This window comes from Blennius ocellaris (assembly GCF_963422515.1).
Source record: "Blennius ocellaris genome assembly, chromosome: 23".
NCBI lineage: Eukaryota > Metazoa > Chordata > Actinopteri > Blenniiformes > Blenniidae > Blennius > Blennius ocellaris.
The window spans coordinates 6,074,333-7,227,765 of record NC_137672.1 but is presented as its reverse complement, the minus strand read 5'-3'; the positions used below and the strand labels follow the sequence as shown (position 1 = coordinate 7,227,765).

Genomic DNA, 1,153,433 nt, shown 5'->3' with positions numbered 1-1,153,433 from the left:
GAGAGAGAGAGAGAGCGCTTGAAAATGACAAGTTTAACTAAGATGTTTGTCTTTAGACTGAGGGAAGAAGAAATACCTTGAGATAGTACCAACAGAAAGTGTCACATGTAGGGCCAACAACCTGTTGAGCTTGTTAATTTCTTTCATTCAATTAAAAACAAACAATACAATACAATACGATACAGAAGAGAAGTTTTCAAATTCCTGAATGGAAAGGAGAAGGAAGACTAATCTTATATATTCTGTCCCTTTATCTCAAATATTGATTTTCCATTTGAAAATTAAAAGCTAATAGCAAATACAAACAACCAAAATGAGGTTAAAGTACGAGAGGCTGACATGGCCACTCACTTATATAAGCATTTCATTATAACAACTAAAAAACTTTGATTGTCTTATGTCGTTTCTTTGTATTTCAATAATAGCCTGATTTTAATCCCTTTTCTAAATCGAGCATGTGTTTTTTTTAATCCTATGACTCTTTGTTCCATAACTGGACACTTTTGACAAAACTATCATGGACATTTCTAGCTAAAAATCTTCATTTTAACTCAAACAATGGGTTTGTTGGATCTTAGAATTTTCTTCAACTGATTATTGGTATGGGCTCAGCCCAGAATTAAACCAGGGTTTTCTTGCTCTGCGATGGAAGGATTGACTACTTTTCCATCTATCTTCTACACTTGATGGAGTTCAGGGTCGTACCAAAGGGCAACCGCAGAGAGGCAGACCATCACAGACACTCACATTCACACCAACAAGCAATCACATTCACATGTATGTTTTTGGACAGTTTGAGGAAACCAGAGGCCCGACAAACATGGGAATCGCACAACATTATCGATATGACCTGAGGTGAGAGTGATAACCACTGCACCTAAAGGGATGGGCTCTTTCATCACACAACTCTGGTTTGGAGAAAAAAAGGTTCTTCAACATAGATGGACGGGATCCAATCATATGATTGACGACCCTAAAATCTTCTGTTAGAATAATTGGTGACCCCCAACAGGTGATTGATCTGGAAGTGAGTCTTTTGGACGTCCGTGGTGACTCTGTGATGTGCCACTGGCGAAGCCTTTCCTCGAAGGAGGAACTGCAGTTACGATGGTGCAGCGGCAAACAGACACAAGTGTCATCCTGCCTCCTGGTGAACGGATGTGAAAGGCCAGCCAGGACCTGAGGCACCCACGGTGGTGGAGGTCACACGTCTGAGTGGTTCCTGAAGGACACGGGAAAGTGATCCCACCTTTAAAAACCCTGATGACAACACATTAGCTGGTGTCCAGGGAGCAGCAGTCTCTCTCTCGCTCTCTCTCTCTCACACACACACACACACACACACACACAAACACACATGCACATACACACACAGTGAACCACATGAGAGAATCCTGTTTCACCATTTAACATGTGATGTGATTTGTGGGAAATCCTCTCAAATTGCACACATGATCCATGTTCCTCTTGGATTATAGCCTATAAGTGAAGATGGCCATTTTACAGCCTGAAAAGTGGCTGTGACTTTGTGTTGGAGATAATATTTTGAGCACAGCAGTGTGGCCGCGTGGTTTGTTGTTTAAATAGCAGAAAGAAATCAACAAACAGGAACACCACAGTTGGTAATTCCCATTTTTTGTACATGTGCCATCCCCTGATCCTCTTTTTTTTTTTTTTCCCCCAAAAGTACACAACAAAATGTGGCCCAGAGTAAGTGTAAACAAGAATTATTCACATACATGTGGCGGCATTGCACAACCAACACTTCAGATGCATTCAGCTTGATGAAAGCCAGTCCGCCTGATGGCTTCAGCCTTTTTACTTTTTTTTTTTTGAAGCCTACGCTTTGAGATAAGTGCTGAGCAATTTTGTGAACAAGTTGGTCCTTGTATTCAAAGATGAGTGAAAGAGACTTTTAGCTTTAAAAAGGAAGACAAGGCAACAACAGTGGATGATTGGGCTGATTGAGCTGATAAACTGGATGAAATAGCAGCCACTGTTGCATCGATACATGCTTATAGCGAGGGTGCAATTTGAACAAGTAAGGTATGTTTTTTTGTTCCCAGGATGCCTTTCTTAAGAGGTATTGAAAAAACGTGCATTTTAGTATATGTATATAATCACAGGAGTGCCAAAATTAAAAGGAAGTAAATGTGGAAATATAAAGAAAATCAATAATAAAAAAAAAATCATTCTTTTTCTATCTTGTGATCGTGTGATCAGGTATCGACTCGTCACCCTGAACAGGAAGCCCCGCCCACAGCCCTTGCTGATTTGCACTGTATTGTTTTTGTCTTTTCCAGACGGCTTGACTCATCGAGTAAATGCAATGACAAAAAGCAAATGGAAAAAGACAAAACAGGAGAAGTATTGACAAAATGGAATAAGCAAAGACAAGATAAAAAATATACAAAGGCAGTCATATTCTTTTTCTGTGTTATCGATTCTCTTTCTATCTCTTTATAGTTCCACATTTATTTCCTTTTAATTTTGGCACTCCTGTGATTCCATAATCTAGCAGCATCACGACTGCAAGATGGTGGACTCATACATACACATTTCAGTTGTCTAAACATTACCATCACAAATTAAATCAATCCAGAGATAAAGATTTCTGTCAGAGGCTGGAAGCTTCTGTAAAGACACCAGAGAATTTTACAGCGCAGACAGTTTGTTGTTATTACACTGGACATGCTGTAGGCAATATAAGGGCTACAGACCCAAACATGGTATAAAGTTCACTTGGGAGCATATGTGTAATGCAAATTTCTTATAATGTAGCTTTCAGGAAGTGAAAATCAGCATAGACGTCTTCTTAGGCAGCCTAAAATATACAGTTTTTGTGAAGTATTCTCAAAGTTTCAGAGCCAGGAGGTATGCCAAATACCATATTAAACACAGTAATCCATCTGAAATATTCTATAATACGTTTCCTTCAAACTGTTGGCAGCTACAGTGTTCACCCTGTGTGGTGACCACAAGAGTTCTTGTTGCCTCCTGAGTGCAATTGGAGATGGAGTTAAAGTGGCTTTAGATGTGATGCTCCAGGAATATTTGGATTTGAGTGAGAACGCGAAATTGAATGCTAACTTTTCACACAATATATAAATACCAGAAAAACAAACACAACCTAAATGTGCAAAATCCGAAGTATGATAAAAATGTAACCAACCAAAAAAACAACAAAAAAACAAGGAAATGAAGTGGAAAGTAAGAACTGTGAGGAGGAGACAATGCAAAACTTAAATTGCTGTACAGATCCAGAAGGTCCTCACAGTAATGTCATTTGGGCAGGTGGAGGCCTGGTCAGGGAAAGTGGAAACAGCAGAATTGATCCCTGTGGCAGCAGTGCATGCCACCGCGAGGTTCACCCACAGAGTCATGGAGTCAGAACTTTCCAAAACCATTACTTGTTATTAAATAAACCAAAACTCAAAAACAGACACACAGCCTCTCCCAGGCTCTCTGTGTCTCCGGGCGGCTCCTCGTTTATGGGCAGAAAGGTGAGGCAGCACACCTGATTCACATCAAGGGCTTAATCGCCTCACCTGCCACAATCTCCAACTCTAAATCATCAGCGTCAATCTTGTGCATTGCTTGTTCCACGTCCCTGCAACTTGTACAAAGCTTGCCCCTCTGTATCACCTGTTGCATACTTTTCTTTGAAAACAGGAAACGGTAGAGGACATAGACATCTTCCATTTTTGAGAATAATTTTTTTCTTTTCATGTGGCCTGAGGGATATGTCCGCTTCATTGTTTCACTGTGTTTGAGAAAAAAGGACTCCACGTTGATGCAGGGAAGTAGTGGGGCCCCATGAGTGAGGTTCTCGACGTGTCATTGTAACGTGTCCGGGGGTTTCATGTTGCGTCGCCGATATCTGCCATCTGTTGGAGCCCCCTACGAGCATCTCGCCAGAGACTACTCTGAAAGGGCCCCATCTCCAAACCCCCGGACATCATTCACGCTCTCAGCGTACCTGTGGGTCACGTTGTGACCTCATGTACTAATCACCAAGTTGGGGAGCTTTCATGAGTACGAGTACTTCGTGGAGAATTGGATCCGATCTCTACTATTAAGCATCAGAATCGGATGAAAATAAGATCAAGGACTAACAATTGTGACACTTCAAATACTTTTGAAAATCAAACCAAGGGCACTGGATCAGGCTGTAGATGTTTTGACTGTTTGACTTTAAGTGCAGAACATTTTGATAGTGATTGAATTTGTTATGCATTATATGCATGTCTGGAACTTAATCAGGAATTTGCTGCTGATCATGACCCATTCATATAAAAGAAACATTTCATCAAAAGAAAGTATTTTTATTTTTAATTATTTGTAGTATGAGCTCTCTTCCCTCCTCTGAGTCTGGATGAGACAGTAAAAAGGAGAAACTCTCTTTTAACAGAGAGAAACATGCAGAACCACTTGCTGGTTTTTCTTTATAAAAGTGTGTTGAAATGATTGTGTTGTATTCTGGGCTACAGAAACAAAATTATTTTAATTTCAATTATAGTCACCGAAGGAGAAAAGTGCAAGACATTTAGTACTGCATAGAATTAAGTGCGCGCTGTATAGTTGCCAGGTAGATTTATACCTTACAAGCAAGCTCTAACCTGACATCATAAATTGTGATGCACTGCATGGGGGGGGGGGAGAAAATCCTGTGACCTCTGAATCGGTACAGCTGGGACAATACATGTACAGTATATGGTAATTCGACATTTAAGTTAGGATGTTTAGATATTCTGCTTAACAATAGAACATCCCAGAACATAGTGGGCACTTTTCATTTCTGAAGCAAGTGCTTCACACCTACTCCATTGTAAGTAGATTCTGTACCGTTAAGGGAATGTGTTTACATAATGTTCAGAGGGGTATACAAGTGACCATTTTGGTAAAAATGCTGCCCACACTTGGACTTAGCAGCTCATACTGTTGAGTGCTTACTACTCACCAGTAATTACACATGCTTGCCCTTGGCAGAACAGGAGACTAAAGTATAATTAAAACAAGAATTCTGTCCGCAGTGAGAACAGGAAGAGTCTAAATGTAGTTGGAACAGGCAAAAAGCCAAACTACTGGATGTGCAATGTAGAAACTTGGCTATTGTGAGCATCTCGAGACTGAGGACCCAAACACTCAGGATTTAAAGAAATGGTCATATTTATTGAAGAAAATAATCCAAAGTGCAACGGAAGTTATTTAAAATAGTGTAAAAGATCTGGATTGCCAACAGGCAAAAAGGGGCAGGAACAGGGAACTGCTGTTCTCAGAACAGGCGACTGACTTCACCTTCAGTTCAGGTGTGTCAAACATAAGGCAAGTGGGCCAAAAAAGGCCTGCAAGCAGCTCTAATCTGGCCAAACCAGCAATATAAATCTGTAGATAAAGACAAACATTTGTGTGCCAAATAATTGTGATTTTAAAACAAAGCGTACTTTATTTATACTTCATGATATCCTTGGAACTGGAATTACCATCCATGGACCTGCACCCAGCCAAATAACACACAACGCACAGTTCTTCTTCTCATTCCAGTTGATATGTTATGGCGTCACAGTGATCCCATATGTACATAGGGGTTATTCGTCTCCACAGGCTTCCTTCTGATCTTCACCGATGTGGCTTTGAGTCACACTGGAAACCTTGAGCCTGAATGTATTTGACAGTACAAATACCGTACAAGCGAAGCACGACTCAGCAATTATTGTTTTATTTTTACACTGCTGGAAAGCGTGTGGAGTCATCCTCTAACACACAGAAGTTAGAACTTTATTTGGTGAAGGGCTGATGTCTTAACTCAGCCCCAAAGAGCTGCACGGGCCTCCAACGCTCATGTACTATTCATGCTATATATTCTTCTTTCACATAATCTCTGTTGGATCAGCCTGCAGCTTGGGTGTTTTTTTTTTTTCTTCTTCTTTCGTTTTATACCCCAATAGCAGTAAGTGCACGTAGTAGAATGACTTGCAATTTGCAGACAAAGCCCTTTGATAGTGAAAGGCCTCGACGGTAACAAAAAGGAATAAAGAGGAGAAATAAGACGTGAAATGCTTCTCTCACTGTGTGGCTCCAACCAAGCTGAGACACGTCACGGTTTTTTCAAGTGTCTTTCGAGCAAGCGATTTTTTCAACTGCAAAAACCTTTCCCTGTTCTTCTCCTGGGTCTAAATATAGAGATAGACAGGGGGAAAAAAAGAAACACAGGAGATGTGGATGTAGGAGTGAGAAAGCGAAACGTCTCATGCTGGCATTTTGTCAGATGATCTCTTTTTTTTTGGGGGGGGGGGGTGTTGATTTTTCCAATTATGTCTGAGTGACACGTAGTGTAGCAAATCGCGAGGTTGTTGGCGCTCATTTCACCATAAGACAGCAGTTAATGAGCTTCTTATCATCTATTTATGGGATTTTTGTGAGAGCGCAGATGAAAGTAAAGATATCTCGTAGGAAATGCTTCCCGGACACCTCTAATTGCAATGAAATGAAATACAAGTTTTTAAACACCTGCTCGGCTTTGATCTCATTGTCTTTGTGCCTCCTTCTTTTTTTTTTTTTTTGGTCTTTTATAGAACCACTCAATGTGCATAATCTGTCACTTTAGAATCTCCTTTGTAAAATATGAGCCCGGCCTGCTGCCATAATCGTGTACAGTCATATGCATCAATCAGCCATACGCTAAAATCCACTGACAGGTGAAGTAAATAACAATAATTATCTTGTAACAGTGGCATCTGTCATCGGGTGGAATGTATTAAGGGGCAACTGAACGGTCCGTTCTGGAAGTTGATGCGTTGAAAGAATAGAAAATGAGCAAGCCGAAAGGAAAAACTGTGACAAGGGTTGAATTGTGTTGACTAGTTAGCTGGAGCACATCATTCCCTTTGTTGAGTTCATTTCTACAAAAGAAGCCAATTTAGCCTTAAAATGATCTTAATAGTACAGGGAAGTAAATTAGTTATATTATACATTGTAATTTTTGTCCATTGGGTGGCAGTAATGAGAGGGCAAACACATTTTAACTTTCCATCTTGTGGTACAAAATTATATTCAGGAGATCCATCATTGGTGAAGAAGATCACAACAAACAATAACACATAAATAGCAGTTGGATATTTGCTCCAGATGCACGTTTTTGTATTGTGTTAGGAAACCTGGAGACAAATACAGCAGATAGCCCCTCATATGTACTCGTGATGAGCTCAAGTGTTTTTGAGTTGTTCATCCAAATGAACCGGGTGTCTGAATCATGAGTAATTCGAGTCAGTTGCGCATTCGCACCTTTTCCACTCTCTCAGAAAGCATGGAGAGCGTCATGTGTCAATAAGAAGATGCTGAAACACTTCTGAGGAAAATAAACAATAAGTACACACTAGCTTTTACTGGGCTGTTTTTATTCTACAGTATTTGTGGGTTTTTTTTTTTAGGTTTATATGAACCAGGAAGTTAAATAAATCATTAAAAGTAAATACCACGTATCCAGAATGGCAAATATACCATTTACATTTGTACATATACGATTTTAAAGTAAAAAATGTTTCCTCCAAAATTCCGATTTTCTTCGTACAAATTTTTAAAAAAGAAGCTTTTACTAGTATTACTAAATAACATGACGTTCAAATGGCGATGTGTAAATGCACCTGTATGGATGGTTCTGGTTTCCAACCTGTTCTAGCTGCGGATCCTTCATCTAAAGTGTTATTGTCAAAGATGCTACTTGGGATGTTGCTTATAGTATTTCGCCAAAGAGAGACATTTCAAATCCAGCCTACATTGGAAAGGATTTTGAATTTATTGGATAGCTTATTTATAATTATGGCAAATTATCTGCTGAGATGCATTCTTAGGAGTCTGGATCTTTGTATAATTGATTCCTTTGCCACCGTAACGAAGTCCATTCACACACACACAAAAACAAACTTCACACCCTCAGGCAAAACTTTGGAATTTTTTTTTAAAAAGTCCAGAAGACACGTCAAAGTTCGATGAAAACAACACTTAAACACTGTTTATTATTACATTTCACACTGTGCACTGCCAGGTTAATTTCTTAGCTCAGTTTGACTGATGAAGTTTTCAAATTTTGTTTGTATAGTACTTTCCAACGACACCAAGGAAGTGCTTCACAGAAAGATACAACAGGTTTTGACAGTTTTCTGTGCCTCGTAGAGAATAAACACTCACAAGATAGTTCATTGATTGAGTCTTCATCACCATTCTTAGACTTCAGTTATATCTGAGATCTTTTGTATTTTTCAAGTGTAACTTTTTGTCTTAATATCTGAATTTGGTGAAGACGAATGACAAACTAAGTTAAGTGGCAGAGAAGTGCAGGGGAGCATCAGGATCAAGTTAGCGGTTTAGCTGTCCAAAACAAAAACTAAAATAAAGAGCTTGTCCACAGCTGCAAAGGAAGTGCCTTGATAATAAATGGAGCACTATTTTCTACGTTTGCTTTTAATCTGATGACCAGCCGGCTCGTTGACAGGGAACAGCTGATCACTCTCAGGCCAGGGATACTAATGTGGAAATAGATTTTTACTCTCGAGCTCCTCTGTGTATATATTATATCACCATTTGATATTTAAATATTAATGTTCCCTTTACATATTAATATCTACTTATTCAATGTTTTATTCTTATTTGATACTTTAATATCCTGCTTTATGTGGAGCAACTGTGAGGTTAATAAACTGTGGAGCAGTGGTTTGTGCTCTCACCCCACAGTCATACCATAAACCTCACTGCGCCTCATTCTTTACAACGTTGGGAGAAAGCAGAGCAACTGTAGAAGCAAAACTACACGAACTGAACTGAATCAAACTAAACTAAGTCACATGAGCTAGTCTAAAAGTTTCTTAATGATGATGGGAAAAAGGGATAGAGTAAACCTGCATTTGAAGGCCTCAGTTCTGCTAATCAGTGTCTTCATCAACGATATCACACCACCGACTACTCGACCGACTGAGCGTAAAAATGCAGCAAAGTGAGATCTCTTTGGCACTTCAAACTTGTGAGGTAGTCTTCAATCGTGATCTTGTCAAGTACATGGTTCTCTATCAGCAAGTGGGTCTTCACATGCCCTGGAGAAAGCGTTTTGCCCCGTCTGCATCTTTGATTCCATCCCAGAGTTTCTAAAACAGACGCAGATTGGCTGAATTGAAACAATCTGGATCTTAACTCTATCCTCATACCGTACGGATCCATCTACCGTTACAGATGAAGGTGCGGAATACATTTGGAAGCACATGTGCTGGTATGGATGATTCTGGATTCAATCCTGTTCCAGCTGCAGGTCCTTCATCTAACAGTCGTTGTGAAAGATGTCGCTAAGATTATTCCCTGAAGTAGAGACAGATTTCAAATCCAGCCTATGTTGGAAAGGATTTTCAACTCATTGGACTTTGGCTTGTTTCTTATTATGGAAATCTGCTGAGATACTTCATTAGGAATCTGGATCTTTCTATAAATGCTTCATTTGGAGTCAGTGCCTCACCAGCCATTAACCTCACTGGACGTCACTGTAACGTAGCCCATTCACACAAAAAAACCTCAATAACATCACACTCACTGTCAACACTTTGAAGAAAATGTTTAAATAAAGAAAGAAACAGTCCAGAAGACATCAAAGTTTGATGAAAACAACACTTAAACCCCATTTATTATTACATTTCACACTGTGCACTGCCAAAATAATTTCTTGACTCAATGCGACTTGTGAAGTTTTGACAGTTTTCTGTGCCTAGTAGAGAATAAAGACTCTCAAGATAGTTCATTGATTGAGTCTTCATCACCATTCTTTGACTTTAGTTAGGGCTGAGATCTATTTTATTTTTCAAGTGTAACATCTGAATTTGGTGAAGACAGATGACAAACTAATTGAGCTGGCCAGCTATTGCTACTGATCTCGGCTGTATATCATACACACACACACACAAAAGCTAAGTGATGGCAGATAATAGTGTTGTCTGGCAGAGAAGTGCCAGAGAGCATCAGGATGGAGTTAGCTGTTCAGTCACTGGTCCAAAATAAAGACTGCAAGGTCGGCACGAAATTTCCTCGCTTTGCCTTGCCAGCAGCTGTCTCCAGGTGGAAACCCAAGTTACTTCCTGTTTCGTCTCTACCACTAAAAGCTGTAGTCGCTTGCCAAGAGCGTATGGAGCTGGTGATAATGATCATTGCAAAGAGCTTCAGCATCATTGCCTTGTTTATAGACTCATCAAAGGACGGTCATTATTAGTAATGAGGGGGTCTGCACTTGCTGATTCATCGTTTCTAATGTCGTTATAGGAAAAAAAACTGGATCATGTGATTATGCCATCACATGGTATTAAGTAGTGTAACCAGAGAGGACATTCTTGTTCTTGTATTTTTAGATAGGGGTGTCAAAAAGGAGGTTGGTGGGCCGAAACCATCCCACCAGCGGTGCTTTAAGTGGACCGGTATGCACCGGTATATGCTGTACTTGCACTTTTAAATGTTACCCCTCAGTGTACCGGGACTATTTTTTCTTGCCCACCGGAACTTTCTGTAATTTCCGGACAACAAGACGTTACTTTTCAACAATGACACCGATTTATGGATTGTTACGGTAAATGAGCTTAATGCCTACGTTACACGGGTGATGTGTTCAGGTGCATCCCGTAACTCCAGGTTGCAGCGCTCCATAACTGAGTAACGTCCTCCTCAGAGGAAATGCTCCTCTCCTCAGAATCACAATCAGCCAATACTTTATAAACGGGGATAAAACCCTCAGGGTTTGTGTGTTTTTGTAGCACTTGCCCTCTCCCTCCCTTTCCCTTCAGTTAAATCATGCAAATACGTCATTTTACTGTACAGGCAGAACAAAAATTTAAATTAAATTATTTTCAGGAAACTGCACCATGATGACTGTCGTGCAGATTTGTAAAAATTCCCAAAAGAAATTAAGGAAAAAATATGACAAATTTTTTTGCCCACTTCAAGCTCTGCCCACCAGAGTGTAAAATTTACAATGAAAACCCTTTTTTTAAAAAATTATTATTCTGGTTTACTCTAGTTTGAAGAGCAGCTCTCTTGATTTAATTCATTCACTTATTTCATGCTAATACAAACAGGGCAAAGCATCGTACCAGCATATATTGAAATATGAAGTTAACTGGAATATGCCTGGTAAAAGTTGCCTCAGAAAACTAATTAAACTTTGAAATTTAAGACAATTTGATGTGTAATTTTTCATTCCGTTCTAATCTGTTGATTTAACTGGTGCAAGCAATGCTGACCAATCCAGACCAACGACTTGCTGTTGATGGGGAGAATCAATCACTGCATTAGTGGACAGTTCGGATGAGGCATCATCTCTCAAAAGGACAGCAGTGAATGTCCTCTACCCTCTTATCCTCCCTCACGCCTTTCCTCATCTTTACCCCCTGAGGAAGTGCACACAGACCAGACAGACAGACAGACAGACAGACATACATACACACATACACACACACACACATATTAGGCCTCAATGATTAAGAGTCCAGATCAAGTGACCATGAGTGTCAGCTCCGACAACACAAACACTTTCCAGCCGCTCTGGTCTGGTAGAGTGTGAACCCTCCCCACCTGGCTCGGTCAGAGGCGGGGACGGGGGAGGCATACAGCCCGTCATCCACCGCTGATGGATGGGGGACATTACGGCTCTTGGGGACAGGTGCCACTGACGATTAAAGGCCTCAGCCACTGGCTTGGAAAGAATGGAAGTGGAAAGAGGGGAGAGGAAGGAAAGGGAAACTGTTGCCGCAGAACGAGTAAACACAAACACTGCGGGGAAAGCAGATGTGAAACGAGTGGCGAGGTGGAGGGGAGGGTGGGGGCACTGCAGGTAGTGAAGAGACAGATGGCGGGAGCAGCTTTTTTTCTCTCGCAGCTTTTGGATTTTAAGTGTGATGCAATATGACTGCCCGCGTACCAAAATAGTGATCACACAAGCTAACATGACTGGTAACAGGTGCAGAAACACTTTGCTGGGTCTTTTTCAGACACTCTTTTCATTGACGCAGCCTTTTCGCAGCAGACACTCACCTTTTCTGTCTGGCTGCCAGAATCCGGCAGCTGCCCGACTGCTCCCCTCTGCTTTTGCTGATGACATTTGTTTCCTAACCCTGTCATGGAGCTATGGGGACAAGGATTACCTCCCTTGCGTCAGGGGCAATTCACCTGTCCATCATGGCTACTCCGGCGCCTCCCTGTCTCGTTGCAGCGTCAATGTTGTGCTACCTGGTAATTGGTCCCCTGCCTAGGTTGGGACTCAATCATTTCAAGCATCCATGTCCTCCACAGTGAGAATCAGTAAACAATCCTAAGTTAATACATCACAAGTAAAACTCCTGTTTTGTAAAGGTTAGACCGATATGGAGAATAAAAGTGAGCTACAACTTGCTGAAAATTATTCAACGTTTGAATCAAAGTGAAAGTAGTAATTAATTGCTTGCTTCATTTTATTTTATAACTGACCAGTCCAAATGGGCTCACTGATAGCATAAGCATAAAACACCAAATACTTCCACCAATGTCTGAAGCTCAGTTCAGTGGATCACGGGCCATTTCCAGGTAAACCAACAAATATTATAATCAGATGATCAACCCACATCAAACAGCTTCTCTTGATTCTGAATAGCACTATAGTTTTTTTCTGAAGCCATTGAATGACTCATCGTTAAGTCAATACTTGGCTTAGCTTCTTCTTCACAACAACAACCTGGTAAAGTAAATGTATGACTGTCACCAAATGTGTTTGCTGATTTTATGATCCTCTTTCCCACTATTCTAGCATAGATAAATGTACATTATCGCGGTTTTAATATATTGTTTTATGCTTGAGTTTAAAAAAATGCATGCTTTTCCGAATCCTTGGTATATTCAGGTAGTTCATTTAGTTTTTTTGGTTTGCTTGTAGTTGTGCATCAGTGTTAATACGCTGCAATAAGCACAAGCTTACACTTGTATTAATTTCAGTTGAATCAACGGTTCATGAATATTTGTTTTGAATGGGGTTCAAACTGTAGTTTTCTTTTAATTCTAATCTCCTTGATCAGTTCAAATACAATAACTGCACCTTTTTTTTTTATCTGATATGTGGTGAGTGAGTATCAAATTAAGCTGTGGCTGTCATGTTAATTCACCCAAGGGACTCTCTGTTCTTACATAATGATCGCGGAACAAAATTTTTTAACCCCCTGCGAAGGTAAAACGTGACAAAAATAATCTGTGCGCGACTAATTTCCATTATCTTTTTCGATCATTGAGAGTGAAAGCGAAGAGGCTCTGCTGAGAGGACGACATGCGAGTGGAAGACAGAAGATAGGGAGGAGAAAGCGACGGGTCCACGGGGAATGGGCCACTCTTTGTTGATCCCAGGTTCAACAGACTGATTGTGGAATTGAATCTCTGCAACACCGAGGCGAAGAATAATGGGGCCCGGCTGAGAGAATGGAGCTATACTTTAGGCCTCAACTGCAGAGTGAAATGTACTGCCATCAGCAGAAAAAAAAAAAAAAAAAAAGGGACACGAGTAGAGACCAATGTCTGTCTCCATAACACCAGTGATTATCTGAAAATTGCCTTGACATTCAGCTATAATTTGCTTTGCAATGACTAGAAATAGCCAGGGATGAGTCTTCCCGGATTGCTATGTTTTCAAAAATCGCTGCCGTGAAAAACAACGTTTTCACATTTGCAAACAGCAGGGGGAACCACTTCATCAACCCCCCCCCCCCCCCCATCCTCATACAGTTTCAGCTGCAGCTGCTCTTTGGATCTCTTGGGGGTTTGCCTTTTTTTTTTCCTCCCCAAGACCCGATTCGTCAGTGTTTACTGTTAAAATGTTTAATGTTTGCTCATCTCCTTACCCATAATCCCTCAGCACACATCCCTTCTCCTCCTTGGCCTCTATATTAAAGCTCTGTCGTCATTGACGGATTAACTCCTCTGAACTCGCCGAGAATGATGCAGGGCTGAAACATAGTACAAGCTATGTCAGCCTGTCATAGCCAAGACAATGTGTCTTTGGAGTGTGTGTTCACATTTTGCATGTTTGTATGTGTATTCCTTGCATAGCCCCAAGGGAATTCTACATCAGATGTTCTCTGTGATAAAGAAAGAGCTTTGAACCTGAATTTGAAACACTTTCTAATAACAACTATAATGCTATAATGAGTTAAAACGTGCTGGTTGAAACAATTGTGTTCACCGAAGGACCGAAGAACTTCCAAAATTGCTGAATTGTAAGAAAGTCAGAGTATTCAAAAGACCTTCCATTAGAAATATTAATTTTAATTTCAATATAGAATTGAAGATTGACACAAATCTAATAAACTCATGCATAACATGCATAGAATAGAATTTGCCAACAAAACACACCCCTTGTAAATGTAACAAACACCCCAAATATATAACACCATCTGACATTTATCACAGGTTATCTTTGGCTGCAAGACCATGACCGCAGCTGTCTTTAAACTGGTCTCACAGTGCGACGTACGACCACCAACTAGAGACTGAAGAATTTGCCGTGATTCGCCCACGGTTGCCAGCTTTCATCGAAGATGCCCGAAACTTGCAGTGTGTGGCGGCCTTTCGACAGGCTGATGCTCGCCTCTATTACATTGGTTTCTAACCTGTTTTCATGGTTGCTGGAGCCAATCTCCGTTGACACTGGATGAGGGCTTGACATGCCTGGAAAGGTCGCCGGTTCATCACAGAAAAAAAAAAGAGAAACAGGCAACCACACAAACTCACTTTGACACCGAGGGGTAATTTGGGATCTCCAATTACCTCTATTGGTACCATGAAGCCATATTTTATGTAAACCTCTTGGACTTTGGACTTGGACTTGTTTTTCTCCTGAGCCTGTACCATTTTTACTCCCCACATACTGCAGACAGGATGTTCATGCTGAAACCACCCATGTCTGCCAATATATATTTTTTTCAAACAAATTAATAAATGAATCTAAGAATTGAACATTGTAGTTCTTTAACACACTGCATATGATTAAAAGGCAAACTCATCTATCCACTCAAATCAAGAGTTCTTGTTGGCTCTCAGTGAATCTTTGGACTCCCCCTTGTGGGGGTTGGACATATATTGATCACGATTGACTATCTCTACCAGTCCTGCGTTTGGGATCTGACCACTCAAAAACAACAATTTTTAACCAGGAAAACAGAGTTGTCTTCATGATCAGGCTCATTGGCTCATTTCATCATAAAACCCAACTTGCATCCAAAAATTGCACCATTAAAAAAAGTTGCTGGGGTTAAATCATTAGATTATGAAGTAAAACAAGTTGGGCAACCAACAATCCACTTAAAGCCCGAGTCCACCAACTGCTTCTAGCCTTTTAAAGTTGTTCCAAACAAAACAGAGCACAGACCAAAACTTTTTTTATTTAATGGCTATTCTCTTAGAACCTGGGCATCCCCCCTAATTATAATGAAAATAATGTTCCTTCTCAGTTATCCTACGTCTGATAGGTTGTCATGCGGGTTTCTGCCTCCTCTTGAAAGTGTCCCTTTATCAGTGAATCCACACAGATACTGTTCGGAGCCTCTTGCCAGCTTATCTCTGGTAGACCGTTAATTAGTACCAAGTGCAGCAATTACGCTCAAATATCCTGAGCAACAAAGACACAAAGGAAGCCTCCCCCCACCCGCCACACCTACCCCCACCCCACTTCACCCCGGCCTTAAAAACTAGACCAACTCCCACAAATGATGGGGAGAAGAGAGGCAGTGGTGGTGGTGGTGGTGGTGGGGGAGCTGCGAATGAGGAAGTGAGATTTTTGAGCACCACAAAGACAGAACTTGGATAAGACTGCGCTGTCGTTTTTAATTGGTTTGTCTCTCCTGAGAGGAGCCCCAAATCTGGAAGGTTTCAGATGTTGAGCCTTTCCCCTGTATGTAGCTGTGAGTTTGCAAGCCTGCGCATATACATGAGTGTAATTACACATAGAACCAATTGGAATGAGAGGGTTGGCACAATTTTCTCTGCAAAGAACCTATCTTAATGGCCACATGGCTGCTGAATAAAACATTTTCACCTATTCTTCCTTTAAGAACATTTAAAAATTAACCTTTAGGAGAAATTCTGGGAAAGTCACACATAAGTTCACTCATGTTATTGCATTAGTTTCCCTCATGAAGGCAAGACTTTTATTGTCTTATCCCATTCTCCATGTATAAGCCAGTGATAACTCCACATATTAGGTATTGGCAAACTGTCCAAGTTAATTGTCTGCTTGAATCAGAGCAGCCTTGTTCGCTGCATTGGAGAAACACTGCAAAAAAATTCACTTTTGTCAAGACCGTTATTCGGCATCAGATATGAGAGACCACAGACACAGGATTCCTCAGCATGACTCAAGTTCAAAAGGTTTTCCTATTGCAGTCTGAAGTAGTTCATATGAGAGGAGAATGACAGTGTGACAGGAAGTGACTCATTAAAAAGCATCTATGAGCTTTCAGTGTCGACCTGTGCACAAGGTGGGATGTATACATGTGTGCATCGCTTGTAAATGTGGAAATCTGACTTTTTCAACAAACTTTTCAGGATGAAATTCAGTTCAACTTGTTGCTCAACACAACATATTTACATTGGATTGGCCATTATAGATATGACTGCTGACAGGCCTACATTCTCTTTCCATATAAGATTACAACCAAAATGATTAAAAAGATTAATGTCAGTATTGACTTCAACAATAGCAATCTTGAGAACTCTTTAATTTTTATATTAAATCTCCTGTAGTGAATTCTCTCCTAGTGCCAAACTGCTCTGCATTGCTACAATTAAAGTGTAGAAAAGACTTGGAGGAAATTTAACTTCTGCGAGATACCAGATCCTGAAATTGTTCAACTAGTAGCAATTCTACATCTCCATCCACATCCACATACCCCTTCAGAGTAGGGTTTAACAGATGACTTCTAGAACTTGGGAGTGGACTGCCAGCAGTCACCTCAATCAATACTTATGGGTCAGGCCTTGGCATGTTGTGGTGTGAGGGCGACTAACGCATCCATGTCAACATCCCATGTCGGTAAAAGAACAAGATCCAACCCACAGCAGCACATGAGCAGGCTGTAAATGGAGAAGAAGTGTGAGGCTGTTGTCGCCGTGTGTTTTTTTAATACATGCCACTTTGATCAAAGTTTCAAGTTTGGACCACAACGTCTTGAAAATGATTGCTGTACACACATATACGCCAGAAACTGTATCAACAGTAGTTTGCATGCGAGTTTTCAAATGTTGTTTTTTTATGCATGTAGAGAATAATACAGTATAAACATTCAATCTAATTCAGATTTTACTTTGTTGATCGTATAGGTTCTCTCGGTATGTGGTGTATATAAAGATGTTTCCACATATGATCCAGATTATGTAGTAAATTGAAAAGAGTAACTCGAGTACTGTAGAGTCATCCGTTGTTCCCTTCGCCAGTGAACATTGGGACGAAGGTTATGTTTTTGTCCTCGTGTATTTATTAGTTTATATGTATTTTATCAACTTTTTGCAACTGACCCGAATCGCATGAAAACTACAGGAATGATTTGTCATCATACAAGGACCAATCTATTCGATTTTCGGACCGACCATCTCCTGGAGAGATATTCTCTCCATTGTGAACAGGGTGGAGGTCCGTTAGCCGGCTGCTAGCACACTGCTAACTCCGCTCCGTAGCTCGAAGTTAATATCTCGGTTCGGCACATATCCAGAAACATCGCAGCCAAAACCAATGACATTTTGCCATCTTCAATCATCGAATCAACCACAAGAAAGAAATATTAACGGCAACGAAAAGCTGTTTCGCAAACCACATACTTGACCATGCTGCTCATCCCACAAAAACACAGTCTTCCATTCACCTCTCAAATACATAAAAACTACTTCATCCAGCCAAGTTCCAAATGGTATGAAGATGAACCAGCTGAGGTACTTGCACCATGTAGAGATTCAGAGCAAAGTTTAGACTCACTGTAGGCAATTAAGACCTTCACAATAGAAATATAGAAGGACACACTGTACGAGCCGCGCTCCGTTGCATCTGTCAGTATTTGAGAGGCCTCAGGTGTTAGCTTCTTCTTCCTACGTGCTGCTCTGTGAACAGCTGACTACACAGCAACCAGAAAACTGGCAACCATCTGGCGCCTCTAGGGATTCGCGTACCCTCCCAATTGCCCACCCACCCCTCTCTGTAGCAGTCATCATCAACAGCTCCACTCCAGAGGGAAGGAGAAGCAGAAATTAGGATGTAGAGCACAATCTTACAGGTTCTTATACGGCGTGAGAAGTTGCTTTTTTAATTCGGGAGGGAGTTCATTTACACTAAACGACATTTTTGGCAGAGGGTTGTGTGAAGGGGTTCATTAGCTCGCAAGACATTTAGGAGGCAGTCATGAAAAACAGTTTTTTTTTCTTCTTCTTTTTTTGCATCTTATGGTAACAGCTGAACTCCAGCAAAACATCTGGCATGAGTGAAAATCTCTGTTGGAATGGTAATTCTGTGTCTTTTGCATTTCAGCCCACCGGCCCTTTGGGGGTTCTTTTATCCGATATTATCACTGTGGCTGTGTGTAACATCAGCAGAGGAGCTCTGAGTGTTGGTTTAATGTTTCTGGATTTTTGCTCCCCAGCATGGAGCCCCCCCCCTCCTACCGAGAAGAAAGACGCCAAGGTGTGAGGAGAACTGTTAAGGAGCTCAGAGTTGTGTGAGGTTGTAGTAAACTTACAAAAGGTAAAGCAAGGTCAGTCCACTGCCACTGCCTTTGCGTATGATGGTGAAAAATTGAGTTTTCTCTCAGTAAATGGCACGCTAATGCTTACTGTTGGCTCATTGTCACATCTTATCACCTTTTTGAGTGAGAAGATTTCGGGAAGAGGTACTTCACACTACCACAGACAACAGAAATGATCATTTTATGGTTTCATATATGGGTTACTTGGAGTTTCTTTAAATAAGAAGAAATGTTTGTTGTGGTTTTGTGGCAGACTTTCCGTGACAAGACTCAAAACATCCATATGAACCAATATTGAATTAGTGGCTGCCACTCAGTTGTAAAAATACTATGGTCTCTGCACCAGTAATTGCTGCCTTTCAACCAGTATGTGGAAGAGTTTAATGTGTTTTTTAGGGCTACACCAACAAGGATTGATTCTGAAACCACCCTGAAATTAAAGTCTGAGCAAAGCTAATTCTAATCTTTCCTCATGAAGACATTATTGATTGGTCTGTTTTGTTGCTTCCTTTTAGAAGGGTTGCCACAACAAGTCATTGTAACTTGCACCATAGCATTGGCAAGTTTTTATGCTGGATGCCCTTCGTGCCAGACAGGGATTTAAACTCTGGTCCCCAATAACTCCAGGTTAATGCCACCTGGAGGTACCAAACAGAAAACAATGTATAAATCACCTAAAGCTTGATTGCGTGATCTAAATGCCAAAAATGACCGAAGCGTTGGATCTTTGAGGATTAAATGCACAATCTCTGACATCCCTTCACTACAATGTGAAAACTATGTGGGGTGAAACTCATCAAAAAATATTATAAGTGAAACTGTATGGACTCATTTAGCAAAGTCTTCATACAAAATCTACAAAATCAAGATCTCAAATAATGAATGAATATGAATCAATTCTGAACCATAAAAATAAACCCATATGCAAACAAAATGCCATTAATACCCCCACTGAGTTGAGTTGTGTTCCTTTAAAAAAACAAGGTTTTTTTTGTTTTCTTAGCAATAGCGGCATATTAGACTATTGCATTTGGTGAAAGTCTTTGCATAATATTTGCTCATCGTTATATGATTTCAGCAGAATTTATAATTTAGTAATGTCTGAATCTTAATTACCCGCCCTATTCTGCTTCTGATTGGCTCTATTGGTGTGTGAATGTGACTAACAATGTAAAGCACTCTGGGACTGCGCAAGCTGTTAAATAATGCTACATGAGTCAAATCCATTCGTCATTTTCCATTTCACATTTTTGTTGAGGCTTTATGGTGTGTTGTAGACTTCGTGGTTGCATTGTGGCGTTGGCCCCTCTGGGCCACTGTACCTTTCTTTTCATTACTTCATCATTACATCACACCTGGAAAAATGACAAAAAACAAAAAGTCTGAAATACTGCTTGTGGGAATATCAGACACGCATGACGGAAAGAAAAATGAAAATGAAACATGCTGTAGGTAAATTTGGGTAAATTTTACAGGATTTCAAAATTGAAAGGGAAGTTCGTTTTGTGCTTTCATAAAATTGTATGATAATGAATATAAATAAGTGATGACGGTATTTTTTTAAAATGTTGAGCATATGTACTCCTCAATTCAGATGAATTTCCATCTTGAACTTTGTAAAATCATAACTGATGCAAAATTTCAGCTTTTTTCTCAAGAAAGAGTTATTTATACTTTTATGTAAAGTGAGGTAGGCCCATCAAACATTACAAATACACTAGTACAATATTTGTTATTGTGTTGGAAACCACTTCACTAAAGATTTAGCAATCTTATTCACCTCATGCTATAAAAGTTGTGAAAGGAGGAAAAAAGGTGTAGACTGTAAAGCCACCACTAGAGGTACAACTCCATGCATAAAGAGACAAATCACTTTTATTTGGAATAAAAAAAAAATCCCAAAGAACAACAATGTCAACATCATAGTGTTTATTTCTCAAGAGTCTTATGAGCGAAATATTCAAGATTATCACATACAGCATGTGTTAGTAGTATCTCGCAATAATACTTTGGTGTTAAAGTTAATCTATTCTCAGCCAACTCTGCAGAGTGGTCTTCTGTTGCTCGTTTTGTGTGACTTTTATGCCGAGTGTCCTGTCTTGAACTCTGTGCCATGTACAGCGTTAAAAAAAATAATAATAAAAAATCTCCATTTGGACCGAGTGGACAATCATTGGTTTCCAGGTGAAAGCACACTCAGCAGAAGGGTAAAGGGAAGAAATGGAATTCAGCAGTGGAAAAAAAACACAACAAAAAACACCGACTTGACCCTGTGTTGCATACATAGCGAACACTTACAGTTCTCCTGCAGGAGCCTGCGTGAGTTGACTCTACACTGATAAGCAGCATCTATCAAAGGCATGGCGTCCTGTCAGCACCAGCCACGCATGCCTTTAAACTCACGGCTTTAAAAGGAACCCTGAAAACAATGCTTCATCACCCTGTCATTTCTGTTGAATGTTGAATATAATAAAACCTTATGCATGAAAACAGGAAGCTAACCAAACTCATAGACTGCCTTTATGAAGCAGTTCATTCCCTCTCAGAGATGTGTTTCTTTACCCCCCAAAAAAGGCAATGATTTAATTCATTTCCCTTCAGTCTGGCATGTTTCCTTAACGACTGCAATCATGACCTTTAGTGGATCAGCTCAAGCTCTCCGGCTGCTCTCCATCCTCTTGTCTACATGTTAATTTGCTCTTATGAGAATCAAACCTTATTATACCTGAAGGTCACTGCGTTATGTGCCACATCCGGAATCCGGAATATTCACATCGTGCAGCAATTTCTTAAAAGAGAAGATGTGACGCTGCCATCTCAGCCGCTGCTGGAACGCGACTGAGGCTCACATTGCTACATTGCTGTAGGTTAAAGATTGAAAATAGGTCCTCACAGCGGTGGCCCTGGGAGATATCCAGCGTATTTCGGGGGAATGCCACAACTGTGAAAGAGGGGTGGGGGTGTCTTGTGATGGGGGGGTGGGGGTGGTGGTGGGGGGGTGGGGTCGGGACAAGAGTGTCACATCTATTTGTAACTCCCGCTGTGATGTCAGGATGCTAGCGGGGGTTCGCCAACTGTGCTCAGTGACAGTGATGGATGCAGGTGAGTGCGCAACCATTCTCTCACAATTCCCCCCCACCCAAAATACTCACCTGTGCAGATCTGTCTGCTTTTTATTTCTTTTATAAACTGGTATCTGGCAGTTGGAGACAGCTGAAATAGATGAGAAATCAGACAAGTGGGTTGGATGAATGAGTGTGACAAAGATAAGAATGGAGGTGAGAGTGATGTGAAAGTCTTTTATGGAGGAACCGGAGGAGACGGAGTGGCGTGACCAATGCTGAGCAAGTCACACAGGGAAAGTGAGGAGTACATTATAAAGTTACTGCTTCCTTTTTGCCTGGTTTTGAACTTTTTCCCCCCTCGATTCTCTTTAAATATTAAAGGCTTGTAATTAAAAGGTGACGAAGTGGTGCGCCACAGGGGGGTTCTGGCATTATTGACCGAGGAGTAACAAAGCATTGGCTGCTACAGTATGCATCCTGCGTCGGGAGAGGGTGGTTGGGGGCCGGGTGGGGGTGGGACGGGGGTGGGGGGGGGGGGGGGGGGGTTCTGCTGGCTCTGGGATCTTGAGGCAATCGCGTCCGGATGCCGAGATGCTTTCATCTGTTATGTCCCAGCAAGCGCTCCACCGGCCTCCCGGGGAGCTCGGACAAATTTGGAGCAAAGAGCCCCGCCACGGCAGATATGTATTTCCGAGCGTTTATGTATTGCTTAATTTGTTTTTCTTCCCTCAAATGGGATGGAGCCCGTGCTGAGAGATGACTGGCAGACAAGCAGGAGGAAGAGGAGGAGGTGGGGTGAAAGTCAGTTTTCAGCATTTTACATTAGCATGTAGTGCAGAGCAGCGGCTCCCCATCACTACCGCCACTGTGAATGAAGGGAATTACTCTCTGTATGTTAGTCTTAGTGCTGCAGTGCTTTGTTGATTCTTAAGCAGTTTGGTGCAGACATACAAGGAAAGCTTGCACAATAGTGTATTGATGCAAAACCATCACAAAATTTGGATTTTTGAATTCAAAATGATGTCATTTCTTCAAAAAAAAAACTGATATAAACTCCAGGTTGATCACAATATGAAGATATGAAGATTTGTGTGTTATTGTTATTGATTAAGTGTTATTGTGGTTGACTGGATTCACTTCCAGCACACACACAAATCTGAATTGGAGAGATGTGTTAATGTGGATGTATGGATGTTCTCAGATGAAAACACCATAAAATCCAGGGAATGGATAATGTGACATTTCACAAGATCAAAGATACTGAAAACTCTGCCTTCTGCATACATGACAAGGAGGAAGAGAGGAAGGAGAGCTTAAAATGTCTTGGTGTCCACACATCAGCTGACCTCACCTGGACTCCGAGGATCCCCCATTAGGTGAAGGACGCCCTGCCGAGACCGAACTTCTTCAGGAAGCTGAAACAAGCTTGCCTCTTTCATCCCCTGCTGGTTCATTTCTATCAGTCAGCCACAGAGACTCTCTGACCCACTGCTGCACTGTGTGCTTCTCCACCTCTTCAGTGAAGAAACAGGAAGGACCTACAGCAGGTGGTGGGACCAGTGCACTACAAAAGACGGCCAGTTGTATTTCAAAGGACCCTACCGATGCTGGGTATTAAATGTTCCCCCTGCTGCTCTCTGGGACGAGATACAGAGCCTTCAAAATGGCTTCAAACCCTGAGCAGCAGCAAAATCTCACACACATTGTACACAACCCCTCAACACAAAACTTATGGTGTTAAATCCGCCGACACTATGTAATGTCCAAGACTTGTTAAGTCTGCTAGACATTTTCTCACTGATTAGACTACACTACAGCAAAACCATATCCTGGATTCAATGAAAAAGTGGCATGAATCTAACTGCCGTCAGGCCACCAGAGCGAGCCACTCCAAATCAACATACGGGCCAAATACCAAGAAGAAGAACAGAGTTCTACTTTGGAGATTACAATTAAAAGGTCAACAATAACATGAAGTAGCCCTGATGTTTCCATTCGGTAGGAGGCAGTGTAGCAGGTGCTCTGTGAAGGTGTCACATCAAGAACCCCCCCCCATGGCTATTGGTGGTGCTGTTACTTAGTGAGGGACGCAAACATAGAAGTCAATGCACAGAATGTATCGTGAAGTGCTGTGACACTGCACTTAGTCACTCTGCAGACTGAACTCTTGCTCTCTGGCTTTTCTTTCACAACTTCCACAGCGTCATGACTCTAAACACAGCTCAGGATATTGAATTCAGAGGCAACCAGCACACGCGCTTCGCCAACCTCCAAACCAAAAGTGTTGACACGGTGATCACACACCGACACCGACTGATCCGGCGTCGCTCCCGATCAAAGGCAGCCAATGAACATTGAAGTGCTTCACGGTGAGGCAAAGTATTGTGTGTTTCTCACCTCGTGGAAAAGCTGTGAAGTTGTGAAACAGGCACAGATATTGTATTGAATCCTTACCTTCATTAATCATACATGCCTTTGAGTAAATTCACAGCTCAACAGATTTAATAAGAGACGCAGTTGGCCCAGGCAGTCCATGTGCTCCATATATACCGGTGTAGGAGAGATCATTATGGAAATTCTCGAAGGGAGGTGAACTTTAATAACTGCTCAAAATAAATCAAGAGGCGATATGAAAATTGACAGGCGTTTCTCCCCCTCCAGACTTCAGGTGGAGTGCGGGATTGAAACAACACTAAGCGTCGGAATCTCTCAAGTAATATCGCTCCTTCCGAGAGAGATTCTGATTATGCGGGTTAGAATATTATGTGCCACTGCTTTGGGTAATCATGTAGTCCTGCAGCCGTGCTACTATTGCAATAAATCACAGTTTATGATAATGACTCAGGAGGAAATCATTGACACCTAGGCATCCGGAACACGATGTGCAATGTTCATGCATATTCAGCACCGGCGCACTTTGTTCCACTCTTTGCTTTATAAGAGTTTTCCGGCGCGACATATGTGATTATGTGAGAGGACGGCAAATCTGAGGGGAATGACAAAACAGGGATGACCTTTACCCGGTAAGATTTCAGGATGACCTCAGCACGTGAATGTTAATGCGAGCAACTGACACACTCGGTAGAGTGCGCTATCCTTGCAGCACTGCGTTGCTAAGGTGCACGCCTCGGGGGCCTATTACCATAGTGGATTATAAAGTTAATGAGTCCCACATGACAAATGACACACGTCCTCTTGTTTTTTTTTTTTCTTTCATACAAAATTAGATTTATATGAATGATTCCTCAGGTGGAAGGTAACTAATTACACACACTTTCATGGTGTGTGTGTGACTACAGTATTCACAGGATTTTTTTAATTTTTATGAACAAAAACTGTATCTTCTACTTTTTTTACATTCTAAAAACAGGTAAGCTTATTCTAACACTATTTATGGATACTGTGATGGATCCCACAGTGAGAATGGTTGCAATGTACATACAGTTTAGCATGCACACAAATGCAGGCGCATTGAAAACTTTGGAAACACCTTCTAATTCAAGGTTTTTTCTTAATTTTATAAAAATGTATACATTGTAGATTATTAATACTTAAGGGATTCAACCTGAAGGAACATTTATAGAATTATGTGTCACACACAAGCCAAATTGTATTATATTACAGATTGGGCAAAGTAGCCACATTTTGCTTTGATCTAATTACAATTTTACATAATCTTTTTATTCTTTCATTAAACTTCGTGAGTCATCAAATGAATGCCAGTTAATTATTAGGGGACATTTATCCAGCATGGCTATTACATTGTTCTGGAGCAACATGCTGTCCCATTTGGTTTGTGCTACGTGCAGCCATCATTGGCGTTTCAATAGAGCAATCAAACCCAGGTGGTTTGACCAAGAAAGATGGAGAGCTACATTAAATGACCTGACCTCGAAAATCTCCTGACTTCAACCCAACTGAGAAAGTTTGTGGGCGAGTTGGACTCTGAAGAGTGAAGACAAAGCAGCCAACAAGTGCTCAGCACCTCTGGGAACTCAAACGAAGGTGATTGAGAAAATGGCACGAGGATACAAAGCTGCCATCAAAGGAAAATGTGACTTCTTTTAAATAAGCTGGAACATTTTATCGTAAAAAAAACCAAACAGTTGGACAACCTGCCAAACCCATATAATTGTTGCTCATCCCCAAAATACATGTTATTTATAAATATGGCATCCTTTATAATTCAATTTCTATACCTGAAACACAATGAAAGGGTTGCGTTTTCACTTAAAAACACCTCCAGGGTGAGACCTCCTGTTGGTCCAGTTGCGGTGAAGGGATAGAAGGAGAGAAAAGGAGGACAGGCAGACCAATTGTAGGGAGGGACTCTATTTCAACAAACATAAACACATAAATAATCCAAACACAGATTCTTACTTTTGAGCATAGTTTATATATCAGCTAAGCAGCACGGGTTACTTTTCAGGCATCAAACAATAAGGATTTTCGATCTATCCGAGAAATCCCTGTGAGCATACACAAAGTGATGGACAAAAGGCTGTAAAGATAGAGGAATCTATCTTGAAGGGCTATGAAACAGGTATTTAAAAAAAAATCTGGGGCAGTGTGAGTCGTAAAGGAGGTATAGATCTGCTGGGTCACCCTTCTCTCTGTAGTGGAGACACCAGCCCACTTGTTAGCGATGGCCCCCCGTTAGCTTCTCCCCAGCACCTGTTCAGAACCCTGCTAGACTCTCTGTGAGAGTTTCCTCAGCGATGTAAAGGGGGAAAGCCCTCACTTCGACTTTCTCACCATGACTGCTGTCCGCCTGCGTCAGCTTCTCAGTGATGGGCACAGTCAGGCACCTGAAGCGCAGCGACTTCTCACTCTGCTCTCGCTCACACGTTCATCTGAAAACAGAGAACGGATGAGAGGAAGTGCTCTTAATTTGATGTACCGACCTTTACCTTTGTCTTTGTCTCTTCTTTTTAGAGTTTGACTCGTTTGACAGCACATTTGGAAACGAAAGGCTGTGTAAAGATTTGTAGTGAGATTAATCTCAAAGCCTTGAAACCCGAGACAATTGCTGTGAATTATTAGCGCCTAACCTTTGTTGAATATACACCCTGTTTGTATATATATTCTTAACGCATTCACATTAACGACACTCGAGCTGCTAAAAGTGTCTGGTGAGAAGATGAGTCATGTTTGGATCTCAGAGTTTTTGTCGTCCAAAGCCGCTCTTCATCATGCTCCTCGTTTGTTGGATCCGGAGAACCTTTACGATATTTCTCCACACATTTGCTGAAGGCACATTTGTCGACAGCAAGCTTCCACCTGCAAAGGCCGAGTCAAAAAAATACCAAAGTAAGCCTGGTAAATCAAGCTGCTTCCTACAGCATCGTGTAAACAAACCACTCAACTGAAGGCCAGGTATCTTTATTTGTTTGTCTACCTGCTACCTGTATTTTATCCATAATCATTGGGAGATTCCAGGCTGCAATTTCTGTTGCAAGCTCAGGTTTTTTTTTTTTTTTTTTTACATGGAGGTTATTTATCGGAGGAAATTATAATAAAAAAAAGAATACTCACTTTATGAAAACACTAAGTCAATGTGATAGCCGGAATGCAGATAAAATTAAAGCGATGAATAGCTTATAAATATAGAGCCATGATGATTATAGGAGCAATGGTTCCTGGCTGTTCGAGCAAACTCGCCACGACTTTCACATTCAAAGGGAAAATGAACGAAATAACACGCGTTATTAATTTAGTGCATTGGTCTTCACGACTTTGGACCATCAGGTGTATTAGTGGTGCAAAACACATTAAATACTTTAAATGCTGATAATTTACATGCTCAAAGGCATTTAGACCATTTCTGCTGGACGCTGCCTTTCTGTCGATAAGTATGAGTCAGTTTCACCATCATGAGCATTAATATTCAGCAGAAGGGCTTAGGTGTGTGTGTGCATGTGTGTGTGTGGTCCAGGAGTAGCACAGACCGTCCAGTTGAAGGCGATCTTTCCCCTGACCTCACCCGCAGAGACAAACTAGCACGAGGTTGCAATGAAAGCTGAAACTCCATTTATATTAAAGTCACATTTAGTTTCATCACATACTTGTTACAAACTATTGATTTCCCCCCGCTGAAAGAATGCCGGCAGTGATTCAATCAATCACGCCGACAATGTCATCGGAGTGTCACTTTTTAAAATAAATCTTTATTCATCACTCTTCAACAAGAAAGTACAGTTGATAAAAAAGCTTCCTGACCTGTCGCGCTCTCTTATCGTCACTGGCTTACAAAAGGGTTTAAATAGGAATGGAAGAAATATAGTTTTAAGTCTTGTGACTGCTGAGCCCTGCGGCTGATTTGATGGAGGAGCTGACAAGAGGTGACAAAACTTGGAAGGACCGTCCCTGAAGGTGCTGGTGGAAAAGGGGTGGAGGAGGATGAGGAGGAAGAGAAAGGAGTGGGGGTTGGCATTAAGCAGGCAAGCCCTTATTTTAGTCTCTGGGAGCTGATAAGAGCCGGGATTCTGAATCACACATTTATTAAAAAGCAGGGGTCAGTTCACTCAGACAAGCTCTTCCAAGATGGAGACGGGGAGCGCTTGAAGAGAAAAAGTGAATTAAGAAAAGCACGTCTTTGTATCCGCCGAGTTAGAATTTCAAGGTCTTTCAGAGTCCGTCCAATTCAAAGAACAGACTCTTAATAAAAAAGGAAAAAAAAAAAATCAGCTGTGCTGTTATGTACTTACATACTCGTGTTTAACATTCGAAAAGAGGAAGAAAGTCTTGATTTAGTGTGGCAATCTGCTTCTTTTCTTATTGCTCACTGGTGCCTCTCTTCTTTCTGCTCGGCAAAATATGGCGGCTGTAAAGTAACAGTTTTCGATGCAATACCCCGAAGGAGAGGAAGCTCGTGCTGGTGCAGAGCTGCGGAAATCAATCAAAAAGCAAGCCCCGAGAAATGTGGAGGGATAATGGCCCACACCCTGTCCTATTCTGAAAGCCTGACTTGGAAAAAACAAAGAAAATTACTTATGCTGATTCCTCAACCCTTAAGTCTATTGTTTCTGTTTACACTTGACATTCTGAATTGCAGCAGTGCTCATTTTAGTGGGAAAATATTTCACATTCACTCGAGCTAATTAATGCACTTTGTCCAAAAAGACCACTTAGAGTGTCTACTGCCTAAATTATTTGCACGCACAAACTCTGGCCTTTTGTGTGGCCTAGCTTGATCGCACAATGACTTTTTGAGTGAGTTGTGAACCAGAAATGAAAAAGCAATTATTTAAATGAGCATGTCATTGCATGTGGTACTTTGAGGCTTAATTTTTTACTTGTGGAAAATGAGGCAAAGAAAGAAGCTTTGTGGAGACGACTCAGACTCTACAGGACGGCACATCTCTCTCTCTCATTATGAGTTATCTCGACTGTTGTCCAACTCCAGGAAGTCTGTTTGCTCACTTAACAGTGAACAGCTCTTTGAGCAAATTATTAGCATAAATAAACAACCATGGTGCTTTTCAGGAGCCACAAAGCATGAAAGCTTGGTCTTTGAGACAACCTCATTGATTAGTCAAATCATGATGACAAAGCACAGGAAGAATTGACAAATGCAAAGGTAGAATGTACAAACTGGACACAGTGAGGCGTGAGACTGAGCCGTGCATCTCTTTGAGAGAATGTAATGTGTCTTTAGCTTCATAAATCCTGTTTGTTGAGGTCAGAGGTCTGTCGCCTGCGGCTCTGGAGCCACATGTGGCTCTTTGGCCCTTCTGTAGTGGCTCCCTGAAGCTTTCAGAATATTATTCCCATTTTAAAAAGGACCTTGCTAAAAAGGACTTAAAAACGGGGGGGGGGGGGGGGGGGGGGGGATATATGCTAAAACAGCTTTAGGATAAAAAAACTTAAAAATGAATAGGATTTGTAAAAGAAAAAAAAGGTTACAATTTAAGAATAAAAACTCACAAACCTGCTTTAAAAAAAAAAAAAAAAAAAAATTATATATATATGCTGGAAAAAGGACAAAAATCTGGTAGAAAAAACAAAACAAAAAAAAAAAAACTGAAGATCTGAAAATCTAAAGGTCATACTGCCATGTGAATGCTCGATCCTGTCAGCTCTGGGAAGCTCAGTGAGGTGAGGCCTGGTCAGTAACGGGATAGGGGAACCATGAGGGAACACCAGGAAGCCTGAATGCAGTGTGAGAGTGGGTGGTTGGTGGTGGTTGGAGGGGCTGATGATGCAGACTGGCAGCTTTGCCTCCGTCAGTCTGCCTAAGGGCAGCTGCGACTACATACATAGTTTACCACCATCCAGTATGGAATGAATGAATAATGTAATATAAAACGATTTGAGTCTCCTAGAAAAAAAAACACCATCTAAAACCTATAGATTCTTATGTTAAATTATATTGAAACTTCATAAATACAACACAAGACAGTGTTTGTGTTCATACTGCAAAACTATATATGGAACTTTGACTGCTGAGTCGCCTCATTTTAGAGGCTATATGTGTTTTGTGGCTCAGAAGCATGGAAACCATGAAGACAACCATTTATATTTTTCCCAAATCAAATCAATATTTGCAACATTATGATTATCACTCATGCACACGTCTCTCTGACATCACCTGCAAACTGTTTAAAGTTGACATGCATCCGTCAGTGACTTAATGTTGTTTCTATGCATTGTGATGTGGCGCTACTCAGGAGGTGGAGGCGACACAGTCACTCCGGCACGTTGACACTTGTGGCGTTGTAATCAACTCTATTTCAGAAGCATTGTGGCTTCTACCTGCCAGCTGGATGAGGAATGTGGAGGCATTTCATGTTTGCAATAGACTGCGGGTGGAATGGGTCTGACCCAATGAGCATGGACCTGAACAGAAGGCCTGCAGGCGGGTCTGCTTGAAAATGAGTGCACTGGCAGTAGCGTTAATGCAAGTAGTCATATGTTTCTAAAGGAGTTTCATATCAGCGGTGCATTTCTTGCATCATTGAGGAATGACTTAAACTGCAAAATACCATTTAATGCTACAAAGAGATGTCACAGGGTTGTGGATATGCCGGTCTTTAAGGGCATTCTTCCAAATTTTCAATATGTTTTTGAGCCTATTGAACCCTTTTACCAGCAACTGGTCATATGTAATATCCTAACCAGTTTTACAATTATACCACATATTTTATCATCAACAGTTGGTGTAATTATATAGCGTTGAGGCACAATTGACCCTTGAACCACTCCTGTAAACCTCGTTTAAGTACGTTAAAGGGTAAACTGTCAAACTTTTAACAATCTTCACATTCTATAATTTGTTTTTACATTTGCCCTAATGAGTGTAAAAAGTGATTCTCAACCTGGGTTGCAGAATGTTAGGAAGGTGGTGGCCCCGGGGGTGTTTAAATATGCTTGTTAAAATCATAATAAGACGTCTTCTCGAATCTATAACAGGATTGGGAACACACCGATTGCTTTTGTTTTGAGGAATCCTAGGTTGAGAAAACGTCCATGTCATCTGGTAATTGTCTTCACTGCTGTGGAAAAGCTAAAGGGAAAACAAGGAGGTATAGTTGATTTATATAATAACTGTTTTGGGAAGTTTCAAGGTATGCAAAACCCACTACAGGTTAGGGACTACAGATGCAAATTAGCTTAAAGCTACAATCTGGTATAGTGCATCAAATGGCAACATTTATGTTTTAACTGTACATTGTCCCTTTTAAATAAATTAAAATTGAAATTGACTACAGCCACTAAAAGTGACTGCATTGGAATTTTAAAGTTGACCCTTGTGGACTTTGTGTCTGAACTTCACTTATTCATCTATATCATGACTAATTTTAAACATTATTTTCTCACGGTATGACTCATGTTTGTGCTCTATATGCAGCTCGCCTAAGACAAAAAAAAAAAGTAATAATAAATGGTTGAGCGGTACAAACAAGGCGCTGTGGTCATAAGGTGATTGTTAATATAAAGCTTAAGGTGAACAGACTCCTATGCAGAGCTGGAATGCGGCAGCCACCTTTCTCAAAGGCCCGGAGAGTACATAATAATTTTCTCACTTCAAGCCTTGAACCGAGCTGCAAGATGAATTATGAGTTTATGAAATTCAAGGAAATACATCACAGAGAAAACACACAAAGGTACGCTACGGTTGCTGCTGCTGCATGACACTTAAAGGAGTGAATCAGCAATCAGAAGTTGCTTTGTGTCTTTGCTTCATTAAAAAAATATATACTTTAGCCCCCTTCCCATCATCGTGAGAAGTTCTGCCAGACTGAATCTCAACCTGGAGCGTGGGGAACGACTTGGTGTGCCCACTGTGATGTTTTTGCAAATCAAATACTGGAGATGAAGTCCACAGCCTTATTTAGAGGCAATCTGTCTGGCTCCAATGTAAAATAAAAAAGAGCTTGACCATGACCTTGGAGCCATTTTTCCTTCTATTTTATTAATATCAGAAATCAATGGAGGTGGCGGCACTCATCCTGACTATCCGGGCCTCATTCTCTTAAATCAAAGAGTTCCACTCGCACACTGTATTTATTTGTCCAGACACATACTAGAGGTACTCAAGGTCAGAGAAAGTATCATCTTGCTGATGCAAGAAATCCCCCCCCCCCCCTTCCTTTCTGATAAGAGCAAATACCAAAGCTGGAGAGACCTGAGACATTAACCACAACTCCAGAGTGAGAGAGAAACCTTGGTGAACTTTCCCCACGCTGAACCAGCCTGTGATTGATTTTCTACACAGATCTCTAAACGGGTGTTACTCTCCTATCTGTAACAGTAATGAATTTCATTATAAGGCCCTGGAACACAGAACGGTGGAGAGGGATGGAGATGCTGGCCGATGTCAGGAGAAGGAGAGTGAATGGGAAGATGGAGGGAGGGCTGTGTGTGTGTGTGTGTGTGTGTGTGTGTGTGTGTGTGTGTGTGTGTGTGTGTGTGTGTGTGTGTGTGTGTGTGTGTGTGTGTGTGTGTGTGTGCGCTGTCATCCAGGGTCTGTCTGTCAATACTGACAGCGCATCCCCCCGCCGGCAAGATACTGAAATAACAGCCAACCGTGGAGCAATTATAAATGCTGCCTACTGCTTTTAGGGCAACCTACATATTCCCCAGCATGCTTCAGCTGCAGTGTCTCACTCCGGTGGGAGTGTGTGCGTTGCAACATACATGTAAATATATAGACTCATGAGCTTCCACTCCACTGCCTCCTTCATGTGGCGTGTCGTAACCCTCGTGGCCCCAAACCACGGTGACCGAAGACGTCCCCCAGGCTGCGGGATGTATCCAGGCCTCACTGACTCAGGGACGCATGATTGGATGACTCACTGCTTTCTCGGGGCTAAAAAAGCCCTTTCATCATTATCTCTCACTCTCTTTCTCTCTAATTCCGTGTCTTTCTCCCTCTCCCTTTCCCTCTCTCTCTCTCTCGCCCACCCACTCAGCTCCTCGTTTGGCACTTATCTGTACTCCAGCCTTACCCAGGTAAATAAACGCCATTTGGTTTTCTCACAGACTCTCCCCCAGGGGGAAGAAGGGGGGTGGAGGTGGAGGTGGAGGGGTGGGGTGCGGCGTCGTCTGACACCACAGAGAGGTGTCGGGCCATTCTGTTGACTTGCCGGTTGCCTTATTTTCATATCTGCTCTACCCTTCTGCTCGGTGGCTGAGGAGGCGACTTGCCTCCCTATCGCTGTGTGGTCATTATTATTCATGGAGGGGTCCCAGGTCGGGTACCCCCGGAGTGATTGGCGCTCGTGAACAAGCCAAATGCCACCGAAGAGTTTGAATGAAAATTGTTCCTTCATATTTTCTCTGTTCAAGATTTCAATCTCAAGTGGACGGCTGCAGTTATTAGAAAGGTTACACCACTCATTTATTTTTTCTTTATCATTATGGAAAAGTCTTTTCATTATTTTGTACCAAGATGCTCTATCATTGTTTATTTGCCTCCATTTTCCCTTCCCGAACAAAATTGACTTGACGCCATTTTCATCATGTTGGACCCCAACATGATTTCCCCAATGAGACATAATGTCATCGGAAAAAAAAAAGACATTTTGAGAGTGAAAACAGACCAGAGGAGTTTTATTTCTAAATACCTGTGTGATGAATTGGCTCGCTGGGATATGACTAAATCAAATCTTGTCACTCATAATGATTTGCCGGAGGAGAAATCTTAATTGGTCCCTGGAAACGATTCTTTCGTGCTGCTTTAAAATATTTCCGGTGAATATTTACATCTGATTCAACAATAATATAAAATATTGTAAATAGTTCTAAGTGAAGACAAATATAGGAAACTTAATACTCCATGACAGAGGGAATCCAGGGAAAATATGTTGGAACCACTCTGGTTGATGTTACCATGAAACTACTAGTGATCAACACGTGAAAACACATTGTTTTTGCGATTTGTTACATTATAGATTTTTTTACATTTTGGATTTTTATTACTCTTTTTTTTTTTTCTTCCAATAACAATTCTGGCTGTTGTTACATTTCAGGTCATTTCCACTGGCTACAAGGAGACAAAGCCCCAGCATTTTCAGCTATTTTCAAAAAGCTCGATTTTTGAGCTGCACCGAGCACAGCTGTCGTGCAAATGGACACCCACAATGCAACACAAGTTCTGAGTTTATACCTGGATAAAGTTTTGTTTACGGAGTTTTGGGCATCACTGTAGTAGAGAATCATTTGCAAGACAAACCTTCCATCAGACCAACATGAAAAACATGTTGGAATCAATTGGGTAATCATCAAAACCAGTAAATGACAACAGGAGTACTTTGACATTGGTGCTGAATATCTCCAACAGCCATTTATAGTATTGTGCTCATCATTGTTCCCTTACAGTCCACCGCTTCTTTCTCGGAGGGTCTGATCTGCTCCAGGGAGAAAGAAAAGTTAGAAGTTGCTGTGGTAGCACAATGTGTATAAAAGAACCCAGGGGAGGTAGACTACTATACCACTGCTGTGCAATTCCCACTCACATATATAAAGCAACTTATATTTTATTTGTTCAGCGTAGTGTTTACTTTAGGATGCTTTATTAGTATTTCTAAATTTACTCTGCTCATGCTTAAAAAAAGGTCATGCCTTTACGTAGCAGGCCCCTTCAAGTCCTCATGTAATTTCTCTGGTAATTTGAACTAAGCTGATGCAAATTCTGGAGTGGTAAACTCTTCTTATGTGGATCCACTTCCAACTGCTATATTTAAATTTTTGATGATGGAATCCCTTTCGAACAATCAGCATGTATCAGTGAGATGTGTGAGTCATGCTCAATATATTCTGCAGGATGATAGAGCCCAGAACAACATCATGGACTCGTTCTAGGATTAATACATGGATTAATTTGCAGTCAGCTTTTTGTCCATCATGATAGAAGCCTTCATGCATCATTTCAGTGGAAACTCAACATAACGACTTGACTTTTCATGGGAATATGTAGCTTTTTAAGTTGCATTTCTTTTGAATGGGAAATGGCAAAATTGGAATGGCAAATTGGAGGATTTGACAAATTAAAACACTGTAAACTTTGGGTTCAAAACTCACGTTTCAATGACAGGGACCAATATGTTCCTGCTCTCACTTTGTCAAAAGTGAAACTTGACCAGTATAAGAGACTTTGGAGAATCTACTGAAGGTCTGAAAAACTGCCAATACTCTATTGTTGAAGCTTCTACTTTCGTGTTTTAGTCTGAGTGTCTCTAGAGGACTTGTCAACACTCAGACTTAAATTTTCAAATTCACAAGAGTACTTTTAACTCATGTTTATTTTCTCTTTTTGCAAATCAATCCTAACATTGACTAGTAAAGATTGTTTCTGTGCTTTATATATAATTTGTCATGAACAGTTTTAACCTATTACCCATACCATCACTCCTCATGATTTCTGTCATTTTATTTTATAGTAAAAGCAAAAATAAAAAAGGGTTAAAATTTTGTGTCAAAACACTGGAAAGCCTGTCCTAAATAAATGCACATCGTTAAATGAAGCAATTAATTTTGAAGCATATGAACCTCCACTAATAATACATTTCTGCTTGTGTTTTGGTGAGCTACTCTATGCTTTAAACGGATTTTGAATCATACTTGTACACTGCAAATCATAGTATCAAAATGACAACCTGTGATTATATGCAGATGACACATTGGTTCACTTAAAAAAAACATGTTTTTTTTCTTCTCTTCCTGCTATTTCTGAGCCTGTATAAGCCAATTGGAGTAAAACATGGTTCCAACATGTGTCCCTTATCCCCTGATATGTGAAAGCAGTATTACTCTCTCAGGCTGGCAATGAGGCTCCTTCAAATTCTGCTATTGGTCAGTGACTCATGTTCCCTCTTCAACCATAACAAATCCCATCCCTTTGTCCTACTGTTTCTTAATCCATCTACTCCACCGCCATCCCTATCTCCGGCTCTCACTTAGTCTCTAATCCCTTTGCTTGGGCCCGTGTCTTTTTAGCTTTTCAAGAGCACATTCCATTTTTTCTGCAGCACTTGTTCATTTTTGTCTGGTCTTTTGACCTCCTTCTCTGCATTCCTCTCATTTCCCCATTTCCTTCCTTTGTAGAACTATGTCCTTTACACTTTGCTTCTCTGTCTCTGTGTTTTGTCTCTTAGCGATGACTTTTCTGCCTTGTGAGGCAACGCTCCCCTACTTATCCAGCTCCTTCCTGTGGTCCACTTCAATCATGACCTTTTCTCTTCTCACCCCAGGCTGCTGCTCTCGCCTCACCGTCAGCTACATGCAAATGTACTGCATGTACATATGAATACACTGCGCATAATTTTGTCTACCTCTCCCACACAACATGTTTAATCACCTGGCTTTAACTTTAAATTTACAGCCAACATGTATATTAAAGCAGGAAAGCTTTGGCAGGACAAACTCATCCGGTAATATAAAATGAGACAAACCAACATCCACACATGCTGTCCGTTTCCCCTCTCTTTTTCTCCCTTTCATGCATACACCCATGCACACGTTGATGGCTTGTCGCCTCGGTGACGGGCCCGCGCAGAGGTGACACCGCGTCTGTCATCCTGACAGCTGGCATTTCACCGCGATCCACTAACTACAACACGGGCGGGAGAGAGATAGGGACGAGATGGAGCGGGGCACGCGAGGGGATGGGGAGAGGTTGTGCAAAGCAAAGATCAGCAAAACAATAAAATAAAAGAGTGCGGCAGATGGACAGTTTAGCTAAATATTTCTGCCATTATCCTACCCTTGTCTGTGAAGATAAAGGTGATGCTCATTCTGCCGGGTAACAGTCAGGGGAGGGCACGCTGTGCTGGATGAGGGGATGACGTTTAAAGCAAATGCTAATTGGCTAGCTCTGTTAATAAAACCATATGGTCACTTAGAAGTCTCCGTCTGTAATTGAAATAGCAATTGACTAGTAATTTACCAGCACTTTGATAAGGTCATTGGTCTGCACCAATTAATGAATGAGATCATAAAGCAAAATGTTTAGTCTCGACTTTAATTTTGCAAGACAAAAGTGAATCAAAGGTAAAGTGAGCGAAAGCCTTTTGTGTAAAGGCGACGGGTTATTAGCATCTCGAGCTCGTCGCCAATGAAGCCACTGACTCGGAGCCAGCATGCAGCATTGGACAGAAAAGACGGGTCAGACCAGCTGGATGCTCCTGACACAGGAAGAAAAACGTTTTTGGACCGTTATCATGTTGAGGAAACCTGTGTGTGAGCCGGGCTTACTGTAAGAGGATCGCACAGTGCTGAAGAGACGTCTGTAGAGGGTTGGCCTCGACTGTGACTGTCTGCCGTTCCCCTGCTTAGTGCCAGTGGATACACAGAACTGTGGGGCTTTGTTACAGTATGCACCCCACCCCCTCTGTTTCTCAAAGCACCTTTAGCCATGTTACATAACGCGTGAATGTAAATCACACGATCATGCAGCGTCAAGAAAATATAAAGTCCCTTTATCATTTCCGTAAATGACCTTCAACTATATACCATGGTTACTTGGCAACCCAGGATCTGAAGGCGAGGGGTGTTGGGATGCGAATGGGTTTCAGTCAGAACTGAAATGTGGGGTCTTTTTGCACTTCGAGAATTCAATCTAAAACATAATGGAGTAAATGCATAAGAAGGTGAGAGCAAAGGTGGAAGTGTATGAAGAAATTGTGTGAAAGGAATGAAGACTAAATTACCAGCTCACAAACAAATGAAGTCCCGACCTGGTGCAGGTGAGAGAGAGACGCACAAATCAACTCACCAGACTCTTAAACTGCGAGATCAATTGACATTTAGTGCTTTTTCGGTCGATCCGGTACAAACTAACCAACATTAAAAAAAAGAAAAATAGCAAATTGAAAAGAAAGATGTAAAACAAAGTAAAGCATTAATGAGAAACTCCAGGAAGTAACATTATCAGCTGGGGGGTTAACAGAAGTGCTCCAGGTGTTCAAAGATTTATGTAAAGTTCATGAAAGATAAAGGAAATTTGGTTTGAAAAAAACAAGGGAGAATGACTGAAACTTAAGGAGTTCTTACTGTTTCACCAGTGTGCTCTTTAATACTGACGTGACACTGGGGAATAATTCCTCATCATTGAAAAGCAACTAATTCTAACCACGCAGCAGGCATGGCATCTCGGGGTGTTTAGATTTTCCAGTCCCAAAAAAAAACAGCAGTGCGATAGACCTGATACATGTAGGAGGAAAATGTCATTTCTGTTCTGCACCAAACTCCCAAAATGACCCAGTTTCAAGAGCAAATGTGCAAATGTCATGTGCCAAACAACACTGGTACCTACCAAAGCATGACTTTGCACCCTGCCAAGATACCAATTGTCCCCTGCAGCATTCCCACCGACAATAGAGGTAATCATTGGGGCATCGAAGTGGCTGGTTGATCGGAGAGGCAGTGAAAAACGAGACCTCCTTCCAAGCAGCAAAGACAAATATTCTCCACCGGCTTTCTCTGAGCCTACCGGAGAAGCCAATTTTAAAAGGTGAGACAAATGCGAACCAGTAATTACGCTAAATTGTGACTTTAACTTCATTAGTCATTTTGACACTGCCTTCATGGTGGTGGTTCTCTTTCTGAGAGGGTTATAATTTGCCCTAATATATCAGGGGCTCCTGACCTTCAGTGAGACCTGCTCATTCTGCTGGCGTCAATGAAAGCTAGCTATTAGCGGTTGTAAAACGCTGTTACAGTTTGTCTTGTTTGATTCTGTCAGCCTCCCCGCCAACCCCGCCATCCATCCCCCACCCCCCCGCAGCTCAAATATTCATAACCTCACCCACAAATCTTCTACGGGCTCGGTTGTTTTCTCAACAGGGTTAAGAGCTGTCAGCAAGGATCAGATGTATTTGGAAAGCCACAGGGAAAATCTAAGCTGTGGGCAGCAATTAGGAGGCCTGGAAACAGGTTGGATGGTAGTGACAGAAGAATTGTCACTCTGTACGGAGCCCTTTCACTAAACAAGATGCATCTGTACCTGTCAGGAGGTGCGCTGATGTGGAAAGTGAAATGTTCCAGCAGTAAGCTGTACAGGTGATGACGGAAGATATGTTTGGGCAATAACATGAACAAATCTAAGTGCTGGTTTCAGGAGGAGTTAAAAAAAGAAGAAGCTATAAAACAAATACAAAGCTCTCAAGAAGAATACCAGAACAGAAAAAAACCCATTAAAACATAAGCTAGAAATGAGTCAAATGCCACCATGCATATATATAGGCAGTACCAATACAGGAACTACATGTATGATGTAGGTCCAAAAGCTTCAGCACAAACCTGAGAAAAAAATAATTAACCTGCAACCCAGATGTAAAAACTGCTACATTAAAACAAAAGACACGCCTTGAATGCAAAAACCACAACACAAATAAATAAGATACAAAACCCCTGCAAAACCCTTATGCAAATACAAAAGTCAATGTATCACTGCAAAAGCTCCAACACTATTGCAAAAATCCAAACCAAACAACTACAATAGGTGGCAGGAAGCAAAAGCTGCTACACAGAAATAGGACTGTTCATGTTAGTGTGGAAGCTGAACACAATTTCCAAAACCCTCAGCAAAAACAAAAACAAGTAACATGGATCCACAATTCTCATCACAGAAATAAAAGCCCCAAAATGAATCCAAAGGCCACAACGCAAATGAATACAAGAATCAAATCTAAAAGTCAAATTATACATACTAAAGCTGCAAAAATAAAACACTACAATGGGGATGCAAAACCAGAAAATCGGAACACAAACGAAAGAACCCAAAAGAAGACATGAAATGAAAGTAACATCATGAATGAAAAAGCTGTGGCGAAAAAATAAAGTACAAAAGCCACAATGTAAGTGCAAAAACTGCAACACAAAAAAAAACCCTAACAAATTGATAAATAAAAAGGTAGAACATTTACTCACAATTTGCTACACAGACAACAAAAGCTCCAAAATAAAAGCAAAAGCCACAGTATAAATAAATAAGCTGCAACGCCAATGCTAAGGACACAAATACAAGAGCTTAAAAGCTCTGTACAAGTGAAAAGGCTGCAACGCAGACATACCATGGGTATACAAAATAAAAAACAAAAAACAAAAAACAAGTCCTCCCAAGCTTTAACACCGAAACATTCATTCAGAAAACCCAGCAACACTGTTGCTCACTGACTTTTGCTTTGGTTCATGTATTGATGTTGTCTTGGAACCGAGCTAACTCTGTGCAGCCACACGCTCCAGCTCGCCGTTAATGGTCATACTTTAATCATGTTTAGCATGTCATATTCCTGGTGAGTGATCCTGAGACTCTTTCTAGCATGTAGCATGTAGCACGGGTCGGACTAAAATCCTTTCGCAGGAGTTAAGCTAATGAGTGATATTGGGGTAACTCTGGTTTGCTGGTGTTGTACAAAGTATCTCAATTGAATTGCTTTTGCCATCGTTAGAAATGTTTAAATGATCTTCAAATACGTCCCCCTACAACTCGCCAGGGTGTATTTTGGAGCTTTTCCCCTTCAAGACATAAGTGCTTTCACCGACAATGTAGCAGCAATAAAATTGAGCAAAATTAAGGTTAGTCCAAAATAAGGGAATAAATAACGTGAAAAATAAAAAGCAACATAATAAACAGGAATGGTTGAAAAATAATAGGTGGATAAAAAGTTATAAGTCAACAAAAGTGATGAATAGATAAAAGCTAAATGAAAGTCAATGCCACACTCAAAAGATAAGTGATAAAATAATATATGCATCAACACCGGCACGGCAGGCTTGTTAAAGTGTGTTGATTTACGGAATCTGAGGGCATTACGTCCTCAGGCAGGTCATTTTTACTTTAAGGTTCTCTAATGTCGTGTACAGATTTAACTTTACCTCGGAAGCAGCCGCCTGAAGACGTGAGACCGTGAATGGGCTCAGATAGAGTCATCATTTCTGCAATATAGGACAGAGCCAGACCCAGGCGTGCTCTAAAAGTGATTAGTAAAATCTTAAAATTAACTACCAGGGAGCCAGCGGAGAGAAGCAAAGTAGGAAGAGATATAATGCTGCTTGTTAAAGTCTGTGGGAAGTTTAAGCTTTTTCATTTCGCTATCTTATAAACAATCTGTGCCATCAAATCATTGGCAAGCTTTACTGGTGTTCTTTTTTTTCTTTATTTTTACTGGTGTTCATTTTAATATTTAGCAAAAATGTCACATCAGGTTAACTTCTTGTACATGTATTGCCAAACAAACTCACTCTATAGGACTAATGTGGCATTACATCACAGCACAAAGAAGGAACAGCAACAGTTGTCACCATGGTAATAACCTCCACAATGCTGCGTTTAAACAGGTATATTAATGACTTTTATTGACACTTTTAAACCTTGTATTCAGCGGAATTTATTATTTTTAATATATAACAAAATCAGTTTCTGAATTCGCAAGTCCTACAACTGTGGCATTATAAAACAAAACAAAAAATTAAAACAGCAAAACAACAGCGTTTGAGTGATTAAATCAATGTTTTTATACATTTTCAACATTTAATTAATGAAATACAGATTCAATGAATACCACAGCTATTTGATCATGCATTGAAGGATTGTTCTTAAGTTAGGAAATGTGATGAAATAATAAAGTTGCCAACTATGGTAAAATGCCCAATAAAGGGTTAATCAAACACATTTTGTAAATATGCACAAATGAATTATTGCTTTTTTTTTTTTTGGGGGGGGGGGGGGACATAACAGCGAATGATTCACTCATTATGTAAATGGGAGGAAGATGCTCTATAGTCTGGGAGTTTGTGCCTTTTGAAACAATGAATTTTATGAACTAATGCAAATTAGAAGCAGCAGCAACACAACGGTTGGATACAGGCTAATGCCAATGTTTACACGTTTTGACAACAATGTCCGTTTATATGGAAACAACAAATGGTGAAAACAATGTAGTTTTCAAGTTGGGCCACCAGTGTCTGCTGTTTGTTTTTATAATAAAATCACAACAAATGAACATCAGTAATGATGAGTGCGTTTTCTATTCTGAAGATTAAATCTCATGAGCAGAAAAGGTTGTATGTTTGAAATTCCCTGGCATTGACTGTATGTGGTGCAGGAACCGATGGGACTTGAGGTGTATTTCAGCATTAGCAGGCAGAACAGACGATGGAATGAGTCAGATAAAATAGTCAGGCGACACCCAACTTATTTCTATGATGCACTGAGTTTTGAAATCGAGGGCAGCAGGTGTGCTGGAGGGTGATCCGGGCAGTTTCCTTCAGGGGTTAACAGTGACGCTGAAATCTGCTTGATGAAAGTAAGAACACAGACAGGTGCAGCACCGATTCTGGCACTCGGAAATGAGGCCAGTATGAGCAACAATAAACTTGAAGGGTCGGTCTCTTGCGGGTTGTTTGCACACCAACAAGGCTGTGAAGTGAACTTTCAAGTGAGATGAGCAGCCCTGTGGTTTAACTTCGTTACGACCCGGCTCTGCTAGGAGAAGGATGTAGATGTAGGTAGTGGCAAGCACTGGGTGAGTTTAGGTGATGAGAGGGTTTTATTAGTTGGTTTTTGTGTTTACATTAATCAAACAGAGATCCAAGACACAATAAACATACAACAAAGGAGAACCAAACAGCTAATGGCCAATAACTATACGAGGGTTGATTAAATATGGTATAACAAAAAAAAAAAAAAGACAGCTTCTTCACTAGAAGGCTGTTAACTAAAAGGCTCAAACAACACATATTTGCTATACACATGTGGCAAAATGGAAACAAACCAAGCACATAATTAACTCAAAACAAAACAGCTGGTACCTTCACCAAACTGTCGGACTAAGGTTAAATTTGACTAAAGTTTAATTAAACTTCACACCCTCCAAGAGGGGAGTGAAGCCGAGTTCAAAAGATCCCGTTAACTCCTCCAAACACACCAACGTTTCTCTGGGCAGACTGAACAGACACTTTCTGCATCAGCCGACATGAGGAGTCTGCTGGAGCTGTTAAATGGCCTCAGCTGGTGGGCGGAGCTGAGCCAATCAGCAGTCATCCTCCAATCAGAGGGCTCCACATCAGGACAGGAGGAGGAGGGTGTCGGTGAGGTGACCTCCTGTCAAACAGCACATGGTAATAAACACACACACATACACACAGAGGTCGAAGTAAGGCCACGCAGCCTGTGGGCTGGAGGAGTCCAGCAAAGAAACCGATAAATAGCTGCATACTGATTCATGTTGTCATATTTAACTTGTTGCACCAATGATGAATGAGAAAGTGCGCGTGAACATGTAGATAGGTACATTCAATAACTTACTCAGATTAGTCAGTTTAGCCTTGGAAGGAAAAAAAAATGTAAACGTGTGTATTGTGGGTCAAAGTTTGTTAGAGGTAAAGTATTAAAAGCTATTTAATAGAATAACAGAAACATTAACATTAACATTAACATTAACGTTAACCAGCTACTGAAAAACTAATCTTGTAGTACGACGTTGTGCCACGAGATGGTGTGAGTGATTGTATGTATCGCATGCTACCACTTCCTGAATAAAGGCAACATCAACAGCAAGTTCTGGCCTCAAACTGAATGAATGGACACTATTTTGAGAAGTGAAATTCTTGGCAATTAAAGTCAACTATTGTTAGAATGAATGACTCACTGCTTCCATCAGGTGGCATCACTTTAATTCAAATGCAACGGTTGGCTACGACTTGGAGATTTGTTCAGCAGATTCAGGTACAATCTATGAAATGTGGCTTTGCTATTTTAACTCAAAAATCCCATCTAAACCCTGAGGATCTTTGTTGCCCGAGCTTTGCCAAGACGTGACGTGTCACTTAAGTCATGTCATCCATTGACGCATCATTTATACGTCTTTATTCAACTCAAGGCTGCAGGGTGCTGGAGCCAATCCCAGTGTATTAAGAGTGAAGGCACACACTCACATTCAAACTTAGTCACAGTTTGGGATCAGCAGTTATACTCAGATTCATGTTTTTGGACTGTGCAAGGAGAAAGGCAGATTATTCCACATGGAAAAGAAACCAACCCAAACGCAGACACAAACCAGAGACCTTCTCGGTATGAGGTGAGAGAGCTAATGGCTGCACCTCTGTGCTCTGGTCATGTGTGGTCAGCAAGTGCATTTATATTAACATTTTCTCGGGTGTCGACAGGCCACGGTGCTGGTTCAGGCTGATTTAAACCCTACATGCACCGCAGGGCAATTTCAGCTCATGAAATGCTAATTCTTACAAATTTGGCATCAATGTCAATTTCACAAACCAACATTGATCATTCTAGTCCAGGACTCCCAAAAATATGTAGAGTTTTTTAGTGGTTCAATCCCAGAGTCAACACTCTTGAAATTCAACAGGGAGCTGACTGAACAGATTATTTTCTGACTGAAATAAAATGTTCTGTGTCGATTAATCCACAGAAGCTGCATTTCTGTGTTAAGTATGCACTGACTGCATTTAGTATAAAGTAACAGTTATTGCTGCTGTGAGCAGACCTACAAGATATTTTGATAAACATGCATTGAAGTGAAAGTAAGACTTCTATTTCATTCACAGAGACTGTCGTGATGACAGTTTTCTTTCCTTTCCTTCCTCAAGCAAGACAAGTTACCTGTGGCTGTTTCATGTGAAGATTTAGTTTGATATAATCTCACAGACAAGTAAAAAACTTTTTGTCTTGATACCTTCTACCAAATTCCTCTAAGACCAATAAAGTCTTTATCTTTATCTCTAGCTGTCGAATCTCTCATCCCACAAGGTTACCTCCTCTCCACCATATAACACAATGGATGAATTATTTGTATTTTCAAGTGTTGTCTGAGCATCCTGCCTCCACCATGTCTGCAGCGAGCGGATTTATGTCTGTTTGCCTGTTGCGCTCTGTCTCTGTCTTATCCTTTTCTCTGCTTTATCCTCGAACCACAACCGGAAAGGAAGAAAATCTCAATCTCCAAGTCTGGTTGTACAGAAAAGTCTCCACCTCTGAGTCTGGTTCGCCAGGTTTTTACCTTTCCACAGTCTCTTCTGCTTACTTATGTGAAATTGTTGTTTTTTCTTTGTAAAAGTGCCTTGAAATGTCTTGTGTTTGGTGTAAATTGAATTGAATTGTGTACTTCTTCCATTCTCCTTCCCAGGTTTGCTCATACCAGCAGTTCTCAAAGTGTGTAGTGGGTAAGGCGAGCAAGTGCGTAAAAGGGATGCCACACCAAGTAATTGCTGGTCATTTTGAAGCTGAGCTGCTAAAGAAAACCATGAAGTCACTAAATATAGCAACAAAGAGCCTAAAGACTCTCTCTTGTTCTGCATACATGAACCATACAGACAAGTGCTCATTTCACAGTGTAAATGTAACTTCTTTTTATTTCCATGCCACACTTTGGAACGAGTATCTGGCATTCAATGCACCAGAAAGCTCCACTCCAAATAAAGACTTTCATAATTCAAACAAATAAATGGATAGACAGAAGAAGTCAAATTTAAGATGGCAACATTCCCCTCTATTAGTCTCCCTATATAAAATGTAAAGAAAATATATCCTTTAAGCAAAACCTACAGGTCGTTCAAACCTTATCGTTGCCGTGTTTTTTGTTTGTTTATCTCCAACGCGCTCTTACCCTGCAAGATACAACGCCACCGAGCAAGGAGGCTGCTTCCAGACGGGCTCACCTGACATGCAAAATAACATGAGAGTGTATTGTTATCTGTGCCGGGGCTTCCACGCAACACGCCCGTCTGCAGAGAGCCGGGAAGCCTTATCAGAACTTCAGCAGACGCCTGACGTTTTTCTTCATTTATTTTCACCAGATTGCAAGATCAAGACTGGCATTTCCATCAGGTGCTGCTGGTTGTATGGAGGCGTGCGTGCGCCTGTGGCTTCATTTCTGTCAGTGTTTGCGTGAATGATTATTTTATGGTAATCCAGGTGCACGCTGATGTTGAGGACGGGGTCGGCTTGGGCATCATAATGTGTTATTTTTTAAATACCACTTGACTTCTCGTTAATTTCACATCACATGCTGGCATTTGTTCCGTCGAGGAACATCTCTCCAGGACTCAGCCCTGGAGATGGCACAGTTGTGTGTTAAGTGTGTGTGTGTGCTTTTCTTTCTAAAACGCCTCAATCTCTCTGCTTCACTGCTTCCACTTTTCTAATTTCCACTACCTCTCCCCTTGCTCCTTCCTCCACTCATTCTCTAATTACCTCTTCTTTACCATCATTTCCCTATTTAGCATATGAATTGGACCCAGAGCGTCTGTGTGTAGTTCACTTATTATGTTTGCACGTATGTGGATGAAAGACTGTGGCTCTTGTAATGAAATGCACTGGGAAATGCATTATATTCAATTACCGCTGTGACTGCGACGCAAGTTCAAAGTTGGTAAATACGTCTTTTGTTTATGCGCTGTTATGTATATGACCTTAAATCATAATTAGATAGCGCAGGACGATGTTGGCTGAAGCGAATGGAAGCCGTGTTCTTTTCATCACAGCCTCTGTGCGTATTCTCTCGTCCGTGTTATCGGCGGCGCTCCCCCTTTCTTCATCTCGTGTGTTTGATGGCATGCACAGTAAGCGGAAACACTGTTTGTTCACTTCAATATTAAATATGTATTAATGGTATGTATTTCTGGATCTGAAAGAAAGAAAACACTGCGCCGTTGAGACTGGAATGTCAGCATGATAGCGATGCTTTACAGGGCGAAGTCCCCGACACTGTTATTGATACAGTATTATTGACTATGATATGACAAACAGTCCTTGAAGTCAAAGAATTGCACCACACTGCTTTAAATTGTAAAGAAAAGCAGAAGCGAAGCTCCATTTCATACTAAATATAAGATATGTTGATTAAGTTTTGCTATGTTTTACCTGTTGATGAGCTGAATTGTCTGAGCAAAGGTTAAAGTTACAAAAAGTTTTGCGTTTAGAGCGCAACATCTTGAATGTTGACAATGATGTCGTTTTCATGGCGGGCCACTAGTTGGTGCTGCTGTTTGCTTTTGGATTGAAACCACACACACATGCACGCAGACAGCAATACGCTATAAACATTATTCACGGCGAGTACAACGACATTCAGAAGGACAGTAATTGCTGTTACATGTGAGACTCAACTATAACCCCAAGGCCCAGGAGAAAATAGACGGTGAGTCATGACACTTGTTATTGTCCATCTACTCGTGCAGAAGGACTATTCACCAGAGCCATGCTGCAGATGTGTAGCAGCATTTTTGCCATTTCCATGGAGATGGAGCATTTTCAAAAAGTTTAGCATTTTCATTTGAAAACTTTTGTCATGTACAGTATCAGAGTTTTCTTTCCTTAAAGCAAGAAGGTCGAGGTTCAATGAAACTCAGAAGCACAACCTTACTGGGTTGCAACAACTTAGAAATAATTTTAAATATGATTTGACAAAATGGATAGTTCCACAAGAACTTGCACTTGGACTCACATTGAATTTGTGGATTATATGTTGATCACATTGAAAAATGCTCACAATGTTTGTCAAAAATCATCTGGAGTTTGCAAGCATGTTGCACAACAGTTGAGAACTCTCCAGCATATACATTTATGGTCTCTGATATTATACTTTTCAAAATGTATTTATGTACTTGTTCTTTAAATGTAATGAAACAGATGGAAACGTACTATTATGCTGCTTTCTTGATCAGTTTGGATGGGGTTTCTTTTCTTTCAGTATTTGCATTTATCCAGCACCAGTACAATTTATGCTGTTTGTTGCTTTGAAATCAGACGTTTATCTATTTGGTTGATGTCTTTTTCAGGATATACCAGTTTTTACACTGGGTGTCCTTCCTGCCATAAACGCTATTCCAACTCGGGTGCTTACCAAACTCAAGGTCTGCACCCGTGAAAATACTGATTAAAAGTGATCGACCCGACAAACAGTACAATCATGTATATTTAACCCTCCAAAAAAATGTTGTACATGTTACTTATTAACTTCAATTTAATGAATAGTTGTCAGGTCATTATGCTCTGTTAGACTGTCTACCTACTGTAGGGTAAACTCTATAGGGGATTTAAATGCTCTGTGAATATTCCAAGTAGTGTGGGCTGTAAATATTTCAAGCGATGGAATCTTAAACAAAGAATATGTAAATGTGTTGCTGTTGGGGATGTTGTGTGGCCGTGGCTTGACAGGAAGCGTCATCATGTCGGGATGAAAAGAACATTGTGCGTGCTTGCAGTAATCTAAGGGATTTATATGGCATAGGCGTTTACATGGACTGACAGGATCGAGCCAGAGAGAGGGAAAGAGGTTGGGGTTTGAAGCCGAGATATTATGTCGTATACTCTCTCAGATTACGTTCTTCTCACATAGCATGTCTCACTCATTTCCTAATGAGCTTAATGGACTGCAAGCAGAGTCTCACCTCTTTAAACCTGATGAGGTTGGGCAGAAAACTGATCTGCCTGTAGGGCTGATATGTGCTCCTGCAAAATTAGATAGATGGTATGCACTTCCATTCACCCCAGTCATTTTACTGGGTGGTTGTGTTGTTGACACCATGAAAAGAATTTTCTGTTTTGCAGCTGCAGAATACATTAATCAGCCTCAACATGAAAACCATTTTGCTCACATTTTGTTTGTCCCAGTGAGGCTGTGTTGACCCAGTGTTGTGTGATATGAGGCACTGATGTGTGCTGCAGATCCTTGAAGTTCTAGGAACTATAAAGTAGGGCCCGCAAAGATAAGGACTACTTTTTGAGCTTGACAGCCTAAAGATTCTCAATTGGATCAAACTCTGGGGAGGAAAAAAAAAAAAACGGAGGCCCTTTTAGTACATTGTGTCGTTTCTGTACAATAAAAACTCCAAAGTGAGAGTGACTCGAATGCTACATAATGACTTTGACCCCACACAGGATCCCAACTCCCCAAAAGCTTTGTTATGTGGTAGCTCACCCCTAAATGTGAGGAGATAATCCATTCAAATCATGGTAATTGTGGCATATCTTAAGTATAACGCAATATTTTTGTTCAGGGAGGTTCACAGCACAGAGATACGGGCACAGCTTTGGTTTTACCTTTCATTAAACAAACAAACTTGCCTTTTCAGGATGCCGAAGTCCCTCTACTCCTGAGGAATCTTCGTTTAGACTCCCAGCCACTACGGGAGAGACTTGATTACTCTGATGGGCTACCTGTACCTCTGCTCAGACCCATCCTCCCTGCCACTATTAGATCAGGAACTATATTTGCAAGGTATTGATTGGTGTTGGTATCAAGAGATATCTCCATCACTGTTTATGTGAACACCCACGTAAATAGCAGAACACATGGTTTCCCATCGAAACGTTGCCCAAAACAATACATGGATGGTCATTCTGTTATACTGCCTCTTTCTCCCAGGTCAAATATGCACACATAATGAGTTTTTCATAGGATGCAAAAGGAATTTTTGACTTAATAGACCATGTTGCATTCTTTATGACCTCCTTTGGATCTTCAACCAACTATGTCTGAGAGGATAGAGATTAATTCTGGTACTTTGTTTTAGCTGGAGCTAAAGCTTTATAGTAATTTATGTTACAGGAACTCCTTTTCAACATAAACTCATGCAAGGAAGAACAATCTGTCCACAAGCTTATACTATATATACTATATATATAGTGAAAGTGAAGAAAAACTTGTGCTGTACGATGTGTATGTATGCATGACTATGACAAACTTATCATCATCGCACTATACACATTGCAAAAGACCTACAGAACTGCAACCAGTTATGTTTCCATTCACAATGCAGTGACGCTCTGCATTAGGGCTGTAAAAAATATTGCAAATGTATTGTAATCATGACACAAACATGTGTAATACACATGTGCTGTAATTTTTGTTATTTGGAAGAACCCAAATACATTAACATCATCAATGCAAGTGTACGTTTTTGCAAGTCATACTGTGATTGCAATACTCAACAACATGTTCACATGACACCATGAAGTCAAACTTGCATTATCTCCTTTTGTGTAAGCCAGCTGTTGAAATGGCGAAGAGTGGCCATTAATCGCCCAGGGTCGGCTGTGATCGGATTGAGCAGCGTCCAACCACAACTTGGGTAAAGTGTGTATAGAGAATGGATGGACTGACAGCATGCAGTGTAATATACAATCCATTCACCTGAGAATGGATTCCCTCATTCCCCTGGGTAGTGTGTGCTTTCAGATAAAAGAAAATAGCTTCTGATGGTGGTCAACCATGAGGGTCATGTTAGTGCCTTTTATCATATCTTAGTTCCGCTACTAATCAATACCATGTTTCATTCTCTGTCTGATGAAATGATTGTTCCAGCGAAAGGTCAACAGACAAGAACAAAGCTGTGGGCTTTGTCCTGGCCATGCTCAGTCTCTTAAAGAAAGGTGTTTGGCCTGGGCTTTGGGTTTCAAGATCAAACCAAAGTGATGTCCTATGTGAAATAAGAATTTTGTCAGTAAATGAAATGGCGGATGTCAATCAATGGTAAAAAGCAATGGTTGACAGTACACTGCAACAAGTTCTGTTTAGGCACATCTGAACACTTGACATTAGCTTTGTTGAAGAGCTCTCTTCTTAAATGGAGATTTTCTTTGTCTGTAGCTATACCTTTGAATGTCAAGTGTGAAAACACAACTGCCTCTCCACAGAAGACTGCTGGCAATCAGACATAAAGAACGAGGGAGTGAGGCAGATTAGAGATGTGAAGCCGGGAGTTCAGACACATTTGGGGGTCCTGTGTGATCAGTGCCTCCTCTGAGTCTCTGAGGGTGTGACTCAAGGGGAGATATAGATCACAGAGGTAGGATTTCACTCTAGACTTGACTCACTATTCCAAGCGGATAGAAAGCTTCACTCAACAAATACAGCTCCTGCCACTTGCTTTTTGATATATCTGTTTTATGCGTCACTCACTCTCCTCCCGAACCGCAAACCCAAGGCATCGCAGCGGAACATGCGCCATAATAAAAGGAAGAAAGTGAATTAAAACGACAGATAAAGTGGGCATCTCTGGCTAAATGGTGAACGTCAGTCACAGGCAGAGAAGGGGAAGTGTGGTATTGGACAGAAACCTGCTTCCTGTTTCCCTCCTTGATGTTATGACACCTCTCAAACCGACAGTCAGTGAGGCACGCTGTGTGTGTGAATGTGTGTGAGTGTGTGTGTGTGTGTGTGTGTGCGTGCTCATGTGAGACAATCCGTCCATCAAGTTTTTTTCCTTTCTCCCCTCCCCACACTTGGATGTCAGCAGGATGGCTGCCATCTTTGCTGACACTTATGCATCGCGGGCCTGGGAGGCAAAATTGCTCCGAGGACACAAACAAGTATACGCTTGTTTGTTCAATAACTATGTCAAGCTCTTTCCAAATCCGCCCCTTTTCTTTCCCCAGCATGTCGGAGGAGCGCTGATTAAAGCTTTTGGCTCAACGAGGAAAGATCCATCAGTTTTTGTACACGAGCTATCAGAAAAACCTCAAAGCCGCATCTTGCTCACTGCTTTGTCTTCCAATGAGAAGCAAGGCAGCACATCAAACGAGCTGACAAAAACCTGGGTGGAAAAAAATGAATTTGTTATTCACGCGATAGCTGTCATTGGGAGGCAGGAGGGGATAACTTATATCCTGAACCCTGAACTCTGTGTGCTTTCTATTCAATCATAAGGATGGGTGGGGGGCTGTGGGGGTTAATGAAGAAACCGTATCAGAGGTGACATTTGACATGAGTTGGGACACAAAAGGTGATTATATTCACAATAGCAGGAAGGTTTTCGACCGTTCAGATAACTTTTTTCATGTTTTTGATTGGCGACACTTCATACAACAGAATAATTTTGCAGTTAACAGCTGAGGGGCTTCTGTGGCTGTCTCATATAGTGGACGTCTCGCAACAGGAATACTCCAGGTTCGACTCTCTGACGGCATGCCAACGTGTCTTTAAGCAAGACACTGAGCCCCAAAATTGCTCCGACCGGATGCCTTGCATGTCAGCCACTTCCATTGGTGTCTGTATGTGTGTGTGTGTGTGAATAAGTGAATATGCCTCACAGTGTAAAGCGCTTTGGGACTGCTCGAGCAGTGGAAAATGCTATACAACTAAAATCCATTAAAAATTTTATCAACTTTAACTTAACTTGAACAATCTAACCCTAGAGTTGTATTAAAGGGCTGCCCAAAAACGTATCCACAACCTCTCATTAGTGTTTCCCCTCCCTTTCCCAATGGACCAGCCCCACAACCTACCTGACCCCGTCTCCTGTTTCTGATTCACCAAAACATTATAGTGAAGCCAAAACACCCGCAGTCATACAACTTAAAAGAGCTTTCTTAATGAAAGCAGTTTTCTATCATAAAACACCCCCTGAAAGGTTTACCAGTCCATCACTTTATGACATGTGTCTTAAGAAAAAAATCCTTTTCAGTTTGAGGATCTTATTGGTTCAAAGCTAGTTTCTCTGTCTAAAACTGATATTTCATGTACATCACTTCCTGATCACTCCAAGCTGCCTTTTCTAAGTCTCACTGGCAGATATCAAATCAGCACATCTGCCAATCACAGAGTTGCTTTAAATGGAATATGCCTTCTTTGGTTTTATTCACTGACTGAGTATTTACTCCATTATTTGTACAGTTTTTTATTTTCAGCAAGCCTCCCAGTCTATTTCAAAGCCAGCAGATTTCCCCCAAACCCTTATCACAACAAATAATATCTTATTACACAATTGACTGCATACAAAGGCAGAATGGATCAGACATGCTGCATTTACAGTCACTGGATACTTGCAGCAGCATTGACTCTTGATTCTGGTTAACTGATATAAAGTGGCAACACAAGGCTCAGCAGCAAGTCAGCAAGTCTGGAAATTGAGACTATTTTCCCTTCACACACGAACCGATAATGCAAAGAAACGAGGTTAATGTTTCTACACAGTAGGACAATCTGTAGGACCAATTTGTAAGTATACCCAATGAAAACAGGCCTTTTGTTGTAATCCGCAGAGGAATATAGAGGTTTGTTACCTTTTCTCTCAACATGGTTGGCACTCGTGTTTCATAATGAACAGTCAGGTCGTTCTTTGTTAGCTTAATATAATATTACACTTGCTTTACATTAGAAAAGTAAGGCTGTTGGAGTTTGAATGCCTTCAAATTATTATTATTTATACATTAGGGTCAAAATGATCATGGTGTCTCTATATAAACATGATACAAACATTTAGTTGAAATCACTGAAACCAAGTGGTGACAAAATCGGGGGGTGGCAAATACACTTTCAAGATATAGCCTGTATTGCAGTTTGTGTTTAAGCTACAATAGATTATGTTTTCTTCACCCAAAATATGCAAATTGTAACTCTTTGTAAAATAACATACACACAAGTAATCATGCTCCATTAGAAATGATATGTTGACAACAAATAAGGCGACATTTTGCTAGGATAGTTGTTAGTGAGACTTCCAGTTGGATTAAGGATAGAGGGATGAATAATCATCTTATTTAGCTTTTAAAATGTTAAGTTTTGCGAGCGAGGGTATGATCCCTGCAACAGACTTGAAACTGTGGCTGATGACAAAAGTGAGAATATGAGTGGACAGAGAGGTGGGTAGATGTTCTCTTAGATTTATTATGCTTCATTGATCACCTTGGGTACATTATTTCTCTTCGTTTACCAGTTCTATTGATAGTTATTTTATATATTCATACTGGCTGCTGTGGAGAGTTGGTGGTTGAGGGTATTGCTTAGGAAACCACAGTGGCAAATGGGATTTCAGCCATTAAAGGTCCAGCCACAAGCTGACTTTGCTTACCTAGAAATAACCACTGCCCCCTCAGATGGAAGGTGAAGTAAGTCTAGTTCAGGTGAAGATTCCAATTCCTGATCAAAGAGCCACTTTTGTGCTGATATATTTCTTACTTGATAATAAAAGTTGATGTTTTCTCACAGGACTTGGACCCCAGTCTCGTGGATGTTGATTTTCTTCTTCTTTTCTACTGGCACTAAATACAATCATTACACCGTCCCAATCCTATTTTAAACACAGACTTCCTTTCTTCTCATCAAATTGCATGGCATTATCTTTGTGTTCTTCCTTTGTAATCATCTTGAAAAGGTGCAGTATATGCAACGCATACCTTAAATGTAGTGGGTGTCATGGACAAAGCTGACCAAACAGGTAAACAAAAGCGAGAACTTAGTGAGTGGCATCAAAAACACATCGACTCATTTAAACAGGCGCATGCAAAGCAGATCAAAGAGGGGCAGTCAGTCACAGAATGAAAAATAAATTACCGGCTGCCAGGAATGTATAGACTGACATGACACAATGAGGTAATTCATAAAAGGAACCAGAAACGGCAGAAACACAAAAGAAATAATACAGAAGCGGAGTATAAGAGGAATTCAATAACAAATGTTATAGCAGTGGTGGAATGCAAGGTCTCAAAATCAAGCGTAAATCTTTGGGATCACCTGCCATTGTGCCTGGTAGATTTTTTTAAATTCCAGAGTTTAATCATACATGGTTCTTCATGGTTTGTCATGGAAATGTAAAGAACAGTATATAAAACAAACAATGCAATAGAGTATGTCTTATATTGGGGACTTGGGATTGCAAAACATGTATATAACTTATTTTATATATATAAAACCTTTGCTTATAGAGCACCTCTGAAAACAGAACTGGAAAACACTAAGACATACTCAGAGGATTTGCCACTGGTGGTCCTGAGGGCCATGGAGTCTGGAAGGGCCAACCTCTTCCTTCATTGAGAATATTGTGGAAGCTGAGAGACAAAGGTCATATCAAAGACATGAATATGAATCAAACCAAGAAGATGCTTGAACTTGATGGTGCCCTGAATGAATGGCACATCAGATGAAAACCGTCACCATTTACTGGACGAACCCAGTGGCTGTGTTCTGAATGAAGGTCAGCCCGATCCCCAGGATATACTCAATGATGATGCCGTTCCATACGATGATGGAAATTCTGACATGCCCAACCTGGCAACAGAATCACTGCGCTATATAACTCAGTTGACACTAGACACTGACGTGTCCATGCTTGGTTCATTCAACAGGGTTTCTAAACTTTTTCAGGACTTTGCTTCACTTTTTCTTCCTCAAATCTTCAGCAGAGAATCTTTGGCTGAAAGCCTGCAGCTGGAACAGCAACAGTGTCATTGGTATCACAAGGCTTTATGAATCCACTGGATGTGCGAGTGGTCTTTCACTGAGACTGAATGAGTTATTTGGAAGAAATAGCCAGTGGGTGGACTATGGACACTTCCAAATCAAGAAAAATGTTTTGGAAGACATACTACATTACTGCATGTTTTGCAGCTTGACATAAAGAATGAATGAAAAAGAAAGAAAGAAAGAAACTATGTAAATGATGTGGATGTAAAGAGAGGTCTAAAGACAGAAAGGAGGAACCGTTGTTCTTTGTATCTTGTTCAATCACTTTATTTTTGTAATCCTGTAAATATTCCAAATCTTTTTGTCAATAGGCAATATGATGTTAATTGTGGACACATTCTCAATTAAAATGATTAAAAAAATTCTAATTAAAATAGTGCTACATGATGTTCTGATAGTATGATGAATTAAAGCATTGATTTTGATGGTGTATTACACAATGGCAAAAATTAATTGTTGCAATATGTAACAAGTTATTACAAAATGTGGCAATTATTACAAAATGCAGTGTTATTACACAATGAGGTTAAAAATGCATTATATTATTACACGTTGCACCATTATTACAAAATGTGGCGCTACAAGCCTTCCCATTTCGTCTTTGCAGGAAAGTATGATCTATTTAAATCTCATGCAATCCCATTCCCTTTGAACCAAACCTGTGTCACTATATCTGTAGTTTATTGGGTTTCTTTTAGCGCTGACACCATGTCTTCCTGATCTGAGCGAGCTCAACTCCTCCTCTTAGACAGCGCCTCTGCCAAAAAAGAAGAAAGCCAAAAGTTTGAGCTGCAGGCTCCTGCGAGATAAAAGCTACCTTTATCGGCCATTAGCCGGAGAGCAGACACAGCTTCAGTCAAGCAGCATTCATAACTGAGCCATGTATTACATCAAAAGAGGGGAAGAAGTGCGTCCAGGCATGTGTATGTGGGCATGTCTGCATTGTTTTTGTACAAATGGCTGACTCTGATCACTCAGGTAATCTCTGGATTTCAAAGGCAGGTGGAAACCTGTCTATATGAGCGCAGGTCTTTTTTTTTTTTTTTTTTTTTGTCTGTCTGATATGCCAAGTATCTACTATCTCATCTCAGATGCCTGTATCTCATTTTTTTTTTTTTTTACCCCTTTGAGCTGTGATTGACAGTCAGATGGGGCGAGAAAGAGACAAGAGGTTGTTGCTGAGCCAGAGGTGATTTCTATGTGAATGTTAGAGAGAGAGAGAGAGAGAGAGAGAGAGAGAGAGAGAGAGAGAGAGAGAGAGAGAGAGAGAGAGAGAGAGCGTAACCGCACACACGTGTAAGAGGGATTTATGAGTCAGGGACAAATGCGAGCATGCCACACTGACAGTGTCCATCACAGAGGCCTGATGTGAAGGGACAGGTCGCGTCAGAACACCGAAGCAGTTTCATCACCCAAAGGCCTGATGGGAAGTCAGAAAAAAGTAGACAAAGACGGTAGAGGGCCAGTTCCTCTCAGGCTGCCAGTGTTTTTGCACCAATTGGCAGTGTGGTGAGGGCAGGACACAGGTAATCCCACACTCTTGGACAAACACAAAGAAAGAAAAGGAAATTTACATCAGTCAGTCATTCAGACTGAAAAATGGCCGACAGAAATGGCTGCCTCAGAGCAATGTCACCCCGGTCGTCACAACAAGAGGTTTTTCTTTCCTCTCCTCCAAAGGCAAACACGTCCACATGATGCGCTTGGCTGAGCAGAGAAGTTTGACTTCCTGCCGTGTGTGTGTGCGTCTGTGTGTGTGTGTCTGTGTGTGTGTGTGTGTTTTTCAATGAATACAGTAAGGCCAGTTACCGACAATGTCATCAAATTGAACAAAGGAGAATTGAGTCATGTCAAAGTCTTCCAGATCTTTTCTTTTTCAGAAAAAGGCTAAATTATCACTCAGCATGGGAGAAAATAGGTGAGACAATATATACTCTAATCATCATCGTTACCCTTGCATTTGTAAAGGTAAATCACCCTTGCAAATGCATTGCCAGACACTCATTTTTAAGTGGTTACTTTTAATGATGCACACCATTATGATTTGAAAATTACATTTTTAACCACGTTGTACATTCCCATTTACAATCACTCTAAAGATGCAATATATAATATATTTTCTAAAAAAGCAATCGAGAAAAGGCAGCAGCCAATCATCTACATCTGTTTATTGTGTTGCATCTGCACAAGTTCTAAAGTTCACCTCGTCAGCCCTGTTATATGATAACACTTGATGATTTGCTCTTGTGTCCAGTCTATACAACAAAGCAAAACGCAGCAAACTGGATCATCGGCCAATCAAATGGTGAAGCAATAACTGTTAAACAGAACACATGAGAGATCCATGAAGAAGAAAAAAACACAGAATGAAATGTACCGGTATGTTAGCAGAGAGAAAAATTGCCAAATAGTAAGTTATTTGCATTATAGATCACAAGTCGCACCCCACACCTCAGAGACAAAGAGAAATAAAACTAATACTTCAAAGTACACCTCACCTATGTTTTTGTTTCGGAGAAGTTACCCGATTATACAGCAATGTTTTCAAAACAATGTCCAAAAACGTTTTTTAGTGAACCTCCAAACACGTAAATAGCCAGCAATACGCAACAAACATTAGCAGTAGCAAGAACATGGACATTCATGTAGACAGATGATGAAGTTTGATTTTTTTTTCCAGGTGACCGTCAACTATGAAACTATCAAGTCCCAGGAGAAGATGGACCGGGAGTCATGACACCCAAACATTGTCCAACATTGTTATTGTCCATCTACCAAGGTATGTGCAGAAGAACTATTTACTAATGGATGTTTTTTTTAAGCTGTGTGGAAATTCAGCATCAGTTCTATTCAAACAATGTCTTCTGATTATGATTGACTGAAACGTTCTGGCTGTTTTACTGTGCGACATTTACTTTACCTTCTTTTTCGCTGTCATCGTGCAACTACAGATCTTCAAAGAAGAGAAATGCTTTCAAGTTAAATAGTTAAATGCTCGTCTCAGTGGAATGGCAAGGCAGAGTTTTGAGGGAAGGCTTCTTTTTAAACCTTAGATATCAAGCTAAAGTCTAAAAGGATTTAGTCCTTTAGCTGTTATTGGACTTAACACACTACTGAGAGAGATAGACAGAGATAAGTGTACTTGACTTATATTACACATTTTTCACTGATTCAGTGGTCTCAGTGCGCTTTACACTGTTAGTCACATTCACCCACGGCATTCTCTGTCTATAGAGAATACAGCAGAATCTACAAAAAGTGGAAAAACGACACCTTGTACAATCTGTTTAGAAACGGGATGTGCGTCAACTGAGGCAGTACAAATGTGTGTTATTGTTCAATACTATTTGACTCCAATATAAATGGGAGGACCATGATTTTACTTTTCCGGAGCATTCACCTTCAGCCATAGTTTTAATGCCGCGAGTCGTCCAGCTGCCATTTGGACGGTCAATTTTCAGAAAAGACGGCCGCAAAAAATAGCAGACGTGTTCCTCAAAGCCGTCTAAAATATGTGTATAATGGCCATCAGTATTTGTCACCGTCTAATTTTGCCTGAATTCAGATTTCTTTTGTGGAAATATAGTGAATTATCGGTTCGTGTACACAACGCACAACTGACTTACGGTTCTGAATTATTCCCAATAACGAGCAACGTGATTGGTCAATTGATACCATTTGGTATATAACTTTTGAAAGGTGGCCTCTGATTGGTTTGTAATTCTCTGACTCATCCTGGTGCGTTCAAATACTGAAGGAGAGAGGCGGATTTTCTTTTTCAAGATGCTGATGAATCATATCTGTAGAATTCACACAGGTGGTATCAATGATATGGACCTATGATGTATCTAATTTTTCCTTTCCTAAATGAAATGAAATGAGAAAAGTAAATACTGTATATTACTCTCAAGAACACCCAAAACACCAATTTCTGCCTAAAACCATGCCTTCAGCAAAGAGGGAAACTGTAATAGTTTCATATATAGAGAGAGAGTTTGTGAATAAGTGTCTGGTTATTACCCCTCACTGCTCTGCAAAGTGACCTATGACCTTTGAGGATAAAAGAAAATAACCTGAATGTTGACCTGAAATGGCCAACTCTCAGAGAGACCAGACGAGTCAACAGTGACTCACCAGCCTTGCATTCAGCCACGAACAAGGAATGTTCGCTGGGATTTGATCATTGCTTGATAGGTTATTTCTAGAGATGCCACTTTTATTAAAAAGATGACAAGTATGAGTACTAACATTTAGATACTGATACGAATACTCATTGAATGCAATTACGCTGTACTTTACGAGTTGGGTACAACTCCAGTTATTTTCACTGTATCGATGTTGTGTTGTTGCTATTGTTTTTAATTGAGGCACAACAGTGCTTGAATTTCCCAACCTGATCCTTTAAAGTTGAAGCAGCCAAATGGCTAGAAGAATGTGGGTTAAATGCCTTTTTTTTCCTTCCTTTTTCTCCAGGATATCTCAAAATGTTGCTATTTTCGTCGCGTACAACATTCATCGGTCATGTTCCCTGCCCAAATATCTGAACTAACAACTTTCTGACCTGTTTTCTTGACATTTGGCGCAGCTGTCCCCCTGAGCTTTTCGATGTGGAGCATTTGAGCTTTTGATGCCAATCCTCCGTTGAATAAGGAAGAGGGGAATAAAAAGAGAGAGGAGGAAAAAAAAAAGCCGAGCCAGAAGTGGCTGACATGGCTCGTGGTGGTGCCAGTTAAGGTAACCAGGAATACTTCTTGAATTCATTTTAAAACAAACATGTACGTCAGTATTTATTGAGTTTACACATGCTTGCAGGAGGAGGCTCGTGGGCTTGTATTACAAAATGAAGGCATTGTACTGAGTTTTGGAAAGCAGCCTTCACCATGTGGTTATTAATATGTGCTTGTTGTGCCTGCTCCTTTCTTGTTAGCAATGCCAGCCCAATACCTCCAGCTTATTAATCACGCTGCCAAAAATAATGCGCATCGCAAATGAGGCTGTCTAGTTTTTGTATCTGTGGTGAATAGCCTCCCGCTGAGAATTGAAACATATGTGGTGCCTGTTTCATGAGAAGTGATAGTAAAAGATGTAATTGATTGTTACGCCTTATGAAGGGAGTTGCTGTGCCAAACGCTGCATGCTTAATTCAGCCATTAACGCTGGCATACAAGGAAAACTGATATTCTCCAGAGGACTTCACATCATGTTTGTTAACTCTAAAAAGAAAACAACACTAATCAGTACACACAGGTACTCTAATTATATATTGGAGATGGCTTTTTAAATGTGGCTCAAATGCAGGAACTTGCAATTTCTTTTTTGCACCGGGTGCATGATTTATATAACAAACTCCTCTCCCTTTAGACAGTGCTAACCTTTCTCACAGTGTAAAGAAACCCCGGGTGTTTTTTTGTTTGTTTTTTTTTTAGTTGAGATATATGCAATGAGGCCTTTTGGGACAACCGGACCAGCCCAGATGCAATCAACACATTTACTGGAAGAAAAGAAGTGCCTTCATCTGCTCTCAGTGCAGCTAATTATGATGTGCTGATGCTAAGCACATTAATAATAGAGTGGTTGTATGTGTCTGGCAGAGGAAGGGGGCAGCAGACAATGGATTCGCAAACACATCAGAGGCACTTCATCGCTCACATCATATCATTGGTTCACTGAAATTTTATGTACACCCAGTTTAAGGGGCAAATATATGCTTATAACAGCATTTCCACTTAATTACAAAAACTCTGGTGAAGCATCACTTCATATTTGTTCCAACACAGTTATATGGATAACCTGAAATGATTAATAGTCAAACTGAGCCTTCACATTTCTCTTCAAGAAATTACTTATTTTATAACCACGTCTTAGTCAAAGCATTCTCCCTTTCAAGGCTTCGACCAAGCAGTTTTATTACATGTATCATGTACCAAAATTTGCACTTAATTTTTGACTTGACCTCATGTGGGTCAATGTGGCAAAACAAAACATCCAGTTCAGCTCTACAAGCGCTGTTTGATAAAGTTCTGTGGTAAAATATTGTTAAACGTGTAACTCCAAGTGTATTTCAGACACTTATGTCCCAATTTGTGGAGTCTGAAGCAGATCTTTATGGTGAAGGAGATCAGACAGCAGGTGAAAATGAGTGAGAAGCTCATAGTTTCTGAGGCTGAAACAGTTCTCACTGCTCACCAGCTGGGAGTGAAGGCACATCTTCCAGTGAGTTTCCGCCGGCTGGACTTGCTAAAGGGGAGTAGAAACTGCATCAGAAACAATTCATCAATATCTCTTAAACTGAACAACATTTAATCAATCAGCAATTGGTAACCTCTAAGAGAGTGAAGTTAAAGATTATCAGCTTGCATCGAGACGATACTGACACTGATCAACATGTGATGAATTGGCCTTAAATATCCATTATTAAGCCTTCTATACTAATTTAGCCAACATCACATGGTGCTGGAGCCAAAGCCAGCTGAGTATCATAAGGCAAATACAGGGAGACAACTATACAAACTCTGCTTGGGTGGGCTTTCTTCAGATTTTCTGGTTTCCTTGTACGATCAAAAACTATGGACGAACATGCAAACTCCACACGAAGAGAGACCACAGGCTCTAAGCAGGTAGAGTAGAACAGGAAATAGATATGTAAAAATATAATAAATTAATACAACACCAGTTTACAGTTCAATAAAAATGGCGTAGAAATGTGCAACACACATCCAATGCTGAGTTCACAAATGCTGAAATTACACAAAATCCCCATAAGTACTTGTCGTTTCAGGCTAAGATAACTGGAGTTTAATGTTTCGATAATTATTCAACTCAGCACGTTCAACATCCTTCAAGACTCTGTAATATCTCTGTAATATCTTATTTGAAGTTTCAGAGCCTTAAAAAGTCAGGTGAGCTTTTTAAGATCAGGTCTGTCAGAAAATGTTTCTATTGATCCAGTTTTTATTTAGAATTCGACAGTAAATACTAACCAAGGCATAATAATTACATGGATAGTTTCATGGGTCTTCTCATGGTACTCTGGTGTCCTCCCAGACTGGAAATATGCATTTGAGACTCATCTGTCAATGTAAATTGCTCAAACATGTTTATGAATGTGTGTGTGTGATTGTCTCTGTGTGTTTGTCCTGTGACAGACTGGCGACCTCTCCAGGGGAACGCACTGCTTTCACCCGTTGTCAGCCGGCACCGGTCCTATAAAACGGTATAGAAAATGATTAGATGCTTTTCACAAGATATGTCAAATATCCCATTAACTTCTCTTTGCAGTCAATAAAACTTCAAATGTATTGGATTGGGTCACTGCCAAAGAACTTTTAGATGATCAAATTAAAAGAAAAAAAATCCCCAGACTAGATTGCTTTAATCTTTGAACTAAATGGACAGTGTCAGTGCTGAGCGGTGAGCCAGAGGCTTTGCCATTAGGTGCCACCGTTCTCTGAAAACACTGGATCTTTTTTTTTTTTAATTTCTTGGGACTCGTCCAGCCCTGTCTGGTGTGCACTTTGCCTCTAGTAGGGGCGTACACATCCCGTCTCTCCGCATCAGCGAGATGAGAGCATCCCTCCCTTCTGCCACCATCGTTCTTCATTTCCATCAGCTCCCCTCCCGGAACTGTAAACACTCCCTCACCTCCCGTCTGTCTGCGATCTCTAACCCCGGTGGCCTATGGGAGCTGTAGTGCTACTGAGGCGTCCGTGACCCAGTCACCTCCCCCGATGCTTTCTGGCTGAGTGGGCGTCCTCGGGTGACTGAGCCCGACCAGGCTCAGGTCACTCGCCTGGGGAAGGGTTCAGTCGCAAAACACTCTGGTGGGAAAGCTCAGCTGACTGCTGGCCATTTGCTCCGCACATTTATCAGCTGTTTGCAGCAGACAGCATGTCGGCCCCAATGCAGGGCAGAGACAAAACGCTATTGTCAAGAAAGTGAATATCCCCGACATGAGGCAGGATACCAGAACCCAGCTGAGTAAACCGAAGTAATCTCGTGGATAGATAGGGGTTTACTGTTAATGTTTTTTTTGCAATACTGTAGTTTCCTATAGTGCCTATACCAACTGTATTTCCCAATTAAACAACCACTAAATCTGAAGCACTTGCAGTCTGTCAGGACATTATAGTGCTAAAGCTGCTACTGAAGCCACTTCTCAAAAACCTTCGCCATTTGTTAATGTCAAAATTGCTCCCAGAGATGCCAATGGTACTGCTCTGTTGTGTGTAAACCTCCAAAACACAGAAAGATATTGATCAAATCAGATCAGGTTATCTGACTTCAAGCCTAAATGAACATTTTGTTGCATCACTGAGTAAGAGTTTCAGATACAAAATGCAAAACTGACAGGCACAAATTCAAATTTTACAATTTCAATCATTGAGGGCGGACAGATTACTTTGGGTTTGGTAATGAAGAAACAGAATATTGCCATGTTGGGAAGGCTTGGATCTCAGTAACTTCTTTACTGAGTTCTGAACCCTCTTTACATGCTGCCATACTATTTGTATGTAACACTACATTGCCTGCAGACGCATCTTTGAGGCGCCGTTTACACTGAAGACTTGTGTTGTTGTTTTTTTTTTATAGCAGTTGTGGATCAAGAGGTGATTTTTATGTCACAATGAAGCCGATGATGTCATGATGTAGACAACATTGTAATAGTCATCTGACCTTCAGCGTTTGGTTGATAACTTGGACTTTTCCTTAATATCAGCTGAGACTGTTTCCATACGACGCGACCATTACTGAAATGAAGCGGATATAGAAGATAAATGAATGAATGTCTTACTGTCACCCAATAGTAGCCATTGTTGAAGAAAATATATAAAAAGTAATGAGCATTATGGTTTCTTTTTGTGGAGCTCAACACCGCTCATCATCTTCAGTTGATTGCACATATTAAACAGTCTTTGGTGGTGACTCAGCACCTCTTCGCATTACTGAAAGAACACTTGAAATCAAGTCATGATCACAGACATTAGAGAGATTGTTCACAAGAGCATCATGCCGAGGAGGGAATGAGATCAATTTTAAGAACATACAATGGTCTATTATTTCACTCCTTTAGTTTCTGTCACCCAAATGAAGTATTCAGGCATCTTTTCTTCCCAAAACGTTCATCTAAAGCCTGCGTTTCTCAGCAAAGAAGTTGAAATTTGAGTTGTTTGAATCCTCACTGCCACTTCTGACCCATATAAGAATTGCTAGGCGACAAAGATCCCCTTTAATATCGCTTTCAAATCTGATCGCTGGTGTTTTGCCACCACGCAGAAAGCCCACCCCCCCTCCTTCCCCGTCTGAGTGCTGGTCGGAACGTCAGATCTCACCCCGTCTCCGTCAATCCACTGGTGCAATTACACTGCAGCCAGCGCCTGAGGTTAGAGAGAGTTCAGTGCTCTGAAGCCTGGCCCCTCGGTCCCTAAAGGACATTGATTCCTCTGACCTATGTGTGACTGCTCTTCCTCCGACCGGGGTTCACCAAGCTACTTGCGGCATGCTTCGACGGGCAGCTAATTTCCCAAGGCTCGCTACACCAGGCTATTAGTGCTGGGGCTAAAAAACTAGCTGCCACGAGGCACGGCATCTGTGAGATCTATAACCAGGCTGGAAGAGAGACCAACAGACCTCCGACATGCTGAAAGCTTTCACTGGTTACTCATGCATGTAGTTGTCTCCTCCTGAACCTGAGTGTCATCCTAATAGGAAACCTTCTGGAAGCTTGATTTTGTGCAGTGAAGGGATGCAGTTGCTGTCTCAGGAATGAAAAGATGTGTGTTTTTACCATTTGGGCTACAGTAGTATACTTGATTTCAATATGGCACCATGAATACATACATATTTAAAACAACAGGGAGGGCTGAAATAAGATGCAATTCTTATGAACCCATTCACTCCAATTGTGTTGAAATATTATTTTTCTACTTTTCGTCTTGGTCATTTTATAGTCGAGAGTCGCCCGTAATAGCAATCCAACTTTGTCAATCCAAATGTCCATGTATTCACCGTTGTTCATAGTGTATTGTTTATGTGCATATATTTATGCGACATGGTAACTACATCCATAGCATTTTCATGCTATTTCCGTGTAAACAGTTTTCAAAACATTGCCATGTAAATGCATAACTTTTCTGAACCGAAAACACAGAAATAATGTGTTTACACTTGAAATGTATTCCAGTAAACGGGTCCCCAATCAAGCCACCCCAGCCTGAAAATGGCGAGCTTGCACAGAGGTCATTCTGCATAGGTTGCTTCGCGAATGCTTGGGTTGATGTGGTTCAGCATACTCCTATCAAGATCATTTTTTGGGCCCTGAAATATCCTACATGCTACCTGTATTTATTTTCTAAATGAAGATAATAAGTTGAGAATTCCTCTTGCTGTCGTCTTCCAGTGCAAAGGGATTCAGGCTGGCCTCGCAAATGTTCCTCTTTGCTACCACTTCTCCAGTCTACAGTGAAACATTTAGAAAATAACAGCAGTCAAAATATTTGAGACAGGGCCATATTTTCAGCATTGTGCCTACATTTTTGGAAAATGCATTGTAGTCATTCAGAGGTAAAATTTGACACGAATCCACTGAATAAAATCTTTTTTTTTCTTGTAATCCAATGTTGCAGTATAACTAATATCTGAGTGACACTGATAATACATTCTCAGTTGAAGCTCTCCATGCCGCTGGTCTATTGCTGTAAATTGCAGGTGTTGGACGGGACTGATTATTCACAATGAGAGAAGTCTGAACATATTTAACTCGTTGTGGATGATTGTGTGAAAACTGTTATTCCCTGTCAAACCTGGGATAGTTATTTCTAGTTTGTGGTGTCCCTGTATAGTGAACAAACAGGTTTGACACCCTCAGTATGTTCTGAAGAACATCGCAAACCAAGTCTCACAAGTTTCACCGATTTAACACAGCACGCGTTTATAATATCACAATTAGCGTAATTTGCGCATGTTCAAAAGTACTTGTCATCACACCACCCTCAATGGCACAGGAGATGTATGATTTGTGGATTGGGATTGGCCTGGGATTTATGTATTATGAGGTTTGAGACTTTAAAGGAAATTGACTTATTCTTTGTTATTCTCCCTAAGCCTTAGTCGTTCATATTCTACAATTGAACCTCAAAATGAAGGACAGAACTAGATATATAGATAGAAACATAGAAACATAGATAGATAGATAGATAGATAGATAGATAGATAGATAGATAGATAGATAGATAGATAGATAGATAGATAGATAGATAGATAGATAAAACGTATTCGTTAAAGTTGTTAAAGTTATTCATTATTATGTCAAATATGATATATTTAGAACAATTTGGGGAAAAAACCATAATGATATAACAAAGTTTAATTTTCCCAAATCTGACCATTCCTTCATTGAAGAAGAAAACCAGAGATTAGAGAGAATCTGCAGGATTTCTCGGAAGCAAAACTGTTGGAAATGATTGCAGTTGTTTTGTAATGAGAGAGAACTTGGGCTGCGCTCTAGAACTGGTGGAATTATTGTGTTTTAGCAGTTTACCAGCTGACAAGCTCAAAATTGCCTCTGAAATGTACAAAAGGAGGCAAAACAGCAGCCCGAGGCTCTGTTTTACAAATAAAAAACCGATGTGGTGGAAATTGTATCATTGTGCAGAAGCTTAATATTTGTAACATTACTCTCTAAGATACTGTCTTACAGGCAAAGTGTTGGGAATGCCAGCCTCGGATCTATTTTCTATGGAATTAGATAGAAAATCTGTGGTTTTCCACACCAGTTGTAGATTGTGTGTTCTCTATAAAGCTCAGTTCTGCGTAGAACTGAAGAAAGAATGCCTCAGAAGCAACAAATAACTAATAAACGAGGAGTATTCGGGAGGTTTGAGTTTACAGAGATGCTAATAAATTGGAAAATGGAGCCGTTTTTATGGTTGATGGTTGTTGATTATTGGTTAACGAGCGTGTAAAGTCCCCAAAGCCAGAAATGTTCCGCTCTAAGACGTAACTCAGTTTGGTTTGGCTCAAACATCCACTTCACAGAAACGATTTAAGTGTACCGTTGGGCGTGATTACAGTTTAACTAATCGATACCTCAGAATCAAAGAGACATTGCGTGGGTACTTCCTGTGACTGGATCCTGAGTGACGCCGTGCGAGGAGAGACACGGCAGGACCAGCACAGCTTCCAAACAAATCACCCATATGCGATCGCCATGGAAACATTGACCCTGACCAGACCCCCGCCTTCACCCTGAGGCCGTGAACACAACAGCAATGATAAGCAGCTTTTCAAGCTAACTCTCTCCACCGAGGGTCCTCGGGGTCCTTCCAGCCCCTCCAGTTATGAGGCCTGTTGCCAGAGGCCAGCGTGAATCTCATATAGAGCCCGCTGCTATCAGTCGTCCCATAGGGCGGGCCGGCTCGCGCTCACAGCAGAGATAGCCGCCACTGTGAGCTCATTTTGCTGGCGCTCTCCCGCTACATAGTGTGGCAGAATAATCACACCAATAATACTCTCCTGCTCGGTTTCAGTGCAGGAGCTCCAAGGAAGGAAATTAAAGAAACCGGGACCGGAGAGGCTCCAGGTCTCACATCATAGCTGTTTTTTAGGTTGCTATTTTATTTTATTTTTTTTAAACTTCACACTCTGCCAAGAGAGGACATCCAAGGCAATAAGGCTCCCAGCCTGCTGAGGGAATTGTTTTGCCAAAAATATTTGTTGTTTTCAATAATGTGGCTGTTTGTATTGCACAGAGGAGAAATTTGTGGTTCACATATACACTCTTGTTGTGACCTAAATTCACCTGAGATGCCTTGTTACTGCTCTTCCCCTAAAGAAATAAACGAGAAAAGGGTAGATTAGTAGATCTATAGGCTTTTTCTCATGCTGCAATTGTCAGCCTCCTTCAGAGATTATCTTAGATTTACAGGCTTTAAATGTTGCCATTTAATTGTGATTGCACGATTGCTATGATTTGTTTGTCTTATCATAATTCAGACACTCGTACCAGGGATTGTTAGCACTTTACAGATACAGTAAAACCTTTGATGTACGGACGCCCTAAACTCCAAGGGCATGTGTCCCCTGAAGGCAGGTGTCCTCTCTTCAGAGGGACGGGTCATGAGGACAAATTGTAGGACCAGTTGATATCGAATGAACCAAACACCAAATATGTTCTGGTTATTTAAAAGTACATGACTGAATCAATACAAGATGTATGCAATATAAATACAAGATGATTATTAAATAAGATTTAATTTTCTTCAGGGACCACATACAGTCCAGTTTCATCCTGAGTGGACCAGACTGGTAAAATATTGCTATAATTACCTTTCAATTCACACTTCAAAGTTTTTCTTTGTTGTGGTCACAGTGTATGGAATGGAATTGTCTCTATTTTTGCAAGATCAAACAGTTAGAACTGAACAACTGTAATGCCACTACAAAGTGTGTTATTTTTAGTTTTTACCATTGTTAGCAAACTGGAAATTTTAGCTTGGATATGTCATTTTAAGGTTGATACTTGTCTTTCTTTGAAAACTGATTCCATTACTGTGGTAATAATTAAACTATTGATCATCATAAGAGACTGTTGGTGTTTTAAATACACACACACACACACACATTCATTTGTTTTTCTTGTTAACTAAGAAAAAACAAATTAATATGGTGTATGGATTTCCCTTATATAGCGCTGAATGGTATTTTGCATGATAAGAATGAATCATTTCTTTCACTGTCATCCCCCCAAACCCACGTCTTTTTAAGTACAATTGTTTTTTTTGTTGTTGTTGTCTTTTTTTTGAGAGGGGGTAATCTACATATAGCCTGTTAAAAATGTTTGCTTTGCTTTGTAAGCCACTGGCTGTACTGATTTTATGATTGATTTGACTGCATTCCTGGCTTGTGTGTTAGCTTAAAACGCATAGTTTGGGGTTCTTTGTTGTTGTCTTGACCACAATTGTAGACTCCAATCAGATAGACTTAAGCATATTGATCATGTATGTTAGGTAAGGTAAGTTGTGTTTATATACTGCAATGATTAGAACACTGGAAATATTTGCTGAGCTGGAGTTACCATTGCACCCACTTAAATGTAGCAATATTCTTACATTTAATCTGTTGAATATTGTGAATATTGTAGTGCTGTGCTGTGCTCTGTGTTTGATAAAAGTATAAAGGTATTTTTCTGACATGTACACTATTATTTTTTTGTATTGTCCAGACATTAACTGAAGTGTGTAGCTTCTACTGGTCCCAGTTAAACAGAGTGATTCCTCCGGAGGCTCTCGTCACTCTGGCACTGACGTGCTCACCCTTCGCTAATCCCCTGGAAAGGTGCCGCAATCCCCCGAGGGGAACGCTGGCCAAAGAGCCAGCCAACATCCCCTCTTCCTCCCCAGAGCTTTGAACAGGTGCCCCAGGGCTCTTCACCACTGGCCTCAAAGACAGCCCCCCCCCCCCCCCCCCCCCCAATCCCTCCGTGATCCCCAGGATGAGCCAGAGAAACGCTGCTCCCGGAGGATCGTCCAACGAAATGCTGACCGGTGGCAGCCAGTCGAACAGGCGACAACTGAGCATCAGCAGTTTCTTAGAGATGGAGAGCAGAGTGTTGGAGGCAGCAGCTTGGACTCCAAGCACCGCTAGTAAAAAAAAAAAAACAACAACAACAAAAAAAAGAAAAAACGCAGAGACATCCAGAAACTCAAATAACCATCGCCCGTCCAGTGCGCTAACTTTCACTTACTTAGGGCTAACATTTGGCACGGGGATATTGACGGTCGCTGCGAGTGGTGTTACGCAGACACTCAAGTGTGTACGTGCATGTGTGCTTGTTTGTGAGCGAGCGAAGAATCCCTTTCATCTTGCCTCTGCTACCAATCTCGCAGTTCTCTCCCTCCACCACCACCAACACTACCACCACCACCACCCACTCTCCAGCCTTCTCTCTTCCCCTTACAGTGGCTGCTGTGAAAGCACCATCGCTCTTTATGCGATTGTTCCTTCTAATGTGATGACAGAGCAAGAGCTGGGGCCATACTTCCTAATTTGTGGGAGCCACGGTGGAGGAAAAATGACGGAGTGTAGTCGCACAGTTCTAACTGGGTAGAGAATAAAGGGAATAAAAGGCTATAACGTCATTAAGAACATGAGAACAATGTACTTTTCAACTTTTCTCTTCAATGCAACAGAAATTGGACTGTTAATCTGTATTGAAAAAAATAAATGAGTCGATTTCATTTCATTTACTGAATATTAAATCTGATTATTATGATTAGATTTTTAATGAATTTGAATTGATAGAAATGTGCAATGCAGTGTTTAAAGCCCAAACCAGGCTGTAAAATTAGTTTGAAAACTACTGTTGAATCACTGATCACTAATCAGAAAATGTACTTCTTGAAACAATGATCCTTGATTTGATTGAAGGCACAATATAGAAAATACAAATACTGTTGTGCATTAGCTGGCACTAGTGTGGCAATACAATTTGGTATCTGATCAACAATTACAAAGCACTCCGGCATCTGTTCTGTTTACTACTCAACCTGCTGTTTTCAAATTGGACTGAGGAGACAAGGGCCCTGTTTACACAACGTTGTCAAGTGAAGACCTTAAACTTTCATTGACTGGTGCCTGTCTTAAAAGTGTTCCAAGTAACCAATGAATCGTCTCTACATTTAAAACAGTATACCACCTAAATCGCATGCCTGCACATTTTATGAGTGAAATTTTGCTGATTTCACATCAAGCAAATTTACCTGGAGTCACACTACATGTTTAGAATTCAGAATGAATCATAGAATTTTACATTGTGTATAGTTTTGTTATTTTAAACGACATTGAAGCTGATTTTTATACCAGAACTGTAGCCATTTTACTGTTGAAACACTGATCCATTTGAGCAGTTCCAGGTGCTGTCGCCATTGTACTCAGTTTTAATTTTTATCCGTTGAAGTAGCTTCAGCATTAATCTCAATAATGTTAGCTGTTACAGCCATTTGAACAACATTGGCCATGATAGCCAATTTAGTCGTTGCACCCACTGTAGCAATTCTAGCTGTTTTAACAATTTTAGCCATTATAGTCATTTTAACAACATTGGCCATGATAGCCATTTTAGTCGTTGCACCCACTGTAGCAATTCTAGCTGTTTTAACAATTTTAGCCATTATAGTCATTTTAACAACATTGGCCATGATAGCCATTTTAACTATTTTAACCGTTACAAACATTTGAGCAATTTTTTGCCATTTACACTGTAAAGACAGTTTTAGTCTTTACAGCCATTTTACAAATCTTAGCTGTTGTGACATTTTACATTACAAATTTAGCCAATGTGGCTATTTTGGCTTTTTTTTTTAAGAATCAGCTTAAAAAAATGTTAATTATACATACTTATGCAAAGAGCCACTTAACAGGGGCTTCATGGCCGTGGGTTACAGACCTCTGGGCTAGGTTAAAGCACTGAGTTCCTATAAACTATTGACGTATGACTAAGCTTTTGTCAATCAGCTATTATGAGAACAGCATGCCTCGTTCAAAGAAAACTGCTGAAAGAAGACAAGCCAAATGACCTTGAAATTACAGTTTATTCCACAAGGTTTGCGACTTCTGAACTGCTTGAATGGCAACCAGTGTGAGAGGCTATTATCCGGTATCAACTTTGAGTGCATGCATTCATCATCTGAGACCGTGTCTGCACAGGAGGCATCGCATGAGCGGCACATTAGCCAAGCAGCAGCTGCTTTGGTACCCGGTGTGAGCGACTGAACCGCTCAACCTCCTCTCTTCTTTTGGACACACATGCACAGAGCAGCATTCTCCATTAAAGCGACAAACAAATGGAACACGGGGGTGGTTTTGGATAACGAACGCAGCACAACACGAGGGAGGAAAAGTGTCAGTGCTTTGCCGCATTCATTACCACTTCTAATTAACATAATTAGTAGTTATGCAACCCTGTTATGGGGAACCTGTCGAAGGAAGGTTAGCTCTTTAACTGCTGAGAGGGGGAGTCACACACTCGCGGTTACGGTAAACACACTCGCTGCATTTGCTCGACCTTGCCACAAACACAGCGGTTTGCTCGGTCAACAATCAACACAAACATTCGTTGTCACACATATGCGACTAAAATCGTTTTGGTTCAGGCTCTGCAGACATGGAACATCACTCAGGAGGTGATTGTGCAAGTTCAGAAATGGTATATAATTCATTAAGCCTCAAACTGGTTAGAGTTATTCATTTGTAAAGTGTTTCTTTGTGCATATTAATTAGAAGTAGCTACTCACAGATGATTCCTGATCTGACTGGAAATATAAGGTCTGGGCAATTTTAACATATTTCATCAAAAAGGAGATCCGACCATTCTTCAGATGAGCTGAATTGTCTTCTTATGACAGGAGGATGCTAGGTAACAAAAATCCTTAGTAGCGTTTCCAATATCGTGGCTAAAATGTCTTGTTTTAAAGTAAGACGTGATAAAAGTTTTGAAACCTTGAGAATCAGAGCTTGTTTTAAAACAAACAATTCAGACAGCTGGAAAAGTAAACATGCAGCCGAGTACTATGGATTCGATGTTTAAAGCTTAAAAGTGTGCAACACCGACGCAACAAACTGAACCACAGAAGATCAAAATCCTTGAGAGAGAGAAATAGCAGGAAAGAAAAACCTTAAAAAAAACAGGAGTTAAGTTTGTTGCTTTGGACAAGCAGCTAATCTCAATCCAATTATAGTTCTATAGCACCAAATACCAACACAGTCAGCTAAATGCACTTTTATGGAGAATAACCCACCGAGCATTTGACATGTCAGAAAAGAAAAACTCCTGTTTAACAGCAAGACACCTGCAGAACCAGACTTAGGGTAGGTTTACACTATATTCCCAGCAGCCACGGAACCCCCGTTTGCTGGAAATGTAGTGCGCCGTGGGATTTGGGGGAATTCTGAGGAAGGTCTGGCACATTGTTCATGTTCTGTCAAGGCTTTCTTCGGATGAAATATGGAGGGCGGGCCATTGTGAAGCATGTTTATGCCCCGAAGGGCCACCAAAAGGTAGAAGATAATCATTGTATCCTGAGACTTTATTGATGGTTTTTTTTGGTGGCATAGCTTGTAGAAGGTGTTCTGTCGTTGATTGCTCAGACTCAAGTGAAACTCCCCTACCGGGCCCAGGTCCTCCCAGACCGTGCGCGTCGTGGCAGACCGGAGTAGAACGCAACGCGTCGGGTCCACAAACCACCACATGGCGGGACGAGACGGGATTGAATATGATGACAGCTACCATACACCGTAGATTGCAGTCAGAACCATGACGAAGTGCGGCTAGGCGTGATCGAACTTTAATAGAATGTGCACGAAATATCAATTCCTGTTTAGCTTCCCATCCCATTAGGGACCGCCTCCAAATTCTATTACATGCTGCCACGTTTAATGAGAGTGCCACGTGTATCTAAGATACACCATTCGGTGTAGCTTAGGTTTCAAATGTGTCATTTTTTCATAGCAACACTGCTCCGAGTGGAGTTGTGATTTATCTCTATGGCTGAATAAAGTAAAAAAAAAAAAAACTGTTACACTATGAATGGAGCTATTAGATGTAGACATCTTATCTTTGATTTGTTTCCATAGTGCCAATAACACAATAGTCAATTCAAAACGCTTTCACGAAGAAAAACTCAATTGTTCCACGAGCGAGAGTTTCCTGAAGTTATTAAAAACAAAAACAAACAACATAAAAACAGCAACGGGCCAGTTCACAAAGCAGTAAAATCTGATGCTATTGATATCCACTGGACCAGAAAACCTGGGCAATAGAAGATTAGAAAAAAAAACCTTGAAGGTCTGCTTTTCTGCTGCCACATTCAGAATTTAGTGTGAAAGGATGGATCCATCCTGCTTGGTGTCAGAATCTTTCACACTGCTGCTATAATGGGGTGGGAGAGATTTTCTTGGCACAGTTTGCACTACTTAGTATCAATAGAGCATCATCACCAGATGGCAGTCTATTAGAGCTCCTTTAGGTGATGGTGGAATGGAAAAGTCACATCATGGATGGACAAAAAGAAAAGTTTTTCGCTGAATTTATGCCACCAAAATTGCAGTTCTGGAGGCAAAGAGGAATCTAACCCAACATGGTGTACTCGATCAATTTTCCAGTAGGTGTACGTACAGTTTTTTGCTGTGGACTCTCAGTACCTTCAGAAGTAATGAGCAATAGGAATGTGTATTTTTTATTTGTCCCATATTTGTCTCAGTCCAAGTTGACCAAAGTCACCCAGCTGATGGGGGGCTGGGAGTTTTACCTCAGGGACCCATGGTTCTTGATTTCTGAACTTTGGGAAGAACCTCATGGAGAGAAAGAAGCAAACTCCAAACAGAAACTGCGGTATTTGAACCCACAACCTTTTCGTTGTGAGAACCTGCTTATTCGACGATGTTTCAAGCAAAAATGCACCATTTATGCGTTTCATAAAAGTGTCATGTTTACATGGCAATGTCCCGAAGATGTTGTCGGTTTACACCATGTTTGGGCTCAACAATACGCTACAAACATTAACTATGGTGAGTACACAGGAATTTGACACCCAGTGTGGTTTTCTGCTGGACTTTCAGCTTCAAGCTTTGCTTGGAAAAGTTCTGTGAAAATATGAAGAATCTCGAAATGCCCAAATGAACCACCTTGCCAAGTTCAAAGTCAACAAAATCATCTTTTTTCATCAATATCATTTGAACTTCGCCAGCTTATCTTCACCACGTTTCCATGACTAAATACATTAAATGTCTACCAAGCAGTTAAACAGGTGTAGCCAATAGAGTGGTCAATGAGCTGGAAAGGGGATTGATTTAAAAAAAGAATCATCCACAGTTTTGACTTTGCATATTGTTTTGGCAGAAGTCCAGCTTGTCAGCATGCTTCATTCCATTTGGAATAAAACCTACATCGTCGGCACTAAGATTCCCAAGCAGGGACCTGATGTATCGGACTCAAAATTACATATTAGAAAATAAGCGTGGATCTATATCTAGTGTCAGTTGGAGAGAAGGACAGTCTATTACAGATTTAATTTGCAATTTTAGCTGAGAAGACAGTTGTATTTTTACATAATAAAACTCAACAAGTATATCTTGAAGACGTGGTGCCTGGAATTTAAAGCAGCTGTAGCCACACACGCACGCACGCACGCACGCACGCACGCACACACACACACACACACACATTCTCTCTTTGAGACCGATCTACAGACCTCTCATATCTCCCAGTAGACGGTGGTCTTGTCTCACTTATGGAGGAGTAACAGGGTCAAAGTAGCAACCAGACTGGGAAAAAAAAATGCAAACACACACTCCACTAACCTGTTTTCTTTCTTTTTGTTTTCTCCCATTAGAGTCAAAGAGCATGAAATGCATGTGCCTCCCTTGTGATGCCACAGTGAAACCACTGTCTGTATGGGGCTTATTAGAAAGCCTCCGGAACAACGCTTTAAAGCAGAGGGGAGGAAAAGAGGGAGGAGGAGGGAGGAGGGAGGATGAGGGAGCGCAGGGAAAAGAAAGCTGCAAACAATATGTCAGAAATCATTTAGATCTTTTCTTTTTAACGCCAACAGAAAAAAAATAAATCAGCCGTTCAACACCATCTTTGTAGAAATTCAAACATAAGAAGTCTCACAATACTGCTCAGGGTTATAGCAAAGCACTTCTTATTGTCTTTCTTTTAATAATTTACTACACTGTATTAACAAACACCAGAAAAAAGACAGCTACTTGATATATTTTTAATTCATATAATGTGAGTCTAGGACAGATCCGTGACAGTTCTTTACATTCAGTTACAATCTCAGATGTCTTGTCAAATGCTATCTTGAAATTGAGAAAGTTTAGTATCAAACACAAGGACGGAAATTATAAAAGCGTCCTGAGACTTGCAATTTGGTGGACTTGGATTTGAGTAGACGAGCAGCAATTTGGTGAATCTTATCCGGTTCCTGATTCAAGAATTCTGCCCTCATCTTCAATATTTGTGTTTTATTCATGTACAAAGCACTTCACTGTCGTGCACCAATGAGCCACTAGTCAGTGCTGCGGCCATCTGCCTTCTTACAGTAGTACTCCACTGCGAAAATGTAAATGAAACTTTTAATACAGCACTGTGGGAATCGAAGAGGTGTTGTGTCAACGGATTGTCCGACATAAAAACAAAGTAGCATGTAGTCTGGTGTAAAAAACAGTGTTCAACCACATTCAGCTCCAGCAATTTATATGAACCGGCCCTGAAATTTATCTGTGGTACTACTAGTGGTCCTAGCGACCGACCCTTAAGCTATATGTATATGTATATATACCACAATGACCCAGCAAGTTCTGATACTTTGAAAGTCGAAAGCTTCAGGAGGTTACTGGGGGAAATAAAGGAAACAAGAAGGAAAAAAGAAACAAAGGAAAAAAAGAAATGAGTTACAGGAAGATACTGAACCTGAATACATGGTGTTGGGTCATTAAATCGTAACGTCCAGAGCACCGCACTTTGCAAAGTCTTCGTACCTCAACCACATTTAAAATTCAACATGATCATGACAGATTGTGTATCAAGAGTATTTTGAAACCTTTTATTCGCGACGTATGAAATGGTTTATTATAAAATGTTTATTTCCCTTTTTTTTCTTAGTTGATGAAGAAATCAGTCACAATAACCAACAATACTTTCTAGATGGGGCTGGTTTGTACATTGGTGAAAGTGAATGTTTGTCTTCTCTGGACTGTTTTGACGAATCAGATCAGTGGGAAGTGGGCCCAGCCTTTCTCAAAAGCAATCAGAGGTTCCAAGGGAAAAGGTTTGGGAACGACTGGTCTGTATGACTATCCATAACAGGCGATATGATCTTTCCTCTGGTCTGTGCAGGAACAATGTCGTTCTGCATTCTCACACACATTATTTGTTTATTTCCCATCATTCACTGTTGTTATTTTAGTGCTTGGCATAATCTTAATAAGATTTCTGTGATGTAAATGCAAATGATCCGAGGTTACCGGTATGATGTTTCAGCACAAGTAATGAACATAATATTGCACATTCAATTGTTTTGCTATTGTGGAGAAGCATGTCAGGATTTAGAATAAGTAATCAAATGGGAAAATAAGATAATAGTGATACAAAAAAATCTGAGAAAAGTTTCAGGTACACATCGAGAAAACTATTTTCATGGTGATACAAAAAAGAAAAAGCCTGTTATGACTCAAGTTAGAGAAGATCCTCAGAATGGAGGCATACGGTTTCTTTGTCAGCAAACGAGACCATGTTTGGAATTTCTGATTATTCACGAAGCTGTGATTTCTTTCTTTCTTTCTTTTTTTTTACAAACTTGAAATTTAGAAAAAGACCAAGTTCAAGGTGCAAAAAAAACAAAAACCAAAAAAACCATACAAAATAAGAAGTGTTTGTGCAGTGAAATTAAAACTTCATCACTGTGATGATACAAAAAGTCCATCAGAAAAGATGGAAAGAGCAAAGTGCGGCCTCGTCGTCGGTCTCAGCTGCACCTCATCTGTCAAACATGGTGAGGCCTCTGTTACGGCCCCTGGCATGTATGGCTGCCAATGGAGCGGGCACGCCGCCATTTATTGACCATTTTGCTGCTGACAGAAGCAGCGGGGTGAAATGCGGAGGGAGCACCGTGCTCACATTTTAGACAAATGCATCAAAACCCATGAGATGACAGATCGGCAATGAGCGGGCCAACGATCCTCGACGCGGGGCCGAAACGACTAAAGAGCTTTTTGCGGTGAAGAGGTGGAAAACGCTCTACTGGCGGAGTCAGATAACCGGTTTCAGTTCAAGCTGCCGATGATTAAATACAACGGATTCAACATGAAGCGGTAGCCACGGGTTTAAATCTGCACTGGTGGGTCTAATGCCAAGTAATGAAGGAAGTCTGTCGGTCCGAGCTTTCAAGCAGTTATTATTTCCACGAGTTTCTACCAAGAGTCAAATTTGATCTTTTTTTTTGTTGTTTTTTTTAAACTCTTACCCAGTAAACAAATTGGGAGAGTGTTAAAAGGTCTGCATCTCCCACACGATTCTTTGTCTATCGATGTTAACCTACTCAAATTGAAGCTGAGAGCACTTTAATGCTTCGTTCAGTTTTTTTTATTTCATTTTAAATGGAATGCATGGAAGCACAAAGACTGAAGAACGAGTGAAAAAGCTTATTGTTGCACAGCCGGGGTGAAATTTGGTTCATTGCACTGTCTCCATCCTCTTAATGCACCTTCACAAGCAGACTCGACCAAACATTAAAACATTTTAATGGAAAGAAGCGGAACTCAGTTCAAAAAGCATTAAAGTCAGTTAATTGCTCTACTTGCAAATATGATTGCAAGTAGAGCAATCATATTTGACATTAAATATGTTTTTACATATGTCAGTGACATGCAGTGAGATTTCCAGCTGGGCAAACCCTCACCCTCAAATTCATGTGTTTTTAGACTGTGGGAGGAAACCAGAGCACCTGGAGGAAAACCACACAGACAAGGGGAGAACATGCAAACTCCTTACAGAAAGGTCCAACCAGTATTTGAACCTATGACCTTTGCACTGTGAGGTGACAGTGCCAACGATTGCTCCTATTTATCTCAGAGGGAAATTCTTCACTTTTTTTCACCCCCCACACAAATTAAGAAAGGATATTTGAATATATAATAATAAGAGGAATGAAATGTAAAACATATATACGCTCCAACTCCGTTTTGCAACTGAGCCAACAATGTTTGCCTCCAGAGTGTCATGTTTCACAGTCCATTTTCTCCTGGGACTTGGTAGTTTTATAGTTAAGAGTCACCGTAATAGTCAACTCATACCAAAGTCTTTGTACGCCTGTTGTTAATGTTGATAGCGTGTTGTTCCTGCTGCATGAGGCATGAGAACAGATTATGCTCAAATGTGTCAATGACCACTGATGCCGGTAGTATATTATTTAGAACTGTGTTACTCTCATATAACCTTTTTTTCAGTAATCAAATGAATTGCTATTTCCAAACTAGCAATCAGATTACAGTTACTTCGCCAAATCACTGTCTATTACTATTGTAGGGTCCCGTAGGACGCTGGAAAGGAAGACGAGGTTCTTGTCTGTAAAGACGAGTCATGGCCGAACAGAACTGGGCAATCAGTAATCGGATTACTTTTTCAAGGTGACTGTGGCCACACTGTCAATGTCACTCTCAATGTATGAGGTTTGGCAGGTCTGAAATATATCAACCTCCAAATAAGAAGGTCCAGACTTGGTAGCAATGAAGCTCAGTTGTGAGAAACTGGACGTCTGCTGTCATCATATCAAGGTCTGGAAAGCTCTGCAAGGCCTTCAGATGAAAATGATACGCAGTTGGAGCGGATTACAAACAACGGTCACTCTGTCTAAAAATGACTCACCCATCAAAATCTGCTCGGGAGCAGATTGTTGCTCTGAAAAGAAGCCCAAAGTTATATCACAAGATCCGTAGGTACATCTTTTGGCATGGGAGTGCAGGGAGGGAGCATGAATTCAACCTGCAAGGGAGGAGGGTCAGCATGAAAGCATTTACTGTCAAAGAATGATGTCAAACCTTGGTTTTCAACTGAGTAGATGTACACAGGAGATGTCAAAACTGTCAGAAAACTTTAGAACTTCCTTTGCCTGAGAAGTGGCAAAAATACCCAATTTCTGTACTTTGGCGAAAGTACAGGTAATTATGTAAAAGTTAATGCTGTCAAAGTTAACGTGTTGCGGCGATTAATATGAATCATTTAACTCGTTGAGAAATAAATTAACGGAATGAACGCAGTTTTGTTTACTACCAGGTTCCAGTTACTTCCAGTGGTGGAGGTGCACCCGAACATATAAGTCTGGGTTTTATTATATTATCTCTGTTTGTGGATATAAGAAAGATCTTTTTGTTTTATTTCCGCTAAACTTGGAGAGAAACAGCGTTCACCCAAAGCTGAATGAAAGTAATAAAAGTGGTCTTACAATTTGAATATACTTGTATACAAGTATACTAGATATTAAATATACTTATACGCGTGTTGAATCTACATTAATTCGATGTTTTACCATTAACAAAAACTAGGATTAATCACAATTAATTACAGTAAATGGTAAAATGAATTTGTCATTTTTCTTAATCGATTGACAGCCCGAGTAAAATTAAATAAAAATAAAATGTTAGCAATTTTTTAAAAACCCATTGATTCAATCTCATCATTAAAGTAGAAAAGCATTTGTTCTGTATTTTGCAGTATTTTCTATCTACCGCTGCCTGAGGATTTATCCTGCCAATGACGGAATCAGGTTTTGTTCCATAAAAGGAACACGAAAGCAGAAATCAAGGCGATATCATTTGTTTCAGTGTGATTGTGAATCTGCGAAGAGGAAGAAGCCTTCATGAAAAAAACGGCTTTCAGCATGTGAATCACACATTCCTCTGAGTCATTGTCACCAATCTCACGCTTCCTCGATGTGGTTTGTCGTGTCTGTCGCAGGTTTTGAAAGTTTGCAAAAAAAACCAACAAAAAAACATTTCACTCAGGGTGAGAAGACTTTTTTCCCAACCAAAACTTGGTTAAAGCAGGAGAGCTGCAGGAGGGAAAGGTGAGCTCAAAGCTCACATGCAAACACAAGTAGGCCAGGGGCTCGAAGACGTCTCTCCTCTTGAAGCCGAAAGCTCAGGGGGGTTTCGACACCGACTGTGTCCTGCTGACCGGGCAGACCGAAACGCTCTCCAAAAAGCTGCTATTCTCCTATGTGCACATGCTCTACATATATTTTGATATCCTCTCCAGATGAAAGGACGGACCCATTACACTTAATAGGGGAGCCCCCCTATTAACATTTTCCTTTCTTTTCCAAGAGAACTGGCAAAGAGGGCGAAAAAAAAGGACGTTACAAGGGAAAAAATTACCAGGGGTTGTTTCTCAGCTTTCCTCACTCATCTTGTGCAAACTAAAATGGCACGCTGTAACTCCAAAATGTAAATAAGTGTTTTCAGTGGAAGCCTTGTTGCTGAGGCGTTTCAGACCTGTCCACGAAATCTCTTTAAAGTGCGGAGACGAGCACAGAGATTTCTGCAGAGCTCACCCGTCGCATTATTTATTTCCAATGCATCAAAACAAGGCTACAAAATAAGAGGGGGAACTGAATTAAACATTACTTCGGGTGGAGGCTAAATAGTACGCTCGCTGGAGTGCCTGTAAAAGTTCCCCAGTGTTTGTGACAGCGTTTTTTGACTCCGTGTGAGACATACTGTACCTATAGGCATATCGCCCGCTCTCGAACTTTCTCAATTCCACCCTGTGACACAATGAGACATTTAAAAAGTAACAAAAAAACAGTATCAACCCCCATCCCCCCGCATCAACTTCCTCTGGCTCCGTCTTTCCGTTTCATGCAGTACCTCAAACCAGCTGCAATAAATACAAAAAATGAATAAATAAATAAATAAAACCCTTCTTGGCTCTGTTCCCTCACCTCCATCTATGCCTCTCGGAAAATGCTGGCTGGTACTTAACAGACAATTACAGCACATTTCTTGTTTTGCAGGAGCACAGGAGAAGAGAGAGCAGAGAAACTGTCACCAAAGATGCTCGAGGCTCAAACATCACCAAGAACTGAATGCAGCCGCAGCAAAAACCAGCATCAATGTGACACTTTTATGTTGGTCTCATTAAAAAAAATGGCAATCTATCTGTAATGTACCATCCATGGGAACACCACTACTTTTAGCAGTAACATGATAGAGCTGTTGTCTCTCGCTGGGTTGTTCATTTTAATGACAAAACAGTTTTCAATCCGGTTTGCTCAGTTCTTTGAAACTTGTGTCTCCAATGAAGAGCAGTCACTTTACTGTTCGACAAAACTCCCGCTCACCAGAAGAGGAGCCCGTTAATAGATAAGTGAAATTGCGTTCATATGGCAACGTTTTGAAATCTTTGTCTCTTTACATGGAAACTGCAGAAATGCTGAAAAACAATGTCGTTTACATGTTGGGCCAGTAGTGGGTGCTTTGTTCGTTTTTGTAATGGACCCACACATATATGCAGCAGAGAAGAAAGAGAAAGAGAAACTGTTGTACAATTTACTTGGTTGGCTATTTAAGAACAAAAATAATAACCTTGGTTGGGAACCATTTTGAAGATGGTCGCCCACTTCCTGATCTCCATGGCCTCCTTAATCCATCGTTTGAGCTTGTTTTCCTCTGATGATCTTTAAGAATACTGGATGCAGAGTTTTGTTTTTTTTTTTCCCAAAATGGATTCTTCATGGAATAATGTGACAGTCTTGCAAGGAAGAAAGACTTCAAAATGATCATAGTTATAATTCTAACTTCATGAAGTTGCACCCCGCCATGCTGGAAATCAAGCACCAACATCTGAATGCAGCAAAAACACATGATGTAGGCCAGGTAACTATTCTGACTTCAAAAGCCATACCAACCACAGGCCATGACTTTTAAGAATTAAAGACAAAGACATTTGAAATGTCTATGCGGCATTACATTTGGAGAGGGCAGCCATGCACAAAGGCTCCCATTATGTTTGGCCCATAGAAACATCTGTAGGCGCGAGCAGGTTGTGCCGGATGGGGAAAGTGCAAGTGTCCGTGAAGGTTTGTCATTTGAAAGTCGTTCACAGGTACAACTCTCTTGCAACCTGCTATTACGACATCTCAGAGCTTGCCTTGTGCGAAGCCAAAATATTCCCAAATGAGTCCATCGACAATCTCACAAAATGACGATGCAACAATCTGATTAAGAGCGAGACCTAATTCAATTCAATTATATTTTTATGGCGTGGAATACAACACAGTCACTTCAAGGCACTTTTATAGGGAAGAAAAACAGCAATTCCACATCAGCAAGCAGAGGAGAGTGTGGAATGGATAAAAACTGTCTTTTAACAGGAACAAACCTGCAGAACCACAGTCAGAGGAGGAGATTTTCTGCTGTTCCAGTTGAGATTATAGGATAGAAGAGGAAAAACAAAGACTAATGGATTGCTGGGAGTGATTCAACACCCAACTCTAGTTTATTTTTAGCTGCATTCATTTCTTCATTCAATGCAGAGTTAAAGGTCTGTGACCCTACTGAAAGCAGGCTTGTGACCCACAATGGTTTCAATGAAATCGCCAACAAACTTAAGCTATGGCTGCATTTATGTTTTTATGTAAAGCCTGTGCTCAAACACACAAGATGTGTAAAAGGCATGCCATGTAAGGTAATCAATGCTCCTTTCTAAAAAGTAATACTTTATAAGCTGGCTGCTATTGGCAGCCATAAAAGCCATAAGGTCAAAGGCCAAATCATCGCCGATCTGTGATCGACAAGCTTAGAAAAGTGACATTCATCCGGAGCCTTTTATAGTCATCATACGCGACTGGATATGCCAATCACATGCTACCAACTGAATACGTAACATATAGTCTATGGGAAAATACATTTAAATTGGAAAACAGATTGAAAGGAGAGTGAGATGTCACATGACCTGGATGCAGTCACACCATGCATGAGCCACCATTACTTGCTATATAGTTAATTGCTTTACAGCCGTGTAATTTCAGCAAACGTGGAAAAAAATATGCAGAAAATCTGCTTTTGTTCTATGGGAGGAAACTAAAGGTCAGATTCTGCCTGATAAATGCAGTGCGAGAGCTTCTTAAGCCTATAATTCTGAAAACCACAAACATTTCATTGGCTGTAAAAGTGGTATTTATTTTTGCATGGTAATCACATTGTTATACCGCACTGCAACCAAGCAATGCAGCGCCTGGTTAAGTGGAAAATTTCACATGTTGTCAACCATTTCAGCACATTTCACATCTCATTTACTATCGGCCGCTTTGTAATTATCTGAAAGGGTATTTTTGCTGTCTGCTTATATTCCAGTTGTAGTTATAATATATTTAATAATAGCAAAATCAACCGCAGAGGAGAACTCAGTAAGTTGTGCTATTTTGTGGGAAAATACACATATACTTTTAAATTACACGTAGAAACACAGTTATCTGGGAGTTTCTGGATCTGGGTAAGGGAAACATTAATACAGAATGATTGATAAATGTCAGTAGAGGGGGATAAAAGAGGTTTGACACCAGATTCTAACATAAACTTGAAGTTTCTGATAAGAAAAGCTGGTATCAGATTCTGTCATATCTACACGGGAAACTTCTCAACATGATAAGACAAATCATCTGCATCTCTTCAGTCATCAAAGACTGAGAGGAAATATATTTCTAGCTCACCAGTTCTTTTATAGTATTTAGGTTGAATTATCCCTTGGTGATTACGCTACCTGTAATTAAGTCGTAACCAATTCTGGGCTCTAATGAGCTTGGTTTATTAAGATCCTATCTCTGCCCCATTTCTGGTGTTCAATATTTAAGAAGTATATTAGCTCCAGACAGCTGGAGATGAAATGGGTTTAATTATATCCCTTTCTCCATCCATTTGGGAAAAGGAAACATGCATTTTCACAACACTAAACGTTCGGATATCATTTGCTTGTTTCAGATTTTTTTTTTTTTTTTTTATACAAAGATTAGGGGAGTATTATTGACACAGGTGAGAGTCATCTTTCAGACTATAAACAAGACAAAACAGCACTAATCATCTAAATATAGTGATTTTAAACACAAAATTAAACAGGAAGCCATCCAAGAGAGGAATATATGAGCAATTCAAACAAACTCCAAACCAAGACTGCACAATTATATATACAAATTAATAGCAAATCTGCAAAAACATTAGCTATTCAAACTATTTCAACTGATCAACAGCATTAAGGGCTTTACACTGTACCTGTTCGCCATTAAGCAGAAGTCAGGAGCACAAAAACAAAACAGCCAAAAATGGCCAAAAAAATCGAATGGAGCACTTAGCTTCTGAAATGTAAACGTTAGTAACACCAAATACTTAAGTAACTGCATTCATTACAAATAAGATTGTTCTTATACCACCTGGCAAAATTATTGGAGTCTTCCGAGAAATTCAAGGTCATCATTTTAAATTTTCATGTATTAATTTTTTTGAATGGGACGGTGCATATTGATGAGGAGACACCCAGTGCTGGAAATATGCCAGATTTAGCTTAGAGCTAATTCCAATCTGCAGTCCCACCCAGGCCCCGTTTGCACAAAAAGGATTTCCAGTGAAAGCTTTTGTAGCATTTCGGGTTGTTTACATGGCAATGATGCTCAGAGACACTGATAACTTTTCGAGAACAGCTCCCAAGGTGGAACTTTTCAGCTGTGGTTACTTTTAAAGTCTTATTGACAGGAAGTTGACCTGAGTTTACGTTGACAGTGGGAGGAAGTCATCTCAACCCAATTCACAAAGGAGATGTGTGAAACAAGAACAAAATGAGGAAATTAATACAAACTGAACATTGATTCTACTCACTAGTCCAAGTGCAAATCAAAGCTTGAATTTTTATCATAGTCAGAATAAATAAATCAAACAATATCTCTATCCACCCCGGAAGATGATAGAGTATAACAACATGATCCCCTTACATCTAAAATATCAATAAAAAAAAATATATGTTCCACATATGGTTATTATTCAAGAAAATTCAAAGCAATCTCCACATTATTATTGTTGTTGTTGTTGTTGTTGTTGTTGTTGTTGTGGTTGTAAAAGTCTTTCAACTTATTTGGATCATCAGACGGCAAACTCAAGTTGTTTTATGACATTACTATCTTCTGAATGTCTTGTGTGTTCTTTCCATAACCTATACCATACGTCACCTGCTTCTCATGGGCTGAAAACACACCATTTGCATTCATGTGTCCTCCTTTTTTATGTCAAACTGGAGCCACACTCGATAGATCAGCTGCAGTTACACAGTGACTCTATCCACACACTGTCACGCTCATCCTCCATCGTAAATGGCTTTCCTGTGGGGTACAGCAGCAAAACCCCGCAAACTAGAAGTTAATTCATCTTTCTGTACTTTGATCCAGGCCTGTCCTGCTTGCAGATAGTGGAGTCATTTAGGGGAAAGAGACACTCATTTCCCTCCAAGAAAGTCACATGGAGCATTGAGCGTTCCCTTATTTAATGGTTCAATAGCGATACCTACTCCCTCCTGTTTGAGAGTATTGTTTCCCTATGGTTATTGCGCCATCAGTTACCCCTGCGGATGCCTGGCTGACATAAATGCATACTTCCCATGCCAGCCAAGCAAATTAAACTGAATTGAAGGTGGAGAGGGAAAGAATGGGAGATTAAGTGAGAGATGGCCCAGAGAAAGAAATAGAAAAGAGAAAGGGAGAGAAAGATCAAGCAGGCGATTGAAGGAGAGGCTGGCAATCTGAGATAAAAGAGGCCAACTTGGTTGCTTTTTGAAAATGCACAGATACGTGTAACTTTGCTCGCCTTTCTTTGAAAGCCTATTTGTTGTTAAGACCAATGTTAATGGGAAATATGTGGAGGTCCACTTTACTACTACTACTAGTCAAAAAAACATTGACACAGTTGAGTCCAGATGCGCATGACGGCACCTTTTTTGATCTGGCAATCCAGCAAAGCCTCATGAGGGCCAACACACTTCCTGTTGACACCAATACTCCATATCCCACTAATTTTAGTATTCCTGAAGAGTTGTGGTGGGTAGCCAGTGTCACAATATTGGGTGTACCTTCCCAGCTCATTTTAACCTCCTTTTCCATATGCACATATTCTCATTTTAAATAAGTTCCAATACCCAAGCTATCGGGCTGGATTTATGAAAAAGAAGACGTGTTGTTTTTTGTTCAAGTAAATTCACACATTATGCTCTGTGGCTTTAGTACTTCTATTGTTGCTTCCTAATAGGTCGATTTACATGATATTTAAGCCATAAGAAATGTTTGTGTATCTCTAAACAAAGAGTTGACTTTCGCATGAAGTGACTTATACTTCATTCAGGTATTAAATATGATTTTGGAGAAGTTTTTTTATTTATTCAATATAAACACAGACTATGAAGCAGTCACATAAAATTTAACTTGTTTCAATGTATAGACAACGATACAATTCATATTACCTACACTTGTACATACAACTACATTCTCCCAAGCTATGTGTGAAGTCACCCACTAACTCCAACCATGTTTGTTTGCCCAGCCTGCCATACAGGACAAGGGCAAAAAAAAAAAAAAAAAAATACTGTAAATATCTATAAAAATCATTATTTGGTCAATTAAATTCCTGTTCAAATGATTTAAAAATTTGCCCTTTAAGAATGTATGCTACATATAATAATCCAATGCATTTCTCAAATCCTGCAGCCACAGTGCACGATATAAAGTCTGGGTTTTTGGTTATTTTTGTAGCTCTACTGACAGGCCGGGATTTGTCTAATTTCTTTTGTATTGTTGACCACATTTTCATTGTTTCTGTAATCACTTCATTTCCAATTTGAAGATTCTTTTGCATTGATCTCGTAGTAAATGGTAGTGATTTCAATGGCACCTGAGGGCAGGCCCCTCGCTCCATTTCCACCAATATAGTATCTTTATCTTTATCCATAATATCAAAGCTCTAAGTTGGGCTGCCCTATAATAGTTCTTGTAATTTGTTAAATTTAGTCCTCCCTTATTTTTAGGGGCTTGCAGCGCCTTGTATTTAATTCTTGCTTTTTTATTTTGCCATAGAAATTCAGCACTGGTTTTTATGCAGCCTTTTAAATGTGGAGGCAGGGATCTTAAGTGGAAGTGACTGGAAAATAAACAACAGCCTTGGCCGGATGTTCAGTCTGATGGTTTCCACCCAAATACGCTTTATTACCGACTCCATTCTTTCACTGATATTCAATTCAACTTTATTTATGTCGCACCAAATACATATACAACTGATAATAGCCATCTTCTTGAAGTAGGTCAATAATCAAATAGCCTAACATTTACAAGAAACATGTTTTCTCAACTGGTCCCGTTGCCTATAGCATGGTGACAATCCATATACAGCCTAAGAATCACTGGGTGTTTAATCTTCATTTGATCATTCTTGATTAGGCTTGGAAGTGAGAGAAGAGGAAAAAGAGCTGTTTCTGACCTGCAGATATCTCTCAGAGCCCCATCAGATCTTCTCCATCACCTCTACATACATATACTGTGTTTTGCTACCCTATGGGGCTCAGAAGGTGCTTTTAATGAAGTGGCAGGTGAGTGCATACTGGGACTGCAGACACTCGCAGACTCAAATGTGAGCATAATGGCACTTTGTGCTGCTGCAGTCAGACATTTCCCAGCAGGTTTAGTGAGAACATAGACTCAGTGTGGGAGAAATGTACATTGCCACGGTTTACTAACAGGGTTGATGTGAGAATGGAAAGAAGAAAATGAAAATGAAGCAATCGGTTACACAACTATTTTGTCCTCAAAGCTGATGTATGGGGGTGGGGGGTGGGGGGGTGGGGGGGGGGGGGGGGGGGGGGGGGAGTAAGCAATTATAGGATTAGCAAAGGACTGAGTTTGAGAATTTATACAGCAGCTCTTGAAGGGTGTCAAACGTGGTCCAAGTCAGGGGAATCATTAAATCAAAGACAGGGAAAATACTCTGATCTCAGACAAACTCCACCTCACAACATCTTGGCCTTACAGGATCTGCAGATTACATGCAGAGCAGACCCTCAGAGGTCTAGTAGAGTCCGCCTCTATTGGATCAGAGCTTCTTCAGCAGCAAAAAGAGGAATCTCGGCTGCAGTGTTGGTCTGATTTTCTGATTGCTGTATTTGTTGAATCAATGAATCAGTCTGAATGTGCAACGCCAATGTGTTTCAAGCATCCGTCCATTATGTTAAGGCTCATTTAGGATCTATGTAGGCATGGAGAGCAGATTTGTGAGCTCAAATAGTGTCAGCGTCACTGCCTTTTGTAACTCAATACGATGGATTTCGATATTCAGACTGAATACCAAAAATACTTTTTAGGATTTGTTCCAATAGTGATGTTGCTGATCACTAAAATAGTGCATTACCCTTGAATTTAACAATATGTCCATCCTAAACCACAGCTGCGGGCCTTAAAGTAATACTCCAGAAGATTAGTAAATTCATCTCAAAGGTGTACATGTTAAAACTGACTCTGATGCACAAACAAACCTTCACAGAAATGCCTTGTGGAGCTCTGTGGTGGGTTTCTCAGTTTTCACAAACACAGCATTGTTCACCAGAGGCTGGCGCTCTCTGTCTCAGGGGGCGATAAAGGAGAGGGGGAATAATTGCTTACCCTCACACCATGTGTGTCGACTCTTCGCAGTCAGGCATGAAAATGGTAAAAGCTGCGTTTCCCGCCTGCACCACCACCATGTCTCGTTCCCCTCGGCTTCCAGCAGCAGCAGTCACTGCAGGGGCCCCTTCTGGAGAAAAGGACACCCTGATGTAGATCTAAGCATACACTGCCAAAGCTGAGAAACTTGCGAGTGCAACACATTCAGGTTCATCTCAGCTGCTGTTCCTACAACGAACCATCCTTTGTTCCCGTTTTACCTCCCGCCAGTAAACAGAAGTACTGACGTGCGCCTCAAACATTCACCTCCTCTGCCTCTTCTGTGCAAGAACCGCTATCTGTAAATATGCTGATGTTGTCAGTTGCGCTCACACAGAGACCATGTCCAGAGGGCTCTGTAGGGTAAATATGTTTGGAGCCATCACGGCTGATCATCTAATCATGACGAGGCCTTTGGGGAGCGAAGCACGCCTGCTTTGTCCCTACACTGTACATGCTGATCGCACAATTCTCCCACAATGCCCTTCAACACTCCTGATTCATATCACAGGAGCGGTTCAGACTGAACAAAAGCTCATCGGATGGAGCGCCGCTTTGACAATTGTCTTTTTTCCTTTGAAGTGGATAATTGGCGTATCCTTCCGTTACCGCTATTTTTCTTCTTCTTGACAAACACGTACCAGGAAATGAAACATTGTTTTTATTTACATTTCCCCATGTTAAACTTGTATTGCCCATCCAGCAGATATTACTGGTATTGTTTCCCAGTCAGCTGTAGCACAATGGCTTCTTTCATAAATGAGATTCCAATAAAGAGGTAACAGACTCCTAACATATGGAACTCTAAAGCAAAGCAGTGGGAATTCAACTTGGTAGTCTTATGAAACACAGTTTCTGTATGACAGGCTCCTAATTTAATTTCATTACAGCTTTCATCTTGTGACAGATCATGTCTCATATAGCTTTGACTCTTCTCTCCTTTGCAGATTTATTCAATGTGTGCTCCAATAACTTTTCCATAAATAACTTCCTCCACCAACATATCAGACTCTGACGCTAGCGGACGAACACTGACGTTATACAGTTCCCAGTAGATTGTTCTCATGTAACCAGGACTTAATGCAAAACCCTCAGATTGCCGACAACGCACTCAGACCGAATGCACAACCTGTGTATACACATGAGGGTTCTGTATACTTAGAAAGTCAGGTTCTTAGGAGGCCATTCAGTTATGATTATTTGCCAATTGTCCAAGTTAGGATTGTGGGAGCTGGAGTTTGTATTGATCAAGGATCCATCGCAGCACGTACAACAGGAGACACACAATCACTCTTAAGGCCAATTAAGCAACTATTTCTTGAGAGAGTTGGATACAATTCTTCTTGCTTGGAAGCAACAGTGCTCACCACTTTCATATCAATCATCCATTATCCAGTTCATCACAAAACATTCTATTATATTTCATTTGGGCTGGAATAATTACGCCCAACGCCAATATATAGTCATTAATTACCAAAACAAAGAAGCATGTGGAATGTGCAAAAAACCCTGGTCTGGATTAGAGCCTGGAGCTATTTGATGGGAGGAAACGGTGATGAATGCTGCACCATCAATTATTTAGTTCATCAGAAAGCTTGCAGGGGTTTGTGTTTCTTTTTTTTTTTTTTTTAATCATCTCCACACATATGTTCCAATATTAGACTATAATAGTCCTGAACACTGCACTTCCTGAGGGTGTAAATCACAGGAGGGGACTTGAAAGAGCTAGATCTTTGTTTTGTCTCTAAACTACATCATTTGTGGAGAGCTCCCTTGACGAATATCTCAACATTTCCTTTCTTTGTCCATAAAGTCACCATTTTAATCTCTTTATGATACATGAGCAACTTTCAATGTGATTAATAATAATATACATTCAATCACTTCTTTTCACATATAAATTAGTCCAGCATGGTAGCTGAAGATGCAGCATTGCAGGTCAGGTCACTAAAGTGAAAAGGTTGATTTGATCTTCTTCGCACTATAAACCCACTGCAGGGGCACTCATGTGTTAATCTCATGTGTTTTGTTGTGCTTAAGAGATGGAGTAAAAGTAATCTCATCTTCATTCAACAAGGTGCCATTACAACCAATTATCATGGACTTCACTCAGCTTACTTAAGTGTGTGATGATGATTGTTAAATTAATCTACCACTTTACTTCCATTCGTATTGGTTATCGACCACCTTGAGAAAGGAAAAGAGTTCCAATAACGATGCCAAGCATTTGAAATCAACTGTTTGTAATTCAACATAAATGTTCCTTCTGCTGTCAAAACATTACGTAAACCAACTCCATTAAATCGTGTGAACATGTAATGACTATTAAAATGTTGCACTGAAACCTGTCCAATTGTAACAGCATTTAGTGATTTTGTAATCTGTTACAAATGTATGACTACAAAAATTCATTTCATGATGCATTATAATACAATGTTTGTTTTACTGTTGTTGTGGCCACTGGCTCATGCTAAAACTAACAGGAGAGGCAATATATCTGCAATACATTATCGATTCTTTTTTTGGGACGAGTGAAACAGGACTGTTTTTAAGCATCAAGTACGTACTCACACAGTGTCCGTATCCCAAATGGTTCACAGACAAAGGAAGACAACAAGTAGAGAATAAAGAAAAGAAGAAAGAAAAAGAAAACACAACGGAAAAATCAGATAAGAACAAAAACATGATCACCATCCCATTCATCCAAGTGATAAGAGAACCCAAACAGCGAAGATTGAAAAAAACACAACATCAGCACAGCAGTAAAACCACACACAAAACTCAGACAGCTACTAGTACACCCAAAAGATGAAATAGACCCGGACAACAAATGATATATTAATTCCCATGCAACTCGACAAGACATGCATTAGGGAAATGGGCAGATCTTTTAATACAAGAAAGAAACAACATCAAACAGCTTCATAAAGAAACACTAGGATGACTCACAAGATCATATATAGAGAAAAAGATACAAGCAGCAGACACAAGCAGTAGATAAAGGAAGCGGACGACCATCAACCGGGACGAAGGTGCCGATTCCCTCTCGCACACCTGTGATCCTCCAGAGACCATTGTCAGGTCTGTCACAATCTGTCAGGCCAGTCACCTGATGAAGGCCAATACGTCATCACACGTCAGATGACGCTCGGAGGAAGGCTGCAGATGCTGCCGAAACATGTTAGCAAGGTAAAAACATCCCTGCCCCATGAGTCGTTAAAAAAAAGAATCTATATTATGCAATTGAGAATGACAAAATGAACAGAATTCAGCAACTTTACAATCCTTTTCCTCAGTCTCAGTCTCATCCTTCACTCTGCCTTCATTCCTAACTGCTGGCATCACACTTTGTTCACATCATGCTGAAATTGTTGCATTTGTGAATAAAAACATCCTCTCACAGTTTCCAGCTTCTGTGCAAAAATCACTTCAAGCCAAGGAAGCCACTTGTTGTTGTTTTTTTTTTTTTTTATGGGAACGACAACCAGAGCTACATCTGAACCAAACAAATGTAGTCATGTTCAAACAACTTTCCCCTTGTGCTTCATGCCAACTTATTCTCTGTGAATCTGATGAGAAATGTGATAATGTGCTAACAACAAACAAGGGAGATGACTTCTTTGGTGTACTGACTTTTTTTTCCTCCCCCTTCCTTCCATGTCTGATTACACAGCACACTTGATTTGTCTCATTTCAGGGATGAGCAGGACCGAGATGGTCGCACCGCGATTCAGGGGCTCAGTACCATCAATTCAATTCAATTACTTTTAATTAGTGCAATGGAGAGAAAGAATGGGGGGGGGGCACAACAACCTCACAGGGTCCTCCAACAATGAAATGAATTACTCATGAGTGAAAGCTTATCAAATCAAGCAGCTTTATATGTGGAGAATATCAAATCCAGGCACTGGAAGACATATGACTGCAATGCAATGAGTTATACTGATATTTAAAAGGCATGAAATCTCGATTGCATTCAAATCCGATCACGATAACACTCTGGCGGTTATTTGATGCTGTTTGGTGTGTCATACACTCAGTCGACATCTGTTGGCTGTGAGATGTTTTCATTTATTTTCCCATGTCACCTGTGAGTGGGAATACTTGCATTGTTTCAAATAAAAGTGACTCTCATTTGATTGATGGTAACTTCAGAGAGCGGCAGGTTTGTTCCAGGCGGGTCTCTGAAGTCAACACTGAAGCCCGCATCTGAGAGAGTTTTCATATCCAAATCATCAATGTGTCAGGTGACGTTTTGAATTTGCAAGAGGGGCTTCTTTATGAAGGAAGCACACACTTGGGCAATTTTTGTGACTGATTTTGGTATGTCGGCTTGTGAGCTTGTATCACAACGGGATATAACCAATTTCATTACGCTCTAACTTAGCAATACGTCGGCAACCAATGAGCAAATGATTAACTACAACCCCAGATCTACCACGAACTGCAGTTGGTAGATGGTGAACAATGCAATTAAAACAGGTATAATGAACACTAGAAACATTACTGAGATACATCAGATATTTAAATGTTTAGAGACAAAAGCAGAGATAATTGTAAAGTACATTCACCACTTGGTTGTAGCCATCCACCATTTAATGAATGCACATTTGGTGTTGTATTTATTTGTTGTCTCAAGTTCCGTCAGAGATGCTGCTGTTATTGGGATGAGAGATAGGTTCTCTTGTGGCTCTCCAAGACTTTTATTTGTGGATTTTTGCCATGTTATCTGCTCCAATGCTCCAATACGTTTAATAACTTCCTCCACCTACATGCTAAACACTACATTCTGATCTTTTATAGCTAAACACTCCATCCAGTCACTTCATGGATGCAAGGAAACAATTGTTTTCCAGCAGATTGTTCTCACATAAACAGGATCTAATCCAGACAAACCCGTAACTTGAATACTCATATTGACATTTGATGAACTCAACTTTAACGTCCTTACATAAAAATGCAATTTTGCTCACTTTATGCACATTGTTATAAAACCAGGATCAGCGTTGGGAACCATTGTATTGCTAACTGAGTCAATTGTTAACTTTAGCATTAACCACTATTTAACACAGTGATAATGAGTCCTTATTAATTTGACTGTTATTCATAACACCATATCAATAACACAGTGCACACATCCACTGTTGCTCATTGGTTTTAATGTATGATAACAATCATAAAGCTGTACAGCTGCTATCTTTTTTCACATCTGCTTTCAGATGCCTCTTAAATTTTGTCTGTTACTTACTCAATGATGTGTTAATCCAAAGTCACAATCTTTTACTGAGTAACGCATTAAAATTATTTTCTCAGAACTTCTGTTACTTCCTGTAATGCACATTAAGTCGACTGTTGAAAATGTTTGGAAACAAAGTGTCAGGGTATTGTCACAGCTGTTGCAGATAAGTGACTAGGTACTGCAAAAAAAAAATAGTTTCTGGGGCTGCTGTCTCTCTGTCCTGCAAACAAAATTAGCTTCAGCATTAGTTGGGAGGCATACATATCACCCACTTCCTTATCTCATGGTTATCCCAATTTCCTTCCTTCTTCGCATCCAAGAAAGTTAATAATTCACTATCCATTATTTGTAACAACCAGCAGGAATTCCTCCAGTACCGTCTCGGCTGTCCGACACCAGAGGAGCTGGGCTCCAAAGCTTCTGCTAATCCTGATTATTGAAGCTTACTGTGGGATGACTGCCAGTTGTTTTTGTCCGTTCAGTTATGACTGGCAGGTCTAAACCAACGACCAGACTTCCTGCTTTGTTATATTTTCAAATTAGAAACAAGCATTTGCTAATTAGCTAACTAAGCCTTGTTGACTAAATGGTTAGATTTATACTACAAGCTGATCTAGAATCAATTTCTAAGGACAGAGAATCAGATTGAACAAATTAATGAATCACGTTATCAGAAAGTACTCATCCCTTTTGAACGTCTTTTTAAAAAACATTGAATTTAAAGTAACACGGCATTGCTTCACTGGCCCCCAACTGTTTTCACTCTGATATTCAGGACTGAGAAATTAATTCTGAGAGGTGCCAATACTCTCTTGACAAGCTTCATTCTCTCACCACACTGCTCAATAAGCCTGTGATTGATGCGCCCCCCCCCCCCCCACATCCCCCGAGCTTCATTGACTGGGACTGTCGACACACACTGCTCGCCTCTGAGGCGGTCGGACCTTTGAGGCAGAGCGTGCTGATGTGCGGATTGATGGAAGGGACTGGGAAAAGTACTCCAAAGACACCTCATCGACCGGCCCCGACTGCACATGTGCTCAGTCGTTCACAGCTGGTTTCGGATTGAACACCTGCTATGACACAACGGCCACTTCAACATTCCAGTAAACTCTTCTTTTCTTCCATGCATGCCTGATTTTAAATGTCAGGTTTTTTTTATTATTATTAAAGTATTCTGAAAACAAAAGTAATAGAACATAGACATGAAATAAGGCAGATGTGCAAAAACAATACCTACAACAAGCAGTATTTATAAATGTATAAATTCATGTTTATGGCATTTGTTTTCTCTTTCAAAAACACGAAAAAGGATGTTTTTTTTCACATGAAACATCTTGCAAACAGGGCCTGAGTTCTCACTTTCCATTACTCACAATTATCGACAGAAAGTAGTTGTTTTCCAAAGCCATCAACAATGGCCTCTGACTATGAAGTACATTAGAACACACAAGCATGTCTGCATTGAGCTCAGGATTACTACTTGATGAGAAACATACGCATGTCTGGCTTATAGCTATGGATTGTGCTTGATCCTTGTATTCATTTCCACAGCTGGATTTGTGGTGACTTCACTATTTTTGCTGGCAGGGCCTGTGTATGAAATTATAATCCACTTTATTTAATGTTTTACATGCCTAATTACTGGTAGCATGCTGTTTCTAGCCAAATTATGTTAAGGCTGATGAAGATAAACAGATGCAAAGTGCGATAATGCCACAATTTCTCACTTGTCAATCAATCAGTGTTCCAGGTGGGGGCTGGGGGTGGAGTGTAGGGGTGAGGGGGCACTGAGGCTGGGGTGGATGGAGTAAGGTGTAGTGGAGGGATGCTGGGTGGTGGAGGGTAGGCAGCAGGGTGGAGAGTGTTAACCCCCAGGGTTCTGCTGCTTGCCAACATGCATGTTTCAAATAGAGGCAGCAAAGGGAGGAGATTCCAATTATCAGCCTACTTTTCTCAAAAGCTAATAAATGTAGTCACGCAGCAACCACAAAAAAAAGAAAAAAAAAACAAAAACCTAGGTTTCTTGAAAATGCTGAATGAATGTACCTCAAAATGAAAAAAGTTTGAATTGTATACATAAACTGAATGGATCCTACCCACGGCAATAAGACTTAGTAACTCTTCTACCTCCGTCAGAGCCTCAATCATCACCTGGACTAAATTACATTGATACTTATATTATAACATATCATATATTTCATATGGCATATTGCATGTACATATACATATATTTATACATGTGCAAGTACACTATTACCATTGGTATTATTATTATTATAAGTATACTATTACTATTGGTATTATTATTATTATTATTATTACTGATATATATATAAATAGTTATTTTATTGCTACCATATTGTTATTGTTATATTATTGCTACCATTATTAGTAGTACTATACACGAGTATTATACACTATTACACATTGTTATTATCTGTATTATTGTTATTATTATTATATAATGCCTACTTCTAATGGCTCTGCCACTGCACCTTACTATCTATTTATTTATCTTGCTTTTATTTCCTGCTTATTTCTAAGTGCCCATGTTCCGTTCTGTGTTTTACTCTATGTCTTATACCCAGATATTTTTATTTTTTACTTTTATTTCTTTTCTATTGTATTTTATAATATTCGTATGTACCAGATTGCTGCAACAAAACAATTTCCCTTCGGGGATGAATAAAGTAATTGTCTATCTGTCTATCTATCTATCTATCTATCTATCTATCTATCTATCTATCTATCTATCTATCTATGAAAATAAATTGTACATCTGTCGCTAGAAAAATCCAAATGAAGGTAAGTGCTATATTCATCTTTATATTAATGCACCATTTGATATTATTATTGAGATTATTTCACAGTTTAATCCCATACATTCCTTCTGGGTTACAAAGTACAATAGACAACGGGAAATTAAACTATTAACCAAAGCTTTTGAGCTACAAACTATGCAACATATTTATTTACTGCATAAAAGCAGAACATGAGCTTCATGAGTTTCTATTTTACTAAGCCATACACTTTAACAGATGTGATTTACAATTTAAAATAAATCAAATCAATTTTCACTCACTGTACCCTAAAACACATATGTCTCCATGCGAATGAAACAAAGTGGTGATCTTCGGAATACACACGTCTCCGGCCAATGAACAAATATATCAACTAAATGAGCATAACGGGCCGAAATGAAGACTTAAGCTGTGACAATTCATTGACATGATGTGGGACATGACGGGCAGACCCAGCTGCTCTCTTGCCAAGGAACGATAGAGCCACAGTGTACAGTGAGGCCGCGGACGTCTGGTAATGAGCAGCTCTGTCAGCCCCACTGTCTGCCATAATGAGCGGAAGGAAGGAAAAGGAAACTGAGAGCAGACAGGAAAAAATGCAGCCGCTGCTTCAAATGGGCTTCCTCACTCAAATGACCCTTGTTCTCCGCCCATATAAAGCACTCCCACTCGTGCAGGTGACACCTATAGGTCCTGCCCGAAAGCAATGGAGAGAAGCAACACAGGGCAGCACATACAGACCGCTTCTTTAGCCACAAAAAAATCCCTGCAGCAATGAGTTTATTTTGTTGAAGATCATACAGATTTTTATTGGAGCTGTTGATTGTGGAAGATGTATAAAAAAGTCAGCTGTGCATTCAAAAAAAATCTAAGATTTCCTTCCAGCTGGGATAGAGAGGAACAACAAGAAATTGTGAGGATGTTCAGATGATCTCAGCAACCTGTTGAAACTTTACATAAACCATCAGCTCTGCTTGGAAATGCATCTGATTTGTGTTAATGTGATCTTACAGAGTATAAATACACTTAATTTTCTCATCATTAGTATAGGAGGAGGAGGAGCTCGGCCAGGATTTTCCCCACACAGCCCAGTCCTTCCCAGCAGTACAGCCTCCATATCCCTGCAGTGTAGGGAGAAGCTGTAGAAAAAGCCAAAAGGTGGCTGTGGATTAAGAGGGCAAAGCCATGAGAAAATGCTGCTGGGACACAGGCCGGGGTCTGATCACCCTTCGCCAGGACACCTGGGCAAGGCTGTCTGATGTTGGAAGACTGAAAACACCCAATGGTCTCAGGTTACATCACTGACGTGTCCCAGTGGATCTCGGAGACGTATCATTCACCACGTGCTTCCAATGTCAAAACTTAAATATATATATAAAAAAAGTTTTTTTACAAACACACACACACACACACACACACACACACACACACACACACACACACACACACACACACACACACACACACACACACACACACACACACACAAAGCATTTGAGTCATTTAATTAACTTCCATTCATTTCCTTCAGACTTCAGGTGACTTTTAAAGTTTATTCTGTTTCATAAATATGTATGTTTCCTTGTTTAATATTCAATTGTAATGTAGTTTTACTCTATTCTCTATTGTAAAGCAGTTTTGTATCTACATTTCATGTATGAAAGGTCACAAAAATGTTTCTTACATATTATATTATTACATATTATCATTACAATCTACCTAACCTCTGCTTCTATATGTAAAGTACAATATTGCGCACTAATGCAAATAGATTGCGCTTCAGTTTGCATGCGGTCAAGTAAGAATAACTCCAGGAGTCAAGTCATGCAAAAACATTTGAATAAGACATGTGACAAATGAAAAGACCAAAGAAGATATTCAAGTAAATATTGCAAAAAAGAAACGGTGGTAGAATTCAGAAAATAGGTTACAATAAAGCCAGCTCAGAAAACCGCCTCACCATGATAGTGTTAAAACAGATATGATAATCAGTCGTGTGTTATAAACCACCATGTCTATCGATTTATTAACATACAGTGTATATCATCCAGTATCCAGTATATTGCAAATATACTGTATCTAATCAATTAAAACATACTTGTGTTTTAATGCAATCTATTTGTAGATAAGGCGGCTTATCTGTAAAAACGAAATTTAATTTAATTAACTGATGAACAGTCACAGTCACAGAAGTTTAAATGAGGTTGTCACAAATTAAAACAGACATCAGTCATTTTCTGTTTGTCTTAGTGAGCAACTGTTTGCCTTATAACTATTGTTTTAAATTGTTTTATTTCCATTAACTGATACTGAACTTGCGCAAGGTGGTCCTGAAGAGAAGAAATACAGCTGGCATGTGGAGCGTGGAGTTCAGGAGCTCGTGCTGTCCATGGTGCTGAAACTCCACTCATTCAGAGGGTGGAGGAGAGGAGCTGTCCGCGGTTCTGAAAGGCCTCACTGCCTCAGAAAGAAGAGAGGAGGCCAAGGAGATAAGCTGTCCAAGGTTCTGAATCTCATTGGTCAAAAAGAGGAGCTGTCACAGGTAACAAAGCCACTTTTATCTCGTCAGCACATCTATGTGTTAAATTCTACCTCTCATGTTATACCAACAGCCAAGAATTAAAAAGAAAATATTCCTGCTAATGCACAGAATGGATCCATGCGATTGATATATAGCCACTAATTTGTAACGCCAGGAACAGAAATCAATAGAAACTAAAACAAAAGAATTGATTCTAATAATACAATATAGGAACGTTGACACATTATAAGGCCAGGCATCGATGTAATTGCCACTATTTTGGGCATTATTGCCTCAGTGATTGATTACCATGAAGATATGAAGTGGAAGAGCTACAGAGCTGCTGACCCTCCATGTCATACTCACAGTGCAGAGCTTTCTTACATGGAGAGGTTTTGTTTGGGATGACTACTCGAGCCAGCAGCTGTTGTTTCATTGGCTCACAGATCATTCACTTCCTTGTGATTAACCAGTGACAATACTGAGTGGGATTTGGACACCGTGAGTCAATTCTATTGGCTTTGACTGTTCAGTATAAGTGTCAATCACCAGGCCAATCTGCTGCTGAGATGTTGCCCTGCCGATCTCTGTCAGCACAAAGAGCTTTACTCATGCACACAGACCACACATAGTGTATAGAGATTGGGTAGATTTAAAGATGAAAAAACCCCAAACTGATGTATTTGAATTGAATTGACTCCAGTAGTCACATACGTGTAAAACATATTGTTTGGTACATGAGATTCCATCTGACCAGTCTGAACCAAAACCTCTTGAATGTTGCTCTGCTTCACTCTATCAGAATCAAACTTGGCAGAGGTTGTATTTATTTATTTATTTGTTTGTTTATTTATTTATTTATTTATAAATAAGACACACTCACACTGTTCAATTTGGGTCTATCATTTTTCAAGCAGAGGACCAAAAAGTGGCTTGCGTCAATGGGCCACATCTTTATATCTCTCTCCATCCATCCATCCATCCATCCATCCATCCATCCATCCACCCATCTATTTAGTGTGATTAATTTGTTTATTCGTCTATTTGCTCGATACTGTAAATAAATGGAGCATAAACTACTTTAGTGGATCTCATATATTCACTCACAAAACGATTGAGCGTTTTATTAATATTTTTGAGTTCCCTGAGAATATGCCCATATTCTTTTTGTTGTCTTAACAAATTCAATTGTCTGCATACATTTGTCTTATTGTGCTTACAACCTGCGCTAATATTCTCTCATTTTTATCTGTATGATATTGTTTATTCACCTATTTGAAACGTCATGCATCTTTTATGAGGAGGGCACATAAATGAACTTGCTAATCCGTGGAAGAAAATGCAATGTTGTTTGTATTCCTTTCATGAGGATGATCAAATGGAGCTGGTGGACCCGCTGTTTGGTTTTACATAATACACTGCAGAGCTGTTTTAGGAGGTGGGCCGACAATTTTGAAAGGAGAAAGACAGATTTCTGCAGTTGTTTGCATTCTCAAACAGCCAATGATATACCAGAATGCCTGGTTTCATACCTATTATACCTTAAAGTATTTTAAAGTCAAGCCATTGAAAAGAAAATTGAGTGGTAAGATTTGTAGGAAGAAGTGGCTAAAGTACTTGCTTCTCAATTAAAGACAGATACTTCTTTCAAAAAAGCAATCCTATAGTATCTATTAATGTGCCGGGCCTGATCCCTTAAATGTTTGTGATTCTAAAAATGGGTGAAAGCATTATATTGTGAACACAAATTTATATACTATGCACAGAAGGGCAAATTAACAATCTTGAACATTTACGCAACATTGTTGAAAGTGAAATGCGTCATTTTTGCAGTTTTGTGTTTATGGAAGGTGCAGAAATGCTGAAAAATTATGAGGAATGCTGAATTGTAGTTTTAATGTGTGAAAACATTGTGTGAACAGGGCCTTTGTCCGCTTGCCTTCATGAATACTGAATAGTCGTCGTATTTCCCAGATTGCATAAGGAGTTAATGCAGTTTTCTTCATTGCCTTTTTGAAAGTTGCTGTAACTTTATAATATGTTTAAAAACTTCTTCCACCAACACAACTAACTTCATGGTGTCACATTTCATTGTGTGCTGGTTAGGGGGTGCAGCACTCCATCCAATTACTACATTGTGAATGCAAGCAAACAAACATTGAATTGAGTGTTGAATTCCCGGCAGATCGTTCTTGTGTAAACACCGCCTAATGTCAGAGAAACTCCTTTTTGAATATTCCTATTTGCATGTGATGTCATGTAATTATTCTGAGTTTATCTCCCACGATCTATTTGTGAGTGCACACTAATTAGCACCGTTTTTTAATACAGTATCTGGCAAATCAGGTCATTTGACTCCAGTAAGATAAAGAATTTACAGCAAAATACAAAAACATACAAATTACAAAAATATTGGTTAATATTTACAGTGAAAACATTCATTTGAATGTTCAACTAGTGAGGTAAAAAAAAAAAAAAAAAACAACATAAGGTATTTGAAGATGTTGCCTTATGAACAAAAGATGTTATTGGGAAGTTAGGAACCAGGAAAACATTATCTGGAAGAATATTTCTCAGCATGCTTTCCAAAATGTAATTGTTGAAGAAATCATAAGTCAAGGCAAGACCTTTGTTTTTTATAGAGCACCAATCACACACAGGGCAATTCAAAGTGCTTTACAAAGAAATTATGATAATGAATCAACCATGAGAGAAAGTCCAACTATTGTCTATGTTCCATAGAACATGCTGGAGTAGAGTGTTTTAGATCAGTTGTAATATAAGTGTCAATTCTCCCTTTCCCTCTGTTCGTCCATGAAATCTGTCTTTTCCTTTGTCTCCTTCTCGTCTCTGTGCATTCGGGACGTTTGTCTGCATCTGCTGTTCATGTGCGTCGCACCTCACCCTTCCAATTATCCCTCCTTTGTGTGTCAATTACCCTGATGTGATTCACCTGTGTCTCCTCCCTTCCCACGAGTACAAGGCCACATTTACAGGTACCTGGGTATTTGAAAAAAAACATTTTTCTCTGTGTTTGGGCCTTGCATTTACACATAAACCAGCTTCGACTCACCACAAATGATCATTCTTGAAAACTCCGGCCACAGTGGACATCTGTATAAACTCTGTGTTTCTGTTTGCATTTAAAGAAGGGGAGGCGGATATTTATGTCACAATTCAGGACGTGGCGTTTTTTTTCCAGGATTCTGATTGGCTATCACGGTGTCATGCTTCTTGCCACACTGCCCCCTACAGGTTTGGCTGCTGCTAGCCACTCTGAACCGGTTATATATATGGTTCAGTGTAAATGAATATTTTTTTTTTTAAAGGTAGAAGGGGAAATGACTTGTAATTGTGGCCTAATGCTACTGTACGTTCACACTGCAGGTCTTGATGATCAATTCCAATTTTTTGCTGAGATCTGATTTTTTTTTTGGGTGTAATCGACAATTTCAAGCCTCAGAGCGCATGTGCAGAAGATGAAGTGATATCCCACCAAGCACACAATTTACACATGGAACAAAGAACACACCACAAACACACATATGCACTAAATGAACAAGTTAAAAGGTGACAGAATTTGGCTCCCAATTGGGGGATACGTGTCATATCTGGCAACCCTGGTCAGCCCGTATAGATTCATATTCAAGTGGTCATTAAATACGATCAACATGAGGAGGGAAAGAATAAGGACAATGAACAAAAGAACACAGATTTTGACATTTTGGCGGAGCCGCTTTCTCCTGTTTATCCATGACGTTAGTCACGTGTCAATGACAATGAATGAAGCATCTAGAAAAATATCTGAATTAGTACCACATAGGAACAAGGCCTGGGTTTGGTGTGAAAAAAGAATCGGAATTGTCGCTTTCACACGGCCACTAAACAGGTCAGATATGGGTCACTTGAGAGCAGAATATCAGAATTGCGTTGCTTTTCCCTGCAGTGTCTCTAAGTTGTCCTTCCCTCACGTGTGCACCGCCAGATCGTTTATCTTGCTCGCAAGCAGACGTCCAGCCAATCCTTGTGTGATTTCCTAGTGTTCCTTGTGTCTTTAGTGTTTTTGCGCTCTCTCGTGCCGAGCCTTTTTTGGCTCCCGTTGCTTCTGCCTTGATAATAAACCTTATTTGAACTCAACCTTGGTGTCAGTCTGCTTTTGTTCGTGACAATCAGTTACAATAGGGAAAAGGGAAACACTATAAAAGAAATGATGATGGAAAACTGTAAATGTAACAAGGCAAACCCTTCTTTATTGTATATTTTAAGTGGTATAATGTAGGGGTATATGTACATATTAATTCATTTTGGCCACAAAAAGAGTGCACCAACAGAGTTACATAGAATATGACTTCATTGACATGATGTAGAAAATTAGAGCTGAATTCATCTTTTGCAGTTATAATCTGGCAAATGAAATTTAAAAAATGCTGAAGCAGCACCAGACCACTAAACACCCAGAGATGGTGAGTAAACCCAAAGGGTTTATCCTTGGGGAAAAAGAACTTACCGTTACAAAATATAGCAGAGGAATTGTATTTCAAATATAGTGTTTTCTGAGGTTCCTTACATTTTATATTCATATTTGTAATGTATGGGTTGTGGTGGGAGGGTCGCTTGACTTTACAATAGTAACCGTTTGGGTCCAAGAAGAATGTTGTGAGCCACTGTTGAATTTTTCTGATCGAATTGGGATGATCTTTAAACTCCAAGACTTGGAGCAGTACACCACGACAGTCCTGGGATCCATCAAGTTTTTCACAGACATCACCATGTTGGATTCATGCTCCAACTGCTCGCCTCAGGCAGGCGGTAGAGGACCTGAAAGGCCAGGACAAACAGACTCAGAAACAGCTTCTACCCCACGGCTGTAATCAGACTAAACATCTCATTACAGCTGAAATGAAAAGTCCAATAGCCGATTGTTCTCTTTTGAATTTCCACCTCTTATATATTCAGAATGTGGTACAAGTTATTTATAAACAATGACAATTTTATTCTGATGAAGCTGGTCAAGGTCACAAATCCCAAAGTGCAAAGCATTGTGGGATTGACCCACTGATTGAATGGGACTGTATTCTTATAAACCTGCATATCAATGAGGTTTTAATGGGACAATGTCAATCTCATTCTCAGTCAGGAAAAAAAAAATCAGTAGTAGAGGATTAAACAAATAATGATTTATTAGGTGAATCACAATCAAAGCTCAGAACAGGGTTTTGTGGTGAAGTATTTATGTCAGGAACGATTGAGTTTGCTTAAGAAACTTAAGTGAAAAACTTCAAACACACTAAAAACTTGTCATACAACATGCTACTTCCCAACTCTACTCTCAGGTTTGCAGAGTGTCTTGTTATAGTTTTCTTTAGAGATGCAGCGATACCAATCCTGGTGAGTACTATGTGACAGCATCCGTCAATAACGTTGCAGGTGCACAAGAGAGCATTCATTTTAATGAGAATGACAACAGTCGTCACACTGTGATTTATGTTCGGCAGAAATATGACGAAGAGGTGAAAGACAGCTCGTACAAACACCAGCGACTTGGAAACAGCAGAGTCAGCCTGATGTCATTAGTTGAATGCAGTTCGTCGCATCTATCTCAGTAATGCCCTTCGTGTACTGCAGGTGGTCAGGCTGGTGGAGGTGTGTGTAGCGTGAACACAGAGGTTATGTTGAGGTGGTTCACAGCAATGCATAGCCTTCAAATATTGTTTTCTTATGGAGTATGATTTACATTTTATGGCATTTATTCCAGGCTCGTATTGGTATTCAGTATCAGTAAGTAGCTCACGGCCTTCAAAAAAACAGTATAAGTGCATCCCTTGTTTTTTTGTTTTTTTTGGGGGGGGGGTTCAAAATTTATGTTGAGACGATCAGATCAGATGCAGATACATAACTTGTATTGATGAGTTTGCATTGTGAAATTCAGGAAGCTTTGTTTTATTAGAGCAGGGGTTGTTCAGAGGTTAGAGAAGTGGACTTGGGATCAGGAGTTCACAACCCACAGCTGACTGGTTCCCTCAGCGTGACCGTTGACTCCTCACCAGCTCCCTGGAGTGCCGTACTGTGGCTGCACACACACAAACAAGGAATTATAGTACGATTCATTTAGTTTGCCAGTGTGATGGACTCTCAAACTGGTCCTGGACACCTCTGCTTCAGTGCAGACTGCCAATGGCTGCACGGTGGAGAAGTGGTTAGCTCGCTCTGTGCGTGTGTCCAAAATCATGCCAGTGAGGTTAATTGGTGGCTCTAAATCATCTGAGGTGTGAATGTGACTGTGTGTGATTGTCTGTCTTTCCGTTTGTCCTGTGATGGACTGGCAACCAGTCCAGGGTGAATCCTGTTTTTGCCCATTGTAAACTGGGATCGGCTCCAACATGCCACAACCCTGCACAGGATTAAACTGAACAAAAGATGGAGGATGGAAATTTCAATCAAAGCTCTGTTTAATCTTCTAAATTACTCTTCAATATGATATTTTCTGCAAGAAATTAATCAGAGATGATTTGTTTATTTTTTTACCACAAAAAAAGGGGAAATTCCAAGTCAGTGCTGGAAGAGAGAGGGGAGGGGGGTGCACTAAAAATAATTCTAGGAGAAATAAATCCTAGAAAGTGTTTTTTGACGTGGTGTGGACGAGGTCTATGTGTTTTCGCAGTTTGCTCCGGTCTCCATCCTGCGGGGTGAAGTATCCTCCTGCAGCCGGAGCGGGGCGTGCCTCTGTGGGCGGCTTCTCGTCCTCCTGCTGCTGCCGATGCTGCTGCCGCCGCCGCCGTGTCTCCTCATCCTCTGGATGCAGGTGGAGGTCCGTCAAAGCGCGCGAGAACATCCCCCCCGTCAAAGCGCGTGACGCTCTCTTCACAATAAAACAACCGTCCTTTGCGCGCCGGCTGTTGGGGTTTTAATATGAAAAGAAAATCCTGAAGTAGCATTTCCTTGTTTTCTGTGCGCTTGACAGCGGGGGATGCAGGTGGAGCGACACGGCCAGGACCGTTCACATCTGTCTTGAAGGAGAGAGAGAGGTGGGGAGAAAGAAAACCTGCGTTCGGGTCCGCTTTGGATAAAAAAAAAAGAAGAAGAAGCGCGGAACTACATCCACGCTTCACACAGGGATATTTACAAACCCCCTCAAGTCTGCAGGATTATATCGATAGGATTGTCGCAAAATACAAGTAAGGACTTTTTTCACCCCCTTCTATGCTGTGTTGACCGCACGCTCCTGTGTGTGTGTGTGTGTGTGAGAGAGAGAGAGCGCGCGCGTTTCCCCCCGCTGTGAGGATTTATGCCTCTTTACAAAGGCTCTCCAAATGGTGACAGGTGATATGGGATGCAGAAAAAAATGTTAGAAAAGGATACAGTTTAATATCTCAACAGTACATGCTTTGTTCTGTTGAGGAGGGGAAGCAGATGATGCGTAATGGGTCAATATTTGGATCTTTTCTTTTCTTTTTCTTTTTTGTAGGAGCGAGTGATGTCTCGTTGTTTTGTTTTTTCTGCGTCTGACACGCTGAATTGAATGAAAAAATAAAGAAATAAAGAAATGTACATGTATGTTTGGAAAGCCACGCGTGACAGCAAAGTGTATGGGAATCTAGAATGTGATGTAGGGAGAAATAAAGCGTGCGCAAGGCGGACGGGAAAGTCAGTTTGTGTGTTCCGATGAGGCTGGAGATGTTTATGCAACGTCCAGACGACTCGAGGAAGGTTTATTCTCACAGGTTCCGACACTCGTTAAGCCCCGTGGTATGGTTTCAGGATGAATGCTTGGATTAAAGGGAGAAGAGAGACGCGCTGTGTGATCTGTTAATAATGAATGTCGACTGCTTTCTTCAACACTTCACCTTCACTCCGAGGAGGAGATTTGTTTGAATTGTATCACAAGGGAACCGATTCTTCTAACTAAACCTGTCATTATTTCATAGAGCATATTCCTCTTTTAGAACCTTTAAAAGACGAGAGATAACGCCACCGGAGGCTATAGTTTCTTTACTGAACATCTGCATTAGATTTTGCGCTCGCCGATGCGCCTTAAGGGCCATTTCAGAGTCTCCCTAAGCAGATGGTTATTTGTTAGGAAATGTACACTTGGAAAAAGAAAACGTGCGTAGATATTAAGGGATTAAAGTCTTGGGAGTTTTTTTTTCTTTTGTTTTTAACACTGCGACTGCTTACGACTCCTGCGCCACCGTGTCGCCAAACGCCCACTGGGGTGCGTAACGGCGTCTCTCCACCAAATCCCCACATTTGAAACATATTTAAATAAGTCCTATGAATAGGAAAACCGCTTTTATGATATGATATGAGGTCGTTTTTAGTTGATGTGCCCAGCGCAAGTGTTTGATCGTAGCCATCAGGGCGCGTGGAGAGAGGATGGAGTGTGTTTTTAGAATGAAGCACTTTCACTGAAGCACCCCATACAAAATATATACCTCTGTGTGTGTGTGTGTGTCTGTGTGTGTGTGTGTGTGTGTGTGTGTGTGTGTGTGTGTGTGTGTGTGTGTGTGTGTACGTGCGCGCGCGCTGATCAGTCGTTCCAAACCAAGTCTCCTGTTTCCTCATGTCGCAGTGTGTGTGTGGCAATAGTGTATAAGACAAGATGTACTCGATATTTATGACCTTGTGGAATATCCTACACATGGAGGATGTTCGCTGTAATCAAACTAATCTAAGTTTGAAGAATAGAAGGGGGGTGGGGGGGTATCAAACAGGCCCTGACTGACCTGATTCCATTCAAGTGTGCGTGTGTGCGTGTGCGCGCGTGCGTGCACGTGTGGTTTTCTGGCTGAATCACACCGAAGAAGGTGGTGTTGCTCATTCAAACACACGCCGTCAATTATTTATAAAAAAGAAGCTGAGATCAACCTAAAGGACGTGACTCAGCTCTGATGTCTCCAAAAGCAGGAGTGATGAATCTCACTGCTGGTTCTTCACTGAAGATGCGATAAGGCAGACGACTTTAGCACTTTAGGGATACATGTAGTAATGCTTTTTAAATGCTGTACTGTCTGTTTGGTAATGTGGTATGCTTCCTCGTGCATTATGTCATATATGTATTTTAATATGGTGTGGTTTTTACTGTGTGGTATGTTTTTTATGTATCATAGTAACTGTATAGGTTTGTGTTTGGTGGTATGGTTTTACCTCATGGGACTGCAGATGGAAATTAGCTCTGAGCAAAACCTCGCATATTTGCAGCGCTGTGTGTCTGTTCATCAATATACACTGTCTCATTCAAATAAATTAATAAATGAAATGAAGAAAGGAGTCAACATAATTCATCATCCTTTTGCATTTTTAATCATTATACAGTAACAAGAATTTCTCTTCCCCTGTTACTACCTATTTACAGTTGATGTAAAGCTATTTTTACTCATCATTATTGTTCGGAGTAGCATTTCTGATGAAAAGTTACTACAATTCTTTGCCCAATTCTAAAATTGAGCCTTCTTGACCACAAATGATCATAAATATCATAGCTATCCCACCAATGAGAAAGTCAGACAGTATTTTAACCATAGATACTCACATGGTGGATCACACACACCGACACACACTGGATGTTATTCAGATTGGTATTCTTAAAAAACAATAAATAAATAAATAAATGAAAAGTTGCAGAATCAAATGCATCTAGTTTATTTCTGCTGTTTTTAAATTGGTTGAAGGAGATCAATCAACCAATCCCGAAGAACACCGGAAATAGTAGTGTGGTGTCGAGTTTCCTGGTATCTAAGTGCACTAACTTAATATTTTTGCAGTTTTTAAATCATAATAGCAGTTCACATGACTTAATTGCTTTAATTGCTTTGAGTGCTTCAGTTTAAAAGTGTTTTTAAAAGAACTCCAGCAACACTTGACTACAGGGTCAAATATAAGTTGTTTTTTCTTAATTGCTGCATTTTTATTTTCTCGACATCATTTTTCATTTTTAAATCTGAACTGGCAAAAAAGAAAGGGGGAAATGAAGCTCTTATAAACGAACCCGCCCTCAGCTTACTTTAATGACTTTAGCTTTGGAAATACCTGAATCGCTTCTTCTCCCTTTTATAACAATACACAGAGTGCAGACACCTCTGGCAGGAAATGGCTCCATATATAGTTCCACTTTTGTTCTCCGAGCTTTCAGTGCACTTCATGAAGGGTGCTTAACATTGCCTTTGTGGGTTGAGATGACTTATAATAATTGCAAATTCCTGTGCAATTTGAATAATTTCTCCAGACCTTTTTTACTGTTTGTTATTCAGCGAGGGCAAAAAGAAAAAAAGAAAAAAGTGGATCCGAGGTCTCGCGCCTCCCTTTGTTTTGCGCTCGTCTCTCTGACATGAGGTTCCGCGCAACTTTCAGCCAATGCAAATCTCTGGCTTTTCAACTCAAATGCCACCGTTCGGAGTCGGCACACAATCGCAGAGCCATTTGACTATCATGGCGAAAAGACAGGCTTGTTAAAAACACTGTCGCTTATTGTGAGAGAGTGTTTTATGTAGGTGTGCTCTGCAGAGACTTGGTTGTAGGAGTTTATGTCTGGGGGGAACGTTTGATGAGGGAGCTGCTAAAATATTCAGTCTCTCATCTTTTGTTACAGTACTTAAGTGTTTTCTGGGTGTATCTCGACTTCCCTTGAGTTTTGTACTTTTAAATTGCAAAATTTTCAAATAAAGTACCCAAATTATTATTTTATGTAGATGTTAAGCAACGTATCAGTTCTTTTACTGAAGTATGGCTTTCAGCAACACTTTCCAGCACAATATTTTGGTCCTGTCCACACAAGCCAAAACAATCTTTTTTTTCTCCTCATCATTCCTCAAAGGTTTCCCATGATGCAGTACATATGCCAGGCTGATAGGAGGGGCTGTAGCGCCGCCATGGAAATACAAACAGACAAATCTTACATCTCGACTTATGAAACCAAATAGCATTAGGAGCTTCTGCAGCTCGCCCTGGAGCGTGTCGTCCACCATTGTTGTTGGTCGGTGACATCGTGGAAAGGGTCACTTGGTTGTCGGTTGAGAGCTAGAGCGATGACATCATCATTTCCAGCAAATGTGCGTCTTGCCCGTACACACCTCAAAGCTGAATCGGCATTTTATTGCTCCTGAAACGCCGTGCCGTGTGGATGATCGGCCAAAACGAACGCCGTTACATGAAACGGTGGCGTCGTGTGGACAGGGCCTGAGTCGGAATGAAGCAGCTGTCAGATTGCAGCCATCAGTCAGGGGTCCCAACCCTTCACAGGTCAATATTTGGAGCAGCTGTCACTTTTTTTTTCTCCCTGCCCTAAAAAGTGCTCCATCCCAAACCACCCCCACCCTAACGCCCATTCCGCCTTTCCCACCCCTTCCACTTTACGACTGAAGAGACACGGAGGGAGAGTGAAATTGGAAGAGAAGAGAATCGGAATGGGTAATCTCCCTGTAATCCCTCGCACGTTGGCGAAGAGAGCAATCTGCTCATTAACTTACTCCTCTGCCGCGCGGTCCTCATCCATCTTCCTGTCCGTTCGTCCATCACACGCCGCTCCAAGAGTCGGCAAGAAAAGTGGTTAACCCTTTACATCGCTCATTCAAATGGACGGATGCCAGCTTAAACCCTATGCGCTGGCTGGAGAATATTTCAAGTAATAAAAACTGTTTCTCAAAAAAACATGTCCTCATCAATGATTCCTTAAAAAGATATGACAATCTTCTTTTTTTACTTCATATACACTGTTGAGTACAGGCATTGAGGGCGGCACAATGAGTGCAAATTTATCGATATTGTGATACAAACACCAAAAACGTACGTATATCTTGCACAATACTAAAGGAAATGGAGTCAATTATGTTTCCAGCCGATGTGCATTCAGACTCAGAAAAAAATCTAAATGATCGAAATTTTATTATGAACGCAAAATAAGGTGTGATGAATTCCCAAAAGATGTACAATTCATTCATGAAAAATTGAGCACGACAATAACATCTAATGCACAAAGACAATAACATCATCTACTTACGCAACTATATTTATAATTATCACAATTCTTTACGACATTATCACATGTTCATTTCATATCATGGATGCTCAAAATCTGACAAATCTTCTGTTTGTAAGAAAAGAAATGCCGTAAATATAAAGTCCTACACAAAAAGTGACTATTTCAATATGTATCAAAATACACTCTTCTGCCATGTATTAATTGAGTTTCATTAATAGTTATGCATTATTTTCAGATGGGAAGAAATATGAAAAAAAAAAAAAACTTTCTAAGTTACCAAATTGGGCGGCTTGCTCAAAAACAGGGAGTTTGGGGGGGGGGGGGGGGGGGGGGGGGAGAAATTAATGGGAAATTCCTTTTATTCATGTTTTACCATTCAAACAGGCTCAATGTGGTTCATTCAGAATGACAATGGTGAGTTCAGGGCGCTTTCAGGGAAGAACCATAATTTCTAAGATGCTTTGTTGAGTGGACACTGGCTGGATGTTGCGCAGTGGTGTAGTGGATGGTTGGTTTGGTTCTGATTGTGAGCCTTCCTGTGCAGAATTTGCGTGTTTTGTTCACACCATGCTCTGGTCCGACCACAAGGTTTTTTTTTTTACATCCGATGAACTGTGGACTTGTCCAGAGTAAATCTTGCCTTTAAACATAGGATGGATGCGACTCTGGATGGGATGGATTCACACACGTTGACACACATCAAATACGGAAAACAAAATGCAACGTACTAACATACTGCTGGGAGAAACTTTTCCTGTTTTGAACCTTTGGATCCAAACTGGAACCCACTCTACCAACTGAACCATTACCATTGAGAGAAGAAAGAATAGCCGGAGGACATGCAACCGTTGTTTTTAGCCTTGTAACCCATGATTAAACAGGGCATTCATAGCTTACCTTTTTTTTTTTTAAAGAGGTAAGATGAGCCTCTCTTGTGTTTTCATGAATGGAGTTGCAAGAGAATAAAAAATGTCTCACAAAGGAAAAAGAAAGGCTAGAACAAGGCCTATTGATTGTATCGCGTTACACTCTTCCCCTGCTGTGTGGCCTGTTAGGAGACCCGTGACGAGACTGGGACTAACATTAGTGGCTCTGGCAGTACATTCATTACAAACTACTTTAAAGTCAATGCATCTCTCGCCATACGGCGGGAGCAAACATGTCATCTAACTCTACTGGTTGATTGAAAAAAAAGCTTTGTTGGGGTTGAGAAATCGGTACGAGTACCTGGGATCATTTACCATTTTCTTTTACGGTTCTCCTCAAAAATCAGTTTGTTTGTTTTTTAAACTCGTATATCCCTTCAGTGTCTCTCATAGTCTTGAAAGTATTGTAATCCTGGCCTTTTTTTCCTATGTGAGTAACCCTCTAAAAAGCAGGCTCTGCAAATGAATAAATGAAGATGCTCTTTGTCGCTGCCAGTAAGAGCTTGATTTGCATATCGCCAGATTTCAACGTGCTGAGGAAAGAACCTTGGTGCTATAGTTTAGGTAGAATTTATTTAAGAGAAACAAAAACAATCAATAATAAACAAAGCTGAACTATAAAAAAAAAGACATTTGTAGGTCTTTCTCATGTTCTTCAGCACCCCCCCCAGGGATCATCCAGCAAAGGCCAGTGAGGCCTCCCTTTTTCTCGGAGTCCTTCTGGACCAATTCACGTTGCTGCTGCGTCTCTTTAGCACCTGCCAGCGAGGTGGTTAACCTAAATTACTCCTGAGCAAAGGCAGCCGCTGCGTCTCAGGTTTAAAAATATCCCACCTATCTCTCTCCCCCCCTTACGCATTCGGAAGGACGTGTTCCGGACAAAACCCGCTGACGTACTCTCACCGTCGCTCGTGATTCATCGCCTGCGACTTGACAACGGTTCTTCCACCTCTCAGACTCTGTACGTAACTCCGGTGGCCTTGTGCGGACCAAAGTCAAACCTCGTTTTTAACTCTTTCTATCCTCCACTCACCCCATTCTGTAGTAGCGTGTGCGAGCTGGTTTGGCCGTGAAGGGATGCAATTTCAAAGTGGAGCAGGTTGCGTAACAGGGATATGGGACACACACACACACACACACACACACACACACACACACACACACACACACACACACACACACAAACACACACACACACACACACACACACAAACACACACACACACACACACACACACACACACACACACACACACACACACACACAAAAACCCTGATAGGAGTTTTATGCTCATAATTGAAGAGTGGGTGTTAGTAACTAATCCTCGTGCAGTGGGATATCAGTCATCCGCACTATTTCCAGTTTTGCATAATCGTGCAATTTGTTTGCGTAAGGCTCGCACATCTAACTACACAATAACTTTTACATTCGGAGACAAACGCTGGACGTCGCCATCGATCACTCAAACTGAGCCTCATGCGATGACATGCAAGTTAATGAGTGAGGGGCCATTTGTTCATTTCTCCACTTGGAGAATTCAGTCCATCCGCTGCTCATCAGAGCGTATTGAGCCTCTTTTGTTCCTTTGCAGTAGAAGGTCCTGATTTGAAGGTCCAAAGTCCTGCCTGGTGTTTCTACTTTCACACACGCTATTGTCATGAGTGGCTCATCATTAAGCTTCAAGCTAAGCCTCAATAATTTCACCGAGGTGTGTTGGAGTATTAAATCATTGAGAGTGAAACCTACAGACCAGACAGAATGAAAACATAAAGATGAGTCATTATCATGCTGACATGAAAGCCTCAACACTTTTATACTTGGTTTGAAGTTGTTTTACACAGAGCAAAATATCCTGCAAATGTCATACAAAGAGAACTATTAGTTTTGCTGCTTTGGTTAAACTCCACGCCAACTGGAAATTACACATTTCCATCACTTCTGCATAATCGGCTTTTTAATAGATTCTGCACAATTTAGTTTGGTTTTTTTTATGCATTGAGCTAAACATTTTGACACAATATCAATACAGCATTAAATCTGAGTTTTGCTCCAGTTGTGGTGTGGTGTGTTGTGTTCACACTCGCTACACTTAGTCCAAAATGCAACTTTATTCAAATATAAGGTGCAGAAGCACCTCTGCAGTAGGTGAAAAAACAAGTAAGGAGCCAATTTTAGTCAGAGGTGTTAAAAGTGCAGATAGCTGTGTAAAAATACAATGTACAGACATATCCTGTAAAGTAGAATCTTAAAGTAATTTAATGAGTTCAACTGGGAAACGTTTCAGTCCTTATCCACCTGGTTTCAGGACCAGATTGAATTGCTTTGACTTCCTATCTGGTCAAATGAGAATATGCATAGACATATTTCGGAACATTTTAGAAAGTACATCCTCAAAATGGTACGATAGCTTGTACATTTGCAGATCGCTGTATCAATTTGTGAATGATGAAGCCACCTGGAAGAGATATGACCCAGTTGGTTTACTTGGCTCAGTTGTTGTGAGATAAATGACAAATACTTGAAGCTGCCACTCAATGACAGTAATGAAGCATGTATACTTTGTTCAATGACAGTATTCTTCTTCTTGGTGTGTACCGGGGTTGAGCCTCCTCAGATATGTTCCGGGCGATCACTGGCGCATCTCTGTTTATGTTTTGAACCCCTCCTCCCACCTCCTCCAGCAAATCTCACCGGAGCAACTTGAAAAACTGTAAGCACTGCTCTACGCCAAGTACTCTTAAGAGAATTGCCGCACTCCGGCACAGTTTTATGCCTCTCACGCAAATCCATGAGGCTTTTTTTTACGTCCTGTCAGAAATGAATACATTTTCAGACAACCGCCCCTGCCGTTGAATCAGTACTAGATATCCGAAGGTGAGCTGCTCAGGCTAAGAATTCCCAAGCTTTACAACCTCACCTGCAGCTCTATTCTGAAGCGTAGCTATTTTTACCCCCGGAACGTTCCCTTTCGTTCTTTTCACAGCCTGAAATGAGGTCTGGATTGTTCCATACTTGTAGGATTGAATGAAGTGGGCGTCGGGGGGGCGCTCAGTGGGCTGATAGGGGTCATGATATTGAGATACTGTCTGCAAAAAGAGGGCTACACTCACACAGGGCAATGGAGAGGGTTGGCTATTCTGCAAACCACAATGGCCACTCCACTGCAGATGGAGAGAGAGTTCCTGGCAGGGCGCAATGACTCCTTTTAGAGAGGTTATGCTGCCGGTTCCGCTGCTTACGTTAGTGCTTGCTTTTGGGGGGGGGGGGGGTTTGTGACGCCGGTGCGCCGTTATCAGCCCTCTCTGATCACCGATACGATGGCCCTCGGCTTGTGTGGGACCGCCGGGTGCAGAACGAAGGGAGCGGCCACCATTTATCCCACACAGTTCTCGCGTGGAGCGCTCTCAGCAGCCAGGAACGCAGGTTGAGCAGACGGGGTCAAACAATTATCCCGCGCTATTCTCTCAGTTGTAATGAGCTGGGAATAGACAGGCACTGCCGAGTGATGACTGCTGACACCGTTTTGTGATTGAAAGAAGAAACACGGGGATGAAACAGGCGCTGAAGTTCAATTACATTCTGCTTTGCTTCATTTTTATAGTCAAGATGTGTTTCGTTTTTAAGTGATTGATGTATTTCTTTCATGTTTTTTCTGTCTTTCAAAGTGGAAATCGGAATGTTTGAAGTCTTCATTTTACAAACATACTGCATTTTATGACATTTTTTTAGTAGAAATGCTTAATGGTTGACACTTTTTAGAGTACTCGTACTCGAAAAAAGCTCCTCAATACAACACAGTGAGTACAGTGTGATGTCATACATCGTTTGCATATGAAGTTTGAATTAGGCTTCATGGCATTTGATAAGTACTCATATCAGGACTCAGCAAGTAGCTACAGGTTCATACTTGTACTTATACTCGCCCTTTAAAAATGTGGTATCAGTGCATCCCTATATATCCATTTTTATTAGGTTTTTTCTTGTTTGCCCAATCTGTCACCTCTGCTGCCGGAAGGGGCGAAGCAGAGGGGCGAAGGCTGAAGGCATCAGAGTGACGGTGAGGGGAAAAGAGAGGGAGGAGGGAGTCGAAAAGTGGGAGAGCAGAGTCAGAGATCATTCATCCTTCCCTCCATCTCAGTCCAGCTGTTTCAGTGCAGCCATCCATCCAGGCGGCTTTCAGTGAGACCCACTGAGTGACTGTTCTGCAGTGCAGCCTTTTCTTTTGGACTATGGACATTTGTATCTGGCTGGAGAGCTGCTCTCGTGTGCGTTTCTGCTCTGTTGCGTTTTGATTATTAGCCAGAGAGCTATTTAAAATGCATCCTACTTATTCGCCACCTAATATAAGAGTCCAATTCACTGCGGGATGTATTTTAAACATTACAAATAATGAAGCTGTTTCAAAGGAATGCCTTGGCCCAGTTTGATAAACTCCATCACAAATATAAGGCAGTAATAATGCACTGTGATTTTAATGTTCTCCTCTGCTAGATAAAAAGTAATTGCACATTTCCACCTGCAGTCATTTGTTTTACTAGAGTAACTAGTGAGTTAGGATTAAACATAATAGCTTTAAAGCCACTTACAGCATATAATAAAAGAAAATAGAGAGGGTGGAAACACTTTGGAAAAGGAAACTTCAGCAGAAAAGTCAGTGGTTTTTCAGATTGTTAGTCACAATAATGTGAGAATATGAATCGTGTGTCGCCTCCACATCACACCTCAGTGCACGACATTGTTTACGGTGAGTCACCATTTACAAAAAGAGTCAGAATATCAGACCCTTGGAGAAAAAAACCCCAATGAGTAATAATCTAGTAAAAACAAACAGCCCAGAAAGCCTACAGACTTGCTTTGCCCAATGAACTACAGTACAAACCAAAGTACCAAAACGTGACGTTTAAGCTTTAAATAAGATGAAGAAGTCGTGAACAACAAAACACTAGTTCCTTTCCTGAAAAATCCGTGGCCTATCTTGTGAACTCCCCAATGGTGAAAACCAAAGTTCCATCTGTCATCTTTACAGTGCACATGGAGGTCAGATACTGTTTACCATTATCATTAATACATGGGTAATACACATGACTCTACATTCAATTGTAATCAGAATTGGATCAACAGACTCAAGACAGTTAATAAAAATGAAAAAACAAAAACTGTTTAGTTATAAAAATTGGAGTGGGAAACTCTAGTTCTTCTGCTTTGCATCCTCCACAGTGCAAAGCACAAATCATCTAAAAGACCTTCCCGTCTCTGCTGCCTGATCAGTCTGCTTCCCCTTCAACAGTAAAACAAGTTCAAAACATCATCACAACAATCAGTATGAAACCTGTGAAGTGGGTCATCTGTTAGACACTCCCCATTGTGCAAACAAAGTCTGCATTTCAGAGATTTTCTGGGCCGTGGTGTCACGGCAGTTAGAGAAATTGATGTTCACAAGTTCAAATCCCAAAGCTGAGAGGTTACAGCTGATATGTTTGTGTAGTTAAGGTAAACTATGAATCATTTAAGTCTAGTTTGTAAGTGTGGAAGTCGGAAACAGTGATGCCCGTTATGAGGTTCTCTCATATGACCACTTTTTTGTCAGTAATGAGTAATTCTTTTGACTGCATGTGGCAAGGCACGAAGATTACTATTCCTAGGACCATGTTGTTGTTTTTTTAACTAATGTTATTAATTAATCCTGCAGTACTTGCATTGTCTTGGTGCTGATTTGTAGTCTGATCTTTGCTCAAGATGGGTTAAATGCAGAGAAGGAAATTCCTCAAGTGGATTAATAAAGTATGCTTTCTTTCTTCTTTTGCATTTCTGCTTTGTTCCTATAGGAAAAAAAAACCCAGGTACAATTCAACATTATTTGATGCAATACTCCCTACAGTGCTCCCAATGCCAGACACCCCCACAGTGCTGGGAAAGACCATAAAACATATCCACGTCTTCATGTCAACCTGCTTCACTCTAGTGACTAACAAAAATGAAAGAAAAGCAAGAAAAAAATGAGAATACTGCAGCCAACCAGAAATAAATTAAGTCCCACACACACACACACACACACACACACACACACACACACACACACACACACACACACACACACACACACACACACACACACACACACACACACACACACACACACAAACCCCTATCTCGAAAAAAAAAGAAATTAAAACAAGAGGCTGTGTGCACTGTGACTCTTTATTGTTGGGACAAGTGTCCAAAAACTAAATACGAGTATTTTCTGGTCATCCCCATTTATCACTGTTAAATTTACTGTGAGAGTCCCAGCCAATGCTGCGGCCAACCCGGTTTCCTCCCCCCACTTTGCACCTTCTGCACATCAGCTGTGGGTCGATGGCTCCTCATATCGAAGTGGCATATTGAAGTGAATGTCAATGAAAACCAACCAACAGGCAGGAGAGGCCGCTGCAACACCTCGGAGATAAGGGTTGGATCGTGGGCAGAGTAAATCCTGAACATACCCATGATAACATGTATGAGTCACAGCTGCGGCTGTCATGTCCTTACAACACCTCAAGCATTATTACAGCCAATGCTCGCTGCTGGGAATTGATAATAGCGTTTAAAAAAAAAAAGCTTTTCATCGCCTGAAGATATCTAAAGCCGCAGCCTCTCCAAAGATGGCCCAGACATGAATAAAAATTCCAGATTTGATTGTTTTGAGATCAGAGCCACTGCACCCATCAATGGTGCTAATTGTGAAGGTTTAGCACCTCTCAGGTCTCCAAACCCCCCCCCCCCCCCCCCCCCCCGCTTTGTTTGTATGTCTCTCTCCTTGTTCCAAACCAAACCGTCCAGGATCCGTGGTTGCTTTCCATCTCCTCCAAGCTGGTGTGACACACCATTTGGCCCTCGCGATAGCGGACTGGCATGTACGGTGACATGTGCCTGCCACTTCCCCCAGCGAGTCCCTGGAATAACTGTGTTGATTTGACATTGGCCTACGGTGTACAGCAAGCTGTGGATTGTGGGAGACAGGAAGTGTGCTTTGCGTGTCACAGATGGTGTGAGCAGCAGAGATACTTGCGCCTGTTTTGACAGAGCAGATCTCCGGGTACGGTGCAAGGATTTTCACCTCGCGTCGCAGCACGGCGGTCTGTCAGCTTCTTTCATTTGGGAAAAATGGGAAAGACACTCCAATGTTTTCTTGTGCGAGTCGATGACGCACAAATCCGTGTCACGACAAGTGAATCATCAAAAATCGCTGCCTGACTTTTTACATTACGGTGTGTGAGCGTTCCATCCAGGGTATATTGTACAAGTCAAGTGTGGTGATCACAGTTTTATGAGGTGAAACACAAACGAGAAAGTTACTGTAGGTTATCTAAATTATCAGTTTATCACTATAGGTTATTTTAGATTATCATGCCAATGACAAATTACTTTCATAGAGGAAAGAGTACAGCACAGTTGAAGATATCAATACTTTGTTGGTGCAAAAGTAAGTAATAAAACCATTGTTCTCATTAGAAAATATCTGAAATTGGGTGAAATTTGCCCTGAAAGAAAGATAAAAAATTAACTACTATTTTTTAACTGTACTAAAGGAATGGATTGTAAGTAAAGTCTTTCCAAAATGATTCTGACATGGAGCTGCTTCTTTTTAATTCATTTTCCGGTATATTCACTGTTTTTGTCTCCCCACATTTTATTTTTTCGTTTCTAGACTATGCACAGTTGCACACAGTACCCCCCCCCCCCCCCTCCAAAAAAACACCCCCAAAAAAACACACACACACACACACACACACACACACACTTTTGTAAGCCAACCCTCTGAAAACTGGTATTATTGGTATCAGGCTAACACATTTAAAAACAATGTTACCATTGTGTAGAAATAAGAAAGTACCTCTAAATCACAACATTTTCCTCATTTTCATGTGAACTCTCACTTTCTGTGTGCTGAAATGTAGAAGCGGAGTCTTACAGTAAGAAGAAAGCCCGGTATCATCACAGGGAATAGCTTCCAGGCTGACAGAGAATCAGAGTAAAATACTTTCACGGAAAACGAGACGAGAGCGAGAGCAAAGACAGACAGAGGCAGATCACAGGAACCTCCAGACCTCTTTAGGATTTTTCCAAAACACTAGACGCTGCGTTGAGAAGTCGGCCCCCCCCCGAAGCCCCATCAAACTTCTTCAGAGCGCTATCGATCCGAGGCAAACTCTACTGCCAAGTCGTTTTCTCTGAGGATGCTGGTATCTGCAAGCCGCGCACTTTGCTCCAGTTACCCACTACTCCGCTGGCTCGCCCCGCTCTGCCGTCAGCTCCGGATCTATAAGACTTAGTCACACCTGTGTGGCCCGGGGGCCAACGTCAGCGAGGGATGAGGGAGCGTGTTGTTTTCTGCTTTAACGTCTCCATTCTCCTCTCTGCTTCACTCTTTCCAAACAGAGAGTCAGACTTGAGGTCTGTGCTGGTAGTTTTGTGTTTGTGAAACGACAGTGTCAGCGCTTTCTAAATCACCACTATTAATTATTAACCGACTCTCTCCCGTTGATGATTTCTCTGTGCATTAGTATTAATGAGAGATTGTGTCGGGTTCAGCTTGGATGTGTCTTCATAGTTTGAGGATGTAAATTGGAAAATGTAGTTACTAAAGAGGCCGTGGTGACTGGGGAAGCTGGCAATGAGCTGTAGAGCTTAATGGATGGCGGCGAGGTAAAGTGTAGAAGCTGGAAGTGGGGCCGCATCACTTTCTTTACATCGCGGAGCTGAGCAGCGTGCGTTGATAAATGACCGGCTGCTAAACTGCACTGCTGGCTTTGGATGAACTGAAGGCAAAAGCAAGAATTATAGGGAACGGATAAAAGGCCGTGTTATTTAAGGTCTCGCTGTGTACAGGGTGCATTTGTCAGTGAAGACAGTGGTTCCAAACATCTGGTCTGGGGCCTCTTTTTAGTCACAACGGAGACTACTGCAGGTCCAAAGCTTTGTGTGGTCTGAAACTGGTCAAATTAGATTTGTACAAGAATAAGACAAGATGAGTTTGCTTTCAACCATCCAAAATCGTCCAAAATGATGGAGAGATTAAATAGATAGATTAGTTTGAACCCAGATTCATCCTTTTGGTAACTATGGCTTTTTTCCGAGTAGAAAATTATGAAAAGGCTCACACAGTTCAGCCAACAGTGCAAAAACCTTTATACTGATTTAGAAACCGCTGAACAAATGCATGGCCCAACACACAAGAGCTACAATGCTAAAATAAAGGGTAGTCCAAACACAAGGTTTGACGATTAGATTTGAGAATAATATTAACTAACTTAAATTAAAGTAAATTTACTTGAAATGAAATCTTGAAATATGATTTTTAAAACTAGGTTTAAGATCATACTGTAAAATTAAGCACTGAAAAAAAGTACGTTTTTAAACAAGCCAAATGATCGAGTCAAAAATCATGCTGGAAAAAAGTTGACCCCATAATTTGACCTCACTGAATAGTTTCTATACGCAACAAAACAGGTTGCTTTTGTTCCAAATCTTGCAATAATTCAGCCTTTACTCTAAACTAATGTTGTAAAACTTACAACAATGAAACTATAAAGTCTCTGACAGTTTCCTCCAAAGACAGGAATAGATTTGGGGGTTTCTGTCTTTCCAGAGCGCTTTTCAAATAATCGTCTCGCTGCTCGATTGTTTTCCTTGGTTCAGTCCCTCCTCCTCGCTGCCTGCAGTCAAATCCGGAGCCTGGAGCTCGGAGTACTTCACTGACCTTCCTTGATGTCATTAAGTGCTCGTGGCACTTTCCGCACTGCATCACCACCTCCCGCCTCCCCGCTTTAACGGCACAACCCAACCAGAAACTGAACGAGCGCAAGATGCACCGTGGGAGAGGTCGCGGAGGACTTGATCACGGCCGTCGGGGGTGAGCGTACTGGTGTGCGCGCGCTCTGCTGGCGCCCTTCGGCGGTGCTCGCTCCGCCGCTGAGCTGCACCGCTGCGTCCAGGGAAGCGGATTCAGCAGCTCTCCTGCCACCTTTTCTCCTCTCCCACACTGGCTGCTGAGTTAGTCAGCCAACCTTGAGTTCAGCACCAACTTCCCTGCTGCATTAAGGTGTCTTGATTCTTCTGCCGCCTTGTAGCTCATCTGTTCCACTCAGGATTAAAACATTATTCCTGTGGCAAAACAGTCGATGCGTTATACATTTCTCTCTCTCTCTCACTCTCTCGCTCTTCAGCTGTAAAACACAGCGTCTAACAAATAGGAGGCAGAAGCTGGCTGAGCGTAGATATCAATAATGGATTAAATTTAGACTATTAATTGTGCTACAACACTCCCCAACATCGATTGGTCCAGTGTAAACTGTTGCACTCATATTTCATCATTGCAACTCGGTAGAACATGAAACCAACTTTTTAAATAGAAATCTTTTTGCGGAATCAATACTGGGGTGCAGTATTAATGGAAAGTAAAGCACGTCTACTTGTGTCCCGATAACGCCTTGCACCGACAGTTTTTGTAAACCTGCGCACTTTTACTCTTGCGCACTTTTACTGCAACAGAGGTTAAGCTAACGCAATTGAGCGGTTCCTTTTTTTCCACAACATTCTTATTCCTGGTCACTTCATCACTTCAGTTTTATTTGACGTCGTTGTTTGACACGTTCATTTGAAATCCTTGCCGTGGGAACGAAGTCGCTGTCATTACCATTTGCAGGTTTATGAACAAAGGGAGAATAAAAATGAATCAAGTATTAATATTTCACCTTGAAACCAACATCAAACATATTATGTCTTCTGTGAGTGTATACTTTTATGTATCGTAAAAGAAAAGAAGAAAATCTGACTGCACTAAAGTTTCCAAACATTGCATTATTTACATCAAGTGTCTGAGCGTTGTTGTATAGCAATATCTTGTGCCACAGAGGTTTTCAGCTGTTAACACAGAGGATTTGGACTGAGGACTTTGTACGCCCTTTTTACCTTGATGACAGAGTTAAGGTGTTCAAAAGATCAAGGTGTCATTTGTCACATTTTACATTCTGTAATTTTTTGGGCACATTTGGGGGCAGGTCACAGAAAAAACAGAAGCTCTCCCTGCAGAGTCATGCTGCAAACTCCATGTGTGCAAAACTGTCTGAAAAAATAAACCTGGAAATATTAGCACAAATAATCCAAGTCATACACCCCTGTGACATCCCCGACACTGAATGTTCAACTGTAATCATGCAACAAACACAGCGATTAGAAATCATTCTAAATTTCAAGCTTGATCTTTGTAATTATTAAAAACATACTATTTCACATGCTAATGCTGCCCAACAAGTCCAGTTTGAAGGATATGTTGAACACATGGACATAAGGGGTGACATGTAAATACGTAGCTCCGGGTAACTCTGGCATTAGTTAAAATGGTCTTCTGGGGTGAACTACAAATATGGAGTCATCTGTTCAGAAAGGAAAGCTCACATTTATCTGAACATACATAATAGGCTGTGGTCATGCAAGCTAATGCTAATGTTGCTTACAGCAGGAAAACTTTTTTGTTGCTGTCAGAGGACTGATTTATTCTTGACTTAATGAGGCACTCCCAATCTTGTAAAAAGAACTTGAGAAAAATTGTAACCAAACAGGAGACAATAACCTTGGGCAGTGTGCGAGACATGAAGTATGAGCAGTTTTGCAGTAATTTAACAATTCAAAAATTCTTTCCTAACAGTTACACCGAAATATAATGTGTTTGTTTTTGACAATGCAGATATATTCTGCTTTTACAATCAATATTTTTCATTCACAAAATGTTTATATAGTGATGCGCATACAGTATATCTGATGGGCCCTTCAGTGCATTAGCAGGAATATTTAGTTTTATTTTGTAGCTGAAGGTCTGGCGTGAGAGGTAGAAAGAAAGGCTGTTTTGGAGAAAATTGAAGCAGTTATCTCGGACATCTCTCCTCGGTGAGAGCGAGATATGTTTCAGATCCTTGGACAGCTTCTCTCGGCGGCCTTCCTTTGTGAAGGAGCGAGACGGTTTTCAGAACCTCGGACAGCTCTACTCCTCAATTCCCTCTGTTTTCTCAGGGCACAAATGGGGTTTCAGCACCAGGGAGAGCTCCTCGACTCAGCCTCCACACCTCAGCCCCCTCGCGCTGCTTCCAGAGGGAGTGTTTGTTTCAGCACCAGGGACAGCTCCAGCACCCGAACTCCTTGCTCCACGTTCTCTCTGCTGTTCCTCTGCTGTTCCCCCCCTTCTCTTCAGCACCACCTTGCACAAACTTTTCTAGCAGAGTTGTCTCTGCGTGTGAGAAAAGAAGTGTGTCTGTGTGTGTTTGAGCCACGATGTGCAGTCTTTGTGCAGCTTGTTGTTGCTGCAGCTCCCTGGGCAGCTCCTTACAGGAGGACTGCTGCTCTGGCTTTTTATGATGGATTAGAGGTGCATCTGTGTTGCCTCTGTGGGTGTGTTGAACTTTCTCCCTCTCTGCATTCTTCCCCCATTTCCTCCTTTCTCTTAAATTCAGCCTGGATCAGCCCTGATGTTGTTTACTGACTGGATAGCACTTTTACATACTACAAAAATTATTGCTAAATCTTGTAAAAACCACAAAAAAAAAAGAAGATGAAAACGACCCAGATAGACTGCTTTCTAAACACAATATAATTTGTGTGTGTATGCTTGTGATCCTCTTGCATAAGCTGCTGTTTTTATTAATTATTGATGCTCGTGAAGCTAGTGGGAAGGGCTTGCAGCTCTTGTGGGATGCTGTGATTATGTCTGATTTACAGCCTTCAGACCTCCTACTGATGACTGAGCAGGGTTTCCTCTTTTCTTCCTCACCCCAGTCTATCCTTGCGTCTCGCACTGTTTTTAATTTTCTATTTTTTTAATCAGGCCAGACTTGATAATCTAGGCTTAGGGCAGGAAATGCTGACTGGAGTCCTTTGATGTTTGAGCAACTGGCCTTTTTTTTTTTTTCTCCTTTATTTGGCATCAGGTCATGGTGTATATGTAGTGATGAGGTCATGAGATGTTAAGCTCGAGCCTCTTAGTGCACTTAAGGTAGCTGCAGAATATCTTTGTAAGCTCTTTTGAAGTGCATAAATTTGTTCCGATGGCGTGTGCAACGTCGGAAGTTTCCCCTGTGAAAGAAATGCGGGGCTGATTTATGAGGTAATAGAAGTATAGTGCAGTGGTACGCGCATGTGAGCGTGACCACGCAAAAATGCAAGTAAATTTGATTATATCAGATTGCAGAATGCCATCTGAAGTGTACATTATGCAGACTTAAAGCTTAACTTTTCAGAGTTGGAGCTTTCAGAGTCATTCCACACGTGCCTTTTGCAGAAAGTCCGCATGCATGGTTTATGACAAAGTCTATGTACATTTTGTGGGGGCGCTGCCCCGGCGGATGTCTCCAGACGCCACCCGTGACCTGAAGGGAGAGGTAATGTCACCCGATGCTGATGTGGTTGCAGATGGTCCTGATGGGCCGCGGCTCGGGCACACAGAGACAGCTGCAGAGTGTCACGGCGACAGGAAGGGGAAGCAGGAGCAGAGAGGGCGTGAAGGAGGTGAGGGCAATGTGCAGTCTGTCTCCTCCCTCCCATCGCCTCTTCCTTTCAGTCACACTCTGCCAACATTAACATCGTGATGTGAAGCGAGAGCAATTAAAGTGATGATTATGCTCCAGACGTTCTGCGTCGTTCTGGTGAAGTGGGAAGCCAAACTAACTCCAGTGTTTCACTCTTTTGTGAGGCGTCAGTCACCTTGAAGTTGCAGGATGTCAATTTCTTCTGATGATAAAGAAGAGGAACTTATTCTCTAAAAGCATAAGTAGCCGGGTATATTTCTCTCTTCCCACGCATGGGTTTTTCAAGCGACTCCTCTCATAGTAGACTCATTTCTTTTTCTGTTTTATTTCATGTGAATCACATTACACCAAAGGCAGCTCATAATTAATAATGTTAATAATGTAAAGGTAACTTCGGTTAGTACTACTGTGGACCCTCTTTTATTCCAGAGAAGCTGGTGTCAAATTATGAGGACATACTATTATGATACTTGTAAGTCTTTGGAGTTTGTGTATGATATTTTACATGTTGCAGTTATTTTGCTGCTGTCAAATTACAAACACTTGATGTTGCACACCTGCAGGCTCTTTACAAACCTACTATTGGAAGCTACTATTGAACGTGTGTGCCGCTTCCTCCTTTCTGTTTTATTCCAAACTAACAAAGATGAGTTCATGATATTTCCCAGAGGACTTGAACAACACTTTTAAAACATTAAAAGTGTTGCTGCTTCTGTAAGATTTTAAGAATTTGTGTGAAACATTTGAAAACATGGATTTTTGAGCTTCATTTGTCCTATATCATTATATAGGACTATATATCCTACATATATCATTATATAGGACAGATGAATCACTACAAATTATGCTTTTTTGAACCTTTGTCTTCAAAAATCCTCTTGTATTCCCTAAAAGGCCACCTATATTTAAGTCTTGGAAAAATTAAAATTAAATCTGGTAAAAAGTAGAGAATAAAATATGATGCCATGTTTAATCCTCTTTAAGTTATCAACAATATTTGGAAATACAGCATTTTAACACTTGGTGGTTTTAAAATTATTTTTTCAACAGCTTCTGATGACTTTTTTTACAGTCTTTCTTAAAAAGACAATAAATGATAAAAAATCTGTGGGAAAGTGTAAAACTGAACAAAATGGCACTGTTTCACAACTGATCTGTAAGTGTGATGAACATATGGTAGTTAGTTCTGACCATACATGATTACTTGACCCACAAAGGGTTAATCAGCAGCCATCAACCAAATGACAATAGATACATTGAGGATATACTTCATAGCTTTTTTTTTTTTTCATCAAACAAATTGCATTGTCGGTGAGCAGAATTCACAAAACAATATGTTCCACTTGCACACAGTTTTAAACTAAAAATTGTTACTTCAGTGTGATTTTGGACACTTTTCTCAACAATTGCAAGTTAAATAATAGTCAAATACCAGTGTTACTTTTGAATCTTGAGAAAGTTCTTCAAAATAAGAAAAAAATATTTTCCTTGTGAGTATTTGAGTGTCATGGAAATGGTTTTAAACATGCATCGTTGACTTCTTTTAGTGAATAAGTGTATTTTAAAAACGAAGAATATAATAGTTCAACACCTGTTTTACTATGCTACATGACCCCATCTCTCTGCGTGTCGAACAAAATGACCAATGAAAAGCTCCACACAGAAAGTGCAGCCGGTCAGTTTCAGCCCGCAGTGCCGGTGAGACATCAAATCACTGTGGGATGAGTTGAGAGGGTGGAGGAATGAGGTGAAGGTGAAAAACAATGTGATAATAATTATGAAATGAAATTTGTGAGGAACGGTCGAGGTAATGGAAATGACTTGAGGGTGGAGGTGATGATTTGGTGGGGGGGAAAAAGAAGAGAAGGGAGGCAGAGGAATAAAAAAATGTGTTTAACTGAACACAGTGAGATGCCGCCAGACGGAATATAAAAACAGACAAGAGGGAGAGTGGAAATGAGGTTTTAGCGAGGGTGCGGAGTGCAACCTGTGGTTTGACATTGGCTCACCTTGTCTGTCAGTCAGGAGCGAGGAGGGGTGATCCGACTCCCCTCGGTCCACTCCCTGCTGCTTTAATGAATTTACCCAGGCCTTGGGAATGGCTAATGCGCTTGTTTACGGAGCTAAGAAAAGGAGATGTTGGAAAAATTGCCCCACCAGCAGTTCTTTCCTGGAGGGAACCAAATAGACCTCCAAACTGGGGTTTCGGTGCAATTAGGTTAGCGCAACATCGGGTAGGTTTGAGTCCACGTCAGTGACCGTGACCTTTAGAGAGCATCTACCGAGCGGTTTTGTTTGATTGTTTGACCTATAAGGGTCCAGATAAGGTTGACCTCAATTTTTGTGCAATTGTAGAAAGTCCAGCTTGAAATTGCAAGAAGAAGTTCACTCAGCTTTATGCAGTTTTCCATTTGAATTTCACTTCGGGAATCTGAGCTGTTTTAAGTGCTGTTGAATTGTTGAGTAAAATAAAAACAGAATTTGGGATTTTTGAGTTGAAAGGAAGGGTGTACACAGGTTGATCCATAATGTCCCTCCATGAATGTAGACTGATTAAACTTATCATTTATTTTGAAAATGCAGGGACCTTGATGTGGGAATGTTGCAGTTTGGGGTACAAATATTTTCTATTTTTATGATCAGTTGGATCACTGCAAATAATGGGTGGACCCAGTAGTTCAACCTACATCCCATACTACATTCAAAAGGCAGAGGAACTGTTTACAAGCATATTCAAGTGAAAACAACAAACTTGTGCTAAAATGGATTGCCTATGATGACAAATTGAAACCAAGTGGACATGGACAGTGGATGGAAGTGTAACAATTGTTAAAAAGGGGGGAAATAAACACCTTTCAAACATTTTAAATCATCTTGTGACTGAGGACTTCTTTGCATACCTTCGGTTTAGGGATTATTACATCATATGTATCCCCATAAAACAATTTTTATGGGCTTACAGCAGTGACATCCCCAAACATCAACTCTGAATGTTAAAATGAAATGGGAACCAGAACCGAGGGAAGAAATCCCAGAAAAACGTGTGGAATTATATCTGGAAAACCAATAAAACTACAACAAACTTTTTGGTGTTTATGCTGGCACATGGAACCAAACCACACACACAGATTCTGGTCCTGTGCAGAAATACAACCTTTCTGGGAGAGTACACACTCAGCTCTTTGTGAAATATTTGAGATACCCCAAAGCTGCCTAGTTTTATATCTGGGACACATGAAAGGGACCAGGTGGAGGACCAATGCCTGTTTAATGCTGTCTTGGCAGCAGCCAAGAAAGACATCGCAAAGAACTGGCTCACGACCACAAATTATAAAAACTGGGTGACAATAATAGAGGACATTTTCATAATGGAGAAAGTCACATACAAGTTTAGAATACACGCATCCATCTTAATAAGAAACTAGGACAATTTGCTCATTAACATGGAACAAACAGCAAGAAAGAAAAGGGACTTGATTACAACTTAAGATAAACATGACCTAACGTCCCCAGATTTCCCAACTTTTGTTGAATAATGTTTGTTTTTTTTGTTAGGTGTTATTTTATTTAATGTACTCCAAATGTAATGTATTCCAAATGAAAAGAAAAAGACAAAAAATAATTCTTTTTTTTAACAAACAGTTTCTTATGTGAAACCTTTGTTGAAGAAATGCAGTAGCCAGCTTTTTACAAAGTATATTTACTTGATGGATAGATAGATAGATAGATAGATAGATAGATAGATAGATAGATAGATAGATAGATAGATAGATAGATAGATAGATAGATAGATAGATAGATAGATAGATAGAAAGATAGATAGATAGATAAATACTTTATTCATCCCCGTGGGGAAATTCACAGTCTCAGCAGCAACCACAACACAGCAAACAACGGCATCAGCAGAGGACACCATCATCTGCATGATTATATTACATTAATACAGGATTAGCCCTAACCCTGTATCATGAAGAAAAAAAGAAAGAGCTGGAGTTCTCATATGGAACTGTTGCATGAGCAGGTGTATGAAGAAAAAAAAATCTGTGGAAAGTGTAATGAGTTGGGAAGAAGGACGTGGACAGATATTACGCCACGAAAAGGGACAGAAATGCAAGAAGGAACTCACATAATCTGCTTCCTGCTCAAGGGGGCGAGGGGCTAAAAAAAGCAACAAGGGAAGGAGGGATGGAAACGAAACAAGGAACGAACTCCTGAGACAGAGACCTTTTCCTCCCGTGCGGCGTCAAAATGCTAAAATTGTTATTGCTCACTGCAGAGCGTGGCTTTTTCAACCCTTTGGGCCTTTTACTCGCTTCAGACTCCAGAGAGGAGAAGGAATGGGATTGGGGGGGTGGGGGGGGGGCACTGGGTTTAAAGCTCGCTGTAGGCTGCTTGCCTGCCTGAAATTAAGAGATCCATCTCCCCCCTCCCCTTGCCACCTCACCCTGGTAAACATAGTTCAGCTGGAATAGAAGCGTGGTCTGATTTGAGTTTTCCTCCCAGACATTTTGTTACATAAATATAATATATCATTTGATATGCACGGGTTCAAAGAGTCTGATGAAATTAGCAGGATGCGCTGACAGCGTGGCACTGCCCGAGGACGTATGAGAATAGACTGGAGATGCAGAGTCATTGACAGATTTCTCGGTGTTGCTACAAAGTTTTTCCATAAACTCTGAAATATACAAAGACAATGTAAAATAGATGGATGGATGGATGCAAAGAATGATTGGATGGATGAACAAGTGAGATGCGACTTTGTTCTTCAGCTGAATTCAGTTCCTCCTCGGAGGTTCGGAGTCAATTTGAAAGCCACAGCAGCACGTTCCGCGCCTCAGACCTTCCAGCTTCACTGAGGTGGCTCATCAGTGACGTAATGACCGGACATCCTGAATAAAACATGCCTGACGGTGCCGAATAAAAAGGTCAATCATCTCTGGCTGCACGCGTCATTGGCTTCCTCCCTGGACTCGCGGTCATATTACTCAGGTGTGTGTGTTTCTATGTGTGCATCCTTCATTGCTCCCGCTGGGATTATTTGCAGCATTGTAGTAGCTGTTCTCATTTTTTTAACTGCGTGCTAGTAAAAGTGTTTGCTTATGAGCAAGAGCAGATATCAGGGAGTATTCATGACATGTAGCCTGGAGGCAGGAAGCACAATATTTTCTTGTTCATGGGGAAAAGGATGTCTCAGAGAAGTGGATGCTTTTCGCAGAGCAGCTGCCTGTTGGTTTGTGAAGGCTTTATAATTGAATTAGCGCAGGCCTTTTGGCCCAATGTCGGCAGACACGCTGACTTCTAACGCGACTGCACTCACTCGTAATTTGTGGAAGGAGGTCAGAGAAAACCGTGTGTATTTGCTTCAGATGAGACACGCACGAGAGCAATTGTGAATGTTCCGTTTCAAACGCCGGCCTTGGGGGCTTGCATGACGGCAAGACGACTTCCCTTTGACTTCCAGACAGGCTAAAATAAAGCAAAGGCAATGAGCAACTGTATTCCTCATGTGTAATTTGAAAGGGGGGATACTTTTGCGAACACCACATTTGTCACCATGGAAACAATGGATTACAAGGTTATTTGATCCACCACACTACTCCTTTCAGCACTTTCATGGTTGTTTGAATTGTTTCATGCTGTTACAATTTTATGGTTAAATGATGTTGTTCTTTTATTTCCCATTGTTTTGTGTTACGTGAACGCACCATGAGAGTGAGTTGGCATGTGATTGGCTGAGAGTGGAGAAGGGGGGGGACGGGGAGCAGAGTTAGCAGAGTGCTAGCATACAGCTAACAGCAGCTTCAGCCCAGACGAACGGCTCATAGCCGAGCTCCACCGTGTCTACAATAAAATAAATACCCACCTTACCTCCCCATGGTCTGGTCGCTCTCAAAATCGAATAGATTGGTCCTTGGATGATGACAAATCATCCCTGACCTATTCATGTAATTCAGGTTCCTAGTTTTTGCAAAAAGTTGGTAAAATACATAAAAACCAGTAAATGAATAAATAGATACCAAAACATAACATTCAAACAATGAAATCTAGTTATGGGGTTTAAGTTATAGCTGGAAGCTATGGATTAACATTTTGTATTTGGTATTCACCAATCAGCTAATGAGCACATCTAATGTAGACGTGTTCAATTTGTAACAATAATAATAAAAACAAGCAAATCTCCAAAACAATGCCCTCAATCAAGAGATCTGTATGAAAAGCTGTGATTGATCAAATCAAATACCCAGTTGGGGGCAATGATGAATCCCTTGTGATAAGCTACACTTGGTTTTAAAGCTTTTGCCAGAACAATCACACATTTGATGAAATAACAAAAAAAAAAAAAATGTGTTAAAAGCTGGAATTTGCTGAATAGGCAATACTAATTGATTGGGTAGGGGGTTCAAACTTTGATTTGGGGGAATTTGGGCAGTTTGATTGAACTTACAATCAATTAAACTTAATCATTCACAAAGGAATTGAGACTATTACACAAGAAAATACTTGTAGGGGGGATACAGGTGCAACAGACACAGGAGATAAACACAGATGTCCCATATGTCCTTCAACGTTTTCATCAGTAATCACTTCTCTGGCAGAGACGGAGCATCTAGGAAGTACAGGGAGTGTAGAAACAACAACAACCGGATGTTTGGCGTGCAACCAAAATGTTCCATTCGGCTTGAGGAAACAGGTGCAACCTGAGAGTGAGAGACTTTCGTGGGCAACCTCAGGTTCCGCAAAAATGCCTTTTCCTGACTGAAGGCTCAAATTAGGATATAAAACTTCTAAAACATAAATTAATGAGAATCATGGCAGCTAATTTAAAGTAACTGATTAATTGTAAGTCTCAAATTTAAGCAAAATGCACACATTTGACATTTTCTACATAGAAGAACTACTATGCTTCAAATGTGCTTGAATTTAACCAATAGTAATGGAGATTGGGAAATATTGAGACATTGAGGCTTGCATGTGGCCATTTTCTCGTATCCGTGGACATGCATAAAGCGGGTGAGACAACTGCAAACCTTTGTTTGGTGCCATACGTCTGGGTTAAACTGACAATTTGCCGACACAGGTGAATGTGCATGGATCTACCGTCATGCTTACAGACGTATAGATAAACATACATATCTTTACTAGTAAACCTGCTAATTGTCATCATTTTAACCCCCCCCCCCAAAAAAAAAATGCAGTGTGCACAGCAGTTCCCCACACCGGCTAAAAAACGCTGTGTTCATTTATTTCAATCGGCTTTCTGCCCGTTTAGCGTAGTTTAGCATAGCCACCTGAGGATTGAAGAAAAATGTATGCAGATTTTCCATTACTCAGAGATATCAGCATTTTACCCTCTTTGATCAACTGTGTTTGCTGCATTACATCACTCTGAGATTATACGGCGCAGCACATCCATCAACTCACTGTGCCCCGCTGCATTTTCTCTCCTCATAGGCATCTTTTCTGCTCTCCGGGTGAGTAAAGGAAAGCTGTGCAATCGCGTGTCTCTGCATATGCTCCCTCGCCTGTGTCTGCCTCGCAACCTTGCGGCAGATCGCGCCAAATGCGCTTAAGAGACATTCCTGCCCCACACAATGCGGTCGCCGTAATACCTTCACTTGTAATGGCCTCCGATTTGGTTTGGTAGACCGCGGTTTGAGACTGTGTTACTGTGGAGGTTGTCGGCATGGATAATGAGGATTAAATCATATATGGGTCGGGAGCATTTGTGAGCACAGCGTCGAGACGCCGCCGTGGTTTTGCGTTTCAGAGTGCACACACTTCCATGCCGAGGCCAAGCGTTTAAATGCCTCCGGGCATGGTAGACAAACGCATGTGTAAGATGTCACTGTGCATAATTTAGCATGGATAGATGGTTTTGTTGGTCGCGCATTTATCCGTGCGAATTGCTTGCCTGAGATCGTTATCAAGCGAGAGCGCAGTCATATGGAAGAGACGTGCATGAGTGGGCTAATAGAACCTGTGGATTGCAAATGAGAGCGTTGTATGTCATCTGTAAAACATCCAGGACCATTAAACATGGAGGAGATAAAATAAGACAAGATCAAATCAGACTGTATTAATCCCAAATGAGGACATTTGGTCAAAATTGTGAAGCGTGCTAAAATAAATGTTTTGGTGAATGAATTAGTAATATGACTTCCAGTTTGATTCAAAGACAATACATTGAAAACATTGAAGATTTTTGTAGAATTGTTAAATTTTTTTCCTAGATCCCATTTCTTTTCTTCCGTTGAGATATCGTACTGAACCAACTTATAATGTACCATGTCATTGTAGGTGCGTTCTCACTGTGATGCCAGTTTTAATGACATTTAATCTTGTAGCTCAAAGAGCTAAATGTTAGCTTGATTGGAAGCTGTTGCTTCAAGTTAACGCTACGTTCTTATATCTTTTGGTAGGATCCCGCAAGAACTTCGGATTTTGGACCTGCACTCAGACTTAGGTTAGCAAAAATAATTAAAACTAAAAATTAATTCATACATAGCAAACATAAGAGAGAAACAATTTCATGCAACGTTAAAATTACGTTATGAAAACAGTCTTTGAATTTAAATTTAGTCTCTGTGTGTTGAGTCAACATTAATTCTGTGGGTTTTCCCTGAATAAATATCCATTACAAGCTTCAGTCTTCAGGAGAAAAATAATGCAATTAATTGCAATTAATTACAGAAACTTGTTCAATTAAAATAATGTTTTAATCAATTGACAGAACTAATTATTTATATTATTGAAGAGCCTGTTTGTATGCAGTTTGTTCATGTTTCTCCACGAAGTTTCTTTTTCAATGAAATAACCAGTAATGTTACTTCACTCCATGCAAAGAAAGTTTATCTGTGACTTGTCCAGAGATGGAGACGGGGGGAGCAGGGGATGAGCAAATGGACAGAAGGGGGAAAACAACATTTCATGAGACAGAATGTCGGAAGTCATTGTGAGCGGAGCCATGTGAAGTCTGGCCTGCATTCACAGCGGTGGCTGTGGATTTCAACAAAAGTGCTCTGTGCGAGCGAGTCCTGCAGGAGATGGGCAGAGAAAATTGCTATCATTTGATATTCAAATAGTATTCAAAAAAAAAAAAAAGAAAAGAAAAAAAGCTTGTGCTTTCCGGTCCCTCTGGCTTCCTCTCAACAACCGACCCCCTCCCTCCTCACGTCCCGTCATCTCCCTCCTCTGGTCTGCCTCACTGTTGTCTCTCCTCTCCCACAGAGCCAGTGTGTAACACTGTCTTGTGTTTTCGTGGCGAAATCAGCTTGAACGGCTACTTTGACTGCCGCGCGGTTCAGTTTACCCTGCCGACTGTTGCCAGAGCATCTAAATGTTACTGAATAAAATAGAAATAAATTGCACATAACAATAAACATCTGTTCCGTTTATTTATTTGTGTGTGTGTGTGTGTGTGTGTGTGTGTGTGTGTGTGTGTGTGTGTGTGTGTGTGTGTGTGTGTGTGTGTGTGTGTGTGTGTGTGTGTGTGTGTGTGTGTGTGTGTGTGTGTGTGTGTGTGTGTGAGTGAGTGTTAATGATGGAACACAAATGCATTGCAGCCACTTTGCAGTGACTCAATAATACCTGTATGTGCCTTAGATTCACGGTTCTAAAGAAAAATAAATGAAATGTATAATGCTAATGCTGAAATAATGCGTGTAAGTAAACTGAATAAGCAGTAAGCACAGGCTGTCCTTCCCCCTCTTCTGGGTTGTCTCCCACAGTTTGGCACTTGTTTGCTTTGGCCAGTGACTGATCTGTTTGTATGATCCGCGGCAAATCATTATGGCCGCCTGCCGCCCGGGGCGACGTGTCCCTCCCTGTATGTCAGTCCCGGGGACATTCATCAAACGCCTAATGGCCAACAACACGCGCCAGGCCACACTCTCCTCGAGACTCGCGGCTTTTTGGCCGACGCATTTCCGTCTGCAGATGGGAGGAAGATGGAGCAGCCATTACAATCCAATAAGTCCTATTTGTGTCCTTGGCGAGCACCCTTCACAGCCGGATTTACATGCGACTGTGGAAATGAGAAAACCTCTCACAATATTTACACATATTTTCATGGTTCCTGAAAGCATTAGAGGAAAACCTGACTTCTGAAATGCTACTTTTAACTGATTTGTTGTCATTCCAAGGTTTTAGCGAGAACAGCAAAGTGACTGCAATGCCTGAAATGAGATTTATTTATTCTTTTGCGAAAACAAAATATGGAAATGTCACACCTGCTGTAACATTTGTGTGGAGGGACACTTGACTATTAATGTGCGCATTCAATGTAATTATAATCATAATCTTGTGAACTTCAAGTCACTGTAAATTGGTGATGGTTTAAAATTGCTTGCTATTTTAAAGGTGTGGGGTTGCTTTACTAGTTACTGCACATCAAGAGTAACTAGTTGTGTTGCTCCTGTGAAATATTAGCACAGCTGTCAGCACGGTGCAGTTCCATTAAATTCCCAGTGAAAATTAAATCAGTTTGTGGGAGAAAGATGCTCTATAATCTGGGTTTTGGTTCAACCTCTACCAGAAGAAGTAGCAGCAGTAGCAGAGGTTAGAGTAGAGCTAGTTCTAACATAGAGTGTCAGGTAAACAGTAGTTCAGTATGATAGTAACATGAACAGTCGCTACTTTAGACAGTGTCTTCAAATGACGTTGTGTTAAAATCTGGGAAAATCGTTTCTTAAATATTTCAACAACAAAAAAAATCCCTTTTCAATCAATATAAATACCTGTTGTTTCTATTTAATTCACTGTGGAGCAGACTGTTCAGTCAACAGCAACACAATTACTGAGAGAAAAGCAGAGAGATCAGTGATGAAACATCATTACTATCAAAGATCAATTCTTACATCAGATTTGCCAAATTCGAGCCACTTTTAGATGTTGTTTTTAGATGCAACAGATTTTTTATTTCTTTTCTCTGTTGGTTCATTTGTTGATTGATTTCTTTCCATTTTCTTTTTGGTTCACTGCTTTTGGTTCTGAAAAGATCAAATGTAGATAATTTGCCATAGCTCTAAAATATACTGAATTGTGGAGTTATTGTTATTCAGTGTGTATTAAATGATTTATCTGGCGTCGTTTTATGCAGTCGAGATCAAATTGGTTTGTATTTGACCAACCAGCTAACATGAGTTTGATACATGGAAAACATAAACCTGAGGGCAGGTTGATAGTGTTTTCAAGATTCTTTAAGAAAAGCATCTGGAACTTTCTTTGGCATTAACAGGCTGCCAGTTTTTGACAGGAAATGATACTAAAGCATTATTTTTTTAGGTTAGCTTGGCATTATCCATCAAATCACTCACATGGATAGGACTGACGTGATGAAGTTATAGCAGTAGTTTACAAACGGCAACCACAGTAACAAAATCACCACATCTGCACAATGCTCCACACTGAGCCTGAACATGAGTGGCAGTTCAATTTTAATCACCCCCTCATCAGCAGCGATCATCTCGGTAAACAGTGCGGAGGGACGGGATGATTAATCATCAGTCCCCGGTTCTCAATTAGCCGACTATTGGCGAAGTGGAAGGGAATATTCCAATCACCAAGCTGCGATAAAGGCGGCATGTTGATGACACATCACAGTTAAAGACTTCCACCATTCCCTGGATCTAATAGGCAACATCTTGTTAGAGGTCCCTTGGTGGCTGGTTTAGAAGGGCCGAGAGCCGAGGAAAGGAAACAGACAGCAGGAGAGACGGCGGCGAGAATATTTGCATCGTATCAATTGATGTCCCCCCCCCCCCCCACCCGTCAGTTAACGCACGTGGGCGTGAGTTCAAGTTGCTGTTTTGTCAAAAGCGAATGGATGAATCAATGTGTTCTGGAAGCTGTGAGGGAGCGACCGCACCGCATCAGCATTTTCACACTGCAAACTGTGGCAGCACTCTCCACAAATCAATCAATCCGTGAATCAATCATACAGAGGTGCTACGGCAAAGACCAAAGCCGTTTAACGGAGGTAACCTTTCAATCAGCTTAATGAGCTGTGCGTGGCGCTACAGGCACCGAGGGAACGGCGGGATAGTTACTGCGGTTCACGCTGATGTTATCTGATTTACCAAGAACTGAACTGGAATACTCAGAAACTCCCATCTTTAATTATTTATACTCCGGCAGGCATTGGACCATAGTCTTTCAATCACAATGGGCGTTTGAGTCATTAATTATAAGCCAATAAGGTTTTAAGCCTGTTTTTATCCCCAAGACTTGGTAATGTCACCCTCTTCCAAGAAGTCGTTTTCCATCAATAACAAGAATTGAGCGGTGAAGACACTTGTCTGGAAATTACCCTTCAGTTAGTTGAGATTGTCCAAGAATCAGATGGCAGGTTGAGAATGAAATGCCATCTGTCAGGTGCACCATTACCGAAAATTACTACTTCATCACAGTTATTATTTACTAAGGTAATGGAGCTGCCGGAGTTAAAGAACGGTTCACTTATTGATTAAAGCAAAAGTTATATAAGGTATTTAGAGGGAAGTGTGTTGAAATCCAAGATGCTTGTGCATCACGTTTATCACACACATTGCTGATTACCAGGCAGTAATCTGTGTGTGTACATAAACCACATTTTATCAATGAAAATTTGTACAGTTCATTCAGACATTGTGACTACAATAAGCCACAATGTAATTATAGAAAAGAAAAAAAAAAACGACCAAGAGAGACAGCAGCTCTGCAACTCAACAGTTTTTTTTTTCCATACAACAAAGTAAAAAACTGATTAATTGATGGAATAACTATTTTCCTTATAGTAGCTAAGTTATTAGCACCAAAGTAGAGCCATTGCAGTGCAATATTACCTCATACCTTTTTTTTTTTTTTTTAGTGGTCTCAGACTTTCCCTTAGAGGGTGAAGATAAAAGGTGTAAAAGGGAGAGTTAAAACTAAAAGAGCCTTTGACGTACAGCAGCTGTCAGATTAGCGCTAAATTGTGTGTGTGTGTGTGTGTGTGTGTGGGGGGGGGGGTGATGTGAAGACTGAACTTTTCCCCGCTTCCTCCCTCCTGAGTTGGCACCGTTGCCACTTCTTCAAAAGGCATTAGCTGTCACTCTGCGTGAACTTGAGCATGGCCGCCCTCCCACTGTCCGCTCTCAGCGCCATTCCCCTGCGATGCTGGTTAGCAGTCAGCTGGCAGCGACGCAACAAAAGACGGCGGCCAGGGCAGGCGACGCGGGCTACACCTGCTCGCCTGCCATCGGAACCATCGGTTCCTCCTGTGGGGTTTCCTCAGGTGAATCCAGCACTGAGAAGCTTCCCTCCCTCCCAGGGTGATGAGATCGTCCCTGCCGCTGGTATGTGGTGTTGTTCAGCCTGCTTTGTTTAGATTCCCCATTGGAACGTGGTGCAGATTGAGGAAAACTGTGTTTCCAGCCTTGCCAGGTTCCTTCAAAAGTGCCTAACATTAATATTACATTCACAGAATAAACACTGGGAATGGAGTGTGCAGGCATTTGTTGTGTTTGTCATTGTAGTTTTACATATTTCACCAAAACAAATCTGATCCAGGAGTTTTTTTTTTTTTTTTTTTAGATGTCTAATGGTTCAGACTATTACACATTGTTGCATTTACAGTTTTGTGCTGCGAATAAGAGGTTTTATTGCCAGTTATGATTAACAGCCCAAAAAATCTGTTTATTTCCAAAATGTGACGCTGGTATTATTGTATCGGGCACATTTTATTCCTCACAGTGTAGCTGCTTGCGCTGAATTCCTTGGTGTTTCTGAGCCGCAACCCGAGGCACATTTTTCTGCCATCAAGACAATTTTGGTTCCTTCTGTTTACTGTGTATAACGCGCTATGAGTGCTTCTAAAAGGCAGGTGACCTATGTCCAACACAGTCCCTAAACGCCTCCTGAGAACACGCAGGCCTGCTGCTGCTCTGCTCTTTACATTTAAAATCCACTGTGTTCGTAGAAATACTCCCATAACTACAAATCATCTTAGAAAAAAAACTGAGTTCCACTTTATTTCTCTTGAGGAATAAATAATTTTTTATCTATCTATGATGCACACATTTTTAACACTAATCATGCAGATTATTAATGGTTAATTGTAACTCTTGGCATGAAATTCACGAGCATTTTTGGAAACTGGGATCATTGCATGTTCTTAAATGTAACGCAGTGTAAAGCCTTTGTTTTATCTCAGTGTGTGTGCTTTTCCACATGATGTATGTATAAGAACAATGTACTATAGTGGTAGTCTAATACTTACTAACAACAGTAACGACCTCCACCCATGTAGGAATGTGAGAATAAGTTAGCAGCTGTGACTTCGTTTGTTCGTCTTCAAATGTGTCCAGTGACTGATTGGTCGGTTGGTTGGTTGGTTGAATTGTTGACTCAAATTATTTTTTCGTACCCTTTGTCCATCTATAAGCTCATTTTGTCCTTTTTGTTCTTTTGTTTGGTCATTTGTTGGTTTCTTTTATCTTTGTTGGTTCATTTATTGATTCAATCCGTTTGTTCATTGATTTTCATTGTCGTCCCTTCATTATTTCACTTGTTGGATTGTTTTTTTGGGTTCATTTATTAGGTTTTTTTTCATTGGTCTATTTGTTGATCAGTTCATTGGTCTGTTTGTTGGCTCATTTGTTCAGGATTTCGCACGGCGTGTAAGTTGGTTTAAACTATGGTCTGAACATTGGCCCATATGTTGGATTATTTATTTACATGCTGGTTTGCTTGTTGACCTAAAACAAGTTTTCTTTTAGAATGTATTATTTGTTTTCTATCAATTAGGCACATTGGCTGAGATTATTCATGTTGGAATTTGTTTCTGCGCTCACTAGAATATTATTTCTGTGAGGTAGTCACATTAATTCCAACATCACCATTACCATATTCATGTCACCAGTGTTGTACATATGTCAGATTTCCTGTCAGAATTACTGAAAAGACTGTCATTGCTGGATGACATGATGTATTAATGCTCGCTAAAACCTTTTAGGGTTCATGAATATTTACTTAAGGGTTACTGAGGCTTTATAGTGAAAAGTGGTGAGCAAAGAGATCAAATATTGTCACACCACAAAACGGTTTTATTATTTCGAAGCAGCAGAGCTGTCAGACTGAGAAGCCAAAATTGAGCACCTGTTCTGCAGAAAACGACCAAAGAAAAGTTATTTATATCTCATAAAGGAACATATGATTAATAGACTGGTTGATCGAAACAAGTATGCAAAGTTATGGAGGAGTAACAATTGTCATTTGAAAGGTAAAGGCCAAATGTTTTCTTTTATTTTCCAAATATTATCCAATTGGAAACATGATACATTTCAATATTTAAAAGCTGTAATTATATTCAACTCAATTTCAACTTTATTTATATAGCGCCGAATAGAACAAAGTCATTTCAGTGCACTTTTACGGAGAAAATCCAACACATCCACATGGAAAAACCCATGTTTTTATAGGAAGAAGCCTTTTCAGAACCAGGCTCAGAGGTGGCGGCTTAATGCTATTCTGGATGGGGTGAGAGGATAGAGGAGAGGAAAGGAGAGGACAGACAAACAACAACAAGACAGAGATCTACTCAGTGAAGATGGATCCGTGCAAGAAGCTTCAGACCACTATTAGTCAAACATTTTCACCAAACCTTCTCATATCAAACACATTGTTTATGTTTTCTATTGGAAGTCTTAACTAGCAAAACAGTGGTCTAATTGGTAATAAGTAAGTAGTTACAGGTTCATGGACAGAAAAAAGAGAGCTTGACACAGAAACATTTTTCTGGCATGAAAAATAAATAAATACAGAAAATGTGATTTAAAACAAAAATTGAATCTAGGCTTCCTACAAAGCTGGCCCGCTGAGTCTGCAATTTTTGAAAACCACCCCAGTGCATCGTGACAGTGGGGGAAACTCTGTTGGTGTAGCACAGAGTGGAGTTATGCAGTCGGTCTCCTGTGGCTGGAATGGTTCCAGCTCCACTGGAAACGGTTCAATCAGTTGCTTAAAGAAGCAAAAGGGATGAAGACCAAGAGGCCAGGGAGATAGGATCTTATTCATAATCCCCTCATTTGATGAGTATGATCTGCGAAATGATGATGGCATTATAATTTTGTTGGATCTCAGCCTAGGTTGACACTCAATAACAAACACAATGTTTTATTAATGTGTCCTCATGCAAGTGTGTGTGTGTGTGTACTCTCCCAGGAAAAACAAAAACAAACCTGTAAACATCTATGGGTTCACTTTTTTTTGCAACTTTAGTTTACTTATTATATGTTTCATAACAACCAAAGCAACCTGTTTCCACTGCAGTCACTGAGAAGGTTGAGAATTCAGAAAAAAGATGTAAGTCTTGAGAGACAATTTCTAAATAACTCCACACTTATCAGGATTGTCCCTGCTCTCACGAACAATGCCAGACTATCAATAACTGCTGTTCTTTCATCTGGACATCTACCTTTGGAGCGATTGGTTAAAGTGGAATTGAAGGACATTCCTAATGCTTGACTTGACAAGAAAAATCATCAAACTGTTAGAACATCATCATGCTCAGTCTGTTACAAACAAGATGTCTGGTTCTCAATAATCCAGCAAGGATAATCATTCTAAATTTGCTATTAGTCATATTTATTATGTATGCAAAGGAATACCCAGATTGCTGTGTTGCATGTACGAAGGAGCTCAAAACCTCCGCTGATGCTCAAATCCATGTCAAAGAAAAAAAAAAGAATGTGAAAAACCTTTACAGCTGAATTTGGTGCCATAAGGAAACATTTATACATTTGGAATAGTTACCAATACAGAGAAATCAAATATATCAACATGTATGTTTACATTCATGCATTTACAAATGATCTATTTTTTTTTTTAATACTTTATCATGCGAGTTGACACAATTCAAGGTGCTTTACACGGCGATAAAACAATAGGACACATGAAAAGCATAAACAAACATTGACGTATTAATTGAGAGTGATCGTCAAACACTGTGGGAAATAAAAGTAAATCACTTTATACATTGGATTAACTTTTCGGGGGAAAAAAGTTGTGAAAAAGAAGAAATGAATTAAAATAGCAAATAAACTAGGATAAAATGTTTTTTTTTTTAAATACACAAAATTATATTCATTTCAAAACAACATTTAACCCTGAAAACACTGCCAAGCATTAGATTTATTAGCAGTCAATCCTTTTTCACCCCAAAGCAAGTAATGATAACATTTATTCAAAGTGAATCATCCTCTTTTTTCGTCCCTTGTTCCTGTTTACCTTGCACCTTTGTGTCGGGGCTGTTTGGAAGGCTGGCAGCCTGAGCTGTTGTCAGAGGCTTTGCTCTCAGATACCGGTCTAAGGTTTCATTCAATCAGCCATTCTCTGAATGTCTCAGCATGCTTCTGCATCGATGTTGGTTTTGGAGCCCTTCTCCCACAGTGAGCTGCTGAAGTTGATGTAGCCTCGGGGCAGAATAAGCCGCCGTCCAGCTGTGGATTGATGGAGGAGAAAGGCACATGTGTACATAACACACTCACACACACAAGCGGTCTGCAGGCCGGCTATTGATCTCATCTTCTTATTGCTGACTCCGATGTAGTCTGCTCATGTCAAAAGGGCGGTGGAATGCCATTCAGCTGTGCAGGGTCTTTTCAATCGAACCAGCAGAGTGAAGAAACACTGTTTGGACTACTGTAAGCAACACAGCCACAATACTTTGCTGACCTGAAAGGTTTTGACGCGCTGGCTGAGCTGAACATGTGTGTGTTGGGTTTGCAGAAGCTGGAGGGAATCAATCAGCGGTACTACGCTCATCTGACCGATATCACGGTACTTTCACCACAATCTGAAGAGACATTTTCTAATTCAGTGTCAATAAACGTGATTCTTCATATGGATATAAAAGAGCATGCCAGTTACAAAATCTAGGACTCAACTGAGATCAAGTCACAATTTCTGGTGACCAGATTGAAGCCAAGTTGGATGGAAAGCAGTAAGATATGCTTTCCATGGGAGTTTTAATGTTTGATGAACCAAATGTCTAACTTGGATTTAGTATCCTTCAGAAGCTGTGACTGTCAACTTCTTTAAAATGTAATTTTGACTTCTTGGTGTTTCTCCATCTCACCCATCCTCTGCCTCCTCTTCTGTTCATTCTGCATTGACTCCATATGGACTAATAGTTGAGAACAGATATTTGGGTTGCAAAGCTCAAATGTGTATTTTGATTGTTTCAGATCACCGTCAACTGCTTTCAACATCAATTTACCACAAAGTAATGTCGGGTTAATACTTTGTGAATTATGACTTTAAAACGTGAGATAGTGTCTACAAATGTATTTTAGACCTTTGTGGTTAAATCTGTCAACTACCGATGGGCTGATCTGCACCAATCAGCTGCAATCCACTACACAGGTGGTCTTGCAGTTTTGGGTTTCGCCTGAGATTTATAGGATGAGAACGTCTGAGTTTGTTCTGTCTGCACTGAATAAACACAGCGTGTCTTCACAGAAACAGTGGCTGAGATTCTGTCAGAGCAATCAGCTGCGTTCTGCCGGCAGTTTTCAGCCGAGATATATTTCCTCTCTTTTTGAAAACCAAGGTAACACAAGACAGGAGCAAGAAAGGGTGTTTATTTGTAATTCCGGCTTGCTGCCGCGAACACTTAAGCATTGTGAGGACGCTTTCACACTGTATGACAATATGAATGCTTCTCTCGGTTTGTTTGGTTGTGAAGATAAGGATGTCCCATTCAGGAATTCCTGATTGAAGGAACACTCTGCTCTGCTCAGCTGAAAGGGAAGCGTACGCCACTGTGGGAAGTCATAAAAGACCAGCGGTTCATTACCAGGCTAATGAACAAAGAGAAAAATCCGATAACCTAGTCAGAGAGGAGCTTTGTCTTTACGAGTCCTCCACTGACCAACACCTTCTTTGACACGACGTGCACAGACGCTCTACCGTTTCTACCCACCTGCTACGTTTTTCCTTGAAGTTTCACTTTAACAGGAATTCAGGGACATGCATGGGGTTGATGTGGTTCGTCAGCTGTTTGTTTTTTCAATCCCGAGGTGGACGGTTCAATCCCCAATCTCCTCCTGTCCATCTGTTGGTATGTCCTCGGGCAAGAAGCTGAATCTGAAAATCCAGCAAATGGAGAATGAGTGACAGCAGTTGTCGTTGGTTTCAGGGCCGTAGCTCCCATTGAGGATTTTCTCGATGTGTAATTAAAAATTGTTAAAACAATGCTTTGCAACTGGGTGGTTTTATTAGTGGATTCACACACATATGCACAACATATACTGAAATCATTTGTTTTAGATGTTTCAATTTTAATTGAATTTTGGTCTTCATTATGCTCGTTACTTAATAATAATATACAGTATATTTCTCAAATTCTGGCTATAGTCGTGATTGGTGTTGGAAGGTGTTTCAGCGTACAGAGTGGATTTGAAGGCAGTATATAAGGTCAGGTGAGTATCACTTTTAGGTCATATTGAATGTACCGTTTTGAGAAGTTGTGTCTAATCCTGGTCCTGGAAGGCCACTGTCCTGCATGTTTTCGGTCTCTCTTTGATGCAACTCACCCGTTTGCAATGTTGGGCTTCTCATTGGGCTTTTTTACTTAAGCTTGATGATTCAGGTGTGCTAATGCATGGAGATGTCTGAAACATGCGGAGAGAGAGACCCTCCAGGACACTCGTGGCTGAGAGCTATTTGGGGTGTGACATTCAACTCACAGGATAATATTGAAAATGTTTAAAGTCATTTCAAAAAAAGTAGTAGTTTGTCCAAATAAATGACCTATAGGTGTTGCACTGTTTAACTGAAGAGCAAAAGGAAACTCCAGTCATATAAAAGATCCTGTTTGCATGATGTTTCATATGGAAATGCATAATTTTTGCTTTTTTGTTTCAGAAAAGTTTACAAATCGACGGGTGAATTTGTTATTTATGAATTGTCACCAATGTGGGGTGTTTCCTTGCATCCAGTTATGAATTTTATCCTAAACGGATGCACGCACATCCGTGATTGTGGCGTCCCTGTCTGTGAGTGCAATGGATCCTGCTCAGGTTTCCCCTCATCGTTGCACACATGTACACATGAGCAGGGACTGCACTGGCGGGGAGTGACAGGGGGGGGGCTAGGAGACAGTAAGGGAGAGTGAAAGCTGCAGACGGATGGAAAGATAAGCACTTGTAAGTACTCCACTTTCTATTATCCCGCTAAAGGAGTCTTTGTTATCACTTTCGCACATGCTCTATTGGGGCAAGACAGTTTTATGTTTCACCCTGCAGGGTGTGGGCTGAGTGTGTTTGTGTAGACGAACAACAGAGAGAAAGACTTTGTTTTGGGATTTGAAGCGTGCACTATTATTTGGTAAGGCTGGTGGCATTTTCATTGTGTCATTTCAGTGATGCTGTAACTGCAGCAGGCAGATGGCGTGAATGGCGTGTTGTTGTCTGCAACTAATGGTATAGATTTAAGTTCCATCACTGGATAGAGAAAAGTTGAACCTAACTCTTTTCTCACTGACGCAGCGGCACACATTTCATTTACTTGATTTACAATAAATGGAAAGATATTATAATGGGATCCGTCTCCTCTATACTCCCACCGAGGGCGCCGGCAGGGATCATCTCAGGACATTACCTATGCAGAGTAATAAGACCCCTGGACTGATCCCTGCCCTCCTAAACCAGGGGGATCTTTGGCCAGACACTCAGGTTACATGGCTGACTTTATCTTCAGTCCACCCCCCCACCCCCCCACCACCCACCCCCACCCACACACACACATCTCTTGCCACATCCCGTGCTTCATTCACCTGCTAATCCTTCTGCTCCAACAAAGAGAGATTTGTACGAATGACTAAAGCAGCTGTATAGCCCACATAGATTAAATTTTTTTATTAGACTGGATTAAAATCTAGTCTAGAATCATAAAACACAATGTTACTCACAGCTTTCCACTTGGCAGTGCACGATTAAATCATGTACTGGATTGCTCATGTTAAAAGATGTTACGTAACACTTCAGCAGTACCACCTTTGGCCTTCGGAGGGCAGTGATGAGAATGTCTAGCATCTGTCAGAAAGGCACTGCGAAATACCACTAAAACCCTCTTGACTTTCAAACCCGTTACGTCTTCATTTCATTAGCCTGGGGACAAACTCGAAGCGAGAGTGACTGATAGCGCCCCCGTGTGGCACAATATCACATTTCAGGCAGAGTTACATGGCTATGTCACTGATGTCAGAGGATACATGCGCTCTTGGACACTTTTCGCACATGCTGTGCATCATTGACTTTTCTTTCAATGGCTCCCTGGCACTCTTGTAATATGTCTCCGACATACTGTAAAGGGGGGGTTGCAAGGGAAAAGGTTGGGACCCACTGCACTCCAGCAATACAGACACTCCAGCAAGCAGAAGTGACTGTTGTGTGGTTGATGGTGTGTGACAAGACTCAAAACAACTTCTGTCCATCAGGATAGCAGTAAACCCTTTCAGTGCAAACGACCTGAATTGTATCTCTGAGGTTAGAAAGCTCTTGTAGTTACAGATAAGTGTAAAAGGGGAATTACTGACCAGCAGTGTAAAATCCGACAGAAACCTACAGAGTAGTCCATGCAGCACCAGCCCTGGTACTGGTATCATTATTGGTGCATCCCTTGTAATAACCATCATCATAATCCCCTCATAATATTAAGAAATACAATTTTGGAGGCTGGATTGCAGAGAGAATTGTCTCCTGTAGGTGTTCCAGAACACCTCCAACACATATTTCATCATTGTCAGCTGCAATAAAACAATACACTTTTATGTGATAAAGCAGTGAGGCCGGAAAATAAATCTTCCCCCCCTCTTTATACCCGATACCAAATAATAAAAATGAGTTTATCTGAGATGATGAAATCGCCCGACACGTTATACTTGCAACAGTTGGAGACAGCGGCGTGTGTTTGCAGGCTGCTGTGCCCAGTGGGGAACCATTAGACACTATAACAAAGCTTAATGTTAGTGAAGAGTTGATGAGATGGACGCCGCTGTGAAGCATTTTGTGGTTTTGCTTAGCTGGTACAATTGTTGGTGATTACTCTGTGTGTAACAAATGCAGGCCTGCAGCATGCGATTGACTGTAAAGTGGGTTAAAACTTTGAGAGAGAGATGATACCTGTCCCAGAGTCAACTGAGACGGCTCCAGCCCTCTGCCTTCCCTCTTCAGATCAAAGTGGGTACAGAGACTACATGAATGGTTGTACACTGCATATGTAGGCATGCTGCACAACGTGCTGCCAGTGTAGCAGTCTGTTTTATGTCCTGCACTTTGTACTTTGGCCTTTCCCTGTGTGGAGAGTAGTACTGATCTCACCTCATGTTTCACTGATACCAATTCCAGAATTGGGTCCAATACTCTCACAGAGTACTCGTAAAACTCCCAGATACAACCCGGTGGGTATTACATGGCATCTATATATCTATAGATCAAGATAGATAGCATGACATTATCTTGATGTCTAAATAGGATGACATGTCATCCTATTTAGTTTAGATTTCCATTAGTGGCATTCTTTCATAGTTGGTAATCTCCCAAAGATCCTCCTCACGAATTACCAACGGCCATCCGATCTCGAGGATGGAACACAGGCATCGGTTAACAAACACCTGGACCCCGCCTGTGAGGTTTTGGGTTACCATTCAGGTCGAAGCACTCCTGATCTTGCTTCATCTTAAAAGAAGTTGGTGTATGTCTTTGAATACAGCCATTAAAAACACACCAAGGACCCTGGATAAGCTTGGCGCTTTACCTTTGAAGGGATATGGACTGAAAAAAAAAAAAAAAAAACTTTTGTCCCAGCTTCCCATGGTAAAACAGCCCATTCCTGTAAATGATTGTTTAATTTCGATATCAAATATTCAAGACTTAATGACTCCTTGATTATTTAACTTCTCCAAGATTAAGAGTTTGCTGTATTATTTCAATGCTGATGAGTGTGGCTGTTTTTGAGGCTCGAAAAAAAAAAAGCACCATTTGTAAGTCACGAGACCAGGCCAAACATTTTGTGTTCATCCCCAAAGGGTGAAAAGCAGGACCCAAATCCAGCGGCAGTCTCCCAGAATATACGAGAACAAATGTTTTGTGGAGAAGAAACAAACAAACCACCCAAAAAAAAAAAAAAGCATCATGTTGAATTATTCATAGTTCTTCATGGGCATGTTTTCTTCATCACATTTTACCTTCCCACTATCATATTCAGTGTAGTGTGACAAATGATTCAGGCCCACAAAACACACTGCAGGGGGAGAAACAATGATGAAAAAAAGAGAGAAGAACAAAAACAGTCCAGATACAATGAGTGGTTGAACCCTCGGGGGAAGTACGATGAGGCGACTTGATCCTTCCTGTAGCTGGAGAAGCTCGGGCTGGTCTCACTGGTTGAAGTTTTTTCATCATTTTAAAGGAGGTAGGATATTCTGAGAAATGCATTTGTTTCTATATTCTCTTAAGTCTGTGATTGCCAATCTCCTTGGTGGTGAGTGCCAGAGAAGACAGCAAGGCCCGAGGCTTTGACTGCTCCGAGGTTGTCGAAATTAGATTTGCTCGTGTCAAAGAAAACCATAACAAACCCTTTTTTGAGAATTTTCCACGTGTGTGGAAAATCTGAGATTTTATAGAAAAGGTTTTCTTCGAGGAGACTCCAGGAGACTCAGCACTGTGCAAATAATTATTTAATGGGAAAGAAATTGATGGGTTTTTAACCTGTCGTTGCCCTAAAAACAGATAGTGCCCTTATCAGTTTGGAGTTAAAAATATGTTTTGAAAGGGGTGACTTTCTCTCACTTTGTGCCATTCTCTTGAGTAAAAACTATCACCAAAACAAAAGCGTGGCTCAGACTGAATACAAAGTAAGGGGCAATCTTGAGCGTATATTACTTGCAAAATAGGCCTGGATCCAACATAAACTGAGCAATATGTTGCTGTAGCCTCTTTAATATGGAGGGACAGCATGATAGGTTCTTATCAAAGAGTTCCATTTTATTTATAATGCTGCTATTTCAAAAACACTACTTGTATTCACTCATTTAAGACATATTGCTCTGGGACAGTGGTAGAACTTGACTTTTAAGTGAGGGGAGGCCAGAAGATGAAAATCCCTTTGTCCAGAAAAATAAAGTCAATTATTGGAACTACATGTCTCCATTCATTATAGCAAACAAGTGGCATAGGTGTTGTGGTAATTTATTAGCATTCCCACCAGTATATAGAAAAAACAAGGACGACATTGCATCAAATATTCAAAATGTTCTATGTTTAGAGAACCAAGTTGATGCTGCTGCTACCACAAAACATATCGTTATAATCAGTGGGTTTTTTTATTATTAAAACATAGGCAAGGATTCCATTATTAATCACTGTTTTAAGTAAGTTCTTTCAATTATCTTGCACTGGAAGAAAATATGAAAAAAGAAACTTTAATTAATGCATCAAAAAGCCACACAATACATCTCAAACATCCACATCAAAGTTTTAGGGACATGGGTAAACAGCAGCATATGTTGACCACAAAAAAACAGGACAAAAAATACGAGTTCAATATGAAGTCAGGACAAAGAACAAAAAGCATTGATCCTGTTTGAGTGACTGTAATAAGCCGATTTCACTTATGGCAGATGATTTGAGACAATGGGGCTTTTCCGGTGTGCCAGTGAGGACGCTGTGGAGTGCCAACTGTGCCACTCGCGCCTGAGCGTGCCTTCCATTGTTGTGCAGCGTCCATGTGACTCCCCAGTGCTGTGTAGGGATAAATAATCAAGAGAAAGGGGAAAATTTGCCTCCATGAGGATTCCAAAACTATTGATTTGGTGTAGTCCCGGTAGTCAGTGTGGATGGATGGATAACTTCCTGCTGCATTCCATTTGGGATATAAGTATTATCTCAGACCACCTGCTTGTCTTTGTGCACAAAAAGAAAAAAAGATTTCGTAGTTTCTCACCTGAGATGGCCCAACATGTGTCTCACCGTCTTTCAGTGTTGGACAGTGGAAGACATGCTGTCAACAATGCTGTCACATCTCAAAGTTTTTCCACTTGAGACACGTCATGATGCTCTGCACTCAAATTTTAATTTGTAATTATTTTCCTTTATATCTGACTATATTCGTGGTGTCTTGCTCGTGAGTGCATTTGTTTGAGGTCCATAGCAGGCTGAGCTCCGGGAACAAACTGTACGCCCTCGTCCACTCGTCCCAGTGAGCAGAGGAAAACAAGGGATGGGAGGAGAGTGTGATGGTTACGGCCTCTCAATAATTTATTTCCATCTGCCAATATAAAAGTTCTCCATTCCACTTGAAATAATACATGAAACGTCTGCCATGGAGACACCTCTGTCAATTATTAATGGTCGCTTCCTTTTCCAGTGACCACATCAAATCAATCATTGTCCCAATCTTCCCAAAAAAAAAACAACAAAAAAAAAAACATTTTCTTTTTATTGCTTTAATCCTCCAATTTTGACCTTTGTAAGTTATTCACAGATTTCATGGCTGGCTTTTTCATTTTTTTTCCTCTGAATGCTTTCCATGGTCTACCTTGAAGGGCTGTGCAGGGACATTTTCGTCACAGTGACATGGTATTCCAAGTCTCCACAATGACATTTGTCCCTTTTATTTGTATTTTTTTAATTTTTTTTTTCTCCCCATCTTTCTTCTCCTGCTGAAATATGTATCATGTTGCAAGAGATCCCTGAGTGCCTTCTCCTGTCAGGGACTTGAAAGTGCCTTCTATTTTTTTTTTTTTTTTTCTTGTATGTGCCAGTTCCAATTCGCCTTCCTACCCAGCAGCGTATTAATACATGCACTACAGAATTGGTTACGCTCAGCTGTCCGTGCACTGTCTGCTCTGGATGTATGTTTGTGTGCAGCCCGTGCAGGAACAATTGGCTTTCCTCGACTGACAACTTTGTGTTTCCATGACTGTTTTTATGCATCTTTGATTGTGTCTGTGTGTGTGAATGTAACTGTCAGGGAGTCTCTCTATCGCCCTGCAGCTTCTGTCTGCTGCATATTCTGGCTGGTCACCACACACCGTTGCTGACAGGTGTTGTCTCTGTTGCTTCACCTCGCCTTTCAGACCTGGGACTCACACATGCAGCCTGAGCAGAGCTGTCAGGACAAAGATGGATTCATTTCCTTCGTTCTTTTCATTTGCTTTTAGCACATTATTTAATTTTGATGATCGAAAAGCAGACAAACCCTTTTCCGCTCCTTGCTGGAAGACATTGCTCAGTCCGTAACATGAGTTGTTTTCTTTTTTTCCTCATATGAAAACATCAGTAGCTGTTTAGCTAATCAATTCAATAACAGCTGCTGACATCACTCAATACACCTAAATATAGCCACACCTGCTATGTGATGCACTTGTTGGTATTCAACAAATCCTCCAACTATTTGAGAAAAAAATGTCTATTGGAGATTCTGGGAATGGTATGAAAAAGACAAAATATCCAGTGAGCAGCAGGTGAAGATGCCATTTTGATGTACTGCACAAGAGCAAATCTTAATTCACCTTGAAGCAGTGCACTGCAGCTGCAGAAGATCAGAGCAGGTGTCAGTTCCTGTTAGCTAAAAACAGGATCTGCGGCTGCCTGTTTACCACAATGTCAGAAAGTTTCATTCATCTCAAACTGTTTCCTTGGACACGACGACCCGTTCACTGGATTGTGACAGCCTCCACAGTCGCCAGATCTCTCCAACTGAGCACCTTTGGGTTGTGGTGGAAGATTTGCCTCAGTTATTAAGTGCAGCTGGTTAAAGCTGTAGAAAGCCTTCGCTGCTATCCTTTTATTCTTTACTGGTTAGTTTATTCAGTTCAATTACTGACCTTTCTTTGGGCCTAACAGATCCTTTACTAAATGTGTTAAATTGTATGCTCACACAAATAGTTTAGCACTTTTGGAAGGTCGCTCATGTTCAAGTGGCAGGATTCCAATTATTGTCCAACTCAGTCCCCAAAAGCACAACATAAAATGTGATATCACGTCGTTGGACATGTTTGTTTAATATGGAACACACACCTCATTTTGTATATTCATGAAGATAAATACACTGAGGGCTCATTTACACTATGTTTCAATTGTTTTCGCATCAGGAACGATTCCTATTTACACGTCAATGCATAAAACATTATCTCAGTTTTCATGGAAACAGCAGAAAAACACAAATACATCTTCCCCCGCTTCTACGGAGACAGAGTCAGAACATTTTCAAAAAGTTGCATTTTCAGTGGTTGTGTACATTTGGCCTCAGTGCGTGTGAAATGCTGGTCTCGGGTGAAAATCTCAGTGCATGCCATTTGTAGATCAGCTTCCCCGTGTGTACACACAATATCCAGTTGCCATGAACCTTTCGTCATGAGCCCTCCAGCCTTGACAAGCGCACGACTTTTTTCTCAGGTGTACTTCCACTTGGAAGTTGTTCCATTTTTCTCATAGAAGATTGCAGGTTTGCACAATTGCAGGTCTCGTTATCCCAGACTGTCACGACTTGGTGTAATACGATGTTGTTTTTAAGGACTCCAACTTCATGGTTTGGGTCATTTATCCAAATTTACATGACATTTCTGCACTGGAAAACCATCCTTCCATCCATTTTTTTGTTATGTCTGCTGTCTCAAATTTTGCGCCACACGGCTGGGAAAACCTAAAAATCCCATTAAATCCCTTATTAAAAGTTGTGAAATGATGTCAGGTAGTAGGAGATGAAGTGGAAGCAGCTGAGTGACTTTATCCGCAGCTGCTCTTAGAACACGCTGTAAGGCTAGTTGCCTATCCGTAACTGTGGCCTCGTTTCTTTCATCTGTGCTCCGGCTTGAATAAAGGTAGCATTGCCCATCACAGAGCACTGCTATAATTGAAACTCAATCTCTTTTGGGTGTCACAAAGCGCAGACTTTGCAGGTGGGTGTCAGTTTCAGGAGAGGCATGTAAAAGGCGAGTAACTTGTGAGAAAGGTCCTCGGCTTACATCTTTCGGGGTCTCCTGCTGCAGCTACTTAATCCTCGACACCTCAGGCCAACCTGATTAGGCCACCTCTGCCTTGTTTTCATCCACTTCCTCTTTATTAGCTAATAGGCTTAGCTCTCTCAGGGGGGACCGTGGACATATTGAATCAGCACACCAACCTGTGCTCTGTCTATCTCTGCCTCACTTTCTCACCTTGCTCTCTCGTTTTTTTTATTAATTGTCTAGAGAAGAGTATTTAAAAAAAAAAAAAAAGCGAATACATGAAGCTTTTTCTTTAAATGTCCTTGCGTATCCATGCACAGGCAGAAAAACATACTGTACTTAAAGTGAATCCATTATTCATGTGGGTTTTTTTTATGCATTTAGGGACTCGTTCTTTCTGTATTTGTGCGTTTTCCCATGAGGCAGAAATGCACTCTCAAGACGGGCCGAGTTTTACTACTAATACTGCTGCTGAGCTGATGCTGGGTGTGCAGTCATAAAAAGCAGACATCGTCCCTGACTTATCACTGGCAATATATGCATAATAACTCCACTGGGATTATGCATTACACTGTAATTGACCCTTCCTCATCTGCAAAATCGAGCCTATCATTTCCATTTTCATGTGTGGCAAGTCTTTAGGCCGGGTGACTAATAAAATTAATGTGTGGACTACTTTGATGCTGTCAATGTGCATCTACCTTGAAGGTGATTGTACCATCAAAGAAAAGGAAAATAGGCTGCTATGAGGGAGATGTGAATACATCTGTGTCTGAGGTTTGCATTATGACACATTTTGAGCAGATATATCACAAGTCTACATCGACACTTTGGGGATGTGAAGATAATCCTGAAAGACTCATTGATCTGAATGGAATCATTGCTGTCGGTTTTGTTTCATCATATATGTTTATATAAAGAATTGTGAGAGTGGCCGTCTCTCAATCGGAAGGTTGCCGGTTTGATTCCCATCTCCACCTGTCCACATGCTGAAGTATCACTGAGGAAGACACTGAACCCCAAATTGCTCCTAATGCTATCGCCAGTGCCTTGCATGGCGGCAGCCGTGTGTGAATGTGTGTGTAAATGGGTGAATGTGATTAATGATATAAAGCGCTTTGGGATGTCTCACGCAGTTGAAAAGCATGACATAAGTGAGGTCCATTTGTAAAAAATAGAAGTACATATGGCAGTATGAACCCACCAAAAACACGAGAAAAATACAAAATAGTAATGTTCAGGTTGGCAGCTCCACCTTTTTGAGACGTCCTGTTGCCTCACAGTGGAGGGGCTCCTGGTTAGAAAGCTGGTTTTGTCTGATGGAATCTTTCTATGTGGAAGCGTTCTCCCAGTTCCTGTGGGAGTTTCCTTAAGACACTTCCTTCTGCAATGCAAATTGGGACAAAGATCGCAGGGAGACTCTGTCTTTTTTAAGTAAGTCAGACTCTTTTTTTTTCTTTTAAGAATCCACAAATAACCTAAAACACAGCCCAATGTTTCTTGATGATTGATGATCCCAGCTTTTGTATGTCTGTCTGTGTCCGCAAGTGTTTTGTTTCACTTTAACATATTGCCAAGCAGAGAACCAGTGTGGGAGTTTGCGACCGTTCTTATTGATGATGCACCGATCCTGATACAATTATCTAGTCCAATACAGCATGGAGTACTCATACTCATAAAAGATCCCGATAAAACCTGGCAAGTATTATGTGACGTCATTTGTCAGCATTGTCAGGAGTAGGTAGAAAAGACCCGCAATCACAAGCAATGTCAAGCGGTTTTGAGAATCAAATAACAAACGTAAGACAAACTTTAAATTAGGTTCCGACAAAATATCAAGATTAGGTCAAAGATTAGGTCACCAGAGATATTTGGACCAGCAGAGTGAGCCCGATGTCTCTCATAAGTTTATCTGCTCAGCAACGAACTGTGCTACTAACCCTAACCCTAACAGCAATGCTACATGCTAAATATGACAGTATGACTCTGTAACATCGAGCTTGGCCCCTCCGTCTATAATCTGAATAGTTTCTCTATCGTCAGTGGGCAGTGTGTAGATAGATGCTACGCACTGCGCTATGTGTGCTGTCGACATTGCAGCTCTTCACCTATCATTTACGTATCAAGTATGAATTAGGCTTAGTGCCATTTAATAACTACTTGTGTCGTTACTCGGTATCAGCAAGTAGCTAAAAAGTTTAGCAGTTGATGTCATACTTTAAAAAGTGGTACCGTTGCATCCCCAGTTCTTATAGTTGAAGAGGATGAGGGGTACGCAGGAAACAAAAGCTGAAGGACAGCTAAGGTATATAAGCATTTTTTGTTGCATTTTAACTGCATGTAGAATTGAAAAAAAAACATCACATCAGATTGTCTGCTGTGATGAGAAAACTGTGACCTTCCACAAATTAATATATCAAGTAAGTGTAAATGCCTTGTGCCTGGTATGTTGTTTTTTTTTGGTTTGTTTTTTTTCCCACTCCGGAGGCCTGACTGGTGACTTTTTCTTACATCATCTTTTAGCACCTTCTTATTTTGCCGTGGATTAGCAGCAACCAACTGGAGACTTAAGACAACTTGTTTATGTCAAAGAACAAAAAGAACAAGCATTTGCATAATGGAGAGAGAAGAAGGTTTTTCAGTGATTTCAGTTTCTTTCAACTTGCTTTATTTCCCGTTCTTGTGACAGCTCTGTGGCTCATGCTGTCTTAGCGTCCACTATTTACTTTCTTCAAATGTTGAAAAAGCCAGGATTTAGAACACTGTATGCCTCAAACAGCCGGAGCCTCATACTTTTGATACTTTATAGGTGGTTTCTCAGTCTGGCAAGAAGAAACTACTTGGATTGACCTTTATAGACTGCTGCAGATGGACATGGCTGTTTCAGCTAATTCACTGTGGCGCAAGTGAAGCAAATTATTTGAATAATAGTCAACATTTGTCAATCTTCTATATTCAAAAGTTATTGTGGTGGGGTGAGTGAGTCGCAGAACACAGAGAGACTTAGAGTCAAACTTATGGTTCGATCTAATTTTAAATGATTAATTAGCAACAAATGCTGAATGTTTGTTGAATGTGGAAAGCAACCGGTTTACCTGGAGAAAACCACCGCATGCTCATGGATAAGATGCAAACTATGGAAAGGACTCAAACCCATGACTTTTTCACAACCCACTTCACCACCATGTGGCCAGTTACAGAAACCATACAGATGCGGCAGAGAACAAAATGCTATTAACATTAAGAATGGAAGCAAACAGACATTTGTGTTGAACAAGGGTTCATGGTTACAGGTGGAGATAAATTAATTAAAAACACGTCTTGGGCTGTACTCTTCTGTAAACCACTTCAGATTGTTTTTCTTACAGGATTTCTAAAAATGCGGCAAAGATTGCATTTTCTTAACACAGCAGTCAGAGTTGAGCAAGGTCAAAAAGGTCACCATATTTGTGGATTTTACATTATTATGAGTCTGGGACTGTGGACATTGTAATTACAACTTATTTCTTGTCTCCCAGACACACAAAACGTCTATGTTTGAGATGACAAAAGAAGAAATGTTGCTGCTGCGACAGCCTCGCTGTACATAAAGGTCATACACCCAGTGCCACGGAGCCTCATGGACATAATTAAGTTCCGCTGCATTGCGAAGCCTTTTGGGTCATAACGTTGGGTGGGCAGCGTGCTTCTCACAGTCAGGAGCCATTCAGGGAACCATAGGGGACCCATTAGCATAACGAGGAAATGTGTGTGTATCTATATAACGATTTCTCTCCGAAGACTCCTCACTGGGTTTAGCTGTAATACACAGTTTAGCCTTGTGTGCTTCCATCAATCTTTTGCATTTTTTGATTGATCCTGTAGTGCAGCATGAGCAGTTCACGTCGTTAATGAGCTTATAAATCTTGTGTGTGCCGATAGCTAGTAAAGATAGCTATGTACTGGAGTCACATCTGCTGTGAAGGTCATGAGGAATTTTACTTTAATGTAAAGATTTAGACGGACCGACGCCACCAGTGGTTATTGACTTTTAGCTGAAAACCTTGAGGGAAAAGTGTAATTTTAGGTCCTGCCCCATCATGCCTGTGATCAATTATAGATGAACCAATTAGGAAAAGCTTTTACTGCACAAACGTGTATTGTCCTATATGTGACAGAGGTTTTCAACACAAATGCATCTCAGGCACAGGCAGGAGTGTGCTCACTGACTTTTTTTGTGTGTGTTTTGTTGTTATTGCAGCAGCATTCCAGCATTACATCATGCAGAATCCCATTAGCCCAACGCCAAATTGCTCTACAGTATGTCGTCATTTATTATTCATGCATGAGATTTCGCTCCTGGTCCTAATAAATTCTGACTTGTCTGTCTAGTATTTGCTGGAGTTGTGTTGGAAGCCGTCCTCGTGTCATCCCTGGTGGATGAACTTCCCAGATGCTGTTGGCTTGTGTAACTGTTGGCGAGTTGTGCCGGTGTGCCGCAGATATGTTAAACCACGCAGAACACCCTATCCTTGACTTTTTGGACGCATGTGAATAAGTTTGGGGATGGGTTTGTTTTGTTTGTCTTAATTTTGACTTTCTCCGCACTGGATAAATCGTCTAAACCGCTAGCATATGCCCACACACTCACCCGTTAGTCTTTGTGTCCTTGTGCTTGGCAGCGTTTTCATTTCAGCAGCTCTCGCAGGCTCCCTCTAGCCCTTTTCCTGTTGCCTGCTATCAGGCCATGCAGCTGGGGCCGGGGTTGTGACAGAGCTCCCGCCTCCCTCCCTTTGGCTATAAAGGCAAACATGCAAGAGGAGAACAAATTAAATGGAGGATGGTGAGCTGATAGTGCACTATTATCCCGATGCTGTGAGAGAGGAAATGCTAATGCACCATTAACGACGCCCACACCCCGTTTCTCAGCCTCGCTACCTGGATGCTGACTCCGACTGCCGAACTTGCTACCGAGAGGAAATGACTGTACTCGTGCTCTGAACACATTCATAGCATTAACATAATTAAGCTTTTTGCTAATTACATTTCCCATATTCAATAACTATATATAAATAATAAAGTTTTTTACCTCACGGTGAGTAACAACAGCTTGCCTCAGAAATAATAGCCACTAATTTGAATTATTGATATCAACACTGTCAGATGGTAAATGAAAGTGAATGTCAATCAATGTAAAAAGAAAAAAAAAATAATACAAATAAAGTCGGTGTGGCTGCTACTGAGGTGCACATTACAAATTTGCGTGTTCTAATTAATGTAATTGTTTCACAGTGAATTCAATATACCTGTGATGTAGGTTGCACTGACATTTTCTTGAACTGTGATTAACATGCATACCTCCTTTTGAAGTCGCATGTGCTGCTGAGGATATGTGCATATCTTGTGTGTGCAACACGTGTGACTCCATGAATAAAAACGACTACCACGTAAGTCGCGATATTCTTCAGGAATACTTTGCAGGGAATTCAATTCATTAAGTCTATTCATCTTTTATACTGCTTTGACATGTGCAGGGTTGCAGGGTCACTTCATTATAGTTGATTAAAATATAATTTCAATACACTTCAAGAAATTTGTGGCTACTTTGGTGCAAGAAAACCCTGTAATACTCTGGTACTGTAAAATTCCTTTTTTTTAATTGATTCTGAGAATTTATGGTTTGTACAGTATAAATTAAATCCAAAAGTAACATTTCTAAAATTGTAAACAAACACAAAAGGATGAACAGAATTTGTACGAGTCACAACTTTCTTAAGAAAAGCCTTTCAGTAAATTCTATTAATGCTTTTGAAAAAAAAAAAAATGATATGACCTACTATTTAGATGCCATTGTATTGCATCATGTGGTGCTCCTGACAAACTAGTAATGTAGGACAAACAGTTCGGTTGAGCCACATTTTATTATGCGAACAAACATTTACAGAAAATGTCAACTACTATGAGGGAGCTCTTTCTTGAGAGAGTCATTGCGTTGATTTTTATTGCTGATATATATGACACCGGTGAGCAAAAGGGACAATTTCCTTGTTTATTAGCTAAAGAAACTGGTCTTAGAGAGTTAGCATCTTCATAACTTATTAATCCAACACAAGTAATTTTTTTGAAGATAATCCCATTGTGTTATGTATAACACAACACACATCTTTGCAGTTAGCTAAATAAAATAAAGGTATCTGGAGTTCAGTGTATACCTGCTATTATAGTGTATATATTATAGTACGTCAGCCTGACTCCTCACAGTATTTCTGATACAAGATATTCTGATCTTGGCTGCGCCAGTCGACCAGCGTGTTTGAAAAAGAAGAGCAATGCTTATAGTGTCAGGGATGGATGCACATTTGGTTTATGTAATGTTCAGATTAAAGGAATCTCCAGGGACAATGTCGGACTGTGGTGACCAAAGGTTGAAGGCCTGCCCACTATCAACAGCGGGGCTGTGGATGTTTCTAGATATAACAGAGATGATTTCCGGATGCTCTCAGCGGCGCTGAGCCTGGTATGCAGATTTGGATGCATGACGGAGTGCTGTTTTGACTTAGTAGCTCGGTGCTGCAGCTAATTAAAGCAAGTGCAGACTTCTCAGTGTGTCTCTGGTAGTTTGTTGCATGACATCGATGTATGAAGTTCAGGGTTCAGATCAAGAGTGAGAGATGGAGAGAAAGAGAGAGAGAGGGATGGAAGGAATGGAGAAAAAAAAGGAGAGCTCATTGGGAGAAAATGTCAGGAGACTTGTGGTCCTCTCGCCTTCTGAGAGCCGTTGATCATAGAGTGCGTGGCTGTTGTGGGATCAAAGGCTTTGTCAGTCAAAGCCCCCTTGACTACGACTCTGCAGAGCCGGCTGCAGGTACTGAGGGAGCCGTGGACGTGGAATAATTCATGCCCGGCGAGGGCTAACCCTCAGATGCTCTCCCAGCCTGGAATGAGAGTGCGCACTCGGGGTCACAGGTCCCGGCGCCTCCCCGTTATCAGCCCCTCGGCATTCAGCGGGGGAACAGCTGCTGTGTTTGGCTTCTGTTCCTCTTCTGTATTATCTGTTGGAACACACATGCGGCACAGTGGCGCGCTTGGCGCAAACACAGTCATGCTGTGATGTGTTTGTGTGGCACAAATGGCACGTTTTGCATGTATATGGGTGGGCAGGTGGGTGGATGCTTGGCACGAGATGTTTTGTCTCCCTGGTTTTTCTTTGTGTTTTTGTGTGTGTGCATGCGAGTCTGTGAAGAAATATTTTCAGTTTTTCCACACATGGCTGAGCTACAGCTTTACTTAACCAAACACATGAACTACATTCAACGAGTATCGAGGTTTGAGCAGTTAACATGAGTCGTTTGAACATGTTTGAACAATGCTTGGAATCAACTAAGATTTCTATTTGTTGACGATATGACATGCGTACAATGGTGGCACAGTGGAATCGTGATTTGCTCACGACTTAGATCTGTCAGTTTACGTCAAGAAGAAGGGGTTTGCATCAAGAAGTGAGTTTAGTTGTGGTCTTGGTTGCATTTTACCCCAATGCCTGAGTAGTGTTTCTGCAGGTATCACACCAAGCACATCATTTATTAATTGCCTTCAGGCACAATTGATCGTGCATTGGATTTGACCAGCAACCCATCGAAGGTTGTACTCAGGCTTGTGTGCAATACGAGACTTCAGCCTGTTGCTCCTCGTTCAATAAAGCAGTTGTCCAAAAATGCATGGAAGAAAGGCTTCAATATAGAAGTGACACATCACTCCTCTTTTAAAATTCCAAAGTGTATGCTTTCAGTATAGGGTTTAAAAACATCACAGAATAAACAGTGTTGTTCTTGCTGTACAATCACCTGGCATTATGTCACACCTTGTTTGGCACCCGACAATAAGTCTTTTCCTTTAAAGCCATTGTGCTCATAAATCTGCATATATAGACCATACAATGACTTGTAGAAGAGCCCTTTGTGTCGAGTTTCATGGCTAGCAGAAGATTTAATAGACAGCACGAGTAATTACTTTGCATATGCTTTCTCCTGCACACTCAACCTTTTATGAAAAGTTTTCCAGGAATCTTATTTCCAATAGCTGAATACAAACAGGATGCTTACTGTTTGCAGAATGCTTGCAGAGCCTGTGTAAGTCCTTGATCTGTTGGCTGTGTACTCCATCATTGTTGTTAATGGAAAATTTTGGAAAAATCTATACTGTGACCACATATTTAATAATTTGGTCTTTGTAAATGTATCTAGAGTTAATATATAGATTTGTTAATGTGCACACAAAGCATTGCATAAGTTGTAATTAAGGGCAATGAAGCACTTTGTATTAGAAGATTGAAGCAGTCAAAACTATAGAGAAGTTTTAAATCATGGAATAATTTATGTGTTTAGTTTTTGAACAAAATGTTGATTTTAATATCGTAAAAAGTAAAAACAAACAAAAGTGATCTGATGAAGCAATCTATAACTCCTCCATCTGCAGTCCGTACATCAACAAGAACTGAGCTGATTTGTCGGTCACCAAGGATTCATAATCTCTCGGTGCCTAATGCACCTTCACTGCAGTTACGCACACAAAAAATAAAGAGAAAGACTTAAGTAAAAGCCTGTTGGGGTCTTGTTTGTGTTCCTAACTCAGATGTAAGTGGTTCCTCTGCCTGTGCAGACAGCTGGATTGATTAAAACAGAAGTGCATCCACTCCATCACACTTGTGAGGCGGATGAGTGAAAAACGCAGCTGTAACACCTTCTGTGCCGACCTGTCATTATCAGTCAAAATCCTCCAACTCGTGAAATGATTTTGTCATGTATCCACCAGCAGTTTGAACTCTATCAAAATCAGCCACTTGCTGCCGATCAACACCTGGTCAATCAGGGTTTGTAACGGCACAGCGCTGTTCTGAGCTTCTTTAATGTCAACTGGGATGTCAAGGTAACCTGACGAGTCACTGATTTATTGTTACACACTCAACATCTTTTTTTGTGATCACAGAAACAAAACAGTGGGCCATTTTCAGCCGTCCCAGACATAAAACAACTATCATGAGGAAATTGTGGCGATATCTTTGGTCTTGACTCTAAATCAGTGGTCCGACACCTCATTGGTTTAAGGATGGCCATTGTTGTCTGGACAATAAGACACAATTCACTCCTGACAGCGTCAGAAATTCAGGGTGATCATCACTGCTACTGCGATATGCACGACATGCATCATCAGCATGACACTGGCACTAAAACCAAATAAATGCATTGCAGCTATAATGGCAGAATGAGTAAAAAGAAATTGTGTGTCAGACATAAACAAAAAGTTTGGGGCGTGTCAGACTAACATAGAGGTCATCCACACGAGGAACACCGATGAAGCCCAGGCTTTTATAGGCAGGAAGATAAGCTGAGTGGAGTCAGGTGTGCCTCGTCTGCTGCTGGAGAAACCAACCACACCCCCAGCCATTCATCCACCTGCAGGAGAGTAGAGCAGAGAGGGGAGGGGGAGAAGAAAAAGGAAGAAACAGCCAAAGAAAACCCCCTACAACAAAACGAAAACAAGCAAAATCATCACAATCAAACTGGCACAGTCAACCACCACTCCCACGACAACCAGCAAGTGACCAGGAGCAGAGCAGGATCTGACCAGCCAAAGACAAACGTTATTCTTTTCAGAAGTAAAGTTGACCGGCGGGGTTTAAGTAGCAGGTGCAGGTCTGAACAGAAAGCGTTTTTCAATCATAATTAAAACCAAAATGGGATCATAGAAATGAAGTGCTGAAAATAATTGTGAGGACAGATGGCAGACTGACAAGAAGACGACCAGGTGGATTCATTGGTGAGGAAACCAGAAGGAGCACAGAGGGGGGGAAACCACACTCATTGACAAGGACACGAGGTCAGACACAATCTCTTGGTACAATAATGAGGAGCTGGGAATTAGAAAATGTCCCACTTTCAAAGAGGGAACACTCACTTCACTCTTGTCAAATTAGGAACATTCTACTAGGAAGGGGTGGCCCCAAAATTTGAAGTTACATTTTGCTTTTTCTCTGAGAAGGTTCATGATAAAAACCGTCTTCCTTTGCACAGATTGAATACAGTTCTGTTTGCTGCCCCTTTGAAAATTAAATGTTGCATTCTTAACAACAGGTCTCGGCACTCTATTATTATCTGAATACGTGACTAATTCACACAGTTGCTATAATGAAATGTTTTTATTCTTTAATTTATTTGCACAAACAAACTGTTTTAATCATATAGTGATCAAGGGTTACGTGATGATTAGGACTCATGTAAACATATTTTAATTAGATGCCCAATGCGAGCAATTAATGAGGAATTAAAGGCATGTGCAATGTGTTGGGTGAAAGGTAGAATGAGCTTAACTTTCTGGGTTGGAACAACTGCTTTGTAATAGGTATTTGGAAAAGTTGACTTTTTATGGGGGTTTTTTTGTAATTATATGGGCTTTATGACAGCGATATAGCAAAACACAGACTTGTTTCATGACTAATATAAAATAACATGCTCCTGTTAGGTTGCTACATTTGGAATTAAGGCTTTAGCCACTGATTAATATGACTGCACAATAAATGTGGAGTGGAAAAGTCTGAAATTAAACAAGATTCAATTATGTTTCTCTTGAAAACTCATTATTACAACAGACCAGAATTAAAAAAAAGAAAACAAAAGAAATTCAAAAATCATAGAAATAGAATTTAACTTGACTTAAAACAACAAAATCATTAATGCTGCATGTGGTCAGAAAAGAAAGATTATAACAAATTAAGCCATTGTGAAAGTCCGATCAAGATAAGAAAGAGCACTGCAATATGAATAAAACAAAACTCAGAAATAAACGTCACAAGCTGTGTATTCACATTGACAAGTCATTTCGGGATTTCATCCGAGATCTGTTGTAGCCGTCAGGACAATTTCTTCAGTCGATGTTGCAGAGCTGCTGTCTCTTCCTGCCCCGCACAAAGTCCAGCTGTTGGCTTCTGTATTTGCATTTCATTTGCATTAACTACACATTTACCGTGCTAAATGGGGAATCCTTCAGCATGCCTGAACCTTTCTCTTGTATGTTACAGCAGGCTTAAAATGCCATTAGCCTCTCTTCCTCTGAGCTGTGTGCTGCCAGCTCAGCTGTTTTACTACCACTTTATCCTGAGGCCATTAGGTTCTAAATTTTATCTTTTGAAGAACAGCTAAAACAAATGATAAAGTACGCTCCTTCCACAAGCTGATGTGCTCTCGCAACACTCCAATATTACTTATATGGAAATCTTGATCAGGCCAAGTTTATACGATGGTTTTCAAGTGAAAACGCATAGTTTTTGCATTTTTGTTTCAGAAAAAAGTTTCTCGTTTGTGCAGAAATGGCAGGAATGCTGAAAAGGATTTAACAATGGGGAGTACACAGTCATTCGTATGGACAGACGTTAAAGCTGTAATAGTTATTCTGGGTGACTCAACTATAAAACTAACAAGTCCCAGGAGAATCTGGACTGGGAGTCATGACACTCTGGAAGCTGCCATTGTTTTTACTGTCCATCTACACTTGCGTGTGTGAAGGAAAACCTATTTACTACAACCACAGTACGCATGTGGAATAGCAGCATTTCCTCCCTCTATACGGAGACGGAATCAAGGCATTTTTAAAAAGTGGTGTTTTTCCCCATTTACACTGTTTATTTTCCAAAAGTTCCACTTTGGTAGCACCAAGGACCATTGACATGTAAATGGAAACCCTAAACGCAACAAGAAATGTGTGTTTTCACGTCAAGCCCAAGACAGATTTAAAGTAAGTAAACCACCTGCTTTATATTTAAAGAAAATAAAGTGTAATCCATCACTGATTGATGTGCACAACAGTGCCGAGTTGTGCCTTCTGTGAAAAATCAGCCTGTCTGCTTTTTTTGACATTTTCCCCCGACTGTTAGCTGCAGTTTACTTCACAGGCCGACTGTGATTGGACAAAAACAAGCTCCTGCTCCAAAGTGACTATTTTCAGGTTGCATCCGGCTGATTAGAGCTCATTAGTGCTCGCTGGGCAGCGACGCCACCACAGTAGATGAATGTGAAACTTGCTTCCTGTTCTTTCCTCTCTTCTCTTTAATGCCTCTGCGGTAACATTGAGTTTGAGATTTGTGAGCAGTTTGTATGTACTTGTAGTTTGGCGAAAAAAGTTTTGTTTTGTTTGCTTTTATATACTACACATTATTGGATTGAATTCCAAGCGCCACTGTCTTGTGCCAAGTAACTTTGAGAGACATAACTTTGTTGGCATAGCAATTGACGACACAAAAAAGAGAGCTGTTCTCTCATGTTTCCCTACTAGCTTACAACCAGAAGACAAAACCCGGTGGATGAAAGCAGTGGTGTTAATGTGCAGACTGACCGAGGGGTGAGGTAGTGCTATTCTGGGCATGACACCAACTTTTTTTTTTTTTTTTTCTCCCTCCAGTCTCCACTTTCCTCTTTCCACTCAATAGTTAAGCACTTGTTTCACCAGAACCAGACATCTCTCCAAGAGAAGTCTCACTTTACATTCACGGCTACCTTTACCACCCTCCCGATAATTAATAGTCCATCCAATCACCATGTCTCCTCTCCAGCTTGGGGTTTTTCCTTCCTTTGCTCCTTGAAAGTCCTCAGCTGTAATTACATTGCAGTTGTTTTTTAATGTCTTGAAGCAAAACTCAGCATGCAGCACTATTGGTTTTCAATCTTAGAGCTAAAGACCTGTCTGCTGTCGGAGGTACTTCACTGGACAGGGAGAGTACCAGATCAGAAAAGAAATACCGATAATAAGTCACAGGATCATTATTGTATACACAAGAGGCCTCCTCTCAAACTTGATTCTTGCTAAGCTGTTGAATGAAAATGATGACTTCCTGAACTCTGGGGCCTCCGTCTTGGCGAACCTGGTCAGCTGTCCGGCGAAAGATTACAGGGTTATGCAGTCATTTGTATGGCAGCAGTGAAGAACTACTGCTACCTTTTAGTGGAACATTCTCTCATCCAGCCACTGTTGTTTTTCAGGAGAAGAAATCTGGATTCTTTGGGAGTCTCACAAAGTGGGTCAGTGTGAATATGCATTGGGGAGCGTGTGGGAGGGACAGAGAGCAAGGGCGGAGGAGAGAGGGCACAAACTCTTGAGGCAATAATTAAGTAGAATATGAAGAGGCCTCAAGGGGACATTGGTATCAGCACTTTACATTTCGATGCAATGCGAGACAGCATGGAAGCCATTTTATTAATGAGTTTATTTATGTGTGGGTGGATAGCATTCGCCCTGACTCGGCGACACGCTCGGCCGGACTCTTCCTCATACTTGCAAATTGCTGGCAGGGGGGCGAAGAGAGGTGACTCAGGGTCACAGCCACTCAGTGTACTACAAGCTGTGGAGACCAAGCATGTAATGATGGAAGTATTTACATAATGTGCCCTCAATGCAACTAATCATATGGATTAGTAGGGGCTCCTTGATGGCAGAACAATATGGATTTGGGAAGCTAACGTAAAAAAGTTGGAGGTCTTAGATCTGGACTTGCCAAGTGCTTGGACCTCCCATTAATTAATTATGTAAAAGGTGTGATTCACGGAAAGAAAATTGCAGGGTGCACAAAATATGGTTAGGAAAAGGTGTACATAACACACTGCTTGAAACCGGAAGCCCTGAACACAGGCACCGTACCAGACTTACAGATGCACAAAAACACATGGAAATGAGGCACTGAAGGAACAATCAAAGGTGGCGTTAATCACAACAAGGCTGGAGCACAAAATCACAAGAGATTGAACCACGTCTGACAAGAGGTCACAATCAGCTGTCGAGTGAATTTGGATGGGGGGGGGGGGGGGCGGGGTTGTGCACAGAAACATAAAACTTAGGCAAAAAAGAAAACCAAAAAAGAAGGGAAGAAGAGTACTGGGAAGACAAATAAAACAAAGCAAAGCAAAGCAAACAAAAATTATACAGTGTCTAAAAGCATCAGTGCAAACTTGCACCAGCATTATTTTACACCAATTAACCAAGGTCAATCTGAGTGATCTTGCAGTTTTGCATAGATGCAGAGAGAAAATATATCTGCTGCTGTTGATCTGTTCTGCAAAAACTGAATCTGCATAAATACCACTGTCCTGGAACTGCTGAATACTTTAAATATCACTGCTGCTATGTGTATTGGCCCCTATTTATCTAAATATCTACTTCTGTATACCTAGACCATTCTCTTGTGTACCACCATCCCAACTGTCTTGAAATAATTGTGCTATGTGGAGCTGCTGCAATGACTGCATTTTCCCATGTGGGGCTAATAAAATCAGATGTAATTTACATTTTCTGTGCTGCTCCTGTTGGTGCCACCAGTCATGCGACGGTCATACAACATGTACTAAATGCATTGGACATCCAGTGATGGATAGGTATTATAAAAACAGTGCATGCAACAGCATTTGTGTTTATTTAAAACATTTCTCACAACAGGAGTGAAACTATTCAAGAGTGTGGCCTTTAGTGCTCTTAGCCCAGAGGGCAGCAACTCAAGCAATTGGTTGCAAGAATAAGTGCTGTCATTGATGTTGGTTGAGGCTATCAATTTGAGACTGTTATTATTTCTCTGTTGCAATTTATTTTATGTAATCTGTGTGGTCCATCCCTGTGACGTTGGGCTTTTATCAACCAGAATGGTATTGAATATGAGCAATAGCACACATTTAATACAGTCTCTGTGTCAAAGAATTGAATTAGCAGTAATTTAGATCAGAGGAAACCAGTGACGCGCTTAACAATACATCTGTAACTATCACTGCACATCAGCAAAAAGGGTTTTCAGATATATACATTAGAAAGAAAATGTCTATAAAAGTCATCTCTTTATTGCCATATTGTTGCGGTCTCCAGAAAACCCTATTGGAAAACTCATTCCATAAAAATCGAATTTCAAATTTTATAAGGACGGTCCTCTGCCTCCTCTTCCTTTCAAGTTCAGGGGTTTGGACACTTCTTAATAAAAGCTGCGTCCGAGGCACCAGCAAGCCTCCCCCGAGAAATGTATTTGTGGGGAAGTTTATGGGGACACCACTCATAAAGATTTAAGACAGGGCTTTTAAGGCCATTCACAACATAAGCGCATGTATTGAATAGGGTGTGGTGGGGGGGTTATTGAGCAGTGCATCAATATGGATTGGGCATGCTAGCCTTCCTCACTTGCTGTCTTCTTACTGCTTGTCATCTTGTCAAGCATTTCCCATTAATAATCTGTCGTATCCCCCCCCTCCCCCATCATTGCAGTCATAAACCACATGTTGGTGGTGAGCTGTTGGAGCTTGTGGAGGTATTGCTGGTGGTGGAGCTGACCTGAGTGCTTTGTGTTTGCTCAGCTGGACACACACACACACACACACACACACACACACACACACACACACACACACACACACACACACACACACACACACACACACACACACACACACACACACAACAAATCAGCCACTTCATCCTGCAGCATGATCATGTGTGAAATGGTTTACCGCACTTGGGAATGAATTGACCGACACTGCATGCAAATACCCGCAAGGGATTTGGCATTTGATTGGCCTGTGGCTCACCACCTGTCCCCAGATGAATATTCATTGGCCTAATCTCAACCGACAACCAACATGACCAAACAAATAAATGCAATTCGATTGGGAAACCTGTGTTGCAAAGGACGTCTTAGAATTAACTTTGTTATGCTTGGAGAGATTTCTGACTCCATTATAAAGGTAATTTTACAGATCTTACCATTGGAGACAAGGGATGAGGTTTTAGTCCTTATTGAGTAGCTATTAAGGATTTTGTGTTTGACTAATTGACAATCAACATGAAGGAAACGTTGAAAGGACTTCAGGTTTGACAACTCACAAGTGTTCTTTAATAGCCACTCTGTTAGGTTTTCAATTGACAGTTGGCCTGATCTCCTCAGGTTTTGTTGCATATAAGACAGATTTGATTATATCCACTTGGTGCCTTTGTCGTCTGGAAAATGGTTTAGTCAATGGCAAAATAAATAGATAATTAATTGAACTGTTTTTATGTTGGATCAAAATAAAGTCTTGCTTATATTAATTTCTCTTTGAATCAATGTCTTCATACCTAAAGGTACGGATGTCTTACGCATGGGGTTTACCTTGTGGGGAAAAAAAAGATCGGAAGTGGATGAATGTTCTACAATGATGCCGCGGCTGATGTATTTGTTTTGAAAGTGAATTACTTTTAGGATCTATTAAGGCTTGGTCCTAAAGAGACAGTTTTCCGGTGAGTGTGTGATGTGGAAAGGGCGTCCATCCATATCCCAGCACCTGCAGCTTTGATGTAGTGTTTTTAAAATAGGGTTAGACCATGTACATTCATATTTGCCAAACCCCGTCACATGCTAATGACTTTCTTCCAAAGTGGTGATTATTTTTGCCTGGTGTTTGTCCACCAGGAAGATAACCTTTACATTTATTGGCCTGTGGCCTCGATGCCTCCGCCGTCCTTCCTGGTTTTTAATTAAAGCTGTAATTGTGCAGACAGACTCTCCTCTCATTATATCTAATCTTTTCTTTCAACCTGCTCACTGTCCCCGGCTCAATTAACTCAGCTGCCTGTTGTGGAGGCGGAGTTGGTAAAGCGAGCTGTGAGAAGAAAGTAAATGAAGTTTGACGTGCGAGTTTGACCATTTTTTGCTATGACCTCATTGACCTTTTATGTCTTCCAATGCCATGTCAGGCATGAAAATTTATCATTTTTTATTTCAATTAGGGCTGTGTGCTGAAAGGAAAAATTGTTTGGAGAGAACAATGTAATGTCTTTAATTGTGGATAAAAAGATATTCCTTCAGGCATCATCTTCCCTCGAGCTGTTTCTGTAAAAATGTGGCAGAAGAAATAAACTAACAATATAATATGAATGATAAAAGCTTAACTGTATTATTTTAGTTGTAGTACTCATCACATGATTTCTGCAAGTACAAAAATATGTGGAAAAACTCTGCGCCGTGTCCTTCTATTTTGCTATAATACTCAGAGAGAATATATGAACAGAGGCTGCCGTATTCTCTGAAAGATAACGAAACAAGCTCTTCCGCTGTGTGTATGTAGACTTTGTCAAGGTCAATCTTTGTCTGCTGTGCGGAATTCTTCGCTGTGGACAGTGTGCAGACCACATGCTGTTGGCAGCCTGGATCCTGCTGCTTTCAAAGTGCCGCTGTTTAGCATACTCCAGACATAGCTGCCGTTCCATGTTCCTTCCTCTTGTGAACTGTAGTCTCCATTTCAGTCAGACGGGACCTTTGCCATTTCTTAGATAGTGCTTAACCGTTCCAATAAACATTGCCTTTATCTTGCTGGGAGTGAATCAGGAAAGAGTCTTCAAAGGTTAGACGGATGTTAAATGATGAGATAAAGAGATGTGCATCTTCTTATTATGAGGTTATTATATGCATTTTCAGTATTGGTCAAATAATATAGACTCTTTGGAAACTTAAAGTCAGTATTTGCAATATGAATCCTCATTCCACTCTTATAACACCAATTGTTACAGTGACGTCAAGTTCCTGATGTACAAATGTAGACAGAAATCTAACACATCTCTGATGAAACTTATTAACAACTAGTGAGAAACCTCCAGTAGAATCCACATGATTACATTACTGAATGAACCCTAAACCTACAGCAACATAATCGTGAAAATGCTTCAAGGCAATCGAGCTATAAGTGTGATAAAATAGAAATGTTTGGAGGCTGGAACCTGAAAGTGAGACCTGTGTTTGCTTCACTAACAGTAACTGGAAACTAATCCCACACTCTTGAACTTCTAATGGAGCCACATATAAATGTCATTACTACATGCTGGGCTGGGAGTGAATTATGTTTTTTTTTTAGATAAGTAGATCTGCAATAGCAGTTGTGATATAAATGATAATATTTACCAGAGGAAATATGTATAAAGTTTAAAGTGAGTCAACACCGTCCCCTGTGGAACTCCATTTTTGAATAATAAAGTAACCATCAAGAATCATCACAGATTGTCCACATAAAAGTAAAGCAGTGTCTTCATCACATTTATATGAAGTGGTGAATGACTTACATGTTGTTAATACATTATCGTGCAAAACACACACACACACACACACACACACACACACACACACACACACACACACACACACACACACACACACACACACACACACAAAATGAGGGATAACTACACCCTATTTCACAATCTTTTGTGTTGTCAAGTATTGTGCAAGTAAGTGCCGAAAACAAGGTGAAAATGCCTTAATTAGGTTCTTTTGACACCTCTGAGCCATTAAAGCCAAACACAAACCACTTTTTGTTGTTCAGCAATTACAAGGATTCTGCACTCAGACTCCCTTTGTGTTGCCTTGTGTCCATATTTGAGAACGGCCTCCTTTCATGTGTTTTAGACATGACCAGAAATAGGAATGGATATCAAAAGACAAGAGATTGCCCAAAAAAAAAGAAAAAAGAAAGCAGTTTAGTCAAGACAGGCATGCAGAGCAATACAGATAAAAGATTATTGAATACTGTACTGTTGTTACGGAGGACATCACAGCATGTGGGCATAATCCAGTTGTGGAAGGAGAGGACATGCAGTGTCATGCCAACGGATACTGAGAGCAGAACAGTGGATTATTGCTGCATTTAATAGTACTCAGATCAGAAAGAAACAACTTTATATGCAAGATAATGATGAGTCTTTATGTAACTACTTGTTTTTTATTCAGTGAGGCTTTGTATGGATCAAGAATACCTTGAATAGCTTGTGAAGAAAAAGTAAAACATGTGCACATTCCTGGATATCACTTCTCCCCCTGCAGGATATTTAAGATCAGCCCTGCCCTTGAATAATGTGCTTGCACTGTAACTGGCCCGCTCCAAGGTCAAAGGTTAATGAAACATTTGCCGGTACAAGCACTAACCCCAATGTCCAAAGGTGCCGATCGGTGCACTCAAGAGCTGCATATTGTTAGTTTTAGTATACATTATTCTTCTGTGTAGACAGGCTATACATAGCTTTATGGCCCCGGTTTATAGCCTCGAGTCAAGGCACTTTACCTCGTTAAAAGATCCTGTTTAATAATTAATCAAGTCCATCAGCTTCAAAGGCAATGATCAGTCGATTGAGCAACTCCGTCTCCCCCTCCGATTTCTGAGGAAGCCACAGCTTCCATGAAAACGTGTTTCCCTCCTGCCGTAATGATTTGCTCGATGTGCTTCTTACCAAACATGCTAAGACTAAGAAGTCAAGCGGTAATTAGGCTGGAATGTGATGTCTACCCTCATATCGCCCTTGATCATCCTAATTCAAAGGAATAGACGTTACACTGTTTTTTTTTTCTTCCTTTTTTATTAATGGAATCTCATTTGCACACATCTATCGAAGACAAATGGAGGTATGCTACAAATGCCTGTGTGCTGCTCTTGAAAGGTCATCCAGGAGTTACTCTGCAGCAGAGGAAGACCCCTAAGGGCCGGTACCTCACTGTCAGAGTCTATCCCCCGCCTGGGGGTCAACATCAGCAACATATATCTCTGCCTCTGGGTTTTCTCGGCAATGCAAACTGGACAGCACCTGCGCTTTTTCATCCCGCTGAAGCTTGGCGTCGTTAATCATCCGCATCTTCTGTCCCTCCCCATGCCCTGGGCTTCTCTTCCATCCCCTTCCAGTCCCTCACCTCGATGTCTGCCCTTCGTGTCCTCCTCCAACTGTGGACAAACTTTTATTTCATATGAAATGCCCCATATAGCAGTGCAAACTGTATTCAGTTTATATTAAAGTAGGTCACATTACAAACTGAAATACAATGTCTGACAGCTTTGTGGCAGTTTGATGTTTAATCATTTATAACAGTGAAAACAATTCAGCCAAAAAGACAAATGACATATTGGCATTTCTAGTAGGTTGATACTTTTATAGCTGCTGTCACTGCAAATACCAATTTCATTATTTTGCTTGTGGAGCTAGTCACTCTCATTGTGTCTTTGCCCAGGCAGAATGCGTCCTGTCTTCAATCAAACTCACCAAAACACAAAGGCAGGGCTTGTGTTGACAAGTTCAAACCGACCCATCCATCTTCAACGCGCACTTTATTGAAGTCATGGTTTCACAGGGTGGTTGCTTTTCAAACTATCATTGGACGAGAGAGGATGCCAGTTCATCACAATTTACACAAACACAATTCAATTTCAGGTTTTGCCGTGAAAACTGAGGAGATTGCCTCAGAGAAAAGGGTGCGGATCCCCTCTTTGTACTTTTCTACACTTCCAAATGGCAGGATCGCTTGAGAATTTAGAAAGTGTCTCACCTCAGAGAGTCCGGTGCCACAGGACGGAAGGCATAGATTTAGAATGGGGGATTTAGAGTCATCAGTTCACGTTACAGGCATGTGTTTTTGACGCTGTGATATGACACATGCTGCCATGAAGTGTATCAAACTGCCTCAAAGCCATGATGAGTATGTGAAACCATGCATAATGGAATAGCTAAAGGACAAGATCTTTGGATATTTAAGTCATTATCAATATAATTAGATTCATGTTGAAATTTTAGTCATTTCCAGAAGTAATTGTTAGATCTTTTTGGTAAAATATCAGCATTTTAATCACGTATCCTCTCCACCACAACCAAAAAAAACTTTTATATTTAATGGTTATTATAGCTTTCTTTTAGCAGTCGGGCCCGCTAAAGATGCATTTTGGCTGAATTTGACCCTTGAAGTAAAACAACAAAATCATCATAATATCATACATGTATTATTTTATGGATTAAGCTTGAGGGTCAAATTTCTACAACGTGTTATCGTTCTCTTTAGATTTCCTGCGAGTTGACATAATTACTTGTTTCTTTCACGTGATTAGTGATGCTAATATGACTATAAATGGGCCCACACGCTGGAAGTCAAGCTTGTTTTGTCAGAGGCGGAGATATGATCAGACGATGACTGAACAGCCAAGATAAAGAATATGAAAAATCGCTGTGCTGTCTTTATCTTGAAACATAAGCTCACTCATTAGGCTTGTATCGGTATCGTGTCGGTTTTACGTGGTATCTGATCCGAAAGGAGATCAGTGGTATCAAAGATCCCCACTAACCATCTGGTTTACTAATTACCAACAGTGACCATCTTCAATCGGTGGTATTGCCTATTGCCTGCTGTGAGACACTAGATCAGGGTTGCCAATCAAAACCGGCCCACAAGAGGCTCCAAACCAGAGATGCTGCCATGAAAAACAGCAAACTGACATTTGCCACAATTCACAGTTAAAATCGTTTAAACCTCATTGTCTAAAATTCTGAGTAGCTTCCAAGAATCCTCAAGAAGGTTATCAATTCTGCTGCAGAAAGAAAAAAAACACCTAATGCAATTGTCACTTAGAGGTAGAGTCTTAAATGGAAGTAGAAAATACCACAGCATTATAGGAACTGCTAAAAGGTTGAACTCTCGATAAAGTGAGGCCTAATGTGTTGAAACAAAGCTCCACAAAGTCTGTCTTTTCCAGAATTGTGCTTTATTGGTGATCATCTGGCTCATTGAATTCAATGGGCCTTGGTAATTGAGAGAATTAAAGGGTTCATCTGCAATGGGGCCAAATCTAATTAAAATATATGCTTTTCAGTACGAGTAAAGGTTCCCTGTTACTGCTGGGTAGTACTTATATGCAAGTTGATCTCAGAGGACTGGATCAAGTCAACTGCAGATCAAGCATTTACCCGACATTGGCCAGGTGACAGAAGTGCTTGTGTTGTTGCTAATTCAGCTCAAATATATGATCAATATACCTATAAATGTTCTTGCTGCTGTGCGGTAAGCTGTCAATAAGCTAGATTACAGTTTAGATATGCTTTCTTTTGAATTGTTTTATGTTCATTAGAACAGTTGTCAGAGTGAAATGAGTAACTGGAAATTTGTCATCATGCTGGATTGTGTTGATGGTTGTTTGTTTGTTACTTAACTGCAGCATATACATATAGAAACAATGTATTGCCACCAAGAGGAAAACACTATGTAAATTATGATTATATATTTTTATATAGTGTCATATGTCGTATGTTATCATATCAGACAATGTGGTATATCATGTACCACTTAATTTCATGACATGCTGTTCAAATGATATCACACCACTTTGTATTCTATTCCATCATAACCCATTGTGTGTTTATGGTTTTCATATTGTGTAACGTATTGTATCAAATTGTAAAGTATCGTATCTAATCGTATCGCACCCCACCCCACCATATCATATGGAGTTATGTTGTGTCAAGTCTTATCGTATTGTATATCTCGTGTGGTATTGTATTGAATGATATCAGGTCGTATCATATCTTGGTATCGTATCGTATCGTTTTGTAAAGCACCATATCGTATCATATTATTTCGTGTCATATCAGGTCGTCTCATATCTTAATGTATCATTTCACGCTGTGTGGTATTGTGTCGTTTCGTACTGCACCTCAGATCATATCATATCGTGTCATGTGGTATCGTAATGTATCCTGTCGTATCATTTTCCATTGTATTGTATTGTATTGTTTTGTTTTGCATTCATTTGATGTTGTTGACCTAATTGTTTTGTATCCAAACATATGACATATCGTTTCAACAAGAATAAATTATGCATGCTATGTTCATTCATTGTGGTTCTCTCTATAATAGTTCAGAGCTGATGGTCCTCTTCTTTTAAACCTGACTGCTGCTGGCTCTTTGCGATGTCCTACAGGTGTCATTGGACCCATTACTGAAGACACACTTGATCAGCTATGCAAGACACCCCGTGCCATTAGAGGCCAGGCAACTAGTGAGATTCCCTTTTATTTCTCAGCTTCCCTCATTTGCACATTGGCCACAGTTCTCTGATCTGACAGTTTGAAAGTGAGAGACAATTTTAAAGAGATGACTTTCTAATCTAATCTTGCACATTAACGAGCAGTGAAATGTTTGTTTTGTTTTGTTTTTTTGACGTTTCACAGCCCGTGATCACAAATCAGAAATGTATATTGAGGTTAAGCCACATTTTCCCTTTGTTTTTCACTTTTACATTCAATAATAGTCCAAAGGTTTTGTTTCGCAGAACTTTAGCTTTTAGTGTGTGTGAGGATTAACACATGCACACAAGAGATGCATTTAATGTAATTGCTAGAATCCATGTTGATACTGATGAGCAAGCTTTGGACGCCTTCCGTCTTTGCAGAATCTGCCCCGCACAGCCGATAGGTGAAGCCTCCGCTGACCTCAGCTAATTTCTGTTGTCCTTAAGCCTCTTGTACTTGCAGTCTTGGTACAATGGATCAATTTTCAATCATTTCCAGTGAGAGTGTGCACTCATATAACCTCAAATACAGAGTAGCATGAGGAAGATGGCTAATGTTGGTTAGTTTTTGGTAGCGGAGAGATAAACATGTGATATTACTGACATTTGAATTTTCAGCTTGCAAGTATTACTGCCTTCAGTGGAAGAAAAGCTCTTCACTCGTCACTATGTGTTTGATTTTTGTTGGGAACGATGGAGATTCTGGCGAGCGCATAACAAATAAGATACAACATATTTGTCTGTGTGAGAGCTGTGAGTGTCCGTCGTACCCAGCATGCTGACTTTGTCCTAGAAATACTTTTTCAATGGAACTTCTTTGACATCCTCATGATTTCAACTAATGGGTTCCCCCTGATGATCTAAATGACTGGATAGTTAGCTCCAAGAACTGTGTATAACTGTAATTCATTGGCAACCTCTGCATGTTTACTAATGTCAGCCACATTTCAAAGGATGCAACAGTGATCTAAAGTCATAAACCCTCAAGATTGTCAAGCTTGTTTTCACTTTCTGCATATCTTGTTTTGAGGGGAATCTGCCTTGAAATGGAGCAACTGATTTATATACATGATAAATAAAGAGCTGGAAATCATTCCATTGAACGTTGTGCCACATATTCGCCATTACTTCCTTATTTTCCTCCCCAAACTGCTAAGAAATTGACAGTGTCATGCACTTTTAATCAATGTAATTTAAAAAAGATTTTGCTGCCTCTGCTCTCATTACTTTATGAAGCATTGATGATTTATTGATTGAAGCTTTATAGGCTTTTTGGGGGGAAACATGAAAAGTAATTGGAGCAGAGGTTTCCTTCTACTCTTTTTATCCTTGAATGTTAGTTTGGGCTTTCCGGGCATTAACAGGGCATTTGAGGTTATGTTAATATTTACTGAAGAATGAATGGGAATAAATCACCAGTGATTTGACTTACTTCAAGTACTGCAGTTAATGTCACAGCTTCAGAAGGCCACAACAAAGAGGGTGCCTGTGCAGAGATCTAATGTGTGCCACTAGGCCCGTCATTATCACCTCGTAACATTGCGTGTCTAAGCACAGGTGACTTGTAGCAGTGGTCTCCTCGTGCAATTAAAAAGCCTCCGGGTGTATATCCCAGTCATCAGCCGTCTATAATCCGCCTTCGCCCCTTTGTTTTCTGCTTTCTGGAAGCGCTTTGTCATCATTCTGCAGAGGATAGTTTCCTTTTTGTCAAGGTCGCGGAGGAAACGGTCCCAAAGGAATGTTGTCACCTGTCATCTCGGGTTTTTTTTTTTTTTTTTTCTTCTTCTTACTGTCAGTTTCCTCTGTGATGTACTGATTGAGGTGATAACAGGTTCACAGAAGGAAGGGTTTTTGCTCTTACTTGGTGTCAAGTCATGTTGTTGCAAGGTCAGTATGGATTCAAGTATCATGTATGAATTTGCAAATATCACATTTCCTCATGGTGCTTTTCATGGTGTTGCGTTCAAACAGACCCAGTGGATCCCATTTAAACTTCCATCATTCATAACAGGAATTTAAATCATTGTCAATATTTTCACACATGTACTCGTTATTCATCAGTGGTAACTCTCTGCTCTCCTTTCGGCTCTGTTCCTCTCCCTCCTCCGCTCCGTCCCACATGTTTGATGAGGTGACAGATGACGAGTGAGGGCTTCCATTGTTACGTCAGCGGGACAACGCGTTGAATTTTTAATCCACTCTGACACTATTCTGTCTGTCTGTCTCTCTGCCGACGCCTCTCCCCTGTTTTCTTTGTCTTTCGTTGTTGCGGCCAATGCTTGATTTATGCCCAGCCAAGAGGCGTCACACCTGGGACCGCAGACCTCGGTGCTCTTCCTGCGCCTGGTGCCGGTGTCGAGCTGGGCATGTGCATGAGTGTGTAACTCCAGTGTGCATGTGTGTCCATTGTAAAATCCCTGCACTCCCAGGGCTGTGCAGCCTGGTTCAAGTGTCCTGAAGGTCAAAGGTTGAAATCTGTTGACCTTCAGCTTTCACCAAGAGACTTCTCTTGTTTCCTCTCATATAGAAACTGAGGTTCCTCCATGCAAACAATGATTCATGCAGCTAATTGCAACTTCCACACAGTCCTTTGGTCACCAGCTGACATCGGTCTCTGGTGTGAGCAGATCAATGATTTTTGTCAATACGACAACCGGTGGATATTTAGTTGTTTTGTTGTCGGGGAAAATGAGGAGGAAACTGAATGCATCCAGATGACTTTCTTTCGATTTTCTCATCACAACAGAAAATTATCTTGATTGACAAATTGGCAAAGCATGTTGATGAGGTTTATAATTACTTTGAAACCACGCTTGGTTGTTTATTTGGGAGGAAAAAAGCTTGTTGTGTGAATGATGCCTGAAGACTATGTAAAAATAAAAAAAGTAAAAAGTAAAAAAAAAATCTCTAATAATGAGGAACAGCAGATTAGTTTCCAAATTTTCATTAGGGTTGCATGAAGGTATTTCCCACTCAACATTCCAGCATTTCTCAGAATGTGAGAGGAAGATGCCCCTAAGACCCCACTCGCACTGCACGCATTGCATCATGCCAAGTGCTTATTTTTATCAAAATGAGAATTTCTATTGTTTTTCCCAATAAAATGTGTGATTTCTAACAACTCTGGATTATAACTCTTACTATTAAGATACATTTTACTTGAAATATGATCTTTCTTAATAGTATTCAACTCTTGTGACATTTATTCATGCTGAAATATACTTTTTGGGGGGGGTCACTTCTACTTTGTTTATATTTTTGCTTACAACAAGAGAAAAAAAAGTATTACCCAAAAAATGTGCTGGAAGAAAATTGTCAAAACGAGACACCTATAACTTAATTACTAGATGAATTTCTTCAATCATATTTTCAATAAGAAAGAGAAAATCCTTTGTATTCAATTTGTAAGAGGATGAAGATTTACCGCACTATTGTTAAAACCATCCTCTTCATCAGCACAAATAGACTTCTTTATTTATAAGAATAAATTCTCAGTTTCTGAGTCCAGTTGTGAATACAGAAGACTGAAAAATATAGGCGGGACAAGTTTGAGATAACTGCACCTGATAAAGTAGCATCTCTAAGTGAAAGCCATTAATAAGCTCCATTTGATGTATTATTCATTATTAATGACAAAGAAATTGTGAAAACACACAAAATTCGAAAACAGCACGGAAAAGTAAAACTCTCGTTGTGTTTTGGGTGTCCGTTTAAACAACTCCTGAAACTTGTTAGTTTTAATCATTGAGAGTCACTGTAATAACAATCCAACATGGTCATTTGCCCTAAAGAATGCTGATGTACTCACCATTGTTAATGTTCATAGAGTGTGTTACGCCTATAAGCTATCAACTGTCAGTCTCTGGACCAATCAGGCGGTCTCATTTCTTCTAATGACTGAATCCAATCAGAAAGCACTTCCAGCCAGGTGCTCCAGCAAAGGCCAACAAAAGAGGAGGCATTCATATGCCCGTTTTTTTAAATGAATAAAAGCCTTAAATGTTACCCAAGAAAGAGGGGGAAATGTGGTGTGCAAATAATGACAAGGACAACAATTTGTTATGGGTGCTTTTATAATAGAAATAAAAGGCTATTGTTGATCTCTATGATTTGCAACGTTACCTGGATAGACTGGTGACCTAGCCAGGGTGTATCTGCCCTCGAGCATAGTGCGCTGGGATCGGCCCCGTGGCCCTGAAGAGGAACAATCGGTGTAGAAGACATATGGACTTGCAACATCAACTTTATTCAGATAATCCGATGTCACAGTAGAAGAGTTGCATCCAAATGTCGAGTGACTGATAACTTTTGGAAACCAATGAGACAAAGACGCTGGTGAGCAAAAACAAAAGTGTTGAACCCTGGCAATCACCGAAAATTACTGCCGATGTGCAGCCGGTGAAGTCCCAACAAATCTACACCCGACAAGCCTATTGCACTGTCAGTAAACAAGCCTGCTTTTAGCCCCCGTCCCTGCACTGCGCATCCAGTCATTTATTTATTTATAATGTTGATCACTTAATGTGTGAGCAGATTTATGAATGCAATAACATGCCTCTGGTCCTCGCATATGTAGGGACACATAATGGAAGCCATCACTCTCCTGGGCAGCGCTCCGTTCTAACGGGACATTAGTATGCTCTTAGTGGCGATGTTGGTATTGAACACTCTCTATCCTACAGAGAAGAATAACTGCTGCTCACTTCATGTCACCTCTTTGCCGTGTTGGGCTCCCCTCCTTCCCCCCCCTGCTGTTTTCCCTCCTCGCGCTGGAAGACGGTGAATTAGCTCCAGCCTTCAACAGGGATCTGCCCGTAATGAAGCCTTTGTGTTTGTACTCTGAGCCGGCACCGTTTCCAAATTGAATTGGATGTTCTCTCTGCGCTCTGTTCCTCTTAGCTTCCTGCTCCCAACACGGTTCGGGCTCTCTCCATTATCTCCTCCGTTTCTTCGTTACAATGCCTTGCATTGTGTGGCACGTTTTTGTTTGTTTTTTTTGTTTGGTTTTGTTTGGTTTTGTTTGGTTTTGGGTTTTTTTTCTGAAAACATTCCCGGGCTCACATCCAAGTCCCTCACACCTGGTTACATTAAATGGAGCACTCACGTACCGTCGCTGGCGCTAACTCCGAGTCTACATTGAGGTGACAATTCCAAGGCTTTTCAAGGCATGAAATCGTCTTGTTGAAAATAATAAACATTTCTGGTTTAAAAGAAAGATGAATAGATAAAATAAAGTGAAATATTAGAATTATAAAATTCGACAAGATATGATAAGAGGTTGTCTCAAATGGAGAAATTCAGTTTTGACAGCAGCTTTGATAGGTAAGCTCCACAGAACGATGAAAAATGTCAAAGTTTCTAAAATTAACAAATACTTGTCTATCGATCCTTTTTTCCCCCTAAATAACTATTTAGCAGCCCTAGCATATGATGCTACATTCTTATAAGTACAATTATCAAAAATAAATAAATTTTAAATCACACACAACCACAGATGTGTGGCTCACCAGTCTTTACTGGAAGTGCTTATATGTATGTATCTTTAAATTAATCCCTTTATTTTAGGTACTGTATGCGGCTAAATTATTGACTTGCGCCACCTGGCAAAGTTCCGATTGTCATTAAATTTGCCTTCAGTCCAAAACTATGCTTTTACATTGGTGATGGGCAGCCGTGGCCTGGAGTTGAGAGATGTGGACTCGGGATCAGAAGCTCACCGTTGAGGGTTATTATGAGTCAGATGGGTTAAATACAGAGAATGAATATCCCCTTAAGGATTTTTAAAATATACTTTCTTTCTTGATGGGGCAAAAAAGAAGGGGTTCGACATGACTGTCTTCTCCAAACCGAAGACCTTATTGTGTTCAGGCTTCTATAAAGTCCCATCAGTCCTATGAGTCAATAACCTGATACACTGTATGCATCCCCAACTTTAGCCTTGGATGGCCATGAAGCCCCCAACCCCTCCATACTTGACGGCAGTGTTACGAGGTGTACACTGGAGCTATACACGAGCTCAGACACATTGTCATTCAGCAGACGGCCCCTGCCGTCATGTCCTCGGCCCAGCAACGCTCCACTCTGGAACCCAGAGATCTCGGCACGCTTGCACTCGGCAGCCTCTCCAGAGGACTTCCCTCTATTCTTCCCCCGCGCTGCCGCTGTCATCACCGCTTATCCGTCAAGCTGGGTTATTGTTGCTGTGACTCCCTGTTTTAAGTCTTCCCGACCTCGCCTCATTCTTCACACTTGGCCTCCTCCTGCCATCTGGGAAGCCATCAGCGTCGACGTGCAGGCACCGAATCCCGTCGGCGTCGCAGGGTGCCTCTATTTCATGATTGTTGTGTGTCCCTTCATCACACTAACTCTCCCACTACTTCACTCTCATTTGCTTCCTTTCCATTTGCTCCCACCTTTTTTTAGCTAACCCCCCCCCCCCTTCCGTTTCCCCGCCTCTGTTCTCCTGGTAACGGTTGAGGATGAAAGCGAGAGCTTGTTTCATTTCACCGATGCCCCAGTTGGCTCTTTTTTCCTCTGCTCCTGCTGTTGTTGGAACTTAGCAGTCGTTAGCTGTTGAGCTAGAGAAGGAGAACCCGCTCGGAGGGCATGGCAGAGTGCAAAGGGGCTGTGGTGCATTTAGGCAGATTTAGCGAGCGATATGTGATGGAGTCCTTTCATTCACGGAAATAGAAGATACACTGAGGACTACTAACAGTTGTAATTTGACACTTCAAAACTTGACACAGTGGCTCTTTACACCAGCCTCTGGCTGAGAGCTTTCACAGCTTTTGATTCAAATTCCTAATTTTCCATCTGCCCCTTACATCTTTTATTCCAGCTTCATCTAACTTAGTGCTGGAGTGTATCCCAGCACACTACAGAGTGTGCAGGTTGCTCGGTCAGCACTTGGCTAGAAATAAGCAAAGCAAAATAACGCAAACAAAAATTCAAAATTCAACTCGGGAAGCCTCTGAACCCGAATTTCCACGAGGCCCGTATCCCTTCATCATTGTTTTGTCTGACTGAGTCTTTCTCAGTCAACAAGTCACAAATCCCCCAAATACCTCCTGGAAATTTCTCAGAGAGACTCTTCATGTGAGGAATACAGAGGATTCAAACATGACATGTGTACTCCCTGTTTGAGCTCCAACACTGAACCATCGTCACGCAGTCAAGGCAGTTCAGCATTAGTTGTAAAGTCTCCAAAGAAAGAAGATTATCAGAGCACTGCCACGGAGTACCTTGAGGGGAGATGAAGAGAATAAAACGGAAACTATGAAGGTGTTTTTTTGACTGTTACTTTTCAGCTGTATAGTGTAAATCCAGTTATGATGAATTAAAACCAGTTTGCTCTGACTTGGAGTTCTATAGGCATTTTGCTCCTCTGGGTACTCCAGTTTCCTCCCACTGTCCCAAAACATGCATGACTTTAACTGGTGACCCTAAACTTCTCCTCCTAGGTGTGATTGTGACTGTGTGTGGTTGTCTGTCTCTGGGTGTTTGTCCCGTAATGCACAACGTATGTTATCCTGGAGGTTGTTGCTTCCATATAAACTGAGGAAAGACCAGAAAGACAGTTAGTTACAGTTCTACTCAGAACTGCCGCCTTGCTCTCAGCCTGAGTGAACCTCTTGTGTGCTGTAAAAACAAAATTCAACAACAATATTTAATAAACATGAAAAAAATAAGAACATATAATACATGGAAATGTATGTACCTTGACAAACAAATAAATATAATTTATACTCTCACAAAACATTAAGGATAAATATTCAATCCTACTTATTACAATTGGAGCCTGAAGTTAAAAAAGAAACACCTCTGATGAGTTGTTTTGTGTTACATGTTTGAAATATAATATCAGAATCAGAATCAGTTTTATTGGCCAGATATGTTTAACATATGTGGAATTCGACTTTGGTAGGAAGAAACTGTGTACTCTCAGTACAAATTTAAACCTTAAATAAGAACAATAAACAAATATGATTTCGTCTGTCATGAATCTAAAGTCGAAGTTCCACTTTTTGAATTATTGCAGAAGTAAACTTTTTCCTTGTCAAATGTATGACAATTCTTGTTTTTTTATATTACTTATTAATTTTATTCAACATTTCCATTTATTTGTTAAAGCTCATATTAAATGATTTTTTCATTTATCCATGTATTCTACATACACACACACACACACACACACACACACACATATATATATATATATATATATATATATATATATATATATATAATAAAACATTTTAAAACTTTGAATGGATTTTATGAATGATCGAATGGATGAATCAGTAAATTACTTCACCCAGGAGGTTTATAATGCCTACTCGCAAAATGTAATCCACTGAGTGATCATTACCTGTGTGGCAAAATTGACTCATTTTTTATTTTTATTCACTTCCCTTTCTGCGCACATCATTACACGGTTTAATCTCGGCACCAGTAACTGCCTCCACTACATCTAGTTTTCCTTGCAATGATGCATCGACTAATCAGCCTTTGCTGACGTATCGGGTGATATGAGGACAAGCAGGCACATCTCATGCATGCTGCACAAATGCGCATTTATTACCAATACACTGCACATAACTCCAGCGTCTGCAGTGCATTTATTACCAATGCACTGCACATAACTCCAGCTCCTGCGTTCACGTCGAATCAATAGGTGAACGTATTGAACCCATGTCGTAGTAACGTGATCATCAACATCTTGTGACAACATCTTCCTCGTCCGCACGGGCAGATCTTTTACAAGGGCACGGTGGGTGCGTTTTGTATTGATCAGCTAAACCACTGTCTTTTAGCTTTTCCACTCGGTTTCAATTGTAAATCCTCGAGCACTGAGTAGTTTCAATTGGCCTCCAAGGCAGCCGGTGCAATATTATTTTATTCCAGGGGTCATAATTTATCCTGTCTGTAATATCCCCACAGAGGCTGTTGGGAGGAGGATGCAGTTTATCTTGTGAGTTCAGGTTGGATGCTCAAAAAAAAAAAAAAAAAAAGTCCTCCCTCTTATTTCTGTGCTTTTTTTTTATTTCAAAGTTTCCTGTGAGGGAATGAGCATTATCTTACATAATCTGATCCTTTATTCTCAACTCCCCCACCTCTAAAAAAAAAAAAAAAAAAGCCCCTGTGTCTCCTCTCCTCTGTCGTCTGCCTAACCTACTTTCGCCCAGAGACTTGTGAATACATATTCCTTTTTTTCCCCCTCACAGCTCCCCGTGTGTGTGTCCATGTGCGTGTGTACTCGCCAAGCTGCGTGTCACCTCGTATCTTCTCAAAACCAAATTCTTGCCACTTTTTTTTTTTTTTTTTGTTCTGAGTCACAAAGCGGCACCGCATGCCAGTGCATGTTCCCGCTCCCTCAGATTTAGAGCTGAACCAAAGGGGACCTGAATCGATGTTTTCAGAGTGGCGTCAGCTCCATTTTTCATCGGTTATTCTTAGATACTTCCTTTATAGCATCTCAAAAGAGAACAGAGAGCTGGGCCGAGGAAGGTTTGATACTATAAGGGCCGCATACAAGAGGAGCGAGAGGCAGGAGGTCCTTTGTAATGACACAGCTTTCAACCATATTGCCTGGATCAATATGCCACCATAGGAAGTGCACTGAGTGAATTGAGAGGCCAATAATGAGCTCGGCGAGTCTACATGGGCTGTGAAATTAAACACATTGCTCACCTGCTACAGATACCGGTGGGCCTTGACTCTTAGTAATCATATCGGCACTTTAAAATCTGTGGAAATTGCTAACCTCGAATGCTTGAGTAGAACATCCAGGCCCTCCCGGTTTATTGCTTGCGTCGGTCCCAGAGGTCCCCGCCGTGCCTGAATTGTCTTTTGATTTCTCTGATTTGTTTTCAACAATGCAGCCCCTTTGTCAGCCTCAGCCAGGATATTGAAATGTCTATTTCATTTTAAAACCTTGGATTTTTGCCTTCAGAACGTCTCAGATTCTGTCTTCCACCTGTTGATTGATTGAGCTATGAGATCACAAGGCCAATAAGTGAATAAGAGAAGTGGAAGTAATTGCTGTTATCTTTCAAGTAAGGTTTATTAGGCAGGTTTGAAATGCTCCTGATGATGAGCTCCAACCCTGCAAACCTGTCTGATCATAGCAATCTACATCCTTTGAAGGCTTGTTCATAATTAAGCAATCAGACAAGCAAACATCATTGATGACTTGGGTTTTACCTCTTTCGCAATTAACTTTGGCACCATTTGATTTAACTCAGGACAGACTGAAGATGTTGAAGCTGAAGGATTGTCATCAGAACTACTTTTTTCAAACCCAGTATTGTAAATTCTGGAGTACTTAATCCTGCATGTTGGGAATCCAGCTTTTTCCACTTCAGGGTAGTGGGGAACTGGAGCTGATGGATGGAGGTAGAGAACACCCAGGGCAGGTTGACAGTCCATCAACGAATGACCAGGGAACTATAATTTGATTTTGGGTGGTTCTGGACAAAAGTTGATCATTTGCAACAATATTGGTCTTGAATAGTGGTCTTGTTTCAACAAGAGAGATTCATAGATACCATATGTACTCTTAGGACACATAATGACATACAATATTAGTCGAACAATGTCAAAAATTCAGGATGATTGTCAAATCAAACCATAGAATACGACTGCCATCACAATACCACTGCAGACACTCAACATTGGATTCCCACGAATGTAAAAAAAACCTTTTCAGTTTCAGGGGCTGAACCACTAAAATCTCACCACAGTATCCTTCAAATAAACACAGCTTTTGCTCTATTATACCATAAGAATATATAATAAAGTTGTTTTCACAGAACCTGAACTCATTGAAGTTTCCAAAGAAAATGAAGTGATGATGAGATTAAATTTCACACAGATCCACAAATCTGTTGAAAAATCTTCTGCCATGTTTCACTCCAGACTTATGTTGGAAATGTAAGTAATTATGAACTTAAATCCTCACTGTACGTCAGTATTTTATGCAAATGTTTTGGAGAGAAGTTTGCACGCGTTCACGGCTGCATCACCATTGTTTTAGCTCGAGTCTCATCATTGTGTCATGATTAACTCAAGTAAGTTGATTAAATGATACAAATCAGAAACTTTGCATCTAAAGCCTCTGGGAGCTGGTTTTAGCCCATGGCAATTATTTTTATGTCCCACAACTTTACTGTCTCGATATCTGTCATAGAGGTAGTTGCTACCGACTCAATGGAGTTTGATTGGACTTCGTACAAAAGCTAATGAGGTGCAGCATCGTAAGGATTTTAAAAATCTCACAGTCTGTAGGGGAACTTTAACAGGATTGTTCCAGGGCCTATTTTGTCAGTGCTTTAATTTGACTTTCTTAAAGCATCACCCAGCTCAATTCACGACTTTCAATATAAAAACCGCTTCACAGGTGTCTTATGGGCAGCTTTGAACTTATGAAGGTCGGAAGGTTGGGTTCTTAAAATATAGGCCAGACTTCCTAATAAGGTGCAAATATCAGGCCTGTGGCATGAGCGAAGCAAATTGCTTTCTGACAGTATATTTAAGATGGTAATCGACTGTCATTTACCACCAGCCAATTCTCTGTGAATTGCTACGGGAGCCTCAGTGTCCCTCCCTCGCCCGGCTCCATCTCACGCCTTCTATCTGCTGTCCCTCTCATTCGTCCTGTCTTATTCATCCATAATTCATCTGTGAATTATGGAATACACCACCCAACCCCCTCTTTTCCTCACTGCCCCGTCAAATAATAGATGGAATTCAATATTATATTCATAAATCCAGCACTTGCTCTGGGCTTAAGGAGAATGTTATGTGGCAGAGTGGTGGCTTCTGTACTTCAGTTTTCTCCAGAGCAAACATGAACAGACAGTGACATGTGTAAAGATATACAGCAACCCTAACTGGGTCCAGCCATCTGGGAAATTTAAAAATACATTTTAAATCCCTGTTTTCAACATATACCCAGTGTACTCATAGTTCTCTGCAATTTTAATGCACACCAACTTTTATTCACTGTGCATTTGGTTTTGGTGCTTCTTGAGTAGATAAAACGCTCGTGGTTATTTTTGGTTAATTAAAACACAGCACTGGCTTTTAATTATGTCTATTTCTCGTGGTGGCAATATTGATAACATGGAATTTCAGTAACTTCACTGTGTTTGATCATTTCGGGGGGGTTTTCTCCACTGTAGGTAAAAGTTTTAAAAATATAGATAATCTCTTCAGTTTTTGCAATGTTATCATACTTAATAAGGAAAACAGAACTAACTCAGTCCTCCTGAAATATGGGCAGCTGTTGGTAATATCCTTCTTTGCCTTTATCCAAAGCATAAGCAGCATGACAAAATTGGTCCACAACAGACACCAATCCGGAGAAATCATCAAGCAAATTGAAAAATAAAAAAAGGGAAACGTTGATTTTCCTCAACAGATTTCTCAAGAGGAGTGGACATAAAACAACCCTGAGATCTGAGCTGAGATATTGGTGATGCTACCTCGTTGCTAGCAAACTAGCCTCAAAGCCATGCTGTCAGGGTGAGTTTGTAAAAATATGCAGAGTACAACAGCTGTTGGAAACATTTTTTGGATATTTCACTTTATTTTGTACCAGAAGGTTTAATTAAGAATTAGCTTTATGTTGACATTGTGGTCATACTGTAGCCAATTGTTTGGTTTTGTGAAAAATATGGACATTTTCATCAGGAATACTCTGTACCACAACAAAGAAAAGCTTTAAAGTTTCAGTTGAAAGGTTATTATGACTACTTCTCAGTTGGAGAATTGAGTAAAGTACGCATTATATTTTGAAGATAAAGTAAGCAACAGCACTTTGATACATCATAATCACATTTAAGGAATGTGCAATGTCAAGTAAAGCAGATCAAGTCCCCCCAATACCCTTTCTACACAGACACACACATTTGCACACACACACAAGATTGCCGGAGTTCAAAAGGTTCACAGTGCTGTGGTCGTACCACCCCGGGCAGGCAGCCATTTGTCGACCTGCTGTCCTAAAACTTCACAGCTAACTTTTCTTCACCGATGCACCAGTTACAACCGACCCCAGTGACCAATTCTGGAAGGCTGCTGCCTCATTTGTGCTTGAGTACAGCAGCTACATTCTGGATTTATGCTCCAAATTATACAGCTCCAACTCTCAATTGTAAAAGCTGTAAATTTCATTTTGGTTAGACTTCAACGGTGGATAGTCTCTGCAGCCTTTCGAAAAAATAATGCAAATCTATCGTTCATACTGAATAAAGCAACTTGATTAATAAATGTTCAAATAAACCAATCTGGATATTGCCTTAGAACACTTTACACAATGGTCAATTGAAGGAATTTGATTGGGAGTTAAACAATGGACTTTATTATTAACTTTTATCTCTTCATTGGTCCTCTATCCGTACTTTACTCACATAACTGGAGCAGGTGCAATATTCTCCATGCAAATTGCAGTTTGTCCATAATGTGACTACCAGATAAACAGCTGCATATATACTTACCGGTACATACACACACACCTACATGCAATTTAGAGTCACCATTCAACCTAACATCATGACTTTGGACTGTCGGAGGACACTGGAGTGTTGATGATAACCCAAAGCATTACGTCTGTCTTTACTGTGTGGGGCAAGAATTGGAGGGTTGAAAAAAAATGGCCAGCAAATAACAAGATGGCAACAACAGGGCTCATTCAGCAAGATGCCCAATGTGTCCTTGAAGTCTCAAGAGGTTTTAAATTGTGTGGTTGATATTGGCGGTGGAGCAAATCCCAGCCCCCTTTTAGCCACGACACAGCAACAGCAAGGGGGATTCACAACATATTGTTGTCGATAGGGGTTTCATGATATTGTCATTAACTTGGAGCAACATCAGCCCTCCCTGGAGACTCCCTTAAGCCACCTTAAGGCCCGATGCAATTTCCTACCCCGACTTGTCCCATTGCATCACTTTTACTGTTGTGTAACTTTTTCAATTTAACCCAGAATGCTCATCACGATGAGTAGTTTTAATCTTGTTTGTTGAAGCAATTATTTAACAGTTACTGTCTCACGTTCATAAATAAAATTCACCTCTTTTGCTATACGTGCAATAAAAGTCATCCTTACTTTATCAAATGTTTGACATTTCACCAAGGGACTTGTCATTACAATGAGAAGCAGCGTATAATAAGCGGTTGCTGCCGAAATAATGTTTCTTCTCGCCTTCCTCTTGTCGCCAGCAACTATTGAAATGCCCTGTCGACTGTATCGACAGTGCAGTGTTTTCCTACTGAAACAGACACAATACCGTGTCAGCCTGAGTGCCACCTTCCTTATGCACTGAGCCGCCACAGCAGGCAGGATTTAGTTTCCAGCCAAGATGCAGGGAGAAGATAAAGGAAGGATGAAATAAGTGATTGTCTGAGTGTGACTGTGAAGGAGTTGAAAGGCGGCTAGCGAGCAGGCAGCTAGCAAAGACAAGCTGTCCGTCCCTTTTTATCGTCCCTTTCTGAGCCCAGCCCTCTGTCTTCCCCCGTGCTGTCGCGGCGCATCCCCCCCTCGTCTCTTCCTCTCTTTCTCTCTCTCAGCCATCTCTTTTTTTCCCTTATTTTCTCCAAGATAAGGCCGGCAGAGCTGCAGGCTGCTGGGCTGGTTAATTGGAACGAAAGAGTCTTGAGGCCTGGCCAGTGAGCCCTCGTACCAAAAACATCTGCAGGCACCAAGACAGTTACACGCATGCTGCTGGGCACACACACACACACACACACACACACACACACACACACACACACACACACACACACACACACACACACACACACACACACACACACACACACACACACACACACACACACACACACACGCTCTCTCATACTCAAACACCCCCAGCAAACATTTCACATTTCACACATGCAAAGAAACTTATGGTGGGTGAACTCGGAGCAGTTCAAGGATACAGCACTTAAAGATGTCCACCCATGTAAACTTCAAACGTGATGTAACTCTTGATAAACAAGCACTCAAAGCGTCACCCGTGCAGTTTTAAAGTGCCACTTTATACATGAAGACGTTAGTACTCCATGTCATAATGTCCTTCCCAAAGTTTGTAAAATGTCTTAATAGAAGAGCCCCGGCTGCTTGAATGCACACGTAACCTCATATTGACTATATGTAATACAAATGAGTCCCACAAGGGTCCTTTTTGGGGTCCATTATTTTTTGCTGTATACATCAGCAGCGCAACAAAGCAATTCAAAGTTCCATCTTTCTCTTCTTACCGCAGTTTGTTTCAAACTTGGAAACCAAACTTTTTAGTGTGCTGCACAACATTGAATAGGAGAATTGTGAATGCTACTTTTTCCAAGATAACTTCAGCTTCCAATATCTGGCAGTTCTCTGGCAGTATTACTGTGAGGCTTTGAGAAGGTCAAATTATGAATGTGTGACATTCTCTTGTCTGTAACAGGAAGGTCATACTGCTTCATCTTTACGTGGTCACAAAGCTTTATTACTCTGCTCTGTCTTAGTTTTTGAATTTTCTCGACATCATAAACAGTCGAGAAGTTATGATTTAAGAAAATAGCCAAGCAGGGATTTGTTACTGGCAACAGGATAAGAATATAAGAAGTTTGAAAAACTCAAGATTTTAAGAGTCTCGGTTATCCTCAAACTACTTTTTCACATGATCATGTTTGATGTCTCAATAAAAGGGTTGTGTATTTAGAGTATGTATGTGGAAATCTGTTGGTTTCTTTGTTGAGTATATGTATAACGATTGTGTTGTGTTGCTGTTGTCGGCGTCTTGGCAATTCTGAGTTCCACTGAATGGAATAAAGCCTAATAGTATTTCAATGCTTCCAAGCATTTAAAGTACCTTTGCTTGCTCTCTATTCTCCAGCAGTTGCATACCATCTCTCCTACACAAACAGTGATAACATGACGAAGTAACCCAGGGGCGCAAACAAACCTCCAATTCATCCTGCCTCAGAATGCACTTAAGTCAGATTCATTTGAATTTTCTCTTCCAGCACTGGACACACCTGCATTTTACAAGCTCTCCTGTGCCTGAGAGCTGGTGGAAGTAGGTAGAACCGGCGTGTAATGGTGACAAATGGGCGGGCAAAGCGAGAGAGGGAGGGCGGGCCACGGTGGGGCAGTAAAAAGCTTCACGGAGAGACGCAGGGACAAGTGAAAGAGGTATTTAGAGCCAGCATGAGCACTCAGCCGTGTCATAATTTCACAGTACATGTGCAAAAAAACGGTCTCTCTGTCTCCCTTCGTTTCCCCGATTGGTACATTACGCAGTCGGTGTGATGAACCTGGCAGACGGCATGCAGATCTAATGGCGCCGGCGCGTGAGTGGATGTCAGTGTGATTGCGTCTCAGCCGGCGCGGCAGGCTGAGTGTCAGGAGTGACGTCCACTTTCTGGTTTTCTTTTTTCCTTTCCTTCATGTCATCATGCTCAGTCTGTCCCCCCCGCTCCCTCTCTGCTCTCTCCCTCTGTCGGCCATTTTGTTAACTTGATTATGGACGTAATGATGCCTCTGAGTGACTCGCTAATGCTGAGAGGTCTGCTTCCTCGGGCCTCTGCTGTCACTGGCTGTCTCCATGCAATGTTTCCCGCTGAGGCAATGTCGTTAATTGATATCTGACTAGTTGAAAATAGCCTCAGTTATCGACTCACTTCATTAAGGAGACACTTAGAGGATCTGTCAGTTTCAACAAAAGAACATGAAGATTATTCAGATAAAACATAATACAATTATATTGAAATGATTATATTGACTCACTGATAAAACATTTGATATATAGAACAAGAAATTCAGAAAAAGAGAATCTTTTTTTAATATTAATCTTAATAGCTTTAGTCACTGGTTGCAGAAATAAATATTTTCACACATGAAGTTTTTTTTATGTTACCTTCATATTTTTATTCCTCTCTGACCCATTATTTGCATCTTTACAACAAGCATTTCATCTGAGAAGCCTATTTTTTTAGTAAATAGGCAGCAACAAAGAAAAAATAAATCTCAATTAAATAGATAAAAGTCAACATATGAATAACAGCAAAAACAATGAATAGATGTTGACAACCTTTTATCTCACTCACTTTCTTGTATGGCCACAAAAAAACCTAAATAAACAAAACAAAGACTTCTAAAAAAATTTGATTGACTGTTTTTTTTATATCTGCTGAAAAATCTCTGAGTGTCAGGTTTGTAATTTGATATATTACAAAATATGACATCATAATATTCAAAGTATTTACGAAAATATCCTCAGAATTGTTCTGCAGTTGTTCTGACCCTCTGCCACATCAATAACAGCAGCCATCATAAGCCCAGAACTCAAAAATGCTAAATAAATGTGTTCCAAACCCAGTCTGAAGGCAAACAAATGTGCAGCATCGTTGTCATATATGATTTCAAGCAAAAATGAAAAACTTGAATTTTACAAAACAGCAGTGTTTGTAGTTTTCTAGTTGACGTCACTATAATTACACTCCAACTTTAGTCGTCTGTGCATATAAGAGTCCGTATTCTTGCCACCGTTAATGTTTATCGCGTTTTGTTGTCTGCGTGCATGTGTGTGTGTGTGGTTTCAATATAAATACAGACAGCAGCACTCGCTTGTGGCCCTACATGAGAACGACATCGTTTTCATTGTTTCTGCCATTTTTGTGTAAACAGACATTGTTGTCAAAACGTTGTTGTGTAAAGGCAAAACGTTTATGAAACAAAAAATGCAAAACCAATGCATTCTCACTTGAAAACTTAGTGTAAACGGGGCCTAATTCTACATATCAACTGTTTCACTGATGACGACGTACCTATTACTGCAAAAACTGTATCGGAATATTGCATGCAGGTTTTACAGTTTGGCATTATGCGTAGTCATCTGTTGTTATATCACGGAACTCATGACTGCATGCACTGTAAATCCTTGAACAGTAAATTCATTTACTGGCCGTGATTCACCCTGTCAAGGTGTCACGCAGCAAAAGCAGCGGCGAGGAGTCCCACTAAAGTCATTCTTAATCTGCCTGTTACGGAGCTAACAGCAAGGCTAAAGCCCTTGATCTGTTTCATTAGCATCTCCTCATCAGGGCTAAATGCAGTTAGCACTAACAGCCAGAGCCAGTCACTCGCGGCTTACAGCTGACGTGGCTGATCAAAGGCAGTAATCTGATGCCGAATATACAGGCCTGCTTCACGTCTGTGTTCGCTCGCACCGTCCACATGACTGGAAGACGGCGTTGAGCATCGCCGCCATCACAATGCTGAATCCCCGTCCTCCTCCTCCCGTCAGCTTCCAGGTGTTCACTCTCCTTCACTTCTTCTCTGAAATGGAGGCTTGATCTTTTTTTTTTTCTTTCTTTCTTTTCCCCCCGTCACGTTATTTCTTAGCCTTTGTAATTCCTGTTTCCCTCAATCCCTGAGTCATAAATCTTTCTGTTAATCCTACGGCTACGTTCCAGTGATGCCAGTCAAGCAAATGTAGGTTTTTGGGAGAAGCGGCGCCACGGCCCTCGGGATTTGAACGCATCCTTGTCACTGCTAATTATCCCCCATTTAAAAGAGAAAAACAGTGTAATTGTTTGCAAACACAATTGTTAATAATGTACTAATATTTTTGGCGGCTGATAAGCTAGCTGCACCTCGGGACACAGTGGGAATAGTTTCTCCTTTCTTGCATTGCTATGAGCAAGAATTAAGCACACATTATATATACAGCTTTCTTATAAATAAGTTTACTTCTTTTGTGGAACAAAATAAGTAAAGAAGCATTGAGTGCATGTAACTGTGTTTTTTTTTTTGCTTTTTCATCCATCTAATCCCTTTTTTTCCCCCTTGTTTTTGTTTTTTTTGTTTTCCATCTTGACCAGGGATATTAAAAGTGTCTCAGCGTGCCTCTTTGGTTAATTAGAGCACAGCGGAGGTATCAGCAGCCTCACGCTGATGGAGGCTACACTGCTGAGCCTTCTCACAGACCAGGATTAATGGCTCCTCAACATGCTGCGCACGTGTCTGCGTGTGTCCACTTGTTTGCATCTGTTCGTGGGTAAAATACGCAGACGTATTAGCGCGGAGCAAAACTGTTTCCACCTGTAAATATTTGCACGGACTGTATTATCTTTGGTCTCGATTATTGCGCTGCATAAATATTTCATACGCTTCAGCCGTTTTCAGGCCGCATGAAAACTGTTTCATTGTCATATTTACAATTCTAAAGTGTCACCCCTCAGGAGGCGGAAAATGAAAAATGCACAACGGTGAACTCGGTGTAAAGCAGTTGGTGGGCAGCGACGGATTCAGAGCGGGCCTCGCCTGATTGTCTGGGAGCTGAGTGTTTTCAGCGGGGGGAGGATGAAAGCCTGGCTCAGCTCCACACAACAGGTGTAGTCCGGTCTGCGGGGAATCTGAAGACCCGGGGCTGACCAACAACTCTGCGAGGGATGGATTAAGCACTGGAAAAAACCCCACACATTTATGCCATAAATCAGTGCACAGGAGCACATGCACACCAAACAATTAGCAATAAAATATTCATGCAAAATGACAAACATGGGTGCTTCTATGTATATTTACATAAATATTTTTATTGAAACTGAAAGGCCTCCATGCATAGTTCTGTATTGTTGGGCAAATGATGGGATGGTGGCTATAAGTATTAGATTTTGCCATAGACTTTTAAATCATACATTTCTCTCAGAAAATATAATTTTGTTTAATTTATTGTTGACTCTCATAAGACCACAGCTTTTAAGCCATGACAAGAGAAGATGTCATTACCTTGTATGTATGTATGTATGTATGTATGTATGTATGTAACCAACATTTTGCAAAAACTATCGACCCAAATGAAAAAGCATGTAATGTCGCTACTGTATGAGCCCCGCAGCACCTGAACACGTCACTCAAAGCCGTCATATATGAAGAAATACATTTCTGAGGAATGTGGACAAGTTGTTCGTGGACAAGTTGTCCGTTCACCTTGACAAATGATGGAATGAGCGGTGTGGTGGATCAGATAGCTTTGTAACCCATTGGTTTCCATGGTGACAAATATGGCATTGGGGAAGGTATGCGCTCTACCGTGTGCCCATTCTAGTTTCTCTGTTGTTTTCCCATCTACATTGATCTGATACATACCCGTATCTAATCTTAACAAAATGTTTGTTGTCTCAATACATTTTTTCCAAGTCAAACCCAACAATCCCAGATGAGATGATCCCAGGTCTTTAGAAGCTTTATGAAATTAATCTCCGCAACAAACCACATTTGTTACGATAATCCACATCATTTTTGCCAGCTGATGCACATTTGGCGCGTTGAAGTGGGAACTTTTCCAAAATTACGAGCAACAAATGCATGAGAACCGCTACTCTTATTTTCTGTGTTTACAATAAAGCTCCATCAAATACGATCCACTTTGAACCTTCTCTATATTTGCAGTCTGTGACTTTTCACTTTGACTGCCAGCTCACTGGATTGGACGTGTCGTGCGTGGACATTCTTTGATTTTTCCGACATCATCAGCCCAACTTGCACAATACTTGCGTGATTACAGGCAATCACAGTGGAAACACAAGAAATAGGAATGTTGTCAGTGCCTCAAAAAGTACTGAAGGTCCCCAGTTCATTATTTAATCTGCTCGTTTTCTTAAACACCAGTAACCACCAGTCAGCTTGTTTTTCTTGGCTCAGTGCTGTAATGTTTGCCTGACACAAATCAGCTTGAAAATGACTCATTTGGTCTCAATTCATTGTTGACCATAAACCTACTGTCATGGCAATGCTTGGGTATTATTTCCATCTGGATTCTGCATTTGAAAAAATAATTGTGTCCTCCGTTGTTTTCGTCGATTGTAAAACATCCAATCGTTGTCTCAAGTGGGGAAGTTAAAAAAAAAATTTAAAATGGGACACTATCCACTGCATTGTAGATGAAGCCAACCACTCTTAAAGAGTTGGAGCAGAGTTTCCTGTCAGGGCCGAGCCAGCCTCCCCCTGTGGGAATATGTGAGAGGGAAATGGGTCGGCGGTGGCTCACATGACCAGGCAGTTATCCTCCCGAAGGGCTGCAGAGTCTCGCTTTGGACAAAGAGTCGGGGCAGGGTGTTTTCAGGCTGTTTACAGATTGCTCTTTCAGTCAAGTTGCCCGGCGCTGCTGCCGCTCAGCCAATGCTCTGAGAACCAACAAACTGTCGGGGGTTTGTTTCATCAAGAATGAATCGAGGCAGATGGATATCATGCTTGCGGTTGAAGGGGGGGGGGGGGTTGGATTGACCGAAGCGAGAGTGTCATCTAGTCAAACAATAGTCTGGCCAAACGTAATGTGGTGCACTCTAACTGTGACCCAAAAAAAAAAGAGCATAGAACATAATCCCCATTGTAGGTGTAAATATAGACACTTGCATCCACATGAACACTGCACTGTCACACAAGGACAGCCGCTGTGCTGGATGCGGACAGCTGCACATGCAACTAAAATCAATCACAACCTCCTTCACAGCACAATCCTCTGTGCTCGGGTTATCTCTCGAGGCTTGTTATGTTTCCTCGGTGTCCTTGGGATTTAATAGCAACATCAGGCAAACCCTGCAATATCCCCTAATAACTAGCAACACAATGCATAGAAAACACATTGGAACTCAGCACAACTTCTGTGAACGCAGCAGGGTGATGAGTGCAGCTCGAGATCAGTCAGGCCTCCTTTACCTATCAAGGCACTTAGAAATTGGTTATCAAAACAAGCTTATTAATTTGTTCTGAAAATGAGGTCTCGGGATAAAATAGAATGGAATCCCATAATAAAACAATACCGAAATCATTTTAGAGTGATTATTTATTTATTGTCATTCGCCATTTGCATAAAGGAGGTTATGCAATATAAGTCACTGCCACATACTATTTATAGCATTCATAGCCAAAGCTAATTTGCAATGCCCGTCCCTAGCTGGGACTTAAGATAGAGGGGACACAGCAAAAACATAAATAGAAATAGAACAAACAAGTAACAGTGCAAAATACAAACAATGCACAAAAACACAAGCCAGTAAAGAGAGACATATATTGAAATCATTCAACGGGAAGCACGAAGAACTCATAATTGTAGTGCGAGTTAAAAGGATCGAACTCAAGATTTACCCTGATCCTCTCCAACGTTAACTCTGAATCTGCAGCCTTCATACGTTTCAAGGTCATTTTCCGATGGATTGTCATGTATAACCGTTCCACCACATTGTTCATATCTGAAATCACGTTTTTATCACTTTATTCAGAAACACCGACTGGGTAATTCTGGCTTGAGAAAATGTTAAACCTCCTACGCATTCAGATTTGAGAGAATATATTAGATATCTTTCTTGGAGCTGATTATTGCACCCAGAGTCGGTCCTGGTAATCCGTAGCGGTGGACTTTCTATGGAGAAGATTGTAGATGTACATGTTTCATTTTCAGTGCTGCTCATTAACATATATGTTGTGGTTTCTATCTTAATGAAATCTTCGACATGTATATTTATACTTCTGACCTGGATATTTCTCCCTGCCTGTTCATATGTTTGAATCGGCTGGTGTCATTGTTTTCGGCGCTAATAAAGGAGCTCTCACATAATTCTAACATTGAGTTTTTGTTGAGTACTTTCAGTGCACATGTCAGCACGTGCATTTGACCGAACACTTAATTGCCACTAATGAATATGTGGATAATGTCGCGCGTGTGCAAACGAGACGGCATCATGTTTAAAGATGGGCTCAGTAAGCAGTGAGACCAAAATAAACCAGCTTAGTTTTTATTGTTTCTAGAGGCATTTTGCAGCCGGCTCGTATGAGAAGACATTTCATCTGGCTGTTTGTTGCCTTTACAGTTTGATATGCACAAGCTACATTTTCACGGTTTCATGTTTGCGCGTAAGATCGTGTGTTACACAAAGGATTTCAGCCTTCCTGTCACTGTCAGACACTCGGTAAATCACATCTTCGCTGGAAATTTGGAAAATTAATATTGCAATTTACAGACTAATTTGAAGGCTTGCATTGCTTTCAAGCCAAAACTAATCAAAACCGTGTGAAAACATGAAGCACATTGGATTGTTTAAATGCTGAGGAGAAAGTGAATGAATGTTTGTGATGAATTGCCAAACAGTGGCTGTCTCCTTTTTCTTGTTTACTTGAAATGACCTTCATTGATCTCTTACCTGTTCAGTCCACATGGTATTGTGATCGCAATGTCAAGAGCAAAGATGCCTCGGAATACCTTGAATAAATGCAACTTTCCACCAAAAAATATAAGAACTGAATTTTGATTTTACTCGCACACTACTGGATAAATGTGTATAATGCAAACTGTTGATGTAGCACATTAGCATTGGTGTTAATGGGATGTCTTTCTACTTGCATAGAATACTTGGAAGACACTCCAAAGATATGTGTACATTTATTAGGTTAATTCTGATTCGCTGTTGGAGAGATTTTATTTTATCTAAATATATGTGTTAAAGTCTCAGCCTACTTTGGATTTGCAACCTGTTCAAGGAGTTTATTACCAATTACTAATCATGACAGGTTGGAATGTAGCTCTTCAACACACAAATCTTAAAAAGATAAAGGTGTATGAATCTCAGATTCTGATGGAAGATGACTCAGAAAAATTATTAGATGACAACTTAGACACCATTTGCATATTGTTTCAAGTGAAAATGCATCATTCTTGCATTTTTTGGGGGGAAACGTGTCCTTTCTACGCAACATATATAAATTGATATCTGTTTATTGAGCATTTCTGCCACTGCCACACACACACACATACATACAATATGCATTAACAATGGGAGGACATGGATATTCGCATGGACAGACAAAGAAGCTGGAATGCTATTTCAAGCTATTTTTTAGTAGCCACCACTGATGCCTAAACAAGCACACAAAAAGCAATGAAAGTTTTGCATTTTCATTTAAAAACGTAGCGTAAACAGCCCCTCAGACTGACTCCTGAACTCAAGGACCAGAGAAACTTCTCCAACATAATAGAAGAGAAACAGTACATCAAAGTCTTTGTAACATCTTGTGTCTGTATTGCACTAACAGATTAGGCAGTGAGTAAATTTGCCAGAATGGCTTTGCTTTAGAACTCGTTTTTCGAGGCGCTGCGCACCACTTAAAAAGAGGAAGGTACTACAAGCGTGTTGACATTTGTTCCATAGTTGTTGTTTTTTTTAAAAAATGTCAATGGGCAGACGCATACTCTTATATTTGGGGACTGATGCGTTTCCTCCCAACCTGAGACACTTAAATGCCAAGCCGGGTCTGTGCAGTGGTACCCATGTTGAACAGATAACCTCTTGAGATTCCCGTGAAAGGCGGCATTATTTCTCTTGCTCACCAATGTGAACATCGCCTCAAGAAAAATGGCCTCAATATCATTTGTTTTTCCTCCCTTTTTCTGTTTCTCTCAGCTGCCAGCGCCCGCTGTCCTCCCTAATCTTTCTCCATCGATGTTAAGCTTTGCCCCTCTGAGATCATGAATATGCTGCCTCCGTCTTGCTCTAGTCTTCCTCGATATTTTCTCTCTTCCGTCCCTGCTATCCCCTCTTGTATGCCAGTGCCGTTGCTGTTGTCACTTTGAAGCCGGGCAGTATAGCACAGGGGAGTACGAGCAAGGGTGAACCTTACTTTAATTGTAGATTCTCTGTGATGGAAATTAAATCTCACTCAAGAATTAATGGCGAGGGATTAGGTCAAGCCCCCCAGGTCATGGCTTGCTATTCAGAATGCTGTTGACTCTGAAGCGCTCCACTCTCAATCATATTTGATTTAATAACGTGTGTGTTTGCATAACAGTGTCCTTAATGTGTAGAAGACTGTGCTTGTACAAATACAGTATTTCCTGCCAAAACAAAGATGTGAAACATGTTCATGTTTGTTATGTTGCTTTGCTCAGAGCAAGCAGATGAAATAAGACATTTATTTTGCTGAGGTTCTTTTGGGATGTTCAGATCAATGAAAACTCATGGTTTTTCTTATTGCTTCAATCCAAATATCTTTTTTTGTTGAGTGTCAGCTTTGAACTACAGAAAGTATTTTTGTATAAAGCACATTATGAAAATAGTACAGAATGTCCTAAAGTGCAGGAAAAGCAACACAAAGGCAATGTGGATCTCGAGAGAGTAAGAGTAATTGTGCATTAGCTTAATCATCTTGAGGTGATTCTTCTCTGATATTTGTCGTTGATAGCCTCTTTTTGGTTGTTTCTTCCAGATTCGACACCTGCAGCCATCATCATGGAGACAATACCTGCGTGAGTCTCACGTGCCGCGGGTTTAAGGAGGAGAATGGGTCCATGGTGAAAATGATTAACGCGTTCAATGCTCAAGCAGACACCAGCAGGCTCTGATACCCTTCCACGCCACACCGCCCTCCCTCTCTTGCTCATTTTTCTCTGCTTGCACTCCTCTTGAAGAAAGATCACAATCTTTCCCCCAAGCTTTTGGCAGCAGCTCAAATTTCCTGGAAATTGCAACAAGATCTGGATTCTGGAGACGAAGGTTCTATTTTCAGTCCAGGATAGACCAAGAGGCTTTTGAGAGAACGGCTGTGTTGAAATTATCATATTCCTCTTTTTTTTTTTACTCTCCGCTATTCCTCAGTCCCGGAGGCACCAACTGATGGAGAGACGAAGGAGAGAGTCAGGATAAGGACAAACATAAGCGCATCAGAGAGAAGAGGATAAACTGCTTGTTGGCCAGGGAAATTGGTATAAGGTTCCTGTGAGGATTATTCATTTTCCAATTCATTGGTATATACTGATAGTTGTTTACATTCAAATCATTTACCCACAGTGAAGCAAGGCCTCAGCTCTGTGGTCAAATAAACCTTGAAGGAATCAAACGGAGCAGGGAACAGTTTAGCATGACGAGAGGGTTAAGATTTCTGTGTTGGCCCCTGTGGCCCCTGACCCTCCTCAGCCTGCTCACCACAGTGAAGATGCTGGAATTTGGCGGTGCCCCCGGCCAGTGGGCGCGCTACGTGCGCTGGGAGGCCGGATCAGTAGGAGAGCTGAGTTTCAGTCTCAAAGCCAACATCAGCAAAGCCTTGGTGCTCTACCTTGACGACGGCGGCAACTGTGACTTCCTGGAGCTTTTGATCGCCGGCGGACGTCTCCAGCTGCGCTTTGCCATCCACTGCGCCGAGCCGGCCACTTTGCACATGGAGACGCGGGTGAACGACGACCGCTGGCACATGGTGTTGCTCACTCGCAACTTCCGGGAGACCTTGCTCATGGTGGACGGGGAGACGAAAGTCGCTGAAGTGAAGTCGAAGAGGAAGGAGATGGCGGTTGTCAGTGACCTGTTCGTTGGTGGGATCCCGCCGGACGTGCGCCTCTCAGCACTGACGTCGAGCACGGTGAAGTACGAGCCGCCCTTCCAGGGATTGATCTCCAATCTGAAGGTGGGGGAGATACCTCCCACACTGTTAAACAGCCAGGGCATTCAGAGCAACCTGGAGTACATCTGCACCAAACAGAACCCATGCTTCAACGGAGGGTTTTGCTCTATTCAGTCTGGAGAAGTTCATTGTGACTGCACCCACACTCGCTTCAAGGGAAAATACTGCAAAGAAGGTAAGGAACACCACACTGTTTTCCCCTCATTTTTCATGCAATGTTTTTGAGTTGTGTCTGTGGGAGTTGCTCCTTAGTTTCATAACTGCTGAGATGAGATATTTCGCTTTTTTGTTATTTAAAGCACTCAGTCTATTTAACGGCGAAGGATGACTGGCGGGACCTCATTTATTGCGGTCATTAAGAAGTGTAATGGGTAACCGGCTCCAACCTGGGCAATGCTTGACAATATGAAAGTACATTTTTTTATTGCAACAGAGGGAGAAAGCTTGTAAGTTAGACCATCAGGAAAACAACAATAATGGCAATATTGCAAATCCGCACACAACAGACTCCGTTTTCTCGGTGGCAGGTTGGAACATTACTGCTATGTTGTCTATGAAGCAAAAACTAACATGTTTTATATAACGTATCCAAATATGCCAGTGCTTTCATGGTTTTCACACAATTGCAAATAATTTAATCAAAAGAACTATTTCAAAAAAAAAAAATCATGATTTGTGTTTTGGCTGCTTGCCAGCCAATACAGAGAATCTGTAGTAGTAGCAACAGATGCATTTTCGAAAAGATTGAAGGTTTGAAATTTAAATATTGGAAAACAATAAATAAAGTCAGCAAATGAATGTTGTGGGGGCCAGCCGAGGAAACATCACGAACCACAACACCAGCAGGATCTCTGCTAGACTTGGCTTGATTTGTACCTCCAGATAATGAAGAAGCAAATGGTTTCAGGTATTGTCAGACAAAATCGTACATTAATCTGTCATCACAACTTGTCCGAGGACTTTGTATGATGTAGAACACACAATGAGTAGTCTATATTCATGAAGACAATTCTTTTCTTTTTTTCTATGGCTGTCAGACGTAATTGTTAGTGCATCCCATTAGTAATATGACGTCCCCCCCCTTTATTAAAAAACAAAAACATTTTTACTCGGACAGACCCGTACATTTCAGGGAATATGCTTTTTTTTCCGGATTGGGTCTATTTTAGCTCTGAATGTTTTCATAGAGAAGTCAGCTTACATACCGTCTCACACACAAGACATGATGTTATGTAAATGAGGTCTTGGTCATCAGGGGACGAATATTTGTCCTGTATATTCAGTGTTTGAGGTCATTCAAGGTTCTCAGAAGTGAATGAGTTACATGTTATTTTCACTTGCACATTTCTGTGTATTTTTAACCTTTTCTCAGTCTGCAGCGGAAAGGTCAGAGATCTTCCTGGCTGGAGCCGAGCGGAGGGTGCTCTGTGTTCTGGTAATGTTTAATAGAGGAGGTGCTGACCTGGTGAGGGCTCAGAAGAATCGTCTGAGGGTCTTTGTGAGGAGGCTGCTTGAGGCAGACATTTAGTTTCAGTATTCTATCCTTAAAAAAAAAAAACTCCCCCCAAAAAAAACGTTTTGAATAAGTTTCTTTGCCTGAACAATCGAATTGTTGAGAAAGACACTTCTGAGGGATTACGTGAGTCATGCGAGAGTCGCAGACGTGGTGCAGGTGCTTCTTTGAATGTGGCTAGGATTTATTTGAAAACAATATTTAACATCAAAGCTGGTGAATATTTCAAACATGCGATCACAGTGTGGGCCTGCTTTCCTTCATTTTTTCACCCCCTTCTGTTTTCTTATTCCTTTTTTTTTTTTTTTTTTATTCCTTCTATCTGTGTTCTGTCTTTCGGAGCCTATTGTCTCTGGCGTGCACCCGGCTCTCGATGGGTTTGCTCTTGGGATACGCTCCTGCGCTGTCAGCTCACGTCAAACTCGGTTCTGTTCCAAAACCTGCGGCTCCCTCCTTCACTGACACATCCCATTTCCATATCTATGGGGTTTTTTTTTTTTTCCTCCTTACCTCTTCACGTTCATCCATCTCCCCTGTTCCTCCTCGTCTCGCCTCCTACCCTTCCTTTTCTCAAGGCTATCTGAGTCTTTCCACCTCTCTTCACTACCCCCTGTCTGTTCCAAGCTAGCTCCCCTACTCCACTTATCTTTCACCTTTACCCGCCGTCAGCACTTCCTACGCCGGCAACTCCTCCTGCGTTTATTTCCGTGTTTCTTTCATCTGTCTGCATCGCAGCACCCCGTCCACGAGTTCTCTTATTCCTCCCATGCAGCCATCAAAAATGGCTTTCTCTGTCTTGATCATATAAAACAGGAGGGGCAGCGGGGGGAAGAGACTAAGAAAGCCCGGCTTTCATCCTCTATTACCCGCCGCACCCTGTTGTTAATATTAAATTGCGACTTTTGGAATAATCAATAGGCTCGGGAGATTGCCAGCTCTGCCCCGTGTGATGAAATGACTTGTAATTACACGGCGCTCAAAAGGTAGATAATTATTTTGCCAGGAGTCATGTCAATTGTTTGAAGTTGTGCATTATTGCGGCACTTAGATAAGCTTTGACAGTTGTGGGAGAACAAAAAAAAAAAAAGAGGACCCGAGTCAAACAAAAATATTTAGCTCGTATTTTTGGTTGGCGTATTGCTTTTGATAGATCTGAGGCGATAAGAAGAAAAAAAAGCTGTGGGAGTCTTTTCTGATGTAGAAAGTTTAGAGCAGTCTTAAGCTGCTGCTTTATGCTTTTCACCACGACAAAAACAGGGTGCTTCTTCAATTCTTTCGATTGAGGGGATATTTGGAGGTCTGATAACAGAACGGGTGAAGCCACTTTTACTTGGACAGCCACATACGTCTGCCTTCCTCTTTCTCCCCTTCTGTCTCTGTCTCATATTTCACAGTTCGTTTAATTCTTCGAGCCTTTTTCTCCCCTTCTATCTCGGCCCGCTCTGTGTCAGATTGCTGTGTGGTTGCTGGAAGCAGATACTGCTGCCTGGCTTTCGGCTAAATTGAGAGCAGAATACCAATGCGGTGCTACAGTGACTGCAGGAAACATTTGTCCTTTTGAAATGGAGAAAGAGGGAGAGAGTAAGATAGAGAGGGAGAGAATGTTGATGGAGGTAAAGAGGAGAGAGACACAATGAGGGAATCGAGGAAAGAGTGATGGCGTTGAAGGAGAGCAAGAACGAGACAGGCAACATGAAGATATTCATTTACTCAGTGTTAATTTATTTCCAGAGCTGTTCTTTGGTTTGAGGACTGCAAATTGGGTCATTATGGTCGCCTGCCAGAGCAGCGGTGTATTTATTCGTTTTATCTAACTGGGTGGGAATGTTAAGGTCTTTCGTTCTACCTTTCAGTCGGTTTTAAGGTACTTTAAATGTCTCCACTAACAAAATGGTGTTCTTGTCTCGTGTGTTAGCTCCGTCATGAAGGGCCTGTGTTGGAGGAAAGCTCTGCTGCCTGCTCACTGCAGTGGGGGAGTGTCTTTTAATGATGAAACCATTTTGGATGATGTATTTATGACGAGTTATAGATGATCATTGATTAGCTGTCCTTCGCAACGTTTTACAAATCAGGAGCATAACAATGTAGGGTTAAAATTAGGTTAAAAGGGTCAAGCGCAATACTTTTTTTCTGAAATAGTCTGGTGGAATGAATGTTATCCATCCATCACTCGCAAGGACTGTTGTGGGCTTAAGCCTATTCACATTTAATAGTTCATTCTACAAGCATGCCTTTGGACAGGGAAAGGGGCAAACATTCCTTGAGGAAACCCTCGCAGGCTCAGGGGGAACGTGCAGAATGCCACATACACAGTGGGATTTAGGCCCACAAATGGTGGAAATGTAGAAGTTTTTTGAACCAACAGCATTAAATACTGCAGCAGTCAAGTTCAGTAATAAAATAGTGATCACACATTAAATCAAATATGATAGCCTCGCCTACAAAAATGTATGTCATGAATACATACGCCAAAGACAACTCACACTCACAATCAAATGAACTTGCAAATATAATTGCAAAATGCATGTAGCCTACACAACTGATCAAAAAGTCAACTGATTATGAGAATGTAATATTGTGTAATTCTTAATGAGAGGCCTTACTAAATTTGTTTTCAAAGAATCATTGAGGTGAGGCTGGTCTCAAATGTCTCTTAAATCAGAAACATATCGCTGTATTTATTTACTTTTTCTCTTGGATTTATTGAACTTTCTACATGGCTTAGCTGGTTTTAGAGCAGAGAATTGTACTGTATTGCTTTTCTTCATGCCATAAATCCCTTAACCTCTGAGGGGCCCTGACAGTTAGCCTCCATTAGCTAATAGAAGTGAGAACAATGGCATGACGGTCTATTTTGCTTCAAACTGGCACAAACATAGGTAAACATGTAGACTTTTATCCCTCAGAGACATCTGGAAGTGCATCACCAGTCAGTGAGCACAGTAATGATAGAAAAAACATTTTGAATGTATGCCATACTTCATTCTCAAGTCCTCAGAAGACAGGCTTCATTATCAGATATGTTATTTCCGGTGTTTTTCAGACCAAAATCAATATCTACCCATCTTTATCGGCTAGATAAAACTACAGAGGCAGCATAAAAAGAAAGACACTCCAGAAATTATGCCAGTAACAAAACAAATGGACCAAAAACCAGGACTGACTGAAATCAGTTGCAGATATAAATTATTCTGTTGAATTTGTCATTGTGAGCGAAAAGATGGCTTCTTTTTTAGAAATAGTTTCTTCTGATGTTTATCTGAAATTGATCAGTTTTCACCTCCGGCTGCCACTCAGAGTGGCGTGTCATGATCACCCAAAAAAAAAAAAAAAAGTTTTATGTGGCGATGAGCCAAAAACAGCCTGTTGCCATGAAGGTAGAAGAAGCAGCAATGGGAATATGAGTCACCCAAAGCAACAGCTGGTGGGCTTTTACAGGACAAAAAAAAAAAAAAAAAAGGAGCTCCTACATGAGTACAAAAGATGTGCTTCATGGACAACGGATAGTTACACAAACCGAAAAGACATTGAAGGATATCCACCCTTCGAAAGAGCCAAATAAGAGTGCCTTTGAGCGAATAAAGCTAGAAGATAAATGGTAATTTTTAAATGAGGGTTTCAGTTATTCCTCAAATAAGAACCCCAGTGGCCCATCTCAGGTCAGGATTTTCCCTTTCTGGATATCTGTATAAAACACTGAAACATCTGATGCACTTGGAAATAAAACAAGACCTATCATGCGGAGTGTGGTAATGAACCCCAACTTCAGCTATCTGTCCTGCCCTAACTTGTCTTTCATGAATTCAATGCAACACTTAGTTTGTTCTTCTCTTTGTAAATCTGCATCACAATATCTTAACACCACAAAATAATCTGCTCGAGGTGAGTTTCTTGATATTGAAGATGAGCAATGAGATCAGTGACAAGCACACACCCGGAGGTCAAATACCCTAGAACACGGGTGTCAAACACGTACAGCGCAATTTGGTCATGAATGGGCCATACGGGCAAAATAGTGCCAAAAAAACCTTGAAATTTAAAGCTTTAAGTTTTTCTTTGTTATGGCACAGAGTATATAGCACGTGATGAAAATGTAAAAGTAATAAATAAATAAGAATAAAATGAAAATCTAAAAATAAAGCCAATTTTAATGACTTTAATAATATGAATGCTGAAGGGTCCACGGTTGTTGGACATTTCAAGCGGTTAAGTTTTGGTAATAATTAAATATAAATGCCTCATGAGGATTTTTGCACCAAAAAAAAAAGTGAAATAATTTGAGCCGTCCTAAAAAGTATGTGCAAAAGCTGGAAAGCTACCATTTTACTTGGGCTGTATGCATGTCGTTTGGAGGTTTATGGATGGAGTTTCCGTTCTCTACCTATGTGTGAATGGGTTTAACTAACTTAGCAAATGAAAAGCATTAATAGATTGAATAGTCTAGTACAGTAGTCAGCAACCTTCAACAGTCAAAGATCCATTTGGACCCGTTTGCCACTGAACACAACACATTGGGACCCTCGTCTGCATCGTTCCTCCGCATATCTGCTGATTGGTTGTTACCAACAAGCTTACAATATTCAAATAAATGCTGTAAACCCTCTGTTATTGTTTACATATGCCGCTTTGCGCACACTAGTTGTTTTGTTGATTGCGTTTATTGGAATGTGGGCGCTCCACAGCACCGGAGTCTCCCGACGAGGTGCTGATGCTGCTCTCTGGAGCAGGAGAGGAGGAGATTGAGCAGGAGCTGGACGCTGCTGTTTGGAATGAGAGCGTTTTCCAAGATGTGCCACCGAGAACGGAGGCTCACGGATTCAAACTGCCATTGAGATGCTGCCACTTCCGCGTTCTTTACGCAACAGTTACATTGCTGTGTCGTGACGTTACATACCTGTGTCGTTACGTGGTGTTCAACGCTTTGAAAAATGTTTATTTAGATTCCTGGAAAAAGTGGTTTGCATGTGAAAACCGTTATTCACCGGTATTTGTAGATTATTATACTCTCATCATACACATTGTACAGTGGTTAGCTCATACATGTGGACTCGGGTTCAAATCCAGGCCATATCCTGTATAATGAGAAGTTTCTACCTGAGCTTGCATGTACTTCATCGTGCAATCACAAATCTTGTGTGTTTGGATCATTTCCTGTTTCTTCCTGCTGGTCAGCAGGAGATGGATGACCTGTCGAAAGTATTCCCTACATACTTCTCCATCCAGTGCAAGCTGGGAAAGGCTCCACAATTGTGAGTGGCATGGCTGCGCAGTGGTTAGCACGTGCACACAGGTTAAATACCATTTGATTTGTGGTCACCACCTCTCATAGTGAAGTTTACATGTTCTCCCTGTGGTTGCGTGCGTTTTCTATCGTCACTTCCTTGTCTGCTGCAAAGCCATGCTTGTTTGGTTGATTGATGACTCTACAGTGAGATGGATGCGGGCATTGAGACCTGTCCAGCTTGTACTTTGCCCAAAAAACTGAACTGGGATGAGCTCCAGCTTCCTCCTTCCTGTATGAGTTCGAAATAAGGATGAATTTATGACTTGATGACGTGTAGCATTAAAACGTGTTCTTGTTTAGAAATGAGAATTTCAAATTAAGATGCGATATTCAAGATATTATTGTTTCCTTTAAGTGTTGGATGGTGTACAAAGTAGTCCTGAAGGTTTGATCTTCCCTTGCCCTTTTGTCTCTCAGTAAACATTTGAACTCGAGTTTGAATGGTTTGATTCACCAATAATAATTTTATCGGATAAATCGTCTCATTTATTGATATCATTGTGGATAGCATTCCACATTTTGTTCAAAAAGCCACACAATGACGATTATGAACTAAATGCATAGGCATCGGAACCTTGGAGGGACGTGTTCCCCCTCAATATTGGAGACATGAGCATCTATCCCACCCAATAATCACACAACCGCGGAGGAGAAAACTATTCGACGTTGAAATTTGTAAGTGGTTCTTTTATTTTGACGGTGCAGCACAGCATCCTGTCAGAGCTCCGCCCCCTCCCTCGGCGGCTCTGACTGTTACAGGAGGGGGCAGCAGCTGTGGACTGTTGGGCTAATTATCTACAATACATCTTTTGAACGAGGTAAACTATCACACGTATTGCTAAATTATAATGTCATGTTGTTCGTTTAAATTCATATTTCGGGAAAAAAACAATCTGTGGAATTAATTCTTAATCCTGGGATGGTCATTGGTCCTTTAACAAGCTTCTAACTTTGTCAGTGTTCGAGTGTCATCAACACTGGACACAGTAGTTTGTCATCTTATTTCAATACAACACAGAAGAAAAGGCTGAAACTTTTTTTTTTAAGAATAATGTCAGTGTTAGAGATGTTATACTACACAAGGAGAACACCTCATCACTCCAACATGTATGACTTCATATTAGAGAGTATGTGTAAAATGTTTGGGTGATGGAACTTCAGGGCCTGAGGTAAACTTAAAAAAAATAGATCCAGAAAGGAGAACAGGCCAGGACTGATGTCAAGATACATTTTCAGTAATTATTTCACAGTACTATAAGTCTTTGGGTTAGGATTTGATCACGTGATCAGCAGCAATACTCCACTAGTATTCTGCATATTTATATATGGTGAGATACTCCATCATGACCATTGGGTGATTTTTCTTCCCAGTTTAGTGTTACAATGGTTCACATTTATGCAGTCTTTACGGAGACATTCTGTGTGTTTAGGAGCAGGAAGGAGGAGGAGGAGGAGGAGGAGATGATGGTGCATGACTGGAGGTGAGGTCTTAAAATAAAGTCGGGAAATATTTTACTGTAAAGGTTAAGTTATGCTGTAAACAGTGTTAACATTGTATGAGCATACATACATCTGCATATCAGTTGTTAAGGTTTTTTTTTATACATAATAAAGACTTTTAACACTGACTTTTTTTTTTAGCTTTGGTAAGTCAAATGCCATTACTGTACATTAAGATATGCAATGTTGTTTATTGTAAATACATGAATGCCATGCAGGGACATCCAGGGCTGGAGGCAGTGAATCAAAGTGAGGGAGGGACAGGAGCAGAGCGACAGGTAAGAGAGAATAACTAACAGCAGATTTTATAAAAGCTAAAAAAATAAATAATTGTTGCTTGCTCGTAGTAAGTTCAAACTTATTGGACTTTATTGGAGCCGTACTTGACCAGATGTCAATATGTGAGCAGTTTGTGACTGCAAATGACGGGAGGAAAACACATTTAGTCTCTTTGGCTCAGGCCAGAGTTTTTCCAGCCTTTTATGTGTCGGTTCACGTTTGACACTGAAGAAACCCTCTGACATGCAGATTATTGGGTGTAAACTGCAGGACACTGACGGTCAGTGAGACACTAAGCTCGTCGATTAGACGTGAGAGGTCTCACTTTTATTCATTTTTTATGGCCAGACTTTTGCACTGAACGATTGGACAACGAAAATAAAGCCTAATAAATAAGCAAGATTTGTTCTTTTCCAAATTTGCTGTATTGAGTTTGCAAACTGACTCGGTTTATTTTACTGTCGATTGTTTTACTTAAGGTTTTAGTAAGAGGCATAACATTAAGAATTATAATTATCTAATGTTGAAATTTATCATTTTTGCATTTCAATCATGTGATATTCAAAAGTAAATAATCTTTGCCACATTATACGTCTTGTCAGAAAGTTGTTACTGAAAGAACCAGTTCAACTGCCAGACAACCAGTAAATGCATTTTTTTTTTTTTTTACCACAATCGAATGGATTTTGACCAATATAAACACATTAAAATGAACCCTAACCCTGTCTTTGTTCTACTGAAATATTTAGCTTGCTCGTGAGCGTGCAGTTCTGTGATGACAGAATCATTATGTGTTGTTTAAAACTCGAGCCATTTTGTTGTGGAGATAGAGGGGGCAGCGGTGGTTTGCGATGGAGTTAATTTTTGAAATTTCTGGTTTAAAATATTTATGGTCAAGTTTCAGTCAAGTCAAGTTTCCAATACCCCCCCCCCCCCATGTTAAACTCATTCCGACGCCCTTGACTACAGTTATTTCTTTTATTTAAACAAAATAAATACATTAAAATTGCTTTTTCATCAAAAGCAGTCAACACACCTCAATATTATTTATTGTGCGTGACTGATGCTGGCAGTACCGTGCACTAATAAAGATATAATAAAAAATAAATAAGTAAATGCTTGATTTTTAAAGGCAGGGAATAAAGAAATATAGATCATGTCAATAAGCGACATGAACAGATCACACTCGTCTGAAAGATTATTAGTTTTTCCTTCCATCGTCTTTACTGATAGCTGCTGCAGGCTTGTGAAACCAAGTCTTCAGAGGCGGCACACTTTGATGTACACATTAGAGTGAACCGCAGAGCGGCTGAAGTTTGACACATGAAAACGGCGGCTCTCAGATCTGCTCGCTGCGGAGATGGAACGGAAAAAAAAAGAGTTGAAGCTTCAACCGTGTGATCTGAACCGCATTGTTCTCCGAAGATCCACATTCGACATCCATTCACTGACAGCTCCTAATGCAGTTTGCGACAGATGATTAAAATAGAAGCTATTAGCTACCAAGGCCCAATTCACTACAAAAAAAAATATTGCAGAAAATCGTTAGTAATGATGAATGTCAGCCCTTAAGTGGAATCGGTGCAATGTGAAAATTGAATATGACGGCTGAAGTTTTTGTCATTTAAGGAGGTTGTGCCATTTCATCTCCCTTAAGTACAGTTTTGTTTTCTCACTACACTGCACGGTAGAGTCTCCACTTTCACAATGTTTTTCCTCAAGTCTTAGCTACATCAGTCCACGAATACACCGTAGTATTTTTACTCGGTTACGTCGCTGGCATTCAGCTTGAATTGGAAGTCGTTCGGAAAAGTCAAAAATCAAATGGCAACATCACCTCATGGCTCATTCGGTTGACCAAAAAGCTCGGAGAACTCTTTGCTTCACTTAAAAGCTTCATCACAGCACTGGAATTATTTATATGCTTTATGAATGCATGTAAGTGCGTCTTCCACAGCGTAATTGTCTATTAGGTTGCATTCAGTAATAGATATGGCCATGCCTCTTTACCATTAGCTGCTTGTAATTAAAGCGGCTACGTGCCTCTGCAGGCCATTGTTTTTGTAATTGATCCTGACCCTGTGTTTGTTCTTGTGTTGACCTCCACACAGCAATGCAGGGCGAGGCAGCTATGAGCACTGCAGTCGGGGTAATTAGAGGTTAAATTGCTTTGTGAAAAGACCTGCTGTGATATTAATACATTCATGGACCCAACAAATTGTAAGCAGTCTTTGAAGTTGCCATGGGATTCGATGTTCATCTCAGTTTGGAGAAATGTGTCATTTAATTTCTTTTTCTTTTCTTTTTTTCATTGTGAGCAATTTCATGTTTTGAAACTTACTATATTTAGTCTTTGCATGATAATTAATTCGCTGCTTTAAAAAAAAAAAATAGAAACACATTCAATTCACTGTATTCAATAAATGGTCAATCTTAAAATGTTACTTACAAAAATACAATGTTAAGACACGTTTCAGTATAACATCCTTATCACATAGTATGTTGGCTGTTTAAAATTACAGAAACATTCTCTTTCATTTCTAAGGCCCCATTTACGCCACAACATTTCAAATTTACCTTGTCATGTTCAGCCTCTAGTGGGTGCTGTTGGCTGCCTACAGAGAACAATATAAACATTTATAATGGCGAGTGCACAGACTATCAACTTATAGCACGTTTTCTCTTGAGAGCGTTGCGTAAACGGAACATAAAGTGACTAAAGGAGAACTCGCACTGATCAGTTCTACTAACAAAGCAGACAGCTTTCTGAACGTGTCCAAAAAGCTGTTCTTGTACATCCTGAAAACAGTACTTCATAAGCTTCATAGCCCCCCTTCTAAAAAAAACTTCTAAGCTTCTATACTGAAAAAAGCAGTGAGTCTTGTGTTGTTTGCATGGTTATCAGATACATTGAATTCAGTCCAGTCCTTTTTACATGAAGGGCTTCTTTTGCCGGATGTATTAACTAGATCAAAGGATCATTGAAACATAACTATTACCACAAGACGTTAAAGAAAAATCAGTTGGCCAGCGCCTGCCCAGCAGCACGGAGGAAAAGATGTATCAAAATGGTTTTAAAACATCCAGTAATGAGTCCTGAGTCACATCCAACTGCTCAACCTTTTGAAGAGAACTGAAATCTGAAGAAATAACCTCCGCAAACTTTACACACATTTTTTTTTTTTTTAAAGGTAGAGCTGTGGAAAAGCAGATCAGTGTATGAATGTTGGATGTGGATATCACAGACATGTAGAGGATACCATTGCGTTGTAAGGGCAGGTTTCCCATGATAATTTAATGCTTTTCTTGCTTTTAGTTTTACATGCAAACAGAGCGAGAAATAACAAAAACCGATTATATCTGAAAACTGTTTTTACTTCTTCATGCAGACACTCGGGGTGACTGTTTAACATCAGAATATACGACAGAATCTGCATCATATCTGTGCGACATACATGTTTCTCCTTTTGTGTAACGCTTTTAGATTGCATTTACAATCAGAAATGCTCTGTTATGTGGAGGAGCAGAGGATTTATGCCTCTCATTACACTGCCGCCTATAGGTTTGGCATGCTTGGAGCAGTTCTTGCCAGGATTTTATGCGAGTTCCTGTAAATTTAGATTTTTTTTTTTTTTTATGTGATCTGGTGTGAGTAATGGTGAGAGAGACCTTGGAAATTAATCTATATCAGTTGTTATACATAAACATAGAAACACACATATAACACATATTTAGTTGAATCTGCTGGAATTGGAAAAAGTACAACAACATTCAGGTCATGAATAATTTTCCAAAAATATGTGTAAAACATATCAGAAAATTTTTTTCGGGAAGTGTAAAACTGATTACCAGAAATTACACAGATCACAGTTCATCATTTAAATAATCTAGGGACAAAAACATCTTTGGATATCATAAAAAAAATTAGCTGTCAAACGTGCAATTAACCTGCGAGTATCCTGCAAAAAGAGATTAAAATAATTCTGAAAATGATAATGATTACTACATGCTTGTCATCCGATTATAACAGTTTTATCAAAACAAAAAAAAAAGAAGTCAGAAAATGACCATGCACCCAAAAAAGATATAAAACTGTGGCAAGCTCGTGTGAAAAGACAGAAATCCTTCCAGCTACGTTCCTCAGTCTTACCATTTGCCTGAAACTACTTCCAGCTCAGGCCAGGTAGCGGCTCTCATTTCACTCATGCCATATGCATGATGCACCTGCATCCTGAAACCTTTTAAAGGTAGCCTCTCGTTCACGTGTGCAGCTGCACTGCTCGTATCGGGCTCGGAGCGCTGCCAAAACGCCCGCGACCTACATAAACGGTGGCTGTGCCTGAACACGTCCCGCGAAGACAGTGGCCAAGGAACTCAGGTTAATGCTGCCTCACTGCTGCTGCTGCTGCTGCCTTGGGTAAACATACGTGTAGTACCCAGAGGCTTGACAAATGGGCTTTTTAATTCACCTGAAACAAAAGGAGTGGGAAGTTTATAGATGCGGAAGTAAATAAATAGCGACGCCAACGTTTTTGAGAGATAAGCAGCAGTCGCGTCAGGTAACGTATGCCCATGGTTTGCACGGGATATCATTTACCAGTGTTTTTTTTTTAAGCTGGTGACAGCAATGATATCCAGGAGTGTCACAGAAAATTAAGCGTTATCCGTTTTTTTGGCAGCGGCGTGCATGCAGTACATCACCGTTTATGAGGAAGAAAGGTTGATGCAGCAGTGCTTTTCCACTTGGCAGCCCCAAACGAAACCGCGTTCAAAAACAGCTGCTTAGCTCATTACTACTCACTACACCCTAATTCACTTTCATTATCACCCCCCCCCACCCCTCCGATTCTCATTATATATATTGGAATGAAGCAGAAAACCAAAGTCCCAGAGGCGTCCTGCGGTCAACTGAAAATGACCCGCCTCAGGCGAGCGAATACTGGGAGGGCAGTTCAGGGAGTCGGGGCGTCGGCGTCAAACCTCATGCGTTTATATCCTATAGAGGCGTTTTAGCGTGAACAGATGTTGTTTCCCACCAACATGCCTGCTTAATCTGTTTCATTGTGGCCCACAAGGGAACAACACCTTCCTTTCCGCGATACAACACAGATGATCAACACTATTCAAGAGTTGCGTCGTTCAAAGGTCGATGATCTGTTGGTCGTGGTGCGTGTGGTTCTCACACCTTGACGGCTCCTCTAAATGCAGCCGTTAATAGTGTCTTACATTTTTTTACACATACCACAGATGATCCAGCAGGTGTGTGTCCTCGGCAACTTCACAGATCCCCTAATTGATACCGCTAAATTAACATAACATATGACTTACGCCACGTTTTCACTTTGCCGGGTGTTTACAAAATTTTATGTTTCACCTTCTACGTTTTCAAAAATAACCAGATCCTTTCAAGAAATCATTTCATTTACACCAAACTGCATATAAACCTCGTTAAGAGCTCTTATGAATATGCCAAACCTGTAGGCGGCAGTGGAGCATAAAGCCATTCTGGCCAAGCAGAATCCTGGAAAAAACACAATAATGAATGTCACAACTTGCTTCCTGTTTCTTCAATAGTGATGGCAAGATTGCGCGGCGTGTGATTGTAAACAAGCCAGAAGCCTTTGCACAAAGGTTAAGAACAAGTTCTGCCAAACTGTAAACACAAGTCACACACGTGATGCTCTTATTCTGTGATGTTAAACTCTCCTTCCGTCTACATGCAAACATAGACAGTTTTTTTTACAAATCTTCACTTTGGCCAGAGTTTTCATATATAAAAATAGAATAATAGAATAAATATATTTTTGGTGACATGTCGCTTCTTTTCTGTGCAAAAACAAGGCTCAAAGCATTGAAATATCATCGCAAAGGCACTTCTTAAACAGCATGTGGAAAAAGATAAGAAACATTATTATGTGTTTTCAACTCCCATCAAATTACAAATAAACACAATCGAAGTAATAGAAGTTCGGTGGTGCTAAGTTGCTTCTAAGAGTCACCGAAAAATATATTCAACAAAGTGCTTTTAATATTCTTAACTCTGGATGGACAACAATTTTCAATATTCATTGGTAAGGGGCAGTGGTGTCGAGAGACAGATTTGGGATTCAAAGTTTGCGGGTTCTAATTCCACAGTGAGCACAGATTTAGTGGAGCGCAAGACCCTTGACCCCCCCCCCCCCCCCCCCCCCCACCACCACCACCACCACCACCACCAGGTCTCTGGGCATCACATTGTAGAATCCCCCTGCTCCTAACATGTGTAATTAAGTTTATCTATGAATGAAAAGAAAATGAACAATATAGATGTATTCTATGCTATGATATTTAAATGTTGCACTAAACAAGCAAAATAAAACAAACACAAAAAACCACAAAAACAACAATCACAAATCAAAAACATAATCGTATTTAATTACCTTTTCTATTTTGCCAGGGAGAGCTGTACTGATACTGGGGTTGCTCAGCAACCAGCCCATAGCTTCTCATGTAAGACCTGAAATGCCCCATCAAATATATATATATATATATCCATTTTTTTTTTTTTTTAGCTTCACTCTGAATACAACGCAGCCTCTGAAGGCCGAGAAGTGCATCTCTGCTGAATCGAGACAGCCGTTCTTTGCTGCAGCTGCATTGGTCATTAGCTTCTCCGTTCGCCCCGTGTCTACAAGTTGTATCTACTTCTAAACTGATTTATGGTCCATTTCCTTCTCTGTCCTTGCAATTCCAGCAGATTTTGACCTCATGGCGTGAAATGCAGATTACAGAAGTGTCTGAAATCATGCTTAACGAGATGCGTCTCGTCGACGGCAGCAATTTAAATGTCAGGAACATGCGAGCTGAGCCCCGTGTGACTTGAACTCCGGTGGACGGACTGTGACGGAGCTCCGCCCGGGCAAAGAGCAGATCATACCAAAGGGAGCCATACATCACGGTGATAATTGCTCTATCTCTGCAATGGCAACCAGGAAGGGAGGAGAAGTGACTTGGGGCAGAGTGTGTGTATGGGAAGCGGAGAGAGGAAGGAGGGTGGAGTTTCAACCCCCCCCTGGTAATTGAACTACCTATTAACTTGTCCTGTATACATAAATAAGTATTGAGCTAAAGAGAGGGTTGTACCCCACAAGGCTGCCGGAGGAGGTTTCCCAGATAATGATACCAGCAATGGATGCAGCTGTAATGATGCAGGCTAACTAAATACAAACCGTGTTTTTCTTTCTTTTTTTAATAGACCAATCAACCGCACTGATAAAGGCTAATGATTCATTCAATGATTTAGATGAATTAGAAAGTCAAATGAGCGATAAAAAACATTAACAATGGCAAGTACATGGACATTTGTATGGAAAGACAACAAAGTTGAATTGTTATTACAGGTGACCCTCAACTATAAAACTTCCCAGGAAAATATGGACTCTGAGTTTACTATTTACTGCGGTTGTGGTGCGCACACATCAGCATGTATCAGCATTAATTAAACATTTTAAATTAGTGTTTTCCCCGTGTACATGAGGTTCCACAAGATCCATATTGGGAGTTTTATACTACTGTAGTTAACAATAATAACCATACCATGCACAAGAATAAGAATCAACTTCTTCCAATGATGACAGAAATTAATAATGTTTCATACCAAATTTACCTCAAGTGACAATGTCTATGCTTGAACAATTTTAATCACAATGACCTTAATATGATCCTCCTCAGTTTCTGAAATAGCAAAAGAAACATACTATACATACAAGGCCATCACTGAACTTCATCAGTCCAGCCAGTGACATTGTGCCCACCTTGTCAGTGCATGCTCTCATCTCCATCCATGCGCTTCCACTCATCTGCTGTGTTAAAGAAAACATGCATTTATTATTGATAACAAAATTATTTGATTGTCGAATGAAACCCCAGAAGGATTGTCTGACTCACTGTGGAAGATATAGAGCAATGTGTAGTGGAACATTCTATTAAAGAGAAAACAAAATGAGGAAAGATGTTTTCACAATCTCTACTGCCACTTTCTAGTCATCTTACTCTCTTCATGCATTCCCACCCCTTTAACTCATCTTTTTTTTTGCTCTTTTCTCACTCTGCACCCACTCCAGTTTTCTCCACCCTCCAGGCTGTGTAGCACCATTTTGCTGGCTGAGCAATCCCAAGTTCAAAGGACACATGCTCCTGGGCCTCCATTCTTTGCTTGATAGATTCCCGGCTTCCTTGAACAGACAGCAAAGCACAATCTCACCATTTAGGCATGGCTTCCCAATATTTCTCTGCTCCTTCTGCTTTGAAGGATGCCGCTTATCTCGGTCGCTCTGTTTTTATTACGTCTCGCTCCCATGGTTTGTCTCTGTGCTTTTTGGTTTTTGAGAAAAAGAGGAAACCAGGAATTCACATCCATTGGAATTAACCAAATGGTCTTCTGTGTGCTACCACAAAAACGGGTACGGTTTAGATGTCTAAACCTCTAATCTTCTAGTTCTTTCCATGTTTTGCCCTATATTAAAACTTTCAATTGAGATTTGCCCTCATTGTGCGCTCCTTTAAATGTGATGTCACTTTGAATTACTGTAGTTCTCATTTTAGTTTGGGCCTGTGTGTTGCACTGATGTAAGTGAGGTGAATGAGTATTGGGTAGACTGTCAATGGTGTTTCTAGCACTCTTCACTCTTTTTGTCGGGAGTCTTCAGCTGGTGTGAAGGTCCTGCCAGTCGGGTCGGCCATCACGTGCAATTAAATCCAGCTTACCGCCCCGTGTTGGCACTGCATGAGTGGACGTTTGAGTGATAGTCCTGGCGAGGGCAGCACCATCACCTGTCACCGACTATCCATTCTCATTATCACTGAGCTGGAAGAGGATCGTCCATTTTTCTTCTATACCTGGGAAGGGCTGGAGCAACTCCCAGTTGACATTGGGCAAGGTGCAGGATACACCCTGGGCATAGAGAAAGAGAGAGAGAGAAAGACCGAGCAAGAGAGAGATAGAGAATCATATCTCTGGAGTCACCAATTGGGATAGATGTGAAAGAAAACAGAAGGGAAGTTTGCCGGTTGCTATATTATGGCAGCTCACTTCTCCTAACTTCCAGTTGATGGATCAAATGCAAAGGAAAAAAAACGATGAAATAACTGAATTTAATTACCAAACAAACATGTCTCCCTGTTAGTGCCGGAGAAAACTTCACACACTTCAGGGATCACGTGGATATGTCAACCAGAAATGTTTTGGAGTTCAATCAGATCCTGGTGCTGTGAGGTAAATGTGCCTACCACCACTCTAACATGCAGTTGGCCCAAAAATGTAATCTCTTGCAAAATCTTTGCAACATTCTTTTTTTTGTTTTGTTTTGTTTTTAATTATTGCCTTGGGTGCTTCACGTGCTGCTGTGCCACAACCTGCTGTCACTTACACGTGTGGACGAGTTGCAACGGCGTGATTGAAAAGATGTTTTTTGGAGGGAAATCGACACGCAACCTCTTCACTGCACACAGGCTTTGTAACCCGCTGCTGGAGTCCGAGTGCATTAGACACATTTTCTAATGCGACAACAAAGCAAATCAATCGCCTGTTCTACTGCGTCGACTGTCCAGCGTTGTTAACCTAATGTCCTCACATCAGTGGCGTTAAATTTCATATGCATGGATTTCTGAGTACTTGGTGGAAAGTCTTTATGTAATTAGGCTTGATTTCTCGTCACTTTTTTCAAGCTTTCGGGTCTTCGGATGATTTGTGTACAGTGTTAATTGACAGGCAAGCAGCTTTTTCCAGATCTTCAGTCACTGGAAATCATCTGTTACATCTTGTCATTTTCGAGCTGGCGAAGACCTTTTCTTCTCTGGTAAAGGTTTAAAACAATAAACATTTAGTTCCCAAATTGTAGGCATAAAGTCTTTTTTCATTAAAAAAGTTTATTTTATTCATTTCATCTTAATAATAGTTTTCCTCAAGTAGCACATTTCTGAGCAAAGCTCAACAAACATGGACAGTAATGGTCTGTCAACGAGGAGTCATTTGTTCAAGACACCAGTTTATTAAATTCTCTACTTTCATACATTTTTATAAGACCATAGGAATTGATTGAGCCTTGGGGCTGGAAAAGGTTACTGCCGTGTAGTGCTGCTATAATAATGAGCCTTTAAAATGTAAAAATTTACAAGCATAAAGCAATGACTTGTTAACAACCCATAAAATCTTCAAGGCTGTCCAGAGTGCAGGCACAGAGAGAGGACAGTGTAACGCATTGGTCCACTAGGATTCTCCTCATTATAACCGGGGGGGAAAAAAAAAACTCCACACATGCTGGAGAGCGAGCAAGAATCAGCGATCATACTTAGAACAAGCTTTCTAAATTGCTTGTTGGCACAGAAGTATGTTGCTTGGCGGTGACGGATCCCCCAGCCATTGTATTAATGTGTGAGCAGCCGCTTCCTGACAATGTAATAACTTCCACAACACTGGATGTAGTCATTCTATCAGCTTCACAAGCCAGGTTTAAATTGGCAGGTCTGATCTACTCATGGTTTGCACATAAAAACAGCTGAGAACTCGTAGAAGCTGCAGCAGCTGATCTGCAGGGACAGTTTGATTTCCTCAGACAAACAAGTAAAAAAAAAAAAACACACACACACACACCCTCGGTGCATTTTCTGTCACACATTTGTTATATTGTAGTCTGTAGTTTGGATTGCACAGAATACTGAAAAGAGTTTATGCCAATAGTTTATTGTATTAGAATGCAAAGCTACAATATTCTACAGTTACAGGACGAAGAGGGTCAAAGACACAATCACAAGGGAGTTGCTAAGGAATAAAAGTAGTGCATGGTTGTGCATGAAAGTTTGGCAAACTGACACATTATTTATTTTTATCAACTTCAATACACAGCACCGTATAAGGATTGAACTTTACACAGCCAGTCCATCTCTATCGAATACTTCCCAGTCACCACTGGGAATCAATATGTTGGCATCAGCATTGTTATGTAATGGCTTACATAGAATATTGATGGCTTATTGTTGCTGCACCGTGTTTTGTTTTTTTAATTATAGTGCTCAGCTTTTTAATGCTGCATTTGCAACTTTACAGTTGGATTATTACTGACTTTACTGACTAGATTGACCCCAATCACTCAATCCTTATTTACCTCTTACATGGGGAGTTTAAAGTACTGATTGGTGACAAATTACGACAACAACTCTTATTTTAGCAGAAAGACCCTTGTGACTTATTGCTGTTGTGAGCTTTACTTTTGTAATACATGAAAACTGCAATCAAGTCAAGCAAAATGTTCTATTTTCTCCTTCCTTGATGTAGCAATGATGTTCTCTAGATGGGCGTCAAGCTTTGCTCCTTCGTTGTGGTCAACTGCTGTCTGAATGTTGACTCAATTTGGGTTTCACGGTTTGCTCAAAGCCACTTTAACACACTTTAAAAGATGGATGTGACAAATTCAGGGAATCGTACAAGAAACTGATTCATTAGTGTGTTTCTGATGATTGATGCCAGTTTTAAACAAATGTGAGCTGGAAGATCTTGTTTCATGGCAATTTAACTAAATGTTCAATTTAAATTTAAATGTTTCATTTAACTGTTTCTTCACCCTTAATATTCGTCAGTCAAACCAATAGATTTGACTGGTTCAAAGGAATCTCTCTGACATCACTATAAAGCTATATAATACAACCAAATGATTTGTTATTACAGTCCGTAAAAGGTCTGAGAGGTTTTTAGAGACCATTGCCAAGGTTTTTCTCTTCGGCCCCATTTACACGACGACATTTCAAGTGAAAACGGATTATTTTTGCATTTTAGTTTCATTAAATGTTTTTCTTTTACAAAGGAACATTTTGAAAATGATGATTGTTTATATGGTAATGGCATAAAGACTTGAAATCATGTAGTTTGTTGTAGCAAAGACAGAAAAAATGATTTTAGATCTTTAGAGCAGTTGATTGTAAATTAAATGTAGTAAGCCATCTTGAAAAGATGAGTCTTTAGAATAGAAGAAAAAGCTTGAGTTTCCACTCTGCTTTCAAAAAGCAGATGGAGTAGGTTTGAGCAAAAGGAGCACGAGAGTGAAAACCAGCTTTGGATGCATGACTGTAAATGTTCTCACCTCAGAAGGCATCGCTGTCACCGCCGACTGTTGAGCTCCACCATCCCTCCGTGTACCTCCCTGCACCTCCTCCATGGAATTCCACTTCAATCACACACCTGGCAGCTGAGCTTCAAAAGAGCACTGTAATCTCCCTCCTTTTCTCCGGCAAAGGCCTCCTCTACTGTAATATGACAATAGTGATATACAGTGCAGTGAAGGTTTTGATATTCCACTGACTGAGCGTACAACTGTAAATACAGGCGCTAAGGACACTGCACTGAACCATACATTTGCCTTGATCTTAACACGTGGGACACAAATTGGTCTTTCGAGGGGATCTAAAAGTACAAAGGTGCCGTCCAAGCCGATTCCTGAGCAAACAGAGTGGCATTCATTATTACTTTATGGTTCTCCTGTGCACCAGGCTGCTTCTATGACATTTAGTTATTAAATTAGCCTTCCAAACAGACGGGACCACCTATGGAGTTAATACAGCGCCGGCAACACCAAATTACTCGGAAATGAGGTCTGATTGCTGATGTGCCTGCTGCTGTAATGCCGTCACTCAAGTCCCAAGCTGTTTGTGCTTGTGGCTCATCAGCGCCGAGTGTGACTTCGCAAAGCCGGGGGTGAAACTTTTGCTTTATTCATTGTATTTTACACTACATGCACTTTTAGTTTAGCGCGGTATGATTGTGTTAACGAGGTCCAAATGGAGAACTGTGATGAGAAAGTCTCTGGTTCTGTAGAAACTGAGAATCTCTGTAAATGCCACACAATGTCATTTTGTCATCACCTTCCAAACTTTAGTGATGAGACAGCGAATTTGTAAACACACTTTTGCGAGCAGCACTACTCCACGAATGACCTTTCTCTGGTTGCTAATTAACAGTTTTTCCATTAAAAATGTGTTCTGCTTTTGGATAACTTACGCAAGGGTCACCGACATTAGACCCAAGGTCTATTTGTCTTTTTGACAGAACTGTAAAAATAACAGTAGGGTGAAATCCTGGTACTGGCGGAGCACTCCATCCAGCCCCTTCATGAGAAATACATTAATTCAATTGGATTTCTCCAACGCTAAATACACACAGTCAATTCAAGGTGCGCTTGGAGAGAAAAACCAGCAATTCCACATGAGCAAGCATAAGCAATAGTGGAAATTAAAAATCCCCTTTTAGCAGGAAGAAACCAACAAAAATAGACTAAATCCATACTTTGGCACACCAGGGCCTTGCCAGAAAAAAATGATCATTTTCTTTGGCCAGCTGCTTCTGGCTGAAGACATTTTGTGTGGCCGGGCTGAAGTCTCTGAGTGCAACACTCTCAAAACTTAGGCAGCGTGGTCAGCAAATTCTTGTGTGATTGGGCAGATTTTGCTTGTTGCATTCCACCACAAGTCCATGACGGCGAATGTGCATTTTGTATTTACACTCTGCCATTTGCCGTGCTGCAGCTCACTCATGACTATCAGCTATATTTGAATCATGTTTAGCATGTAGCCTTGCTACTGTGTGAGCCCCAAAGCTCTTTAGCATCTAGCACGTAGCAAGGGTCGGAGTTTACGGGATGCCCCTGAACGCATCACTCAAAACGGTCAGCTCCTGTCGTTAAAACCAGACCAACATTGTACCAACATTGCAGCCCAAACACAAATGTTCTCTTTTATTAGTGAAACAGTTCAGCAAAATGTATTTCTGAGAATATTTGAAGCGAGATATAAGTTGTGCAGTTGAAAGGTTTGCTACAGTGAGGGGGCGTGGCCTGGGAGTTCGGCTGCTTTAAGAAGTGGATACTTTTGTGGGGAGGATTCATAGCTCAACTCAAAAATGTCTTTTAAATATTCCTGTTTCATTAAAATGCACCTGTGGTGACATGACATGCAGAGTGCAATTTGCCCAGGATCATTGTAAATCAGGAAAGATGTGTCTTAAACCAAACTATTGCCTTAGAATTGATGTGGCAGTTTTCACGAGTGCGCCCTTCTTCAAGGTTATATTGCATCTCTGTGCAGCACATCTCATGTCAGGCATCAAAGGCTACTCCATCAGTTTTGCGAAACATCCATTACAAGGGTATAACAATAGTTTGGCTGATCGTTAATTGTAAGAAGGAGCTCTAGTGTCAGTTAGATTGCCTTGGATAATGTTTGCTGAGGAAAATGGGATGGAGCTTGAGGGAGAGATCCTGTGATACAGTGCTGGTAGGGGAATGTTTTGACATGGCAGCCTGTGCATGGCGAGTTGTCAGGAATGCGGAAAACCCCCCCCCAAAAAAACCAAACCTGTGGAGTGATGTCACTGGTCAGGCCTTCACCATTTCTCTCAGCCAGCTTGACATATGGTGTACGAATACGAGCAAAGTACCACACAGGAAAGATTGTCAAAATAGCTAATCTGGGCCCTTGATGACAGCTTTCGGTTTCAACAGCGTCAATGAGATGATGTGATAATGCAATGCGAGAAAGCAGTCTCGCTTCTCCCATTCTTAAATGATCATAATAATTATTCAGTCTTCCCATTTCTGGAGCAGTCATCGCACTGCATTTATTCACAGCTATCTCTCTCCGTGAAAAAGGGACTTAATCACACATTTCCATAAACACACAAACACATTGACACACATCCTCTGGCTTCAGCGCTCACCAGCCAAGCATGGGAAGGTAAATATTGACTCATGGTCTTCTCATTAGAGGGCTTTTTTGCCTATCTGTTATGGGAAAGGACTCAGACACCCATGGCTGGGGAAGGTTGCTTTGATAGTCACCTTTTATAATATACATTTCACTCTCAAAAGTATCATTTGTGTGATTTTTGGACTTTAAGTGAAATACAAATGCCCCGGAAGAAGAATTTGGGGCAAAAATACATATTTAGGGTTTATGAGGAAGGCAAAGACCCTTGATGATGGGTACCTCACCTCGTGTAATTGAGGTTTGTGTTGGTGAAATTCTCATTAGAAGCAGTTTTCATGTTTTCAGTTATCTGAGTGTCGCTGAAGTTTAATTGTATTACAAAAATCCTAACCTACTATTGTGTTCTCACTGTTATGTTGTTATTTAAATTGTGCTTTAAGATTGTTACTTGATGTTTGTGTTGCCTGTCCAACATGGGGTTTGTGTCAGACAATCAATCTGCCTCATTCCATTGTTCAGACCAATCCATCCATCCATCAATCAACCTGTGGTCAACTGATTGCATCACAGTGGAACTCCAATGGTGGCTTATAAAAGTGATTATGATGACCTCTATCTTCCTCACCCTCCCATGTGTGGGCTTAGAGCCAAGGGAAAACCAAAGTGTTGGCCCAGACAAGAGGTCACCCCGGATGTCAGGAATTACAACGCCTTCACTGTAAAGGCAGAAAACGCAGTTCGTGTGAAAGTAGGGTTAATCTTGTTATGCTAGGGATTCATGCCAACTTTGTACAATGAGCACAGCTTCTAGTCCCATTTTCTCTGCCAGCTGTTGTCCCCATATTCCACTAAGCCGTGCAGTTTTTCTTTCCTTTTTTTCTTTTCTTTTGGAGGATGGTGGTGGTGGGGGGAGGGGGGGGGGGGGGGTTATCTTTACAGCTCACAATAAACATAATGCTTTTCTTCCTAATGCTTGTTTTTTTCGCCTCAGCTTTAATCTGGGTCCACCGTGGCAACAAAGTCGAGCAAAGTCACCGATACCGATTGTGAGAGACTGTAAAAAGGAGACATTGACTCACAAATGAGAACAAGAGCAGAAAGTGAATATTCTGCTGTCTGATCAAGCATTAAAAACGCTATTCGCTCATTGTGACTGGATCTGTTCCCTGTGGTTTAAACTGAATGGGATGGGTGGACCTTTTTCAAAACTTTACCACGTTGGGCCTATTACGCACCGGCAGTTCACCTCACCAATCGCTTTCTTTCATTGTGATGAAAAACCTGAGTTGACCTTCATGTTATTCCACTTCCCTCTTCAGCTGATGGAGAATCCATAGATAGAAGACCTGACAGTAGACAGAACAAACTCGTGGTCCATCAGGTGAAGTGACTGAGTGGATTAGCTTCCCATAATGGACTTTTAGCCACATTATGTGGAATTGCCACACAATGCTTCCACCAAATATGCGACACTCCGTGTTTTTCTCTTTTCTGCGGCTCCATTCATTCAGCGGGCCTCATGCTTTTTAAACAAGGATTTCCTGTTCCTTTCTCTCGGCTTTTCATCCACACTCGAGGTGGAGATCAGCCTGACTCCCTCTGGAGTTTGCCATCCATGTAACCACTTCTTTTTCAGCTCAGTTCTTTTGGCGTCATTTTTTCATCTTTTCTATCATTTAGAGGTGAGACCCTACAAAGTCACCATCTGCATTATTTCTAAGAATAAAATATTCCCAATGACGCTGGCATCTCAAAACGGCTTCCTTGGTAAGATTGCGAAGTGAAGGGGCAGATGGGGGTGAGGATTAATTCCATGCTTTATTTATGCCGTTAATGACTAAGAGTCTGTTTTAGCCCTGGAGGTGTCGGGGGGGAGGAGCACACTCCAAGTGAGCAGGCAGGCAATAGTTGGACCCAAAAACACTTATTTCCCCATGAGACGCCCAACAATAGTCACACCACATTGCTTGTAATGAACAATCAACCCCACATTATCCTTTTATCCTCCCCCACCGGGGCGATAACGTTGAGCTCCAGCCAGTTTAGTGGGACACATTCCTTCTAGAAATCGAAATCGAGGCTCGTATTTTATTTGCATGCACACAGGCACAGATGCACCTGCTTACCTGACCTGATGAGCCAGAGATGGATGTGTTTTCTCCGTCTGTCTTCAGCCAAGCGACCGCTGCGATATGGCCTGCTTTTTGCTGGGATCTGTGTGTGCGCGTGTGTGCACGTGTGTCATCACATCACACAGGTGGTGGCGGGCAGCAGGGATGGGAGCAGTCCAGTGAGCAGGTAGAATACCACTGAGGTGGAAAGAACAGTCCAGACTCTGCTTTTGCCGCTTTCCCAATTGCTGGCGTGAAATGCTGAAGGTAGTGCTGACCGCACACTGTTGCTCCCACCACGCTGAGCAAAAAAAAAACAAAAAAACTGGTACAGGTGTAACCACACAGATCTGTGTTTCTGGCAGGCACACATGCAGGCACCGGCAAAATGAGTCACACAAGTGAACAGAGGCTTGAGGAGCCTACAGTTGTGTACAGCAGTGGGTATCAGAATGTTTACATTTTTTTGAAGAAGCATACATCTGGTATTTGTAGCCAGTCAAAACATGTGATTACCTCACAAACGTGTGTTTTATGCTGTCATTAAAATACTTATGCATTGATCATTTCAACCCCAAGCTGTCAAGGAAGGATATTTCATTGTTTTTTTTGTTTTTTTACTTGTGGGTATTTAATGACTAAATATGAAAGATGGTGCTGTTTATCATTTACACATACGCAATCACAAATTGCATAGTGTGATAAACACTCTTGGAAAGTATCAAACTGATTAAAATCTGACCTCGTTTCCATTAACAACTCTAAATATGTTTCTAAATTAGATGCATTTGTCGCTGGATTTCTGCAAGTCGTCTTATACTGGGGTTCTCCATCATGGTGATGTAGTGATTAGCTCTCTCCCCTCATAGTGGGGAGAGAGCTGGTTCCGAGTTGTCTTTTAGCACTCTGACAATTCAAACTTAAATGCAATTTAAGGTCACCGATAACCTGAAACATGTTTTTTGACTGGGGGAGGAAATCACAGTGTACTCAAGATTAGTGATAAAGAGATATTTGATGAGTCCCATTGTTATCCATGAAATCCTTTTGAGTTTTTGATAGCAATTAAATCAACCAAAGTTGAATTGATAAACACCCCCACCTTTGTTTAATCTACAGTTTGCAAGGGTCGACAACTAATACATACATAGGCCAACAGACAATCACCTTCGTAAAACAAATTCCAAACACATGAAAACACCATTCTAATCATTTCAGTTTGAGGTGCAAGGCAGAGAGTATGACTGCCCTGCAATTAGTTACTGCACAGGTTAAAAATGGGACGAGATTTGATGTTTGGATGATGTGTCATCATGCTTTCACCTGTTGCCACCGACCAGAGCCGTTGCGAGGAGCCCAGCGGAGCCCCAGCTGTTGTTTCTCTTACACAGGTGCCATTGCCAAAGGAAATCATAAACTTGTAACTGTTCGGAATTTCCAGCCGGGCAGCAGTCTCAAACTGTGACTTCACCTGACACTGTCAGCAGAGATTAACAAAAAAAAAAAAAAAAAAAAGTCAGCAGGTTTGAGAAAATCTAAAAACACCTTCCAGCCGGTGGCAATAGTTAGTTCTAGCACCGCCAGTGAAGGGCTTGCTGTCCTCAGAATGGACTGTATGCTGTATGAGACTCCCTACTGTTCCATCTCTCCCAAAGTCCTTGTTTTGTTCTTCAGGTCTGGCAGTGCACGTCTCGTCTAGTCAAGATTCACTGCAGTGATTTGTCTCCAACACATCAGGTGCTCTCAAGGCTGCTCAATGCTCTCGCCTTGGAGAGTTTAGTCAGGGAGAATCTGGGGGTGTGATTAAATGCCGGCGCTGTCGTCCGTTCACGCCATCACAGGGATTGTTCAGGAGCAGATAAAATCAATTGAGTACAGCTAGTGAGTCATCCCCATGGACCTTTCTGGAGATCATGAATAAAGCATGCCTGAGCGCAGCGTCATGAAAACAGTTTGTTTTTTGTTTACAGACGTTTAGTCTGCGAACAAAACAAGAATAACAGAAGTAAAGAACATCCTGCGTAATGAAGTAATGAATATCACCACTCGGCGGGTGACAGTGACCGTCTGGAGACAGGGTCAGAGACTAATGTAGGTATAAACGCTGACAATGAGCTGGATTCCTGCATTGGACATCACTGGCCAAAACTCGATCACTTCAATTCACATTTGGTTGATTCTGCAATTTTTCGGTTGCCATTTTCTCCAAGCTTCGATTCTGTTGGGCAAACACAATATACTTTCCAACTACATAAATACACAGCAGGCATGTAGTGTTCAGGACTGCTTCACTGTGTAATGACTTTGCAGCATACTCTGAGTGGTGTCTGATGTCAGCAGAGCAAACATTAGTTTGAGGTTTGTCGTGTCTGTGCCTGTAGTTCTTTTGTATCACAGTTTTTGAATTGTGGTAGCTCAAGGTGTTCGGCAATTCGTCACATTCCAACACGGGTTTGAAGGAATAGCAGATCTTGAGAGGCATCAATAGAGTACAATAGGCTGAATTGAAGGATTTAAAATGCAAAGGTTGATGGGTACGAACCGACTGTGGATAGCATGCAATACTTCAGATTCCCCGTCTCTTGAAAGCCCTGCAAAATCAGATTTGGATCTGAAGCGTTCCTAAAGCTTAATTCCACGTTGACTCACCAACCAGCAACACGTGCAAAAAGCGTTAACCTAGATGACAATAGCGCACATTATTACTCGCCTGGTTATGTGTTTATGCATTTGTGCTTTGTCTTGATTATGAAAGCATGAGAATTGTTTTCCAGGAGTGTTGCACACGCAGAGTTATTATTACCTGACTCCCTTTGCAACAAACATGAATTATGGCATGCAAAATGGCTCTGGAAGCTGCTTGGGGTAATTTACATCAGCATTGAAAAACAATAGACTTTGTAATAGCTTTCCAGTTAAGATCTATCTTTTCTCCTCAACATCTATCTTCCCAGGAATATTGGATTTTCAACTTGGCGAGAGCTAAAAACTGTGGCCCAAAGCAGCAGCCATCACCCGCCTCAGCCCCCAACCTCGAGTACCCTTATTTTTCTGACATTAAAAGCAATAATATAATGGACCCCTTGCTAGCACAGCACAGACTACTGAAGCCCAAGGCCATTCACTGGGCCATGTAATCATTTTTATTGAAATAATTCAGTGTAAGAGTAAATCTGGGAGAAAGGAAAGGGGCCAGTTATAACAGGAAGTCATTTTAATAGGTGGGGAAAAAAACCCTCTTTGTTATGTCTCGTCTTTTTGGGCAACCGAATAGTCGACTGCTAATAATACACATTTTTACTACACTGTGCATTTGTTTTTTTATCTACAGTTGCACATCTATTCAAATCCACATTGCATGAATGAGCCAGGCAGTATGTACTTTCACCTTTTAGCTCATTACCTCTCAAAAATATTAAATATTTTTATTCCATTTTGAGTAAACATGCATACATAAAGCAGACATGACGAGGCCCTTTCTCATGTCATTGTTTTATTATTAGGTAAATGTAAAACTTTGTAATTTCATTGCAATGATACATTATCCGTGAGAGACAGATAGATAGATTGATAGATAGATAGATAGATTTACTTCAGTGACCCCGGAGGGAAATTAAAATGCCAGGTAGCTGGGTAAAGAACACATATACAAATATAATACTATAAAAGCACATTAGAAACTACAGGGAGAAAGAAATATAAAACATTTTAAGAAGTTAAAAGTGAGATACAAGTATGAACACATCATATAATGACATCAAGAAACAGCTTGCAAGTAATGTGCAGATAAATGACATCTGTTTTATGCACGCAGACTATGTTTCATGCAAACAAACAGGTTCTATGATTCTTATAGTTTTTTTTCTTTAATAACTCACAATCTGCATACAAGCTTATTATGTTAGCGTTTAAAGGCTAACAGCTTGTTTTATTACAAATATCACCAGAAAGAAAAGCTGATTCTGTTGTACAAATGCTTTAGGCAGGTATGCAATAAGTTACAAAGTAAATAACCAAAGGCAAAGTGGATGAACTGTAGTAGAAATAAGTAACTTGTACAACCATAGTTTGCAATAAAAGCAATATCAGTTTTCTTCTTTTTGAAGCAACTGCAGGGAGGGTGTCGAATTCAACACATATCTTTGATCAATGCAGACTGGCTCACATCTATCGGTTTTCTGCAGGGTTAATAATGCATTCTGCAGGTCCACATGTTGAAGTGTCCTTGAGCAAATTGCTGAAACCCAAACAGCTCCCAATAGATGGACTAGGCGCCTGACATGATGGCCGCCTCCATTGGTGTGTGAACAGGTGAATGTGATTAATAATGTAAAGCAACTTGTGGACTGCTGAAGTGGTGGAAAAACACTGGATCTGAATCTATCCACCGTTCGCACTTCAATGGACACTATGGACGGGTCTTATGTACTATTGGGAGCAACTTGGGGTTCAGTTCACATTGATGTTTGGTCAGGGGTTGGCAACCTTCAGCACTGAAAGAGCCATTGGGATTCACTGAACAGAACACCCTGGCAGCTGCAAAATCATACAAAATTAAGAGAACATTGGAAATCCTTATATGCAATATTGATTTTAACCGCTATGCTACGTATAAAAAAGATGAGCGAGAGAGAGAGAGAGAGAGAGAGAGAGAGAGAGAGACATGACTCCCAGTCCATATTCTCTTGGGACTAGATTTTCTAATTAAATTACCTGCCACTATCAAGCCAACTTGGGACCAATCCAACATTTTTTTTGTGATTATTGATGATTTTCAAAGCACTTTTTCAAAAGAAAAACACAAAAACAATACTTTTTCACTTCAAACATTGTTGTGTAAACTCTCATAGCCAGAAAAACAGGGTTGTTTCACTTTTTCTCCACACCTAACATCTGAGCTTTTCTACCTCAAAGTTCCTCATTAATGTACTTCAAGACACAATCGGCTCTACAGTAGGAGAGGATAACAAGACGCAGCTGGGATGATAGAGGGTAGGGCCAGTCCACACCAGGGATGAGCACATCAAGCAGCATGGGCCACGGGAAACGGAGGGCATCAAAACAGAGGTGTGACACAAGGTGATAAGACAGTCAGGCAAACTGAATTGAGAAGTACTTCTTCAAAAGGAACGGGAAGTTCACAGAAGCGCGCCAGGGCACAAAATGAAACAGGAGAGACAGTGGCGGGGGGGGGGGGGGGGGTGGGGGGGGGGTGCAAGGAAGCACACACTTGGACCAGGGAACTGGTGGGGACACAGACACTGGGAACACAAAGGACAGAAAAAGAAAGGCCCAAAAAAAACCATAGAAGAAAAACATGAATTTCACTCGACTCATAAACAACATTTACATTCAGTTCATCTCATCAAAGCCTTGCCAGTTCACAAGAACACCTTTACCCCAACTCCGCCTCGCCTGGCGGACTGGAACGTACACATTCCTTCTGACATCCATCACTTCCTGGCTGTGGGGAGCTGAGCCACTGTGGGCTCACCACCATCAATAGCTCTCGCCTCAGAGTGGTGGCATTTTTGGAGATCTATGAGGGTGTTTATGAGCAGCTTGAAAAGGGCATTTTGCAGATTTATGGACGACAACCGTAAATGATCTATGGAAAACAGGGAGGAGGAGGGAAAGGGCTGCTGATGTTGATTGGGAGGGGGAAAAAAAAAAAAAAAGTCTTTGAATGCATTTTGTTTCAAGCCCTCCTCCCACTCTCAGCCACGGTATCACAAATCCTCCACGGTTCAATTTGACAGGGACAGGATGAGGAGGGACACGGGTAGGGGGGGTGGGAATGTGTTTGGAGGGGGGGGTTTAAATGAATAAGTAAAAAGGTCACATCAAGCCATTTTCATAAAAGCTCATTAACTTTTATTTGCTGAAAAAGATGTCTGTGTAATTATAATAACAGTGATCGAGCTAATGAAATTACAACAAACAGTGGTGGTGTGGAACCAAAAAATAATAACGCAGAGCTCACGCATGTCTCACACTTAATTGCACATTATTGGCAGGTGACCTTTTGGAGGAGATTGATAGGTCGATCCCCAAATGTGTTTTGGGTGAGCTGCAAGTTGTTTTTTTGCGTTTACAGTATGCAGTGCTACTACTACACTGTGTACGTGTGTGTGAGAGAGAGGGAGAGAGAGAGAGAGAGGGTGATACAGTAACTGAGTGGTGTTTTTACTGCTGCTCCGACCTTCATTTATTGGACCCATTATTGCTCGCCGGCGTAGAAGTGCAACAATATATTTTCAGCAAATGGCAAGTTATCGAACTGGCTCCCTCAACACTTTTGTTCAATAAAAATGAGCAATCAGCTGCTCACGTTTGTCGTTTATTAGCACATTTAATAGCGCAGGCTGGCCACACTCAAAACACCCGTTCTGCACAGCATACAGGGAAAGACACTCCTTCTCCATTTCCCCAACGAGAGAAGATGAATGACGTGGCCTCCGCCTCACAAATGTACAAGTCGCTGAAATGTGCTCAATGTAGTGCTCACCGGTGGGCTCTCACTCCAAGTACTATATGATCAGACTTTGTGACTTTCCTCACCTCCCCACCTGAACCAGGGTTTGGATTTCACCCAACAAGGTCGGTCTGTCCTCTCCTTTTGTCACCTATACCCAAACCCCAACCGGAGCGTCCTGTTGGTTTCTTCCTGTTAAACGGGAGATTGCGCTCTGCTTCTTCCTGTGCAACTGTTAGGATTGTTTCTGTAAAAGTGCTTTGAAATTACTTTTGTATTTAGTGGTGTAGAAATATAATAAGATTGAATTGGAATGAAAAAGGCTCACGTTCAGGGTGAATATCATCCTAATGAATTGATCCACTGGATCAGAATAGAGTGAATTAACAATTAATTCAACATGGATTATTCATGTTATGTCAAACATCTTTAATAAGTCTTTTAAAATTACACTTTATAGTACATATCCAGGGTTCTTGTGTCTTTGTACGACACCTGTGCTCAACCTAAAGCAGACAGTCTAGTTTAAAGCAGTTTGCAGTTTTCCTCCTCTAGATTTAAGGTAGTGGGTTTTGACATGAAAATCTAATTTAGATAACCATGTGTGCTCAGGAACTGCTTCTTAGTCTGGGAACACTTTTCTTTAAAAGGGGTGAAAACAGCAGACCTGCACATCTTAAGGCCGGAGGGTCTTATGTGGCTCTTTAGCTCTGCTGGAACGCTGGGAAATCATGAAGCAAAAGAACATTACTGTTATTATTGGCTAAAAATCTAAAATGGCCATTAGTGCATTATTGGTTGGGTCAAGCACCTCGGCTGGCAGAGCTAGCATGGTAACACTCTGAGAAGACATGACCCAGAGGAACGGGACCTCATAAGAATCATGTAAGAAACAGTTTTATGTTGAGTTATAATTCATATTCCATAAAAAAATTCCTTCTACTGTCTCTCGATAAGAGTGCTAATTTTTCATATGGTCGTTTGGCTTGGTCGAGAAAGTGGCAGACACATGTCAATAAGTGGTCAGCTAATTTCCCCAGAGTTCAGTCTGTAGCCTTTCTGAGATGCAGTCTGTGACAGAAAATGTGAGGAACCATGAGTTTAATTCTCTCTTTGGCTTTTCATTTCATAGACAGTGAAATTTAAAGCTTTAAAACCAGTGTGCAATCCTACAATCCCTCCAAGTTTGTATTTAATTGTCGATCTCTGGTGCGTAGAACTTGACACTGGTACTCAACTGCCATTTATTATTGAAGCCTGACAAGTACACCTTTCAGTGTGTATCATTAGCAAGAGCAGATCATAAATAATGAACAGTATCTAATGTCAGTATTGTAAGAAAGGAAGACACCGCAGGGTCAGTTTAATCACTTTGCTGGTCCGTTTGATGCATATTGCATGAAATTCAGCAATTGCGTGTGAGATTTTTCCTCCAAAGTCACAACAACACCAACGCACAGTTCTACCGCCTCTGCCTCTAACCTGCGTGAAAGCTGGCCCGATTCCACCGATATGAGGGAGATTTGTCAGCCTCCCTGTTTGTTCGCCGTGTGCGCTGATAGCCTGGCAGCATGTTTGTTTGTTTATTCCCTGTCGAGGTCAAAGCAGATGCCCTCGCTCTCCCACTGCACCTTTTCCACTCCCCCTCTCTCTCTCTCTCTCTTCCCAATCCTGTGAATTGGACTCTCTGATTCGGGAGTCTCTGAACTCGCGCGGACCCTGTTGTGCTGACCTTTTCAGGGAGCTATATGTGCTGTAAGGTAATGTCACAACATTCAGTTCTCAGATCCAGTGCAGCGTCTGGTGAAGGTGAGGGCTGTCTCTGGTGCCAGACGGAGGGAATCGGATGTTCTTTTGAAAAGCAGTTGGGGGTGAATAGGTTCCGCGCTTTGGATCGGAATTAAAATGGAATCAAAGTTTGTTTGGTTGCAGGTGCAGTACAATTTCCCCCCGAACAGATTTATCTGCAAGTTACAAATAGTCGGGAGGTTGTGGGTAAAAGGTTATGAAGAAAACTGACTTAATAAACCTGACTTTTATTAAAGCCCAACTCTGGAAATGTTGGGACCTTATGCAAACCCTCTTTTTTCCACCCAGCAGAGACAACGTAAGAGCTGTTTTACCATAAATGCTCTCCTGAAAGCTGCACTGTGTTGTGGTGGTTTGTACTCTCATACTCCTGTTTTCTCCAACAGACTAAAAAAAACAGGAATTTTAACTTATTTCATAACTCTTGATGAGTTTGTGTGATTGTCAGTTAAAGTCTCTAGGTTGTATCCTGCTTTTGCCCATTGTCAGCTTGACTTAAATCAACAACGGTGCCTCTTGAACTGTTTAGACGACAACTTTTCAAGTGAAAATGCATGATTTTGGCGTTTTTGTGACAGAACTGTTTCTTGCTTACAGGTCAACATTTTGAAAACAATGCTTGTTTAAACGGAAATGGCAAAAAACACTTACAAAATAGCTTAAAAACTTAAAACTACAGTTTTCAAACACCATATTTTTAATGAATTCTGTGTGATCTATGTGCTTTTGTGAATACAATAGACAAGTACAGATTACTTGTTTTGTATCCATCAAAACTATTGTGGTATGCACCAATACCACGTTTGTTTTTAAAAGGACCAGTCCTATTCTTTAGCTACATACAGATACCAAGTACCGATATGAGTGCTTGTTAAATTCCATTAAGTTGAATTTATACTCCATATACCAACGATATGCAAAGGGTCTCTTTTTAATATTTAGGCGTATTCTTTTGGGATTTATTCTTTAGTATGTGCTTTCTTTTCTTTAGCTTAGGGTTCTTGTTTTGCATTGGGATGGTTTTAACTTTAACAAGCTAAAGTTACATTTTAACACCCATGACGTTTTTATGGTTTTATCCAGTTGAGCAGAATGTATTTAGGAAAAAAAAGAAGTGGATCTTCTTTTGATGCTCACTATTCCAGCTGCTGGTTTTCAATAACCCAATTCCACCCAATGGACTTGGGGAACAATCTCTGTCTTAGGGGTTTAAGACAGTGATCCCATCCCCTCTCCTCTGAACAGAGTAGTTTGTGTCATTGAATTGCCGAGTTGTATGAAGAAATAGAACGAGACACGATTTAGGGATACAGTTTCTACTGCGGCTGATGTGTTTCCACATAAGAGAACAGCGTTATTACCCGGCTACTCGATCTGCACAAGAGAACGAGCTCCTGCTGCGACACACTTCTCCAAAATAGATCCATCCATTTTCAGAAGGGAACCGTCACGTGGGGCTGTGACAGTGTGCGGAGCGACACACACTCCAACGCAAGCCGACACTTCCACTGGCACCGAGATAATGTAGGTCAGCACATCCTCACATGCACTGTACACACTGACACACAAACACTCGTGGAGCGTTGATTTACTGCCGTCACCTTGAAGAGAGGGCAGGTGTGCCATTCCCCCCCCCCACCAAAAAAAAAAATGTCATGTTACCTAGATTGTCTTGCTTTTTTGCATTCCCATTTTCTCAAAGAGGGCATCAGTGGCTTTGGCGCACAGTGGCTCTTAGGGAAGCAGTTGACAAGGTGTTGAAATTGTGAGGCAATTGTTGTGACAATCTTGTGTGTTTTTTTTTTTTTTCCTCCTTTATTCAACTCCTATTTTGCCGTTTGGTGGGTGTGGGTGAGATGATAATGGGTTCAAAGTCAGCATGCTGGTACTTTATTCAACTTTTTTTTTCCTCCCACCTACTTGGGACTGACAAGGCCAAAAAGCTCTTAAAAAATCTGATACAGGAATATTTTCAAAGGTCTACTTCAAACTTTAACGAATCCTTTAATTATGTACAATAAAGGAGCTCATCAGCTTTATCAGCAGGGACGCTGCCGGCGTTTTGGCCAGCTTGATCACCAGCAGAGATTCAAACATCCTTTCTGCTTTTACACATGATTTGGCTTGGATGCTTTAAATAAGCGGCGAATTGATGTGACATTTTAAACATTTGAGGTTAGGTGATGTATCCTGACTGGCTTCAGTAGTATTCATAAATTCACCTAGATCTCCTTTGTTGTGCTCAGTTATTGTGTGTGGATGGTCAGGTTTGTATGAGGTTTTTATTAGATTTACAGTCATCCTGCAGCGTTGTTGCTCTAATGTTGGCTCCCACAAATTCCATTGCACATTTGTGAGAGACTATGAAGTGAATGCTGGTGTTATCTGTATGCTATATGCATGCATCCAGGATCAGCACATGATTTTGGACTCGTGTCTGTGGTCACCGGAGCTTTGTGCAGACTGTTCTCAAGCTGTCATACTTTACCTTTATTTTACTTGTTTTGATTGGTCTGTCAGAGAAGTAGCTTTATTCACAACAAATCGCATATATACAGTCAGGAATTCTATGCTGAACTGAGATGGGGGGGAAAAAAAAAATCTCCTTCGGGTAATAATGAGGTTTCTTCTTGTACCTTTTTACATACAGGAACGACACAGTCAATGTTAACCTAAGCCAGAGAAGCCAATATATCATGAGGCTTCATTGTTTGGTGTGTCTGGTGAAAAAGATGAATTGAAGAAGATGCAATGCATAATACATAAAACAAAGGATACAAGTTGGATTTCATTTACAAGTTCAAAATTTACAAGTTTGCCCATTCAGGCTTCCCCATAGCCCAATATCTCCGCTGTGACTTCATGTTGCAAAATAGTTTCATCATGCAAAAATGTACTTTTTTTTTTTTATTGTTCTGCTATATTTTCCCCAAGTCCAAAAAGCAAACTTTTCTGGGAAACCGTCACTTGCAGTCTATATATTGCATCCCTACATTTGCGTATCTATGCATGACTGTTCTGTGTTTATTGGTCAGTGCTCAATCCTGTTAAGTAGAGGCATTAGATAAATACTTAAGTACTTCAAAGAATAAATACTTCTTTGTCGTGTGCAAGTACAAGTTGTAATGCACCAAGGACACATTGAGTATGAACTGTAATCTCAATGATCAGAACATCTTCAGAAGATGTGACAGACACTCGAAATACATGTACAACATGTATTACTGCAAACTAACTGCACCAGTGAGTATTACTGTGGTCTCACACGAGTACAAACTACATTTTAACGTTGCATATTTACATCTGGCATCCTATCATAAACAGACGATAGACTGCAATGCAGATGCTTTAGGGTGTTGCTGCTGCATATTCAGCACAGCAGCCTGTATGCCAATGTATAGGGTGCATTCAATGACAGGGTGAATCTTGGTCACATTCATTTTAGTTGCCAGTATGAAACATAATGATGATACTTGCTTGTGTACATAAAAATAAGAACATTTTGTTTTTGTTGCTTAAATTTGCAGAAGCATCCACTCAGATATTCACAGTGCCGCTATTTCCTGTCATTTGCAGAGAAGTTTGATTCAGAGCTTTTAAATATCACACTCAGTTTGACTGGGGAAATCTGCTTCCCACCTCTCTTGGATCTATTACATCTCTCTGCTCCTCCAGGACTTCCGGAACTGGCCTACATTTCTAATTAAGAAGTGTTTTCCCCCCACTGCTGATGTATAAATCTCTTACTATTGCTCAGCTACTACTCTGGTTGTACTTTCTGTAGAGTTGCGTTATTGGTGGTTGTACTTTCTGTAGAGTTGCGTTGTTGGTGGTGAGATTTGGGCCCAGGTTAACAATTCAAACCATTCAAGTGAAAATGCATTGTTTTTGTATTATTTCAGAAAACTGTTACGTTTACACATCAACTTCATGAAAACATTGTACCTTTACACTGGAAAGAAATTCAGAAATGATGGAAATATCAATGCAATAAAATGCACATTTTCAAGAAATGGGTGGAAATGGACAAAGTGAACAAACCTGAGTGATATCCTAATGTCGAATGAAAAAAAAAAAAAAAAATATATATATATATATATATATAAATAAATTCCCCTCTCGCCCTCCGCGGGCGGTCACCTGTTTTTTCTACTCCAAGCTCGGGTCCTCTACCAGAGGCCTGGGAGCTTGAGGGTCCTGCGCAGTATCTTTGCTGTTCCAAGTACTGCACTTTTCTGGACTGAGATGTCCGAGGTTGTTCCAGGGATATATATATATATATATATATATATATATATATATATATATATATATATTCAGTTCAACATTAATCAATGAATTTCAATATTGTGTGGACTGGTGGTCAGTTTACTGAAAGTAAAGTGTGTTCAGAAAGGTGCTATTTGTAGCAAAATCTATAGCAGAGTGATGAAAACCATTAACTTTCTGTCTTCCAGGCTCATCTATAAACGGTGTGATCACAATCATACATGGTATGATTATCATGTTAAACAAAGTGAGTCTGGCAGAGACTGTGAAAGCCAAATATAGATTTGACTTTAGACTGGCATTCAAATACGTGTGTTACCAAGGCAGCACTGGGCTTTTACCCAGGCAGTCTATCAGGTAGTTGCAATGGTAAAAAGGTTCAAATCTGGGCGAGGCCTTGCTGTACATGTTCTTTCCATGTATGCGTGGGCTTTCTCCAGTCACTCTACTTTCCTCTAACAATCTTAAAAACATACATATGAGGTCAATTGGTGACCCAAAATGTCTTATAGGTGTGAATTCGTGATTGCCTAATTGGTTGGATTCTACCGATCCTTCAATTCCTCGCTTCCCATCTATTGTGTACATGAAACATACTGTGCTGCACCTTTCGAGCTGTAGAGCTGCCTCCATTTTATTTCATAATGTTGAATCCAGCCACATTTATGCAAATGAGACATAGGGAACTGAGCTTCGATGACGAAGCCTTTGTAAAAAGGTCTAAACCAGCGGTTGTAGAACCAAAACCAGGACAGATTCAGCAACTGCACAATGTATTTCTCGCCTGAAATGTTTTCAGAAAAACTTTTCAAGGAACTGTTTCAGCAATAAAATTTAAAAAAAAAAGAGTTGTGACTGAGCTGCCATCATGATCTGGGAGCAGAAATGACAGTCACGTAACTCAAAGTCCTGCTACATGCCGAAGAGTTCTGGGAATGCTCACAATGCTAAATGCTACACTGATTAAAATATGACTGAACGCTCATTAACAGTGAGCTGGGATGTGTGCGTCTGTGTGTAGATGGATGCTGTCCTGTATAAACTTTTTATAGACAATGGCAAGTGGGCGATTTTCAGATGCGACGCTTTATCATGCAGTGAAAAATAAATGTGCAGAATAATGGTTTGCTCTGCGATGTAGTGGTGACCTGTCCAGGAAGTATCCTGCCCACGCCCATACTTACCTGAGATTGGATCCAGTGCCCCTAGACACTAAACAGGATAACGTGGGATGGAGGAATATTTAAATATGCATACTGTGAAAAATAGCCTGTAGTGCTTTTCTGACTTGCAATTCATTTTTGTTTCTCGCTGAGTGGGATTGAAGTTGTTTTCCCACTTTATCAGTTATACTTTATCAAAGAAGTTCGGGTAACTCTCAGGCCTGTCTTAAAAATGTTTTAAACCAAACACCAGATAATAGAAGCACTAGCAATTTTATGTATTTTCTTACTTCATTTTATTGGTTTGCCATTGAAAATGAGAAAATCCTCTCTGAAGCTTGAGGAAAATGATAGGTGTGCTCTCTGCGTCGCACTATAGCTTAGGAGAGACGGATCAATACTCCTTTTTTGATACAGAAATTGCGGGGGGGGGGCGAAATTGCAGCTCACCACTTTTCATAAAGGTTTACTCTTTCTTAAGCTTTTACAAATAAACAATAACAACAAAGAAGTCTGGTTTCCTTTGACTTGGCTTTTAATACACGCTGTGTACCTGCTATTTCAGAACTCTTTGGTCCATGTAATCTGAGGGGCATGCAGCTCTGCACCTCGGGGCCACGCTAGCCCGTTCCAGACAAAGTCACATTAGCTTCTCTTGACCTCCCAGCTGTAATCGGCTCTTGTGCGGAGGAGGAGGGGGGGGGGATGCAGGTGGTCGGTGTTTTGCAAGAGCCGTTATTAGTTTACCGTGCGCAGGGCCGAGAGTGAAGAGCAGCGGTACAACGGCTTACCGGCAGATTACAACATCAGCAGTTCACTTACAATGCAATCCCTGTGGGATCCTGCTCCCATTACCCTACACACGCATTACCTCACTCCACAACACTTTTTTTTTTTTTTTTTTTTTTTTTTTTAATCATGGGGGATTGGAGGGACTTGGATGGACAGCTAGTAAGTCAGTGGCCATGGCCAAGGCTCTCCAACCACACCAAGAACACAGACTGATTGGACTGGACAGGGTCAGGCTTGGTTATCTTAATCAGTCCTCACCCAATCAAGTAGCAGCAACAATTGTCATTAAATCAGCTCATTCAACTACCAAACACACGACCTGTCCAAACAACAAACGATTTGTTAAGCAATTACGTGGCGGGAACTCGATAACCAAAACAAAGAATCTTAAAATCCATGTAAAACACGATAATTGGAACATGTTGAGTAGCATTTTCTCTGGTTTGAATGCTTTCTTCCAAGTTGTGTGTGTCTGCGGGCACATGACAGAACTATATCCGTTCTCAGTCCCCCCACTATTTGATTGCAGTGTCTCCTGAGCGACGCCACCGCCCCCATACTCTCGTACTTCATAAGTGGTTTAGGTGAAAAGGGAATGGTTGATGTAATGGGGCTGGCGAGCAAGCTCACGCCGAACCAAATAAATGAGCAGTAACAGCATCTCCCTCACTTTGGAGCCACTGCAGGATCTCGTTGCCATTACCCAACACACATTACTTGTCTATTTAAAATCCTGTTTATTAGTGGTACAATGGAGGATTGGCGCGGTTTGATTTGACAGCTATTGGAAAGGCAATGACCCAGACTATGGTTCTCCATCTATGACCCTTGGATCCTCAAGAACCTCAAACAAATTAAGACACACATTAGGCAGTTGCCATTGGATAACATGTACTGATGATGCATTTTCTGTCTGGTTTGTCACATCTTCCATCTTTCGACACATGACAGAACCCTCTCGATGCCACGTCAGTCCAGACTTAATTAGATGGTCTCCGAAGTGAACCGATTCCCTCTGTATTGTGCATTATCTAAAAGTGGACTTCAGATATGGAAGAGGCAAAATGGGAATTGTCACCACTTGGTTTTCTGATTCTTTCGACAACAGACATGTTTGTCGGGTGGGGCGGCAGGGGGGTCTGGCTCGCCAGCTCGATCCTAAGTCAATCGGGGATCATCAACAATTGTCACTAAATCAGCCCCTTTAGTCTTTAGCTTCTCTCTCAATTCATTATAAGTGAATGGGCTTTTATTGGCGTGACCATTTTAACAGGGACTCGGGGAGTGTGTGGAAAGCTCGTAAGGCTGGATCGACACAGGCAATTTACGAGGGGATCGACGGTCGACTCGAGGCCAAAAACCGGCACAAAACAAACAGAGCCGGAGAGAGAGTGCAAGCGAGAGATTAAGAGATTTGTCATCCCCCTCATCCCCACCCTCAACCCTCCTTTTTTATTGTCCTTCCATTTTTCTTCTTACTCCTCAGCTTGTTTGTTTTGCCCGTCTCGCCTCGGTCTTGGAAGCTGTTGGTGTTCCAGACTGCTTTTATTCCCCCCACTCTTTTAAAATGCATGCCTTTTTTCTTTTCTTTTTCCTCTTTAGCCTTTACATTTTCACTGGCAATCTTCCCAACACATTCTAACATGTCCTCCGCTGAGACTGATATTCAGACTAGATTATCTCATCTGGTGCCTTCGTTTTCACTTCAAAGGGTCTGACAGACAGTATATGTTTAAAATGTAAAGCAGCACTACATAAAAGCATCTCTGAGAGCCGGCTTCCCATTTTTTTTTTTTTTCCCAAAGAACCTTGTATCCTGTGGTGCGTACGTTTTGGTTTTCAAAAACACCAAAACCCAAATTCCTGGCAAAACATTCTTTTACAGCACTTCCTTTCAACCATTTGTTGGTTTTTTTTGATTGGATTGCCTGAAATATTTTGGATGATTATGTTAGTAGAGTTAACTGTCATTTGACATGCACTAAATGTTCCACAATTGTTGGGAGTGAATTTCTGTTTTGCAACAAAGTGTAACAGAAATACAAAACTAACAATAGCAAAAACCAATGAAGACACACAGTTAAACTGGTTTGGATGTACTGTCGAGTACAGGACTCAATAGATTGGCAGTGTCAAACATAAGGCCCGTGCCTCGCAAGAGGCTCCAATCTAGTCAAACCAAGCAAATAGAAAACTTCGTGTTGTGTTGTGTCCCAAGATATTTGTGTAAAAACAATCTGAGACCCGAGCTGAGATATAAGTGATGCTGCCACGAAAGATCACTGCCTCGGTGCTATTAAAGTAGTCTCAAAGCGATGTTCAGGATGAGTTCATATAAACATGCATAATGCAACAACTATAGGAGACTTTTTTTCTTTTTTTTTTGATATTTCACTGTATTTTGCAACAGACGGTTTCATTAAAATTGCCTTCATGTTGAGATGGTAGTCATTTTCATTCGTAATTGTTTTTGGTTTTGTGAAAATCGACTTTTTTCCGTGCAACAACAAATCAAATGTTCAAATTAAACGTTACTAATTTTACTGCTCTGATTTAAATCAAGCTGTATGTGGCCCTTGAAATACAAGGTATTTGACACTGTTTGGATGCATGCATGAGTGTGTGTGTGTGTGTGTGTGTGCACGGATACACGTTATTCATTCCTCTTGTGGTGGCCGACTTGTCCTTGTGAGAGCAAAGTCAAGCCCCCTGAGGAAGACCAAAACATCTTCATGTCATGACATCTGTCAAGGAGACAGTCAGGTTAAGGCAGAGGTTTGCGGTCACGGCAGAACTGAAGGGGGACAGTGTGGTCGAACGGGAATTCTAGGGATTCACCTGATTTACCCTCCGTGTTCGCCACTTGCGTGCCTGCACTGTGGAAACTCCTGGGTTAAGGTCATTATGGTGATTCAGCAACTCGTTTCGAAAAAAAAGAAATGGTCAGTTCATTCTGTTCAGAAGATAATGATCCGTCAACGCATGTGTGGGTACTGTCATGCTTTTTCTGGTTTTGTGGTTTCCATGAACTGCGAGCGCACTGACTTGTGATGCTTGACCTTTCTAAGCAGGTTGTTTTTGAATTGAGCACACAATTGGATTATTTACTGTTATGCATAATTAATGAAACCGTGGATGGCGGTTTGTTTTATACTGAATTATATATAAGTAATTGAGTACAGATTTGAGTGGACTGAACTGGATGAGGTGTGATTTAGGTCATGGATATCGCTTTCAAAATGTTGCCGTAAAAACGTGTGAAACGAAAAGGCACAAACTCCACTTGAAGACCATATACTTGTGTATATGGGTCCGAAATTGAGGTAATCTTTTTACTGCTTCGAATGAAAGTATTGGCCCAAACAACAAACATTAACACATTAAACTATACTATTCATGCTCTAAATGTAATATCTGCATTGGTTTTTCATAAAGAATATAATGACACATTTGAGGTAACATTATGGTCTGCATGCACTTTCAATACAATCTCTCAGCTTACATCAAATAAAGCCAGTAGCATTATAATAAATCATATAAAAAAGCCTATTCCCAGAGTGAACATGAGGTTTTTGTTCGGTTTGAAAATAAAATTCCAAGAACATTGGAGAGTGATGCCGCTGGTCAGCACACAGTGCAGGCTAACAAGACGACCGCCTGTCTTCACAAGGTTAAGGTAAAGAATGACCCAAGAGAGGTAATGATGAGTGAAAGACGTGAGACCATCAGTTCCGCCCTGAAACGAGTAACTAAAGTGGAAAGTTGTAGCACTGTGTCAGAAATACTTGTTTTTATAGCAGCATCCGATCCCCATCTTTTCCTGCCCCACCCTTAAACAACAGCCCTCAGTCTCATCCCGCTTCTTATTTCTCATGCGCGATAAGCCGTCTGCCAGGGCCCCTTACATCTCATATCTCCCTCACCGCCCCCCCACCACTCAACATCTCTTCTCCCACTACCCTCTTTTCCCATTATCTCCCCTTCGCTCCCATCTCCTCTGTCTTCCCAGCTTTGCAAAAGATAAGATTTGCACTCCCCGGTGAGTTCTTGTTGTCGATACTAATGTGCTGCTATCATCGATGAACTGTCAGACCACCTCTTCCCGTTCTGCGCCGCTCCTCTCCTGACCTTCCTCCCTGCACCAATCATTGCAAAAATAATGTTTCGTGACACAGAAAAGTCCTGAATTGCACACGACTCAGACAATGACTTCATTGTCATTTTTCAGCACGTTTGGTGCAGATTTCCAATCAAAAGTACACTATTAGTAATTATATACAGCCTATTGAGGATTTAACCCAGATTCCAAGAGGGGATGATAGTTCCTGGATAATGGAATGCATTACATTTGCTTAAATGCCAACAGACAAGAATTTCTGGAGGATGATTGCAGACGACTGTGCGCGCAATCAAAACCAACACTACCAAACTCTGGAATATAAAACAGGATACCGCTGATTCTGTGTTGATGTGCTGTGTGGCTTAGGTGTCTGTCTTTATCAACTGCTTTGTTTCTGCTTCTGCTTGTTGTTCCTTCATCTTTTTTCTTTTTTTTAATTTCCTTTATAGAAATGTAGAAATGTTTACTGATATGGAGGATTTCATACCAGCCCGTTGTGCTTCTTTCCTCTCTTGCAGTTTAGTTTCATCTTGTAAATGTTTAGTATATTCTTATTATGTGCTCATAAAGAAAATAAATTACACAATGAAGTGTTGGACATGAGACTCATTAGGTTTTGGTGAGAGTTTAAGAAATAGTATAACAATACAGTATCTCAACAATGGCTTGCATTGCACATTTGCCGGCAAAACAACTCCTTCATAATGATTTTTAATTTTACTGAAATATCGTCCTTTGTTAAGTTATTACCAGGAATGGCTTCATTGTGGTGAGTTTGAACCGCATGAGCTACATTGGACATGATCACAAAGCAATACCAGACCAAGACAATCAGTCATCTCGAGCTTTAAGAAACGGCTCAATAAGACGATTCAGTCAAGCGTTTATGAAAGTGGTGCTAACATCATGTTAAATCATGACTTTCTCCACCAAAGCAGTGGTTTGTCAAAGTGTTGGGTGGGCATCCACCCGTGGAGCTTCAGCAGGGTCCAGCAGCACACGTGTCTGAGTTATATAGGGATGCATTCCCGTGAAAAGTTCAAATGAATTTATGAACCACTTCATTAAGGGGTTTTGAATTTTTAATTTGTGTAGTATAGATAATTAAAATCATAATATGCAAATTAAGATTATATGTAAAGATTCAACGGATATTTGAAATTTAAAGCCTTTAACTAGCATGCGAAGAGTCATGATTTGAATTTCTGATGGATCTCAACAGCCATCAATCATTAATGTGACATCTGCACACACTTATAGAATCACTGGCGAATACAAGATGGTTTACCGGAGTACGAGACTCTACCCAAATACCTCTGAGGAGGTTACAGACACACATCCAGCTTTGCTAATGAGATGCCGTTTGTTCGAACGACATAGCAGATGGGTTTGTGCGATGCTGAATGTGCATCGTAAAATATCCTACAAGTGTTTCGCACTCAACTTTATTATTATTTAGCCTTTTTGTTTTGATGCCAAATAAAGGAGAGAAAGTATGTGAAAGACGTTAATCACACAGAAGAGAGTTTTAGCCGGACATGCCAGATTCATTTCACATATGTTTGATAGTACTGGATGTTCCCAACCTGAACAAAGTAAGACCCCACAGTCCTGACCTGACACAGACCTGCAATTGTCACATCTCAGTGAAGTAGCACTCGTGAAAGGAGACATAAAAAGCTGTCCTCTGCTCTCTTTAAAAAGTCAGACTGTAATCCATTCACTAAGATCAGAATTGACAATAATTAAGTCATTTCCCAGCATGTTGCCAAGGACTACACATGATTTAATACAGAATGCCAGACTTGTATACAAGTATTCTCGAGTACTCTCTATCTATATTGAGATCCAACAGTTCCAATGGCTTATAGTGTCCGTACTGATCAAAACTGATGTAGTTTTCTCAAATCATGACAGAAATGTATCATTACATCACAAACAAACACATAGTAGGAGTTATGAGGGTAACTATGATCAGTCAATGGTACAATACACTGATGCAACAAACTTTTTTCTCATTTTGTGTTCCCGTGCATCTTGCATTCAAGCGGCTACTAGCTGGGAGCAGTGGTGGCAGCTTTCAGAGCGCAGATGAGCAAATGGCCCAATTGGCTAACCGGCAAGTCTCCATGACATTTGAGAGAATTGTGTGAGAAGAGTGGTTGATATGTGTATTAAAGCAATCTGAAATGAGCATTTAGTTATATTTTGAATTGAGGTTGGATTCAAAGTTATGAACGTCCCTGAATGAAAGCACTGTTTGACTTGTGGAAGTCTGCAGATAATGAAATCTCCCACTGGTGTGTTTGAATTCATCATGAAGGCCAGGTGTTCAAACAAAGTACGTATATGACAATATGAAATGGAAGTTCATTTACAATCTTTTTATCCTGACAGTCTGGGTTGATTAAGATAAACAAAACCAGAGGGATTGCTTCAATAAGAGGACTGGAGTCTGTATTGGAGTGCCAAGTCTCAGTAATGATCTCAAAAAAGCAGTGCAGGTGGTTTGGCGTGTTGAACTCATTCCATAAATATGATTTATTAATCAGGGATCTGACATTTAAAAGGCCAAAATTAACAAGATTTACTTTAACAGTATGTAGTGCAACAAGATTCATTGGCAACAAAATGGAGTTTTTGTGGGTTGGTCCAGATGGATGTGACAGTCAGCGACTAATTAAATATCTGTGAACAGGACATCCCTGTGAAGAATGACTGCCACTTATCATTTGTTAAACATTCACTATTTCCATGTAGTTCCAAGTTAACAATGGGGAGTCTGGGGAAGTTGTGGAGAGTTAGAGGCAGAGGGGCTACGAGGTACACAAGGTAGGCAATTGACTAAAGCTCCAAGCCAGAAAGAAACCCCCGAGGCCTGACATTGGTTCATATCAACAACAACAAGCTGGACTGGATGTAAAAACTCATTTTACACACAAAATATGTAACTTCTTTCAGGAGAATTAGGTTAGGTAGGTCTTGTTTCATAAAACTGTGGAGAAATCCCGTGTTTTCAGGTGCAATACAGACGAAGTCACGGTTATAATCCGCTCTGTCGTTCTTCAATAAATCTTGACTAAAATTACAAAATTTGTATTTTCTTCATTTATTTTCAGACAATGAAGTTTTACAGTCCTTTTATCAATATAACTGCTACATCTAGTGGCCAAATATTTCTTTGTGCAGGGGGCGCAGTGGAGTAGTTATCATGCATTTATCGTTACCCAGGTGAACTGCTCAATAGACCGTGGTATTGATTTGAGGCCACGTCGCCCAGCCCTGCCTCACAGTCTCACCAGTATGCATATTCCTAGCGTCAGGAACCTCCTTGGGATGTGAATCTTCATCAGCAGAGCCATTACCTTCTTTCCGCGTCTTTAGAATTGCACACCGTCACCACAGAGCGTGATGTGCCATCGGGGTTGAGTCCAGAGATGCCAAGCCTTGAGGGCGACATGTCACTGCGCTACTTTGACGTCAAGTGATAGCCCTTTGACTTTCTCTGCAGCGGGCCTGCAGTCTGAGTGTGGATGATGATAGGTCAAATTCCAAAACGGGGGTGGCTACACATGCAGCTGATGTCTAATCACTTCTTAATGCTTTGGAAAGAGGCTTTAATAAGAACTTCACAAAAAAAGAATAACAACACTAGAAAACTGTCTATGATAGCCAATGAGGTCTTTTGTTATTGTGGTTTCTTTTAGGCCAATTGAGTCACAAATATCTGTTGAACTGTAAACTCCCAATTAGAGTAGCAGCCTCTGTTTCATTGTGACTCACATTTGTGCGTCATGGTAATGTCAAAAAGCCTTACATTATCATAGATTCTATTTGAGGTTGAATATGAGATCTTAGATTGTGATTTTTTTAAATTTCAGTTTTCTCTATGCCATGGACATGAAAGGGGAAGCGCAAAATATCCTTAATACCTATGCACCCTCAGATCTTGGCCTTTTTGGATTGTTATTCATCAAAACTAATGAGTTCTGTGTTCGGTTTATGAGGAGGAGATGTGGATAATTGCATCAGCAAAGAGAAGCGGATGAACAGCAGGAGGCCACTGCAGAGAACATGCTGTACCTTCACTGTAAAATGAGACTGAAGTCGTAAAAAAATGCTGAAAACGTAAATATGTGTGTGTATGTCAGCCAATAGGAACGCAACCTTTTGCGTTTGTACTTTTGGATAATCACGTAACCCTCGTTCTCGTCCTTTTGACGAAATAATCCGACAGAGGATTTGATGGCAGGAGGACAAAGAAACACGAGCTCCGACATGTTATATGATGAGTTTGCGATCATGTAGATTTCAGAAGCGATTGAAGCAAATCTCTTTGAGGTCACCTTGAAAAAGGATTCGAGCAAAAGAAGTCACTTATTAATATACGCAATCAAATTCAGATTTGTCTGTTGTTCAGCTTGAAAGAAAATGCTTTAGTTTCCACAAGTACATGCACACATGTAGATATATGTAGAGAGTACATTATGTTCATTCAAAGTATTTAGGTACTCCTTGCTTGCGGTAGGTTGTTCCATCCTGATATCAGCCTTACGTTTCATGAAAGCTGCAGATTTATTGGCTTCATGAAAACAATGCGATGGTCTTGTTCCACCGCGTCCCAAAAGCGCCGTGTTGGGCTGTGGAGATTATGTCCACTGAACTCACAGTCAGTTCAAGACGACTGAAGCTTTGTTATCGTGCTGAAGGTCGCCTTTGAAAGATGGTACACTCCAGGTAGGTGGGATGTGGAGTTAAAACTGAGGAGCCCAAAGCTCTTGCAGACCTTGGTTGAAGTCACTCATTATTTAGGTTAGGCTTTTTCTTTTCTGCCATCTTCAACTCGTCTGACCATTCTCTGAGCTGCTGCTCCCTCATTTGACGTTTTTTTCATACCATTGTCGGGAGAAGACAGAACCGGCTGCGTGTGGAAATCCCAGTAGTTTGGTAGGTTTAGCCAGAGCAACAACCATGAACTGAAACGACCCTCGTCATTCTTTTGCACAATTTGAACACCTTGACCATGTGCTCATTATGAGCTCATCAGGTGATTGTGTTCAAAAGCAGTGGCACAGGTGTATAGTAACGCATTTGTCTACTATCCCAAAAAAAGTAAATCCAGCTTACATAAAGTGACACAGGGATTCTTCCAGGATAGATACTCAATAGAGAAAGAAAATATCAGTCATCTTACCAACGAGAGAGTGTCAGATTTGGCTTTCAGCCACTTTGTAATCAAAGAGCAATAACTTGCGAGCACTTACTGTAGCTGCCATCTTGAATCATCACTGAGCAGGCACACAAAGGAGAAACACATTGTTGTCTGGGAGAGGCAGAACTGTCACACCGACAGCAGCCTTAATGGATCCCAATTGCCAGGCATCCACAAGACATGTCGTGTTCGGATGTCGTTGCAAGGCGCTTGCTTTTTTCCTTCACTGGACCAGACTTAATATGCTCAACTGCCGTTGCTCTCACCTACGCGTACAACCTGCCACACTGCCGGGGAGTTGTCAGGAGACATTGTGAGAAGTGCAAGCAGATCACAAACTGATGTAGGACATTGGAGTGAACAAGTCGAGCTGTGTGTATTTAATCAGGGCTTTCCATCCTGGGACAGTCTCGGGCTCTTTTGTATATGATAAGCTATGCACAGGCCATAGAACAGACGTGTCAAACACATTTTAGTTACACGCCTAATTTCATCTTCAGTGGGCCGGACTGGGAAAATAGTGCCAGAATAACTTACATTTTTCTTTATTCTGGCACAGAGTATACTTGATGAAAATGTCTATTTTCGCAAAACCTGGTAATTACTACCAAAAATTGCTACAATGTAAATATAAAGCCACTTTTAATGAAACCTTCTGGTGCCAAATACAGTGAAATTTCCCCCAAAAAACTTCAAGAAATGTTGCATTATGGAGGTGTTTAAAAACTCACATCCCAGCTGTTGTGTTGTATTTGCTTATTTTAAGAAATGTGTTCAAAATAATATATTCTTTGTAATTTATTACCATTTGCTTAGTGGTGTGGCGACTGAATTGGAGCCTCCCGTGGGTCAGTTGTGGCCCACGGGCCTTATGGTTCACACCACTGTCATTTTTTTTAAGGGTCCTGCTCCCACTGGGGGTGTCCAAGAACAAAAGGTTGTGTATCACTGCTATTCAATGTCAATCAAACCTAAAAGCTTGCTGCCTCGAGGTATTTTCTGATATTTAAAAAGACATGAGTGGAATATGCAACCACTGCTTTGTCCTCGACTGAACCTTCAGCTTGATTTAGTCAGAAGTGGCAGTTTAATAATGACTGACAACCCTTTGAGTGGTAATAATATTTATACTCCCAGTTCATCCCTTGGTCATCAGTAACAGCAGAGAAGACAGGCCCTCCGCCCCTGCCATGGCAAATCTGCAGCATAGAAACACAAGAGAGCTTGTCCACTGCTCCAGAATGAATCTTGTAGTTAAGTGAGCTCGAGTCATTATTCCAGGATTTAATTGCAGTGACACGTGAAAGATATTAATGCAAATTTCAATGGAGTTTAAAATCGAGGTTAAATGTAGTGAAAAATGAACCGTATTGAAAAATCAAATGTTATTAAGTCTGCTGGGCTGGACGGGCCCCTAATGGAAGGGGAGCCAGCGAAGACAGCCCAAAGCGTGATTGGTGAAAGATAGACTTCCCTGTTCGACTGAGCCACTCACTCACTCAAGACATCTGAATTATGGAGCACCTGCCCTTTCTAGATTTAAACTATTCATAATGTATATTTTTTGTATGCGTCTGGGTACAGTTTGTCATTTTTGAAGAATAAAGTCACTGTCAGCACTCTGTTTTCCACCTTTCCTCTTTAGATTTCCCCAAAAAAGCCCGTAAAGCCTTGTTTCCACTGCACAGTTCAGGTCAGTGCGGTAAAGGCGAAATGTACCCAGACCTAAATCTGTTGCATGGTTCCACTGTAGATAGTCTGGTTAAAATGTAGGCACCATTGTAACGGCACACATGTGACGTCATAACATGACATTTGTGCGGCACTGTATAGGCAAATCTCAAGAAAAATCATAGATGTGAACATTTAGTTTCCTTTTTTGTTGTTTTCTTGAGTATATCCCATCTTCTTAGTAGAGCCTCTACGCTCTCACCTGGATTTGAGAGTGTTGCCTAATTCTACCTGGCAGATTCTATCAGGCTCCATCAGACTGAAAATGAAGCATCTGTGAATTGCCATCTTCAAGTTGCTCCTCAGATGTTGGTCCGGCTTTAATCCAGGCTTTTGCTGGGCCACGCGAAGGACTGTCAGAGGTTCTTCTGAATCCACCTCTGCATCATCTCGGCTTTGGGTCATTGTGCAGAGAATACTTTGTCCAAAGTGGTTGACAGTGCAAGTGTGTTATCTTCCTGAGAGAGAAGTTCAGTGTATATCAGAAGGTACATCTTCACATAGAATCGGCAGATGTTGAAGAAATCTTTGTCATGTTATGATAAAGAAACTACAGCAGCTTCGGTGTTCAATCTATATGTATAAAGAAGCTACAGATTCAAGGCTATTACTGGAAATATGTTGAAGGAATGTTGTAGCTGTCTTTCATGAGTTTCATGAGTCTAATTAGCTGTAGATTGATTTACTCTGACAACTGTGCTTCACTCGTGCCTCATGCTGGAGCTGTGATTCGTGATGGCTGCTGCCTCCATCAATACAAGTCTCCTTTGAGAAAGAAATGTTTGTACTAATGGAATTTACTTGTAAAATCAAGGTGAAACGGTTGTAAATAAAACATATGACACCTCATGTACTTATGGCAAACCTCACATTGAATTGCCCCATCTGACTGACTTTTGCTTTAGAGCAGCGCTTCTGGCCGCTCATTTGATTTATTCAGTGGTGATGTTAAAATAGAATGAAAAAAAAACAACCAAAAAAAACCCGTTATTCATCCCATAAATAAATAAATGTTGGGACTGATGATTGTGCCAAACAAAACTATAAGCACAGTAAAACCAGGCCATACTATCCCTGACCTAAACCAAACAAAAAAATGTAAACAAGATCCTAACTGACTTATCTACAAACAGTTCTTCAATCAAAATGAAATGCAGTGGTGGCACCAACCCAATAACCCAGTGTTATTTAACCAGGGAATACTGACGTGAATGAAAAATGTACAGGGTACCCCAAAGTGAGTCGTCATATTTTTTTTATTAGCCTACAATTTTAATACTAAACATAAAATCAAAGTGAAACGCAATTGTAGCATATATGCCTTTCCATTCTGAATGATGGTTTTATATAAAATTTTTAGCTGCTTCCAAGGTGCCTTTCTCTTACTGGATTGCACCTAAATGAAATTCAGATTTTACCTATTTATTGTTTCTACCCTTGTGATCTGAAGTTAAATGTTAAGTCAGTGGAGTAGATCATTCAAAATTATGCAGTAACTTTCCACCAGCCGTGTCTCTCTCTCTTCTGCAATGCTGGTAATTTTACGGCAAAATTACTTTTCGGTCTGTTGGCATAGTTAGTCGAGGTATCGGGGCTCCATCGATGGGAGGCTTTTTATTGTGGTTATGCATGCGCCTATCTCGAGGTTGACATACTGAAAGTTAATTGAACTAATTCAGATCAGTTGTTCTGGAACGGGAAACTCAGCGTTTCACATCTCAGCACGATTCGACTCAGATTTCAGAGAGACTCAAAGGTGTTGAACTTTCTGCCCCCCCCCACCCACTCCAAGCTCCACACTCTTAACACATCAGACCAGAATCCCATGATGACAAGCCTCTCCTCTCTGCTCTGCAGGTCAGGAGCTTTCCTTTTATAAGGAGGACTGTTGGCTGTGATTGGTCAGTTTGGAAGTCACAACAGGAGCCACAGGTGCAGGCGATAAAGACGACCACACCTGAGGGCAGGGAGGGGAGGAGGAGGGAGAGGAAAGTGCAGGAGGGGGAAATAAACACACCTACAAACCAAGCTTAACCATATCCCATGCCTGGCATGTAACAATGATGATACCACCACCATGCTTTGCAATAAGTACTTCCAGACACTCCAACATGTTGCCTGGCATTCTTTTGACTGATTTTCTTTGCTGTCAAAAATAATGTTAATTTAATTAATTGATGTGACACATTTAACTCGTTTAAACAATTAAAAAAAGTGTATGCAGTTTTATTTACGTCCATTTAAAAAAACTATTTTTAAACTCCCTTACCAGATCAGCAGCATGTGTAGCCTCTCTGGGTGCAGCACCGTGACGGCAGAGCAGCATAATACCGAGCGGGATAATATAATTTTAAGGGTACAATCTTTTTTTTTTCTTGAACTTATAGGCCAATTCTAGGAAGAATGGTTGTGAACTTTTTTTTTTTTTCTACTACAATAACAGCATGCACTGTGCTCGTGGAGACTTTTAGAGTATATTAATTCAACGTAGCTTATTTCTACCTCACAGCAATTTCATCAGAGATGCCCACAGAGAGTGTTTTTCTAGACTTACATTGTAGAACTATGAAAATAAACCATTTGGGGACCTTTCAAAGCTGTTTTCAGTCACTTCCATTTGTCACAGGTTAATCAATTAAGTACGAGATTCATCCAAAGGACTGCTCCAGCAGCCAGAATGAAAGTGACCGCAGTCTAGCAGCAACGGCAAAGTGTTATTTGCCAAAGAAAAGGTTCCATTTGTTGCCATTTGCTATCAGCAGTCCTTGAACACTGTGTAAGACAACAGAGTGGCAGAAAATCCATTGCGGCAAACATTCAGCTTTTGTTACGACCAAACTGAGTAATTCTCCCACAGTATTTTAAACTTTGTCGAGTGTTTTCAGATGAGAGCTGTTGGTCCTCCGAATTACCCAATACCTCTTTGGTTTTGTGATGAGTCAGTCTGCTTTTGGGGAAAACAAAAAAAAAAAACACTCTACAAACTCCTTATTGCTGATTGAAAAAAACAAATTTGAAAGTGTAATATCGGTTTATTATTACTATCCTATTCTCCTAAAAATCTTTTTTTTACGAACCACCAAAACTTGGAACTGTCGTTGCGTCTCTTAAACAAGTTGTGTCAAGACTACAATCGCTGCAGCAATGTTTTAAAGGCCTGTTGTCAAAAACGTTTGGTTTACAAGTAGGAGGGTTGCAGTGATGATTTTTTTTGTACATGGAGTTAAAGTTACAGTATGAAAGGATTATTTAATGCCACGTTTGGCTCCAATGTGGCAGCACTGAGCCACTGCTTTGAAGGCCCCATTTCCAGGTTTCCAGGGAAAATTGATTGTTTTGGGATTTTTGTTTCAGAAAGGTATTTATGGCGTCAATTCATAGCCAAAATCTACTTTTTAACTGCACAGCTTATTTCTTGCTTCCAATGTTTTCAGAAATACATTTCTCTGAACCGTTTCAATAATAAAAGAGAGTTTTTGTTTGAGTGATGCATTCAGGTGCATCACGTAAGTCCGACATGCTATTGAGTTGCGGGGCTTGTACAGTAGCGATGTTGCATGCTAAACATGATTAAAATATGCGGGGACATGTGTGGCACACAGCAGTGCCGAAGTTTCGGCAGTGCCGTGTAAATTTCTTCAGCCAGAAGGCACAAAAGTGTTTTTGCTCAATAAGTTAGTCAATTTGTACATTATTCCCCTCCTTTAGGTTTAATCTTCATTAGAAAGCAAAGTGTTTGGTTGGATGCGGGGCATTTTGTGCTGTCGAGATTGCTTATGAAATCCCTTCGGATCTTTGGGGATTAGGTTGTCAGTCAGAGAGAAAGTTTCTGACAATGTGGGTGTTCATGTGATTAAACCAAATCATAATAACAGGTATACTGAATGTATTTGTTGTCTCGTTCTCAAATCGTGTTGTTTTTTTCTACTCTGTGCCTATCTGACGTCGTGTGAAATAACCTTGGCTTAAAACCCTTTTCTTTTCCCTCGTGCCTTTAAAATCTCAGCTTTGCGATTTAAAGCTGAGACATATCTATGGTTTTGAAAAGGATGCATTGATATGTGTAGGGAAAGACTGAAGCCATGTCCAAGCAATAGAAGCCCTTGAAAAAAAACATCTTGGGTTTGATTAGACTCACTAATATCTTCGTCCCTATTGGTTTTACACATTAGCTTTTCTTTCATTGGCGAATGGAGGAATTTAACTTTAATAATCCTGGCCAATTACAAAAGTTATTAAAATCAACTGTAAACATATATTTATTTAAAACTTCATGCATTCTCCCTTTGAAGACCTTGTCAAGGTTGTTGTATTCTTAATACTAATTCTCAATAGTTTTGACCTTTTCCTCTTCGTCTGTTCAGAGTAAGTTCTATTTAGACATGCAACAAGTAATTGTCGTCGTCCCTTTGTGATCTGGGGACCAGATATCTCCTTCAAGACTACAGCAATCTGTGTGTGCACACACAGAGTGACAAAAGCAGTGAGAAAAAGCACCAAAAGACCTTGGGTTCTATAGCAACAAGGAGATGGAGCCTGCAGCTCCCTCGCCTTATGCAAAACAATCTGCATCTGAGTCTTGTCGTGTTTGTGTTTGGCTAAATCTAACTTGAACCCCAAAGGGTGAATACGTCAGGGACGGCTCCAGTCGGCAGACTTTGAACGGCACTCAGCGTGGCTGATCGCTGTTTCATTTCTGCAGGTCTGTGTTGACATTTTTTTTTTTCTTTCAATACACTGCCTGTGCATCCCATCCGAAGTCTCTCGATATTTTTAATTTTTTTTCCCCCCAAAAGTGAATATTTTCCCACTTTTATATAAGTCGAAGAACTGGATACTTTTTAAACAAATACATATTTCTGGCCTTTTAAAGCTGTTTCATACACAATGAATATTTAAGCATTTTGACTTCTAATATAGTGAATTAAATGTAAACCAACTTGTAGGTATTCAAGGATTCGATGGTTAGATGCATTTGACGACATGGGAAGCATCCAGGTGAATAGTGGTCCCAGTATTGGGCTTTGTGGCACACCTTTGCTCGTACGCTCTTTTGTCCTTCTTGAAGGTCATTTGTAACTGAAGGCACGTTGAGTCGCATCAAAAGTCTTGCAGAAATAAATATATAGAGCCATGCTTGCAAACTTCGGCAATGTCATTCATTGAGCTTGGCTTTTGTGAGCATATTTTCCCATATAGCATATTTATATTATTTTGTGCTTTAAAAAGGTCTTAAAAAAATGTCTTCAAGTTGTTGGGCAACTGATGAACCTTTGAGCACATGTCAGAGTTCAGTCAGTAATTATAAACAGTTGGGCCTTTTTTTTCCCACCATCTATCAATGGTGTTGTTTGAGGTTTCATCATATTATTTTAACACACAGTTCAACTTTTCTTTTGCTGTCTTGGTAAGTTTTCAGCATCTCTGGTAGCATTTGCAGGGCTGTCGCGTACGATAGCTACTCTCACCTCCGGTACAGCCTGAATCAAGTTCGCACAGAGTTTAATTGTCTAGTTTTGCAAGAGCAATTGATAACTTGGTAATTGCAACATTGAGAAACAATAATACTTCATTCGCGACCGTTAATGTAGTGCAGTCTTTGACTCTTGTTTTGTTAGAGAAAGAATCACCTTGGCGCTTCTGATGTCAAGTTTGTTCTCCCTCTGTGATGACACGTCGCTTTAACTTTTTTTTTTTCTTCCTCTGCCGAGAATATTATTCTGATAATTAAAGATAATTAATTAAAAAATTAAGTCAACAACCACAATAGATGTGTTATTTTCTGCAGGCTGCACACTGTCGCATTGCTAAAGTCATGTTTCCCATCAACTGGCTAAATGAAAGATAGGCAAGTGCCCCATGATTTAATTTAATTCATGTGCTTGGTGCTTTTAAATAGAGACTTAACATGGAGTATAATATTTTTGAAGTTATGCTGATGAACTTGTATCAATGATTTGGTTTTGCGCTGCCATTCTGTGTGAATAAAACCTGAAGCGCTGTAGCTTGCAGTGCTGCTCCGTGCCCGTATCCATCCAGCAGTTAATTGTGCAGCTTCCCTCATGTGCAAAGGGAAGGGGAGAATGGTGATAGAGAGAAGGTTGTTTTTCAATGCGTGCATGCTTTCCCCCCCCCCTCAGTAAATCCTTTAGTTAGCTTGCTGAGGATTAGGTCTGAAAAGTCTCTCATTTGCCTCCAAAGCCCCGGGGGATTCATTGGTGAAGACATTCAGCTTCTCCACAGCTTCCATCTTAATTTTACTTTGGTATTTTTATATTTTTTACTGCAGCCCATGACTTATTTCTTCTCTTTTGTATTCTCTGACTGTGTTTTTGATTCATTTACACTTTTTATTATTTTTTTTAACTTCATGCTGGAGGTGCTGAACACTAATTTAAAGATATAGGATAGACATATCACATTTGAATAACTGTCAGTTATGCCAAACTTACACACACACTTTAACTCTCAATAGGTTTCAGACTTGTCTTTTATGTGTTAGGCTAAAGAGCTGTACTTCTTTTATTATTATTATTTTTAATCGTGTGCCTAAGCAATGGATTTCAATCTTGCACATGGGCAAACTGTGCATATATACAGGGCAGAGACAGGGAAAAGACTTAATTCCCAGTGGACCTGAAAGCCTGAGGCGATCTGGGATACACCCTAATGGATAACAGCTCTTGGATAAAGGTAATTGACGGTAAAGACTACAGGATCTATCAACGGGATGAAAAAGACAGGGCCAGAAAGGTGGAGTATATCCCACCAACGGAAATTGAAAGTGCATTTTCCTCCCCAAGGCTTAATGCTGCAACCATGCATTGTGAAGCAAGTTGGTTATTCGAGGCGAGCGCTCCAGATCTAATAAAAGGCTGTGGATTTTCTCTCAGAAAGAAATGCGAATGTTTATATGTCATAACTTTGGTTTTCATCCACAACATGAATTATTCCATACCATGCTCTTTTGAAGTCAAATTAATCGTGTGTGTGTGTGTTTGTGTGTGTGTGTGTGTGTGTTAAATTACATGTTTGATTTAATTAAATAAATTGTTAGTGTTATTGTTTGCTGCCAAACCAATATTCTGACTAAACTGTTGCAGTCTGATACTCAACTTGTGTACTCCTAAATTTCTAGGTTTTATGTGATCAAAAAATGTAATATAGGTGAAACATTTGATTTGGTATGGAACATGAATTTGTGGGTTCATGTTTGGGTCATATGCAAGGCGTCTCACTGGAAAATCAGTCTTCCTTCATGAAAAATGTTGGACTATGTGCTGAAGCCAAGCTACCTACAGATGTTTTATAAACTAGAATTCAATGTGTAGGAAATACTAGAGACCTTTTAAATGAGCTACATTTCCCAACTAAATGAATGTTGGTTCATCAAGTGTTGGCATTTTCTGAAGGAAGTCTCGTACAAAGCCCTGTATTATTTGTAGTGTTTAGGGATGGCATGAAAAAAGGTTTATCTCACCACCAGTGGATTCCTCTGAGGTTGAACTGGAACTGTATGAAGCCCAGTTTTGATACGACTATGGTGGGAGATGTGTGGAGAGGAAAGGCAGAGTCATGGCCGGTGATGATATAAACAACCTCTAATGTACATCAAACATCCTTTGCTTGTGCGTAGAAGTGAAAAGAAAGAGAGAGAGAGAGAGCATGTGAGGGTGTGCAATGAAAGAAAGGATGATGGGCTGTGATCAGGGATGAGAGAAAGGCAGGAAAGGCAGAGTCATGGCCGGTGATTATATAAACAACTGCTCGCTCGCATCAGACCAACACAGTCCCTTTGCTTCCTCTTGGCAGGTACTCTGTCATTCACAAAGTGCTTTCCATCAGTGTGCCGGTGTCCGTCCTGCCGTCTGAATGCATCCCAACACTTAAAGAGAGGTTTAATCCTGGAGTTTGACGGTCAATGAATTTTAATAGTGGAATGGCAGTGCTGTTGTGACAATTGCCTTGACCCATTGGATGTATTTCAGGTCAGCGCAGTCAAGTGGAACATATAGTGGAGCCGTACTCCAGTTTTAAAAGCCCGGCGTCTTGCTTGTCCTTGAGCGTTACCTTTGAATGGCCGGAACAATATGGGCGAAGAAACAATATGGAGGTAGTTGTCCATGTAATTCCAATATTGTTGTTGTAAATCAAGAGTGGTCTTTGGATGGTAAGACATTGTATAGACGTATCCAAAAGCACAATTATCCAAAAGTCAAATAGAACATATGCAATATGAAAGAAAAAAAAGCCAGTACTCAACGAGAGAAACCGTTGCTGTAAACCCCTCAGCAGCTTGACGCTACAACAGTCCTCATTCATGCGGCAGCATTTTGCATGTGTAGTTTGGCTTTTGGATTGAGGTAATCCTTCTGAGGCACTGTTGTCATGTGTGCTTTCGAGATAATCTATTTTCAGGAGGTGTACTAACATTGGAAAGTGGAAAGCTGCTACACTTGGGGCCTGTCGGGTCCCCAGTGGCCTGTTTCATATGTTTATATGGCGAGTGCCATCATCAAATGTTAATGCTAAAAGCAGCTTGAACTTTGGCTTTTCACAACACGGGGGGGGGGGGGGGGGGGGGGGGGGTCATATATTAAAAATACATTTGTGTGTTAAATCAGAATCTGTGTGCATTTTTTTCAGACTTTTAACTGAATTGGACACCCCTTGTGCCTCTGACAAAAACAGTGTGCCAGACAAACACATTGAACCAGTGCTGTGAGTCACAATAAAATATTATTGACCGTGTCATAGTCTAATACAGCTGCAGTGTATAAAGACCCGGGTCCAGCAGCCGCAGCAGCATATCAAAATATGAGCCTCTCCACAAAAACTGCACCCGAGGCTGTTTCGCATATCTCGGGCAACGCCTCATCTTCCACTGTGGGTTTTCTCGAATGGCAGGCGACTGTGGTTTTATTCCCCGGCATTGCAGATTGGCCTCCGCTGCTCAAAGGTAGCTCTTTTCAAGTACAGCACCCTGAAAGTGCCTGAACCCCGTGACTCCCTCTCATGGTGTCATTAAGCCGGGGAAGAAGTGTGCAGGAGTCGCTGTCTCTCGGTTGGGGGTTTGGTCTGAATCGAGCTTTCAGTGAGCTGCGAGGAGGGTGGTTGCGAGTTCTCCACCCCCACGGTTTGACATGTCTTTGATGAAGCAATGTGTGCATTTATGGAGTTATTATTAAACGTCAACATTAAAGATGTCCGATTACATATGTAAACGAGGCAGATTTGCGTGGTTTATTTCCATGAAGCTTTAAGATTTCCAACGTTGTTGCCTATTTTGATCTTGTGATTATTTTTTTTTTGAGGTAATGTTTGAAAATAGGTCTTGTCAAAGACATCTAAGTGAATTCTTTCCCTGTCTTTTCTCTCCCTTTCTCATGCTTTCCCATCGGACCATGAAGCTGAAGAGTATGCTGTTGAAGGTAAGACTGATGCTTTCTCCTCTGGCCCTCTGATGGCTTCCCTCAATGCTGTCATGGATGCCGATGCTGGTCGCTTGTTAATACCATGTGCCCTCCTTCTGGGGAGGGGCATTGTCAGCTTGGACTGCGGTTAAAAGTGACTTCCCAGGGGGCCTAAATTACCGTTTCCAACGATGATCAGGGCGTTGGATGTTCAACCAAAATTATCCCTGTTTTATCTTTTGTTTATTTGATCTCTTCTCCTTTCAGTTACGCTTTATTTTGATGGTGTTTTTTTGTTGTTGTTTTTTTTTTTTTCCTCCTGTTGGTACAAGATAACGGTTGTGTATTTCACACGGGAGCATTTTTATGCACTTACAAGGTGCTTGGCAACCTTGAGTCAATTTACCGGCTCATAAGGTTTTGTTAACAATGGTGATTTCCAGATGCTGTCTTCCTTCTTTGCTTCTTGTCCCTTCTTATCTCCAAAAAGTGAACAATGGCTGGTAGTTAGGGGTCCCGAAGGATCGCATTGGGCCATAAGGAGTAATGCATACACTTTATGAATAGATCTGTCCTATTTTATCTGTTTTTATCATTGGATCAACCCTTCGAATCAACAGCTCTAAGCCTGAGTGGCAAACTGCTGTCTATATGTCCTTGTTGTATGTCTCAGAGTTGCTTTTCCTCCACACTGAGTTTCGGAGGTTGAGGTGATGGATCACATATCACATAGCCTCACCCAGCAGGGGAAATCACTGTGACAAACACCCTCTTGCCCCAGGTTTTCTTGAAGTTGAGAAATATTATACTTCTGGTGTTGTTGGGTTTTCTTTCTTTCTATCGTCTATCTTTTTGTTTTGTTTTTAACTCTGTACCAAACACGAGTTGTTTATATTGTGGTGTCTGCAAAGTCTTCAAACTTGTGTCTTATGACAATCAAACCTGGCCTGTGCCCGACGCGTAAAATGCGTGCAACTTGTTGACATTTTTCTCCACTTGTTCCTCTTCTTGTAAAATAGTGTGTATGTGTGTCTGTGAGGCGAGGTCGTGCAGCCACGTCTCATGTCAGTCGTAGTGAAGCCCGTGATGGGTAAATGTCAGGAGGGAGGTTGGGAAGAGCAGTAAGTGGCCCGAGCTGAGCTGACAGACTGACGTGGACCGTTGCGAGGGAGGGACGATTACATATGGTGACATTGATGAGAGTAGTCCACATATGTTTGAGTTTGAAACAGCGTAGCCAGATTTCAAAATGAGGCTTTAGTCTATTTTTTAACACAGTGGGGTTTTTTTTGTTGACACATTGTTGTCGATCAATCTACTGAGTTTATGTTCATGAAATGATCCACCATTATTTGTCTAGGATAAAGAACTTAGACATATATATATATATGTATGTATATATATATATATATATATACATGGAGAGGTAAAATCAAATGTTTTGCTCATGCACATTAAGAAGAGAATCTCGTGCTAGTAATTCCACAGGTATGAGTTTCTCTTTGCAGGCAGGTTTGTGTAATTCTCACTTATCCATCACACCATTATAGCGTCAAGGTCAACAAACGTACTGTGGTACTGGCCTATATAAAATCTAGTCTGCAAATTACAAGATGCTGGTTTTCCAGAATGCACAGGAAGGAATCCGGTCAATATTTGCAGTGACATCAGGTTAGGGTTAACATGAATGTCAAATAAAACATGTCAAGGGAGTTTGTGTTTGTTCCCATGAAATATACAGTAACAGTTGTATATACTGTAATCTGTAATCTGAAGGCTTTATCAGTTCGTAAAAATTGAAATGACGGAATAGTTCATCTAATGATGTCTTCCTTTGACCCTCAAAAGGTTGAACATGTAAAGTTCAGTAAGTTTAAATATTCTCTGCTATCTATCTCAGTTGCAAAGTCACGTTATCTTTCTTAGCACTGGGCAAGGGTATGCATTGTCATTTAAGCATTGTATTAATTATATGGGCTTCCAGCAATTGTGGAGGGGACACAGCTCACCTTGTGCAGAGGTCTAGGTGTTTTCTATGGCAGCAATATTGTAAAAAGTCCCTCGAGTTTTTATTTGGACCCGCAAACCCACTTGAGGACCAGAATTCATTGTTTCACTCAGAGACTTACTAAAAGTGGAAAAAGTCCAGACCACCTCAATTAATTGCTGTTCTCCAAAGTCACACAGTTTAATTAAAAACACGGAGTTGTGTTCCCATTTCCCGGTATGCTATGTGTAACCGGAGAGCTGGATAGATTCTCTCCCAACACCAGAGGATTCTTGCATTTTGCTTTCCTGTTCTATTTTTAGGGTTTTCCCTGTGACCACATTTGGTCTAATTAGTGTTGGTGACCGTGTGTTCAAAGGTTGGTCAAGATTGATGATGCAAAGAGATGTCCAAAGCCCCGGGGAGGTCAGTGCCCCCGCGAGGTGGCTGGTGGCCCTCGCTCTTTAGCGTGTAGGCCCTCGATTGATGATGCTCCGGCGACACTGACCTGTTTTCACTGGCGAGCCAGCCGCGCTCTGCCATCTGTGCACTGATAGCCACGCATGTCCTCTCCCCGGAGGACTGCAGGTGTGATGTATAGTTTCATTATGTAAGCACAGATTTACCCTATCGCCTGGTAGCAGCGTCGCTCCTGCGGGGGCTCGTGAAGAAATCAAAACAAAGCTAAAGGCGGTAGTAGTGTATAATTTAGATTAACAGGCTTATGACTTATGGGGAGCATTATGACCACCTGGATCTATTGGGAGAATGCCAACGAGGTGCTCATTGAACTCCTTAATGAAAAACATTGTGTTGACGTGTTGAGAATGGCTGATGAATACAAGCTGCTGAAGTACAGTTAAGTGATTTTTTATTTTTTATTTTAAGGGTTTTAATGTAGAAAATTGAAACTGAATTTCTGAAAAACGGTCTGTGCATGGATGGCCATTATTATTATTTTTTTTTAGAAATGATCATTAGTCTGCATATACTTTCTACAATAACCCAAAGACATGTTTCTTTGCTTTATACAGTAACTGCACATTTTAAGGAGGTCTATCACAATTCTATCACTTCAGCAGTCTCCAAGAGCTTCATCTATTAAGACACACAATTACACACATGGTCACAGTGGCATTCGCACAAGAAAAGTGCTTTTTTTCAGGTTCATTGCATTGCCAAAGAACACTTTGACACATGGGCAGGTTGAGCCCAAAATCAGCCACCACATATGAGCTTCGAGAATGGGACAGTCAACCAAGTGAACCACAGCTTGAGCGTCTTTGTCTTCGCACTGTGATGGACTGGTAACTTGTCCAGGGTGTGCGTTCCTCTTTGCAGTGTTAGCCGGGCGAGGCTCCAGCTCTCAGCATGCCTTGTACAGATTCAAAGATGTGAAGATAGATGCACTGCGGTTTTGCCCACCACTCCAGACAAATGGTGGTTTTTGTTGTTGTTGTTGTTGTTGTTGTTTTTTGAACTGGTACCAGTAATTGTGTATCTTTTTACTTTAGGTCGGTGATAGGCACTTGTCAAGGCTGTATCTTGCCCTTCACCGAGTGTTGTAGTTTGGAGAGACTTGGACAAAGTGTGCATAAAAGATGGATGTTCACATAAGAGACCATGTCCATGACCGTGAACATGGTTAAGAGTGGGAACAAATGCCATATATAAACTCGTAGTTGGACATCACATCTGACCAATGACCTCAGAGACCAGCCACTTGATCCGGGGACCAGTTAAGTTGTTTGGGTGAACGATGTCCCGGGCGGCCCGCTGTGATCCTAATCAATCTGATCAAGGCTAATGATATTTTCTCTGTGAGTCACACAGACCTCAAACTTAATCTCCCCCTCGGGGAGGGGGAAGGGAATAACTATGTTTTTTTTCTCCCTGGCATAACAAATGGAGCTTGATGTTGAGATACGGGATTATAGATTTGAGTGGGGCCTGTAGTTATGGGAGATTACTTTGGATCATCCAAACCAGATTATGGATTTCCTTTTTATTTGATCAGAAGTAATAAGACAAAAATAATAGAACAAAAACTTTAATGTCTCCTGTGTGTGTGTGTGTGTGTGTGTGTGTGTGTGTGTGTGTGTGTGTGTGTGTGTGTGTGTGTGTGTGTGTGTGTGTGTGTGTGTGTGTGTGTGTGTGTGTGTGTGTGTGTGTGTGGGTGCGTGTGCGCTCTTTGCCGTAACGGAATGAAACGAGAGTAAAGCAAATGTAGGGATGTCATTGAGGTATTAACCTAGATTTGGTTTGTTTGCTGGAACAAATGATGCCTCTCCATGATGCATATTCAAATTCCAAGTGCTGTTGTTAAATTTGAAGATTTAAAGGAAGAAGAAAAAAAAAAACAATAACAAGTGGATGATAATGAAAGACAATCCATGTTTTTCTGCATGCCATTGTGTCGTCTCCACACAGTCGCATTCATCCTTTAAAGAGTAAGGCCAGAATTTGTGTAATTTTACAAGCCTCCCCTTGAAGTGTTATGAACAAAAAGAAGCAAGGATTTTAATTACATATAGTCCAAACTCGTAGTTTCACAACACGAAAGACGTTGCCTCCTCTAACAGCATAGCGTAACAATAATATTTGTCCATCCTGAGCGATCAATAAAGCTGAACTGTGCATTTTTCATCGAACGCATGGGAGATTTGCAGTGTTCAAAGAACGCCATCGACTTTTGAAGATTGCTGTTTGGCTTTTTGCTCACAGTGAATGGGCCGCCGGTAAACAAAAATACACACACAGACTCACGGGAAGCTCGCAGGAAAATGGAATTAAATGGCATCCCTCAGTCTCATGCTCCCCAGTTCAGAAGGCGCTCAAGAGTCTTTGGACCTTAAGACGCCTCGGTGTTTCGTCTGCTTGGCCAGACTCTGCCAGATGTTGCAGTGAGATTAAGCCTCCTCCAGTCCTGGAGGAGATCGAGTCCGGCCATGCCTGTTCTCACAAGATGTTAATTTCACCCCACACACACAGCTGCCAATTCGTTTTCTTCCTCCCTCATCCTATCTTTCAGCTTTGTGATAACAAAGTCTGAAGGGATGAAGTGGACGTCCCATCGTGAGCAAGTTCGGATGCTTCAGTGTCATGGCGCATGGCCTCGGGCCGTCTTGTTTGGTCAGATGGAGACGAAATACATTGGGAAATGCATGGCCTGGAGCGCTGGTGTTCAATTGTTTTAGTGTGTTTGAATGTGTTTCAGATGCTCTGCTCTGAATGACGGCTGTTTTGTACAATTGTACAGCACCATTAAAACATTTTTTTTTCAAATTTCACATAATTTACCATAACACCAGTATGATTAATCATGATTATACAAATCAATACTTGGGAGACTTTACTTACAGTATTTTAGGGCTTCATATCGTTACACAGCTAAAATGTGTGAAATTGTGAGTCACGTCGAGCATATGGCTGATCTGTAATATCAAATAATTTGAATATGTTTTGTTAGGGAGCAGGGTTTTTTTTAGCAGCTGCAACTGCATCATCTGAGAGGCATATCGGAAACGTCCAGATGTGCTCATTAACTGTACATACTGGAGTGTTGTAGAGGACAGATTTAAGCTTTAAAGACATTTGGGCCCGATTTACACAACATTTCAACTGAAAACGCATCATTTTGTTTGTTTGTTTTTTCTGTTAAGTGTTGCATTTACATGGCAACATTTTGGAAATGATGTCCATTTCCACGGATGCACCAGGAATGCTGAACATTGTGTTTTTTTTTCATCTTTAGCCACTAATGGGTGCTTTTGAATGTTTTGGAATTTTCAAAATATTATGCCTTCAGTGGCTTTCAGCACGGTTGTCGTGTAAACAGACCCTCAAACCTCAACAAGTGTTTTGTGATTTTACTTGAAAACACTGTCGTGTAAACAGGAGTCATAGTGTTTGACAGGACAACAAGAGAAATATGGTTCCCGATATCAGACTGTACTTGTATAATTTCCCATATCAAGCATCGGACCATAGATTTGTTGATGTCATGATCACACTATTGTGACTTTCAGGGATGACACACTAAAGCAGTATTAATGCTTTAATCAGAGTCAGCTGTGAAAACACAACACAAATTCGGCATTCTTTTCAAAATTGCAAGTGTTTTTATGTCAAATTCTCAGGAGTCATTTTGCAAGAGGAGCTCATTTTGTGGCAGCAGTTGAAGAGGCATTCAAGGGCAGTTTGGAGAGTTGGTCATTGGTGATTTTGATTATTCTGAGAGTCTCTACATTGTTTTATTCTTTTTTTTTTTTAGAATGAGCACTGCTCGAGAGCTTGTTTATAAAAAGATCATTTTCATACTACAATATTGGTGACACTTTTAAGTAAAATTTAAACTGTATCTGTGATCTGTGGTTTTAATGGCTTTGGTGAAATGTCAATATCTCGTTCCTCGTGTCGGTGATTAGGGTTGGAGAAGAAAAAATGTTGCTTGACATGGCAAGAAGTAAATCTATAATACATAATGTTTTGTCCAAAACTTAATCTCACGTTGAGTTGGGAGGATACACTCTCATCTCGTCTCATATTCTCAAAAATGAGGTTGACAGAATTTACTGAGAAACAGGAAGAAAATAGAACTTGTTGACTGATTTTTCAGTCCTGGTGATTTTCAGTAGTACTTCCAACATGTTTTTGCAAGTTAAATCCCTTTGACTGATTTGCTATTTTGAATGATTCCAATTGGGAGTAGCTAAAAAGCTCCGGCAGCCGTTTTCCCACTCCGAGCTGGCAGACCAACACCGTTTTTAGCATATCGCAATCCTCCTAACGTTCACAATGATACGCCACAATCAGCTTTGGGAGACGTTTCAACGCTTTCTTCAAAGTCCTCGTTTCCTCTGTGTGCTAAAATGAGAATTTGTTGTGTACCTCTTTGCCTGTGTTGCTTTTGAAATATAGGAAAATAAAGAACAGGGAGGCTTTTTAAGCGTTTCCCTGAGGACTTTGAGGTTATGGGGTATTTGGAGTTTCTATTGCTTCATGTACTTCATTTGGTCGTCTCCACACACAAATTTATGCCCGGTCAGGGCGCCAGTCAGAGTAATCCTCCTCTCCTTTTGATCTCTCTACATCTATCAGTTGGATTTTTAGCTCTTTTCTTATCTTTACACCTACCTTTAGCTTCAGCTGAGTGCCATCAGTCTCCTGCTTTGTTTTGTCCTCTCGCTACCTGTCTGTACTCTTGGCATCTCTCTCTTTTTAGCCCTTGCACCAGCCTGCCTGCACTCCCTGCATTATGGCCTCCCCCTCTTTACCTTGATTATCTCTTTCCCTCTTCTGGGAGATAAACTTATAGGCTGTAAGTAAGAGGAGTATTGGCAAGATGCCGCTGTGCAAAGCTGTGAAATGCAGCTTTACTGGCTTATTGAAGGCTATATAGAGCGGACTGAGGGAAAGAACTTAAAGAAATAAGAGTTGGACTTAGGTTTATTGGGTAGAACTCTCAATGTGCGCTTTGTCGCCTGGATTCTAAACTATAGGGTGAACTTAACTTATGAGAATACATTCAGACAACATGAGACAACCCAGCCTTACTTCCATTGTAATCCTGTAATTAACCTTTGTACTTGTTCTTTTGAAAGCCCACTAATGTCTAACACTGTCATCAGAGATCACAGTGAAGTCAAACAAGGTGATTAACCTACACGATCTATACTACTGTCAACGTGCAGCTTAAGCTCTAATGGGAACAGGTTAATAGACTAAGGTGGGCAATGTAATTATGATATGACAGTAAAAGCTAAAGGATCAGACCAGGACCGCTTTAATTAGTCATTTATAGCTAGGTATCCCAAAGCACAAAGTTCCCGCTGTGCCTTTCTGCCTTTTTGAATTCAATAAAGCCATGAAATGTCACAAAAGCTCCATTCTGGCCAGGTGGCACCAGGAGATTGCATTTGGGCCAAGCACCGGCGAAAAGTCTCACCTCACACCCATCCCCCCATCTGACAGCTCATGCACGGACAAACAACAAACCACTGAGAGGTTGAGGAATATGGTTTACAGTACGTCACATTTTGTTTTGGTTCTCCTCCATTTGCAAGTTTCGATGCTTTTCATATGATACAATTCTGTGTTTATGTGTGGTTTTCATCCTATTCGAAGCTTGTTGAAGTCCCATATCTTCCCATTGTACGTCTGGGTTCTTCCTATTGTCTCATTCGGGACATCTTATCGGCGTTGTCCGGCGCCCTGGCCTTTATTTGTTGTCTGGCATTAATTTAGCAGGCCCACAATCATGAATGAAAGGCCATGGAGGGGATGGACGGGGGGCATTGAAGAGAATATAACAGTCCGGCAAATTGAGATCAATAGCCTGTTAAGATGAATGAGAGTGACCAATAAAGAAGGGAAACGGGGAATAGAGCTATTCCTCCCTCATCTCTCTCCCTCACTTTCATAATGGGAAAATGGTAACACTTGAGCGGTCTTGTTTTGCCACCGAGTATTTCCCTTGACGAGAATGTGAAATGATATTCCTTTGGGATTGATGGAGGTGGAGAATCATTTTTTTCTTGTGCTTCTTCCCCTCATTTTTAGTTTCTTTTATTTCCTCGGCAATGCCGTGATTGTTTGCTTTGTTGTCGGTCCCTCGGTTTCAAAGGGTATCAAAGCTCTTTCTCCATCCGGTAATATTCCACACATATTTTAATTGTTAAGTTTGCCAGGGTGTATCGATGCTAAGACTTAATGAAGGGTTGGGTGCGTCTACGCTGCAGAGCAACGCAATATCGCTCAAAGAGAAAGTCAACATTTCAATGTCAATATTTATTTTTCAACTTTTTTTTTCGTTGATTTTAACAATAGAGTACAGTATTAAAATAATACATAGAAATAGTGAATTGTATTTTGGATATGACAAAATAATAACTAACAATATACAGCACCGTGCTGCCCTTGGAGGTTACCACACCTCCTTTATGAATTACATAATATATATTGTACTTCATTTGAGTATGTCATTTTTAGTTAGCTTGAACAGCCGCTGTCTGATGGTGGGATAAAAAATGCCCTTGCACGTTGACATGATGCATCCGTTGGTTTGCCGTAGACTCATGTCTATGAACATTTGAAAATTCTTAGGGCAACTCCAAATAAAATCAGAGAGTGTTCCTTTTCTCTTGGCATGTCAGGATTACATGTGTTAAGTTTTTCTCCTCTGATATAAACTGTCATTAGCCAGTTGTATTGTGGAGGACTTGTCAGTGTCAACATTTAACCCATCAAGCACGTCTTCGTCTTTTTAAAACGTAATCAAAACATAGGAGGGGGGCTTGGGTTTGGGTGACATGGGAGCTGGAGTCTTTCCAAGCTCTGAAAGGTTCATATACACCATGAACGGGTCAGTCATTTAAATTACAGATACAAACAAGTGATTTTGGAAAACATCCAAACTTCACACAGACCCATATTGTTTATGTTTTATTTATTTTTTTATAACACCATGCTGCATCATATTAATGTTTGGCTCTTCCATTGACCGTCTTTACCCAGTTTATAGAATTGAGTTTCACCAGAGCTGAACAGTGTCCCAGGTGAGTGGCAATGTAACCCCTGGAAATTGATCATTGCCAGGACAATGTATAACAGTAGAACGCTCTCTCTGGCAAACCGAAGGCCAACTTATTCACTACTTTAATGACGTTAGCGTACCACAGAGCAACATACTGACCTTGGGGACGAACTCTGCTTTTCCAGCTGTGAAATACCACCTAATGCATTCAGTCGGATTTAAAGACAGTCATAACATAAACAAGTATCACACTGGCGAGATGGCTCAACTCGGGGTGGTTCTGTTTCTTGTATGAAGTTACAGTCTCATTTATGATCACCAAACAGACACCTCAAAGAGAAACGCAGAGTCGAACTGTCCCTTTTTACAACATCCCTGCAGACAGGCTCCCCAGCTGCTTCCCTCTCCACTGTCACTGTGGCCTAACCACTATGATAAGTTGTTATCAGAAGCGCCATAAATTTGTTCAGCAGCTGCCACAAAGCCTCGCCGCCTGCAGCTCGTATTTATTTATCTGTCGCCTCCGCGGTTCTCTGGGGGTCGGAGAGGAGGAGGTTTGATGCCCCCGCACCCTTGCTGCTTAAGCCTGACCAGCTTGATTTTTTATTTATTCCTTTATTTATGTGTGTGTGTGTGTCTTGTAAAACAGAAGGGCGTAAAGTTGATACTCAAAATGTAAAACTAACACACAGCAGTTTGGACGCAGCGGGGAAAGGACCGAAGAGAGGGATATACAACGGTGGACAAGTGACACTGGACAACCTGAGGAAGGCGATTTGGACGAGGGGACTCTTGAGAGCCGAGGCGTGTTGGAGTGGAAGGAACCGCGGTCCAGATCCTTCACTGGGATCCTCCGTTAATGAATATGCAGCCAGGCCAGAGAGTCATTTAGTCAAATAGCGTAGAGTCACACATAACGTGTTGTTTGTACATCATGTGATCTCTCAGCCACGCTGCATGTACGGCTGAGAGCACCAGAAGCCTGCTGTTGAATGAAATCCACACATTAACCAGTGTTGTCTGCAGTCAGGCTGCCATACGTCTGGGGCTCGGGAAGGATGTAGTTTTAAAAACTGCCTTTGAAGGTATAATACCTGTTCTTGTGTTCCTTTGCTTATATTGGATAACTTAACATTTAGTTTGAAAAAGATTGTTTGAATGTTGCGAACAGGAGTTTTATATTCTGTGCCCCAGCAACGATGCAGGGTTTAGAGAGTGTCGGCTCCAGCTGGAGGACAAATGGAGCGTTTGTTTTAAAATTATTTTCTTTTACACGGAATCGGTAGAAACACAAGAAACAATGTAGTTTTCATGTTGGATCACTTGGGGGTCCAATATTTCTGTAATGAAACCACACACACATGCATGCAGAGAACAATATGCTATAAACATTAACAATGGCGAGTAGTAATTTGTATGGACAATGAAGTTTATCGCTATTAAATGTCACTCTCAACTACAAAACCAACAAGTTACAGGAGAATTTGGACAGAGAGTCGTGACACCCTGGAAGCCTCCCTTTTTTGTTCTATTCATCTGTTTGCGAATGTGCAGATGAACCATTCCAGTAAATGGCAGCGCATTAGCAGCCTTCTCACTGTTTACACGGGACACACAGCATTTTCCAAAAGTTGCATTTCCATTTCAATGGAGTCCAAAGTGTTTTCGAACCTTTGTATTTTCACTTCCGAGTCGGAGTGTTTTCAGAAAGTTCCACCTTGGTAGCCGTTTTTTCAAAAGCTTTCACTTTCAGTAGCTCCAAGCAGCATTGTCGTGTAAATTTTCACTTTAAAACACTGTCTGGTAAATGGTGTCTAAAAATAAAAGCAGTTTTTCACAATAATGAAAGTTGTAATTTGAATATGTTTAAAAATACTTGTTAATCACAAAATAAAAGGCTTAATGAATAAAAGAATAAGACAAAACGCTTCTCACCCAATGGCTCCCCGTGTTGAGAAAGCAAGAGTGGGGGTCCAGGTTGAACCGAGGGCTTCTTTCTGTGTGCAGTTTGCATGTATTATGGTTTCCTCCCACACTCTAAAGACACGGTTGCTTTAAATCGAGGTGTCAATGCGATTTGGTGCCTCTTTGTTTTTGCCCTATAATTGACTGGCGACCTGTCCAAGGTGGACTCAACCTTCGCCCATTCAGACGGCAGCAGCCCAGTGACTCAGTTGGACGAAGCGATATAGATGATGGATGAAAAGATGGCGTGCCAGAACCTTGCTTGGCATTCATCATTACTGTCTGAATGTGTGTGTGCAAGTGGGTGAATGTGACTCATCATGTGGAGCATAATAGGAGAGTCCTGAAGCGGTGAAATGCATTTGGTAGCTAAGTAAGCCCTTTAAAGGCCCTCATATAACAAAAACATGCTAGTGTCATCCACTGAGTGTGATTTGAAGTGTAAATAATCCACTTATGTGCCATTTATATATGATAAAATGTATCAAAAATAATTAGAAACACAAATCAACTCTTGCATTATATTTACATTCAAAATCATCCAAATTGGACAAATCTCTTTTCTCCTCACTCGTGGATAATACTATCCTGTTATCTAATATGTTCATTCAACTTCATAATTGGTTCTGTATGAAGGACATGCAGATGTTACCCAGTGTGGTCACTCGCCCAATAAATAGCTAACAGAACAAATGAACATCTTGACTTTTTCCAGAAAGCCAACTGACACCAAAGGATCCGTTTTCCCAAATCACTAACAAGGATTTTTTACATTTAAAAATCAACTGGGGAAACAAAGTCAACAAAGTGAAGCTAAAATTGGAGTGATGTGTTGCCTTTTATTTCAATTTGTGAGCATTCAAATAAAAGCATGCTGATAAACTGTCTTATATCAAACATAGTCAGCAATGTAATCCCACTGGTTCGCACCATTAATACAAGCTAGGATATCATGGACATCTGCAGCTCCTCAGATGTCGCAGAACTCAAAGGCTTCTGTTTGGTATGACTGCTATTTGATTATGCGTTTTCTGTCATTTAATTCTCCATTTGAATCTCAGACTATGAGTCATTGAATCAACAGGGCTAGTGATCTGAGTTTTGCGATTTGAGTCATCGCTGGATGGAAATGTCGTCTGCAAGAAAGCAGTGTAGCAGTCCTATTACCTAAAGTGGTCAGTAAGTCTTTAAATCAGCAGTTTCATTTCTCCAGCAAAGTTTCTCCGGGAAACTGAAAGAAATGCAACCGTTTGTTTTCCTGCCTTGACAGTCGCCAATGAATGAAAAAGGATTCAATTCCCAGAACCTTTTCATTCCTTCTTTTTAGCTGACTCCAGACAAATACTCACCTTTGAAGGATCTGCACTGTGTCTGTTATTGTAGCTGTAGTGTGTGTGTGTGTGTGTGAGTGTGTGTGAGTGAAGGACAGTGTGAGCATGTGCAGGACCCAGATTGAGCTGTCAAACAGGCAGTGAGTGGTCCCGGACAGGCTGATCAATGTGGGGGCAGCTTGCAGATAATAAAGTGGTTAGGTCTCCCCCGATGCCTTTAATTGAACAAGTGTCACTGCCTCGGCCCATCTGGCCCAGGAGCAACCCGGGAATCGTGCGTTTTCATGTCTGTCACGGCAACATTGAAGCCACGTGAATAAATGAATAACTAATGAGGCGACTGTGTAGTGACCAAACTTGGAGTTTGAATTTTCTGTTCTATCTTACTGAAGGTAATCTCTGACCCAGTTTTATTTTGTTGCATGTTTGCCTCAGATTGTCAGTTTCTTGTATATAACTTTACGTGAAAGTAGACTGAAAGCATCCAAAAAAGGTTATTTCAGAAAGAGCAACACGCTAAACTATTTTTAATGTGAGTGGCTACAGCTGAAATTGCATCCTACTCAATCTCAAAAAGAATAAATAAATATGACATGTTGATAACGAGAAACTTTCAATGTCTACATTATCAGATAGTCGACTGCTGCGGAGAGTTTGTGTACAGTCAGATGACCGCCTGGCTTTCTTTGATTGGACACATGACGTCATGTGACAGAACTGTAGACTCAAGTCTATTTTTAATATATTTCTGTCAAAAGTAAAAGTAGCAAGAGGCATTAGACCCAGAGTAACTGGGTAAAGGTTGTTGATTTTTTTCTCAGAATTGTACTCAAGTAAAAGTAAAATGTTTGTGTCATAATACTGCTCTCTATTACTATATGCAACTATTATACGAGTGTTATACATCAAAAGCAATAGCAATAATATAATATGAAACTGTCAAGATCCCACGATATAGTTTACATGACAATGTTTGCAAGTGAAAAGCAAAAACTTTAATTGTGTTTTGGTTGTCAGGTTATCCAACAATTTTTCTCAGTGCCAGTGTAAACACAACTTTTTGTAAATGGCTTCCAATGTGGACATTTTCCAAAATGCTATGACAACATTTCCGTGGTAACGAGGAGAAAACGTTACTTTTTTGCAAACACTGCAACACCTTGTAAATAGAATGAAACATAACTTTTCAGAAACACTGCTACTGCACATATGCACCATGGTCGTAGTAAATAGTATCCATCACTGTAAGGTTGTGACACCTTAGGCACTATGTTCACATCTGAGGTTTAAAATGGACAAATTACTCAAAAGGAGGTGGAGAGTACTCCCACCGGAACGCTGTATTATCTGAATTAAATGAGGCTAAACCTCACTAAAACAGAGATTTAACCTCATTTCTTGCATTTTAGAGCGAGCAAAGCATGAATGAAAGTGTAAAAGCATATCTATTTACATCCTGGAGAACCAAAGGCAAAAACCACAAACTGCCTCGGGTAGCCCTTCCACATGCAGGGGAAATTCATCCCAATCCAGTAAATTCTCCTCCGCGTTTGTCAGCGAACGAGAGAGTACTTGTTTTACCGGTTCGTTCTTTACCGTTGCCGAAGGTCCGACTGTGAAATTTGCAGGCTTTCAGAGGTTGCAAGCTGAACAATTCAGTGCTTTAAGCGAGTGGCTCGGCTGAATAAGATAAGGTCAGAACTCCACTCCCGATTTGGAGGATACGGAGCAGCTCCCATCTGGACGCTGACAGGAGCAGCCTCCCTCTTCTCTCTCAGCTAAGTCAATGAAGAGACCTTCTTACCTGTCTTGTTCGCTGTTGCTCTTCTCCGTCAGCCACAGCCCCTATACACTATTCATAAACTTTGGCAGAGGGTTGTCTGACCTTTCCGCTGAAATGTTAGGGCAAATTAGTTGTCGGACTAGTGGACGTGGCGGCCATGCTAAAACCCCAGCTCCCCACTTTGTGTTGTCTTTTCCACAGGATAGCAGCTCTTCAACCTTTAGCCGCCACCACGGACCGATTTATGCCTCAGTTACGTCGGCACACTCTCCGCTATTCAGAGTCAGACTATTCACAATAGTCACGCAAATAAATGCAATCTACGCACGCACGTCTGAGAAAATTGGCCTTTGAAAGCATATCAAATGCAATCCACAAACTAGGCACGCGCCGTCCATTTCTGCTGAAAGCTTTCCTCCCAGGTAAACCACGGGTCAGTCCTCTCAATCAAAACCAAATTTGAAAATCTCGACGGTGCTCTAGCAGCGCATCCTTTGTGAATCGCCGCCCTGATTCATTCCATACATCACCAATCCTTGAATTACTATCACCCACTTTTTTACCCTGAATACAGAGTAGCCTGTAATGAATCCAAATGTAAGCAGCACCCTTTTAAAGCAGAGTAAACACTGAGCTCGCTGCGCCGCTGGCCCCCAGAGTCTACGCATATTCATTACCCTATGTAATGGCTTTTTAAAATAAACACCACTGAAATCAGCAAGCGCTGGTTATTTTTGCATAGTAATTAGCTACTTGAGACAATGTCGGGATTTTTTTTGTCGTCACTGTAATGCACTTTTGTTAAGACTGAATGAGAGCACCGCTTTAGTGATGACTCCCAGAGGAGAACACTGTGACTCAAACTAAGAATCAAAACATGTATACAACTTCATATGGCAGGTTTTTTTTCATTTTTTAACTCTTCAGTTCTGATTTTTTTCCCCCCGATAATAGAATGTCGAACATGGATGTGTTTAGCTGTTGCTAACTGTGCACACATAGTAACAAATCAATTGTTATCCAGTTAAAAAGTTCAGGCTTTGCTAAGCTTTTATACAACATAGTGAACAATTATTCTGCACATGCACAAGTTGATTGATAAAAACATGGTAGTATAACTGGTAGACTTTGTATTTTCGTACAAAAACATCCAACAGCGCCATTTCATGGCTTGGCATGCTATCTACATCATTTTTACCATTTCTGCCATTTATGTGTGAACAGATGTTATTTTCACAATGTGAACACAAAACTTTTTCTGTTGGAATGGTTAAAAATGTCAGTGTCGCAATCAATATAAAATGTCACACATGTAGATAATTTGTATTTAATGAAGACCTTTTCAGTTATTTGATAGTAAAATTGAGGGAAGACAAATGACGAGCTTAGTAGGAATACACAGAAGTAAAAACATGCATACATACATGTGCAAAAAAAAATAAAACAAGTACAATTGAGCAGCTGCACATCAATCAAAAGCCTGTCTGAGAAAAATATTTTCATCATCCTGAAAGTTCAACTTGTACAGCCACCTGAAGTTGAAATTGTCCACACCCTCAGACCACCATAGGACCCGGGGGCCATGTGTAGCCATTTAATTCTGCTTGAGTGGCCCTCAGCATGTCACTCTGTAATCCTGAATCAAATAAAAGTTACTTTTTATTATTGTCTTTATTACATCTAAAATGGTCACATTTTTCACTTTATTGGCCATTATTGGATTTTCAGGTGGATCCAACATCTTGGCTTAGCAGAGCTAGAAATTGTAACCTCGCGGAATTGGTGTCTCAAAGTGAAAAAAAGAAGATCCATTAATCTTCTTTCCCGTTTAGCCCGTTTGGGCTTGTGGTGGTAGTATCGAGAGCAGAGAAGTCCAGGAATCCCTGTACCCCGCAACTTCCTTCAGCTCCTTTTGGGGGGACCCCGAGACGCTCCCAGGCCAAGCCAGAGATATAATCTCTCCAGCGAGTCCTGGGCCGACCAAAGGGCCTCCTCACAGTTGAACGTGCCTGGTAGACCTCTAAAGGGAGGCCACCAGGTGGCGTCCAAATCAGATGAAGCACGTCAGCTGGCTCCTCTCAAGGTGGAGGAGCAGCAGCTCGACTTTGAGTCTCTCCAGTTGGCTGTGCTCCTCACTCTATCACTAAGAGTGACACCCTCCACCCTGTAGAGAAAACATGTTTTGGCCGCTTGTATCCGCGATCTCATTCTTTAGGTCATGACCCAAACTTCATGACCGCCGGTAAGGGTGGGGATGTAGACCGACCGGTAAACCGAGAGCTTTGCTTTACAGCTCAGTTCACAGAAGTCCATGGACTGAGATTTGGACGTGCTGATCCGCATCCCAACCACTCAACACTCAGCAGCGACCCGTTTCAGTGAATGCTGGAGGCTCTCATGCCTCGCGGCAAGAAGGGCGACATCATCGGCAAAGAGCATCACCCTCCAGCTTGACAAACCTGTTCATAGGGGGGAAAAAAAGATGGTTCATGAAAAATTATTTTTCATGTTTCTATTCTATTTCTCTTTACTTGTTGACTGAACTCAAACTTCAGATCAATTGAATGAAAATGTCCAGAAACACACTGGGAATGAAAAATCATCACAGGGCAACAGTAGCGCCTGAAAATAAATATTTTTTTAAATAGCCTTTGTATTAAGGTATACTTTGTATTGAGCAAACCTCAAGTCAACATATGTCTTGGACCTCCATACGAGTGCTAATTTTTCATGTGGCCCTTTGAGAAAATTAGTTAAGATCATTACAAACGTTCCAGTTAGTTTTGCAAAAACAAATCCAAAATATCCATAATTTCACCTTTCTCCACCTATGTACTTTTCTGTCCACTGAACTGAATCGTATCTTTGTGGATCAGAGCTAAAGTTGATCCACATTCCCTCTCAGCCTTTTGATTCTACTTCCTGCCCTCAGCCTGATCAGCCTGACACTGATCCAGGCTTTTGAAGAGGAGTGAAGATCAAGTGCAAATCAAAGGGTCAATGTCAGAGGTGGTGCAGTTTCTCTGGCTCCTTCCTTATTGTCCACACTGTGTTTGTGCTCGGAGGCCTGCACGCTAAAACCTGTGCAGTTATTGGGCGTGTGCCTGTTTGCAGCCGGCTCCAGCTCATCGCTCAGCTTGAGAGGAAATCCATGGCGGGGTGATAAACATATTGCTAAGTAAGGGGATTGCGGGCGTGTGAGTGTCATTGCATGAGCCCTGTGTACACAGGGCGACGGCGATGCATGTGGACAACTGTCATCAGAGGTCAGCTTTTTTCACAGAATTCTCACAGAATTACACATACTCAAAAACTAGAATACTTGAGCTTCTGTGTGTAAAAACTGCCTCAAAAGGCTTTTTTTCCCAGAGTGAAACATTTGATGATCACTGAAAAAGTGAAGTCAAGTGAAGGGGTTTGACCCCTGTTGGCCTGAAGACTACCTTGTGGTGTAGATTTACATACATTCAAACCACATGCACATTACAGTAGTGTCAAGTATCTTGAGGGACATTAACAATTTAGCTTGTGGCTGCTGCAATTTCAGTTCAGAGCTCAGTTTGGGTGAACTTTTACAGATCATACCCTGTCCTGACGCAACCCTCCACTGTTCTCAAAAAGTAAAACAAGTAATGGAGTGAGACACTTTAATGGAGCATCAGCACCATTGAGTTTCCCGGAACAGATTTAAAACCCGCCTGAGGAAATTCACATAACAGTATATACAGTTCACACCCATGTTGGTATTATCACCATCACCATTTCAATATTGACATGGTGATGGAATAAGGAATAATTTTCAGATGCTTATCAATGTACCGTCCCTTGACAGCTATATTTTTGTATTGTATGTTGACAATAAAGCTATTCTATTCTATTCTATTCTATAAGAACATAGGATAGATCAAATAGAACTTAAAATATCAAAAAGACAGACTGAATGAGAATGAAATTAACAGAAAAACAAAGCAAATGCTGTTTACAAAGAAGATTTATAGTCTTATGACCACAGGAATGAAGGATCTGCTGTGACTCTTTTGAGCACTTTGGTGGCATAAGTCTCTTGCTGTCGGTGTTCCTGTTCATCCACCACCAACTCTGCTCTTCGTCACATTGGTGACTGATGTCATCTTATGATGCTCATGCAGATATTCAGTGGAGCTTCAAGTCTCACGGGAATTCTTCATAAAAGCTCTGGAGTTATCTGCAGCCTAATAAAAAAATAAATGAATAGATAAATAAGTAAACTCAGTGATCTGGCATCGTCTATTCAGGATGACCCTGTTTTAATCACCTGCAGAAGAATATAACTATTCAGTGACATTGCGTAGAAGCACATCTTCCACATCTTGCTGGTCTGCCTGTCTGAATATGCACTCAATTGGTTATAGGAGCAACCTGTAGATTCAGCCTTGACTTGTTTTTACTTCATATGTTCTGTTTTGGTGAAACGTCGGGGCACGAAACCCCCGACAAAACAGCAAAACTCTAAAACCGCCGAGTGTGAGCAACGCCATGTCAGACTCAAAGGCATTTTACTCTTCTGAAGGCCTCAGGAATCTCTTTGAATCTTGACTTTAAGATAGCTCTTACTTATCTCACAAACAGAATAGCAATAAGTGAAGTTTAAAGGGTGGAATAAGATGGATTTCAAGTTGTAATCATTTGGAGCCGATCTTTACCTTCTAATTGTATGTTAATGCATTTCAAAGCGTATTAACCATGGAAGGAAACTCATCCTCTTGGTCAAATGATAATTAGAGTGATATTTTTTTGCATTGTGTATTCATAATGGATATAAAACATACAAGCACTGTGTTTCCACACTCCAACCATACTTGACAGTCCATACCTGCACTGCTCATGCCGAAACGGCACTTATCCTCATCTTCTCACACCCAGCAGGCAAAGCAGCCGCTGTTTACATACCGACCAAGCAGTTACAGTCTGCCATATCACATCGCAGCCTGCCCTTGCTATTTACCGAAGGCCATGATTAAGTACCATGATGGAAAGTATCAACATCCATTTCATCCATATTTGATGAGCGAATGTCTCCCTCCCATTACACACAACGGGGGGAAGCTGTAATCAACATTCACACACACTGTGAATAATTATTTACCCAGATAATAGCTGTGTTTATGCAAGCACAGAAAAAAAAAAATAGGTTGATTTTTTTTTTCTTTTTTTTTTCATTTGCGCACTTTGTATGATAAAGAGAACTCTGATTAGGTAATAGCATGACTGATTTCCTGTCGTTTGTATTATTTGGCTTGTTCAGTCTGCCTCCTGATCCGTCAACTCGTGTTATTAGCCCCCTTCACAGCAAAAACCTTTGTCATCTCCGGAACAACAGAAGCACAATAAAGTTATCAGGGAAGAACCTGGCACACCGTCATTTATACTGCGCAAATGATGTGGTATAATAACTGATGAAGTGTCAATTGTGCACTCTGCTCACACATAAGACCCAGCAGCAGGCTCAAATAATAGCTGCATTAAAGCTGTGTTATGTTTGCTTTCATCATCCTCAAACCTTAAACTTTTCTTCTTCTTCTTCTTTTTTTTTTAACACGCCAGACCCTGTTTCTGCAAGGTAGCACCACATTACAGAGACCATGAATCAGCAAATGAGGTCAGCAGAAAGGGGCAGATATATTAAGGGCAAAAAAATCATAGCGTCTCACTCCTACATATTACCAGCCGCATGTAAAGATTAGCATATAGACACTCAGGATGACTATTAAATATTAAATGAGGACGGGGTCATGTTGATACCGGAGCGTGCACTCACATTGCAGGTTATTAGGGACACCGGGCTAAAGTTAATGGAGACTGCTGTAGCAGCTCTGCAATAAATCCTTCGTGAAGGTTGACAAACTGTCAGTGACATTCAAGTCTGCAGCCGTTTTCTGAGGTATTCACTTGTGTTTCAGTCTCGGACCAGAGCGCTGCTGCCTGGCTCAGTGCAATTACCTTTCACCATTAGAGATGAAACGATTGCCTGTTTAACGGTAAACAGGAGTCGAATTAATGCTGGTTAGCATTTCAATGTTTAACACTCACAGCAACGCAAATGACTGAAAATTAGGTCTCCAGTTCCTCAGGAAATAATGTTTCCTCTCTGAAACGGGAGAAGCGTTCTTCTAAACAATGCACTAATAAGCCACACGACATGGCTGTGTTCTCAGTGAAAATAACACAGCACTTAGATGCAACACTACCACATGTATGAGTATGAGTACTAACCATGACTTTCTAACTATCACCAAGTACTTATACAAGTATCGGTTAAATGCAATTAAAATCACAATTATTGTCATTGGTGCACTTTCAGTCATATCTGAATGTTCTAATGTAATACATGTTAACTACAACATTAAGTAAGAGACTTATTAGAATACATGTCATGATGTTTTTTTAAATAATGAAAGCTACATCTGTCCACCCAGCATGCATTGCAGCCTCCTCTCCTCCTCTCGGCTCTTGCGCTGCTTGATGGCCTTTATGACTGATGGAGGTCCACCAACCCATGACAAGCAGACACATGTCCACTCTGGGCCTCTCGCCCTTCAGGCCCTCATCTCACCAACCTCTTTTCATTTCCAGCAGCCCAAGACCAGGTAGATAAAATAAATGATTGCGGTTAGGCTTCTTTTTTTTTTATTATTCCTTTCTCAACGTTTCGACTGTTGTGTGCTGAGAAATGCGCTCCCTTTGATGGCCCTTGATCCCCGGCGCCGGTAGATGCATGCCATTCGCCGACATTTCTTTCAAATGGGAGACAAGAGGACTGATGCCTGCAGACGAATCAGGAAGCCGGGTCGTGCGTCTCCATGCTGCGGTGTGTGAGCGAACAGTATTTTGGTGTTTGGATCAGACGTACTAATGTCTGAGCTCACAAAAAAAAACAAAACCCAAACAAACAAAAAAACATTTGATTGCAGGAGAACAAACAATGAAGTTGAGAGGGGATTTTTGAGATCACCAAGATCACCTTGTTCATTCTCATTCAAGATTGAAAGACAACTTAAACAGCATGGTAATCATTAAAGATGCAGCCAGAACATTATGACATTAAAGGTCAGGTGTTATACCAACACATTAGCAATGGATCCCTTACGTCAAGGGTATCGAACACATTTTAGTTCAGGGGGAACATACAGCACAATTTTCAAATTTAAACTCATTTCTTTGTTGTGGCAGAATTGTTTGTTTTTCACTAAACCAAACAATTATGTTGTAAAATTACTACAATCTCAATGTAAAGCTAATTGTATTGAAACCTTGAGGTGCAAAATACAGTGAAATGTCCCAACAAACTTCTCCTATAGCTGTTGTATTATATATGTTTTTTTTTTTTAAAAAGCTTTAATGGTAGCATCACCGATATCTCAATTCGAGTTCTCAATATTGTGTCACAACTCATTAGAAATTTAACAAACAAAAAAAAAAAGTTTTCTTTGAAATGTTTTACAATTAGCTTGGTAGTTTGGCGGGTCACACTGGAAATCCTTGTGGGCTGGTTGTAGCACCCCTGCTTTAAGGCATCAGAGGATTCGTCCAATATAGCTCAATGTTGTTTCATTGAACTAAGTTTAGGGAAATTTAGAGTTCAAGTCACCTCAAACTACTAATTCCATCAGGGAATCTTGTTTCCATGAGGCTCTACATCAGGTGTGTGGTTTATGTCCAAGTAATATCCATGTGGACGGCAAGATCCAAGGTCTCCCAGCAGAATATTACATGAAGCGTTAATGGTTTCCCTGTTGCCATGGTGTACCTTCCTGCTATGTGTTCCCCTGGTCATCCATATATCCAATATCAAAACATGATTGTATATGTACATTATATAAAATATAATGTAATAAACCCGTAAATGTATTAACTGGTCAATGATGTAACAAAGGGCCTGAATGTGAAATGTAATTGATAAAATGTAACAAAACCCCAAATTTAATAAATAAATCATGTAAAAAGATTTGACAAGCATTTAAATGTGATCTTAACATGTTTGTACATTATGCTGTACTGATGATTGGATAAATCGATTATAGAGAACAGAAGTCTATAAATGACTTGGGCAACACCAATCGCACATAAATACCATACACTGTATATAGATCTATGTATAAAGAAATAGTCCAAACTTTTAAAATTCATTCTGAACCCTAACCATTCTAGGGTTATTCTAATTGAAGCAGTTTAAATTCATGTCCAAACCATGGAATCATTTATTCAATTAATGATGTCATAAAATTATTGCAATATTGGAGGAAAATATGTTGCCTGCTCCACAATGTACGTTTTGTGCTCAGTGTCTTGTTACATTATTGACTAGTTATTACATTTTGGGTTTGATGACATTATATTTTAAAAGAATTTGTGCCATTATTCCATATGGGGCTCTAACATGGCATCGACAAAATATCTCTAAACTCTGACAAGTGGTGTTTAACTCTGAACTTGAGATGATTATACATGCTTTTATCTTTTGTCATTTAGATTACTGTAATAGTATTTTTAGTTGTTTAAACAAATCAGCTTTGAACCGTCTTCAGACCAAGCTGCATCAAAAGAAGGTCTCTCATTACTCCACTCTTCACGTCTCTTCAATGGTTGATTTTAGAAACAATTTCAACAAGTTCTCAGGTAAACAAGCCAGAAGTCCTCCTCACTAAAGGTGCCATGATGGAGAGAATCAGTGTTCTTCAATGGCCACTGGTGCAGATTTGCTGCCTTCTGTTAAAATACAGTGAGTCTGTCTTTGTCCTGAAGGAGAGAAGCAGAACAAGTGGGTATGAATGAGCAAATAAGCAAAAAGGACAAACTGTTTTCTTTATGTTTCTCAAGCTGCATGGTATCATTCTCTCCCTGCATGGTGTACCATCACCGGTATCAGGGGGGTTGTGGGGGCAATTGTTGCTTTAAAGAATTAGTGTGAATACGGCGGCCGCAAATCCTGCTTTCTCAGGACCGAGGCTATTATTTAGCCAAACTGGTATTGATCCTTTGTTCCTTGCAGCATTGATCCCAGTTTGAAATGGAACAGGAAGGACTTTTTGCACTCTACTTAAAAGTGGCAGGCTGTTTTTGTCGTCGTTGCACACCGCTATCTTTCAAACATTGCCTGGTGATAGAATTCCATTGCTCATTGTCCTTTTAACATTAGTCAGTGTGGAGGTTATAAAAAGTCTGTCCATGCTGATATTTGGAAAAATCCCTCAAGCCATCGATCTTTGAGTCTGACTTTATCCAAGTCATTTAACCTGAGAGATTAGCACTTCCTCAAAAGTGAAAAGATATTTTCACAAACCAAATCAATAATGAAATACATCTTTTGAGTATGATAACAAGTCAGACTATCTCAACATAAATAACTTCACAACTCACAGGTTGAACATACAAACTCTGGCCCAATTCCAGAGTCAGGCAGCTGTGAGGCTAACCAATACAAAACCCTTTCGCCACAATCCATCATTCTTCTAAACCACTTTATATAAACGTCATGTTTTTGATCTGTCGTGCGAAACCAGAAAAAAAAAAAAGCCCACACAAGAGCAGGCAAACTCTCATTCCAGACTCAAACTGGGAATAATGTCGCTGCGATGCGACACCGCTAACCGCTAGCCCAGCTTGTGTTCCTGTGGCTCCTCGTCCAAGACACCATATCTCTTCTACTTACCCAAATGTATTGGAGAGCAGCATATAGCCACTCTAACCATTAGCTTCCCAGCTAATCCCAACGACCCTGAGGAGTCCAATTTACCTGCTATTTACAGCCTTCGCTATCTCTAAAGGGGGACAGAGGACACCCAGAATGCCATAACTTCTCACTGCTATTTCTCTGCGTAATTAATGTCAGTGTTTGACCCCTGGCGGGGGGATCCTCCGTACTGTTCTACTCTGAATTCCCTCTCCGGACTCGATCCTATTAGTGGTCATTACTGTTTCCCCACAGTGAACTGTTAACGTCATAACCGCCGGTGTAGCACCACCAATCAAGGCCGATTTCTCCGGGCGGAGGTTAGCTAATCCCAAGGAGCCAGATCTGCTGTTTATCTCGTGCATAAAGCAGCAGAAAGCAACTGGCTTATTAGCAAGACTGTGTTGAATCCAAGTGAAGCTGGTGTTTTTATGTTTGTCTTTGTGGGACAAACGAGTCGTGTGGACAGCTGTATGGTTTTCTCTTCCAGCTCCGGTTGTGTTCAGCCAATGTCGACGAACTCATTCACGAAAGGACGTTGTTTGTTAGTTTTTTTTTTTCTTTTTTGGAGTCGTTCAACTCTGTGTTCTGACCTTGGAGACGGCCCATTAAATTCAAACCTGCTGTTGTATGAATCTGTCTGCTGCAGCCACGAAGAAGTGAAGTCTGTTCTGAATGACGAACCAGGTGCGTGTGTGAGTCCGTCGAAACTACTTGGTTCCGTTTTAATTTCCCTCGTGTTAAAATGAACACACAAACAACAACAACACACGCGATGCGGCCTCACACTGACGCTTCTGTGTGGCAGCTCTTGTTTATGTATAGCTGCTTAAATCCATACCCAGATTAGCTAAACCACACAGTCTCGTATAGCAGAGTAATTATATGTTTGTGATTATTATTGATGGTCTCCTCCCGTGGTGGATAACAGATTAGCTGGAGGAGAGATGGAAATCAGTCTCATTACTCTGCTGCGCTCAGTCTTGGACCTCTCGGCTGTCTGTGTGGATTCACATGCACTCCATGTCCACGCTCGGCTTTACACCCACATAAAACTTTCATTTCAACATATGAATTATGTACTGGGCTTGTATCACTTGAATAAATGTAAGGAGGTTAATAAGATAAGAAGTAAAATAATACATTTGCTGGTTGTTGTACGTACTGTACATCCTATTACCTTCTATTTAGAGGCGAAAAACCATGTAAAGAGATCAAATCAATATTGAACGGAATCAATGAAAAGCTCACTAGGGCTGGCTTCTTTCCATTGTGATTGGTTCCTTTAAACATTGATGGTCATGAATATTCATGTTATTTTACATATGAGGAATGTTTTAATCTGGTGAGCTGTATGCTGGCAGTCGATCTGTTTTAAGATTGTATGTGCACACCTGTCAGCCAGTCAGAACTCGAGAAGTAGTGATGTGAAGGAGTTATGATATATAATATAATGTATAAGATAATTGGGAAATGATGCATTTATTGAAAATAAGGCAAACTAATGCAAGCAATGTGGACACAAGAGCATAGCAGTTTCACCAAACTTTAATCTTCAAAGTCTTCCCAGTAGACTATTCATTTTTGGTACAAATTATCTGATTTTGTTAAAGTATGGACTTTTTCTAAATGTACACTCAGTGCCACAACGAATAGTTATATGCCTGACACCCCTGGTTTAAGACAATTCCATATACAACACAACAAACTTGGATATCAACACAAATGGATATGTTAAACTGATACTTGATGATTGATCACATATAAAGAGCTGTGACAAGCTTCTTCTCCGCAAATAACAGAAATGTTGGGAAAGTTTGGAATCTATTTGGGTCTTTGTTTTGGTGTTACTTGTATAGTTTCAATTGAAGTATTGTCCAATAATCACTTCCTCATGAAACTTCACACTTAGGAATCTTTTAGTACCATAATGGTGTCACCAGCATCAATGTGTTGAATTTGTTTTAACTGAAAAACTAAAGGAATTGGATCTGAACAACAGTAAAAAAAATAATAATTAAAATCACATCATATATGGATTTTCTTTGAAATCTAATTGAAGTTTTGACAACCACACCAGGCAAAGCCCAACATAAAGGTGTAACCAACCTCAAATGCAACCCAAAGCAGCTCCGAGACCCCGAGTTAGAAACATCAATAGATAATGTCCGTAACAAAATATATACCAATATGGGCCGAAGATGAATATTTTTCAAGAGCATCACATTTGAATTTAAGGTTTGCTTGATATGTCGTCCCAGATGTTGAAAAATACCATTAGAACCAAGCTACTGTTTGTTCGTGGAAACTCGAGGCACACAGAATGTTTTTGAAATGATACAGTCTGGGCAGATGCATCAGAGAGAACGCAGTTTGAATAATTCTGGGGGAAACTTGTTCAGTGCAGACGGAAGGTAGCCTTTCGGCTGAGGAAGCTCCCGCCAGCTGTGAAGCATGTTAGACGTCGCTTCCTCGGGGACCGGGCAGGTTGCGGTCATTAATTCAGCCATAAATTCCAAGAGTACTTGAAGATAATGTGAGGACATCTGTCCCAAAACTCGAAGCTGGAGGAGGAGTAGACCTTTTTCGACAGGATAATGACGATAAGCGCGCAGGCAAACTCGCCGAGGAAAGGATGAAGAAGGTTTGGATCAGAACGAAAAACAAACCAAAGGAAATGTTGTGGAGGAGATTGGAAAACCCAGAGCAAACAATAGACTTGGCAGACAGCGGTCAAAACTTTCGGAGTGCAAATATTTGAGGCCAGTTGATCATTTGTCAAAGTGCTGCAGACAAGCCATGCTACCCTGAGACCTTTAGTCCCCGTTTACACTTTCGAGTGGAAACTGAAAACTTTCATTGTGTTTTGGATTGTCTGATAACATGAAATACAACGGCTCACAGGGTGGCACTATTAGAAAAAACAAAAAAAACACCTCGTGTTTATGTATATGAGGGGAAATCTACCTTTTTACAGTGGAGATTCACCCGTAAGAACAATGTAACGTTGGCTGTGTGCATAAACAACCAACAGCACCCACTAGTGGCCCGACGTGAAAACTACATCATTGCCTGCGTCATCTGGATGCTTCGATAGCCAGTAAGCATGAAAAACATTAAACTGATTCACATTGTTCAAGTGTTTATGGCCCAATCATTTCAAGGCATTTTTCAAACCCATAACTGAAGCAACAGACTGAAACAAGAAGAAGGGATGATACATGATGAATAACGGTCAGATCTTACTCTCAAGGTCTTCGATCATTTCCATATATTAAATCTTTTTTCGTCACTTTTGTGAGAGAAGTTTAAAAAATGCAGCTCGGTTGACCCACATGAAGAGGAAACAATGTTTCACAACACAAGAGCAGCAATGAAGTTGGCGAGAAAACCACATTTACACACTCCACACACCCTGAAGCAGGATTTCTCTGCGCGGCGTCTCGTACGCGCTCCCATGTTTACCCCGGCAGCCCGGCAGCCCCAAACCCCCCCAAGCGCCTTAAAGTCGTGGAGGAGGTTGACGTCAGAGCGGAGGAGAGCGAGGGAGGGAGGGAGAAGCCGTGTGAAGATGAGAGGTGTTTGAGGATGAAGAAGGAGAAAGAAATCACAAGTCGGCTTCCCTGCTCGTTCATGCGGAGCTCGGTGTGGAAAACCCCCGTCGGTGCTTTTTAATAAAAAGACGCATCACTCAGAACTACATGCTGACACATTCTACCTGGATATTTATTTTTAAATTTCTCCCTTACTTCAACTTATTCCCTTTGTCTGCTTGCATTTCGACACTCCTTCTGTGTGTGTGTGTGTGTGTGTGTGTGTGTGTGTGTGTGTGTGTGTGTGTGTGTGTGTGTGTGTGTGTGTGTGTGTGTGTGTGTGTGTGTGTGTGTGTGTGTGTGTGTGTGTGTGTGTGTGTGTGTGTGTGTGTGTGTGTGTGTGTGCAAGCGAGGCGGAAGTGACATCAGACGCCTCATGCATATTTCATGGCGCTTCTTTGCCCCTGCGCAAATAATAGATGCTGTAAAAACCATAAATATGTCTGTGCTCATCCTGGAGCGCTGCGTATTCCCCACCATCCTCCGACACCAGCGCTGCCTCCACCTCTCCTGTCCCATTTCTTTTATCACATTCCCAGCTGGATGGCCCCGGGCTCCACGCATTGGCACGCACTTTGCAGGATGCGTATTGTTTCACACACTAATATATGACGCATAGTAGAAATACGGCGATAAGGCCTCGCGCTGTTGTGGGAACAGTTTCAAGAATGCGTGCCCCGGAGGTTTTATTTACTATTATTACCGCTGTTCCTGTTAATAAGTCTTGGTGTGACCCAAATATTCCACATAGATGACGATTCCGAGTCTATATGCAATGTCTGCCAGGCTCACCCACCAACCCAGCTTGAAATAGTGTTTTTATTGATCGCCACACCTTGCAGCACACTGCATAAGCACTCAGTTTGCACTCTATTTAATTTTCAATATGTTGCATTGCCTCCATCCTGAAGCCATTTTTCCATCACTTCTTGTTTTTGTTTTTTTTTCCTTTTTCCCTTTTTCAATGAAAATCACAGCAGCTGAGCTCCATCTCAAGAATAAATGTCAATTTACTTGCCTTTGACTTTTATCTCCAATTGAAAGGAATCATCTTGACTCGTTTCTTTCATGTGTAGGTGTTTTGCCACAGCCGTCCTGCTCATCAAATATCCTGGAAATTGGGCCTGGGATGTGAGTCATCAGAAAAATGAAGCATCCAGGGGTTTTAGTCCCTAAATTAACTCGGCCTTTATTCAAGGGTGACGCTGGCCAGCTTGAAGTTTTCCTTCTCCCTTTGTTCCCCTCCATCTCCTGGAAGGCAAAGCAGAGATGCACATGATTATTATAAATGACTTAGCAAGATCCTTATTTAAACATGCTTTTTATCTTTTGCTTCTTTGGCGTGACGGCGTCTCTCTTTGAACGTGCCGTCCTGTTGTTTTCTCCTGCTAGGAAGAAGTACTTTCTCACTTTCTGTCTCCCCGCCTGTACGGACCGAGATAGCAACTCCAAGCTCAGGAGTCGCTATAGGACAGTAAGAGCTTTTGGAATGTTTATGCTTCTTAAATCTGATTCTTTCAAGAAACAGCCAACATCCAGATTATAGAGCATCTCCCTCCCACTAACTGATGTAACTATAGTTTATATCCAGATTATAGAGCATTGCTGAGTCTCTAATACATGCAGTTGGTGTTGATGAGTTGATCAATGTACTTGCAGTTTACTGCAACATACAAAGCCGTTCTTTGTCTAAATGCAGAGTGCAGACATCCTCACCGATGTTGAATTAATTCATTAAGGTTTCTTGTAAAACACATGTGGAGAAAAAATCATCCAGACAACCATTGTGTACTCTGTGGAATGTTGTTGGTTTTTTTTTTTTGCTTTTGCCCACTGTCTCTTTAGATTAAGAATATAGATGTAATTGAAGTGATGTAAACAAATTAACTTCCCTCAAGGCTGTATTTATTTTTTATTCATATGCAATCTTAAGTATAAGAAAAACTGTCATGCATATATGTAATCGGACGACGAGAGAAATGAGGTCTGTGGCCTCCAGCAGAACCGACGTCAGACTCAGCCCCCTCTGCACTTCAGCGATGACTAAGAAATCCATCCCACAATAGCATAAAAAAAAAAAAAAAACAAGTCATTCCGCCGCTTCACTGCATCAATGGAAATACAGTGATTGCAAGCAAAATACCCCCCCCCCCCCCCCCCCCCCCACACACACACACACACACACACACACACACACACACACACACACTCTCTCTCTCACTCAGGCTGCTCAGAACAGGAGAGGTTTCTGTAGGTGATGAAAATGTGCCACTGAAATGGAGCATCTGTGCTTCAATCCATCCCATATGAAAGCTTCGTTCAAGTCTAGGTGGCAGAGGAAAATGACATCGTTTTCAGTGTTGCTGCCATTTCCGTGTAAACGGACATCATTTTCAAAATATTGCTGCGTAAATGGGAAATGTCTGTAAACCAAAAAATGTCAAAACTGCGTTTTCACTTGAGATGTTGCCATGTGAACAGGGTATTATCCAGTAAGTGGGAACGCTTACTACCAAACCGCTGCGTCAGTTGTAGTTTTCTATAATATAACAAAAAAAAAAAAAAATTTCATTGGCTGTTCAGAGTGCATGGTTAAGCTTTAACATGAGGAAAACACAGCTTACAAAGCAGCGATGAAGAATAAAGATATCTAAAGTTTCATTAAAGAGGCATCTTAACAGGAGTCGGAACATGAAGCATGATTTAGAAATTTCAGCTGTTTCATCTTTTTGCCCATTTTGAGTAGAATTTTGTATTTTTGTTATTTTCGTTTACATTTTTTTAAATAATGGAACACATTTTTCAGTTTGAGTAGTCATATTTCAGATACCTAGTGTTACTTTACTTGATTTGAAACGTTTAACTCGTTGAAAAAGTGTTTACATAATTGACGCAGTTTCGTTTATTTCCAGGATTTTTTTAAATTTCTTTTTTTAGCTCCCTTCCCGGAGCAGCCATGCGCAGCGTGTCTTGAACCGCGACTACAGAGCAGCACAATACCAAGTGGAATGATATTAAGGCACAAAGTTTCACTTCCCTGACGGGTGATTGGGAAAGTGAAAGTCATTACTTTGAAAAGCTGAATTTAATGACAACAGAAGTAATTCTACAGTAAAACAGCAGGTTGCCATGTTGGCTGACCAGGAGTCACCAAACTTCTAAAGCTGGAGGAAATGATTTCTTCTTTGCCTTTTTTTTGTCATTTAAGTTGTGTTCCACATACGATCTGCTGAAAATATCCCAGCTGTTTCATCTTTTTAAGCCATTTTGGGCTATTTTAGGCATTTAACCTTCGTCAGCTCTTTGTAGATAAGTATCCATTTTAAAATGAATCTGTGGTGCAAATAATAGTGACATCACATTTCGTCAAAGCTTCAGGGAACCACTCCAGATCCCCTCGACATATCTTAAACATTCACAAGCTACCGAAAAGAAATAAATGTCCAGACACATATTCCAGAACAGTGTCAGTAATTAGAATGATCCAATCACAGGTCAGCTTCAACAGGATGTCACATATGAAAGCTGTAATGATAGCAGACAAAGGAGCATCATTCAGCTATTTCACATTTTGAAAGAATACCAGGAGAAATGTAGGGGTCTTTGTCATAAGAAGGTTAAAATAAGCATGTGGACAACCTCTGCAAAGAGAAATACCAGAGGTTCGCACCACATGAAGAGGTTTCCCTGCATGATGTCATCTCTTTTCAACAATTCTGTTTGTTTTGTTCCTTTAAGAAAATCAGCTCGCCATCTTCTTAGTGTATACATATCAAAGGCTCCTGTCTCTCTTTGCAGTGAACTGAATAGCTTTGAAGGTGTGAATATAAAAGAAAAAAAAAATAAGAATATTACCTTTGAGAGAAACTTTTCGAAGAAATACGCACTTGAAGACTATTACTGCGTTTTATTCCAAGTGTCTCACTATTTCCTCTTCTCACACTAGCAAATCAATAGCTAATGGACACTAATACAACCAGCAGAACAAATCTCACACGCCATGAGTGCCCAATCAGCCAGTACTTTTCAAATCAAATCCACTTCAGCCGTTGCTGATGTAGCCCGTGGCCTGATTAGGGCAACTGTTGGGCCGAACATACACCGTTCACTCCCTTTCCCATGGGCTGCCTGAAGATAAGCATCAGGTATACAATCTTGACCCCCTTAACTCCAAGTGGGATTAAAATGCTGATCATGACCAATCAGCTCTGCACGGAGCCACAAGGACCGGATTGTAACTTGCTGGCCAAGTGAAGAAGTACTTTCACTTTCCTGTGCTCGGATCCCACACCCTCCGTTTTATTTAACATTGTTATTTTGTTACACAGGAATATTAACTAACTTCAATAAACTTATTAATGAATAAATGCGAATTTATTCAAATTAATACTTTTTCATAACTTTTTTTTTATATAATTTATTCACTTTAAGTAATTAATCGATTACTTTAGGAGTTGTTAATGAGTAAATGACAGTTTACGTCCATTAATAATTAGAATCTTTCATAAATTGCTTCCAGTGATTTATTACTGTCAGTAATCTATTACTTATAGTAATGTAATGCTAATAACCAACCATAAATGCCAACGCAATTATTGCCCCCCGTGCCAGCACACGTGGCCTCAGACGCCCTCGCGGGGTCACGGTGTGCCGTTCAAAGTCAATTGTACTGCCAAGACCTAAAGGTCAGGATCAGATTGTAGTCGGTGTGATAAACCCACGTTGGTATTAGGAATGCGATCATTTAGTGCAACAAGCCGCCTCCACGCACTCTGAGGCTGGAGAAATCAACGAGTTTGCAAATGGCAAAAAGAAATGTATTCTCCATTGTGTCTTTAAAGAATTTATTGCTCAAGTGGCTTCTGCTAATGTTTTCCAAGTCGGCGAGAGTACGAGACACCCACGGCGTCGGCGCCACTTCTGATTGACTCCTGTTTTCAAAAGTGACACACACGCAGCGCCGGATCCTTTTGATTGCGACGCGCACGCCGAAAGTCATCCATATTCGCACGGTTATTCAACAGCTTTCCACTGTGAATACATTTACATCTATTTCTTTTTTTTTTTCTTCCAATTTATACAATGAGACCAGACTTTTTCCTCGACGCTCCCACACATTGCAGCTTTGACTTTTAACCCGATTTTCTCCCTTCTGCGCTGGAAAATCTTGTGGCGTTGAAAAATAAAGTAGCGGGCAGAGCTCTCGCACGATCGGAAGGTCACGGATAGCGACGAGCCCTTCGAGGACTTGGTATTGGGGTTGCGTGGATGATGGTAATGACACCCCACTCTTTCTCTCACGCTGACACAGATAGAAAACCAATGTGGCACTCTGACACATCGCGCACGCCGTTCAGCCCTCGCTGCAGGATTCACTCTGCCTTTTGCCGTATAAACACTTCCTTATCTGACTGCCGCCCTGCAGGTTGCAGCCCTGCCCCGACAGCGTGCAGCTACAGAGGAGCCATCGTTAGGGAAAACTGCGCCGCGTTCCCAAAGTTTCTTGCTGCTGATTTTGTTTTCCTCCCCCCCCACCCGTGTGTCGGCATAGCGATGATATCTTGGGGAGTCTGTCTGAAGAGCAAACAGCGTGATCACAAGGACGTTGGCCGCACTACAAAACAAATAACAAAGGCAGGAGTGCTGTGCACCTCTTGATGGCAAATAGTCTATCTGTAGTGTGTGACCAAGTCGTTTTATCCTTCTCAAACTTTCAGTGAAATGGATGTGTTGTCAAGCACGGTCCAATGAAACAAGAGGAGTCATCGTCAGACATGTATGACCCTCTATTGGCCCCCGCTGCTGCGCCATAATCACTGCAACAGTGCTTGGTAGCATCAAGTGCATTTGACTGTAGCACTGGGGAGTTAAATGGCAGTATGTAATGATGAGTGGTAATGTTATAATGTTGGCCTTATTCAGCGTTAACGCTATTCCTTACACGCATATAGTTCTCAGTATGTATCTTTATCGAAGTCACAACCAGATCAACACAACACTCGATTGGCAAAGTGACAGGATCTCACTGAGCCTCTGTCCGTTTCTCTTCCAATGGAGAAAAGTCATGCTTACTGGTATAACTGATGACCCCACATTGGGTTTCGGTGGAGTTGAGTGTGTGAACAACTGTGTGTGAGCCCTGTCATTGAATGGAGACCATCACCAGAGTCTCCCCCGCCTTTCACAAGATAATAATCCTTAGAGAAATAAGCATTTTATTCAAAAAGGGAAACTTTAATTGACCTGCCTGAAAACATTTCAACCAGTGTTTATAATAGAATACCTGCTGTCTAGCAGATTTTGGCCAGTCAAGACATAAAATAACGATATTAAACACTCACCACTCTGTTTGTCTATCCCAGCTCACTTTGGGTAAAGGACAAACTATACACCTTGGACAGGTGACCGGTCCATGGCAGAGTAACAACACAACAATAACACAGAGAGCAGGAGTACTTGTAAAAATCCAGGACGAGGAAGAACATGAAAAGTTTTAGACCACTAGAAAATCAAGGATTTGTGTAAGACTTTGCTTCAGTTGTGGAAGGAGTGTTTTTTTTTTTTTTTTACTTTTCTGCAGATTCAGAAAGGAGAATCCAAATTCCCAGTCGAGTGCTGAATATGTGTGCAGAATGCTGCATTGAAGGCCCAAATGCACAAATAGTTGGAAAAGTTTGATGATATATTCCTCTTTCTCCTGCATGGAATAGCTTCAATCTGAAACTGCAAGAGAAATGACTGACTTTCTTCTTAACCTGCTTCCATTCTGAGGTTCTTGGGTTCTATCCTCAACCACATAAGTTTAATTGCTAAACATTGATAGAAATAGATAATTATTCAACTTCTATCACAGTTTTGAGTCAGAAACTTCACTTACTGAAGGGATTTTCAATCAAAGAGATAGCCAAGAATTAATCTTTTTTTTTCCCATTCAACAGCATCTGGAGCGTCATCAGCTGTTTTTCACTGAAATAAGAAAGAAGGCTGAGAGATGTTGAGATATGAATAAATCCAATATTGCACATTTCCTTACATGGAGAACAGACCCAGAAACCACTAAACATTTCCATTTCAGATATTTTCAAAAGGGTGCACAGCCTTCCTCAGAGGTCGAGGCCAGTGATTCCCAAGCGTTTTCTTGAGGGACCCAAATGCTTGTTAAGTAATTCATGAATTCAAAGACAATCCCCAAAGAAACCAGAGCCCAAAGAACACCCATCACGAGGTAAATATAACTTTGGATAACGACAACACCTGCTATCTGAGAATCCACTTCAGGTCCGATTGATAAATATCCCAAAACTTTAAGGACGGATAATTTTAGGATCCAGTAATTAAATCACCGCAGTGTGACGGAACACTGTGACCCGAGGAGCCAGCTGCAGGAAACAGAACAGAAGACGCAGCTGTAACTCCATCCTATCAGCGTTCGCACGGCGTGATTGCATGTACACGCTCGCACGGCGGTCCGCGTTCAAGGCGGGCTGAGATAAGGACAATCAGCCCCAGTGTGTTGTTGCTTAAAAAAAAAATATTGCGCAGTGAAATTACAAGATAACCATCCGTGCTACCACTCTGTATTATCTTTGCTGTGATGCGCTTCAAGCGCTCCCAAAACACCCCGGGCAGGAAAACAGTTTGCAGAGGTTTTTTTGCCACACGTACCTGCGAGAGAGCGTTTTGCTACTGCTTATTAAAGGCCTTTTCCGTGCGAACAGATGGTGGGTCGCTCTCGCACGTGCCCACATGCATGCATCACGGGCCGGGAGGGGGCTATAATGGACCTGTCCATCCAGTCAAATCAGTGGAAATCGCAAAACATTTCACACTGTTCCAGCAGACGGAGCGCTTTTAAGAAAGCAAGCACAGTCGTGAACGCAGAATATGTTTCACAAATAACAGAGTTCTGCAGGGAATCTTCTCCATGCTCCAAACAGCAAATATAACAGTCATTCCTCTCTGTATTTTACCTCCAACCCCCCCTGTTATGGTGAGAAAAGCACCGCTGTGATTCTATTCTGCCAATAGAAGTGTGTTATTGTTCACAAATATTTTTTTTTTCAATATGCTAAATCTTGTAGTATTTTGCCAGATCTGCTGACATTGCGACTTCACACTCATGTCGGCCTAACAGTGTGATTTTAATAACATGACGCATGATATTTGTCTAAATGTAGATGTAATCCAAGTTTGTGAAAAGGAAAAAAAAATGTTTGCGAGGCATTTGAGGGCAGCTCGGACTTTCCGTCATCTGTGATTTTGGGAGATTTCTTTAAAGTTTTTCAAGGATAATTTCATTTGTCACTGATCCATGATATTGTTTTTCGAGGACTGTCCAAGGGTAGTTCTGAGAATCGGTTTTCTGTATTTTAAAACAACAGTTTTTCGGTTACATGAGTAACAATGTGCTCCAAGCAAAAGTATTTTGTCCTGTAAAACATTCAGAGTAGAGACAATAACTACAAACGGTGATGATCTAAAAGAGATGATCTAAAAAGACACTTTAATTAAAGAAAATGACTTTATTCCTTACTAATTACATAAAATGTGTAATATGTGAATATTTCTATACAAGGTTAAAATGTCCTTTGGATAGATTGTAATTTAGCAGCAGCAAGTGCACCGGCTGAGAGGCATTCAAGGACATCTCGTTGTTTTACTGAGCTTTTGGAGAGGCATTCAGGGATAGCCATGATCGTGAGTCAATGTTTAGAAAAGCTCATAGCCTGGTGCACAATGATGGTGGTTATGTATGTGAAACTGAGAAAAATGGTCTCCAAAAAAAGAAAAATGCTTCTGGTTAACTTATCTTTCCTTTTCAGAAACAAAGAAATTGAAAAATTAAAGCACAGGAGCACCAAATCTACAAACGCCATTTGTTTGCAGCGTCCAATGACATTGCTTACTTTCACTCCCTTCATCTTCACCTTTCCACCTGCCTCCCTCTCCTTCACACGCATATCTTTTGTCTGGTCTCTTTTGACATTCATTTATTCTCTCTACAATCTCTCCGGGTTATTTTCCACCAGCTATCTACTGTCAGATTACAATGTCGTCTGCAAACAACCTGATCTGTCATCCTGTCCACCAACTTTGCACACAAGAAGGGACGAAAACTATCAGTCGTTTTTCCAAAAGGATGATTCAGTTAAGCTATGATGAAAAACTAATGGACATTATTACGCAAGACATGCCTTGGAAGCTTCATCTATGAGTACGTCACAATTCCATTTGCTGAAAACCAAAAAATTCATAGATACAATATATTCCCACATTTTTTATTTTACTTTCATGTTTTTGCATCTTCTTCGTCAACCGTTACGTTATAGATTCTGCATTTACACAACGTTCTCCCAGATCTGGGATGTGTAAGTGTGTGTTCAGTCTTTAGCCATGTACTCGAGGTGTAGAAGCAGAAAAAAAATGGGGTGATAAATCAGTTTCTGTGTGCAGGCATATGTTTGTGTTTTCCGTTCCTTCTCGGCATGTTATGAGAGGCTGCTGATCCTGACAGTGGGAATGGATGGGACTCATTATTTATGACGCCGTCCACACATCACCGTGTGTTGTCTCGGCGCGAGCTGTCAGCTGCTGCGAGATGGTAATCGCGCAAATACCATTTGGCTAGCACCTGCTCAACGGATATCAGAGGTAAATAAAAGTACGGCGGCGTGCTGTGCCCCCTGTGTATGTGTCTCACAGGCGCGGAGACATTAAAGAGATAGCACGTGGATGGAGTCCTCTCCGATTGATCACATATCTACCAGATTGGATTTCCGCTTTAAATCTGAGGGGGTTTTTAGCCTGAGGGTAACAGTCGGCAGATTGTGCTCCTGTCTCTCTTGTACCAGTTTCTAACTTGCTAATTACGGCTAACAGGCGGCGCCATGGGGACAGGGAGCAGTTGGTTTACCTGCAATACTATACACTGGTTGTTAGAAAACGCATGCTTTCATATCGTCGCAACACTGCTGGGTCGAGCACATCACACTGTAACGCTGATGACCGTAGCTTCTCATGCTAAACGCTAAAGTGTCAATGAACATGGATGCACCGATACTTTTTTAAAATCACGAGTACGAGTACGAGTACTAACCTTTAGCTAATATAAATCAAATTCAGTTGTCTTTAGTGTTTCACATGTTTGAGGGGGGAAAAAAAAATCTATATTTTTTGTTCAAACATGAATTGAATTGAATTAATTTGTGTGGATTGCAAAGAATATGAGTAATTAGAAGAAAAGTGATTTTTTTTTATATTGTTTTAAAAGAAATAGGAGTTTTGGAGGATTTTTTTGGGGAAAAAAGGTACTTTATTTGAAGGTCAGATGGATCAGTTAATATAATAGTAAAACAAATTTGGCTCTGTTTCTTACAATCAATCATGTAAATTTCTGTATTAAACATATGTTTTACTTCAAATCAGGGATTTGCAGAAACAAAGTTTGTTTTACTTATTTTTTGAAAAATGGAAGTTCCACATGGTGGAGTTGGTTTTATTTTTGAGTTACAAAGTCAGATTTAGTGGGAAAAGCCCATGCTTTATCAACAACTAAATATTTAACAGGATACATTTTGATTTAAATACAAAATAAACAACACAAATTGATCTCAAAACTGTTTTTGGTTCTGTTAAAAACACTTTGGCTTTGATTTTCTCATAGTATTTTTTATATTTAGCGGAAAAAGAGAACGTTCCTTTGATTACTTGCACCAGAGCTGTCATACATGAGGTACGTAGGCCAAAACGAGGAAAACAAGGAAAACAAATTTATTAATGTGTTTAAGTTGTGGACACAACGAAACACTGAGGCCAGAAGGTTTTATTCAAATTTGCTTCACATTAAGGTTATTTGCATTTTAAAAATGTCCAAAAGTTGACATAAATGCAAAATAAGACTGAGTTAGTGTATATATGGCAAAACCATTGAAACAAGATATTTTGCTGACCTGAGCTCTAAAATTAAATCTAAAGATAATGAGAAAACAATACAAAGACAAACACATATTGACTCTGCCTTTATATTTAATTGTGGCATTTTTTTGAATGTTAATTACCTTTGCTTGTCTGAAAGGCTGATGTTACTGCATTGTTAATCAATTACAGTTCAAATGAAATAATGTACTCAGTCAACCAATAATTAAGCTGTGGTACAAGATTGAGGCATATTTAATTAAAAATCTCTTTAATTCACAACAACAAAGCTCTTTTCTTTTCTCTCACGTGAATATGGCGCGCATTTGTTTAAGTACTAAAAGTTCCCGGGACACATTTCAGTGACGGCTCCATCCTTCCTGTGTCGTATTATTTCGGGAATACCAGTGTGGCGACACCAGCAAATCTCAGCGTATAAAACATTCAGGTGGCAGCCTCCTGCTCAGCGTCGGCACAGATTAGTGCTCCTGCCAATTAAAATGATGGACATTAGATCATATAAGCTGTCAGTGGATAATGTTCATTTCATAACTCACTGTCCCTGTGCTCTGGCAGACGGTTTTTCTACCTCTAACAGAGATGTTTCCTCCAGTAAACACGACCACTTTTCATTATCTACCGCTTTCACACGCCGAAGGCACTTCGCGAGCTGCTCGCCCACCATTCCGAGGAAGGCGCAGTTCAGTTTCTTGCTTCAGGACTCTTGTGGACAAGGCAGGATCGGATTCAAGTTGTAAGAATGCCCACGCCACCATTTAAGCCTTAGCCCACCATAAAACAAGACAGAAGGTGCAAGAGTTGATCAACTTTTCATTGAGAATAGCTTACATTCATAGCAGACACACCAGTGAGAAACCCTGCAATGGGAACAAGTTAAACTAAAACTAATCATACTTTATTAATCCCCCTTTTTTATGCACTGACCAATTACAGTGCCATATTATGGCGACGGGGCCGAAGCTCAGAGTCCCACGGTGTCCGCTCATGAATTACAGTCCCAGGTCCATTTCTATAGCCTCTTGCCTACCATTGCCCCAACACCTTATCCAACAGAGTTACCCCAGGAGATTTCGTGTGGGGATAAATGACAGTGAGATGGAATCAGCTATCCTTTGGATTGGAAGACAACCCGGTTGACCCGAAGTGGACTCCAATTGTCAGCAACCTTCAGTAAAACTTGGTTATAAAAGCTCATAATGTCATTGTCAGGGATAGGAGGTGGTGTGTGGATGGACCCAAGAGCAGACTCAAAGAGTTCCTTAAAAAAACAGGTTTATTGCAGTCCAGGGAACACGAGGAAACGCAGGAGACGCAAGGGCGACGAGAGGATCAACAAGTAGACAAGTTGACGAGACGAACCGACAAACACAACTGAGGGACAGGGGCTTGAGTACACAAGTAAGGGGTGGACACTCTGCTCTTTGCATACTGTCAAAGCAGTAGCTTACTGAGGCATTAAGCTCTAAATTTCACTGATTGTAGCTATTTGGTGGGTTTTAACGTCTGTTCCTCGTGTAGTCATTCTTCGCATGCCTCGTGTGTCAGTTTAGATCGTTTCACTTTTACTTGTTTAACTTAGTTGACAGCAAAATCAGCTGTCTCTTTCACTTTTTTGCCATTTTATGTAGATTAATCTATTACTGTTTTTAGATGTCGTCTCCATTCCAAACAGTTTAATCCACTGTAGGTGTTTAAATGTGTTATTTTATACAATATTAGCTGCTGATGCTATCTTGCTAGTTTTGACTTGTTTCGAAGTTTTGACCTCATGACCAGTTTTTGGCCGTTTTTTTCCCCTTGTGGATTTTTAGCCTTTTTTCACCGAGTTTTATGGCAACGCCTCTAACTTTTTAAGCCATTTTTAACCAGGCGATACAAGTCTTTATGTAAATGGCTCCACTGAGCAAATGAAATTGGATAAAATAGCTTTCCAGAAGCTACTCGCTCCAAGAACCGCAGGCTGAAAACCTTTGGTATAGACTCCACTGACGCCTCCCTCCTCCGTTCAGTGTCACAGAGAACATTATCAACACACTGAAATCTGAAATACACAGAATCTTCTTAAAGCTTTCAGTAGAAAACACAGATACACATGCGCTTTTATAAGATGGAGCTGATATTGAACTCTAGGCCTTAGATTCAAGTTGTGTTGGTCCTTTTCCCTCAACTGGCAGATCTCAACTGTCTCTTAATTTTGTTCTTGCCATTTTGCTCCAAGGCTTGTTTCAGTTTGTGTTAAAAGATCGATCCATGTGGGGATGTCTTCCAGGTTACAAGTTTGAGAAGATGTGCATCAGACAAGCGAAGCTGAACCGCTAAACCTCCACTTCTGGAGGAATAAAAACGAACGAAGCACATGATGTTTTTAGAGAAGGAATGTTCAGTCTTTTCATAGTTGATTCCTTTTATATGAGCTCAACTTTTTCGAATACTTGCAGTTTCCTGATGCTGAACATTTCAAGCTCATAGCCCAGCACTAAATCTCATTCACAGGCCCACATTGTTTTAAATTGTAGCTGAAATGCCCTTTGTCAGCATTTTTCCGTTTCTTTGTTCTTTCTAAAAGGTTGAATTCAATTCAGGTTAAAACAAAAAGGTGCGCCCACTGCTCCTGTGAAAGTCCTTTCTCTTTGCCTTGTTCTGTCTTTCTTTTTGGTAAAAAGAAAAAAAAATAATGATTATTTTCTTTTTTCTTTTAAGAAGTGAATGTCATAAATAGATCACTGATTATAATTGAAGCAGTTGAAGGATGTCGATGGAAGAATAGTTTTCTTCTGAAGTGATGGTCTCTTTACACCCCTGTTTACATAACATTTTCAAGTGAAAACATGAAACCTTACTTGCATTTTGTGTGCTTTGAGCCACTGAAATAAGTAATAGCATCCAACGTCTGTCCGTACAAATGATACTTGTGTGGCGTCATTAAAAACTCAAAAAACAAAACAAGCAACAGCACTCACATGTGGCCCAACATGGAAACTACTTCATTTTCAGCGTTTCTACCGTTTCCATGTAAACGGCCATTGTTTTCAAAAGTGTTGATGTATTTTCAGTTGAAATGTTGTGGAAACACGGCCTCAGTGTTTCCAGAGTCAGAACAAACAAGTTTGAAGCAGCTTTTTGCTCCGACGCTCATCATCTGGAACAAACTTAATGACACACACTTCTTTTAAATCAGGACTTCAAACACAATTATTTGTTCAGTCTTTCCATTCCATCTTTTACACATCATACGTATTACCTTTATCCGGTATCTGTTCTGCTTTTCATGTCTTTCCTAATCACTTCATTTCAATGTATTTCCTATATTCCTCCGTAAAGCACTGTGAATTGCTTTGTGTCTGAATGGTGCCTTGTCAAAACTAAATTTTTCCCTCCCTCAGATTAATTTATTAGTTGTTTTTTTTTTGTTTTTTTTTGGATAAGTATGCTTCCTCATACTTATCCAAATCTTTCCACACTGGATTGTACACTATTTAAAGTATTTCCGGAACACAAGGAACTTAATTGCTGCACAATATTCTTCGACCTTGCTTCTGTCACTTTGAAGAGTTTTGGAGTATTTTGGCTTTCGAGAAACTTCGGGAGTTACAGTTTCAATGAGAGCCCGACAGTAAACAACCCTCTCTCATTACGATGGCACCACATTGGATTCAAAACGCTTTTTGCATGTGTTTGATGCCGACAAGAGATTTGCACATTGTGTGTGTGTGTGTGTGTGTGTGTGTGTGTGTGTGTGTGTGTGTGTGTGTGTGTGTGTGTGTGTGTGTGTGTGTGTGTGTGTGTGTGTGTGTGTGTGCGTGCGTGCGTGCGTGCGTGCGTGCGTGCGTGCGGTAGCAGCAGGGATGAGGTGTAACAGAGGAGGTAAGTGAATCCCACTGAGGTAACAGGATGATTAGTTGAGCTTCAAACCTGGACCACTTGCGTCTGTCTCTCTCTCTCGCTCTCCCTCTCTTTCTTTCTTTCTTTCTTTCTATATTTCTCCCTCTTTGTCTCTCACCCCCCCCCCCCCCATGGTGACATTTTGCGAATCCACATGTCGCCATGAATGACAACGAGGGGCTCTTTGGAGTGCATGTCGGCAGAGTGGCCTGGCAGAAGGAGATAAGAAGGAGGAGGCCGCACACACACACACACACGCGCTCTCTCACACACACATTCCACCACACGCATGCATATTGTCTATGGGTCTTTTTGTTTTTTGTTTTTTAAGAAAAAAGAAGGGGACAGTGTCCTCCATAACCAGAACCCGAGGGAAGTCTTGGCATCCTTCTACAAACGTCTTTGTAATGTGTGGAACGTGTAGAGAGACATGCTTTGTGGACGCACAGCGTCCGTCCGAGTGACACAAAGTGATGTGCACACTCTGATTCACCGCTAAAATGAACTTGCATCCATTTTTCAGCCTTCACTCCTCACTGCCGCTTTATTGATTTCGCACTATAATGACCTTGATGCTTGGATCGTAACATTACTTTTCAAATGTGTCTTTCTATAATTAACTTGCACAATAACATTTTAATCATACATATAAATTATATTGAACGTAGATCGTCACTCCAGGTCACGTCATGTTATCCCACTCGTTATTCTTTTATATTATCAGACTTCTCATACATGAAATTACTTGCACAGACACACATTGCATTATAGATTTTTCCACTCCCCATCTACATTTATTTATTTATTTATTTATTTTTTAACCAAAAATAATTCCCAGCCACATAAGGATCATTTTCTCACACACACGCACGCACACACACACACACACACACACACACACACACACACGCATGCACACACGAAAATATCGACTGGGAGTCATGACAGTCGGGAGAAAAACATTGTGATTATTGTCCATCTCCTCGCACATGTGCAGAAGAACGACTCACTATGACCATGGTGCACAGTTGCAGTAGCCACGCTTTCAAAATAGTGCATTTACCTCCATTTACAGAGTTGTGACGTTTTCAACAACTTGCGTTTTCAGTGGCTCTGAGCACCATTATCGTGTAAATGGACACCCAAAACGCAATGAAAGTTTAACGTTTTCACTTGAAAATGATGTGTAAACAGGGATTTTGTATGATACCATGAGTTATATCACAAATAAGAGTATTCAGATGAGGGTTTTGTCTGCGCTATTGTTTGGTTTCACCATGGAAAGATGAAATGAGCCCCGACAGACAGAAAATTAAATGTGATCCCATTTTAAATTTGATATGTTGGAGGACATTCTCCAAAAATATTAAAGTGTTACAGGAAATAAATCAAAAAAAAAAAAAAGAAAGAAAGAATCAAAGCCTAATGTGGGAGTTATTTATTCAAAAAGTTCACTTGTGGGAAACAAAAGAATCAGAAAAGATTTCAAGGGCTACAATCTAGAAAATGTCTTATCATAAAGTCCAAAAATAAAAGGAAACAAAATCAAGTAGATCAGGTACTGACAAGCTGTTGATCGCTGTGCTTATAAAAGGTTGTATTCTATATTTGTATAAGTGTTGAACTGCGCTTTTGGTTCAACTCACTGACAGTCAATTCTTTATCGTGTTCAATTGCAGGTTGGAATTTGAGCACAGGGTGCAGCGCACATACACACACCTGTTGGGTTGTGTGAAACCACTAAAAGCTTTTCAACATACGAGCTCCCCCATAAGCCACAGATGCTCATTAACATGTCTAGCCATACCCGGGAAACCCGGGGCAATGTGCTCACACACGTGTATATGTACACACACTCGCACTCCACAGCACCGGCTCAGACGCCCAGCTTGCCGGCCCGCCTCGGGGACGGCGGCGGCAGATGGCGCCCGCTCTGAAGTGCCGAGTACCCAGATTTGTTGGTGGGAGCCCCGCGAGGCGCCGTTGATCATAGAAATGAAGTGGAGATGACACTGATCGCTCTTCGCCTCGTCCCAGAGCTCCGGCGCTTTCAGTGAGCGCAGCCGAGCCGAGATGATACTTTAGGTGCAGCGGACGGGGAGACGGAGAACAGACACGTCGTGGGAGATGAATACAAAGCCGGGGAGAATCATTTCAGGGTGGTGGAACCTTGGCGCAGGAATTTGGATGCAGACAAGGCCGCACGACCATCTTGTTAACTTGAAACAACACAGTGGAACGGGCTGAATTGTCAGTGAGCCTCGGCAAAAGAAGGGAAAAAAAAACCCCTCTTGATTGATTTTGGTATTTCTCAGGCAGCTCTGATTATATGCTTTTGTTACTGACACTGATGAAATACTCAAACAGTTATTGATTTGGGGGCCTGACTCTTTTTCCAAAGCAGATCCATTCTACTACAGCTGGTATCAATCTTTATCCTCATTTCAGGTGCCTTCTTCAGCTGAGCAATTAGTTTTAATTACAGGAGGGGATATGGAAATTGATGGGTAACTGTAATATGAGCTTTTTCAAACACACTGTATCCATATTAATTAATCAAAGGTCAACACATCAGTCATATTGTGTCTTCTAAGATGGTAATTTGACCTTGGAATCTTGCTATTGGAAACGCAACCCCTGGTTTTAGACACCTAGCATGAGTAGCACTGATGTTCCAGTTCAGGCCAGAGTGTTGATGAGGTGGTGTTTGGGGAATTCTGAAATGTGTTGAAGGACCGTCGTTCTATTATCACTTTCTTGGAAAGAAAATTGATTTGATACTGAAAAAAATTAAAGCTACTTTGAATCATAAAACAATCCATTCTCTATATTCACCAGATTAGGAGAAAACTATTTCTCCTAAAATTGCCTTTGAGCCCCCTCTTCAATCTCCAATTTGCCATTTTACATTAAGAAGAAGCCAAACACTGATCATTCCACACAAAACTCCAGTTACCTCGTCTTCCCAGTCTCTGATGGCCCCACAAAGGAATCCCTGACATAGGTCAGGAACAACTGCACTCACTCATATGTGTGAGACCTTCTGAAAAGTTAATATTAAATGAATCTAAAGAAAAAAAATTAGATCACAAGAATAAATTCATTTGTAAACTTGGGGTCAAATACCATGTCCCTTGAGAATATTCCTGAATAATGTTAGCAAGCCTTCACGAGAGGTCTACTATGGCCTTTTTGATTGAGTACCAAATTCTGTTAAACTCTATCTCACAGGAACTTCCTTTTGGAATTAAGATACATTCAACACACATTTTTCCAATATACTCCAGGATGGAGGGGTATATTTTGGTGATCAGTGCTCCCTGGCAAGAACATCTCTGTTCTCGAGAGAACCAGACATTGCAGTCATTACAGAGCAGACCGAAGAACCTTGATTTTTGACTGGTGATATTGATTACTCATATTAGTTGTGTCATCAATGTCATCAGAGGGAGAGTGCTCCAGGAAAAAGTAACTTTGAATCGAAGTGGTTCTTTGTCTAATTTCTTAATAAAATGTATGTATGTACGAAAGGTCAATGTAGAAAATGTCCTTCTATCCTGATCAGAGGAAGTTATTTGTTTGTTTTTTAATCACACTCTGGGAAATTGTATATATTTTTGGCTTTGATCAAACAAATCTGTGGTCGGTTGGTCAGAGTTGACCGGTGAGATTACTGTGGAGCCAGGCAGTGTTTTAAAAAAGGCAAGATGATGGAGACAAGTCTTGTCAGCCTGATCTCCAGTGACCTCATGTGAGGTGCCACGCAGCAGTTATTCGCTAGTCCTGACACAGCGGAGCACATGCTCCGACTAGAAAGGCACGCTCATGATATCACTCCCGTGGATCAGCAGAATCAATTTTTCATGCTGTCACAAAGAATTCTAATAAGTGCATGGAAGCATTGGCGGCCCGCCGGGGATTGGAGCTCTTTGATTCAGCACATTAGCATTCACAGAGTAATCCTGGGAAAGCTTGTTTCCTTTACATTGATATATCATTGACGGTAACCCAATCACCGTGTTGGTCCATCTCACACAGCTTGGCAACAACTGCATTCTCTTACGTTGTAACCTATCAACGTATCACTGATCTATCTCGTCAAGCTAGTGTTTCAGTTGTTCATCCTGAACATCTGACACTTCTGGCGCAATCTACCGATTGTACAAAGACTTTGGGTAATGGCAAACTGAGTTATGTTGGTATGTCCGGGTGCAGATTTCTCACTTTGTAAACTAGATTAATATACAGTGTAATCCCAAAGTCTGCAGTGGGACGACTGATTAACAGCAACCTCTAAACACTTTAAAGTGGCTTATGCGCCCTCTGGCACATGTAAACTGTTGACCAAGCAGTGACCCACTGCTACTAAGGACAAAAGCAACACGATCAGAGAGCTCTCTTTATCCCTCATGTGCTTTCTTAGCTGCTAATCCAGTTTCTTTTGTGCTCCCCGGGGATGAGGTGATCAAGCAAGGACTGGTATTCAGTTGCTGACACACTGTTGGGAAACGTCTGGCAGGAGTTGGATAAGAGACCACCAGTGCCAAGTAACCAGTGACTCAGGCAGAACCAGAGCCCTCTGATCTACCGCCACATCCATCGGGGGGGGTTGGCACTAGCCATGTATGGTGTCGACGGGTGGTCATCCAGGTCGGCTTGCCCAACCCCCCTGAAATCCAAAATATGAAAACATTCTTCTGCGTTTAGCAACCACTCCTCGGTGCTTCTTTGTCTGCATTTCAGAGCAAAGAGAGAAAGAGACAAACGTAAAGGATGCAAAAAATAGCCCAGAGAACAGATTGAGTGGTTTTCTTAAAGAGCTGTCATGGGGCTAGGAACAGCACGGCGGATCCGAGGATGAAGTCGCGACAGATGGGATCAGTGGAGCCTGGCATAACAGCCCTATCTGATTAAGCAGTCCTACACTTTGTGTGTGCTAGCCAAAATGACGGTGGCTGTGCTGGTTTTGGAATTTTGTCTTGGTGCTGATGACAATATTTATTCGAATTCCCCAGGGCGCTGGGGAAAAAAAAAATACACTTTACACACATCGGATATGGCTGTGTGGCAATGTGTGCCTCCAGCACCTGAGGCCTGACTTGGTCCCGGAGGGCTCCTTTGGGTAACTGGCTGCTCCACTCTGTGGGGCTTGTTAGTCGATATAGCCAGGTGCCACGGAAACAGATATGATTCATGCATTCCCTCACATTTGTGACACCCTGCTTGGTGAATGCAGTCATCTCCAGTAAAGTGGTTTTTCTTTATTTTTTCATTACTTTGTACAGTGTACATCAATAATGGTTGAAAAATCCAAGGTTATTGAGAGAAATTAAAAGTTTCGATTCTTCAAACTTGCCAGCATCTACCACGGTAATGGCTTTGTACAGTCTAGCCAAGCTAGTCAGGAAGGATGATTGCTGACAAATGCATCTTGTCAAAGACTAAATAGAAGAATGATCCTCTGGTATTTATTATTTTTAAACCCTGATTCAATACCTCGAGCCAGCGTTTGCATACCAGACAGAAACATGGAACAAAGTAGACTTGACACCTGAGTTATTCAAGAAATATCAAGAAGTTGGAGTGAAGTGGAGCAAAACTCCACTGAAACTGTTGTTTCATCACAAGCGCCATACAAACTGAATATCAAGTGTTGCTGCTGCTCCTGATAGATTCACAAAAACTCCAGCTTTTACATTTTAAAACATCAGTCAGTCATGCCCACGAGGCAATAAAGGATCGAAACCCCCGTCTGTTTGTGGCAAGAAAAACTAGTCATGCTGCGCAGTTGTCGATTTCCTCTGTTGCCATTTCAGTAACATGAGTTTATTAGTTGCTTCGTCAGGCGACTCTTTGACCTCAGGTGACAAACCTTCCACCACCATAGCTTTTAAAACATGGCTGCCATTTCCTGCAGTAGCACGCAATCCAATCGCAAAGGTTTGAGACACCCTTTCCACTTAAAGCTCCAATAGACTGTACGATTTTAGCAATCTTATCAGAATAATGTCTTATCTGGGGGTAGAAGTGGCCTCGTGGGGAAAGGAGCAGACTTTGAATGTGGGCGTGTGCAAATTTGCTGGTTCAAGCTGCGCAGTGTAGAGATCACTGCTGTGGCTCCCTGCGTAAGACCCTTATCCCCCATCAAGTCCCCGGAGCGCCATAATGTGGCCGCCCACAGTAATCGGGTTAATGTGGGGGGGAAAAAAGGATTTTCTCAAGGGAGGATGATGCTAATTATTTTTATTATGTCACACCCATTGGATGTAATTTGCAAAACTTGTTTTATGCATTTAACTAATCCCTATGTAGCAGCTGCTGTACAGCGCAAAGGCCTTGCTCAAGGAGCCACAGCGCTAACCTGTTCAGGTTGTGGGATTCAAACCTACCAACCTCTGCTCTACCCGCCAGGACACTCCACTGAATGTTGTTTAGTGTGTGTGTCTCTGTAGGTGGAAGCTGTGTGGTGTATTGTGTTGAATTTCTGACACTGTCAGATTATAGGACGCTGTCGGTTGTCACATGACCGTGACGGTGGTATTCCACAAACGCACAGATTCAGAGGCACGACAACACATATCATCATAATTGCTCATTTTCCTTTTATCGCTTGGCTACTTTTAGATGGTGGATGTTTCAGGTGACCTGACCTGCTATAGTTCTGAATGAGGGTCACAGAGGCGAAGAAAAAGAAGAGAGAACAAGATCTTCACGTATGTGAGAACTCCTTACAAACCGTGTGAGAACGATTTAAGGTCACGACCTTGCCAGGCCACTTCAGAAAGTAATAAGAAACCTATCTAAAATGTACAACCCCTTGATCAAAGTCCTCATTTTTCATATAATGGCTCTGTTTTAATTTAAAAAAAAATCACCTCAATGACAGGTGTATTGTATTGAAGCAGTGTGAAATGTCCACTGTTTAAATATAAAGGTATTGTAATGCAGACTTATATCTGCATGCTCCTGGAAAAGAGTCAATCCCAGAAGTGGTGCAGTGGGAAGATTTATGAAAAGGTGAGGTTTGTCTCACAGGGCTGTACCTGAGCTCACCGTCATGGACACTGATAAGACTGAATCTTTTGGTGAATAGTTCAGCAGATTTGACTTCAGTCATCACCTAATAGCTTCACATTGCTTAATTCTCTGATTTAGTCATATAAGCTCTTCAAATGAAACCCCTGATGACCTCTCAGAGTTATATATTTGGGGCAGATAATGTACGGAAGGACACAACGGTTGAGTGGAATTACTTTGAAAGAAACGTTTCAGAAGAGAACTTAGAGCAATCAAAGAAAGTCGAGCTGAAGAAGACAGGGGGATGGAGAATTAATCAAAAAGTGTGAATCAATTAATGACTTAAATTTGTGCTTTAGTACTGTTCCCTGGAGATTGACTGGACAGAGAGGAGAGATCTTGCTATAATACCATGTTCATGTGTCAAATAAAGGTATTTCTTTCCCTTTTTCTAAAGCGGAAGGACTGGATGTAAGCGTGATTATCGCCGTCGTCAAAGTGATGAATGACTTTTAACAGAATCAAACTTGGGAAGTCAAAAAGAAAAAAAAAACTTTTTGAGGGGAGAAAGAAAGTGATTGTCGTCTATCTTTTGTCTCCCCCCCCCCCCCCCCCCCCTTCTTGAGAAAACTACAGTAGCTTCATATATTTAAGGGAAAGCGCAGCTGACACTTCAAGGTGGAACGGTACACGACCGAGAAGGAAAAGTAATAAATGAAGGCAAAGCCGGGCGTTGGTGCTTTGGATCTGGCAGGAAATGTTACTCCCTCATGGAAACACGCCTGTGTGTCCTTTTTCTTTTTTTTTTTTTTATGTTGAAACCTTTTGTGCCAGCACGGTTTTATCGATAATCCTTCATAAATACACACACAGTCAAGGATTTACACGTTCCCTTATAGCGTTTCTTTTTTTTTGCTTGAGTTTCTCTCCGCGTCCGTCATACGTGAAAACCCCATTCCCAAACAGAGCCGGGCTATTTCACACCACAGCGGCACCAGACATCTCCTACATTGTGTTTAACATTGTTGAAATATTTGTTTACAAGGTTCAGTGCCGTTTAATTTTCTTGTGATCAGCTCCCTCTCTTTTCTCCCTCTCCCGCTCCCTCCTTTTCCTTTTTTCTTCCTTGTGCTCTTTCTGCCTGCTCAAACTCAGGAGCCTGCACTGCTATTTGTTCAGTTTGCCTAATTAGAGTTTGGCGAGATGAAAGCAAGCAGCAGGGCTTTTTGCTCGGCAGCTGAAACTAAACGAGATACTGTTGTGTCTCCCGGAAAAAAAAACGCCAACGAGAGATTTCTCATTGCGCTCATTCATGGGTGGGTTCTGTCACGATACAGCACGCAGCTCTGGAGCTACATGTGGCTCCTCTGTAGTGGCACCCTGAAGGTTTCACAAGATTATATGTAAACAGTGTTATTGTATTTTTATTTTCATTTGCACACAAGACTCATTTACAAAAGTACTGTTATATCCCCTGGCTTAAAGGGGCTAAAAAAATACAAGTTGAAACAGTTAGTTTAATAAACATAAAATGACAACAATGAATAAAACATCAACATTGCAAAGCCCAAATATAAGATATATACACTAAATTTAAGAAGAACATTACTTAAAACTCATGAAGTCATCTGTCCATGCAGCAAGTCAATTTTACTTAAAATATTATTCTTAAATCTAGTTTTAATATTATGCCATAAAAGAGATCTATCTACTGCGGATCTATACTGTCTAAAAAATAAGATTTTAAGTCTTGGCAATTGCCAAATAATTAGAGGTGTAAAATAATAGCTAAAGTACCTAAAAAGTCAACTTGGCTAGAGCAATAGGAATGGTTAAATGGTACATGGAATGTGACAATGTGAAATCACATTCACCCATTCTCACACCGATCTGAGGTTCAGTGTCTTGCTCAGAACCAGAGGGAGATGAACCTGCAACCTTCTGATCGAGATGACCACTCCACCAACTGATCCACAAGCCAATTTGAAGCGACCAAGATGGATGTAGAAAGGCTACACCTGCTGTTTCAATGGTTCAAATAGCTAAAACATCCATAAAACACAAAGAGGTAAAAATGGCTAAAAGTGACGAGATGATGTAAAAGAAAAGAAGAAATCCTGAATTTATTTTATAAATGTTTAACTGCTAAGTTGGCTGATCCATCATCGCTCAGTCGGAAGGTTGCAGGTTCAATTTGTAATTTCCCCTCGTCCAGATGTTAAAGTGTCCTTGAGCAAGACACTCAACCCCAAATAGCTTCTGATGGATGGAGTACCTCGCAGACCAGCCGCCTCCATTGGTGTGTGAATAAACAGTGTGAAACGCTTTCACCATTGAAAGAGTGGAAAAGTGTGACATAAGTTAAATCACTTTACCATTTAAAAAAATATTGCAAAACCTAAAACCACTGAGAATTTTTCAAGAATTAAACGGCAAAAAATAAATGGTTGCAATAACTAGAAGAGTTAATTGTATATCAAACCGTTGTAAATTGGATACAGCAATCTGTATAGGCTTCAACTTTATGTGGTTTGTTGTCTTTAGTTTAAAGGTTAAACCTGTTTTGCTGCACAGGGCAAATTTTATTAGGAGAGTGAACAAAAAAAATGTCTCTTTTGGTCATAAAGGTTGCAGATCTATTACAGCGTCACAACTTATAAAAACACAAGGCTGGACCAATGACTGTCAGCATGTCAGTGGGTGTGCTGTTGGTATTTTTTTTATTTTGTTGTCACATTACCACTGAAGGCCACTGCTTTCATCTTTTCATATTTACCATGTGATAAACACACACACAGGCACACACACACACACACACACACACACACACACACACACACACACAGTGTTGCAGAGCTCCAAAGGCGCATTCCAGGTAGAGTGCCACCTTGTCACATCTCCGCTATTGCTTCGCTTCAACCTCAAGGACCCATCCCAACATTATTATGCAGTAGTTCTTCACAAGATGTGCTCGCGATGCATCAGGCACATCTTCAAAATACTCTGGACCGTGTGCACACGTGCAAGTGTACGTTTTCAAAAGTGCACAATGTAAGAACTTCATTACATCCCTCATCTTTTGATGTTCGACATAATTACTTCCACATTCAAGGAACTGGAGGACAAGTTTCATGTGCCCCGGGAGCATTGAGAGCAAGAAGAGAGGAGCTGATGACGACATCCAGGCACTCATTTGTAAAGCATTCAGGCATCGGCGTTGCTATAAACCAGTACGGTGGTCTATTTCACGAACAACCCGGACTAAGCTGAGAATCTTTTGGTCGAGTGTGCAAGCGGTGCCATTGCACAGAGTAGTTTGAAGCAGAAATTCCAGGTCTTTATCCTCAAGAGGCTGAGGAGCACACAAATGTTGGAAGAGAGAAGGCTTCGGTGGCAAAAGATACCACTAAAAATAGGGTTGGGTGGCGAGCGCGTATTGGAAGACCGACTGTACGAGAAAAAGATTCTTTCATGAATTCACCCCTCAATGCATCCATTCTTACAATGAATCGGCAAAGTCTTTTTTTTTTTCTCTTTGACCGATTCATCTTTTATAATGTAGCACTGACATGCGCAAACAGGAAGGATGGACCCAAATGTATTGCTGAAAAACTGGACTTTATATTCACACACACAAAAACACTCAGCACAGAGGGATGTGCTCATCTGCAGCCTTCCCTCAACACAGAATGCGACTAAACAAACTGACACAGACATAAAATGATAAACAATGAAAGCCAACACCATAACTGAAATACCGAACGGCAGCACATTACCTTGACAACGGCCAGACAAAGTCACAGGACACATTTCCCACAATCCCCTGCCCCACCTCCTCAGTCCACTGCAGTCGCTACAATACTTTAAAATAAATGATACACGTTTAATGTAAACGCTTCAAGTGAGTAGTTGTATGACAAATGAATAAATGCTGACTCACCTATTTTAAAGGCATAAAATCAAGAGGGCTTCACGACCCTCCACGAATCCTTGTCCACCACCGCCTGACGGACAAGGTAAACAACAAGCAAACCGTTCCGTTTAAGAGCATCTTCCCCCGAATGACTTCTGCTGAACTTAATGGGTCCATCATTAGACGAGCCCACACAGTGCTGACGGCTCAGATAATCTGTCATAGCTGAAATATTTGTGTTATCATTAGAGAAAGCCTAAGTCCGACAAAAAAAAAAAAAAAAATACCATTTCAAAGTTCCAAGAAAAAAAAGCTTAACTGCATTCAAGTTCTGATCGTCTGTATTTTACACAAGACTGACTCCCAAACCCATCCGTGGAATTGAAGGTCAATCATGCTTTGAAGAAGAAGAAGATACCAATCTGCAGGTTTACGTAGAGAGCAGGGCGGACTCTGCACGGGGGAGAAAACTTCCTACCAGATCACTGCAAAGAGAAACCCCTCAGAGAGAGAGAACGAGAGAGAGAGAGAGAGAGAGAGAGAACATGCTTTTCACTCAAGTTGTTTGATGTGTGTTTTGTCTGTGAGGGTGCAGAGGTATAATTGTACATAGAAGCTGGATTACCAACTGAAATAGTCGTCTGGTGGCAGGTTTCTAGTGGTGTTCTGCATCTGCCGAGGCAGATTAATTTAGAAATATATTAAGACAATCAGCTGGAAACCGATTCATGGCTTCAAGGACAATTAGTAGTGATTAAAAGAAACATTAAATCTGATTACGAGACTTAACTTTTTAACACTCATTTGTGCACGATTGGACTGGCAGAGGAGCCGCTTCCTCAGAACCCCTCGACACACTCCGGCGCAGCGTTATTGTGTTGCGCGTGCAGAGGATGCGCCAGTTGGGACCATACAATCGCAGTTAAATCACGCCGCTTATCGTTTCCTCGCCGAGCACATTCCAGCCCCACAAAGCAGCCACTTGAATTATGAATACATTTGTTCCACAAATTTCCATTAATTTTCCCATAATTACCCGGCTCTCTCAAATGACTGAACTTCCAGGAGCGCCGCGGATTCCATGGTCTAATGGTGTTTACCCGGCCCAACAAGTTAAATGAAGTCGGCGCGTCGTCTCAGTCGGAAGACATTAATTTTCCATTATGGGATGTTGTTGTAGTTACCTGCTGAGACCCGGCACCGGCGCAAGACAGGAAGTCGCCCCGTCGAAACCTCACAGGGAGCCGTATTTTCCAAGGAAAGTCATTACGATTTCATTTGATGTCTGTTTTTTCTTTTTTTCCCGTCGAGTTCTACAGCACACAGTTTGGCGCTGTTAGTGGAGAGAAACTCCTTTGAGCTCTTTAAACACAGGCGGAGAGGAAAACATTGTCAGAATGAAACATTAAACATCAACAAATGCTCAAGGCAAGGTGCTGTTCTGCACTAATGTCCCTGTAGATCACTGTGTCGGAGTCAAGCTTCCCCAGCTTCCAGGACCAGGAGATTTGTTGTTGGTTTAGCTTTATTTCGCAAATGTGTGTTTGCTTTTGCAATAGGAATGCGGGGGGGACGCCTACAACATGCAGATCGGTTTACATCGTTTGTTAGTCAGCCGTCCTCCTGCTGCTAATGGTGTTTGCAAGTTCTCCAATGAAATGCTTCGTCGCTAAATCACTAAATTGTTTGCTGTTTTTTGAAATATGACAGAGAACTCGTGTCATTTTTTTTTTTTCTGAAGCTCACATGTTATGCATCATAAGGCGGTTTAGCTCTGCGTGACCAGTGACAGCACTTCAGGCTGTCACTGGGAAATCCTCAAGCAAATAAATTAACTATTATTGACATTATTACATATAATGGTCGACATTTTAACTTTATCGGCCATTATTAAATTGTTGGTTGGATCTAGCAGAGCGAGCAATATTTACCTCACAAAATAGGTGTTTCGCAGTGGAAAAAAAAAAAAGGTCAATAAAAAACTTCATTCATTTATTTACTGAAATCAATATTTTGAAAAATGGCATCATGGTTTCCAGGGCAAGACTTAGAAAAAAGTGACAGAGCAACTTTGACACGTAGAAATCCATTTAAAAACTGATTTTCATGAAGAGATCATTCTTTTTCTAAAACGATTCTAAAACTGTAGTTGGCTTATGTCTTTGGCCTCAAAAGTAGCAGTCGTAATTTTTCTTGTGGGTCTTTGGGAAAATGACGTTTCTCACATCTGTTACAGATGCGATGTCTGGTCACAGATGAGAAAAGAAGGTTACCTGCAGTTCGCTTCCACCTGTGGCTCTGTAGCTACATCCAACCCTGTCACAAAATGTTATGTAAATAAACAAATAATGTCTTTAAAATCTGTATGCATCCCTATGAAAAATGGCAAATAAAAAAATATATAGAAATTGCTAAGATTGCTAAAATAAGTTGATAGGCTCGAGAAGGTAAAAAGGAAGAACAAAACAGATTATGGCTAAAATAAGATAAAAATTATAAAATAAAATGTCTCCAAAAGCATTTTTTTTTTTTTACTGTTCTACATTGTTGATATGAAACTTCATTAATAATAAAATAGATTTTTTGTACATAGAAAAACTATCTATACAACTATATCTCTTCTCATTAGTTTTATGGGCCTAGATTCATTTTATTTGCTCAAAACGTTATAATAATAATAACAGTTTATTATTATTATTATTTTTATGATTGTTAATAGTAGAGGGAAGAAAGACGCAGTTGCTTCTGCAGACCTTCAGAAATTGCATCTACGTAATTCACACAAAAGCTATTTGTTCTCACCTTGGTGAGATCAATTCAATAATGAGGCTTGTAAATACGACTCTTCACCGGAGCAATTGAAAATGGGTATTTTTGGTCACTTGGTAATTAGTTATTGAAAAAAGAAACTTTTCCTGCTCATTAAAAGCAGCTTTCTCCATTTTTGTTCACACCAACGGCTATGAGGACTCTGGTATTGAGTGAACATGATTCTCGAATAGTTCTGGTTGTCTTGATTTAAATGTCAGACTGTATTACAGCATTACAAAGGCGCTGGAAGGTTATGAAAGCCCCTAGTTTCAGGAAGGTGCTTTGGTGGTTTTCTGCTTAAGAAAAAGCTGTACATGCTAATCATGCACTCAAGGACTGACTTCCTTCCTCTCATCAATGTTACCGGTTTGTCCATCACATCTGACATTGCAATTATAGCCTCCAACATCCTAGAGAGGGAATATTTTATATATTTTTTAATAAAATCGCAGTAAAGGATGGGAGGCATTTTTTTTTTTTTGCTCCCCGTCTTTCAGCTTCTCTAATGAGTAGAGTCCAGAAGTAGCAATCAGAGGCATTCATCCCATGAAATTGGCTGTTGAAAGACAGCGGATGGACCGGGAAACGGTTGTGGTGTGCATCTGCGGCGCTGGCAGTGGAAGATTAGGACGAGGAGAGGGGGGGACAGATGGAGGCTCGGAGAGAGGACGCGAGATCTCCGTGGCGACTACTGATGAGTTTTGACCTCATAAATGAAAGGAAAATGGAGGTCAGATTGAGAATTTATTGTTTTTTTTTTTTTGTTTTGTTTTTTTTAACGAGATAAACCTAGCGTGGATCGCCCATGCCAAAAACTCCAAACATTTGGTCATTGAGGGGAAAACTACAGCCGGACAGACGGATGATTGTTGCTTTTTTGAATCTTAAATACACTCCATGGCATACAGTACATTCAGTGTCAGTAAATCCTCACCTACACTTTGATCTGTGTCAACTGAGCCGTTTTATTAAGGCTCTAATCAAAGTCTGCTGCTCCTCCGAGAATCTTTAGTCCGTCTTGTACAAATTAGCATAAATGAAGAAATCATCAACATCCCTGCTGTGTGATTGCGTTGATGGCGAATGCAAGAAATTACTGTGTGATATCTCCAGCTCTGACATATGGAGGTCCAATTTATTTATGAACCATCTAATTAAGACGGAACGGCAACTTTAAGATCTCTAGCCTCTCTCCAAGACAGTCTGATTTATTCCTTTAAACACATTCCATGACATAATGGCTGAGGTTTTAATGAAGAGAGCAGAAAGTGGGAGTCAAGTGAATCACAACGTGCTGAGGAATTGATTAGGAGATAAGGAGGAGTGCAATATTTTTAGATGAGAGACTTCCCTTTGTTATTCTTTATGATCTCCCCGCTTACAGAGCAGCACTCAGTTCTAATAACACGGTTGAGCTAATACAGAGTGAAAACACATGTTGCGCTGGCAGTGTTTGGAGAAATCGGAGAAAAGCTCATGTATTGTTTGAGGACTTGAAACGGCCCCTCCGGAAGACCGACTGTCATTCTGCAACCTGTCTTTTTTTCCTCAGACGCCGTAGCTATGTGCTCTTGCTCTGTTTGATTGTGACCGGGAATAGTAAATCACATCATTTGACAGGCTTCCAAACAACTTAGTGCACCGCTCCCGACAGATGACGGCGGCTGCTGCGTAAAGCAGAAAGTGACCATAAAGATTTAATGCTTCACTCGCTTAACTTAAGTGCCTCGCCTGAGGTCAACAGTTCCCTGCGGTATTTCTGAGGAAGTCAAATGTATGCGCACACATTCGTATATGCAGGGACACACACACACACACACACACACACACACACACGCAAGAATTCTTCACCCCTGTAAAAATAGAAACATATTGTATGTAAATATACAGAGAATCTGGGGCTTACATCCAGAATTCCAATGTCAAGCCAATAAATATACATGTGTTTATTATATTTTTTTTTTCTGGGTTATTCAGCGCATTCAAAACAATGGGAGAAATGTTATGCATAAAGCATAGCACTCCTCTTTCTGCTATTTTTAAGATATGTGTGGTTGTAATTTTTACAGTAGCAACTGTGTTGACAGCCTTTGGAGAACTCATCGGCATATTGTTGATCGGAGTGGGAATCGAGGTCGGAGAGTTGATTCATAACTGATTCCTATTCATGCGTTGTATAGATTTCTCAATCAATCCCACCTATTTATCAGGACTCTTGAGATTGTGCGACATGTCAACTGCTGAAACTCCACATCAAGCATCAAAAAGCATCATGGAGTGAACAAAAAAAAAAGGGTTTTGATAGCCCTAACCCTACAGAGCTCACATTTCGGTTCAAAGATTTACATTCTCTTTACATTCAGCACAAGTGGTGTGGTTCTTTAGAGAAATACAGTATGTTTTCAATGTGGTTCGAGGTTTCTTCTGTCATTATGTCACTAACCACATCTACTTACACAGGCACAACATAATAATCAGTATTATAATAACCTGATTGAGAAGCTGAATCAAATTCCCACTACTAATTGTGCATACCAAATATAGCGGCGGCAGCTTGGTAGTTATTGCTTTGGATAAGCAGTCCAAAGGTTTTGCAAAAACTATTTATGAAGCCAAAGGTGTGTTTGCTGCTCACAGGTCTTTAAATGCTTAATACATAAATACAGGTGGGGTCCACACTGGAGCGCTATGCTCTGTGCTCAATGGTTACGTCATTATTTATGCCCTGCACTGGTGACCAGCCCCACCCCCGGGAACCATTATCCATTCACACACATAATGACCTTTTATGTTCAGTTTAAAGTTACCAATTATAGACCTCCAACAACACATCTAAGAAGGACGACAGACATGGCTCACGGGAAGAAAGCCTTTGGTGTAATCACAGGCCTTTGCGTGTTACATTCTGTTGTAGCTTTGACATGGACGTCACAGGCACAGAAAAGTAAGGCCTATTAAGTCTTTTTCTTCTCTTACTACATAAAGGATCCATACCTCATTAGCTCAAATATGTTTGCCAAAATGCTCTCTCTTCATAGAGAACAGGTTGCTGTGGATCCGTGTGAATTGAGAAAGTCCAGTATTGTGCAGTGTTCAGTGATGAAGGGCAGTAAAAAGTCGTTGCTTGTTCTTCCCTCCTGTTGAGATATTCTCATGTGTCTCGTTGGTTTATTCGAGTAATTGTGTCAGAAAGGATTACAAAAGAGAGCATTGCTTGGTGTTTGCTTGACTGACTTGACAGCTTCTCAACCCCAGACATGGAGATTACTGCATGATTCTGAAACCCCACCCAGGCGACTCCATAGTTTGCATTTTTTTGGCTTCCATTAGACAGTGACATGTAGCAAGCTTGAGTCAAATCTACTAAAACTTGCAGGTTAGGTCAATTTTGGCATTATTTTGTATGCACTGTATTGTATTGTAATCCCTTATGTAAGCTTGATGATTAAAGGTAGGTCAACCCAGCCATGTATTTGTGGATCTAAATAGTATTGCATATTATTTCTGCATCCAGAAAAAAAAAGATTTGTGAAAAAGAACATGAAATATTTCAGGGTGAACTGATACGTTTTTCTTAAATGAATAATCTATGAAGCTCAAATGAGTATATAATGAGAGTTCAATTTCTGTGTGGTTGTGTGTTCTCCCAGCAGCCCTCCCGACATCCTCAGTTGAATACAGAAGTATAGTAGTATACAACAGTCCATAATATTCATATTTCGACCAACTACAACCAGGACAGTGGGATCAACATGCAGTTAAGTCTTCATCTCTGTCACATGACCTCCATCGGAAAACAATATACCATGAGCTAAGAGTGCGTGAGTAAGTTCTTCTCAGGAAGAGGTCAGACAACAACTCTCATTTGGAAGATTTTCCCAGGCAGATGTGTGAAACTTCCTCAAATTCGAAAGTTCCTGTTTATTGTAAGTAGCCCCTGGCTGTCTCTGTGGGGGGAGTCACATGCGTCAAAGAAAAGTCCCCCTTTGGGAGCCGGTATGATGTTGGCAGCGGGGTCACGGTGTCTTCATAGGGGCTGTACAGAATACACGCCTACATGCATACGAGGTGATTATACAGTTTTGTACAGGTGGGTGTAGACCTTGAAGGAACTTCAACCCAATGTCTGGACTGACAAACGCTTAACATATTGACTAGTGTAGGGCGGATGGATCAAAGTCTTTGTGGTGTTCTTGTAGCCGTCTGACTGAGGGTCAGGTAATCGACAAGTCTTCATCTCTGCACGCCTCGCTATCCTCTTTTTTTCCACATCCATCTGCCATCAATGACTGCGTGCCGTCAGCGGGCGAGCGTCTCATTGATGTTACAACACACAGCGTTAGCACAATTCCCCTCCCTTTGAAACAGCACAAGCTCCATGTTAATAATTCAAAGCGCTGGGAGATTGTTAAGGTGTTCCCAGCCCCCTTTACCTCCTACTATCTTTATCCTTGCGTCTCGCTCATTGAATAGATATCCACAATGAATTATTGAGGCACTTTAAATTCACCCACAGTTTCCATATTACTTAAGCTGCTCAAAGACCACTGCATTATAGATCAGACCACTCCGATAGATATTGTTTCGTATTCAATCCACAGCCAATTTGGAGACATCTTTTTAAACAGATGATTTTACAAATCGCCCCGGTTTGTTTCCGAGCGCTCGGCACCCGTCGTGGCACTTTGGGAGTGAGAGATGTGTGGCAATGATCACACAGTGAAACTTTATCTCAGCCAAGGCCTAATAAAAAGGCCATTGATTTGTGGATGTGTCAAATGTTTTGGATAGTGTGCAGTTTTATATCTGGTGCCAAGGGTGTACCAAGCAATGAGCAGCACATAAAAGGATTTATTGTTCTTCTTTTATTTTTCATGACTTTTATACACTAGGACAGTACTTGCCTTGTTGCGCGTTCTCACAAGCGTCTTTCAGGACGGAGCTCTGCTGCGGGTTCCGCTGGGCTTGTGTCGGTATGCAATGTGCTGTCAAGGCGGAGCATAAACCGCGGTGGCCATATGCCGGCGAGAGTCCTTGGAGGGTGATGCTATTTAACATGCCATCTCCGGTGCCACAGGGGGGCCCGAGAGGCGGGCCCATTCCTCCTTCTGACTTACTCTCCGTGTCCGTCTGATGAACGAGGGACAGAGGAAGCAAGGAGGGGAAGAGGAAATGAGGGTAGCGCTCATTTTTCTCCGCCCCTCTCCAATTGGGCGCCGTTACCGCTGCCCCAACGCATCTGCTTCTGTGTGCGTTGAGTACAGTGATGTTGATGAGGCTCATTATCCTGAAATATTTGCGAAAAGTTTTTGATGACTTCCTGCCCGACAAGGTCATCCAAGAGTCGGAGACAATCGCCACTTGCGCGTCTAAATTTGTAACAATTACAGATCTGTCCTCCTTCATTAAAATTAGCATGAGCTATTATTCCCAAGAGAAAGTCAACCCGAGGTCCAAGACTCAACTTTTCACATCCAGCCAAATCTTTCACAAATACCCAGTCCTGTGATTCACCTTGATACATTTTGCTGCCATTGATTGCTGTTTCGGAAAGTTCCTCTGAAGTTTTCAATTCTAGATTTCTTGTTTTACTTTTAGTAATTTAGATTGGGAATGCGCGTGGCCTGACAATTAATGGTTGCCTCACTGGCAAGCACGAGACATTCTTAGATTTATTATGGAAAAGGTGCTGCTCAACCATCCACCTCTGGTAGGAGCTACACAGTCAGAAACAAGTCCACATCACTGTTGCAAATGATTGTAACTAGAAAATAAACAGATTTGTCTTGCTAGACTTGCACACAACCACATGAAAAAAAAAAAAAGGGTAACCTGCAGCAAATAACAATGCTGGCTATTGTCACTTTAGCGATTATATCAGATCTGAATGCACATTGCACTTTGTGCAATGGGATTTAGTATTTTGTATGCCTGTAATGTGTATCGAGGATTAACATTATTTTAACTTCCTCAAACCGTGAAAACTTCAATTGAGTCGAAACAGATTGTTTGAGGTCATTGGGATTAAATGTATTTTTTAGAATACTTTGTTATTAATCACAAGCCATAAACTGCTGGTGAGTGGATTGCTGCGTGACAGCACTGTAGCTCCGACTACAGGCCGGTGTGAGCATGACAGTTTAGTTGAACCATTTAGATGAAATGGTTACTCACCTTTGAGATGTCAAGGAAATGGACAGCTGGTGACCAGTTAACTCAAATAAGAAATAAGAATTGAATGAGCTAATACACAGCCATTTATTGGTTAGTCCTTGTCATGCGGTGCTTTTGTGTTCACCTCATCGATCACTGGCTTTCCAAGTAGTTTGTCGTGTTCATCGGGCCTGAGAGCACAGCAGAAGACGGTAGCAGACGAAGAAGAGGGGAGCAGACGAAGAAGAGGGGAGCAGGAGGCTGCTGCAGCTGGCTAATGGAGGCCCGGGTGTGGAAAACAGGAGTAAGAAAAGGTGGGAGAGGAAAGAAGGGGAGAAGCAGGAGTAGCATGTTTCATCCTAATGACGGAATTATAACCCCGCTCCATCTGCCACTCAATCACCACCAGCCAATCAGCGACGGCCTTCGATCGGCGCCGGCCCGCTCAGGCACTCCCATCTGTATCAAATGCTCGGATGTCCAGGAGATGAGAAGAAAGTCATAGTTTGGCCTCAGATTCTGTCACGTTTCACTCTGTGTGTGTGTGTGTGTGTGTGTGTGTGTGTGTGTGTGTGTGTGTGTGTGTGTGTGTGTGTGTGTGTGTGTGTGTGTGTGTGTGTGTGTGTGTGTGTGTGTGTGTGTGTGTGTGTGTGTGTGTGTGTGTGTGTGTGTGTGTGTGTGTGTGTGTGTGTGTGTGCCCCCGTGGTATTTCCATTCCTAATATTGATACAGGGTGTCAGGAGAGCTTTTCCTCCACGTCTGTTGCATTGAGATGTCTGGTCGTGATCAGTAATTTACATTTTCTGTCATGCGGCCTGTTTCTTCTCAAACTGCTCGCTACTGAACACCATCACACCCTGATCAAGATCTGGCGTGTTGGGAGCAGATATCGGATGCTCGTGCCATTGCTCTATAATGTGTCTGTGTTTTCTTTTTTTTGCAGCGTTTTATGTCTGCGTGAGAAGAAAAGCAGAATCACACCCTTATAATCTTCTCTTTCACCCACTGATACGAAACCTGGGAATGAATGGCTCCTTTTGAATTATTTTTGGCTTTCGCTTGTCACCTGCACACCTGTCTATGAATGCACAGTTAACACAGGCTGCCATGTGACAACTCGCTGCCATCCCTCTGTCTTTTCACGTCTCTTGTTCTCTGCCAGGCTTTTCTTACCTCTTCTTCTCACTTTTCTTGCCTCTTTCTTGTCGTCTTTTCTCCACAAAATTGTGCCTTCCCCCCCCCCGTCTGAGCTACACGAGGCCGAAGCGGGAGGCGGCAGGGTGTGTTTGAATGATTTTGTATGCAGCGGCAGCGCCATTCTGTTTCATTGCAGGAGCCTTCGCCTTATCTCCTTAATGGATTATGAGCAAGGGAACAAAAACAGAAGGAGGCAGAGTGAGAATGATTGGACTCCCTGCAAAGGGCCGGCAGGAAATGGACTGCAGGGGGATAAATAAAACCCTCAGCCTGTATATGTCTTTTAGTCCTGAATCACAGATGTTATTAAAGGAAGCACAATGAGAACAGCTTGTCGTGAAGAGTCATTTAAGCCTCTTTTGTCTTTTTGCATTCTGGATGTAAAGCCTCCCGGGCAAAAGATGGTGAGTGCATGGTACAGGCTCACGGCTAACTAACAGTCACATGCGAAATTATGTTTTGTATATTTTTCTTGGTTGCCAAGGGACTATAAATACATTTCTTTTAATATTAAGACTATTTCGCATTGATGTTAACCTCTGGTATTGTATAAAAAGTGCTGGTCCCAGGTTATTTTCATTCATTTTGGAGGCTAATGGTTTGCAAGCTGATAGCAAAGTGCTGTGTGTTTAAACTACATACTAACATTGAGCTGTCACATGTACACATTTATATTTTTCAGGCATTCTTTTTGTTTTAAAGCACAAATAAACATTGTGTTGTAGTTACCAATGTATTGTTATTTGTTATTTTCTTTTTTTGGGTGGCTAATAGTTAGCTGGCAGTTGCCGTACTTTAGTGTTCTTGTTTGCAAGCATAAAAAAAACAGACCAACATTGAGGAAATTGAACTGTGGTGGACTTAATGGTGTAAGTCTTTTGTGTGGTGGCCTAGCATTGCATATTCTTGGTGAACATTTAAGCACAAAAAGCATGTCGGCACTTCATATTATGGAAAGCTGAGCTGCAAAGCACACCGGTTTCTGAATCATTGGTCCTAATGTCACTTGTGGTAGCATTGTATTTGGTTTTCGTATTACATACAAATGGTTGGCTGCCAGATAAGTTGTTGTGGTTTAACCATTGTGGTTTATGTTGCTGGAAAGGGGACTTAAGCTAGAATATTGGAGACTAAAAGAAAAGACGCTTTCAGATGTGTTCATATTTTTGAGATCTTTTGAGATTTTTTTTTCTTCTTATTTGCAATCATTTAGTCATTTATTCAGTCTTTGGTCTGTATGTTGCTGCACAGACTCAGTCACCGACATGTTTACTGCACATGGAAGCTCGAGGGTCAGCATTGATTTCTGTTGCTTTCGAGATGGTTTCATCTTTTGACTCCTCTTGAAGCTGTAAAATCTGTATTTCATCACAGCCTTCACTCAGGAGGACGAGTGAGATTCTGTATTGACTCAACAATACTGTGCTGAATTTCATCTTCTTTAACAAACCTGTTGATTTGATCACCATCGCTGCTTGAAGCAGTCCTTGGACGACAAGAATCCCTTCAGAAAAGGTCATGGTTTGTCAAGATTAGTGTTGTACCAAAGTACAGGTCTGTTAGTTCAATTATCCACAAAAGCGTACACACTGAACGTCTAATTAGTGTGCTTATTATCCATTTAGAGGCACTTTCCAAGCCTGAAAGGTCTTCAGAGGAATGAACACCTTTATCTTTCAGAATATTAAGACGCCGGTTGGTTAAATGATTATATTCTGAAGAGAAGTGAAGCAAACCCAGACAGATATATCGTGCGTCCCTTGATACTGAATGCTTATTTCGATTGAGCGGTTTGCCGTGAGTGCCAAGAGTCTTGTGTTTGAACTGTATTGATCAAGAAAAGACAGGTCGGTATGAACAGGTTTGACCTTTTTGGGTCTTTTAGTCCGACAGACGTAAATGTTGTTTATATTCTGCGCTGCCTGGGGTTGAATCCAATTTGCTTCACCGATTCAGTTTACTTGGGAATAAACTCTGTTTGAGGCCACAGAGCTTTCATTTATTTCTCTCTCTCACTTGCCGTCTCTTTCTCTGCTTTGCTTCCAAAAATTGTATTCGCGAGTCATGATGTGTGTGTGCAAATCAGGAAGAAGTGGATCTTTTTTTTTTTCTGTTTTCTGTCATGATCCTTCATATGAGATATTCCTGGAACTACAGGAGCTACTGAATTTCATTCCAAACTTTTTGAGCATCCATGGGTTTTTTTTTTTGCCAAGTTAGCCTTTTTTCACAATAACACAATAGAAACACTCTTCTCGAAGCATATCTTTCATCCATTTGGTTTAATCTCTCTGGGTTTTTATGTGACTGGTGGTTTATTGGAATGGTAGTATGGAGGAGGATATTTGTGCTTTTGGCTGTGTTTACGCTGGTTCCCTGGTCAGATATATACAGATACCATCTTTTAAGCCTTTATGATGTAAATGAAGAAACACATATTATAGAACTTACACAACAAAGCAGTGGCTAATGTTAAACGCAGTCAGATAATTGCTGCGGTTTTATTTTTAGCTAATAACTTGTCTCTTCTTTGGTCTTTTCCAACACTTTAAAACAAATAAGAATATATCTGTGAAGTCTTTGCTCATTGGCTGTAACTGTTAAGCGTTGACTTCGAGCACTGCTCTGTGGTGAGCTGACACCCAAACCATCATTCCAATGCACCGGAACCATAGAATCATTAATTGATTATTTATATGTCATGAATTCTTTAAATATATCTTGATGAGGAAAAGGCTCCCTGGTACCGCTGATCTTGAGGAACTCCACTAAGATAAGATTTACTCTGCACTTTGAAACCTGCATGTTAAATTGAACCGCACTGTAGTTTGCTTAGAATACTTGTTTGTTCCTCTCCTTGGTGTGCGCCAGCGTGAACACAGCCCTTGTGTGTGAGGTAGTTTGGTGAAATTGGGTCTTTGTTGGGTGCTATTTTACCAGAACATGCTACCTCCCCCAAAAAAAGTAGCTTTCTTATGAATTCCAGCCTATAAATTGAGACGGTCTCTTGCTTCCACGGTTGGCCGAGCAGCCAAGATGATTTTCTTTGTACTGCAGACTGACTCAGAAGTTCCTCAGTGTTGGTTGATCGATCTGCGCTTTTGACCAGATGTGCACACTGGAGCCTAGAGCTAGCTGAAACAGAAAGTCTGTTTTAAAGCGGCTGTTGTGTTGCAGATGATGCTTGCTGCTTTTTTTGCTGGGATCCCTGAACTCCTCTGTGTGAGACCTTGCAGGGCTCTGGTTCTTCTGTTTGTTTTTTGTTTGTTTTTTTTTGTGTGTGATTTGAGTACAGTAGGAGAAATCCAGCTCAAGCCTTTTTTTCTGCCAAACAGTTCTCTGTGTGTTCCATAAGTACTCCAGAGGAAAAAAAAGCATTTGTGAGAGCAATAGCCTTCGGGGGTTGCGCCAAATGAAAATGCTTTTTTTTCTACAATCCCCTCCGCCCCTCACACCTCACTCAAGAAGTGTTTGCTTGTTTTCCGTTACTATTCTCTCTCTCTCTTTCTCTTCGTCTCTCTCTGTTCTCTCTTTCTCTCTCTCTCTCTCTCTCTTTTTTTTTTACCTTTGATTTGAACTCTGACATCCAAGTCTGCCCCAGGATGTCTGTCACAAACTGCAGTCCAACGTTGTGACAATGCTTTTTTTCTTCCCTGTGCCTTTTATGACCTTCTTTTCTTCCTCTTTCTGTTCTTTTTTTCTGTTTTTTCCTTCTCAAGGTCTGGCGCACCTGACGTTAAACGACCAAGGTATGGGTTCATTCCTTTTTTATTTTGGTTCTGGTTATTTTTCCCCACCGTTTTTTATTTTTTTTCAAGAGGAAGTGACTCAGCCTCTTTGCCCCAAAGCCCTTCGAAAGTACCTCTTACCCTCCTGTCCACACACAATTAGTTTCTCCTCTGGTTTATTTGTTTATTTATTTTTTATTTTTTTTACCTTCCCCTCTATGCCATATCCCACCATTTCCTCCAAAAAAAACACCTCCCTTGCCTTTTAACCCAACATCCTTGCCCTTCTTTGGTTGTACTTCCTCCTGCATCACCTCCACCTCCTCCTCCCTCCTCTCTTCCGTCCTCCCATATCCTCGTGCTTCTCTGTGACCTCCACCAACCAAATGTGTGTCCCACCCTTACTGTCCTGTCCTATGGCTCACGTCCTGGACCTTCACCTCTGACCACCTTTGACCCCGACGACCTGACCCCGGGGCTGAAGGTAACACTTTTCTGCTATATCCCTTCTGCTTGGGTTTTGATGAGGATTAAAACAAGGGAAAAAAATACAATAAAATTCTGATTCCATTGGAAAATGTGTTTCCTGGTCAAAGTTACCAAAGCCAAAAGTGTCCTGACTTTTCATTCACGAACACTTCAAGGTGAAAGTGTTGTCGAATGTGCAGAGTTTCTCTTCACCACTCTGCTGACATTCCCATTGTTTGGCATTCAGATCTCTTAAAGGCAACGGTTGCATTTATTTATATGTGCTGCTATTTTTTTTTTTCTACTTGAAAATGTATCTGCAAATGTTTTATGTTGCTGTGACCACTGAATGATGTTGTTCTTGCTATTCTGTTGCTATTTACAACACAAGCACCACTCTTCAAGGAAAAAGGTTTCAAAATGGTGATGTCATTTTGTGTCTGTGTGCGTTTGATACCAAAGCGACTTCCACTTCTTCAACAGTTGCTTTGTCCTCATCCAGTGACCTTTTTTTTTCTGCCCGTGGCTTCCCACGAGGACTCTTTACAGAGAACGCGTTAAAGTTCCTCAGATAAAGTGAGTGTGTTAAGTGTATGCTCTGACCTTTGGAGACAGAAAAGAAGAAGCCATCGACGCAACCGTTAACTTTTACAGAAGCAGCTCTGCTACTCATTGGAGTAGATATAAGAAAAATATCATGGAATTAAAAAAAAAAAAAAAGAATTGTAGTAAAAAGTAAATTGTGCCTTACTGTCCCTAGGTAAATTGACTCTAAACTCATCCAATGCTTAATAACATACAATTTAGCATTTTTAAAGACTATATGAATTGAATTAATCCATCACAGTCATTTAAATACATTCTCTGTAAATGCATTATACATACTAGGAAAGCAAGAAGCTAATTTCAGACGGCACTGAGCATGTTACATCCTGGGAGTCACAGAGCTAATATCAAGAAACGTCTACAGTACTCTCATGATTACTGACCATGTGGTGCAGTGACACAAATGTTGGAAAACTGCCAACGACTCAAATCAACTGAATGACAGTGTACTGCAGTTTGGACCTGACAGTTCAGAAAATCAACTACAGTGTCCGCAATATGGTGGAATCCATATATTCTGCACCAGCAGTCTAAACAAGCAGCTTTTTCATGGTGTGAATTGGCTGTCAGTTTCCAGCACTCGCTCCATCTTACAGTGTGAAAAAACAATGCTTTTGCCCAGGCAAGGCCCAAGACTCCTCTGAAACACATTTAAACGTGAAAACAGAAACATTTTGCTTGGATTAAGGTTAGGGTTAAGGTTAGACAACTGTGCTCTTACAACGGTGCTCTTAGCCACTGGAAATGAAGTTGGCTCCCATGGTGGAACTTAACAAATGCTTTGTCTCCATGGAAACGGAGGAAGATCGTGGTGTGGTTTCATTACAGAAACAACCAACAGTGCCAGCTTGTGACCTGGCAGAGTAACTACATTGTTTTCAACATTCCTGCTATTTCCGTCTAAAACGATGCATTTTAATTTGAAACATCATGCATATAGGGCCTCTTTTTCTGTATTTTAGCATGAATAATACAAAGATAGGTAGGATAGAATGAACTGGAGTTGCTTGACATTACTCCAGAAGTCACGGCACTGCGTAACTAATCCTTTACTAGAAGTTGTGTTATCGAGACCCATTGCTTTATAGACCTACATACTGCAGGACAATACACAGTAATGTCACACAAATCAAGTTTTGTATTTTATATTCAGACAGGAAACATATTTTTTTACGTAATGTTCATCATATATTCATCCACAGGAACACTGGGGATGAATATATGATGGATGTATAATAAATATATGATGAGGATATGAATATGTGTATTATGCTGCATTCAGCCTATTTATTACAAATGTGGTATATTACTAAAATTATTACTCAATGAAGTGGACATTTATTTCATTTTGCAATGTTTTTATGTAGTATTATCTTGGAATACAGTTTTACAGTCCTGATGAAACATCAATATACAGTAGTTACTGAATTCATAAGTGAGTGCTAAAAGTTAATGCCGTACATTATGGTACAAATGAAAACTGTCGAAGATGTTACAGAAAATAGGACTTGATGTTTTGTTTGATAACAGTGATGGGAAAACTAACACGGAGCAGACAAAGCTGGATAAATCTGCCGTTCAGGGTGGTGTCTAGTTGTAATAGAAAACGTGCTTTTGAGCAAAAAAACCCCAACATTATTTTTAACAAAACTAGCCAACTATCTACAAAAATGTACGAGTTAATGAAAAGTAGTGCATAATATGAAGAAATGAAAGCAAAAGGTACTAAAAAAAATAACTGTAAAAGCGACGGCAACGTTAACATCAACCAGTGCAAAAAGCCATCGCAAATATACATTAAAAACAAACATCAACATTAAAGCCAGAAATCCAACACCAAACCAACATAAGCACCACAACAATTTAAATAACCCTCAAAATTTACATTAAATCTACAAAACTAACTGAATTACCACAAAACCAACAAACAAATGCCAAATATCACAAAATCAACAACAGCAAAAGAACTATTGCTCAAAAACAACACAAAAGTAGCAAAACCAACTCAAGGACCACAAAAATTCAAAACGGACTCAAAAACCGAAACACAACACAAAAACCACACAACCAACTTTATTAACACAAAAAGCCAGAAAACGAATTAGTCAAACAAAAAACCTCCCAAAAAACCCAAACACCAAACAACAATAAAAATACCGTCCCAAATGAACACAAAAACTGTAAATCCACAAAAACTCCAGAATCAAAATGAAAACCACAAATCAAACACCAAATTAACAAAGCCATGCCAGATATCACAAAAACAACTGGAATACCACCAGAACAAAACACTAAACTAACTCCAAAGCAACCATGTCACTGCAAACACCAGAAGAAAGCCACAAAACCAACACAAAAATCACACAATTCCACTGTTGAGTGGGTACAGTGTGGCGTCGGGAAATGAAGAAGAGAACATGTGAGGTGTTATCACTTCAGGACATTCATCTAACATGTTGCTGCCAAACGTTCAGCAGTTTCTCTCCTCTTAAAACATAAACAGAGTTTGAAATGAAACCAGAAATTGTGAGATGACGCTCGGCGCCGCCTGAGCTGCAGCAAGCCAGTAATCAAAAGACGAGAGCTCGGCTTCAAACGAACCACCAAACCATCGCCGTCCTTTCTGAACACATTCAGTTTGGCTCATTCTGAACCTGCAGGGCTCTTCCCGATAGGAAACCTTCCGCAAACACTGGTCTCGGTGGCGCGGCGTTGACTCTTCAGCCATCCCGGAGCCAGGTGTTTACCACTTCATTATTTCTTGCCACATTCCTCTCTGCCCAGCGGACATTCATCTCCACCAGCAGCTGTAATCCCTTCATCTGGATGCATCCTCACTCTGCCTCTTTTTAACATTTTCACACAGCTTGCCTCCCGTTCGACTCCCCCCCCCCTCTCCGCCGCGCAAACCGGGGCTGTTTACTTCAGCCACCTGCTCAGAGCGAAAAAGAGCACACATTGAGATAATGGAGCATAGCAGAGGAATAGGAAATCTGACATTAGAGCACCTATCCATCATCGGCATCTTCCCAGGAGACGTACCCTGATCTCAACATTAGACAGCCAGTCTCCGATCCGCCACGTCAAGGGCACAGCTCTGAGACGTCTGTGAATGCAGGCCCCCACCAGGCAGTCATATCTAAACTTTTATCCCCACTGAAACTCTGGATTTCTTCTCTCTCTTTTTTTTTTTTAAGAGGGAAAGAGTAAGATAAATAGCGGCTATCAAACTTGCGGTGCAGCAACTTCAACGTGAACTTCGCTGACTGTTGCCCACTTCTCTCTCATGTGCCTCAAAAATCTACGTGCAGAAGAAACAGCAGCACGTAGGCCACCAGCATGTAGTAGAAGCCTAATGCATAATTCTGTTTGAGATTAAATAAATGGACCACTGTACTCGTCGCGATATGTATATTGTTTTCTTTTATTATACATTTTTTTTTTCCCAAACCAGAAGTTAAATAAAAGCTACATCAAACTAAATCTCACAAGGTAAATAGCCCGGAGGATGGTTGCCATATTATCGGAGTTCAAAGTAAAGTATGTGATTATGCACGTTTTATCAGGCGGTGCCTGGCTCGCCATTTAAATTGATTTACCCTGCAGCCAGAATTAATACAGTGTTTGTTCCCAGTGGACAGGCCCAAAAACATCTTAAAAGGGACCGTGGAAATCAATAAAGCCATTTGGTAAAGGTGACAAAGTGTCACATATAGGCACGCTGGAGGCTTTTTATTTCACGAGAGAACGTAAGCACGTCTGAGAATTTCTCCCCAGTGTGTTTGCATGCTAATCTGTGTGTCAGGATGCCAGTGTTTCCATCCAAAAAGGAGAGATTTTGGTCAGTGTTACAGATCAGAGGTGGGCCGCCTCAGCCGTCACACGACCAGCCCAAGAAAATCAATGTCAGTTTCCTCTCAGAGCCGAGGCTGTCCTTCAGCGCTGCACGAAGGACAAACCCCGGGCTTCAGTCGCTTGCTGATTTCTATCTGTGCTTCCTGCGAGACTGCAGCCAGCCTCACGGGCCGGGCCGCACGCTTGGAAAGCAACACATTACATTAAACAGTCACTGTCGTTCAATAAGTCAATGTGAAACGGACGGGATACCTACATCAACACATTCTGTTTTTTAAGATAAGAACAATTGCATGTATGCATTATGATGGACCATTGCACACACTTGAGTTCAGTTTTTTTTTTTTCCTCTTTCTGCTCCATAAGCTGCAAATGTGAAAGTTAAAAAAAACAACAACAAAAAAACAAAATTAATGTTAAAGATGCAACCGTGATGGAAAAGCAATGTCACTATGCGCATGTAACAACCATGAAAGTGCTAAAATGCTAAAACCACACGAGCAAATGGATTTCACTTATGTAAAGCTCTTCCACCACTTGAGCAGCCCCCAAAGTGCTTCACACTGTTAGTCACATTCACCCATTCTTACACCAATGGAGGCGGCTGCCATGCAAGGCGCTCAAAAAGGGGGAAGATGGGTAATCGAACCTGCAACCTTCCCACTAAGATATGACTACTCTACCTACTGAGCTACAAAAGTGCAAACGTTACAAAAATACGAGCGCTCTGCCGCCTAAATGAACAAGCTACAAGTATGTAAACATAGCACAAGTGAAAATCCATGACACGATTCTAAAACCTCAACAAATAATGCAAAATGTGCATTATTGATGCAAAAGCCAAGACACTAATGTAGAACTTGCAACTGAATCCAAAACTCACAGCATGAATGCGAATGCAATAACATATGTTCAAAAGCAAAAATAAAGAGAAAATAATGTCTCATGTTGAAGCCAAAATCTAATGCAAACACAACCAAAAGGTTCAAATCACAACGTTATTGTGAGTTAACTCACAACTGCCAAATCAACAAAATCAAAGCAAAATCCATTTCGCAAAAAGCTGAAGCCACATGTAGAAGGACACTCGCATAAGGCTCCTTCAACTGAGCTAAGATTGCACTAACAGCAAAGGTTGGATCAAAAGAGCGGGGAACCACTTTTCTCCTCGTAAACGCCACCAGAAAACTGACCTGGAGTGGGCGAGGACAGACACGGCTCATTAGCATTTAAAGCTACAGACCCAGAAACTGCCTGTTCTCAGTGGAGCTCAGGAGAAGCACTTTTAGACTGTCTGAACATCAGGAATCAAGGTCATTTGGAGAAATGCACTTTGAATACAATCGTGTTTGACTCCTGACTGCAGTTGTTGAAAAATGGTGTAATATCAGATCCTAAGTCAAACAAAGGTGTCATGGAATCGTGGGACAAAGATTAACACATAAACACAACACGGCCCCCAATTGAACCGGGGTCTTCTGTTCCCTGCGTCAAATCAAAGCTTCATAATAGTGTGTGATTTATATCTGTTCCTCCAGTGTTCAGAATCAAAACTTACAAACAGCATAAACAATATGTGGTTACTGAGCTATTGCTGCCACCTTTACTCAGATTCTTTTTCTTCTTCACTAATTCCGATGGTGCATTTTGATAAACGATTCAAATTCTGCCGCTTTGATGAAGTTTTTGTTTTTCTGCCTCTGGCTAAATAAAGTCCGATCGTGCATCAAGCAATGCAGTTCCTACGAGTTTGTCCGGGCTCAATATGCTGCCCTGCTAACAACCCTTCAGCTTGGCTGCGTTCCGACGCTGAGAAAGCACCTTTACGTTCCGAATGACAATCGGACTTCTGACACTTCCATTTACTCATGACACTGGTTCTAAGCTGCCGCCTGCTGATAACTTGCGGCAAAGCCCCATTTATAAAACTGATCAACAGCGGCAGCGTATCGATTACCTCGGACAAGACCGAGAGCACATCCCAACGCTTTGCTTTGATAGAAGGATACACCTCTATGAATCTGACCTTTTGGAGGAAATTAACACAATCAATGCTGCGAATTACTTCTTGATTTTATGGTTGACCTAAAAATGCAGCAGCACGTTAATGAATCGCAATTTTCCAGTTGCTGGATTTTTAAATAACTTCCAAATTCCATTGACCTTTGGAGATAAGAAAGACAATCAATTAGACTGTTGCGGCTGAGTTTTTTACAGTCTTGCAAATGCTGAGAGTATGATTGGTATGATTAGTTCAGTTTAGTCTCGAGTGTATTCGAACTTTGATCATTAGGTATCGTTTAATAAGTCATTCATAAACAGGAGGTGGCGATGATCCAGTGTGTATTGAGCTGCGTCGCATCAGCAAACCACGTTATTCCGTATCTGATGATATCCTCCATTTAAATATAGACGGAGGTTAATTTCTTGGCCCACCAGTCAGCAAGGTGTTCAGATATCGCTGTAAGCATCAACCCTGACACCACGGTGACAAACTAATTAAACAGCCCCTAAATAAACTGTGGTTTTAATAAGGGGGGGGGGGGGGGGGTGTAAATTGAATGTCTCTAAATTGGCAACTTTTCCAGTCTCCCGGCTTTGGAATTGCAAATGCTTTTGTCCACGGATCATTTGATTTCCACTCCAATGAGCCCCCACCCTTTTGGAGAGGCCAGTGTGATGCATACTGGGAATCATATTAAGCAGGTCCCAGGCAAATTGTCTATTGGAAGGTTTAATGTAGATCTCCTTGGAGATACCGGGGCAGAAAATGAAGCGAATATCCAGCACGATCTGTATCTAACCTCCAATGTAATAGACTAGGTCCAGGCCGAGATAGCCATCTCTGTCTGCGCTCCACGGAGGCCAGTTCATGGAGTCTGCTGTGGCACTTCTAAGCTATGTAGAATACTCCGGAGCTCCGGGCCAGTTATCATACCATAGGACTTTATTTATAAAGTCCTATGGTATGATAACAACATTCAACAGCATACACCGGAGCAATATTACATCTTAATTCAATTCTAATTTCAAGCATTTTTTTTTTCATTTGAAACAGAAAAATATGAGTCTAGTCTGGTTTAATTCAGCTGAACTAATTTAACATTTTAATGACATCTGAGATGCATCAGCTTGATTAGATAATATTGTGTTAAGGCTTTGAGTCATACTTGATTAGAATTACTTGGCACGTTTTTGAAAAATAGTGGAATTGTCCTAATAGTGTTCCCACGGTTGGGTTTGTCTTGATTGTGTCCATAATACACAATAACCTGCAAACACAAAATAAAAACAAAACATTAGCAGAACAATCAGCACTGTGGGTCGGTCTGGTGGTACACTGACCACAGCTCAAGCTACATGATGAAGAGGGAGGAAGATGTTTTATAATTTGGATGTTTGCACGTCTTAGAATAAATGTATTGAATAACTGATCACAAGAAAAAAAACATCAAGTCGTCACTGCCATTTCATCTTGAAGATCATCTACAAGTAGAGAAGTGATATGCTACCGGGCTGTCTCAACAATATTCACTCTAGTTCAACTCCTACTTTCATCACTGATATCAGTGTTTCATACTTAGGATGTAGGTAAGAATTCAAAATCATAGACAAAAGGGCACCACAAGGTTCCTCTCTTGGTCCTCTGTTATCCTCCATTTTTATCAATGATCTAACTAAAATATTATATGTCATACCTCGCAAATTCACTTCTATACAGGAACTGTGATTTATTCATCCAGCACTGATCCCCCCTAAATTCATCGTTCTTTACAGTCACACTTTAATTTGGTTCAAAAATGGTTCCCTTCAAATACAACTACTTGATAAGGAAACAAAAAAGTACTGTGTTATTTAATCCTAGAAAAGTGCCATTGATTGACAATTGCCCAATCACCGTCATTGACAGCGCACCATTGCAAAATGTTGACAAATATAAGTATCTTAGAGTTTACCTTGATTCACAGAATACTTTTACACCTCATACCGATTCAATAATACAGAAATGTACTTCTCTGGATGTCATCTATAATAGCATATGCATGTTCATATTGAGGTGTTCCAATCAAACATATCACTGTATTATGTATAACACATTAAATTAAACTTATAACTGCAACACTTGAATTGGCTCCTGTTTATATTGAAATGTCACTATCTAAATTACCCATCTTAATTAAACATTTCTAATTCCACTTTCGACCACCGACAATCTCCAACATACAGCACATGTTTTTTATTGTTCCCAAGTTTACAAAAAAAATAATTGGTCTAGAGCATTTGTAGTCTTTGGAATATACTGCCTTGCTCAATAAGATCTAGTACATCCTTGAAATAATGTAAGACAGTTAATGTTGTATTTGTTAGTTTTTGTTTGTTTTTTTTACCATTGCTGGTTTTATTTCAACATAATGGGCAAGCTGATGATGGTAACAATATTTATTTCTATTGCCTCAGCAACTTTACTGCTATTATACTTTTGACTTTGTTGTTGTTTCTTGCTTTCATCCAGCGATACAAATAGTACATGGAAATCTATTGATCTATTAGTAGCAAATCCTAATGTAGATATGAGGGCCTGCACAATAGCTAAAAGCTCCTGACCTGCATGAATGTTGTCGTTTCTGTCACTGTTGCGTTGCCATTTTGCTTTTCTTTTCTCTATTTAATTTAATTGTATTATTTTCGTTTCAAGTTGCTTGTGGCAGGCCCCCCTTGCAAATGAGGTATTACATCTCAAGGGGTTATCCTATTAATAAACAGACATTGTTTGAATATGTTGCTGCGTAAACGCAAAAGTTTTCTGAAACAAATATGCAAAAATTATGTGTTTTTCACTTGAAACCTTGTCATGTAAACGGGGCTTTGGGGATTACTGATGCATCGCAGGCACAATGCCGGAAGGCCAATGCTAATTCCACAAAGAGTCACAAATATTTAATGTTGCTGTCAGGATGTCAAATGTAGTGAGAGTGAGGCGCTCCTCCACCTTCAAACAGGAGTTTATTCAAATAGTAGCTGTAAGGATGGCCGCTTCACCAATACTAAAGCTAAAATGTCCAAAAGAGGACACAGACGCAGGAACTCTAAATTATTATTCTGAACAAGTAACCAAGGTTACAGACGCTTTTCTGTCACATATTTCTTAATAGTAATGAGTGACTGATGTCACTGCTAAATCTGCTTTAGTTGCAGGATAGTATCCATTAATTTAATCTTTTCATTTTAAATGTGCTTCAAAAATTCTAAATAAGCCCAGAAGAACATGCTATTTCCATCTAAATGTATTTTACATGCATGTTGCATGTTTACTATTTAGAAAATCATTCAAGTTGTAGGCATTGCATATAGTTTGATTCACTCTATAACCTATACAAAGCCATTGGATTTGTCCTAAACAAATTTATTGTTTTAAAACTAGTCTTGAGCAACTTTACGTAAACGCTGGCAAGCTCAGTCCGACTACAGTTCACCACGCAGGGATTTTAAATTGACTGATGGAGTACCAACCGTTTACAAGTCATTGAGAGCTCATTGGAGTGTTGCAGACTCCATAATGGAACAGTGAACATAAGTTCATGCACAAGCAGCGCGTGACACGCAGGGAAGGAGCCCATTAAACAGGTGACAGCATGACATTTTAGCATGTATTAAAGAGTGACACCGGCTGTTTTTACAACACGCTGCGGTATTAAAGTAGACATAATGGCATGAGTACAAAAGGCCATGTAGGCAGCGAGAAATTAATGGTTGTTTTGATGTTAAAAGCATTAACAAAACAGTGTTTAATCAAGATAATGCACTTAAATGTGTTAACGGTGTAAATAGTACATCTACATTTATTGTTGTTTAATTACCATGTAATTCCAATAAATGTTCTAGTAAACTGTTATTTTACTTGTGTATTATAAAATTAGGCAATATGTGTTGTAGATGTGTTTGACTTAGAACTAAAAGTTTCCTCAAGATTCTTGGAATTAGAGAACAAATGACCTATCAAAGATTTGGAACAGATTTGTTAAAGTTAAAGAGGTGAATATATTGGGGGAGCATCATGACTCATTTGGAAGTGAGTATTTGCTGTGTATACCCGTCACTGCCAACAAACATCCTTATTTTCTGATTCACCTCTCTAATATTAATACAAATAAAAACTACACATTATTTATGAATGTCTTTTAAACTTGCCAAAGTCAACTTACAATATATATTAAAGACAAAAACCACTGAAACAAAACACCAACAATAACAATCGCACTCATTTCACTCGGATCAGGTGGTTTTGTCACAACTTCCCCATTGTTTGTGAAAATAATCCAACATTTTCAAACCTCACTAAATGGAAACAAGTATTTAAACTTTATTATATATCTTGGACAAACTGAGGAAAAGAAGATGAGCCAATCTCGGCTTTACCGCGGTAGAAACAAGATGAATATTAGATGAACTCTTGCGTATAACCTTATTTGATCTTAATCACCGTCTTAAGGTGCTTCAACTTTCATTCACTCTGAGCCGTTTCCTCTGGTTACAAAAAATCATCCTCACTCTTCGTCTCAGGGGATCATTTAAAATTTAGCTGTGACCTCTTCCACCCATTCAGCAGTGCAGGCTTGTTGGTTGAAGGGTGGTGGTGGTGTGTGTGTGTGTGTGTGTGGGAGGGGGGGGGATTGCGAACTGTCTGGCTTGAAGCCTGCGAGGCTGCAGAGACATTAGGCGAGGATGACAGAAGTCCTCGCACAGGCAGAAATTTCTCCTGACACAGCAGTGGGCTAAAATGGATGGCGCTCTCCAGCAGCCCCAATCCGCTTCATACAGTCCCGTCGAAAGAGTCTGTGACGGGGGGATCTGCATGCATGGAGCCGTTACTGTCATATCCTTAACTCCAAACAATGGTATTTAGTAATACGGAAAAAAAAAAGAAAGAAAAAAAAAACCTCTGACTGTTGAGGAGTCATGTTTCGATACTGACAAGTGTCAAAAAAATTAAATTACAGAACAGAAGACACTAAATTCACAGTTGATGTGTTACTGTAGTCGTTAGGTGTAATGATGATAATGCTAATCGACAGGGCTGGACCTGAACGACACTTCCTGACCTTCAGCCCCCCCCCCCCCCCCCCCCCCCCCCGGGTCTAGTGAAAGGCAGAGTGCGAGGTGTGTGACAGTCCCAGTCAGAGCATCAGACACTGACTACACACACACACACACACACACACACACACACACACGGTCCTCTTTCTGCACACTTCGTCCAAGATTGATCGGAGGGACGCGTTGTGTTTCCAAGGCTGCTCACGCGTCCTTATTGGCAAGCTCACTTAGAGAAAAAGTGACAGGATACGTCAAACACCCGGAAAATTCCCACTTTGCCGCACAACACACTGAAATACGCAACAACTCCGTGTCTTGAAAAGGGTGCGATAATTTACAGCTTGTCGAAGAACAGCATTCAGTAGTTTTTGAGCTTGATAAATCACAGCAGCTTGTGTTGGACTGGGTAAAGTAGGCATGTACAACTGAAATCTGTCATTATTGACATTGTGAGTGAGGAATTAAAGAAGCTCAGTGTCTCCCAGCTGTCTAAACCTATAGCAGCTTTATGAGAAAATGGTACAGAGTGGCCTGAACTGAGCTGTAATAAATATAAAAAAAAAAAAAGAAAAACCATTAAGCCACAAACCAAGCCAATAATTCATGATACACTTACCAAAATGAGAAAGGGCGGTACAGAAACGGTACATTTTCAAATGGTCCAACAAGCTAAACCTCTGTAGTCAAACAAACATGAGGTTCCTTCAGAACTGCCATGTTGAGAACAGAATGAGAACCAGTTCAACCACAGTGTGTCACGTTTCACAGTTTCGTCGACGTCCGTGTGAAAGCACTCTTCCATTGCTTTACAGTGCGATGCCGGCAACAATTATCAATACGTGTTTACCAGGATGAGAGTTTTCAAAGAGCACCGAATTAATTTTAAGCAACCATATCCAACCTAAACTGGAAACTGAAAGGTGTAAGATTTGAATGACATGTTCTTGTTATCATCACACGGAAATAGACTTGACGGAAGCAGAGAAGATTCCATCTGTTAGACGGGACACATGATTGTAAGCGTGGGCGTTTTCACAGCCATGAATGAAAGAGGAATTTATCTTCTGAAATCAAATATTTGTTTTCTTGCTTTGTTTCTTCTGAACTAATCAACCAGATTCTTCAAATGAGAGTTCACAGACAGGGCAATTTTTAAAAGGACCTCGTTTAAATTTTTTTAAACCTCCTTAATGATTTGTGGTTTTTTCTAGTTTTAGTTTGCTTTAGAGAGAATCTAGTGCCAGTAAACACTAACGGTACTTCCAAAAAGACACAAGACTTGGAAGACGTGAACTCGCACCTTCGTTATTATCGTTAACATCACCGCTGTCGCAGAGACTAAAGAGGATTCCATCTGTTTGACAAGTATAAAACCAGGCGGAGGCATGTCACAGCCACAAATCACTTCAGCTAAATTTAGCTTTTTTAAATCGCACCTTCTCCGTTGTTTTCCCCTCCGTCTTCCGAGCCAGCCAGTCGACCTTGGCTTAAAGCGAGCCCGAATGAAGGCGCCGTTCGCAGACCGGGTGACGCTTTGGCTCGGCTCGAGGATTTCCCCCTCCTGTGAGTTTGTAATGAAAACACAGATCATCTCCGTATGGCCGCGCACAGTGTGAAACAACACGCGCCATAACTTCCACAGCAGACAAAATGTCGCATCAGAAGCACATATGAGGGATCTGTGCACGTATCAGTGGGATTCAGCAACAGTTCATTATGTTGAAATATTAACTACCGGTGTTACACCAGTGTTTTTATACTGAGATTCAGTAAAAGATCATACAGATGGAGCGTTTGTAACAATAAAATCTAACCTCGCTTTGGAAAATCAAAGGCTACAGTAGGAATTTGTCGGCATTTTCAATCTGTTTCCACAGAATTCAAATCAAATTTGTTCCAGATGATAGATGTCTTTTTGTAAAGCTTATTTCATTGTTGCTTAATGTCTGCTCATATACCCTTTAACCAAACGTCTTCAAACAGGGAGCTGATGTACTGAATGTGTTGCAACACAATATTTAATGTGTTTTTATGAAGAGAAGAAATGGCTAAAAATGGATTAAGCTCAAGAAAATGTTGGTATAGACTTACATTTTTACAAACTCATGTAAATACTCACAAGGTGAAATGCATCTAAACTCCATTAGTTACACAAATAACTCCTAGTAGACTCTTTCTTCCAGATCCTATACTATATTCCATGCTATTAAATGTTTATTAGTTAATTTTAGTGTTAAAATCTATTTAGAATGTATACAATACATGAAATGGGTATTGATATGATTATTTCTCATCTCTTTTCCACCTGTTTCCTACGACTCGCTCAGTTGGTACCTGATTGTAGCTATAGATTTGCCAGTTCACTAAATGCCACTCATTAAGTCGTCTAAATGGCACGTTCTGTTGACAAATTGGGTACTGTCAGCAGAGAATCTCAACTATAACATGACCAAAATGGACGATAAATCTAGAATACGGACTGAGAGTTATACCACTACAGGGCCTGCCATGTTTGTTACTCGGACATGAGCTGAGGAACTATTTACTACAGCCGTGGTGCGCATGTAGACTTTTATAGAAGTCAGAAGACTTCATTTCGGACCTTCAAATACTTTTTTTTTTTTCACCAATCATTCTTTTGTTGATTGAAGATTTCTGTTCCAAAAACAACTGAGCAATCCAGAGCTTCAGCTCAGAAGAATGCAGGTTGAATTCCTTTAATGTAATGTTCATGCATCCTCACATACTTGCTTACATATAGCCATGGTAAACGTAAAATTGGAGTCAAAACAGAAACAAAATGTTTTTAAAAATGGACAAAAAACCCAAAATGGAAATATACATTTAATAAACAAATCTGACTACCCAGTTGAATTGATAAGTATGTGTGCAGTTACTGTATAAGAGTGCAAAGACTATACAAAGAGTGTGCATCACGGTTCTTTAAGTGGATTCTGAATGACACTGAACAAGGGTTGTATAGAATCAGACCGTTGAGCCATACATCGCCTTCTTTTTTTCCCATCTTTGCAAAATGCAGAATACCTCTCGAGCCACATAGAATGAGTTGGGGGTGTGAAGGCCACTCAGTGTGCCTGGCGTTACAATAGAGGCAGGTCAGTAGGAGCGATGCCAAAACTGCCCCTCAAAATTCATTACAGTACTAGTACTAATACAAACAGTTAAACAGCTGACCTTCAGAATGAAAAAGGTCAAAGTCTTATGATCATTTATTTTAGGGGGTACAGACTTCATGTACCCCATTCTAATATTCCATTGTCTGATTCCTTGATACATTATGGAAAAATAATCATTGTTTGTTGTGATAAGAAAGATGAGCTTTAATTCTCCTGAAATGTAAGACCTTATAGTTTCTCGTGATGTCTATATGGACACATCTTAAATATGATATGAACCTTTCCAGTTGTATTTGACAAGTCAAGGCAAGTTTATTTATGGAGCACCATTCAAACACAAGGCAATTATTAAAGGTATAGTAGAGGATTTTCTTCTTCCGGGTGGATCATCAAAATAACTGGTCCTCCCAATTGTCAATCATTCTGGTGATATATGACGTAAGCCCGTCGTACGTGCTCGTCCCTGCGCGCAACTCACTCCACACGGTTCTCACATGCCGGTGGCCGACCCGACGCATTATTCTCGGGCATTTTTACACAGTTTCACCCCCTCTGGTGCAAATCTTCTTGTCAAGTGAGCTTATGTGAGCGATGCCGACTTGTGACTTGTAAACAGCGTGCACGAGGAGAACTGGGCTCGTGCATGTCTCTCGCACGCGTTTTAGTAGGCGTTCCGTCTCGGGAGCAGGTACAGCGTTGCGCATGCGCATTTTTTTCGAACGGTGGAGAGGGCGGTTCTTTCCTAAAATTCCTGAAAATCCTCCTGTATACCTTTAAGTATTACGGAAAGCTTCCCTACTGACTGTAACTCACAATCCTTGAACAAAAGCATCCCCGGGTAGTCAGGACAACAATGTGCAAAGTCGTGTAATAAAACAAACACACCTTCAGTGGGTTATTGACCAGTGCAGGGAGCAGGGAAGCCGATCCTGTCAATAACCATTGACACATTGACGGATTGAGACTATTAACGCCCCGAATAATGGAGAGGATTCAGTCATCCTTCATGTGTCGGTTTGCCCTCTTAACTTTAATTATCTCAACCTTTGTCCCTTGTGGTCTTTTTTTTTCTGATTCAGTGAACGTATGAACGTATTGCCCTTACACCCCAACACCCAAACCTTCCTCCCACCCCAACATATTTATTGTCTGTCACCTTTATTTTTTTTTTGGGGGGGGGGGACTACATGTGTAGTTCTTAAGGAAGTTTAATTGAATTTGGCCCTTTGGGTATTAATCTCGGGGCAGTGCGGTCAGAGGCTGGAAATTGGATCCAGGTCAGGTTTTTACATGCTGTAATTAATGTCATAAGAGGGCAAGGAAGAGGTAGAGAGAGGTGAAGGGAATCTAATGTGGGAGGAGGACAAACTAAAATAGAGCCGGAGATAAAGGGAGACGTGTGGTAGTGGGTGTGGTAGGTACAGTAGATGAGTAGTTTAAAAGAGAACAGAACAATAAGATGGGATTAGAGGAAATACACTATGGGGTATATTCTATTTACAAACCAAACTAGTATATGGGAACTAAGTAGGAACTGATCTCTGTAATTCAGACTTAAAAATCTTCGATCTGATTGTTCACGACGGAAAGCTTTTTTTTCACATTTTATTCTTAATAGTTTTACCTTGTACCATAATAATCAAAGATACATTACTTGAGAATATATAAAATACATCATTGATGGTGTTCCTGTATTTTAAGCAGAGGCCATACTTATTACAATTAAAATACAAGCTTTAGGTATAGATATCTACTACTATACTATATTTTAGGTCGATCATTTGCATTAATGTCATTTAACCAAAAAGATCATTTTCTGTTACAATAAGTGAATTGAATTGTATTTCATGATTGAATGATTTTTTTTGTTGCTAATATTCTTTTTCTTAAGTATTGTACTGTAATTCCAGTGAGTTTCATCAACTCATTTCTTTAACTTGACACCTTATGACTTTTAATACAACTTAAGCAAAATATAGCCAATGAGCGTTTTCATTTTCTTTTCATTTACTTTATGAATTGCTATAGCCTTTAATTACCTGCATCTGCAAACACTACCAATTCAATGTTGATTTACTGAAGTTGTGACAAAAAATACTCAACTTACTTGAACTTAATACATTTAAAAAACTGAAGAAAACCAGGTAGTTTCAGTTAATTTTAACATCGTTAAAAGAACATCAAGTCCAGTGTTGTCCAAGCTTTCAGCATCAAGAACAAAACCAACATCACTGAAGAACAGCGTCACTAGAATTTGGCCAAAGAGCAAACTCTCACTGAAAGTCCTTCAACAGTGACGGAACTATTTCCTTTCAGCTTCCCTCTCATTTTGTCAAGGGATCTTTAAAAGTTGCATTCAAAGGGAACGAAGGCCAAACATCACCAAGAATGAAACCAGTTGTAATTCTTCTCTCTTTATATACCAGGACAAAACCAACCAACTTGTTTTAGTGGTTCAATGCAATTTAACTGTGAATACGACATGCGCTTAAGGATTTAGTGTTTTTGCAGCTGTTAGCTATGTTTTCACCCCAATAAACACTCACCAGGTCCAGCAAAAACACCATAAGCAACTCAACTCATTATTGTTTAGCAAGTGGAAACCAATGTCAAACTGTATCTTTATGAACACTCAACATTTAGGTAACATATATACCAATTTTTCTGCTAAACAGAAAACCTCCATTGACTATTGGGTGTCCATTTATTCAACAACGCTGCTCAGAGCCACTGAAAATGCAACTTTTTAAAAAGCAGCAATGTGGAACTTTAATAAAATACTCTGATGCCATCTCCATAGACACATGGGTAAACACAACTAGTTCTTTTGCACATGCATGAGTAGATGGAATACAAGTAGATCCAGCTTGTATTGATGTTGTCCATACAAAAGTCCGTCTCCTCAGCATCCGTAATGTTCATGGTGGTTTCATTACAAAAGCAAACAAGCAGTGCCAACTTGTGGTCTGGCATGCTTACAACATCGGTTTCAATGTTTTTTTGCCATTTCCTTGTAAGTGGAAATGTTCCCATGTAAACTTAAAACCTTTCTGAAAGGAAAATGTATTTTCACTTTCAGATACAGTAAAATTACTTTTTGGTGCTCCCTGATAAATCTAATTCATACTGTATAACATGTTTAGCAACTAGAATGACCTGTCTTTTCTTTCTTTTATATATGTCAAACCACCCAATCATAGAAATGGTTAGGTTACTGTACTTTGATGCTGACTTAGTTCCTTTTTCTTTTATTGGAACAGACTGAAAATATCCACCGTTTGCTGAAAACCTCCCGTGCCAGCAGGGATTGTCCCTGTTAGCATCCCAGGCTAACAATCCCATCAGTCAAACCCCTCAAACAAACGTGTGTGAACAAACATGAGCTGAAACACCCGGCAGCAGTTCGTCTACCTGCCACTGTAAGCAAACACAACCAGAAAAAAAAGATCCACAAGCTATTCTTACTCAGCCAGATCACACCATATGGATCCTTTTATGTCTATAGCACAGTTAATTACTGCGGGAACATTGATGTTGACAAAACCAACACAAAAACAAAACCAAAAATAGAACTCGCAGCATTGAGCATATTTTTAGTGGGCGTCGGCTATACCAAAGGCATTTTGCTAATATAAGCATAGCCAAAGGCGCCACAATTCCACTATAAAGATTGTGGGATGTGAGAGAAATGCACTTCCTTTTGCTTTCCCTTTCTCTTCTTCCGTCTGCTCTCCAGAGAAGCAGACTGAGGCAGTGTTAGGGAGGAGGGGACGGAAGACAGCGGAGGGGACGGTAGGACGCGGATGGAGAAGGAGCACAGCGTGTGGTTACAGGAGCAGAATGATAATGACCGGCGAGCCCTCGCCTCTACGGTTATAGTGTCACGAGGGAAAAAAAAAAAAAATCTGCAGAGCTCGGATGTAGTGTAACAGCTAGTCGAGCCTCCTGCCTACACATGGCCTCTATACTCTCCCACTCGGTTCAACAATACAGAGGCAGCTGGGAAAGCCTCCAGGGACCAGGAATTACCACGCAGAACATCAAAGGGATCGCACACTCGGAGAATTAATCACTCGCTTCCACGACACACATGTACTCTTGTGCAATTATCGAGATGGAGCTGTTGGGTATCTTATTTCGGACGGTCTCGCCGTTGCATGAGTCAAGCAAACCCGGTAGATGGAAGAACGGAGTCGGAGAACCGATGGTTAAAATCGCACTCCGACACCATGGCTCGCTCTAATGTTCCTTCTCCGAGCCTTTCACTGTAAACGGCAACAAAGAATGCTGAATAAGTAGATTTTAGTCCAAATATTTAATAGTTTTTCAGCAGAGGGGGAAAAAAAAATAAAATTATTCCGCCTGGCTGACCAGAATGAAATGTAATGAACAAAAATAATCACTTCCCCTCACTCGGTTTCTTCTCTCTCCCTTCCTCTGTGTCCTGGGGAAAATGATATTTCCGCATTTAGTAAATAAAAAAGAAGAGGAAGCTAATCTCTTTGGTGGGAGAGGAGGACGGACTAATGAAACATGTTGACACATGTATTAGAGGCTGCCATAATTGAATAAGGGGATTAGGAAAGAGAGAGAGAGAGAACATTATTAAGATACACGGGGTTTAAAAGTGGGGAGAATAGAGGCAGGGCCAACTTAGCCTAGAAACATTCCCATTCAGGGAAAAAATACATGTTTTTCCTTTGCACATATGTTATAATTTCCAACAAAAAAAATAAAATCAAATATGCATATATGTATATACACACACACACACACACACACACACACACACACACACACACACACACACACACACACACACATATATATATATATATACAGCTTGTAATTTGGTGTGGTTCAAATGACATTTTTCCTTGTTAAAACATATATATTGGTATTGGACCTCCTTTAAAACTTGCTAGGAAATCTAGAGTTTCATAATGGCTGAGTATTCTTCTTTTTGGGGAGGGGGGGGGGGGGTGGGGGGGATCACTCATGAGGATATGCACACAAAAACGGGAGATTTTGATTGTGCTCTTGTGTTGTCATCACCACAGGAGCCTGATCTCATAAACCCACCTCTGTCCTCGCCACTAACCACTAACGGGTTATTTATAAATAACCCTTGTATTTAATTTTAAATCTCTGAGGTGCGTTGCTCTGCGGTCTGGATGCTTTTAGAAATCTCCATAATCTTTTTTTTTTTAAATGTTCCATGTGACCAAAAGACTGGTAAGGCTCGGATATTGCCATGATGTACAGTTCCAATCAGAACGTAACAAACATGATTGACATGCTGAGGGGCCAATCATGATTGACAGTTATTGTGGCTAAATTTAAGGGACACTGGATATGTGAAAATACAAGGACTTATTTAAAAGAGACACTCGGGACGACAAAGATTAAAAACTACTGTTTTAGGCCAACAAAATAGACATTTTTAGAGCTAAATGGTCTCCTGGTAGCTGGCTTTTTAGCGTTGTGGTAATACATTTTGATTAATTTACTTTAAACTTGTCATTTATCAATCTTCACCTATTCTCATGAATAATTAACAATATTTTACTGTAAATCTGTGGCTTTGCTGCCCATTTGTGGGATTCTAGCGGTGTCGGCTTGCCACGATCAGGCGAGTTGGATATTATTTAAACAGTTGTCCCGCCTGGTCTGAGAAGATAACAAAACTAATCATGGCTACAACCTCACTAAATCTGCTCCCACTTAAAGTAGATGAAGACTACAGTACATAGAGCCTGAATACATGGCGCTAGGATGCTAAATGACTAATTGACTCTTGTACATTTCATTGAGTCATTGTGAAGTTATAGTTGCGACGTACATCACTTGTCTAGAAAGTCTTTGAGCTTGTCACTGCCGCCCTTATTTGTAAAACTCTAAGCTCAGCCGCTAAGTAGCTCGTCGCTAATGCATCATTCATTTCAGGCGGTGCTCAAGCTTCACTGTGATCTCCAGGTAGTGGTTAATATTCTGTCCAAGTGTGTTATGTTGTGTTTTCAGCCTCTGCTGTCTGCAACCATAATGAGGTGATTGCTCTAAAGCACAGTCGGATAGTGACGGTTCAGCGGCCGACTATTTCCAAAGAAGCACAATGGCAATGTTACAAAAGGTCAGTGGAGCCTGTCACCACTGAGTGACATTACCAACAGGAGAGGAGGTGGATTTCACATCGTTCTTGGCTGAAAGAGGGGAAACTTCTTATAGATTATCTATCAGTCAGGTTATGCAAAGCTGCTTTAATTTCAAACAAGCAAGTCAAGTTTCATTCTCAGTCTTTTAACGGGTCTGACCTCCCTGTTCAGGTGATGGATTGCATATTTTCACATCTTCAAACGTAAACGATCACACATTCTCTTCTAATAAGGTTCCAAGGCATTGCTGCTGAAACCCGAAACTCTTATTCGAATCACGCAGGTTTTGCTTTAAATGCTGAATTGTATGATGTATCAGAGTGAGAAAAAATTTAGCATTTGCTCGTGGAAGAAGCTATTGGTATTTATCTTCTTAGAGAAGTAGTATCCTATAAAACTACTTAGTAATTCATAGCGGAATAAAGTGCATGCTGGGATGACATTTTCACTTGTTCTATTTTCATATATATGTACAGTGTCAACTATTATTAATGTACCATGACTTTCTTTTAAAGTAATCGGTGTTATACTAAAGAACCATTTTAGAATAAGCTTTACTTTATACAATAATATATATACACACTCGTGTCTAACCATGTAATTTCTATTTGCTAAATTTGTTGGTTTTTTCAACCATCATGTATTCAAACTGAGAATGGAGTTATTCTATAGAGAGTATTGCACAAAGTCGTCTATAATGTGTGTATAATGGCCGTCACTACTTGTCACCATATAACTTTGCTTAAATCTTTTTTCGCTAAACTATTGTGAATAATCGGCTCGAGTACACAACTCGCAACTGACTTCTGGTTTGTAATTACGCCCAGTAACGTGATTGGTCAATTGATACCATGTGGTCTATACGTTTTTGAAAGGCGGCCTCTGATTGGTTCGTAGTTCTCTGACTCACTCTGAGACGTTCAAATACTGAAGCAGAGGGGAGGAATTTGGAATAATTTTCTTTCCAAAATGCTGAAGAATTCTATAAATGCAGAATCCACACATGTGAGAATAAATCTGTCGACCTACGATCTATCAAATTTTTCATTTCCAAAATGTTGACGCATGTTTGAATAACTGCACATCATTCATGCTTTTTATTGAACAATATAATAGTCTTTGCTGTGAAAATGCTGATTTTGATAGAACTATTGCTCCATCACCAACATATGTGTGACTGTGACATTCCAAAGTCTTGGGACTGATCTATAGGAGGCCTGCAGAGAACAAATAAGATCTAATATTAGATTAAAAACTGATAAGAGGAGAATAGAAAGTATTTCAGAGTTCAGAGTTGACAGGTGTTCAGTGTCGGGGTGCAGATAGAAGCAACGTGTCAATGACAGGGGGAATAAACAAGTACATGTAGTGAAGTTTGGAGTGAGATGAGTCAGGTACAGTGAAAACCATCACCAGTAAAAAGAAACTATAACCATAAAAGCCAAAAAAGACAACTTTTTAACAAAGCAAGAAAGTTTATTGGATGCATCAGTAAAAATGTCAAGGAGAAAATGAAACATATTGCTGTTAAGAAGCAAAATCTAAACGTCACAATGTCGTATTTAGTCGTCCAGAATGCATTAGAATGCACCATTTATCATTCACCATTTTTCATCTGGTACTTAAAAAAGCTGTTATTATCTAGAATCAGAAAACACAAGGGCATGGATGTTAATGTATATGTTCAACCCAAGGTGATGTTTACCACCAGCGTCACTTTTCGGTTCTTTTTACACTCCAGTCCACTTGTTACACTGGCTTCCTATCACAAACAGTACAAAAATGAGCTCTAAAATATTTCCGAAACCCTGAGCTGATACCTGTGAACCCAAAGGCTCAGATCAGTGTCAGCAGGAAGGCAGCGATCTCAGCGTGTCGCCCGCCGTAATCTTCCTCAGCTAAAGCCGCACAGTTTCAAATTCCTCTTCAAATGACTCGCGACGACCTTGTCCTCCAAACAACTCCGACGCGGCACTGATCAAAGCTACCTATCTTATCTCTAAAATGGGCCTAATTGGGCAGATGATTGGTGTAGTGAAAGGTTTTTAACATATTACTGAGGCTTGGTGAACCGCAATAATTCCCTCTAGTTAAGATCGGAAGCCGGCGCCAAGTGCTTTCAGCGCTCTGCTCCTCGCCGCTGTCTGGCCCATTCAACAGTTTCACCTTGATGCAAAGTTCCTCATCAAGGTGAGAGGAAATTCAGGTTTCTGTTTGGAAATGAAGCAGCAACGATTCACGATATTACCACAGCTCTGTCGCATCTCCAACTCTCCTTCAGTTTGTGCACTCATACGTATATAGGCAAATGACTTCTTCGTTTCGCTCTCATTATGTTTTTATGAGAGGTTTTAGTGATCAGCTGTTATCGTGACGCAGGTAAATCTACTGATACAACCCACCGATCCTGCACCTTCCACCCTGCAATACCATTGCATACCACAAGAGGGTGCAGTAGGTCACTAGACCACCAAACGTGCATGATGATGGAGGGAGATTTTGGCACTCACTTTCAACGTAGAACTGATTAAACACAACAGTGACTCATCACAGAACCAGAAAGAAAAAAAAAATTCCTCAAAGTTTGATTGTTTGGGAAGAATGTGTAACAATCAATGACACTAATGTGCAATAATGTAATACCTGCCAATGACAAAACAATGTTAGCCAAGTTCAGTGTCTACAAAGGTGGTGGAAGGTGGAACATTTTGAAAATGCTCTGAGTCGGTCCAAGTTTTCAAAAATGTTATTTTTAGACGAAATAATCTGATGAGCTACTTGGCGAAAGGCTCGTTTTCAAATCATTTCTGTTTTACTGACCACTTTTTAAGTCTCTGACAGCTCTGAATTAAATTCCCAATAAAAATGCTTGGGTTTGAAAAAACCCTTTTTAAAAAGTTGTTTTCCATCGTTTCCATGGTAACAGAGTTAAATCATTAATGTTGTGTTCTCTGTTTTTCCAAACACCATTATAGTGTAAACACACAACCAAATAAAAATGGAAGTTTTCCAGTTTTACTTGAAAATGTCATCTAAATGGGGCCTCACATTGATGTCAGCGTTTTCAAAGCGCTACGTCTCGCAGGTATTTGTCTATGACAGGAGGTACATTAACTTTTTGTCAAAGCAGTGATGGGAACGCCACTCTCACTGTGATGAACTAGCAATGAACTGTGTGACCAGAATATCAACGTATGAAAATATCAACTTCAAGCAGCTTTACTCCCTTCTGCTTACTCCCAATATGTATAAATTCGATTTTTCCTATTTATGCTCGTTGGTGCCTCGAATTGAAAATAGCAATAGCTGGATGGAGGTACAGAAGATTACAAGTTTCAAGGAAAACCATAAATCTCGATGGCTTCTGCTTTCATGTGCTCATTATAGTCGATCTGTCCACTAGGGTTCGATGCATTCTAACAGGAACCCAGTGGCCTTTCTTCAATATGGAAGCCTCCACGGGAACAAGAAAAATAAACCCATTGGGAACCACTGCTGTAGAAATTACATTGAGCCTCACTGAATTAAACATTTTACACGGGAATACGTTCTCCACCTCGCTATTCACCCCTCCCCTACCTCCGGATGCTAATTTTGAGAATTTGTAGGGTAGCGGGTGGTTTGTTGCTCGCCGGAGCATACGAGCGGAGGCAATGAGGCAAGCGGAATAACATTAGAGCTCCTTGTTTGAAACGGCGATCCACGGAGCAGGTAGACGGTGTGGGTGGGAAGGGAGGGGGTGGGGGGGATGGCGGCGGGAGTTTGTGTTGGCGGCTCTCTGATCAAGAGCATAACTAATGGCTGCTGCTCCAAATGTCAGCGACGAAGACGGGCCTGCTCCGACAAATCGCGTCCTCAGTCGAGATCACAGCAGAAATCTCAAATTACAGGTTCACATCAAGGCAAACATGGAATTTTCCCCTCCTTTGTATCCCTCCCAGTGACAGCGCTAATGTCAGAGGAAAGAGTTGTTCTGGACTGGCTATTTTGGATCGTGAGGAAATAAAAGAACCGCGGTATGAAGCGAAGCTGTTAGGCAGACGACAGGGCCTTCATGTGCGCTTTCATGTCCGCTGAGAACAAAAGAGGTGCTGTGTAAGTAACAAGTGTTTCCATAAATAAGATATTATGGCGGTTTCTCCTCCTACATGATTTGCATGCTCAATCCCCGAAGCCAGTTAGCCGTGCCCCCCCCCCGCCCGCCCGCCCATCTCCAAAGATTAATCAAGTGATTCTGCTTTAGGAAGAAAATAAAAAATAAATAAATGAAAGTTCCCACTTAAGAATTAGCATCAGTATGCCTGTGACAATATGTGCAAACAGAATAGGCTATGAGCTCTGAGAGCTTCTCTTGCAGTTTTGACAATCCTGTCAAAACTGATGCATGCTTTAATAAATCTCATTTTACACTAATCTCATTTCTTTCACACATACCCATACAGGGCTTGAAGTGGTTGGGGAAAAAAAAAAAAAAAAAAGCACTGATAGCTCGTGCAAATTGGTGCAAACAGACCCCTGAGCACCTCCACGTCCACGAGCAGCTCCCTGCTCGACGCTCCTGCATCACTCACTCAGCCTCGGTGAGAAGTTATAGATTTTTACAACAATGCCCTCCTGAGGAAATTCTGAGAAAAACAGTGCAGAGCCGACGCTCGTTCTGAAATCAATGCATATTTGTACATCAATCACCGCTTCCCCGTCTGTGTTTTACAGTCTGGCTGCACGCTTCGGTGTCTCTGCCCGACTTTCCAGCTTTATTGCACGTTTCCATCCGCGGCGGCCGTTGTGTGCACGTTAGGCTCCGTCTGAAAAGTCATCCTTTTGACAGAGGAAATGTCAGCAGGCAGGAGCACACATTTTATTAAATTCAGAAGCATGGATATTAAAGTACATGTTGCCATTTAACAAATAGAAGAGTTTACATCATGTGTGTCAAAGTGATTCGACTTCAGTGGCCACATGCAGTGCAATCTGATCTCAAGTCGGCCGGAACAGTGGAAAAGAGCACATGTGAAACATGAAAATTGATTAAACGAACTGCACTTTTTGATTAAAAAAAAAAAAAAAAAAGAATCTACCTGCCTTTAAATCTGCCTTTTCGTTCAAAAACAAATAAATTATTCCTTTAAAACACAAGGGAAACCTGAAAAAAAAAATCACCAATTTCAACAATATGCCTCAGTTCACCACAATTACAGATCACAGTGGATTTATTATTCACATTTTCAAAAGCATCAAACATTTAGCCACACATAGCCAGAACTCAAAAATATAGTTATATAGGATATAGTTCCTATTATGGTGAGAATCACTAAATGATCTTTAACGTGGACATATGTCTACATCTGTGTAGTAATCCTGATCACCTGCACTGAAGCACATCGTAATACAGACTACGGTCTCCGTTACACCACAACAATTTCAAGTGAAAACAGAAAACATTTGTTGTGTTTTCAGCGCCCATTTACATGACAGCAGTACTCAGACAGACATCGTTTTCAAAACATTGCGGTGTAAACATCCATGTTTGCAATTATTATACAAAAATGGCAAAGTGTTTTTCTGACCAATGGTCACAATTTGTACCAGGAAAAAAAAAACAAAAAGCCCAAAAACTCAATAGATTCTGTCAAAGACTGGGTGCACTTGATCGACAATGTATCAATATGTATTGGGTTATTTTCCATTATCATTTGAAATTGTTGCCATGGAAACAGCCTCCGTTTGAATTACCGTCTTGTATTGTGAAACACGAGAAGTCCTTCAATGTAAGACTCATTTGATGCCTTCTCCTCATGGTCGACATCCCACATCTGTTCTGTAGATTCTTCTCCATGCATTCACAGAGGCTGAACAGTGTGTGTGCTTTAGTGTTGAGTCAAGATCAAAAGTCACCAGAAAAACTACGAGACTACTCAACTAAAGTAGAAGTAAACTTTGTCCTCAGCATTTTTTTTTAATTTCTTTAATCACTCTTAACTGAAAAGAAATACATTAAGGAGTGTGATGTGGTTCCTCACAGCTATATAATCGTTATCTGATTATCTTTATTCTCCCTAGAAACAGTTACAATCTAAAATTACTGCTTTGATTTTTTTTTTTTTTCTCTCTGGCTTTACATTTTATTAAAATAGGAAATTCCTTCATTGCCCAGTTTCATTTTAGATCCCATAATTAATCTTGTTCTTACTGTCGGGCAGTTGGGATGATAAATGAGGGATGGGTCCACCGTGATGGGAATGAATTCAAAGTGATTAGACTTCTATCAGGCTGAAAGGAAACGGCACTTCAATGGATTGTTATGACCGAAAAGAGGAAATAAAGTTATTGTGCAGAAGGAGGTTGAGAGTGCATTCACTGCGTTTCATCGTGCTAATTCATTAAACATGCACAGGGAATTTGCAAAAAAGACCCATCAATGCATTTTTTATAGCGATTCATCCAACTCAGGGTTATCCTTACATGATTCCAGCTTAAAGCATCCAAACAGGTCTTCACAGATACACACGCATCTACAGACATTTTAATGAAAATTTAGGACAGAATGCGAGAAAACACGCAAACTGCACACAGGAAAAGTCTTAACCCAGAGTCTGATCTGAAGAGTTTCAGACCAAGTCAGTTAAATACAAAAGAGGATCAGGGGCTTGTTACTGATGCTGATGTGATACGACACTGATGGATTTTGTCAGATTAAAAATGACAACATTTTAAGTTTCTCATTCAAACCAAACTTTACAAAGTAATCATTTAGATCCCCCTTTTATTCGTCACTCTGTTACTGTGTGAGGCATACACAGGTGTTGACTGTCACAGCCCTGGTATCCAGTTGACTGCTTCTCTTTCATGTCTGATCCTCACTTTGTTCACTGTCTTCTTGTCTGTATCGTGTCACGTTTGCCTGCCCTCTCCTTGTGTCAGGGGTTTTGCAGACTTCACTCTTTACGTGTGATCAACATCCATACATTGGTGCGTCATTGAGTGAGGCAAAGTGACATCTTGACTGCATGTCTGCACATGGATGACACACAAAGCTAAACTACAGGCTTGATATAAAAGCAGCGATACCAGTCATGTTATTACAAGATGTCTTGGCTTCATGCTTCCTGACATTTTTTATATATCAAACAATAAATCATATTTTTTTTTACGTGGCAGAAAGTGCTGTACATAATTTAAAAACATCCAGGCTCCTCACCCATTGCATTGTAAACACACACGGTTGTTCTCTGTCAAAAATAAGTAGCTGAGCACAGATAAACCAGGTGGAGGAACTCCGTTTCCATGGAGACGGAGCATTTTCAACCAGTTCCAGCTTGGGAACCTTTTTTTTTTTTTTTTTTACAAACTTGCGTTTTCAGTGACTCCGAGCAAAATAACGAAACACAACTGAAGTTTTCTGTTTTCACTTGAAAAAAATGGCATTAAATATTGTATCCAGGGATGCTTGCCGAGTTCACTCAATCAATCATTCAGCCAACATTGAGAACAAGAAATGGACCGACCACAAGATAAATCCTGGTGGCACTATGTGGCAGGGCTGGAGTGAAAATACAAGTTCTTCACTCCCAATGTGTGAATACATATATCTACTTGTCTCACACCTTTTAACATGTGATTGCTTCATGAGTGTCTGAGAAGTGGGAAAGATCTGACGGGGGAAATCAAAGCTCTGCCGAAAACTGTGGAAACAATTATTTAGCTCAATGGCATCTGTGCGTCCACATGTTAAGTCATCAATTATTCATGTCTGTAATAAAACAATAATAGCTTACCAGCAACAAACTGTACCAATGTGAAGGCGATTAAAGCATACTGACTTTAAAATGATCATCAACATCTATATTCATGTAGTTTTTCAGCTTTTTGGCTGATTATAAGCTTAGAGATGGAGATTTCCTAACTTCTAACATTCCCAATTTTCATAAAATCCTCAACCATGCCAACCCTCTCTTGGTCCAATCTGGCAGGGTTACTTTTTACAACAACACATCATCGGGAGGGTAACCCTTATGAATTCTGCTTCAGAATGACAGGAAGGGCCGACATCGAAGGATCAAAAAGCAACGTTGCTGAAAATCAAGATCACTAACTGCGTGTGTATTTCTAGAGTTAAAAGACATTACTCAACATATTTGGTGCATGGTAACTACGTTTAATCGGTTTTCCAAAAGAATGACTTATTTGTAAGCTGACAAATTTCACTGTCAAGAGTGAATCCTTCATGCAGATCTTGGCATGAGCATTAGGAATCCGGCGAAACTGCAGTATAAAGTCAGACATTGTGCATTCATCAGCATGGGCCCAAAAACCTTCTGTATTTACTCTTGATTAGAGGAAGAACGAGTAAAGTCTTGTCTTCGGTAATTTAACATTCCTGAGAGTGGTTCGGGAAGATCAGTTGAGTAACGGCGCAGCTCAAGCTGAACTACAGTACGGCACTAAGGGATTCTCACATCGGTTAAACATGAGGCCGGATTGACTCTGAGCCTCCGACACCGAGGGAGATCACGTCGTGTCTCCATCAAGAGTGAATACTCGCCTGAACTCTATAATGAAGCAGGAGTCCTGAGTGAATGAATATTACCTGTGAGCTCATTCTTTTTCACTTCAGGATAAAAAAATACAAGCTTTAATGATCATTGTCATAACATCAAACTGCAGATACTCAAACCAGGTGAAGGTGAAAACCAAGTTATTCTCACATTAGAGTAATAAAGTGTTGCGTCAGACCACTCCGTGATACATATCTATGGAATTTGGATATCAGGAGGACATTTTCCTTCCATTTTAGAAGAAATCATCTTTGAAATATTTGCAATATCCCTTGTCCTTTCCTGGGCTGGATCGGAGCCAGTCTTGGTCCACCAGCCTTACATTTGAGTGGTGTAAGACATTGAGAACAGGCTTTCAAACTCCCATTTTCAGGGTTATCAATGCTAAGGAAAGACGATTTTATGAAGACAGACAATAAAAAAAAAACAACTTAAAAATAAAGGCTGTGTGTGTAAATGATGTGATATTACCGTGAGAAGCGAAATCAACATGAGATAACTTTCTCAGTTTCCAGGGATTCCATTTGAAAATCACGTTTTGTTTGACTAACTGACACGTCAACATGGACATAAAAATAATTTCTGTCATGGAATCCACTTTCTATGAAATCAAGACCGTCACTTGGATTCACACAACAACATGGCAACGCAGCGTATTTCAGCCATATGGTACATTTCTCGTGAAATTCTTACAGAAAGAAAAAGCAATGATTGTCAAATGGCAATAGATTGCAGTTTCATAACTCCTTCATAAACAGGAACTATTGTATTATTTCCTGAGACAACACGAACAAAATCAATTCCCACAAATACCACCATACAGATATTTTGATCTCAAAGGTTCAAGACACTTTCACACAGGCCTCCTTGCACATTTTTCTCTGGTCATTTGAATGCTTGGATTGTGCCTGACCTCGGCCCAAATTATGAGCAAGTGAGGGTTTTCTTTTCTTTCTACAGCACCATACTCAATTAAATTTTCAAATTTTCATTTCTCATCTTAAATATCAACCAATCCTGAAGTGATATAGCAAGAAACAGACTTTGTCCTAAAAAATCTCTGCAATTAAACAAACAAACGTCCATAAATAGACATTTCTAAATGAAGAAACACAATTTTTGTCATTGCTGCAGAAATTCAGGTCATTACTCAAGCCACTGCTTTTGTGCAGTTTGCACTCTGTCAAATGCATTTGAGGTCAAGTTCTATTCAAGTTAAATTAATCAAAACAATGATGCACATTTTATAAAACTTGTGCTTCAAGGGCAAACACTCATCTTCAGACGAAAAATTCCAATATGTCGAGAAAACATTGCTAATGAAGGATTGGAAATAAACTTTCAGCAAATAAAAGTCAAAAGTGAAGAATCAATTATATGAATTGTAAAAAAAAAAGAAAGAAAGAAAGCTGAAGTCTTTTCAAGTCCAAAAACAAAATATTGTGGTTAAAGCAGTGAGTTTGAGAATGTTTTTTTCCCCATCTTAGACGGGAGTCTTTACATTTGTCAATTCTTCAGATAACTGCAGCCTGCTTTGGGACGAGCCAGTATAGGAGGGTAATGGAGTGTAAATACAACTCAAAACTTTGAAGCCCTACTTAAAAAAATGTAAAAAAAGACCTTTCTTCTACCGTCACCGAACTTGAAGGCCATTAAGCATCAGTGGGATCACGTGAGTTTTCAAAAAATACTTCTGTGACATCAGAAGAAGATATCTGCAACATGATCACAATGGAATAATATAGGTCATGAGATGTGATGCAAGACACACACTGTGTAGAGGGTCACATTTATTCTGAAGGGCCTCATCTGTTGCACAATTATAGATTATTATAAAAGAAAGCTAACATTTCAATAAATAAATGTAATACTCCTATTACCACATTAAAAAGACTAACCTAGTAAAAGACAGTCACGATCTGCCTCCAAAGACCTGTTACAGCAAATACATACTAATAGAAAGAAACGCGCTGCCCCCATTTCTGTAGTGCCACTTTATACCACATATTGGTGTTTTGCATCATTTCATTATTCCCAGCAAGAGAGTTGGTAACTGTACTTGTAATACAACGCATCAGATGGCAACTTTTAATCACATAACCATGTAACTTCAATTCAACAGTAGAGGTAACAACAGGACAAGTATTGTAATACCACTTGTACCGTGCATGCTAACATGGAACTTGAGTCCATTAAAGACTATCCCAATTTGAATTGTGTGAGTCATGTTAACATGCAACCGACGTGAAGCAATCCCACCAGTATTTAAATTCCACTTTGTAACACAAAATGATGTTATGTGTCATGTTAACATTGATTCTCTGTTTCAAGCAACCTGAGCAATGTTGTAATACCCCACAGTCCCACAAGAGGACGTGTTGAGCAATGTTAGCACGTATCCTCAGCTTGACAACAGAGAGCTGCACACCCCATCGTGTAATACCATTTCATAACACCAGATGGTGTTTTGAGTCTTTTACATGTGGCCCGTCCTCAGCCCAACAGAAGGTGTCGCAACTGAGCAACGATGATGGACAAACTATTTCTGAGCTGAAATCTTACATCGTGAGCGTTTCTGGAGAACACGTCTCGTACTCATTTTGTCGTAGGTCATTTTGACCATCCGGCTTATGAAAGCACTCTCAGTTACAACGTCGTGTCTGAGTGAATATCAAATAACTCCACTCTTAGTTAGTCAGCTGTTGCACCAAGTCCCAGTTACAATCGCTCTGACCCAAGCAATTAATTGGTAGATTAATCAACTAATACTAATATTAAGTGAATAATTTAATCAAGCAGCGGGGCTCGGCAACTGTAACCACAGACCATTACCTCGGGTAGAGCATTACAGCATTAATCTAATCACATCGAACAGAACAAGCACACTAATCATAAAGGAACAGAGAGTTGGACTTGATAGCGGGCCACTCCAGCAAGTACTCTTCTTAACCCCTCACAAAGCAGCGGAGCACACTCAAATGTTGCTGCTCTGTCGGACTTAGGAGAGCCTTCACAATGTCCTTCATATCATTATTTTGGCCCCATTGAATCTCTTCTCCACGTTTCCCTTTTACTTCATTTCATTCAGACAAATCACAATCAGCTCTATTGTTTATTTGTTTTATGGCCTTGGGTTGATTGTTTGGACACGTCCACAAGTCCATGAGTAAAAGATCTTCTGTCACTGGTGAAATCAAGCGTCTTCACTTGCTCATCTCAGACAAACAACAATAGCGTGCAACTATTTCTAACTGAGAAAGTGATTAAATGTGTTTATCATACAGATGTGACACATGTAACAAAACCAAACCGCTGGAAAAGACAATGTGGGAACACCGCAGAGAGGTTCTGAAAGTGTCAGCTCGCAATGTTTGATGTAGTGTGATGTGCCTCCAGTAATTAAAATAATTAGCCTTTATCTCCTTGCGAGTGGTTTGTTTGTACACTAAAAATATTCCCATTGTCCTTGTTTAGTTGTTTTTTTTGTTTTTTTTTTAATAAACGTCCCTTTGAACGAAAAAAGCATCTGAAAAACTGGGATTACATTTTACTGCAGAGGAGTTTATAAAACAAGAGGGGGATAAAAACCCCATTTTATCATTCCTCGTCGTGTGCCATCTCCAATTTTTTTTAGTGCGAAAAACATTTCAGTCCATATACCAGCATTTAGCTTTCAACGTTTTGCTCTTAACTGACGCCTCAGACAGTTTCGGTGGCAGGCTAAAATTACACATTGTTCTTGCGGGGACTCCTTGATGGCGAATCAGGGAGCACTTTAGTGTTCTGTGCAGAAAAAAAAAAACAAAAAAAAAAAAAACAAAGCGTTAAATGAAAATCAGCGATCAAATGTGGATGTTTTCCACTGACAGTTTTCAGAATAGAGACATAAAAAGGAGCTCATTATGGGGAAGCAGGCAGACATAAGCCGTTTGCTGGCTAAAGACGCCGGTGCTTCATCATTCAGGAACCTTGAAAAAGGAAGCGAGGACGCCGCGGCGAGCCCGGGCGAATAAGCTCCGAATGTGAACACATATTAAAGCGATTTGATTTGTTTGCCGTATTCATCTGTGCCCTCGTCGCATCCCCGGACGTGAGCACGTGTGCGTTCGCGTGTGGTGGTGTCAAGGAGCACTTGACATCAGAGGAGAGGTGTGGGTTGAGGATAGCAGAAGGGGATTTGGTGAATTACCGGGCTGCAGCATCAGCATCGAGTCCAGAGGATTAGAGCAGGGACTGGGGTCCAGGAAAGAGATGTGCAGACACACGTGGAGAAGAGGATCAGCAGGGGGGGTGCGAATGTGTGTGTAAACCATTGGTCAAGCACTGCCTTGAAGCACTAACCCACAACGAAGAGGTACCTTGTCATATCACTGAGGAGCACCGTCAAGGTCAACCAAGAGTCTCATAAAATGTGTCCCAGTTTAAAAGACGACACTATAACGAGCACACATTTTTTTAAAGTACAGTGGCTTCAAGGGGGAAACGTGTACGATCACGCCGAATGGATGAAGCATGTAAAATAGACATCTATACCTTTTATCTAAACCTTGAGGTACATGGTATTCTAAGGGAAGCTAGCTACAACACGTCACAGTGTGCCAATGGGGTAACTATCAAGTGACGTCAAGAAGATCCTGTTTTTTTTACTCTCTTCTACCCACTAACTTAACCAGGGCAACATCCTTCCTCCGCACATTCCTCTCAAATAGGGCCTTGATGACAGTTGTGTCCATCAGACATCATGTTCTCATGGGGCAGCCTCTCAGGCTTATGAAGGTCCACAGCACCCGCTCCCAAGAAAACCACTCTGGCTATCAAGCTGGCCCGATCACTCAACTGTGTCACTGTTACCAGGCAACGGAGCTTTCTCCTACTTCCTGTGGAATGCAGCTGGATAAAAAGAAGTAGATGAAAATGAGCTTTTATAGTTAGATACATCATATCCACCAGTTTTCCTTTCTTAAATGTCACATTTTACAGTTATCCTGATTTAATAAGTTACCATTGCTGCAAAGTCCTTTTGTCCAAATGTAACTTCATTCCAAAAAAATAACAAAACAAAAAAAAGAAACACCTGTCAGATATAAGGAACATCTCAAACGATGGACTTGATCTTCATCTCTTCTCAACAAAGTCTGACATTTTCTTAGTCTTTCACCTTTATCCATCTCAGTTTACTATTATTAGTTTACTCTTTCCATGTGGAATTGCTTTAAATTATGCAGTTCTGGCATTAAAAAAAACAAACAAAGTGGCTTGGGTGTATGTGATAAACACATACCACCCACTTAGACTAAATTCCCCAAAGATGAAGAGGAATGCAACTCTAATTCTGAAATGTCATTAGAGAGTGAGATTTTCCCCTAATTAAGTAGAATTCAAGCTGCTCCTGAGCCACTGGATGCAATTCGCTTGAGATATTTCCTAAAGAATTGGGGATTGGACACAGTGAGCGTACATGGGGGGAAAAAAAACAAAAATGAGAGTAAGCTGGTCTTATTCCAGGTTTTGTCTTGTCGCAGTGTATTATTTGGTCTTTGGGGTGATTTTCTCCCTCTCCTCTGGTTTTCCTGGTAAGGATGCCAACAGTACATGGGGATTTCCACCTGCATTTTCTTCTTGTTGGGGTTTTTATGGCACTTTATGGTTTATTTCCCTGTAGGTATTCCGGTAATGAGCTGGTGAGGATATAACCTAAAGGTTTTCACTGTTAGCTGGCATAGCAACCTTAATCTGGGGGGGAGGGATGGGATATGATATGTCTAGATTGACGACTGCTTTGGAATCACAACCTTGATGTTCAACGTTGGTGCCATCAAAAGTATCACCCTCGTCATAGTGATGAAAAAGGGAGGAAGTTTTCCTGGTCTAAATGCAAATGTTAGCATTGTTTATCGCACACCAATATCGGAAACAACAAACATATAGTGATGGGAAATTTCTGTCATCAACACCCTGTAAAACGTTCCCTGGGTTTATGTGATCTTGCATTGGGATTTTCAAGTGGCTACTCCGATTGTTGACACTCTCCACTGTCTTTTGATGCTTGTTGGAGACAGGCACTGCATGCTGGGATACTCTCAGATAAACACATCAATCAATCTAAACTCCAAAAACACCCGGCAAAGAATGAAAATGATGGAGAAGAGAGTGAAGGACAGCGATGCTCATATGATAAATTCAACCTATATTCCTTTTTTCTCTTTCGATAAGAAGCAAAAGAAATCTAAATTGGACATCACTCGGTCTGTGAGCAGCTTGCTGTTTGTCTCAAAGCTTTTACCAGGTGTTGGTTTCTCACAAGTAGATGAGCAGCAGGGCCGGGCCAAGCCGGGGGAGAAACACTGACAAGCATCGCCTTGGGAAAAGCCAGTCAACATCTAGAAGCACAGAGAATGTTAATGAGAGGCCTAACCCTAACAACTGAGATATCAGACATATGTTGCTGTTTCTCAAAACCTTTGAATAGTTTGTTGCATTTCTACGTTTGCTATTTTAACTGTATTGAAATCCTGATGACGCCAAAGGGTAAAGATCTTTTCAAATCTCATGATGGTCAGACATCATGGCGAGATAACCCCCTGATTCTCAGGCCAGGCGATCTGAAACAATAAAAGTTGAATTGCTTCACTCCTGGTGCTTTCGTTTCAATTTCAGTTTAGCTGGGCTGGTTTGATGGGAACGAGAATATCCTCCTCACTCTTTTATGCTGGATTTCTCAAAAGAGATTACAGAGAGACTTGTTTGTTGTGATATGACTCAAATCAGAGATCCAAGTGCCCTTCATACCTACGTGCCTTCTCATACCACTCAGGTTGGCTCGATTCCTGCTCAAACTTGTTGGTGGAGCCCTGTTTTTTTTAAGTAGTTCTCTTTGGCAGATTAACTCGCCAGGAGCCTTTGGGACTGGTTTGCTAAGATCCTGTGGCAAATTGCACGCTCACACAAATAGATTGCCCTTTTGGGTTGCATGTTTGTTGTGTGTGATCAACTTTGAATAACACCCTGAGTCATATCCCATTATTCAACTGGGGGTGTTTTGCTCATTCACTCCTGTTAACACCGACAATGAGTGTCTTTTGTTGTTACTCTTTATTGCTCAAATTATCTGGCTTTGTTTGGGTGTAATGACATGTTTTTAGTGCAGACCACATTTTTTTATTATCAGTGTGAGCTGTCAAGGTGTTTTTTTTTTTGTTTTTTTTCTATTGGTAACGTGAGTTTCGTAAAGTGAGCAAGCTCTGCCTGTCTAACCTTTAAAAACATTGACCCGCCATGATGTGAATCAGTGTTTCTACCTAATTAGAGAATTATCTTTGACGGTGCGAGCAACAGATTCAGAGAGCCGTAAGACTCTCTCCTTTATTTTTTGTCATCAAAAGAATAAAATGCTATTTCCGAAATGTTTTGAGAGCTACCACAGCCTTTTCAGCAAAGACTTCTGGTTCATGCTACCGCCAAATCAAAATCTTCGTGCTAAGTCGCAGTACCCGTCTCTCTGATTGACACTTGTCGCACTCCTGAGAAGTCCCTGTGGTGAGCTGTCATCGCACCGTTTATTTTCAGCCTCCTACCACAGGAATAAATATGGAATGACAGATGTTTAACACACACATTTCTTTTTCTTTCTTTCTTTTTTTTGTTTTGTTCATTTCATATGAAGAGAGAAGCAAGAAATTTTAGGTTCAGATGTTAGACAGGCCTGCCTTACAACTGAAAAGAGTTATGGATGGGTCAATGAAATGTATAGGTCAAAAGAAGAAGACCATAAAATTATAAATGCACTTTCATGTACCAACATTATATGGAGACAAATGTTGTTTTTCAAAGATTTTAAAACAAGACAGAGTTGTGCTGCTGAAGTGACCCTGAGCCATTGTCTGTGTTCCCTAAATTACCAAAATGAGACATCAATACTTGGAATGCACCGCTCCACGTTTTTTCACTTCCGATCCCGATACCCAAATTTGGGTATCTACTGATACTGTTCTGATACCAGAGCTCTGTTTGATTTAACATTATTATTATAATTATTGTTGTTGATTTTATATATGAGGCTGTGATAAACTCCTCTCTACAGTAAAGTATGAAATGTACAAATGTATGTATGTATTCTCTCAAAAGACAACTTGAGGTTAGTATAAAGGTCAGAAAAGGAAGAAGTACAAACTATTTTTTGTTCAATTTGGACAATGTGGGGGTCTGAGTGACGTCATCATCTCATAATAAACTTGTTATAGCTTTAAAACCTCAGAATCACTTTATCAATCCCTGGAGAAATTCTTTGGCAATGCAGCACAAACTGCAATGTTTCCAGCTCTAACGCAACTCAAACCATTGCGACCACTTTCAGGGAGTTTAACATGGAGTGGGAAGGAGTTTCACAGAGGTTTGAATCGCTTACGACAATGGAGGCGTGAGCTGTTCAATGTTTTGATGCCACAATCAGTGCCATTCTCTTTGACAAGCTGGCATTTTAAAACGGAGATGTCTGGCGGCAGAACGACTGCCTGGACAACGGCTTCGCAAACAACCACGTCAATGCTTTGTAGTGTTTTTAAGCGTGAAATATGTCCAAGCAGCGACATGTTGCCATGGAAAGTCGGATAGCACAAAGCTACTTCCCTAGCCTGTTCGCTGGCTGCAAACTGTGGAATGGATTTCCTGACTCATTGAGATCTGCCTCCGTTCAGGAAATACATTCCACAGTTTGCAGCCAGCGAGCAGAGCAGCAGCAGGGAAACAGTTGTGGAGCCATTTGAGCAACGGTAAAGTGCCTTTGTGGCGGGGCTCTCTTTCAGTCCAAGGACTACTAATAATAATTACCACCACGCTCCATATGACAAGTCCAGATTTGCATTTATTTCCCTCAAAACAGTGCCGGTGCTCAGTATTTACAGTGCAAGAACAAAAATATATATTTACCGTACAAAAACAAAACCCAAACAAAACCTGATATCAGCTCCTCTCTTAGCTGCTGGTTTTCACGAGTTTCTTGTGATCTGTGCTCTCACAAGCACCTGCAGGGACAGACTCCTCAGTACAGTTTCCCACCCTGCTTTTAAAGGGTAAGCCCCTCCCCCGGACATGGGATGACTTCTCTCAGCCAATCACATTCATGAAAAATACATGTTCAACTCTTTTTTAAACGGATCCTCACTTTTTCTCCCAAAGCAAACAAAACATTTTCCCCAGCAAAATGGGAAATAATTATATTCAAAAAGAAAAATAAATAATTATTTCAAAGTACCTCATGGTCACATGACCAAACTTTCCGTGCGGGTGAGCTACATAGTCTCGGAGTTAGCTCCGCCCCGTCTTGGTTCTCCACTGCCGTGAGGCGTCATGTCATGGTAAGCAATTCGTGTGTATGTATGAATGTGTGAATGTTTGTGTAGGTAAATCACAGCAGTCAGGTGTGCACCCCTGTCCGGCTATGCTAACGGTTGGAGAGAGAGGGCAATGAGCTAAGTGAATGACCTGATGTGCAGTACGGAGGGGAATGAGGAAGTGAGTGTGACGTGTATGTTTGGGTGTATGAGCGTGCGTGTGACAGTGTGCCGCTGCCCTGTTACTGCTCCGTCACAGCCTTTTATACGACGACGTCTCACGTGACAACGATACGATGAAGGGAGCCATTGGAATATGATACACCATGATCAGACAATATGGTAACAGGTCACTACTAAAGTAGTGAAAGACAGTCAGCAAACGCCAGCACACCAGCAGCAGCGTGGATATAAAGCCATGTTTTGGTGGAACTGTGTGATTTGTCGACTGAGTTTCCTGTTCCAGGCTGCCAGTAGAGACATCCAATCGACTCCAGGTCTCAGCATGCTTGCTTGTCAAGAGAAGCTCATGAGTGGCTCTCTCTTGTAACCTGTTGTCATTCATTGCATTTTCTTTCACCTGCAACCAGTCTGACTACTCTCCTCTGACCTCTGACACCGATCAAGCACCTTCGCTGCGAAACAACCGCTCACCGAGTATTTTCTTTTTCTGCACCCGTTCGCTGGAAACTCTCCAGATGATTGTGTGGGGACAGACAGAGCAGATTGACAATTTGGTGAACAATTAAACCAGCACCCTTGCTGTGTCCAGAGTCATCTTTTTCATCTTTTATTCTGCTTAATCCCACGTGATGTTGCAGGGTGTTGGAGACAACCACAACCAATTATGTATAATTTGACACTTTTCTAATTCATCTTTTAGTAATGAGTAAAACAAGACTCATATTGGTTGGTTTTACATATCACCCAATGGCCATAATCATATCAGAAACCTTTTCTTCCCACAGTACAGTCTAATTTGGCTTTAAATAGAATCTTCTTTGCGTTGCCTCACAGCTATGATAACAGCGCAAACCGTGCACAGGTGGTCACTGTCTGTGAACCTCTCAAAATCGGATTTCAGGCCGTTTTATTCCTTGTAGAGGAGCACACTGGAGTGAATGGCCAACTGTTTCTATCTATTTAGCTCATTAGGTGAAAGCCACTGGTAATAGGACCCTGATCAAGGCAGAGCGCCAGGATTTTTTTTCCCTTGTTTGTTCAATGTTGTAGAAAATAAGCACAAAGTAATTCCAGCAGTAGGGATGTCACCTCAGCGAGAGAGTACGCCTTATAGATTTTTGCCCACAGTCTCTTGGGGTTTTAGAAAATGTACAATCATCGTTCGTATTTCCATACTTTGCCAAACCACAGGCAGGGAGTCCATTACCGTGTCGGTGCCACCGACACGGTCTTGTCTGACTTTTTATAGTAGAACTCACATTGCACGGTGCCTCGCCAGGAAGGAGTGCTGCTGTTTCTTTTGTCATGGGACAATGGCAGGGTGGCGAGATGAAATATTTACTGTGAAACACTTGAAGCAGAAGTTATGCTGGGTGAGAGTGTTGCAGCAAATTCCTTGTTTACGTTGCCGCCTCCCACCCACCGTCTGTTTTCACGTGTTTCGAAGCAGCAGCTCTGAAAACACAAGTGACATTGTTTAGTCATGGGCGCAGTTGTAAAGCAACAATAGTGACACTGGTTTTTAACCTCGATAACGCTTTTAATTTTACAATATGTTTTCCATTCATTGTAGTAATTTTACATTTTCTCACCATTTTCTGATGAACCAGTTGCTTCTGTCATCAACGTGTATCTGTGTAAACACGTTGTACATTAACAAGAAACGCATTTATATCCTCCGTTTTGCGATCTGATCTCCATCAAACTCACAATTACAGACTTCAGGAGCTATTGACATTTCATGTATTCACTGAACACAACCATTAAACATTCAAGGAGATTTATTCCTCAAATTACTTCCTGCTGAAATCTGTTTGTGCTCAAATAAAGCTCAAACATTTCCATTAGCTGGACCAGTAGTTTCCAACCTGGAAGAAAGAGAACTTGATTAAGAGTCTTAACACTTAGAGAAGACCTGGAAAATTGCTTCTTGCCTTTATTTTAGCGGCTCCTGCATGTTCATGACGGTGTGTGTGCCCATCCATGTTTTCTCTCTCTGCAGTCAGGCAGGTCAGGCAGTTTTGGAGAGCTCCATGGGAAAAAGAGAAAGGATGAGAACTGTATTCAACAGAACACCACCAGTTTAGCTATATACTTATATACAGTATCTGTGAAAGTTTCTGTGAACTCCTCCCACAGGTCTGGACTCTGATTTAATCTCTCCAAAATGTACATTTTCTATTTTTGAAGTCATCCGGTGCAGCATGTACTGACATTAACTTGGAGGATAGTTTGAAAACTCTGAGTAAAAGCACCAAATACTGTGTTTTTGACATTACATAATGCTGCATTTTCTTCCTGCAGTAGTTCTATTTAGTGGCAGTACATCACAGACAACCTACTCTGTAATATACTACTATAACACTGTGCCTGTTCAATTTGCTGAGGTATAATAGCCCTTAGCTGTGACTTTAGCCTTCTTCTTCACCTCACTGAGCATTCTGTTGTTCCTTCAGAGTCTTTTTGGCTGGCTGCCCACTTCTGGCAGCAGTAGCCACGGTACTAAGTGATCTACATTCACAGACAGTCTGTGTCAAGGTGGACCGCTGAATTCTTAATGCCTTTGTAACGCCTTTCAATCTACAGTTGAGCTACTTGTCGATCAAAGTCATCACCGATCTTTTTTTAGTGAGGGATGTCGCGCATCCGGACATGTTTCGTCTGTTTGTTGTACATCACAATCACACGTTGTTTAAATCTTATTTTACTGGTTGTACCTAAGGTTTGCTCACACCTCACCTCATTGAGCTTTTTGTCACACATCACCACCTTTTTTCCAACTCCTCTATAAGTGGCATGTGAGATTCTACAGTGGTGCTGTTATGAAGTGAAGTACATACAATTTATTTATACCTCTACCTTGAATAATTTTGCTGAGTACCAGACCCTGAACGGAGCTCATATGAATGTGATGCATTTGGAAGTTTTCAATGTTTCCACTTAGATTTGTCGAACATCTGCCGTGAAGGCCACACTTAAGTTACGTTCACACTGAAGGAAAACACGACACAATTCCTTATATTCAATCTGCTCTGTGGTCGTCTCAACGTTAAAATTCCAATTCTTGCACAGCAGACCCAGGCGTCGATCGTATATGTTACTAATTCTGATGTCTTTTAAAGCCTTCTGAACTTGCAACTTGGACATAATTCACGTGAGACTGAGTCATGCATCTGATCTAGAGGAAGCAACACCACCAACATATTAAACGCTTAGCTCTGTTTTTATCTCAATTTCCTTCTTCTGCCCATCGTCGTTTTGTCTAGATTTTGTCAGCTCCTATTGCAAAACCATTTCAAAATGGATCTGCACACTAACCAGTGTTGCCAGATTGGGCAAGTCTCCCCCAGATGGGGGAGCCAAATTCTCTTACATTTTCACTTTGTTTATTTAGTGCAGTTCTGTGCTTACAGGTTTTTCTTTTTCCTTTTTTCTTTTTTTTTTTTTAATACACATAATAATAGCTTTACAGTTTTAACATGATTTCTAGAGGTTGAGATTTGGGCAGTTTTTTTATTGAGATGTAAAGGTTTTTACATTTTTTAGGGCTGGAAACAGTCACATCTGGCAACCCTGGCGTTGAGAATTGTGTCATCCATATTTACTCCTGCAAACAGCGTGCTCGGCGTGACGTTACGCCTTCTGCAAATGCAGGTCACTCTGGGGTCGGATGACATTCACACTGTTGTCTGATGGAGGTTGTATTTAAAATGCTGTATGAACTATCACGCAAAGAAACTGAATCTTAGCAAGAAATCTGCAAACCTCCAGTGTGAATGTAGCCTCAGTCACGACTTGGCTTTACCAAACAATGATAATGGACATTCCTTAGCACTGTTGTGTGAGAATTACAAAGAAGTAGTTAATGCACAGAAGCCTTGGTGATGCGTTCCCTAAACATTTACCAAAAAACAGACTGAAGTATTTGAATTAAGTTGATCCATTCCAAGTGCAAGTGACAAAATGTGTTTAGACCATAGATTAATTTGCAGAACCTCTCCTAATACTCAAAGCATGAACCAATTTTTCGGCATTGTCCGCCATGTTTCAGGATGCATAAAGTCGTACAATTTGCACCAAGTGATTTCCCAATGTGGAGGAGCAGTTTCGGGGAAGTGAACCCATCAACACATATCTTTTGAGATCATTGCAGAAGCACATTAGAGCACACTTAATGTCGCCGAGGATGACCAGGCCAAGCATCGTAAAGCTGACTAACAGCAGGATAATTAGCTGAACTGCATCACACCAAGGCACACTGTTACTTTTCTGTATGATATTTTGCTCTTTAATGACTTAAAACAGTGGGTCCCTCATTAAAGTGAAGCCTCAGGCTGGCAGGGACGCATGAACATTAAAAAGCAGCAGCCTTCAATATGTAAACAATGACCAGGTTCCAGGTCTGATCCAGAGTCTGTAAAGCCTCTTTGCGTTTATGGAACATGTGTTAATATGTTTAGCTATTCCAGATTCCTATTTTTGTTACTCTTAGAACCATTATAGCAAATACAAAATGAAAATAGGCATATTTACTATTTAATACTAAATGTTGAATATGCAAATCAGATTAAAATTATGTATGTATGTATAAAAGGAAGTTAAATACACTAATAAGATGACTGTTAAATTTATGGATTTATTTATTTATCTTTTTTACAAATAAGACATTGCCAGAAAAAGTAGGACACAGTTTAAAAAATCTCAGTACAATAATAATGTGAAAAAAGGTCCATGGATATCTGTTTATCACGCATGTTTTCATACAATCAGTTGGGTTTATCTCATTATCTCTAAACTTTTTTTTTTTTTTTTACAAGTGATTAAATGCCAGAATTCCTGTTTTTTCTCCTTCAAATATGTCATTGCCTGCTGCCAATTCATTGAGCAATGTGAATAATTTGTTTGTGTGGAATAGCTGAAATGGTTTCAATTTGAAATCCAAACATTTGAAATATTGTACCTGTTACAAGTGTGGTCTGGATTCAGTTTTATTTTTGACAAATATAGTTGATTGAAAATATCCGTTTTAATGAACCTCAAAAAACATCAATCCAAATGAACCATCCTAATCACTCCTGAGACACTCACAAATATATTCAAACTTCCAGTTCCAATGATTTGGAGCGATCTTATACCAGTGTGACAGAGTCTGATGGAGTTTCTGTTCCGTCCATGGTTTCCAGCTCTCTCTGGGTGATTTAGGTTTCCTTTTGCCCTTCGGGCTCCATGATAACATTTGTCTTGTCTGACAGTCCTGCGTTTTCCTGGATGGTCATCTCCAATAGATCTTTATTACGGATTACCACTGGCCATAAGATCCCAAGAACTGAACTCTGGTACTGATGAACAAACAGTTGTGAGATTTTTGGTACCCCTCCATATCTCAACATGTGATATCCACGTTGGTCTTAGAATAGTAGCTTCACCGACCCTTCCCTGTCCACTTTTTCAGAGCCACCGTCAGTAGAACTCATGCCGAGATAGACGTCTTCAATGGCTTCATTATCCAAGGTCATGGTTGGCTTTATTGCTTTTCGTCACCTTAAGTCTGACTGTTTTTGATGCTCAAACGCTGTGCCGATGAAGCTTGTGACTGACCATGAAATATGAAAACCCCAATTTATTCATAGTTCCTCCATAGTCCATACCATACCCGCATCCACACATCTCATCCTCTTTATGTTGTAGCTCATGTTAAACGCCATTAATACAGTCAAGAAAGCAAAGAGTTGTTCAAGGTGCCCAACCATATGTTGATCTTTATTATTCTGCCGTCTCATAGTTACAGCACACTAATTTCAGCCGTCTTTTCCTCTTAAGTGCTTATATTTATCTCTGTTTTTTTTGCCTTTTATCATGGGGAAGCTCAGATGTGGAGTAGCAGGGTTTGCTAATCTCAGTCACATCTCGTTTCCTTGTTGTTATTCTCCTTCAGACGGCACGCTGTGTTTTCCTCAGACAGTCCTCTCTCTCGCTCCACACTCACGAGCATGAAAGCTTTGACAGCTAAGCGGCGCTCGGAGTGAGAGAGAGGGGGAGAAAGAGAGAGAGCGTGGCGAAGAGCGTATGCTAAGAAATGGAAAGTAAATCGACAGCAGACAGGGGTCACTGCTTTTCAGCTTACAGACTCAGTTGCTGGGGAAAAGAAAAAAAAAATAGACAAGAAAAAAAATATCATAAGGGGGTGGTCAGCAGTCACTTCCCAACTTGCGTTCTTTCACTGATGGCACTGTGGCCACAAAAGAAGTCCCATGCATTGTTCGGTGTAACGAAGGGTATCATGCAGTGCAAAGAGTGTGCGGAGACAGCGGCTCCAGCTCACCAGCTACGGCCTCGCTGTGTTTTCCTCATGAAATCCTTTCACGAGCACCATGCTGTTGCCTGCCATCCAGATGGGGTTATTTACTATACTGCAGGGGTCACTAGAGACTTTATAGCTCTGCCCCTGGGTGCTATCAGCTCCAAGGAATGATATATTCTCACAAAAGCCACGCTAACACCCCCCCCCCCCCCCCCCCCTCCTCCTCCTTCTGCGTGTCCCACTCTGTGAAGATGGCTGCCATAACTTTATATTTGTACACAGCTGCCTTGACATGCTATTACGTGGCCACATGTACCGTCTTTATTTCTCTCGCGCTGCGCTCGCTCTGGCCACGGAAAGAAGTGGAAAGGCATGATAGACGAGCTACATTCATAAAACTATCTTTTCATTTGCGCCACTTGGCTGTGTTTGCCGTCTGGCGCGCCGGCTTCGTCACTCCTTCCTGTCGCCGGGCGGACGCCGTGTGCGGGAGGAAAGCCCGGGCAGCCGAGGCACCGGTGTCAGGATCCAGGATATTAACAAACAAAGCCTTGGAGACTGGGGGGTATTGATTGAGTGCATTCCTCTGGCATGTTTTCCTGAGGTCGCCTTCATCCACTAACGCCGGCGCTTAAGCCCCGTCTCTGCTCCCGTGCCCAGACCTCGAGATCAAGGCAAAGAACCCCCCCCCTGCAACACGCTCCATCTGTTCTGGCTGGGACTGTTGCTCCCCTCCATGTGTTGGGACTGAAGAGGCTTCTCCTCGCCACCAGACACAGAAGAGTCACCCTCTTGCCAGTGTGGATGACAGCCTATCCTGGGCCACTTTGTCTTGAGCTGGCACTTTGCGAAGGAAACACCGACCAGCAGCTGAGTGGGCCGGAGTGCAACTCATCGCTCTCTCCCTCCAATTTGCATTTTAAATAAGTTTGTGAGCAAACTTGATTTTTGCATTGATTGCCATGAAAACATTTCGAAGCGAAATGTCTCGATACAGTGGAAATATAGTAGGACCTGATGGGATACCAATATTGAAATATCACAATGAAAACAATAATGAATAAATATTAACACTATTCTGATACGGAACCGATTGGAGCCAATAGAATATGACTTTAAAACTGGGAGTTTAGATAGTTTCCTTATTGTTATTGTATCATACAACAAAATTAAACATACTTGCATCATACAGTTAAAAGTATAAAACCACATATCAAGACAACACTGTCACTTGAGGATATGCATTTGCTTTGAATTTACTTTTACAGGTTGTATATTGCACAAAATAACCATGTATTTCTACTTTTCTTGTTATATTATTCTATTCTTGATCATTATTGGAAAATCCTCTAACAAGGTTTATCAAAAGAGAAATCCAGAGTAAATTTAGGCTTTGATAATTTTTGAGTTCTGCATTTACATGGCAATGTTTGGAAAATGATACAATTAGGTAATGATCATGTTGGGTCACTGGTGGGTGTTTTTGAAACTCACCCAGACACATTATAAACAATATAAATATGGACTGGCAGTCATGCCACTCTACTCGCACATGTGTTGCATTTTCCCTCCGTTTCCGTGGAGACGGAGTCTGAGCGTCTCTGAGAAGTTCCTCCTTGGGAGCAATTTTCAAAAAAGTTGCGTTTTCAGTGACTCCAAACACCATTGTCATGTAAACGGACACACAAAATACAGTGTGTTGTGGAAGTTCTCACATTATAACATGAAACATTTTTATCACAGAGTGACTCACAGGTTTAGTGATGTGATTTTAGTAATAAAAAACAAATCCCTGCTTATTTTCTTTGAGGATTTACATTTGCCATCATTCCACATGAAAAAAAAAAACTATAAAACTGCTGTGAAAATCAACTGGAGCATGTGTTTGAGGCAGATAATTGACCTGTCGTGTGCATCTGAGTCTCTGTTGTTTTGAATAATATGTATGGCCTCTCACCAGTTATTTTGACGTGTGTTCCCTGCTGTATTGATCTAAACACTTACTGTATACTCGCGGTAACACTCATTACCTGCTCACCGATGTAGCGGCTGTAATGTTTAATTGGAATTTTGACCTTAGAGTGCAGATCAATGCTGCATATAGAAATAATGCATGTGCTTCTTTGGGCGTCATCTTTTCAGCACTGGACAGGATCCAACCACATGCTGCTGGTTAAGATTAGTATTATATCTTTTTCCTTCCATGTGTAACTTTCATCTTCGCTGTCTACTTGTCTGTTGAATGGTGCAGTGAGGGGCTGGTTCGGTATGTGCGAGAAATTCATGGCTGCTGTGTGTTTAATGACACCAAAGTGGTGAAGCTTTTCTGCGATTGGACAGTCATACTGAAAGAGCTGGGCGCCACTGGGCTGATGAATACATGGACAACAGACCTCACCGACATTTAAGTAGATGCCTCATTGGAGCTGATGCTTTAGCATGGCGGCCATCTTGGATGGATCACCCCCTGTATATCCTCTCTGAATTACACTACAAATCGCGGAGTATTTTCACGGTTTTTTCACACAGTTTATTTTCTTACAAATGGCAGATGTGTATAGTTATGATCACAACACGACACAGCTCCGTGACATCAGTCCTGGTACATATATGGGGATGACTTGCATTATGTCCATACTTTTTTCTTGGCTTTGCAGGTAGTGTGCATGCGACAGACTGTGCAGCCAATGTGGTGAAATAAAGCTTTGTAACAAAACCCATGTGGCATGGAGATATGTCACATAAAGGCATCGTTTGACATGTGTGGTTGAACACATTAATGAAATGGTCAAGTCTTTTCTGGGCATTATTGATCATACAGACTCAAGGTGACTGTTGGAGTCTCTCCATTAAAAGATTCCACAATATCTTGTTCCTGCATGCAGAGACATTTTGTAAAATGATAATTGCTGTAAAATGATGTATTGGATGTTTATTTTTTATTTTTTTATGAACTATGCAGGATTTTTTAATGAGTTTGACTTCCGCGATCAGTTATTTACAGACGAACGAGTGCCAAGAAGCCAGCTTTGGCCCAAAATGATCCTTTTTGACCTTTACGACTTGTTTTATGAAGAAATCTGCCAAATGAAAATCCTTGTTTTTCCCCCCAATAGAGACGAGCAGTTCGATGTTGAGGCTCATTTGTGGAGCAGCTTTCGTGTATAAACCTCATGTTAATTGCTGTTTCTCTCCTCCACTCGTGTCATTTTGTCATGGATGTCTTGCTTTTGTGCAGAAAAGGTGACATGTTGCTTTGATCGTTTAACTTATCCAGCTTCTTCTTTTGTCTCTGTCTGTTTCCTCTCTCCCAGGTGACTCCTCTCAAGTCGGTAAGTCCGACTTCTTTTATTTCTCTCACATGGCCTTCTTTTTCCCAGCTCGTGTGAATTTGGTATGAAACAAGGTGAAACTTGTTAAGTTGGAGTCCTTGCTGATGTTACAGGTTTTCACTTGCCCTCGACGCATTGCAGCTTTTCACTTTTGCCTTGCATTGGGAAGGAGGGTGATTTCCAGCAGGCTTTTGTTCAATGATTCTTCGCTTGGATTTGGCCAATTTGATCAGAAACCAAATTTAATTCCGATGTTAATGCAAGTTTCAAAGTTTACAATGATTACTAGCAAGTAGAAATAGGAATTGATACGGTTTTTAAGATTCAGATTCCATTTAAGTGTGTGCGATTTGGTTCTTTATCGATTCTCATTTAGAAAAAAGGAGGAGAAACATGTCGATTATCATTGTGACGGGGCAACGCCGTCAGTAACAGGGCAGCGGCACACATGCACACACGCACACTCGTGCACACCCTCACACACACCCTGCGGCGCGCAGGCAACACACACACATACACATCACACACAGTTCCTCACTTCCCTCCGTACTTCACATCAAGTCATTCAATTAATTCTTCGCCCTCTTACCCAACTGTTAGCATAGTCAGCCAGGGGTGCACACCTGACTGCTGTGTTTTACCTGTGCAAACCTTCACACATTCACACATACACACAGAACTCATACAACTTTGTTCGGTTTAGACGTTCCATGACCTTACAAACTCACAGCGAGGTCTACGGAGGCCGACAACGTTGATGGATTCAGATTCACTCCCGAGCAGATTGAAAATACAATATTCATTCAGTTATCTCTGTTGTGAGTGTGTATGTGCTAATGTTTCTTTGCATATTGATACGATGTCCTCCCTTTGATGAAATATCCACTTTGCAAGTATTGCAAGTTGCTGAAATGTAACTATCCGCCGAGCAAACCAAGGGATGGAGGCTTGTTTGAGACAGACCATCATGTTGGTGTCGCTCCACCCTCCAGGGTCTTCGGGAGTTCAGAGAAAGACTTCAGCTGAAGGTCTCATTCGTTCATTCTTCCTTCCTCTGCCTCTTGAGCACCTTCCCTATTCTCACCATTATAGGGTCGCTTTCTTGTGACTTTCAAAACAACCCTTGCGTTCATCTTTAGCGTAGTATTGTTTGTATTGAGGTCTAAAGTACCATTAACTACAGGGAAATGTATCAAAACCGCTGAATCTGCTGACGCGTTCTATCAGCTTATTACTCAGCGTCGGTGGGGGTTGAAGGCACGAGCAAGGAAAGATCCGGGGTATCCAAGTAGCAATGGACGGACTAATGAGATGTATCAACAACTCGCTCAAACTGTAGAAAAACCGGAGCTGGAACTCTTGCCCCCAGCGCTTTGTGGCAGGCTTTAGTGATGTGTCAGTGTTATCACTCGCCTCCTAATAATTTGCTTTGTCTCGCTGCGGTACCCACGATGCATTATGAACTTTCAGTAGTAATCTACAGCACAGCCGAACGTGGTGCATGTAATGAGAAAAAAAGACACACTTTTTGTCTCCTGCGGGGATGATGGGAAAAGGTTTCCAGTGTGGATTTTTGCCCCTGTGAGCTCTGCACAGTGTTAATTCAAGCATGCCTCCTGATCTGTACACATAAATAGATGTTTGTGTGCGCCAGCCTGTCAAGGTTTGTCCAGCGAGTGTTTGGCCCAGAGATGTCTGACACTGTCGGAATACTAATGTGGCATTTTTTTGTGTGACAACGGTGCCGGGTAGGGACCAGAGGCTTTGGTTGGGGGACATGTTTTAAACCCGGGGGGGGGGGGGGTCATTTAAACACAGCACCTACTCTCTCCTCACAACGACCCGCCAGAGTCAAGATCAAGAGAAAAGAAGGAAGAGAAAGTAATTAAAACATGGATCTGGGAGGGCCAGTGCAAATTGAGTTTCATCTTCATTAAACCCACCGGGCACAAAAAAAAAAGAAAAAAAAACAAAAACAAAAGAAAGAGATAATTCAGTTTTGCTTTGGAGATACTAAGTGATTCTTGCTCAGTTCAACGTGGCTTTGGTTTAAGAAGAAACTGCCGTCACACCGTTTCTGAAGCACTCATGTTTATAATTTCATTGCTGTACATTTTCTCTCTGCATACATCAGTTCCAGAACAGTGGCACCAAAGTTCAGATGTAGGAGTTTAATCACATTCTCCCCAAAGACACACCAGCCAAAATACATTACAGGCTTTTTTTTCTTTCTTTTTTTTTACATTATATTGTATGTGAATTAATAACCTTTATACACATTTTTACTGCTGTAAGGCAGTTAGTATCATGCACTTCTGTCTTTTTCTGTGTGGTTCCTATTTAATAAGCTGCTCCTTCTTTCGGTGAGTCTTTCTCAGTTAGGCCGGCTTTATAATGGGCACAAAGCTGTAATATTGTTATGCTGCGATGAAACGTCAGCTGGGCTGTCGGCATTGTGTGGCACTACCTACTGACTCACTGGGTTCCATAGTCAGTGGGAGGAAGATGCTCTATAATCACCTTTTAAATATAATTTCTTTGTACATGATAATAATAATAATAATAATAATAATAATAATAATATTTGTTTATTAAAAATTATTATAAGGAAATCAAAGTAAAGTGCTAAAAATGATATGAACTAAAGCAACAATATAAAACATTTACAAAACAGCAATACATGTCAAAGGAACGGTGCTTGTTGCATTAATATGTACTTGTACATATGTTACATATATCACTTTTATTTTAAAGTAAACACACAGCTGAGCCTTTTAGTTATCTAATATGCCTAAAAAAAATCTAAATGTCTCTCACAAGTACAAAGATATTATATTATAAACTCATACATGTACTTTTTGTGATCATTTCCTAAGATTTGATTTCTAGAAGTGCATGCAGGTGGTCCAATAGTTGTGAAGCCTCACGCTTAGAAAAAAAACTGAAGCAAATCAAACCCTGAAGCGTCACTGACATTTCATCTATGGAGGTTTATTTATTCATGCATGATACAAACAAACAACTCAATGAAGCCAGAAAACCAAGAACTTCTTCTCGGTAACCTGTGTGGATTTTAACCTGCGGACCTCAGATTTCAAGTCTGCTTCTCTAATCTCGAGTCCTTCGCTGCCTCACTCTTCCACCTCCGTTTATTCATTCATCACTATTTAATCAGCTTTCTGTATAACTGGATGAAGCTGCACAGACTACACACGCTTGCGAACACGTCCGGTCGGTGGTTTACCACACATCCATCTCCACATCAGTCAAACAATTTGACAGCCAGCAGTGGGGGATTTAAAAAAAAAAAAAAAAAAAATGTATGTTTGTTTTTCGCTTGTCTCTTCCTTCCTCTGCCAGGCTCATGAGGCAGGTAGTAGCAGAGATAATTGCCGTCCCTCAGATGTTGAGGCAGCGAGGCAGACTACAAGCAGAGATCCTTATCTTACTGCTGAATTTCATTCCGACTTCCAAAAAAAAATAAAATAAAAGGCTTTGGCAGAAGCAGAGACATCTCTCTGTCTCTCACAAGCCTTTTTTTCTCCACAGATCAGATGATTAGCATCTCTCTCTCTCTCGCTCTCTCTCTCTCTGCCTTTTCTTTCCCCTCGCTCCCTCCCTCCAATGCCAACCTCAGGCCGCTCAGAGCCAGCAGAAGCCTCCTCTGAGGCTGCCAGGGGATTGAACTGTGCTTGTTGCATGTGGGAGCAGGAGATGCTCAGTGGGTCAGACGATGCAGGACTTCACGCTTCATATCTGTCAAAGTCACAGGTGATAATGTTCCATATGCACATTCCTAATTCACTTTTCATTCACATTGTGCACAACACATCATGACATATTCAGGGATTGTGCCTCTCCTCTTTTTAATCTGGAATCAATTTATAAATAATTATTTCAGTGTGATGAATAATTCCAAGAAATTGAAGATTACTTAAAAACAGACCACTTCTTTTTTTAATCAAAAGTTGTTTAGCAGAGTCGGTTTTTATGCTGAAAATGAAAGAGATTTACACAAGGGCAAAGAAACAGCGACGATAAACACAATGCTCATTATAGGAAAAGACGTGCTTGTTGCAATTATCTTCACCGTAATTTGATAAGAATCAATCAAATCTTGCAATCCAATACTCGTGCAAAGGAAATCAGAGCTCTCATACCAGACAACGTGACAACAAAACAACTTAATAAATAATAAATAATACAACAATAATAAAATAAGGACTTAATTAAGCATCCAACAAATATTTCTTGAATTAGCACCAATGCATACAACAGGGAGTGACCATAAAAACAGTCTTGACAAGACTCTGGCGTTGTCTTCGATTTATTTCCTTTGGTTTAACCCAATGAAAGATTCATAATTGTTCAGATAACCTTTTAATGTCAATATTCATATTGTTTTAAATATCATTCTTTGAGTAATTACAGGTTTGTGGGGAGAAATTACAGACCTATTCTAAAAAAAGATGCCTTTTATAAGTGTAGGCCATTTCAATGCACTTCAAAACTTGAACAACGGCCAAAAGGTAATATACCTTCAGACGTTTTGATGGAGTGACTCAAAGTGTTATTCAAAATCCAGCCAATTCAAAGCAGCTCTCCAAATATTAAATCCCTTCGATGGACAAAGCGAAGCAGGATTCTGTTTTATTGCCGCGACTTGACAGAATGAGTCGTATACTACAGCCACTACAGTGGAGTCCGGACAATAAAAAACACTCCATTATCCCAGGAAATGCAACCAGTACTTAAGGATCCCGTCGCTGTCCGCTGATAAACAGCACGGCACTGGCAGAGCACAACACAAACAGGCGGCGCACACGATAAAACCTGAGCCGGTGGCCACATTTACATACCAGAGGAGGACGGTAATGAGATAGCTACCTGAGATAATTACTACTCAAGGCGGTGGGCTCTCATCCCCTCCCCCCCCCACCGACCACAGGGAACCAGTTTAACTTACTACAATTAAATAGCCACTCATTTGCTTCATTTGAGGAGCAATTTATGCTGTTTTATGCTCCACTGTGTCCTGGCAGTGGCAGTGGCAGTGGCTGAAGCGGCGAGAGGTAGATGTGGAGGGATGCGTGAATACGGAGGTTTATGGAGTGGAAAATGATTGACATTGAGACATAATGCCAATCAAAAGCTCCTCATTCTGTTTCAGACAGTCTGACATAAAAAAAAAAAACAAAACAAAAGAAGCTACTATGATCTGCTTCTTGCCGTTATGCTACAGCTTCATCTAATTGGTGTGAAAAAAGTTTACAACTGACTGTAAAACGCCTCTTCATCTTATGGAAATGTTCCCCTTGTAATACACGTGTTGGCTCAAAAGCTGTCAGTCAGCTTGTTCGTACCCGCAGCTGTCCTGACAGCCCCTTTTTGATGAGCTTGTTTCCTTTTCATTCAACTATTTTGCATTCGTATTGTACCTGTCTCCTGTATATATCTGGAAAGTAGATTTTTCTGTAATAATATGAACATATTTATAGGCGTTTGAATAATTCCTATTCGGATTTAAGACCAGATTAATATAAATATTCAGCCATATGTTATATCAATTAATATATCAACAACATCAAAAGCACACCTGTTATATGTTACGTCATGATAACTACGTAACATACGTAAAAATAATTACATATCACAGTTACTTATAGTACATAATAGAAAATTGTACAAGCAATTATCGATTGATTAGTGACTGAACTGATGTCCAATTATTTCTATACACCACAAACCCCTTCCTCTCTATGTTAAAGTGTGTAATCACACTTTCTGGGTACATTGTTTTTACAGTAATGTCCTGCTCACTAACTCTAAACTCATCTGCAACTACTGCCTAATACTATAAACTTAGTTAAACCTAATCTTCGAGTTTTACCCTCAAAAAAAAAAATTATAATAATAAGGAACACTAATAATAAGACATTATTATTAATATGTATTATTATCACATTATTTTCTCAATTCATCTGAATGTTTTTGCTGTATCTAACCAAACCTTACCAACACAGTAACCTACAGACACGTACATTACGTTTAGTAAGGGAGGGTGTCAAACATAAGGTCTGTGGCCCAAAACTAGTCCAGAGGCTCCAGTCCAGCCAAACCACCAAGCAACTGGTAACAATTTCAAAGAAAGCACTGATTTAAAAAATAAACAAAACACAAAAAAACAAAGAAACTGCTTCATAAAAGTAGCAGTACAACATCAGTGATGCTGACATGAAAACTCGCACTGACACTAGCATTAGCATTAGCATTAGCTTCAAAGCCGACAGGGTACGTTTGGAAAAACACTCATGATGCCCCAGTTTTTAGCACGTGTCCTTTAAAGAGGAATGTTTCATTAAATTTGACTTGATGTTGAGATTGTCATTTTTTTCCATCGTAATTGTTTGACTTTCAGAAAATATAGACATTTTCATCACGTATTCCTGCCTGACTATTTTCACTCGAGATCACATTGGGCTGTATGTGACCTCTGAACTAAAATGCTCCAGTTGACACCCCTGACATAGTGAGATTGTCCAAGCAATCATAAATGGGTTTTTTTTTAAGCACAAAAAAAAAAAAAATACAAGCAAATGGAGGAAAATCATTTCAATTCCGCAAGAATGTTTTTTGGTCACTTGTGGATTTTCTTTTCTTGAGAGGCCTCCATCTCTAACCCTGACCTCACACTAAATGTAACCTGACTTGAACTTTATTCAAACCTCAAAATGAGCCTGTGGCGAAGATGTGGATGTATTTTGTCACAAATGAAGAGAAAAAAAAAAGCACAACTCTTCCCCTTGAAACCTTTAATCTTTGACCTGGTTCCCATTGAGTAAAAAAACCATAACTTCAATACGATACAGGCCTTGACTGTGGAGCTACTATTGTACACACTAATGACCATAAATCCTGACATGTGTAATGTTTCTGCTGCAGATTGTGACTGTGTAACCGCTCCACTGATATTAGGCCTTTTTTTTTTTTGTTTCCTGGAGAAACCCCTGACGTTGCAATCGCTCAAACCTGCCGCCATCATACATCATCCTCGTCCCGTCTCAAACGAATAAATTAAACCGTAATATCTTGACTGCTGAGAAATTGCGTCGGATTGTTATAAATGATGGCGGGCTGATAGTGTGTGATCGCCGAGCCCGGCACACTGAGCTGAGCGGCGCGGGGCTATACGCGCTAGGAATAGGAGACGGAGAGCGCCGCCAAGATGTACATTGGTGCCAGCATGTGAAGATTAACGGCGTCCGTTTCCATTAGCCTCAGAGTAATTGTAAAGACAGCGATGAGCCGTCCATAGCTCTAATCCTACAAATCAAAGAGAAGTAGCACAGACCACCGACGTTCAGATTTGATTTCCCATCACTCTTGGAAAAGAGAAAAAAAGTGACTTTATCTTTCCATCTTATTCGGAGATCACAGCAGAGGCGATGCACTTCCTGCATTTGCTAATTAGCTTGAATGTGATCTGAGATCTCCCGCGGAAGCAAAGCAGATTAAGTTCATGACAGGGGTGTCGGTGTTTTCTTAAGCGAGCCAGGAGCGTCATTGACGTGGGATCAGGTCCGACATCTTGAACACTGAAGGAAATCTACCATGCTGTCTTCCAACTGTGAGGATTACCTGTACACCCAAATGCTCCAAACTTCCATCTGCTTCCAGTTGGTGTGCAAGTACGTTTTCATGGCAGCCATCACCACTGGTGTGTGAGTTGATGTGTCAATATCAAATTTAATGCATCGTATGAGTAAAGGCCATCTTCTGTTTATATGAGACAAAAAAAAACTCACATAGACACAGACATAAATGTATACAGTAATGTCTAGACTACAAGCTTCTACTTTTTTCACACTTCACGCACTTTGAACCCTATGGCTTGAACTATAAAATGGCTAATTTATGGATTTGAATGGGTTCACAAGCTTCATGCTGCCAGTAAGTGGATTATGCGTTCAGGTGCATTACGTAACTCCGATCTTTCGAATTATAATCACAAGGGTGTTAAGAAAAAAAAGTGTTAGCGTGTGGATAAGAAGGGCAGAGTGATGCTGTTGGATTCCAGAGTCCATACAGGACCAGGATGTTGCTGTCGATGGACCTTAAAGCCCTGCAGCTCCACCGCTTAAGAGGGTGCATCCGTTTGTAGCCACAGCTTTTTACCAACAGCTGAAACTGAGAGCCGCATATAGTATCACTGCCATCACTCATATACGCATCAAGGCCATTTACTTTCTCAACTTTATCTTCATACTTGCTGCTTTTTGGAGTCAATTTGATTTGTGGTTTTATTGAGTCTCATCAGGTACATGTTTGGAAGGCTCCAGCATCCTGCTGAGAGTATTGGCCATTACTTATTAGTAGGCTGTAAGTGGCAGGCAGTTTTTTTTTGGGGGGGGATCAATTCTCTCAATAAAAACACAGCAAAATGATATGAACTTTAACTTTTCTCTCATACTCGAGCAGCAACTTAATCTCCATGTAACTTTTAACTGGAAAGCCCTGGAGTGCCCCTGTGCAGAGGAAGGAAAGCACTTCTCTTGGCGTGCATCCTCCACGCCAACCCCCTAAAATGTCCATCTTGTTTTTATTTTTCATGCACTCAGACACACACACACACAAGCCTGCGTTGCCTCGGGGTTGTGACAGTGCTGGTGTGGGTATGAGGGGGCGATGACAAGCAGAGTCAGCAACAGACCATTCACTCCTCCGAACTCTAAATTGACTCGGCGCATCAAGACACCGAGGAAGATTTTGTCGTGTTGCTTCACGTATCCGGTGTTGACGAACGAGATACAAAAGAAAAGCAATGCAAAAAATAGTAACGTTTGAGGCTAAGAGTTATGACAAATGCAGGTTAAAGCACTTCAGTAAGCGATGGGAGACCTCATGGTACCTCAGCTGAGACGTGGCTGTTGAAGAGTGCTGAAACGTCTTTTAGGAGAAGGTGTTGCAGCAACAACCCAATAAACATATTATTAAGGGCATTAAGTGTGAAGACATTCACACTTAATCCCATTAAGTGTGAAGACAATCACAATCCACGTATAAATCACTCCTCCTGTGTCTCCTGTAAACCAACTTTAAATGTGATATCTCAATCGTCGTCATGTGCAAATGTATAATGAGATGCAATGGAAATTGATCCAATTAAAGCATATAGTTATATAAACATGCTCTGCAGGAGGAAATATGATGAAACAATGCAAGGCTAAATACAACATGCTTTGAAGCAACTAATGGAAATAGAACCCAGTATAGCCTCAAACACGAATGTTGCACATCAGAATGCGACCAGTTTATGCTTTAAAAAAAAAAAAATAGCTTCACTGGAATTCATTCAACAACATTATTTGCTGTTTGATTGACACTACAACACAATTATTTGACATTTCCTCAACCATTACCTGTGAGCAGTGGATAAGGTAAGGCATTGATAACTGCAGTTTTACACAGTGTCCTGGTTTGTACAACATTTTAAAAAGTTTAACTCTTCAGGTAATTATGGCACTATTTTACTGGTCCGGCCCACTCAAGATGAAATTGAGCTGTACGTGGACCCTGAACAAAAATGTGTGAAGTCATTGTGACTTAAGGTCGACTATGGAAGTTTACAACACAACTCAGAATCCAATGTTTTAGGTCGAAATGCACATTTATTTAGGGCTGATAATGCATAACAGCGACTGGACTTTGAGTCTAACATCTTTCTTGTTGCTGTCAAGGTTAGTTCAGGATTAAAAAGGCGTTCTGCCTCATTACACCGGAGTTAGTGTTAATGCTGAAGCTGACTGTCTCCTTAGTCAACAGGACAGTAGGATGCAAAGTAGCTCTCAAACCAACAAAAAGAAAACGACAACTGAAACTGCTATAATTCCATGGCTATCTTAACATTTGTGGAACCTTACCAACATATACCGTAATACCATAACTTCTTTTTGGCATTCTCAAGCACACGTCATTACGTTGGATTCAGGGAAAGCTCTGTGAAAGTCTATCGAGCGATAAACTTGGCACTGTGGTTGTGTCGATACGCGGATGTTTGTGTATTTTATGTGCAGTCCCATAAAGAAGCACAGCAATGCAGATAGATCGTCCATCATGGTGACAGACAGTGAGCTTGCGGCACATTTGCCTGCTTCACAAGCACACTCACCCCGCTCCTTTATCTTGCATAACCTGAGCTGTAAGCCTGGTATCAGATTGTGTTGGGCCGGGCGGCGATTTGATCTGACCCGTACGCAAGTAAAATATATATTTTTCAAATTATTTGGCCCTTTAGCTGCATCACTGACAGATAAAAAGAGACTGTGTCGCAAAAAATAAAGAAGAAGAAAAAAAAAGAAGTGAAATAATGCAAAATGAACACTCAAGTTGGGTCACTTTCTTCTCTGTGTATCACTCTGAACATCTGGCTTGATTAATGGCTCAAGTAAAAAATGGGAAACACTAGTAGCATTGTAAAGAACTGAAAATACACTATGTTCAATGGCAATCCACTTTATGATGCTTGTCATACGTCAAAATTAGATTATTATTCGATTCATCGTACATCATGATCTTAATTTGCTTGCAGCGTCATTCATCTTCCGTGGCATTTATTCTTATTTCATGACTGATATCCGTAATCGTATCCCGGCCCACGTCATCTCACTCCCACCCGTCATCAGTGTCATTTGAGCTTCCCTTTTTGATTTCCCACAGTGTTTGAATGCACCAGAGTGTCAACACCCCAGTCCCAGCATCCACCCCCGTCTTTCCCACCTCTTCAGCAGCGTGGTTTGCTAATGCTAACTGCTCTGTGGTTCCCAGGCCACGGTCAGCAGCAGCCCACGGCCGACCTGATCGATAGAGGACCCAATAGGGGGGATGAGGCCCATGAATCAACCTGTCTGGACGCCATCCAGCACACGTACCGGCATGTGCTTCCTGCCAGGCCGTGCACGCCAGAAACTAAAGCTCCGTACATAAACGAGTGATGTATACACTGCCGAGACGAAAGATCCATATGTAGACTCCACCGGCAGAACTGTGTGTGTTCTGTTTACGATTAAAGTCTGGATAATCTCTTCTGAAGTCGTTTTTTTGACAGACTGTTTTCTTTTTTAATATTATATTGGTTCTTTTCATGATTTTCCTTTTTTTTTTTTCTTTTTTTTTCCCGCAGTAAACTGGCATTTGGAGACGCTCTCAAATACAAACAAGTTTTCGGTCTTTTGTGATGGCTCCAGCTCCCACTGCTTGCAATCTCATTATTCGCGCAGTTTTGGTGTTGGCATGACATCTTTTCATTTTGGATAAAAAAAAAAAAATGGACATAAAATTCAGTGCATATCAAAGCGAGTCTTTCAGAACGGAGATAAATGGCGAGCTGCTTTTGCCCATGCGGGCTGTGTTTGATGGCTGTGTCTGGGCGATCCGTGGAACCCATGCAGCCTGTCTTGGCGAGAGGGGCCAGCGATGTTGCAGGTCCTTTAAAATGATCGCTGGAGTTGGATGTCTCGTGGTTTTAAACACAAGTGACATTCACCCAATCTAGTTGTTTGTAATTTTTTTTATTTTTTTTTATTTTGTGTGTGTGCAAAAAGTTACACATTAGTAGTATGTCAACATGATTGATTTGCTTCCGAGGGCAGATCGTTTTATTGTTGCATACAAAGTCACCTTCATCCATTTCCTGGTTCGTCCACGTTGAGCCACAGTGGCGGTACAGAGAACAAACAAACAACCTTCTGTAAATCAGTTTGTAATCAGTGGAAAGAAAAATCTGAATCTGACAAAAAACAATGTCAGTTAACATCCAGGCTTCTCGCTCCAACTTTCTATAGGAGGTGATGCACTTTTAAGTTCTACTTTGAGTAAAAACTTTTGAAGTAGTGCAGGGCCCATCTATTACCTCTTATGATAACACACAGTAGGCTTTAGTAAAATAAAATTCTGTATTCTACCATCTCAGCAGCCGGATCTTTGTTATATTTCATCCCATAAACCGACCCAAAAGAGCTCCACAGCCACCGGTACGGGAGCCAGGAGTCTAGTTGACGGCTGCTGCATTACTGCTCTGCTATTTCATAGTGGACCTGCTAACTTTGATGGGCCCCTGGTTCCTGAGCGTCACCGGCTCACAAAGAGTCTTGAGTGTTCGTCGGGTAGATGTTTGGGATGTCGGTGGCAAAAAAACAAAAGAAGACATAATCACAGCTGTTCCCCCTCGCTGAAGCGATCTAACTATATCTCTCGCTGGATGAACAGACGACAGGCAGCAGGATGTCGTCCAGTGAAAGCCCCTTGAGGAACATAATGGATAGACACCAAAACTGTACTCTTGCAATCCTCCGGTCCTTGTTGGAAACTATAGACTACACTTCAATTTTCACTACTAAGATACTAAGATCATACTGATATACTGTATATGCAGTAATGTACTTGAACCTTCACGACTGTTGGAAGTGCGCATAGCGGCGTTCACTTATGGCTTACGTATGGAGTACAAATTAGGCTAAATTACATTTGATAAGTACTCGGTAAAAGCAAGTAGGCCAAGGTTCGTACTCATATGTGTACTCATCTTTTCAAAAAATGGCATCAATGCATCTCAAGTACGGAATATAGAAGAATGATCAGTGCTTTAACCTTACGAGTTACTTTCTAAGAATAGAATATGTTGCATGCAAAATTGCATAAAATAACTCTAAACATTCTACAAAACTAGAAAACTATATTTGGCATGTCACATTGCAAAACAAATGTTAGGTGGATTTGGGAGGTAGACATTGAGAATTTGTGTCTGATAATTTTAGGATGGATGTATTTTCCCCCCCATTATTTCAAGGCTAAATTGAGTAACTGTTTGAATTGCATTTGAATATCGCCTCTCATTCTTCTGCCGCCTCAACCCACGTTTGGTAGTCCTGTGGTGTTTCAATGAACTGGTTCCTTCTTCAAGGTGATAAATGATGGGAGGAAGCTGTCCTGCTAGACTTGGTGTGTTATCAGTGCTGAGAAGCGTTGCTCACTGTGAAGAACACGGGGTTTTCTCTGGGGTCGGGACACAGCCGGGCTAAGGGTGATCTATGGCATCACAAGCACAATAGGACTCATGTTGCAAGCGTCTCCGCTTCCAGCTTAGCGAGCAGGGGCGAGAGGGGGGCGTGCACACTGTAATTTATATTACTGTGTGTGTGTGTGTGTGTGTGTGTGTGTGTGTGTGTAGTGTGCTCCTGCAATTTGGAATGAATTGCTCGCACAAAAAAATTCGGTGTTCTTCATTGAGTGTAGTCTGAGATGAAGTGCATTCTGCCTCCGAGATGATTGAGTTTTTACTATAACCAGACGCGTGTGTGCGTGTGTGCGTGTGTGCGTGTGTGCGTGTGTGCGTGTGTGTGTGTGTGTGTGTGTGTGTGTTTGGGCGCGGGTGATTGATAGCTGTGCTTGTTAAAAGGGGGCACGCGGCTGCGAAACTACCAACCAATTAAATCCAATCTGTTCCAGAGGACGGAACACATCACAAAAGTGCGTCATCCTCTGCCAGGCGCCCACTCCGAGCACGGCACGGCGCTACATACATAGTATGTACATGTACGTACACAAAGAACAGCATCCATGACAGGTCCTGCGGCTCACACACACACAGAGGAGTTTTGCTCACTGCGCTAATAGATCTGGACATGGATTTGAAATGGAGGCATATCTGAAGCCAGATTACACAATATTATAGTCCATTGGGGAGAAGAAGACAGAAATGTGTGCCGCAGAGGGGGTGGACTCGAGTTTGAAACATGAAGTGGAAAAACAATCAATACTCAATCAGGGATTGAAAGAAAAACAACCTGTATGTGTGCTTACATCCTTCATTATGTTTCTCCTCTCAGCTCGTTCATTGTTTTCGTGCCATAAAGAAGCTCTTCTCATTGGCGGTGTCGTCGGTGTCTCGCATTGTGTGTTCGCACTCATTGCATTCCCACTCTCACGTCAACAAAAACCCACGTCGGAACATTCCTGTATTGACTTTGCATGTTCTCTTCATGCCTGCAACGGTTTATCACCAAGCACAAATCAATTGACTCGTTGATTTCAATTGTCTGCAAGTCTGATTGTGAGTCTCCGTGTGAGAGACTTGTTGACTGTGTTAACTTGGCTACGTGACCTGAGCATGAACACAGCCGGGACAGAAAGAGTGAAGGCTGAATGATGACTTTGTTAGATGATTTCAGGACTGCTATTTAAATAGTTTGTACCATGAAACATGATTTCTTTGCCTCTACATGGAGAGATACTAGAGATTCTCCTCACAATTAACTACTGTCAATGTCCACCATTTGGCAGCATGTTGTCCACCTTTGCGTCTTTGCGTCCCATTCAGCTGACACCTCCGATCGTCTTCATTAACTGTCAGCAATGTCAATAAAAATATGCCGGATAACGCGACAGAAAATACAATATGCAGTCTTTGCCACCGGCTTCCATCCATTCATCCCTCCCTCTTTAATCCCACATTGTTCCACCTGGACTGAAGGTGGCAGACTCCACGCCGCTCCCAGACTAAACCAGATATTTAATCTGTCCACTGGGCCGCAGGCTGACCTCAGGGCTTCCTCCCAGTCGGACATGCCTGGTTGATCTCTACAGGGAGGCGACCTCATCAGATCAACCACCTCCACCTGTCTCTTCTCAATGAGGAGGACGAACATCTCCACTTTGAGTCTTCCCTGGTTCCACGCTTGAACTCCTCACTGCACCACAGAGTGACACAAAGTTTATGAGCACAGATAAACGTGGGGAGGTGGATTCATTGGTAAAAAAAAAAAAAAAAAAAAAAAGCTTTTATTTGGGCAGCTCAGCTCCCTCTTCACTACAGCTGTTCAAGACGTCACAATCCCTCCTCCTGTAACTCGTGAACTTGAACTCAAGATACCTGCACTTCGCCTGCCGAAGGTTAGGTTTAATTCAAAATATAATTTCACATTCCAAAAAATCAAAGATCAGAGCAAAGTGTCATCCAAGGTTTCAGTTTGAGTTGTTTTTTTTAGTTTTTGAAAGATTGTAGAGTTGTCAGGAGGATTCAGTTATTATGTACTACACTTGTTAGCCTGAAACTGAAAGGTTTTTTGTTTTTTTTTAACTTGCACTGGTCTGGCTGATGTTTGATTCATAGGTGACAGTGGAATGTCTCGTCTCCACTGTAACACGTACATCAAGTGACTGAATTAGCCATTAAACCAGCAAACCTGTACATCTATTGCACTCAAGCAGTCTCACATTCTCCTCTGTCTCTCTAGTTGTCTCATTATTTCTTAGTTCCCCACATTATTTCCTTCTCGATCACATGATTTATAATTAGCACCAGCTCCCGCCGACGATGACAGTGAAACTCTGCACACACACACACACACACAGTCGCATCACATACATACCGAAAGCTTTATTTACCTTTTGTCACTTTGGAGGATGAGGCATATGGAGCACTGTGAACACCAGACATGATAATTAAATTAAAACGTGCACATAGTTAACAGCCTCTCCAACACTTGAAATAGCCCCAAACTGGCTGACTGGGTTTTTTTTTTTTTTTTTTTTTTAATCTATACTTTCACGCCTTAAACCCCCACAGCTCGAGAAACAGGATGTCACCTTATTTTGGGTACGAAGGATGAAGGCCGTGCTTATGAGACATAATCCCCACTTATGAGGAATTTCTCCAATGACATTACCAGGTGTGTGTGTGTGTGTGTGTGTGTGTGTGTGTGTGTGTGTGTGTGGCCTTGAATTCACACACCCCCACCGCCCCACCCCACTCTTCCTCGGGGGGGTTGTTGGTGTAGAGAGAGGGTTTATAACTCTGATTGCCAGGCCCACTACTCATAATGAGACGCATTACAGGGCGGATGTGGTGAGATTAGGTCGACTTAAAAGACGTGCAGCCAAGAGAGGTAGAGAGAGGGGGCGAGCGAGAGCGAGAGACATGGCTAAGGATGGCATGAGTAAAGGACAGCACTGGCAGAATGACGGATAAGGGAGGGGGGGGGGGGGGGGGGGGGGAGCAGACGGAGTGGGACAGCGAAGCAAACAAAAGGAAAATATCTGCATTCCCGTCAGCGTCCAGGAGCAGCAGACCAGCTCTCAGTTATTAAAGTGCTGACAGCCTCCGACAGTGATACGGCTCCATTTTACTCTCGACCTCGGCCGGAATACAAAAGCAGGCAGCGGATGTCGCGCCGAGCGCTGACAGGTGTTTGCACCGACCCCGTCCGGGAAAAAAAAAACCTCTGCAGAAGGAGAGGCGCATTGGGAATTTAGTGTTCGGTTTTGGGCGGAAAGCGTCTTCCGCTGGTGGCTCGAGGTGCAGCCAAACAAAATCTCAGACAGTACAATACCGATGAATACTGATTTATTTAGATCTGATACCGGAACTAGTGTTGCTGATACCATTATGATACTGATCATTTGGTCAACAGCTGGATGTGTTGATAAGTACAAGTAATTCCATACCGTCGGACAAATAGCAAGACCGTAGTTTCTCGAGCAAAAGCAAAACTCCTCACTGATCAATAGCCGTCACATAGATCATAGTAAACCCAGCTGTTATTCTCCATCTCATGAGCACAATGACTATTTACTCCAGCTGCGGTGCACATGGACAGTGTTTCTGAAAAGTTGTGTTCCCATGTCTACTCGGAGTGAAAGGGTTTTCAAAAAGTTCCACCTTAGGATTCTTTTTCAAAAAGTTGCATTCTCAATGACTCCTATTACCATTGTCATGTAAACAAACAACAAAGTGTTGTTAATTAAAAACTATGTCATGTAAATGAGGCCTCAAACAAGCTCAGGAGCTGATGGACTAAGCTTCGGGATAAATTGTGTTGAATTATATTTGGGTGCATTTTCGTTGTGATCAACTAAGAATTGCAACAGAATTATCTGAGAGAAAAGCATTCCATTTCCTTGTTAGTTGCATTAAAACCTGGCATGGAATCAAACCAAATGCAATGTGATATCAAGGGAGTTCGACATTTTAGTGAAGGAAGTTATCCAAAATATGGGAATCTTTCACAGATTTGTCTGAAATTTTGCAAAAAAAATTATTAATGATAATTAAAAAAAACAAGCTGGGAGATGATGATTCAGAAAAAAGAAGAACAGAATAAGTTCAGAAGAGAAGGTACAGCACTAAAATGATTGTATATCATAATCAGGAAATGTCAGCTGTGGAGAGCCAGAACAAGAGAAGCGTCTCTGCTGAAGGCTGAGCACGAGTACCTCTATTCACTTTAAATCATGGCTTGAATCAATAGTGTCTTATTCTGCACACACAATCCTCAGTGCAAAGCTTCATTAAAAGAACTTCCACTTCACTTTTGTCTCCTTTTTATTCTTTATTTTTCAAACCTCAAACAGATGAGGCCCTGTGATGGAGCTGCTTGACTCAGTCGATTGTTTCTACATAGTTGATAGTTGAGTTTTTTTTTAATAACGAGCATTTTGATTTGACCATAAGCTGTGGCTTAGTGCAAGCAGACAGTGTTCGCCGTGCTATCTATTACTGTAATTGATGTCCTCTTACTGTTTGCACAGCTTAGGGAATGTTTTGTAGCAGTAAGCAAAGAGGAAATATGAGGTGAGGATGCAAATGAGCCGCTGAGTAGGAACCAAACGCCCTGCAAGGGTGTGAGATAAATGAAAGAGAATAAAAATATCCATCAACACGACTGTCCAAATAGTGTTTTATAAAAAAAAACAAAAACCATGTTCTTTTGATACCTTCCTTCGCTTTCTTTGAGCTGGAGGTAAATAGTTCATCCCCTCACATGGAAAAAAGAAAAAAAGAAAAAGCAATGCCTCGATTTAGCTCCTGTACTTCTGTGTTTGCCTTCGCTTTGCTTCTGTCTCTGGCTTCCCTCGACGCGGCGCGTAGTGACGGCTGACCTCTGCCGAGCGCCGTAGCCTCACAGATGAATTCTCATCCAAGGACACTGTGCCATCGACGAGCCACCTTTGATAAATGTACCAAGGACTGCTCTGATTCACCGGGGCCTCCGTGACAAACAGCCTTTACCGCGCAACATGCTTTAATGGGCATAAGAGCAGACGACCTTCCGCTCGACGTACACAACATCTTCATCATTGTGCGGCTCTGTCGGGGTCTGTTTTGTGTGATTATAAATGTGAGTCCCCCCCCGTGTATGCAGAGGTGTAAATACCCGCCGTGTTTGCACCTTTTTTTTTTTTTTTTTCCCGCCTTTGCAATCGTCTCTGGAATAGCAATGAATGCCTTTACTGGAATTTTCTTTCCGCTAATAATTGCATTGTCACTCCCAGGTGAACACCCACAATGCAATTCAGCATATGCGGTTTCTGTTCGGGTTTCAGTGGGTTTCAGTTTATTGATGTGCAGCAGATGGAATGGAGGGATGTACAATGAATCTCCTCTCGGTGGTTTACTGCCCCGGATGCACAGATTTATATGGATTTGTGATTTTTTTCCTGACAGACTGAATTGGTTGATCATAAAATGACACTTTCTTTTAATGCCTACCTGTTGGCCACTGCTACGGAACCATCTGTACACCTTTATTTATCATCAGCAGCACTCCGTTCTCCTAAATTGCAACACATTGTTTCCATGCTCTTCTTGTCAACAGATTTGCAGAATCAGATCGAGCCCAACTTCATTGGCCTTCTGGCAACAAGCCAGAAAACATAAAACGATGGAAATCAAAAGAAAATGATCAAAAACAACAAAGTCAATGATCTGGTTAAAATTAGCCGCGATTTTGCAACTACAGATCTCAACACAAAGACGCCAGAGTCATACACTTTTTTTCTTTCACAATTCATATCGTGGTGACAATACTTGACAACATGATCGCATGGAAGACATCCATCACTTCTGGATCCTGTTCTCAAGACTGCGACGCGTTTCATGTCTGTTAGTGCTCACGTTCACTTAAAGCTCACTCTTTTCATCCACGCAATGCCTCTGGAACATCTGTAGTCTTCAAATGATCAGACTGTGGCCCAAACGGTCAAGTTGACTTCAGAACACACAAAGTTGAACACGAATTATGATGAAATATCTCAAAGATGTCTGAAACGATCAAATTATGAGGTCATAATTCTCTGAACTCACCGAAACGGAGGATGATATAGAAACATGCGCTCATTCGGGTTGTGGGTATTTTTAGGAGGGTAATGTTGAATGCGTCTTGTATATTTTAGAGGTCCCAGATCTTATGTTTGACAATAAGATCCATGGTGTGTTGGATGTAGGATAGAGGCTCTCCAGGACCAGAACTTCATGCCACATCCTCCAACAGATTGTAAATCCTATACAACACCATTGTTCTTTGAAACTCCAGTAATGAACATGGATGCAGGGAGATCCAGAGGAAATCAAAGTGCGCGGTCTGCTTGAATTTCGAATGGATGGATATACAGTTTAATGCAACAATGTGGGGGAATTCAGTCACTTCAGACCTGCTTCATGGGAATATTTTGGGGGTTCGGTGCAAAATACATTACGACAGCAGCCTATTTTCAAAGTAAAGCTGGAAATAAGTGACTCATTAAGCATTTGTTACCATATTGGAAAGAGTAGGTTGGACATTACCTTGCATTTCACGCTCTAATTAAAGTTGAATTATTCCTTCTTTCATCTTGTGTGAGTGTGAGTGCGTGTATGTTTCTTTTTCAGCAGTAGTACGGCCGCACCATAGACACCATTAGTGTCAGACAGCATCAGACCTCAAGCTAATCAGGCTGCATTGAGCATTATTTGACAGTTAGCAGCTCCCTATAGTGGCAGGCAGCGCTTTAATTATTCACCAGGACAACATGCTCCTGCAGAGTGGGTGGTAGTGCTGCTTTTTTTTTTTTCCCCCTGCTGCTGCTCATGCTGCTGGCTTTCTGTCTCTCACAGGGAACACATTCTGATGATTGTACAAGGTGCTTGTACAGCAGTTAAAACATATGTATGGAAACCATTTAGTCATTTGGGATTCTTATTTCCGACGTGAATGAATGATTTTGACACATTGATGGTTGTTGTCTTTTTTCTTTCATTTCTGACAGATTGTTTAAGGTTTGAACAAATTACATTTCATTAGGGATGTACCAATACCACTTTTTTAAAGGTACTGTTGTACTCTGTCATTCAAAGTACCCACTGTTGTCGAAGGCAACATAATTAGAGAAGGCCCTGAGCTTTCTTTGCATTGCTGTCCAAAGAGCAGGGCCAAAGGTGAAAATCTATCATCTGAAAACAGGATTTTAATGTGGGGGAAAAAAACAACAACAAAAAACCAAAACGAGTTCCTAATCTGAAAACATTAAACCTGCAACTCAAAAAAATTACACAATTTTAGAAATATTTATTTAAGAGTGAAATAAATGAAAATAAATGATTTTATCAGAAGAATTCCAGAGCAAAATCAAATTGAAAGAACTTTTCTGACCCAATAAAACAATGTTTTTTAATTTTTCAAAATTCAAGGTTAAACCTTGAACATTCAGTTTCAAGTGAAATTTTTTTAATCACATTTTTTTTCAAATAAACAAATCTTTTGGCCTCAATTTACCTCCATAGTTATACAGTACTTACAATCAAACACCTTTAGATAATCGTAGAATAAACTGGATTATAATTATAAGATTAAAATCAAGATCCACCCCTGCCTCTAGCAACAGCTTGATTGCAGCTCATGTTAAATTATTGATGCAAGTCAGAAAAAAAAAACTGAAATGAAAAATAAGACATTTAAAAAAGCCTATAAAAAATTATAACCTGAGAAAAACAGTGCTTGTGGTGACGAATGCTCTGTGAGTGCTGTCTAGATTCTTACATTCAATCAAGATCTGAATCCATTGGTTGGTCCTCAAGTAGATTTATAAACAGTAAATATGTGTTTTGCTGCCTGTGCTTCTCATTTCTCTCATTCCTCACCCCCCTCAACATGGCCATGTCTTGGTTTCTGTGCAATCACCATTCTAAACAGGCTGTAATCAGGAAAGGCTGAATGTGAACTCTCAGCTCTGATTGGGAATAACAAACATGTCGGCCTCCCAGCCGATGGTGGAGTCACTTTTGAATTCCTGTGTGCATATTAAAGCTCGTGGGCAATAAGGGATCTCCCCCACCACCACCCCTCTCCCACTTCATCTCATCTCATGATCCGTGGAAATATGGACACACACTCGAATGCAAGAAGAAAAGAAGAGCAGATGTGTGAAGGGGTTTTCATGAAAAGTGAATATTGGACATCAAAAGGAGCAAAGAATAGAAATAATGAGCAGTGGAGCTACAGAATGGCGCTCTGCTCGTCCTAATCTCATTCATCATCCCAGAAAATCCAACAGCGCGCCCATTTTACCTTTGTCTTTATTTATTAACGACACTTCAGCAGGGACATCAAAGCGCGACACATCATGCGCCGTGGAACACAACAACGGTACATTGACAAAGCTGAGAGCGACAACCAAAGGGAGTCTTACTGGCTTTCGTTGAGCATTATTTTGTTCTTTGTTTTACAGTATCTTAGTGGAGGATGTAGATCTTAACTTTCAGTGGAGCTGTTTGATTCAGCCGGAGGCACTTTGGTGTTGGAGTCTGTTACGTTTGGGAAGTCCTTTGTGTCTCTTATTGCTTTCAAAGTCAGCTGCCGGAGTTTATCGTGTTGCTACATTGGTTCTTCCTCGTGAAAGTTAAATCTCTGCAGTGGTTTAAAAAACAATGAGTTTGAAACACATAAAAAAAAGGAGATAAAGAAAGTAAGCCGTGTCGAGTGTTTACCACGCTTCCCGTCACAGCTGGAACATTTTGTTCAGCGTTTGCATGTTGTCACTGTGCATGTCTGGATTGTTTATTTACTTTTTCTTATGTTTTATGATCCAAATAATTGCATTAAGTGTTTATTTGTGACTCTAAATTGCTATTTCCCCATTGTAATTTAAGAACGGGACCAGAACCTGAAGAAAGCAGTTATAGTCTGTAGATGGATGGATGGATGGATGGATGGATGGATGGATGGGTAATAGAGCTTCTAAACCTTTATACATATGTTGACTTGCTGTTCATACCCAATCTACAGCTTATATTTAATTTATGAAATTTAAGAACAACAACTAATTTACTGGTTTCAGCCAGATTGAGCTGTTTCAGCCATTTTGCCCTGTAACTTTGAGTTTTTCCGATGAGCTCACGAAAGGGTGCTGCTGTATCGCCATTCAGTGAAACTTAACGGGCAGGAGACCTCGTCAAAAGCGATGACGACCATTCTTTAAGTCACATTTACCTTGCACTGCGATTTGAAATACCTCTACCGACAAGGAGCCATATGCAGGTCGAGAGCTGGGGTTAACAGACCCACTGGTCTCGATTTGCTTTTCAGTTTTGGTGGCGAGAAATGTGATGGTCAAAAGAGATTGTGTAACACTCACATAGTGTTATGAGGTACCCAGACTTATCACTTTTCTTTGAGCAACCAGTACATATTGTGCTGTTTTCTGCCCTGCGGTTACTCGACAGCTTCGGTTACTTACAGATGAGAGGACTCTCCTAGCTCCACTTCATTAGCCCCAGCCTCCTCATATGTGTCACTATTGATAATCTAAAAATATCATACATAATAAGACATCAAACCAGAACATTGATATATATGGAGCCATTTGGAAAACCCTTCATTGGAGAATGGCTGTCGGATCCTGTGGTGGATTGATTCTTGTGGCGTTAAGCTGGAAAAAGATAAGAGACTCAGTTCACTGAGTGAGATTTTTCTGCACAAACTACTTTTTCTTCATGGCCTGGAAATCATGAAGATGTGAGAACTCAGTCAACCACAGAGACTCTCACAGAAATCACAACCAACTTCAAAAATGGATCACTGTAAGCGCTCCAATTTGCATGCTTGGCTTAATTGTCAATTGTGTCGAGTACAAATACTTGAAGCCCTGCCAGGTCAGGTGTGACTGTTACAGCCTTGTGTCCCGTTTGGAATATTGCTAGAAACTCAGCAGCCCTCCTCTAAAGTCACACATTCGCACCTTTGACTTAAAATAGTAATGGGATTGGAAGAAAACAATCACTCACAAACAGATCCAGAGCAAAGACTAAACTCATGTTGTGTAATACTGACAGGGGCCATTGGGGGGCACTGTGATTAACATTTATTTTGTTTATGCAGCAGTCAAGAGCAAAGGAATATAATAAATGTCTTGTTTATGTGCTTGATTGGATGAGACAGCCTTGATATTTTTGTTTGTGCCTTCATCACTTGGTTCATAACCTGCAGAAGTCACAAAGCAGGGCCTGTGCAGTTGCCTGGCCCCTTTAAACTTGCCTTTCAAGCTCCGGTTCACGCAGTCTCACACAAACGTGTGCCGTTTGAATGCTCACTGCCCGACACCCCTCTGGCTCGTTCACAACAAGGCCGCCTCAGACGGCATTTGTGACCGCCGGCCGCACGAATCTCCTCTTGTCTTTGATGCGGCATTACAAGTGCAGCGGCTTACTGTCCAAAGACGTTTAATTGTGTCGGCGAGCCACAGGCCCTTTTCTTTTTGTTTTGTGCAACAGGGCTCCTGACAATGCGGCTCTGATTGTGGTTTTTGGACAAACAATAACTCTGTGATTTGAGCCACTTGGCCCGCTGATTGCTGCCAGAGCAGACTTTGTGACTTCTGGCAGCGAGGGCGACGTCCACACTCCCCCTGTGAGACACACTCTCACATACACACACAGCGAGGCTGGTTGTGTTTATCCGTGAGTGGGTGGTTGTTTACGTTTTTTGGTTGTTTTTTTTTCTTTTCGCTCTCCATTTTCCTCTCTCTGTCCAGGGAATGCCTTTGTCATTCCCTTTAGTTTTCAAGAGTCTGTAAATATCAAGCTGCTCGATTCGTCTCCCCCTCTCTCTCTCTCTCTCTCTCTCTCTCTCTCTGTCTTTATATCTGTATATGTGATTCAGATTCCCGGTGGCTAATGACAGCTCCGCTGGAACTTATTGATGGATCACACAGTGTGTGATCAAAAGCTACTTGCGGAGGCAAGTGCAGCGTTTGATTTACCACAACAGCACAAACGCACAGATGAGAAAGTAAGTTTGGAAAAAGTAATCTCAGCACTTGCCACGCTAAATGCTGAGCCACTGGAATTTGATCAACAACCATATTAGCCCCCCGCAGGTCCTATTATGCTCAATTTGCATCGTGAAGCTGTAAAATTACATTATGACTTTTTAGGGAATCCAACCACTACTGTGAATACTAACGATGTGAGCAAAAGGGGTCATGGTGACGGATGGGGGGGGGGGGGGTCCAAATTCTATTTAACCAGTGGCCAGCAGAAGGTGATGCAGTAATTCCTCGGAGAGATGCGTATCGCTGTGAAGGAGACGGAAGTCTTCAATAAAAGTACAATAGTCAGTCAAAAGAAAGCGTTTCATGATTTTTCTTCAACGTGCTAATTTAATTCTAACACATTTAGATCAGCCAAACATTTGTCCTCCCACCTGTGATCTCTGGTTCGCCTCTCATTTTAATTTGATTTAAGACACTTTATTATTTCTCTATAATTAACCTCTCCTACTTATAGTTACGCCTAACTAGGCTGCCAGTGTGCAGCAGCAAAGTAAATGGGATTGTGGACAGGAAATGGATTTACATTAGGGTTAAAAACAGGGTGGTGGTATAAGCACAGGGTTTTGTCAATCTACTACTTTCGGCCAAGCAGGACAATTAACGGCCTGTATATTCTTATGATTCCTTTTCTGTGCAAAGTTGGTCTTAATATTAAGGTATATTTTTATCTGTTTTGCACATGGATGGGAGGGGTCGGGTTTGGCAGCACTGCCACAGTCAGTACATGGTTGTCAGTGGACACTCCAGGCTGATTCGACCTGCTCGCTTGCACAACCTTGACGAGAGCCTACTTTACCCCCGACCCGAACCAGGGTTTGAATCCTTCCACACAATCAGTCTGTTCTATCCCTTTCCCTCCACAACTCTCTAACCCCAATGGGAACAGCATAAAGTCTGCTGCTCTGAGTTTGGTTCTGCCAGCTTCTTCCTGTTAAAAGGGAGTTTTCCCCTCTCCTCTGTTTGCTCATGTGGAATTGTTTATATGTTGTTTTTTCTTTTGTTTGTTTGTTTGTTTTTAATTGGCTTGAAATAACTGTTGTGTTTGTCGGGAGCGAAATAAAATTGAATTGACAAATGGCACGTTTTCAGGGCTGTACCTCCTCCCACAAACATACCAGCTACAATTTTGGTTTTGTGTCGTCTGTTTTTGGCTTCTTGACCTTTTTAACAATCCAATATCAGTAATAACGTTTCTGTCCAAAATCGGGACTTTTACCGGGGTTTAAGCTCAGGCATTTTGGTTCCCACAAAAGCAAATATTGTCACATATCCCATCAGATTGGCTCAAATGCAATCAAAACCGAGGCTGGAGACGCAATATGAGCGCACGCTCACCGAGGCTCCGTGTGCTGTGAAGTTTCGAGACTAATGAGGCTTCCCTCCAAGCGTTGCCGATATCAAAACACACCGAGACGCGGCAAAGCTGGATGCGTTTTGATGGATCTGTTCAGCTGCCTCGCCAGACGACGGGAACACAGGTGCCTTGGCACCGATGCAGACAATAAAGACTCAAGTAGAAGAAGTTTAGTTTTATTATTATTGTCATGTTCAGTCCAACGCCACCATTTTTGGGACGTAAAACCACATTCATCTTTGAACTGTAGTCATTTTATTTGTTAAATGCCAGGTATTATTTTAAAATATGGCAGCTAAAGAAGTAAAAAAGAAAAAAGTTAACCAGCAAGACAGTTTGATTAAAGTTGGACATATGGGCGATGAATAGAAGACGTTTCTAAATTCCATCATTTCATTGTAGAAGAAGTTCGGGAACACGAGTTCATTTGCCAACACAAAACTTATCGTGGCAGTAAAGTTCAACAAAAACAAATGTATGTAGAGTAATGGCAGTGCTGATATGTCAGACTTTCTTTCACAATAGCAGATTTACTGTGGTTCCCACACACATTCAACATTTCAGAACAGCTATGAAAGGTAGTTGGGAGCAATGTCAGGGTCTTCAGCACATAGTCATTCATCCATCTTACCAACCTTTGAATTGATGCAGAGCATAACATCTGAGCCTCTTCAAAACTAATAGAAGCTCTTTAAATCTTTTGTGTTTTCTTATATCAAGCATTTTTTTATGTATTTAATTGTATTGTCCTTAATTGTTGTAACTGTGCTAAATGTTGCATATTTTCCTTTGTGCTTTCCGCAGCACAACTAAAGAGATGCTCCCAAGATACAATGATTGTATTTTGTTCAAACATGCAGTTACCTGAGTCACTGCACAAAATGCAAACAGTGTTATGGACAGGATCAAGTGACTGATAAAACCCAAAGTCCCAGGGAGTGTGTGCACATCTTATTTGCACACTACCCATGTGCAAATAAGATGAAAGAAGGGAAATTGTAGACTGTCAGGCAAACCATATGTTGGTGAAATGGGGTACACATTGTGCTTTAAAAAAAAACCCCAAAAAACACATCAATGCCAATATAATTACTGTTGGTTGGAAGTGAACGGAAGTGAAAGATTAGAGGTGAACTGGCAGCTCTACATGGGAGGACGAGGGGATGACAGAAGGGCAAAGCTGTTTTTTTCTTCCTTGGCAGGCTTGAAGACAAGTTTAGAGCAGCTGCAAAGAGTCGGAGTGCTTCTTCACTTTCTGATTCAATCAACACCACGCGCAGGAAACAAAAGGTGCTGCTGCCTCGTTAAACAAAGCCACAGAATCCTCTTCTGACGTTGCCTTTCATCCAATTTCTCAACTGAGACGCCATGTTGACTGCTATGTCTTCACTGCATTTGCATTTACCTCCTTCTACATTTATCCTGAACCTGTATTAAACTCTCAATAGATCCCAGTTAAAAGATCAACTTGAAACAAATGTCATTTATTCATGATCAAGATAAAAGGTTTTGACAAAGGACGGTGGAGGAGCTGTTTGCATTTTTCCTTGTAAGAAAACAGCAAATGAATGAGTGTCATTTCTGGGGTAATTTCAGTGGGAGTAATTAGCTATGTAACACCTCATTGCAGGAACATCAGCATTAGCCTCTAAAATAGCTTGAAGGAAATGTTGAGAGAATACAGACGTGTAGAGAAAGACATGCAATGAATGACTACCGGAATCTGCTTGATCAACTTCAATCATCTGCAAATATAAGTGGACATATGATTGGACAAGTGAAACCATTCAGATCTGCTCTGTGTTCTCTATGGCACCTATTGTTACATAGTTCTTGTTCTTTTATGCATTCTTTTGGTTTAAAAATATACTTTGGTGTGGTGGTTATGCTTTTCCCCCCATCCTCTTTTAATTCCACACGTCAAACCTCATGGTAAAATTTGCATTACTATCATGATTCTGACGGAACATCAATTTTGCACGCGAAACAGACTAAGTACTTGCGATATTTGCAAGGATGCAATGCAGAAAATTCCATTATTATTACATGAATATCGTCTTCACGTTGCCTGAGGCCAGCCTCATGCACTCACCCAACCCAATAAAGAGAAAGTGCAAAGAGAAAAGAAGATGGAGGGAGTATGTTTGGAGTCTCTCTCCGCTTGATTTGATTAGAGTTCTCCATTGCTAAATATATATTTCAGACATCTTTCAGGGATAGCTCGGTTGATCGTCTTGATGATGTGCTTTTTATTCCTAAACTTCTGTCCACGTGGCAGATATTATTAGTTTTTCCGAACAGGCACAGGAGGATCAGCCGGTCATCCAATGGAGCTCAGCAAATGATTGATTCACTGCTGGTGGAGGGCTGTTATTTATGCCTTAATCTTTTCATGCAGGATAAAGTATTAAATATTTGTTATTCTCTAGATGATCGACTTCGCCAATGTTTTTCAGGCGCACTCGCAAAATCCGTTTGAAGAGTCTCAGTATAACGTTCACATTCAATATTCATCCTGCTAAAGAGTTTGGAAACCAAGTGACTGTTGGGGAATACGTGCCTGACTGGTAACCTAATGTTCACTTAACTTGTCGACGTCTTGTGGACCTGCTTTCTTTACATCAAATAAAATAGTTAAGAAAGAAAATGTATTTGGGGCTATTTTCTTGTAAATCATGGAATCACTTCTGTAAAAAAACACAAAAAAACATTCACTTCCTTCAGCAGAAGCTCATACTAACCATACATGACTAATATGTCATGGCAGAAGGTTCAATCAGCTGGAGTTAACTAACATTGATCATCTAGGTAATTTGATAATGAGACGAGAACATACTGGAACAGTGTCAGGTTCTTTCAGCTCGGATCTGCACTTAGTCAAGCAGCGTTTATTAAGTTAGGAAATCTCAGTGTGTACCATCAGCAGTGGCTCTCCTTAGTGTTTCTGTTGTTCCAACACGACAACAGGCTCTGCTGTTAGCCAATACCTTGACATCTCTTCATTTATTCCAGTTAAAAACCTTTTAACCTGATCAGATAATCGTGAATAACTGAGTTACGCTTTTATAAGTGTGGCTTAGTTCATCAATCGACGTGCTGGATGGCAGTTGGTGTCCATTGTAGAAGAACTATGGTGGGATTAAGTGTGGCCATCAGAAGCTGTTTGTAGTTGCTGGAACTTGAGTGAAGGCCTTCAATTTCTTTTTCTGCCAGACAATTGTTCGTTCAGGCAACAACCTATACTTCACACGGGGCTATCACATCCTATAAAGTGTGGAACTGCTCACACAGACACACTTCTCTGCCTTTGTTGGGGTGATTTCTGAGACATCGCATAACATTCTGGAGAAAATGACAGCTTCCCTTCCATCGACCATCCACTTGTGTGACAAGTCTTTATTTATTACATTCCAGGCTATGATTGGTTGAAATGCGAGTGTCTGGTTTTAACTCTATGTGGAATGGTAACCTTAAGCAAAGTGATCAGGACTGGCGAAGATTCAAAGTAAAAGTCATCATATTTTGTCCTGATTTTCACCACCTGGAAAGACTTGCTCCTTTCACTGTGATTCACAGTCACTCTTGGTTCCTGATACATCTTTCAATATCAGTTTCTTTTTTTTTTGGCTGTACATGCTGTTGATCTCACACATACGTACCAATTAGTTTGAAGTAGACTTCTCATGCTACTTTGCTATTAAAAAGTTGGTGCTTCTCCAGTGCTTCAATTGGAAATCGAAAGGAGGCTCTGTCAAGACCAATTTAATTGCCTTGGGAATTTTTTTTTTTTTTTTTTCAGCTTGAACCACATGTTGGAATATGGAAAAAAAAAAAAAAAAGTATATTCACAAAGTAAACTCGGTAAAAGTTTGTGATCCATTGTTTAAAGTCTAGGGCTTACCTTCACAGTTGTAAAACTGACTTCATCAGCATTGATCATTAGTCTTTGCAGAGCCTGACCTATTGACAGAAAAAATAAACCCAAAAAAACAGCATGGGTTTGGGTGGGAAGTATATTGAATGTTATTGCAGAAAACTATCGACGGCCAGAATCCGCAGGACCTGGTCTTGGATTTCAACACCATGGAGTCCTAAAGGCTGCCAAATGCTGGTGTGTAATCACCTCTTATCCATCATTGATGATTAAAGCCTTAAGCTACTGCTATGGTTTAATTTGTTTTTGGAAGGGAACGTTGTTGCAGACATGATTGAGCATGTGATGAATTACATGCACGAGTAATATGGCGCTTCCAAAGAGATTCTGTAGAGTGTGTGTGTTTTTACAAAATAAGGGTTCATAATTGGGATCATTTGTGATTCCAAAGCCGAACGCGGGTGCGTCCAGTCCTATTGTCTTCAATCTCATTTTCGTGTTGACTGTATATGCATGCTCTCACGCTTCTTGTACATACTCCTATTTTTTCCAAACCATCTCATCACCCTCCGTGTCAGTCTATTCAGCTCATTAGGTCTTAGGGCACATCTTGACTCTGCCATTGTCATGGCAACAGCAGAATTAAACTACTCGGGGGTATCTCTGGCTATTGCAGTGCCTTCGCCTCCCAGGCACTTAGGAATCCACGTGCAATATGTGCGGTGGTGGTTGCATGTAGCTATATCCCCGAGTGACGAGCTAAGAGAATACGTGCGCGTGTGCACGTCTGTGTTCACGTGCGGGATTTTGCATACATACGGCGTACGGCTCAGCCAGCCGCAGGAGAAAAAGCCTCTCTATAGGCGGTGTTCCAAATTGCTATGACCTGCGCGTGGCCTCAGAGCCACTTGTCTCCATCGTGAAACCCTAATAAAAGTTGTCTGTCTGCAAGCAGTAGCCAAAGCCAGTTACAGCATGAGAGGATGAGAGCGGCGCAGGCCGATTTGTATGCACAGGAGCACCCCGACTGTCACGGGGTGGGCTAACCCGGGAGATTAAGAACCCGCAGAGGCTTCGGTGTCAGGAAGAGATCATGTTTTGGTCCTAGTGATCAGCGGTAGCTGCCACACGACAGCGTGATAAACAGGCAGACTCAGGCACATCTCGGGTGATTTAAATACCCCCCGTCGCACTCACCTCACTATTAAAAGGGCCGCGGCTCGCCTGAAGGATACACTCTCACTGCCTCATGAAATATCTCAGTAAGAGAAGCCAAGGCAAGGGAGAGTATGATATACAGTGGGGTAGGTAGAAAGGAAGCCTGTTTTAATGGGTAGAGACCAGGAAAAAAAATATGTGGAAATAAAAAGGTATGGCCTGCTAAAGATATATACTGGGTCATTATCGGACCTTTTGTAGCAGAACATATGTTCAGACTGTTTTGGTTCAATGGACCAAACTGCCAAAATGAAGGCATCTTAACCTTTTTCCTAATGTCACATCACAAGCGAAGTCTACTTGCCCTACAGAATTGAATTTATGTCCCTTCGGACTGAAGTTCACCTCTTTGATTTGTCTCCTTGTCGATAACACTGACTCTATTGTAAAAAGGCAATATTCTCAGTGTGGACGTTTTCAACCAAGTTGGCTTTTTACTGCATGATTGCCAATATTACTCAACCTGCTTTACCAGCCTTCCTCTGGGCTTCTCAAGGGGCGGGATGATATTGGCTTTAATGGTATGTGTGTGTGTGTGTGTGTGTGTGTGTGTGTGTGTGTGTGTGTGTGTGTGTGTGTGTGTGTGTGTGTGTGTGTGTGTGTGTTACTTCTTCAGGCAATGCATACAATAACTGTAATCTGGGTTTTTGGGCAGAACAAAAACAACAAAATGGATTTTTCTTCAGTTGAAGTCAGCCCGGTCTCCTTGCAGCTGTGGTTATGCTTTGTCTTTGGCCCCGTTGGGATCTTTTTAAGTAAGCCTTATCCATGTACTGTAGCATAATTCCTCATAGGGGTCTGTTTTGTTGTCACAAATAGGATTCAGCGTCCAATAGACGAGCACTAATCCAAGGCGACCATATGCTGCTTTCTTACTCATATCGAGATTTACAATCTATTGTGTCGGCCTCTCACATTAACTTCGCCTGACTTGTTTTCACTCCACTCCAGTTGGTTGGGAGGCAGTAAACAAAGCAGTGTGAGCCACCCAGTGAATTAAGACTTCGGAGCTATTAGAGTGTATGACCGGACGCTGCTGTCACCACTGGATCAGGCCTTCACAGTGAGGAAAGGGTGCACAGCCCATCTTGGCTCCATCGTTTCATTCACTGCTTTTGCCCCGAGACATTCGAAACACACCTCCATGAACAATCTTGTTATATTGTTTTAAGATGCAGAGGTAGAGAACCTGAGAGGGGGGTGATGAATAAAGAAAACTCCAAAGAGGGTTGCATCTCAGTTGGTGGAGCATAATGGATTTGAACTTAATCAGCAATCAACATTAATGTTGCTGTTGCTCTGTTTATTCATATTAATCATCAAGGATGATTTTTTTTTTTTATTTATTTTTTTTATTTCCCATTTCCTGTTTTGTCATTTGAGTGAAAAGTGAAACTGCAGTAGGCTTCAGTAGTAATGGCAAGGTGTGATGCTGAACCCTAATGCATTTTACTTAACATCTCACTGGTTGGATAAGTAGATGAGTAGCGGCGCAAGGAGCAGTTATACTGAAGTGAGGATAGGAGAGCGTGCATAAATCCCAGGGTATCTTTCTTGGCAGCTCAGGGTAAACACAGATTAATGTTGTTCGGCCGCTACATCAGAGAGGATGTGCGCTTAGATAAACAAGATGTACTCTGGATATCGGCACTCTGCTCAGATAGATCCTTGTCAAGACTGTAATGTGGGATCGGTGCCGTCTTCTCCCAAAGAGTAAGAATTAATAAAGAGAAATCCAGCCTCAAAAAAGAATAAGCCTCAGCAAAACAAAGTATTTGTCAGGCTCTGAAGTGCCAGCAAATACCAGTTAAAAGCTGAGTTGAAGCGATAAGAGAGTGTGTTCCTTCAGACTATCTTTGGCACAACTGAACAAAGGTAAAGTAATTTGGCTTAGTTCAGCAAAGATGGCTCTAACTTCTGGGGTTATACATTGAAACTGAATGAAAAAAACCGCGGGGATTCATTAACCACCACCAGAGAGATAGATGGTGGGAAGTGGTACAAGAAAAAAGAGAGAGCGAAAGCAGACAAAGCAATCAGATGAGAGGATGGGAGAAAAGGGCTTGTGGTGAAGGAAAAATAGCGAGATGTCGGAGAGCACATTTCTTGTTGAGGCCATTCGTCATATACGACGGCAATAGAAGGAGGTGGAGGTGGGGGGGTGCCGGAATGAGGTAGAGACGCAGGGCAGTGATGAACAGTTGGACCATCCCATCAAGGATCCCTTCTAACCTGTGCTACAAAAAGGGGGCATCCATCACGGAGGCAGGCGACGGCGGCGTCGGCGGCGGCGCTTTACACAAACGCTCGGGCCTGGAATCACACCTGCTAACAACTCACACCAGGGGCGCCGCGATAACAGCCAGAGGTTAGCGCGCATTACCCAGCAGACTGCATCACATTCGTCTGCAGGAATGTGCAGCATTTTAATCATCATTAGCTTCATCAATCTAAACCAAACTGATCATACTTTATGAATCACCTGGAGGAGATTTATTCCCCCCCCCCACATTGACACATCCACATCCAAGGGTCCAAGGGTCTGTGAGAATCGAACCAGCGACATTCAGATCCCAAGTCCAGCTTTCGTATTGTTTCAATGGAAGACATTAGGTAGACTAGTGACGGGACATGCAATAGTCAAACATGGTGTGTCGGTTTCCCGGCAGTCCAAACCTATCGCAGTGTGTCCTGAACTGTAAAGTTCATTCAATAGAAAAGTCTTGAGCCGAACTTTCACAGTAGAGACCGCGTCAGCCTCCTTAATTGAAACTGGGAGCCGGTTCCACATAAGAAGAGCCTGGAAGCTCTGACTCCAATTCGACTTTTAGAAAACCAAGGAACCTCCAGCAGCTGAGCACTTTGAGAAGCAAATGGTTTTTCCGGGGTGAAGTAGGACTAACAGCTGTTTAAACGATGATGGACCCTCGTTGTTCAGTAGCTTTACAAGTTATCTGTTTCATTATTTATTTCACAGATGACTTTATTCCTTTTCCATATATGCACACATTTCGCAAAACAACCAATAACAAAAAAACGTGAAAATTATAAGTTAACCACCTTCAACTGTTTTAGCTGTACAGCAGTCGTAACCAAACCACACAAATGTGGATCTCAGCCTCGGACACGCAAAAGCAATTGATTTGGGGTTGAGTCAGGAAAGTTGCACAATTTTGGGGCCAATTGCAGCAATTTCCTCTCATTTTAAAATAAAAGCACCCATTTAAACCTATACACATTCAACAATGCAACTTTTATTTTCAAATTGGACGAACAAATGTATTCTCAATTTCAGTTATTGATAATTAATACATTGGAAGTGTTTGTCCCCAATTTAGTTTTTTTATTTGTCAGTATCACACTTCCAATAAATTCAGTGTTTTTTTCCAATGTGTTTCAATGAAATCATTTTTGTGTTTTATGTGCAACTTAATCATCGGACTACAATTTATTCCGGCTTTTCCTTCCAAACCACCATTTTCCCAACTGGCCACAAAAGAATTGCAGCTCCCATCCCAGCGGTGTTCACCAGCGGAGGAGTTCAGTTCCCCAGCACTGGAAATGACGTGTCAGAAAGTAATCACAGAGGATGAGTGGCATCATTAATCCTGCAGCTGACTCAATGCTCGTGACGCCAGTATTGTAAAGACGTAAGATGGACATTAACTTTACATCCACAGCACCTGTTTTGCATTAGCACACAGATTAAATGTAGCGTATGTTTACAGAGCCTATCGGCTGGCGTCGGCTGGAGTTTACTGCTGCTGTCTTGTTGGTGCGACATAACATACAGCCACAATTTAAATACTTAATGATCTACGGCATGGGTGTCAAACATAAGGCCCGCTGGCCAAAACTGGCCAGCAAGAGTTCGAAGAAAAACATTTTTTTTTAACACATTTCTTGAGAGTAGTGATGCTGGCATAAAGCTATCAAACCCACATTAGCCCCAAAGCCACGCTGTCAAGGTGAGTTTGAAAACATGCATAAAACAACAGGTTAGGACAATATTTTTGGACATTTCACTGTATTATGGACCAAAGGATTTCATAAAAAAAAAAAAAAATTCTAAGATTGGACTCATTTTCTTTAAATAATTGTTTGGCTTTGTGAAAAAATATAGACATTATCATCATATATACTGTATTTCACATCAAAGGAAAAACTTTAGATATTAAATGTGAAGGTTATTATTGCACTATTTGACCTGTCCGGCCCGCTCCATATGAAACTGTGCTGTTTTAGGCCCCTGAATTAAATTGTGTTTGACACCCCTGCTGTGAGGTGGAACCAGTGTGTTTAGTAGGTAATAAACTGATTTGCACAGTTCATTTCATAAATCAATTTAGCAAATAACTATTAATTCCTTCACTGCTATTCTGAATAATAGTAAACTACTTTACCTTGTGTTGATTAGCTTGCGATGCACTGACGGCATTAAAATTGACCATTTTTGGTGCAGGGATGCTCTTTCTCAAATGCCTTTGCATTGAAATGGCTGTATAGACAAGCAGCACGATGGGTGGGTGCTTATTTGCAGTCTGCACGTCTGCATTTTCTGTCTCTGTGCGAGTTTCTCATCCTCGTCCTTGGAGGAAACACCTTTGTTTTCCCACATACTGTGGGGCGAGCATTTATCCACGCAGCCCCCGACAGCCAGCTGTGTGTCAAATGAGGCACATGCATGTGCCTGGCGTGAAAACGTGTTTTTCACACTCGCTATATGCATGCGAGGCCCCATGTGAGAGCATGAGCGTGTGTGTGTGTGTGTGTGTGTGTGTGTGTGCAAACCCAGGCCGTTCATCTGTTTCCTCTACGGTCGGCCTATTTACGATATGGGGACACAAGTGTCGCTCCCGGCTCGCCAGATGTTGGTACTAATGCCGCTCGACTGTTCAGTCTTAATCATGTGGGCTCACGTCAGATGCCCCGCTGCTGCTGCTGCAGTTATGGATTAGTCTCTTCCAGCTATCGACTGCTGCTGATGCTGACGACTGAGGAGAGGCTGATAAAAGATACCTAAGTGTGTGCATGTGTGTGTGTGTGTGTGTGTGTGGGCGGGTTCTGCCAGGGCCCTGGCTGTTGGTTCCTTTTTTATTGACTACCTGGCCTAATCAACACAGGCCGCCAAAGGGAGAGCTTGTTAGCAACCATGTACTGCTGAGATGCCTGCGTGATGTAGGGGGTACAGGCAGGACGACGGATGGGAGGTGGGCGCGTTTGTGTAAATGTCAATGTGAGTGTGAGCAGATAAAAGCAAGGGCGGTAATAAAATAAACAGCCTCCGCCTGCAGGTGCATGACAGTGCAGGCATGGTCACACACACACACACACACACACACACACACACACACACACACACACACACACACACACACACACACACACACACACACACACACACACACACACACACACACACACACACACACACACGAGACATTTTGGATTTGCTCCTGAATGCACCCAAGACAGGAGTTTACGTGATGCATTTGAACGTATCACTCATGCAGCTCAAGAAGATAGAAAGAGGGAGGTTTTACTTTGAACTGTAAGAAATATGATAATCAGCTCTTTTCTTTATATTGTGTGTGATTGCTGTGGACAACTCAGGAAGCGAGTGGAAAATCCATTTGAAATGTATTAACAGAAATACTTTTTCATTTTCAGACTAAACTGTATTTCTTGGCTCGTAAATAAAAATTAATGATCAATCATCCAAACTTGCATTTTCATTTTCTTATACAAGAATGCTTATTATGTGACTTAATTTAAATGAAGAACAAAATTATCATAAAGATTTAATTTTCAAAAGACACTCCAGCAGATAGTGACCAAAATTCATTTTGAATTGTCAAATTTGAAAATGAAAATGCATGAGCAGAAATGCTTTTTCGTTTTCAGATTAAAATTGCATTTTACTCATACATATAATTAATAATCAATCATCTGAACCTTTTTTTTTTTTATTTGCTTATTTTGGGACTTCATTTAAATGAATAAGAAGATGACACTTAAGTTTTATTTTTCAAAAGATGCCCCAATAAATAGTGACCAATTCATTTTGAAATGTCAAATTTGAAAATTAAAATGCATTTGCAGAAATACTAATTATTCATTTTAAGGTTCTGGCTGCATTATCTGACTCATGAATTAAAATTAGTAATGCATCATCCAAACAGCATTTTTATTCCCTTATTCAGGTTGCACGTTTTGTAACAGAGCTCGAAAGAAAACTGAAAGAGGGGACTGCTTTTTCATTTCCATGTCCACTGCGCAAAAAAGGGCGCACAATTCAATTTGTCTTCGCATTTCCAAGCGGCGCAGGGAAGTGACGTCATCAGCCGCTCTCCTTCCTCTGACTGCCTCGCACCTTATGGTGAAACCTGTAATGCTTCATATCCCATCAGACTTCCTCTTCCAGTCACACTGACACCAACACAAACATAAACACAGGCATATATATTTGTCCGACAAAGAAAGTTTCTTTTATCAAAATTGATAGAGCGCCCTTCTTTTGTCTAAGCAATTCATATTTACTGTAAACAAATTAAAGTATATAGATGTTTGCAGCACAACTTTAATTTTGACCTTAAGTAAAAATGTGTTATTTTTCAAACTTCAAATTCTGGTGCTTTAATCGATTTTAATAAAGATTGTCTATCAAAATGATAAGAAAAAAATAGATATTCTTGTGCGTTTAGCCTTTTTGGGAGTTAGCTCCTTCTCCTGTGTGTGAATGGGTAGAAAGTACTTCACAACAAAGAATATTCCTCCAAGAACTTTCGTAAACTCGGCAGGTTTAACAAGTTTAACGGCCGTATAGCCGTGAGAACCACTTCACTCACTTACGTTGCACTGCTCAGGTGCACAAGTGCAATAACTACGTATATGAATACAACAATAACACCGTAACAGGGCTCTTAACTGTCCGTTAATAGCGGTGGCGGGTAAGGGTCTCTCTAAACGCTGCGTCCCCAGGTATAGCTGGGAGTTGGGTCCTGCCGACTTGCATGGGCTCGTCAGGACCGGGTACAGGAGAGGCAGAATTCCACATGTTAAGATCACAGTGTCTGAAAGGGATCCATTGAAAGTGGGGTTACGGAGAGCTGGCCAGCGGGCGCTGTGCGTACAGAAACAGCAGCCCAGGCTTTAACTTTTCTTTTTTTTTTTCACGCCTTCAACATAATTATACACACGGTGCATACAGGATTATGGCTGGCGACGCCACTGAGTCCTGAAATCTCTGAAATCCTCTCCACAAACATAGTATCAGCTGGATGCTGAGGGCAGTGAGGTTCTGCAGAGGGGTACTGTAGTGAGGTTCTGCAGTGAGGTTCTTCAGCGTGGTCTTGTCCCACAGCGACCTCCTTCTCTTTTGGTGACTTCTTCCCTACCTGCAACCATCTGTGCCAGAAACACTCTTATTTCTTTTTCACTTCCTTCTCTCTCACTTTCCTTGCCAGCTGCATCCGTTCCTTGTTCTGCTCTTCATACTCTCTTTTGTTGTCTAGGAGTTCTTCGACCTCTGAAACCTTCTAGGCCTCTTCCACTGTTTCTCTGGCCTTCTTCCCTCTGATGTCATTGTTCAGCAACAACAGAAGAGTCGCCTCCAGAGGCTTCTTTTCTTTTTCATGACCTTGTTTTCCTTCTTATGCATCTTCTGCAGTGAAGTTCTGCAGAGCAGTATTGTAGTGAGGTACTGCAGTGAGGTACTCCAGAAGGCTGTTTGCAGCCACACACTCCCCATGAAGCTCATCCATAGAGATTATTCATTCGATAGAGATTAGAAATACCCAGTTCTGTTTTAATAAATTAAAAATACTACATAAATATGTATCATTTGTGTATTTGAATATGTGTTGAAGCTGGCAAAGGTGCAGACACATTTTGTTCACATGCCTCCTTATTATTTGCTGAATTTCAGCGTCATATCAGTGAGATAAGGATGAACAGCAGCTTCAATATTCAAGTCGTGTTTAATGTAAGATACATTAAAAGTAGTGCTGTCCATCGATTAAAAAAATTATCTATTTGCACAAGTTTCTGTAATTAATTGAAATTAATTGCCTTGTTTTTGTACTGATGACTGAAGCTGGTAATTAATATTTTTTCAGGGAAAACCACAGAATTAATGCCGACTCAACACATAGAGACGATATTTAAATTCAATGACTATTTTCATAACATCCTTTTAGCTTTGCGTGTTTTTTTCCAAGATTAGCAAAATAATAAAAACACAAATGAATTAATTAATAAACATCTGGGTTTTGTGAGAGTGCAGGTCCAACACTTTAAGGATTTCAATATATCTAGAAACAAAGTTATGCATTGTTGCTTCTATAAAAGTGGTGATACAGTTGCAAATGTGCAGATGTTAATTCATGAATGCAGTCTAATAATTGCAAAGCTGCTGTCTCCCTTTCTTGTTCAGGAGTTAATTGTTAGCTTTAGCATTGTTTGAACATGCTATCGCCATTTAGTTCACTGAAGTCCTGCACACCTGTTTTGGTAGTTTTAACATGGTTTTTTTCTTTTGTTTGAGTAATTCCCTCTGTTTTACCTCTTTTTTTGACACACCTTTGCCTTTCGAGTTGCTTTTAGCAATTTTATTCTATATATTTGAGCTTATTCAGTAATTTTTTGTTTTGGCTTCTTTTAGCTATTTTAGCCGACTTAGAGCTTTAAGCTCATGTTGGAAACTTTTGAAATTGAGTCAAATAAAAAAATGTAAAAATAAATATTTCCCTACATTTGTCTGTAAGCTTCAGGGAGACACTACAACAAGGCTACACAGCAGGTTGCAGACTCTGTCTGTCGGTAAACGTGGACTGTAGTCAGTCGGATCTAAGGTTGCACACTATCTGCAGCATTAGCATGTCTTTGACTTTGATGCTCATGTTAATTTGGTAGCCGTCTTCTCTGATCTCTCACCTCAGGTGTCCGTGTGGTGTTCTGTCTGGTTCCTTTACTGACACAACCATTTTCTTCATATTTTTTTAGCACAACGGCAGGTCATCCATGGCATATGGTTGACACACCTGTATGGTAGTTTAGTCGCCAAAATACTTGCTATCTTGCTGCAAAAGAAAACAAAAATGAAATGAGCCACTGTTTCTCTTCTATTTAGGACCCATGCATCTTGGACTGACCTCTTGTTTACACTCTCAGCTCTTTCACGTGAGCGATGGTTCATTCCACTTTGTGACATTAACAGGAACCATAGAGTCTGAGTGTGGTCACCTCTATCCCTAACGAAATGTCATTGTTGAGAATTACTGGCTTGAACCCAAATTCCGGCTCCAACACACTCTAATGGTGTAAATGTCACTGGTGATGAAGTTACTTGTGTTGTACAAACTGGCTTTTACCTGTTCTTGATATTTTGGCAGAAGATAGTTTACAGTCTGTCTTACTTTTGTCAGTCTCATTCATTTAAAAGAGCCTCCAAACCACGGACATCCCTTGTGCTGTCTCATCTTCCTGATGCTTGGCGGCACATAATAGTTGCCGGATTGTATTGGGGCTCTTTTAAGACTACAAGTACTCCTTCAAATATTAGACTTGATACCTGATACAGGTAACTCTGTCAGTGCATCCTTAGTTGTTCAAAATAATCAAGCATGTGTATCCAAGAGGGATAAATCCAAATGGCAGTCCACGGGAAACTCACATGGCTGGTATACTAGGAAAACACGAGAAGAGGCATTTGATGATGCGACGATCTGGCAAGGTGAATATGACAGAAGTGAGTTTATCTACAGCAGGGAGACACAGATGAACTAAATTAGGAAGGAGTCAGGTAATCACACACTGAGGGAAGGCTAACAGGAACAGAGAAACAGATGAAAAGAGACCAGAAAGGTAAGAAACTCTAATATAGCTAATGCTTTAGCGAAAACTGACAGTCATCATGTCCTAACATCATCTTGAAGTCCAGTGATTTCCTTCCAGCTCGTCCCTAAGATTTCTTCAACAAATGAAAAAAAAAAAAAAAAACCTGTGGTGGTGTTGACACACTTCACAGGACTGGACAAAGTCATGAGAGCTGGGAGAAAATAGTTTGGTGTGTAGACAGCTAAAGAACAACACTCGCTCTTAGTTTAGCATTATTAACAGTTAATGAAAGCATTGATTTTTTTCAATATCTGATTTGGAGTTAATGAGGGAAATTAGATTGGGGGGGTTATGTGGGTATTTAAACAAAAAAAACAAAAAAAAGACTGATTGTACCAGGTGAATTGAGAGGAAAGTTGGCTGTGGTGCTTGCAGCCTTTGTTGCCATGGAGATCAGTGGGGAGGCAATTAGAAATGTGCAGACCGTGTTTGAATAGTGTATGCATAATTGATTAGAATCGTCCAGGCTGTGGTCTAAGCTATGGTCGTGATGATGATGATGATGATGATGATGATGATGACAAAAATCAATACTTCATTTTGTGGGGGGTGGGAGAGTTCGAACTCGAGGCTTTTGGGCTCAAATCCATCTGTGACCAACTGTTTCCTCTTAAACCATTTTGTACTTTTAAAAAGTGGAGAATTAAAAAACAAAACCTGTGTCTCATTTCTCCGGCTGTTTGAAACGACACAACTATTCCGTTACTTATTCCAGCTTTATGCATTTGTGTGTAAATATTTACCTCCGCATTCACAAGCGCAATGTTGCCCGTTCTACTTTTATGGCCCCCGAGCAATCAAAGCTTCAATGGTTTGTTTTAAGATTTCAGTTTTACAATGCTGTTGACCTTCATTTACACAATACCCTGCTCTTAAAAAAAACACGCAGCTGGTACTTTTATACAATCTAAGCATGGAGAAAAAGTGAGTCATTTCATTTGGATTTACTTGCATGTTTATCAGGTACATAAATCACAGTATATCATAGTCGTGTTGGATTTTGACAAAGTCATCTCCGTCCAACACTTTGTGTTAATTACACAATGCTTGGCTGATAATTGAACAGTTTGATTAAACGATTGCAACACAAACACACTAAAAAATGACATATTTTCTTATAATTCTGTTGGCATGGTAACATCTACTGAGTGTGATCTCTATTCAAGCTCACTTTTCAATTTGTAATATTTAAAGACTTTCATTGTGTTTGTTTCAATCCTAAGAAGCACAAGTGATTATGTCAATGTTTTTCCTTTTTTTTAAATCCATCTAACTGATCAAAATGACAGACGTTTGTAGAACTTGTATCTTACGAAAGGCTTTATATAAGGAGAAATTTCCTGTCTCCAAAAAAAATGCAATTGTGTTGTCCCATCCTGATCACCACACGGAAAAGCACATTTTCATTAAAAAAAAGGTAACTGTTATGAACTTTTCAGGGTTAGAAGAGCAAGAACAGTGGCTTGAAATGATGTTAAGTTGCTAATTTGTTACGTAAAAGGTGAAGAGAGTTTAGCCTTGTGATCGCGATGCCTCCAGGAGATGAACCTTTCACAGCCAACCGCCACGATTCTCATTCCTGGACCGATGAGACAAGGGGATCACGACTCTTGATCTGCTCGCGGTCCAACCATGAGATGTAGGAAGATGAGAGAACATGGATTTCTGGTCATCTGTATATTTCCACCACCCATCCACGGATACATTCTGATATTGAGCCATTCTCACTGGAGCTTTCTGGCCTGACTTTCCCGAAATCAGAACAGAAAATAAGTCTTTTTTTCTTTTGGTTCATTGGAAGATTAAAAACACAACATTCACTCTGAGCATGTTCATATTGATTTCAGCTCCAAACCGACTAAATCTTTCTGTGTTCTCCTTAGTGTTGAAAGCACTTCACACACAAATCCAGGACATAAGGGACCGATTTTAATACGTCACCGACACTGACTGATAATTCTGTAGCTCTCTGTGTCATTAGGAGTAATTATCCGTCCGTGTGTTCAGGGACAGGCTGTCATTCATGATTAAATCGAATCTTTTCCTCCACTACACCTGGCACGTCCTGGTGCCGTTGCCTTCCAGAGGGAGCCTTGCACTAAACCCTCAATAAGTTTGCAAAGAGGGAGCATGTGTGGTTTGTGTGCTCTGAGGGGACCGCTTGACACTAAATAAATAAGCCAGAACAGAGAAGAGCTGGAACTGTGGAGAGGGTTTGGCTTCCGAGGCTTGGCAGTGTTTAGAGGCTGGTTACGGACGTCTCCAAAAAATGTGGCTGCACAAACATCATACATATGTAATGGGTCGGGCTGACAGCTGTGTGCTCATGACCACTAATGACACAATAAAGCCGGGATTGTGCCCTGGCTGGGGCTGCCACTCACGGACTACTTTTGACGATCAGAAATGGCAAGTTGAGTAATGGGATACTGAATACAGTTTTTTTTTCTTTAGGTTTTTGCTCTGACAAAGTCTCTGCTATTACTTCTTAACTTTTACTCTGCATACGGGAAGCAGTGGCTGTTGAGGGTCTTCAGTGATCTGTCAAGGTCATATAGAGGCTACATAGAGGTCATATGGAAGCCACATAGATGTTGTATAGAGGTCATATAGAGACTACATAAAGGACATGTCAAGGCCATATATAGGCTTCATGGTGAATCAGAAGAAGAAAAACTTCCCAGCGGGGCAATTAGGTCCTGTAGAGGTCATATAAAAGACATGTGCTCGTGTGGATTACGCTTGCTCATAACGATCTGTGGGGTTTCCCCCTGATAGAATCACAGTGAAATGACTGCTGCATGTGGTGAAATACACATAAAGTTGAATTGAAATGAAATATAGAGGCCATACAGATGACACATAGAGGCGACATCAAGGACACATGAAGGCCACACAGAGTTCATGTAGAGGTTGCATAGAGGACTAATAGCAGTCATATCGAGGACATAATAATTAGTACAACCAGGTTTTTGAGATAACATGTTCAACTTTAAATGTAGGCAACCCCAAATGTTTCCAACTGCATAAATGCAAATAGGCATAAATATATAGGTTCACACACACACATACTCCGGACTTAACACTGCAGTAGAGACAGATTCTCAAAGTTATACCTGAATATTATATATATAGAAACTTATATATAAGTTTCTCCACATAAAACCTGAAAATATTTCTTTTTCAGAAAAATAACTGTAATTTCACTGTTTTGCCACCTTTAACAATTCCTTCACTTGCAAAACGTGTAAAACATGTATTTGGTATTTTTAGCATGCATGGGAAGTTGTGATAGTTCACTATTCTGTCGCCTTCAGAGAGTATGTTGGTGCATTTCAGGATGGTTTTCATGGTCATGCTTTCACGGCTGCATCACTAATTCATTTCCCCAGTGTGGCACTACGTATGATTATTTTGGAACCGCACTCACTTCTATTAGAAAACATCCCCAAACGTTCACATTTTGCGAGTGAGCTTCATGAACCGGGTTAAACCCTGTGGTGGGCCACCTTTGGTCCACGGACTGTATGTTTGACACACCCATGTTAGGAGGACACCACCTCTCCTACTGTCTTCTGTACTGTGCAGTTTTCCACAGCTAGGATGCTGCCGGCCTCGCAGACGGGTCCTGGTCGCCATGGCGATGGGGTGTCAATGCCACCGCCTGGCATCGGCACGATAGAGATTTGCAGTTTGCAGGGTTCGCTGCCGAGCCCGTCTCTCTGCAGGTGCCAACGCGTCGCATGGGGAAACTGTTCAAAACCCTGAGTGACACACTGTCGTGTCTGCAGCTATGTGGGGAACGACACTCCGGACTTAAGATGCATTTCATACTGCAGTAGAGACAGATTCTCAAAGTTGTACCTGAATATTAAAATCCACTCTGAAACAGGACAGCGGGCCAATTTTGTCTCACTCGCAGATCAATCAATAGTTCATTACCATATGCATCTTGGAAAGATTTTATTCCTATCTGTTCAAAAACAAACCAAAAAAAAAAAGGGATTTCTCACAAAGAAATTCACGAACCAAAAGTGGAATATGCTTTAATCCAAGGCTTATTTCCTGCAAGTCCAATAAGATGAGATAACCCAGAATAGTAAAAAAAAAAAAAAGAGAAAAAAAGATTGAAATAATAAAGAGAAGCAAATTTCAACCTTTATTTTCCATTTCAATCATTTCCTCGGATGATCCTTACATATTTCAAGGATTTGCTGAAGCTTAATAGAGAATGCAATTAAATGTTTTCATTCAATTATCATTATTATTATGGCCTTTCTTAAAATAAAACTAAAACTCACTTAACTTCTCAAGTACTGAGTGTTTGGATCTATATTCTGGTACCACAAGTGACTGTGTGTAAAAGTTTATAGTTTGGCCTCAAAAAAGATTTTATTCGTAAAAGACATGCATCTGAAAGTGATCATGTGAAAGACAATCGCTGTTTTATTTAACCTTATAGCTGCCACACACAACTTTGCTTGATTTAAAACCAATTTATAATTGATAACTATTAAAGCAGCCATTTGTTGATTTACGTACATTTAGTGGGTTCGACAGCTTGAAAATCTCCCAAATGCCCTCTGTTGTTTTCACTTGATGACATAATGGTCGGCGGTAGAATATCATTATGTGTGTGGTGTAATATAAATGCACACATTACCTGCATAGATGGCACATTGATGTGGAGATAGAAAAATATCTGCATGAGCCCTGCCTGCGGTTGTGCCACCCATTTCATTTGGTTCCGCTTGGATTAACACGGTACCGAAATACATTTGCACTTCTAAAAAAGAAATATATTTTTATGGATTTGTCTCTGAAAGGTTGCAGAAGGTCCACCCCCCACCCCCTCACCCCCTGTAGAACTTGATGTTGCTTTATATGTATGTCGACAAAGAGTGGCGTTACAAGATAATGATTTTACAGGACATGTGGCAGGCGGGGGCTTTAAGCCTCTAAACTCGTGATTATGAGACATCTCATTTATGTCTTGTGGAGAAATTGCATAAAAGTAATAAAGACGCAACAAAACACGGCGGCCCACTCTGCAGCCTTACTTCAGGCAGCAGTATTGGTGAGGGTCTCCTTACAAAGAACAAATGAAAACTTCTCGCGCAAAATACAATGGAATGTTCAAAAAATGTCTCCGATCGCCGTTGCATTATGCATGTTTTTACAAACTCACCCTGTCAGCATGACTTTGAGTTAATTTATGTATTTTCCAAAGGAAAATTAATGTTTTCTTTGTAAGTTTTTTTTACAACAAACCTTTGATATGTTCCTACTGCATTCGCACGTTTTCATCACACACACACCATCCGGTGGTGCTTGATGACGTGTCCTTTTATCAGCTGTTGTTAACCGATCTGTCAAACGTGACAGGTTGTCCATCACGTCCCCTGCTGCCTGTCCGCACCGTCAGGACGGTGATATGAACCTACTTGAACTGAAACAACCAATAATGTCCTAATTTTGCCTATTCTGATTGTAATAAAGCTGATAATGTAATAACTTACCAATATAGACATATAATAGTAGATCGGTATAGTTTGTATTCAGATGATATCCATTATACCTGTTTTTATCAAGCAACCTAACACCTAACAATAAATTCTATTTTAATTCCATTTTGTATATCATTACATTTTTGGCAGCAGTTATTCCATTTTTAAAAATAATGTATCAATACAGCTTTAATGATGTAGTAACTTATTAGATTATCTGCAGAATGTTATTAAGAAAATAGAACAACCATCTTATTAGACGTTTGGAGCATTGTTACATTATGGGGTTTATTACAAGGTGTACATTATTCACCCATTCAAGAACCTGATAAGTCAGTCCAACCCTGGGAGATGTTGTCAAAAAGTTGCATTTGCATTGGTTCTGCGCAGAACAATGTTGTGTTTTCTTTTTGAAATTGTTTACAAATTAACTCTTTAATGAGGTCAGGATCCAAGGATATGCCACACGTATGGGTAGAAGTATGAAAAAGTATACAGAAATGAGTTAAAACTCTTACAGTTTAGCTACTGCTGCATAATCATGTCATATTACTGAATACATTTAAGATCTTTTTTTTTTTTTGTTTTTGTCTATGAATTTATCCCTCTAAACACATTTGGTATAATTACATTGTTGTCTCCTCGCAAGCAAGTATTGGGCTGACTCATTTGCATATCGTTAATGGATTAAATATGGATTCCTCCTCGCTTGGGGTGCGGCAGATTGTGATTAACCGTTCGAAATGCCTGCAGTCAATATATGTGTGGTGATGCCATGAAACATGGAGCGTGTGTGTTTGTGTGTGTGCCCCCTTAATAAGGACGTAACATCTTAACACAATGACACAGATAAAAGGGTTCTCCTCATATCGACTGGGCGACCATCCCACTCACATTCGCGTCACAAACGGCCTGTCAGTCATATTTCAGAGGCCTCGCACACGCTCGCGCGTGACGCCGCGTCGGCGGGTGGATGTCGGGAAGATTCGGCAGGTTCCATCTCATTACAATCACGGTCTCACTCCTGACATGAGTGAAGATGACCTCTGTGTCCGACTCTTCCATCTGTTCCTTGTTTATCTCCACCTCCACCCTCCCTCTCTCCTCTCATCCTCGTCCTCCGGAGCTGCGACTGCTGCCACCGTCTGGCTGCTGCGCGGCGGCTCCGGTCCCCCGTGGAGTCGGGCCACATGTTCCGAGCTGACACGTTGTTGCAATTCTCTGCTTTTAAAGCTGTTTATAGATAGGGAGTGGCGGCGCAGATGGCCATGTTGATATGCAGATGTAGGGGTGTTTTAGAGATTCGCGTGTGTCTGCTTTGTGCATGTTTTCACTGAGTTGAATTAAATATATTTCTTAACCACCGTTAGGCCTTTCAAGTGAAATGCATCGTTTTGGGTAACGTTTCATGTTGACACGGCAACATTTTAAAAACCTTACATGTTACCTGATGGCGCCAGGATTTTTATTATGGTAAGTCCCAGGAGAATATGGACTGGAAGTCACGACACTCTGGAGGCAAACATTGTTCTTATCGTCCGTCTACTTTTGCATGTTCAGAAACGTCACAATCGGGGCATTTCAAAACTCTTTCAGTGGCTCCAAGCACTGTCGTCATGTAAATCAACCCCTAAAACGGGACATTAAAATATGTAAATGTGGCTAAAGGTTCATAAAATATGCCTTTGAATATGCCTCGGAGATGGTCATTCAGAAGAAATCCAAAAAAACAAGTTACAACATGAAAATGATTGTAGAAGTCCGTATTTTCAATCATATTGCGCATGGCACACCAAACTAGTAGCAGTCGAACTCGTCTCAGTATGTGATGTGATCTGGAACACACGGTCGATATCCCATATTAATGAAATCACATGTATTTAATACATGTTGTCTTATTCTGCACACACACTCCTCAGTGCAACCCATCATTGAAACAGCTTCCACTTCAAGTTTGCATCTAGTTATTTTTCCCCCCCTTGTTTCCATGGATACCGAATTGGAGCCTTTTCACAAAGTTTTCCGTTTTCACTTGAAACATAGTTTGAATGTGGCCTCAATCAAATTTGCCGTATAAACAGAACGGCAGTGAGCAACCTGGAGTCGGGACCCTCTTTAGTGTTTAGTGCGCGCCAGAGATCACAGGAAGTGGTCAATAAAACACTTCTGAGGATCTGATCCAAACCCTCGGGGGGGGGGGGGGGACACACACGCACACACACACACTGTCAAGCCTTCAAGGCTTTTTGTGTTTATTTTTATTTCCTTTTAAATATTCTCGATTTTATAGAACAGTCTAAAAAGAAGTTCCCCATGCGTGGCGGCCCATATAAATAAATTGGTCAATAATTATCGAAAAAGCTTTAATCACCAACTGTGTTTAACATGTTTTGCTCTAATTAAATACTAAATAACATTTTCAAATGATCAAACTGGAATGAACTCTGTATCCTGTCAATATGTCTGAATTAATCCACTGTTAACATGCTCAGCAAACAGTTTAGGCTGTTTTATGCAAATCAAGTCAACTACAGCTTATTAATCTTGTGATAACCGACAGACTGGCTTGGACTTGGCTTCTCCGTTCATCTTAGTTCAACAAAGAAAACTGAAGAACGCTATGTTGAAAATGTTTTAAATTGAGATTAATGCCATTTATTGTGAATAGTTTACAGCAGTTTGGGTGAAATCAGGAGGGAAAACATGGCGTGTGTCGTCTGTTGTGGCAGTATGCTGAAAGGTGTGTGGGATAATACTGCCTGTGTTGACATGGAAATTGGATTTGATCCTGTAATAGCAGATTAAGCTGGATTGGACAATAGATGAATGCACGTTTTTCCTCACAAAATAGCAATGGCAGCGGCTGAAATGTTCACTAAACATGTTGATGCCATTATCGTGTTCCTATTGTCATGTCGTGTTGTCAAAGTATGGTACTTTGAGTCAAACTCGGTCGAGGTCATGGATGCAGCTGAATATAGGAAGACACAACTATTTTAGTCGTCGCTGAACAGGACACATTTAATTTTTTCTGCATTTTAAAGCCAATTATTGTCAACATGCATCATTACTTTGGCGTAGTTTTATACTGTTTACCATCCCTGCCACAGTGAGGATTCAAAAACCAGGTCCACCGTACTCAAGCAAATTAAAATTACTAATTTGTTTATTTAGTTCTTTTCATGTACCACCGAAATATCATCAATCATCACTCTGCAAACAGGGTACATGCTACATTCTGAATGTGGCATTGGTTAGCACTCTTGATTCATAACTAGAATCATGAGTTAGAGTCCAGGTTGGGCCTTTTGTTGTACAGTTTGAACGATCTGGCTTTGTGTGTACATAGGTTTGGTGTCCATAAAGATACACTTGTGTCTCTTGGGTTGTTTTAATTGTATGGATTTGGGTGTATGTGTCTGTGTTGTGACGAAGGAGCAACGTTTCCAGGCACGTAGCTCGCTGGGATAAGCGTTCGCTCCCTGCCAATCTCCAATGGTTAAATTGATATAGAAGATACTGTGACTGTCTAGATGAGGTATTTAAGAATGTATAAATGCATGGAAGTATATATGCTGTGTTGCTATCTTGACGTATTTTGGCTGGGAGTAGTGACCTTGCGGCAGAGAGGTGAGTTTGGGTTTCAGGCTTTGTTTTTACAACATTTTAGGCTGGAAATGGAAAACTTGATGCATTTTTAGGATCCGTTTACTCGACAATGGCCGTCTGCATGGAGACAGTGGATCGTGGCAATTTTTTGGGAATGCTGCTATTGTGCATGGATGTCATTTTCAAAAAGGCGAAACCCTTCTGAAATGAAGCCGACGCACCTTCACCTAATCTCACCTGAGACAGGTTACAGGAGCAAGGATCTTGGATATGTGATCCTCTAGTGGGTTCTCCATAGAGGTGGTTAGAAGACAGAAAACATATTTTACCTCACCACTATAGAACAGCTCTCACACAACATGGTCTAAATTAAGAGCATATGTGTCCCATCAGATTATGTCCACCAGTGCTTCAACTGTCAACTGCAACTTCATTTGGGCTGTACTTCTATGCACCAGTGCACATGCAGCAGTCATATATGCCCACACAGATTCCCCAACATCAACTGTCAGTAACCTCGAAATCGTCAAGTCTTTTCCCTCTGGCGCGCTGACAGCTCCAGCTGTGATCTATTCTTTCTCTCGCTCGCTTTTTTTGCTTCGCCTCAGCATGCGAAAAGTCATCCCCGCCGTTCGTTATACGAGACGTGGCGAGGTGCAACATGGTGTAATGGTAAAAGAGGGTTTGTACAGAGTGGCGGTGGATTCATGGGCAGAGTGCGGTCGCTATGCTGGTGGGGTGAAGATGGAAATGGGGTCGGGGTTCGGGGGTGGGGGGGGGTGGGTCCTCTACCATAAATCAAGTGTGTCAAATTACAAGATTGTGTTACATGATTAACATCTATGTAATGAGAGGAGTTCATTAGCTGCTTTTATTAGCTGTGATTGGCTTTTTCCGGATGCCATGTCGGAAATCGCTTTGGGTTTGGGTGCATGCATGTTTGTTAAGATGTGTGTGGGTGTGTGTGGGTGTGTGTGGGTGTGTGTGTATGTCTGTAATGTGTTGTGGGAAAAAAAGAGCAACCATGCACATGTAACGTCTCGCAAAAAGCTGCACATCGTTGCATTGATGAATACGTACAGCTGATTGCAAGTTGCTCATCACCCTCCACACACACACTTCGACATTGCGTGACACCCCCCCCCCCTCAATTCAAACCCACCACCCCTTCTGTGAAGCATCTGCCAGACTCCGAGTATATACTCACCCGCTCAGCACGCCAGCACACTCCACTGTCGCAAAACCCATTTAAACCATATGGCTTTAGCACGTCTCCCGCTCCCTGCACACTGTGTGCACGTGTGGGTGTAAATGTGTGTGTGTGTGTGTGTGTGTGTGTGTGTGTGTGTGTGTGTGTGTGTGTGTGTGTGTGTGTGTGTGTGTGTGTGTGTGTGTGTGTGTGTGTGTGTGTGTGTGTGTGTGTGTGTGTGTGTGTGTGAGAGAGAGAGACTTGTTCTTGTACCTGACTACACTTTGAATTTCTTCTTGATGGGTCAGCCTCTGTTAAGATCCCCGCTGGGATCACTCAATATTTTCACTGTGTATTTCACATCTGTTTCACATCTTTTTGTGCTTTTTATGGCTAACTGCTGCACCACTGTGTATTAATTATCGTAGCTCCAGACGTCACTCTGGAAAATAATCAGTGACAACATTTGATGGGCGGTACCTTGATGGAGCTGTTCTTCTTCTGTAAAGTCAAATCCAAATTACTGAGAGAAGCTTTATCATGTCAATATAAAAGCCAAGTGACATTCAAAGCCATTTATTAAGTTAAGGTTGACTTGTAAAATGCAGATAAGTAATTATTAAGGGGATCGCCAGATTAGATTTGCCAATCAAATCATAGTAAAATACTTTCTCAAATATAAAACACACCTGGGAACCTGTCCATTACTTTTAGGTAGATCAGATCACAATGTTATTGAGTGAAAATTATTTTTCAACAAAATGTCATGTAGTTTTTAAAAATTGATGGGCCTAAAACTGAACTGTGATTTCATTAAGATTGATTCCAAATCACAAAAGAAATTCTCCCTCAAATTATGCATAAAACTGGATTTTTGGTACGTGGATCTTAAAACGTGTCCCTCATTTACAACCACAATGCAGATATACTGTTGAAAAAACCAAAAAAAAAACCCAAACAAACAAATCCAGAGGCACCCAGAGACAGACTCACATGTTCTTCCAGTGCTCTTTGGCCCTGTTGTTTTCGCCTCTTGCTCTGTCTGTCAACATATCGTAAGTGTGGGATGAGGATGTAGAAGTGGCAAGTGGCGAGACGTGACCCTTCCCTCCCCTGCATGCGCACACAGGCGTGCGCGGTCTCAGGCTCTATCTCGGCCGTCCTCTCCCCGTGGTACTGAGGCGCTATCTCTCTCTCACCTGTCAAGGTTGTCAGGCACTGATAGATGGCAAACAGATAGGGCAGAGGGGAGAGGCAGGACATAAACAATGCCTCCTTGTCGACTCTGCCCTTGCTCTGTCTCGGCTTGTGCACACAGCTGCCGGCGATGGAGGAAGGTTTAACCACAAGCTTCGCTTATATATTCTTATAAAGCGACAAAGCTTGATCAACATCTATGGATTAATTTAGAAGGATTTTCTTTGGGGTGGCTTTCTGTGTTAATTCAAACCCTCTGCTTTGGTTCACTGTTAAATGCCGAGTTGCTTTGAAAACCACATCATTTAAACGCAACGTATAGTGATCGTCGTGATATTTATGGGAGCAGTTTTAATCAAAGCTACAAGATCTCGTGTGTCTTTGATAATCAAAACCCTAATTTCCAACAAAAAATATGTTTGGACCAAATTATTTTTTTCTAGTTTTTGAAGACCGATAGGAGAGTAAAAAAAAAAAATCATGATATCACTTTAAAATTGAAGCCCAGTTTACATGTTTTAACTAAAAACACAACAGAAACAAGAACATTTTGCATTTGCACAGTAACAGCAGGAATGCTAAAACTGATACGTTTTCATGTTGGGCCACTCCTGGGCTATTTGGGGGTTGTTGTTTGCTTTTGTAATGAAACCACGAGCAGAGAACAGTGTCCAATGTGTTCATGGAGAACCTTGGGAGCCATTTTCAAAAAGTTGCATTTTCAGCTAGTCTGAGCACCATATATGTATATATGTAATATTGACTCCCAAAATGAAACAAAGTGTTTCTGTTTTCACTTAAAAATGTTGTATAAACAAGGCCCAAGGCTTTTGTTCAGTAACCATCCAGCAATTTAATGAAGAAGTTTACCGAGCATGCATGTCTTCAGCTGGAGAAAACTATCACATTGTTAACACATCCACACACACGCGCAATTGCAAGTTAACTCTCTATCTACTTAGTAGGTGTTTCCCTGAATAAAACCCAATGAAGCGAAGTTAGAACATGCAACCTGTGTCTTCTCACATTCAGGGATGAGTGCTCGGTCCCTTTGTCATCCCACCATCGATCCATCTTCTATAATGCTTGATTCAATGAAGGGTCATGGGGCACTCGAGTCGTTCCAGCTGATAATGGGTCGAGCTCACCGAGTATCCTTGACATGCTGCGAGTCCATCACAGGCCAAACACAGACATCCATAATGCACATTCACATCGCTCCTCCCAACATGCCTCCACGCAGGAAGACACCAGCCTGGATTCAAACGCGTCTTCTGCAGTGAGGTGAGAGGACTCGCCAATATCGCATCGCGGCGCCGTCCCTTTTGTCATCTCTTTCTGATGTGTAGTCACTAAACAGATTCTCGTGCAGAGGTTACTGTTGAATCTCATGCTCATAAAGAGAACAGGATGATTCGCTGATGATTAATTGTAGCTTTTATAGACTGCCAGCAGTGACACTGAGCGAAACCTTCTTCTTTATTGCTCAAATTAAAAGGCAAATATCATCAAATCAAAGATTTATTCTCGTGTTCCCGACAGCGACATCAGACAGTGGCTCTAAATGTGATTTAATTGGGTTCGTGAGCGTCATTATAGCTGATGGGAACGCATGGAGATATTTGGTGACACGCCGATACCGAGAGGCGGCGCCTGTCGGAACGCCGGATCCGTCGCTGCTGTGCAGATACAGGTGCACACGGGGTGTGGAGGAGCTCTCGCAGCGGGCAGATTTATCATCGCTGTTATTTATGGCGGGAAGCTCCTCTCAGAGGTCAACATGCGCGCCGTCTTGGAAATGTAATTATGTGGCGATTGGTGGAGTGTGGACGCCGATGTGGCAATATATGGCTGGCTTCATCCTAAATGGATGGCGACCGATCCATTCAACTCCCACACACACACACACACACACACACACACACACACACTTGCATACATTTCAAGGCCCCGGTGCAGGCTAGAGTAAACGAATGATGGTGACACAAAAGGCTGAGGCGATGAGTGCACGGCCCGGGACAAGGAGAGGGCAGCGCCGGCGTCAGGCGTGTGACTGATCTCCTCGCTGATGCTGCCTATCTGATTCAGGGTTAATGGTATAGATTTGAAGCTAATGAAAGTTTCTACGGGTTCACAAATGGCCGCTTTGGGTTTAGAAGTGAAACCACATGAGTAATAGTATTGCAGCCGTCATGATCCGCAATATCAGACACAGTCATGTCACGGCTAGGGCGCGGAAGAGATGCTCTCTCAATTCCAGAAAAGGGGACGGAGTGCGAGACGTGCATGAAAAGTAGGAAGCGGTGATTTTGCACGAAGCCACGTTTTCATCCGCAGCAGACCGTGAACGTGAAATATGCTGAAAACTGAAAGCTGCTGAAATATTTGATAATTTTTTTGTGGGAAAAAAAAAAAAATATTAGGTTGTTTTGAATTTGGCAGCAAACCATCGAGGAAAAGTTCAAGAAAGGACTAGAAACGGAAACAAGCATCTTGTTTATTAACAACTCATTACAAAAATTTTAAGCATTTTAGAGTGGTGATCTTTCAGAGGAAGCCAAGTTTCAAATTATACTAATCTATAAAGACTACATACTAAGTTCATTTGAATTCCAATTACATTGAATAAACAAAATATAGTCTGTTATAAAGGTTTTACCAACAAAGAAATATGTGACATCGTCTAATCATGTGGACGTATTCACCAAGCAATACTTAAATAGGACATAATGCACTGTCTTTTTTCTTTAAGTTGTTTTATTTTCTTTCTTTCGAGATACAATTAACCTTAAAACAACTTCTGAAACAGCCCACTCATGCTCACACTTTAGAACAGCGTGTGCCTCGGGAGCTTCAAGGTCACTCGCCGGGCGTTGTGCTCCAAACCAATTCAGAGCAGTGAAAGGGCGCCGGCCTGGCCGGGATTGTTTTCCTGTGGCCGTAATTAACTGCGAACAGAGATTAGGATTATTTCATTTGGTTAATCTGGCCCAGGAGTCCCCAGCCAGTAGTGGTCGGGAGAGATAGAGAAAGGATAAATTGGTAATGTCTTATAATGAGCTGCTACGACGGGCATTGCTTTGGCCCCGACCAGACAAATAAGCATGCAGTCGCCCCATTGCCTCCTCCCTCTATTGTGACAGGGTTCCGAATGGGAAATCATTTTTCCATTTATTTTTTAATCATTTTCTCAATCCCCCCCCCCCTACCCCCACCCACACACACACACCCACCACTCCCTCAGTGCCCGGCGACAGTAATTCAATCCGTGGGCCATTTCAAAAGGCAGATTTTGATGCGGAGGCCAACGTCTTTTCTCGATAACCACACAGTGGACACATGCGGAACCCGCTGCTCCTTCTTCCTGGTCCAGGGTTCGCAAAGGAAGACCTTGTCCTTAAACATGTTGCTGTTTGTCTCGCTCGAAATCACAACAAAAACCTTGAACAGCTTCAGGCTTCCACTTTTATCATGATGCTATACTTGACATCAGCTTAACGGTTTGGAAAATCCGATCCGAAGGTATACATTTTCTCCCCCTAGCAATCACGGCTGAGAGGCGTCTGTCTGTCCGCCTCCCCCCCCCAAAAAAAAACACACCATTTCACCTCCATTCTACCGACTCTGAAGATTTTTGTTTACCCTGACTTTAGGCTGGCAGTCGAGGTATAAAGAAAATAAGCCCATGATGAGCACATGGATCTGTGTAGCAAGCCTGGGAGAAGTTAAATCATTCCTGATAAAGGAGAGTTCTGATGGGGGGGTGGTGTTGGTGTGTGTGTAGGCATTGCTCATAAATATGTAAAGGCTGGAGGATTATGTAATTTTTTTACGGAAAGTCTGGCTCTAATTGTTGTGGCTTGGAGGGACTGCGAGCACCCCATGCAGTGGGTGAAATACTAACAAACAATGTCAGTGCTGATGAGGTTGTTTATTGTTGTTGTGATCACCTCAGACGCCGGGCAGCCAGAGCTCAAGACCTTGCTGGATGTGTGATGTGTTTATCTGATCTCCGGCAGAACCTCCGTCTTCCATGACGGCACTTTCCTCTCACAGCTTTGACCTCGACAGACAGACTTTTATCAACTGTTGTAAGAAGTTTTTGACAACTGTGTTTATTCCCAAAGCTTTGTAACTATTGATTTTTAGGTTTGTTTCCATTTCGTCTTGTATTGTTGTTTTGTGCTTTACCATAGTACTAATCCATAACATGAACATGGGAACAAATGAAAAAAAAATTAGACTTACGTAAAATTGTTAATAACCTGAACACATTTTAGTTCTGGAGCCACATACAGTTCATTTTAATACTGAGTGGGCTGAACTGGAAAAATAGTGTTAAATTATTATATTTTTACAAAACCAAACAAATTATTACAATCTTGACGTAAAACCCATTTTAACAATGCAAATACAGTGAAATATCCCCTCAAAAAAAATCAATCCAAGACTTCAAACAAGTCCAAAACCAAAAGGATGTACATTTATTGAAGTTGTTTGTTTATTTTCATTCATTGACGCCTTTGTGTGGAAGGTGAGGATGCCCTCTGTCTCGTCAGGCCCACTGACCCTCAGCCACTCCCCGATGGTGCAGACCACCTCTCAGACCCTGTTGGTCGGTGAATGAGGAAAAATGACTGTGACATTAGATATCGATTCCACATTAACTCATCGGGCTCCATCACTGGCCCAGACACATTGATTTCTATTTGGTCTGTCACTGGAGAATGCACACACACACACACACACACACACACACACACACACACACACACACACACACACACACACACACACACACACACACACACACACACACACACAGAAAAAAAAATAATAATAAAAGATGAGGCTTTGCCAGGGTTTGAAAAATGGATGGGGTGTCTGTTTTAAATAGCTGCCAGTTCATTACACTGGTTTCCCCACAGTCAACCAAGTCACGCATCGCTACACTCTTCCTTTGACTTGATAAATATATGCTCATTTTTTTTTTTTTCCAATCTGGAAAACTGGTGGAGAGAAAGTTGAAATTTCAAAGGGTTATTGAGGAGCCATGTTTTAACCATTTGTTTAAAACTCGAGCCACGAGCTAAAGATCCAGACCAGGAATACAATACTTCAAATGTCCTGCCAAATGTGGCGCAGTGCAGCGCCGCACATTGTGCACCCCTTCAGCCCCTTTTGCATATGTTGTCATAATTATCCAACACTATACAAATGCGGTAGCATAGCTAGCGCTGCAGTCTTTTGTACGGCAACTGACCGGCGGTGCGCCGGGGGGGAGGCCTGCGAGCGGGATAATGGGCCCGATGGCAGGTGGCGGTTCGGGAAGCTGTTCTCGTCAAGCGCGCGAGTGGGGAAGCGGTCACGCCAGGGCGAGCACACGAGGATACACTCGCCAGCCTCTGGCAGCTGCTTGCCACTTGCTCATGTGGTCAACTCGCTGGATGCTTGGCGCGCCGGTGACTGGCAGAGTAAAAAACACCACATGGCCACGAGCAGCGGAAGTAATTACCTTTTGCTGGTGGAGCCCAGAGACGGGTGTCGCACTTCTGTCGTTATCTCAGACCTCGTTCAAGCCAAACCCTTCAGAATTTCAGAAAATCCAGTGGAATTGGTGAAAAAACTTAAATCTGGCCGGGTAAAACAGATTTCTTTCCAAAGCAGGACAGTTTGGATTTAAACACATCATGTATTAACTCTTTGCCCATGGACCTTTTAAAAAGCTGATTTCCAGTGAGTGTAAAAGGTCACCTGATAGGTTTTTTTTTTAAAAATCAGATGAAATGTGACATTTTATCTCATCGCGGCGCCTGTTAAAAGACACCAAGGGGCCTTTTGTTTTCTTTTGTTGTTTTTTGTTTTTTTAATCACCATTTGTTGCACCAAATACAACAGGCCTGGATCAGTATTGGGACAATTTTAAGCTTTAAACCATGAAATGTATATATGTGATTTTCTCTTTTTTTTTTCTCAATTATCCACTTTGTTTCCCAAGATAGATAGGTAATTTAGAATTTCTATAATGCATATACAAACTATCCACAGCTTAAATGTCAGCGCCAACAACTCACTGATTTATTTTCAGACACAAGAAAGTTTCACGAGTAAAAAATGATTAGAATGATTTTTGACTGAGGCAGTTCGGCAAATTGTTGACGTTTGAACCAACTACAACACTGCAGATTGGTAATTCTAACCTTTTTAGAGAAATATGTCACAACTGTTAGCATATTTATTCCTTCAGTGCTCCTCAAATTGGCTTGTTTTCGCTGCACTTGTGCTTTTAATAAACATTTTCATTGAAACTCCTGCTTCCACCAACAGTGCTGAAGTCGTCCACTCTCCTCCTGATGGAGTGCCAGCGCTCACACAACCTGCTGAGTTGTCCTTGAGAAAGACATTAAATCCCTGCTATATATTTAAAATTCCCAAAGGGCAACAGGCTATCGCATTGTCGCTTTAAGCAGAATTCGTTATGAAACTTGTTTTCACACTGTAACTGTTGTATTTCCGACTATTTTCTCCTCAGACAACAACAACAGCAAAAAACTTTCCCAAGTTCAAAATCTCCCAGGCAGCATTTATTTTTAAAACATATTTCTTTCCTTTTTTTCTTCCTTTTCATGAATATTTAGACAAACGGTCTTAACACTTGGCTGCCTACGATCACATAATTCTGCCAAAGTGGCAGAAATGCAGCTGTCGTGTTTGAGCTGAGATTTTTTTTTCCCCTTTGTTTCCAAGCGGTATCAAATGGAGAAAAAAACAGGTGTTTCTCAAAAGCATCAACACATTTCGTGGCTGACATACCAGAGAACTGTGACAGATTAAAGACGTCCCTCGCTGTATAAAACACAACATACAGCAAGGCAACATCACTGCAGAGAGGAACATAGTATTTATTGAATTCATCAATACATGAGAATTACTGAACAATTTAAATATTGTACAAAATGAGGGTTTAAATTGGACTCTGTATGCCAAGGGTGATCAGGTCTATGTTTTGTCTTTGAATGGGGGCATTTGTTGGCCCTATTTCCCCCTTCTTTTCCTTATTCTGAACATTTTAACGGCATTTTTGAGGTGATGAATTAAAAGAACGAGAAATGAGTAGTTTTAAAAGTTTTAAAATTATCTTTTTTTTTTGCAAAACAGTATCGCTTCTACGTTTGTTTGCTTGCATTCACCATTGGGGGGCTGAATGGGGTTGGCCGTGTTGGTGGTGGAAGTCGATGGAAGTAGAAAATCAGAGTGTTCCAGGGACTAAATCTGAATAAAAAAAAAAAAAAAAAAGGAAATTGGCTTAAAATTAAAAGTTTCAGGTAAAACAATTAAGCAATGTTTTAAATTGACTTGTCGTCCATATAGAATGGCCACTAGCTCCATGTGTCGACTCAAATTGCTTTTGCATGTCTTTTGGAAGTCTGTCTGATGAAATCCTGAATTCCTCTTGTGAGCAGATCATCTTGTCCAAACGTGTGTGCACACCTTTAGCAGATCAGCTCCTATAGTATAGTTCAGAGTCATTTTTGGGTCCAAATTTTTACTGTCGGCAATATGGTAAATCTTTATTAACAGGCCACGCTCACATCCTCCTTATACCTGTACTCTGAGGCCTCTCAGTTTTAGTCCCTCCTGATTGTTTGTTTCCCCATCTTTGCATGTTTGATCCGAGGCCCTACGACTCAACACCGAGATAATACGATTATAGCATGTTGACACAACTCTGACGCTCGGTCCTGGCTCATTTGTCAGGGGTAGAAATCCAAGCCCCCGGGGCGGAGGTGACATTGTGTTTGTGCAAACATTTGTTGTGTGTGAATGTAGATTTTGTAAGGGGGGGGGGAGAATGTGCAGAGATTGATGACTAAAACGGTGCGTGATTACTCACAGGACCTCCCTGGGCACTTCTTCCTGGAGCTGCCCTTCAAGTCAACAATGTCAAGACCAATGAGTGTCAAAAGGGCGCCGAGCGGTTATGATTGACACACACAACTGTGTCGGTACAAGTATATCTGTGATGATAAGAGAAAAAAAAAACAAGTAGATGTGTCTATTTAGAAGACATAGCATGGGAGTTTTCAAAATGTGGTCGGATGAGCCACCCCTTTAAAACCATATGTCATGCTCCTGGGTTTAATGCTTCTTATTGTTTTGTTTTTGTTTTTTTTCCAATTATAGGATATTAGTCTTAAGGGATCTAAAGGTAATAAAAAGCAACATGCTTCCTAGACTTTTTTTTAGAGATTTCTTTCAATCTTTTAAATTTCTCTATTTTATGCTCCTGTTGTTGAAAGCCTGAAACTCTATTAAAACCCATACTTTGTATGCTTTGTATGCTTTACATACTTTGTCCAGTTTTCACTCCAAACTGGCTTGAACTCAGGTGCTGTTCAGTACAGGTTCATATAGAAATGCCTTGATTATTGTGGTTCTGCTTTGCTTAAACGGAGTGATTATCTCCAATTATCTGCTGTCCACTTGTTAACTACCATGGATGAGTCTGGTTGAAGACACTAAACCGCCGATGTGCACCTCCAACAATGTCTAAATGCACGTAAAAGAATGCCACAGTACGCAGACCATGAGCGAACAGCACACGCTGCTAAACATGTGGGTTTTGGTGACGTCTGCAACAGTCTGCACACCTCTGTCAACGCAGAATCTCCATGAGTGGAGGGACTGAGAGTACATACTCCTCCAACGCAGTGCTATATGATAGCATTAATGGTGGGCCGGTTCATGACATCTAAGCTTTGTACAAGTATAAAAGTAATATTTCATATGGCAATTTGTGAGATTTTTCACCTTTAGCTCTGTCTGTGCGTCAATATATATCAAATATTCTTGATATTTTCGTTTGCCAAATGCCCATTCATGTCTTTTCCTTTCTTCTCCAGCCGTGATTTACAGTTAAAAGATAGCTCAACACCTCTCGGTGGGCTCTTCTTACTCCGTTGCTTCTGCCTTTGTGACGGAGAAGAAACCAAATCCCTCGCTCTACCTCGCAGTCATTGTTGAAAACCTGCAGTTTCCCCAACCCCAACAGTTGGCTCCCTTCCTGAAAGAGCTCACTGGCTCCAGTTGTTTGATGAAACAGGTTTGTTTTCACAGAGGATTTACCTCCACCCCCCCGACAACTTCTTTCCTACTGGGACTGTGGTGTAGATGCAGGAAATAAAAACAACAACAGTGACTCAGTTACCACGTAGACAAAGCATAAAGATCTGCTTCTTGTCACAGAAGGAAATCGTATTATCAGATTTGCACACAGGTTGATCTGACCACGCTGTGGATACGACAACCCACTGGACCATTCACTTGTTTACACCATCATTTTTTTTTTTTTCTGTAAATGTGGCACCGTTCTGCTCTGCTGGACTTATAAACAGCACCCTCGCTGTGTTTGCTTACACTCAACAGGATTACGAGCTCTGCTATCGGTTTCATATCTACTCGTCTGGCCTCTTTTTTGATGATCGCATGAGTGCATGCTTGGGTGGATATGTTTCTCTCGATCCTGTGTCAGAGCTTAATATTAGGATTAAAAAAAAAACTATCTTTCAGACGGTCACAACGTCAAAACCAAACATTTATTTAGACAAACCTGACCATATATAATAATAACAATAATAACGTCGCCTTATGCCCTCACCTCTTACACGCCATGAAGTTTCTCCCTTTACACCTTGCATAGATTAAACCATGCAGTGTGTGAGTGGCAAAGTGACAAAATGGTGAAACTTTTCATATGATATTCAACAAGTGGACAACATAAGTGGGCCTCCCAATAAATCGGCAAGAGGAAAATAAACTAGGTTTGAAATCTAAAGTTCGACATGTAGATCTGAACAGATGTTGGTGTGGCCAGCCGGTTTTTCATCTCAAGTATTCAAAAAGAGCAATTCTCCACCTTCAGGACATGCAACTTTTGAAAACTATCCTTAATCCTTCGCATTGGATAATGATGAGCGTATCGTCATGTCGTGGGTGGCGTTGCCAGATTTCACCTGGTCACTCAGCTTGAGCTCTTTCTTAACCTCGAGGGTTTATAATATCTAATACATTGTAAGGCTGATATTACCATTAGAGCCAGAATCCACGCACGCTGGTGAAGTAATGCCTGATCATTGGAACGCAAGTTTTTATTCCATGTGGTCTCAAGAAAAGCCTCAAAGCTAACCAACTCAGAACCCGTCGAGTAAAGTGCAAGCTGATGATTAAAATCTAAATTATTCAATGTCAAAGTCCACAAGCACTAGAATACTAGCTTATGTTTATCACTCAAAAAAAAAGAAAATTGCAAATTCACTGCTCCAGTTCATCGTCTTTATGCTTTAACATTCACTTATTTGTTAACTCTGTAAAATCCCATCATTTGAAAAAAGAAGGGGACATTGTCTGACCAGCCAATCAGAGAAACCTGCTGTTGTTTTTGGATTGACAGATCCAAAGTAATGTAAACGACCCAACATGTAAGGATATGGAACTAAAACAGCAGGTTAAGTTTTGATCCATGATGCAAAGTGAGCACAAACTACCCACTCAAATGTTCCTTTTGCATTATTGTGAAGTTTGCAGTTCATGCTAATGGTTACAGTCATTTTGTTTTTAATGAGTAATTAAAGACATTTAGAAATGCTACGGTGAGTGAAAGTAATCTAACAGGGTTATGTGTCACAACAAAAGCTCTTTATGGCAAAGTTGAGAAATGATGGATTATGCTGTGCTTGTTTAAAAAAGTAACAATTGCATTTATTGTTTCCCAGTAAAACGTACCAAATCCATACGTCCTCAATGAAATTTGACACATAATAGGCCATGTTAACACGATTTCAAGTGAAAACACAAAAGATTTGTCACGTTTTGATACTCTGAGCCACTGAAAATGCTCGTTTTTGTTCCGACTCCGTCATTGTGTCGACACTTTGATGAAACGCTCGGGCTCCATCTCCTTGTCGACAGCAAAAATGTTGCGACTGCGCACCAGGAGTAAACACTTCTTCACATTGCCATATGTGCCGCCGTCTCTTTTCAATATAACAGACGCCCGTGCCTGCCGTTCTCGCCGCCATAAACGGCAGCCTCCTCCCACCCTCTCATCCTGCACTCGTCTCTTCAGTAACGTCTTTTCCTCCCACCCTCCCCACTTTCATTCCCCTTCCTCCTGATCTACTTTGAGAGCCCACACCTCCCATCTCACAGCTTGTTCGAGACGTATGCGTGGGGGTAAATGTGATCGCGTGCTGAATTAATTTACTCGCTCGCGCCGTACGTGTGTGCAGGGTAGCACTTTGAAACTTGACTGATGAGAAGAAGTATAATTTGTGGAGAGACTTTTCAACAAAGAAAAAAAAAAAAGTGATAACGTGAATGAAAACAAAAACCAGTGATACAGAGGCAAACGAACACGGCGATGCTGGGGGGAGACGGGGAATGTATGTTTTGTAGGCAAAGAAGGAAAAGATACGTGGGAGGCGACGGGGTGTCAAGAGATGTACAGCGCGATCGATGACGATTTTGATGATGTTGCTGCTGCATCCCCGGGAAAAAAAAAAACTGCTAAAGAGTGGAAACGAATGCATGAAGGAAGAGAGGAGACGTCCGTGCAATTACCGCGGCTGCCAGAGAGAGGCTAATCGAATGGCACTTGGCACAGTGGGCCTCTGTTCCACGCAGCTGGTGGTGGAGGGAGAGAATGGGCTCTGACAGCGGGGGGAGAAGTCAGAACTGGGTTGGGGGGGGGGGTGCAGAGGAGAGGTCGCAGGAGATGCAAAGCCAACCAGCTTTGAAAGATTCAACACATGTGGGAGAGAATGTTGCAAAATCCAATCCCTGGACACTCGCTAACGTGGGGCAGTGGGAAGGATGAAGGGATGCCGGTGTTTGGGGGAAGAGAGAGAGAGAGTTAGTGGGTGGTGAGGCAGGACATCAGGGATGTCATGCCGTATATATTTACTCCATTCAGCAGTAACACGTGTGTCATTCAGGTCCTGGTCAAATTGACGGAAAATCCAAGTAGTAAATCACTCAAGACTTCATTTTTTTTTTTTTTTTTAACGGACATAAAAGGGCCGGCACTCCTTGTTCATGAGGAGTCCGGGAGTTGGCTTGACATGATGTTGGAAATTGATAGCCAGTTCATGGATTTGCAATCAGATCCTGAGTCCTTAAAGCTTTACAGTTGTACGACATTTCAAGATCTGGATTTCAGCGGAAGTAAAGGGAAATGTGTTCATATTAAGGCACAGCTATACTGAATCGAGGCCTGATGTACACAGTTGAGTCAAAAAAAAACAAAGATGCTAGTTAGTGTTAGGCTTTGTTTCAGGTACATAATGATCCATATTAAGGGTATTAACCCTGAACCAACTCAAATGTAACCTGAAGCGTAGGATAGCAACTTACTGAAACGTCTAAAAACAGGCAGCAGTGGCTTAGTTGGTTGAGCGGTTGTCTTTCATCTGGAAGGCTGCAGTTTTGATCCCCTATCTCCCCATGTCGAGTTGTCCTAGAGCTCTGAAACCCAAACTGCTCCCAGTGGATGAATAGTGGGCTGTACATGGCACCTCCATCCATTGGTTAAAGGATTTAGTCATTGTTGGCCTATTGGCTGGAGAAGTGGACTTGGAAAGTTCACAGGTTCAAATCCCACAGCAGGCAGTTCACCACTGTGGGTCCCTTGAGCTCCCCGGAACAACATAGTGTGTCTGCTTGCCACATTCCAGAAATAAGATTGGTGAAAGCAGGGGAACAATGTATTACCCCAAATTGATTAATAAAGTATGTTTACATTTAATGCACTATTTGGATTAGAATATATTAATAAGAAAGGCTGTTACTATCTATGTTTTTCCAAACTCACCTTCACAGTGGATATTTAATGTTAATGCAAGCAGCAGGATAGTGAGCATTCACTGCTGAATAATAGTCCAGTCCTGACTCTAAGACACGTGTGTGAATAGTTTGACAACAAACAGTTCCTAGCATCACTGGCATTCACTAATCAATTATCTGCATCAGCAGTCAGATTTCAGTTTAAAGTACCGAGAATGTTTTACATCGTACACTTCTCTTTAAGTATGTGCATCAACGAGTAGCCTGCCATGTAAACTACTGCTGAGTTTCTGGCATTTATGTGTGGATTCAAGGATTCAAGGATTCAAGGATTCTTTATTGTCATATCAAAAGAAGAAATGATACGAAATTTGGACTCAGGTCCCGGTAACAGTAATAAAATAAAATAAAATATATAGAGCGTAAAAATATATACAAATATACAAGAGCAGAACTGTAAAGTGTAAAGTGTTGTAGTGCAAAATTGTGAGGGAGTCTATGGAACATGGCTCGAGTTCACAAGTCTCACAGCTTCAAGGAAGAAGCTGTTCCTGAGCCTGGTGGTTTTGCTCCGAATGCTCCTCAGCCGCTTTCCTGAGGGGAGGGGCTGAAACAGTCCATGTGCTGGGTGGGTGGAGTCCTTCATGATGCGGAGAGCCCTCCCCCTGCATCGTGCTGTGTAGAGGTCCGAGGTGGTGGGGAGGCCGCTCCCGACAGTCCTTTGAGCGGCCTTTACCACCCTCTGCAGAGCCTTCCTCTCAGCGGCGGTGCATCCGCCATGCCACACAGTGATGCAGCTGCAGAGGACGCTCTCCACCGCACAGTGGTAGAAGCTCCTCAGGACGGAGCCTCCCAGACCCGCCCTCCGCAACTTCCTGAGGAAGTAGAGGCGTTGGTGGGCCTTCTTGACCAGACGGGAAGTGTTGGCGCTCCAGGTGAGGTCCTTGGACAAGTGTACCCCCAGGTACTTGTAGCTGGAAACCACTTCCACAGCTGCTCCTCCGATGTGCAGGGGAGCGGGGGGGCACCTGACCCTCCTTAAGTCCACCACCATCTCCTTGGTCTTTTCCCCGTTGATGCAGTGGTCGTCATCAAAATATATGTATAAAAAAAAGCTATACATTTAATTATTGTAATTTGTGTGACTCCTAGTGGACAGAGTAGGAACAGCAGGCCCTGCTCTAAGTAACAGGTCTGAGTTGACCTTTATCATTGCTATTGTACAAGCTACATTATCTTAAATAATATGCCTTGGATGCAGAAAATTTCCCCAGTGCGTAGAGCTGTGTAATAAAATCCCGGACTTTTAATCTTTAATTACAAAAAAGTGCACCATTTTTCAATTGTAAAGGCGGCGCGGTTTCACATTTGACAAAAAAACGTTAGTCGAGCGAGCGTGTTTATCTCTATGACTCAGTCAATCACAAAAGCGGAGTTTTAATGGAATGAAGAGAAAGCTTAGGCAATCAAAGCAGAGGGGGAATCTTCGCTGGCACTCGGTGGCAACGAGATGGCCAGTCAATGCTAATTTCAATAACTCTTTAATTATTGGTGTCAGAGCTCCTTTGGATCACTCGGCACTGCGCGAGCAGGCGAGGAGGAGGAGGAGGAGGAGGAAGAGAGGCGATGAGATAGGGATTCTGAGTGCTGAAATATTAATGAAATGTGAATGACAGGAGATACAAGGAAAGTGCTGGGGATGAAACGGAGGGGGTGAGAAAACAGCGATGGGAACGTCTCGTGTAATATTGATGCGGCGAGTCCGGCTGTGAGGCGAACTTTGGATTGGAGTGAGTGAGGGGCGAGGGAAGGTTAACATCTTTCTCGCTTACAGCTCCCTCATGAGCTCCCTTGTTCATTTAGGGAAGAAAAAAAAAGGCAGATCTTGCTCTTTTTCCTGTTAACATTTTTTTCCTCTCGGCCTGCGTGGAAGCGGACATTTCGACACGAGGTGGCCTGGAAGGGCAGAAGGGTCACCACGCAGCAAATGCAGATGTCACGACACCAACGAGGGCAGCAATACAAATGTGAAAACAATTGTCCCAACATGAATGCAAATGCCACAACATATATTGAAAGGTAGCCATATTTTTATTGTAAAATTACCTCAAAGTCACGAGACAAAAGCGCGTGATTGTGATATCGCTGGAAGAAGCACATTTGCAAGGATCCATACGCTACTGTGCGAATTCAAAATCACAAAATATTAAACATGAAATAAAAGTATTCACAAAACATATTGGCAACCCCTAATCATGTGGTAGGCTAGAGAGGCGGGATCAGGAGTTCACAGGACTACCGTAATGTGGCCGTCAATTAAAAAAAAAAAAAAAAGGAATTTCCCAAAGGGGCTTACTAAAATCTGGTTAGTTAGTTGTTTTAATGCCTCAGAATATGGGAGGGGGAAACACAATCAAGGGAGGAATGCTATTTGTAAGAACAAATCTTGAAGCGCAAAAAGATTAACATGATCTTATATGTCTTTATTATCATGGCTCACATTATTGCCATACTGTTATACTCAATATTCTGGTCCAAAAAAGTTGTACTTTATATTGCCAAAGATTCAATTCAGCATTTTACAGTTCTATAACATGATGAAACATGATGAAACATCAGGAAGCCTGACATTGACATTGAGCCAACAGTTGGTCTGAGTGGGGCCAGATTGAAACCAGAGACCAATGAACTACTGTAGACGAGCTTCAATGACTGATAAGAGGCGTGGAAAAAAGGTTTATCTGCATTTAATGCTGGAACAGGCGGATTTAATGTTCTGTGCAAATTCTAAAGTCCCAACAGGCACCTCCAAACTAACTCTTGAAATAGAGCCTTGACTCACCACACGCTGCGTGAAAAGTACCCATTGGTATTCAAACAGAATGCTTTTTGGGAAGAGGGACATGGTAGCCATGTGAACCAAAAAAAACAAAAAAAAAAACCCTACAGACTTTATCTTGTTTCCTCTACCTTTTGCTTCTAAAACTGTATTTTATTCTTTTTTCATGGTTTGAATAGCACTCTCATCCAGCAGGTGGCCTTAATACAACTTTAACCAGTTGTTAACTTCAAATATACAGAAAAAAGACATGCCTTTGTCAGTACTGACAAGTGTTGTTGTCTTCTTGATATATTGTTTGTTCGTTTGTTTATTCTTTTCTATGTGGGTAAGTTTTAGATTTTTGTTTTTGCACCGTGTCATGTGTGTACTTTTATTGGGCCTTGTTGTCTTCGGGGACTCGATTGCATAATGTTTGGAAGTGGAAACCGGTGATCGGAGCCACTTGGCAACGCAACTTTTTTGGAAAATGGCTCCCAAGATGGGTGGAATCGCAATGTGAGCAAATAACAAGATTGACGGCCACCAGAGTGTCATGACTCCCAGTCCGTATTCTGCTGGGACTCATTGTTGATAGCAATCCAGCGCGGTCGTCTGTCCACACGGTTGATAAAGTTTGTAGGTCACCTGTGTGGTTTCTTTACGAAAACAAACAATTCCCACCTGTGGCCAAGTAGGAAAACGACACCATTTTCAGTGGTTCTCCCATTTGAGTGTAAACGGACATTGTTTTCAAAAAAGTTGCTGCATGAATATGACATTTTCTCTGAAACAAAAATTCCAAAAACAATGTGTTACTGATTGACACTGTTACAAGCCAATACCTGATTGAATGATCCATTGTCTTGTCAAAGTGGAAGATCAGAGCAGATAAAAGCATTTGTTTATTCAAGCTCTTGATTTCTTCCCTCATCAAATATCTACCTTACAACCTTCCCATACGGTGTCCCTGTGTAGAAAACAGCACAGTTGGCTCCTAATAAAGTTTTGAGGGCCCGCAATGGCATTGTAAACCCTAATGTTGGCCCAAGATGGCGTTTATTTATATTTTATTCCGAAAACCTGAAACATTCAAAAGAAGCCAACCAATGTTGAAAGTGACGTTCTCAATGAGAATTAGCCAGGAAACAAGCTGGTTGTTTTTGTTTGATTTCAAATTTAGCAAATCCTTACCCGGTGCTCAATTAGGACGTTGACACTGTTGGTGTATAAGAGGACATTTCTCCTCAATTCAAACCCACACGGACAGAAAATGCTGTTTGAACGAACCCTAATTGAGCCCAACATACTGCTTACAATTGATATCCGCAGAGAGCTCCCCAGTGGATTTTCTCCAATTCTGGAATCAATTGGTGATTTGGGAGAGTATAAAACACATGTAATTCAAGTACATTGATAAATAATAGGAATTTAAATGTGAGCCCCCAAAATATACTTCTGTAGAATACTGAGAAAATGACATTTGGTTAGCTCTCCAGTCTCGGCTTGGCTGCATATACCTTTTATTTTTCTTTCTGAGCGACAGCAGAGCACAATACCAATGGTCCCTCCACGCACTTGAGTTAATTTGTCCAAAAATGATGCATTTGGCAAGTATCCACTAGTTTTTAACTTTAAAACCGAACGCTGCAATGCAGTGCAAGTGTGGCTAACAGCACCCAACATTTTTCTTCCTTTCTCATTAATATTGCATGAACTCTCACATTTCGTGCAGCGATGGGCTGTCACCGTCTCCCTCCCCTATAAACAATGGCTGGAGTTGTCACAATACGCCCTGCGGTGTCAAACGTACCTTATCTCTTTAGTTCCTCATTCAAGGTTACCTAACCGGGGCCTCGGGGGGGGCGGGAACACTTCAGATGTCTGCGGCGTAAAGAGTTGTGACATTGACACGGGAGTCACAGCCGAGTCACGTCTCCTACATTTGACAAGGTTGTGATGAGGCTGCCATCATATTAAGGGGGGAAAGAAAGAAGAAAAAAAAAAAGAATTCAGAAGAAGCAGGACGTGCGGTGAGATTTGGGCTCGAGGAGAAGTTTTCTGTTTGCGGACAGAAGAAATTAGTATTTTTTTGTGTGTGTGTCTTTTTAAAAAAAATACCCTCATGGGCCTGGGGAAACATGTACACACATAATAAAACACCCACGTTTCCCCTCGCGCAGAGAATGCCCACATGACTGCGCTGGGGAAGTATGTGTGTGTGTGTGTGTGTGTGTGTGTGTGTGTGTGTGTGTGTGTGTGTGTGTGTACGTGTGATTTCACTGAAGCAGCAATACTCTTCTGAGCAAGAGAGAGAGAGAGAATGAGAGGGACAGATAGGGCCTGGTGTCTAATTAACTTACTGCCTTCAGAGGATGTGTGTGTCCTTAAATTCAAGGCAAATGATGACCATTGGGGAGACGGACGGGCGGCGGCGGCGGCGGCAGCAGCGGAAACACGCAGGGATTGAAGGGGCTTTGGTGCAGAAAGCACACAACACACAAGCTCTGTGTGTTTGTCAAATGTACTTCTCATGCGAGGTTTTTGGTCTGAGGAATATGAGAAGCAATTATTTTTACCAGCTCGAAATTAATTTAGCGAAAGTGACTGAAAAAAAGAAAAGCCCTTTATTACTGTAGAACCAGAATGCACATTTATTTATTCATGGTATATTGAGTGTCATGAGGTAATTGGCAAGTGGACTATTTATGGGGGAAACTTTCTTTATTGGTCAGATGTTTCACCCGGAAGGAGAAGCGTGTACACGTGGGGATGTTTGAACAATCCAGGCGTCCTTTAAGTATCGCGGTGTCGCATCTCAGTGGCTTGAAAATGTTTACAATTACAGTAACTAGTTACTTGTGGAAGTAACCTAACTCCTTCCCATAATGCAACAGATGCAGTTTTTTTTTTAGACATTTCACTGCATTTTGCATGAGAAGCTTTCATTAAAATGACCAGTATGTTGCGATTGAAGTTGATTTCAGTAGTGATTGCTTCATTTTGTGAGAAACTGCAAGGAAAATAATCAATTTGAGATTTAAAGGTTATTATGGCACTATTTTCTGATGTCAGGTCAAAGTCAAGGTGAAGTTGAATTGACACGTGTTTGACATACCTACTTTAAGTTTTGTGACATTTTCATTGGGGCATGTTTTGTTTTTGAGTATAGGAATATGATTTTACAGATTGCTAAATTTGCACATAGGCTTTTAAAAAGATTGTGCAAAGCATTGCTGCTGCTCACACACCTAATGCTCAGTCACTGCAGAAACCGGATAGCACAGTTCCAAACATGATGGTTTGTACGCATTTATGTGACGCACAAATCAATCCTCCAAAAGATGCATCTGTTATCTGGAGTGTCGGTACTTATTTTATTGATCAGCTCATTACCAGTGTGTGTAAGTGATTGTTTCATTTTGTTTGAACTGGAAACCTGTGCACGTTGTACCTCACCTCCTGTTCACAGTCAGCTTGGATTGGTTCCAGCTCCACACGACCCGTATAACTCGTATAAAGTAGGATGGATAGGTCACACGCTGTGGGTGATAAGGAGTTAGAAATACAAGCCAACACTGGGGGTAGTACTTACTTGTCTTTTTCTGAACTCAAAATCCCCGTGATGCCCACACCTGCAGGTTTTTTTTTTTTTTTTTTTTCCCCCCAAGTTGACGGGTAGCAAGACTGTAAAAATCACTCTGTGTGAGATTGAAAAACAAAGTGGCTGAGGCACAGAAGACGGGCAGGGAGAGATGCAGGAGCAGGGGCAGAGGGAGGCAGCGAATTAGAGTCTTTAATTAGAGCAGACATAGAGCGTTGTCTGCGTGTATCACACAAGCTAGGCCTGAAGGGGGGAGTATAAAGGGAAAGTCACTTTCAAGCTCCACTAATATAATGGGGTCCCTGTGGGACCAGGCAGGGGGTAGATGTCTTCTTCTTCTTCTTTTTTTTTTGTATTTTCAGCTCAATTCGGTCTGTGAGTTTGTGTTCATCTTAAGTTTCAACCTGTGTCAAGGTTGCCCCACACAGCTCCGACGTCGCCACAGAACTGCAAGGTTAACGGCAGACTTCTTTCTCTTCCCGCCCCTGTCGTCGTCCTCGGCAGACGTTGGCGCCGCACACAAACTCTTTGCCTCTCGCTAAGCCCGGTGTCATATCAGTCTTGTGTGGCTAAGCAGGCTGTTCAGTGAGTTGTGAAATTGAAATGCAGCCTTGGTTATTAGACAAACAGCCTATCACCCCGTACTGCTAGTTCACTGTCAATAGCCACTGTAGCGTCAACTAACAACACAACTCATTTGTTGATTAAGAAGAGCCGCGGCGCCGATGCGAGTTTACGGGTTTCGCGTGTCTGTGCTTGTGTTCGGCCGCCTCGAGTGTATTCATCACTGAGGCTACATTAGTGTGACATATTAATCCTGAGCAGCAGTACAAATAAAAACAAGACTGTTGGTTAAAGATCCTGTTTGAAACCATTAACCCCATGAAAGGAACACGCCAATATAGGTTTTACAACGTGCCTGTGCAGAAGAGATGTTTTAAGAAAACTGGAAACTTCCACTGTCTTCTGTTACTTTTCATCTGTTTTCCTCCAGTTGACGCACGAGAAAGTTTAGATCTCAATATAAAAGATTTATTTTTTGTGATGTATAATTTAATTAACCAGGGAAGTAATTAAGAATAAACTTTCTTTTTTCCAAGGGTGATCTGGAAAAAGGCAAAGTCCTTCAAAGGAGAGGAGGAAGGAGCTAATAGCAAGAGTAGAAGTGCACCATCAATACATTATGTGCAGTGTATGGGTACATATTAAAAAACAAAAGTCAAATCAGACAACATACAAAATCAAATAGAAGAAATCCAGCGACATCATCACTTTGGTCAGCTTGGTAACTGCGAGAACGGTTATGATAATGAGTTAAAATCATTCAATAGAGTTTAGATTTTATAGCACGGAATACAAAACAGTCATACAGAACTGGACTCGGAGGAGGAGACTCTGCAGTCCTGGTTGAGGTCAGGAGAGGACTGAAGGCCGATTCATACTCCATAAGAACACGAAGAAAGCAGCTTGTTAACATGTTACGTGATGCACTTGAACGCATCACTCGACACTGTCAGCTCCTGCAGTTAAAACTGGACCAACATTGCAGCTCGGACAAAAACTATTTTTTTTAATTATTGAAAAAGTTCAGAGAAATGTATTTCTGAAAGCGTTGGAGGTGAGAAATAAGCTGTGCAGTTGAAAAGTTAAAACGCCGCTCCACAGCCGTGTGGCTGCTATGAGGGGACGTGGCCTGATGACTTTTCGGGGAAACTAACGATGGGACAAAATAATAGGAACTGTAAATATGTGACAATGTACACACATTTTTGGGGGAATTTAAGGAACTTCCTTCATGTTATAGCAATAATAATAGTAATAGTGATACTAGTAAAGGAGAGATGAAGCTTTGAACTGAGACTAAACGCTGGAAAAAGTAAATAATCGCAGCCCCATAAAAGATGATTGTCACATTTCCAAAGTTTCGAGAAAGTCTGAAACACTGCTGTACAAAATGAAGTACATTCCAATAATAAAGGTTATTGAATTTTAAGAATTTCTGGTTGTGTAGCAAAGTAACATTTTTAAAACTGCATCTATTTCAAGGCAAGCTCTCAACAGAATGAAGCCTTCTTTCAGTCTCAACTACTTCGAGGTCCTTCGATCTTGTTTTGACTCAAACTAAAATGTCCCATTTCATAGACTCTTTTGTATTTTCTGCTCATAAACGTATTGAGTTTCTTTGAAGAAGAAACAACTCAAGACTAATGCTTTTAAAATGGCCTGAGTAGGTCTCCTTTAGGAATTGTATCTTCTCTATTGGTGTTGATGATTTTATCTCCTTTCTTAGTCGGGTGGTGTTTGAGTCTTATCACTCCAATATCATCCTTTGGTTAAACTCCATTAACTTGTTATTCTTTTGGACTTCCAAACTGGAATGAATACAGAAAAGAATGAATTAATTTACAGCCTGAGCTTCATTGTGTGTGCCTGTTTTGGCAGCCATTGGGCCAATGAGGTCGGATAGGGCCGGCTGCTTTAATTGAAGTTGGGGAACAAGGAGGGGCAAAATGATCATGAGGATCTGGAGACATCCCGATGGGCTGGTGACATTTCATAGCGATTACCCTGGTCCAACATTACTGAGTCTCACTGCAGACGGAGCCAAAGTCGCTGTGTGCTTTCTTTTGGGATCCGAACCAAGACGACACCACCCTCAGTTCACATATACGTATGTAACCCGAGTACCGTCGACTTTCTCCAGTCAACTGATTTCTTAACAGTCATGGAAATGAGACACCTGGTTTTCGTAATCGGGGGTAGGGGATTATAGAGGCCTGATTTTCCAAGGTAGATTTGTCCCGGAAAAAGCGAACAGCTCTGCCATGTCTTCACACAACCGAGTTTCTAATCCTCATATTCCGTGACCAAAGGCTGCATACAAGGAAGAGCGGCTGGGGAGAGTACAGATCATCATACGTGTCGTCATGAAGTCGAGTCAGACGTTTCCATTTCAGTAGGATTTGATGTATGGAGAGAAAAAAGGTACAATACAGGAAGCAGCGTTGACTCCCTAGCGCTACCGTTTAAGTCTATTACCCATGTTTCCCTCGTAAATCGGGGGTAGCGAGAAATCCAATTACTGACCAGCAGCATGTGTATGCAACCTTACAGTTTACCCTGTGTGCTCTGTTTTCTCTTTTCCTGTTGGGTGTAAACACACAAAACAAATGAGCTTCCCCTTCAAGTGGCACACTCCAACGTCAACTTGGCATGTCGAGTTCAGATAACCTCAGGCAGGCGGATAATGATGCAGAAATAGTGGAAGAGGAGGCAGCGAAGTTTGCTGAAATCAAGGTTTGGGCAAAGTGTGACACATTAACACTTACAACAGATCCTAAAATAACTATATGACTGTATTTGCTGCAGTGATGTGGCTCAATACTAAATGTTTCTGGGGTAACGGCTCTCTCAAGGGTACTTTTGGTTACGCTCTGATTGGGAATCACTGTCTTAGGCAACGATATGTTAATATTCTGCTTCGAAGGGAATAGGTGTACAGTTTTAGGGTTTTATTTGTGTGAACCCTCAAGTAGCACAATATGATAGAGATGAGTTTGAATCCCATTTTAGGCACACTGTGCCAAAAATGGCCACGCCTATGGTACAAGTTGCAATAACACCATACCAGCAAAATGTGACGATCTATCTAAACTCAATGCTTCTACTTGTCTGCCTGTCATATGGGTTGATTCATGTTTCATGTTTTATCTTTGACAAGCCTCCAGAGGGAAAGGTTAGCATTTAGGCGAAGAGGTTTCCAATACAATCGTTGGCCTGAGTCTCATTTAAGCCCTCCCACTCTGTCCACTGGGGGAGTCAGTGTTCAAGTTGATAATTTGACACCAAATTTGTCAGTGAGAATATAGATTGGGTATGGAACTTTGCAAAAAAGGGAGCCCTGGAGTTGGCAGTCTGCTTTGTATGCCTTGTATATTTTGTTCCGTACCTACATTCTCTGAGTCATCCCAACTTTTTCATGCCCCCAGCTTGTTTCTTGTTTTCAATATAGGTGCCGTGTTGGATTTCTCTTGCAGTAAGAGGAGGGTGTACAAAACAGGTTGTCAAAAGGCTTGCCGAACGTTGCTGGTCTGTGTTGACATGTCACCCTTATTTGGTTAATATTTGTAAAGCTGTCATGCACGCAACACTGAAATCCTCCTCACACTAAAACTACAGGCTGTTCTGTGAACACCTACAGTTTTTTTTTGGTTTGTTTTTCTTTTCCCCAAGCTTGGGATCGGGAGGTCAAGTGCCTTCAGCAACAAGTCGTGGCTCATTAAATCTCTGCTGACGAACGTCTCATTACTTGTTCAATACGCTAGGATGCTTTTTGCTTCTCGCAACACTGGCATTTACTCAAATTTGACCTAAAACTGAGGTTATCTGCAATATGTTTCTGTTTCCTCCCCTGAGCTGTCATCCGTACGCTTTACAGCTTATTCTAGTCTTATCTGAAATACTAGATTTAAAGAACAGAAGTCATTCCACTACAGCAGTACTTCTACGTTATAAAATGAATTCCTTCAGAGACATATGGTCAAGTCCAATTGAATTGATTGAATCACTTTGAGGTACTTCACACATGCACAAATGAGAACATGGATGGACAATGCTACATGGGTCCCAGAGAAGTTTTTGTGAATTTGTAAATACTTACAATCAGTGTAACCAAAACAAACATTTTTCTGACCAAAACTACCCATATTTCACCATTTCCAATGTAATATGTGTCAAAATTAGGAAAACACCTCACGAGATTCCTGCAAAAGAGAAATCGTATCTATGTCTTACAATATAATGTACCAAAATAAATAAATAAATCACTGTGTGTCCAGCAGTGTTTAGCTTCACTGTAATATTTTGTAAAAATCAGAGGTTGAAGAGAAGATTTTAGGTTACAAGTGGGGGGTTGAGTAAGTACAGTAATTTGGTATAGAAAAAGTAGCAGCCGGCTTGCTGAGCACGGCAGCATGCGTTGACTTTAATTGGCAAGCACATGCGGATGAAGAGAAAAGAAAAAAACAAAAAACATTCCACTTTCTCTATTCTGCTCTGGCTGATGACATTACCATATTGAGTATAGCAGTTAACAATGAATAATTCTTCAGGCAATTTGCCAAGGATTCTCATACAATTAATAGGACCCACATAAAACAACATCAGGCAGCCTTCCAAATAAACCCACGACGTTGTTTTTCATTTTCTCTACTTGCTTAATCGACAGTAATTTGTGATAAAAAGTGCACGAGTGCAGTTCATTAAAGTTGATGTATGTTCCTCCTCAAGCAGTTTACCTTCAAATAAAAAAATATATTTATTTTAATTTAAGAACACCTTATATGTTACACTTGGGAAACATGTCGTTTTAAGTGTGTTTGGGTGCATATACCCACATTGCTTTGTGTTTACTGTGAGGGATTTTCACCACCTTTCAATATCAAGTTAGTCTGTGTTCATCGGAGCTGGAGGAGGAAAATCCTCCATTACTCTGGATTTCACAAGACTGCTTTCATGTTGCCTGGTAAAAGTGGGGGCCTGCTGACGTCAGCCTGAATGTGTTTGTACACAATGGGGGGGGGTCATTTTGTCGAAATAGAAATTGTTTAAATTAGTCATATTTCTTGGTTAGAATATAAATTCCACCTTAAATGATGGCAAATAAAATCAAACGGGTCTTTTGTTTTTTGTTTATTTCTATTTGTATACAGGATCTTCATCTCAGTATTAGTTCAGACTTCTGTGCTTTTATATTTCACGAGAACGACACAACGATTCTGAATGGTGTGTCATGTTGAATCTTCTAGTGACTCCCGAAATCAAATGTTAATCACCATCAGCAATCTGTGCATGCTATAACTTACAACATTCAAGCAAGAACTACTACTATGAAATGAATTACAAATATCTTCATGCCTTCAATTAGTTGGTAATTTTTGAATGGGAAAAAAAAACAAAAAAAAAACACTTATTTGTGAGGCTTTTTATTCTAAACCTGTTAAAAGCACCTCAAATTATACAGCGGAAAAATGCATGCTGATCGACTGTGGTAGTAATAATAGTATTTTTTTTTATTTATTTCTCTGAACAAAGGATTCCATTTGTTTTAATCTTAAGGTTAATTATAGTTGTAATGTTTTCATTGCCATAGTTTCACTTCCTTCAGCATCCAATAAAATTGATCATGCAGCTTTTCAAGCTTTATTTTTGCCTCAGTAGCAGAAATCTAAAATCTTCACTTAAAAGACAAAACAATCGCTCTGATATCTGTTTTAAGTTACCTTTGACCTCAAGCTTGGATTCTCATAGCAGAAAAAAACACAATAACGGTACACAACACACACAAACGATTTGTTGTGTTCAAACCTTGTTGAAAATCATCTGCTCATAAAAACTATGATAGTTAATTAAGTGAACGCATGTTCTCGTTTGTCCTGGTTGGACTTATCTCAAAGCAGGCAATATTGACCACTCAAGGGCAAACTCTATTTAGATTTAGTTGCTTAGAGAAAGAACAGAAATGCTTTAGGAGGATAAGATTGAGCTCCAGTGAGGAGGAATGAGTCCATGTATCTGGTTGTAAATACGTCCTCAGTCCCTGACTTACTTAACCCTATCATTTCCAAGTGGAGCGTAGGGCATCCACACAAATAAATCACTCCAAACAATCTTGAGCTAATCTGGTGATCTTATGTCAGTTTGATGCAGTTCCTGTTCTGCTGATTGGTTCCAGCCCTGTTTTCTCTTGTGCTGCTGCTTCAAAGATTGTGATGGGATCCTTGAGACCTGGACCTTCTATGGTTGTGGGTTCCCCTGCAGGCCGCAGCACCGTTGATTCAAATAGCTTTGATATTGCTCCTGCTGCTTTATCTTAAGGCTTAAGATCTGAAACTTGTTTTTTTTTTTTTTCTTGCTGTGCAGGTACTGTTGGCTCTGCAGATTATCGGAATCATATGACATGTATCTGGAATTTAAATTGACTTTCCTGTTGCTCCATCATGATAATGTGCTGTCTCTATGTGAACTTCACACAAAGGAGGGACTCCAGCATCATATAAGGTGCATAATGTTTGGTGATCAGTGTGCCATAGGACAGCAGGAGGCATTGAACTCCTCAAGCATAGGGTGTGTTGTGGCTCCAGTTAATACAGCTTATTATGTACTTTGCTAGTCCTGCAGTCAGTTCCTCTTTGGCTAAGGGGCTCACACTCAGGAACATTCAAGTCTATGGTTAGTGTCACTTTTCTTGACATTTGCTTTGTGTCCTGTTGGAGCTTGCAGACTGAACAGCCCTCCACTGTGATAATAGTCACCTGCCAGACATCCACAGTGGGAGAGCAAAGAAATGGCATGAGAGAAAAAAATGAATAACAAAAAAAAAAAGAGAGAAAAATCCCTGCAAATCAGAACAGTGGAATGTAGGTTTGAGGTTGCCGCCATGGTGTCTGATATTGTGGTTACGAAATGAACTGTTTCCAAGGTGATAGACAACTTAAGGCAACTGCTCCATCCCCCATTATGTCATCTCGTTTCTGTTTCCAATTAGCTTCAAGAGCAAGAGTATGAAAAGCAAAAGGACAGGCAGAATCCTGTCAGGTAAAGGTTTTATTTAAACCCGCAGAGATGACGCTGACCGAGCACATTGAAAAAGTCAAACCAGCGCACCACCTTGGCCCCCGCGTTAAAGCATATCTTGTTATCCAGGGTCATGTCAGGGTCCCATGACCCACCTTGCATTAGCAGTCCACCCAATGAAGATTAGAACGTGTATGCAAATCAGCTTCACTTTTATTCTTATTGGCTCTACGAAGCGATGTACTTTCCTATTTCTTTACCACCTGCGCGCCCTTCAACTACTGTCAATCAAAGTAATGGCATGAGGGATTAAATTACAACGAAGCGTACACACTTAAAATGTGACCTGCAGCTACATTTAAAGGTGGAGGAGCAAAAAAGAATCTAATCAAGAGTATTAATGCCAAGGGCTATGAAAAGGCATGTCCTCCACCGTCACGCAGTCACGGCTTGGAAGAACATCTACGGGAACCTTGTAGACACAAATTGTACTAACAGAGTCAAGCCAGCGATTGAAGTTTTTGATATATGTGCAATATCGCTACAAATGTGACACAAAATGAATAATAAGACCTCACCAGTTAAAGTCAGTGCTAATGTTCTTGTGAACTTCATCACATCTGTTGCTGTCGCATCGTTTTTTGTTTTTTTTGGCAATTACGCATAATTTTCTTTACAATCAATGGACAGAATGCCAAACATGTTAAATACTTTCAAGATAAATGCTGTGTGCCATACACAATCGAACAGCAGACTAAACCTTTCTCATGTTGAGTCAGAGATATGCTTTTCAGGCGTGATTTCTTACTGTGCTTCAGAATTGTCATTTCCACAAATGGTTTAATGCCACTCGGGATCGTCTCATAGTGATTAGTGAGCGAGCAAATATGCACACACTGCATCCATCTTCTTTATTGCTTTTACCAACGCAGGCTTGCAGGGTGCTGGAGCGAATTCCAGCGGCCCACGGTAGAAGGCAGTGCACAGGTCAAAAGTCCATTATGGGGCAAACTCAGAAAGACAAACAGTCACACACACTCACATTCACACATACGGACAATTTAGAGTCTCCAGTTAGCCTTGAAGGCATGTTTTTGTTGAGGAAACTCATACAAAATGGTGTCCTGATCCAAAACAGACTCGATATTCATGCTCAGGGTTTATATACACAAAAGGATGGAATGAGCATTTTTCATCAGCGACATCCAGATCCTTCTAATTTATTGCTGGTATGTGGCATTAAACAGCTTGAGAGATTAATCAGCAGGTCATATTTGTTGTACGAGTGCCTTAGAGGAGGATAGATTAAAGAACATATTTAATATGTTCTCGAAAATCATACAGAAGTCGCAGAGGTCTCTCTGTACAATGGAGATGGAAAGGTGAGGTACTGATTCGTGACCCTTCACATCCACTGTACATGTAATATGACGCACTGCTCTCAGATTGTCCAAATGGAACTATTCGGTAATTACAATATTTTGGACAAAAACAATCCTTTGTGTCAGTTATTATGAAGAAAACTAATGAAACCGTCATGAAGTGCTTCCACCTCATGATCAAGTGACAAGATGCACCGATCGGGTGAAGCTCACGACCACCTCTTTATCACAGTGCCTGTAAGTGGGTGGGGTGTAGTTAGCAGAATGTGGACATTTTGTCCTCAGAGTTGATGTGTTGGAAAGAACAGAATTAGGCAGGACTGTGGTTGCTGCACGCCTGGCCATTTCCAAACATGCAGTATCTCACAAAAGTGTCTAAGGGCGGACAAAGGATGAGGATGACAAAGCCTTGGGCTGAACAGGTTTCTTGATAGCGGTGGACTCTTTCAGCAGCACAATGCACCATGACACAAAGCAAAAAAAAAAAAAATGATTCGAGGATAGTCTGAGGGGGACACTTGCACATTTGAGGCACAGACTTGGCCTCTAAATTGGGCATTACAATCCAGTCAAGTAATACTAATACGTTTTGTCTGTAAGGCACGTGATGAAATGTTTAAATATTCAAACATCGCAACAACATTAAGGAGTTTGCAACAGAGGGACATCATTTCGCAAAAAATGAGTTTGAAGGTGTGATTTAAAGTCACATTTATACAAGAAGGTATTTACACAAGAAGGACATTCGTCTGGACAGACGACAGTTGGATTGCAATTCTGGGTGACTCTGCTGCTGACATCATAGTGTACAGACACCGCAGCACAGAGGTAGATTCTTACTGGAGCCTATGAATGATGGGCCAGGGCTGTGGCAGCGAATGATGCACCTGCAATGCTATCGGCAGGAGGTCATAATGTTGTTGTTTCATATTGTTAGACTGAGATCTTGCATTCTAACTATTGTGTTAATATATTTTTCATAGCATTTTGGTACATACATGGAAGCTCATTTGCGGTATTGTGAGTCATGAAGTCATATTTTAGACTTCAAGACAGTAATTGCCGTCACATCGTAGCACAAGTATGGATCCGGGAAGCAATGAAACCAGTGTCAGCAGACGGTAATGGCCTCACCTCTGTAGAGCCCCTTTGCAAAGAGTGAAAATCAATTTCTGACTGGATTGATTCTACTATAGACTGCTCTCAGCAATCTGCTGTTCAAAATACATCTGTTTAATGTTTTGCCTTGCCTATTGGTGTGGTAGCATCAATTACCAAGAGGAGTGTATACATCGTGCGCCAACAGCAGAGGTGGAATGTTCGATGAGAAGATAGAAATCAATTTGTGACACATCTTAGATATATCTTTTTAAATACGTTTCTTAAGCTGTATTTGTAACATATTCTCTGTATTTGTTTGTACTATTGAGAATGTAATTACAACCAATGAAAACTTGGTTCGCCCAGATATGAGCATTATCAGATGTGGTGGGTAAACAAGGCACCAGAGACAAATTATTCACATTCGTTACCTCACTGTGCTCAGCTAATTCAATATTGACATCCGCTTGAACAAAAGTAGCACTGTGAATGACACAGTAGCACACATTCTGTGGCCCAACAAGCACTGTAGGATGGGGAGCGAGAAGGGAAATTGCCAGTGCAACAAAGAACTTTGGGCTCCAACAAATGGACTGCAAAGACAGCAAATTATCGCCCCTTTATTACAGGATTACAATCAGTCCCCTCCTCGGATCAATACATACAGTAATCACCAGGTGTGCAGAGAAAAGGAGCGGGGAGGGGACCGCTGCTGGGAACAATGTTCTTCTCGTTCAGCCTCAACAAGAGGATCTATAATTGTATCAGCAAATTGCCGGTTGCAGCGAACATGTCAAGGAGCAGGTCAGAGCTGGAAATTAAAGAGAGAAGTCAGCTTGGGTGGAAAACTGCTCAATCTCCCATGAAAGAAAATGCATAATTCCTGCAATCATGAGCTGCTTAATAATATATGAGGGAGGAATTCAGAACAAATATCCGCACAGTCAAGGTCAGATCAAACATTCAGTTTATTTGGATCAGACAGCATATATGCATGTCCAATATTCTGAGATATCATAGCATATGTAATGTAGAGGGTGGCATGTGAGCTACAATCTAGAGAAAAGATGAATAAAGTTCTGGGGAGAAATATATTGAATATATTTTCATTATCACATTATATGCATTTTTCTTTCTTTGACTAAATGCTATCTTTAGTTTAAACTATCAGGGACAAAACAGACTTTTCACAAGATCAAGATACAAACTGTTATGCTGACTAATAGACCAAGTAGCTGCTGCTATATAGTTTGGTGCCTTTGAGGCAGGGGTGTATTGGGTCTCTGGAGAGATTTCTATAATCTCGGTTCTTTCCTTCTTAGCCCAGAAACACTATTTTCTAGAAACATTGGCATTAAAGATTGCTCTATTTAGTGAAAATATGACCATAGTATTTGCTCATTGTCACCAAATTCCAGTATAATTTATCAGTTTGCAATTGTTGCCTCGTCATGACCCACCGTACTCTACCTCTGACTGGTAAACATAAACATTAGCCAATCAAATCAGTGATTGTAGTGAGTATGAGCCAATTAAAGGCAGAGTCGGGTGGGTCAAGGCTTCTTCATCCTTGTGGAAAAATCTGGCTTATTGATACTGGTGAGTGATGCATCATGGTGGATTTGGAAGTGTCTGTACACATTGCGGACTGAAAAAAGACTTGAGTATACGCTGTATAACCATTTATACCCTGACTACACTACCAGGAAACAAGAAACCAGAAAAAATAATCTTTGGAAAGCTGTTTGTTCTATATTGTATTATGTGTTCTGGATTACATTTTCACTCAACAAGATTACTCTTTTTTGTTTTTGTGTTTTGTGGGTAATCAATTGAGAATAACGGCAATAATGTCACAGGCAAACACGGGTTTTCCAATCCTTGATTTACATGCATTCAATCGTTCACACGGGAACGATATGCTGGTGTCATAGTGTTGTTTTTGCCTTGTTTTGTTTGCGTACGCCGTTGGATGGAGCGTTCCAATCCCCCCCAAGCACAAAATGCAATGCAATAGTATGGAGCTGGATGTGTTGGTGGATGAACCCATTGCAGCATTACAACAGAAAAAAAACAAATAATAAACAAGACCTAAGAAGATTTATAAAAGGTATATTTAACAATCAAAATTTCATATAAAAGTCCCAGTTGGCCAGCTGATGAAATGTGTCTGATCATAATAACAGAAGTGTCTGTCATTTTGAACATTTGTTGCATACTGTCCTCATTGTGTCTCGTGAATACGACCAGCCTCCATGTGTTTATGCATGAAATAGCAAGCTTGTTGTAGGTGCAAGTTGTTACAATTGCATCTTTTTCTCCAACATTCTGTGGTCTTTAAACAGCCTTAAGACGTGTGACTCACTCACACTGGACTGGAAACTTTTTTCCTCAGCAAGTGTTTGCAAGTCAAGCTGAGGAGTTCTAGTTAGGACATTTGTGGGTAACCCCCTAAGAAGATATGTTGGCATACAAATATGAGCTGTACTCCCATTTTCAGGATAGTTCCAGCTCTGCTCAGTGACGGACAGCTCGGCCTGTACTCAGCTGATTTTGAGAGGCTCAGCGCAGTAATACTCCGCCTGAGCCTAAAATACCGCAAATGTTTTCGTTAAGGACAGCTGACAGTTCAGATTTGTATGCCAGGGAGACAAAGCCGGTGGAATCTACGAGACATGAGACTGAAAGCAGGTAAGGAGTAGCAGAGAATCGAGCAATCGATCAATCATCCCTCCTCAGCAGCAGTTTCTACACAAAACCCCCGCACGCCAAACACCCTCTGACGCTGAACTCGCAGCCTCACTTTAGTTCCGCCACTTATTTTGTGTTTTACCTGTCGATGGTCGTGACTTTTCTGTTTCTCCCGAGCTGCCGCGGAGACTTGCGGAGTTTGCGCGTCGGCGCTTCGTCGCCGCCTCGGGGATGAGTCGGCGTATTTGTGCGCTACTGTTTATTTGTTGAGGTTTGCGGAATCTTTAATAGGCAGACAGACATTTTTTTTTTTTTTTTTTTTTTTTTTAGCACTTCACAGGCTTTTGTCCGTGCCTCGTAGCAAGCATTGGGAGACTAGCCGCCGTCTGTAGACCCGGCAGGCCTGTTTGATTCATGAAGCGACATCAAAGCCTTTCGCATGCCCCTTACATTTCCCACTGCTCGCTCTCATCTCGCTTTTGCATCGTTTCTCCAAAGCTGTCGGAAACTCTCTCTGCAGGGTGGATGGCACTCATCGAAAGCTAATAGAGGGTGACTTCATATGTGCGCACCAGTGTATGTCTGTGTGTGTGTGTGTGTGTGTATATACGACCAGCGAGGCAGTGTGATGTGACGAGCGCACTTGCCAGCGTGTGGTCATCTCAAATGTTTTCACAGGCGCAGGCACTTTGTCTTGCCTTATTCCGTTCTCCCTCCGCTAATTCCCCTAAAAACTACCTAATCAGCCCCAATATGTAATCCAATCGGCCAAAAAGCTGTACGCTAAGGTTCATTATGCGTTGACTAATGCACCACACAAGTTTGGATGGAGCTATTCATGCAGCTCATCTTATTAAACCTGCTCTCTCTCCGTCTGAGCTGAATCCAATTTAATAACACATGCTGCACTGCGCTTTTATTACTGTAATATCACTACAGATTAAGCCTGAAATGGCATTTTCGGGGCTGCATTGACAAACGCAGATTGTATTTGTCTTCCTGTGACATTTTATCACCATTTACGATGATCAGTTTGTTAGTTGTTTTTTTTTTTTTTTTTTGCAAAGTGTAGATATCTGGGTTCGTGAGAAAACCTGCTGGCATGTGTATTTACTCATATGGTGACGGAGGCTGGTGGTCCTGAAGTGCAGCTATGGTGGGTTTGTGAGTGTTCTGTGTGTAGGAGTTGGAGAGTGATGGTTCAGGTCAGTGGCATTGATTCCACCTTGGCTGGAATTCCATCCTCTTCCTCCATCCATTCCACCTCCTCCTCCTCCACCTCCTCCTCCTCCTCACTTCTCACTACGCCAATGGCAGAAATGAAGCGCCCCCTCAAGAACAATGAGGCCAACCATCGCCGAGGACATGTTGCTTTAACACAGTGCTTGGCCTTAGCTACTGTTCAGCCTGTGGTGGTGACAGAGAGGTGGCAGTGGAGGTTGAGGTTAGCATAAAGTATTTTGTGCAAAATGGGAAGTCAGAGGGGAGGAATAAGCGAATATATCAGGAGTGGGAACGGGCCAGATTTAGAAAGCGGGCGGTGGAATATAGAGTGGCCACAACTTAATACATGCAGTTAAAACAATCTATTTTAAATGGAGCAAACCTGGTCTTTAGTTCAATTGAGTTCATTATACCTGTAGTTTGTTTCTAAGGGTTTTCTCTTTTCTTCCCTTCACTCACGTTGGTGTTCACAACATGCCATTGACATGGTTTGACTGGATTCTCCCATCTTCATGAGAAAATGTCACCCTGTGGCGGTGGAAGGCGTGTCCTTTATATCAGCCGTGTTCAGGACACGTCATCCACCACAGGGGGACATTTTCTGATGAAGAAAGTGGTATTGGCACATCCCCAATGTGTATTTCATGCAAGATGTCTTCCTGTCGTAACCTGGCGGTGAGGGACGAACCTCGAGGTCACGACTGTCTGCTAAACAGAGGAATGTGAGTCGTTTGAGACGAAGCAAACAATATTCAGGCTTTGGAAAAGACTGGTGGCCAATTTCCAGCCTTCTCTGACATTATCCAACACAGACGACTAACCAATCGACGAACACAGTGACTCATTTAGTCTCTGGAGGTCCAGGGTGAGAGTGGGCCAACTCTTGGGTTGACATTTCACTTTCAGAGGATTTGAAAGGCACCACTTCCACAAGCAGAGGGTTCATTCAGAAGGTTCTTGCTGCATTTACCTGCGTGAGTCATTTGGTTTTTGAAGCTGCCACATCTAATGTTGAGATACATCCAGAGTTCATGTTTCACAGAAGAACTGAGGAGAATAATACGCAGGAGCTCACTTGCATCATCGTGTTTTCTTATTCATGACAGTTGTTGGACAGATCACACTGCCGAGAAGTTCTGACCGCTAAAGAAAACAGCTTGAGCAAAGTTTCCCAAAAAAAAAGAAAAGAAAAAAATCAGAGGAACTCAACATTTAATTAAATATGAAGACATATTTCCGAGTGACTACATTTTAAATGAGTCATTTCTGTAACGCAGTCAATGATTTCCGAGAGGTTAATTGAGACCTTGACGGCACTTTCAGCCTCTGCCTCATGCTCGTACAACTCGTCTTCCCTCTGGCCAGCTCTCCGGCCTTGACAGAAGCAGATTCGATGTGAGCCAAGCGCTACCGTTAGCATGTGCGCACGGTAATCACATGAGTGCCGCCACGGGATTATGAATACAGGGGACGTACGGCAGATGTACAATGAAGATAAGGTGTATATTACTGAGTGATGACATGGCCCCGGGGAAGAAGGAGGAGGATAGCACTTTATATTTGAGAAGAGCGGAGGACTTTTTCAGCCGATGCACACGGGGGATACAACACACAATCCAGTGGAAGGCCTCCAGATTGGCCAAGATACATGATGCAGACCCACATTTTAACCCTTTATTGGCATTGGTGGACACCTGCTGTTTAACCAAGATGCTGAAGCCAAATCAGATATGCCTTGCTCCACCTTTTATGATCTTTTATGACACCTTGTCAAAGCGGTTGTAAACCCCCAGGTTTAGAACCACTAACTTAAAGCGGACAGCACAGTACCGAATTCAGAGTGTGACGAGGTCTCAAGCTAAAATTGTTTAATTGAATGGCAGACTCCCTGTTCTTCTCATTGTATAATATTACTGATTCCCAGGCAATACATTTTGTTTTGCTTTGTTTGTTATTTGTTGTCCTAATCATATGCACCTATGATTTAATCCCGACACCATTTAGAGGCCAGGCCCCATCTTCACATTTCATGTGAAAATGTTTTTGTGTTTTCCTTTCAGAAAAGTTTTGTGTTCAACAGACAACATTCTGAAAACAATGTCCATTATCATTAACCATGGAAAGTACACAGACATTAATATGGACAGACAATGAAGTTGGATTGTTATTATGCTGACTGTCAACTACAAAACTACAAAGTCCAAGGAGACTATGGACTGGGAGTCATGACACTCTGGAGCCTACAATTGCTGTTATTGTGCAGACGATCTATTTACTACAGCCATGCGCAGTAGCAGCATTTCACAAAAGTTGTGGAGATGGAGACAAGAGGAATTTTTTGTAAAGTTTCACCTTGGGAGCCATTTTGCCAAAAAAAATACTATGCAATGGCTCTGAGCACCAGTGTCATGTAAACAGACACCCAATACACAATGGAAGTTTTCTTTTTTCTTTTTTCTTTTTTTTCCCCCACAATGTAATCATGATGCAGTGTGAAAGAACCTGAATCCATTGTGAAATCAGTTTCTTTAGACTGCGGACAGAATGGTTTTTTTTTATATGCCACAGCTTTTACTTGAGAAAGTATTGGTAGTTTGATGATTCAAGCAGATGACTTTATAGTGCGGCTGTCCACAACGCATGGCATGTATGCATTGTACAGCAAGCAACTCATGGAGCAGGACTTTAATAGATCTGCATGAAGTCAAATAAACCTCTGTAACCATGACCCCCCCACATTCACATTAAATAATTGCTGAAACGTTCCTCTGTAGCGCAGCATTTGGTGTAAAGATAATCATCGGTGTGAAAGCAGGGGCATCAAACCACTTTGGCTTATTTGCAACTTGATCTGCATCAAATGTTCACTCTTCCCTGCTCACCAGTATCACATTTTAATATCCACTATGTAATTGTTGTGACTGTAAATTAGCACAGAAGCTGCTTTTAACATTTTTATTATTTTCTATTAAATTGAACGATGAACCGATGCCACTTTTTTAAAGGGGTCATATTATGCAGCTTTTCAACACTTTCACATGGGTCTCATTCGACCACACACATTGTATTTAAAGATAATTTTCCCAAATCCATTTTTTTCTTGATTTTCCTCCATTTGAATATTGGATCATTGGCGCTGCATTCAGAATCTGCTGTGTCTGTGTGAGCTGGACTGGCTCCGCCCACCCATGCCCATCTTGGGAAGAGGAGGACGTACTTCCTCTCGTGGTGCCATGTGCCAGAGCAGAGCTGCCTCATTGTGGGAGGAGTCAAAGGGGAGGAGCCTACCTTGAGTTGGACTGTGTTCATTATGTTGTTCTGACTGCGTATACTTTTGAATTCTTTTTTTTTTTTTAATACTACCGCTAAAGCAGGAAAAAAATTTTTCCTTGCCGACACGTTTCGGTTGCAACTGCTTGATAAGCCTGATAAAGACCGACACGTCATCACACATCAGATGACGCTCTGAGGAAGAAAAACATGTCAGCAAGGTAAAAACATTTCCCTGCTTTATCTGCATTAAAGAGAAGAATTCAAGAGTATACAGGGTTGGACTCACCGGGCCTGTGATGTCCGCAGGGGAACCCAATCATGCACCTTGAAAACGATCGACTTTCCCAAGATGAGAAGTATATTTGTTAGTCAACAGCTTTTAAGTGTATGCCTAAACTACAAATATTGTTTTGATATAACAAATTACTTCTTAACCCCCCCCCTTAGTTTGTCCCCTGTCACTCTCCAGCTTTATCTCCCCCTCTCAGCCTTCTGTTCATTAACAGACATAAACAAAAGTAATCTTTTTTTTGGTGTTGTTTTGTTTGCCGCCGCCGTCCCTTCAGTATGTGTGCGCCTCAATCTCGCCCCGTCGAAGCAGTCACAAACTGTTTGTTACTTACTCCTTAACAGCCCGTGCTGCGACCGGAGGGGTGGGGGTGGGGGGGGGGGGGGGGGGTGATGGTCCAACTTAGCGCATAATTGAAAATGGTTGCCGTGGTCCATTTGCCACGCTTTTTGTTCTTCCTGCATCAGCATGGCGGGAGCCGCCAGGATGCTGCTCTATGGGGATTTGCTTTTGTGTGTCGTTTTATTACCCCAGCTCCATTTCATAACCCCGCCCCCCCCCCCCCCCCCCCCGCTCTCCTCCCCCATTCCATTTTTAGGGTGGGGGTCACACTTGACTTGAGATTGCTTGAAATTTCAATTCCAACCAAAATGCCATTTTAAGTAGCTGTGTAAATTCTTGCTTGCCTGCTTTGTTTTTGTTTTGTTTTTTTCTCGCGGATGTTTTTCTCCCCCCCCCCCCCGAAGTGTACGTTTATATTTCGCGAGAGATCATCTGGCCGTATTATATCGCTGCATTTGTCTCAAAGTGAATGGCATTGTCTTTCCTGTGATAATATTACAGTATGACACTTACATTGCTATTTGTTGTTTGTAATGTCATCCATTGTCATCCACAGATTACTCAATAATAGTATAAACGGGACTCAAAACAGGGCGCTGCATACATACAATGATCAATTACAGTTACTACTACTGATATAAAAGTAGAACAACTTTACAGGTTATTGAAAATGTTAATACCATTGAGCTGGCAGCGCTGTGTGGGTCAGTCTGATATCGGATTCACACGTTAAGATCAACTGAACAGCTTTTTCATAGTGGGAGTTAGTCTATGAATGAATTGGAAGACAAAAGTAAAACTGTGAATATGTTTTGTTCTTAATGGATTCATGAAAAGAGTTGTTTCTGAATTTCACGTTTAACGCTACTATAATATTTCATACATCCACTTGTTTGGCCTTTCATTTCAAGTTTTATTGTGTTTGTTGTCACGCAGTTGAGTATGGTTTCAAAGAATAGACACACTTTACATCTTTTCACAGAATTAGCAAAAAAAAGTTAAATATTTTCCTTTCCGGTTAACATTTCTAACCATGTTCACTATAAAGCACCATATCTTGGTTTCAGGATGGTGAAAGATCAAACAGCCTGAGTTGGATGCCTCTTCATTGTGGTCCAGGCTCCTCCACATTCACCCCTCCACGGTATATCAGGCGGCTGCACAGACATCAAGTGACTTCCTTCGCTCATGAGATTTGGCTTGTAGTTTGTCTTACCAGCAGACCAGCCGCCACCCCTGGCCCCTCCTTCCTCCAAGTGGCTGGCCGGGCCTGCTCTCCCCCTGGGAAATGCACCTTCTTGAAGTGATTTTGCTGTAATGGAACTTCAGGATAAACTAGATTTGATGATCTGCCGGTACAGGAGCCTCCTCCTGGCCGCGTCTTTCTCTCCAAATCATCCCTAAACCTCATTTATGCCGGGCCCATTCTTATACTATATGCATGCATATACAGCTTCAATTAATTGTTTAACGTTTCTCAATCAACAGAAAAACTGAAGTTAATATAGATTGGATGATATTTTAAAATATTTGTGGGAAATAAATTGTTGGGAGGAGACAACGTGATTCGTTTGACAGAAGATGGAGGTTATTAAGTGCTCTTACTGTTGCTGTTAAGTGCTGGCTCGGGGAAAAATGGAAAATTCTAGGAAAGGGGTCAAGTAAGAAGTACCTATTTTTATTACCGCAAAGGAACAAAAAAAAAAAAAAAACGAACCAGTAATACATTCTCATGTCAAACTTTTCATGTTATATGTCACAATAAAAATATTCATTGTTATTTCATCTATAATCTGTGACAATCACAGTAATCAATATAAAGCTGGTGAAGTTTCATTGGAGATGATCATTTTATGAAAATATTTGCCCGACAACTGTGGCTTCTGAGGAGTTGTTTACAAAATATGTGGATAAAATGTGTCCTCTCACACTCTGATGACATCACGAACTGCAGGTGGTCAGAACACTGGATTGTGGTCACACCCAGGATGACGCAATACCATGAAAGTCCTTGTTTATGAGGTGACCTGCTCTCTTGTGCTACATTATGGAGGTATTATTGGTGACAAAGGTTTCAGCACTTGTAAAAGAGGAATTTGTAGTTGTGAACCGTGAGTTGTGTACCTGTAGAAATGGTTTTTTTCTCCACAAATACAACACCACACTTACACATTCACAAGTTCTTCATTACAGTTGCACACATTTGTTTTACAAATCACAGTTTAAAAAACTGACATGCTCATAGTTTTACTACAATTGTTGGGCCGACCCAGATGGGTACGAGGCCAGAGTGCGAGATCCTGACCAAGGCTGCTTGCAGCTTTCATTTTTATTGTTTCTTCCCACGTATCATGTTTTGCTCACCAACTGGTGCATTTTCGAAACTCTTCGCAGGTTCAGGCAGCAGGCATGTAACGTGGTGGCGACTTAGATTTCACTTCACAAACACAAGATCTTATGTTAATGTTGTATTTGCTTCCTTGAACTGGAAAATGGGAGTAATCTTACTTTATTGAGCAACCAGAGGTTAAAGAGGCGCATGTGGCTCCAGAGCAGCAGGTTGAAGACACGGGCCTGTTTGCTATAAAGGTGTGTGTGTGTGTGTGTGTGTGTGTGTGTGTGTGTGTGTGTGTGTGTGTGTGTGTGTGTGTGTGTGTGTGTGTGTGTGTGTGTGTGTGTGTGTGTGTGTGTGTGTGTGTGTGTGTGTGTGTGTGTGTGTGTGTGTGTGTGTGTGTGTGTGTGTTCTGTGCGCACGACCAATATTGCTCCATAAAAGTCCTTCAGATGAAGGATTGCGGATGCCCATGAGTTTGGGAATAGAATTAAACACTGTAGATGGGTCACCGTTATTAAGTTTAAGAAGATTAGCAGAGATAGCGAAAGATCGAACGGACGAAAGAAGAATAACGTATCTGATAGGCTTTGTCAGATTTGAAGAGAGCGATCCAAACTCCACACAAGATTGTTTTCTCACAGTTTGGTGCAGTACCAGCTTCTGAGATGACGGATGTATTTACTGATTTTTGAGCGGTTGTGTTAAAGGACAAGTCATTCATAATTTAACAGACAATTGTGCTGACTGTACTGTTCCAATAAGATCAGAGACAGTTGGTATATGGACTATAGGAGACATGATACAGGAGAGTATAGAGAAGCAGGTGTTGTGTCCCCTCCTGCCCATTGGTTTCCACATCCTCAGTTTGACTGCTGGGATTGAGGCGCCCCCGTTGCGAGCGTTGCTGCCGCTCGTCCGTCCCTCCGACAGCTGCAGGTGTTTGTTCGCACAGACAGACTGGCGAAGGCAAAGTTCCCCGGCACCTTTTTTCCTTGTGAAGCTCTTTGTGGAAACCCACTCTGCATGGTCTCCACGGTCACGTTCTACTTATTTTCTTGAATTCCAGCACCTCCTTCTTACATAACGGTTCAATGAAACTGGACTTTATTGTACCCGAGATGAGGTCAAGCAGCTGTAATAATATAGTCCATATGAAACCCTGTGGATATAAAAAAAAAAAAAAAGATTCATATTTATGATATAATGAAAACAAAGCCCCACACATATTGGAGCTCAAGATGTGTTTCTGGTCATCAAATCACATGTGGCGAACCCTAAAGACATGTGTGAGCAGAAACTAAAGGGATTTCACTCGAACCACTTCCGGAGGTGGTCAGGGAAGCGTCTGACCACATCGGGTTTGTAGTGTGAACAGTCATGTGTTGCCAGTGTGCGTAGCAGGAAAATCTGTCATGTGAAATCTGTTTGTTTTTACAATTCGTCTTTTCAATTAAAACATATGCAGTAGCTCTAGAAACATTTCGGCTGTTCTTAGCCTGCGAAGACAAAACCAAACCTGGCCTTTGCCTCGGGCTCTTTGATCTTTTAGCGAAAGTGATGTGGTAGTAAAATACAGTCTGCACTCAAGGGTTTAGTCCAACATGCACGATAAGAACAAGTGTAAACCATCCGTGTCAAGGGTCACCAGATGTAATGGAATCGCCTGAAATGCATGTGACCTCCAGGTCTGAACGAGCCGATAGTCACGTCAGAGGCTGAGATAGTTGATTTAAAAGAAATGATCTTCAACTCCATTTGCCAGTTACCCTTACACATTCCACGTATGGTGCATCAGTATGGTTCTACCAACAACAGCGGATATAGTTGGGGTGGTTTGTTCACTTTATTTACCTTTAGTTTTCTCTTTTTTTCTCTTCTCCACTAGGTAAGGAAGAGTCGGTGGCCACCTTCAAGGGTAACGAGTTCTTCTGCTACGACCTGTCCCTGACGCCCATCCAGAGCAGCACCGACGAGATCACGCTCTCCTTCCGAACGCTGCAGCGCAACGGCCTCATGCTGCACACGGGCAAGTCGGCCGACTACGTCAACCTCTCCCTGAAGAGCGGCGCCGTGTGGCTGGTCATCAACCTGGGCTCGGGGGCCTTCGAGGCCCTGGTGGAGCCCGTCAATGGCAAGTTCAACGACAACGCCTGGCATGACGTGCGCGTCACCCGCAACCTGCGCCAGGTAAGCGCCACACCCCGAACGATCCAGGGCCGCTGCGATCGGGATGGCTGCCTCTTTCTAAGGCTTAAAATTATGTCCTTTCTCTCAAGCTCGCGGAGGATGCAGAGTGTGACTGTGCTGCTGTTCACGTTTGCTTGATTTTTTTTCTTCCCCGACATTAATGAGCTTTCTGTTTTCCAGGTCAAAGATGAACAGACACAACTTGGTTGTTGAAATCATATTTCTGTCAACTAACCAAAGAGCCACCTCACCTTCTTTTTCAGTTCATCCATGGGGTTTGGGTTAGATTGTGTCACGGGCCACATAAACATGAATGCTCAACAACATTTAATACCAGGATTTCATTATCAAGGAAAGATGTTTTCAAAACTAAAGGAGTTGGGTGCCTTTCGGGATAAGGGTCATTGAATATGAAACCATGAGAACGGCCGAGGAATTTTGTGCAGGTCTCTATTTAAGGACCTACCTCACTTCCACTTTAAATTCTAACTTTATTTATTGTCAATTGTATAATGATGATTCAATTTATTACTGATCCCAAAACCTATTGTACACATGAACCAACAAATTGCTACTTAATCCCGATTAACCAAGATCTTATATAACGCAAACTAAATTGCAGACTCGCAAATAGATGTCACATAAACTAAGAATCATATGATGCAAAATCAGGATTATTTCAATGAGAGTATTAAATGCGTGAATTCCATGACCATTTGCTTGTGTTCGCCATGGAGTGATCAGACGGAGTACCGAGCCTCCTCAAGGCATAACATTTAATTTCATAGTATAAAGTTGGACATGTTGGTGGAGGAAGTTGTCAAACATATCAGAGAGTTACAAATCAGTCGCAAAAAGATAAACTGAAGGCATTCAGAACAGTCTCACCACAATAATGTCCCAATACTGATGTTGACCTGTGAGCAGATTTGTACCATCTTTTAAAATTGTACATGAATCAATTAGCATATACCTTCTTAGATATGTGTTGTGATCTGGTAGACATGCCCAATATTCCATATCCATGAAGGCAGACAGTTGTTTTTATTTTGCCCAACTGATGTGCGATTTAATCCATACGTGTCCAAACAAGTGTGCACCCATTTTTAAACCTATAGTACAGCAGGCCCTGTTTGAAAATGCCCTCTAAAAAGTTTATACTCAAGCACCTTGCAGAGTATGCGCATAATGTACCCAGCTATACAAATTGAATGCACCCTAATATATCAAAGGTGGCATTTCACTTAAACCCTTTCTGAAGGAATTACCCACAACATCTTTACAAACCTTTAATCAGAGCTAACGGGGAACAAAAGACCACCAATAACCCGGAGGTCTATTTCCATGTTTACCAGTTTGTGTGAGACCTGCTCAGGATTTCCCGCTTCCACGTGTCGCGAGTTCTTTCCAATCGACCCACAGCAGCACGCTGACCAGCCTCTGAATCCCGGACCCCGCGGACGCACCGTCAATTGGCAGGTGCAGATACCAGCGGCGAGATACAATCAATTTCACTTCCACTTATCCTGCTGACTGCTTCACTTTTATTCTCTCTTTTTCTAAATGTAATTAGAACGAATGGCTTGTCAGAACTAATAATGGCCACTGTAAGCAGCTCTGAATGCACAAAAAAAGAAAAGAAAAGAGGCTTAATGTGATTGCATTAACACAAACATGGTGCATCAGCTTCTTTAAGTGTTATACCAGAAAGTTTGGGAAGACCAGCCGATACTATTTAGTTAGATTCAAATGCCATAGAAATGTGAAGAAAAGCAGGATTTAATTTCATATGTTGACTAAGTGCTGATGAACGACCATAATGTGCTTTGTGCTGCAAGGGTCTCGATGTGCTAGCTTAGGCATGGACACAGTCCAAGACTTGTAGAGCCGATGTGCTATTAGCATACGCTGAATCTGCCTTAGGATAAGGGCAAACGGTCACACTCTGAAAGATCCAAACTTGCACATACACACGGTCTTCAAAACGACGTGCACACACAGCCGGGGTCAAATAGACGAAGCGGTGGAGCTGTGTATGATCACCAGAGTGCGACTGGCTTAATGAGTTTGGGAAGCCAACATGATTTCTTACATGAGCCAATCCACCTACCACCAACTGCACTCTCACCATCATTAGGCAAATGTGGAACGCACACATGCACACACACACACACACACACACACACACACACACACACACACACACACACACACACACACACACAGGACACACACACACAGAGAGCCTGAATACGCATGCCATTATTATCTGTCTTGCTATCCCACTATCTGTAGGGCTTTTCATGCAAACGCATTGAATACTCAAGTGTCCTGCTGGGGATATTTAAAATAAACAAGCTCCTCAATTTGAGTGAAAACGAGTTAATGGCACAACATCCCAAATACACTGTAGACAGTCATGGGCAGCAATTGGCAAGCACTGGTCACTAAACGACTGTGCCTGAATAGAGTTACTTCTTTAAAAGGTCATAGAGTTACTCAAACAAAAAAACAGGCAGGGATGTCAAGCATAAAGTCCGTTTGCCAAAATGACCCACAAGATGCGCCAATCCGGCCAAACCACCAAGCAAATCATACAAATGTCAAAGAAAACTGATTAAAGAAAACAAAACAAAACAAAAAAGATTATTAGTAGTGATGGTGTCATGAAGGATAGCAAACTAGCAATAGCCTAAAAGCTATTCTGTCAGGGTGGGTTTGTAAAAACACCCACAATAAAACAGTTATTAGAAATGTCTTTTTTTGGGGGGGTACTTCACTATATTTCGCGCCACAGGGTTTCATTAAAATTGTCTTTATGTGGAGATTGAAGTACTTTCTGGACTGTAATTGTTTGGTTTTGCTCAAATATCAACATTTCCATCATGTATATTTCCTGCCATAACAAAAAAAAAAAAAAAAAGAACTTTAAAGTATTAAATGCAAAAGGTATTATGGCACTACTTCACCGGTCTAGCCCACGCAAGATACAAATCGGGCTCTAAAATGCTGCTCTATTATCTTGATGCGAGCACGTATTGAAAGCAACGCATTAAGGATCTAACAACAAAAACAGAGGTAGCAAGAAGCCTTCTGAGAGAAACCACCAGCATGAAGACACACAGACAGAGAAACTGTGAGACAGTGGCTCTAAAAAGTAACAACCTCACAGAACCTTCAATGGTTGTATTTTTATAGTGTTATCATTATTTTAGACAATTCAAACATTAGTAGCATTACAGTGATTAGCTGCTTCTATGACACGTAATTGCAAACACAGTAAAATAACCCTAACTCTGTCTGTAATTGGCTGGTACTTGCTGCATTCACTGATTTGATTGGGTAATGTTTATGTTTACCGCACAGCATGAGGGCTGACAAGCCAATCAGGGGAACAGTGGGTTGGGTCAGGGCTTCATCATCCTGTGGGGGGGGGGGGGGGACTCTGTCTTGTAGATCCTGCTGACTGGTGCATCATTACGAAACAAAAATGGCAAATCGATAAATTACCACAATTATGTGTAAAAGAGAAAATACTATTGACATATTTTCTTTAAAACGTCTTACATGCCACTGTTTCTAAGAAAATAAAAAGACATTTAATTTGCCACTTTTAAAGAAGGGAGTGAACCCACTTGTCCGGGGATTACTCCACCACTGCTTGCAGTCCGCCTCCATCCCTCCCGTATCAGAGAATTAGCTCAGGGTTTGTTTTTTTTTTGCCGTATGAAAACATAATGCGAGAAAGCAGATGTCAAATTTCTGGACTAATGCAAATCACAGCTCGAGTCAGATCTCACATCCCACACCGTGTAGTCCAGGGCATCTCCATTAACTCACAGAACGGCTCCAATTCCCCCAGTGGATCAGTCTAATTGACTTAACAGCCGGCCCCGGTGTTAAAGAGCTCTCCGGGCTTACGCTGAGGCCCTCCCCACGGAGAGGCTCAAGGAGGAAGGTATCAATGGCATTGACCACCTCTGACCCCGTGTTTACTCGCAGGCCTGATACCCACTGGATCAATCGGCGGCCTGGCAAGGTTTTAAAATCTTGGAGAAACACCACATTCATTTACACAGTATACAAGAGTGCCTGAGATTGGAGAGCTGCTCAGCGTAACGACAAGGCTCTGGCAAAAGAAAAGACCAGAATCGAACAAGCACTTCGAGAGCAGTCTGAGGGGAAAAAAAAAAAAAAAAGAATTAGAAGACGGAAATATTGGCGATTACAAGCTCTCGAGGGACAACTTACTGCAGGGATGCTCAGCCATATATTTGCTGGTATCTGCAGGCCGGCTTCCAAAACTATCCAGATCAATCAAAAACTATTGAGTGCTTTGACCCCTGAGCACAACCACACTGTAATCAGTCCAAAAGCTCTCTTCTTACACGCTTTTACAAAAAAAACTGCCATGAAACCTAAGAAAATATTATGTGTTAATCACTTTTAAAGGTGTAATATGTCCACGCTTTTAATTTATCAATTTATCCATCAAGCAAAAACAAATTAAACTAATAAAGGACATTTTATATTCGACTGATTCGAGTGATTTAAATGAATAGAACTGATAAAACAACAACAGGGTCTGTTCACCTAAGGGTGTGAGCTATTTTATGAGAGTTTTATGGATGTATCAATATTTAATATGGTTATAAAAACAACCTGGAAATAATTACAAGGCGGGAAAGTCATCCATCCCAGGAGCTGCCTGTTAAACTCCATTGCACCACAAGATGGTGCATGTATGCTTGCGTTCAGTGCGAGCTGGCCAATCAAACGTGGGTAAGAACAGATATGTTGACTAGTGCCACATAACGTATATTTTATTTACCGTACCTTTAAATCAAGTTACATTATACACAGTTACACAATGGACAAAAACAAGATGTCACTATTGGCCTTTTATGTATTTTGTAGCATTGTGTGAGAATGAGCAACCACGCCAACCCACTCTGATTAGATGTAAACAGCATATCCACACACACACACACACACACACACACACACACACACACACACACACACACACACACACACACACACACACACACACACACACACACACACACACACACACACACAGCCATTGTTTTGCCACTGCCTGTTCGATATAAATATGTCTGTCTGTCGATAAAACCATGCGACAGATTCCAGTGGAATCTCAGAAATCTCACCCATCCTGCACATGTTGTTGTTAATTGCTCCTGCAAACGTCATGCATGTATCTGCCGGTGCATCAGTGAGCTTCATAATAAGTGAGCTTGTACAACCCCCCCCCCATCTCTCTCTCTCTCTCTCTCTCTTTCTCTCTCTTTATGTGTATATTTGCCATCTTTCTCCACAAAACCTATGAATTTGTCAGCTTTGTGCAGGATAAAATGAAGCAGACAGAATTAGGTGAGGTGATGGGGACTCTCTGCCAAGAGAGGAGAGAGGAGGTGTGTGTGTGTATGTGTGGTGGTGGGGGGGGGTGTCTATATGCCTGACGAGCCATCGAAGGTTCAGAGCTCCCCTTGGTGGCAGATGGTGGTACTCCAAAGTGAAGGAGGTGGAGGAAGAGGAGGAGGAGGAGGAGGTGGACAGCGGGTGCAGAGCTGGGCTTAATCCTGATGGTGTGCGGTTGACAGGCAGCAGAGCGCACTTGCCTTGACCTTTCGTCCGTCTCGCCACACAACGCACAGCATCACCCATACTGTACTTTCAACTGTCGCGCCCCCTCCCCCCCCCCCCCCCCCCCTCTGCTCCTTGTCTCTGCCTCCATCAATTGTTCAGCTCTCCTGGACGTGATGCTCTGCCATCATCAGGTGTCTTGTCCGCCCCAGCACTGGTGATCCTGTCTCACGGGGTGTGGACACGTCGGAAAAGAGACGTAAAAAGACAGCAGGCCAAGGGCAGGGGATGTGAATCCTCACATCAGGCGGGCGCAACGCATTCACTTGCACTAAAAATGGGTGCAATATTAAACATGTGATGGAGACATGATCAACAATACTGGAAGCAGTTGACAAGCCTTCTGTTCATGATTGTATCATGAGCAGTTAAAAAAAAAGAAGCAACTCATTGTCTGGCGCTCTGTAGTTCAGTGAATATTGATTTTCAGATCTTTTACAATCCCTCTTTGATTTTCCATGAAGCCCTGCAGAGACAACAAGTACAGGGTTTCTTAACCCTCTCACGAGTCACTTCCCCCAGAAACTATTCAGTGTCGGCAGGCTGCTGCGAGGGAAGAGCAGATCTCTGTGGAGAACCAGGTGACACTGCTACAACTGGCACACGGTTCTCTCTATCGGAAATCTGTCAGAGACGGGATGTGTCATGGCAGCTTTTGTACAAACCAGCTATTGACAGGACACTTTAAGTTCCCATGTAAGTGTTTTTGTTTTTAGATTCCCCACCCAGCTTCAGATCATACACTACAAGATCTGGAAAAGAGATGGATGTGGAATAATGAATCCACTGATGTTCTACGCATGCTTTATCAAGACTAACACACACAGGCAGGATTGTACCTGGAGCAACCCCTGCAAAGACATAAAGAACATGCAAACTCCATCCATAAAGGCTCCATTGGCAAGCAGGTGTAAAACCATGTGCCACCCAGTCTATTATTATTATGACATTATTATTTTTTTTAACATTTACAAAAGTAAAAAATGGAAATATCATCATTTCTTGGCAGATCGAAGGGTCAACAAATAATTAAGACTTCTGCAGCTATTTAAATCTTGAAGACCACAGTAAACATTCCAAGGAGGCTTTCAGATTATAATCCAGAGAAAACGAATGCATGCACAGGCTGAACATGCAAACAACACAAAAAGGCCCCATTGGCTATAGCACAGTGGATTTTTTTGCAGTAATATTAAGTGGTAACATCCCACAATGTGGTAGAAATAGAAAATCATTCAGGTATGCAAGTCTGGCTTGGTCAAACCGTAGAGTTGATAGAATGTTTTAGATTCTGATGGAGCAGTCTCCCCTTCCTATACTTGGCGAGCACTTTGTCCGAGCAGGTCCAAAACCCAGAATGTCTTACCAAACCACTTCATCTGCTCAACCATCTACCCAGCCATCCATCCATGAAAAGCAAATAATCAAGAAATGAATAGCAACATAGGCAGAAACTACAGTAAAAAAAAAAAATAGCACAATGCACATTGATTGTATTTCACCAAAACAATCTACTTTCACTTTGCATCTTCCTCTTGCATCTCTCCTCACATCTTCAGGGGGATACGGCAAGATGCATGAGACAAATAAGGAACGCATGGATGCAATTACGAGCATCAATCTTTGCAGGGATGAGCTCTGGAAATAAAATAATCAGCCACAATTCAATTGAAAATCTCTTGGACAGAACGTAAAAAACCACTGGCGCCCGTGTCATTATGTCCGTGCCCATTACTGTCATTACAGTACCTCAGAGCCAATTGATCTGTGCAGAGCAACAGGAGAATACATGCCTCCCTGGTGGATGTTTGCTGTGTTTCCAGGACTTAATTGCCTTTAAAACCTTCAATATCTTTTTAGGTTGTGTATCTCAACAGCAGGGTGGAATAGAAGGCTGGGTAGTAGATAGGGGAGTACTTTCATCAGGGCTCCATGCTGTCACGTACACAGAATTTAAAGTTAAACTAAGAAGAGAGCATTGTGAAGACCAATTTAAACTATTCCAAGGCTGTGATTGGACTCTCATCTGCTCTTTCTATTGTGACTGATCTAAAGGTTTTCTCAAACCATCTGACACCATTATGTGACCTCGCTTCAGCACTTTATGAATAGTATCTGAAATATATCATTAAATATGTTGTGTCGGATGCCAAATTGCTAGCAGAGTACTAGAAAAGTGGTATTTTATGAAGTATAATATTTCATTGCAATTATAAAGCCTCCCTCAGTTGGTATATGTGGACATCCAGTGCTATACTCTGCCGCCATCATCTACTGTGCGATTGAACACTAGTATCAGTCAGTTCAGCCATTTGTTGAAGTTAATATAATACAAAAATGTAAAAAAAAAAATAAACGTGATTGGCCTGTTCTTACATTTTGATTTGATCTCTCGCCATTATAGCTGGCCTGAACATACATTAGCAGACACTTATCCTATTAGCTGTGGTCTTGTTTTAATTATGAATTCCATATGTTTTTTTCAACAATCAATTAAACTTTATATAGCACCAAATACAACAGTCTTTTCTAGGTGCTTTCAATGGAGAGAAGCCCAACAATAAAACGTTTTTTTAAATATAGTTCTTTCATTCAGCTTTGTACTATTTTGATGATTTTATATATTTATGACTTGCCCCCACACACCACCATAGAGAGCTGGTGCGCAGGTTTTGTTTTTTTATTATTATTATTATTAATTAATTAATTTAGTTTAAATCCTAAATCCTCAGACAAACTGCCACTCCACTGTAAACACTGCTCACATAAAATCTACACGACACTAAACTCTGTTTGTAAAATTCCATAAATAGCAGATTTTGGTCAAATTATATTAGCATTTTTGTTCAACCTGATTTTGCATGAAGGAAGCTAAATTCTCTTCTTTTTTTTCTTTTTTTTTTTTTTTACTCCAGTGTGTTTCTCCAATTATGTATTCTTGGAGGGAAAACTTCCCTGTTGGCGATCACTGGGACAATCACAGCGGCCCGTATGTATGTTTAACAGGCACCGCGGTCCCTCAAGACACCGCAGGCAGTCTGGAAACATGAGACACACACACACACACACACACACCGAGGAGAAAAGATGTACTTGTTCGTCTTTATTTCCCTTCTTGGAAGTCTGGGAAATGAATCGTGGTGCCACTATGAGACTAAAGTGAGTGTGTGAGCGGTGGGAGCAGGGTTTGTTCTCTCTTATGAACATAGGAGTCGAGGCGTGCTTTCTTTTTGATTCCCCGTCGTGACTTTACAAGCAAAAGACTCAGCATCCGTTGTGGGACAGAAGTGGGTCAGGAGCTTGTGCAGCGTCTATAGGGAGAGTGACCTTTGAACTCAATATGTCTCTCTCTTCACCGTTTTCATATCACTGTCACCCCTTTTCCTCACTTTTCCTCTCTCAGCAACAGCATCATCTGTCCTCCTGTCACCGGCTGCTTCTCTTCCTGTGCTCGCCATTGATGTTTGTTCACGTTCCCCACCGGTGCACGTTTCTCTGCTTTATGATTGGACCGAAGCAGCTGCAGGGTTAATGAATGGATCAAACATTCTTTTTTTCCCCCCCGCTATGTACTCTCAAGTGCTGAGTGCACACTGCTTTAATATCTGGCAGTGTTGAGTTCAACCAAGGCTACTGCATTTTAGACACTGTCAAAGAAAAGTACAAAAGGTATCGGAATTGACTTTTTCACATGTTAAGTATTCAGGCCTCACGGAAAAAAGCTACTTAGTTCTGTTATGGATAACTAAAACTACCAGGCTCCCCCATAATATTGACTGGGAGTCATGACACCCTGGAGGCAAACGTTGTTCTGATTGTATTCTACTCGCACATGTTTTAGAAAAGTTGTGTTTTCCTGCATTCCCACGGAGTGTAGAGATGTATTTTTTTTTTAAAGTTCCATCTTTGGAGCCGTTGCCGTGTAAACAAACACCCAAAACACTGCATAAGTTTTCAGTTTTTACTTGAAAACACGGTCTAAACGGGGCCTCAGAAGAAGGCAAGGGAAATACAATCTGGCAGGAGCACTGATGAAATATGATCCTGAGAATCTCGAGAGAAATCCACATACCAACAGCTCAGATCTACATAAAACTCATTTCACACTTCCCCTCTTCACATAAGTGATATGTTTAGTGTTTGCAAAAGGAAATAAAGCAGTGAGAACAGAATCAAAGATGATATGCACCGAGCAAAGCACAGCTATTGTGAGATTGTTGTGCATATAGAAGTTGCATCACTGCACACGGGGAACAAGCGGCTGTGAAAGTTTGTGTTTATTGAGAAGCAGCAGGGGCACATTTGGCCATTTATGGCAGCTTCATAGTCAATCATGGACACTAAAACTTTGCAGACACATATTTCACAATGGGCAAAGCCAATAAAGTTAATATAATCACTCCCTGACATAAAAAAAAAACCCTAAAGCTTGTGCTATTGCTATTTCTTAGTAGTAAGCGGGAGAGGTCCCATTTCTAATTGGAAACATAGACTTAAACATAAGATAACCGGTCAATTCCCACTTTGTACATGGGAATTTACCATTAGTTAGTAGGACAAATACATGCATTGCTCAGTTCGCCTCCATCGCTAGCAAACAAAACAAGCAGCGTTTTCCTAAACATGGATTACTTGTACTGACTCCAAGAATGATTTCATCCATCAGTTGGCTTCCCTTTATCTTTTTCAGCAGATACTTCTTTTGGGGATCTTGTTTATCTGTCTTTAAAGTGATACATAGATGGACGAGAGATTTCCCAACTGGCAACTTTCCCAGTTCCCAGGTGCCCGAGCCAGCCATTAGCATTCAACATCTCTTTCACATTACCTCTGTGTTTATCCTCTAGTGTAAGATTCTCAAAATGTATGGTTGTTCATTAAAGCAGACGCTGTGTGATTACGGTTTTCCCTGTAGTGCCACTGGTCTTCTTAAAACTGAGGACTCTGTAGCATTCTGTTAACATTTCAGACGTTTCCTTCATCATTCAGCCATTAGCAATCCCTGAAACTGAAGACATCATCGTATTTAAGAGCCACATGTTGGGGAAGCAGTCATTTTTCCACATTTGTTTCATATAGGAAGATAGAATAAAACTGTCACTTCCCCCCCCCAGATCAATACGAGACGCGGTGACACTCCTTCTCCTCCTCCCCCGTCTCCGACTGGCTCAGAAAGCTTATCAGCCATTTCTGTTGGCATGATCAGTGGCAATTACCTCCCTTCCTCTTCCTCCTTCTTCTTCATCCGTCCACCCCTCCCTCGTTCCCCTCCCCTCCCGCCCCAACCGTTCTCCAAGAGGCAGCCAGAATTCCTCAGAGACAGCTCCTTGCTTCCTCCTGCACCCATCCTCCCCTCCCGCCCTCTCTCATTTTCACTCTATCTCTCGCTTCCATTCTTACTAGCAATTTGTCACTTAGCAACGGTGTCCGCTACGCTGTTGGGTAGTGAATCATCCCTGGCTGCAGTCCTCCATTAACCCTTTCTGTTCAGCAAAATATTTCAGTCTGAGGCTAAAAACAAAATATTGCGCATAGCCTAATATGACCTGTGACAAAAAAAATAAATAGCGGGAAAACAACAGTCAGTGCATCAGCAGAAAGTCGTCTGTGTCTTGTAACGCAAAGGTACCGCCAAATCTTTTAAAAGCAAGATAGCAGCTCCTTTGCGTCGTATCTTGTAATACTACTTTGCAACAGAAGATGGTGTCATGAGTCACTGAGATGTTTACAGCAAACTGTAAAGCTCCATACTAAAGAACAATGTTATGGAGAAAAGCGATGCTTCACTGGCAGCCACGGCTCACTTTAAGAAGTAAAAAAATAATAGACTCAGGGTTGTTTTCTAGTTCATTTATGCACGTGTTTAACATGACACTTAAGGGCTTTGGTACCAGATTGAAATGTTATATGTGACCAAAATTAACTTATTATACATAGAAAGGCCAATTATATTGCTCGCTAACAGTTAGCTCATATTTTGGCTATCCACAGAAAAAAAAAATATTGATAGGATAATGATCTCTCATGACCCCTGCAGCAATCAGCTACTCCTGTTTACTTTTTCATGCACATGCTGTTTCCTGTAACTGCATCATCGACAAAGATCGGCACTTTAGGAGCCCAAAAACAGTTTTTGGTTGTTTTGGGTTTTTTTTTTTAAACGGGTTCCAGAGTGGGGAACCCACTGTGTTTGCAGATAAATACAGTGAAATAAAGCTTCACCGAATTCACTGAATTAAGCTTACAACCTGATTGTTTTCTCACCATTGGTTGATTTTAATGCATAGCTAAAATTATGATATGTAGTTCATTTAAAATATATATTTTTAATAATACACTCACATTTTCTAAAAATTTGATTAAGAAATGACCAGTTCTGATAAACTCGAGCACATTAACACTGGAAAATCTTTCACGTGCCAGCCAGCACAAAAGCTCGCGGATTAGCTCCCACCGTTCACATGTTGGCACCTTAATGAGGTCAGCATAATGTGTTTTAGTGGTAATGACAGATTGAAGCTCCTCTGGCCAAATCGAAGATGATATTTAGAGCACTTGGCTTTGCCAACATATACAGCGCACACATGGCGATTAGAAGAATCGCTATTCAAGAAAAGGCACGGGTTAGTGGATTTGTTTGATGTACATAATGACATGCTAACACCCCTGTAATCCTTCCTCCATTCACTGCCAATGACGTTTGAAGTATTCCTAATGTGCTCCAGCTATCCTGGGAAGGAGTGAGGGGGCACAGTCATCATGTGCATGTGGGAGGATTTTTTTTTTTTTTTTTTCCCCATGTGGCTCAGAGGTTCACCCATCAAATGCAACTTTTCCTTGCGCAGCCCCAAACCTGCTAAAACACCAGCCCAGCTGTTAGATAACAATACTCTGGCTTTCGTTGCATTTCTAAGGGAGGAGAAGAACCTCATTTGCATCACATTTCCAGTACATTAGCATACCAGCCCGCGTTCCCACACTCACTCACTTCGTCGTCGTCATTTGCCACTACCTGCTCCAGTACTTTAATGTTTATTCATCTCCCTGCCTCACAGGCCTATAATCAGATAACAAATCTTTGCGCCATTAGCACATTCAAACAAGTGGAAACAGGTAATAAAATGTCAGCGAGACAGAAACGGGGAAAAGATGGAGGCTGAGATTGTGGCAGGATAAGAGTCGGCAGAGTGAGAAGAGAGGACGCGCAGTGGAAGCAGAGCATACATATATGTATTTTTAGCATTGACAAATCCAAAGTCAAGAAGACAACAGTTTTGGCATCACCAGCGACCCTTCGCTTTCCCTTTTCTAGTCTCAATTCAACTTCTATGTTCGGGTTTGCTCAGAGGAGGACTCGGGATGCCAAACACTGCCGTTGGCGTATCAGACTTCATTTTATTTGGAGTAAATAGAACATCACAAACTCATCAAGGTCACAGCAGAAAACAATGAGACACTGGAAAAGTCCAGATGAACCAATCACCAAAAAACACAGAAGATTCCCAACTTGTACACATCTGGGCAGGGAGCGGCAATCAGGGAGCGTTCACATGACATCAGAGTCGGATTGCTTTCAAAAAGATCTACCTTGGGAACAGTTTTCAAAAAGTTGTAGTTTCAGTGTCACTGTATTTCTGGAAAAAAAAAAAAAAAACACACCTAAAATGCATCGAAAGTTTTGCGTTTTTGCTTGAAATTGTCGAGAAACATGAAGCTGTCTGTAATCTGACTCACACAATGTGGTCAACAATATATTCCAAAAGAATCTGTGGGACTTCAAATTAAATCAACACCTTTTCACTTAAAGGCTAAAGGGATTTCTTTCTTGTCTCGTCGCCTGTGTTTCCCCGTTTGCTTCTCGTGAGCCTTTGCAGAACATAAACAATCCAGAGCAGCTGGTGTTTCATGCATATTCATGCTCAGCTGGCGTCACTCACAAACTGGATGGAATGTATTTTGAGGAGTCAGGGACTAAAAATAAATGATAAAAACCATACAGATACACTTCTGTTCCTTGCATCACGATGTTCCCTTTAGTCAGATGAGCCATCTGTCGAAGAGGAAGTTTAAAGGATTCCATGAGTGTGGAATTATTTTACCCAGTGTTTTTTTGTGTTGCCTCTGTATGCATTGAGGGTCACATTGATTATTGATATTATTAGTAGTAGTAGTATTATTAGTATTATTATTAGCATGCATTCACCCAAACTACCCCACCCCACACCATGTAGGGTGGGGTGTTTGTTCCCGTTGGGCTCCAAGGAGGAGATCAGAAAAGGAAGAAAATAGCAGACATCCTCATTTAACAATTTCTGAGGAGTTTGGGTATTGTTTTCTCTGACATTTGCAAATCTTGTTTTGCCAACCTCAGAACCTTGGTGCAGGGAAATCCTGCTGAGTAAAGAACTAAAAGACCTAGTTTACATAACGTTTTAGTCTGATGCTCTGCTACCAGATTAAATTGCTTTACATATGACCAGAATAAGCAGGTTTTTTTCCACAATTCAGCAGTCATACGTCAATCAATGGAGCTGAATAGAACAGAACAGAACAGGATAGAGTAGAATAGAATAGAATAGAATAGAATAGAATAGAATAGAATAGATGATTCATACAACCCCAGTAAGTTAATCACCAGTGGCGGTTAAACCACCATGTTCGCCCGGTGTCGCTCATTAGTTGAACTGCACATCAGTATTCACTATCAAGTAGCTAAAGGTTAGTATCCATCCTTTAAATAGTTGTATCATTAGACCCCTGGTTAAGATAAATTTGTGCTAATTTGATCTCAGCTAAAGAAGGTAATGTCGGAATGTTATTTTTAATGGTAAATTGTAGTAACGTCATTTATCTCTGCGTAATCTCTTCCAATATAGCAAATCAGAACATTTTATTTAAACATTTCCCAGTTCTGTTTGGATTATCGGTTTAGAGTGTTTTAAGATTGTCTTTCTGAAGATTATATTATTATCTGAGGTTGAGTTTATTTATTAAAAACAGGGACAACACATATTAATGAACATATACATGTAAATATGCAAGATTATAGCCAATGGTTAATTTCCATCTTTAGTCCCTTCACTAAGTCGATGTCAACAACATAATATAATAAAATCAATAAAACAACAGTAACAACAAGTAGAACAGTTTGCCTTCATGGCCAGTAAGAGCAGGGGCAGTGATTAGAGTGTTCTGGACATCAATCTGGGAACCTTTACTCTACCAGAAGGAGATATGATAATACTGGCAACCCATCTGAAGAAAAGAACTGACTGTACATATGAAAAAAAAAAAAGTATTAAATCGATATGCACATCATAATGTCCTACACACTATATATAATTAAAAAAAATATACATTTTTTCCCCCTTAAAATCTCAAGTCCACTTGAGATACTAAATACAAAATATTGTTTAATAGATTAAACCAAGAAGCACCCTGTGAAACATTTATATAATCCCCTGGACATTCCCTTGTACACCTTTTAACTCGTTATTTAACAAATAGCAATTGTATTCTACAGTCATGTTACAATTATGTGCCTGCTCATCATCCGAGACATTGGCGTGGACTTTTAATCACTGGACATTCCCTTCATTTTCCTCCAATCCGTCAATATGAAAACATTCACATATTGATGAAATCTTAAGAAAAAGACGATATAAAAAAAACAAACAAGGAATGGATTACGATTTTCTCCACTGTGGCAGGCTTCGACGTTCTGCAGCAATTTTCCCCCCGCAACCCGTCCTCTCTTTCACACTCGCGCGCACACACCCTCTCGCTGTTTGTTTGCCGACTCCTCCACTGTCGTAATTGCAGTGACATTTATATTTTCACCTGAAGCCTGTCTGCCAGTTTCCATTACTCGCGGCCAGACTCGGGAAGAGAGGCAGACTCCGCTGAATGCCAGATGATTGGAACGAGGAGCGCAGAAGCAAATGTACCTGAAAGAGCTATTTTGAATCGAGGCCCAGCTGAACGCCGTTTGACGGATCGGAGGGTGCCATTTCACTAACACCAGCCCCTGATACTTAAACACATTAAATAAATAAATAAATAACTAAAACACCCAGTCAGGCACATGGGTGGACATAATATAGATGGTCATGTTGAATTTTTACGTTTCGCTAATCATTAATTCAGACTGCACGAGATGACAAATAGCACCAATTTCCCTTCCCGCCCAACCCGTCAGACAATATCACAATATTACTTTTACTTCTAAAGGCTCAAATTGGAAATTTGTCGGCAAGTGATCATCAGTCTTGGAACACCCACCCCCACCCCCGACCCCCCACCCCACAATAATGAATCTATCCGGGCTGGGGATCTTGGCCCCGCCGCACCATCCATTGATCTCCTTCACAGCTTTGTCATTAAATATTTATCCGGCTTATTCGCTGTTGGCCACGGTTCAGTAATGACCACGCTGATCAGCGTGTGAAGGATCGGCCGCCTCCCCCACGCCCTCCATCCCCCACAATGATCACGTGGGGATCGTTCACACCCCGTGGGGGGGTTCCTTCCAGACAGTTGTTTATATGAGCTGCACCGTCATCAGCAACCCATTGGCATTTGTAGACTTTAATATTTCTCCCCACATGGGTCAGTCACAGAGAGGCTGATGGGATGTCGCGGCAGGCCCTCCATGACGTGGTGGGTTTGAGTTGCATCAGGCGTACGAGGAAGGGAAGTTTAAAAATGGAGACCTGGACAGCCTAGCGTTCCAACACTGGCCCAAATACCACGTGGGATGCGTCACTGCTCTTAGCTCGGCACGCTGCTCCACCTCACTAGTGCGAGTGATGTTTTTTTGTTTTTTTTTTCCCCCCGAGAGGGATAACAAGGACGTTATCTTACAACTCGCTTCATGTCAGGGTTGCAATTTCCCTGAGCTAGCACGACGCCTCGCACTCCGTCTCTGAACATCTGAGCGCGCCGCGAAATGGGGTGAAATCATGACAGAAACCTCTTAAAAACCAGCTCGGTAGCGGAGCGTTGGGTTTGCGGTTAGAGAGCAAAAGTAGAACAAAAGTTTAATTTTCTGCACGATTGATCCCAACAATGGCAGCACCAGTTCAGCGGTACTTACAGCCCTCGAGCCCGCGGTGGGGAAAAAAAAAAAAAAAAAAGTCTCCCGAGCACAATGGCTACGCCTCGAGATCATCCGAACACCTACTTTCACACACCGCTTCTGGTACGGCTCTGTTCTGTCATCTCTGCCTCTCGTATTTCAAACCGTGACCCCGGTCCTACCTCCTGCTGTAGAGTTTGTTTTACTAAGTGGTTTGGTATACAGTCCACTCCCAGGAAATGCTAATTCACTTGCAATAGCTGACGGAGCATCGAAGAAAGCAACTCAACAAGTTTTCACAACACAGAGGGGATTTTATAGGAATTTATTGCACTTTTTGTCATGAGTTCTCGCTCTTTCATCACCCAATTGTCCACACTTTGATATTCCCCTCTGCAAAGGGTTGAATCTGAAAAGTGATAATGAAGAGACTTGTGCTTACTCACACATAAAAGATTATGCCGTCAAATTTGGTGAGAAGTCTCTCTCTTTTCTGTCATTTCGAGGTCATCAGCAATTTTTTTTGAAGGATACTTCCTTCATATCCTCCTCTGTTAATAAAACGAAAGTTCACAGGGACAAGTTCCAACATTTAGAGCATCGAGTGCCTGTGATGGATCTAAAACTTACAGAACTCAAAAGCCGTTTTGTTTATCATCGTGAAATTTCCTTTCGCCGCCACGCTGCAGGGTAACTTTGAATCGGAAAACGTGTGAGTCTCCGTCTCGTTTGCGAGGATGGATTTCCATCCATTTCAGGTCACCAATTAACCTCGAATGCATGTGTTTGGACTGCGAGGGGAACCCGGCGCACACATGGGGAGAACATGCAAACTCGGGTTTTCGAAAAGGCCTGGCCAGTATTTTGAACCAGTATTTAAACCTTTATTTAATAAACCTTTTAGTATGGCTTTTTAGTATGGCAACATGAGAGCGTAGTGTAGCACCAATATGTTAATTCACACCCACAATTGTTTCCCTTTGTTATCTACTTATTAGTGTAAGAGGAGTCATTACACAAAGCACTTCACCAGGTGATAAAACACTGGGTGTGCATATTGTTTCAAATTAGCCTCAAGAAGGGGAGCAATGGGAGACGTATCACACCAGTGAACTATAATATACATAACCACAGATGATTGCATTTAAAGGTAAGGTCATATGGACTAGTCAAATTGGATTAATTACAAAAACAATGAAGCGACTTAATACTTTTATGTTGATTTATAAACTGGGATTTGCAGAGGGATTTCCAAAATTGACCCACGAGGGGTTCCAATCAAACAAAAAAGCAAATTCTAAAAAATTCTAAGAAAACTGATTTTTTTTAAAAACGAATTTCTTAAAAGTATCGGACACAACACAACACTAAGACCAGAGCTGAGATACCATGATGCTGCCATGAAACTAGCCTGAGTTTGTAAGAAAAAAAAAAAAAAATCTGTACTGCAACAGCTATAGAATTGTTTTGTGTTTTTCTATTCTTTTCTTTTTTTTTGTTATTTCTTTGATTTTGTGCCAGAAGGTTTAATTAAAATTGGCTTCATGATGAGACTGTAGTTCATTTTCGGTAGTAGTTGTTTGTTTTTGTGAAGAAGAATAAAAATAAATCATCACATATACTCCACACCACAACAAAAATAACAACAAAACTTTACATTTCAAGGTGTGGCACTATTTCATCGGTCTCGTCCACTCAATATGAAATTGTGCCGTATGCAGCCCCCTGAACTACAAAACTGAATGAACAGAGAAGCCCATGTGCTGAATCAGCTTCTCATGTATCAGATCAATACACAGTTTATACCAGGGTTACCAAACATTAACAGTCTTTTTCAGAGTGAGTGTTAAACTGCTCCGAGCAATCAGATGCTTACCATCGCATTTAATTAAAACTCCATTCCGCATAAACACTATTCCAATTTTCCAAAGCGAAATCACTGAACAGCACACAAAATGTCAGCGCGTGCTTCTTCAAACATCCACCGCCAACATCAAAGGTCAAAATCTCGTATTCGACCGAAATCTCTCTGAGGTAAATTTGTAATATTTACTGTGTAATCTATTGAAATCGCAGAGGCGAGGGTTCCTTAAAGATTAATTGAAATAATGAGCTCTTATTGGAGAACCCACCCTGACTAATATGTCTGATATCCTGAGAGTCATTTCCATCAGTAGTGTACATCTGGAGCGTTAAAGCCTCCAACACTCAACGCAGTCGTCCTCGTGTGGCGTAATTAAACAGTGTGAAATCAGATCTCGTTGCTGTGTGCTGCAAATGGGATTTGAGGAGGAAAGCAGCGTCACCCGTTTCCACCGCGTCCTCGACATGGCCGCCCACGGCAGCCCGCAGCGCCGGCCTTCACATCAAGATGGAAGATGTCCTCTAGATTGTCCACTCTCGTCCTGAGGCGAGACACTCGGTGCAGATCTCAGCAGCAGATTTTTTTTTTTCAACCCCCGCCATGCACCACAGGGGTCTGAACACCACCCACTGCGGCACCAAGCAGGAAATGAGATTTAAAGGACAAGCTTCTGCAAATTCACATCAAAGTACCACAGAACGCAGGTCACGCGTAGCGACACACACCTTTAAGCGCCTATAAACACCATTCCAGAGTCATCCCTGTATCGCCACTTTGTCCTCCTGACAGGGACCCGCGGTCGTCGTTGTGAAAGTGGATCTAATGACCAAATGACGGCTTCTCTTTCTTTTCAGGAAGCGACACACGCCGGAACTCTCTCTGTCTCCTCTCTTAGCCCTTCAGATTTTCCCTCTCCGTCTCAAGAATGCGCCAAATGAATTGTGTTTCTCTGAATGCCCCTGATGAGTTTCAAATCACCACATTAGCATCAGAACGGCGCCATAGTTTCCTCCACGATTGATGATTTTATTTTCTATGCTCCACAATGCAATGATTTCTTCTTCTTTATTTTTTTTTTCTTTTACTGTCGTACAACACCACAATAGCCCCTCCTGTTATGACACCTCTTGACCTATTGTATATATATATTTATATATATATATATATAAAAAAGAAAAAAGATTGGCCACGCCCCCTCGACTAGCACAAGGGTTCAATATGTACAGGACCACGTTAGAATCTCTGAGTGAATACTAATACTGCTGTCCTTCTCCCCCTCATCCCCCTCCCCTCTCAAAAATCAACACCCCCTCCTCTATCAAAACTGCCCCCCCCCCAACACCCGACCCCCACCTCCCCCCTCCCCCTCTGTGGAAGTTGATTTGCTAACTCTTGTCTTTCTTACTAACAAGCTTCCGAATTCTTCCAATTTGATTCTTTTCATTGGTGACTTCTTTTCTTTTCCCTTACCTCCTTTTTTGGTTTTTTATTTTTTATTTTTTTTGTATGATTTCAACAACTAACCCTGTGTCATTCACGGAATGTAAGCCATCTGTTGTTTTCTCTACTTAACTTGCGACTTACATACTAACAAATGAAGTGTTTTTTAATCCCTTTTATTACTTTGTTTTGGTTCCGATTTTTGGTTTTGTAGATGACCCTTACAAACTAAAGAGCTGCTCATAATTGCTTTCTTTATTTCTTTATTTGGATGTTCTAAAGCAGGGGATAGAATCTTTTAGATAATACTTGAGCGATACATTTTATTATTATTATTATTATTATTATTATTATTATTATTATTATTATTGCAAGAACCAAATCGCCTGTCATAATAAGAAGCTGGTTTTGCAAAAAAAAAAGGCAACTCTTCTCTTTTTTTATTTTTGGGGTTGAGGTGTGCTTTCTTCTATTTTTTTAAAGGTTTACCATTATTATTATTTTTCTTTCTCCTCCCCCTGTTTTCTCCTGAAGCACGCAGGCATTGGACACGCTATGGTAAACAAACTGCATTATATGGTAGATATCATTCTAATTGTCTTACACTTTGGTTTGCCCTGGGTTTTCCGTTACCTCTTTCTATTATGTTTGCTTTACTGAAAGTACAATCCTCCATCAATTCCAAGGTAGCCGGAAATCTCCACCTTTTCTGTTTTTTTTTTTTTTTTTTCTTTGAGCCCACTCTCTGTATATTTATATATGTTACCGCTTTTTATCGCCATCCAGTTTCCCTTTCCTGAAAAGGTTGTTTTCATCCAAAGAGGTCTATCCCAAAAAATATCAAAACTCTACCAATCGAGCTTTTCTATTTTTTTTTTTTTTTTTATGAGTTCTTTTTTTTTTATATATATACTTGAAACACGATCCGTATGAAGAAATAAAGAATCATAATGCAAGATATTTTATAAATTCCCAAATTTTCAAGCGTTAGCTTTGTTAATCCCTTTTCCCGTTTTTTTTTTGTTTTTCTTTATTTTATTTTATTTATTTATTTTTTTTGAGGAAATCCCAATAAAGTGAGTGCACACTGCAGATTTTTCAAACAAATGAATGTCCTACTATGTCCAGACCAGTGAAAGAAAGTAAAATTGAGCCTTTTTAATTCCTGTCGCTTTTATTTCAGCATGTTTAGAAAAAATGGTGCCAATGGGACCGTAGCCTTGTCGCTACGGTTGGCTCCATCCAGACTGTTGGGGAGCAACCTGTTATCCGGGCCTGCCATCGCATGGTTTATGGAATCATGAGGAGTATTTACAACTGTTGATTTAGTGGTCAATGCCCTCTCTGTAAAGTCCGCTTCAAATGAGGGCTTTATCCCATTAGCGGCCACCGGGGGGAGCTGATTTACGATCAAAAAAGGGGGCCGGGTCCCCCTCCGACCTGCATCTGAACACACACTCGGGCCAGCGTACAGTAAATAAAACACATCAAACTGAGTCGAGATCAGGGGCAGTTTTTGGGGCAGTAACAGTACAACTTCAGGTTTATTAACCTGCGTGAAGGGGAGACATCAACCGGAAAAAAACGTTGTTTGATAAGACTCACTCCCCAATTTATAACCTCGTTGACAGTTGACTGTGTTGCGGTGGTCAAGCACCACGCGATGCAGCCGGGGGTCACTCTTACTTGCTTCCACTGGACTTTTAACGTCGACAAACCAAAGCGCCTGCCTGTTAGCACCGCAGTGGAAAATCTAAAGTGTGTACGATCGACCCCTCATTAACACTAACACTAACTTGTACTTCTTATACTTTCTGGCCTCAACCCTTGCATGAAGAGACTTGACTCCCTTCCTTTATGATATTTATCTTTTTGTTGGTTTTTTTTGATAACCAGATTGCATTGAGTATATATGTATATGTATATATTCTGGCTAACATATATACATACATATATCAGTTGTCCTAATCGATTCAATACGGCCATAAGACATGTTAGCCGCTCCCTCCTGGTTTTACTTTCTTTTATTTTGATTTGATTTTGTTTTTAATTGTTGTTGTTCTTTTTTTTTTAATCTTATATAAGTTTAACCTCAAAATTAACGTACTAAAATGAATAATGACCTCACACCTTATCTCCCTGAAACCCCCCCCAAAAAAGGGAAAAAGTGAAGAAGGGAGACAGATTTTCACTTTCTGGTGAATAGGAGATTGGCAGGGTAAATATGAAGAATCCATCACAGTGCATGAGGTGGAAGACAAAAAGTGTGATATTGCTACCGCAGCGGCCGCCGACTCACTCTCGTCTCGGCTCAAGTTTGAAAGAAGCCACAAAGCTGCTCTCAAACCTGAGAGGGGATTATTATGTTTTTAGCGATCGATGATCGATCTATTCACCAGAATTGGAACGTCTTTGCTCTCTCCTCTTTATTTTCCCCATTCTTTAAAAAACCCTCTCATATCCGTTGATTCCATATGTGGTTGTCGACCCATCCTGTCCCAATCTCCTCACCTCCAAACTGACAGCATCCAGTGGTTGTGTCCCTGCACCTCTGTCTGCATGTTTCTTTTGGCTAGAACGTCCTCACATCGGCATCCTCACTGGTTGTAAACGCTGCTCTAGCCCAGCACGTGTACGTTTGTTCTACACGTGTCTCGAGGGTTGTTTTTGTGTTGTTGTTGTTGTTTTGTTTGTCTTATTTTGCCTTCTTGTCAAATCCCCCCCCAAAAAAACTTCAGTACTGAAAGCACTCTTCCCTTTCCCCGTTCATTTGTCTGGTGTCGTGGTGCTCTGCAATTACTTTTTTACTTCCCCCCACTGCGCCCCCATCCTGCTGCATCTTGCCAAACCGTTGATTTCCCTCTTTTGAACAGTTGATCTGTTTGTGTGTGGTTGTCTGATGGAGTTCTCCCCGCCCACTCACACGCGCTCTTGCGTCATCTTTTCATTTTTAAGCGCATGGCTTGTGTGTCAACCCGTTAGCTTGGACGGATCCATTTTGTTTCTTCTTAACCAAAACAAACCTTTGTCACATGAAATAACATATTCAGTCCAGATCTGGACCGGGTTTGAGCAATCAAATTGCAGAGGACTTTTAAAGAATCCTCACATACTCCTAACACTTTGACTAAATTTACTAAAACAATGTTACTAATCTACTGTTTGAATCAAACCTTTGTTGTAACTGTACTAACAACCATTTTTGTGTCTGACTTTCCCTTACTTACAAAAGTACTAACCGATTTCGTTCACCTCCCAACCCTTTTAACTCTTTTTGGCATACTGCTAAAGAGCTACCCCTCTTTTTTAAACCCTTCTTCATTTTCTTGACAACTCTTGCAAAAACAGCAAAGTCACAAGTTCCCAACCCTCCCTCATCTCTGTACTAACCTGGAAAAGTAGCTCGGAGTTTATATTATGGATTTGCGTACAAGCTGCCAGACACCTGTCCCAAGATCCACGCCGGATGGGAATGCAATGGTTATTTCGCTCCTCGTCTTGATATTAGCTCACGTGAAGAGGATGCGTAGCTGCCTCTTGATGTGTGATGTACTGTGTAATCTCCAAAAGACAGCATCACTTCTTGCCACAAACAATCTTGAACAGTAATCAGATGTAATTCCAGCAAGGGTAAGTGAATCCTGATTTTCAAGGTAAGCTTGTTGCATACCTCCATGGGTTGAATGACGCGAGCTGAGTCTTCACCAAGAAACCAAACATTCCCAGTTAGGGTAATAAGAAAGGTCATGCAGCTGAGGATGAAACATGTGTTAAGTCTATGTTTTGAACTGGTCACAGGTGATTGGATGTACACAACCATGGATGGAAATTCATATCGTACCTACTGTAAATAGCATCATTAGCCATTTCCATACTTGTAAACCAAGACAAGGCCTTTTACTCACCTTAGACTAGAAAAGCTTATTAATTTTGTTTTAGACAGACCAATTTACAAAACTCTAGATTTTGCTTATCTTAGGTATCACTTCTGAAAGGTGGGGGAAAAAAATGACAGAATGAAAGAATATTTTTGTGAAAACTGGGTTGAGATCAAAGACACTGAAAGGTGTCTGGATGTTGTGTCACTCGTCTGTTAAAGCTGTGATGTAGGGACATATGAGACACACTGGTCCTGTTTATACAACATTTTGATGAGAACACATCGTTTTTACATTGGAATGGCAGAAACGCTGATAATGATGTCATTAGCATGTCAGGCCACTAGTGGGTGCTGTTTGTTTTTGTAATGAAACCACACACACACGCACCCAGAGAACAATACCCATTCACATTACATTTTAAATGCAACCTCTATCAGATTGCCGTGTGAACGTGATCAGAGGGTTTCAGGCCCCAAAGCACATTACGCTGTTGACGATCAGATATTGATGTCATGCAGGTCAGCACCAGGGTTGCCAGATGAGACTCACTGTTTCCAGCCCAAACAACCTAAAAACCACACACCACAATGAAAACCAGCCCGAATCTCAGCCTGTGTAGGAATCCTGTTTATTTTTAACTCAACCTTTGCGCCAGTCTGCTTTTGGGTCAACCGTGTTCATAGCAAATTCCACCTTGGGAGCTGTTTTCAAAAAGTTGCATTTTCACTGATTTAAACACACAAACAAACACACAATGAAAATGTTACGATTTCACTTTAAAATGTTGTGTAAACAGGGCCAGCAAATCAAAATTAGGACCACTGTGAGGAGAATATAGCAATAACGTGTTCTGAAAATATGTGTAATTGCTAAAGGTTGGTAATTGTATATTACATCAATTTGTAAAATTCCTTTTTGCCCCCCCCACTTGGAGCAAGGCTTAGAACAGATTCAGTAACTTCTTTTTGTAATTCTCCTCTGTAGCCAGTATCACCCCGAGTTCGTTCTGACGCACCTCTTCATGGACGTATTGACTGCTGTGCTTGTGTTACCTCCTGTGTGTGCTGTTTAATTTCACCCTGGTCAGCAGATAAGTTGCTCTCTTACTTGTAAAGATCAATAGACAGTGGATGGGCTGTAAGTGCCCCAGTGCATAGGGGACTGTGTGTAGGTGGAATATCAATATTCCTCCTTATAACCACATGTGATCTACACTTTGAAAAGGCACATTTATGTGGTTGGATGTTGGATTATTTTGACTTCTCGGCACAATATTTTGGGTTCGATCCACACAGATGCATGTGTGGAAGCCATGTGGCCGCAAAAGGTGTGTGTCCTTGCATTGCAGGGATTTCCTTCAACATGTCACCATGTGTGAATGTGCCTGATCCCATACAGTTGATGTTAAGACTTCACTTTATGGTGGTGAAGCTGTACATGAAATCCAGTTACCGTTTTCTCCTTGGTTGGATGAACCAAGCTGCACCCAATGGTTTTCCAGCTTGCTCAGAAGCACAGCTTGAGTCATGTTGGCTCTTGTTTACTCTACAAGAGGCGGATCCGCTATTTCAGCCCCCCACAGCCGCCTGCAGTCATATACTGTAAGATGTGGTCGATGAGCTCATGACACGCACAGCTGAACACACTGCAGGACGCCATAGAGAACCGTTCTAGTTTACAGTAAACTGCTATGATGCTGCAACGCGGCGGCTTTGTAGCCGATGTTTTAACAGGACTGAACATGAGACGTGCTCAGTTCTTGTGTGTTTTCGGCTAAAGAAGTATTTGGAGAGAAGTGTTCTCTTCTGCAGAGTCCTTGTGGATAAACACTGAAATTGAAAGACAAAGGGGGATGTGAGAACGGTAGTGAAAGGAAAATTAGCCACAGGTTTCTTGTTTGTCTTTTTAATTTGTTTAATTTATAGTTTTGCTTTACCAAAGCACCCTTGGTGCCTTACAGTAACATCAAAGTATTTTCAGGCCATATTTTTGCATGAACTCATGTCAATTCGAGTTGTTTTAATGTAAAGGGGGGAGGGGTTGGACAAAAACATATTTCTCATGGTAATGAAAGAGCTGTCCAGTAATTGTTTAGCAGCAGCCCGCCACTGGAGCGTTGATTGGTGACCCTGGCTCTTCCGGACGACCCCCACTCAGCGCTGCCTTTGTTCCGTCTCTTCAATTACCTCGACTGTAATCACAACCGAGGCAACACCGAGACAGTTGGCATTTCCTCTGCTGACCTGAACCTGGATTTGATTAAGCGTTTATTTTTACCCATCAGCCATTAGCCCTGTAAAGTATAGATGAGCAGCAGACGCAGCTAATAATGGAGGTTTACCTTTGCAGACATGACAACAGTTTACCGAAGTGAAACTTTGCTTTGAAGAGGTTTTTGTGGCTTTGCTGACCTCCTGATAACGGCTTTTCTGAGGTAATCAAGGTTATAGAGAGGGATCATGAGGAGAATATAGCATTATTGTTCTGAGGTTAGTGTTGTCCCTAAACGACAAGACACACTTTACATGTTCTCCGTGTCCTTTTTTCTCCCCCAGTTAGGTTCAGTTATTATTGCTTGTTCCAGCCATCTTTAAACATGTTTCTTATTGACTGATGGATTGGCCTGTCCAGTGTGTGCCTTACCCTTCCTACAATATGCCCCAGACGTGTATAGAAGATGAAATTATTACCAATGAACTAGGAATCCCTGAATCAGAGGACCTGATTGAGACTGATTAAAATTGCAGACATTAAAAACTGTGGCTTGATATAATCTTTAAAAATCAACCAATGAGTTAAACCTTTTAACATAATTATATTGGTCCAGGGCATATCCAATGGTTTTGGTTGACAATTTCATATGTTAATGTAATGTTGGCATTGATTGGTTGTGGTTTATAAATGCTCCTGAAGTTTTTATGTTTCACTGAAGCACTGCAGTTCAGTCCTGCAGAAGGAATTCCTATTACTCCCTTTTTCAAACTCAAATTTATTACCTCACATTAGAAACAGAGTTCTGAGTCGCCCCCAAAAAATAGCCTGTATCTTTCTGTTCGAATCCTCATATCTCTCTCTTTGAGATTCACTGAAACACAGATATGTCTGTGTTTTACACCCAAGGATTTGAGACGAGACTGCATGCGGGGTATTTCGACTCGCAACCTGTGATATCATCAGCTTTCGCCTCCTACGGCCACTGATGCAAGTCCTTGTAATTTTTGTCAATAGGATGAGTTTGCAGTCTGGTGGAGGCAAACACCACAGAACTCTTATGAATAACTACAAAGTGACCTCAGAGTACTTGTGCTTTTTGCTTTTGTTCGTATTATTACCAGTTATTCATGCTGCTTACTTTGGTACTTTGATATGCTATCTCAGAGGGATTTTTTTTTTATTGCTGTTTGTCAAACTTCTAATCAAACATGAGTAGAATATGATTGCTCCGGGCATTTATTATTCAAGCGCATGTAATAAAAGTGGACCTTTTAAATTGTGAAATCTGGTTTGATTGAAAGAGAAAGAACAAAACTGTGACTAATCTTTGCATTTTCCGTCTTTGCTGGGAATTTACAGGTGTCTGGCAGCTTCCAAGAGTAGAGTAGATTCGGCCCTGAAGATATGTATTAAAAACCATGATTAGTCAAGGCGACAACAAAGTCAGTGTATTATTTCTCTGAAGCTTCGCAGATTGCATTTTTACCTTTATAGTCTCCCATTTCCCTGTTTTATTGAAATGCCATACAGCCAGTAGACGATTCAACTAATGGCATTTGATTACGCTCCCCGTCCCTCTCTCCAGAGTGCCTCCCTTCGTAGCCTGTAAGGTTTATCTATCATCTCTAATTGCAATAAAAGGAGTGGTCCTGCTGGGGAAAGAAAAAAAAAAAAAAGTCTCCAATCCACCAACTCGAAAGACCCTGACACAACAACACTGTGAACTGCAGGTTCCTCGCACCAGATAGCAGCCAGCGACAATACCTCATCTTTTTTTTTTTAACCTCCAGTAGAAACAGCAGACATAAAAATGAGTTGCCCTGTTAAGAAGGGAAGTACGGGAAAAAAAAAAAAAAAAGGAAAAGCAAAGACAAAACAGAAGTTAAAATACTCAGCTGGGGCGCTGGATTTATGGAGTGCAGTTGCTCAGGTTTAGCCTCGTGTTTTAGCATGCATCTTTCCTTCATTTCATATTAAATAAAAGCCCCTCTATTCATTCATAAAAGTTGCATTTCTTGCATATTGTTTGCAAATAAAACAAGCCTTTGCTAATAGTCTGCTCTCAGTGAAATATGTTCCTCAATGTGATGCGAAAGCAAAGCACATCTGAATGTGGTTTGACAAAAAGCACAACCGTATGTGAAATTTTCGGTGATTTGCAAAAACAAAACAAAAAAAGTCAGGACTTAATGAAATTATAGAACTGGGTGATGGCATTTACCCTTTAGCATTCAGAAGTAATGAAAGGCAGATGGTTTTGTACACGGCTTTCAGCAGTGCTGCATTTTTACATTTATGCAGAATAGCAGATGTTGAATGGAGATTGGAGTGCCTCGCTATCGCTCAGGCCAGCTCTTTTAGCATAATTAGACAATAAATTGGTCACTAACTGCAAAAGTCTCTGTTGAATCAAACAGTGCGATTTGGCAGGGTGTTTGTGTAACCGCGTGGCTGTAAATACTAATTGTAAATACAACCGTAATGTAGCACAATTGGCAAAAAATACACTTATTATCAATCCTCTCAAGTGCAATTGTAATGGGTTTTAATGTAGAACGACAAAGTTTTTCGGATATATACTTTTGACTCGGTCAATTTTATCTATGGCTTAATTTTAATTCAAGCTTTATTCTTATTATTTGTTTAATATTTCAAACATTGTTCAGATCCTACATTAACATTACCACAAGAAGAATCTTCATGCATTTTACATGAGTCTTATATTCTGTGCGCGACTATGAAGACCCAATGTAACATTTATTTAAGATTGAAAAGAGTTTAAGTTTGTCTCTTCGGGTTGTTCATTGCATCAGTTCAAACCAAAGACTGAGTGTTTTAGTCTTGAGTCTACATGGTACTCTCTCATCAATCAACAGTCAAATATTAAGATGTGGAACCTTCTACATAGTATGAGACTGAAAGTAATGCCGAGTTATCTTTACCTGAATGAAGTCTGGAGTGTGAACGAAAAGCAGAAGCAATCACAGGAAAAAGCCAAGAATTGTTTTCGTTGTCTGTTAGAATTAGTACGAAGCTAGTTTTCCAGAGGTTTGTTTACATAACTCTGAAAGCTGAAATGAAATCGTACTGCAGGCCCTGATTACATAGTCAGCACAGCTTTACTTCGCCGCTTCTCCTTTAGCAACTGCACTCCAGAGTGAAGGCCCTCAGTCTGACAGGCACCAAAAGCAACCAACCAAGCGATCCCATTTAGGGCTGCAGCCCCACCTGTCACTGGTGTTTAATCCAATTTCTTCCTTGTTTTTCCTTCCCATTTCTTCTAAATCCTCTCCTATCTTGTCATTCTCTGTTTCTGCCTGTCCCTGCTCCTATTTCTCTGCCTCTTTCTCTGTCCTCTCCCGTCTGTCTCTTTTGGGCCATGCCTACGCCAGGTGACCATCTCAGTAGATGGTATTCTGACCACCACCGGTTACACCCAGGAAGACTATACCATGCTGGGCTCTGACGACTTCTTCTACATCGGGGGGAGCCCAAACACGGCTGACCTGCCTGGATCACCGGTCAGCAACAACTTCATGGGCTGCCTCAAAGACGTGAGTGACTTTGTGCGATTGCGCAGAATCCTTGTGTTGTTGTGTTTACCTGCTGAAATATTTACACCAGCGTGTTGAATCTACGTACGATCATATTTTATGTACTAATTTTTACAGTACACCAGTTTTTCCAGTGGATAATTGCAATGATCATTGAACACAGGATTTTCAAACTATCAGGATTTCCAATGAATTAGCTTTGTTGCTAAGTGACAGATTCCTTATAACCTGGCTAAACCCGAGATGGAGCCAATATGGGATTTTCAAGGAATATTATTGCACTGCTTGGACAACCAGAGTTTTATTTATTTATTTATTTTTCATACCAGCGCTGAGAGTCTGAAGAGCTACTGGAGTTAATGTGACATATTGAGTCAAATCATGTTTAGAGCTCTTTAGTTAACCTACCATGTTCGACTGAGTCGCCTGACATCCCTGCTCGACTTTATATACCCGGAATAATGCTTTTGTCTGTGACCTCGTTTCATCTACACCTCCTGGAAGCCCCTGGGTATGAATCAAACATCGCACATTGAGATTAGAAGTGAATAACAAATGTTTCAAGGTGCTTAAGACCGTCAGATAACTCCGCCACTTCCTCCACCGGTGTCATCAGTGCTAAACCTTCTGCCATCACCATCGCAGTTATTCTAAGACTTCCTGCATTGTTCTGCGTTGTATTGAGCCAGCATGTTGATTTAAAGCCAAATGCTGATCCCAACGCATTGAAAGTGTGAAGGAAGTGACGTTCACAGTTAGAAACACACGTATCTGTTTCTCTGCATACATAGAGCATAAATTAGCTGTTCAAAGCTGTTAGCGATCAAACCTTTACCTTAGAGCAGCAGTTCTCTCTCACAGAGCTTAAGCTTCATTGCAACTCCAAAAAACATGAATTAATTGTCTCTCGCCATTTGGAAATCAATGGTTAAATGCTAGATTTTAAATAGTCTGCAATTGTCATTACACTTGTGGTTTTGCAATAACGGTTATTAATTGACCTTACAGTTATAAATAAATAAATACATATATGAATATCATTGTGCAATTTATATCAGTAATTTACATGAAAAGAATGTAATTATTTCGCAATTTCTCGTGAAGAAATTGAAAGCCAAAATAAACATAGCACCAGAGTTCTCTGATCTAGGAAAGGCCTGCCCCAGTTTTACAGCACCCCAAAAAAAATAAAAACAAACTCCAGCCAAAACACACATTTAACCTGACATAGTGCTTGCAGCACCTGGGATGGCAATTTTTTGTGGATCCACAGATTTGAAAATCAAATTGGACATTTTTGTGAAAAGTCTTAATCTGTTAACGACATTTTAGCGTGGGTGAGGTACAGTACTTAAATTCTATATTGCTATCATTCAGGATCAGGTAAGATTAGTGTCAAATTGTTACGACACACAAAATGTTTCACTACTATCTTGCTAACAACAGTAAATTGATTATGTCTTATGAAAATTTGTAAACAAATCAGTGACTCATAATGACCAATGAGAATTCAAGTCTTAGTCAGACATATTGAACGGTGGCTTGTTAGATTCAAATGACGTCGGAATAGACATTTTTAAAACCCAACATCATTTGGAGCTAATAAATCAAAAAGTTGCAATTAAACTGTTTATTTATGCACTTAGTTTTAACTCTGCATTGCAGTTCTGTAACTTTTAATCAGAAATTGCTGGAAATAAATTATGACTGTATATTTTGAAATCAAGAAATGAAGCACATCTTATTGATCACCGATATAAATGTCATTACATTGACTAAATATTATGTATTTGTACAGTTTTGACCCAGTCATTACTTGTTCTTTAGATATGAATTGACTATTATAATTTCGGAGAAAGACAGCGACTTATTTTAAGCCTTTATAATTTGCCTGTTTAACAGATATCAGAACAATTGTTTTTATTAAAACACATAAGATTTATTCCGGGTCTTATAGTTGGTTCTTGTCCCCTGTAGCACCTGTAACTTTCAGTTTAAAAATAAAAGAAAAAGAAAATAGAAAATCTAACTCGCAATGACAACGTGCCTGTTTCCACTGTGCTGTAGTGTCAGCCTCACACACGCCCACATGAGCACGTTTGTTGACCAACACCATCTCCTGGGATTCATCAATCTGGACTGATATAACTGTGAGAGTGGGAGGTGTCAGACCGACAGAGTCTCTCTTGTTTACTTCCTGCGTCTGTCTCACAAGCACCGCAGACTAAACCGCCACGCGATCACACAACTCACAGTCGAAGATAGATACTGTACATGGAGGAGAGTTGCCTTATAAAACCTGTATTTCAACTAAGCTCTGACAAAACAGACTTTTTTTTCATTTTTTTTTTTTTTTTAACTCTAGGGCTTTAATTCATGACTGAACAAGCTGTCAAGAGAACCAATCACAGCTTTAAGTATTATGCCCTTGTAAATGTAATGACTTGTATAGAGGCGACGCAACATGGTGCCATCGCATTTCCTCATAAAACCACCCTGATTGAATAAGTAATTACTTTTGCCATCACTTTTAATGGATCGCACAGTAATCACCCTATCGCTAACTTAATTATGCCTGTAGAATTACATTTTCATTATTTGGGTTGCTATCGGAAAGGATCCCCAGTGTGTCTTAAACGTCCCAAGGCGTTTAACTATCCTCTCGCTCATCTCGACGAGGCCGGATCTACAGGCGATGTACAGACAGGGACACGGGGGGAAATGAGAGGGGTGGGGATGGAAGTGAGCACTGACGGCGTCGGGTAGGGGTGAAAGTGAAGGAGGCAAACTCGTTGAAATGGGAAGTCGGAGCAGATGGTTCGCGATGCGATCATTGAAGGCTGCCAGATAGATTAATCTCCCAATAAGTAGCTGGGAAAGAGGAAACGCTACACTGAGGGAATGAGGAAGAAGTGAGGGCAATGAATTAAAAATGCAAATTGAATATGTACAGCACTAAAACTAAATCCTAATGGGTTGCACTGTGAAGGCGATGTGGGGAAAATAAATGAAACGTGACGATTTCAAAGTGGAGGATTTTGATCGGAAGAGTTAAGAACATTGTTTTTCTTCATCTACTAATCTAAAAAGCTTCTCAAGTAGCGTTCTCCTTGGAGATAAGTAAAATAGGTTGTAAGAAGTTATTGTTGAGACTATGTAAGACACTTGCATGGTGAGCATCTGGGGGCTGGAGTTTTGGCAACGCCTGGCCTCTGCAGTCTGACAGCTGGAGCTCTGGAGCCACACACAGCTTGTTAGTGGTTCCACAGTGACCTCCTGAAGATCCAGAAGCAAAGACAAGCCAAATATAATGTAAATTGTTGATAAGGATGTTGATTCTTGAATAAAAACAATTCAGAATTGGTTGACGTGCAGTTGGAGAAGCAAACAGTTGAAATTAAACAGAACTAAGACACAGGCGGGGGGGGATCAAAAAGTGGGAAGAGCTGCACAGCAACGTTCCAAGTCAAAATGCATTGTTGTTGTGTTTCCATTTTAGAAATGTTTTGCATTTCCACTGCAACATTTTGAAAACAATGCCCTTTTACACTGCAATGGTGGAATTGTTGAAAACAATGTAGTTAGCATGCCAGGCGACTTGTTGGTTCCGAGCACCATTGTCACGTAAACTGACGCCCCGAAACACAATTAATGTTTTCCTTTCCACTTGAAAATGTTGTGTAAACAGAGCCTTAGGAAAAAGAACAAAACATTATGGAACATAATGATCTGATGTGATACTCAATGAGTACTCACCACCAGGTAGCGTGTTTAAAAGGGATCACCAAAATCCCTGTGTGTCCTTTGAACATTTGTGGTTAAAAATGTAAATATTCTCAGGAGCTGCCATAGACCTGCTTTGATGCACTTTTTGCGTGGTAGTGTTAAATAATAATTATTCATGGAAACCCTTTTTATACTCCTCTACTTTTGATCAGTCACTGTGGTAATCAATGCCGCAATAAATACCTTTGATCTCAAAATGGCAGAGAAAAACCTTCAGAATCCAAATTATCTTGGTTTTAACCTTCAACGCTCAAACGTCCAAACATTCTTTCTGGTTCCACATTTTTCTTTTTCTTTTTTTTTTTGGGGGGGGGGTTATATCAGCTCTCCATGACAGACTTTACCACTAAACTACCCCTGGTAGTAACTAATTGCCATGCAGTCCAACATCAGTGACCTTTCCAGGGTTGTACTCCACTAATCGCCTAAAGTCTACATAAAGCAGGAATACAAGCTACGTGGGCTGCAGTGCCTAGTTTTCGCCTTGTTCTTTTCTTTTCGGATTGTAAGAACCTAAAACCCCAAAATTCTCCCTCCGACCTACAATGAAAAGTAAAACTCCGTAAAGTCAGCAAATGCCAGAGTGAGTCTTAAACTTCCTCCAAGCGAGATCTGAGGTCTTTTTCCGAGTTGTTTGAGCGTAATGGTCGGAGATTTTCCTCTGCGGTGGAGCGCTAATGACTACATCAGGTTGTACTGAGCCAGAAAGGCAACCACGCAGGAAAGGCTTTGAGGAAAAAACCTGCAATGAGAGTAACTGAGAGCACCAGGTAGAGGTGTAGTGACGAGAAGTAAAACAGGAAAGCGAGTGGTTGGGGGGGGGGGATGTTGGGTAGACAGCAGTGTGTTTCATCCCACTCTGGTTCTGTGGCACACGGCGGATTATCAGTGGTGTTATGGTCCGGGGCAAGGCTTTCATGCCGCCACCATGGTCAAATGCCTTTGATACGCTTGGCCAGCGCCCTACAGGCAAGCAGGAATCCAAAGGCAGTGCGCAGCACAAGAAGAGTGGGAGAAAAAAAAAAAGAATCGCTGAGAAAAAAAAAAAAAAAAAACACACGGGGAACCGTATGAAGTTTTAATTCGCTCCACATGGGTGTGCACTCCTCCACATGTGTTCAAAGCTGGACACACGCTATGATCATACGCACTGTGATGTGTATGGATGTTCCAGAGGTGTGTGTCGGGGGGGTGGGAAGGGTTCGTCTTCAGGGGGTCACCATCTGTCATTCCATCTCAACCTTCACTGCCACCATCTCTCTCCCAGACAGTGACCTTGCTATCTCCTGCTTCACACCGCTCTCGCAACCCCCCCCCCCCCCCCGTCCGTCCGTCTTTGTCGCTACCTCACTCATCTCTTCTCTCCATCTCTCTCTCACTCCGTCTCTCATCTTCCCTTTCTCGGGGGCAGTTTTGTGTAATTAAGTCCATGGTAGCACTGTTGGTGCACCAGCTTTGCCATCCTGACGGCCAAATTAAAAATTGATTTCTTCGACTGATTCCATGCACTGGATGAATGCTCTTGCCATCCTCCTCGTCCTCGCTCTCTTTCACTCTCTTTCCTCCCCCCTCCCTTTTTTTTTTTCCTTCCCAACTTCACATTGATGTACTATCTCTTGGTCTATGCTTTCCTCCGATTTTCACCTTTGTCAGGCTTTAAAATGCGGCAGAGTCACCGATCACCCAGAGTCAAGTCCCTCCTAAAAGCACGTTGACACTTCACTCTGCACCAGCAATCTCTGAAATCTATGGAAATGTGATGATACATCAAAAACTGCCAGTAGATGCCACTAACATTGATAAATACCCCGAATATAGAATATAAAACACCATATGGAATAGAGTGCTGGATCATCTATCCATCAAATGCAACATTTATGCTAACTCCGGCTCGCACTGTGTTGGGTGTGGGCTCATCAAACATTCACAACCCCAAGAGTGTACGTGTAAAAAAATAATATTTTTTTTCTTTTTTTTGGTACTCCGTACTAGCAAGAGTTTCGGACTCGCTGAGTTTCTCAATGACAAAACAAATCAATGGCATCACCCCTAAGGGAGGCCTTAGCCCTGCATGAGCTATACTGGTAGAACAACAGGAAAGAACAAGTCAGTGGAGTTGCATGCGTTTCGATTTCATAGTTTGGTGGATTTAAAACCACATTGCTGCATATTCAGTGTCTATTGTTGAAAGATACTGAAGCAAGAAGTGACGATCAAATCAAAATCGGGGACCAAAACATTTTTTTTTTTTTCCAGAGGCGTTATTGCATCAGTTCCGGACGTCAGAGTTTTGCTAAACCTTTGACAACCGGCCCTTTTAAACCCTGGACAGAAGCAGTGAGCCTCTCCACAGCGGGTGAATCGCCTTGTTAGAGCTGCCTCCGCGAGTATTGAAGAGGACATGTCACACAATGTCTGGGCAAAGCCGGGGTTTCGAGAGGCGCAGGGTTTTGATACTAAGTCAAGCCTTTATATCTATATAGAACTTGACTGTGTGTCGATCATGTAGGAACCCAATTATTCAATATCTGAATGAGTCCTATATATTTTACACAGGATGTTACTCTTGTATTTCCCACCCATCGCCATCTTCACTGGCACCTTCCTCCTGAACCCGCCTCTCGTTCTCTGGAGTTTTCTTGCCCCAAGTCATTGAAGAGCTAAGAGAGCAGAATGTCTGAAAAACAACCATTGTGCACACAGCTAGATAATCTTATTCCACACATTTTATTATATCAAATGTAACAATCTGGATTTGGACACCCACTAAAATCTAAAAATGTACAAAACAAACCACTGCAAAGTTCTCACACTTACAGCCTGAAACAACTCAGGGGCAAATGTTACCAGCTACAAGTGTTTGGCGTGAGTGCTTTAAGGATTCACGTCCCAAATATGCAGCTACATAATGTACTTTTAATGACTTGCGTTCAAAATAGCTGAAAAAGTTTGCAACAATGTCTTGAAGCAGAATGCCCGTGATCCCTTTTCAATGTGTTGCATCAGAATTGTTCTTTTTTTTTGTTTTTGTTTTTTTTTATCACTCATGATTGTTCATAGTTTGGAAGAAAAGGAAAAAAATTAAGAAGTTACAAAATAAATTATCTTGCCTTAAGCATGGCTGATGATATATACACAATAAGCAATGCACTCACTCAATTTAAAATCAAAAAACCTAATTTGGCTTTCACATGAACGCAACTAAAACTGGTATTCAAGCATAAGAAGGAGTGTATTTACTAGTGTAAACACTTTGCTCTCAGTCAAGACGGGGGAAAAAGTGTGAAAAGCACCCTGTGAATATAGAAGTACTGCGTCGACTTTTTTTCTTAAATAAGATGGAGAACATACATATAGTAAATACATTTACCTTCACCTGGAGGTAGAGGTGTCGAGTGCTTAGACATCTGTTTAGAGAACGTGCAAAACACAATACAACTGTTGTTTCTCGTATTGATTTTCATGCCTCGACAATTTTCATGGTGACAAATTCAAAGTCGCCAAACAGAATGCAAAGTCTACGCAGAAAAGCCCGGCTGGTATTTAAACCCACAACCTTCTCACTGTGAGGGACGAGTACTAACCACTGCTCTACTGCTAATGTTGTTTTTCTTTATACCAAATATAAATGAAAACCCCTTCAGTCCATTAATGTTTAATTTTGGGGAGGGATCACAAACACACTTGGCTTAACTTTTTCTTTTTTTCTCATTTTGTTTCGACAACATCAGGTTGACATCTGTAGAGGATGAAATTCAAACGTGTCCAATGTGTTCAAATCCACACAAATACCTGACCAACAAATCATTTTTACTTCATGATATCTCCGTGGAATACATTCTGCTCTTGATGAGGATGACAGTCGGCAGCTAGCTGAGCTCACGCCACGCTAATAGTCGCTGCATGCCTTCATTGCTGATGTGATTGATGACACGTCGGATTGGTGACCATCCCCCGTCGACCCTCTGGAAGTCTTGATGTCCGCGGCAAATTGAAAGCTTGAGTAATGGTCTGTCACCGCGCCTGCAGTGCAGCCATCTCCGTCTTAAACAAGTGGCACATTCAGGATTACGATGCGTTAATTTGTTGAATAAAACGCGGCGACACCGACAGTGGCCTGGCTTCCTTTTAGATCCTTTAGGGAACGACTTTCCTTATTCTCGCTGTAATAATGTGTTTTTTTTTCTTTTTTTCTTTTTCTCACAACACAAATACGTTGCTTCGTTTTTGTCAGGAATGGTCGTCTGAACACTGGAAGAGCCACAAAAAAATTCACCCTCTCCTCTGGGTTAAATTGTGACAGAGTTTTTCTACTGAGATAAAGCATTTTAACCAAAGTGTGTGTGTGTGCGTGGGTAATACAGTATATATTTTTTGCCACTACTGCATATTAAAATTCTGAAAGTGGTGGACCTGCACTCTAACAAATCCCAGACTTATGTTAGATGTGTATTAATTCATAAATTTATGTTTTTATTATTGTGCTGATCTTAGAGAGAAGCTTTGAAGTCTTTAAATATCGTCTCTATGTGTTGAGTCGACATCAATTATGTGGTTTTCCCTGAATAAATATTCACTACTAACTTCAGACTTCAGTAGAAAATTACAGAAAATTGTGCAATTAATTTAATATTTAAATTGATTGACAGCATTATATAAAACACGTTGAAAAGTTGGCCTGTTCTGGCCAATAGGATGATCTTGAAACTTTAGTACAAAGTGATATATAAAACAGATTTGCACAAAACCTAAACCAATCGGTTCCTAATTTGGGGACTGAACTACTAAAAGGTTAGCTTGTGAAATAATGGGTAGAAGGCTTGGTATGATTTAAAGTTGTCAATATTAGATTTGCACGTCAAAAAAAAAAGATTCACAATAAGACACTCTGTAGAATTCACAGCAGGCTTCAGGGAGTGTCCATTGATTTTTATTTTGAAGGCTCCTACTTTTGGGCGCTGGTGAGAGAGGATTTGAAAACCATCATTTGGAGATTTGTGTAGTGCTTTGACAAATCAGAGTCAAGATCAGGGGTCCACAGTCTGGCAGGAAAGTTTGAGAGACTCTGAAGTAAAGCACGATAAATCGTCCACGGACTCTTCTGCATCCTGTTTCATTGGGGCCAGTGTTTGCATAGAGAAGCCGATAGAAATTGTTGCATTTGATTAGTTTTATTGACAAAGAGGTTAAAAAAAAAAAACGCACGGCAGAAAACCTAGCTGATTTGAGAGTTGTCTGCCGCGGTATGCGTTTGGCTTTTATTTGCCTGTCTCATCTCTTCCCAACATGCTCTATGATTCTTCCTAAAAAGCAACACCCCCAGGCTGTTTTTTTTTTTTTTCCTTGTTTTTTTTGGTAGAAGACACTGAACAGTCATAGCAGAATGGATAAACAAAATAAAAAAAGCCTGAACATAAATCAAAATAAATCCTTCCCCCTCTCCGTTGCCTTTTTCTCTCCCGCTCATAACACTCTCTTTTCTGACACCTTAAGCCAGGTGAGTTCACGCCTTATTAGCCGCCAGTTTTAGCGTTATCGTGGCTAATTACCAGGACTAATCTCTGCTAATGACGACATTATGAGGTGTACATTACATGTGGCGGCGTGGCCAATGTGCACGATAACCGAAGGAGGCTTAAGTTTCAAGAATAACCCTGCATATCTGTGTTCTCTTTGAGCATTCTGCGCCGGTGTGGAGGCGTAGTGCTCGATAGGGAGAGAGAGAGAGGCAGAGGACGAATTGGAGAGCCTGAATGTGGGGGGGGGGGGGGGGGGGATAGGTAAGATTGGAGGGCTTTTGAAAGAGACGCAGCCTACGACAATGAGAAGAGACAGCGGTGGTCTGGTCAGATTAGGTTGTCGAAAAGCAACGCGGCAAAGCGCACTGACTGGAAATATAAACAGGGCGGGTTGCAAAAGGTGACTGATTACCTGGAAAACAAGTCCCTCCTGCCGCTATTATCTCACTATAAATGCTTACAGAGGATTATGTTGGTTTTATAACCCTGAATTCAACCGGTGAATTGATTTTCCATGCTTAATTTTTGATTTTGATGATCTTAATGTACATGTTTAGGTTTTCCCACTATAGTTGTAGTAATGACATCACTCCAACACTGGTGCAGACCAACAGTTCCACTGTGATCCAGTGTAAAAGCACCAGCAACAACCTATGCACCAACTGTTTCACCTACTTACAAAGTTTGAGCTAAAAAGGCCTCCACATTATGAATTGTTCATTACGCTGAGTCGTGAACTCTGAAGGAAAGTGTGGAGAGCCAAACCTGGATCAACGCCAGTTCAATGCTGAAAAATTTGGTCCGATGATTTCTTAAACTATCACCAACCTGTAACAAGAGTGACAAATCTATAATGGCGGCATTCTTAAACAAACCCCCCCCCAAAAAAAAACACAGAAACCAAAAGATTCCTGTCATTCAACAAGCTGCACAGAGTGCTTATGTTTTGTAGCATTCTCAGTCGTCATGGAAACATGGACATTTGGCATCCAATCTATGTCTGTTTGCACCACACCTCGGCTCAAACAGGTGTGAAAAGATTAATTGAACGGAGTAGAATTCAAGAAAATAGTAATGTGCATCAAAAGCCATTCGCAACCTTGAAGTCAAACCCAGCAGGTGGCGATCACGTCCACGATCAGTATCAAAGTACAGAGTAAAGTCGTACCACCATCTCTTGAACCCTGTAGTTTAGACTGCAGCGGAATTTCTTCTTCCCCCTTCCATTAACTGTCTGTGGCGACTGTGTGTAGGTGTGAGGGAGCATGAAGAGTGCTTCTTGGCGAATCGAGAAAACACAAACATCCTCACACTATTACCTTGAAGATGGCCTCTTCAGCACTGTGCGGCAGCGCGTTCCACAAATAAGAAAGAAAAGCACGAAAGACAGAGAATTTACATTGCTTTTAGCTCTTAATCCCTTATAAATGCACAAAACAAGACACAACTTTGTGCTCCAACAATGCAGCTTTGTTTCATCAAAGGCCATTACAGCAATTACATTGAGGCTATAGGCAACGTTCAATTTTGTCTTTTTTACCGTTCCCTAAAGCTTTAGAATTTCTTTTCACTTTAGTGTGAGTGTGTGTTTGTGTGTGTCCATAACAAATAGTTTGCATGCTCTCCGGATCAAACCGAGACGTGGGAGTTAATACTCTGGTGATCAGAGCGAGAGAGAGAGCTGTTCACCTGCACAACCTCAACGTTCACAGACAACGGCGGAATCAATGAAAAGCGAACCCAGGGCAACTTGTCGGCCCCAAGTGGTTGCTCCTGGTGTTTCAATTTTTCAGTGAGAGGGATTTTCTTCGCGGATCATTCGACATCAGTAAACTGAGTGTTTCAGCTGACCTAGATCTCGTGTCAGAGGATCACGGGCAAGTGCCGCCCTGCTAATGCAGCCTCCTCCTCCTCTTCCTCCTCTTCTTCCTCCTCATGTATAATCATTCCCCCCTCGCTAGTCCGATCCCCCAGCGGTTTCAGTAGGTTGTACTTCAAATTAATCTGAACACTTATTTGCTGGCTCTCAGTGTTGGTGTTTGAAGTTCTCTGACAGAGTTTCAGTCTGTTTTCAGTAGCATTGTGTATATAGTTATGCATTAATGAATAATAATCCAGCTTTTCGAGGCCAAATTTTGATTTACAATTGCACATCGCCACAATTACAGAGCAATGTCACCTCAGCAACTGAATCCTATTATCAAGGATGTCAGACAAACCCGTCCCCGTCTTTGCCTGTAGCATTACACAGAAGACATCAACTTCGATTTTTAAATAACAAATCACTTCTGTTTCTGACCAACCGACTGAATCGCGATTGTACTGTTTTCAAATAATAATGTTGGACTAACACAGCACCGAGCTGAGAGATCGGTGATGCAGCACCGTCAGCAACCTGACTGCTAGCGAATTAGCATACGCCTCAAGGCCACACTGTGGGGGTGGATTTGTGAAAACATGCTATAAAATCTCTTGATGGCAAAATGCAACAGTCGGACGATGTAAGGACCATTTTGCACCAGGGAGCATCACAGACAATCGCTTTATCTTGATATCACACGTCCTCATTTAAACTGCTGAACTCCTTCGGTTTTGTTTCAAGTTTTACACATTTTTGAAATGTGTGTTTGTGATTAAAGAGCGATATGGACGGGCCAGTGTGGATATAACCTAGAAACTGTCCATTATTTTAATGTTGAAGGTTTCTGCCTCAGTATGTTGGTGAGAGTTATTCTGACCAACAGTGTTTGGCTGCAGTGTAATTTTATTATCAAATCTGTGTTTAAAGAAACATTTTGATGTATTCTATACTTTGGTATTGAAATAACCATTTGGTAATGGAATACCAGACATAGTGCAATATACCACCCCTAAAATCAATCACTGCTGTTGTTGAGATAGTTGTCAAATCATCTATTCCACACATACAGTTCTACATTTTTCTATCTTCTAGGTGGTCTACAAGAACAACGACTTCAAGCTGGAGCTTTCCCGACTGGCCATCGAGCGCGACCCCAAAATCACCCTGAACGGCGACCTGGTGTTCCGTTGTGAGGACGTGGCGGCCCTTGACCCCGTGACCTTTGAGAGCCCCGAGTCCTACATCTCCCTGCCCAAGTGGAACACCAAAAAGACGGGCTCCATCTCCTTCGACTTCCGCACGACGGAGCCCAGCGGGCTCCTGCTGTTCAGCCACGGCCGCCCGCAGGGACCCAAGGAGCAGAAGCCTGGCAGGGAGCTGAAGACCGATTACTTCGCCATGGAACTCCTGGATGGGTATTTGTACCTGCTGATTGACATGGGCTCCGGGAAAACAAAGCTGAAGGCCAACAACAAGAAGGTCAACGATGGAGAATGGTGCCATGTGGATTTCCAGAGGGAAGGGAGGAAAGGTGAGGGGAGATCTGAAGTTTTGTCTTAATGCAAGACACTGATCCAGGATATTTCTGATGACAACTCAAATTCAAATGAAGTCGGGCTGATGTGTGAGAAGTATTTAAAAAAAATCTCATAAAGCCTTCTCCCATCTGGGACAGAAGATAGGCAAAGTGTCACATGTTGAATGAAAGACATTTGACCATTATTTTAAAAGTGTAATTTGCATGTCAGCAACACATCATAAAAAACAAAAAAAACAAACAAAAGTTCAAACTGAAGCTTTTTACATAAGTTTGAGTTATAGCTGGGTCGGTGGGTTGTGTACAGTATCTATGTCTACACAGACATTTCAGATGCTATACCTCCATCTACTGACCTCATATTTACACTTTCATGAATGCCAGTTTCCCTACAGTTCAATAAAGTATTCATAGAGGTATTATACAATAATATAGTGTTTTTGTCTCGCAATTGCAAAACATTATAAGGACTGTGTGATGTAAAATTCATACAAACAGCCATCTGCCAGGTGGTAATGGGATAGAGAAATCCAACATTTGAGCTAAAGAGACAAACCTCTCAGGTTCCATTTACACAACATTTCAAGTGGAAATACATTTAGGAGCTGTTTTCAAAAACGTACGTCCCCAGTGGCTCTGAGCACTGTTGCCATGTGACCGGACGTCCACAACACAATGAAACTTAGAAATGTTGTTGTGTAAATCTGGGCCTCTGGTTTAGAATCGTAAGCCGTCTTGCCGAATGACACAACCTAAAGACGATGACCACTGTGGGACTGGAACCTAAAACCTACTAGTCCCCGGATTTGACCGCCTTTCTTTATGCGATGGAGCAGGAAGCAATACTGGTGAAACACAGAGACGAGGAGCCGGCGCTCAGTGACTTCGGGTGACTGTGACCTGACCTGTGTTTACCTCGTTGTGTTGCCATAGCGATAACATCACAGCTTACGCAGGAGATCAAGGATCAGTTTCAGGATGACAACCGCATTCGATACCAAATACAAGATGACACAACTTTTCCAGACCTATTGGTAGGATTTAAAAAAACCTGCTTTATATTCAGTATACTAGTATTATGCAATATGTCTTGCTGTGGACTCTGAGTCAGGTTTGTTTTGTGATAACAAACTATATTAAACATTAACACCTGTTATCACCAGCAGTGACAAATAATTTCTTTTCAGATTTCAAGTTGAGATTTCCGAGACATATTATGCGAAAGGACACAATGTGTTGAGATTACTTTCAGTTCACCAAATTGTCTTTAATGCTATATTCATTGCAGTATATTTGTGAATACATTTCACGAAACACCACATTCTTTAAAATGTTGTTAGTTATAATGTAAATCTTCAAAGAAAAACACGATTTAAAAATGTAAATATTGCTAAATAGCTTATATATTCAATGAACATTCAAATTTAGCAGGATATTCTTTCCTCCTTAACAGTAAATGTTAGATTTCTAATGGTGCAATGTTTGCGTGATGAGAACATCTTCAGCAGTGGACATTTGAATAGTGATCCTGAAATCATAAATAAGACAAAAATACATTTACTATCAGACTTCCAGTCGAAACCTGATTGACGTGGACAAGGGCGAAGCTCTGCTGACCTTTGACCTGCCTTTAAGTTCTTCTGAATCATCCTGCATTTAATGCTGTTTTAAATGGAAGCGATGTTTACTAATAACACAACTGGTGGTATTTGTTACCTGGGTCGTATCATTAGCATTGCAGTGCTAGCGGCCTGCCTGTGGACACAAAGCCAGAGCATCTGCACTCTTAGGCATGTCTGATGAATGATCTGTAGGTGGGCAAGCACCTTGGACATTATATCTCCCCCTTAATGGTATCTTATAATGAGGAGGTGTGTGTGTGTGTGTGCGTGTGTGCATGTGTGCGTGCGTGTGTGTGATCTCACAGCCGCTCCTGCTGTAATTGGCTTTTAATAGAAAATTAAGATGGAGTCGTTAATCACAGAAAGGGAGAGGGCCTTTTGTTTCACCCACTCCCTGCTGCATGCTGCTTCCCTTCTCCTTCATTTAGCCTATTACAGACACATTAGACACACGCACAGATGCGCGCACACAGACACACACGCAAACGCTGCTGTCATCTACACCCCCCCCCTCCCCCACCCCCCCCACCCCTTCCCTGATTCCTGTACGTCCTTCTGTCTCGCATCCTTGTCCCTGGATCAGCCATCGACCGCCCCTCCCACTCGTCCTTTCACTCCCTCACACACTTGACTTCCCACCTGCTTGTCCACACCGCTCACTTCTTCAATCACCAGTTCCAATAGTTAAACACAAAACAAACACGTCACCCGCAGCCCACACGTGTTTTGAGATTCGGTGGCTAAGGTTGCCCTCTCCTCGTGCTTCTGCCTTTTAGGATCCATCTCCGTCAACAGCCGCAGCATACCCTTCAGCTCCCCGGAGGGCAGCGAGATCCTGGACCTGGACAGCGACATGTACCTGGGCGGGCTGCCGGAGACCAAGTCCGACCTCATCCTGCCGCCGGAGGTGTGGACGGCGCTGCTCAACTACGGCTACGTCGGCTGCGTGCGCGACCTCTTCATCGACGGCAAGAGCCGCGACGTGCGCCGCCTGTCCGAGATCCAGAGCGCGCTGGGCGTCAGCAGCTTCTGCACCCGGGAGCTGCAGAAGCGCTGCAGCAGCGCCCCCTGTGGCAATGCAGGGATGTGCAAAGAGGGCTGGAATCGCTACATCTGCGACTGCACCGGCACCGGGTACCTGGGCACCAACTGTGAGATAGGTGAGCGGGAGGGCGATGCTCGTGTGGGCATCGATTGAATAGATACATATGGTTTTTACTAAACAGGCGTGTGACACTCACACAAACACAGAGCAACATACAAACTCAAAATTGAATGGACCCATATAGTTACTGTAAAGTATGGGTGTGTGGGCCAATGTCTTACCGCACCCTTAAGAAATATCAACCACAACAAAAACACAGTACCCAGACAGGAATTGGGAAAAAAAAATTTTTTATTTAGCTATAAGCTGTAAGCAACAAAACATCAGCTACTGGCACCATGAATAGATGAAAAAGCTTCAAAATTAAAAGGAAAAAAACACATGTAAAAGGAGTATTTCAGCACTTCCTGAACAAGAAGTGACATGTTTACTAGACATCACCCGTGGCTCCGTTTTCCTCCGGGCTGCCTCTCCAGGATAGAGTGATGAGAGGCAGGTCGACTCTGAGGTGCCGGGACGTTGGCAGAGATCTGGCAAATCAAACCGGATCCCCCGCCAACATCTGTGCCAGTCACGCAAACCAGCACAGCGTGCGCGCCGCAGACGAGCAGGGGAGAACCAGTCAACGGAGTCGTCTGATTCATCCCAATTAGTCCTCGGGCACCTCGGTCCCGCGGCATATCTTTGTTCGCCTGCGGGGGTGAGCGAGCGGCGACGCTGCAAGATTTTGAGGGTACGGGGAGGGTAATGAGGAAAAGGGGTGTGGGGGGGGGGGGGGGGGGGGGGGAATTCAAATCAGGACAGTTGAGGCAGAGGATGTTACGTCTTTATTTTTAAGGGGAATGCATGAACAGTTCAAGCCTGTTCCCAGAGACGACATGTGGACTATTGATGAGGCTCTTCTGCCATCTAGTGGAAGATCCCATTACTGCAAGAACGGGCTTCTTTTTTCCTTCTAATAACCAGCCACATCTTTCTTCCTGTCTATAAACTGAGTTGACAGATTAGCAGAATGCAAAGAGGCTAATGGCTGATGCTGTTTCTTCCTGCTCTAATGAAGTCATCACGCATCAGGGTTGCTTGGCAAATAGACTGACGGGGGTACTTCAAGACCGGAAGAAGACATCCAGTTCCACCGTTTTGATCAACTGATGTCTTTGGGTTAAGAAGCATTTGTAGAGGGCGTCCAAATCATGTACTCTTAATAAATACGGTCACTTTAACCTTTCGTTTGCGTGCGAGCAGAGAGCTTCAAGCCCCCTGTGACAGTGACCGGTGTTAGCCCGTGGTGACACATATCGACCCTCGCCGCACAGATAAGAGCCTCAAGGGAGACCTCACTCCGCACCGCAGTCTATTTATGGCCGAGTTTGAGAGACGCCCGTATGTGAGCGTGATACTGAGATTTTCGGGGCCCCAATTTCTTTTTTCACCCACTAAATCTGATCATTGTTTGCCATTGGATTAACTGTGTATACATAGTTTTTGGTTTTGTGTTTAGTGCTGTTCAAAGAAATCCCTTTACATACACAGTAAGCTGGATATAACATAAAGCTTTTGGAAAATATTAACAAGTTACGAGAAGGAAAAACTGTAAATATTAAATATATTTAATGTATTTATATTTAATATATTAAATATTGTGGCTCTCCTCTTTGAATTTGAACTTCATAAGTTAAACTCAGGCTTGATTGTGGTGTATTTACAAAAAAATATATGAATGAATTAAATTAAAAAGAACAAATGCTAATAGTACCAATAGCAATAACAATATTATTACTATTCATTTGCTGAAAAATAATGAAAGTATATTATATTTTCCTGAAACATAGCTGGAGATGTCTTATCCATTATAATCTATTTAAATGTCTGAAGAAGTGCAGCAAGATCTTTATTCTTATTCATTTTCACATGTATAACATTATTCATTATTACTAAATTATTTGATGTATTCAAATAAGCATTTGCTTTTAAGTTAATGTTATCCCAAATTCCTGTTCATGGTGTATTATAAAAAACACAAATACAGCTAGGGAATGAAAAAAAGAACGAAACATTATGTACAAATGAATTTCACTTCTGATTGAAATGACATGTCAAGAGGTGTAGATGTTCATTCAGCAGTCTGCCGCCATACCATGCTGGGAGAAATGTCAAAGGATTGATATGATCTTTGATCGTCGCGATGAGTTCTCGTAGGGTTTGTTGCTTTGATCGCCCTGTTTACTGAGTGATCCCTTGATCTTATGGTACAGAACTGACATCCATATACAACTTTTTGACAAATAAAGGAATTTACATTATTATTTGACTGCACAATAAAGCCAAAGGGGAAAACACACAAGAACAAAACACAGATATATGGTACAGTGTACAGGTAAAATGCTCCAGTTATGGCTTTACAAGATAATTAATTTGTGTAATATTGTTGTATGAAATGAGAATTAATTGGCCTGATAAGTAGTTACAAACAGAAAATACTTTATTTTGACACAGCTTTGCTCCTGTCTTCTTCTGTGACCTGACTATTTTGTTACATTTACTTTTAAAAGCCATGTTTCTCATGAGCCAGGCAGTGATTTGTACCAGCAACATTCAACTACAAAATTACCAAGTCCCAGGAGAATATGGACTGGGAGTCATACCACTTGGGATGCAAACGTTGTTGTTATTAATAATAGTAATAAATGCCGTAGCATTTCAATAATGTGCATTTTCAGTGGCTCTGAACACCGTTGTCATGCAAATTTTCCATCTTTGGTTGAAGACGTCGTCCTCTAAACGGGGCCTGAGTGTGATGAAGCTGATACCTCTTCTAAGACATGTGCCGACCCGATTGAATCGCCTCCCACCTGGACACATGATAACATTTATGGACGCCTCGGTAACTCATTTCTCTTTTCTGCGGCCCCTCCCACCCCACTCTGTGCAGAGGCGACGGTGCTGAGTTACGACGGCAGCATGTACCTGAAGATCATCATGCCCGTCACCATGCACACGGAGGCCGAGGACGTGGCGCTGCGCTTCATGTCCCAGCGGGCCTACGGCCTCCTCATGGCCACCACCTCCAAGGAGTCCGCGGACACCCTGCGACTGGAGCTGGATGGGGGCCGAGTCAAACTCACCGTCAACCTGGGTAGGCCCGCTGTGCGACTCGTTGTGGACGTGCCGGTCTCGTGCCAGTAATCCTACCACTTTTCCCGTTGTCGGAATTTAGTGGCAGAGAGTTTCAGTATCTGTCCCTCAGTTACAGCAAACTAGTTTCTTCTTGATGAGCACATTGACTGCCAGTATCTATCGGACCATTTAAACAACGTGAGTAGTGTTTCTTTTTGACGTAACTGAGGTACAAATACACAAACTTCTGCTCCGTGCAGGGAAGTAAGACAACATGTGAAGGCATCCCCTCTCTGGGGAGTCACCCTGCAGTAATCTCTCTTCCATTTCCTCTGACCTCTCCATCCCCTCCTGTTCACACAGTAAAACCCTACAGCTCCATCTGAAATGAAAAATCCCCAGCTCGACCCCGAGTCTCAACCCCTCAAACTGTTTCTGGAATCCTTCAAGGTGGCCTTGCTGCTGTCGCGCTCCTCCTCACACTTTGTTCCTCTTTTAGTGGAGTCAGCCAAAGGGCCGATTGGTTCCACTTTTTTGCTCGGCTGCAGTGCCGATTCGGGACTTGAGCTCCTAATCACAGGCAAATTTACAAGTTCTGAAAGAAAAGGTTGGATGTAAAAAGGGTCTGGGAGGTCATGCGAACGAGAAAGGTTCGTGAAATTATCCAAAGACTTTGTAAGCCGGATGGTTTCACAGGAGGACTGAATGTGTTCCCCCTTTAAGAGCTAGCAGCGGGAATACCAACCCAGTCTGTTCACTCTTTCAAATTCCTTTCCATTGAACATGAAAGCTCTGGGAACGACGTGTATGACCTTCCACAACTGGACATGTTAAGTCTGTCCTGACCCTCTTAGAAGGAGCAGAGCACCGGGAGCAGCATGACAGGGTTTAAGCCACCGTAGAGACAGCGAGGGTGAGGCTGAGGGCTTGGGGAGGCGACGGGGTAAAGGTGGCCATTCCTCTCTCTCTCTCTCTCTCTCTCTCTCTCTCTCTCTCTCTCTCTCTCTCTGTCTCTCTCTCTCTCTCTCTCTCTCTCTCTCTCTCTCTCTCTCTCTCTCTCTCTCTCTCTTTCTCTTACCCCCCTTGTGCTTCTCACTCTTTCAATCACCCATGAAGCCCTTTCCACCTGGCCAAGTCTCGGAAGATGGAACTTTTCATCCCTTCAATGGCCTGTATGTCTGCGGCCCTCGGATCAAACAGTCAGGGCGACCGGCTCACCACTGGAGCTGTCGCGAGTCCCGCGGCGGCCATTCCTTCACCCGATCACCCTCCCTCCACGCCAGAGGCTCATCCCTCACAGCAAACTCCAAAAAGCCGTCCGTTTCAAACAAATGCTGCTCAAAAAGGAGTCCTGCTGGGAGGAAATGAATCACAAAATCAAGTGACACAAATCTCACCTGATTTAAAGATGCTGTTTTAGGATGTAAATATGTAATCAAATCAATTTCAAAGTGTAGATGGACACATCCATTTAACACAATAGAAACTTCACAAAGACCCCTAAATCATTTTATTTAAAAAAAATAAAAAATAAAACCACATAATGATTCTAGGTATTTGAATTGAATGAAATCAAATGTTTTCTTTAAGAATGTTGAATGGAGTAAACTTAATAATGGAACTTGATAAACACATTTGTGTGATTATTATCATTCTAGAGGCGAAATAGTTATAATTTTCATTAATTCTCACAATCTTGCAGAACTGCTTGTTGCTAGCACATTATTGTTAGTTGGGAGGGAGAAAGTTGCTCATCATATCCACTGAAAAACAAGGGAATAGCTCTTTCAGATTAGCAAAATAATTTTAATCAATCAGCGGTTCTCGCTTTAATTAGGGTCATAGATTTCTCTGGCATAGATATTTCTGATAAATGGTTTATTTTCCTCTGGAAAAGCTAATAAAGTGAGAATCACAGCAAACGTGTAAAGTATTAATATTTAACGTTGTCATAATTATCACAGTGTATTTCTCTACCAACTATATTTCCCTTATTAAGCTGTTATAACCTGCTTTCCATGCTAATTTTGCCGTAAAGTGGTCATCGAATTACAAATTACTCTGCATGTTTCAGAACGACACTGCTTTGAGTTTCATTGTTTCCGGTGAGCGACCACGCCCGATATCAGATGAGGAGCCGTGACATGAATTCCAAACGAAACTCTGCAGCTCGACAGGGTGACGCCGGTCCCTGACTGTTTGTGTCCACTATTCTGTAGCGGTTGACAGCTCGAGACCACAACCCAACCGCGCTGCCACATGCACACGTCAGGTTGATTTTGTTTCGATTTTTCACTTTTTTTTCTGCAAGGCGTCACTTCCCTGTGATTCCCTGTTTTAATGAGTAAACGTCTGCCAAAAGATATCAAATTGTAACATTGCAGTTCCGGTGTGCACTGGGCAGAACGTGGCTGGGATGTGCAGATCACCCTTTCTCGTCATTTACGCTGTTGGGTCTCTCAAAGTGCCGCAGAAGGCAAGCGCGACGGGAGCTGCAGGTGCGAGGCGCCTCGTCTGCCCCGCGTGAGAGTTTTAACTGAAAGACGGGATCGTCTGTCAGGTCCTCTGATCGCAGGCGAGAACGTCTCTGTCTCGCAGGAATCATCTGGTTCTGCGTAGCTTGTTTACCGAGGCAATTAAGTTCATCCTGCTTCGGAAAGAACGGAAGAAGTGACATGAAATATTGAGGAGGATTAAAAGTGCATGGCGTCTTTGCCAGATGGCACGCTCAAAGTTTGATGCTCGTTATTCCGGGGGGAGGGGAGGGGGGGGTTACTTCCACAGGACCTCCTAATTCCAAGTGCCTGTGATAACTTTTTAATATGTATTCATGTCATCGCTTTGCATAATGAAATTTCATCGCTGTGATGAAAGCGCTGTGGTACGTCTTGCCTTCTGCCGTGCTTTGGGTGGGGGGGCGTGGGGGGGGGAGGAGGTGCTGGTGCTGGGACTGATGGAAGAAAAGGGTGATCCTGACTCAGAGTCTGTCCCCGGATGGTGGCCTCAGAGCAAAATGCTTGGTTGTCTGCAGAATGTACCTTGAAGGATGTAAAATGTCTTTTTCTCTCCCTCTCTCTCTCTCTCTTATCTTCTGTCTCTTTCCTCTTTATCCGATCTCACCATTTCGCTCTCTCTCCCGCCAGATTGTATCAGGATAGACTGTAGACTCAGTAAGTGGTCCTATCCAATTTTTCTGACTAAAATGTTTAAAAAAAATGTCTCTCTCATCCCAATTCTGTGCTCTCTCTCCTGAAACCTCATGATTAGCGACACCTCTCTCATTACCCGCTGCCTGTTCTCCTCCATATTTCCCGCCTTTTTCTTTCCTCCCTCATTTCCTCTCTTTTCATCCTTCACCCTCATTTATAAGTCCATCCATCCTCACCTCTTCTACTTTGAAATGTCTGATTTGAGTTTTTTTTTATAATTTTTTTTTTATTTTTTTTTTACTTCTCTCTATTAAATCGCTTTAATTTTCTCCCGCTCTCGCGGATTTAATTATCATTTCACTTGCATAATCATCTGGATTTCCCATCCTCTCTTACCTACCTCGCTCAGCTATGAAATTATTCCATTTTTACCCTGCTTATTACCCATTTCAGTCATTTTCCTGCCAACCTTTTCTATGAAAAAAAAAAAAAAGGTCAACTTGATCCTTCCCTGTTGGATGTTCCTATTTTCTATTATGCAGTGCGGAGCTTGGGTGCGGGCACACGCAGGTGTTGCTTGTTTTTTCTATGTGGGCCAAACTAGGGTTATTTTTTTTGGGGGGGGGGCCCCCGGAAAGCTAATTGCTTATCTGCTGAGAGACCAGCACCACCTGGCGTGTGCTTGTTTCCCCGAACAAGCTCAGGTTTTTCTGCCTCATGCTGGCAAGAATGATAGAAAATTGTTATTTCCATCACGGCCACTGACAATTGAACAATCAGCCCGCAGGTAAGTACCGCCGGCTGCGGTGGCACAAAAAAAAAAAAAGGAAGAAAACCTCATGTTTGCCGTGACAATTGCGTGTCTTCTTGTGTCGTGTGACTGGGGAAAAAAAGATGCAGGTAGGAAATATTGCATTTCTGCTTGTTTTTCTAGACAAGTGAGTTTCTGTCAGTGTTATTGATTACAAGTCAAGGTTTATGTTTACATTTGTTTCTAAACATCAGCTTGGAAGGAGGGATGTGAGTCGTCTGTGAGGTGGTGTGATCTTAAGTTCTCCACCTTCACTGAGTCACGTTGGCACACACATTTATCCAGAAGTCCCTAGAAGATGTAAATGATCCATTTGGCCACTGGATGTCAGTGCAGCACCATGAATACAGCGAGATCTCCCTGCTGCAAGGAGAGGAGTTGGAGGCTGAACGTGTTTAAGGTGCTTGTTTCCTGTACATTTCTATTTGCCAGGTCAGAACTGTCCCACGTCTTTATTGGACTATCAGTCCAAGTCAGATTCGTCTTTCAATTGAAAGCGACGGTGCGCCTCAAACAGTATGCAGAGGTCTTCCATTTTTTTTCCCCTTGAGAAATTCTTCATGTTTTATCAAACCAAATTGGAATAACACCTCATTGCCTGGTTTCAATATTGATTCGCTCACAAAAACGACACCCCAGAGTTTCTGTGGCTTTGTGGGCGCCTAACCTTTGTAGTCTTTGGTTGACCGCACACCTTTTTGTCCAGTGATGTTCTGCCTCGTGGCGGCTCAGATTCCAAAATGCGAGCATGTGTAAAGAAGAGGAACGGAGTGTGTTTGAGAAGGGGGGGGGGGGACTGAGGGAGAGAGAGAAAGAGTAAGCGAGCCCGGCAGAAACTACAGACAACATTTTATTCACCGCCATGACATCTCCCGGTCGATGTCTCCTTCTGAGCCTGGAGTAACAAAAGCCTTGAATTTGAGTTGGAAAAAAAAAAAAAGGCTCCTCTGTGAATGCAGGTAGCAAACTAATGGAATTCTCTGAAGGAGTAAACAGCACTGTTGATGTGGCATTACAATGAAAAAAAAAAAAATGTGCCAATAAATCAGTTGAATGCACCAATGTCAAGGGATTTGCAAACTGCAGCAGTCAATCAAATCCCAGTGCCAGCTATTGACCTGGTGGACGTTTCCTGATCGCCTGGATTTTAAAATGTCTTTCAAGGCTCAGGAAGAGGAAGATCGGCCTCGCGTGTTATTGCAGGACGCCCGTGACCCGGTTCCCCCGGCTTAAGACTTCCAGATATGATATAGAGCAGAGCGGTAGCTCTCAGCGCCGCTCAGGTCACCATGTCGGTGCTGATGGTATCTGTTTGGATGGTGGCCTTTAAGCCACTAGCAGCACCTTCTCTTAGTGCAAGACACGATGAGATTTGGCGTGACATATGGCCAGCGTGTGGGGTGCGAGCGCTCCGTCTGCTAATGTTGCAGCCTTTGGCCTCTCCACCTGGAAACAGTCACTCCAGAACCGTCGCGTGTGGAGATGAGATGGAGATTAATGTTACAGCCATTATATACAAATCCCACCTATATGGGAGGGGAAATGTAATTACAAGTCATGGAAGTCAGATTTAAACATGTTCCTCAGCACTAGTAGGTGCACAAAGAAACTAATTCACGAGTCACTTTATTAAAACAGAAATCACAATAAGACGTTTTAAATATCTATTTCAGTTTCGGTAAATGGAGTATTCTCAAATTCTTTTTTGAATACTAATGCTGAAATATTTCTGTAACACTACAAAAATGGCCATTAATACTTCCTTTACTCTCGTAAAACAAAGTACATTTAGGCTAGTATAAATACTTCAATTTTGTGCCTTTTATCCTTCAGAAGAGTTTCAAATTTACATGTGAACATTTTGAAAACAATGTCAGTTTCCACGTAAACAGCAGAAATTTTGAAAACAATGGAGTTAGCATGCTCGAGACAGACTCTAAGCATTTTCAAAAAGTTATTTATTCAATGGCTCTGAGCACCGTTTTCATGTTAATGGCCCCCAAAATGGAACAAAAGAGACCTCCAATTAAATAACTTAAGCATATTATATGTTAATATCAAGATTAAATTCTTTAAATATGATTAACTTAAAGAAAAATATTGTTCAAGATATGGTTGAATTGTTTTAGAAACTAAAATAAGTGTTTGTGTTCACAAATTATTTACATAAATGCAACAAAATACTCTAGTGACTCATATATTGGGTACAGTTTTTTCAGATAACATATTACTTTGTCCAGGAAAAGTACTTGATTGTAAGTAGGCCAAACCTTTAACAATGCCTACAATTTCCTGATTTCTAAAGGTGTTTTTTTGAGGTTGGATTTTTTTTTTTTTTTAAGCGAGAATTATATATTGAATTGGATCTGACACTAAGCGGTGATTTTTGAATGCTGGACTTCATAATATTTTCCACATTATAAGATTTGTGAAGAACTTGTTTCAACCCACATGCAGAGAGAGAGCGAGCGAGCGAGAGAGAGCGAGCGAGAGAGAGAGAGCTAAACAGCACTATGGTGTAAATTCAGACCTGCTGTGACTCCTATGCAACAGTGAATTCAATTCAGTTCAGTTTTATTTCTATGTATACTTAAATGGAGACGTTCTGCTGTTCTGGTTGGAGTTAGGGGATAGAAGGAGAGAAAAGGAGAGGACAGAAAACAACTATCAGTCAGACATAAACTTACTCGCAGCAGAATAAATCAAAATTGCAATAAGAAGACATTCAGGGTCAAACTGAGAAGAGGGGATTGTGGTAGTACAGTTATCGACTTTGACGGAAGTTGCTGTGTTGAGCCTGTTAACCACAGACTGAGATAAATGTGGAGCTTTTATTCATACAAAATGCCCCAGTTGAAGAAATGAATGAAAATCAAGCAGACAGTGGGCACCAGCATGAGTAGGAAAAGTTCAGTTTTACAATGTGGGTGAATGAAACAGTGCATAATAGCTCCACCCTCCATTTCTTTCTTCACACCAACACTTAATCTCAAACAAAATCAAGCGGGGCAAAGGCATCCACCTGACCTTTAGTTTGTTCTTCCTATTCCTCCTCAGCACTAAACCAAACAGTGAATATAGTCAGCCTACTCAGTTTCTCCCAGCGGACAGGGCAAAGGCATCAGCGGATAGTAAAATGACAGTTTAAATATGTAAAAAATGATCAAACATGTGGAGTTCAATAAGTGGTGCTTCTTCTGGTTCATACGTGCAAACATGACTCCTTTCCATTTTGTAGTAAGTGGGCATCCCGTGGCTTGTTTCCACTGATCTTCCCGTCGTACAACTCAATACTTTTCAAGTTGAAAAGATTTGGGTCAACATTTTTTTACACTTCACACACAATAAGAATAGTACGCTGATGACTAATGGTGCCAGGGAATGAGTGCATTCCTTTTGCAATGGCATCGGCGAACAATGCTCACACACAGAATTAATGCACCTGTCGTGGGTAGATGAATGATTCTGCTCCTACAGACACACATCAAATTTTGACTGCTTCGTCTCAGTTTTTCAGATGTAAACCCTCCCCCTCCCCCCCGTGTTCTCCTCACGACTGCTGAATATTGCGCTGTAGTTCACGTGACGCCACTCGCCGCACATATTTCGCTGCAGTCCATGCGGAGAACCGTCAGCCGTGCAGAATCCAAAAAAATGCAACTTGTTCAATCGAATTTGTATCGTATTGGCTCCGTGTTCGCCTCCCCAGCTTTTTTTCTTCTTTCGCCCCTCCGCTCGTCTCCGAGCAGATGGCGTTCACTTATTTTCTCCGCGAATCACAAATATTGAATTTGAATGAGTTTCCAATCACAAGCTCACACTGTGAGTCATTGCATCCTTTTCGGGAGCCAAGGAGATGTCAGAGATGGATTTGCAGTCGGCACTCCAAGTCGCTCTCCGCATGCACAACGCCCTTCACTTTGGAAAGTCGGAGCATGTATCAGAGTCGGACTGTATAAAATTTATTTTGGAGATGCTTGGGTTTGGATTTGATTCTTAAAGGCAATTTAATGCTCCAGTGGAGGATAGCCCTGCTTTTATTTAATGTTCCTTTTATCCTCCACAACTCCAGGCCAAATGTGATGCAATGAGCCAATGAGAGGAGTGTAATATTAACATAATGTCTTAGATGGGTGCGCCTTCAGAGCCGGGTACATAATTTCTCTAGAAATTGATTTATGTTCAAATCAATCACCTAATTCAACAATGGACAGCAGAAATTACTTGCGCATTTTCAAGACGTTGACACTTTTAAATGCAATTAAGGGGCATGAATGTGACGGCAGGCGGTGGAATACGCAGCAAAAATAAGAAATACAAAACATGTTTGTCGTAGCTGCCAAAAACGAGAGAGAAAAGCCACCTAATTTAAATACATTTACTCTTTTGTGTGATTTATTGGAGCAAACGAAAACCGCTCTTTAAATGTTAAACAGATTTGACCTGATAGGACTTTTTTTTTTTTCTTCTTCAAATACAGCTGGAGGCATTTGTGTAACAACATAGGAGCATGAAGAATTATCTGCTAATTTACCTTCAAACAGACAGCGCTTTGTAGCTCTGTCTTCTTACCAGTTGTTGGGGGGGGGAACAGCTTCAGCCAACACTTTTTTTTTGTTTTTTTTTGTTTTCTGTGGATCTTTCTCAAATTACCTCCTCCCATCTGTGATTTGCCAAAACAGGACAGTGAAGCCAAAAAATCGCTGGCCACACCAACTGTGATAAAGACGGAGTTTTCCAAGTCGGCTTAAGATTCTATAAAGGGCCTCATTCTGGTTTTCATTTTCGTAATCAAGGCTACTTGGGTCTGCCTTTGGTCTTCACTACCTTCCAATCTACATTTTGTACATTTGTCGATGGCCATCTACCATATTTCCTAAGAGGTCTTGTGAGAGGTCTTTCAGAAATGTGGGATTCCTTCACACACTATTAAGTTTTCCATATTCTGTATCACATTGGAGTTCAACTTAACCAAGGCCATTCTTTTCCTAAGCTTTTCTTTGTGATAGTCATTGTCAGGGTGGTTTGGCAAAGCCGAGGGCTTTTTGGAGATGATATTGACCTGGCACCGAGCGCGCCTCTTGTGTACACTAGAGTACTATGCAGCCAAGTCTGAAGCCGTTAGTCGTAGGATTAACGCCTCAGTGGCTCTCGAATGAAAACAAAAATATTTCATGACTCTTTCAGTAGAGTTCGCAAACCCACGTCGTTTCGATGTGTTGGGGTCTTATTGACGTGTGGTCATAAGCGAGGTGAGGCTTAAAGCCGAGCTCTTTGTTTATTGCTCCAGCAACGATCCAACCGTCACTTAAAAGATGGAGATAATCGATAAAATCTATTATTTTACGTGACGTGATGGGCCATCCAGGGGGTCGTCAAAGTAGAAATGCTACATGCCATATTGAAAGGAGCCAATTGAGGTTGTTCGGACATATAATTGAGAATCTTCTTAATCACCTCCAATTAGAGGCATACAAGGTACAGCCACCTGGACTCACTGGAGAGATAGCATCTCTTGGTTTCCATTAGAAAGTCTTTGTCAGGTTGTTTGGACTTGCCCATTCTCCATGCATATGTGGATGATTTAGAAAATGAACATTTCTAAAGCATAATTCATACATAAGAGTTCCTGTTAGACATACTTGCCCAAATCATGGAATAAGCCTTTTCCGTAAAGAGCGATATTGTGATACATAAGGTGAAGTCCACAAGGAGATGAACCACAGTTAGAGTAGTTTAGAAGTGAATGTAAAAGATCTGACAAGGGCAATATAGCTGTTTTTCTTTCTGCTTCCATATACATCCACATGTATCCCTTCCTCCTGTCCACTGACACGCAAGGCAATGTGCTGAAGAGACCTAACAGGGTAGAGAGATGGCCTTTCTTACCCTTGTGGTCTAATACAAATCATCTAAAGCCAGATTTGCTTGTCCACTTGGATTCTGGCAGCAATTTTTGATATCCTCCAGCTTATAAAATCAGCTTCAGTCTTTTCCACTGTGGGACCTTGTCTCGGACAAGAAACCATCACGTCCTTGGAGATTAGCTGTCGGGCCCACTGACAGCGAGGGTTGCATGTTGAGCATCGACTTCATAAACAAGGGTATTGGAGTGTCTATACATGATTCATTTTGACCAATAATATATTCTGAATCACACGTGCCCAACCCAGCTTTTGTCTATATAGTGGCCTTTTCGGTTGTCACTCTTGAGCTGTGCAGCCTGATTATCTGGGATCGGGGACACACTGCAGACTGCACCCATGTGTGATGCGTATAAAATATTTTATTGTTTTTCATTGTAATAAACTGGTTTCAACAGCAAAAAAAAACAAAACAAAGAGACAGTGAAATACCTAAACTTTATATACAATCACCTTCATGTATGATCACATCAAGGCAGATTGATCATTATTTTTATGACAGTGCTATTGTACTGGACCACTTAAGAGTGTAAAAGTGTGAGTAGCAGAGTAGTAGGTGGGAAACTACGAATAAATAATTTCCTTCATCATAAAGTGGCTTGTGTTTTCTGGTGGATATCACCACTGATGGCATGTGTTTATAATATGTTATCCTGATCAGTAATATAAACACCATTATGAAACTATTGTGTCGTTAATAAAATTGTGGATCACACTTAATTGAGCTTTGAAACCGTCCCTGAGCCTGTTGGTACAAGGATGTTTGTGACTCACCGACATGCAGATATATCCAGGTTTATGAGATCATGTTGAGTCACTGTCGTGTTTGGCCCAAGTATATAGTTCTTCTGCACATGCATGAGTAGACGGTCAATAATAACAATAGCAGCCTCCAGACTGTCATGAATCATAATCCAAATTCTCCCAGGAATGTCCGTGTACTTACAATGTTGACGGTTGTAGCGTATCTGCATGCATGTGTGTGTGGTTTCATTACCAAAACAAATAGCACCCACTAGTAGCCCACCATGCTAATTACACCGTTTCCAACTTCCCTGCCTGGGAATAGTTGTAAGATCTTTTCTGAATCGACAATGTAAAAACAACACTTTTTTTTTTTAACCTAAAATGTTTGCATAAATGAGGCTTTAGCATGTTGGTGAGATGTTGATGTATTCACCGGCATTTGGCTTCACGGTAAAGTTTTGGGCAAAGCAGCAGTCAGAGAAGATGTGTGCTGCCGTTCTTAAAGGCGATCTGGTTTGTGTTAAACTGGGATCTGCCTTCTTGACTGAAATGACTGGATTAGCTATGCTACAACCACTCTGCCTCTTTCGGAGCAGTAGGGTGGATGTGTGCTCATTACATACCATCTAATGAGAGAACCTGCAGCAGCCTGGAGCTGTCAAGACACATACTGCTCCCCAGGACTGATGGCTGTCCCGTGGGGCCATGCCCTGCTGCCTCAGCAATACATGGAAACATGATTCAAATCATAAAAAAAACAGGACTGTTCTGCAGAGCTTGAGATAAAGACAGGCGTGTTAGAAAAGGGAGGGGGGGGGGGGGATTTAAAAAGAAGCGAGAAGATGAAGGAAGATGATAAGAAGGAGATGATGGAGGGTGCAGATGCCAGTCTGCGAAGGTAGAAGGGGTTCCGGCCAGTCCTTTGAAGATTTGGCGGTCGCACAGAAAATTGTGGAGAGGGTCCGGAGAAGATGTGTGATCTATTGCCCCTGCATCTCAGAATCAATCAGCTGTTCCTCTAACCATCTCCCCGACGTAAATGTGTGGCTGTGTGCCATTCTAGAACTATCAACAGTAGTTATCTTGTCATGCTAATGTACTCGTACACCCCCCCCCCCCCCCATTCCTACACAGGAGCAAGAACAGTGGGAGGAAAAGAAGTGTGCAGCGACTGACGGCAACCGGTGAATACAAATGTCGTGCATGTGCAGGCAAGCGTCGCACAGAGACCAAAGAAAACAGGCACACAGGCACAGGCCGCCTTATCTCTGTAATTGGCGCGGGGGGGTCAGAGCGGCAGGCGTAGATAATCATAGCTGGGGGTCATAATCTGTTTCTTCTTCTTATTCGCGCCCTGTCATGACAACACAAGTACAAAACAAAAAATCTTACAGATACATTTGGACACCCTGAGTCACTTTTTTTCCTGCTTGGACTGCTGCACCATGGAAGAGTTCTGGATGTAGCTGAACGGGGGGGGGGGATGTCGGCATGTCCTGAGCTGACTGCCAGCAGACACCCCGCTTTTTTAACATCCCAAAAAGAAGCTGCCTTTTCTTTCACCGGAGCCAGGAGAGGGTTCGTCCTATTGTAGGGGAGGTAGTGAATAGATTAAAGGTAGCAGGAGAAATGTACACTCTGCTCGTGTGTGAGAGCGTGGGAGGAAAGGTGCACGGAAACAGAGTCGAAGAAAGGAGCGAGAAATGAAAAAAGACAGATGGAGGAGGGTCTTGATATAGATGTCTCCTTGCGTTTTTTTATCCGCTTATATCTTCCGTTTCCATCACTGCATCTTTGCTGCTAGCAGATGGCTGCCATTTAGATGGCACACTCAAATGCGTGCACACACACACACACACACTGAAACACGCCCAGCCTTTTTATTAGATCTGCAGAGATAGGTCCGCGCTCCTTTGAGTTAGAAAATACATCTTAAGATAGCAGCCAAATGGCATTATCGTCAAAAAGAGGTCTTATCCTGATAATCCTGTCTCTTGCCATTGAAACCATGTTAACTCCTGCAGGCTTACGTAACTTATTTCCCGCTATCAGGCTTCACTTTTTCAGGAAAATAACAAGTCCATATGGGTCGCTTGCCTCCGTCGAAGAACCCCCTCAGCCTTCCTATAAACCCCATCCTGCAGCGGTAGAAAAGTCGTTTCTGCTTCCATTCCCACATATGCGATGTGTATATAATAACCATTTGGTAAATGATGCCGCGACGGTGCCCGCAGAGTGACTAAAGCAAAAAGAAAGAGCCGCCGTATATTAGCTCCTCCATCCAAACACACATGTATAATGTATATAGAATGGGCCCGAGTGGTCGCCCAAAAAACATCCAATTTAGCTGCCGCCCGGCTCATTTTTAAAGGCGACACCTCTGCATCTGAAAGTCAATGAAGGAAGTTAACGCAGTTACCAGTCATGAATCATAAAGTGGCAACCCCCGGGTCTTTGAATGAGCCGTCATTAGCATAGTCCTACCTTTTGTAAATTCACTTTCAGCCACACGTGTAAGAAAGGGTTTAGGCTTGCGGACTGCTGGGAGCACTTTGATTTTTTTTTTTTCTCTCTCTCACTGTGGAGTCAAACCTGGAATGACTAAGAGAAATATGCAATATCCCTAAAACACTTTGAAAACCACCACGGTAACTCAATTGTGTGTTTATTTGTCATGCACCTAATGACAATTTAAACTGTATTAAGGCTATTTTATGTGGACTTACATCATTTTGGGGGGGTAATGTTGTCCTCTTCTGTTCTCATTCATTGAAATCAGGAGCTTCCGGGAGTTTTCCAGCTAACATGGTGCGACAACATTACATTTTAACACAGACAATCGTTCACACACACAGTATTGTTATAAAAAGTGTTCATATATTCTATGTTATTTCAACAAATTGTGTTGACTGATTGCAATTATGAGAAGTACACAGCCCCTGTTTTTCACTGGAGTAACAGTTAGAAGTAGTAAAGCCATTGTTTCAGATTAAACTCTGTGGCACATTTGTTAAACAAGGAGTCCGTCATTACTCCTGAAATAATTCCTGACTGCAACATGACATATGTACAGTAAGTAACATTAGCTGGTCTCTATAGTAGCTGTGATGTCGTAGCGTGGCCACATAAAGATTTAATAAAGATTGGACCTACAACAAAGTTACATTATTATTCCGGGTGACTCTCAACAATGAAAACTACAAGAGAAATTTGTGCAATTTCCCACAATTTCCGCTGAGCATTAGGAGCATTTTTCAAAACGTTCCGCCATGGGAGCCGGTTTCAAAAAGTTTTCAGTGGCTCAAGCACCGTTGTCAGGTAAACAGACAGCCAAACCAATTGTTTGCCATTTTGATGCAGATTATGTTGCTTGTTACTTGTTACCAAGCTCCCTCAACTCGGAAATGGCACTTTCCGAGTTCCTATGACTTAATGAGCTCACTAATGAAATCAGAAATAACAATGATGTGTTATTATTTATTTTCCACTCACATGGGGCACATAAATATGTTTGTTACAGCATTAGTTATGTATGCATTTCTATATGATTCACAGAGTTTTTGATCCAAAACGTAAATTGCGTCCCTGTGGCTACAATTAGTGGAATGTGCCATGCTTGGAGCACATTGAATACTAAATGACATCTTCTGAAGTCTCCGCTCCGTACCATGCTCCACAAGGCTCCAATCAAACTTTTCAATAGCTCCTTATGCGTATCCATCGATCGCCTTTGTTTACGTAAAGTCGTTATTACTTAAATGATGGATACGGGTGTAAAAATTACACTCATTACTGCGGTCGATATCCGTTCAGTCAGTGTTTCTCCTGTAAGAAAGAAGAAAGAAACACTTCACAGATGTACTATCTTCAATCAGCCCTCTTTATATTTCACATTAAGGGTGAAGACAGAGCAACGTAAATTGTCTTGATTTCCCAGAGGCCTCCTCTTCACTCCTCGTAAACAAGCGCACCTGTTCCCGTTTCACAAGTCAGCTCGTCGGATTCCTCCTCGGCTACCTGAAGGAAAAATGCAGGTGAAAGAGGAAATACATTGAAACAGTCGCTCACTGAGTGCATACTTGCCTACTTGATATTGTCTCGTGAAGCAATTATTTAATAGTTATGAAAGCCTTACACACATCAACTAACACATTAGGTGGACCACGCTAGGACCAGATTACACCTTCAGCTAAACAAGGTGCAGATTGGAGGCCTTTTATGTCTCCTGAGCTCATCATCATGATTCGATCTCCGTTACCCTGCCGGACGTATCCACCAGGACCTGCTACACTGTGGTCATGGTCAGCCTCAATCCTCAGGTAGACTGTGGAGTCTAAACCTTCTGGCAGCAGAAAGGGAGACGAGGTTTTTCCAATCGTCAGGAGCACAGTTCCTGTTCTCAGCAGGCATCAGAGGCTCCTGGTGTAAGTCTTCTGCAGTTTCAAGCTTCACTCTATTGGGAAAGCTCTTCCGCACACTGCAGGCTGGAACCAGACTTGAGTCGAGCTCCTGATCTCCCATCTCTGTCCATTATCCTCCGTCTTCTGGCATCAACAAGTCGCTCTGTCCTGGGGAACTGCTGCTGAAGAGATATTTCTGGGTTTGTCACCCTGGAGATGGTTTGGTGTGAAAATCCCAGCAGATCAGCAGGTTTTGAGTAACTCAGGCCATCAACCATGCAAGCCACAGTCAATTAAATCACCTTCCCGTCCCATTCTCTTGCTCAATTTGATTTCCAGCGGTCATGTGATTGGCTGATTTGTGTTTGGGTTTTTTTTCATATGAAATGCAATCAGACAATGTCGCATAAGTATACAACTTATCCTGTAAGTATTTTGTATTCTGTTTGTGACATACATACTTTCACGAGCTGAACCCTCTAAAGTTCATTATGCGTGTTTTGATTGTCTATTAGGGAAATATTTGTGGATCTGTTAAGCTGCACCATCCTTCACAGTTCAAAAACTGTAATTCCGAACTCGATGTTCCCTGGATAACAACTGTGAGATTTGTTTGGATCGACAGATTTAGCCACTTCACAACAGCGTGCAGATATTTCATGCTGTAGCTGCTGTTCTCGCACTTGGTATGTAAAGTGCCACGCTATAGTGGGCGTGTAATTTCTGCCGCACTTTATTGTAATGCCCAAAATTATCCACAGAGCCTTCACTTTCAAATGGAAATCAGATGATGATCATATGCATCTCAAAGGCCTCACTGAATTACCTGAAACGTAATAAATAAACATGTGGCCTGCATATGAAGCAGTCTTTGAAACATGCTCTCCTGTGCCACCTGTCAAGATCTACGGTTGTTTGGTCTATTTATTTAAAAAGGCAGTCGCAAATAATTTATCCTCGCCGTGTTTTGTTACGAAAATCAAACAACTAACTGGAAACCTGAATACATTTACAAAATCCCATCGGGGTTTGAAAACGCCAACAGTTCCTTGCATTTTGCACTGGGTGTCCTCAGTCGCGCATTAGCATTCCTAATGAACATGCAAGAGCGGAAACGGTGTGTGTGTTTGGTGGGGGTGGTGGTTGGGGGGGGGGGGGGGGGGGGGGGGGGTTGATGTCCCCCTCCATTCCCACACCCCTTCCAAAACACCCCTGCTGCCCAGACAGCGGTCGACTTGAGTAATCAAGTGTGAAGGTTGTGAGGAGCAAACAGCCATTAACCTCCCAAACACAGGCCGTCGTCACCGTCTGCAAGGGACTGAGAGGTGTGTGTGTGTGTGTGTGTGTGTGTGTGTGTGTGTGTGTGTGTGTGCGTGTGTGTGTGTGTGTGTGTGTCGCTACCAGTGTATAAATGAAAGCGACTGCCAGAGTGGAGTACAGGATTGTGTGTCCTTTATTGCTGTCTGATGGATAAAGTGGATGGTGTGTGATTGTGCCTTTTGGCGAGTCAGACACTGCATTCTGTGTGTGTGTGTGCGTGTGTGTGTGTGTGTGTGTGTGTGCGCAGAGACAACTGTGAGCATTTGAGAGTGTTCACTCGTGCTGGAAGCATGCAAAAACTGAGCCCTTGACCACAGTCTGGTAAATAGTCAATGTTGTGTTTTTGTGCGCGCTTCCGCCCTCAGCGTCGATACACTCTGGCATCTGGATCTATTTATTGTGATTTGCGGGCGAACCGGCCCATGTATCCCACTCTGTCAATTTAACCGCGCGAGAACTCGACGCGCGCTATTCCCATATGGCGGTACAGTATGTCCGCGCTTGGCAATGCCCAGGCGCTCTGACCGCCTGTTTGACATGCCGCTGTGTCGGCTGGTGTGATGCCATGCTGAACCGACCCATCTGCTCCGGGCCGAGCTGGCCTGAGGGAGCGCTCATTGGAAGCGGGCGTGAGGGAAAGGGCATAGGACCTGGAGCTTGGCAAGGCATGGTGTCCCAAAAAAAGCGAATGAAACAGTGCTCTCATAACAGTTCAGTGACAGTCGTGCGTGATGGAGTGCGGGGGAATGTTTGATTCAGTAGATGTGACGAGAGGAAACACATAGGGATAAAACTGACTTACGTGCTGCATGTTCTCTACTCAACCTATCAATGTTTGTTTTAGGTTCATTCTTTTTGCCGATAATGGCTTAAAAAAACCCAAAAGAAAACTCATAAACAATTTTGTTTGAACTTTTCATCTAATTAAGAACCTACCCTATTATGATCAGCCATCTGTTAGAAGGCTTCATGACGTGTTTGTAATTTGGCACCAGCTTTATCATGTCACAGGCCTGATATTTATGTTCGAATGTGTGGTTTTGTTTTTTAAACAATGTAATTTCATTATTTAATATTTTCAAAACCTTTGAGATGAAAATGACATTACAGGTTTGTTGTTTTGTTTTGTTTTTTTCAATTTGTAACTGCCTTTATATTATTTATAAAGATTCTACTCTAAAAACATGGGGTGCAATTTATACTACAGGGTGGGATAATATACATTTCTCTTGCATAGTGGTACATTCTATTGTATGCATCACCCACAAGCCAGACCGAAGTTGTCTCACCAATAGATTTTGTCACTTCTCTTGTATCAACATTTTGGTTGAAATACAGATATCTTGTATCTTAAAAATGAGATAAACTTTTATCAGGGACTCATCCAAAGGCAATAAATTACATTAAAAGTTTAGGCCCGTTATGCTTATGAAATGGTGTCATTCGCAGTTTGGCCACTAGTGGTCGGTGTTTGTTTTTTATCATGAAACCACACATACATGTGTGCAGAGAACAATATGCTATAAACAATAGCAATGGGCCTACATGGACATTTGTATGGACAAACAATTAAATTGGATTGTTATTACAGTGACTCACAACAATAAAACTACCAAGTCCCAGGAGAATATGGAAACCCGGGAAGTCACCATTGTTTTTATTGTCTATCCCCTCAAGCGTGCAAAGAACTATTTGTGATATGCATGTGAAGTAGCAGTGTTTAAGAAAAGTCTCAATTCCACAGTAACCAGGTTGAAGCATTTTCCAAAAGTTGTGTTTTCTTCTGTCTCCATGGCGGCTCAGAGCATCACTGTTGCATAAACAGACCCCCAAAATGTCCCATTATTACAACATATTTTTAATTTTCACTGTGTGAATCGTCACATTCACAGAACATGACATTCAAAACTTTGTTTGAAAACATCCTAAAACCCCATCCTCACGTTTATCTTCAAGTTGGTACCATAAAAGTAGTATTTTTCATTTTTCTAAATTAAAAATGCTTCCCCAACGCCATCCATAATACAGCCAAATGGCATTACTTTGCTCCCTGCTGGCAATCTCCAACTAAAGTCTGCATAGTTAAGATTGCTTGATAAATAGCAGGATGAAGGTGTGTGCATATGTAGGCTGGATGTTGTGCAACCGAGGTTGTGCTTGATTATCCACTGGGGTGAGTTAGCAAAGGAAACATTTTGACAAATTGTTAGATAGGAAAAAACGTTAATATTGGCCATTCCGGTAAACAGCAATGGATTCAGTGTGATTCTATATGATTTATTCAGCTTGAGAGGCAAAGTGAGGTAAGAAGTAATGTCACGTATATATCGCACTTCTGATTAATGCTGGGTGTGAAACTGGGACTGGGAATTTCGCAGTGCAGGTGCTCTCGAATTGGGCATGCACACGTTTAACCACGAAAGGTGTGTGTACGTGTGTTTGCGCATGTGGAAAAGAAAAAAAAAAATATGGGCTGGGTTAATCAAGTATGTTTGGAAGCACACTCTGGGCCATCTCAGTCCAGTATTTATAGGATTTGTTCATTTTGGTGGGGACATTTCAACTGAAGAGGCTCTCAGTTTAACAAAGTAAAATCAATAGTGAGTCAAGCAGATTCAGAGACGCGGTTCAGGAGGGCGTCGTCTTTAAAGCTCGGATACCTGGGACACTGCAGTGTGTGTGTGTGTGTGTGCGCGTGTGTGTGTGCGTGTGCATGTTTGCAGGGACTAGCTTTCAGTGCAGTGGAGTCATTTGAGGGTAAAGAGAACATATTGAAGTAGGAAATAATTGTTAGAGAGCCAGACGGGTGTGTGTGTGTGTTCGTGTGTGTGTGTGCGTGTATGTGTGTGTGTGTGTGTGTGTGTGTGCAAAAGAGAAGGGGGGTTGGGTCGGGGCGTTCCTCTTCATTACCGACACTAAGGAGCCGTGCCAGGAGCACAGATGGTAAAGGAGAGACGGGGCACAGGGTTGGCACATAAACTGCAACACACACTCGTGCAACACTTACATTGGCACTCAAGCTGATATGAGAAAAAAAAAAAAAATAGAAAATGGAAATCTAAGGGATGATTCCTCAAACATCCAAAAAAATTCCTGAAAAATTCTCATGGACAGTAAAGGCAAGGGAGACGCTCACATTCATGCAGGATAATATACTGGTTTTCAGTGTCAACAATCCCCAGCCAGCACATACACACACACACTTTTTTAGTATTGAAGTGTACCAATTAATATATTTAAACTTTTGTAAGGTAGTCCGATTTCAGGCCAGACCCTACAACAAGGGTTGGCTCTCAGGTTCTGGATCCATAAGAGCGTGTAAAACAAGCTCGCATACACACACACACACACACACGACGACCCTCACACCCCATTTATCCTCTTAACTCCCTCGCCTCTACCCAATCTATAACCTCAGACCTGAATTAAAATTGTCCCCTGTACTTTCTTCACATCTCTATCTGTCACTCACACACAGACGCAGAAACTCAGACACACTCAAACCCCCGATGGTCCAATTAGGAGCACTGGTCTGTTTGCACTGCTCGAAAACTGGACAACATGTTTGTGTGGGAGATGTTTCTATTGTGCACAGTGTGGACCGTTCTACTCAGCAAGGTTGAACGGAAGTGCACCTCTCACACACACACACACACAACTCCCACAATTCTCGAAAGGAAGACAAGCACGTAGTTGCAGTTCATAGGCTACAGTACACACAAGAAACACCCACCAGCTCCCAGTTCATGCAGCTGAAATCCGTTCCTACACCAAAGCTTCACAACACTATCTGGTGTGAGTTTTTGAATCTATAGAGAACGTTTGGCATGGCAATTATTTAGATAGAAAGAATCAGACATTGCAATGAGGTAGCGATAAACCTGCTTATAAGTATAGCCTTATTGATAGAGCTTAGCCAGAAATGAATCACAGCAAGATTAATGTGTCACAGCTTTGGCTTGATACTGTCGGTTCAGTAAAATAACACACATTTATGCTGTTTTTGATTACTTGAAGGGGAGCAGATGTCCTTTCCTTGAATTCTGCTATCAGACCGGATTCCTTTAGGTTTTTACTTCACTTTGCAGTGATGCTTTGGGCAACAAACGTAGTTTGTATTCTTTCTTTGTAAATGTTGCATTCATGTGTTGCTCCAACAGATACTAGTGTGATGTCCTTGTGGGATTTTCTTGATTCATTCTACATCTTAACTTCACGGTTACATCCTTTTTGTTCATTGGAACTTCCTTAAAATGTGCTTATTGTTATTTTTCACTGACTCAAAGATAAACTGATATTTTGTGTTTCGTATTGAGACAATTATACTTTTAGGAATTATTTAGATTTGGCACATTTGTTGATACTCACTTGAAGGTGGATTGATTAAAGTTTATTTGAAAAAGATCAAAGGTCTTTGTGACCTCTGAAATCCACCCGATCCGACTTCTATACTCACTTTAAACTCAAAGTTTTGGGGGACTGTAGCCTATTTCAGCCAACAGAGGTCATTCCCTGCATCAGTCACTTACCTGCATTATAAAGTCATTGACCTATTAACCAAACACCAGTTTGCATTGTACAAAGAAGCCTGATAACCTGCTGAGAGCTTGAAAAAAGCTATGAGGAGCACAAGATTGGATCCTGTTTCTACCCAAATTAATTGCATCTCATATAATTTGTAATATTCGTGTAATTAAGTCAGATTTTCCAAACATGTCCACTGTTTGTATCATAAACTGACCCTGCTCCACATACCAAATTACACTGTAGCTTGGATTCTTGCTCGTCCCACAGTGCTGCATGCAGTCTCTTTAAATGTCCCATATTATACAGTTTCAAAAGCATCACATCGGTGTCAGATGTTTAGCAGCATTGTTGTCAAAGTATATTTCCCCAAATCCAGCCTTGGTCTTGAATTTCGGCATCTAAAAGTCCCTCCGGTAGCTCTTCTGAGAACAGGCTGTTTCTCTGTCTGTACCTTTAAATGATAGTGAGCTCTGGCTGTTCATAACTATTCGATATCTATTTTTCAGTAGGTGAAAAGATAGCTCCAGCTCGTAAACCCGTGTCTGTCTGGCCCTTGAACTGAAAGACCTTTGAGACCTCCAGATGAACAAAGATGACTATTTTAGAGACAAGTACAACTTCAATGCAGCAACTAGAATTCTAACTTGTAAACAATATTGACATTGATCTCAGCCTACTAATGAATGATATCCCAGTCTTTGAGTGAAATTGATCCATGAATTGTGCACTTTGTGTTGTCTCAGTCATTAGACCTTTGCCAATTTCAAAGCGTGTTTATTATTACAACGATCACATGCAGGAAACGGACACGGGAAAACAATCTCACATGATGAGCGCCCTTGATTTCAGATCCAGAGAACAAAGTCTATATCCCGTTTACATGTAGTCAAAGCTGCACCTGCAATGATACGCACAGGCGTCAGTGTGAGCGTTGACAGGGTATTCACAATGTGCTCTCCCAGATGGGCGCACAGCGGGGGGGGGGGGTTGCCTGAGGTGCATCACCTGCTAGTGAAATGCTAATCAGGAACATAAACAAGTGGTATGCTCGTACGGCACGCAGGGGTATTCCCACTTCCATTGCAGTACCTGTCTGTCATTCTAAGCAGAAGATTCTTTTTGCTACTTTTCTTTTTTCTTTCCTTTTTTTTTATGAAGGCATCCTTTTCAATCCCCCTTCTTTTTCATTGAAATCCACAATAAAGCCAAAGTATTACAATTCCCCCTGGTCAGCATTTGGTCTCTCACTGGCTTGTGTTTTCATGCTCCTCTGCAGCTCGGCATGAAAAATCCATAAATGGTATCCACTATCCTCTCTGCATTTTCTGTCCTGCCCCCCTCCCCCTCCCCTCCTCACCACCACCTCCGCCACACACCCCATCTCAATCTCCCTCCTCTTTTCACTGACACTCAGCATCCTCTTATGATTCCCCCCCCCCCTCAGAGTGGGGCTGCCGAGCCAAGAAAGAAACAGCTCGAGAGCGCCAACACATTCTGGAATTGGTTTTAATTAGAGTGCAGCTCGCTGTTGTATTTTTTCCTCTCCTGTGGGTGCTTGCACCTAAATGCGCAAGTGCGTGCACGCACGTAGTTTTTTTAGCTTATGACCTCGAACGTCCCCAGCACTTGCTGCTGGTGATTACATTCTCTGCCAGGGAACTAACAGGAATAACAGAGGAATAACTCTGGCTGGCAACCGCTGCCATACAACCGACCTGAAGATGGCAGCTTCAGTCACAACTCGTAAAAAAAGGGAATCTGAATGTGTGTTATGGTGGGATCTGCTGTCATGGAGCTCGGCTAACACAAGTCGCTCGGGTTTCCAGGATTTAGTTGAGGTTAGAATGATGGCACTTTCAGGACGCTTGGCTTTCAATGTTACTCTGACGCTGTAGTGCAGAGTCGTGGTTTCAGACCTGAGGATCGAAACCCCCCCCCAGGGAGGCCATCAGCACAAGGGCTGTCAAAGCTTTTACTTGATTCTTTTGATTCTTTTTAGAGCAGATCTGGGGAACTACTTGTCGCTGTTATTATGAAGGTGGCTGCTCCCGTATGTTCATCAGATACTTTCGTACAAACAATCTCAGGAATGCTCTGAGGAAGAAGTTCTCATCACTCAATCTTGATTTAATGGCAGTTCAATTAGATTTCCCCCCAACAGATCAGTTTTGTAATGTAACCAAAGCTGGGAAACAGGGAGGAAACAGGGATACTTGATAATATATGTTAATGCCCTTCCAGGCTTTTGCACTTTATTAGAAATTACTTTTCTTTCACTCCCAAGAAATCTTTTCAAAATAGTCAAATAATGTAGTTATAGTTGGATGGCCATTCACATAGCATGTATGATGCAGGATCTCCTTTGAGCCCCCCAAAATTACTTTATAGTCAGTTATTGTATTAAAACAAGGAACACACCGATCCTAAAGCACAGAGATGCAAATTCCATGCAGGAAGTCTATGTTTGGAAAGCAAACCAGAATATAATATGAGTATACCAAAGGTAAAAGGGGCAGCCCAGATATGATCAACGGATTGCCCAAGGGCTACATTGAACCATTGTCTGTCTTTATTACAGTCTGCAATGTCAAATGTAGGTCATATAATCATAATTGAACCCAATTGATTCAATACAACTTAATTTACAGCCATTCAATTACCTGTTCATGTTAAATTAGTGCCTCCAATGATAATGCAGTGTTCAATTACCTGTTACAATTTGGAGAATGAAATACAGTATTTTAGGCCCTCCAACCATGATTACAGTTACACAATATACTATAATGTGCTATACTGTACTCGACACTATTCAATCCATCTTTCCTCTATATAGGTCATTTTTGCAAGTGCTGGAGTCCATCCTATCTGAGAATAGTGAACATTGGACATGCTGCCAGTTCATCAAACTGGGACATTCTCACTTATGGGAACACATCATCACCATTTTACCAATCCAGCATATACTCAAATGCAAAAGAACCCACTTAATGGTAAAAACCCATTCATGTACAGGGAGAACATGCAGTATCAGCTCAGAAAGATGTGATCTTCACAATTTATGGCTAAAATGCTAATCACCAAAACAGCTTGCCGCCCTCATTCAATTCCTCCAAGAAAATTCACCAAAATGTGTAACTTGTACTTGTAACTCATGGACACTACCTTCTGAAGCAGCAAGGATTTTTCCAACACCCAAGCTTCATAATGGGTAATGGTTCTTACATTCAGCAGGATTATATATAAAGCAAGCTAGACAGTGTGCCCACGGCGGTACTGTTGTTGTTTTGGCCACAATATTACAGACCCATAATCATCCCTCTCTGGCTGGCCGCTCTCCTTCTGGCCAGACTTTGATGTGCCACTTTAGCATAACAACCTTATTGGGAAAGCTTACTGGCTGTACCTCAAAGCTATCATCACTCAGAGATGATTTTAATTGACAACATGAGATGTTCACTGGACCTCACTGGGCTCAGGTGACGGGCACGATGCAAACTAATCCTTTGTACTACATGTGGGTGCTTTGAGTTCAGGTGTTTTCTATGAACATCGACAGGATGAAGGGAATTAGTTTTTTCTTGGAAAGACATTCAGTTTGCCTGATGTTGCTGTCACTGGCACCTCACAGCTCTGAGAGTTTACATATCGTCGTCAGTGGACTGATAGATATCTGGATTCTTGTGACATTTCAACACAGCGAGGGACAACAAACACCTCTCATCTTTTATTTCTTGCTTATCCGAACAGCAACGCTGTCATCATGGCCCACTGGAGAATCAGCCTCCCTTTTCTCGAGCTGTTTTGATTAGGGTTGAGACAAAAAAATAATTACACGACTGCGCTTGAGCACTCGCTGCTGCAGCAGCAAGCGCACCACTGAATAGAGACTGATGGCAACAACCCGCAACCACTGGCTAAGGGCTCGTGGCCCATTGATCCGATTGCATTAATCAAAGTTGTTTACAGAGGGAACACAGCTTCCAATGATGGATGACTGCTGGTAATTATGCAACGGCCCGCAAACATCACACCTCTCACTTACGGAGTGCTGACACAGTCAATGAATCCCACAGTGCAAGCTATTTTTACACGGGTAACGAAAGCTACCCAACATCTTGTCAGATTCTATTTTGACCCAATTAGAAAGTGCAAGGGGAAGGGGAAAGTGGCAAGACAAGAGGATAGAGGAGATAAGCTCTTGTTTGGGAGACTACAGGCCGTTGTCCTGCCTGATCGCCTATATAAAGTGAGAGGGCACGAGTTTCACGATAGGAAATAATTGCATTTTATTAATGAGCCTTGCGTATTTCCCTGGGTTTTATTCTCAGTAATGAGTACTTCTGACTGCTAGTGTCTGCTTTAAAAGCTTAGTGGCTCATTTAACCCTGGACTGCTGGTCACTGGCTTTTTTTGTTATCAATGTGGGCTCAGCAATAAAGTGAAACCTCATCAATGATAAACCGCAATATGTAGTTTTGCAGGCAGTCATTAGCTGGACTCCAATAGATCCTGGGAAGTTGAGGGTGTACAATCAATCTCCCAGCGCTCATTTCCAGAGTCTTTAGGTTTTGAGCTTGCCTGGTGAACCGCAAGTGACCTGACAGATGCAACCTAATGTACCCATATTTCCATGCATGCCTAATGGATAGAATCGCAGCACTGCTACTTATTAAATGTAGACGTTTCACTCAAGTACACAAACCCAGTGTGGTCATCTTAATGCATCCTTTATATTGTAAGTGTATCCTCTAGTCAGTTTTGTGTGTTTATATATATATATATATAATCAAAATAACACATTAATTTAATGAATTGATTTGAAACGAAAAAAGTTAATGTAATTAGCATAGTTTTGTTTCTTTCCGGGTTTGTTTTTTAACTCCCTTACCTGATTAGCAGCACGTGCATTTCAGCAGCACTGACTACAGAGCAGCACAATACCAAAGCTGGAGGAAAAACTTAGCTTTTTCACTTAAACTGTTCAAGCCACATGGATCCATGCGTATCCTTTGTAAACAACCATACTGTGATAATGCTGTATGTATTAAATCAACTTGACTTGAGAAAAAGATTCATAAAAATGTTTCAACAAAACTGCCAGCAATGCATATGTGCCAACCCACGGTTTCTATTTTCTGCTCTTCTCTGCCCAACTTCTCCTGCATTTTAAGATTTGTTTTCTTTCTTTTTTGTTTTAACTATTGCATCGCTACAAGGGGCAGTGAAACAAGCCAACAAGAAAAGAATAAATCAGGAAAAAAAAAAAGACAACATATTTGACTATTTTCTCGGAATAACCAGGTAACGAGTGATAATGCTGTCATGGTGGATTATAGATGTGTGCCACTTGACATTTAAGTGATACAAATGGTATCATTACAGCTGCTATTTGTCAAGTGGTTTGCTCTCAAGTCAATACTCCTGGTTCAATAACCAACATTCGGGTCTCTCTGTGCATGTTCTCCCTGTGCAGGACTATGTACTGCAGTGATGTGCTGGCTACCTCATCAGCATGTATAATGCATTTACCTTTAATACAGCTGGGATTACCCCCAGCAACCCCTTTAATAAGGTAGCTTAGAAGGTGGAGGTTATGCTTATGGTTTTTATTGCATGTATCAGTAATGGGTACATATTTTTAAATGGTCATCCTGAGTTCGTCACGAAAAGAAGAACAATAATCTGGCTACCTTGCATTACGTTTTACCTGACCATGACATGGTAATGTGTACAAATCTAAGACTAAGTAGAAATGTAATCAGCACATTGCCATTGTGGAATGTATGTCTCTGAAAAAACACATTTCTCAGTTTCCTGATTGAAATGTAGACTCTTCCAGAGCTAAATTACTCTTTTTTCCATTGACTGAAAACACATTTATTTCATGTGTGTTTTGTTTGTGCTGCAGTAGCTTTAATTACTATGACAGGTCAATAGATTTAATCATTGATCTCCGGTTCCACAGACAGATTAATGACTTGGATATTGAGTTTGTACACAAGCCCACTGAATAAATGGGTAAAGGGGTTTTGGTCTTAACCTTTCTTAACCTTTGAGTAAGACACAATCTGTCTTACCTGTGATTTTCTTTCACAGTTGTTACTGAGCTGCACACGTATCCTGTGCAGCTGTACGGCTCCCTGGCTGTATATTTGCCTTTTTTTTTTTTGCCCAGAGCCTTTTTTGTTGTTTGGCTGGCTTGACCACAGCAGCATGTATATAAATATATCTCGTTTGCCACCCCCTCCTATTGTTCGTGGTATTATGGCCAAATGGCTCAATGGCTTTTGCAGTGTGAGCAGCAGCGGTTCCCTCTCTCCTGTGGCCTGTAGCAGCCAGATGAAATAAATATTGCATGAACCCCATTCTAAAAGGTTCCCATTCATTTGTGCTGCACTTGGCTGTTCGAACCTTTATGATCTTTCATCGACTCTGCCCCATCTCCTTTGATCCTCTATCTCTTTTTGAGAGTTCTTAAAATTCATATTTTCCTGTTTACCTTCACACGTTGCCTTCAGCTTGTTTGTTTCGTTTTTCAGGTTTTTTTTTTTTTTTCAAATAACTTAGATGCTCCACTGGCCTTTTTTTATCCACTTTTGTTCTCTTTGTAGCATGACAACAGATTTTGTTTTTTTTTGGGGGGGGGGTTTCTTTTTGTGTTTGCCTCACACATGGCACAATCAAAAATCTTTCAATCCAATTACATATAGCTAAAGACAAAAAGATGATAAAAACCTTCACTGTGGTAAAAACAAACAAACAAAACAAACCTTGAGTAAATAAACAGTCTCCGGTGGGTCAGGTGTGTGTTTTCTTGCCAGGTGGGGACATCAATTGACAAAATTGTTTTCCTTCTCCACTGAATTATTCCAAAGACAGCTGAGAAGAGGAGATTCACACTGTGCAATATCAAGCACTGGAACAGATGTGCCTGCTGGCCAGTGAGGAAAGATCAAGCCATCCTGGAAGTGAGGCAGAAATAGCTCTATGTCTTACATCCTCAAACATCTTCAGTGTGAACATCATCCACACAAGCTGGTATACTGTGCTGTCAAACCCTGTATCGTGTCATGAGGGGTTTCGCCAATCCAAATCAAGGTAGACCCTCCCTTTCACCCTCCAACAATTAGGTAGCTCTGCTTCTGCCTCTTCCCAAGATGGGCATGTGTGGGCGGAGCCAGTCCAGCTCACACAGACACAGCCTATTCTCAATGCAGCTCCTATGATCCAATATTCAAATGGCGGAAAATCAAGGAAAAGCTGGATTTGGGGCAATAAACATTGAATGCAATGTTTTTTGGACCAACGAGACCGATGTGGAATTATTGAAAAGCTATATTATGCCCACTTTAACTACATTGGCAATAGGCGGAAATATTCATCTGGCTTTGCCTTGTGACTGAGCAGTGAACTGTCCACGGTGCAGCCATGAACCCATTGTCAGCTGGGATTGGCTAAAAGCAACTTCACATGAGGTCAAGTGGGACAGAAAATGGATGCCAGCATTATATTGTCAACACACAGTCTCCAGTGGTGTTTTCAAGCATGCTACGCAATAACAGCTGAATTTAGACTGCAGGAACTCCATATTCAAATGTCTGCAGGTGTGTGCCAACTGTTCATGCTCATTTTTGCTTTGATTAAATGGCAGGCTTGAGCAGGTCTCTTTTATTTTTGGATCTGGCCTCGACGTATTTCCAGTAGTGTTTCAATTAACCCATTTATAATAGAACTAAGTGCAGTCTAAAGAAACAAGTTGGACTTCATCCGTGTTTAACAGCGTGCCCTTCTCACCATGGCTGATATGGTGTCACTTTGAATGACGTTCGTCTTCTTCATATCACCCTGCCATTAGAGATGTAGTGAGTTTCCATTCATAGCATTGGCCTTTTGGCGTGATGCTCCAGGGACTTAAGGAGGAAATGTAGTCAGCGGTGGGGAAAGGAAACTTTATACTTCATTTAAGAAAACTGAAGTTTCAGTGTACATTTTGTGAAAATGCAAATACCAAGATCATTTTATTGTGATGGACCTGTCCAGGCTCAGTATCGGGTGATCGGGACTGTGGGACAGTCACCCTCAACTCTTCCAAAACCGAACAAACCCCATCGCTCCACCTTCGGAAACTGTTTGATTACCAGATGTTACATCTGTATAAGCTACATGCCAGATACATGCCAGATAAAAACACCTGTTCATTCACTTGTCATTGGTTAGTGTCTCAGTAAAAAAAAATCTGCACCTCCATCACGGCAGGGCTGATGCAATACAGCAGGATAGAAATAGCTCACACTTAGGGAAAGATATTTAAATAAGTGCCATTTCTCTGCTAACGCCATATGCCACTGCAGCAGACTGAGCAGGAAGAGCATTGAGGGAGGCGAGGAAGAGGAACGCAGCAGTTTGGGAGTAGCAGAGTGGAAAGAGCGAGTGAGTTATGAAGGTTTCGCCCGTCAGTTCTTCCACTTAGCGGGGTGCATCGGGAGAGGCGTCGGTGTGCCGAGCTGAAACACGGAGCGCTCTCCGCACGCCTTCCCGTAACACGACGTCACCACCAATCATCGCCTCTCTCCTCTAATCTACTCCACCGAGGCACTCGTAACTTCTTTCTATTGTCTTGGCGTTCCTCCGTGCGCCCCCGAGAAGACATCTGATTTTACAGCCTGTCAGGTCGAATATTTGATTCCTTTTCATTTCTAGTACACTGACGGAAGAATGCATGGAGTGAATGTGTTTCGCAAACATGAAGGTTTTTTTTTTTTTTTCTTTCCCCGACTAGTTCTGTCACCTACTGTATGAACTCTTGAGTGTGTGTGTGTGTGTGTGTATGAGTGTGTGAGAACTCACTGTTCCCCACCTCGCTGCTCGTGATCTGAAACCCCCCCCCCCCCTCCCGCTCCTCCCCCACCACAGGCAAAGGACCCGAGACGTTGTTCGCGGGGCAGAAGCTGAATGACAACGAGTGGCACACTGTGAAGGTGGTGCGGAGAGGCAAGAGCCTGCAGCTGTCTGTGGACAACGTCACCGTGGAAGGTGAGCTGCGATTGGCCCCTCTGTCCGGTGGGGGGGGGGGGGGGGGGTCGACTGAAAGAGTGCATCAGTCAGTCGAAGATGTATTCAGAGAGTGCCAATGAGACAAGTCCAACAGCAATTAGAATCTTACATGCAGTACAGGATATGATATAGAGACCGTGTGTACATACGACAGAGAAATTATAAAGTGAACAAAAAAACATACATATGAATGAATGCCCTAATTTTAACTCGTGTAACACAGGACTGCAAGATGTAGAATGTATGCAAATATTCGTACATGCGCTCCTTCTGGAATAACTTGAGGTACTGAACAAAACACGACAGATCTTAATAATCCTTAAAACAACAACAATATTAATAATGTACGTTGACAAATATAAACACCTAATCAAAATTTAAAAAGGTTTCACATCTTCATACTCCATCTCAGACATGTGGAACAAGATATATGTATTATTGATATTGTTGTTACATAAGATGTGTATTACTGTGTTTTGGATTTATACATAGTAATGATGCACAATGCAAATTTTTAAAAGGCTACCATAGAATCTAATTGTATAAATGATTATTCTAATTGTGTAATAATGGAAAATGACACACAGTCATCAGCCAATCAATGAAGGAAAAAAAATGACATGATGACTTATGAATGGCCAGCATGGATAGAGCTATATTTTAAAGTAATATTTACTGAATAAGACTATATGTATACATATTTGAGAAACTACAGTCATGTATTGATTTTAATATAGAAAAAAACAAAAAAAAATTTTAATATAATGTGGAATTTCAGAAAAGTTCAATCAATAAACCAGGATGAATTGAGTAGGACAAAATAACAAAATATGGTTAGAAAACATGACAAAGTATACAAGAATTTAAATGTTTTGGGGTTTTTTTTAATGCAAGGTAAATCTTACCATTTTTTCAACTTAAATCTGTGCAGGTGAGTAATTGTTGCGGTAATTGAGTTGTGTCAGTGGTACCACAGGCTTTATTTTAAACTTATATTTAGGGGAGATCGGTAACAGAGCTAAAAAAAGAAAAGAATATTAGAAAAGCAAAGATTGTTTGAATGAATTCATTCCATTTGACGTAGCTGAGTAAATCCTAATACACAGTTTGGTGTCAGCATCGCCTCCCACACCGACTCGCTCCATGAGGTATGACTCACTTTTAAAAGGCTGCAAATGGCAGACGAGCTCACAACCCCGCCACATTCACGCAGACGCATAAAACGAACGAAACGTATGTAATTTAGACCGACGACGCCAGAGTGCTTTTCATACATATGCTTCAGTGCGAGCGAGCAGCTGCCAAGAGGAGCAGCGAGGGGAGGAAATAGCGCAGGAAGGACGGAGAGGTCAAGAGACGAGGTGGAGTCACCGGGCGCTCGCCGCGGCGGCTGGCCCCCGGGCGAAAGGACGGGGGGAGAGGTGAGGGGAAGGTGTGAGGTATATGAAGGGAGATGGAGGCATGCTGAGGCTGGAGGGAAGGGAAGAGAGAGAGGAAAGGAGTGACCCTGCGAAGGTGGAACTGGTTCACAGACTGTACAGCAGGAAGAGACGTCCACAGAATGAGCCGCGAGAAATCCACTGCATCGACACGCCTCTACCCAACCCTGCTATGATTTCATAAAAATTCACAAACCGTCACATGGTTAAATATACTGACGACAGTTATTGTGTCACTTTTGAATGATGGAGGTGTCAATCCTGCCGAGTCGTTCCTCGGCACAAACCTGCTTAAAACAAACAACATGTGGTTTGATTTGCCTTTTCTGCTGGAATATCAAACAACCAGTTTGTAAAAGTCGGACACCAAGCTGTCCTCGGAGCAACATATCGATGCCTTAATGTTCATCAAACTTTTATGAGACTGTTTTATCGTTGTTTTATCGGATCGCTTCTTACTTTTCCCCTCTGGCTGTTGGTCACTCGCACTCGACAAAGAAAGCCGATTAAAGAGTGTAGTGAAGGGCCGATTTAAAATTGCACAAAACTAGAAACACGATTTGATTGGTTAATGTTTCTGTTCATCGTCCGGCATGAGGGCAGACGAGCCAATCAGAGGCAGAGTAGGGCGGGACACGTCTTGGCATATATTGCCAGTCAATATATTATGTGGGAATGAGCAAATACTATATATAAGCCGATTTTCCACTAAATAAAGTAATCTTACATGGCACTCTTTCCAAAAAATTGTATTTCCGGGCTGCTTTAAAAGAAGAGAAGAACGGTGCATACACCCATTCCTCCAGACATCACTACACCACTGACTCTCCACAATCATAACAGCCTGACATCCAGTTCCACAGCGAACATGACCACATACTTGGTTCCGTTTCTCATCCCACAAATGCATCTTCTTTGCACAACGTGGCAACATTGAAGAGGTAAACAAAACTTGCAGAAGAAAGTATGTACCTTAACACAAATTCCATCGTACTTGTTCCATGTGTCAAATGTTAGATACAAATAGAACACATTTAATTCACAAGATATCTAAGACATTACTTAGATTCTAAACTCTTATTTGAAGAGAAATGGATTTTATTAATGGATTTTATTAATGGTACAAATATAATGCGTGAAGTGTAAAATAAAGAGCTGCCCTCTTAGAAAAAATGAAACTCCATGAATTAGTCATAGGTCACATTCATTTCATTATGAAAGTAAATTAAATGAAAATTCCAATAATATTAAGTTCCAATAATTTGATCAGTTTTGTCATTTTAGCTTTTATATTGGTTTGAACTTTATTTTTTTTAGCTGTGCATGTTGTTTTTGCCATTTAGATGTTCCAAGCAGTTTGTCGTTAAAGTTTTATCAATTTTATCAGAGTCACACTTTAATCGCACCATTTTTTTTTCATCAAATACATTTTTTTTATTTGTCTTTATTCCTGGTTAGCTTTCTGACTAGTGCATTTACAAAACTCTGCAGGCGAGGAATATCCAAGTTGACAAACGATCGAACAATCTAATTTACGTGTCACATTTGTCACATTGGGCTGCGAAATAAGAGGCACTTTGAGAGGTTTTCTGCTGTGCAACAAGATGAAAATAAGATAAAAGTGTTCAGTTACCTATAATTTTAGGAAAGCTGCAGGGAGCCGATGAAGAGGAGCCGAAGGGCCACATGCGACTCCAAAACCACTGGTTCCACTCTCCAATAATAAAGCATCAGAATCAATCGTTTTGATGGCTGATTGTAGGTTTTTGTCAAGTTTTGTCTCTTCTTTGCTCATTTCACTTCTTGAAAATGAGTAAGGGACTCAAAATTACTTTCACAATGCTTCCTTACTGCCTATTCAGGAGCTTTATATTGCACACGGGTGATCTAATAATTCAATGGTATTGTATTACACTATTTACTCTCAGGCCAGATGACCGGTGCCCACACTCGTCTGGAGTTCCACAACATTGAGACGGGCATCATGACGGAGCGCCGCTTCATTTCCGTGGTGCCGTCCAACTTCATCGGCCACCTGCAGGGTCTGAACTTCAACGGGCTCCCCTACCTGGACCAGTGCAAGAACGGCGACATCTCCTACTGCGAGCTGAACGCCCGCTTCGGCATGCGCCACATCATCGCCGACCCGGTGACGTTTCGAACGAAAGGCAGCTACCTGGCGCTGGCCACGCTGCAGGCGTACGCCTCCATGCACCTCTTCTTTCAGTTCAAAACCACCACGCCCGACGGCCTGATGCTCTTCAACTCCGGGGACGGGAGCGACTTCATCGTCGTGGAGCTGGTGAAGGGGTGAGTGCGCGGAGATTTCTGTCAGCTGAGGGAATCTTTTCATCTTTGCCGACAGTTTTACCGGGAGGAATTCTGTTCAGCACGCTTTTTGACTCGTCAGATAAATCGGACACCCAAAACCTAATAAAGGTTTTAAGTTTTCACGTGAAAATGGGGCATCAAACGTCCATCAATTCTGACACCCCACATGGAAAGAACCTATATAAACATATATGTTTTAATATAAGTTTTGATAGAGGTTTTTAATATATGTGACATATATAAAATTGGCCGTTTTCCTATATTATATGTACATAAATGCACATATACTGTATGTACACATATACGTACATACAGGTACCTATACAGGTACATATATGCATGTATATATGTGTGCATTTATGTTCTTCTTGCATAATTGTTTTTAAGTTAGTTCTTAGTTATTGCCTTGATAATGTATGACAGTTGCCAAAGTGATGTGTGTGTGTGTGTGTGTGTGTGTGTGTGTGTGTGTGTGTGTGTGTGTGTGTGTGTGTGTGTGTGTGTGTGTGTGTGTGTGTGTGTGTGTGTGTGTGTGTGTGTGTGTGTGTGTGTGTGTGTTGTGTGTGGAATTAAAGAAGCAGTACAGGAGACATATATGGCCTGTATATTCACATATATGCACCTCAATTTTGCCTATATGTGGCATATATATGCATATATGCAGCATATATGTGCATATAAACTGCTTATAGGTTTCATATATGCGCATATATCCTCATATAGGTTCTTTCCATGTGGGACCATCAAAAGCAATTGTAGTTTCTGTTAACGCAGCGGTTAAAAGTGTGAACCACTTGTATTTCATCGACGAGAGTTCTGATTAGATCACGCCTTCACCAATTATGGCTTCCGATCACCTCCTGCGACTATAAACCAGATTAAGTGGTACAGATAGATGTGTTTTGGAATATTACAATCGCTTCTCTTGCATCAGGATGAGACAACTATGCTTTTGCGCCTGACCACATCTCATTTAAAAGCCAACACGCCCAGCTGTGTGCGACTACATTAGCCATGCGCGCAGCATGAGCGCCGCCTGCGTTAATGACAGACGCATCAGTCCTGAAACTCGGGGAGATTTGCTGCAATCTGCTCCTGCAGGAGCGTTACTTGGGCTGCACAATCACGCTGGGTTGGCCACGAGTATGTTAAACGAGCCATTTGCCATTTCCATGTCCATTACTCCGATTGAACCCAGCAGAAAAAGTTTTCACACTCCACCAATCATCTGAGATATTGATTTCTAATTCTTCAAAATGGGTCAGACTAATCTGCAACATGAGGGTTAAGTCTCTGTTCTCAGCTTAAAAAAAAAAAAAGATGGCTTTCTTCACCCCTGGTTTTCTTGGTGGCTTTGCTGATGCTGATGATAATAAATGAGCAGGTGAACATTTACTTCTTACTCGTTCAGCAAAACACCCACCGAGCTCTGTTTGTGCTCTAAAGCAATTCCAAAAGCAATCTACCTTATTTCCTAATCTGGTTACACTCTGTGAGGAGTACAGTGTTGAGGTAGACTGTAATCTTTCGGCAGAAAAAACAAAAGCATTGTTTTTTTTGCTGTGTTATTTTTTTTTTTTTTAATTCCCTCTCTTGAAATCTTTGTGAAGCCATAATAAATCTGTGTTCTGTGTTTCCCACACCAACACAAGATCGTGTTGTTTACCACACAGGCAAGTTTGAATGACTTTAGAAAATCTGCAAGTATATATAATTAGATGTTAAACTCCGGAGACTGTGTTTTTCTTTGCTCTCAGACTGTGTGTGGGGGGGGGGGGGGTGTACACTGAAGACTAGAATTAAAGTTGAAGAGGGAAAAAAAAGTGACATTCTGAATGTCAACGACGGCGGGCGGAAAACTTTTCCGCTACGTTCAGCCATAATATCATGACCACCCTGCACACTTGAATGCAGGATGAAGATCATATTACCAATTATAACTTTTTGAAAACGCTGCCTGTGCATCATGGCTGAGTGTTGTAACTCCCAGTCCATATTCTCATGGGACTTGGTAGTTCTACAGTCGACAGTTACTGTATTAACAACCCAACTTTGTCACCTGTCCACGAGAACGTCCGTGTTCTCCCAGTGTTAATGTTTACAGTGTGTTGTCCTCATGAACGCCTGCATGTGTGGCTTCATTACAATAACAACCATCAGCACCCAAACAGCAGTCCAAAACGAAAACTGCATTATTTTCAGCACAACTGCAAAAAGTTGTGATTTTCCTTGAAACATCTTGTTTTCTTCAAAAATTATAAATCACATGTTATAAATAAAATATTTTAATAATATTTGTATTATGTTTCTTTCAAATGTAATTATAGTAGTAATTGTCTATGCAGCACTGCAGAGAACTTGCATTCTGCTGAGGTACCACATTTAGAGAATAAATGTGAGAATAAATGCAAAAGCAAAAAATACAATACATCTTTTTGGAAGTGAATAAACCAAAATTGTACCAAACAAGGAAGCCTTGAGAGGATACAGAGAATAAAAGCTGGACAAAAAAAGTCAGTTCTCAAAAGAAAATCACATTTCAGTTCAAACCATTGTTACTGCAGGGTTTGTTTTGTATCTGGCGCGCATCTTTACTGGATCTCATGTCAACTCTTTATTTTTCACGTTAAAACTACTGCTACCAATTGTTCAGGTTTAATGTTGCGCGACCGTTTATTTTTCACAACTGGAAAGTAATTGGTGATTTTTGTGTCAAGACTTGAAAGGAACGGGACAAAAACATAGACATACACAATTCCAACTTGTGAATTGTATCGGCCTGCAAGCTGCTTGTAATTAGAGTGTCAGAAAGAGGCTTCTGCCGCCTTATCTACCTTTCTCTTGTGGTCTATATTCAGCCTTGTTAGAACACAAAAGCCTGAGCTGCTTCTGCCACACAAAGACAAGAGGCTTCATAAAAGAATTGGAATTGAGGTAGAAAAAAAAAAAACACACACACACACACCTTGAATGAAATGGCCACAATAGCCTCAACCCACAACACAAAAGACAGCCATATTTGTCTGAAGGAGGGAACTGTGCCACCTCATCTGCCTATGTGCAAACAGGGACGTTAAGACAAAAAGAGGGCATCTAAATTTACACGTCAGACGAGCGAGACAAGAAAAAACTAAATCCCAGCTCCCATTAGCACTTGAGAATATTAATTTCATCCAAAAATCTATTTTGTTTCCCCCTCACTGGCAGGATGAAGGTAAAAGTGAATGTTGAATAGATGTTTGGAGAAGGAGTGTTTCTGGCTGTGGCCAGTCGTCAATGCGTGTCCTTGAAAGAAAGAAATACAGAATGGTGAAAAAAAAAAGAAAAAATACTGCTTGACTTCTACAGAGAAGTCAATTGAGTATGATTGTCCCCATTCTTCAGCCAGGACGGGAAAAAAAATAATAAATGTTTCTCAAGGACAGCTATTGGGATAGATTTATAACAATCTCACCTCTATATCCTCCTCTTCCTCCTCTTCCTCCTCCTCCTCCTCCTCATCTGCAGCTTCGTCCACTACGTGTTCGATCTTGGCAACGGCCCGTCGCTGATGAAGGGCAACTCGGACAAGCCGCTAAACGACAACCAGTGGCACAATGTGGTGGTGTCCCGGGACGCCAACAATGTACATACGCTGAAGATCGACTCACGCACCGTCACTCAGCACTCCAATGGAGCCCGAAACCTGGACCTCAAAGGTAGGACGCGTCCGTTTGCAGGAAATAACTGTCGTGGTGTTGTCCCTGGTTTGTTGGACATACGTCGACTCAAATCTGTCTGTGGCAAAGCAACTTCGCTCTGAGGATGCGCAATATATAACTAATATTTGTTATTGCAATACAACATGCTCAATATACATCTAAAAACATTGAACATTGAATTATCTTCAAGAGAATTAAAATTATTACACACTTTGGGTTTTTTTGCTGTCATGTGCTACAAATGACCTTAAGTGATTCAGATCAAATTAAAAAAAAATAAAATAATGAATATTGTTTAAAAAAAATATTAAAAAATACTGGTACATACCATCAGTGACCACAGGAGGCCACTGTATGATGACAGAATGCTGCTACTGTACCAACAGAAAATAGAAAATAAAACTTAATTACTACTAAACACCTTTTTTTGCACAAATAGAAATTTAATTAACTTTGAGGCTAATTTGTATCTTTTCCAGATTACTTGTGATTTCCTTGGTCTGTCTCCTAGTTTGGAATATACAATAATGATATGAGAACACCATTTGTGCAAATGTTTATTTACTTTTTTTTTTTTTAAGACTACAGCTCTAATTATTTCCAACCTGGTGGCCACAGAGAAGAAGTCAAGAAACTAGCACTTCTGAAACTCTAATGAGAACTGCAGACACTTGTGATAGAAAAAAGATAAGCAATCAAACAACAACCACATCACACAGTGCAAATCTCAAAGCACAAAGACTTTAACATCATCTGCATAAGTGTTTGTACTTCACACATCTTATCGTCATGGCAATATCCACCAACATTCACGTATCAAAAGTTTACATTATGTCGTCCAGTTCTATATTTTAGCCCGTTTTCCTTCTTGATGCATATCTGGTGGTTTCCATGCTCAATGTTGTCTTTGTGCAACGCATCTAAAACAACTTCTTGGTATTTGTGTCCGTCACTCAACACTATCAAACGTCTACAACAACATGCAACTCATTTCTTGTTTAATCCAGTGGTAACATTTGATAAGAAGGTTGTTCTCAATGTGAAGTCAGTCTGTTGGGGGAACGTCGGAGGCCTTGTCTGGAATCTGCATTTTGATTAAAGTAAAATGATGGCTGTTATATAAGTAAATGTATTTGTCCTGACAGGTAGAGCAAACAACCAATCAAACGAACAAAAAGAAAACCCTCTTCATCCTGAGTTCTAAGTGTCAGTGCGGTGTCCCAATGACTGCGGTCAGAGATTGAAAGAAAAGCCAGCAAATGCTGCCGAGCAGATCTCCTTCACCTTGAAAGATGACCTCCTCTTCCTCTTCCAGCAGACGCTGGCTTTACCGGACAGAGGGGCAATAACAGAGCAATATCCTTTAGTCACCGGTGTCCTGGTGTGACTTGGAGTCAAAATCACAGACCGACAAGAAAAGAAAAAAAAACAACAAAGAATCAAAGCATAAAACAAAGGTGTCTTATCAGTTCCTCCATCTGTGCTGTGCTCTGGCCTCACAGCTGAATGACATGAGGCAGAAGAAGAGCCACAGTTACTTCTTTATGAAGTTATATCAGTTAGTAGGAGGAAGATGCTCTATAATCTGAATGGCATTCCTTCTTTAAATAAACTTTGTACAATAAAAACAAGAGGAGGCGCCTCAGAAACTACCACCGGAAGCAGGTCATGTTAGTTTGTCGAGATGTTCCGCCTCTGGTTAAACGTTTAGTCAAATATATAGTAACCAGCATGACCATAGCCACAGCTAACCGTAAACTAAGTGGAACAGGAAACACATGCAGAGCAGCTCTGCGTCTTTTTAACTGAAGATCAACAAAAGTAACCTTGAGTAACATCAACTATTTCACCAATGTCATAATGAAAGCTGCATTGTATGTTGCAAATTACTTGATATTACAATAATCAACATGCTCAATATGCGTCATGCAAAACAACAAAACAAAAGAAAACGGTCATACAGTGCGTTTCCAAACACTTTGCATTCATGTTATGAAAATTCAACATGACAAACATATAGATATGAAGGGAAATTGCATTATTGAAGAAACCAGAATCAGAAAAATCAATGAAAAATGAATGACTAACAAAAGAAAAAAGAAAAGAAAATGTCCCAGTCACAGCTGGTGTAAATTGGTGATTTGGAAGCACAAAGACATTAACGTCATCTACATAAGTGTTTGTATCTATCGCAACACTCAATAAAACCCTTGCATGTTTACCTACTTATACTTTGTGGGATTAGTAATCACTTCCAGCACATTTATGCCAAAATTATTGCAGCATCCCCAACGGTCTGTGAGAACTTAAAAGTCCTTTCTGATGTCTGCTTTGAATGCTTTGAGGGAAGAGAGAAAGAGAGAGAATGAGCGAGAGAGAGAGAGAGAGGCAGAGGCTGGAGCTATAGAGCGACAGCATTGAAATAAAAGTCAAAAAGTTATCCACTCCAGAGAAAGACACACACGAGCGTTAACAGAGGACATCGAGTGGCGTCGCCAGTGTCAAACTCCTCCAAATGCCTGTATGTGCAAATTTGAGCAGAGCTGTGGATGATTCGCTCAGATTCCGCCTGTGTCACGGCCGGGAGACTTCCCGAGCTCTTGAGGGTAGTTGTTGTGTAAGACAGATCGAGCCCCTGGCCCCACCGGAGGCAGCGACGAGTCACCAGATCAAAAAACACGACTTTCTGGAGGAGGGCGAGAAGTCATTTTGCCGACAGAATGACACTTGTTTTTCGTCCTTTCGGACCTCAAAGAGGATGAGGCGTGGGTCTGGAGAGGGATGGCCCCGCGCCAGAGTCCTCGTCGTCCCCGGGGTTGCAGACAAAGTTAATGGACGCAGGGGTTTTTTTACGAGCCGGAGACGGGGAATGAAGAGTGCAAATTTGGCAGCGGCGGTCTTTGGCGGTGACGCACGATTCCAAGGATAGGTAGAAAAACATAACAAAACTTCCACTACAGTTTATGTGTTCACTTCACAAGCGCCCATTGTCAATAGACTGATCAGTAACCACCGGATATAATGAATTCTCACTTTCAAGGTTGTCGGTTTTTTTTTATTTATTTATTTTTTAAACTGGAGCCTAATTATGCAGTGTGAGCGATTCATTGGGAAATAAAAGCTCGTCTTCTGTTCAGCCATACATGCTTTTATCAACTCTGGCGATCTGCTACAGTAAAGTGAAGTAATTAATGTCTGTAATTAAGAGGCTTTGTCTTTGATTGATTACTTCCGTACGAGACCGCTGTCAATCAGCTCTGGGATTAGACAGCAGCATCATTAAGAGGGAGGTTTTTGAAGAATCGTGCAGCTGTCGGAGCATGGTGTGTTGGTTTTTTTTGGCCCCATGTGAAATCCCAATCTGTATACTTTCCCATTATTTGCTATCATGCTGGATTTTGTCCTGTTTGTAACCAACTGTGAGGGGGATGGAAAACATGCTCTCTTAATTAGTAAAGGGTTTATTTATCGTTCAAAACGCGGCAAGATTTAGAGCTGATGTCTCTGATTCACAACCACTTAACGTCCATCACTTATCAAAGATCGGTTCCATTATGTTGGCACAAATAGAGCAGTTAAGATGCTTTGAATTTTGTTTTTCACAAATTTCACAAATTTTGTTTGTTGCAATCCTGCTATAGAAAAAACAGGCAACTACAGATTTGAAAGTGACTGTAGCTCAGCAATAATGACTTAAAGAGAAGTTTGATGAAATGGTTACCATGAACAACATTGGATGATTCTAAATTCTCCATCTCTGCAATTATGCTAATTACGACAGGGCTGGAGTTACTTAAATGAAAGGAAAACTAGAAAAAAAACAAAAGTGATTTGATCAAGGCTAACCGTTGGCTTGCCCTCCGAATGGATTTTAACTGTTAATTATTTAAATACCAATATTACACGAAAAACAGTAGTAGTGTAATAAGTGATTGAGATTGGCTCCTTCATCAAATATGGGAGTAATGAAGGTTTTTCTGTGGAATTGTAGCAGCAGTGTGTTGTCATACAGGGACATCTAGTGGTGCTCGATGGGATGTTCCAGTATATTTAGTTTTACGCTTATTTTCCACAATGAGGCATGACCAGCAAAACACGGAAACTAATTGCTTATGTCTGTGAAATATTTGTACATACTTTCAGCCTGGCATGAAAAAGACAGAGCAGGTCAATCGGTGAAACACCACAAAAGTACAACAATAGACGCCGGCAGAAGACCTTTTGTGGCCAGAGCAACTGTTAAAACTGACATTAAACAAGGTGGAATCACATAATGAGTCTCAAAAAAAAAAAGCTCAACACTTAAAGTTGGAGTTCCACGAGCATGAATGAAAAATAATAATAGTGTCTTTATGAAGAGTTTTTCTTTTTTCGTTTGAGGATGAGCTAATTATTCTGAACATGTGACGCGGATTGAACTGTAAAGCAAAGCAATGAGAAGAAAGTCTTCTAAAGGCTGCAGACGGTTCAGTTGTTATTTCCAGCTGTCATCGCACAAATCCTGAGCTGCAACACTGCAATAACTTTGGTCAGGAATGAAACCATCTATGTCCAATTAAAATGAACTGTCTTGTGTTCTCAGACGGCATGTGATCATCTGCAAACATGGACAGTCTGCCGGCAGCAAAAACAAATTATAAGACCAGAGAGTTAGCGGGGTTTGGATGAATAGCTCCAACAGTCTGTCCTGAAAGGAAGTTTTATTCAGAGTAAATATAGAAGTCAAAATAAAATCCTAAACGGTTTGCAAATCATTAAATAAACACCCAACTAAGAACACCTCAAACTAAACAATTTGCGCCACTTCAATGACAATTGGTTGGTTTTTTTTTTGTCCCTGAAATGATCACTTTAACGGACAAGCTTTAGTATATGCATTGTCTTTGGTCTGAGTCTTTGTCAGAGCTCATTATAGACTAATACATTTGTGGAATATGAAGACCGGTCAATAAATGAGTGATTCAAACACTAAAACGATGTTGCGCCACCTAGTGAATGGTCGTGACATGACAGTCAAGCCTTGCAAATTAATTAAAAATTAATCAACATATAATTCTACCGACTAAACTACTGACAGACGAGGCGTTTAATGGTGAATAGGCCTCGTTTCTTGTATTTGTATACTTTCTGGGTCCTCAGACATGCGCAGCTACCTGTTGGATGGACATATTGTGTATTATTGGCCAAATATGTTGACCTGCATGACAATGAGCAGTCGGTCATGTGTTGTGGATATTGTGCACGTTAATATTTTAGTCTTCTGCACTCTACTACTTCTTGAGAAAAGGTGACATGCATAACTTAAACTTGCTTACTTGTTCCGATTCGTAGCATTCGTTCGAAATCCAAGCGAATGAGTAGTCACAGAAAATATCAACAATGGCTCTGTTTCATTATTCCTGTGATTTATTGTAAAGGAAACCGAAAGATGGCGGATCTATGTAGTTCACGTAGCAAGGGAGCAACACCCCCAAACCCTAAACCGCCAACCATCTCTATGTTATTTGTATATATTAAGCTCCAGCATTCTAAACTTCTTCATTTCCAAGCCCTCCGGTTCCTTACCCGAGCAGCTCGCCTGCAGGGGATGGCGACCGAGGCAGCTCCCCCACTAGTGGGGAGAATCGCAGTTGTAAATCTCGCTCCAGAGGACTTCAGAGAGAGAGGCTGATGTCTCTATCCTCAATTCCCTCATCTAATTGGCCATTCAAACCTCTGTGTTTCCACCGTGACAATTCCCCCGTCAAAACACGGCATGCAGCTCCGTGCAAACAACAGAGCAAAGCACCGACCCCCGAACATGCATGTGTAGGTGGAGAAAGCCTCTTTACAAGTTTGTACCCCTTTTCTCGTCTCAGGCTTTGCAAATCAAATACAGAGAAAATAGCACCAATAGGCTTTTTTTTTTTCTGGCAATCTCTTTGCTCTCTTTTAACAACGTTTCAGCCTGCATTTTGCAAGAAGACGGAGAAAACTCAATTCTCCGAGCTTTATCTGTGTAATTGCGCAGAGAAAATGGAGAAAATGGCTTTTTTGTGCTCTCGCTCTTCCTCCTCTTTTGTTTTTTGGACACATCTTCAAGGTACTCGTCTTTGTCAGGTAAAGTGTGACGAGGGAACAACACGAGCAGTCCCAGCGGAGAGCGGAATTTGTTTTTTTTTTGGAGTGTGGTCTCGGAGCAGGACGTGCAGAACATATGGGGGAACCAAGCCGAACCCTTCCCGTTGACGACCTGCTGTGAAAACGAAACATTAGCATATCCTAAGTAGCTGTGTTGATTCCACAGCAACACACATCGGCGCCTGAAAAAGCTCCCTGTGAAAATGTGCCAGAGATGCTTCCAAATACGATGGGAAAACTTGATAAAAACACAAAAAAATCCTTTAGTTATACCCTGCCGTAGTGGAAGATACAGCAAATTGTGATAAGTGGAATGCGATATCGGGGAAAGTGAATGTTATTTTTTTGAAGGGGGGGGGGGGGGGGATTGGAATCTCTATAATTTGACACAGACCAGGATTGCCGAGTGCAAGATAATGCAGAAATGACTGGAACGATTTATTTTACATTCATTGTTCTGCTTAATAAAATATGAGCAATTTTGAATGTACATTTACTCTATATGTGTGTATTTACACACACACAGATATGCCACTAAAGCACTTCATTACATAACTTTGATTTGCATTCAGGTCAATTTACTCCCTTTAATCAGATGTTCTAATGTTGTGTCTCAGGATAGTCACAAATGGCTTTGAAGTGAAATTTATAGCTTTCAGACGAGTTTACTCTGTTACGGTTCCCTTAACATAATAAAAATACATGAACATTTCCATGTGTCCAGGTTGGAAGCCTCGCAAAGTGATCATGTCTAGGAAGATATTTCATCTTTTCATAAATGACCAGGGATGATGGTCAACCTGTGCCACTTCAGTCCCTCTGCAACAACTCAATGAATCATTTACAAAATTATACGTAAAGTATTTTCTGTCATTTTTAAAGGATTCTAATATCTTAGTTCAAGGTAATAATGTGACTTTTAAATGAAGGGACGGTTTAAACAGTTAAGTCTGTGTCACATCCCACTATGTCACCCCCATGCTGCCTTGAACTTCAGCTGTGAAATGCTAAGTTATAATGTCACCTTGGGGTGAGCTATCCATTATTAAATACAAAAAAAAAGGAAAAAAGTCAGAAGCAACCAGAGTTTCTTTCAATGTGGATTGACTCTATTCTTTTCACAGCCGACCAAGGTTCAGCTGGATATTTGATATGTGCAGAAAAACAAAAATGTTTGAAAGCTTCAAAACAGCTGAAACCAGTAGAAAAAGATATAGGAAGGTAAAACTGGTTAAAACAGCTTAAAAGGTTGAAATTAAGGTTGAAATTGAAGTCTCGAGTCCAAAACCTCTCCCAAGTAGTGCAACAGTAGAAAATACCACTACTTCTATCAATTCAAACTTTAATTATCATGGGAATTTTCATGAGACACATCAACTACACAGTAGTTAAAATGCTCTAAGCTTTAATTATTAAACTGTATAAATGCAGGGTAGGATACAGATGTTTTAGACATTTTTTTATGAGCTGTGTTATCCTCATTCTCTTGGTTAAAGCTGCTTTCTTTTGTTTTTTTTATTTGGTGGAAAATAACCAAACAGATTTAACATACATCTCACAAATCTAGGAAAAATGTCTGATGATTAACCATCTGACTTACATTAAACTTTCTAGTTTAGACAAGTCAAGAGACATCCAATGTTTTTAATGTTTAATGTTTTTTAAGTAAGTTTTAAGTCTTAAGTCTTTAAAAATAACATGTTTTCCTTCCTTTTGCCAGCATCGCTCATTTAATATCACTTTTTAAAGTGTAAAATCACCTTCTAAATGCAAAATGTGCCAATGAGCCTCCAATTAATTCCTATTTTGTCTGAATCGTCTGAAGTCTCTCCTGTAGAATACCCAGTAAATACACTGAATTGTATCGTTTTCACTTTCAAAAGCCTTCTTGCTTCTGAAGGACATTTCCCAGCAGGACTTGTCATCATCTTTTTCAGGTGACTTCTCGTTTCACCCTCTTCTCTCTAATCTGACACTCCCGCTCGATGAGGAAAATCACCATGTCATCCACAGAGAGCTTCTCTCTCTTTCCATGTGACATGTCTATATCTTGCGATGTTCGGCATAATAAGCGTCCCGAGGTAATCCGAGGAAACAAAGAAATGGAGTTAAATGTATTATTCTTGGAACATTCCATTGCGAGTGCCCCGTTGGGCACCCCGGCGGTATTACCAACACCCATTCCCAGCATCCGCTTTTATCCAGAATGGAGTGGTGTTAATTATCACAGAATAAATTAACAGGGATTCCCTTTATCAAACACACACACACACCCCCCCATCTCTGCAGGAAAGTGTCAAACAGCCTTTTGTGTGACGCCTCGTATTGTGAGAGCTGCTTCGATTTGCCTCCTTCAACACTGCATTTCAATTAATTAATTAATGTATTTTTAGACTTGATAGCTTGTAATTCTTATTATTTCCCCCCCAAAAAATGTCAGTGAAACGGTAAAACTCCCTAATTTCTTTCTTTTTACTCCACTTCCTTTTTAAATACATGCACATGTTTTGTGGTTGCCAGGCGCCGCTGCCTGCTTTTAACGTGAAAATAATTACCATGATTTTTTGTTTTGTTTTTTTTTTTTTGGGGGGGGGGGGGTATTCAAACAAGAGCATTACCTGGAGGATAAGCAGCCGCCTCCTGGGAAGGGTGAGAGAACAATTATCAGCCTTCTCTTCTGTGACAGGTAGCAACTGGGATTATGCGATCGTCTAACGTTTCATGAAGCTTGCATCTAGCAAGGGTGGACAGAGGCTAATTGTTTATGCTAATCATCCAGGTTATTACAATTAATTTGAAAGAAGTGATATATCGATCATTAATTCATTAGAGCCACACATTGCTCCTTAAAGGAAGGACGCTTAAGGTTAATGAGCGAATGTTTTCTCGCTGAAAACATTGAGGATGAATGTTGTTGGATCCCATTTCATGTTTCACTAATTAATGTTGCTTCCTTAGCAGAACGCATAGCAACAAATTGTGACACTTTCAAGGAGATACATTTATAGTTAAAGCTGCTTTCTTCATGTTAAAGGATTAAAATTGCTCACATCTGGCGTACTATTTTTTTTTTTTAATTCTAAAAAAATATTTGGGATTCATTTGACCTGAACCTTAAATGAAAGATACAAAAAAAGTTTTACTGCACAACAAAAGATGTCACATTGACTGATTAAATCAAGGGAAGGCAGCTGCTAATTATTTCAGTCATTACAATTAATTAAAAAAAGTGAAATATTGATCAATAATTCATTAGTGTTCCTTAAAGGACAGACGCTTAAGGTTAATTGGGGAATGTTTTCTAACTAATCCCAATGAGGATGAATGCCATTTGCTGTATCCTCTGATATATTTGACTAATTAATCCCGAACATAGTGCCTAGCAACAAATGCAAGAACTCTCAGGAGGCCATACGATTAGCTAAAGCTGCTTTCATAACGCAGAATTGCAAAGAAGCAACTGTCAAGTAATGATAAAGCGTCACAGCGTCTGTGGATACATGCTAATGCTAATGCTACGGACAATGGGATATTTTCCTATCAGAGCCGAAGCCACGTTTACGCGTATTTAATAAACTGTGATATTTCTCTGGTTTCAAGCCTTGCATTTACACAAACGCAGCTATGAGTCACCATAGATGATGATTTCTCAAAACTCCGGTGTTTGAAAAGTTTTAGGTTTCCATTGCAATGTTTTGAAACACTGTCTGTTTATACGTGAAAGTTTATACATTTTAAAAGGCCAAAATGTTAAAAATTTGCTAGTGATGGGAATTAATGAGGATTTTACAAATCTGATTCACGTTCCAATTCTGCTTAACTATTCAGTTCTGTTGCTGTTGTTAACAGCAGAGGACACGCTAACACTGCCACTGCTACTGGGTTGAGATTCACTCGGGAGCAGATCGAAAGCGTGACATTTATTCAAAGTTATCATATGCTGCGTGTACGTTTTTGCATATTGGTCGTATTTGCTCCCTTTGATGAAATATCCACTTTACAAGTATTGCAAGTTGCCCTGTTGTTGTCCTTTCTACTGAAATGGAACCAAACTTTCGAGTGTTTGTGCTGTTTGGGGGACTCGTTTCCTGCTGGATGCACCACAGAGGTTACATAACTTGCGTAAGCAGCGTTGATGCCACTTGTTGTTTGTGTATTGAAACCACACTCTTGTTAACTCTTTTATTAATGTCCATCTACTTGTGTCCGTGCCAAGGAGCAGCGCTTCAGAAAAGTTGCGTTTGCCCACGTTTCCACGCAGATAAGTTGAAGCGCTTTCAAAAAGTTGGCTTTTCAATGTCCCTGAGCACCGTTGTGACATAAACTTAAGTTGGTTTTAGCTTCCTGTGTGGTGCCGAGTACTTTCACCCCAGTCGGGGTAACATGAAATCCGTAAAACAAATACATGTTGTTAGGGAGAAATACACATATGTCATCCTTAAGGGGAATATGTTCATTTTACTGGAGAAAAAAAACACACTAAATATGCCACTGGCATCATTAAATAATATAATTGGAAGTGCTAAATATCACAGTTATCACAATAGATTTAAAAGAGAACTGACTTGTTATTTATTAATGAAATAGTTCTACACATAGCTCCTTGAAAGAAGGACACTCGAGGTTAATTACTGGATGTCTTTGGGGCTAAAAGCAGTGAAGAGTGCCCCTTGCTGTATCCTGTACCACATTTTACAAATTATCGCCACTTATTTAACATAGCAACAGATGAAAGTGCTTCTATCGGGTCACACTTACAGTACGGTCAAAGCTGTTTTCTCTTCATAGAAAAAACAAAAAAACGTGCTAAATATTTTAATATCCGTCTCGCTCAATGTAAGTGTGTGACAATATTAACTAGACAATGTAAGGACCTTGATTGAAATGTTTACCCAACATTCTTGAAAGAATTGCGATGAATTCTCAGTTAGCGAGGTTTTACTTTAGCGTCTGGAGTGTAGAAAGAGTAAACATGCAAACAATGTGTCAAATCACTGTCGGCATGACAAATTCAATATTTCTCCACACTTATTTGTAAAAATGTGACGTATTTAACATTGATTCATGAGGGCTGTAGACCTCTTTTTCAAAGAACTACATTTGAAGTTAATTAATCATAATCCATTTGTTGTTTAAAGATTAATGATTAAAATAATCCATATCCAAAGAGCTCATGTTTCATTGAACGAACTTTTCTCTTCCAAGAGTCCAAAAAACCCAGGTGTAAAGTAAAGAGTTAAATCCTTGTAGAAATAGTCTGGGTCTCTGTAGAAAAGGACTTGTTATCTGCATCCAGGTTGAAAGAGTAAGACGTCTTCTTTCATCTAACTTTCTTACTTTGGTGTAAAGAAAACCCAGAATCCAGGAAGTCACTTGAAATATTGCAGACCTTCAAGTTTTCTAAATTGAAGCATTGTACAAAGAGTAAACTCTGTAATTTCAAGAGTCCAGTTCTGAACTAAACAACAAAAGTCCTTTTGAAAGCATTTATGAATTAAAAAAAAGAAATATAAAAAACTTGCTCTGTTTTACCAAGTCTAGGTGAAGTCTCAGAAGACATCAGGTGTACTTTAAAAGGGTCATATTATACTGTTTTTCAAAACTTTCACATGGGTCTTGTTCTATTCACAGTTTATCGCCCCAAATCCAGCTTTTCCATGATTTTCCTCCATTTGAATGTTGGATCATAGGAGCTGCATTCAAAACCTGCTGTGTCTGTGTGAGCTGGACTGGCTCCGCCCACACATGCCCATCTTGGGAAGAGGAGGAAATACTTCCTCTCGTGGTGCCATGTGCCAGAGTAGAGCTGCCTTATTGAAAGAATATGTTTTTTATTTTTTTTTTTATTTAATATCTTGAGCCCCTGTTTACATGTTCCAACTGAAATTGTTCATTCTTTCATTTATGCAGTACAAAGACAACAAGTCGAGTAAAGTGTGGGTCTATTTTTAAGCGTACAGCTCATATGTTGGTCTCAGAGCCTGGGTCTGGTTCAACGGGTTCATGTTCGATCGTCTCAGTCTGTTTTAATTTGCCTTTTACTTTGACAAATCATTTCTTAAAAGTCTTAAACATATAGTCGAAGGGGGAATTGTACCAGACACGCCAAAGAGCAGTAAAACACAAACATTCGTCTTTCCCGACGGGAGTAACCAACTCCATCGCGTCAAAGTCGAAGATATTACCGGTGTGATAAAATACAGTGATGGGAAAGTGAGGAATATCAACAAGAGTCAAACCAATGTAATGGAGCGTTTTTCAGGTGGAGGAGACGGAGTAATTTGATATGTCATATTTAGACGGCGCCTGTCCCGCTTCCTTTTGAAGACGCTTACTAATGAGGCACGCTCGCGCGGAATCGTAAGGAGACGACATTGAATATGTTCCATTTCCCAACAAAAGCAGAACAAATTGAAACACAATGTGGGGGAGAGGCTTGGCAAGGCAGAGGGAGCGAGGAAGGAGGAGAACGAGGGCCAGACAAACAGGTACACACATTTTAATGAGCTCGGCTGTTGCCAGCAGGGAGAATCGAGATTAGCCGTTTGATCGTCCCAAAGCTTTTCTGTTTTTTAAATTTTTTTTACCCTTCCTCTTTTTCTTGCTACTTTTTCTGGTTAATATCAACATCTGAAAAACCGACCCAAGCTGGCCACTAATCTTGCCAGAATCGCAAGCCTTTCTTTTTTATTTGGGGGGGGGGGGGGGGGGGGGTTAATCCTTCACAGCGGAGCAGAAGCTAAACTCGTCCTTTGTTTTTTCATAGGCACAAACGCTAAAGGTCGGTGTTTATCTGGGTACAAAAAGAAGCTCTGGCTGAGACACTAAAGCTGTGGTCGTTGTTCATGAAAAGAGTTGAAATATTTGACTGCACCTGTGTTTTAATGGCTCGGCTCTTGTCAGAAATTATTATTATTATTTTTTTTTTTTTTTTTTTTTGAGGGGAAAAGCTAAACAGAATGTGATAACTGGCAATCAAAAAATATGCTTATTCACTTCTAAAACTTAACACTTTGAAAAGCAATATGCTCTCAAAAACTGCAACTGTTCTTTCAAAGCTATACAGTGATTCACTCTTTAAACAGTAAGCCACACATGCGTGAGTACAATGAGGACGTAAGGACTCTTTATTGTAATTACAATTCAAAATTGCAACATTAGTTTGGCACTCACCGGAAAAAAAGCGCCGTTTTTGTTATTACAAAATAAGTAAATGATACGAGAGAATGCAACCTTTAAAGCTCAAGTGAGGATGGAAAACTGTGGAAACGGGCAGGAATGCAACTTATTTGAGACGCCACTACTGGGTTATGCTCACCACGGCTTTAGTAAATAGTTCTTCTGCACATGTGCAAATAGATGGACAACAATGGCGGCCTCTGGAGTGTCGGGACTCCCAGCCCATGTAAACAAAGATCGTGCTGAAAATTGTGTAAATGCAAAACTACGGGGTATTCTGAAATGAAACATTCAAGAACACAATGTTGAATTATGAAAATACTGTCTTTTTTGGTACAGACATCAATCTTCTGAAGGTCAAACAGTTTTTCAAGACTATATGTTTTTTACAGTAAATACTAGTTTGAAATGTCAGATGTTACTTGTGAAAATGTAGCATGACACAATCCAATCCAACCCAACTTTATTTATATAGCACATTTAACACAACAGCCAAGGTTGACCAAAGTGCTTCACAGTTAAAATTAATAATAAACCAATAAAACAAAAAAGAGCAGCAAAGTGTAAAAAAACAGGATGTAAACAGTGAGTAAAATCAAAAAAACAGGGTAAATACAACACTGCAGTATCACATTGCTCAATTGCTGTTAAAGGCCAGTGAGTACATGTGAGTCTTGAGTGGACACTTGAAGGACTCAAGAGACTGAGTGCTTCTAATGTGGAGGGGCAAACGATTCCACAGACGGGAAGCAGCCAGATAAAAGGCTCGGTCACCTCGAGTTTTTAGTCTCGATCTTGGTACAACAAGGACCATCTGATTGGCTGACCTTAGTGATAAAACAGGAGTGTGAACGTTGACGGTGCCAACCCATTGAATACTTTAAAAACCAATAATAAAGTCTTAAAAACAATTCTGAAAGAGACAGGAAGCCAGTGGCATGAGGCTGAAACTGAGTTGATGCGCTCTCGTTTCTTCATCCCTGTTAAAAGTCGGGCAGCGGCATTTGCAATGCTTGATTTTTTTTGTTATGGATATGAAATTGTTTGGTAAAATGTTTCGATTGCACTGAACTGGACATTTTTGTCTTCGGTTGACTTAAGAAGGTCACACATTTTCAAGAACAGAAGCTCTTGAGTGCTCCACTCTCTGAATTCAGATGTGTGTCATCACTGATGACAAACAGTAAAAAAAAAAAAGGGAAAAAAAGGACTTGCTCGAATTGGACGGTCTGAGATGATGATCTAGTTTAGCTGCCTCATCTTGTCATTGTTTCTATTTGGACAGTAAATATGCAAATTCACAGATTTTGATCATAAAAAAATGATAGCATGAATGAAGCATAAAAAAAACACATGTATGGCACATTATATGATTTATTGTGTACTTTTCATTATTCCTCGTCCCATCATCCTGCAAACCTGATATTTATTAGAGCATAAAATATATATTTTGCACAGAAATGACCACAGTAGGACGGCATTGCATTTTTAAAACTGCTGTTTTTTGTATTTCCTCACTTTCCGTTTCATGTCTCTGTTTCGCTGCATTATGACATCCTCCCAGTTCTTCTACACACACTCCTGAAGTGTGTTTCAATGGAAGCTCTGTGTCACCATAATTAAGCCTTCTCGTGTCTCTTCATATCGCCTTTATGTCACACAGATGAGTGTGAATCCACGCTTCTCTGCTGCTGCTTTAGCGTTCGGGCCGCTGTGTGGGTGCTTCTTCCAGCCCGTAAACAAATGGCAGCAGACTAATTACGTGAGCGACCCACACTGACTTCATGCACTGCGAGTCCCCACGTAGGACGAATTAGCTTAAGGTTGCCTGTCCCTCAGTGGATGCTTGATTACTGCTGTGGAGGAGCAGTCGAAGGCAACGGTTCTTTAAGACATTGAAAATGGCTCCGACATGAACGTTTTTGAAAACGGTGTCAGTGGAAACGAGGAGAAATGCAACTCTTATAGACGGAGGAATAATGCAACTTTTCTGAAACACTTTGTAAGTAAATAGTCCTTCTGTACATGTTCAGTAGATGATCAACTCCAAGTTGATCTTGGGACTTGGTAGTTTTATAGCTCAATCACTGTAATAATAATCCAACTTGGTCATCTGTCCACCTGGATGTTCTTGAACTTGCCATTGTAAATGTTTATATCGAACATGCGAACTCCATCGATTTCACCATTTGTTTGTTTTTAAAAAAAATCATATGTGCATCTTTGTAATCCATTAACAGCATTTCAGAAGTGGAGCAGTTTGTTAAATATGTTGCATTTGCCTTGATTGTTGTGCTCTTGACTTCTGTCCTGTTGCACAAAGTGGGCGCGATCCATTCACCACACAGTCTTGAGTAGCAGAGCTCCATCTGACTATGTTGATGTGCAGAGCATGACTGCGCAGTGCAGAGGAACTTTAAAAATGCATTTCAGTCTTTTCGATCTTACATGTGTTGACAATGCAATGTAAATATTGCGATGTTAGCATTTAAAATAAAAACTATTAAAAGAAAGTCGATCATGAAATATGTCTATATCCTCTCCAGTGTTGCTGCTGTTAAGACTCATATACTTAAGAACTACACAGCTCCTTCCTGCAAGCTCTCTTGGGATTTTCTTACGACGATGAGTCGCCATACAGCCACTCTATATGTGCAAGCGATTCATTGTTTTGCACAAGGACACAGGCATGGGCAGAGTGTTTGGTAAATGGGGCTATTGTGCCGATATGCATGCATCTTTAAGCTCTAGCACTCTCGACAGCACACCTCCTGTCTATTGCACTATATTTGGCCTTGAAGGGTACTACTCTGAGAGCAGGGCCAGCTTGTTGTCATGCCGTTTACATCAGCTGCACCGCCGTGCATGTCGACCTCCTGTCCTGTCGTATACATGGTCATCATGGCTTTCCCACTCGTTAGAGGCTATAATGTGTCACAGAGGATATAAAACCTCCAGATCTACATACATTGTTACATCCTCAGGGTTTTTTTTTTTTTTTGTTTTTTTTGTATCATCCCTATCATATTGGGTTCTGCTCCATTATTAGGCAAGGATAATACATTTCTCGTCTTCATCGTTTCCCCCCTTTTCTTCTTCTTATCATCCTCTTCTTAAGCGTCATGTCAGCATGAATAGCCTTTAAGAGTGGGATCTCTGGGGCAACAGCAACAAGAGAACAGTGTGGATCTATTAAGTGAAGGACACGACCGAGATGTATTTGTGTTGAGAAAATGACAAGCACTGTCCAGCAGTGATTATAATTGCATTCCTATTAATTTCTAATTTGGGCACCACGGAATTAGAGGAGAAAAGCACTTGAATGTGAAAAATTCTGTCTCTGCAATGCGCCACCTACTGCACGTTTTACTTCAGGATCATTCTTGACCCCATAATCTTGGGCAAATTGTGACAAGTTTCAAGACTTCGAGTGCAGAAATGATCCAAGGTCTCTGTGTGTTGATGAAGTGCTTGGGAAGTGATCCAGAAGCGAAGTACTGTTAGCAGCGTGCTAAAGTAACCATGGAGATTTTATAATCCACTGAACATTGTTTTGAGAAAGGTTTGCTGATGGCATGAGCCTGCATGTCAGGTAGTGTCAGTGTCATGCATTGAGATGACCCTTGTAGTTTCCTTGTACCCCGTTTACATGCCAACCTTTTTAAGTGCAAATGGAAAAAATTTATGATTTTTGTCAGGCAGCCTCTATTTGTATGGCTCTAGTCTCTCATGACATCTTGGTTTGTTTTTGCAAATAGTGCATTATTTTTTGTTCTTTCTCACTATTGAAATTCAAGATGTCAAATAATTAACATTTTCCAGCTACTCCCTTGTCTATTTTTGCACAATTTTATGGTTGAGCTGGGATTTATGAGAAATAATTTCGACATATATCTATGAAACAACAGGTACTTTTTGAGCCCAGTGTCTGAATAAGTGCATCAAAACTGATCCAAACTCTGGTGTCAAACATTAAACCTACATCATCAGCAAAAATGCTGATTTCTCTCCCCAATGAAGCAAGTTGAAGTGTAATGTTAACTCGCGCAGGTCCTTCACGTGGTCCTGTAAAGACTTATTGTTTCTTGTGATCCATTTCCCTGCACATCATTTCCTCTTCCTTCTATTTTTTGGCTCTGTGTCGGTGCTCTCTCGATAAATGATGGGTCATTTAATAGAGTGGTGTGTTCTAGCACCCCCACCTCACATGGACCGGTCTTGCATTACAATTTGCTCAAGCGTCACACAGCATTTTGGCCATTTTTCCAACCCTTCCTTCTTTTCTCCCTCCCACTTCATCTCACTACCTTTTCATCAAACGCCAGCTTCCTGTTTGAAAATGGAGGCCAGGTCGAGGCAGCTCTTCCCCTGAATGTCTCAGTCTGCACTCTCACACATGTGATACTATTTTATATGAAAGGCTTTCTGCTGCAGCCTGTGTGCACCCTTGTGGAACTCATGGAACTGAAAGTTTTTGTAGACAACCATGTTTTTCTGTCAAGATCCATTGTCTTCTCCTGTGAAGCCATGCTGTGGTGATGAATGTGTGTAATCTCTGACAAAATCCTGAACCCAATTCATATTCAAGATTTCTTGGACAGAAACATACCCTATAAAAAGACAGAATGGCAAAATGTTGAAATGGACCATCTTTGGTCCAGCAAAGCGAGTGGTTGCCAGAGAGCAATGCTATTCTGTTGAGGGTTATCAAACTTTACACTGAGCAAAGTTGTGGGTGGAGTTTTGGTGTTTCACAATATGGAGTGGAAACCACTGTTTTGAAATAGGAGTTCATGAAAATCTAAAGTTACCTGATGGCTGTTTTTGTTTCTGTTTTATGCAAAATTGCAAGCTTTTCAGAAATGGGACTGTAAATGTTATGGCAGTTCTGTTTAATATAGTTCCTTACAATAATTATCACTGCCCATAAATGACTCATCATTGAGTGTTTTCATCCAGTTTTGATTTATACAGCAGAATCATCTCACAACACTTTCAGTTGTAACAAATTGCAATGCCTCATTCAGTCTATTCACCCCAAAAAAACAAAAAAAACAATCGCGCCTGATAATATTTCATGAAATTACAATAAGCAGCGATTACACACTTTCTTGTAGAGTCCAAGTCACCATGAGATAGTTTCTCACATTGCTCTGTATGCAAGTCTTTGTCTAAACATCAGACAGATGGAGATGGACGTGTGGGAAGTGGTCTTGACAAAGAGAGTGACATTGAGGTTTTTTTAATGATGTATTCACAACATCTCTACAGGCAAACTGAGCAATAAAAAAACCTTGTTTTCAGTAACTGCTGGGTCATTTCAACAAGCAAACCTGAAGATTGTCGCAATTAGTTGCAGAAAGACATTATCTGTTAATGTACAAAAGAGGTTTTGGCGTAAAAGTAAGAATTGTTGAAAATTGGCATGGATTGCTTCAGATAAGACTTAAGTGGCCTTGGCCCCCTGCTGATTCAGCCATAGAAGCTGTCAGATTGTCAAGGTGGTAAGTGTGTGTTTATATTTTGAAAATACTAATAACCAAGGTAGGTGTACTACTTTCTGCTTTTTTTTTTACACACCATAAACATTGGGACTTGCTTCATTCCACATTGTCATGAATCCCACAGGGCTTATTGGCTGACGAGGAGCCACCTGGCAGATGCCTGACTAGTAATAAGGCCTCTAATGAATGCAATTTTGTCATGGGTACACTTGTTTTTCGAACCACTCTCTCATGGGTCTCCTTGTCCATCATCTTGGAAAGACTGCAGGAGTGGAGTGGGCACCGTGTTCCAAATTGTTGCTGTGAGGCCATTTCTGTTGTTTTTGCGCTAATGTGTATGATTGCTGATACGTTTCAACACATCGCCCTTTTGAAAGGTCAGAATCGGCTGATCTGCACTAACTCGGAGTCAAGCAAGCTCCTCACGATACAGTTAACACAGCCTCACGAGATGGTTGTGTCTACCAGGGAAGGTTTGATACGTAGGGATGAACATGCAAGCTCCACACAGAAAGATCCCAAGCCAAACTGGGTTTATTTTAGGCGAGATTGCTAACCACTGTTACCTTTCCCTGATGCAAAAATACACAGTTCCCAATTGGTGAGTTGAAAATTGATTGGACATAGTTTTAAAATCTGCAAAATCCATAACATCTGCCAGGAGCTAAATGATAGGGATGCACCGATACCAGTGTCCGGTATCGGGTCTGATACCCGACAGGTACGCTAGAGACCGCGAGCACTATCAGCAATTTGGAGATTTGTTTGATTTCAATGAGGATGACAAAAGTAAGGCAGACTGTCATTTATGATCTATATGAGAGACTAGTTTGTACAACACCAGCAACTTAATCAGAAACCTTTGAACCAGCAGATCTCAACTGATACTGCTCACTTGTTCAAATGTTCAGTGGATCCAGGAGGATTTTAAACGATGAAGCATGCTACATGCTACATGCTAAAGAGTTTTGGGGCTCACACGCCAACGGTGCTGCAGGCTATACATGATTGAAGTATGACTGACAACACTCATAATGGCATTTAATCACTACTTGCACTGGTCATCTGCATCAAATAGCTAAATAATGATGTATATAAGTCTATTCTTTGACTTTTTTTAGGGGGGGGTTGAGAAGACCTCGCCTTTCTGCTGCTATAAGTGTGGTGTTGCCAGTAACCATAGATCGTCTGTGTTGAAGTTTGACAGGAAATGGTCCGGATCTCTGCCTTTCCTGTAAAAGCCTTTTCACTATACTATATTTCTCCTTCCAATATTCATAAAACAAATTTCAACAAATCTGACTGATGTCACAGAATGGTTCCAATAGCGGAAAATTCACTAACTGACCACACCCTATTGTCCGGCAAAAACATAGATTTTTATTTTATTTTCTATCCAGTTTTTGTTTTGAAGCTTGGACTGTATTTGTAGGGTGTTGTATGGCCACAGATTGGTCCCACGATCCACAAGACACACTAGTTAATTGGAAGCTCTAAACTGCCTGTAGGTGTGACTGTGTGCTTGTTATTGTCTGTCTGTGATGGGCTTGTGACCTACTCTGGCTGCACCCTCTCTCCGAGGCCTGACCTGAACAAAGTAGGTATAAAGGTTAGATGAATGGATTATTTCTTTTTTTTGCAAGCTTTTATCTAGCCATGCTTATCCGTGCTTTAAATCACACCAAAAATATTTTCTCAGTTGGATGCTCACCGCTCTTGCAAGATATTGCACCAATTCCTGCTTTTTTTTTTTTTTTTACCTTAAATATATTTCCATCTCCCCAGATTACATGACAAGTATTACTTGCTTAATGACTTGAAACAACCTCTTGAAAGAGCTCTCCCTTTTAATTAAGATGACCTGGCAAGCCAGCCGCCTAACCTCAGATTGATACCAGTTATTTAAAAAGATAATGAGAAATAAAACCTTGACTGAAAAACAGCTGCTAAATCAAGCTGATGTGACGGTTATGTAATAATCCGGAACACCTCGTATATTAATTCCAACAAAGATCATCAGCTTGAAACAGACATTTCAGAGCAGAACTCGGCATTTTTTTTTTTTTGTCTCTTTAAAAACCTCACGATGAGTGGAGTAGTTAAAGCTGGCAAACCTACTTCACTTATAGAATTACAGAGGTTTTGTCACTGTGTGATCTCCTGTTGTGCTGAACAGCAGAGGCAGACTGAAGTGAAATTGCAGTCGTTCCGGTAGACGGTGAATAATAGGAGTGCTAGGACATGATGGCAGCAGCCACCAGGAAAGATATCAGCACAGTTTCTAATTCCCAGCCAGCCTCTCTCCACTCAGATCAAACCACGGAATGCACTGCAAGCTTGGAACATACGCATCTAAGATTGACTGAGATTTCTCGAGTATACAGTCGCTAATTGACTGAACCAACCCAAGAAATTTCTTACTCAACGACATCGATTTATATATGTCCACTCATTTTTTTTTTTTTTTTTTTTAAATAGCTTTTTAGACGAACCTGCCCTGGAACTGTCAGATTAGCCTTTAAAGAAGTGAAGGAGACTCCAGCAAAGGGGTGATGATAGGGAAAGGGGATAATGAAAGACACGGTGAGGGTCTGTGAGGAAAATGAGAGAGGGCAGGGACGTTGAAGAGGAATCCGGCGGGTAATGATGTCGAGCAAAAAGATGGTGACCGAGCAAGTCGTGGTTGGGAGAGCATGGCTACAGCAGAGCGAAGGAGCACTGAATGCAGAGTGACATTTCATCCAGGGAGAATGGAGGCATGAAGGTGTGTAATGATGCCTGTCTGTGTCACTGTACAATCTCTCAGAGTGTCACCGGTGAGCACTGCCACATTTTGCTTTTTATATAACTTTGGGTCACTAACGTGTAACCATGATGGCAAGTGTCGACCCTTTTTCTTTTCCTGAACTCCTTTTTGATTCCTTATAGTAGGAAATAGGGATGCAACAACACGGCTATTACATGAGTTAATGTGTCATCAAGAGGGCACGAGCGGTGTCAGAGGTTTTGAGATTCTCTAAAATCAATCAGAATGATAAAAGTAAGACAGATTGAGAACTATGATCTGTCAAGCGGAGGCGAAAGCGAGTTCAAACAACACCAGCAACTTAATCACCAGTGACGTTTGGACCAGCAGAGTTAGCCCGATGTTGCTCATTAGTTTTAACTGCTCTGTGGATCCAAGAGTTTTTAACTTTGAGTCTATACATACTGTAGATTTTACTGCTTTTGAAGGTGTGCGTAGCCTCAATACAGATGTCTTTGCATATTGTTTGTGTATGGACTATGAATTAGGCTTGATGGCATTTAATTACTCGTATCAGTACCCTGGATAATGGTTAGTATTCATATTTGTATTCATCCGTAGGAGGAAACTTTTAGTTTAGTCACTTTACACTTGATGATAAAATATAACACAGCAGCCGAGGCTTTAGATATGCTGTAAAAGCATTTCATCAAGATACTTATTAACAGCATATGCATAAGTGTGTACACAGCATAGCAACCAAATACCTGACGGATTCTAAAAACAACAAATTATTTATAATAGCTATCTTTGATGAGCGGATAAGCAAACTCTCAGTAGCGAACATCACATAGGATCGAGATTACAGGTCCACGGTTGTAAATGCCAGTGATTTGTGGTGGGGTGCTAATGCTAATTTAAATATTATTTGGTCACTGGGCACATAATTGCTCCTGGACTTCCAACTAAATAAAATGACTACTCTTTTTTTGGGGGGGAGATGATTAAACTCCAGTGAGTGTACTGCTTGGATCAGCTTTGTTTCATCCAGTTATTTACAAACCATTTGTTTCCATTAAAACCAAGTTGCACACCTCCATGTCTTTCTCTCCGACGTTGCTCTGCCAAAAAGATGACTTTAAATATTCTGTTAGTTTTTACACAAATAGGTTCATTTTCTTTTCAATAATTTTTCTTTCTTATATTGAATTTTATACAATTTTTGGATAATCAAACATAATCAAACAAATCTGGCTTTTCATAAAACCCAATTTATAAAGCTGCCCTTTGCTTATATAGTACATCTAGCTGAATTTTATTTATGTGAATTAACATCAAAACATAGGCCTCATTTACACATTTGAGTTGAAAATGCTTTGTTTCAGAAAGGTTTTTCATTTACACAACAACAATTTGAAAACAATGTCAGTTTACACAGAAATGGCAGAAACACTCGTGGGTGCTGTTGTTTGTTTTTGGAATGAAACATTGTCATGTAAACAGGGCCTTTCAGTTCAACAATAACAAGAAATAGGTGCTAAACTGTTGCCTGTTCTTGCCATTTGATCCTTGGCTCACTGTCATTTCCATTACAAATAAAAAAACACAAATGAGAAGGATTTAAGAAACTGTTTCCCTGTGTGGTGTCAACTTCTGCCAAAAGATAACAGAACTCTACATATTCATCCAAGAAGAAAGATTGACTACGAGTCTCTTGCATCAATAGCTCGCAGAAACTGTATTACATGAAACACTATCTTTAGAATTCAGCTTTTTAAGTGTCAAGGTTCATGGCTGCTTGTTGCAGATTTGAATCAAGCAGAAGTATCTTTTCAAATCTTCAGGCCTGGCAAGTTTACCAAAGATTCTGTAGTCCAAAGAAACTGTCCAGTCTTCCATCCCTCTCCAATAAATGCATTGTACAAGTCGAGGCGGCAGGAGGTCGGGAGGTGATAAATAGCCATGGTGCACCATTGGTCATTTTTAGAATAGCTTCACAATTGTGGAACCATTGCCATCAAAGACATTCCAGAACTTGAATTACCAGCCCCCCTGAAAGAGAGAAAGGGGGTGGGGGCATCACTCGAGATCTCTGGTGCTTTGTGGTTACCAAAATTAAAGTTTGCAAAGTTCAGTGCAGGTTTAAACTTAGCAGTGACTTTTATTTTAAATGCTGGTGGCTGTCCCTAACACATTTGGCTTCACCAAATCTGTGGAGCAAGTTTAGTGGCTACATTGGAAAAAAGATTGGGGGGGAAAACTGCCATACAAGTAGAAAATGTTGTATATGTTTCAGATCAAACCGAGCAGAGGCCACATACTGCCCAATTTCATTGTTTTAATGTTACCTTGGTGGAATATCACAAAGCCACGTCATTCAAGTGTCTGATATTTAGTTTTTAAATGTGGTTGCATCCAATTATTATATAACAAATGGTGTGCTTTAATTGGGAAATATTAAAAAAATTATTAAATAGGGTTGCAGAGTGGAAAATTAAGCGACATGTTTTACGTTTTTCATGATCAACCCGTGGGCTGAACTGGACCATCTCGCTTGCTATATGTTCAGCTTCACTTTAGGTCTTTTTAAGTCTAGTTTATGCAATGTTGCTAAGTGAAAACTGAAAACGTATGTTGTGTTTTGGGTGTTGAAAATGATCCAACTCTATATCCGTGGAAATGGGGGAGACACAATTTTCCTGAAATGTAGAAAATAGTTCTTCTACATATGTGCAAGTAAACGGACAATAACAACAATGGCTGCCTCCAGTGTCATGACCCTCAGCCCATATTATCCTGAGACTTGGTAGTTTTATGGCAGTCAGCCATAACAGCAGTCCAAGCAGCTTTTAGAAATCAGAGATGAAAAGATTCTAGTCCACTGAACGATCAGGACATTTCAGAAAACCCAAGCTTTTTCATAGGGTACATCTACTAATTGCCTGTAAATATTCAACACATGGCTATTTTTTTGAGTTCCTTTCACAGCTACATTGTTCAACCTTTACAACGTGAATTGTTGTTTTTTTCTTTTTGTTGCTTAATTACAATAAGCTAATTTCTAATAAATACAAAGGGAGATTCTAATTCTAGCCTCTCCTCATCGTCCTTATTATTGTATATATTATGTATCTGCGAAGTCTTTTTATGCACCTAATGACTGTCACAGCACAATTAGCTGTAATTGCAAATGACCGACACAATCAAACAGTTCCCTCTTGGTTTCATGCACCGGGTAGCAATTTATCAAGCAAAAGTTCACTCAGCACCGCCGCAACATGAGACTTGAATATTGATGCCTTGTGTTCATGGTGACGGAGCGGAAAATATATTTATAGCTGATGATTTTGACGTCATAATGAGCCAATTGATTAAAGTCACCATGCAAACAGCTATTTGTCTCCTGCATAGCGGCTTATGTTGAGCATGTTAACGGAAAGCGAAGGAACAGAGAGAGAGAGACAGAGAGAGAGAGAGAGAGAGAGCCTTCCACCACCTGTGGTTATAGTAAAATAGAGCAGCAGTTGCAGCGAGAATGCACCTGTTGTCACAATCGTATCAAATAATTACAGCTTCAGCTGCCGTCGGCCGCCGTGTTCAAAACATCTCCCGCTATATCATTTGTTTGCAGAGGCGCATATCCACAACATGGAGACGCAGCGCACAACATAATTATACAACTTATAATTTAGCGTGGGCAATTAGCGCAGAAGCGGCGTCAACATTCATTCTCTGCACCAGTCATCTTGTTGTGGCATCTTTTTTTTTTTTTTTTTTCCCTCCTCAGACTGGAGCACCTCTGTAATTAGCAATCGCAGAATCCCTGCGTCTTCCTGCTGGCTGCTTTTGTCCCGGCCATGGCTTGCAACAAGCAGCACCCCAACCTCATACACACTATATTTATATTCACAGATATATAAATATAGTGTGAGGTTTTTTTTGGTTTTTTTTGCATGTGCTTATGATCATCTCATCAGTAATCGTTCGATCTTTGTCAATTAGAGCTGGTGTGATAGAGCTAGCTGAGAGACAAAATTGAATGAGGGTTTGGAGGGGGGGAGGGGCGTGCAGGGGCTCTTAATAGAGCATTTAATGAAAGTTAATGGTTGGCTTTGGGCTCTCCGTGGGATTTGAGAAGGGGTGGGGGCTATTATTTAGGCATCAGGCTGGGCATTCTGCATTCACAGCCCATTGTCATTATCAGACTCATCTTAATGATGGATATAAATAATGTATACGGCAACGGCGCCGAGTTTGGGCAACCGCTGCAACACCATCACTTCACTTGGGAGCCAATTACAGGGTAGGATGAAATACAGGTCTTGTCTGTAGCAGACAAGGTGTACTGACTGAATAGAATGGATAGCGAAACACAACGAATGGATTTAAACAGCGTGTCAAAAAGTAAACTTTTTTTTTTTACTGGATAAATCTATTATTTCTTATGGCAGCGAATGCACTCGAGATAAGCAGCGTTGTTTGGATGTAACGAGGTGTGGCAGTTTATGTATGGAATCCATCACTCTTACAGATAACTCAAAGTTAATTAAAGCCTTGAAAGTGTGCTGCGATGTTGTACTTATGCAAGGTGGAAGAAAATCAGTCATGGCTGACTGAAACAATATTCTCTTGGAGGTAATCTCGTGGGGCTTCAGGGAAAAAATGGTGAGGAAACACTGATTTGTTGTTGATTGAGCTTGAATAAATTGTACATGCTACAGATTAGGGCTGCACAATACATATTGCACATTTGTTATTGTGATATCAGCATGCGCAATGTGCACATCGTAACAGACCCACTGAAATACAAAAATGTTGTTCTTATCAACTGTCCAATATTTGAAGATGTACCTTCTCCAGGGATCTGCAGAGTTTAGACCTGGAGGGGAACCGGAGTGTTTGTTAGCTGATACTGGTGTTCCATCCTTGGGATCCACTGTCATTTGGTAATCCATGAAGAAGATCGATGGGAGATTACCAACCAGGAAAGAATGGCACACTAAATAAGCGGCAACAATGAAAAAGTCATTTAATTATGAACCCCTATGGAAGACGACAAGGTATCGCCACCCTGATAAAAAATTAGCATCACACGTTTTAACCACCAGAGTACCTTGCGAGGTTTCTGTTTACACTCCTGGAAGATACAGAAAAAACAGAAACATAGTGACTTCTCAATCTGTGGTGTATGTATTCAGTTTTCTCTCATCTTGACATATTGATCTCCTCGTTTCGTGGTCAATTTCAGTCTGCCTGATCCCACTTTGTATGCAACAGTTCCAGATTTTACACAACAGACACTGTTGGTCTCACAAACATTTGGCCCCAAAGAACATCCCTTTATGCTTCAAATAATCTGATTTCTGACACAAGCCCCCCCCCCCCCCCCCCCCTTTATCCAAATGCACTTAAAGAACAAGGTTGTGAAGCACTGTTCTAATTATAACAGGTGAAATATCCTTGCAAGTCATTTTCTTGGCCAAGATTGTTCGTCTCTGTCGAAGACAGCAAGTCAGGAAATCTGACCTTTTTTGCACAACAGAATTAACACAATCGATTCCACTAATTTACTGAAATGTCCTGTTGCTCTCCAGAAAGGCCAGAAACGTCACTCTTTCATTCCCATTTTACGTGAGGCCAGGGGTGTCAATCTAATTTCATTTAATTTCATTAAATATGGACAGATCTTTCATCAATACTCAGAACAACCAACAGAAGATTTAAAGGTGGCATCCTGAAATATGTCCTTCTGATGGTTTGTCTCAAACGCCTCAAAACCAGTCGGTGTGGGAATTGCCGGTATATCCTCCACTCATCCACCTGTCTCGCTGGCAGCCCTCAGATCAAAGACGAAGATTTGCAAAATTGGATACATGACGTTTTCACACCACCAAGGACAAATGGAAGCATCATTACATAGATCTATATTTCACTTTAAAGCCCCTCAGAATATCCTGGCAGTCCAAAGTAAATGTTAAGTCCGTGTGCTCTTCCAGATGGTGCTGTCAGAGGCCCTCCTGGGTCCACATGTGCAAGCATCCCCGTTCCTCCCATCGGCCCCTGAGAGGTCATTATGGTAACTGTGGAGATGTGGAGGTGGTGTTTCTCCGGCGACGGCTGTAATTGGTTGTGTCTTATGGATCTCTTTGAGCCCTTCAGTAGCTCAGACATGCATCACTGCTGGGACGGCGCAGCTAGGACAGGATATAGTCCCTGCCTGCCAGGAAAAGCGGTTACTAATTTGATCCCCTCTAGTCCAGAGAGCTCCTAAACGACAGGGAGCCTTTTCGACCAGGATAGACAAAATTGAGTTCACAAAACTGTTTAGAGGACACCAAAAATGGAAAGTGAACCTGAAACCAGAATAAATCTTTAAAATGTACTTCCATAAAAGGTATCACTTCTGCACAGGGAATAAACCAATACATGAAAACAAGAATATTACCACAAATTTCCATCCCGCAGTCGTCGAAGTCGATCACCAAGTCAAAGCCAATATGTTTATGAACAAACTGAATTTGTAGCCATCAAACTGCGGTTTATAGCCTAAAATGTCACGAAACAGATTGTTGATAGTTTTTCCAGTTGCAAATCAGGATCTCGTGAGATCAAGTGTACTAATGGGATCTTGTGTCACAATGCTTCAGGAGTTTCTGTTACCGCAAGGTGTCAACAAACCTGGGGACGATTTCAATGCTGAAAATACGTGTTTGTATGAGAGTAAGGGCTAATTTCCCTCAGAAAGGTATCGACAATGTATTAAACATGGACACCAACATCTAAAACTGGGTCCTAATTATTTTCAGTTTTCTCGTGTGGATTCTTGTAGCGTAACTTTAACCTCCAGCAAAATACAGTGGGAAGTGCCTTGTGTTTCAGCACTGTTTAAAATCCAATATGTTTGTTGAGGACTATGATTCAAAGCTTCAAAGTGCTTTTAATAAACGTGTATATACATTTTTTTTTCTTTTTGGCTATTCTAAGAATATCTATTTTATCCAGGATAAATTGGAGAAAAAACCCCAGATTGGAATATGTGTATTTTATGTTTTTTTATGTGAATGTTTTATTTTATATAAATGTGTATACTCAAAATAATTATCTAATATCTTTATTTTATTCAGAAAAATCAGGAGTTTGGAAAAATATTTGTTCACACTGACTATTTGTTATAAGTTAGCTCTTTGTAATCTGGATCAGTTCAAACATTCATGAGTGGCTCAAGAGGTACTCGACTCAAAATGATGAACTAATCCTATTCACAATGATTCAACGAGTAACTACAATCAACTATGATCAGGCACTGATCTTCAGTAACTCAAACAGTATTTAATGTTTAATGTTGGGTGGCCAATCTGTGAATTCGCATGCTGCCATTTGGATCATTGTGCGGTAAAAATATCGCCGGCTATCTTTGTTCTTCACAGCTTTTTTTAACGTAGAGAACTGGCACTTTCACATTGAAGTGTTCCAAATAACGCTGGCAGGGTGGTGCAGGAGCTGTAACGTACGCTGGGGAAAACAATCAGAGGGCCTTTAAGCAACAGCAAGAGCGAGAATCCAAACTTTTACTCAAAGACATCTGTAACTTCAATAAAAGTCATGAAAACTCCACAATGAGCGTCCGGTTAACTGAGTGGGTGAGTGCACGCTGCATATTTATCCTCCCTCGGTCTTTCATTGAAAGAAAGAGAAACTTGCGTGACTAATGTTTACAGTACATCTGGCGCCGTCCCCCCTCCCGCCGTGCTTTTTCTCTCTTTCAGCCAGACTTCACCGCCTTGTTTGCTTCTTTTGAGATTAACTCCATACTGACGATTTCATATTTGCTAAATGGTTCCCACAGCCTTTATTTTCTGGGACATCACTCAGCCGGACAGCTAATGAATTCATGGTATTGATTATAATGCCAGGGAGCTCTGGCTTGGGAAGTATGGAGTGTCAAGTGCTCATTAATTCCAGCAAGGCGTTGGCAAACATCATTGACTCATTCCATTACACACAGTCCACATATAATTGACCTTGTGGCTCATTGCTTCTCAGTTAGGACTTCTACTTTTCGGCTGCGCAGAGAAAGAGGAGAAGTCTTTTATTTTTTTTGCTTCAGTTTATCCGTGAAGGTTTTCTGATGGTCTTATCTATCTGGAAAGATCTCGCCCCGGTGCGGAAAAGGTTCGGCTGGATGTTCATTTTATGCCTACTTAAAGATAAAGTAGGAGTTTTGATGATATGAAAAAGCCCGGAGCAATTTCAAACCGTGTTTATTCATGGGTGCTTACATCAAAGGGCCTCTTTGTGTTTTTCATAATTTCACTTGGCATTTTCTGCAAAAAAAAAAGAAAAAAGAAAAAAAAAACCTTCAGCGAAGAGAAGGGCCCGAGATAGAAAGCGAGGGGGGAAGAGAGTGAGGGAAATAATTGGGTTTAAAAGTGGATGAATATTTCCTTTTATGTTGTAATATAAAGAGACATTAATTGTGCTCGAGTGGAGAGATTTCCCAAAACTCAAGCGTTATCGCTTAGGATTCGCAGAGTCGGTGAGGAAGTGCTGCCGTGTTATATTCCGATCTGCCCTCGGGGGGGAGCGCGGCGCAACGGACAGGCACGAGGAACGAACGTGTCGGGAAGCGAGACGTTCCCGACACTTCGGGCTCCGTGCCACGCAATTTATTCAGCTCTTTGAATCATGTAATTGCCCCAACAGGTCCTCGCCGCCTCTGTAACGATGAGTGTTTTGTCTTGAAGGTCTCCGAGGAAACACACCTCCTGAAGTTCACACTTCTGGAATTTAAACTGTCCAATCCTCTTTGTGACTGTGGTCCCATCAAGGCTACATAGGAGAATGTATAACCTGTCGGTGCTTCCTTTATGCAGAGTATTTTGTTTATAACTTTAGAGGTAAAAATGACATGTCTCAAATAATTGGAGTCTATTGTAAAACAACAATGGTCCATATTCTCCTGGGACTTGGTAGTTTTATAGTTGAGTGACAATAAAAGCAATCTAATTTGATCGTCTGTCCATATGGATGTCCGCGTGCTCGCCATTGTTGAGGTTCATTGCACATTGTTCTCTGTCTAATGTGTGCGGTTTCATTACAAAAACAAGCAACGGCGCCAACTTAAATGATCTTCTGCCAAAATATCAAGAGGGGGCGAAACATAGTTTGAATATCACCATCAACTTAATCACCAGTCCGATGTTGCTTATTAGTTTAACCTATTTCCAGCCGTGCTACATGCTATATGCTAACGAGTCTCGGGACCTCACACACCAGCAAGGCGACATGCTAAACATGATTAACTGACACACTCTACAGTCTGCAGTGCTAATAGTACAGTGAGTATATAGACGCTACACTCTCCTCTTTGTGTATTGTACAATACTGAAACCTTAAAGCCTGTTGGAGCTGCGTTGACGCAGAGGCTGTGCAGAGCTGTTGTGTCAACGCATTGTATGTACACATTGTTTGCATATGGAGTATGAATTAGGCTTTATGGCATTGAATAAGTGCTTGTTTTGTCACGTGGTATCAGTAAAGTAGCTTAAACATAGTACTTGTAACCGATGTACCATTTTTATACATCCCAAGAGATTATGGATTTTAGAACTCTCAATTTAAATTTTGAAAGTGTTTTTGTCAGCAGGTGTCTATTCACAGATTTCTGCAATGATGGTCCGTTGATGTAAATTAATTTGATTAGATATAGATTTGTCTGCGTTCAGACAACGTGATCACCCGGATCGTGATCATCTACACCCCCGGGGCTCCATTCTAGGCTGGTATGCAATATAAGTAGATTAGTTAGAATTATTACCAGCAGGAACTAACAAAGTGTTTGATATAAAGCCAATTAATCAGCACAGATAGCATCATTAACTGCAAGATGTGCAGATTACCTATCCTAGTCTATTTTAATTTACGTCTCATCTCCTTAATGGTTGATCGGCGTTTCTTCGGCAGTGCGGTTCACACTATTTGCATGTTAATTAACGTGTGAATTTGACGTAATCGTGCACAAAAGGGAGATTATGGAAATGTGCTGCGTGAACCTGCAGCAGTACTATAGGTCCTCGTGCTGGTGGAACATCAAAAGGCAACTTCTGAGAGAATTTTTCAACTGAAACTCACACGTTTTTGTACACGACTTTTTGTAATGTACCGTCCTACCGCAGTCATATTATTCTGAATATCTCGGTGGAAGTCCATGATTTGAAGCGAGATCTCATCTCATCAGATTCATTTCCAGTATTTCCAAGTCAAGTCATACACAGTGGATGATATACATGAAGATATACTTTCGTCTTCATGAAAGTTATCCTCCCCTATCAATTATTGTGACTTTATCAGCCATCCAAATGCATAAAATTAATTTATTTTCCAAAAAATGCAGCAGGTTGTGAACAGGCTTTAGTACTGAGGTCAGAGATAGTGTTCCATGCCCTTCCTTGTTGAATTTGTTAATTTTTATTTCATTTTTGTGATTCTTACCTCTACATTCTGACCACCAGTTATGAAATATTCAGTGCTTTTAAATCAAAGTTACTCAATCAACAATTTTTTAAGACAATCACACTTTACTTTTATATTCTAATTCTTTTCATCCTAACTTTGCGCAATCCATGGAAAGATTATGAATCACAATGTATTCCGTGTTTTTGTACTATTTGTGCCAATTAGGGCTCCAGCTATCAAATATTTTCAGTAATTGAGTAATATATTTATTTTTCTGGTGATTAAACCAGTAATCAGTTAAAAAAAAAATCATTTTGGCAAATTAAACAGTAACACGACAGAGATAATAGTTAAAGCCAGTTCCATTCCTCTTAAAATAAACATTTTTATTGGCAGATTTTGGTGGAATAACTGCACTGGTGTCATTGTTATCTATCTGGTAAAGATGACAAAAATACATATTACCATATTTCACTCTTTTTTTTTTGCAACTATAAAAAAATAAACAGGGTAACAATAAATCTGCATTACTTTTTCATAATGTATATATTTGCCATATAGGGGACAGATAGAAGTGTGGGCTTTGCTGATATATGGATCCATGTGAGAGACACACGGGTCAATTCTTGATTTTTAATCCATCATGACATTTTGTATAAAGTCATGAACTTGTCTGCGATGTACTTGTAAATGAACGCCATCAAAGCGTTTAATAAAACAATCACAAAGGGGTTACGGACCACAGCCATTTCAGCTTCATTCAGGCTCACGCTCACACTTGCTGCTTCTGTGTTTTGCAGGGGAGCTGTATATCGGTGGCGTGACGAAGAGCATGTACAGCAATCTGCCCAAGCTGATTGCATCCCGGGACGGGTACCAGGGCTGTCTGGCCTCTGTGGACCTGAACGGGAGACTCCCTGACCTGATCGCGGATGCCCTCCACAGGGTGGGCCAGGTGGAGCGAGGCTGCGACGGTAAGTTGCGGACGCCAGCGTGCAGATTTTGACATGTAATTACTGGTGCAACTGGTGGCGTAGAGGTTACAGAAGTGGATAAATTGGTTAAAAGCCGAGAAGGAGTTTTCCAAAAAGGGATTTACAAAGTATTCTTCATGTCAAAGACTTGTGGAGTCATCTTTCTGACTGATTGTTATTGCCCGTTGACAGGTAGCAGTACATCATCATCCACTTTATTGTTGGAACAAATATGATTCTAAAAGCTTGAATACATCTGCATTCTCTACTTTCTTCTAACAAATATGCATAAATTAGCATTTGCTTCTGATTATGAATATTTATAGCAGGAGAATTAAACACATTTTAGTTCAGGGGCCACAAACAGTCCAATTTCATCTTGAGTGGTGAAATAATATCATACTAATATTTAACTTTAAAGTTATTCATTGTTGTGGTGCATACTATACACTATTATAATTTAATGTCTATATTTTAACAAAAACTAACAATTACTAAGGGAATCTTGAAATGTTCTTGCAGGCCGTTCTGGGGCACTGGCCTCATGATTGACACCCCTGATTTACAGCATTTGTGCTTTTGTTACCCAAACCTATATGACAAGATCTACATTGTCCAAAACATTAAAAATTATTAAGACATCAAGAGATTATGAAGCACATAATGACTCAATGTCATTTGAAATGAGGCCGCATACAACTTCAACCCTGCACCAAAGTTTAGTCCAGATTTAAATGCCAGTTTTTTCTTTTCAATTTTTTAACAGCATCAGATATATAACAGCCTATCGAGTCATTAAAGGATGGACAAAACACACCCCGTTATTTGTTTTAATATGACTTAACTATGCTGTAAATATTAAATCTAAAGCATCACTAAAACTAATGATCCATCAAAATAACCTTTAACATATCTAAGACTAATTAAAGGGGTCACCCATCCCCCAATTATTATTTCTATAGAAAATTAGAACCTTTCCCCCCCTCAATTTATTTTCATAAATAAAATAAGCATATTGGAATCTAACTACTACTTAAATGATTAAAATCCTGATAATTGCTCAATCTTTAAATATGAATGAACTGAATCAATCAAGCAACCATTTATATCCTTAATAACGTTAAGACAATGTTAGTTTTTACCAAAAGATGAACAAACTGTGCAAATGAAATACAATTAAAACAGTAAGGACCACAATGTTCTTCTTTACTGACGCTTTTTTATGAGCATATATATCAATTTTGCCAACGTCATTAAATCGTTTGAATGACGGTATTGTCCTTCATTTTACAAGTAGGAGTGCTCGTAAAAGCGTATCAGACGTGATCCTGGAGTAGGTGTATCCCTAGTATGAGTGCAGAGCTTCTATCCATTGACTTGCCATTGACTTTATTCTCTACGAGATAAAAACTAAAAAAACTAAAAGAAGTCCCTGATTGTGGAGGGAATACGGATTAACAGCTAACTTCTGAGCTGGCCTACAGAAGTGATTCGTCCTTGCTGCACTCTGTTATAGTCTCACCTCTGTGAAGCTGCCAAGTCATTAATCTTTTTATACACACAGTAACAATAATTCCTCTCAGGAAGTGCCATCTTCTCAACAGTTAATCAAACAGAGGAAGTAAAAGTCACGATTCTGCTGCTCCACATGTACACACACATGCTGGCTCTGTTGCCCTCTGTGGACAGATCACACCCATGACCGCCACTTGAAGGAAAGAAACATGCCCAGACTGTCGCCGCCAGCTCAGGGCAGTCTTTACAACCCGTCCTCTATATATCCTCGGCGATGCCCCATAAAACCAGTGCATGAGGGAGGCGTCTTCCCCCGGACGCCTCGTAGTCGTCGTGGCTAATCTCAGGCACGTTTGTGATGTTTTCCTGCGTGTCGTCTTTACATCGCGTCTCAGACTGTCTGGGTAGTTAATCCTGGATGTGACTGCAGATTTTGGCTTCAGCCTTACACCCCCCCCCCCCCCCCCCCCCGCCTCTCTTCCTCCACCACGTCTCGGTGGCAAACCGAGCATCAGAGAGCACAGACTTGATTTCCCCGAGGGCCGCATTGGCCGACTCGATGCTGCACTGATCCAGCTTTTTTTTCCTCCTCTCCAGTCTTTTTTTTTTTTTTTTATATGTTCCCTCTCCTGTTCCCCAACGCCACCACTAGTGCCAACCGCCAGCTCTTATTACCTGCCTACACTTATATGACACAATTACTTCGCTCCAAACACAGTTTAAAGCTGCATTAAGGTATCACTCTGACTCCCGCAGGCACTCGAAATGGATGCTAATATTAGTTAATGATTGGATGTGCCAGGGAGCTGAACATTGGTAATTGACCGGTTTTGGAGTCCTGAACCCCTCTTGACAAATATTAGTATATCCAGTCCCTCCGGCTTTTTGCAAATTCACAAATTCCCTGGATTACAGAATTTACAGAAATACATCAGAAATGATCCTCCAATGCCACTGTCATCAAAGCCGTGGTGTTATTATCCCATAGAGGCCAACATTTCTGTCAAATTACTGTCTTTTCTTTTTTTAAAGTTCTAGTTGATCCTGATGAGGGGTAACAAAGATGTGCTGTCGGCCTGGATCGCCGCCAGGTCGTGTCCGAGGTCGCCGTCTGATTGCGCACCGGGTCGCCGGGCGCGGTCAGAGGTGGCTTCTGGTCTGCTCCCTCCAGACCCGAGGGCACATAAAGACTGTAGCACTGAATGTGCAGCATGTCTGACTCAGCAGATTATCACAACAGAGAACAGAAAACAGACCGAGGTTGAGAAAAGTGAAATGTGAGCCTCTCAGCGGAAACACAGAGAAAAAGTCACCAAATACAGATTGAATGGCGAAAACGAGTGGAAAAATCGTTCATATTAGCTCACAATGTAAAGAATCCGAAGGTGCAGTTGAAGAAACTGCGGCAATCAAATAATTTCAGTACTCAGGCCATGTCTATACATTACAGTTTGACACAGAATCACCTACTTAAATGTTTTCCTTTCTTTTTCTCTCTCTCACAAGCATATTTCGGGAGCAGCCCTAAAAAAAGATGCAGAGTCCAAGCAATGGACAATTCCCCAACATCTGTTTTCGACTCTACATTTTATTATCACGGTTCCCTTTGATATACACAGCAAAGTCTAAAATCAATAATCCTGAACGTTTTCATAACAGAGTAAATCTTTTTCATCTCGTTGCGTTTTCTATTTTAATGAAGTTTCTTCTGAGAACAAGACACTTTAATATGGGATTTACAATTAAAATGTTTACATTATTGAAGAACAATATCACACGGTACAATTAAATCATGTTGTACTACATCAACGTTAGTAGGCAGTCCACTTTTTATTAATAAGTTTTGATTAAATCTTGCATCAAGAAAAATCTAAATGTTCTGTCGAAATTGATTAAAAAAAAATCCTGCACAAACTATAGTAAAAGTACGAGTCCTACTGCTGGCTGTGTTAATTTCAAATAATGTAATAACTCAAAAGAACACGAATAGAAAATTTTACTTTATGCCGCATGTACACAATGTTTCAAGTGAAAACACATTGATTTGTCATTCTCTTTTCAGAAACGTTTCGTGTTTACACAGCGACGTTTTGAAAATATCAGTTCACACGAAAATGCTGAAATTAAAGTAAATGCCAGGCCAAAAATGATCGCTGCTGGTTGTTTTTGTAATGAAACCACAAACACGCGAATGCTTTTTCAGGGGCTCCAAGTGCTATTTTTCCCAAATATTACACCCAAAATGCAACAAAAGTTTTCGGTTTCCACCTGAAAACGTTATCCCGGGTGACGTCGTGGCTTTAATATGACCTCCCATTGACCGCACTGCCAGCGAGCAGGTGTTTTCATTGTCGCCCAGCAATCTGTGTAGCGTAGCAGACAGCAGCGAGGGAACGCTCTATTCCCTCAAGTTTTTTTTTTTTTTTTTTTTTCTGGCAATAAAAAGACGAGCCCCTTTATTTCCTTTGTTATTTCAAGTTTCCTGAACATGTGGAGTGAAAGTGACAGATGGACTTTCATGCTCCGTCAAAGCTGATTGTGAGTTCCCAGGCAGCCACACATTCAGGTATTGTTTGTCCCATCAAGAGTTTAAAGGAAGACGGAAGAAGTAATTACACGACATGGTTATTAATTATGGCGAAAAGTTTAATTAGTACCTCAAGGGAACCTTTTATTAGGGACTAATTAATGGGGTAATTAGCATGGTGAGGCATTACTGACACAGTCAAGTGAACATTTTTTAACAAGGAGTAAAAACGCTGTGATTGGTTGTTTATTTTATTTTATTTTTTTAATTTTGTATTTACTTCTTCCTCTTACACAGGTTTAAGAGGAGGGGGCTTCTTTTTTTTTTTTAATTGGGCCATTTGTAAATGGCACAGTGAGATGTCTGTTTATCTATGCAGAAACAAATTACTCTGGCACTGAACCATGGTTCTTTGAAAATGTCTGTGTTTAATTGAGATTTTAATGAGAAACCCCACCACCAGCGACACAACCGCCGCCACGCACCCCTTATTTTTAGAACTATTGTCTCACCTCGGACTTGATCTGCATCCTAATCTTCTATCTGTTGTTAAGCTTTTGTTGTTTTTGCTGTTCCCCTCCCACCTCTAATTTTGAGAACAATTATTTGAAATCAGATTTCGTCTGAAAGGGAAAACTAATGAAGATCTTGTCTCCCTGCGGTTCAGTTGGTCGTATTAGCTTCTGATAATACAAAGTCAACACGGGCAAAACAAAAAAAACAAAAAGAAAACCTTTTAACCAGCTCTTTGTTGAGTCAATAGCACAAGCAATCCGAAGTGGAAAGTTCCCGGTTCAGTGTGAAGAACTGCCCAGAACTCCACTGAGAAATTACAATGGTTGAGTTTGTAATCGACAATTTAGATGTCTTCAGCCATCCGTGACGACGGGAGGGAGCGCGCGCCGATCTCATCTGTGCAAAACAAGAACGCATAAAGCACGAAACAGGCAGCGAATGCTTGGCTGTCACGCTATCTTTCAATACAGTGCTTCTCAACCTGGGGTCCCGGGCCCTGTTAACGGGCACCAGGGGCCAAGGCTCTGCCTGAGGTCCACGCAAAAATAGATTTGGACATGTCAGACAAAACAATGACAGCAAATGCCCTTGCTTATTTTGCAGAATGTTAACCAGCATTTGATTCAATTCAGTTCAATTTTGTTTTGTCTTTAGCTCCGAGCACAACGGTCACTTCAAGGCACTTTTACAGTAGAAAGTTCAGCAATTCCACAAGAACAAGGACAGGAGGTGGTGAAAAAAAGACAAGCAAAGAAACTCCCTTTTAACAGGAAGAAACCCGCAGAACCAGACTCAGAGTTGGAGACTTTCTGTTGTTCTGGTTGGGGGGAGTGGGTGGAAGGAGAGAGAAGGACAGGACAGAGGCATATTGTGGGGAGAGAATCAAACCTGGTTCATGTAGTGATGTTTTTGGAATAAAACATTTTGATTTACATTGCCACAACATGAAACCTTTCAGATCTAATGTAATCCAAGTCCACATGATGTGTCTGATAATTAACAATACGATTATCAAATTATTAAGTTTGAATAGGTGATTAGACATTATGGTGTCTCATGTTATCATGTACAAATATTTATATACTAGTAAATGATTATCTACCATTCTGGTATGATGAATCATTGGTTCCTATGTGGTTGTAAACTGGTGGTTTGGAAGCCCATCCCCTTGTCAAGCCAGCTGCCAAGACCAGACCAAGGGGTGGTCAAATTTGGGCCATGCAAAAAAAAAAAAAAAAAACGGCTTAACCATGCAAAAATATGTAAGTGCATAGAATACTCGTATTACAATCAAAAGAAAAACTGCCACTGTCATGATTTGCCACCTTTGATTAGATAACATTACATAAATATCATTGGCATGAAAGCCATATAGGGTTTTTTCATTCAATCATGTCTGCCAGAGGCTGCAAAAAACACTGAACCCATAGCTGAAGGTTTGAAAGTATTTGCTAACCTTACATTAAAAGAAAAAAAAGCACTGAGGTGAATCAGAGCTCACATTTTCAGGTTGTACATATTTGGTTTGGTAGAATTGTCATCAACAAAAAAAGGCTTATTCAACATATATATTAATATCCAAAATGTACACAATCTACCTGTGTTTGACTTCACTGTGATGTTTGAGCCGTCAGATGTCAGATCGGGGTTCAGATTCTTTCCGGGGGACAATCTGGAAGCTCCAAAAGAACATTAGTGAAAACTGTTGATGGAAAGTCTTTTGTGTCAGTTTTGCTGATACGAACCATTTTCTCTCAATCTCAAACAGAGCACCAGCTCTTCAAACATTGAAATCACAATTGCAAGCTTCAGTGAGAAATCTTCGCGGTGTCCTCCCCTCAAGCTTTTCTGTTTTTTTTACTCTCGGTGAACCGTCTATCGGCTCTGTTTGCTTTGGTTTTGCATCTTTCGCACATGTTCCACTTCTCAAATTGAACCTATGCAAGCTGCTACCCTTCTCACAAGCGACTACTTATCACAACAGTTTGCTGAAGGCTGCTGAAATGTCAAATCTCTGCAGGACAGCCTCTGTGAAAAACAAACCATTTAAATGAAATAGGGTGGCTGATGTTGAATATCTTATTGTAGTGGATATAGATATAGGTTCTCATTGTCTTAGCAAGTGTGCTTTAGCAGAAAGGTTATAAAAACAATGGTATCCCCCAAATTAGTTTATTTTTGCCACTTCAGGATGTAAAAATGGTCAATCACACTTTGCAAACAGCCAATCACAAAGCAAGAACTGTCTATTAGGGATGGGATGGTATTTCAGGAACTTCTCATGTACTGGAATCTTTACACACAAATACCTTGATAAAAAGGCAACAGTAACGGACTTTGGGAAATGTTTGGAACATTCCAGGGTATATTCAGCCTCAGTGTGACGCCATCCTGCCAATATTGAAATTAATATCTCAGAGATGTTTCCAGCATCTTGTTGAAATCCTGCCACCAAGAATGAAGTCAGTTCTGGAGTCAAAACCAGAACCAGCAGGGTGGACATCATAATGATGGTAGATTAGCAAATATAATAAGGCCTCACTTTCACCAAAATGTTTCAAGTGAAAACACTTTTTTTTTTGTGCAGTTTTCTTTCAGAAACGTCCCTTTTCATGCAAATGTCGGATACTGACAATGACGTAGTGAGCATTCCAGGCCACAAGTTGGCGCTGTTTAATTTCCATGCCGTCGTACGGGACTAATTGGGTTTCATGGTTAAAGAAATCATGAATGTTTGTGAACAAGATGTGAGCACTTTCAGAATAACTTCCAAATGGAACAACTAAGATTTTATTACCAAAGCTTATTATGATGTCTGTTCATCAAATCTTATAAAACGACTTAATTTCAGAATCAAAGTACTTTTTTTGGAGACATTTTTTGACATGGCTCCATGCAGAATGAAAAGGGTTTGAGTCATGAGCTGAAGTTTGGTGGAGAGGAGACACTTTTAAAGAAACATTTCTATTGGAGGCAGAATTGATAAACACCGGCAAGGGCAGGACGAGTCATTCAATTTGAGACTGTACCACATGAATAGATCCGGAGGCAAGTTTAATGTGAAAAATAATTTATTTTTCTTTTTTAATGGCACTGTTCAAAAAGCCTAAAAAAAAAAAAAACAAGAACAAAAAATAATGACAATTCCATTGGGCCTTTGGAGGTGGTTTGAGCACTGCTTTATTTGCAGGTGCTTCAAATAAAAAAAACAAAACAAACAAACATATACTTAATTTTCATTTAAAATATTTCATGTCTCAGTAAAAAAAAATACTATATTGGACTAAAGTGATGAGGATAAAAAAAAAAGAAATGGAAGACCATAGTCAGCATCGATGAATGTCATTGGACGTCACGTTCTCCCTCTGGGTTTGCCTTCAGGACCAAGTACCACCTGTACGGAGGAGTCTTGCTACCATCAGGGAGTGTGTCTCCAGCAGTGGGAGGGCTTCACCTGCGACTGCACCATGACGTCCTATGGCGGCTCGTTCTGCAACGACCGTAAGTAAACCTTCACTTCCTTGGCTGTTGCGGTTTCGAAAGCATGCCGTGGGAATGAATGCTGCAGAGCGGAAGACCATCAGAGTGACAGATTTTTGGCTCAGATTAGTCGACATTAAAGCAAAAGCTCCACAGGCAACTGCAGGTTGGGTTTTGAAGTGACACATTGTTTGGTTGGAGTTCTGATTGTTCGACTGGGATTTGCTCTTGTGTTTTAACCTTCAGGCACTTGATTCATAGGAATAACACGTTTGTACCTTTAAACAGCCCGAGCCTTGTGCGGCTTTAGGAGCATCAGAACTTTGCAAAGCTACCTCCGCCTCCCCGGCTGGGCCACATGACTCAATAAACACACGACACGTAATCTTAAACATTCGCTAACAAGGAGCCATTACTTCACGACGCCACGGCCTCACAAAGTCGCTCAACGTCCTTCTCTGGAAATCTTCCGTCACTCACAGCCAAAACGTTGCGCCACCGTGAGATTGGTTCCTCGGCTCCCGAGGCGCGGCGGACACACGCTGCGAGGAGAAATAGCGATTTAAGCCCCGTGCGCCCGCTGCGTGGTCACCTGCTGGGTGGCTGTCAGCCACGGAGTGAAGCCAGGGAGGTGGAAGGGGAGAGCGGAGCGGATTGATCCTGATGTTTATTTGAATGTTTCAAGTGTTTCTCTCAGACCTTGGCTGTATGCATTCGTTGGAATATGCTTTCTGCTAATGCTTTTACCGCCGGTCGCGGCCTCGGAGCGATAGTGCACACATTTGCATAGATATTGCCGAGGTGAGAACTGGCTTGAGTTGGGAGAAGAAGCAAAAAAAAAAAAAAAAGTCATCTTTGTCGAAATGTTCAGTGAACTTTAGAAAAGAAGGTGTAAATACAGATACATATCTTGACCTCTTTATATTGGAGACGTTACTTAAACACACACACACACACACACACGGATACCAGGAGCCACACTGTGAGCTTTTCTGAACAGCGGATGAGTTTGAGCATTAGCGTTGTGACATGTCTCGCGTTGTTAAGCATTAAGGCGCGGCAGGTGAAATTGGATTGAGCGCCAAAGCTACATATGAGTATGAGACATTTGTTATTCCCGGAGAACGGCTGCAGCAGCTTTTGGTGGCACAGAGCTCATGTACAATTAGCATTCAGCACTCCTCTCCGGCTTGATTTAAACAGGGGCAGAGGCAGGGTGACAGGCTAATAGACTTGTTTGCATAAGTCTTTGTTTGCTTATGAAGTGGTGGCTGCAAAGCTCCGCTGTATCACCCTCGCCTACCCCTTGACGAGCCGCCCCGCGCTTCATTCGCTATCAAGTTTATCTCGTATTGTTGTGCTCTGCCGCCGTAATGTCGGGTGCCCCGTTACCTTCAAGGAATATAGCTGGGCATGACAGCGAGGGGCCTGATTAGCGAGGTGTGTTCCTCCGTCTCCTGGAAGTCTTGGGCAAAAAAAAAAGGAAGGCGATAATAACTGCTCGCTTGGCGTGACAGCCGTGGCGAGATAAGCAGAGATCCCTCGCTCAGTGGAAGAGGGAAGCAAATGAAGGGGAGGGTGAGGAGGGAGAGTCATGCAGTCCTGTGTTGGAGCTGTTGCCTGTGGGGAGAGTTAGCAGCTTGAACCTGCTGGTTTGGAGGATGACAGGTAGAAGTGGAGCAGGGGAGCGAATCGACACACGTCAGGGCGGGAGATCACGTAGGAGACGTGTGAATGTTGTGAGAATGTGCGCACCGGGGGGAAGGACTTCACCAGCAGCCCGATCAAACGCACACAGAGAAACGCACACTCAAGTGCTTTGCGCCACGCGAGGCCTCTAAATCACGCCATCATGACGTCTTTTCGTCTCGTTTGCGCTCACAAAACAGAATCTGACTCATCGGATCAGTTGGTTGCTGGTTGAAGCTCTTTCCTTCCCGTTTATTCCAACCTGTGCAATGATGTTCTGCTGCGAGGTTGCCATTCTGTGCTATAACACGTCCACTGTATGAAGAACATTGCTTGCTATCCAATCAGGGGAGGGAGATTATTAAATTCTCCTCACTATCTGCCTTTAAACACTTTATAATACACAATCTCAGAGTGGTATTGGTTTTTCCGTACTTGCTTTGTCAGGGATTTCAATTTGTTCCAAACTTAGTTCATGCCTGCAAGTGGAGATTGAGTTAGACAGTGATAATAATGAAAGATTTTATTTAGCGCCACATTTCAGGATGCTCAGGGTCAGTTCACATAAAAGAAACATCACAACATGAAAATGTCCTGAAGCAGATGACATGGACGTTAAAATAGCCTCTTCTTTTAGGTTTTGTAACCATAAATCACGTCTGCAGCTTTCACAAAACTATGCTAAAATAAACATGTATCTAATTCATATTTCCTTAAAGAGACTCATCACACAGCATAAAGCAACATGTGATACCTAAATTAGTTGAAGAAAACGGCTTCAAAATCTAAACGCTGAAAAATAAATAGTCTAAAACAATCTAAACACAGTTGAATGGTTGAAACTGATGAGGTTCAAATTAAAAGACCCAACGAAGGTTAAACTGCAAAATTAGCCGAAATGACTAAAACAGGTCAAATGAATTTAAAACAGCTGAGACTATTAAAATGCAAATGAGATAATATTTTGAGGCCATTTTAGCTAAAAATCAGTTCACAAAAAGCTGGTGTGGCAAAAAAAAAACCTAAAACATATAAAGCAGGTGAAATTGCTTAATCCACTAAAAATGTAAAAAAATAACTAAATAAAAACAACCAAAACAGCTTTAAAAGTTTATAAACTTTTAAAGGTTAAATAGATTTTGCAGCTCGAGACCAAATCAATCTGTTAGAAAAAAGCTAAATATGTAACGAGGTACAAGTTGGGTGCAAACTTGAGAATGAAACAGATCATGGGCGTCAAACTCATTCTATTTCTGGAGTCACATAAAGGCCCATTTTATTTTGAGGGGGACGGACCAGTGAAATAGTGCCTGTGAAATTTACAGTTGATTTAAAGAATATACGTGATGAAAATGTCCGTTTTCCAAAGCACATGCGACCAAAAATGACTAAAATCTCAACATAAGGCTAATTTTAATGAAACCCTCTGGTTGCTTTTACGAAGTCACCCTGACAACATGGCTTGAACATGGTGGTACAGCTGGATTGGAGCCTCTTGTGGGCCGGTTTTGGCCCTCGGGCTTTATGTTTGGCCGTTTTCACCTGGGGAAGTGCTACACACCCAGTTTGTGGTTTTCCAGATGTGTTATACTGCAGCGTGTCAGCCTCGCTCCTGTGTGCATGCTGTTTTTTTTCGCTCTGTCTTCCTCCCTCACAGCAGCCGCACACCTTCCGACTTGCCTTCCTTCTTTCATCGGTGTTTCCAAACAACAGAAAAAACACATTTCACATCTTGACCTTGAGATCTCGCCGAACTGGAACCTTTTGGCTCCTTCTCGCCAGCCATCTCTTCTTCCTTTGTCTTTCTTCCGTCTTACTGACTCCCCTCGTCTTCCTCACGGCTTTATCTGTGAGTCAACACTTTTCTGAACGTCGGGGAATTTTTTCTTGAGCCTGCTCGGCAAAACAAAGGTAGGACTTATCGCGTCGCCACGGAGCATTTATTTTGGGGAAACCACGAATCAAAAGGTATTCTCTGGGTTGCTCGCCAGAGTAAAATGGTCTGGAATCTTCCAGTTTCACATCTCTGGCCCGGATATGTCATCTGCGTACATGAAACTGATTGCTTTGAAAGGTTTTAATCCCTTTGTTGGGTTTCCTGTCGCCACACAAATGGTATAGCTCGGATCCGGCACGTGTGTCTGCATGATTAATGAGAGAATAAACAGGTGCGCCGGTCTCTTTGCTTTGTAGCTCTATGAAAGGTATAGACACATGTCATCAAAAGAGAAAGGGTTGGGAACTGGGCCAGCACAATGAATCTCAAAGAACAGGCCTGCCACCCGGTCACACTTTTCCTCCCTCTCTCTCTCTCTCTCTCTCTCTCCCCCCCCCGCCGGTGCGGAAGCATTGCACATATACAACACACGCCCACACACACCTTGTGTCAGTGGACACAGAAGATTCTCAGTAAAAGAAAGTGCAAAAAACGTTTTATTTTTCCTTTCATGAGCAAAAATGATGTGATTTGTTGTGTTTTTAGAGCCGCAGTTGCTCATCAGAGGTGATGTTTTCTGTCCGTCAGCCAGTGCACAAGAGCTCAAGTCAAATTTCTTTGTTTTAAACCCAGAATCATTTGTTCCACTCCGGGAGGAGAAGCTGTCACAATTATTGACACAACGCTTATTATTTATGAATGCAGACTGAGCTCAGTGGCAGAGATATTGCAAACACGCAGAAAAAAAAAAAGAAAAAAAGATCAATTTCCCGTCATTTTCCAACACCGATGTTTCATACCAGATAAACTGATGTCATTTGTCTCCATTTGAGTTTTTGTGCTGTTGGACATCAGCCAATCCCATTAACTACAAAGGATATGCAATGGGCTGACCTCAGTAACCAAAAAACATATTTTGAAGCCTTCTTTCCATGTCTAATGCAATTATCATTTCCAAATATTGCCAAAAAAGAAAAAATTCCTCAAACTGGGATAATTGAAAAGGCGATGAGTCACTTGGCCTCAAATCGCAGCTTGTTTAAAGGCTGATTCCTGATTCCTACGTAGTTTTGTGTCACTGAATGTTATCGCAGTAGTTTTTGGGTTTGACAATAAAAAAAAAAAGTCATTTTCTGCCTCTAATTGCAGTTCCCTTTAAAAGATGTCAAACTTTAATGACCGGAGAGAAAGGTGGGACACAGAACTTGAATGTGACCATGGTGATTGGCTGGCAGCGGCACTGGGATAATCTGGGGAGCTTGTTTGGCCCTTCTGATGGTGTTGATGAGACTTGGCCTGCGTTCAGGAGTGCTCCGATGTGACTGCTTCAGCTGTGATGTTGTCAAAAACGTCTTAAAATCGCTCTGCCCCAAGACGCGCCCATCAAACAAGGCAACGTGTGAACAGGGACTCGTGGAAATGATTGGTTTAAGTAGATGTTTAATTATTCTTCCATTTGACGCTGGTGTAACATGGATTAACCACGAGTGCAAGGCGGAACATGATGAGTTTGAACTTTAGGGTGGCGTGATATCAAGCGAACGTGCAATAATATTGAGTATTGCGATAACGATTTGATTTGTGAGAGAATACTCAAGTAGAGGATGCATAAATCACCACAAACAACATTTTGGTCATTTTGAATTTGTAGAGCTTGTGTGCACTCGTGCCACATGTTGATACTGTGATAACAATAAATTGTTGTTAATCTTCCTCCATCGTCCTATTTTTTTAATGTTTTCAAGTGAAAACAGGAAACTTTCATTACGGTTTGAGTATCTGCTTACTTCACAAGGGTACTCCGAGCCCCTGAAAATGCTACTTTTCGAAAAGGGCACGCTAACTTGGAACATTTCCAGCATTTCTGCCGAAAACATTGTTTTCAAAAGGCTTCTGTCTAAATATGAATTTTTTGTGGAACAACACACAAAAAATCATTGTGTAAACAAGACCTGGATCTTTTTTTTCCTTATTCACGACAGATCAGAAAAAGAAACAAGTGATAAAGAAGCCGTTTGATGGCAGGAATCTGGTTTTGAAATGATATTGTCGTAGCCTAGAGTCAACCCCACTGCCTTTCACCGTCAGAATAAGACACAGTGTCCATACCTCTCACTTTGTGCCCTGATGAATTTGTCACGGTTGCACTGCAGCAGTGCTACTGAGCAATGCGACAGTCTATGTTGTGCCGGAATGGATCAGATCCCAATAGAGAAAACTCTTGTTTTGTCGAGTTGCAGTGTGTGCATCTCTCGCGTTGGTCACTGTTCTCTGACATACTGCACTCCAGAGAGGCGGCCTGGAGGAGACACTAACGTAAAAAAAAAAAAAACATGACTGAAGGGAAAGTTCCCTGGCACCAGTAAAATTCATATTTTCTTCACAACAGTCTGTATAGCAGCGGGATCCAAAGTTTGGGTAAACATGCCATCAACTCTGACATTTTGTAGAGAAGAAACTGAGATTTCTGACATTTTCACACACTTTTTGACAGTGAAGGCATGATTGTGAGGCTCGTGGTTTGGCCACACTGCATCATAGCAGCTTTATTTTCAGATCAGATCTATACTAATACTAATTGAAAACAATTTCTTGATAATTACTTGTACTTCAATTCACACAACTGACTTTATTTGATAATTTTTGGATCTAAGACACCCGGAATTGCCGTGAAATGGCTTAAAATGACAGCATTTGGTTGCTTTGTTGCCAAATTTATTTGACACTGAATGTTGACTCTGCTTCAATTCACTATCTTTCTCCGGTTCACTGATATGCCACAACAGAGCACCCTGGAACTGTCTGACATTACAGGCTACTGTTAAAATAAAAAGAAGTATATTTTTATACTTTAAAGAAAAAGACACATTCAGTACAGTCACCAACTGTGTTACATTGATTGATTGCAAGTCCATCAGAAGGCTGGATGAGCATCATATTACAAAAGAAGTATGAACATGTGCCAATAGTACTTTGATAACAAGTTAAAATAATTTAGGTGTCTGTTTTTTTCACCCCTATTTCATGTGTCTACACTGTCATTTCCAAGAAGTCCTCTGCCAAGTTATGTCTTTCGGTAAATCATGTGCATGCATGAATAAAGACTGTTCCACACATAATATCAACAATGTATTTGCATAACATGAGACTGTACAAAAATGTTTTCCCTGAAGCAATTGTTTGTTTCTGGCTTTGAAACAGTGAGAAAAACAGTTAGCAGTCAGACCCTTCTATTTCGCTTCATCCTGTTCGGAGGTGCTGGAGCCAATCCCTGTCAACGCTGGACGAGGGCAGGATTCACCCTGGACAAGTCGTCAGTCCATCGCAGGACAAACTCGAACAGACAACCTGAAGTCAAACCCAGTCGTAGCAAATCTTTTCTTCTGCACTTGCCGTTACCTCAAATTCCACATGTTGTAGGCTTTCTCCTGATAGCTGCTGTCACGTGTTGGTCTTCAGAGCTCACTAATGGCGGCTCCATTACCTTCAGCGGGATTGTGGAAGCTTTTTGTACCGCGGCCCTCTCATTATCCATCTCCATTGGTAGTCTGGTTTATCTGGTGTAACGATGAAAAGCACATCACGTTCCACTGGAAGTGGAGGTTGTTTCCCACACTGTTACACTATGTTTATGCATAGCGATGCGTTTATGGAACAAATGAAATGAGGAAAAAAAAAAAAAATCTAACACACATACACACACACACCAGAGAGCATTTGTTATTCAGCAGCAGCCTGCAGTGATTGACTGGTCTATTTGTCTCTGCGCAGCGTATAAGTGGGCCACTTGGTATTCTGCCTTATTCATCTGGAACCAGCTCAGACAGAGATGCTGTGTAAGTGCGTTGCAGTACGAGGCCTTTGTTTCTCCCCCCTCCCTCGCTCTCAGTCTCGCTTTTCATTCTCCGGGTACGTTCGGCGCAGCCGAGAGACGACGCGGCCCGAGAGGGACGGAGATCCTGGGAGGCGAGCATGCGTATGTGGGATCCTCTGTTCCACTGCATAGCGCTCGCTGGGCGTTAGCTGCACATGTGCATGTGTACACTGGATCCAGCTGCTGGCACACGCTGCCGTCGAGCATACTAATGGAGCGCAGAGCGCTGCTGTGTTTGCGGCACTGCTGATTTCAATCTGCGCCCCCCCCTCCCAATGCCTCGTCTCTTTATTTACCCTCTATTTAGGTTTGTATGAATTGAAAGAGTTTGCTGTTTCTGTAAGCTTGGACTCGAAACCCGTGGTTCTCAATCAGGGGTACATTGAGAGATCTCATCGACCCTGAGGCTTTTCCTGCTCTGAGGTTGTCATGAATAGATACGCAATGGTGGTGGAATAGAGACATTTTTTTAACGGAGGCCAATAAAGAGAATGTTAGACCTTCGGAAAGGAATGGACAGTGCAGACAAACTACATCAGGTTTGTTCACATGGAGAGAAATACACTACATAAAGGACCGCTATGAGAGTTTGATTATTTTCTCGAGAAGTAAAAGGGACTCTAAGGAAGTATTGAAAAAATTAAAAGCGACCAAAATTTCACTCCAATTTCAGGTGCAGACCTTAGGTCCCGTTTACGCGACAACATTGCACGCCAATGTGAAAATGCATCCTTTTTTCCTTTTTTGTGTTTAAACAGCAATGTTTTGAAAATTATGTAGTTTTATGTTGTGCCACGAGTGCATGCTGTTACTGTCTGTGCACTCGTGCGCAGAGAACAATGCACTATAAACATTAACATTGACAATTCTGCCAACATTCGTATGGAGTTGGATTGTTGTCATGGTGACGCTCAACTATAAAGCTACCAAGTCCCAGGAGAATATGGACTGCGAGTCATGACACTATAGTGGCAAACATTGTCGTGATAGTCCGTCTCATTGCATTTTTCTCCCCTCGCAGAGACGGATTGTTTTCAAAGATTCTCACTCTGGGAAGTTTATAAATCTGTGTCTTCAGTGGTCCCGAACATCGTTGTTGTGTAAACAGACCCCCGAAACACACCTGAAAGTTTTTATTTTTCGCCTGACAACTTGAAATCAGCCACATTTTGCAAGTACTGCTCCCTCTGCAGGGATAACTTTAAATCAGGTATTGTAATCAGACTGTAGCCAAGTCACAGAGCAAAGCAATTTCTGGATTATGGGATGAATAAATCAGACCAGACTCAGGTACCATCACTACTAGCATCGTTTCAATTCCTCTGTGTTTTTACATCAGCAATAAAACTCAGGTTGAGAACCCTGGGTAATTGTTGACGTATCGTTTTCACTCACATTATTAGGTTTAGTTAACATTAGCATATTGTATAGACATTTGTTTTTCATGTCTGATAAGTACAAATATATCAACACTGCGTGACCATATATAACACCAGAATATCATATTTAGTCAAAACACCTGCTCGCTTTTAACCTTGCAGTGTTTCCTTGCTAGTTTCTGCCATAATTATGCGTTCAGTTTTCTACCTTTAACCAGGAAAATTGTTGACAAAATTGCTCGTAGCGAGGTGCTTTGAGAAAGGCTGTTATGCCGTCTTGCGGTACATCGACAGGGGCGAATCACGGCTACTTTTATGCCGTTTTCCACCTCTATCTGGAAACTGCGCTGTTATCTTTCGTTGAGTGCGCATTTAGTGGAGCTCTTTATTCCTCAAGTTCCTTTATTTATGCCTTGTGAGCGCCGTCCGCACGAGGCAAATCGACTCTGAGCAATTCTAAAGGACTAAGTGCCGGTCGCTAAGTGTGGTACTTCTTGCTTTTGCTAGCCTACTGTTAATGCTTGATAGGCTTGATGGGCTTCGACTGGCGCTGGTCACGTCCAGCTCTTCTTGTCCATCTCTCCTCGTCGAACTTTAATGAATCCTGATCACTGAAATGCATTTGCGCTCGTCCTCGCCAGCGACTCCACAGGTGACCATTTACTTTGCCTGAAATGCAAAGAAAAGCAGAGTTAGTGTTGGGGATGCAGGGATCAAAGGGACCTGTGGGTGTATGAATCAGAATGGAAGCCTGCCTCTTTTGTATGTGTACTGCACGTGTTTCAGGCTTAGCATCGATTGTCAGGCCAGTTGCTATGATCAAGGTCACGCCGGCTTCAGCATGGACTCGGAGCTTGACGCCGCGTGGATCAGTATAGTCTTGTGGGGGGGCTTTAGACCTCGCAGGTTCTCATCAGCAGCTGAAATCACTCAGTCAAAACTCAGGAGGAATGAATAAGCAGGCCCTTAGAAAAAATAAAATAAAAATCCTCCCCGCAAACGTCATGAGCCAATGAAGGAACTCAGGAAACAGACGGCAAGTCGACGGGGAAAAAGACAAGCGAAGAACCAAATAAAAGGAGCTCATAGGCAACGACTGGCTCGATTTTTTTTTTTTTTCCCCACACGTGCTCTCCGACATTCTGTTCTCAGTCTCATCCAGATTTGTTATTCATGCCTCCCACCTTGTTGGTGGCTCTCGTCTTCTCCCCGGCCCCAAAGTGCTGCTGTCCGGACCCAACAATTACCCGCCACCTCATTAGGCCACAGACGCAGTGTGAATCCTGAATAATTACTCAGTTTGCTTTCTGTTTCTTTCCCCCCTAAGCCACTAAATACCCTCTCAAAAACACACACACACACACACACACACACACACACACCCGACATGCCTCCCCTCCTCGCTCAAGTTCTCAGTGGTAGGTCGCTCCAAAAAATGAGACGGGTAGCGACCGCGGCGGTTGCAGCTATCTTCCCATTTGCAGACCGTGCGTGAATGAAAGCGCGGGCAGAAAAATGAAAGTACGGATGGAAAAGCGGAGGGAAGAAGAGGCTGCGAGTGAGTTGTGAAATAGTGTTTGGGCATGCAAAAGCAATTTTGGCTTCTCCAAAAGGAGGGCAGCGTTAAGCCCATTGGACTTTGGGAGTCACCATGTCAAGAGCTTGAAGGGGATTGGTCGAGGGTGGATGGCCACATTCTGTGGCCTGTTGCACCGAGGGCAGTGGCTGTAAGTAATAGCTTGGCACGACTTTTGGCTGAGGTGGAAATAATGCTTTTGCTGGAGCGGGCTCCTAGCTGAAACTCTTGCACTGTATTAATTGAAAATTTCAATCAACATACCCATCTCTGAGTCCTCCACCTCCGTGCACGGAGGTTATTAAATCAAGCTGACGCTCAAAACGTGAATTATTACAATAACAGTAGTTCCAGGTCGCCTTATCTCGTCATACCATTTGGAACTACTCTCATATTTATTTTTCAAATTCCTCAGTGGGAAAATCCTTTAAACTTCAGGTTTCAGTAAACATTCTGCACTTCATCTCTTTTCCCCAGACTTTCTGTTTGTCTGTGAGTCTGCTAGCTTTGGCAGGTAAGCTAGACATCTGCCTGTTACTTTGGGTTAACAAAACAAAACAAAACAAAAAAAAAGCAGAAAAGTGGCAATAACTTTCTTTTTGGGCTGTGTAAATATGCTATTTTGAGCTAAAGAAATAGTTTTTTTGGACTTTGCTTTTATTGAAAGATTGCACAAGATTTTGAACCAGAGTGTCCATTAACAAAAAAACAGCAAATAATCAAGAGAGCTTGCTTTTGTGGAGAGAATGGACGGGAAAGGGGAAAGAAACCAAGCAATATAAATTATTTCTCACCTTCACACAACCCAAATTAGTCAAATCCTTTGTTCACCATTTGTAAATGGCAGCATTGCATATCTGAAAGGTGCCAATATTCCGGGGTACGATTGTATTCAGCAGTGCAAATGCACTTCCAAATGCCATGCACACATTTCGCAATCAAACGGGTGTAAACATGACTCGGGGAGATGCACTTTGGGTGTGAGGTGTGTGCACGTGTGTTGCATTACAAACGCCAGCGTAAGCCTCGACACAGTTGGCAGATGCAGAAAGTCTTAGTTTCCATCCATTTGAAACTCCTTTTTTGACTTGCTTTGACTCATGGTCAAACGGTATGGATATTTTAATATATGAAAAAAGGCTTTGCTTCTTTTCACACACAAAGAAAACAAACAGTTTAGCTCGAAGCCACAGAATGTGAGTGTATTTCCAAGGTGTCCAGTTTGTCCCATTCTCACACAATATTGCCTAAAGGCCTGCAAGCAATTCATCAAAAACATTGCACATCTTCACTGTCGGACTTTTTGTAGAATTCTGATATTGTTTTTTGTCTGTGTGCGTGTGTGCGTGTGTGTGCGTGTGTGTGTGTGTGTTTTCACAGTTGTTGACATTTGTTTTAAATAAACCCGAGCAGATGAAGTGATCCCATGTTGCATCACACACAGAAGGCTGTGTTTTCAGCGGCCCAGCATTTGTAATTAATATAAAGCGAGTTGTGCTGTGATGTGAATACATCACATAATCAGAATCGTTTTTAATCCACATAAATAGGATGAAAAGCATTTTCTTTTTAGCCACAAAAGTTTCTGGAATTAGTAAGTACTATGTCTGCTTTTTGTGAGATAGTACATGAAACATGGCTTCAAAATTCTGTTATTTTAATTGTTTAGTCCCGAAGGAGCACATTTCGGTTGAACCTGTGGCTCCTTTGTCTTTAGTGTGAACAAAGACTGAGATTGTATATGAAGTGTCCACTGTGTCCCGTGTTTTCTCACCACTGGCCCAAGAAGCGGGGGGAACCCATTCAGACAGCCATCCACCCACTGCCTGTGTGCTTGTAATGAACAGTTTGTAAAACAGACACGCAGCGTGATAGATGAACCTTTGCTCCTGCCTTCTTTCCGTCAGACTGGACAGGTGACCTATCTCCAGAGGAAGGCGCCGCATTTGTCAGCGTGAATGACAGCCGGGACAATTCACCGTTGACGGTGCCGTCCAGCTGAATAGTCGGAGGTTCAGGTTTCTCTCCGAGTACAATAAATGTTTGATAATACTGTTGACTCGTGGAATTCAGTCTCTTCGTTAGGCAGTCAGATTCCCTCATTGTCTTCTTTTTCTCGCGCTTGATTGCTTTCCTACACACACACACACACACACACACACACACACACGCGCACACACACGCACACACACTTCTGCAGACGCAGGGAATTCAACTGAGAATGTCGATGTTTCCTGAGGGCGCCGGCACCGAGGGAGACCTTTACTCAAGTTGACATGGCAGATCATCAGGACTGACATGAACACACGCGGACGCACGCGCACACATCCAGACACGCACCTCCCTTGTATTTATCCCCGCGGGGGTTCGGGGCTGTCGATAAGTCGAGCTGACAGCCTCCTCTTCACCTTGACTTTCCTCGGCTTCCTGCCCCCTTCCTCAACTCCTCTACCTGCCCTCTCTTCATTTTCCATACAGCTCCAGCTCCCCTGGTTTTCCTTCGCCGCTTCCCAATCGCCGAGGGAAAAATCCCATGTTAAGATTTTTAAACATGAGAAAGTTAAACGTTAACAAAAAAAAGTAAATGAAAGTGAATTGGAAAGACAGTGTGTATTGAAGATAGTGGTCTTCCTGCCATTGTACATTCAGTGGATATATTATGGTATATATATATATATATATATATGGTAACACTGTTGTAATGCCACTACTTTTAGTAATTCATCAACTCATCATTCAGATTACAGCTCATTTTCCTCCCACCAGCTTCAGCTAAAATCCACAGTTTATTCCTCCTAACTCATGTAACTTCAAGTCACATTCGGATTACAAAGCATCTTCCTCCCACTGACTGATGTAACTTCAGCTAAAATCAAGATTAAATGAATCTTCTTCCTCACGACTGTTGTAACTTCAGTTTGCATCAGACAAGTGAATTAATTCTTGGGCAATTTCACAGTCCTGACAGCTCAACTCCCCGAATGACAATATTTCGAGTCACACGAGTTTTTTTTCAGGTGAAAAAACATATATTGACGACAAAAACAAGTTGAAGCTATTAGTTGTAATCGAAGGTGTTGTTCTTCACAAATAGTTGAATCATTAGCTTTAAGTGTTGGACTTATAAAACCTTTTTCATTCATACATTCAAGAGAATCATAATGAATGTATTAAATAACGTATGGTCTGGTTCTCTTATGTTATTGTTTTATTTTTATGAATGACTTTGTTTTTTCCAACCCCAAGATAAAACTAATATAGGTTGAGGTTCTCATTACAAAGTGTTTCGCGACATGCTGGAATTTGTGTCCCCGACTTGGATTTTCTTGTATTTTTGTCGAAAATAACAATTGAATATGTGATGACAAGGAGCTTAAAATGGGTATTGAAAAAATATTCACTTCATCTGAAGCCATGATTGAACTCGGCAGACACTGTTCCCTCTGCGGTACCCCTTTTTAAAAAAAGGAAATGAAAAATCAATGGCACGGATGATTGCCGTAATAGAGTAATAGCAACGCTTTCCATGAACTCTGGCAGTTGTTAAGCGGTTACGTGTAAATGCGACTGAAAGCTGAAGAGCATGCAAATCAGAAGTTTCATATGAGGCAGTCAAGCACATTTTCTCTTGTAAATTCAATGTTGCTCGTGAACATCGCCGTCCAGAAGTCTGACACACGACAGATGCCTCATAATGGATCCAACAGAATGGCTGTATGTTGCTCTTTGTAATCGTCTCGTTTAAGTAGGCCCGGGGAGATTTGCAGCAGTCACGAGTCCCGGTCAGCATTCACGTTGAGACTGACACTGTTATCACATAAATCACGAGCGGCTCCCATCGGAGCGTCAGCTTGTACATTTTGAACTTTGTTCGCTTCGCTCCTCTTCTGGCGTTGGAAGCAGCCATTGCTGAAAGGCGGTGGATGGATCTGTTGACCAGTGAGGTGATAAACGCTGGAGATAAAGCAGCAGGACCACTCGCTCCTCTTTTCTGAAGATTTAGATTCTATTTCACTTAACTGATTTCACAGTAGATTTTCCCAAGTGGAAAAAAAAACCAAACAAACAAATCTTCATTCCATTTTTGGTGCAAGGAGCCACTAAAAACACAACTTTTTGGGTGGAAGTTTTAAAATCGCTCAGACTCTGCCTCTGTAGAAGAAGGAAACTCCACTCTGTCATGATTCCCAGTTCATTGTCAATATTTACAGCATATTGTTCTCTGTGTGCATGTGTGTGGACTCATTGCAAAAAATTACAAAAGTGTGATCTTGAGTCCAGAAATGTCGGTCGGACCCATTTACACAAAACAAGTTTGAAGAGAAAAGCCATGGTTTTTGCAGTCTTGATTCAGAATAGTTTTGCACTCTGTCCATTTACATGGAAATGGTAGATACACTGGTGATTATGGAGCTAGCATTCCAGGCTACGAGTTGGGGCTGTTGGTTGTTTTTGAAATGAAACCACACACACACACACACACACACACACACACACACACACACACACTGGCCGCAAGCAAGAATTAATTCATATATATTTTTAGGGTGACTGCAGCTCTTTCACTCTTGTATCATGCCAAGGCTTATTTCACTGTACATGTGTTCCACTGTGTTTCTCACATGGTCCTGTGCTTATATGCTCCTGCTGGCGTCTGACGCAGTCGCCAAGCGGAGATGCTCTGAGTCGAGGGCCTCTCTACATGGCTGCTCCATTTCAGCGTCTCTGATTTGGACGGCTGACGGGGGGGAAGAGCCGAGGGCTGATGCGAGTACAAAAGAGAAAACGAGAGCATAAGAGGGTGGCGAGAGAGAGAGAGCGAGCGAGCGAGAGAATTCTTTTCCAAGCTCCCTCTCCTCGTTTTGCTATCGAGGGATAGTTTGACTTTCACAGTTGGAATGTATAATCAAGTCCGCCTTCTCTCTCCCTTTTAAAACAAGCCCCATCACCATCTGACACAAGAACAAGGGCTTTGTTTTTTTCCTCCTCTACATTTCTCTTCATAGGCACTGACTCCTGACTTTGTTAGGCACCATTAAAAGCGTCAGATTATATCTGATGCCTTCCTGGGGAATGGAGATCAATAACGTAGCTGTGCAGAACCCCGAAGCTGCATCATATCAGACCCGGATCAATGCCTTAATTTACTGCCTCCCTCTTTGGACTTTCTAACCCGCCCGTTGAAGTAAAATAAGTAATTCCATATGAGATGAATCAGATTATATACACAGTGATATGAGCGTGGCAAACTTAGTTTACCTCTATCATACTGCATCGCTGTAGCTTTAATATGAGAAATTGTTTTCAGTATCACAGTGTTTACTTCACATTTATTTCTTTGTTAGAAGCAGAATTATGATGAAAATACCTAAAAATCAACCTTAGATTTAGTGACCAAATGCTTCCGTTGTATAGTCGTGCACTGAGTCAATGAATGCAAGCCATACATTTCTCCAGCATTAACATCAAGAATGCTAACTTTACATGTCTGTACTTTTTTAAAAGCATATTTATCACGTGATGCCAAGTCTGTGCACTAGGTGGCACTAATAAGTCACTTTTTCCCCAAGTTTTAACAGTTTAAAATCAGAATCTTGGATCGATGCAGGAACGACGTGTTACTGTACCATTTAGTGGCATAAACCAGTATTTACAATAAAATGATTGGGTTACAGTTATGGTGTGCTTAAGAAACATTGGATATCGTATTGCCGGTTACCACATTATCCCTGAAAAAAGACATATTTTTGACAATTCTACAGACATAAAATTAATCCAGCTTTCCCCATTGAAAGAGGGTGAATTCAGACATTTTTATCATCTGTAGTTTGAAGCTATTTTTACTCCATTGACTAGCAATAAAGAGTCAGAAAACCTTGGATGACACGTCTCAGGGTTTAAATTTATATTAGTGAAGAACTTTGCCATCTTCTGGAGATAAAATATTAAAAAACATGCCCGTCTTCCTGTCTCCACTCGTCCCCGTCTTTTCTTCTAATGATTGAGAATCTATTCTGGAGTTTTGTATCCTCTATATGATTTTTTTTTTTTTTTTTTACTTTTACACTCTCACTCAGGCAGGGTGCAGCCGAGGAAGGCCGGGGATCGATTGAAGCCTGGCATACGAGCATAACAAAGTAGATAAGTGTCCTTGAGCAAAGCAGAAAGCACATTAATAACCGGCGGTGATGACAGCCCACTTCTCTGTGAAGGCAGCCCCTCTGACTGTAGCACCTCTGTAGAAATTGATAACAGAGCAGGCAAATCCCTTCCCCGTCGCTCATTAGAAAAAAAAATCGAGAAGGATTGTAATTGTGTCTGAAACGGCGACAGGAAGACGCTGCCAGAGCTTTCGACCTGTCTCCGTGAATCACCTGAATATGCATTCTCCCTGTCTGACTACAGATGTATCCAACTCGTCTTTTCCAAATGTGTTTTGTTTGCCCGACCGGCTAGAAGTAAGCCAGAGCCTCTTCCCCCGCTCTCTTGTCTCCATCCCCTTGTGTTTGGCGCTTCCTGTATTATTCATGGCAGAGGCTGTTCTTTGTAAATAGAGTAGCTTAGGCCGCCCAGTCAGCTGGCGTGTATAGGAAGGCACCACGGGCAGACCCGACAAAACACCCCCCTCCCATAAGAGCTTTAAAAAAAAAAAAAAAAAAAAAGCATAGGTGGGAGTGAAATGAGCAGAAAAATTACCCTGGGAAACAAAACGCTGTTAGCAACATTAAGGCTTGCGCAGACACAACATGCAGCTGGCTAAACAAACAAGACCTAAAAGCAAATTTTTGTTTTCATTCTTCCCAGAAGGGAGGGAACGTCCTCACAGCAGCAGCACTGCTCAATAATGCATTTGTGTCGTGGATCCGAATTTCTAGAGAGCTTTGTTGTGATAATTGACTTTGGTCATTACGGATTAGCTGGAGAACTTTTACTTCAAAACTCAGGTTAATTAAAATAATGTATTTTCTTTTGCAAAGTTGTGCAAGTACAAATCCTTTACTGGATTTCCATTATGTGGTCACACACATGGTGCAGATAATTCACAATTAACCCGGTCCAAAAGCATGCGCATTTGATGAATTGGTCTCTGTTGTTTAAACGTAGAGAGATATGAGTGCAGGTGTGGTTTTTCTATCTTTCTATTAACCTTTTGATGTCAAAACTCGGCTGCATTCTGGACTAAACTCAAGTGGAAATGCTATGGTGGTAGTTTTCCTCGCCAAGAACACTTTTCACAAATGTGTGAACACTTTTCACAAATCGTTGGCGAAAAAGCAGCGTTGAAACTCTCGTAGTTTGTGTGGAACTTCACGTTTCCCATGTTTTGTCACTTCGGGGCTGTCTGATATGCCCTCCATTTAAATGTATGCAGTTTTCAATCAAGGGAGTGGTGACACAGGCAGAAAGCAACAGATTGTTATAACAAAGTCAGGAATCTTGTCATTGCATGCATGAACATGAAACTTTTCATAGATGCCCTTAAACCTGAACTTGAGTCTATCTTGACTTACAAATACCTTTGTTGAATCATAAGTAGGAATCGATGACCTCTTCTTACAGTTGAATGATGGGCTGCAGTACAGTTTCAAATCAGCCTCGAAGGTATTATAGTTCAGTCGTGATATTGAGCATAATGTTGACACTTAAAGACATATTAACAAAAATAATGTAGCCGTTCACTGATGCCGCTCCCAGACTGTCCCTATGAAACACTGCAGACCCGCCCATGCATTGAGCAGCCAATAGGAGCCGTTCAGTGCCAGCGGAAAACCTCACACATTGGAGTGAGCAGAAGCAGCTTCCTGACCCCTCCTATTGCAACCTTGATCTCGCCCTTGTGGAGAATGTAATGGCCCACCTACTGAGAGCAGAGAGGAATAAAAACCACGTGCGCTCTTCTGTGATTAGTTTTTCTTTTTCCCCTCCACCAGGAGCTTTTGAATCGTCTTCTATTACACGCCCCCCCCCCCCTGCTTCCACCGCCACCACCTACGGTTCCCTCCAGTTAAATTTAGCTGTCCTTATCCCCCCAACCTCCCACCCCCCCACCACACTCTCCCAGGTAATAGCCCTTGTTTTGTCCTCCGCCCACTTTGACATACGCCGTCTTATTTTTCCAGCTGTGACACAGCTTGTAATATGCTGTGTGTGTGTGTGTGTGTGTGCGTGTGTGTGTGTGTGTGTGTGTGTGTGTGTGTGTGTGTGTGTGTGTGTGTGTGTGTGTGTGTGTGTGTCTACACTTGTAAATTCCCGTTCATTAATCAAGGATCAAAGTTGATCTGAGTTATTAACCTCTGATTATCAGCCTCTCTTGAGTTGTAGTGGACCGTGAACTGTACATTAAGATCGTAGGGGAAACTGCACTCCCATCCAGCAGCTGAGAATTAAAAAAAGGAAAAAAAAAAAACAAGAGTTGTTGTTTTTACTTTCTTTTCTCTCTCTTTCCATTCCTCTCTCAGTGTCTTGCAGTTGCCTGGTAGCATTAAAAAAAAAACACTTTTATTTTTCTGTGTATTCTTTATGGAAAATCATAAAATATTGCTGTTACTCAATAAGAACTATCTCTGTGTTTCCCTCCAACGATTTTCTGCTTTATTGTGAGCTCGACTCTCCGACAGGAGGCTCACAGACTGCTAAATTGGCTGCTCGCCGCAGATGGAGCATGCATGAGTAGTCTGCATGCAGGCATTAAGTGTGTTTCGATCTGAAAGCCCCGAATGGTGAGGCTCTCCCCTGCCACCCACCCACCCACACACACACACACACACACACACACACACACACACACACACACACACACGTGCGCGCTTGTACGTGCAGCCTAATAAATATTGCCTCCCTATTTTGTGTCATTCCACTCCCTCCGGAGAGAGAGGCCCATATTGACAGACCAGCACAGCTTTACTTGATCAATAGCCTCTTTCTCTCTTTCTTGTGGCTCCACCCCCCACCGCCCCCACCCCCCCACCTCCCCACACACACACACACACACACACACACACACACACACACACACACACACACACACACACACACACACACACACACACACACACACACACACACACAGCACATATCCCACGCATCTCTCCTCCCACCCTCTGATCATGCAGCTGAATTACTTCTGATCTCCAGCATATATCCAGAAACGGCTCCCATCGTTCTCATTTGATCCTTTAATTTACTAGCCTGTACACCTCAATCAAGCACGCGATTGGATGACGGTGTGGGCGGGGCTTTCCTGCATGTGATTGTACGATTATACAAGTTGTTTGTCCACGGCCGGTGGGTCGAACTGTTTACGAAGTGAGGCGCTGTGCTCTGCAGCCTGCGCGCTCCCTCGAGAGTCGCGCACGCGATTGCTTAGTCTCATGCGCGCAAGATTAGAAGGCTCGGTTGGCTTCATACATATTTAAAAACAATGGGTTCCTCTTATCTCGTGAGTCATATTGCTCCCGGTATTTAAAAATGTTCAAGCGATCCGCTAAATTCCATAATAGCAGCTGAATCAACTCGTGTTTACAGTCATTCGTGTTGATTATATAATTACGAGTAATGCGGCTGCTGCGTTGCAATAACCATACAAATAGACCCGCAAATGATCTTGGTGAAGATGTCAGTACGTTTTTTCTGCTTGATTGAAATGTGTTTCTAATATAACGCAACTGAATGGGACTCATGTTGAATGCTCCATTGTATTGGCACAAATATGTTCAAGACATTTTGTCATTAGAAAGTCTTTTAATAATCCAGCTTCAGCATCCGAGATTTTTTTTTTTGGGCAGGTGCTGTGGAGTATCTTCACTTTTCAATGACGGTGCCCGGGAATTTAGGGATCTCTAATTTATTTTGTACTTCAACACCAACTCCCCAGATGCACCATCTACGGAACAGTCATCGGCACATACGATAAAAGCTTGTTATTATGTGACATAATATGTAAGATATGCAGCGGAAGTGATAAAGATGAAAGGTTTACAAGCCTGCTACTTAAACGCACCACTAAACGTAAACCTCCTCCATAGATAGAAAGAGATACATGTTTTATGTATATTAATTAACCAGACAGCAAATTATTATATTCACACATCAAAAAAAAAAACCAATAACAACTAAATAAACCATTAACATTTTAAAAATAAATTAAACATATTTCTTTGGGGGCGCTATGACTATCCCAGGGGGAACTACAACACCCCCAAGATACAGCTCATTACAAACACTTTTGCCCAGTTCAAGTAAACATCTGTGTGAGGTTTGTGCTGTAACACCTTTGCACTGAGGAGGATTCAAAGTGGGAGAGCGGTTGTCTCTCAGTCGGAATCTCTTTGATTGCTGCTCTCGCAGTGGAAAAGTACGTCACATCTATTTACCATTTACATAAAAAAAGGGGGGTGGGGAGGGTCAGCAACCGAACAGCAGAATCTAACCACAGGAAAAACACCTTTGTTTTTTTTTTTTTACCTAAAGAGATATAAAACCCTGTGAACCCCTCTCACACTGGGAACCTGTGATTCCAGATAGAACTCGCCAAGGTTTCAAAAAGCTCCAGTATCTGATTCTGATTTGGAATAAAAAGGGATTAAGCTCGGTGGAGAAAACGGATCGCCCCCTGAGGGGTGAGACACAGTTGTGTCTAAATACATAACAGCGGCGCGAGGCAGAAAGTCTCATGCCGAAGTTAGAAATATGGACATTTTGGGAGCGAAAACAGCAGGAGTGCCTCCACTCCTCCTCCTCCTCCTCCTCCTCCTTCCACCTCTTTCTTATCTTTTTGAAGCACCACTGGGAATCATCTGCTTTAAAAGTGTTAGTTGCAGTAATTTGCAAGTTAGATTTAAATAGACTGGTCAAGGTGTGTGCCAACATCTTCAGATATGTGATAGATATAAAAAAGAAACAACTGTAAAGTGGATGATTATATGTATAGTTTGGAGACATTAGACCCAAACACACACAACCACACCCACCTATTGGTGGCATCTGTGGCTCTTTCAGAGCAAAACAAAAAAAAAAAAAGGGAAAAATAGTGTACTTTTGATACCAGGTTTAGCTGCACTGATCAAATATTGAGGCGGTTTTGCGTTTGCAGTCGCTGCTCTTCATATATTCTGCTTCAAGATAAAAAGCTGACCCCCACTCTGCTGCCGCTGCGTGGAGTGCCGTACCTCACCTCACCCCCTCTCATCAATCACTCTCCCCGTGTCTCACCTGCTCCATCTGTATCTCACTGGCCTCGCCTTGTACTTGTTCCACCTCTCCTACTTTCCTCCGAGGCTGCATTCTAAGCCAGAAAGAGCACATGGTTTTCTTTTTTTCTTTTTAAAACCTGATATACTTACACCTCGCCTGAGTACTTTCCAAGCTCTCGAGTGCTTTAAGTAAGCATTCGGTGTGGTTTGCTGCTGGTGAATGTTTGATTTTGCCATATGCTCTTTTGTAGAGACGTTGCTGGAGATTGAGAAATGTGTGTTGTTTGCACTCAAAAACACAGTTTTACAATTTATGTCAAACTGACAAAGGGTGGCCCTTTAAAATTAAAGCAGTGGAAGTACCGTGAATAAAACTTTCCGAGTTTATAAATATTTAAGGCGTGCATTCATGCTTCCTCAATGGTAGATAATGCTTCATGCTTTCCTCACAGAAACAACCAGTGGTGTCATCGACGCAAGTGATTTTCAACTTCCAATACCTCTTATCAGTGCCTCATTCCATTGTGTCACATTTTTGGTGAGTATTGTTGCCAAAAATGTAATATTGTGGTGACTTTTGTCAGATTTGGGAAGTTAATTTGAAGCGTTTTCATAGATCCCTGCCATTTGCTTCATTGGAGAACCAGAAGTGCCAGGAGAAAGCCTGTGGGCCAATGTGAGGGTGAAAAAAAAGAAAGTCACTTTTAGATTTATATCTCTTCAAAGCATTGGCTCCAATGATTACGGTAAACGAATAAAACCAGAGAGTGTGCCTGGAGAACAACATGTAAGCTCCATGTTCTGGAAACAACACAAGACAAAACAATCACAGCTTTTTTTCTGCAGCTTTGGAATAAAGACTTTTTTTCTTTTTTCCCCAGAAAGGACTGCCGCTTACGTTTGAACACAGTGTTTAAATTGGTGCTAATTACCTCCTCCCCATATTGTGCAAAACATTCATAGGCTGATATAAAAAAAAAAAAAATGTTTTGCATGCTATTGTGGTTATCTTAATGGGCCAACAAGAGTATTCCTCAGCCATCTGGTGCAATGTGTTGATGTTGCATATACATCAGGACAGTTTTAGGAAAGAAGGGTAAAAACTGGGATGATCATTAAAAAAATATAAGTATGCCTCCATATGTTGTTGACTTTAAAAAAGATTTGCTACTGTGAGCTTTAATCCGCCCCGGACACATTTAAAAACTGTAAATTTAACGTGGATTCAGAGATCCGAGGTGTGAAGGAACCATGAGCCAAATGCTTCATTGTTATTTTCATGAAAATAGCATGGAAATGTATGCAGATGGTTTCCTAAATTCCACCAGTGGAACCAGTTTTCCATCCACCCTCTCCTTGTGTCTGACCCCCCCCCCCCCCCCCCCCTCCCCCCCCCCCCCCCCCGTCCTTCTCCCATGCAGCGGTGATTCATCACAGCCGTGAAGCTGTGAACACAGGGAGACAAGCTGGTGGTTAGCATGCGGTAACTGCAGCTGGCACTTTTCTTTTCTTTTTTTCTTTTTTCTTTTAAAAGACACACGAAGTAAGAAAGAGAGTTATCTAATTTTCTGATATTTCAAAGTTTGTGTGGCCTGTCAAGTGAGATGGTGGCGAGATAACGTCCTGACAAGGTCCAATTCTGCCTCCAGTTGTGGCTCTCTCCACCAAAAGAGGTTTATCTGCACTGAAATTAGATTTCTGAGTCCAAAACAATCGCGATCAATTAGATTTTGCTTTGGAAATGTATTAAAGGAGACAAATATGTGCCTGTTAGTGACATTTCTGTCAGTGTAACAGCGACGGCGTATATGACCTGAATCTATTTCTTTTTTGGATATTAATGTCAAACTAACACCAGTATGTCGGTGTGAGAAACTCACTAATTGAGAGGCCAATTCTCCTGATACAAAGTCACACAAAAAAGTTTGCACACATCATTTACCAAAAGTTGATTCAGTACCTTGTTTTAAAACATCATGTAGGTTTTTAATTTGAATAATTGTTCTATACTTATTCAGGGTATCTGTTAACTCTCCAGATAAGTGAGTATAGTTGGTAACTTCCGCATTTCTTTGGGTATAACTCATATTTAGGCTTCTTTGTTGCAAAAAAGAATTGTTATATTGTCAAATAGTCCAACTCAGTAGTGTTTTACCATGATGACATGAGGAATCCATTCAGCTTTTTTCTTTAGCTCGAATTGGTAAAATGTGTACAAAGTGGATTTTTTATAAAAAAAATTTAATGTTGGGGGCATTAGGACATTGATTAGCATTTGAAAAGTGAAAAAATAACATAACAAAAAAAACAATTTAAAAAGTCAAGCTTGAATTTATGAAGTTTTATATATCATTGTGCAATGGTGCCTGATATTCTATTTGGATAAGTTGGAATAAAATGTCCACCATGTAAAGCAAGCAATTCACAAATAGTCCATAACCCCATCTGTCCGTGCATCCATCCATCCATCCATCCATCCATCCATTCTTGAACCAATTCCAGCTGCAGGGCGGGGCGATCTCTATGTGGAAAATTACTTCTGTGCATTTAACTCATTATACCCAGCATTTATGTCCTTGTGGTTTGATCCCATTAAAAACATAAATATAAAGACCCTTTCACCTTCTCTTTCTAAATCAGATTTCACATTAAAAAAAATAGTGCAGGGCATTAAAATGCCAGATGCAACCGCTAACTGTCCACTATTCTGACAAGAAATATAGCTTTTTATCTCTGATGGCACGCACTTGCTATCACTCCTACCGCACGTTAGATCTTTAAAGGCAATGAAACGTGACGCCTGAGCCTCTGGAGTGACTCTGCCATTTGAAGCAAGGATGGGTTCCTGTGATATGTGACACGTATTCCTGTTAAAAGTCGAAATAAATACATTCAAATGAACAAAGTCACTGGAATATATGTTACATTCCATTACGAAAGCAATAAGAATGGATAGCATCATTTATTTAGTAGTTTCTCGAAACAATAGGAGAGAAGGAGAGATTTTTTGGGGGGGATGAGTAGAAGTAAGAGAGAGGAGACTGACAGGGAGGAAAATTGGGAGGGAATGGTGGTGATGAGCTGTACTGTCGGAGGAAGAAGAGAAGGAAGATTGTTTCCATGCTCCTGCTGATCCCCAGGGACGGAGAAATGAGCACGGAAAAAAAGCATGCGCACTCGCTGCCAAACCTTCTGGATAACAAGCAGATAGACGTAAAAATATGGCCTCGCTCCTCCCCTTACTTATGTTTTCATCTCGTTTTCATTTTCATTCACCGCGACTTTAACCTCTTTCACCTCGTCTCTCTTCTTATGACTTATTTCTATCTGCTTTTCACCTTCCTGGATACCCCCCCTCCCCTCCTTTTCTTTTTTTTTAACTTTGACTTCACCTATTCCACCACCTTCCCCTGTTCTTCTCCTTCAGCTGCCTTCCCTCTCATTTCTGCCACAACAGTTGCAATCTCACTCCTAAATCTTTCTGATTTCACTCTGCACCACAGCCGAGGCCTCTAGGGGGCCCTCGAAGGAGCCAAAAAGGGACATTGGAGGCAGAAAAAGATGGTGATATTGAGGAAATGAGTTTACCGATTGATTGAGTTTTGCTGGTCTGACTGTGCATATGTGTGTTAGTGGTGTGTGCGTGCGTGCGCATGTGTGTGTCTGGTGGAAAGTTGAAAGTCAGTGTGGGAAAAGATAAGAGAGGAGTGCAGGTAATTTGAGTTTAAGATGCAGTCGGTATCCCCAGCGCTGTGAAATCACTCAGGCTTTGAACCCCGTCTTTACCCTACTTTCATGCAAAAAGTTGTATGTGTGTGTACGCGTGTGCATGTGCGTGCATGCATGTGTGTGTGTAGCTCAGATAGAGCCAGAAACAAAGCAGTGAGGAGAGAGAGAGAGAGAGAAAGGAAGAAAGAGGGAGAGGCGATACACTCATCTGTGTGCGAGGCGAGCGAGGTACATTAATGAGGGCACGCTGCTTATCTGAGCTCCAGCAAAAATCCACTGGGTCGGCCTCATCTTCATATCACCGCTGACTTTCTTCCAATCTCTTCATCGGCTCCGTGCCGTTGCTTCAACTTCACCCTGCATTTCTGTTTCACATGCAGGGTTGTAACATTAGCCTTCCATCTTAATATTAATAAGTGTTTTGATAGAAAAGTTTGAGCTACAGATAAAACTAGACGAGTCACGGAGATACAATTATAGGTATGCAGTAGCTGCATGGCTAGTTAGATAGCTAAAGATAGACCATTTTAGCTGATGACTATACCTAGATAGAACTGCATAGATGGAACTATATTTGAATTAAGTATTTTCTATTTGACTTTTCTCATGAAGACGGGAAAATCAAGGCGAAATATCTCAAATGTATGTTGTTCAAGCCGTTTTTCCTGAACATAAAATACTTATAGATAACTATAGTAGCTATATTGATAGCTGTATTCAAGATCGATAGAAAGTTAGAGAGCTAAATATATATTGTGATGGTGAGATAGAAAAGTACCATCTGATTCAGCTGAAAACACAGGCGGCCGACAGACCTGTGGTTAGATACCGAGACAGATAGCCAGATAGATAAATGAGGCGTCAGTGAGTTTGTGACTCAGTCCTGCAGATCAGCCCCCTGTCACCTCTACTTATTTCCGTCTGCTGTTTAAAATTCCCACTGATACGTGCACAAAAGAGCTCTTAAAGCGATTCTCTTTTGCGCGGCTGAACTCTGCCGCCGCCTGCCTGACAGTGACAGCTCACGCTGAGAATACTGAGTAATGTCACGGCTGGTTCACAAAGCACCCGCGCTCTTCCACCACCCCGCCCCCGTTTAAGCACATCATGGTGAAAAAGGGGGCCGTCTGACCTTTCCCAACCGGCAGCTCTACCTGGCAGTTTGAGCCAGACGTGTTAACCTGGATTGTTATGGCAGTGGTAGGAAGCCTTTCCTAATAGCGCCCACCAACACAGCCCCATAATGCCAGTTATTTTCAGTTTTGTCTCCATGCAGACAGAATCTCCCTTCAATGGACGGAATGGAGAACAAATCCAATCAGCATTGATATTCTCATTTTCAGCACAATCAGTGTGAACGTCAGGCCACTTCCAGAAAGAAACTCGTGTAATCGTCTAATTAAGTGCGATTGTCCTCTGAATCACATTCACTATTGTGAGTCTGAATCGTTCCACTGCAAAAGCCCACTAGTCTCATAGATTTGCACTATGTATATATGACTCACTAAACCTTCTCGTGAATTATCATCAAAACGAAGCTTACAGCTTTTCAATGTATGATTTTTTTTTTTTTTTTAAGTCTATTATTAAGGTTCTCGTAGGATTAGCAATGCACCGATACCCAGATCATAGCTTGTGGAGGCCACCTCTGGTGGAATTTTTCGAGTTTAGTTTGTTAAAAGTCCATTTAAAAGATTAATACAAAGCATTGAAAGGTTGGCTGTGATCTTCTTAAGAGGTTTTAAGTGGCACTATCTGCACTCCATCTGTACAAATCATTAATTGCATTTGTCAGCTCTTTTCAATGCCACCATGTGTGACACCATTTGTGTGTTGGCCGGCTCTGCCGGATCCAGAGCATTTTCCTCGGCTCTTACATACTGTTCCTCACCGAAACCTTTACGCTTTGGTCCAAATAAAAAGTGACTGTTACACTGTTTTTGTGATCACTAATGTTTCCCTGGTGATCAGATGTGGTGTCTCTGCACATTCCCTTGAAGAAATATCTTTAAATATGTAAAATGTTTCGCTTTAATTGATCTAATGAAGATGTTTCATTCGAGGAGACGCCCAGTTTGGAGTTTCAACCACCAGGGAACAGTCAGTCAGTTCTGATTTCTTTTGTGGATGTGTATGCAGTGTCATGGGGCTTTTTACCTGACCTGGAATCAGTTCTCACCCTTTCACATTCTTTCCAGTTGAAATGGAAAATTTTTCAGATTCAGTATTTAGAAAGTAAATAACAGCGATTGGAAAATAAATACCTGAATACATTTTATCTGTTAATATTTTAGTTCAGACGAAGTAAAATGTAATGAACCATAACTACTGTTATATATATATAATAATTTATTAATAATAATAATAATAATAATAATAATTTGTCTCGTTGACTTTTTTCTTTTCTTTTCTTAGAAACTGGATGATTCATTATTTTGTCTTATTAGTGAAGAAATACAATGCCAAATTAATGAAATAACATCCAATGCAGAAAATCCAAACAATGTCATGAATTATTTGTGTGTGTGCACTTTTTAATGGGGCGAGTTTATATCGAGAGAGGAAGGAGGCAGGTCCTACTGGCACATGGTCTTTCTCTCATTTGATGCCTATTAGTTGAGTTGGTGGCCCTCAAATTGCCTGTAGGCTTAAATACATGTGGCTGATTGTGATTGCCATTGACTAGCGATCCACCATACTATCAGCTGAGATTGGCTTCAGCATCATGTCACCCTAACTTGGATAAAGATGAAGAGAAGGATGGATAAATTGCTTCGTTGGGTTTGCAAGTTTCATTCCCAGTAGAAATCTATTAGTAGTGTTTGTCGCTGAATTGATCCCCTCAGTGTGGCATATTTTACTTTCGTGCCAATAGCCTCATATATTCGCTCCTATTAGGCTTCATTTGTGGACAACAATCAGCCCTCGGGCAATTAAGTGGCAGCAGGGTGCCTTGCAAACAGGTTGTGAATTATTAAATATATAGCCTATATTAGACTCTTAGCCATTGGCTTGGAGGCATAGATATCTGTATATGTGTTTCTATGTGTGCTTTTTATGCATTCAGCCACAGTGGGGATAATTATTTAAAAGGAAAGAAATTGTAGAAACAAAGAGGCAAATGGCTCCAGAAATAGAGAGCGATGAGGGCGCAGGGGAGGAAATTGGGATGTAGACAGCATGCGGAGAGGATGAATTGCATAATTAAAAAAAGTAGCCAGTGCATATTGATTGCGGCAGATGCTGCGATAGGATTGTGGAGGAATGTCCCGAGAGTGTGGCTGTCCCCGGGCCAAAGTGAAAGATGGCGAGGGCAAAGGGCAGTGATAATGAGCTTCTACAAATGGAAACTGTGGCTCACTCAACACGCACTTATCTGTGTCGTTCTTTGGTGCATGCTTAAAGCAGTGCATCATTCTGCAGAACCGCACAGAAGCACATGTGCACATTGCAAGCAACAGACAAATGTAAACGGAAATTAATAGAGAGGTCCGAGAGACAATAAGAGACCGAGGACTGCCGATCATCTGTGTCAGTTTGGTTGCAAGTCTCCTCTCGGCTTGTTTGAAATGTGTTCGTTGACCTGTAGAGCTACAGCGCTAACATCTGCACACACATTTAGGTTTTGGCATGGTGGCAAATCTAACCAAGTTGATGGAGCAGAAAAGTGGCAGAGAACCAGAGAGCATATGAGAGGCAGGGAAAAAAGATTTTCATCGAAAAAGTTTCAGGGCCAAGCTACTTTAAGAAAACAACACCTGCATTTGTCTCTTTCGTCTACATGGACTTTCGATAAAAAGACACGCCTTCCTTACTTGCATTTCAGCGACGCCAGAACTGCTGCCTCTCGTTCAAACCCGTATATCATCTCATGAACATTCTCTCATCAAGACTTCCACTGACAGTAGTCAAGAGACAATAGTCAGCCCAAAATAAATAAATTCAAGACTCCTTGCAACCGTTGACAGGGGTTCTGACTTATGGGAATGAGTTAAAAGGCTTCAAACAGCTCAGAATGGCTGGCTATACACCCAAAAATCCATATATGTATAAACACTGACATGGTCATGCTTGTGTGTGCACGCAGGTTGACTCATGCCTGTGTTCTCTGACTCAGTCTTTCAGCCCATTCTTTGTTGAATTTATCAGCATAATACATCCGTCATTGCTTGTTCAATAGAAGAAAAAAACAAAAAAAACCAAAGCCGATGTGGGAGGGAAAAGAAGTAGCAATGAAGGAGTAACGTCACCATAAAAATAGTCGCAAAAGGGGACGGGACATTAAAATACAGGGGTGTCCTTGCCAGTCCTGATAAAGCTCACAGCGCTCCAGCAGCAAGTCCCATCAAATAGTCCGGCAGGATGCAGCAGGCGGAAGTACTACGTCCCAATGTCCTATCCACGGCGCTTCCTGTGTGTGTGATTGTCTGTCTGTAGGCGACTGACCTTCCTGTGAGGACCCTCTGTCCTGGCGTTCAGCACCGTCACCTTTCAGCCGGCACTAATTGTGTAAAGCGCTTACCGCTGACAAGAGGCTGCACACCGGGCTCCTCCATTCTCCTGCTTGAATCTGCCCCCCCCCCCCCTTCAAGGTCAATCCCATGCACCATCCCGCCTCCCCTCCTCCTCCTTTTTGATCGCCCCCCCCCCCTCTTTCACTCTGTGATTTCACCCTTTTCCTGTATTCCCAGTTTCAACAACCGCTGTGTACTGTCGCCGTCTGAAGTCCCAAAGGGTCGTCGCGCATTACTCAAACACTCACACCGACAGAAAAAAAAATACATTTACCGATCCACTGCGGACACCCTCCTCTGCTCTTGATTAACCTGGCCTGCAGGGATGTTCACGCTGTTTGGAGAGAGGACGGGGGGGAAAAAAAAGAAGGAAATTGGCTGTCGATACATGCCCTGGGCAGGAAAAATGTCAAAGACAGCCATGGCAGATGGATTGAGAGACACCAGGGGGGTTTTTCTTTACGGAGTAATGCCTGGATGATCGATCGCAAATCGCCGTCGGTCAACACTGCCTCAAAGTCAGAGATCTGCATTTGATAAATACAGCCTGCCGTGGGAGGCACCCCTGACCGTATGTGTTTGCACGGTGTGTTTCTTTTATCGAGATTAAACTTGTGTTATGTACAAACTGTAAATGTGAGCTAACCTATTCCACATCTGTCAATACTTGCCTGAGGTGGCAACAGTCAGTCTCTGACATCAAGATCAATCTAATTCTGATATCTGCAGTCGTGATTCATTTACACTTTGCATGCCTGGTCAAAGCGTCGATCACCACTTGAGAATGACTCCTCCAGCAACATCCTGCTCAAATATCTCGAGAACTACATCTTCTTTAGAGATTCTCTGCTTTTGATGTGATATTGCAAAAGCTGGGGAGGGGGGAAAAACAACAACCTAGAAACCCCAGCAATTGTCATTTAGGGCAATTTTTAGCTACCAATTTATTTCAAATGTGTGTTTTTGGACTGTGGGAGGAAAATAACATCCTTCAATAAAATGCAGTCGTCGCATGTTGTGTTCGATTCAGTGACAGCTGCCAAAAACAAAAAAAACAAAGTAATAACTGACTGTTCATCACATAATGCATAAAATAGTAGTATTTGAGTCATACACACTCCTTTTAAAGTTGGTAGGTGTCGCGGTGATACTAACACAACATATAGGAATGGACATCATGAATACAAAACTCTGTGCCGAGGCCCAAAAAGTCGAGGCCAGTGCTCCGATAGTGACATTTTAACTTGGTAAATAAGACCAATAATTAGCCGGCTATCTGCAACAAGTTTTTGCCCTTTCACGGTGGCACCCAAGCAGCCTTAAAGCCGGAGCCAAGTTCAGCTGAGCACAAAATACCAGAGCGAGAGGCAGGGGAAATAAGCAGGGTTCTGAAATGTCTCAGCAAGCTGCGCCTTTTTCTACTCACATGATTGATGGTGGACATTGTTCAGTGGCTTTTAGTCACAGGCTTGTAATTGCTTTTTGATATTGTTACAAATGAGAAATTACTCTGTCCCATTACCAGTGCTGGAGATAAACAATGGGGAGGTTCGGGCAGAGTGCGACGATAAGCCGATGTTTACAAAGGGAAAGCACCAGTGTTCACGTTCCATTTATTTGAAGTGAGTTACACTGCGCGCACGGAATCAGGGCCGATTGAGAGTCTCCATAGAGTTAGATACCTGAGGATGTGAATTACTGAGAAATGCCTGCTCTCCATCATCTTCCATAACTACTCTGCCAGACAAGAGCATTCAATAATGCTGTCGTCAGCGGTCCAAACAGTGATTATTTATAAGAGAAGTAGCATAATGAGAAGATAAATTGCATGGCTAATGCTGCACAACACTACACGTTTGATTGGACGGGCGCTTCCCATGGTCGTGCGGGTTTTTAGTGGACTGCAGGTGATTGAGAGGACTGGTGATGGAGGAAGAGTGACAGGTCGCTCCACGTGCACGCAGCCGCGTCGGGTCCCCCAATGTAAACAGCCCGGAGGAGCTGAAATGAATGGCCCCCCATCGCTTCACATGTCAGACCTTCTGCAAAGCAATGTCCCGAGACTTCACTCACGGCTTCTTCCGGGCCCCCATCTAACAAGGCTCCGAGCCATCCGTTGAAGGCATGCTAATCACTCATCGCTTATCTATCGCCGGGTCAACGCACGGAGCGCGGGCGGCTGACTGATGAGATGGAGGCGTGCGTGCGTGCGGTCAGGTGTTAGGTGTTAGATTAGTGCCTGGCAGGCGTGAAGCTAGAAATCCGATGCGGTGAGAGCGCGGTGTGTTTTTTTTTTTTTTGTGTTGTTTTTTTATCCGGGCGATCACAGGTCACATGATCCCATTTGTGCGGGCGATATATTCCATACATCACTAAGTTGGAGAGCGCGACCCGGGATAAAATGAGCCATGCATATTCTGAGCCCGTGTGATGATGATTGTTTGTTGGGGTGTCGATTTGCCGGAGTTGAATGGGGAATATTTACATCCCAGCTGGTATTCCGGGCACCTCCCGGGAGAGCGGCCAGCCGAGACCAGTCCGCGTGAAGTCACAAAGTACTTGCCGAGGCAGATCCATGTCAAGTTTGAGCTCTTCAAAAGCCAACTGTGACAATTCTGTCTGAATCCTGACCTTTGAAATGACTCACGACTTCAACATTTTGCTATGATTTATAGTGTTGGCGACTCGTTGAAGAACTGGAACCGTCAGACTGTTGAGGTACGCACGCATAAAAGACCTTCAGCTCAGAAATGGTTCTGTTTTCTCAGTGCTGAATGTCATTGAGAATGAAATCCTTTGGAACTTCAAGGATCTTAATCACGTTTAACCTTTAAAATGATGTTAAAACATCTTATATTACCATATAGTTATAACTATTCCATGGCATTTTAGTTGATTTCGGATGTCTTGTCTCATTAAAAAATGTTGCTTGTTTTTGATGTTTTATTTGGTTTTAACAATTTACCCTTTTAGGGCATTGCTGCCTGCTTTAGCCACATTTGGACTTTTTTAAACATCGAAGGTGTTTCAACATTTTTTACTCACTTCCAACAACCTTTTTTAAAGTTTCTTGTGATTTTAGCCATTGAATGTTGTTTTTGCCATTTCAGCAAGAGCATCTTAACATCGTTTTTTCTTTCTCGTTTCTTTGCACATATCAAAACATACAGGTAAACCTGTTGAGAGACTGTTATGTAACCAATTCAGAGGGGACAGAGAGATTTGTGTGGCTCAGAGAAGCAGAGTGTATACCCATGTTTGTTCTTTCCCCTTTGAATTGGTAGAAATACTCGTTATATAATCATCTTAGTTATTGTTTTGTTTGTAAAAAATCCCTGTGGACTGGTTGCTAAAAAAGCACAAGCGCCAACCATTTGATGAAGCCAGATGAATGTTTTAAATTTGAGGCAATAATTCATAAATTAGTATTTTGACCTTGGAGCACCGCCGATATCTGAGTTATGAAGCGTTGCAACGTTATTTGTACCAATGATTTCCGCAACAAAATAATTCAAAGTGTGTCACAACTACATGGACTTTGTAGAAGGCTAATCAGTGAAGAAGGACATTGTTTGTAAAGTGCAACTATGAAGCACAAATGCATGACTCAACACAGACAAATGGGCTAAAATGGCTTAAATAAGAGGTAGAGATATGAAGACTATGGGAGATTCAGATTCCAGGATGAAATGATGAATTGTTGCAGAAAAACAATGAGGTCTTCACCTTGTTCCTACAGTCTTCTGGGTATAAATATCTGGTGTGTATAATTTGAATTCAGCGTATTCATGTGTGAAGCTGATTTACGGAAATTATTCAATTACTCTGTCAATACACTATTTTCTTTACATTTCTTTATCTTTCCTGACACATTGCAGCTTCTGTCAGGGCCTGCAGTCTCACTGAAACTATTATTAACAAAAAAATAAATGGAAAGGGAAGTAATCTAAATGGATGCATGTGGTTCCCATTCACGGTGCTCAATCCATCCAATGGGAGCAGTTGAAGCTTGAGTGTCTTGCTCAAGCAGCCTTTGACATGTGGACAGGGAGAGATGTGGAATTGAACCTGCGACTTTCCAATCAAGAGAAGACCACTCTAACAAAGGGAGTCTCAGTCACTCAGAAACCCCAGTAATCTCTATTTGGAAGCAAAATTATAATTTAGTTGTATGTATGGTCAATTTCTGATGATGGCTGATTTTTTTCCCTCTATTTTTGTTGTTTTCCAACATTAAAACAAGAAAGTTAAATCTCGCAGTGGATGAGTCAATATAGTCCACATCGGCAGTCTTCCACTCTGGCATGTATCTCACAAGGAACTCGTCTTCACTTCTCATTACGCTCAGTTGGCAGACGTCTTATCGGGCTCCTGTTATTCTGCGCCACGCTCTCCTTCCAATCCCTCTTCAACTCCCGGCATGTCCACCTTATAATTCATCTCCTGTCCCGTCATTACCATACATTTTCAAGTTGGAGATCTGCATTTTGTTGATGAGGACTTGTGATCAGACTTGGGCTTCCTTGCAAGGATTTTGCAGTAATGAGAGCGTACCGATCCCGGCTGACCCGAGACTCTTCGCGACGCGCCAAGATGTGTCATGGCGAGGCTCGCCTGCGCCCGATGCCTCAATTACAGGAACTCGTTTTCCAAATTCAACTTTGTAAAACAAATAGCCTTGATGTGTATTTCTGGCTGCTTCTCTCACACATCAGCCAAACTTCATCTGGGAAATCAAAAGTCAGCCATACGCTGAAGCAAGCAGCTTTCTTTCTATAATCGTGCATGTGCCATTGTTTTTGAAGTCAGAAAGCATTGTGCATCTGAGAAACTGGGATGGGGCTCGTCAGATGAGGAAGGTTTGAAATCAAATGCTCATACAAAAAAAACCTTTATTCTCAGCTTTGTTTTAAATCAGGTATAGTTGCTAATATTGTGAATCCATCCATCCACATTGCTATATTCCAAGTGTCTCACTTTGCTCAAAGTTGTTGATAATGTAATCACTGCCTGGGTGTGTTATCTGATAGGATTTGATTCCCGTAGCAAAAGTAGTGTTAAATAAAGTACCGAAGTTGTTTGCGAGTTGTAAAAGAAGAAAACAAACCAGCTCTCGGGGGCAACAGAGATCCCCACTGAATAGGTCCCAGCCTTAGCGATGGAAACGAACTGGCATGCTGCAAGTCCCTGCACTGGAAGCAAGGCTCCCTTTCCGTGTTGGATGCTTCTCTTATGATTCCCGCCCTTGCCCACGGACATGGAAAACAACTCCTCCCTAATTGATAGGAACATGCCATGTAATGCCGACGAGGAGGATGTGTTTTGGCGCCTGAAGGTAGTTTTCACCCACATGGGGCCTTTTGGGTTTGCATGTCAGAAGCGAAGGCAAGCCACTGATTGCATGTCAATTAGCCGAGCGCAGGGGTAAACAAGAAACCCACCACGAGTGTGTATATGAGAGAAATAGGTAAAGACCTCATGGAAACAAGCACTCGTTAGCTGAAGCCTTTCTGAATTCCCCACAACATTCCAGATGTCTTTCCCACTTTGCACAGAATCCTAATGCCAGCAAAGAAACTGAGGGTGAAATATGCAAGGAAAGTTGTTTGTGTAGGTGGTGTCAAAGTCAAGGTTAAGGTTATTCAGGCAGGATTTCTTGAGCCTTACTGTCTGCTGAGGTCTTGTAAGAGCAATGATCTGTTAAGGGCAAAGGAGTCAGGACCAGGTCATTCATCTCAGCCACACACAGGCTTAAAGTGCTTTCTCTTGTTCCCGTCGATGTCGAGTACACATGTTGGGTGTGTTCATATGTGGCAGTGTGGGATTCATATGTCCTTCTCTGAACACCTCAGTAGCCACCAGAACATTTAAAGTAGTCAAACACATTTCAGTTCAAGAGCCACATACAGCCCATTTCATTTAAAACAGTGCCAGAATAACCTTTAAACTGTAAATATTTTCTTTATTCTAGTCCAGATTATACTGAGAGGAAAATCTCTATCTTCTTATGAACTAAACTAACACTAACAATGATTACAATCTCAACTTACACCTAATTTTAATGAAAAGTTCGGGTGCAAAATACAGTGAATTTCCCCCCCAAAAAATACTTTTCTTATGGCTGTTGAATTATGCATGTTTCTCCACACTCAGTCTGACGCCATGCCTTTGAGGCTCAAGCTAGTTTGCCATCTTTCATGGTAGCATCACTGATATCTCAGCTTGGATCTTAATGTTGCGGTATATCCCCAACTCTTAAGAAGTGTGTTAGATATCAATGTTTTCCTTGAATAAAAAAAAAAAAAAAGGATTATTGATTGGATTGGAGCCTCTTGTGGGCCGGTTTTGGCCTAATGTTTGATACCTCTTTTTTTTAACGGCTGAACACCACCTGGCTTGAGTCATACCGGATGAGCTGTGATTCTGAAAACAGATTGAAAAATCCTTGTTGTCCCATCAAAAAGTGTGGTTAATGAAGCAAGATAAAAAAAAAAACATTTAAAAACATCACTGAAATGCTACCTCTTCTCTATATAAAGTGGAAAATAAATGAGGAAAAATTGAGATTCTTGTTGTTCGCTTGCTGTGTGCTTGTACAAGAGATGGAGGTGTTTGTACTGGCCCGCACTAACACACACTCTCACAGCCCGGAGACTCTGTAGCTCATGTTTTGATCAATCTTGTGTGCAGTATACTTTGTGATCTACTCTCCAGTGAGTGCCATCTCTGAAGTGTTTAATCGCTGATTATTCTGTCACTCAAAAGCAGCTGGCTCAGTGAGTTAAGTAAGTGTGTGTGCGTGTGTGTGTGTGTGTGTGTGTGTGTGTGTGTGTGTGTGTGTGTGTGTGTGTGTGTGTGTGTGTGTGTGTGTGTGTGTGTGTGTGTGTGTGTGTGTGTGTGTGTGTGTGTGTGTGTGTGTGTGTGTGTGTGTGTGTGTGTGTGTGTGTGTGTGTGTCTGTGTGTGTGTGTGTGTGTGTGCCAGAGACAGTGAATGAGAGACATACAAGGAAGAGTTTGTTGAGAAAGGAAGAAAATGAATAAGATGGAGCCGAAACTTACTCTTCACCCCTCAGTGGGCGGTTTCTTTATTCGCTGCTTTCATCAATCAAATCAGCGTCAATATAACTCAGCGTTTTCTGACAAGGATCGGCAGCAAAAACTACTTACTGTCAACCTGTGAGCAGATTAAGATAAAGTATCATCAGTTGACTCAAAGAATAATGATCTATTGGTCTTTCATGTCAGTATTGTCATCACAAATCCTGATTTTGGAGCCAATTTTGTTAAGTATTGCTTATTTTTCAGTTTCATGCAAATATTGAAACTAATAGTTGCAACTCATGCAATCTGTTGTTATTATCCTAGCCAGTGTTGGCAAAAACTTGCTATTTGAAACAATATCCTGTAAAATGATCTGAAGCATATCGGAACTGTTTAACTATGATTTAGAGGGCAAATACAAGCTTTCCTTTCTATGTCAGAGGTCTCCATCCTGCAGTTATTGTTATCCACATGAGGTCCTGTCACATCGCCATCAAGCTTTCACAAATTAGAGCGAGGAAAATAAACTTTTCAATCCTATTTTTCTTTCATTTGATCATCAGCCGCTCTGTCAAAATGGCTCTCGTCGCGAAACAACACTGGCTTTCATTTATGTGGAGAGAAATTTCGGTACAGATAGCATTATTAGTAATAATCCATTCCATGTGCCAATAAACATGATAGGAAACTAAATATAACCACATACAAACTGAAAAAATATATATATATATTTGCACTATGTTACACATGCATGCATCAATGGTGATATTTACATGCACATTGGAATTAACTGAATGGGAAAGTCTCATTTATGTCAGGTGAAATTTATTCACATTACCTTTAATGAGCCAGTTAAAAAAAAACAACCCAGTGCAATATAAATACTCTTTAAAAAGCCTGTAACACATGCTTCAGGGCAAGAACTGGAGCAAAACAGTGCCTGTTATCATCAGAGGGACACACAAACACGCAAACACATTGCTATGATGATGATGATGATGATGATGATAATGGTGATGATGACGATAATGGGGTTTTATGTAGATTATTTTACAATTTTAGTGTGGCCTTGCAGTTTGTGAACAATTTCAAGTTGCACAAGAAAACATAGACGACTGGCTTCAATTTGCACATAAACAGTGAAGTTGACGATCACAACAACACAGACTAACTCAAATGCTCAGCTCATTAACATAGAATAAATAAAAACACCTTTCCTTTCCACATCTCACTTAATTTAAAATCCTACTCTGAGTTCAATTTGGTTGTATTTATAGAACGGACATCACAACTCAGTCATATCACTGCACTTAACATTTAAATAAATGATCAAAAAAAAACTCAGTAATCCCGCAGGAGTGAGGCCTCATTAGCTCCTGTTGCTAGCTGTGAATTTTGCATGGTGCAGAGCCAAGCTGCCATGCAGAAGATTTAATACAGTAACTGGGAAGTCAGGAGAAACACAGTGAATTTAAATGAAGAAAAACAGAAGCAGCTGCCTGTTTGCTCATGTTAAGTTAACTTGAGTTAAAGAGCACATAGTTAATGTTCAGTTTGGTCGTTGTTTGTGCAAAAATTAATTCGATTGATATGACACCGTTGCCTGGTAACTCAGGAGGCTTCGTGTCCAAGCTGATCAGGGTCGAGAGCAACGGTGTCATACACATTTTAGTTTAGGGGTCACAACAAGCCCAACCCCGGATCAGTAAATTAGTGCCATGGTAACCTTTAAATTGAAAACTTGAAAGGCACTCATTTGTGGCGCAGAGTATACGTGATAAAAATTCAGCATAGTTTCACAAAACCAAAACATCATTACAATCTCAACATAAAGCTGATTTTAATGAAATCTTCTGGTTCAAAATACAGTAACATGTCTAAAAAAAGGTGTCTCCTATACCGGTTGCAATATGCATGTTTTTACAAAGTCACCCTGACAACGCGACTTTGAAGCTAACGCCAGTTTGCTAGCTTTAGTGGCAGCGTCACCGATCACTCGGAAATGTGTTAAAGAAAATAAACTTTCTTTGAAATTGTTTGGCATTTGCTTTGTGGTAGATGTGATAGAAAATGTAAAAAACCACAAAAAAAAAATACAGAAAATCTGTCCATGTGCCCCATTAAATATATAAATATTTAAATATGTAATAATTTAAATATATCCATTTCGGTTGTAATGAGCTGTTTAATTTGATTACAGCCCTGTGCTACAAGCTGCTTCTCAGTCTGTTGGTCCTGGCCTTACTGGAGGTCTGCTGGCATATATCCTTTATCTTGCTCGGAATCGTGTAGATAACCTGATCTGTTACGGTGACCACCAATAGGGGAAGATAAAACACACACACAGTAACTCCAAGCTTAAATCAATATGGAAAATCACAGCCGAGCTTCATTTTGAGGGTCTGTTCCCTCTCCGGATGTTGAAGTTTTGTTGAACGCATTTCAAAAGGTGCAGATGTTGTTCTGTGCACTGCGCTCTCCTCCTATCCTCTATAATTGAGACACACCGAACCTGCCTTGAGTTTCTGAAGAAAGGAGCCGCGCTGCAGTCTGAGGAGCTGTCCCGGGTGCTGAATTCAGTTCCAAAGCTCCCCGCCTTTTGTTGGTTTCAAGAATGAAAACAAAAAGAGACTGGAGTTAAAGATGATGCTTGGAAGGAGATGTTAGCAGCAGGAGGAGGAGGAGGAGGAGGAAGAAGAAGATGGGGGTTGAATGCATAATTCAGAGATGAAGGTGGAAGGAGATTTGCTTGAAAAAAAACACCAACAGCAAACAGAAGCCATAAAAAAAAGGGGGGAGAGCGTGATGACGAAGGAGCAGGAAGGGGAGAGTATGTAAGTGCACATGTGTCAGGGTGAGAGTGTGTTTGTAGTAACAGTTGAGCCAGCGAGTGTGTGACCTCTGCCACGGTGAGGGCAGCGCCCAGGGAATCGAGCAGATGGATGACTAGCTGGTGTCTCAGCACCTCTCCAGTCGACTACTGGCACACTCTGCCCATTTGTCAACATTAGAATAAAACAGAGGAGGAGGAGGCGCAGAGGAGGCTCCCGTGTTATGTTCTTACCCCTCCGGGTTACACCCCCCCCCCCCCCCCTCTTTTAAACCATTTTAAGCTCCGGGTAAACGCAAACACCGAGCAAAAGAGTCGGATTATGATGTTAATAATTTTGAAAACGAACGATCCGAGAGAGGTAGAACACCCAACATGACTGTCCAGCAAGAGTAGTTTTCCCAATGTGAAGTTCTGATGACATTCACATTTGTGGAACATATTTTAAATTTTTCATCGACGGTCGTGATAGCAGCATGAAACAAAATGTAGAAGGATGAGGGACACAAGTACTTCACACAGCTAAAGACCACATACACACAAAAGGGCACAATCAGAGGCAGGGTGAGTCGACATAAAAAATATCAACATATACAATACACAATAGGGATATGAAAATTAACAACAAACAAACGGAATAGTTGAAAGTAAAGCAATTCAACATAAAAATGTAGACGTAAAAACAACTCGAAAAAAAAACATTCACTACTCAGAAATGGAACAATCAGGGCCGGGGATTTTCTAAACAATAAAAGACCATGTATACACAAGAGGAACACAGTGGCAAATGAGACACAGATGTAGCAAATAGAATAAAAATGTAAAAAGAAATGTCAGCATATACACAACAGGGATAGGAAGGCGGACAAGACACGTTGGGAACAATCAGAGTTAAGGCTAATAAACACAAAAATGTAGACACTTACAGGCAAATGAACACAGAGGGAAAATAAAATACATATAAGCACCATGTAGAAAAATAAAATAATGAGGTAATATGTGATAATGGGAGAACAGAAAAGCACTGAGACTAAGGAAAATAAAGTCTACAAAGAAATGAGAAGACACTAGTGCACAAATTAAAACAGAAAACAACAAAGAACGTGATAAGCAACCAATACCGGGAACAACATAAATCATGAAAACACTGAAAGTTCCACTAAAAGCTGAGGTAAGTGACATCGACTGCACTTTTGGAACCCACTCGTCAATAACTGACCACTGCACCGCAAGCGGCTTAATAATTACACATCCACAGTATTTTTCAGGCGAAGCCACCTCAGCGAGTCAGAGGTACTTCAGGGGGTTCAGGCTGCCTGAGGCTGAGCTGTGATCCCCTTGTTTTTCTGTGTGTGTGTGTGTGTGTGTGTGTGTGTGTGTGCGTGTTGTGTGTTGTGTGCCAGGGATCTGTGTGCCTGGAGTGTGTATTCCCTGGTCAGAAATGTAATGCCTGGAGGCACTATCATTCCAGTGTCTTGAAAGTTGAGTGCCGACGCTGTAATGCCGCTACAGTGGTTGTTATTCAACCCACATTAGAACAGCGACGCGCGCAGGCAGCAGAGCTAGCATCGCGGTGCCTTCAGGGTAATCAACAACACAATGACACTGTTGGGAAGAGCTCCAGCAACCCCCACTCTTCTAAACAGCCCGTCAGTCAGTGGGGGGCAAAATGATTTGTTTTGTTTTTACACATTTTCCTGTGTAACACAATAACACCGTTGGCACCGCTGTGTGAATATCTTGATCTTGTGGTTCTGCAGTGAGTTATTCAGCTGACTTCGTTTCTGGTTTTTTTTTTTTTTTTTTTTCTTCACTTCTTCACACAAAGAAAAAATATTTTCTTCTATGTTCTAATCTGGCACATCAGTCTGTAAGAGTCTGTTTCAAAGAACCTGAAGAGAAAGTACATGTGCCACTTGTGTGCCAGTCATCTAAACCAGCAGTTTGAGTGGGACGATTACCCCCATCGTGGAGTTTGAACCACATCGCAGGATATTTCTAATCTGATAAGATCAATGTACCGTGAGTACATTCGGAACAGTTTGAGTTTATTCAGAAATCTTTATCCAGAAACCGTCAGGCAGAGTTGCAGCATAGGGATACCAAGTCCATCACGGAGCAAATACATATACACGGAAAATCATTTACAACGATTGGTCATTAAACCTGAAACTCTCTGAACTGAGGGAAAACTCTTGTGAAAACCCACTCAGGAACATCCAATACCCAGACGTGAGTGAACCACTACTTATTTAGCAACGCCAGGTCCTGTTTAAACGTGAAAGCACCAAACATTTGTTGCATTTAAATGATAATGTTGTTCGCCGTGACTAAAACTTGGCAGTTGTATAGTTGACAGTCACCCATAATAGCAATGTGTGGTTATACATTGGATCAATGGAAATAGTCCTCAAAGATAGCTCTCCAAGCATGTGTTTATGACGATTTCAGTTCAAGGTTAGAGTTATACAATTTTTCCATAGGAAGTTAATCAAATATTATGGTAGGAAAGCACAAAAATGTCTATTTGTTGCACAGCGACTATCAAGCTGCAGGAGCAATCATGGACTTGGGGATTCATCTCCTCCGTGTCCTTAATAGCATATATGTGTTTTCACTTTTTTTCTTGACTGAACATATTTCAAATGATTTTTTTTTTTTTTTTTTGTGTTGCCTCTGTGTTTTTCCTGGCTCAGTCACAGTGGCATGAAAGTGTTTTCACAGGGCCTGATGCCCTGCTAACAGGAGATAATAGGAAATAGTCTCATGTGATGCACAAGCTCAACTGAGTCATCGCTGTGCAAGTTAGTTAAAAATCCAACTGTGTGGGAGTTTTACTTCTTTTTTTCCCTTCTTTTTAAATAGACCCCTCTCTTTTTTGACTGATATACAGCCATTAGTGGTAATGTTAAAAAGGGATTTTTTTTTTTCCTCTGCTTGCACACACGTCTGACCTACATTAACGGTAAGACAAGTCAGTCATATTTCATTAATCACACCTGAGGGAAGAAGGCTCAGTTCTAAAGGAGGTCTGGATTTAGATTGAAGGATTGCATGAAAGGCTTAGTCAAAAATGCTGAGTCATGACTGCTCCCATCATCATCCCAACTGAACGACCAGCACTTCTCTCAGCAGCAAGACGCTCTGCATAAACCCTGACCTGGAAAATTTGACACACTGCACTTTTTAACATCCATTACTGTTCCTTCAAGCGCAATATTATTTATTAATGTGTTTATTCTCTGCAAAAATAACAATCTCAGGTACATTTCATTACCATCACTATTATCCAACAACATAAAATATTGTCAGGGTTATTATCTTTTTTTCTGGATTTTTGTGACCATTATATTTTTTTGTATTTTCTTTTAAAATATTTTGCTTATCTTATTATTATCCACTCACTGCTGGAGGAATGTAAATGTCTCCATTGTGGGACAAATAAAAGAATGACTTTATCTTGTCACCCACCAAGAAATTAAACATGCAACAAGATAGACACAATTCCAAGTGAGTGCGAGTGAGAAATAAATGGTACTTGTGTGTAAGTGTGAGTCACGGGCCGATCCGTTGCTTCAATGGTGAAACCATCTGCTGTGAGCGAAAGCAGCCGCTATGAGCGCCTCACATCGTGGAAGCAGCTTTGACAGATGTCTGCTTTGTGGGTGTTTACGCCCACATTCGTGCAGGGCTACAGTGAGTCATTTAACTTTAGCCATAACGAGGACCTCTTCGATATGTCAACAACAGGAAGACATATCTGCTGGCTGTGAGACCTTCACTGTGGCTTCGCTGATGCATGATCATTTTGTTTACTGTTCAGATTGGCAACGCTAGTTTTGATTTCTGGAATCAGAATCTTGAACCTTGAATGCCAGGGCATCACTCTTTGTCTGGTCTCTACCCATCAACCTGTCCGGTCTGGGTCGCCCTACCAGGAGTATCATACTCCGGGAAGGGCCTGAAAGCTCCCAGGGTCCCAGAGACACACAAACTATCCCACCATGGTAAGGTAGGCCTCCCATTGTGCATATTAGATGGCAAACATTAGTTGAATGTCTTTGTTTCGTCAGGTATGAAGCAGAATATGTAACTGTTCATATGTTCCCTTTGTGGGCTGTTTATTAGAGATGATGAAGCCAGATTTGTGTGCATTCACATTCTTATTGTGCTGTGCTTTCTTTGAGTGAATAGTCCCGTACCATTGGGAGCACGGACACAATAAGCACATCGAAAATGTGCGGAATGTTCAGGACTCTGTTGCTGTGTCTTTTGTCAATGATTCAGCTAATCGTTTCCGAATAAACCCCCCAAAACGGTGAAAAAAATGTCACATACAAAGTAGATTAGTGCTTTAATGATATTGCGTCTATTTTTCTTTTATATTTATCCAAAACATTTGAAAGTAAAGTTATATAAAAAACAAACATGGTTATTATTTGGACTCTTGCTGGAACAGTTACTGATGTTTCACCTGATAGAAACTAAACTAAACACACTTAATGAACACCCTTGGGGAAATTCATTTTCCTGCATTTACCACTCCTACTTCTTGAATGTGGAGGAAAGCCACATTATGTTGGTGTCAAAGGTTTTGCTCAAGAACTCGCAGTGGTGAGTTTGGAATTGAACGAGCAAACTTCTGCTCTCAAGTCCATTTCTCCAGCCTCCAGACCCCCACTGCCCATAATCACCTAGAAGTATGTGGCGTCAAGATTTGTTGTGTTTCGGTTCCAGTAGACATCCTACATCCTGCTTGTGTTGCATGAGCATGTATCTTGTGAAACATTGTGCTCCGGAAAGGGTTCATCAGATTCTTTATGGCCACCATAGATTCTCATGCACATTTAATGGAAACAAGAAAGGCAATGCACATGCAAGTCATCTTGCCAATAATGTTCAAAGTTGAGTAACAAGCTATCTATGCCATCATTAAGTATCCATAAACTGTACAAAATGCTTCATTTGTAGCTTAAATCTGCTTACATGTGCACTAAACTGTATCATAAAGCCTTATCACCCTCTGGCAAACTGTCACAAAAAGTTAGGAAACATCTCGAGGCATACATTCTGAACCAGAGGGTCATTGTTATTGAGATCTCCCTCAGGCAACACCCTGCCTCACTTTCCGCACCGTCCATCTGTGTGTTTCTGTTTCTGTCTCCTGTTTCCTCCCCTCTGCTTTGGATCAATGACTTCCACCAGTCAAACCCTACTTATTGACATCTCGGGCGCTCTCAGAGTAACAGAACACTGGTCAGAAAAGAGTATCCTTCCAACTGAGCTCCAGACATAAATAGAGCTGTCAGTCCGAGACGTCATGCAGCTATTATGGTTCCAGTGTCATGTTTCACACTTGCATTATTAGAATCAGTAAATTGCCTGTCACAGTTACTTGAGTTCTTGCAGCTTATTTAAAGATAAGCACTTTTTTCCCCCCCACCAGTTCTCTAGGGCTATTTGGACTAATGGATATTGAGCGTGTTAATATTTTTCTCCTCATTCCGTCGCGTTTACATTTTACTGACTCAGCCTTTTATGCTAATAAGCGAGGATATGCGAGTCTTGGAAACATTTAAAACCTCTGAACTGGCAGTTGAAGTCGCCCCTTATTTCTCCCTATGAAGCAGCTTCCTTTAAAGTTTTAATTTACATTCGTCATACCTGTGGTATCCCTTCTCAGGGCCCAAACACATTGTCCTCAGTCTCTGCAACCACATCATGCAATGGTACCTTTGTCAGCTGAATTTGAATCGTGACAAAAAACAACAAAAAAACAAAACAAAAACCTGTACAGTTGCAGTTTCCCTGCAGGGATTACAAAAAAGTTTCTCAAAGTCTGGCTTTTTCACATGTCAAAGCCTGTAAAGTTGGGAGTTTGAAGGCAGGGATAAAGAAGTGACAGGTACTGTGTGGGTAAAGTGTCGATAGACACACAGGGCGAGGTGACACTGACAGAATGATTGTCAGCCGCATGTATATATATATATATATATATGAGATATAACACAAAAAATTGCAACACTTGCACTCAAGAAACTTAGTCGGAGATTGGTTTGGACGAGGCTGCAGACTCACCCCAGCTGACTGGCCTTGGAGGCTTATTGCTTCAGTTGACCTTTTGTGTCCCTTTCCTTTGTGTACTTGCTTGTGCGCATACGGCTGAAGTGGGTTCTGACACTCTGAGTAGCTTAATGTCGCAGAAGTTAAAAGCGAGGACGAAGTATATAATGCTTTTATTGTTTGCCTATCTTACGTTGTGCCTATTGTATATTACATGTCTAGGTTTGTCACAGTTTACTTCTATTCTATTGTATTTTATCTAGAACTGTTTATGTTTTTGGCATCAGGGACAGAATTTTGTAGCAGGACATGGAAAAACGTGTACTGGTATCCCTGAATACAATCTACCAAGAGGTCAAACAAAAGTGTTTGGCTTATTGTGACTGAGTTGGAAAACCTTTCGCCCGTTAAAAATCTAAGGCATCAGATATTTCAATCCTTCCATCCATTGTCTATACCCACTTCTTTCAGGATGGGGTCACAGCAAGCAGCCGCCCACTCCAGCAGACAATAGGCATCAGGGAAAGTGGATTCCCTGTATTTATTTATTTATTCAAACAGCTCAAAAGAAACACGACTTCAGAGCACAGGAACCAATCGATTAGGAGTTCATGTCTCACTCTTACCAGTCACCCTGCATACTCCGGTCAACTCCACTCCCCAGCTATGATTGTGCCTTCCAGTGGTGAAAAGAGGCTGTTTTGGTTTAGGTTGTGAAAGACACACAGCGTGCTCTCGCAGTGGGTCGGTCGAGATTTCTGAATGACCACCTTTTGAAAATTGCCTGTAAAGCCAAGCACATGACTGATTTGTAGGTTCACAAATCTTCTGAGGGAAGAAACAATCCATTTATTGAGTTTAGAATTGATATAAAAGGGGATGTTTTCATGACGATACAAGATTTAATGCATTCACAACCAAGACTTCTTCTCGTGATAATAATCTTGGTCACATTCGATAGTTCCGGTAATGATGGTGGTGCAGTATTTCATCCTGTCAGGGTATAAAAGATGGTGCTGAAGGCACGCTCTGCACGTCACCGCCTGCTCTCTCCCGGGCCTCGCATTGAAAAATATCTCCCAGCAAATTATTCACATTATTTGCATTTTGCTTACTATAAAGCACTTTTCAGGTAGAGTCATGGTAAAGCATTGCCTGGGAACTCCATTAGGCATTCAGTGGCCTGTCACAGTCGAACAGGCTTATGGCTTTCAACCTCACCCTTGTTCTTTTGTCACTGATATGCACGTATACAAATTACAAGGCCCGTGTTACACTTGCAGGGGCCCACCTCAATCTCCTTTCTCACGGCTCCATTTAATGACTTCATCACTCATCGGCAAGATTTTTTTTTTCTTTTTTTCTTTTTCAGTTCGACTTTCAGTTAGGCTCTGGCCAGCGACAGGCCTGGGACTGGTTTGACTCGCCCGGGAAGACAGTGAATCACGAGAAGGGTCTCGGGAATGCCGAAGAACCAAAGCTCTGTATTATCCCTTTTGCTCAGGCTGAGATGTTGGCTGAGCTGGCTGGACTAAAAGCCCAGATCAGTGCTTCTACAAATGGGACCCTAAGCCCCGGGGCTGCTAACCCCCACTTTATTGAAGCTGGCTTACTGGCAGAACTTAGTACGTGGTGGCTCAGACTCACAGGGTCGGCTGGTGTCTAACTCTCATTCTCTGCCTGACCCCATTTTTCAGTCATGAGATATCAATACGCAGCTTTTTCTTCAGCAAGAATCTTGTGGATTTACGTGCACCACCTTGACGTGTAAAGTCTCCGTGTTTATTACATTGAAGAAAAGTCACATACAGGAATTTTACCAAATGCACAAACAGATTTTTTGCCTTTTTCCTTTTTAAAAAGTTGCATTTATATTTGGCTCCAAGCACCATTGTCTTGTGAAAGAACCCCCAAAATGCAATGAAAGTTTGGAATTATTGCTTCAAAAGCAATGTCGTGTCAATTGGGCCTCACATTAATCCAGCCAATATTCTGCCCCGAGTTTTGTTATAACATCACACACTATTCATTTTCAAACCTCTAAGCCTTATCATTAACCCTAATCAACCCTAATCAAAGTCTTGGTTTCCAAATGTGGACATAGTTTACCTTCAGGCCCCAACCAAACCAGTGTTGTTAGTCTTTTTTTCACAAGTTTTAGCCTAACTCATACACTAAACTATGTCATAGACAGGCCCTTGTTCTCTTCCGAAAACACACAAACCAAATCTGTGTCTGATCCTCATCTGAACTCACCTGCCCAGCACATTATTAAACGTTTGCCCTTTGCTGCTGTGTGTGTTTGTCTGTCCTCAAATGTAATCTTAAATTCATTTATTTCTCGTTATAACCATAGCCTAGGCCTGGTCTGTTGTTAACCCTTTTCTTAATGCTAAAATTGCTCAATGTTCAACGCTACCCCTGGTCTTAAACGTGTCCTAGTCTGTTATGTGGTTCTAGGCCTGTTTATACTCACTGTATTACCGTAAAGTTAATTTCCCTTCCCCTATTTAAAAAATAGTCATCCACACAGAGCACTTTCAATCCTTTAGCAGGAATTATGCATTAACAATGTGTCACAGCCAACTGCTAACGCGACGTGGGTGTCACTGAAAAATCCCCCATAAATCTTATATAAACGACAATCATTGGACTCTGTTGACCTCTGTGAAGACTCAGGGATGTGAAAGAAGAACGGAAAGGATTCCAATATCGTTATTGAGAGTTAAGCCATCTTAAATCCTGCTCTGTCTGCCTGATATCTTCCCCCCCTTGAGAGACTTGTCCAAAGTTAACTGGGGCACTTGTGAAATTATTTCTATGTGGCTGAGAGAGGATAAAGGGAATCACTACAGTATTTACTACCTCCCGATGGACTCAAACTTGCACAGTCTACTATTCCTTTTCTGACAGCACCTTGGCACCATAAATCTCCGATTCCAGCCCAGAGGAGGCGACGGCTGCCTCTCGTGGCAGTACAGCATTCCATGGACGTCACTTTCAACCTTTTAAAGACGCAACTTGTCCCTCGTCACCTGTATTAAACTAAAAACAAATCTCAATGGGAAGTGTTATTTTTGGACTTCAGGTGTTCTTTTAACTGTCCTTCCATGTCTTGCCACATTCCTGTTTATTTTGTCTCCTGATTTGCCTCGTTGAGATTATGTATGTGCCTCAGTTTTGGAGACTATAAACTACACAGAGCAAGATAGGGGATTTTTTTTTAATTATTATTTTCTTTTGTCTGCCAAGGTTGCATGTAAAGTGTCACATGTTTCTGCTGCTGCGACATTTGAAGCCGCGGTGGTCGTCTTAGTCAGACAGATCCACCAACCTCCTTTCTTTAGAGGAGGAATAATGGACGCTGCATCTGTGAATCACTGCACAGGTTGGCATCTCATTTTATTTGCATCGCACAATTGTGGCAAAACTCCCTAACAATGTGTTGGTGCAAGCTTTAAGCTCTGTATTCTTAGCAACAACTAATAGCTTATTAAGGTTTGGTATTTTTAGCCTCAACTAATAGCCCAGCCTATCCTCTAATAGGGCTCTTGTAGTACTGTTTGCTTCACAGTCCACACACTCCTTGCTGTGGCTCCCCACACTCTCTCCCATAGTCCTTTTTCAGCTGAATATTGAATGTTTTTAATGTCACGTCTCTTTCTGTTCCCTGGCTAACCAACTACAACTATTTTAATGCGATTCCTTTTAATATGTTCTTGCTCTTCTCTGCAATCTGCGACCCTCAGAGATAATTGCGAAGCCATTATGTGGAATATTCTTCATTGAGGGGCTGTTGTGGCATGACTGTTGTACCTTGTGTTTTCGTATTGACTGGGATCAATGTTCAGGGTTGAAGGGATGGAATATTAAACTGAATGTGGCATGGTTTGTACTTAAAATTTGTATTCCACGTCCACAAAGCATTAAATAATTACAAGACTTTAGAATAAGGTGGCCAATATGCCCTTTATGTTGATAATTGAAGCTTTTAAAATACTTTTTTTTATACAATGTGCAGTATTTAACGGCTGCTACTGTGTGTAGAATATTCTTTAGCATTATTTTTTCTTCTGTACTTATTTCATGCATTGACCTACCATTCATTAAGCAGTGTTGCATCTTTCAGGATACATAAATCAGGTTGTTGGGTTTTTTTCTTTTTTTTCATTTAGGGCATTTTTAAAGTTGCACGAGACAGCTCTCTGAATAGAGAAAACTTTCTGGCATATTGCAATATATTGTCCTGATGGCTGTTGAACCCAGTGACGCTGACAGGAACTTTTTGTTTTGTTTAATTGTGGTTATACTAGTAGTTTTTTTTGTGTTTCTGTTGCTATCCATATCTATTACTACTACATACCCTGCAGTGCGTTATCACCCTGGTTGGAGCAGGCTATGTTATAATTGTTATAACACTGTCAGTGAGATAGTTGAGGCAGCTGATGACACTTGTCTGTGTTGTATAATATGTGTGGAACGACTTGTTATTAAAGTCTGAGTTCTACGTTCGCCAACAAACTCACAGTCATCCATTTATCACGTGCCCTACTGGTGCTACGACATTTCAAAATAAAAGGGTATTGCTGCCAGCAAGTAAAATCCATAAACAAGCTCATATGTGGTGAGAAACAAGCTCCATATTGGTTTTCACGATCACTTGTTTTGCAGTTTTAACTTGCCTTATTTAAATCACGTTTCAATTTTCCAAATGTAAAATAAGTTGACCTCATTTGAGGGCCATTGCCCTTCAGTTGCTTCCCGAAGTTCTTCTGCTTTCAGTGTCGCTCTCGCACCAGCTTCCTTCGTCTTCTCCGGCTCTATTAGCTGATTATCTTCAAAATGAAAACAAAGACATGTGCTCTCCATGACAACACTACAGATTGTTCTTTTCCTGTGCCCACTCAATGACTATTGTGTCACATTTCAAATACAATATTGATATATTGTTGAGAATGACACAATGGTTCATTCATGTAATTTCATATTCATATTCATAATCATATTCATATGATTCACACAATCTAAGCTGCACCTCACGCTCAAGCTTCAGTTAATTTTAATCCTATATGTGTTAATGACTGAGATAGGTATGTACATGAAGGATTATGAGTGTAATAATATATATATGCTTAAACCACTGTTGCCACTGTTGAGTGACTGTTGCCATGTGCTTCATGTTATTTTTTTTTTTCATTCTCGCTTCATTCTTGGCAGCTGCTATTTGATTGAACATCTTTCCCCTGCCTCCTTTTAATACTTTATTATGCAATTATTTACCAACTAATTATAGTGTGCTTTAAACCCATCCTCAACACTTTGTTTTCATTCATTTTAACCACACAAGTTCCATATTTCAAGGCAGGAGTACCAAAATCATTTTAGTCCAGGAGCCACATACAGCCCAATTTTGTCTTGAGTGAGCCATATTGGTAACATAGTGCTATAAAAACCTTTAAATTTAAATTTTGAAGTTTCTTTGTTGTGTGTACATTTGTATAAAAGTCTCAGTTTTTGCAAAAACACATAAAATTATTAATGAAAATTGCTGCAATTTCAACATAGAGACAATCATTATACCACCTCCTGTTGGCTTTTTGGTAGTTTTCCGAGTTTCTGCTATTTCTACATAAACATTGTGTTTCAAAGAGTTGCCATCTAAACATGAATTTTTTGTACGAAAGACAAACACAGAAATCATACATTTTTACTTGAAACATTGTCATATAAACAAGACCTTACGAAGTTTTTTCCACGATTCGTAATTGTTTGCTTGATTGTTTCCTGGATTGGAACCTCTTACAGACCAGTTTAGTTCCTTGGCCCTTTAGTTTGACATGCCTGTTTTAAGGTTTAAAAAAAAACCCTGTGGTGATACTTCTGAGGTTTGGCACGAACTGTTGCTCTGATATTATCATTTTAATTTGCCAAAAAAAACGTATGAATTCTTCACCCTTTACATGCGTCATTATATTTACCAAAATCTTCCAAGTACCTTTTTCAAACTTTCTAAGCGATTCCTTCAGCTATTCCCCAATAACTACAATTTCACCTCCAACTCTTTCTAAAGCCCTGAAACGGAAACATGGGCATGTTCAAGGCATGCGACAATCGTTTGCTTCGTGCCACAAATTATTTTCCCGAAGGCTCATTGACAGACACGACTGCACACCCACGCACTCTCAAATCCATACAGTGTAGACGCAGGCTTACTTTGCGAGTCGTAACTCTGTGCCGAAAGCCTCCGGGCGAACTGAAAGACTCTCCCACCAAACAAAACAACACAGCGAGATCCTTCTCATACGAGAATGTAATTGACTTCATGCGCCTGAAACGACCCTCGTCAGATCGACTAATTCGTCAATAATTGTCTTTGTGTTGTTACGGCGATGTCCTTTTTTACAGCGTCAAATAAAAAGCAAGAGGGCAACAATTGACTCTGCCATAAAGGCCAGTGTTGGTTTACCTTTTACATTAAAGCTCGCCTCTTGTAACATTGAGTTTTTGTTGCCACACCTTGTAGCGTTGTCGCCTTTATCATCTAATAGATAAATATTACCTACAGAGTACAAGATGATACAAACATTATCCTAGTTAAAGCACTGACTGTGTGTGATTGAGGTCTAGATTGCTGATTGCCGAGGGCTGAGTGAACTTTTTGTGGAGATGCACAAGCAGAGACATTCTGTACAATTGTGGCTTGGAGAGTTTTTAGCTGAAATGTCAAACATCAAGGCCGACAGATTGACATGTCAGAGGTTAATTAAGTCTTGGCTGCAACAGGAAACATCTGCTTTGACATGTGCTATATCTGCTTTCATACATCTACTCTGTGACATTAGATAGCCTGTAGCCATTCAAGTACATCTGAAAGATTACAAAGGGGATATAAGGTAGTTATATATGGAAGCGCAGATACAAATTCCAAGTGATAGATTTACTTTAAACTTGAACTCGTCCTGCTTTTCATGCTCCACTCAGTGTTCCTCACTCACTGCACCGAGACTGTCAATGCTCTTTTAGTTGCACCATTCTCATTTGAAGAAAGACCAAATTGAATAGTCTGAAAGTGCTGCAAACCAGCAAAGTGAAGGCAAATTGCAATCTTAAGTGGAGGAGCTTGTGCAGCTCAGTCTATGTCTGGTGGAGGATGATGTGGATGCGTTGGTTAGGTAACCGGCTTTTTCAAAATGTGGTTCCTTTATAACGTATCACATTTCTTTTCTAGCCTTGATGACGTTTATGGTTTCCAACCTATTGAAGTAGCATCTATTTGAGTTGTTGCCATGTTTGTTCTGCAGGTGTCTCACACACACTATGCTGAATTTTGCTGAAATAATTATTGGGCAACTCATAGAAAAATGGTAAACAATACGAGTTACTTCATTTAAAATTTATGAACTTATGAAATTGTTACTCCAAACATAACTTAACTAGTTAAGTTAGTAGTGGCTTCCTTTACATGACAATGTTTTCAAGGGAAAACAGAAAACTTTTGTTACTTTTCGCATGCCTGTTTACAAGACAATTGTGTTCGGAGCCACTGAAAACGATACTTTTTGAAAACTGGTCCCACTCCGCTTACACCGTGTCAACTTGGGAAAACACGACTTATCTGAAACGCTTGAACTTTATCAATAGTGCAATAGTTCAAACTTGCCAACAATAGTTAGGGTTTCCGAAATCTCTTCTTCACACAACTAAGAGGAAATACACCTGTTTTAGTGTGAGAAAGTGTTTGTTATAATATGATGATTCTGGGGGATGGGGGGGGGAACGTGGAATCAATTATAAATACTGTATAATGTAATTTACTCTTAATGTGTTTCATTTCCAAATAGCAAAATAACTGACCTGTTAAGGCTGATGGTGCAATCAAAACCCAGACGAAGCTCATTTTAGTCAAGTGATTGCTCCAGATTAACCAAAACATTATCTCTGTGGGAGTCTTTGTCTTTCTTCTGTAGAGGCTTTTGAGCCGATACAGCTGAAAGTGACGTCGGTCCCACAGCAGGAAGCACATCTGGAACCTTTGATCCGCGTAGTGCAGGATGGATAAAGTGTCTCGAGTCGGTGAGCTGAGCGGAAGCTTACAGCGCCCATATCTTCATCTCCGTGTTCGTTATGGGGTAATCAGAGAGTGAGACAATAAGCTTGATTCAGAGAACAAAGAAAACGGCGGCGGATTGCAAGGCGGAAGCCTCCGGCTGTGACATTCATCACGGGGAGTGGAGGTGAGAAGGAAAGATGGCGCTCCGCTGCAGCCGGCGCTGCACAGCGAGGAAAGGTCAGGAGAGAGGAGCCGGCGAAGCTGTCAGCCCTCGCACAAATGTCAGAAGCACAGTTCACCAGATGTTAGAAGGCGAAAGGTGGGCAAATTAATCCTGATTAGACAGCAGAGTGTTCGTCAGGGCCATTGCCCAACCTTTTCTGACTTTATTCCATGTGAAGAGAGGAACCGAGCCAGATCGACGTCTCCATCCCTGTTTTGTTGTTGTTGCCGGAGAAAGAAAGAAAAAAACCCAAAACAAAACAAGGCGGTGGCATGTTGACTGACTGCACAAATGGTTTTGATGAAAGGCAGCTTTTGCCAATTTGTCATTGTTTTCAGGCATTTTCTTCTGTCGGAATCTGTGATTTCCACCACGACCCACACATTCAAACAAATTACCCAGTTCTGGCATTCAATCCCTCAGTATGCACAACTTTCTGTTCACTTTTGTTGAGTTGACTTATGCTTGGTCCCTTTATATTCACGGAAAATGTTCATCTTATGTTTGTGTTATATAACTTCATGAACCTTTACACTTTTTTCACAGGGATTGTTGCTTTAGATGGCTACTTTCCTTTTGTCAATCTCGTGGTAGCACTGTGCCAAATGCATTTTTCTGCGGACATGAGCCGTCAACTCCGAACAACTTGCTTTGGAAAAACTGAGTTGCATCTTTTCAGTCAGGGAACAGTACAGCTGTTCACTCTTTCTCAAGACAAGTTTAACCTTGGAATAACAGCCGGGTCTTTTATCGCTTACGCAATTACAAATCCTTCTCAGAATCCCAATACAAGGCAAGTGGAATAAACCATGAAGAAAGATCTGCTGGTGTAGATCATCCAAAGTCGCATCAGATATGTGGAGGAAGATGCTCTATAGTCCAACAAGAAGTCCTACGAATTCATGAAAATAACATTGAAATGGTTGAGCTGAAATATGTAAATCGGATAACTTTCATCTTGCTGTCAGTCAGACTGAGTTGGGTCAACATTAATGGGATATTCTTGATCCAGTTAACAGGAGTTTAATGAAATAGCAACAATGAAGGCAATGGTTTGCCTGAGGAATTGTCAAACCAACAATGGCAACTCGTGTCCTGGGATACTGACAATATTGTTTTAAGCTTTTCTGCTGTTTCCACGTCAAGACATTGTTTTCAGAATGTTGCTGTGCCAACGTGGAATTTGACTGAATTGAAAATGCAAAAACAAAAATCCCGTTGCCACGTCAACGGGATCTGATGTTAAAGCTATGTATCAATTTGTAGAGAAAAAGTCCTCCATTACTTTGGATTGGTCATTAAGTTGAGATTAGCCTGTTAGCTCAGAAGCTAACAGGCTACAACCAAACTGTTACAGTAACGGTTATAAACACTTTGTTTTCTATCTGAATAAGTCGCAGCGGCTTTTGTCTACTTCTACTGTGTCGCTCGGCATCACACAAACTGGCCTTCTCCTTTTGTTTTGGTTGTTTACCGGCACATAAAGCGGGACCGCATTTCACAAATGAACACAATGAATTGATGGATGATTTCGCCCACCAGCTCACACACGTCCTGCTTCTTACTGCGGCTGTACTGAATGTGTGAGCTGATGCACCAGAGGGACTGTGCCTGAGATTGGGGAAGGAAAAAAAAAAAAGGTGTCAGCTGTTATAACCCGCATTATATATCATTTAATATTCCATTTTACACCACTATCTATCTCTCTTTTTTTTTTTTTTTTTTTTTACATTGGCGGACCTCTTCTTGGCTCGCTCTGCCTTCGTCATCCGCGAGCTCCCGTCTGTCTTCCTCTGCTGCGTGGCTGTCGTGATGATTTCACAGGTGCACTGTAATCTGTTCCAAAGAATGAATAATGACAAAACAAACACAGATCGGTGAGTGAATACAGAAAGGTATCACAAGTGAGTGAGTGAGTGAGGAGGAGGAGGATGAGGAAGAGGAGGAGGACAGTGTATTTATGGCGTTGACATGAGCCTGATTGCTGCGGAAGCATGTCCAATCAGTCCTCGCTCCATGTGGCGGTGGTGGCGACGGGAAGGGCTTTTCAGATCATATTGTTTTGTCAATGTCACACGCCGGGCGAATGTAACATAAGTTTACTGTCTAGAGGTCCTTTGATCAATGTCGATGCTCTTCCTGTCATCGGAGAGTGACACTGCAATCACTACCGCAGCAGCCACTCTCTCCCGAGATTGATTACAGTGGATGAGATGCAACTGCTTCAAGTCACAGTTTGAGCTCTTAATCCAGCGTCTCACCATCAGTGTCAGAGCTCTGCTCAAAACGAGTGAGGTACAACCCATTACTGATTACTCTGAATGCCTGGGAACTCTCGCAAAGTGGATATTCAACACCAGCACTACTCTACGTCTGCTCAATGCATGTTTACAATATATTTCCGCTTTAGGTGAACAGCAACAGTGTTATGGATTCCACAGGGTTCCTCTCTCCATAACCTTCCAAACAGAAATAAATTGATGGTACCATCCGGGTGTCAGACATCGCAGCGCCCCTTCAGAGGCCATCGGGATCAGCATGTCGCGGGAGTTGGTGAAAATGTTGTCGCCTGATTGGTGGTTTAGGGTGAGAAATCAAGCTGCTGGATCTTACAAATGCTGTATGTTTAGGGTGATGGATTTTAAAGTGTTCACGTTTCTAAATCTCGAGGAAAAAACGTACATTTCCATATCGTGAAATTCCCCCTCAATGTCCGCGCCATGGCGTAGTCATGAGCACCTTTCGCTCACAACTAAAAGGCATTATTTTTGTGGGTTTGGGCATTTCTGTCGCATATTTTCAGTTCCCTCATTCACGTTGGGTTAATTGTTTTCCAGTCTGCTGTACTGGACTGCATAGAGCATAGAAGATGGATTGATTGTTGTCCTCGATTTTGCACATGACTCTGTGCTTGTGCTTGTTTCCAGCTCTCTGTTGACCTATTTTGAACTTCTTTGACATTCAGATGTGGATGATTCATCTTTGAAATTTAAGGAGGTGTGCACGCTTGCTCCTCTTCAAGCAACCTACGGGTGTCCGTAACACAACTTTGTTATGTGTTGGTGTGCAACACATGGGTGTAACTCTGCAGAGGCACATTACCAGATAACATAAGCAATGTATTAGCGATTGAAACATGCTTTCTGCTTCTGGGCTGAGCAGATCAGATTGTGGGAGCATGTGCCCACCTTTACAATTGCACACACTTCTTTGTCCTCACAGTCATTATTGTTGGAGATCTGGAGCTAAGATTTAGGTTCTTTTTTTTTGTCTTAAAAGATGTTATATTTAATAGTATTTGTGAAACATACACATTTAAATAAGCTGATCATCGTATTTGGAGGATTTATTATGCTTAAATTAAACTTTAAAGTGATTTTCATCAATTCATTTTCAATAGTTTTATACTTTCCTTGTTTTATTGTTGTTGTTTTTTTAATGTAATGTGATTTATTCATTCTCAATGCCAAAAGGCCTGGAACACACTATGCTCAACTCACTACAAAAAAAATAAGACTTTAGTGTCGGCATTGTCAAGCATTAACTTAAATAATCTCACATGATGCGAGGCATAACAGTGAATTGTGAGTAGTGTTTGTAACCCCCGTGTAACCCCTCGATATATCTGCTTTATTCAAATCTGTCTCCTCTGCTCGGCTTTTCCTTTTGTTCTGCGTTTCTTCTTTACACTCTCGTGGTCCTGTGATAGAAGTAAATCACTTTAATGGTGCGCTTGAGCTCTGCGAACTGTCTCGTAAGGCAGCGGGCGGGCCCTGGGTTGGAGGCTTCCTTTCTCGGGCTTATTAACTGATGCCTCTCATAACGGAAACACGTGCAAAGAACCACGTCAAAAACGGAGCTGCGGCTTAATCTGATGGGAGCATCTGCACATACTTGGGAGGCATCTGCTGGGCCTTGGGGTACTCATCGGGATTAATCTGTGTCAGTCTGCTGGAGCTGCAGAGAAGTTTACTCTCTTTGCTTTGCTTTGAATTGCAGTTTATTTTTTCTTTTTATAAATGTGACTCACCTTCGTGTTTTTCAGATTTTTGGTGTTTTTTTCCCTTCAGATTTAGTCTTTCGCGTAGCGAGTCATTAAAGCCAAAATAATTTATGAGCATCACCTTCATTTAAAATGCTCCAAATAATGAAAATCTCAGGTGATTGTTAGTTTTTCTTTTAGACCCAGAAGACTCCATCTTAAATTTCTGCCTGGAGATCTGATGTGACACTTGCAGGAGCTACGTCATAAACATCTCTATACCTGTTACTCCGCCCTCCCGCTGTCTTCTCTCTTTTTTTTTTTCCCCCTTTGGCCTCACTCCTGGTGTATCCTAGCAAACTCCATCTCTTTGTTTCTACCTTCCTCCTCCCCTCCTCCCCTCCTCCCTCTCCATCCTTCAACTCTTTCCTGAGGGAGTCAGGAAGCTAATGGCTTTGTGCTGAGTCCTCGCCATTAATCAAGCACCCATTAGCCAGGCCTATGCAAAACTTTGGACTAATTGATGCAGTTGAAACGAGAGGACCGGAGCAGGGAAGACGAGCACGGAGTGGACTGACTGGGAGATGGCAGAGGGGCGGCATCGCAGTTAATCTATCCTGTCGCCTGGAGAGGTTTGGTCTCTAACATAAGCCGCTGCGAGGAGTTTTATCAGTTTCTTATATTTGGAGGATTCCGAGTGAAGCCATCACTCCGTGAAGGCACTTTAGAATCCACTTTCAAGGTGCAAGCAGAAAAAGAGTAAGATATATTACCGAGTAGCCCAAAAAGGAATATTGCAAGTGATTTTTCTTGGTTCTGATTCTGTCAGAAACCTTCTACCACTACTACTATTTATACTTTACCCATATTTCATGTCATTTCAATTTTTTTTTCTACAACACTACATGGAGCTGACTTGAAATTCTATTGAGTCTTGAAAACCCCCCCCTCCCCCCCATGTAATCTCATATTCTATTGTCGTTAAAGATAGGACCTGGGAACTTGAGTTGTCAAATATTTCTGAAAAGAACGTTGGTTGTGGAACATTTTTAATCCAAAATATGCATAATAGGATTTAATTTGATTGCTTCATTAAACAGTGTATTAGTTTTATGACCACCTGCCCTGTATTATGCAAATCTGCCCATTAAGTTCAAGCATTACCACCACTAGGCCAGTGGAAGTATGCCGAGGCACGGGGGACCAAGACGTTACCAGCAGATCATTTCGCTCTGAAAACCTTGCGAGGTGTGGCCCCCGCAGGACAATGTGGCTCGTTCAATCTCAGCTCCCCAGGACCCCACTGTCAGTTCATTTCTTGGATCACTGAAGATCATGAGCACACATGTGGTGGGGGTTGCTGTGATCCAGTCGTCACAGCTTGGCTCTTGTTAAACCAGAGGTGTCCAATCCTGTTCCTGGAGGGCCACCATTACAGGACAGTGGTGCTCCAGCACCAGGGTTCTACACCTCTGTACCATTTGAACTGGTCCTATGCTGTTTTTTCTAAACTTTTCTCCTTATCTGTGGAGCATCTGAACTGTGGTCTGTGTGTTAATGAAATTATGTGACATTAAGTTCGGCCTCTACATTTATTTGATTGGTGTTGGCTCTTCCTTTTTTTTTTAAATGGAATGGAATTTTTCGGGGGCTTCTGGCACACTAATTCTTGAGGACACAATCACCATGATTAAACGAGAATCAGTGTTATTGAGTTAAAACAATGTGTGTTATGGATTTTATTGTAATATCAATGGTTTACTGACCACGTGACCTTACTTATACAGTATAGTCCATTGAGCAAACATAATTATTCATGTCCACCCACGGGAGCCATGAAAATTGCTCACACACCAGTGGGACACATTAAGGGTTGACTGTCTTGCTGAAGTACACTTTGACAAAATAAACAGGACGAGATCAAAAATATTAAAATTGGAATCGGAAGATGACCCACTTCACCACCTGACCCATGACTGCACAGGGAATTCAAACACTTCAGTGTCCTTTGAACATATCCAAGCCATAAACTGTGTTTCTCACTTTGCATGGCTGTCTTTATCCGCAGCACCTTTTGCTCTGGCTGTGCAGTTCTAACCCTTTCAACCACCGCAGATTGCAGGTTACCTCTGTGTTTTTCGCAGACATTAGCGGAGTCCACAAAGGGCCTTTGATTAGCTCTGGTGCTCTGCGCTGCTGTTTATGACTGTACGTTTATGCCCTCCTGTGCAGCCGGCGTGCCTCTCCAGCACAGGGACACGTGCGCACAAACACAGCTTTCCCCTCATTATGACTCGGAGTGATCCGCTGAGTTGGGAGAATCGAGACAGCAATTATCTAAGGCGGAGAGTCAGCAAGCGGCACTACACAGAAGGGGCTGTTAGATGGAGACAACATCTCGTTCTCAGAGCAGGAAAGTCCTCATCAGGCTGTCCTGCCTTTGGTCACAATGGAAGGGAAGAGAGAAAGCACTAACAGGGCCAATTTAATAGGTTGCAAAAACACAAGTATTGGTGTGTGGGAGGAATCGAAAGGAAGGTGTCCAAAGACACTGTGATGTGATGTGTCATTGTGCCAATAGTAATGGCTCGCTGAAAGCTGAAATGATGGTGAACGGTTACATCTTTAAGAGCAGCTGGGAAAGCTGTTGTCTTGTTTTTTTGTTTTTTTTTTCTCTCTCCATGATGGAATGAAAAAAAAAGCACAGTATACAGCACAGAAAGTAGCAACTTGTATCATCATATACCGTGTGTATATGTATACTTGCACAGTAATGTTTTCAAAATGATGTCCATGGAGAAGGCATGAATGCTGAAAAGTATGGAAAATATCATGTCAGGACACAAGCTGGTGTGGTGGTTTGTTTTTGTTATGAAGCCACACAGACATGCGTGCAGAAAACAATATGCTATAAACAATAACAATGGCAAGTACACAGACAGAAAAATGGACAGAAGGACAAAAAGTTGCTTTTTTCACTGTGTACACAGAGTTTGAGCACTTTCAAAAAGTTGCACCTTGAGAATTGTCACACTAAACGCATCAAGAGCGTTTTCAGTTGAAAATTTGCAAATGGGGCCTCAGTCAAGTTATATTTTTTAAAGCAACAGTTCACTTTTGTTCGGAAACAAAACTACAGTTAGATTTCAGTGTACTTTCTGTTTAATCTGACAAAACAATGCTTTTGGATTAAATCTTGGAAAGAAGGGTAACAAAAATTCTGAACTCGTTTCTGTCAACAACTGTACATAATCAGATTACCTTAAAACTTTCTGATGAGGAGAAGTTATTTCAGCTTCACCCAAGAGTTTTGTCGTGTCAGTAAAGTCTTTTAACATTTCCTCTTCCACATGGCATCTTTCTCGCTTCTGTCTTGTATTTTTTTAACATGCAAATGACATGGACTGACTCACATTCCAACCATAATTATTGTTGAGACTAAGGTTGCAGTATAAATACATAGTGGTATTCTCTTCTGATTGCACAATCAGCTTCCTCACATTTCGCACGCGAACAAGGTTTGGCGATCACGATAGTCTCTAATATTTCAAAACATCATCTTGCTCGGGAGAAAGGTCATGTTCTGTCTGTTAGAAGTGTGTTGACATTGACGCCCGTCTACTTAAACATGCTGGCTGCCAAAGATCACCTGTAAGTCGACTTCACAGCCAAAGTGGATGGTGGGAATTTTAGTCTGCGCCGATGAGCAGCCGCGTTCCACCGCTGCGGGTTTTCCCCACAGCGGCAGGCTTTCTGCTTCTTGCATGACAGAGCCTCTGCCAAGGTCTGAAATATAGATGAGGGGGTGCAGGAACGGCACGCCATTTCAGGACCTCCCATTATGACTGCGAATCAGAGCATTCTCCTCGGCGCTGAATTATTCATGCTCGGAAAGTATCTGCTTAGTCAGATTCTTTTCTCCTACCTGATGTGGGGAGCGGATAAAAGCAGTCAGCACTTGTCTTGGAGTAGCCTGGGAACATAGTTGCCACGAGGATCAAGTTCGGGTTGGGGAACTTATTAAAAGAAAATCAAATCTTTAATCTTTGCAAATGCCGCATCGCGGAAGACGGAGACTGTCCTTGGGAGGGCGGGGAGAGAAAAAAAAAACTCTATATCAGGAATTCTTATCAGAATTCAGGGAGAGTACTGAGAAGACTTTGCAAACTGAAGTATTAGAATTGCAAAGAGAGAAGGGAGGAGCAGGTGAGGATCGGAGGAGGACAAGTTGGGGGGCAGGATGGGCTGTTCTGGTCGCGTCACAACCCCCCACCACCCCCACCCCCTTTATTTATCCCCGACGCTCTCAGTGTCCCATTACTCACGCTGCAGCCTGAGAGCTCTTACTCATTGAAACCCCGTTAAAACCCTGCATCAGCAGCAGAGACAGACTGAGAGGGGAGAAAACAGAGAAATGGGGGGGTGGGGGGGGGGGGGGGCAGACAAAACAGAGGTGAGACAAAACACTCGTCCTGCCTCTCAGCCCCATTTTTCCTGAGTGTGTCTGCCGGTGGTTGCTATCCAAACCTCCATTAGCCTCCATGAATAATGAAAGGGAACAATGAGTGTGTTAGCATTGAGCTATTTCCCACCCGCACCGCCGGGACCCACACCCCGGTGAGCAAGTGGGTGGGTATGTAGGCAGACAAGGTTGAGGAATTAGGCAAGGAAAAAAAAAAGAAATTAGAGTTCTCGCTGGAGCTGCAGGCTCTATCCATCTTGCAGTTGGATGGGCTTGTGTCAAAGGAGTCATCGTTTATGGACCGCTTATCTGTTTAAGGTGAAATCGCTCGAGGCAGGAAACTTTGTTTTGATTGGTTGGGAAAGTTTGAGATTGAGTTTGGTTTTTTGCTGCACTTTCGGCTGACTGGGGAACCTTGAATATAGGAACCAAAGCTTTTTATTTCTATTTCAGTCTCAGGGTGGAGTTAGTTAACTTGTGCTTTTGCAATATTTGCATATTCTGTTCTTGGGCTTTCAATTTAAGTATGTTGTGATTTATACATAGGCTAATATAAGTGCTGCTTTATATTAGGTTTATTGCCAGGGCTATTGGTCTGGACCGAAGTTGAAGAAACATAAAAGAAAAGAGAAATGTTTCCATTCTACCATCTTTGCACTGTATTTATGCAATGCAGTGTACTAAATCAGAAGTCCCCTGTAATAAAAATGGAAACAATTCCCAGGTTGGCGTTTTATTATTGATATTAACAACCTCAAAGCAGAAAATCCCTGACCGAAGACATAGAAACAAAATCCATGCTTTGACATACTTTATATAATACAGATCCATAACAACGCATAGCCAAATGCGGTGTGGTGGATGTTATGCTATTGGGGTTCTGAAAAAGATGATCTGTTGCAAGAATCCATCTTGGTTGTGTCCCATTGGTAATGTTTAAAGCGGATTGTTCTCTGCATGCAGGTGTGTCGTTTTGTTACAAAAAGAAAAACACCCAGATGGAAAGTACATTGTTTTCAGCTTTTCTGCTATTTCCATGCAAACTGACATTTCCAAACCTTGCCGTGTATAAATATAATATTTTAATGACAATGACATACTCATGATTCATGAGGAGTTGTTTTAATTTAATCAATAATTAAGCCCATTGGTGATTAAAAAGCGAACTCAAAGGACTCTCAGTGTATATTTTAGGAAGTCCCACATTTACTTCATTGTCTTTTCTCTATTTATCCTGTCATACAAAGTGTGCGCTCCCTCATCAAATCAAGACCTTCCGTCTTGAGTTTTCCTTCCACACTGTGGATATAAAATAGATTTCCCCCTCTCCACATTCCTAACACACACGTACCGGGGCAGGGCAGGACCATCACTTTATCTCTGTGTTGTTGTCAGAAGAGCTAAAGGCAGCAACAACTGGCCTCAGAGCTCTTTGCTTGGGAAGGAAAAAACAAAATGTCAGGATGGACAGAGAGCAAAAGAGATGTGAAGGTGCAAAGGAGGAAGGAGATAAAGAAATCAAATGCAACGAAGAGTCCGGAAGGTATTGACTGACAGAAACTGATTTGACAGAAAGAGCAAATTAGGAAGAGGAGGCGTGGAGCAAACCCCGACACAGTTTATTTATTGTGTCACCCTTACCCTAAACCGGGCTCCTCCCTGTTAGTAGCAGCTCTGTGTGAAAGGATGTCAGTGACTTGTGACGGAGCTGCGTCGCCTGTCAATGAGTGTGAGGTTTGATTTAGGTTGTTGTCATTCACATCAGCCGTCTCCGACCCCCGGGTCATTTGGTACCGGGCCGTACAGAATGAATAAATAACTTACCTTATTTCCATTTTGTTTATTATCTGAGTCTGAACAATCTTTTGTTTTGAAAAATGACCAAATTCTCTCCAGTACATCCGTCTATGACTCACGCTTGTGTCGGTCACGTGATACATTAGCGCTGATATTAAGCCCACAAGCGAGCAAAATGAGTAAAAAACAGTCGTCTTTGGAAAGTTTCTCTGCAAAGGGAAAAGGTCCAGTGAGGAGACAGACAAATTACACAAAAGTAAGTAGAAAGACATACAAGTATTCACATTTATTATTATATTTACAAAATACCACAGTTTTTGTGTTGTATCATTTAATTTTGTTGTATTTATCCGCCACACCTTTAGGCCGGTCTGTGAAAATATTGTCTGACATTAAACCGGTCTGTGGTGCAAAAACAGTTAGAGGTTAACTGATTCACATGATAACAGCTGCAAAAATACAATGGGAAACATCCAGGTGTGTGAAAGATTTCATGTCTTATGTCTATTTTTCTCTCACTTTCCTCAGAAGGTGGTGTAAGAACACCTGTTCAGGTCACATTGTCAGAAAAGCACCTGCACATACGTGTATGTTTGGAAAGTTTTGGAAGTTTTGGCAACAAGCCACCGTCTGTTTTATTCCTTTTTTTTTTGCTGTTGCTAAAAATACTTTGCACCGTCGTTGCAGGTTCCCCAACGCTTGTTAACGCCTGAAAGTTGCTATACGTGATATTTTCACAGTCACAATTCGCAGTGTGATGTCAGCAGGGTGCGTTGTGTGAAGATAGGAGAGGATGGGATTTTTTTTTTTTTTTTTTCAGACCTGGGGAAATCAAAATTTAAAACAAGGCAAGAGAAGGAGGATGAAACTCAGGCTTATTTTTAATAGAATACATCTTTCTTGGACAAAATATTCAAGCAAAAATGAATATGAAAGTGATTGAAATGAAGTGATAAGTATTATTGCAGTTTCTCTACTAGTGCTCCCCATCAAGGCCACAGACCTAAATTCTATGGTTTCAGCTTTAGTTTTTTTTAAATATCCAGTAGTTTCTATAAACTCATACAGGAATATAGTAATAAGTCACAATTGGATGACTTGGTCCCTTTAGGTATCTGCCAGTTTCAAAAAGGGGAATAATCCCTGCTTTATATGATGTCTTATTTGTACTTTGTCTTTCTACATTTGACCTTCAGGCAAGGTCAACATAACATTTCTCGTGAAAACACATATTGTATTGCGTTTTTGTTTTAGAAGGTTTTGTAAATGATGTCAGTCTACATGGAAGTGGTAGAAATACAGAAAACGATGATGTTCGATGGCCTATTAAAGGTGAGTCTGAAATATAACTCTACCAAGTCCAACAAGAATATGGACTTGGAGTCATGACAAACACTTCTTATTGTCCATCTGCTCCCATATGTGCAAAAGAATGATTTACAACAGCTGTAGTGCACATGTGCAGTAGCAGCGTTTCAGAAAAGTAGCATTTTTCCGCCTGGTGACAGCATTTTCAAAAAGTAGTGTTTCGAGTGGATCAGAGCACCATTGTCATGTAAATGGACCCAGAAAACAAAACAAAAACAGAAATCCACCTTAAATTTTCACGAACAATTTCTGTAAATTAAACTGAAAACATAGTTGAGAACCGGGCCAAACTTAATGCAACCTGTGACAATGAGACCTCAATGAATCTTCCCACAGTAGAGAATATTACGAACAGCAGGTATGGATAGAACCCTCTGTTGGACGAGATTTAGTCATTTAGCCATATGCGTTCAATTGCTGCATTAAGATGCACCAGATATATAAAATATTTTCATTGACTTGACAAATACACATCGTGTTTTGTTTTTTTTTAATTATGTTTTATAAGCTTTCATGTTAATCTGACAAAAACAAACTGTAGAAACTGTGTATTTCTAAAAGGGGAAACATATTTCCAATATTTAAGGTAATATCTGTATCACCTACACCTAACTTCATGGGGCAGATTTTAGAAAGTCATCAATGAGCATGGTTTAGCATTTAGCCGGTGAGCCACACCCTGACGAGCCCGAGTGTCCAGGATGTATCGTCTGAACCTCGTCTGCACACTCGCTCTTCTTCCTATCAGCTCGTTCCATCATCTCAGTCCTCTGCGGTCAAACTGACGGTGATGGTTTAGATCCATGCTTGGATGTCGGGCACCACACTTGATTGTTCATTTCTCATGTTACCCAGAGCAGGGCTGCACAGATTTCATGCTTGGCCATGCGTGTTCTCTCTCAATCTATCCACCCCCCCTTTTCCCTCATTCCCTCTCTCACTTATTCATCCAGTCACTGGGGAAGGGGGCAGGATGGAAGTGCAGGTGGTACATATTTGACAGTCAGCACTGTCTCCTTTGTGTTTTTTTCTTTTTTTTTTCTATTCAGGCTTTGCATTTTTCCCCTTCCTTTCTTCTGCCTTCACTTCTCTGCCTGCCCACTCAAGACTTCACTGCTTCAGCTTTATCGCTTCCCCTTTCTTCTGCTCTTATGTTCTTTCCCTCTGCTTGTGTCTTTCATCAGCTCAGTATATACATTTTGTTTCTGAGAGTCGTCAGTGTTTGGATCCACCCGAGGTGTTTATTCATCCCATTCCAGTCAATGCTCCAGTGTTCAACGCTACAGGCTTCACATTCGTATTGATGCTGACAGTTTGACGTCGACATTGGTGCATAGTGTTGCTTACACAACTCCCACACAGTCGTATACAGTTATAAACAGGAGGATCTACTCACACAGATACGATGTGCAACAGACATATTTGACGATCAAACACTTTATTCTCATTGCCTGATACGAACATCCACCCATCCGTCTGTCCAACCATTCATCCATCCATGGTTGCAATATGAAAAGTATACAAGCCCAGAAATTTGTTTGTGATTCTCTAATCCAGTGCCTGATAACAATAACAATTTTCGTGACTTGATTAGGTTTAAAAAAAAACCTGACATGCACAGTTTTCACAAAGTCCATTCCAAAACAAAGATGAGTAACCCTTAATAAAGAGTCTAACTAAATTCCTATTGCACATTTGAGTAGATTTAACTGTGCATATTTTGATGAATATATAGTTCTACTGCATTATATATATATTTTGTGCAGTAGAATGGAGCAAGAATTCCCAATCTGGGAGGTGCGTTCAAGGCCTGCTCTAATGATGATGAAGTTAGATGTGCACATTAATAATAATGCTAAATAAAGGATAAGAGTAACAAGAAGAACAAGGATATATTTAAGTGAGAGGGCATTTTAAACCAAGCTGTGAGATTATATTATTCAAAGCTCAAAATAATTATACATGATTCACAAAAACAAATAATACAAGAAGCACTTTAGACATTTCAAACTTTAAAAGCAGATATAAGAAGATCATTTCGCAGCAGATATTTAAATGCCTTGGGGCGACTGTACTTACAATATGGAGACTTGTGTTCTAGAGTGTGTGGGGGGGGGCAACTGAGAAGGATCTTTCCACCGATGTCTGACTCTTGGTCCTAGGAGGAGGAGAGGCCGATATGTTGGCTCTGTTCACATGACAAGTAAAAACGCAAAACTTTCATTGTGTTTTGGGCGTCCATTTACACGACAATGGTGCTCAGAGCCACTGAAAAAGCGACAACAATGTTTGCCTCCAGATTGTCATGACTCTCACTCCATATTCTCCTGAGACTCGTTAGTCTTAGAGTTGAGAGTCACCCTCGATACAATTCAACTCTGTCGTCTATCCATATGAATGTCAGTGTACTCGCCATTATTAATGTTTGACGCGTATTGCTCTGTGCCGCATGTCTGTCTGGTTTCATGACAGAAACTAAGGACATCACCAACTCGTGGCCTGACATGGTATTTTCAGCTTTTCTGCCTTTTTTGTGTAAATGGACATTGTTTTGAAAGCGTTTGCCATATAAACAGGGCCGTCATCTGATGAATAAATGGGTGAAGGAGGTTGGTGACATCAACTGGTGGAAGAGATTTGAAGGTAACATGAAACAGTAGATCTTAGATTCAGTGAGCTGGAAACATAATGACACATTCATCTTTTGTCTTTCTTGCATATATATATAGATCAATATTCTTTCAGTGAAGTGCTTCAGGTCTATAACTCAAGCAATCAGACTCACAATGGATTTTCTATGCTCTGTGTTGAAGCTCATTAAAGCAGATTTGATACTACACTGGGTGAGAAAATCTTTCCATTGTAAACACATCCATTCATGACACTAACATTTATACCGTCAGCTGAGGCCTTCAAATGAACTGGCTTTGGAGACGTCAATTCAGCAATTTTTCACGTGTGGTAATTCAGTTAAAAACCATTTTTCTATTGTGCAAATATGTTGAAACAAAGAAGAAGAAAAAACCTTAAGGTGAGCCATGGTTGTGCCTGCCATTTCCATTACACCTTCACACTCAGCAAATACAAGGCGACTGCAGATTGTGAGTCCAGCTAAGACTGTAAATGTCTGTTTGCTTTCAGGTCGCCACACTTCAGTCAGGGAGAAAAACAGACTGCGAGAGAAATTGAAATGTATGTTTCCAGTTTGAAATATAGTATGCCGGCTGAAAACGGATGACTCGGTATAGTCCACTGCACTGTTTCATTTTGATCTTTTCCTCTCTGCCTGTCCCCTTCTCTCTCTCTCTCTCTCTCTCTCTCTGTACTTCTCCGTCGGCCCACCAGTCCTCGGCTTTGTAGTGTTGGTTCTTCAAAGAGCCGGGCTGGAAAGAACCCCCTTCTGTTTGATTGTGGAGGGGTCAGTGATGATTGCTGCAAGGTTTCAGTTCCTGAGAGAAATTGACAGAAAAAAGGCACTGTGTGCATCCATCCCTATGTGTGTGTTTGTGTGTGTGCGTGAAGGTTGAAATTTCACATACACAAAAAAGTGTGCCAGCATTCTCCGTTGTGAGCTACTTGAAAGACCCCCAAAAAAGAAATAGGCAGGTGTGTCGACGCCTGAACCCTCTTTAGTATTTCTTCAAATGTTGTGCCTGAATGCTGTGGCTGGTTTTTACTGCCTGCAGGTTTTTTTTTCTTGTTTTTTTTTTTTTTTGTTGTTGTTTTTTTTACTTGCCGCCAATTTTACCAAAGCATGACCCAGACAGACAGAGGTGGGAAGAGAGGTTGAACTGTGGAAAGTAACTGGTTGTCTGTTGGAGCTTCAAATCCATTGTGAACCTTGAATCATGGAGGAAGAGCGAAAACCAGTGCTGGGTGTAAAATCCAAGCGTTAAAAGAGACGAGCTTGTTCTTTAATCACTAAATGTGCTATATATATATAAATGTGAAGAAAAAGCAAAAGGTAGAAAACGTGCTTGCATTGATTCCCCGAGGTCAGAGAGCTCAGTGGCTGTCTTGATGAAGTTGAATGATGAATGAATCCTTTAACAACCCCCAAACATGCTTTCATTCCTTCTGAGTCGAGCCTTGTGAAGAAAAAAAAAAAAAAAAAACTGCACTTCACATCGTTTCATACCAATGACATTCCTTCTGCCAAATGGCCGTCGTCTTCATATTCATTTAGCCAATTTCACGTCTTTAAAAGTCCCCAGGCAGCCTTTTGTGACCCAACGGTCTAATTTATGGCCATAATCGCCATGTAAATTTAAAGCACTCGCTGTTAAGGGAACGAGCTGGGGTACAGCCAAGGTAAGGAGGGGCGCATGGGGGGGGGGGGATTAACGGTGTAGCAGGTGGGCAAAGGAGCTCGGGAGGAAGAAGGGGGCACACTAGGTTCTTAAGACACCAAGAGGCAGTGAAATATGAAGCCTAAAAAGCAAAGTGACAGAGAAAAATGTCTCTCGCCCCTCTTTCGTTTCCCTCGCTTATCGCTGTGAATGAGCCCCGCATGGTCTAAAATCGCTCCCACCAGCATGTGCCACACCCCATGAGCACTGCTAAAGATGCCTGGCAGACAGGGGCAAAGTAAAAACAAAGTGATTACTTCTCGCTCGAGATGTTTAATCAGTCTCCCACTGTGCTTTCGATAACTCCTGACCCGGGCTTGATAGGAAATTAAAACGTTTTTTCTACTAATGGAGAATTCAAGGAGTAGTTTCCTGAAGGACACTCGTGTCCTTAATCACATTCCGGGCAATTCTCCATTAAAGGGTCAACACAGATGGCCCTGCTCAGTCAAAAAACCAGGAGGTGAATTACCGGCATTCATCTCGTTATTGGTTCCTGTGGTACCCCTGCAACTGCACCAACCTTCCCAGGGACCCTGCGTCCCCATTAAAGCCCAGCCAAGTATTAAAAGGAACGCAGTGGAATAGGCTGTCAGCTTGATGGAACTCGTAAAATGTGACTTTGTGCAAGTGTTTTTCGAACTTTCCAACACTGAGCGTCTCAATTTAGAGTCGTTCAGATGTCTTGACGGACTCCAGGTTTGTTGTCACCTTGAGCGACCTAAACGTTGATAGTGACCTCCACAGACAAAAAAAAAAAAAAAACGGCTGATGAGATGGGCGACATGACCCCCAGAGCCCAGGTGGAAATGGACAGATCCCCGGCCACATAATCATGCGCACTCGTATTTAATTTTGCTGTTAACATGCTTTGGATGGTGGGATAAAGCTGTATTATATGAACATGCCAGAAGTAGACCATGACATTTCCTCATATGTAGCCCGGAATCAAATGATCTGCACTCTCGCTGTTATACAAGTGACATTCACCATCATTATTTTGAGATCAACATCCAATCAGGAGACGTAGCGATTGCGGGACAAGCTTCGACGTTGACGCTATCTCCTATTCATATTGTCGATAAACACCGGTCCTCACCGACGACATCTTCATGCTTTGGCCCTGGTTAGCATTCAGTCGTAGTAAACTCTTTCTTGAGTGCAGTGTCTAGACAGTAATTTCATGAATAAATACAATACATATCACCTCTATTTGGCCCTTCTGATTGATCTGTAATCCCCGTATTGATATGATGAATACAACGGGATAGAAAATGCTGCGGCGCATATATCTGATGTGACTGCAGAACAATGCTGCAGATGACTGTGCAAGTACCCGTGTGTGGGTAATGCGTGACGGGGCCATGGAGTCTGTCAACATTATGCTGAGGAGATGCATACACAACTGTGCCGTTCCCCACATTCACATGCTCGCACACCTTTAGTCACAAAAGCGCGGCTGCCTACAGTCGGGAACCTTCACAAAGACATGAGTGAACATTATGGACACGCAAACTGCTTACACACACAATCATGAATGGAGTCAGTAATAGAAATAGGTCACACCGACAGAGAGAGGCGCATTGATTCTGCACAGCCGCTCAACTAAATACAGCTCCACTCATTGTAGCGCGTCCTTGCAACTGTCTACATATTGATTCGGCAGGGTTTGGTGCATGAAACTTGCCCAACAGCTGCATTTCATTTTAATGACACATAACTATTTCCTGTGGCTATAAAGTCAACATAAATAAGAGCTATTGCACAGAGCTACGCCACACGGAGAGGTAGTGTTCAGTTGTGTGTGTGCTGTGAAAAAAAAAGAAAGACATTTTCCTTTGTCAGTAAGGCAGAAAAGGAAAAAGACATGAAACACAAAGCCCACAGGACCAACTTTATCTTTTTCTCACTCCAGTTTCAGCTTATGTTATTGCTTCTATTGTATGTTTATTGGAATCAAACTCTTTTAACAATCCCAGGGGGAAATTCTGTGTGGTATAAATTTTCTGTGCGAAAAAGGATTCATTCTAAATAAAAAAAAAAAAGAAGATATATTAATAAAACATCATGAGCATCGTGTGACAGATGTTGTGAAACTTGAGCTTACTATGAAGGTTTTATCATCAATGAACAATATTTGTTGTCTTCAACTATGTCAACACGTCTCTTCAATTCGTCTCTTTTCCCATGTTGAGCTGAAGATGGTTCAGTTCACACCACGTACACCAGTTCAAGACATCAAAGAACATATTGACATTTGAAAACCAAACCTCGATTTTATTCTTTTTCCGAAGCAGAGTAGCTGTTCCCCGTGGTGGAAAACCTCAACATGGTTTCACAGTAAGAAGTTCAGCTACCCCATAGCTTTGACAAGTTCTGAGTGTACTCCTTGCAAAAAAAGGTCTCTAAACAACCAAGAATCACACTATCCCTGGCCTTAAGTAGATAATTGTATTTTGCAATATTTAGTTTGATCTAGAATTTATAGGCCAAACCTGTTCTCCATGAAATGCTAGGGTGCATTCAGGTTGACAACCTTTAATATACCGTACTACACAGGGCTCAATGTAATCTGGGATGCACGCACTCTGCTCATGTATGTTATCCCTTTGAGGACTATTTACCTTGTTGGTGCATTAAGTGGCTTGGTGGGTGTAGCATGTGCCTCGGTAATTCCTATAATCCCTCGATTAATGCTCATCCACTGCTAAGCTGAGCTTCATTGATACCAAGCAGTGATGAGCGTGTACATACCCCAACATGAAAGACCGTGTTGCTATCAAATGACGCACAATTACTGATTGGATTGAGACTGGCTGGCCTGAGATTACTTTGTCATTATAGCGGCGCAGAGATTGCCCGGTCCAGAATTCATGGCAAAATGCATATTTGAGAGGGAAAAAATGAAAGGGATTGAGAAAGTGCCAAAAAGACTGAAACAATGAGCACAGACCACTTAAGATGAGTCTGATGATAAGAATGGAGCAGATTATGGCATCAAAGCCTCATGAGAAAAACCATCTCATCCTTGCTCCCATTATGATTAATTGCTTGATTGAATAATTCATGATAGTTATCCATGTTGTAATATTTGGACATATACGAAGCTCATGAGATTAAACTGGAATCTTCCCAATTTCACTCCCTTTGCATACGGTCTAGACTTACTAATACATGCGTTTGGATGTGATTACAGATGAGTCTACCACCCATCCATTCCGCCCCCAGCAAATCCTCTTCACACAATGGATTACCTGCTGTGATATATCACACTGAGCCCAAAGGGTTGAGAGAACATCGTCTACAAGCCCTGGGAGATGAGAGTGGCTCAGTGAGAAAATGGGCGAGAAAATTCTGAATAGTGTCGCACTATAATAATGCTCATTTCCTGTATAACAAGATGGAGTGCAGAGGAATCTTCAAATAAAGGAGCAAAAGTAGAAACGTCCCAAGACTGATGGGGGAGTTGTGCTAATGGTCACAGAGACGGCAAAAAGAACAGAGCCAGTGAAACTGCATGGATACTGGAATAAATACAGTGACGGAAGGATGGATGTCTCAAGATTGTTTCCTTTTGCTCGAGTCTTCACAGTCCTGAAAGAGACTTCTTTTTCCGCAACTTCAAAAATCCACTTCAAAGCTTCCGTTGCTACCAGGCACTGTTGAGTCTCCTGGTTAAATCTGCAGAGCACTTAACTATACATGTTAAAAAGCTGCACAGGGCAGCGACGCAAGGCAGGTTAATGTGTTTAGGTGCTTGATGTAGTTCCACTCTGCCATCTGGCCATTTGCTTCCTCATTGTCTGCTTAATGGAGATAAAAGTGTCCATATTCGTCGGAGCAGCATCTTGGCTGCGCTGGGGTCAGAGAGGGCGACTATTCTAAGTGAGAAAAAAAAAAAAACACACTTAAAATAAAAACTGCTTCATGAGTAGGTGGAACCTCAAGTAAGCTCTCACTTTAGACAACATTAAATACTTTTCTCATCTATAAACCATACATTTCCATATGCAGCATTTGTGCATGTTTTCATTACCTTTTAAATATGCTGTTGATGTGAAATGAAAGCTAGTATGAACTCTCTAACATCCCCGACCCTTTCAATGGCGGTATAGTTGAACTTGAATTGAACAGCCAGAATAAGACAGTGGACGTGTCATGGAGTGCCGATTACAATCATTCTATCCATTCATTGTTAGGCTGGTGTTAAGCATGCACCTAAATAAAGCCGGGTTTGACCTTATGGTCTTGAAAAGTGCAAATACAACAAAGGAGACTCCAACTTAAACTACTTATTTGATTTTGTTCACTGGAGGTAAGACTATTTCTGTAAGAGTAAATTAAATAACACATCACTGAAACCCAGAACTGAACTGCAAATGTGCACATCTGCACAGACAGATGGCTGAGAGCTGTAGATTATATACATATAATTAGTATATTAGTATTTTTTTTTCTTCCCTTCAGGCAAGTAGTCTTTTTCCAACATAACTTTGACATCAGAAATGTCATTGTAATTGGTATTCTAACCATAGTCAGCATGCTGATTGATAGTTTGGCAACTATTGTTACTATTAAGTTCCATGTGATGCATAATTGTTGTTGAGCACAGTGAAATCAGTTTGATCCATAACTTTGTCTCATTTGGTCCCACTGAGCATGTTTTCAATGCAGAGAACTGCAGAGGCCTCGAGTCATTTTGTGGGTTGTAATAGCTGAAACTGAAATTAAATTGAAGAAAATTAAAATCACCCTTTTATAAGTCTAATAAATGAGACATGTAATAGCTGCCCTTTGCTGATGGGTTCCAAAAAGTCATGAAGCAGCGGAAAAAGGTTTTTCACTCTAAAATCACACATTATATCAGACAACAGTCCAATCATAAAGGACACTCAAGGGCATGAGTTAAAGACCACTCGACTCTTCCTCTCGCCCGGGACAGTCATCAGAAAAATGCCCAAAATCTCTCTCCCTTTGGGCAAGAGTGTAAATCAGACAAGAACTGACAAAACGTTGCCCAGAATTGTGAAAAAGCACATTTATTTATTTATATATATATTTTTTATAAAGAAGGTTAAAAAGACAGAAAAAGTGCAACCTGATGGTTATTGGTCTCTTTTTTAAGCACGGCTTACAACAAGCTTATGGACATCACAGCTGCCTGATGCGGAAAAACCTCAGAAGATGAGTCACGGAGAGGAGCCATGTGAGCGGATGAGCGCGACACGTCTTCATCAGTGCCAAGCTCAAGCGAAGCCCGGCAGTTCCTAGTGGGAACCCGGTGGTTGGTTTGTCTGGGAAGTCGCAAGCACACAGTGGAACACAAACACACAATGCTGACACAACTGCAAACGCCATCTGGCCTCTGCAGGGCCCCCCGTGGCGGGAGAGACCAGGCCCCTCCGAGTTATCTGGGGAGGGTGGCAGTGAGAGACAGATGAAGGAGGGAGGGAGGGAGAAGAAGATGAAGGAAGGAATTGAGCGTGTGAGATTTCAGACTGATAGGCCTCCACCTGCCTGCTACTTATCACTAATTGGCCATCAGGCAGTTGATGGCGTGCCAGCACCATAGCAGGATGCCAGCACACAATCTGACTGCCATATTTTCTGCCGCTCCGTCTCTGTTTGCTCACACGGCCTTCCCTGCCCGCCACTGAAATGTATGTCAAACATAGAAGATACAGCTAAAAGTCATTATTGTCATCTTAATATCTCCCACAACCACTGGCCTCTGATGGTACAATTCTTAATCAGCATACCTCTTGTCATGACAAGGCATGTTTACTTTTTTTTTTTTTTTTTAAGTCAAGTTTGTGAGCATTTTTTTTGCTTATGAGCTAGTTTCCAGGCCATGAGGTTGCATGCACAGCCAAGTAGAACTCCCTGCAGCAAGGGTGGGTAACCAATTTTACCATGTGGCCACATGAAAAACAGGCATTACTGGAAAGGGCCGAGACATAATCGAACTTTGTTTTTTTTTTTCAACAAGAAAATTATCTGTTGATAAAAAGCAGTTTGTGTCTGCTGTTACTACTACTTGCTCTGCACCCATTTTTCTGTCTTTCACAGTCTTTGTTCTCTATTTGTGATTCTATTTTTCTGAATTTTGAGTTCACTTAGTAAAAAGTAAATTCTTTTTCACCAACCATCTGTTGTTGGCCCACCAAATTTGTGTGGGAAACTTGTTTTTGTTCCCTGCTAGTTAAGGCGCGGAACACCATATAGCAGCCTGTTGTGTGATAATGGCCAATAATAACCAGCCAATATTGCATGCATCATGTAATTATCACAGTCGTTTTTCCTTGACACCCTGAGAGCCAGTCAAGTAGAGTTGAACGGCCAATTTGTAGCTCAGTTCTGACCCAGAGCTTACTTTTCCTTCTTGGAATCACATTAATGACGTGTGATTGTTACATACTTGATATTGTATTCCATCCTGTAAATTATAACGCATTTGTGTAATTACATTACTTAAGAATGGCATGTTATGATTACAGTTTTTATTATCTAGTTAGTATGATCCATCCATCCACCTTTCCTTGAAACGTTTAGTCCATTTTGCTGGTGTTGATGACTGCTTTTTGGTTTCTAATGTTGAAAAAAGTTCCATATTTTCAAAGACAAGGGTTTTTTGGGGCGGTGTGTGTGTGTAACGTATAGCACAGCAAGAACAAAGATTTCCAAAGACCCATTATAACTGAGTGAGAGTAGATTTGATTAGAACTGAGTGTAGCCACTTAACTGACAAATGGCAATGAGTGAGTTGGAGTAATTAATAGCCCTTCACAGTAGAGCGAGGGGAGGAGTAGCTCCTGTGAAGTTAGCATTGGTCTAAAGACAAGAGTGCAGTTATCATCCAATTCAAGTTGCGTGCCTTTAACAAACTGGCCTTTTTTAATGTTTCCAAATCAAGGAAAGAGACAGGGGAGACAATTTGCCCAACGGGGAGTTAAAGCATCAGTGGGAAAGCAAGGCGAGAGGGAAGAATATGATTATGTAGCTGGGCATTGTAAATTGAATTATTTAAATGTAAGCAACGGATGAACCCGAGCATGGGGGAGACGGAGAGAAAAAGGCGCTGGCTTGATTTTCATCCCTTCTGTGTCACCCATGCATACGCGAAAGCTCCGTGTCCCAGAGACGATCAGCGCGCTGTGTTGTTTCAAGAAAACTTATTTGAATTTTTCTGTTCGCTGAGGTAGAAAGGTTTCGCCGCCGTGCGCTTCTCTTTACACCCCCTGGAAATCAATATACACACACACACACACACACACACACACAGCAGACTCAGTGTTTGGTTCAGAGGAAAACATTAATATAAACCCAAATTTTGGATTCACTCATACATTCATTTATGTAAGTTATAGCAAGAGCTCACTTACAAAGCGAGCCCACTGAGCTGGGGATACATTTCTGTTCCTGATTAAAGTTCACCTGAACTGTTTCTTTGTGCCATCAATCCCATGTACATTTATTATTATTATTATTATTATTATTATTATTATTATTATTATTAGTAGTAGTAGTAGTAGTAGTAGTAGTAGTAGTAGTAGTAGTAGAAGTAGTAGAAGTAGTAGTAGTACTATTATGTGATGATAATAAGAATAATAATAACAATTATTATATTATATTATATTATATTATATTATATTATATTATATTATATTATATTATATTATATTATATTATATTATATTATGTTATATTATGTTATATTATATTATATTATGTTATATTATAATGGGAAATTACATTTCCCTCTGCATTTCCATTCATACTAGATTAGTGTTCATCCCTTAAACATTCCTCTCTCATTTCCATAAACACCCATCCTCTTGTGTTACATGCTAGCAGCAGTGTGTATCTCTCCACTGACAAAAGGACATCCCTGCCCATTTCCTATTATTAACGCTGGAGCCTAATGACTTTATCAGGTCCTGTCACAGAGTGATTCCCGTAAACCCCTGCAGTGCACGAGCACGACCAGACACAGGGCCGGGCTGAATAAAGAGTGTAAAGGTCTTTAATTAAATCTGTCATCTTGGCATTTGATAAGCACAGCAGGGCATTATGGCTGCCAGCTATACAGCCTGATGGCGGAGAGACGACTGAAAGCCAACTGTCCCCGTTTATCTTTACCGCTACAAATACGGAGAGAAGTGAAACATTAAACGAGCCACACAAGTGAGGCCACACTTCATTCTCTCAACTAAGATGTGTGCACTAAATGATGTTATTGAAGTTGGTACGCCAGTATATTTACACCCCATTAGCATCCAGGGGCAAGAATTCTCAATCTGTCATGGCGTTAATGAAGTAAGGGTAACACAGTGTACCAAGCAATTACATAATGTTAATCCAAGTTGGACACATTGAGAGATTGCTCATCTGCAAGATGTAGATTAGACTGCAAACAGAAAGAGGAATGGCATGAAGGGAAACTGCAAAAAGGCAAAATGTTTACAGTTGTATTCAGACAGTATCGGCTAATCTGTTTTTGAAGCTGGCAAATCATAAAAATCTTCCACTCAGAACTCTTTGGAATTACACTGTTTGTTCAATACATAAACCTGCAGCACATGAAGTATCTTTAATGAAAACACAGTGATTAAAATGTATATCTTGTCATCCAAATCTTAAGCCATCTCTCATTAGGCAGTTTTGGCAAGTCAGTAAAAAATTGATTCTGAGCGTCGCCCTTTTCATGTTTGTGGAAGGAGGCCAAACTACTTGGCTCGTCAGTTTTGGTTAAATGCGATTGGCAGCTACATTTCAACTGTGTCTTGTCACTGTGTTCATCCCCAGAGCCCGAACTCCGAATTGGCAAAGCATTCCATTTTGTCCTTGTGCAAGTACACAGAACTTTTAGTTTATGCAGCGCCTTTATTAGTTCAGCGGGTATTCCAGGGAAATGACTCCAGAAAATCATTATACCACACCTGACATCTTAGAGCAAAGATGAATGTCTTTACCTCGACCAATCTTCAAATATGGATTGCGCGCTTGGAAAGTGCTCACCCAGCCCTCTTCCCATCTAAATTATTGAGTGCGTACATGTAATTTGTTTACTTGGCTTGTGTCTGTATGAATAAGTAATGTTGTGTCATACACAAAGCATGTGAGGACGTATTCAGGCCGGAAGTGATCGCCCCAGCAGGTTGGAAGGAAGTGTTGCTTTGAGGTGTGATTGCAGAAAAGAAGGGGTTGTGTGGATTTAAATCAGGGCTGTGATTGTGTCAGCTAAACCAGTTATTCTCAGATAGAAAAATAACAATCCTTTTCAGTGAGAACAGTCGATAGGTCTTTGCTTTCATGAACCAGCAGGTTGAGATATCTTTCTATCCCGAGCGTTAACATCTCGGCTTTGATTTGGGAAGTCGTGTTTTTTGGTGGCGCAATGTGGCCGCCCATTAGTCTTGTCTGAAGATCTTGACACGCATCCAGATTCAGCAAAATCGAAAGGTACCTTCAACTCTCATAGAAATAAACGTGGGATTTTGCTGCATGTCGTCATGCAAGCGACTGCATTTTAGCTCCAAACCAAAAGCTTGCTTTTCAAACCTTCATGTACACCAAGTGATGCGCATGCCAAGCAAGATTGGGCATTAGGTACTTTAAAGTTGCACTTAATCATAGATAGCCAGTGTGTTTGTCTTTGTCAGTCTCACTGTATGCAGAGTGACATTTACTCACCAAATCAGTTGCTAAAGCTGCTTTAAAACTATTTTAGCTACATTCCAAAGTTATTGGTCCCTTTAAAGACTTTGAAGTGCCGATTTCTCTGGGAACCCTGTTTGCTTCTGAAGGTTTATGTCACATTTGACACAAAAAAGTCAATTCTATCTGAGGAATATAACTCTATAATGGGCACTCAGTCAGTTTAACACCAACAAAGGCTCATGTACTTGACGTGTTGGTGTAGTTACCATGAGCGGCATATGTACAGTATGCTATCTCTAACATCTGGGACGACGTCCGCTGCTTCCTGCCTTGATTATTCAGCGATTGACCATTTCCATGGAGGGCTCCTGTCATGTAATTCCTCCACACCTGATTCTCCATTCTTGCAGAGTAAATGTCAGCCCGCTTAATTTCATGTTCGCTGCTGAATTGTCTGTCAGCTCTCTTTTCTCTCTCGCTCTCTCTGTCTCTGCCTTACCTTCACTCTTTCTCTCTGAGGTTGACGATGTTTTCCACCATATCTGAAATTGCAAGGATCCTTCTGCCTTTGTGTTTTCACGAAATAAGTCAGAGAGTAAATGCCTCTTTGTTAACTTCACCAGGCTGTAAAAACACTGCCACGTAATCCCCCACAAAGCTCTTGAGAGCAAGTTTTCCTTATGTATTCATAGTGGTGACCTTGTATTGTAAATTGCTGGAAATGTGCAAGCTGTTACCGTATCTGACGCCCTATATGCTTTAACTCGGGTTCTCTTTCAGCCTCGCTGAAGGCCATGTTAGTTTTATTTTGCTCCTGGAGGCTTTAAAAAATATCACTGCTTTTCCAATTAAAGGCAAACATAATCATTTTAAAGCAACACAGTAATGTCGAGGGAAGAGTGACAGCAATACTGTTCAATGTGCTGGTTGATTGGTTCTTTCTGGTTCTCGCTAGGTTAATCTGAGATTCCAGAAAAAAAATCAAGGTTTAATTAGCAGATCTTGATTTAGTGGTGAAGAGGTGTTTGTAAATGTACAGATGTACAGATGAAACAAACTGTCTTCTACGACTGTTCCTAAATAAGGGTCAAAACAATCCGCTCCTCTGCTCCTCTATAGCTCGTATAGTTCAGGTTTTACAATTCAACCTAATCCGTTTATCGAGTCATATCGTTTAGGAGCACACTGCCATTCACGCAGTTTTGTTGTGTCAACAATTGCTTTAGTACGGTGTATGTGACAATAAACATCTCAGGCCTGATAAGATTTCAGATAAGTGACTGATAAAGTGAAAAATCAAAGGCAATCGCTGCTGAATTCTACAAAAAAAGGCAGGACGGCGATTCATCTTTCATCGTTTCCTATTTCACAACCTAAGCCATTGTGCTTTTATGATTCTCTGTTAAAGCGAGATGTTTTATGAGCAAACAAATGGAACTGAGCACCATTACAATTATGCTTTTCCCAAATGAAGAAGCTTTGTGATTTTAACTGAAGTTTTGAAGGAGTGATTCCACGAAATGTGATTATTTTTGAATGACATTTTTTTTTAAAAAGCACATATTTTACCCCAAATACTTTTGTTTTATTGTACCACTGAAAAAACATGGTTTGTCACATGGATTATTAAATAATGTTGTGTTTATTACATGTGTGGAACATGCAGGGATATGCAGGTCTTTGTGAAATTTCTCAGTTACCTATGATTGAGTAGTATTGCTTTTTCTTGTTGAAGTGAGAAAGACAAACACACTTGTATCTGTACGACACACATATTCAAATAAGTACAGCGTCTTTACCACTATGTCCTATTTGTGTGACTCTTTGCCGCTTTTACCATTTGAGTTGTTTTCTCTCGCCCCGTTTCTTTAATGCGTTCCTTTCTGATGGCTTGGAATTACTTAATTTAATAAGCTGTAATGCTGCCACTCCAGGTCATTAAGTCTGCGGGAGACGAAGGCGAGGGCTTCACCACTAATTACTATGTCGGCGATGTCACCTCCTGCTTCTTCGCTCGTGCTCACATGGTGCATGAAGATGAGAAAGAAAGGGACTTGTGTAAGAACTGCTCAGGATAACAAAAGAGACGACGGATTCACCTCAATATCTGAAGTCATTAACATAAACAATTACCCTTGAGCGTATTTACCCATCATCCCTACTTTGTTATTGTTTGATAATCATTTTGTTGACTCCTCCCATTTAAATACTCAATCCTTCCCTGGCTATTAAAATGTGCAATGCAGCACTATTTCCGCCGTTGCTGATTGGCAATCGCGGTCGATACCATGATGGAAAGTCATGTTCCCATATTCAGAGCAGGCGTGTATTTTCTGTCGATATACAACTTCAACATGTTAACCCCTCAACCTTCACGGCTGCGAATCGACAGATAACTCCGTAAACTCGCCTCTATCAGCTCCCGAGTGGGCCGCTCAATAGGAGTCACTTAGCTGGTTAATGTCTCCAGTAGAGATGAAGCATGAGCTAACGTCAGACGGGGAGAAAACCAGGGCGAAGGGTTTGATGATAGATAGAGAGGTGTAGAATTGTTAAGGACATTGGGGAATGCCTCATTTTGCTCCTGGCCCAAGCCTTAAAATACATCAAAATACAATTTATTTCCCCACCCTCTGTCACAGTGGAGTTTCTGTAAAATGGGAAATCACCCCATTGCGTGTTCCTCTTTGCTTGCTGTGTATCATACGATTGATTCCAAGCAAGCTTCTGAGATCAAAGCCCAAATACTTATTCGATAAGGATTGAATTACAGTCATACCCGACCACTGGAGGGCACCCACCTTTTAGGGTTACATGTATTTGGATCAGCAGGAGAACGTCTGCTGTGAACATTGATGTGCTTCCGGTGCTTTCTTTAAGGGTTAACAAACATTTCCGATTGAAGACGCATTGCATTTGTTAGAATCCTCTAATGGGGCAAGCTGGTTGAAAATGTGAAGAACCACATTTTTTGGGGGGTTCTGACTCAGATGATTGATGAGATTTTGTTGCCAAATTTCAGCACAATTCACCTCACAAGGCTCGAAAGGTTACTGAATTGCAGAGGGTTGTTATAGCAAAAGCACTCCAGGACACAAAAGACTGCGTGAAGTAGACGCTACCAGGAATTAACAATCACTGCTCCGTGTTTTTCAGTTCACAAGGACAAAAGGTGGTGGGTAATAAGGTTAAACAGTACATTTTGGCACAGAATTGCAGGCGACTTTGAAATAGTTTAAGCCCTTTCACCTCAACCAAGACAAATACAATAGTACACAATACAAGAACGTCCAATCAAGAACATAAAGATGTTTTCGAGCACTTATTTGAACAGCTCTCAGCAGTACGAGCCCATTGTTAATTGTGTTTGTAGTTGTCTTTGAAGTACTTGTTGAATTGTAAAAGTTTGATTGATGGGTTGAAGTTTCAGTACCGCAACATGACATCGCAGCGTAATGAGATGTCGAGGTTGAATCTTTCTGGATGTATGGTTGGAACCCATTTGTGACTTCAGTTAAGCGTTGTGACAATATGATTTCTCTTTTATATTGTGGTGTGTGGAGTAGTATGAGATGTCCCATCAACTTAGGAGTTTGAAAATGATCTTCAATTCACATGTTGAACCAGTCACATTCGCTTTCCTCTAAGCACAGTAAGTTAATGGATTTACATTACCTTGCATTATTACTTTATTAACAATTATCCAATCTTCTGGTATGTGTTTGACTACAAGTAATGTCTAACTACATTCAGTGGCAAAAATACATTATATATAAAGATCCAGAGTGACCTGTAGTTTTAATTTATTTATTTAATGAGGAAAAGAACCCATTGAGTTTGAAAGGGTTTGCAGCACACGCCATAAACATAAAACTGATTAAACACCATAAACAGTATACAATAGTTAAAATGATAAAATGCAGATTACTATATACAAGTTTTAAAGATCTAATGCAGATTTTGTGAAACACATTGTACTAAATAGCTAATAATGAATAATAAAGTAGAATAGTTCACTGTCGAAAAAAAAATGTGTGAATGATAAATCAAACCTCAAAGCGTAATAAAGAATGGAAGTACGTTAAAGAAACCAGTCTGTGCATTTTGGATTCTATTTGGAGGGTGTACCAAGCAGGGAGAGCATAGAAAGTAAAAGTTTGGTTTCCCAGTTCAGTCTTTGTTTTTGGAGCTCTGCACAAGGCTGCTCTGCAACATTGCCGCTCTATCGCCACAATGCACCTCAATACCAAGTGAAAACACTTCTCTAAAAGTAAATATATTCAAAAAGTACACCCATTCATGCATCATAGTGCTGTGAGGTTTTATCAGACCGAGCATTTACAAACGTGTGGATCAAGCCCTTGCAGGCTCGGTCCCATCAAAATGTGCGAACTTGCGTGTGACCCTACTCGGATTGTAATTAAACTAACCAGATGCGATGCTTTCAAGGACTGGTGCACAAGGACCCTGCAAACCCAGCAGTTCTTCTTTGTATTTAACTTTTCTTAAATGTATTCCGCTGCCGTGTTTGCCCTGTTGCGGACATCAGCGGCGGCGGCGGCGGCTTCTGGGTGCAGAGCGTGTAACCGAGGCTGACACATCGAGGAGGCAGCCATCACCCTGTCCATTAACTCTGAAATCCCGATTCCAGTCAACTCTACATGCAGGAAAAGCTGTGCACTTTATGCCACACACACACACACACACACACACACACTATGCACAAATTCACCCAAAACATGCCCTAAAAGGATGTTTTCTGCCTCTGTTTTTGAAAAGTTGTACTTTTTAGAGGAATAAGTGACTGTGTGTACAAAGTGCAGGGACAAAATATTTTCCAGTGATTGGGGGGGGGGGGGGGGTGTTGATCGGTGGAAAGTGTTTATTTCAAGAGCTTCTCTCTCAGATAAGCGATGACACAAGAAGAAGCAAACAGACAGAGGAGTGGGATTAAGACCAAACTGCCTCCCAGAGGGAACATTTATGACGGTAAAAAAGAAAAAAAACCTCAACTGGGCACTGGTGTTGGATGGTACGGTAGGATTGAAATGACAGGTGTGATATGTGATCCAGGTGAAAGGACAGATGTTGCTGTGAAACAGTGGAAACAGGAGTTTTTCTCTGCTGCTGTCTTCTTTCCTCCAATGACGTTTTCACTTGCAAATGTTTTTGTGCCGAACACTAACAGGGCCTGGAATTCAAGGTGTAAGTTAATCATCCTGGGTTCCCACATCCTGACTCCGCAACACTTCAGCCCCAAGTGTTTTCACTCCGAAGTGGAGCTTAAAATGAGTATATTTGATCCTGGCTGAATTAAGACGTGTCAAGACCTCAGATTTGAATCGCGTCTAAGTGCACTGCTTTTCAATTAGCCAGAGCTTAATTGTATCTCTCAAATATTGGATGGTCTGTCCTTCCTTTGCAGCTCAGAGCTTATGTGGTTAGCGCTACGACTCCTAATTAATATGATTTTAACGACGCATCACAGTCAAGCATTAGTAATCACAATAATGAACAGGCAGAGTGTTAGTTCTGCTTTCCGGACAAAGTTTCAGGCAGTGATGTTCCGGCTTGGATTACTTTCAAATATAATCTCTTAACACAGTTTTCTGTTCCCCTCATGTGTCATGGGTTACAGTTAAATGTTTCCTGATGTTAAACAGAAAGTGCAGTGAAGTCATGGCCAGTGACATGAATTTAATTTAAAAGGCAAGTTCAGGCTCAGATTTGGCTTTGATATTAAATTAGCTACATCATGGCAAATCTGTCTGACTCTAACAGACTCTTGTACCACAGTCACTTAATCTTGTGGTTGTTGTCACACACCACTCTCCTCCAGTAATTATCATGGATTACCGTCATATTTTATTCATACGTAACCAATGCAACTAACAACAAGATCACCAATAAACATGTTGCTTCTTTATTATCCGAAATTGATTCTAATCTCCAGAGTGGGAGCTGCACAGAAATACTTAAGTTTAAGATGTCAGTAGATTTGAACTGTTCATTGCGGATTAAAATTTTCAGATTATTTCACCCCATCAGAGGTCTTGAGTCAGTGAAATTGTAGTTTGACTATTACATATATGCCAGAAAATCATGTCACTTATTCATCTTAAAAGATCTTTATATGTAAAGATGTTTAATTCCATTGAGCATGATCAGTGCAAATTATGACATGTGAAACTTTACGAGAGGTTAGAGCAGGGTTGTCACAACAGGCCCACGAGAGGCTCCAGGCTGCCAAACCACCAAGAAAATGGTAAAAATTACCAAGAAAACATTGACGTAGAAAGCGTAAAGTCTCTCTTTACATAAGGAAAGTGACGGCCACCAATCACCATGGAGCTACCCCAAATGCTCCGGCTCTATGCCCTCGCACACTGGAAGCCCAATTCCCACAATGTGTGTGGGTTTGCTCTAAATAGCTGAATAATTTCCCTAAGGGCAGCAACAAACTAACTAAAAGTTCTTGAAAGTCCTTAAATATTTAATATAAAGGCTTAAGATTCTGCACTTCAGGAGGTAGGATTATCTAAGTCCAAGATTGTGGTACATTACTGTACTGTAGCAAGGCCATCTATATCAATATATGTCATAAATGCATAGATTTGAATATACTCATTGAGAAAAAACTACATTATGCTTTTTATCCCCTCATCTATCATGTGAAATATCCTGCACTACCATGTTTTGTGCAACTTGAACAAAGGAAATGAGTTTTCTTCATCAAAGGAAAAGTGCAGTACTTTCTTCTGGGCCACAGTGATGTAATATATTCAGAGGCATTACTTCCAGAGAGGAAGTCAGAGAGACAGGAAGTTGAGTCAAGCCTTATTATCAGTAATTGTGTAACTAGATATCAGAACACTGAAATAAACCAACAATGGGTATAAATCCAGCTGTGAGTCATTAATTGACAATAATTATATACAAATCCGATGCACATGTCAAAGAAAACCACAATAAGACACTTTCCAGAATACAGATAAAGCTGTGCTTTACTTCTATTATATAGACTCCTGATTTTAAACTAAATAAACCAGTCATACTTTATTGAATTTTCTTTTCTTAACAGCCTCTTGGTCACCACTGCGGCCCGGTTCGTTCCCTTGCAGACTTACCCTGTTGTTCCACGTTAAATTCCTCGGACCCTGCATCTTCCTATCGAGAGTTTAAATCGATAGGCACTTTTCCTGGTATACTCCCTCATCTATCCCAACTTTCCTTCTCCATACTGCCCCCCCCCCCCCCCCTCATTGCTTCTTCCCCAGCGCTCATTGTTGGGCCTTCTTCGCGTATGGCAATTGTATTTAAAATCCTTAAATCCTTGTCAAAATTTCTCCCTGCGTGCAAGAGATTACCGTGAGCCAGTATTATTCTGGAATAGCTTTAGCAGGCACTCTCCCTCCCCACCAACCTTTCACCATGTACCATGATTATTACCTCCACAATGGCACATAGAAAGGACTTGGGTTTTTTTGTTGTTGTTTTTTTTCCCCCCTCCTCTCCGGGTCCGAGAAAACCTGTAAATCGGCCTGTGAAGTTGTCAGGAGGCCGAGGGTAATCACTTCCACCCAAGAGAAAAGGGAGAAAAAAAATGTTTTAAATATGTTTTTCTGTGAGTGCTAATAACAGAAAAGGGTGAATTTTCACTTAGTGTTTTGTCACGGCGTGCCAGCTTCGGCGACACCTCGTGTCTCTGCCAAACGCACCCAGAGCGTCTCTGTTACGAATACTCTAGGCTCAGTGAGAGCGGTGCACTCTGGGGCCAGTCGTCCATAACTCCAGGTTATGGGGAGAGAGGCGGGCGTGGGGGGAGGAGGGGGGGGGGGTTTAAAGACATCATGGATGAGGGGAAATTGAGGAGGAAGATGAGCCCATCTGGCCCAGACAGCTGGGTCCACAGCTGGAGGGACAGACAGTGACAGCTGACTCACCACACAGTGTTAAGCTGTGGAGATGGAAGGATGGATGACTGGAGGGGTGGGAGAGGAAGGAAGCAGCAGGGAGAAGACGAGGAAAGGTGAGAGAGAGCGAGAGAGAGGGAACGCTTGCCAGCCTACCAGCAGCATTGTGAGTTCGCATTTGTTCATTGGTTTGGTTTGAGGGAGAAAGACGGAGATCTGTGTAACTCTGCAGGTTCCACAGGTACCTTTAACTCATCGCGCAGGCTTTTGCAGTATTTAGATGGCGACTGATTAGCGTGATGCCACTTTAAAACGGTATAAGTTATTTACAGCATTAAATATCTTTCCATGTTTGTGTGCCAACCCCCTTGTGCCTCATTACGAAGAGTTGTTATTAGGCAAAAGTGTCTGTGCTTGTTTTGCACTGCATGAGGCGACACATGTGCGGCCAAAAGTTGTCTGTGTGGCTCAGTTGCAAGTTTGATAAGGGCTTTCCAGTATATAGTCACCATTCCCGTTATTTTATTCACAGAATGAATTGCAGTTTTATGGGGACTTTTTTTTTTGGGGGGGGTTATCAGCAGAAAAAGGGTTGAACGTGGGATAGTCTAGCAGCATCATCAAAATGAAAAAAAATTAAGAAAAAAACCAATTGAATAATTGAATGAGAGAGCAGAAGATTGATTTTGCATTACAGTGAAACTACTGTACTAGAGTACAAACTAGTGCATCTCATATGAAACCTCAAGAGTTCAATAGAAGAACCTAAATGTAAATGTACACTTTTTAAATTGTTTCCTTTGTAATCCACCCCGCCCCCCGCCCCCGCCCCGCCCCGACCTTAAGCAGGTTACTTAATCTCTAATTCTTTATTCTGCCCACATGACGTTGGATGGATCAGCTTCCTACTGTGGGCCACAATAAGCTACACCGATGTGCAGTCTTTGCATTAATCTCTTTTTTCAGCTCAAACATGAACGAAATATGTTCCAAATCCTAATTTCACCCACAGCTGTGGATAACCCCGCAGTCGCATATCCTGTTTAGGATGATTTTTTTTTTTCCTTTTTCAATTTATTGATCTTTCTGGCTGTGTTGAATCCTATTCATGGTGTTTTGAAATCCACTTTATATTCACATCAGCTATACTCAATGCTGATGATTCAGCATACATCAATAGTTTTTTTTTTAACCCATTGATCATTTCAACAAATTCAAAGCTTCCAGATTATAACAATGTTAATTCCAGTTTTTGCATTTGAAGGTTTAGATTTATTAAAAGAACAAGAACAAATTGAGTTGTATAAATAAAGTAAATAGTCAGAGGAGTTTTTGTTAGCAATTGTAGTCTTGGATGAGTTAAACACTGAAATGTATTTGATTAGATTGTTATATTTATTTAGACCTAGATTATCCCTTCTCTTTACACAGCAAATACAAAAATACCCATTTATTTCCAGTACAGACACATTCAGTTAATCACAATGGACTTACAGAATAATCCCATGAATTCTGGAATGTTAGAGTCTCAGTTTGAAGAAAAGTAGTTAGTTGTTTTGGTGTAATCCATTGTAGAGTGATGCATTGAATATTCTTTTGTTTGTTGTCTTTTTACCATCAGAAATGTAACGTAATTTACGGACTATAAAACGCTCCTTTTTTTTTTACATGCTTTGAACCTTGCAGCTTGAACAATGACGTGGCTAATTTATAGATTTGTACAGTTAATGAGCTTCATTCCGCAGATACATGGGTGATTGAAAAGAGATTAAGTTGATGTGACTTGTGAAAAAAAGCCAGACAAATATTTGGATGTGTGGCGGTTTAATAGCAGCCTTTGTGTTTGGAAAAAAAATTTTCCACTATAAGAATGATAGAAGACTTTGAGAAGGGTTTTTTTTTTTGTTTTGTTTTTTTAAAGAGATCTCTCTCTCAGCCCCCGTGCAGGCTGATTTCCAGATGTACCCATGATTAGATAGCTTGTTCAGAAGAATCGACCATGGTCTTACCTTACCCCGGGGTGAACCAAGACTCGTCTATCCATGTGCCGTCAAGGCCGTGAATTATTTTGACTGTGGCTATAAAAGGAAGGGGTAAAAAAGCTGACTCGGCAGATGAGTTACATCGCCCCGAGGGTTGATCCGTACCTGAGTTCGTTTTGAAATATTCAGCACTCCCAACATACTGATAGAGATCACATCTTTGTAATTACCAAACAGCAGATATACTGGAACGGGGGAGGGGGGGTAAGACGAGATGGACTGGCAACGTAATTTCTTCATGCAAACTTTGATGGGGTCTCCATTAAACTGGTGTTTATAGTGACGGTGGGCAGCGGGTCTGGGGGCCAGGCAGGTGATTCCCATTTCTCCCTCCAACCCCCACTGAGGATATATCATTTCACATGATTAAGATGTGTGCAACCTGCTTTTCCATCCAAGCGAAACTGGAGACCCCCCCCCCTCCCCCTCCTCCTCCCCCTCCAAACCTCAGCTAGTTATCTTTCCTCTCTCGCGCCTCTCCGAGGCTCCTCGTGCCACGTTTCTTTCCCTTTAATCCCTCCCTCCTAATTACCGAACACACTCCTGCTTTTTTTTTTTTTCATGTCGCTCTTTCATCCCGACCCATTTCTTTTTCATCTCACCCTCCTCCGCACCTTTTCCCTCTTCCCTGTATTGATGACAGCAAGTTAAACCTCGCTTTCATTACCCCCCCTTCCCTTCCCTTCCCTCCTTCACTCTCTGTTCGTCTGGTCTCAGATACATTTAACTGCACATTCTTAGTTTTCCAAGCTGCTGAAGCCACAATGCTATTAGCAGATGCCTTTGCCCATGATTCTGCACTCTAATGCATCCGGCAGCTCTGTGTCGACGGCTTAATACTTCAGTCTCCGCTGCCGTCTCTCATTGTGGTTTACTTTGAAGGCATTGTTGGGTAAATGTATGCATCTGATTACCGGCAGGATAATTGAAGCCGGGTTTGTGGAAAACCAATAGATTTTAATTACCAAACCTCCCTGAGAGCAGCATATTAAAGTAAGTAAATAAACAGAATCAATCACATTATGAGCTGCTCGCTGGCTGCAAGCCCGCGCTACTGTCTACTGTTTTCTTCTTATATGTCATGGTGGGGTGTTAGAATTTGGAGGTGAGGGGTCAATTAAGGCAATAACCCCCCCCCACGTCCAATAATACACATTCCATATACCGGCAACAAGAATGTTCACCAAACAATGATGAACATTCTTGTTATATCTTGTTATATAGTAGAAGATTCATCCTTTCAATAGATTCTTATTGTTATACTTGATCTCTGTTGTGGAACCAAGGTAATATTTGAAGTGATTCCCCAGTAAGAAACACTGGATTGTTTTGGATTGAATTCAAAACAATGCATGTAGTATCCAGTGGTGCATTTTATATAAGCAGGCCGGTGCTGTGGCTCAGTCTGGAGGAAGTTTCCCAGCAGTGCACTTACATAACCGGCTGACGATGGCCCCCTGCGCACGGAGAAAGCTACTGAATAGCACAAACAGGAGACCGAAGTGAAAAATTTATGACTTGCTTTTTGTGTCCCCCCCCCCCCCCTATGAGAGATTCCTCTCGTCCTAGTTTCCTGACCTCAGCCAGTGGAAATCCTCTTCTTCTTCTTCTTCTTCTTTGTCTTCTTCTGCTTCGTCTTCGTCTTCGTCTTCTTCTTCTTCTTCTTCTTCTTCTTCTTGTTCTTCGTCTTTGTCTTCTTCTTCTTGTTCTTCTACTTCGTCTTCTTCTTCTTCTCTTTCTTTGTCTTTGTCTTTGTCTTTGTCTTTGTCTTTGTCTTCTTCTTCTCCTTCTTCTTCTTTTTCTTTGTCTTTGTCTTTGTCTTCTTCTTCTTCTTCCTCTCCGGATGTCACTGCCGCATGCTTCCTTTAAATAGCTGCATACATTAAGATGTTGCACGCAGGCACGCCGACTGTATGATTCCTCGCCTGTAAATTAAATCCCGTCTCACTTGGTTCTTTCTGTCGTCTGCGCTTCTTAGCGTAAGTGCTGTTTGAGGTCTAATTAATTAGGTGTATAATGGCGAGAATGTTTCCTCTGGATTAGACTGCGGAAGAGAGACTTTGATCCCACGTCTGTCAGTAAACTAAGCCCCGCTTCCTTCATCTAGGACCTCAACCCCCACCCCCCACCCCAGGGATTTTGGGGTTTGTAGTCTCCATCTTGGAATATTTACCATGTAGTTATAGACACACTCAATGTGTCTCACTGGCATGACTGCTCACCTGTACATGTGTTTATGTCCTGTGTATTCCTCCTGTTGTTGCGTTCAGGTGCTGGGGGGGGGGGGGGGGGGGCAGCAGCTGTCGGCAGTCCTCCGTGGTTTTCATCATAATGAGTTCCCAGTCCACGACGTGTCCTCTGAAGGGAAGCGCCATGGTGATCATAATAAACCACACCACGTTTTTTTGTTTTTGTTTTGTTTTTTCATTGCATCCAAACATGTTTGTTGAAACGGTTTGCTTGGAAGTAGAATGTGATCTGCAAAATAAGATGACAGGAGAAGAAAAGACGATATTGTCTTTTATTTCTGTCCACTGGGTCTCTTTCATGTCCAGATGATTTTAGTTTGCAGGTCTATATTCAGGGAGCTTTTAAGACTCTTCAATATGACTAATTTCCTTCAATTAATCAAACAAAACAGTTGGCACAACTGGAGAAGTTGGTATAATCTAACGTTTGCGTTATTTTTAAAGCGGAGCCGAAACGGTGTCGCCTCAATTTAGTAAAAATATGTCCGTACTATTTGCACTTTGTCACATAATTTATCTGTTAGTAAATTCGGCTTTACTTGATTTCCTCTGCAATGGACATCTTCTTTCAACGCTGCCCCCCAGTGGCCCTGCCATGATGCTTTTTGTTTTTCTTTCTTCAATCAAGAGGTTTTTTTTTCAAATTGCAAAATATAAACAAAGCTGCAACAAACAAGTACAACAAAGTGTACTCTTAAAAAAGAGACTCGTCTTTTTGAATCTGAGTACTGTTACTTAAAATATGCTGAAAACATAAATTGGTAACAACTTTTTTTGTACATTCATTCATAGCCACAGTATTTTAACCTCCTAAGACCTGAATCCAGATCGAGACAAATCAAAATTATGTCCACATATGTGGAGACCAGTTCCTAGTAAATATGAAAATATTTATTGTTTCCAAATGTACTGTTATACTGGTTAAACTAATCTGCAAACATCTCTGAGTATTTTTGAAATGAAGTGTAGTGTTTGAGCCTTTATTTAGCATTTCTACCAGCCAAACATTGGTTTCAGGAATCTGTTGTGCATGTGGGTATGATTTGCTTTAAACTATCATCCCGAATAAAAGTTTTACGTTTCAAGTGAAAATGGAAAGACACAACTTTTTGAAAAACCCTCTGACTCTGTCTCCATGGAAACAGGAGGAAATGCCACTTTTTGGATATGCTTGGGCTCCATGTCAAAAACGCTGTGTCTGCACATCTGTACCACGGCCGGAGTAAACAGTCCTTCCTGGGAAGTTTTCAAACCATTGACCTGCAAATGTGAAATTGCGTTGTCATGCAAGCGGGGTAATAGATAATTGTCCAACATTGATGGTTCGAGGCTGTTTCTGGAGGTGGGGCCCCCTTGTGGGGCATTTCAGGAGCTTTGTCTGCTCTGAGATTGTCCAAATTAGATTTGTACTTGTTGAAGAAAATTATAGTTTGGAAAGTTCTCATCTTTTAAGTTGAACCACACAGTGAATCTATGTGCAGCAGGTACAAAATGTATAGTAATGACATGTCAGGACTGTATAAATTCAACAAGTTCTCTTTTGGCAGTTGTGGTGAAGTGAGAAGTATATGAAAGGAGGGGGAACAATAAAAACCTGACGTGCTGAGCCCAAGCACAGCGGCGGAATAACTTGTACTACTTCATTCAGTGTACCTGAATGCGACTGAAAGAATGTGTCATGTCAAGACCGGTATGAAAGAAAATGATTGATGAAGGTATCAAGAAATTACACTCCCACCTACTGTTGTTATTATGGGTAATTACATGAATTAGCAGCATTTCAAAGAAAAATCCTTCAGTATGTTTTTATACAAATAATAGTTCTTATGCTTTGGCTCAAATCGCTTTGAGTTGAAGGGAATCTTGGAAAAGCCAATTTAACGAGGTTCGGTCTGTTAGATGAGGTACTGACTGCTGTCTGAACAGATCACCTGACACTGACTGATACCTGGTAGAATACAGAAGCGACTTCCATCGAGATTTCTATCAACACATCTTCAACTTTGCTTTTCCTCCTTTCTTAAGCTGTACTGATTCCCCTGAACATATCATCGTACCATCATACCATGTCCTCGCTGCTGACGAGAGAACACGGTGGTGAGATTCACACACGTGCACATACGGATTGCAGGGCAAACGTGGTGGACGGAGAGAGGTTTGAAGTCTCGGTGCATCAGATTCTTGTGGGATTCTTGTGTGCACCTTCCAGAGGATGGCGTTAGTAATCCCCCCATCCCCCCCGATTCCCCGAGAGGCTCCCTCCAACCTGGCAGAGGTGCTTGTGTGAGTAAATGAGTAATAGTTGGGGCTCTGTTCTCTCCAGTGGTGCAGAAGACCTGCGCTGCCTTCTCCCGTCTGGCCCATTTTTCTTGCTTCCTTGTCCCCAGAGTTGCGCTCCCATCCCAGCTCCAATCTCTATCGCTCTTGATTTATCTCATACACCGTCTCCGTCCATTTCTCTCTTTCTGTCATTCCCCCCCTCTGTTTCTCCATCTCGGCCACTTTTCAGATTCTCTCTCCCCTTGCAAACCGTTGCCCCCCCCCCTCCTCATTATATTGAGCCCTGTGTTCCTCAATGGAATCCCTCCCCATGTTGCCCACAGCCAGTACTCTGCATGTCTACTTGCCAGGAACAGCAGAAAATGAGTACATGGTGTGCGAGGAAAATAGAAAATATCTGCAGCGGGATATTCTTGAGCTTCAAGCTTGAAGGGATGAAACAAAAGGAGGTGGGGGAGAGAGCATTTTCCTGAAACCAAAATAGGAACCAGAGCTAGAAACAAACAAACGCATGTTGACCCATGCAAGTCGGTTCAGTACAATTGAAGTTTAACGAGTTCAGATTATAAAAATGATGTGAAAGTATAAAAATACTTCACTTAAAAGTACCGAACAAGTAAAACACAATGATGCTCACATTGTTAGTAATATTTTAGTTTTGTAACTTTGATGAATACAAATTCAAAGTAGTTTAGTTGTAGAACAGTAAAATTAGTATTAGAAGTACCACCGCCATAAAAAAAACCCACTATAGAAATGTGTTTTTTAATCATCGTACTTTTTTTTCAATCAGGATAAGTAGAAACCAGTGACAAATCTATTAAATTAGTAGAGTTAAATTAGATTAAATGTATTAAACATGACAGAAACTTGATATGTTTCTAAAATCTTGACATAACATTCAAATATGTGTAATATGAAAGGAAGAAAATGGTGACGTAGATTAAACATTTGGTGATATATTTTTAATGGACCCAGTGATAAATTAAATACCACATGAAATCATAGATCAAATTAATATTGTGACCATTTCTGTTCAGAAACATTCAAAGGAGATTAGTACAATCAAGTTAAAAGAAGGAAAATGTAGCAGAAAGTCAAATCATTCATTGAAGTCAAAATAAGAACTCAAATTGTTCAAATATCTTTGAGGAGTTTACTATACATATACTATACATTTTAAATTTGGTATACTTAGCAACTACCCAAACATTTTGATTGAAAATCTTCAAGAAACTAGATAGTAAAATGCTTTTGATTTCACATTACTTACAATAGTACAAGATAAACAAAATGATTATATCAAATCAAAAGAAAATTATAAAATGTTAAAAAATAAACTCAATATTTCTAAGTTGACATGTTTATAATAGTTATAAATACATAATCAATTTACTTATTTTGGAGTTAATCATGATAGATATTTCAGATATGTACATTAGTGCAATTGTTGCCTAAAAACAATGTTTAATTATCTCAATAAGAAGAAAATGGTTGCAAAGTCTCAAACTTTGAATAAGCAGAAAATATGGTTGGTAGATAGATAGCAGGTGAGAAGAACTAATAAAGAACCAAAGTCTTATCAGAGCTAAAAAAATATTGACCTCATATGTAAATATATATATGTATAAGAAGTTTGGTGTCATAAAGAAAATATAACAGGAAGTCAGATTGTTCAAGTTTGCATGACTTAATATGAGTAACATGCCTTTGATTTTACAGTGTAGGAAAATCTGTTACATGTGCGTGTTTGTAGATAAATTAGTTTTAAGGGGGCGTATAATACTGGGTTCTTTTTTTATCTGCATATTTGCAGGTGGAGTATATTTAATGTGATTTGTGGATCCACACACCTACACAGGAGAGTGTCGTGGCTTTACCAGAGGATATGCTGGCTGGCAGGTCTGCACGTGTGCGTGTGTGTGTGTGTGTGTGTGTGTGTGTGTGTGTGTGTGTGTGTGTGTGTGTGTGTGTGTGTGTGTGTGTGTGTGTGTGTGTGTGTGTGTGTGTGTGCGTGTGTGTGTGTGCGTGTGCGTGTAGTTGCGCACTAACAAACCCAACATGCCTGCTGTCCTTCCTTTGCTCTCCTCCTTCAATTCTCTTCACTCATTCTCCTCCCACCTTCTCTCTCTCTCTCTCTCTCTCTCTCTCTCTCTCTCTCTCTCTCTCTGCCTCCATCAGACACACAAACACTCTCTCACCATCTCCGCTCTGCCCCTGTGTATCATAGTCACCGACCGTGCGCTCTGAAGGATCCGAGTGCGTCCACCTTTCCCTCCGTCGGCTCTGTTTTCTGCCCACTTCGTCTCTTTGGGGTTTTTAATGTTTTGGGTCTTGTTTCCTTTCTGCCCTGCCCAGTACGAAGCGGTGTAGCCGCTCAGGGAGGGAGGGAGAGGGAGGGGGGGAGCGAGAAACCGGCTGACTCGATCGGAGGAAGAGGAGACGGGAGAACTGTGCGGGCAGGAAGGATGCGCTCGTTGCTGCAGCTTCTGATTCAATTAGCATGAATTTCACAGCAGAGGCAGTAGCAGAGGCAGCAGCAGAGGCAGTAGCGGCGGCAGCGGCGGCGGCAGAAACACCGACGGACTCTTTCCGCAAGCCAGCAGCGGCATCCCATGTCGGAGGAGCTCCACTCAGAGGACCACAGGCTGCTTCTCATCTGGAAAGCAGTGTTTGAAGGGGGGGAAGAGAACACAAAAAAGCAGAATCCCGTCCTCGAAGGGGCCGAGGAGCGATCACAAGTAGGACGGAGCTTTGCTGACAAGTCTGCGGATTGTTGTGCCGAACTGAACACCAGCTTCTTGGACGCCTCGGTCATGGTTTAATCCTGTTAAGGTGTCTTCTTGCTGCTACTTCTGCGTTGCATGACCCATATTGATTTATTTTGTCGGGAAAGGAGAGGGGATTCAGCGCTGCCGTACTTGGGAATAACCAACCTTTTTGTCCTCCTTCACAACACCACCCCCTCCTTTTTTTAATTTCCATTTCTTCCCTTTATTATCTACAGCCATCGTTTGTTTTTTCCTGCTCTCGGTCGTGCACCGAGCAGGTTTTTTTGGCGCTCCTTCAGGGATCTGGAGCCCCGAAAACAGAATCCATCGCAGCATCCTTGTCTCTCGGCTCTTGTTTCTTCGCCTCTCCCTTCCGCACTCTGGTTTCACTCCATTCAAGTTGCCTCCACAGAGAAATTTAAAGCTCATAAGGGATGGTGGGAGTCTTTTTCTCCGTCGTGGAAGCTTGGATTATGGGTGGAGAAGCCCTCTGAAGATCTCCCTAAGGCAAGAAAACCTGATCGAACAATTAACTCTGAGAATCTGTACAGGAGCTAAGATGGAGCCTTTTGTTTGGTAAATCTGTGGAGAACTGCGATTATTTGCTTTAGGCTGCTTGAGGAAGTTGCACACTGGGCAAAAGGGGGGGCGAAGTTGTGTACAGAAAGATTTGGATTGCTTGAGGAGAGTAGTGGGAGTTGTTTTGGGTTCTGCGGGATCAAGCCAGAAGCTTTTGGATATCAACACCAGACTGTTGGAGAATTTTTGGGAGTCTTTTCGTTTCAGGAAGGATTTTGTCCCTATTTTTTGTTGTCAGATTTTTTTTTCATCTTTTTTTGGGTGATTTTCAAACGAGGATCTTTTTTTTCCCCCTCTCTTGGCTTATATTTTACATTCCTTTTTTTTTTTTTTTTCTAATTTTAATTCCCTCCCCGGGCTGGAAGGCTGGGGATCATGGGCCCCGGATTCATTTGAGATGTTCGCTTCCTGTTTGTGTCGTATGAGGGGGAGGGGCCTCCCGGTCCTCTCGGGCCCCGCCCCCCAGGAGCAGGAGGTGGAGGTGGAGGTGGACGGAGGGCTGCTACTGGTATCCAGGCCAGCCGCTGCGTCGCCGGTGGTGTGGGCCAGCCCGGCCTTCCTGTTCCGGCTGGTTCTCTCGCTGGCCCTGCTGGTGTTCCCGTGCCCGGCCGTGGCCGCCCGAGTCTCCTCCTCCCTCAGTACCACCCACCACGTCCACCACTTCCACAACAAGCATGGCACTGTGCCCATTGCCATCAACCGGATGCCCTTTCTTACACGTGGGGGCCATGGTAAGATCGCCTCGTGTTTGTGGCTTTTTTGTCAACCACTGATTGAATGGAAAGTTTCTGCTGATGAGCCCCGATGCTAGTTTGACTGCGAGGAGTGACACCGACCGTAAGGGTCAGCGAGAGTTAATTTTTCTTCAAGGGGTTGATTTATTGCGGCAATGAGCTTGAAGTTGAGTACATAAGCCTGGGCAATTGGTTCATCCATCTATTGATCTCTGTCATCTATGGAAAGAGGAGTGGAGCCAGGTCTGGGTCACATGTCTTGTTGCCTCAGCAGCTCCCAAAGGCCAGAGTCTTGATTCATGTCCCTGAGTTGGCAGATGCGCAGTTTTCCCAGCACATCCAGCCAGCTGAGAATTTTTTTTTTTTTTTTGCTACTTGGCTTTCAAAGTTCAGCAGCCATCTTGGCTCTATGGATATATTGAACCGCGGCCAATCTAAATTCATGTAATCGCCACCCGTAGTGTAATTGTTGACGTGGAATGGCAGGTCGCTGAAAGGGAACGTTCTTACCCGGGCTGAGGGAGATGTTCAGTCTCACGGTGCGTTGTACCAGTCAGGAGGAATCCATTGGTAATTGCCTGAGCGCCCATGATTTCGTCCTACTTTCCACAGTATATGTCTTTGGCTCAGTGCTCTGTGGTGCATCAGTTGCTACGCTTGTTCTTAGCCTAAGCTGTCAGGGACAAGGCAGAAATTTCACACTGATGATTCCTTTGATGTTCCCCAACTCCTGCTATTTTTTTTCTTCCTCTTACTGGAATTCTCCCTCGCTCACCCTCCTCCTTTTTCTCTTGAATTTATTTCCCTCACCACTTTTCAGCACCCTATACATATATTACGTTGACAGGAGATGCTAATAGCATTTATTGATTCCTCGGCATGTTCATGCTCATGTTGTTCCATTTGCATCCACTTAGCGACTGTTCAACAAGCATCTGCATCTGCATCTGTCTCTAATCTCCATCCTTCTCTGTTGCCACAGTAAACCTCTGATATGTGTCAATATGCTTATTTTTGTTGTCGGACTGTGAGGAGCCTCATGTGGTCCTCTGCAGTCATTCGCTTTGCGGTGAACCTCCCTAATATGCTTCACAACAATCCTCTGCCGACTCCCCGGCTCTGCATGGCGTTCACACCAGCCAGCAGACACGGCTTCGTGCATACATGACCTGGCAGCTGAAGTGTGACTGAGCACACGGACATGTGATAGAGGTGATAGCAGAGACTGTTCTCAGCGTCTCATCAATGGCAAATTGATGAGCTGAGGCTCACACTCCAGGGTGGGTGTCGTGGGAAGTGGGCGGCTCCTGTCTGTTATTTATTTATTTTTTTTTTTTCAGATTTCGTGAGGTGGGTCCAATGTGTCTACTTTGCCCTTGCAGGGCTCAGGCTGATTAAGATCTGTTGGTTCATTTTCAATCAATAAACTGACACCTTTTAAAAATCTGGACGTGCTATAATTATTATTAAGAACATTGATCAAGTACAGAATGGTCATATTACATGCTGATCATTTTAAAATTGAAGAATGTTCTATCAGACAAAATGAGTATTTGTTCCATAAGTGTGATAGATGTTTTGGTAGTTCCTAAAAACGATCCTAATTTGACACTAATGGTCCCTTCTGTTTCTTCTCATTTCTACATCATGTTGTTGTGTGAAGCAGAAATATGATTTTGGTGCCAAGATGTTTTATACAGATCTGTCTTCATGTTTTGTAAATTGTTTCAGGTTATTTTTTAATGTTAAAATACAAAAAAGAACATACATCCTTCAGGAAAGTCTGACTGAAATCAATATTTCCCTCGTCCAATGCCAATCAATAGTAAGCCTTTGGTGATATTCTTCCAACTCAATGGATGTACACCAGTGTATCTTAATACATATGAATTGAGATGATGATTAAGATGATAATAATAACAATAATAATAATAATGATACACTCATAACACTCATTCGAGACCTGAAATGTTTGGCACTTTACGTTACATGTTAGAAATACCATAAAAAACAAGCGGAAACGTAGTAGTAGTAAAAAATACATAGTAGACTGCTGGTTTTAAGATGAATAAACATGTCCAAATATGTAGGTTTTGTGAGCTTTAATACTAAATAAATGACATAGAAACCTCTAAATTAAAGTCTTCTTAAGTTCCATAGTTAGTTAAGTTCTTAAGTTCCATACAATAATTTGGCACGTTATATCCTTAACTCAGTTGCAGTTTATCGACTGTGACCTTGCACTGCACTTTTATTATTCATATAAAACTCTCAACAAATAATAATTCACTTTTTCTAAGTCAGTCTGCTCATCTGAACTGTATCAGTGATGGTCCATATTCTATCATGGGGCCCACACAGAACTAAACACACCCGAGAAGCCATTGAGTGTGAGCAGTTTCAGATGATGTTTTTTTTAATGAGATATGAAGAAGTTACAGAAACCTGCAAAAAAAAAAAAAAATCCACTTGTGCAAAGGATGCAGCTTGTAAACTCCACCCAGAAAGTGTCTAGAATCAAAGCCATGTTTTGTGGCGGTACCATGCCACTTTCTTCTCCCCCTGTTGGTCTCCGGGGAGGCACTACTGCAGTGAGCTGACATCATATTAGTGCATATAAAGAGCTGCTGTGAGTAAAATGAAAGAATGGACACGGGGATTGACTGTTGACAGCAGGAGGATCTTCTGTTGTGTCTGGCCACTGCCGTTTGTTTTGTCTCTTCCCTCTATTATTGGCTCTGCGTGGCCGGGGTTGATGCAAATCAATCACCATGCCCATCCACGCCTTGGAAACACACACCGCCATTCATTAATTTCATCATCAAATGACTCAACGCCACCGTTCCATCCCAATCACCACCTTGTCACGTCGCGAATTGAAATGAAACTTCTGTACGCCGCTTCATCAGAAAGAAACTCCGAGCAGCGTCAGCACACCGGCGGTATCTCTGCTTTAAAATGGCAGCTCCAACTAGTGTCTGCTCTTTATTTCCCTGCCTTCTCCTCTGTGTAGCTTGGATAATTGGATTGCACCTCTCACATCTCGAGTTGCTAAGCTATTTAAATTGACATAATTAACATAAAAATGTTCTCTGCCTCTCTCTCGGTGGATTCATGGCTGTCAGAAGACATTGGCCCGTAAGAGAAACGGACTATTTGCCCTGCGAGGAGGAAAGGCTGCGTTTCCATAATCAACTCAAGGCTTGGACGTTACAACCCCTCCCACCCTGTGAAAAGCCGACGCGTCACTCCGTCTGTGTTTATTTTTGCGTGTGCTGCAGGTTTGACAGTCATGCATTGAAAATTAAAGAGTGCGCGTTGAGTGTAAAAAGCATATGTGCGAAAAAGGAGCTCAGGCAAGATGGATAAGTTATTTGCTTGATTAGTTGGCTGCGTTTGCCGCTCTTTTATATCCTCTCTGGCAGTATGCAGCAGCAGTTACCAGTGTACGCCTACACGGCGAACGCTTCTCAACGCGTCTGTGTTGTTTTTAGTAGCACACTTCCAGCATTTTTATTATCTGCTACGAGACAGGACACACGCACACATACACGTGTACAAGACACACAAACCTCAGAACGCAGCTCTCGTGTGGGGAGTCAAATACAGTCGCCATCACAAATACTTCCATAGCAGCCTGCCATATCAAGTCCTCGTCTGAAATGCCAGCTCTCCACGTATTGTCAAACCGAGTGGTGCAGCTTATTACAAGCACTAATACCCCACTCAGGAAGATAAGAGCCCAATTGCTTCAGAACATTTTCACCAGGCAGTTTCTCGCCTGGGTGTCACTGTCACAACACTGGAGAGGAGCCTTTAGCGATCACTGACGCCACGCTCAAGCAGGTCAGTTCCTCGGTTAGCTGCAATAGGCTACTGTGAGAATAGACACTTGTAATTCATTAGGCTGTCATTGTGGCCCTGAACCCACCACTAGGTTGTTGTTGTTTTTTTTTTTTAAGCATATCAGGTCCCTGAGAATCAAGGCCCGGGTCTTATCTGCTGCCATCCCGCAGAGCCATTATGATGCTACACCCTTTGAATACACAGAGCAGATGCAGTTGGAGTCTCATACAACATGTGAGCGATGGCAAGACGTGTAGCCAGGGGTGATGCGATATGTCATGAGTGGCATGCATATGTGCCTTGAATACAGCTTGTATTTAGTGTATTGTGAATCTGCGATGAAGCTGACAGATGGAAACATCGTAGTAATCTTGATTAAAAAAAACAACCTGATAAAAACAGCTTTTCTGATTAAGAGGAGCCTTCAAAACTTTGTGTGAGAGAAACAGTTTGGTTATGACAGAAATGGATACGACTGTAATTTCAATGCAAGTTGGGTTGAGATGAAATTCAGGAATAATTACCAGCTTGTATATCGCCAGTATGCAATCTCGACACATTTAGTCACGAAACTAAATCATGAGGTTTGAGAACAAGATCTAATTGAAGCAGTTTGGAAAATTTTGGGAGTGGCTGTCTGAGTTTTGCTTCACTATAATTGTTTGACAAATTAGAATTTAGAGGATGGCAAGTTTTTCTTAGGGGAGCAAGACCACATGGTGAGGTTCATTCACCAACATGACCGAGCTTAATGTAGGCAAAGACATCATGGAAATTCATGTAGAATAAGATGAAGCTTGAATCATATTGAAATGTTGAGAGACAAGATATAATGGGTTGGCCGCATAATTAACATGTTCCTCAACAAACCTTCACATTATTTTACGTCTACAGTACCATCATCTAACCATTAACCCAATTATTCAAAAGCTGCCATTGCCAAGTACCTTGGATTTTTAATATGTCTTCTTGTAGTCCCTACAGAGCCCACGGAAGAGCTGTTTTTTGCAATTTCCCACCAAATCAACTTTGTCTGGAGCCACACAGCATGTGAATTATCTGAAATGAAGAAAAACAAAACATCTAAAGTCATTACATATGAAGAACTGAGGTTGGATTCATGAAATTTCAAAGCTGCAGTTCAAATTGCCAATTTGAACAATATTTCCTCCCTTTCTTCAACAGATTTTTTTCCTGCCTTAGTAATATGTTATTGTTTTAGCGAGTTACCTATAGTCACCTTGCATTTCTCAATGGATTGAACAGCTTTAGCTATATCAGATACTTTATGTTTATAGTGATTTAAATAACACTATTTTAGAGGGTTTTCCTTTTCTTATCCATGTTCAGCAATTCTAGCTGGATTTTTTTAAATCCGTTTTTCTCTATTTACTTGTTTACAGCCAGGAGATTAGACCATAAAGAAATAGTGTGGTATGCACATTACTAATTACTTCAAAACTGTTGGTACAGTGGTACAATACCAACAATTATTCATGTAAAATACTGTAAAATAGTCCTGGATAGTCTGTGGCGATTTGTGTGTCACCACCTTGAGCCCGCATTGCACATTGTCTGTCACGCCATCACCCAACAGTATAACGATTCAGGTGGTGCAAATGGGAGCTACCAAAGGCAGGGAGGGTGATTGAACATCCGCATTGTTGCCATCATCTTCCGTGATGGATGAAGGGACGCTTGGTTGAGAAAGCCCTTTCCAGCTGTTCGAGGATACAACCAACTGCAGCTTTCTATATGTAAAGCAGTTCATTACTGTCTATTCATATGCCACGACGTCTCGCCCCCATCGCTCTGATTACAGCTAATTGGAGAGTCCTGACCGCTGAACTGTGGCATTTTACTGGGCTGTCTGCCTGGTGATAAGTGACCCCTTTACACACTTAGATGTGTGGCGTGCTTCTCACTGACTTGAACTGGCCCCTCTTCCTCAATACACTGGGGGGGGGGGTGATGATTTCCGTTTCAAAGTGTGTGTCACAATGCGAGTCGGTACTAACATGTTGCATTTGAAGTCACTCCAGTGATCCCCGTGCAATATTTTCACTTCATGCATGAATTCATGAGCACTGCAAATAGAGTGATTGCATTGAGGTTTTTAACGGCCGACATTATTCCAAATATAAGCTAATAAGCTTTGCCCGGGGCGCGTTCACGCGTGCGATCATGATTGTTTCGCACCAGCGGCGTGGCTGTGCTTTTGTTGGTGTGTCTTTGTTAGCGAAACACACACACACGCACACACACACACACACACACACACATGTCACACCTGTGCACACATAAAAGTTGGACACATTGAAGGGAAATGTTTGCCACGCGAGGTAATCCATACCTGAACGCCCCAATGCATAAGGCTGACGGGATTAAAGAGCTAATTTTGATTCCGGCCCTGGCTGGTGTTTTACATGGAGAGCTTCCAAAAGATTTCGCTGCAGGGGCGGATGGCTTCGTCCTTGGCAGTGGACAGAGCCTATCCGCTGGGGCTTTCCAGGAGTGTGCTTGGTGCCGTGCGTACGCGTGGGTGCATTAGCATACGCCCCCTAATGCTCACTGTGACAATACAAAACACTTACAAGGTTGGAACATCTCCCTTGGTACCCGGAGGCTAAGTCTGAAGAATCATCTTGCATTGTTTTACTTGTCCGGCCCGACCGTCGCAAAGAAGCCGGGGTGACACTCAACCCCAGGAAGCATAATGTATCTGGGAAATGAAAATAAATGCCGGATCATGTCCATTCAGACAGCCGTAATTACAGCTGCTCACACATCGCCCGAGACGTCGTTTTAGCTGCGCCCGTAGTTCTTTTGTGTGAGCGTCTTTTGCCTATCACAAGAATGTCTTTTCTTTTATGTTCAAACTTGCAACCTGACCATCAAAGCAGAACACCGTCATTGTTATCTCTCCGGTAAAGCTTTGTTCACAGCCAGGCTGCTATTCTGTGGAGGGGAAAAAAAAAAAAAGACAACGATATTGCTTTGCTCAGAAAGAAATAGCTAGTTTTTTTTGTTGTTGTTGTTGTTTTTCATAATTGAAGTTGGAATCGCAGCCACAAAGTGAACACTGCAAGCGGAAAGTACTGAAAACGATTGAAGCCAGCCAGGAATAAATAAATGAGCTATATAAAGTAACCTATAATGTGCAGTTGGGTATGCTTTTGCTTATGTAAGGCTAAACATTTACAGCCATTTAGAAATGATGGCAAACATGTTTGTCCACATTTAATTATACTGTAAAGTGACCTGCAGTCGTGGAGGCTGCACTCGATGGTGCTGTGTTGATGTTAATTGCAGGGCTGTGCCGGTGAATAGCACCGTCCCCTCCTCTCCTCCTGGTTCTCTGGTAATCATGGCAACCCATCTCGCGAGCACCCTTGAAGTAATTGGAGGGATATTGTATATTTGCCCATGTTGACCTCACCGTGAATTCAATTTCCACCGATGACATCCTTGCCATAGATTTCGTTACCTTTTTTTTTTTTTTTTCCAACCGAAGCTCGTAATTATTATTTCATTACTTGTGTTGGCAGGCAGATCTGAGTCATCCTTAGTTGTATCTGTTCATCCACTTTGGGCATCTGTCAGATGAGATTTCAGACTGTTTTTTTTTTTTTTCTTCCCGCATTGTCTCCACCATGATTTCTGAGCGCCACGCTCCACTTCCTGTGAGTGAACAGACCCTGTTTGTAGTCCTCTGTGTGTCCGTGTTTGTTTGGCTTTGACCATACATGCATACTAATGAGGTCAGCTGGCTTCCTGCGCCCGGCCACCTACCCGCCCATCAGCCCCTCAAGTGGAGAGGTCCAGTGAACTGTCTTTACACAAATCTGCCCAGTATGTGGCCCTCCCAACCCCAATACCTGCCCTTGTCTTTCGAAAACGGCCTATATGTCCGGTTAGTGTGCTAATGACAAGCTGCTATGCTTGATAATCACCACTTTATCTTTGGGCTGCAGGGGGGGGGGAGGTCAGGTGCACCATGTGCAAGTGTGTAGTTGTGTGTATCGCCATGCTGAGGAGGAGGAGAGCTGTTGAGCGCTCTCCTTTGGGAGTCAAGTCACAACCCCTCTCTTTCAGTGAAACGTCATTAGTATTCATGATTCTCCCCTCCGTGCGAAGTCCAAGGCGCACCGCCGCATGCACGGACACGCGCATCGTGATGAGAAACAGAAAGGACGCCTCAGGTGTTCTGGCCAGTTAAGATAAGCTTGCTGGTTTGACATTTTCTGTCCTGCACGCGCGCACGCACACACACACACACACACACACACACACCTGAACGCTCACTGTACTGTGAAAGGGAACATACATAAGTAGAGACTTTCCAGGCTACACCCTTTCAAACAGCTGCCAAAAGTCTAAAAACAGAACAAGTGTGTCATCAACTTCACTTAGCTCATAGGTTGAGTTTTCTTTGTTGGATTTTTTAGATTCTTTTTTTTTTTTTTTACAGTTGAAGACCCACCATACTGCCAAGTCACTTTAACAGGCTCCCACTTTCTCAAACCTCACTGGTTTCTTGTTTGGTACTCTGATCTGGAGCGGTTTTGACATTTTATGTTATTCAATGCTAGAAGGTGAATATCTCACTGCACTGCAGAATTTGAAATCCACATTCCAGATGTCTGATATCACAAACTCATTTTGGCAGCACTCTCAAAGTTAGCTATTTGTACAGTTTGCCTGGTGGTAACTACGTCTCCTTGTGATGGCTTTCTAGGGCGAATATTTTGGGCCATTTGACAACTCAAGGCCAAAGGCGGAATTTAGTCTCACAGGCTTGTGATTCTTGTGTTTTCTCTGTAGAGGCCACTGGGAGAATAACAGTCTTATTGTTTAAAATACAGTCAGCACTGTGAAATCACCCTAATCCAGATATTTGTTGCACCTTATAGCACCATTCATGTTTTTTACTGTCATGGGAAAAATTGGCCACTTTGCTCTAGTTTTTTTTTTTTCCTTCACTTTTTAAAATGTATGTAGAATAATTTAGTTTTAGATGACAGCACTCCATAAACATTGGTCACATGATGCTTGGACTATCAACTCTCTGATAATCTCGGATCTCATCTCCAAGTTGCCTTTCATCTCGCATGTCCTTGTAGTAGAAGTGCCCCATCACAATTTGGCCAAAAGGGTAGTGAGTATGAGATATTTGTGGCCCTCATAACTCAGTCCAGCTTCTCTGTGTGTCTGTGCGATTGAGCCCAGTAGAACAAATGTTGAGAACAGCCACACCAATCACCCCATGATGTTTTATGCATGCAGACGGGTAACCGTCGTGCACCATTCCCACATCACTGCCAGGAAATATGATTCACCCCGTCTTGCATGTTTGGACACCAACACAAAACAAGGTGTCACATGCCCCCGGCCAGGACCAGATGAACGCATCACAAGCATTCGTATCTTTTCTATTAAAATTGAAGGACCCAATGAGACGAAGAAAGATAGCGTTTTGCCCGACCACTGCACTCTGGATGCTTTTCTGCCTTCGGGTTTGCTAATGCCCCTCCAGAGCAAGAGAAGCACCCACCCGTGTGTCATAAACTAACTCATATGAATGGGATCGGCATTTGACTTGTTATTATTTGTGAGTTTCGTATTAGTCGAACACAATGCTTAAACAGCAGGCTCAGGCTACGCATTTGACAGCACGTTTGTTGTTTCGAATGCTGAAATGCTACCTCGTGAAATAGTAATTTGTTTTCATAAATTACATTCTCCCCTCATCTCGTTTCCTATCTAACACACCGAATTGCAGCGGAGGCAGGTGAAGTCACATCGCATTTCCTCCAGCGTTCTAACAATCAGCCGCTTCCGTCTCGAGATTGAGCCATCTGAAAATTTGTTAAAAGTTGGCGCTCAGGGGAGGCGACATGGTTACTCTGTAGTGTGTGTTCTCTCATTCCCACCCACCTTTTGCCGCCACGGCACATGAAAGTGCTGCGGGCACATCAGTGGGAGTGCAAGGCGGCATGGGCAACGCCTCGGCTTTGTAGACGGCAGAGACGAGGGGGCCAGATCTTCAGAGGGCGCGGTGATGTAAGCACGCTTTAATTATTTAGCCGTCAGATATTAAAGCGGTGCAACTTGGGGGCCCCCGCCAAGTATTTCGGTCTCCAATGGGAGTGCTCGCCATTAATAAACAAAGTGGCTTATATTATGCATGACTGATGCTTTGAAAAACCGCCACCTCGTTCTCGCTCTACCCAACCCGAAGGAGTTTTGGGAAGCAAAGGAAAACACTTTTCATGAGCTTTGCGATTGTATGAATGCACCCAGTCCCCCAGCTAACGTTCCCTGCCTCCCACCTGCTTTCAAGGGGCCTTTGATTGTGGTTGTTTCCAAATTAAGCCGTCTAGGAACTAGTAAGCTATAGTATTACACAATCTTCTATCCTGCAAGAAATGGCATAAATGTGTGCAGGGAATGGTTTTCATGAATGCTACTTTCACTTCCTTCTGGAAATGTGAATGGAAAGTCAGTTTTCGAGCATCCAAAACCCCAAGAGGAAAAAAGAAAAAAACTGAATATGAAGAAGAAAAACTGTATTACTGTAATCGTAAAGTTATTATGAAAACACAGATGCTGTGTTTTTCATGTAAAAAGAACTGAATTAGACAGTTTGGATGTTTTCAGCTTGAGTGAGTTACAGAAGTACATCTCCCCATGTTGCCAACCTATCATGAAACGTTATATCCCTGAACATACCACAAAAGCAATAGATTTTATTTACCTGGTTTGATTCTGAAAAGTGTGGTTTTCTGCATGCTTGTATTTTCACTCAATTCCCTCCAAATTTGTGGTGATGTTTTTTTTTTATCATTTTTTTTCCCCACAGTTTCGAATAACATGTCCATTGGTATGAATGTGAGTGTGTAGAACTGTTCTTTCCACTACCAGTTGACAGCAGCAGTCAGTCCCTCTGCTTTACACAATATAGATGGATAGGTGGACTCTGTCCTCCTCCCACAATCCAAATGAATGATAGTTAGGTGAATCGCAGACCCCAAACTTCATGTAATGTGATTGTGTGTGACAGTCTAACTCTGTGATGGACGGGAAACCTGCAAAGAGTGTACTGTTCTATTCACCCACTGTCCAGCTCCCTGCCATCTTGTGTAAAGAATACTTCGAGAATAGACGAACATATTCTCTAGTTTTTTTTTATACATTCATTCACCTTCCATATGACTTTATTCAACCCAGGGTTTTGAGGCACTGGAGCTGATCCCAGTTGACTATGGATGGAAGCAGAATATATTACACCCAGAACAAGTCACCACATTTTAGTCAATATCCAGTGCTGGCATTTAATGTATTAGTGTATGTATTTAACTGAATTCCGAGATAAACATACCAATTAGTGCTGTTTGAACATTCTTTGTGTATATTCCCCACCTATAGAGAGCACTATGTGGGTCATTAAACAGGGTGCACAGCTCATTTAGTCTCCAGCTTTGCCTCATGTTCTGGATTTATAAAAGCTTTGCATTATCGCATTACATTCAAATAATTCAATCATTTTTTGGGGGACTGAGAATGTGCACGGCAAGGGGGTTGTCAACAGACGTTTCCTGTAGGAAGACATGGTGTAGCTCCAAAGGTGAAATATGTAAATGTGACGCGATGCTTCAACATGTGTTTTCGCATGTCAGAATGAAAGAATAAAGGTTTTCAGGGGAAGCTTAGCAGACAGAAACCTCCCGCTGATCAGTACGTACACCTCATCACATAAATCCACATGTACACGCCAGTGCACGCCCACTCGGGTTCTGGCGGTGGAGAGGAACTTTACAGAGTTCAAGCGAACTTCAGTGATCTTGCCGTCGCATCTTTGCCTGACATATCTGTGTCAGGGCTGCGGTGGCTGACAGACCCGGCATCCATCACCGTCACGTCCCCCCCTCAACTCCTGCCACCGCTAACCGCTAATGTGCCCACAAGTCATCCCTGCATGCAGCTTCCACATCTGCCGAGGGAGGAACAGAAGACGAGGTGTGTGAAGGAAATGAGAAAAAATGTAGGAAAGAGTTTAGATTAATAGAAAAGGGAAAAGAATGGGAGCAGGCGCATCAGGGGAGACGCTGCAAGGTTGCAGAGTGAAGGAGAAGGGGAGCTGCAGAGAGTGATGGAGTTTCCGTGTGGTGTGTTTGAAACCCTAACTCATCTTCTCGCACACAGAGCTTTGACACACTTAAATCTCCTCTCCAGGGCCTTTGGGGAAGGGGCTACAAAGATGAACCAAAGCGCTATTGGAGCAGAACCACAGATAGACGAAACCCCCTCAACCACTTTCCACTCAGCTCCACTGCCGCCTTATCCGGGCCCATCAGTCATTTCAGTGTGGAAATAGGTTATTCACAAGTGCGCCCAGGTGACCATCCTATTTGGGGGCTAACCAAAGCCTCACAAGGCTTCACAGCTCTCCGCCGCAGGGGACATGGACCTCTGCTTTTCAGTTCTTTGAACCGGGCATGTTTGAAAGATCGGTTGACATTTGTCCCTTTCATCATTGGCCGTCCTACTCCATGTCGAGATTCCAGTTGTAAATGTGTTTGGCAAGCATATTCTGATTATTCCATCCGTCTGACAGATGCTTGAGTTTCCACAACCGGATCTGTCTAGATCCGATAGTGCAGGCACTTTTATGTATGTCAAGGTCAAGTCTGTTGCTTGTAATCCACATGCAACAAATGGCACATTGTTCAAAGAATGCTATCTACAAGAGCAAAGGGTGTGTACGCCTTGGCACACTGCCGAGAACCAACATTGGGAAGTCAATATAAACATAGATATCACTCCTCTCATTCCACTTTCTGTACTGCAGCTGGACCATCGTTGTTTCAATCATTTGAGGTTTCCCTGGAGTGGTGATAGTCACGATGATAAATATACTGTTTTACTCATGACAGAGAGGGAAAACACACAGTGTCATCTGCGATCAGATTTTGCTTTCCTTGCTGGTGTGATTTATAAACAATCAATTAAAAAAGAAATACTGTACTTATTTGTGCGTTGTTTTGCTTCAGCAATACTCAATTAATATGCAGTATGTTTACACCTTGGTACACTGATGTTATCAGGACAAATACAAAAAAAAAAACTTAACAGGAACTTGCAGAGGAAACGATTTGTCATTTCGTTGAGGTTGCTCTATCATATCTGATGATAATGATAATAATTTACAAACAGTCTTGAGTTTCTAGAAGTGGACATGGGATGTTTTTCAGTTTGAATCCCATAGGAGAAAGTTCACCACTGTTAGTCTTTGAGCCAAACCTTTGACCCCCGCACCAGCTCCCTGGAACGCCGTAATATGGTCCACCGCAACCGAGAAATGGGATGCGTCAATCTTTTCAAAGGGGATGAATAAAATCTGATAAGTTGACTATCAGTAGTATGTTCTAGCAAATCACGGTAAAAAGCGTTAGAGCCTTGACCATCTGATTGTCTCGCAACTAGTTTATTATTGTTCCATCCTTGTGTTTGATCGACTTCCCAGAGGCCAAACCCAATAGAAGATTTTACAACAAACCCTTCAGTGCATTTGCAGCCTCTTGACTGTGTGGACCTGCCGTTCATATTGGTCGTGTGTTCTTTCCCTCATGGGATGAAAGAACGCTGGAGGTCAATATCTACTCGGAGTCAAGTGAAAGCAGTAACTCGAATTGGCTGTAAACCTGATTGATTGCAGTGGAGAACGGTGCAAGTGGAGCATTCATAATGGCCACGCGGCGAGGGCCCATCCAGCATCATCCTGTACTTACAGAGAGAGTGGAGTCTATAATCTGTCTGCGATGATAACTGTAATGTGGAGGCCTTTATCTGCCAAGGGGGGGGGGACCAAGAGGCTTATCTCATGGCCTGTATGTAAGGCAAATCACTCAGTCGCCCATCCTCGACAAGCTTCACCCTATCCGCCTCCCCCTCTTCTTCTTCTTTCACATGCAAGCTAATGTTTCCTCATTGGGCAGATTATTGACCGCCAATGGCAGGGCACGTGGGCGGGCTAAGAGGCTCAGTCTGGCAGTGAATTTAAAAATGGGTTGTTTCCCTAGAATCTCCAAATTTATATTGTGCAGCTCATATTCCTCCGGAATGTCTTCCTACAAAAATATGTGTTTATATCTGAAAAAAGCGAGACACACGACACTTAAACGCTTATTTGTTTATGCTGGAGGACTAAATGACCAAATAAAATGAACCTGGCTTTGGACACTTCCTAAATACTGAGAATCCACACTTAATTTGACTCTCCGAAGCAATTGAGACTCCTTGAATGTATTTATTTTTTTCAATTAAACTCGTGTGTCTTGTGTCCTGAAACGACGGAGCTCTCCCCCGTTAGCGCCGAGCGATCTGGCTGCATATTCATCAGTCGGGATAATGACTGTCCACTGCACAGGCTCCTGCTCCTTCTCTGCCTTGATGAAGTGGTGAGGTTTAACCACAGTCCTCAGTTAGATTATGGCTCACTGTCACTGAAATGAAACCGAGCTCCGGTGAGGCCAGGTGTTGTACTGACTCGGCTTCAGGTTTTTCTGATGGCAATCCCTGCTTTCATTAGTTATTCAAATAAACACACCAGCAAAAAGTGAGATAAATAAGCGCTTTACATTTTTGATGACATTCAGCCTTTCACACACACATTCATACACCAATGGAGGCAGCTGCCATGCAGCTCAATCCATCCATTGGAAGCACTTTTGGGTTCAGCATCTTAATAAAGGACATTTCTTACATGTGGACAGGAGGAATCAAACCCCCTTCTGATTGAGACACAACGTTCCATGTGTTCATTCGCATGTGGACATTGTTCATCCAAGAATTACTACCTGGACATCTTATCTTTAAATTTATTAAAAAGGTTGTTGCACACGAACCTATGTGCCTTTTTTTTTTTTTTTTTTTACATTTTTCATGAAAATCTGTCACTCTACAATGCTGTTTCATGTTTGTTTTTTCTTTCCTCTCAGTTGTCAAGAGTCCACAGTGATGTATTGGTCGTCATGTCCCTAGCTTTGTGCTGAGACGAGTGGGGGGGGGGTTCCCGGCACTGCACTACACTTGACTTGAATCATATACCCCACCACTGTCCCCCACCTGTCAGTCATCTGTCTTGCTTTGTCAGCCCCCCCCCCATCACCACCTTCATCTTCCTCTTTCTTTGCAGACCTACACTGGTCTACCATATAGTGCAGAGAAACATAAAATGTCCCAGTATTGATTGCCCTCCTCTCAAAAGGTACAATATCCTGTACATAAACTCTACTCCAGAGATCAAAAGTTCAAACTTACTAAAACATAATAAACAAGATTGACACCCAGCCTATAGTGAAGGCTTTTAAAATGGAGGATAATGGACGAACTCTTGGTCGATTACCAGTCGGAGTGTTTAAAACTGTCTGTTCTCTTTGCAATACGTGCTGGAACCTGTCATTTCTAGTGTCATGTGGCCGTTTGAGCATGCCCCTCACTGCAGACTTCCCCACCTCTGTGCTATTTTGGGAAACCATTTGAATCTTTTCACACATACGGAAGTTGTGGGTTCCTGATGCTATTTATACTTAAAGATGTCAATGATTCAGAGATGAGTCACAAGTCATGGTGTCGAGAGGCTATAGATGTATTGTACTCTGTCAATCCGATGTGAGTCATTTTGTGAGTGCACACATGTACTTTTTTTGCAAAAACACATACAAAAATACCCCTTGTTAATCATGTCCACTTTTGGAAACGGCGTCAGAATTGCAATTTAGTATGAGTGGTGTTCAGTTAAATTGTCCAACGCCAAGTGGTGTTTTTTTGTTTTTTTCCCGTTGCTTTTGAAAATGACATTGCTGTTAAATTAATTCCTGCTCTCACAAGTTCTCCACTAATTAAATTAAATACATTTTGCATTGTACTTTCTGCTCTGCCGTGAGAAAGCCCATTAGATATTACTGAATTCAAAAATATACTGTTGTAGATGTATAAATGGAACTGCCACTATATCTGTGAGATAAATGCATTTGGATGCATGCGATCACTAATTAGTAACATCCTATACCGTAACATATTATTCTAATGCCACTACTTCTGGTCACAATGGGATATGAACATTAATCATATCAATAATGCAGTTGCAATTACTATAATTTCAGCATGCTTGTAACTTTGTGCATGTGAGGATAGCTTTAGAAATCCATCCCCTGTGTTGATATTGCTTATTCTAATGTTTTTAAAATTACTTATTTCAAAGTATATATTGCCGTAGTGTTAGTGTACAGTCAACTACATCCTCCGGTAATCCTTACTACTGACCAGGAAACAACTCTGCTTGTCCTTCACCTTTTTTCTTGTTCTCCGAACTTTCCAATGACTCGGTCAGACTCTGTTTTTCACTCCCCTGACTGTACAGATGACAAAACCATGAAAAGATGACGTCCTCGTCGTCTCCGGGCCGACTCACTTATAGGTTTCATTCGTGTCCATCCACAAATGGCAGGGAGGGACATTCAGTCAGTCCGTGCCTTCATCAGAGTCCTGGCAATGTGAGCCAATTCAGGTTGATTGCAAAGATAACACACTGTGTGTGTGCCTGTGTGTGTGGCTGTGTGTGTGTGTGTGCGCGTGTGTGTGTGCCTGTGTGTGTGTGTGTGTGTGCGCGTGCTCGTGTGTGTCTTGGCTGAGATAGATGGAGAGACAGCAGCACAATACAGGACTGATGAATGCAGAGGTGGTGGTGTTGGGGGAGTGGGTGGTGGGAGATGGGGAGCGTTATTTTTCACCCCCCTCCTCTCTCCTGGCGCTGGTAGGTGACCTCTAGCTCTGCGATATGAAGAGAATGTCACGCAACATTACCCCTCCTCCCACCGCCCCAGACGCAGATGAAGTGTAATTTTTTTTGAGCCACGCTGCTCAGAGAAAACAATTCTTTTCCTCCTTTGATTAATGTCTGGGACGTGGGCCGGCACATGAGGAGACAGTTAAAAAAAATTAAATAAAATATATATATATATGGGTATCACTTCCCATGTTCTTTCCATGTATTAATCAGACAGTTGACATGATCAGGGGAGTAGAGCTGAGGCCAGAGAGATCCCTTCTCGTTGATCAGCTGACAAGTCTTGCCAAGACTCACAGATGTCTCAAATCGTCGATGGAAAAATGGACCTCGGTGGCAAATCATGGAGTTGCTGCTTTTCTAAAAAGCACAAATGAAGTCAGAATCAAATCCTCGTCCAATGAGTCCCAAAGGCACACATTTGATTTTCTTCCACTTATTTTTGTGTCAAGCATGTTTATTAATGAGATGTTGTGTAGCTTAAGAATACAATTTGAAGACTTTATAGATACAAACATATCTCTGAAACACCTACTCAATACTTGTTCTTTAAACTCACTGTAATCATTTCAGTGGTGCTAATTTTCACCAGATTGCTGTGAAATATCTACACATCTGGAGAATTTAATCACAATCTGCATCAGATTAATCAAATAACTAATGGTATATAATTCAAGGCTGTAAAAAGGCACACTAAAAGATATTATATTGTTCAATCTGACATTGTAAAAAAAATTATAAGCTTATAGTAAAGGGAGCACTACAATTGTAAATTAAACTAATTTCACCCACAATTTGATGGAATCCAAGATATTTATACATTCATAATTGCTTATATTTCAAAATTGTCTGCCGGATTTGATGATTGCCCGTGGTTTCATGGAGATGCTTTAGTCTATAGGGTTATTTTTATTCACTGTGCACCTTTCAAATGACAAAAAGCAACTCAAAGTGCTTGACAAACGACTGAGGAGGACAATGCAAGGAATCTCAAGTCCTTGTACTGTCCTCGCTTGTTCATCTGTTTCATGGCGTCTGTTATTGTTTAGTTTCTGTGTTATTCATTTCGTGTTATTCACTGCAGACGTCTTTTTACTTTCGATTGTAATATTTCTCCGGGTCCATTCTCCACACCTCATAACAGTCTTTCCTGTTGGTTTTGTGTGTTCATAAGTGGTTTTTCTTTTCCTTTTTTAAAGGGGTCATATGATCCAGCTTTTAAACACCTTCACATGGTCTCGTTGGTCCTCGTTTATCGCCCCAAATCCAGCTTTTTCTTGATTTTCATCCATTCGAATGTTTGATCATAGGAGCTGCATTCAGAATCTGCTGTGTCTGTGTGAGTTGGACTGGCTCCACCTACACATGCCCTTCTTGGGAAAAGGAGGAAGTACTTCCTCTCGTGGAGACTCCAATAACACTAAATACGACTGTCAAAACATAAGCAAGTGTCTATCAATACAGTGCCAAGGACAGGTTAAGAGAACTCTCTAGTGACGTGTCAGTATGTTTGATTACCCAGCAAAGACCTGCTTCCCAGCTGGGCAGGGCAGTTTGTATCTGTATGTGCAGTCGTTCATGTGGTTAATTACTGAGGAGGTACGTCTCTCCCATTCCCACCATCACCACCACCACCACCACCACCACAGCCTCAACTACGACTTCCTCTCTGTAATTACCTGTCAGACCTGGCCGACAGATAACAAAGCCTGGTTTCAGCTCTGTAAAAGGCCTTTACATTCTTTACTGTGGGGTCGGAGACGGCCTTTAGAGTGGCACACTGGAGCTTTTCAAGCAGCGACAAGACCCAGTTGGCGTGTAATGTTAATAAATGTCAGATCTGACAGAAGGTCCCTTCAGAGGTAAGCTGTCTGAGGCTTGTCAAGGCTGGCACGTTAAAGACGAGGTGACTGGAGGTTGAAGCTCTGGGTGGCACGGTCGACTCCCACCGGCTGCACAGGGGGGCTTTTAGTACTTTCTTTGCCTGTCGGTAAACAATTGCAGTAATAGCACAAGGCGAGCGAACGTACCTCACCGACATCTGCATCATACGAATTGTGTCAGCTTTGTGGAAGAAACTTGGAGGTGGAGATGAACAAGTTGTTACAATGCGTGGGTTCGATTTGTGAAATGGAGTCGATTGGCAAGCCCTTTAAACACACACTACTTGTACGAGATTGTGTGTTTTGCAGAGTATTCTGCTCAGAGTTATCCAAATACCTCCCGATGAGGACAAACTAACATAAGTTTCCTTGCACTTCACCGAGTGGGAGGTGTGTGTGTATAATGTACGAGTGGGCTGTAAGTGTACGTGTGTATGTGTGTGTGTTTGTGTGTGTGTGGGGGTGGAAGGGTGGGAGAGCAGAGCAAGCATCCAAGCATCTGGAAAGGTGACTTCCAATCTAAACAAACAGTTGGAGCTCAGAGTTGATTGGCAGGCGAATATCCACTCCACTCACTCCGCCGCTTATTTGATCATGAATTAAGGCCTGCGGCGTGAGGTGAGCCGATACCTCGTTACAGGTGCGGCAAGAGATAACTGATAATCTTTTTCCTGATATTTACTCAGGACTCAAGGACATCTCACTCAGAATAAAGAAGCACTAAGACGGGGGATTACTGTAACAGAAGGTTACAGTTCCCAAAAAACTTCACTCAGCTTACTGAGCATTATCTGTCAACATAATACACACTCGTCCGCATTCAGGTTATGACATGCATTTCTGCATCGCCAAATACTGTGCTGACAAGCGCTTGTTAATGAGTAACTGATTGTGGTCACATACTGACTTTATTAGTTTTAACTAGTTTGTAGGCTAACCTTCTGTGTAAAAGGCTGAACATTAGCTTTAATGAGCTCAACACTTTGATGACTGTTTAGCTAATTATCATCAAGTGGGAAAACCAAGCTACTCCAAACCTACGCATGTGTGGCAACGGCAGTGTGTCCCCAATGAAAGGCTGAGACCTGTTTACAACATAATCAAACAACAATCCACTTCTGGCCTAATTTTGCTTGGAACGGACTGGATTGATGTGAGGATCTCTGTCACCTTCCAATGTGCCTTCACACACAACAGCAGTAGAATTATCTATCTGCAATGACAGCTGATGTGAACACAACGCATTGGAGGCGTAATCCACTGCTGTAATTAGGTACTTCATGTTTTCATGCAATTGTCGCATCTATATGTTGCCCATGTTTCTGTACTTTGCAGCATCGATCAGGTCAACAACTGCGTAAGGAGACAGCGAGGCCAAGTGTGTCACGTTGCCTTAACAAGCATCTGCAAAGTGGAAAACTATACAACTATGAGAGCTCTTATATGTAGGTTTACATACATAACATAACTCAACATGAGGAGCGGTATGTCTCAAAGCTTTTTGTACTCTTAGTGTCCTTGTTAGAACTAAACTGATCATAGACGGTGTGTAAAAATAAAAAAAGCATCTCCTCCAACTGCAAACAAGTCTTTAAATACATCAGAGGCCGGCGGTGTCATCTCGTGTTGTGCAACCAGCTCCCAAATGACCGAGCAGTGGGACTATGAGATCAGCCAAACACCGGCCTGACTCAGACATGAGGAAATACGTCATTCGGAGCAGGGAGGTGGTTGGGAGTGAAAAAAACCTTTTGATTTGATTTTCTTTTTCATTTTTTTTTGCATCAAGTACCCTTTTCTAGCAAGGTAAATGTGGGGTTTGTGAGCACTATGGGACAACTGAAAGCTTTTGCTGCATTCTAGTTGTCCGTTTACGTGACAACGGTGCTCAGACCCACTGAAATGATTTGAAAACGGCTCCCACTCCATTTCCGTAAATCTTGTCATCATGTTGTTACTATGCTGCGTGGCCATCGTCGATAGTTCTTCTGCACATGCATGATTCGATGAACAATAACAACAATGGCAGCATCTATAGTGGCATAACTCTCAGGACTCGGTAGTTTTATAGTTGATCATAGTTGATAGTTTGCGATTGTAACCCAACTTTGTCTTCTGCCGATACAAACGTCCTTTTTCTTGTTACCAGGGACATTTTTGTGTTCATGCCACACATTTGATTGAATTCAAAGCTTCCTGGACACACGTTTTATGACAGTCTAACATGACAGGCAAACATTATAAACCAAGCTCAGACCCAAGAAATAAAGAGATGAACGGTATCCTTTCACAGGATCAAGTGACTTCCTGCTGGTAAATCTATGATGAGATTGACCACAACAGTCCGAGGAAGAAGCCACTGTGTGGGCAAGATCAGAAATATAGGCCTGTTTCTCTGCTGACATTTACTGCTGAAGATTCAGTTCTTCAATCAATTACTGGCAATGAACAGAAAAATACATAAAGCGTTGTGCTGCATTGAGTAGGCAGTAGTTAAAGGAGAAGCATAAAGACTGAAAACAGAAAATATAATTTTTTTTAATTGCTTCGTAATGTCTTCTTTGGAGAGAAAAAAGATATCTCACCCCTTCCTGAGCTCAGGGGTTGTTTCAGGCAAATGCCTTAAAAAAAAGGAGGGTAGGGATTTGATTTTTGTTACAGTATGTAAATAGGAGCACAGCAAAGCATGGAGGAATGCATAATCAACCCAGCACCACCACCCCTGCTGGTGATCTGCATCGCAAGCACTATCTCAGAGGCCCCAATTAAAAAACTTCTCCTGATTCAGGAACACTGTTGTGTTGAGCGCACATCAAAACATCTTACTGCTTACTCTTATTTTCCTCACCTCAGTGATCTCCTCCTGTCTCTGACAATGCAGTGACAAAGACGTTTCTGCCGTGCCTTACTGTAGAAAAATGAAAACCAGTTGTGGCTGATATTAAACACAATCGTCCCGTAACAGAGCGGGATTAAAGGGAGGACATTTGTAAGAAAGTATGTTTTTGCAGAGGTTTTATTGGTTTGTTTGGGTCAGAATAAACAGCATTAATGCATATGTTATTGAAAAGATGCAATTGAGGATGATGTTTATCAAATTTACACTTTAAAATAACCTTTTTCTAAGCATTGACCACAGAATATGTCAAATCCAGAGTAGTTGGCAAAACTGAACAGATGCACAGGGTTGGTTTTTTGGTTGGTTTTTTTTTAACTCCCACTTCATTTGGCCAACTAGAGAGGCAATCAGTACTTCAGTTAGAATGGATAAGATGTCCACCTCTGTTGCAGCGCCAGATGTTAACCGGGGATCATTAGATTGTTCCAGATTCATGAAAAAAAGTCCTCGAACTCAACTTTTTACTGACTGACAGTCTCCAACCTTGGTGACACACTGCAGCCTCCTCTCCTCCCCCCCAGAAAGGGCTTCTCCTTCTAGCATACCGCAATCTCTTGATGATTTCTGGCTGACTGCTGTCTCCCCTGAATCCCCATCCGCCTCCCCTCTGACGCTCTCTCTGCTCCAGCTTCTCACTTTCCTGGCTGCTTCTCCAGTATTTCCCCATCAGTGATGCCGGGAGCTGGGAGGCTTTCAGGGCCGTGGCCGGAGCAGCTGTCAGCAGCACAGTGGCCACTCTTAATTGGCTCCCCAGGGGCCGAGCTCCTGGTGGAGCAGAGAGGGCAGGAACAGCGGAGGTGTGCCGGATAGAACCAAAGTGCATGGAAGCCTACTGAATAAGCCTCTGGATTGCATTGCATCACCAGGGATTAAACTTAAGTGAGGGCACAGATTTTAAAAAAAATATATAAATGAAACATGTAATACCTTTATCGATCGGTTGGTCTGGTGCCATGTCTCAGATATTGATGACGTGCAGATGATGGAGGACACTCCGCTGGCCTGATTTCACAGAAATAAGTTGGTTACAAAAGAGAAGAAAAGCAGCATCAATCAGGCGCCACGGTTTGCCTGGGAGATGACTCAGAGCCACTGTGAATCAGTCATTCCTTATGTAGCTCCATGTAAACAGTTCAATTCTGCATGCAAATCAATGTACAGTTACCGTGAGCTACGAGACCTCAGTCCTGTAGACAGTAATATAAAAGGGTTAGGGTGACAAAACGTTTAACACGACAGTATTTCAGAAGCATTTGAGGAGTACCATCTGACACTGCGCTCGACATTGGATTGTTGTATCAGACAACTTTGTGTCCTAAAAATAGGATTTTGTATAATTACTTCATATCAGTATCATGTACAAAGCACATGTCTAATCAATCCGTAAGCGACAAATCCAATAACTCCAATTAATGAAGGAAATGATAGTCATTTTAAGACTGTTACGGTGGATCAACCATTGGTGTTTCAGATGGTATATTTTATTTGACAATGCTGTTTCAATGTACAGCATGTGTTTTGTGTTTTTAATGACATTTTAACTTTTTAACTGTTTTCTAACTCAATGTGAGAAAACACAAACTTCACCATATACGTAGCTCATGTTTGTCCAGCATTGTTTATCATATGGTGGACGGCAGTGCCAGTAATCTATGCATCTTCATCTCTGATCATCATAAAAATAGAAGAATAAAGTTACAACACTAATACAAAGAAGAACAAATAGGATATTGTCTTCAACTTATTTTTTGGGGGGCCATTTTGAAGTAGAAAATCCTTAAAGTCCTCCTCTAAACATAGCCACCTGAAAAAATAATGAACTGGAATATCATCTGTACCATACAATGAAGCTCCAACCAGCTTTATGCTTCATTAGCTCTCTGGACATTTTAATCATGAGGACGTGCTGGAGGATTTTCTTGCATTTGTGCATATTTTCATATGTCGAGGTAGGAAGCATCTAAACATTTGATTCATCTCAACAACAATGTTTCATTTTCATCCCAAAATTGTCCCAAATACATCCATGCATATTCTCATTTGTCCACATAGCAGATATCTCATGAGGAAAGAGACATGGATAAAAGGGTGAAAAGTCAAGCCACATTGCAAATGAATTGGATTTGGTTTTATCCAATTTCATTAATATCCATAATGGCTGTGTAAAGGATTATTCACATCAGATGGCTTCAGCCTCTATGTAATTTAAATATCTGTTCATAGCTGTTACATGAATAGCGAAGCTATTCACAGTATTCACAAACATGCTGAGTCTGTGCCTTGTCATCTTCCTCGTCTTCCTTTATTTTCATTTCATTTACCCTAATGTATCTCCAGCCATCCGTCCCAGTTTGTTCCTTCATCTTTATTTCACTTCCACAACTGAATGATGAATCCTGAAAATTAGACATCTGCCTCACCCTCTCTCCCACTCCCTCATTTTTAATTCCTTGGCTCTGCCACCGCTTAACGCCGTCACCCATCGCTCGCTCTCGCAATCCCTGCCTTTGCATCTTTCACACCTCTGTTCCTCCTCCTCCACTTTTCCCCCAGTGCCCTGCTGCCGCCTCTCACTGTACACATCTTTTCATCCTCTTCTACCCTTCTCATTCGTCATTCTGTCTGCCGCGGCAACAAGAAAGCTTTGTCTTTAGCTCCAGGACTCCTCGTTACAGCTAATGCAATTATGTTTATTTCTCCTCTCCGGTCCAGCCAGGACTTAGTGGGTGGATTTTTTTGTGGAACCCCAAAAGAAAAAGGACAGAGACTCAGTTGCTCCTGCGGGAACAAAGGGTATAGGCTTGGAGAGGGTAGCTTGAGTATCAGAGTGCATCACTACTGATAGCTGTGCCTCAGCATAAGTCAAAGGCCAGATGTTTGACAGGTGTTTTGTTTTGTTTTTTCCTACCAAAGTCTTCTCACCATGAGACCTTTGCACTGAAACCAAACCTCACGTTAACGGACTGTTAAACTTTGATCAGAAGATGAACGGGCGTAGCATTTCATATGACAAATTAAATTGCTTGCATTGATCTGCTCAGTAACTGAAAAGAGACTCCAAACCAGAACAAAGCCAGTCTGTTATTAGCTCATGATGAACACCCATTCACCGGTCTATTAAGTGGTCTCCAATTAGGACTGAGTAGCAAGAAAGAAGCAACTTCACAGTGTGATATTTCCGTAGCCTCTGGTTCCTTGGCATTTTCAACTGATTTGTTAATTAAAGTTTGGTGGTAGTGGTGGTGGGGGGGGGGGGGGGGGGGGGGGGGGGGATGAGGTGGCTGACGTGGTGGGCGTGTGATTGACCTTTTAGCTCAATTTGTTTCCCCGCCACCGCAGCCAGGATCAGGGGTGTATTTCCCTCTTTTCTTTTTGCTTCCTGGTGAGTAACCGAGCGAGGCGAGAAGGCTGCACCCTCGGGTACTTCGCCGTTTGAATTATGCAGTCGCTGGGCCTTGCTGTTTGTACTCACCCTGTGTACACACACACACACACACACACACACACACACACACACACACACACACACACACACACACACACACACACACACACACACACATTTATATCACTGCATAAACAGCATTCACCCTTGTGTGTTGTTGTCACTACACATGTATGCAGGTGAGGAGCACTTGCTCCAAGACAGGTGACTGCAATCTCATGTAACTTTTATCACCTGTCAACTAAATTTGTATGCTTAAAAAAATAAGCCACAAATTGAAATATTATGGCTTCGAAGAATTGCATCCACTGATTACTATCTCTCTCAATTGCCGAGTCATGCTTGTATGTGTGTTTTACTGTAAAGCCTTGCGTTTTATCAGATACGTAAAAATAGAGCATCCACCACCAAACATTCAGTCCACTGTGCGAGTGCATCCAATATATGCTTTTTTTCATTACAATTTAGAGACAATACAAAGAAAATGATATGAAATGAAATGGAAAAAAAAAAAAGCAGCTTCAGACAAATGTAAGTTTACTAAACCAGATGGTTCAACCTTTACAGCCACTTGGTCAGAAGCTCATTATGTGGACCTCAGCTTGCCAAGTACCACTCCAGGCTGAGTAATATTATGTGAAAGGGGCAGCTGATCCCATCGGATAATTAAGGATAGCAGCAGCCCATTGTTGAGAATTGGTTTTTACCTTTGTTCTTTCATCTAAGTGACAATTTAATCTGTGCTATTGTCATTTCTTGACGCAGTTGCTTCCGACCTCTCTTCTTGAGGAACCCGCATTTTTGCCATTGTAAACTTTGACGATCCTCCCATCACGCAGTATGAAATTACAAAAACAAATTTGAAAGAACCTTTGTTATATTTTGTAACAATGAATTCCTTCTCTCCGAGGATAAAGTGTTTGGGTTTACACACCGCCTCGTGGTGTTTGTTGGGCTGGTGCTGCTTCAGCTGGAGGTTTCAAGCTTGAATGCTCCAATTGTTCACTGCAGACAAACTATTTAGCTGCCATTTTTTCTATGAAGCCATATTTGATCATACTTCATTAATCCCCTTGGGACGATTGACAATCCTTTTTCTAGGATGCAGAGGATGCAGCCACATTGGGGCACTCTGTTGTTTTAGTCTGGGACCCACAGTAGTCACACCTGTGAGATTCGAACAATCCGAACGCCCGATCCCATGTCCCCTTGTCTAACTTCTAGACCACCACCATCTATTCTATGTTAACCCTTTTGATACACTCTTTTTTTTTTAAGCAATGTGTCTTCCTCTTTCCCCTCATCTGCCACCATTTTCACTCCCACTGACACTTTTTAAAAATTACATCATATTAAACAAATAAAATGTAAATTTCAAAAGTATGGAAATGCTTACACTGGGTAGTTTTGTGGCACACATGAATTAAATGCAGACTCACTTATTTTAATGACATAAAATGTTATAACCCCCCCCCCCCCCCCCCATAAATCCTTGGCAACCCCCAGTGGGCTCTCCAGATTTGGAATCCCTGGCTTAACTAATGCATCGGTTTCCCAGGAGACAAACAATTTGAAGAAGTGAGGCGAAGACAAAAAGTAAATGTCAGCAACACAAAGTTGTCAGACCACAGGAAGTTCAGCCAGTCGGGAGGTTAGTTAGGCTCCTTACAGGGGTCTGTATCCCCTGACTGATATCATGAGTGATGGCGGGTCAAGCCTGACCGGCTTGGCGGGAACCATGAGATTGATGAGAAATGCCACCGGGGAGACAGATGAGGGGGCGATGGGGGGGGGAGAGAGAGACACATCAGATGGAATGGTGGACGAAAAAAAGGTCAAAGTTTTGGGGCGTAGCATGAAAGGGAATTCTCGGTCTGCGTGTCATGATCAGAGAAAATGAAAGTTCCTTTGAAGTGGTGCCTCGTGGCAGGAAGGCTTTTCAGCTGCGAAGTGGTGCTTGGTGGATGTCCGAAGAATCGTGAAACCTGTGGGATAAAACCTGAGAAATCACACTGTTGGGTTGTTTCTGGAGACATTTTTACGGTGCAAGTCAGAAAGAACAGACATTTTATTTATATTTGCCCTATCTTAATATAATGCCAGCTAGCTGTTTTCGTCAGACATTTCATTTCCTGTATGTTTTGTCATATGAATATGAATTTATAAAATAACGTTCTATCTTCAGCGCTGGTGATAAATGAAAGAAAAAGTGACATACATTGACTTAAAATGCCTGCTTGTCATGGGTATTCTGACTTACAAGTCTTTTTACTGTCATAATTGATATAACACACATTTGTTAAAACACCTTTAGGAGTTCTGGTGTCTTTAAAAAATCCCCATAAAATGAAACTGCAGTAGGGATTGTAGGGGCTCAAATGGGCCCAAAGCAGTTGATGTATTCCAATTAAAGAGCCATAAATGAAAGTGTGATTACATGCCCTCCCCATTCCTTTTGTGGATGTGTTCTGCAGAGCTGTATTGGCTCACATGCATTACAAATTTAAAACGAAGGGGGCGGGGGGGACTCCCTGGTTGCCATGTTGAGTATTCCTACCCTCATGAATAAACAGTGATAGTCGGAGGAAAGGAATGGACTATACGACCCTTGTCATTAAAAAGATATGAGCAAGAGAGTGAGAGAGATGGTGTGTTGTCCTTCTTTCTGATAAGACCCTTCCCCAGAGACTGTACCATGCCTCAGATCGGAGCATACGTTAGCTCGAGTTTCCCGCTCAGGTGAACATCAGCAGCAGAAGGGAGCCCAAGAATAAGAAAGGACAAGTTACGACCAACAAGAACCAGCTGGATGTGCAACAGCACTGAGAAATTAGACAATCGTGAGTAACCCTGAGGTTGGAGAAGCTTGTTTGTGGTGCAGAAAACGAAATCCAGATCCTTCTTTTCACACTGCAACAGCTGAGGCCCCCCAACTGTTGCAGTGTGACTGTGCTGTGCTTCCACCAGCATTAGCAGCTTGTAATATTTCTGGGCGGCCTCCTCTAGGACTGTGTGAATGTCAGAGTGCAGCTGGAAGAAGAAGAAGAAGAAGAAAAAAAAGAGCATGTGTGCTCGGTTGACTGCCCTGCATGAATAAATAGATGTGCAACAATACTGAAGGTCTGCGGCCCTGCTGGTCGCCTCCGAGTAGCTGAGAAGTTAATTACGTCCAGACTTTCACCAGATTTCACCATTTTTGCTACCTCACTGATGTCTCACAGATGTCTCAAATCGTCGATGGAAAAATGGACCTCGGTGGCAAATCATGGAGTTGCTGCTTTTCTAAAAAGCACAAATGAAGTCAGAATCAAATCCTCGTCCAATGAGTCCCAAAGGCACACATTTGATTTTCTTCCACTTATTTTTGTGTCAAGCATGTTTATTAATGAGATGTTGTGTAGCTTAAGAATACAATTTGAAGACTTTATAGATACAAACATATCTCTGAAACACCTACTCAATACTTGTTCTTTAAACTCACTGTAATCATTTCAGTGGTGCTAATTTTCACCAGATTGCTGTGAAATATCTACACATCTGGAGAATTTAATCACAATCTGCATCAGATTAATCAAATAACTAATGGTATATAATTCAAGGCTGTAAAAAGGCACACTAAAAGATATTATATTGTTCAATCTGACATTGTAAAAAAAATTATAAGCTTATAGTAAAGGGAGCACTACAATTGTAAATTAAACTAATTTCACCCACAATTTGATGGAATCCAAGATATTTATACATTCATAATTGCTTATATTTCAAAATTGTCTGCCGGATTTGATGATTGCCCGTGGTTTCATGGAGATGCTTTAGTCTATAGGGTTATTTTTATTCACTGTGCACCTTTCAAATGACAAAAAGCAACTCAAAGTGCTTGACAAACGACTGAGGAGGACAATGCAAGGAATCTCAAGTCCTTGTACTGTCCTCGCTTGTTCATCTGTTTCATGGCGTCTGTTATTGTTTAGTTTCTGTGTTATTCATTTCGTGTTATTCACTGCAGACGTCTTTTTACTTTCGATTGTAATATTTCTCCGGGTCCATTCTCCACACCTCATAACAGTCTTTCCTGTTGGTTTTGTGTGTTCATAAGTGGTTTTTCTTTTCCTTTTTTAAAGGGGTCATATGATCCAGCTTTTAAACACCTTCACATGGTCTCGTTGGTCCTCGTTTATCGCCCCAAATCCAGCTTTTTCTTGATTTTCATCCATTCGAATGTTTGATCATAGGAGCTGCATTCAGAATCTGCTGTGTCTGTGTGAGTTGGACTGGCTCCACCTACACATGCCCTTCTTGGGAAAAGGAGGAAGTACTTCCTCTCGTGGAGACTCCAATAACACTAAATACGACTGTCAAAACATAAGCAAGTGTCTATCAATACAGTGCCAAGGACAGGTTAAGAGAACTCTCTAGTGACGTGTCAGTATGTTTGATTACCCAGCAAAGACCTGCTTCCCAGCTGGGCAGGGCAGTTTGTATCTGTATGTGCAGTCGTTCATGTGGTTAATTACTGAGGAGGTACGTCTCTCCCATTCCCACCATCACCACCACCACCACCACCACCACAGCCTCAACTACGACTTCCTCTCTGTAATTACCTGTCAGACCTGGCCGACAGATAACAAAGCCTGGTTTCAGCTCTGTAAAAGGCCTTTACATTCTTTACTGTGGGGTCGGAGACGGCCTTTAGAGTGGCACACTGGAGCTTTTCAAGCAGCGACAAGACCCAGTTGGCGTGTAATGTTAATAAATGTCAGATCTGACAGAAGGTCCCTTCAGAGGTAAGCTGTCTGAGGCTTGTCAAGGCTGGCACGTTAAAGACGAGGTGACTGGAGGTTGAAGCTCTGGGTGGCACGGTCGACTCCCACCGGCTGCACAGGGGGGCTTTTAGTACTTTCTTTGCCTGTCGGTAAACAATTGCAGTAATAGCACAAGGCGAGCGAACGTACCTCACCGACATCTGCATCATACGAATTGTGTCAGCTTTGTGGAAGAAACTTGGAGGTGGAGATGAACAAGTTGTTACAATGCGTGGGTTCGATTTGTGAAATGGAGTCGATTGGCAAGCCCTTTAAACACACACTACTTGTACGAGATTGTGTGTTTTGCAGAGTATTCTGCTCAGAGTTATCCAAATACCTCCCGATGAGGACAAACTAACATAAGTTTCCTTGCACTTCACCGAGTGGGAGGTGTGTGTGTATAATGTACGAGTGGGCTGTAAGTGTACGTGTGTATGTGTGTGTGTTTGTGTGTGTGTGGGGGTGGAAGGGTGGGAGAGCAGAGCAAGCATCCAAGCATCTGGAAAGGTGACTTCCAATCTAAACAAACAGTTGGAGCTCAGAGTTGATTGGCAGGCGAATATCCACTCCACTCACTCCGCCGCTTATTTGATCATGAATTAAGGCCTGCGGCGTGAGGTGAGCCGATACCTCGTTACAGGTGCGGCAAGAGATAACTGATAATCTTTTTCCTGATATTTACTCAGGACTCAAGGACATCTCACTCAGAATAAAGAAGCACTAAGACGGGGGATTACTGTAACAGAAGGTTACAGTTCCCAAAAAACTTCACTCAGCTTACTGAGCATTATCTGTCAACATAATACACACTCGTCCGCATTCAGGTTATGACATGCATTTCTGCATCGCCAAATACTGTGCTGACAAGCGCTTGTTAATGAGTAACTGATTGTGGTCACATACTGACTTTATTAGTTTTAACTAGTTTGTAGGCTAACCTTCTGTGTAAAAGGCTGAACATTAGCTTTAATGAGCTCAACACTTTGATGACTGTTTAGCTAATTATCATCAAGTGGGAAAACCAAGCTACTCCAAACCTACGCATGTGTGGCAACGGCAGTGTGTCCCCAATGAAAGGCTGAGACCTGTTTACAACATAATCAAACAACAATCCACTTCTGGCCTAATTTTGCTTGGAACGGACTGGATTGATGTGAGGATCTCTGTCACCTTCCAATGTGCCTTCACACACAACAGCAGTAGAATTATCTATCTGCAATGACAGCTGATGTGAACACAACGCATTGGAGGCGTAATCCACTGCTGTAATTAGGTACTTCATGTTTTCATGCAATTGTCGCATCTATATGTTGCCCATGTTTCTGTACTTTGCAGCATCGATCAGGTCAACAACTGCGTAAGGAGACAGCGAGGCCAAGTGTGTCACGTTGCCTTAACAAGCATCTGCAAAGTGGAAAACTATACAACTATGAGAGCTCTTATATGTAGGTTTACATACATAACATAACTCAACATGAGGAGCGGTATGTCTCAAAGCTTTTTGTACTCTTAGTGTCCTTGTTAGAACTAAACTGATCATAGACGGTGTGTAAAAATAAAAAAAGCATCTCCTCCAACTGCAAACAAGTCTTTAAATACATCAGAGGCCGGCGGTGTCATCTCGTGTTGTGCAACCAGCTCCCAAATGACCGAGCAGTGGGACTATGAGATCAGCCAAACACCGGCCTGACTCAGACATGAGGAAATACGTCATTCGGAGCAGGGAGGTGGTTGGGAGTGAAAAAAACCTTTTGATTTGATTTTCTTTTTCATTTTTTTTTGCATCAAGTACCCTTTTCTAGCAAGGTAAATGTGGGGTTTGTGAGCACTATGGGACAACTGAAAGCTTTTGCTGCATTCTAGTTGTCCGTTTACGTGACAACGGTGCTCAGACCCACTGAAATGATTTGAAAACGGCTCCCACTCCATTTCCGTAAATCTTGTCATCATGTTGTTACTATGCTGCGTGGCCATCGTCGATAGTTCTTCTGCACATGCATGATTCGATGAACAATAACAACAATGGCAGCATCTATAGTGGCATAACTCTCAGGACTCGGTAGTTTTATAGTTGATCATAGTTGATAGTTTGCGATTGTAACCCAACTTTGTCTTCTGCCGATACAAACGTCCTTTTTCTTGTTACCAGGGACATTTTTGTGTTCATGCCACACATTTGATTGAATTCAAAGCTTCCTGGACACACGTTTTATGACAGTCTAACATGACAGGCAAACATTATAAACCAAGCTCAGACCCAAGAAATAAAGAGATGAACGGTATCCTTTCACAGGATCAAGTGACTTCCTGCTGGTAAATCTATGATGAGATTGACCACAACAGTCCGAGGAAGAAGCCACTGTGTGGGCAAGATCAGAAATATAGGCCTGTTTCTCTGCTGACATTTACTGCTGAAGATTCAGTTCTTCAATCAATTACTGGCAATGAACAGAAAAATACATAAAGCGTTGTGCTGCATTGAGTAGGCAGTAGTTAAAGGAGAAGCATAAAGACTGAAAACAGAAAATATAATTTTTTTTAATTGCTTCGTAATGTCTTCTTTGGAGAGAAAAAAGATATCTCACCCCTTCCTGAGCTCAGGGGTTGTTTCAGGCAAATGCCTTAAAAAAAAGGAGGGTAGGGATTTGATTTTTGTTACAGTATGTAAATAGGAGCACAGCAAAGCATGGAGGAATGCATAATCAACCCAGCACCACCACCCCTGCTGGTGATCTGCATCGCAAGCACTATCTCAGAGGCCCCAATTAAAAAACTTCTCCTGATTCAGGAACACTGTTGTGTTGAGCGCACATCAAAACATCTTACTGCTTACTCTTATTTTCCTCACCTCAGTGATCTCCTCCTGTCTCTGACAATGCAGTGACAAAGACGTTTCTGCCGTGCCTTACTGTAGAAAAATGAAAACCAGTTGTGGCTGATATTAAACACAATCGTCCCGTAACAGAGCGGGATTAAAGGGAGGACATTTGTAAGAAAGTATGTTTTTGCAGAGGTTTTATTGGTTTGTTTGGGTCAGAATAAACAGCATTAATGCATATGTTATTGAAAAGATGCAATTGAGGATGATGTTTATCAAATTTACACTTTAAAATAACCTTTTTCTAAGCATTGACCACAGAATATGTCAAATCCAGAGTAGTTGGCAAAACTGAACAGATGCACAGGGTTGGTTTTTTGGTTGGTTTTTTTTTAACTCCCACTTCATTTGGCCAACTAGAGAGGCAATCAGTACTTCAGTTAGAATGGATAAGATGTCCACCTCTGTTGCAGCGCCAGATGTTAACCGGGGATCATTAGATTGTTCCAGATTCATGAAAAAAAGTCCTCGAACTCAACTTTTTACTGACTGACAGTCTCCAACCTTGGTGACACACTGCAGCCTCCTCTCCTCCCCCCCAGAAAGGGCTTCTCCTTCTAGCATACCGCAATCTCTTGATGATTTCTGGCTGACTGCTGTCTCCCCTGAATCCCCATCCGCCTCCCCTCTGACGCTCTCTCTGCTCCAGCTTCTCACTTTCCTGGCTGCTTCTCCAGTATTTCCCCATCAGTGATGCCGGGAGCTGGGAGGCTTTCAGGGCCGTGGCCGGAGCAGCTGTCAGCAGCACAGTGGCCACTCTTAATTGGCTCCCCAGGGGCCGAGCTCCTGGTGGAGCAGAGAGGGCAGGAACAGCGGAGGTGTGCCGGATAGAACCAAAGTGCATGGAAGCCTACTGAATAAGCCTCTGGATTGCATTGCATCACCAGGGATTAAACTTAAGTGAGGGCACAGATTTTAAAAAAAATATATAAATGAAACATGTAATACCTTTATCGATCGGTTGGTCTGGTGCCATGTCTCAGATATTGATGACGTGCAGATGATGGAGGACACTCCGCTGGCCTGATTTCACAGAAATAAGTTGGTTACAAAAGAGAAGAAAAGCAGCATCAATCAGGCGCCACGGTTTGCCTGGGAGATGACTCAGAGCCACTGTGAATCAGTCATTCCTTATGTAGCTCCATGTAAACAGTTCAATTCTGCGTGCAAATCAATGTACAGTTACCGTGAGCTACGAGACCTCAGTCCCGTAGACAGTAATATAAAAGGGTTAGGGTGACAAAACGTTTAACACGACAGTATTTCAGAAGCATTTGAGGAGTACCATCTGACACTGCGCTCGACATTGGATTGTTGTATCAGACAACTTTGTGTCCTAAAAATAGGATTTTGTATAATTACTTCATATCAGTATCATGTACAAAGCACATGTCTAATCAATCCGTAAGCGACAAATCCAATAACTCCAATTAATGAAGGAAATGATAGTCATTTTAAGACTGTTACGGTGGATCAACCATTGGTGTTTCAGATGGTATATTTTATTTGACAATGCTGTTTCAATGTACAGCATGTGTTTTGTGTTTTTAATGACATTTTAACTTTTTAACTGTTTTCTAACTCAATGTGAGAAAACACAAACTTCACCATATACGTAGCTCATGTTTGTCCAGCATTGTTTATCATATGGTGGACGGCAGTGCCAGTAATCTATGCATCTTCATCTCTGATCATCATAAAAATAGAAGAATAAAGTTACAACACTAATACAAAGAAGAACAAATAGGATATTGTCTTCAACTTATTTTTTGGGGGGCCATTTTGAAGTAGAAAATCCTTAAAGTCCTCCTCTAAACATAGCCACCTGAAAAAATAATGAACTGGAATATCATCTGTACCATACAATGAAGCTCCAACCAGCTTTATGCTTCATTAGCTCTCTGGACATTTTAATCATGAGGACGTGCTGGAGGATTTTCTTGCATTTGTGCATATTTTCATATGTCGAGGTAGGAAGCATCTAAACATTTGATTCATCTCAACAACAATGTTTCATTTTCATCCCAAAATTGTCCCAAATACATCCATGCATATTCTCATTTGTCCACGTAGCAGATATCTCATGAGGAAAGAGACATGGATAAAAGGGTGAAAAGTCAAGCCACATTGCAAATGAATTGGATTTGGTTTTATCCAATTTCATTAATATCCATAATGGCTGTGTAAAGGATTATTCACATCAGATGGCTTCAGCCTCTATGTAATTTAAATATCTGTTCATAGCTGTTACATGAATAGCGAAGCTATTCACAGTATTCACAAACATGCTGAGTCTGTGCCTTGTCATCTTCCTCGTCTTCCTTTATTTTCATTTCATTTACCCTAATGTATCTCCAGCCATCCGTCCCAGTTTGTTCCTTCATCTTTATTTCACTTCCACAACTGAATGATGAATCCTGAAAATTAGACATCTGCCTCACCCTCTCTCCCACTCCCTCATTTTTAATTCCTTGGCTCTGCCACCGCTTAACGCCGTCACCCATCGCTCGCTCTCGCAATCCCTGCCTTTGCATCTTTCACACCTCTGTTCCTCCTCCTCCACTTTTCCCCCAGTGCCCTGCTGCCGCCTCTCACTGTACACATCTTTTCATCCTCTTCTACCCTTCTCATTCGTCATTCTGTCTGCCGCGGCAACAAGAAAGCTTTGTCTTTAGCTCCAGGACTCCTCGTTACAGCTAATGCAATTATGTTTATTTCTCCTCTCCGGTCCAGCCAGGACTTAGTGGGTGGATTTTTTTGTGGAACCCCAAAAGGAAAAGGACAGAGACTCAGTTGCTCCTGCGGGAACAAAGGGTATAGGCTTGGAGAGGGTAGCTTGAGTATCAGAGAGCATCACTACTGATAGCTGTGCCTCAGCATAAGTCAAAGGCCAGATGTTTGACAGGTGTTTTGTTTTGTTTTTTCCTACCAAAGTCTTCTCACCATGAGACCTTTGCACTGAAACCAAACCTCACGTTAACGGACTGTTAAACTTTGATCAGAAGATGAACGGGCGTAGCATTTCATATGACAAATTAAATTGCTTGCATTGATCTGCTCAGTAACTGAAAAGAGACTCCAAACCAGAACAAAGCCAGTCTGTTATTAGCTCATGATGAACACCCATTCACCGGTCTATTAAGTGGTCTCCAATTAGGACTGAGTAGCAAGAAAGAAGCAACTTCACAGTGTGATATTTCCGTAGCCTCTGGTTCCTTGGCATTTTCAACTGATTTGTTAATTAAAGTTTGGTGGTAGTGGTGGTGGGGGGAGGGGGGGGGGGGGGGGTGGGGATGAGGTGGCTGACGTGGTGGGCGTGTGATTGACCTTTTAGCTCAATTTGTTTCCCCGCCACCGCAGCCAGGATCAGGGGTGTATTTCCCTCTTTTCTTTTTGCTTCCTGGTGAGTAACCGAGCGAGGCGAGAAGGCTGCACCCTCGGGTACTTCGCCGTTTGAATTATGCAGTCGCTGGGCCTTGCTGTTTGTACTCACCCTGTGTACACACACACACACACACACACACACACACACACACACACACACACATTTATATCACTGCATAAACAGCATTCACCCTTGTGTGTTGTTGTCACTACACATGTATGCAGGTGAGGAGCACTTGCTCCAAGACAGGTGACTGCAATCTCATGTAACTTTTATCACCTGTCAACTAAATTTGTATGCTTAAAAAAATAAGCCACAAATTGAAATATTATGGCTTCGAAGAATTGCATCCACTGATTACTATCTCTCTCAATTGCCGAGTCATGCTTGTATGTGTGTTTTACTGTAAAGCCTTGCGTTTTATCAGATACGTAAAAATAGAGCATCCACCACCAAACATTCAGTCCACTGTGCGAGTGCATCCCAATATATGCTTTTTTTCATTACAATTTAGAGACAATACAAAGAAAATGATATGAAATGAAATGGAAAAAAAAAAAAGCAGCTTCAGACAAATGTAAGTTTACTAAACCAGATGGTTCAACCTTTACAGCCACTTGGTCAGAAGCTCATTATGTGGACCTCAGCTTGCCAAGTACCACTCCAGGCTGAGTAATATTATGTGAAAGGGGCAGCTGATCCCATCGGATAATTAAGGATAGCAGCAGCCCATTGTTGAGAATTGGTTTTTACCTTTGTTCTTTCATCTAAGTGACAATTTAATCTGTGCTATTGTCATTTCTTGACGCAGTTGCTTCCGACCTCTCTTCTTGAGGAACCCGCATTTTTGCCATTGTAAACTTTGACGATCCTCCCATCACGCAGTATGAAATTACAAAAACAAATTTGAAAGAACCTTTGTTATATTTTCTAACAATGAATTCCTTCTCTCCGAGGATAAAGTGTTTGGGTTTACACACCGCCTCGTGGTGTTTGTTGGGCTGGTGCTGCTTCAGCTGGAGGTTTCAAGCTTGAATGCTCCAATTGTTCACTGCAGACGAACTATTTAGCTGCCATTTTTTCTATGAAGCCATATTTGATCATACTTCATTAATCCCCTTGGGACGATTGACAATCCTTTTTCTAGGATGCAGAGGATGCAGCCACATTGGGGCACTCTGTTGTTTTAGTCTGGGACCCACAGTAGTCACACCTGTGAGATTCGAACAATCCGAACGCCCGATCCCATGTCCCCTTGTCTAACTTCTAGACCACCACCATCTATTCTATGTTAACCCTTTTGATACACTCTTTTTTTTTTAAGCAATGTGTCTTCCTCTTTCCCCTCATCTGCCACCATTTTCACTCCCATTGACACTTTTTTAAAAATAACATCATATTAAACAAATAAAATGTCAATTTCAAAAGTACGTAAATGCTTACACTGGGTAGTTTTGTGGCACACATGAATTAAATGCAGACTCACTTATTTTAATGACATAAAATGTTATAACCCCCCCCCCATAAATCCTTGCCAACCCCCAGTGGGCTCTCCAGATTTGGAATCCCTGGCTTAACTAATGCATCGGTTTCCCAGGAGACAAACAATTTGAAGAAGTGAGGCGAAGACAAAAAATAAATGTCAGCAACACAAAGTGTCAGACCACAGGAAGTTCAGCCAGTCGGGAGGTTAGTTAGGCTCCTTACAGGGGTCTGTATCCCCTGACTGATATCATGAGTGATGGCGGGTCAAGCCTGACCGGCTTGGCGGGAACCATGAGATTGATGAGAAATGCCACCGGGGAGACAGATGAGGGGGCGATGGGGGGGAGAGAGACACATCAGATGGAATGGTGGACGAAAAAAAGGTCAAAGTTTTGGGGCGTAGCATGAAAGGGAATTCTCGGTCTGCGTGTCATGATCAGAGAAAATGAAAGTTCCTTTGAAGTGGTGCCTCGTGGCAGGAAGGCTTTTCAGCTGCGAAGTGGTGCTTGGTGGATGTCCGAAGAATCGTGAAACCTGTGGGATAAAACCTGAGAAATCATACTGTTGGGTTGTTTCTGGAGACATTTTTACGGTGCAAGTCAGAAAGAACAGACATTTTATTTATATTTGCCCTATCTTAATATAATGCCAGCTAGCTGTTTTCGTCAGACATTTCATTTCCTGTATGTTTTGTCATATGAATATGGATTTATAAAATAACGTTCTATCTTCAGCGCTGGTGATAAATGAAAGAAAAAGTGACATATATTGACTTAAAATGCCTGCTTGTCATGAGTATTCTGACAGTAAAAGTCTTTTACTGTCATAATTGATATAACACACATTTGTTAAAACACCTTTAGGAGTTCTGGTGTCTTTAAAAAATCCCCATAAAATGAAACTGCAGTAGGGATTGTAGGGGCTCAAATGGGCCCAAAGCAGTTGATGTATTCCAATTAAAGAGCCATAAATGAAAGTGTGATTACATGCCCTCCCCATTCTTTTTGTGGATGTGTTCTGCAGAGCTGTATTGGCTCACATGCATTACAAATTTAAAACGAAGGGGGCGGTGGGGACTCCCTGGTTGCCATGTTGAGTATTCCTACCCTCATGAATAAACAGTGATAGTCGGAGGAAAGGAATGGACTATACGACCCTTGTCATTAAAAAGATATGAGCAAGAGAGTGAGAGAGATGGTGTGTTGTCCTTCTTTCTGATAAGACCCTTCCCCAGAGACTGTACCATGCCTCAGATCGGAGCATACGTTAGCTCGAGTTTCCCGCTCAGGTGAACATCAGCAGCAGAAGGGAGCCCAAGAATAAGAAAGGACAAGTTACGACCAACAAGAACCAGGTGGATGTGCCACAGCACTGAGAAATCAGACAATCGTGAGTAACCCTGAGGTTGGAGAAGCTTGTTTGTGGTGCAGAAAACGAAATCCAGATCCTTCTTTTCACACTGCAACAGCTGAGGCCCCCCAACTGTTGCAGTGTGACTGTGCTGTGCTTCCACCAGCATTAGCAGCTTGTAATATTTCTGGGCGGCCTCCTCTAGGACTGTATGAATGTCAGAGTGCAGCTGGAAGAAGAAGAAGAAGAAGAAAAAAAAGAGCATGTGTGCTCGGTTGACTGCCCTGCATGAATAAATAGATGTGCAACAATACTGAAGGTCTGCGGCCCTGCTGGTCGCCTCCGAGTAGCTGAGAAGTTAATTACATCCAGACTTTCACCAGATTTCACCATTTTTGCTACCTCACTGTTAGTATAAGAAGAAGTTGAATGTGAGTAACAACTCTTGTGGCAATGAGGAGATTATATATTTCAGCCTGTCTGCTGTAAGAAGGCAATATAACTTACCCTGGAAGTGCGTTCTTTTGAAACCATGATGATGGTTCAAGATTGCGACACAGAACGACATAAAAGTTTTTGTGACGGTGGTAAAAACAGTGAAAATGTTGGTCAGAAACTGTTTTAAAATACAATCAAAACAAGTGAATTCCGAGGGTCCATTTTCTCTCAAGAGGAACAACCAACTGGGACAATAACGTTAGATTAGGCGGTGATATGGGACCATCCTTCGCACAAAATCAATTGTCTGAGCAACAAAAGCACAGTTCTAATATGTAGCATTCAGTGGCTTTAATATTACAAAAGAAGATGGTTGAACAAGTATTTCACCTAAATGTACAGAAGAAAATAGATAAGTGTGAAGTGATGGAGTGAAGTTATTTAACTTTTTTTTCCTGAGTATCAAAGCACACTGTGGCTCACTGCAATTTAGGTTTAGCTTATTTTAATGCTTTAGCATTGAGGTGATTCAGGGGGTTCACCTGACTCTCCTTGATCCTCTTGGAAAAAAAGTGAATACAAATTCTCAGAAATCTCCTGTGAAATGGCATTATCTGACACGCGTCACATAATGTGGAAATCCTCCCTCACAAGTCCGCCTCCTTGCTGTAACATGTGTTCAGTCAACTAAAGGACAGAGGCTGTGGCACATGTGCTCAGGAGAGCAAGATGGATCATCTCAGTCAGGACCTTAGACATTTCTATTCATGCCACCTTTCTCTCTATAGAAGCTAATGGCTTTTCCCTGCAGCACATCTTTATTGTCTAATGCACAATAATGTCTCGGATGTTTTATGAGCTCGACCTAGCAAGCAGACAGAGAAGAAAGTAACGCCAGCGCTGATCGATGGCTAGGTGCTTGATGGATATAACCATATGGAGGAGGAAGGTTGATGGTGGGAACGGGGAAAACACAGGGCTGCGATGCAGAAAGCTACATTAGATGCCTAATGCCGTTCAGCAGAGAGACATCTGGGCGTAATGCATTGTACAAGGATGCTTGTGTCTTATCCGTGGTGAATTATAAACATGGGTATGTGGGAACGGTTTGCACACTTGAATAGATTTGGACAGAAATCGGCCTAAGGGTTCGAGAGCAAAATCAGCTGTGGTTCTTAGTAGAAGGGGCATGTTTGATCCGTGCTTCAGATTGCATTTGTTTCACTCAGAGACAGTATTTTAGCAAAGCTTTTAAGTTGTAACTTTAACACATATTAGCTGGAGACTACATTTACACGATATGGCTATTGTTGCCTTGCCGTCGTTCACAGAAACCTTTGTGCAAAAGAGTCGAACAAGCTAAGAGTGACATGTCAGTAGTTTGTTAAAAAAAATAAACACGTGCAACTGTTCCACAATTGAAAGCTACTCCGGATATTCACGCGGGGTCACTTTTCACAGAGCGCAATGTTAGCTTAGCCGTGCATGCACTGGAGCAGATCTGTACCTGTCTCCTCTGTGCCTGCGATGCTTGGCTGCACTAAGCGCCCATCTGTAGACACACATGGGGCGCGGCAGAGCCGGGCAGAGTCTGTAGCAGCCAAGTGTTAGTCAGGCATAAAACGGAGGTGCGTGCTGCACACAAGGTAACAGGCAAACGACCTTACTCAACAAATCCTGACGCAACCATACCCATTGATGAGCACCCTGAGAGTCACATGTTTTCAGGATCTTTGTCCTAATTCTGACTAGTGCACATTTTCATCCTTTACAGAGAAAATGGCTTCGTAAGTTGCTGTAACATGGACTCAGGTTGGTGGTTGATGGTCTATACACAGAGTGTGCAGGAGCAAGGGAATGGGATACCATAGGTAGCGGCAGGCGACGTCATACCATATGAAATAGATGTAATTCTTTTGTGTATGAGCCATGAGGATGTTTTGTCTCCTTTAAGCGTGGTGAACACGATGGCCTTCAGACTGTCGATGTCACCAAATGAAACAAACCGTCCTCGCTGTGTTAAACCAGACTACTGCTGAAGGGTGGAAAGTGTAGACGAGCGGTCGGACCAGGCAGCATAGGGTCAATTTAAAAGTGTGACAGTGGTAGGTTTTTCTTTATCGGGTGCTGAAATTATAGAAAATCTGAACAGTTTCACATGAGCAAGTTGAAGAGGTGGCAGAAATGGATAAAAACCCAAAACATTTTACCCGAGGAAAATGTATCAAAACCAATGGTGAATCCCATGATTATTCTATTATTGTCAAACAAAAGAAAAGCCTTTGTGTGGCTATTGTGGAATCTTACAAGGTAGTAAGCGCACTCTGCTCAGGCTGGCTGAAAAAAGAAAAGAAAAGACTCTGAGAACTTTACACTGTGGGTGGATCAAGGCAAAGGCCTTGCCTTGCAGACACAATTTTACTTCACGCACTAACCAGTTGGTGTTGTTGTGAGCCGCTGTGTCAGATTTAGAGTGTTAAACCCAGTTGTTGCTATAGCAGCTCACCTAGCTTTCCAGTCTTTTCTTTCTGCCTCGCTGAAGTATTCATCAGGGCGTTTGAAGCCATCAGAATCACCAGAGTCTTTAGCTAACCAATCCTCTTAGCTGGCGGAAGAGGATCTCCCTCTGACATCCTGCTGACGTTTCTCAGCATGACGCCTGTCAGACGCGTCTGAGGTTAAAGCGGCTCCCGTTTTCTTTTCAGTTATAAAAGGACGGTGCATTTCAAAGTGTGTGAAGTTAGACATCCGGCACCACCTCATAGCCATAATTAATATCACTTCTGCATGTGGATTCGTGACGGGGGAAGTGTGCGCACGTACGTCAGGACGCCACGCTCTCCGGCTCGCTTCTTATCTATACAGGCAGCTATATGAGTGCTTGCTGATTATGCCCAGGCTCTGGCTGGACAAATGGGCAGGACATCTCTTTAAACAGACCCAATAATCTCACAGCGGCGCTTTGCCAGCGATTTGGGGACATCGTTAGCTCCTGATAACTGCAAGTGAACCTTTCTACCTCTTTTGTTTTTTGTTTTTTTTAATTTATGCCCTTGATGGTCAACAATCAACCATTACTCTCCTTCATCTGATTGATAAAATGTTTCGTTCTGAATGCGCCGAGCAATAAAAAACAAGGATTTGTTCTGCAGGTGCGACTTTGTCTGAGTGCATTTGATGGATTAAAGTGCCAGTTTTTATGATTTAATAGCAGCAATTGTCACTCTTGATGGGGGGGCGAATAAACAGTTTATCGGTCTCGGGATAGCTTGAACAGAGCCGCCTGTGTTTGTGCTGCTGCTATCTCCACACCGCACACTGGCACTTTTTAAGGGGATTGTGGATGGTGCAGGTTGGGAGTGAGCGAGGTGTGTGACAGAAAGATGTTTTGTTGTCCTTCCTTGTTGCTTTTCTGGGCTCATTTGTCTCACTTGTGTTGCTTTCCGGGCCTCCGTAAAAGGCCGAGAGATGGATCAAGGAACAAAAACTGAGACAAAGTGAAGATATAAAGGTTTTCAGAATAAAGAGAATCGAACACTAGTGAAAAGACCCGCCGCCAGGGGAATTGGAGCAAGAGCGGGTAAAGGACAAGGATGTCAGACTTATTTTAGTTCATTGGACACATACAGACCCACTTCATCTCTATCGGGCCATCCATCCATCAATCATGTGGCTTTATCTAGTTCAGGGTCACAGGGTCGCTGGAGCCAAACCAAAGTATTGCTCAAGGTGGAGTACACTGTGGACATCCACACAATTTATAGTCACACAAAACGCAAGTTTCTGAACCATGAGAGGAAACTGAATTACTGAAGGAAATCTATCCCCAGGGAGAACATGAACACTCTGCAGACTTGGACAGTGGAAACCACTGCTCCCTCTGTCGAGGTGGATCAGCAAACTGGTTGGATAACAAGCGCCAACAAGTGCAGCCTTTCACGAAACTTATAATGAATGAGTGCAACATCATTGAAATCACTTTGGTCAAAAGTCATTTTCTCCTAGATTAGAGACATTTCACAAATTTCTGAGGGCTTCAGTGCCCATGGTTTCACCAGTTCACTCCCACATTATGAATTGGATGGTGATATAATTCTGTTTGCAAAATGTGAGCTTGTTTACACTGTGGCGTCCACCCACCATGAGCATATTAAAAATGATGCAATATGATCCTGCAGGCCGGGTTGACTCCGTTGGCGTGGCAGTATTTTCAGGCCATATGTTTTAGGAAGAAGTCAGTAAGCAATGGTTCCCAACATTTTTCTTGATGGACTCAGGTTTTTAAATACAGTTTCTTTGTTAAGTTCTGCAACGATGAGTTCCTTTTCTAACCCCTGTTAGTTTCTGAAGTCTGTTGGGGCCTTGGTCCAGATTGGAATTAACGCAGAGAAGCAATGGAAAGACCACGACTTCTTGCAGACACGCAGACTTATTCAAAAGAAGATTGGGCCCATTGTAACCATTTTTTATTTCAGTAACACCCACAGGAGTGTGCCCTTGCATAAAAGTGGTGGTGTGCACAAAAAGAAAGGAGCCACTCTGTCTTAATGTGCCATGTTGCTTGGCTCAGAAGAACACGGTTCAGGCGTCCCACACACATCTCTGCAACTCACATTGGACCTGCATATTTCACAAGTGTAATGTTTATTTAATCTCATGTCTATCTCCGGCTCTTGATTCATATTGACTCCATGCAGTCTTTCTTCGGAACTGCATGGCCTCTCTTGCTTCCTATGTTCTTTCTTTTTTTATCTACATATATGCTTCTATAGTCGCCAACGTTTTTCCATTTTCATTCACGCCTATTACTTCTGCTGCAGGAAACACAGGAAATCTATACACGCAATGTTTCTATATAGCTTATATTGATGACTATGTTGCCTTGTTTACCCCCAAAAAAGCATTTTTTGTCATTTGCTGACTCAGCATAGTTGTTTTGTTTATCCTTTGCCAAGCTACACCCTCAGATTCACAAACAGAAATCATTTTTAAAATGGTCACTCGCAGGATGAATAAAAGTCTTCCATAGATTTAAGCATAGTGGATTGTTTTGGTAGTACAACTGTATTTAACTGTAATGATCATTTAGCCTCTGTCAAGCAGGTCAGCTTTGTTTATTACAAACCTTTCAGAGAACATATGCAATACATTCCTGTACGTGAACAACAGAAACTGCTCATTTTTATGCACATCGATAATGTAATACTGTCTATTCCGCAGCATACATTCTGTGAGACCTTATTGACCAAACAGGTCACCTCACAGATGGAGACAACAGCAACACCTGTCTTGTTACCATGGGCACAACAAACAATAAATATGCTAATGTTCTGTATTCTTTGTAGTTTAGTTCGTTCAAGGAAAATGTTCAACTAAAAGACAGTCATAGAAGCAGTAAACACAACAATATCAAGATGTTACAATACAATGCAGAAAAAGCTCCAACAAATATACACCAGTGCAATTTTCATATTAGCTTGCATGAGCAACAGGTAACTGAAAACATGGATTAGAGGATGTTCGAGAGGGAGAAGATCAGGGCAGAGAACAACAAACAATGAACCACATGCTTGTTTATGGGAACATGAACCATCGACCATTGCAGGACGGTACAGCGAGGGCAGAAAGAAGAGATCAAAGGCTATTATAGACAGAAACAAAGGTTGTGACCATGATTATGATATGTGACCGAGTAGATGTTAAATAAGGTCCCCGAGCTGCTTAAATATACAGCACCATATCTAAGAAGTCGTGATCTGAAATACTATAATTCTATAAACTGGCCAGATTGAATCCTGAAACTGAAATCCTGAACTGGCTGCACAGGAAAGAAGCTGTAAGTTCTTGTAACCCAGCGTCAGTTTTTACCCCTCAATCCTTACTGCTGGTGACGGTCGCACACAAGAGCCATCAACCCACCCCGTCCTCTTCAAGTAAGACGACTACCTCGCTGCCATTAAGTCACTTTTCTTTTCTTCCAGTATAAAAACTGCCATCCCTCCAAGTGTGTACATATTTCTGAAGCTTTTGCAATTTACCAAGGTGGTAAATTTTTCACTGCATTGGATTGAGTTCACCCAGTTTTAATTTTCCAATCTTCAGTAAATGCTTCAAATCAAGCCCATATACACTGACTATGCAACATGATCCCTTTGAGAGAATCTCAACACACCAGTGTTTTTATACCTTGATCATGAACACTGGCGTCTGCTCCAGCAGGAATTCAGATTCCTTGTTTTACAAATTAAAACCTCATAACCTGCCGACCACTTCCATACTCACGTATTCGTGTAATATTTAGTCTTGTTGGAATTCCGACGTGTTCTCGAGGTCATGACATACAAATGGCTGAGGCCACTTAGTCTCATTTCATTTGTGAAACCTGGTACATTTTCTATATCTAACCACCTCTTTTTATATCTAACCACCTTTTTTTATATCTAACTACCTCATCCCTGTATATTTTTCCTTTTTTCTCAAATACAAAAATGGTATTTCCTCTTATTCCTTTGAGTCGGATCTGAATTGGCCACCAAGTAGCCATGTTCCCGTTATATTTCAAAAGAGCTTTTACACTGAATGGGGGAATCCAGCAACTGTCTGTCTCATAAAAATGGTTTTCTTCTTGATATTTCTTTCTGTTTTTTTTCTTTTTCCTTGCCACATTCTCATTTGCTTCTTCACTGATGTCTCGATCATCTTGGGAATTCATGTTCTCACCGTTGCAGCAAATTCCACTTTTAGCGTACATTTCTGTCACTCGTGAGAGCAACGGCGTGGTATCAGAAAGTGACATGTTATTCTTTAGAACGGACGGCTGTACGCAGCACTCTGTGATGCTCCTTCATGCTCACTGATGTTTCCTGACATATTCAATTTGGCCGATCCTTCCCATCTGTACGCAAGGTAATGCAGTAAACAGAGCAATTTTTAGCGTCCTGGCTGCTCCTGTCGAGATTCATTTCCTTGTAGTTTCCGCACTGGATAACTTTGGCATGATGAATAAAAACGAGGCAAAACATAATTAGTTTTGCCGCACAGTATAGTTAAACGGCTAATGTTGCATGTGGAGGTGTGCAGGATGCTGCTTTGCTGCGGCCTTGAACCATTTTCAGTCAATAAACATGTCCGATTATTTTTTCCGGCAGAGGTCTCATTTTCAAACTCTCCTTAATGTCTCTCTAAGATGTGTACATTTACATGAACGTATTAATTTCTATAGAGTGTTCACACCAGTGTTCACAGTATACCCACTGCCTCAGCCAGAGGAGTGCCTGTGGTGTTGCTGGGACTGCTGCATTGCTCAGGGGCCATTAATTTCCAAGCTGTGCTTAACGCACTTGGCGCTCTGTGGGGAGGAAGACATGTATATGTATGAGTTTTTCAGGGGCCGGGAAAGAAGTGACGAGGAGGGAAGCGGGATCGGTGGCAGAGAGGGATGGAGGGAAGCAAGAGGGGGAGAGCCGATGATTACGCAAGAAAGGGAGCAAAGTCGAGACGTTGCCATCGGTCTAGTGGGAAAATGGAAAACTAATATTAGGTGTATGCTGCACTCGAGAGGAAGGCTTCAGAAGCATGATACGAAACAGGAGATATGTCTACTTGCTCACTTGTATTGACTCTTCAGCCCTTCACAACCTTAAAGTCGGGAAACTTGGCAATTGGAGGAGTGCGCACATCTTGGCCTGGATTTTTCACGTTCACTGTTGTCTCAATAATATCCAGCAACAGTTTGTGAAAGTCGCCATGAAACCTCAAAACCTGATTGTAGTATCCGTTGAGTTCAGTTTTAAAGAAGCAAAGGTTTGTGGCCAGTGGCCTGTGTTACGGTTTTTCACTTCAAGGTATGTGAAAGTGTCGGCTTCATTACACCTGTGCTGTGGTGTCTGGCACCAACAAGCTGGCCGCAGGTCTTCTAAATGGCCGCTGTCAAACACGTCAAACCTGGGGATAGATTTGGCCAAACCACAGTGTCCAATCTGATCCAGCATAAAAATGACATATTTAAATAAAAGTTGGTTCGGATTTGTTCAGAGAACCATGTGTTGTTGAGTTGTGGTGGTTTGGCATCACTGTAACCTCGGACACCTTAATCAATATCAACCCAATCAATATCAACCCAATCAATATAAACTCAATTATTTGTTGTTGTTGTTGTTGTGTACAGTAGGTGCAATGACCCCATAAGAAAACCAGATTACAATACATCTGCTAGTACAAGTTGTCTCTATACATTTCCTCCTCTTTGTTGCCCTCTGAATATTCTGTGCAGGTTTTTTTTTTTTGTTTCTTTTTTCAGGAACTGAGCACATCAGCCTCGGGTAGCGCCTCGCTTTTCACGTCCTCTTTTGAAACGGGCTGTTGGCTAAATATTTAGGCCACAGGGCTGATGGTATAAATAAATACGTAGACATCCTCTCTCCAGCAAAGCCTGCCGGTGTCACAAGGCCCTTTCCCTTTGCTCTTTTCCATTCTCTTTGTTGGGAGCTTGAGATTTTAAAAGCGCTTCACACGGGGAAACAGTCTGTGTTTAAAAGACAAAGTCAGCCACACACATATTTGAAAACACGGTCATAATAGCAGCTGTGTGTAATTCCAAGTGTTATATCAGGACTGTTGATTTGGAGGCTGGCAACAGATGGATCGAGAGAAGAAAAAAAAAAAAAAAACCCACATTGCTCTTGACTTCATACTGCAATTGCCACAAACAAGTTAAACCATCGCCAAGAACGTTTGTATCCACTCTGCAGTCCATTCAGATTTTGTGGAAAAACCTACACCACTGTGAATTCCGTGATCCTTGCGAAACCTTATAAAAAGAGAGGACTTTCCTTGTGTGGTTGTACTGTTTCGGCATCGTCAAATACGACATGGCGTTTTGTGTGCGCCCGCACGTAAAAGTCAAATATGTCTCACATTGTCTTGCTGGTACGATGTCTAATAAATCAAACTGGTGATAGTGTCGAGTAAATGTGTAATGTTTTGTTAAATCAGCAGTTGAGGGGGACTTGGTGGTGGGGGGGGAGGGGGGGGGGGGGTGTTGACAATTACTGATTTGAAAGCATAGCATCATATTGTTCAATCTCTTTTTCTATTTGGAACAGTACTGATTTTAATTCCAAAGCAATCATGCTGTAATTGATGGTTTGAGCAGTTTTTCCGTTGCAGCCCCAAACAACAATCTTTTACCTGATTTTACCTTTACCTCGGAGACACACAGGCTGCAGTGAAAATATTGCGAAACCCGGCACAATAGTGTTTAAGAAGTAGAGGTGTCACGCTGCGACGTCTCTAACTCCCTCTCCTGTTCTCTCCGCTTTCCATCTCCTGTCTTTATCAGAGTCCTCCGTGGATACTAAATAGATGGAAGAAATGAGTGTAGAGACATCTGAGGACATCACAGTTCCTATTCTCTGACATATATTCCAATTCTCTGCTGCTTTGCTTCAATTCCGAGCTCCTCGTTGTCATTTTTATGCCTCATCTGTACTATATCCCATCCATTATCTTCCCCCCTCCGGTGACGGCAGTCACGTCCCTCATTAACCCAGACCCCCGGCTGCAGGGTGGGGTCCTTTCCTGCCTTTTTTTTTCTTGATAGTCTCTCACACACAGACCATGATGAAACCCTCCTTCGGTTTGGGTTACCGGCCCTCCCAGGCCTGCTGTTCCAGCCCCTGGCACAAGATCGCCCTGCCTCACAGATTCTGGCTTCGTAAAGGAAACGCTCTCCAACCAGGATCCAAATGAATTGTGACATGGATCTAATGCACCACTGAGAAACTGCCCTTTGTTTTTGTGGGGTAGCTCATCAATCCCTTCTGCCTTGGTGTTTTATAGTAGTAGTTTCACATGCATTTTTTTTTTTTGCTATTATACATTTAGATGGTTCATCAATATATGTAAATATAGTATATTTTAAAGCAAGCTACAACATTGATTTCCTGACTTCAACTCTTTGCAATATGAAGAGCATTTTATTCAAAATTACAGAACATCCCTTGAGGTGCTTTTGAAGTAAAATCTCTGACTACATGTGCGGTGTTTTTCAGTCACTAAACCACATTGGTAATCTTGTCCTGTGTTCATCCGGGACCATTTTGACATTATATTAATAGAAACAAAGTACAACACACTAAGTGCAAAATACTAACACGAACAATACTTGGTACATACAATATGATGTTTGATTTATGACAAACAAGCAATAAAAGGCTGTAATTGTGGTTAATATGGTAAAGATTTAGGCTAATAATTGGAAAAAACGTACAGGATTAGGGTTTAGTACCATGACTAAGTGATTAGTTTTTGGAAAATTAAGTTAAAAGTAATTGTTGAGGGTTGAAGTGAGATTGCTGGAGATTAATATCCAGAGAACGTTTTGTCATTGAGGCTTCAGCAACCAAACTACTTAATTGGTTCATGAAAAGTTAAAGTGCTTACACTGTTCGGTTTAATTTAGAAAAAAACAAAAACAAACATGGTTCGAGGAAAAAAGAGTGAGTTATAGTGAATGAATCTCATGCGTTAGCTTTTATGTGAAGACTGTCAATAATAAGGTTTGAACTACAGGGAAAAACTGTTTATGCACCAAATCAGCTGGTGAGAAGTCGTCGGTTATAATTAAGTTTTTGACTTGTGTTTTAACTGTATTACAAACGGCGGGTTCTTGGTTGGTTGTAGGCTGGTTATACTTTATGAGCCCCCCCCCCCCACTGTTTCCTTTTCAACCTTCGTTCACTACAGTCCCTCATTTTCTCCTTTGTAACTTCCATAATTACTACAATCAATACTTGGTGCCTTTGTCGGAATGAGTGGGCCTAAAGACATATTAACCGCCGCACATTAACATTAATGTGTGGAGTAACATGTAATTCCAAGCCTTTTTATGGTGACCAGGCTGCACTGTGAATAGCTCTATGGTTTTTATGGTTCAGATTTCTGCGTCCAACCTAAGACGACTACACAATGACTTGAAAAACCAGATTCTATGTAATAACTGGGGAAGAGTTATCATCCATCCATCCATCCATCCATCCATCCATCCATGCCCTCCCCTTGCCTCCATGTCACCCACGCCCTCCTCTCTCTTACGAATGGCTGCGTTATTTTCACGCCGCACAGCTGGTTTGTTCGGCCATGTTTGACGTCGCCTGCTGTGGCTGGAAATGAAGAAAGGGCTACAGGGACTGAAGGGCGGTCGAGTAATAGTCCGGACCTCAACGGCGGTCGGGATGAGTTCCAGCGTGGATGAGACAAAAAGTCGAGTCCCACGGATGCAGTTAGTGGTCAGATTGCTTTTGGCAGCCGCAATCTCTGGTAAAACCCAGCTGGACGCGCGCGTGTGTGTGTGTGTGTGTGTGTGTGTGTGTGTGTGTGTGTGTGTGTGTGTGTGTGTGTGTTCATTTCCTTACATTCTCTGAGATTTTCCCAAAAGTTTTAAACATGTGCCACCCTGCATGTTCAAATTGGATCTGTTTGTTGGAGAACAGCGGCCCGGTTTATTGTGTCTCGTTTAGTTTTGTATTTCCCCGATGTTTAGTTTGATTTCGATTCAGTAGAAAAAGAGAGCACAGATAGCTGTTGCACTGCCCGATTTTTGCTCAGGGCATAATTTAACAGCAGCTTATGGTAATACAGTCATCATCTTTTTTCTCTGTATGGAAATGGCCAAAAATCTTGCCTTCGTCAGAAAAGTTATTTTAGAAACACATTTAAATCATCAATCGCACCTACTGGAGCCTAATCTCTGCATGAGTTCTCAATTTTAATTTAGCTCCAAAATGAAATAGATAAACACAGAAGCAAACAGATTAATAAATGAGCACATAAACATATAAATAGATAAATATCTCCACAGTTCATTAGCATTTTGTATCTTACCTCCTGTGCAGTCGCCACCTCGTCATCCTCGTCTTTTCAATTAACCTAGGGAGAGGAAAGGTGATGAACCCCTTCCTGCCTTAGCATGAACAGGCACACACACACACACACACACACACACACACACACACACACCCCCCTCTTAGCATTCCCTCTCCATGCCCTCCGTTTCCTTTCTCCGGATCTTCCTGTGACTAACTCAACTCTGATTAAAATGGAGGTTAGTGGGAAGAGCAGCAAAATGGGAAAGAAAAAAAAAAAAGATTCTAAATGTGAATATTGAATAGAATGACACACACACACACACACACCTGAGTGAAGATCAGTCACAGACAGCCACAGCGGGCGCCATCATGGGAGCTGATGAGGTGGTGCAAGGGCGCCACACATCCTTTTCATGTGTCCAATTAGCACCTGGCACCGGTGCCTCTCCAACAAAAGCAAACCCATTTTAGCTGGGGGGCACTTCGAGGGGGATGAATGGAAATTGTTTCGTGCAGAATCATTTAGGAAAAAAAATAAAAAAAATCCTCCCTCGTTGGTCGGCTTCACAAAAGAGCGGATCCACGTATTAAATGCACAGCGGCAGTGAGAGCAGGCGTACAGTAGGAGTCTATTTCTGTTCCTCAAGTACTCTTTGATCTATGACACTTGTTCAGTGTCAAACGGTGCACGTTTGTTCTGAAGAAGTAAAAAGTGCATACATGTTCAGCGGTGGTTTAAAACCCCCTCAAAGAACCTGCAATCCTCCCGGGTTCAGACACTTGCTTTGTCCTACGGCAGAACCTAGAAACTACCGTTGACTAAAAAACAACCATGTCCTTTTAGCGATTGTATGCCATCACTTTGGTGTGACTTTTTTTTTGTGTGTTTTTTTTAACCAGAAGATTGTGTTCTGGGTCATTGTAGTGTTGTGTTACTTCTCTTGTCTTATCCAGCTTCTCAAACTTCCTAATCTGATTCTGGAAGCTCCAAAGACTCATTACTGCCACCGCATGCACAAAAGCGGTATTACCGAAACCGGGATTGGCTAAACCACTATGACACTATATATATATATATATATAATATCCTATATTCTAGGATTTGATTTCTGATTGACTCATTGGAACGCAACACTTTTTAAAGATTGAAACAAGCCAGAGAGAAAGAGAGAGATGATCATTCCAGGTATGCGGACAATTATTACAGTTGGAAAACTATAAGTGAATTTTGCATAACTATAATATCACAGTGTGAAAATAAGGCACAGTGTTTTCAGTGATTCTGAGCACTGTTGTCATGTAAATGGTTGCCAAAAGACACAACTTGAAAAATCTTGTCATGTAAAAATGTGTGAATGTTGGTTTGTTTGGAACATTTATCTTGATGTGTGTGGCTGAAAAACAGCATGTGCACGAAAATCGCCATCAAATATGTGAAAGAACTTGAAACAAACGCAGGACTGAAGCGCAAACTGCCAAATATACAAGACATGAGGGCATTTTACACAGTCATGAATTTCTGTTCAGCTCAGAATGAATCTGTATATATTCCTGTTTTTAAAAAAGGTTAGAAACGGCTTGTTATTCCCCCCCAGAGAATGTGAGATGAGGTTGAAGCCTCCATCTTTGTTCGGTTAGCTATAGATCATTGTGGAAATGTGATAGAGGACACTGTACCTGCACACTAAACACCTTGTTGAAATTCAATGAAATGCCTCCTGTTTAGTATGCCTGCTAGTTTCTTTTACGTTTCCTGTCCAAACGATGTTATTGTGTCAGGACAAGACCGGCGCCTTTCCACCGGTACAACGTCCAAACAAAGAGTTTGCAGCTCAAGTTACAGCCACTAAGTGCGGCGCTTTTCATAAATAGAATCATCTCTGGAATTAATTAATCAAACTCTGCACCAGCCATATGTTTCCATCCGCTTCTATGTTTTTACAGTTTTGCATAGTGGCGGAGGCAGTTTGATAAAGTTGTGGCAGAGCGGTTTCGGGACTTCACCAGTCACAGCAGTTCTGCTTAATTAACTAAGTACAGGCTGAGGAGAGTGTGACAAGCACCCACTCACCGCCCAACAGTTACACCTGATTACACGGTGTGTCTGCAGCACGGTTCATCTGCAAATCAGCCGCTTTGGAGGAAATATTGCATATGAATATTCATATTTTGCATAGTTTCACCTTCGCCAGTCACGTTGCACACAACAAACCCACCTATAGCACATGGCCCCGGGGGTATAATTGGCGCTGCAGCTGCATCCGCAGTCACATTTGGCATTTTCACTTTTCGAAAGCGGTTTCCAGGTTCTGCCGGGAGAAGGCACGTTGACAGTACGTATATGAAGGTACGGATCGTAGCTGCGGGGAGAAGATGTGCACACAGAAACACGTACAGAACATGAGTAAGAAGCATCATGTCTATATGAGCCACAGCTAGCGTCCCTGTCTCATCAGTCTCAGTTCACTCGTTCTCTCATTCTCCAATTTATTCTCCATCTGTTTTGCTCTTTGCATCGACTATAGGGAAGCATATTTAAAGGTGTAGATTTTCTAGATAACAACAGTTGTTGGGCCAAGCAAAATGAGGATTTAATCAATTTACAACTTCATTTTCTGAGTTAATGTGAGCAAATATGCCACGCTACCTCGATTCTATTGCAACGTGGAGAATCTGCAGCATTGGTTTCTTGCCAGCAGCCACATGTCATCCACAAAGTGGGAGTTCAGCTCTGTCTCTACAATTTCAGAAAGTGACCAGGACTCATAAACAAGCAGGTCAAGTTATGTTTTCGATGTTGAGGTTGGACGTTCAGTCCCGATCTCTGCTTGTGAAAATAAGCTTGGGCAAAACTATTGTTTGATATCATGTAAAGCAGCGGCCCCCAACCTTTTTTGCGCCACGGACCGGTTTAATGTCACACAATATTTTCATGGACCGGCCTTAAGGTGTGGCGGATAAATACAACTAAATAAAATGACACGACCAACACAAAATCTGTGGTATTTTATAAATATAATAATAAACGTGAATCCACTGTGTACTTATATGTCTTTCAACTTACTTGTATGTTATTCTCCTGTCTCCTCGGGCCTTTTCTCCTTTGCAAAGAAACTTTCCAAACACGTCGGGTTATTTTAATTTAATTTAATTTTTTGCTTTTGAATGAAATAAAAAATGACAAACAAACAAACATGAGGATGCTGTCAAATATAACATTTTATGACACAGTATTGTCAAAAACAGCATTTGATAGAACTGTTACAATTATAGTGCAGTACTATCAAGACAACAACTGTAAAATCTATGTGACTATTGTTTGTGTCATGGTATTATTTCAGTACCTGCATGCTTGTACCTATCTTAAATTGCACTTAATCACACATACTTAATTTAATTACAATATTTCCAATACTTCCAATCAAACACAAATGTAATGGAGGTATTTTCTCTCTCAAACATTATAAAATTATTGCAGATCAAAAGAATTTGTAGCTGTAGATTTCTTGCTTCGAATGATGTGATGTCAGTAATTGAAAACAGCAACATCCACCTCTGGTAATATTTGAAGTATCCTCGTACTACTGAGGTAAAATATTGTACACACCAACTAAATTAGCCATACTCTTGTTTACCATGTTTTTACTTACCCTGCAATAAATCGCTCCCCCCCCCCCTGTTGCCATGGCAACCATATATCGGTACCCAATGAAATCAAAGAAAGTGTTGCATGTTATCAGATTTTTTTTAATCTCAATCTTCACCGTTGCGTATTCAAATGAAGAAAGTGCCACTTTGTCGACTCATTAAGCGACACGGCAGGTTTTGATCTCCTGGCACGGCGGCACAAAGAGCAGCAGGTCAGGCAAAACACACTCGTTCATTTCTAAGATGCATGCGGAGCTGTATCACCCCCATATTGGATTTGCCGGATTGCAGCGCAGACTAATAATATACATTCTAATGGAGTGTACCAGCGATATTGCCGTTCATTTGTTTGCGCTGTCGCCGGATTGCAGCGCAGCGTCCCACATTCCGTCTCCCACGCACGAGTTATTACTCGGAGCGGATGCGGCCAATTTAGCCTGCGCTGTTCTCATTCCTGCACACCGCCAGACACACTCACACACACACACACACACACACACACACACACACACACACACACACACACACACAGGTGCGGTAATAAATGTCAGGCAAAGTTAAAGCTGCTATTAATTTAGAAAATTGGGATGTAAATAGATTTTTTTCCCTGACTTTAATCCACCTATGGTCTTCACTTCCAAGGCGTGGGGACAAGTACACGCGCGGTCTTACCACACTGATCTGCAACCTTTTGCATTTGTAGGTAGGTTTGCTCTGTAGGAGGTAATGACAGCTTTAGCCCGGATTCACAGCCTCCCAGTGCCTGCAGTCATGTAGATAGACGGCAGTTGAAGCGCCCCCTTTCCCCTTTTTCTTTATTTATTATTTTTTATTTAACCAGGCAGAGGTGTTCAGCTAAATTCAGCTGAGGATGAATGCGTGTGAAATGGATTCATCGTTTGAGCTTTGCATTAAAGGGGAATCAAACAACCGGAAAGGCGAATGTCTTCCCCGCTCCCTTCTTTTGCCAGGGTTTTATCTTTCATTTGCCGCAATGCACATGTGCAGTGGCCGAATGTGTTGTTTCTGCTTTTGGCAAAATATATACGTGTGTGCTTTTGTATTCGTGTCCTTGTCCAGGTCGTATTTCAAACGAGGTTCCAGAGCCTCTGCCGGGAGCCAGTCATCTCGGGTTCATCTCGGATCAGCAGTTCTCTCCTGTCAAATATTTTTTTTTTCTGTTATGCTTCAGCCAGCAACGGTTAAATTGAGGGGAAAAAAAAGTGAACCCGGAACACAAAAGCAGTGAGATGAAAAAGAAAACTTTTTTTTTTCCTTGCTGTGTTTGGCATCAATGTAGCTGTCGTTTCATTTAATATTTCTTCTTCTTCTTTGTCCCTCCCACCAGAATTTTGATGGTTTTACAAGCAAAGATGGAGAAAAGAAATGTGGTTGTTAGTCCCAAAAAAAATGACATTTCGAGAATACACCTTGCCACGATTGACCCGAGGCAGGTTTCATCGATGTGTTCACCGTCTGTGTTCTGCTTTAATCAGTGTCCCTGAGAAACCTCCAAGCGCCTCCTGCAACTTTTTCTGTTTAAACAGGAAATTTCTGCAGTGCACAATAATAACTCTGCAAGAGGCTGATCAATATCAATTACTGTACACTGAGGATTTACAGTAGAGATACTGTTCATCTAAAACTTCCATACACAATGAACTGCTGTTAAATAAATAATCCAGATTGGGTTGTTTTGTTTTTGGTTGGTTAAAAACTATAGAATTACAAATATGCTCAACGAATATATAATATCTGAATCTTACTAATTGCATAATCGTCCTTGAAGTCCATCAAGTTAAACATTTATTACTTCCTGACTCTGGGAAAGTGCATCAAAAGTGTACTTTAATACACTTATTTCTTTACCAAATTGCACACAGAGATTTGGTTGATGATCAGTTATCATACCCTTGAATATTTTAACATTGAATTGCTCTTGAAGCTGTTTAGAGCACCATTTGTGAGACTAAACAACCTCTGGGGCCCCATTTACATGACTTTTTCAAGTAAAAACAAAAAAACATTTGTTGCGTTTTGAAGGTCTGTTTACACGATAATTGTGGTTGAAATGATTGAAAACACAGATTGTGCATCATGGCGACAGTAAATAGCAACAATAACAATAATGGCTGGGACTTGGTGGTTTTATAGTTGAGAGTCGCTGTAATAGCAATCCAACATCATCATATGTCCATACAAATGTACTCACCATTATTAATGTCGCGTTATGGTCACGTGTTTGTGATTCATTAGAAAAACAAACAACAACACCCACTAGTGGCCCTAAATAAAAAAAAAAAAATGGTTGACAGCATTTCTGCCTTATCCATGAAGACAGATGAAGGAAGGAAGGAAGATGTTTCAGATCAATGTCAGGTCAATTCGATCCTGAACGCAACATTCGAGCAAAGATATAAAAACAAGTGGATGTTGATGACAGCAGTCATGCTGTGTTAGGTAGCGTTACCTAGCAGGTGTGTGTTTTTCCGGTGGATCTTCAGGGTGGCCTTTCTATAAAGCAGTAATGCCACGCTAAATGTCAAAGAGCTAAGAAAGGGTTTTTTTCCCCCCATGAATCCTCTGCTAATATACTCACAGAGCTACTCCACCTTTGAATGCTTCTTCCAGTCCGCTGCCTTGCCTGAGGGTCCTCGGCCCCCTGTGGTCCTCACACGATCAATGAAAAGAGGGGAGGGACCCTCGATCGATTCACCTCCTGCCTGCCTGCCTCCCATCAAAGACAACTGTTGCACAAATACACCCACCTCCATCAGAGAGTCCTACCACACTCCTTTTCTCTTCCTGTCTCTCTCGTTCATTCAGTCCCCTCTCCTCATCCTGCCCCCTCCCCCATCCTTCTCACGCTTACCCTTTAAACTTCACTGTCACGTTTTCCGCAGGCCGCCAGAGCGCAAAGACAAATGTTTCCCATCAAAATGAGAATTGATTTTCCCAACGGCCTTTGTAATCAGTGATTCGTACATTCTCATTTTGATGCAAAAGTGCTGGTGGTGGTAGTGTGTATGTGTCAAGGGGGAATAATGCTGTGCATAACTGAAGATTATCATGGCAAGAACAGGGGGATGCAGTGTCGGGAAGCAAGAGAGTAAACGGTGAGCAGAGAATCATGAGGCCATTGGAAAGGTTATACTCTGCTGGGATTGATGAACATCGAATCACTTCACGATTTCAGAATTCTTTGCTGCCTGTTACTTCTTCAACAGTCAAATCAATTCCAGTCATCACCGACTCAAACATAACGAGAACAATATGCAAACGGTCGATGAGTGGCAGTCACAGCGTTTGGTCAGAGTTGGACGAAAGTCGGCTGGAGGGTTGAAATCCGAGCCAAAGCTAATGACCTGTGCAGTGACGACCACTGAGGTACGTCGGGCTATAAATCAGCGTGCCGATATACTCGGCCGCGACTTAGCACGACCCCCCTGCCAGTGGTTAGCGGTTGTTTTCCACCTGACTTCCCCTTCCTTCTGGCTCCCGTTTCCCTCAGCTCGCCTCCCGTCTCGTTGTTCCTGTCATCGCATCGATGTTTTGTGCTTTGTCATGCAAAAAAAAAAAGCAGGCGCAGATCTCATCTTTATCACACTTTCACATTTGTGAGTGGCGACAAGCAAAGATTCCAATTTTCCCTTGTATGTATTTGCATTTATTTTGTACTTTCGAACACAAAATAATGACTATGAACTGTTCACATACTCTTTTATTCAAGCAAGCGATGCAGAGAATCCCTCTGCTCGAGGATTGGTCTCATCGCCCTCCTCCTCTTCCTCACTCTCTTATATTTACTGTTTATCTACACCAAGAGAGGAAAAACAAAAACATTTTTTAAAGTTTATGCATGCAATATCATTACATGAAGATAATAAATCTAACACACTGGACAGTTTTATTACACCACAATGCAGCAAATTTAATTTAAAGTGCCATCTATATGCTCGTGGCAAACCTGTGCCTCCTACACATGGGCGTCCGTTTACTCAAGGGAGAAGTTGCAGTCAGTGTGGATTTGTTGAAGTGTCACCACTTTGGAAAGCTACAGAAAAGACTCATTTGTCTCGACCGATGCCAGGCCCAGCGGCGAGCGGCACTACACCGTTTTTGGCTTTGTGTTCATTCTGAGGGTATTGATAGATTCAATTGTCTCCTCTTTTGTGTTGCTCATTTTGTCAAACTCCCGCTGAGTTCCTCTTTCAACCTCAGTTTCAGCATCGAAAGTGCCAGAGTTTATTTATTAGTCATAATGGTGGCGAGTCAAATGTTTTTGTAGGATGGGCTTTTCTTATATTTAAACGGATTTTTGCATGACTGACCAATAACCGAACATATGAGCTTTTTTTAAGGCTTTGATAAAAATTTTTTAAGACATGTATGATCTGCAATCAAAAGGTTTTCGTGTCCCACCTGTACCAAGATTTAATGTCCACCACCATCCTCTCTATGGCAGCATGTTTGAGTTGTTGGGAGAGCTCATAACTGAGACGCCGTGCCCACCATGTTTTTACGCTGGATCTTCTTATTGCCATTTCACCCAGAGTTCAGGGCTTTTGAGGCAAATGTTTTTCCTCAGATGAATTAATGGTGCATGACCCCGTGATTGGTAGAGATCAACCCACTCCCGAACAGACTATCGGAGAGTGTACCCTCCACTATCTTTGACTTACCTTTTATTGTTGTTTCCTTGGAGGTTGGGTCAGTTCAAAAGCAGGCTCCAACCACATCACGCTTCATCCATGCACGAAATCGTAAATCCACATTTGTATGTGATCCGACGGAGGCTTGCGATACGGGTCACGATCCTCATGCAGTGACACTGACTCACATGTACAATACAGGGCATCGCATTCATCGAACCCAAAACGTGCGCTGCAGGGTCCATTAACGCCAAAGTCATTCGCATTCAAACCCCCGGTGCGCATCATCACTCGTCCACATTATTGGGGAATGTCAGAGCACTGGAGCATTAAAATTATAGTCTCGGTCACTGATTGTCATGATCCAGTCGGCAATTACCTGCAGTCAAATGACAGAAAGTCACGTGCCAGTGGAAGAGTTATATTGCAGTGGTAAAAAGTCAGGAATGGGAATCCGCTACCTATTAGCCGCAAACTCATTGATATTTTCCTCACGCTCCATTCCGTTTCCTTAGTTTGATCAGAAGACATCCATCTTGAAGAATGTACAACTGATCCATTAATGAGCATAATTCTCACAAGATGTCTTCGTTTATGGCCTTGGTGATTTCAATGTTTATCCACGTCTGAAAATCTGGAAGGACTTTCCCCCGCGGTTTAATATGGTGTGTATCTCGTGGTGGAGTGGACTGTTTGGTTTAATTGAAACGCAGTGTGATGGTTGATAATCAAGCTGTTCTCCCTATTGCACGAGACTAATAGAATCCTCTCAGTTGAATTAATAATGGCACTGTGATTTAGTCCATGTTTGTGTACGTCACTGTGTGGACCATGAAACGCTAAAAGAAAATATAATCAAAACACACTTAGCTCTTCCTCAATTATCACACATTATGTTTCCATCCTGGGGGAAATGTAAATCCCTTTTGAACCGCCTATAATCCCAGATGGACAGGCTTTCCAAACAACTTCAATTCTGTTTGTTTTGCGCCACAAAGCGTCACACCTTCGGGAACAAAGCAACTTGGCCCAGGCTGTGGATTTCCCCTTTAAGAACTGCTGTTTTCAGGTGTAGCGTAGCTTCAAGTGGCGACTGTCAAGTGGCGAGTTGGTTACAGGCCGCCAAGTGGCACTTCACGGATTATTCAGTGTCTGCATTGGAGTTGCCCTGCAGTAAAGTGCAGGATGAGAGTTAAACACTCCAAAGAAAAAAAAAAAAAAAGAAAGACAAACCTGTGGCGGACGGCTGGGTCTTCGCTCCAGCTGGCAGCAACTGGGTTATTGTAAATGTGCTGTCAGTGGAAGACCGAAGGCTGTCATTCACATTTGATTGAAGCTGACATTTTGTTGGCGTTCACCCTGCCGCCCTCTCCTGATACACAGAATCAGTGCCGGTCTGCCTGTCGGATGGTTTCCATTAGTTGGGCGGTTAGGTGTATTAGAAGGACTCCCCGGTGTATCACAGTGGTGATAGTCTGTCAGTCTGGGCTTCACGTAGCGTCCATCCCTTGTATTCTCCGTGTTTATCATCTCTTCCACTGATTTAAAAACCATGATTGATGTCGGCACGGTAAGAGTTCATCTTATAGTAATCACCTGAAACCTTGAATGTATGACCGACGGTGCCTCTTTGTATTCCATGATTGTATGTCAAATAGCATTGAAGTGGGAGAAAGACTCTGGAGTGGAGCTTCTCTCTTCTCCTGGATGTTCACACAGCATGAGAAGATCACAATAATTGATTAGCACCCAGCATTGCAGTTGGTTTGGCACGTATGGCATGCAATGAACTTGAGAATATAGCCATTTTACAATAATTGATAACTTTCGCATTTGCTTTCTTTTTGTAACAAAACCAAACACATTTGCATGTAGAGAATAATATGTTATAAACATTAACAATGACAAGCATTTTTGAAAAGTTCCACCTTGGGAGCCATTTTGGAAAAGTTGTGTTTTCATTGTCTATGAGAATTGTTGTTGCGTAAACAGAAAATCCAAATGCAATGAAAGCTTTCAGTTTGCACCTTATCCTATCTTGATAGAAGGTTGCAAAACCAAAGGATTTTCATCCATAGACCTATTGAAATTCTATAGGTTTTTTTTTTGGGTTTTTTTAAACCCATTTCCCAAGGCCTGGCTGCCGACACACACAAAACATGTCAACAAATGATTACAGTTTGGCTTAAGGGTCAGGGTGAAGGATTTACTCTTGTTCCATTCAAAGTGACTGATCAGTTTAGACTGAAGAGCCAAAGGCGAGATGGGGGTCAGCAAACGTCACTCAAGATTGACCAGGCTGTTTGTTGCTCAGCAGGAACACAAAACAAGCTCGAGACCCTGAAGAGAAGTGAAAAAAATAACAAAAACAAAACACAGCATCTGTGTCTCCACGGATACTTTAAAAGTTGTAAAGCGCCTGAGGATGAGTCAATTGTTATGATGTTGAGATGTTTTTAAATGGCATTGTAGGGTGTGTTGCATCACATATGAATTGAGGGAAGAGAAACGTGCAAAGATTATCCATCTGTCCATCGGCATACAAATCAAATCCATGGTAATTTGTCAAGACAATCACTGATAGTGCATCCATCTTATTTACACAGGTGCAAAATCCATAGTCATCCTCATGAGTCAGTATCTTTCAAAATGATGCCAGTTAAAAACAAGTATACAGCCTTCAAGCATTTTCAATTCAAATGTTGAATGTCCTTAACAAACTAGTCGTAAACCTGCTCTGAAACCTGATATCGGTTTCAGAAACACGCACTCTGGAGCTGCAGAAATCTCTCCACTGAAGTGCTCACAAGCCGATCTTTGAAATGAAAAGAAACAACAGTGCATCCTTCCCATGTCTGTAGGCAGCAGTAAATTCTCCAGCTGTAAACTGGCAGCGTAATAAAGACTTTTATTTTTTTTTCATGACTGCATGTGCCGTACCTCCCTGAAACCTTATTTCCCTCTCTGCGTGTGCACATTTGTAACGGCTACATTCTCATCACAACTCGTCACAGATATCTACAAACATCACAGCATCATTCCTCCTTCGGTTTTGAGTTCGCGTCAGAAGCAATGTGCAACATCCACACCAAGTCGCAGAGTCTGGAGGGTTGGATGTGACATCCATCACGGCTGGGGTTTGGACCGGGACTCTTTCAACTGCAGTTTACGCAATCCAAGAAGTTTTCACTATCAGATCTCAGTACGAATATGACACCTTGACTGTTGCACCTCGCTCGCCGATTGTCAGCCGGTCGTCTGTTGATGCAAAGTAAAGGATACTGCTTGGACTCTGACATGTTTATGAACTTCACATTCCTGCCTTTTGATTACCATGCTGATAGCAGCTCGTGAACATGCTTCATCTTTCTAATGGGAACTACGTTTTCCATCTCTGCATTCACAATTAGGACACAGTAAAAGCTTAAACACGCACCAGGGATGATGGGATTTTTCCCCCCCCTTCCCGTTACCAGCTCATAATGACGACTGGTATAAAGAGGAGCTGGAAACAGATGCATGGCAATGACCTGATCTGTTTGAGGATGGAAATTAATTCAGTCTTAAGCAATTCTGCTTGAGTGACAGGCCTGGCAAGAGGCCTTGATTTCCCCACAGCGCCGTCGCTCCGTCTTTAAGCTAACCTCATACATAAAAAGACCACCAATTAGGAGTTAGTCAGGGCTGCCCACCGTCCTGGATTATGATTCCGTAATTGAGTGTGCTGGAGGTCACTATACTTGCTCTGTCTTGGCGGGGGGGCTTTTATTTGGAAACGGCCTCGCCAACAGAAGGTGATGGCTTGCTAATAGCTGCCAGCTCCGGGCAAAATTGCCTGTCAATGAAGGTAATTGGGCACATAAGCCATTTTTTTCTACCCCCACTGTCACTTTGTCCACATCCAGACACTCTGTAAAACCTGTAAAAGGAAGGGGAAAAAAAAAAACAGTGAGTTATATCATCATACTGCTGAGGTGCAGCTGACACATCGGGTAATGGAATGACTCCCGGCTGTACAGAAATTCAAACTGTTATTCCAGCTGTTTTACCATTTTCCTCTGCATACCGTCCACCGTTTTTCCTGCTTTCTAGCTACTTAATAGTTAATTGTCAGATGCACCAGGCTCCTTGGGTTGTAGTCGGGCAACTCCCCGCTGGTGGATATGCCTATTTTTTGGTGGATGCCTTCAGCTGGGATTTAGCAGGATTAGTCCATCTTTGTCACCGATGCTGCTCCACAGTGTTCAACCCAGCCAGTTTCTAAAACTGTCAACTTCAGCTATCGGATGAGACAAAATATATTCTCACCAGCTGGCTTTGGTAAGACCGTCTAATAGCCATTCATCCATTTATGTTCTGTGTTAATCCAGTCAAGGTTTAGGCAGGGTAGCTAATTCCAGCTACCACTAATCTAACTGATGCTGATCAATGGCAAAGCAAAAACATGCTTAACAAATTGTTGGGATTTCCAGCGTCATCTGAAAACAACGTAGAAACTGAGCCTTAGCAATATTACCCAACAATAGCAGTTTTCTTTCATAGTCTGTAGACTTTTCCATGATTTGTTCAAGGGTCAGCGCAGTAACAGCATTTCAGAACAGTTTGACTTTCCCCCCCAATTCTAATGAGACGGAATGTTTGCAAAATTTTCATTTCGATATTTTCAGTGACTCCAAACACACTTGTTGTGGAAATGGGCCCTTAATATGCTAGCAGTAAAGCAATATATTCTACCTGGCACAGTCCTTTGCATATTTTTCTATTTGTGGCCCTTGATGAAAAGGTTAGGATTAGTTATTAAAATACCGCACATGTAATTAGCATAAGCTGAATATAAAAAAGCTCATTATTGAGCAGATGACTATTAAATGGTGTTCTTGACCACACTACAGTGAATTACAGATGAATTTTAAACAATCGATTATTTTTATATTTTAACAGTAGTAGCTGTTTGCCACTGGTGAACCGACACTTCATCATTCCTCCACCCCCCCACCAACCACCACCCCCACATCCTATCTCTGCATTCAGCATCTGACCGTGAACCTCCAACCCGTTGGTGTGATGCCAATGGCGATGGCAGAGCGAGGCCACAGAGGGGGGAGCTCAGAATAGCAGCGCGCGATCAATAGGCGAGCACTGAAATCCACGAAGACCAAGGAACTGCATAGCAAATGCTGCTGAGCTCTGGGGTGCCAGGAGGCACTGAGGATTTTACATACATTATTACACAGGTGCAGCGCTTTTGTGATGCAGCGTATAGACGAAGCACAGCATGCATAAATGGATTGAGGTGGTTTTAGCTGGAGGTAAGAGCAAATATTGACTTTAATGTTAGCAGGGAGTGAACATATATTCATAAGGGAGACTCTAAGTGAGATAGAACCAATGTAGACCTAAAGCGAATTTAGTGTCGTACCAAAGAGACAGGGAAGAGAGGGTCTGTACCCTTAAACCATACTTACAAATCCGTCCCTCCCGTAACCAGGCAAAGATTCATGTATAAAAACAGGAAATTGAGTCAGAAATTGTCAAACCAGAGATGAAACAGGAATCCAGCCATGGAGTTGGAAGGTACACACAAGCACATCATTGAGATGAGGCTTTTTTATAACATTTTTATTTGTTTCTCTAAATGCATCTAAGTTCCCGGTGAAGCCTTCCCTCCGTCTTCAGCAGCTCCAAAGCCGTCCTGTGAATTATTCACAACCACCCTTCCTATTACCATTTGCCTACCGACACTTCGCTCTCGGACTCCATTGGTCTTTACGTTCGGTTGTGGTGAATTAAGTTGCAAGCCAGCATGTACAAGCTGGCTCCATGAGGTTTGTAGCCTCCATCGGGGATGCACTGTTGTCTTCCTTTGCCCAGTCAGGACAAAAAAAAAAAAGCAGGATCGTTTGGATTTGAAATGCTGAAAGTGATGGAGGAAAGGAATGATGACCAGGGGATGTGTGATGATACCTGTGTGATGACTGGGCTTCCCATTAAAATCAATAGCAAATCTTTTTGTAATAGAAATGTTTCCACTCAACACAGCTTGGCTGCTGAAACTGAAAAAAGCACAGATATCTACACAAGCAGACCGACTATACGAGTGCTTTCACCCACTTTGTGATATTCTCCACTCTGAAGCACCTATAACACACCCACACATTTCTACTATAGATACACTCCAGCATCTGCTTTTTCTTTTCTTTCCTTAGTATAATTATTCCAAAATAACATCAATTCATTATATGTTTTCTGCAGAATTTACAACCAGAATGTAGAATCAGTTTCACTGTGTGAATCATTCAAGATGTAAGGCTCAACATGCACTGTAAGGGAAGTGGTATGTTGAAATGATTCAACTCTGAATCAGTATCGAATATTAAATGGAACATTGCTTCACAATTGATATGTAGAAGTCCTATTTTAGTATGAAGATATTTGTCTTCAGCAAAAAAAATCTTAAAAATACATCTCACACGTGACACATTCCAATTCAGCATCAGTGAGAAGGTACAATTTACTCATGAAATGTTCTCAAATGTATGTTCCCTGTAGGGATGTGCAATACCAGTGATCATCATTCCAAATTGATACCTGGTAGCTTATAATGCCAAACCAATATAATTCCTTTGCAACATTCAATGTGTTAAAGCCAACACTAATAATATCTATTCCCAGACAATAACATGAACTGTTTGTTCTCCATCCAGACATAATGTTATTACAGTCTGCAGTCACGAGAGTGCATCTCTTACTGCAATAATGTTGCTGCATTCGGCCTTGTTTATTGTGAAGTGTCCTGACAATATGTCGAGAATTGCCATTGAATTTATACCACATACATGCAACAGTTATAAAAGATAACGAGAAATCCTGAGGAACAAAAGTCAATCAAATTCCAATCCAAGGTTTGAGATTGAATTGAATTGAATTTGAGCTTTAAAAAGTCTGCAGCCTTTATGTGATTTGGGAGCTTATTTGAACTTTTTAACCTTCTTCAGAACGTTTTCGAATGGTCCTCAAGCACAACTCTGAGCCCCCAATTGCTGCCAATGGAGGGATTGCATAGCAGTTGCCTCCAGTGTCGTGTGAATGTGTGCGTGAATGGGTGAATGTGATGCACGCTGCGGGGATGGCTCAAGTGGTGGAAAAAGCACTGAACGTGAAATCCATTTACTTTTAGATGTGTCCACAATTAGAAAGAGCTTTCACTGACCTGCATGAGACGTGTGTCAATTACAAAACCTTTAACAAATGCAAAATCAAGAGAAACTTCCAGAGAGTGAAAAAACGTTTTTTTTTTTTTCCAAAAGCAAGTTGGGCAATGTGAGCAAGTTCACTGACAGGCTGAAGTGCCTCTAATAATCTTTGGCTTTTGCATATGAATATAAATGTTTAACTGTCACGGTTAAAGGCAAGTAATGAGCTTTTAGTTGTGTTGAAGAGAGAAACTGGTCTTGCATATCACCAATACAGACGCGGAATCTGGTATTTAAACGCGCCGTTTAAAATCGAACACTAATTGAGGAAGCAGCCAAGGAAAGAGTCTGAGTTTGGGTTCACCTCGAAACGTATCCTCCCTCAAAGGAACAGGCACAAAGGAGCTGACGAGAGAGGGGGAAGAAATGGTATGAAAAGCAGAGGGAGGTCAAATCAATGGGGCACTGATTCAGCGAGCGCATTCCTCTCTAGATTTGGCAATGAGAAAATTGTGAGCACAGGTGTTCTTCTTATTAGCGCAACACGGCTTCCCACCGGCCCAGCTGGTATTGACGTATGTGTGTGTTTATTCTCCCGCTCTATAAGACTGCGGAGGATGTGTTATTGTGTTCTAATCCACACCTGCAATTTATTGGCCAAGTGGAGTCGTTGACCCGCTCAGAGCAGGTACTCGGGGAGGAAAAACACACACAGGCAGAACCGACTCAAAAAAAGCGAACCCGTCATTACGCCGCTTCTGTTTGTCTCAGTGGACGCTAGTCAAAACATTTGGCTACCAATGATCTCACTGGCCACTGAAGCCGTCCAGCACTGGCTAAACTCATCACCAGTATTGACCAGGTTATTAGCTCTCCCTGACTGATGCCATCACGGCAGTAAACGACTATCGGAATGCCCGAGGTGCAAATAATACAATGCTGTTGCCAGTTGTGGGATGTACAGCCTCTCCCTCCACGTCGGTATATTGACATCGTGGCATGGAAAAGATGGAGGACTGGGTGGTTGAAGGAGCTTTAATGAGAAGTGAAGTGTGGAGATCCATACACAAATGAAGGCTCTATCATTTAGTTTCAAGAACACTGGTAACCGTAGATCCTGCTTATAGACATTTACTTAAATTTTTAAGTTTAATTTGATTGTTGACATCAATCAGGGTCCTTCCTAATGCTTTCTTTGTTTACCTCATTGTGACATCGACAAGTTAAGGTGCTTTTCAACATTTGGTTCGCTCAATGGGAACTTCTTGCAGGTCATCAAGTTTGTAGAGCAATCTGTCGTTTATACTCACTATGAAGTGGATACTGGAATATAGGATGGGTGGATTGTGGTAGTACATTAATCAAAAATGTATTCCAAACTTTACTGGTTCAACTGAAGGTTGTTATTAAGCTGCAATGCATTACTTTCATCTAAAGTACTTTTTATGTGTTTTTGATTACTTTAAGGTATATGGAATATGGAAGTTATCCGCCCAACGCTGTTTGTCATGCTCAGGCAATTATTGTACCGCGCATCCTCCATTATGAGGCAGAAGGAGACACAAAGTGTGCAGCCGGGATCTAAAACGATTTTGCACAAATTGAGTTATGGGGACCCGAAAAGAACCTCTTTGTGCAAGTCTGCATTTTAGGACCCGATAAAAATCCCTCTGGTCCAAAAGCACCATCTGACATAAGTAAAAGTGTCACTTTCACTCTCCTCCAAATCTGTCGCAATCCGTATTAAACCTTGCGGTTGTATATTAACATATTTAGGGTGTGTACGATAATAAAAAAAAAATAAAAAAAACTGAAGGTACCTGCCTTTCCATCGTCTGTTATTTCTTTTTAAAGACCACCTCTCCTCTGTTCACAAGGGCGTTGCTGTCCCCCAAGGCGTCTACTTCCGTGTCTGTCAGCGCGTTAAATGGGAGGGGAGACGGAGCGTTAGCACTCCGTGATTTGGCTGAGGTCATCCCATTGTTGTCTGCGGTGTAGGGACCCAGCAGATGGGGCCGCTCCCTCATCCAAATTAGCGAAGCAGTTGTCCTTGGTGGCGTCGGCTCTCTCTCGCCAGCCAAGGCTTCCTTTCTGCTCTTTCCTTTTCTTTCCTTCACACATGTTATCGCTCAGTAGATTGGAGACAAATGATTAGCTGGATCTTATTGAATTAGCTCAGAGTAATTGCTGTTTTATTGTTTAAGTGTTTTCTCTTTGGAGTAAATAGACTGTTGCGGATTAACTGTGTGGAAGTGTGTTTGGATTGCGAGTGAACCTATTTGAGTCTGGAGGTTGCCTTTGCCTTGAGGCACAAATTAGGTGCTCATAGTCATATTTCACACGTAACCGTTTATTTGTCAGAATTTGGATCAAGAGGTAGGAAGAGAAAAAAAAAACCAATGTAATTTTATGTCGAGCTCATGCTAATTCACACTTGTGATTAGATGTTTCTTTTTCCAGGCAAGTTCAGCAAGTTGAAGCAATTTCACTGAATACATTTGTTCAAAACAGACTTGAAACTGTGAGAGAAGAATTCATCTCCAGAGGATGAGATTTTATTTCATCCCTTCGATTATACAATTCTCTAGTTTAACTTGAAGCAATAACATCTCAGTGTTTTGACTTGTTTTCTCTCCTAACACACCAAACCCCTCAGCTTCTTCTATTTTATTTTCAACTTACTTTTGCTGTGTGCTTCTTTTTTGACACACTAATGTGTTGTAAAAGTTAAAATCTGCAATATGTTTAGGATATTGTTGAACTAGTTGCTATAGCTCAACACAAAAACCAATCCTTTGCACCTGATAAGTAGCAAAAGAGGTCGAACACAAGAGTCCAATGCCGTCTATATTCTCTAAATGTGACCAAATAGTCAAAAGTTAATGGAAACTGCCATTATCACCATCATACCAAAGCCATAAACAAATTTTCCAGATCAAATGGTCTGTTTTTTTTCTTCCTTTGATGTGTAATGTGCAGGACCCCCTCAAAAGAGGTGTGCTGTACTGCTGTCAAACGGATAATAGTGCCCCCTAATGGAAGCCCTTAAATGAAATCCAAGGTCTGTGGCTCTGGTCAGTTCATATGTCTACGTCAATGTTCCCCCCATTGATGGAGTTCCTTTGTATTAGACTCAGAAGCCTACAACCGCATACATGTATCCATATCATTCACAAACAGATGAGGAGAAACCAGGTTTTGCGGAACGACTTTACTTCCTCTTTCACACCTCGTCCATCCATCCTCACCAACAACCTAAGTTGATCTGCTGAGTCCAACCCTTGTAATCACCCTGCGGAAATGTACATTTGAGTTCATCACAAAAGTACAATAACATGTGGCTACGCTGGAGACGAAATGTCTTCTAAATAATTCATCGGAGTGGCTTTACCGTAAACAGTCCATTGCTTTGTATGCAGATCCATCCACCTCGACTTCGGCCTTAAGTGATTTTGTGGCACAGTGACAATGCCAGAGTCCAGTCGGCTTTTAAGAAGAGTTGATTGTTATTCAAACATACAACAACCTAGCTTGTAAGGTCACACAGAAAGAAAAATAAGGGGGAAAATGTTTACACTGACCATGGCCATGGTCCTGAAAAATCCCAAACTGTGTGTGAAAACACCTCAAAACACAATTGTGCGATTTATTCTCAAATCAATATGTTGTTCCATTCCAAAGACGCTTTGCTCAAAATGTAAGCAGTGTCACAGTTGTGCTGTCGGTGGCAGGAGTGAGTCAGTAGTAAAAAGATTTTCTACGATCTAACTCTTCATTATCTATGAGACCAAACTGGGAGAGATGTTGAATTTAGGTCTATCTTTATGTCGAGCTCTCCTCTTCCTCCTTCCTCTTTGCCTGGCTTTCTGCACTCTTCTTCGTCCCCCCCCCCCCCCCCCCCCCCCCCCCCCCCCCCCATGTCCTTCAGGAGGAAGGAGGACTTGGCCATGAGCAGAAATAGCCACTCATGCATCACTACAGACTCTCCCACTCCTCGTCTCTCGCTCCATCTCGCCTTTGTGTTTTTAACAAAGGGTTTAACCCTCGTGAGGACGGCGCTGACCCGCCACCTGGCTGCTCCTACGCTGTATCCCACTTCTTTCTGCTCAGTTTTTCGCTCCACTTTTAGGTAAAAAGGTTGAATATGCATTGAGGCTGAATGGGAAATGGAAAGGCTGAGAATGGGGTCTGAAATGACCGAAGGTCTTTCTTTCTGCCTCACCTGTGCTTTCCAGGAGTGTTAGCAAGTTCACTGGGGCTACATCTGAAAAAGACAGCCTCTCCGGATGGTAGAAAACTGATTTTACAAATAAGACCAAATTTGGAAATGATCTGCCTGAAAAGAAGAGTCTGATTTATTTATTCTTTTTTTTTTTTTTTTGGTGGGGGAGGGGGTCGTCTTTTGCACATATATGCATGAAAGCTCATGTAATGACATCATCAGCAACTACTGCTCAGTAGTTATTGCAATATAGGATTAAGCACTCAGTGAGCATCGGGCTCGAGTTGAAGTCTAATGGCTGCTCTCTGTCGGCTCTTCGCCCTGCAGAAATAAAATATTTACAGTTTGTGTGATTTATTGCCGGCTCTGTTTGTTCACAAGCTTTGCTTTGTTTTGCTAATTTAGAGCGTGTCCCCCGTGTGCCTTTTAAAGCACACTCTTCTATTCCTATTCTCGGTGAGATTCACGTAGAAAGTGCCTTCATTTAAATTCTTGCCGCAGCCTCACTTATTATATAAGCCAAAGTGACCCTGGAAATTGAGTGAATCAATCGTATCATCTGCAGGGCTAGTTTTTTTTTTTTTTGTTTATCTTTTCATGATGGGGCTTGGTAAATTTGTATGGATTTACTATTGCTACAATGCAGCTTCTGATGTTTTCTTTTAACATTAGTGATCTAAATGCTTCTCACAATATTGTTTAAACCAAAATTGCGACTGAAGACAAGCAGCAAGTGCATGACAATTAATGACATGCCTCATCAGAAGAGGTCATATGTTGTCAGAGGGCAGGCAGCGAAGGGGTGTGGTGGTCGAAGTCTGGGAACTCGTGTGGAGTTTGCATGTTCTCTCCAGGTGGCTGTGCTATCAAAAACTAAATATGTACTAGCTATGTTAAATTGATAACTCCACGTCTTGGTTGTGAAGAAGAAGGATATTGGAATACAAAATTGAGACAACTTGGCATGTTTTCAATATTTTAGTACAAAGAAGTTTTCCCCTCAGAAGACCTAGAGGGAGTTGTGGGGAACAGACATGTCTGGACTTCTTTTCTCTTTATACTGCCACTGCGACAGCATATCGACTGGGAATAAAGATGAATTGATGGATTAAAAAGTTTGTGGTGGCCTGGAGGTTAGAGAAGCAGACTCGACGTTTGCCGGTTTGATTCTCCGAGCCGACGGGTGATCACTGTGGGCTCTTGAGCAATGCCCCCTGGGCTCCCCTGCTCCCCTGTATTGGCAGCCCACCGCTCCTAGTAATAGGTCCATTTAAATACAGAGAAAAATTGTTCCTCTCTGGGATTAATAAAGATTTTATGATTCTAAATCACTGCAATAAATTGCAGACAGCAGTTCTATTAATTAAAAGATTCCTATAAATGCCTTTTTTGCACCTTACAATGCAATCCTTTGGGCTGGATTTGGTCCTCGGGCCTTATGTTTGACCCCTTTGCTTGAGCTAGTGGGTAGAAGTCGTGGGCTTGTGTCTCTCTGTGTCAGCCCTGTGATAGACTGTCCAATCACACAGTCTCGGCTTCGGTAGATTTCAGCCCGTTAAAGCCTTTATTGGGGATTTTATCTTGAATCACACACTGGAAGTGAGCCGGCAGAAGTTTGACCGCTGGGAATGTTAATTCTGGGGACAATAAATTTCTTCGAACTTTCAGTCGAGTCACACCTGTTAATTATACAGGTGGCTGCAGCTTGCGGTGCATGTACTGTTAAAGGTCGTTCCCCGAGAACACATATTTCTATCACTTTGTTCCTGGCAGTTACTTTGTCTTTGGTTGTGAATTACGGAGGCCCAGCAGGGTCACTGCAATGCTAAAGGCTGCACTATCAAAACAAGTAAATCACAAACACAAAAGCCAAACGTTGATTTGTGGTGTCGTCTTTGTATTCATTTTAAGGATTTCACAGCTTATCTATTTGTCTTATGACCTTTAAACTTGAGTCCCCCCTTCAGCCGGTTAGATGAAACCCTCTTGAAATGGTTTGGATAGGAGATAGGTCATCACTGCATGACTTCTGTATCACTGAAGTAGAAATAAAAAATAAAAAGGTAACTGAGGAGACTTAGTGTTCTCTAGCTATGCGCCACACATGTCATGTTTGTGTTTGCTGGAAGAGAGTCCCCTGCCATTGAGATTGAACAGGTGCCGCATCGGAGCGGACAGGTCGCTGATTGCAGACAGTAATGATCACGCATGTCAGCTGCGCCACACAAATACCCACTTACCTGCAATATGGAGGACACTCAGCCCGTTGGCAACACAAAAGAAAGAACAAGCTGCTTCTCACTGGCTGAGCGCCGGTTAACCCGTTGGCAGCCGAGGTGACGGTTGTTTGTGCAGAATGTGATTTCACTTCCTGTCACGTGTCTTTGACAGCGTGATAGAATTCAAAACACAATTTTGGACAAATAATTGTGCACATGGTCTTCTATGAAAAAAAAAACAAAAAAAAACATGAATTAAATGTTGGAGGTGTGTTGATTTAATTATGTAATCATCGCTTTGTGAATTTCCTCAGGACTCAGCTCTGTGTCTAACTTCATTCTCAATCACTTCTATTGATTGCAAAAATATCCAGAGCTTTCAGATTGATGTGTTTTCAAGAATTTAGAAAATCTCCAAGCTGGCGATCCTCCGCTTTAGACCAAAACTGTAACTGCCGGGGTTGCCATCCTTTGATATAGTTTTTCGTTTTTTTGTTTTTTTTTCTGTAAAAGAAGACCCTGCAGTGTTTTTGGTCAATTGCTGCCCCCAAACGAAAGTGTGGCAATTAAACAATAATGACATGCAATATAAATATACAGTTTAACAGGAGTGTGGAAATGCTGCAGTAGAAAGGAGCTGGTAATTGTTCTGCTGTTTTTATGTAAAGTTGGCACTATTTATTAGCCATAACCTATGTATAAGTGAGGCAGCACTTCACTGACTGGTCGTTATGCAATGTGAAATACGTCACATGTTCTGAAAGGTTCAACTGACACTCTGACACAAGCTATAGAAGATCCTCGATAGTCTGAAGCTGTGCTCTGACTCATGTGCCTGCATGTGAGCGTTGTCTATCCCCACCCTCAGAAACAGCCACAATAACAACCCCAGACTAATAATGATCCCTAATAGGGAGCAGTAATTGGAAATAGCAACTTCATTAGTGAGTGACAGCAGCAGGTGATAAGACAGGGGAATACTGTGCAGCCAGTGATGCTAGAAACTCATTATGTGCGACGCATGCCCCGCTCCTTAATTATTTGAGAAGATCTTCACACTCTTCACAGTCCTGCGTTCTCTTTGACTGTGGATTTTTAAGTAGGTTCTTTAAAGGAGATATTTGGGGTGCTTCTGTTATCAGTGTTTGGGAGGTGCACGGCCTTGGGATGAAAGTGATGAAACGGAAGAGGAGCTGTAATGAGAATCTCCGCACTCCGGCCTTTGATGCGAAACAGATCCAGCTATCCATACTCCTCTTTTTTTTTTTTTTTTTCATCCGGTGGGTTACTGCAGACTGCCGCAGTTGTTTGATTTTTAATATACCCGACATTAGTCGCCAAGAGGTTTTCATTAGCAGCTTATTATTGCGAGCCAAATATGATATGTCACCAACAATGCACAAAGTTTGGCTTTAGCAGAGCCAAAAAACTGTTTTCTCATATTCTCCCTGAAAGGAATCTTCAGGGCACAGAAAGTGTGCATAGTGCTTAGTTGAGCTAATATGTGCCGGTTATTAAAATAGAGGTCCACACAATAGGAAAAACCATCAGGTGACCATTTCAGTGGTGGCTGGTAATTGATGTCGGAGGGCATTTTGCTTGAGGAGAATGCTATTAAATGGCCATTTCTGGTTATTTGAAAATATACAAATAGGCTTAAAAACAATGAACTCCACCATCATTAGTGGAAGACTGGATGGGACTGTTTAGATATAATGTTGAAGCCTGCAGAGAAGTCGTAAACACATCTGATTTTCTGCCAAATCCACACATAAACGGGACTCTTACCTCGTTGTGTACAGTGGATGGAGCAGTGCTCCACAACCTGGAATACAAAGGCTCAGTCCCAAAGACATAATTCCCAAGAGAATGCATATTTCTAAGCCGTCCTTTTTTTCATTCAAAGCTAATTGAGTTGTCCTGCTGCTTGTCATTATCTATAATCTCTGGCTGGACCTAAACCTATGCACAAGAGCTGCAAATTGACTATCTGTGCAGTCTGCACCTGTGTCATAATAACAGAGTACACAAAGCAGCAATGAGCTTGCGAGATTGGCACAGAAGGGGGGGCGAGGGAGTCTTCATGTGTATAGATGGCATGACCTGTTTACAATACGATAGTTTATGCTCTCATTTAGGCCTGTGAGTGGTCACAACAGGGAGGTCAATAGAATGCAAAGTATGAGAAAGTGAGAGGGGGCACTTGAACTACTGAAGCACTGTCAATGCGAGAAATCATGAAAAAAATAAAATAAAGCATGACAAAAAGAAAGAAATAGAACTACGAGGGAATCTGGCAGACTGATGGCACTGAATAAGAAATATCACAGCGATTATGTGTTATTACTTGCATTCAGATCAGAGAGAGAAAGAGGAAGAAACCACGTAGAAGAAGTGAGCTAATACTTGGAATACATGAAGCTGTGAGGTCTTACAACAGCAGCGAAAGATGTTGATTAAAACACAATGACCAGAGATCACAAGCCCGTCTTAAAGGTCAAACCTATTATGCCTGTTGCAGAGCACGATCCAATGTTGCATCCCTGAGGCCACGCACGCCCATAAAGCTGCACGCCAGGCCTTCCACTCATAATTGGCCTTGATTAGTTTCCCTCTTTGTGTTGTCCTACACGCCATCTTCAGCCCACATGCCTGCAGGGGACTCACAGCTGCTAAGGTGTTTAGTGGGGGGGGGGGGGGTTCACATGGACCAACAGTGGAATAGCATGCAACACAGCATGTGTTGATTCTGGCACATCTTCAAGGTTCAGAAATGTAAATTTTTCAACACTGGGCAAAGACAGTCATCTAAATTGATGTAGCAAAGCCCGGTAGTGGGATGAATGAAGATTAGGTATTAATCAGCCGTGGTTTTCGGGGGGTGTTTGGGCATCTCGTGGCCATCTGCGCCCGTGAATGGACTGACAATGGCATGTTTACTTGCCAGCGCTTCGGCCAAAACAGCAGCCAAAGATCTGTCGCTCCCGTCCTGATTGGAATTCAAATAGACCACTCTCGCTGGGATCGATACCGCATGATAATGATGTTGTGACATTTGGAAGGGAGATGGTGCATGCCGATGTGTGTGTGTGTGTGTGTGTGCGTGTGAGTGTGCGTGTGTGTGTGTCGGAGCTGGGGGACGTTGCCAGTGCTGCCATCCGTGAATTCTGTGCATGCACTCGTAATTGTTTCCACGAGCTTTCAAGTTATGCTATTCTTTTAACTAATTTCGCTCTTTTATTAAATTAACTACATTTCCATTTGAATCTTTCGTTGCCCTTCAAAACCTGGGATGACTCAGTTTGATGGATCACCGGGGAAGCAAAAAAAAAAAAAAAAAAGCTCTGATGTAAAACATTGGTCAGATTCAATTTAAGGGGATAAGCTTTAAAAAAAAAAAAAAAAAAAAAAGATATATCAGCAGTAGCATGGCCACCCAGATCGAGGTGTTCCCACCATTTCTCATCTCATTCGGCTTTATGAAAGAACACACTGGAAATCAAATCAGGTTGTAGCATCGGATTTGAAGGCGGGGAAAGTCAGTAAATCATCTCCCGTGTCGTTTCTGGGAAAAGCAGAGATATTACTATAATACACTCCTGTATCAGGTTTCTGAACACTATATTGCTTATGGAGCTTGAAGACAAAATAAAAAGGCTGCTGTATCGTTTGAAGGCTTTCTATTACACTGACTGAATATCTCGACTTTCAATTCAGTAATTTCTCGCCGAGCAGGGGCTCCATTTCTGAGTTTAAGGTTGACTCGCTGCGTAAAGTTTGTTCAAGAAAAGCATCCCCACCCAAACCCTTGGTTTATTTGCTGACCAAGAAGGATGAATTCAAGTAAAGTCCTGACTCTGACTTATTTTCTTGTTTATATATAAACACACAAAACAGCATGTGTTTTTTTGGGAATTAATATGCCATTCATCCATCCATCCATCCAAATTACCTTTGGATGGTGGAAAAAAATGAACTATGACCTGATAAAATCAATGCACGCTCAGGGGGAATGTGCAAACTCTACCATCGGGGCACTAAGTAACTCACGGTATCACTACCCAATGTGGTCTGCCCAAATTCCCAAAGCTCAGTAGCTCACTACCTTTGGAAAGTAATATATTGTGTTTGTCGAATGAGAAAAAGCTTAAATGTGCATTGTCGTTATGTGGTACCCAACTATTATTCACATTAAATAGGTTTCAAACCCATAATGATCAGTCATAAGCCCTCGGCTGATTTTACACATAGGCTCTCAACAGTTGAGCCAAAATAGCCCAACATTGCAATTTGCATGATTTCAGACCACACATAAACTCTGGCTCCGATAATGATATTGTAATTCTTCAAAATGTCTCCCTGGGCAGTCTCTTTAACCAAATCCAAGACATTTAGATGATTCAGAGCTTAATTTTCTTTCCCTGAGCCTGTTTTGGCCTATCGCCCACTTTGAGAACCTCTGCTTCGGATCAAACTTTCTAAACTGAATCATATTGACCACCCATTAATATCAGCTGACTCCCTTTTTTTGTCTTCTTTTTTGTTGAATTCACACAGCCAACACCCCCCACCCCTGCCTCACGGTGAGTTAGTTTTAGCTGGAGCAGCTAGCTTTACGAGCGGCATCAGCGATCTGTCAGTGGGGTCGAGGACGGCCCTTTAGCGGCATTGATCTCTCCACTCTGCCGAATGTGCATATCTGCCCCTGCTATACATCACTGGATGACGCTCTATCAAGAGATGGATGAAACACAGAGGCAGGCTTGGTTGGCATTAGAGATACTAAATATTTCTGAGGGTGCTTGCTCTGCTGATTAATGGCTTCATAAAACGTCCACAGCTAGCCCTCATCTTTAGGCGGCGTTTCAATCACAGTCTGACGGATCTGCTCGCAGCTTTGGGAACGAATTTGAAACTCGAATTTGATTTGTGCTTTGTTAGTGATTTTTTTCTGCAATACATTCATACGTGCATTCCCGCCATCATGTGGTCACTGTGGAGTGGACCCCTCTGGACTATCCAACCCTTTCCGTTCCCTCCTCTTTCTTCCTGCTCCGTCTGTCAGTACTTTGTGTTCGTTCTCTTCCTCGCAGTCGCTCCTGTTCTGCATCTCGTCCCGTCTGTCCGGCTCCCTGAAAGAGTTGGCTGCATTGTAGTGAAACACTATTAATTACCTTGTCATCCCCCGACAGTTGGCAGTGACAGGTTTTAGACCAGCGCTCTGAGGAGGTGGGCGGACACTGCAGCTAAATTAAAAAGCTGGGAGAGCTTGTCATATCCTGTCACTGGTATATTTAATGAAAGGCCCAACATGTGTGTGTGTGTGCATCTGTGTATGTGTGGATAGTATACATGTGAGGAAATGCAAAGTGATGGGCAGGAGGAAGGAATTAGAGTATCCGCTGAGGGAGAGATCACATGTGGACGTAAAAGAAAATCCAGAGAGAAATAGACAATAATAGAAGCAAGTGAAGAGTATGAAAACATCCACTTGTGTGTCTTAATTGCACAGAAAAACAGTCTACAGCAACATCAACGTTTTAACATGTGGTCGATCAGCACTTTATTGTCATAGAAACAAAACAGCACAACCTTGTTCGGTCGGTTTCTGTTCCAAAACTATGTGATTAGCCTTTCAAAACATTAATAGATTCAGGATTCCAAAATAGATCAGGTTATAAAAGGGTGATTTCAAACATCTTGCTATCAAAAGTATTTGATTTGGTCTCAACACCAAAGTTGGGTGCTGTGAAGTTCCAATGTTTGCATTGCAGTGATTTGATTTCCCAAAACGTAATCCTAAACTTGTTTGGTTTAAATAACTGCGAGTTTCACCTCAGGTAGTGGGATGTGACCTAATTAATAGCTCCACCCACTTCCTCCTTCACACACGGACGTCTGGAAGTCACTTTCTTCCTTTTGTCTCCCAGCGTCCATCTTGATTCATTGAGAGAGCCGCCTTTTCTTGGAAACTTTGTTGGCGCCTCGTGTGCACAAGCAGGTCCAGCAAGCATCCAAATGTTATTCTGCAAACTGGAACCAATTTCTCAAAGGACGGTTTTGTTATAATTCTACCCTTTGATTTTTATTCCAAATGAGTTCTGCCAAAAAAATTAGCTTGTTTACAATCAGTGTGATTATCTGATTGTTTCTCTTTTTCATTTTTCAGTGTTTCTGAAATCCAGATTCCAGCAATTAAGCCAGTTTTGGGTTTTTTTTTGCCACTTGATAACAATGAGCTGTATTCTGTGTTGCTCTGCAAGCTGCTCCCCAGGTTCAGAACACAACCCGCCAAGTCTCTCGGAGAGGGATGGAGATTTGCTATTTACTTTTGTCGCCCCGCTGCTTTCTCTAATGGAAAAGCGGTGTCGTCTCTCGGGTGGGGCTCTCACACCGCCGCGGCATTGCACGGAGGGCGTGCTCGGGATGCATCTGCACCAACGCTCAAGCCGCTCGGAGACGGGGCCAATCCTCGGAGTGTTGTTTATCCAGGCCCAGACCTGTGTTTGGCCTGGCGAGTGCGAACAAGCATGCAAGCAAGAAAGCGAGCAGCAGTAGCACTGGTGACAGTGGCGGCCCCCGGGGAGCTGTCCGCGGTGCTGAAGCCCAGGATTGCTCCTCCACTGCTGGGACTGCTTCTCCACGAGCTGATAGGCCATCGAGCTTACCCTGTCTCTTTGCTTCAGGCAAGCAGAACCAAGCATTTTGATACATCGCAGGCATGGATAACACGCCTCCACATTTGCGTGGGCGTTCAGTCTCAAAAGGTTTTGTTTCAGAACTTGTGAACTAAATCCAGTTGGTCAGCATTTCAAAACACAAATATCTTCATCCATTCATTTTCTATGTGGCTTTATCCTGTTCAGGGTCTGGAGATAACCCCAGCTAGCTAGTGATAGGGGTAGGATTAATCCTGGACAGATCACCAGTCCACCATAGGGGAAACACAGAGACACAAATGGCACATACACACACACTGAAATTCACAAACAGGGCCAATATATGGTCACCAATTAAATGTGGGATAACATGGGAGTCCCCTGTAGGAACCTACGTACACATGAAAGAATATAAAAAAAATCTACACAGAAAGGCCCGGGGGGAATTTGACCAATGCACTTGTAAGTACATTTTGACATTGTGTGGCTAAAAAATATCTTTCAGAAAATAAATATTTGTAGTTGACTTTTGGACCTAAAAATAATCGTTTTAACTTCCAAAGTAAACAGACTTGGAGCCCAAAAGATTAGAATTGTGAATTCCCAGAAATATTTGCTTAGATTTCACACTCGTAACCGACCAAGCCAGTTTCAATACCAAAATGACTCTTCAAACCAGAGTTTACATGTTAGCATTCTGCAAAACAAACATTCAGACAGTCAATTTGTCTAAAATATTGTGTTGTTTGATCAATTTTAGGCAGAAAAACTGCTTAGGTTTATTTCATAATTAGGACTCAGTTGCAGCAGTGAGGAGCTGTCCGTGGTTCTGAAACTCAAGATCGCTCCCAAGATTTCTGCACCTGCTTTTTCACAATTAACTTTTATCCTTCCTTTAGACAAGAAAATGTCGATTATTGCTTTTCCCCCCACAGAAGATGTTAAACTCAAACGTTCTACGAGGATTAGCTTCGATATCCGAGAGCGTTTGGTTTGGTTATGCACTTGGTTAGAATGCAACGCTGGAAAAACCAGGTTAGCTTGCAGATTAAAAAGTAGCTCGTTAAATTTCAAATCTATGAAGCCAACATTCACAATTTGTGAGCTTAATCCACTTGGATAGTTTTCAAGCTACTTTGCTTGCTAATCCAAACCAAAAATGTTGAGCAAAATTATTGGTTAAATTTCAGGATCATAAATACTTGGTCAGGTTTTTGAACCAGATCTACTCAGATGTATTGCATTTATGTAAATAATTGTGTTGTTCTATGTGATTGAGAAAGCAAACTGATATATTTACATAGAAAAAAGAGGAAAAGAAAGGATACTACAGCAGTGGGGAGCTGTCCCTGGTGCTGAAAGTAACAAACGCTTTCTTACTGATGTGCCATCAGAATGATTTTACACAAGTCACAGCGAAACTTATCAGTCTTGACTGCGCTTGCTTTTTATTCACAGCAGGCTTAATACATCTTTTTATTGATATTTCATATCCGTATCGTTTGTGTCCAGGTGCTGTAGATTTCTTTCAAGTTATCTTCGTGTGACAAAAAAATGAAAAAAATCTGTTTTTTATGAAAGATTCATGAAGATCACCACTTTTCTATAAGGAATCATGGTTGAAAAAGTAAGAACAACACTGTTTCAACTTTACTTTACTCATTCTTACTGAAAACACAAGAACTACAGAAAAGTGACTTCCTGATTGGTTGGGATTTCCAGCTGAATACCTGCAGTCAAACACAATGGGAACCAAATGAATTAAGCGACTTTGCTGGCGAGGATTCTACTGCAACAAGTGATAGCAGCCTTCTCGCTCCAGCGATGTCTATTAAATGCAGCCCGAGTCTTAAACGTGGGAAAAGAAGTCCACCGGGAAGGATCGCTTAAAGTCGATCCCACACTGACGAGGGTATGATGCTGCTGCTGCGGTATTATATCTTCAAAAAAAAAAAAAAAAAGAAGCTAAAACTGAAAGAACCAGTGAAAAGAGCCCTGGGAAATCTCCTGCCCCATCTCACAGGCTGCTCGGCTTCCCTGTTCCTCTCACTCACCTTGCTGACTTTTAATCGCCAGAGCCAATTTGCGGGTAGAGAAACCCCAAACGCTGGCAAGAAATGAAACCCACCTCCACTCCTTGACACACAGCTACCCCCTCAGCATCGTCTGTCTCCACTCCTTCTCCATCCCCTCATCTATTTCCCTCTCTTCAGTCTCCCAGCACATCAAAGGCCTGGAAGAGAAACATGGAGACTCGCTTGGTCGCCTCTTCGGCTCCTCACTCTTCATTTTGTGCCACTCACTCCCTCCCTCCCTTCTTCTTTTCCCCGGGTTTCTATCTTGTGCCAACTCTCTGTCCGAGAGAGGAAAAGAGGGTGAATATAAGTGATTTAATGGTATAAACTACACCAGTAGTAAAAGAAATAGAGGAATTTATCAAGCTGAGTCACTCGTCCTTTTCTTCGCTGGAATGTGGCTGTTGTCTTTAACGGTGTCTGCAATTCTTCTTCTTCTTCTTCTTTCTTTTTTTTCTCTCGAATATCTACCGCTCTGCTTCAACATTTCTTGGCAAAGTATATTTCTGTGGAGATGTGGTGAAAGTAAATGTTTCCAGGCTATCGTTTCACAACCAATGATATTGTACTGTACAAGAGCCCTTATTGTTCTGGCACCCAATACTGTAAGTTAATATCGCAATTTAAAGCAAAGTAAAAGCATGGGAGGTAATTAGGCACTTGCTGAGCTTGTTGGCCCTTGTTCTGCAACATAATAAAATGTTCCATTAAGCTACATAAATGTTTAACCCAAATCTCCTTTGGTAGAATAAAACTATAAGACTATATGACTTTATGTATGGGTCAGAATTAAGAGGGCAGATTTAAAACACTCAATTGTGTCGTTAGTATGTATACAGACAACATTCTAATGCATAGATTCATATACCCCCAAATCAGACCACAAATGCATACTTTCTTGATATTATCAATCCATTTTCTTCATTGTATTTGTCATATTCACCAGTTCTGTAGTGGGCGCTGTCTACGCCACTGGTGGGATGGATGAACAGCCTTGAAATGTTTGTATCAATGGCTGGTAAAAATCACACATATTTCTCTGAAAACTGCACTGGAATGGAAGAAGGGGCTGCTCAACTTCACATCAGAGAAACTCTTCATGATTCAGTGTTGTTATCATTTGACACCATTCCTACTTGAATGTAGAAGTATTTTCTAGAAGTGGATCATTCCATTCTTGCAGAAGTAGTAACCCCCCCCCCCTACACAAAAAAGGAAGAGGATGTACTCTGTGGCACTTTCGACACCTTTTGTGTGAGAAAAACGTGCCAGAACCGTTGTATATTGGGAGTGAAACAGGAAGTGAAGGTAGGGAAAGGTAAAACAGAGATGAGGCTTGTTTGCCTGAGGCACTCCCCAGCATAGCAGTGGCAGTGTCAGGGGCTTGACAATGTAAATAATTCAGCATCCCGCAGCAAAGAAGTCACACATGCAACGGCACACACTCAAGCCCTCTACCTCAAACACACACACACACACACACAGACCTTTTCCTTTGTCTCTTCACACACACACGCTCGGACAAAGGCCATTTTAGCTCCATCTCTTTCGGGAGTGCCAACCACATTACTTTTTCATTCATTGTGTTTGTGTATTTTGCTTGCTGACATGCAGAGGAGAGGGAAGATGGGGGCTAAAGTTAACTTTGGGGCCAAGAACTGGCATGCATGCACACACACGCACGCACGCACGCACGCACGCACGCACGCACGCACGCACACACACACACACACTGCAGACGTCCACCTCCTTCTTTGTACTCCGGTGAGCTGGCAGTTGCCAAAGGCCCTGGTGTGTGTTCAAATAGCTCCACTGCAGGCTCATCCCTTCAAAGCCATCACCAAGCAAAGCCTCACGATGACACCTGATTATCTGTGTTTGTTATTATCAGTCTAGCATTTAATTGCATTTTCAAAAGCCCACATTGAGCGGGGTGCTCTCCCCTTCACTCCTTCCACTGATGCAGTGTGACGCTTACATAGTTATTCTGTCTTTGGCATGAAAACACCATTACTCCCTGGAAGGCTCGTCCTGACATTTAACGTGGGAGTGTTGGCTGGGCGGGGGAGTGCGTGCTGGGTAAAAATGGACAAGGATGTAGAAGGAGAGCGGTGTAAGCAAGAGAGAGCGAGAGAGAGAGAGAGAGGCTAATGGATGCTGAGGAACGCAGATATTCAAAGAGAGGCACGTAAAATGTCAGATGCGAACTGCGCAGCGGGCTAAGAAGTAAATGTCAGGGGGGGGGCGATGGACAGCTGCCGGGCGGTTCCCCCGTCATTAGCAACACACCGGTGACCTCAGGAACCGAGAGCAACCTCAGTTGGCATTCGGTTAATGTGGGACTGGCCTGTTAGCACCCAGGCCAGAGGCTAACGATAAATCACCGAGCGTTGTTACAGCATATGGAACATCTGCCGCCGATGCTAAGTGGAATGTTGATTAGAAATGTGCTGCGATCATATTTTTAAACCATGGAGCTAAAAAAAAATGCCACCGTAAATGGCAATGCACTATGCACGAAACATGCCTGAAATGGCACAGAATGCTCGGCTGCGACGTGCACTTCTACTCACGCTGAGCAATTTCAAAGGAGCAAGTTTTACTTGAGGGACTCAGCTCGGTCCCGCCTTCCTGATTACCCCGAAAAGGACAGGCTGAGAACCACAATCCCATCTCTAGTTTACTGAAACATTACAGTGAAGACAAACATTAGACACACCAATGTACAAATGACTCTGAGAAGTGTTTTCTGATGGTTTCCATTAAAATGTGCATCTAATCAACAAACAGAATTGAAATTATTTCACATAAGTTATGGCGTAAATTAGACATAGGTTTCCTCGATAGCTCAAAATAGATTATCAGTTGGTAGCTTTACTTATCAGTCATAACAACTTCATTGATAAAGTTATTGTTGGGATTGTCAGACATGGGCTTGTTGCACTTTGTCTCTGTCCTATCCTTTTCCCTCCTTCTATTGTGCCTGTTTCGCAGGTTTCTTCCTGTTGAAAGGGAGTTTTTTCTTCTCCACTGCATCCTCTGCTTGCTCATGTGGAATCATTGGGGTTTTTTTCCCCATAAAAGTCCCAAGAGACACTAGTGTTGAATTCTGTACTATTAAAATTAAATTGGATCCAATATACTGCTGGTAATGGTGCCGCCAAATAGATAGTAGGTTCAACCTTAGTCGACAGTACCACCAGCTAAACCACAAATCTGTCCTCTTTGATTAAAGTTAGAAACATTATCTGGTGTGAAGTGATTTGAAATATATTAACACTTAATCAAAGTACAGCCATCAGAACCTCCACAGTCCAACTAAAACACTCTTTGACAGATTATCTTCAAAATGTAGATGACTGTATTTCCAAATGTTTTATGCAAACTTTGGTCAAATGTATTACTTCTACACCTAATTGAAATCAGAGAGGATCCATTTCAAACATGGTCTCTGGTTGCAACATTACAATAAAACCTTCAGCAGTGAAAAAGGGGGCAGAAAAAAAAAAAAAACATTGCTCTGCATGTTCAATGGGAGTGATAAAATACCATATCTCGGCATCTTTTCATGCCAGTGTCGATGTAAAATCACTCTTACATTGCATTCATGTAAAAGTGTGAAAACCTTTAACTTGTTGAGTTGGCCAAACTCTGAACACATGAGCAGCCTGTTTTCTCGACCCTGCTGTGGCTACTCTGATAATAAAGACTTTTTACACTGCCCTCTGAAAACACCAGTAATCACAGCCATCTAATAGTGATAATAGAGATTGCTGGGAGGGTTGTTACCATCATCATGGGTCACCACTCAAACTAATATGAGTATAGTGTAAAAACAGCCTGCTCCAGCAGTTGGGGAGTCGATTACGTGGAGAATGAAAACAGCACTGAAACAGTGTTTTGGAGCATTTTGTCTCCTTGGATCCACCTCAGATTGCTTCTAAAAAAGGTTCAGGACACGTTACCTGTTTCTTGATTCGCTGAAACATCTCAGTGAAGGCTGATGTGAACCCCAGCTCTCAAAAACCCAGAAGAGATTAAAAAAAAAGAGGAAAAAAAAGCAAATATCCCCTAATTTCTCAAAAGCATCTTATCTGTTTGACATGGCATCTCATGCAATTGAATTGTGTCAAAGCCAAGTTGACATTGTTTAAATCCTTTGAGATGACAGTTGGCTAAATAATCCAACATAATAATGGATAAATGAGAATATCTATAGACATGAATGTTGGGGAGCCCAGGTATCATAACTCTTCGGGTGTGTCACCCAAGGTTTCATTCGTATGTTAAAGACTCACTGATACTCTAACACGCTTCAGTGACCTTCATTGTGTCTGTTGGACTCGCATGATGTGACATGGGCAGCTCTCATGTTGACCCGCTTCAGATCACACAAAGCCTTCAGCCCCCATTTGCATTTCATCCCATACGCAGCGACAAAAGTGTCCAGACGCCATTATGGGAACTCCAATCCTAAAAGTTGATGCAAAATGTTGAGCACTTCTAATAAAAGCACAATAAAATAAATAGACGTCAGTGAATAAAACTTCAAGCATTTGATGAAGCTCATTTCCTGAATCAGTAGATTCCTCTCGGCACTGTTTTCTCTTTACAGTGGCCGTCAGTCGTAGACCCTCTCGCAGCGAATGCCGACAGTGCCGCTTTGTGCGCTGGTGTGCTTGCTGGGAGGTGAACAGAGGCCTCTCCTGGTGTGGAGTTGAATCATCTCCACAGGATGACACTGGGAAGCATGAAGGAAGCGGCTTAACGGGACATCTTGCTGAGCATACATGTGCAGCGCGTCGCCGGCTGGAATACAGATCAAACGACCCACGGCTGGGGTTTTTAAAAGTTCAGAATCAGATGTTCTTTTTCCTGGGTGGCTAGTTCGACCACCAGCCTCTCTGCAATGCTTTCCGCCACCTTGATGGAGCTCGTCACTGCGGCAGCCAAAGGAAGGGCTTATCTGCCTCCGCTCTGCATACTAAAGACGAACGCATACTCCGGCCCCTCCTCCTCTTTCCACCTCCCCCCCCCTCCCCCCCTCTACTCCCTTTCCTACTTCCCTCTCTTCTTATGCCGGCGTGTTACTAATCAGGTGCGTGTGTGGAGCCAGACAGTTTGTTTGCAATCCGATAAGAAGGATGGTCCAGAGGGACGGGGCGAGACATTCTGGAAATATCAGCAAATTGGATTTAGCAGGAGAAAAATAACGGGTATCTGATAGCACACCGATTTGATCCTGTTAATGTGGATGGAGAAATACAACTTGTTGGAGGCGCGTGCATGGCTTTGTACACAACAGCGTGCGCGATTGTGGCTTTAATTATGACAATGCAACATTCTCAACATTAGGAGTATCCAGTATGTGGATGGAGGCGTAGACGGATGTTGTAAAGGTGGAGCAAGTGAACTTTAATACCATTCAAAGAAATTACCTCTAATCTGAATGACGTATTGATCGGCCAGCCTGAGATCAATCCCCATCCTAACCCGAATCCGAACACGAACCTGCTTCATTGGAACACATGTACACTGTAAAGAGACACGGCAGAAATATGGTAAACCCAGTGATACAAAGAAAAAGAGCCACATTTGTTGTAAACAAGAAGTTAGAAAGCAGTTAAATGATTTAAGCTTTGTAAACTTATTCATGTCTAGAAATAATGTGAATCCATTTGATGATAACAAATGTCATTCAATGGGACATTTGTTGGCTGGCTGGTTGATTTGTTGGTTGGTTGGTTGGTTGGTTGGTTGGTTGGTTGGTTGGTTGGTTGGCTGGCTGGTTGAAAGAATGTTGGCAGCCCTTGTCCCTGCACTCTATGACAGTCTTGAGTTGTTGGAAAATTGCAGTCGCTGCTCGTTGCGCTTGATGTGAAAATTTATCAAGATAGCCGCTAATAAACAATGAAGCACAACTCCTGCCACCGCCAGCCAAATATCCCCTCCCTATTTTTTTCATTACTTTGCTCCATCTGCACACCATTTCACCCAATCGGCGAGAAAATGAGGGGCCGTCAATTGCAAAGGCACACACACACACACACACACACACACACACACACACACACACACACACACACACACACACACACACACACACACACACACACACTCTCAGATATATACGCCCACCATGCTAGCCAGAGCTGCTTTCTGTCTTTCTCCCCCTGCACCGCCTCCTTCCCTTCTACATATCTTCCTTGGGCTGACCTAGATAGTGGAAAGCGGAGGAATGGGGAAAAACACGACTTCAGCAGAATCAAAATGCTTTTCTGCCGTTGTGCCGGCCGGCCCTTTGTCACACAGTTCAATAGGCACTTGCATATTTTCCCCCCTTCCAGATGGCGGTATTTACGGCGGAGACTAACCAGCCTTGGTTTTTCTTCAGTTATTTTGTACCCCCTCCAGCTCAATGAGGACAACTTGAAATGTCTGACTTGTGAATTCCTGGTTTTATGTTTTTGTGTACACGAAATCTGGGACAGAGGGACTTTTATCTTTAGTTGAAAACACTGCAGAAACTGGCACGTTCAAACCGTTTTGTTGATGTTGTTGTTGTGATTGCACCCACAACGCTCCAATCTTATCTGACCTGCTCGTAGCGGCTCCTTCGGTTTTGCATTGCCACACACACACAAAGGCTGCTATTCTCAATAGTACACAAAGTGTGAAGGAACACTGGGAAACAATGGAATGTGCTCTGCTTATATACCATTTCGCAGCAAGAAAAGTAGGTCATCGCACCCTGAATATGAAAAATTTGGATGGTCCAAGGCTGAAAAACTCACAAAAACGACCTAAATGTTCTCGTCAAAGTAGAGATTAAAGGGGATTTGTCCTTTTCAGTCATTGAATTTGATGTTAACTTTTTTGTTGAGGGGAACAAACAAACAATCGGCTCAGCTCATCAGCCCGGCTTCTTAACATCATTTTAGCCAAAGTGCGGCGGCAGGAGTTGGAGAAGCAGCATTCAGAAAAATGATGATGATGATGATGAGTAAATGCAGTATCTGAAGAAGCCGAACTGTAACTTCCTGGAATTGTTTCTTTCAGTCTGGCGGGAACTAGTTCTCCTTCTTCCACCGCTCGTAGTGTGTCAACTTCTCATGTTGATGTCGTCATATCATGAAGTCTGGCTGAGATCAGCAATAATCATATATTGATACCATATCATGATAACATCAGTGTCATACTGGTATCGCAGTATCAGTGTCGTATTGTCATAATTTTGGCATTGCATCAGTGTGGTATTGTGTCTTCTATCATATAGATATCATATTGGTTTATAGTGGCATCATGTCGACATTGGTCCTTGTCATCAGCATTGGCGTAACCAGCTTTTGGTTTTGGTATTGGGTAGAAATGAAAATGAGTGGTATTGAACTTTTAACATGCTCATATTCGCTGCACACCTTCATGGTTCTGTTCCCTACTCGGATCTTGTTCTTGATCTTTGAGAACAACTTTCTTTCCTACTCCTGGATTGACGACTTTATGCAAAGGATGCCATTCATTACCTCGACTAAAGAGAAATCCTCGGCTAAGTATGATAAATGAATAATGAATTTGAATCAGTTTGTGTGTGTGATTAATGCACAACCTCAGTGTGGAGCGTTTGAACTAACCAGCTCCCTCTTTTGCTCTTGTCTCTCTCCCTCATGCCCTCCTCTTCATCCTGATGCTGCCCTCCATCCCCCTGATGCCTCCTAAAACCAAACAGGTAAGTGACAGAATCCCACTATGCACGCTAAAATGTCAAATTGAGTTATGTGGTTCATTTGGTGTTGCTGGAGAAAGCAGGGTCTGTGGCTCAGGCAGCAGGTATAGGGAGTACATGCAGAATGGGCTTTTTAAGGATTCCTCTGTGGTGAGGTATTGCCTCTGCCTCATGTCTTTTAATGGAATCCCCCCCCCCCCCACCCCACTGTTTAAATGAGGATGAAAAAGTTTACGTTACTCTGCCTGGCTGTGAAGGAAGTGCAAGCAACGGGAAAACATCAACTAGGAGCAGAAGTAATTCAACAGTGTTGAAGCAATTCCAACAAGAGATGGCGTTACCTCTAATGGCTTTAGTTTGTAGACAAAACACAAAAACAATGTAATAAATACAGTTGTTTAAATGTTTAAATGTCACATTAACAAAAGGCAAAATCCATAACCTAAAATTCCCTGACACCAAATGCAGTATGACATAAACCGATTTTGTGACTCATTGTAGGGATCCTCATAGGCAATTTAAGACATTTTGTTCAGTGTTACTGGGTGAAAGTACTGAGAATCTCAAGTTACAAATCTATAGTGATGCCAGTGAACCTCGGTCGTGATTGGACAGCCACACTTTAGAAGTTCTGACTATAATTGCTTGCCATAAGATCCACTTCTATATTATCTAGATGTCATAAACAATGTAGAATTGATGCTTATGTGAAGTTTGCAAAATCCGTGGAGACACGATAAAGGCTAACTGGATGGTTTGCGATGAGCTTCACTGTTAGCTACCAGAGTGAACAATTGATTTATCCCGAAAATGTCCTGTCAATAATCCAAAAAACATTGAGTTTGTCATTGAATCGAGAAGCCTGACACTTGCTGGTAGAACAGACGCGTATTTTTTTTGCCCAACAGGCAAAAGTAGAAAATCCAAATGATAAAAAAGACACAAAGCCCCCGAGATTACAAGAGAATCACAAAGAGATGCTGGAAAGTGCAAAACACAGACGAGCTACCACAAAGAACACCTAGAAGATGCACCATACATACCCCAGCCACTTGGTGAAGACAAACGGTCAGACAGGTGAAGCACATCAGGACAGGGAACAGCAGTCAGACACAGCCAGTGGAGGTTATGGAGCCTTAAATGAGAAACACAGTCAGAATTGCAAAAAGAGCACCAGAAATGAAACGTGAATCTTGACAATGTGGACTGGTAAGTAGCTATATTATTAAAGTCAGACGGAAAGGTCGGTGGGATGAAAATTTCAACCATCATAAGACAAAAATCGTCAATACGAGAACTTGGCTGATGCATTATGCATTATTATCATGCAACATTCTGCTGGTTATTAAGAAATATGCTACAACTGAGCAGAAATAAAATCATCTGCCGGATCAACCCCCTCACTGCTGTTCTCGTTAGTTTTTTTTTTTTCATATAGCCCTTTATAAAAAAGTAATTCCCCGCCCCCCCTTCCAATAATTACACCTCTGTCCAGTGGCTACATTCTCCACATTTTCTAGTAAACGCCGCGCTGTCACCCCGGCGGTGATTTAGCCCTAGCCTGGCGTCCACATTTAATTGCATCCTTAGCTGAAATTGAAGCGGGGGGGGGGGTTGCTTTTCCCACAGCGTGCTTCTGTGGCTCTGAGTTTGGGCGACGCATTAAACTTTAATGGACGCTCAATGGCGATGCGTCTTCCTCCTTCATGCGACGGATTTTAACAGGCACTGCAATATTAATACTAAAAAAAAAAAACCTGCCATCACCACCTTTTTCTGGGCAAATTACCTCCAGTATGTGGAAATGAGGGGCGCCCTGTGCAACACCACCTCATGGGCAAATTTATACGGGAGCGCAGAGTGGTGTTTTTCAAAGCTCCGTGCCGGGTTCTTTTAAGATTGCATATCCGGGCTGCTCATTAATTGAGTGTACATTGGAGGGAACACGTGACAATTCACTTTGCCTCCCTCTTCCTGCATTCCCATTTGCATTTAGCCTCCCTCAGTTTTCCATGTCCCACTTCCACCAGCACAAGGGAAAAAGTGGCCGCCTGTCTTTGTGGCTTTATTCCGCCTTCTCTCGTTTCATTATCCCCTTTTATTCTCCCTCTCCCTTTGTCCTTTACATAATAATGAAAACCACCTACCCCCCCACCCCTCCCTCGGTCTGAATGCACCACATTGAATGTCTATTAGCATGCTTTTATTCCGCCTGCACCTCATAAGGCAGGAAAACGCGAGCAAGATAGCGTTGGTGTCGCCGTCACCAGGCGCTCATGTGCTCCAATTTAATTTTCTCATTTGATCTTGTCAAACGACTGTATTTGGAATACATGAGCCTGTTTAAATTCATGAGGTCAGAGCGAGTACTCTCGGTAATTGGAATCATTTACGCACTTTCTTGAGGATGCCCCTCTCGGCTCCACAGCGGCAGCAACAGTGCGCGACCGGGAGTGAGTGGGTGAGGATGCACTCTTCACCACCAGAAAATTGGAAGTAGTATCCAAGCGGCATCGCCGTTCCGAGTGTTGAAAGTAATCACAAAGCCACAGGTTGCGGCTGAACAACAGTATCATTGCACTTTTCAAATTTACACCAACAAAAAATTATTACATCTCTTTTAATTTTTTCAAGTTAGCTGCGGTTGATCATCACGCATCTACCTGGTGGTGTAAACCACTGCTCAGTTTAACTCAGACGAAGAAGCCTGGCTAATACAACACAGTCATTTCAAGGCACTTTTCCAGAGGAAAACCCAACGAATGCACATGGAAGATAAAAACTCCCTTTTTACAAGAAGGAACCTGCAGAACCAGACACAGCAGTGGAGACTTTAGGCTACTACAGTCATGATTAGGGGATGGTGTGGCTGAAAATGACAGGACAGATCAATAATATTGGGCTTTAAGTCACATTTTAGAGAGATTAAGGTGCAGAAACCAATGAAATAGACAAAGTTAACTGTCACACCACACATGCTTAGTTTCAGGTGAATTGGTGATCATTGGTAGAATGCTTGATTTCTTTATGTGGAACACATAAACCCATAGCAGCTTCCCAACAAAATGGCCCAGTGTGTCCTGAAGCAGCTCCAATTGTAATCTTTATGAAATAGAAAAGTCTTTAGCCGAACCTTAAAAGTAGAGACTGTGTGAGCCTCCTTACCTGAAACTGGGAACTGGTTCCACATGAGAGGAGCCTGAAAGCTGAACGCTCGGCCTCCCGTTGTACTTTTAGAAAACCAAGGAACCTCCAGGGGGCAGCACTCTGAGAACAAAGTGTTCTCCTGGGCTAATATGGGACAAAAAGCTCTTGCCACAATGGAGCCTGGTTGTTCAGAGCTTTATAGGGTTGTGTTCCTTTGTTTGTTTGTTTGTTTGTTTATATTCTAAACACAATAAATAAAAACTAAAAAATGAGTGCAATGAAACCAATCAAAGTTAAAAGAAGGACTTTTAATTGTAGTCCAGATTTAACCGGAAGCCATTATTTATAATTATTAAGATTTTACTTTACTTTTAATTTACTTTATTATTGTATATTGCCTGTTTGGATTTGGAAATTCAATACATCATTCAGATTCGAGGCAGATGGAATTGAAGTGTGTTGACAGAGGGTGTTGAAGAATCAAGCTTTGCTGTATTTCAAAGTGTAGAAAAATACTGGAATGGATGAAAACGTGCGTTTTCAGGACGAGAGTCAAAGGCAAAGAAACAAATCAAAATGCTTTATTTCAAAAGTGCAGTGTCGAGACACTTGAATGGAGAAAAAAAAAACATACAGGTCGTTACACCTCAATCGCATTTTCAAACTCGGAGAGAGAACAATCAAGTTATGTACCCTCTTGATTACCCTGCTGCATTTAGCCAGAAGGTTTTCTTTTTTTTGCCAGATTGGAGAGAATGAGGGTGAGCAGAGCTATTACGGTTATTTTGTCTTTTGAAACCTCTTACCTTGGAGTGTTTAATTCAAGGTGGTGCAACACTGTGCTTTCACAATAACGTACGTGAGAGCTGGTAATCGGCAGAATGTACTTCAAACAAGCTCCTCTCCCAGAAAATGATTGTGGACGTGACGGCACTTTCCGCCAGATCATTACTGAGTGGAGCAGAATCCAGGGGCTGCTCAGGGGTGTCGGAATCAAACCAGTGGACATCGGATCATAAGGCCACTTCTCCATAATAAAGTGGACCAATCACAGGACCCCGTGGTCTGAATACTCCCCCTTGTGTTCTGTGCCGTGCCGAATGTGTACATAGAGGCGGTTGAAGGTTAGCGGATGGTTCGCGGCAACGGGTAACCTTCACGTATCGTTTGTCTATGGAGTATAAATTAGGCTTAAGATACTTTCTACAATCTAAAGCAGATCTGAGGATCTGCTGAAGGGTCCTACTTTTGTATATAGTAAGGAGAGGGTGTCCACCAGTGCTTGGCTTCGATGTGATGTTAAAGAGAATTAGAAATGGAGATGGGGTTTCTAACCTTTCCTTAAGGCCGTCTGCTGGAGCTCCAAGTAAAAATCTTGGGAATCATTGTCCCGGGGAACAACTCACAGATCCTGGCCGATCATAACAGAAAATAGTAATAAGTAGGTTATGACATTCAATGAGTCACATATCTTAAGTGGCTTTGTGTTTTAACCCTTTATGAAAACCTTCTTCCGCAAAATGGGCGTCTTTATATTGCTTCGTAGTGAAAACACGTAAATATGAGATGGGTAGAATCTGTACACAAACAGTAAATTTAAGAAAAAAGTAGTTGAAATGTAAATCTGTCAAACACGTCACAGTGTTGTGGATTTCAACATCTTTTACGAATATTCCATTCTGGGTAAAACGGTGTTTTTAACATGTCTGGTCCTTTTTCTTGTAGTGAAAGTTGCACCCAAACACAATAAAAGCCGAAAACGATATAATGGTCAGGAATTTGCCGAGCGGGTGAGTAGAAATCTAACTCCGATTACAGTTTAGACGTCTAAATTCAATGTTTTTTTTTTCCCAACCTCAATTCGTGAGGAATCCACTTGTCCCACGGGCGAGTCTCACTGGAAAGCTGCACACATTTTGGACATTGCAGCTGACAACCACATCCAAGTGTTGTTCTCTGATCCCGTGCTGGATTGGATTTGTCAGCATGACTGACAGTCTAAAGGAACTTCCGGAAAGCACCTGCTTTGTCGAGCGACGGAAAGTGCTCGGGAAAAGCAAATATATAACAAACACAGCGACAGCACTTGTTTCCCGGCGGAGTTGACGTCCTTTGAGATTTCCCATCGCACGGCCAAAAGACAGGCTTTCAAACCACGTTGGCTGTTTCCATTCCTCTTTCTTCCAACATTTGGTTCGTGAAGGTCCTTTTTTTTTTATAATTAATAATCTATCAAAAGACCTGAACACTGGCGCACTTTATTATGAGGCACTCCTTCAGACTCCAGCTAATAACTTCTGCTCACCCTGTTTTTGATGCTCATAAAAAGTGAACATGCCCACAAACACTTCTTATCTGTGAGCGCTCCGAAGTAAGAGGAATCCATGGCTCCGCGCCTTTACAAATGATTCAGAAGAGACACTGCTGCAAGTCGGCAGACCGTCGACTCTTTTTGATCAGCAATGCTTTAAGGGCGAATTTGCACTTTGGGGATGTCTTGTTTTCTTTGCAACTCCAGTTTAATCTGAATTCGTGATTCATATGTGACCATTTTCAATGACTTCACCATTTCTTGATTGTTGCTCATGGCAATCAGGGCCGACGTGGGGGAAAATGCTCTGACGAACACTGAGGTCGGTGCGACTGTTGTATTTTTCCCTTCAGTACAAAATAGTTTCTTCCCAGTTGTTGCACATTGTCTATACATTTAAACACAAAGAATATATGTTGTTGGTGGAAGCCATATTGATTATATTGTAGGATAATGGTCTTCCATAATATGTTGCCCGTCTTTATTAGAGAATCTGGAATTTTCTTTATTCTAAAAGCAGTTAAATTACAATTTTATGTCATTCTTTTAGTTTTTCAGATTGTATTTAATGCATTTGGTTTCGTATAAATGGCATATAAAGGTGCTAAATAGCATTTTAATATCTTAGGATATCATTCGACGGCACACTGGGATTATTATTTCGTTTTAATTTGAACGTATTTTGAAGGGTTGAAAAAAATAAAGACAATCGCAGGGGGTGAAGCGGGGAGTTCGACACCATGTCGACGGAGGTTTGCTGCTGCCATGAGTGAATCTGGTTTCAGTGGTGCTTTAAATGACCCCGCTATCTCTCTTGCATTAAACACACTGCCCCTGCAATCTCCGCTAAGCCCGAAGCCTCACCCTCTGCAATCCGCTTACCCTCGAATAGCTCTAAATTAGTAGTTGGCTCTTTCACTTTATGCTTGTGAAGGGCCAGAGGCGAGGCAAAAAGTCTTCTTTTTTTTATTTTATTTTCTCTCCTTATTTGGGGGGAGGTAAAGACGTAATACAGCCTACAGGAGGAGGGGGGAGTGTTTTTAATTAGCTTACCTTTAGGGTGGTCCCTATCCTGTACTCTTTGATTAATTAGATAAGACAGTTACAGATGACGGAGCCCCTGGGCGACCCCGAGTGCATTTGCTCTTTCTTTAAGGACTCTGTTACCTCGCAACCAACCGACAGTGAGAAACAAAAACAATCAAAAAAAATATAGTTCCTTGGAATAAAATGTGTCTGACATTAAATGAGGTGACATGTAGGTTTGGCTTTTCTTTTTGAGTTACCGTAATGTGGCTCTTTGTTTTACCACCGTCTTGCCCAGAATATTTTCACATGTGAGATAAAACAAAACAAAAGCAAAGTGGAAAACTAAAAAAAAAAAAGATTCAGCTTTGAAAATTGTTCATGCCTTTCAGGCTACATTACCCCCCAATCTATAGATCATCTATAACAGCCCTAATGACAATCATCCAATGTCCCATTGTCCGGTTATTGCTATTACTACACTGTTAGAGTGTAAGTGAACCCAAAACTCAGAATTTTCTGTTTAGTTGATGGGTTGATTCCTCTTCCAGTCTCCTATGCCCTCGACATATACAATCGGTCTGTATTTACAGCCACCAAGTGTCCAAATAAATTAAATAACCTTCCAACAATAAGCCCTAAGTGTTTGAAGTGGATCATGTTACCTATACATTATAATAAAGGCACAGTATATAATACTTGTTTGTGTGTGTGGGGATCTGGAGCCTTTGGCAGCTGGCATTGGACAAAAGAACAAGCACATTGACACCATTTAGAAAAAGTCAAGATGATCAGTGGGGACCCTGCAGCTGACTTCACATTCACCAACCCTTAGTCAAACCCACATCCCCCGTCTCCATCATCCCCGCTTACGAACAAATGTCTCACGGTTGATGTGTGCTACATTAAGCCTCCCATCTGCTGGGATTACAATTACAGGTATTTAATTTGGCGGCGTGTCATTAGCGCTTTGTTATGCCGTCTGACACAGTCGAGTCTTCTCCTTCAATGACAATGACCTGCATTAGTAGAGATTAGATGAGAGACCTGATTTGGAGGATGACATAGCAGAAGGGTAATTGTGTTGCAGGCGTGTAAAATCTGTCTCTCAAAAAAAAAAAGAAAGGTGATCAATCAAGGAGACAGGCGGATTTTAAAATACAAATAAGTCATCTTATCTTTAAAAAAAAGAAAGTAGTATCTGCCACTAGAGAGGCTCTGGTTTTCCTATAAATGACCACTAATATTCTTGAAAAAAAAATGCTAAACTGCTTCTAAACAGTCTTCTATTCAGAGACACGCCATCAGATCTTCTGCCTCTCTTGTCCCATTGGTGTACTTCAAAGTCTAAAAGCATTCCAGTTCTTTAATAATGTAGCTCACTTTAATATTCAACTTTTAAACAGGTTGCCTCAAGCCACATGCGGGTTTAAATTTTAATTCCCCCGCCCCCCCGCTCCCCACCAAAAAAGAGCCATCAGCGGTGTCTGGCAGCCTCGGGTGCATAACTCTGACCTTTGTTGCCACCACCGCTGCCCTCGAACTGTCTCAAACTGTTTGGCTCACAATCTTAGTTTCAATGGCTGCGAATATGTTCAGGTAAACACCACCTGAAGGAATAAAACTGATCATCTTCTATGTGGTTTGAGGAGTTTCTTTCCTATTGGTTTTGTTGCTGAAAGTCAAACATGGAGGTAAATATCAATCTCATACAACTATGACTGTAGTGCTCCCAGACATTTAGCTATAGCTTGGATTGGAGATAGCTGTAACATTGCTGTTGTGTGGGCAGCCTCTTGGCCAAGCTGTGGTGTAAATAAATGTCTGTTACAGTGACGTAATCCGCCTGCTGGCTTCAACTTTCTCATTAACACTGAGATATTAAACCAGAAATTATGTTATCTTCTCAGTAATTGCCATAACAGTCAGCCGGCTGTTTGCTTCAATATCAGAAAGCATCTTTAATGTGTGATAAACAAAGAAAAATAGGAGACCTGAATTAATCGCAGTGATTCGTTTGCATTCCACACCCCATTGTCCATGAAGGAGAGGTGTCATCCTCAAGAGGAATCAGTCACATAGACTTCAAACTTTAACAAGGTAAAACAGAAAAAACAGCTGGTGTAGCAGATGCTTTGGCAGATGATCACCATAGTGCAAAACAACTTCAAAAAGTGTAGATATTTACCTAAATGTTGGATAAAAGAGTGTGGTCCAGCAGAATACCTTAAACAGTTCTACATCAGTTGTTCATGACACTCCCAGAGGACCTCCACACATCCATCTGTATAGATCAACTGGAACTCGCTATCAGCGTTTGGAAATTAATTCAAATGAGCAAGAATGACAAAAGTAAGAGGGACTGTCAATTATGTTCTCCCAAAATATCAAGAGGAGGCGAAAGCTGATTCGTACAGCAAGTGAATCAACAGTAACATTTGGACCAGCAATCCGTTCGATGCCACTCATTAGTTGAACGGCTCAGTGGGATTTGACTGCTGTGCTACATGCTTGATGCTCAAGGTCTTCAGACTCGCACACCTACATGCCACATACGAAATATGATTAAACTATGCCTGATACTCATTAACAGCAAGTTGGCGTGTGTGTGTGTGTGTGACACGATAACAAACATCTCAAGGCTGCTACTGCATAGGTTTTATGGCATTTAATAAGTACTCGTATCAGTACTCAGTATCTGCAAGTATCCCTAATGATGCCATGTTGCTATGCAGCATGGCTGCTTTCGCGTGATTGCCTTATTTTCACACTTTGTTCCCCTAAAGTAGTTGTGGTTGTGGCTGAAGCTAAGCTGAAGAATGAAGTACTCAAGTCTCCTCTTTGAAACTTGACATGTGACCGCCGAGTCTGCGATAAAGCCCCAACCAATATGCTTTTTAACAGACAGTTGTACAAGCAAGTATTCCATGGCTGCCTTCAAAAGAGAACCAGTTTGCTAGAAAAATGCCAAAGTCTGCTTGGATTGAAACATCTGGAGGAGCTGTCAGGCATCTTTTCTTGAAATCCATCAAAAAAAAACACTGACACAGTGAATTTCTCTTTAAGTGCCGCAGAACTGTAACCCCTGCAGTAAACAGAACGAAGAGAATAGACTTGAGGAGAGGTTGACCCGGGTCAGCCGGCTGATCAGAGCTCGCAGTCACTACAGTTAATGGATCGTTGTCTGTCCCCAACCCCGGGAGAAGATTTACAACGAGCGCCCGTCGCAGGAGCGCCGAGCATCTGCTGTTCAACACACCGCTTGGAGCCGGGAAAGACGAACGTTTAGAGCAAGTGATCCAACAGCGAACGCAGACAGCCGCTATTTAGCAGCCGCGCCACGCGTGTGACGTCCTCTCTTCCATACTCGGTTGCAGAATATCTTTGTTCGTTCTCAGCACGTATGGCGCCCTGTCAGATGTTGAGCACTCGTCGGGCACATTCAAAGTGACGGGTGTTGTGAAAAGAGAGACGTCTGTTTCGGCAAACGGCAGCGGCGGCGTCCTTGTGTTGTCTTCACGCGGAGCAACACGAACCAGACAGGAGCTGTTTGCCTTTGGTAGCGGGCGCGGCTCGACAACACTTCAGGTGCGGCGTCTGACTTGGCCTTTTCACCTCCCACACACGCCGCTCTGCTCTAAATTGCCAGATTGGAAATTAAACATAATTGCCAGGAGAAGACACAAGAACCCCCTTTGGCGTCGTTGATTTCCTCCCTTTGCAGCCAACTGTTTGCCTCTTGTTGGAGCAAGCTTTTTAATCAGATGCATGCAGGAGTCTGTCTGCAGAATGAAAAGAGAACGGAGGAGGCTGCCTTGGAAGAGAGGGGAGGGGGAGGGGGAGGGGGAGGGGGCGGGGGGAGGGGAGGGGTGCGCGGCGGAAAGGGAGAAAGCAGCAAACAATTGGCATGAAATGAACTGTCGTCAAAGCCGGTGCTTCACCAAGCATAAAACAGTCAGAAGGGGATGATTTATTGTCGCTGGGAGAACAAGAGCTCTGCTCTGTATGCATATTGTATGTGTTCTGATGGAGTTGTGGCCCCTATCAAAGAGTATTTCTCGAACATGAAATCATAATAATACCCGAAGTGGGTGGAAAAAAAAGCAGTTGAAGCTTACAAATTGAAACTTCAGACTCTCCTTGTATTATCGCTCTCTTTCCATAGAGTCCACCCTGTTGAATTTCCCTTCCCCTGCTTCACGCTATTAGCAATTCTCCCCGAGTCGCCGCCATCTCCTCTCTGATTCTGTTTACTCTTTTTTTTTTTTTTTTTCCCCCCCCGCTGGTCACTGCTCGGCTTCCCCGCCGGGACGCTTCGCCGCCTTGCTCCTCCTCGCATATTTCTCCGTCATCAACACGCAGCCGCCGTCGCTGTGGTCCGTCTCCACTCTGGAGCAGAATCAAGACGGTCCCTGCCGCTGCCTTTTTCCCACGGCTGCAAGAGAAGGTGGAGGAGGAGATGGAGACGAGTGTCGGCGGCGGCGGCGGCGGCGGCGGCGGCGGGGGGGTCTTTGTAGTCAGATTGACTTGCGCCGTGTTCACCAAACAGGATGAGCCGGGCAGGTCTGTGCCCGGGCTCAACAGTATGCATGACACGCTCATTTGTCATGCATTGGCCTGAACATCTACGCCTGCCAAAAAAACACTGTCCTGGCTCTCGTCCCAACCTTCTCCTTATTCTCTCGGCACTCGTGCTTGTTGTGTGTGTGTGTGTGTGTGTGTGTGTGTGTGTTGATGGGGGGGCAGGCACAAAATGGCTGCCGTTGTCAATGCATTGCTCTCTTTGCAAATGAAGAAGAGCCTGTTGGTTTTGGTCTTTCAGCGACTGTTACAACACAGATTTACAGAGGTGGAAAGTGTTATTTTGCACAAGATGTGGAGATATCAGTGCTCAAAGATTTTGCTGTAGGCTAATGGTTCGCTTTGTTTTATTGAATAGAAATAAACAAACTTTGTTTGGTGTCCCCTCCAGTTCATAATCACTGAGCTGGCTAATAACAGCTAGCCGAGCTATTTCTGTGTGCCAAGTTCATTTAAGAGATAACTTAAGTCAGATTGACAAATAGAGGAAAAGCTACCTGACTTTTAACTATTACAGCTGAATCAGGACAGATGTGGAGTTTTGACATCAGTCAATTACCTTTTGGGACAATTGGTTTGCTCACCACTCAGCAAGAGATGGTCAGAAAGTAGACTAACCAATGTCAGCGTCTACTTTTCTGAAAACATTGAAACCTGGAATGTTGTCCTGTAAACAAAGCCTTTGGCTTTTTCCCCGGTCAGTGTCGCTCATGTCTTGTCAATACATTGGAAGTGTGAAGTCACACAAACAAAGGTTAGAATCGTGTCAAAGTTCCCTCCAGAGCAACAGTTTCTCAACCTACTTTTGGTGATTTATTAGTTGCCTGTGATTTATTACTTTGACCTTCACTAAATTTAGCCACATATTAGTCACGGCGTCACTTTGTCCCCAGATATTGAGCACTGTAAATTGGTTGGGAGCTTTTGATTGTGGTTAGTACGCGAACTACCGTCGAGATTAGAGGCTCACTTGCATCAGCCCCTATTTCGTCGCTGGCAAGCGTCCCCATTTTTGCAAAGGTCAGTGGTATTTATTTTTCCCTCTTTTGGCACTCTTCAATATAGGTTAGTTTCTCTTTCTTTATTCGCCCCGCATTCTCTTCTCTTCCTTGTCTTGATTACGACGTATCGCGGATGCAGCAAAACACTGTGTTCATGTTATTAAGGCCAATTTCCGTCACTGTGTCGTCCCTCCTTTCATCAGTGCGCCTCCACCGGGGACAGAATGGATTTTAATGGGCGGTGGTTGATTAGTGCGACACTAATGACAAGTCAAGTGGTACGGACGACTGTGGAGAGTCGGGCCGGAGCTGAGAGGGAGGAGATGAAACAGGAGGGGGAGTAACGCAGTTGTTGACTGACTGATAAATTGCTGCAACCCGGGTTGTTGTTTTTTTTTTTTTCACTCCTTTGCCATTCTTGCATAGTCAGTGACACTCCACATATACGATTCACACCAATCATTAATTGGTGAGTTCTACACAACAGTCCACACTTACAAATTGTGTTTTTTATGACTCGCGCTGTTGGACGGTTGTGTTTCTCCTCGCTCGCTCACCCTGTCGCAGGCTGCTTGTGTGAGTTCCCATCTGAGTCACATGCTGTTTGCTTCCTGTTTGTTGTAAACAGGGACCGAAAGTAAGCCAATGGCGAAAAACAATTGCCGAATGGGACGACGCCCCTGGTCGTGGATGTCCTCTTTGAATTGGGTGTCTGTAACATCCGTTACAACAACTGAACGCATGCTTATAGACAGTACATACGTCAGTTGACATTAAGTAACTCAAACCATCAAGCAAGGAACTCTGCTGGTTAGTCGTGGATATGCATGTATGCATATTGTAGGTGATTCATGCTTAAGCCCTCTCCCCTTCACCTCTCACACTGTGGTATCTCTCCATGTGTGCTGGGGTCTTCCTCTCTTGCGCTTCCACTGTGGGTTCCAGTGACCGACCCTCTTGTCCATCAGGCCTCTTTTGCATGTGACTAATCCAACCAAACGCTCTTTTTATCCACGCGGCAAGGTTTGTTTCCAAAACTCTCACGATTTCTTCACCTGTTCTTCATGGGATCTTATATGATCAACATTACGGAGTCTGATTGTGCATAAAATGGATTGTGGCCTTCCTTCTCATGATTTTTCAGAAATATTATTTATATAATTCGCAGATCTATCAGTAATAAATGTGATATAACTTAAGACAGACAGAAAAGCAAGTTTGTGACTGAAAAGATTTGAATCCCATTTATAACATTGTTCAATTTACCCATTAATATGGATTATATTTTATATGAATGATATTTTAATACTATTGATTAAATATGGGGGGAAAAAGATTCCAAAGGAGGATTAAAACAAATGAGCTTTAAAAGAAGCCACAGGAGAAGAGCACTGTGACAGGTGTTACCACAACAGAAAGCTGTATTTACAGACTCAAGTATAAAAGTGACTAAATACCACACATATGCAAATGCTTCTATTTGTTAATGTGTTCCAAAAGCTTTTTGCTGCTCTTCAATTTGAAATAGATTAGGATGCGATGAGTGATATTTTCCCTCTGAAGAAAATAGCTCGCTTGAAATTATGACTTCAGTTCTCGCTTTGGAAAGGGAAAAGGTTCACTGTGAGCAAAGTTATTTACTTTTGCTATAAGATACAGAAACCTGCAGATTAAAATTGATGTGAGTTGTGAAGTATATACTGTTATTAAAAGTAATGTTTAACATGTGGTACATACAAGGTGCAAATCTATGACAATAATAAATCTTAAATGTTTCAATTCTGACTCCACAGGGAATAAAAGCTGTTGATTTAATATTGGAAACCCCATGACTTGAATATCCCACAGTGGACAAATGAATGTGCTCAGATATAAATATACTGATTTAGATCAGGTTGCATTAGTCAGGAAGGTCCCTTGCAATAAAGACTCGTCTCAAACTGCTTTTCGAGAACTTCTCGTTTGACTTTCAGCGCGCCGCAATTAAATTAGCGAGCCGTCTCCACTCGCTGCACCACCTATAGAATAATACATGACTTGTCATGTCTTGTCAGCCCAACGACTTCCGGCTGTTACAACAAACCGCATGGAAATGAGCAAGCGGGTGAGCTGCGACGCATTTATTAAACATCTTTTCTCGCTGCCAAATCGAAAGTAGGTCACAGCAAAAACTATGGGGCCACTGTAAATCACTTCTTTCCGTGTGACTCCTTGCCCCCCCCACCCCCACCCCTCCCCGCCAGCTTCGACATGCCTGCACTCACTGCCAGTTTGTATTTCAAACACGTCTGCTCACTGACATGTCAAGGGTAAGGATCTGAAATTGCATTAAGGGGGCAGGATTTATTGCGAGGAACTCCGGGCGAGATGGCAAACAGGCTGATGGTGTGTCTCGCAAAACGATTTGATCATGTTAGGGAATTTGGGGGTCCCGTTATTAACAGATGCAATAACAGCTAATAACAGCAAAATCCATTTTCGTCTGGACTGTTGGAGAGCCGCGAACAGCTCTTCTTCTGTTGTGCCCCTGTGCTCGCACTCCCCCTGTGGTCGCTTTATGCTACAACAGCATGTTTAAACTTCTGATTTTGGGGGGTGTTTGTTGGGGGGGGGGGGGGTTTTGTTTTTCATGGGGATTTTTCAGTGGATTAGCAGCGGGAGAGTAACTTTTTAAAACCTCAGATGAACCTGTCAGTCTCCCCTCTTTGCCTGCCAGCACTTTACTAGTGATGGAACTGGAATTACCAGCAGACGTCCAGAAGTGCCTGAAATAATCTACTAAACTAATTATAAAACCACAGCCCCTACAATAGACCACCTACAACCTCAAATAAAAAAGAAATACAGCTCCTCTTTTAATTATTGAGACAAAAAAAGGCCTTTAAATGAAAGCATTTTTGGTTTTTTATAATTAATCGTTCTTTTGAAACCTGCTGGAGAAATGTCAAATAACACTGTGGTACATTGGTTGGCCCCCCTTTCGAAGCTGCAGCGCCCCCAACCCTAAATTTTATTTTTTTTAATGCATAGAAAATGGATTTGTGTTTGCTATAAAGTTGACCAAAATTGAACAAATTCTACATATTTTATCTTAAAAACATCCTCCAGAAGATTTGTACAGTGTCACATTTACTGTTTTATACAGGTGACATACTGTTTTGTTTTGTTTTTGGCAAAGTCACTTAAATCTGACTTTTTTGTATTTTAATTACTTGTATATGTTTTTTATTCACAGTCCATTTAGTCCATCAAACGGTTTGTCTATTTCTATACCCCTGCCTTGTTTGGGTGGTGAGTCAGCAGTCACTTGTTTTACCATTCATCAGAACTGACCTCTGATCCGAATATATCTCAAATAAAGCACCGGATAACTTAAACCATCCAACTATAATTGAGCTGCTAAAAGTAAGTCTGAATGCAAAGCTGCTTTGAAAAGATCCAGACAAAGCAGGTCAACCTCCGGCCATGCTGCACTGACGGCAAATAACACAACTTTTTGTGTCTGTTTCAAAATCCAAATGAAAAGTGTTTCCTTCCAGTCTAGGATGAAGAAAAGACGGTGACAAAGCATAGCGGCTAATCAAAAGTCAACAGACGGCAATGACAGACTGTGGTGAAAGCTATAAAACTGGAGAAATAATTATATAGACCTAAGGTATAAGAAATCAAATTAAAATGGAGAGCACAATGACAGCGAGAGGACTAGGGAATGAGGCCTGGAGACACAAATGAAAACCTGGAGTGGTGAACAGAAGCTTCCCGGAAACCACAAGGAGGAGGAATCAAAAAAAGCACGAGGCAAGGATGGGTTTTGCACGGAATAGCTAAAAAGGTGGAAAATGATTGTGTGTTGGAGTCTGTTCAAGCCAAACTTGGACAAATCGCAGAGGACATCGTGTTCATCATGAGACCATAACCAATCAAGCATGTCTATAGGTTGGGAAAAGCCAACACACAACCACAGAGAAAGCTCCGGTTCAGCATCAACACAGGAATACCTGGTGGCAGCACTAACCTCCGCCTCAGGGTGAATTAAAGGAAAAAATCCAACAAAGTGCAACTGCCAGCAGATACATGCTTTGAATATGAAGAAGTCTTTCATCATCATGAATATATTGTAATGTCGCTTCCATTGGGCATCGTTTTAACCCGTTGACATTCTCGCCAATGAAATAAACAATGAAAATAACACTTCTTAAATCATTCATAAACAGATTCAGTCTCTTAACTCGCCTTTAAACTGCACATCTTTTCTTTTTAGTATTCTTATTAAGCTGGGATTTTTTTTCTTTTTTAATCAGACACAGATTCTTTATAAATAAACTTCACATCCGACCACGAGGCTCAGTCCAACACAAAAAGGAGTTTATGTGTATCCGTTTGACATTTTGTGGTCTGATAGTCCGTCTGTCCACTTTAAATTGGCATTTTCAGAGAGCGAAACCTCGTCTAAATCCTGCTGCCAGAGTGGATAATCCTGAAAAACGGTCACTCAGCATCTCTGTGCGGTTTTAACGGAGGCCCACCTCACCCTTCACCCTGCCAGTGAGCGTGTCAATGGCTCTGTTTTTGCTGTATTTCTGTTGTAATGTCACGGGCCATCACAGAATACTACAGTGTTTTGGTGTTAATGTGTGAACAGACTTCTTGTTCTTTGTGCACTGGTGGTCTAGAAACAAGGGAAGCACACAGGGGATTGGAGATCTCGAAATAGAATGGGTCAATATGGAAAAAGGAATTTGCCCAAGGGGATAAATAAAGTTTGTGATTAGTTGATTAGCTTTGATGCAGTTTTTTTTTTACTGCTTATTTGTACAAATTGACTTTTTAAACTGAACTCAAATTCTTCAAACTGAACCGAAAACCCCAAAAATAAACTAATGAATTTCTTGAAAGGTTAAACAGAGCGATTGTAAAGAATCTGAGAAAAATGCATCCAGTAAAAGAAAATACTCTTTTTCTTTTTCTTTTTTTTTTATACAATTTGAAAATGCTCCTATGAAGATTAAGAAGACTGGACAAGTTTTGAGATTATATTTAACAACCCTGGGAAGGATGTGGTGCTCGTCCTCTGCACCATTATTGTGCGGCGGATAGCCTGGGGGGGCAAATGAGGCTCAGTGAAGCCATGCGCACAACCCCGAGCTCGCCGTGGCTGCTGATTGCAGCACAGCGCCTGTGCCTCTGCGTTCCTCTCCCGGCCGCAGCCTCTTTGTTTTATATTCGCTCCTGGGAGAGGCTATATTATTCACCCATAGCCATCGTGTTCACTCACTCCTACTCGCCGTTTGTGTACAATCATGCGGATCATATAATTAAACAGTTTTATTTAACGCTGTAAGCCGCCTGATATTGCACGCATAAATTCAGATTTTATATTAGACAGTTTAATCCCCGCGAATCCCGAGTACACAAGACGCCCTCGTAGACACGTTCAATGTAATTCAGCCTCCATCTTGAAGCCTTCGTTCTTTTTTTGCGAGAGGCTTGACACAGATTGCCTTGTTAGGATGAGTTTCAGTGCAACATCGATGTCGCAGCTTAATGAAGACCGACCTCAAAAATTCAGACATTTGACCAGGAGATATAATCAGTTTTATCCACCAGGGAAAAACATCACGTAGCCGCGCTAATGGCGCCTCCTCACCGTCTCGATCAGTTTCTGGAGCTAAATCAGACCTAGCCCTCAAGTCACGTCACGTACTCGCGAACTCTCTGTAACCCAGCGTGAAGCCTCAGATCTCCTACATGAGATGTGACGTTTGGTTCTATGCCTCATGCCAGGGATGGTATTGTTGTCTTTTTTTAATTCTTTTTATTTTGCATTTGAGTGAGCGGTCGACAAGCCTTCGGTCCTGCCACTGTCTCGCTTCATGTGGCAGTAATAAGTCACTTTGGTCCATATTGAGGAAAAGCAACCCCACCCCCCCAATAGAGGAGTCCCCCCCCCCCCCCCCCCCGATCCCCTCCAATTATAGAGGTCTACCAGGCACGTCCAACCGTGAGGAGACCCTGAGGTCGGCCCAGGACTCGTGGGAGAGATGATATCTCTGGCTTGGTCTGGGAGCAGCTTCAGGAGAGCTGGAGGAGGTTGAAAACAGAGATATATGGCCTTCTTTGCTCTCTATACCGCCACAGCGACCTCATACAGACTAAATGGCAATGAAGACGGGTGGACGGAGAAATGTGTTAAAGCTAACGTGACTTAACAAATGATGACTTGAAAGGCATTTGCAGATTTACCAGATACCAGTAGATTAAGGTAAATAAGTACTTCCTTCGACAAAGTGTTTTGGTCATTGGTTATTTATCTAATGCAGTGGCAGGAGTGTTTCCAGGCACTTTTTTTTTTTTTGTGACATAGTAATCACTGGTAATTCTTGAATGGAATAGAGCATTTCCATAAATATTCATTAGAACAGTTTCTTTTGGGCCATCTTTGTCTTTGGTTCGTACATCACAAAATCGGCTTTGATATAACATTGTGATTGTTCTTCTGTCTCATTTTGTTGTTTGCAAAGCATCAGACATCAAAAATATTCTTGAAAGTTAGAACCAATCCAACTTGTCTGACTTAAAAAAAAAAAAGGCTTTTTCAAACTTCTATGTTTCTTTTCCTTCGCTTGTTTACGATTCTTCCATCTTTCATTTCCCTGCACCAGCGCTCCTCCCTCCTTTCCGGTGGTGTAGCTGAAGGCGAGGGACGGCATGGATGTTTGAAATGTCACAGTGGGTGCCTCATTAGAAACAGCAAGGCTTTTTTCCACTTAGCTAGCAGATGAGGCCGGCGGCGGAGCGCGGTCTGTGTTGGCCACTGCAGAGAAAAAGATGGAAAATGAGGGCAGGGGCTGAAGGAGGTGAGGAAATAGGTACCGAAAAGAGAAACGCAGCAGCTGAAGGTCGAGGGGAATGGAGCTAACAGGCAGCGGTAAAGGTGGCGACTAGCAGCCTTTCACCCCATGGTATCGCCCCCCTCACATTTCCCTCTTCCTCCCTTTGTGATTTCCTGTCCATCTCTCTCTCTATCTCTCTCCATCTCACCGTCCCTCCACCTCGCTCCCCGTCTCCGTCTGTCCTCGCCTGCTGCTGGCAACAGCTGTGGGAGGAAATGGAGTGCAAAATGTCGTCTCATTGCTCAATCGGCACCCTCCGCTAACACGCGCCGCGCTCACGGCGAACACCAGCTCATTCTTCTGCTCTCCCTGACGGTCAGAGCTCGAGTTCTCCGTCGACTCCACACACGTGTGATGGCTGTGGCTCGGTTGGTTAGAGGAAGGAGGAAGACACTGCACCGCCATGAACGTGCGTGTGTGAATGGGTGAATGTGATTCGCAGTGTAAAGCACTTTGGGGGCTGCTCAAACAGTGGAAAACCTCTCAGTGAAATTCATCCGCCGTACATTTGCAGAAGAACTGCTTATGCACACTTTCAACTACACAAAACAAATAAATGAATCCTTTAAAGTGAATTAAAATAAACTTGATAAGTTGTATAGAGTTTATCTCTGCGGACCAGAACTGTAGCTGATGTCAATTCCTCACATTTAAGAACAGTTACAAACGAAAACACTACTATATGATTTTTAGCCATTTCGGTTGCTGAGTCATTACAGCCATTTCTTACAGTTGTTTCTCTTTTAACTGTTTGTTTTGACAATAACAGCAACACATAATATGAGACTTAATACTGTCTTCTTTGTTTGGTTTTACTTGTGTCAAGTCAGGCCCCATTTAGATGACAATGTTTCAATTGAATTCAATTTAATTGAAGATTAATTGACCTTTTCGTTTCAGAGAAGCTTGGCGTTTACACAGCAACATATTGAAAGCGACGTCCGTTTGCAGCGAAATGACAGTGCAGAAAACAAACATTAACAACGGGAGCTAAAAAAAGGCCCTCACACTTAACCGAGTGAAATGTATTCTGTAGTCAATACCTACTTTATACTTGAGTAACGAGATGGAGTCTCTTACTAAGATGCTGCAGCTGACTCTTCTTGCTGCTTAATTCTTCACAGTCATGATCACCTGGAGCCAACACTGTGGAAATATAGCGAATGCAGTTTTTACACTTTCCGTGTCCCCGGCAGATGTAATTTACCACCAACTATTCATTTAATGTCGCCACCGCGGCGCCGGTGAGCGCCGCAAACACATTCCCAAACGCTCACTTCCCGGAATGACTAAAACCTCTTTGTCACTGCACCTCCAGTGATTTCAGCAGCTTCTGGCGCCACGGCGGAGGGTGGGGGAATTGGTTTGATGATGCAAACAAGGAGTGAGAAACAACACTGTGTTTTTGTGGCAGGTAACCCACAGTTTTGAGCCGAGACGCCCGCTTTTGAAGGAAATGTCGAAATTTGCTGCCATTTGGAGTCGGCGTTCAAACGCCGTCACTCTTTGCGGGCACATGCAATCCTGGCGCCAACTATTTCAGCTTGTTGCAGGTGCGATGGGAAAGCCTGCGCCAACACTGAAAGCAGTCCTGAGTAATGCCACTAATAGAGGTTCAAAATGGAGAACAGTGAGGATGCAGAAAGTTATATGATTGCAACAAGTTTCAACAAAAAGGCTTGTTTTCACACCAAACCTTCATAGCAAAATGTTTATTAAGCAGCAGCTCTTGAAGTCATGTTGGCCCTTTGCAGGATCAATTTAAAATACTTAAAAGGATTACATTATTGGCATTATTACATTCAAAATAGTTCAAATAATTACATTTAAAATGTCTAAACTTATTGTATTGTCTTTATTATAATTAAAATGGTTTCAATAGTTACAGTATGTTAATACATTTAAAATTATTAAAATCATTCCATCCACTTTTAGAATGGTTCAAATGATTACATTTAAGATGCTTAAAAGTCATGCATTATTGTCTTTATTACACTTAAAATTGTTTCAATTATTACATTATTGTGTTATTACATTTAAAGTCATTAGAATCATTCCATTATTGGCATGATTACTTTTAAAATGGTTCAAATTATTGCATTTATAATGCTTAAAAATATTCCATTATTGGCTCTTAAAATTATTATGTTCCTGGGTTTATTACATTGTAAATGGTTCGAATTTTTACATTTAAAATCATTAAATTAATGACATCATTGTCTTTAATACAGATCAAATTGTTACAATTAATACAATATTGCTTTTATTACTTTTAAAATGCGTCATCAAAATGTACATTATTTACCTTGTTTTATTTAAAGGTGTACAGCAGGATTTTCAGGAATTTTAGGAAAGAACCGCCCTCTCCACCGTTTGAAAAAATGCGCATGCGCAACGCTGTACCTGCTCCCGAGACGGAACGCCTACTAAAACGCGTGCGAGAGACATGCACGAGCCCAGTTCTCCTCGTGCACGCTGTTTACAAGTCACAAGTCGACATCGCTCACATAAGCTCACTTTACAAGAAGATTTGCACCAGAGGGGGTGAAACTGTGTAAAAATGTCGGAGAATAATGCGTCGGGTCGGCCACCGGCATGATGAGAACCGTGTGGAGTGAGCTGCGCGCAGGGACGGGCACGTACGGCGGGCTTACGTCATATATCACCAGAATGATTGACAATTGGGAGGACCAGTTATTTTGATGATCCACCCGGAAGAAGAAAATCCTCTACTATACCTTTAAAATAGTTTAAAATTATTACACGATTGGGTTTATTACATAATAAATATGACAACATGGGTTCCAATAGATTGTATTGGAGGTAAATAGCAAAAAAAACAAGTGTTTGTATACACAAGAAAACAAGCTTGAAGGGAGACTATACAGAAGTTATGAAACCTTGAGGCATGTGCCTGTTTGGGTGTAAAAATGTGCAGCAGAGATGATATTTATAGAATATAAATCCCTTTAGTTCCATGTTCCTGTGCAACAATCCCACAACAGTAAACGGCAGGGGAAAGTAAAGACATGGTTATTGTGCGTGTCCCCTGATTCAAAACTACCTTTTCAATGTATGAAGTTAAAGGTAAAGTGAGAAATTCTCATGAGTATAGAAGCTTTAAAAAAAAAAAAAAAAACATCTGTGAGAAATGGAAACGCATCTCTTCATAGATATGAGTGCGTCTGCTCTCATGGATGCCCAGGAGGATCCAATCTGTCATCAGCAACAGAGGTGAACATAAAAAAAATTTAATAAAAAAAAAAAATCTTTAAAAATAGCTCATTCCAGATGGATGCACTGAACGTCTGATGAGGTTTAATCTTAAACATGTCTTGTTTTATTGCAGTCTAATTTGCTAAACCTCATCATGTCCCCCAGTAAAGCTTCTGGAAACTTAGTCCATGGTGCAGTTACACGGTGCGGCAGCCAGGGGGCTCGCTCTCCCGCTGAGGCGTGAGGAAGGGAAGAGAGAGGAGAGCACAAGATGGTGAGGTCTGCCCCTATATCCTCACAGCCTTGTACGAGATGCTAATACTTCGTGACATCCGTGAAACCCTTTTTTTTTTTTTTAATCTGCTGACTGAAAGTGATGGGGAGGGTGAGGAGGCGCGGGAGGGCGAGGAGACGGCGTACTGCAGGAGTTTTCTGTGTTCAAAATCAGCTCCACTTCCAAAATGATCCGCTTAGTTTTCTTCCCTTCACCCCAAAGGATGTTGGCATGCAACGTTGGTCTTGCCGAGAGGGGCAGTCAGCCGTAATGTCTGAGCAAATCCCCCTTTTTTTTTTCTTTTTTTTTAAAGCAGACATCATTTATTGCAAGGTTGGAACACTCATCACACGTTATGACCCTTAAAGTCAATGCACTGTGCAGAGACGCTCAGCTGTGATGAGCCAGAACCTACACGACTAAATCAGAGCCAAACTATGGATTCTCTTTGCATTTATCCTTCCTTCAATAAAGAATCAAGTTTACGTTCTGTTTTGATCATGACTGGAGCATCTATCATGTGTTCATATTGGCTTTATTTATTTATTTTTAGGAGAAGAACAAGGAGAAACCTTTAGGGGGCTTTCACACCAGGAAAACCTGGGTTTGAATTCACATCGCATGTTTGCGTGCAGAACAAACCGCCGGGACAACGTCATGCAATTAAAATCCTGTGCCTGTTCGAAGGAGAGAAAAAAATCCAGGACAATCCATCTTAACAAGTAAATATAATGTATTTAGTGTGATTTCTCTTCGAAAGCTGAACCACACAATGAGCTTGGCCCGGAGGGTAACGGAACATAAAACACACTTAGAACTGAGCAGGATGTAGACGCTTCCCTATGCGGATAAACAAAATAAGCAGAGAAGCCCCACATCATGCATCTTGAAGGCTCAATAAGATTGTTGTGATCACTGTAATCACCCGCTCTTATCCATCCTTTTGGCAGGAAAGTTTGTGTAATTACAGAGGAAATGTTTGCTGTTTGTTTACCAGCGAGAACTGGCTGAAACAATATATTTCCTTGCCATTTTGAGTCCGCCGCCCCTCCAGACTGGCTGCTGCCTGCGATGTGTTGACTCGAGTCCAGGATGAACCGTCTTCGCTGTTTGTCTAATTTCCCTCATTAGTCTGAGCGCACGTGCTGAAGTACAAGCCTGGGAAATGAGTTTGGGTTGTTTGTGGTACTGGAGCCACCGCGGCAGTGGGGAGAGAGTGTGCGGACACTCTCTCAAATCACATTTCTGTTCGTGCGTTTCGGAGGAGGACAACTGCTCCTTTCGCTGCGTGCTGCCGCTATTAAGACAAGATGAAGGAAGATGTGTGCTTCATTTGCCTTCCAGCATGTCTTTTAGCGATCGCGGTTCCAATTCATTCCTACAATCTGTCTTCTTTTACTTAGCGAGAGCGCACAAACATTCCTTTGTTTCTTTAAGGCACTGGAACAAGGTCACAGTCAGAATGGATGCAGTTGGTTTTTTTGTGGGCTTAAATAATTCATCCTGTTTGATAGAATTACACCATCATGACATTTAAGAGCTGTAAATGGCTTTGTTTCAGCCACGGCCCGTCTCACCAGCGCTGCCACACATTGTCCAAACACTCTCAATAGGCTCTGAAATCGCCCAGAGCCAAACACTTGCCAGTGCTTTCTTTTTTCTTTTTTCTTTTTTTTCCTCACCCCCAACTGTTCTTTCTCCTCATGAAAATGCAATGGCTCTGTGTTTATCGGCACTATTTAGGTTCAAGCACCCCTCCGGGCTTCAAGCAGAGGAAATTACATGTGAACGCTGCGGTTTGAAGGTTATACGGCCCCGAGCGCGCTGGAAAAACTCAACAAAGCCCGAAACATCGAGAAGAACATCAATACATTTGGCATTGCTTAATTAAAAGACAAAGTTCTCGACTTGGTGCTTTGAGCTCGATATTCGTCTTCAGTAAACTTGCTCAAACTGATGGGACGGTCTTGCAGAGATAATTAAATCAGTTGATTTCAGCTCAATAATCATCATGCTGATATATAATGATATATTTAAAGGACGTTACACTGGATGCCAAAATGAAAGGACAAACAAACTGTCCTGTCCTTTGTTCAAATTTTATTACGTCTTTGGTTACAAAAGAGACAAATCATTGTTGATGCTATTTGCCCTATATGAACAAATCAGCTGCATCACATTTGAGGTTCATTTTAAGCCATCCATTGGTCTTTCCATCCACCAACTCGCTTCACTCGGATGATGTCGGTTGCTGAAACCTTCAGTTGGGCTGCATCTCAGGGACACGTACAGTAGGACTGCTTGGCAAACATGTCTGACTTAGAGTCAACAGTTATCTTGACATTTCTGTTATCAAATTATGGAAGGTATTTTATCAAACGTTCACATCATACGGAAGTAAAACTCTACAAGTTATGGGTTTGAACATAAATAAAAAAATTGTATTGAGAAGAATTAATGAATCTGAAAGAAATCAAACAGCAAAGACAAAAAAAAAAATAGTTCTTCCATTTGAATGAAGAATGTAACCAGTATGTGAGCGTCAGCCGTTCTCAATTTTTTCTTGAGATGCTTTTTTTCTCACACACTTCCGACACTGTTGCCTTCTCACACTCGCTGTGAGTGCAAGTGAAGGCGAGGTACCGAGCCCCGGTCAGCGCTGCGCCCCACCTCGCTGCTGGGACTCTGGTGTTGACATGGATGAACGATCCATTACACTAAAACCACCAGCCACAGATCCAGTGGGGTTGTGAACACATTTTAACACGACTTTAACTCAACCATACACACACACACACACACACACACACAACTTTTCTCAGACACACTGATGCCTCCGCTGTGTGTAATATTCCCCTCACCGCCGACGCCGACACGACTCTGTTTGCAACGGCTGTCGCGCTGTTTACATACAGCACAAATTAAACCATGCTGGGATGCATGTCGGTGACTTTCGGCAGAACATTATTAAATCCAACAGATTGCTTCGGAGTCCAGTTGGCTCCTCGGCTCGCAGTGACGCACCAGCAAAGACGAGTACAAGACGTCCACTCGCAGCCGCCGTGTTTGTTTTCCATCCTGCTACAGTCTGTGTTTGTGTTTGTTTGCGTACATCAGCGTCTGTGGAAGCCACATCTCCCCCCCCCCCCCCCCCCCTATTCGCTGAAGGCCCCGTTCGCCGCTCGTGCCTCAGCCGCCAACCGGTCTCCCAGCATCAGCCAACAAATGGTTCGTTACACAACGGCCGTAGCCTGCTTTGTGAGACTGCCAAGCCGCCCAGATTAAAGAAAGGGTGTTTGGGGGGGCGGTTAGAGATGAAGAAAGGTGGCTGTTAGTGAGAGAGAGAAGGAGTAAGTGATGTGCCTCTGGCTAAATGTCGTGGTTCCAGATACGCCATTGCAAATCTCCTTTCCCTTTGCCCCCCCCCGCCCGTGTTTGTGTTTTCCTCGTCACATTATTGGTTCAGCTTGATTTGTTTTCCATTGAAGGGCTCTCAGCAGAAGTACAGACACTCATTTATTTAGTCGGCCGAGCTCGCTGCCCTCCACATGTGAAATATCAGCTCAGTGACAGGCACTCAGACAGCCACCAATCCCCCCCCCACCCGACCTACCACCCACCCCCCCACCCTCCGCCCACTTGGGCCCGGGGAGACAGGGCAGTGCAGACGAAAAGAATACAATCAACTGTCGCAGCTTCATCCGAACACTTCATCGGCGACTCAACATCAGAGAACAGAGGCACCAGTGACATTTCAGATGAGTACTCCAGGTCCTTAGAGAGCCAGCGCGGGGAGTTTCTTTTTTTTTTTTTTTTGGTGCAATCTCCTCTTCGCCTGCCTCAGCGGGGGGGGGGGGGGTCTATCTAACCCATTCTTAGCTTTTAGCATTTAGCAGTTGAGCTCAATGGCCGCCAATAGCAGCAATGTGGCACATTTTAAGTCCCCAGAGATCAAAGGGAAGCTGCACCACCTTCAGCCTTCAAAACATCCAGGCTTATATTTGTTCTATTTTCTGTTCCGGGGCTAATCTTTATGGACGCGAGCTCTCGATAGCCACGTGGATGGATAATGGGAGCTCCTATGTGGGCAGAAATGGATCTGCAGTCATGCATCATTGTATCCCACCCAGCAGCTTTCATGTGTCAACAACACTGAAGGTTTCACAAGCCCCTCAAAATCCTGTGAGGACTGACCCGCGCCGGCTCATCAGAAGTGCACGTCAGAACACATTCAGCACACATGCACGCCATGTTTAATGCATGCACCTCACACATCGACTCCAGACTACGTTGTCCTTTCATCTCCTCTCTTCATCCGCCTCTGCCTTTGATGTGGGATACCCTGGAGTCTGAGGAATACAGTCCCGGGGAATGAAACAGAGTAGATCTGTGCACTCGTTCCTCCAACGAAGCTTCCCATTGATTCCTTCTTTCTCAGCCACCCCCCCTTTTAAAAAAAAAAAAATGTCCACTTGTAGCCTCTTTAACATCACCCACTTCCAAAATGAAGGTCATTATTACATTAGCTTGCGCTCATTGTTCTTTTCATCCACTCTTACACCTCGAGTGCAGCAAAAACAGGTTACCTGTGCTGTGCCTCGCACTCAGCTCATTTCATTAAAGAACCATTTAGATTGTTGCTCCAACCTCCGGTCAAGGGCTTCCGCGGGGCTTCGTTTCACGCGAGGCTCCAAGTTGCTAAAGTGGAGGGCGATGTTGGCTTGGACAAACTGATTGTGCAAAGGTGTTGACTCGCTCTCTCGCTCCATTCCTGACAAGTGCTGCTTCTGAGAGGCCATTATGCCCATGTAACAAGCTGGAGAGGTGAAGTCAGCCGAGGCAAATTTCACTCAGCGGACTGGCGCTGTGGTGGAAGCTCCGTGGTTGAAGCTCGGGCAGTTTAACCAAACTGGTGCATGCTGCCCATTTATTTAAGTGGAATGGTGGGAACACAAATACAAATGTCATGACATTTTAAAGATGGCGGCTTCAAATACACAGACTGTCATGACTTATCACACAAAATATACTTTCGTTGAATTATCAAAGTCAACATAAGTCATCATCATGAATTGTAGGAAAAGTTTAAGCACTTGTCTTTCAAAATTTAGGACAAAAATATGAGAACATATAGGCCTTAGATTAGGCTCTGAAACAGCTACAATTATGACATTGACACGCAATTGATCGATCCCAGTTACTCACCATTGTTTGCTGAGCATGTGGTTTGTAAAAGAATGACAAAGCTTATCCATAATTGGTATAATAACAGGCTTTTGCAACTGTTACTTTCTAAAGTCATAATTTTCTAAATCTGGTTTCAAAGTTATCCTGAAAAGAGGAAGAGTAGTTGGGTGGAATGAGCTTGCTTGGAGCTGCAGCGACAGACATGGTTTTATTGTAATAGTGCTGCCAAAAAGAGGCACAGTGTTCTCATTAAAAGTTTGAAATCAGATGCTGTCAATAAAATTAAATTGTACAGTTCAGTCATGGATTTCCCCAGTGTTGGAAGAGGACTACACAAGTCAGAGAGGGAAATGGTTTGGTCAATTGCACCAATAGCAGTGGATACAGGAAGAAACCAGCACCATTGTCGTATTAATGGACATCCATAATGCTAAAAAAGTTTTGCATTTTCACTTAAAATAATTGACTCTTTCTTGTTTAAGCATACTGCGTAATACAAAAAGCTGCGCATGGCAAACTTCCCACATGAATTTAGTCACAGAACTTTTTTTTGTAACGTATGTCCTAAACACACGGTCCCCGGTGGCAGTGAGGCGCACGACTTTGATTCTCTTAAGTTTTAAATTATGGGAAAGTTTGAGGCGCCTGTATTTTGGTCTATTGTAGATATCACTTTACCCAATTCGCCTGTTCCCAGCAATCTATGTGTAACGGCAGAGTTACGACCTGGACAGGTCACCAGTCCGTCAAAGAACAGACACAGAGACGACATCCGGTCAACTTCATATGCATGTTGTTGAACTCCACCTAGAAAGAGTGCTGACCACTACACCACTGTTTTTTCCATGGATTTTGACGCCTCAATCAAATTATATTCCCAACTGTCCAAAACATTACCAGCAAAAAGAAGAAAGACATTGTCTTTTCTTTAGACACAAATCTCTAAGAGTTTTGGCCTTATATAAGCAACATGTTAACGCTGCTATGTGCTGTTTGTTGTTGTCCACCATGTAATCATTTCAAATTCAGCAGATTTAGCAGGAAAACCTGTCCACAGTGTCACTGTACATCCCTCACTTCCGCAGGTCAGCACTTCAGGGAGGGAACAGTTACCACCAGCTTTAGTCTCTGTTTGCTTATTTGCTGTGAAGGCCACTCCAGCATAATTAGGATGATGTTAACACTAATTGGGCCCGTGGCTATTCAACATTATCAAGAAGAGCACACACTTGCTTGTGTATTGGTACCCCTCCCACACACACACACACACACACACACACACACACACACACACACACACACACACACACACACACACACACACACACACACACACACACACACACACACACACACACACACACACACACACACACCTGCCTCTGCATACAGCCACATCAGCGCACACCTGTATTCCCACACAACGAGCAGCAACAGAACAGCCTGACCTTTTCAGAGCATCACGCCTTAATGACTCTGTGTGGGGGAATCGGGATGTTATTCAGTGCAGAGGTTCGTTATTGTTTCCTCACGCAGCACATGCCTCTGTTTGACGGCGCCCATGTGCAAAGTGTGTCAGTCTCTACAGACCTCTTGTTTTTCCTCTCATCTTTTTACTCTTTTTCCCCCCCCTCAAATCCCACCTGCTGTTCACGGTTTAATTTTTTGGGGGTCACAGTCTGTTTTTATGTTGTTGGGTTTTTTTTTTTTAAATCTGTTGTCGCCATATTTTGCAGACATTGCCTTTGGGGTTGGCAGCTGGACGGGGCGGGCGGGGTCAGTCTGGCGACACGCACCCGCCGAACACATTGAATAATTAAACGACGGAGACCAGGGGGCCGAGCTGCCAACTGAAATATTCACACGTCTCTGTCTGCTGCCGCCGCGGTTTGATTGGCACGTTATTAGAGGAGTTAATGTGAAAAGATGCCGCTCCGAACGCGTCTGTGTTCTGAGGGCGTGTTGGCATGCCGCTCAGGATCCAAAGGAGCCGGTATGAAGGTGTCAGAGCGCCACACCTTCCTGTACAGATAAAATGAGAAGGAAAGGATCAACACGTGAAGCATGCAACGTAATGGTGACAAATACAGCCGATGCTAATCCAATGACAGGCCAATGTGTCTTGCTTGCTCGCTTCTTATTTTCCACTTTTACTTTCCTTGGTCTTTGATTTCTCTTCCACTTGCAGTAAACAACAAGATGTTCGACATCATGATCACTGAGTGAATTGCTTGCATCACAACCTTAACAGCTCTTCCTCTGATACTTTTAAGACATTTCACCTGCAGCATTCAAGGTCCAGTTTCAGGTGAGGAACATAAAGCCAAACTTTTTATTGCTGGGTGCAGTACAAAAACACGCCAAAAAAAAAAACCCAAAATGAAGATAAATGCTGATCTGGTGCCCGGGATTTTGTCTTTTTGATGGTTTCACTCTCCTCCTCTGCAGATCTTCTGAGCATCATTGATTCAGACATCAGTTTCACAATAGCATTGTAATTTACACCAGTGACTCAGCAGTCTGAGTTGAATGCACTTTTCCAGCAATCATTTTGGTTTATAATGTCTTCACCGTTCATTTCAATCAGGTTAAGGTCTGTCCTCGCATTCATGGCTGGCGATAAGAAACGGAAAATTTCTTGCTTCTGTGATTAGATATATCCTGATAACACAGAGTCGTGAAAACACCTAGTTATAGATGGGATATTAAAGTGAGAAACAGAGTAACCAAACCCCCTGAGAGCGCAATCGAATAATGGAGACAGGAAAAAGAGGCTCAAAAACACATTTAATTTGTGTTATGTATGTGTTTAATATGTATCTACAAGTGCAATTAAAAACGTGAGCATCATAAACTCATGCCAGTATTACCATATTGATTCTCTACTGTGTGATATACACTACTCACAATAACAATAATAATAATAATGCAGTCACTGTGTCCATGTTTGAACAACACAGGCGTATTTCCATCTTAATGATCAACAATGACCCAGCTCACGGAGGTGGCATCATGAGTGAACGGGACTGGGTTACCTCAAATTGAGTGGCCTGCGCTTTCTCTGGGTCTGAATCCTACAGAAAACCTCTGGGATCAGCTGAGTCACCATCTACAGCAGAGGCTCGTAACTCCGTAACCAGAACCTCAGTGACCCGAGGGCCGCACTTTAACAGTGGGATGCCTCAGTAGGCAATAAGTTCAGCTGTGACCAGCAGGAGACGTGATTTTCAAGGTCGAATTGACGCCCATGACAAGTTATTGAGACATTGACGTGCGTTGTTGTGGTACACTCACAACTGTAGTTTGTTTTTATTTTGATAAATTGTTGGAAATCACATTACATGCCTCTACGCAAATGCCCTACTTTGATGGTGTAACAGGATCTTTATACATTTTCTATACATTTCACCCAAAAGCCAAACATCCCTAACTTTTTGTGAGTACTGCATATACAAGTCATTGTTATTAGTATTATAAATGGAAAGAGCAACGGGATATTTCTCAAGTCCTGAAGACTGGAAAATATATTAAAACGAGAAAAGTACATTTGTGCTTTTGATGTCGATTTAAGCATCTCCAGCGTGTTTCATACTAATATAACTTTTGAACACCATCAAATTGACAAAGGATGGAGTGAATCTTTAAAAACAGGAGAATACACTTTTGGAGAGAAATGTTGTGTTCAGCAACTGATATCAGAAGCATCCTGCTAACAAGGATTATCAGTAAAAGGCCTCCATGTGTGCATATTATATTGAAAAAAAAAGACAAATCTTGTTGATCAGTTCGTCACCTGCTGGGAGTCACTGACACTGAGCCAGAGAGAGAAAACTGTGGCTGCAGTTACATCCCCCCCTGAAAAAAGCTTTTCACTGTAAATGACATGAAATTCTCCTTTCACTAAAATCCTGATAAATTCCAGGCATGGGGCTGTCTCGTTCTAATGCTAAAAGAAAAATGCGAAAAACACAAAAAATTCAGCAAAAGTTTTAAATTTTTCACTCGAAACTGTTGCCCTGTAAATGGGCCCTTAGAGAAACATTTAAAATGTTGAGCTTCGATTTCTTTTCTTTTTTTTTTCCCACAAAACTCTGAAAATATTGTCCAGAAATGGCAAAGCAATAAGAGGCCTAACAAATTTTAATTACGTGCTTCATCGCCTGCTCGCTAATTAGTTTTCTTTGCACCCAAAAAGAAACTGTGTGAATAATAAGCCTTGGTAAGTTTCACTGTCTGTGCTTCTGTTTGGCGTCACTGTCTCAACCTCACCAGACTATTGAGCAGGCTATCAGACGGAGCAGAGGAGGGTATTTCGGGGTGATCAATAAGCTCTCTCGATGATAAATATGCAGGGTGGATGCGCCGTCCTGCCTAGCAACCTTTTCGAAGCCTCTTTCCTGCTCATCACGGTGTCGAACAGCGTAAATACATGACCTCCAGTGCTCCTTTTTCATGTTCGGCTAATACCCAACCCCCCGCCGCCTCTCCGACTGATCCCACCGGTGCCCTTCATTTTAAGATATTTGGAGAAAGACAAGGGAAGCGCTTGAGCTCTAGCTGGGGAATGGTGTTTGTACAAAAAAAAAATGGTGCTCTGATAGAGGCACCCCCTCCAGGGACATAACAAGCATCTCGAAACATTTCAAACAAACGTTCCAAGCACATCGTTGCTGTTGAAGAAACCAAAGAGGAAGAACATTTGAATCCTCCCGAATTGTAAAAGGTACAGCTGTGAATCAAGTCCCCACTGGCAGAATTAGGGAGGGGAGTAATCATCAGACATCTCAGGCTGACGGGAGTGATTTCTAAACAGTTCGGGGGGGATGATTCATCGAGACGCACGCCGCCGACATCGCTCCCAACCAACGCCGCAACCTAAAGAGGAATACTCTGTTGCTCGCAATGTTTCTTCAGTGTTTCCAATTGGGTAAACCAGGTCATATAAAAATGCACAGACCTTTCATTTTCAATTATCTGCCCCCATGCTTTGATCTTTAAGCCCAACAGAAGAAAATGTGATATTTAAAAAGCACTTTTGAGGGAATAAAAGCTGTCCCATTTTGTTGGGAGCCTGCAATTTACTTGGGAAGGACATGGACATGCTGGTTATCCACTGTTATGACGGAAGACATCCAAGCACAAGTTGTATATTGAGTTTGTTTGTGTCAATGTTGGTAGTTGCATCGTCTCGCTCCTGAGGATGACACTGGTGTGTTTCCACATGCAAAAATTATTAGGAATATGAGCTGTTGACCATAACGACCCAAACATCAAGTTGATAACGGTACTGACATATAACACACAATAACAACAATGGAGGCCTTCAGAATGTTATGACTCTCGCTCCACATTCTCCTGGCACTTAGTAGTTTTACATGTAGTTGAGAGTCACCGTAATATACATTCTTTTCTACATTTTCTGTGTAACCAGACATTGTTTTCAAAAGGTTGCCGTATAAACGCGAAACATTCCTGGAATGAAAATGCAAATACGATGCGTTTTCATTTGAAATGTTATTGTGAGAATATAAATTCAGATACTATGCTAAGATCAGATGAACTACTGTTTGTCCAAGCTTACATCTCAACTCAAAGAAAGCAGGTTCCACTTACAGATTTTGGTACACAGTATATTAAAAAACTTTTCCAATAAGGCCAATTATTTTCCAAGAATAAGGTCAGGCCAATTACTCCTTTGTAATGCAGTATTGGAAGCTGCATGTCCTTGCTGGTGCTGCAGAATTCTTCCACGTCAGCTGCAAAGCAAGGTGTTATCACCCTGGCAAAAATGAAACCAAGCCAGAACAAAAAATAAATAAATAAATAAATGTTGTGCAAGGTGTTAGGGAACAAGTCATCAATGAATAGCTTTGAAATGGGTTGTGTTCCCAGGAGGTCCATTGCCATGTTGTTGAAAAGTGTTTTGTCCATGTCACAAACCCGCTTTGTGTTGGGAAAGAACTGGGTTAACGCATGCTGTGTCTTCGCTCTCTGGACTCGGCGGTAATCAAGTGTCGTCACAACCCATGTAACATGGAAGTCCTTCTCATCCTCTGAGGCAATCTTGCAGAAAGCATAGATAGGGGAGGCACATTATCGAGCCACATGAGAGTGGAAAGGCTCGCGAGTTCCACTCCAGATGCTGCCAATCTTTAAAATACTGTTTCTACAGTTTTCTATACAGCATATATGTACTTCTGCAGTGAAATAGCAGTCAGGCCAATGGCGGGAATGTTGAGATGTTGAGGAGGTTGTTAGACTTTCTAAAAGGGAGGGTTTGCATCAGAGGTTATTGATGTATGTGTCTGTGCCAGAAGGAGAGCGAGCAAAAAAGATGGAAATACCCGAAAATGTCAGCGGTGAGTGTGTGTGTGTGTGTGTGTGTGTGTGTGTGTGTGTGTGCGCGCGCTCTTCGCCAAGTTCTCGTCAGAACGCGAGTGTCTGTACGAACACTTCAAAGATCAACAGCTGTCTGAAAACTTCTGGCAAATTTCTCCGTCTCAGCCTGCTTTTCGATTCCAGCCTGCACGTCCCTTTGTAAGTGTCTCAGAAATATATGTTGTGTCAAAAAAAAAAAAAAAAAAACAGAAAAGAAAGAAAGTAGCGAGAAAGGTTTCAGTCTCCTCGTTTAAAAGGAATCAATATCTCCGTCTCTCTCCTTAACTGCTTCAAAGAATCAGCCCGCGCTGATGCAATAATGTATGAAGGTTGGAGGAACCAACTCCGAGTTATTGAGTTATTGTTTGAGAGCCTGTCTGGGAGGTTAAAAAAGGAAATGTGTATAAATTTACATGAGTGTACGGTCCTGCTGTGCCTTGAGGCTTATTGCCTCTCAAGAATAGACTCTATCACCACAGTCACTATCAGGTCTTTTTTTATTTCCTCGTAGAGTTTTTGTTGTTTTTTTTAATTTATTTTTATCTCCGGTCTGTCGTGCTATTTCCACGCCGTCAGCTCCCATGAGGCTTTGTGACGAGAGTCCCACACGAGGACATTGACCGCAGGCCCTAATGAAAAATTGTGGCGGCTGCTTTCTCCAATATGAACTGTTTATCCTGGCAGTAGATAGGTAGCAGTCTGGAATCCACTATCACAAATCAATGGCCCCTCACAGAGGAAGCACCCCGAATGATGAACTCAGTCCTAAATAGGCTCTCGCCCTTCGCCCAGCGTGGAGAGGAAGAGTGAGGGAAAGGGAACGAGGGATGAAAACATCCAAATCAATAGGTTTTTTTATTATAGCTTTGATTCATGAGTTTTTCTTGATTATTTTTCCACCAGATCCGCAAACAAAGAAAAGTAGGTATTTTTTTTTGGTAGGGGGTGGGGGGGGGGTTCTTTGTCTGATTCTCAAACCAAATTACAATCCGAGCCCACGTGAATGGAAATAATAATGGAGGGCCATCCCGCCACGGTTTTGATTCATTCCTTTGCACTGTAGAGCAGCAGGTAGGATTGATTGGCTGGATCGATGGCGCCAGAGCTAATTGGACAAAAGTAATAAATATTTAGCTTCTTTTTTTCCATTTCTTTTTTTTGCGGAACATGCGCGAGTGGTGTTGGCGAAGCCCATGTGTGCAGCAAAGCATTAAGATCATTATTTTTATTCCAGTGAAAGCAGGCCAGCAGATTGCCTGATTAGACCGCGGTGTACTGAAGGTCGGCAGAATCCATCTTCGGCCAGGTTTTTGTTTGCCGAAAGCTCCCGAGGCAGCACTCCTTTGCTTTTAACACACAGTTTTCAATAAATACAAACAGCTGTTGCTTGGGATGAACGCACAGGGTGGATTTTCCCAGGTTTTCTCTTTTGGAGTAATGACAATGTGGACAGATGTGACTCAGGTTGAAGAATGGATTTTCTTTCATTCCCAAGGTGAGCAGTTCAATCCCCAACAGAATCAATCAACGAGTCAGTTGTTTGCTATTCATAAAGGCTGATCTTCAGACATTGAGGTTGGAGGTTTTCAGTGTTTGAAGTGAAAGCATAAAACCTTCGTTGTGCTTTGCGTGTCTGTTTACATGACAATGGTACTTATGGAACTGAAACCAGAGTAGGGTTGGTCGTCTGAGAGGACAATTTCAATAAAAAAAATGTTTTCTTCTGTTATGCAATTCTTAAAAAAAACAACATGTTTTTCAGAATTTGACTCCTAAAACCTCAAGAATAGTCATGGACACACACTAGCTTTTTTTTTCTCTCATATTCAAAGAAACTTTGGGTCAAGTAACACTTGGTCAGGAGAAAAACACATTATGATTTATAACAAGTGGCTTGATTAACAGTGAAGTTTGAATCATAGACCTATTCATCACTGGCAAACTTCCATTTTTCTCTCTCGTTCTGTTATGAGGCATCTCAATAGAACACTTTCTGAAAATTCCACATCATCTTTCAGACGGTGGAAAACCAACAAGCTTCTTCCAGGTTGTATTATCATACATAGACCTTCTGTGCAACGTTCACCTCCATATTGTTGGGAAGCTCCAGGATTTTGAAGGAAATCGCAGAGTTGGTGACAAGCATGGAAGAATGCCCTCCAGACCTGTCTGGTTGAATTTAAGAAACATCCTTCCTCTCTCTTTTCTCCGCTCCATCTACTCCGCCCCATTACCGCGTTGCGGCGCAGTATATTTGTCGGATTCCGCCTGAACCCGAGCAGCAGGTGTTTGCTGGGAGAAACGGTGACACATGGATGCGCCCTGTCAGACTACTCATTAGAGACTCTGCGCTTCCTTTGTTTCCTTGTTCGGAGGGGGGGGAGACGCTCCCAACACGGAGCGGAGCAGCAGGTGGCCGCCGTCAGCCGGACAAATCGAAGGGAGCAGAGTCAACGGCGGCTCTTTGGGACGATGAGAAAAGGTGTTCTTCAGAGTGTCGTCGGACTCCTTCACGCGCTTTGTTTTCTCACACAAACTTTGTGCCATTTGTCTGACCGTGATTGAAATGGCAAGGAGGTGCTGATTATTAACATGTACTGGAAAGTGACAAGCGTGGCTGCGACGGTGACGTCAGGTGTATAGAGTATGCTCTGGGGACAGCCAAGCATATGGTACAACGCTTCGCTTGAGAGGGGTGTTAATTGATGGGAATTAGTTCACTACTAGTACACACATAAGATTTGCGGTCCTTTCTACGTGCTGCCTCTTTGATTTGTGGCACACCCTAAATGAGATGTCACTTAGTATTAAATTCTTGAGAGATGTTTTGAGGACCCTTTTCCCTCCGTACGTTCTATCACCGCACCACAGCTGTCTGCTGCACCCAACAAGAACACACTGATTAAAAAGGAAGGTGCCATTTTGTCTTGGTGCATGTGTATATTTAATTTTGTTCCATAATTTGGGAATTTACCTTTAACAAATGAGATTCATCTCGCCTTGAACACCCCTATCTGAATTTAGAATCTAGTACGTTCGGCTTCCTGTACATTGCAACTACCACTCACATGCTTTCATTCATCCCATTTTCCCTTCCATTTCTAATTATGTCCCCAGCATTCAGATGTATTGTGAATTAGTTTGGATATCCTAATAATTTCTTGGCTCTTCCTTCAACTAAGTTGGCCCATCTAGAATAGAAATTAAACCTTTTAGCACCATGCACCCAAGATGATGCAAAGGCTGGAATTGAGATGAAAGAGCATTCAGAGGCACACTGAGGACATTGTTTCGCATTAATATATATTAATAAACAGCAAGCTGACTCACCGAATGAAAATAAAGTCCTCTATTTGATATCCACATCCATGATGCCAGTATATGGTACACATATATGGCTTCATACCTCGATGAAGTCTTTCCTTCAACAGAGAGTGAACAAGGATTTCCTGTTTCCTAGTTTCATTCAATGTCTGTTTGGTGTCATTCAGTGTTGGAGATCCAGTGAAAAGGTTTGTGGCCTCCTCTGGGCGTTCCGCTGGCCTTGTGGATGTGGTAGCTGGGGAACTATTTTAAGGGATGTTCTCTCGAAGCCAACAGCTTAAAAAAAACTCACCCAGTGGAGTATGTGCGAGGTGGCATTTATTTATGCAGTACATCTTTGCCGCTGGAGCAGTCTTAATGCTCTTTACATGATCAGACGCATTCAAACACACAGCTGCCATACAAAGGGCTCACACTCCATCTGCAGCAACGTGGAAATCAGCCTCGTGTGCAACGGCTGCGAGAAATGGGGGTCTTGAACCACAAACTTTGGGATCTCAGGAGAAGCCACAAAAGAATGAACCAGTGTAATGACGTCTTACCCCAATGGGCAAAGAGTCGTGATGTTCGAACTTCAACGAATCGTTCAAAACCTGCAAGTCACTTTACTGAACGGTGACTCGGGAGTTCTTACGTTCATTAACTCATTCGCTGAGTCATTCTTGCTACAGCCGTCCAGCTGCAGAGAGGAAAACATAAATGTCACTGTTGTGCTGCTGCTCGTCGAACTCCAACTGTATAAATACAGTATATCACATTACTCACTGTAGTCGCCCTGTGGGGAAAAGCAGCTAGTAGCCGCACCACTAACGCAAGCTGCTAAGTACAACGGCTACTGGCTCCTTAGGGTCACATGACGCGTTCAGCACGCGCGAGTCAGCTCATAAGTGTAGTTCATCTCGAATGTCCAACTCACTTCGTTTCAGTGGTTCAGCTGGAAAGTCCTAGTCAGCTGGAAACTCGAAGGAGTCGTTCACCTCCTCTGAATCACGCTTGGAGAGATAAATACAAGAATAATACATGAATAAATAGACAATAAATAATGCTAAAATACAACTGTAACATATATTGTTACATTTAATATTGTCCCCTATCATTAGTTCTGCCCTATGAACATCACATTAGTTATTGATATTAGTAAAAGAGAAAATCAGAATGTTGGAGGAAAATAATAAACTATAAAACCATATGTATATATTAATGGATACTGTATATCTGCCATTCTGGATGCCAGGTATTTATTCAGTTTACTCATTTATTTAATGTATTTCCTGGTTCAAATAAACCTAAGAAACAACACACATAATCTAGAAAAAGGAGATCAGGGCCACTAAAAATTAGTGTGTACTTTTTGTTTATTTTCCTCAGAAGTGTTTCAGCATTTTACGATGAATACATGATGCTCCCCCGTGGTTCATGTCACACTTCAGCTGAGTGGGTGGAAATGATGCGCATGCGCAACTGAATCAAATGACTCAAATGACTCAGACAACCGATTCACTTGGATGAACGACTCTGTGAGTCAGTTCAAGGAGTCGGGTTTGTCATCACTAGCAAAGAGGGATCAGGACAAGTCACTAGTCCATTACAGGGCAAATATAGAGAGATGATATAGTCACACAGACGCATACGGACTAATTTGGGGGAAGCAGTTGGACTCATTCTCCCACCAAATATAGTTGATTTTATGGCTTTGCGATGTGCAGTGCTGCTGCTCCCTGAGAACAAAGTTGTTTTATTGTGTGTTGCATTGAAATGACATTTTGAAACCGAGCCAATCTTGAATCCATCAACATGATCTGAGCCAGGTTGATGACTGATCCCAAGTACCTCTCTTTTTGCAAAAGGTGTTTCAACTTCAAGAGACAAATCAAGTCGCAAAAATAGTCTGAAATATACCATACATATATATCAGGATTTTAGCAAGCTATTGCTCAAACTCTCCCTCATTTGTTTTCACCATAATCCTTCAGAATAAAAAGCTGAATTTTATTCATTTTATTTGATTAAGTCTTTCCCTAATCACTTTTTCCCAATAACCGTTTCCCCTTCATCCCCCCACGTAGCTCCAGTCTCGTCTATCACAACATGGCTCCCCTCCCTCTCTGTTTGTCGGCCATTTTAGAAATCTTTTTCTCCTCTTCCTTCTCAGTTGTCTCTTGCCCAGTTTTTTCTTTTTTGCAAAGCTGCGCTGCTGCACTGTTATTAAATACTGGAAAGAAAGCATGAGGTGGGAAAGGATAAAACACCAACTTCTTCTCTCTTCCATCCTCAATTTGCACTTTCTTTCCCATCCTCTGTACCCTCTTTTCTTTCTTCACCTTCTCATTTTCCTCCTCCTCCTCCTCCGGCACACAACCTCTTTATAGCCCTCCTTGCCATGCTGCGATAATTAGTCAGCGCTAAAATAATACAGCCTCAAGAAAACAACAAGAGCTGAGCAGAGGGCTGAGCTCCGCTGGGAAGGGAGGAGAGGAGAGGAGAGGAGAGGAGAGGAGAGGAGAGGAGAGGAGAGGAGAGGAGAGGTGGGAGCCAGAGAGAGAGGGAGAGAGAGGGAGGGTTGTGTGTGTGTCAGCCGATTTCAAATGGCTACCAGCGGATTGTTAGATAATGAAAGTGTCAGGTAGCTGAGTGAGTGTGCGCGCCGGCTAGCAACAAGACTAGCACGTCTTCATTCTGTATCAGTCGCATTTTACACCCCCCCCCCCGCCGTATGACTGAGTGCGAGCCGCTAGATGATGTCCGACGGCCTCATGGCCCAGCAGACAATACAGCCGCGGTTTTTCATCTTCTACGATCTGAACACACCCACAGAGGTCTTGCGCACTATAGGGACGGCATGCTAACCGGTTGGATTTTCTTAGTTGTATCATTTCCTTTTTCTCCTCACTTTAAATTTCCATTAAAACTAAGTGTAATTGGAAACATTCACAAAATCCTTGAGAAGCATTATTCAAAGCCAACCTAAGTTAGAAATTCCAAATAACAGTTTAAAATATCAATAAAGGCTTTATTTAGAGTTCGACTACCGTGGCTATGGATTAAGATTTGAAATTGTATTAGTTTTAGCAAGTTATGCGTTTTTTTAACTGAAGGTTTTCCAGTGTCCAATTCAATAAGTTGTACAGGTCGAGCTTGCATTTGCACATTATTGTGTCCACATGTGATTGTTTGAATGTAATTTACCGATTAGCCAAACCAACAACACAAACATGTTTGCGGTATTTCATGCTCCACGCTCCTGGTATTATTTCAGCCAATGCAGCTGGGAATTTCTTTTTTTTTTTCTTACATGAGGATTTCCATTAATTTGTTGTGATCAATCGTAGCGTGATTAATTAACGCGAGTCGGCGAGCGGTGGTAGCGTGAGCAGCAAGTCTCTTGTTTGCTTGCGTTGTGGTTCATATGGCGACACGTGCGTGCATTAGCATGGAGACGAGCTGCCTGCGTGTACTTATGATCCGGGGAGGACCGACAGCCTGCTGGGTTGAGAGCGGTTCACTGTGGCTTCATTACTCTATGCTAATCACAGCCAACTCCCGTCATTTCTCGTTCACCATCGGGCTCGCTGGAACCAAGCCAAGTCCTAACTCCTCTATTACAGTTCAAACATTTAAATCGCTTCGTGGACAGAGCGGGTAGATCTTTTTTTTTTTCTTTTTTTTTTTCCTATCCTAGAACTCAAAATACTGTTGAGGCAAAGTTCCTTTGACAGGGGGATCTGAGGAATTTCTTTTGTTGATGTTGAGAGGTGGTGGTTGCACTGACAGCATAGCCAACACAAAGTTTGTCAGTTTGCCCTAGTTTGAATGCAGCGCAACTCCAGGCTGCTGAGGGCAAGTGAAACTGCAGTGGCCGGGCCAAATATCATCTCAAAGGAGAGCGAGCATGGAAGGCCAGCATGATGGTGCAGCGCTAAAGATGACTTCAAGACCTGCGAACAACAAGGATGTTAATTAGATTGTGTTTTTTTATCTGGAATAATTGAGCAAAATGAAATTTCAAGTCTCTGCTCGATGAGATTCAACGTTAAGAGGTTTTGTTTTGAAACATTGTCTAAATTACATTTAAGTGCTCTTTCAAGCAATAAGATGTAGAAGATACATAACTTTGTGTTTTAAGAGGTGATGTTGACTCACATCTGAATCCAGTGTTTTAAGAAACCCTTCAGTATTGCAATAATTTAAAGATTTTCAAACTTTCTCCTTGATTTCATTGGAATATTTTATAAGTATTCATTTGAAACATTGCCCCAATTATTTAATGGCGTTCTATAGAGTTGATGTTCTCTAAACTGTCAGTGTATATGAACAAAAATGATAACTTTGTATATTCAGGGTAGTATAGACTTTTAGCCGTTTATTATTATGAGTTCGCGATGCTCATAATTTGGGTTTTTTGGACAAAGCATCAGATTGATTTAAAAATGTAGATTGGCACACTACATTGGAACGGTTGGGGTTTTTTAAATGTAGGTTGTACTTCTTTTTATTTAGCCCTACAAGCTTCTACTGCTCACATTAGGCATGTGCTTGGACCAAGTTTTAGTTACTTGGCTCAAATGCTTGGCAGGAGTGCTCAGCGAAAAGCAGCAGGAATTCACACCAACGAACTTTTGTTATGTTGTATAACCTAGATTAGTAGTTTTATTATTTTCGTTGATTTAGATATTCGATGAGATACCCATGAGCTCACTATTGAAACATCATATCAATAAATGGACAACTGAAAGATCATACAGTAGATTTGTCTCCAGGGTTTCAGCAAGTAACACCAGTACGGTGATATACAACGTTTACGCAATAATGGTTCGAGTGAAAACCTTTTGTTTTGGGGGTTTTTTGGTTTCAGAAATGTTTAGCGTTTACACGGAAATGAGCTAACGATGCAATTAGCTTGTCAGGCGCTGTTTGTTTTTGTAATGAAACCACACACACACAAGCACAGAGAACAGTATGCTAAATATTAGCAATATTAGTAACATCAGACGATCAAGTCGTATTGCCATTAAAGCGACTGAACTTAAAAATGTTCTCGTCCCAAGATCATTTGGACTGGGAGTCATGATACCCTGGAGGCTGCCATTGTTAGTGTCATCTACTGAGCATGTGCAGAAGAATTGTTTATTATGGCCACGGTGAGCATGTGCAATAGCAACATTTCAGAAAAGTTGCATTTTCTCCCGTTTCCATGGAGACCGAGTTGAAGCAGTTTCACCATCTTGGGAGTCGTTTTCAAAAACAAGCATTTTCACAGGCTTCAAGCATAATTTTTTTGTAAACGGACAACCAAAACACAGCAAAAGTCATCCGTGTTCACTTGAAAATGCCGTTTTGGGATTTGGGCTTATATTCGTCACGTAGATTACCACTGTCAATATAGTAGTACAATAATCTGCATTGGCTTTAAGAAAGTCTTACTCATCAGTTTCGCGGAAACTTCACAAGCTCGACAGAACAGTTAATTCCTTAAATCACCAATAGTTGCCTTCACGGTCGTAGAATAATGTTAACTCATATTTTGATTGAGTTAAATGAGCTAGCGAGCTATTGTAGCTCATCTAAACAATGTATCAATAAATGGCTGACTCGGGGTTTGTGTAATAGGTTTCTCTGGAGAAAGAGTTTGGACATTGTGAGGATAAAGTGCTTGAGGATAACACCCAATAGCATCATTGAGTAGCATGCAAATTACCACTGTAATGTAATGTGATGTTATACTATAAGCTACGCTAGCATTAATAGCTGCTTACTCAGCAGTCTAAGAGAAACACTGGAAGCTCAACATAACGGCAAATTCGTTTACTCACCAACAGCTGTCTTCAGGGGTACAGAACAATATTTACTCCTGCTTTAATAGAGGATGAGCTACCTGAGCTAGCCAGCTGTTGCACCTGATTAAAACTATGTTTGAAAACCTCGACAACTGAGCTTACATTAAATGGGTTTTTACTCTATAAGAGTGTGGACAATGTGAAGATCAAATGTTTGATTGCAGCTTTTCAGTCGTCTGGCAGATTACCACCATCTGTGATGTTATACGGTAATCTAGCAATAATAGCTCCTGACTCAGCAATTTATTATAAAAACAAACCACAAAATAACATTTAAAACTTTTACACATCAACCGCTGTCTCCAGTAGTATAGAACAATGGTTACTCTTGGGTTTTCTTTCCGTCTTGCTGCACGCAGGTAAAGGTGGTGATAATGACTGTTTGCTACAAGCTTCAGCATTGTTTTAGCAGGGGTGTGAAATATAAGGCTGGTGGGCCAAAAATGGGCTCATAAGAGGTTCCAATCTGTCCCACCAGTAAGATTTTTTTCTTTTACCAAATTTCCTAAGTGTACCAGGTATCAGCGATACCAGAGATATCATTGATTCTGCCATGAAAGCTAGCCAACTGGCATTAGCCTCAAAGCAATGCTGTCAGGGTGAGTTTGTAAAAGCAGCCATAATGCAACAGCTAAAGGAGAGGTTGTTTTGGCCATTTCACTGTATTTTGAACCACAAGGTATCAAAAATGGCTTTATGTTGAGATAATACAAATTTTTTGTGGTATTTGGTTGGTTTGCTTTGAAAATATGGACATTTACATTATGTATACTGATCAAATACTTCTCAATGCTAATACCTCATCAGCAGGTCACATGGCAGGAAATCGATGTATTGAGGCAAGTAGACATGGTGAAGATGAGCTGCTGAATTTCAAGCTCAGCATGAGCATGGAAAAGAAAGATGATTCAAGTGTCTTTGAATGTTGGAGCCAGATGGGCTAGTTTGAGTAATGATGATGACGAACTGCTGATCTTCTGGGATTTTCCACACACAACTTATCTCTCGGCATTTCCAAAGGACGGTCTGAAAAATAGAAAACATCCTCTGAGCTTAAGTTCTTTGCAAAAATCGCGGACCAAAATCTCCAAGGACTGTTTTCGAATACCTTGTTGACAGTTCTGATGCTTAATGAGTTTTTAATTGTTTCTGTTTTTATCATGTGAAGACTTAAATTTCCATCTTTCTCCTGGTGTTTTGCAGCTGGGACAACATACATCTTCGGGCGAGGCGGAGCCCTCATCACATACACCTGGCCACCCAATGACCGGCCGAGCACACGGGCAGACCGGCTGGCAGTGGGCTTCAGCACGCAGCTGAAGGAAGCAGTTCTGGTCAGGGTGGAGAGCGCCAAAGGACTGGGAGACTTCTTGGAGCTGCACATAGTAAGAAAACCTCTTTTCGGGGATTTCATAAAAAAAAAAAAAAGAGGTGTGTTCAGTGTGATCAGACACTGAGGGGAGAAAACAGATCATTTATAGTATTTATAGTAGAGTTTGGTGGAAGAAGAAGAGGAGGCCATTGATGCACAGGGATGAGGATATGGTGTGATGGGAGTAATGTTGAGTTGAAAGAATTAAAGTAAACATTGGCCACAATTGGAATGTTTTGGGTAAAAATACCCTTTGTTTACATGAACATGCATATATTGCATTCTGTGTCGTCATTGGACAACGAAAATAGGAAACGAAATAAGAGAAATATTTAAAGCACTTGGTTTGAAGCTGAACAAGCAACCCTTGAAATGGCATTTAACATTTTCAGTGCTTGTATGGGTCACTGCCCAGGAATCAGCTTGGGCTCAGGCCAGAAAATGGATAATCACACATCAGAATTTCTTTTTTCCCCATGTCGGGACAGTTATTACCCTCATTTCTACTTTTACTACTTTCATATGTTCAGCTTAAAGGTCATTTAAACCCACGTATAATGATAATTTTAAATGCCGATTAGGGGACAGCAGGCATTTAAAAATGTATTTACAAAAGATCTAATTGCCTCATTGGCCTCTGTGCTTCTTCAGGCTTTTTTCTTCTTCATTAATTCTCATGACGTAGAGTTTCTGTGACTCGCGACACCTGTTGTTGACCTGTCATGCTGCTGTAGTCATAATTAACACCACTGTTGGGTTGTTGGCTGCAGTGCTTTCAGTGTATACCAGCTGTTCTTGCGCCGCTCCTGTAGTTGCCTTACACTCGCTTAAAGTGATAAGGCAGTATCGCCAAGATCTACACTTATCTGGGCTAAACCATCTGCACAGGTGTGTACGTGTGCGTGAGATTACACCACTTCAACAGCCCAGTGACCCCAATTTGTTTGGGCCGCCCGTACCTGGAAGTGACAGGAACACGGTTGACCCCCGGGGGTCGCTTCTCATCCAGTGCTCTGTAAACCGAGAGCGAAGGAGGGAAGGGATGATGTGAAAGGATAGCGAGGTGGGTGAAAAAGATGAGAGGGGCTGAGTGGAACAGGAAGGTCAAGGCCAATTTTAAGGCTCCTGGCATAAGCAATAAATAATGATAATGGCTGTAATGATGAAAGACTGGAGTTGTAAACACTGTGGACGTCACGTATGATACTGGGGTTGGAGTGGAGATGGAGCAGAGATCAACTGCAGCATCTGTGAACTTGAGAGGGTCAGGCTGCGAGGCTTGTTGTTATGCATCTGATGTTGCTTTAGAAATAAAAAATGATGTTTGGAAAGACTCGAACAACCGGCCATAGATTTATCAATAGAGCACCACAGGACAACAAGAACCTATCTCGGGATGTGGATTTGTTCCTTTTGTTTGCATCCATATTATCTCAACACACAGAATATGCCATTTTTTTTCCTATGCTGGTTTTATTTTATTACAAGAAATACTGAAACTCAGCGGTGGCAAAGCGAAAATGTAAGAATTTAAGATTATCATCCATGTCTCCACCCATCCAACTCATCCATCCATCACAGTGTTATTTATTAACATTGGGGTAGTGTTGCAGCCTGTTTCAACAAAATTGAGATACACCGAGGAGGGGTAGTCACACTATTGCTATACCTTGCTCGAAAGCATTTTATTTTTTAACCAAAACTAGAATACATAATCCTTGACCTCGAAAATCCAGTGTACACTGTGGATAAGTCCCCAGTCCATACCAGAGCAATAACAACCATTCACCCATTTCCAAAACCAGAGTACTGAAAAATTGTAGTTATTTAAGTCGATGTACTGCTCTTAGAAGTAAGCATCTCAAAAACTGTCCGGTTATTTACCTAATCACTGACAAACATCGTCGTGATATAGATTACAGTGTGCATTTTAGTGTAACCAAAATTATTATATGATACAAGTACATAAAATGCCACTTACTAAATTGAGCATTTCTAATGCCATGCATGGTAAAGACACAATTGTTTCTAAACCTTGTTAATACCTATAGTATCATGGATACTGATACTTGTATTGGGTATTGGGCCTGATTCGGCACAGAATACTCATATATGGCAGCTCATGAGTGAGCCTTTTATATCGTATCCATATGGAGTATGAATTTGGTTTGATGGCCTTTAATACGTACTTGTATCAGTATTAACCTCCAGCAAGTAGCTGAATGTTAATACTCATTCTTGTACTCGTCCTTTAAAAAAGTGGTATCAATGCGTCCTTATTAGTAACTAATCATGTATTCATTGGACCTCGCTGTGAGCGCTTTTTACTACTCCAAACCTGAAAGGCTTGGTCCCTGCCAGATTCTTTGACAGTGTGTTCTGTGGGGTCATTCAGAGTTACAAAACACAATTTCTGTAATGAGACGTCTCTGCTGAACTTGTGAATGTAATTTGTGAGCGCTGCAGCAAAAACTCCCTGTTTGCCATCACTGTATTTGGGTGCTGTTAAATGCCATTGAGAATACATTTCTCAACTCCCGAGGAGATAACAGTGGAGTTATCACTTGAATCGTCAACAAATGAAATACCCAACATTTTGACATGATGGAATCATAATAATTTAAAAAGTTCGAGGTCCTAAAAATAGAACATGGAAACGCTTACTAACATGTCATGAAGTCTATTGTAAACCCTTCTACCTGCAAGGTCTAAAATGATGTTTGTTTCCATTCAATAGTTTCATTGAACTCAATTTTTACCTTTGGTTCAACTTTGCATGGAGTTTTCTCTTATCTTTCTCTCTTTTATTTCCATTCTAACCTGAAGGAACGTCTCCTCGCTATTTATCGCAGCCCCGTCGCCCATGATCCTTCATCAGTCATTCTTTAGCCTTCCTCCTCTCCTGAGTGCATATTCCTCTATCTAACTTCTGTGTCTTTCATTTACTCCCTCATTCCCTCATGTCTGGCCCATTCATTCCTCCCCTCCCTCCCCCCTCCCACACACACCAGTGGCTGCACCACGCCAGCCCGGCTCCTCTGCTCCCACTGCAATTACATTTCATTTGCTGCCGTTCCTCCCGAGTCGCTCCCCTAAATGACTGTGTTCAGCCCACGGTGGGTGTTTTGGTCCTGTTAATTACGCCTGTCTCTCTCCGAAAGGGGAGAAGTACGGGCAAATTAGAGCTGAGAACCTGCGTGTCGTAGCCCCCTATCATCTCACCTGATGGGCGGGAGCCTCGCGGACCCAATCAGACTTCGAAATAGCTCCATGTTCTCGCGGTGACCGTGGCCTCCGGGCCCAAAAGCGAGGGCCTTTGGCCATTAACCTGGTCTTGCGGTTTGAAAAATAGAGTTTTCCTCTTTATTATGGATGCTCTGAATTTATCCAGCTGATTTTGAAGTCCACAAGAAATGTTTCAAGTAAGCCATTACTCAGTATTCAGAAGTCGGTGAACCAGAGAGTCACGAATTACAACCATTCCAGGAAATTATATTGATAAACATTCATGGACGCTGTCTTCACCTGCCGAACTAGAAATACTGGAAGTGGTGGGCACAGCTGATAATAGCATGCCACCGCTATGTGGTAGAGCATTATTCCTTATCTTGCACCGACCACCTTTCTTTATATACCCTTCTTCCCTGAGCAGGCCTCCTTCATGTTCATGCCCCCCCCCCCCCCCCCCCCACCCACCCCCCACCTTCCATTTCTGTCCATTTACCTGACAGAGGGCAGGACATCACTCACTACATCTTCCCTGACATGCTGTCATCAGGCCCCCGGGTAGGAGATGGAAAGTTGAGCTTGTGGTAAAAGGTGCTTACGGCGGAATCTGCTGACTGCAGCTACATTGAAAAGGACACGGCCATATCCTCGCAAGACCTTGTTTCTCACGCCATCCTAATTATTTACCGTGGGTGTGTCTCGAAAGTGCGGCAAAGTTCCCAGTTGACATTTTGAGAGTTTGAGATGAAAAAGCTTGGAAATACATTATCTGGAAAATGCCATCGGGATGAATCATTGCCGAGCCGGCCAAACATGACTGTGCATATTGCATATTGCGGTGCAGCACTGCTCATATGTCTATAAAGATTGTCTGTCATCTAGGTCAGAGAATATGAAGCGGTAGTAAACAGAAGTGGTGTGGATTTGCTGTCTACTCGTGAAGAACAAACTTAATCAGCTCCAACGACTGGTGGGGAGTTTCCTTTCAATTTAATCACCCAGAGATGTTAAATACCGCATAACTCCCCAAGAGTCAGTAACATCTAATTAAGCCTCTCGGATGAATAGTGAAATGTTTTTAAGAATAGTCTGCACTTCCAGTCGCCTTTTATTCCCATTGCTTTGATGGACATGGTAGTTGTGAGCCGTGGGTATTGTACATCGTATTGGTTCATGTAGTTGTTTGATAAAGACCCTTATGTTGTCTATTTTGCAGCCATTTTGCGTGTATGCTTTTACAAACTCATCCTTACAGGATGGCTTTGAGGCTATGTAGCTATGGCCTTCATAACAGCATCACATACAGTATCTTAGCTTGCTTCTTAGTTTTGCATTATTCCACTACTCTTAAGAGAGCCCTGTTAAAAAAGTTATATGCTTTCGTTAAAAACTTTATAATTTGCTTGGTGGGTGTGTTGGCTGGATTGAAGCCTCTTGCGGGCTAGTTTGGGCCCACGGTCATATGCCTATCAAAATCAAGATAAATGCACTCACCATTTATAGTAGATTGTGTTGAATACATTGCATTTCATTGAAAGAAATTTAGTACAATGGCACTACATAGTTTGACATGATTTTCAATGGAATTTGAATGATTTTAGTGTTTTTCTAGACAAGTTTGTCCTTGTTTACTCTCTGTAAAGTTATTTTCTTTATTGATCCCATCATTATTTTTATATTACTTCAGTTGAATACTGCAGAGGTCATTTGAAAAATATAGATTTCCTTTAGTAACGTTCAATGTATTCATGGTTGGCAGAAACTTGATTTTTCTTTCCTGGAAGCTGGGCAAAGTAGTGTCTCCTGAACAAGTTCCTCTCGCGAAGTTCGTCAGCGAGCCTCGCTGTTAGATTATTCACCACCGGTGAGTGTCTCCAAGGTGAAGAATAAACCTTGACACTCAAGCAGATGTGAAAGTTTTAATGAGCTCCGTACAGGCGGACTCAATATTTGAAGCAACCTACAAAATTTACAGCTGAAATGTAGATTAGATTGTCAAAAAAAAAAAAAAAAAAATCTTGCTTTATATTTACCCGTGAAGCCCTTTGGATTTCACTGTGCACAAATTAAATCAGACCAGGACTGAGAAAAACTTTTATGTCTTCCCCTTTTTTCTTCAATTTAGCAGACAGAATGTCCCCCTTGCCGCGTGAGTGTCACACACAAGATGTTAGCTCAACAGAAGTGAAAACTGGGAGGGCAGGACATCATTTTCACCAATCTTCATGACATTTCCAACCATCAGGGCCCCGGGTGTTCATGGGAATAAAGAGTACTGATAGATATGGGAGTGGGCTGATAGCTAAATCTCCTATCAGTGGCTTCTGGAAAAAAAAAGATAGATGTCCTTGCTCGACCTTGGAAACCAGTCATATCGAGAAACTGGGTATCATTTAGATAGAAAGAACTTTGTTAAAGCCTCTACCAGCATATTGCTGGTTGAAATTTATTCGCTACGCCAAAGTTTTAAACTTCCAAATCTTGTAAATCTTCATCTGCCCTGCAAAAAAAACAACAACATTTATTTCGGGTGCCACACAATCACTTCCAGAACAGGTTTCAAAGCAGGTGACTCGCTTTTTAAGCAGCTTCTCCAGCATTGTTTTTGAGTGCTGTAAAGATTCATCCTCCGCCTGTCACGCGCCTCACCGGATTGAGGGTGAAAGCTTGGCGGTAGCCTTCTCCCCCACCCCTGAAGTCATACTTCTGTGCAAAACAAAAGTACGACATTCTGTTGTTTTTGTGCTGACTTGATCGTTCCCGGCTCGCCCTGCGTAAACAAACAATGGCAATTTGTAGACTGGGGGCACGAGAGAGGTGTTGCCTTTCATTTCAGCCTGGCTGGAACGCCTTGTCATTCTGCTGGCTTCATGCTCCACCGTCCCCGACACCTGGCTCGGGTGACAGCCATTGCAGGCAGCCATCCCGACCTGGAGTTGTAAACAAAGACACTGAAGAAAACCGGGTTTGTCTTCTGTTTTGCACTCTGGCTGGACTGCGAAGCTCGTGGAGAAATGCCATGCTAAACTTTCATGAGCTTCGACTTTGTCATTCATTAGAAATTAATAGAAATTACCATACAGTTTCAAGCAGTGCTCCATGTTTAAAAGTGCTAAAACGTGCACTATTATGTTGCTGCTTTTTACTCAAAGCAATAAAAGCACAGAAAAACCAAGAGGTAAATTGTCGCTATTTGTCATGCATGGAGAGATGAGTCATTAATGAAGAAAGGAGCAGATATCAGAGTCATTCCTTTCATGAGCTGCTCATAAACTGACAAAACGGCCCTGACAGATGGCGGAGTGAAGTTGTAGCAGTTCAGATGCACCTTTCAAACTCGAAGTCTTGCACTCGTTGCTGGTGTCTGTTTGTATTTACAGCCTGGTCGTCGTTACATTTATAGCTATCTCTGTTGGAAGTGTCTCATCTGCAGTTATGGGCTGGCGCACAGTGCGCAGCGGGCCCTCCTGCAAGTTCCTCCATCACTGGCTGCCCGGCCCCGGCTGGAAGCATTAAATAAGGGCTGCATCTGATTAACCGTCAGGGAGCCATCGTTCACTGTGACTGGTTCTGCTTTGAGGAGGCGCCCTAGTGAGGAAGTACACTCTGCTGCTGGAGGAATTTGGCTGAATTTTGTCCTTTTTGAACCAACTTTTACCAAGGGCTGGGCAAAAAAAATCTATTTAATCGGTTAATTATCAAATTTGGAGCTAAATGCGATTTTTATTTTGCAAATTCATGGGTTTTTTTCTCCTCACAGTTTTGGGCTTTTTTTGCGTTCTGTTTTAACATTCCTTGTGGCTTTTCCTTGGATTGTTGCACTATTGCTTGAATTTGTTGAATGACAGAGACTCATTTACTTTTTATTTTGGGATTATTTATATGCATTTTAACTCTGAGGGCAATCACAGCAATAAAGTTGCATTTTCGACAATATATCTGATATCTGCAGTCATTTTTAAGTGCATTGAGAAAAAAAAATTGAAAATCAAATCATCCTTTTTTTTTTTTTTTTAGGCCAAATCGCCCAGTCCCACTCTTACCACTTTCCCAGTAACATAGTACCTATTGATGTACACGGCAACGATTTCAAGTGAGAATGTAATACTTTTATTTTGGGGGTCCAACAATGCTCAGAGCCAGTGACAAGGTCACTTTTTGAAAACTGCTCTCAAGGTGGGACTTTTCGAAAGTGCTAGAGTTCCGTTGCCGTTTACCTTTGAGGAAACAATATTTTCTGGGAACGCTCCAGCTCGGTCCCGAGTAGTCCGCTGAAGCACTGCCACACCACTGCTGTGGTAAGTAGTTCTTCTACATATAGCACAAGTCGATGAACTGATTGTGTTTTGGGCGCTCGGAACCACTGAAAATGCAACTTTTTGGAAACAGCTCCCCAGATCAAACTTGTTCCTACCTTGATGTCGTATAGACAGGTGGAAACAACACTTTCTGAACATGCTAAGGGCCTGTCCCCCTATCGATGGCGGAAACGCTGCTACTGTGCATACAGACTACAGTCTTCTTCACATGTGCAAGTAGATGGACAATAACATTAATGGCGGCTTCCAGAGGGGCATAATTACAAGTATTCTCCTGCACTTAGTAATTTTATAATTGAGAGTCACCTGTAATAGCAATCCAACTCAGTCGTCCATCCATGTGAATGTCTGTGTACTCACTTGTTATAACGTACGTAAGTATTAGCATATAGTTGTCAAAAAACAACCAATAGTGCCAACTGATGGCCTGGCATGTTAGCCACATCGCTATCAGAACATTGCAGTGCAAACGGGGCCTTAGAAAGCAACGCTCCTGCGTTCATAAAGTTCCCTGAATTAGTTTGCTCTGATGTCTTCCTTTCCTAACTACCGGACAGCCAGAGTGACTGAAAGACTATTTTTAGGGGCACCCCAAACACTGCGTTCCAGCAACTATTTAATTACAGGTTGAAAAATATGATGTGACACGCAACAGCGGCCTGGGAAAAGATGAGTGGCGAGTAGAACGGGGTGGATGGAGAGCTTTCAGAGTGCGGCGGGGAGCTGGGAGATGCTGGCGTCAGATAAAGGCAGATGGTGATGCGGATAAAACTGTCAGGGAGAGGCAGAGGCTTTTATCCTCTGCTCCACGCCTCCACTAAAACACACACACACACACACATGCACACACACGGTCTGCCTCCTAACTAGCTGTCAGTACCACATAGAGTCAGTCACCGCTCTCTTCCTGCTAGATTTGTGCACAGACACATTTGCAAGGACACCTTCACGTTGACTCACGAAACGAGCATGCTGAGGCCAAGTACACCCTCCAACACATGCACACGGTTACAATTTACAAGGACAGGACTACATGCAAACCCCCCCCCCCACTTAGAACCCCCCACATCACCACCACCTGTCCTCTCCCTTCTCAAAATGGGTGTCACTTTGGCAACCTCCTCTCCTTCGTCTCGATGGGAGGGAGTGCCCGGGTGCAAACATGGAGGGAGGACCAGGAAGGCACTGCTTTGATGAATGCAGCTGCCTCGCAAAGGGGAGCGTGGGCCACCCTCAGTAATGAGATCGGGTCCTGGTGGGTTTGGCAGGGTCTCTCTTCTCAGCCGACGGGAGCCTGACAGCATATCGATTAATCCCTCTCTTTCCCATCACTAATTAATTGTCCCCTCGTGTGGGGGAGAAGCAGGCTGGGGAGCTTGGCGACGTGGGGTGGACGTGGTTGGGAGGCAGGCGGTAGATGGGACGTCGGAGATTTCATAATGGGCGGCTACATTTGAATGTGCAGAGGTCATTAGGGGCCCCACTCAAGCCCACCCCCCCCTTCACATGGATTGATGGATTCCTTTTCAGTCTAATCACTCATAAGTAAAATCCCGTCATTTCACCGGGGATGTTGGTTAAGGATAGTGCGCAGCGTGGCTGTAATTGGTGCCACATTTAATTTGCAAACTGCTCGACAACTGATTGGCTTAATCTCCAAACGCATTAGACGGAAAAGTCTTTCACTCCGCTTGATTGGTGCATTTTGGGGGAATGCTGAGGCCTTTTTTGGGCAGTGGTGGCTGAGAGGCTTGAGAAGCAGATTTGGGATTGGACGTTTTCAAGGTCAGAATCCAACACTGGACGTGTCAACCCATGTGGCTGTTCTGAATATTTTGAAGCACAAATTGCGAATGCCGTAGATGTGACACAATGCAACAAATGTCAGTGTTGTTTTCCTCACACAAGGCACTTCCTGTTTCAAGCATGCTCAACCTGCAATGAGGAGTTTTTATGTTGTCCCAGTAGAGGTCAAGCCAACGCTCTGAGCCATCAAGGTGCTGTACTCGCGTTATGTAACTGACGCACTGATTGTTGGTGGGTTGTATGTGTGAGGTCCATAATTTAAACACCTTGTTTCTTTATTAACATCAAACCTCACAATGTACAGTAAACTATACTCATCTTTCCCCACAAAGTCTAGACATGTACCTGCTTTAGAAGTCAAAACCTGTTTCTAGTTCCAGATTGAACACCTGACCAGTGAAGGCAAGTGCCCTTGTGCTACCCTCATACTGTATGTAGTCCACCTGCCACTTACCTTGCGACACTCAACACACTGTATACCATAGATGAATAAATGTACACTCTGCTCTTACAGTCCACATGTTTGCATGTTGACAATTGTTGGGTATCGTCCTTAAAGGATCAAAGCGCACTTGACCCTTGAAGCGTCAGTTGAGGATATGACATGAAGTGTTCCACTTTGGTCTGTATGACAAACAGTGCTTGTCTACATTGTAAGCCAGCTGTTTCTTGGGAGGACACAGTACAAAACAGAAAATGCATTACTATTGTCTGAAAAAAAAATACACAAATAAATTCATGCTGGATGTGAAATTGACTTATTCTTGAACTCTTCTTAAGTAGCAGGAAGCACCGTCAGACTTCTTGTTGTGCTTTTGACCGCACCCCCACCGTCAATGTGACAACGCACAAAGCTTTTTAGCCTTGGTCGACTGACGAACAAGCACTCGTGCTGACATGACTGATTGCTGTGTGGTCGGAGGCGCGGCGTAATAAAGGGCATCTGCCACAGCAGCAGTCAGTCTCTCCTGAGGAGGAGGTACTCACCTATGGTTTTAATGCATCGGCACAACAATGAAAATGAAAGGAATATCACTTCTATGCTTCACTACACGTGTCATGAAGTCTTTCAAAGTCATTAAAAACGTTTTATTGAGCTTTCCAAATTTGGTTGTTTTCTTTTCTGAATTTTCTCTTAAGATAAAATGGGAATACTGAGACAAACACACCATAAGTCTATAATAAATGTCAAACTCGTGTTAACAAGGGCCCTGTGAGTTCGCCTTCCTGCCTATAGGTCATTGTACTTGTAGTTCACGCTGGCCGTGTATTCTGTGAGAGCATAGAAGTGGATGGCTTTTCCGGATCAATAAGCTATTAGGGTCCAAGCGCAGACCTGTCTGTGGAGCTTCAGTCTGCCTGTAATGATCACCTGGTGGGGAAAAGTTGTATTGTTTGTTCTCCATCTTTTCCATTCGTACAGTCTGACTATTGTCCCCATCCAGAGTGCTGTATGACTGCAAGCTAAATGTCTCTGTGTTCAATCAAATATGATGCATGTGTATGGTTTTCATAATTTTACCTCGCAAATTATGTGATCAGTGCGGTGATACATTGCATTGCCCTGGCACTGTTGTTTCAATTGCTTAACATGCAGTGTTTCTGTTATTGTGAAGGGTTTTTAATCTGGGAGATTAAAATTGAAAGCAATAGGCCTGTTGTGGAAAGATCGGCATGAATCAGGGTAAAAATTGAAGGAAGAGGAAGAGCTGTCACATGGTATGAAGAACGAAAGAGAAAAGGAAAAGCGGAAAGGAAATTGAGAGCATGTTAGAGTGCATTTATCCGGGCCTATTTTGTTTTCAGCGAGGCGCCCCAAGGAAGGACCGATGCGAAGTCCTCTGCAAATGTCACGGCTGCACACGCAGCCCTCAGCTCCATTCGGATGCACTTTACCCAGGCCTCCCTGCACTCGCTGCAGCGAGGACGCAAAGGGCCAGACAGGACAGCTCACTCACTTAACACAACGCGAGTCACTGTCTCCTCAGAACAGATACTCCAATTTGCATTCCGATTCCTCTGCACCAACTGATGCCTCGGCTGTTATTGAATAATCTGCTGATTTTCTGATTGAATGCACAGGTGTCTTTACTATTCTCTTCTCATTAAAACTTTTCTCCTCTGTGATTCATTCCTATTGCTGACGGATGGATACATTTCAATGGAGATGAATTAAATGAAGAGCATATTCCCAGCATGCTTATAGACAAACTCTCAATTTTCCTTATTAACACCACCCCTCGGCTGCATCTTCTAATTGTCTCCAGAGTATCACAGAATATGTTTTGCCTAATACTTTTTGGACTTTGTTTGACCCTCGAGTCTTCTTTTCCCTTCGATTCATTTCGGCATCCCTTATTCATCCTTGCCCTTTCCACGAAGGTTTGTCTATCGACTTTCTGTATGGTTTTAATAAATCTTATGTCTTCTATTGATTGTAAAACCGCCATGAGTCCATGCCCCCTGTTCATATCTCAATCGACTACCAAATGAGCATCCTCCATCACTTTTGGCCCACTTTCCTGGCAGCGGGAATAATCTTTATCTTATTGCCCAAACATTATGAGTGCCTGTTGTGTAGATTTGAGGGGAATCAGCAAAGCTTCACCACCCAAGAAAAGAAATAAATAAATCAGCTTTGAACACTTTCCTCCCTCCTATCATAAAATGTTGGTCAGCTTAAGGCCCAAACACACTTACTGAATGCCTTTTCGCATTTATCTTGGAGTGCTTGTTGACGACAATTGGGGGTGGGGGGGGGGTGCTTCCACCTGGAGAAAGCCGCGCTGGAAAGTGGCAGAAGGAGAAGCGAACTCGGAGGCTAAGGGAGGGAAAAGAAAGCTCAAAGCAACTTGGGCAGAGCGAGAAAAGACGGACTTCAAGAGAATGTCTCGGAGGCCCGTAGAAGCACAAAGAGATGTTTACATCTGCTCATCCATGCAGAGCGCACATGTCTGTGTTTCCAGGCCCTCGGTGATGTACTCAAGGCAGAAATGAAGAATGCATCGTTTCTCGGTCGCCACTCTCAGCTGTGCGGGTCCGTCGGCCATTCCGCTATTGACAGACAAACACCCCCACCCCACCCCCACCCCCACCCCCACCCCCACCACCACCACCAGCACCACCACCACCTCAAAAAGAAAACCAAAACACTTCATTATTCAGTGCTTTTGTTGTTTTGAAATGAACGCCATTAAGAATGAATGAGCTGTCAGCATAAATTCAGTCAGGACAGCGACTGAAGCTCTTAAACAGCGACCAGAGTGGCACAGAAGATAAGAGCAACACTTTTCTTTTTAAACTGTAAGGAGGAAAAAAAAAAGCTTTTAATCAATATTCTGTGTTGACTGGATTCCCGCATAATGTCGCTCTGAGGGAGGGAAAAAAAAAAGGCTGTTGTTGAGTCGCGAACATGGCAGTAGCTTTGGTTTGGTGGCTCACTCGCACCTTGGGGTCGACAAGGTTAAAATGGGTGTGAATATAACAAGCAAGTGGCACAAGAGGCGCTCTGCGTGGGTGCACTGGTGGTCGATGAACGGGATCTGAGAGGCCAAGTGTAATCAGTGCACTCGCTGTAAGTTGAGCAGTTGGTCTGCCGCCAATTAATTTTGGTTGCCTGAAGAAGAGTGATTAAAGAAAGAGGGCAGGAAGAGATATTGGAAGTAAGAGAGCAAATTAGACACGTCCGGTTTATTGCAGTTGAGGTCATATTTTTATGGCTTTGACCATCACTTCTGTCCTGTAGGTGACAGGAAGTAACATCAAGGTTGGTGTCAGACCAGAGTGTTTTAACCCAAGCAAGCAGCGAGCTGCTCTGCTTACTTAATTACTTCGTCTTTGTTCCCAATGAAACAGAGGTCTTCCACTCGCAATCACATCTGACCCTATTTTCACAGTAGGGCACAGTGGCAACAGTTGTTTTGGTTTTCGCAATACACAGATTATATGGAAGTGGGTCATTTGAATAGAACAGAACAGAATAGAATAGAATAGAATATGAGATACTTCCCTGGTGGAGAAATCAAGGTGACAGTAACATGGACAGTACTATAAGATACATTAGTAATTCAAATATGATAAAAACAAAGAACGTAGTATTAAGTTAAATAAGTTAATGCTAGTTAATATGTCATAAAACTAAGCAAGGCAGCACAGGTAGCTGAAGGTTTCACATAATAATCTCACCGGTTGTTATATTGTCTAATCTCCTGTATAACTCCGTCCTAAAGTGCATTGAGATGAGCTTCTCACTGCAGCTGCTCCTTTGTCCCACAAGGATACTGTGGTCAGCTTTGTCCATAATAGCTCTTAATCTGACCCCTGTGTGGTCCTCTACCACAGCTGCCGCACTTTTCCACCACTGATACTGCTTTTTTTTATGACATTCTGCCTGTACATGTGCAAGAGCTGACTCTTCATCTGGTCTCTACCCTTCGACCTGTTCGACCTGGGTGGCTCTACCCGGAGTTTAATGCTCCTACCAACATAGCTCTAGCAGTCCGAGAGACAGAAACGGTAACGTAGTGATCCGATCAGGATAGACTAGCTGATTTTGTTTATTTTTACATCCATTTCTTAAATCTTAAGTTTACTTGTTGATGGAATCCTCTGATAATCTTTTAGCATGGTAACAACCCAACTAAGAAATATCTGACAGCACGGATGACAGTAGTCAGTTCTACACGTTTCACTGCTTTCTTCAATTTTTTCCCCCCTTTTTTAGTCGAGTAGTAATTCACCAGTAATCCATCCATTCTGATGCGGGTGACTGAAGTCCTACCTCACTGAGCAGACGGAGAACTGTACTGTCCCCCCCCCCCCCAAGGAGATGAAATCCTGTTGTCAGCCTGAAGATAGTGAAGCATGATGGGCCCCCGAGGTCTGTGCAAACCTGTCGCAGAGCCCATCCTATGGATGTTCGCTGGTGAATCTTTCATGCGCTATCACCTGGCTGATAAGGTGCAAATAGGATTCTCTGGCTCGCTGCAGCTGCTGCATTGCTTTGGTAAATCTGCAGAAAAGGGGGCTATTGGTCTGATGTGAATGTAAGGCTGGAAGAAACGGTGGGTACAGGTATGGAAAGAAGGGAAATAAAATAAGAGAATAACACTGTTTGATATCTACCTGGCGCCCCATTGTTAAAGTGTTTAGGTTTCAGGTTGCTTCATTGTGTCATTGACTTTGATTGATTAAATAAACTGAGATCTGTACATCTTGCATTGAAGACATCTTAGGTTAATGACATTAAGAAGTCTCCCACAGAGAGACTTAAGGATAAAATAAGTGAGTTATCTCGAGTAAAAGAAAAAACAAAACTAGAAAATAAAAGTCCAAAATGGAGTTTACACAAGTGAAAATATACCTTTAAAGTTTTACGTTCACAGACCTACGCTCTGGAAACTACATGGCAACGCTGAAAAAACAATGTGGTTTTCATGAGGGTCCACTAGTGGGTGGGTAAAACTACCAAGTCTCAGGAGAACATGGAGTCGTGACACTCTGGACTGATGATGCACATGGAAAGTAGCCACGTTTCCACCATGTACAAAGAGATAAACCCTGAACGTTTTGAAAAAGTGTCCACCTCATACATCTAAATGGCGACAGAGTCAGAGCATTTTTAAAAAGTTGCACCTTGTGAGAGGTTTTCGGTGGTTTCGAGTGCTCAGAATGCAACAAAAGTTCTGCATTTTCTTTTGAAAATGTTGCAGTGTAAATGGGGCCTTAGTATACCGAAATTGTATTTGTTCAAGCAGATATCTTATATTTACAGGACCTCTGCTTGGAAAAAGTTGGAAAAAACCTTCAGCAAGTCGATGCCAGGAACTGCTGGATAACTAAGTTAGCATGATGCAAAATAAAATGTGTCTTTTCATTGGGCTTAAGAGGCGCTACTTTAATTAACACGCTGCTGAAGGTTTCAATGTTTGCTGGTCCAAAAATATAGAAAACAATTTGCATTCACTTTTTTTCCCATGTTTTTAGATGCACATAAATTTTCCAGCAGCCTGATGTTTTCACCATCACCTCCTCTCCTCCCTCTCTTTTCTCTGTAGCAATCTGTCCAGCTGTCAGTGTGCAAGACAGCATATATTTATTGACCATGTCGTCGTCTGTGGGTGTGTGTGTGTGTGTGTGTGTGTGTGTGTGTGTGTGTGTGTGTGTGTGTGTGTGTGTGTGTGTGTGTGTGTGTGTGTGTGTGTGTGTGTGTGTGTGTGTGTGTGTGTGTGTGTGTTTTGTCAAAAATTGGTTCTGAATTTGATCAGTGATGAAGGAAAAAGAGCACTGGAAAAAAAAAAAAAAACATAAGCGTCTCTCTCACTCACTTTCACTCATTTTTCCCCCGGTCTCGACTCTTTCTGCTGGGAGCGCAGCAGTCAAACAGGAAAAACTAAAAATGGTTTCAACAAACAAACCACCACCAAAACCAAAAAGGCTTCTTGTTGTCTAAAACTGACATTTGTACAAGTTGCGTGAATTTAGAGCTGACGAGGGAGAAGAGTAGTTCTTGTTGGGCACATTCATGTAATGTTAAAAAAAAACAACAACAATAACGCACACATCAACCTGAGATCATTCTGAAATCTGGTATCAATACGATTCTCCAGCTCTTTTGTTTTTGCTGAGCTGCATCGTCTCAAATATTCCATTCCTTATATGTCGGTGGAAGTAAAGCCATGAGGGAGGATCTTCTAATAAGTGATTGAAGGATTGGTGCCATTGCATTGTTCCTGTGCAATTTAGGAGGAGAAGGAAGTTCATCATTAATTCATCGGGGGGTGCCGTTGGGAATCGGTGCTCGCTGCTGCTCCTTCATTCCATCCGGTTTGGTACGGGACAATCAAATGCAAAAATCACACGCCTTCAGTCGCAAAAGTTTCCAACCATCGTGCTAGTTACATGTTTGCCCGCCTGCAAGTAGAAGCTCTCGTGTGCAAATTAAAGGAAAGCAGAGGTAATCTTTTCCATCAGGCAACTAGGAGTCTGCAAACACAGACATTAATCAGTCTGTTTGCTGATTCTTGTTAAATTCGGAGTCTCTGCAAACAGAGTGGGAGTTTGCGGCCGAGGTTAAGGCGTCCCTATTTGTTCCTCCATATTCACATCACAGGTTTTTCTTCTTCCCTTCTCTGCTGAGTCAGTGAGACTGAGCCAGGCCGTCCGAATGATATGCTGAATAAGGAGCCAAACACTTACACCAAGAGCTGATATAGTGGAAAGAGTGCAGGTGCCAGCAATGGGAAGGGAAGTTGTTTGCACTTAATGATTGGCGGAAACTATGTATTGTGCCTGAGACCCAAGGATGTTAAACAGGCTGAGATATTTTCAACATTTCAGATTGTGTTGTGAGGCTTCGGCGGTCAGATTAGCCGAGAATCAGACAGTTTCTCGCAGATCTGTAAGGTCAAAGAGGATGCCGCTTCAGGGCAAGTTTGTTGTTGGCCTGCAAAAAAAAAAAAAAAAAAAATTGCTTACATGACAAAGAGAAGATTGTGCACACGGTTCCTTACCTCCCAACTATTGCAAATACAGCAGTAGGGGAAAAGGAAAGTCTTATTACTTGGACGTCTTCCCAGAGCAATTAGCTGAACCCACACGCCTGTTTGAGTAATACACAGTTGAAAATTACCTTCTCCCAGGCACTCCGTTGAGCCTCAAGCCCTTCCACCATCTTCCGGGTTTGGAAGATGGTGGAAGGGCTACACGCACATTGTGCCTTCCTTGACTCATCGACGGGTCGCGCCGAGGGCTTAACATTCACAAAAAGCACTTTGGATCTGTGTGATCCACCGAGCAGCCACTGTATGATGAATGGGCATGGGGGCAGACCGCAGTCACGCCAGTTGACAAATGAAGCTCGCCCCGCTTCCCGTCTGGCTATGCTCCGCCCGCTCGCCGGTTTACATTGCCATGCAATCTTTGCTCAGTGAAGCGGGGCACAATCCATACATATGTGACAAATAGGGCACAGTTATCAAAGCTGGCAGTCTCAATAATTAGAAAAAGGCAATAGTCAAGGCTGAAGAGACCATTTCCCTGATGGATTAGCGCCAATTGCTTACAGCAGAGTCCCAGAGCTGTTTACAATGGCAGTCATAAGGCAGATGTATTGAGCTTCGGTAATGCCTTTCCCTGGATCAACTTGATCAGAAGCAATTGGCTCGCTAATCAACAGATGTAATGGCGTACAGTGCTCTGTTTCCAAAAGCAGCAGATGTATTGTCATCAGACTGCAAATAAGATGCGTAAACAACAGGCTCCTCCTGGGCAGGCAGACTCTTAGCCGCACACGTGCACGTGCACACACACGTTGCAACCCACCTGGGGGGGTTGGTCTGTGCCAGCAACACGGAAACGGGGAGGACACCCACGAGCTATTCTGAGGGCCCCCACCTGCTGTGTTAACAAGAGCCTAACTAGCGAGCCCTCTCTGGGTCAGATGGTTAGGGGGGTGGTGTCTCTCAGTTCAAGTGGCCCCCCTGCCAGGTCTGCAGCTGTGTGTGTGTGTGTGTGTGTGTGTGTGTGTGTGTGTGTGTGTGTGTGTGTGTGTGTGTGTGTGTGTGTGTGTGTGTGTGTGTGTGTGTGTGTGTGTGTGTGTGTGTGTGTGTGTGTGTGTGTGTGTGTGTGTGTGTGTGCATAGAGTGTACCGATGCACTCTTTATCGATAGGCCGGAGAAAAAAGCTCAGCACAACCCACCTTACATATGTATATATAGCCAAAGCCTGCAGACTGGGATGGTTGTTGACAGAAGTCTCCCAGGGGCAGAGTGGCTTGCAGGAGCGGCAGGAAGGAAAGTTTTCACACTCTGAGCATCATACTCGCGCACAAACATGCACCCAGACACATGCTTCGTAAATCTCTCAATGCTGGAGGCTGTCACGACAGGGTGTCGGGATGCCACGCTTGCCATGACAATTAGCTGCACATCTGGCTCAATGATAGAGTGAGTCGACCAGACAGCTGGTGCAGCGTGGCCAGAGTTTGATGTGGTATACTGGAAGGTCCTGGAGCATCCATTCTGAGGGGGAATGGCCACTGGCTAATTTTACATTAAGACTATAAAGAAATCAACCAAACTGAGCTTTTGTCAGCAGCCAAAATCTTAAATGTCATCTGAAAGTAGTCCATTTAACATCGTCTGACTTTGATTTGAACATCCACTGCAGTAACATCATACATCTGAACGTGTAGAAGTATGACAAAACAGGTCTTATTTACTCTTGCGGTCTCCTCTTGTATGGCGTGAAGAGTTTCGTAGTCTCGCAGAAAAATCTGTTCGCAACGTGTGAAAAGTGCAGCCGTGTCTGTTGATGGATAAGAAAACAAGATCGGTAAAGCTGCATGGGGTGAGGAGGTGGTTAGCTCGGGCAGTCATGCCTGAGAGAGAGAGATAGCACATGCTTGATCGTCGGTATTCTGGCTGAGTCCATCACATTCTCCATTTTGACAATCTGTGTAACACACACACACACGGACACACACACATCTACATCCACAAAAGGATATGCACGCATGTGACACAATAATGTTTCTTGTAAATGCTTTATTATGCTGCGAATGCTTCTAAAACTACGGGCGTGATGGGACAAATTCATGAGTTCTGATCTTTATTTATTACTAAAGCTACACATTCAAATTGCTTTGAAGGATGTGGGGATTTTGCAAATCCAGCGGCGACTCGTGAGTCAACCTATTGCCGGAGAAGCAAACGTTTTAACGTGTAAGATGCCGTTCATCTCTGTCTCATGAAGTGTAGGGATTTTTGAGTCAAAGCCAGACTTTTCAATGTCTTTCACGTGAAAAGAGATATTGTTAAGCACTTCTAAGAGTAATTGTCAATATGAAACACACACAACCGTCATCATTCAGGATCTTTGTCACCTTCCTCATCATTCCAGTTTCCGCAATCAGGCAAGAAGTAAAAAGAACAAATTTGATTTTAAATTGGCACCAACTCGTGGTCTGCCATTCTCCGTATTTATTGTTTCTGGCATTTTTGTGTACACAGACATAATTTATAATGTCATGAACGTGAAACATTTTCTGAAATGAAAACAATGACGCATGACAATTCCTTGTCTTTCACAATATACAACACAGTCATGTCTAGGTGCTTTTTAGGTCTTTATATATATTCTGCAGTCAAAACTGTTTGAGTAATAGCTTTGCACGAAAGTTAAAACATGTATTTGTTTTTAATTGTTTTTCTTTTCTTTGTATTACTATTTAGTGAAAACAGTAACTCGATGACCCCCAGAGTCTTCCTCTTCTTGCTCTCGTCCAGATGAGGCCAACGCAATAGCAAACAAATCTAAAGCAGGAGTGGAGGAAAATGTAAGCAAGATTCTAAATGAGATGAGTCTTTTTCTTCATAGTCTAAATTTCCATTTATACCTCGGCTTGCAGAGCTAGATGTCTATTATTTCTGGACTGTACGGAGGGAGAATCTGAAAAGACATGACAGGTGAAGAATAAAGAGGGTGAATGTTTTTCTTCATCTCACAGGTTCTGCCAAATGGCAGTACAGCTACATACTAACTGGACCTAAATGGCCACTTAAGGCTCTTTTTTTGTGAAGCTGAGAGTCAGGGAGCACCCCCGACACCCAGCCATCACCCGTCCACCATCAGCGCCGCCAAGCCCGGGACTCCTAATTATCCCCTGGAATGATGAAAATGAAAAAGAAATAGTAAAGACGGAGCCACAGCCGTGACGGCTGGTGGGTCATTTAGCCGGAGCATTTAGAAAAATGAGATCCCCACGCCCCCCCCACCCTCCCTCCCCCTGCACAGTCTGAAGACGTATTAGAAAGTCTAATGCCTGTCTGGAGAGATAAAGAGAGGTAAGGTCGCCCTAATCTGCCAGTTATCCGGGGCGTCGCATCGTGACGGCAGCGGAGGGGAGGGTGTGGCCACGCGCAGAGCGACGCCTCGCCTTGGCAGCTCGCCCTCATTGTCATGCATGTTGCATTTTCTATCAAAGCCTCGCTTTCACCTCATCACATAGTGAGGTAGTGACAAATGGCGGGCGAAAACACCTCTGTGAGCCTTGTTTGGTGTTTTTCATTCTGAGTTATGCCTTTGTATGCATCCATTCCGGTGTGGATGCTCCCTTCATCTGCATGCATTTGACCTGAATACAGAGCCAGTCATTAAAAATTATAAGATCTGATATATTGTAAAGTAGAATCCACAATGCCTCCCCATTTCGTCGGCCCCGCATTTGGCTTTGAAGACAGCGGCACTCCAGTTGGCACGGGCGCCACAGGTCCGTGCAAAGCCTGGTGAACTCTTGTCATCGCAGCGTGATTTGGCAAAGCTCCAAAAAGCCTCTTGTGATGTCAGGACCAGTTAGCTTTCTCAATCCTCAAGTGCCCCTATGCATTTTCACCGGGGCTGAGATGAGGCGGCTGCAGAGCAAAGTCCACGACAGTCAGCTGTCCTTTGTATCTCTCGGTGTGATAGTACTGCTTCAAAGCTTCGAGGGGGTATCGGGCTCATTATCCTGGGTGCAGAATGAATCTCTCTTTGAAAGGATTCAAACCTGAGCGTGGAGCACATCTCTGAAGCAGTGGTTCCCAATACAGGGTACATGTCACCCTTGAGTAGTGCCAAAGATCCAAGAGGAGGCCGTGACTCTGTCCACTTAGAATTTCAACAGCACGTCTCAAAGAAAACCGTAATAAAAGACGTTTTTAAATCCACAGCAGACCTCGGAAAGCAGATCTGCACATTGCGTTCATTCTGTCTCCAATACTAGCTGATCGGCTCTAACACCCCATGACTTTCAGTTAGATAAAGTGGTGTGGAAGGTGAAGGGAAACATGAAATGATCATTGAGTGGACATGAACTTCAGACTGGGGGACTAAAGCGGTAAGATTATTTTGGTCATGAACCAATGACTCAGTTGCTGCTCTGCTTAAGGAAACTGTATTCCATTAATTCCTCACATCAGATCAATTCTATTTAAGAAATAGTGTCTGTTTTTAAGTTGTTTCCTGTTTTTTCTGTAACAAAGCTTTTGGATTTACTTCAAGCAGTCTGAATGCTGTCTTCAGTCGAAGGATATAATTGAAGGAACGCGACCTTTTGTACGACGTTAATACACTGCGATTAATGGGCCGAAATGTGATTGTTGCCCTGGAATATTACACGATCTGACTTCCACACTTTTCAGGTTTACATTTCACAAGTTAACAAAAACTTAAAGTGACTGACGAGCCAGACTTTACAGGCACACATCGAAGGTCGGAGCATCTTTTTTTTTTTTTTTTCTCCCTCTTCTCAAAATGAGCCACGCTCAGCGAATACTCCCCTGCAAAGCGCCAGCTGCAGAATCTAAATACTTCATTATGGTATCCTCAAGGTACATTCCCATACTCAACCAATAAATGTATGCAGCCACGACGCTCGTTACAGCTGCACTTTTATTCTACAAGGATATTAACGGCATATGCCAGCGTCTCCTCACTCTCATATTTGCTCGTCTTTCGCTCCCCGTTGGCCAGTGAAAGGAATAAAAGCGCCAATTCCCTCGTCACACACAAAAGTTAAAACAAGCTTTAATTAAACTGTAAACTTCCTCCATGTGTCCTACAGCACAACTCATCTGTTGCGCCGGTGCTATTAGCCGTGATATAAACGACGTCTGCTACGGTGGCAGGTTGATTCTCTGATTACCGGAAACGCCGTCTCAGCCGCCTTGGACGTTTGCTGTCGGCCGCGCGTGAGGAGAAGGAGGGCTAAAGATCAAGGGAGTTGACTTTGAGACTGATGGGAATTGTGTAACGTCTTCGCCGACGTGTTCAGTAGCATCTGATAAAGCGGCAGCTCCTGAGTGAATTTTACAGCGAGCGCCGCCGGCTGCCTCCTCGCCACCCCTGCTCACAAAGGTGATTCAACACGAATAAAGAAAAGAGACCTCCAAATAGATTCTGGTTTCATCCATTTCTCCCCGGGTTGCATCCCGATACGAGTGGACTTAGCTGTCAGAGCGGCGACATTACCTGCGTTTGAACGCGCCGTGATTTGAACAGTCTCCGAGCGCCGGAATATGGTGCGTTTCATAGACGGAAGCAGACAGACAGAAGCGCCCCGCACGGCTCACATCAGCGTCTCCCGCCGAGCGACTGTCGTCGACCCTCACGTCATCCGGACGCGTAACACAAGGCGACCCGGAGCAAACCCCCAGCGAGGCCTCGTCCTCGGCCACTCTCACCTTGTTGGTGTCGCTCCACGCGGGTGAGTGTCGACCGAGGTCAGGGTGTCGTGTAACCGCTCTCTCCCGATCAAAGTCAAGACGGATGCAACCTGCCTCGAGTTACTCACACCGACACACTGTCTCCCTCCATCTCGGTCGTTCTGTCTCGGTCTTTCTACATGTTTTTCTATTCCGCCGGTTCCTTGTTTCACCTTACTTCATGGTGATGAGTGTCAGCGTCACCACACTCGGCCTCTTTTCATTGTCTCACTCAACTTCTCATTCCATCACTTGTTCATTTAATTAAATCCCCTGCGATGATGGTCATTCGTCCGAACTGTAACAAAACAAAGATTGGCTTGTGAGAGTCATTACAACTTAAGTGCTGCTCCAGAGTGTGTGGCCTCATGTTGATTGACCACTGAGGCACCGAGGGCACAGAAACACACTGCAAACAAACGTTTCCTTATAATTGTAGCTTGCAAGCCAGGGACACTTAGCAGTTTTGTCCACGGTTTGTCCACCCTAACCCTAAAAAATGTATGATTGCTTATTTTCACCAGATTGTCAACTTGAACTGAAAATAGAGAAACACTGCTGTAATAGAACTACAGAAATTAATAAATACCTTTCTAGGACGTGTTTATTGTTTTCAATAAAGTAATATGAGGTGAGCTAAACCTTGGTATGAAGTAAATGTTTGAAAGATTTTGGACTGCCTCGGTGAAAACAACTAAGAAAAAGCAAGGAGAACCTCACCTAAAAGGCTGTGGATTATGATAAGAAGCGGGGGTGTCCAAACTCGGTCCTGGAGAGCCGCAGTCCTGCATGTTTTAGTTCTCTCCCTGCTTCAGTGTACCTGACTCTAATGATGATGTCATCAGCAAGGTTGTGAAAAAGCCCAATAATGAGCCCTTCGTTACAATCAGGTGTGCTGCAGCTGAGAGAGAGCTAGACCCTGCAGGACGCCGGCCCTCCAGGTCCGAGCTTGGACACCCCTGATTTAAAGCCTTATTTAGGTGCTGGCGTCCGACTGTGCCTTCCAAGGAAGGACTTGTGACATTGCTGCCGTATGCAAATACAGTTGAAAAATAAGTGGTCTCATTGGCTGTTAGCACAGATGGCTCAGTGAACAGAGGAACAAACAGCAGCATTGTTCATCATTAAAGCCTCCAACTAAGATCAAAAAATACGCATGAATATAAGTCCTTTGGGACCTTATTTTCCCTTTAAAGGAGGCAAAGGTTGTGAAATTTGAAGAGAAGATCTGCAAACTGCGAGGAAAAATAAGAGGCAATATAATTTGGAGTTGAATTTCAAACAGCTGTCGCCGTTTGGTGTCGTCCTTGGAAAACATTTATTTGAACCATCCAGCCACGGCAGCTCCCCTGCTTCTTTTTTCACTGTTTCCTCTCCTGTTAAAAAAAAAAGAAAAAAGAATAAAGAATCAAGTTCTCCTGAAGATGGCCGAGCTAATTCATGTTGGGAAAGCTCCAGCGCTGCCACGTGTTTGTTCCAGTTAGACAGGGTTTAGCCAACTCTGTAATTGGCCCGCAGTTAATCCCTGCCTTTCTTTTTAGCCATTTTCAATGGAGGGTAAATGACTTCTCCGTCTGCCTCTGGCGCAAATTGGTTTAGGGAGTATATCCGTGTGTGTGTGTGTGTGTGCGTGCGTGTGCGTGTGCATGAAAGATTATGAGTGCTCCAAAAGGTTTGGCCATGAGAGTGGGCTGCAGGTGTTTTCACATGTCAACAGCGGAACAATAATAAGAGAGGGAGGGAAGATGAGACGAGAGGCTGTGAGGTGAAGAAACTCACACTGTATTTTGATAAGTGACGGACAAGAGGTGTTTCTCACCTGCCGATTGTAAAACGCAATTAGCAACGTCGAGGTGGGCGGCTGTAAATCTGGAGCGCCTGAACGTGTGAGACGCCGGTCTGGAGACCGTCACTGTGCGGCTCGACTGTGCAGATACCTGCAGGAAGCAAGATTAATAGTGATAGGGAGATGAGATGCCACAAAGAATCCATTCTTCTGACTCTTAAATAAATGAGCCCCGGGCTGCGACTGCACCGCTTCCGTCTCGCAATATCACACACGCTTTAGGAAGAGCCGTCGGGATGACGGCGCCCTGGCGTATGTGCACCCTCGGACTGCGCACGCATGTCTCTGGGTTTGTGTTGTGTCTCACACACGTGAAGCAAGGGAAGACGTAAAAAGGGATTAGGAAGCGGCTTGAATTGAATCTTGGCTTTAAGTAAGACGCGTGTTCGGGATGTCCAACTTCTTCCAAGAACGCTTATAGTGCACATACCACTGCCGGCCTGCCTGGAAACGCCGGTTATGGCCTTCTCATTGAGTTTCCCAAACACTCACTCTATGGATTATGCAATCATGGTCTGAAGTACTGTGCTGTCTGCATGTCTCTCCGCCGTCGTATTTTTTGTTTTACTGACCGTACAATGATACCGCCCTTCGAAATTAGACTAAACTCTAAGCAGCGGCTTTATAAACCGGTGGAGCGCCGCGTGTTTTATGTTGTTGACGTTCACTCACGTACGATCCTAAACATTCGCCAAAGAGATAAAATATCTGTTGTGTGGGGGGAATCACACTTTCACTACGACAATATTGCTGTCACATGAGCACTGAGCCAAACAGGCTCGCATTGACAAGAGAATTAATCTTCACGCTATTGATTACATCCATTCATCCATCCATCTTCGATGCGCCTTGATCTGGCTCAAGGTCACAGGGCACTGGAGCCGATCCCAGCTCACCACGGGAAGAGGCCGATTAAACCCTTCGGTTAACACACAACTGACAACGATACCTATTGGCAATCTCCAGTCCAATATCAGTTGCTTGTGTGCCATTTTCATTGTTTCTACCGGAAGAAGAATGCGTAGCTTGCGCTCTACCTGCCATACATATGTGTCTTTAGAATAAAAACGATGAAGGAAGCCAGTGGGAAACTACTATTTGGGTCTTGTAACGTGTTCTTTAAAGTGTGACTTCTTTCCGCAGTGGAAAAGTTCAAGTCTCTGAAAAGGCTGGCAGTTTGATTTAGGTCAGTATTCATTGTTAGCCACTTTATAACACTAGCTTTGTTCATTTGTTTTGCTCGACGTGAACTTTGATTCATTTCTCTGTTTAAAGACGAAACAGTTTCACTTGAGATCCATCTTCCCAGCACTGCCTAATACATTTCTCTCCAAAGACTTCTCAGGAAATATTTAGATTTCCTCTTTTCTGCTGGAGGCCGGAGCTTTTCTTTGAAATCGTCATTGGGTTTAACTGCATTCAGGGACGGAGCCCGAATGTTTTCATTGGCTCAGATCACCGTTCAAAACAAAAGTTTTACATTTTCACTCGAAATCGTTGCCGCGTGAGCGGGCCCTTAATTTGTCCATCGTGTGCTGCTTGGTTTCTTGTTTGCTGAGTGAAGACCTCCACATCGTTCCAGCTCAGCCTCGAACTATATCCAGGACCTTGAGTCTCTTCTTCGTACCACAACCCAGGAACGTCTTTAACTGCTTGATAACATTAGGAACTGTTGAACCGTAGACGTTAAGATCTCCGTGATTGCCTCGCAGTCTTCGGAAAATGTGTTTTTGCATGTACAATCAAAGAATCACAGACTAATCTTTTACGTCATTTGCTGATTGTTTATCTTGGCTTTCTGTTTGTAATGGTCGTGTAAGCTCAAATCAGAGCATCGCTCTAAAGCCTGGTCAAAAAGGCCTATAGCAATAATTACAGACACACACACACACACACAAACAGCACGTCCGAGATGATAAGTGACTCTGTGTAGCAGCACTAGCTCTCGTACAAAATTCTGTCTCTCTGCATAATGTGACATCACGCGCTGCTTTATTGTGAATGTATTTTTAACCCCGGCCAGTCGGGCTCTATTATGTCCTATTGGGCCGCGTTTCTGTGCTCCTCGTTCCTCGTCCAACCTTTTGTCTGCACGCTCCAAATCTGTCAAGTCCCTTTCTGGCGATTGCGTGGTCTGGAGCCGAGGCCGCGTCGTTTGTTCAGGGCGGACTGCTGTTCCCACACCACCGCCGAGTGCCCTCCTCCCCCCCCCCCCTACCTACCCACGAGCCTCACCTCCCTGGCTCTTGTCCTCTGGTCCTGCAGCTTGGCGTCGTCCGCCATGCTTTTGTTTCGTCCACATTTGGAGCCAAACTGGAAGCATCTGGCTGCAGCCTATTCAGCACAGGCTGCAGGACGGTTATATTTATATTTATCCCGACTGTAATTGGGGTTGCGAAACCCTGCTGTGTGCGCAGCAGGTGTGTGTGTGTTTGTGTATGTGTGTGTGTGTGTGTGTGTGTGTGTGTGTGTGTGTGTGTGTGTGTGTGTGTGTGTGTGTGTGTGTGTGTGTGTGTGTGTGTGTGTGTGTGTGTGTGTGTGTGTGTGTGTATTGGGAGCACCAGCCGACTGCTTTTCCCCACAGAAACCAGTTTACATCAGCTGAAAGATGACAGAAATGTTTAATTACATATCATTTAATTCCCACGTTACACTGCTTAATGAATATTTGCTAATTCGACAAATGCATGCCACACGCTTGAGGATCACATTTAAATGTAAATAAAGGCAGCATATTCCTTTACACATTTAGCGGCCTTTAAAATTCAAGAGATCTGAGCCTCCTCATTGGATCACTTTGCACACAACACACGCATATATTAGGCGACTGGCTCGTCCCAGCGCGTTCATCGTGTGTGGGCCTGATGAGTGACTTTGGCAAGTTTTATTAAATCTCACAGCGGAATGTCTCTTGTCTAATAAGTAAGAGCTATTTGCGACCCGTTCTATTCCCCACAGGTTAGTGCGGAGCTCGGAGTGGAGACGGCTCGGCTGGCGAGGCCCAAGTGATGCGTGCATTAGCACATTAATTAAGAAAGGAGCTCTGACAAACGGCGGAAGAAGTGTTTTGTGATTTCATGCCCTGCCCGTGACAGCGCGCGGCCTCGAGGCAACTGCTCGTCACCGCGCACTCATCCTCCTCAGAATCGGCTTTTGCAAACCATGTCGAGCAAAAAAAAAACAAAAACAGCTCAGTCGGCCCAGGGGCTATTCTGTCCAGTACAACTTGCACCAAAAAATAAATAAATAAATAAATAAATAACTAGAGCCTGGAGACTGATAAATTTTAATGTAATGCTTAAAAAGCAGCGATGAGAATGTGAAGAGTGCTGCAAGACGGCTGGTGCACCCGTTTGTATCCGAGCAAAAATAACAATCTGCAGGATCATTGATTCTGGCAGGAAATTCCAAATAGTTCACAAATAGAGGAAGTATTCTGTCCTCTGTGGCGAGTGTTGTTCTGCTGGGACCTCCGGTGGCACGAGAAAAACAAACAACATCTGTATTTTCAAAATGTCTATTTATGTCAACAGTCTCTGGTCAGATTGGAGTTAAAAGGTTTGACAAACGCTGTTTCCACTTCCTGTACATACTGTAGAATAACTGTTTAATGAATTATTTATTATAAAGTGCTGTCCAGGAAAGACTTGGGAAATAACAGCAACTCCAACGCCATAGATAGATAGTTTGTTACTTTATTTATTGAATTGATGAGTGACTTAGTTTTCAATAAACTCCCCTCTCACCCCAGGCGTTCTGTTCTTGATCATATTTTCATATTTTCCCAGCCAGTTTCCTTCCTGCCTTCACTTTCATCGTGATTTCAAGTCTGTTGAACGCCTTCAGGGAGTGGAAGTGCGGTATCTCCTGACAGCCAGACTCATAATAAAGCTGAGAGATTATTCAAAGATATTTGTGCATATAAAAGATACTAAGTAGTTTGGCACCTACATCACTTGAACCAATGTTTTCACAAGGCAGTTCATTTCCAATGTATCTATCACGCATCAGCTAACGTCGGTGTGTCAAATATACAGCACATCCGCCAAACCCGAACTACCTGAGGGTTTAACCCGGCCCATTGGATGAGCTGGGAAAGAATTGCAAAGGTCAATTTTCATAATATAAATTGTCATTTGTATATTCATGTACTGGATATTTTTATGTGAAAACCACCAACCTTAATGAGGAAGTGGCATTAACATTGGAGGCACACTGTTTTATCATTTATAAAAACATGCACACTGGATGAATTTTTTTTTTTTTTTCACTACCTAGGACCAGGGAGCATCAATAAAATCTTACAACTGCAATTATTTTATGAAAAAAAATTCCCCAAAATCTTGGCGATTGACTTGATTTGATACATTTTTAGTGTGTTCCATTGAAAAAGAACTCAACTCAACTTTATTTATAAAGCGCTTTAAGCAGCCGTAGCTGAGACAAAGTGCTGTACATTGAAATAAAAATATAAGAGGCAAAATAAAAACATTTAAAACAACAAAAAAGTTAAAACAATAAAAACAATCAGATGGTAAAACAATAAACAAAACATAAAAAGTTAAAACAATAAAAGAAAAACGAAGGCACTAAAACGAAAAAGAAAGGGAAACATTTGGAGTTGCCTAAACATTTTGCATTTAAACCTAATCTTTGCTAATATTTTATCAGTGCAGTCCAACCCAGATCAAAGTTGTCGGTTTTCCCAACATCTCCATGACGCGATTGTTTTTGTCAGATCTCCTGCCGTCTGAAGAGCTCTTTGTTATGTGAGCTGCTTGAATCAGTGCCAGACTTCAAAATACGTCTCTTGAGTTGGCGTTAATGGCGTTGGGTTCCCTCTGTCCATCTCCCGCCGCTGTATTCAACTTATTGAGCGTTTCTTTTGCTGAAGGCAAGTTTCCTTTCCAGCCCAGGAGGCTACAAACACCAGAAGTGACTGTAGTTTATCTTTAGCATTTTCCTCAATTAAAAATAAATAAATAAATAAATAAATCACAAAAAAATAAATAAAAAATAACGCCTCCAGGACCTTTTAATTAGTAATCGCAGTTCTTTGAAATGTCCGTCCCTCCGCTCGCTCTCCGGCAAACACCTGGCGCCGCCATGGTTTAACGGTGCCGGCACGAAATATGGCCGCCATTAATAAGCTTTATTACAGCACATTGGCATTTCAGTGATGTCTTTTTAATTACTTTGATTGATAGTTTTGGATTGAGATGAAACCAGGACTGGAGGTCAGGAGGACAAGGAGGAAGGGGCGGGGGGATTGAGGGGTGATGGTGGGTAGCAGATGACAATCCACTCAGTTGTGAATCCGTAACCTTTCCAACTGGCAGCTTAAATGCAAATGGTGCCCCAAGGGTGATTATTATAATGTATATCACTGCCATTTAGAGCCACTCAGAAAACAAATGAGCCCAGGCACGATGTTCATTTCAGTCTTTTTCCTTTTATGGTAAGTATTACTTGGATTTCTGGTCAGGAAAGATAAATATTAAATGGTTGCTACACCTGCTAGCGGAGAAGGCTCGCAAAAATATTGACTTGCCACAGTCTGAAGTTGAGCCCGTCAATTCCTGTCAGTTTGCATAACGTGGAGAGTCAAACATGTTTTTTAACAGGGAATTCATCTTCTGAAAGGTTCACGTTGTGTCTTGAGCTCCAAATTACGCAAAAGATGTTTGTTCAAGGTTTTGAGAGTCAATATCCTGTTGATAGATATTTTTAATTGCCTTTCTGGTGGATATTTGAAAACAAAAAGACATTTGTAATGAATACTAATCTTACCCATGACAACTTGATACTTAAGTACATCGATAAAAGTCAACACTTGAAGAAGCGTTTACACAGCAACAGCATTCAAAAAGAAATGCATTGTTTGACTTTACAATTTATTTGGCACACTTATTATATATTTATTTACAAGAATTGACTGGCATCTAAAAAAGCGATGACTGGTTGAAGCTGCTGTCTTTTATAAATGAGCCCCCTCTGTTTGTGCTCTTCAATGTAGGATCACTTTGAAGTCCAAGAAACAAACTAAAAGAATTCATTTTTGTTTGGAATTTGCTGAAATGTCAAGTGAAGCTGGTGTGCTGTGGCTTTCCAATGACGACAATAATAGGCCCGACATGTTTTTGAGCTTCAGGCCATCATTTGTAGAAGTCAGTGAATTTCCCTCCAAGTAAGAACTTTTGATGATCCTGGCGTCTCAGAGTTCTATTACAACCTCTTCTGTTCAAGAAGCAGCGCCAGTGGGAACTGTGATCTGTTTGATCAGTGTCTGAGTGAACACCCACGTTATCAAGTGAGCCAAAAGTGAGCTTAAATCGTGACTTCTTACCGCGACACAGTGGACGAGGGTGAATTCAGTGGATCAGTTGCGTAAAGGAATAACTTATCTTAACCTCAGACACTCACTGTCATGAACGATCATGCAGTAATAGTACGACCATTAACAGATAAAGGGATGGGTGTGATATATTTGACTATAATTGAACAATTTGTCACGTAAGAAGCAGGAAAAATAGACAAACATGAGATTTTTAACACTTTTGAACAAGTCAAATGTCGGTACGTAAACATAAGCAATGAGCAATTTGCTGAAAAGGAAGTGTGTGCTTCGTATTCAGTGGTGAACCTACACTTTTCTAAACTGTGTCTTTGAAGGCGGATATTAACATGTCACACGTTTCACGGCGTCACACTGTCCTTGGTCCCAGAATAGCTTGTTTTAAACAGTCTATTTCCCTTTAATCTCTGAAGGGCACTTTACATTCTTGAGCTTAAAATAGCGTTATTAGAATTTTAGATGGGTACATGTCAGCGTCACACACAGTTATCTTTTATGGCCGCTGTATTTCAAACCGCAATCGACAAATGTCCTCATCTGCGCTTTTAATAACCCTGTTCCATCTTTTTTTGACTGCACACGCTGCTGTCTGTCATTATGGACGGCCAGAATCCACACCGGACAGCAGAGCAAATCCAAATAGAAAAAAAAAAAACCCACTGATTTCAGCCAGGATTCAGCCTGATTATAACGCCCCAACGCGAAACTTTTGAAATGACGCCGCAGTCCATACAATCGGCTTCTCACTTGTTCACCACGTCGCTTCCACACACTGTGAATAATGGTTTCATTTTCACCCAGTCAGCGCTGACAGCTGTGCTGACTAATTCCGGCGTGATGAACCGAGCGCTACATCATATCGCCCCGGCACAGCAGCTGCAGTTTGCCAAGTTTATAGCATCACTCATTCAGCATTCATAACGGGGTGGAAAATGATATCGCAAGGGTTCACAGTATTGATTAGAAAATATTAGAAATGATTACATTACTTTTCATACGCCGCTGCACTCCCTTAGAAAGCCAGTTATAGAGTTTTGCGTCTGTAATACTCACCATAGTACTGTGCATTAGTTACCTGCTGATAGAGGTGATTCAATCAGGGCGATTTTGAACCAAGAGGGTTTTTCTTTTTTTTACATCCTTAAAATCGAATGTGGCTTTTTACGATTCACAGTTTATTTGAAAAATATGTTTCTTTCATACTTGGGAGGCACACATACCACTTCTTTTTATAGGACAAGAACAAATAATGACCGCCACAATCCACAGGGGAATAAAGTAAAATATTTAGGACCAGAATGTACATCTCGAATACGTTGTCAATATCTTTCCAAAGGAAATTCGTCACCCCGCGTTAAAGCTAGGTTTACACTATGTTGGACTTGAGACAACGCAGGGGGACGGGATGGGCAAACGTAAGCGGTCGTGGTTGCCGTGAGCGCTGTGCCAGATTTTTGAACTGTCAAAAACGTTGCCACGGTGCAGATGAGGAACTCAGTTGCCCGTAGCAAAACGGGATGAACGTCACAAAGCGTGGCAGCACGTAATTGGCCGTATTAGAACTCGGAAGCGGTCCGTAGAGGGACGGGAAGCTAAACAGGAAGCGAGGTTTCGTGTGCATTCTATCACGGTTGGCTCCCGGTTGCTTCGGGTTTAGTCACGCCACGCCTCGTGACGGTTCTCACAGCAATATGCTAGCCATTTCACCACGTTTAATCACGGCTTGCCCCAGCGTGTGACGGTGTGTGGACAGTCGCACAGCGTTCTACTCCGGTCTGCCACGGCGCTCACGGTCTGGGAGGAAGGTTTGTTGACATGTTAGCGGCCACGGAAACGCTCGAAGATTCCCGAGGCAAGAGCCCGTTTGTTCAATCGATCTCGCAGGATCTCGATTCGCACTGGAAAAAAGATCTACGATCCGTTTTACAACATTTGAGGCGACTCTTGTGACTTGAAGAATCTTTCTTAGAGAAACTCTGGGTTTCATTCCAGCTTAATCGGCCAAATTTTTATATTTTTGCTTGAGCTGCTGTGACACCATCTTTGATTTCCCAGAAACCCTTGCGGCAGGTTTCCGAAGATGCCGTCCGTTAGTAAAACATACACGCACGTTTGATAGATACAAATTCAGTTGTTTTTTTGTAAACATATCGACTTTGATGGGATCGATTTAGGGAACTGCGGGTTGGAAATGAGTCACGATGGTCTTGTTTATCTGTATTGGTTTGTTCTATTCTATTATTGGTTAATGGGAGGCATATTTCAATGATTTTTCTTCTGGTAGATTAACTTTAAGCTACCTTCTATCTCCAAACCACAGCCATTGACATTGTTCACCATTTATTGATTCTATTTGATTTGATTTTACATGATATGCATCTACTGATGCTCATCAGCGTCTGGTGCAGACCAAACATTTACTGCAGTCTGAACCGCTAATTAGTAAAACCAAGTTATTGACGCCTCCATTTAAAATCAATACACACGTGTGTTTCTCTTTGGAAGAATTGGAAGTCTTCGCTCAGCCTGAAGTCGACAGAGTTTACCTTCCCTTTGAGCCCAGGCAATATATGCAAATGCCCCAAGCCTATAAATGTATAGTACTAGATGAAAAAGCTTTTGAAAAAGCATTACGGCCTTTATGTGATGTTGGAAAAAAAACAAAACACATTTAAATGAAAAAAAAACCTTAGACGGTAAAGCAGCATTTTAACACAAGCAGTATATTTCCCCAATACCCCCCCCCCTCCTCCTCATTGCCTACATTAAAAGACCCATCTCAGCATTCCTCTTAGTTTTTTTTATTTGTATTTTCACCCTGGTTTCATTAAATGTCTTTGCACCCTCTTTAAAAATCTCCAAACGTTCTTTCCCAAAGTCTGCCCTTGGCGTTCATTGTTATCTTCCTTCCTCTGTTCCCTCTGCTGCTCTCAGACGTTGTCAGACGTGTGAGCCCCTCTTCTGTGAGGAGCAGTTTACCTGATTGCGACCATAATCAAAATCTCAAGTGGCTTTCGCACCTCGCGGAGAACGTGCTCCCATCGTGTTCCTCCTCCAATTTTTTTTTTTTTTTTTTTTTTTTTTTTAAAGAATTCAACATAATTGATGGCGAAGCAGGACGCCTCTCAGCCTGACCACAAAGTACTTGACACCCTGTGAAATATTACGAGTCAGATTGTTAGATTTTCTGAACGGTGTGCCATAATTTCGGGTCAGTGGGACCGAAAACCATTTTCTTGACAAATCACAAGGAGCACCGTCCGACCTGGTAAGGACTGAGTCTCGCTTTTGGGCGATAATTCACACCATAGCTCCTCAGCCGCTGACCTCATTGCACCTCTTGTTTTTAGCTTTTTAATTTGTCGTGTTAAAACAGCTTTTTTTTTAAAAATTTTTTATCCCCAATCAGCATTGAAATACTGCAGCTCTAACAATAAAAGTGTTTCTCTTTTCCCGTCACAGCCGCTCACTGAGTCATCGGTCCTTGCCGTTCCTTTCTAATTCCCCACATTTAATTTAGCTTTAATTAACACAGCAAAGCTTCAGTCAGTCAGAGGATATCCAGCCTTTGCTACGTGTCTGTGACTCCTGACAAAGTTTTTTACAAAACAACTTTTGAGTTTGGGTTTTGGCTGATTTTTTGGGGAGGGGGGGATTTTAGACTGCATTTAGACTCTGATGTATCCAAGAGCCTTTTCAAACACCAGCTGACAAAAAAAAAAAATGCGCTCCCAGATTAGCGCGAGAGCCGGCTCACGCACAAGTAGGTGGCACTTTCATTGTTCAAGCGGCGCGCAGTGCTATTAGTGGCAAGATAAAGTACAAGAGAGTGAAGGGAAGATATCCATCTGTTATGAGAATTTGCTCTGCCGGTTCTTCTCTTGGCTGAGCGCGGCCAACTTCATGGCCTCTTCCCTAATCCCATTTAGCAGAAAAACCCTAATCAAAAAAATCCCTCTGGAGCTTCTGTTGCCCCGCTCTCTTCCTCCATTACTTCAGCCGCCGCCTCGTCTCCCTCACTTTCTCTCCTGCGAGCTTCTCTCAGGCTCGCCTCTCCTGGTTGTCCTGTTGGAGACGCCCATGTCTTGTCTTGTCTTGTCCGTTCGTGTTACAGATGACAAGTCGCGACAAACCTCGTCTCTCTGTAGATTTGGCCGCAAATGTGTCTGTTGGTGCTTTTTAGTCAGGCTTTCTGCACCCTGCCTCCCATTCACAGAAACACGGCACGCTACTTCCTGTTTCCTCCTCTGCAGCGCTTTTGGGCGTTCGTCATTTGCCCTTTGCATTTTCTCACGTATGGATGTTTCGGCGCAAGCAATGCTTTTTTGCTCAAGCTTTTGTGACTGAGATCGTCAATAAGGGGTGTAGTGGTGTCGTGGTGAGCCACAGGCAGGAAGACATGGGTTCAAATCTGGGGTCAAATAATGGGTCAAAACCTTGTAACGTTCGCTTGTTGTGCTTGCGCATGCATGGGTTTTCAAGAGGAATCACCTCGCAGAATCCAAAGCACGTTTGCTCCCTTGGTTACTCAATCTATATTCCCCTTGGGTATTTCTCATTGTGCTGCATTATAACCATGGTGTAGTTCGACCTTCACCTTTTGTTAGTCAGGATTGGTAGTTGGATTCATCTGCAGCAGCAGCAGCAGCAGCAGCAGCAAGGCACGTGGATCTTCAACATGTGTATCTTTCCACTTGATGGCTGAGTTTCCTCCCCTCTTAGCTACTTCCCGCAGTGTCTGCAGTTTTATTTTTAAGTTTGGTACTTTGCTCTTTCGGGGTGTCTGTCACAGGTACTGCTGCATTGCAGCAGCTATCAGTCTGATAGCTGCCACAACTCTTTGATGAAGGTTTGTTTGGTACTTTTACAACAACAGATTGATTTTGACAACTTTCACAAGATACTCCCTATTTTTACGATAACTGCTAGCTTGTAATTGTACTGTGTGTACACAGGGAGCGACATCAATCATTCTGATTGACTCACTGGTATAAAATGTCAGTTTTCATTAAACTCTCTCTTGTGCTGCACTCACTCTACCTCCAGTCCTGCTTACTTTTAATCCATCCATCCATCCATCCATCCATCCATCCATCCATCCATCCATCTACCCATCAATCCATTATTCTTATATTTACTTGTGTTCTAACTGCTTCTCATTCACTGATACCGGTACCGGTATTCGGAGTTAGTTTGCGGCAACGCAATGCATCACGCATATTGTCTGCGTATAGAGTATGAATTAGGCTTTATGGCATTTAATAAGTACTTGTATCGGCAAAGGAATTGAAGGTTAGTATTTGTACTCGTCCCTTAAAAAAGCGTTATCGGTGTTTCCCTTATCAACACCATATATCCTCTGTAAGATCCTCAGAAAAGAAACATGACTTTTTTTTTAATGGTTCCCACTGTTCATAAATTGCAAATCATAAGTTGTTTTATTGATCCATTTTAGATACTTTGTAATGCAGTTGTACGTGAATAAACAGCACAGTTAATGCAAATTTATATGTAGCACTAAAAAAAAAAAAAAAACTATTGTTTTTCTTGTGGCAAGTTAGATTTTCTGGTTTATAAATCCTCCTCTATGCTTGTTAGCCCGTCCATCTCACTCTCTCCAGCCTGTGGTCTGCATGTCTTCCCAGCTCTGATTTTTTGTTTGTTTGTTTGTCTGTCTGTTATGGCATCATGGTGGTGTGAGGACAGCCAAGCAAAAAAAATAAATAAATAAATAAATAAAAAATTCGGAAAGAAGAAAACATCCTAATCTAGGGCACAAGCTGCATTCCATTAGCTAGGCCTGCCAACCCTTATCCATTGATCTGCGCGGATTTGAGGAGACTTTCTAACTTTATATTTTGAGGAGTTGTGTGGAGTGGGACTAGCGCCTTCACTGATCTGACAGATAAAAAACAAAGATGAAAGAGCTGCATTTAGGCGCAGGCTCGGGACAATAAGCAGGGACGAGCGGAGGGGGATTGAGCCGGAGATAAAGGGATGAAGCGGAGGATGTAGGGGAAAGTGTGAGGAGGCTGGAGTTTGCCCTTTAACACCGGCGAAGGTCATAAGGTTGCATGTAAGAGAATGAAGGGAGCAGCGGTGGAAAGAAGAGAATTGCGCAATGATCGCTGGTTGTGTCATAATAATACTAATAATACCAATAAAAATAATAAAGCGCTCTGTTTCTGTGCATTGTGTGCTATATATAATTTGCTTTTTCCAAAGAAGACAACACTGCCAGGAGCTTGTGATGCTTTTAAAAATCTTGACTCAGACCACACGAGAAAGAAAGAATAAATCCACAGTGCTTCCCCTCGAGAAGAAGTTCAGTTTTGCCAATTTAAATGGAAGAATAAGGTTGACAGGTTAAGTAAAATAACCGCGCTCAGCAGATACATTTGAAAGCACAGAGAATAAGCAATAAAAAAAAGGGGCCTTTTATGAAGAAATGTTTAGAAGGCAGAGTTTCCGGAGTCTTTCCTCGCCTCCTCCCCCTCTCCACCACTTGTCCTCGTGTCGGTATAACTTGACCTGGAAATGCATATTTACCCAAACACTCCCTTAATTAAAAAACTGTCGCTGCGCTTCCCTCCTCTTGGCTGGCTGCCTCCCTCCCGCCCCCCCCCCCCCCCCCCCCCCCACTGGCCCCCACGCTGACAGCCATTCAAGAGCAGAAAATCTGTGGACTGCATCGGCCCCAGCTAGCGGGCTAATCTCTGCCTCTCACACCCTGTTTCCGAATTAACTCTCCTCATTATCGCATCCTCCCAGAAACTCTCTCTCGCACTCCGTCTTTCTTTCTTTTTTTTTTCTACCATCCCTCCTCTTCCTCCGCCTCTCGCACGGTTTCGTCTTCCTCTCCTCCTTTCCGGCTCACGCTCAAAAAAGTAGGACGACAGGAGAGAGAGCGAGAGAGAGAGCTGCCTCCCCCCCCCCCCCCCTCCTTTTCCCATCCCTCACCTAAAGTTGCGAATTTCTAAATAGCATCGTGAGTGGCCACAGGCAAGAGAAATGCATTTTGGTGTCAGCCAAATGATAATTGCGTTTCAGCTGCGGCGGTGGTGGTGGGTGGAGAGGGAATGAGGGGGCGAGTTGGGGGGTGGGGGGGTGTGGGGGGGGGCTCATTACATAAGGAAAACATCAGAACACGCCATGTTTGGGGAAGGGGCTTTCACAGAGGTGTTTGTTTTTGAAAGCGAGGTAAAGGAAGCATGGCAGTGTCGGCACAGCTCAAAATAAAAAGGTTAACCACTGACCGTCCTAATGATGTCAGGGTGAAGGTGTCATATCATGAATACCCCCCCCCCCCCCCCCCCCAACTCGTTAGAGGGACATGGATCGGTGGTGTAAGGCCTGGATCAACAACAACTTGACAAATGGCTGAAGAAATAGTGATTGTTATTTTAAGTATTAATAAAACATACAGACTTCAGTCCCTCAACACCATGAATGTGTCACTCTTTAACTGACCGCCAGCCCCAGAGCCCCAACTGGCCATTTCAACCCATTCATGTTAATTCCCTTCATGGTTTCTTAATGCCCTCTTTACTTTTTCAAAGGTTACATAACTTTTTATTCATTAGTATTAATCTGATTTATTATTCCATCTTTGGAAATGATGTTAAGTGATGTTTACGTCGCTTTTTTTTTTTGTCCTTTGGCTTGATTATGACCTCAAAGTGTCACTTTGTTGCACCTCATGTGATTGCGTGTGTTCATATCCAAGAAAATCCTCTTGTGTCTCCGTATCTAAATGAACCATTTTTTATTGAATGTTGTTCAGTCAGAATACAGTATTAAATCAACTGTGAGAAAATCTACTACTACTATAATTGTCATCTTTGTACAATAAGATGTCTGTATGATCGATAAGTACAGCAAAGTATATTGAATATATGATAGTTTGACCATTTCTTTAATGTGTGGTTATAATCAGTTTTATTTATTTATAGTTTATGGAGACAATTTTGAGATTATTATGTAGATTACGAGAAATGTGAGTGACTTTTTCCTCAAAACTCTTGCGAATGGCGGAACAGTTACATGAAATGCTAATTTACAGAGGGGGAAATAGTATTGTAACACAGCTGTGAGGTGGAACTGCTGATGGTCCATTATGTGTATTATATACTGGTGCCACAAATTGACTGTAGCAGCTCCATAGTATGATAATACCTCCACTGGGTTTTGTTTTTGTTTTGTTCTTTTTGTGGACTTTATTACTTTTAAACAAAGCAGAAAGATTGTGGTGCACCTCCGACACATATTGAAAACTCTGCAAGTAAAACTTTTTTTTGACTTGATGACTGTGGTGCTTGTTGAACAGATAAACTCTTAAAACTAGCATTTATTGCTGAATTTACCCAATGTGAATTGTTGTAGTGTTTGTTGACTAATTGCTCCAAAATCAGGCTGTAATTATATCCAGGATACAATTGGTGCCTTTATGCTGTTTTTGTTGTTGTTTTTAATTATTTGATTTGTTGTCAACTTCCTCCAAAAGTTGCTCAGTCCATTTAATAGTGAAATATTCTTACTCCTCAACATAGAAATGGAGGTTATCCACTATTCTGAATGCTAACATATTTCTTCTGATTTAGCTTTTAACTTTTTCATAGCTCCACTGTTTCCACCTGCAAATCTCTTACGCTGTCAAACACAAAATTAGCCAGCTTCCACAGTATGATGTTTCCCCAATCATATTTGGAAATTCAAAAGCCCTCAACAATTATCCAGCAGAGTAATCTGCTATGCAGAATTCTGACTTAATTTTGTTATTGTTAAACCAGAGTTGACAACTGAATGAAGCCATTAAATATATAAAAGTATCAACTTCCCATTAAGAAGCCTGAATTATTCATCAGCAGGGACTTTTAATAACCAAACACACAATTGAAAAGTAAAATTTCAAGTATGAAATTTGGCTAGAATGAGCGGGGAGCCTTTCTTTGTGACATAAAAACCATGCAGTCTCTGCTCTCTGTACTGCAGACAGGTGCAGAGTTTATAACGGGGCCCGAATGGGATTTAGCTTGCCAGGTGATCTGTTTTTTGCCAATTCGAGCCTGTCTCCTTTAGTGCGAGTACAATATAGGCACCGGAGGGAGATGCTTCGCAGCCAGGGTTGCAGTGAGCAGCCAAGCACTTACTAGACTTATAGATTTGGAAAGTTTTGTGTGAAAGAATGCCAGACATCACTGGACCGTCTCTCATGGCCGATTTATCGTGCATATAAGTGCAGCTTTCAGGGCAGTTTTCCAAGCTGGTTTCAGGATGCGCATTCACATCTGTTTATCAAGACTGCAGGTTTTCGAGTGAACGCAGCTCCTCCCAACACTCGTAATGGAAATGTGTAGATTACAGCGCGCACTGGCAACCATTCCACAATACATCACTTGTCGACCACACAGCAGTCCATTTTGATAGGCAACACTTTAGCGAGATCGACCATTTCACCGATGTAGCCAAGAGACCAAGAGAGTGATGGACAGACACAAGGTGTCACGTAAATGAAATAAAATAAAAAAAATGGAGGGGAAGAGACATGAGGCGTGAGGGAAAGCAAGGTCTCAGATGAAGACCTCAAACGTTTTCATTATTGGCTGTCAGATGCCAGCAGGAGATAGAGACCAGTTGCAAGACGTTGGGTCAGGACTCCAATCTCCAGCCAAGAGAAAGCGAGTGGGGGAAAACAATTCGGCAGCGCTGACATGCAGGTGATGGAAGGAGTCTGAGCTCCGTCCGAGCCCCTAAATAGAAACGAAAGGGCTGAATGTCGATGTAGAGATGTATGGTTGAAGCAGCACGTGCGCCTGAACGGGAAACTGCACCCTACAATCATTCACGAAGCAGACCTATAGCGGCACTTCCCCGACTTCTGAGACCTGCTAAGTTTAGATGTTATTGGACTAAACAAGCTATAGAAATACGTTTCTATGCAGATTGACGACATGTTTAGTTCATCATTTTGCTTTTTGCATTTGTACTCTGCATTGTTGCTCTCTTCTTTCATCTTCCCTCGAGTCCCGATTGGTCAAACTGTAGATACTTGTTTGAAATGGGCTGTGCGGTGTTTTGACATTAGTTTATTAAATTAACATATCTTTAGATGTGTGTCTTTGATACCCAGTCAGATGTTTGGAATCTCGTTGAGGCACCGGGGACCATAGGGGCTCCGAGTTTGTCACAATCAGATCAGCACATGCCAACAAAACCCAGAAAAAACAGGTGACATGAAAAACGTTCCCTTTTTTATGTTGGGGAAAGTGGGTCACTTCTCCATTATTTGACTTCACTTTAATGTTTTGACAAATCAAAGAAGAGTAAAGGGGTCTGCAGCCTTTCTTCTAAGCTACTTTGACTCAATGGAAAGAAATACAGGGAACCACTGGTCTTGAGGGAAATTGGGCAACAACAAAAAAAAAAAAACAGCGAGATGGAAACATCAATTCAAACATGCACACACACACACACACAATGCAAACACTGAGCTCTCACTCTAAAACAAATCAAGAGCCTTTTATTTCATTGGGAGAGGCACATCATTGCTTTCCTCTCAGGACACTACGGCCTCCCTTTCATCTCTCCCAGCTAATGATGTTCCCCTTGCTCCATTCACTGAGTCCTGTTTAATGAGACGTGGGGTGGCGGGTAGGGTGGGCCACAAGAGGAAGTGGAGGCACGTTGACCTGCCCTTTTATTGAGAATAATGGCGCCAAAATGGCTCCCACCGGCTCCCGATATTTCCCAGGTGGCTGTTCATTTATCACCGAGCCCGCGCCTCCCGAGAGAATCATAACACATGAGAGGGGGTGAAATAAACCATTCAACTCCACCGTTAATGGCCACTCAGCCTGAGCTGAAATATCTCAGCAGGAAGTGCGGCATCAAAAGCGTCCTTTCATATCCGCAGGCAGGATATATTGTGCTTTTGTCTTTATTTAGCTAAACATCGCCTGCTGCAATATTATAGCCGTCCTCTTCAGAGACTGTGGACATCATTAAGTAATAGTGAGAGCTGGAATCCAACCCCAGAGTTCAACATAATTATTAATGTGTCACTGTAAGTGCTCAGACTGCACAGATACATAGAAAACAAGGTCACAACTTTTACAGTTTTGTGAAAAATATAGGATGTCTTATTATAATGGTCTCACTACAACGCAATAGTGAGTGATTACTATTGAGAATTTACTCAGCTTGATACTCTTCTCATACTGAAAATCAGTTGTTTCATCATGTCAACTGTTAGCATTAACATTTTTCAATGCTGTTTTTGAAGAATCGGTTATTCCGGAAGGTCACGCTACGTGTGCCGAGAAGCTCCCCGAACCCAAACCACAAATGTGCCGCCTCTTTGCCGTTGCCACTGGAGGCACTGCGACTTTCCTGCGCGGCAGCGTCAAATCTGTGAGAGAACCACCTGAATCGCAGTCACGCCGAGGCCACGTCAGCCCCAGTAGGGGGCAGCGTGCCGGGAGTCTCGGCCCTCCAGCTTTCCTCTGTCGCTGAAGAACACCTCGGCAGTATCCTGCTGCTTTGAAGTGTTGTACTGTGCAGACAGATAATTACATCACTGGGACCAAAAACTCACCAGAGTACTCCAGAGATTGATTATAAGGAGATAGTTTGAGAAACTCTTACTGGCAAATTTCTCCCAAAACTTTTTTTTTTTTTTTTTTTTTCTTTTCTGGCAAGGGTGCCTTGAAAAATAGTGTGATTCTGGTAATCTGAGGAAACGAGCATGAATTGCAGCTATCACTGTAGCCTCACCTTACCAAGGGACCGATGGCGTCCGCCCAGCTGGACCCGGTTACTGAGGGAGGGAGTGTGGGTGAATGCTGGCTCCACTGTGTTTGGTTGTTGGGTGGTTAAATGAAGGAAAAGAGACATTTTTCTCAAGAGAAATACGATCAGATCACATCAAAAAAATTGCCAGACCCCTTGTTCGAACATTAATTTCCACTTTTGAGAGCCGCAGTTCGTTCCTCTGGATTCTCCTCTGGGTGATTTATATGATCAGCGAGTGTGTGTGAATTTCACAACAGTGGTGCAATCAATACGTTCGGCGTTACTGTGTGTAATGTGAGCATTGTAAATTTAATTTTTATACTTATGTAAAGAGATCTACTGTGTATCTGTGATGGAGTTCATGGAGCTTGTCCTATCAATATTCTCTTGTTAGTTTGTGGGTTTTACTGTGTGAGATCAGTAGCGAGATGAGATCATGTGTGCAAATACCACAATACTGTGTGTATAGGAGAGATGTTTGAGGGACGTATTTAGAACCTTACTGCACTGGGTGTATAATTAAACATTAAACCTAACCCATCCAACTAATGAACACATGTAGATTCTGCTGTTTTAGAATCTCCCCTACTGCTGTGACGTAAACAATGTACTCATGGCTTTGTCCACATCACCACAACATTGATTTGCCTGATTAACTAAGATCTTGTATAGAGCGTGCTAAATTGTATGCTCATAAAAATAGTTTGCGTGTGGTTTTTTTTTTTTTTTTTTTGTGCGGGTGATCAACTCAGAATTACGCCACGAGTGGCACCATGCGCCAGCAGGAATATTCAAATGATGGCTTTGCATGCATTAGAACCCCGTTTGCATGAAAACGATCTGCCGGGAGCCGTATTGTTTCTGTGATTGTTTGCTTGAGTTCGCCATGGAGTAATTGGATTGAGCACTGAGCCCCCACAAGCACAAAATGAAAATGACAGCGAGGAATTGGACCCGTAGTTGGAATGTGTTATCGAACATATCAGGACTTCATGGCAAATAAATCTGACTTTGGTTTAAAAAAAAGAAAAAAATAGAGGTAAAAACAAAGTAAAGCTGTGGGAAACTGTCGAGAAATTCAGATACAGAAATGATTGAAAAGGGCCAAAAGTTAACACAATAAAGATAGTACTGTATGTTAAAGTTGATGAGGGATCCATAGTGTTGAATGTGGTTGGTTGCGAACCACAAATGTCCATTTTTTTTTTTTTTTTTTTAATCTCATATCAATGTTAACTTCACCTTCAAAGTCAAGAGATTTGATTATCCAATAAACCACAGGTGGAAATCTCCTCTGCATTGAGAGCTTCTCATGCTGCCACGAGGAAGACGAGCCTCGCTGTGACCAGTGTGTCCTCACGTCACTCGTGGCTGAAGACTACTTGCTCCTCTCCCCTTTTCTGGAGGATCACAATAACAGTGAATAATCTCATTTCAGAGCCATCAAATCAGTGAGCCATCTTCGGCTCATTACCTTTGCTAGATTGCTGTCTGTTGGATATGAGAGGGTCTTTAATAGAGAGCTCAGTGCCGGCGTCCGGCGATTGTTGATAACGTTTGATATGGGGAATCGGGGCCCTCAGGCTTAGCTTATGCACTCTAATCCTCATAGAAGAGATAAGGAAAAGAGGCCTTTAATGTGACACTCGCACAGAGAGGCACATACACGCACACACACCAGCGCATTTACATACACCCAAACCTCAGATATCGTGTTGTCTGTCGCTGACATTATCTCCGACACGAACAAAGGAGACGAGCACGTGTGCTCACACTGCCACTGTCGAGATACTTACAGTGTCGGTGCCAGACTGGAGACACGTAGGTTATCGGGAAGTAGCACGTTTATCTTCTGTTTGTCATCACCTCACAAAGGTGTGTGTGCGTGTGTGTGTGTGTGTGTGTGCACTTTCTCTGCGAGTGGTCCTCAGTATTGCTGCTCCTCCTGCTCTCTCACACATGATCTCGTGAATTTTGTTTCACATTTGTATGCGCGGTTCAGACAGACCGAGGGCAGAGGCGGCAACTGATGTGTTATCGGGTTCTTCTTCTATTTTTTATTTTTTTACCCCCCCCCCGCCCCCCCTCCGCTGCTGCCTCTTCTTGTGTAGCTGCCACTTTACTCAAAGTCAGAGCCCCACATGCAGGGCAGAACCACCAACACCGAGGCACATTAGTTGACCAAGAGGCATTAGCCTCTGACGTGCTAACAACTTCTCCTGGTGACCGCTCGCTCCCCGACAGACACACCAGATATATGAAAAATAAAAAAAAAAGGGCTCAGACACAGAAAAATCCATGAATGCGTGTTTTTACTGCAAAACACACATCACCTGCCCGAAGGAGTGCCATGAGCTGGACGAAAGTGCTATTTTTACATCTAAATCTCATGCGTTTGAGTCATTAATGTTCACAGTGCAGAAGAAGCCAGTGAGACTGAGACAGAGGTTGTCTCAAAGATAAATAGAGGAGTTCAAAAGAGGCAGGAAGACAAGCAGCCTAATGTTTATGCTAATCTGGAGTTTGCAATTATGAAAATAAATGAGCAAAATAGCACCAACAAAGGAATGAAATTTAGACCTATTTGTAGTCTTCAATGAGGAAGGCTCATTGTGTTCGTTGGTAAACGGGGACAAACGGGAGAGCATCCACGTTGCTCCGACGTGTTGTTTTTCCTTTTTTGTCCTTGAGGAAAACTCAGACGCGGTCAAGTCTCATCCAAGACCTCTTGTCGATGCTGATAAAAAAATGAACTGAATATGCTTATTCATCAAGCCGTCGGATAAAAATACACACAATTAGCATTTTAGCTGTGCTGCGTTTCTAAATTTTGCCTGGCACTGGCAGTAAAACAGACACAGGTGCAGCGAGGGAAGCGAGACCACGGCAGACCGGGAGGAGGAGGAGGAGGAGGAGGAGGAGTGATTTGAGGGGGAGTGTGTGAGGCGGGAGGAAGAAAGGGAGGAGGCTCATTAGGAGAAATTCGGGCGGAAGCAGTTCTGCGCTTCACTTCTGCTCTATAATTAAGAATTGGATTAATGAGTGGGACACACGCTCGTCTGCCAACACCAACGCAATTAACAAGCTGAGGAAAAGTTTGTTGTTGGAGAAGGGAGCGCAGTGCGGTCATGACGCAACGCTCATTGACTTCTTGTCTCTTCATATCGCATTTTCTTGCTGTTTTAATGTCTGTCTGGCTCTTTTTGTTGGCTTGGATCGTGAGATACCCGTTCTCTGTCAAATCAACACGCCTTGTTCAATGAATTTCATGATGCCTTCAGTTTGTTTATACGTTTTTTCTCTTTCTTCTCTTCAGGCAGGTCGGTTTCTACAACGTACTGTTGACATGTTTCAATTGGATTGTACGTCCTTCATCCGAAAGGTCATTGATGACGTAAAAACCTACTTGTCTGAAGAGAAGATAGAGAATGTAGATATTATCAAAACCTCTTGAAAATTATTGCGAAATAAGTTGATGTCCTCAGGCAGTGGTTTCCAATCTGTGGCCCGAGAACTCAAGCAGATTTGCTTATGTAGGGTCAATTGTACAAATCAAAGAGAAACCCACAAGATTGTAGAATCTGAAGTAGACCTTGGAAAGAAATAGCTATTGCTTCTGTTTCCTTCATTCAGTATTTCCTTCAGAATGATTATTGTTTGTATATACTTCAAAATATCGGCAAATCTCACAATGCAGAGAGGAGCTACGGTCCTTTTTAGGCGCAATCTGAAACATCAGTCACTGTCCTGATGTAAAAACTAGTGAAGCGCTTGAGAACATTAGGAGGCAGGTGGTTCAATTCTCAATAAGTAAATTAATCTCCAAAGAAATACAGTTTTTATTGGTAATAATTTCCAAGATTTTTTATGGTGTCTTATTTTTTTGTGCCTCAAAGCTGATGCAGAAAACCTGGACTCCATGCATTGTGAAGTCATGGTCTGCAAATTCAAACAGAATTTTAAATCTGAAAGAAAAATGTGATCAATTGTCAGCCATTGCTTATTTCATGCCTCATGGCCACATTGTGGTTTTTTTCTGTAGTGGAAAGCACAGAAAACTCAAAAAGATGAACAACATCTACCTAAGTATTATTCTCATCTAATATGCAGCCAGAGTTTTAAAGTTGTATTCAATTCTCATGTTAAGGTATAAAGGGCATTTGCTATCCTCAAGCCTTTATTTCACCAGCATTGAGCCCACCAGCTTGCATCGTAGAGCATTTGTAATTTAACGTCAGCCTCTATTACTATAACAGCCTGAAGCAAACAAACTTTTATGTCAATCTGACTTGCTTGAACTCAGTCCAAACAAGACATTTGCAACAGTTTTGTGCATCGGTCTTTTCGGTAAAAGTTTCTATCCAATCTCAGCTCCGTTTACATGACGTTTCAAAGGAAAACGCATCGTTTTTGCATTTCCATTTCAGAAAAGTTTCATGTTTATATGGCAACACAGCAGAAACACTAAAAATTATGTTGTTGTCATGTTGGGCCACTAGTAGGTGCTGTTGTTTGTTTTTGTAATGAAACCACACACAGAGAACGATGCGTTATAAACATTAACAATGGGACTCCACAGACAGGTGGAGAGAAGACAAGGTTGGATTGTTGCTATGTGTGACTCTCAACTGTAAAATGACCACGTCACAGGATAATGAGAACTGGAAGTCACGACGCTCCGGATTATTGTCTTTGTCTGTCCTCTCATGCATATGCAGAAGAAGTATTTATGATGTCCGTGGTGCGCATGTAGGGTAGCAGCGTTTTGCTATCTGCAAGGAGACAGGACCCAAGCACTTCCAGAAAATCTGGTTTTCTAAAAGTTCCACCTTTCGAGCCATTTTCAAAGAGTTGCTTCGACACCCAAAACACCACCAAAATATAGAATGTGTACTTGAAGTTGTGTAACCAAGCCACGATACAACATTTAGCTTGAGCACTGGCCTTATCTAAAGCTATTGTCGGTTACCATTTCCAGAAACTCCTTTCTAAATTAGGCGAAACTGTTTAAAAGTGGCTTAACTCCATCCTCCTGTCGTCATACTGTATCCGCATTAGCTGTGGTTGGTATTAGCAGCTTTTAAAAAGGTAGCTTCCTGTTGGTAGTTCATCCTCTGTTGCCTCTTTGTCCCCTACACTCATGACAGCCTAACACACAGTGAGTGCCCAGCTTGCTGACATACAGTATGTAATTTGACCCCAGCCTCCATCATCATTCTTTGGCTTCTCTCTGGCCATTTTAACATGAACATTTAAAGCATCTGTGACAGTTTGATGTAAAGATATGGTGTTGTGTGTGACAGAAGAAGTCCTTCTTTGACGTGCATGTGTATACATTTCCTGCTGACTAACATGTAGATTGTAATATAAATCTCCTCTCCTGCGCTCCTTGATATGAAGCAAAGGCAGCCTGTTTGTACGCATATGTATCCTCCCCGTCTCGATCCATCAGTGTGTGTGTGTGTGTGTGTGTGTGTGAGCAGCAGGTGGTGTGTGTCACGGGTGGCTGGTGCAGCAGGGGGTGAAGGGGGCAGGTGTCAGGTGCGCCGGGCCTGAGCGGAGGTTGAGGTGTTGTGACGTGTGCGTGCGAGATAGGCGATGATGCGTGCCGGCGGAGTTGTCGGCTCAGGTCTATTCCCATTTTTTTCTCCTTTTCTCTGATCCCCTTTTATATATTTCGGTCTTTATCTCTTCAGCACACACGCGTACAAAGACACACACACAAACACGTGCTGTAGATAGCGAGCTGTCCAGGAGGGCTTGTACAAGATAAGGATCCGATAACACCGCTGGTCACAAGATAAGTACATTCGCCAGTGTGGCATCTAGTTTGTTTCCTAATTTGCTTTCCCTACAAAATGTTGCGGCAGCTTGTCATTTTTCTTCATCAGGTATGAGCTGTGGCTATAATTCTCCAGTTTACAGTTATTCTTTTTCTTTTTTTTTACATGCGTCTGGTCAAAGTCTTACTTTTCACAATCAATATAACGCGCATAATGTTTATATCGTATTGTTCTCTCCACGCATGTGTGTGTGGTTTCCTTATGAAACCAAACAACAGCGCCAACTCATGGCCCAACATGCTAACTGCACTGTTGTCAGCGTAGTTGGACATCGTTTTTAGAGGGTTGCCATGTAAACGTGAAACTTTTCCAAAACAAAGTCACAAAAATCAATGGCGTCAATGGCGTTTCACTCTCTTTACCACGGACACGCTTGCTTTAATTTCAGTCACTGCAATTACCATTACTAATTTCTTTATGTTATTCAGCTGCTAATGCATTTCTGCCACAAAGAAGCGGCGTCGCAGTAACACCTCATAGCACAAGGCATTATTTGGGACACTGCTTGTTACAGACGAGCTACTCGGCAGAGTTTATTATCATCTACACTGGCTGACATTGATCTCATCTCAATGAGCGTGTGCTGTATTTCCCTAACCTAGTGCACCCTGATACAACTCAGACTCCAGCGTTCAGCGGAGACATGGCTGTGCATGCACCGCCATCAATACACCCTGTTATACTGGAGAATAACATGTATTCATGGGTATGTAATTCAATTATTTCTGGGTGTCAGTGAGAAGCGTGCCCGGAACCAGAGACCCTGACCTCAGCGCGGCGCACAGCTGCTCTACTAGCGTGTTAGCCTGCACGCTTCCACAGCGTGCAAATGGCAACGGCCCACACCCGTACACACTCGGCTATCGCAACAGAACAACCGCGTCTGTGTGTTGATGAGTTCTCATCAGGATGTTTTGTCGAAAAGAAAAAGTCTGCATGCATGACTGGGTGTGTGACGTGATCTGAATGAGAGATGCAGCCGGAGACTTGATGTTGTTTCCGCCTGCCCTAGTCGGTGCGAGTCGTCCCACTTCCCACCGGGAAAGTTGTAATTTTTGTGTTTTTGTGAAAATCAAACTAACAAATAAGGTATTTTCATTACATTTTTTCTCGGCCTCTCCAACTTAAAATCCAATGCTCCCTCTCGCCACTTCACTGGAACAGACTTTCCATTTGTAAGCATAAAACTTTATAGCAACGGTCATAAAGATTGACAAATACGCTAACGGCAGAACACAAAGTAACGGCGGTAAAGCAAACGTGTATGATGGAAATAAATTATACCTCCTACACTTTATTTCATTCCATTTCTCCGGTGATATATGTGATGACGAGCTTGTTTGTCTCTTTTCCGCAGTGAAGCAGCACTGCTGGAGGCGGCCATGTTGGTTGGTTGTTATTGTTGTGTGCAAGCTGTGAAGTGGAAATTAGGACCTTCCCAACTGGCAATAATTGCAGATATATGAGCGCTGTTGTTGTTTTGTTTTTTGTTGTTTGTTTTTTTTTGGGGGGGGGGGGTTTCTACCATCCTTTCTTATCCAAAAATGTTGAAGTTGGATAAGAAAGAAAAAAGTTGGAGGATACAGTTTGCCAACATTTCAGAATCGCTTTTCTTTATAGTAGTAATTTGTGTGTTTTTGTTTTGATAAAGTTTTACGTTCACATAGCAACATTTTGAAAACGATGTCCGCTTGTACGGTAATGGCAGAAAGGCTGACAACGATGTTGTTAGCATACTTGTGTACGAGTCAGCACTGTTGTTTTTGTAATGAAACCACACATGCGCTCACAGAACAATTTGCTATAAACATTAACAATGACGAAAACGCAGACATTCACATGGACAGACGACCAAGTTGGATTGCTGTTTCAGAAAGGTTGTGTTTCCACGAAGACAGAGCCGTGGTGTTTTCCAGATGGTGCATTTTGCCCTGTTTCCATGGAGACAAAGTCAGAGCAATTTCAAAAAGTTCAAACATGGGAACCTTTTTCAAACTGTTGCATTTTCAGTGTCTCCGAAAACCATTGTTGCGTAAACGGATCCCCAAAACGCATTGAAAGTTTTGCGTTTTCATCTGAAAATGTTGTTGTGTAAACGGGGCCTCACTGAGTTTAAATGTTGAGAAACAATCCTATAAAGAAAATCTGACTAAAGAAACAACCGTGGAAGAAGGAGACGTTTTAGAACGCAATTTACTGCAGCAGTCTAACTAAAACTAATGCAATTTCTCTCTCATTTTATTGAATATGAAAAGAATATGAGCACAAGTGCAGTCAGTGTATTGAGAGGATACAGTGAGATATTTAATAATAAGGAAAAAGATATGTTGAAGATATGTCCTACTGTTTGCACTTCTGTATTATGATCCATTTGGAAGAAAAGAATCCATTTGGGAAAATGTACTCCGTACTACTAGAACAGTGACGGTGCTAACTGTGGCTCCTCCCCCAGCTTGTTTGTGTTTGAAACCTAGTTTTAGTCATTTGTTTCCTTCTTTTGGCCGGATGTTTTCTTGTCCAATGATAAACTAGGTCTTTCTAAGCTGCACACTGAGCTGGAAGTTGGCAGTCCTGTCGACACATTTTGTGCTAACATTGCTTCCTGCTTGTAGCATAAATATCATCCCAAAAAGGTTGGCTGTAATTCTACATAACTAAATATAATACATGTTAGCTATTATTAAATAGCTACTGTTCTGTACTGTACTAGCTGACTTCACATTTTAGTGCTCAGGTGCCACAGCGCATGACGGATTCTTTAGCGTGTTTTAACTTTCAGCTAGCTTGCGCGTGTGTCTGAGTCAAGGGCAGAACAGAGCTGCCGCCTGCCTTTTCATCCAGCGTGGTAATAAAAACCAGCATGAGGAGATGAAGAGGTCAACATTCAACGGAGGTATTTCTTGACTTTCTTTCTTTCTTTCTTTCTTTCTTTCTTTCGCCTGGAATGGACAGAGGGGAGAGAAAGTTTTGAGCTTGAATCTTTCATTCTCTCCGTGTCCTTCAGCCGTTAGCATCCCCGCCAAGTCGCTCATTCCTCACCGCTCTCACCATCCATCTGTCGTCCGAGACATTTATTTTCGAGGAGTGATGAGGTGTGTAGTCTGGGGGGAGGTTTTTCTGCTTGATTGGCTGATAAGATGTCTGGTTAGGGTTTTATTTTTTTCTCAAGCGCGGGGTGAGAGTATCTGGCTATGAAGTCAGGAGGCTCGCCGATATTCTCCCACAACCCTCGATAGCGGTGACGAGAGGGATCAAAGTCATCGGGGAAACCCCGCAAATTATATTTGAGGTGCAATTTCTTTTCTTTTTGTGGGAGGGAGCACATTGATCTTTGTCTTTTAGTGTGAGAGAAACATGACGAAAACCTGATCACACACACACACACACAAACACGTACATGTACACACTCACACACGGAGTGAGAGCAACAGGGGGCTTACGTTAAATCATTTTGGATTTATAGCGAGGTGGGCTTTGTAGCTGCAGGTACAGGGTGCATAACACACACACACACACACACACACACACACACACACGCACGCACACACACACACACACACACACACACACACACACACACACACACACACACACACAGACGGTACAGTAAGTGGTTCTGCCCCAGTCGTGCTAAACAAGGCCAACAGTCCACAGTTATGGACAGTAAATAGAGCAGAGCACTTCCTGTAAATAACCTGCAACATAGCCTCATAAATCCTAGGTGTGAGAGTGTACACACACACACACACACGCACGCACGCACGCGCGCGCGCGCACGCACGCACGCACACACACACACACACACACACACACACACACACACCGTTTCCGTTAATTTCTGTACATTTATCAACATTTGTACAACCGACCCTCATATCTTTTCATGCAGTCTTCTTTAAGTGGGTGAACTTAGTAATGTATATAGTAAATATCTTTGTCATTTTGAACCATCAAGTATCTAATTTCATGGGGAAAAAATCGATACAGTGAAGTTCAAATTCATTTTTTTCATTATGAATTTCAGTTACACATAATTCTCTTGAAGAACTTCATATGCTGCGTGTATCACAGGCTCTGCAGCTAACTCTTACTTCTGTCTATGTCGAGGTATGTGAGATGAAATACATTCCACTAATTTGACCTGCATGAACCACTGCTGACATTTGAATTAGTTATATCTCCCAATATTTTCAAATAACAGTTTTCGGGAATCCTATAGATCAAATTAGTCCGTTATCCTTGTTATCCTTGTAATCCAAGTACTCTGCAGTGTCAGACCCGGTATCAGTATCAATGCATCCCAACTTTCAACACAATGGTTATAAGAGTGAGACATTCAATTCCGGTTTCTTGGAGGGCTTTCTCTTCTGTGTACCGAGGTCATCTATTAGATATCTCACAGAAAACCATAAAAGGACACTTTGTACTATGTCGATCAGACCTGGTACTCTGCCATTTGCTTTTATTGTTTGTAAAAGCTGTTTCTTTATCTTCATCGGAGGATGTTGCTTTATCAGGGTCGTTCGACCTCAAGTCTGAGTGGCCACCATGAGACCATGAAGCTTTAATCAATCTGTCTCTTCTCTGACTTCAAACCCTCCCCGAAAGACCTCTGGTTCAGAGGTGCTTACTCTCTGTTTCACTGTATATTTTATCATTTTGTTTCATGTTTTTTTTTCCTAGGATCTAATCACGAAATCAAATAGAAAATTTAAGCCTTGCATTGTTCATCTCAATGTTTCGGAGCACATGTTTTTTTTTTTAAAACAAATATATTGACTAAGTTCTTTGAGGCGTACTTACCTTTGCACCTGAGTGCACACGCAGCAGGATCGGGCTTCAGTAGCTACCGGAGGGACACGACCTCTCCCTGACCTCTGTGTCTTTACCTCCCGACCGGCAGCCCACAGCGTCCCACGCCACCGCGGGGCATCTGTGCGCACAGTCGTGGCTGGCGTCGTTCCCGGCGACCCCATCAAGGCAGGCTTGCCCACTGGCATGGAATCAGGCTGCCGGACACAAAGGGAGGCAGCCTTTGCATATTCGGTGGTTGAGGCTTGTGGATTGAGTGGAATATTCAAAGCTCTCAGAGATGTGGAAGGTTGCTATTGCTGCAAATGTTTGATGAAAGACTTCCAAATACCTCATGTCCTTCAACTTGTTCAGGATAGCGTTTGAGCTCCGAGTGTAATTAATGTGTATTTTAACAAAGTCAGTTTTTCTCTCTGCTCACCTCAGTCTGGATCGCTTGAGGACTTTTTCAAGGTGGAGATTATTCAGTGAGAAAATGTAAAACAGATATTTATTGAACTAGCTGGGCCTTGAAGGGAAGATTGGACGGACAGTTGTGTTGTAATACACCGGACGGTGAATAAAGGTGGTTTTATACCAGCTTGCTGAAGTGTAACCAATAAAACGGGTTTTAAGCAGTGCTACTTTTTCCATTAACACTAACTGATTCTAATCTTTGAATGTGTTTTGCAGTGAGAGTTACTGAAGTTTCTATGACCTTATTAATCAGTATAATACAAGCTGCTGTCTTTCGTTTTGCTCTAGCTTTAGGCTCCATTTACACAACGTTTTAAGTGAAGAATGGATCGTTTTTTGCATTTTCGTTTCAGAAAATTTTAACATTTATACGACAAACTATGAAAACAACGTCCGTTTACACGGAAACGACTGAAAAGATGGAGAATAGGCGCTGTCATTCCTCCTCTTCCAATTTCATTTCCTCCCATAGCCACAGTTGTTTTCTTGGTATGTCTCCAATGTTAAGTGTGATGCTTCTCCTTCGTGCTTTTTATTAAGTACTGTTATTTGTGCAACAAAGCTCTGTCTCAGCTTTTTGTGTGCTGTCGTTCTCACATAAATGGACAACTTTGCTTCTGCCAGGTCCTCGAGTTTTCTCAAATATTTCTGCAGCATCACAAGTCTTCATTCTTCCACTTGCGTTGCTCTGTTTTACTGTGAGCGTCAGCTGAAACGTGACTGGACCACGACAGACGTCATCAACCGGCGTCCAATCCAGGCTTCTGTTGCCTTCTGTTACTTTTTATTTTCTGCAACTTGTGTTGTAACTCCACCTTTCGCAGTGAGTCTTAATGTACAGTGGTTATTTCAGACATCATGTATGTTTCTGCGTCGCAGGTAGGAAAAGTTTAAGAAAAGAAAGGATCAGACGAAGTGAAACAAACTGGAAGCCGTTCGATATCACTGTCCCATCATTTTCTTGGCCCGCGATTCATCACGGTTGACGGCGACCGCCGGCGGCGCTGTGAACTGGCACGGCGGGGTTGCCATGGCGACACAGCGAGAGCGGGAAGAGCGCCTGCGGCTGGCGAGACGGCAGTGTTTATCACCTGCCGGGGGTGCAAGGGGGTCGCACCTGGAGGGGTGGCCACCCGAACACGCACTCGGGCGGAAACCTCTCGGCGAAGAAGCCTGACTTGAGGACCGCCGGTGTCCCAAGACGCTGCGGCCGGTGATCTGAAGCACGAGTTAATGGCAAGTAGGGAAAGGTGAGAAGTCACATACCTGGCTGGTTTGATGAACGCAGTGCAGATGGGACCCTCGATAAAAAAACGAAAGTATTGAATGTTTTAAAATTGAGCTCCTGAGTTACACATTTTGTACTTTCGGGGAGAATCTTTTTTTGATTTATATGTGGAATAAGAGGGAAGAATGTGGCCTTTGGAGAATTAGCCAAGTGTTACCATCAAATCTTGTGAAAATCCGTCAAACCATCTATCATCTGTATCCACTTTAAAGGAGGTTTCACGAGGGCCCAGGGCCAATCGTGGCTGACAGTGGGTGAAAAGCAGCCAGTCCATCACAAGGCTAAGGCACACACACACATACACGTACTACCATCGAACAGCCTCCTGCTGACATGACACATGTGATTTTGAACTCTGAAGGAGGCAATAAAAGCGTCAGTTGACCTGCATGTCTAAAGCCAGAACCCTTTTCTCACTGTGGATTTTCTTATAAAATGAAATTATGTTGCTCAGAACTGTAAAACGAAGGTAATAAGGCTCAAAATGACAGATTTTTCTAAAGCCTGAATATAATGCTGGTACAAAGGCATCAATTTTCACATCAAGTACTTCAGTCCTTTAGCATTTATTTCACCCATAATATTCAACACACATGGTCGACTATCCACCAGTACAGTGGTCTCGATCATCGGTTATCAGTGTGAGTCAGAGCTTGAACCGCATTGTGAGTAAAAAAAAGTACAATTTAAGTAAAGACTGGACTATTGAAAACATAGCGCCACGGTGGGAAAGGGAGCTTTACTGTATTAGAGCAAAGTGTTCCCATTTCAAAGCCTTCTCTTTGCATAGTCCCCCGACTTCTTTCCCGTCCCTTTTTTTTTTTCCTGGTACTTGGACCCCAAACTAAATCGTGACTGTGAAGTTATGATCAGTTCAAACAGACTCAAATAGAGCAATGTGCATCTCAGAAAGCTCTTGAAGTTCCTCAAAACTCAAATTAATGTTGAGCTTAATTCTTACTTGAATGTCATGTAAACAGGGCACAAATACTCTCGAAACTTCTCCCTTTTCTTTCTTTTGATATTCCCGTTTTTCCAGACCCAATATAACATCAACAACAACATCCTCTACCTTTTGTCTAGAAACTAGCTTGGATTTGATTTTGCTTGTATTGGTATTTTCCACATTTACCGCTGTGGCGCTCTCATGCTTGAAAAGAAAACAGCACTAAACATTGTCGCTTGAGATGGATGAGCGAGGGGATTCCCCCCCCTCTAAAATCTTCAAAGAGGGATGAAAATCCATGGAAATCCCAAGAATTGATAACAAGCCGGAAGGTGTAACGAAGCTTCCAGTGGTTGTGTTTGTTTGCCCGGTGTTGCCCTCGCACAGCGTCGCTTAGTATACCGTGCAGTCTCCACGAGGCAGAGAGAGAGAGAGAGAGAGAGAGGGAGAGCGAGAGAGAGAGAGTGTGTAGGGGGAAAAAAAGCAGATGCCGTCGTCGCCCGTGCTCTAATTCTCAGGATGAGACGCAAACCAAAGTTTTTCTTCTCCCTTTTCTTCTCTTTCAGTTCACGCTGGGGTCTTTGAAGAGCGCGGTGCCGCCTTGTAAACAAAAATTGCACCGTGCCGTCACTGCTGGAGACAGCCCGGATGCTTTATGTGAATCTTTGTAGCTGCCACTTGTAAAGAAAGGCGGCGTCTTTTTTTTATGTCACAAACATTGTGTTGTGTTTACTGCTGCCTTCTCTTTTTTTTTTTTTCATTCTTTCTTTCCTTTTCTTCAATGCAACAAAACAACTTTAACGACGCGCCCTGTTCCACACCGGTACGGCACATTCGCGCACTAATGATGTCGGTGGTTGCGTGTCGAGAGCCACGCGGAGTACAATATTAATCCTCCTTCCTCTTGCATCGACTCAGTCTTAATTTTTCATCGGCGTTATGTATGCAAGGCGACGGCGATAACCCCGTTGAGACCCGGGCTAAAGGTTATCACGAAGCAATTTCGATATTGATTTATTCATTATCTGTTGCACGATATTGTGTCGTTGTTATATTTTTAATGCGATCGTCTCTCAGCTAGCAGCCGTCCGCGAGATCGAAATCACCAAAGTTTCACTTGCAACTGTGCGACAGGCGCAGCTTTGAACGGCAACATTTCCTTGTTCCTCGGGCTACGTAATGGACCGTAACCCTTTTTTACTGGTATTCTAATGGCTCATTGGATTTATCAAATGCCTCTGTAGTTTTAACAAGCAAATTATTTTGATCTGGAAGCTAGAATTTCAATGAGGGTAATAATCCTTGGTGATTAATGATCATCAGCATAAAACAATGTTGGTGAAAACGGTTTGTCTTTAATGTCAATTTGTCGAATCCCCTCCACCCTCGGAGCACCACTTTGAGTAATCAGACTACCTGAATTCATAAAGCTGTTCACATTCTGACCACATTCCCACGCATTTGATGTTTTGTCTCACTCTGTTTAGTTGTTTGGTTTATAATTGAAGAGCTTTTCAATCGGATTTTCCCCTCTTAGATGCCTTTATCGCTGCACAGAAGTGTGAAATAAAGGAGGATAGTTTGTAGAATCACCTTTGGCAGGTGTCGCATGAACAAACAAGGATGGAAATGTCTCTAAACATCTGGATTTATAGAATAATGTAGTTGGTGCAGTTCTTACTACAATCAATATGTGTCTATCTCTAGCCACAAATTCGTAATTGTGTCCGGTCTGCGCTTTGAGTTGACCATTTGTTAAAGTCTTTAAATGTTATGTTAATCTTTTGAGGAATTATTTCTTTAAATTTTGAGAAATTTCAGTTCCACTATATTACGTTTTTGTTCGTATGTTAGCAAAACATCCCCATCCTCACGGTGGACATGAATGAGCAATACATGTGATTTCTACCATCTCAAACTGTTTATTTGTGCTTGCCAATGTTCTCCACACTCGGGTCAGTTATCATGCATTTTCTAAACTATAAGACGCATCCCTGAATTTATGTATATTGTAGATACTTTACATTTTTTACATTTTGACTCCAGTATTTTTAACTCATAAAAATACTTATACCCCTTGAATCAAGATGCATGTCTTCTATATGAGATATAATTCTCACTCTATGTGTTTACATATATAAAACTATAGTTTTAATACATAGCAATGAGGAAGAAGGATAGTAATAAAAGTTGACTATTAAAAGCTTGTCGCCCCCCTGTGGGATTTGGGCTCCCTGGTTAGGAATCACGAGCATATATGTTAGAGAAGGCTGCATATAAAAGCAAGTTGGGTTCAAAATCCCCTGCAGACAGGTCGCCACTGTGGATCCCACAGCCTTTTATAACATGAACAATGAATAGGAGAGGGTTATAGATGTGGAAAAATAACAAAAACATCCCCAAGGTAGATGAAGTGTCCTAAACCCTCATTGTTATTGTGTCCTCTCAATTTCATGCAAAACACTCAAAGCCACTACTGTCACTTAAAATCAAAAATATAATTAATTCCAGGATCCTTAAGGCAAAAAATAAAAAGTCAATAGTTTAGGGATGAAATGTCAATGTTTTCTTAAAATGATGGACATACGACGGTCAAATGAGTAAGCTAAGAATTGATGGTCAAGGTTTCCAGAGATGTTTCATAAAATGTATACACCATATCCCAACAAATCCTTTCTTTATTTATCACCATCGATCCACAGCCTTGAATCAACCCATGATAAAGGTCTACAGAAATACACTGTCTCTCTCTCTCTCCGGGGTCTTATGGGAGGAAGTAACTTATGAGGGGGGCTTGTTGGAAGTGCTGATCCCCATAGAACCGCCGAGGCTCGCATGGCTGATCTTAACTGCAGATAGAGGAAAAAAGATATTCCTGGTGGACCACATTCAGCTTTGAACCATCCCGGTGCAGCTTTCCCCGTATGCTACAGATCATTGTCTTCTTGAAAAATAAATCCCCTCCCTGGGTGGAGGTATCTTTCGCAGACTGTATCAGGTTGTCTTCCAGGATGTTTCTATATTTACTTCTTGAATTTTTATATTTTCCCATTTCCAAGCCCTCCTGCGGAAGAAGCGCAGCATGATGCTGCCTTCACCGTGCCTCACAGTGATACTGTAGGTTTAATCAGTGAGCCCTTTTGATTGCAAGAACTTCATGATTTTATTGGTTTATGAATCTTTTATTCTTGCAGGAAAAAAAAAGTCTAAAAGTGGAAGACTGCTCTTTTTGATATCAGCTTGGTCATGTGATTTATGGTGTTTGTTTTGTGTGTTGAAGAACTTTTTCTTTATCAGAGACAGAACAGGAATGGTCAACACAGAGGATATATTCGACTTATTTTGCACATTAAAAGGTCATAACTTCAGTCCTTGGACTTGTGCGTCCAGCACTTATACGTGTTTGCTATGATACTGTGACCCCTGGTGGCTGTAGTAATCATGATAGGAACACATGAGGAAGCTAGTATGAGTAGCCAGATTTTAAAAAAGATGAAGAGGCTGGAGGAGATCGACAAAATGTGGATTTGACGATGGAAGCTGTTTGATTCCATTCAGAGATAATATGCTAACAGAGTTTTCAGAGAAATCCAAAGTTTATTCAAGGTAAAGGGGAAAAAAACCCAATTTATTGTGTCCCCAGGTTTACTTTTTGCCTCCGCTAACAGAACACACTAAGCCCATAAAGTTTTTTTTTTTTATGCAGGCCTGTTGTTTTGGGAGGCATTGGGTTGCACAGGTGTGCCTAATAAGCTCCGCACACTGATGTAGGAAGACACACACCAGAAACGGATTACGGTATCAGATTGATCCCTCTCCCGGTGATTTGCTTGAAAACAACATGTGCGTACGGTGCACGTTGATCAGCCGGCAGTCGGCTCGACACGGCGGCGTCGGAGAGGCGGGAGAGAGAAAAAAAATGGAATGAAAGGACAACAAGGCAGACGGCCAGGGACACAGGAAGAGATTGTGTTCGTTTTATCCATGTTTGCTCAGTTTAGCCCAGGGCAAATATTAGCCCGTGTGCTCGGCAAGCCGTTCTTCTCTACTGGGCTCCAACCTCACACCCTGCCAACGGAGAGAGTGAAAGGCAACGAGGAAAAAGAAGAAGGAGAGGAAGAAGAAGAAGAAGAAGAAGGGAAGGTGGGAGAGGAATTGAAAAGGGGCAGTTGGAGAGTTATCAGAGGAGCAGATGGAGAGAAGGCAGGTGAGAGAAATTGAACAGAGACCAAATGATGGCAGAGAATAAAGAGGGTGTCGGAGCTGGAAAGAGGGCAATCTGAGCGATCATCCAGCAGCCTGTGGCCAAAATCAAAAGGAAACATATTTGTCCCTTCAACTCTCACTGAGGTATCCTGGAGGTCTTATACCGAGGACACACTGGGTTTTATATTGGAAGTCTACCTTCACGTCTTTTGATGGAAGCACAGTTTGGCACTTGTTATCCAGCTCTTACTCTCTGAAAGCTGTTCCTTCTGATGTCTGGAGAGAGGTGCGCTGTTTAAAGCCATTCACGGCACAAACTGTACAATATGCTCCACGGTTGTTTTCAATCGAAGGAGAGCTTGGACGGCCGTGGAAAGACAACAGATTGATGCTCTAATTTGTTGTTGTGGAGTCCAAAGGAAAGAGAAAGACAGAGTAGGAGAGGGGCACATAAGGTTGCAAGGATGGAAAGTGGAGAGGAGTGAAAACAATGGAGACAGAAAACACTTTGCTCTTGATTTCATCCGAAGGTCACAGCCATTCTCTTTAATATGGGCCCAGCTGCCCGCCCCGCTCCTCCCCAGCAGAGCTGCACCAAACCAACATTAATACATGTCTGGCCTATGGTGGACTCGCAAAGTCACGCAGTGAAAGTGCCGAAAACATCAAAAGGAGAAAGACAAAAGAGAGTAATATCCAGTTTCAGCTCTTTCTCGCAGTGTATGCTCAGGCATGACAAATTGTATGTGCAAACTGCAGATGAAAAGAGACAGCAGAGGGGTCGCCGTCTCCTCCGCTTGTCTGTCTGTCTCAGCCTCGCTCCCTTCTCACATTCGGTTCCAGATATTTGCTCAGGCAAAGTGGCTCATGTTCACTCCCCGAGTGCTTCTACATAGTTACACAGTCAAGTCTCTCTCTGTAATCCCAGCGATTTATGAACATCCCGTAACATATGAAGGGATTTTAACTCTTTAACAAAGTAGGCCGATTTTTGCCACAAGACAGAATAAACGGAGGAACGTCGGTCACCGAAGTCAGACAGTTGTTAGCGGTTCGTTCAGGCAGAGTGTGCTCCGGGATTTGTGTGTTAATGTGCTGCCATCTGGATTGATTAGGAATGTTGTCTAATGCTTCTTTTAGCGACTGGTGGCGCTTTGTTTTGATGGAGGCGAGACAGAAGCTGAGGCCATCTTGCCAAGGGGAGACAGTATTCCCCATGAGGCGATAGTACTATGCTGCTGAAGATTTTCTTCCTTCTCTAAAATGTAACCGTGGCCAGTATTCATCATGTAGCTCCACCGCTCACCAGGCTCACGTTTTCTATGAACTCAGCCTCAGAGAAGCCGTTGATCATTGGTCAACCACTTCTTGTAGTCATTTGTTTTGTCTTGCGTCTGCTTCTGTGTGTTAAAATGGCTTCCAGCTGATTGGTGTTCTTGTTCTGGGTTGGTCTTTGGATTTATTCTCCAATTACATGGACTTTTGCTTGACTGCTCTTTGGTTGCGATGTCATATCGTTGAAGATTTTTTTTCTGGCTTGGCATTCAGCTGCTGTTATTTCTCTGGATCAGTCTTTTATCAGCTCACTGTCTTTAGAAGCCACACTGCCCACACTTACATCTTTAAACATAAATTCATCTTACTGGTAGTTGTTGAATAGACCAGGAATCGTGACACTCTGGAGGCCATTTGTGGTGTGCATGGATGGTATAAAAGTTGCTTTTTCTACCATTTTCAAAAAGTTGCATTTTCAAAAACGGACTCTCAAAACACAACTTAAGTTTTCTTTTGTCGCGTGAAATCATGTTGATGTAAAAAAAACATTCATCACATGTTAATAACTCTCAATATCATTTTGCCTATTAATCGTTTTTCTATTACTTGCCACAAACTGTTTCCAGTCCACTGTATCAATCGTCTGTGTGTAAAACCCGGGAATAATTCACTAAACACAGAAAACAGAAATCATAAAATTTGCTATTCCCATAATAGATATTGAGTCATTTTTATTATATATATCAACATCCATTACTGCAAGTATTATGTGAGTTCAGGAAGGGATGTCTACAATAATGTTGTTTGTTAATCAGGAGAAAGGCAGGACACACGCTATAATAATCCCTCGTCCACCACATGACAAGCCATACAATCTCCAAAAATGTTTTTATGTTGATTTTCCATTAATTAACTTTTTGTTTTTTTCATTTTTATAGTTTAAGTGCATTGTGTTCTGACTCATAAACCTTGATGTGTTTCAACAGCAACGAGTCAGAATTTGATTAAAATCACTTTATGTACATCTTGGGTGTTCATTAGCTACTTTAAGCAGTGCCACTACATCTGTATCTTCAGGAAAATCAAGGTTCAGGTCTCATTTATGACGAAGAGCTCTATGATAATGGTTTATTTATAATTCCATAATTTTTTTTTCAGCCATGTTGCAGCATCAAGGAATTCACTATAAATACAGTCCCGCAGAAATAACCCATGCAAAGTCATGACGGATTATTATTGTGCAAAGCCACTAAACAAAAGATAGATTATAAACAATATTCAAGGACTCCCCTATCTCATTTCACAGTTTGCTGACTAGATTTATACTGCTAAACAGGAGTGATCCGCAAACGGAGTTGACACGAAGTCCTCCCAGTCTGCCGCAGAGCTGGACGAGCATAATTTCCTTCTTTCAGCTCACTCAAAAGAAGCATACGGATCAATGGGATTCGACCAAACCCGGTTAGCAACTACAGTCAACACGGTAATGAGCCTCCGGGGAGTGAAAGAGTCATTGATGAGGGCAGACAGATTAGAAAATTGAGGGGGGTGAAAAAGGGAAGGAAAAATACGTGCCAAAGAGAATGCAATAGTTGGGGACATCTGAAGGTGATGTAATAACCATTCCCCATTGCAGGAAGTCAAAAAGATGATTTTTGAAGGGTCAATTGTTTTGATATGGAGGCCCGACGACTGGTGTTTTGATATTACCGTCTCCTATTTGAACTGCTATGAGGCAGGTATATAATCGACACAAATGCTGAAATGTCATAAAGCAGCAGACAGAAGCTCGGGAGTTTGTTAAGTTTTCGGTACTTTTGTGAAACCGATGACGTGTCGTGTCCGTCGCCAGTTATTGGCTCGCTTTGTCCTCAGAGAGGTAACCGCTATAATGAGGTTTTGTGGCAGATACGGGGATTATTGCCGTATCTTAGAGTTTAGTGAATTGATGAAGGATTAGAAGGAGCTGGTAAAGGCAAAGGATAATTGAATTTTTTTTTTAAAGAAACAAAAAGAATAAATCGATGCACACGGGGAACTTCATTGGTCTTGTAAGCCTCTTTGTTCTTAATAAGTCACCCAAGCGGACGGTCTCTGGGCCAACCGGGGTTTTTTTTTTTTTTTTTTTTTTTTAATTCTGAAAAACTGCGGAACATGAAAGAGTGGACACTGATGTCGAGCAGAGATCCTCCTCGAGCTGTGCCTCGAGGGAAACGCCCCCACAGCTCCAGCACTGTGGTTACCAGCCTTTTATCCTATCCCTCGCCCTTGATAGCGTTTCTTTGTCACATCATTGTATGACCACTCCTCACTGCCCATTCCCATTATCCCCCTTCTCTTGGGTGCTTTGTTCATCTGGCACGTTCGTCCTCCATTGTCTTTATTTCCACCAGTTCTCCATCCATCTCTGGTTAGTGACTTAAGGAGGCCCTTGACATGGAACGTCTCTGCTCCTTTCATCGTGGAGGGATCCAATCGTGCATCCTGATAAATTTAATCTGCCTTAATGCATCTCTCGGCAGCAATGGCGTCTGAGTTGTAAATGATGATTCTATTTTAGCATGAAGGTGGCATATTCCCTTAACATCACCTCTCTGATTTATACATCTTTTCCTGCCACATGGCAGGGAAAGGCAGACTGGCCGCCACTGATGGATGCTTGGAGTCTGTCACCCCATTCAGAAGGGGGGATTCCTTAGCTGTAAAAGCTTAAACTCAAAGGACAAAATAGACTTTATGGAAGCAAAGATTAATACCTTAGACATCTATATTAAGTTGATCATTAAGCGCTGGTTAGCACTGTTACCTCATATCAATGACAGTGCCATCAGTCAACCATATTATTATCATTATTATTATTATTATTATTATTATTTTGTTTGGCACGTATAAGATCAGTACAATGCCCCCACAACTGTACTCTGCATGATACAGGTCAAGAAGATGCTTGGATGAGTGGGTACCAATCTCGATGTACTCTTTGTTGATTATGTCTAACTTACTTGAGGTCACTGGTTCACGTAGCGCTCAATCACACCTGCATCTATTACAGCGTCTTCAATCAATATGCCGTTTTGAAAAATGGATCCGTAGCGATCTGTGTGAGGTAAAAGGCGTTCTTCGCAGTGACAATTGAAAATAATCACCCAGCTTTGCACATTACTTCAGTTGTTGAACTCTGCCTTTAGAGCGAGCTGCCATTTATCAAACAATTCATCCGCATTGTATATAGTCAGACAGCTTTAAGAACCCATTGAAGTCTCTTAATACAGATTTACTATTCAGCTATTGGCTTATAGAGAAAATCCTACATTTGCTAGACTCTCACTTCTACATTATTGTCTGAACAAATATTAGTTATGTCACATCGTCGAAAAGCAAAAGTCACTGTGACTTTACAAATTCACAGTTTTTGAACATTCATCCTATTTGGCAAATATATTCACAAAATGGTCAAGGCTATTGTAACCATGCATTTGTGCCAGCAGAACGTCGATGTAAGTACAATAGTCTGTCATTAATATGTTCCATAGAGTTCTGTACAGACAATTTTGTTCGGTGGCTATAGCGAGAGGTAATGGCTCCTCCCATCATCGCGAGAAACTCATAGCACCTCCCTATGTGCACATTTGGCTGTTGATTTATTCCCAGTAACTATTGTTCCCTGCATTGTGCCTATTTCAATCTTTTAATTCGCTGCCGTTGGCTCGCCACACTGGCCTGTGCAAAAAGCAGCTATTGGACGGCCCAGTCACCACATCATCTGTGTCTTGCTGGTGGCGTTTTGAAAAAGACCCAATATATTTGTTTTCCTGAAGAGGTTGCCTTCAAGCTAGTTGATTTGTCTTTTGAATTGCCTTCTCATAAGCTTTGCCTAAAAGAAAAGACCCAAACAAGGTGACAGTTGGTAGAAAGATCACTCACAGTTCCTCTTTGGCCACAAGGTATTCCGTGCCGGGTGTGCCACGAGGAAACACCATGAGAGTGTTAGGATGTAGACCAGCATGACTTATGTACGCAGGCCTTGTTTTTATTCAAGCGAGACGATGACTACAGCTGGAAGTGAGAAAGACAAAGCAAACTTCACAACTGCTCCACGACAATAAACGAGCCCTGGGTCTTACAGTGTCAACACCCCTTGCTGTGCCCACAAGTATGTCATAACGGCAAAGTAAACAAACTCTCTAGAACTTCACAAAATGCCGACTGTGTCTGAGCACAGTATCAATTGCTCGTCAAGCACAAAGCAACAACACCCCACTTCAAGCTTTGTACTATCATTTGGATCTCAGCCAGGAGGAGTAGCAGATCCACAAATCCCTGTGCTCGTGTGTGTGTGTGTGTGTGTGCGTGTGTGTGTGTGTGTGTGTGTGTGTGTGTGTGTGTGTGTGTGTGTGTGTGTGTGTGTGTGTGTGTGTGTGTGTGTGTGTGTGTGTGTGTGTGTGTGTGTGTGTGTGTGTGTGTGTGTGTGTGTGTGTGTGTGTGTGCGTGCGTGCGTGTCTCTAATGGTTTCTCAGCAGCTTTGTAAAACAAATAACCTCACGCAAGGACGTTCGCATGTTTGCATACGAGCTCATGCGTGTTGATGGCAAGAGCGAGCGCGCCGGGCAGAAGTCGGACCTCCAAGTCAGACGGGCGTCACGCTGAAGGACGCCACATCAACAGTCTCAGAGGCACAGCGACTCACTACCTTGTGTGTGTGTGTGTGTGTGTGTTATTGTCATGCTGGAGACGAGAAGCTGACACAGTGAATGAAGAGTTTTGGTATGAGCTGACAGCATAATCAGGATTATGGAGGATGATGCTCCGGCTGATTTCGCTTCCTCCTCGCGTGTTTTCTGTGGCGTGGATGTTGTTCCTCTCTGCAGTATTTTTGGCTCACCGCCAGTGTATGTGTGTGTGTGTGTGCATGTGTGTATCCTGGGAGGAATACACAAGCATGAGTCATGCTCTGATTGGAGAGTCACATTTACACACACACACACCCACACACGCACACGGACATTGATTTTTCAATGAGATCCGTTTTACAGTTCGAACGTTTTGGAATGAGCGGATAGCCATGACCACTGTCAAGGAGGAGGAGGAGGGAACGGGAGATAAAGTGCTATTAAGATGAGCAGATTGGGGGGAGAGTGTTGTGGGGGGGGGGGTCTTTGCTCAAGGTGACTGCCAGAGATCACGGCAAACACATACAAATGAGTTGGCTGAGCAGAAAGAGAGGGAAGGTGTGGTAAATGAAACAAACCACATCCCCTGCCCCGAGCATCTGCTTCATCCTCCTCCTTCAAAATCACGGCTGTTTTTGCAAGTCGTCTGAGGTGAACGACAAACATGCCCAAAACCTCAGAGCGCTGGATTCCCGATCAAACTGGGCCGCCGGCCCCTTCAGTCGTCTCTTTTCCTTTCATATCGCAGACGCTGGGAAGATGTTAGGTGAGCCAACAGTGGACGATTTAACCGGCGAGGAGTCTACATGTTATGCAACCGCTCATTTCTTCTTACATAACGCTGCAGTTTCTGAGTGGAAGATTTAGCCCCGCTGCTCTCTTCTCCTCGTAGCACATGCCAAAGTCGATTTCTACTCTGAGGACTCATGCATACATGTTGACAGGCTGATTAGCCACACAGAGCCTGAATTACCCCTCGTAAAGGAAGATGCAGAGATACCATTTGATTGTACATCAGGCTCGGCTGCGAAAGCTTGTGGGGACGTCTTCGAAAAATATGTAGCGGTATTAATCTGGCACTGCAAATAGAACATAAAGATCCACAAGTACAAGACTATGAAATGTTGAGCTGCCAGAGGAGCACATGGACGTGTCACATGCATGTGTGGTCTCACACGAGAAATGATCGCTTCTCACTCCCGCGGAAATCTATTTATCAGTCGTGTCTCCGTCCACACCGCCCCGCCGCCTGATTCATAAGCTAATAAATACGGGATCTCTGCATACTTATGCCGGCACGTCAAGTTAAGCTCAAGCAGATACAGGCTGTGATAGATCATTATTGGGGGAAATGAGAGAGTGGCTGATGAGCAGTTTTGCATTCACACCACCCACGGTGGGCCATTAATATGAAATGTGTCAAAGCGAATCACGGGCATCAGCAGATTCTCATGATCTGGTCAGCCACGTTTTCCACAAAACCGCTTTGCGAGGCGCGTTGATACAGCAAAATGCAAAACACCTCGAGTGATTTAAACAACCATCCCATTGAAGCCATGTTCTGGCTCATCCGGCACTTTTCTCTCCCCCGCCCATATGGAACTTGGCGTATCGCTTTTAAAATGCAACAAAGCCTCCGAGGGAAGGGAAGCACATCCAGACGGGGTTGAAGGTTTAGGATGTCTTTGGAGAAAAGCAGGTGTCTGTAAAGACAATTTAAAAAAAAGAAACAAACAAACAAATCCTTCAAAAATACATTCACATCCCATTGTTTTTTTTTGTATATTTTCTCCCCGTTCTTAATTTAGCCTCAGCGATTGCCGCTGAGGAGAAAGAGCCCGATCTCGACGTGTTCAAAAGCAGCTTTGATCTCTGAGCACCTTGCGGCCCAGGAGGATCATCAAGGTTCCCTCTGTCCTTTCATCGCGCAGTGTTTCTCTCTGCCCCCTTGCTCCTCCTCCTCCTCCTCCTCTTCCTCTTCTCCTCACTCTTCCTTGTTTGTGAATAGCGAGAGCTCACCGAGGCTGCCCGATAACCCTGACACACACACACACACACACACACACAAATGCGCACGCACACACACGTGCACACGCCAACTGCAGCCTCTGCCTCATTCTCATTCCGCTCTCGACGGTGGCGTTTACCTCGACGCGTTCTCGCAAGGTCATGTTGAAATATTTCAAACGGAAATGCTCTCCGTATTCCGGGGCTGCTCTTTCCCCGCCTCAGCTGCAGCACAGAATTCCAAAGCCAATTGTCTTTGTCTTTGAGAAAAAGGAAGGAGAGACTCTAATGAGAGGATTACAGAAACTTTTTTTGCGTGTGTGTATGTGTGTGTGTGCGGGGGGTGTAAACTCTATCAACTCACTGTTGTGTGGGAAGCCGATCAGCAGTTTTCCACGCTGCACAAAAATACCTTTTCGCTGCAATATGATCTCAAATATCTGGCAAGGATGGCGAATTTGTGCTTGAGTAATTATTACAATGTTCAAGGGGCAGTAAAATACAAAGGTTGTCATGTTTACTTCTTCCAAAATGAAAGGCGGTGCGCAGATAGCAAAACTGGATCTCTGCTGAGTTCGGGAGTCTTACCAGACTGGAGGCATTTCTCTGAATCCGGAGTTTTTAGAGTTAGAATGAGCTTCCTTCATCCTCCAACTCCCACCATCTAATCTCCTGAATTAATGGCGCTCTTGAGAGAAATCTTTGAAAGCCTTGAAGATTTCTTGTTATTGTTCTGACAAATGCCATCCAGATGCCATGTGCGAGAGGCGGCATTGTGTCGTATTGGCAGACATGGTTGTGTCATTTCGCCACCTTGGCAAAGCAAAACACCACATACGATGGGGTTTCGAGTACTTTGGCACTTTTTGTACTCAATTTGTTTATTGTATGTGTGGGGAGCAGAAGAATGAATGTAAAGTATATAAGTATTATATTGTCATCTGTTTGGATGTGTATTTTTGTGACGGTGAAGATGGATAGATGGTTGGTTGGTTGGTTGGATAGAGAAATTGAGCCAGACACAGTATTAATGTGTATCTTTTAGTATTTTGGAAGTGTAGAAAAAAGTATTTTCTGATTAACAACTCATTTTTTCTGTAAGGCATGCTACATGAAGGTTCAGGATCGGATGCATCAACAAATGACTTACTCATTCACTTTCCTCAAGTTGACCTATTATTTGACATTTCACTTTAGAGTCTGTCCTTTTTTTTTTTCCCTTTATCGATGGGAAGACTGCCATAACCACACCTGCAAGTTAGCTATAACCACATGAAAGTACATTTCCTTCTCCCTCCCCTCAGAGACCACACAAATCACATTTCAAACGCCACTGATGCAGATCTTTAAGTGTATAATTGAATCTCAGTTGCACAAAGAGATGCAGTCTTCCCCAGGCAGTCGAGGTTTAATTTTGACGTAATTGAAAAATGTATCATGAAGTCGAGCGCTTTCCCCTCCAGCCTACAGTGGACCCCCTACCTCCGCCAATGATTGACCCCCAGAAAGAGAAGTGCGAAGAGTTAGCCGCCAGATAAAAGAGGAGGAACGGAACATTGTTATTCCTGACATTAGCCGACAGCTGCAGCAGATTAAGGACAGCTAAGCGCGAGTCGAGCGGTGGCGGTGTTTAAAGAGCAGCCTGGGCTTATTGTAAGTTACCTACCACTCCCTTCATTTCAATGTTGCAGGCTTGACTGCTCCTAGTCATTCACAGACCTTTCTTTCTTTTTTTTCCCCCCCTCCTGTTTCCAGAGATATCTTCGCTTAAGGGAAATGGCCATTAAAATGTCATTACTGCTATACTAAAATCATTTTTAAGAAAGCACTGGTTCCCAGCGGCTTCCCACCGTAATGGGCTCGATACATTCCCTCAGCACCGGGAAGGACCCTAATGTTGCGGAACACAAATGCTAATCTCTCAGTAAATATCACTCAAACTCGCTCTCCCTTCTGCTTTTCAGCAGTAATAGCACGGATTCATTCTGCTTTGCTCCGGTAAATTGAATTAATTCTTCAAGCAAAGGTGTTGTGATTATTCTAAGCCATCGGGATGCGTGGGCCATAATGGAGATGATCCCGGCATTTCCGCTCCGTCCAAAAGCATTTCACTCACTCGCTCAATTTTGTTTTTGTTTTTTTTTTCTTCTTCTTCTTCTTCTTCTTGCCCGCAGTATCTCCGAAGGTATCACAACCTACCGATTAAGTTTTCATTCATGTGCGCCTCACTAATCGCTCTCTGACAGTGCCCATATTCATGTCTCAGGGTCCGTATTGGATTTTGGCACGCATGGGGAGAGCGGACGGAAGGACTGCGAGGGTCAGTCCATAACACGAGTCAATTGATTAAGTGCCTAAGAAGCTGGAAGCACTTTGCCATTTGAGACGTCCGAGCGTCTTTGAGTGAGATCATCCTGTGAGGAGTCCATCAGGCCTCGTCCGGGTCCTGGTCCTGGTTCTTGGAGCGTCCCTCTCGGCAGTATCCGTTTCCTCTCCACGCTGCTTGTTTATTCCGGTCACTCCGCTGAGCTATAAATTCGGTCCGACATTAATCACAAACACAGCGTTTTCACTGGTGCCGCCGTTTGAACATGCTCAATTAATACTCTAATCAGGGCCGTCGTTGGTGCAGCGCCGTGATGTGGCCTTGGTTGAGCACTGTAAGCACTTTGCACCAGTAGAGCAGTTTGAACGCACATAAATTTGCCCGCGATTACACTGATCATTAACTTACTGTACAACCTCTGCACTTATTTACTCAATTAACTTGCTATTTTAAGTTGTGTTAACATTGGGGTGTTTTATTTGCTTTTGTAAAATACTTAATCAGCCATGAATAATGGAAAAGAGCCACGGGCAAAAGCCACGCGCTCACCTCTGAATATCTATGGAAAGCAGCGACGTTATGAATGCACATAGCTAATGAGTAAAAGTAATCCACGGAGCTGCGCAGAGACGACTCGCCGTCTGCAAATGAGCTTGACCCACGGTGGCGGTGGGGAAGTATTCAGGGTCCATCCCCCCCGTATCACGCCAGGCCACAGCTGGGGGATTTTCACTGGCGGGGAGAGTTTGTTTGTAATGGCGCTGTCTGGCGTGTACTCAGTTTCACTCTCACCCTTGTTCCGCGCCTCTCTGGCAGACTGTAACTCTGTAAATGACTTTGACCTTTCCCGGGACGGAGGACAGGAGCCACAGTGGGAGAGGAGGGAGACGGCGGCAGGAGAGAGCGGAGTAGGCGGTTGACTGTAATAAACTCGAAGCAGTGGGCGGCTGTCAACACTAATAGATGGGAGAGTGGGGGAGGAGGAGCGCTTGGGTGGAGGGGGGGGGGGGGGGGGGGTCACCCGGTTGATGAATACTAAAGGTGCCTGAGTCGTCAGCGAGAGCGGCGTTCTTTAAACAGGCTTCATGCATGTTGGATGTGATGCTCACGCGGCAATCAGTCTGCTGGCAGTGAGGAGAAATATCTTTTGATTTTTGCCACGGGACAACAAAAAGGACCGTCCTAATCGTGTGCATTCAGATGGATTTCTGCACGGCTGGATGGCTGCAATTTAACTGTATTTCAATCCAGTGTAACTGCTGTTTAGTTGACAATTCGATCGCTCTGATGAAATGAATTCACACACACAAAGACACCATGATTTTTTCCCTCATCACAATCCCATTATGTGACACCAGTTAGGAACTAGTTTCCCTCAACAGGACATCTGTGAGTATTGATGGTCTGACTGTCATATAATAGACCGTTAACAACAAAGGGAGATTATTGGTTTATCCTAATAGTATTGTAGAATTCAAGGTTGACACAAGTGCAAAATGCTGGAGTAATCACAGTATTTGACTCTTAATGTGGGAAAAAGAGATGAAAATGTGCAATAAATGATTATGTTTATGTAGTTTTTGCTGTAGTTTTATCTCGAGGTATAAACATTTGCCACCTCTAATGCATTGGGTTTTGGAAAGTTAAACTACTTAGCATAAACTCTCTCATAACAGTCATTTACATTAACAGGAGGTTTCACCTTTTAAATCACTTGTAGACAAATTCTTTGAGCTGAATGACAGATTTTCACATTTTACTTTCAAACCTAAAATACCACAATAAGTACTTTACTCAATATTTATGATACACCTCTGGTGATCTCGTAGAAAGAAGTTAATGTGAAGGCAATGGCGTGTTCTTTATGTCCACATCTGGAACAGTTGCTCCAAACCATTTTTAATTAAAAACCCAAAGATTTGCTAACACTGAAGCAAATCACTGACAGAGACACACAGTCTCACCCAGTAATAAAAGCAGGGGACAGTTTCCCAGGTTTAGATTTGACAAACCAAGAGCAGACAAAGCTTTTGACCCTCCTTGTTACATTTTTTTGTCATTTGGACCACTTTTTTTTCTCACAGTGTCCTTCTATCTCTCCTCTGCCTCGCAGGAACGGGGAAAGGTCGGCGTCATCTTCAACGTGGGAACGGACGACATCGCCATCGAAGAGAGCGCGGTGATGGTGAGCGACGGCAAATATCACGTGGTGCGATTCACACGCAGTGGCGGCAACGCCACGCTGCAGGTGGACAACCAGCCCGTCATCGAACGTTTCCCCTCAGGTAGGAACACCGGGGGGGTGCCCTTCATCGATCTCGGGACCTGGGCTGAACATGAGGGAGGGGGCCGGGAGTGTTGGATTTGCAACTGTGCTGAACTTTTCCCTTATTCTGGGCAACACGGTGGAGAGAGAAAGCAGGAGCTTCGAAAAAAAAAAAGAAATATTCACTTTTTGAACCTCCCATGCGTTGCTTTTCCAAGCAACACACTCTGGTTTATTTAGCAGAGCATTTATATTTAGAGGCCGCCTGCATTATTCTAGGTGATTAAGTTGGGTTCTGGTCTGCAAGCCAAATGACGTTCCGGAGGCGAGCGAGCTCCTCGTCGAAGTGCATCCAGCTCCCAGCAGTTAGCCTCTCATTGTAGCTCCTGGCTAAGAGAGCTGCCTTTGAATGTGCTCCAGCTGAATGTAAACCTGCCCGCCAGGCATGACGCCTGTGACACCGTCTCTGCAGGCAGATGGAAGGACACCTCATGCAGAGAAGCTGCACAGAAAGCGTTTAGAAGCCGTGCCTCGGCTCTGGGATAAACACGGGCACGGCGTTATTATGCACACACACTTTAAACGAGGGCAAACACCCGATGAGTCACTGCTGGGACCGTACTAATTCCCCCGCTCGTTGTTTTTTTTTTTTTTTTTTTTTTTCATAATCACGGTATTCCAATCCGGCCTGAATTATGTGGCTATTTTTGGTTTAGCAAGAAGCTCCCACTTAATTTCTCTCTCCAGTCGTGTTCCCCCCCTTTCCACTTTTTTTTTTAATGGTTGTTCAAAGGAAGACGTGTTGTGTTCCCATCATGAGGTTGCACTGGATGAAAACCAGCTCACAACATCTTCACAAGACCGAATCGGGACTTTTATCCAACACCGACGACTCTGAATCCACCCGGAGGTGTGAATGCGTCATCATCGTTTCAATGATATTTACGCCGTTTGACTTATAGAGCAAGGGGATTGTGACATTCAGTGTCACCGCAGTGATCCTGCATGCCGAGGCTTTGTTTCGGCATCGAGAGGAGCACAGTCCCTCGCTCATCCATCAGCGGCTGTGGCGGCGACGCATCGAGGCCGGGCGGATGGGGCATGCATCACAGCCAGAGGAGGAAGCTCCCTGTGACAGTTCACTCTTTTCACTTGTTATTATGATGGAAATGCAGCCCTTTTCACAACAGCGCACGCTCCCAAAAGAGGAGCCTTCATCTAACAATAGCGTGGAAGGAAGCGCTCGGGAAATAACAGTCGAGCCGCCTGTTAACATCGGCAGACGGGTGTCATCATCCAAATCTACGTTTTGTTTCACGGGGAAGCATTAGTGCATGGCTCGCCATATTGTATTCTTTTTCTTCCTCTTCTTTTTTCCGCCCTCCTTCCCGCTGTCGTTGTCCTCATCAAACATTCCTCCCCCCCCACCCCCCCGCTTTTTACTCAGCTGATCAAGAATTGAAGAATCTTGTTTTGTTGTTGCTCGTTGGCTTATTTGATGAGCTTGTTTGCCGGAGCCCCGTCTGAAGTTTTAGGAGGTTATCGGGACTCAAGGAAGGAAATAGATGAAGCAGAAGAAGGGAGGGAGGTGGTGGTGGTGGTGGGGGGGTAAGGCAGGAGGGGGGGCTTACTCGTGCTTTGATTCATTTATGTGAGCTAGATGCACTCCAAACTATTTTTGGTCGCCCGCTTTGATGGCTTCGGCGCCCGCTTTGAAGGTTCCACTCGTCATCCCGTCTGGTTGGGCGGTGTCCTGCCGAGACCGAGATGTTACACATTAGGAGAGCAAAAAAGAACCTCGGATGAGGCTCTGGCACCTGAAGGGCGGAGGAGCGAGCGAGGGAGGGAGGTGCGCCACTTCCTGGTACATGAGGTGCGGGAAGATAGAGACAAAAGGAAGTGATGTCTTTTTGGAAAGAGAGAGGAAGAAAAAGGAGCTGAAACACATTCTTGTGACCCAGATCTAGGGGATTTTTTTGTGCTCTCTAAATGGGACAAAATGCTCTGTGTTCACATTTTCAACATATTCAGGCCTACTTTACTTTTCTGATTCTTACATCATCCGGTCTTTTTCTTGCTCTGTAGTCCCAGCAGAGCATCTTGAAACCATCCGAACCTATCCTTGTGACCAAATTGGGAGGTAAATAAAGCACGTCTGTCATAAAAGATCCCACCGAAGGAGCATTCTGTTGATTCTCCGATCAAACAATATTTAAATCCCCGTCCCCCTCAGTGGCCGCTGTGACCTACATCTGGTCGTCTTGGACACTTGCGTAGTTTCTAACGCCATTCTGCACTCATTTCCAAAACCGCTATCTCAGAAAAGTCCCTCGAGGCTGAGGAGAGGGACAAGCGTGCCAGACATAAAAGACAGTGTTGAACGTACCAAATCAGCTAAGAAAGACAGTGACAAGGCTATGGGCGGCGATCTTTTCCTGACAGGCTCTTTATGCACAGTGTATCCGGGGCCTCGGTCCAAAGCGTCTCGGTTGCTTCACTCCATCGGGGCTCGCCGGAAGCGGCTGCCTATAAACAGAAGGCCGCTTCGAGGTGATGATTCGTAGAGACAAGATGTTGACAGCAAACATGGCCATCACGGGTCAGGCCCGATCGGCAGCGAAGCAACACGTCTCCTGACGTCCCACGAAGTGATGTTTCGCAGTTCCCCGGGGGAGTGTGGGGTGGGGGCATGCCTCTGTGAGTGTTATTGGTCCGTGTTTGATGCCACGTGTGACAGCTCGCACATCTGTCTGCGCGCATCTCGCCGCGCGGCCATCATGTGCTCCTGTGTGTCTTCGCGCTTGATGGACGGCGAGCAGACAAAAAGTGTCCGAGGAACAGCCCGACCACTAATCCAGTGTGTCAGGTGCCCCCGGCGGGTCCTCCGAAGCAACAGTTATTGGATCGCCCCACCTCCCTTATTCTCAAAATGGCAGCCTGGCCCAATAAAAACATCCCTGTGTCACACTGAGCACCTCAACCTGGCCACAGATAAACGGGCAGATGTTAGCAGCAGCGCCATACGGACTCTAATTGTACCATTTCACACCCGATACCCTTTATTTACCGGTCATCTGCTGCGAGAAGTGGGAGCAGATCCGACGAGGGTAATTGTAGTCGGTTTGCAACTCCCCCATCATTAGTGATTGACCAAAGCGTTTGCTTTATAATCAGACAAACACGCTGAATTGTTTTTTTTTTTTCAGAAGTCACTAGTTTGAAATGCACTAGACTTTGGGAAGCATTTCTTTTTCACAGGATTGCTCATAACACACCTCGACTCATCAGGGACTGCTGAGCTTCTGCAAAGCAAGTTTATACAGAAAGGGAAGAAAAAAAACTCTTCTCATATTCTTATCTCGCTTTGCTAAATCTAGAGCTACTGTTTGTCTTATATCAGATACAGACAGATAAATGATAGTAGTAGTTGCCAAAACATGCCAAACGTGGTAGACCAAAGGTGTCAAATACACATTTTAGTTTACAAACCAATTTCATCTGGAGCGCGTCGGACCGATAAAAACACTGCCCATAATAACTTTAGAATTTAAACTTTCAAGTGTTTCTTCGTCGCACAGAGTATATATTTTGAAAATTGGCAATATTATCACATAACCAAACAATTACTCATGAAAATTACTGCAATCTACCACAAGTTGTATAACATGCAGCACACAAGCCAAGATCCAATACACCTGCATGTTTGTGTAATAATTTTATTGATCATTAAAAAAACAGACTTTCTGTACTATTTAATAACTTAATTTTGGAAAGTGATTAGTTGGTACATGTGAGTGACCAGGTTGTCTAGATTGTTACAAAAACAATCTTTTTCGTTTTGTTGTGTTTTGTAATTCACAAAATATTGGGCTTTGGTTATTCTGCCTTTTCTTTAGTATTTAGTGATTGAACTGAGGGCAAATGTCATTGATATGGATGGACAGACTGAAACTGGTAATTGGTTACCTTTTGTTCCTCTATTGAAGCCAACAAACAGGTTTGGGTGAATTAAAATAATATTATTGGTCAACTTCTGCACATGTTGGTGTGTCGTCTTTGGCTTTGACTCAAAGTTTTTTAAAACCCTCACGTCCATCCTCCTCGCTGACCGTGGCTCTCAGACGGGCGGTCAGGTTTAGTGGATGGGGGCTTGCAGCAGCAATAATCCCCCTCTTACAAGCAGGCTCACTTTTTTAGTTGCAGCATCGATAGGAAGCACAGCAGAGGAGAGAAAGAGCTTCATATTTCTAACGGAGGACATAGCGTACAGTATACACTGAGTCTTTTCCTCATTATCTCTTTTTTTTCTGGCATTCATCACAGCTGAAGATATTGTAGTAATAAAGGAGCTTTTAAAAAACTGCACCCATTGTCTTGTGGGTTTATTCCACATTTGGCATTTGGGCTTCGTCGTACTGCCCCCTGAGCTTCACATAATGATAATGCCTTTTTATAACTGTAGTTAAATTGTGACCATAGCTGTACATTGGTGGTGATTACCAAGCCCCATAACAGTTTGATTACGACCAATGAGAACATGCAGGATGCCATTTTAACCAAGAGAAAGATCTACTATAAAGCTGTCACTTTGGTTTCAGATCAGGCCGCCGTAGAGGAACGGAATGAGTGAGTAACAGGACTGTAATGCACCGATGAAGGGCCTGGTGGCAAGGGAGTAAAGAGGAAGGGAAGCAATAGCACTCCCAGGCAAAGTGCTGGGGATGCACTGATGAGAAATGATGGAGGCAAAGAATGAAGCGGGAGGGAGGCGAAGACTTTCAGTGGAAAAACAAGGAAGAGATCCGGAATGTATGCTGGAAGCTGCTGCTGTCACGTTGTGATGGACGAGGCTCCGAACGCCACTGAATAATAAGCGCCTCACAAATTGGATTGCATCACAGCGGGCCAAAAAAATTCACATACAGTCTGTCGTATGATGCGGCGCGAGCCCGGCGGCCATCACATGCCGCGCGGCGCGGCGTCAACCGTGGTTACCTAACGCGCAAATGACTTGCCAGTCAGACTTGCCGCCTCGGACACTCAGTGATTGTTCATTTTCAGGCAGACCAACACGCCACTTAATGCAGATCATAAATCAAGCACAGGGGAAGAGAACGACGGAGGAGATAGGCGGAGTACAGAGACGGGGCGATTGTCGCTCCCTGTTTCCATTCTGTAAGGCATTTAGTGGATCTGTTCAGCGTGTAGACTCGCCATTAGAGGGAGGGAAAAGGGAAGAAGAGAAGCTTTTTGTACCCATGAGGTCAGCTTCAGCTCTCTCTGACTGAGCTGTTAAGATGTTCTGACTCCTCCAATAAAAGGTGTAAAGAGAGGGGTCAACCAAGTGCTGAGCCCCCAACTCCAACGCCCCCCCCCCCCCTCTCTTTTTTGTTTTCATCTTTACCTTTACTTCTTGGCTATTTCTCAATGTATGTCTTTGTGTCCATAACCTGGACACTTGAAGCCCCATCCTGAATTAGCAGTGGATATTGTGAGGAGAAAAGAATTCTTTCCACAACCCTTTGGGGAAACAAATATGCGAGAGCACTCTAAAAGTATTTAGAGTAGCTGAAAGTAGAGGAGAGCAACAGGGTTAGAAGAGAAGAATGCACTCTCTACACATACAAATGGCCGGAGGCGCATGGTCTTGCGATTCACTTCACTAACTTGGGGCCTCCAGACCTGGACTTGCTTGAACAGTCTAGCAAGCAGACGATAGTTAAGTGTTTGGGGTGAACCACGTGTTAAGATTGGGCAGGAAGCCATATTTGCCTTCTTAGGAAGAGCACTCTCACCGTAAGTACTGTATAACAAGGCTGGTTCATTTCAGGGTCTTTTTTTTTTTTTTTTTAATCTATCAAGGTGAGGTAATTACAATGTTTGCTGAGGCCATGACGGTATGTAAAAGCACAAATTGTCAAGAGTTATCATCTTCACAGCATGCAAAAAAATCCGTAGCCCAGAAGGCAGTAAAATGTCACTAAGTGTTGCACACAAGCCTATAATCTGGTCAAATTTACTGAAAGAGACTGCACAAACTACGGCTGTATACAGTACAATACACTGCGCAATACCACAGTTGCATGCAGAGAACTGTTGACTGAAATCCATCAAACACCCACAATAATGAAGGTGCAACTCAAATGAAAACACTCAGCCACTTTCATAAAAGAACAAAGGTGTTTCCATTCATCGAACGTTGATCACAGTTTAAACAACCTCAGTGAAACCACACTGCTCCCCAGTATTAGTGTTCAGTCAATGTGATGTGTAAGTGTATGTTTAATTCTCACACCCTCAGTATTGTTAGTTTTGAGTTACTATGTAAGATAGTTTTACTTGATCACACGGTCAGAAGGAGGCAATACAGAAAAAGTGACCTGGTCTTCTGACGAATAACACTTTCAATTCTTGTCACTTTAACATGTAACCAATAACAAAACTCTAATAAGGATGTTTCATTTAGATGACAACACTAAATGTTGAGGAATTAATTGACCAATTTCACAAAGAGCTTGTAGTTCGTGCTGAGCAAGCAAGTCATCTCTGTGAAGGCTATTATTATTATTATTATTATTGTTATTATTAGTGTTGTTGTTGGTGGTGGTGGTGGTTTTTTTGTTCCTTTCATGAAAGTGGACGCTGCATTTGCTCAATAATACAATTTCAAAATAACACCTCAATTGAAAGGAGCAGCAAGAAGAAAAGATTTCTCTTATATCTCATATTTGCCCCTTACTCTGAAAGGGGGGGGGGGGGGGGGGGGGGGGGGTCTGATATCACCTACACTTGATTTTCAGTAGCCTCCAACATCAACACAACAATTCTAGAAAAAAACAAAACAAACAAAATGCTCATTCAGTACAAATTGAAAAGCTCAAAACAATTGATCATCCATGATGGTGTTTTCTGCAGCTGTACATGTTTTCATCGCCCAATATCTCGTGCAACCTTTTAAATCCTGAAGTTGGGAATTCCATATTTGAAACAACTGAAATACATATTTGTTTGAAATTAGTCTGATCAACTTGGTGCTTGGAATCAAATCTACTGCTATGGTTGTCATCTTCTGAAGTCAAACCAATTACGTTTTGCAGGATTCCCAGTAAAAAAAAAAAAAAAGAAAAAAAAAGTTTAAAAGTGGTTATGATATCCAATATTTTAACATCCACTCCATTCATTCTGAAGTTTTGTATGAAGTCTTACATCGTCTACTTCGTCTTTGTGTGTGTCAGGACTGGCGACACAGTAAAGATGTATAAATGCAGCTCGAGGTTCTTTAATGCCTGAATATTGTGTTGCACAAGCAAGAAAAGTTCACTTGGTCTTAACTTCTCAGTCACATTGGAGTGAGGCTGTGCATAAAAAAGCCACTAAGAGTTAATTGAAGTCAGGCAGCTTAGTCACATGTCGCTGCTGACAGCCAGCCCTTATTCTTCTGGTTGGTATTGGCCCTCTGGTGCTCTGCGGCTCCTTCTGATTGGATCTTGCACAGTTGGAAGGTATCTCCAATTATTGGCCTGTGGATAAGGGATGACAGAGAGAGGGAGCGAGAGAGAACATAGACGTGGTGAAGGAAGTAATGACGAGGAGAGAGACAGCTTAGTAATGCAGATCGAGAGAGGGAAAAGATTGCTTTGGGTAATTAGAGAAGTGACAACTTTGATTTCCACATGACTGCTGCTGGTGATGGTGGAAGTGGAGTGGAGTTGGGGGAGGTGGGGGGTGGGGGGGGTTTCTTTTGCTCACTCCGGCAGCCACCCTCACACAAATCCACCGTGGCCAAGATGAAAGGTGGCGAAGATCCTGTCGAAGCAAGGAGGGGAGCGAGAGAGGGGAAGAAATGAAATCGAGCTGTTGGATTTATAAGTGCTGCTCAGATGAAAGATGAGCCGGCAGTTAAAGGGGGTGGGGGGGTGGGGGGGGGGGGGGGGGGGGGGGTGATATCATCAGCTTCAGATGTGCACAGAAATGAGTGGTGGGCGATGTGTTTACATTGAACAAAGGATGGTAGTTGAAAGGTAAATGGCTTCCCTCCCCCCCCCCATGTGTCACATGAAAAAAAATAAAAACCTTGTATGCATTTGATAGCTTCAAAATAGTATAAGTACATTCAACCTATATATCTGGGTCGGAGTCTTTTTTCCTGAAACAAGGACAACACATCTGACTGCTGTTTGTCACTTCTCTTGATTTCACTCCTGAAGCTTTCCTATTCTGTCTGTTGTCAGGATCCTGACTGTGAAGACATTGACTGAAACATGTGTAGCAGACGCCGAATGAAATATTTATTGTTGAGCTCCAGCAGATTTGATCTCTTAAAGAAATGGAAACTAAACTTTAGGAAGGAGAAACGGGGACGTTTTTAGAAGGAAGGAGAGATTCGGTAGCATGAGGTTACGCTCCATCGGGCAGTAACTTCTTCAACCCATCTGCTCTCAAAAACACCCAGTGGATATGAGAGCAATCCATCTAAAGTTACCTAATGAAAAACAGAATGAGGCTGGCTTTACGGAGAGAGGTTTCTGCGAGAGGGAGAGGGGAGCAGAAATGGCCGCTGGCCAATCGTCTCCAATGTAATCTCCATTTTTTTGTGGATGGATTTCCGATGTGTGTGTCCTGTACAAGGGCATCTGGCTGCCCCTGCAGAGCGACATGATATAGAGTTGGCTCCTTGGAGGGTCTGCGCGCCGACACTCGCATGTCGTCACACGGGCGGCGCACACAATGCACTGATACCCTACTCTGCGTGCGATCCGTTTGCTTGGATGATCAGCGAGTTTCGCTCGACCGCCAGACAAGCGACACCCGACACTCCCCGCACGCCACGAGCAGGCCTCCCTACCCGTCCTCCCACCTCGCTCGGCGCCTCCCCGAGGTGCCAGTCAATCGCCGTGCCCTTGCCCTGACCCCCCGAGCACCGCAGCTGTGATACCTACCCACGTGCGGGTTCCCATCATGGCTGCTGATCCAAGCCGGCGCTTCGGGCGGCAAAACATGTGGCGCAGCAGGGGGACGGACAGGTGGTCTGGCTTCCAGAGCCGAAGCAGCAACGGTGTGTCGAGGTGAACTGGGGGGGGGTTACGGTGCCGCGGGCGTGTGGTCCGGGCAAGCGCTGAATGAAATGGAAAAGTTAGCTGATTGAGTGAAAATGTGAATCTGAGCTTCAGATTTAATTGGGGCACAAAATATTGAGTTTAACTAGCATGAATGAGTTCTTACACTGACGTACGGTTAAAGCTCATTAGTCTATTTTCTACCTGCTTTGGCTTCTTGTGGCTTTTGCACCTTCCAATGATCAAACACACCTACATCATCGTTCTGACACTTTCAAGTTTTCTTTTTTAATCTCATGGTGATTGGTATTGGTGTTTTGTCGATGTACTTCTTGGCCTATCAATACAGATTTTTTTCTTTATCGGGACTCACCAATTTATTCTTTTTTTTTTTTTTTTAATCAATGTGGCTTTTAGCCCCTTGCATTACTGATTAACACTGGATCATTCCATTTCACTTGATCCACAACATTTTTTCAGTCTTTGCTCGAGAGAATATGATCATGATCCTTCAGAATAAAATGTTAAGTTTGAAGCATTAATTGGCTGCATTGACTGAAGAATTAGACAACGCACAATTAAAAACCGATTGGTGTTTATGTATAATGTCAGGACAAAGACCTTTTCGGTCAATTCAGACAAATATGTCTGTCTGTGATTAGAGAGTTGTAATTCCAGACAATTTTGTGCATCACATGACAGATGTTTCTATTGTTTGATGCTCATGGCCATACAGTTTTTGGAGTCATTTTTGTAGATAGTCATTTTTGGCTTGACATATGTGAAAATACTGTGATCTGTATCAATCTGATTTCTGTAGCGAGGCAATTTAATTTGTCTACTTTGTTTTTATTTTTCCCTGTGTAAAACAAATAGATGAAGTTGATTTATTTAGTGGAGAGAAACATGGAAGAGGAACTGAGCTTCAGCAGACACACAGCTCCTACAAAGATGATTCCAATCCGGGTAGAATTACTAATTGATCGGCCTTTGATTGATGCAATAACTGCACACTAACGTCCGTCATTATAATATCTGCTACTGTTGCCAGTTATACATGCCAGCCAATTAGGGTTGATTACTATGTGTAATTGAGCTGTTATGTAATGCTAACTTAGTTTGATAACTGTTTTGGACGGCAGTTGTTGCCATACCTCATTATTTTTGAGCAAAAATCTCAGAAATTTTAAATGTAATATACTTGTATAATCATAAAAACTGCACCAAAAAATTGCATTTTTCATCGACTAATCCTTCAAATGGCCAAGATGCTCTACCCTGAATGGTCCTCATTGCTTGTGGTATAGCATTACCAAGTGGTATAGCATTGTTTCGTCGTCTTTCACATCAGTCCAGAGAGGAAGGGTGGGGATCGTCCCGGGACTGGAGAGTCTGTGCGCGATAACGACGGACATGGACAAGCAGCAGGGCCCAGCTGTTTAATCTCTCCCCGCCATTCTCATGCAGAGCAGGCTTCAGCCGGCAGGGTGGGAGATGTTTCACTCGGAGTGACTTATTTCTCAGAGGACCCCCAATGCAAACGCGTGCAAACGAACCGGTCGGACACGCAAGGCTTTAGATCCGCGAGGGACACACGCAAACAAGTGCGGCAGGAGTTTGTGACTTCATCCTCGGCTCCTCGCCGCCACATTGCCTACTCGACAACTTCCATCTTCCACCTCCTTTTGTCTGAGTCGAGCCATTGTTCGGTTTGTTGACTCCTCCGTTGCTGATGACTATGCCGTCGTTCGCCCTTGCTTGCCGGGGGAACCAGGACGCACACACATTTACATACGGCACACAAACACACACGGTCCAAACTTCCAGTGTGTAGTAATGGATTGTGTGCGTCGGTGTACTACATTTAATCTCCCAGTAATAAGCTCCCCCTGTTGCCAAGAAGCGAAGGAGAATGGAGGGGTGAAATGGAGTGAAGGTAAACAAAACAAAAGGAGGGGAATTACGGGGACAAGAAGGGACGGGGGTGTGGGGAGAATGGCAGAGACAATAAGGCAAACAGAGGGAACAGTTGAGCAGAATGAAACAGAGGAAGGTAAGATGCAGGTGCAAGAAATTATGAATGATGGGAAATGGGAGGTTGTTTCAGAGGTGTGAAGGGAGAACGGGTCACTGGGAGGTATTACTGCGAAAATGTGTCTGGATGGGTTTTGGCAACGGGGTGAGAGAGAGGACAGAGTGGAACGTGGATGAAGGACAGTTTGAAAACAAGAAGAGGACAAGCATAGAGGGAGAGTGTTTGGACAGAAAGGAATGAATAAGTGAGCGAGACAAGGAAAGTGGATTAAGGAAAGAAGGGATGGAGGAGAGAAAATCGAGGGACGGGCTGGAGATATTTGAGTTGCTGATTTCACTTCTGCTTTTATTAGAATCAAATAGTGCATTTTAATACGAAAGCTTTTAAATCTTTCTAACTTAATAAGTAATAGTCTTGCGGGCTCCGCTCTTTACTTTTTAACTAATAAGAATCAGTCAGATTTATTGGAGTCTTGGAAAACCAAGTGATGACGTGGTCTGACTGCTCAGTCTTGCTCTTAATTCTTTATTAAAATATGTCAGAGCGTGGAAAAAAAATCACAAGTTTGAAACAGGCAGATGACAAAGTTTTTGTTCAGTTATTAAAGACTCCATGGATCTATTATTGAGTAGTTTGTCGGGTGTGAAGAGTCTCATCTTCAGTTGAAATATAATTATGATATAATTATGATTATGACATAATACAATACACTTTTGGGGGGGAAGGATCATCTATGCTTGATGGTAGAACCATTAAAGACGAGTTAGTAGATCTTTCAGTGAAACGGCCATATAGCAAAATTGTAATATTTGTTTTGTTAGAGAAAGCTTGTGATATTGCCAAAAGCCTGGAGGATTTGTTCTTTGTGGTCAGTTTTACCATTTTTCTTTATTTTGTGGTTTTCAGTGAAAGAAAAGAACAAATATGAGCCGGTCAGAGAACCATGTGGGGTTTCTGTTTGCAGCAGCAGCCACAGGAATTAACCACACCGATCCCCATTGGTCATTCTCACTGCTTCACGTGGACAATTTCAGCTTCTTCACTCCAGTTTGTGCCAAAATGTAGAACCACACAGAGTAAAATTGAACATTTATTCATTGGGTTTTTGTGGTTTTAAAAGCTTTATTTGGCCTTATTTGATTGAGATGGTTTGATCATGTGACTGGACCCATTAAAACGGATGATTCAGGGGAACTTTGGTGTCATCAATGGCAAACCCTGAAGAGTTTTAAGTTAGGGGTATGTGCATTTAAGAAGCAAACAGCATTGTTGCTGTTGTTGTCGATTGAACAAGAATACTATCAGACTGTACAGAATATTAAAGCTACTCTTTGTAACTGCATCATAATTTTACCTGGGGGTGGAGAGGAAGAGGAGGAATAAATGGGGTAATTTGCTCGGTGTGGGGACTAAGGGCTGCCACAAGAGGGAGCACTTTCTAATAACTTTTCATTAGGAATGCTGATGGGAGGTGAAGAGTGATGGGGAAATGAGCAAGAGGAAGGAAGGCCTTGGAAAAGGCTTGAAAAAGTGTGATTTTGTATGGGATTAATTAACTGGAAGGAAAAACTAAATAAGAAATAGTTAGCTGGGCCTCGTGCATGAGGTGTAGTTTGATTTTCTCTTGGCTCTATTATTCATTTCCTATCCATACCCCTCCACATCTCTCCATCCCCCCCCCCCCCCCCCCCTGTCTACTGGTAGTGGCATCTGTCTCTCTCTCCCCTAATTCAACAATTACAGCCGAGTACCATTGTTGTCACCAAAATGGGGTGTTGCAAGTGCTTGTACTGTAATCGTCTTTCCAGAAGGCAGAGTAGAACCTCGCCGCTCTCCAATGCGACGCCGACACATGCATGTAATTGCCACATGACAGTAATTTGCATTGCAAAAGAGAAAAACAAACATTTCTAAGAGCGAATTCACACTTGAGCACCTCAGCACACCTCCCAGATACATCCTCTATGGGCTTAATTGAAGCATTATTACAAGTGAAAGGCTTCATGGCTGTCAATTATGTGCCGCGGAACAATCAAAACATCCACTAACAGTTGCTGTATCCGTCTCTTTCCGCCGGCCTGCACCTGTGAGTCAGCCCTCAGCCCCGAGCGAGAGGCGCTACAGGTGCTATGGTAGCTCTGAGTCATGTGCCCGTACGTGTAAACAAAGACGCATTCTTCTGCCGCCCGTCTGCCCGCTGTCATTCACTCCCCCAGCCTTCTCCTCAGCCCCCCCCCCCACCCCTCCCGCGTGCCCCCACAGCTGAATCTGACCACGTACAGGACCTGCAACACGTGCACACTCACTCCACCGCCCGCGTGCAGCCGTTGCAGGCAAGGCAGGCGTGGGTAGAGAGACCCCTGGGGAGTGGAAGGAGGTACTGCAGAGCTGAGAGGTGGTCTATTTTAGATCACTGCAGCAGCACAGAACGATGGAGGGGAGATAGAGAGAGACACAGAGAGACAGAGAACAACTAAATGTACTTGTGAGGGTGCAGAATTTACTTGGAGCTTTTCTATTTAGCGTTCAGATATTCATCACTGACTTCGCATCGCTCTACTAAAACACCAAAGCATCACCATCTTGATTGCAATATGACAAAATCACTTTGAATTTATGTGTTTTCTGTTTATATGGATCCAGATTTGTAACGGTGGGTAGAGTAGCTACAATTCCTCACATGTTTGGTAATGTGGACATCATTGAGTCTCTGTACCTCTGAGTTCAAGTGAATTGCTGTCAGTTTGTTTTCCCATTCATATCTGTCATTCACTTTTTTGGTTGACAATCTGCTGCTTCCTTTTTTCTTGTTCTGACTGACTGCAGGCAACATGGGAGAGTAACTCACAACACCATCTTGTGGTCAAATGTGGTATCACACAATAGTCTTGGCTGCAACCAGTATTTAACCTTAGTCACACATATTTAAAGCAGTGTGCTGCTGTGGAGCAGCATGCAGGGAGCTGGTGGGGGGTTCAAAGACCCATTGTGGCCCACTTCTCTAACTAATAATGTATGAAGCTAGAGAAACACTCTTTGGATGCTGAAGTGATGGCTATTGTAGATTTGCGGCCTTAGCACCGGGTTGAGTGTTAGCGATCTGTGCTCAACACAGGCTGCATCATTTTGCTTGATGTCCAGTTTGTCTGACTTTGTCCCCGGAAGGAACAAACCACAACACAACCATCTCCTGCTTAAAAGGTGGAAGCACTTGAAGCTATATTTGTTATCCCTTTTTGGATTCTTGTTTTTTTTTGTTTTTGGCCATGAGAACATCTAAAACATTGATGACCTGTGGCCACGACTGTCCTTCATGGTTTCAGCGTCCATCGATGCTCTCAGAAATTCAAATTTCCAACTTCCCGACTCTCTTCCGCCGGCGCAGTTGTGCTTCAGCCTCTTTTTGCAAACATGCTGTAAATCAAATGATTTTTGTGGAACCCTCTCTGAACTCCCTGAACCTGTGCCAGCGCGGCTCTTTGATTTTCGTAGCCTGTAATCTACAAAGATTGTCGCTTGACACTGACAATAACTGCTAATTAATCCTCTGACACTGCCACCACATTAGACTTCATCACGACCACGACCCGGCCACCGCCGGCCCTTGTGCCCCCCCCCGCCCCCCCACATCCAGCTCCCTCCCGGCTGGAGGTGTACGCAGCACGACCCTGAGGTTGATTGAAGTGAAGTGAGGGATAATACGTTTGTGCGGCACTGATGAAACTTCTGTGACACGCTGTGGAAGTGATGCTAATTGCCAAGTGCCACTGAGAAGTGCTCCATTAATGCATCTGGAATAGACAGGAAAAAAAAGAAAAAGGAAAAAAAAAAAAGAAACCTGAGGAAAACAGTGCTGACAGTTTCACTAAATCTTTTTCACTTTAGTTGAAGTGTTGGAGTCGGATGCAAAGTGAAGCGACGGTCCACGGGCACAAAGCCACACCGTTGTCGGATTGGAGAGGTGGTGATTTGCTAATCAGTGACTCTTTTGTGTGCAATGGGAACTCTAATGTGTCTTCCTTGGAACAACCATGAAATGTTTAGTTCTGTGTGATTATGTGAAATGACAATGCTTTACTGCTGACACTGTCTTTTCTTCCTGCTTTATCCTTTCACTGTGTAACAAATCTGTTGTTCACTGACTGCTGGTTCTGTGTGCGATTCTAGTTTCATGTACTAAATGACTGCTAATGCTTTTCTAAAGTGATTTCACTTTGCGTATCACCTATTTAATCTCACTAAATCTAAATTATGCATAAATCTGTTTAACTTGTTCGTGCTTTTTTAAAGAAAAGAAAAAAACAACAACCATTTAAACTCAAGGTAACTAGTATGCTGTTAACATGTCTAACCCAACAAACCAGCCCAAAAAAAACGCAAGTTCTTCCTGTCCGAACTAAAGCTGCATTAAAGTACATAACTTGCTAAACGTTTGCCATGTTGCCCTTCTAACCTCTAACCTTTTCAGATTCTCTTGTAACCTCTCTTAATTTGTCTTCTCCAAATTTCTTAAAGGGAACTTTGATAATGAGCGCCTGGCTATTGCTAGACAAAGAATCCCATACCGACTTGGTCGGGTAGTTGACGAGTGGCTACTCGACAAAGGTAATAAAATCCCTTTAACTCCACTAATGATCTAACCGTCTAACCTACCGTTAACCACCACTCTGGAGGAGGTGCAGTGCCACGCAGCAAAGGGTGAATGTAATCTGGCTCTTTCACTGAAGGTCCCAAATCAAATTGGAACAATCGGAGCAGTCGCTAGCGGCTACATCGCTAGCTCACGCCTCCCGGTTACTATTCATCTCCAAACATGGAACTCCGTTGGAAGACATGTCGCTGTCTTCCATTTGTGTTTGGTTAAAGCTACTCCCTGTGGAACAATTGGCAATGAAATCCCCCCCCAAAAAAATATGTATACCTTCTGTAAAAGCACCTGAAACTGGGGCTGCATCTCTTCAGAGGATAACCCCCCAAATAACCCAACATAACCCCCCAATAACCTGAACACATGCAAACAACCTACTGACTCCGTTTTCTTCTTTCCTGTGTCTTCTGTTGGCTGAATGTGAATTCTGTATATTCAATCATGAAAAAGAAATCCGGGGGAATAGAAAAAGAAAATACGACTATCATCTCTGGACCCCTTCTCCCCCCCCACAGAAAAAAAAGAATCCCCCCCCCCCTCCCCCTGCCACCTCCCATGAATGTCACTAAAAGTTAAAGGGACTCTTGAAGTGTTCATTCACATGCAGTGTTTTGGGTGCCATTTTGCCCGCCCCACCTCAGGACTTAGCTTGCGCCAGAAGTTTGAAATGTGGTCCGCCTCCCCTGCATCAAAGTGATCATCCTTTAACCCTTTGAGTGCCGAACGTCCCAACCTCTTTGTCTTGTGCCGTGTGTTTGTGCTGCTGAAGGTGGTTGATTCTTCACACAAAATAATGAGACCAGCACTTTAGCCGAGTCACAGTCACACATAGTAACATTTACTATATACATTATACATTAAAAAGAAAGGAAAGACGTTTTTTTTTCTGTAGAATGCCTGAATGACAAAATCTATGAGACTTCACAGCTATGTTTGCATTAGCTGCTCTATTTGCATAGGAGATGTGTTGAGATTATCATGAATTAAGCGTTTCAAGCCAATTAGCTTCAGGGGTTCCTTTTGAAACGGCATTGTGAGTGATAACACATGCAGGGATGAATTCAGGAGATTAAAGAAAGAAAAAAAAAGTCTCCAAGAGTAAAATGAAGTATTCATGCGACAGACAAACAAGAGAAATGAAGAGCGCTTGCATATTTATTTCATGGAGACAAAACAATCCTCACATTCCATCTCCAGCTCCTGCAAACCGACTCCTGCTCTCACCTCCGGTGCGTTGGGGGGAGCCACTTTTTGCTGAGGGTAGTCAGCGCACAAATCAGAATTAAAAAAGACTTTGGAGATGAAAGTTAAACGAAAAAGTGGATCAATAAAAAATGACTTGCCCACTTATGAAGTGATTTGTGCGCGCTATGAAAGTCTAAAGAGAATGAGCTTGAGACTGAATGGATTATTCTCTTTCTTCCATAGTTTGCAATGAGTCGGTTTAGGGGAGGAGGAAGGTAGGCAGCAGGAATAAACATAAAAACCTCATCAAGTCTCAAGTGCAGGCTTTGATCAGGACACACTCTCAGGGCGGAGGAAGGTTCGCATATTTCTTAAAACGATTGGTTTTGTCAGACACACGTCATGCACCAAAGAGGCAAAGCGGTTGCATAAAGGACACATGAGTCTAGATAAACGAAGGGGGATCCCTGAGCTCAAAGGGTTAAAGCTGTTTGTCGCTTTGATCAGGAAGCGGATAGAAGTCAACACTAACAAGCTTCTAAGCAGAATCTAACCACCGAACAGCAAATCAAACTCCACCCACACTAACCACTGGGGGCTTCTCTTTTCACTCCACACCTGCCAATTGACCCGATTCGGCCGACTTCCTCACAGCTTTGCCCCGCTGGTGACCAAATTCAGAGAGCCCTCAGTTATAACCTTGTTATAAATTACGTTCTAACGTTGGCCCCGGATGTCAACATTCGGAAGAACTTGGACAGGTTGCGGCAGTCGTTCAGGACGACGGAAACAAAACCAATCTAAACCAAGCTAACAACGTTCTAACTCCTGCTTAAAGAGCCAGACCGCCACATGTCCCGTCCTCGCCTCCACAAAACTCAGAGGGTTAAAACGAAGCAAACCAATCCCAAATTCAAGAGAAAGACAAAGGTCCCTTTAACATTTATTGTTTTCACCACTGGAGAAATGTATGTCGATGTATTCTGCTGTGTGTTGCTTGCGGTGGCGGGTGAATGGTGGGTCTGAATGTGGTAAACAGCCCAGATCATGCCGCGGGAGACATCCCGCAAATGGTTCAGGCTGTGTGGCCAGTTTTGCTGATTTTTGTCGCACAAACGCCTCTGGGGGTCTCACCGTGATTCAGAGCTGGGTTTTTTAACCCGAGTGCAGAGAGAAATCAGCCCCCGCGGGTCTCCTCTTCAGGTACCTTCCCCAGTCAGGTAAAAGAACAAGCAAAATTCAGCGTCAGTCTCAAGTTCACACAGACGGATGCCAAACAAGAGGCTAATCGCCTGCATTCACCCACACAAATCAGTATTTCAGTCACACCGGGGGAAAAATGGAAGTCATTGGAGGCCACGCAGCGTCCTGAGCCATGCTGCTGCCCTGTCTCGCCACATCTTTTTCCAGAGCCCTCATCCCTTCTTCCCTACTGTGCATGAGGCAGATCAGAGTAAGCATCCACGGGCGACTCTGCGGCCGCTGACTAAATCCAAAATGGCAGCCATTACGGAGAACCAATGGAGGGGAAAAAATCCTGAGTCCCAAAAGTTTCCAACAGCTCTATCTGAGACAAAACTCACTCAGATGCCTCCCTTTTCGCCTTTTCTTTGTGACGGATCTGTCATGCCAGGTTTGCTTCTCTCTGTCTAATCCTCCCCTCCATTCCACTCTTTTTTTCTTCTCTTTGACCATTGGTGCCAGCCTTCTCCAAGACAACAAAACTCAGCAGTGGAGCCTTTTTTTTTTTTTGTGGTTAATTTAGAAATAGTACCAACATTGGAGCGCAGCTTCCTGAACTCATCAGGGAGCAGTACAACAAAATAAAGATTTACAAACATTGAGCAAGAATCAATTTTCCCGCCGGTGTTCGTTTAGCAGATGAGAACAAAAACAAAGTTCCCAGAAGGACTGGAGCATTTTCCTCTTTACATCTTCTTCTGGCGAGGAGTTTATCCCTGCAGACCGAGCTCCGAGTTCAGAGAGGACAAATACTAGGACACCGGGTCTCAGTAGCCTAAAAAGCAAGGTTTAATGTTTAATGTTTAATGGCACGGTGCACTCAGGTCCCCCCTCCCCAATTCTCCCTTAGTTCTTAATCGAAAGCAATCAAGTCTGCAAAGTTGGTGTGTGGCCAGAGCCCAAATCAAATCTCCAGACCAGGCGCCACTCCAGATCTGCGATTCACGATCCCTGCTTCATCCTCAGTGATTCTCTCACATCTGGCTGCGGTTGGGCAGAAAGCTTCTGCCTTTCAGCAAATCCCTGATGAGCTCCGCGTCCCGCTGAGCCACTAGCTTGTTTTCTCATTTGATCCCTTCTGCACTGTTACAGCCACATTTGAGAGAAATCACTTAAGGGAAACCGAATGAGTCGTAGCGCGCTTGCTCATGAGCGGCTAGGCGGCGACAAGAAGGCGTCTCTGTCGCGGGGGATGAAGGGACTCTTTACTCTTATTTCATGGTCCCCTACCATGAAATGGCCTAAAAACAGTATAGTCACAGCTGGAGCGAATGAGAAGAGAGCAGATTGTTCCCAGCTAACCGCCGTGCTATCTCTCTTTGTGCCTAACTAGCAGCATCGCTTGTTTAAGATCTACATACAGATATAGGATCAGACACAGAGCCACGATATAAATCCAGTCTACTCTTTTCTTCAATACTGGCCACCAGTAGCATGAGCGCCCTCAGCTGCCTCTGAGGACCTCGGGGGTTCCGCGCTCGCCTCCCAGGGCTCTCTCGTCTATCTTCATGGCACGTTTGGCTCTTCGTCTCCATTGTCAAGCAAAATTAATTCATCGTGTTCAAACCGAACCCGCCTTCACTTGTGAGGAGTTTCAAAAAAAAAAAAAAGGCAAAGCACTCTTAATTACCAAAGAGAGCCTTGCACTGAGGAGATAACTCGGGAACACTTCATAATCGACTTTGTCAGCATCCCACCCTACCCCCCATTGTGCTCCAGCCTTAGCCTCCCTCCATAGTCCCTTTTCTTTCTTCACAAAACCAAATTGAAATGGGGGGGGGGCGGAGTTTTTGTTTGTTGATGCCCAACATTCCGAAGGATTTGTACACATAAAGGCTTATTGCGTGGTCCAACTCTTTGTGGCGCCCGTCACTTGTATTGACGGAGATGAATTCCGGGCCCACCTCGCAACGGAGCTACTTGCCACCATGTGGCATCCCTCCTCTGCGTGAGATAACAGAAGAGGAGGGAGGATGAAGGAGGGATAATGATGACAATTGTGGGAGAAGCATGTGGCTCTCTCCAGAGACATTCCGCACCTTCACGTCCTTGAATATAGACCGAGATTTCCCGTTGCTTTGGCTCACAACCAGGGGGCAAGGCCTCGCCGCTGTACGCCCTTCTTCTCTCCACCTACTTTGTGGGGGTTATAGCAAACACACGGCTATTATTTTGCAGCCTCCAACAAGCAATCTGTGCATTAGCAAGCTGAGCGTGGCCCGAGCCCAGCCCACTCCCCGCTCGGGCTCAGCTCAGCTAGTAATTACCGACCGCAGCTCATCTGAGACGAGCCATTCCTCTCTCTGGGGAAAGGAGGGCGGCGCATTAATGCTACAGATTTGTTTCTCCAGCAGCTTTTTGGGGAAGTTTGCTTTTAGTAGAAGAACTAGCAACTCCTTATTTGTGTGATCAAACGCGAGCTTTTAAATCTGGCCTTGGTTGCATCAGAAAAAAACTGAACCAATTGCTTTACCTTCATCACAAGATCAGGCTGTGAGCAGGCCAAGAGCCATGCCAGTATGTCTGTTACCAGTCCAAAAAAAAAAAATGGAATTGGTCATAATTATATCCTCTTACATAAAAAAAAAACCTGTCAAAAATCCAATCACATGCTTCACCCATTTCCTTGCTTTTATCAAATAAATTTTTGTTTCACAAACGCTCGGTGGAGGGTAGGATTTCTTTTCCAGAACTTCATTGCTTTTTTTATTCTCGGGTAGCAGAGCTACCACGACAATCTTCACCTTCATTCAGCCAAGGCATGATTAATATTTAGAGGGTTTTGTTTTTACACCTCCCTTTATTACTTCTGTTAACGCCTATCCCACAGAAGAATATTCATTCAGTGCTCACAGGGTCACAATGGCCCATGACCTAAAAAAAATAATATATATATCTATATATATATAGATATATATTTGCCAAGTTACATAAGAAAACCAAGAAGAGGGTCAAAACAATGACTAAAAACAAACACACACGCATACAACTGAGCTGAATGACATGCAACTGTAAAGAGATGCAGAACACATTAACAAATGCAACACGGAACACAAAACAACCAAAAAGTGGGTCGGTCGAACCAGAAAAGTCAAATGAATAACAAAACAAGAAAGATATGACATCAATAAAACAAAGCAACTTCAAATATCAACAAAAGTGTGACAACGTGTCACACAATAACCACAATGTGACATAAAACAACCACAACGTAATTCAGGACAAGTTTAAAAATGCTTGAAGTGAATACATTAATACAAAACCGATATGAAGTGATGCCAAAAAGCCATAAAAAAAAATGGATGACAGAAATACAAACAAATGTCAAAATGCCACAAAACCATCACAGGGACATTAAAAGAAATCTGTAAAAGGACACAACGTTACACAAAATGGTCACACACAATTACCTTTAAGGGGAAAATAAACAAGTAAACTAAAGATTTAAAATCGTCACAAGACAAACCAACTCCACGGAAACTAGAAACAACCACAAAACAACAACAGAGAACTAAACATGAAACTCAATCAAAAATAATTCAAAAATGACTACAAAACTACAGAAGTCAGTAAAGGACCAAGAGAAAACAACTACTGAGATGATGAAACAACTTCAAAACAGGGACAGCATAATGGAACAAGGGCCACAAAGAACCACAAGACTTTCAACACAATCGCAACGAAATGCAGAAAAACTTCAGAGACTAAATTGATCTGAGACACAAAATCAACCACAGAGAGACTGAAGATTCAAAAAGAAGAGCAAAGAATTGCAAGTGTATGGACATTAGACAAAACATCACCGGAACAACCACAAAAATGAAATGTGAAGGCACAGAAGCACTAACAAAACAAACACGACAACAAACTAAAACAATTATAAAGAACACAATAGTGATCATAATATTGCAATATATATATATATAAAACAAGATACTGATCTAGGACACAGAATGACTATATGAAAACACAAATTGTTGTTTTATACATTGTCTGTACCCAGACAGCTGTGACTTAATATCCCACAATGCATTAAGAAGGCTTCTCACACTGCTCTCAGCAGGTGTTTACAAAGGAAAAGCAGTTTCAACTGTGAAATGACATGTTTGAGGCCTCTACCCAACATGATCTAACTTCAGAGTTTGATCACAGACTCTTGTCATTCCGACGGATTTCAAAGTGTTCCCAAAACTCTCGATAACTAACTCAAACCGCAGCTATCTTTTACAATCTCTTTGAAATTTCCCACTTAAACAATAACTGCAATCTACAATGCAAGTCTCACATTTTCAGATCAGTGCTCGTGACAGCGCGTCTGTCTCAGCGGGTTATTTTTACCAATTCTTCGCACCCCGGGGATAGATGGAAACCCACTTCCTGTATATGAGCACTTTCACGGTGACACGGTGGCTCACGTAACAGACAACTCTGGCCTCAGATGAGGAGAGGTGCCGATCATAAAAGCCTGCCATTACCACACAGTTAAGCATGTGATTAGTGCTAGAAAACAAGGGAGTGAGGCTGAAGGTGACTCACCATACATTTACCTCTACTTTTTTTTTTTAAAGCATTCGCATCACTTCCTCTTCTTACTTCTTTCCAGAAATCTATCTTTCCATCATTCTCTGTCTTTAACTGCGTCATTCCTCTTGTTCCCTTTATCGAGCATCGCCATAGACTCAATGCATCCCACCCCTCCCACCCCGGCTTTCTCGCAGTCCCCCTCGTCTGTCATCCCTCCCCTCCAGTCGCTGTCCATCCTTGGATAACTGAATGTGGTCGGACCTCGTGGAAAAAAAAAAATGTGGATTTGTTTGAAGATATTCATTAAAAACGGCACACAGAACATGTGGAGTATGAGAGAGTCTCCATCTCTCCCTGTATGGATTACCTGCCAGACAGAGAAAGGGGTGTGCTCCACATTCTATGTTATAAATGTAAAAGAAACCGCCGTCCTCCCAAGCTGCATAGGACATTGTGACATGTTGGGGTCATTGCTGCAAAGATTTGAGGAGGAAATCGAAACTACCTCACTCATTCCTCTAGCAAAAGCCCACTCTCTGTTTGTAGTGCCAGGGTGCCACCAAAACCCCATCACAGAGAACAATGCTTTTATCAATAGTCATGGCTGCCTAACATGCCACATAATTGGAGTCGTGAAAATCTTTGTCGCGCCAGCATCCCTCACGGAAACCCCTCAAACAGGCAAAGCAGTGCAACCCCGGCCGCTGTTTCACAGATAGCGTAGCCTTGGGATTCCGCGTACGACTTTGGCGACACGAACGACCGCCCCCCCGCTCTTTGGGCCTCCCGCGTCTGCGTCTTTCTGTGCAGATCGCTTCATCACCCAGAGCTATTTTTACTCCTACTTTGTATTGTGACAAATTTGAGGGCCACCATGTGCTGTTTGGATCATTCCGCATTATATTCCACCGTGGATTGAGTCAGAACCTACGCCAAGGTTTTAACTGTAACAGGGACTGACAGGAAGAAGAAAGTCGCCATAGATAGATAGATAGATAGATAGATAGATAGATAGATAGATAGATAGATAGATAGATAGATAGATAGATAGATAGATAGATAGATAGATAGATAGATAGATAGATAGATAGATGCGAGTTAGACAATCCAATATGCAAATTAGTGCCTCCTTGCTTTTATCCCCTGTGCCTTGTTATCTAACAATCCTAAAACACAGACAGATGAAGATAAACAGAAGAGTAGAAGCGTCGGGCGGCTTCGGTCTCAGCTCTGTAGCTGCAGTAACTCGTTGCAGAAGCCTGACCACTCCACTCTCTGCACTGCAGTTAATTAAGGCTTTGTGTATGCCTGTGAATGCCTCTTATAATGAGGCTCTGGCCGTCTGCCCCCCTGCCCCTCCCCCCCTCCCTCACCACCATGCCCCCCCCCCCAATGCCCTCGCGCCCTGCCTAGCCGCCCTCATCCCCAAGCCTCTGGCCATTAAATGTCTATCACCTGATGAGCCCTGGAGAGAGAGAGGAAGAGAGAGAGAGAGAGAGAGACAGGCAGCAGCCACCCAGTCCAGCTGAATTGGTTGGACGGACCCTCATCTCGGCACACACCGGTCCCCCCCCCACACACACAAGGAGAGGCGTATGTAAATATATTGCCAGTCGAACACGCATCGCTTGAAAAGGCCAACTATCACACACATAAAGGTCATCTCACTGACACATTTCATAAGTTATTATGTACGCGTGCACATGCCTGCTCCTCTGCAAGCGGCTCCGTCACATTAAGCGCCTTGATTGCATGTCATGCGGAGGCTTCTTTTTCAGGCCCGCCAACCAACCGCCCCCCCCTCCCGGCTCCTGCCCGCCGCCTAAATTGGCTCTTAAAACCGGCATGTCACTTTTGATTTGACCCGGCAGACCCCGAAACAATAACTTCATCAGGGCCTGTTAGAGTCTCATCCTGACCAGACAGCTACAAAAACAAACACTGATTTCCCTTCATCTAGTCTGGAGGGCACCTTTCTCCCTCCTCACTCCGTCTCTCTCAGACGGGGCGAACGCGTAAGTGGCTGCCACAGTGCTCCACTGCACTCAGGGCTCCTCTTTTTTTGTTTTCCCTTTATTTTGTTTTTGTTTTTTTTTGTTTTTTAACAAAGCAGAAGAATTCAAACAGGTTACTTAGAGGAGGCTCATGCTTTCATGTGCACCGAATTTCAGAGGTAACGTTAGGTAACCCCCACTGCTCTGCAATAATACGGCGCTTGGCTTTCATTTTATTACCGTCAGTGACTCATAACTTAAATTTCTGCGTGTGTGAACAGAGAATCCTTTGCTGTTTCAACCCAGCCAAGTGGCATCACTTGCCCCGTGTATACACGATCAACTTCTTCATTGTAACGGCCCACTAATTATAAAAGATGTCTCTTCATGTCATCCAGACGATGGTGTAGAAAATGTACTGTTCAGTTGAGAAACATTGCATGGGCGCTCATCAATTCAAGCATAAATTCAGGAAACTTCTGTTGGAGACTGATGCATTTCAAAAACATTAGAGCCACCCTGCAAGAGGATGCGAGATCACATGAGGTCCCACAGCTTTGCTCACTGTCAATGACTCCATGTCAAAAACACGTAAAAAGACACTTTCTTGAAAGTCGAATAGACCTGAGACACCGCCCATTGTTATCTGTGTGGTCACGATAGAGTCTGGCTCCACTGTAAAGTTTTGGCCCGTCAGAGATCAGACAGGACGATTCAGGAAGTTTCTAAGACGCGATCTGAAGGGGGCTCCAAAGAAAAAAAGACGGCTAGCCACTCACTTAAACGGTCTGAGAGAAACCCGAGCCGTTAGGTAAGCCAAGAGGAAAACAGAACTTCTCACCACTTCATGACGCTGTCAGTGGCCCTTGGGATCCAGGTAGGAGAGGTGTGTTTGAAATGGGAGACCCTCAAGGCCGATGTGTTTGTGTGTCGGGCGGGATGGTGGCGGGTTGGACGGGGAACCGTTGTATGTACCTGTGTTCAATCCTGATTGTTCAAGGTTGCACTGTAAGTACAACCGTGTGGCTTCTCCTCCCTCCTTTTCCTTGCTGATGTTCACAGTCCGACAAGCCGGCACATCGTTTCACCGCCATGTCACTCCCACACCGAACATACCAAGTGATAATAGAGCGAGAATTCAGCTATTATGTCAACAACGCATATGCCAGACATTAAGCCCCATCATCGTGGAGTTCGGGGACAGGAGCCGAGTCCCTTGTGGGTCCCTGACGGGCCTAATGATCTGATAATGGGATGACATGTGTAATGGTCCGTCTCAGTGGAATAGATTTATCTTCTCTGTTCAAAAGTTACAAATACACAGTCATTTTTTTTTTCCGTGTGTGTGTGTGTTTTTTTTTTCTCGCCTGCCCACGCACAAACATAATTGCACACATGTGCGCTAATAGACAGTATTTCTCTGATAGCCTCCACCCACCTGGGTGCTGCACATATGTCACAGGAAGTGCACCCCTATAGAAGGAGAGTAAATCATAATTAGAGTGATGAAGGAGCCTCTCAGCACCGTTAATTGAAAACAAATGGAACCTGTGCCCGTCCCCAGTGTCTCTCACACTGACGAGTGCAGGGCCGTCCTCACCGGCTCTCAATCTCGCACGGAGAACAATGGCAACATTCAACATTTAGTCACAGGAGACATTTGTCATCGATTCAACACACTGAAGTTACCAGGAAAGTGATATGAAGTGCGAACAGGAAAATGACGGCGCCTTCAAATCAACCCATAGAGATTGATCACAATGTATCTGTACAGACCACTTAAGGGTGTACAAAGGTTCACCATTAGATACAAAAAAAAAAGACAATACCTCAATCAATGACTCAGTATTGAGTCTTCTAGCTTGTCCCTGTATTGTTCAATTTACCATTTTTGGAACATAACACACTTCATATCAATGGCTTCCAACTCTGGTGCCTTAAAGCCTCTGGCCTGCATGATTTAGATACCTCTGCTTACACACCTGAATATAATGACTATGTCACAACCAAACTGCGAGGAAACTTCAACAAGCAGTTGTGTATTGCAGCAGAGAGAGACATAAACCATGCTGAAGGAACTCCAGTACCAGGAGAGCCCCGGTACTAAATAGTAAAGCTCCTCATCACACCCTCCTATACTTAAAAGCACACAAAGAAAAAAAGTTAATAAGCAAGCTAGGGATCCCAAAAATAAATCAATAATCACGTTTGCTTATCTTGTTGAACATTTAAACCTTCAGCAAGAATTCCAATCTCTTGTAGCTAGATCCGAACTCAGCTCGATGGAATCTAAATTCTAACTTCTGTGATGCACCAAACTTGTTTTATGAGTTATAAAAATGTGCTCACATAGAAACACACCACTCCATCCACCATATCAGTCTCCCTCGTGTCAGAGGTTCATACCATCCTGTCTCGAGAGAGTCGATATTTCCCTCTCAAATACCCACATTAGTGTAGTCTTCCTTTCCACAAACAAACACACTCTCACTTTCCTCACTGGGATTGATTAATCCATAAAAAAGCTCTTTGGCTTCTCCCATTCTCCCACTCTGAGTAATTACCTCCTGAGATCTGCCTTTCACCCATGTCCTTCCATGCAGTGCACCTCCACCTCGCTCCTTCACACCGCCATCAACACCAGTAGAAATAGAGGTCAGAGACGAGGTAAAGTATGAGGAAGTATGAATAAGACCTGAAGTGACATCAGCTGAAGGAAATCCCGGGAGAAAAACTACACCTGTCAGACCCTCCTCCACCAACACCGCCACTCCCACCTTCTCCCCACAAGTCACTGGTAACACATTAGTATTGGACCCTGGTTAAACGGTCGACCCTATCCCTCTATTCATCCATCTATCCGTCCACATGAATGGTAACGACCATAGGGAGGAAGAGCCCTGTTGAATTAAACATTTCCCTCCAATGAGGGTCTCATTTTCCTCTTTTTCTGGACGGAGGAGCGGGGCAATGCTTTTCTTCCCTTTTTTTATTCCCTGCCGACAGAGGTACTTTATCATTGTGCAGCTCAGGTGCATTGGAGGTCAATGACACAGCTCCAGCATTGTTCTAATATATTCCATCTCGGGGCAAATGAGATGCATTTTGCTGTGAACCTTCAGTCTCAGGGTCAATCCACAACTGCCCCTGCAATCTATTTGACTGCCAGATTCAGGCAGCATTTCTAGGAATGATGCACATGCCCAGCTACATAATGGCCACAACTGCAGCCATCCAGGGTCCAATCTCCCTAAAGTGTTACACAGGAAATCCCATGTGATTGAAACAGTCCCTCAATCTCCCCCCCGTTTCTCACGGCCCCTGTGTGTTACTTTGTATGTGTCGTTGGCTCTGAAACCAGGAGCTCATTTGTATTCTTTGCCTTTTTTTTCCCCCTTTTTCCTTCTCCACTACTTCGTCCTCTTCCTCCTCGCCTCTCAGGTCGCCAGCTGACGATCTTCAACAGCCAGGCGTTCATCAAAATTGGTGGTGGAGAGAAGGGGCGCCATTTCCAGGGCCAGATCTCTGGCCTGTACTACAATGGCCTGCAGGTGCTCAAGCTGGCGGCCGAGGGCGACCCCAACGTCCAGACCCAGGGCAACCTGCGGCTGGTGGGTGACGTGCCCTCGGTGCTCACCACCGACACCACCTCCACCACCCCGCTGGCTGATATGTCCACCACCATCATGGAGACAACCACCACCATGGCCACGACCACCACCCGCAAACAGCGCTCGCCCACCATGAGGGACAGCGTCACACAGGTGAGCAATGATGGGGTCTGCTTCGCGGAGGTGAGGCTGAGGTTTTCCTTGTGGAAAAAGATGATTTTATTGGCTTTTAAACGTTCATCTTCAGTAGCTCACTCGCCGTTCCATGGTCAAATGGATGAGCATTTGGAGAAATTTGATGTTAAACATAAGGTCGAACTTTCAGCTCTGGGTTCTCTGGAGACTTTCTCCCTCGTTCGCCCTCAGTCACGTTCATATGTTCAAACAGCCCTCCAGCCTGAGAGGAATACACAGCTCCTAATACACCAATCAACACGGCAGTTTTCATTTCCTCTAAGAAGATTTGGCTGACAAGGATCTAGCAAATCACAGCACAACCAAATACATCAACAAAGGCTGAAAGAGGGAAGACGGGGGGGGGGGGGGGGGGGGGGGGGGTTCCTGAGGCAGCAAACAGCAGGGTGACTCCGGGTGCAATAGGTTTATATTTACGATGACACTTTACACACATGCGTGAGAGGCTGTGATTTATGGTCTGATGATTAGCCACACGTGCTGAAGGCTCATAATTGCCGTCATGGAGAGCAACAATTAGCAAACAGTGGGGAATCGCTGTTCCCCGACATACATGGAGATGGAAAAGGCGGGTCACCAAGGCCCGGTATGCTCATAAAAAGACGTAATAACAGCATCCACTTGCTCTGAGGGGAGATGCTTCACTTTCTGCTTAGTGTCATTAGCTGCAAGCTGTGTATGGTGCAAAAAAAAAAAAAAAAAACACACACAAATATAACATCTGATATGAATGTATTAAATTACATTTTTTATTAGTTCGGCGTGAACATTCTGGTTAAATAAAACAGGTCAAGCCTGCTCATATCTTGATAAGCATTCAGTTTTATATCAGCGCTGCACAGCATCTCCGTGCCATCACAATAACGGACGGCATCATACAGATTAATCTGTCGCAGTCAGATTGTGGTGATGGTGTTTTTATTGTCAGACAGTTGATAACATTTTCCTCCTAACGTGTCGCTGCCACCATCATGTGGCTGAATCCATTAATAAATCCAGTCGTGGTCTCGCCTCAAAGTGAGAAGATCTGGGTTCGTTTTCAAAGAAGTGTTCATTTACACCAACCTGCATAAAAACCTCGTCCAGCGCGACTGTGAGCATGCCGAACCTATAGGCGGCTGTGTAACGAGAAGCATAAAGCCACGCCAGCCAATCACAAGCCTGGAAAAAGCAACAATGAATGGCATGCTGCTCCTTCAGCGATAGAACAAGCACTGCTTTCTCATCCCTTGTCATCACGCGATCCAAACTGTAAACACAGGTCGCACAGGTATGATGCCATCATACTCTCGCATACTGTGACGTAAGCTCTAGCCCCCGTCTGCATACAAACATAGAGATGGAGAATAGGAGGAGGAGGACATGCACACCATACAAAGAATTGCCCCAAACCTGGAATCAAAGCGGAGCTTGTCTTCATATGAAATGAACATGCTAAACATTTCACCACCGACCGTCGGAAAGAGCAATCACTGGGTTTGGATGAAAAGAAAAGAAAAACTCCAGAGCACTCATCATTATTTTAAAGCATATGTGATCCAGAACATCACTGGAAAACCTCTGTTTTCCATTTCCAAGGGAGACATATTCACATCAGCTATTTCTGTTACTGTTAGGACGACGCCATGAAAAGAAGAAGCTGTCAGTTCTTCTCTAATGCAGCGCGCAACACAAAGGCCCAGCTACCAGTGCGGTTCTCGTATTCAGATGTGTTAATTAGTGCTATTCATACGTGCTGGAGCTCATCTGAGGATCATTTGGCCAACCACTCACACTTCGCACTGATGTCCATGATCAGCAGATCGGTAATATATTTTTAGACCTCGCCGTTGTTCTTTTTTATCATCTCCACCAACCTCTTCTCTCCACCTCTTATACGCTACCGCAGCGGCACCAATTACGGTCAAGTCCAGATGAGGCTGTTGATCGCATCGTCGTCCGAGTCACGCAAACACCTAGATTTCCCAACAATACTCCGCAGTTCTCTGCGAGTCCAGACACGGAGAGCTGAAAATAAATAAAGCCTCCACACGCTCGTCAGAGTCGCACTGCGAGATAACAGGAAGGTGATCATGTTCACCAGTGTTTATCCAAGTATTAGCTTTCAATCACGGCAGAAGCTGCCATGTAATTACAATCAACCGTCGGACTTGAAGGCCTGTCAAAGCTCCTTTACACACAACCCCGTTCCAGATGAGAGTGCTCTGTAATTTAGGGGTTTCTCTTTCCACATTAGATCTGTGGAACCTGAATATAGAGCACATCTCGCCCTGCACTCCCTTGGGTATCATATCTCTGGCCTCCAGACTTCCTGGTGGAGACATCCTTCAGTGCCGGGGCCGTAACAAGCTTTTACATCCGCGGCGTGTGATGTGGAATCGACAGGCGCAGACGGGCCTGTTTGATAAATTATCTGAAACCATTTTCGGGTAACCGAGGACTCGGAGCGTCGTCTGTTGTTACAAGCCTTAATGTGCATTGCATTCGCTGACTGGCATTTATGTTCAGTCATAAAGAAGCGCACTTCCACCTTTAGATGCATTTTATTGCCGGGGATCTATTTTTTAGATAGTCTACAGACATTTTAACAGCATCTTCGGTTTTTTGGGAGGGGTTTTATGATTATTATGGACCTCGCTGAACGTAGAGTGTTGTCATAAAGGCCCAAAACAGCATTAGAGATATGTGCCCGGGAATGAGCTGATATTATCAACGACGTTCACGTACTTGAATGATCAAACAAGCGAGAAAACAAGATAGCATCGTTGAGGCGTGCGGTTGTCTAACACGTTCCTGATCATTCACACAGATGGTCCCAGTGTGCCGGAGTATTCATTCCAGTATTTGCTCCAATTTGCAAGGAGGTGCCGAAGGCCCGGGGAGAAAAAGCAGAAAAGATTCAGCGAACGCGGCGAGAAGAAGAACGTTAGATACAGTTTTATTAAAATCAGTCAAAAAGTTCTGCAGGGTTGAGGGCGACATTGATTTCTGAACATCTGACAGGAAGCAGACGGTGGATGAAATGTTTTATATTTGCTCTTCTAAACGCTCGGCGTCTGGCATGTGTGTCCTGGGAAAAAGCCTGCGGAACACAGGCAGGAAGTGTTGATGTTTGTTTTTAATGTTTGTGGCAGCAACAGCAGTTTGGAGAGGGGGGGAATCAAGAAAAAGAAAAGGAAGAAAGAAGAAGAATGAGAAGTTAGTTCTAGTGGCGGGGTTTGTTTTAGACAAACGAACAAAAAAAAATAATGTATTCGTTTAAAAGCCAAACTCACAGACAATTACTGCGCGGAATTTGTGGATAAACAGGATCCAAACAGCTGATGGTGTCTTTTCTCGGAATTGAGGCTTTTTTAAATGAAAGCTGCTCTGTGTACAATTTCAATCTGATTTAATCCCCCCCCAACTGTAGCTTCAAAAAAAGTATCTGCTCCTATAAACAACGGTCACAGTCGGGAGCTTTTCATTGACTCAGAGCAGCACGAAACCCTCCCGGTTAAATCATCACTCCAAAGGATGAACAACTGTGTGAGGAAATGATCTGGTTCAACTCCTGGGGGAATTTTTTGGCTGCAGACAACCAATCACGAGGCTTTAAATCCTGTTAGGCACCCCGCGAGAGCTAACCAGACACGAGAAAAAAAAAAAAATACAGATTGTACCTTTTGTGAGGGTTCATTTCAGTACCGTCGTTTTTCTTGAATTCATTGATGGTTTTGGGAGCTTGGTTTAATTACAGCTCCTCCAGTCAGCCCTTTATTTTACAAGACATCCCAAAGTGCGGGCAAACTTAAAAACTATATTAATGGACTTAAACAATAGAGTCTGTTAAGCCGGTCGATGTTTATTGTCGCAGAAGTTTCTTGAGGTGAGGGGGTTTCCATGGATGCGGTGACGGCTGGGGAGAGCAAGTTTGATACTTAGTATTAGTATTTATCCAGAGTCATAAAATATATACAGCAAAGGGTGTTGAAGACGGTAAAGAAGGGCATTGTAAAACTTTCTCTCTTCTCGCCACCTGTGTTATCCAGGAGAAAACGAGCACTTCATGACAAAAGCCATCACCTCAGGCCTCTTAGAAACTCCACCATTGTGTTTCGAGAGTTTATATAGTCAACTACTTCTCAGACTAGCCAGACTAGTCTGGGGGAGAGCACAAACGGATGAATCCTCTTGGATAAATGTGCTCCAGGACATGTGACCAAGTCTGGTTGACCTGATTCAATTCCTACCTGGACCAACGAGAACATGCGCGACTTTGTCAAGTGATACGTTGAACCAGACTGTTGTGATGAAAAGGGAACAAATCTCAAATCTAAATTCCTACCCCACCGCTGCTCAGTAGCATCTGGTCGTCACCTAAAAAACATGAATGTAGACAACAGCGGTGAACGTCTTTATAACTAAGCAGTGAGTTTATATGAGCTGTATACCCACAGCATTGGACATATGGGATAAGATTTTTTTCTTTAATTGATCAGTCGTAATGAGGAACACCTCTCATTTAAAGGCAAGGGTTATCTCTCCCCCTACCAGAACCAAAGTTTGAATCCCTACCCTCTACCAAACCAGGGTTTGAAACTCTCCCCACAATCTGTCTATCCTTTTCTCTCCTTCCATCCCTTAATCCCCAACCAGAACAGCAGAAAATCTCTAGATCTGAGTCTCGTTCTGCAGAAAGTCTCTACCAGCTCTGCCTGTTCTTTGTTTCTTCCTGTTAAAAGGTTGTTCTTGTTTTTTCCTTTCCAGTCTCTTCTGCTTGTTTATATAGAATTGTTATTTTTTTTTTCTCTCAAAGTACCATAAAAAGATGGTGTTGTGTTTGGCTCTATAGACAGAAAATTTAATGGAATTGTTAGATTTGATAGTTTGGTTCATGGCTTCGTTGAGTACTGAATAAGATTAGTATAGATGTGTAGTGAGACTGCTGCGACTGTAATTGTCCACTTTTTTTTAGAATTGCGAATCACAAACAGCAAAACATTCCATGGAAACTTGGATGCACAATAGTTACAATCTAATCATTTTGATTCAAATAATGAATGTCTAATCATTTATATGAGAAAATTAATGAATACCGATTGTATTTGAGACCACAGATGAAGCTGTGCCTCTATAATTCAATGTCTCAGTGACTAAATGGCATGTTTGAGCCACCCGGCATTTTTGTAATTTAATGCAACATCTGTGACATACTTGTGAGCTCCAATGAACAACCTGCCGCCCTCCAGCTTTCGCAGCAGCCCACAATAGCGGCACTCGCTCAAATTTATCGCATGGCGAATTGTCACAAAGCCCGGTAACCCAGCGAACCGAAGGAGAACTGAAGGATCCGACTGTATCCTGACCCGGTTCAAAAGCGCGTCGCACTTTTTCCTCTCGCCAAACACCTGCAAGAGCTCTCGGCTCAAGACGGCAGCAAGAGTGCGGCTTGTGATCTCGGTTTTATAACATCCTGACGTCGAATTTGGGTCGGGGAGAGACAAGTGATGACTCGGAGTGTTTCGTGGAGGCCCGCCGCGAAGAGGGGAGAAAAAAAATAATAAATCAGACCCCCACACGCACATCAAAAGGTAGATCTTTTATTCTAAGCATCAAAGCACATTATTCCACCATGATCAAAGCTGTAGCGCGACGGGTAGCTCAGAGCTTTTGGAGAAATTGAAATTTAAGAGTCCGCTTGCTTGTCTGCGTCCCACCGCTCTGGCCCGTCTGCTGTCGATACACAGGGTCTGGAGATCGATGGTTGTCGTGAAGCGGCGCGCTCTCGTGAGCTGTGAATGCAAATTTAGATTCCTTTCTCTTCTTCAAAGACATTCCTGGGCAGTCGCTCAACATATCTTTCACAGGCTTTAATATTTCCTTTTGATGGCTTATTGTTCAAGTCTCAGCTAAAGCGGATGATACACAGGTCATGATTGAGGTCAATGTTCCATTTTAAGACCTTCTCTAATGCCTTGAGGTGAGAGCTTCACTGCTGATGTACATGTTCAGTCCAAGCCAAAGGCCAACGTCTCTGTGATCTCACACCCATATATCTAATTAGAATTAATGAGATGTGTGAATGTATGTGCCAAGTATATGGGGTAACAGCATCTTAGGCGCCACTGGAGTTAAATATAGGGTTATAAGAACTGCTCAGATCATGAAACGGCATCTCAGAAATCACTGCTGTCAGTTTCTAACCGCCGACAACCAATCACAGCGAAGCATACCCGAAAAAAGTTTTCTGGGTCACATTGATTGGCAGAGGGCAGGTTGACTGACAGGCTGAATGTTGTGATTGTGGGATTATCACGCTAAGTAATGTAGCATTTCTACATACAGCATGGTAATGCATGGATAAAGTAGAGCACCATCTATTTAATGGAGTGTGTGTGTCAACAGCATCATGGAGAATCGGCAAGTGGTTGGAAAGTTTTGTTTCACGCAAAGTAGTATCCTTACACTGTATACTCTGACATGTAATAATCAACATTTAGGATCTGAAGTCAAGAAGAAGCCATTTCTCTAATGCGGTTGTTAAAACCTTTGCACATAAAATGTATAATGACTTAATACACAATCATTCTTTCGCTCATAGTAAAGTTTTAACTACCATTTTTTAACACCGGACCAAAAGATCCAGCTATTGAGGACATAGAAATACATTGAAAACCTCCATCCTGAACTGTCTGCACTTGTAGAATTACTGCAATAATATATTTTTTCAGCTGGAAGCACATTGTCATTGTAAAATGTATGAAGTAGTCAAAAGAGCCGCAGGAAGACTTCCGCTACCTTCCACCAACCAGAGACAGCGTCCGCCAACACGCTTTAAAGGCGGAGAAGATGACTAATTCACACTTATTAATGTTTATTGACTTCTGCCTGAAAATGGATTATTCTCCAGAGAGACGGAGGACCCACTGTTGCTGACTGACTTCTAGTTGATGCATCTGTTCAGAAATGAATGAAAATAAGTATTTTTATAACATGCAGCACACACAGCAGGTTGAAAGTCCCCAGCTGAGCTGCACTCTCACTGGCTTGTGGCGGCCAAGCATTCATAGCGACGTCGCTTTTAGATCCTTCGATTTCAGCTCTTCCTATCACTGCGAAGCAGAATTCACCAAACGTTGGATCGTTCACCCACCAATAGAGAATTAAACATTACTGATGATGTGTTGTTGCTATAGTAATCCTGCAACAATAGGGATAACTGGCCACAAGCTCATTATTCTCTGGTAGCTTTTCTGAATCATATTTATGACTTACTATCTCATAATTATGAATTACCATGGGATTTTTTTTTACTCAAGTGTGAGTTCGCTCTCTCTCTTTTTAATGGCAGAAATAGGCTTCCATAACGTCAACTAGCTACTCACATGCACTAAAACTTGCCTTTCTTTCTTTTCCTAAGAAAGTAGCCCTTCATGACTTTACTGCAAATACAAACAAAGCTATCAAAGCTTTGCTTGGAGACACAAACTCGTGGGTGACTCGAGGGAACTCGCATAGCCTTGGAAAATTAGGCTGCAGAATCCAATTAAATTAAACTGAGTTAGATTGATCACACAAAGTCTGAATATAAAAACATGGTCATTTTTCTCCTTGTGTCAACAATACTCTCGGTCGGATCGATCTGCAACAGCTCCGGGGATGCTTCTCTTTACAGTCATATCTCCCATTTGAAAACATGTGACCGTGGCGGATTCACTACGAAACTTAATTCAAATAATCCCCTTTGTCCACCTTTTATCCCACTATGACCTCTCAAACTGACCGAAAGCAGGTCTCTGGGCCTGGTCGTCGTTTCAGTAAAAGTAGCTATAACCTCAAAAGTATTGGAGCTGCCAGTCACTTTATTATCGAGTGAGTTTGTGAATCAATTTAACTGAGAGACAGTCACATAAACATTTGTTGAAAAGCAGCAGAAGTCTCTGCGGTGTTCATCCACTGTTGCAATCATCCACTTAGCGCATTTGCTGTCAGTGTTTCACAGCGATCGCTCAAAGTGCAGGTCTCCGGGTCTGTTCGAGCCGCGCTTCATATTTCCAATAAATCTCTTTGCTCAGTTGCTGCTCGTCCGTGTAGCAGTGATCTCTCATACTGTATGTTAAAAGAACGTTACAATTATCTTTCATTGTACATTTTGGCATCATCTTCCATCTCTATTGGACTCACTGGAGTAATGGTCATTAAAAATCAAAAGAACGGAACAAGACATGCATAGTAGTTACTGGTAGTGCCTATAGATCAAAGAATACCACTTATACATACAAAATCCATTTACATTTCATATTAATGTAGATGGAGAATCTGAATCTAATCTGACCTTCCACTTTGTATGCTTCGATAGAAACCACATTGACATTCATGTCTACAGCTTTTATGAGCACATGGAACAAGTAAAAGCAACATATATACTGACATGTACTGTATGGGTTATAAATACATGCTACTGGAGCCATTGTATCAACAATCAGGAATCCACAAACAGTTTATACGATCACTATACAGACTGGCTGTGGTTGCATAATGCAACTTACATAATACCTGCTGACCACATGCAAACTATATGCAAAACTGCAAATCCACTGAGTCTGTGAACACAAATAACGGTGACAGTCGCACTAACACTGACTGATGAATGGAGAAGTCTGTGCAGCTGGATACTGGCGAGTTGTCGACCTTTACGAAGTCCTGCTCTGGTTTCACGGTGGTCCCTCAGTTTGACTGTGGATGCCGGTGAAGTTCAGGTCTCTGGATCCTGTGAAAAAGCTGTAAGGCCCAGTCAGGCCCTGTGCACACGACTCGGTTTCAAGTGGCAATGCCTTGTTTTTGCGTTTCCACAGCAAAGCTTCACAGAAATGAAACTACACACGCGTGCAGACGGAGAACAATGCACTCTACATTTCTATCACGGGTGGCTCTCAGCTATTAAACTACCAGTGAGTGTGAGGAAGACGCTCTGTGTCGTGGAAGTTTACACTTCATGAAATTAACAAATTTGCCATCGGCGATATCAGAAAAGCAACAAAAACAGCAGGAATGACCTCCCAACATGCAAACAGCAGCAGACAGCGAATGCAGTATGTGATGTCATGAAGGCATGTAATGTTTCTGACACCAATCTCAACCTAGGGTTGTGAGTTGTGGTCCACAAGTGTGTCACAGATGTTGACGTAAACTACAACCGCGATAACTCCAGGAGGCAGAGACAACCGTTTGGCATTTCGCCTGTAGGACGCCGAACTGCCGAAGCGCCGTCTCTCCCCCCGCCTCGACCATTTATTGGCGTGCCGCTTCCCTCATTTTCAAGAAGTGCACCTTTTAAAGGATTCATTCCGAGCTGCTTGCGTGGAGCCGGGGGGGGCCAGCGAGGCCGGCGTCTGCACAACTGAACGGGAGCGGGTGTGTTTGACAAAGACGTTGCCGGGAAACCGGAGCGGGGATCATTAGGCCCATTTGACGGAGCCAGGTGAGGCGAGCGCACACTGAAACTGGCACAACGTAATTAATAAATGATTACGCCCAGGACTTTGGATTAATAGCAGAGGGGAAAACTGTGCCGTGCTGGAATCAATTACGATGATAAAAGGTCTTCGTTTTCCATCGGGTGACCCCCATCTTGAATATCAAACCAGCGGCTGAGGATAGGTGGGTGGACGTCGGGGTGTCTAGACGTGCTGCCGCACGACGGCGGGGACGAACCATGGGGACTATATTGGAGCTTGTCAGATTTAATCTGTTTTCATCTGTAGACACACAACCCCCACCCCCCACCGCTCCCGCTCCCCCTCGCCGTTGTACCTGCTGTACTTCTCGCAGAGTGCGCGTCGACTGTCGTCTTTATCACGCGGTTCAAATGTCTACAAGCTGGGGGTCAGAAAGCGCTCCGATGTCTACGGTGCGTCTGCACGCTGGAAATTAGACAGCAGCTGTGCGATGCAGCCCGCAGCGTCTGACCCTGTTGCCCACACAGTGGAGACGAGCCTTGATCGGTGTGTGTGTGTGTGTGTGTGTGTGTGTGTGTGTGTGTGTGTGTGTGTGTGTGTGTGTGTGTGTGTGTGTGTGTGTGCGTGCGTGCGTGTGTTTCTCTGCCACCTTTACCGAGCTCCACCAGCTCCTCAGGAAAAAAACACATCACTGCTGCTCTTGAAACGTACCCACCACGTACTTCTGCCATGTTTAGCCCGACAGCTTCACGCCCATGTTGTATACTTGTATTTGTTTTACGTGTGTAATTCTCAGCAAGGTGCCCAGAGCTACTTAAAGCTGAATTTCTTGAAAATGGCTCCCAAGGTGGAACTTTTTGAAAATGCTCTGACTCTGTGGAAACATTTAAAAAGAAAAAAAACGCAACTTTTCTAAAACGCTGCTACTGTGCGTGTGCGCCACAGCCGTAGTAATAGTTCAGCTCGTGTTTATAGCGTGTTCTCCTCCACATGCATGTTTGTGTGGTTCCATTACAAAAACATCCTCCAGCGCCAACATGGAAAACTATCGATTTCAGTGTGTCTGCTGTTTCCCTGGAAACTGACATAGTTTTCAAAATGCTGCCGTGGAAAAACGAAACCTTTCAGGAGCAAAAATGGACTTGGAAGTGTTTTGTGTTAACAATAATGTTTCTCATGAAAATCTGAGAGAAAAATTTTGAAAAAACACGGTGTTTCTGTCGTGACTAAAGTTGGTAAAACCACCTCCAACTCTCTTCATACGTGTCCAGTGTTGCTGGTTCAACATGGCAGACAAGCAAACGTATAATGTCAACAGATTTAAGTGTATGTCTGTGTACATCTGTTTATGTTGCCCAAAGTCTGAAGGAAGACTTTTTACCCAAAAGCCCTTGTGAAAGTTTGTGAAAGTAGCGACCAAAGACCTTTGTTGTGTTTTCCACCGCCTCCTAATCCTCTTACAAGTTTGCCTGCGTATGTGTGTGTGTGTGTGTCCTCTGTCCAAATAAAGAGGTGTCCTGACTCTGTTTCCCGTCTGTCCCCTCAGAACGCGGATGACCTCTTGGTAGCGTCTGCTGAATGTCCTAGCGATGACGAAGACTTGGAGGAGTGTGAGCCTGGAAATGGTGAGTCAACTCAGGGGGTTCTGTCTTCATTGTGTTTCAGCACACTTAGGCCGCTGCCATGTCCTCCACTCTGATGCTAAATAACACTACGTGACCACCAACACCCCCCCCCCCCCCCCCCCGTCCCTCCCCCCACTCCACTGTATGCAGCTCTCATTAGCCACGTGCGTCCCCTCCCAGATTACCCGCTGAGGGTTGTACCCCCCCCCCCACCACCATCCAACAACGGGTCAAGCAGACCTCTGACACTGTGACAGGCTAAAGGCCACGCGTTCTTGCTCCCCTCTCGCGCCATTTAAGCCGGCCGCACTTGAAAACTGCCAAGAACCGCGTTCGGCGCCGCGTCACTCCAATTTCTCCTACCGTTGTACAAGCGGGGGCGCCAGGAGATATGCAAATCCACATTTAATGACATTTTATCCTGAAAGATCCTGACTGACAAGATTCTCTATTGTCAAACGGGGTTTTACAGATTTACCAGTGGTGTAGGCGGAATGAATTTTATCGTCAAAATGGAATCAGTATCAGCCGTTACGCTGCTGTCGAAGAATTAGCCAAAGACAAAATGATATATATTATTAACACCTGAGGCTTCAGTAATTATTTCAAATTAAGTTCATAAATGCATTCATTTGCATGTTACAGCTCCGACTATAAAGAACACACTCAGGTTGGTTATGGATGTATAAAGGTGATAATTTAATGTCATTAAGTCTGAAAATTATTTAAAAATGTCTAGGTACCAATTTAAAAGTGATATATTGTACATTTTTTTCCATTTAATGTGAGGAGGTTTAAATTACATGTGGCCATGTGGTTTTCTTTGAGGAGGAAACTCAAGCTTCAGAATGCTTGATTAGCATTCGCTCGTAATAGATTATCATTGGTTTCTTCCTTTTGTGAACAAAGACACTCCGCCATATAAGATCCAATGAGGCCGGTGTCAAATTACACGCAATCAACTGAATGGGCGAACATCTGAAGTGACTGATGGTCGATTAAGGGGCTATTATGGGATTACGGTTGAAACTGTGACTCGTGAAAAGTTTTGCAAGTCAACAAAAGATCATTTTACCTTCGTAAAAGTATTTGTTTTTAATTTACTAAACTTAGCCTCCACTTAGCCTCTGCGCTAAGTGGGGGAGTATTTTGAGAGTATTTTACTGGTCCGAAGCACTCAAGATCAGACTGGGCTTAATGTTGTCCCTCAATGAACTCCAATGTGTTTGACATCCCTGACTTCCACACCACTCACTCATTTTCACAGACTTGCGTAAAAGCAAAGGGCAAGTGCCATGTTACTTTAGTAAGACTCTCCTTTCTGCTCCACAAATCTCTCAAAGAAGCGTGAACACTGACAACACAAAGCAGAAAATTAAATTACGTTTTTGTAAAAACATAGGCTGTCACAAGGCGTTTATGATTTATAAAGGTCTTCATCGAAATAACAAGCCCTTTGGGTTTGATTAACATTTTCTGTAGCAGCAGTGGAAACGACTTCAACCTCTCTATTGTCTCGACGTCAACCAATCTGAGCATCTCAGAAACGTGACGAAAGCCAAACTAAACCAGAATGGTTTTCGGTAAGAAGCGCGTCACTTTCCCCAGCGACGCTTCCACGGGGGGAGGATTAGTGTTTTGAATACGTCGGCCTGTAAATGGCAGGAGATTACAGTGTGCATCAGTGTGTTTGTTGCGAGGAGAAAGTGATCTGAAGCGGCTGTGGAGAAACTCGAGTGGAGCATTCTCCTGTGGTTGTCTCTGTAGGTGGTTGGGACCGAAATAGAGACTCAATTCCCCTCTTATCGAAAAGGAGAAATGAGAGTTTTTCGGTGGATGCTATGCCCAGGCTTAATCTCCCACGAAGAAATGCATCTCTCCCTCTTGTGTGCCCACACACACACACACACACACACACATATATACAGTGGCAGACGTGCTCACCTTTCCAGACAGACACTTGTCTCTCTCACTCTGTGGGTGTAAAGTTTTTTTTTCCCCCCTGCAGCCGCCTCTTCTGGGAAACAACAAACACGATAGCGCTCGTGCACGCGGCTCCGTATCTCACCTTGCAGATGCCACAAGTGTTGCGGCGAGGCGAGCCAGCGGCGGCTGGATGAGCTGTGAAAACTATGGACAAGAGGGCGAAGAAAAACGAAAAAAATAATAATAATAAATCCCCACCCCCACCCCCTCTCCAACTGCGTTCCACTAACATGGGCCCGTAGCTATTGTGCGATAGAAGCCGACGTTTTCAATTGCATGTGAGAAGACGGCACCCTTCGGGAAGCGGGAGAAACGTTAAGCGCAGCTGTGGATTTCCTATTAAGCGGAGGCAGATATGACTGCTGTGAATTCGGGACCGGTGGAGCTACCTGCGCCGCACGCAGCCGCCAGAGCTCCATCTGCCTTACAGATGTGTTCCCCCGCGGCTCTGCGAGCGCCACGGTTCAGCTCTCCGGCGCGCGAGTGTCCGATGCTGAGCCAAAACGCAGATTGCTCAACAGACAAAACTAGTACCTGGGGGGGGGGGGTGGGTTGATCAAGATTTGTGTCACGTTCCTTTGCGCTGGGAGCGGAACACAGGAGCCGAGAGAGGAGAGCGATGGCGTCGAAGGAGAAAGTGGATGCAAAAATGGAGAGAGGGAGGTGGGTTAGAATCCCCCCCCCCCCCCCCCCACCAGGCTAATTACATGTTGGCTGTGAGGGAAGCCTTAATTACATCAGCCAATTAGAGCTTTGACTGTGAGGACGAGAACTCCGGAAACATGGCGGTAATAAATTTGTGAAAAGAGCATATACAAATAAAAAGGAAAGAGTCGAAACCTGACAGCATGCCAACTGCATCCACGCAATCTCTCCGCTCATTAAATCTCCTTCATTTTATCTCCATATTCCACTGCACCTCGCCGTGACCTCACTATCCTTCCCTGCTATCTTACCTCCGAGCTACTTATCAGTCCCAGGATGTTGTACGCGCTATATCGGTTTTACTCCGACAAGATCAGAGCTTTGAGGAGCTCCTCAATAATTCATCAGTCGACACGCTATAGAGACAACCCGCAAATGCTCTTTTGAGGTCGAGAGTAAGAGAAAGAGAGATTGGAGCGATAGATGTGAGGTGACCTGGGGAGCTCCTGGCCCCCCCCCCCCACGGCCGCTGTGACTCAGCGCCGGCTCCGTGAGTTTGGGTGTCACTTATTTTGTCAGAGTGATTCGTTATCGATCTCCCTCGGCTCGCCGGCGTCCGCACAAGTAAACAGCCTGAGGTTTGAGCACGCCGGCTCCACAGGTTGAACCGAGGCTCACACCGACGTCCCCGGGCGATCGGCAAATGGCGCCTGGTCCTCTCCCAGTTCAGAGGAGCTTGTCTTCGTCGTTGCAGGGGGACGGCGCCGCCGCCCAGGGCTCGCGTCTGCAGGCATTTCTCTGATTCCACCATTTCTCTCTGGAAACAACTCGGGAGTTTTAGAGAACATTGCACAACTAATAAAGTGACCAGTTGAGTTTGTTGCGGTAATAAATCCCCAGCAGATCTCAGAAATTGATTATTTGTGCAGCAACATTTAGCAGCAAAGTGCTTTTCATAAGACAAGGCATTAAAGAAACACATTGCAGCAGCAGGGATATTCAATGTGCTGATAGTTTCCAACTTCTGGAAGATTACAGATATCCAAGACAAAGTGAATTCCCAGCTGTCGCGAGGGCGCAAATTATCCCCTGGACAAGTTCGCACAACCATTTCATGAAGTGCCATATTTGTGTGCATTTATATAGTTTCAAAAGTTTTCTTTTTCAAAATGCATCCCGTTTTAATGAGCATGCAAATCGCAGAGGATCCAGTAATTAAGAAGATATCAATACACATGTTAATATTACAAGCTATGCCTATTACGGAAAAAAAAGGGGATATGATAGTTTAAGACACCACTGCAAACATTTTCCCAAATGAAGTTACTTTGTGTGTTAATGAAAATAGGTTATTTGGGATCTGCTCATTTAATTCTACCTTGCCTCAGTCATCCTTTAGTTTTGTACATTTCAAACAAAGAATACCAGTGCTTCTCCTCTTAAGTGTTTTAACGTATTCCTGCCATGTTTCCATAAAAGGAAGTGAGTAGAACAGGATTAACAACTGGCTGCACTGGCCTGGCTTTGGCGACAGCAAGTTTGTTGGTGGTTTAATCACCATTCTTTACCTTTGCACTTTGAGCCAACCAGACGTTAATGTCTTGTACCTTTGGTTCCCCACAGTAGAGCGCAGTGGCGATGCTCATTTCGGTTTGTGTAATATGTAGGTTTTACGGGAGCAGGTTATTAGCACGCCGCCAAAATAACCCTGTCTTCTCTTCAACCTATTTGGTATGGGTGGTCCTGCCAGGAATATACTGTAGTACTCCAGTCAACACTGGAAACACTACCCTCTATCTGAGATCACCAACTAGGAAGGGAGAGATAGATGTAATGTTTACGGTAAAAGTTCATCTCTATAAACCCGTGAAATCAGTCAATTAACAGGAGGTTTAGCAGAGCAGCAGTTTGTGTGAAACCTGTGTGCCTACAAAGGTGGCGACCAAAATCTGCTTCAGGTTAAAGTTTCTATAAAACTCAGGTGATTAACAATAACAGTTAAATTACAGCAGAACAACATCTGAAGTGCTCGCATGACTCCGTAGTACTGCTACTCTAAAGTGTTAAGATTTTCATATGTAAATGTTGAAATTGCAGTCATGAACTGTATGATCATACACTAAACTAAATTTGCGGAGAAACACATTGCTTCTATTGAATTGCCATTTTGTGGTACTAAAATCTTTATCTAGTTTCCTCTGTCGACAACAAAAAAGTTTACCGTGATGTAGTATTTTTATTTTGGGACAACAAAACAGAAAGGCTCTTTAGGGCATTGCCTTTATTTAGGACTCAGAGATGTGTTTGGATAACAAAAATAGAGATTACAGCCCTCACAGAGATGAAACAAGCCATGGGAGTGAGTTATTGCAGAGGCAGATGCTCAGTCAGCGTTCTCCTCTCTTACATAACGTTAGCTGCTCTGAATGACTGGTGAATTCTGTCAAAATCGCACTGGAAGGAATCTGAAGTTCAACAGGAGCAGTGACTGCACGATTGTCTTCTTCTTTTTATGTTAATAAATGTAGTAGTGTTTTTTTTCATCCCAGGCTTTAATGGATTAGGTTCACTCTTGCTTAAAGCTACTGTAAATTAGTCGAAAAGTCACACATGCATATTGGCTGCCAACTTCTGGGGTTCAATTGGGGTTTAAATCCCCAAGACCCATCAGCAGAGGGCTTCGATCAGCTCACTAGCTAAATTCACACCATCGGAAGCTTTATAAGTCTTGATGTTAGTGGTTCAGGGAACTAACTTCATAATAAGACCAATAAACAGCAAAAAGCCAGCTGAAATAAGCCACCACTAACCTTGCGTTAGGCGGCGAAACCAATCTGCCAGCAGAGTCACATCTGCACACGTCCAGCACACGACAACTCAAGCCAAAGGGTCACTGTGGATTCAGTACGTGGTGTTCGTGGAACCTATGTGGGCCTCAACTATCTACCTGGCCATGTTCAGTTGGCTTTGCCAATGTAGCTGGGAGAGTTTCCCCATTCGACAAATATGCGGAAGGAAGACAAGCGGAAGGGTTATGTGAAACAGACGTGGGCGGCTGCAGCAGCTTAATAAAAAGAGAATAAATAAGACTGGACAGGGGATTGAAAAGCAGTGTCGGTAAAGCGCGGTGAGCCTGGGAGGTGGCGTTGTGATATCTCTACATCGCAGACAGGCCAGGAAAACAAATCCAGCCGAGGGTTTGGAGGAGGCGAGGCAGGTGTCGCAGCGCTGTGGGGAGGTGACTTTGACTGGAGCTGATATGCGACGTCGGGCAGCGTCTCTTCAAAATAGATCACTTTGCCTCGGAGCGACCGGAGCACATGCAGCATTTGTAAAGAGTTTACGGAGCTCTTTGCACAAAGGAGCTGGTATTCCTTTCCTCCCCCATTGTGCAGATTATATATCCGTAATTACACCTATTGTGGCATGATTCGAATGCAAGCAAGGGAAAATATAATATGCTTGGACACTCTGTTGGATTTTTCCATCTGCGGCGTAATAAAAGCTGAATTACCGCACGCTCCGACTCCAAACAACCTTTTTGCTCTAAATATTTCAAATGGATGTGAGCGGGTGGACGTGATCGGCAGAATAACAGCGTTTGTCAGAAGACCCACACAGAAGCATCAGTATCCGTCTGCGTTGTTCTGAGTAAACAGAGGAGGGGAGGGGATGAGTCATGCTGGCAGCGTAGTGAAGTGGCATGCAGGCAAAGATAAAGAAATTTCATCATGGGGACTAAACGTGGCTCAGGCGCCTCAGCTGTTTGAATCAATGGAGTCAAACTCAATCAATCAGGCTAAATATCTCCAAGTCCCTCTCGCTTTAACGCCTAAATGACAGGGCGACAATGTTGACGAAATAGATGCCCACGCATGCTGGAATCGTGCTGGAGGTCTTTTTCCAAGAAGCACTGGCTTGGCTCAGGTTGGATGGAGCATAGAATAACAATCAGGCTGCCTGTATCATGTCAAATCAATTAAAATCCTTCCAAACAATCACTCCTCCAAAAACCAGGCTCGAACATATGTATCACAAATCAGGCTTGAAAAGACTATAAAGGTGGATTACTATTGCAACAACGCATCATCAGTAGGGTAAAACTAACCTGTCTCACGACGGTCTAATCCCAGCTCACGTTCCCTATTAGTGGGTGAACAATCCAACGCTTGGTGAATTCTGCTTTTCCGAAGGTTCTTTGAAAATGATTCCATTTTAACCTCTTTCACTCTGTTCTTTCAGTTTTCTAGACTTCAAACTTTAATGGGTTTCTTTATTGTTGTTTTCATGTCGGACATATAATTTAATCTGATCAACGCCATTTCAAGTGTCTTACAAATCAACTTTATTGGGTTAAATAGGTTTACAACAAGATTTTACTAAACAACTGTGAGATCTCCACATAAAAGTTAAAAAAACAAACAAACAAAGATTTCGCCCACGCTTTGCTTTATGGTGAGGTATCGGGACCACGGCAGCACCTCACAATCCGACATTCAAACATTTGAACCTGGCAGGGACACGAGAATTCTCGCTGCTTTCAGAGCCACTTCACTCAACGAGCTTCTTTCGGTTTGTGTTCCTTTCAAAGACCTTACAGGAGCTCACAGACCAAGCAGCAGTCACCGCTTTCAGGACACAGTCAAAATCACAGCTACCTTGTGCACCGTTTATACCCCCTGGTTCTACATTAGTCTGGTTCTTGGCAGCTTTCAAAATAAAACACTTGACAGATCGGCCTCATCTGACTCCTGCTCGCCTGAACTGGCCTCTGAGCCGTCGATTGGAGAATCTGAGCTGCATACATGAGGGGACAACAGAGTGCAGCGGTTGAAGAGGGGACGGTTCCTCAAAGTTGCCGATTGGTTTAAACTTTGGGTAGCGCAGACGTTGGAACGTCTGCGTCTGAGGGCTTCGCTTCATCATTTCCCCAGAAGCCACCACCTGCTGGCCTCCGGGGATGAATCCCTCAGACCCTCGGGATTTGGCTACGCTACAGCAGGAACCATCATTACACGTATGAGCCTCACGCCCAATCGTTCCCTTTTAAAAGATATGCGACAAGGGTTCACGTGAGGCCAACCTGCCCTCTGGATTCAAAGAGGATTACATCAGGCAGCGACTGAAACAAGGACAAGCATTTGCAATGTCAGCCACAGGTACCTGTAAGTAGGGCGCGCTGTGAGCGGAGGTAACTCCTCAGTAATGGTGGGCTGCCGCTACAAAGCTTGAAATTGGACCTGCTGCCATCTTGGCACACACAAACAGATGGCGGAGGGCAGATAGCGAGGCTAGGAACTCGTCACCCTCAGACACACACACACACACACACACACACACACACACACACACACACACACACACACACACACACACACAGACACACACACACACGTCCGGTATCTCTTATTTCATAAAAACCACATTCCTTTTTTTTTTTGCCGAGCTCGCCTGGTGTGTGGCTCCACTTTGTTCCTCAAACGTTCCACTGCACTCTGCTGTCCTCTAGCCTTCAAGGTGAAACGCATCCCTCAAACGCAGCGAGAAAATAGATCGGAGAGAACTAACACCAGCATTGCCATGGAAACTAGGCTTTCCAGCTAGCTAAATGAGAAGTTAGAAGGGCTGAAGCATTACTAAGTCCCCCCCCATTCCCCCCGCCCTTACTCTGCAGCTCTGACATATTTTCCTTCATTTCAAAGCCTGTTTCTCTCCAAACTGTGTTGTTCTGTACTTTGTTAACTCAATGCATCATCCTTTTTTTTTTCTATTTTGACTTTAATGAAGCCTTTTCCATTCTTGAAAAACAAAATGTAATGGTTGTTTAACTGATGAAGGGTGGGAGGGTGGGGGGGTTGTGCTTGTTGATGCTGAGCTGAATCAAGGCCATGAAGGAATCTTTACAGTCCCCCCCCCTCCTTCCCCCTGCACACATGTACACTCCAACTCTCGAAACGCCCAATCCGAGCCCCCCACCCCCCACACCCCCCCACCCCAATCCACCTCATCAAATGAACAAAGAGCCCAAGTCATGATTTTATGCTGATGATGTTAGCATTTCTTTCAACGTGTTTCTTTTTACTGTTCCTTTCTTACCCAAGATGTGCTCTAATCTAACCCGCTTTCCTTTTAACTGTTTCCTTCACTTGTGACCCTTTGAAACGCTGACCAGGTCTTATGAAATACACCCGTGCTTATAATCTGCTCTGTCCCAAATGTGTTTAACCCATTAACAGTCTGTCACAGGAGGGTTTCCTTGCTTATTAAATGCAATAATCTTTGACTGAGTTTGGGCTTGACAGGAAACTGTGGCTCATTGAGATGATGCCTTTTCACTGTTTACTTGTGCTGTTAGCTTTAAGGGGAAACATCAGCGCCCCCATGTTTATGCTTCCTGTTTGGTTTGGGAGGGATGTGGGAAATGTGAGATGAGAAAAAAAAAAAAAAGAAGTATTAGATAACGTGTCTCTCAATGCACTGTAGTGAGCGTCGAGAGTTTGGGTTAGAAATTAGGGGCATCAGTTTCCTGCAGCGGCTCCTCGGGGTCCGCATACAGTTTAAGCTAATTAGCAATGAGCCATAGAAACCACTATGCCCAAAGGGGGGTGGGGTGGAGGGGGTGGAGGGGGCGGGGGGGGGGGGGGGGGGGTTTGAGATAATTCTTCATTATAAAAAATTGCAATGGGAGGGTTATTCTTTCCTTTTTGTTTCACATTTATGCTTATTTCTCGCCTAGTGGAAAAAAAAATCTATTGAAAAAAAAATCAAAGAGGAGAGGAGAGGAGGTAAAGGCGGGGGTGGGGAAGTTGTTGATTACTATCCGAGAACAATCTTACACAGCTTTCTTTTTGTAATTTTTTTTTTCATGCAAAAATCATGCGGCCAATTTGTTGATGTAAGTGACCTGAACCTCGTGGTTTGCTATCTTATTTAACCAATCACAGCAGAGACACCTGAGCGCTAGCGCAGTCAGAATGAAGGCTAGGCTGTGTAGCTCAGTCAGATGTTACGTTGTTCAGTGTAAATTTGTAGTCTGCTTTTAGCTCTTTGTTATCGATAGCGCCAGGTCAGAACAGCTCAGGATAGACTAGTCTTATTACTTCAGCTTGTATGATACTACAGCTCAGACTTAGTCAGCATATTAGCTTTATAAATAGCACAGACTAAACTTGTGTAACTAACCTCATGTTAAGCTATAGTGCTGTTCTAATGATCTAATACTGGTGTTTCTGTATTCATTGTTTTCTTCTGATGATCTGCAGGTGGATTCTGTCTTAGCTGCTCTCTAACATTTGTTCCCTTCGTTGTCTCTTTCTTGTCCTAGGAGGTGAATTAGTGTTGCCCATAATAACGGTGGACTCCCTAGACCCCCCATCCATCGCCACCCGCTACCCAGTAATCCCCTCGCCCCCGACCACCTACCGCCCCTTCCTCACCCTGCTCGAAACCACCAAAGAGTCCCTCCCCTTGCCCAATGGCCGGCCCCCCTGCCCCCTGGACCAGGAGGACTGCGAAGAGCCCATCGAGGTGTCGGCATACGGCTCGGGGGAGATGACCGAGTCAGATGACGAGGACTATTATAAAAACTCCCCCCTGGTCACCGACAGGACTGTCCTCCCCCCTCCCCCAGCTGTTGAGGGCGGTGTCCAGAACCCCCGCGATCGCCACTTCTCCCGTTTCCCCAACTCCCACCGCCCGCCCCTCTCCTCCACCCCCACGGCCAACCCCGATCAGCTCAGTCCACGCCTCAAGCCGGCCGCCGGCGGCGGCGGCAGCAGCAGTAGTAGCAACAGCAACAACATCCCTGCTGGCAAAATGAACAACAGGGATCAGGTGCTGCTGCCGCCAGCCCACCCCTCGTCAGACCCGGGTCACCGCAGGGTCCCAGGAATAACATATCCACCAAATTTCCCCCATGTTCCCACTCCAGACCCCACGTCTCCAGATAGAGGGCTCCCCGGCGCCGTGGAGGTCCAACAGTCCAGCAGCACCACCGGGATGGTGGTGGGCATCGTGGCCGCCGCCGCCCTCTGCATCCTTATCCTGCTCTACGCCATGTACAAATACCGCAACCGTGACGAAGGGTCTTACCAGGTGGACCAGAGCCGCAACTACATCAGCAACTCGGCCACGCAGAGCAACGGAGCCCTGGTGAAGGAGAAACAGCCCAGCACTGCCAAGACGGTCACCAAGAACAAGAAGAACAAAGACAAAGAGTACTACGTGTGAGGGAGCGCCGCCGCGACACACCAAGGCAGACGGCAGAAGTACTTAGGGAAGGAAAGAGACGAGAGGGAGAAGGAGAGACTTCGAGATGAGGCCGAACAACCATATCGCTATTGCTCATTTTAGTTCGACATCCGTATTGTCGGGTGGTCACACCAGGCCGCGAAACAACACCCGAGGTCAGTTCACACCTTTCCAGCGTTACTGAGATTGATTTGGTCAAATCAAACTTAGATTTAATGTTGACCACAGTGGGCATTTCAGGCGAAACTATTCCACCTCAGAGCTCAACATATACTGTGCCAACAACCGTGTACCAAACACTGATATAACAGTGATTTATGTTCTCACGTCTGACAAGTCATTTAATATCTAGGCAAGCACCACCATCAGTATTCGTGTCGAGGTCCGTACATTCACTTGCGGTGTGCAACATCACCTCAGACAGCATCAACATATTATTTTCCAACTCGGGTCGAATTAGCAACATGACATCCCTCTGTAAAGTTGATATACTGCCAGTGAACAGAACAACTGTGTCAAACCGGGCTTCTCCACCTCCGCCAGCGATCTGGCGTCAGATCTCTCTCGCTCTCTCTCTCTTCTTCCTCGCGTCTCTGTCTCCGGTCCCCAGCAGCCGACGCAACGTTAAACTCTGCCGTGTTTCAAGCATGTAGTATTCATTTACGAAAAAGAGATAAAATAAACTGTTTTTCTTTCTGTGGAGTTTAAAATACAAAAAATACGACCATGACTGATGATCATAACAACGTTAAACGTAGCAATTTCTGTGAGATGCCACCGCTCCAACCTAACGGATGCTAACTTGTACGTTTAGCCGCCAAAAAAGACTTATCGAGGCCAAAAGAAAACCCCTTGGTCGCCCTTTGTTCCAGCAGATCTGTGTCACGTGTTTCTGGGGCTGCAAGGCGCCCCCTTGTGGGCTACCAGAGGAACTGTCACGTCTTTACAGTTACTAATCACCGAAAAACAGAAAAAACCTCCAGCAATCCAGATGAACTCTGTTCTATATAATTATAAATATATGTATAGACGTTGGAGAAACCTATGGACCTAAATCGCAAGCGAGTCTGAAAGTGAGTTTGCTGACGCAGCAAAATGGACTTTAGGATTTTTGATGTCGGAATGGTTTCGCCACCCAGTCCCCGCCCCCTTCCCCAGAAAGCCCCGCCCCTTCTCATGAACACTACGGCTGAAGGTATGCCTCGCTGCGAGACTCGGCCACTTTCGCTCTTTCCTTTCTTTTTTAATTATTTCCTTTCTCTGGAGAAAAGAGAGACGTTTAAGGGAAATTCTGAATCCATTCTTGCTGGAGTTCCACTGTGGAGAGAGAGAAAGATACCTCGCGGCGAAAACAGCGCCGGTGTCTTTCGCCCACGCTCCTGCCCTTGCCCCCACCTCCTTTCTCGAGCCTGACTGGACTGACAGCAGCCAATGGGCAAAGCAAACTCTGTCGGAAGAGCACACGAATAAAACAAGGTGAACAGCAGTTCCCTGGAAGATGTACTACAGAACTCTAGTATTCCAATTTTCTCAACTCTATTAAAAAAAAAAGAAAAAAAAAGAAAACTGTACCATGAAAAGAAAAGAAAAATCCTGAAAAAAGTTTGTGAAATGTCTAAATATTTGACTCTCATCCCATTACTAAGAGAAATGTGTTTTCCCTACTATCATTCCTGTTTGGAGTAAAAAAAAAAAAAAAGAAAAAACTATGATGATTCTGGGAAACCCAAATTTCTATGTATTTTCTTTTGGTAATTGAACAAATGTGATTTGGGTTTTGAACATGACGCCAGAGGAGAGCAGCTTCTCTTCCATTCCACCCTCCATCTGTCATCCATCTCTTTTATTTGTCCTGCATCCATTCCTTTCTCTCTGTACCGCAGAGTGTACGTCTCCATACCTCGTGGAGGAAGCAGGTTTTATCCATCCTCTGTATTTTTTTTGTTGGTTTTTTTGTTGTTGTTTTTTTTAAAGAACATTTTTGTTTTATATCTATTTCTGTCTATTCAGCGAGAGAGACACGATGGCAGCCGCTTCATTCGATGAGCTCCATTGATTCGGTCTCCCGCCATGTTCGTCTGGTTTCTCTTCTCCCTCCATTCCAAACATACTCCTCCCAGTATCTTCCTGTTCTTTCTAAATGTTATTGTAAAGTGTTCCAGTGAGATGACTCTAAATATGTGTACATTAACAGAGGGAATACACTTGGTTATATACTTCTTACTCACTGTGTCGTGTGGTCTGTTCAGAGTCTTGTGGGGAATTTGACACATCAAAGTAACTGATCTGATTTATGAAAAGCACATAAAACGAGGTCTTAAACTCCAGGGACTCTCGGCTGGTAGTTTGCTGAATCCAGCTGAAAATGGCCGATCAAACTGGGTTAGCAGCTGCCACGCTGGAGAATGCACACTAAGTAACTTACGGGGGGGGGTTTCATTCAGTGTCATGGGCCGATAATCCATTAAAGACATGGAAGACGTGCGAATTCTCTTATTAAAGATACTCACGGTAAAGTTAGAACTGCAAATAAAAGGTAAACACACAGCTAATTCTAGAATTGTTGAATAAAAATGGTTCAGTTGTGCAGAACCATGAGAGCAACAACAGTTGCAGGATTTATGTAAAGCCTCACACGGTTTTTCTCAATATCAGTGTCTCATTTTCTGGAGGGAAACATTGTTATTGTTTGTTAAAACTATTTACTACCACTGTGATGCGCCTGCACAGTAGCGGCATCTCAGAACGGTTGCATTTTCTGACGTTTTCGTGGAGTCGGAGTGTTTTCAAAAAGTTCCACCTTAGGAGCTATTTTTTTTAAATTTTGACAATGGCTCCGGGCACCGTTGTCATGGTAACCGGCACCAAAAAAATGCAACAAAAGTGTCCGTTTTTCACTTTTGCCACGTTAAATACAGTGACACATGAATGATCCTCATCTTCATCTAATCAAGGTCAAAAGAAATATTTCAATTTGTTTTGTGCTGACTTTAAAAGAAAGATTTAATCACGCAAGGTTCAGGACATCATTCTTTTAAACTGCTCTGTTTCAGGAGCCCGAAAGGTTTAATGGAGTCGACGCATTTTTCTAAATTGCCCAAGGAAATAGATAACGTTATTTACACGGGCTGGCAGGGCAATAAGAAGATTTCCCTTTGCAGTGTGAAGATGGATGATTGGATTAGTAACAAGGTGATTTACTCTCAATGAATCTCAGTCGTCCAAAGTTTTTAAAAGTCCTGGAGGTCGTTCTCGAGATACAACAGCATGATTTCAGTTTGATTATATGTCAGGCACATGTTTTGTTTTCAGTTTCTCCCCTTTTTTCCAGAATAAGCTAAGTGGACTTTCATCTCGATTATTAACAAAATAGAAAATTAAAATAAACACACTCCAACTAATCCCATGGTTTGAAGGTGGTGTGTATAAATACGATCAATCAAAGTTAACTAGCTAAGATGAAATTCAACCAAAAAGTGGGTTGCAAATGAGAAAAAAACCCAAAAGTCAGTTTTCCTCCTAATGATGTAGAAGAATATCACGACAGTAAATCTTTATAATCAACTGCTTCTGTTGCATGAATCAAACAATCATGACTGCTCCCTTTACATCAGGTACTGGTTGGATGAATCACATGGTAAAACTAGTGGAATGTTCAGTATTTGACACAGCAGCTGTACTTTTAGTAGACGGGATTCGTTCCTTTCCAAACAAGGTTGAATATTCAGCCCTTTTGTCTTGTAGCTGATTATATATCAACCGATCTTGTGTGAAAAGGACATCGCTTTAGAGCAAAAGTGACCTTTTTATATTTCTGCCTCTTCAAGTGTGCTAAAATCTTCATAAAGGTCTCAAACTATCTCAAGAATGTGTTCAGGACAGGCAATAAAGGTTCAGATGTGGTACAAATCCACAGAACTCACATTTCTGTCTTGACCTTGGAGAATGGGATCAGTCACGTATATTTCTTGAGAGAGAGTATGAAGCAGATGGCCACAGCTGAATACGTTATTCTTATTGCAGGAACATGAACGGATGGTTTTCGATAGAGAATAAAGACTATGACTCCTGCTTTCAGGGCAGCACTTAAACCAAAACCCACCAATCCAAGCCAGTAAGAAGTGCATGCATGACGACTCCTGGACACATTTCCTCATTCGTTTCTCAAAGTCTCGGCGCGCCATGTTTGTAAAACAGGAATCGACTGTGATGGAAGAGCCGGAAGAGACGGATCCATCATGGGGGGCAGAGGTTGAGTGAGTGAGAGTCCCAGCTCGTACCTGCACATCATTTTTATGACGACACTTTTCAGGATTAAAGAAATATACTTCATTATCTATATGCAGGTATCAGTGCTTTTGTCAGCCTCATATCCTGAATTGAGGTTGATGCTTTTTTCACGAGGTCATTGTTCCTGTTGAGAAGTTTGGTTTTAACAACTTATTAACAAGTCAGAGTTTAGATATTAACTTATAATCGTATTTATATCTTTATACAGAGAATCAAGTTGAGTCAAGCCAGTGATGGTGTACTTCAAACCAGATGCAACCATTTAAGTTGATTTATAATAAAAAAAAGAGCTGTTTTAAATGTAATAAATGAACACGAAAAGGAAAAAAGAATAAATAAATTGAAATTTTGGGGGGGTAATGAAATCCAACGTAGTTGTTTTCTTTTTGACATATAAAAAAAAAGGACTTATTTGGAACTTATATTTACAAAACTATTCAGCACCCTCTGGAGTTCCGTCAGGGTTTTTTTTATGAACATTGGAAGACCACTGGTTTAAAACAGAACAAAACGCTTGACTTGGGCAGGATGACACCTTCGCTTCCGGAGGCGGCTCATTGGAACCGGAAGATAATTTCTTTACTTTTAATCAGATTTCCACGTTCAAACATTAATTTACATTTTGAGGTGTTGCGTACCTTCACAGACACAGATGTTCTGTCGGCACTTATAAGTGATACCTCCTGTGATACCTCAGCAATACATCAAAACCATTAACACGTCTAATAATAATCTCAACACCTGAACAGATTTCGAGTGCTTAAATATATTCCTTAAGGTGGCTGTTTGAACCTTCACACGTCCCACACGAATCCCTCTCAGCTCAACTCTTCAGTATCATTTGACGAACGCCACTTCTTCTTTTTAGCTCAGATTTGAGCCTTCTTCACACCCCCAAACGCAAAATTCGGTCCGCCGAAAGAAATCATCACAAGGGGCCAATCAGCTGGCGGAGGATGTTTGAAATGCTCAGGCGAAAGCATGCTAATGCCCCAAACTTTAAAGAGCAATCACGCGGCTCGAGATCGGCCCTCGCCGCCTCTCCAATCAAACGTGCGGGCGGAGGAGCTTCGCAGGCTGAGGAGGCAAGTGCGCTGATGCCGTCGTGGTGATTTGGGCCTGATTTTTTTTTTTTTTTCAAACAAAAACTCCTGCCCGCACGATCGCGCAACAATCTTATTGTTTACGTTGACAGCGTGTGCTTGATTGTCCCGATTATCGGCTTGGAATAACTGAACTGACGCGAAAAATAAAGCCCGGTCACACACACAGTTGAGAATTTACGGTTCTCATGGACATTTTGACAGGCCGCAGTCCGCTTGTTGTCCACTCTACCGGGACGGGGAAGGAGGAGACGAGTCCCACTGGACGACATCGCCAACTGAACACGACACCAACGTCACCAGTGACCAACAGTGAATTGCAATGTTTCAAGAAAAGATGAACAAGGATGATTTGGACCTTTTGAGTCACTGGAAGGACTTGTTTTTTGATCAAGATGGTCATTTGACACCAGCCTCATATGCAGGACTACATTAGTGGGGTGAAACTATCCTATCTCAACACCGGAACGCAGCTCACGTTCCCTTTCAGTGGAGGAACGATCCAATGGGTGAATTGTGCTCCACAACGACAGGAGGAGCAAAAATTGAAGGATCTCAGAACAACGTTGCCATGGTTACGTGTCAAATCCCCTGGTTTAAAAGCCAAAAAGTCTGAACAATTGTGATACCCATCTGTATTCATACTCAAACTCCAGATCTATTTATTTATCTCCGCGTGAAAGAAAAACAAAGGAAGCATATTACTTTAATCTGCAGGAACCACGATTTCCATAAAATCTGAATATCAGAGACACTTTTCTTGTGCCGTGTCCAGTCCCGATTCCGTTTTGTTGATGAGGTTCCGCACAACATTAAATCTTACAGCCACCGCTGGCAGGTCCGTGCATTTATTATAAGAGCAGTTGCGCTTTGAGCTAAATTTGACATTTTCGCAGAACAGGTACTTTTATCCAAAGCAATATATCGTTGGCAGGACATGAAACTCAACACGCCTGGTGTGAATGTGCTTTGAGGAAATTGCTGGCAGACTCGTCCTCCATTTTTCTTGGAAAATGATTGCTTGTGAGAAATATTTTTGCTTTGTTGTTGTCTTCTTCATCCAAGTCTCTATATCTAATCTTTTTTATGGTATAATTCTAATTCATCACATTGTTTTTCATCAAGTATTTAATAGTCTTGCCCTCGACTCAGGATTTTTATTTTTTTTCAATCATGATTGCATCTTAGAAATTACTGGAGAATAATTATGTGAATTAAAACGCTGTGGAAGTTTGTGGTCTGAACCTTGTGCCCCCATCCGAGTGGATTTATGTCTGTGAACAGAGAATCCCGACCCCTTATCGGAACCACAGTTTGAATCCAACAATCTGTCTGTCTCTACTCTGTCCGCTTCTCTCCTTCTATCCCTTGACGTCAAGCGGAAAAAGTCTTCAAGTCTCGTCTGGATCTGCTGGTTTGTTCCTGTTAAAGGGAGATTTTCCTTTCCGTTCCCACTATTTGCTCATGTGAAATTGTTGGTTTTTATCAAATCGAATTTAATCGAACACGTTAACCCCCAGATTCTTGCTGCAGTCGCTCTCTTGCGCCCTCTTCTGGCGGTTCCACCCACAACTTCTAAAGAACAAATCAATCAGACGTGGCATTGTGGCCTGGCTGGATGGACCACAACATATTCTGCATGTGTGGCGGCTGCGCCCGACGAGCGAAACGGCTTTATTAGTGCAGGTGTTCCAGTCCCAGTCCCCATTTCCTCGTCCTCTAACAAGAAGACTGCCATCCCGTCACCTAATCTGCTCATCACGGCGCTCAGAACCCAGCAAACTAACTATAACAAAGTGCTCTGCGCCGTGATGAGATCATTTGCAGCCAACGCTCAACACGCAGCCAAAGCAGTCCATTTCAATCCCCGACATCTCCGATGGGTTAATGGGGCGTGCGGAGCGATTAATCCACTCCCATCGACACCTCTGGAACACCTGACGCCAACAACAGAGCCATTAAGCAGTTGTTCTGACATTGTGCGCTGTGGTATCCCACCTGTCCACACTGCACACTCGCCACATGTGCGTGCAACTACTGACGCATCGAAATCCAGAAGTTGGGAAAAAAAGGAGGAGGAGGAGGAGGAGGAGGAGGAGGAGGAGGAGGAGGAGGAGGAGGAGGGAGGCGAAGGCTGCGCAGCAGCAAGCAGAGGAGACGAGGCTCCAGCTGAAGTGAAGTGACCTTTAATACTGCAGCAAAACAAGGAGCGAGAAGCAGCGACTCCGGGAACAAGACGAACTATTCCAGCTCCCCTCAAACCCGACGCCTCTCAACATTTACGCCGTCGCCATCAAAAACACTCCGCGATGAAGCTCCAGCTGTGAATTCTCTCAGGTTTCACTCATTAAAGACCTGATTTACAGAGATGTTGCCGGATTGATCAAGCAAGACCAAGAGTCTGTGTGCGTTTAATCTGTTTATGCAAGAACAATGGAGTCGACGGAGGGAATTACCAAATGAGTTCGAGAAGAGATAATCACAGTCTGATTGGAAAAGGAAAGGAAAGACTGGAATGGAAGAGATTCAGAGAAGTTCAACACACAAAATCTATTATTAAACAGTGCAACTAAATGTCATGGGCTAAATATTTGTCAACAAGTTTCCAATATCAAATGTTCACCAGTTTTTATACATGCAAACCTTGAATAGAGCAGGTCTTCTATCATGATCCTGTTGTTTCTGACAGGATTCGTCCAAAATACTCCAAATCACGACTCTTCATGTCATCTAAAAAACAAACAAACAAAAAAAAAGGAATCTCAGTTTAATATAATATAGAGACAACCAGACGTGCTCTAAACTCCTGGAGCGACATATAAACAAGCGCGGGCCACCAGACGTGGACATATTTTTGTGATGGTTATGTTCCATTATGGAACGCGTACCGGCGTGAACCTGGAAATGTCGTACGAATGGTGGAGCCTTAACAGTGTAAAGCACTTTGAGGGATGTGGTGGGAAATTCCTACGAAAGTGAAATCCATTTAGCATTTTCCTCCAGTCCGAACAAACACGCTGAACACACAGTAATATCAAAGATACTAAACGTTGACATTATGTGGGAAAAGAGTGCGGAAGCTCTCGCTGATTAAATAAAATAGGAGACAGCTTCTATCCCCAGTCTGGTTATCCGACACGGTGAGTTGCACAGCAAGGTAAGTAAAGACATGAACCGTTGTTAACTTGCTCTGTTATGACACATGCTTGAATATTCCTCACTGGTACAAGCTGCAGATGTGACAATGGTCCAATGTTGCTGGTGTTCACCGGGGATTAGGCAGCACTAATACACATCTAGTTTTACGCCGACGACGAGGTTTTGTACACGGCTCCAGCTCCATTTGCACGTGGCCCAAAAGGATTTCTCCACAACAACACATGACGGTATAAACCAGGTCTTTCGGGGGAATCGACATCCTCCCGCTGCTCTTTTCTTTGACTTTGTACTTTTCGTGCGACCCTCCTGCCAGCGCTGTGAGAAGCACCAATTAATCTGGCCTCAGCCTGGACCAGGTAGGTATTAATCACAAAGCATCGAGATTGTATTATCCACCGGCACCAACTTCAGGTTAAAGCAATTTCTGTATTCCTCAATTTTTACCCTCACCTCTGATCGTTACTGACACACCGTCAAACGATATGAATGAACCAGGTTAAAGGCATTCGCACTGTGGAAACGCGGTCGTCAAAGACTGATGGTACCCAACCACTGGGAGAATTTATGTTTTCAGAACCACCTTTTCAAAAGGAATCTCTATTCAGTTCGGCAGACGTAACCCCTCTGGGATGGTAGCCGGAGGCTCAGGCCGCCAAGGTCCAGCTCCACTCGAAGTGTCACTTTAATTGTCTTTGAATGCCAAAAGCAGAGTCGAACCACATTTTCCTTTTCAGCGAGGATATATTTGGAAGCCGATCAATAAAGCATGCAAAGTGTGATAGCGGTGGATCCTCCGCCTGGTCGATGGTGGCCATATTTACTTTATCATAACAAGATCGGCACTGTCTTCACATTGGATGAAATAATAACCTATCCACTTGTCAATATTTAATGCATCCCTGTGCTCTGCCCGGCTAAAGCATTCTGACGTTGCCGAGTTACTGTGTGGATAAACCACAGTCTCTAAGGTCAAACTGTCAATCAATCTGAAGCTGCGCTGCTTCACAGAGCAAAAGAACTTGTTCCCATGACTATGACCAGGTGTTTCTTTTTCTTTCTTAGCCTTCGCGTTGCAAAGAGAAATGTGATTATGATGTTGTCTCTTAGTGAAGATGAGGTGTTTTTCTTTGCTTGCGGAGCAAAGTCGATCTCGCCATCATCTAAAAACACCTTGGACGTTCTCAGATGAGGCGGAACCGGAGGAATTTGGAATTTCTACGACTTGTCTTATCTCTGCCTGCACAGAGATTCAATTCACACAGATTTTTATTGTTCTTCTCGCTCACTTTAAAAGGGACTGCGCGAAAATAATCAGACAACTCCAAGCAAGCTCTCAGATGAGGTTGTATTGAGACTTGTCTCCTTGCCGCAAGTTATTATTAAATGCTCTTTGAATTGTTTTTTTCAATTGCTCTCAGTCTCTGAACTTTGTCTCCTGAGGTTCTACGAGGAATTTTCCTGACAGATGCGCTATTAAATCAACAACAGTGTAAATAAATTGAATGAAATACAAATATCATTGAAGCATCAATCAACTCAAGACACAATTGGTAACGCAATCAGTTGATGGCAGTTGCTTTTCTTTTGTTTTATTCTTTTCTCTGAGAAGGAAAATGGAAAGTGACATGTTTAATTTTTCATCCGCGGTCCCTTGTACTCGGCACTGAAGCTGTTGCATTTCATCCTCCGTTTCTTTTCTCCCCCTGTAATTTGATTTCTACTCCTGGTGGTCGAGGTGTGCATCAGAAAACCGATTGGACTGAGCTCACACAGTTTCTCTTTGAGCTGGTGGACAAGTCTGCTGCATGATTCATGCATGTTTTGTTTTTTTCCCCTCGTGCTACAAGGTGAGAGCGCTGGCTGTACAAGACAATCACAAATCAAATTCCTCAAAAACTCATCAGCAACAGTAAAGACAAAAGACGATTGACTGGCCGGACCACAGATAAGGAGACAGGTTGGATAACGAAAGGGTCAGACGGGGTTAATTTGTTAAACTGGAAGAAGCAAACAAACCAACAGTCGAGTCTGGAGCCGATTGGCACGACGAAATACCAAAAGCTTGTTGACGCTTATCATCCAAAGATATTGGAGGGAATTAGAAAGACCCGTCTGAGCTGTGGGTCTGGTAAAACTCATGTTCGTTTTGAGGACAGCCCCACAGATTCCCAAGAACTCTAGACCCCATTTAAAACACTTGTATCCGCAAAACTGTTTAAACGTCATGGATCTACTTTATCCGTGAAGTTTTAATTGCGGCTCCCAAGGTGGAAAGATTCTTTCCCCGTCGCAATTCCTTCCTGCAGCGGCTGCCGGAGGCTACGGAGACTCTTACTGCACACATCTCTCCCCCTCCCCTCTCATTGTAAATACTTCCTTCTGCTTATGCACCTGTAAACAAACGTGGCGGAGCCGTATTCTAGTTTCATCGTCCATATCAGTAGTTTAATAGTTGAGACTCTCCCCTGATGCATCATCAGTCAGAATTGTTCTCTGAAGACAAGTCTGTGTGGTTTTATTACAAAAAAACAAGCAACAGCGCCCTCCCATGGCCGGCATACTAACTCCATCGTTCAGAGTTGTGTCCGGTGTTGCAGTGTGAACGGACCCCTCTTTTTTTTAACGGATGAGGTGGATCGTGAGGAAGTGTGGTCTTCGTGTAAATGCGAAGAGTTTCAAACAGCAAACACAAATCGTTTGTTTAAGAGCCACAAGGAGGCGGCGGTCCAAAGCTGTCCGTCAGTCGCCCTCCAGCGGGAACGCCACTCGCCGTCTCCTTCAATCAAGCCGCACAGGCCACATTAATATTTCAGGATCAAGCTGCTAAGAGCTGCTTTGTGCTGCGCTGACGCCGAGGAGGAAGAGGCCTCCTCAGGCGCATAATAGATCTTTGAAATGATCACATCGGAACCGCCGCACGGCTCAGAGCAGAGCCGAGAAGGTCCTGCTATTTCTGAGAGAATCTACTGTGTTGTCTGGGCTCTCCTGGTGGGCCAACAACTCTCTGAAGAGCTGTAATGATGCTACACTGAGAAGAAAAAAAAAAAAAAAAGTTAGCTGCTCCAATGAATTCTGGTCTATTGAGTTTTCTATTAGCTGGAATCCCTCCTGAATGGTCAAACCACAAGTTTTACAGCTGGAAAAAAAAAAAATCCACATCAGCGTGTGTTTTTTTATTATTCAGTGCCGTCTGATCTTGGTAGCTTCAGTTTGAAAATGAGCATAAATGTATGATCTGGAGGAAGGTTTATTAAGTTTTAAGAGAAATGTATCAATCATGTTTCATTGACATAGTGCCAATAGCAACATATCTATCTGATAGCACCTCCAGAGAATCCTACAGGAGCAAACAGGAGATGATGGAATGGAAAAGAACAGGCAGAAAGCTACAGAACCAGAGATCTACGAGCAAACAAATGCATTGTGACCAGACAGCGGGCTTCATAAGCGCTGAGCCTCCACTGCCGCAATTCATTAATAATTGATCGGTCACTGTCAGGTGAAAATGGTAGAAACAGTCTTTCGATTTAAAATGATTGCAGACACCTCAGTCGACACGTCAAAAGTAGTTTATCACTTTAAATCTAATATGACTTTTTAATCATCTTTATTGACATAATACAAAGAAATGTGCAATCAAAATCAATAAATCCAAAGTACATAAGACTGTGTTTTATTGTCACCAGATAATAAAAAGTATTCGCCGACTTCGACACATCCAACTTATTATGGTTCAAATGGCAGTGAATAGAAGGATTGGAGTATATTAGAGGCACCATGTGAGTATTTATTTGTTTTCAAACCTCCTAACTCCCAAAGATTAAAAAAAAAAAAAAAGACTCTATGTAATCAAATTTAACCCTTCATCATGAAAACGTCACGTAAACGGTCCTTAACATGTCGGGGGGGGAAACAGCCAATCTGGCAACAACGTGCACCACAGAGACACACGGTGAACGCGTCATCGACCTGCGACGCATCGTGGCAAAAACAAATGGACAGCAGCACGACCTCAGACTCTGCCTCCACGATTCATACTTCATTTTCGTACGATTGCTTTAAAAGGATTTTTTGAAAAGGTCAGTGATGATCCAGGTGGAAACGTCTTACCTTTTTGTGTAAACTTTGCCCGCCGGGTTTCAAGAAGCGACTCCGCACATCAACAACATCTACAGCAAACCTGAGACACGGCACATTGAACTGAAGCACCCGGCGAGACTTTCAAGGTACGTGGAGCAACTAAAACATCAAAAGACACGGCGACGGCGAGACAACAATGGGCTGAATGTCGCTCTTTTATGACCCGAGTTCTAGAACTTTTCTTTGGGCGAACAATGGACTCACTAAAAACTGGCACATTAACATTTGAAACCGCGTAAGCTGAAGCTGCACCAGACCACCAAACACCGTGAGACGGAGTGTGAACCCGAAGAATCTATCCTCATGACAAAACAGAATATAACCAAGAAACTGTATTTCACTGTGTCGTGAGGCTCCTTCAACTTTTTCGTGCGGGTTGTGGTGGTGGTGTTGCCTGGGTTTCCAAAGGTTATGGGTATGGTGGTGGTGGGGGGGGGGGGGGGGGGGGGGTCGTGTAGGTTTACAAGACAAGACAAGGCAAATGTATTCATGGAGCACCGTTCAGACACGAGACAATTCACAGTGTTTAACAAAGAAATAAGATAAATACATTAAAGCAGGCAATTAAGAGTCTTGATCTGAAGTAATTAAGAGTCTGAGACACTTTAAAACGTCTCACATTCTCTCTCACACTTTCTCACCATTTTCACTGGATCAGCTTCCCTTTGTGTGTTTCTCATAGTGGAATTTGGCGTTTCCTAAATCAACCACAAATTAAACACCGCCGTTCTGGGTGTCTTCGCTAAACAAAGGTCAAGGTGTGGAGGGGGCCCCCGAGGTCTGGGGGTCACTGTTGGGAGCGACGGTCTTACGACGGTCTGAGTGCATTAAGCGTGCTGCTCTTCCTCCGCGTCGATTGAATCATCATTTAGACAAAAGCATCAAACCCAAAGTCCTGTCTGGATCTGGAGCAGACGTTAGCAAAGGTAAGGCTGAGAACGCTGCTCTGCTCCAGTTTGTGTGCTGTTTCCTCCCTGTTTCATCATCCCATCTTCTATCCAACTGCGAGATGTAACCCCTGCTCACCCCCCCCCCCCCCCCTCCGCTCGCTGATCTATAAACACACATGTACAGATCGTGCCGCGATGAGGAGTCTCAGTTATTCCCCCATTGCGCAACCTGATGACCGCCTCGGTCTGGCTGCTTGTCCTACTGAGTTCGCTTTGTTTTCACCTCCACCAGCCCCCCCCCCCCCCCCTCTCACCTCGCTTTGCTCCACAATCATCCAATCAGAAACCCTGAAAACACAAAACTAAAAACCAAAGCTGCAGCGTCGTTTCCCTACTGGCAGAAAACTGGGCTTTCACACGAAATGCGCCGTGCGCATCTTGGATAGACGATCGGCGCTGCCGTCTTGGCAGCCGCCCGAGCACCGCCAATTATCAGAACTGTCCATTCCGTGCACGTGTGTATGTGTGTGTGTGTGTGGGGGGTGGGGGGGGGGGGGGGGGGGGGTGGGGGGCTCCATTTGTTTATTCGCCTTTCTCAGACGAGAAGCTCAAATGAGCTGTGAGGACGCCGGTGTGTATTGTTTGCGGGTGTGTTGCTTGGAGTCTAATCGCGTGTGTGATCATGCACCCCAAGGCGGCGGTTATGACAGAGCGGGGTGGGGGGGGGGTGCTATGGGGGTAGGGGGGGGCTGCAGGGGAGTGTGGGGGGAGTTGAGGGGGGGCACCTGCGGGAACAAACTTTGTTTTTTTGAAGTCCCTGGAGGAGAAACCAAAAACTGCTCAGGTAATCTTCACACACTCGGTTTCATGTTCAGGGGAAATTCCAGAATCATGTCGAGAGGGAGTCCTCAAACACACACCACACACACACACACACACACACACACACACACACACACACACACACACACACACACACACACACACACATATGGAGGAAAATGCGCCTTTTCTGAAATAGCAAAAAGTTCTTCTGCACATGTGCGAGTAGATGGATGTTCAGTCATGACTCCCAGTCCGTATTCTCCTGTCGTTTGATAGTTGACAGTCACTGTAATGCAGACATTTTTTTTTTTTTTTTGGCCTTTTTAAAGTGTTTTCTTTCTGAGAGCGCAAAGCAGGCGGTTATGGCACGTTTTGTGTTTTGATCTGAGAGAAGACGTGGCCCGGGTATTTCATGATACATGCGAGATGCATGCTCAACAGGCCCAGCGCAGCGCTTCATTACAAAGATTAACGGCCTGTAGAACAAGCTGAGCAATACCGGGACATTTGAGGGAATTTTATGAAATCCCTCCTGGACATGATTTTATGAACAAAAAGGATTATAGGTCGAAGACAATTCTTGGAAGTTCCTGACTGCAACTATTTGCCTATTAAACATTCATAATTTGTACGTTTGAGTTAGGGTTAGTAAAATAAGGAGGTCACTGATCAATGACACCAGTCGAGAAACGTCTCATTGGTCAGATGACAGAATTTGTTCTTCAAATCGCGTGAATTGTACAATTATCTGAATTTTTTACTTTTTCAACAAAAATATCTGCACTGTGTTCGTAGTTCTTACCTGCTTGAACGTCGGTCATTAATTGTTTTTAACCTTTTGGACATGTGGAGAAAGTAGTAGAAGTCAAAAGTAGTTATATTGTTATAGACAAATAGCATAAAGTATAATTAGAAAATTGAATTACATTTAAAAAAAGAGGCAATGGTGATTGGATGTGTGCAAGTTGAGTCAGTATTTCTACCATTACAAATCTCTTTTTACACGAATAATAGCAGAAATAAGAATACTGTACTGAACAACAATGACTAACAGAGCTACCGCTCTGACAAGTAGGTATTTGGAAGAGCATAACAACTGTTTATGCCACAGTGTTGTTGTTTTTTTCAAGTGAAAACCCATCGTTTTTCTGTTTTGTTTACTCGGCAACATTTTGAAAGAAACTTTGAAATTGTTATAGTTAGCATCTTGGGCTAGTAGTGAGTGTTGTTGTTTGTGCACAGAGACAACAATAAGCTCTGAACATTACAATGGCGGGGACACGGACATTCGTACAGACAGACAATACAGTGGGATTGTTATTACAGTGACTCAACTATAAGCCTGACACTGTGGAGGCCGCCGTTGTTCTGAATGCCCGTCCAGCACTGCAGCCGTCTAAACGGATATCCCAAATGTAACAAAGGTGGATGTTCAACCCATGTAGTGGATTTCATAGTGAATTACACCAAGCAGTTTGGAGTCTGGAGGTCAATTAAACACCTTCAACTCCTGTCATCTTCCTCTAAAACCAGCACTCATTTAAATCTGAAGCAGAATACAGCCAAAACCACTACACATTGCCTTTTAACTTGCCTCAATCGCATATTTCTAGGACGCGGCCATCACTTTCCAGTTGTTTAAGTTCTGATCCTCCACTACTGAAGGAGGTTTTCATGGAGGCAGACGGAGGTCAGCATTAGTACCCTCGACTGCCTGCAGCCTCACAACTCCTTATGCAGAGAGCAGTGATGCACTGTGTGTTTTAAACTGAGCCAGCACTGACCTTTTCTGTCCTTTTTTTTTTTTGCTCCAGCAGCTTTTTTGTGAGATCAGCTCACACAGGGCAACCTCAGAGCCTTCAGACAAACATGACCATGTCACGCGACAACCATCCATCTTCCATCTTGATTCGCTCGCTGAGGAATGCAGGAATCCAAAGCTGAACGGCGCTTCGGGCGTGAGCTCTGAACTAAGGCAGGCTGCACCCTGCACATGTTGACAGTCCATCACAGCGCAAACAGAGAGACAGACGCTCACACACATTCACGCCTGGAGGAAATTGAAAGTCACTGGTTAAGCTTCAGGCAGCCATGGCCTTGAGGTGAGAAAAGCAGGTCTGGGATCAGAAGATTGTAGGTTCGCATCTCGCTGATAACAGGTTATTATTACTCTGTGCCAGGCCTTGACCCCCACCAACTATCAATAAGACGAGTTGAATGCAGATAATTTAAATCAAATAATCCAATCTGAACAACAACTTTCTCAGCAGCCAATCCATAAGGCTGCATTGAGGGTACTGACAGAAAAGAGCAAAGTTCTTGCATATTGGTTCGTTTTCATTGCCGTTAAAGCCAAAACCAAATTTTAGGTTTCACTCACACTCAACTCTTCATCGTGCCTTTAAAAAGTGGATAGACCTGCACTCCCAACAGAACTCATCACACTTTTTTAACTTCCAAAAGCTGCCAAAAGGTTGTTTTTTTTATTAGTTAGACCCACTTTCAACTACACTGTAAATGCGAACATACACATTAATGAAAAAGATAATTTGACCAAACTCAGTTTTAATCAACCCGTTGAGAGCACTACTTTTAAATAATTGAGTAGTAATATGAGGTTGGAAAACATGTTTGACTTGATGCATCCCAGTTACATTAATTTAGGAAAACTGATTTTTCTTCCCAGTGTCCTTTGCACATTCTTTCAGGACATGTGCAGATCTACTTTTATCCCACAGCATGGCTCGGTTGGTAGATCTCTGCCTGCATATAAACTGAAGTGTCCTTGGGCAAGACACCGAACCCCAAACTGCCTATGTGTGTATGAGTGAGTGGTTGGTGGTGGTCGGAGGGGCAGATTGGCAGCCTCACTTCCGTCAGTCCGCCCCAGGGCAGCTGTGGCTACTTATGTCATTTACCACCATCCAGTATGGAGCGAATGAATAATGCAATGTAAAGCGTCTTTGACTGTCAAGAACAGCGCTATATAAAACCGGTGCATTATTATTATTATTATGTTGACTTTAATATAATGAAATGGCTTAAGGTAAGCTTTCAGTTACTTTGGGAGCAATTTGGGCTTCAGTGTCTTGCTCAAGGGCACAGCATCGGGGATCAAACTTGTAACCGTCTAATTGAGAGATAACCCGCTCGACCAATTGAGCCACAGCTGCTCAGTACCTTCCATACCTCCTTCACTCACAAATCAGGTGAATAACAGTGAATACCTCTTTTCCATGGCTTCCCGTCGGAGGTCATAATGTGGCTGACGGCTGTATGCACTGAAAATGCATCATTTGAAACATGTGGCGCTCGCGATTCATCATTAAACGGAGTCTCCTAACAATCCTGCAGTCAACTGACCAGTTGGCCGATGTGTGTGGTTTCGCGTGCGTGTTGTGACTAAATGTTTTCGCCCTCGCGTGGGAGCACGTCCTGCCAAGCAGGCCTCGCCGCCATATGCCGGACAGTCGGCGTGTGCCGCGTGAACCTCAGAACTTTTCCAGCCTTCGGCGAGCTCTCGCGCGTGATCGCCGCTTCTCGCCAAGATGCTCAGCAGGTTGAAGCGGGACTTTTGTCTGACGAGAATCACAGTAATCTGGGATTGGGTGCCCCGAATGAGGCACAGCGGGGGAGGGGAGGGGGGGGGGACTCCTCTTGAACCGAACCTTCATCTCGTTCTTTTTCGGTCTTCCTCTGGCTGTCACTCTCTTTCCCTTGCATCTTCCCTCTTGCTCTCCTCTCGCTCGCTCCGCGCAGGAAGCGTCACGGTGTTTAGACTAATTGACAGCACCTCTTGGGCATGACACAAATAGAGCCGCAATTTACAAGTCAAATATGTGGAGTGAGCCACGTGTGAATGGGAGGCAGAGCTGTGAATGCAGCTGGAAGCGGGGTGAGAAGGGTGAGACACGGGCGCTGCTGGTGACCGGGGTGTCGTGTCAAATACATGGATACTTTGTGGCAAATGGGCTTAAAAAGGAGGGGGGGGTGCGGGGGGTGGTGGGGTGGGGGGGGGGGGGGGGGGGGGGGGGGGGCTGCTTTCACCTGGAGTGTCTGTGCTATGTGCTACCATGAACAGGGTTTTAACAGCGTTAATGCATGCATGAGTCTACACGATCATGAGTGTATAATGTATGTGGGGCGTATGTGCGTGTGTGTGTGTGTGTGTGTGTGTGTGTGTGTGTGTGTGTGTGTGTGTATGTGTGTGTGTGTGTGTGTGTGTGTGTGTGTGTGTGTGTGTGTGTGTGTGTGTGTGTGTGTGTGTGTGTGTGTGTGGCAGAGGGAGGCTGTCAATGCGAAGAAAACTCCAGGCTGCAGGGCAAAGAGGAGGAGGAGAAAGAGGATGATGGATGAACAGGTAGCAGCCTCCAAAGCCCTTCTGTTGGAATGAAGCCATACAAACACACCACACCTACCTATCAATCTGCCTGTCAGCAGACTACACACCATCTGACACACACACACATGCACAAGTGTGTGTGTGTGTGTGTGTAACGGGGAGAGAGGGAGAGAACAGAGAAGAGAGGGCGAGAGAGAGCGATGGGTGAGTGACAAAAGATGGGTAGATGTTGGAGGAGCGGGAGGCCGACGCATCGCAGGGATCACTCAGCCTCTGAGAGGGGTTGCGCGCTAACGCGTGCGCGCGCCGTCCCTCCCCTACTATTTTTGCCGCATTGCCATGGCAACCACCATCCTCATGCTTGTGGGGAATGTAAAGGCAACAACGCAGAAACTGCAGCGTTCACCAGCGCTGACAGAACCACCACCGCCATCATGGCTGAACACGCTGAACACAAGAGACTCTACAAAAACGTACTTTACCCCAAATCCCCAACCCCCCATCCTCTTACCTTCTAAATGGTTCTCCATGACTAATATACCACCGCCAAGACTACGTCCCCCACGGCCAAAACCAGACCAACAAAGAGCAGGATAAAGCAGCACCAGGACAACAAAAGGGAAAATATACCTGAATCAGAACTGAACATACCAACAATATCAGTACCAGACCCACAAAGACCAGCTTCAGACCTGAATAGACCTTATATTACCATTTAGCAGCATATTACAGCATCGGTCCTGGTCAGTACCAGGCCACGAAAGGCCACAACACACCAGCAACAAGCCAACAAAGACCAGAAAAACCAGTATCAAATCAATAAACAATAAAAAAAATGTTGAAACCAGCATCAGACTTGCAGAGACTACAGCCGTGCTGCATGGTTGAACCGACACTTAACATTTAGAGTTGACTTACATCAGGGGTGGCCACACTTTTTCAGCCTGCGAGCTACTTATAAAACGACCAAGTCAAAGTGATCTACCCACTACAAAAATGCAAAACGTATATTTATTTTCAAATATAGTGAGGATTCTTTATATGTACAATGTATAATGATGTACCTTCAAAAACCGTATGAGCCAATATTGTGCAACACGACATAATTAACTCTGAACATTTTTTGTAATTACCTGAGTTTACTCTGACGACCTTCTTTGGTATTGTGACGGTCGACTGGCAGACGAGACAAACGCACTTCGAAAATGACATCGTGAAAAAAAAGTCCACCTCCCATTCCTCATGAAAGTGATACGTCTTCGTTTTCTCACTTGGTCCAGCTCCCCCACTCATTTTTGGGGGGGCTTCAAATTCGCAGTAACTCGCCGACTAGCTTGTTAGCTTTGCCACACTTAGCGTCGTTGTTTGCACATGTGCAGTGACCTGAAGGTCAGAAAAACTCAGCCGTCATCTGATGCTGCGTTCGATTGTACTCGTAATTCAGAAAGGTAAATTAGTTTCATTACACCAGCGTCTATTTTTTTTTCTAATGTCATGCGATCTACTATTACTACCTTTGCGATCGACTGGTAGATCGCGATCGCCGTATTGAACACCCCTGCCTTATATGAACCAGATCAACATCGGACCTCCACAGACAAACATCACCAGCAAATTACAGCACCACAGACACGTAAGTGACCCCCTCCATGGTCTTTAGAATTTGAATTTATCACTTTTGATTCCATGGACTATTCCACCCATAAACCAGCATCAGAGCAATAGAGACCAGTTTCACAGACCAGCATCCAACCAGCGTGATCGAGTATCAGACCGGCATCAGATGACATAAACTAATATAGACCAGCCCGTGCGTGTGCGTGCGTTTCAACGGGGGGCTGCCCTCTGCTTCAGATAATCACTCTCCACTTTGAGATTAAGCACGGCCTCTGTTATGCGGAACAAATTAAGGACACATAGAATGACTGGGTGCTCATTAAGGCCTCATTCCTGATAGGGCTCCATTATAGAGCTCTAATTAAACCGAAATGGCACTGAAGCAGCGCTCAGCTGACCTCACCGCCTCTGAAGTCTCCTCAACGGAAATCCATCTCACAACCAGGATCCACTCATTACCGCCCGCCACTCTATTTGGGCTAATGAGTGTGTGCGTGTGTACAGCAATGGCTTGAAAGGTGTTTTGTTTTTTGGGTGGTTTTTTTTGCCACATACAAAAAGGATGTTCATCCATACAGACACACAACAGCTGTTACATTCCTAAGTAAATAGATTACAGCTACGACGGCAATTACCGAGTACTCCTGGGACTGAACGCTGCATCTCTAATTAGCTTTTTGGTTGAAAGCTTGTATTCGGGGGGTGAAAACATGGGGGAGAATAGTTACATCCATCCATATTCTACATCCATTCATCCATCTTTTCTTTTCCCATGCAGCCACACATATTGCCCCCAAGAAAGCCTGCAGATCTTTTAGATGTTTGGTCGTCAAGCCAAATGTAGGCAGATGCCCCCATTTACGCAAACATACAAAAGTTTCAAGTCTGTAAGATAAAAGCATAAGGAAGCTTTTTCAGGTCTGCTAGCTATTCTAATAAGCAAAATTAAAAAATTGGAACAACTTCAGACCATACTTGCGTTGCCCTTGCTATGAAACACTTGACTTGACTGAGAAAGACACTGTATGTTTAAAAATGTCTAATTATAGAACAAGTGTGGGGAATAGTGTCAAGGTATTTCATATCCTGTGTAATCAAGGTAAATGCATTGATCTGACTTTGAGGAAGAGACACCAAGTGAAAAAAGAACAGCTATGTCTATGTTGTTATGAGAGGTGCAAAGAGAAGGTGCCATGTTTGATTATAATTTCACAATTCTAGAAATTGTACACTAGCAACACTTCTGTAATTTTAAGTGAAACAATTTAATGACGTCTCCTCAGCCCGTCGACAACAGGAAGAACTGCAGAAGTTTAAAAATAAAGCCACTTGACTACTAAATAGCACAGCGTTGACACAAGGCTCCAAGTGGAAACGCATCGTATTCGTGTTTTCATTTCAGAAAGGTTTTGCGTTTACATGGCAATGTTTTGAAAGCGATGTCCGTTTACTGTCTGAAAAATGATTCTTGATGAAATATGTACTTTTATCGATGCTTACACTCTTTATTAGTCACATTCCGTCTCAAATAAAGGAGTCAAGCGGGGTTCCTCTGTGACTGGTTCATTCTGTACGACCCCTCTGAAAAGCTTTTTCGTGTATTTTTGCATTCTAAATGTTTTCCTTTTACACATATCTAAAGACTAAATCGTGCGAATCAATCAAAACGCCAACATAGAGCGGAGTCATACATATATAGGCTGTTCTATGTTAATTCTCTGCGTCAGGGGACCCATATATTATCACACATTATCGACGTTTGCATATCTCTGTTTCTGAGCTTGTGGACGCCTTCTGATGAGCCGCTCCGTAATCTGTCAAGACATGAAACAGGATGTCAAGTTTTTCTCCTCAACTGAGCTTTTGCGTGGAAAAACACTATTCAATAAATGTGTCTTTTGTTTATTCCCTTATTCTGTAGTGCTGGGTTTTTTTTTTCTCTCTCGCTGTCTCTCACTTTAAAGGAAATCAACCATCTGGAACTTGTACTGACGTGTTTATGTTCCGCTGACTCAGGCCAAATGAAGAAGATGACATGTTGATTGTGGTCAATAGAGACCATCCAGGTTGTTCAGCCATTTTCCCTTCGTGGATTATTTCCACTGTCCTCTAAGGGGTGTGGGAGCTGTGACTGTCGCTATCGTTGTGGACGGTCCCCGTCTCAGGGTGGGGTGCGTCCCGGCAACAGAAGACAACCACTCGACGCCGCAAGGTTGTCGATTGATGTAAACACATAATTAATTCTTTTTTGCTAATCCGATTGGCGCAGTGGCGCTCTTGCCTCTTAGCAAGACGTTAATGTAGCTGGGATAGACTCCAACTATGACCAGAATATAAGCAGTATAGAGGACGGATGGACGAGAAATTACTTACAAATGTGGTTTTTCCCTCCTGTGGCCATAAGATTCTGTAACTCCTCCCGGTAAATGCTGTTTGCTGTGTTTTGATTATTTTCATCCTCTTTGTATTTATATTATTCACATAAAGCCTTGTACCTTTTGACATTTAATATTATGAATAATTTTATCCCGTCTTATTTGTTATTCAACTTTCTTTCTATTAAGTCTGTGAGGAGCGATGCTTAAAGGAGTTTCACTCTGGAGTTTAAAAAAGAAAAAAAGTATTTCTATTCTATTCTGTCTGAACATGTTACTGAATTGGATTAAACCAATAAAATCAGCTCCATAAACACCTGAAAATGTATTGCAATATTTACCATCATTAAAGGAGATGATAAAGTTGAATTATTATTTTCCCAGGAGAACATGGACAGGGAGTTCTGACACACATTGTTGTTATTGTCCTTCTACATGCACAGAAGAACTATTTACTGCGCAGTAGCAGCATTTCAGAAAAGTGACTATAGAGACAGACCATTTGCAAAAAGTTGCATTTTCCTCCTGTTTCCATGGAGACAGACATTCTCAAAAAGTTCCCCCTTTGGTAACAGTTTTCCAAACGCATCATTTGCAGTGGCACCGAGCACCGTTACCGTGTCAACAAACACTTAAAACGCAACTAAAGTTTTTAATTTTCACTTAAAAGGGTGTAAAGAGGCCTCAAGGTGGCCAGTGAGGAAGATCCTGCTTTAAAACCTTTGCATGAAGTGAAGGAGCACAGTAAGTGGGCAGGGCCACTCACTGTAAGGAACGTATACAGTTATAGTCCTTGACTCTCATGGTTGGCCTATCACCATTATGTTTCAATATTCAGCAGAGTCAACATGTTAACCCTACATCCGTACTATTTTTTTTTTTTCCCTCCGCCAGTTCAAGAACCTCAGTTTCACATCTTGTCAAAATAATAACTCTGTGCAACAAGTGTGGCCGCGCCTGTCACAAAGACGTACGAATGTGTGCTCACAGAAGACGGTAGTTGTATTTGCTGCGGTATAAATGTTAATGTAAGTGTTTATGTGTGTGTCTCTCGGGCTTTATCACACTCACAGCTCTGCAGGCGGAGGGGAAGCATAATGGCAAGAGGTAACATTTCAGCATTTTTCAATATGTCCTCTATCAAGTACAAGTGAGCAAAATGAAAATGCACAACCAAAGCAAGCAGAAAGGAATGATGAAATTTAGCGGCTGTATGAAAGCGGATAGAGATTGATTCTGGCACGCCGTATCGAGTTACACCTTAAAGATGAGAAATATCACCGCCGCTGCGTTTTCTCAATGTGGGATTGTTTATTGCGCCGTTGCCACATCGCTCACGAGTCTCACTTCGAACTTTGAGCGTAGCCCGAGACGCTTCCTGTCTCACCTCATCTGTTTCAACCCGAGGTGTTATTGACTCTTACTGTTTACGAGCACCAAACTAAGTGAGAGTCTCATTATCAGATGCTGCTCCCTGATTACCGGGGAAATGGGAGTTTTCTTTGTTTCTTTCTTCACTTTGATGCGTTTTGAATGGCAGCTAACTTTCGATTTGATTTCACATTCAGTGGTTGAGATTAGTGGCTCGGTGTTTATTCCCACGTTATGCGCAGAGAGATCAAAAGTGGGAAGTCAATGCAGTAAAATAACCCCGTCATCACTCAGACTGTCCATCAACAGCATCAGAGACGTGATCTCAGGTTGGGAAAAACCTTTTTGTTTGGGCGACGTGAACACGTCCACGAACTCTGAACCGGCGCTTAACAGGCGTAATGAAATCCGAGGTCTGCAAATGACCTTTCTAGCCGGCGGTGTGAGAGTACATGACGTAGTGCGCAATGCATTCTGGGGTAGCAAACAAACAAAGCTGAGCAGGCGGGCAGATGTGGAGAAGTGAGGAAGAAGAAGTGAGGAAGACTCATTGATATCGTGTCTGAGGATTATATATAGTGGTTGTTTGTGGCTACCCATAAACCACAAGCTAATTAGCCTAGCCACCAGAGGCTAAAGAGGCGGGACTTCTGTTTTCTGTCCAGACCAATCAGTGAGCCATGTTTCTTCTTATGATCATGGGATTTCAGCATGTTAGTGTTCATTAAATCATGTAACTAATTACAGGAAAATGTAAAAAAAAAAAAAGAATATTAAGGGATTCAATGCAACACAGGACCTAGAAGTTCCTTCCACACGCCGATCGTACGCCACACGAGTTAACACCTGGTTGACTGGCTCCTTCACCTCTCTTGAGGAATGATTCAACTAATCATCACTCACTTCATTTACAGCACATTTTCACACGGTTGGGTTTGTATTTGCTGTAGTCGGAAATCCCGGCAAAAACCATCCAGCACAAATAACGTAAAGCGGAGGCTCCTTTACGTCTGTGCGCATTGGATCCCGTTCTCGCTACAGATTCTGGCAGGAATTTGCCGTCACAACAAGTGATTTTGAACGTAATGCATAGTGAATGGGATCTCGCCAGAGTTCCAGTGATTCTACTGGGACGTGCCAACCGTGGCAGGATGCTCACCTCGGCTAGAGACTCTTTCTAACTTGAAACAAGCATCAAATGAATGAACTGACCGAAGTAATTAGATACGATTTAATTAGATATACCACCAGGGTGATGGTTAGTAGTGGTTTGCCCTCCTCACAGCCCTCCACCACCTCTACACACCTTGTGTTTAAATAACTGGAGTGATGTCACCTTCTTCTCACTGTAATTAAACCTCTTGGTGGGGAATTAATAGAAATACTACACCTCAGAGTTTTATCTCGATACATTATGCTACCTATATATATATATAATACCCTGTATAAGTTTCAACTTTTCAAATGATCGTCTTATACTTGTATGATTTGCCTTTTATTATTCTTATTAAATAAAAACGTTGATTGATTATTTACCATCAATGCTGTCAGTCACTGTAGTTTTTGGCTTCATTACATTCAAATGAGTAACAATTACTATATTATTAGCTTCATTACATTTAAAATGGTTAAAATAATTACATAATTGGCTTTATTATATTTAACATGGTTAAAGTTATATTATTGGCTGTATTACCTTTAAAGTTATTACTCTATTGGCTTTATTACGCTGAAATGGTTTAAATTAATACATCATTGCCTTTATTACATTTAAAATGATTGCCTTATTGGTTTTTATCACATTTAGAATTGACATTATTGGCATTATTATTTTTTAAATGGCTAATGCTGTTACATCAGTGTCTATTACCTTTAAAATAGTTATATGTGTTCTATTTTTGGTTGCTACAAGGTAAAATATAATGGATGATGTTTCTAATTACACACAGTGTCTGGATTATTGTTTAATTTTTGTCTAGTTAGAGCAAATTACGACCCCTGAAAATTTTCCTATTCAGGACCACAAAATGTCTCTGGAAGATGAATTATTCTTTATTATTAGTCTTCTGGACATCAGCTCACACGTGTTTTGTTTTTTTTTGCATTCGCAAAAAATGAGATCTGCCTTTTTTGTTGTTGTTTTACAGTACTATCATTTGTCAAACAAAGGAAACCCAGCTGCTTCCATATGAAAGAAAAATGGTCTTGTTTTTCCGTTCTCCGGCCACCGTCATCTAAACTCTCAAATCACCGAAGGCTAAATCAGAAAACATGAAGACAAATCAAGGTAGCATTTAAAAATGCCTGCATACTTTCCTCTCATCTGCTGTTCATCTGCAATGATTCCTTTAAAACTTTAGCGGCGGCTAAACTGTTTTCAATCTGTGGGTGAAATTAATCATTTGCATGCTGTGTATAATCCGTCATCTCACACATCAACTGCAATCTGTTACAGCGTCCAGAATTATTAATGGAACTTTTTTTATTACCATATATAATTTGTCATGCATTACATTTCATACATTTTTTTTTTTTTTTTTTTTTTTTAATCACACATGTTTGATTCATGGGATTCATTCGATATGCCTTGAGAGGCTTTAATTTAAACAGCCACATGTCGCACCTGCTTTTTCAAGTTAAAACGCTTTGTTGTGCCTTTTCGTTTCAGAAAACTTTCCTGTTTACACAAAAGCTGCAGAAACAATCCACTGGATGAACTTTTTCACCTGATGGGTGGTGGATTGTTAGGGTTTGAATTAATGTGGAACATTACTTACTGGTATGGGTTTGACCTAAAAAAAGGTAATTTATGTCAATTAACCGATGCAAAATTACAAAATATGTAACCAACACTCAACATTTTAATGGATGAAAAATTTGTATTTTAAATGGTTGCATGTATCTTTGTTTGAGATTCTATATAATTCTACTTTAAAATATTTACTTTCCGGGATTGAATTGTTGAATTCCAAATACATCAATGCAGGTTAAAGAGCAGGAAGTACGTATTGATTGGCTCTGAAAGCTGATTGGCTGAGGGCACAGTAAAAGCAACTGGTTTTGTGGGAACGCTGGACGATGACATGAATAATGTAAAATTGCACCGAAGTTTCATCCCCGCTCATGTAAGGTCAAGCAGCAAATTGGTGAATATGATGCTATAGGTCTCCCCAACGTCTAAACCTATAGCAGCGCGATGAGGAATATTCTGCTGTAGATTCAGCAGCTTCAACATAATTATGCTGCTTTATGTTTATACTTGTGGGAGAGCTTTAACGCAGGATCACCTGAGGAATGTACTTTTTTCCACCCTCGCCTCACCTTTAAATTTCTATTTAATTGAAAAAAAAAAAAAGAGTTATTGCAATTGCCACATTATAAAGACAACTCAATTAAATCCACATATAACCTATATCTCACATGGATTGGATAGAGCATTTGTGAAATCACTTTTAGGCTTTATTGGACTTTGCATATTTTAAGATGTGGAAAATCTAATCACTAAATATATAAGTAAAACTGTCCATGTGTCTGGATGGAGCTATTCCAGGTGAAGCAAAACCATCTGAGCTGCTTTTGATGGTTGATTATAAATTTGAATTTTCTGAGCGTTGTTAATGCAAAACTGTTCTCAGATATCTTGCTCCGGGCGAGTATGAGAACTGAAAAATAGATATTCCAAAGTTGATTATTCTTCTCTTCATGCTCTTTTTACAATATCTTGTTCATCCTGACCAATAATGCAAAACCCAAGGATTAAGTTCTTTTCCTGATGGACAATTTATCCGTTGGAGGAGGAAACTCCCGTGTGGAGAATGTCTCATAGATGCCGTGTCGTCCAATCAAAGCAGAATGAATCTGCCCCGTGCGGGCATCCGTCTCGTCCCGGAGACACTCCGACTGACGAACCTTTTTCATTTCATTTTGTACCTGTCCGTCACGTATGGAAATGAGCTAAAAGATACAATCGCGTCGACTCTCCCGGGAGCTCATTTGCTCCAACATTTGATCATCACCTCCAGATGCAAACCGGCAACACTCACATGCTTCACAACATGAAGGAGTGAAGGCTGCTTCATTAAAATCCGATCGTATTTCATCGCGCCTGTCGCTCTAATTGTGGGACTCGCCACAGAAAGTCTTAATTGTCTCGCCTCCTCCACCTGCTGCAGACGCAGCGGCGACATGATGGAGTACACTTTTTAACGGCATTAACAGCAAAAACATAATTAAACTCATTGGAATCAAAATGACTTTGTCAACGCCGATATCGCCGGCACGATGACGGGGCTGCAGATCTCAGCATTAGCAGCAATTAACAGTGTCGGGAGAGAAACGTCGCCGGAGTCGGTTACTTTCAGTGACGCCAGAGCAGAGTCCGATTGGTGGATTCTCGGAAGAGGAGAATTGTGGAGGATGTGTGCCGTTGTTATCGATCAATCAGTAAGAAGAAGAAGTTCTCAGAAGCAATTGTGGCAGTCGACGATTAGAGCTGCTGGAGACTTGTTCAATATCATCTTATAGCTTTAGCAATGATTCATGTTGGATATAACACTGGCACAACAGAGAGTGTGAGAGCTCGACATAAGAAATTAAGTAACATCTGTGTGGACTAATAACATCGATTAATAAATTACCGGACAAGCGAGAGGTTTCTTTTCATTTGTGTTCTTTGCATTTTGCAGCAGTGGAGGTTTTTCGGTGGCTTTGCAGCAGCATTTTCTGGTCATCCAGTGACTTCTTGTGTTCAAACACAGCTTAAATATGGTCAAATAGTGATGCAGGCATCATCGCGTAAACATAAAACTAGAATTCTGGTTAATATTCCTGCAGCAACACTTTTCCTCCAGACATCATGAATTAGACAAATTATAAGGAATCAGAATTCAATTAAACTATATTCATATCTGATGGTGAAACTATTAGCGGTCTGAGCCTCCCGCCCCCCGTCACGTCTGCAGTAAGTGGATTTAGTTGTGTTTGTTGCTCTCCGTCTCTGTCCTCCCCTGTTCTCTCGCTCTATCCTCTGACCTCCAAACAGACCAGCAGAAGGTCTCCACCTCCTCAGTGAAAAAGAAAGAATACGATGCTGCTACTAGTGGATTAGTTGAGTTTGTCTCTATAATGAGTGCTGTTATGAGCTATATAAACTGAATTGAACGTTGAGACATATTCTTCATTTTTAACCACATCGAATCTGAGTGACCAAAAACATCTCTCATAGTAGTTAAACATGTTTTTTTTTAGAACGTATAAACATGCTTTCATAAACATACATACAGAAACTCAAACATTTTTAATAAAAAACAAACAAATCAGCAGACACTATCACATGAAATGACAACATTCATCAATGCTGGAAAAACAATTACAGTATTCACTGAATTCGGACTCAAAATAACAATTAAAATAATCAAATCTTAAATATTTATTAAATAAAACTCTGTGATCTTACATTAGCGTGCAGTAGTCTGGGTAAAACATAAAACATAACGGAACTCCGGTTTGAGTCACACCGAACCACAATTTTCTGGATTTAACACACTGACAGATCAAAAACTCCAAATTAAATTTGACCAGAACTTTTGAGCAAGTGGTGTAGCCAACGGCATCATACTCTGGGGCGTCCGAGATATACATATTACGTCACTCTGGAGACAATATGGATGCATATCTGCCGGATCTTCTGTTTTGACGCTGGTTCTGTTGTTCGCGTGGAGAATGAGTATGAATGGTATAAAACAGTAAAAGCACAGGTGAAACAGTATAACCCTAGGGATATGGCAATCTTGGTCATATAGTCAGTCAGCAACTTGAAGACAAGATAAATAAAATAAAATACAGCAGCAAACTGTGCAAAGTACAGCACAGTACGTAATAAGGTGCGTTGCAGGCGTCAGACTTGTTGTTTTGGCGTTTGAAGCTGGCGACTTTTGCACCAAAATGTCAAATAGTGAAATCTTTGTGTTTACTGGGTCAAATTTGACGTGAACCGTATGTGAAAGTTTAAAAATGTGCTTCTTTTTTTTTAAGCACAATAAATTCCAGCCGGTTGTCACACCGGAAGCATATTTCATATAAGGATCCCAAACGCCCATCCCAGCTTTCTAATTCTTACAATAAGCCTCATCAATTTCTAATTAGCCCAAAGCTCTGCAGAAGAGGGTCCTGTGGAGGTCGCCTAAGCCTCTGGTTGTGTTTCAGCTTTAAGCCGCTGTATTTTTAACCGGGAATACTGGCCCAGGTGCCGCGTTTAAGTACCGCTACAAGGTGCTTGCGCTGAGACGGACCAGCTTTGCCAAACGCGAGCTGGGATCCGATCCAGCTCCTTCAAACAGTCGGCGCGGTGCGCAGGGACCGCTGCCGGATGAATGATGCAGGTAGAAGAAGCAAAAAACCAACACGTCTGTGATAAATACTCAGAGAGGAAATCATATGTACTGCGTGGAACAGTAATGATCGTGGTTATTTATTCTGTCCTGGCACACATTGCTTAATAGAAACGATTATGCTCACAGGCCTGTGGATTACATTGAAGGGTTACTTTGGGAAAATGGAGATTAAGAAGAGGAGTCAACAGAGAGGAGGAGGAGTAGGTATTGTGGAGGATGAAGGTAGAGGAGAACAGTAAGCACAGAGGTGGGTCAGCTCCCGAGGTCTATATACAGCCAACAACTCAACCAATTTATTATCTCCTAAGGGGGATGAATGGACTTCCCGGATTTCATTTGGATAAGAAATGAGGCACGGCAAAGAAAACCGATCCGTCATCATTTCTGCGTGCTCGGGACAGGCCATGAATGGCTCTTAAGAACACCATTTATTAAGGCTTACGCTCCACTGTATACCCCTGGTTCCTCTTAAAATGTTCAATTGCACCACCACCGGCCATGAATCAAGATATGGACTCTCAAATCCCCCCGGGACGGAGTCTCAGGGAGGGGAATTAACTGCACCATCAGCCCTCTGCAGCACCACAGCACAGCGGTGTTGATGATATCATCATGCTCTTCCATTTTTAGCCTCCTCCGCTTTCATGTCGGAGGCCTCGCCGCTCATCTCGCTCTCCCCTTCTTCACTTTATCTGTCTTTTCCGCTTGGCAAATCAATGCTACATGTTTATATTTACCTCCTCTCGCTTTATGCTAATGCTAAAATCGAACGTGCTTTGATTTGGAGCCAAAGAAATGGGATTTATTGGTGCAAGGAAAAGAGAGGTGTGTACATTTCCAATAATGCTGCATAGATTTTTATTGTTTTAGCCTGATGTCTCCCTACAACTTGTTAGCAAGGTGCGCTAATGCTAATCCAGTTCAGATTTTCTGGATCGTTAGAAGAGGGAGGGGACCTCTGAAGACTGGGTTGTAGACTTAAAGCTGACAAAGAAGTTGTAGAAACAAAGACAACACGGCCATCTCAAGGTACTTTTACAGGGAGAGACGCAACGGTTCCACACGAGCAGGCAGAGGAGACGGTGAAACTGAACAACTCTTTTAACAGGAAGGAGCAGCCTGAGAGGAGGAGACCGTCTGCTGTTTCAGCTGGGTGGGGGGGGGGTTATAAGTGTAACATATCTGGTCTCTCGAATGGGCATCACAACGTCACCTTGTAACCTCGCCAATATAAATAAGAATGTTTGCTGGAGTCATGTGAGATAATCCGCTCAACATCACAAAGAGCACACACCTTTGTGTCTATATTCACATTGAGGCTCTTGACAGTTTCCTCCTCTGACACGGGGCCACGTTTGTCTAGGTAGGTCAGAGAACATGACGCCCAATCGTTAGCCCGGAGAATCTGGTGATGTGTGAGGCTGTGAAGGAAACACTTTGTTGCCCTGGAAATTGAAGGACACGTTTGTGGACTGAATGTGAAGGCCGATTGAAAAGATGAAGTCCCTGAATTGGAACACAGTATTATTCTCTGGGGGCTGAAAAGGGCAAACAAATGGGTTTTTTCTCCTTCAATATTTTGAGTTTGTGTCCAGCGGTTTGGTTGTCAGGTTTCTTGTAGCACAGCGAGAAGACCTCAGGTGTATTCTGTGCTTTTCTGCATAGATGAGGTGAAAATGTGGGTTTTCTGTTGGTACTACAGTACAAATTGACACTATATCACCTGTTAGTGTGAGTGAATGAAAAAAATTAACAGATGCATGAATTTAATTATTGTGGATTGATAAATACATTAAAGATTATATTGTGCAAAATTTCCTTATAGTGTCATCGGGGGTTTAGCCAATCACAATCAAGGTAGACTCCTCCCTTTGACTCCCCCCACAATGAGGCAGCTCTGCTCTGGCACATGGCACCACGAGAGGAAGTACTTCCTCCTTTTCCCAAGATGGGCATGTGTGGGCGGAGCCAGCCAGCTCACACAGACACAGCAGATTCTGAATGCAGCTCCTATGATCCAGGATTCTAATGGAGGAGAATTTGGATTTGGGGCAATAAACTTTAAATAAAATGTTTTTTGACCAACGAGACCCTGTGAAAGTGTTGAAAAGCTATAATATGACCCCTTTAAGGCGTTTGCACCTGCAAAGTTCTGAAAACTATGTTCCTTTACATGAAAATGCCAGAAATGCTGAAAATAATGTAGTTCGCCAGTCGGGCCACTGGGGGGTGCTGTTGGCTGTTGTGTAAACAGGGGCTTAGTTCAGCGGCATTGCACCGGTGAAATCATCAAACAACAACCACTAAATAAGAACGGCTACAAATCTTCCCTTTTGTGTTTGTGTAACTTCTAATATCTTGTGATTTCTACTGCAAATTTCAACACACGTCCATTTTTTAATGATGCATTAATACAGTATTTGAAAAATATTGTTCCTGTATTTGCTGCTGGTATTTTTTTTGGTTTGAATCCAGTCCCAGAATACGACAAATTCAACAGTTACATCAATGTTTTTATTTCCTCAGTCCATCTCAATACACACACAATGAATGTGAAGTTTAAAAGGCGATCAATGCTGTGTGTGAAGAATTAGTCATGTGAATGTCTCGTCTTTGCTTCGATTCTGTTATTGAGATGGAAAAAAAATAACACAAATCGACATAAGCACACAACGCAGACGACATCAATAGAGTAATATTCCCGCTCCAGTTACAAATTGATGAGATGAAGCCGGCATCCAAGAATCTCCGTCGGATGGAGCGTTTGCCGTTATTATTTTCTTTATATTTTTAGATCTAAGAAATAAAGACCCCATTGCTCTGAAAGTACACAAATTACCATGTATAACAACCGTAAATTCCTTTTCAAGACAGCTCGGATCCACTTTGTGGTGACTGGCTTCAAACGAATGGACAACGGGAGAAATACAAACCGCAGTTGTCCAAATAGAAGTACACCGAATAGAATAGTATTTAACACGTCAATAAGAGTTGATTAACAATAATGATAATGATTTGAAATGTTTTTCTATTCAGGATATCAAAACATCTAATTATATCACATTCCAACTAAGCGCCCCCCCCCACCCAAAAAAAAAGCTGCTGATATTGATATCATCCTCAAAAACCTGGCGTCAGTCACACCCTCAATTCATATTTCACGCTTCATCACAGTTCATCTGCTAATTTTACACTGGAGTCGGACTGTTTGATTGAGCCACCTGATTAACATCAAGTGCGGATATTGTGTTTTCTCTGAGTGCACAGGCTGATTATTCTGGGCTGGCGTCCATGATTACAACATTTCTGTGCTGCTGTGCGCTCGGTCATAATGAAACCCTTATCTGCCTAAAAAATGAGGACGGGGGTGGGGGGGGGGGGATCATCTCTTGGGAAAACAAAACGTCAGGCGAGAGGTGACAACAGATTCATTGACAGTGACCCTTTATTATCATCATCATCATCATCATCATCAATCACAGCTGATATGACGGAGTTGTTGGCGCTTGTGGTGTTTCAATACACTAAATATCCCGTCGACCTTTGTTATTTTAACCGTCCACATCAGAACTAACAGCAATATCAGTTTATTATTAATCAAAATGAAGATCTAGTCGTCTGATCACAGATCAGCAAAAAGTGTAAACAGGTCAAGAAAACACATTTTACTGTTCCTAACAGGAATCTTCTTTGATTAACTTTTGGTTTTCAAGTATTTTTATTTTTTTTTCGTCTCTGAATTCACTCACCATGACCAAAGCAGGTTTCTCTGCTGAGAACTGGAAACACGAAAGTGGAAACGGAAAATCTTTTGAAAACGTCTTCGTGGGAATGGGCGAAAAGGTAACTTTTCAAAAATCCCGCGACTGCACGTGCACAAATAGTTCTTCTGCACATGAATGAGTCGAGACGATAACAACAATAACGGCCTGCACATTGTGTCATGGTAACCTTGTAGTTGAGAGTCACCTGGAATAGTAATCTAACTACATTTCTGTCTCTTCTATGAAATATAGTTATTGACTAGCTCATTGAAAATCTTATGAATTTGAATAAAATACATTAAAACGCCTGAACTGTTTACAGCAGAACAATCTTCATTGAGCTTTAATGGTGAGAAAGAGTCAAAATCAGCATCGTCTTCATTTAAATTCACAAAAAGGTTCAGAGTAGCGGCGCCACACAACACGTTAAACTTTTAAATGAGACTAACACAGCTTAGAAAGCACAAGTTCGTACACATATACATACATATATACAGAATCTTACGTTGCATTTAGTTCAATTACAATTTTGGATGGTGAACATTTTATTACATAAATGTTCAGCTGTTTTTATTTGTTTTTTACCTAATTTTAAAGGTTTCAACTTTCTTTTCCATTCATTTATAGACAATGTTGACATTTTAGCTGTTTTAACTATTTTAGTTCTTTTTCAAGCAGCTTGGTGTCTCTATAAGTTTTTTTTAAGCTGTTATATCATTATATCAGGGTTTTTTCCCCCATTTCTTGTGGTTTCAGCTTCTTTTATTCATTTTAGTTGTGTTTCTTTTAATAGCCTTTTTTAGCCAACACGTAAAAGTCTTTTTGAAAATGGCTCCATGTGCGTAAATACAATGAAAACAAAGATCAAATGTTTATTCATGCAGTATATTTTTTTGTGAACGGTTCATGGAGTCGCCACAGCAGCCGCTGTCCCATGACAGAGTCGGCATGTGTTTTCTCATCATCCTCCGTCGGACCTCCGTCTTTCTGCCGAAGCCGACGCGGCGGTTTATCTGCCAACACGAGGTTTATTCCCCTCCTCTGTTTCACTCGCCTCACGTTCAATTAACGGCGGATAGCTGCCGCCTCGGCCCGCCGCTGTCACAACAGTGAAGCGCGTCATGCTGCCGAGGGCCAGCCGCAGTATCTTCCCCCCCTAAACCCTTCTGCCTCTCTGCGTCTCTCACTGCACGCCGGCACATTTATTCAGGGCTCTCTTATCGGGCGCCACGAAACAGGAAGGGTCCTGTCGCTTGTGTAATTGTTTGTGCGCCGCTCCACGCCACTATCTCGGACACGCTCCTGTTCAGGCGGGTTAGTGGTGAAATCAAGCGGGAGGACGGGGGGCGGAGGGGGGGGGGGGGCAATATTTGTTTCATCCAACGTGACGTTTACAGGCCTGGAAGACAGGTGCGGCGTGTTGGGACCTTTGATGAGCTCAAACACGAGACCTAATGAGATGTGTGGATGCTGAAAGGACTCGTTGATTTCCCTTTTCATCCCCCCCCCCCCCCCCCCCCCCGATACTCTCCATGCCTGGATGCTGACATTTCCACGATCTCAATCTGTCAATCAGGCCCGAAAGCATCAGCTGCCGTCTCGCAAGCCTCTTCATGATCGTCAAAGACGTCCAAGGGAGGCTCGACCTCTGACCCCCGACGCCCCCCCCCCCCCCCCCCCCCCCCCGCCCCTCAAATCCAGTGTTTGATACGTGTGGAGCCGTAAAACGACTGGGACAACAAATGGGGCAGATGAATGTAAACAGCCTCCTGTGGCTGAGCGCTTTAAGGAGCTGCACTGACACACTGCCCTCTAGTGGCCACACGCAGCAATCATTGGCTGCGGATTCAGGGCAGAACTGTCATGTGACGTCAGCATTAACGACACAGTAAAGCCACTCAGTATCTCTGGTTCAATGACCAAATGTCGCTTCCATTTTCTGTTATCTTTGGCTTCAGATGTCTTGGTTTTTTTTCTGGTTTTTTTTGCTTTCCATTAATACAACATCTTTGTTCCAACTCTTATCAGACTGAGGGCAGCGAGTGAGGAAAAAGAAAGAAAGAAAGAAAGAAAGAAAGAAAGCCAACGTACTTTGTATAATCTGGTAATGAACAAATAACAGTTTTAAATGTGCAGCGTGTAAAATTTCTAATGGCAAAAAGTAGAAAACAAAGGCTTTGATAAGAGCTGCAGAGCCATAATACTGGATTTTATTTTGGGGGGGGATAATGGTGCCTCCTAATGTGTCTGACGTTCAATCATTACTCCAAATGTGAACGTGACCTTTGAACATGAAAGCATGTGCTCCCGTACACCACGCGTGGAGATGTTTTTCCTCCTCTTCCTCACCTCCACTGAGTTTTGTTTTCTAAAACTTCTCCGGACGCAAAAATGTTAATTTTGCCATTTCCAACGCAGAGGCAGACGCCGAAGGAAAAGCACCATCTCTGGTGCTAATTAAAACATTTATTCACTGAGGTTTATATTTAACAGGATTTGATTAACAGCACCTGCGTTTGTGATCTGGTGAGAGTCAGCTGAAGCAGACGCAGGCGGCCTCCAGGAGGGAAGCCAAGGCGAGATTTTGAATGAGAGCAACTCTGTCAGCTCATCGACAGGCAGAATCTTAAATTGAAAAGAAAGAAGAAAAAAAAAACTCGCTGAGGAAAGTAAATGTGTCGAAGAGTCTAAAAAAAGCTGGAAATATTTCATATCCAAGGTGATAAGCCTGGTTTAGTCCTTCAATTTATAGCTTATCACACAGATATCATCATATATCGTCTCTCCTTGATCATTTAATAAGACACAAGTGTTGTTCCGCGTTGCATCAGCGGTGTTAAATATGCAAACCAAAACAAATCAGGACGGCAGAACAGTTTGGACTCTGAAGAAGTTTGAGATCACGTCTCCAGACGTCTCGTGTTGTAAGACGCAACAGGCGTTTCCACACAATAACCTGAAGACTGGATTAAGCAGAATAAAAAAATACACGGACGGAATACTTTGCATTATTATGTTGTTATCAGCGTGTGAAATAAAACACATTATGACATTAAACTGAGCGTTTCCATCAGAGAAGCAGCGGCTCCGCAGGTGGAAGCTGCAGATGCAGAAAATTGAATATTTAAAATTCATATTGTATTCAATATTTATATTTAATGACACTATATTTACATTGTTTTACCATCTTATCATTGGCATGACACCACATTTTAAATATTAATAATGTCCACAGTGTATCCTGTTTACACCCCTTCTCACATTTAATTATTCATGTCCTTCTTAATTATCAATGTGAGCCACAAACTCTTTTTATTGCGTTTTGTACGATTGTGGTCAAAGCATTGAATTTAATTCAATTAACCATCTCATGCATGAAATATGGATTTACAAGTGCTTTCGTTCAGCATTGTGCGATTGTAACGTGTGTATTTGTTAATTCATCTGATATTGTAATAATTTTCTGAAATAAAGTAAGATATCGTCACATTAATTAATTAAATTAGTCATCATTAATTTAATTATTTATTTTTTTATCTTACATTTATTTGATATATGTGTGTGATTTATTTATTTAATAAATTGTCTCTATTAAAAAAAATGGCATGTCCACTATTTCCTGCTGCGTTTCAGTTTGTTATTTTATTTTATATCATATTATTGCATTTCCCTTCACTTCCGCTCACATTTCATCCGCGAACCAGCAGGGGAGCCTTTCATATTCAAATGAACGAAACACCTGATTTCAATTAGCGGCTCTCATAAAGGTCAACATCCTAAAGGTTAGCGTGTAGCTTTAAACAGGTGTTTAATCCACGATACTGTGAGCCTGTGAGGCTAAACTGCATGTCAGATGATTTAAAAAAAAAAAAGAAGGTCAGTTGGGCTTTAATGCAGAAATCAATGTCGATTTAAATGCATCATAAACATTACAGCTCTATAAACTTCAAGTTTTGTATTGAATGGTTGCTTCTCTTTCCCCACTTTTAGAATAAAAAAACATAAACAGAAGTAGTTTAGAAACTGATGTGGTCTTATGTTATTGGTCGTTATTACATCATCACCTCATCGCCAGTCGGCGTTTTAATGACAGTGAGATGGAGATGCGAGGAGGGACGAGCGACCGGGAGCTGGACCGCTTCCCTCCGTCGCTGCCTGCTTGTTTGTCTCTCGCCTGTAAAAAAAAAAAACTCTCCAAGACAAAAAAAACGGCAACTAAAGAGCAAGACAATTCCCCCGATTAACGGCGAGGAAAATGGCCCCAAACAGTCGTAATCTGACATCTTCAAGGCTTCGCCGTTAGACAATCCAGTTCAGTCGCCTCTTGAGGAAGCATCGGGGGGTTTTGTTCTCCTTCTTTCAACTTTATTTTTATAATTTCTCTTTTTCTGCCAGACCAAATTGTTTCACTTCAAAGAGACGAGCAGAAAGAGAGAGTTCACTCCCACTCTCCATTAGCGCTGATAAGCCCCCCCCCTTTGGTGGAATGAAGAGTGGGAGTTTGGTTTGATTACTGAATGGAGCTGGAAATTGACATCCGACTGCGTACTTATTAATGATGCTGACTGAGAAGGATGCTTGGAGCTGAAAGGGGAAGAGAAAAGGGCGTCTGAAGTTTGAAACGTCTCCAGGACACGTTTTTTTTGGGGGCTCGGATTTGGTTTCAGGTTCCAGAATCTCCTGAGGTAACCCATGTATTTTTAAAGCGGAGGTTGAATGAATGTCTTCTATCTGGGTATGATGTCACTGGAGCCAGCCCCAGTCCCCCAGTCCCAGCCTGCAAGACGAAAGTCAGGGTACCACCCTTCCGTATGTCTCCTTCACCTCCTTCAAACGTCGACTTTAGCTTTTAGCCTTCGGTCGAATGTCACCTTACGTCCGGGGTGGGCAGTCCTGGTTTCAATGTGTCCTCACATCAACACAGCTGACAGTAGTTACCGGCTCCTCATCCAGCTTTCTGCAGAGCCTCATCATGAGAACTCAGGTGTGCTTGAGCAGAGAGACATGGAAAACATGCAGGACTGCGGCCTTGGAACCAGGATTGCCCAACCCTGCCTTACGTAACCTTTAATTCTCCTGTCATCATTACAACAGCCACTAGAGGGAGCATCAAATTAAATGGTTGGTTGGTTGACTGGCTGGTTGGTTGGTTGGTTGGTTGACTGGTTGGTTGGTTGGTTGGTTGGTTGACTGGTTGGTTGGTTGGTTGACTGGTTGGTTGGTTGGTTGCTTGGTTGCTTGGTTGCTTGGTTGGTTGGTTGGTCGGTTGGTTGACTGGTTGGTTGGTTGGTTGGTTGCTTGGTTGCTTGGTTGCTTGGTTGCTTGGTTGCTTGGTTGACTGGTTGGTTGGTTGCTTGGTTGCTTGGTTGCTTGGTTGACTGGTTGGTTGGTTGGTTGGTTGGTTGGTTGGTTGGTTGGTTGGTTGGTTGGTTGGTTGGTTGACTGGTTGGTTGGTTAGTTGCTTGTTTGGTTGGTTGGTTGGTTGGTTGGTTGCTTGGTTGGTTGGTTGACTGGTTGGTTGGTTGCTTGCTTGCTTGCTTGGTTGGTTGGTTGACTGGCCTGCTGGTTGGTTGGTTCGTTGGTTGACTGGTTGGTTGGTTGGTTGGTTGGTTGGTTGGTTGACTGGTTTGTTGGTTGGTTGGTTGGTTGGTTGGTTGGTTGGTTGACTGGTTGCTTCGTTGGCTGGCTGGTTGGTTGATTGGTTGGTTGGCTGATTGGTTAACTGCTTGGTTGGTGATTGGCTAGCTTGTCGACTGACTTACTGGTTGCTTGGTTTTGTTGCCTGGTTTTCTGGTAAGCAGAATAACTCAACAACTTGTGGATTTTGACGTTAAATAAATCGAAGCGAACAGATAATGTCACAAAGACGTTTTTTTATTCTCTCTTCTCTCCGTCGACTGTCCTGTTGTGCCGCCCACTCCGTGCCGATGACATAAACCAAACGTCAGCCATCTTTAGGAGAGCCACGCCATGAGACAGCGGCGGGGGATTCCCTACATGATGCAGACAGAGTCTCTATACTGTTGTCAATAATATGGAGAAAAGCCAGCCCTGCCTGGGGCCCCCTTCAGGGCCGAGGCCTTCAGCAGGTGCCCCCCCCCCCCCCCCCCCCCCCCCCCCTCCCCCCCTCCTAGAGCCCCTCTGGCTGTACAGGTCGGCTCCAATGTGCTTTGTAATAGTTGTGTTATTTAAGTTTTCTCGTTCAGACTTGGTGCGGTTTTTGGGGCTTTTCTGAGTTTTGTTTGACTCTTATCACAATAAAGTTTTTTTTTTTTTTAATCTATAACTTATGTTTGTCATAAAATCCATTATATAATGCCACTACTCCTCCTACAGCGCAAACACATTTGTTTAACGTTAATTGCCCACGCTACTTGGAATAAAGTGGTTTAAGGGATGGAGGATTGTCTCATTTACAAACATTTATGTTAAAAATGAAGTCAATTTAGATTTTAAAAACGAGATTTAATGTGAATATAGCAATTAACCTGCTGGTTATTTCCACCAGAAGGTCGTAGAGACCAGAATAAGTCCCCCCCCAAAAAAAAAAATGACTCAGAGATCCTTACAAATGGTTCTATTTTAATACTTGAGCTGCCGTGCAGCTGCTCGATGGAAAAAAAAAAAAAAACAGGAACTTACTTCTAACACCTAATGCTTCCTCAAGACAGAAACACATGTTTCTACAGTTTATTTTAACCGGAAGTGTAAAAGGAGAAGTGTGATGTAAAAATGGAGAGAGAGAAAAAAAAAAAAAAGAAAAAGTGTGGAAGGCTCTGCGCCTCGCAGACTCTCGTTCACAGTGTCCATGGCAACAGGAGCCTGGGAGGCTGGCGCCGGGGTGCGGGGGGGGGGGGGGGGGGGTCAGGCGATGCGGAGAGTTCCTCCGTCACGTCCTCGCTGACGCCGCCGATTCCCTCGGTTATCCAGCTGACTGACGCTGCCGGACCTCCGCCGTCCCTCCGCCATTTTAACCTCACGCCTTAAATCCCGCCGTAAAGATTCACCACGAGATGCTGATCACGTGATCAGATCGCCTCGCGAAGCGGTGTGGAACTGAACAAAATCACACGTATTTCAAGGAGACACTTTATTGATCGCATGGGGTAGAAAAAAAACAACTGTTTATTTTTCTTTAAGAAATGCATATTTAACTTTAACGGCACATAAGGACGAGCAGCAGCCCGAGGTCAGAGCACCCCCTGTGGCTCCACTGACTTATTATGTATGTATATGCAATAATGTGTTGGATAATATTATTATTATACTTCTCTACTTTCTCACTCTCAATATATATAGTAACCATTAAATCTTTTCCTCTGGCTCATGTTAAAAAGTGAGTTGTGCTTTTTTTTTTTCCCTTTCCACTGCCGCCTGTACTTGCTCATGTAGAACAGGTTTGTTTGTTTGTTTTTCTCCGTAAAAGCACAAAAGTTCATTTCAAAACTGTTTATTATTGTGTCCATTACAGCTATGGCTTTACATTACATAATAGTGTCTAACCCTAACCCAACCTTTTTTGAAATATATATTTTAATGAGCGCTGATGAATTAAAAAAAGTGTCAATGAAATCATTTAATCGTTTGATTCCTTTTTCATCTCTGAAGGAAATAGCTGTGATTGAAGGCTAACAGGCAGTCTCACTGGTCATGTGAAAGAAAAAAAAATACAATCTCCATTCTCCTCGATTACCCAATCCGTCTGCGCTCTCATCAGCACGAACCAAAAGTCTTCCCACTTAAAAAGAAAGGACGGAGGGTCTAATGTGGGGGAAGAAACGTTGCGGAGGAACACGTTCGCTCTTCTATTTCGTTCCATTCTGGCGTTCAGAGACGGAGGATTCGGTGCGGCAGGGCGCCGACACGCCGAGGGGGAAAGGAAAAAAAAAAAAAAAACACTTCTGTGCCGCGTATTGTTCAGGACAACTGTCGCCGTCGCCTGTCGTCACCTGTCATGGAGCGAACCGTCAGGTCTCGCCAACAGCCTGACCCGCAGCTCCTGGAGATATATCACACACACACACACACACACACACACACACACACACACACACACACACACACACACACACACACAACCATTATTTCCATCCAACCATGCCAGTCCTCATTCCATTTTATGGCCCGTGAATGATGTGAGAAGATACTGTAATGTGGTAATAACAGAATATTTCCGTCCGCGTCTTTGGCGGGAGCGACGTCGTTTTATATTACATTTTTTTTTAAAAGAGCCGTCAGCTGGAGGGAAATGGCCCCTATCTGCCCCCGGCAGCAGTGATACGGAAGCCCACAATGGACACGTCTCTCCTGCCGGGCCAGCCTCATGAGACTTTCAGCAGGTTGGTCCGTCTCTTTCAGGCTAAATTGAATGAGGCACTAGATGGATTGCAGTGAAAGAACATGCAGATATCCGCGGTTCGTGAAGGACGAGGCCTTTGACTTTTCCCCGCGGCGCCGCCAGCAGACACAATTCTAGTTCCCGAGACGTCTTGTTGGCTTTGGGATGAAGTCAAAAAGCAATTTCTTGAACATATTCCCACACCTCAAGGCGATGATTTGTAATAATATTGAATCTCTTTGAAGAGATATGATGACATTTATAGGAAGAGACGTTTCATTTTCATTCACCGACAGGTGACCGGAGCCCAAGATGGTGGATCTCAGTCGATGACGTCCAGGCCATCGTGCATTCGGATGCTTGAAAGCTATGTTCAATACCATCCTTGTTCATGCAATATTGTGTTATGTTGAGATTGTGACTGGTTTTTCACAACATGAAAATGAAAAAACTCTCCTGATCTCTGCCTCCTACACCATGTTTATACATATTTAACTTTTGACCTTCATTCTTTGTTGTGTTTCTATCTAGTAACTTTAATCTGATCACTGGTTTAGAAATAGCAACTCGTTACTGAAGTAACTAAGGTCAATTAATTCTAACATGAAGTTGCCATCTGATGTTTGGTGTCTGTCTCACTGATACTTCATAGAAATGTCATTCAGTTTTGGAAGAATGTTGAAAACGACTCGAGGCTCATCTGATTATATTGTGCCGCTAACCTTCCGCTCTTCTTGGAGGAATTTCTTCATATTTACCATAAATTCCCCGTGGTTCAAGGATTCCCTCTGTGGGGCTCACAGATTACTGATGACCTCTGGCTCTAGTGTCATTGATTATTCACAACTTCAGGGATTCCAGACGCTCGGTTTCCCGGGCAGAATGGCGAGCGTTGGTCAGCGTTGCCACAGTTCCAGGCTGCTTCAAAACGGCTGGAGCGCCTGGACAACCAAGGAATCCTTGAAATGAGCGAATGAGTCTTCACGTTCAGAGATTAGTGTCAGTATCAGTTCCTTTATGTGAGGAAGGTTGTTTCCTCGCCGAAACGCCAGCGCTGTGACAGACAGTTTGCACCGTGAGGTTACTGCAGCGCCGCTTTCCTCCGGTTATATAATTCCTGCACGTCTGTCAAAGTCAGATGCCAACTTCATGACAGCAGGGGCTCAAGACTTGCAGAGCAGCGACTACACAGACCTTGTGGTTTGATTGTTCACTCAATCTTTTCTTTTTTCTTTTTTTTTTTTTAATGACAAGCTGTCAAAACCACTTTGTTCTCGTCGTAGAATACATTTTTTTGGGGGGGGCTTATTAATGAAATGAGGTCAGAGAGGGGGTTGTTACTAGCGTCTTGACACCATTAACTTCATAATGAAACAAATAGGGCCATCCACTGCATTGTTCCAGTGAAAAGATTCAAAAGCTCCTAATTGTGTATAACATGACAGTGAAGTGAGTGGAAATGATTGTCAGATGTAATCAGTCGGGATTAAACGACACCGATGCCAATATTACCGTACGGTCACTGAGGATGTGTCAAATGACACTCAAGTTGAAAGGAGAATTTTACCGTTAGCATGTCTACAGATTAGAACGGAGATAAAAACGATGTTTTAGGTTTGGTTTCTGTGATACGCAGGTGTGACGGGAGCGGGGTTATTAGCCCACCGCCCGGCGTGGAGGACCGGGGGAACCGTCGTCGTCTGGTCTCTATCCTTTGATCTGTTCAGCCTGGGTGGTTCTAGCAGGAGTAGAGAACCGCTGGTCGAGCGTCTTGGAGACTCACAACCGATCCCACCAACGGGAAGGGGGTGATCTCGTCCGGACAGTAATATGAACACTGAGGTGGAAACATTCACTCTCAAGAATGCCCCGTGTTTAGCTGTCAAGCGCGAACTGCGCTGTTCATAAAGACAAAGGCACTCTTTACTTTGCGGTTTTTCTTTGAGCTTTGTCAAAAGTTTGTCCCAATTCACTTTCAAATCAAAATTTTGGTTTTGGACTTAAAGGGGTCATATTATGCAAAATTCACTTTCTTAAGGTTTTTCTACAGTAGTAATCATCCCTATACCTGGAATGAAGCCCCAGAAGTGAAGAAAGCGTGTCCTCTCTCTCTCTGGCTTGTTTCCAATTTCAAGTGTGTTGCTCCAACCAGCCAATCAGAAATCAAACCCTATATAGTGTCATCGGGGGGTTTTGCCAGTCCCAATCAAGGTAGGCTCCTCCCCATTTGACTCCTCCCACAATAAGGCAGCTTGAGAGGAAGTACTTCCCCTTCTTCCCAAGATGGGCATGTGTGGGCGGAGCCAGTCCAGCTCACAAAGACACAGCAGATTCTGAATGCAGCTCCGACGACCCAATATTCAAATGAAGGGAAATCAAGGAAAAGATGGATTTGGGAAAATAATACCTTCGATACAATGTCTTTGGACCAACGAGACCATGTGAAAGTGTTATAATATGACTCCTTTAACTAATTTATGTCTGGGCAAATACAACGATTTAAACCTTCGAACTCTCTAAGGCTCGGAGGAGAAATGCTCGCGTGTCTTCTGAATTGCCTGGGAAGCTGTTGTGCAACGTCTGCATGACACCCGCGCTTCGGTTCCAGGAAAGTCACATGTGCCAAAAATAAATGTGTGTTGTGCACAATGCACACAAAGTCCAATGTAAAGTTTCATCCAAAGCGTCTCCTTGTGTGACATCTGGATTGGACCAATCCACCAGATTACCAGTCAAAGATGCTGCTAATTTGCTTATTTTGTAGCATCATTAATTAGTCGTTGGAGCTCAGTGAGGAAAGGACTTTAACAATGATCCAATAATGAAACTTGCGGCAGTTCTCAAAGTGTAGGAGGGTGAGTCCACCCCCCCATGGAACTTTGCGACCTGCCAGCCCACCCGTTCAATACCAAACTTCATTTTGTCGCATTATAAGAGTAACAGCTGTTCAGATCCATCTGCAGGGAAAAAAACAAAAACATTTCTTCTTGTGCTTGTAACAAGAATATATGGAGTCTTAATGGTCTGAAACTTAAACTTTTTTTAAAGCATATTTTATGATGATTTTAATTAGCGTCCACTATACCGACAATCTCAGTTGGGAAAATCTGTTTTATTGAAATTATTCACAGCTTTACTCTGCAGTTATTCATTTTTTTCCAGGGGATTAAGGCCCCATGTACACGATTCAAGTGAAGACGCATCGTTTGTGCGTTTCCGTTTCAGAAAAGTTTCACGTTTACACAGAAACCTTCTGAAAACCATGTAATTTCCATGTCGGGCCACGAGAGGGCGCCGTTATCCATCCATTATCGCACTAAAAGACCACAGACAAGTCAGGATTGTTACATTTTTATTTGGTCTCATCTCTTTTTGAACTTTTTCCTGTTTATTGACATTTTTTTTTCTCCACAGGTTAAAACCCATTATAATACTCGAAAGAAATAAAAACATCTTCACATATTGTATACAGAAATAATCCTCTCGACGCACAATAAAAACAGTTGATTAGGCCCAGCCCAGTGCGAGATTTCACAAAAAAAAATGCAACAACAATGGATTTAAAAAAAAAAAATCTTTTTCAAAGCCAGAAGACTGAAAAGAAAAAAAACAACAACCTCCAACTCGCATGAGCAGAAGCACTTTATAAAAGAGAGATGAAAAGATGGCTTCCAGGGTGACACTTGTGTCATCCCATCGCCACCGTTGAAATAAAACACAAAACAGACACAGAAATTAAACAAGCAATTAGATACAAAGCCGGAGAGGAGGTCAGCGCCTCGTTTCCGTCGAGCAGTTTTATGCACATTAAAACAAAACAACAACAACAAAAAATAATCGGTATGGGTGCCTCAGACTTGGAATTTAGGTTTTTGGGATATTTGCTTGAAATGTCCATGAAGACGGTGGATTTCAAGATCGTAGATTTGGTCCAATCGGAGAAGTGGGAATGTCAAGTAAACCGACCTGGTGTGAAGCTGTGAAGCACCCATACACACATCTTAAATACTTCCAGTGAAAACCTATTTAAAAAAAAAAAAAAATCTTTTTTTTCTTTCTTTTTTTTTTGTTCAAACAAAAGCGCTCGATCTATCATCTTAATGTAGACTGCGTCCACGGCCATCTCGGAAAAAGTTTTTAATCCAGTGTGTAGAAAAAGATGGCCACTTATAAATATCCGCCTCCTGAAGACAGTCCACAGCTGGAAGGAAGGAAGGAAGGAAGGAAGCCCATTTCTTTTTTTTCATTTTTTGTTCTTTACAGTACTGTGATGCTGCGAGTGGAGATTTGACCAGTGAGTCATGGGGATTTGCACCGAACAAAGCGTCTCGAATCGCCTCAGTGGATCATTTAGAGTTCACTTATTTAAGCTCAGCCATTAGCACCTGAAAGAGACCCCCTGCTGTGAGACACCCACGAGCCTCAATCAAAGACCTTCCTCCCGCCGTCGAGCCCCGTCGGCTCGGAAGACGTTAATCGGGTTAAGCGTTCGCGGTCGCGCCACTTACACCTGCTCGTCACCGTTTACTCCGCTGTCCTGAGAGTTTGCAGTTTTATTGCATTAAGACAGAAAAAGAAAAAGAATGAGAAAAAAAAAAACACTCCGGAGAAAAATCAATGAACGGATTAGGACACGGTAAAAAGAAAAGCTCCCTTTAAGCTAGCCTTAAAAAGTTCTTCATTTACTGCCGTGGAAGTCAGAGGTTTAAAGTTTACACTGTTCTGCATCTACAGTCTGAAAATGCTTATTGATTTAATTCAAATTAGTTGGACCTCTTCACCTTTTAAACATGTTGTTGCACAGAGCATTGAAGAAAAAGGAAAAGCTGAAAACAAACGAGGACGCAGCTGAAAATCAGGAAGTCTATATTTGAGCTGGCTTCTGTGGAAGACAATACTTTAATCTGTTCCGTGGAGACATGAAAATTCATACAACGCCAAACAACTTGGGCTCATTGTGCACCACAACAATCGAGTGGAAACTAAATAGTTTCGCATTGTTGATCCACAAAAGCTTCACTTTTATTAGTTTTGATCACTGTACACACAAACAGTTTGCATGTCAGGCCACTAGCTTTAGTGGAGAGAGCAGCAAAAGCAGCACTTTGATGTCGGCCATTTTTATTTTTCTCCTGCACATGCAAAAAACCTTCCACTATGACCATAATGTACATGTGCAGTACTGCAGGTTTCAGAAAGCTAAATCTGAAAACGGATGTGTCTACTTTGAAGTAGTTAAATCAAATGCATGCAAAAGTTGACACGACTGAATTTCAGTTTTACCGGATGAAAATGAGCAACTTGCAGGGTGATTTTGTTTTAAGAAAAACCACATTATTGAAAAGTCTTGCTACGAAATGTCCCCCAAAAAACCTTAAACCCAAAAAAAGCCCTTTATTTGCAAAGTTAGCTTTTAGCCATTTTCAATTAGCACTGTGTTTGACATTAAGTAGCTAAACTAAAGCAATTTCTTTTGAAAGATTTCACCTTTATTTAGACGTATTACTGTTGACCAGTTTCCAACGATTCAGCCTTTAAAAAGCAATTTAGAATTACACGCAATCAACATTTTTCAGATAAGCCAATTAGCTATTAAAAACCCCAGCTTACATCCCTTTGAAAGAAAAATTTTATTTTTGGCAGTTCAGCAAATCTTTTTGTCATTTTTGTTGCTGTTATATTGAGGTGGTGCCCCGTGTGAGGCTCGAGACAACATACGCTTGTAAGTCAGCAACCATTCGTAGCAGATTAAAAGCCTCTAATAAGCACGAAAAGTTTTGGTGTGTTGTGATTTGACAAAGGTTAGAAAATCTGGAATATGGTTCACCAGTTCTTACTTGGTGTGGGAGCGATGAGGGGCCGCGAGGCGGTAGGTCTATGATGTGACCACGTATTAGCAGGAGACCGAGGTGAAACTTTGTGATGTGGAAATAGAAAGTTTTCACATAGAACTCCCGTCATCCGATGAGCAAGACGGGCTAAATATTAGCAATTTCTCTTCCCGACAAACACCGTTAACCACAAAATTAATCATTCCGCTCTTTCTACATTTGAAGCACGAGGAGCCGTTTACTCAACCGGCTGCGGTGCACCCTTTCAACGCTCTAAAAACAGGAATTTACTGATTGAACTGCGTCTATTCGAGGAAGATCACTAGGTAATCGAGTGTCAATGGGGCTGCGGGGTGGGGGTGGGGGGGCCTGTTGGCCTTGGACTTAATAGCCTTGATAAAATCATAAAAAAAATCCACATTTATTTACCAAAGATAGTGCCAGCTTTCAGCAAAGAGCCGTCACTGTGTCCCTAGAAGCGAATCAGTCTCTCTTTCACGGCTCCCGATTCATTCAGTTATTAGATGTCAGAGTGAAAAAAGAAAGATTGAGAGGGGGGAAAAAAAGGGGGGTGGGGGGGGTGGGGGACAGCAGATGGTGACCTTGGATGCACATAGTGAAAAGAATGAAGAATAATATTCACAGTTTCAGAGAGCGAGCATTAGCGCAGGCACCTGGCGGCGCCTCGCCGTAGACGTGGCTTTTTGTCCACGGACCCGCTGGGATGTGCAATTCCAGCAGCGGTCAAGCAGGGGTCACATTTGATCATCCGGTCTCGGCTTATTAAGGCCAGACAAAAGGGCCCGGGCAGGTGTTTGGCTTTAAACGGGCAATAACCCTGGCGCTGACGGCGAGCCGCGAGTCCGGCCACACCAGGCCGAGAAACGCGGGTATATTTGTTAACGCGAGCATAATTGAACAGGAGCTAGCGGCGGCGGCGGAAAAGGTAAACGGGGGTGAAAGGCGATGATTCACAGGATTCACTCTGCGGCGACAAGATCACATTTCATCAACAAAATTAAAGACGCGTTTGAGGTTTTTTTTCATCTGACCTTATTGAATCGGCTCTCCAATTTCCTCAGTAACCACAGAAGAAGACGAGAAAATGTGCTTTAAGCCGTTTAAGGAACACGGTCAACTCCCAACTGGACCTGCTGGCTTTCTTCAAGCCGAAAAAAAAAAAAAAGACTAAAGACGACTGTGATGCGCTGCTTGGACTGATCGCTCCGCTCTCTTCAGATTAGAAAACAGGTTTTATTTCAAGAGTAATCAAAGGGTCACGTGTTTCTGCTCCAGAGCTGGAGCTTTGATCCTTTAAATGAATATATGTGTTAAATTATCTTTGCGTTTTATTTTTTTCTGCTCTTTAGCGTGTCGGCTCGCACGCTACAAGCTCGCCGGCGCGCAAAACTTACTGTGAAATGCAGGAAATTAATAATATTTTAACTAATGAGGATACATGACGCAAAAAGCTGCAAACAGCAAATAAATTGGAAAAATATTTGTCTATTAGTCATTATAAAGCAATAATTCTTCTTCTTTAGTTCAATCATCTACTTTATAAGATTATAAATGCCTCTACCGTACATATAAATGCAAATATAGCACCTATTGGGTTTGGCTAGGTAGCGAGGCGACAAGCTAACTTAATATCACTTGCAAAACACAGGAAATGAACGCAACTAATGATTAAAGTACCAACGACTAGAAAAAACAGACCAGCTATTTAATTTATTGAACTATTTGAGTCATGACTTTAATTAAATTCAGTTTTCAGTTCTATTTTATGCCTTGATGGAGCAAACCGACAGTATTGAGAATGCGAATCAGTAAAGGAGCCGTGCTGTGAATTAACCCATAAGACACTGGGTGGCTAATTTGAGCCGAAAGTTTAGCAAGAGGTCAAAGAGTTTGTGGCGTTCTTATTTCCTAAAGCTAATAGAACATAACAGTATCAACAAGCGGTAGAAGCATCAATGGCCTAATCAAGGTAAATCAGGTAATAAGCGTCACTGAGGCAGTATGTTATTTTAAATCTGCACAATGGCAGTGACTTTTCACTCTAAAACACAATAACGGCACGCAATTAGCCCGTCGGGTCGGAGCTTCGGCCTTCTCATTAGACGGTATTCATGTGGCGCGTTGAGCATTTCAGCGTGCTGATTGAGTGCTGGAAGTTATAAACTCTGAACTCTGTTTACGCCGTGGCCCTTAGAACCCCGTTACTTCCGTCAGCCGGCAAAACCCCGACATCCATCAGATTCAGATCACGCGATCGGGAGGCTTTAGCTCTCGTACGGAAACGTCTGAATGATGAGGCAAGCGATCCGTTACGTAATCAGTCACTCGATGGAGATCCGCGAGGAGCTCGATTCAACCTCAGACGCGAGGGGGGAGGATGGGGGTGGTGGGGTTGGGGTGGGGTAGGGGGATTTGAAGTGCAGCGCCGGGCCCAGACAGAACTTGAGTGGCAGGTTGAAGTGGATACTTGACACACGGAGAATTCCTGACAAAAATAATCTGCCAGACGTTTCAATCCTCTCATGTGTCTGGTTTCTTTTCCTCTCTCTCCCTCTCTCTCTCTCGCTCTCCCTCCTACGATTTTGGGATCTGTTGACAATAAGAGCTACGGAGCGTAATGACGATCAGGAGACGGCTGATGCGCCGACACAAAGAGACGAGGCAATAACTCATCACTTGTCAGCGGCGGAGGGAGGCGAGGGGAGCGAGAGAGAGAGAGAGAGAGAGACTTGATATTAAACCTCGGGAAGAGCTGGCGTTCAGGCGACGGCGGGTCAACGGGGACGGAGGTCAACGTCAAGCTCCAGTCGCACGAAATTGTCCATCCCAGTCGTCGGGTGATTCTAACTAGACGCCTGAATATAACGTCTACACCCGAGCGTTCGGAGCAGAAGGTGATTGAAGACTTGCGTCTTTTCGATCCGACGCTTTAAGTTCATCAGCAGAACTTTTATCTTCGATCCCGAACGTTGGTTCTTCTTCTCGTCCCTACTTTACAACCGTCACCACTGCTCGAGATGCTTCTGCCCACTTTAAATAAACTGTCTGCATATTTATGAGCGTTTTTGACTCAAGGTCATTGCTGCAGAGGTCATTTGACATTTTTGAGGCATTAGATCAAATTTAACAGTTTCAACCTGTTTCAAGACTTTTAGACCATTTAGACCATCAGGAGTACTTTTAGCCTTTTTTATGATATTACCTTTTTTTAAATGTAGTCAGATTACTCAGATTAGTCATTTTATCTGTATCACTGTTTTCATTTGGGTTTATTTTTATGTGTTTGTTTTTTAAGTTAGTCATTTCAGTAATTATAGATTCTGTAGACCACTTTATATGTTTGTAATGGTTTGTTTTTTTTAAGCAGTTTTTAGTTGACAAACAAAGCAAGGCAAAAGAAATCGCTAAGTAAGCAAAAGCGAAGGCCCAATTAACGTGACACCGTTTCACGTCGTTTCTGTTCGAGAAAAGTTTCCCGTTCACACAGTAACATCCTGGCAATGATGTCCGTTTACATGGCAAAGGCAGAAACACCCAAAACATGGCACTGTTGGTTATTCTGGTGAGTACACGGACATTTGTATCGCCAGACGATTGTTATTCCGGATTACTCACCTATAAAACTACCAAGATTTATTGTCATTATATATAAACAACATTTAGTTTGGCGGCATGTCTTGCCGCAGCTTCTTCACAGTCACAGAAGAATAGATTAAAACGTTTGAAAACGAGTGTCGTTTTCACATGTTTCCATGGCAACGGAGGCAAATCGTTTTTTGGGAAGTTTCACTTTAGGAGCCGTTTCCAAAAAAGTTACATTTTCAGTGACTCCGAGCATCGTCATGTGAACGGAACCCATATTTAGCGTTTTCACTTGAAATCGGCGCGTAAGCGGGCATTAAGTGAGCTAAAGCTCTTGGGTTCCAAGTTCATTACTTTACAGGAATTTGAGACATAAAAAATCAGAATCAATTGAAAATATTTAATTAATTGTTATTCCGTAGTGACTTCCTGTTTACACAAGCTAATAGAAACTGAAAGAGAATCCAGAATTCCCTTATGTCTCATCAAACTCGGACAAGTTTGCAGGTCGGAAGTGAATGAATGATGTTTTTCTGGACACTGTACAGAGATTTAAAAAAAATACATGTATCACTTCTAAACTATTGAATCTATTCAGGACAGTTTGCATAAATATTTGGGAACGCAATATTTTAAATCCAGCCAGAGTTTTTGGTTCAACTCAGAGTAAACAGCTATAAATCGTCTTTTTTTTTTTCTTTTTTTTTTACCACAGTGTCAAAGCATAAAACCTTTACAAGCTCTGTTCCAGTCAACTCGGAAGTCTGTACGATGACGAACGGGCACAATATTGTAGAAAACCTGCCTCTATAAAACAAACTGACTCCGATTTTCTCGCTTCTGTCAACTCTGAGTGAAACTGCCCTCAAGAAAGTGTTCGGTGGCAGAAGGGCAGGATGAAGTGAGAAAAAGAAAAAAAAACAAGCAAAGGTTTTGCAGGAGAAAAAAAAAAAAGCCTTCAGTATGAAGCGCAGGAAGAAATCCAGTCGTCAGCGGCGGCCGGTGGCGGAAAGAAAACGAACCGATTCTGTCTTTTAGTTTCTGCGTTGAGGAAGGGGGGGGGGGGGGACGAAGCTATTCCACACCTTGCCCACGGTGGGAAGGACGTTTTCGCAAAAGTCGGGGTCCAAATTAATTAACCAACTATCTGAGCACTCCGTTAATGCTCCCTGCTCTTATCGCGAGGCTAATTATGGCTATCAGCTCCCTCCGTTCGTCAGCGGGATTATTAGCCTAATCGCAAAGAGACAAGGTTTCCACTCTTGGTCGGAACAAAGGCGCTGTTGTGTTTCAATGACATGGTGTCGGCGATGAAGCCAATTTCTGTTTGTACTCGATGACATCGGACCTGGGCTCGGGCTAAAAGTGGGCGTCTATGAGCCGCTAACGGGCGCTAAGATTAATACTAGACAGGCTTGTTCTGTGAGAAAGTATTCTGTGCTGCAGGAGGCTTCTTGCTCGACATTCCCCAGGATAATTTGATTAAAAACCCTGGAGAAAGTACCAGATGAAGGCTGTAGCGTGGTCCGTCAGCGATGGCAGTAAACAACCCGACCTCCCAGTTATCCACAGGAACCAAACCTGGTCTTTCTAACAAAGGTGAAATCACCCCCACCGTGAATCATAACTGCAAAAATATATATATATTTTTTTTTAAACTTGACAAACCAGTAAGTCGCTGTAAATCACCTGTGAACTTCCCAAACGTTCAACCCGTCAGGGAAAAAGATGAACGATCCCGCTCATGTCATAATAATGGAGATTAGCGTAGCTTAGCATAAAACAAATCTGTCAACTAGGTAAATGATCATGTTCCCTTTCACCAAAAAACTGATAATATTCACCCACAAGCGACTTGAAAACTCATGAATGAAGACATCTTGAAGCTACAAACACTGTAGCCTGGCCTCAGCATCATTAACCTTAAATATTCCTGTCGCATTCACGCAACTTGAGTCAAGAGGCCAATCAGTGGGTCAAAGCCTCCGTAGTCACTACTCTGTCTCATTACACTGAGCTTAGTGTCCAAATAATTCAAAACGGCAATATTGCACTGACGAATCAACTTCAGAGACGCTCGACTGACTCGGTTTTATATTAAGCTACGCTAAGAAACTGCCTGCTTTTCCTTTTTTTTTTAATATATATATATATATATATAAAATATAATCCACCTAGATCGATTTCCTCGCTCAGGAAACTACAACGTGATTGATGAAAGTCTGGGAGCTGGTGCGTTTGGCTTCGGCGATTAAAAAGAAGTGTACTTTGTTTTGAGATCCGAGAAGCGAGCGGGCGCAGAGGCTGTGGAACGAACCAGGCGGGTATTCTGTGTGGCGTCGACTTTGGCTGAACCTTCCCGCAGCATCACACAGACGGTTGATGAGACTTCAAGACTAAATGATAACAGATGAGCGACTGTTCTGATGAAACGCGAGCCGAGCTTGCCCCCGTTTCAGTACGGAGGTAAAAAAAAAAAATAAAAATAAACAACCTATTTGCACACATCTTTGGCATAAGAAGAGGGAATGCAGAGAACCCCCCCCCCCCCCCCCCCACCGTTTAGTTTCCTGTGCTGTGTCGCCCGCCAGCCCCATGGATCCGTCCAATCCCTGGCATTTCCCGGGGAATGTGACGGGAATGTTATCTGCCTCCGAGTGGAATGCCTGGGTCATGCTTTTGTCTTCACCAGCGGCCTAGAATATCCACTCCGAGTGCTTTTCTCCCATAATGCAACAGGCATTTAAAAAATAAAAAAAAATAAAAAAAAGCTTTCCTTGAACAATGAGTCTAGACACACACGTTTCCTGACACAGCGATGCTAAGCCGATTCTAGGCGGGTTCAGAGCTTCTTCTTCAACCCATTCAAGGAAGCTTGAGATATATATATATATATATATATATATTCCCCCCCCCCAAAAAAAAACGCTTCACGAAATAAGGCACTCCGATTTCCCAATGTGCTGAACGCTTTCAGTCTGCGGAGAGGTAGAGGCAGATGAAGCTGTGCAAGTGGCTTTATCCACCTCTGCATTGTCACGACGCTTCAAAGGGAGGGAGCCAGATGAAAGCGGGCGATACGAGCGGCCCGATGGAATCTCAAGACGGGGCTTGTGATCTGTGGTCGTCGCCTTCAAAGGGACAGGCAAACGGCGAGAGAGAGGAAGAATGAGATGTGGGGAAACTGTTCAATGTACAAACCTTTAACTGGCTTTCTGGGTTCCAAAGCAGCGGGTTGGCGTAGAGGCCCGACCTCTGCAATGAGTGGCGCCCCCTTAAGGGGGGGACCCCCCCGCCCTTCCAGCCCTCCTCGGTGGGGTAAGTAACGAGAGAATAAAGAATCCTAATCTTTGCTTTGATGTGGGACTTTGTGAAGCGGCCCTGGATTGTGTTGCTGTGATTGAAAAGGCAGTTTGCATGGTTTTTTTGTTGTTTTTTTTTTTTTTTTTTTTTAGAAGCGGTCGTCTCTGAGTTGCGTCGGCGACTTGAAGGGCTTGAGACCCAGTATCCTGCGGGGGTGGGCCCTCTCTTTGGTGCCGTCCAAGGGTCTGCCGCAGGTCGCCCAGTCCAGGTCGATGAGGGGGGAGTCCGCCGGGCCGACCGGCGCTATCCGGAACGACGGCAGCGTCGGGGAGCCGTTGGCGGAGCACGGCGCCGAGCGGGAGGTGGGGAAGGGCGCCGAGAAGGGCGCGGAGAACGGGTCGAAGGGCGGCGCCGCGTCCGAGCCGCCGGCGGGGTCGGCCTTGAGGGCGAACGGGTCGCAGTCGGGGGAGGGGAAGGGGTCGCAGTTGGTGAAGGGGTTGGTGGGCGACGGGTGGTGGCTCAGGAGGCCGCCGTCCGGGCGGCCGGGGCCGCGGCCTCCGGCGACGCTCTTGCCGCCGGCCGAGATGAAGCTCCAGGGGTCGATGCGGGGGCGGATGGGGGAGGGGCGGGGCCGCGGGATGACGCTGACCTCCAGCCGGCGGGTTTTGGGGCTGTAGAGGGCAGGGTTGGCGAAGGGCGGGGGGGGCTTGTCGTCAGAGTCCTGCGTGTCCTGGCACAAGGGAAGGTCCAACACTGGAAGAGAGAGAAACCGTTAAAGACAGATATATATATATATATATATATAGAGAGAGAGAGAGAGAGTAAATGAAAAGCGGACCTTCTTTAATAAAATAATAAAAAAAAACCTGAAAACATTAATAACGTTATTCTCACCATGAACCTGCTCAGTAGCTTAAAACAGCGGAGACAGCGGTGCAGCGCGAGCGGCGAGCTGCACAGTCGACATATTAAACATCTTCATCACCGTGCCTTGCTTGAGGAGGGTTTAATTGTTAATCTGCAAATTACTCTCAATCCTCCGCAGTGCTGCCCCGCTGCTCTCCCGCGCGCCGCTCGCCAATCCCAAGCTCGCTTTGATTATTCGGCGAAGCGCGGAGACCTGCCGGATGAGTCGGGAGATGAAGACGCGTGCCGAAGTATTGTTGCAAAATGAAACAATCGCAAGCAGAAAAGTGTCGACGCAATTAGTCGAAATTAAGTGGAACACAGCGGCGGGCAACTCTTTGACAGAGCGGCAACAGCAGCGAACGGCAAAGTGTAAATGAGCGCTGACAAGAGCATTAAACTCAAAATAAATCAGCCTGAATGAACGTTTGCTACTCGCAAAATGTGATGCGTCTGCCAAATGGCAATATTTACATCAACTGCAACTCTCCCAAGGCCGCTGAGCTGTTCGGCTGACAAGGAAGAGCAATCAGGAGTCACACGAGAGCAGCAGCAGCAGCAGCAACAACAAAAAGTGCACAAATATTCCCGAATTCTCTTTCGAGCTCACCGCCGGCAACCTTGCAGTAGTGGCAGCCCGCATCAGAGTCATTACCGTCAATAAACACGATAAGATGGTGCTTTAAAAACGGAGCTTTTTAATTATCTTTGTGCTTCGGTCGATGTAATGAGCGCGTGCGGTTTTTTTCCCGGGCTCAGCGAGTGGAGTGTGAATGCCACCACGGGGCAGTCTTAAAGCTCTCCTACTCGCTCGAGAAAAAAACTCACGCCTCCGCCATTACTCTTCCCAACAGTTGCCGGAGCGTCGGGGAGGGGAAACGTGCGGATGGACTGTAAAATCGCTCTGAAACACACACACACACACACGTTTTAGCCGATTTCGAGGAAATGAATGCTAATCCCTTCCTGAATGCCGTGTTTTGTTTTGTTTTGTTGTTGTTTTTTCATTATTTTAACCATGTGTCATGTATGTGTCCCCTGGCGCATGCTTGCTCCAGCCGGAGACGCACCAGCGAGCTCCAGGCGAGCTCCCAAAGCGAAGAGAGAGCGGCCAGAAAGAGCGACGGGCAAAAATAGAGAGCGTCGCAATCGCTGCATTCTGCTCGACGTTCTGCGTTCACATTTTTACTTGGCAACGAGATGAAGAGTTCTCGTTTTCGACAGGGCCCCTCGCTGGTGGTAATGATGCTACGACGCGACCACGTGCCCAGACTCACGCCGAGTGAACGCGAGAACCAGTCGAACAGGCCGCCTCAGACACCTGGATATAATATACATAAGCCGCACTTTACGATAAGCCTCAGGTGTCCGTGTTGCAACAGGGCAGGAATTACACTGTGGGAATTGCTCATATTTTCATCAATTCCTGCAAATCTGCCTTTTATAGTGCTGGAAATCCCTGCAGAGAGAGAGAAAAAATACACAATCACGGGCTTTTATCTCCGTCGATAAAGTATTTCTTCGGTTATTTGCCGATTGTGATTCCGAGGAGGGAGATTTCTCAGCCACAAAGCCTCGCGGGGCATCGCTTGCGACCGTCAGCTGCTGGAGTTGCAGACCACAGAAGAGCTCACGAAGAGCAGAAATATCAGCGTTTAAGGGCAAGTTTTGGAGAAGCCGAGGCACAAAACGGCATGCGGAAGTAGAATTTGGCGGCATGAAGCCTGTTAGCCTGTAAAAAAAAAAAAAAAATCCATGAATTAGCGTCATTCCAGCAGCCCCGCGTCATGGAAACGGATCCTCCGAATGCAATGAAGGTTTTGCGCTTCCACTCGCTTTTGTAAACGCAGCCTTGGTATTGTAAAGAAACTCTTCTCCACTTACGCAGATGATGGCGTCGCAAATATAACAGCAAGCGGCTAAAAACAACGCCGCTTTTCAAGGCGCAAAGCGTCCAGAGTTTGGCTGCATTCGGCCGGTATGAAGCTCAACTGTGCTGCTTTATGTTGGGTATTCATCGAGGAAATGGAAACACAAAAAAAACAACAAAAAAAAACCAACACAAGCCTGGATTTTAGCTCTGCTAAGAAAGTATTAGCAGGGACGTGTGGCGGGCCAGCTGTTACCTGAGATATGCAAATAGCAGAAGAAAAGCTTTGATGTAAATGGAAAAGAAAAAAGAAAGAGAGAAAAGCCCGAGCAGCATTTGAAGCTTTCCTTTGTATGGGGAAGATCTCACACAAAAAAAAAAAAGAGGCACGCTGCTAATTTGGCGAGGAGTGCGAAGGGAACATTGTCATGCTGAGCATTATTCCAGGTAGAAGCTGGATCCTCGCTCCAGCGCAGGAGAGGGAGGGACTCCGGGCGCTCTTGAGGAAACGCAGACGAATCTGGTCGTTAAATTTTAAAAAGAAAAAAGGCAAATCACTGACCTGATCTGCGGGAAGAGGCTGTACTTTAAAAAGGAGCTCTCTGGTGACTTCCGATCGCTCTTTTAATTAAGTGGGAAGAGGCGTTGGGGGGGGGGTAAATTAAAAGAGAGCGGTCAGAACGAAGCCCGCGGAGGTGGCTCCAGCTGCGCTTCTTCAAAACCAACAAGGATGACGCAACATTGAGACAAAGTGTGAAAAACCGTGCGACACTTTAAAAGCCGAGCCGCGGCTGAATGACGCTCCTTTTACCGATTAACCGTATGAAGCCGTGTTTCGTCACAGTGCCGATAACACAAGCAGCAACAAGCCGTTTAGCGGCCATTTAAAGGCTAATTTCTGTTCGACACCAAGCCTTCCAGCCATACTCTTGCCCTTCAGTACCAACAGTGACCATGTGGGGGCAGCATTACTGCTGACTTCAACTGACATATTGAGGCAACAAACCCAATTGTTATCAAATATGACGCAATAAAACCTGAAATGTGATAACTGGTTGATAATGCAACAAAAGTGTTGAGCTCAAAATGTAATTTACATTTTTTTTTTTTTTTTTATAAAACCCAAACAAGATGCCAGTCCTTCTTTGCCCTTCATTATCAAGTCAATAATTCTGTGGCGTTGTGGCATATAACATAATATTCTATCATTTGAATAGTAGTACGATGCAGCGCCACATAATTGAGAAAGTCTTGTGGTTCCTGATAAACCACATCCAGCAGCTCCAAGCAGGACTGATGACTGGATAGAAATGTCCTGAGATTCTAGATGACTCAGCTCTACATTCATGAAACTGAGCTGGACTTTGTAAAAAGAGGAGATTTGTGCGGAGAATGGAGAACATTTTAAAAAGTGATTTAGTGTGAGAAGCAGAGGCGGTGGTGACGAGCTGCTGGAACAGTGTGTGAACAATCAAGCAGTACTTCTAATATATGAGAAGGTTCTCAACAGTACATTTGATTAAAAACACTCAGGAGCACATTGGCCAGAAGTACCTTGAGGTATTCCTGCTCATGAGCACTGAGGAAGAATTCCTCATGCCTGTGGTCAAAGATAGTCATAAACAAAGTTATTATAATTCTATATTTTCAATCTTATTTTATGTTTTTGTTCCATTTTTATGGTTTGGGTTTTTTTTTTAACACTTATTTAAATTATAGATTCTGAAATTATATTTAAAAAAAAAAAAGATTTGGAAAGATTTTAGAAAAATACACTGAATTACAAGACTTTACAGAACAGCGCTATAGGATTCACATGTAGGATTATAATGACATGATTTTAAGAGGTGGCGATCTAAAGTGGGCTGGTCTGAGGTCTGAAACTGCACTCAACTTTATAATACGACATTATGAAGCAGGAAAAATATGTTTCCCCTAATATTGGAATAACTTTACTACATCATAAAGTAAGTTAATGATTTATGGATTGGACTTGAGCTGCTTCAATTTGAATAACACTGAAAGAATAATTTATAAAAGTTTTGAAAATGTGTATATACGTACATCTAAAAACTATTAATGGTATTTATGCAAGATTGCCACTGCACAAGTCGTTTATAGTCTTCTGTTCTCTATAATCTATGATCTATTTCTCCAATCATTGGTGCAAAATAACGTATAAACATATTAAGATCACGTTTAAATTCTTTTAAAATCTTTACATTATTGACCAGCTATAACATTTTAAGTTTCGTTACATTATAGTTGATAATAATTGGATTTCTGTGCCTCTAACGAGACACAGAAATCAAACAAACTCGTCGGGAGCCCAGTTTGAAAGTTTCTGTCAACGCGTGCTGGATGAGGGAGTTCAGAGTGACAGCGAGACGCTGAGCTTCACTCGCAGGACGCCGCCGCGCCTCTCGTCACGCCTGACGAGGGGCGACGCTCCATCGAGCAAACAAACGTCTCTCCGAAAAAGAAAAAAAAAAAAACGTCTCGGAAACAAAACTAAAGTTTCCTTACATATGCGCAGACATCTGCCTTCACTGCCACACGACGCTTGCCTTACCCTCCGTTTCTGCTATGGGTGGAAAGATGGACGAAACAGCTGAAGCAGTTGGAACCGCTCAGGATGACATTTCGTCAAACTAAATTGCTGAAAGTATGAAAAAAAGAGCTAAAAACTAGCGTCGTGGACCGCAGAGCTAATAGTTTGTAGATTTAATAAACCACTATTTTGGTAAATACAGCTAAACTATACATCTATAAGCCATGTTCGGTACGGTAACGCATGTTTTTTTTTGTAATGTTGTTGACCTGCTCACTGCACCACCTTGTGGTGCAAGGCGTTACAACGATTGTGAATTGTACTGACCCAGCTGAGAGGCGTGCAGGCCTTGACTGGACCTGCGTCTCCGATCGGCTCGGTGCTCCCAGGCCTCGCAGCTCAGCTCCCCGTTGGAGGGCGTGGAACCGCCGGTCCAGTCTCCCGGGTGAGTCCGGTCGTGCCGGAGCGAGGTCCGGGGGCTCTTTGGACTCTGCGGCGTACGGGGGCCGCCGCGCTCGCGGGGGTTGGGCGGCGGCGGCGTCAGCGGCAGCGGCTTCAGTTCCTGGTACTGCAGCGCGAGTTCCAGGAGCGGCTTGCGCGGCGGCTCCGACGTGGAGAAGGTGACGAGGTCGTCCACGACCGGGGGGTCCGACGCCAGGGGCCTGCTGGGGGGGATCTCGGGCTCGGAGGGGGTGCGATCCTCCAGGGTAGGGGGGTTAGTTCGAGGGGGCACCCTGGGGGGGATGTCCAGGCAGCGGCCCAGGCCCACGGAGGCCAGGAGGGAGCCGCCGCCGAGCAAGGCCCGGTGGGTGTTCTTGATCAGACCGCCGAGGGAGCCCCTCTCGGGCCTGGGGGAGCCCGCCGGGGAGGAGCCGCCCTCCTCGCTGCCCGAGTCTCCCTGGGGTAGAGGAAGCCGCAGGCTGTCCTTCACCGAGGAGCCTGCAGAGACGAGGGGGGAAAGTTTTCAGACGACAGCAGAAGAGAGAGAGACAGACGAGGAACACTCGGCGGATTTATTATTCATTCCGGCGTCTATTTATAATTCAAACTCGACGCCAATGTGAATTATGAGGGCGGCTAATGGAGGGCGGACGGCGGCCGGGCGTCGGATACCGTTCTGAGCAGAGGGAGGGGTGGGCGTGGAGGGCCGGTACTCCTCAAAGTCGTCCTTGGACTCGCCGTTCTCGTTGCTGTCGAATCCCAGCAGCTTGGCTCTCATGGACAAACTGAAAGCAGAGAGAGGGACTTTCAATCAGAGGCCCGGCGACGAACTGGGAGGTTCCGCGCGACGGGAAGCAGACAGCGCCGCCGCACCTGCTCTCCTGGGGGCTGAGGCGCAGGACTTTGGGGCTCTTGGGACTTTTGGGGCTCTGCGGCCTCCAGTGGGGACTCAACCTCAGGTCTCCGTTGGCTTGCTTCAGGGAAGGAGCCTCCAGGGGCCAGACCGGGCTCAGACCGAACGTCCTGCTGTTGTCGCTGGGGCTGACTGCAGATGACAAAGTCAGACCAACGGAAGGAGAAATGAACACAACCTGGAAATGTAATCGCAAGCGAACACGGTGACCTTTAAATGACTCTCTTCACATCCACAACACATCAAACTTCCTCAAACTTCGACCCATTTCCAGTCCTGATTCACTCCAACATGGACCATGCGGACGCTGTAATACAGGTTTTAACTGGTTCGTGGGGCAGAAAGTGTGAGTGGAAGCAGCAGTGACCTGGAGGAAGATGAAGGTGGGGGGTGGGGGTGGGGGGGGTAATGTAGAGTTCTAATAATAAAAAGTTGGGATTACACCTGCCAGGCCCTGGCGACATTTCTCAAACAGCCACCGTCTGTCGGGGTGTGTGAACGGAGTGTAAAACGTTCGGTTCTCATCCACCAACTTTGTTCAAATGTCACTCGTCCATCAAAACCGTCACAAAAAACATCAAAGAAACTTTTAAAAAATCCACCCACATCCAGAGCGCCGCGTGAATATTTTGCTCTCCGCAAAGCAGAAATATCGATTTCTTTATCTCGTTTTGAACGGTGCCAAAACTTAGCGAGTGCTAACCTTTAGCAACTTGCCGATAGCGAGTGCAGATTAGGGCTGCAGCGATTCTTCGAGTACCTCGATCACCCCCCCCCCATCCCCCATCCCCCCAAAATAAATGATGGAGGAATTTCCTCTGCCTCAAAGCTTCGTTTAATTAAATTTCAAGCTCACGTTTCGTACAGACGTGACACAACGTGCCGATGTGTGCAGACAGCACGTTTACCTTTATTGGAAATGTTGATGGAAATTCATTATCAATTTGCATAAAATGCATGCATTTAAAAAAAATATATATATTTTATTTTAATTTTATCAGATGGAATATTCAATAAAATAATCGATTAACAAAGTATTAGATGTCCCTAGTGCAAATGTAAGTATTCATTAAATGGCGTTCAGCCTAATTTCTGCTCCACAGGCGAACGATACGTGAACTGATACCGTTATCGGTGCATCAATACTTTGCAAACTCAAACTTCACTTCTTCAGTTGGACGACGTTGCAGGTCACGTCGGGGCCGTTGCGTTCCAACTGTAGGCAACTTTTACAACGTCGGCGCCCAGAATTGATGGTTTTCGAGACGTTTGGAGGGGGAACGGTCAACTCGCCAGCTGGAATTGAGAGAGAGCAGCCGGTCCTGGACAAATTATTACCTGTCCTCACGGTGGACGGATTGATTTGAAATCATTCCGATGCATTTTTTCCAAGCCTATTTTTCCAACCTCGCAGGACTCCACGGACTCTTTAGAGCCGTTTAAGATCTCGGCGTGATGAAAGAAGCGGGAACGATCCAAGATGTCAAGACGTATAATCGGGGAAGACGGCGAAAAATGTGTCGGATGTTGGAACCCATGCCAAAAAAAAAAAAAAAGTTGAGGGTTGAGAATTTAGATTCCTCTACCTTAGGTGCTGCAACTGGGGCGAGGGATGGGAACTAATAGAGAAGCAAATCTAATCCTGCCCCCACAGAGAGAAAATAAGAGAAGGATGGCGCCAGTATCCACAAGCTGGCAGCACATGTGACGCAGCCAGCCCGCTGTGAAGCTAAAAACGCTAACTATTACCATCCCTAAAAATACGGGCCGGTTTAATTTTCTTGTTATCTAATCCCGCTTTAATACGGCACAATGGAATCGAGCTCCGTGGACTAATGCAAATCAATTTGGCAGTTCTCTAGACAAATAAGTTTAGGAGGCACCCGGCAATAAATCAGCGCTCGCTACCGAGAGGGCAAGCATAAATATCCACTAAACACATTTTAATGACAGGCACACTCACGGCTTAGTGACTGCCATTAAGGAGAGTCATTAGGAAGCAAAGAAAACCAGACCGCTGTTTAATGAATAAATGAAGCTGGCAGATGTTTTTGGATTTACTAACCACTTCTGCAGATAAATGTTTTCACTGTGACTCCGGCTTTCATGTCAACTCCCGGAAGAAATAGAAAGAAAAGAGAAAAAAAGAATCAATCTAATTGCCTGTTGCTGCATCACAAATTTCGTTTTAGGTTTTTTGGGGGGATTTTTTTGTTGGAGTGCTCCCTGGTTTTTTTTGGGGGGGGGAGGGGGGTCTCAGGGTGTTTGCTCAGGAGGTGCACAGTAAATCTGCGCTGCCACCCTCTTTCCGAGCGGAGCGGCGAATTCCTGCCTGCATATTTTTAATTCTGCAAACCGCACTGTAGCCGCCACATGCATATAAACTCTGTGGCCTCCTCCTCCTCCTCCTCCTCCTCCTCCCCCCCCCTCGGCTTTGGGAAGCACAGCTGAATGGCTCCCCCAGCTGGAGCGAAGGGGGAAGTGCAAGTGGCATTGAAAGGGTGGGGGGTAAAAAAAAAAAAAAAAAAAAAAAAGCTGAAGAGAAGTGCTGAGCTGCTGAGAGGAAGTCAGATAATATTTGGACTGGAAAAGACTATTGAAAAGGGAAAGGGTGTGTGTATGTGAGAGAGAGAGAGAGAGAGAGAGAGAGAGAGAGAGAGAGAGAGAGAGAGAGAGAGAGAGGGGGAGAGAGAGAGCGAGCGAGAGAGAGAGCGAGCGAGAGAGAGAGAGAGAAGGGCCCCACGGGGGAAACAGGGGAAGACAAAAAGACAAGTGGGTGGTTGAGAGCACATGAAAGAGGAGGATTTGGAAAGCGAGAGATGCGATGTTGCAACACGGCTTGTGTGCGAAGGCAATAAAACAAAAACAAAAAAACCAAAGATGGAGCAGAGATGTTGCGTCGTTTCTCTGGGAAAACTCACGCTGAATGGCGCGGAACCGCGGGCCGAAGGACGGCGACGAGCCCGACCCCAGGTCCGGGGAGTTCCTCCTCTTCTCCAGGCCCGGCGACGCCTGAACCGTGATCTTATGGATGAAATCTGCAACGGAAACACGCAGAACGCGTCAAGAGAGTCGAGGCAGGATGTCGTTCTGAAGCTTCTCTGCGCCTTCCGCGCTCACGTGGAAGTCATTTGGTGGAATAACGAGGAATGACGCGCACGGCAACGATTCCAGGTGAATCGCTGCCTCCGTCTCCATGGCAACGGGTGAAAACGCGCCGTGACGACAGTCCAACTTGGTCGTCTGTGCATGCGAAGCGTTTTCCTGCCACGGTTGATGCTAATAGCATATTGTTCTCTGTGGATTTGTGTGCGGCTTCATTACAATAAAAAAACAAACAACAGCACCCACTAGAGGCCCGGCATGAAAACTACATTGTTTTCCAGAGTTTCTGACGTGGTTTTCAAAACTTTTTCACATGAAACGTTGCGGAAACAGGGATTTGGTGACTTCTGATAAAGCTACATGGCAAAAACGCTGCCTCAAATGAACTCTTTCACTCCTCCTAATTTAGTCGTTTTCTCCCATTCTTCACCTAATTTTCCCTTTCTGCGGAATTAATGACATGAGCTGCTGGAGTGATAAATCAGACTTTATTTGCTCCTTCACTCCACTGCAGCTGTGCCACGTTGAATCAGGAGATTTAAAGGAAACCGTCGGCAAGAGCTGGGAAAAGATCACACAGCACTTAATAAGAGCGAGCTGTGATAAAAAACATGTAAAAATCACAAAGAATTAAATGCGAGTAAAGATAAAACGGCGCGCTTTTAGCACCTCCGGTTATGTAATACCACGTCGTACAACAAGACAGTGTAGTGAGGTGGAACGTGGATGAGGAGAAGAACAAGAGAAGAAGAGTTTCATGGCAGCTGGACTCAAATTAATGATTAAATTAAATATCCAAATATTGAATTATTGTGTTAACTTGTGTTAATGCCATGAAAAAAGTAGTCTTTGTGTATTTCTGCTTAAATGCTAGAGCTGTTTTTAATAAAAAGATAAAAGATTTGTGTGTGTTAGTTGCAAGCAAATTATGAAGTTCAGTGTGACAGCTCTAGAGTCATATTTGTTTTGGTTTCTTTTTTTAAATCAATCCACACCGACAGCAAAAACGACAACCACAAATATGAAACAACCCCGAGGCACGTCAAGGTGGACTTCTTAAAATCAGGCTAAATCCATTAATCCCCTGCAACAGATAAAAGTGTTTCTTTTAGATTTCTCATTAATAACATTAATAACTTTCCCTCCCCTACATTGTCGGTGTGTGTTTCAAAGACCTCAGACACTCACGTTTACTTAAAATGCGGAATATTCAGGGGGCGTCCGATTGGCTGGATGCGTAAACCAGCAGAGCGTGAACGCATCGTACGTGGAAACGTGATCATTGGAATTCATTTCCAGAGGCGTCACGTCCTACTTCCCATGTCTTCAGTCCAGAACTGAATTCTAAATTCAAACTCTTGTCAACTGCTTCACCAGCGCCAATCACAACAGCTTGACCCGCTCTAATCCACTTCCTGTATCTGCCTCCGCCACCAGGGTTCACCTCGCTTTATATTTAGCCACAAGACGAATTAGTAAACGAGGTTCCACGGGGGTCCTCGTCTCTCTGAAACCTTCAGCGCTGCATTGTGACGACAAGTGTGTACGATAACAAATAAAAAAGAGAGAGAGAGAGAGACGTCTAAGAATGTTTCCAGGGTCGAAAAGGCGGGAGCGGGACGGAGGAGAGGATAAGAATAATATTGGTGGAAAGAGGAAGGGAAGGGAGGAGGGAAAAAAAAATAGGAAGAATAAAAACACCAAGGAGGGAACTGGAAAGGAGGCGTGGTGGGGGGGGGGGGGGTAAAACGGGTGAGGAGAGGAAAACAGAAGGGTTGGTGGGGGGAGGGGGTGGGGGGTAGAAAGTGAGCGAGGCCGGCAGCGAGTCCAGGGACAGGAAGCATCGAGGCGTGGTTGGCTCGCTCTCCCCTCTCATCAACCCCCCACCGCCACATCACCGCCCTGCTGCTGCTGCTGGGAAAGGCCGCACCACACACACACACACACACACACACACACACACACACACACACACACACAAACACAAACACACACTCTCTCCCAGTGCTTTTACGCATGCTTGCTCAGCCCAAAATACACTCTCTCACACACACATACACACACACGCGCGCATCCAAACAGAGGATGTGAGCCGCTGCAGGCTGTGATAACCGGCGCTCTGCAACTTACTGGAAATGATCACTTCTATACTCAGAACCGCTCCTCCAACGCTGCGACAGCCACTTTTAACTGGGCAGAAGTCCGGAGTTACTCCGGGAAGTAGCTCTTGTAACTCTCTCGCGGAGTAAATATTTGCAAATGGACAATTTCAACATTTAAAAGTGTTGTTGGCAGAACGTTTCAAAAAAAAATACTTAACCTCTATAATGACGTTAAGGATGTGGGTTATCTGAAGTTGCATCACGAAGACGCTCTATATAGTGTGGATGTGATCGGAAATTACATCAGTTAGTGGAGGAAGATGTTCTATAATCCAGCCGCCAGTCGGAGTTACATCGGCGAGCGGAGAAACGTCCTTCATAATCTGGAAGCTTCTGATCCACCGTACAGTTTGATGTTATTTGACTGGAGCCCGACAGACGTTGGTTTTGAGGGGATTTGAGGGAATAAATCAAGAGGGAACAGTCAAGCGGGTTTTTAAAGTTATTGTTTGACGGCAGGGAGAAAAAGAAAAAAAAAAAAAAAAGCACCTGTCTGCGGGTTTTCTTCTCGAGCCGTCAGCCGTCGGCTCCAGCTGCAAACGCAACGCTCGATTTCTCTTGTTTCTCTCGTCTCCGGGTGTTTTGTTTTGGACGGTTGTCGTTATTGTCGCTTCTTGAGACTGAGCCAGTAATGGCCCTTGAAATGGGATTTTCTCGTCAACGCTGCCAGACGACTGATAGTTGATTTCTGACAGCTATTCAAAGCTGGTTACAACGCTCCCAGAGTGGGCGACACCCCCCCCCCCCTTCCCATTTTCCTCCTTTTTTATGACATTCTCAAGTGAAAAGCACCAATCAGGCGAACTGACTGAATTAAAAAGAGGTTTTAAAAGGTCATATTGTGCTAAATTCACCTTCTAACAGTGATATTTTTCCCCCAATACCTGGAATGACTCTCCAGAAGTGAAGAAAGTCCATCATTTCTCTCTCCCTGGCTTGTTTCAGGTTTCAGCCAATCAGAAATCAAACCCTATATAGTGTCATCGGGGGTCTAGCCAATCACAATCAAGGTAGGCTCCTCCCCCTTTGACTCCTCCCACAATGTGGCAGCTCTGCTGTGGCACATGGCGCCACGAGAGGAAGTACTTCCTCCTCTTACCATAGATGGGCGCGTGTGGGCGGAGCCAGTCCAGCTCACACAAGACACAGCAGATTCTGAACGCAGCTCCTAGGACTCCACATTCGAATGGAGGAAAATCAAGGAAAAGCTGGATTTGGGGGGGAAACAAACTTTGAATACAACATTTTTGGACCAACGAGTGAAAGTGCTGACGCTGGACAATATGACCCCGAGAACCGAACCAAGATGGCGGCTCGGTCACAGACTTCGCCTTCTATGACTAAAACAGCTCCGCACTTTTCAGGAGTATTTCCGACAAACACTCGAATCCAGAAATCAACTGCGCGCCGGGGGCGCTCTGGCCCCGCCCACCTTGAGGCATGCTGATCTTCTCGCCGTTCTTGCTCTTGAGCTTGTGCTTCTTGAAGGTGCCCTTCCTCTTCTTGACGTTGGGCTTCTCCTGGTTGTGGTTGAGGTGGAGGATGAGGAGGCTGAGCTCGCGCTCGAACACGTCCTGCTCCCACTGGGCCAGCTGCTGCTCGCGCTGCCGCAGGAACTCCTCGTGGGACTTCTGCTCCAGGGCGGCGCGCTTCAGCTCCTCCTCGCGGCACCGCAGCTCCTGGAGGAGGAGGAGGAGGAGGAGGAGGAGATCACGCATTAATTACAGCGCCGTTCAAGAGGCGTATCATGCATCTCTAATGGTTCCTATTCAAGCTCTCCGTCCGGTACGAATTACAGCGGCTTTGGTACATTAATGATTTTTTTTTTTTTTTTTTCCCCTCCGACTCAATCTGGAGCACATGAATCATCAAAGAGCAGAGATCCACACCTGGGCCGAGCGCCAGATTAAGTTCAGAATTCTTTAAAGGTCGAGACTATTATCAGTCATCATCTTCGCTGGAATAACGGGAACGACGTGTGTGAGAGCAACGTTCACACGGCAATGGGCTCAAGTGAAAACACAAAACACTGACAACACAAATTTTCGAAAACGCTTAGGCGTCATGTAAACACTCTATACACTCCACTATATTATATATATATATATATACACACACACACACACACACATATATATACACATATACATATTTATATACACATACATATATATATATACACACACATCTATACACACATATATATATAGATATAGTTCCACATGTTTTAATTTTGTAATATTCTATGTATGCATTCTATTATAATAATAACATGATATATGTAAGGTATATACGATTGCAAAACGTGGAGAATATAATATTTAAAGCTAATCTATGACTAATAATAAATCACATCCGCAACGTAAATAAGTCAAGTAAGGCTTTGAGGCCTTTGGTTTATTTGAAAAATAAGTACAACTACAAAAGTTCTTCACGTAGCAGCGTTTCAGAAAGTTGAGTTTACCCCAGTTGACCCAGTTTCCATGGAAACGGAGTCAAGTTGCATTTTCACAGGGACGGCGTGCTTTCGAAAAGGTATGTTTCCTTGGAGATGGAGCCTTTTTAAAAAGTTGTGTTTTCACCGTTTCCATGGAGACGGAGCTTATTTAAAACATTGCATCTCCCCCCATTTCCTCAGAGATGAAGCATTTTTTTAAAGTTATGTTTTCACCCGGGAGACGGAATTAAAGCCTCTTCGGAAAGTTGCGTTTTCATCCCGCTGTACGGCGACGGAGAGTTTTAAACAAGTTGCATTTCACCCGCCATCATTTACACGGCGGCTGAGTCAGAGCGTCTTCGAAAAATTGCATTTCCCCCGTTTAGACGGAGTTGGAGCATTTTCCAAAACTTGCATTTTCCCCCCTTTTGACACAGAGTAAGAGTTGCAGCACTTTCAAAAAGTTGTGTTTTCAGTGGCTCTGATGACTGTTGTCGTGTAAACTGACACACAAAACGTTTCCATTTTCACTTGTCGTGTAAAAGTGCTTCTGCCGAATCAACACTGCCACCTACTGGTCAAAACTGGGAAGCACTCTTGGTTTTTTGGGGTTTTTTTTAACTTTAGACTATGTGTTTTTACATTTGTCCCTCCATTCATTTGTTAGTTGGTGTTTGAAAGACTTTGTGTCACTAATATAAGGTCGCTATTACAAGTAAAGTCTGACATCCTGCTATTGGAACAAAACCATATTCCACAGATAATTAGAATTTTTTTTTAAAAAGTTGCTGTTGATAATGAGCACTGTTGTGCTTGTAGCTTCCTAATAGATGAAGCTGGTGTCAAATTACAAGCACTTGATGCTGCTTGCGAGCAATAATCCGATCAATCGGGAATGAAAAGACAAAAAGATTCCAACACAAATGCACAAAAGTCGAGATTCTCAAGAAGACGAAGACGTTAAAACAGCCCAAACCGCGACGCCGCACCGTGAGATAAACAGACTCTTTCTAAACCTACACTTAAACGTAATGCCATATTTAATCAAGTGGAGCTCAATGGTCATTTGCGCCGTCCTGTTAATGCCGGAATGTACATTTTCAGCCCCTCCGTCACCTTTGCGTTCGCGCTGATGAGGTGTAACTAAAGCTGCACCTCATTAAAGTCAAACACACAAAACCAATGAGGGGGAAACAAGACGGAGCGAAGCTCCAAGTCCCCCCGGGGACTCGCCGGCGCCATTAGCCGACTTTATTGCCCCGACGTGCCCGTTTTCTCCCGCGGAGTTCTGGAGTTCCCACCTTCTCTTTCGCCCGGAGCTCGTCGAACATGTCCTGGATCTCCAGCTTCCAGTCCTCCTGCAGGGAGTGGAAGGAGTCCTGCGGCATCTCCTCCTTCACCTGCCGCTCCAGGGCCGTCAGCTGGGACAGGATGGAGCTGAAGTTGGGTCTGCGGTGGGGGTCCTGGTCCCAGCACTCTGTCACATACACACACACACACACACAGAGCGAGGCGCAATCAAGACACCGGGGCGTGATTAGTGGCAAAGCCGCACTAAATGCGACACTCCAGACTCATTACAGCGACAATGGCGCTCCATCGAGCCGTCCTGGAGTGGGAGGCCAACGCAGGAAATGAGAGAAACTAGAATCAGAGAGAGAGGACTATTTCTTTGGGAATTTGGAATCAAGAGCCCTGAATAGAAGAAGAAGAAGAAAAAAAAAACCTCATTACCCATAATCTTCACATATACTGATGTGCTTTGAAGGAGGGGGGGGGGGAAAGAAGAATGTCATCAGCCCATTGAGAGCTGTCAGCTCTGATTTTAATGACGCGGGCCGATACCGAGGTGACCTGCTGAGATGAATCCGCTCACGTAGCAGCCGGAGAATCGCCGCCGACTTTTTATTTGCGAGTGTTTTCGGGGCCCTTTTGTGAACACAGTTCCCACTTGAGCTGATCACTTATTCAGAGTGTGGTTTTTTTTGCTTAACCAATTTGCTGCGGGGAGATTTGCATAAATTCTGCTGCGAAAACTTTGGGCATTACAAGCAGATCAAAAAAAAAAAAAAAAAAAAACGATCCGATGATTAATTAATCCTCTGAGGCGGCTCGCGGTGGTTTCGTGATTTAATCTCTCGCTTTTTTTTTTGGGAGAAATGAGATCAAAACAGACAGGCTGACATCAAGAGAATGTGCGGTTTGGACCTCGCGTATATGAAATGACGCCACTACATCACAGGTTTCTTTTGGAATGGTGCTGGCGTCAAATTACAACTTGTGTACGCTGCATTACGTGCAGGTTTGGTATGACTGAAAGATGGTAGAATTGCAGAAAAGAAGTTGTTCGCACATACTGATGTAAGTATGATTTAATTTAGTCTTTGTCGAAGATGTTGGTGTTAAATTACAAGCAGTCAATGCAAGCCCCAGCGATGCTGAAACTGAAGGCTTCCTGGAAGCGGGCCAATCAGAAATAAACCATTCGCAACATGTCATCTCACTGGCGCCTGACCTGATGAACGATGCTGGTGTCAAATTACAAACACTTTATACTGCACGTGTGCAGGCTGGAGGCAGCTGGAAAGGAGGACTTTGTGAAAGTGGGCACATTGGAGGAAAAGTAAAGGTTTTAAACACTGGTGTCGTTTGGGGAATACGTCCTGTTCGAGGATGCTGGCATCAAATTACAGGCACCTGACGTTGCCGATGAACAGACGAGGCAATTCTGAAAGAAACGCTTCCAAAAAGCTGCACATTCGATGGAATCCATTGGCAATAAGTGCGATAATTTCACTACAGGTTCCCTTGCAGATGAAGCTGATGTCAAATTACAAGCACTTGATGTTGCTTGTGTGAAGGCACGTCGGCGTTGGAAGAAAGGCTTCCAGGAAGCCGCTAATTCTGGAGAAACTGGACACAGGGCGACGAGCCGATATCGCATTATTACAACTTTCCTAATGAAGGATGCTGGTGCCAAATTACGGTCATCTGTCAGCGCCGCAAACTCTGTATGCGCCAACTGCTGAAAGAACGACAGAGGTTCGGTGGCCTACCCGACATGAGCTGGCTGAAGGGCTCGGGGCAGGTGGAGGGGATGGGCAGGGTGAGCTTGTTGACGGCGACTCCGTAGGCGACGGCCAGTCCGTCGATGCCTTTGTACGGCGCCTCTCCCGTGAGCAGCTCCCACAGCAGAACGCCATAACTGAAGAGGGTGGGGGAGGGGGAGGAGGGGGAGGAGAGGGTGGGACACAAACATGAAACGGTGGAATCAGAGCGGAATCTGTCACAGGAAACATCCAGGAAATCCTTCAATGGATCGACCCGCACATGTGCAGTGGGAACGTCGTGGTAGAAAGGAAGTGGCGCCACTCGGCCGTTCGCACCACAGAAGAAGACCCGCAGTTTGTTTCTGATATATAAATATGGAGATATCAAAGTGGAATGTCTCTGGATCAGTCATTCGGGTGACTGTCTTTTTTCATTTGAGTTTGTTTCTCGTTTGTTTTTTCTCTACATGTTCGGAAATAAATAAATAAATAAAATAAAAGTGTCAACTAAAATGCGGCTGAAAGAACATCAAAGGGGAATATTTTCCTCTCAACCTGTTTTTAGCACTAATATTCTGTCCGAATATCTCGGGCGTGTCGGACAAAAGGCCTCTTGAAAATATTTTCAGGAATATAGAGTTTGTTTTTTTTTTAAGAAAAACAGGCATGTCTGTAAACAAAAAAAGCAAAAACATAATAAGATTCTTTTTCCGGAGTATTTTTTGCACCAGAAGGTTTCATTATGTTGAGATTGTTGTCATTTTTTATTGTAATTGTTTGGTTTTGAGAGGAAATTGACAAAATTGACAAAAAATATATACAACGAAACTTAAATTTAAAGATTATTTTGGCACTATTTTACCAGTCCGGTCCACCCAAGATGAAATGGGTCAGTATGTGGATTATTAATCCCGTAGCTCCAGCCTCGACTGATATCCCACATGTTTTTGACACATTCAAGTATTTTTTTACTTGTCTTTTTGCTCCTTTTTTGGGCTCCTCCAACTCTTTACTCTGCACGAGCTGCGACAAAACATAAAAATCCACCACCAAATCACAATCACTCAAACAGACGTTCAATTTATTACTGCTGATTCTGACAAAGTTGCAGGACGTCAATTCTTTGACTCCCAATTTATTTCCAACATTCAGCTATTTTCTTTTTTGCAGTGAAACGTTCACATCTGATGAAAGGCTAGCGTATGCAGAGCTCATGCACACACACACACACACACACACACACACACACACACACACACACACACACACACACACACACACACACACACACACACACACACACACACACACACACGTGAGTCGTCACACAATGGCGGCGCGGCCCCGACGCACTCAGAAGATGAAGCGTGGCGGAAGGACTTGGATCTCCCACACTGTCAATTAGCCCCGAGTGAACGCACCGCTAAGTGGAGAGCGCAGGCCGCAGCTCTTTTTTTATTTAGTTCTTTAATTACAACTTACACACACACACACACACACACACACACACACACACACACACACACACACACACACACACACACACACAGTGACTGTGTAGAAGCGGCGCTCGCCGTCGACTGGCCCCGGGGCGACCGTCGTCTCCGCGTGGCGGCTTTCGGACCGGGCGGAGAAGATGTGAGGGAACGGGAGAACAAAGATTAGCCTCCGTTTGAGCGCGCGGGCGTCGGCGCTTTCGCGGCTCTTCACATGTCGTGGCGCGACGGCCGTGAAAACGAGCGCCTTGTTGTCGAAAGACGGGAACTTAAAGGAGGTCTGCCGGAGCGCGAGACGGCGACGAGCCAATTAAGGTCGGCGCAACTGTGCACTTATGCGGGAAATTGCAAGCGGCTGTGTAGCGGGACGCTAGACGCCTCTGGTATGTTCACGAAGAAAACTTCTGTTCAACTGGTTTAATTATATACGACTGGCGAGTCGGCGGCGTGGACGGAATCCCAACGATCAAACACGGCGGGGCTTTATTATTTACGATTTTTAAAATAAAGTTTTCATGTTCGGCCACTAGTGGGTGCTGTTGCTTATTATTGTAACGAAGCGACAGAACGGTGGACATTCATATGGACGGACGACGAAAAGGACCGTTACTACGGTGACTTAACTTCAAACTACCAAGAGAACGTGGGAATTACGACAAATATTGCTGTTGTTGTCTAGCTACTCGCGCACGCGCAGTGGCAGCGTTTCAGAAAAGTCCGTTTTTTTCTCGTTTCCATGGCGATGGAGTCGGAGCACGCTTGTCGAGAAAACGGGCAACAACGGTTTTCCGTTTTCACTTTTACAACGTGTAGACTTGAGCCTAGAAGGTTATTCGGTGTGAGGCGAAGAATATGGAACGGGCGTCCGGGAGTGGCTGCCATGGCGACGACGACGCGGAAAAGCTGCAGATGCTAATGCCACAAGTTATCTGTATCTCCTGGCCCGCTCACTAAAAACTCCCCTTGCGAGCGTCGCCGACACGCAGCAGCTAAAAGCTATCATGATCCCCTCTCAGCAAATCACATACTGTTTCAGCCATTATTATAGAACCACAAACCATAATCAGGGGACTCCACTCTTTATGCACACACACACACACACACACACACACACACACACACACACACACACACACACACACACACACACACACACACACACACACACACACACACACACACACACACACACACACACACACACACACACACACACACACACACACACACACACACACAGAGCTATTCCCAGATAAAGGGCTTTGGGATCGGGTCTGGTGTGTGGCCTCCTTCTCCGTCTAAAGCGCAGACAATGGGACAGTGTGCAGCACACATGTCCCACAACAAAGCACAGAGCAGCTCTTTGAAGAGACGCCATCACATGGTCGCGGCGGCGGCAGCCTCGCCCCGCAATCTGTCCCCTCCCCCATACCGCCGCCGCCGCCGCTCCTGAAGGAAGACTTCACACACGGATCGGTCCACTACCCTCACGGCGGGGTCGGACAGCGGGACGAGACACGAGATCCCAGAGGGGGAGGGGAACCAATGAAAACACTGGACTGTGTTTTCATTGGTACCTCCGGTACTCGCGTCGACCTCGTGGGCTTCGTCTGATTGGACAATCGCAATTAAGTGCTCACAATGAATTTTTTTTAAGAGTTCCCAGCTGAGGTTTTCTCAGGTACGCAGGTCTGACGATAGTCACAGTCGTGTATCTTCGTCACCCGACTGGAGCAGGGGGGGTCCTTGTAATTTGACCCCAGCCTCATTGTCCAGCCATGTTTATTGAGCCCGAGACACGTCACATGTGCTTCAGCTGGATTCTAGTCTAAATTACACGGCGGTGAAACGCCAGCGAACCCGCTCACCTCCACACATCGCTGCCCTTGGAGAAGGTGGAGGACTTGATGACCTCCGGCGCCATCCAGGCGTAGGTGCCGGCGGTGCTCATCTTGGTGGTCTTGTGCCACTCTCTGGCCAGGCCGAAGTCGGTGATCTTCAACGTCAGACCCTCCATGCATTCGTTCTCCATGGGCTCGGCCAGGAGGACTGCGGGGAAAAAAACAAAACAAAAAAAAACGTGTGTTAGGATATTGTCTTGTAAAAAGTCGATGCCAGACAGTTTCTCTCTCACTTCCTCTTCCTCCTTCTTGACGAAAACATTTTCACAGCCCGCTCCCATTCGGCTAAAACAAGAGTCAATATTCGAACACGCCGACTTTAATGACATTGCAAGTCGAGTGTCGACGGCGTGCGACTGGGAACCGAGCCAAACCGTAAAACATTGAGAAAACTGACCGTCGATCTGATACATTGACATTTTAGAATCAAACTGTTGCAACATAAAAAAAAAACTCAAATTCGATAAATTAAGCAATATCAATAGAGATTTGTTTTTGCATTTTCATTTCATACATATATTTTTTTACCTCCAGACAGTAATGTTTTGAAAAACGCTGGAAATGCTGAAAAGTAGTAGTAGTACGCATCCAGGCCACTAGTAGGTGCTGTTTCACCCGTATATAGGAAATGTGTCTGGATGCAGATGTTGCAAATGTACATTTTGTCAGAGAAGCGTCCTTTAACTCGAAAACGCGAGCAGCACAAACAACAGGCTGTGTTCCTCGACTGGAAGCCATTTTTCTAACGGGTTTTGTTTTCACTGTTTGAACAGAGCCTGTGTCCACAGCGGACAGATTTACCGCGAGTTGGAGGAAAACACTCTCAGGAGAACGACGTGGCGCGCTCACAAATTAATACGCTTTTAATAGACTCTGAAGGTTTCAGCAAATCTTCCCTTTTGAAACTCGTCAGACCAAACGAATGGTTGGACTAGATTCACATTCGCTGGGTGAGTTCTGATTATTTCACTTTAATAGTGAAATAATCATTTTTTTTTTATTGGATTGATTACATATTTCTGTATTTAATTCCAACTTGAATTCACTTAACACATGTAAGTATTTGATGTGTATTTATGCGTCTAATTTTGCCACTTTTAGTCGTATATATACACAATATTTCCTCGACAGCAACCCAAAACCCCCTGACGTCCCCAATGAGAGAAAACCTTTTGTGCTGGTTTTCGAAAACGTTGACAAATAACGAGAAACACCTGAGCCCTGAAACCTTTTCGTGGCTTTAAATAAAGTGAAACGCGAGTTCCCAACTGGATTACACTCCATGAAAAACATTTCTTTTGTTTTTTTTGTTCCAATCCGGAGCTTTTTTGGTTCTTTTTTGCTGCATGTTGCATCACTCTGAGGTAAAAAAAAAAAAAAAAAAGCACATGAGCGCTCTGACGTTTGAGGAACAGGTTGCAAAATAAGACTATCCGAGAAGCACGTGCAGTATTAACTGGTGATTTACACCAGCAACTCGCTGCCTCGTTTTGAACAAGGCTGAAGCTAGAGTTCCTCTTAGACCCTGCGAATCTTACAACTCTGACTTCTGAGGTAGAAAAGATACCAGGGATGTTTCTTTTTTTTTTTTTTAAGTACTAAGCTTTAGCTACTTGCTGATACCGAGTACCAATATGAGGACCTATTACATGTCATAAAGTGTAATTTCTGCTCCGTATGCAAATGAGACGCAAACTCTACACCTCAATTCAAACCACTTCTGCATTTATGTGTTGGTTAACTGTTGTTTATTCATTAGCTTCTGGCAAAGCATCATTTACAGTCTCATACTTTTCCCACTCAAATAATTCAAATTATATTATACTTATAAACATATGCATAATAAGTAGTTCTTTAGGGATGGATGGAGTTTTGTGTTTTAAATGCTGTAGTGTGGTATGGTTCCTCGTGTGTTATGTCGCATTGTAATGTGGTGTGTTTTCTAATGTCTTGTATGTTTTACATGTACTATAGTACTTGTGTATAGTTTTATCTGGTGGTATGGTTTTGACTGCAGATGGACATCAGCTCAGGCATATTTAAAGAACTGGTTCATTAATATGCACGGCTGCATATGAATATATTAATAAATGACACGAACTGAAATATTAAAGAATCTCCAAACGACTCGGACGAGACGGCCAATAACGGCATCGGCTCATCTGTTACCTCTCTGGACTAAAGAAAAACACCAGCAGGAGAAGTTCTCCTTCAAGAGTCTTTGCAATACGGTGCGGTCTGTTGGTCCAACCTCTCCCGACACCTCCACCTGTGAGTGTTTGACATTTTGTGGAACGTTGAACCGAGCATCAGTTAGATTTGAACCAGAGCCACTGCAGGCAAAGAGTTTGTTTTCTTTTCTGTTCTCTCTCATTCAATTTTTATGTACACTCAAGGAATTACAAACTTTTGGTTCCACGGGAACTATTAACCCCTGTAACATCGCCCCCAGCCACCATACGATCGTCGGGATAGCGACGTCAGCACAGAGCTGGTCTGATATCCATTCATTCCACATGTGGATTGTGCTTCGTGTCTTGAGGACGGGGGGGGGGGGGGGGGGGGGTTCTCGGCAAAGGTGCATGAGATTTATTCACACGAACTCAAAGCAACAACTCGACTGAGGTATGAAACATCCGTCACGTGGGGGGAAACCCACCCAGGCCACTCTAAGCGCGGGTCTAAAAATATCAGGTTTTTTTACGTGGAGAAAAACGGAACGGAACACAACCGAGTCGTAAATCCGTTGATCAAACGGCCGACCGGCAGGCAAAAACGTTCCATTATTCCCCGACATTAATCTCCTCCTGCATCTTATCTCGCGCCTGCAGCCCACCACCGTGTAGCCGCCGCGTTTCAGACGCCGTCCAAATCCCTGCTGTGGAGCTCTATCGATCAGTTTTCTTTTTTTTTAACGATCTCCTGTGATCCTCCGTCATGCGGGATCACCGGTATCCCGCCAAGCTGAGGGAAGAGGGTCTCCAACCTTCAATCATTCCACTTTCCCCTGTGATGTGATTTCATATGCCGAAGTGCTTCCTGGAGTCTTCTTAATGTCGACGGTCGTGGTCGTAACTTTGACGAATGCGGCCATATCCAACTCAAATTTCATCAGGACAATTGAATGAGGTTCTTTTATTTATTTTTTTTATCAGTGCCACACATATGGAGCAGTCGGGCCCACTTATACTGGATCTCTTCATACCAGAGGAAATGTAATCATCACAGAAAATATATAGGCAAGATGGGGATGAAGTTTGAGAACTGCGCGATACCAAATAGAATTTTTTTTTTTTTTTTTTTGCACTACACACTAAAGTAGAGCTGCAAAATACAAGGTGCCATAATGTCATGGCATTTTTCACATTTAGCATTAAGATTATGACCCTGAAAGACTTTACGAGGTGTATGTTTCATGTCTTTGTGCTTTGATGTTCATTCTTCCAAGTAACGGTGCTCAAACCCAAAGGGAAATTCACTGCTCAGTTGATTTTGGCCATTTTTGACTGACTTTTGTTTTGTGACTCCTTCCCGCCGCCAATAATTATTACAAACGTGTTAAATAGTTCCATGAGAAAATCACATCAAATCAAATCATGATTGAATCTTTTTTTTTTTTCCTTTTATGATTTATAAACTGATCTCAGATGAATTTGAAATCCATCATGCAGCTCTGGTTTATTCAAATGTATGTTTTTAACAGGGTTGTGGTTGGTGTATGACTGCGGTTACAGCAAGTAGTCAGTGACACTAAGGCGAGGATGGCAAACATGGAAAAACAGGATTCACTGAACATTGACGATAATATTTTACACATTTTCAAGTGAAAACATAACAGTGTTCGAAGCCACTGAAAATGCCTCCATTCAAACGTGGGAAAACGCAGCCATTAGAAAATGCTGCACATGTGTGAGAAGATGGACAATAACTAAAAACATTGAAGATCTCATATTAGTTGTTATGGCGACTTTTAACTCTAAATCTGCCTAGTCCCAGGAGAAAATGGACCGGGAGACATGACACTACGCTTATGGGACTTTATAAAAGCCGACAATAACGACGGCTTCAGAATCCTGTTTATACTTGTTGAAGTTTCATCAGAACAGAACAGACAGACCGGTACGACCAGATCAATCATAAAACAGGGTTACACAATAAGGCCAATAAAGGAAAAAAAGAAAACCCTTGGGGGGGGGGGGGGGGGGGGGGAGGGAACGACCGGGAGGCAGATGCTTTCTGGTCAGCAGCCAGTCTTATGCAATCCCGAGGTGCGGAGAGGGCCTGCGAAAAAAAAACAAGGGCTGTAACGGCGAGGCGGTCGGTCGCTGTGGTGTGACTCGGCATCACATGCCTCGGTATGATCGGCAGCCGTGCCTCTCTTCCCCTTTGCTGGCAGAGAGCGGGCGCCCGCTCAGGGCGAGAGAGTCTGGAGGAGCGGCGAAAGAATTCGACTTATTATAGGGAAGTAGGACTCCAGCTATTTGCAGGCACTTTCCGACTTTCAGGGCTTTCTGTTTTCTTTTTTTTCCTTTTTCCTTCGACTTCACTGAAAAAAAAAAAACTATTTTCTTCAGTCTATTTTTTTTCCCTCCCCTCGTATCCACGACGCACAAATATGAACTTTATCTACTTGTGCACATACAGCCGCTCCACTCTTGCTCCCTTTGTCTTGGTCGGCCATGCTCAGACATCCTGTGCAGTCCCTCGTAGCCCAGAGGCGGCGGCTTTGACGTCACAAAGGAATGCATCACAAGAGGTTGGGTTGTCCGTGTGTGTGTGTGTGTGTGTGTGTGTATGTGTGTGTGTGTTTGTGTGTGTGTAGGGGGATGATGGGAGACCCTTTCATAAAGCCTTCACACACTCCAGCTGCACTTCCAGGTGCCGTATGTGGTGACTGGTTGTTGATGGCAGGTGCAAAACTAATAAAAAAAAAATTCAAAAAGAAGTCATTTTCTCGACGTTTTTTAAAGCCACAAGCTTTATATATCAAGTCTTGAAAGAAAGAAAGAAACTAGCGATTAAATGGAAAGAGTCGCCAAAGGCCAAAACAAAAAACGGGGGGGAAAGAGGCAAAGAAAAAGCGCTGGCTCCTTTCAAGTTCCTGCAGGAAAATCAATTTTCTGGGTCGATTATACACCTGAGTCATTGTCTCACTTCCGCGGGCCCTTCGAGGAATGAGCAGGCTGGTTTTACGGTTTACTGGCCCCGGTGCCTTCATGCTGCCTTCGCTTTGGTTAGAAACGGCCCGCGGTCACTCGCCAAACATTCCCACAGGGGAGGGGGTCGGCGGGCTGGTCTGGGCCGTGACCCCTGCTCCCGGGACGGGACGACGGGGTTAATGAAACCTCGCTACCTGAAATAACCATGTCGGCTGTCATCGTGTGACTGGGCGAGACTGAAGGCGTGCGAAAAGAGGTAACAAGTTCTACATGACGATGATGTTGACAGGAAATCCAACACGGAAATGCAGTCAACTCAAATTTGATAGAAATGCACACAAATTCACACAGTCCTCTGTGACGGCTGGATGCGAACCAGCAACTCTGTGCTGGATTACGTAATCTGGGTTGGAGTTCATCTGCACAATCGTGACTCGGCAGTCTTTACGTCCATTTCAAAATTGCATTCCAGGCATCGCTTCACGTGAGAATGGGTGTCGTGTCGTAACTGTGCGTCCAATGCTTTGGGATGTGTGTCGGCACACCGTGGAGGGTTTGACGACGGACCATTTGACGACATTGCACAAAGTCTGAATAACGGTGAAAAGGGCTTGGGCTCAGGGTCAATCAACCACTGAACATCTGATTGCTCCCGAGAGATGATGAGCGATTTCAACACATTTCATCAACATATTTGTATAAATGTTGCTGGCAATGTTACAAAGGATCCAGAACTATTAAAAGCCTAAAAATGCACAAAGAAGTCCATTGCCATTCTTGTGGCATATAAAAGCAACATTCAATGAACACTGGTCTAGATTGCATTTCATGTATTTCAGTGCAAACCACCGTATGCAGAGAATTAATAGCAAAGGCCAAGAGAGCTCAGAGTCCTGCACTGTCACACATACTAACAGTAGATGGAATATTGTGACGATACCCTTCACCGAGTCTACGCAAGCGTTCGATTTCGCACGCCAACCCCGATGTAAAGAAGCATTTCAGCAGCCTCAGCACACATACACGCCGCATTCTTCTTCCACTTCCTGAACCGAGGCAGGGTGCATCCACAGTTCAGCCTTCCTCCACCTAAACACCGCCGGGGATCGCGCCGGCCACCCCGACGTCTCACCGGACGCCACGTGGCAACGATCGGCCCGCGTTGCGCGGAGGCGCAAGGCTTCAAAAGTGAGCCGAGATGCCGTCAGATCCAAAGCAGCTCATTTGAAAGAAGTGTAGAAAGGATAACTGTAGGGTAGAGTGGGAGGAACTATGGGGAAAACCCTGCACACGGCCTGAGTGACCTCGGAGCTGCTCCGAAAGTTCTTAGAAAACACAAGACAGGCTTTAACTAAATGGCTACTAAGCTAATATGTGGAATATGAGAGTTTTTTTGTTTTTTTTCTCCCGACATCCTCTTATCTGCCACCTGGTATCACATTCTGAGGAGCCGGTAAACAAGCCAGGAGGAACTCCGGCTCCATTTTCAAAGCACAGCAGCTGGTATCACAGCCAGATCAGTCTTGCCCAGACAGAACGTCTTGCCGACCAAGACCAACAATGTCCCCACAAAAAAAAAAAAAAGAAAAAAAAAGAAAAGCAAAACACCATGACACTTCTCCATGACAACCGGACTCTGTTTTGGTATTGTTTGTTGTTCCGAAACAAGAGCGTGTCAGTTTCAGACGTGATTCCCGGTGAAGGAGGCGCAGATACGAGCTCTGTGCTGGGACTGACTCAACTGGGCCGCCCAGCGAGAATCCCAGAGTCAGGGCTTTTTTTTTTTTTTTCCCCTTTCCTGGCATGTTCCAGCGCTGCTGATTTAACAGGAGTTTTCCTCACTGATGAAGCATAACCTCGCATTCTGAGCAAATATGGACTATTTACATTCCCGGCATTCTTCACGTCATTAAACTACAGCCTGAGGTCTATTTGGGTTTCAGAGCAGCTGAGTAAGACGCAGCCTGATCTGCAAAGTCATTCTGAGCCTCCTGGAAAGAGGGGAGGATAGAGAGGTTGAAGTCGACAACCGGGTTAACATCAATAACTCAGTAAAAGAGCAAAATTGTCAAATTAATTACCATAAAATCTGATAAATTTCACTTAATGGATAAAAACGACCCTCGTGAATATCGGTGGTTCCATTTAATGTCTCTAACAGCTTTAGTTAGCATGTCTGGCTAATTAGCATACAACCTTGTGAGAGGTTCCTGAGCGAAGGAGCACATTGTCAACTAATGATGTTACATAAAATTGTGCGGTGGCATTACAAAAGCCTAATTCAGAACTGCAACATCGCTGTTGCAACACTTGACGCAAATTCGATAAAACGCCGCGAGGCTCGGTGGGACTTCCACTTTCCAACGACTGACTCACTTTTTCCACATTAAACTCATCAACATCCATCAAGAGGATATGAAACATCATCAAATCGCATCAGATCGTTTTTTTTTTTAAAGAGAAATACTATCAACTGCACGGAGGATAAAAAACTAAACATAAATGGCCACTGGAACCAGTTCGTTAATCATTTGAATTCAAAATGGAGGGAAAGTTAGCGTCCGTCACAACATCATGATGAAACACGAGCGGAAGACATTTTTCCACATGAAGCAGCAGAAAATATACTAATGTATGCAACATGAACAGCAACCAATAATAATGTAGGGAGTCAAAAAATTTTGTAAACACTGAAAGAATGAAGTTGTCTAATTTAAAAAAAATTGAAAAAGCCTTCCCTTGTATATTCTGTTCATCTTCATATTAATAGAAGTCAAATATTAGTTAACCACAGAATTAGAAGTGACCACGGCCGGCTATTTCTTGCACCCAATTTTTGTCAATTCAAAATAAAAAATGTTTAGGCTAGCCACAAAAAGCAAGATTACCATAATAACCCCATTAAAAAGTCGATGTGATCCTGAAGAGACCGAGAAGTCAGTTTACGGCAATCAAACACTGTTGAAACTAATGTTAGCATAAATGCTGCATTGTTTTTAATAAGAGCCAGATTTTAATAAAGTATTGTCACCTGAAGAAGTATACAAGCGTATTAAGTCATAAGAAGACAGTGAAGCCAGTATGCAGATAATTTCTTTTTTTTTCGATAGCCATTCCGTCTCTACAAAATCAGCACGTTAGAAAAGTGAAACCAGCTCCCAGAGTGGATAAATCTCAAAACACTCGCTCAGCATCTTCATCTTAACCGACAAAAACACCAATATGCTAAAGACATACTCCACTTCTCAAGTTAACGCATGTGTGCGATCCCCGCCAGCGAACACAATGCTCGCTCAGTCGGCCAGAAATATTGGCGCCACCTTCAACGTCTTGTGTGTTTCGAGTTTCATGTGTCCTTCTGTATTTCGGTGGTGGTGGTATAGTGCTGCTCACCTCCGTTTTGCCGAGGTCTAATTGGAAAAATTATTATAAATCGGATGGATGGATGGATGGATGGATGGGCCATAGCTACCAAGACCAGTGGACGATACAATCTATTTCACTCCCTCGCTCTATGCAGCTCATGCTTGCTTCTCTATGAAAATGTGACTGATAAAAATACACTGATAGCCTGATAACACGGCCTTCTGTCTACCTCCCTATGAAAGAGCATTTGTTCTTTCAGTTTTGACTACAAACCCGGCCTAGTAAATCTGCCACCATTCACACCGTGGACTGCAGTGTGGGAACAGAAGAGCCATCCAACACAAAAACAGCCAGGCTGAAGGAGCCTCAGTGAACTCGCCACTTTCCTCTGAAGCACCTGACACAGCGAAACAAGCTTGTAAAGGTTGGACATCCTGCTCAAGGACATTTACGAGGACATGTGAGAGTGCGTGCGGTGATAAGAGGCTGTAGCCTTTCGGCTGCAGGACGAGGTTTCTCCAAAGCATCCAGGGCAGGCCAGATGCTAAAGTCGGCCCTCCGCCTCTTCACTCTCCACCTCGCGTAATTATCTTTCCTCTATAATTCCACACAGGAGCTGCATCTCCGTCTCTCAGCGCATTGTTCATCGGTATGCTATCTTTCCTCACCCCTGTCAATTGCAGCTGGAGCAGAAAAGTTCTAAACTGGGTTGATAGTTTGGAAAATCCTGGAGGTATTTTGTTTTTATTTCCTATTGTCTAAAAAAAGACAGAACACTTCCATGCCTTTCAAAGTTAAGAGTACTCTAAATCAGTCCGTGTGCAAAGTTAGTTAGCATATTGGTTTTTAAATGTCCACACTGTGTCAACCTAAAGCCTCCTCTATGCTCCGTCTACCTTTCTCCTCCCCTCTCGCCGTTTGCCCGTAGGCGAGGGGAGAATTCCGGCAGGGTGGGGGTTTTCCCCAGGAAGAACGGGAGCTTTGTCCCCTGAGGGACGAGGCCATAGGCTGACAGACAGTCTGGCAACCTCTGACCAGGCAGCCGGAGAGGAGAGAGCGAGCGATAGGACATAATCATAGAGCAGAAGACGTCAACTCACGGTGAAACTAAGGCTCGCGCCACTGGAGTTTCGCCTCAGCTCAGGGTCGTGTAGTAAGTTGTTGATTGAGCGCAGGAATTAGTCAAAGACTTTGCACTCTTATGACTATAATTAGAACGCTCTGCCTTCAACCTGGGCTGTTGTGAGTGAAATGGATAATGTTGTGCTGATAAATGCGAATGCATACAATCATGCCAATTCTCAACGTCACGCCATCGAGCAGCTGAACAGTCGGTGACCCGTGTATCAGATTTGACTTCCCATCTCATGAAGTTACACCCCTGACCAGTCAAACGCTCTTTAACCGAGTAAAACCACACCATTGGTCAGCCAAATGCAACTGAACTTGTAGTAATAAATTCAGTTGCCGAGGTTCTCGTTACCCGAAACACCCAAGATGCAACACATAAGCAATGACAGTTTATACGACCGAGTGCCGATAAGAAATCATTAACTCTGTATGACTGAGGGATGTTACTCCATTGGCGTGCTGAATGACAGTGATGTGGCGACACCAAATCATGACTGAATACCGTGTGCCACAGCGATGATGTCTCAACCATTGTTCAGTTAAATTAACGCATACCACTGGATGGCTGAACGCTACATAACAGTCAAATTACACCACTCAGAAGATGAATGGGGCGTGACTGAATGATGGACTTTCTCCATTAGTCAAGGAGGCTGCGACATGAACGAATGGTGGCTTTGGTCCAATGGACTGTATTTCAAATACGAGCTGAGTGACTTTTCAACTAAAGACTGTGCAAATGTGATGGGACCAAGCAACAAAGTTGCACGGTTGCGCCATACGCCACATGACCAGGTCGTGCCGTTAGGCCATTGGGCAGCTACATACCGCAAGACCAGATTATAAAGTCAGACAATTGGGCAACCAAATGCCACAACACCAGGCCACGAGGTTCAACCATTGGGCAACCAAATGCCACAAGAAAAAGTAAGAAAGTTAGACCATTGGGCAGCCAAATTAATCCGCCCATCAACAAAAGCTTCAAGTGAAAAGTCATGAGGAAGAACTTCATAAAAACTGGACAAGTGTATTAAATGGGTAGAATACATTTGAGGATCTTGATGACTACCGTGAACAAAACGTTATTTATAATGCTATGGGAATACAAAGACTAGGAGAAAGACTTACGTTGATTTAACTGGGGGAGGGGGGGGGGGTCACATGCGGCCCACCAGGGGGTCCATTCTGGTCTGTAGGATGAATTTGCTGAGTAAAGACTAATTTCTAATACGTTCACGGGGGAATTACATTGTTTGAGTAACAAAAGTGAAGATGAATGAGACCTGAGGGATCGGCGATGAAAGAGTTAAAAATTCAAGTGACTTTATTTACTAAATATGTCGCACTAAGATAAAAACCAACACCAATTGTGAATTTGTAAAAACATAGGCGTTTCAATGATGCGGGAAATTCAAGCATTCCCACTCATACCTTATTGAACTAAAACCATCATTTGATCGGGCTGCAGGCTTAAGAGCAAACTGGGACGGAATTATTTCGAGACCACTGTGTCAAACCGTTTTTCTTTACAGTCAGATTCAATTTCATAGTTTAAAAAAATAAGCCAAAATCAGTCTTTCAAAAGCATACAAGTCCAAATCCCAAAGATATTCACTTGACATTGTAAAAATACTCAAACAGCTACAGAATTATCAGCGTTAAAATGCATTATTCAGCAAACTAGAGTTTTAAAATCGGATGACCACAGCTCAGAACAACTGATGCATGGCCATGTTTCCGGCCTGCCGGGCCTTGGAGCTTCTCAGTAAACAGCGGCACCACCCTACTTTGCAGAAGTTGGTGTGCAACACAAGAAAAAATGATTTTCAGTGCTTGCTGTATACAGACATGTACTGACTATTGTATACTGTGGTGAGCCAACAATGAAATCAAGCTGGCAACGTGATTTGGACCAACGTGCTCCCGTCAAGCGCTTTCTGGCACAGGAGCTAATCATCATGAGAGCGACGGCCTCCAAATCACACACAAGGGACTATTCTGTTTCTGGGCACCCACATCCACACTGTCAGAGGGGGGGGTTATAAATGATTCCCTGTGTAAAGCCTCCTGTGCCAGGTAAAGGCCGGGAGCTCCTGAAAGCGGTCACTGATTAACAAGCCTCCAGAGGTCCGTGTTGAAATTTAACCTTCATCAGAGCTATTTTCCCTGGACGTTCCGACTGGAGGTCATTGCGGGTTGATCCCAGAGGCCCAGATGTCAAGGTCGGGGAGGCAGGCAGGGCTAATGCTCTGAAGAGGTGGACTAGAAAGGGAAATGCAAATCAAACTGTCCATATTAATATCCATGTACTTCCATTGTTAATGCTTATGGCATATTGCTTTCTGCACACGTGTGGGTTTGTTTTCTGATATTTACTCTAAGATCTTCCACGCTTTTCTTGCTTTCCCAGTCAAATATAGTACTAATGGAGTTTTTTCTAACTGTAGCAGCTTTCTGTTGTCATACAGTGGCATCTAGTGGTCACTGACGGTATTTACTTTTAGATTTTAGTACAAAAGTGACATAAACAGCCAGAAAACAAGCAACAAGTGAGATATGCTTTCTGGAAAGTGTGATATATAGCCAAGTTTACACTGCCAGGTACTCGTTTCTTGTGGTTGTTTGCGAATTCGTTCCGGCTGCTGGAGCTGCAGGTCAAAAGTGACAGATTCAGAAAGCCAATCCCCCGAGCCGGCGACGCTACGTGGGCAGAGAGGAGGGGGGAGCTGTCGAAGCTCGGTGACATCCCGGACAAGCTCCCCCGCCCACTGGTGATGCAGTGGCCCGCGAGAGGACTGCGGCGCTCAATCCAGCCAGACGCTCCGAAAGGGAGGTTCTGACCCGCCTGTGGCCGTGAAACGTTCAATGTCCTCCCTCGGTGTCAGTCGGAGTTGATAAGACAGGTGCAGTGAGACACTTCTGACCTGAATTCTGCACGAAATAAGTTAGAAATGTTGAGTTTTCTCCTTTCTCGTTTGCTTGAGAGGACTGAATTAAAACTGCACGAACCAACAGCACCACACTTTACAACCTCAACGATCCCGTTAAAGCAGAAAAATAAAAACAAGTGATGGCACTTGATTAAAACTCGATTAATAATATTAGCATTAGCTCATGGCTACATGTTTGAAATCTTTGGTGATCTGTGATATTTTAGGTGCAGCCGCGACCTCAACCACGCTTCCACCTTGTTCTTTTTAAACTCACTTCTAGCCCCTCCCCCCACTCTTTTATTTCCATCAAAAACCAGACAGAACGCTGAACATGTTGAACATCTAAGGATCGCTGTGGATTCAAGTCCAATCACAACTTCATTGACCGATTTAACTCATTTTCCAATATCATACTGTTGTGACAACTTAATTATCAGATCCTAACTTTCTCTTGCACATTTCTGTCTGTCTGCCGGATTGTGAGAGGGTGTACCGTGACCCAGTTTGTGCGTGTAATATCTAATGTGTGTTAATGACTGATACTGAAAGCTGGTTCATCTTGATAAGAGCTGCTGGACTCTGGATGGGCCACAATGGAAACAGGCTTTATTGTTCCAGCGCTGAACACCATCTGATATGTCACACACTGACACATTTAATCTAAACATCCTGCCAGGAACCACACACACACAAAAAAAACACACAAAAAAAAACTGAGCACACGTGCGTTCCAACCCTCACAATCGGTTTCTCGTTCTGGAACAGATACGCCTGCTAATGCTCATCTGCATGTGGAGCCGGCTTGTTTCCTGCTTCCTGTTCGTACTGACCTTCCAGTCTGAGCTCTTATTTTTCTTTTCTTTTCCCCTTCCCCTCCTCTTCCTCCCGCTTCCCCGCCGTTCTGTTGTTCTGCCCGCCCCCCGGCCCCCTCCTCGCTCATCCTGCGTCGCCTACACACCTAAGACATGACTAAGCGTGGGCGGGCGGGCGGGCGGGCGGCCATTGTGTGGGCAACATCTCAGTTTACATCCACCGCAGACCGAGAGCAAGGACTATGAGGGCCACGGCTGCACAGTGTATCGCAAGTACGTAGGACCACTGATTTAGAGCCAAGACCCAAAGGGTCGACGCGATTCTCACACGATTGGTATCTTTAGTCTGCTACGAGATGTAATGTTCAGATCAATACAAGGAACTACGAATGTTAAAGTGTTCAAATACCGACATTTACATTGTTGTCAATATGGAATTCAGGTCATACTTTATACTCGTCGGCATAACTTCTTCTTTCCGGTGTGATCAGTGATGCAAGGCTTTCTAAATGCTAACCCTTGCTCGAGCTCAGGACGGTCACTCAGACGGTCGACGATAATTAGTCCCGTTTCCAGCCGAGATGAAGAATCGCTGTAACAGCTACACCTTGATGTAAACATTTAACCACTTTTGGCCTACCTCACACATCAACGTCTATATAACCTGCTTGCGACTGATGATAAAAAGTGTTCAGGCTTTGTAATCAGTGTGCACAATGACTGATTCAATACCGGTTATCTGGAAGTCCTGTTTTAGAGTGGGAATCTTATTTTGGTCTTCTTGAGTTCATTAGTCACTCTATCCTGGTATTTTGACATTCCTCAAACAACTCATCATCGCACCTCCCGATGAAAGAAACGCATTTCTGAACCAATGAAGAGGAGGAGTGGCAAAGCAGATGAGGACTGACTTTAGTTCTGAACCTTTCAAACACTAATGCGAATCGTATGAACAGGGAAGGAGCCGGATAGATTGTACAGGTTACAATACATCTACACTTAGAGATTGTAAATGTTGTAATAGTAAATACACTGGGCTGTGAAGTTTAAAGTTAACAGACTGTGACAGATCTGAACTGGCTGCCAGTCTTTAAGCTAAGCTAGTCACAGTCCCGGGTGCTTGGTATCAACCATCTTATCTCAACGCCAAGGGGAATCCAGATAACTAAACTTCTTGAAACAGATCAACGTGACATTAAAACCTACTTTGAACTTGGTCTTAAGGACATTTAAACAACAAACAAAAGCGAGGGGAACGCGGCTATCAGCGTTAGCCTTGGAAAGAACATTGGAGCCGATTCATGCCAAATCAATGAGGATCTTTTAGACCTCCAGCGGGAGTCTTTTGTTTAATACGACTCCTGGATGAGGGATTGGGCTCCGGGTGTCTTTCCCCAAAATAAAGAGCGCAGCCAGGTTAGCTGCACGCGAACTCCCCTCTGCCTTATCGCCCGCCGACACACTTTCTGAGCCGGCAGCCATGCAGCTGAGCTCTACCCCAGGTGACCACCCCCCCCCCGCCCTCTTTACCCCTCTGCTCCCTGCCAGGACACTCCCAGGCACCGCTCGGATACGCCAGTCAGCAAGTCGGTGGCGTTTGTGGATGGGTTAATTCCTGACAATGCACTTTCTGTCACACTCTGACTTCGGAGGTTATAAAACAAAAAAAAACACTTGGCATGTGCATAAATTTGCTCCTCCCCGGTGGGGCGGATCCAAAAGTAGCGAGCTCGTCAATAAAGTTTGAGGGCAGACTCCCATTAGGTGATTTATTTTGGAGTTCAGGATGGGAGGCGAGTTGAAGCCTCACGTCAAACTGTTTACCAAAAGTCGCCATTCAAGTAGGAATCCATCTTTCCTCTGAGGTTATCGGATCCGTTCTCGCACAAGGGCCTACCTATCCATGCCTTTCTCTTCTTTCTCTCATCCTGATGTCTGTTTATCCTCATGTTCCTCTGCTTTTTCATCACACCCAGAGCTTTTTAATTACACTCGGCCACTTGCAGGCAGTTGTTTTTGGGAAAACAAATGCGTTCGTGGCCAAAAAAAAAAAACCCCCGTTGGCCGTGGTTCAGACCGTGAGCTGCCGACGAGCCGCTGCCTCTCGCTGCCAAACACCTCTGGGGTCAACGGCGTCTCGCTGGGTAGAGTCACCAAAGAAAGACTCTCTGCAACTCTTTTCAAGTGTGTGGTACATTTCTGCACTACTACTACTACTACTTTATCCAATAACTTGAAAGATAATGCAGGACTGGGGTGTTTTACCAGTCTTTAGTCTTTTTATCCGTTTCAGCGGTGACAGTCATTTTCAGCTTTATTATCTATTTTTAGTCCCTTTTTCTATGCATATCAACCTTTTGAACCATTTTAGCCATTTTTTTTACAGGTGCAAACATCAAACATCCACCTGAACCAGCCTTGTTGCCAAATAAACCAAATAAATCCATCCTCATTGAATAAAACTAACTTCATTCATAATTCTTCAGTTCGGGTTCATCCATGGCGAGCATGAGGAAAGGTCCATTTGGAAACTCAACATTTATTGCCTGTAGTGACAAACGGTGACCGAGGGAAGTGCACATGCAAACTATTAATACATTTTAGTTTCTAAAAGAGGCACTTCTGAGTGCCAGTTCTCAGAAGCGTTAAGATAATGCCGCATTTTTTTCACCAGTGTTTTTTCTTTTTAAATGATCAAGCAACAATGAGCTGGAAGAATGAGTCACGCAAATCAAAAAAAAAAAAAAGAAGAAGCTCTTCAGGCTGTAAAGCCTCCTTCATACATGTGACGCGACACGCAGCCGTCCTGAAAACAAAAGTCAACGACGAGGCAACTGGAAAGCAGAACTAGTTTATGTAACTTGCCAAACGACAACCAACAAATGAAGAGTCCATGGAGAAATGCCAACTGGTCGGAATCCATCCTGAGGTATAATTAAGCGAGACTTCATGCCAAGTGTGTGTGTGAGAACGTCAACATAGAGGTACTGTTCTTAACAGTCCAGAAAAAAAAAACTGTCTAAAAACAGCCTCAATACACCACCTAGTGTCATTAAGTGGTACAACAAAAAAGCTGGCTAGCCTGCTAACTGCTAACCAACTAGTAGCATGACACATATAACACTCGTAATGTTTTTGAAAACGACGTCACGGAGACAGCACAAACGGTGGAAAAGATGTAGTTGGCGTGTCGGGCCTCTAGAGGGTGCTGTTGGTTGTTTTTTGTAATGAAACCCGACACACGTGCACGCAGAGAACAATATGCTATAAACATTAACAATGGCGAGCACCAGGACGCTCGTATGAACAATAGACCGAATCGGATTGCTATTACAGGTGAATTTAGTATAAAAGTCCCCGGAGAATATGTTCAAAAAGTTCCACCTTGGGAGCGGTTTTCAAAATGTTGCATTTTCAGTGGCCTCCAGCACCACTGGTGTGTAGACAGACACCTGAATGTCTAATCAAAGCAGTGCTACCTTCATTAGCTTTCCTGAAACTCCCTCTCCTGCCGGTAGTCTGGGCAGGTTTCTTAAAATTGGTCTATTAAGCGAGGATTAGTATCAAGTAGTTTCAAGGTCTGTTTGATTTTGACTGGCGGCTCCATCAGGATATCTCATTTGTTCCAGCTTCTCCTCTCTCTTGCCTCTGGCCTCGGTCCAAATGAAGGACAGCGGACAGCAGGAGTGGAGGTATTTTTAGCACTATGAGAGCTCGGCAATCACAGCAGGAGACGCTTGGATTTTAAATGTACACCTCGACAAAACCAGGAGAAAAAAAAACAAAATCCAGGATTTGACACTCATCACATTCCGTCTATCTTTTACCACTGTGACGGCCATAAAAAAAAAAAATTATCTGTTGGTTGCAAATAAGCTATTACAAGATTATCGCATGTTTACCTGAAACCGTGTAGACCCAAATTTCATTAGGGTTTGTTTTTAATCAAGATGTGGTGTCAAAACTACAATCAGCAGGCCAACTGAGGTCCAAAGCCAGTTTTTAATTGATACAAACGTGATTATCGAGCAGAAAATTACCATATCAATCCACCGAGTATGAGAGTCCGGTCTAGTATAGAACCTCCTCAATAACCAAAAGTGCAAATAAGAAGTTTTCCATTTGCCAATAGAGAAATTGTAGAGGTCAGGTGGATGACTTTACCCCACATGGTTTAACTTTTCAAAAGAAGCGAGGACAATAAAGTCATCAATTAATACACCAAAAAATATGTTTATAAGAAATCTGTTGCAACAGTCGTAATGCAGCAAAGGAAAGCGGTGTCGGAAACAAGGGTTGTGGGAAAACACAGTTCCTCATTATAAGAAGGGTCAAAGGTACAAGTCTTATCCAGGGGTAGAGGCTGAAAACAAAACCTCCAGTCCAACATCAAACACAGCTCGAGTAAATAAATCTGCAAAGATGAAGCGAGCATTAACGGGAAAGTAGGGATTTCCAAGAAGGCACCAGATGATGCAATACAGAGAGACGGCCAATCGAATCCCAAGCTGGTGCCATAACAACCTTTAAATTCAAATTGTGTTGCGACTATACCTAATGAATGTTTATTTTTGGGGCGAAACACCAAACAATTGCTCCCAAAAATGACTACAATCTCAACGTAAAGCCAACTTTAATGAAACCTTGTGGCGCAAAATACAGTGAAAATGTCCATCAAAGTGTTGCATTGTGTTTCTACCGGCCAGTTCGGAGGCTCATGTTCCGACTCCGCCCACTCTAATCTCATCCCTCGTCACCAAAACACACGCTCAGCGATAATTCAGCCGCTTTTGGCAAAGTACAGGTGTCAGTTCAGACTCTTAACGGGTTTTCACCCACTCCACTCGCTCGTCCTGAAGTCTCCTTCCCCTGGAGAAAATCGGCACAATCAAGGAAAGAGCTCAAATCTGTGATTTGCCTGTGTAATCGTCGCTGCGGGGTGGAGGACTGGTGTAAACGCAGCGGCGGTGGGAGTTAGCTGAAACACACACACACACACACAGAGAGAGGATGTTTTGAGTGCGAGGCGCTGGGGGCCCTGAATGAAAACATGCTGGTACAGAGATGCATCAGATGTTTGTCCACTCGCGAGAGAGCGAGAGAGAGAGAGACATGTTGATCCAAGATCCCGACTGTGGCTTCTTCCTGAAAAAAAAGGCGCTGTTAGCTTCAGCGCAGCGAGTGCTTAGCTTGGCACTTCTCCCCTCCAGTTCTAACTAAAGCCTCGGCTCACTTTTATGGCTGTGCGGTGAAGCCTATGGCTGTTTTGGGATCTATGCAGGCTTTGTGCAGACGACTGGGAACGACGCGACGGCCGTTAGCTTGTACAGGCTAACGGCCGGTAGCGGGGTCTTCTCTTTAGCTGTAGCTAATTGTGCTGCGGCGCTACTGCTAATAAAATACATTCTTTTAGCTGTATTGGGATTCACACACACCAGTTCCACTAATCTTCTGTAAACAGTAACCTGATTAAAAAAAGAAAAAAAGGAAAAAATTGCAAAAGTTAGCTTTGCGCTATTAGCCGTTATCCATCAACTAGTTTCTAGCTAAATTGAATAACTGTGGTCACTAACCTAATTAAATAGCTGGTTAACGCTGCTCTACTTTCACTTTTTACCTCACAGCATTTGACCAACTGTGACATATTGAACACATAATTGACTGGTTGGTTAATGATAGAACTATGCGGGGTTCAACAAACTCAAAGTACTAAAAAGATGTATTTTGAGTACTATTTGAGTTGTATTTTTTTGGCGGTCATTTCGTCTGCTGTTCAAACACCAAGAAATAAATGAGTCAGGATGAATTGTTGTAATAAAACTACTACTAAATACACATTAGCAACTTCCAAACTTCATAAGTTGACAAAACAGCATCTCACAATTGCATGACTTTTCTCCATGTCATCTATAATGGCTGGAATTTAACCCACTATCGATTTTAATTGCGGTTCTTAATCTAAATGAGCGAAAAGACAGATTTTAAATGGCCATTGCCAGCCCACAAGAGGTGGGTGTTCTTGTAAAAACATGAACACAACAGCTGTAGGAGAAGTTTTTTTTGGGACTGTTCGCTGTATTTTACACAGAAAGGTTGAAATAAAAATTGGCTTTATTTTAAATTCAAAGGTTATTATGGCCCTCTTTTTATTAGTCTGGCCAATTCAAGATGAAACTGAGCCGTGAGTGGCCCCTGAACTAAAATGTGCTCGACATCCCCCCCGTCTTATCGCTCCTCTGTGAAATTAGAAAAATGGCGATTTAGCCATTAATTCCAAAAGAGGATGGAAGTTACTCTCTAAAAATCACAATGGCAAAAAGTAGAGATTCAGAAGAACTGAAAACAAACTAGATAATATCATGACTCCTGAAAATAAATGGCATTAAGTCAAACTTACAAACTTGTCTTTTAACATATAGATTCTTTGATTTTATTTATTTTTTAACCAGCATTACGTCTATTGCAATATATACATATATATATATATATATTGTTAACATACAAAATATACATTTTGTATATTGCAAAAGACTGAACAAATAAATTGTTTCCATGATCTACCTAGTAACAGATTTGATGGTGAGATGGTGTAAATGAAGGACAAGAGAAAGAGCACATAAACTTCCTAAATTAATCATTAAGTGTATTTATTTTTTATTTTAACTCAGTTTTTAGAGTCATTTTTATTCATTATTTAATCTTTTATTTATTTATTTTATTATATAGATGAGACTAATGCATTAGTTAGAATTTTGCACAAAAAAAAAGTGCATCTATTTTATTATAATTAATTTTATTTTCTGTAATATCCCACAACATTATGACTCGTTCGCGTGACATCGTCACCCCCCCCCCCCCCCCAAATGGTTTGTTTGGAAGCTCCAGCTGTACAGTGAATATCCTTGTTTACAGATAAGGAACTAGAAATGTGGGTCACGGTTCAAGCTCCAAGGCTTTGAACCACTGACACCGGCGAGCAGCTCGCTGACGAGCGCCGTCAACACATACGAGCGCACACCGCTGGCGGCGAGAGTCCAAGAGAACGCCAAGAAGGTGTGGAAACCCCCCCCCCCCCCGGGGGATCCCGTCAGACGCTGGGCTCCTCTACTACGTTCTGGATCTGGACACTCGCAAACACCCCTAATTTCTCACGCGTTTCTCCACGACCCTGTTGAGTCAGGCGTCTTCAACTGGCCGTTACCCCCGACAACGGCAACTTTCAAGCAGGCGGCGACTCGCCACCTTCATCCGCCGCCGTTACAAATCGCCGTAATCTCTCTCCGTTCCGCCAACGCTGGCGTCCCGGAGGTCATCGCTTCCCACTGAACGCTTTTCCTTGTACACTTGGAAGCGATGCATCGGGAAGGGGAACCTTTGCACCCACCTCGACAGGAATCTTGCAGAACATCTCAAAGAAGGAAGACCTTACAACACACTTTTGTTTTTTTGAGGAACTGACACCACAATCCGAGGCCCGCCGTCGACACTCCGGTACATTTTGTATGGGCGCGGCGCAACCGTGGATGTTTACGGCGCCGCTCTTGCACCTGCGTGTTAAACCTGTCAACCCCTCAATTCCCGCAAACCAGTTGACCTCGGCGTCCCGTCCTCCCCCTCACCCCCCTCCCTCCCTCCGCCCGCCACCACAACAGGATATTGCTCAGTGGCACAACAGGCTGCGCGGAGACATGTGGAGGCAGGCCGGCGGACAAAGATCGAGAAGAATTAAAAAACAAGAGGCAGGAGGAGGCAGAGGAGGAGTGATACCATCTCCTCCTCGCGCACACAGTGAGGGATTGTGTTCGCCTTGGCCCGCCTCATATACAAACACCATATTAACATAACTCCACTGTTCTGCGGCGCTACAGGAGAGTCGCATCCCGCCGGGAGGGAACCCGATGCGGCCACGACTCGGGATTCTGAAGAAACAAAATTGTGTAAAGAAATGCAAAATACATATTGCAGACTCATAGATGAAATATCCTCCGAATACAACTTGAATCGAAGGGAGGTTAGGTTTGACTATTTTGGTGATGTGGATGTGCAGTGACACACAAGGCCGCAGAGCCGACGGGGATTATGTGCCGCATCGCAGGAATGATAATAACAGAGGAGGGGGGGGTTTGCCGGGAAGCTCAGGTGGCTTTCCGTGTTTCACAAAGGAGCTTCTGCCTGCTTCAAAGGGGAACGACCAGCCGAGGCTTTATCAGCCGTCTAGGCCGTGCTGCTTTAATGACAAGGTCCAGCGCGTACGTGTCTGCAGCGTGGACCCGAAGCCCTGACGCAAGAGCAAAGCCCCCCCCCGCACCAAAGGCCCCGGCATCGAGGTCCAAAGTGTTAGTTGTGATGAGAGGGAACGTTTTCTTTCTACAAATTCTGACCTTCGCCGGCGTTTTGTCCCGACAACGACAGCGGCACACATCTGCAGGCCTTTCAGTCCGCACAGGCAAACCCATTACTGGCCGAGTCACGGGAATGTAGGGAAGCGCCGATACCGACGGCAGTATTGGGTCCCGCGTAACGGTTTGGAGCTCCTCCAACGTTAATCAGAATGACAAAAGTAAGACCGACCGGTAGTTATGTTCTGGCAAAATATCAAAGACGACAACAGCAACTTAATCACCAGTGAGATCTGGACCAGCAGGGTTGACCTGGGTTATGAGTTCAACTGCTCCGTGGAGTTTACTCCAGGCCGCGCTACATGCTACATGCTAAAGAGTTTCAGGGCTGGATGTTGGAGGATGTTGGGTGGCATGCTCAGTGTTGACGTAGGCATTTGCACATGGAGTATAAATTAGACTAAGTACTCGTATCGGCACTCACTCGGCAAGTAGCTAAAACTTAGTACTATAGTGGCATCAGTGCATCCTTATTAAAAAGATATACTCTTCCTACAATCTCACTATTGCACAAAAGCCAAACCTCAGAGACGATAGGATTTCAGAAACTGCTGCTATGCGTCTCAGAAATCCAGCAGGGTTTTTTTTTTTTTTTTTTTAAAGGTTCTTTGTTCTAGGAGTGGCTCTGGGAGCGCAGAGATTCTTTCAGAAGCCTTTTAAACTCTAGTACATCAAGTCCCATCAGCATCACGGCGTGTGATCACTGGAGCCCCGCCGCACCGCGGCCGTGAACACTTACTGTTGTTGGACTTGAGGTCTCGGTGGATGACGGGGACGATGGCCTCGGTGTGCAGGTACAGCATCCCCCTGGCGATCTGCACGGCCCAGTTGACCAGGACGTGCGGCGGGATCCGCCGGCCCGCCAGCGCCCGGCTCAGCGCGCCCCCCGAGGCGTACTCCATGATGAGGCACAGGTTGGGCTCCTGCAGGCAGACGCCCTGCAGGGCGATGATGTTGGGGTGGGTGAGCATGGCGAAGAGGCGCGCCTCCTGCCGCACGTTCTGCGCCGTCACGCTGATGTCCTCGTCCGGGTCCTGCCGGGCGGCCTTCACCGCCACCAGCTCGCCCCGCCACGTACCGCGATACACCTTCCCGAAGCCGCCGACCCCGATGACCTCCTCCAGGCTCAGCTCCCGGAAGTCCACCTCCTCCGGCTCGAAGTCGCCCACCACGGCCGGGCTGAGCTCGCCCACCACGCCGCTGCCGGGTAGCGTCCCGTACCCGCTGGGCTTGAAGGACCCGTAGTTGGACGGGAATATGCCCACCTTGTTGTTGACCTTGCCCGCCCACCAGCCCTCGTCGCCCGAGATCTCGGAGTCCAGCGAGAGGACCTCCACCAGGTCGCCCTTGCGCAAGGTGAGCTCATCCTTGCAGGACGCCTCGTAGTCGAACAGGGCCGTCCACACGGGGTTGGTGAAGTTCCCCTTCTGCGACTGGTCCAAGTTCTTCCAGTTGGACAGCGGGCCGCGACTGAAAATGTTCTTCAGCGGCTCCATGGAGCCTCACGCAGATTTCCTGGACTTGGATCGGATCGTGAACCCCAGGGGTTTGGAAAATAAAGTACAAAGGAGTACTTTATTGCGCCTCGCTCCCTTTCCTGTCTTTCTTGTTGGCTCATCAGGGACCAGTGAGACGTGTTCGAACTCCGGACCGTCAAGCGCCGGGGACTCAAAGGCAGTTAAAGCGTCTTTCATTCGCGTTGACATTAAAAACCAAAAGCGTTTTGAAGGATCTCCTTTTATTTGATCACCGCTGAGCGATTCCCCTCTCTGCTCAAGTGATGTGGTGTGTGGTTTCCCAACACATGGTTTGAGCACAATATCATTTCACCAGCCTGTATTTTATTTTATTTTTTACTCCTCTTCTTCTTTTTAAAGAGGCTCTCCAATCACCTCATTGTGGCTGAACGGGCTCCTCTCATTCAAAACCTGCCACCTGTTGACAAGAGAAAACTTTGCGGGAGAAACTTCTGCTCCAGAAATCCAGCGTCCCAAGTCTCCCCGTTTGGAGTTTTAAGTATTTTTAGCCATTAAGTGCAGCGGTCACCGCGAGCAGGAAGCGCCGAGAGGTGGAGAAGAATGGCAGGAAAAGGGAGCATTCAGGCCAGTGTGCTCACGGCCGCTTTGGCAACGAGTTAAACCCGCAACTCCGACGCCCGCGTCTGACCGCAACTCCGCGGCGCTGCCGCAGGAAATCCCGCATCCCACTGCGCCACGGCGCGCATGCTGGCTGGAGGAGGAGGAGGAGGAGGAGGAGGAGGTCGACCCCCGCGACCCTTTTTCCCAAAGTAACAGAAACAACTTGGAACAGGAAGAGGAGGACACAAACAAATAAAACAAAACAAAAACAACAACAAAAGACTCGATCCTCGTTCGGCTTTGACGTCACAGCGCGGTCCGGTCCGGTTCGGTTCCTGCTCCTCCGGTCTCCAGACTCTCCATCACCCGCGCCTCTGATTCCCGGTCCGCCTCGCTCGTCGGGTCCCTCGAAACCCACTTGTCCGTGTGAGCCGAGCTCGCAGTCCGGGGGGAGGGTGGGGTTTCAAACTTTTCTCCTCCGCACACAGGAAGAGAGTCAGATGACCGAGCGCGTCAAGTAGCCGCCTTGCCGCCGCTTCCGGATCCGGCCGCGACGAGCAAATAAAACCTCCATCCGACGACAGAAATCGTAACTAGGAGAACGAGTTTCTGAAAAAAAAAACTTCAATTTTAGTTCAGAATGCCTATTAATGAGGACAAATCTCTCAAAACGTCTTTATTTCAGGGTTATTTGCGTCTGCGGTTAACGCGCAGCGACGGTGTTTCGGATTAAATGGTTACCCCGTTATCAAGTGACCGACTTCCCTTGGCGCTCATTGTCACTTCAAGTAACACAGCATGTTATTAAAAACATGACAGCTGTCCTGGTGAACTCCATTCAACCGCATTTCAGTGTTAAAGTGTCGTACCATTTCTGCGTCTTATTTTAACATCTGATGTTAAACTAAAGAGCGCCAACGGAAGTTGGTCATCAGTGAACAGGGAAACCACTTATTCCAAAACACCGGTTCGAGCCAACAAGTGGCTCGAGGGAACGTCTCTTTGAACGGTACAAATTAGTTTCATTAAATTGTTTGTCTTTTAGTTCAATCTGCAGAAGAGTGTTCGGGCAATCGATGAGTTAAAATAAATATGATAGGGGAAGATTATTTTTGTTCATCGTGCACTTTGAGAAAGAAATTTGAAATCTAATGTTTTTTTCTAATCAATATTTCACCGTTTTTGTCGAAATGCATGACGAAAAAAGAATCTACCCACTATTTTTTTTTTAACTCTTGAGCAGCGCTAATCTTAAAAAGTTTTAAAAACAGAACAACCTTCTTTTAAAGACATTCTAATAACAATGTAAAGGTTCATAACATGATCAGTGTCTTGTAGTTTAGGACTTTATGATTTCCCTTTACACACAAACCGGGAAACTGTCCAAATGGTTTTGTGATTTTATTTGAAAGATTCACACACGGAGTGATTTGTTCTTTTTTAAATATCAAGCAAACCTACACAAACACAAATCAGATGGTGCAATCATGTATATGGTTGGTTACAAGTGTCTGGTTAACTTAAAAGGTACAGTTACATATGATTTGAGTGATATCACTTTGGGCACTAGGTGGCAGCAGTGAGTCGCTCTGGTTGTTGCAGCGTAATCTGCCAACTTCAAAATTTCTTCAACCAACTTTAAACCAGGACACGCGGTGCAGTGACAGTAATTTCAGTGGATTTTTTCCACACCTTTCGGTGTACTGCCACTTTAAATCTGCTTCGCTTTCTAAAATGGCATCGTTCACCTCAGGGGCGGAGCTTGCATGTTGGCATGGGAGGACACCTTGTAAACCGATTGGCCAAAGACAGGGACTGACTATTGAGATTCCTTGATTTCCACTTTGGGAGTTTGAGAAACAACAAGCCAAACTATTCATAAAATTCTAGATGCCCCCGAAATCCAGCTGGTGGTCAAAACATCTGGATCTGCCCCCCAGTGGGACCTGTCAGGGTCTAGATTTGACGGTAGTTGCAAAAAAAACTCGTGGAATTGCTTGTTCACACTCTCCGGCTACATTTTCCCAGGTTTTGAGCAAGTTGAGTGTTTTAAAGCTGGAAGCTAGGAGGGGGGGGGGGGGGGTCTGAGGGCCACCTCTGGCCCCTTTTTGGCTGCTGTGTGGAAACTAGGCTTCCTTCTGTTGGCCCTCTGATGCCCCCCCCCCCCTTCTCCCCCCTCCCCTTGCTGCCCGTTTGTTTGAACACCAGCCCTCCTAAAGTCAACCGCCTCGCCACGCCCTCCTCGCCGTCCGCTGAGTCGACGCTTGTGCAGGAAGGATGCAGTTGTTTTTGCTCCTCTGCTGCTCGCCGTCGCGAAAAGGGGGGGGGGGGGGGGGGGGACGGACTGTTTGAACAAATAAAGAGGGCTGGAGGAAGAGGAAAAGGGGCTGGACACACACATTGTGCCACAATCCACCTCCAAAAGTGAGAAAATTAACGCGAGCAGGAATCCAAAGGAAGTTTCAAACCTGAGTTTTTCAGGAAGTCATGGAGGATGGAAGGAAAAAGAAAAAAGGAAAAAAAGTGGGATTCAATCACATTCTTAAAACAAGATGTGACGCGAATGTAATTAAGAGTTAATCAAATGATTGGAGATTAAAAAAAACATGAGTTTTCTTTAAATTGAAATATGAACTTTATTTCACCCATACAAAATAAAAAGAATGTTAAAAGTTTACAATACAGTGTCAACTGTCTGTTCACAACCATCTCGGGAGCTTTGTTTGCTTCTGATAAACACATTTAAAAGTATTTAAAAAGAGGGAGGAGGAGGAGGAGGAGGATGGGCAGAGAGGAAGAAGTGGAGTATATTACTGGAAAAAAAAAAAAAAAAAAAAACTTGGGGAGAGACAACTTTTTAAAACGAAACTGGGAGGTCCAAGAGTCGCGGTAAACGATGTGGCTGGGCGAGTCGCGGGGGGGGGGGGGGATTCAAACGGTTGTATAAAACAAAAATACAAGCTTCCAAAGTGGCAAGACGACGACAAACACTGGAGGTTGGTAACCTGCTGATGCAGCTCGAGATAAAAACGGGACTTAAAAATAGAAACTGATTGGGGGGGGGGGGGGCAGGTCAATGGAGAGTTGGGGGGGAAAAAAAGAAGAAGAAGAAGAAGAAAAACCTGCTTCCTTGGTGATGTTGCAGCCCGACGTCGGGTCGGACCGACGGGCAGAGCCTCGCCTCCCGTCCAAATACTGCGCTGACTCAGCGTGAGAGAGGCTGAAAACCTGAGAGTCTGAGTGACGACTGATATGTTTACCTTTAAATGCCCACCAGGGGGTCTAGGGGCGAGGGGCGAGGGGGTGGGGGGGGGAATAAATCCAAAGAAGAAACAGCTAAGAGGCGACATAAAGCCGACCCGTCGACAGAATCGAATGGTTAAAAAACATCCGCCTTGTTTCCTACGATTAAATAAAAACCTTCTTTTTCTTTACTTTTCTTTGAAGCTGATGTTTTTAAAAAAAAAAAAAAAAAAATGGGGGGGGAGGAGAAAAGAAAATTAAAACACAGAATGTACAACCCGTGTTCCTTGAGGGGCGTTCCTGGTCGACAGTCTCTCCCCCTCCTCGAATGGAGGGCGAGGTGTGTGTGTGTGTGTGTGTGTGTGTGTGTGTGTGTGTGTGTGTGGCGGCTAAGAGTCATAGTCTTCATCGTCGTCGTGTTTGTGGGGCGCCGGGGGCGGCGGCGGCGCGGCGCTCATCATGGAGGGGTGCGGCGGGGCGAAGGCGGCGGCGCCCAGCGGCTGTGCTGGAACCATGTTCCCCATGGGGAGGTACTGGGGGGGGGCGCTGGAGCTGGGGGAGACACACGGACGTTAAAACTGGACCACACACACTGATGGCCTTCTATTTTTTTTTTTTTTTTAATATAGATATATATTTCCATCACTTATAACAGGCAGTGTGCTCATTCGGCCACCAGGTGTCAGTAGTGAGACATACTGAGGAAAGAGTGTGCAGTGTGTTGTGTGGATTTACAGGTTTACACAGAAAGTAATTAAATGAACACATCGACAGCGTGGCTCCGTTAAACACATAAAGGAAAGACTCTGAGTCTGAGCCGTCACTTCGCTCATTTCCCAGAAGCCAGTGGGATCATGACTCCTAATCCCAGTTGAGCCGAGACGTCCTGAGATCGCCGCTTACGTAATCCCACTGCCCCCAAAAGACTAAAACAGCTCCGTCCTCCATATTTAATGAGGTTTTATTGGTGTTTTTTTGTTTTTTTTACGGTATCTGAAGTGTCTTTCCCAGTCGCTGAGCCTCGTCTCTATGAACACGTCTCTATGAACTCGTCTCTATGATCAAGTCTCTATGAACACGTCATTTTGAAATCGTCTCTATGAACACATCGTTGTGAACACGTCTCTAAGAACACGTTTCTAAGAACAGGTCTATATGAACACGTCTCTATAAACACTTCACCGTGAAGACGTCTCTATATAAACGTTTCTATGAACACATCTACATGAACACATCATTTTGAAATCGTCTCTATGAACGCATCTTTATTAACACGTCTCTATGAACTCGTCTCTATGGACAAGTCATTTTGAACTCGTCTCTATGAACTCGTCTCTATGAACTCGTCTCTATGATCATGTCTCTATGAACTCGTCTCTATGAACTCGTCTCTATGAACACGTCTCTATGAACACGTCTCTATGAACACGTCTCTATGAACACGTCTCTATGAACTCGTCTCTATGAACTCGTCATTTTGAACTCGTCTCTATGAACACATCGTTGTGAACACGTCTATATGAACACGTCTCTATAAACACTTCACCCTGAAGACGTCTCTATATAAACGTTTCTATGAACACGTCTCCATGAACACATCATTTTGAAATCGTCTCTATGAACGCGTCTCTATGAACTCGTCTCTATGGACAAGTCATTTTGAACTCGTCTCTCTGACAACGTCTCTATGAACTCGTCTCTATGAACACGTCTCTATGAACACGTCTCTATGAACACGTCTCTATGAACACGTCATTTTGAAGTCGTCTCTATGAACACGTCTCTATGAACTCGTCTCTATGAACTCGTCTCTATGAACACGTCATTTTGAAGTCGTCTCTATGAACACGTCTCTATGAACACGTCTCTATGAACACGTCTCTATGAACTCGTCTCTATGAACTCGTCTCTATGAACACGTCATTTTGAAGTCGTCTCTATGAACACGTCTCTATGAACACGTCATTCTTGCTGTGCATTATGGGGTTTGGCGTTTGCTCTGTTCTGTGTCCTGTGACTGTAGGAGCAGACTACTGACTGTCGTAGGAGCAGAGCGCCATCTACTGGCGTCCAGCAGCCACTACAGTCTGAGGAGGTCCTTCACAGACTTGGCATGGACAGTTCATGCATTGACTTTTTTCTTTTTTTTTGTACACTCATAAAATCACTGTTGTCATCAGCTATGGCTTTAATGGAAAACGCATGGGGGAGGAGCATTTTTTTGAAAAGTTGCAAGTTTCAAAAAGTTCCACCTTGAAAGCAGTTTTCAAAAAGTTGCATTTCCAAAGACTTTCACTTTAAAAGGTTATATAAAAGATGCCCGAGTGGCGGAGTTAAAAGATGAGGAAGTTCATTTCAATTGGATTCGTCTCGTAAAAAAATAAACAAAAGGAAAAAAAACGATCCTGATCAAATGTTTGTTGGTTGAAAAGCTGTGGAGAAAAGAGGCTCGGCGCTATGGAGCAACAGTGGATCCAAGTGGAGTGAAATTATTATTCCGCTTTAATCCCACTGACATATTTCATTATGAAACGACACCTTTCAACAAATTAGTCCTGTTTAATAATAAAAAGGGCTGATGATAAAGGCATGAGTAGAATCCTGATGATTCTCATTTCTGCTCGTGGCGCGTTGAGAATTCATGGCGTTTCAGCAGCCGCGGGCCTCGGGAGGCTTCGGAATGACTCATCCATCATGTGGCGCCGACATTATGAGCTGCTTAAGTCTCACTGTAGCACTTTTAAAGGAGCACATTCCGGCCGGCTCACTCCCGCCCGCGAAAAGTGGATCGATAGAAAAGCGCAGCTCCTCTGAGGATTTGATTTGGAATATTGACGTTGTTCTGAAGAGAGAAAAACGACTATTGAGAGACACGGGAGACTCGTTCAGGGAGGGAAAGACGCAAGTGAAGTGACTTCTATGTTCCAACGGTGATCATATCGGCGTGGATCGACGCCGAGGTCGTCTGACGTGACGCTTTTAAGATTTAATCTGAAAGTCAACTCATCATGTTGAATTGAAGTTAAAGGACTGAGAACTGAACTTCAAAACCAATTAGAGTCACGCTGGTTGGCGACCAGATCGTATTGTGGTGATCGATTGAAAGAATAGTGATCTTTTTTTAAAGGTCTGTGGTTGGTTGGAGAGTCGGTCGGCTGGAAGGTAGGCTGGTCGGTCAGTTGTAGGGAGGTCGGTCAGAGGATTGGTTGGAGAGTTGGTTGATCGATCAGTTGTAGGGTCGGTCGGAGGGTTGGTGGGTTGGCCGGTCAGTCGGAGGGTAGACTGGTTGATTGGTTGTAGGGTTGGTCGAAGTGTTGGTTGGAGAGTTGGTTGGTCGGTCGGTCAGTCGGTTGGAGGGTCGGTTCGTTGGTTGGAGAGTTGGTTGGACGGTCAGTCGGTTGGAGAGTTGGTTGGTTGGTCGGTCAGTCGGTTGGTTGGAGAGTTGTTTGGACGGTCAGTCGGTTGGAGGGTCGGTTGGTTGGTTGGAGAGTTGGTTGGACGGTCAGTCGGTTGGAGGGTCGGTTGGTTGGTTGATCGGCCAATTGGCGGGTTGGTTGATTAACCAGTTGGAGGGTTGGTTGGTCGGTCAGTCGGTTGGTTGATTGGAGAGTTGGTTGGACGGTCAATCGGTTGGAGGGTCGGTTGGTTGGTTGATTGGCCAGTTGGAGGGTTGGTTGATTAACCAGTTGGAGGGTTGGTTGGTCGGTCAGTCGGTTGGTTGGTTGGAGAGTTGGTTGGACGGTCAATCGGTTGGAGGGTCGGTTGGTTGGTTGATTGGCCAGTTGGAGGGTTGGTTGGAGAGTCAGTTGGAGGGTTGGAGATTTGGTTGGTCGGTCAGTTGAAGGGTTGATTACACAGAAGGACGCATGGATGATGGATGATGGATGGTGGACGATGGATGGATGGATGGATGGTGCACGTCGCTGTGATGAATTAACGTTGGCTTCTTACAGTCTGTGACCACAAGTTACCAGATAGACAACTCGATACTCGTTACGAAAGAAATGACTTCATACGTCTTTATATTTTGGACGGGATTGTATTTTCTTCTTCTGCGCCACTGTTCATTACTTCACCGAGAAGTCGTGTAGAAAAAGAAGCGTGCCGCTGCAGAGCGGCTGTTCCGTACCTGTGGAACCTGGAGGCGGCCTGCAGGTTTGTGCTGGACTGGGAGTTGTCCTCCTCGTCCTCGTCCGTCACGCTGTCTTCAGAGTCGCCCTGTTTCAGCCACAAGAAACGGGACCGTGAGCCCAGATAATAATAAACTCTCTGCCGTCGCTGGCTCATTAAAGCTCGTATAGATGATGAATCTCACCACCAGGACAAGCAAACTGGGAGCTGAGTGTTTAAAAAAAAACAGGTTTCAACCACTTTTATACTTATTGTCTAATTTAGCCATTTTAACACAGACTGGTTATATTATTTCATGAGCACGTTCAGCTTTATTAGCAATTTCATTCCATTTTTCTTTTTCTCAGCCAATTTTAACTGTTTGGGCTATTTTAGTATTTTAACTATTTAGTCGTTTAGCCATTTTATTGTTAATCATCCATTTAAAAAAAAAAAACAAAAAAAAAAACATGTTTAGCCGTTTTATCAGCCGGGCTGGCTGTTTTATTCATGCGAGCTTTATTAATCCTCGTTAGCGGGTTTAACCATTTTAACTAGTGGCTCCATTAACAGTTTGTTCTCTTTTTTTTCCTTTTTCTTATCCAATTGAACAATTTGAGCTGTTTTAACATTTGGCCATTTCATTCAGCTGCTTCAACACTTTCATTTTGAGCCTTTTGATCCTTAATCTCACACTTATCTGTTAACAAATTCGCTTTTTTTGAAGGTCGTCATTAGCCAGTCCAGCTATTTCAACAAGTTGGTCTGTTGACCCGAATTTATTCGACGTGTGTGTGAAAAGGCCCCGGTGCTCCTGAAGCCTCACCTCGATCTCCGACTCGGTTCCAGACAGCTTCTTGTCCTTGCCTTTGGTGCTCGCGCCTCCGTTCTTGCGGCCCGTCCCGGGTTTCCGACCCCTGGGGACACAAAGACGTCGGTGAAGTGAAGTTTCAACAACTTAGAGCAACAACTTAGCCCGACACGACGACGTCCCCACGCTGAGCTCAACTGAAGATGAACGGAAATCTTCAGAGGGCCTGAAAACACTGAGCAGGGAGGCTAAATTACCCAACTTAAAATACAATACAGTAGTTGTGCGTCTGCGTGTCATTTTATTAGAAGAAGAAAAAAAACACACTATAGAGCCATCATAGCATTACCGTGGAACCGGACATTGTCTTCAAAATGTTACAGTGCAACCGCAAAAACAATGGCTATTCACTCCAAACGTCACGTAAACCAGGCATTAAATTAATACAATATATTTCAGGGACAACCGATATAAACAGTTTGCTTCATTCTAACCATTTCTAGTTTTTTAATTCAAAGCACTGCTTAAATTAATAATGACTTTTCATTTACAAGCAATAAATTGTCAGGTTGTTTTTTTTTTTACCCCCTTCAGAAGTACTGGGAGATTAAATGAAGTGGATAAAAGGTAAACCCCTGACCCCCCGACGTGGGGAAAACCTCTGGAACCTCACTAGATTTATGAGAACGCAGGAAATACAGCGACATTAAAAGGCTCAATCCAAGACAAGAAATTGACACGGATGTTGTTTTAGCAACGATTCCAACGTCGTGAACCAGAACTGAGGCGTTTGGATCGTTCGGCGGTGTGGCGGTACCTGCGGGGGACTTTCTCTTTGCCCACGTCCGTGTGGTTCTCGTCGCCCTCGCCCTGCATGTCGGGCACGGTGGCCACCAGGTCCTTCAGGAAGTCAAACTGCTGCTCCAGCTCGATGCACTGCTTTCTGCAAACACACGGGCCAACGACGCCGTCTCCCAATGAGCCAGAAGCTTTCGTTGAAATGTTTGGCTTTTTTTGTTTTACAAAAAAAAAAACTAATCTACAAGACTTTTCTGCCGCGTGTTATGCAAAATGACATTATTTCTGGCGGTTGCTCGTCGTTATTCACCCACGAGGACACGTACAGATGTGACGTCGTCATCGTCTTTGCGTTCCTCGATTGGGTGACTTGACAGGCCTTCGTTAGCAACGATTCCAAAAACAGCTCCAGGGCTCGAGCTTGAGGTCTCGGGTCAAGGAAATGGTCATGCAGCGGGAGGAAGGAAAAATAAAACACATATATATATATATATATATATACAGTACTTCCCATTATATCACCTGGTTTAGATGGTGAAATTCTGGCTCCAAGACATTAACAAAATCAGCTCGCGACCATCTGAATTAAAAGAATTCTGATTGAGAAATGTGTTCCATGTGTTTGTTTTCAGCAGGCTGGACTATTGTAACGGCGTCTTCGCAGGTCTCAGTAAATAATCTATTCGACAGCTGCAGCTCATTGGGAGTCCTCGCAACGCGAAGAGGGTGGAGCACATTACACCCCAGCTTCAATCTCTGCATTTGGCTGCCTGTGGGCCAAACGACTGACTTCAAAATCTCACTTCTTGTCTGTAAAGCTTTGAATGATCTCAGGCCTCAATACATCTCAGATTGAAGAGTAGAATGCGAAACATTCAGAGTCCCGAGGTCCTCAGGAAGAGGTGTATCAAAGCATTTCAGAGCCAGAAGAAACAAGTTGGAGCAGATTTAACCTGTAGAACAAACTTCATCCTGACATTCACTGCTTTTCAAACAGGCATTTATACACTATAACTTACTTAGCATTAGATGTTACCTATTTTATTACCATTATGCCTCTCCTGATCCCTATATATTAATTTATTGTATGTATTTATTTCTTTTTAAAGCACTGTAAATTGCCTTATCTGAATATTGCTACACAAACAAACCATAGAAACTGAACTAGTTTAACAAAGTCATTACAAACGATGAGGGAATAAAACTCACTGAACCCTTTACAGAGTTCAGATTTATGGATCAGGGATACGTCAACTTGTTCTGATTTAAAAGTGATCATCAACACACCGACATGCACCTCAAAAATCCGTGCGACTGAAGTTTGTTTGTTTTTTTCAACCAGGAAGGATACAAATAATAACAGGTACTGCAGCAGCCACTTTTCCTATTTCTTCATCAGTCTGCATAATCTTCTTAATCCTTGCCTGCAATGAGAACACAAAACGATTACATTGACCAAAGCAAAATTCAAAGAAGCCCATGGATCTATGTTTAAAGGTAAAAATGATGAGTTTGGCGCAGAAATCGAAAAAGAAAGTCTAGCACTGCAGAGGATGTGCATCTATAGATAACATTAAAAGGCTTAGCTCAGCTGAGCTAACATGCTAAAAACAACCGGCTGCACTAATGTACTACTGCACACACAAACAGCTACACAGCTCGGTAACTTCTCGTCTTTTAGATTTGCATTTTAACTCCCACAGAGATTAACATTTGTGCCTAGAAATGGGCAAAGTCTGCATTTAAGAAACCGACTGGAGTTAGCGTGTGTGCTAACGTGAGCTAGCCTTAAAGCCGGCTAAAGTTTAAACTCACCGGAGGGAACCTGGCGTTGTATTTCTTCTTTTTGCTCGGCATACTGAAATGACCCTGGAGGCTAAATTAAAACAAAATGCGACGTTTCCCCGCCGGTTGCTTGTTTTATCATGTGTGTGTGGTTTCCCTCCACGGCTAACGGAGGCTAAGAGAGATGCTAACGCGTTAGCACGTCGTCGTCGTCATACTCCGCCCGCCGGCTCCGTCTGCTTCCGCTGGGTCCTAAAGGCCGCCGGTTGCTTTGTGCAGTGTATGTCTGTAGGACCGCGGGTGCGCCCACTATTGTGTCCATGCCCCACTTCCGGGCTCGCGGCAACACGCGTTCCACACATGCGCACTTGGTCCACGCAACCCCGTAGACAAGGACGCCGTGCTGTCGACCATCTATGGAGTTGATGGCAATAGTTTGTCTGGATTCCAGCGCATGTTGGAATTGAGGGAAATGAGAACGTCGACATATTGGCTAAACAATCTCTTAAATCACAAATTGTGCCGGTTCAAACATATATTAAAAGGGTAGCAAGAATATTGTGAATCTCGGGAAACAGGGACAGAAAACAGAAACAGGTGGGTGAGGGTAGAAAGATAGGAAGAAACCGGAAGGAAGATACTTAAATGACCCAATTAAAGATTGGGCATACTGGATTAGATGGGACACTTAATAAATTGTGAAAACATAAACAATGGAAATGTCAACAGCGTGGGATGTTTGAGTCGGTGCAAAATGTCATGATGGAGGGTAAAAAAAAATATGAGGAGAGAAGCAGAAGCATTAATGGAAGCAGTTGAGAAAACAATGGGGGTCTTTAATGTAACTAATTTACTTAGAGCAGAAGATGATGAGACAGTGAGGAGTCTATTTAGGTTTTTACAGAGAACAAGATTAATAGGAAAAATTTAGGTCAAACTCTCGTGTGGACTGTAACTGCCTGATCACGTTCCAACTTCAGCCCAGTAGGTGGCGGTAATGCTCCTTTACTGCCATAAAACACGAGCTCTTCGGGAGAGCAAGTTAAATGGAGAGGAAACAATTTTATTTATTTATCTTTTTTTTGTATTCTTTATTTGTTGAGAGGGAGGGCGAAGCCATTATGATACACACTCCAAACCAGTAGGTGGCGGTAATGCACCAAATTCTTGCTTACCAACCGCCATAATAAAAGAAGAAGAAAACTCAAAAAAAAGAAGAAGAAGAAGGATGCTGTGCACCGAAAATGGCGACCATGCGTGAAGAGCGAGAAAGAACGCTCCTGTGTTTGTTGCGAAGAAACGGAGACGATGTGATGAGCGACCGCTCAACGTGAATCGAACGAGCGACGAGGTTCAAGCCTCAGATGCGTTCTCGCAAGTCGGCTTCGAAGTTTTGACGATCCCACACGATCCCATTCACTGTTCCTCATATCCGACGCGAACAAACACGCCGTTCTCCGGTATTTGTGTTTGTTTGCCGCTGAAAGACTCGCTGTGACTTTGCGCTTTTTGGGCGACTGGGTCGTCGCAGCAAAGTTATCGACCGGGCAACTGCGCCGTTGCAACCATAGACACGAGATGCCTCCCGACGCTGCCTGTGACTTAACGACAGCGCCGCCATCTTGGAGAGGTCTCCCTCAAACGTAGATCAGGCTTGAAAAGCCACAAAAAACATTAATAGCTCACTTGCTGGTCCACGTATCAACACAAATAATACCTCATTTTAAAGCTGAGGATTATCTCTATCCAGTGGGAGACTTTTACCCTCCTAATAATTCATTCATCGGCTGTTTTTTTGACAGAACACAGAAGTACCTTGCCACAGAAGGGTTAATTGTAATATAGTGTTTAATATGATTTGTAGTTCGTGTGTGTTTTATATTGTCTTACGGTTCAATTTCATCTGTTTTTTTTATACTGTATAGTGTTTTACATGTTCTTACAGTTTCATCTGTTCACCCCCTCCATCCTCTACCCCCAACCTCAAGGGTTTTTTTATTCATTAAAAATACCAACAAAAAAAACACTTAGAAGTTTGTGTGTCTAAATTTGGAACATTGTGCGCGTGTGTCCATTTGGAGGAGAAAGAAGCAGCGGCCAGGTTCAGTTTAATAAAGCGGCTTTACAGACAAGAAACTCGTCCTGCAGGGTGCTGCAATAGTAATCCACTTGGAGAAGTAACTTTAATCTGATTACTAGTTTGGAAATAGTAATGCGTTAGATTACTGTTTTCTGAAAGATAAAATGGTCATATGGGAGTAGTTGGTTACTAAGTAATGCTGACTGACATCACTGATCATCAGAACAGCTTTATTGTAGTTGTGGAAACTGAGCCTTCAATACGTTTTCTGCTTCTTCTGTAAAAGTAGAATATGAACACATGTTAGACAAAAAGAAAAGACACTAAATGCATATAAAAAAAAAAAGTGGATTAAAAACTGAAAAGATCCACTGAAGGAATCCAATCCAACTTTATTTGTATAGCACATTTAACACAACTGCCAAGGTTGAACAAAGGGCTTCACAGTTAAAAGTAATAATAAAACTTAATGATATATTATTTAACAAATTTCTCTGGGAAGTCTCTGCTCTTCAGATGATACATCAGATAAATATGTCTATTTTTTTTTTCTGCTGAACTTTTAGCAAGTCAAAGAGCTTGAGACTGGGTCTGCATTTTTATTTCTGTGCAACCTTCAGTGAAACGTTAAAAAAAAAGTGGAGGAGTTTACTGGGGCGGAGAGATGATGTGATTTGAACCAGGCTGAGATTGGGGCAGGAAGTCGTTCAAAAAAGTGATAAACATCTGAATGGTTTGTGGGAGTGTGGAGAACCAGAGATTTTATGTGTTTTCCTTGAAAACGGTTTTAGAGTTACGGGAAAAATCTGACTCTCTTCTGAAAGCAGTGTTAAAATCCCTCCATTCCTCTGGGTTCCATGAGAGGATTTAAGCTCCTGGAGTAATATCGTGTTTGGACGTTGGAGGGTAGCATTGTTCCGTGCGACATTTTATAGCCTGCCGGAAAGCTAGGAGAAGAAGAAGAAAAACAACGGAAGAAGAAGAAGTTGGAGGACCCAGCCGTAACTCTTCTGCGCATGCGCGGGACGTCAACGGTAAATAAAGTTCGACAACGACTGGTACGGTTAACTGTACATCCTGCGCACGAATATCGTTACTAAAATATACATTTACATCCTATAAGGTTGTTTTTTGTTCAGCATGCGATCCTGGCGGCGCCGTTCGAGCGCCTCTTTCTCCACATAATGTACACTTGTAGAGAAGCTAGCTAGCCGGCTAATAGCAGCTAGATTTTACTTGTCAGCCGGAAATGTGGCACAGAGTTGTGAGAGGTGCACGTGGGGAGACGTTTATGTAGTTGCGTGACGCTCAGCCCAGCAGACGAAGAGGCCGGTTCACACGTCTGCGTGTTTCTTTCTGCCAACAGGCTCCACCGGCTTCACCATGGAGGAGGAAGAAGCCCCCACAGACGGCGGGGGTGTGACCCCGTCCGCAGAGACCTACGCGGCCGAGTCCATGGCCGCGGACATGGACCCTTGGATCGTGTTCGACTCCAGGAAAACCCCGAGGTCCGAGTTCGAGGGCTGGCTGGAGACCAACAGGCCCTCGCAGGTGTGCAGGTTCGGGGACGAGGAAGGCAGGGCAAGCCCCGTGGGGTGGATCGCCGTGCTGGGCCCGACCCACAGCGGGTGCAGCGGAGACGTGTCGGGCCTCCAGGAGAGCTGGGAGAGACTTTTGGTCGGCGCCAGGCCCGTCAACTTCCAGACGGTCAAGGAGCTGGCCCTGAACCACGGCGTGCTCTCGGGCAAGTGGCTCATGCACTTGGACTCGGGCTTCAAGGTGGACCACGCGTGGGAGTGCGTGGCCAGGGCCACCGTGGAGGGCAAGATCTCGTCGGTTAAGGTCAGCCCGTTCAATCCCAAGAGCGAGAGCCGCCAAGTCATTTGTACCTACAACGAGGACTTCACGGATGAGAGCGAGGTCATGAGGCTGGATTCGGTCATCCGCGCCACGGGGGTCAAGTGCCCGCTGTCCTACAAGCCGGACGTGTACTCCTACCTGGGGATCTACAGGAACAACCGCTGGAAGATGTGTCCCACCATCTACGAGAGCAAGTTCGACCTGGAGTGCGTCCCCAGACGCTCGCACATCGTCAACAAAGTCACCAACCTGGAGGTGACATAAGTTTTGCGTCCCGGCTCGCTGGGCTGTGCGATTCTGACATTACTGTTCAAATCTTCACCTCCGGCTCTTCCTTTTCTCGTCAAATCATGTTTTTTTTTCTTTCTGATTTTCAACCGGCCTGTTTTTGTTATTGCCAAGTGAGAAGAGCTTTTTTTTGTTTCTGCGCTGTTTCTTTTCTACACGGTCCTCGTTTCAGTTCTGTGCTGACCCACAATTACAGACTCGCCAAATAAAGTCAACCATTGAAGTCCAGCTGTTCCATGTGGTGCTTTTTTTATTTATTTATTGGATGACAGTCGATCGTTACAACAAAACAAGAGGCATGAATACATCGATGAGACGTTTCGGCACATACCGATATTTAAAAAAAATCGTCGATACCCCCGTGAGAAGACGTCTCTGTGTGCTGTCGATGTAGGCGAGTGGTGCGTTTCAAGACACGTCGGGCTATTTCCAGGACGTGACGTTCGTTTATTCATTCGAGCGTGGAAACTAAGTGCGCTATTTCATGTTAACTTTGGATACGCGATACATGTTTCATCGTTTTGCTGTGCGGTGTTTTGGGAAAACCATTGTGGAACATTCAGAATGAATCAACATGAGATCTTCTAAAAGTATAATTTTTCCACAGAGTGAGAAATGGTTGTCGTCGTTATTGAAATGACTACAAGTGACGTAAGCTGCAGTTAATGATGCTTATTTACAGTTAGACCTTCATTTGAGCTACTTGCAAACCTCCAGATTAAAATCTCTGGAGAAGAGCCCCCCCCTCCTCAAAAAGACAAACATCTTATTACACGTTTAAAAAGGTACAGTATGTAATACTTCTACAAAACAACCCAAAAGTAACATACATACAAAGCTTGCCAAACCCAAATGAATCTTGCAATACCATTTCTAGACACTAGGAGGTACAGTGAGTCGGTAACTTGCTGCTGCCACCTCGTGCACAAATTGTCTTTATCAAGAAAAATGAAATGTCTGTTTTTTTGTTTTTTTAAAGTGAGTCTAGTTACCCAGCACACTTTGTATCCTGAAGATATCGACTCGGTCATAAAATTCCCCGAGTCGTCATGTTTGAGAAATTACTTTAGCCGCTAGAAGCTTTGGACCGAATAAGTTTGAAGAATTTATATTGTACTGGAAGGGTTTCTACAGTACACGATACAAGCGTTTCTCTTTCATCTGGGTCTGCAATTCTGATGGAAAAAAAAAAAAAAAAGTCACCTCCGAATCTGGAGTTTGACAAACAAGTCGTCACTTTGCAGACACTCAGGCGGAATTTCAGAACCGCAGCATTGATTTCTTGCTCTAATTCTTCAAATAATGCGGAAGAAGTCCCTGCTAAAAGTGAAACTGTTGGGAGTGGAAATGACAGAACAATAAGTAATGCATGGTAGCACAATCTTACATAGTGTACCTTTAAAATAACAAAAAGGCGGACTGGACTTGAGCGTGTCCGTGGCCGCCGTTACAACTGACAAGTACAAAAACAACAGCAAGCTGCACGTGTTTATGTTCCATTGAGATTAAAGTATCGTAAACTTTTTTTTTTTGGTGCTTTTTTTCTTTTTTCTTCTTTCTTTCTTAAAAAGGTATACATATTGACATTTACCGGATGATTTTTTTTTCTTTTAATTCAAGTGGGATCACGTTGGCTAAAGCTGTGCAAAACCAACAAGGAGACGACCCAACAAGTCTTTCTGCTACGTTTTCTCGCCCTGGCTCGTCTGGAATCGTAACAAAAGGGAGTCCTGGTGGCGAGTGGTTTTGTGAAAAGTGTCTCATTTTGGTTGGGGGGGGGGGGGGGGGATGAAAACGCCACACAGATCTAAGTCTGGTGTCCCGACACGAACCCGGCGTGGCTTCCGCAGGTGAAGATGGAGATGAGACGGTCCTCGTCGGCCGACATCAGCTCGTCGAGGTCGTCCAGCACGGGCGGCCGGTGGCTGCTGTTGCTCGGCGCCTCCATCATGCCCGGGTTCTGCAGCAGGTGGACGATGCTGTTGGGGTAGTTCATACAGGGGCTGCCTGGGTTGTCGGAGGCTGAGCTGTTCTGTGCGGCGGCGAAAGTGGCGGCGGTGGGATGGCAGGGGCCCGGGGCCTCGCTCAGGAGGCCCATGAAGTCGTCCATGTTCAGGCTGTCCAGCGTTCCCGGCACCTGGGTCTCGGAGAAACTGGGGAACTCCGGGATGTCTTCGTCGACGTCCACCCTGAACTGGGAGCCCTGCATGCCGAAGGGGCCGCCGCCGCCGGCGCTCTGAGGGGGGGGGGCCGCCGGCGGCGGTGGCGCCCGGAGGGCCCGACACCTCCGGGGGTCCGGCCGGGGAGATGGAGGGGAAGAACTCGTGGAGGTCGGACAGGTTGACGGTGGGGTAGTCCTGGTGAACGGAGGAGGAGGCGGCGGCGGAGGAGGAGGTGGAGGGAGGTGCTGAGCCGCACAGGGGGAAGGAGAGCACCTGGGGGGCCTTGGGCTGCGGGCCCAGGCTCAGACTCTCCATGATCTTCACCGTCTGGCTCGTGGGCATGGCGGCGCGGGAGAGGGACGGCTCCACCTTGGGCTGGACGGAGAAGAGCTGGCCGGGCTGGCTGTAGGAGAACGGGGCCTGGGGTTTGGCTCCGCTGGCACCAGGGGGCGCCACCGCGGCTGGAAAACACAGGGTGAGAAATGAGGATATGAGGAACAGTGAATGGGATCGTGTGAATCGAGAAATGAAATCCCCACTCGGGGAAAAAAAACCAACCCAGAATTTAAACAGACAGAAAGTGAGGGAAAAGACTTGAAGAATGAGAAACGAGTACAAAGAATCCAAGGTCACGTGTTTTGACAGTAACATGTACGGGAGCTAGCGGCTCACCAGGCTGCACGCTCATCAGTGGCGGCTTGGCCGCGCCGGTCCTCCGGGCCTGGCTTATGTGGCGTCTGTCTTGAGGAATGCACACTGAAAATCCAACAGGAAAGGAGAAGTCAAGTTTGCATGACGACTCTGAAGACCCTCAAACAGATACGAGTCGTGTAAATTATTCAACAGCAACGTGTTTGTTTGTCTCGCTCTGTCTTTTTTGTTGTTGTAATTATTCATCAAGGAGCTTCTTGTATCTGACCATACGGAACACATTACTCTTTGTGAATTTCTCTTGGAGATCATTAAAGTATTTATCTATCTATCTATCTATCTATCTAAAACAGTCTAAAACAGAAACTTTGGGAGTACCACTAAACGTGACGGCGTCTACGTACCGGTGGAAAGCATGGGCCCCAGCTTCAGGCCCTGGAACATCTCTCCCGTGCGTTTCCTCTTCTCACTCAGCCTGTACTCGTCTGCAGGGGTCATGAAAAGACACAAGAGTTTAGGTCAGCCAAGTTCAGGCCACGTCCGCCCCCAGGGGGGGGGGGTGGAACCGAGGGCCGGAGCCTCACCTGGGTCGGCCGGCAGGTACTGGAAGTCCATGGGCTCGCTGACCTCCCGGTCGGAGGGCCGGCGCAGCTGCATCTTCACCCGGATGGGCTCGGTCAGGTTGGTGTCGCGGTACGGCGGCGTGCGGAACACGATGGCCACCTGCCGGTGGACGTCGGCCTGGGAGAACGTGCCCTTCCCCTCCCAGGAGTCCTGGAAGAAGCGCACCTCGATGTCCTCTGTGGCGGCGACAGGAAGTAAGCACCGGTGTTAAGAGAACGGTCGTTTCAAAATTCTCGTCAAATAACGTGGCGGCGGCGGTTACTCTGAAACAACAACTGAAGCTTCACAGTGGACAATTATCGATTGAGGCTGTCGGCTTTACTTTCAGGTTACTTTGAAGACTGCTTGGATATTTGACCGCGAGAACAAAACCTCACATGGTCACTAAGACGTACTATGGAAGGACCAATTCTGGAGGATCCTGTTGCTTCCTTCTTCTTCTTCTACTGGACAAACGCCGCAGCCTCACTCTCTGTTTTCATCCCGCGACGGACTGCGTCACATCTTTTCAACTCGGGACACACGTCCGCCTCTCACGGTTCTCAGGCTCCGCTTAACGACAGCGAGTTAACATGCCAGGCCAGGAGGTGGCACTGTCGGTTGTTTTTGTGTGCAGACCCTCGGTTGATTTTATGTTCAATAATTCACGGAAGTGTTAGGCCCGATCCCAATTCTCTTTTGTACCCCTCCCCCTACCCCTTAGCCCTCCGCCTCCGTCTTCCCCTCCAAAATGAGGGCAAAGGCAAAGGGGTAAACGTTTCCGCCCCTAGATTTGGGACCCCCCTCCCCCTCTCGCTCCGTCTCACAGTTGTGACATCATAATACGGTGCCGTTATATCAGCAGCGCTGAGCCACGGATGTTTGTTGATTTTCCAGTAGGAGCATCGTGACGCCGTCCCAAATTCAACGTGTTGCAGCAGCTTGGCTGCTTTGTTTCGTTTTCACCCTATCCCACATCAAGGCCAAGAAATAGATGGAGACATGGATTACTTCAGTTTTTGCGCTGAATTTGGACTTCAGAAATATTTCCTCGTTCACCATGTGAAAGCGGAGGAGCTTCCTTGTTTGCTCTGCGTCCCTGTTTTCAAAACACCCATATTAGAAGACTTTGGAACTCTACAGTGTAATAATAAAATGTTATAAACACGGTCTCTACCAAACAAATACACACGGAAGCTCCATACGGCAGCGCTACTGCCGTTCTTACTGGTATAAAACACAACAGGTTTATATAACTTTAGAAGCGTATATATGTGAAATGCGAGTCCTTCGGCGCCATGTCCTCCTACCCCTCTGTTTAAAGTGTCCATCTGTAAACGCTTCGTTTAGAGGGGTGAATAGCCCTTCCCCTCACCCCTCAGACTCTCGTGAACGCGCATTTCAGAGGGGTAGGGGTAAGATGAAGGGCTGAGGGGGAGAAATGAGACGCAGCCTGAGTAAACTCTATTGTACCTTTCTGCACTTTGTCGCACAGCAGAAAGATCTCGTCGCCTCCCTTGCAGCTCCCAGAGTTGCGGTTGACCCTGCAGATCTTCAGCTCGGCTGTGTTCGGCGCTCCTGGGGGGCAGACGACAATCCTTCAGCTTATTATCCATCGTCTGTCCTTTCTTCTTCCTTCCCCCCCATTTTCATTTTCATTGTTTCCCCTCATATAAGTCCACAGCATCAAACACATTCAAACAAGTGTATAGAAGTTTCACAAGTGATATATAATAAAAAAATAATAATAATTGGACAAAACAAAATAAATATAAAATTAAAAAGACAGTGAAACCAAAATAGCCTTTTAATTAACTCTCACTCTCCGGCCGGTCATATCGATCTGATATTGATCTGTTAGGAAAGTCTTGTTTATTTAATAAATACGTCTCTCACAGTTTGTCGAGAAGCTAAACGTATATTTATAACTTGCGAGTGATCTGGTGTTAATGGGGTTTCACGTGGTCGTGTTCAAGGTCAATTCTTGTCAAAACCGTGGCGCCGACAGGAAATTGTACCGAGCAAAGAGGAACAAAGAGTGTCTGAGGGACTTGCGGGTTCCGAGAAATGGACGTTACGTATTCGACGGCTTGTGCGGAAGACGCCTCAACTTGATCGTCCGCGTCGAAAAAAAAACTCACGGTTGTCGAAGATGGGCTTGGACACCACGGGCTCCAGGGAGTACAGCTCCCCGGTGGGCAGGGTGACGGAGGCCTGGAAGCAGAGCCGCACCGAATTCAGGTCAAATTCCTCCTCCCACACCTTCGGCTCGGGAACTGCAGGCCAAGACAGCGGAGGGAAAGGGTGTGGGCACGCCGTCAGGCCACATAACAGTCTGGCTTCCTGTCTCACGCCAGAGTCTGAACGCCAGCGAGCACAGGCACTGCTGTCCTAACAGACAGCCTTCAAAAACAACATAAATATATATATATGTGTGCATGCAGATGATGTCTGAGTTTATATTCACTCACTTTGTCTTTTAAGAAAGGTTTAAATCCACTTTTTTAAAGGTTTAAATCCACTTTTTGGAGCTTAAAAAACAATGAGAAGCTGTTCAAAAAAACTCAAGTTCTTCAAGAACAACAACAAAAAAAATCTTTCTATAATCTGTGATAGTAAACAGCTAAAAATCACATTTTCAGATACCATGTATTAGTATATAATCAGTTATTTGCAAAGTAGCGTCTTCCACGGGCAGGATAATTCAAAAAAAAAAGTGAGAAGACTGTTTTGATTAATTAAAAAAAATATATATATACTGTATTTACTCCATGATAGCAAATTCAATTCTGAAGTCTAAAGACAGAGGTTAATACTACACTGTCGAATTAGCTATAAACAGAAAAGTATAAACTATATAAGCTATACTAGATCCTTTTTAATACAAATTAAATGACAGGGATGCTAAGTCAGTGTTGCATTAACATAAATTCAGCTCAAAAAGCATGTAGAAGTGTTTAATTTCTGCTAATTTCTAGCATGGTTTTAATGATAGCAGGTTAATTCGAACAAAAAACTACTGAATAAATTAATAAAGACAATACTTTCACAAACCATATGAATTTCAGAATTTCTATGAAAATAAAATTAATTAAAATACAGTTTAACAGCGGCTGTCACTGCCATGAGCTCATTCTGTATGTTAATAAAAACTGTGACAATAAAGGCTAAAATGGGGGGTAAAAGTGGGCAAAATGGTTAAAAATGAAAACATGCCAAATAAATACAAATAAAGCACATAAATACAAGTATGTGCTAAAAATAAAATAGAATATATTTCACTAAATACTTCCAAGAGCTAAATATTATTATTGTTTTTATTAATAAATAATGAATTATAAATCTAATAAAACATGAATTGCTCAACACAATTTATTATTTTTAATTGATTTAAATAAATAATCTAACCAATTTTATTTTAAAAATACAATTAAAACCATAATTGGATAAAATATCAAAATAATACATTAATAATAAGAAGTTTTATTTAATTTTATTTAGAATGCATTTCACATTTAGAACATCTCAAAGCGCTACAGAGGAAAAAATTAATAAATGTAAAAGGTCAAAAAAAAAGAAAGGAAGTTGGCTCATGCTTTCCAGACTGCAACAATAAAACGGACTCACTGTTGAAGGGGTTGTTGTTGGTCTGCAGTCTGCATGTGATGGCCTCGTTCACGTCCTTCTTCTTCACACACTGGATCCCCAGGTTTTGAAAACTGAAACACACAGTCACAGACAGAAACCAGTGAGGCTGCAGTTTGCATGCCAGGCCACTAGTTGGCGCTGTGGCTTGGTGATGAGACGCGGCGACGGAAACATTCAAGGGTCCTTCGTTGATACTTGGTATCTGACGTATGTGAGAAAAGTGTCTCCGCTGACGCAGACGATAAGTAGAAGTGTAGATGTGCACGTTTTAGAAACATTGGGAAAACAAAATGTTTCCAAACAAATAAAAACGTAACAAAACTTTTACCTTCACGTTGAAAATGACTCATGAAACCACGTTTAGCCAGAGTTTAAATTTGTGTATTTTTTTTTCTGCTGTGACAACTTCGACGTTCCCGAGGTGGAACTTTTCGAAAACGCTAGGGCTCCGTCGCCATGGAGACGGGCGAACACAAGACACGTTCTGGAGAACGGGGCAGACGCAGAGAGTTCTTCTGCACGCGAGCGTCACGTGTCCCGGTATTGTTGATTTTTGTTGTCGTTTCCCGCGCTCGACGAGAACAAAATATTGCGTCACGTCAACACACCCTGAGGAATCTGCTGATCTAAAAGCTCCCGAGTCACGTCGTCTCCCATTGGCCGTGCGGAAGCTTGTCGAGTCAGCGGAAACATCTAGAATTACCGGTTGTGGTTCCTGTTAAAAAGTGGGCGTGTCCTTTTGTCCCACCTGAAGAAAGTGACGGCTAATTAAGTTGAAAGCCAATCAAAGCTATTGCTATAAACTTCATTATTGTGGGGGGGGGGGGGGGGGGGGGGGAGACCAAGTAAATTGTGATGAATCGTTGCTGCGCTTTCCAGCTCTGCAAATCCAAAAGATGATTTTACCACCAAAATAAGAGACAAACGACTAAAAAGTCAGCAAACTGCTTTGATTTAAAAAAAAAAAAAAATGTAATGTAGAAAATGAAGACGAGGAGCTCTGGTATTTACACTCGTTCCTTTCAGTCGTGACGTTAATAATGTTGGGCATTTTCATGAAAGCTCACTTTATTTTTATTTTTTGGTTCGAGCAATAAAATGGTCACGTCGCTTTCGAAACGCCGCCATTTGAAAGGCAAACGTGTAGAAATCCCACCGGAGCATTTCTGAGGTGACACATTTGCAAAAAAAAAAAAAAAAAAAAAAAGCAACGGCCACTATCAAGATAAAACTTTTGAAAAACACAAGACACGAGTCAGTGCGCACAGGAACATTGTTATTGTTGCAATAGTACACTTCTTTTTTTTGCGTATCGACTGGTTTGATTTGCCAATATCCAAATAAAATCCAATAAAACCTACAATTTTAACAGTTTCTTTTATTTTAGTTACCTTTAAAACGTTTCCTGTAGCAGCTTTTGGATTGTTTAAATGTAAAGTGTGTTATAAATACGATCGATTATTATTATTGTTATTATTGGTGCCATCCAGTAAACAAACCATGCCCTGTGCACACGCAGGTTTTTCTTCAAACCCTTAAAGCCAACAAAAAGACTGGACTTGCGCTTTTGTTTGCCAAAATCTGCCGCGAAAGGTCGGAAACTCAAATGTTGACCGAAGCCTGTTGTTTATCAGCAAACACACGTTTGTGTTTACGGGAAATCCCTCCTCGTTTGCTTCTGCTCTGGCAATCATCGCATCGCAAACATGCAGACTCTGGTCTTCGTCCTTCAGCCTGCACGTCGACGCTGCATTTCTTTTTCGACAACGTTCCTCGTGCGAAATTGATCTCCTGAAGAAGTGACAACGTGGAAAATACCGCACGTCCTCTGCTGGCCTGCAGGGGGCGACCTGTCTGGCTTCTCTCCAGATACTCTACAGTGTTTTTTGCTTTATTTGGGTGTCCGTTTTTGGTTTTTTTAACAATGTTGCTCGGAGCCACTAAAAACGCAACTTTTTGAAAACGTTGGGATTTTTTTTTTTTTAACTTCCAATGCCGTCTCCATAGAAACGAGAGAAAACGCTCCAACTCGAGAGCAGGTAGACAATAACTTTACGATGTTTGCTTCCAGAGTGTCATGACTGCCGGTCCCATATTCTATGAATGAATACATTATTTTTTTTATTTCTTTTCCCTAAAAAACACAAAACTTTTCCGTCTCTAAATTTTGAAGACGGTTAAAAAAAAAAAAAAAAAGGTATTTATCTTTATTATTTATCTTTGAATCCATCGACTCGAATTACAGGAAAGTTCCCAGGATGATTTATGTTGATCAAGGAAGGTTCCGTTACATTTTGAGAGCGACTGGGTCAAAGGTCAAGCTCTCTGTGAATAAAATGTTAAAAAAAAACAACTCGTTTTTGCCACAACGCAGTCAGTTTTAATCCGAATGAGGCCAAACCAACATCAAAATGTGGCGTCATTACAATTACAATTAAGTACGCGTGCAGAGAATAATAATCTATAAACATGAACAATGGGAGGGAAATGGACAGTCGCCACAGGGTTTGAACAGCCGTCGTCATTGACTCACGAGTTGATTATGCAATTTAATTCAACGTTTTACTTTGTAAGCCTTGAGGCCAGACGGCCCTGCGTCTTACAGTACAACTCGTCTGTTTGCATTTCATCACTGACGGTAAAGTCGCAGTACTCCAGTACTGTAAACACGGGTTAATTACACAGTCACTGCCGGGTTATTGCCGACGGGACCTTCTGAACCCTGCCGGTTAATGTTTCAACCGGTCTCCACGCCCCGGCGGCAAAACTCCTGTCGCCACGGCGACGGCACGCGCCCGCTCGCTCCAAAAAAAAAAAAAAAAAAAAAAAAAATCGAGGCCCGGCGACACAAACGAAAAAAATCCGGCGGCGTGGACGTACCTGTGGATGCGCCGCTCCTGCAGGTCGGCCTCGTAGTAGCCGTGCTTGCAGTCCTTGCCCACCAGCTCGTGGGGGTGCGGCTTGTACGGCGCGTTCTTGGTCACCAGGGAGATTCGCACGCGCAGCGGGCCGCTGTAGTTGTGCACCTGCCCGGGAGGCATGGCGAAGGTTACCGAGCGTCACAAACACACCGTCGGTCCGCTTATCGAGTGGGGAATGACGTTACGTTTGAAAAAGGTTCAAATTATTGTCATTTACAAAACAAGGATTTTTTTTTCTTTTTTAATATTAGGTATGTTTTACGCTTTGAGCTATTTTTAGTTATTTTTAACAGTTTTAGGCTGTTTTCTATTTAAGGATTTTTTTTTTTTTTTTCAGTTTTAGCAGTTTCTTTTGGGATAATTAAATGGTTTTTAGCAATTTTAGCTTCTATATAAAACTGTTTTTTTTTTAGCCATTCCAGTAGTTTTAATTAATTAAATTATTAAAATAGCAATTTTTTTAATCAAGTTTAAGTGGGTACTTTGAGCAGTTTAACTCATTTGACCTGACTAACTATTTATAGTAGTTTTAAACTTTTCAACAAAAGTTTTTGGTCCGTTTTTATCGAGATTAAGTCTTTTTTTTACAAAACAAGGATCTTTTTTTAAAATATATATTAGGTATGTTTTACCCTTTTAGCTATTTTTTGTTATTTTTAATAGTTTTAGGCTGTTTCTTATTTAATATTTTTTTAAATTTTAGCAGTTTCTTTTGGGATAATTAAATGGTTTTCCCTTTTTCACAACAGTTTTTAGCAATTTTATCTTCGATATAAAACTGTTTTTTAGCCATTCCAGTAGTTTTAATTAAAGCCATTTGCAGTTTTTAAGTTCTCTTTTACCTTCGTCTGAGTCTAGTTTTAAACTTTTCAACACAATTTTTTTTAATCAAGTTTAAGTGGGGTACAGCAGTTTAACTCATTTTACCTGACTAACTATTTATAGTAGTTTTAAACTTTTCAACAAAAGTTTTTGGTCCATTTTTATCAAGATGAAGTTTTTTTTTTTTTTTACAAAACAAGGATCTTTTTTTTTTTTTTTTTTAATTAGGTATGTTTTGCCCTTTTAGTTTGAGTTATTTTTAACAGTTTTAGGCTGTTTTCTATTGAAGGATTTATTTTTTTCAATTTTAGCAGTTTCTTTTGGGATAATTAAATGGTTTTCCCTTTTTCACAACAGTTTTTAGCAATTTTAGCTTCGATATAAAACTGTTTTTTTAGCCATTCCAGTAGTTTTAATTAAAGCCGTTTCTGGTGATGAGCGCCATTTGCAGCTTTTAAGTTCTCTTTTACCTTCGTCTGACTTTGGTTTTAAATGTTTCAACGTCACTTTTCAATTGTTTTCTTTGCTCTTTTACCTTCGTCACACTGTAGTAGTTTTAAACTTTTCAATGCAATTTTTTTTTTTATCAAGTTTAAGTGGGTACTTTGAGCAGTTTAACTCATTTGACCTTACTCTAACTATTTTTAGTAGTTTTAAACTTTTCAACAAAAGTTTTTGGTCCGTTTTTATCGAGATTAAGTCTTTTTTTTTTTTACAAAACAAGGATTTCTTTTTTTATATATTAGGTATGTTTTACCCTTTTAGCTATTTTTAGTTATTTTTAACAGTTTTAGGCTGTTTTCTATAAAAGGATTTTTTTTTTCTTCCAATTTTAGTTTCTTTTGGGACAATTCAATGGTTTCCCCTTTTTTCACAACAGTTTTTAGCAATTTTAGCTTCTATATAAAACTATTTTTTAGCCATTCCAGTAGTTTTAATTAAAGCCGTTTCTGGTGACGAGCGCCATTTGTAGTTTTTATGTTCTCTTTTGCCTTCGTCTAACTTTTTGCAGTGGTTTTACCCTCGTCAGGCTGTAGTTTTAAACTTTTCAACGCAATGTTTTTACCAACTTTAAGTGGGGTATTTTGAGCAGTTTAACTCATTTGACCTTACTCTAACTATTTATAGTAGTTTTAAACTTTTCAACTAAAGTTTTTGGTCTGTTTTTATCTAGATCAAGTCTTATTTTTTGTTAAACAGTTGAACCGAACCATTTTTCCAAGTTTTAAGCTTCTCGACAGGTTCTTTTGGTTGGTTAAGTCTACACCTTGAGGACTGACCTTGATGGCGGGGTGAGTCTTGGTGGTGTCGTTGCTCTTCTCGCCGGGGATGCTGCCGGCCGAGCGCCCCTCGCACTTGTACCTGAACCTCATGCCCCGCTGCTTGGGCTGCTCGATGATCTCGATGAAGGAGGCGGCTGCCGGGACCGGGAACAGAGCGGAGGAGCGGTGAGATATAGGTCGCTTGTGTCAACACGAGTCACAATCGATCGGGGAGGGGGGATGTTTGCTGGCGGAGCCTCGCGGCATTGACGGGAACTCACCTGGGTTGAGTGTGGCCATGTTCCATCGGCACCCTGGGGAGGACACAGAGGACCTCATGTTAGTCCAAACCTCGCCGCAATGACACAGCACGGGGACGGCAACAAGTCAAACAAAAAAACTCCCCTCAACACATATTTGTGGTTTTTAGTAAGAGTTTGTCATTTTAGGCGCGATCGGAGTGGAAATCTACCAGACTGCGGAGCACGCGTCCCGAGGAGGTCGAAGGACGTTTTCCCCAGCTAAATATAATGACTGTTCATAAAGCGCCTGTCATAGTTCCCTGCAGAGAAGAACAGGCGCGTGGGAAAAAAAGGCAAACAATGACAGGCAGGGTGTGAGACACGGAGTCCAATTACCCCGGGCCTGCTGCTGGAGATCCTCAGCGTCTCTCACCTGACGCTTTACAAGCTGCAACATGCACCTAGCGGCCTAAAATGTTGAGGGGGGGGATCCTGCAATTTTAGGTTGGATTTCATCTTTCATCTAATTACGTCATCAGCCAGGTATATATATGCCCTCATCCATCTATATCAAAAACACAGCTTCTGAAGCGAATGTGTCAAATTTACTGTAAAGGATCCTTTATATTTTTAAAGGCATTTCATTACTCGTCTCAACACAACATCATCCAAAACACCGTATTTTATCCTAATGCAGGCAAGGATTAGGATGTGCACAAGTTGACACCATCTAATAATCTATAAAACTATAGAAGGGATCATGAATAAAGTTCCAGCCAGACTCCTTCGTAAAATATTCCTATTTAATGTTCAATGGCTGGATGACACGTGTTAGATTTTTATACAGTGAAAACAATGGCTTGGTGTATTGCTCTATATAAGCTCCTCCAATCGGCACACATACATTGAGCTTTATGGCCACAGAGGCCGCGATACAGAGTGCTATTTTAAATCATTTCCGTCTAAGGTGCCTGAAGTGGGCGTTTGCGAGCAGGGTTGACCACTTTAAAAAAAAATCGATTTATAACAAAACCTAGTGATATTTCGAGGGTTACATGTAAGCCGAATGGAAGTTGACTGCTTGATAATACGCGACACCGCGTTGATAAGGCAACTGATGTTGCATATGTTTAGAAAATAGCTAAAAAGCTTTAAATCGGGTGTTTTGTCAGCGAGGTTCTGCTGTTGTAGCAGCAGGCCGCTGTGGCGGCGCGAGACGCAACCCCGGGGTTGGTGGGGAGGAAGGGGGGGCTTCCACTCGAAAAGTGGCATTAAATCACTTTTATATCATTTTACAAGCGTGTTTTCTCAGAACGACAGTTAAAGTCGAAGTTGTTTCTGACGCTGCCTCGCGCAACTAACTGACTCCTCCTGCGACACGCGGGGTTTTCCCCTGAGCTCACAAACAACTCCCCGCACGGCTCCGCTCCTCCAGCGGGGAGCCGCGGCTCCGCTCACCGTCCATGGCTGCGTCCGAGTCGGCTTCACGCTCCTCCGTGTGCCGCCGCCGCTTGTCAAGGCCCCCGGGCCGCGTTTCTTTCTCTCTCTCTCTTTTTTTCTTCTTCTTCTTCTTCTTCTTTTTTGTTGTTGTTGTTTCGATTAGAAAGTCGCTCCGGACGCTCCCGACACCGCGCTGTGGACTCGGAAAAACTTCTTGACAGGGCGGACCGGGGCGCCTCCGTCACTCCGCCCACCGCTGCCGTCAAGCTGCCGGTGATGAGAACGCTCGCTTCTCCCCCGCCACTTCCGGTGCCGTCGGCGGCCCAAATCCTCCACGACCCAGAGCTACCAAAGCTACGGAGCCCCTCTGGTGACCACACAAAGTATTTTGTCATTTTCAATAAATATCTTAATCCTTTTTCCCTTTCGCTTCTTGATTTAATTAATCACAAAAAAAACATTTTACTGTATTTTTTTTTTAAACAAGTTTGACTCGCTGTCAAACTTAAGTATCCATATTGGCACGTCCCTAATAAACTTAATAAATAATTTGACAAACTTACTCTTCCATGTGTTCAAAATCTGTTGTAAAGCGTAAAAATGACCAAAAATCCCTGTCTATTACAATTTATAGGGAAATTAACTACCTATAAACAAGCTAAAACACTCATCTCATAAATGAAAAAGTAGGGTTTTTTTTTATCAAAAAAGTGACAGAATCTCATTTAGTTCTAACTAAACAGGCAAGCGTGTAGTTACCCACGTGGAAAGAACCTATACGAGGATATATGACTCGTATATGACTATATATGACTCGTACACTGCTTATATGAAACCTCTAAGCAGTTTATACGCACGTATATGCTGCATATATGTGTATATCTGCCACATATAGGCTAAATTGAGGTGCATATATGTGAATATTCAGGCCATATAGCGCCTCTGTACTGCTTCTTTAGTTACACATATATATAGCCCATATCTCACTTTGGCAACTGTCATACATTATCAAGGAAATAACTAAGAACTAACTAAAAAACAATTTTGTGAGAAGAACATATAGGTGCATATATGCACACATATATACGTGCATATATGTACCTATATAGGTACCTGTATGCAAGTATGTGTGTACATATATGTGCATTTATGTACACATAATATAGGAAAACGGCCAATTTTATATATGTCACATATATTAAAAACCTATATCAAACCCTATATTAAAACATATATGTTTATATAAGTTATTTCCATGTAGTTAACTGCTCCACAAACAGTATTGGGATAATAAATTAGTTTCCCCTATGTTGACAGTATGAATGAATTTTATCATTCTAGGTACAAAGAAGAACAGAAATGTCTGTATGTTGGCTGGAAAGTGCTGGAAAGTAAAATAAAGAAGCCATTGTAAATTAATTAGCATTGTGGAACGACATTCTCAATCTTGTTCCATATTTGGTTTTTTTTAAGACTGAAATTACAAAAGTGAAGAGTTTTGTTGATCCTTTTTGAAGTGTAGAAGAATATTTAATGGAAGGAATTACACAATGGTGATTTTATCATTTCTTTCTTGTTAAAGTTTAACATATTAACATATGTTTTTTCCTGAAGTCTATACTATTTACTGACCATGGGTCCTAATTATGTCATTAATGATAATTACTTATAAAGTGAAAAATATAAGGAAGTCCGTACTTCCACTTCCTCTTCACGTCAGAAGAGTTTTACAATAGGAGAAAAACAAGGAATTGCGTGTCACATGCGGAACCTTTCAATTTGATGAGAAAGATGAGCCTATCCTACGTTTTATAACGCGGCCGTGTATTTTATAAAAGTTGTTTTATGATTGGAAACAACACATTAGAAGCATTTTGAAAACACTGGAAATTTGGAAATCCTGACCTAACTAATGAAGGCAACATGAAAGATGTGTCGCTATGAGTGTCGCTAATATTAGTCTTTGTCAACAGGTACTTAGTTACAGAGCATCTTCCTCTAATAACTGATGAAACATTAAATAATCTAGATAATAGAGCATCTTAATACGATTCACTGATTCAACTTCAGCTAAGATCCATATTATAGAGCAGTGTTTTTCAACCTTTTTTGAGTCAAGGCACACTTTTTTCTTCTCAAGGCACATTGCCACCTAAAAATGTTAAAATGTGAAACTCTGTAGCCTCTATTAACAATATAAAGTCATTATCATCAAAGTTTTATCAACAGGAATCAAATAAATACAGAAAAAAGTATTTCCCAATTTCTTTTTTTTTTATTGTGACTCCCTCAGTGTGAAACCTGGACCTGATGGATGAAGAGCTGAGATCCTGGTTCACATTCTTCCTTTTCAAAAACTTCTCCATCACTGTCACTGACACAGTACTTTGATACAAGATGGTAGCAGGAGGTGGAGATTAACCACACTGACGTCTGTCAGTTTCTATTTCACCGGCAAAGTTATGTGCTGCCATCTAGTGGTGAAGAGTATTTATACATGATTACTCTGAACACACTGCTCTCACAGCTGACAGCGGCTGTGAGAGAAAATGTTTTTTTAGAAAAAAATGTGAAATTGGATCATTTCCCACGGCTCACCTGACTAGATCTCGCGGAAACACCAGTGTGCCGCGGCACAGTGGTTGAAAAACACTGTTATAGAGCACCTTCCTCCCAGTAACTGTTGCATGCTCTCATTTTGAAGGGAGGAGACGTGTCTTCCTGTTGTCCCACAGGCTGAATTGACAACGCTGCTCTCTCTCTCTCTCTCTCTCTCTCTCTCTCAATCTCTCTCTCAATCTCTCTCTCTCTCTCTCTCTCTCTCTCTCGCTCGCTCTCTCTCTCGCCTCTTCCTGTGCACAGAAACCTCTCCTCCCACGCAATCTGCGCGGAAATACCCAGATGACGCACTTGAAAGGAAGAGAGAAAGAAGTTGTGAGTGGGAGAGACAAACAACATAACTTGTGGCTTTAGTCATAATTTGGAAGAGAAGTTCTCCCAGGACTTTCTCCTGTCAACACACTCACACATAAACACATCACTCTCAGTGCTTTTTTATTTTTATTTTTTTACACTTTTATCAATTTGTTTTATCAACTGTGTAAACCAATTTTGCTGTTGCAATGAAGAGTGATCAAAGTATTTCGAAAGAGTTTCTGCTGTGCAACTAGATTAAAACAAGATTATAATGAGATTGTTTCCCTTATAATCTTGTGAAAGCTGCATAGAGCCCGTCAGATACTTAAGTGATTATTCATCGTTTAGCATTTTATTTGTTGAACTGAAAATTATTCTTTCATTCACGAAAATCTTTTAAACAATTCAGTTTATGACCAGGAGGGGGCGCTCGAAGAGAATAAATGATGGGTTTCCGGTAGTACGCAGCCTCAGGTGTAAAACTCAAAGTCTCGATATTTACAAACACACAAATTGTTGTGAACGTTGATATTCAAGTCTGTTTAAATTCAATTTCAAATTATTATATTGATATACAACTTCATGTAAATTAATCAATAATCAAACAACCTGTTGTCACTGATGCCTTCAGGGACAGTCGGAAATAAGACACGCAAGTGTCCAAAGTGGTTCGCTTAGGTTTCACGGTGCCCCAAATTTCACTCTTTAAGGGGTTGTATTCGACTTTAGAAATAGTTTCTACTTTGTTTTGTGAAATATATGCTAATTTCAAAAGATTGTGGATAATCCGTTGCTTGTGTAGGTTTCTGATGATGTGTTTGAAATCTGTAACATTGAGCTCATAACGTTCATTTCTCATTGAAAAAAAAAGTTGATTTTCTGACATAAAAACATCTGAAACAAACTTAAAATGATAAGCTTGTAGTTGTAACTAAATATTTTTTGCAATTCAACGTCCAAAAGAGTAAACAATGAAGACGAATAAACTTCAAGAAAAAAACTTAACTCTAAAAACTTGATTAAAAATTGGTGAATAAACAAAATCGAAAGAAACAGTTAGTACAACATAATGCATATAATTTAATACGCTGATAAAAAAAATAATAATTTAGGATTATCTCGGATTAGAAGACGGGTGCGGTAAATCCATTTTTTTCCGGGGCGTCCTAAACGCGCCGTAATGGTTCCGGACGGCGTGCCGGTGACTGGGAGGAGGCTGTGTTGCGTTCGGGTGCTGCGAGGCGGCGCCTGTCCTGCCAGCTCCACACTGCGGAGGGCCGACACACAAGCTCTTCTCAAACAGAAATGGCGGAGGGGGAGTTGGACGTGGACTCGCTGATTTCTCGGCTCTTAGAGGGTGAGTCCGCTGCTTTATCTGTCCGCGCAGGGGGTCGTTGTGTGCGCCGTTTCGCCGGAGTTGCCGTGGCCGTGTTTCCAAGCGGAACGGGCCGCTTCTCCTGCTAGCTTAGCCCCGGTGAACCGGACCGGTCCCGTCGGTCGTCTCAGGCACACCTTCACTCCACCACCGCCTCTTTTTTCTCTCCCTTTCCCCCCCGCTAAATCAACATTATTTCACACCAAACGACACTCCAGCGTTGTCGTGAATTTGCTCTGTGGAGTCAATCAGCAAGTTTAGGTAAAGTAGCTGTAAAGTTGTTGTCTGTTGATTACTTAGAGGAAAAAAAACAACAACTAACTGGAGTCCGAAATACACTGAAGTGGGCGGTAGCTGCTGGTGCATATGGCCACTAAAAGTTGTTGTTTCTGAAGAAATAAATGCTTAAACAGATTATTTGAAACAGCCGGAAACTTCGACACAGGTGTCCACATACTGTGAGCCGTCTTCAGTTTGAATTGTTTTGTATTTTTTCTCGCTTGACCTTCAAATGATGTGAAAGTGTTGGGTTTACTAATGGGCTTTGGTGTAGGAAGTCCTCAGTTTTGGTTTTTTTTGGGTGTGTGTGTTTCTTTTTTCAACGTGTTTACGCAAGCCTCGGGCCTGGGAGAGAATCCAGCTCTTTTTGTTTGTTTCTGCCGTGTCAGCATTTCAAAACTATGCAAATTTACCACATTTATGTGTTAACCTCGCCCCAAAAGTGCAGAACGGGATGTGCGAAGAGCTCTCAAGAAAACAACAAAAAAAACTTGTAGAAAAGTAACGCATCAACAAGCAAGACCAGCTCTGCAACCTGCATGAGGTTTCTAAACATTAGATGTTTCAAAAAACCCAAAAAACTTATCTTAAGTGAATTTAGAGTTGCCGACCACCCTTCTTGGAAACCCATCTTCAAAAAGAAACTTTTCATTTAGAGTGGGAAGTTGTTTTTCTGTCTGTTTGATGGGCGAACAGCTAAAAAACCAGGATAAAAGTGCTGATATGCCAGCAGAATTGGGCGATCGTCAATCAGATCATCCAATCGGTACCCTGTACAATACCCAACACCCCATATGAACAGTTTGAGGGTGACGGTTCGTACAGACAAGTGGTTGGATCATAGTCGCTTTCATTAAAGTTAGTGATCAACAAGTTAAAACCATGTGTTCGTCAAAGGGAAGTACCTTTATTTCTCGAATCGGATTCTTGGGGACATTTATTTTTAGCATCTTTCATCTGCGGCGGACGGAATTCATTACTTCCACCTGTTGTAGAATGTGGCAGCAAAGTAATCATTGACTATCCAATATTTTGAAGTATTTCCAGGAGTAACTTATTGCAGATCTGCTTTTTACACAACAACAGTCCACTGGAAACGGCGTAATACCTTAGTTTTTTTTTACCAACAAACATCCAAATCGGTGCATAAGTTTGCATGGCCATGACCTCTTCCTCGATCACTCTTCATTCCTTCTAGCGTCTTACTGGTACGTCTGCGAGTCAAACTGTGGTTCAGTTTGAACCCCAACTCGTACTTTGGAGAGCCCGTGAAACCTTTTGACCCTCCAAATAAAAGCTCGGCTGTCGCAAACCCACATTGTTTCGTGTCGTGGCTCAAGTTATCGGTACGGGCGACGGGCTGGACGTACAAATGAGCCGTTGTCTCCAGGAGACAGAATCGGTCTCTCAGTGCATGCAGAAGCGCGAACAAACACTGGAGATTTATACGGAGCGAAATGCAAACCGTGCGGACGTCAGAAGAAGCCATCCATCCGGACTGACCGGTGACGTAACGGCGCTTGTTAGCCTGGTGTGTGTGTGTGTGTGTGTGTGTGAGAGAGCTGTGGATAGCGAGCTGGCCTGGTTTTCCTCGGCGTCGGTCAATAGGAAACCTGAAGGTTCCAGATGTGAGCTGCGACTGGATCCAACCATATTGATCTTCCCGTGTTTTATCTACAAAGTCTCTATGGTGAATACAAATGGCACAAATTCCGGGAAGTCACCAGAGTAAATTTGTATATTGTTGTGAACTATATCTTGAAAAACATGGTGAATTAGGGTTTTCACCAGTCTTGTGGACACTGTGTTTTTTTTAAAATTATTATTATTATTAGCACTTTGCAGGTGAAATGATCCCAGTCTAATGGAACTTTTGTCAATTATTGAGATTCAAGTGACATCCTGAAGCACATTAATTTGTTCTATATTGTGCTCAACATGGCTCATGACCCATCTTGAATATGTTTGGGGGTTTTTTCCACAGTCAATGGTAAGCTGATTTTTTTTTTTTTTTTTGGGGGGGGGGGTTGATTTGACTCAAAATTACTGTATTATCTGCGCTTATTTAAAGAAAATTGCGAATGCCAGCACGTTGTTTGAAATGATTAGCTTTAAATTGATCCTTTACAGTAAATTATCCCTCATATAGCCCATAACGATGCCGTGCTCGGCCTGAATTTGTCCCTCGGCCAGTCATGGTGAAAGCATTACAGCACCCCCAGCAACCAGTCGGGGGGGGGGGGGACTCTCCTCGGTTAGAAAACACTACTCAAACTCCAGGTGACAGATTTGGGCCGCACACGGGGCAGGATTACAAATCCAAAGGCTCTGATCCTCTCTCCGTAGATCAGTCGGTCGTTTTATTTTAAGACTTGACCTTTCGGGCTCAAAGACCCCCGTCACAGCCCCCCCCCCACCTCTCTCACCGCCGAAGCCTCAGCCCACTGGTTAGATCTTCGGCTTCCATGCAGACGTATCGGAGTCGTCGCCTCTCCTCTGCAGGACTGGAGCTCCGTCACGGCTCCACGAGTCGCCGGACCCACTTTCCCAGTCCTTGGCAGACGTTTCCACCCAGGGCTTGTATTAAATGTCAACAGGCACAGCTGTCCCTGCTCGGAATGAACCTACCCTTTAGGGGACACACACACCGGGGACAGGGTCAAAACAGCAGGACAGTAATACAGGACTCCTCTCTCTCTCTCTCTTTTTTTTTTTAGCCACTTCCTACTGTATTATGCACTCCCAGGAAGTAATGTGAGCCATTCATTGTTGTTGTTTCCAGGATTCTGATTGGCTAACATGTACTAAGTAAAAAGTCGCTTCTTTTTATTCTTTTTTTAATTGTGGTTTTCAAGTTATTGCAGCATTTGAAGGCCAAAACTGGTAAAAAAAAAAATTAAAAAAAAAGTTGTAGTGGCACTTTTTGAGTCTGTAATATAAAGTCTTCATGAATTATAGCACTATAAAAAGAGCTGGAAGTCATTGAAATAATTCAGGCCTTATTTACTTTTGAAGTGAAAATGCATCGTTTTTGTCTTTTCTCAAAAAGCTTTGCGTTGAAAGCGGTTTCTGCACACCTGGGAATGGCAAACGCTGCGCGTGCTCATCACGCTTACAGTACGTTTAGGACGCCATCGTCTGCATACAGTGAAACCCGATTCTGACGTGGAGCTGCTGAAAGGAACGTGGCTGTTTTACATCCTGCTGTTGTCGGCACGCCTGTGAATCTGGTCGCATCATCAGTTCACGCCGGCTGGAGGAAAAGTTGATAACAAAGGCGGGTGTGCGATCATTGGGGGGGGGGGGGGGGGGTACAAAACCTGCACAGTGCATACAGGGAGAACAGCAGATTTTACAGTGAAATCCCTGCTTTTGAGCTGACGACGTGTTTTCCTTCGTGGAGCAGCAGGGTGCCTCTGCAAGTCTGCACTTTAGCAGTTTACTGAGGCTGCCTTGTGTTTTGTTGTTGTTGTCGTCGTCCCCCCCAGTGCCTCCCTCTTTTCTCCTCATTAGTTTTTACTTCTAGATCCAGCCACAGCCGGCCCTGTGTGCAGCTCAGGAGGCTTTAATATGGCGCAACGTGCAGCAGCCAGGCAGAGAGACCATGGAAACCTATTTGTTGGGGTTGTTGTTCGTGTCGACACAGAATCTCCCAACTCTGCGTTTGGACAATGTCCAGAATGTCTTTATGTCCCAATCGAACGGCACCAGTGACGTGGGTGGAATTCAGATTTCTGTCGTCAAATATCACTTTGTATTCACGGCGTCTAACAGCAGTTCCCTTTGGTTTGGAGTTTTCTTTTAGGAGGTTCTAAAGGTGAATGAATGGGGTGGAAAAACAACTTTTGCACATATCTGGAAGTTCTTAAAGCCCCCCCGATTTCAGAAAAACAAAAATGGACACCTTATTCAACAAGATGTTTGACTGAGCGCAGATCTAAGTAATGTCAGATTTACTGGAATGTGGGTTTTTTGAGTATTTAGTAAGATTCCGTTTTTATATTTAAAGGAAAAGTGGTAAAATGGCTCCTCTGGTCATAACGGTTTGAAAACTCAGTTTTAATGAGCTTATTTTTCAAGGAAAGTCTGAACTATGTTTGACCTGCGGTCCACGAAGGAGGCATTTGGATATGTTGTTGATCTCAGGCCCCGTTTACACAACGTTTTCAAGTGAAAATGGAAAAGTGTAGTTGTGTGTCGGTGTTTGTTTACATGGTAACCGTGCTTGGAGCCACTGAAAATGCAACTTTTGGAAAACGCGCCCTCTCCATGGAAACGGAGGGGGCGGCACCACTTTTTGAAAATGCCCCATCTCCGTGGACACTGAGGAAAATGCAGCTTTTTGGAAATGCTCCCACTCCGTCTCCATGGAAACGGCGGGAAACGCAGTCGCACAGCAGGGGTAAATAGTTCTCCTGCACGTGTGCAATAACGACAATGTAAACAAACATTGTTTTCAAACCTTTGGCATTTTTGAAATGAAAAATGAAAAAAACTGATGGAGCTTTGTGTAAACAAGGCCTGTTAAAAGTGAGTCAAAGCCGTCGGTGCGTAATGTCAGCGTTGCAGAATCCTGCGTCGCGGTGCCGTTTTCTTAATTGGTGGGATCTCAGTAACCCGGCCGAAGCGCTTTGACGTCAGCTTGTTTTTCCCCTGCGCCCGGCTCGCCGGCGTGGCGCTCTGTTGTGGGAACAACAATGGCGGAGGCTGTGTGGCGGGGAGCGCTCGCCCCCTGGCACCAGAACGTGGCACCGAGAGGAGCTCACCCCCGAGGCTCTCCGATTTAAACCCCCCCCCCCCCCCAGCCCTCCTCTTCGCGCTCCCCCGAGGTCCACAAAGACGGCCATTCACCCGTGGCACTTAAAGACGGACAAACCCCCCCTCCACCCCCCCAGGGCAGAAGTGGCTGCAGTTACTCAGTGCTTTCCCTTCACTGAGGGGTCACTGTTTTCCATGAGCGATGTGTGGGAGACGGGGGAGGGGGAGTGGGGGGGGGGGGTGTTGGCCCGCCGCCCGGGAGCACAGAATGTAGGAGGATGGCTAAAAAAGGTCTGACTGAGCAGCTTCACTCGGTGCACAGTCATGGCTGCTTTAAACGCCACATGATGACCAGCGGTTAACCACCATCTTTATTGACTTAATCGGTCGCTTACGTTCATTTTAAGAATTTTAATGACACTTTGGCATTTTTTTTTTTTTTTTACTGATTTTAATGAGTTTATATCTTTTAAGTCGTATGAGTTCAGTTGTTTTAGAGGCTTTTAGCAGTTCAGTTCACTTTACCTTGTCAGCCACTAGTCATTTGTGCCATTTTAGCAATTTTGGCTATTTAGTTTGCCATTTCAGCTGCTGTTGGCCGTTTTAGCAGTTTTATCTAATGTAGCCATTTTAGATGTTTCGGCCATTTTTTTGTGGTTTTTCGCCGTTTTAGCCGTTTTCAGTAACGTAACTATTTTTAGCCGTTTAGACACGTCAGCTGTTTTTGCCATTTTCAGCAGTTCTAGCTAATGTAACCATTTCAGCTAATGTAAGCAATGTCGCGTGTCATGTTAAGTTCTTTTAGCGGATGTAGCTATTTATAACTATAATTTCTCAACTGTTTGTAATTTGCTATTTTAGCAGTTTTAACTGACCATATGACCATTTTTTAGTCATATTAGCTGCTGTTAGCAGATTTAGCCATATTTATTTTTGCTTTTGGCATGCTTAGCTGTTTTCAACATTTTCAGCTGTTTTAGCTGATGTAATTATTGTTTGCCATTTTTGTATTTTTGCCATATTCGCTGTTGTTTTCAGCAGTTTTTTCCTGTTGTAGCCGTTTTTAGCTGTTTTGACAAAAAATTAGCTAGAATGAACTCGTCGAGTCATTTTACGGCCCTGTAGTTACATAAGTGGCGTAATGTGTGATGTTCACAGCTGTCTCAGATTTTTTTTTTTTTTTTTTAAATCCATGTGCCCGGCCCGGTTTGGACTTGTGAGCTTCTCATACCACCCTCCTCCTCCCACCACACAGCGGCGGCCATATATGGACAACCCTCCCAGAAGCAGCGGGATCCGTCCCCGACTCCGCCACGCGCCGCCTTGTTAAAACAGCAGAAGAAGAAGCCGACCCCCCAAGGAGGATTACTAGCAGGAGGGACCAGCGCCTCCTTGGGCTCTGGTTTCGCTCCGTCACCGTCTGGGGCGTGTGTTCACATGACGCGTCAAACGTTGTTTCGACACAATCACCTCCCAAATACCTGCTCACTTCATGTGTCAGACATCAGAACGGATTAGTAACAGGCGAGTCGGCCGGGAACTAGATCCTGCGGCTCCCGTCGCCTCTTTGTGACGTCGTCAACAGCTGGTGGATGAAATCTCACGCGTTCAGGAGACACGGAGTGCAAAAATGTGGACAAACTTCCATAAATGGAAATAGTTCAAATAGATTCCCCGACTCTTACGTGTTTTCTTTATGTAACTGGGTTTATTCGGTTGCATTTTCAGCAAGTTATGGGAATTTAAAGACCAGGCGCTTCACGAGGCAACGCTCATTGCTGGTGGCGATGTTATAAAGATCATATTTTAAAAGCTTGGCTGCACAATTGACCTCAAATCGTGACGAAGGGGAATCCTCAGGTTTTTCTCGGGATGGGGTTCCCCTTCCACTGTGGTGGCGATTACCGACGATCCGCCGTCCGCAGCTTTAATTCCAGCAGGACGAGAAGTTCCTCACACGTCGGAGAACGTTTCATGTGCGCGGAACTTGGGAGTCCGAGACGTCAGGCTGAGGATGAATAGAGGCGATGTGTGGGAAGGAGAGACTTGCGGAGTAGAGCGAGAGGCTCGGGAGGCTCAGGCACGCCGGCGCCCGACCAAATTAGGACAGAAGAAGAAGAGTGGACATTTTTGTAACGTTGCAGCAGGAAGAAACCAGCCAGTCGTGACCTCTGACCTCTGAGACTTAAGGTGTGTGTGTGTGAGAGGGATGTTGGTATGCAGGCCTCCAGCGTGCTGCAGACTACAGTCTGACTCGCCGACAGGCAGGAAGTTGGTGGTGCTGCATTGCTATGGCAACCTGATGGGAAGGGTAAACCCAACCCCCCCCCCCTTCCTGGTCTTTTTCTGGGTAATGACTGGTGGCGCTGCCGTGGCGACGCGCTAAAAGGCTGCTGGGATACCACCTGATGTCAAGGTCACTGTGTGTGTGTGTGTGTGTGCGTGTGCGTGTGCGTGTGTGTGTGCATGCCTCTCTAACTACCCCCCCCTCCCCTAAACGGGTCCTCCATCATCAGCTGACCAGCACAGAGGTGTAAAGGCGTCACGGCCGCCCTGAGCCCCATGGTGTGAAATCCCGTTGACTCTGCGCTCGGCGTATGTTGTTGTTGTTGTTTACTTCACTGTGGGCCGCGATCCCCCCCTCCCTTCAGGTGCCATGTGCGAGGGAGTGTTTAGTTACACACACACACACCTTAAGCTGTCGCAAGGACGTCAAATACCTTCAGATGTCTCACACCCGTCTCCTCGTCACGATTCAAGACTGACGAGCCGTCCAGGTCATGCGGCGCAGGGTATTTAAACGCCTGGACAGGTTTTCTGTCCCGCAGCTCTGCAGATCCACGTCCTCAACTTTTGGGCAGAATCGAGACACTTTTTCTTTTTTCTTCTTCCCCCCACCGATTCTGAATGTTTAGTTTTCCTTCGGTGCAGCAGCAGCCGTCTCATCATGTCCCACGTTATTGTCGAGTCGTTTTTGCTGGTCCACAAACTAATATCAATATTTTGGTTCATCTTGCACGTGTCCGTCCAAACCTCGAGATCTGTCAACACTAAACAGGTCCGTCCTCTGGATTTGTCCTCCGTTTCTAAAACACTCCGTGGGTAAAGTGTCTTTGTTGACCACCTGGTTCACACTCTAGAGCTACAAATCCAGACCGGTATGCTCGTGGATTAGCGTGTTTATTTTCCGCGTTGTCACGTACAGTATGTGTTGTTATTTGAAAGGCACATGACTAATCCGATTACTATTCCAACCCTGTTGGAGCCTGTAAAGTGTCCACACTTTGATTTATTCGCATTTCTGCTCTGGAAGTTGCCGCCGAGAGTCCGAGATCCTCGGGTCACGTAACCATGAACCGTCTCGTTGTTATACAACAGCGACTGTCTCCCAAAAAAAAAAAAAACACTCCCAACAACATCAACAAAACCCACATGGGCTATTTCCATCCTCCGTGTGTTGACTAAACTCTGCCTCCCATATTTAGTCTCCAGTTGACGGAGAAACTCCTCCGGGCACAGATTTACACGACGACCAACAGAGACGAAACACCCCAGATGATAAAACTGCTATATAAAGGCGATATTAAGAACCAATTATTCAAAGGCGTTTGAAGAAAACCGGGAAAAATACATTTTTTATCTTGGGAACTGTCCATTTCTTTTCTACTTTTTTTCTTGGAGTTTGTAAAAACACTCTGATTCCGTCATCATGTAGGTGTAAACATTGCCATTGTTCATGTTTATATCGCATCGTTGTCATTTCCAAACCAACCAACAGCACCCACTAGTGGCCCAACAGGAAAACTACATACATTTTCTGTGTGGATAGACCTCGTTTTAAGAACGTTGCCGTGAAAACGTGACACTTTTTTGAAACCAAAACACCAAAAAAAAAGATGCGTTTTGACCTGACATGTCTTGTAAATGGGGCGTAATTGAAGATCTTTATTTTCAAGAGAATTTGTCCTTGACTTTTGTATTTGCGATAGTTTAACGTTCATTACTGTACCTCTGAGAAACGGTTTGGTGACGGTTGCAGTCACTCGGCAAAACCATCGTCTCCTTGGGAAGAAAAATGTCACATTTTGAGCGCGTTCATTTGGAATGTTGTGTAAACGGAACCTCTAAATGGATCATATTATACAAAAATTAAATTTCTAATCGTCTCCACACCTGGAACGACGCCCCAGAAGTGAAGAAAGTGTGTCCTCTCTCTCTCTCTGGCTTGTTCCAGGTTTTAAAAAGTGAGTTGCTCCAAGCAGCCAATCAGAAATCAAACCCTATATAGTGTCATCAGGGGGTTTAGCCAATCACAATCACGGTAGGCTCCTCCCCCCTTTGACTCCTCCCACAATGAGGCAGCTCTGCTCTGGGAAATAGCACCATGAGGGGAGGTACTTCCTCCTCTTACCATAAATGGGCGTGTGGGCGGAGCCAGTCCAGCTCACACGAGAACGTGTTGAAAAGCTGTTTTAAAGTGAAACGTGAAGCTGCGTCCTCACCCCCCCTCCTCTCCCCCCCCACAGTGCGAGGATGTCGCCCGGGCAAGATCGTCCAGATGACGGAGGCGGAGGTGCGCGGCCTCTGCATCAAGTCGCGCGAGATCTTCCTCAGTCAGCCCATCCTCCTGGAGCTGGAGGCTCCCCTCAAGATCTGTGGTCAGTACCCCGCCACTCGGGATAGCGGAGGCCACGCCCACCCACCCCCCCCCCCCCCCCATCCCTCACCGGTCCCCTGTCCCCTTGTTCAGGTGACATCCACGGACAGTACACAGACCTGCTGAGGCTCTTCGAGTACGGCGGCTTCCCCCCCGAGGCCAACTACCTGTTCCTCGGCGACTACGTGGACCGAGGGAAGCAGTCGCTGGAGACCATCTGCCTGCTGCTGGCCTACAAGATCAAGTACCCCGAGAACTTCTTCCTGCTCCGGGGCAACCACGAGTGTGCCTCCATCAACCGCATCTACGGCTTCTACGACGAGTGTGAGCCGCCCGGACGCCGCGCCGCCGGACGAGCAACTCTGGCGAAAAGGAGTTTTGTCCTCACTGCGTGACCGGAGCTGGCGAAATCGCTAATGTTGCTCGTGTTTCCATCTTTGTTCAGAACAATTTGAACCATTAGCGAGAAATAAAGCCATTCACTAGTCGTTTTTGTTTCGAAAGCTAGCATTAGCCCATGATGGTTAGTTAGCATTAGCAAATGCTAGCTTGTGAAACAAAAACGACTAGTGAATGGCTTTATTCCTCGCTAATGTTGCTCATGTTTCCAGCTCTGTTCAAAACATTTGAACCATTAGCGAGAAATAAAGCCATTCACTAGTCGTTTTTGTTTCGCAAGCTAGCATTAGCCCATGACGGTTAGTTAGCATTAGCATTCAAATGGCGCACATTTAACACTTATTGGTAGAATAGGCAAAGACTTGAAATTCTATTTATTAATCAACTTGTATCGTTGAGCTGAGGTGTAGCAGGCGTGTCTCTTTAGCCGTACGTAGCATGCTAACACTAACCATTCCGCTGCAGGTAAACGCAGGTTCAACATCAAACTGTGGAAGACATTCACCGACTGCTTCAACTGCCTTCCCATCGCCGCCATCGTGGACGAGAAGATCTTCTGCTGCCACGGAGGTATTTTGTTTAAAAGAAAATATCTTTCCCGATGTTAGCCGCGGGAATCGGTCTGATCTGTAGCTCAGGAGCTACATCGGGGGGAAAAAAACAAAAAAACTGAGGAATGACAAAATTTTCCCAACGATAAGTTGCATTGGTGTGCTACAGTGACACCTAGTGGTCACACATGGTATGTTTTGATGAATGAGTGGCTTCACAAGGCAAAAAGACTAAACAAAGGTGACTTATGAAGAGTCGCAGTATTTTACTGCAGATTAAATGGGTCAAAGCGAGTTAATCCCACCTGTGTGGGGAGATTAACCCGCGTTTGTGTGTTTTTGTGTGTGTGTGTGCGTCAGGCCTCTCTCCAGACCTGCAGTCCATGGAGCAGATCAGACGCATCATGAGGCCCACAGACGTTCCCGACACAGGTGAGGTCCACACACCTCGTGACGAGCGCCATCAAACCCCCGAGGAATTCCGTGCTCGTGTGTCGGAAGAAGTGAAACCTGCTGCTCCGTGTCCTTAAAAGGCAGCGATCAGACTCTCACATCCTCTTATGGCCTGTGAGGACGAGTGTGTGTGTGTGTCTGAGTACATGTGTGTCTCTTTTCATGTGTGTGTGTGTCTGTATTTCCCCCCTCCCCCCTCCCAGGCCTGCTGTGTGACCTGCTGTGGTCGGACCCGGACAAAGACGTCCAGGGTTGGGGGGAGAACGACCGCGGGGTGTCCTTCACCTTCGGCGCCGACGTGGTCAGCAAGTTCCTGAACCGCCACGACCTGGACCTGATCTGCAGAGCCCACCAGGTAGGACCCGGACCCCCCCCCAACCACCCCCACCACCAGGGGTGTCCCAATGCAGCTGCAGCCCCTCTCACCGTCTGCTATGCGTGTGTGTGTGGCGCCCCCAGGTGGTGGAGGACGGATACGAGTTCTTCGCCAAGCGCCAGCTGGTGACGCTGTTCTCCGCCCCGAACTACTGCGGGGAGTTCGACAACGCCGGCGGCATGATGAGCGTGGACGAGACGCTGATGTGCTCCTTCCAGGTTAGCGGCTGGTGATCCGGCGCCGAGCCGACGACCAAGAGTCTCCTCCGGCCGTCTTGACCTGCGTCGTCTCTCCTTCAGATCCTGAAGCCGTCTGAGAAGAAAGCGAAGTACCAGTACGGAGGGATGAACGCCGGGCGGCCCGTCACCCCACCCCGCACAGCCCAGCCCCCGAAGAAACGATGAGGACGCCTGGCGGCGCGGCGAGCAGCTACACCACACCACACGAGGGACGAGGAGAACCCACAGCCTCCTAACTCCTCCTCCTCCTCCTCCTCCTCCTCCTCACTGAGTGATTAAACAAAAAAACACACACAAAACGCTAAACCACCACCGCTCCACGGTCTCATTCTGTAGCATATCCAAGTGTCTTCGTTTTTTCCTTTTTTCTTTTTTGTCTTTGTCCTTTTCTGAGTGACAGCAGGCGTATCGACCACAGGCCCCGCCCCCCCCCCCCCCCCTCCCCTCGCTCACCTGTGCAGACAGGACACGTGTAAATGACGACTGCTGGGTTTTCAATAAATAATACCGGAAGGAAAATGTTTTCCTTGTTTTCTTTTTCTGTTCCGACAGGTTTCACACACGCCTCATGAAGCACGGTGGAGGCTGCAGTTGCTGATTCATCGATCAGTTTAAATGGGGAAGTGAAGTGAAATGTCGAGTTTCCACTTTGGATCTGAGCCCATTTTGATGGATTATAAAATTCTAACTTTTTTTAGTAAAATAAAACTTTTTTTCAATCTAAAATGTGTGCAGATTGTTACAGCTTTTTTTCCTTTTCTCTTTGCGTCACTTTCTGCAGCGTATTTTCATTTTTCCTCATTGTATACTCCTTCATACTCGAAACACAAAAAACATTCGATTCCAATGTTTCACCACCAGGGGGAGCTTTAACACAATACTTCAGCAAAAGTGTCTGATGGAACCAGAAGTTCATTTAAACTTTATTAATTTAAACACGTATATGTGACAATGGTTGTTTCTTTGTTCTATTGTCACAATTAAGAAATGTTCAGCAAATTCTCTTGTGTCCAACTAAATCATCACTAATTCACCCAGTACACTATGTATTGTGTAATTGCACCCCCCACGAAACTATATTTTATTTTCATTTTATTATTTATTTCATTCATTTAAAACAATGCAACAGCATTTCATATGAATGAAAAGGAGCAGAAAGAAGCCAAACCTATAATGTTCTGCCTCTTAACACAATCCTCTAGTTCCAGTTCAATTCATTTGAGTCGTCACATGCAGCAGTTTTTTTCCAAGACATCAAACACTAAATAAATCAATAAGGTTGATCTGCTACTCCGCAGTGTCGTATTTCTGCAACATTGATAATTTAACAAGTTTCTTAAACACGTCAATGGATTTAGAAGTTTTAATTTTACAATCAAGACTGTTCCACAGACCGACTCCTTCCATTGAGGTGCATTTTTCCATTACGGCCGATTGAAACTTAGGTTTTGTAAAAAACCTCAGTTCATATCTACTTTTTCTCTTGGCGAATCTGTTTTGCAATTTGTTCGGTAAAATTTCCAGATGAGCTTTAAACATGGTTTTTAAAAGGTTATACTCCACTAAATCTTTAAATTTCAGTGTTTTTAGCTGTCTAAATAAAGGATTAGTATGGTCTCTGTAACCACTTCCACTAGCGACTCTAATCGCTCTTTTCTGTAGAAGAAAAATAGGATTTGTGTGTTTTAGAGGCATTTCCCCACACGTCAATACAATAGGTCAGATATGGAACAATCAATGAGTTATACAACAAAAACAAAGCACTCTTATTTAGAAAATCTTGGACTCTGTGCAACACAGCTATTATTTGGGATACCTTTACTTTGACTTTGACCTTTAATTTTACAAAAGGAACACACAACTTAGTTTAATAAATCGAGCCATTAATGACTTTCATCAGTTTTATATATGATAATCAACCTAATAGAATAAATCTATATTTGATAGCCAGCGGCACAAAATGTGGATTTCCTGATTGTGTACCGACTCGTCTATATGTGGACGTTTGGTTTTAACTGAGCAGGACCGTCACCGTGGTGAATAACCTCATTGTTTTTATAATAAAGTTCCCAAAAAACACAAGCAGGAAATAAAGTAGAGATCAGAGTTGGGAGTCAGTGTGGATGGTCCATTTATTGACACATTGAGAAGAGAGCAGCTTGAATGGACCCCTGAAGTCCAACCTGCAGACCCTCAGGGTGCGTCCTAATAGTCCCTCCTATCTCCTTCCCTCGCCACCTTTCCTTAAACGGTGGAAATGAAGGAGATAAGGAGGCACTACGAGGAAGCACCCTGCTCAGCGGCTGGGAGGCAGCGTGAGGTGAAGACATGGATGGATCATGAGCGCGCACCCGCAGCTTGTAAAACTTCATTTGGTGGTGTTGGAGCTCCACCTGCTGGCAGCAGGACGTTACTGTCAACTGGACTGACTTCTTGCACGTGACGTTTAAGGTAAAGGTGCAACCATACCCCAATCTAAACCACTTCCTTTCTTTTGACCTTTCAAATTAAATGTACACATTTCGCAGTTCATGTTATTAAATACGATCTTGCTTTAAAAAAAAAAAAAATACCAGCAAGGGATTTCAGAAATTGTTAATTGTTCGCATGTTAAATTCACTTGAAGTGAAGAAAAAACATAAAGAACATTCATTTTATTTTAAAATTCCGAGCCATTAAGAGCTTTGTTTCTTTTAAAAACTTATTCTATATTTCTAGAATTGTAAAAAATTAAAAAATATATTTGAATCATCAATTATTGATCTACATCCAAAAATTCAGAAAATAAAATAAACAAAATGCTAAATAAATATTTAGTGTTAATGCAAATCTTTATTATTGATATTTAGGATTCAGGCTGAACTTCATTTTCAGAACTAAACCTCAATAAGTAGAAAAGTCAATCCATCATATTAGAATAAATATTGAATATTTCAGTGATTCATATGGGTGCAGTTTATATCTACAGTAACAAATGTTAATATTTAAAACATATTACATTTACCAGCTAGAAACATACGAAAACAACCCCATATTTAAGAAAATATTGAGACAAGAAGACATTCCGAGTATTTCTGTTCATGCAATATTTTCTTTTCTTTTAAAAAGGACAGATAATTCACTTAAATGTACTTTATTCTTCCTGGGCTTCAGAGAGTTTGTTTTTTTATTAATTTAACTTTCCAACAAGTTTCCTTTGAGGTAGTTCTCAATCAAGGAGCTTTTTGTCCTTTATTTCCTTTTTGTGAACATTTTGATGACATGGCGTTTTTCCTGAATCTTGACATTTCAGTACCTCGGTATTCCGGCTCACGCGACAACGTTTCAAGTGAAAACGTTTTTGCATTTCGTTTCGGGAACAATTCACATTTTTAAGCAATGTGACGTCCGTTTTCACAGAAACGGCAGAAACGCTGAACCCGGCGCAGTAGCAGGGTCTTCCTCTGTTTCCACGGAGACCGTGTGCATTCCTAAAAGGTTGCATTTTTCCTGTTTCCATGGAAACTGAGTGTTTATGAACCCCCTGCTCCAATGACTGTTTTCAAAAAGTGTCGGTTTTCCCATTTCCAGAGACGGCACATTATTGAAAAGTTGCGTTTTTCTTGTTTCCACGGCAACAGAGCATTTTTCAAAAAGTTGCATTTTTTCAGAGAAGTGTTATTGAAAAGTTGCATTTTTCCTATGTTTTTATGGAGACATCCCCCATTTACAGGGAGACGACGCATTTTCACAAAGCTGCGTTTTTCCTGTTTCGAGACGCAGAGTGTCGTCAAGTGAAAATGTTTTCACTTGACGACATCGCGGTGGAAACCGAAGCCTCGGTGATCCTTCCTCCATCTCTGCTGCAATTTGACGCAATTCTAAAGTCAATAATCCATCCATGTCCTTCCAGACGAGTCAAAACAACAAAACTACTGCAGGTTTTCTTTGTTCTACAACATCAGTACAAAAGTCCCACATGTAACTGGTAGCCATTCCAACCTTTGATCAAATAATCATATTAAAAAAAACAAAAAAAACATTTAAATAAAAGAAGCTCATATCAAAAACCAAAAAGCGGAAATATTTGCTGCCACGACTGAAAGTTTCGGTGTCGTTTCCCTTTAAATCTACATCCGTTCAGACGGCGACACGCCGAGTCGGAAAAATAGCAGTAAACATGGAAAAATGGTTTTTCAGTCATTACCACAAACGTCCAGACTGAGGTGTGTGTGTGTGTGTGTGTGTGCGTGCATGTGTGTGTGTTTAGACCAGCTTCCTGAGGGGGAAGGACAGAGCGGCTCCGATGGACAGACCGAGGGCGAGGAAGAAGGTCATCAGAGCTCCTGCAGTCTCTGCATCCTTCTGCGCCACCAGCCTGCAACAACAACAACAACTCTCAGAAAACACTTCTTAAAAGTGCAAACAAAAACAACGGGTGGAGGAGGAGACTCACTGGGGGGCGTAGGACATGGACAGGCACACGAAGTATCCGCTGGTGACGGAGAAGAGGGTCATGATGACGGTGAAGGCGGCGTCGTGGTGGAAGAGCACCGGCAGGTAGGAGCGGTGGGGCTGGACGTTACAGAGCATGAGCAGCGGGACGAACACCAGCCTGCTGACCACCAGCAGCGGGAACAGCCGCGACTCTTTGGCCGGCTGCGGGGGGACACGGCGGGACAGAGATCCGATTGTCGTGATGAGATGAGAGGACAGAACAGTGGTGATGCACCCAGTTCAATGTTTTGTTTGTTAATTGATCGATGTGCGGACGCTCACCCAGCGGACCAGCGTGGTGACGGTGCGGCCGAGCCAGTCGTTGACGTTGAAGGTCAAGAAGCAGCAGACCGAGATGAAGAAACGCTCTGGAGGGAGAAACCGACAGGGACAGGAAGTGAAGACAAACAAACTCAACGGATGGTTGTTTACTGTCTCCTCCCTCATTTGTTTACCGTCCTCCTCAAGCTGTTTACATTCTCCTCCCACTAAAGGTCTTTATTTACAGTACTGCAGTTGTTTACAGTCTCCTCACACTAAAGCTCTTTGTTTACAGTCCTGCAGTTGTTTACATTCTCATCTGTCTAAAGGTCTTTGTTTACAGTCTCCTCCCCCTAAAAGGTCTTTATTTACAGTTCTGCAGTTGTTTACATTCTACTCCCACTAAAGGTCTTTGTTTACAGTTGTTTACATTCTACTCCCACTAAAGGTCTTTGTTTACAGTTCTGCAGTTGTTTACATTCTACTCCCACTAAAGGTCTTTGTTTACAGTACTGCAGTTGTTCACAGTCTCCTCACACTAAAGGTCTTTGTTTACAGTACTGCAGTTGTTTACATTCTCCTCTGTCTAAAGGTCTTTGTTTACAGTACTGCAGTTGTTTACATTCTCCTCTGTCTAAAGGTCTTTGTTTACAGTACTGCAGTTGTTTACATTCTCCTCTGTCTAAAGGTCTTTGTTTACAGTACTGCAGTTGTTTACATTCTCCTCTGTCTAAAGGTCTTTGTTTACAGTACTGCAGTTGTTTACATTCTCCTCTGTCTAAAGGTCTTTGTTTACAGTACTGCAGTTGTTTACATTCTCCTCTGTCTAAAGGTCTTTGTTTACAGTACTGCAGTTGTTTACATTCTCCTCTGTCTAAAGGTCTTTGTTTACAGTACTGCAGTTGTTTACATTCTCCTCTGTCTAAAGGTCTTTGTTTACAGTACTGCAGTTGTTTACATTCTCCTCTGTCTGCAGTTGTTTACAGCCTCCTTCAGTTGTTTACAGTCTCCTGCAGTTGTTTACAGTCTCCTCCCACTAAAGGTCTTTGTTTACAGTACTGCAGTTGTTTACATTCTCGTCTGTCTAAAGGTCTTTGTTTACAGCCCCCTTCAGTTGTTTACAGTCCTGCAGTTGTTTACAGTCTCTTTCAGCTGTTTACAGTCTCGTACCCCATCTCCCTCCTTCAAACGAGGTCCTGACGTCCACGGTGACGGCGGGGAACACGGACAGAGTGACGGTGAACACGAAGGTCACGCAGAACGCCATCACCCAAATCTAGGGGTGGAAAAACAAACAAAGAACGTGTAGAAGTTGAAAGGAGTTGAGTTCCTCTGCGCTCTGGGTGGATTTCTGTCGTCTCCACCTTCTTGAACACCTCCATGACGGAGGCCTTGGCCTGGTTCTGCTCCAGCTCCTCCAGCGACAGGAAGGCCTGCTTGGTCCCGTCCGCCGGGGCCGGGGCCTCCCCCTCCCCCTCCCCCGGGCTCGGACCCTCGGCCGGGGCGGCGCCGCCGCTCACCGATCCGTTAGCGTGACCGTTCAGCTTGCCGTTCTCCGCCACGCTGCCCCCTGCTGGTTCAACACAACACGTCAATCGGATGGGAGATTTAGAGACGTCTGCTCCGTTTGGGAAAAGAAACAGACGCCCTCTTTGTTGGCGCTCTAATTGGATAAACGGCGAGTTGACCGACTCAATGACATAATGTTCCAGTGGATTGATTTGATTGGGGCCGAGCGTGAAGGAAGAGCAAACAGAGGATTACTGGCTATCGGGCAAACAACCCCCGCGGGGGGCAATAAGGGGGGCAACAGTCCACAGGAGGAGTCGCACCTTTCAGCAGCTCGTCGGTGGTTCCTGACTCATACTTGCTGCCTTTGTTCAGGTGATGCTGAGCAAAATCCTGCGTGGACACAAGAGAAGAAGAAGAGAGCCTCAGAACTGAAATGGCTACTGGATCATTCAAATGGCTGCTGTCAATAAATCATTTAGCTGTTAGTCTAAAAGCTGTAGGGGGGGGGGGGGGCACTGACCAGGCGGGGCAGCAGCAGGTAGCTGAACAGTGTAATCAGAGTCCCGACACACGGCGTGATGAAGTACCCCAGAGCGGCAGACTCAGAGTCGGCGTCGCCTGAGTCACAAACACACGAGGAAAAGACCAAACAAAACGAGTTAGCGGCTGAGAATTCTCGCGAAAGAGAAAAGAACAAACTGTTCCTTTGAATGAATGAATGAATGTGCAGATTTCACAAGCTCCACATTGGGTTTCCCTTGACCCCCCCGTTGCTAGGCAACAAGGGGAACCCGGGCTGTGAGCGTTGTGGGCGGACTCACTGGCGAGGGCGAGCAGCATGGCGACGGCGGCGAAGGTCCCGGCGAGGCCCTGGCCGCTCATGAAGATGGCGCTGTACTTCTGGGGCAGCAGGCCCACCAGGCCGAACAGGCTGCCCTGCAGCACGGCGCCGAACGCTGCGGGACGGGGGGGGGGGGGGGGGCGGTTAATCGGTTAAACGTCCGCCTGGCGCGCCGCTCAACTTCTTCCTCCACTTACAGTTGATGAACCAGATGGTCGCCATGGTGACGTCGAAGAAGCGGTCCTGCTCCATGGGCACCTTGACCAGCGCGGCGGTGAGGACGAAGAGCAGCAGGATGAAGACCAGGCTGCCCGCGATGCGCATGGCCTCCGAGATCCTGAAACGCAAAGCGGACTCTGAAGGCGGGCGTTCGGCGGCGGCGTGTCCTCTGGGCGGGGGGGTGACGGCGTGACCGACCTCTGGTACAGGAAGGAGTTGAGCAGGGTGAACAGCAGCAGGGGCAGCTGGGACAGCAGCGTCATCCAGTTGTTGAAGTAATACTCTCTGCGGACCACCGACGTGCCGTTGCTCCATTCCGTGGTGTTGAGGCGACCTTGGAAGTACTGCGGGGCAAGGCGAGGCGCGTTAACGACCCGCCACGACACGGACGTTGAGGGAGGACACATTGTGGATGAGGAAACAACTGGTGACTCGTTTTAAGCCACATCTTGATGCGTTTTCACTTAAAATAGTCGCGTGAACGCGTCCTAAGAAACCCTCCTATCTCGTCCCTGCGGTGATTTCTGCCTCTGAAACGGGCAATAAAGTCCGCTAGGATGAGAAAATACATTATACACTATAGACTATAAATAACTTTTCCTGTGTTCTTTTGGCTGATCATGAAATTTAGGAAAACTACAAAATAAGAATAGAAAAAGTGAAATAAATCCTAATATTTTTGTCATTCATCAAGGTTTGTAAACATCAAAATGCCAGAGTACCGTATTTCCTGGACTAAAACTCACTCTGTTTTTCCCACCTTTGTGTTTGGCCAGTCAGGTGAGTTATACATTAATATACCGACGGTAGAATGCACAAATTCATGGTTTTGGAAAAGTAGCAGCTGGATGACGCTCATTGACTTTTATTAAAAAAAAGAAAAGAAAAAAACCCTAACCTTTTCACGTCTCCGAGAAACTAATTGTTGGAAAATCAATGAGTCTGATATGCCAGTGCAACCTGTCGAGACTTCCAGAAATACGAGGTGTATTTTATAGCAGTTTGATATGAACACGCCTCACAGAGTCTGGTTTTAACAGTTAATGTCAATCACTGCAGATCCATTGCGTGCTTCATACTAGAAGCAGTTTGGTGGGATTAAAATAACTGATGCTCTCTGCTTCATCTTCTGTCAGTACTGCAGCTAAAATTAACTGACGAAGAAGCTACAGAAACCACAGACATCCAAATAACATGGACGTGATTAGTTTTGACCAAAACACGTGAACACGTGTGCGGCCGCCCGCATGATCCCGGTCAGTTGATAGGACTGAGCGGACTCATGGTTCCCACGTGGGGTCGTGACCCCCAGAGACAGAGCAAATACCAGGTGGACTAATCCAAAGAAGAATCTGACCGGGGATAAGGGTGATTATCTCAGTTTGTCGACAATAGACATATGAACATGAACACGGTGCAGAAATGAGAGCATATATATATATATATATATATATATTTTACCAGTGAGGCAGTCATGAAGAAATTCCATGGCAGGAGCGTTCCCAGGCCCAGAATGAAGAAAATGATTCCCACCAGGCAGCCCCTGTGGTTGTGAGAGGAGTGAAAGGGTGAAGCTTTACTGTGCAGGTCTTTAATTAAACGTTGAAAACCACCAAAGCAGTATATAATTCAACTGGTTGTCTGTCGGAATTTGGCACATTGGAAATATCAGAAGTGGTCCCATGACCTTTCTTTGGTTGAAGGAAATTCCGTTTCAGAGTACTTAAGTGGTCAAAACACCACACAGAAACTGTGGTCGAGAGCAAAAGAAAGGGAAGCGAGCAGTTTCACCCACCGGTCCTGTGGCGTGTCGGTCCGTCCCTTCATCCTGACGTAGGAGGTTCTGGTGAAGCTGCAAGGACAGCAGGAGAGGAGAAAGGTCAGGACCATCCCCACAGAGTCAGGGCCGAGTCAGACTGGACGCTGCTCTGCACTCGCACGAGATTTACATTCTGGCACGTGGCTGTTGGAAGCCCCGCCTCCTGCAAACCACACCTGATTTACATTGAATTGAAACAAGTGGAATCGGCTCAGAATGGACCTGATGTGTACAGGAAGTGAACAGCGTAACCATAGCGACACCTCACAGACGACCGGGACAAAAAAGCCATTAGGCTTGACTACAAGACTAAAAACAGAAACAAGCCGGAGGGATCGGTCCCGGCGAGTCGATGTTTGCTTGGGACGAAACCTTGATGTGACCTTGGTACAGCAGTTTGGTCCATTTCCAGGAGTGCAACGTGAACTGGACCAAACTCGCTGAAGGGGGGGGGGTTTCTGGAACATTCTCAGCGTGATCAAACGGAGACCCTGGACTGTCCTGGGGTGAAAGCGGCCTCATTGTAATCAAGCTGGAGGCATCTGTGAGGAAGTGTTCTGAATGACCTGCAGGACTCTCCCGCTGGGGCCTCCTCGGTGGGAAAAATGTGCCCCGCGCGGATTCAGAGTCCTTCCCTGTGGCATTCTACGATGAGAATGTGTAAGAAGTATGTGGCCACGGCCTTGGGTGAAGTACATTCCAACCCAGCGGTTCAGCTTCAGTAACAAAGGCTCGGTTTGATGCAAATCGCCATGGGAACTCTCGACCGCCCCTCATCAATGCCGTGTTGATCTAGACTTTCAAAGCTGTGGGTCTATTCAAGGAAAACACACTGCTGGGTGAGAAACTGATGTTCAAATCTAATACTACAGAGGACTGGGACGGGACTCGCTCCCGGTTTTCCCTTCCATCACTACGTGATGCCTTCCTTTGGAAGAACTGGGTTGTTTGTGGCCTTCAGCAGCTTGAAGGTCGTATGGAGGGACAGTTGCTGGGCTTGGTCTTCCTATACCAGAGGGTTGGGGTTGAGAATCCTAAAACACGTTTTGCAGACACGATTTTTACCAAGTTTTCTCAGTAAACGTCCGGTTGCTAAACTTTCTAGCGTGTACCACAAAATATCAAGCTTGTGTTACAGTTACGGACCTGAACATACAGCAGTGGAGGTTTACCTTGTTCGCTAGGGTCACTTCATAATTCAGTCTATGTTTTGTACCATTTTGATAATTGTATATATTCCAAATAAATCTGATTTAAAAAAGTATACTGATGACTTGCTCCGATGTACCACTGGTGGTACGCTCGCCACAGTTTGACAATCACGTTTAATCTGAGATCGTTTTATCGTCGATAAGTCTACAGACCCAAGTGTAAGAAGCAACACCGACTTAAGAGTCGTGACAGCCTGCAGTTTTGAGAAGTGGCGACTCCAACTTTCCAGCTCATCCTGAGGCTGGTCATCAAGCTCACACACTCTCTAACGACAATGGAAAAAGCGAGCATGTTTTCACCACTGTTGTTACGCAGAGTGGCCGCTGCGCTCGTTGGGACTTGTTGGACAGACGAGAACCAGACTCACATTTGTCCCACTTATGGCCGCGGGCTGGTTCCTCAATCAACACACAACAAATGTTACGTGCCTGTTATGCAGCTGTGAAGAGGACTTGGCCTACATTTTCCACCGACTCAGCTATTCCTCTCCATTTTTAAAGGGGCTTTACTTCCCTAAACTTGCAGAAGCAGGTGTGACACAAAGAGCAAAGACAGCTGCGTCACTCTCCGATCTCTGTAAGCCCAGTCATCACTACCCCGCCCTCGGTCACCAGCAGCCTTATTTAAACACCTCGTTGCTTCCTGTTCAAGCTAATAGCTAATATGAAAGCCTGGTGAGACGGTGGGGATGAATACTGTGACAAATCTTAAGTAGCCTTTCAAAAGCCCCCGGATTACAACCTGACCGGACTGCTTCAAGCAGCCGAGGAGAACTGATGAGGCCCACAAATCACAAGAGTCACAAAACGACACCGTTGAGAATAATCGCCTGGTTCTTCCATATGGTGAGAACTTCCTGCGAGGCGGATGGGAGCGGCTCAGGCTCAGATGGCCCCCGCCGGTGGCCGCAATTCAATTTTGCCCGAGCGCCTGCTGCTTCAAAGTTCCCCTTATGGACCTTTGTTCCCGTCGTAATCGTATAACGGGAACGCAGCATGAGGCACACGGACAGAACAGACGCCACAATGCTCACTTGTCCAGGCGGGAGGACCCGGGTGGGGTGTTCCTGTGCGCCTATAGCCAGGTCGTGTTGACACAACAAACACGTCCAGGGGTCATTCGAGGTCAGGGCTCCGAGGCAAGGTCGCCAGAGGTCCTGGTGGGCTTCCGCCACACCTCGGAGGAACGCCAGCTCGTGGAGTCACACCGATAAGCTACTTAAGACACGTTGGTGTTCAGTCTTAAAGAACACGTCCTGATCGTTTGGTCTGATTTTTCACAAAAAAAAAAAAAAGAATAACAAACGCGAGCGATCACGGAACAGGTGATGGCAACAACCCTTAGAATCACAGACACAAGGAAATGTTATTTTGTGAAATAGTGCTAGGAGCAAAGTTTCCCGAATTAAAAGGTCCAAGAAATACCTTCTCTCGTTCTAGTTGCTCAGCTGAAGCAGATCCAACAGGGTCGTTTCAGTTCATCCCGAGTTTCACCCTCTGCCTCCTTCAGTCCTCCCTACCTGACTGGATGCTTTCTGTTGATTGGCCAGTTTGTCGTGAAGCTTCTCATCACTCCCAAGTCTGTCGATGCAGAGCGCAGAGGTAATCCGATACCGACCCTACGGTCACTTCGCCATTTGAGGAAAGTGTAGACCAGCTGATGTCAAACACTGACCTGCTCTGAAGTTCCAGCTTTATACTCACAGGACTAATATACACTTGTTTATTTGGTATTAATTGTTGTTGAAGTGTCTGTAACATTAATGAAGAGAACAATCGAGATATGACCTACAATTAAGAATATGATATTCAAGTATTGGTTCTTTAGGATACGTATTTATAACAGTGTTTTTGTCTCTAGCCTCTTATTCAGACCTTATTTATGCTTTTAATTTGTGCCGTTTGGTATGAAATAAAGATGCAAAACCCAATACGGGCAACGTGAGATTTTTTTTTTTTACTTTGACTTCTGTGTGGTCACTTCCTGTCATCTCAGATTCCCAACACACTTATCATTTTGGTGCAAATGAGAGGAAATGAGGGAAATTCTTCTCACTCCAAACTGGCAGTAATTCTCCAGCTAATTCATTGCTGAAACAATTCTTCATTTTTTTCTTTTTTTTTTTTTAGTCGCCTTCCTTCATTAAAAATATAATTCATGAGGTAATTCAAATAAACTACAATTAGCCAAAGAAAAAGCTGAATATTGACTAAGTATTTACAAATGAAATAAAACACCTGCTCTGACTATGTACAGTCTTGTAATATTATGCAAAAGAAATAGCCTCCAGCTCATTTGAGCTCGGGTTTCTGGAATTTCTGGAAACTTGAGGAAAGCGTGGATCAGAAGGTGCGTAACGCGAGCAGCCGGCCTGAGTCCTTGTTGATTTGTAGAACTAACAATAATGTTTTGTGGCCCCGGGGGAAGGGTCAAGCTCAGTACAGCAGGCTCTCTGGGGAGGGGAGGGGGGCTAACACCACATATCAACCAGAAAAACACAGCTGTAGGAGAGGGGAAGGAAGGAAGGAGGGAACCTTTGTTAAACACAAGCATGGAAATCTTACTTTTGCTCCTGTGGCTCAACTTTACCAGCGCCTGTCGGCAAACAAACGTCGACCCGCTTTAAAAACCAGCGCTGTTATTCTTATTATACACCGGCGTTGCGTAATAGCAGGGTTGTGCCATCAGATGCAGTGCAAATCGTGACTAAAAATGAACTCGCATTATTACCGAGTGTTTAAACGCACAACGATCGGGGTCAGCGGTCCAGAAAGAAGACGAACATCTCGGTCAGGAGCGGAAACAACTGCTCATATTTACTGTTTGGTGTGAAATCGCTCAGCGAAGGTGTGGAATCTCCAGACATCAGGAGGAGCTCAGTGTTTCCCAGCAGCCGCCTCACATGCTTGTTGGGGGGGCTCAGAGCTTTTTTCCCCCCAATTAATTGGATGGGACAGTGCATATTAATGAACAAGTCATCTCGTGAGGTCACTGTAAATATGCCAGGTTTAGCACAATGTTAATTTCCATCTGTTGTCTCACATAAAACCCTACAGGGTCACAAACGTATAAAAACAATATGGTAAAACAAAGACTATAAAATAATTCTTACTAAAAACCACAAAGTGCAAACATTAAAGCACTTACTCAGTCGTCTGACAGGTAAAGTGCCATTTTAAAGTGTCTTTTTTTTTTTTTTAAACTGACTAAGGTGAAGCATTTTGGGACAACTAGAGATTTACTATTCCAGTTTCTGCAACCTTTAACGGATCAGCCATTCTTGGGCAAAGGAGGACTTTCAAAATACAATTTCATAATCACATCTGGTAGTAAGACTATTTCTTTTTGTGATCAAATCCCCCGGAGGCGGTGTGGCCATCCCCTGCCTGAATGCAGGCCGAGAGACGGTGGTCAGCTGACACCCCCTTCACCTCCCCGCCAATTTATGGAGTTTGTCTCACCTATTGCCTCGCTTCCATTTTCAATTCAGGAAGCTTTACAAACGGAGAAAGACATTTCGCGACAGAAACCAAAAACATCCTCATAGCCTATAATCAATGAAGTACAGCTCGGATGACGAAACCTCACCAGCGATAAACCGGAAGAACAAGAAATGTGAGCAGGCCGGCTGAAGGCGGTTATTTAACTCCTCAATAAAAGCAGGTTTTAAGGCCATTTGGGCTCTGCGCACATGCATACATGTGCTAATAAGTGTGTATAAAACACTAGCGATGACGAATATTAATTCATTTTATGGTCTGAATGGTGCTGTAAAAAAAAACAAAAAACAGGATTGTTTTACTAAAGATTTCCTCAACAGCACAAAAAAAGAAAATTCAACTTTTGCTGGTTTTTAAAAATCATTTAAAAAAAAAAGAATAAAAGACAATGGACAAACAAAAGTGGCACAGTCATGTGTGAATTATTAGAATTACATCCAACAGGGGGAAAATAAATTGTGTGAGGGTAGTGAAAAAGTGCTGAATGTCCACTGCAGGTGGCAACTGTTGAGTTTTTCCAGCTGCAACTCTTATAAAGCGTACTGATTTTTTTTTTTTTATGCAATTTTAATTCAAAAGATGCAGGTGTTTCTTTAAAATAAGAGCAGTACGATGAATTAAAATCCACAAACATTAAGAGGGGTCATATTATCCAGCTTTTTAACACTTTCACATTGTGTCTTTGGTCTAAATTCCTTGAATTCAAAGTTTATTCCCCCCCAAAAAAGCTTTTCTTTGATTTTCTTCCATTTGAATGTTGGATCATAGGAGCTGCATTCAGAATCTGCTGTGCCTGTGTGAGTTGGCCTGGCTCCGCCCACACATGCCCATCTATGGGAAGAGGAGGAAGTACTTCCTCTCGTGGTGCCATGTGCCGGAGCAGAGCTGCCTCATTGTGGGAGGAGCCTACCTTGATTGTGATTGGCTAAACCCCTGATTACACTATATAGGGTTTGATTTCTGATTGGCTGGTTGGAGCAACACACTTTTCTTTTTAAAAAGTGAGACAAGCCAGAGAGAGAGAGGACACACTTTCATTACTTCTGGGGCGTCGTTCCAGGTATGAGGACGACTATTACTGTTGCAAAACCATTAGAAAGAGAATTTTGAAACAGTGGAGATTGTGAACCTTGATAATAAAGACTTAATTGTTCTTTTGGATATAATTTCTCCCAGTTCAGTCAGTCTTCTGCAATGTCTATGTTTTCCATTCTTTCTATCAATATAAACAGCTGTCGAGATCCAGACAATAAAAAGCGAGTCAATCACTGGAAAGTCTTTACATGTACTCTGCTATTGTTGTCATTATAATGGCTTTAAAAGTACTTTATGCATGTACATGAAATTATTCAGAGATTTACCCTCCGATTACTAATTTCTTTAATTAGATTTTCTTATAACATTAACGGGAGCGCCCTTCTGAAGCTCTCCTGCAGCGGTGCCTATTTCCATCACAAAACCAACTAATTTCGTATCTTTTTTTGTAGGGAGTGTTGTTGCTCTCTCTTACATCAAAATCATAAAAAGAAATAGATATATGCTAATTAGGTTGTGATGTAATCGAGTTGTGTCCCCATAGGGTGGGTGCCCCCATATTTAGTCATTTTAACATGTTAAGACCACTTAATAAATGTAAACTTTATTTTTTTTTTTTTTGCGTATCTGTTCTAGTGCACCAACAATGTGCTGATGACGTCACCGACTAATTAACATATCTTTCCTAATTGATTTGAACGACGAGGGAGAAGCTTGACCAAACATTCAGGGCAAACACTGGAAAAATAAACATACTTCCATCGCAAAACTAAGTAAATATCTGTCTTTTTCGTCTCGCCTCTCTTACGTCAGTCAAATAAGCTCTATCAAATATGCTAATTAGGCTGTGACGTCTTCGCCACCTTCCAGGAAGAGTTGCGTCCCCCTACCAGGTGGGCGCCGCGTGCATTGAGACCCCGTTTAACATTATAACGGCTCCATAGTGGATTTGAACACATGGAAACATAGGACACAGCTGCTCTGTCATCTGGAACGTCACAAAGCAAGCAGGTGAAAGAAGAAACGTGACGCGCGCTCGAAGCTGCGCGAGGGATGCTGTGCCACGTTTTCACAGACGAGGAGGAGAAGAGGGAGAAAGAGAGCTGGTGTTTGTTTCTTTTGGCTTTAAAAAAAATATATATATGTACATATAAATAAATAAAGCTCACATTCGTCCCGAACGTCGACGGAAGATGGGCTGGAAACGTGCCGTGTCGCTGCGGATGTTAGCTCGACGGTGATGCGGGACCGACTGAACGCTCACCTTGGGAGAGACGTCACTGTCCGCTCATGCCGGCCGCACGCGCTCCGAAATGTCCCAGCGGAGGACAGACGTGTCCCCGGGAAGCGTCCGTCGGGCCACACACGTGGCGGGAAGGTAGAGATTAAGAAGCCGCCTCCATGAAGTCCGTGGTCGTTCCGTGGGAGGCTGTGGAAGAGCTTCACCGTCACTTTTAAGCTGGGCTCCTCTCCTCGCTGCTGATTGGCTGAGAGCGCTGTCAGTACACGTCCCCACCAATCGCTGCTCCGTATTTGGGAGCCAATCACACGTGCCGTCTGCTATCACAAAATACAGTAAAGACCTGACGCCGTTGCCCTCACGCGCCTTTTCCTTTTTTGTTTACGTCAAAATGTGGAACCCCAGGAAACGCGGGAAATTCAAAGCGTTGTGCGCGCCAACGTCCGCCTCCTGTCTGAGTAAACACACACACACACACACACACACACACACACACACACACACACGCACACACACACAGATATATACATACACACGTATATATATACTCATATACTTGTATATTGTCTAATCATTTCATTTATTCATATATTTATGCATTTACTCCTCATTTTCCAAACAAGGGTCTTCCTTAATCTGACATAACATCCTACTACACTAATTTTACTTATCGAAAAAATGAGTGCTAATTTCCAGACTCCGTGTCTGCTGTAATCGCCAGTGAATTCAGTGAGTTGTGATTCTTTTACCTGTGTGAGGGCCTCCTTCCTACACAAGAAACATCAAACAAACTCATATTTATCCCTGGTTGATTATGTAAATTGACCTCATTGTAAAAAAAAATGAACCATGTACATTTTCATGATTGGTCCTGTCCAGTGGTGTGCAGTCAGGGGCAGCACACCACTGTCAAAAAGGATTTTTCTTTTTTTATTTATAATTCAAAAGTGATTCTGAAATCTGTGTCTGGAACCAATTTGTGACTTTAGTGACTTTATCCAGAAGACGACTGGCTATATTTTGGGGAGCTTAAATCTCCTAAGTCTTATAAACGCATCACAAATCTTTTCCTCCGCTGGGGGCCAGCAGAGTAAAGCATTGCTGGGGGGAAAAGAGGCTAAAACTGCCAAAAACCAAAACACGAAAACATTGAAAAAAGTGAAAGAGCAGGCAAACGGGACGAATGAGATTAAAGAGTTACATAATGATAAAACAAACAGTAGAAACATTAGCAACAGTTTCTGAACGTGTGTTACATTCATTTTGAAGGCTACAAATAATCAGTTTGGTGGAAATGTGGGCATTAAATATGATAAAGTGGCAACAAAAAAAATACATTCAGCTTCTTGATGAGTAGAAGTTAAAAGTACAGTGCTTATTTGTTAAACGTTAGAGAGGAGACATCAAATAGCTGACTAAAGATGTTTCCCTTCACATCAAAGACTCTATTATGAATCTGTATGCTTTATGTTTCCATTATCGGTAATGAAGCCCCACTTCCAGTTTAATGCTGTCTATTGACAGGAAACTCAATTATTCAACTCGCATAAACTTGAGCATCTTAAAACCCACAAGTTCACAAGAGCTCCTGAGTCTCTTCATACCATTAAAACTACTTTAAGACTTAAAAACTGGAAAACAATTGATTTCATGTGAAGAAAAAAAAATGTTTGAGATGATCAAAGGAGAAACTTATATTGTCCATTATTATACTGATTGATTGAACACATTTAATAAAAGCAAATAGAAACACGACATTATGTTTTAATTGAATTAAACTGAAATGGTGTGTGAATGAAGCCTCTACATGAAGAAAAATCTGATGTACATTTCCAAAACAATGATGTAAAGTCACGAAACACGCTTTCAAGTGAAAACCATGAAGGTTAGTTCAATCTTAACAGTTCAGTTGGCTTTCTCAACAAAACAACACATTCAATCACTGTTACTGTGAATTCGGATGTATAGCAGTTAAATACAGGAGTAATGGAGGTTATACCCAGGGTACTGTTGCCGCTTTCCTCTGTCATACAGTGACATCTTGTGGTTGCAGATGGTATAATCTGGTATGAGGCGTGATGAATCTCGCAGTAACTCCAGGACCTCGGAGGGTAATTCCGGCGTGGAGGGGCTGAGTGAAGGTGGTGTGGACGCTGTGGAGGAGAGTCCTGGTTTCAGTCACGCTGTAGAAAGCCAGAACACCTGCGCCGTGGTCCAGGTACACGCCGATCCGACAGGACTCGGGCCCCGACACGTCGGTTTTGACGCAGTTGTGGTAGAACCCGAACCCGTCCGCGACGCATCGCAAGGCCCACGACCTGTCGTTGTACCCGAACACGTGGTGGTCGCCGCTGCCCGATCGGCTCACGTCTTTGTACGCAACGGCGACGTAAACTCCCCTTCCTCTCCACTCCACCTCCCAGTAGCGGCGTCCGGTCAGACCCTCTCTGCCCAGGACCTGCATCCACCCGGTGAACCGGTCCGGATGGCTCTTGTAACCCTGGTCTTCGTACCGGGCCGAGACTTTCCTGTTCTCCTCCAGCAACGCGACGTGTGGGTGGGCTGTGTTTGGATCCAGGGTTATTTCACGCGAGTACCTGAGGAGCTGATCGCCGCTTAGCTCCACGGGAAAAACATCCCCTTCAGAAGAGGAGGAGGAAACACAAAATAAGAGTTTATACATCTATCTGGAATAAAACACAATAAATATAATATTATCAAATTGTATAGGTGACTTTAAATGTGTCAAAATAAATTACATGTTGTGCACCAAGAAGTGACTGTTGCCTGCGGTGCAATATAAATAAAGTTGAATTGAATTGGATTCCACTTGAAGTGTGAGTGAACTTCTTAATCTCTGAAAGGATCACCCAGTTAAACATAATGACATAATGAAATCACGGTGAACTGGCTGTCAGTGGAGCTGTACACCCATTAGCGGCTCAATGCCTCCATCTAGTGAAAACTGTTCGCCGACTTGTTCCTTCCTGGAGTTTCAGTTTCCAGTAAAAACAGAAACAGAGCACAGAGCTGCCTCTCTCTGTATTCATGACAGCCTCCAGGCTCCAGGACAGTCTGGATCACGACTTCTTAAGTGGAGGAATTCTCTTACCGCGGAGTTCAGCAGGTCCCCCATCCATCCACACGAGGACTGATCAATGCAAGGGAGGAAGGAAAGAAAGAGGGAGGAGGAGGAGGAGGAGGAGGGTGAGTCACCAGGCTGATTCCAGGAAGAGGAGGAGAAACAGAAGGAGTCTGAGTCTAACAATATGAGCTGAGTCGCTGTTTGTTTCTGCAGCTCAGCATATTATCACAGCAATGACTTTAATACGTTAAACATAGTTAATAAGTACATGATTAAAACTAGTTTATTAAATGACAGTCCAAAACATGCATGTGAGGTTAACTGGTGACTCTAAATTGCCCCGAAGGGTGAGTGTGTGTGTGGTTTGAAAAATATGTCATATTTCAACATCCATAATTTATACTTACATTCCTTATCTTGTAGTATTTTTGTGCAAAGTGGAGCTGATATATCTTATCTGATCACATGTGTGTGTATTGTCATTTAGAATAATTCAAATATGTAAAAGTAAAATAAAATAAAAACCCTTCATGAACCTTACATGCGCCAAATAACCATAAATATATCAATACTAGCTTATTTCCTGTGTAATAAACTGAAGTTCACGTCGACCCATAAAACCAAACTAAAGGTGCAAGTAAATATACGACAGTTAGGTGGCAGCAAAATCCAGTTTTTGTCAGAACCTTTGCAAGTCACTGCTTCATTTGTCAGGTATTCCCTACTACTTTGTAAATAGATTGGCCGCGGGCCTTCCGATAGAGACAATTTAAGACTTTTGCATCCTTTAGTTTGGTGAGCCTTCTCTGGAAATCCGTTTTCTTCCTCCTGCAGTCCACTCCACGTGTTCATGCAATGGTTTTAAATGAAGGCTGGTTTCAACCAAGAGTCTCTATCAAAAGCTCTGAAAACCTCATAATGCTTCAGAAGAGTAGACGTTTCTAGAAGGGCCCATTAAATAAAGACAGCAAAAGCCACACTTGGCTACTAAAGCCAAGATATTGACAGCTGTTGGTTCAATCCACAACCTTAACTATACATTTGTAAGCCTCAGAATAAGGGGTCACAAAATATCAGCTTGTGATTTGTTTTTGTTTTTTAATGCAATGAAATCAATACATTTTGTTGTTGCATATTTATGGAACAAAATACATTTGTCACAATCAACTGGCTGGAACCACATTCCCCCAACACAATGCAATAGATGGACAGAGTTAAAAAAAAAAAAAAACATTTTTATTACGGAAAAACACTACAGCAAGTCTACAACTGAAATTAGAGAAACTTTAGAGAAGCTGGAAACCAATTATACAAGCGATAGATTTTTCTTTCCTTTTTTTTATCTTCATTAAAAACTATTCTATTCGTGATTCTGACTTTTGACCCATGTCTCACTTTGACAGATGGGTAATATGGTACGTATGTATGACTATAGGTTGTAGGATTTGAACTCAGGCGATCATAAAATGAAACAGGTGTGATTTGCTTACATATACTTTTTCTGTATTAGATGTAATACAAGTTTCAAAAAAGAAAAAAATACTTTTGTCTGAAGATGAATTTTGAATATTGATTATAAGAACACCTATGTTGCATAATGTACAGTTTATGACTGGAGCAGTTTCTACTGGGAGTGACTGAATCAGTGCAGGATGTTGGTGTTTATTAATTCTCCTGTCAGGACTCATGAAAACATTAATGAGACACTTGCTTTTGTCAGCAGGACGATGACAGTCACACATGGTCGAAGTACGGGGTGACAATGGAAGAGGAACTCGGTAACGCGAAACCCATGGCGAAAGTGCAATCATAACAACAACGCCAAAGTGCCATCAAGATTTCGTTTCTGCGAAAATGTGACACCTGTAAATGGCAATGATCGGAACATTTTATAACAAAGGCACATATTAAACATTGTCCCAGAAATATATAGTGTGTTAAAAGGCATTTGAAGCAGGGTTGTGTTGATGTAAAATTGATTTTATTCCAGTGTTTATCTTCCACTGTGAATAAAATACAGGTTTGTGGAGACAGAATATCTTTGTCTTTGAATTAATTCATTTTTGTTAATAAATGCCTGTTAGCTGAATTCAGGGATCCTGGTTAGTTATTGTGTATTTACTGTTGACATTTGCTGGTTTGTAACAGTCTGCGCTCGGATCTCACACCGTCCCTTTTATTTAGGTATATTTAGATTTTGCACAGAAATATTAAATAACTTAAATACCTTTCAAACGATACTGACATTTTGGCAATTAGCTATTTCCAGATTCTCTGGTGGTGCCCCTTTTATTATTAATGAATAAATAACAGATTTACTCAAATAAAAATATTTTTAATCAATAATTTTTTAACAATTTTTTGAATTTCAATTTGTCATAACATTACTTCCAGTGATTTATTACTTTCAGTAATCTATTACTTACTGTCAGGTCTCTGTGCCTGCCCCTGTGAGTCTCACCTCCTGTTTCCAGTCAACCTATGATCTTCTCCTCTGTGTGCTCCCTTCCTCACAAGTTCCACCTCCTGTGTCCACCTTTTCCCTGTGTGCCTCAACCCTCTCCCTCTGTTGTCCTTGTCGGTTCGTCTCGTCAACACGTCTCGCCTCTTGTCATCATGTCTCGCGTCTCGTCGTTTCCCTCGTGTTCCCTGGACTTTGTCTCACTAAACCTGTTTTTTTTACGGAACTTCCTGAGTCTGCGTTTGGGTCCATTTCCCGTTTTCACTTCAGATGTTTCACATTTATATAGAAATGGCAGAAACACTGAAAATGATATAGTTAGCTTGTCAGGCCACTAGTTGGCTGGTTTTGTAATGAAGCCACACACATACACACACACACACACACACGTGCAGAGAAAAATACGCTTTAAACATTAACAATGGTGAGTACACAGATGTTTGTATGGACAGACGACCAAGTTGGATTGTGATTACAAGTGACTCTTAACTATAAAGCCACCAGAGACTCGGGGTGACTTTCTATCGTGCAATGCACAAAACTGATCATCATCTAATCATGTTTTGTGGTTTTCACACCTCCCAGCAGTGATGCAGGGTGGAGATCGAGCGCAGCGACGAGAAGAGCGCCAGTGTGTCTGTCGATGAATCGGAGTGGAAAGATGAAGCTGGTGCTGAGCAGCCTGCTGCTCGCCTCCCTCTGCACCCTCTCGTCCTGGAGTGAGTAGATACACCTCACACTGACCACTCGGCTCCTCCACACTCAAACTGGAAGGTTTACTGTAAAAACCCTCTGACAGCGTGCAGCTCTCAGACAAAACCGTTCGATGTGTGACGACTGACCAGACGATCCTTGACTCCTTGTAGGTGTTTCAGTGGAAAAGCTTCAAGTGACGCAGAGTCCAGATGTTTCCGTCCTGGAGGGGGGGGCGGTGGCCATCTCCTGCTGCTGGACCGGGCTCTTTCCCAGCGCGTTTGTTTCCATCATGAAGACTCACACAAACATGAAGAACCAGACTAATCCAAGTGTTTTATTACAAGAAAATCTCAAAAAGAATATAAGTAATTGCTCAACTTTGATCTTTGAAAATATCACAATTGAAGATTCTGGGATATACATCTGTAAAGTGACTGTGGATTTACCAACATTATTTGAAATGATGGGAAACGGTACAGTCGTCAACGTTATACCTGAAGGAGGAGAAGAGCAAGGAAACAAAAGCGAAGGTGAGATGAAAATATCTTTTAATCTTTGGAGGATTTGCCTCGTAACATCTTCTACTGCCACAAGTTAAAGCATTTTATTATGAGGGTTTCTTTTCTCTTCATCAACATAATCAACACAAGGCTACATTTGAAAAATAACTAGTTTTTCCATATTTAAATGTGGGCAGTAAAAGGCAATATTCAAAGTATTTTTTGTCAGTTTTATTTCTCATACTTGTTTTTAATTCAAATTTGAAACAACTATCCATAAAAAAATGACCATAACAATGAAAAGATATGATATAGAAAGTAAAGCAAGTAAATTCTAATGTATGCCGTCGGAAAAGAGTATAGGAAGAAGACGGAGATATAGTCCTTGTCCACACAAGCCAAGACTGTGTTTTTTCTCCCCGTCGTTCGCCCCCCAAAAAATCCATCCACACGTCACTATGAACGCATGCCAAAGGGCATGTCGCACACACGCCAGGCCTTTAGGGACACTGTGACTCACCAATAAACCAAAAACGTCGAGCTGGCGTTTTAGAATTTCCTCACTCTGGCACCCTTGTTTAAAAAAAAAACAAGTGCTTTCTGGCTCCTAAAATGCCGCCCCATGTGGAAACGGCGTTCTCACGTGGACGGCCCCCGTAATCTCGTCTGCAAGTCTTGCAGTTGGACCTGCCATGGTAAACCTCTAAGGCAGGGGTGTCCAAAATCAATCCTGGAAGGCCGGTGTCCTCCATGTTTTAGTTCTCTCCCTGCTTCAGTATACCTGAATCTAATGATGATGTCATCAGAAAGGTTGTTAAAAAGCCCTTCATTACAATCAGGTGTGCTGCAGCTGAGAGAGCGCTAGACCCAGCAGGATGCCGGCCCTCCAGGACCGAGCTTGGACACCCCTGATTTAAAGGGAAGAGACAAGGGGGTATCCTAATCGGATGAACGACCAATCCGGGGCCGGGCCACCAGGGAGGTTTTTTTTGACTACCCTGGTGACCTCCACCCGGGAAATGGACAAGGACACACCACAAGCCTCAGGCCCTGCCTCTTGTACCGGTAGCATCCGCCCCGCCCCCCCCCCCCCCAAGTTCATGAGATCTTTAAAGTGCTCCTTCCAAAGTATTTTTTGTCAGCTTTATTTGTCATAATTGTTTTGAATCTATCTTTAAAAAAAAGTATACAAAAAAGACTGTCACCCATTTTGATGGGAGTGGAGGTGACGGCCATCCAATGGGAACAGTTTGAGGCTCATGGGCACTTTGACAAATTGGCAGTTGATGACTCAAACCTGCAACATTCCAGTTGAGAGACGACCCGCTCTACCAACTGAGCCACAGCCGCTATATATGAGCAATCTGAGCCTGTTATCTTGTACAAGAAGCTAATGATCTTGATTAACAGAGTGTAGTTAGGTTGTAATATTTTTAGTTTTGGGAGTGGTAATAGTGTGACATGTAATCACTCTCATTATTTATGTGACACACCCAACATTTCTGGATGACTCAAATTATATTGAACCATTGCATGAGCAGTCGTCCTGCCAGCATGCTGTGTCTCCACAGACATTTGATCTGGATTTCATTTATTGACTCCGTCATGTTCTGTTACGTTAATGGATTGATGTCTTTGGATTGATTTCAGAGGCCCACCTGACAACGCTCAGTAACGGCCTCAGGTTGCTGCTAATCATCGTCCTCATGGCCGTCTGCCTTGTCTCCTACTGCCACTTCAGGAAGAAAGCTCAATGAAATATAACAGGTATTGTCCTCTGCACTGAACGATCAGTCCAACACCCTGTTTCAAGTTGAATTGCTTCGTTTTGAAAAAAGATGTCCAATTACGCTACTCCCCCCCCCCCCCCCAAATACATCCAGATGCCCATTGAGTTTTGACTGCTTCATTATCCCGAGCCCTTCTTCTTCTTCTTCTTCTTCTTCTTCTTCCATCCTGGACAACAAAGCAACTCCTTCAAAGACATCAAAGAAACGTGGTGCAAGCAGACCTGTTGACCTTCCATGAAGATGTGTTGATTCTATCACTTATGATTGACTTCTACTGGTGATGACATGAAGCAGTGGCGCCGCCAGACAGAATCTTGTACGCATCGTGCATACAATTTTGGTTGTTTGAGGTTGTATCTATTAATTCTGGAATTTCTAGCATGTATCTGGAAGTTTTTGCCTTGAAACTTAAAGAAAATCTTAAAGTTGCCTCTTCTTATAGATGATTTAAGTATCATGTCACTAGTTTGCAGAAAATCCATAATCCATCTTGGTTTGAAAAGAGTTTATAATGTCGACATTTATTGTGTTTATTGTCAGAGACTAACAGTGTAAGTGAATTGAAAACTCCCAGAAGGCAGTGTTTTGGTTGTGTTGTAATGTTGCTATCAAGTCAAGCTTTTCAATCTATACCTGCTCCAGCAAATATATATGACACAGATGCTTAAATCTTAACATCTCGCTCCAGTTTTAAAAAGTTCATATGCAAATGTCATTTTCCCTTACAACAATAAGACATCAGGAGACTGAATTACTAGTTTAAACACATTTATCTGTGACTCATACACTTCTGCCCAACAAAGACAGGAAAATGAAACAAAGAATCCAACATATCAAAAAAGAACACCTCAAACAAAAGGACATGCAAAATATGGAAATATATTTGAAGATTTCTAATTAAAACTTCATTGTCGGTGTAAGTTTTTCATTTCCATCAACAACACTGAGAGATCTAATGTGCGAAACACCACCTCTGACTTCCTTCCTATGTGCATGTCACAATAGCTTTCAGACCTCACCACGAAAAAAAAAAAAAAAACTAGATATACAATAAAGGTACTGACAGAACTCCACGTCGCAACTATTTTGTCTTCCAGTGTCTGCATTTATTTGATTGTGATTTTACGAATGCAATTATCGATGTTTTGTACTCGTACTGATCACGTTGTGTTCAGTGTCACGACATTAAAGGCGTTCAGACTTTTGGGTTTGCAGCCTGACATCAACCACAGAGTCCTGGTAGCAACTTCCCCTGGCGTGGACTTGAGTCAGACTAACAGAGTCTGCAGAAACGTCTGAATACATCACGCACATCTTCAAACCCAGGTCCTGCACCCTCATTTGCCTGCTTCCTTCAACTTCTGAATCAATTTGTTTGTGTTGTGTTAAAGATTGCAATGGAAAATACATGTTTTATGATTTCCAAAGACAAATAGCTAAACAATGCATTTGAAAACCTGGTAAACATCTCTAAAATCACAGGAAAACACATGTTTTAGGCCTCGTTTACGCAAAGTTTTCAAGTGAAAATAGAAACTGTTAATTCTGTTTTAGGGGTCTGTTTAGAGGACGGCGATCAGAGCTAGTTAAAACACAACTTTTTGAAAACAGTCCAACTCTGTTTCCGTGGCAACTGAGAAATCGCAACTTTTTGAAACCGATACCGTCACTCTGACCACGAGTCTAACGTGTGAGGGAAACACTGAACATGTCGGGTGAAAACAAAAGGAAGGAAATTAATTTTGGTTGGAATTACGGCTGTGATTTCATGGCTGTTTGCGGTCGTCCATCATGTGAAGACATCTCGGCGTTCTTTGTGGAGCATTTATACAAGAACGATCAGACCCATCAGGAGGTAGGCCCTAAATCGCATTAAACACCGATGAATAGTAACTTCATGCAAACATCAAGCCTCTGAATTCGTGGAACATGTTACTTTGTCGTAAAGAGAAAGAAAGTGTGGATCTCAGACCGACCTGTGTCGTCAGCGTGAAGGAGGAAGGGGGAGTAGTTGTGGTTTTCTCAGCAGAGATGCAGGATGGAGAAGAGCGCCAGTGTGTCTGTCGATGAATCGGAGTGGAAAGATGAAGCTGGTGCTGAGCAGCCTGTTGCTCGCCTCCCTCTGCACCCTCTCGTCCTGGAGTGAGTAGATACACCTCACACTCTGACCACTCGGCTCCTCCACACTCAAACTGGAAGGTTTACTGTAAAAACCCTCTGACAGCGTGCAGCTCTCACACAAAACCGTTCGATGTGTGACGACTGACCAGACGATCCTTGACTCCTTGTAGGTGTTTCATTGGAAAAGCTTCAAGTGACGCAGAGTCCAGATGTTTCCGTCCTGGAGGGGGGGAGGGTGGCCATCTCCTGCTGCTGGACCGGGCTCTTTCCCAGCGCGTTTGTTTCCATCATGAAGACTCACACAAACATGAAGAACCAGACCAATCCAAGTGTTTTATTACAAGAAAATCTCAAAAAGAATATAAGTAATTGCTCAACTTTGATCTTTGAAAATATCACAATTGAAGATTCTGGGATATACATCTGTAAAGTGACTGTGGATATACCAACATTAATTGAAATTATGGGAAACGGTACAGTCGTCAAAGTCATACCTGAAGGAGGAGAAGAGCAAGGAAACAAAACAGAAGGTGAGATGAAAATATCTTTTAATCTTTGGAGGATTTGCCTCATAACATCTTCTTCATGGTGTCCAGGTTCTTCAGGCTCTCCACTGGTGATAATCGCTCTGGCTGTTGTGGTTCCGTTGCTCCTCATCACTCTCACATGTGTCTGCTTGGTTCTGCGACGGAGACGAGGTACAGTGATTGGAGACCCTTTACTATCTGCAGTAGCCGGTCACTGTCTCTTAGTCTACTTTCCAGCTTCTATGCTTGGATAAACGGTCCAATAGATCCATATTCTACAATCAAGAGTATTTGGTGCGAGCTCAACTCCTATGAATAAACTGTATCACAGGATGTATTTCTTTAGAAGGAAGTGGTTAGAAATGTTCAAGTCAGAGTTGTGAAATATGCAGAGTGGCGAGAATGTTCGATTTTTATAAAAAGAAATGTTTTTTTAGTACGATTGCATTGTGAGACATCCTACTTTCTGAAGACCACAGACACAAGTCAATTTGCTGACGACGAAAAGGAGAAGTAACAAAGAAAAGTGAAAAACTTTTGTATAGCCTGAAGCAGAAATAATGGTGCGTTCAAGATGCAGAGTGGTAAAAGTGAGTTATATAGTTGCGCAGTTGGTTATTTTGACTTGTTGGACCGTGACGGCGTTTGCAGGCGGTTCCGTTAATTAGTAATATTTAGTGACATATGATGAGAACTTCTCACTCTTACTTGGACAAAATAAAAAGCCCCAATAATGAGCATAACAATATAATTCTTCAATTAACACGTTTTCACATCAGACTGAAATTAGTTTAGATTAGAGGTATTGGGGGTTGAAAATGTATGAAAACTAAACCTGTTAACTTTGGGTTAGGGTTTAGGGTTAGCCTGACTGAGGCCATTCTTTCATTGAAGATTGCGAGTGCGATCTCTAAATAAAGAAAAGTTGTTCCAGCATCAAGTTACAAGACAGTTGGATGTTTGCCTGCTCGCTTGATCTGGATTTTCAGCAGGAAGAGTTCCCACGGGGTAAACTGGTTCAAGCGGTTTTTGATCGTTCGGCTCTTCTTACCGCCGTGAAGCAGAATCCACCAAAGCGCCGGGTTGTTCGCCCACTAAGAGGGGATGGTTTTCGGGTCGGCAACAACTAATTAAAAGGAAATACATTTATGTTCAATTTGACATTTGAAGGCGCAAATCTCCAACATCCGAGTGCAAGAATTGCAGCTCGAGATCACCAGCCAGAGCGGCAAGACACTGCTTTGTCTGGAAAGTTGAGCGGGGCGAAGCTTGTGCAGTTTATCTCCTATTAAGTGAGATCACATGGTCTGGTCACTTTGTCCTCGTGTGAAACATGAAACCTCGAATTGCAGCCCTTTTATAGTGAGTATATACTATTTCTCATCGTAATAACTGTGCCATATGTTTATATGTTTTTCTAGATCACCCCTGATAATAAGACTGACCAGTTTCACCCGACTGATGTGTTGTTGAAATAGTAATCCTGCTGCTACGATACTTTTCTGGCTACATTGGGCTTTCATGACCTCCACGAAGTCCAGCTGCCGGTTTCAGTACTTCAGTACCGGGTTAAAATTCAGCATAAGCTCTATTTCCTTCATCACCGTAAAGTCTTCAGTCTGCAGTTGGTTTTTTTCTCGGCCTGCTGAGAGCAGTGACAAGAAATAGACATTGAGCAAGAACCTTTGGGTACCGAGACTTGAGCCTTGTGGTACGCCACAATCAAACAGAAAGTACTGACTGTCGCTGCTTTGTTTGGTGGGTTAGTTGTTTGTGACTTGAGCCAGGTGACATTGTTTATTTTAGCGGAAACCACGTTTTTTTTTGTTTTTTTAAATTGGTGGTCAAACATATTTCTTCTCTAATTCTGATAGCTTTAGCGATTAAGCTATTTTAGAAAAAAAAAAAAAAGGAAAGACAAACTATTAAATAAAGTCCAAAAATCTGACTTTTTAATTTTATGTGGATATTTCTATGTGTGCGTATCTAGAACAAGCCGTACGGGTGATCTATGAAGTTCCCCACGTTGACTCCGACGTGGACAAAGACAGCACCGCCTCCTCCAGAGGGTCTTCAGAGTGGGTGAGTCTGAGCAGGTGGTGTGGACTGGGCCAGATTTCAAATAAAAACTATATGTATCTGTATAAATAAAATCTGGATTTCAAAATGTGTACAGTTTTATGCAAACTTAATTACAGCCCAAGAAATAACAAAAATAAAAAAGTTGATGTTTGACCCAATTGGACCAAGTTGGTATTTTGTGGGTCTTATCATAAAAATAAATTAAAATTAAAAAAATGTATTCGACTGACTTTGGTGTTGCACTGGAAGACCTCATGTATTTTTTTCCCACTCACATTCATTGTAATATTCACAATCTACCAAATATATATATTTTATTATAAGCAGGGATGAAGAGAAGCGTAGTTGTTTGCACTGCGCCTCCCACAACTAGAAAACCCCTGGTTGATCACCGGTGAACGAAATCAAAGTATCTGTAGTTTTTGAACGAGTCGTAATGAGGCAGCGCCTCCATCTCCGCCGACACACTTCCACCGATTGGAAACATTTGTTAAAGAGAGTTTTTAAGAGGGGATCCAATGCTAAAATACCCCCCAAAATTCTTCACCTATAACTGCAGGAGTTGCACACAGCTCTACATTTATTTTCCAGATACACATATGCCTGTTTGTGCAAGTAGTTTGGACGGTCCCGTTAAAAGGACCAGTACACCTATTATTGCTAAGTTTCTCCAAACAGACTGGTTTTTACGTTGTTCTCATTCCGGTGTTTAGACGTCACTGTGAAAACCTGCGTTCTGTGCTGTAATTAAGGCGAGTCTCTGTCTGTTTCAGCGCCAGGTACCCATGTACGACTACTTTGAGCGTGTACAGGCACCGGACAGCAAATGAGGAGCCACTCTGGAACATTCCTTTGCCTCTTTCCAGCATGTAAATATTCTAAAAATAACCCCTGAGCTTTGTAAAGATTTTCACGTGTGTATACGTTTTATTATAATTTTTTTTGATAAACTCGCTACCCTGACGTCTGTTTGTGCTTTGGTTTCCATCGATTGATTTTTGAAAGAGGAAGCAGATTTGACTGTGTTCATTGAAGGGTCCTGATTGTGCAGCGATAGGTGTGGGTTTCACAATGACTGCGGCTCGCAGAGACGCACGGCGGCTGGAAAGTGTGTCGCTGCGGGGTCGCGCCATAATAGGTCAAGCACAGGAAGTGGAAAGAGCGCCTGTGACGGTCGAAGCCTCTGCGTCGGATGCGACATGTCGGCGTGGCAGACGTCGAAGTACCTTCACAATCACTTTGAGATTTCACAATGTTCTCACACCATGTTGCTCATGCGTGCGCCCACATACAAAAACAACTTGGGCCTGTTTAGTCTTGTTTGGGCATCTTGCTTCGTTCACCAGTTTTTATTTTTTGCACCGCATACACACACACTGAAAATTATTGGCACTTGCATATAGTCAAAACCTAAATTTTTAGACATGACAGATTGTTTTAAAAGTCCTTGATTTAAATGTTCCTTTCTTACATTTGCTGCATGGACTCATTTTAAATCATTTTATTCATAAATGTATTGTTTATATCTAATATTTGGGCTATCCTTTTTTGCAGTGTGTACGCACACACACACACACACACACACTGAGCTAAAACCACTAACAATAAATGTAAAACAGCTATAGATGTGTGGGTTGTACATAAATTGGCAGGTTGCAGGTTCGATTCCCCATCAGTCTTTTTTGTCTTTATCGTTTTCGCGTTTTAGTTTTACAAAAGTTTTGGGTTTACACCACAACGTTTTGAGAAACGACATCCGTTGACATGGAAACGGCTGAAAATGACGTATTTAGCATGCCAGACCAAGAGTTGTCTTTGTAATGAAACCACACACACATGCACGCAGAGAACAATACGCTATAAACATTAACAATAGGACTAGCTTCACAGACATTCGCATGGACAAACAACCAAGTCGGATTGTTATTCCGGGGACTGTTAACTACAGGAGAATCTGGACTGGGAGTCATGACACTCTGGAGGTAAACGTTATTGTCCATCTACTGAGCATGTGCAGAAGAGATATTTACTCTGACCATGGTGGGCAGTGTTTCCATGGAGATGGAGTCCGTGTGTTTTAAAAAAATTGAGTTTTCTGTGCCAACCTTTGCCATTTTATTTCCATTGAAATTGACCTTTGGCTAAGCCCCGCCCCCGATTGCAAATGAACCAATTGCATTCAACTACCGACCTTCTCAGGTCTGTAGAGACGCATTAGAGCTGGCGACACTTTTGGTCTTTTCTGGGCTATTTAAAGGTGTGCAGGAGGATGTTCTTTTTCCGGGTGGATCATCAAGACTATTGGTAAACCTCGGAGGAGGTGTGCTGTATCGTTCAACGCCACCGTAAAGGATGGGAGCAAAACCCTGTTCCATGTATCCGTATATGATAGATTTGGCCCTTTACTGGGCAACACAGCGAACTACACAAAACACAAAAGGCGAACCTGAATTCACCATGGAGACCACGGAACAGAGGGAACACAGTTTTTTTTTTTATGGTAAACTTGCAGTTATTTTCCCGCCCGAATCATCAAATTGAAGTACTGCATTTTTAATTTTGCGCTTTTTAATATCTGGGTTCTGCTTGTGCTCTGATTTGCTTGAGAGCGTCCTCCACCAACACGCCCTATTCTATGCTGATTCACAGTAGTAATCTGATCTCATGTCATAATAGCCTGATAGTGGACTCCTAATTTGAAATGACTCGGCCCAGTTCAGACCGATAAAGAAGGTAAAAGGTTTCCCAGAGACGCACCTTTACTCATGCGATAAACTACAACCAGTATCGCCACTATTGTACTCTGTACGCCCACAGAGGTATTTACTACGACTCACACTGAGCAGGACTTGGTCACACCTTTAGGTTGGTTAAAACCTTTAAAACCAACATGATCTATGAGACACTGCAGTAATATGATGAAAACGGCCACAATTCGCCCTTCATGCAGTATATTTCAAACACGTTGTCAGAGTTTCTCGAAATATAAGTGTTTGTGCGGTCATGAACTTTTAACCATTTCACAGCTTCCTTTGTTTTCCACCTTCATGAATGAAATGTATTATCAAGTCATCTCTATACATGACTATATATCACATATTCTACTGCCTTTGTGCAGCACAAAAAACGGCCGTCGCCCTGAATCAACATATCGATGATTGAACTCGGCCTTTCCGAGTGATGTGTGCCTTTGGTTTGCTACGCTCTCAGGTGGTGTTGACACAGACAGAGCCAGCGCCTCTGACAAACACTCAACAAATAGAGCATCAGGATCCGGCCCACGTCCCACCCACTTACCCCCCCGACCCCCACCACACCCCCCCACCACCGACACCCACCACACCCAGTTCTCCAGACATGTAGAAAAAGAGACGACTCTCTAAGTTTCAGCCACTCCCCTGCACAACAACCTGAGCTGCTTGTCGCCATCCAGACGGTACCAATCCACCCACACAGCAGCGACCATGACCCAGCTGGAGACGGCCATGGCCATCCTCATAAAGGTCTTCGACGACTACGCCGGGACCGATGGAGACAAACACACACTGTCCAATGCCGAGGCCAGAACTCTGCTGGAGAAGCAGCTGCCTGGACTGCTGAAGGTACCGTTTGATCTTGACGCGTTCGGACGTCTTTTCTTAATTTGTGATTCTTGGACCTGTTTAATAAATGACAGAATAATTGAATTTGTGTTTCCATTGAATGAACCTCTCTTGTCTCCAGAGGGATTTCAGGGGTTTTCTGGTCGCGGACGACTTAATTTCACAGAGCTGTCCACTTTGGACAGGTTGTGAAAGTAGAAGTTCGGCTCTCATTCGACTCTTAAAACCACTCAATGACACTGCCGCAATTGAATTTAACTTAATTTACTCTGCCTGAGGAAAAGAAGTTGACACTCTTATATGAAGCCAAAGAACTTCAATCTTTAGTGTGTTACAGAATAAATTATCCTTCGTTTAAAACAGGATCCGCCCTGCTCTGATTTCCTATTGTTGTCGTCTCTACAGGCGGCGAAGAACCCGAGCGAGGTGGACAAGTTTCTGCAAGGTCTGGATGCTAACGGCGATGCTAAGGTGGACTTCAGTGAGTTTGTGGTATTGGTTGTTGCTCTTACCTGTGCCTGCAAGAAGAATTGAGAGACCAACGCTGGAGTGCAGTGGAGTCCAACAGCAGCGATATCAAACCTACTGTTACATTTCAATGTGACGTCTGAATAAAGCAGTTTACCTTTCTATGGTTGTCCGCTGTGGAATCTCCTGTTGCACACACTTGCAAGATAATCACCAAATAACCACATTTTGTTGAGCTTTGGATGCTCCAGGATTAGTGATGCTTTTGAAACACATCGTAAAATCCAGTCAATAGACAATCAGACTACGTAGTATATCTTTCTTTTTATGTAACAACCACAGTACTCCTGGCTGTTCTCGTGGAATGTTTGTGACTTGGGGTGGAGCTATCGCTCCCTCCAAGGCAGAAAAGAAACTGAACTGGCTTTCTGAAATCTACAGCAAACACGGAGCCCCGGAGTGGTTGTAGAGAAAAAAAAACCAACACGAGGTAATGATATAATAAGTTGTTGGGATCTCACAAGACCACAGAGAGTCGGTTCATTTCTAAGGAAAGAAATCTTCATTTGTCCTGATTCTCAGTCATGAATTCTGACTCAACCATCTGCCTGAGCACCACACCCAGCAGGCCACTGCAGCCCCATGCCTGCTGATGAACCTCCATTTGGAATGTAGTTTCTTGTGACCCGCCATCTTGTTTTGTAGTTCCATCACACGTCACACATACACTCTCTCTCTCTCTCTCTCTCTCTCTCTCTCTCCACACACACACACAAAGCTGTATATAGGTAGTTCGAATCTGTGTTTTACTTGTTTTCATTGTAAATAAATATACTTTTTGGAATCCTACTTGTTTTATTAATGAACACAGAGGTGAATGAAATGTCGACCTCTTCTGTGTCAAGAACTCCAAAATCCTTCAAGCTTTACTATTAATTCTGGTAACTGTAATTAACTTAACTATTAATTCAAATTCCTGATTAACTGTTTAGTATATCTTATGAGACTAATAGAACTGAATTGGCTCCGGAACTACTGCAGAGCTCCTGCTCTGCCCTGCCAGCTGCGGCGGATATATATATATATAATTTAGAAGCAATTTTCCATTGTTTTTTTCACGCTTTCTTATCATATCACTGTAACTAACTTCACTTCCAGGTCTTGTTTGGCGTTATGGTGGATGGCTGAGGTCTGCATGAGGCTGCATTGTTCTCCACTAAGCCCCCGTTTGTGTTTTCTACCCACAGAGCTTCATAATGAAGCGACATTTTGGTTCATCAGCAACTAAAAAACAAACAAACTACATACTACTGTAAATGAAAACTTGTCATTTTTGTTGTTTATTTATTTATTTTGCCATAAGATGTGCCCGTTACGCCCCAGCCTAGGAGCTACTGGAGGGCAACATAAAATTGCCACCACTCCATTGGTGTAAACAAGCCGCAACAAACTAGTTCTCAATGCAAAAGTGAATTTGTTTACAAGGTGCGCTCGTGTTCAACAAGCAAATTAGGAGTCATTAACAAATTACTAATTAGAGTGAGCTCTATCCTAAAGAAAAAAAACAACAAACCAAAAATCACCCTATTCTATCAGGGGTAAAAACTTACGTAATAAAGGAAAACAAACAAAGCTCTAAGCTCTGCCACCTGGCGACACCCAACCTTTCTCCTGATGAACCTGTGTACTTCCTGAGTTTGGCCAATCAGGTGTTTGGGACGGCACAGCCCTATTTACATGGTGAAGACACACTCACACACACACACACACACACACGCACACACACGCACACACACACACACACACACACACACACACACACACACACACACACACACACACACACACACACACACACACACACACTCACACAAATCTGACCGCAGTCGCAACAGGGCCTTTTGATGGCGCTTCATGTGAAAGAGAACTTCAATCAGCGTGTGTTTACGCAGGTTTCCATTATAAACGGCTTTAGAGCCGCGTTCTTATTATTCTACACCTCCATTCCTACCGAAGGCTGAAGCATTTGACTCGGAAACGTCCAGAAATAAACTGAAAGGAGCAGAAATTCACTGTGTAATGCCCAAACGTTGGAAAATAAAACCCAACGCTTTTTTTTTTTTTTTTTTTTTTTCCTTTGGCCACTCCGGGGCTCTGCACTAAAACAAAACGGATGTGAAAAAAACACCAATCGCACAGGGTAGTGAGAATTAATTAAAAAAAATGGGAATGATGATTTAAGAAAGCACAGTAAAGACGGTAAAAAAAATAACTCCACAATACTACGGTGTCAGCAGAAAGTCTCCTCCTCTGAGTCATTGCTCTGCAGGTTTCTTCCTGTTGAAAGGGAGTTTTCCTTTCCACCGTCTCCTCCCCTTGCTCGGCTGGAATTGTTTGGCGTTTCTTTTCTCTGTAAAAGTGCCTTTAAATCACTTTGCTGTAATTGGCGCTGCAGAAATCAAATTTAACTGAACAAGACAAATTCAAGAATCCGAGAACTAACGAGAAATTCTGGAATGGCCCCAAACAAATGAAAAGATAATCTGCCAGACAGAAGGCGGGTTAATGATTGTATGAGTAAACCTTGGTGAAAAACACAGGAAGTGAATCAGAAGATCAAAGGTACAAATTACAGCAAGAAGTGAGACCAAATTAGAAAAATTGTCAATATTCAGAATGTGGAGACTTGTTCTGTTTAAAAAAAAAAAAACACCAAACCAAATCTATGGTTTTAGTTTCACCTTTCTATTCTTTGTCATGTTGACATTTCTCAGAAATACTTTTGCTGAAGCTGTAAAAAAAAAAAAAAAAAAGCACATTATGTGTTGGTAAAGCACAGGAAAACCCTTTCTTTACACTCCAGTATATGTACAATACACCACTTTTGAATTCATGATTAAACTTTGCATGTGACAATGCAATTATCCCCTTGTACAAATTCGAATCACTGTCCAGCAGTAGTAATAATGGCTTTTGTCAAATGCAATTCAAAAATATTACAGACACATCACCAGCAAAAAAAAACAAAAAAACATTTTTAATTGCAAAGTTCTCCCTATCACATGTCAATACATTTATTTGAAGTTTTTTCTTGCTCAGGTCCTTTGCTAGAGGGAATTCAATCGTTGACCAGATTTCTTTTTTTTTTTTAAAACAACATTTTTGTAGTACCCGCACCTCTCTGGCACGTCAGGCGGCGTGGCCTCAGCTCCTGAGGCGTGCCGCCTGTTGTTGGCTCCAAGCCCATTGTTGAAAAGGTATAAAAGCGGAGAGGCCGCTCAGCTTCTCACTTCGCGCTCGTCTGCTGGTCGTTTTTCTTCGTCTCAACTGCACTATCCACCCATAAAGCGGAGCCATGGCAGCAGCGCCACCTTTGCGTAAAACCATCGAGGATCTCTCGGCCATCTTTAAGAAGTATGCAGGCGAGGACGGAAACGACAAGACGCTGACCAAAGCGGAGGCAAAGAAACTGCTGCTGGGCGAGCTTCCTGAACTGCTGGAGGTACGGTACAACCCTCTCAAGAAACTCGGCCTTGCTGAGTAGAGCGCAGGCTCAAGTTTCATCAAAGTGTTCAGTTTGAGATGGTTCCATGCAGTTTTAAGATTTCTGACATCGAGCATTTCTATCTATAGCCACACCCTCGGGGATTAACGACCCCAATGTTGGATGAGTCTTTGAAAACTGAGCTGGGTTAAAGTTGCCTTTGTCACACTCTTGAAAACTTAGTGGAACGATCACATACAAGATCTGAGTGGCGTTTCGCTTTGACCATATATGCATAAACGACGCTTCAGGCATTTAGCAAACACTTGTAAATATCCGGTGCTGTGTCTTTGGTTTCCACAGAATCCCAATGACGACGCCAAAATTAATGAATCGGTGAACGATCTGGACATGGACGGCGACGGCGTGGTCGATTTCATGGAGTTCATGATATTGGTTTTGACTCTTGGCATCGCCCACTATGATCCTGATTTGGAGGCTGAGTGATGATGCCAAAACCCTGTGACATCTAAATAAAGCATTCTTGTCTAAATACGTGGTTGTCCAATGTGTGATGGGAAACATTTGCATTCACTTGCAGACGCAACTGGGGGAACAAAAAAACAAAACAAAAACAACAACGTGTAATTTATGCATGAAAAAAAGTGCTTATCTGTTAATACCAATTTATGCAGTGCTCTGAATTCAAAGTGTTGTAAGGATTCTCAACATTTGTCCCGTGAATGTTAAGATGTTTTATTCAGGCTCAGTTCGGCTCTGGTCTGCATTCTTTCTGGCAGCTGCTGCAGCCGCAACCTGGGTGTGAAGAAACGTGTTGTGACGGATCATTGTGACATTTGGACAAGGCAGACTGTCCACCTGTGCATTGGAGTCAGGTGCAACGATTTTACTTTAATAGGGATGCACTGATACCACTTTTTAAAAGGTGAATTAGTATGAGTACTAATCCTTTGCTCCGTGCCTTCACGAGTACTGATACGAACACTTATTAGAAACCGCAAAGCCTAATTCATACATATTTATGGTACAGTATTTCCCCAAACTTCCACACTGTCGGTGAGATATGTTACATAACGTGAGCAACGCCTTGCTGAGAAGGAGAAGAAGAGGAAGGCCCAGAATGTGCGACGCCGTGATTCCACAAGGGTTGAATTTCAAAGTATATTTGACATATTTTGAAGGATTATTAAGTGTATTTTTTTGTCAAGATCTTTTTATTATTTTTTCAACATACAAACAAAAACATAAACATCAATGACGTTTCACTTAAGAACAGTGAAACATCCCCCTCCCCATAGCTCCATTTGAGCTATTCTCTCAATGGTTCATAGAAAATAAAACAAATCAGAAGTTCAAGCTTTCTAAGGTATAGTGTATACAGAGTGAATATATGCATATGTACACATGCACAAAGAACAGATAAATGCTCGTATAACCACACACACCAATGGATAATTAAAAAAAAAGCCCTGAGTGAACATTGAAATAACTCAAAAAGTGGTGGGATCATCAGCTCTAATTTACAATGTCCTTGGCTTCCATTTTTTCAATAAAAGTTATAAACGGCTGCCAGATGGTATAAAATTTTTGGGCACTGCCTCTTGTGGTGTATCGTATCTTCTCACATCTCAAGAAATGGATAATGTCATTTAACCATGATTTAAAAGTCGGAGGATGTTTGTCCTTCCATTTCAGCAATATCAGGCGACGTGCCAAGAGAGAACCAAAAGCAACTATAGTTTTTGCCCGTCGATTGAGATGTGGCCCAGGAGGTATAACCCCAAACATTGCTGTTATAGGAGTGAGTTTTATTGCCATTTTTAAGACGTCTGTAAATGTTGAAAATATCAAGTTCCAAAACCCATCCAGTTTCGGGCAGTTATTATTAAGTGTATTTGACACAAAAACATGTCAGTGTATTAAGGTTCACAATATTGTGTATTTTTAGATTTGATTCTGCAACCATGGGGTTTATTGGAGTTTAACAATAATCAGCTTGATTTATGAGTCAAATGACCTTCTGTCGTAAAAAAAAAAAATAGGATCAATGTTTGTTTAGTAATTATTTGCCCATATTTCCACACCATTACTCAGATATGGAAGAATGAGATCAGATTTTATACATTATGCCAATTTTTTTGTTGTTGCAAATTTTGACTTCAGAGTATTTATATGTGGCTTCTAACTGAGATTGTCATGAAAGGTAATTCCTAAAAATGTATTTACATGCAATTTGTTTACCATTAAGAGAATGATAAACAAAGAGAAACAAAGCCATTTACACTCTACTAAATACATCTGAACATATAAGATAAGATAAGATAAGATAAGCCTTTATTGATCTCACAGTGGAGAAATTTACTTGTAACATTCTGCTCTTAAGGACTCGTGAGGAAAGGAAAGACAAGGAATGTGCAAACAGTTAGATAAGAATAGAGGTATCTTATATACAATGACTATCAAATAGGACTAAAAATAAGATAAAAATCACAAACTATAATAAAGTATAATAAGTTCTAAGGGGAGCAAAATATACAGTAACATGAGATACAAGGAAAATAAGCTATGATGGGGGCGGCAGAGTAGATATAGTAGATATATGAAACATATCTAAAATATCAATTAGAAATTTTTAAAATATGAGATAAAAGTACTTTGTACAGGATTTATTTTCTCAAAACAATTCTGAAATCTCATCCGTGGACGAGTCGTCTTACGATCATCCCAACTTGAACGAAGCACTATGGATGTATGTATCCATAGTGTTTATTTCGTTGATAAAGGTTCAACAAGTTCCTGACAGGAACCTGATGAGACCTTTCTCAGTCCATGGGTGTTGGAGCCCTAAAGGCTCGCCTGACATACAGGAATTGAACTGGCAGTCACTCCTAAAAGGTCGGGCAAGTTTAGCTTCGTAAGAATGTTACTGTTTGTTCCAAGTCCAATTAAAAAATTGTATGAATCACCTCGTATAAACCTTTGTACGCATTCTGGTATTTGGACTGGATCAAACCACCATCGAACTTGTCCCAAATTTTAAAACTAAAAAGATTTATTAATTTAACAAAGGTTCTGTATGATATTTATGTTGTGACAAAACCTGCTCAAACACGCAGCTTGTATGGGTCCTGCCTGTATTTCGCCATGTTCATTTGACGTTGACAGAAAGCTGGCAATTGCGACCTACTCTGCTAAACACTCTACACAGTCGACGGGCAACTTCCACTGAAGGATCGGCCGTCAACCTCCGAGTCGAGAATCTTTGTCCTGGATGGTCCATTCTCCCACCAGCGTGGTAAAACAAGGAAAATGAAATGTCATCAGACTGCAAATTCACACTGAATCTCAAACCAAACACATGTAAAGGTGCCAAGATGTACAATAGTTCTGTCAAAAATGGACTTGATATGAAAATGTGTTTTTGAAAAAAAAGAACAAATAACCTATTACCGTATTTCCTGGACTATCTGCCATGAAAAGAAAAAAAAACATATGAGTCAAGTCTCATACACTCTTAGCTCTTTCTGCTTCTCTCTTTCTGGTTTTCGAAGCACATTTGATCAGATTTTTTAACGATAAAAATTCTGCCACGTATATTTTTATTTGGCAAACATTTTTCCTGCTCTGTTAGTCAAATACAGCAACAATGGAGGTTTTTCTGTGGTGCTGTAGCAGTATTCTTTCACCATTGCAGTGACACCTCGTATTTTGTACTTTTTGTATAGGCCTATTTGACCAGACACACAACTAAAATCAAGTGGGACTTATTGTCTGGATAATACGGTAGCATTTCTGTCGGGTTGGACCACAAGAGGCCAGAACCACTTAAAAGATCAGAGGTCCGAAGTTCTGGTTAGTCCCTGTCTTCATGTTTAATTCACCAAGCTCCTCGGAAAATCCCAATGAGGAGCTCTTGTCTGGACATGAAAAAGTCTTGAATCGGAAGCGAAATCCAGCGTTGTGCCAAACGGCACGGATAAATCTGTGTCCTCAGAATGTGCAGCAGATAAAACCTGCTGATTACAATCCTCTTCTCTACATGCAAGAGCAGCAAGAATGTCACTGTGGGACATTCCAACATGAACATGAAGATGGGCATGGAAAATGTGTTCGAGACGCATATGAGTTGATAGTATGAGTTCCTCCCCCTTAGCCCTTCATCTTACCCCTACCCCTCTGAAATGCGCGTTCATGAGAGTCTTAGGGGTGTCCCATTTCACTACTGTGCAGAGGTGGAGGGGTGAGGGGAAGGGCTATTCACCCCTCGAAACTGAGCTTTTACAGATGGATACTTTAAACAGAGGGGTAGGAGGACATGGCGCCGAAGGACTCGCATTTCACATGTATACACTTCTAAAGTTCTATAAACCTGTTGTTTTTTATACTAGTAAGAACGGCAGTAGCGCTGCCGTATGGAGCTTCCGTGTGTATTTGTTTGGTAGAGACCGTGTTTATAACATTTTATTATTACACTGTAGAGTTCCAAAGTCTTCTAATGTGGGTGTTTTGAAAACAGGGACCCCCGAGCAAACAAGGAAGCTCCTCCGCTTTCACATTGAGAATGAGGAAATATTTCTGAAGTCCAAATACAAAAACTGAAGTAATCCATGTCTCCGTCTATTTCTTCGCCTTGATGTGGAATCAAAGCAGCCAAGTTGCTGCAACACGTTGAATTTGGGACGGCTAAGGGGTAGGCGGAGGGCTTAAGGGGTAGGGGTACAAAAGAGAATTGGGATTGTGCCTAAATCATCTTGGCACAAGATATAAATAACTTGTTTGCACAAGGTAATAAAATGTTCCAACAAAAATATTAACTTGTTGCACAAGAAGAAAAAAACAATACCTGTTGGGACTTTAGGGGCTGCGTGGGTTTATACCTTGAATGGCACCACCAGTCGGTCCAGAGGTTCATCTCCGAATTGGCAATTCAGTTGGTACAGTGGTTGTCTCCCAATTGAAAGGTTGCAGGTTCACTTCCCTGCCTCCATCGGTGTCTTATAGACTGTGAATGGCTGAATGTAATTAATAGCAAAGTGATTTTATATTTGTATATATATATATATATATATACACTTTTCTTTTCTTTTCTCAACCTAAGTAGCAAAGTTTATACTTATTGAGAAGGTTCATATTCCATTTCAATTCAATTCAACTTTATCTAGATATCACCAAATACAACGCAATCATTTCTAAGTGCTTTTTACAAAGAGAAAACCAACAGAGATTGACAGGCGTTCCTGTTGAAGAGCATTAACGTTTTAATAGTCAAAGCATAAGCCTCATCCTTCAATCGAAAAGAAAAGAAAGATTAGTTCAAAAGTTCATCTAATCCTCTTTTTAAAATTAGGATTTCATGTTGAAATGCCAAGAAAATGAATCGCGGGTTGGGAATTGGCGGCTCATTCTTGAATTTAAAAGACGAGTAAAGCTGTCAGTGTGACAAAGCTTGAGAGTTCAGACTTGTCCGTGCTCGCGCGATGCTTCGCAGTGTCACTGCTCGGGAATTGCTGAGACACGTTTCGATGCTCACGGGATGAAGATCCCTGCGAGAATCTCATGCGAGGGGTCAGAGCTGCGGTTTCTGAGTCAGGGTGTGTTCTCTACACAAACAATCGCCTCGGCGCTCGCAGGTTGAGTGGGAGTTTAAAGGCAACAACAAAAGAAGTCAGAAAGCTTCAAGAGATCGAGTAGCTCAGGGCTTTGACAGCTTTCATGTGTAAAAGACTGAACTATAGAAAATAACAAGAAAAACCGGTATAGCTACCAAGGGCTGAGTGATTCCTTGACTTCACTTCAACATTCTGGTGAATAGTCTTCCTCTTCATCATCAGTTGAATACAGTTGACGGCTTCAACCGTCGTACTGGACTGACAGGTTTCTGTTTGATCTGTGTGGGCGAAGGATTTTTCTCATGTTCTTCTGAATCCTGAGGAGAAATCCCACAAAGGAGAAAGAGGAGGAGGGTGAAACCAATGTGTTTTTATTAAAACCCACAATTTGAAACAAATTGAGCCACGGAAATAATCTATGGTGCAAAATCAGCAGTGCAAAGTTCACAAGCACATTCTGGTACTTCCTGTTCTGGGGGGGTGGTCTTCTCTGTTCTTCTTCTGGTGCTTCTTGTTCTGGGGTGGTCTTCTTGGTTCTTCTTTTGGTACTTCCTGTTCTTGGGTGGTCTTCTTGGTTCGTCTTCTGGTACTTCCTGTTCTGGGGTGGTCTTCTTGGTTCTTCCTCTGGTACTTCCTGTTCTGGGGTGGTCTTCTTGGTTCTTCCTCTGGTACTTCCTGTTCTGGGGTGGTCTTCGTGGTTCGTCTTCTGGTACTTCCTGTTCTGGGGTGGTCTTCTTGGTTTGTCTTCTGGTACTTCCTGTTCTGGGGTGGTCTTCTTGGTTCTTCCTCTGGTTCTTCCTGTTCTGGGGTGGTCTTCTTGGTTCGTCTTCTGGTACTTCCTGTTCTGGGGTGGTCTTCTTGGTTCTTCCTCTGGTACTTCCTGTTCTGGGGTGGTCTTCTTGGTTCTTCCTCTGGTTCTTCCTGTTCTGGGGTGGTCTTCTTGGTTCTTCCTCTGGTTCTTCCTGTTCTGGGGTGGTCTTCTTGGTTCGTCTTCTGGTACTTCCTGTTCTGGGGGGGTCTTCTTGGTTCGTCTTCTGGTACTTCCTGTTCTGGGGTGGTCTTCTCGGTTCTTCCTCTGGTACTTCCTGTTCTGGGGTGGTCTTCTCGGTTCTTCCTCTGGTACTTCCTGTTCTGGGGTGGTCTTCTTGGTTCGTCTTCTGGTACTTCCTGTTCTGAGGTGGTCTTCTTGGTTCTTCCTCTGGTACTTCCTGTTCTGGGGTGGTCTTCTCGGTTCGTCTTCTGGTACTTCCTGTTCTTCAGGTGGGCTTTTCTGTTCTTCTTCTGGTACTTCCTGTTCTAAGGGGGTTTCCTCTGTTCTTCTGGTACTTCCTGTTTGGGACTGGTCTTCCATGCCTTTCTCTCTTGGTATTTCCTGGTTGACAAACTGGTGAATAAGCGTGACATTCTGGGCCTACGCTCCTCACTGTGTTCATGGTCTCTGGACCTTCTCACAGACAGACCCCAACATGTGAGAACGGGACACCCCACCTCCTCCATCCTCACTCTGAACACAGGAACCCCACAGGGCTCTGTGTTGAGCCCCATCCTCTTCACACTGTTCATGCAGGACCGCACTCCCACTAGATGGGACCCCAGTGGGCAAACTGAGTGTGCTTCCCTTATGGCGTGTTTTTAACCAACTGTCATGGACTGCCAACTCCTCAAACCTGGTCAAGAAACCAACCCCCCCCCCCCCCCCCCCCCGCCCCCCCGATGCACAACACACAGAAACCTACACACTACACACTGTGTGTGGAACCACACAAAGTAAAGAACTGACTACACACCACACCCTTTCTACCTCATTTGCAACTTCACACAACGTGCTATCTATTTAAAATTTTTAGATAAAAAATATCTAAAGAGGCGAAGATGTGGGCAATTTCATTTTACATCGTATAAGGACAATAAAAGTATTCTGATTGTGGCTGGAGGTGGTCTTCTCTGTTCTTCCTCTTGTCGTCTCATCCCTCACGCAGGCATGCACAATTGTCCACCTGTCAAGAAGAAGGTGTGTTGATGCTGTTGCATGGTTTCTGCCATTAGTCACCAGAGGATATTTCTGTGTTTGGTTAGGTTACGTGAACACTGCTTGGGGTAATCTGATCTAATACGTATCCGCCTGATGCAGGAGTATAAACTGTTCTCACACAGAAACGGCCTCATTCGTTTGATATTGTACGTCTTAGCAAGACAAAGGGAACAAAAAAGAATTGGGAATTTTTTTTTCACAGATTTCTAGCTTTTTAGTCAGAATTCTCTTTTTTTCTGCTATTGTTTCCCCTAAATGGCGAATAAATGTATCATTTCATTTGATTTCAATGTGAACATCACAGAAGACAATCATAAGTGAGAAAAAAGTCATAAAAATATTTTTTACATCTCAAAAAATTTGAATATCATGAAAATGTTTTTGTCACTCATTTCACAGTCAAACCCATATATGATATAGGCTCAGGACACATAGAGTGAAATATTTCAAGCCTTTATTTCTTGAAATGTTTGTGATTATGGCTTACAGATGGTGAAAACCCCAAATTCAGTGTCTCAGAAAATGAGAATATTGTTGGAATGTTAAGTTTTGGAAAGTCATGGTGTCACACCCTAAACAGCGAACGAACTGAAAACACCTGCAAAGGTTTCCTGAGTCTTTAAAGGGTCTCTGGTCAGTAAGGCTACACAATGATGGGGAAGACTGCTGACTGGACACATGTCCAGAAGACGGTCGTCCTCACCAAGGAGGGTGAGCTACAAAAGGTCATTGCTAAAGGAGCTGCTTGTTCACAGATTGAAGGATCCAAGCATGTTCAGAGAAAGTTGAGTGGAAGAAAAATGTGTGGTAGGAAAAGCTGCACCAGCAAATGGGACGACCGCAGCCTTGAGAGGAGTGTCAAGCACAAAAAAAAGTACATTTTGCATATTATTTGGAACTCAAGCTCCCAGAGTCTGGAGGAAGAGTTGAGAGGCTCAGAATCCACGTTGCTTGAAGTCCTGAAGGCTGCTCTCAAAGCAACCTGGGCTTCCTTGACGCCTCAGCAGTGCTACAGGGATGATGGCCTCCATGCTAAGACGCAGTAATTCATGCAAAAGGAGGCCCGACCAAGTGTTGAGTGCAGAGAAATGAACATACTTTTCAGAAATCTTACATTTTAGTAAAAAAAATAATAAAAAAAATTGTATTGATCTTATGTAATATTCTAATTTTCTGAGACACTGAAGTTTGTGTTTTCACCATATCTAAGCCATAATCATGAACATTTCAAGAAATAAAAGCTTGACATATCTTATATGGGTTTGCCTTTCTGAAAGTGACAAAAAATATTGATCATTTTCATGATATTCTAATTATTGGAGATGTACCCGTATTTTCTAGCTGAAACCTGAGGGTTGTCTTTTAAAAGTTTTTAATATAAGAGGCTAAACAGCCATTTTCAAACTGAAAGTATTCTTACATAACTTACTTTGTTTGTGAAAAACTCAGGTGTCCCTGCTGGTATTTGAAATTCAAGTTTCGGCTTGTTTCTATTGAGTTCCTATTTTTATGAATGGCTCGAGGGCTTCAGCTACTGTAAACCTCACCTCACCTCTTTAAATCAGTAGTATTGCATGAATCCCAACCTGTAATGTTCATTGGAGCCATTGTTTCTAATGATATCATAAAAAAAAAAAAACTCCACTGGAGCTGAGAATAGACCTTATTTGTTTATAGCATGGGTCGGATTGAGGAGACTCAAAGATACGTTTTGGGTTCTGCAGTTTGGTTAATCCCCCGTTAATCCCACCGTGTGTTCGTTTCTGCCTGCAGGTCAGGTCAGGTCAGTGCAGAGGCAGGGAGCAGCCGCAGTGTTTCTTGCGGAGCTCCTGTGCTGCTCTCTACTGGCTGAAACACTTTGCACACTCCAGGTGATGCTCGCCGTCCTGACTGGAAACACATGTGGTTGGTGATGGGGGCTGATGGGGGCTGCTGGGGGCTGCTGGGGGCTGATGGGGGCTGATTGGAGCGGTTTGTGAAACGCAGCCGGCCTGTAATCGGCTTTGGAGGTCACGAAGCTCAGACTCTCACTTCCTGTTCGGGGCATTATGGGGGCATTATGGGGGGGGATTAGGTGTCCAGAGTGCAGGAGGATGTGGCTCTGGAGTCAGGAGATACAGGTGGGAAAGGAAAGTGTGTATACCCACCCCCCCCCCACCCCCCCACCACCACCACCACCACCACCCCATATGATATTGCAGCATGTGTGTCTCAATGTGGGTGATTTTTTACATTCTGACTAATAGCAGGAAAGCAGTAAATCACATTATGAACTCCATGAACTCTGGTCATCTTCAATAGGACACAGCACTTCCTCGTTTGACTTTTGGTCGCAGAAGCACATTTGTTCCAAACTTGCATTCCTCCTACATGTACAGGCTGGCAGCACATAATATTCCTCTTGGTCCACTGCCTTCTTCAAAGTTACTGCTGTCTGGACTTCAAGATCCTCCATTTCTTTTTTTTTTTACAAAATAATAAAATTACGCCCCCTATTGGTGGCTTATTGGAACAGCATGCTTGATAAATACACTATTATTATAGTTGCTGGAATATATTAGACTGTCATATGTTGATGTTTTTTTTTCCTCAAAAAATCAATCAAATCTCAAATGATCTCGAAAAGTCCTTAAAAACCAATGTATTGATCTTTCATTAATTGTTAGCAGTTATTACATTTTGAGCCATTATTGCATTATGAGTTATTACATAACATCCACACATGTTTTTCCAAAACATGCCACCCTGTTAAGATAAGATAAGATAAGATAAGATAAGATAAGATAAGATAAGATAAGATAAGATAAGATAAGATAAGATTGGACCGGAAATTTCAGTCATCACAGTTGCTCAACATTGCTCTTATACGACAGGGAGGATAGTTGCACATACGAAAACAGACTATTTAGATACAAATAAGTAGTTGGATAAATGACTGAGACCAGGTGCTGAATGGACTCACGACACCATCTTGTGGTACAAACTGGTGTCACAGTTTTGCCACTTTTGGTGGCAAGAAAGAACCATAAAAAGTTTAATATTAAAGTCAAAAGTCCTTAAAGGTCTGACTTTGCTGCCCCAAGTGGAGGAATTGTGCAAGACTTCAAGACAATCCCGTCCCACTGATCAGACCTGTCGGGGAGCGTGTCGCGTAGAGGAAAGTCTTCTTCGTGTGTTTTCATTCCAGAAATAGCTGCTGAGTCATTCTGCGGAGTCGCACATGACGGGGATGACTCAGGCCTTCGATGTTCCCTGTGAAACCTGTGGATCATCTGCTCGTCAAAGTCTCTTGCAGCTCCTGAACCGGTCGCCCAGGACTGACCTGTGTGGACACAAACAGTTTCCGGGGCTCAGACGACAGACATCACCTCGGAGTTCCTCCCATACCGCGCATTCCTTTCAACTCGGCATCAACCGAGCGCCGCCACTCCTGTCTAGCTGGATGACGGGATCCATCTGTCCTCCACGGCTGAAGTCTCGCCGCCAGCGCAGGAGCCTGATTTACGGTCACGGGGTTGCGCAGTCTGAAATCTGATCGCGCATCGAAAGAAAACAAGCGGCCCCTTTGACCCACTCACAATCAGCTGGTTGATTTTGCCAAAGGCTCATTGATGCAGATCTTCTCCTGCTTTACAGATTCGACAGCGCGGAATAGCAGAAAAGGACAATAAATGATTACAAATATAAAGCGTCTCATTTGGAAATGATTCAGTCACTCTGAAAGTACAGTCATCTGTAATACCAATATATAATTTAGGATCAAATACCTACGAAGAACTGGTGTGACGATAGTTTGGTTAAGTGGATGCCGATACCTGCGACACCCGACCGACAGGTTCTAAAGGGCAGCGGCTCAGCGGTTCCCTTTGAAAGCCTTCGGAGTGTTTAAGCACAGCAATCTTCCAAAATTAATGCACAAATCCTATTAGATGTTGAAGTAAAAAGAAAAAAAACAAAAAACAACCAGAAATAGACGTATTTGCTTGGGTCTATTTTAGTGGTGCTTCTTTGAACTCTTTTGTCAGGCTCTGATCAAAGAGGCTACACAAGAGAATCCGATGTTGTTTGTCAGAGAGTGAAAACCTGTTGGACAGTCTGTCAGTGGTCGTCTGTAGACAGCAGACAGGTTGACAGAGGCCGAGCTATTTGCCTTGAGAGCACGTCCATGCCTGTACTGTGCTGATAAGAGGCTCTCTCTCTCTCTCTCTATCTCTCTCACTCACTCTCTCTCTCTCTGGAAGGACCGTCGCCCCGCCGCCGAATCCGCATTTTCCTGCTTTCACAGCCGCCCTCCTGTGACGCAACCGGGCAACGTTTGTGCACGTCCCGATGCAAACAGACCCGCTCTGTGTGTTTTTCCTGATTCCCTCACACGCCCAGCTAAACGCACGACAAGGGGACTTTGTCCTTTCTTTTTTCTTAATCGTCCAGCAGCTCAACGAGCGTCCTTTGGAGCCGATATATTTACACACAGTCAGAGATACGGGGGGACGTTACGTCACGCCCCCCGGCAGGCACAGTTTTCATAGGCGTCTGTACACATTGATACCGTTTAGAAAAAACAAAACAGCTGGTACTTTTAGATCTCAGCTGACTGCGAGACGTGACGTAAACTGTGACGCCACCTCTGAGAGTAGTGTGACACCCATGCTTTAGCCTGTAACGTATAATAACACAGTTATGACCGTTGAAGCTTCTTGCTGATATTGGAGATGAGTCTTTGAGGCTTCGACTCAGACGGCTTATTAAAGTCCCAGTGAAATGTAAAATGCTACTTTGCAAAAAACGATAGTTGGGGTACTACTTGTAAGGTTCCTCCGACTCTGCCCCACCACTGTTGTCGCGTAACAAACTTATTTGAATTTTGAATCTCCAGCCGAGGAAGTCGGGGGAATCCTTCTTCGTGGGCGTGACGTCAAGAGTTGTGCAGATCTCTATCTGTTGTGTTTATATTGGCTTGCGCTGTTTCCCTCTTAAATATCGAAGTTTTTACAGTGTTTATAAGTTATAGTCGGCGTTTTATGAGACTTGATGAAAGATTGAACATGGAAGAGGCCTGAGAGAGGAGAAAAGGAGCACGGGCGGCGGGAGCCACTAGCTCGGGCAGCTAGTAGACGATCAAGTAAAACCTGGACTCATCTTCGGTGATTCCACGCAGTCGGAAAAGCGCTTCGACGTGATCCAGGAAGTCGTTCTGCCTAAAGTCAGGAGCCTCAAAGCCTCAAAGGTGAAAACTGGCGGCTGCTGAGGCGAGGAGACGAGGACGAATGGAGGACGAAGCGTCTTCTGCTTCCTCAAACATGTTCCAGACGGGGTCACCGATGGCAGAACGACACATTCTGTGTCTTCTTCATCAATCACTGGGTTTGAAATGATGATGATGATGAAATATGGTTAAATTCAGCCTCTTCGTGGTCAAAACTCTGATCCTCCATAATGTAAACACAACTTGGGCGTGTGCACAACTCGTGATGTCACTCTATTATTGTCAGAAGCTCCGCCCAGCAGCAGAAATACCAACGTTTATCGGCTATTTTCTCGCAGATTGCCGTGTTTTAACATTTTACCCTTGAGGCCAGTTAGCATAAAAATGTCCCTAGAAGCGACAGCCAGTGTTTTGGAGGTCTAATCTTCATTTCACTAGGACTTTAAGCTAATCATAAGTTAATCATTTGTAAAAGATTTCAGTGACCTGGGATGAGCAGTAATGTGTTTCTATACATAGTACCTGCGAAAAAGTAACTCATCATCAGTTTGAAAACACATCAGAAGACGCATTCCCTTTTGAAAAATAATGACTCACGCGGGCTTGGTGGTGCTCCGCCTCCTCGTCGCCATCGTTACCGCAGCGTGGACCGCCGTCTGCGGAGACGATGACTCAGCACTCAGCGACGAAGACTTCCGAAACACTGTGCCGCACCTGGCGGCACACCGCTAAATCGAATTGTCGAGGTGTGTCTTTTCATGCTGTAGCGACCGGTTCACGTTCGGCGTGTTCACCGTGTTGGATGTGGTTTTTATTGATTGGTGACGCTGCCATGCCGGCTGAGCTTGTAAAAAATACCCATAATGCAACAGCTCCCCAACAACGAGGAATTCGGACCGTCCGCTCAGTGGAATCAAAGCCCTGGATGATCCCCACAATGTACGTTTTGCTCTCTTTGTACAAACGTTCATTGGACGTGTTCCACATTCTGGAAGACGACCGTCATCCTGCTGATGTAAACGGTTCCTCAAATTACTAGCTGAAGATGGTGAAAACAAAACAATGAAAATGGCGAAAATAAATAATAATAAATCAACGGAAATGGCTACAACTAATAAGTAATAGATTTCAACAACAGATTGTATTATTAATAATAATAACAAACAACAACAATAATAATAATCAAATCAAATCAAAAGTAATTTAATAAAATTGACTGAATTAAAATTTGTAAATGCAACATATAATATAGTTTTGATAAATATATTTTTATTTAAAAAGCAACAATATATTGCTACACTGTTATGAGCTGTGTTATCCTCGTTTTAAGGGTTAAACTTGCTGTGTGGCTCCAGATGTGTTATATTTGGACTGCTTCAGGATCAGTTCCCTGAAACTACATCGGCTGTTGATAACATGTTGTTTTAACCCGGTTAACTCTGATTATTCTTGCCGCGGCAGTCGATAATTGCAGATGACACCCTTTATCAAGAAAGACCCTTTAACCTGCACTCGGAGTTAAATATGACCTTTGTATTTTGTTCGCTGTGATTTTTTTTTTTTTTTTTTCAGCGCGATCTGAACAAGTTTGGCTTTATGAGCCTTCTGGCAGGTTTGTGAGCGCAGACTAATTGATTACCCCCCCCAACGGTTACTGTGATAACGACAACGACTCCCCACCACGGAGACGGCAGATATCACAGCGCCGTCGCCGCCGACCTTTCACACCAGACAAAGTATCCGGACAGCCGCTAAACAAGGAACTCGGCGACCTGCTGTGGAAACATTCGCAGCTGCTGGAGGGAAAATCTTTAAACTGGCGGACATTAAAATGGAAGCTGAGCCTTTAAAAAAAACAAAAAAAACAAGTTCAAGCAAAGGTTGAGAAAAATACAACTGAACAGGATGAAAACGACCGTAATTGTCGACAAACGTTGTTCTTATTCTACGGCGGAGTCGGCGCATTTTCACGAAGTTCCACCTCGAGAAGTTTTCGGTGACTCCGAGTGCTGTTGTTATGTAAACGGACATCCAAAACGCAACGGCAGTTTTGTATTTTCACTCGAAAATCTTGTTGTGTAAACACCCGCTCGACCGATTTCTCAGCAGATGTTT

The 1,153,433-nt window shown here is 42.2% G+C and overlaps 11 protein-coding genes across 12 annotated transcripts; 6 read left to right on the top strand and 5 right to left on the bottom strand.

Moving 5' to 3' along the window:
• Window positions 1-203,516: 203,516 nt before the first annotated feature.
• On the top strand, window positions 203,517-956,716 carry nrxn2b (neurexin 2b; the record flags this gene model as incomplete). The annotated part of the gene is made up of 21 exons (XM_080519167.1): window positions 203,517-204,186; window positions 331,924-331,971; window positions 380,946-380,963; window positions 474,306-474,607; window positions 495,193-495,216; window positions 504,146-504,307; window positions 516,566-517,004; window positions 519,409-519,792; window positions 522,670-522,873; window positions 525,998-526,024; window positions 552,646-552,765; window positions 556,154-556,535; window positions 560,064-560,254; window positions 593,062-593,235; window positions 601,175-601,294; window positions 833,453-833,634; window positions 906,149-906,320; window positions 921,908-921,997; window positions 934,427-934,749; window positions 945,778-945,856; window positions 956,418-956,716. The coding sequence occupies exons 1-21, from the start codon at window positions 203,550-203,552 to the stop codon at window positions 956,714-956,716; spliced, it is 4,377 nt and encodes a 1,458-aa protein (XP_080375293.1). The 5' UTR covers window positions 203,517-203,549.
• Window positions 956,717-1,011,580: 54,864 nt separating this feature from the next.
• Window positions 1,011,581-1,056,648, bottom strand: LOC308147093 (mitogen-activated protein kinase kinase kinase 11). Its single transcript, XM_080519168.1, has 10 exons — window positions 1,055,452-1,056,648; window positions 1,032,880-1,033,060; window positions 1,029,522-1,029,670; window positions 1,027,767-1,027,942; window positions 1,025,461-1,025,707; window positions 1,021,683-1,021,799; window positions 1,018,722-1,018,893; window positions 1,018,521-1,018,633; window positions 1,017,735-1,018,346; window positions 1,011,581-1,012,833 (listed from the first exon to the last, which is right to left on the bottom strand). Exons 1-10 carry the CDS (start codon window positions 1,056,206-1,056,208, stop codon window positions 1,012,229-1,012,231), a joined length of 3,129 nt encoding a protein of 1,042 aa, XP_080375294.1. The 5' UTR covers window positions 1,056,209-1,056,648; the 3' UTR covers window positions 1,011,581-1,012,228.
• A 2,870-nt stretch (window positions 1,056,649-1,059,518) lies between these two features.
• On the bottom strand, window positions 1,059,519-1,067,726 carry drap1 (DR1-associated protein 1 (negative cofactor 2 alpha)). Its single transcript, XM_080519451.1, has 7 exons — window positions 1,067,568-1,067,726; window positions 1,067,104-1,067,176; window positions 1,066,079-1,066,172; window positions 1,065,772-1,065,897; window positions 1,064,970-1,065,060; window positions 1,064,163-1,064,251; window positions 1,059,519-1,060,585 (listed from the first exon to the last, which is right to left on the bottom strand). The coding sequence occupies exons 1-7, from the start codon at window positions 1,067,607-1,067,609 to the stop codon at window positions 1,060,423-1,060,425; spliced, it is 678 nt and encodes a 225-aa protein (XP_080375577.1). The 5' UTR covers window positions 1,067,610-1,067,726; the 3' UTR covers window positions 1,059,519-1,060,422.
• Window positions 1,067,727-1,070,611: 2,885 nt separating this feature from the next.
• cUnh11orf68 (chromosome Un C11orf68 homolog) lies at window positions 1,070,612-1,071,957 on the top strand. The gene is made up of 2 exons (XM_080519477.1): window positions 1,070,612-1,070,675; window positions 1,070,984-1,071,957. The coding sequence occupies exon 2, from the start codon at window positions 1,071,001-1,071,003 to the stop codon at window positions 1,071,739-1,071,741; it is 741 nt and encodes a 246-aa protein (XP_080375603.1). The 5' UTR covers window positions 1,070,612-1,070,675; window positions 1,070,984-1,071,000; the 3' UTR covers window positions 1,071,742-1,071,957.
• A 38-nt stretch (window positions 1,071,958-1,071,995) lies between these two features.
• Window positions 1,071,996-1,085,721, bottom strand: rela (v-rel avian reticuloendotheliosis viral oncogene homolog A). The gene is given in 12 exon segments (XM_080519003.1): window positions 1,071,996-1,074,001; window positions 1,074,003-1,074,388; window positions 1,074,600-1,074,683; window positions 1,074,983-1,075,063; window positions 1,075,163-1,075,378; window positions 1,076,655-1,076,759; window positions 1,077,323-1,077,457; window positions 1,078,809-1,078,900; window positions 1,081,710-1,081,855; window positions 1,083,853-1,083,989; window positions 1,084,116-1,084,148; window positions 1,085,535-1,085,721. Coding segments are annotated over 12 exon segments (1,851 nt in total). The 5' UTR covers window positions 1,085,542-1,085,721; the 3' UTR covers window positions 1,071,996-1,073,572.
• Window positions 1,085,722-1,089,650: 3,929 nt separating this feature from the next.
• LOC308147180 (serine/threonine-protein phosphatase PP1-beta catalytic subunit) lies at window positions 1,089,651-1,102,039 on the top strand. The gene is made up of 8 exons (XM_080519278.1): window positions 1,089,651-1,089,789; window positions 1,099,371-1,099,502; window positions 1,099,595-1,099,825; window positions 1,100,366-1,100,470; window positions 1,100,812-1,100,883; window positions 1,101,108-1,101,259; window positions 1,101,364-1,101,498; window positions 1,101,580-1,102,039. The coding sequence occupies exons 1-8, from the start codon at window positions 1,089,738-1,089,740 to the stop codon at window positions 1,101,682-1,101,684; spliced, it is 984 nt and encodes a 327-aa protein (XP_080375404.1). The 5' UTR covers window positions 1,089,651-1,089,737; the 3' UTR covers window positions 1,101,685-1,102,039.
• Window positions 1,102,040-1,103,642: 1,603 nt separating this feature from the next.
• On the bottom strand, window positions 1,103,643-1,117,832 carry LOC308146849 (equilibrative nucleoside transporter 2-like). 2 transcript variants are annotated; one of them, XM_080518801.1, is made up of 13 exons: window positions 1,117,659-1,117,832; window positions 1,110,624-1,110,680; window positions 1,110,290-1,110,371; window positions 1,109,027-1,109,172; window positions 1,108,807-1,108,946; window positions 1,108,590-1,108,724; window positions 1,108,289-1,108,386; window positions 1,108,089-1,108,158; window positions 1,107,621-1,107,826; window positions 1,107,427-1,107,532; window positions 1,106,278-1,106,363; window positions 1,105,955-1,106,157; window positions 1,103,643-1,105,876 (listed from the first exon to the last, which is right to left on the bottom strand). In XM_080518801.1, exons 2-13 carry the CDS (start codon window positions 1,110,653-1,110,655, stop codon window positions 1,105,765-1,105,767), a joined length of 1,416 nt encoding a protein of 471 aa, XP_080374927.1. In that variant the 5' UTR covers window positions 1,110,656-1,110,680; window positions 1,117,659-1,117,832; the 3' UTR covers window positions 1,103,643-1,105,764. The 2 variants fall into 2 exon arrangements, with proteins under 2 accessions (XP_080374927.1, XP_080374928.1); XM_080518802.1 differs by lacking the exon at window positions 1,117,659-1,117,832 and adding an exon at window positions 1,113,284-1,113,420.
• A 1,560-nt stretch (window positions 1,117,833-1,119,392) lies between these two features.
• LOC308146893 (tripartite motif-containing protein 16-like protein) lies at window positions 1,119,393-1,120,784 on the bottom strand. The gene is made up of 2 exons (XM_080518861.1): window positions 1,120,747-1,120,784; window positions 1,119,393-1,120,274 (listed from the first exon to the last, which is right to left on the bottom strand). The coding sequence occupies exons 1-2, from the start codon at window positions 1,120,772-1,120,774 to the stop codon at window positions 1,119,661-1,119,663; spliced, it is 642 nt and encodes a 213-aa protein (XP_080374987.1). The 5' UTR covers window positions 1,120,775-1,120,784; the 3' UTR covers window positions 1,119,393-1,119,660.
• A 7,905-nt stretch (window positions 1,120,785-1,128,689) lies between these two features.
• Window positions 1,128,690-1,131,790, top strand: LOC308147197 (uncharacterized protein). Its single transcript, XM_080519294.1, has 4 exons — window positions 1,128,690-1,128,817; window positions 1,128,884-1,128,985; window positions 1,130,805-1,130,896; window positions 1,131,670-1,131,790. Exons 1-4 carry the CDS (start codon window positions 1,128,751-1,128,753, stop codon window positions 1,131,724-1,131,726), a joined length of 318 nt encoding a protein of 105 aa, XP_080375420.1. The 5' UTR covers window positions 1,128,690-1,128,750; the 3' UTR covers window positions 1,131,727-1,131,790.
• Window positions 1,131,791-1,134,266: 2,476 nt separating this feature from the next.
• On the top strand, window positions 1,134,267-1,135,128 carry LOC308146919 (protein S100-P-like). The gene is made up of 2 exons (XM_080518915.1): window positions 1,134,267-1,134,498; window positions 1,134,904-1,135,128. Exons 1-2 carry the CDS (start codon window positions 1,134,361-1,134,363, stop codon window positions 1,135,030-1,135,032), a joined length of 267 nt encoding a protein of 88 aa, XP_080375041.1. The 5' UTR covers window positions 1,134,267-1,134,360; the 3' UTR covers window positions 1,135,033-1,135,128.
• A 3,142-nt stretch (window positions 1,135,129-1,138,270) lies between these two features.
• On the top strand, window positions 1,138,271-1,139,005 carry LOC308147073 (protein S100-G-like). The gene is made up of 2 exons (XM_080519142.1): window positions 1,138,271-1,138,468; window positions 1,138,814-1,139,005. Exons 1-2 carry the CDS (start codon window positions 1,138,322-1,138,324, stop codon window positions 1,138,955-1,138,957), a joined length of 291 nt encoding a protein of 96 aa, XP_080375268.1. The 5' UTR covers window positions 1,138,271-1,138,321; the 3' UTR covers window positions 1,138,958-1,139,005.
• The last annotated feature ends 14,428 nt before the right edge of the window (window positions 1,139,006-1,153,433 follow it).

Bases quoted from the DNA above. Each gene is read 5' to 3' on its own strand.
- LOC308147093 (XM_080519168.1), bottom strand. From the start codon at position 1,056,208: ATGGAGCCGCTGAAGAACATTTTCAGTCGCGGCCCGCTGTCCAACTGG. The intron at 1,029,671-1,032,879 runs GTGAGCGGGTTC...CACCCTCTTCAG, and splicing joins AAGGGCAGCGATGTGTGGAG to TTATGGCGTTCTGCTGTGGG. The intron at 1,018,347-1,018,520 runs GTATCCGACGCC...TCGTCTCTGCAG, and splicing joins CCCTCCCTCTGCTCAGAACG to GCTCCTCGGTGAAGGACAGC.
- drap1 (XM_080519451.1), bottom strand. From the start codon at position 1,067,609: ATGCCGAGCAAAAAGAAGAAATACAACGCCAGGTTCCCTCCG. The intron at 1,067,177-1,067,567 runs GTGAGTTTAAAC...TTCTCATTGCAG, and splicing joins ACAACGCCAGGTTCCCTCCG to GCAAGGATTAAGAAGATTAT. The intron at 1,065,061-1,065,771 runs GTACCGCCACAC...TTGTGTCCCCAG, and splicing joins AAAGAGAAAGTCCCCCGCAG to GGGTCGGAAACCCGGGACGG.
- cUnh11orf68 (XM_080519477.1), top strand. From the start codon at position 1,071,001: ATGGAGGAGGAAGAAGCCCCCACAGACGGCGGGGGTGTGACCCCGTCC.
- LOC308147180 (XM_080519278.1), top strand. From the start codon at position 1,089,738: ATGGCGGAGGGGGAGTTGGACGTGGACTCGCTGATTTCTCGGCTCTTA. The intron at 1,099,503-1,099,594 runs GTCAGTACCCCG...CCCCTTGTTCAG, and splicing joins GGCTCCCCTCAAGATCTGTG to GTGACATCCACGGACAGTAC. The intron at 1,100,884-1,101,107 runs GTGAGGTCCACA...CCCCCCTCCCAG, and splicing joins CACAGACGTTCCCGACACAG to GCCTGCTGTGTGACCTGCTG.
- LOC308146849 (XM_080518801.1), bottom strand. From the start codon at position 1,110,655: ATGAAGGGACGGACCGACACGCCACAGGACCG. The intron at 1,110,372-1,110,623 runs GTGGGTGAAACT...TCACAACCACAG, and splicing joins ACCGACACGCCACAGGACCG to GGGCTGCCTGGTGGGAATCA. The intron at 1,106,158-1,106,277 runs GTGAGCGTCCGC...GTCCCCCCGCAG, and splicing joins TCACCACGCTGGTCCGCTGG to CCGGCCAAAGAGTCGCGGCT.
- LOC308146893 (XM_080518861.1), bottom strand. From the start codon at position 1,120,774: ATGGATGGGGGACCTGCTGAACTCCGCG. The intron at 1,120,275-1,120,746 runs GTAAGAGAATTC...CCTCTTCTGAAG, and splicing joins GGGACCTGCTGAACTCCGCG to GGGATGTTTTTCCCGTGGAG.
- LOC308147197 (XM_080519294.1), top strand. From the start codon at position 1,128,751: ATGGGAAACGGTACAGTCGTCAAAGTCATACCTGAAGGAGGAGAAGAG. The intron at 1,128,818-1,128,883 runs GTGAGATGAAAA...CATGGTGTCCAG, and splicing joins GCAAGGAAACAAAACAGAAG to GTTCTTCAGGCTCTCCACTG. The intron at 1,128,986-1,130,804 runs GTACAGTGATTG...GTGCGTATCTAG, and splicing joins GGTTCTGCGACGGAGACGAG to AACAAGCCGTACGGGTGATC.
- LOC308146919 (XM_080518915.1), top strand. From the start codon at position 1,134,361: ATGACCCAGCTGGAGACGGCCATGGCCATCCTCATAAAGGTCTTCGAC. The intron at 1,134,499-1,134,903 runs GTACCGTTTGAT...TCGTCTCTACAG, and splicing joins AGCTGCCTGGACTGCTGAAG to GCGGCGAAGAACCCGAGCGA.
- LOC308147073 (XM_080519142.1), top strand. From the start codon at position 1,138,322: ATGGCAGCAGCGCCACCTTTGCGTAAAACCATCGAGGATCTCTCGGCC. The intron at 1,138,469-1,138,813 runs GTACGGTACAAC...TGGTTTCCACAG, and splicing joins AGCTTCCTGAACTGCTGGAG to AATCCCAATGACGACGCCAA.